The 1,135,108-nt window shown below is 46.6% G+C and overlaps 1 protein-coding gene across 2 annotated transcripts; it reads left to right on the top strand.

The window, feature by feature from the left end:
* The first annotated feature begins 176,860 nt into the window (after positions 1-176,860).
* On the top strand, positions 176,861-952,481 carry PLEKHM2 (pleckstrin homology and RUN domain containing M2). 2 transcript variants are annotated; one of them, XM_069610320.1, is made up of 20 exons: positions 176,861-177,677; positions 433,880-433,986; positions 437,207-437,316; positions 439,115-439,214; positions 439,387-439,474; positions 454,669-454,855; positions 463,048-463,107; positions 479,115-479,349; positions 489,247-489,972; positions 521,873-521,942; positions 523,049-523,139; positions 603,579-603,643; positions 603,816-603,904; positions 605,625-605,757; positions 606,644-606,831; positions 707,609-707,674; positions 719,069-719,228; positions 776,072-776,251; positions 857,155-857,271; positions 948,255-952,481. In XM_069610320.1, the coding sequence occupies exons 1-20, from the start codon at positions 177,618-177,620 to the stop codon at positions 948,390-948,392; spliced, it is 2,970 nt and encodes a 989-aa protein (XP_069466421.1). In that variant the 5' UTR covers positions 176,861-177,617; the 3' UTR covers positions 948,393-952,481. The 2 variants fall into 2 exon arrangements, with proteins under 2 accessions (XP_069466421.1, XP_069466422.1); XM_069610321.1 differs by lacking the exon at positions 463,048-463,107.
* Positions 952,482-1,135,108: the final 182,627 nt, after the last annotated feature.

Raw genomic sequence — 1,135,108 nt, 5'->3', positions numbered from 1 at the left:
TTTATTTTTTGTAATTTTTTTGCCCCTGTCCCCATATATATGGTCACCCATATAATATCGCCACAACCTTTTCCCGGGGATATTATTTACGGCGACCATATATATGGAGATAATATTATCTGATACCTGGTGAAGGGCATAGGCACAGAGAGGTAGGGTTGAGTTTAAAGAACTCAGCACATGCCAAGCGTGGAGGCTGGCAGGTAACCCGCCAGGATAAACAAGGTGTACATGGTAAGCAGACATTGAGGAGACAACAGAGGATTCGGAGATGGAATTGTGTGTTTACAATTATTTAAGAGCTTTGGAGTCAAGCTGTCCGTATGAGAAGAGTGGAAGGGCTTTATATGGCAGCGCAAGAGGGCGATAAGCACAATATTGGCACACAGTTTAGGGCTACCAAGCAGCGAGGTGTATTGGGCATAATTAATTAGTAGGGAAGGTCTGGCACAGCAAATCATTGGTGGGTAATTGATGATTAGGCAAGGTCCAACATAGTTAATCATAGCATAAACCTGTCAAGACCCACAAGAGGTGTGAGACACTGCCATGTTTGGGAATTACTATTCCATCAAGTACCCGCAAGGTCCTCATGTAAAGCACTGACAGGAACAGCTGCTGCTTGAGTTGGGTAACTATGACCAGGTGGCATGAACTAGGGCCGGGGGGAGAAATCAGGGGATAAATGTTTGTCTTGGAAGAAAGGGATCACAAAACACAAGTTTGAATCCCGGTCCCTGTGTAGAAACTCACCTGGCGGATAGGACAGCTAGGACATGGTTAAGAACCAGTGATTTGCGATGGTGCAATATAACCTAGTTGAGAGACAATGCAGCCATTACACATTACAGGCACTTCCTCAGGGTCACAAGGCTGCAGGATTACAGCAAATCGGCGAGTCACTAGGGGTGTGGACCCCTAGTGTGGTGAATGGAGGGACCCACTAGGGACATAACCCCCTAATAATAAAGGAGTGCCTCCAATGTTGCTTTGGTGGCGTGTCTGCTCCACCCGTGTTCTGCAGGCGCAAAGGGGTTTCACTTCCCCTGTCGTTTTGAAAGGATTGTGGAGGTATGCTGTTCAGATGGCTTTATCTCGAGGCCTAATGTGGTCTAAGACCAGCCCCTACCCAATGGAGACAAGTCACCCATGTCAGCAGTGATAGCAAAGTTTCCACCGTTATCGAATACAACACCTGGGAGCATGCCCATAGTGCCATCCTGGAGTTAGAACTCCCTAGCCTCGGCTAATGCTGATGGCGTATGGTATGGCTGATTACATATGTTCCGCACCATGCACTCCCAGGAGTTTTTTTTGTCAGTTAGCACACCCAAATTGTTTGTCGTCAAGTGTCATGATTCTCAAGGTGTTGTCACTTCTCCCCAAGGGCTTTAGGGAGGTGCTGCTGCTACTTAATAGTCCTTCTACGGGTGGTGTAATGTGGGGGGACCTCATGGGTATGGACTCCCCTTCTGGGGACAAGGACGATCACCTATGGTACAGCCCATTGAATGTTGTCAATCCCCAACATTCCCTAGCCCTCCCCACTGTTCAGAACCATTTTATTGAAACTAAACCTATTTGTTGTTGTAACTCAGATAAAATCAAAGCCATAAGTACCAGGTTGAAGAAGAGCACAGGTGACATGAAGGTCATTGACTGTGCTAATACTGGCATGAGGTGGCCCCGAGGAGTCATGAGGATCAAGTTACCAACAGATACAAGGGACTTTTTCAATCTGCCAGGGTGGGACTGGCAACTTTGTACAAGTATCGACGATACACTAACCAACCAGACAAGCTCAGGTGTGGAGGCAAACCAGCACGAGAGATCTAGGCGCTGCTGAAAGACTGGAGGGAAGAGGACACTGGTGAAGTACTGTGGGAGTCCTCTATGTGTTCTACAGGCGTGAACCTGGGCAGAAGACCGAGTAGGAGAGCAGAGCCACGGAACAGATGGGAGAAGTACCGCGCAGCTGACAGTGCAACAGCAGTGAACATGCAGAGCTGTAGAGAAGACCTGTGGTCCCAGGAAGCCCTGGTGACGTACCACAATCCCACATAGTCTAATTGGAGGTACGGGAGAGCCAGAGGGGACACGGAGGTAGACTAGTTCACAAAGCTCTGTCTCACCTCAGAAATGGGGAGCCTGCTACTGGGTATAATCAGAGAAGAGTCTGGTACCTGAAAGTAAATGCTACAAGTATTAGAGAAAATCTTCCTCATCGCACTGGGAAGGAGAGACCCACTGATCACCAGAGAAGGGTCTGGGACCCCATCACGAATACTGAGAATAATAGAAGAAATAGAAGGGTCTGGATCCGAACTTAAACACTGAAAACCTCCGAAGAAATCTTCCTTGTAACAGTGGCCACAAGCAAGCCAATGAACACCAGAGAAGGGTCTGGGACCCCCTTCAAGGGAAAATAAGACTAAAAGGAAGTTCGTACAATGCCCTGATAGAAAGGAACTCATTGGCAAAAGGGAGGAGGGCAGAAACTTTGTTGATACCTGGAAAGAGTGGAAAAGCTATATTTTGAACTTTGGTCCTGAAACCCATAGTCACCCCTGGTGACAATTCAAAGACCAGTGGAAAGGGTGGCATTCTCCTGGTCCAAAAGACCTGGTTTCTTTTAGTGACGTCAGGGGAAAGGAGCTATTCTCCTGGACGTGGAATTGTATAAAGGCTGTGTGAAATCTGCAAGCCAGGGGAAGGGAGTCATTACCCCCTGGCATTCTTGTTGCAAGAGAACATTCTTTTGGACACTAGTCAAACAGCAGGAGAAGGGAGGCATTCTCTGGAAGAAGATTATCCTTTAGTTGTAGTGTAAGGGATAGAAGTAGGTTGTGACCCAGGATGATGGAGTTTAATTGACACGCATTATGACAGACCCTTTAGTATTATTTTGAGGTAGGGAAATCCCCTCTTCTGCCAGCTTCCTTTTTCGACACCCTTACACAAGGGCGCACAGTTTGATGTCTGTTTGTGGTGAGTCTAAAAAGCAGAAATGCAGCAGCGCTTAACCCTGCAAATGCAGACAAACAGCTATTCATTTTGAGGTTCGTGCAGCTTTATTTGCGGAGTGAGGCAATGTTTTATGCATCTTTTGTAGTTTTTTGGCCTTTTGGGGGTTGTGCAGGGCCACGCACCATTTTGTTTGATGATCACATGCTTTCTCGGGGGCAGCAAGAAATGCATGATGCCTTTCTGTGACCATCGATTCACAGGCCCAGCGCCCCTCCACTGTTGGTACTTTCCTCGCCTTTTCACGTCTCAGATTCCTACTGTGCCATGGAAGAAGGGGCACATGATTAAATTAAGAATATGCATTTAGAGTATGGGAATGCATGAGTTGATTTGTAGTATTTCTGCTTGAGCAGACAGGGCGTCACAGGTAGCAATGTGTTCCTTGGTGCAAGCAGTGCTTGAAATTGGTGTTTGCACCACCAGGTGTAGTCACATCAGGCTCCGTAAACCACCGTCCCCCCCGATGTGGGAGGGCGGCAATGGCACAACCTCACCTCCCGTCAACAATGGCATGCAAAACAGCACATTCGAGCTAACCACTACGGCACATTAGTGGTGCTCTTGTGCAAAGGCGTATAAAAGGATTATTGCATGGATCCTAAGTCTAACGCCTGTCCATTTGGCATTATCAGCAGCCTTGAGGCTTTTTGCACACAATAGTTCTTTGGGGTCTCTCAGTCATAAAAAGGGGTTGTGTTCCAGAGGGTTGCTCCCCTTCTTTAGGCCTACTACCACTCTTGCTCACAAAACTGTTTAGTTTCAAATTTCAGATGAGGTGGTTTCTTCTTTCTTATTTAACACAGTCTTTTCCAATTGCCTGGATTTCTCTCCTGCCAGGACCTCTGTTTCCCACAATTCGGGCCTTTACCCGCTCCCACAAGTCCTTATAGATAAGGTTGGATAATGTATCCATGTGATAGCTTATCCTCTCATTGTTCTTTAAACGTTGGCACTTTGCTCATCCACACATTGGGAGAGGGGTTAGTTGCAATTTAAGTCCCCCTTTCCAATATGTCCATGCTGTGTCTCTTTAAATGGCTTTTCATGTTTGCATTCAGCCTGCTCACTGATATGCCCCTAGGGTTCCCTCTGCTTCTGGGTGTACCCACCGGTCTACGCTGGCGTTGATTCACTCTCTCGTGGTCTGCAATTGAAGTACTCCAGCCTGCTTTTTCTCCTCAGCTTTGTTTTCATTTGGTGATCCTCTGTGGTTTCTGCTGGACATGCCTGATTTCCTCTCGGCTCCGGTAAACGTTGCCCTGCTTTTCTCCGTCTGCCAACACACAGGCGTCCCTCATCACTTCCTGGTGTTATCGTTGGGTTCTTCACTCTGCAGCTTCTTTCTCTGCCTGCAAGCCGCTCGGCTTCTCCCTGCCAGTTCCCCGCTCTTCCCAGCGAGGTTCAGCTCTCGCTCTCCAGTCGCCACAGCAGCTGCCAACATCCCTCTGTTTAGTTGGCTTAAATTTCCCAGACACAGTGTGTGCCGGGAAACTTTAGCTGGCTTAAATTTCCCAGGCACAGGTGTGTGCCGGGAAACACTGGAACGCTTGTTGAGCTTGGTTTTCAGACAAGGGGAGGTCATTTCAAGTGAAAATAGGGGTACCATGTCTCACCCGATGGAGTCATCTCATCCCCACTGGAGGTTGTCTCCTCCCATGTTATCAGGTTTTGGTCAGCATGTCCGTTGTGAGAAACCTGACCCGCTAGTCCCCGGCAATCCGTCATCTAGGTGGCCTGGAGATGGCCATCGCTATTGGATCCAGTTCCTGGGGGTGGACCAGTGCGGGAGGATCACCTGGATGGGGGAGGGTCTTTGGGGAGTGGAAGTGGGACACCGAGGGTGAGACGTGGTATCCCCTTCCTTATGCCGCCTTTTCCCTATCCTACCAGGTAGGATATCTAGAAACTCAACTCCCCCCCCCCCCCCTTTTCCGACACGAACACTTTCTCATGGGCAGTTCATCGTGAGCGACAATGCACTAACACCAGAGCCGTATACCTGACATGTCCCAACACAAGGGTCAGGCAGAGTCCGGCAATTACTGATCACTACACACACCTGACTTCCATCAGACTTCCCCATGCAGATAAAAGGCGGAGCATGAAAGCACACTCTGAACAAGGCCAAACGCACGAGAAAGCAGCTATTATGGAATGGCAGTTTAAACCGAGGAGAAAGGCGGGGAGACCAGAGAGGATGACAAGGAGGGAGTTACCCTTGCCCTTTTCGAGAAAGGATCGTGACTTTCAAGAAGCCGCAAGAAAAAGAAACATAAGAACAGGAATTACAGCTGACGAACAGCCTAGCATGTGTCAAAGGTACACAGGGCCCTCCCCGCATTGATAGCCAAGTCGGGAAGAAGCAATTGCCACCATGGTAGTCTTTGACTCCGACAACAAAGCAACGCCAACGAGTTCAGCACAGCCAGTCAGGAGAAACTGATAGCAGACTGCACTGTGTTATGCTCAAGGTTGCAAGCAGTAACATTGTATGAACAAAGAACGTGTGTGCGATTGAACTTTATGAAACCAAAATAGGTACCAGGTACAGAGTGGTCTGGCGCCATATGGGTGCTCACTCAAAGGTCTCTGTTTGGTACCCCCAAAGCATGTAAAAGATTATTGAATGGTGAAATCGAAGTGGTCCTGCAGCGGGGTTACGTTGAATCCCATGCACATTCGGAAGTCTTCGATTGCCTACAAACTGAAATTGGTCTGAGCCCAGCTGAGGGGGACTAATTGTCTAAAAGGGATCTGAGCCCGGAAGAGGGGGATCTGAGGTGAACAGTAAAACTCACCTGCGAAGATATTGTTGTGGCAAATGTGAACCCGATTTGAGGGATGCCTGCGAATTAAAGTTGTTTTGAACCCGACTAAGGGAGGCTAATTGGGAAAGAAGGATCTGAGCCCGGCTGAGGGGGGGGGGGATCCAGGGCGAAGAGCAAATCGCCTGACTTGAATATTTGGAAACACATTTTTCTTTGTTGTTTCTGGTACATCGGGCCCTCTGAAGCAAGAGACTTCGAACGAAAGAGACTTGGGCATAGATGGTCCTGATGTTGGGGAAAGGAACTGTGACCTTGTGCCGAAGGAACCCAGGAGTATGCTGTGCTAGAGTGACCTGCCTTGTCCCGTGCTAAAACGTGGGGGAAGGGAGGTCAGTGGTCTAAACATCCTGACTTATCATTTTGTGAACACTTCTTTCTTTTTGTGAACATTATCCCACACTATTTAGTAGTATAGCGGTATGGATTGGCAATGTTTATTTTTTATTTTTTTTTAGTATAGGCCCTTTTTATTTGACTAGACTTCACTAGGACTGTATTATTTTTTGCTGGTCGTAGCTTGCTCCCATCTTAGATTTAGGTATGAGATAGGTGTTTGTCACACACCTGATAAAGGTTCAATAAACACCCTTGAACTGTGATCACTTGTGTCCATCTTACTTTGATACCATGCCTTCCTTACACTGTATAAATCAATAGTCCACTGTCCTTCCTTGTCAAAAAGCCTACTTCTGTCGCTCCCACCTATAACTAAAGAGGTAGTGGATCTTCTTGGTCCAGAAGAATTGTGCCCTCCTTCTGGACAGTGGATCAAAGTTTCAGTTGTTAGGTGGGCTCTTTACATGAGGCAATTACTACCTCTGGTTTCAAACCCTTTCCAAGGCACAAAACAAAATTCCAGGTTGTAATGCCAACAAGCAGGAAAGTTCTCAATTCAACTCAAAAGGTAAAGTTCCAGTTCAAACATTAACATTCCTTATTGCCCATAATTGCTCATTGGAACAACTCCTTCTCCTGGTGTCTGGCTCTCAGCAGTTTTCCCTACCCAAAGCCAGAGGGAATCATTCCCTTCCACTGACCTTCCTTGGTTTTGTTCTCACACTCTCTTGGCTTTGCTTGTACAGTTCACATCACCAGGGGGAGGGTAGGGGGGGGAATGACTCTCTTCCCTTAGCCTTTCTTGGCTTTAGTTTCACAGTTCACAACACCGGGTGGAATGCCTTACTTCACCTAGCCTTCTCAAATACTCTGGTTGATGTGGGTCACAGACCCCTATCACAGTTCTTTCAGTGATTTGTTTTGGCAGACCTGGTTCACTGCCTTGCCAGGTCCTGCCACAAAGAAGACGACTAGTGATGCTCTTCTCAGGTTGCGGGTCCCAGACCCTGCTCTCTTCTCTGTAATGTATTCCTAAAGCAGGGGGTCTCCATCCTTTGCATTAGAAATAGCTACTTGTAGTTAATGTCCAGTAGGTGTGAGCTACTAACGAGAGCTACGGGGTGGCGGGGGGTGGGGGGAAGAGGGTCAATGTCCAGAAGTATGAGATGGTGTACCAAGATTTATCTGGGCAGTTTATTTGCTTTCTATATAAAAAAGGAATAACATATACGTTTACTTCAAAACTTCTTTATTTCATTATTTTTTATTAATAGCCGTCTCCTAAAAATTATCAAGCATTTCGCAATGTAGGAAACCAATCAGAACATTCAATGTTAAGTGTGACAATGTATGCTATCCACCAGTGCTCAGTAATTTGGTGTTTAGCTTGAAACAGCAACAGCACTCGGATGATGTCAGACAGAATCAAAGGTTTGATTTCAGGAAGTTCATGTCTGGAAATACCCTCCTTGCCATAGAGTTTCCACATAACTAAACACCTAACATGGCAGACAAATTCAGGACTTTTTAAAAAAAAAAAATCTCTTACAACAGATGCAGCCACAGAAATCTCTGCACCCATCGCAATCGTACCGTGAGGAAATCAGATAATACTGAGAAAGGAAACCACACTTCAACAGGAGAATATGTAGATGCCGCCTAAAACTTTTCAAGAAAAAAATCTGAACAGTGCTATACAACATATTGAAATACACCAAGGGTCAAAATTAGTTTTTCAAAATCTGACTCAAGGCACAAACCTCCTTATGAAGCGTCTGACACAAAGGCGGGGAAAGACGTGTTGAGGAAATCCATATGAGAATGAGCATGAGGAAATATTCATAAAAACAAACAAAAAATTGTTCGAGTCAGTTGTCAAATATAGAAGCCAAAAAAAGGATTAGAAAGAATACATTTTTGAAATGGAATGAATCTAATTCAACCATCATAACTAAAGCAACTATTTTAAAGGGGCGCCACATAAAAGAACATTTTATTTCAAAATTAAGAGATTGAATGAAGTGAATTCTATTTATCTCATCCAAAGCTTGAACACAATGTGAAAAAGGTCTTCAGATTTATGCTATTACAAAAAACGGATTACCATCCAATGTATTGGAGGTTTCAAAACTGTTCATCCAAACAAGAATGTCTGCCACAATATAAGAGCTTTGAGAAACAGACCAACAATGTTATATTATTACTGAATAAAATCCACAATCTGGCGCAACAAAACAGGATCCTATTGTGTGTTGTTAATCTGTATCAACGTTCTGGACAGCCTCAGGACCCTTTGCATCCGACATTGCAGCCTGAATACAATCCTATATAACAATCAATATACCATAATATTATCAAAAACGAGGGGACTCGCCAACTGCTGTTTAAGGCTGACCTTATCTCTATTCTACCCTTCACAATTGCACCATCTATAAAAGTACTTTTGTTTTTCATCAAATAATTACCAACTTTGAAGGATGCCTCTGTCATAGAATTTGCATTGCAGCGTTTAGTTTACCTACTTTTCTGAATCAGACAGCTTCCACTGGGAAATTATTTTCATAACTTGTGTATAATTGACAAATGCCTCAATTCTTATTCCTTACTGTAACTTGGGCAGCGTACATTACAGAAGCACATTTTCTTTTACGTTAGAATAAAACAAAACTGTTTCCAACTCTGGATGGAAATGGTACATCTCGTCTTTTGTTAGATGGTGAACCTGCATCTGCATGCTGGATTTCAACAAGGATAGTTTCTTTTTTTCCTTTAGGAGCTGAATGGGCAAAAACAATCTGACGAGTATTTCAATCCATGTGGTATACGGTTTTAAAACAATTCAGCACATACCATGTTTTCCTTTGTCAAAAAATGTAATCCACTGCCAATTTAGAATATCCCCAATTCATGTAAATTGCTCACAAGCCAGGTCACAGAATTAATTTAAGGAAAAGAAAGTCTAATCCTATTTTGTTCACTACCCTTAAATGTTTTTATGTCAAAATATTTGTCAAGAATGAAAAAATGAACAAGTGGAAACCATGTGATCAAGTTATATAAAAACAAAGGTAAATCACAGTGCTAAAGTAACATTCAGTTATATAGCAATGACTTGAAATGTGCACAAATCATATAACCTAGTGTATTGTTGTAGTGAGGGTTGACTTATTCAAAATGTGTCACCTGTCCGCCCTTTATGAAGGAGGCAGTATCACAGAGAACAGCTCACAGGATTGCTGCCTCCCCCTGCAGGAATCATTCAGGTAATTCTGGTGCATAACCAATGGGCCATGCCTGTCTTGCATGTACACCTCTCTAAGACATAGGGAAGGCTCCAGCCTCACAACAATGTTTTATAATGACAATTATAAAATATTGTTTGCAGTTGTTTTACAGTGGAAGTGCCACCATATCCCACATACTTTTGGTGACCAGGCATCTATTGGAATGTTCCATGTGTAACAGAATTACTTGTACATTGTATGGTGTTATGTTCAATTTTTAGCAAATGCAGTTCTTATAAATTGCACCAGTTCAACCCAGTATTGAAAGCCTGAACATCCCCAGCCAGAAATCGAACATGCATACAGATCCCCCAAAGATCTCTGTAGATCTCCTGGTTTATGTACATAGTCGACGATGACTAATTGTTCTCCCATCCCATGGCTCTTCTCAATGTTCTCTTCTTGTATTCACCACTCTGTTTTGTACAGTGCTCTGTTACTTAGTAACTAGGTTTAAACTATGTTAATCCTATACATATCAAAATATATACATACAAACCACTGTTCACTTTCCTCATCTAATTACCTCATTTATACTCTTGTTTCGTAAAACATAGCTGAAACAGAACACTGAAATCGTGTTTTTGAAGTCCTGGCATTGTTGGCACATGTCATTTTACATTGCGGTTTAGTTTTATACATTTTAGTGGACACGCACCAGAGTGCAGTGCAACTAGTAGTTTTCCACATTTACTGAAATGCAGAATTGCTGTTAGCGCATGAATTCCTGTATTGGGACACACACAGAGGTGGGCTCCTCCATATCAAGGCAAATTCCATATTTACCTTTTAATACAATTTGTATGCTACTGCCTTAAAAAGGAGAACTCAGTATCATCACATTTAAAAAATAATAATTCACAGTTTTACCAATAGCACCAGCACATACTGTTAGATGTGCCTTTTTGTCCTGCAAATTGCAACTCGGGGACACAAATGGATTGTTTTTTTACACACACACATGTAACTTAGTTCTGCATTCTTATTGAAAACTTACAATTACCAGCATGTATAGTAATGCTAACCGAAATAAATCTAAACACAGTGAGACTGAAACAATCACAGCCCTGACTTTGTTTCACATGGCATGCAGATTTATGTACCAGTTCCCTTTCTATCAGCCATCATTTGCAACTCTTCGCGACAATGGCCACAATACACATTTCCCATTTACTTTTGGAGGTTATACTCCACTCCTTATTGAGACGATGCCCCGAAGCATTCAAGCCCTGATGCATCCCCTCCTCTCACCATGCACACAGCTTTGGACTGTTTGCTTTGCAGGAAGAGGAGAGGGAAGGGGCAGGGGAAGGGAGCCAGTGAAATCAGACACCAAAATAAACACACATTGCTCCTATTGGCGTCTGGTGCTAGGAGCTACTGGTGGCTTGTGATCTACTGTTTGGAGACAATGGGTTGAGAGTATTTCTGTGTTATATATGGGCCCCAGACCCTTGCTTTGAGTTTTCTCTTGTCCCCTTTTCCAAACCTGACCACCCATGTAACTTCTGAGTCTCTGTTGTTCCTCATTCGGCTGTCTCAGGCACTTCTGGCGTCCTTGTTAGCTTCTCTCAGGCTTCTGGTGCTTCTGCAGCATTTCGTTCTGGGCGGGCTGCACTTCTCTCCAAGACCGCATCGGCCAATCGCTTCCCATGTCACGACTGTCGTTTCCCCAGCTTGCCATTCGGCCTGTACATGGCGGACGAGGTAGGGACACCTCGATCCCCCTTCTCGTGTCGAGGACAGGAATTTCTTCTTTCAGTATCCAATCTCCTCACGGTTCCTCCTGTGATGGCCTGATGACACAGTAAATCATTCTGTCTTTATTTGCAATGGGTGATGTCGTTTAGACAGCTCATTCAGGTTCCAACAAGGATTCGTTATGGCTCCGTCTCAGTATCTCTTACTAAGTTATAGTCCAGTCATCCCTACTCTTCATCATCTCAGGGACTGCTGCCTCATCAACCTTGCAGACATCCATGGGAGAGTGTAACATGGAGGTATGGGGCATGGGATGAGTGTGAAGGGGTTGGATGGAGGTTTGGAATCCTGTGTTCTTGCGAGATGTCTTCCCCGATTCACAGAGGGGGATTCTCCCACCATGAGATCCTCCTGCTGAGAACCACTGGGGGGGGGGGACGACGACTATCGGGTAGCTGCATGGGAAGGGGCTACCCCTAGGGGAGAATTGATATCGTGGGATTCGTCACAGCAGACAGTTGTAAGGTAAACCCTTCATGTGACTACGGTGGCTTTATAAATATGCGTCGTCTCAGTTCAACCGTGTACTTACTGATGGAGTGCTCGCAGAGTGGGCTTGCTGCTTAACGTGTCTTAATACGTTTGCATTTTCAATGTGCAAAACAAACCAATTGGAATTCTGTGCTGGTTTTGCCTCTGCTGAACAAGGAAATTAGGGTGAAAATGCTGGCTTGGTATATCAGCATTTCATTTTTTTTTTGCCAGGCCTGCGATAGAGGACGCAACAAAGCCCATCAGTTTAACATTTACATAAACCCTGAAAGCAAGGTAATCTGTTTAACACAGCATGTGTGTTTAGGTTTGTGTATCATCTCCTGAATGCAAGACCACCAGATGCAGGATGAGCGCAAGCACTTGAAGCTCTTGTCGACTTCCCCACCACCTGATGAGACCGGATGGGGGTCCCCCGCTGAATGACGTAGGTACACACAGAGAATCTTAACTAAGCCCATACAGATCAGGTCGTATTCGTGGGTGTCGGTTAATTCGGGCTAACCTGTCCCCCTATGGAAGTTCGGCCAAGTTGATGCCATGCTGGAACTCATCTGGTCGGCTTCAGTACATGCACTTTGTTTTCGACATGTTTCTGTAGCTGACAGCGGTGTTGGCGCTAGTGTTAGTGCCGATCTCTATGCAGATCAAATGATGTTCATGAGGCCGGTAATGTGATTCCTATTTATTTTCACACTTGGCAACTGAGAAAGGGGTTCTATCGCTGAGTTCTAGAATGTATAGTCATGGCGTTCTGTGTGCGGACCCTTCAATATGGATGGGGTTTGGTTCTAGTTTAGTTACGCCTTGCAAAGTTAAATGTGCACTTCGTAACATTAAAAACTCAATTTAGGCGGCGCATTCTAACATGCACACACTATGTGACTATGAACGGAAGTATGTTCTACCATGTTAAATGTTATTGCGGCGCCATGTCAAATTGCAGGGCGTTTGGATATAGTGATGGCCACCAATGTCGCGAGTTACCCTGCACGTGCCTGGTTCAGGGAGATGGCACGTTTTACAACCCCAACCTGTTTTCTAGAACAACAGATAACCCACAACGCTGCATTTAGTTGAGCGACCGTCACTTGTTTAGTGAGTGGGTGGTGTTGTATACACAAGTTAAAGTTTGTTTTCGGCGTTACAGCGGGTTAAAGTTGTTTGCAGCAGGTACAACTGGCCAGTGATGCTGTGGTGAATACGTGAGTTAGGATGTCGCTGAAATGAAACAAATTGCACGTTTATGACAAGATAATATTTGACGGGTAAGGGTACAATAGTTGGCTGGCGTGGTATTGACAGTTTTCATCTTGCGTCGTTCCCGGTGAGAAACATTGATTGTTGTAAGTGGATGAGTGTGCAACACGTACTACAGTGTTTTGAGAATTGGCGAGTGAGTTTAATTAGCCAAACAGAACTGCACAGTCTTCAGCTCCATCAATCCTGTGCCCCAACTACAGAAAAGCACGCATACAGCGTAACATTTACATTCTTATGTATGTCGAGAGCTGAGCGTGCGCAACATCCCCCTAAACTACGTTTTGTCGTTAAATGGGCAACTGCCAGGAGAGATGACTTTGGACGTGTTACTGTCCATATTCACCCAAGCTAGGCGATGCATTGTTGTTGTTTAAGAAATCCGTGCGTACAACGCCACACCTACCCCACCCCCCTTTTGTGTTATTGCATATGGAGCTAGGGACCCGTCTCAAACCTCAGTAGGAAATGGGCAGGCACTATAATTGAGTTATCCATATATTACAGAGCAGACTCGCTGTCAGCCTAGGCTAAACCATATACACCTAAGCCCATGCATTTTGGGAAATGCGGCACTGCTGTTGCATTGAAAGTTGTGGGGAACGTCTGAGTGTCAAGTTAATTTACCCACCATTAACTGTACCGATTCACTGGGGGTACCTTTTTCAGATGGATTGTTAATGACTTGCAACAGGGCTGGCATTAGAAATTCTCAGGTGAATTTTAGGGCCTGACTTCACTTTCGAAAACTAGAAAGATTGTTAATGCTGCCCACAGGTTGTAAGAAGCTAAAGCCAGATCCCCCTTTTTGCTCTGCGCAGGAATTGGTCAGCTGTGCAATTCGGGGGGATAGCGACCACCACTGATTTTACCGAGGTTTCTGCGAGAGCACATCCCTCGTGTAGATGTCATTAGACATGGCTGGCTGCTTCCATTAAACCTTTCGCCCCCAGAAGATGCCATTTAGTTTGGAAAAGAGTGGCTTAACAGTGGAGGAGTGAGCCATCCAAGACATGAACCCAGCATCTTAACTTCTGGGTTCATGGTATGTGGGCTAATGTAAGGGCCTGGGATTCCACAAGTATGGGGAAGTGAATATGCATAGAGAGGTAGGGTTGAGTTTAAAGCACTGCTGACATGCCAAGCGTGGCGGCTGGCAGGTAACCCGCCAGGATAAACAAGGTGTACATAGCAAGCAGACATTGAGGAGACAACAGAGGATTTGAAGATGGAACCGTTGTGTCTTTACAATTATTTAAGAGCTTTGGGTTCGAGCTGTCACTATGAGAAGAGTGGAGGGGTAGTATATGGCAGCGCAGGAATGGGCAGGAGGAGGGTATGGATGATAACATATGTTCCGCACCATGCACTGCCGGGAGTTCTTTGTCGGTTACCGCACCAAAATTGTTTGTTGTCAAGTGTGATGATTCACATGGTGTTGTTAAATCTCCCCAAGGAGCTAGGGTGGTGCGGCCTCCACCCAATAGTCCCCCTATGGGTGGTTTAATGTGGGAGGGACTCTCCCTCTGGGGACAAGGATGATCACCTATGGTACAGCCCATTGAATGTTGTCACTCCCCTACATTCCCTAGCCCTCCCCACTGTACAGAACCATTTTATTGAAAATAAACCTATTTATTTTTGTAACGCATAAAATCAAAGCCATAAGTACTAGGTCAAAGAAGAGCACAGGAGACATGAAGGTCATTGACTGCTAATACTGGTATGAGGTGGCCCCAGGGAGGCATGAGGATCAAGTTACCAACAGAGATAAGGGACTTTTTCAATCCGCAAGGGTGGGACTGGCAACATTGTGCATGTATAGATGATGGACTAACCAACCAGACCAGCTCAGTTGTGTCAATTCTGTCCGAGTCTGGCAGCTGGTGTGGAGGCAAACCAGTGCAAGAGATCTAGGTCCTGCTGAAAGACTGGAGGGAAGAGGACACCAGTGAAGTGCCGTAGGAGTCCTCCACGGGTTGAACCTCGGCAGTAGACCGAGTAGGAGAGCGGAGCCATGGAACAGACGGGAGAAGTGCTGCGCAGCTGACAGTGCAACAGCAGTGAACCAGCAGAGCTGGAGAGAAGACCTGCAGTTCCAGGAAGCCCTGGTGACATCCACGATCCCACACAATGTAATTGGAGTTACGGGAGACCCACGGGACACAAAGGTAGAAGGGAGGTTGGTTCACGAAGCTCTCTCTAGCCTCAGTAGTGCAGAGCCTGCTACTGGGTATAGTCAGAGAAGAGTCTGGGACCTGAAAGTAAATACTACAAATATTAGAAGACATCTTCCTAGTTGCAGTGGGAAGGAGAGAACCACTGACCACCCCATCACGAATACTGAGAATAATTGAAAAAATAGAAGGGTCTGTGATCCGAACACAAACATTGAAAACCTCAGAAGAAATCTTCCTCGTAGCAGTGGCCACAAGCAAGCCAATGAACACCAGAGAAGGGTCTGGGACCACTTGAAGGGAAGATATGACTAAAAGGGAGTTCCTACAATCCCCTGATAGAAAGGAACTCATTAGCAAAAGGGAGGCAGGCAGAAACGTTGTCAATACCTGGAAAGAATGGCAAAGCTATATTTGGAACTTTGGTACAGAAACCCATACTGTCACCCCTGGTAACAATTCAAAGACCCGGGGAAGGGAGGCATTCGCCTGGTCCAAAAGACCTGGTTTCTGTTAGGGATGTCTGGGAGAGGGAGGCTTTCCCCCTACCTTTTGTTTTGTGATAAATTGAAAAGCAATATCAACTTCAGGAGAAGGGAGACATTCTCTTGATGCAGAACGTTGAACTGTCCATGGAATAAACACAGCCAGACGGCAGGGGAACAGAGTCATTCCCCCTGGCCGTGTTGTGAACTGTCTCAAGTAATACCAGGAAAGGGAGTAATTATCCATGTCCAAACTGGGTGTTACAGGAGGCACCAGGGTAAAGGAGTCGTTCCCCCTGGTTTTATTGGAAACTGTATAGATCTAGACCAGGAGAAGGGAGCTATTCTTTTGGACATGGAATTGTATAAAGGATGTGTGAAACACGCAAGCCAAGGGAAGGGAGTCATTAACCCCTGGCATTCTTGTTGCAAGAGAACATTCTTTTGGACACTATTCAAACTGCAGGAGAATGGAGGCAATCTCCTGAAGAAGGAACTTTCTGTTAGATTATCCTTTAGTTGTACTGTGAGGGATAGAAGTAGGTTGTAACATAGGACGATGGAGTTTAATTGACACACATTCTGACGGACCCTTTAGTATTATTTTTGATTTCTGGAAACCCCTCTTGTGGCATCTTCCTTTTTAGACACCCTTACACAAGGGCGTAAAGTTTGATGTCAGTTTGTGGTGGGTCTAAAAAGCAGAAAGTAGCAGCGCTTAACCCTGCAAATGCGGACATCTATTCATTTCAAGGCTCATGCAGCTGTATTTGTGGAGCGAAGCAATGTTTTATGTGTCTTCTGTCATGTTTCAGCTTGTTAGGCATTGTGCAGGGTCACACACCATTTTGTTTGATGACCACGTGCTTTCTCTGGGGCAGCAAGAAATGCATAATGCCTTTCTGCGACCATTGATTCACATGTCCAGTGCCCCTCCACTGTTGGTACTTTCCTTGCCTTTTCACGTCTCAGATTCCTACTGTGCCAGGGAAGAAGTGGCGCATGATTAAATTAAGGATATGCATTTAGAGTATGGGAATGCATGAGTTGATTTGTAGTTTTTCTGCTTGAGCAGGCAGGGCGTCACAGGCAGCCATGTGTTCCTTGGTGCAAGCAGTGCTGGAAATTGGTGTTTGCGCCGCCAGGTGTAGGCGGATCAGGCTCTGTAAAACACTGTCCCTCGATGCGAGAGGGCGACAATGGAAAAACCCCACCTCCCGTCCACAATGGCATGCTAAACTGCACATTCGAGCTAATTACTCTGGCACATTAGTGGTGCTCTCGTGCAAAGGTATATAAAAGGATTATTGGATGGATCCTAAGTCTAATGCCTGTGCCTGTCCATTTGGCATTATCAGCAGTGTGCTGATGGCAGAGGCGTCTCAGAGATTATGTGAGGAGTCAGAAATGAAAGTCAGACATGAGACTGACACAGTTTTGGTTAAAATCTTTTATTCAAAGGAAAGGCTGGGAAAAGGCCTCTCTAAAACTGCTTTAAGAGGAATTTTCCTACCTAAACCAAAAACTAAGGATCGGTCTGTCAAGATGTCAAAACAAACTGTCCTGTGTCAAAATGTTCTATTCTGACCCCTCACACTATAAACTATACTAAAAGGTGAAAAGAGAAATGGAAGGTTCAGAAAATGTGTTAATAAAGAATAAATGATTCAAACAAAAAGTTTCTTGGAGAAGAAGGCTCCAGAGGGTAGTCCCCTTGCCCAGGATTATTCTTTGTTCCTTGAGGCTTTTTCCACGCAATAGTAATTTGAGATCTCTCTGTCCTAAAAAGGGGTCGTGTTCCAGAGGGTAGCTCCCTTCCCCGAAGTTCCCTTTTTATTCTTTGAGATTTATAAACGATAGTTCCTTGGGCCTTCTTTAGGCTTACTACCACCCTTGCTCACAAAACTGTTTAGTTTCACATTTCAGATGAGGTGGTTTCTTCTTTCTTATTAAAAATAGTCTTTTCCAGTTGCCTGGATTACTCCACTGCCAGGACCTCCATTTTCCCCACACTTGGTTGGTCTGGTTGAGTCTCTTGCCAGGACCTATGTCTTCCCACACTTGGATGGTCTAGTTGATTCTATTACCAGGACCTCTGTTTCCCCACACTAGGGGCCTTTGCCCACTCCCACAAGTCCTTATAGATGAGGTTGGATAGCGTAGCCCTGTGATAGGTTATGCTCTTACTGTTCTTTAAACGTTGGCACGTTGCACATCCACAGATTGGAAGAGGGTGAAGTGGGAGAATGGAAGAACAGGCTCCCGTCCTTCACCTCTCGCGCTTGGCCTAGAGGGTCACGGCCCAGACACCCGCCGCGAGAAGAGTTTGTCCATTTACCAGACGACCAGGTACCCTGGTACAGGAACATACGGATGTGTCCACCTGCCTGCCCAGCAGCCCGCACTGGCCATGCCGACACCTGCGGCTCGGATCAGCTAGACTAAAAACCACACGTCGTTAGAGATGCCATGACGACCTAGACAACGGGAAGCACATCTGTACAAGTATACACACTTAACATTTCCACACCAATCTACACGAAGAACATACTCAGTGCTCTGACGTAGGCGACAGGCATATTCACGGACGTGCACCTTTATTATTTTTACATAGGCTTTCAGAATGCAGAAACGCAAGATGCATCATGAACTCATCTATAACGCTTGCTCACGCTTCCCTTGAAACCCGTTACCACCATGAGAGGTATAATGGAAACACGATACTGGTCATGGAAATGTATGCTACTATAATCTAAAGCACCTATGCACCAAACAGACTACTTAAGCACCAGGCCCGAGTAGGCCTCAAACAAGAGCTCCCGTGGACATTAACAAAGCAAGAGTCAGGTTGCTGATCCTGCAGAAAGAACCCGATGGAGCAACCAGCCAAGGTCGCAATGTTGCAAGCCCACATCCAAGAACAAATCATCAAAGGCACGATGTTGCAACCTCGCACTCCGCGTACCAACGTTAAAGTCATATCTACAAATTAAACCAGACACACAGTGGAAAAGCAATATTAATTGTGCAGAATTCTGCCTCAAACACGGTCCCGCCTCACGTGACCAAGCCGAATCTGACGAGATGCCAAAACCCAGGAGAGAAAAGGCGTCTGGGTCCCTCACTACGAGACACAGGCCGAGACACTTGAAAGGCTCAATGGACACCTGCTACAGTGGGAGCGGTCAGCCTTCCACCTATGAATAAATCCTCACATTGTCTGCACGTACCCATATTGAAACATTGTTGCAAACACAGGTACACCGAGAGCTGGGAACAACGGTGGTCCCAGGCTGGGGAGCTCACGGATGCACCAATCAGAACATGGGGCTCTTATCTCAGACGTCAGTAACATTAGCCAATCCTCAGGAGCCTTCATGTAACAATTCTTATGTATCCAATTATAGGGACAACCCAGATATACCACCTGACTACACCTTGTCCACTAATATCATTCTCTATATGTGTACTATACTAACCCTACCACTCGAGCAACCAATTAAGAGTGGCGATAGGTTTTTTGTTAACTTTCTGAAGTGACGCAAGTAGCGCGTCATAATGCAGTAAAAAGGGCCTGCGAGCCCCACGATTATGTGTGTGTCAGGACGGACGCGTACGCTCCTTGACCCATCCCTGCCGTTTTGTATAAATAAACAGCAGAGTCGCCTTGCTCCTTGTGTGTGTCTCATACTCTATCTCATCTGGGATATACGGGAGGAGTTGGGGCCTCCCTGCCCGGAGGTCTGCGGACGGCCCGGCCGACCCCGGCAGAATTTCCCCCCGACAAGTGGTTAGTTGCAATTTAAATTCCCCATTTTCAATATGTCCATACTGTGTCTCTGTAAATGGATTTTCATATATTTGCACTACGAGTGCTCGCTAATAAGCCCTCAGTGTCCCCTCTGCTTCTGGGCGGACTCACTGGTCTTCACTGGCATTGATTCACTCTCTCGCGGTCTGCAAATTAAGTACTTCGGCCTGCTTTTTCCTCGCGGTTTCCTTTTCATTCACCGATCCTCCACGGCTTCTGCTGGACATGCCTGATTTCCTCTCGGCTCCGGTAAGCGTTGCACTGCTTTTCTCCGTCTGCAAAAGCCCAGGAGTCCCTCTTCACAGCGAGGTTCAGCTCTTGCTCGCCAGTGGCCACAGCAGCTGTCAACATCCCTCAGTTTGAGTGGCTTAAATCTCCCAGACACAGGTGTGTGCCGGGAAATGCTAGAATGCTCATTGAGCTTGTGATCTCTTTTGCTCAATTCTCTCTTCATCGCAATATTTCGAGGATTCTAGAACCTGTAGTACATTTGTGACAATTGATTTATGGACGTTGAATAAGCATAAAAGGGTTTTGATGGATACATAGAGTTGTCAAAGGTGATTCCTTTAAGTTGGCAAAGTTGGTTTATAGAGTTTATAAGAGGGTTTTCCTGTTCTTCATGGAAAAAGATTAAGATACATGACAATAACCCATGAGGGTTTCAGACAAGGAGAGGTCATTGTCAAGGGAAAATGGGGGATACCATGTCTCACCCGATGGAGTCATGGCATCTTCCCCAGAGGTTGTCTCCTCCCATGTGATCCTAACTCATATAGCTGCCCCCAGGGTCAGGTATTGGTTGCCATTCCCTGGCCACATAGGGGCTGGGAGGGGACACCTGCCAGGAGACCAGGGATGACTCCACCGGATTCCTCACAATTGGTTGTGCATGGCAGTAAGAAATAGAGTTGAAGGACTAAAGCGGTCTAAGGGTGCAGAAGGAGGCGACTGACACACAGTGGCAATGTTGTTGATATAAACTTGTATTAGTAATGACAATAAAGAGAAACCTAACTTTCCCTTACTCTAAGATGGGTTTCCATACCTCAACTAAAATACTACTGTTAGGATGTCTATATAAATCAATAGTCCACTGTCCTGTGTCAAAAAGCCTACTTCTGTCCCTCACACGTATAACTAAAGAGGTAGTGCATCATCTTGGTCTAGAAGAATGGTTCCGTTCTTATGGACAGCGGATCAAAGTTCCAGTAGGTGGGATCTTTACATGAGGGAATGACTCCCTTTCTAAGGTCTCAAACCCTTCAACAATCAGTGAAGGTCTCAATTCAACTCAAAAGGTAAAGTTCCTTTTCAAACATTAACATTCCTTATTGCCCATAATTGCGTCTTCACTTTTGGGTTCCTGGAGAATGCCTCCCTTCTCCAAGTAGCTTGTTCCTTGGTTTTCCACCACAGTTCTGTTTGCAAGTCTCTCACCAAGGGTGCATGATTCCTGCAGGGAGAGGCAGTGATCGTGTGAGCTGTTCTCTGTAATACTGCTTCCTTCATAAAGGGCAGACAGGTGTTAGGTTGCCACACATTTTGAAAGAGTCACCTCTTGCTACAACCATACTCTGTTATATGATTTGTGCACATTTCAAGTCATCACTATAAAACTGAATGTTACTTTAGCCCTGTGATTTACCTTTTTTGTATATAACTTCAATACAAAGGATTGCTGGCTTTGCATCATCAAATGTTCATTATTTCTTCCCTCTAGGGGGAATGACTCCCTTCCCCTGGACCACTGATTTGATCCTCCTTGTAAACTCAATTACCAGGCGAATGACTCCCTTCTCCTGGTGTCTGGCTCTCCGTGTCTTTCCTTACACAAAGCCAGGGGGGAATGATTCCCTTACTCTGCACTCTTTTCACTTGGTTTATTGATTTCAAAATGCCAGGGGAATGACTTCCCTTCCCCTGACTTTCCTTGGTTTTGTTCTCACACACTCTTGGAATCACGTTTACAGTTCACAGCACCAGGGAGAATGACTCCCTTCCCCTACCCTTCTGAAATACTCTGGTCGATGTGGGTCCAGACCCCCTATCACAGTTCCTTTAGTGATTTGGTTTGGCAGACAAGGTTGACTGCCCTACCAGCTACTGCCACGAAGAAGATAACTAGTGATGCTCTCTTCAGATTGTGGGTCCCAGACCCTGCTCTCTTCTCTGTATTGTATTCCTGATAGACCTGGTTGACTCTTCTGCCAGGTAATATTGTTTAAAGCAGGGGCCTTCATTCTTTACGTTAGAAATAGCTACTTGTAGTCAATGGCCAATAGGTGGGAGCTACTAGCGAGAGCTACTGGGGAGGGGTGTTGTCCATAAGTATGGGAATGTTTACCAAGATGTATATCTGCAAAAGTACTTTTGTTTTTCATCAAATAATTAGCAACTTTGAAGGGTGCCTCTCTAACAGCATTTGCATTGCAGCGTTTAGTTTACCCCCTTTTTTTTGGTTCACAGACACTTCGACTGGGAAAATTTATTTGTATAATTTGTGTGTTTTATTGAAAAATGCCTCAACATTAATCTTTTTACCCACTGTAACTTGGGCACCGTAGATTACAGATGCACATTTTCTTTTACGTTAGAATAAAACAAATCGGTTTCCAACTCTAGATGGAAATGGTACATCTTTTGCCTTTTGTTGGATGGTACATCTGCAGCCAGAATTTCAACAAGGATAGTGTTTTCTTTTGGAGCTGAATGGGCAAAAACAATCTCAAGAGTATTACAATCAATGTGGTATACGGTTTTAAAACAATTCATCACATGCCACCCTTTCCTTTGTCATAAAATAAAATCCACTGCCAATTTAGCATATCCCAAATTCATAAAAGTTGCTCACAAGCCAGGCCACAGAATTCAGTTAAGGAAAGAATGTCAAAGCTTACTTTAACTGCCCTTAAATGCTTATGTCCAAATAATTGTCAAGATTGAAAAAATTAACATGTGGAAACCATGTGATCAAGTTATATACAAAAAAGGTAAATCACAGGGCTAAAGTAACATTCAGTTTTATAGTGATGACTTGAAATGTGCACAAATCATATAACAGAGTATGGTTGTAGCAAGAGGTGACTTATTCAAAATGTGTGGCAACCTGCCACCTGTCCGCCCATGGGCGTAGGACATGGGGGGGAGAAGGGGGGACAAATCCCGGCCACAATTTTAAGTGGGGGGGATGTAATGTCATTTATCCCCCCCCCCAGAATATGTGTTTGGTGTGTCATACAGGGATCTGTTTTTGAAGTGGGGGGAGGGGTTGCTTACTATGTAAGCTGCCCTCCACCCTGCCCCCCAAAGCATGGGGGCAATACCCTGGGGCAGATGGGTGATCAGCTGCCCCCAGGGAAGGGGGGGCAAACCCAACATTTTTTTTTTTTAATGTCGTTTTGGGTGCGGGTGGGACCACTAGCCACCAGGGATTTTTGCAAGGGGGTGGCCCTCTCCCCTCCACCCTAAGTGGATGGGGGCACCTTATGTAGCCCTCCCTGGGGGCAGATTTCTACATGGGATGCCCTCCCATCTATTTGGGCTGGGGGGGGGAGAGGCCACTGCAAATATTGGCCGAGCCACCCCTCCCAAGCCTGGGGCAGTACATTTTGACCCCCCCCCCTGGGGGCAGGTGGCAACACACGTACCCATCTGCCCCTAGGGAAGGGCAAAACAAAAATATATATACTATAACTAGTTTTGGGTGGGGGCGGCCGGGGGGGCCACTAGACCACCAGGGTTTTTTGTGTTTGAAAGGGGGAAGGCCCTCCCCCCACCCTAAGTGGATGAGGGGACACCTTATGTAGCCATAGGAAGGGGCACATGAGATGCCCCCATCCATTTGGGGTAAGGGGAGAGGCCACTGCAAATATTGGCAGAACCACTGCGCCCCCCAAGCCTGGGGCAGTACGTTTTGCCACCCCCCAGGGGGCAGATGGTCACACACCTGTGCCATCTGCACCTAGAGAAGGGCAAAACAAAAATAAATATATTATAACTTGTTTTGGGTGGGTGTGGGGGGCCATTGAACCACCATGGATATCTTTAGTGGAAAGGGGGTGGCCCTCTCCCTCCACACCCCAAATGGATGGGGGGGCATCTCATACAGCCCTCCCTGGGGGCAGATTGCTAGCACAATCTTCCCCTAGGAAAGAGGCAAAAAAAAAGTTTTGGGTGGGTGTGGGGGTCACTATACCACCATGGATGTTTTTAGTGGAAAGGGGGGTGCCCACGGGTGACTTCTTTTCAGAAATGCATGGGGTTCTCTGTTTTCCTTGGTGGCTTTGCCACCCTAGGCCCAAATCTGTAGGTTGTCCACATGAGCAAAATCTGCTTTGCCGAAAGGCTTGGGGTTATCAGTGGGTTAGCCTTTTCCCTTTGTGCCTTTGTAGGTGCATCCACACATGTGAGGTACGGTTTTCGTCGGGACACCTGTGGGAACGCATGAAGGTAGGACATCTGTTATTGGTGGCGTGTTTCGGTGGGTGGGCAGAGGGAAATGTCTTTGAAATTTGGTGGAAGAAAACAACATTTTGAGACATTTCACTCTGGCCACCCACTGAAACACGCCGCCAACAACGCATTTCCAAAAAGAAGACACCCGTGGGAATCCACAGAGGTCTGACCTGCGCAAATCGCCCCAGAATGTATTAGCCACAATCCCTGGCAAAGTCTGAAATTTGGTGAAAAAACTACAATTTTCAGACATTTCCCTCCTGCCACCCACCAAAACACGCTGCCAACACCACATGTCCTACCTTCTCGCGTTCCCACAGGTGTCCCGATGTAAACGGTACCTCAAATGTTTGGGTGCACCTACCTGGGCGCAAAGGGAAAAGGCTAAACCACTGGTAACCCCCAAAGGGTTTGGGGAGACAACCTACAGATTTGGGCCTAGGGTGTCGAAGCCACCATGGATGTTTTTAGTGGAAAGGGGGGTGCCCACGGGTGTCTTCTTTTCGGAAATGCATGGGGTGCTCTGTTTTCCTTGGTGGCTTCGACACCCTAGGCCCAACTCTGTAGGTTTTCCACATGAGCAAAATTCCTGAAAATCTGCTGTGCGAAAAGACCAGTGTTTTGGCTTTTCCCTTTGCACCCAGGTAGGTGCACTCAGACATTTGAGGTACCGTTTTCATTAGGAAACCTGTGGGAATGCGGGAAGGTAGGCCATGTATTGTTGTTTGCGTGTTTCGGTGGGTGACCAGAGTGAAATGTGCGGAAATTGTGTTTTTATTTTTTTTTCTGTCATTTTCCCGATTTCCCCCCAAACTATGGAATCTTTCCCTACAGAGTTGTTGCCTGACCTGTGCAAATCACCCCTTCCTAAACCTGGAATATTGTCTACTTTTCTGAAATGTATGCCTTTCAGGCTTCCCATTCAGCTTTCCTACCCTTTTCTTCCATTCCGTCCACGCATGTCCTATTGGACAAAAAAACGCCAAAAACGCCTAACTCTCACAAAACTGCTGATTAGCATATCAAAATATGTTATTTTGGTTTCCACTGGATCTGTTCTTGAAAGCCTGGAAAATGGCGACTCCAGCACAGCAAACCATTTGTTCCTAGCTCTTACAAGGAAAACACCACAGGCTTCTTTGTACAACATTTTATTGGCATTTTCTGAAGAAAAAAAACAAATGTTCTCCTTTTTGGTTATTTTCTCTCACCCCCCTACAGCAAACTAGGATTCCTAGGTGGCGTTACGACCGCCTACACGTGGGAAAAAAGGGGCCAACTTTGGCCGAGATATCTCATGTAACAAAGAAGTTACAAGGGATTGAATGGCGACATACTGAAATCACCAAAAAAGGCCTTGGCACTGGGGGGAAATACCCATGGCAGTTAAGGGGTTAAGACGGTAAAGTCCCAGAGGAGATATCATTTGTAAGGTAGCTCAGTTAGTTAATTCTCCAAATGCAGATTGTGCACAGGAATATGTAACACCCGTGTTCAGCATCTGGCTTAATCTTCCGGTGGGATAATAGGGAGTGTGAATGCATTCAGCTTCCGATGCAACACAGCATTTTCCAGGTCAATTGGTTCAGAAAAAGTGGTAGATAACACTATTACTGTCGCTTTTTCTAATTGGCCAGATTGTCGTGCATTTTCTGTGTGGAGTTCAGGAGCCGAGTGGACACACCAGGACCGACCCCCTGTATTTCCCGTTCCACCAGACAAATGCAGCCTTACTGCCAGCATGGATTCTCATGTTGGAAATAAGGAAAGGGATTCCTCTGGGATCTGCTTGGAAATGAAACCTGGTAAAAGCGGGTGGAGTCCAGAGGAAGTCATTGTCAATCCCGCCAGCAATCGCTAATTGCGTGAGGTATTTACACTCTTCCAAAGTGGAAAAGCAATGTGATTTCACCTGCCTTTTACGCTAAAATCTTCGATTTTGTGGAGGAAAAGTAAAAATGTGCACCAATGGAAGTGGTCCACTCCATGCAGTTTACTTTACACCTTGATGCTTGGGGGGGGGGGTTTGCGTGATGCTGCACATGTAATAAATAAATACATTTAACATGACCCCAGATAAATGCCAATTCGTGATCAGAATGAGTGAGCATGGCATGTCGCTGGTAAGAGGGTGTCCTGTGCTTCTTGAGTGCGTTGGCAAATGCCCTTAATTAAGCAGTTGCTGAAACCCATCACTGTGGATTGCGCAATAATAAGTCGTCAGAGGTATTTGAAATGGCCAATTTCGCTCTTTGGGTGACATTGTCAAAGTGGGAGAATGTTGCCCAGCATGTGCCACTTTCTTTGCGGAGTGAATTGTGCCCACCCGGAGGAAGAAGTGTGAAAAACCCACAAGGGCACTGTGCCCTGCTCTTTCTGTGTGTGTCTTCCCCACAGAGTGACAGATGGCGACTCAGACACGGGTATGTCTCAGGTGGCAAGCCTGTACCCTAGTTGATGTGGCAAAGGATTCCAGACTTCTGAGGCTGATAACATTAGTAGCATTGTGTTACATGCCACCTGACAGGCATGTGTGATAAAGTTGCAAAGCAGAGCTGTTAGTGGGCTAAAGCAGGAGGCAATGTCTGCCCACCCTTAAAGGGTATAGGCCCCTTCCCCCATCATGGCTGTAGGGGCCAGGCTCCAAAACGGGGCAAGAATGCCTCCAATCATCCATGCCCACGAGTAGGGTACCCCTCGTGCTCCAGGAACCCTGTTGAGCAACCTATGTGCTTTCCAGGTGATACATTATTTAAAGCCAGAATTTTGAAAGGTAATCTCTTAATTGCAGCTGGAAATTAGCTCCTGGTGTGATCAAAATGTTTTAACCAAGTGTGACATCATCCCCTTCCTTTATAAGCAATATGTGTGCTCTCGCGTTTCTTCATCCACTGAATTACTGTTAGAAACAAAGGCAAGAGTTGTGTCTCTTGTTGTAGGCATTAGGAAGGCAGTTGACAGCCTCTGGCATAATATACCCATGTTCCAATATTGGCTAGCTGTTGCCCATTTATGGCCAGATAGAACCATCATGGCAGTGACTGGCAAATGCCTTTCCCCTGCAGACAGAAAAGCGGAAATAAGAGGCCAATTCAAGACACAGAACATATAGAAGTTAAGACAGACTGCAGCTGCCTGTGCTGTGTTAGGGAGAATATGTTGAGTGTTCAAGCAAGGAGGTATGTATTAAGCAAGCAAGCACTGAGACAAGGGAGAGGCAAAGAAAGGCCAGAGGGGCTCTTTGAATAATGTAACAAGGCAGAGGACCCATGCTCTGCCATCCTAGTAACATTTGAGAGAATCAAATAGATCAGGCTTTGCAGCAAATGTTAAATGAGAAAGGATCAGAGTCCAGCTCTGCATTCAGAATAACAAAGGCAAAAAAAGGCTAGGCTCTGAAGCCAGCATGAGATGGAATAAGAGGGACCAGACTCCTCGTGAGAGGCTGGCCCGGCCCTTGCAGGGGCGCTAGAGGGGCAGCCCACATAGCGGGCTGCCCCTCTGGCCACCCCCTGGGTCCACATACACCCCACCTACTAGGCATCCCCTGGGTCCGACACAATCGGCCGTGGACCTGGGGAGTGCTTATAAGGGGGTGGGCTTTCGATCGATCATCCTCCTTGTTTGCTATATCTCCCCCCCCCCCCTCGCCCCCGGAGGACAGTCAAAGCAACATCACCACACACCTGGTCCCTCTACTCCCATAACAGGGCTTATTCAGAGGTACAAACAAGAGTTCCTCGTTCTTTAAAACCCCCATCTTTCCATTCCAAGAGACACACACGTCTCCTTGCCCCACACAAAAAAAGTAGCAACTTGCAGTCGGTAGAAAAGGCTTCAACTCCTTTATTTGACAGGAGTCCACTTACAGGTGATCTGCCTCTTAACGAGCTGGCGTCCTAGCTGTGGCCCACTGGAAGTAATTATTTCCTCTCTCTTACTATGAGCTCATAGTCAGATGAAAAATCCAGAAATGCAACATGCAAAGACATGTTCTTTGCTGCTGCACCCTTTAATCTTCTTTTCTCTTGTTTTATACAGTGATATTTGTAATTTAATACGTACTGCTATTTTAATTCTAATTTTGTGAAAAGTCGAGTTATTTGACTAAAACACAATAAATAAATAAAGCAAAGTCCCCAGGATGTCCCCTGTCCCCCGCAGATTTTGTGTGTCTCCTACGCCCCTGTGTCCGCCTTTTATGAAGGAGGCAGTATTACAGATATTCCTACGTCCCGTCCCCTTTCCTCCATACTTGTGGGACGGGACCGGAGCACTTTGTAAAAAGCATCCAAATTTTTCCAAAAATGTGTCCCTCCTTTCTTTCCTGCGTGGGGCCCGGCACGCCGCCGTAACCCCGCCCACCTTGGCTCCGCATCGCCCATCAGTCCTTTTCTCCGCACGATCGGGGCCGGACGCACTTGCATCCGGAAGATTTTCTTCCCCGTTTTCCTCTCTGGCTCTCGCTAGCGTTCGTTTACTAGTCTGTCTATGTCTTTTAAATTAGATTTTCCAAACTGTTCGTGTCACCGTCGCTTCGCGAGGGCGGATCCCCATCCTCTTTGTTTAGAGTGTTTGGGTCCGGATCATCGTTGGGACTCCTGTTTTTTACTGTGACTCCCTTTCGGTCCGGGCACTTCAACGTCGGTTAGAGCGGTGGGAGGAGGTGTTCCGACAAATTCCTCCTTCTCATTTTCAGGCGTTCATCGACGAAAAGAAGAAACGCCCGGTAAGTTCTTTACTTTTCAGAGCACCCCGACCGGGGGATACCTTCCCAGGTTCCTCTCGGGCCGGGAGGGGCCTTGTTCGCTCTGTTACCGGGGTTCGCCCTGAGGTGCCTGTCGGGCCTAATAATTCTACCGGAGTTTTCTCTGAGGGTCTCCGTAAGGGGCCTGCGTACACCAGAGTACGCTCCGAGGCCCCTCCTGTGGGGGCTGTTTGTAGGCCCAGTTCTACTGAGTCGTGGGGTACCGGAGCTTGCTCTGAGGCCTCTCGGCTTCCCTCAAAAACAAAACCGGGGTGCCCCCCGAGGCCTTGGCTGGGCTTGTGGTTACCAAACGGATGTTCGAGGCCCGTGCCGATAAGGCTATTACCAGGCCTAGGTCCGAGGTCCCTCGTACAGAGGCTAAGGCTACCAACAGTTCTGAGGGGCCGGGCAAGGCCCTGTCGGTGAAAGCGGTTGCTCACCGTTCCCGCTCTTGTGTTGACACCAGATCTGTTGAGGGGGCAAAGAAGCAAGGTTCTTCTTTTACCGGCAGTGCCGAGGCCCTTCCTTCGAAGGCTCAGTTGGCGGTTCCCGCCACGACCACGGCGGCCATTTTAGGTACTACCCCTACAACTACGCCATCGGCCCCTGGTGTAGGGTTCGGTCCTTTGGGTGAACCTAAGGTCCCTTGTGCACATCCTTACCGGCCGGTTTATGATTGGAACGCCCGGATGCCTCTTCCGCACAATGTTTAGTTGCCCGCGGGGGCGGCTCCTTTGATTTATGTGGATACGTCGGTGGAGGGGCCGGTGTGGCACCCTTCTCCGTTACGTCCCTGGATTTGTCCACCTCATGAGAGGCCTCCTCAGGTTCCGAAACAATCTCCTGTGGACGCCTTTTTTGGTAAATTTCAAGCGCTTATGCGCACCGACCCCATGAGGGAATATTTCAAAGGGTTTTTTAAGGAGATATGTCCACCTGCGCCTCCGTCTCCACCTGTTCCTCCGGTGGTTCTGCAGGCGCCTCCCTTGTCCGTGGTGCCTCCCCCTGCTCTTCCGCCTTTGCCACCATTGTCCCCAGTGGACAAGGCAGTGCCTGACACGGCTCAGCTCAAGACGATCAGGACAACGAGGACCTTCCCCGCTCTATCAGAGCCTTTCATGACCGGGTACTGGACATGATGAGTTTCTTAGATGTTCCGGTACCCGAGGCACCCGCTCCGCAGGAAGGCGCGCTTTCTGGGGCGTTCATCTTGTCTCCCTTGGAGCGTACCGGCCTGTTCCTGCAGAAGGACGTTCTGGCCGAGGTCCGAAGAGTTTGGGAAAAGCCACACTCAGGACTTTTTGTCAATAAAAAGATTGACGCGAGGTACAGGCTGCATTCTTCGGAAGAGGTGGCCTTGTCTTGTCCGCCTCCCTCCTCCACAGTGGTGGCTGCGGCTACGTTGCAATCCAGACCTGCAGCATCCTCTTCCACGATGACTACTCAGGTCTTGGGAAAGGAGGACAAGCTCCTGGACCCCCTAGGAAGGAAAATCTTTGCCAATTCGGCCTTGCAGCTCAGGCAGGCCAATGCAGAATTGATTTTGGCGGGAGCTAACATGTGGATGTGGAAAGGTCTGTGGGAGTTTGAGGAGCACATTCCGGTCGAGAAGTTGGAAGACTTCAGAGGTGGCCTTTCCGATGCCAGGGTCTTTGCCCAGGATCTCCTGGAGGCTGCGGCTCATCACGTAGACACCTCGGCTCGGGGCCTGATGCTTGGGGTTGATACCTCGCGGCAAGCGTGGCTGCATGCCACTGTTTTCAAAGGAGGTGCAATACAAGGTACTGGACCTTCCATTCGATGGTAAGGAGCTTTTTCACTATTCTACTGATATAGAGCTCACCGAAACCAAGGATAGCACTCAGACAGCGAAATGATTGTCTGTTCTGGTTAAAGCTCCTTTCAAATCCCAGAGACCGTTGTCGCAAAGTCGACCTTCCTCTGGTTTTAGGGGCTTCCTCGACCGCAAATCTCGCAGAGTGGATACTCCTGCTGGGAATAACCGCCGTAGACAACAGCGTACGCGTTTTTTCTCCCGCTCCTCAGCCTCATCAGGTTCAGGTGGCACTGCCACCGATAAGCCTGCCAAATGAGGGTTTTCCGCGCTCGCACGAGACCCCAGTGGGAGGACGCATTGTGTCTCATTGGGAGGCGTGGCAGACCATCACAGAAGACAGATGGGTCTTGTCAGTCGCTTGAGCGGGCTTCCGCTTACCTTTACCCCCTACCTCACCCCTCAACCCTCCTTTTCAGCTGTCTGCCTTACCATCCCTCAAGGCCGAGGTTCAGAAACTTCTGGACCTCAGAGCTGTGGAACCCGTTCCCCTTGGGGAGCGAGGGGAGGGCTTCTACTCCCGGCTGTTTACGGTGCCCAAATCCAACCAGGCTGGCCTGCGCACCATCCTAGACCTTTCCCAGTTCAATCTTTTCCTACCCCAAGAGAAATTCAAGATGATCACGCCCCGCCAGATTCGCTCCTCTTTGCAGATGGGCGATTGGCTCAGCGTGGTGGATCTTCAGGATGCGTACATGCATATCTTGATTTGGAATCCACACAGGAGGTACCTCCGCTTCTCTTTGGGAGAGGAGCACTTCCAGTTTCGGGTGCTTCCTTTTGGCCTCAGCTCGGCGCTGCATGTCTTCACGAAGATGATGTCGGTGATTGCGGCCTATCTTCGTCTCCAGGGTATCCATGTGTATCCTTATTTGGAAGACTGGATCTTAGGCAGCCCTTGTCCGTTGGCAGCAGCGGGCAACCTCCATTCTCTCCTTCAGCTCCTGTTCCATCTTGGGCTGTCGGTGAACTGGCAGAAATCCTCCATGACGGTCTCACAGGACCTGATCTTCCTGGGTTTTCGTTGGAACATGATCGGCTGCCGAGTGTATCTGACGGGGGACAGAATGGCAGATCTGTTGGCCACGTGTCAGATGTTTGCGCAGTCGGAGAGCATGTCGGCCTGGTGGTTCCAGAGACTTCTGGGCCTCATGGCCTTGTGTGTACTGGCTCTTCCTCTTGCTCGTCGCAAAATGAGACGGACCCAGATGGCTCTTCGGAGTTCCTGGCGTCAGGCTGTGGACCCGGATTCCAAGCGGATAATGATTCCGGATTTCATGAGAGTGGACCTGGACTGGTGGTCATCTCTCAGCAACCTGTCGGTGGGCGCAGAGTTTCAGGACCCAGCCCCCATGGTGACGATCACGACGGACTCCTCCCTTTTGGGGTGGGGTGCGATGTTAGATCTTCTTCAGGTCTCTGACCTCTGGTTGCCTCAGGACAAGCTCCTGCACATAAATCATTTGGAGCTTCTGGCGATCTTTCTGGTGCTCAAGGCGTTCAGACCGCTCATTGTCAACAAGGTGGTCCGCATAAGAACGTACAATGTGGTATCAATGTATTACATAAACAAGCAAGGGGGAACAAAGTCTCCCCCCTCTCGTGGACCTGCCTATCCAGATTTGGGAGTGGGCCATGCTTCATGGGGTCTGGCTGCTTGCAGTGCACATCCCGGGCCAGCTGAATGTCACAGCGGATGCCCTCAGCCGGCAGACAGTGGTCAGCTACGAATGGGAGTTGAAGGGGGGAGGTCCTCTCATGGATTTTCTCGCGTTGCGGCACACCGGAGGTTGACCTCTTCGCCACGGCGGTAAACAAGAAGCTTCCTCAGTACGCCTCCAGAGGGGGGCTGGGAGCCTCCTCTCTGGGGGATGCTCTCGAGATTCCATGGCACAACATGAGAGCTTACGCATTCCCGCCTCTGCCTCTAGTTCATCGAGCAATTTGGAAGTTGAAGAACTCTGTGAACTGTTCTCTTCTACTGATAGCCCCGTGGTGGCCAGCCAGGTTTTGGTTCTCAGAACTTCTGTCGGTGTATCTGCCGATCAGGTTACCAAGTAACTCCTGATCTTCTTCACCAAGGGGAAAAACAGATGTGGCACACCTCCGCACAATCGCTCAGCTTGGCGGCATGGTGCCTGAGTTCAAGTCTTTAGAGCATTTGAGTTTGTCTGCGGATAACATGCGCATTATCCAGGCAGCCAGGAAACCCTCGACCAGATCTCAATACAAGAGTAAATGGCTCAGGTTCTGTCATTGGTGTTTGGAGAAAGAGTTGGGTGGCCACGATTGACACGGTGCTGTCCTTCGTATCCTCACTAGCAGAGTCAGGGTTTCATGTTCTGTCTTGCAGGACTTATCTCTCAGCGGTTTCCGCTTACCTTTCTACAGACCTGTGTTCTTATTCTCTAACTAACCCGGTGGTGAAGAGACATTGTGCTGGCTTGACACGCCTCTACCCTCCAGTTCGTAGTCCGCACCCGCCTTTGGATCTAAATATAGTCCTGACGGCGCTGTGCCATAAACCCTTTGAACCAATGGCTACGGTTGACCTCAAGTACGTGTCCTGGAAAGTGTCCTTTCTGGTCGCCGTTACGTCTGCGAGGAGAGTGAGTGAGCTCCAGGCATTGTCGGTGGAGCATCCTTTCTTGGTCTTTCACAAGGACAAGGTAGTCCTTCGGACAAACCCGGCTTTCCTACCGAAGGTAGTGACTGAATTCCATCTGAATCAGTCGATCTCCCTTCCGGTCTTTTTTCTCGAACCCTGCCTCAGAGGCTGAAAGGGTTCTACACTGTATTGACGTCCGAAGAGCTCTTAAGTTCTACCTGGACAAGACTTCCGAGCTTCGGAGTTCTTCTCAACTTTTTGTGATCTTCGGTAACCCTCAGGGCTGGCCGGCGTCTAAGGCATCTATTTCCAGATGGATTGCCGCCTTCATCATGGTCTTTCACTGTCCAAAAGCTGAAACCTCCTAAAGGTATCCATGCACACCTGGTGCGGGGCAAGGCAGCCGCGGTTGCTTTTCAGAAATATGTTCCCTGGGAGTCCATCGCTAAGGCAGCTACTTGGGCCTCCCCATCTGCTTTCTGTAAGCATTACTGCCTCGATATGAGCTCTAGAGCTGACGCTCAGTTTGGTCAGGCTGTGCTAAAGAACCTGTTTCAGTAAGGGGTATTTCCATCCACCCATTGTTCCTGTAAGGAGTGCTTGGGAATCTCCCACAAGTATGGAGGAAAGGGGACGGGATTTAGGAGTATTACCAGGTTACTCACCGTAGTGACCACCTTACTCCTAGTCCATAGTCCCGCCCACCGTCCCCTCTAATAAGGTTCCTCTGTTATTGCTAATGGGTCTGTCGCCCTGCGATAGAAAAGGACTGATGGGCGATGCGAGCCAAGGTGGGCGGGGTTACGGCCGCGTGCTGGGCTCCGCGCAGGAAAGAGAGGAGGGACACATTTTTGGAAAAATGTGGATGCTTTTTACAAAGTGCTCCAGTCCCGTCCCACAGGACGGAGATATGTCCCACAAGTATGGAGGAAAGGGGACTATGGACTAGGAGTAAGGTGGTCACTACGGTGAGTAACCTGGTAAGAACAGTTCACAGGATCACTGCCTCTCCTTGCAGGAATCATGCAGGTAATTCCGGTGCATGACCAATGGGCCATGCCTGGCTTGCACGGACACCTCTCTTAAGACATAGGGAAGGCTCCAACCTCACAAAAATGGTTAAAACATTACAATTATTACATATTGTTTGCAATAGCATCAACAGGTGATTTACAGTGGAAATGCCGGCATATCCCACATACTGTTGGTGACGAGGCAGCTATTGGAATTTTCCATGTATAACAGAATTACTTGTAGATTGTATGGTGTTTTGTAAGCACGGTTACTTAGTAACTAGATTTCAGCTATGCTAATCCTATACATATCAAAATATATACATATAAACCACTGCTCACTTTTCTCATCTAATTACATCTATAATCTTGTTTTGTGAAACATACGCTGAAATAGACCACTCAAATCATGTTTTTTTAAGTCCTGGCATTGTTTACACATGTCTTTTTACATTGCTGTTTACATTGCTGTTTAGTTTTATAAATGTAAGTGGACAAGCACCAGAATGCAGTTCAGCTAGTAGTTTTCCCTATTTACTTAAATGCAAAATTGCTGTTAGCGCTTGAATTCCTGTATAAGAGGTGGGCTCCTCCATATCCTGGCAAATTCCATCTTTACGTTTAATACAATTTGTGTGCTTCTGCCTTAAAACACATTTGAAAAATAATAGTTTTACCATAAGCAGCAGCAGCACATACCGTTGGATGTACCTTTTTGTCTTGCAAGTTGGGACTCTGGGAGGAATCGTTTTTTTTTTTTTGTTTTAATTTTTTTAAAAGGTATTTATTTATTTTTTCACACACCCCTTTGTTCCGCATTCTTATTGAAAACCTACAAATAACAGCATGTAAAGTAATGCTAACTGAAATAAATCTAAACACAGTGAGACTTTCGCATCTAGACAGAAATATGATTGCTAGCATATCCCACACTTAGATGGAATTTCTCAAGTCTAGTCTGCGCCAAACCTAGACAGAAATGCGATTGTAAGCATATACCACACTTAGATGGAATTTCAGAAATGGGATTGTTAGCATGTGCCACACTTAGAATTCTCAAGCATAGTTTGCGCCGATTCTGGGCAGAGGTGCGATTGTTGGCATGTGCTACACTTGGACCGGATTCTCGGGCTTGACCTGCGTTGCATCTTGATGGAAATGTGGTTGTTGGCGAGTGCCACACCTGGATGGAATCTCAGAAATGTGATTGTTAGCATATGTGATTCTTAGCATGCACCACACTTAGAATTATGAACCTAGCTTGCGCGGCATCTAGATAGAAATGTGACTGTTAGCATGTACCGGACCTAGGTGGAATCCCACAATTGCAAGGACAGCAATGCTAACTAACCAACCAACTAACAATTCCATCCCTCTGCATACACCTCTCAAACTATAACCAAACACAACCACAAGCCTTAAACGCAGCAATCCGCACAAACTTCACAACAATGCAACAACAAAACAAACCACACATAGACTTGCACAACAGCACGCGATAACTACGGACCATAAAACACCCCAAGCCCAGCCGACGGACCCACCGGGCTGAGGCTGCCATCAGCACATCACTGCTCTCTTGCACTTTTCCAGCTTATTCCCACTAACCCATCCCCTCTCCTCCCCTTTTTCAGAGCCGCCAGGGGACCACTCCGGTGGTGATAGTGCGCGGTACAAATGTCCATTAACATAACTGAAACAATCACAGCCCCAACTTTGTTTCACATGGCATGCAGATTTATGTACCACTTCCCTTTCTTTCAGCCATCATTTGTAACTCTTGGTGACAATGGCCACAATACACATTTCCCATTTACTTTTGGAATTGATATTTAACTCCTTGTTGGGAGGCTGCCCTGAAGCATTCAAGCCCTGATGCATCCCCTCTCATCATGCACACAGCATTTGACTGTTTGCTTTGCAGGAAGAGGAAAGGGAGGGGGCAGGGGAAGAGGCCCAGTGACATCAGACACCAAAATAAACACACATTGCTCCGATTGGTGTCTGGTTCTAGGAGCTAATTGGAAGCCTGAGGTGAGCTACCAGTGGCTTATGATCTACTGGTTGGAGACCCTGGGTCTAGAGTATTTAACTGTCTTATATATGGGTCCCAGACCCTTGGTTTGAGTTTTCTTTTGTCCCCTTTTCCGAACCGGACCGTCCATGTGCCTTCTGGGACTCTGCTGTTCCTCATTCGGCGGTGTTGGGCACTTCTGGCATCCTCATTAGCTTCTCTCAATCTCCTGGTGCATCCACAGCATTTCATTCTGGGCGGGCTGCATGTGTCTCCATGACAACACCGTCCAGTCGCATCCCGCATCAGGACTCCCATTTCCCCAGCTCGCCATTTGTCCTGTACACAGCAGACAGGCTAGGGAGACCTCGATCCCGCTTCTCGTGTCCCAGACAGGAACTTCTTCTTTCTGCATTCTCCCACCTCACAGTTCCTCCTGGGAGGGTCTGACGACACAGTAAATCCTTCCTCAGTCTTTATCTGGAATGGGTGATGTCGTCTAGACAGCTCATTCAGGTTCCAATGGGGATTCGTTATGGCTCTGTCTCAGTACCTCTTACTGAAGTCCTCTTCATCTCAGTGACTGCTGCCTCATCAACCTTGCACACATCCATTAGATAGTGCAACATGGAGGTGTGTGGCATGGGACAACAAGTGTGAAGAAGTTGGCTGTAGGTTTGGATGTCCTCCCTGATCCCCCGAGGGTTACACAGTGAAGGTTGTCAAGTTGTGGTGCATCCAAAGTCCCCCACATTCTTGTGGCAAGGCTGTCAGTCAACCAGTGGAGTGGTTATTGTGTTTTGATAGAAGTGTCACATTTTTGTGCCCGAGTGTTGTACACCTTGTAAAGGCTTAGTTTCAGATCTTAAGAGAGAATAGCTGCAATATTTCAGGTGGTGGGTGGGATTGATCAGGGTGGCGAAGACTTGGAGGTAGATCTGGGTGAAGCCCATCAAGAGTGGCGTAGATGCAGGAGAACAAGGATCCTGTGTTTAGATAAACGATAGGTAGCAATGGGTTGTGGGGCAGTCAGCTAGTATATGTAGCATGGATATTGATGCAGAAGCAGAGGTTGATACTAGTTCCCATCTGAGAAACTGACCTTTGGTTAAATGAGAAGTAGCTCCTTCATTGTGAGTAGGCTACTTCCTATTAGAGAACTGGCCCTTCTGGCCCCATAGTGGTCACGTCCTGTAGAATAACGGGTTTTAGATTGTTCTCACTGAGAACGTTAGTCCCCATTAGAGAAATGGCCCATTTTGCTACCTAGTGGTAGGTCCTGCATAATAAAGGATTTTAGATTATTCTCACTGAGAATGCTAGTTCCCATTCGCATGAAGGTCCATTTTGCTTCCTTCGTGATCAGGTCCTACATAATGGGTTTTCGATTATTCTCACCGAGAATGTTAAATCCCATCAGAGAAAAGCACCAAGTAAAATTTTCCAATAGGGAAATGGATAATTTCACTGAAAGAAAACAACCTTTCATTACGGGAAAGGCACCCTTTTGTCCTTTTCCCCTCACCACAGCTTCTTAAGTCATCTCTGATGGGGAATATTAGATTGTAAAATCATTTTATTAACGCTAATATACACTTTTACAGACATGGACCACTCCCCGCTGTAACAGAGGGCGCTTCTGTGCTTTCAAAAATATGTCCAATTTCTTTTTTTCAGAACAGACTGGAGGTTTATTTCGCTAATGGGACAAAGCTGCTTCATTGTGAATAGGCTAGTTTCCATTAGACGAGAGGACCTTTCTGTTGCCCCAGGTTGGAGTTCCGTTTCTCTAATGGGAAATTGCTGCTTCCTTGTGAATGGACTAGCAGCGCATTGAGACTATAATAATGGTGAAAGGCGCTATATAAAGGACTACTACGCGGTGGAAGGTTTGTGCACTGTTCAACAGGTAATACTGATTTTAAGTCTGAGATTGGTATATCCTCCACTTCATTGTTTCTATCATCTCCACTTATGGAGAAATATTCACTGTCCAAAACAAATTATGGATTCTGAGAAAAAGTTCAAGGGCATTTTCCCAACCCCAGTCAAGTATATGTCTTAAAATGCAGCACGTATGCTTACAAGGTAGACTCAATTGTTGCCAATCATTACAAGTGCATGATGGTGAACTGCCAATTCAAAAAATCACAAGGTATGGTTTTCCTTTTGATGATTCACTGTTTACACCAAAATGTCCTTTCTGATTATCCACACCATTAACATCTTCTTTGTCAAGGTTGCTTCTTTATCATGTGTGACAAATTCTTTTAAAGCGTTTTTTTTAGAAACGTAGGCACATCTTTCTCCGACCTCTGTAAATTCAATTCCACATATCTAGATAAAACATAAATATAAAATGTGTTAAACAGAGATCACACCTGAAATTATATTCAACAGTGTATATTAAAAAAGAGTAGTCAAATTAGTTGTCTTTAGTTTTCCTTTAAAAATGGTGAATACAAACTATAATAGTACCACTCTCTACATATTTAATAGAAGTATTCTAACCTATAATGCAGTAACAATATGATTCTCACAAATCGCAAAAATGACTAACTGCAGTGTTGAGGTGATGACATCAAACTTGCCTTGCCATAATCAATGTCATGATTTCTCAACTCACATATGCTTCATGAAAGCACAAGGTTTACACCTGCTTTGATTAAGATCAATGCACCTCCCAAAATACGAAATTTTACAAGGTGGTGGGATATCTAAACCAAGAAATGAAAGATGCAAAAGCCTTCTTCTTTAGGATTATTGATGCGATTGGCCTGTAGAAGATTGATGAGACCCATCCTTGGTGAAGACTGAAGACAAGAAAGGGGATTGGGTGGGGGGTAAGTAGTAGAGAGAGAAAGGAGTTGTCGAGGAGGGGGGTGGTAGAGATAGAATGACTATTGCAAGAAGACGAGGGAGATTATAGGAGAGGGGGGGGGCAAGAGACAGAGAGGGAGAGAAACTAGGAGAGGTGATGAAGCATAACAATTGTAAATCTGCCCAACACTCTTTTCTGGACTTCTGGACCACCTTCTTTCAATCCTGAATGAGTAGAGCCTTTTTCCTCTCATTCTTTTTTGTGGGATCTGTCTTTAGGAACTCTATTATTTGTATTCTACCTGTACTATGGAGTCTGTCTGCACCATAGCTCTTAAAGGCATCTGTGTTTTTACTACAGCAGCACACAGCTCTTTATGGAGAGTGTTGCTGGGGACCCTTAGGGTCCTCCTTTAAGATTATGTTGCTAAATGTACAGTTCTTAACAATAGAGAGCCAAAACTCTGTAGTCTGAGAGATTGGCACACCGGTATCCCCCTTCCCTCTTCTCCTGTGACTTTTTTTAGTCACAGACAATCACCTAGTTATGGCTGGTGACAGTGGACATGTTCTACCAACTATTGTGTATTTTTTTTATACCTCAAGTCCATAACCTCGGTAGTGCATAATGGGGCACCCAACTACCAACTTAGGATCTCTCTTCTTTTTTTGCCATTACTAGCGTGGTGATTCTTTGTTAGCCCTTCTACCATTCTGGGAGGGGGAGGTCAGTGTGTGCGTTGTGCCTTTGGCGGGAACCCGTGGGTATCCCCAGCCTAGGCTCCAGAGTGTCTGCAGAAGCAGGAAGTAGGGGAGGAGTTTTCTACCCCCTGTGCTTTTGTCTGCCAGAGTGCCTGAATAGGTCCAGCCCTCGAGGGGGGGGCGGGTGGAGGGGCGTCTGGCTGGCCTAATTGGACAGCCAAATGCCCCTTTCTGTAAAATGCTGAGACAGATTGCAGAGGGGTGTGTGCTGGAACTGTATAAAAGGTGAGGCCTCTGTAGTGAAAAGCAAGTCAACCACAGGAAGCTGAAGTAACTGAAGAAGACACCCAGAGACGCCTGCAGACCATTTGCAACACCTTGAAACAACCACTGCTTTCCCGATCAGTTTTCTGTGCGACAGCGGAGCGACAAAGAGGATGACTCCTTCCCTTTAGCTGGTGGGAACAACCAGTCCCAAGACAAACTTTGAAACAAGCCATCTCCCGAGGTCCTAGGAGTTTCCAGAGCTGCAGAACCCCAATACCTGGAGACCTGCTACCCATTTCGAGTGCATAATTGTGAAAAGGCTGAATCCATCCAAATCTGTGCTGAACCCGTAAGGACACTCCAGAGATCCAATCCAATCACCCAGCTCCCCCCCGCCCCCTACCAGAGTGTTGGACTACAGGAAGCAAAGAAGATTGCCCAGGCAATCTGTGTCCTTTGTTGGTGCTGAAGAAAAGGTGCCAAATCTGCAGAGTGAACCAAGAAGTTGCTGAAAGTCGTGCCGCAGGTCCTCGCTTGAGACTGCTGCTGAGAGATCCTGTCCATTGTCCTGCCTTCATTCATCAGACCCAGAAATCCAGAGGTCGGGTCCAGAGCTGCAACATCGTGGAGCATCCAGCACAAACATTTTCTTCTAACCTAAGGTACTGTGGGGAAAAAGGTATTGCTTACCTGATTCCAAGAAATCACTCGAGGGTTGGCGTGCACGTAGAGTTGTCCAGGGCAACTCCTTCTTACCTCAGACCCAAGCCGCTGCATGTGCCCTTCTTGAGTCCATTTTAAGGTCTCCCTTGTTAGTTAACTTGCTGCTTCAATAACTCTAGACATTGGAAGAAATCCACAGGAACTCCTCATAATTCGCTACTTGTCAAAACTTCAAGCCCTCTCCGAACTGCCTTTAGCTAGGGTTGCGTTTTGGGACTTAAAAGACTTACTAGGCGAAGAAGCGGTCTCTAGAACCTTGAACTAAGCTTATATTACACAAGCTAACCATTTTCCTCGCTTTAAGTGACTTTACTATATGTGTTTGCAGAGTAAATGTATTACCGTATAAACTGTAAAAAACTGCATGAGTGCACAATAGCCGATAATACAATAATATTGTCTTTTCCCTTTCTAACGTTGCTACAAATGTAACCATTAACAAACACAAAAGTGAAAGTGTACTTTGAAGTGTATTATCAAGTAATCCTACATGTTCCAGTATAAATGTCTGAAGTATTTAAAGTGATGCTGGTGACAATATAATAAATATATACTTATATATATATATAAAATAAGTTATTTGTGGGTTTGTATGTGACGTTCTTGGGGACGTAACTCCTTATGAATGGTGAGGTCTGGTGTCATGAATTTTGCATGGAATATTCTTTACTTGATTGCCGAATTAATGCAACTATTTCTGGCTCAACAGGTCATCCCATTCCCGAGATAATTAATCTTTTTGTTTTTTCGGATTTACATTTTGTGGTGTTACACCACCATCTACAGTTCATTTGTAGAAAGTGATCATCATCGTGCATCGAAGTTGAAACATGATCAACACCGACCAACACAGATTCATTTCTGTCACAAAATTTTGTAAAGGACAGGTACTTCACCCTCATGACATCAAATGGAATTCTGCCACTATTTGAGGATGACATAGATGAATCAGTTGATTTGAATCAGGTTCCATGTTTAACAAAAAGACTAATTTCTTCTATATGCTCTCCTTTCACTAATGCTTTAATCCCACAAATATATTTTTACAGAAATGCCACAAAATAAGAGCAGTATTTAATCAAAACAAAAACATCAAAAGCGGAAACATGATCAACATTCTGAAGGAGGATCTCAAGACCATGAAGCCCATAGAATTAAACATGATTTCAGACAGGACAATGAAAGTAAGTGCTCAAGAACCTGAAGCAAGACTTAAGTATCAGAGAATGTGTGCTGCTAAAAAACAAAGCAATGAAACTGCTGGAGGAACTGAAGAGAATTAGTGATGCTGAACAACAAAGGAATTAAACTGCTGAAGAACTCAAGCGAGACTTAATTGAGCGAGGTTTAATGATCTGAGAATGGACATCCGGGTCGAAGTCGGTACTAAGGCTAGTATAATTGTGTAAGTGCTTTGCTGTGCCTGTCTTACTAAGATTCAGTGTACTTACTTACAGCTCACATCTTCCTCTTAAGAAAAGCCTGACTGCTCTGCCATTCTACCAAGGTCCTGAGCTAGTACAGACTGATGGGAAAGTTGGGGGATCTACAACCCACTGGGATAGCTTACTAAAGTCTTACTGCCAGCAGGACTTAAGGAAAACTTCCCCTAACAAGGAGTGAGAATACAGAAGTGAGTAGGTGGAGTGACGAGACTGTTGGAGAGAAGAGATATGAGAGAGGAAGTACAAGGAGAAGGAGAGCAGTGAGAAGGGAAGCATACAATTAGAGAAAGGAGCGAAAGGGAGATCAAGAAAGTGTCTGAGAATATAAAGGCATCATTCAGGACACTACTGAATTAGAATAGAGCACCCTTAAGCCCCAGATGGATTAAATTAGATAAGGCCTTAGATTTTAGGCCCTCCCAACACAGAGGCTAGCTTAGACCGGGGTCACCAAGCTATAGAATTCCTGCTAACCATGTGCATTAGGGACGTCTGGTTTAGGGGGAAGGGAGCCCAAGGTTAATGGAGAGGGACCAGCCAGAAACGCCCATTGGCCATCTTCACCTGCAGTCTTGGGAAGTTTGAAAACCCCTTTTTTTTAATGTATTTTGTTTTAGCTCACAAGGAGCTTTCCACGAGATGCAAATACACATCAAAAGAAAAGAATTTAAACAGTTAAATAAAAACAATTACAAAAAGATAAAACACTGTTAAGAGGGCAACAAACAAGACAATTACATATGTAAAAAGAAATGTGCTTCTCCAGCATTGGATCTTTCATAGATTCACATGTTTGAATATTCCCCGTCATCAGACCGGGAAGCCTCAGTGATTTAAAATAATTATTTATATACATTATTTCCCATAGGAAAAGGTACTAAGAGTTGCCCGTTATGTCTAATGAGACATTCACTTGTGTAGTCCCTCCACCTCACTTTGGTCCTTTATGACCCCAGTCAGTGAGGTGGCAGGGCTTAAGCTTCACCCCAGGCAGCCATTTTGATTTTTCTCTGCAGTCTACTAGACAGGGGAGAATCCTCTTAGCTCTCTGAGCTTTCATCATTTTCCATAACATTAGCTGTTCAAGATACAACTTTAAACTAATCTTTTCTTTTTCATCTAGTCAAGGACTACCATTTGTGCTTTTCTGGGATCAGAAAGCACAATTTTTTGACCTTTTTTCATCGAGTGAAGGTCAACTTGACACCATGGCTGAGGAGACATCAACTGTCAAAAGCCCTCCTTGTTTAAGGATTGCAGGAGATGCAGGCAGAAGCTAGTGTTCATGAGGGATCCTCATGAACAGTGCATTTACTGTTTCTTCCCTCATGGTCTTCATCAGTTTGAAATTTGTAATACTTTCACCAACAAGACAGGCACAGAAGGCTCCTGTTACATCTGGAGTCCAAGTGCCACTCTTCGAATGAGGAATATGCTAAAACAGCCCCTGTTACTTCTCACAAGACAACTGAGATACAAACTTCGAAAAGAAGGGCCTCATCAGTGGAAAGGGGAACCTCCCTCTTCACAAGACCAAGAAAAAGGTAGAGAAAAGTTCCTTTGTACCTTCTGTAAGCTCTGTGGAACAGAAAAAGCATCATAAAGAAGAAAAAAGTCTTCAAATGTTAAGGAGACTACTTCTAAACCTTGTTCTGGTGAACAGTCATCTACGGGAACACAGTCTACGAGTTGTAGTAACAATAAGACTTCATCGACGTACAATCCGTCCACAAAGTAAAAACCATATACGACCATGTTCCATGCATCCTCGTAGAGGAGCAAATCCTTGTCATCCAAATTGTCGTTGACTTAAAAAAAAACGGTTAATGAAGGCGAAGGAAACACCATTCGTCTACGAAACTCTTGTTGACCGAGTCAACTCCACATTCGTCCACAAAATCCTTGTTGGCGAAGACAACAATCCATCATGCTTCGTCGACGAAGCCACCAATACCTGTGTTGGCGGAAAAGAACAGGCCAGAAAAGCCATCCACAAGCATGCCGTCAACGGCAAACCCACCGTCCACAGAGGAGAGTGCAAATAAAGCTAACTATGCAATTTCCTCCACTCCAGGAGGACAGGAAGAACCTCTAACAATACAATTATCACCAATTAAGGAGATGGTGGAGTTACCAGATATTATTCTGCAAGAAGAATACTCAGACACTGAAGTCATAGGTGAACAACCCATTTATACTCTGAAAGAGAATAGTCCACCATGGCATCCTACCACTGAGGACATCACAGAACCATATGATCCTACACTGATGGAATCCATGCAACAAATCATGGAGGAGTTCAATAGACGCCAAAGAACTCCGCTCTTGGCGCCCCCTGCTCCCAGACATAGAAATACAGCTGCTAGCTTAACGGGCTCAAGATCGCCACAAAGAGAAAGGTCACCACATTACATTACACTGAGGGGCTTTCCCACTAGTAGTAGAACCCGTAAATGCCCACGCTCACCTGAACCGTCACACAGGCCCAGGGACAGACCACCGTCACACACTGCTTCACCGACAAGAGTCTCACCTCCAAGGTCCTCACCTAGACCAAGGAAAATCGCACCATCAAGGGATCCAACTATTGTACCTTCAACTGTGTCAGTCTCGGATTGGCAGGAGGACCCATTCAGGGACTTTACGGACACAGAAGAACCGGAGGAAGGAGAGATCACACACAACCCAGACATGCATAGTGAATGGGATGACTGTGATACAAACACCAAGAAAACATGATTCCCCAGGGGAAACATCACCACCTGATGACTTGGTGCCCTTTTACACCAAGTGCCCTTTAGACCTTTTCAAAATACAGGTAACTTCAGAAGAGAAAATAATCAGTAGCTACGAACAAAGGGATAAGCGAAGAAGAACTGTCACAGCTATACCACTGTTAGACACTATGGGATGCAGGGGTAAGAATTCTCTCTACACCTGCCTTGGTATCACGACCAGAGAAAAAATATAAGGCTCCAGATACAGCCCGTCTATGCTTAAGAGGACACACAAAGCCTGACTCAGTCATCACAGTTGTGGCAAGAAAGAAGCTGGCAAACCCCTTGTCGCCACTGACAGCGCCACCGGACAAGGAAGGCCGAAAACTCTAAGCCATGGGCAGAAAGGTCTCGTCATCGGCATCTCGAACCATCAGAGCAGCTAATACTTTAGCTATGACAGCTCAATCTGACAGAGCACTCTGGCTACATATGTCAAACACCTACCTGCATAGTTTCACGAAGAAGCAAAAGCAATAATGACCGACGGGCAAGCCACCTCTGATCATATGATCGATGCAGCTGTAGATGTTGCCGAATCAGGTTTTCGGCAAATGGCCCATGGAACAGTCCTCAGAAGACAGGCTTGGATAAAAGCAACCAATTTTAGGCCAGAAGTTCAAGCACAAATTCTACATATGCCCTATGACGGACATGACCTTTTTGGTAAAAAGATTGATGACCATTTGAAAGGCATTAAATCGACATAGCCAGAGCTATTAGCTCGCTAAAAGACAAAGATAAGGACCACCGCTCCTTTCGGTCTTTTCGGAGCTCGTCTTCAAGATATAGGAGGTTACAACAGACCGTCCTATGGTCAAAGAACGCAAAGCACCACTTTCCAGGAAAATAAATACCACCAATCCACAGCTAGATTCAACACCCAAAGAGGCAGACGTGGCTCGGGCCACTCGAAAACACAATCGAAACAGAACTGACATTCCACATACACCCCTTCCACAGAACACCCCGGCGGGAGGAAGGATAAGCCAACTTTACCATCATTGGTGAAACATTACATCAGACAAGTGGGGAAGTTACAAGTCATTCGCGAGAGACGCACGATTGAATTAATAGACCAAACTCCCTCCCTTCCACCTCTACCACGCAAAACCCATTTGATGAAACATCTAAAAATGGAAATTCGCAAACTGTTCCAAAAAGCAGCCATAATACCAGTTCCAGTAAACCAATGGGTAAGAGGCTTATACTCCCGGTTCTTCCTGATCAGAAAAAAGAACGGCCAATGGCAACCAATATTGGATCCAAGGGCGCTAAACAAGTTCATCAAGTGCATCAAATTCAAAATAACCTCTTTACAAAATGTACTACCATGGGTAACAAGAACGACTGACTATCTAGCAACTCTAGATTTGGAAGACGCGTACTTCCATATCCCCATCCACCCATCACACAGAAGATTTCTCAGGTTCCCAGTGGGAGATGCACATTTTCAATTCCGAGTGCTCCCCTTCGGCCTAAAGTCGGCACCAAGGGTCTTCACCAAATGCCTAGCACCAGTGGCAGCAAACCTCAGACACACAGGAATGGAGGTGTTTCCCAACTTAGACGAATGGTTAATAAAGGCAAGTTCGTACAACCTTTCAACCACTGCGGTTGCAAAGAAAACAGACCTACTAAGAACCAGACTGTCTGTCTAATCCCTGCACACAAACTGACAGGCCTCACCCTCGCTTACTCATACCTAGTACTATTGCCTCCTTTAGACTAGGATCTCTCTAACCCAACAACTGTACTAGGTATGACTGCAGCTTAAATGTAACCCTGCTGCCTCCCTACGTATTCAAACAATGTAACTTTCCCATTTACTGTAATGAGATGACCTCTCACACCTACACAACGAATAAAGGGCTAATGCAACCAAGCCGTTTACCTAAGAAATGTAATGAATACATGTTTTGCGGGCCAATGTAACCCAACAGACCATTTATGTACTGCAACTAAGACGGAATCTTGTAACAGCGCCTCTATGCCCTTGGGCTATGTGAGCACTATACAAAAGCAAAAAAATAAAATAAATAAGAAATCTGGGGCTTTCCATCAACGAGGCCAAGTTCTGCCCAGTACCGGCCAAGACAGCCCTCTTCAGAGGAGCAGAGTTGAACACCTGCATCCCCAGAGTACGACCCTCTGCAGACAGAGTAGCTATGATGCTGAAACTAACCTCATGGTTTCTCGACAGTACAACAACCACGGTAAGTGCTGTCAAGTTGCTCCTGGGCATGATGTCATCGTGTATATACCTCATACCCAACTACAGACTACGGATGAGACCAATACAAGAGACTCTGGACCACCAATGGGCTCAAGCATACGGGTCATGAGAAGATGTAATCCAACTTCCACCAGCCTTTCACAAAGCACTTCAATGGTGGGGGACCCCACAAAATCTGACACAAGGATGCCATTTCAAGCTCCCACGTCTACACTTCAGGTTCATCCCTATCAGGCTGGAGAGCACACTTAGCAGAATTACAGACAAAGGGCACGTGGTCAACCCAAGAGTCGCGACTACACATCAACATCCTAGAGCTCAGGGCAATTTGCTGGGCACTGAAGGTCTTCTTACCCGTTCTAACAGGACAAGTAGTCACGATACAGACAGACAACACAACCTCCATGCATTATACCATCAAGCAAGGAGGTACAAGGTCAGAGATGCTATCCAGAGAAGCACAGAAACTATGGAGATGGGCGTTGCAGCACAAGGTCCAGTTGAAAACGGAACACTTACCAGGAGTAGACAATGTCCTACAGGACAAATTAAGCAGGGATTACACAACCTCCCACGAATGGGAGCTAGACAGAGAAGAGAGACTGCAGATATTTCTGCAATTTTGGGACAACCAAAGATCGATCTCTTCGCCACCAGCGACAACAATTAATGCCTCCTCTTTGCTTTGAGATACCCAGAGGCTCTATCACTAGGAAATGCATTCTCGATAACCTGGACGGGACGGTTCCTTTACGCATTCCCGCCGACACCATTGATAGCACGAGTGCTGTGCAGAGTGAAGGAGCAACCGTGCAAGATGATACTCATACCCCCGGAATGGGCATGACAAGTTTGGTACCTGACCCTCTGGCTCCTCTCCGAAGTGTCACCCAATCGCCTAAGAGGGCATCGACATTTGCTGACACAGCAGAACTACAAGGTTCTCCACCACAACCCAGCAAGCCTGTCACTCAAAGCTTGGTTCCTGAACAGCAAAAATGTGCATACCTTACACTATCTTCGGAATTTCGGAATGTTGGGACATCATTAGAGCATCTAGGGCACCTTCCACATGGACCACATATGTCAAGAAGTGGACCCATTTCACTAAATGGTGTGAAACCTCACATATAGATCTGCTTACTAGGGGGGCGTGGCTTGGCAGCCATGGACTAGGCTGCTCTCTGGGAGAGCTCCGTGGATCTGCATAATTATCCGACAAAGCGCAATCACTGTTTGCCGAGGATCCAGCGTGAAATTGACATGATGCTTCATGAACATATGGTGCCTATGTTACACGAGACTGCACAAGAATCGAAGGGAAACTGAGGAAGATACATAACATTGTTGCCTTCTGAGAATGTCTGGAACTTGTAACAAAATGGCGGCCGCCCAGTAGCAGAAACAGACCAGCGGCACCCGATACTGGAGTGGAGGACTAGCAAAGGCTGAGCAGCTGGCACCCCTGATGGGGAGCTGCTAAAGCGGAGGGAGGAGGACGCGGTCCGGACCAGGGACATTGGAGGACTCGTTCATCTTGTGCCGCCGGCATGGGCAGAGTTGAAGTTCGGTGGCCGCGGTGCGGAGTCCCGGCGTGCCCGTGCGAGCACCGGTGCGGACTCCTGGGCTACAATACGAAAAAGCAAAGGGAACCAAGACGTGCAAGGGCTGCGTGCCTGCACGAAAGCAGAAGAGGTTGGAGGGACGGCGAAGTGGCGGAGCACAGAGGAGAGCCGGAGGGGTGGAGGTGAACTACAGAGGCTGCGGCGGGCGTCCGGGTGCCGGAGTAGGAGGCGGGTGCCCGTGGCAGCAGGAGAGAAGCCCACAGTAATAACGCGCTAGTGTAGCGCAATCCCCTGGGGAGCTTGGGGGTCCCCCTCCCCCCCTGGCTGCAAACAAATTTTCCCGGAGGTGGAATAAACAAGCAGCCGGCTCAAGGCAAAGGAAGAGGCCAGGCACGCTGCATGTGGGGGGGCAAGGCCACGAGGGAATAACTGGGGGAAAAACACAAACAAAAACTTTAAAACAATAAATGGAAAGGACAAATAACCCCCATCTGAGATAGAACTCTGAATAACAGCCCCACTGAATGAAGGCAGAGGGTGGACATATGCCCCCCACAGGCAGTGGTTAAGCACAAAGGACCTGCCCGCGGAGTGAGATACAGGCACCCTCAGCCATGCCAACGGGCTAACAAAGGCACGCAGAAGACCGAAGGAAGCCACAACAGGGCTCTGGAGGCCCTGTCACACCATAACAGGCGGTCCAAGATGCAGCTTAAACTGGGGCGCACTGGAGTGCTGATGCCCTGTCCCAGGAGGCGGGTCCAGTGGTGGGATCATTAACCAACGCGCGTTACAGAGCAAGATATGCACGGCAGGTGTGGGGGGCCGCCCCAGGAGAGCTGGGAGGAGGCTCCAAGCTGTTTTAAGACCGCAATAATACAGGTACCGGATGAATCCCCTGCCACTGCTCCTGATGATCTCCATGATGTCGAGGCTTCCATCTGCCTCCGGTGGGCTTTCTACAGCACCCCTTGAACAGCTGGGGTAAGCCTAGGATTTAGTGCAGAGCGCACGTGGCGCGGCCCATTTCTGAACAAAAATGCATCTAAATTTGACTTTTAATATGCGCACGTCGTGGATTGACTTTTGGGAGGAGCGCATCAATGTTTAATGTATTTGTTGAACCCTCGTGTCTCATCCTGCATCCCTGCCTCATTGTGCCTTTGCCTTTCCAACATGGCTGCACTCTTTCTTGTGGCGTGCACTGTAGCCTTGTGGTCTGGCCCAGCTCCCCCTCCCATTGGCTGCACTTTGGCTTGTAAAGCCAATGAGAGCAACCGGGAGGCGGGAGCCGGCCATCCACCTAAGGCCCCAACAAAGGCCCTGTCTACCGCGGTACACTGGATCGCCGGCCCCTCCGTGAGTGTCTGAGTGCCCCCTGCCTCCCTGTGAGTGTCTGTGCCCCCCTGCCCCTCAGTGAGTGTCTGTGTGCCCCCCTATGATTGTCTGTGTGCCCCCCTGCCCCTCCGTGAGTGTCTGTGTGCCCCCCTGCCCCTCCGTGAGTGTCTGCGTGCCCCCTGCCTCCCCATGATTGTCTGTGTGCCCCCTGCCCCTCTGTGAGTGTCTGTGTGCCCCCCCGCCCCTCTGTGAGTGTCTGTGCCCCCCTGCCCCTCCGTGAGTGTGTGTGCCCCATGCCCCTCCGTGAGTGTCTGTGTGCCCCCCTGCCTCCCCGTGTCTGTGTGCCCCCCTGCCTCCCCGTGTCTGTGTGCCCCCTGCCTCCCCGTGTCTGTGCGCCCCCCTGCTCCTCCGTGAGTGTCTGTGTGCCCCATTCCCCTCCGTGAGTGTCCGTGTGCCCCCCTGCTCCTCCGTGAGTGTCTGTGTGCCCCATTCCCCTCCGTGAGTGTCCGTGTGCCCCCATGCCCCTCCGTGAGTGTCTGTGTGCCCCCATACCCCTCCGTGAGTGTCTCTGCGCCCTCACCCTGCTTGCTCCCCCCTCTTTTGCTCTGCATTTCACCCCCCTTCCTGCCTCCTTCCCTTCCCCCCTCCTCCTCACTTCCATCCTCTTCCAATACCTTCCTACTCCCCCCTTCTATATTCTACCTCCTCTCAGACTTCCCCCTCCTAGCACTTAATCCTATCATCTGTTCCGTGACTCTTGATAGCAGCTTGTCTGTCTCCCCTCCGCCCCCCTTGTTCTCCCCCTCCCCTGCTCTTCAAATTTGTCACCGACATTTTTGCTCAGTAGCGTGCCTTGTTCTCCTTCCCCCTCCGTCCCCTTGCCCCCCCTCCCACCCCGCCTCTTGTTACCACCTGCACTGCGTAAATTGTCGTCAGACATAGTAATGTTACTGCTTGCTTTGTTCTCCTTCCTATCCATGACCTCTTGCCTTACTTGTTCTATGCACCTGCACTATCAGAAATGTCGACAGGCCTATTATGATGGTTTTTTTTCCACATTCTGTATTGTTTCAAGGACTTTGGCTGAATGTAACTGTATTTTCCTATGTCCCCTCCCTCCTTGAAGCACTTTGAAACACATTGTGTATAGGCGCTATATAAATCAACTATCATATCAATAAATGTGTGGAACAAGGGCTGCAACGCGGCGGACTGGTACATCACGCAAGCAAGCGTATGACTGGCAGTGCTATAGGAAGCCTGCAGCCACAGAGAAGCTGCCACCGAGGGGCAAAGGACCCGCACACCACCGGTGACACGTATCCTGGCATAAAGGCAGGGTAGGACAATGTCTGCAAAGGGAGGTAAAACCAAGGGCAAGCAGCCCACAATGGACTTATTTGCTAAGTCGCAGCAGCCCTCCCACCACCCTGGCACAAGGAATGGTGCCGCACCTGCAGACGCGACCATTTGATCCTAACAGCCATCACGGAATTGAAAACCTCATGGGGGATAGCGATGGCGGACCTGAGAACTGCACTAGAAACCAAGATCGACGCAGTGGGGATAGATGTTAATCTGTTGAGACTGGACGGGAGAGCGCTAGCGGAAAGAACGAGTGGTCTAGAGAGCGCTGTGAAAACTAACACGGACACCAGTGCAAATAACGCTAAGGAAGTCCACATACTGAAACAACAGGTGGCCAATCTAGAGAACCGAGCGGAGGAAGCCGAGGGAAGAGCAAGACGTAATAACATATGCGTGGTTGGCCTGCCAGAGGGAGAGGAGGGCCAGAACCCCACGGACTATGTGGAGAACATGATTATCCAGGAAATAGGAGCAAGCAAGCTCTCCCAGGGGTTCGCAATCGAACGCGCGCACATGGCCCTGATGAGGAAGCCGTAGCCTGGAGCCCCCCTCGCGCAATCATAGCAAAGATCCTGAACTACATGGATAGAGAGAAGATCTTGGAATTCTTTCAGAAGGGAGGGATGATAAGGCCGTCAGCGACCATCACCGCATACCCTGATTACACCATGCTGGTGCAGAGACAGCACTATAGCTATGTGGCGATCAAAAGGAGACTGCATACAGCTGGATTACAATACATGCTCTTGTATCCCGCAAAGCTCAAGATTTTACACAAAGGCAAAGCGCACTTTTTTGACACCCCGGAAGATGTGGCGACATGGTTGGATGCACATGGCTGTCTGGAACAAGATGAAAAAACAAGGCCGAAAGGAACACGATAAGTGATTAAAAAGCCACGTCGGATATGGGGCGTGGAGGTGGGGCCTAGGTCAGAGACTGTAGAAAAGGATAGCAATGGCGCAGCTAGAAAAGATAGCAATGGGAAACTGTAACATGTGACATTTGAACACGTTGGACTGGAATATAAAATGTATAAAGTAAAATGGGCAGCGTTAAGCGCGCTTAGATTGATGATCAATAGAGGAGCTACTAGATGGAGACAACCTACCCCTGGCAATAAAGTAGTAGGACCGCCACTAGGGCGATATCTCTCTGCTGGGCCATGAGTAGAGGCAATCGCTGGAAAAGGGCTAGATGCGGGGGTGCCTGAGATCCAGGGATGGAGCTGGGCAACAGTTGGGAAGGGGAAGGGATAAGAATGGGTTGAAGTGTAAGTTGGGGGGAGGGGTGGGGAAAGGGGAAGGGAGCGGGCGGAGGAAGGGGGATGTGGGGAGTTAGGAAGTGTGTTGGGAAGGGAGGTGGGAGGTTGGTGAACCTGGAGGCTTTATAGTTAGGGGAAGTTTATGTTGGGGAACAAGCCTATAGGTAGCTATGGACTGCACTTGCAGAGGGAAAAGCGAAATGCTAAAGGATCATGGGAGACCTTAAAGTAATTACTTGGAATGTTAGAGCGCTCAATAGCTGTTTTAAGAGGAATAAGGTTATGATTTATCTGCGTAGGAAGAAAATAGACATAGCCCTGATACAAGAGACTCACCTCACACAAGAAAAGTTGGAGGTGATCCGGAAAAAGTGGAGGGGGACCATGGTAGGTGTAACATATTCGGCTTACGCCAGAGGGGTGATTACCTGGGTAGCACCGCATGTCCCATTCCAGTACTACAATCTACGGTGGAAGCAGACAGCAGGATGGTTATGATAAGGGGGCTGGTGGAAAACAAAGAAGAACAAGTTACTTTCTTACCTGGTAACGTTCTTTCGATGGGATGGACCGACGACGTATTCCATATCTATGACATGTAATCACCACAGCTGTGCTGCTTCGGAAACTTTTTTCTGCATCCTGCGTCGATGACGTCGATGCGCCATCGTCGAGGACCTTCTCTGATGTCATCTGATGTGATAAGTAGGACGCACGACGCCCGTATCCTCAGTTGTAGTTTTTTCCCCCAGAACGTGTGACATTAGTCAACTGCCAGTCAGACACAAAGCCTTGCGGAACGTAAGCTGCAATCACAAAAGAAATTCGGCAGCGGGGCAGGCAGGGCGGGAGCGATATGGAATAGGTCGTCGAAACATCCCATCGAAAGAACGTTACCAGGTAAGAAAGTAACTTGTTCTTCGAGGGGATTGGGTCCTCCGACGTATTGCATATCAATGACAGACTCCCAAAGCAGTACCAGAGCAAGGAGGAGGGAAAGAATTTAGAATCAAAATTTAGAATAGCCTGTCAAATAGCAGAGCAAAGGACCGCCTTGCCAAAGGCCAGATCCTGTCCTCGGATGGAATCGAGGGAATAGTGACGTACAAATGTATGTACTAAAGCCCAGGTGGCTGCATCACAGATGTTGCGAATAGGAACACCCCTCTGCAGGGCAGTAGATGCAGCCATACCCCTGGTAGAATGGGCCCGCAAGCCAGCCGGTGGGTCCTTACCCGCCAAGCGGTAACACTCCGAGATGGCCAAAATAATCCAGCGAGACAGTCTGTTTCGTCACAGCTTGCCCCAAACACTTTCCAGCGTAACCAATAAAGAGTTGATCGTCCACTCTGACCCGGGACATGCGTGAAACATAAAAGCTTAAAGTTCTCCTAGGATCATGCCTATGGAGCCTCTTCTCTTCCTTACCAGGAGGCGGAGGAGGATAGAATGCCGGAAGAACAACCTTCTGGGCCAAATGAAATTCTGTCACTACCTTCGGAAGAAAAGAAGGACGAACTCTAAGGACAACCCTGTCCTTGTGAAATACAGTGAAGGGTGGCTTAACTGAAAGTGCCTGTAACTCACTCACTCTGCGAGCGGAAGTAACCACAACTAAAAACACAGTTTTCAGAGTTAACAGCCTCAAAGGGCAAGAATGCAAAGGCTCAAACGGAGCACCCATAAGAAACTTAAGAACAAGGTTTAAATCCCAACCGGGCACCAGGAAAGGTGACGGAGGGAACACATTAGTGAGCCCTTTCAGAAACTGTGAAATTAAAGGGATTTTAAAGTAAGAACACTCTTCAGACGAGCGCTTAAAGATGGACAGCGCCGCCAGGTAACCTTTAATGGTCCCCACTTGCAAGCCCCTGTGGGCCAAAGAAAGTAAAAAGGACAGAACCATGGGGATGTCGCATGCAAAAGGATCCACATTCTGAACTCTGCACCAGTCGCAGAACTTACGGCAACGGTACAGAGACTTTGTTGCTGGCCTTCGGGCCGAAAGCAACACCTCCATCACGTCTTCAGGGAGGTCCCAATCCTTATACCTCAACCTTTCAGAAGCCAAGCGTGAAGGTTGAGGGATCTGACCTCTGGATGGAGAACCTGACCCCCCTCCCGTGAGAGCAGATCGTCTCGGTAGGGAAGAGGACGTGGAGGGCAGATGGACAAATTGAGAAGATCCGGGTACCACGTCCTCCGAGCCCACGCCGGGGCAATGAGGATCATCCGGGAACCGAACTTCCGTAACCTCCGCAGCACTTGCGGGATGACGGGGACTGGAGGAAACGCATACAGCAGCGGGAATGACCACTCCACCACGAACGCGTCTCCTAAGGCTCCTTTTGGAGGAAATTCCCCCGAGCAAAACCTTTCGCACTTCCGGTTGACACTGGAGGCGAAGAGATCCACTTGAGGGGTCCCCCAAAGGGTGAAGATCTCCAGGAGAATCTCCTGAGCCAACTCCCACTCGTGAGAGATCGCGCTCTGCCTGCTCAGAGCGTCCGCCGTCACGTTTTCGTCTCCGGCCAGATGAACTGCCTAGATCGAAACTTCCTGCTGGATGGCCCAGAACTCGAGCTGCATCGCCTCCCTGCACAGAGGAAGTGACCCTGCCCCGTCCTTTTTGTTGAGGGAGTGCATGGCCACTGTGTTGTCCGTCAGGATCAGGACACTCTTTCCTCGCACAGTCGGCAGAAAAGCCTTCAGGGCTAGCCTGACGGCCCTCAACTCCAACAGATTGATATGGAGTCTGGACTCCGACGGAGACCAAAGACCGCTGACTGTCAGCCCGTTAGCATGAGCTCCCCATCCCGTGAGGGATGCATCCGTCACGATCGTCACCTCCGGCCAGGGAAGCCAAAATGGAGCCCCCTTCATCAAGTTGCCTTCGACGGCCCACCACAGAAGGTCCCGGGTGACCGAGGGCTGCACCTGAACCGGGTCCGACATCCTGCCGGAGGACTGCGACCATTGCGTCTTGAGTGCCCACTGCAAAGATCTCATCCGCAGGCGAGCCTCTGGCACCAGAAGAATGCAGGATGCCATGAGGCCGAGCAACCTCAAGAACTCGAACGCTGGGAGCGTCTGGGCATGCTGAAACTTGTGCACCATCTGCTGAATGTGAAGAGCCCTCACCTGGGGAGGAAAACACTGCCCCAGGGAAGTGTCGAGCACTGCTCCGATGTACTGGAGCCGCTGTGTTGGCGTCAAATGGGACTTCTTTAAATTGAGGGAGAAGCCCAGCCTGTGAAGGGAGTGGCAGGTGACGGACAGATGATTCAGGACTTGCTCGGGAGAGCTCCTCCTGATCAACCAATCGTCCAGGTAGGGGTAGACGTGAATCCCCCCTTGCCTGAGATGCGCTGCCACCACCACCATGAGCTTGGTGAAAACCCTCGGGGCGGAGGTCAATCCGAACGGCAGGACCCGAAACTGAAAGTGCGAGTCGCCAACCGCGAACCTCAGTTACTTCTTGTGCTTGGGATGGATCGGCACATGGAAGTAAGCATCCTTGAGGTTGAGTGACACCAACCAGTCCTGAAGCTGAAGGGCCTGGAGGACTTGAGAGAGAGTAACCATCTTGAACTTGTCCTTCCTGAGGAGTTTGTTCAAACCGCGCAAGTCCATGATGGGTCTCAATCCCCCGTCTTTCTTCAAAATCAAAAAATAAGGGGAATACCATCCCTTGTTCCTCTCCGCTACAGGCACCAGTTCTATGGCGCCTTTCTCCAGCAGGGCTTGAATTTCCTGCGCAAGGAGCGGATCCGGACTCTGCAAAGAGAGGTTCCCCAGTGGATTGTCGCGAGGCCTGTGCCGAAAGGGAAGACAGTAGCCGTGGGTTATGATCTCCAGAACCCACACATCTGAAGTAATGGCTTGCCACTCTACAAGATGCTGCGCCAGCCTTCCCCCAACCGGCGAACCATGGGACATGGCCTCATGACTCAGTGGGAGCGGCTGCGGCGTTACCTGAGGGCCAAGAGGCAACTGCCCGAGCGGCCTTGGCACCACGGGTACCCTGTCGTCCACCTCTGGTACCCCTGCGTTGGCCTCTTTGACTGCCAGCTCCTCTCGCTTTACTGAAGGACGAGTAATAGCGAAAGGAACCAACCCTCCACTGCTGTCCCCTAGGACGAAAAGGCGGAGGTTGGCGAACTGCAGCGCCCAACGACTTCGCTGCAGCTTTTGAGGTCTGCAACCTCTCAAGGCTCTCGTCAGCCTTGCTCCCAAAAAGGTGTTCACCATCAAAGGGCATGTTTGGGAGCCGGGATGCACATCAGGAGCAAACCCCGACTTCCGCAACCACGCAAACCTGCGTATCACGGTGCTCGCCGCCATGGACCTACTGACGCATTCAGCTAAGTCCAAACCCGACTGAACGGACTCACACATGGCATCCTTACCATCCTGGACCATAGCAAGGAAACCATCCCGTTCGTCCCCTTCGGGAATATGTTCAGCCGCTAACGCAACACAGTTCCACAGAGTGTGTGTGAAATGAGACAAGGCAAAAATGGAGTTGGCCGCCTGAAGCGCCATACCACCAGAAGAAAACACTTTCTTCGCCCAGCCATCAATACGTTTGTCATCCCTATCAGGAGGGATGGTAGGGTATGACGCCTGCTTTGCCGGGGCCGTGGCCGCCTGCACCACCAAACTCTCCGGAGTGGGGTGCCTGGTCAAGTAGCAGGGGTCGCTACTGGCTGGACGGTATTTTCGCGACAAGGATCTGCCCACCGCCGGGAGACTCCGGAGCAGTCCAAGCCGCCGCCACCACCCTTCTCTGTAAAGCCATATGGAACGGCAGTACCGGGTCAGTTGGGGGATCAACATCAAGGATGTCCGTTAGATCATCCTGCACAAACTCCCCTGGGGGAGCAGACCATGCCAAGTACTCAGAAACCCTAGCCATAAGGCGCCGGTACGAGGAATCGGCATGAGAGCCAGGCTCAGGCCTACAAAACTCCACCTCCGGAGAGATGTCCAGTCTACTGGCATCATGCAGTGACTGCCTCAAATTGTCAAAAACTGACTATGGCCTGAGACAATTTCATCTGGAACCTGACTAGGAACCAGGCCATCAGAATCCTCATCCGCCTCTGAAATATATTCCAGGTGGCGAAAAGAAGGCACCCGAGAGTGCTTGCTCTTAACCAGAGCCTTCCTAGGGGGTTCCCCCGTGCCACGGGGTACCTCCGACACGAATGGCGTCGAGCGAATCGGCGCCGGCGTCGAGAGAACAGGCATCGGCGCCGAGAGGATCGGCGTCGAGGAAATCGGCGTCGACGTCAGATGCAGCGCCGCCAGCATCGGCGGAGTCGACACAGCCCTCGAAGCCGGAGCCCCGAGCGTGTCCTTCGACGACCTGAGCGTCGACGGCTTCGACGACTTCCTCGGAGACGGAGCCTCGAGAAAGCCCGTCGACGCCCTCAGACGTCGATGTCTTCCTCGAAGACCTCACAGGCGCACACGGTCTCGAACGCGTCGAGGACCGGGACCTGGAACGGGTACGTCGAGAACGAGTCTCTTTGTCCGAACGGGACCTCTCCCGTGACTCGTGCCGACCACTCTTGCGAGCGGTGTCTCTCGACCTCTCACGACCGACCCCACTCGGGGGCGCGGACGGCTTAGTACCCTGCGACTCAAGAATTGCCAGCATTTTCTTCCCGAAGGAAGCCCATTCCTCTGGCGTCGCACGGCTGGTGGGGTAAGCGACGTGCCGGGCAGAGTCCTCCGAAGAGGACCTGGAAGACGACCGGTGTCGGCGCTTCCGAGAATGCCTCGAAGAGGCTGAGGAGTGGCGAGACCGACTCCTAGAAGGAGACCCACAAGACTTCCGACGATGACTCGGAGAGTCACCCCTCGAATCATCTGTCGAAAGCACCGCGGTACCGACAACAACTTCTTACGTTCGCGTAAGGCTTTGGACGTGAGCGACTGGCAGTCGATACAGTCATCCGTATCGTGGGCCTCCCCGAGGCACCAGAGGCAGGCGTCGTGCGAGTCCGTCACCGACATCTTGGACCCACACTCCCCGCACTTCTTGAAGCCCGGACGCGGGGTCGAGGACGAAGTAGAAGTCATCTTCACATGAAGGATTTTCACAAAAAAACGAACAGGTTCGAAGAACCGAGAAGAACAGAACTCCAAAGAGTCGAGGCGTTAACCGAGATTCACGAAGCAACACGTTCGCGGAAAAAACGGAACTGAGGCTATGGACGTCGTGCGTCCTACTTATCACATCGGATGACGTCAGACGTCGGAGGAGGTCCTCGACGACGGCGCATCGACGTCATCGACGCAGGCGCCGAAAAAAGTTTCCGAAGCAGCACAGCTGTGGTGATTACATGTCATAGATATGGAATACGTCGGAGGACCCAATCCCCTGGAAATAAGCATTATAAATACATATGCCCCAAATCAGGACACGTCGGCATATTTTAGGACCCTATACAACAAACTCAGCATGTGCTTAGGGGGGCAATGATCTGGTGAGGAGACTTTAACTGTGCACGAAACCCGAAAATAGACAGATCAGATAGCAAATTAGATAAACCCAACCCAGCCGCCAGGGCGTTGCAGTCACTGTTGACAGACTTTGGGTTTGAGGATGCATGGAGGGTGCGCCACCTGCAGGACAGACAATATTCGCATTACTTGGCCCCACAAAATGTGCACATTAGGCTGGATTATATGTTTGCCACACAGGAGCTAATGGCAGAAATAGTGCAGACAGAATATAAAGCGAGGGTCCTATCAGACCACTCGCCACTGGTCCTGGTATGGCAATACTGACCCCCCAAGAGCAAGGATACCAACGTGGCGCCTCAGAGCAGAGGCGTTGAAAGATACAATTTTTAGGAAGGATATGAGAGAAGAAATAATAAGCTATTTTGAGATCAATACTGGCAGTGTTGAGTCAGTGGTGTGCTCTGAGAAGCTTTTAAAGTGGTAGTGAGGGGGATAGCCATAGCTAAGTCCAAGGGACTACAGAGAGGGATATTAATTGAACTGCAAGACGCAGAAAAAGAAAAGGGAGGTAACACCAAGGAAGATAATGAAGCAATACTCAGGCTGAAACAGAAATGTGCTGGACATTGGGAGAGACTGTGTAATCTTAACTATAAAAAGTACATAGAGAGACAGCATGCTGGAGGAGATAAACCAGTAAGGGCCCTGGCATGGTTCTATAAAAGCGAGACCCGTAGACCTACAATTAGAACAATAAAGAAAGCAGATGGGCGCATAGTGGATAGCCAAGAAGGCATTAATCAGGAATTCGTAGATTATTACCAGCTCCTGTACGGAGATGAAGAGGAAAGCGATTGCAGGAAAATAAGCGAAACACTGGGAGACATTGGTTTGCCGCAAATTAGTGCAGAGGAGCGAGAGGAGCTAGATGCCCCGATCACTCTAGAGGAACTAGAAGTAGTAGTGGTGCAACTACCCACTAACAAGAATCCAGGGGCTGATGGACTCCCCAGCGAATTTTATAAAAGGTTTAGAAATTAGGTGTTCCTCCGCTTTTAGCGGTGCTAAATGAGGCATACGAAATCGGAAGGCTGCCAGAGTTCCTAAGAGAGGCGATTATCATACCGCTCCCTAAACCCAATAAGCCTGGCAATGATTGCAGCTCATGTAGACTGCTGTCAATGCTAAACCAGGATAGCAAAATGCCAACAGCGGTCCTAGCAAACAGAATGAGGAGGATCATTAATAAATTAATACACCCCGACCAGACTGGATATGTTCCAAATAGGAATATAACCAACAACCTCAGACGACTCCACCGAGTTATTGAACACACAAATGGAGACGCGGGTGAAATGGCAATTGTATCGCTGGATGCAATAAAAGCATTTGACTCAGTCAAATGGCCCTGGCTGATTGCTGCTCTGACCAATTATGGGATAGGACCTGGGTATCTCAAATGGGTCAAACTACTATATAGTGCGTCGCTGGCCAGGGTTAAAACGGGAACAATAATATCAGAGAGGTGTCAACTCAGTAGGGGCACTAGAAAGGGATGCCCGTGGTCCCCTATGTTGTACATCTTAGCCCTAGTACCCCTGACGATATACCTGAGGCAGCAGTATGACATAATAGGGATCACCATAAAAGGGGAACCGCACTTAGTCTCTCTGTATGCAGATGATATGCTGTTGTATTTACGTTACCCCAAAGAAAACCTTGAATATGTCCTGGAAGTGATGGAGCGATTTGCAGGGATGTCTGGCATTGCGGTGAATCCAAAAGAATCTTGCATATTCCCACTGAGCAGATACAAAGGGATCCCACTAGAAAAATTACCTGTTTTACAAATACCCTGGGAGGTAAACAAGTTCAGATATCTTGGGATAGATATCTATCACACGGTGGAGGCAGAGCACCAATATAATACTGAGAAAGCGATCAAGAGTATTGAAAATAGGATGAAGTTCTGGGTGAAGCACCCCCTGGCGATGATGGGAAGAGGGGCAATGCTGAAAATGGTGGTCCTGCCAAGACTAGTGCACTATTTTGGGAATATACCATACCTGATACCAAGGCGGTTCTTTGTTAAGATACATAGCATATATAGGGAATTCCTCTGGCATGGGACGAGGAACAGAATTGCCCTTTGGAAGCTACAAAACTCACATGATAGAGGGGGTATAAAATTGCTAAATTATGAAATTTACTATCTAGCAAGCCAGCTACGATATGTAGCAAAATGGCTATCAGAAGACCCAACCTCAGAATCCAGGCTGTTTCAATGGGACTGTGCCCCATTCTTCTTAAAAGAAATTATGTGGCTGCCCAAATCAGATATGGAAGGGCACCCAAAGATGATGATACTAGGGTGGGAGATATGGCACAGAGAATGTCAGGTAATGGAGAACCCATCCCGTGTTCCCCGCTGGCGCCACTAGTGGCACTGGCGGGAAAAGTTAGTTAACTAATGATGATGATTAGGAAGCATTGGGAACCGGTAGGGATAGCAACAATGGGAGATATATGGCAAGATGGGAGGATAAAAGATTTTGAGATGTTGGAGGAGGAAATGGGGTTACATACAGGACAATATATTACATACCATAGGGTGGTACGGCGAATCAAAGAGACATGGTCCGAAATAGTACTAGATGATCAACCGGATGTCACCATAGACACAATATATGACCTAGCAGAAGGTGGGCACGAGATATCCAGGATATATGAGCTGGTGATGTCCAAAGTGGGGAAGGAAGTGGTACAACTGAGACAGGATTGGGAGGAGGAAGTGGGTGGCCCAATGAGTGATGGGGTGTGGAAGAGCCCAAAGGTACCATAAAAAAAGTGTCAAGGAATGCAAGGTTACAACAAATACAACTATATATAACCCACAGAGCTTATATGACACCCCAGATGATAGCTAAATTTAAAAATGCAGGACGACAATCATGCCCCAAATGTGACAAAGAAAAGGCCGGAATGGTGCATATGTTTTGGACATATCCAGCAATTGAGAGATTTTGGGAAGAAGTGGCACATAGGCTGGAAGAAAAAGGGATTATTATACAGGTGGAAACAGCGTGGGCATTCCTGATAGGAGGGTTTTCCAGACCACGCAAACTTAAGCATGTAAGTAAACTAAAAGACTTGGCATACATACTTGCGAAGCGCAGAATCGCTATGGGATGGAAAGCATGCCATAGACTGGGAATAGAAGTATGGTGGAAAGACCTTCAGAAATGGGCAGAGGCTGAAACCGCAGTATGGCAGGAGGCTAGTCATTCTGGAGGGTCAGAGGAGGCTGAAACCTTGATAGTCTGGAAACATCTAATAGCCACACTGTTTGGGCCCACGCAAGAAAGGTCATGTGATCGGGACCCAGCAGAGAGCATAGGAGAGGGACCGCTGCTGCAAGGCGTAGAAATAGAACACGAAGGAGAGTAGGCTCGAACGGGGGAGGGAACGGGAGAAACAGTGGACACCGATTAAGTGATATAAAATTGAAATGTTAGTACATGCACTGTAAGTTTGGTTTGTGTTTGTTGAAATAAAATCAATAAAATTGGTTTAAAAAAATAGATCTGCTTACTACGTCGGTGTAACAAATGTTACCATGTTTGCCACATTTGGCAAGAGCGGGACTCTCCTTGGCCTCCATTAAAGTACACTTATCTGCCATATCAGCTTATGCTACAAACCCTAGTCAAGCGTCATTACTTACTGATCCAGCGATAAACATTTTCCTCAAGGGATTTTTTATGTACCTTTCCACCAATACCAGAACCGGTTCCTGCTTGGAGCCTAAACACAGTTTTGTCTGCACTCATGGAAGCACCATATGAACCAATCCATATATGTGACCTTAAGTTCCTATCCTGGAAGGTTGCTTTTCTAGTAGCCATCACATCGGCTAGGAAAATCGGTGAACTACAGGCTCTCTCATCGGAACCTCCTTTCATCCTATTCCAGAAGGACAGCGTCATCATCAGGACACATCCTCAATTCTTACTTAAAGTAGTCTCTGAAATCACACTCTCATAACATATTATACTCCCTATCTTTTTCAGCAACCACACTTCAATGGCAGAAAGAGCGCTACATTCTGTAGATGTTGCGCGAGTCCTCAAATTCTACATTTAAGGAACCAAGGAGTTCCGTGCATCCCCAAGGCTTTTCATGGCGTTCTCAGGTCGCACTAAGGGACATTACATCTCTAAACAAGGCCTCTCGCGCTGGGTGACAAATTGCATCAGCCATTGCCATCAGTCCAAAGGTGACCTGCTCACTCGACCTCCAACAGCTCACTCCAACAGGGGTAGAGCAGCATTGGTTGCTTTCCACGCAGGAGTAGAGATTAAAAGGCATTTGTAGAGCGGCTACCTGGAGCACGCTACACACATTCGCCAAGCTTTACTGCTTAACAGAAGACATCAACAAGGAATCAGCGGTTGGACAGACGTTCCTTTGCCATCTATTTGTTTAAGGTAGGAGCAGCCTTTTCTACTGCCTTTCCCTAGTATATGTGGCTTAAATAAGTTGATATTCACTAGGAATACTGAAGTTTAATCTTCAGGATGTAACCAGTTTTGGACATGCTTAACTGCTTGGTATTCTATTCAAGCATGTAGATCCATGAAAGATCTAATGCTGGAGAAGTCTTAGTTACTTACTTGTAACTGTATTTCTCCAGCATTGGTATCTTTTATAGATTCACATGCTCCCACCCGCCTCCCCTTGAGGCTGCTCCAAGGCCCAGCAGTCGTCATCTACATAGTCTACTTACGGCTCAAAATCGGAAAATGGCTGCCTGGGGTGGAGCTTAAGCCCTGCCGCCTCATTGGTTGGGTCATAAAGGACCAAAGTGAGGTGGAGGAACTACACAAGTGAATGTCTCAGACATAATGGGCAACTCTCATCGCCTTTTCCTATGGGAAATAATGTACATAAATAATTTTTTTTAAATCACATGTGAATCTATGAAAGATACCAATGCTGGAGAAATACAGTTACAGGTAAGTAACTAAGACATGCTTTGCAACACTCTACTCTAGTATGAGAAAATTGTGACTGATTTCAACACCCTTTGACATCACCATTTCATTGGTACATACTAACGTTGGTTATAGGCATCCCTCTTCCACAGATTCATAGGGCTATTAAGTCAGCCTATCAAGCTCAAATTCAAAAGCCTGATATGTCTTAACTAGTGCAAGCGCTCTGATTAAGCTACAGCCTGAGAGACAGTTTAACCAGAAAGCCTCACTCCTAAAATGCTGCAAACTATCAGCAAGATGTATATATTTATTTATTGTGTATTTGTAAGGTGCTTATACATCAAGTGAATTGTTTTTCAAAGCACTCACAGGCCAAAAGGGAGGGAACATGGGAGTTAAAATCAAATATAACAATGAAAGATAGAGGTGTAACTACCAGGCCATGTGAGCATTCAGGCTGTGCAAGTGCAGAGAGGCTGAAGGGATGAGGGATGAGAGAGGGGGGGGGGTTGGTGGTAAGTGCTAGGTGTACCAAGAAGGGAGTGAGCAGCTGTTAAGTGCCTAGGTGAGTGGTCAACTGTCGATAAATAGGTAAGTGCAGTCCTTCAGTGGCAGAGGCCAGTGGGTGCCAAGGCAAGTGCTGAGAGCGGGCAGAGGCGGTGCCAAGGCAAGTGCTGAGCAGGTGGAGGCTGAAGGCGATTGGATGTGGGAGGCCAGGACCCAAGAGGACACATAAGTGCCCTGGTCAGCAATCTCAGCAACTGTGGGGTTTAGCAGAGGGGAAGGGAAGGAGAATGTGAAAAGGAAAATCCTAAGGAGCTTCTCGAATTTGAGGCGATCCGGCTAAAGAAGTAGAGGAAGGGGGAGGCTGTTCCATAGGCGGGAGCCTGCTGAGGAAAGGGATCGGCCAACAGCTTGCTGTTTAGGGAAGCGTTTGACATGCAGAGAGTTGGTGCAGGAGGAACGTAAAGATCTGGAGGGAGAGAATTTAGTGAGAGCAAGTTGTAGAGAGTGTGGTCCCCAGCTCAGACCGCCTTATGGATGATGCAGAGGGATTTGAATTTGATCCTTGCAGCAACTGGGAGCCAGTGGAGAGTTTTTAGGGCTGGAGGGATGCAGTCCCTGGGCTTGAGCCCAATGATAAGTCTTTCCGCCCTATTCTGGATTAACTGAAGGGGTCATAGAGAAGAAGAGGGTACATTAAGGAAAAGGCTATTGCAGAAGTCTAGCCTAGAGAGTAACGCAGGTCTAGAGACATTGAGCTTCTGGGGGAAAGTGTGGAAAGTAAGAATTTATTTGTGGAGGTGGAGTTGAAAGTGGGCCTTCTAGGCAAGGTCCTAAATGTGAGGGAGGAAGGAAAGCGAGGAGTCAAAGAGGACTCTAAGGTTTCTAGGTTCAGATGAAGGAGAAGGGGGAGAGCCCATAGAACATAGCCAGAATGAGGGAGCACTGTCCCAAAAGGAAGGATCGATCTCAGTCTTGCTGGCATTGAGGCAGAGAACATTGGACGTACACCGGGACTGGGTGGCAGATAGGCATTCGGGAATGATGGAGAAAGTAAGGAGAGGGTCAGAGGGAAGTTTGAGGAAGAGTTGTGTGTCATCTGCACAACACTGGAAGTTAAGGGAGAAGGTGGAAATAAGGTGTGCTAGCAGAGCAAGATAGGTGTTATAAAGAGCCAGGGTGACAGTTTGGAGCCCTGGGGGACACTGCAGGTAGAAATGGAGGTGAGGGATGAGAAAGAGCCCAGAATAACCTGGGACGGGCGGTCATTGAGGAAGGAAGTCAGCCAGTCCAGTGCCCGCTCTGAGATACCTAGGGTATCGTAGTGCCGTTTTATGAGGATGGAGTGGTTGACTGTATGAAATGCAGAGAGATCAAGTTGAATGAGAACAGCTGGAGAGTTGGAGTCAAGAGATGCAGGCAGTTCCTCACGGGTCTTCAGAAGACCAGTTTCTGTGCCTCTGGATGCTTGGAATTCCAGATTGATGGTCATGAAGGCAACCAACAAGTTCAGTGTGCTGGACAGCTGGGGGATACATATGGGGTGGTAGTTGGCTGGACAAGACAGGTCTGTTGAATGTTTTTTTAGGAGGGGGCACACAAGGGAGTGCTTGAGGGAGGTGGGGGAAAGGTCCAGTAGCAAAAGAGTGGTTGCAGAAATCTGCAAATGCAGGGGCAAGAGAGCCAATATTGTCCTTAATGGTTCTGGAGGAGCAGGGGGAGACCTGTTTGGAGGTGATCTTCATGGAGTGGACAACTCTGATGATCTCATCAGGTGTGATGGAAGAGAAGGAGGAGAGAAAGGCAGAGGGAGGATGGGATGCCATAGGAGGCAGGTGTTGGGGGGAGAGGGACGCAAAGGTGCTCGGGATGTCCTGAGTTTTTGCAGTGAAGTGTGTGGCCAGTGCGTCACAGAGGGCCAGGGAGGGAAGACGTGAGGAGACTGCAGATGGGTTGGCTAGTTCCCTTCAGATTTTAAAGAGTTCAGCCGTGTTGTTGGATGCATCAGAGACACCAGCCTCAATGTGGGCCCTTTTCTTAGCATGCATGGAGAGTCAGGCCAGTTTGTCAGAGGGTGAGCCTGATGTCTGCCACTTCTGTTCCGCAGCTCTGCACTTACGTTTCAGGGATGCAAGGTCAGAGTCGTACCAGGTGTTACGCTTGAGGCATGTTTCGGGCAAATCCTCATGACTGGGGCAAGAATGTCAAGGGTATTAGTAATGGCAAGATGGAGGTTGCTCAGAGCAGAGTCTGTACAGGGGACAGAGGGGGGATGAAGGTAGATGTGAAGGCAGCAGCTGACACTCGTTTCATCGGACGAATGTCTGAACGAGGAAGGCAGGGCTTAGGGAGGTTCGGTCAGATGGTCGAGAGGACCTAGGTGAGAGGAGAGCGTGGTCTGACCTGGAGAGTTGGGCGATTAGTGGGGAAGAGAATGAAAGATCAGTCTGGATGAAGGCATGCAGAGTGTGTCCAGCCGGGGTGTTATGACCAGAAGGGAGAATGGAGAGGGATAGTGAGGTGCAGAGGTCACGGAAGAGAGTGGATGCCGTGATAGAGGAGTCAAGATGGATGTTGAAATCGCCTGCGAGAAGGAGTTTAGAGGTGGTTGTGAGGAGGAGAAATCGGCCCATTCCGAGAGGAACAGGGTGGTAGAGCCCGGTGGCCTGTATATAGTGGCAATGGTCAGAGAGGAGGTGGGAGAGATGACCAGCTTGCAAACCAGGCTCTCAAAGGAAGTGTAAGGATGGGTGGATATGAGGGAAGAATGGACCCACTCAGGGAAGTTGAGAGCAACCCCACCGCAAGTGCAGTTAGAGCAGGGCTTGGAGATGATATTATAGCCATCAGGGCGAAGGGAGTCAAAAGCAGTGACTGAGCTACCTTTGAACCACGTCTCGGTAAGAGCAAGGATGTCAAGGTCTTCAAGGAGGAGGCATATGTTGGCAGAGTGTTTGATGGCAGAACGAGCATTAAGCGTGGCTAGATGCAAACGGTCTCCATCATTGAAGGTTTTGTGAGGAGGGGTACAGGCGAGTGGTATACAAGTCGGAGGCGGGGGGACAGAGAGAGTGGAAGCCTTCTTCCACTCTCTCTGTCCCCCCCTTAGTAGCAGTGTGGGAAGGAAGTTAATGAGGGACGGCAGGCGCCGGCCAAAGACAACGAGGTTGGGTTAAGGACCCTCAACCAAGACAGTGCCCATGTGATAGGCATTAATGATACACCTGGATGAGGCGAAGCACGCCAAGAGGACTTCCCATTTAGTGCCACCATTAATGGGTGAGGAGAGAGAGTAGATATGAGATGAGGATTCCATAGATCAGGAGAGGGGACAGAAAAGAGGATATAAGTGAAGATCTGTCTGGAAGTTGCGCTGACATAGGTGTCTGCAAGAGGTAGGCCAGGGTTAGTGGTCAGGATGTCTTTTAAGCTTTCTTCTTAGACTTTGTGAGAGAGGGAGGATGGCTGATAGTGCAGCAGTTAGAGTCGATGGGGGAGATGGTGAGTGCCATAGGGGCAGTGGAGGAAAGGAAGAAGAAAGAGGAGGGTATGCACAGCATAGTCCGAGCACAAATTCACACAGCTTTGAATATGCAGAAAGATACAAAATGCGATGAAAGAAGGAATACGTGAGATTGAGTAAGACAAGGAAGGTACACCTTGGTTCAACAGTTAGGGTTAGTGGAGAGGCAATGACAATGTACAGCTGTTAGGTAAGAATTGGTGCAGTTGCACTGTGAGACTACACAAGACTTATCTGCTTGGTATTAGGTAACCCATCGTTTGTTATAGGTCTGTACTACACAAGTTGGTAGTGTGACTGAGCAGCCACGCCTATCTCAAGTGGGGTAAATGTGAGCTGTAGAGCTGTAAAATTCAAATCCGTAAATACAAGTAGCCAAGTAACAATTATACGCAAGGTTTCAGTTATAAATAGTTATTTATTTAACACCAGTTTTAAATAAGCATACTTTAAAAAGGCAAGAGATTGTAACAATACGAATAAACTTTGAAATTACTTTTCCAGAATCAAACAAGCCAGTGAATAATCTTTTAATAGGCTTCATACACTTTTCCTACACACAGAGGTGACTTCAATCACAAGGATAGTATTGGCATTTATATATTACACTAGCATACTTTGCAAATTCAGAGTTGCAGAAAGGAGAGGTTAAGGGAAGCAAAAAGGTTAGAACAGATTCTCAGAATATGAAAGGACAACTGAATCTAGATGAGCCTTTCCCAGCAGTAACAGTTAACAAGCCACAACCTATGAGGGACAAGCAATATCAAAGTCAATGGATTAAGAAGAGTGCCTTTTGGGAGCCAAGACAGCCAAAGTCATTTGAACACAGTCTATGGATCGGATCTGATGCACTTCTTGGATAAAGTCTTGCACAAAGCTAGAGAGTTCAGAAGAATCACTTGTAGCGCCACAAGCTGTTAATCCTGTGAAAAGGGAGTTGAAATCAACTCAGAAAGTAAGTAGGTCCAGGTCTCAAGTGAGACAGCACAACTTAAGGCAAGAAGGTTAGTATCCCCAAGCTCAAACATTACCTCTGGTTAGAAGAAAAGGTGGTCCAGCTGGATTGTCTTGCTGCAGCCAAGCAGACCCTGGTTCCTGAGCCTCAGTCATGGGGACAGGAGGGAGGACATCTGGAGGGCTCCTGCGGCAGTACTCTGGAAGGTCATCTGCAGGTATGGGCTCTTTTTGTTTCAGCTGCACTTTGCGGTTTCAGTACTTAGCAAACAGCACTGATGTGGATCGTTGGACACCAGTTGGACTTTCCGTGCTCCCTCGACCACGGGTATTGTGCTTCTGCAGCAACGGAGAGGCACAGCAAGTCGGGGAGGTCGCCAAGTGGAGTTTGTCTCAGGGTTAGTTGGTCCCACTAACCAAAGGGGAGAAGTTTTTCCTGAGTAGCTTCTCTGTTGAGGTGAAAAATGAGGTCAGCACAGTAGCAGGGCTTCACCGGGCAATTTAAGGTCAAAGAGGTTGCAGTGAGCTTTTTTTACGGTTTCTTCTTCGGATGTTCTTTTATTGGTCAACTCTGTCTGTAGTCCCAAAACCCTTGCATTTTAAGCAGGTTTCTCCCATTCATGCACAGCCCAGGCTGTCAATCGCACAGCAAGGTGACTATCCTAAATGGACAGCCAGCCAATCCGGACTGGTTTCATTCAGACAAAGGACAGGGGAGTTTTGGGAGCCTTCCTCACATAGTTTAGTTTCTTTATTCATACCGCGCGCCAAACCCTGGGGTAACTGGGCGCCAGAGACATAGAGGAAGTTACAGCAGAGTATAGACATACAAGATAAAAACAGTAGGTGCAGTTGACTGGTTACATGGTGGTCGGCAGAGGAAACGAGTACAATAAGTAGTGTGTCAGACAGCGGTGGAATTCTTGTTGGCGAGCCAGGACTTAGTTTTTGCTCTGAAGGTCCAGAAGGAGGGTTCTGCTCTAAGGTTCAATGGTATAGCATCCCATTGTTTGGCGTCTAGGACCGGGAAGCTGGAGCCGCCTGCATTTTTTAGGGAGAATTTGGGGATGGAAAGACAGTCAGAGTACAATGTTCTAGTTGGTTCTGGTAGAGATGCGTTTGATGAACTTGTCTGGCAGGTATTTGGGGGTGTTGTTGAAGAGGCATTTGTAGACGATGACGAGGGATCTGAGGGTGATTCTGTCTCGTAAAGGGAGCCAATGAGCATCTTGTCTGAAGCTTGAGATGTGCGAGTGCCGCGGGATACTCAGATCGGCTCTGAGGGCATTATTCTGTAGCACCTGCAGTTTGTTCATATTGCGTTCTGAGGAGCCAAGAAAGAGTATTGCAAAAGTCAATTTTCGAAAGCACTAGCGCTCTGGCTAGTGTAATGCAGCTGGAGGGCGAGAGGAAGGGTTTGCAGGCATTAATGAGCTTATTTGTGTAAACTGTGGAAGAAGCTGTGGCGTTGACCTGTTTTTTTGAGCAAGAGTGTGGAATCTAGATTGACCTCTAGAGTTTTAATTTCTTTGGCCACAGTGATTAGGTTACCGTCTATGTTGATAGAAGCGTAACGGGGGTCCAGTTTGTTTAGCCGTGGTTGGGAGCCAACAAGAAGGAGCTCAGTTTCTCGTTGTTGAGGCATAAACCCTGTTCTGCCACCCAAGCTTGGATCTCCAGGCAAAGGTTGTTGATCCGTGTGGAATCCTCTTCATAGCAGCCTGTTAGGGTGATGAGAACCTGGGTATCGTCAGCTTAATTTGTGTATGTGACACCCAAGTTATCAAGATGGTCGAACAATAGCTTAGTGAAGATATTGTATAAGGTCGGCGAGACGCACAAGCCTTGTGGGACGCCACAGCGGTTGGGGATGGGGTGGGCTGAAGCCCCCAGAGAGAAGACCCGGGTGGTTCGGTCGGCTAGGAAGGATTGGACCCAGGCAGTCGCCTGGTCAGAGAAAGCAGCTGAGGCCGTCAGATGTTCCGTGAGGATCTGATGGTCGACAAGGTCAAAGGCTGACGAAGGGTCAAGCAGCAGGAGAATGGCTAAGTTGCCCTTATGCTTTGCTTCGTCCATCTGGATTTTTAAGTCCAGGAGGGCTGTCTCTGTTTCGTGCCTTGGTCTGAAGCCAGATTGTCTAAGGCCCAGGAGGTTGTTCTCTTCCAGGTGCTTCTGGATTTGCAGGTAGGCCACTCTAAGATCTTTAGGATGTAGGGGACGGTGGTAATTGGCCTGTAGTTGGTTGGGTTATTAGGGTCTAGGTTATGATTTTCTAGAAGGGGTATGACCCAGGCCTCCTTGATGCTACTGGGGACTGAGCTTGATTTGAAGGAGGCGTTGATTAGGGCTGTTATGAAAGGGGCCAGATTGTTGGATGATGGGAGCTGGGCAGGAGTCCCCTTGGCATCTGGAAGACTTAAGGCCTTTGATGATACTTTCCACTTCTTTTATTGACACCGGGGAGGAGAAGGGGGGGCATGTGCAAGTTGAGTTTCAGAGGTGGCTGGTGGAGGAGGGTTAGGTTTTTTGGCTAGGCTGAGCTTTTACTGTTCGATTCTGGATTGAAGCATGGCAATTTCGTCTGCCAAGACTTTTTAGATCCTCTCACACCAGCCTGCATCTTTCACGCTGGTTTCTGAGGGTGTGGAGGGGGACTCAAGTTCTCTGAGGATGGTGAAGAGCTCTTTTGTTTAAATTTGGCGTTCTCAATTCTGTTGTCATAGGTTTGTTTTTTGGCCATGAAGATAGCAGTTTTGTAGGTGGTGGCTGCTGTCGTGAGTAGTGTTTTGTTGGCATGGTTAGGTGTTTTTCTCCAAGTGGCTTCTGCCGCACGTTTGGTGTTTTCCGGAGGATTTTTAGCTCTGGGGTGAACCATTTGTTCAGGTGGGCAGCTGGTTTAGCTTTAGTGAGTTTGAGGGGAGCAATGATATCTACTGCCGATTCAAGTGTTTTATTATAGAGGTCGGCAAGTTTATCCGCATCTAGGTTGGCATAGTATAGTGAGTAAGGATGTTGCGGATTAGAGGACAGAGGCTCTGCAAGGTGATGTTGTGGTTATTCATGGTGAGGGTTTGCGGAATAGTAGCTGGAGGGGTGTTTGGTTGCGTCTTTCCTTGGATGGAGAAGGAGATAGCGTGATAATCTGACCATGCGTTTGGCTCATTTTTAAGGATGGCTATGGGGCAGTTGTGATCCGCTAACCAGTCCAGGGTTCTGCCTTTGTTGTGTGTTGGAGCTGTGATTCTGAGCTTGAACCCTAGTTGGGAGATGGTATTTTCCAGGGAGAGCGCATTGGCATCATTGGGATCCCCAAGGCCTAGGTTAAGTTCTCCTAGTGCGATGATTTAAGATCCTATTTTGGTGTTGGTGGACAGGAGGTTGGATATCTCTTTCTCGAATGAGGAGATGGGGCCTGGAGGTCTGTAAATGAGGTGCAAAAGGACGGTTTGTGTAGCAGAAAGTTGGAATTTAGCAGACAGAAGTTCAGCGGACCGGAGGCTGAATGGAGGGGTCATTCTAAGGCCAAGGGAAGTTTTGGCGATAAAGGCTCTTCCTCCTCCTTTACCTGAATCCCTGTCCTTCCTTAGAATTGAGTAACCTTCTGGGATAGCGAGGGATAGAGCTGGGCCTGCTACCTGGTGCAGCCAGTTTTCAGTGATAGCCAAGAAATGTAGGTTGTTGGCGGATATGAGGTGTGCAATGTCTAGCGCATGGGCGACCAGTGAACGGGCATTGATGAGAGCACCTTTGATCAAGGGGTGTTCAATTATGCCGATAGGGGCTTTTTGGGTGTTGTCCAAGATTTGTGAGGCGCTGGCTTGAACTTGGTTGTGGTGGGAACGAGTGGGGTGTTTTTGATGGGTAAGAATTTGGGGGTAAGAACCGTGTGCCAAGTATCAGGTTTCTCTCCTTCACTGGGCAAGGGTTCCAGGGTGTGGGAGGGCAGCAAATCGGCGGATCCATTCTAGTGGGCTGATGGCGCAATTTGGCTGGTCGATTTGTTTAGTATCGGCATACCCCATAGTTGTGAAGTGTGTGGGATGTTGTGGTGGGGGTGATGGAGGTAGAGGAATCGAGGGGAAGAGGGTAGTGTTGTTGGTGTGGAGTAGGGAGGTACCCGTCACGGTAAGAGTGGTTAAGTAAAGGTTTGCCATGAACAAACTGTGTGTCTCCAGGAGTACAGTCACAGTAGGCTGGGCACAGAGGGCTAGCTTGAATGGAGAGCAGGCTGGTTCAAATAGGCTGTCAGGTTGTGCACAGTGGGCTGCAATAGGCTAAAATAAAAAATAGGCACAGTGGGTTACAATCAGTGGTCGAAGTGTATGAAAAGAAGTAGGGGAACTATGTTCCCTGCTGGCCTGCACCCCGTCCCCACAAACCCCATCACCACGACCCCTCCCACACACAACACAAACCCCCAAACATATACACCTGGGGTTTAAGGGAACGTTCAGTGTAGTGCACTAAAAGTGCAAGTTTCAACTTCTTCCTACACTTTTATTTTAAAATTAAACCATTCTGGAATGGATTCTTTTTAAATAAAAGTATAGGAACAGTAAAACTTAATTTAAAAAAGTAGAGGAGCACCGCTCCCAACCGTTCCCGCTCACTTCTACCACTGGTTACAATAGGCTAAAATCAAAAATAGGCACAGTGGGCTGCAATGGGTTACAATGGGCTAAAATAAAAAATGGGCACAGTATGTTGCAATAGGCAAAAATCAAAAATAGGCACAGTGGGCTGCAATAGGCTAAAATCAAAAAAAGGCACAGTGGGTTACAGTAGGCTAAAATCAAAAATAGGCTTAGTGGGCTGCATCAGAGCAGTTCAGGATGGGCACAGAGGGATGGTGTTGTCAGGCACATTGGGCATTGCACAACTGAGGGAGCAGTGGGCTCATACAGTGGTGGCATACAAGATTATGGCAATCGGGGTTAGGGCAATTCAGTGGTGCACAGGGTAGTATACTGCCAGTATTGCCCGAGTTGCAATTGATCTGACTCTTTAGTCTAGATCAGGACAGGGTGTGCGCGTGAGTGTCTGATGTTACGAGACAGGATGGGTTTATGAGTGCGCGGGGGCAGCAGGGGAGTTACGTGCATACATGCATACAAAGCCAGTTACTTACAGAGAGTTCAAACTTGCGTAGGAGGCTGCCTTGAGTAGGCGTCGATGCGGCGCTGGGAGTTTAGTAGTTCATGGCCATGCAGCAGCAAGCGTTCAAGGGCAGTGGCGGTGCACTGCGGCGAACAGGGGCAAATAGGGAAAGTGCCCTTATAATGGCCTTAGTTGTGGCCGCCGGCTTTTCCGCCTGCCAGCGGCTGTTTGTATTTAAACAGTATACAAACATATGTTGCTTAGCAACGTAGATGTAATGCAGCCTCGCTCTCATCCTGCGATGCGCCCAACATTTTGTTTTTGTGAAATGTCAGCGCTCGCGGTCTGGCCTGCAGAATAATGCAGAATTAAAGGCAAAATGGGCAAAAATGAGAGCGGTTCTGGGCACAGTAGGAATCCAGGCAAGGCATATTCAATTGGCCCAGTTTCTGTATGCTGGGCTCGCAGGGCATACATCTGTTGGCATGCGGGATGTTGGGGCTCCTGCCCTTTCCACGGCTGGTCGTCACTGGTGGGGGCTCCTGCCCTCTCCATGGCAGCTGTCCTTCCAGACACACTGGAGCCAGGGACAGGTTTCAGGGCTGAAGCCCGCCAAAGGAGAGACTAAGGGCTCAAACCTATATCAACGCGCTTAGTCGCCTGTCAGTACCCTATTGACCAGATGAAGGATGTGGTGGCCAATCATTGATGGCCATAAACAAATTAAACAAAACAAGGGCCAGAATGCACCCCCGTTTCACACCCTAGGACATTTTAATTGGTTCCAAAAGTTCCCCCTTTACAGTTAAACTTCACTGGTGCAACGTTTTTTCCATGAAGTCATTGACGGGCCAGGAGTAGATGATTTGGCTTCTGGCATCGGAAGTCCGGTAAAGTCAGCCCCTGCAGTCTGCGGCATCCATGGCTGCCTGAGAGCCATACTCAATTTGGACTGCACCTGTCCAGTTGTGAGGGCCTCTGCAGCGGTGCACTGTACTGGAGTACAGGCCTGCTTTGCCCGCTCCTCGGGCACGAAAACAGCAGCGTCTACATTGCTTGGCAACGCACAAGGCCACACCTTCTGCCTCGCTCTCATCCGCTTCCAGCATATTATATCCACCCCAGGCAAAGCCTGGGTGAAGTCGGGTAAAGTCAGCCCCTGCTGTCTGCAGCTGTCTGCGGATGTGACACAGCCTGCGGCAACCCCACCAGTCGTTGGGTGCCTCTGTGATTTTCCAACTTGGCCGGCAATGTCATCTCGACCTGACTTCCACACCCCAGCACAAACACTTGTCCAAGTTCCGGGTTCAATGTTCAATTCCACCCTGATGCTGGTAACATATTTCATGTTCACCTCTGTTTTGATCAGTATGCCTCCAAATTACAATCCTTCCACTTCTTGACCTACCTTTTCTCGCAACTATGACAACCTTATTTACCCTTCATGTTCTACTAGCACTGTAGCCATTGACCTTGGACTATGGAACGCATGATCAGTCTGCAATAAATCCTCTGCTATATTTGACCTTTTCCTAAGACTTAATTTACACTTTCTTTGCATCAGAGACATGGATTCTCCGTACAATACCACGGTCGCTGTCTCTCTGACTACCTCACAGACTTCTTGTTGCTATGTCCCTCGTCCCATTGCTAGTGGAGGGGGTATGGCATTCTTTACCAATCTTCCTTTTCACTAATTTCTTCGTCTTTGGCCCTCCCTACTTACTCTATTTTGATCTTTTTGTGATGATATTGATCATCTTCTTTCTTATATTCTCCCTACCTCCACCCCTTTAATACTGTTGGGTGACTTCAATCTCCACCTTTTGCCGACACACTCCACTCTCCCTCTTCTTCCAATTCTTGACTCTCATTTCCTCCACCCTCTCTCTACTCTTCCATCCCATATTTCCGGTTCCTGTCTTGATCTTATTTTTATTCCGTCCTTTTTAGCTTCCCCTGTGTCTTCCCTCCCAGTCTATCTTTCTGATCACCATCTTCTTTCTCTATCACTGTTTCCTCAAGTTCCTTTGCGTTCCTCTGCTTTCTCTCCCACGTCATAATTTTATCGGTGTGATTTACATAGCTTTAACTCCTCACTCTTTAACTCCACTTGTACCTCCGTCCTTCCTCCCCACTCCTCTTTCTCATGCTTAACATCTGATGAGGCCGCTTCCTCCATCTCGTCTTTCTTCCTCGTTTTCATTTTTTTAAAATGTATTTTTATTAGCATTTTCAATTAAACGTCACAACCCCCTGAACCCTCTACCCTTTTCACCAACTCCCTCTTCTCCCCTCCCACCCACGGACAGAGTCAACGATACATAATCCAATTGTTCGAATAGACAACAAGTATTCTTGCTTACATAATAGTCAATATCCTTAAGTTATGTGGACACCATTGTTGTACAAAGTCACCATTCAAAAAGTCCACAACCACTGCCCATTCTTGTTGAAATAAGATGAACTAATTCATCTTACACCTGACAATCCTTTCTGTTTCCAAGCACTTGCAATAACCAGCCATGCCGCTATCACCATTAACATAAAAGCTTTGTTTTGGACAATGGTGGGAAAACAATTCTCTGGATCGAACATGCCACATAACCATTCCGTAGGTATCCATATTATTATGAGGAAAACCAACAATTTTATCTGGTTTGTAACTTCTTCCCAAAATGTCTTCAAGATTGGGCAATCCCATCATATATGTCTCCAATCTCCTTTCATTCCACATCCTCCAACGTTTTTCCGTAGTTGTGGGGACCATTTTATGTAATCTTTCAGGCGTATAATGCCATTGGTACATTATCCTATACTAATCTGAATAGACCTTGTCAACTTGGCCATATTTTTCCATAGATGTTCCCAATGATTTCTTGGGAGGTCTATCCCAAAGTCTTTTCCAATTTGTGCATATATCCCACTGTCCCCTCTCTTGTTCCATCAGTATCAAGTAAAACTTAGATACCATTTGTCTATTCCCTGTATGTGTGGTAATATATTTTTCAAATGTGGCGAGCTCTCTGCCCGCTGCCGCCCACCCGCCCCAACTAGCCAATGTCTCATTTGATACTTCACCAACCTATCATTTTCAATAAGACCAGCCAGATGTTTGCAATCCTCAAAAGAATATATGTCCCCTCCTTGCATCATGTCACCCATCTTTATACAGCCTACTTTCTGCCACTGTTTAAACGATCCCTGTATCATCCCTGTGTGGAATTGCAGATTACCAAATAGTGGAGTAAATGGAGATGGGCGTGTAGATAAAGCTCATTTATCTATCGGCTGATCCCATATATCAAATACCACTGCAAGTATCTGGCTAACCTGTGTATTTGGAGGCCTATCTTGTCTAAATAACCACAATGCCCCTTCCAGCGGACAACCAGCCACTGCCCTGTCCATTTTTACCCATGGTTTCTTAGTGTCCCCAATAAACCATTCCCTGAGTACTCGTAACTGTGCAGCCTCGTAATATTTTACAGAATTTGGTAGGCCCACTCCCCCAACATCCCTGGGCACCATTAGCGTTCGAAATGCCACTCTCTGGGTTTTAGTTCGCTAGAGAATTCTCTTAACATCTCTATTCAACACCTTAAAAAAAAGATGACAGAATTTTAATTGGAAGAGCTTGGAATTTATAAAGTACCCTTGGAAGAGTCACCATCTTAATAATAGCTATCCTTCCTAGCCATAAAATTTGTAGCGGAAACCATTTCCCCAAATCCTCCTTCACCTTTTGTAATAATTGTGGATAATTGTTATCAAACAGCTGTAAAATCTTTATGTTCACCCCAAAGTATCTAATATACCTATCTGCCATTACAAATGGAGAATAGGAGGAAAGTGCCTCCCTCCAAAGTAAAGAGCAGTCCAAATGGAAACATCAATTTGTACGAAATCTGTTTTGTAATAAATGCACGTGTCACTTGACTCATATATCCTTTTACTTCTGAAGTGTCACCAACGCCAAGTCTTGGTACAATTGTAATTTGAATCCGGTTTACTGTAATATGCCCTTCCACTCTCGCTGCCCGCAGAATACTCTCCTTTAATCCATACAAAGTGACAGCTACCAAGACGTCTCAGGTTTAGTGCCAGATTTTCTCCTCCTTGTACCTTCCCTGTGGACACGATCAATCCCAATGTCTTCCGGGAGTACTTCCGTCCGCAGATTCCCAAAGCATTGTTGAACCGTAGTTTTTAAATCTGTGTCCAAAATTGTCTCACTTAAAAAATCTTTAATGTGGATATTTAACCTCCTTGAGCGGTTCTCAAAATCTTCAGCTTGTATTTCTAAATTATGGGAGACTCTCGCCAGCTGCTCTAAAAGTTCACTATTCTGTCGTACCTCCTCAGATATCTCTGCAAGGCCTTGCACAGTGACATCGACTCTTACACCCAGCTCTTTCACTTCCGCTTTGACTGCCAATAAAGAGGATCTCAATTCTTCTCGTAGCAAGGTGAATTGTTGCTGAAAGTTATCTGTAAGTCTTCCTTCCATTTCACTTAAGCATTCTTTGAGGTCCTCCTTGCTGAATGCCATTTTACCAATTTCCGGGGTATGCTTTTTTTCCCCTCTGCTAAGTCTTTCTTATTGTTCCCTGTTGCTGTGTCTCCATTAGGTTTCCAGCACAGTTCGACCTTCCAGTTCAACGTGAGGTTGCCTCCTTCTAGCCTAGGTGCCCTTGTCTTTAGGTTTTGGCATTAGGATTCGATTGACCTCACACTCTCGTGTTATTAAATACTTGTCCATCTCCGCAGGCACTTTGAAATTCTGTCCTTGCTTGCCAATAAATTAAGCCACTGCTCCTTCCTCTTCACCTCAGTCTTCATCACTTTGCTAGCACACCTTTTCTTTCTTGTCACGCCCCTCCCACCCCTAATATACACATATAAAATGCGCCAATCTGGGGTAAATCTGTAAATCCACAAGCACTTCCAATAGGCTTGAGCTATGTCTGGTGCAGATAGCCTCTCACCTCACTGGGCTGCTTGATCCATTTGACCCACACTGTTATCTGTTCTTCCCTGACGTTTGGTCTCCCAGGAAATTCCATCAGCAAATTTACTTTATCTCTGTGGGCCAGCCAAACTCACCAATGAGACTGCAGCACAGTGTGCAGATGTTTCTCCTTTCCACCCTTCACCTTTAGCCAATTACAACTTTCTCACATATACCATTGAAAGGGTAGGCACCGTCACTAGCCTGCCTCTCCTTCCCCTTTCCGGACGCTGAAATCCTTGCCCTCCTGATACCTTGAATCTCAAATGTAGCTCCCCGCTGGTCTGTGCCTATTGTTGCTCCCCAGACTTATTCTGGCTTTTTATCCCCATCCAAGTCACAGGCTACTTGGCTTAGGCTCCTCCTCCTTTGTCCTTTATGTTGCCACTACACCATCGGAGAACATAAATACATACTTCGATTCATCCGTGGTGTGCCGTTACAGGAAGGAGTTGTCCTCACTGATCCTCCTCAACATCTGATGGGTTGCGCCCACGCGGTCCACCTATCCCCACACTGAAATCTCTGGTGGCGTGCTCCTTTACCTCTGCACAGTCGAGGGATTGAATATCATTTTATCTACTTGCATCTCCATCAACTTCTCTTTTACAGCAGGATCCACTGACCCTGGTGGGTGCAGCACGTGCACTTGGGCGTATCCCTGAAAGCCCGCAGAGCGCTCCTTCTGCAAGGGGATGGAAACCTCATTTAACTTTAACGAGGTTCTGTCCCTCTTTTTTTCGGCACCCAAATGCCTCCTGTTGCCCGGCCTGCTCCCAACTCGCCGATGCCCGGCCTGCTGAAGTTACTGCCTGGAATGGTGCTAAGGACTTCACGTCCTTATCCATGGGCGGCCATCTTGGAATCCCTTTCTTACTCTTTTGACTCACTTTACCCTTTATCGTCATTTCCATCCCGCTCGCAAACCTTCTCAACCATGGCTCCTTCCTCATCTCTGCTCCATGCGCAGTTTCCTCTGTCATCTTGAAAGACGCTGGCTTAAGACCAAATCTACGACAAATCATTCCTCATACTTTTTTATCATGCTCCCTATGATGACTGTTTATTCTCTGCTAGACATCTCTACTTTTATGATCTCTTACACAATCTGTCTGGCCACCCTAAGCGTTTTTTCCAAATTTTTTCTCTGCTTCTGTTTGCACCTACTCTCTGCTAATTCTACTTTGGCTGACTTTGCCCTATTTTTCTCCTCCAAGGTGGTTTCTCTTCACAATGATGTTGAAGCTTCAATTTCACCTGAAGTCGAGACTTTTTACCCCTGTTTCCCCCACCTCTATTTCTTGTTTTCAACCTATCTCTAACGCTGATACTTTTCTTCTATTGGCTAAAGCTCACCCTACTGACCCAATCCTTCCTGCACTTATTCTTAAAGTTGACCCTCCATTAGTGTATTACCTTACCTCCTTCTTCAACATCTGTCTCTCAACCTCGATTTTCCCCACGTCTTTCAAACATGCTTCCATTATACCAATTTTAAAGAAACCCACCACTGATCAACTGATTGTTTCACATTTCCGTCCTATTTACTTGCTAACCTATCTCTCTAAATTACTTGAATGGTTGGTTTATTCCCAAATCTCCACCTTAGTCTCCAACTCTTCTATTTTCCCACAATTCCAATCTGGCATTCGCCCTCTTCACTCCACAGAAACTGCTCTGCTCTCGGTTTTGGATTCACTTCTTACTGCACGGTATTCCAAACACTCATCTCTTCTCATCCTCCTGGATTTATCTGTTTCGTTCAACACAGTCAACCACTCTTCTACTGGCATCTCTTTCTTCTTTTGGTTTTATGGGCTCTGTTCTTTCCTGGTTTCAATCTTATATATCTCAAATAACTTTTTCTGTTTCTTGGACTGGCAAGTCGTCTAAATCCTTCTTGCTTGCCAATGGCATTCCGCAAGGATCCGTCTTGGGCCCTTTTCTGTTCTCTCTTTACACTTCCCCTCTTGCTACCGTTATTTCTTCCTTTGTTTTATCACACCACTTTTATGCTGATGACACCACTTTTTCTGTCCTTTTCTTCTTTCTCTCCTGAAATTCACCACACTCTTTCTGTCTGTCTTCTGGCTATCAAGTCTTGGATGTCTTCTCACTATCTTACACTTAATGCTGGGAAAACTGGAGTTCTCTTTTCCTTCCTGCGAATACCCCCGAGATCCAATCCCAGCTTCCAATCTCATCCACGGCCCAAAATCTTGTCCGTCACCTTGACTCAAATCTTTCTTTATTTCTCTAACTTTGCATGCTTGTCGCTTTCACAATATTCATGAAAGCACATCCATTTCTCACTTTTCAAGCTTCTAAACTTGTGATTTCCTCTCATCTTTTCCTGACTCTTATTGTTCCTCTGCCCTTTTTAGGCTTCCTATTTCCCGCCTTGCCCCTATCAAATCTGTATTTAACTCTTTATTCGTCTTCTATGCTTCCTTCCTTTCCGAGATTGTATCTCCTCCTCTCTTGGCTGGTTATCCTTTCACACTCAACTTAAATTGCATTTTCTCTGCCTTGTCTTTAAATGCCTCTTATGATATTGCTCCCGACCATCTATCTGCTCTAGTAGCTTTCTATACCCCTTCTCACTCTCTCTGCTCATTTTCTCAATTTCTATTGGTGGCACCTCGCCCCCCTTGTGCTCAATCTCGTTTTCATACTTTCACGCTTCTAGCCCCTCTTCACTGGAACGCTCTTCCTTACTCTCTTTGTTCTATCTGTCTATTTTCTATTTGGTATGTCAATGAAGTCTCACCTTCTGCAACATCCTTGATTGATTGTTTTTCTGTATTTTTTGCTTATTTGTTTTATTTTACTATTCCTTGCTCTCTGTCCAGCGCCCTGGCTTGAGGCGCTTTATAAAACACAAATAAATACAAAAACAAATTCAGCTTCTTTAACTTCTCCCATAGGTGTGCGCAATCAATTGCATCGAATGCGGAAGCGAAAACCACAAATAGTATATATAAAAAGGTGAAGAGGACCTTGCTCGCGCTTATCTTACCAGGGAATTAATAAATTATAATTAGCTGATATACCCTTCCGGAAACCTGTCTGATAACAACTGAGAGTATGGTTTTCGTCAATCAATTTTTCAATATTTTGTAGTTGAGAATTGGCAAATATTAAGCTTGAGCATGCACTAAAGATAGAATCCTCTAATGGACAGATCATCAATTTTCCCTCTCTTGAAGATTGGAATAAATTAGGATTCTTTCCAGGAAACTGGGATTTCCCTAGTTTCCACAATTTGTTTAAAAATAGTTAATATGAGGTCAGTCCAGAGTTCAGGATTTACTCTCATAACAGGATTAGAAATGCTGTCTGGGCCTAGGGCTCTAGATATTTTTTCGTTTGCATATAATGTCTATTAGGGTAGGTCTATCAAAACACAGATCTAATGGCTGTTCCGGTAAGATGATAATAAGTAAACTTACTGGAAAATCTATTTCCAAAATGTTACAAGGGATAGGGTTCCTTAGCCCTAACTTGGGTTGTGCAGTTGATATTAAATAACGATCACAGACATTTTGACGTATGCCTTCGTATACGTCTCTCTGAGCTTTTGTATGCGAGGAGAGGCGATACCACTTTATCCATAAACAGCATTTGTTTTTAAGCCTCCTGATCAGTGAATATTGTCACTTTATCACATTTGACAATTTTCGAATCTTCTGCTTAAAGGATCTTTTCTTTTGAATGATACATTTATTGTAACGGTGAACAAGGTCTGTCCCCTGCCTTGAAGTGGGGCAATGCCCTCTTTACAGAAAGAGGTTTGTGATCAATTTAATCCAATCTATAATGTGACTGGGAAATTGATAGTTTTGGTAAACTGCTTCCAAGCAGCACATGTAGCTCGTAATAGCAGCTATATTTCCTATCGGGCCAACCAATTCTGTTGCATGCGTTGTTAATATTTACCTCCCCTGCTCTAGTTGTAACAATTTCAAGTGAGGGCAATGTATCTTGGTTCTCAAAATTGTATTATCACTAAAAATATTGAAGATCAGATGTAGCCTGAACATTATTTCTTTGGTAGTATAGACCTATATAATAGTCAATAGTTGATCAGGAGGAGCCGTTGTGCCATGTTTTGTCAGCTGGCACATCAACCTTCATCGAGCAATTAAACATTTGGAGCCTCAAACCAATAGGCAGACCATAGATAGTTACTTGATTTGCCGCATTTATTACCTTTGGTGACATTCTGGACCTCACTGTTGTCGTCCTAAAGATAGTCGATACAATGGGAGTAAAAATCAACTGCAATAATTAAATCAGAGGCATGATAGATCTTATTTTCAGAAATCATGATTTTGTAAAACACCCAATTGTAGTACTTGGGTAGGGACACCAACAGGTGAATCATATATTTAATACCAATATATTGCAGCCATCATGTAACTCAGCATCCACTAATAGAAAATTAGGATTGTCGTTAGGCACCTCTTTTGCTTTTGCCACTGTGGAGATAGAACAAAGTTTCAACTGGCCTCCGTAAGGTCTACCCTTTTCTGGCTGGTCTCGAGCAGCTTACACAGCCATCAAATATCACCCCTACCATCAGCCAGGTCTCCTGTAGTAGAACTTTGTCCTCATCATGGAATAAGCTATATGAGCCACCCTCTTGAAACAGATGTTGATGGCCACGCGTATTCCAGGAGCAGATTGTGATTTGATTTTTAGGCATGCTGGCTGGGGATAGGCAGAAAAGATAGAAGCCACTCCCAGTGTGATTCGGCTACAACATAATCCACAAGTGGCGGCTTGCTGGCATTAGGAACTTGGGAAACAACCCTACTCTGCGAGGTGATTTTGGGAGTTTGCACAGCTACAGAGGTTTGCATCAATACTTTATTACTGGGGCGTTACTATCCTTCGATATCATAACCCCATTTTAACAAAGAGGTAGAATTTCCTCTGTTCAAGGCAGGAATTTCTGTGTCTCTACAAGGCACCTTGGTTACCACGGAACAGTAACCCTGCAACTGTTGAAAAGTCAAAATCCCTGCTTTGTAGTACACGAAGAGTAGGTAGACGACATAAGAGGTCCCGTAGGACTCTGTGATTTATGGGCTGGTTTGCATCCTCAAAAAGTCTTTAGATGATAAAGGGTGTTGGACGTAGGTGATGAGTGCCAGGAACCAAATGTTTTAGTAGACTTCAGATACTGTGACGGTATTCTGCAACCATCTTTTGGCCTCACCTCCAACAGAGGAGTCACTGTTGATGTAATCTCCACAGGGTCCTCAGATAGGTCTGTGCCACTTGTTACCTCTTTCTGAATTTCTTGGGCAGTGTTATCTGGTACTGTATAATGCTGATCTTAAGTTAGATTACTTTCTTTGCTCTTCAGTCTTGATTTTCTTGCAGCTCTTTTACAAGCCTTTTTTGAGGGCTGGGGGAGGGTCATTCTTGCATATGGAGCTCTAGGTCTCCAAATAAAGTCTCAAGTGCCATGAAGAATGAATGCAGATGAGCTTCCCTCCACTGCCTTTAGAGGTCTTTAATCTCCTGCGTTGCTCCTTTCTTGAAAGGACTAGATCATACATGGGTTCATCATCCACGACCTGAACTTCCGGCATAGATGCAGGAACATTTATGGATGGCCTCTGTGAGTACGAATTTTCTATGCCAATCGCCTCAACCTGTATATTAGGTAGTATGTTTGTTTTTGGCTGAGAGGATGACTTTGCCAGGTGCTTGCCTAACAATTTCAAGAAGGTAGCAGTATTGGTCGTGGTGCCGTTAACTATTTGCTCCAGGAAGCATGTTTGTTTCTGTGTTTCAATAGATAGGAAGTTACAAAGTATCAATAATTTTAGAGCAAAGTTAATGGATTCATTCTGTACCGACAGAGAAAATGTGTCATCTGCGATCCGTCGAGCCTCACTGAGGCATCGTCCAACATGCTCCGACTATCGGGCTCGCATACCGATGCCTAAATAGGACCAGTTAATCGAGGTGAGCAAGAAAGTCTCTGATTGGCCTCTGTGGATACGGGCATGTATGTTAAACAGCCGAAGGAATGGGTATTGTCATACATGGCAATTGTAGTACCTCGGATTGCAAGGTTAAACAGAGATTGAGTAACTTTTGTAAGATTGATAAAGTTGTTATTGGCAATCTCAGTTGAGCCATTTGCAAACCCTATTTGGGAATCTTGCTCAGAGGCATGCACTGCAATAGTATCTGAAATGATATTTGTAGGTGGTACCTTGACAAATTAGGCAATCTTTGAAGATTCTTGCATTTGAGGAGCATTGGCAGCCGAGGGCTGGGCGCACGTTATAATATTATCTGTGTGCTTGGATTCCCTTGCATGTTGACCTTGTTTTGTTGCACCGTTTTTCACCCTTTTGCCCTTCTGTCGTAGATTATATATTCTTTTAGGAGGCATTGGGTTAGAGGATAAGAAGTTTTGTTAGGTCAATGGGCACCAGTGGCCTTATACGCAGTTTATCTTACAGGCTTATGGTGTGATCATATGTTCAAAAAAGACAAATTAGATTCACGTACTGTGAAGCAATTGGGCTGCAACTGAACACTGCCGCTGCGCAACGGGCCACAGAGATTACAATAAGTTTTTTTTATTTTTTATCAGGAACTACAGCCACGGGTCGGGCAACCATGCTTGTTAATGAAAGAACTTATAACCTATTACACAAGAAGTGTTTCTTGACTTTGGAAGCCGGTTGAACAGCTGCCCACAGCTGCCATGCTACAGGCAAAAGTTGTTAAAGTGTTAAATAGACAATGGAAGTCAACTGCATGACTCAAGCTCGCCCTCGCTAGGCACAGCAAGAGCATGACTCAATGAGACAAAGTAGCAGGCAAGTAAAAGGACTTAAGACTAGCTGGCAGACACAATGTTAACACTTCACGGGTCTCACCTGATCTCTGCAACCAATTACATGCCAGACACAAGACATGTGGCAGAGATGCTGCTGGTTCTCCTTACTGTGAGCTAGTCTGTGAATAATGCAGGGGGTCCGGGGGGGGGGGAGTCTTCCTGTAATGATGCTGGGCCCAGTCTAGTCCACAACGCACCACAAAAGACCACTCTGCGCTGAACTGCAGTATTTCAAAGCAGGGCGCTTCAGTTCCACTGCAGGGTCCACCTCCACCCATTTAAAAGTACTGTCAATAAAAACTCTTTATCTATCAGACACTTCAGATTCTTAAGGTTGCAAGTGACAGTAACAATATCATTGTTAGGACAGATTTCTGAAGTCCAACTAAGGGCTTAGTAAAACCATTCAACTGAGACAGTACAAGACCCACCTCTTAGTAGAAGGCTGTACCACCTGAGTATATTGTAGCGTAGACAGAGCAGCCAGGCTTATGTTAGGAGGGAGAGAGGGCTGTAGGAAAGTACATAGAGCCTGTAGTATACCAAGGATTCAATAGAAACACTTACAACCAGAAGTATTATAAAAAAAATAAAGGTTTATTATAAATACAAATAGTCAAGGTTAATCTTGGTGGGCAAGTACTTTGTCATAGAGTCACTGGGAAGTCGCATCTAATCAAACAATCGGCCAAACTGAGCCAACAAATAGGGGGCATTTTTCATTTGATGTCCCGCTGTGAGGGTCAACTGCTTAATGTAGTAGCCAACATATGTGTAGCACAAGCAAAGGCAGTTACACTATATGGGGCACCTTTGTGGGGTTTCCAGAAGGCGGATGAGCTACAAGTCAAGGACAACCAATTTCTCAGGAGACTACTGGGACTCCCTAATTCTTCAGCGAGTATTTCTATCCACAAAGAAATGGGTCTGGAATTTTGGGAGGATTAGTGGGCGTTGGCCCCAATACTCTTCTGGGTCCGGACGTGGGCGAATGTACATGCCTCCCCTCTGCCATTTTATTATTAGATCTGTACTGGGGTGGACGGGGTGGCAAATAATTCCATGGCTTGATTATATAGATATGGCCCTAGGAGAGGCCAATTTAAGTATTCTTTATCCTCCAGCTGCCCTTTTAACTAAAACAGAGGTGAATGGTTATAAACCTGTTTTGGGCGAAGTGTTTGCCAGGAAGAGAATACTTTTAGAGTACGAAAATAATCCTGTTAAATTGCACGCAATGATTAGTCGGCCTTTTGAGATTCAACCCTACTTAATTTGGGGTTCCTATAAAAAGATTGTTGGCTAATCACTCGGGCAAGGTTTGATTGTCTCCTTTTGCGGGGGAACACAGTGAACTGGAAAGGTTATCCGGATACCGCTGTTCGTCCAGTGTGTGGTTATATTACTGAAAATGTGGTGCATTGGTAACATTTTTGCCTGGGGTACATAGGGATACAGAGAGCGACAATAATTCCAGTCCTTATGGAAGCTAGGATTCGCCATCACAGAGAGGCTATTTCATTTGTTTTAAGTGCAGACCGTTTTGGTAGAATGGGCTTTACTTACCTTTGTGAAAAGGGTGATGTATTTTAGAAAAGGGTTATTGAGGTTACAGGGCGAGGAGGTTTGTTGACTCCCCCTGTCTAGCTACAATGGGAAGGGTATTCAAATTTTAGATTTAATATTGTTGCGCTAATAGCAGTATATATTGTATTTTATTATGTGACTGTTTTGCAGATGTATAATGTGGTTTTTGTGGATGTGCTTAAAGGAAGGGTTTTATCAATTGTATGTATTGTCTGGTTTTATGGATTTTGAATCCGAAATAAACTTTTCTGACTGATAAATACAAGTAGGCCAAGAAGTCTTGGGGTAAGTACTGCTCAGGGCCATAAACACATTTATAAACACACACCACAATGACTGAAGGTACACGGACCAAAGCATAAAACCTACTTCAGAATGCTTAACAGTAATTCTAGGCAAGTCAGACCTTATCATACATATTTAGTATATGCCAAACCTATTCATGGGGAGTAAAAACCATTTATTACTTTTAGATTAGTTTCTGTAATACAAGGGTAGTAGACCATGTGTGCAGTGACACTCAGCAAATAAATCACCGTCTACCAACCCTGTTGCCGGGATAATTTTCTGAATAGTGGAATACAGATTCAAGGAACAGTATATACATATAACTGTATTTATGATAACGCAGTTATATTAGGTGAGTAAGACCTTTTCTATGCAATTACAGTTGCTTTTCAGTTCAGTCGAACACAGACTGAGGTAAGCAATAACTCCAACTTATTTTAGGATGGCACACAGCTAACTCAAGGTAAGTAAAATCTATATACGTTTTAAAGTAGCTAACAGCAACTTAAAGGTAGTTATAAACCGAACGCTGTTTTAGCATCTGTATAAAACAGACCAGGGAAAGCACAGCCCGATGTTACACTTTATGAATGACTCCATGTTATTCTAGGTTGGTAAAACCTAAGGCAGACTTATTCTAAACGGGCTATACATAGGGTTGAAATTACCAGACTCTGGGTGTTAAATGGCTCCTGCTTTGAGTGATTTGGCTCCTGGCAAGGCCACCCATTAATGCTGCCAGGAGCTGTAAAATGCACCTGCTTGAAAAATTGATTCTGTAGTAACTGCTAGCTACCACCACTAGATGGGAGCAGAGCATAACAGGAGCGTCAATTTGTCAGGAAACTGGAAGTACATTTACAGATACATATGTTTTCATGTTTGTAGTGCAGCACCAAATTAAGGCAGGCCCGTTTAAACTTCAAACGATACATCCGTTTTGAACATTTAATTTATCCATTGAAGTTTGAATGGTATTGCCTTAATTAATTGAGTGCAGACATGTAAAACAAGCATTGGCAATGCCAACAGTTTGGGCGGTTGTGCAGGCATGGGAAAGGCACGTGTCAGGCACTGCCGTAGTAGTAATAACTGGCCATTGATGGTGGAAGGTGCATAGTAGTGTGAGTACCTGGGCATCTAATAGAAGTGCCTGGCAAATGCATAATACTTATACACAAGCCAAAACATTTGGCTTTGCCATTGCTGGTTTTGAACAGGACTCAATCAAGGGCACGAATAGTGCTTGTAAATCGAGTGACTGGTGGCAGACCCTGGTTAAGCCTCTTATTACACAAGTAGCGGGTCGAGAGCTCCAATTAAGTCATTAACCCTCAGAAGACGTCTTTGAAAAAGTTTGAAAAAACCTTAGCAGGCATTTGAGTGCAAAGTTTGATGCTAAGACTTGATTAAAGCAAGCTGAAAGAGTACCTGCGAGGAGGTGTTTTGGGCGCAGAGAGGCAGGTACTGGGTGGGAATGGCCATATGGATTAGCATGGCCATGGGCAGTCAATGGTTGGGAAACAACCAAACACCTATAAGCTGTGTATTCCTCCTCATATGCCATTTCTCCGCATCTGTACTCTAATGCAATAGTTTCATCTTATAGGTGTTACAAGCGACACCTAATAGCCCAAACTAAAAATGTATTGTGTACTGCAGCATTCTTATAGGATGGGTCTCCAGTAGAGGGAGCCAGGGCCATTTTATTTAGACGCTGCTGCATCTGAGAGCCATCATGATGGCCCTGCATGCAAAGCGTTGCAGCTATTTTAATGGGCTCTCGTGTGTCAGCATGTGCTGGAAATCCTTTTCCTCCACATTGTTTAAAACGGTACTTGTGTAATTGGACCCTGCCATTAGTAACTACAGCAGATAATACAAAGGTTGTAGGAGGTGCTCGTTTCGTCTAAGAATTCTCACCTCTTCTTGTTAATAATTGTGCCATTACCCTGGGTAGGACCATTTGCATTTCAAAGACCCCATTTGCTTCTCAATGAGTGCTTGCTCTTAAGTAAAACAAATAACCAAGTATTGATAAGTTAATACGGACTGGTCAATGATGTCTGCTTGTTGTGCAAAAACATTAGTGGTGCCAAGGAGCGGTTTGTCTGAATTACCAGCTTTAGTGGTCTACACAATTTCCAACTGCAACAGTTACTTTGCATGTAGATTATTATGCAGCATTAAAAAAAACACATTTTCTACTGCAAAGTAGGTTCATCCCATGAGGCCAGGTGCACGAAGGTCAATATTCAAAGATAATGGTGCAAACTGCATACATATGTTTGAATTCTAGCAGGGCCGTCCCTGCCTTCCTTTCTTCAGCAGTCAAAATGAGTGTAATTTAGTTTGATAATAGAAACATCTGTTATTCTCAATGCAATGATGCTACTGGCACTTACTGTGATGCAGTGAAGTTTACATTTGTGCGCAAGTAAGGCCCTAGACTTAGCAATGTTGTCAGAATCTTGCATGAGAGCCAATGAGATGGCACATTATGTTCCTCTCCGTTTGACCATTCAATGGAAGATCCAGATTCTCATTAAAAACAATCCTTATTCAATAGCTGGTCCAACTACCAACGCCCCCAATCCCTATTAGACCACTCCTGCCATGCTGACCCATCGGATATCAACCAATACACTTTTCTTATGCAAAAGGGCAAACAAATACAGTCTTTACTTTTCAAACCCTACCCTAGATCTTCATCCAAAAAGAGAAACTGCAGCAGTACAGCACAAGAACAAGCGTTTAGTAGAGAAGGGGCAGCAAGAAAGAGAAATCTACCAGGGCAGTGAAGAGGTAGCAATGGAGGTTCCTGTATCGACATAGATGCAGGGATATAATGTCAGAAGGATTAGGTAAACGCCAAGTGAGAGGTAGCAGCATAGAGGGACATTGTCCTATGACACACAAAGTAAAAGTGAACTCAATGTAAAGCAATATGGCAACAGAGGAACTAATAGATGGTCAAGAGCAGAGTGGGTGGTGTATTCATTTGTGGGTGTGTTTCAGTTTGTAAATAAGATAGTTACATGGTTTTCTAAGCACTCCGGGGTGACCATTCCGTTAAGAGTGCATCCCTCAATGTTAAATTATTACATACTTAGGATCCGTTTCTCTAATGTGCTTATGCTGGGCAAAAAGGAATTCATGGCATTTCACTTTAGTAGCTCGTGGGTCAGGTGATTAAGTCCTGGTCAGAGGAAAAGGCCTGAAATCCAGGAGCTACTTTCAGCTCCTGCTCCATGAATACCAATTTCGACCACTGTATACAGCAAGTTAGGGGAAGCAAGACCCAGTTGGGGAACTTATACACCTATTGTCTGAAAAAAATAGTGAAGCCAACAGCATTACGTTTGGGTAAAAGGCACAACCAATTCACAGGTGAGTAAAATAACCTTGAATATACTTTTCAGAATGGCACAACACACATTCAAGATAACTAAGAACTTGTGCAACTGCTCACTCTGGGTTACAGTTAGCAACTAACTCTTAAGTAAATACACTTTTAAACACTATTTTTCAAGGCAGAATCCTTTTCTTATCCAGTCCTCCCCTATTCTATTGCATGAGTTCACTCAGAGGCAGAAGTGGGAACCTAGTGGTCTAGGTGACGGCTGTAGGCAGGGTGAGATAGGGTTCAGTTGCAGAAAATGTCAGTGTTCGTGTGGAAGGCTGTTCAAACAAGCATTTCACTTTAAAGTTAGTTAGGGTCCAGGGACTTCTGTGAAGACACCCTAGGAGGATTCCAGCAGTGGGCCTTGGTGAACTGGATGAGGGAACTCCTAATCACAGAAAACACCCCAAAAGCTTTACAGAAATCATGCAGGATTAAGGTAAGCAAATACCCCAGCCAACACAGTACCTCAGTACAGAAGAAGAGTTGCAGAAGGAAGACTTCAGGATCTGCAGCCAAAAACCTGGTCGATGGATTCCTTTGTCATGAAAATGGAAGACAGGCCTTTGGAAGGTATTTTGCAGCAGGGATCAATGGAGAAGGCTCCAGGGAAGAGTTTCTTCACAGCTGGATGTGGCCATTTATTTTTTTTATTTTATTTGCATTTTTAAAGCGCACAGCTGCCCACGGGCATCGTGGCGCTGTTACAAGAAGGTTTACTTAACACAGGCGAGTATCATGAAGGCAGTGGACATGGTTGCAGACATGGTTGAAGGTACGAGGTTACATGGGACAGTGAACCTTTGTACAGCAGTATACAGAAATTATTTGCATTGCAGTAGAGTTCACTTAAACAAGGTGGTTTTCAGTGCTTTTCTAAAGGCACTGAGGGATGTTTCCGCTCTCAGTTTGGGTGGTAGGGAGTTCCATGCTTTCGGCGCTAGGACTTCGAAGCTCGAGCCACCAGCTTTAACTCTGTTGAAGTTAGGGACTAAGAGTTGGTTCGCGTACAGGTCCCTTTTGGGCCCGATTGTTTGCACTGGTTGTATCCGATCAGTGAGGTAGCTAGGGGCAGATTGGGATATGCATCTGTGGGTAACGGTTAGGGTCTTGAACTGGATACACTCTTTGACTGGGAGCCAGTGGGCATTTTGTCTTGCTAGGGAGAAGTGTTCCCTCTTGGGAATATTGAGGGCAGCTCTCAAGGTGTTGTTCTGTGTGATTTGGAGTCTATTAATGTTTTTAGCATAGGTGCCTAATAGGAGGACGTTGCAGTAGTCCAATTTGGCACCTATGGTGGCCCTGGCTATGTTGAGGCAGTTTGTAGTGGATAGGTGAGGTTTTACTGCATTAATTATTTTGGTTGTTAAGGCTGCTGAGGATGAGATGTAACTGACATGTCTATCCATGGAAAGGGTGGAATCTAGATAGACTACTAAAGTTTTTACAGCAGAAGAGACTGAGATGACTGAATTCTCAATTAGGAAGGTGCTATATTTGCCGTCAAGTTTGCTAAGGGATTCTTTGGGGCCCACCAGTAGGATCTCTGTCTTGTCTCCATTGAGACAGAGGCCATTGGCTGCCATCCAGGCCTGGATAATGGCATATGTGTGTTGTAGGGCTTTTAGGTCTTGGTTGTAATCACCAGTTAGAGGGAGAAGAATTTGAGTGTCGTTGGCATAATTGGTGAACGTTATGCCGAATTCTTCCAAGTCTTTGAATAGAGGGAGTGTGAATAGGTTATATAGTGTAGGGGAGGTGCAGGAACCTTGTGGTACTCCTCAGTTGATGGGGGAGGGGGTGGCTGATGCTTGGTCCGAGTAGACTCGCATGGCTCTGCCCTCCAGGAAGGATGAGATCCAAGTTGTGGCTTCAGTAGAGAAGTGAGCTGTATTGGTGGTGTGTGTCTTTAGAGTTTTGTGGTCGACTAGGTCGAACGCAGCAGACAGGTCAAGGAGTAAGAGGATGGCACATTTGCCTTTATCCATATTTTTTAGGAGTTGGTTTTTTAGGTCGAGTAGCACAGACTCTGTGCCATGGCGTGGGCGAAAACCGGACTGTCTCTTGCCTAGGATGTTATGAGATTCGAGGTAGGCTTGTATCTGTAGATAGGCAGCCTTATCCAGGATTTTCAACAGAAATGGCACTGTTGTAATGGGCCTGTAGTTATTAGGGGAGTCTGGATCTAGTGTGGACTTTTTCAACAGTGGGCGAACCCAGGCTTCTTTAAGTGAGGAGGGTACTGAGCCAGTGGCAAATGATGCATTGATAAAGGTTGCAATGAACGGCGCTAGGGACTCAGCGCAGTCTTTGATTATGTTTGCTGGACAGATATCTCCTTTGCAGAGTGATGGTTTTATTTGTTTCATAATGTTTAAGACCTCAGGTGCGGTTACCTTTCTGAAGGTGAATGGCGGTGGAAGGTTGCTATTGTGTTGTGTAGGAAGCTTAGAGTTCGGGGTGGCTAGCGTTTTGTGAGGGGGCTTGGGTAGATTGTCAAGGTTGGTTTTGATTTTCTTTTGGAGTAAATCTAGTTTGTCAAGCATGGCTTTCTGGATGTCATTACACCATTTCTTGTCTTTGACTGTTTGGATGTGGGAGGTACGACTAGCTCGTTGAAGATGGCGAATAGTTCTTTTGAGTGCGATTGGGCATTGTCAATTCTAGTATTGTATGTGGCTGCTTTTGCTTTGGCATTTTTGTATTGTTTGACAATAGTTAGGTAGGAATTGCGTGAAGGGGCAGAGGGGCTTGATTGCCATTTTTTGAGAGCTTGTCTTTTAAGTGATTTTAGGTCTTGTAGGTCTTGATTAAACCAAGAGTTGGCGTGAAAGAGTTTTTTCGCTTTTTTAGTCTCTAGTGGGGCAACTTTGTCTATGACTACTTTGATGGTGGTGTTATAGAGATCGACTACTTCTTCGGGGTCATTGGAGATGGCTGATGTTAGTGCTGAGACTTCTAGGAGTGGGCAGATTCTCTCTTTGGTAAGTAGTTTTTTAGATCTGGCTAGGGCGGCTGGCATGGGAGGGTCTTGATTAGTGGCTGCATTTGCAGGGATGAAGAAGTGGATGAGGTGGTGATCAGTCCAAGGTTGAGGCGTGTTTGAGCTGATATCTACCTTGCAGTTGTGGTCGACTAGCCAATCTAGTATGCAGCCTTTAGTGTGAGTGGCAGAATCAATTCTCTGGATGAATTGAAGGTCTAGGAGAGCTTTGGCAAAGGTTTTGCTGTGTTTGTCTTTTATGTCGTTGAGTCTGAGATTCATGTGGTTTTGGCGCTGGTTTCTGGTGCCAGAAGAAGACTGAATATCGCTGGTTAGATTCTCGTCACTTGCGAGGTCCAGCACTCTGGTCAGAGGACTTTTTGGACTCTTCACGTAGGTCCAACAGGATGTCACCAAAGTTTCAGCTCGATTCGGAAGACCATGCACCGCACACTGGCTTGAGGTCCCAGGGTATTATGATATTGCAGTCCCACACGGTCAGAGCACGACGTGGGATGGCTCAAAATGCAGGTCTTGAGTCTAGTGGGCCACACCAGGCTCTGGGTCGGGGTCGTCCTTTTCGGGATCCCCAGGTCGATTGGAAGGAAGGGTTACACAGCAGGCTCTTTGGAAATCACTACGGCCAGCGTTTCTTCCTCTTGGTGTCCAGCTCCAGTTGTCGACTTGCCAGCTTCCAGTTTCAGAGTTTTTATCAGGAACTACAGCACAATCTCTCCCCGCATTTTCCAGCAAGGGACGATCTGGCTGTCCAATCAGCAAAGCCAGCCAGCCACCCACTGGCAGTTGTTTCTTTTCAGACAAGGTGGAAGACAAAGGGCTGCAGAGTTTTGAACTTCTCCCTCGATTCCTGCCTTTCCAGACACTCTGGAGCCTGGGCAGGCAATCCACAGGATTCCCACAGAAGAGACAAAACAGCCACAGAGGTTGTTCCCGCCTAGAATGGCAGAGGAAGACCTCAGAAACAGCAAGCACACAGGAAATGGCGAAAGTAGAATGAGCCCACCGTTTTGGAAAAATTGTGGCACTTCTGTGCAATACGGAGGCTGAATGAACAGCCTGCTAGTAATAAAGAGTAAAAGTCAAAAGGTAAAACCACTGCCACAAGCCATTCATGTAACACATGCAATTTTAACAAAATGTTACCAGGTAAGGTAGAAAGGGGATACATTGTAGCCCCCGAGAACTCCACATAAGGTGGGGTGTGCTGGCTCACTAAATAAAATGTAAAGCGGGATGAAAATTGTTGTAGGAAAACTGTAGTTCACCCAAGTACATGAAAGAGAAATTAACAGAGGAGCTAAGAGGGGCAACCTAGCCTAATCCCAAAAGTTGTAGGAAACTATAACTTTAATTCTTGATTCCTGAAAGAGTTAAATATTTCAAGCATTTTTTCGATGATTACAGAGATATGTCTACATTAGACCTCTGGAACCATTTGTTTTATGCCACCAGAAAATCAGTTATGTACACAGTTGTAATGTATTTAATAAATCTAGGTCTACAAAATGAGTTAGAGGGAGAAACTAATGAAGGTTAAAGATTTAACAGGGAATCACATTGAAGTAATTAGGGATTGAAGGATGACAAATTGTTATTTATGAGTGTTTCCTTTTTAAGCATATATATTTTTAGGACTATGTTTGATTGTATAATTATATGATTTGGATTTGTAAATGTATTTTAATGTAAGATTTTTGTATTTGTATATTAAACAATTGTATATAAAATGAAAGGTTGAAAAGTTGATTTTATCAGCTAAAACAACCAAAATAAAAAAATAAATAACTTCAACCATACACTATGGAGGGTATGCAGTGATTATATTATAGTGGTGGGAGTTGCTCGGCCAGCCAGGGAGGAGAAGTGAGCAAAGAGGCAGTGGTCGTGCCCTCACTCATCTACTGTGGTGGGGCTTAGGGTTGCCCCGAACAGAGGCCAAGGAGCAGACCTTTGCAGCTGGTTTCTTGGGGGCGTATCCTCACCTCGCTGAGGGGAACTTTGCAGCGGTTGTCGCTATAATTGAAGGCCCATGTGCTGATGGCCACAGGAGACGGCTAAGATTTGCAGAAAGGAAAAGTCTGCAGTCTCCTCATGGCCCTGCTGATCACGTGACGGGGTCTACTGGATATCATTGCATTGAGGGCTCGCGTGAGGACTTGCTTTGGCCACTCCCCCACTGCAGGGGCACCCAGGGGATAGTTGCTGACGACACGGCTGTGAAGGTATATAGGGAGTTCAGTTGTGGACTGCATTGTCTAACTAGGAACAAAAAAAGTATCACAGCGGACAAAGTGATTCGGGCCATCTTACCGACCCTCAACCAGTTGGCCGATCACTTAGACCCAGAAACGCTTGTTGAAAAGTACAATAACATTATGCTACCTATTCGACAATATTGCCCCTTTGAAACTTAGACCGAGCGAACCCAAATCCCATCTAAGCAAATGGTTCACCCCCCAATTAAAGGATCTACGACAACTAAAGAGGAGTTGTGAAACCTCGTGGAGGCTACACGCCCCTGAAGACAATATAACTAAACTTGGGGAAATCTCTTCTCAATATAAAAAGGAAATCTACCTATCCAAGCGCAATTCATACAACAAATGTATATCCAATGCTAATTCCAGTATGAGGGAATTGTTTACTATCCTGACGGAATTAGAATCTCCCATCCAGACTCCTGATACCTGCACCAAAAATAAAAAATGGTGTTCAGATATACAACAGGCACTATCTAATAAAGTAACTATACTTCAAAACAAAATAGCTAAAGAAAAGCATCACTCAATCACCCACCCCAATCCAACAAGAATACACCCGACCCCCCCTATGAAGAAACATGACTCGATAGCCCGTTTAAGTTCACCAAAACCTCCATTCGTGAGGTAGAGAAAGTTATCCTCTTGCTCAAGCCATCCAATTGCCAGGGCGACCTCTGCCCAGCCCAGCTCAGAAAAGATGCTGCTGGAGATCTCTCACCATTTTTCTCCAAACCTATCAATGCTTCATTTGCATCTGGCTCTGTCCCTACCAACTTGAAACAATCCTGGGTGTTGCCTTTGCTAAAAAAGCAAACCTTAGATCCACTCATACCCACAAACTACCGTCCCATCACAACAGTTCCATTTCTGTTAAAAATCCTACACAAGATCGCCTACAATCAAATAAAAAAATTCCTAGAATTACATAAGCTCCTAGGAGCACAACAATCAGGATTCCGACCTCAACAATGGGACTGAGACAGCCCTTATTGATCTGAAGGCACAAATTGATGAGCTATGAAATAATGGGAAAACAGCCCTCCTCCTATTGCTCGACCTCTCAGCAGCATTCGACCTTGTAAACCACAAGGTCCTATGTAGCCACCTAGACTCGGCCACCCACTTTTTTAAAGAGGCTATAACATGGATTGAGTCTTTTCTAAGTGACAGGACCATGAGGGTGTTTTCCCCATCAGCAGCGTCAGACCCGATCCCCATTACCTGCGGTCTACCCCGGGGTCCTTGCGTCTCCCCCGCTCTATACAAGCCCCTTTTGATGATCTGGAACTTCTGGGTATCACCTACATTAACTATGCAGATGATACTCAGATTCTCCTCCCAATTTCTGGGCATTACAATAAGGATTTGGCTTTGGTAAACAGATTGTATCTCATCATCCAGGGATGGATGGCAACCCACGGTCTATGCCTGAATGATGATAAAACCGAGCTCATCATCCTGGGCACCCACCCTAACCTTAAGAAATTAGACCAAGGCTATTCTTCATTCGTAATTGATGGTAATCCCATAAAGGTGTCCAAGGAGGTAAAGACACTTGGCTTCCACCTTGACTCCACCCTCTCCTTTGTTTGTTTATTTATTTGGTAATGCGCACCAAACCCTTGGGTAGCTGTGCGCAGACAGGTCAAGCAGGCTTAAAGCTTAGTTACAGAACAGGTTAGATACATACAGAAACTATACATTTACTGCCACTTCCAGGTTACAATAAGTGTTGGGGACTGAAGATACAAATTACATATTACATAATGCAGTCAAGTAATGTAATGGATAACAGGTATATTGAGTAAGGCAGGAAAAACTGGTGACAGGTAACAGGTGCAGTCTTAGTACAGGATGGAGCAAGTCTGGAGTCATTTGATCGTAGCCAGTTTAGAATGTTGCGTCTAACTTTAGGGTAGGGTTGTTCCATTCTGAGATCTAAGGAGAGTGCTTTTCAGGATTGCACTGCTTTGACTGGGAAACTGGCGCCCCTAGCTGTGGTACGTTTGAATCTTGGCATCTCCAAAGTGTGGGCATTGGCAGATCTCATGGGGCGTGTGGTGAGTCTCTTATTAATTCTTTCAGAGAGGTAAGGTGGTGCTGGGTTGTTCAGGCATTTTGACGTAAGTGAGACTGTTTTCAGGAGGATCCTGTCGTTTATTTTTAACCAATGGACATCTCTTCTGTATTTGGAGATGTGCTCTCTGTTAGGGATATTTAGGGCTGCTCTTAGGGCATTGTTTTGCAGTCTTTGGATTTTGTCAGTGATGTATTTGTTAGCTCCTGAGTTTAGGGCATTACAATAATCCAGTCTGGATATTATGAGTGCATTGGCCAAAGTAATGCAACTCGTTTCCGAGAGAAATGGTCTGCAGGCTTGGATAAGTCTACAGGTGTAAGCTGTTGTGGATGCTAGTGAGTTAACTTGTTTAAGGGTGAGTGTGGACTCAAGGTAGAAGCCTAGAGTTTTCACTACGGGCATCACCTTGATAGGGTTGTTGTCGATATTAAAGGAGGCATAGCTAGGGCTACATTTTTTGAGGTTCGTCTCTGAGCCTAGGATCAGTATCTCAGTTTTGTCGTCATTCAGGCAGAGGCCATCATCCATCCCCGAATGAGGAGGTATATCTTATTTACTAAGGCTGTGTCCTTGAGAAAGTTGCCCGAAAGGGGAATGAGGATCTGAATGTCAACTGCATAATTTGCGTAGGCAACACACAATCTGTCCAACTTGTCGAACAAAGGCTTAGTAAACATGTTATACATGGTAGGTGAGACACAGGATCCCTGGGGAATGCTGCAGAACGTTAGTATAGGGTCAGCTGAAGCTGAAGGGGAGAAGACTCTCATTGTACGGTTAGCTAGAAAGGACTGGACCCAGGTTATGGCATCACTTGAGAAATGGGCAGCCAACCTAAGGAGGTTACATCAGACTGCATGGTCCACCAGGTCGAAGGCTGCAGATAGGTCAAGGAGGAGTAGCATAGCTGTTTTCCAGTTGTCCTTTAACTCGTCAATTTGGGTCTTGAGGTCTATAAGGTTGTTTCCGTGCCATGGAGCGGGCGGAAGCCAGATTGCTGTGATCCTAGTAGGGGATTAGCTTCCAGGTAGTCCTGAATTTGAAGGTAAGCTACTCTATCAATAATTTTAAGTAGGAAAGGGACTGTGGTAATGGGTCTATAGTTAGTCGGGATGGTGGGGTCTAGTGTTTGTTTTTTAAAAAGTGGGAGGACCCAAGATTCTTCAAGGTTATTAGGCACTGTATTAGTCTTGAAGGAGGCATTAATAAGCTTAGAGATAAAAGGGGCTAGGTCTCTAGCTGCATCCTTTATAATGTGGGCTGGGCAATTGTCTCCTTTGCAATTAGAAGGTTTTTAGGTAGAGTATAATTTTCTCTGTCTCGCGGATGGAGATTTATTTGAAGCTAAAGGGTAAGATGGTTCTGTCAGGTGTAGGTTGGAGGGGTTGCTGCTCAGATGGGAGCAGTGAAGCTTTCTTGCTGGCTACTTTGAGTTGGAGGGATGCAATTTTGTTTGACAAGGCATTTTGTATGTCAGTGCACCAAAGCTTATCTTTTAGGGACGTTGTCAAGCGGAGGGATTGGCGATTCCATTTCCCGAAGGATAGTGAATAGTTCCTTGGTGTCAGACTTAGCCTTTGAGATTCTATCGTTAAATGTATTATTTTTTGTGCTAATTATTTCTTTTTTGTAGAGTTTGGAGTGGTCGGTTAACTTAACTTTATTCTCTTCAGTGGGAGTATGAAGCCAAGTGGATTGGAGCTTTCTTTTTTGGAGTCTTTATTCTTTGAGTTGAGGCATGAACCAGGCATTGAGATGAGATTTCCGTCTGCCTTTACAAATTTTGACAGGTGCAATAATGTCAAGTGTCTTAGACATGGCATTATTGAAGACCTTCACTAGTGAGTTGGGGTCTGTATTGCTGGCAAGGTTGTTAATGGAAGGAAGGAGATGAGGGAGTAGTTTTTCTGCTGTAATATCTTTTTTACTTCTAGTTAGGAGTGGAAGTGCCATAACAATAGTTTTAGGAGTTAAGGCGATCCACAGTGGCAGAGAAGGTGATAAGATGGTGGTTGGTCCAAGATTGCGGTGCAATGTTGGTAATGGCAATGTTACAATTCAGTTCAGCCACCCAATCAAGGGTCCTTCCTTTGATATGGGTAGGGTTGATGGCCTTTTGTATAAGCGCATGATCCTTCAGCAAAGCTGCTTCTGATTGGGCATGTTTATTCTCAGTGTCGTTAAATCCAAGATTAAAGTCTCCCACCAGCAGGATTTGTGAGTGGTCTTTAGTATTGTTGGCTAGAAGGCTTTTTAGGTCCTCCTCAAAGGTTCCCAATGGTCCTGGAGGTCTGTATATCAGATGGATCGTTAACATGCAGTTAATGGAGAGAGGAAGTTTAGCTGTGAGTATCTCACATGATTGGCAAGAGGTTGATGTGGCAAGTCTAATGGGTAGATTAGTTTTAGAGATGATAGCTAGTCCGCCACCTCTGGCATTAGGTCTGTCAGCTCGGAGTATCTGGTAGCTGTCGGGTACAGCTATCATGAGGGCGGGTCCAGCTGCCTCATGAAGCCAGGCAAGCTCAGTCATGGCAAGCAAGTCCAGGTTCTCATTGGTTAGGATGTCCGCAATTTCTGTGGCGTGAGCCACCAGTGATCTGGCATTAATGAGCGATCCAGATAAGGTTAAGGTACTATTAGTTTTAGGGGTGAGAGGGTGTTTATTTATAGGTGTATTAGTCTGTATGGAAGTTATCACACATGTGTCGTGTTCACGTTTTTTGGCCTGCTCTGCTGTGCTCGCTTAGTCAATGGTTCTGTCATGATGCCTACCTCTAAAGAGCCAGGTCCGACCCAGCAACCCCAGAGGCAGGCATCATTCTCCTCTCCTCTCCTCTCCTCTCCCCTCCTCTCCCCTCCTCTCCCCTCCCCTCCTCTCCTCCCCTCCCCTCCCCTCTCCTCCCCTCCCCTCTCCTCTCCTCTCCTCTCCTCCCCCCCCCCTCCCCCTCCCCCTCCCCAAGTGCCAGCGGCCCCAAGATGGGGCCCTTTGGACACAGTCCTGGCGCCTTGGCGCCAGGCTCATGTTGGACCCCAGTCCTGGCGCCTTAGGCGCCAGGCTCATAAAGCTAGACATGTGTTCAAGTGTTTTAATGTGCACTTACCTGATGCAGACCATGCTGCTACATCCAGGCCCTCTTGAGGCCTGAATGGAACTACTTTACCTGTGGGACTACTTTTCCCCTGGGTGTGGTCGGGGAAGGATACATACCTGGAACTTCTTACAAAGCTATTTAAACCACGCCCGATCAGCAACTCACGCTTCGCGTTGTTCTGCTCCTCGCAGCTGGACGCTCACCGTGTCAGCTCCTGCATCTGGACTTCAGCCACGCCTGTCAGCATCCTGGGTCACCTGCTAAGAGAGAATTGGGGAGAGAAAGAAGACCTTACCTGCTAAAGCTGCATCACGGAGACATCACTCCGACAATCCTGAAAGGGAAGACATCATTTTAAAAGCATTTCGCTTCGATCGCTGCAGCGCTGCATTTCACTCACCTTTCCTGGGCACCTCCATCTTCATCTTCAGCAGCGATCATCCGGATCCGCAGCCACTTCCCAGAGCCTAGAGAGAAAAAGACAAGAACACAAGGTGAGAGAAGGAAGGGAATAGGAAAAGCTCAGTTTCCTTCTAAGACTTACCTGTTGGGTCATTCCCATTTCATTTCGGGTCCTGCCGCTTCCTGGCATTCCAGACCTTGGCCCCTATGGGGAAAAAAGACAAAGACATTGAATGAGCGAATGCAAAGACATTACCCGAATGCTCATCCAGAACTTACCTGTCATTTACTGGAACTGCACGTTTCACTTCGGGTCGGTGCCATATCTCTGGCATTCCGAACCCCGGCCCCTAAGGGGAAAAAGACATAAGCGTTAGCGCTTGCTGCAATAAGACAATGAACATTATTATTAAGCTTGAACTTGCTACAGAACTCTTACAGCGCCTTACCTGAATAGTCAAGCTTATTTGAACTCCCATAAAACCTCAATCCAGTGAAGTAACTGGGTTTCAACGCGCCCCTGCATCAGAAGCAGGATGGAGAACTCATCCTTCCAGACCCTAAGGTGAGACTTCACGGGGAATCAAGGAAGGGTATCGTGGAGGGTTGGAAGGGAGTGGGAGGCTTGAGCATTATTCCGTCAGTGGGTAATACTCCCTTTTCACGCACAGGGGAATATTCCTGAGAGACAGAGAGTACATCTTCAGAGCCCTGCGCTTCACCATAGAAGAAGCATCAGAACTCGAAGCCAGACCTGCGCCTCCGTGGGAATCAGGTGAGCGTGACAGAACGCGAAGCCTACCCACAATTTCCCACCCGGGCGCTATGGAGACTTCCGAGACAGATCAGCTGGCCCAGCTTTTGGGGGAATTACGGGCAGAAGTGCACTCAGCCCGCCAGGAGACTAACGCTCTCAAAAGAGAACTGATCCTATCCAAGGAAAGAACAGATGACTTGGCCAAAAGGTTATTGCAGGCCCAGGCAGGGCACACTCCTTTACCTAATTCCGGAGGTACTTCCACATCAATGGGTTTGAATAACCCGGTACAAATCAATCTACCTGGACACATGCCTTTGGCCCCGCCTGAACGTTTTGCGGGGGATCCCAAGAAATATGCCGTCTTTATGAACCAATGTCGTTTACACTTTCTATGCAGACCCGGGGCCTTCCCTAACGACCAGACCAAGGTAGCCTTTATACTATCTTACCTCAGTGGCAGTGCTGCCGATTGGTCTATTCCATTGGTATATCAGGATGATCCCATTCTCCAGGATTTTCAGGGTTTCCAGGCCAGCATGGAAAGATTGTTTGCTCGACACTCTCAAGGACAGGCCCTTGATAACGAACTGCTATCCTTACGACGAGGTAATCAGGATCTCCTGTCCTACGTTGCCACCTTTAATAGATTGATTGTGGAAACTGGATGGCCAGAAAACAAAAGGATCACATTGTTTCATCGAGGCCTGCGCGGAGAGCTTAAGGATGTTCTAGCTCAGATAGTAGATCCACCCCAGGTCTGCGCAGACTACATAGACTTGGTGGTTCAACTTGATCAGACTTCAAAATAGAAAAGCAGATCGGTTCAAGCACGAAACCCGAGTACCGATCAAAACCCACGCTAACTCCAAGAGTACCGACGTATCCGAACCTATGCAAATCGGCGGTGTTAAAGGACCATTAACGCAGAAGGAACGAGAGAGAAGGCGGCAAATGCAACTTTGTCTGTATTGCGGGACTGCCGGTCACTTTCTTCGAAATTGTCCGGTTAAACCACCTAAGAAGGGGGTTGGAGCCACTGATTCGGGAAACGACCTAGCCCGACAAGCGTAGGGGTCCGCTTGCCGAGCTTGAAAACTAACTCTTTGACCTCGCATTTTGTCATGCCAATGGTGCTTGTGGACCCAAAACAGCCTCAGCTGTTGCATGCTATAAAAGCATACATCGACAGTGGAGCTATTGGAAATTATATAGACCGTGAATTGGCTTCCAGGATTAAGCTCCCTCTCCGCCCGAAAGTAACCCAAGATGTCATTACTACAGTAGATGGAACCGAAATAGCCTCAGGGCCTGTAACGCATTCCACTGTTGAAATGACACTGGTGGGTCAGGATGGACATCGGGAAGCAATCGTGTTTGATGTGATCAAGGCCCCACAATTTCAAGTAATTCTTGGAATTCCTTGGTTAGAAACACATAATCCCAGAATTGACTGGCGAGCAAAGAAGATAAGTTTTCCTGATTGTGAACCAACTTGTTACCCAAGAAATTCAGTTATGGGTCTAGCCTCAGCAACTTCCACCCCTGTACAGCTACCGTCAGAATACTAAGAATTCCAAGACGTTTTTCAGAAAGAACAGGCTAACACGTTACCTCCCCATCGGTCTTATGATTGCCAAATCGATCTGGTACCCAATGCTCAACTACCTTGTATGCTCTTACGGAACCTGAGAACCTACATTTGCGTCAGTATTTAGATCAGTACCTAGCCAATGGTTTTATTCGCCCGTCCAAGTCTCCTCAGCTCTGTTCTTCGTGCCGAAAAAAGAGGGCGACCTTAGAACATGTATAGACTATCGCGCCCTAAATCAAATAACGATTAAGAATCATTATCCTCTGCCCTTGATCCCTGAGCTTATCGACCAGGTGAAAGACGCTTGTGTGTACACCAAATTAGATCTCCGAGGAGCTCATCACCTGGTGGGTATAAAAGAAGGCGACGAATGGAAGACTGCATTCCGCACCAAATTTGGGCTCTTCGAATATCAGGTGATGCCCTTCGGTTTGTGCAATGCACCTGCCGCCTTTCAGTACTTTATGAATGATGTTCTTCGGGAACTTATCGACGTCTGTGTCGTTTATATTGACGACATCCTGGTGTACTCTTCTTCAGAATCCGATCACAGAAAACATGTTAGGGCAGTTCTTGAGAAATTGCGCCAGCACAGACTATTTGCAAAGCTCGAAAAATGCGTTTTTCATACCACAGAAGTAGAGTTTCTCGGATTCATCCTGACACCTCAAGGAGTCCGAATGGACTCGCGAAAGGTGGACGCCATCCTCAAATGGCCATCTCCTAGCTCGGTGAAGGGAGTTCAGAGCATGCTCGGCTTCACCAATTTCTATCGAAGATTCATCCCGGAATTTTCCCGAACAGTCCAACCCATCACAGCTCTCCTAAAGAAAAACAAACGCTTTGAATGGACTCTTGAGGCCGAACAAGCCTTTCAGGACCTGAAAACCAAATTCACCTCTGCACCTATATTGAAGCACCCGCACCCAGATCTCCCTTACATTGTGGAAACCGACGCATCCAGTTCGGCCATGGGAGCTGTCCTGTCGCAAAGAGACCCAGAAACTAACCAACTACACCCTGTGGCCTTTTGGTCCAGGAAATGTTCTCCTCCTGAAATCAACTACACAATTACTGACAAAGAGTTACTGGCTATTAAATCTGCTTTCAAGGCTTGGCGTCACTACCTTCTCGGGGCAAGACACACCATCACCGTAATTACGGACCACAGAAATTTACAGTATTTAAAGACGGCCAAAGCTCAATCTTCACGACAACTCCGATGGGCTCTATTCTTTGGGAATTTGATTTTGTAATTACCTATCGCCCTGGCTGCAAGAATGGTAAAGCGGACGCCTTATCCCGGATTGGCATGGAAGAACCCAATTCGAGTTTAGAACCTGTGCCAATCATACCTGAACAAAGAATCTTAGGCCTAACTTCATTGCAAACTATTGAGGACATCCAAACGCAAGTAAAACAACTTCTAGACTCTTCAGCCTTACTGGAATGGAGTCAAAAGGGTCCTCATTACACCGTTAAGGATGACTTACCCTACTTCCAGGAGCGGTTGTTTCTGCCTAGTAAAGAATTGCAAGAACTTATTGCCCATCATCATGAATCATTAATGGAAGGACACCCTGGTATCGCTAAAACGGAGGAGAAAATCAAACGCCACTTCTGGTGGCCTTCTTGGAGAAAAGACAAAGTCTTTTGTATTGTCTTGCGGAATTTGCACCCAAAACAAGGGTCAAAAGAAAAGGCCAGCCGGCCTACTTCAACCCTTGGATATTCCACCGGCACCATGGCACACCTTGTCAATGGACTTTATAACAGACCTGCCTCCTTGTGCTGGTTACAACACTATCCTTGTAATTGTGGATGTATTCTCCAAAGTGGCCCACTTTATCCCTTTAAAAGGTTTGCCTTCAGCTTCCACCTTGGCCAAGGAATTTCTGGAGAATATAGTTTGCATACATGGTTTCCCTTCCATATTAGTCTCGGATCGTGGAAGTCAATTTATCTCCCATTTTTGGAAGAAGTGTTGCCAACTAGCACAAATAGATGTGCGGTTATCCACCAGCCACCACCCCCAGACCGACGGACAAACCGAGAGAACCAATCAGACTCTCGAGCAATATCTTCGGTGCATGTTACACCAATCCGAGTTAAATTGGAAAGACATCCTTTGGATCGCAGAATATGCATACAACAATTCAGTGCATTCTGGAACCGGACAAACTCCTTTTTATACTTTGTATGGTCACCATCCTCGGACCTCTGATCTAGATCCACCTCTGACCCTGGAAATGCCCGCAGTAAATCATCTGCATTCCACAATAACCCGAGCCTTCAAAGAAGCTGCAACTCATCTACAGCAAGCCAAGAAAAAGTATAAAGAAAACGCTTATTTGCACCGAAGTAAAACTCCTCCTTACCAAGTAGGAGACCAGGTATGGCTAGCAACGAAACATTTACCCCTTAAGGGCCCGCGAACCTTCAATCCCAGATTCATAGGTCCTTATCCCATCAAGGCTATAATCAATCCCGTGGCCTTTAAACTGGATTTACCGTCTAACATGCATATTCATCCAGTTTTTCATGCATCACTTTTGAAGCCAGTACAACCAGGGACCCGACTGTCCAAGCCTCCAGACCCAGTTCAAATTGATGGGGAATTAGAATTCGAAGTTAAAGACATTTTAGACTCCAAGGTGTTAAAGTCCAAACTCTTCTATCTTGTTGACTGGAAGGGATATGGACCTCAGGAGAGATAGTGGGAGCCTAGTAACCATGTTCACGCACCTCGATTAATACAAAGGTTCCATCGGAGATTTCTGAACAAGCCAAGACCCCCGGAGGGAACAACCTTGGGAGGGGCCTTGAGGGGGGGGGGGGGGGGGTACTGTCATGATGCCTACCTCTAAGGAGCCAGGTCCGACCCAGCAACCCCAGAGGCAGGCATCATTCCCCCCCCCCCCCCAGGAAAGTGCCAGCGGGCCCAAGCTGGGGCCCTTTGGACACAGTCCTGGCGCCTTAGGCACCAGGCTCATAAAGCTAGACAAGTGTTCAAGTGTTTTAATGTGCACTTACCTGATGCAGACCATGCTGCTACATCCAGGCCCTCTTGAGGCCTGAATGGAACTACTTTACCTGTGGAACTACTTTCCCCTGGGTGTGGTCGGGGAAGGATACATACCTGGATCTTCATCCAGAGCTATTTAAACCACGCCCGATCAGCAACTCACGCTTCGCGTTGTTCTGCTCCTCGCAGCTGGACGCTCACCGTGTCAGCTCCTGCATCTGGACTTCAGCCACGCCTGTCAGCATCCTGGGTCACCTGCTAAGAGAGAATTGGAGAGAAAGAAGACCTTACCTGCTAAAGCTGCATCACGGAGACATCACTCCGACAATCCTGAAAGGGAAGACATAATTTTAAAAGCATTTCGCTTCGATCGCTGCAGCGCTGCATTTCACTCACCTTTCCTGGGCACCTCATCTTCAGCAGCGATCATCCGGATCCGCAGCCACTTCCCAGAGCCTAGAGAGAAAAAGACAAGAACACAAGGTGAGAGAAGGAAGGGAATAGGAAAAGCTCAGTTTCCTTCTAAGACTTACCTGTTGGGTCATTCCCATTTCATTTCGGGTCCTGCCGCTTCCTGGCATTCCGGACCCCGGCCCCTATGGGGAAAAAAGACAAAGACATTGAATGAGCGAATGCAAAGACATTACCCGAACGCTCATCCAGAACTTACCTGTCATTTACTGGAACTGCACGTTTCACTTCGGGTCGGCACCATATCTCTGGCATTCCGAACCCCGGCCCCTAAGGGGAAAAAGACATAAGCGTTAGCGCTTGCTGCAATAAGACAATGAACATTATTATTAAGATTGAACTTTTGAACTTGCTACAGAACTCTTACAGCGCCTTACCTGAATAGTCAAGCTTATTTGAACTCCCATCAAACCTCAATCCAGTGAAGAAACTGGGTTTCAACGCGCCCCTGCATCAGAAGCAGGATGGAGAACTCATCCTTCCAGACCCTAAGGTTGAGACTTCACGGGGAATCGAGGAAGGGTATCGTGGAGGGTTGGAAGGGAGTGGGAGGCTTGAGCATTATTCCGTCAGTGGGTAATACTCCCTTTTCACGCACAGGGGAATATTCCTGCGAGCCAGAGAGTCCATCTTCAGAGCCCTGCGCTTCACCATAGAAGAAGCATCAGCACTCGAAGCCAGACCTGCACCTCCGTGGGAATCAGGTGAGCGTGACAGGTTCATAGGCAGGGGTGGCATTTTGTATAGGAAGGCTATTTTTACTGTTTATTTTCAGATCATACAGGCGGGGCAGTCTTGATCTGAGTCTCAAGTTTCTATCCTTGGGTGGGCATGTAGGGAAGGTGGCAAAAGCCATTGTAGTAAGGAGGCCGAGAAGGAGTAGTCTAGAATGGCTCCTCTGAGTTTTGCTCATATTTATGGACTAAGCTAGTTCAAGAGTTGTCACAAGGTAAACTGCTTAGATGGTCGCAGGTAGGCTAAATCCAATTATCGCTAATGCAGGATAGGCTAATCTTAATAGACACTGTGTACTCTAATTTCGGTTATTGCAGAAAAGACTATGTTCACTCTTACCAGAATGGGCTGATATGACCTTTACAGAATAGGTAATCTCGCTAGGCACAGAATAGGCTATTTCAGTTTTCACGGGTAAGGCTAAGTTCACTCTTCACAGAATGGGCTAGTATGACCCTCACAGAATAGGCAATCTCACTAGAGACAGAGTAGGTTATTTCAAGTTTTCACAGGAGTTGGCTAATTTCGGCTGATACACATCTAATCACGAGTGTGTGAGGTACTGATACCTTCAGGTGTAGAGGATATGGATAGATATAGTCAGAGAGTCTAGAATTACAGTGTTAAGTGAGTATGCATAACTAAGATTACAGGGGAGCATTGGCATTGCAGCATGTTAACATATCAGCGCTATTGGATCATAGGGCAGCAATTGTATCTGTATCCCTTAGTGCTAGACATAGGATGCACAGTGTGACATAAGATTAGCAGGAAGCGACGGTATACACAGGTATGTCGATGTAGCCGTAAGCAGACAGGTTTGAGGCAATGTTAACATGTAATTCAAAGCAGATGGTAAGGGTTTAACTGAGTTACATTGGTAAGCATTAAGTAGAGCATTTGTTTAATCAGCAATGTTGTTCCGTACTTAAAATACAGGTAGAAGGTAGGCAGATTATATTCAGAGGCAAGAAAGCAGGTACGCAGTGCTAATAGCGTTGTATGCAACTCTTTTGGGAGCAGAGTGCATTTTACCTTTCTCTAAACAGGTGAAGTCCTTGGCCTCAGCCACAGCTTACACCTGTAAACTCATTAGAACAGGCAAACCCTTTCTTTCAGAAGACAACTGCATCATTCTGGTCAGAGCCCTCATTCTATCTAGGCTAGATTATTGTAATGCCTTATACATCGGCGCAAACAAAGCCACTATTCATAGGATCCAAATCCTTCAAAACAGTGCCCCGAGAGCGGCTCTCAGCTTGTCTAAAAAATCTCACATATCCATGATTAGGGGCCAAAATAATTGGCTTTCCACCCAAAACAAAATTCATTTAAAAGTTGCATCCCTTACTCGCAAAGCTTTGAACAACACAGCCCCTAGTTATCTCACGGACAAATTCCAGAGGAGAACTTCCTCCAGACCTTCGAGATCTGTCAATACCAATAGCCTCATCATACCGAGATTTAAGTTGCCTAAAGCCGGGGGTGGCAGTATCCCAGTTAAAGCGGCTCAACTCTGGAACTCCCTGCCACATCCTATAAGAGAAGAGCAGCCCTTCCTGAAATTCAGATCTAACTATATAAATTGGCTGACATCTTTGGATACTTAGTTCTACAATGGTGCACACAGGATTCCCTGTCTCACCCTTGCTTGTGTGTATATATTTGTCTAGCATGTAAGTTTTTATTATATGTATCTACTTATTTGACGCACCATTGCCATGTACATACACCTCTGCTTTGCATACTATGTAACCTAAGCCTTGCATATTCTGTACTGTTGCGCCCTGATACCTTCAGGTCTGGCGTGCATTATAAATGAATAAACAAACAAACATTGCAAGACTGTGAAGTGAGAGTATGGACTCACAGGGGAGGGGAGCACTGCAGCTGAGGACAATGTCGAATGGAAGGCCTAGAGGAGAAGTGGGGGTCGGGGGCGCAGGAGGGGTGGATGCTAGTGGGGGTTGATGTGTCGAACTTTGCCATAAAAGAGGATATTGGAAGCAACTTGGTGGAAATTAAAGCACTCTGGGCAAACCTGCAGGTGTCCCTTGCAGACCTTACTGGGACGGTGAGCACAGTGGAAAATAAGATTTTGGGCCTGGAGAATAATCACCTCCATGCTGATATGGTAGAAATGGATGCCTGAATGACAGAGCTGGAGTTATGGGAGGAAGAAGTCACTGAAGATAGATGACTTGGAGAATAGGGAGAGGAGGAATAATATACGCATACTGGGACAGAGGGAAGCAGATGGAGAAACCCCCACTCAAGTGGAGTGCAAGGCATTGTTAATTTACTACTCAAGGTTGAAGGGGGCAAAGAGGTGCAATATGAGCGGGTGCACAGAGGCGGCAAGCCGTATGGCTCTGGGCCACGAGCCACTGTTGCCAGATTAATGAGTTATAAAGGACCACGTGGATGTGTTGGCAAGAGCTTATACAAGGGCTCTTGTATCGCAAGTTACCACCACCTGTCCAATCTAACGCTATTCCGCAGAAGGGACTGCCGACCGCTGACGAAGTGGTTGAAGGATAAAGTGATTAGGTATAGGTGGACGTTCCCCGTTTGCCCTGCAGTTTGAAATGGATGGAATAGACGGTATGATGTCCTTTCATCGCGGGATGTTTTTTCGCAGGGTTTTTTACCGCAAAAAACCCATCACATTTTTTAGAAAATAGACTATCGGATTACATCAGCGGAGGAAGCAGAGCAGGCACTGTGTTAACTGACATCAGACATAGAAGGGGAACGGGGTCAACGGGGCGAGCCCTGCAAAGAAAAGCAGGAAGCACGATGTGCAAAAGTATCTCCCCAGACGCAGGAAAGGACAAAGCAGGCGCAAGTACATGTGTTTGAATGGCCCGTTCCCTAGAAAGACTCCTTGGGTTCCATTGTGAGTGGGAGGAGGTGATAGCCGCTGTTGTGTAGCTATGCAGAGGGCGGACTTTGTGCGTTTTTTGTTCAGATGGTGGAGGGCGGGTGGGGTTCGGGGAGGAACTGATCCTCAGGGTGGCCCTCAGGAGGGAGGTGGGCATCGCAGGAGTACTCGCCATTTGCAGTGTGTGGTCTATGCAGCATATGGAGTTACGGTTTTGGGTGAGTGGGGTAGATTTTGGGGCAAGCAGTAAACTTTTGTGAAGTAGGCACCACACTTTTGCGGCGAAGCAATGGGACAGCACCAGTTGTGTACATGGAATGGGAGGAGCAGTTGGGGAGCTATGTGGACGGGTACTAATGTTGGAATAAGGACTCTGGCTGTAGCGACCCTAAATGTCAAAGGACTGAATTTGCCCACAAAGGGGTCCTTGGTAGCACACGAGTTCTGAAATGCAGCCATGGATGTGCTTTTTTTTTTATTTTTTTATTTTAAAAACAAGAGACCTGATTAGTGGAGGGGGAGGAAAGGCGGTTGAGTGGTGCTGGTATTGGTCAGGTATACTGGGCATCGGGGCCAGCCAAGCAGAAAGGGATGGGACTTACACAGCATAAGCAGCGATGGATAGAGAACGGTGCGATTGTGAAACTGATGGAGGGGCACTTGCTTATAATACAGGTGTTAGCAAAACATCTCAGTTATTATGGCACAAATGGAGAAGATACCATATTTGGAATTCCAGACTCACTCCAAGATGGTGCCTCTTTAATGCTGTTCACATTACTACACTGCAACGGTCTAGATCTTTTCCAAAATGGCACACTAGCACTTTCTGGCTACATTCTACTTATGCCGGTGACTCCTGCGTTTAGCTACTTGTTATCTGCTACTTGCTATCCTTACAGAATCTGTTCCCGTTTTGCTGCCACTGCTTCAATGGTTCCTTCCTTTAGTTTCTTTTTTTTTCTCCTCCTTGCTGTTCTCCGCTTTGACTTTCGTGCTTCTAATTCCTGCTCCATCCACTTTCTCCTCTGTTCTTATTCTGCCTATGCTTTTTGTCCTCTTCTTTCTGTCCTGGTCTGCCTTTTTTGCTGTCTTACGTGTTTCGCAATCTATTCTGCTTGTCACAACCGGAGAGCCATCTTCTTCTCCTTGTCGCGCACTTTCATTACTTTCTTCATTTTTCCTGCTTACTTACCTTTTCGCCTTTGCTTTCATTACTCTTCTTGCTCAGCTCGTTTATTCTTACCTTTCTCCTACTGCTACTTTCTGTTCTCTGCCTTCTTTGTTTCCTGCATTGCTTTTAGCCTTACCTTCGTTTGGAATCCAGTACTGTCTATTTACCAACTTCGGATCAACCTTCATCCTTCTTTACTGGAGCTCCATTATAAGACACTCTTATTGTTCTTGGAGATCTCTTACCAAACCGGCCTGAATACCTCCATTCTACTATACAGCAACCAAGTCACTCAGATTCAGGGTTTCTTCCCCGTGAGGGTTTCCAGAGGGCGCTGCCTGCTGAGTACACAGAGTTCTGGCATTGTCCAGCCTCTGAATACCTTTTTGGGACACCATTTACATCATCTTGTACTACAAAAATGTGCTGCAATCTTTTGCTGCAAGAACTACCAGTTCTACAGCAACAAAACTGCGAGTACACAGACACTGCTAATAACAGGGTGAAATGGACGGGGTGCTGGTGGCACTCTACGCCCCTAACTAAGGCCAAGCAGTATTTACCCAGGGAGCCCTGGATGCAATAATGGCCACCAAGGGAGACCTGTACATTGTGGGTGGGGAACTTTAATTCATGGGCGGACGAGTTGTGGGATAGACGCTCGGCAAGGGACTCCCCTCAGGTAGGGATCGGCAGGAGGGGCATCTGGGTCACGCAATTGTGGCGGGAGGGTTGGTAGATGTGTGGAGAATGATGCACCCAGGGACTGTGGGGGTATACCTTTTTCTCTGCTCCTCACACCACCTATACCAGAATTGACGACCTGCCCCTGAACAGGGACCAAGGGCTGCGGGGGTAATTAGCAGTGCCATCCGGCCGGTGGGGTGGTCAGACCATGATATGGTTGTAATGAAATTGGATGTAGGAGGGCTTAGTAGAGCTGAAAATAGATGACAGTGCAATGAGACGTGGCGCGATTTGCTCTTTTCAGAAAAAAGTTTGAGCAGGAAATTGTGGCATACTTTGAGACTACTGAACTATATTGGGACTATGGTCCCCCTAAGAGTGCATTTGGGCTTACTATGTAGCAATACATAGTTCTGTTTCTATACTTTGAGATTAATGACATAGGGGAGGTTGATATTAATTTGGAAGGGGAGTCGTGGATGCACGTAGAGGAAGAATGTGATGGGGAGGTGATGGCCGTGATACAAAAGAAGGGGGCTGAGTTGAAGGGGCTTCAATTGGGGGGATAACTTATGAAAACTCAAATATCTTAAGCAGAAATTCTATGAGACGTGAGATGAGGCGGATGCATTGCTGGCTGCGAGGCTCAGAGCGCAAAGGGCTGAGAGATGAGTGGCGGAGCTACGGGATGAAGAGGATCTAGCAGCGGGCAGGTCAGATGGGATAGCCGAGAGCTTTGTGCGCTACTATGAGAGAGTTTATTCCACAGAATGTGCAGAGGCGGGGATGAGAGCCAAGGAATATCCCCAAGGGGTGGATATGTCTGCGCTCACTAGTCCAGAGGTTGGTTTTCTGGAGAGACCAGTAGCAGCGGAGCAGGTGCTGGAGGACATTAAGCGGCTCCCGAATGGTAAGGCCCTGCGAGAGGATGGCTATACAACAGGATTTTATAAACGGTTTGCGGGAGTTGTAGTAGCGCAAATGACAAAGGTGTACCTGTCTTGAATAGCCCAGAGAGTAACTGAACAGGTACGTTTTCAATTGCTTCCTGAAGACAACTAGGGAGTTGATTTGTCGTAGCTGTGGCAGAAAAAAATTCCAGGCACAAGAGTACACAGAGGAAAGGCGTTTGTCACCCCAGGTGGTAGTTCTGGAAGAGGAACGATTAACAAGCCTTTTCCCATAGATTGCAGTGTGCAAGTTGGACGATGGGCTACAATCTTTGAAGTCCAGTAGGTTGGTACAAGGCCATAGATACACTTGAAGAAACGACACAAAATCTTGAACTGTATCACCGTTGCACTGGGAGCCAGTGGAGGCTTCTTCAAAACTCAAAGATCAATGTTTTTCGTGGTAGTGAGAATTCTGTGCAACCTGAAGCTGCTGGAGTTGATATTTCGGTGCACATTGAAAACCACCTGCCAAGGGGAGTGGCTGTGGGCACCCACAACGGCACTCCCATGGAAGGTACGTGACCATTGCAATCTGGGACCACTGTGTGCGCTATGGAGAACTAAGAAGGATATGATGGGAGTTACGACATGACCATTGCCGTTAAGTCGTATATTGGCACCCCCGATACGGGATGAAATCCCAGATCTTGCACGATTTCAGGACTAATACGAGGCAGGGCTGGAAAGGGTGGGGCAGATTGTGAAGGGGGAGGAGTTTGTAGGCCTATCTTTATTGGAGGGTTTGGGCATAGGGCCATTGTCAGTGTTTAAATACCTACAATCAAAAGGGGCATTAATGAAACATGAATGGCAGGGTGCCCTGCGGAGGGACCCAACGGCCACCGAAAAGATATTGGGAACAGGTCTCTATGAAGAGTCTGATCTCCAAATTATATCAGGCATTGATGGCAGCCCAAGGGGCAGGAGGAATGGAATAGGAAAACACAAAAGGAGTTGGCAGAAGGATATGGGGTAGAACTGGATGCTGGGCAGTGGGAAAGGCTGTGTAAGAATGCGCACAGGACGTTGATTGCCTGTCAATATAAATTGCATGGCATTAAGTTGCTATATAGGTGGCAGTGGGGCCCGGTTAGGTTGTCAAAGATATGTGTAGGAATAGACCCCAAATGCTGGATGGGATGTGGCCAGAGGGCGGACTATTGGCATATGGGAGAAAGGATAGCTCAGGGCCAACACGTTTGTCTTGGAAGCAAGACAACGCAGAGCAACACAGGTTTCAATCCAGATCCAGCGCTTAGAAACAACTCGCTGGTATTAAGTGTGTCATAAAAGAACTATTCTAATTATATGTGGTGGGGATGTGAGAAAGTACAGAAGTACTGGAAGGACGTACAGGGGTGGATAAAATCCCTGGATGGTATGGAAAGACCTCTCGTCCCCAGATTATTATTGTTTGGTGTCCAGGAGCAGGAGGGGGAATGGAGGAGGCTTCCACATATGGTTCACTTTCTTTTGTTAGCTGCACGGGCATGCCTGGCGGGAGGATGGAAGAGGCATTTCTCCCCAGTGAGCAACAATGGGTGTTAAAAGCCCGAGACTGGACAGCTACATGATCGGAGGCCCGCGTGTGCATTTGGAGTGGGCACCCTTCCTTGCTAGGTATGGACCAGACCAAGGACCGCCAGGGCGAACATGAGGGATTTAAAGGAGGTCGAGAAAAGTACAGCTCTGGTGGCAAAGGAGAGACAGGGCCCGTAGGGAAAAAAGGGGCCCTTGGGCTGGACTCCTAATCTGGTGGAGGTGTGCAGACCCCATTGCAGAGGATGAGATAATATATTGAAATGCACTGTGCTTATTTTCTTTTGACCCGCTTTTTAGGCTTCCGTGGGGGGGGGGGTGTGTGTGTACTGGTATTTGTTGGGGAAGAGGGCAGTTGCTGGAGTGTGAAATTATGCGATCTTGTGTAGATCTGTGTTACGTGACAACTGGCAATAAAAATGTAATTTAAAAAAAAACAAAAAAAGAAGCTGGTCATCTATAGGAAATGAGTCGCTGGGCTGATCTGTGGGATCAGGGTCAGTAAAGATCATGTCTGGCTAATCTGAATTATCACGAGTGGGAATAGTTGGCCACGTACCCCGATCAGTATCCCCATGCCATGTACCCTGATCAATATCTCCTTGGCCCTGGTGATAGTAAATCATCCTGGTCATCTTTAAATATATTGGATGTTTGGTCTGTAACATCAATCAATGAGTGTTAAGGGGACATTTGAAGTCTACGGGATTTTGCGGTTCACCCACTTCTAAAAGAAGAGTATTCTGTTTAATAGGATATTTTTCTATCAATTAACAAAATGACACTGTTCATGGGGTGATCAAATTTGTCCCTAGTCTATGTACCTGTCCTAGATGTATCTGGGAGGGGAAACGCAATCTCATCTGGGTTCACAGATTTCCTTTTACTTCGCAGGACTAAGACAGTGTCTCAATTGCCTCAGTGTAACCCGAAGTGGTTACTAGTGCGTGTCCTTATGTTTGTACTGGGAATGGTGTTTCAGCTGCCATTACAACGGTACGGAAATGGCATCTGTCGAGAGTTTAGTCACGGCAACGTGCATTTCTTTTGTCTTGGCGCCATGTGCTAAATGCGTGTGACTGAAAGAGCAGTGGGCTTCGAACGCGGTGGTTCGACATGTTTCAACTAATGCTTAGCTGAAACTGCATTTGCCGGATTAACCTTTTTTGACGATTCTGTCGAAAGTCAGCTAGGGGTGTTGTGCTTATGTTTATGCATGTGTGTCCTTGTAGCCAGAAGAGTTCCTCCTAGCTGAGCTTTCGGCTTGACTGGTGGGGTTGGGGAAGGACACCCGGGAGTCTATCAACTCTTCCTGGATGTCCTCGGCATCCGAAATGGAGCCGTAGCTGCCGAGGTATTCCTCGTCCGAGGCAACAGTGCTGGTAGGTGAATGAGATTTGGCCTGCATGGCGCAGGCCACCCACCGCTTGCTGCACCTCTCTGAGCGTTTTGGCCGTAAGAGTTTGCAAGACGTGCAACGCTGTTCCAAGTCATCTGGGGGAAGATAATTATTACACACCGTAGGTCTGTCTTTCCAGGACAATTTCTTATTACAGGAAGGACAGAATTTAAAAGGCAGCCTTTCCATTGGAAGTGAGAAGAGGCACTCTTTAGGAAATTATTATAATGTCGAAACCCCTTCCCTACTGCAAAGCTAAAGCCTGGTGAAGGCTGGAGCTAGCCGTCGAGAAGTCAAGGTTCACCAAGTTCTTCAGGCGGTAGCGGATGAATCGCTCGTTGAAACGAGCGAAGAAGCATCCGTCGAAAGACACAAGAGGACAATTGTTTTTAAAATAGCAAATATTAACATAGCAAGCTACAAACTCTGCATGAAGCGACCAAACACGATGACGGGAAAAGACAATCATGGGACCTCGATGCATGAAGGATCATGGATACAGTACACGTCACACTAGGGATAGTATTACAAAACACGCTAAGTCGAAAACAAGGTGCAATACTCTGCACCTACAAGTAGATGTCAGCCTAGCAGAGCATGTAATTCAGCATCCAACTGAAGCTCGCAGTAAGGAAGCAAACGAGCGGGGAGCTATCGCACTGTAACAGTGATTCCCACCGAGACAGAGCACCAAGTGGGATACAATATTCTTTACGGGGTGAAAATTGTGTTTCACAAAGTTGGTGGATTGATGTTGTGCCAATGCTGGCCGGTGTGACATTGCAGTGTTGAGTGTGCAACTTTTTAAAATAAGATTGTAAGATGCATTTCCCTGTGACCAAGCATTTTTGTCCTGATGAAGGCTAGGTCATATAGGAAGGAGGAGACCCTCTAGCCGAAACTCGGGTTGAAGAAACGCATGGCCAGAGTTCCATGAACAGCGGGAAAGAAAGGCCTGTATGAAGTTATATTTAACGCATGATTTTGGACTAACAGCAGCGTTGTACGTCTATTAGCTTGCTCATGCTACTGTATCATTATGCCAATTTGGTCACTTTTAGATGGTTATAAATGCGGGTCTGTATGTGAATTCTGTGGTTATTGTGCGATTTTATGGTCATATTTCAGGGTATATGCACCCGCACCTTTGAGTAAAGTTTACAAATTGCCTTTTTGGGTATGCGCTGTCACTTTGAATTATTTATTGCAAATGTATGTACAATTAGATCAGCAATGCTTTGATAAAAATAGTAAAACAGATTAAATGTGAGGTACCCTCCCTCACTTCCTGCCTTTCCAGACACACGAGCATGGGCGGGCTTCAGGGCTGAAGCCCGCCAAAAGAAACACACAAAAGACTGAAACCCGATTCAAACAGAGTAAAAGCCCAGAAGAAATGAACTGGCAAGAAATGGCAAAAAAAGAAGGCAGGGGCCATTTTGTGAAAAATGGTCACCCATGGGTGCTGTACTGCAGGGGGTGAGGATAAAGATCTCCCTCCAAATCGCTGCTTGGAGAACCGGCTCACTCGCAGAAGGTTGGAGGTAGATGAGCGGAGGGCTCGGGAGGGACAGTATTTAGGTAGGCATTGTTGTAGATAGTTAGGTCCCAGGCCCCAGAAAGCCTTGTGGACAATGCAGAGGGTCTTGAACTTGATCCTTGCAGCAACAGGGAGCCAGTGGAGGAATTTCAGTGCTGGAGACATGCGGTCCCTGGCCGTGAGGCCAAGGATAAGTCTTGCAGTTCTGTTCTGGATGAGTTGCAGAGGGCACAGAGCAGCAGCAGAGAGGTTGAGGAAGAGGTTGTTGCAGTAGTACAGCCTAGAAAGAACCAGGCGTCTGGAGATGGTGAGCCGCTGGAGCAAAGTGAGAAAGGGTAGAGTACCTCTGAGGAGGTGTAGCTGATTGTTGGACTTTTTAGAGATGTCCAAAATGTGAGAGGAGAAGGATAGAGTGGAGTCTAAGATGACCAAGGTTTTTTACCTCGCAGGTGGGTGTGGGCGCAGGCCCAAGGTAGGCTGGCCAGAGTGAAAGTGGGAAAGCAGGAGCAGGGGTCCCAATGAGAACGATCTCAGTTTTACTGGCATTGAGGCAGAGGTTGTTTGCATCACACCATGACTTAATAGCGGACAGTCAAGATATCAGAGAGGAAGAGGAGGTGGCTGAGGATAGCCTGAAAGATAGTTGCGTGTCATCCACGTAACACTGGAAGTTAGAGGTGAAAGAGGCGATCACACAAACCAATACAGCCATATAGATGTTGAAGAACCAGGGGGATAGGTTGGAGACCTGGGGAACGCCACAGGTTGAAAGAGTGATAGTCAATAAAAAGGCTCCGAGTTCCACCTAGGATGGGCAGTCGGAGAGAAAGGAGGTTAACCATGCCAAAGCCTGACCCGGAATTCCCACGGTGTCATGGAGATGTGCGATCAGGATGTTGTGGTTAACCGCGTCAAAGGCAGAGGAGAGGTCAAGGAGAATGAGGACAGAGGGGCTGCTAGTGTCAAGGTATGAGAGCAGATATTCACTGTGTTCAGAAGAGCAGTTTCCATGCCTCTGGATGCTCTAAAGCCAGACTGATGGTCATGGAAGCAACCAATAGATTCAGTGTGGAAGGTCAGCTGAGAGATAGCCAACTTCTCCATGAGTTTGCCCAGGAAAGGTGCGATAGAGATACTTCAGTAGTTTACCGGAATGGAGGGGTCGGCAGAGGATTTCTTGAGCAGAGGATGCACAAGGGAGTGCTCAAGAGCAGTTGGGAAAACTCCATTTGAAAAGGAGAGATTGCAGAGATCAGCCAAGGCTGGGGGTTGAGATAGGGAGTCAATGTAGTCCTTAATGGTTTTTGAGGGGCTGTGGTCCACCTGTTTGAAAGAAGCCTTCAAAGACTGGACTTGTCTGCCAACCTTGTCGGGTGTGACGGGTGAGCAAGAAGAGAGGGGAAGTGGAGGGTGGGCCAAGGGAGGCACCAGTGTTGCTTTATGCTGTGGTATGGAAGAGAGGGAGGCAAGGATGTCTTGTTTTTTTGTTGTTGAAGTGTGCAGCCAGGGCCGGGCAAAGGTCCTGGGTGGGTGTGACAGAAGACTAGGCTGCTGCAGGATTGCCCAGTTCTTTGCAGACTTTGAAAAGTTTGGCTGTGTTGCAAGATGCCGCAGAGATGCAGGCTTGAATAAAGACTCTTTTCTTCGAACGGATGCAGTCGATATTCCCTTTGGAGGAGGTAGCGGCGGCAAGCCAGATTGTCAGAGAGTCCGCCCGAAGAGTTCCATTTCTGCTCAGCTGCCCTACACTTGCGTTTAAGGGCCATCAGATCAGAGTCGTAGTAAGAGTTGCACTTTTTCGAAGGCTTCAGTCGGATCCTCATGACAGGGGCAAGAGTATGAAGAGTGTTGGAGATAGAGAGATTGGGGTTAGCGAGGGCTGTGTCAGGGTGAGAATCAGCCGCAGGAATGGGAGGAGAGTAGGTGGCGGCAAAGCAAATAAGCAATACTACGGGACTCCTCACATGTGTCCCATTGTTTGTGAAGCCAGCAAAGCAAGTAAAAAAACTCACGGGACTCATCACACTCATCCAAATATTTCTGAATCCAGTCAAGATAGTAACGAATATCAAGAGACTGATCGTACTCATCACAGTAGTTGGGAATACCAGAAAGCCAGTACAGAGTGGCAGGATAATCTTTGTACTGGTAGCCCTAGTTGGAAGTGCTTAGAAGAAAGAGAAGTGGTAAAAGGGATCCGGGACACTGGTCCCAGTGGAGCAGAAAGTTGTAAAAACTGAGGAATACTTTGATAACAAGGAAGGGTTGAAAGTGAAACCAGATCGTGAAAGTGAGAAAGAGACACTGCAGGAATCCTGTAGGAGCAAGGGTCAAGACCCCAATATAGGGAAACAAGGAACTGTGAATAAAGACTGGGGCTATCCAAGAGAAGGTGGAAAATTTCCCTTGAGGAATTGAAGGATTGCTAAAGTTACCAAGAACTATTTGAAGACAGACTGTTACGAATGTGTAAGCCAGCTCAGTAAAAGGGAGTAATTCTCCTGCACCCCCTTTTTTGTTTTGTGAACCCTTTAGTGGTAGGGTCAACACAGACCCCCTTTGTACATGAATAGATAGGCCTTTTTTCTATTATTGAAATAACGTCTCTGATAGAAATTCCACCACTTTGTCTGCATCCTTCTTCTGACCAACCACACAATGTAAAGAACATTTTAGTAACTGCAAAGAAATTACCTAACTTCACTACAGCGTAGTGTTAAAGTGTGGACACAACAGAAGGGGTTGCATACCGGCCTACCGGGCAGGGTATGAAACCAATGGGAGCTAATTGAAATCTAGAAGAACCTACATGGCTTGATAACATCAGGCATCAGAAAAAAGAGCAAGGGAATACTTACAGGAAGCGAGAAAGAGGGAAATAAAGCAACAAGTGGAGGGAGAATGCTAGTGAAGAGAGGAGGAAATAATTTAAAGGAGTATTGAACTGAATTGATTGTTTATTTCTATAGCGCCTATACACAATATGTTTCAAAGCGCTTCAAGGAGGGAGGCAACATGGGAGAAATACAGTTACATTCATTACAAGTCCTTGAAACAGTTCAGAATGTGAAAAATAACCATCTTAATCAGCCTGGCGACATTTCAGATAGTGCAAGTAACAAATGAGGGAGGAGGGGAAGGGGAGAATGGGGGAGGGGGAAATGAGAAAACAAAACAAGCAGTTACATTACTATGCCTGACGGCAATTGACGTAGTGCCGGGAAGTAACAAGAGGTGGGTGAGGGTATGGACAAGGGAGAAGGAGAAGAACAAAACAAGCAGCTAAAATACTAGGTCTGACGACGATTCAGAATAGTGCTGGAGAGGGAGGAGAGACAAGGAGGGGAGGGGGGAGAGACAAGCAAGCTGCTATCACAGGTCATGCGACAGATGATAGAGTAAGTGCTAATGAACAGTAGTAGGGAGGGGAAGGGGAAAGTGGAAGAGAAGAAAGGCGGCTACCATTACTATGCCTGACGGCAACTGAGGTAGTGCCGGAATTTAACAAGAGGAGGGGGGGGGGGGGGAAAGAGGGCAGGAGGATGAAAAGACAGGCGGCTATGATTACTATGCCTAACGGCAATTGATGTAGTGTCGGAATTTAACAAGGGGAGGGGGGTGGGGAGTGGGGAGAACAACAAAAAGGGGACCAGAGTATTAGACCAAACAACCAATATAGAGTAAATCCTGAAGGGGAGGGGTAGGAAAAGAGTAGGAAGAAGGGGTGGGGGGGACACAGACCGGAAGATATCATACAGATCGGAGGGTAAGTATGAAAAAGCAAAGTGCTAGCGAAAGGAGAGGGGGGTGGGGGGGAAGGGGATACGACACACAAACAAGGGAGACCAAAAAAAGGGGGGGTAGGGGCAGGCACAACCATCAGAAAGAGGGGAGGGCAGTACAAACATCAATCAGGGGGGGCACACAGCCTTCAAGGGGGGGCAGAGGGGAACAGACAATAACGGGCAGGGGGTAGAGGGGGGGACGCACATGACTATCGTATGGAGGGCCAGGGGAGGACTCAAAATTACCAAAAGGGGGGGTAGGGGCGCACATAGCCATGAAGGGGGGGGGGCAGAGGGGAGACGCACACATTGACGAGGGCAGAGAGGACACACACACCTTAAGGGGGGCAGCGAAGTGGCGTACCGTTGTGAACAGGGGTAGACAGGGCCTTAGAGGGTGTGGCCTGCTCCTGCCTGCAGCCATTGGCTTAAGGAGCCAAGACAACCAATGGGAGGGGGGCGGGGGCTGGCCCACAACAGGAGATAATGCTTTTTATATTTGTCTAGCATGTAAGTTTTTATTATATGTATCTACTTATTTGACGCACCATTGCCATGTACATACACCTCTGCTTTGCATACTATGTAACCTAAGCCTTGCATATTCTGTACTGTTGCGCCCTGATACCTTCAGGTCTGGCGTGCATTATAAATGAATAAACAAACAAACATTGCAAGACTGTGAAGTGAGAGTATGGACTCACAGGGGAGGGGAGCACTGCAGCTGAGGTGGGCCGGAAAGCATGGAGGCAGCATAAACCGAAGTTGCAGATGATCATATACCCAAGTGGGTATTGGGCAGAGCGCAACAAGCTGGCCACGCCAGGCCATGGAAAGGCAAGCACAATGTATAATTGCAATTACAGGCACACAGAAGGATCGCTCACCGCAATATCATTTCAGTCAACGAAAAGTCACATCCTTACCTCCAGCAATGCGCGATTAGGTGGGAATCCAGCGCGATGATGTCCAGGTGCTGGGGAGCAAGTAGGCAGAAAGATAAAACACATGGAATTGACAAGAGAGAAAGTGAGTAGAGGATGCTAGAAACTGCCTGCAGGGGGGCGTAGAGGAGAGAGAATGAGGAGCAAGACAAATGGGAAGAGCACCTCCATTGGAAAAGAGAGAAGAGATGGAAAAGCAATGTAGGCAGGAAAGTAGAGGATGAAAGTTAAGAGACCAGTGCAAAGCAGCATTAAGAAACTGGTGGCAAGAGCTTCCACTAAGGCTGTTTAGGGGCAATGCAGCCCAGTGAGGCGGTGAACAAGTACCCTGGGGTCTATCCACAATTAGGAATCTGATGCCTGAATCTGGTCAAAAAAACCTAAGGCGCGATGGTGGCCATGCCAAGTAAGAGTAAATCCAGAAGGATCAACATGACATTGTGGCAAAGAAAGATTGCAGAGACCAAGAAGAATCACTCCGACATCCTAACTAAGAAAGATCCAAGTGGCCAAGAAAGAAGTGTCCGGAAACACTTTACAATCACAGGAACTGCCTGTTTACACAGATTAACAGAGCCCTGATCCGGACTAAGGGACGGAATAGGGATCACGGCCAATAAGAGAAAAGAGATACAACATGAAACATCACTGTTTGGCATTTTACCCGAAAACCCCTACTAGTTTCTTTACCTGAGTCCACCTTTTATTTTACTCCCCAAAGAGAAATCCCATAGACCATACTCCTTTCCTTGTTCCTGCGGTGATTAAACACAGAATTTAATCAAGAAATTATTTTTGTTTGTTCTGGTGATCCATTGACCATTATGGTATTCATCCTTCCCACAAAAGGGTGAACAAAGATTTAGTGTTATGCAATAGCAGGGCAGTGGAGGACACACACAATTGTTGGATTAGTTTCTATGCATTAGCCATGCTATAGTGCCTGCTCAAGGAAGGAAGTACAATACAGAGGCCAAAAAGGCCAGCATTCTAAGAAGAATAGAGATTTTTCATCTAATAGTTGAAATATTGTAAATATACTTACTTTTATCAAAGTTATTTGAATGTAGAAAGCAAAGTGTGCAACAATTGAATGCCAGTATAAACTAAAACAATTAAAACAAAGCAGCCCATTGTGTAACCGTCCTCCCCTGGTGCCCCCCCTGGGAGGAGTCTGCTTATTGCTGCCTTTACTTCTTCTGGAGTGAAGGGGGACTCCAGCGCAGAGCCCTCTTCTTGGGTTAATTGTGTCATCCGTGTCCCCGTTATGTATTCCTGCATCTCCATCGTATCCCCAGAGCCTTTAGTTTTGTAGAGGTCCTCATAATATTCTGCAAAGATGTCAGCTATGCAGCCCAGGGAAGTCATTCAAGATTGGTGTGCACCAACGATCTTTATCTAAATGCCAACAAGACCGAGATCCTCCTCATCGGTACACCTTCACCATCCTTTCCCCTCACTCTCTGGCCGGCCTCCCTTGGCCCTCCTCCTACCCCTACCCGCATGGCTAAGAACCTCGGGGTCATCTCCACACTTTCCTTCTCTGCCCACATCGCTGACGTCTCTTAAAAAAAAAAAAAATTATAAATCAAACTTCCTACTGTACCTCCTCAGAGGAATTTTGCCTTTCCTCTCCTTACCCCAGAAGCTCACTGTCTCCCAAGCTCTGGTTCTCTCGAGGTTGGACTATTTATTTTATTTTATTTGGATTTGTATAGCGCACATCTGCCCAGGGGCATCGTGGCGCTGAAAGCAGTCTTACTTGTTACAGGCATACATGGTGTATATATAGATACAATGCAGAGGATATTTGCATATTTACATACAGTTGTGCTTGTTTACATACAGTTGTGAAGATACAGTAGGATAGGTGGGGTGGAGAGGTTAGTTAAACAACGTGGTTTTGAGTAGTCTGCGGAAGGCATGGTATGAATTTTCGTTCCTTAAAGCGGTGGGGAGTGCGTTCCAGTTTTTGGGTGCTAAGTGTTGAAAGCTAGACCCTCCGGCTTTGCTTCTTTTGAATGTGGGTACATAGGTCTGGTTAGTCATGTGTGACCTAGTGGGTCTAGTGGATGTATCAAGGGTGATTTTTTCAGAAAGATAGGGCGGAGAGGCATCTGTGGGTGATGACCATGGATTTGAATAGTATACGTTATTTTATTGGTAACCAGTGGGCTTCTTTTCTGGATTGGGAGATGTGCTCCCTTTTAGGGATACTTAGGGCTGCTCTTAGAGCATTGTTTTGTGTGACTTGCATTTTTTTTAGGTTTTGTGCCGACGTGCCCAAGAAGAGAACATTGCAGTAGTCCAATTTGGTACCTACTGTGGCTCTGAATACGGCCAGACAGTTTTGTGGATAGGAAGGGTTTAACGGCGTTGATTACCTTCGTGGTAAGTGCAGCTGAGGAGGCTATGGCATTGACTTGCCGAGTCATGGAGAGAGTGGAGTCAAGGTATACTCCTAGCGTTTTTACTGCAGTGGAGACTGATGGTGGAGTTATCTATATTAAAGGATTTGTACCGTGGTGGGAGTTTGTTTAGTGTTTCTTTGGTGCCAACTAGTAGGATCTCTGTTTTGTCCCCGTTTAAGCAGAGGCCGTTGGCTGCCATCCAGGTTTGGATGGCTGTATAGATCTTGGTTAATACTGCTGCGTCTTGTTCATAGACCCCTGTGAGAGGGAGCAGGACTTGTGTGTTGTCAGCATAGTTGGTGTAGGCTATGTGTCGACGGTCCAGGTCATTGAACAGTGGGAGGGTGAAGATGTTGTATAAGGTGGGGGCAGTGCAGGACCCTTGTGGGACGCCACAGTGGATAGTGGTGGGGGTAGCGCTCGCAGAGTCAGAAAAGACTTTCACAAGTCAACCCTCGAGGAATGATTTGACCCAGGAGATGGCTTCTGGCGAGAAGTGGGCTTCATTTTTGAGTTGCGTGCCTAGAATATCGTGATTGACCAGGTCAAAGGCGGCAGATAGGTCTAGCAGGAGTGCTGGTTTGCCTTTGTCCATGATGTCATTTAGTTGGATTTTGAGATCTAGTAGGGCCGATTCGGTCCCATGTCCTGGGCAGAAACCCGATTGCCTTTTTCCTAAAATGCGATTTTCTTCCAGGTATTGCTGTATTTGTGTGTAGGCAACTTTGTCGAGGATCTTGAGCAAGAAGGGAACGGTTGTGATGGGTCTATAGTTGTTGGCGTTTTCGGGATCTAGAGTGGGTTTTTTGAGAAGAGGGCGCACCCAGGCTTCTTTTAAGCTGGTTGGGACTGAGTTTGTGTTGAAAGATGCATTGATGAAGGTTTTAAGAAATGGTGCTAATGTTTCTACGCAGTCTGACTAGTTGAGCGGGGCAGGCGTCGCCTTTACAATTGGAGGGTTTGATTCTGTTAACGATATCGACTACCTCTTTTTCTGAGACTTCTCTGAATTTGAATGGTGTAATTGATTTGTCTTTTTGTTCTCAGTCACTGTTTCAGTAAGGGATGCTGATAAGATGTGCTGAGTGAGATTTTTGTGATGGTCTAGGATTTTCGCTTGGAGGAGTTCAATTTTGTTTATGAGGGCGGACTGTATGGTGTTACACCAGGCTTGGTCCTTGACAATCTCTTGAGACTTGGTGGCCGGTGTGGATAGTTCCTTGAAGATGGCGAAGAGCTCTTTGGATTCTGAGGTGGCATTGGAGATTCTTTCATTGTAGGACGTGGATTTGGCTGCTATGATACTTTTTTTGTATTGGGTGGCCAGTGATTTGTAGGAGGATAGTGAGGATGCATTGGGCGCACTTTGCCATAAGTTTAGGGCTTTGCGTTTTTTGGTTCGTAATTCTTTTAGTTCTGCTGAGAACCAAGTATTGGAGTGTTTGGTATTTTTTGATTTTTTCTTTTGTAGAGGGGCGATGATATCTATGGCAGTGCTAATGGTGGATTTGTAGATATCCGCCAGTGCAGCTGGGTCTGATGTGGCAGGGAGGTTGGTAGTGAGGGTGTCTAGGTAGGGGGAAATATTTTCTTTGGTGAGGTTCTTGGCGCTTCTGGCTAAGGCTGGAGGTTCTGGCTTGAGTTTTTTTTACCAAGTTGTTAGGTGTAGGGATGAGGAAATGAATGAGAAAGTGGTCGGACCATGGGGTGGGTGTGATGGAGCTGATGTCGATGCCACAGTTGTGGTCAGCTATCCAGTCAAGTGTACGTCCTTTGTTGTGGGTAGGGTGGAGTACTTTTTGTTCAAAGCCCATTTCTTGGAGAACTTGTGCTAGTGTAGTGGAGGGTCGATCTTTCTGGTCGTGGAGTCCCAGGTTAAGGTCTCCTAAAAGAATAGTTTTGGCAGTTGTTTTAAGGTTTTCACCTAGTAGATGTGAGAGGTTGTCCTGAAATTCCAGTATTGGGCCTGGCGGGCGATATACTAGATTAAAGGTGATGGTGGTATTGGGAGAAAGTGCGATCTTGGCCGATAGAGAGTCTACGTTCTCCCCTAACTTGGAGGAAAGTTGTCTTATTTCTAGGTGATCTTTCACTATGAGGGCTACTCCCCCATCTGTGGACAGTGTTCTGTCCTGTCTAAGGATGGAGTATCCTGATGGGATAGCTAGGGAGATGGCAGGGCCGGCGGCATTGTGTAGCCAGGTTTCGGTGATGACGAGAATGTCAAGGTCGAGGTTGGTTAGAAGGTCATGAATTTCTGTGGCGTGAGCAGGGAGGGATCTGGCATTAATTAATGCACACTGTAAGTCTGGGCATGGCAGTGGGGTAGGGGTGGTATTCTGCCCTTTGGCTGCCTTCTTGGTAGTGTTCAGTTTGTGGTGTTCCGAGGTTGGTTTGTTTTCAGTTTTGGCTAGTGGGGTTTGCGGTGAGGATCTGGAGCGGAGGCCTAATAGTTGATTTCTAGAATTGGTAGCTCTAGGGTGCGTCAAGGGTGTGCTAGGTTTGTGATCTGTGGGTTTGGTGAAGAAGGATGGAAGGAAGGGCGTAGGGGGGATGAGTGCGGGGGTGGGGGTGTGATGTTGGCCATGATGGATCAGTTTTGGGCACAGAGCAACAATCAATTTTGGCTAGATATAGGCAATACAGTGGCTAGGTGTGGGCAACACAATGGCTAGGTGTGGGCAGCACAGTGGCTAGGTATAGGCAACACAATGGCTAAGTGTGGGCAACACAATGGCTAGGTATGAAGTACCCAAGGGTGCAATTCAGATCAACAGACAGTCAATTTTGGCTAGGTATAGTCAATACAGTGGCTAGGTGTGGGCAACACAATGGCTAAGTGTGGGCAACACAGTGGCTAGGTATAGGCAACACAATGGCTATACTATTGTAACAGCCTCTTTCTAAATCTACCTGCCTCTACTCTCCACCCTTTACAACTAATTCAGAACAGGACTGCGAGACTTGTTCTTGGCCTCAAGCCCTGGGATCATATCTCTCCAGCTCTGAAATCCTTTCATTGGCTCCCAGTGGATGCGAGGATTAAATTCAAAACCCTCTGCATTGTCCACAAGGCTTTCTAGGGCTCGAGTCCAAAATAAGTTCAACTATCCCTAAGTAAATAGCTCCCCTAACAAGCCCTTCGCGCCTCTACCTCTAACTTCCTCAGGGTCAGTCGTTTTTCAAAGAAACGAGCTGGGGGGTAGATCTCGGTCTTCGGCCAGGGCCGCCCTTTGGAACAGCCTCCCTGCCTTTCTGGAACATGAGGAGAACCCGGAAGCACCTTAAGACCTTCCTCTTTGCTTCTGCCTTCAGCCCCGCTCTCCCCTGCTGATCTGTTTCTCTCTTGGCACCATGCACCTGGCCTAGTTACCTGCTCACCCTGCCACCCTCCTGCACTGTCTCCGGGCCACCCTTCGCACTGGGGTCTGTATACGTACCCATCCAGTCCCCCACCCCCTTTCTTTTCTTTCTGCGTTTATCAGACATACCCCGTCTGCTGCCTTACACCGAGCACTTGCCACTTGATGGCTGCACCACCACTTTTATTGCATTTATTATTTATCTGTTTCTCCTCTTCTCCGCACTTTCCACTTCTCCCCCTTTCCATGCACTTTTCCCTTTCCCATGCATTTGCGCATTCTCAATGTCACTGGGCCTAGTAAGATCGTTGTTTTGTTCTCCTTTGTTCCCCTCCCTTGCCTTGTCGCGCTCTGAAACAATTGTGTATGAGCACGATATAAATAAAATATCAATTCAATTCACTGAGGTTTTTGATGAGCACAAAAAAGAAGCGACTGACACTCAACACTGTATTTGTCTGCTAAACCAGGAGTTAAACATTCAAGTTGCAAGCTACTAGACAGCCATGAAAAGCCAGTTGCCGCTAGGGGTGTCACGGTATTCGTTTTATGACGGTACAATAACCTTCTTGCCAAATGACAGTATATCATGGTTATCGCGGTATAGCAGGTGGAGTTAACTGATCTTAACAAATATTTTCTAAAAGGTCATAAATTGACAGATGTATCATCACAAACAAAACCAGGCACCCAGGGCCAGAATTGGGCTTTTCAACATACTTTCCACTGAAATGCCTTGCTTCCACCAAACACAAACACACGTGTGGAGTGGAGGGGGTGGGGTGGAGGCCTGCTGCAACTGCCAAAGCAAACTGAATAGCTTTTCTTAAGTGGTCATTTAAGCTTTTTGCTTCCCCACTGGCTACTGGTGAAGATGAACATGTTGCCATCTTGATAACCTGCATGCCACAGATCAATGGAGGCTGATGGTAGTATACGCTTGTGTACACACACACACACTTTTTCATGGTGTATGAACCTGGCGCCATGAGGGCTTTTGAAGAGGATGACAGGCTCTAGAGGCCCGAGTCCTGACTCCACCTGGCCAATGGGTTTGCCAGAGGAGGTTTTGGGCAAGGGTCGTGACAGCACTCCCCCCTAAAGCCCCTCCCATGGTGTTCCTTCTGTCTGGTCCAGGTTTGGTTGGGAAGTTCTGATGGAATGTCCTGATTAGAGAGAGAGTGTCTCTCTCTATCTCTGTCTCTCTATCTCTGTCTCTCTGTCTCTGTCTCTCTGTCTCTCTGTCTCTCTCTCTCTCTCTCTCTCTCTCTCTCTCTCTCTCTCTCTCGTTTACTTGCGGGCCAAAAGGTGTTCAGTAATCACTGACATGTTACACTTTGGTATGGCAGCAGGGAATACCCACAGAGATGAGTGAATTTCGATGATAGAACCAGGGAAATCCCCCATCGCCATATGTTTAGAGAACATTATCCATTATAAATATAAAAACCCCAAAGCCGCCACCCCAAAGTAAACCCTTTTCCTTCTTGGCACTGTATCTATTCTTCCTATTGCTAACATATTGATTTTGTGTAAGGCACGTGTGGTTTATGGAATGGCATTAAAAACTGCTCCAACTGAAACTACTTGGCAGAGGCACATCCAACAGTGCAAAACCAAGACTGCGCAGCAATTGCTTACTGCAGCCTTTCCAAATCAGATTGAAAAGCACACTTAACGGTATAAACAATGTGACGGTTATTATTGTTCAATTAAGTGGTTCACAGTATCTTTAACGTTATACCGTTACATCCCTAGTTGCCGCCTCAGTCCTCCACATATAAGCAGCACACCATTACTTACTCGCAAAGAGTCGTCATCACTAGCAAATTGTCTAATGCACATTTTAAGGCTTGCCTTAAACACAGTACTATTCTTCAAAACATGTGGCTCATCAGTAATTAATCGTGTTACTTAGAGGTTTAATTTCTCTGTAGTCAGCATATTTCTTTTTCTTCACCAATCCTTTGTCCTGGTGGGCCCAGCAAACACATATTGAACACCAATGAATAGAATGGGTGCGCCAAGTTGAAAATTCTTTTTTTTCACAAATTCTTGATTTAGGATCCACCTGTAAATCTGAATGATATATTGCATATTATTTCCATAACTTTTCTTTCCGTAAAATTCAATAAGTTAACTTCTTAAAGTCACAGATGCTGATTCACATATGACTTCATGATTTACTCCTGGATAGACTATTCAATTCACAAAGAGGTTACCAGAAGTAGGCGGTGAGCCAAATGGACTCCAGAAGCCATGGGCCCTGGAGCTCTGTGTGTGATTCCCATCAGCTATGGCAGGAACAGCTGGTAGGCATTGCTGCGTTCATAAATTTCTGCTTTTTCCTCAATATCGGGAGGCCGAGCTGATCATCGTTATCCAAGCAGCCGTACATGCTAAGTGACAGGAGGCCACCACATGGGTCTAAGTAAAGAGCTATCATTCAGAGTGCAGAGCAGGGAATCTGCTATTTTAGTGTTATCCGTGATTGTAGTAGAGGGAGAACGATTCCCCAACCAACTAAAACATATATATATATATATATATATATATATATACACACACACACACACACACACACACACACACACACACACGATTTAAAAAGGCATGGTTGCTCCTATTATGAACTTCTATTTATTTTAATTAGCAGCAAGAAAAACTGAAAACAAAAGAAATAATGCTCCGATCATGTTCAGTCCCTGTCCCTCCTCTTCTCCTCCAATCACTGCTTCGACTGGCACATAAGGACTCCCGACACTCCATAGGCGTCCTCTTGTCTTTCTATTCCCAAAAGTAACTTCATTCTTTAGATTTTCGATGGGCAATATGGGAAGGTTTCTGTGTGTTTTCATATGGCTGGTAGAGTGGTAGAGCAGCAGTTTAATGCCGGTTTAGCAGTTTCTTTTTTCTCCTCTCATGGTTGTTGCTGTCAGCTTTGTCTCCCTGCCCTTCAGTATTTACTATTGGTCTAGGGACATCATCTGGTTCACAGCCAACTAGCTGCAAGATCCCTTCCAATCCCCCCGTACCTGAAGTGTACTGGCGCTGTGGTTGTGTTTCTGAATTTTAAAGATTCAGTGTGTGGCACAGGATGCAGTGGGGAAGATGGCCCATTGCTGGTTTAGAGAAAAGGGTCCTGCAGTTGGACGGCTTCCTTATAGACGTAGAAGAAAGGCTCGAGTGTTCAAGACCGTTTGATTTTGTGGTTAGGGGTGGAAGGATGGCTTCGGGGAAAGAGAGAAAGATGGGCAGCATCCCACTTCCCAAGTATATTTACCTTTGGGGTCTACTAAATACCAGTCCCAGCTAGCCACCTTTATTAATACGTCTGTGTCCTAGGTGTGTTCATAAACCATTGGACTAAGTTTGGTCACAGTCATAAGGAGGCTATGGCAGATACAGCTGCCAGTTTTGGAGAGTCAATGGCCACAGCAATACAACAGGGTCCGGCAGTCCCCAGTGATTAGGGTGATTTTGGATGGCATGACTACATGGGGATACCCTCAAGGCCTCACAAAGTGGCACAACAACAGCACCATGGCCAAGATGTTCAATCAGTGGGTATATGCCTGGACAATAAGTCCAGCATCCGCAGGATTGATGATGGCGGAGTGTTGGGTGCTTTGGGATTACTATTTGGGCTCCCAGGCGGAGGGGACGACTTAATTCAGCATAAGAGGGCCATATTCACAGCACTAGGCTTGTCGCCTGGGGTTAACGGCGAGTCCTGGCATTAGGTAGAGCGGATTCTCTCCCATTGATTGTTTATCCCATAGAAAAACCTTGTGATCATTAGATGGATCCAACGGATGAGGATCGAGCTACCTCTGGGGTAGTGACTGTTATGGGGTAAGAAAATGTCAACCTTTTTGGGATGGCTCAACCAAGTTCAATAAAATGGTTTGTGTTGCCTCATGTTGGGAGATTTGCTCAACATTTCATCAGGAAGAAGCTGCATAACAGGCCCCTTAGAAAGATAAAGGCTGAGTGACCATGAACCATACCTGAAAGGGAAAAGGCAAATGGTGCTAGACATGGATGTGACGCTAGCCATCTTTTTCTGCTGTTATGGGAAGGATATACCAAAAAGGGGCAGACAAAGACTGGGCAACCTGCCGGGACAGTATACTAAATACGGTTGGTGCTCGGGTGAGAATCCTTCAGAGAAAGTCTGTGTTACAGAAGAGCCTCTGGATCTAGAGATTGTTTTGAGTTGGGTGCAGAGTGCGTTATGTTTTCAGGAGACAGCAATGCCTCATCCAGTAGCACAGGCAAATATAAAATATAAATATTGAATTGGGGTTTTATATTGCACTTCATGGCAGAGTGCATCCATGAAGCATGAGAACACGTGCTGCTCTGCGTTGATTTGCTTCCGAGACAAGAACATTACCCCCGAGCAAGCATACTTCTGAAGATAAATCCTAAACTGGTGGGTCTAGTAGATGCTCCCGCGCAAGAAGACTCAGAGGAAGTCCTCTTTGGAGACTGCTCTATAAAACATATCAGCAAGTTTATATTCCACATTTACTAATCTAGACATAGCCCAAACCTCACTGAAGAAGTATTTTCAGGCATGGGTCTCTAGTCTGGCCAGTTAGTCCAGGGTTCGCATGTCTGGCCGGACTCGCGCCTCTGTACATGCCAGTTACAGACCCCTGCAGCAGATCTCCTGGGATGTGTCCTCGCATACAAGACAGGAGCACCTTTTTTTCCACCGGGTGGCAGCAGAGCACGTCGAGGATCTGCTCAGTCTTCATATGATGGTAGGTATTCTCCCTATTCTGCTATCACACTTTACAGTGGGTGACCGATTCAATATTTTTTCAGAAATTAGTTCTGGGTCTCCAGGGATACCTAAGTGCTAGGTATGGTGAGGGGCCATCACATAGTTTCTAGGGCAGCCTCCCCAGAACACCCTTGCACCCCTCCTCCTCTTAAACTTAATCTAGCCCCAAGAATGGTGGTCAATCTGTTGAAAGAGGGCAATAATACTGTGCACTCAAGAGTTCCCATTTCCTTAAGCAATATATTTCGGGTTTGGAAAAAGGATCACTCTTTCATCCGGTCTTCAGCTTAGGGACACTCAATACATTTGTTCCGTTTCATCATTTCAAGATGGAGGTAATTGGATTGTTGATAGATGTGTTGAAGCCCGCCATATGGTGTATGTTTATTTCCTAAAATAGGGACGGCCTTTAAAACGGTAGGTTTCTGAAACATTTTATTGGCCGAAATTGGAGTACTCTTTTGTTGCAAGTTAGGGTTATCAGCGTGGAGGAAAAAAGGACATGCTGGAACATATAGGCCCGGTTAATCTTTTCAGTTTGAGATGAAGCTTTCTGAATTGGGAAAATACTGTGCCCGTTCGGTTAAGATTTTCATAATTATGATTAATCTTCCTGACTTGTGTCAACCCCAGATCTTTTTGCTTGGACTCGGTTGCTATTTTACTGTGTCCCTAGGTGAATGGTAATTTTTCCCCCTTCACATCTAGTCTTTTACTCTTTTTATGGGTGGGAGTTTTATGTCTCTCCATAGTGTATGGTCGGAGTTATACTTTCCTATAACCTTTGGGTTTATGCTGGGTTGCTCTTTTGGGCTCCCCTGTTCATTTCTGTAGTAAAGAGGGATTTTCATCCCCTTTACATTTTGTATAAGTGAGCATGCACCCCCACCTTATGTGGAGTACTGGGTAGATACAATATATCCCTTTTTTTATTACCTGGTAACATTGTGTTTACATGAATGACTTGTGGCAGTGTTTTTACATTTATGACTTTTAGTCTTTATTACTCACAGGCTGTTAACTCAGCCTCAGTAACGCACAAAAGGGCCACCATTTTGTATGCTTGCTGTTTGAGGTCTTCCCCTGCCATTCTAGGCGGGAACAACCTCAGTGGAAGCTTTGTCTTCAGCGGGAATCCTTTGGATTCCCCACCCAGGCTCCAGAGTGTCTGAGCCTGGAAGCTGCTGACAAGTCGACCACTGGAGCTGAAACCGAAGAGGAAGACTAAGAAAAGACAGCTGTAGCGATTTCCAGAGAGCCTGCTGTGTAATCGGAGCCTGTTATACTTCCTTCCAATCGACCTAGGGATCCCGAAATGGATGACCTCGACCAAGAGCCTGGTGATACCCACTAGTCTCAAGAAGATCTGCATTTTGAGCCATCCCCTGGCGTTCTGGGGCCTTGCCGCGCTTCAATACCCCAATACCCTGGCACCTTGAGCCATTACGCGGTGCGCAGTCTTCCAAATTGTGCGGAAACTTTTGTGGCATCCTTCCGTTCCTCCAGAGACTTGATTTGAATCCTTGAAGTCCTCTCAGCAGAGTACTGGACCAGATTAGCGACGAGAATCTGACCAGCGATATTCAGTCTTCTCCGAGCACCTGAAAAGGGCGCCAATGCCGCAGACCGCTGTGAAGAATCCCTTGCCTAGAGGCTTCCCCGTTGATCCCTGCTGCAAATTCCCTTCTAGTGTCCTGTCTTCAGGACAAGGAATTCATCGACTGGGTTTTTGGCTGCAGATCCTGAAAACGTCCTGCTACAAACTCTTCTTCTGTGCTGAGGTACTGTGTTGGCTGGGGGTATTACTTACCTTAAGTCTTTTGTGATTCCTGTGTAGCTTTGGGGGCGATTCATGTGATTGGGCGTCCTCTCAACCAGTTCACGCAAGCCCATTGCTGGAATTCTTCTAGGGTGTCTTCTCTGAAGTCCCTAGAACCTTTCTCCACCTCTAAAGTAAAATATTTACTAGTTTGAATAGCTTTCCTCAGGAAATCAGACTTTTGCTACATCTGTGCCTATCCGGACCGGTCTGTTGGCCACTAGAAACTAGTGACCACCTCCTGCCACTGAGAACACTCATGCTCCAAGAATAGGTAAGGACGCATCAGGTTGGGACCTTTTGTCTAGTAAATGCAGCAAGTGTTTAAAATGTACTTACTTGTAATAGAGTTGGTTTGGTAACTGTCCCTTTGAAATATGAGCAGTTACAAAAGTTCTTTCTATCCTTTGAATGTGTTTTGTCATTCTGAAAAGTATGTACAAGGTTATTTTACTTATCTGTGAATTGTATTCCCCACTTCCCAAAGGTAATGTTGTTGACTTCACCTAACAATTTCTTTCAGAATATAAGTGTATAGGTTTAACAACTGTACAGCTTGTCTAGAATAAGTCTGCATTGGGTTTTACTTAACTTGAATAGCTGTGCGCAATTCTTAATAAGTGTATTGTGGGTTTTACTAACTTTGGTCTGCCTTGTGCCATCATAAAATAAGTTTGAGAGTTATTGCTTATACTGTTCTATGGATTTGTGTTCCACTATTCAGAAAAGTATCCTGGTAACAGGGTTAGTTTACCATGTCATATCTTTACTGAGGGTCGCTGCATAACTGACAGGGTCTACTACCCTTGAATTACTCTAAGTAATCTAAAGGTAACTTGTGGTTTTACTCCCCCTGAATAGGTGTGTTCTATTCTAAACGTGTAGGGTTAGGTCTGACTTGCCTAGAAATACTGGAAGTAATTCTGAACAAGGTCTATGCTTTGGTCTGTGTACCTTAAGCATTGTGTTTTTATATTGTGGTTATGTCTCTATGACAAAGTACTTGCCCACCAAGATTTACTTTGACCTATTTGTATTTATAATAAACCTTTATTTTTTATAATACTTCTGGGTGTAAGTGTTTCTTTTGAACCATTTGTATGCTACAGGTTCTTTGTACTTTCCTACAGCCCTCTCGCCCTTCCAAGATAAGCCTGCTGCTCCGTCTACGCTACCAAATATTCAGGTTGTTAAGCCTTATACTAAGAGTGGAGTTTTGTACTGTCTCAGTTGTATGTTTTTATTAAGCCCTTAGCTGGACCTGAGCAAAATTGTCCTAACAGTCCTCGGGAGGATAGCTCAGGGGCAACAGTCTAGGAAGCAAGACGACGCGGAGCAACACAGGTTTGATCCCCGGGTCTGTGCTTAAAAACCTCTGGGTATTAAGCGTGTTATAAATAACCATTTATAATAACAGCCCCTTAGAGGAGGATGAGCTTAGGGAATACCACTGCACCTGCCCTCTCATATTGTCATCGGGTAGCAGCCAGACCACTCCGCTATGGCTTGGCCCCCTCATACAAAAGGAAAGGGTCTCCAATGCACCACAATTGTAGACATGAACTTTAACCTTTTATGTTATATACATCTATTCAACCGCTTGGTCGAGGTTGTTTTTTGGTAAGTGATGAAAATTGATTTGGTATTCTCTTCAAGTTCGAAAGAGTCTTTCTGTAATTGGTGAAATTAGCAATACACCTGTACTGCTGGAGGTTCACAAATACTCAGTATTCGGAAGTGCTGTAGTTTCCATGGCACCTAAACCCTATAACACAAAATAATGTTTCTTAGGAGGTTTTAATGGTATTTGCAGTGTCTTCTGTAATTACTATTTATTTTTTAGTTCAGCCAAAAAGGTTCTACAACAGTACATTTCTTTAACTTAATTCATAGTTGGGGAGGAAAAATGCAAAAAAATACCACAAAAGAAATTATTCCACGGGGCGTTATTAGTATGGATGAAAGTTCATACTAGGAATGAATGTAAACTCTGTACCAAAGCTCAGTGAGTTAAGTGCACTCATTGCAAGATCTGTGTAGAACTAGAAGTTCACGAGTACTTATCTTTGCATCGTGAATGAACTGTACAGTTTTCCAAGGTTGATGGAATGAACACAACAGAAACTGTGAATAGTAACAGTTGTTATTTTAGAGCATTTAAAAAACAAGAACTGTGATATCAAGCAATCATTCATAAAAAGAACTCAAAAATTACTTAAAACCTGTTCATGTTAATCTTACTGTTCCTCCTCTGTGCCCTTACTAATGACGCCACCATCCACACAGGAAACATTAATGCTAATAGGCTAGTCTGAAGTGAATCCTGAAGAAAACGAAAACCCATTTGCCCTCCTATTATTTATTTGTAGTGCGCCGGAGTTCGCAGGCATCAGGGTGCCGAAGAGTGAAGTAGAAGCGAGGCAGGCTAGAGAAGGGCAGAGACATGGGGAAATTAGGCATGCAACGGTATAGCAGTATAAATATCGTGATCAATGTAATTTTTATTTAATTACCGTTACTTTGTTCGCAACGGTTTAGCAAATTGCCTTTCTTTTAATACATGTGCAGCATGCGCCCAGTGTGCTGTGCAGTCTCTGTGCACAATAAGCGTCCGTGGGTACAGGCAGGCACTGGATTCTGTGCTCATCTCTCCTTCCGAGGCTGAGCCTGGGAGTGCAGGTGGAGTCTGCCTGGGCTGCGATGCCTCCTTCCCACCCCCCACGCCCGTTGGAATCAGATGCACGTGTAGCAGGCACCCGCGCTCTATGTGGCAGAGCCAGTACTACCCACCAGTGTGGAGGAGCCTGAGCCATCACGGGCCACTTGAGTCCCAGAGAAGATTCGAGTCACTCGAAGCGAAAGCTGATGACACAGCAGCATTGGAGCGGAAGCCCTGCTGAACCCTGTTGTGAGTGAATAAAGGGCAGAGCCCCTTTAAGGAGGGGAGCGGGAAGAAAGGGGAAGTGGAGGGGCAGAGGAGGGGGGGGGGGAAGGACAATTGGAAGGGGGAGAAATAAAGTGAAGGTTGTAATGGAGGCTGGCTCCTGTGTAGTTATTTAGCGTGCGTGGCGCTGCCCCGAAAGGGGCCAACAACTGGCGACGAAGGGAAACTAACAGGACGTGTGCCCAGCAGTGGAGGTGCGGACGAGCTGGCACCAGAAGGACCGATTGAGGGTCAGGGGCAACCCGCAGTCAGAGGACGGGGATAGCACAGGCCAACAGAATAGGCCATCAGGAGCGGCAACGGGAGAGGTTGACCCGCAGCAGTGAAGGGCGGGTGTAGCCCAGCAGGAAGGGGGATGCTGGCCAGACAACACCAGCGCCAGCAAGCGTGACGGAGGAGCAGCCGAGCAGGACGGCCTGACTACTGCAGCATTGCCAGTCACAGAAGCAGCCCAGCAGTGTGGAGGGTCTGTGAGGCCCAGCAGTGGGAGCCACGACGGGCAGACGACACCCAGCAGAGAGGAAGGTGCGGGGGACCCGGCCCAGCAGTGTGGTGCAGACGAAGACACGGTCTGCGCACCCGCCACCAGAGAATTGGTAAACAGTATCGGGCAGGGAAGCCCAGCAACCAGGACCACAAGAGAAGCACCGGATGTAAAGGCAGCCCAGCAGAAAGAAGACGAAGAGCCCAGCTGGAGACGGTGCAACATGCCACGCCGGTGAAGCGGCTAGCAACGGAGCCACAGAGAAGTAAAACCCGCATGGACGAGGGGCAGCTGATGTGCCCAGTCCAGCAGTAAGAAAGAGCCCAGCTGAAAAAGGGGAGCGGCGGACCCGACCCAGCAGTGGAATGTGTATGGGAGCCCAGCAGTGTGGCAGAGAAGACCTGTATCGAGCAGCCCGCACAGGGGAAAAGGACTTTGCCGTACAGAGCCCAGCAGTTCACCACCGAGGAGCTGGAAGGAGACACACGCACTACAGCAGATGTACACGGCAACTGCAAGCAGACAGTAAGGAGGGTTGGGATCCCGTCCGTGCACGATAGCCGATTGCATGAGTGCAGCGAGTGACAGCAACAGACCCCAGTGTCAGAGTAACCATTACTAGACGGCGGGAATACACCGCACTCCGCCCACGCCCACGCCCAGAGACCATACCCTCCACCAGCCACAACCACGCGTGTGGCAGCAGAGAGCATTGAAGCCACAACATTGCATGGAACATGGATATATGAAGTGGAAGACAAGCATACTCTGCCCAAGCCCACAACCCATACGCCGAAGACGTGCCAGCACTACCTGAAAACATTGTCAGCACAGGCGTCTGCCATCAGAGAGAGCACAACGCGCGGCACACGCCACACTCCCTAAAGGGTCACAAGCGACAGGGAGCACCACCCCACCAGCCACAATGGCACACGCCGTGAAGGGAGCGCAGGAGAACCCCAGCTCCACCCTACCAGCTATGGCAGAGCACATCGCAAAAGAGGAAGCGGTCAAGCACCACAGGCCGCCCAAGCACGCAGTGCTAGAACACGGCCTAGGGTCATACTGTGCCTAAAGGTAGGCCTACAACAAAGCCACCAGAGAGCCTGAAGACTAGCAGAGCCACACAGCGTGGAACCAGGGACAAGCCTTATCACGCCACCTGCAATCACGACAGGTTGGCCCACTAGAGTACTGCCAAACTATAACACTGGGCCAAGTGACCCAGAAGGGAAACCCCAACGTCAGAGCCCACCTAACTGGGGCCACCACTGGCACGCACCGCCAGCATTAGACACAGGCAGGAGGGACGCCCACGCAGAAGTTCAAAGGGCATGCAGCGACGCATCAAGCAGATAACCGTGTCCCAAGCACTCTGCAGCAGGGGCGAAAAAAACACAGAAAGCACTCATCCCACCAATGCCAGCCAGTACAGAGGCCCCAAAGTCCGAAATACCACAGCAGAGCAGGTGCCACCGCACCCTGCGGCTTACCAGCCATATGAGACAACGAAGCGACCCCAAATGACGCAAGAACAGGCCAAACCACCTCAGCCAGGGCCGCTGCCACAAAGGTGCAAAGCCCAAGCTACTGCAACCATACCCTACAACGCTGACACTGCTCAAACCTTGCCAACATGGGTGACCAAACACAGGCAGCCGCAGAAACACCTGCCCTAGCCAGCATAGGACCCGCACCACACGCCACCCTCATGCGACGGCCCAACCCATTTACCTTGAACCTGCATCATGACCAAGGACAAAGATGGTCAGACTGGGTCGAGGAGTTCGAAGACTTCCTAGGAGCTATTGGGGGACAAGACGCACCCAACAAACTGTACATTTTTACCGACCTGGCAGGAAAAGAAATAAAAAGGCATAATAAAAAGAATTCCAGCGAAAGAAAGAAGCACGTACCAACGCCTTCTAGCTGCAGTCAACGACCAGCTGATTGTACACACCACCAAGGACTATGAACGATACGCTTTCAATCAACACGTGCAGCTTCCACATGCGTCCGTGGGAGAGCTTGTCATCCACCTCCAGAAGAACATAAAGTGCTGCGACTTTTTCAACTTCAATGATGAGGAAGCAATAAGGCTGAGGATCATAGAAGGGTGCACCTCGTCAAGACTCAGGAAACACCTTCTCAAAAGGCCCCTCTCCCTACAAAAGATACTCAACCTGGCAAGAACATACGAGTAAGTAGACGCACAGGCAGCCACTATGAAAAGAAAAACCAGAGTGACTACATTGCAGCCCTCACTGCAGAACAGCCGGGATACCCTGGGCCTACAAGACCAAGGAGAAGACAGGGACTCTGAAACCCACGTCACCGAACCCTGAACGAGAGTCAATGCCACAGATGCAGATGGGAGGTCCCACACAGACGACCATGGCCGGCCATCGGACGGAGATGCCGGCGTTGCGGCCAAGAAAGCCACTTTCAGGCCATGTGCAGAGTGAGACCACCCACAAACCCCACATGCCAACCTACACCACCACCAAGCCCGGCCAGAGGTCCTTACCCATCAAGAGGGCCCGACGCACGGTCAACACACGGGAGGATCCAGGCACTACCACCGCAAGAGAGATACCTGATACGGCTGGTGGCACAGACTGCGGTCATGAGGGCCACCGTGCTCAGGCATGAACTCCCACTCCACCCGGAGTCAAACCACCGAAGACCCTACGAGATGCCGAAACGTGGGAGAGGGGGTGACACAGAAGCCACAATCAACAGCAACAGTGAGCAACGCTCCCAAGTCAGAGAGGAAGCATACCCGCTGGGAAGGCCCCAAGCTCACGTATCCCAATGTGGAATACCACAGCTGGGATACCAAAAGAACAACCACCCTGCGACCCAACCCAGGGACACCACAGCGTACCCATTGCCATCCACATGTTACTGAGTCCCGCCATAGGACACAGCTGCATCAGCCATTGGATGGCACTACAGAGCGCCCTCTTCAACATCCACTACAGATCACCTGGAGTCACCCAGGTGAAGGACTATACGCCTGAACAAGAGATGGGAGAGACAAGGAAAGCCAAAGAAATGACAGACCGCGCAGATCCCATCCTAGCGATAAGGGACAAAGAACCAGCGACAACCATGACAAAGGACCACAGTGAAATGACGCCAAAGGCCTCTCTCTTCCACGAGTTACACCTACAGGAATATGAGCCAAAGAAAAAGGCAGCGATCGAGATAGAGTAAACCGAGAATGAAGAAAAATATGAAACACTGCAACGGGAAAATGCGAGGGAGACCCGCGAGCAACCCTCACCGAACCACAAAGAGACCCCAACGGCTTATTGAGCAAATCTAGCCCGGGAAGTCTCATGTTAAGTGGTGGGGTGTTTTGAGTGAATAAAGGGCAGAGCTCCTTTAAGGAGGGGAGCGGGAAGAAAGGGGAAGTGGAGGGGCGGAGGAGGGGGAAGGACAGTTGGAAGGGGGAGAAATAAAGTGAAGGTTGTAATGGAGGCTGGCTCCTGTGTAGTTATTTAGCATGCGTGGCACTGCCCAGAAAGGGGCCAACAAACCCTTATCTGCAGCTAAACTGCTCTTAGTTCAGGTGCGTTTCAGGAGTCAGGACATAGAACTCTCCCGTGTGTACTTTGTGCTCGCCGACGGTAGCATTTCGATTCAGATTGTGGTTAAATTAATGTGTGCTCTCACATAAAAGGGCCAGCTCGAGTAAAGGACATCATTATTTTCCTCAAATATATGACAAATTAGTCGGTTCCATGCTATAAGAATGCATAGCTTTTAATGGGGCTAGAGAGAGGTGTGCCCGAGTGCGCCTCTGTTAGTACACTGTGATTGTTCACGCTGTCTGTCCCAGTGCCTGAAATCAAAAGCCACATTCCTGATTAAGTTCTGAGTCGTCGTCATGTGAGGGGGCACTATTACAAACACAGGTTTTCTGCCCAAAAACACATTTAATGACGGATCAAAATTCAAATTATCTTCTGCTGTTTCATTGGGCGTTACAAGTAAAGGAATTGAGGAGCGTATATTTATTTACTCTGTGAAAAACATGTTCAGCAGTGGCACACCACCATTGAGCTGAACAGGCTTTAAACCTTTCCACACCCCCCCCCCCCTCTCGGTACCCCCCTGGCTGTCTTACAGAGCCGTGGCTGCACAGACACGACACAGACGTTAAATGGCACCTGGGCTTCGCAGTCAAAGGCGCTGCAATTACTAACAAAGCATTTCACCGTTACCACCTGCATTCGTATGTACTATGCATACAGTTTTAGGCAATTGTAATCGTGATGTGGGGTTAGCACTTGAATGCCAGGGGAGTGATGGAATAGTAGAGGGGGCACAGGAGACTGCTCATTCTCAGAGCAGTCCTTAAATGGGTGCTTTCAGAGGTAAAGGACAGAGGTAACAGCTTTTAACACTGAAGCTTCCCCAGAATAGTGATTGGAATGTGTACAGAAGTTTTATGCCCCACACAAGTTTGCCCCTCTCCCACATTCTCTGAAGTTCACGCCTCCACCAACATTTGAAGGGTTAGCCCTCCTATCCCCAATATTTTAGCTTAGGTGCACGTGCACCCCTGGAAAGGGCTGATGTGTGCACTTGCTATTGGCAGAGAGGTGAGGAGGGAAAACTTTCCCGAAACTGGTGGCATTAACGTTTTACTGCTTTTGTGCAGATGCAGAAACATTTACTTGTACCAACACAGTAAAACTTTAAAGCTGCTACTTTCAAGACTACCATCACCGAGCTGCTTCAGCAAAATCAAATGCTCACATCAGCCCCTTCCCCACAGATGCGAGCCTACATATAATGACATTATGTGTACATTCACATCGAAGGGCAGGGGCTTATGTGCACACTTGGTTTCTCTTCGGCATATGTTTTATGAAACTAAAATAGCATTTTGGTACAATCAGTCTAGTCACTTTAATTATGTGCTAGGAGTGACTTTTTTTAAATGGGCATCCAAAATAAATTAGGCATGGCATCTGTTATTACATGGCTACACTGGTATTTTAGTGCAGCCGGTCTGGTCATTTATTACTGTGGCATGACCTTATAAGTACAAGTGTTATGGTGGAAAAAAAGAATATTTTTCAAAAGTTGCTGTCCATGGGATATAAAAATTATCAAAGCAACTAAATGTTTTCTTGGTGATATGATAGGATAGTTTATTTCTATAGTGCCTATACACAAATCGTTTCAAAGCACTTCAAGGCAAGGGAGGGAACAAGGGAAAATACAATGAGATGAACAGTAAGGATGTGAAAGTAACTATTGTACTCGGCCTGACTACATATCTGATAGTGCAAGAGCTAAGACATAGATAAGGGAGGGGGAGAGTGGGAAGGAAATGGAAACAGACAGGCGACTACTGTACTAGGCCGGATGACATTTCTGGTAGAGCCGGAGAAAAACCAAAAGGTGAGGGAGAGGGGTGCCGAAATGGAGGGGAGGAACAAAACAAGCGACTATCGTACTGGCATCTCTTGTTTGTGTCTTGGTCAAAATGTGTGGCTTTTCCTGGCAAAATATAATTTAAGATAACAGTTAAACACGCGTGTGTGCTATACCGTGATAACCACAGTATACCGCCATTTCCCATAAAGGTTATCATACAGTCAAAAAAATTCAATACCGTGACATCCCTAGGGATAGAGTAATCTTCCGTCTTAGGTTACTCAAAGAGAACAGTTTTCAACTTTTTTCTAAAGCTCAGCAAATTTTCTTCCACGTGCAGAGCTTTCGGAAGTTTATTCTATCGCTTGGCGGCCTGGACAGTAAAGGACGTGCCCATACCATTACTCTTTTGTTCCTGGGAGCTGACAGGCAGGCCCTATTACTCCAACTGGTGGTTCTTCCGGAGCAGTGAATCTTAGGTACCCAGGTGCCTGGTCATATAGGCATTTATGGACTAGTGTCACCGCCTTAAAATCGATGCATGCTTCCACCGGGAGCCAATGCAGACTCTTGTGTGGGCAGAGATGGGTTCATGCCTGGGTACATTTTTGACAATACTTAAGGCGTAATTTTGTAGTACCCACAGGTGCGTTAAGCCATTTTTACTGACCCTGATCATCAGCGCATTGCAGTAATCAATCCTTGGCATTATCAGTGCACGAGTCAGTGTGGCACAGTTAGCTTCTGAGACAGAAATATACGATATGAGCATCTAAGCTCAAGGATGATTCAAACGTAATGCCCAATGTCTTAACCTTTACCCGACTGTCTTAAAATGCGTTTCAATAATAAAAACTGCATACTGACTGTCCAATTTTGCTCTGGCTTGGGACGAGCCACACGGCATAAGCTCAGTTTTGGTGGCTTTCAGGCACATTGCGTTATTGGTCATCCAGTCCTGTATTATGGTGTAAACCTTATTTATCCCCTTAAAATCGTCTATGTAATTGCCGCTCAGCGAAAAAATGAGCTATCATTGGCATAATTGGTGAAGTGCACACCCAGCTCTTCCAAGAGGTCACAGAGTGGGCAGCAGAAGACATTAAAGAGGGAGGGGGATAGGCAGGCGCCCGGTACCGCACCGCATTTAAATGACTCATCAAGCAAGCAGGCATTACCCTAAATGATCGTAGACATTCATCCGGTCAAAAAAAGATTTAATCCAGGCGACTGCCTCAGTGGAATAAAGGCCAGCCCTTGTCAGGCTACCTAGCAATTTATCATGGTCGACAAGTTCAAAGGCTGCTGACCGATCTGGAGCATTTCCGATTGCATATTCAGTAGTGCAGTGTGCCATAGCAAGCTCCGAAGCCTGGCCGTTGTGGATGTAAAGCTCCAGATACTTCCAGAAAATCCTGAATTTGGGAGGTGGCCACTTTAACCAGAACCTTTAGCAGAAAGGGGGCATTGGAGATGGGTCTGTAATTAGAATAAGCGATCTGATCCAGCCATGGTTTCTTTAACAATGGGGTTACCGAGACCTTCTTCAGAGCTTTAGGGACCCAGCTTTCCCTAAAACTGGCATTACTAAGGCATACAAGGAAGGGGAGAAATAATTCCTTACTGGTGAGAATGATTTTCAATGGGAGGGTTTCCCCCACACAGGTAGTAGGTCTAATTTTTTCCATAAAACTTAGGGTCTCTGCCGAGGTGTGGTTGAAACTAAAAACTAATTTATCATGCTGAACCGACTCCTTATCGTTGGGGACAGGGGCAGTGTGTTCCATTCTGCCTAACTTGTCAGTAATATGAGATTGTGCTAGTTATTTTATGGGCAAAAGCTTTCTGAATTGCTTCACAATCTCGGATGGTAGGGGAAAACCGATGCAGCCTTGCCATAGGTTTTTCAAGGTTCTGAAGGATCTGCAAAAGCTTCTTTCATTTTCAGCCTGGGCGATTTGATTGTCAAGATAGGTTTTATTAGCATGCTAAATCTCAGTTCAATACATTTATTCCAGGGTTTTCCATTTTCCCTATTAACCAGAGACTAATCCTTCACCCAGACTCGTTCTGCTTTCCTCTTTTTCGATCCAGTAATGCTTTGGAGAACCACTTCTGATCATTAGACCTTTCCCTAACAGTCTTAGATGTCACTGGTGCTATGTGATCTAATAATTCAGTAAAAGCACCATCAAATTCCAGAACCAAGTTATCCGGGGAGTCCTAAACAGACATGGATTCCATACGTTTTACCAAATAGGATTCCAGGTCTCCTTGACAAACTTTATTATCATTTCTACTGGAAACAGTGCAGTGGGGGTTATTTTTCTGGATCATAAGGGTGGGCAGTACTAAGTGGAAAGCCACAAAGATGATCAGACCAAATACAGGGTTGAACGGACAGGGCGCTCAAACACTAATTTTTGCTGGTTACCCAGTCCAGCACATTACCCAGCTTGTGTGTGTGTGTGGGTCACTACTGCCATCAATAACTTACTTGTTAAGCTTGAACAGTTGAACAAGCTGGGTAGCTTCAGTGTCCAAAGGGTTTCCTAGCCACCTATTAACATCACCCAACACCACAGTTGAGGTGTTGGGTTTATGTAACGATGACAAAATGTCAGCTAGATCTTCCAACAATGAGTGGGTGTTAGACCAATATAATATTAAGTCAATTATTAGGTGTCGGGGTGGTTTTAAGTAAAATGATTTTGCATCCCTTACACGTGACGGGTACCTGAAAAACAATTCAGTTGTGTACAAGCCAAAATGGCTACCTCCCCTACTACCTTCTCTATTTTGCCCAAATAAGGTATAACCAGGTGGTGTAGCTAGATCAATGTTCGGGCCGCTAGGTTTCAGCAGTCAGGTTTCAGTGAGCCCCATAATGTCGACTTGCTGTTCAACTATATGGTGTCTAGCACCCAGTACATGCTTGTCTAATGATCTACTGTTAACAAGTGACATATTGACAGGCCTGATGTCACTCCCGGGTGAAGCTCCCTGTCCCGCTGACTTACGATCTTGCGGAAGGGACTCGCTCTAAACTGGCATTGTGGCCACGTCAGGGATAGAACCACACCTCACCGCAGTTTGGGCCTATTTGCAAGTGACCAGAGGCATCACCCAGAAGGGTTAGCGCTGGCGCGTCTAGCGCAGACTCGTGCAGACTTGCTAGACCCCGACGCGCCCGATACCTACATAAATGCATTTCCGAACTACAATCTTGCTGGGACGTGTAGTTCTATGCATGCATAGCGTTTACTGATGCAGCACAAAAGAGTCTCCCTAGGTGCGAGCAGCGCCTGACACAGGAACACAAGATAAAATAGCACGTAGTTAAAATCAAACCAGAAAGAAAAGTCACAATAAAATGCCCAAAAAATGGTTTTGTGGCAAATTCAAATCTAGGTGGATCACTGAGATAAAAACTGTGTTCAGCACATTTAAAAATATCAATTTAAAAGATTGTACGATCAACTCAGCAATAAAATAAATGCACAAATACTAAAAGCAGGGTGACAGAATTAATGCAGCCAACCAAAAAGTGTCCTGCATGCTCCTTACGAGTATAATCGGTAATGGTATTTGAAAAGACTGTGTGCCTAATCATAGACCGAGTGGAATTGCTGCATGCAGTTATTACCACAGCTGTGAACAAAACTTGCATTCTTAATCTTAAATTTTGTGATGCGCATCCATGGACCCTGAGGCGCGAGGGCGCAGACAAAGACAAGAGAGACTTGGGAACTATAAGACACTGATTAGAACATCAGTGGAATAGGACGGTTTTAGGTTCTTTCTTGAAGGGAAGAAGAGAGGAATGAGCTCGCAGTGAGGGCGGCAACAAGTTCCAGGTCATAAGGATTGCACTAAAAAAGCCCCCCCCCCCATCTGTCCTTTCTTGGTTTTACATCTTGGCAGGAAGAAGTAATTCTGATTACTCGACCTCAGACTTCTGCAGGTGGGTTTTTCCCTAATGTGGTCTTGCAGGTAGGCTGGCATAGTGCCCAATCTACATTTAAAGGTTATGACAGCAAGTATGAATGTAATACGAGCCTCCACTGGGAGCCAATGCAGTGAGCGTCTAGCCTCAGTGACATGCGCCCGATGGGCAAGCCCAATGACGACTCTTACTGCACCATTTTGTACTACTTGGAGTCGGTTAATAGCTGCTTTACTGACTCCTGCAAGAAGACTACCTCAGTAGTCAATTTTTGCTCCTATTATGGCTTGTGCAATTGTTGGCCGAAGATATGCCAGTAATTTGACGTAATAGGAAGCAGCTGCCACCGTGTTCACCATTAGAGAGTAATCATTTACTCTTGGCGATTACCAAATGGTGTGGCGTCGTCAAATTGATGACAAGTGACTTCTTGTCGATGGCTAGTAGATCCCAAAATTGTTGCATCTGACCACAGTATTATGGAGTCAAATGCATTTTTGTTTTTAACGCCAAAAGAAAGCAATACAGTAAGAAAGTTCAATTTGGACATTCAAAAAAGGGGGACAGCTCCGATGTCCATCTTTTCTACACTTTTACCATATATGGTATAGAAAGATCAATAATCCCAGAGTGCATTTAAAAATAATTTGTTTTTTTTTTAAAAAGACGACGACATTTCATTAACTAGTGTAAAATATCCATGCACAGAATCTAAAATAATGCATGTAGTACTTCAGGGATTCAATATACATTAGTGATGGTATAGCTGTAATGAGGTGGAGTCACAGAATTATTGTATGGGGTAACCATCAGAAAAATCTGTCAATGTCATATGGAGGCCACTATGCCCTATATTCGAGTTCATCACCAAAGAGCCCTGTCCCTGGAAAAAAAATTTCAGACGTACAGTCTACTGGAGTGCATCCATGTACTTGCGTCCCGTCCCCTTTCCTCCATACTGAATGGGCATCCCTTCCTAGGGATTGGAGACGGAACCTTTTTAACCAGAAAAAACATTCTTCCTCTTTAAACTAAGTGGCGCTGCCCTGGGAGCATGCGCTACGCTGAATCCACCCACCAGCGTCACACCTTACTCCCCTTTTCCCTATCAACAGGAATGGGCCGATTTCACCAGCACTCCTGGGCTTGGCCCTGCCATGTAATACCACGCACTCTTCCCCGGATTCTTCTATCTTTTTGTCTTTTATTTGTCATTCAAGTACTGGGTCCTCCAGCGTCACGCTCCTCCCCGGCGCATGTCGACTTCAGTGGGCTTCAGCAGGTGTACAGCCTGCGAGGGGCTCTTCCCTACGTCCGACCCCCACACTCTGCCTCCGCTGCCTTGGCCCCGACCACGGCTGGGAAGGTTGTACCGCGTGCGACGCACTGACTCCACGCACACTGAAGAACAGGCTAGCTAGGTGGTGGGAGCTCTGCGAAAGATCGCCTCCAGAGGACTTGAAGAACTTCGTCAGACAGAGATCGAGGCCCAAAGAAGGGCCGCTATTTTCCATCACACCCCGTAAGGGCGACTCGCCTGAGAGGGAGGAAACACCTGAGCAGGAGGAACCCATCGGGTTCTGGTACTAGCACACACACCAAGCCTAGTCCAGCTGCCGGCCTCATGGCAGAGGCATCAACAGATCCTTCCGGACACAGTGATGAGGGACCGCAAGGTTCTTTCACCGGTTGTACACCTGAGGGGCAACGCCCTAGCCCCGGCTCAATGTACAAGGGGGCCCCTGCACACAGCACTACCGGCAACACTGCTGAGGGCAATACGCCTTCCAGGCCTAGACCTGAGGTGCAGGGTAGGTCTCTTGCTCCACCACCAAGAGTCTTGGATAAGGCCGGGCCCAGGGAGCCATGCACCATATCTTTGGCACGTAGCTCGACAACATGGCCGCCGGGCCAGACAACATGGCCACTGGTCCGATGCCACTCCTAAGAACAGAGCAAGCGGGTTAACAAGTGTCAACGTGGGACTGGTGTCAACCAGGTATGTGGCCTACAGTTTATCCATCAGCGGCACAGGGCAGGTTCCCTCTGCAATTTAGGCAGAGTGCACTCCAGCCCCAGCAGCCCCCAGCCACTCTGTCAATATCTCCTGCCACCTCTTAAGCCTCCGAAGATAGGTTCTTAAAAAGGTTCCTGGCGCTGATGCAAACCCCCCAGATGGGGGCCATCCTGCAGGATGCAGTCAGGGACTTGCTCCCTCCGGTCACCCCACCGGCGCCCATAGTCATTCCTCCAGCACCACAGGCTCCAGCGCAGTCCCTGCTGGCTCCTTAGATTCTACCCCCCGCAGTACAGGCAGTTCCACACCAGCCTCCGGCTAAGGTCTCGACACTGCAGCCTACGGCGCCCAGCACTCCTCCACACTCTTCGGACCAGCCGGACACTCGGTGGACACAGACGAGGAGGAGGACCCTGACACGCCGCCGTCAGCAAAGGCCTTCCACAACCGGCTTGCAGGTTTGGCTGAATATTTGGGCCTTCCTCTGAGCAGCCCGAGGAGGGGGTCTTGGCTGAAGTCCTCACCCTATGACCCCCTACCAAAACAGGTATCCCGATGCAGAAAGATGTTGTCTTGGCCAAGAAGGGGTGGCTCAAGCCACACTCGGCCCTACCTGTCAAACGGCGCCTCGATGCCAAGTATAGATAGATGGATGGAGGGGGATCCACTCTTGCTGTCAGTGCACCCTCTACCGCACTCTTCGGTGTTTGCTGCAGCGTCACTCTACTCTAAGCCTCAGTCGTACTCGGCCACCTCATCCACGGCGCTGCTAGGCAAGGAGGAGAAGAACTTGGGAGGAATACAGGACGAAGCTGTAATCAACGCCTCGTTGCACCTGCATCAATCCAACGCGGATGTCCTGTTGTCAGCCGTTAACCAGAGGCTTTGGCGGGAAATAGCAGACTACCTCCCAGAACTTCTGGCTCCGAGCCAGGCACGCTTCAAGGCAGGTCTACGAGAAGCCAAGCTGGTTGCGCAGGACATCATGGAGTCCACTGTGGGCCCCATCGATACCTCTGGCCGGGCCATCTGCATTGCCACGGAGATGAGAAGGACGACCTGGCTTTGGGCTACTAATTTTAACCCAGATGTCCGGGAATGCAGATTGGACCTTCCGTTCGAGGGTAGTGACCTCTTCCACTTTACCACTGATGAGGAATTGGATAATAAGAAAAACAGCTTGCAAACTGCGAAGTCTTTATCCCAATGAAGGCCACCCCCAAGGCATACACACCCAGTCGCACCAACGCTCCGACAGGGGGAGGTCGTTCGGTGGGTTCCGGGGCTTACAGGAACGGAGGTCGAGACAACCTGACTGCACACCCAGTCAGCACCAGCGCAAACAACAAAAAGGGGGTGGGGGAGGGGAGCAAAGGATTCCTCCAGTGCCCCCTCCTCAGCAGCAGCTTCAGAATGAAACAAATCATGACACGTCCCAAGGGGTCCACGTGTCTCCAGTGGGGGGCAGGCTTGCCTTTCAGGTGCAATTGTGGTGCCAGAACTTCGCTTGACCCCTGGCTCCTCTCTGTAGTATCCTCAGGGTACCTGCCGGTCGCTTCTCCTCCTCCTTCCTCCACTCCACTCCCACAGAGTGTTGGCGGAGATCCGGTCGCTCGTCGAAAGCCAGGCAGTAGAAGTCCTAGCCTCCTAGCGAGGATCAGGCTTTTATTCAAGAATTTGCGCCATACAAAATAACCAGGCTGGCCTGAGAGTGTGTTGGACCAATCCACCCTCAACCTCTCCCTCCATCCCTCTTCAGATATTCAAGATGGTAACGCCAGCATTCATTGTGGAGACACTAGACAGGGGAGACTGGATGTGCTCCCTGGATCTGAAGGACATGGTTCCATGTAATAATGTCGCCACAAAACTGTCGCCATGCAAAAACATCGCCGAAAAATGGCCGTTTTTTTGTCCCCATATATATGGTCACCCAAATAATATCTCCACGACATTTTCCCGGCGATATTATTTACGGCGACCATATATATGGGGATATTATTACCTGATACCAAGGACACCTATCTACTCATCTCGATTTGGCAGCCACATTGCTCCTTCCTGTGCTTCAGGATCATGGGCTGCCATTTCCAATACAAGGTGGTACTCTTTGGCCTCAACTCAGCCCCCGGGGTATTTACCAGACTCATGAATGTGATGGCAGCCCTCCTCAGGGCCACCATGTCTACCCATACCTGGACGACAGGCTCATCAGGGCGAGATCTCAGGAAGGGGTTACCCACAATTTCTCCGCACTTATGAACACACTCCACAACCTGGGTTCATGATCAACCTCAAGAAGTCGCAGCTGCAGCTGTCACCGGGTCGGTGATATCTTCGTCCGAAAGTGTAGATTCTGAAATCTCCCCCTCCCCCGACTCCTCACCTTCTTCTTCCTTCCAAGAACCCTTCTTTTCCTTTCTTCGACCTGACACCTTTTTTTTATGTAGATAGGGACGACCCCGGAAGGAAGCCACCGTGCCCCCCCAAGAGGGGAGATCAGGGGGCCCCTCTCCCGGGATCGACCAAGAGGGGAAAAAGCCCTTAGGCACAAAAAACCCCTGTATTATCGTTGGGTGTCTTGGAGGCGTGGAACCCGGAATACTTGAAGGTAAGAGCTGGTGGAAAGTGTCTGGAGGCAACAAGTGGAGTGAATACTCCAGAACACAAGCAGTCCAGTAAGCGGTCCGAGGATCTGGTACACAAGGCTAGAAGTGGAAGTAACAATTACAGCAAGCAAAGGCAGTCCAGGGGAACAGGCCGGAGTCTGGTACACAGAAGGTCACAGCAAGTAATACTGAAGATAGGCGAGGGAAGACCACAGGACAAGGCAGGGTACTGGAACACGGAAGGAACGGAGCAGAGCGAGAGGAAGAAGGAAACAGAAGAGCGGAATAGGCTGAACAGACAAGAGGAGAAAAAGCGGTAAGTGAAGATGGGAAGGAGGGAGGGTAAGCAAGTTGGAAGGAGGGCAAGGGAGGCGGGCGAATGAAAGCAAAACCAAGGGAGTGAGAGAAAGGCAGATAGGACTAGCGGAAGGAGGAAGGTAGTCCAGAAGGGGCCGGACAGGGTACGAGGACCCGACCAGCAGACAGGCGAGAAACTCGGAAGAGTCACAGACAGCAAGCAACTCAGAGCTAACGGACGAAACCGGAAGCGTTGCGACGCATCCGTGACCCGGAAGTGGCCGGTTAAAACACCGGGCCGCGGAGCGCCCAACCAATAGGAATCGGAGGAAGGGAAACCAGGAAACAGGGGGCGTGGTCGAAGCGAACGGTGCTAAGTTCTGCGTCGCCAGCGGCTCCATAGACGCCAGGAACTCGGCGGTATGACAGCAGCCCGTGCAGAGCCTCACCTTCCTGGGCCTTATCTGGGATACGAGCTCCGAGAGGGTCTCTCTCTCGAAGGACAAGATTACGGCCATCAAGAGAGCCACTACGCACTTCCTTACCAGAGCAGTGACTTCGGCTTTGTGGTACCAACACCTGCTGGGTATCATGGCAGCAGTCCTCCTGGCCGTGCCACACACAAGTCTCAGGATGAGGGGATTACAGCTGCACTTCGCACCCTCATGGAATCAGGAGAGGGACTCCCAAGCGGAGCTTATCAGCATACCTCCTTCTCTCCACCCGTACCTCTCGTGGTGGTCCAGGGACTACAACCTGCATACGGGCAGGCCCTTCCAGCAGCCGGCCCAGCAGACCACCATTACTACGGACTCCTACCTCAAAGGCGGGGGGGGGGGCCACCCTGGACAGCCACACCGTCCACGGAGTGGGGACCGACAGGAGTGGGAATCACATATCAACTGGCTGGAGCTCAGGGCCATCTGGTTAGCTCGCAGGGCTTTCCTTCCTCTCATTGGGGGGGGAAGTCTGTCCTTATCCAGACACCAGCATTTACTATGTCAACAAAAAGGGGGTGAGGGGAGTTACAGGTTCCTTCCGCTGCGCAGCCTAGCCGTCAGCATGTGGGAGTGGGCCCTGTAGAACAACATCTATCTCACGGCCATCCACCTCCTGGGCGAGGCCAACTTGGAAGCGGACAGACTGGGAGCAGACAATTACAAATGGCAATTGAATGACCAGGTACTACAGGTGGTAAACACATGGGGCCACCCTCAGGTGGATCTATTTGCCTCCTGAAAGAACAGGAAGTGCCATCAGTTTGCGTCTTGGCAGGGCCCCGGCTCCCTGGGTGACGCATTGCAGATTCGGTGGGAAGGCATGATAGCCTATGCCTTTCCTCCCACTCCTCTGATCCACAGGGTAATCGGGAAGATAAAGGAAGCTTGCCACCTCAGCATCATTCTGATAGCTCCATGGTGGCCGGCGAGACCGTGGTTCTCTGAACTGCTCAGCCTCACGGAGAGACCACCCATTAACCTTCCACTGGGTCCAGCACATCTCTTGGTCCAGCAGGGGGAGGGTGGGCAGGGTCCTCCACCCCGCACCTCACAAGTTAGCCCTCGCAGAGTGGTTCCTGAGCAGGTCACCCTCAGGCACCTGACCCTCTCCCAGGCTTACCTAGAGATCATTCAGGGCGCCAGGAGAAAGGCTACCGGGAGCCAATACAGGAGTAAATGGACTAGGTTCTGTCATTGGGCAGACTCTAAGAAGATTGACCCCCTTACATGCACGCTGGATGACGTGCTCTCCTTCTCGGCACACCCCGCGCACTCATGCGTACAGGTGGATACCTGTCGCACTTATCTGGCAGCCATAGAGACTTACAGAAATTCGGAGGAAGTTTTCTCCTCTTCCAACCCAATAGTCAAGAAATATCTGGCGGGCTTGTCCAGGCTCTACCCGCCCATCAAGAGGCCACACCTTGTGTGGGACCACAATGTGGTGTTGGGCGCATTGGCGCACAAGCCTTTTGAGCCAATGGCATCCGCAGACATCAGGCTGGTCGCCATTAAGACAGCCCTGCTAGTGGGACTCACTTCGGCTCGCAGAATCAGAGAGATCCAGGCTCTGGTGGCGTCAGAGCCCTATACTACTTTTCACAAGGACAAGGTAGTCCTTAGGACACACCCAGCATTCCTACCCAAGGTATCCTCTGCTTTCCCTCTGAACGAGGATATAGTCCCACCTACGTTCTTTGCCGAACCCAAGGACAAGGCTCAGAGGGTTCTGCACTGTCTGGATGTCAGACATGCTCTGAAATTGTACTTGGACAGGACCAAGGGCTTCCGCAAGTCGGACGCACTGTTTGTCACCTTCGGCGGATCAAGGGCTGGCTACCAGGCATACAAGGCCTAAATAGCACGGTTCTGGCCATCAAGAAGGCCTATGAGGGGCAGCACAAGCCACTTCCAGCGAACATGCACGCCCATGCGGTCAGAGCCAAGGCCAGTGCATTCCAACGGCAGGTCATAAGCAGGACGGCCACCTGCCACCCCTTCAGCTTTCTGAAAGCATTACTGTTTGGACGCCGGCTGTAGATCAGGCACGGCTTTCGGACAGGCAGTTCTAAGAAACCTATTTGCTTAAGGAGGTTCTCCTCTCCACCCTATGTCTACACTCAGAGGTAATCGTCCATGCAGTATGGAGGAGAGTATAAATTACTCACCGTCTCCTTTCCACCATACGTCCCACCCCCCACCGCCTAACAAGACTGTTGTCATTAGGCAATGTTAAATATTGTCATTGTGTCCATCGGGACTGAGGTGTGGCCCTGGTGGGCGGAGTCAGGGTAGCTCATGCTCCCAGGGCGCACCCCTGCGCACCTCTAAATTTAAAGGGGAAGACATTTTTTTCTGGTGAAAAATATCCTGGCTCCCGTCCCTAGGAAGGGACGCCCATGCAGTATGGAGGAAAGAGGTTAGTCACTACAGTGAGTAACTTATAGTTTTCTGGATGAAGCATGAGGTGGGGGAGCATTATAAAGGCATAAGTCTTCTTTTGCTTTTTCATTTCAGCCTGCGACATGGCATATCTAACTATCTGCCTAACTCTGCAGTCTGATAAGGAAGGGCACTTCACGCTCCTATGCCATCTCCTGTGGACCCTTGCTTAACAAGAGAGGTGACAATTCTTGACTGTTCCCATCTTCAGGTACAAGTCACAGTAATCATATTCACCAACACTGAGACGGTCCTTAACTACCTACACACCCATCTGTGCATAGAGCAAGGATACCAAATTCAAATTGCAAGCTACTGTTTCTTTTGCTTGGCCACTTGGAGGGACCTCAGACTTACGTTTGCCCTAGACCCTAACAAAACAAGTTATTGGACTCAGATAGGCATGAAATAACACTTAAACCAATAGTTATAGAAAAAGAAAATAGCTCGTTATAGGCTCTTTATAAACACACACAACATAAATAGTCGATTACATAAAGACATAGAAATAAAAATGCATCACCGTTATACTGGTTGCAGAAGACACCTTCATCTCGGCCACCACAACACTGCTTAGTCACAGAGAAGATAGGCAGAGAGCGATCACTCACGGGGTCTGGGGCGGAGCTACCTCCCTCTCAGCGAGACTGCATCACCCGGGGTTTCAGTTGACTTTCCTAAGAGGAATACCTCTTCTCTCTACGGGGGAGTCCCCGCCCCTCTACGTTACCAGACTGCCCTCAGACAAAAGCAGACAATAAGCACGAGGGGCCAAGAGTGGAAATTTCCAGTTAGAAGTGGAAACACCCAGCTTCTCTTCCTGGACTTCTTTCCCAGTACCCCTTATCAGTGCACCTGCAGAATGCTCCGACTCCCTTTCTGGCTCGTCCTTCGGCAGACAATACAACTATTCCCCAGTTAGTCCATCTGACATCATTATGTGACCTTGCCTCCGCTGCAGAAATGCATGTTTACTCACTGAGACCACGAAAACGTAGGCATTCATTGCAGTGATGGAAGTGAATGTCTAAAATGACTGCATTTCGTCGCCATGTTATTTTAGCTCTTTTTTCGCACAGGCACTACAGCTACCAGCAGGCCATACAAATTCAATTGTGACCTCAATTCCACACATACACACAGCACAACATTTCTTACTTGCCAGAAATCAATTTTCAATATCCAATGCAGAGTGGAGAGTGTAAAATGTGCATCCTGCAATAGAAGCCAATAACGAGTGCTCCCATAGGCATGTGCGGCCTGGTGGGTGCTTGTTAGGTAAGGTGATGTAGAGTCCAACTAGTGTGTGACTTTACAAGACTTATTTTATTTATTTTTAAACATTTTTATTAGTTTATTCAAACAAACAATACAAACCAAACTTGCAGTGCATGTAATTACATTACAATTATGTATCATTCCTTTGTGTCCACTGCTCCTCCCTATCCCACCCCCCTTTTCGAGCCTACTTCCTCTCGTTTCCTGTTTCTGCATCTTGAGTAGGGATTCCTCTTCTGTGAGTTCTATTGGGTCTTGCATTGGCCCAAATACCTCTGCTACTAGTAATTTCCAGGCCATCAGGGTTTCCGTTTCTTCCCCCCCACCCCCCAGCACTGCACGCTTCTTGCCATACCATGGTTTCTGCTTCAGCCCATTTCTGTAAATCTAGTCGTGGTCTGTGGCATGTCTTCCACACCATGGCAATTCTCCTCTTTGCAAGTGCATAAGCCAAGTCTTTTAATTTGCTCACATGTTTAAGCTCACCTGGTCTAGGAAACCCACCTATCAAACAGGCCCATACCGTATCTGTCACCAACTTAATGCCCTTCTCTTCCAATCTGTGCGCCACTTCCCCTAGAAACGCTCAATGATTGGACACGACCAAAACATATGTACCATTCCAGCATTTTCCTCATCACATTTGGGGCATGCTTACCGTCCTGCATTTTGAATCTGGCTATCCTCTGAGGTGTCATATATGCTCTATGCGTAATATATAGCTGCATCTGCTGCAGTCTTGCGTTCCTAGACACCTTTTTGTGATACCGTTGGGCCCGTTCCCACATCTCATCACCCATCGGGATGCCCACTTCCACTTCCCAATCTTGTCTCAATTGTACTACCTCTTTTCCCACTTTGGTCATCATCAGCTCATATATTCTGGAAATCTCATGTCCCCCTTCCGCTATGTCATATATCATATCTATGGTGGCGTCTGGCAAGACTTATGTGCTTGATATTAGTGACCCAACGTTCAACATTGGCCTACACTGCACAAGTCGGTAGAGTGGATGAGCAGCTAGGCTTATCTTAAAAGGGGTACTGTGAGCTGTAGAGCAGTACAATGAAATCAGTAAATGCAATTATTCAAGTAAACACACCCTTTAAAATATATATTATATATATACACACACACACACACACAAACTCACACACACACACTTATTTCTGAACTAAACCATTTCCAGCACACAGAGTGATATCAATCAAGGTCAGTAGGAGCACTTACGGTACACCATACAATATAGTGCTTGGAGGGGAAAAAGAGTAGAATAGAACACTGTAACAATAGTCTTTTCTCTCAGAGGAATGTAGGAAGTCTTTTACCCACCAATAAGAGTGTCAAACAATTAAAACCTTCATAGGGAACAAGCACTGCCAAAACAATAGGGTTCAGAATGGATGCCTTGAGGGAACCAGGACAGCCAAAGTCAATAGGATAGTTCTAGTTCTGATACACTCTTAGAAAAGGTTAGTTGAACAGTCAGTAGTTGTTTGAAGAAAAATCCAGGAGCTGAAGAGAGCCTACCTGATATGCACAAGCTGTTAGGCCTGCACAAGTGAATTGAAGTAATTGAAAAGGATAAAAAGGAGCACTCCCCAAGCTAGGAAGCACTAGATTTGGATAAAGGCGGTTAAGCCTAAAACTCCACAGTACCTTGGTATTGAAGCGGATGTTCCAGCTGACTTGCTTCTTGATGCAGTCCCTTGTCGCCACGACCAAGGTCCAAGAACGTTTGGCGGGCTTCTGCGGCAGCACTCTGCAGCAATGGATTCCACTCATTTCAGCAGCGCTTTGTGGTTTTGGCGCCTTTTGCTGAGCACCAAAGAGGAACGAATACCCGCGGTTGGAATTTCCTTGGTCCTGTACGCTGGTGAGGGGACTCTGGACGAAGATTCCTTGCTTCTGTAGACTCAAAAGCATGCCTGCAAAGTTTCAGCCGGATTCTCCCTTCGGAAGACGTTGCACTTGTCAATGGTCCAGGTACCCCGTGCATTGGGAAATTGCAGCCCAGGAAGATTGCAGCGACACAGGGGTTGGCCTAGAACGAAGCAGGTCTTGAGGCAGTTGGTCCCACCAGCCTAAGGGAGGAAGTCGTCCATGGCGGAGTTTCCCTGTTGATGGGAAAACAGGCTCAGCACAGCTCCAAGGCTTCACTGGTGCTTTCACTGTTCTGGAAGGTGCTGCTGGATTCTCTCTGCCTCTTCTTCGGATTTGATGTTCCAGTGGTGGACTCTGCCTGTAGTCCCAAAACTCTGGCCTTATATGCGAAATCCCATTCACAGCACTAAACTGTTAACCAAACAGGGGAGGGCATCCTCCACGACAGCCTCCCGCCCAGTTGGAACTGGTTTCAGTCAGGCATGCCTACAACAAAGGACACTCACTTCCTGCCTTCCCAGACACACAGGAGCCTGGGTGGGCTTCAAGGCTGAAGACTGCCAAAGGCAAAACACACAAGGGACTCAAACATGACCTAAACAACAGAGTAAAACCCATAAGGAACAAACAAACAGGAAATCATGAAAAAAGAAGGCAGGTGGGCATTTTGGTAAAATGGTCACCCTTTTGTGCTGCACTGCAGCTGAGAAATCAGCCTGCAGACACATTGTACAAAAGGTAGTAAAAAGATAGTAAAACAAAACCATTCCCACCAGCCATTCAAGTTAGTGTAATGTAGTGTACCGTAATGTTACATGAGAAGTGGGATAAGGAGTTACTATGTAACCCCCCAGCGCTCCACTTAAGATGGTGTGTGCTGGACCCATAAAGGAAAAGGGCAAGACAAAATGTGTCTTACTATTCTCGGGAAGTGTAGTTCACACAAGAAAATGTATTTAAACATTTAGAGGAGTCCAAAGGACTCCTCAGTGGCACTGCACAAAGGGTGCTGTGTGTCACTATATAAAATGTAGATGCCAATGGAGTTTACTCCATTAAAAAACAAGGAACACAAAATCTCAGTCAGAGGGAAAAGGCGTGAATGGGTGGCAAAAAAGCCCTCTCACTCGGGAGGTAAAAATCAAAAAGGTCCCAGATTCTAGCAAAGGGCTGGTGGTCTCAAACGTTAAAGGGAATTGGCACAGAAACCGAAAATTCTCCCCAACAGTGCTTGCACAGCATACTTGCCACCTAGTTAAAGAAGTAAAACAGGGATAGAAAGAAATGAGGTGGTGCTTAACCTAATGACACAGCTCTGTACCAACAGCACAGGGTAACATGGACAACATGTAAGAAATGGGTTGAGTTTAGTAAATTCAGATTAATAAAAGGTAGAGCCGAGGTAAATATTTGAAGTTGAAAACTTCTAGACATCATAAAAGTCACCTCTCTATACTGTGACCAAGTCTCCTGCATAAAGCTAGGGGTACCATGGATGGCATCACAGGGCACCTATCAGGATCCTGCAAAAGTGCAGAAGATTGTCACAATTAGTAAGTCTAGAGTCCCATTCACCAGGAGTACATTACTGTTGGGCAGGCAAATTAGGGAAATCTCACTGAAGGGTGCAAGTTGGGGCGGGCGAGGGATTTATGGGTGGATCTTCAATGTAGCAACTTCATAGGTCACATCATGCACTTGGTGGCTTCCCCCGGCCCATGGAGCTTCTAGCTGTTCACACAAAGGTTACACTGTCACACAGTGTAAATGTAAATACCTGCTTGATCTGCAATGATGAATCTTCTATTTCTTTGTGTTGAATCATAGATGTAATTGCAACCTGGGACATGCCAGAATTTTCAGAGGTTTTCATTTCCATAATGATAGTTCTATGAAAAATACACCTACCAAAATTCTACTGTATTCTGCAACAATGCAGGCAGACCTGCACATTAGTCAGAGGGAAGTGTGATTGACTATATGAATATGAAAGCACAAAAATTCGGTTTGCGTTTTGTTTGTATGCTGCTTATTTTTATAATATTTGTTGGTGAACATCACTCAAAAATACTTTCTCACACCAAAGTTCAAACTCTCCAAGCTCACGTGCCATCATGCTGATCAACACCAAATGAGCGGCAGCACACGTGCCTAAAAACCTCATCACCTTCCACCGTCGCCACAATCTACATCACCAAAACGTGTTGACTCCAGCCTCCTCCCATACCTTCAATGTCCTCATATCACCTGGTTATAGCATTCAAAATGCTGTCTGATCAGGGAAACGCGAAGGGTGGCAGTCATATACAAAAGTGACTGGCCATGTTTGGTCCAAAGCTGGCCACCCCTTAACACAATGGAAACCATCATGTACAAATTCCACATCTTGCAAAAAGCCTCAGCCACCTTCCACCTTTTCTGCACACCACATTGCAGGTGTAGTACTTTCAGAGAGGAGAACACAGACTTCATCTTGGCAGCCTCAATCTTGCAAGAAAATAACATCTTTTACGGGTGCTCAAATCTCCCTGGTGCCCACCCAACCAAAAGTGAAGCTCTCTTATCCATAGCTGAACTGGTAGGCCTACTTCAACATGTGCTATCCCCCATTTGCGTTTACGGAAACACACAATCTAATCCTCTTCTCCACCTCCCTCCTAAACTGTGCTGACTCCATCGCCCTGGACTGGTCAGATCACGTGGTCATCCCCTTGTCACCAATTCACATAGCAGCCCATAAGAGATGGAATAAATGCCATATGCTTGCATAATGATCATTCAAAACCTCCCTGGTACACACTGTGGAAGAAAGATTCTCCAACGTCCTTTCCTTGGAGAAGAATTCGTCCCATTTGTTTTTTTTTCTAAACCTGAAAGTAGTTATCTGACACCTATGCACCAATCAAACTAAGCCGGGCCAGGACAAAACCATCAATCGTTTGTATGGCAGCGAAGAGGGGTACAAAATGGCTTGTATTTCCGCCGACCCTCCTCCTCTCTGTCATACAAATGATCCAGCTTTGCGCCGGCATACGTTGTGATGCCGGTAAATATGCTGGAGATCCCTATGGGGTCCGCCAGCTTTATGTAGCAGCATAAATCATGCACCAACATGGGGATCTATTGTACATGATGCTGGTCATGATGGCATGGCAGGCAGCGGGTACAAGTACAATTAAACCTTGCCCGATATGCTCCAAACTAAAAGTAAAGCGGCCCAGAATGTACTCTCTTTGCACAGCAAAGGGCAAAAGATGAACACACGTGCATGCCACCTTTCCCCCTGCCGTGCAAATGAAGAAAATGTGGCGGTGGGAAGCTTCCTGCGTGAATCTGAACACTTAACAGCTCCCTACCACAAAATTACACTTTCAATGAACACAAGCTTCTGTGTATTTGGAGCCATCTATAAATAAACATAAGGCCACACCAACTCATCATTTAAAGCATAAGGGGTCATAAATAACAGACAAAATAATAGGTTTGCATTTCATGTGAAAGTTAGATTTGCATGGTAGAGATCCTGGTCACTGCTTAATGTTCCATAACCAGGAGCCGCTTTCAGCTCCTGCTTATACAATTTTAATTTCAAACACTACAAACACCATGTGACCCCTTCACAAATCCCCATACTGATGCTACGCGGTCACATTTCAGCTTGTTCCTAGTTCCGTGGAGACTGCTCTACACAGAAGCCAAAATGTAACATGGTTTACTCCAATTCGCCCCTCTCCATAAAACTATAAGAAATCCACCATTATGCACAGGAACATAACAAATCTATGCCGAAACATGTCCTCTGCACAGAACAAAGAATATCCCACCCTTCTGCTTCACAGGTCAAATCTCCAAATACCTCCTCATGGCAGGAACATCCAATCCTACTCTCTGCATCAAGCAAATCCCCTACTCTCTAACTTTGTAAAGTACACCTGTCCCCCAAGTCAAATACACCTCACTGTGCAAGACAACAAATCCCACACTTGCCCAACTCTCTGCGCAGCACAAATACCTAAATGTGTCAATGCAAAAAAAAAATAATAATAATAGCTCTCTTTCTCTGATACACATTACAAAGGGGCAAATACAGCATGTGAACATAAATTGCTTCTTTATACTGAGCACAACCAGTCCACCATGTTTCACTACCCAAATGTGTCCCTCTGCACAGGACAAACGCTCCAAATGGCCACCCTGCAAGAAACAATCCCACAAAAAACTATTCGTCTTACTGTTAACTGGTATACCGAATTACCCCATGGGGAACAGATGCACAGAACAAATCCCCCAAAATACACCAAAAAAACCTGTCCCCCAGTAGGCCTGATCGCCCCTCCACCAAAATAAAAATCACCCCAAAATACCCTTTATCACCCCTCTCCATTAAAATAATGATCACTATGCGATAGCTTTAAGACTTACTGTAAACCAAATTCGCTTTGTAATGGAGGAATGCCCATGCTCATCAGCTCTCTGCCACAAAGCGGCCTCATACCCAAAATATACTGAAATACCCCCCTCCCTGGGCAGGGCTTAACACTTTTCTCCACTAAAATACCTCAGCTCCTTGGTTTTTGCCAGAACGGAGAGCTGTGAAACAGTAAAGTCGCCGGGCGGAACGCAAATGGCGCATTTGTTATGCGACATCGGCTAAAGCGGAGTATAAAAAAGGCCCTATCCTTATACAAATTGGCAGTAAAGGCTGCTAAGAATCAATACTATGCGGACCGTATAATCACTGCGTCCTGCTCGTCCCGGGGGTTGTTTAGAGTGACAAAAGGAACGTTCTGCTCCCTGTTCCGTTTGCTTGCAAACAGACTGCAATGTGATTAGCCTGTTCTTCGCACATAAAATAGAGATGATTAGGACGTCGATTGTGGCAGCTGGACTGGGAATATTGGATCTGGCCTTTTCCTGTTTTGAACTAATTTCGGATGAAAGTGCCTTGGAAGCATCAACAGTCTTTTGGGAGTGATGTAATTCCAGCTGCCTTGAAACATCCAATTGTTACGCCACTACTGAAGAAGCCAACACTGAATCCCGTCTCCAGCGAGTTATCGCACCATTTCCCTCCTTCCAGCCACCATTAAGCGGATGAAGTGGTTGTTTACCCCCAGCGCACAAGGTTTCTGGGGGATAATGGGAAGCTGCACCCTCTTCAGGCAGGTTTTAGACCACTTGTGGGGACGGAATCAGTGATCTCAATCCTGGCGATCTGGCCCTGCTCCAGGACCGCAGGGATGTAGGAGTTCTCATTCTCCTTGACTTTTCTGCTGCATTTGATTCCATAGACAACATTTTTCGACAGCGCCTGGAACAAGGGGGTATGGCCAGCCCAGTCTTGGCGTGGTTTGCGTCATTCCTGAGGGACCATACGCAGACTGTCTTTTTCAGGTTTTAGTGCCCCCTCTACTCCGATCTGGTGTGGTGTTCCACAAAGATCACTCCTATCCCCTCCACTTTTTAATCTATATCTGTGCTCTCTTGCAGATCTGATTGCGTTAAACGTCATGCGTTTTTATACATATGCCGCAGACATTCAGACACTCAACTAGTGCTTACACTGAATGCTCCGGTATCCCACCCCCCTTCCAAACTGAAATCCTGTTTGGCCGTCATTGGACGCTGGATGTCTGAAAACTGGTTGAAGCTCAATGGCGACAAAACAATTATGAATCCTTAACGGTTTATGTCATTCTGTTTTTTGGCTGGAATCGCTGGGACCCGGTCCTGCTCCCAGCCCCTTGGTTACGAGCCTGGGGGTTAAGCTCCTCCCCCCCGGTTCCAGAGAGGGGCAGATTACTGCAGTCTGTAGTTCAGGTTTTCGGAGAAAAGTGTTGCCGTTTGTGCCCTCACAGCACTGAGAAAATGGAGTTGCTGTCTCTATTATGGGCGCGTTGCATTAATAGACCCACAGCATCATCCCTCCAGATGAACTTGCCCTGTGCCCTCCATCCACACGCATGCCCCATCCTTCCCCTTACACCACACGCAACCAACCTTCCCTCTAGGCTCACATGCCCCACCCTTTCGTTCACACCTAGATGCCCCCATTGCTCCCTCCAGACCTACATGCCCCATCCCTCCAGTCACACCCAGATGCCCCACCCTTCCCCCCAGACCAATGCACAAGTGCCCCAACACACAGATGACAACAGCCATACATGCCCTGCATTCACACCCAGATGCTGCCTCCTTTCCTCCAGATCTAAATGCCACCATTCTTTCATTAACAGATTCCCTCCTACCTCGATTCACATGCGAATGCCCTCATCCCTCCAGAGATGCTCCAGATATTCAAGTCCCCATCGACCCATTCCTACCTTGATTCACATGCGAATGCCCTCATCCCTCCAGAGATGCTCCAGATATTCAAGTCCCCATCGACCAATTCCGACCCAAATGCCTGAGCCCTCGATTCACATGCAGATGCCCCAATCCCTCTCTCTTCAGACCTACATGCCCCCATCCCTCCATTCATACAGATGACAGCAGCCCTACATGCCTCCCATCTACACCAAAATGCCCAATCCCACATTCAGACTTGCAAGCCGCATTCTTCCCCACCATGTCCATCCATACCCAGATGCCCATCCCTCCTTTCCCTTTAAACACATGCTGCACATTCACATGCCACCAATCATCCCACCAGGCCCAAGAGCTCAATCCATCCCTCCAGGGCCACGCACTGCCACCCCCACCCCACTCACAAGCAGATACCCCAGCCCTACAAGCCCCCATTCACACTTAGATGCCCCATCTCTCCTTCCAAACATATGTTCCAGATTCAAATGCCACCATCCACCCCTACGAACCCACAGAAAGACGCCAAGATCCGTCCTTCCATAACTACACCAAGATGCTCCCGAACGACACCCAGATGCTTCACCTCTACTTCCATACTCTCACAGATGGCACCATCCGCCCCGTCTCTAGACCCATGCCCGGATTACCCCCATCCCTTCTTCAACACTAACATCCTTCTCTCAGACCCAGATGCCTCATCCTTCCCACTAGAGCGCTCTAGCCCTCACATGCCCCATTATTCCCCGACATGTCTCCATTATATGCCCCATCCCTCCATTCCAGATCCACGATGACCACCTCCGATCCAGGCCACACCAAGATGCCCTATCCTCCCTCCACGCAGCAGGATTCCCCATCCTGTACGCCAGACCCACAACAATATGCCCTCATTCCTCCTTACACACCAAGATATCCCATGCCACCCTTCAGATCCATACCAAGATGCCCCATCCCTCCAGACCAAGGGTCCCCAGACCCACAAGATGCCCCCATCCCCTCCTCCAGAGAGACCAATATGCCCCCATCCCCCGCCACACACCAAATGCTCCATGTCACCCCCCAGACACAGACCAATGTGCCCCCATCCCTCCCTCCAGACCCACACCCTGAGGTCCCATCCCTCTGATCAAGTCCCCAAGATGCCCTACTTGCTCCACACCCATATGCCCCTATGCTACTCTACAGACCCCACCATGATGCCACTGTTCCTCAAAGCCAGACCCCACCAAGATGCCTCCATCCTTCCTCTAGACCAATAATCTGATGTCCCCATCCCAGACCCGCACCAAGATGCCCCATACCAGACCCCAAAATGCACTACTCCCCACATTCCAGACCCCAATAAGATCCCGACCCCCTACATTCCAGACCCTACCAAGATACCACCTCAGATTCAGACCCCACCTAAATGCCCCATCCCTCTCCACACACCAAGAAGCTCCATGCCACCCTTCATAACCACACCAAGATGCCCTCATTCCAGATCCCACCAAGATGCCCCCCTCCAAGACAGACCCCACCAAGTTGTCCTATCCCACCCTCTAGATCAGTGGTGTGCAACATGTGGCTCTCGAGGTGTTTTGAACTACAACTCCAATGATCCCGCAGCTTTGACTATGCTAGGTAGGACTGATGCAAATTGTAGTCCAAAACATCTGGAGAGCCAAATGTAGCAGACCCGTGCTCTAGATCCATACCATGATGTCCCATCCTCCCTCTGACACACCTAGGTGTCCCCTCCCTCCCTCCAGACCCACACGCAGATGCCCCCATCTCCCCCACACCTAGATGTCCCATTCCCCCCTCCCCACACCTATATGCCCCATGCCATCCTGCAGACCAACACAGACGACCCCATCACTCCATGCATACCCCACTAAGATGCCGCCTCCCTCCGATCCAGACTCCAATAAGATGCCATCATTCTGGCCCTACAGACCAGCCCCATCTCTCCCTCCAGACAAATGTGCCCCTATCCTTCTCTCCAGACCCCACTAAAATGCCCAATCCCTCTGTTCCAGACCCACACCAAGATGCCCCCATCCCAAATCCCACCAACTCTGCAAGCCAGAACCAAAGATGCTCCGTCCCTCCCTCTAAACCCACACCAAGATGCCCCCATCACTCCCCCAACCAATGTGCCCCATCCCTCCCTCCAGCCCCACACTAATGTGCCCCCATGCCTACCTCCAGGCCCACACCAATGTGCCCCCTCCTTCTCAGATCCCACCAACCATCCCTCTAGAAGACCCATCCCTCCATTCCAGAGCCAAAGATGCTGCATCCCACCCTCTAGACCCACACCATGATACCCCATCCTCCCTCCACACACCAAGATGTCCTAGCCCACCCTCCAGACCCAGATAAATGTGCCCCATCCCTCACTCCAAACCCAGACCAATGTGCCCCATCCCCTCCCTCCAGACCCACATTAAGATGCCATCATCCCTCCATTACAGACCCCACCAAGAGGCCCCATCCCACTCTCCAGACCCAAGCAGATGCCCCATCCCACCCTCCAGATACACATAGATTTCCCCATTCCACACAAACCAGGATGTGCTATCGGACCCTCCCAACCCACACCTAGGTGACCCATGCCACCCTCCAGACCAAAAGATTCCCCGTACCTGTTCCAGACTGACACCAATGTGCCCCCATCCATTGAAGACCCCCACCATCCCTCCCTCCACACAGCAAGACACCCCATCCTGCCCGCCCTCCAGACCCACACCAATGTACCCCCATCCATCCTTTTATAGGCACAACAAGATGGCCCCTCCCTCCATTCCAGACCACACCAAGACGGCGCGCCCCCTGCCTCCATTCTTGTCCCCAGCAAGATGCCCCAATACTCCCTCTAGACCCATGCCATGATGCCCCATCCTCCCTGCACAAAGCAAGATGCTCCCATCCTGCACTCCAGACCCACACCAAGATGCCCCCAATCCCTCTCCACACACCAAGATGCCCGATGCCACCCTTCAGATCCATGCCACAATGCCCCCCATCCCTCCCATTCAGCCCTCATCCCTCCCCAAAAGCCACACCAATGTGCCCCCATCCCTCCCTCCAGACCCATGTGCCCCATCCCTCCAGACCCACAACGTGCCCCTATCCCTCCAGACCCACACCAAGATTCCCTCATCCCTCCCACTAAACCCATACCATGATGCCCCATCCTCCCTCCACATAGCAAGATGCCCCAGATGCCCTATTGCAGACCCACACCCAGATGCCCATGTGCCCATGTGCCTCTCCCAAACCACAGGTAGATAGCCCCAGCCGACCCCCTTTAAAATCACCTATCCCAAACACACTCATCAAACATTAAAATCCCCTTTAAATCAGCTTTCTAAATAGCCTGTTTTATTAGCCCTCTGATCAGTTAAACACCACCATCCACTGTTACTTTTGTTAGGCCTCCATACCTTCCGCGTTGAATAGATGAAAATGATTGTTAAAGTAAATGTAATGTTCCGCTCCCCCGTCTCCATCTGGTGTCTGGTACTTTCCTGGTATCCCGAAGAAAATTCCCATTTTAAACTGAGGTCACCCAAGAGCACGCAAATTCCTGCTGCAGTCTGGCAGCCATAGCCATCCCGATTCCCACTTACAAAAATCACGTTTGGGAACAAAAGGAAGTCAGGCGTCCAGCTGGTGTCTTGGAGGAACTTATCCCAGTATCTCGAAGAAAATACCTGTAGCGACGCGCGAGCCTGGTCACATAACTACAGGCAATGTGTGCTCACACAGAGCGCCAATAAAGCAGTTATTGTTCACCCTGCATGGTGTCCGGTCGTCTGTGTGCCGTTCGCGCCGCCGGCCCAGCGACCCTCCCCGATTTTCCCAATACATGACACTGGTGACAAGGGAAGAGCTCGACCCACTCCAGGGCAGCGGAGCACCCTCTGCATGCAAATAAGCACGAGGAAGGAGCGGAACGCAACAGAGGGAAGAAAGCGGCCTGCAAGGCCTGTGGGCCAACGGGTGAGTGCACAGTGCACCTGTAACACCACAACCACGGCCCAGAGAGCGCCACAGACACTACCATGGTGCCAGAGAGGCACAGAAGAGAGGGGCAACACCAGGGGCAGCATTGTATAACATGCAATGAAAGCGCATGAAGGCTGCAAGAACGTTAAAGGGGGTTTCAACAAACCACACGACACACGTAAGGTGGTACTGGCCAGAGGCTACAGCAGGGAACCATGTCAGAACAGGCTCAGGATCCGGCTGCACCAGCCCTTGCACAGGGTCAAAAAGGGACAGATGCATTCCCTGTCCCCCGGATACTGCGTTTTGACACAGTAGACACCACCAGCCTGGGTCCACGATGGACCAGGTGAAGGAGTTTGATGCCTATCTGGATGCAGTGGACCTACAAGAGGACAAAGGCATCATCAGCCTGCTCACCGTTACTGCAGGCCCAGAAGAGATATTTTTGAATTGCCTGAAGACGTGGAGTATAAATATGATGAGCTAAAGAAGATACTGCCACGCACCGAAACGTTGACTACGAAAGGCACATATTTCATACCACCACACAGCTCCAAGGGGAGAGCATGGACAAATTCATCATACGACTGAGGGCAAGAGTAAAACACTGAATTCCACTTGTACAATAACGAAGAGGCTATAAAATCCCAAGTAATCGCAGGCTGCGAGTCACTTATTTTAAAAAAGAAAACTAATGCAGGTGTTGCACTCATTAGCAAAAATACTTGTGCTGGCAAGAACATCTTCAGCTCTGCACCTACAGATTTCCACATTGAGCAAGACACACATCACGGCCTCCGTCATCAAAGAAGATGGAATAAACAAGATGACATCACAACCTCTTGTGCCACACGACACCAGGACACGACCTACCCCACGATGGATCATGCCCAGCATCGGTCAGGTATGCACTGCCTGCGGAGGCGAAGATCACTATCGAGCGTTGTGCCTTAATCCAAAAGCAATGAGGGTCACCGCCACATACCAAGGTCCCCACCCAGGTACCACAAGGAAGAAAGAACCAAAGGAACAGAAAGAAAATACCACAAGGAGAGACGCCATGCCAGAGGGAAACACTTGCAGTCTCCAGAGGGACGCCAGATAGGGCGAAGAAGGATACAAACTATACAAACTATATGCATCCATAATCCACCAGCGAATCGTCATCACAATCCAGCATGGACAGATGGAAAAAGGGATCCTTACACGCTCTGGGGAATCCAACCGCATCAGAGCACAGTCCCAACATGACACGGACCATTAAAAAATCAGGAATTAGAGTTCCTAGTAGACTCCGGAGACACAATGAATGCCATGCCAGAGTCAGAATACCTGAAACCCAAGTGCAAACCAAGACTACGCAAGGCACAATTGGACATCTACGTATATGGGGCCAAGGAACCCCTTCCATGTTTGCGTGCATTCAGAACGTCGTGCCATTACAAAGATAAGAAAGACCACAAAACAGTACATGTTTTGGCAACAGATGCTGTAAGCGGTTATGTGCTAAGTTTTAAATCAGCGGTCCAAATGGGCCTCATCTGCATCTTGTACCAGTTAATGGCAGGAAAATACACGTCTCCAACGGCCAACGTGGCAGCAAACTTTCTGCACCTTTTCAAGGGAATTGGAAAACTCAAAGGACGAAAAATAAAATTACATATTGACCCAACGGTAAAGCCCATCGCACAACATTTTAGAGGGATCCCGTTCAACATCCAAGCTGAAAAGGAACTGCTGTCACTAAAGGAAGGAGTTACCTAAAAAACAGGTAAAGTTCCCAACTTTTTTTCTCGGGGGATCAGAACTCAAGGAACTACCTCAACCAGAGAAAAACATAACAGTGAGTCCGATTACCCCTCTTTCCATTGTCCCAGTGTTCTGAAGTGATCAACAACTACAAACTAAACAAATATAAATGTGGATTTGTTGCTGTCCCAAAAACATGAACCCAATGCACAGACATTATTTCCAAAAATTACTTTGTTTTATTATCACAAGTTGTATAACATTAAAAAAAAAGGCAAAAAATGCCATACACATAATATTACACCATTTCTAGCAAAACAACAATGCTAAAAACTCATTTAGTCTAAAAAAGCACAAGGGACATCAAACATTAATTTGATAAAGGGGGTGAAGGCAACACACAAAATATATGTTTGCATCAAGTATCCCACAGTTGATTCACATGGGTATATCAGATAGCTGTCGACATGTTTCGTCCAATAATTTGTTTGACACTATCCCTAGTGTCTTTAAATCTTTCTTTTTCTTAGGCCATCAAAAGATGGCCTAAGAAAAAGAAAGATTTAGAAGACTTATGTTTTTCACTAAAGGAAGGAGACATCATAGAGCATGCGACAGGGCCCACACCATGGGTCTCGCCTGTCGTCCCAGTGCCGAAGAAAAGTGCAGGCGGCCCAATCAGATTATGCGTTGACATGAGGTCACCGAACCAAGCGATCCTTCGGGAACACCGCCAAGTGCCCACAGATATGATACATCTTATTAATGGCGCTACAGTATTTTCTCGCCTTGACCTAAACAAGGGATACCACCAAATTGTGCTCAGTGAGGAGTTGAGCTACATAACCTTCACCACACATCTAGGACTCTTTCGATACAAACGCCTGAGCTTCGGGATTTCATCAGGGGACGAAATTTTTCAAGAGGAAATACGCAAAATCCTTCGACACACACCGCATTGCATTAATTATAATGATGACATTCTAGTATTTGAACACTCACAGGAAACACATGACGCAATGCTGATGGTGTGCACAGCACTAAATGACGCAAATCTCACACTGAACAAAGAAAAATGTGACTAACAAAAGTACCCTTAAACTCTTCTGACCCATTTTCTCTCAAAAAGGAATTCAACCCGACCCCGACAAGATAAAAGCACTGATGGAAGCTCCTCGACCTGGAACCGTGGCAAAAGTAAGATCCTTCCTGGGTCTGGCGAGTTATTGCACCAGATACCTCCCAGACTTCCACCACCACCAGCGCATCCCTGAGAGCGTTCACGAAACAAGATGCCAAATTTGAATGGGGACCAGCGCAACAAGTTCTTTGATGCAATACAGAGGGACATAGCTGCAGCCGTGTGTATGTCCTACTTTGACTCCAACTTACAGACAACACACTGTGGACGCCAGCCCCGTAGGACTGGGAGCAATCCTAGCGCAACATTCGGGGAGTGAACACGCCAGAAGAAAAATAGTCTCCTATGCCAGCAGAAGACTGAACAGAGATACTTGCAGGCTGAAAAAGAAGCCCTAGCGATTGCGTGGGCCTGCAAGCAATTTCATCTGTTCTTTTATGGCAAGCCATTCACAATAATCACGGACCACCAAGCACTTGTCACGATCTACGGAAAACCAATGGCACAAATGCTGCCGAGAATCGCGAGATGGGGACTCCGTCTCTAGGAATACAAATACACGATAATCCACAATCTGGGCAAGGATGAAAACCCAGCTGACTTCTCTCGGCATCCACTCGCCGGAGGAACAACCTCACAAGACAGGGCGGATGGGTACATTAATTACATAATACACCAGCCAATTCCACCCGTCGTCGCCATGACAGAGCTCGCAAAACACTGCGGCCGAAGATGCCACACTCGCACTTGTAGCGTTCTGCATCAGAAACGGAAAATGGAGATCAGTGGGAGAGGCACGGAAAGTCCAGCGTTGGATGAACATCTGTTCAAAACACTTGCAAAGTCAAAAGAGGAACTATCCATATCAGCGTCATCCCTGTTATTAAAGGGGGACAGAATAATCATACCAGCAATACTCCACCAGAAGATCATAGACATAGCACACGAAGGTCATCGCGGAATTGTTCGCACAAAACTCATGTTGAGAAGCAAGGTATGGTTCCCAAGAATGGACAGATTAATAGAAAAAAACACTGAAATCCTGCCACATCTGCCCAAGGTTACAAACCACGGTATTCCCAGAACCACTACGCATGTCAGAGCTTCCAAATGGAGTATGGGAGGAAGTAGCAATAGACTATTTCGGGCCTCTATGATCTGGGGGAATACGTGCTGGTAGTACTGGATGAGCATTCCTGCTACTCGGAAGCAGAAATGGTGGCCTCCACAGCACTAATTCCCGGAACTAGATTGCATATTATGCATATTCTCAGCGTTGGGAGTACAAAAGGTGGTCAGATCGATAATGGCCCACCGTTCACCAGCAGAGACTTCCGAGATTTTGCAAACTACCTGGACTTCTGGCATAAGAAAGTAACACCCTTCTGGCCCCAGGCAAACTGAGTGGTAAAGCACTTTATGGCCAACATCAAGAGGGCCGTCCACATATCAACAATCACATGCATGCCTATTGAACAAGCTCTCTGCCAACTCCTAAGGGATTGCAGCAACACACTGCATGACTCCACAGGGAAATGTCCGGCAGAACTCATGTTCGGATGTCCTGTGAGAAAGAAAGAGAGATCGAGAGTACCCAAGGAGGGCCAGGAAGTGGAAGAGAGCGAAGAGAAAGCGGAACAAGGAAAAGGGACAATCGAGCAAAAGAAAGAATGAAGGACTATGCAGACCGAAGAAGAAGGGCAGAAACTGCAGAAGTAGCAGTAGGGGAACAAGTACTGGTATGACAAGTACAGGTCCACTAGGAAATGCCACCATTCGACCCACAGCCCATGAAAGTATCCCACATCAAGGGCTCCATGATCACGGCAGAAAGAGATGGATGGGTCATAAAAAGAAACAGTTCATTCTTTAGAAGAGCCGAAGAGGACACCATTTGGACAAACGAACAATGCAGCGAAGAAGAAGATGAAGAAACATAAAGGGGGGGTCAGGATACTCGGCGGACGAAGATGAACCGGAAAGAGACAAGCAGAGCAGCATGGGGGAACATCCAGACATGGTCAAGTCGGGCCCTGCTGCATTGTTCGAAAACCTCGACAGTGGAATGAGGAAATAGGGTAGGAAGATATTTGGGGGGCAGAGGGAAAGGGAGAGATGTAGCATTGTGCGACGTTACCCTGTTGGGACGTGCCGATGCGTGAGCCTGGTCACATGACCGTGCGCACAGCGTGCCAATAAAGCAGTTATTGTTCACCCTCATGGTGTCCGGTTGTCAGTCCACTCACGCTGCAGGCCTATGTGTCCCCATCCATTGAAGACCCCCACCATCCCTCCCTCCACAGAGCAAGACGCCCCATCCAGCCCTCCAGACGCACCCCTAGATGTCCCACCCCTCCAGACCTACACCAATGTACCCCCATCCCTCCCTTTAGAGGCACACCAAGATAGCCCTTCCATCCATTCCAAACCACACGAAGATGCGCCCCCTGCGTTTATTCTAGACCCCAGCAAGATGCCCCATCCCTCCCTCTAGACCCATACCATGATGCCCCAATCCCTCTACACACACCAAGCTTCCCCATGCCACCCTTCAGATCCACTCAACGCCAAGATGCTCCAATAACTCCCAATCAGCCTTCATCCCTCCCCAAGCCACACCAATGTGCCCCTATTCCTCCCTCCAGACCCATGTGCCCCTATCCCTCCAGACCCACATCCATGTGCCCCTATCCCTCCAGACCCAAATCAAGATTCCCCCATCCCTCCCACTAGACCATACCATGATGCCCCATCCTCCCTCCACATAGCAAGATGCCCCATCCCCCTTGCAGACCCACACCCAATGCCCATGTGCCTCTCACACCTGCATAGCCCCAGCCGACCCCATTTAAAATACCACCCACCCAAACACACTCTCAAACATTAAATTCCCCTTTAAATCAGTCCTCCAAGTTAGCCTGTTTTATTAGTCCCCTTTGATAAATTAAGCACCATCATCCGTTGCCCCTTTTGTTAGGCCTCCATACCTTCCACGTTGAATAGATGAAAATGATTGTTAAAATAAATGTAATGTTCCGCTCCCCCGTCTCCATCTGGTGTCTGATACTTTCATGGTATCCCGAAGAAAATGCCTATTTTAAACTCGCCACCCAAAAGCACGCAGATTCCTGCTGCAGTCTGGCAGCTGTTGAGTTTTAAGTCTGGTTACAAATGACTGACAACTTCTGGTTAACTGTAAGATCTTTACTGAGTTTGGGCTTACTAGTTACAGTTCTTATGTCAGATAAGTCATGGGGAAAATAGGACACCCACCAGCATCCTCTCTCAGTGATTCCATCTTTCAACTGACCACCCTGGAACACTCACTCATGGATAAACATTTTGCGCTCTGCCTTCCATTTCAACATTCCATTCTATTGCAGGCATATCTAATCATAACAGCAGCCATAGCCATCCCGGTTCCCGCTTACAAAAATCAAGTTGAGGAACAAGAGTAAGTCGGACGTCCATCTGGTGTCTTGGATGAACTTTCCGGTATCTCGGAAGAAAATACTCATTGAGTCTACCCGTTTCGCGCTCAAGAAAATCACGATGGAGGGACAAGATGAAGTCGGACGCTCCAGGGCGTCTTGCAGGCACTTTACCGGTGTGACCATTTTAATCTCAGCCCAGGCAGATTCCGGTTGCGCTTTGTAACCTGGCAGTCGAAGCCTTCCCGGCCAGGCTCGTGAAAATTACATGAGCCACGTGATATCGGACGCTAGATGCCCAACGAAACGTGCCAAAGTCACGTGAAGAAAAGTAGGCGGGGCGTTGCCATAGTCCATTTCTCAACTGGATCCTACAGTCATGCTCGTGACTTACTAGATACGTTGGAACGTGCCAAAGTCACGTGAAGTAGAGCAGGCAGGGCGGTGTTTTGATCAGTTTCTCGGATGGGAATAAGAGTCTATCAACGAGCTAAATAGGGAGCTCAGCTGGATAAGAGTACGGGGCTGAGGGTAGGTCCGAGGAAGGTATAACCACGGTTGGGCGGGTTGGGGTAGATCGAGGGTCACGGTGGGTCGATTCATGGATGAACGAGGAATGGGCATATAGTTGTAGAGGCTATGTATAAAGAGTAGACACATGGGGTAAATTCAAATGTCCGAGGCATAGACGTACTTTTTAGGACTGGACACAATGGTGCTTGTGCATGGTGCTTGGGCGATAGACCGGGTGTGTAGAGGGCTAGCCAAGGATCCGGATGTGCTTGGCTGTTTGCGGTGGTAATCTATGGGTTCATGCAGGTAGAGGCACCAGAGAACAATTGACCCAGCAGTCGATTCTGGGAGTTTGGTGCGGGGATAGATCTACGGGTCCCTATGAATTTAGTTCGACCGTGACATAGGGTGCATGGATTGGGGGCTTGGCACAGTGACCGGGGAAGCTTCAGGGGTTCCTAGTTTCCAGAGCTCCAGGGTAGTTTCGGGGTCGATTGAGGAGGTGTCAGCCGATAGAGGTCTCGGGATGTCTGTTTCGCAGGAGCAGCCCTGCCCGTTGCCTCCCATGGAGCAGTGACCAAGGAGGAAACGGAGAACCTGGAGCCGTAATGGAGCCTCGGCAGGTGAAGGATCGCATCCTGGAGAACATCAGCCTGTCCGTCAAGAAGGTCAGTGGATGTGGGCGGCGTGGGGCGTAACCCAAGAGTAGACGGAAAGGCCCTAGCCACCCTACTCAGACGGTGAACCGAGCCCTGAAAGTGGGGAAGGGCGAGATGCACTAAGATTGCGACTCTCCACCCCTCTCCAAAAGCAGGCATAGCCGGGGTGCCGGTCGCTTTCGCTGATAAACCCAGATCTCAAGGCGGGTATGGTTGGGTACGTTTACTTGAAAGGGGGTGATGTGGCGAGTGATCTGCCTAAACGGGGGCCTGTTTCCGAGTGGTCTGGATGTTTTGTCCACTTAGAGCCCTATGCCAGTCATGAATGCTGTTACCAAGAAGAACACTATGGGACAGGGATCTATTATAAAGAAGATGTCACCAGTCGGTATTAATTTCCTAGTTGGTTGCATTTTATACATTGTAGTCTTTGTTCACGTCAGTGAAAACATTGATTAATTTAAAGGCAAAGCCAGGGTCTGAAGAAAAGTTTTCCCCTGTGACATGGAATCACGTGTTAACCTCTTTGGGTGAGTCGTTGTCTATGTTTTGTTTATCCAATGTCTGTCAGACGAATGCTAAGGTGGTGTAGCCATGAATGGCTGATGTTTTTCTGAGGTTAAAGGGCGCTGGATGCATTACACACCGAGTGCCTTGTGGGTGAAAGGTCACAACAATAACGTGCTTTCAGAGGACTAGGCGCATAAAGTAGTGTCACGAGGAAGACAGACATGGAGGCAATGCTGATCTACTCTTATTCGCTTAGCCGAAGTCTCATAAAGCACAGCTTTATGTACGCCTCGGCTCTAACCAGCGCTGGTCATTGCGCCGGATTTTCCGAGATCCGGCAAAATATGCATCACTTGAATGACTGGTCAGGATACATGGGAACATTCTTGTTGGGGTTGCACTCTGTAGAAAATATGTAAGCACGTTTTGTAGATTTAAAAGGTAATAACATTTTATACTTTGCTTGCGACATCATCGGAAACGCACCTCTCTAGTGTTATTTTACAGGTGTTAATCTCCTGAAATAGAAATGTTTTATTGGGAGGAGTGGAGAAAGGGGGCTTAGAAAACCTCCCATATGTGCCCACTCGCCGTCGCTGGTGGATCCCACAGTTAATCATTTCCATCACTGCCTTTCATAACAGAGCCCGTCATAAGCACTGTTCGTAGATCCCATACCCCTGAAGCAGTTATTAGGCACATCGCTGACGCCTGCCTTTACTGTGCGGCAAATACTCTTTGAGCCGCTGTACCCATTACCCATTCCAAATTAATAGTACCCATTACCCATTCCAAATTAATTAGAAGACAGATCACATGCTCTGCCATGGTCCTTATTCTCTTTTCATTGATTTTTTTTTTGTTTTGTTTTGTTTGGGCTGTGTGTTATAAGGATTCATTAACTTCACGTCCCTTTTCCTCGTCCCAGTACTTGCCTCATGCGGCCCCTCCTCAGACACACGAATTTCTTCCATTTCTTCTTTTCTGTATAACCCCTTTCCTTTACCCACAACCCCCAGTTGCATTTTCCCTGCCTCTGGCAAGGTCTTCTATTCCGGGTGCGGGGCACTGGGGAACGCAGTGTGCTGGCCCCCTGATGGAGACGATTGCCAGAGCATCTGTTTCCTTAAGGTCTGGCTTGCTCCTGGTTCCCCTGCGGCGCATGCACGGCATAGAGGCCAGGCGAGGGAGGCATCACTGCCCCAGTTCGGTCGGCTCGGGCATGGAGTCGCTCCCTATGGGCCTCTATTCATATCCTCTTCAGGGATTCTGCTTGCCATCTAGATGGGACAATGGCCTGGCAGTCTCAATGGGGTACTGGTAGGGAAGTTTCTTCAGGGGCTCTCTGCTTCCCGTCCCTGTACCTCTTTGGGACTGTGCAATCTGGGTTTCTGATTGCGATCACGTCTTCCCGTAGGCTGGGGGGCAGTCGGCACTCTGTTGTGTGGCCCCCCTTTTTGGGGGTGCTGCCAGATTCTGTCATTTTGCAATATGATCCTAAGTTTTGCTTACGGTAGTGTCTCGGTTTCACATGTCTCTGGGTCTGGCTATCTTTGCTTTTTTTCGAAATCTGCAGATGCCGAACGAGGTGGCTTGGCATGCCATTGATGTGCGACGGGCAGTTCTGGAATGTCTTGCTCGGACTGCCCTGTTCCGGCGTTCTGATAGTCTTTTTGGTTTCATTTGGCCCTGCAGGTGCGGGGCGGGTGGCCTCTCTGTTTTCGATTGGCTGTTGTATCCGTCCGGTCATTCCATGTCTTGGTTGCTTCTGGTTTGCTGGTGCCTGGCTACGTTCATGGTCGTGCTATCGGGGACATGGCTGCTACCTGGGCGGATGCGTAAGGGGTTTCTCTACAGGAGATTTGTAAGGCGGCCACCTGGGCAGTTCAGTGCACCTTTGTTATCCGCTATCTGTTGAATGTCTCTCTCTCCGGGGTTGGTTCTTTTGGGGCTGGAGTTTTGTCTTTGGAATGTGCATTTGGGGTCATTGGAGTTGTACCTTGTTTTCCTGCGCTTCTGTCTGTCTCATCGGGACCTCTCCCCGATGCTGCTTTGGCATACCTCATGAGGTAAGTACTGGAACAAGAAAGAGGGACGTGGATGTAATCCTCTGATTACGTAATCTTCATTACTCCTACTCTTCCTTGTCATAGTACTGGACGACCCTCCTCTCCCTCCTTGCGGGGTGAGTCCCATGGTCTGGCTTGGTTATAATGAACTGAGGGTTGTGGGTAAAAGGGAGGAGTTCTATAGAAAAGAAGAAATGGTAGAAGGCACTGTGTCGGAGGCGGGGCCTCAAGAGGTAAGTACGGTGATGAGTAAGAGCAGGACTAGGATTAACAAAGATTACTGGTAAGTAATCAGAGCATTCCAAACTCTGTTGCCATTTGCATGATGAGAGGGAGAGAGATTTTTTTTTCTATTGTGTTGATGCATGCATGGATGCAAGTCAGTTTCTAGGTATTCTGTGCGGTGTGGAAAGCATAGAGGCATTTGTGACCGAATTGGTGATGTATGTGCCCCTGGGGGTAGGATGCATTGGCTTGAGGTGTGGTATGTAAATAGGTTGTAGAGCTCAAGTGTTGTGCTGCTTGATGTCTGTTCAGAGGAGTGTTCAATCGCCATGTGTGGGTGGCTCAGTTAGTATGCGTATTGGCATTTAGAATTTGAGCACGTTTATTGCCGGCACCAGTCAGAGACCTTAATGGGCAGACAAACATAAAACCATACACAGCAGATAATAACATGGCGTGAAAAAGGTATGGATGTCAGGAAATGCATAAGAAGTCATAGAAACACCTGAAATGGAACTTGCAATTGGGGTTCTCCTTGTGTGCCTAGCACTAGCCTGTAGCATACAGGTCCCACTTGACTTTCTCATGTTGTCTCTGTCCGTTAATGACATGAGTATATCATACCCGCTCTGAATTTCAAGAATGTGTAAATATCTCCATCGTATCTCTTATCGTATTCCCACTCCGAGGGAAAGCCAGGAAGCACAGGACCCCCACCACTGCAGGAGCAGTGCTGCCCATTGCCTAGGTGAGGCTAGGGATGAAAGTCCCTGTTGCATAGACCTCCGCTTCCTATTCATCATCTTGTCTCCACGAGCAGAACTGAAATCTGCTCTGTGGGTCATAATTCGCCTGAAGCTGCTTTGTGCGCTCACAATGTAGATCCCTGCAATAGCTGCTGAGATAAGTTTGTTTTTTGACACCGCCGCCATTAGAGGAGGCAATGCCAAGTCCAAGATGGCCGATCGTCTGTCTTCACCGAGCTTCGCTACCTTGCTGATGGTGTAGGCCTGGTCTGATTGGCCCACCAACGCTTCTTCAACCAATCCCCTTTCGCCGGCAGGCAAATGCCGACCCACCCCCTAAGGCCACCCACCAAGCCTTCCTGTCTGGAGCCTGTCGTGAGCCGAAAGAGCCACGAACGCTGCCCGATTCTTTGTAAACTGTTAGGACTTTTCTGGGTAAGTGCCTGTATTGCGTCCATCCGATCCCGTTACACACCATGATATTCGCACGTAACTTCGCCGGGCTTACATGCGCATCTGCCTCATGTGTGATCGGCTCCGCTGTCCTTCCCACACCCAATGCAACTCGGCCAGCAACTATCCGCAACACAGACTTTAAGCCATCTCTATACTGCTCGGATGTCCTAATCACCTGTATGATGTGTCAACCCAGTTTGCAATACTTTGATCCTCAAATACTCCATATGTGCAAACTGACTAACTGTATTGCAGCCCTATCTTGCGCCTGCTCTTGCATATCTACCCTAACACAATTTAAGGTCCCGCTCCGCCCACGTCCCTTACTGACGCAGGGCACCATTCTACTCCATCCTACGCCAGCTTTGTGTGCTGCATTTGTACATCTCATGTCACTATATGTTCGGTACATGTGGACACTGCCAGGCACCTTAGTCACTGTGCCACCCTTGTCTTTACTCGCGGGATAACTATGGTCATTACAAGTTAAGCATTTGCACTTTCGGTGTATCCTATGTCATTCTGGTCATTGCTTTGTACTCGCTGACTCATTGTATTATCCAGGTCACTATTTGCCTAACTACTATAGTCATTGTTAGGCAGCCATGTGCACTCTGTGTTGCTTACGCCATTCCATGTACGAGACTTTGATCATTGCCCGATACTCGTCGACTCATTGCGCTTCCCAAGTCATTATATGCATCAAAATTGCTGCATCTCAGGCACTTGTGCTAAAACTGCATCTAGGCGAGTTATTGTCTACGCATTTAAATTGCTGCATCTCGGGCCCCATTTCTAAAACCGAATCTAGGTGTGCTATTGTCTGTGCATTTGAATTGCTGCTTCTCAGGCCCCATTGCTAAACTGAATCTAGGTGTGTTACTGTTTGTGCATTCTGATTTGCTGCTTTTCTAGCCCCTTTGCAAAATTGTACCTAGATATGCCACTACTTGCACATCTTGAATTGCTGCCTCTCAGGCCCCATTGCAAAAACTGAACTTAGGTGTTACACGGCTGTATGTTAATTGCCAGCAGCCTCATTGCATAAGTCCCATCCTGCCCACGCCTACAATGTATCTCCTGATGCTTTACACTGCTCTACTTAGATCACTATTATATATTATGAGCACACAATATCCTACTATGTTACAAAATTCACTTCCACTCGCGCCTACGCCTAATTTCCACAGACTAACTGACATGATTACCACACCTTGCACTGTTCTACAGAGGAACCAAAAATTACGCGCCAGACTCCCAAGGTTCTATGACCCTTTAACCAAATTATCACATAGCAATGTCAGTATTAGCCCCTGCAACACTAGCCATTCCCAGCATCCTCTTCAACTTAACAGCAGACTCGTCCGCGAACCTATCCTCGCCCAGAAAGGCGCTCATGAAACTCAGCTACCACCTTTGAAACCAGTACAACCTGGGACCAAGGGGGCACTTATAAATGCCCGCTCTATGGTAGCCCACGCAACAGACATAGCCGACATATTGCACAATGAAGATTTAGATTTCCTAGCTGTCACTGAATCTTGGCTCCACCCAGCAGCTAGTCCCGCAATTATGTTAGCCTTACCAGATGACTATACTCTACTAAGACTCGATCGTACTACCTCTCGAGGCGGAGGTCTTGCCATTATAGCTAAAACCAAACTCTCATTGAAAACTTATCCATCCTTTAACGTAGGATCATGCGAATCCCTAACTGCGAAGTTAACCTTATCTAATACACAGTCCATATCTATTCACCTTATTTACCGACCCCCGGCCCTCTAGGATCATTTGAAGAAGACCTTACAAACATCTTATCAAATAATCTCAAGAACTCTTATCATATTAGGAGACTTTAACCTTGGTCTTAGCAACCCTTCAGATGCCAAAGCCACACTAATTAACAACACCTTAGAGGAATTAGGCTTTACCCAGAAGATCACAGATCCCACCTACACCAAAGGTAGAACTCTTGACTGGCTAGCTGTGCATAATTGCCCAGTCCTGGTCTCATCCATATTGCCACAGCCTTGGACAGACCATTGTTTGATCTTGTTCTCCTTGGAGGCGACACCAGTGCAAGTCGATAGTATACCTCCAGCTGTCCAGACCAGAAACAAAAGAAACATCACTCCTGAAAGCCTTGTCCCCTTGATCTTACCGACCCTGAATGCCATTCCGGACCCCACAGATCCCTGCACTATGGTAGACCTATATAACAGTTATGCTTTCATCTCTTGATGACATAACACCCCTGAAGCTGAGAAAGAGCAAACCTCGAAAACATATCAACACCTGGTTCTCTCCCCATCTTAAAGCCCCCAGACAGGAGAAGCGACGGTGTGAAACAAATTTGGAGATCACATCCCTCAGAAAACAATAAGAAAAACTTGAGTATACTAGCCTCCCAGTATAAAAAAGAAATTATCCTGGCCAAACAAACTTCCTATAGCACTTGGATCTCGCAAGATAAATCTAACACCAGAGAGCTCTTTGCAATCCTGAAAGAGGTAGATTCCCCTGTACAAATGCCTGACTCTTGCCTCAAGGATAAAAACTGGTGCAAAGGCATACAAAACGCCCTAGCTAACAAAATCACCTCTCTGAAGATGAAGATAAGCATTAAAAAAGACTCCCTTCTCTCTTCCACTAAATCTAGTATCTATAGTCCCAAAACGACACACTCCACTCTTACGCATCCCCCTGCGCCCAATCCCCATATCAATTTCCATAAAGTATCCACCAAAGAGGTTGAAAACGTCATTCTCACTCTCAAACCCTCAAACTGCCATGGGGACTTATGCCCTGCACAATTGATAAAAGATGCGTCTCGTGATCTCGCACCATTTATCACCAAACTAATAAATGCTTCATTCACATCAGGCACCATACCTAATAACTTGAACCCCCCCCCTCAAAAAACACAATCTAGATCCCTCTACTCCCACTAATTACCGCCCCATCACCACAGTACCGTTCCTACTTAAAATCCTCGATAAAATAGCATACCAACAAATCCAACATTACCTTGAACACTTCCACCTCCTAGGAGTCCGACAGTCTGGCTTCAGGCCTCAGCACGGAACTGAGACTGCACTCCTAGATCTCAAGGCACAGATAGATGAGCTGAGAGACAAGGGTAAGACTGCATTATTGCTACTTCTTGATCTCTCAGCTGCTTTCGACCTGGTCGACCCTAAGATCCTCTGCAATCATCTACAAACGGCAGCCCATTTTTCTCAAAAGGCAACCGACTGGATCCAATCCTTTCTTAACAACCGCACTACGAGAGTCTTCTCCCCATTAGCAGCTGCCAATCCAACGCCTATTACCTGTGGCGTGCCTCAGGGCTCTTGCGTCTCCCCGACCCTGTACAACATTTTTACAAAGCCCCTTTTCGATGATCTAAATGGTCTGGGTATCACCTACACTAACTATGCCAATGATACCCAGATCCTCATCCCGTTGACTGGGAATTATGACCAGGATTTGGCCTTTGTCAATAAAGTGTCCCTCATCATCCAGGCATGGATGGCCTCACACGGTCTATGTCTGAATGATGACAAAACAGAACTCCTCATTCTAGGCTCCTGATCCAACCTTAACAAACTAGGCCAAAACTACTCCTCTTTTGTAATTGACAATAACAAGATCACCATAGCCAAGGAGGTCAAAACTCTCGGCTTCTGCCTAGATTCCACAATTACCTTCAAAAAACAAGTTATTGCTATGGCATCCGCCACATCTTACACATGCAAACTTATCAGAGCAGCCAAACTATTCCTTTCACCATCTAACTGTACACTTTAGCCAGGGCTCTGATCCTGTCCAAGCTGGACTATTGTAATGCTCTTTATGCAGGTTGCAACAAATATATCACAAATAAAATTCAAATTCTACAAAATAATGCCTTAAGAGCGGCTCTTAGCATCCTGAAGAAAGCCCATATTTCTGAGACTAGAAGATCTGTCAATTGGCTATCAACGAAAGACAAAATCTTCCTCAAATCCATCTCTCTGACTCACAAATGCCTCCACCAAGCAGCCCCTCAATACCTAATAACTAGATTCACCAGACCAGCATCATATCGCCCTTCTAGAATGGCTAACACTAATCTCCTCCTAGTGCCCAGATTCAAACGCACAATGTCTGGAGGAAATAGCTTTCCTGTCAAAGCAGCACAATTCTGGAACTCCCTACCCCCACCCTTTAGGGATGACCTCCCTTACCTTCAATTCAGATCTAAGGCCATCCTTTGGCTCAAGGAACATGCTACTTAACGCCCCCCCTTGCTGCGCCACATTAAAATGACTGCAACTATGTATACCCATTTTTTCAACTGATCTTCTTAGATACAACTCATCATATAACTTGTATATATTGTATAACTCGTGTAACCATTTGCCGTATCGGCTCTCGTTGTTTTTGATGTTTCCAGCACTGTAACCTCAGTTGGACTTCAACTTTTACTGTTATGTAACCAAGTTTCGCAATCCTCTTGATGCTTCTGCGCCTTGTTACCCTTGGGCTAGGTGTGCACTATAAATAAAAATACAATACAACAAAATGTCAAAAGAAGAGCATACTACTTGCTGAGTAATAAACAAATAATCTGCTAGTATAATAACCGTATTGTGTTTAATTTATTTATTGGACATTTGTAAGGCGCCTATGCAACAAATGGTGTTTCAATGCACCACAAGACAAAAAGGTGAGGGGGCAAGGGAGAAATATAACAATAATGGTCCTACTAGGCCTTGTGACATTCAGATTGTGCAAGTGCAGTAACAAGAAGGGTGAGGGGGTTTATTTAAAAATTCTTGTATACCGCGCCACATGCAGGGCGTGCACATACAATGGACAGACAAACAAAACATAAAAACTGAGGACAGTAAGAGAGAGCAGTCAATCGGAGCACGGGAGCTGGCAGAGAAGAAGAAATTCGACTATTGGGTTTGGGGGGGGGGGTAGTGCCAGTCTACGCAAAATGGAGGAATGGGAGGAGACATTACAGGGGAGAGTGCAAATGAAAAGTGGGTTAGAGAAGGGAAGGGGGGGAAGAGAGTGGGTGCGAGAGGGAGGCCAGATGGGCAAGTGCCAGGGAATGCATGGGGTGCAGGGGGGTCAAGGTCCCCATGCTAATTGCAAGGGGGGGGCTGGTGCCCTGTAGATTTCAGAGGAAACCAGGCAGCTAGTCACTCCGGCAGGTGGGGTGTTAGGAGGGGAGAGGGAAGGAAGAAGAGCAAAGTAGGGTCTTGAGAAGCTTCTGGAATTTAAGGAGATCCGGCTCAAGCCTGAGAGGGGCAGGGAGTCCATTCCAGAGGGAAGCACCTCCAGAGGAGAGAGATCTACCCCCCCTACTCTCTGCTTAGAGAAGTGCCTTGTCTGCATATAGTTGGAGCTAGAGGACTGAAGGCTCTAGCAGGGAGGTATTTAGGGCGAGGGAGTTGGATGTAGCGGGGTCCCAGGCCCCAGAAATCCTTGTGGATGATGCAGAGGGTCTTGTACTTGATTTTAGCAGCATAACTTGATCCTAGCAGTAACCGGGAGCCAGTGAAGAGATATTGGGGTTGGAGAAATGCAGTTCCTGGATGTGAGGCCAAGGATAAGTCTTGTAGTGCTATTCTGAATTATTCGAAGGGGGCAAAGGGAGGACAAAGGGGGATTGAGGAAGAGGCTGTTGCAGTAGTCCAGTCTAGAGAGAACCAGAGATCTGGAGATATTGAGTTTCTGGGGAAAGGAGGAGGTGCAGCTGGTAGTGGGCCGCCTTGGCAAGGTTCACGATGTGAGGAGAAGGAGAGAGAGGACAACAAGCTTTTTTGCCTCACTAGAGGTTTAGGGGAGGGGACTCATAGAGGTCAGCCAGAGGGTAGAAGGGAAGAAGGGAGCAGGGGTCCCAATGAGAAGGATATCTGTCTTACTGGCATTAAGGCAGAGATCATTCGCAGCCCTCCATGCTTGAATGGCAGTCAGACGGTCAGGGATGAGAGATGAAGAAGAGGAGGCAGTAGATAGAAGCTTGAAGGAGAGCTGCGTATCTGCATAACACGAAGTGAGGAGATGAGGAAGAGATTAGGTGATGCAGAGGGGCAAGGTAGATGTTGAAGAGCCACAGCGAGAGGATAGAGCCTTGAGGGACAACACAGGTGGAGAATGACGGGGGTGGGGGAGGCCCAGTTGAACCTGGGAAGGTCTGTCGGAGAGGAATGAGGTCAAACAGTCCAATGCCAGGCCCATGATTCCAACAGTGTCAGAGGCAATTTATCAGGGTTTCATGATTGACTGTGTCGAAGGCAGGGGAAAGATCCAGAAGCATAAGTACGGATGGAGAGTTGGAATTGAGATTTGAAAGCAAGTCATCACAGGTGTTCAGTAGAGCAGTTTCCATGCTTCTGGCTGCTCTGAAGCCAGACTGGTGTTCGTGGAGCTAACCAACAGATTCAGTGTGTTGGATCAGTTGGGTGATGGCCAGCTTATCCAGGAGTTGCCCAGGAATGTGGTAATGGAGATGGGTCAGTAATTAGCCAGGCAGGAGTGTTCAGCAGAGGGCTTTTTGAGAAGATGCACAACGGAATGCTTGAGGGGTAGCGGGAAGGAGCCAGTGGCAAAGGAGTGATTACAGAAATCAGCCAAGGTTGGCACAAGGGAGTCAATGCTGTCCTTGATAGTTCTGTAGGAGCAGGGCAACACCTGTTTGGAGGAGACCTTCATAGAGCTGACTTGTCTAGAGACTTTCCTCCGTTGGTATGGGTGAGAAACAAAAGAATTAGGGAAGGGGGAGTGGGGCCAAGTGAAGCCTGAGAGATGGGGCAGAGTGCAAGGGAGGGAGGAAGAAGGGGAGTAGAGGAGTTTGAGGACAGCATGTGCTGAGTTTTGGTTACAAAGCGGGAGGCCAGTGAAGTAAAGAGGGTCAGGTATGGTAGGGGAGAAGCGGAGAGTAAAGTAGGATTGGAGAGTTCCTTGCAGATTTTGCCCGTGTTAGTGGCCCCGGAGATGCAGGCTTGGATATGGGCCATCTTCTACGAGCAGATGGAGAGTCTGTATTACCTTTGGAGCAGGCGGCAGGCCTTTAAAGAATCCAAACTTTCACTATTTTTTTTCTATTTTCTAGTGCAGCATTTTTGTGGATTTGTTTGCATGCTGTCATACACTTGAAACAGTAGTCATTTACGAATGACATTTACAACATCTTCATGTTTCAATCCCTGTGACTCATGTTTACATTATTTCCTCAACACTTAAATGTTCAAACTCCTAAAATTCACAAATGATGAACTCTTATCCATGCCCAACAGAATTAATTTGACCAAAACTAAATTTGCATTAACCATCTGTCGTTTCAATTATGATGGTGCTCCCATCTCTAAAAGTCTACCTTATGAATTCATTATGTGACTTTGTCCATGAGAAATCTAAATTTATACAGTGCCAATCCCCCAAATTGAAATAAACGGCAATGCATTGTTGCTCTGACATAAACTGAAAAATGGCAAAAATTGCTCTCCAATTATGTGACCCTCCGTGATACTTATAGTCTCATCCACTTACTGTCAAAACAACTTGAACATCATAAAAAATAAGAGATAATCCCTCTAAACTACTAACACCCATTTGTGCCTGTACCCAACCAACGCTATATTAACACTGAACTCTTTTCTCAAAATCTTTGTTACTATTAGCGTCTATTGCATGTTATGTCTGTGGCAATACTGTGTCCATGATTGACATCATTCAAGATAATCTTAACCTCATCCCTCACTGAACGCCAAATACATCCTTCAGTACTCAAACATCATTTCTATTAATGCAAAAATCTGACTTGACGCCACATTAGTTTAATGTAGTAAATCCTTTGATACTAAACATAGAAAAGAGACCCCTATAACGTGCTCTGAAGCCATGTTAATTCCCATGGTGGCCATTTTAAAATGGTAATCGGGCGATATACCGCTCAAAAGATTAGAGCACCTATAACATTTTCACTTGAAAAATATAAACTATGTCTCCATGCACATGCCACATTATAGAAAATGGTCTATGCACTGCATCTAGTGCTCTCTACACACACCTTGAGTGATCCGCACAATCCCAAAATCTACTCGATCGTGAATGGGACCAAAAGATGATCACACATGGTTGGTCCAAAGAAACAGTGCAATAGGGTCCTGGGAAGTCCCTCTGACGGCCGATAGTCCCGGTTACAAGAGCCTCACCCAGATTCTTTAGCTCACTATCTTTCACAGAGGAGAAATATCCAAAACAGAAATGCTTGGCAATTCTCTTCTGAACAAGAGTACCAACAACAACCCCAGACACGTGTTTTGGTCTGGTTGGACCTCATCAGTAGGGTGGAGCTGTGCCTCTTTAAGACTAGTGAGCAAGGGGTCTACATCTGGTTTCCCCTAGTAACTTTGGGTGAGACCCAAAGTTACTTAAAATATGCCAAAAACAAGGAGGGGTCCTGGGAAGTCTCTCTGCCGTGTATTAGTCCCGGTTACGAGAGCCTTACCCAGATTCTTTAGGTCACTATCTTTCACAGATGAGAAATATCCAAAAACACAGCAGTCTTTGTCCTGCACTGGGGCAGTCCAGCACCGAAATGCTAGGCAATTCTCCTCTGAACAAGAGTACCAACAGCAACCCCAGACACGTGATCCAAAGAAAACCAACTGGAAATGTGTCCAAAATGATCACGCGTGATGGATTTCATAATGGAGAAGCGCCCTCTTTGTGGATGCCACATTGTGCTGTTATGAAATCAAGGAAACTAAATAGTGTAACGTCAAACGGACTAACCTCTTTCTCTATTTACATGTGCTGTTAGTTGAAACATCAATCCTTTCTACCAAGTGCTACTAATAACAAATGTTAGACTCATTAATTGCAACACTTCACCAAGTTGTTGGGTTAGTTTGTGACCACGTGAGGCTTTATTAAAAAAAAAAAAACACCTAAGTGATCACTCCTCGTTCACTCCTGCTGGGAGCATGGTTTTTAATTTGTGAATCCAAAATACTTCTCTCTGCAAGTGTCTTTTTTTTTTTTTTTCTTTTTCTCAGTTTCCACCTCGTGAATGTCTTGGTATAACTTTGATGACTTGAAATTTGAGTTGCACAACCTGATGACCGGTTTCTGCAAAGTGTCTTGCAAACAGTGACTTCAGATTCTGATTTTTTGTTTTGTTTTTGACAATCCTTTCTTTAGTCATTTGTGTGGTTTCAACAATGTACAACTTACCGCATCAACACTTTAGATTATATACAATATACATTGGAATACAGGTAGCGCAGTTCCTCAAAATAATAATCCTTTCTCCAATTTTAGGATGATATGAATGTTATATCACAGTGAATACAGTTCAGACAGGCGAACGTTCCCAAGAAAGTTTGTTGTACTGTATTGTGTATTCATTTATAGGGTGCTCCCAACCCTCGGGTATCTGGGCACGGTACAGGTTTCATATGTTAAACATTTAGAAGAACGGTTATATTACAGCATAATTACATCATAGTACATTCTATACTATTACTTTGTGTACATTATTTACAGTTTCTTCGTGTACAAGTACAGACATAAGGGGTATACCTGTTACTGGATAAAGGTGAGTTGTGAAATTTGAGAACAGGGTAAGATATCAGCAAAGTGCGATATAGGATAGTTGTATTACAAAAGTGGTGTAAGTTATGGGTGTTGAGCCCCTATGTAGGGCAGCCATATGCCATGTCTAGTTTTGGTGGTCAAGGGAGTGCAGCCAGAGTTTGGCATTCTTCTTGGAGTGACAGGATGGTAAGGCTCTTCAAGAATCAGGGATAGAGTTCCATAATTGGGGGGCCATGAGTTTGAATTTAGGGATTCTGAGACTGTTGGTTTGCACCTTTCTGATGGGACATTCAGAGGTATGCCTAGTGAATCGGTCCACCAGGTATTGTGGAGACTTGTTTGCGAGACATTTGAAGGTTAGGTTGAGTGATTTAAGCTTTATTCTGTCTTTTAATGGCGAGCCAATTAGTGAAACGCCTGGCCTGAGAGATATTCTGAGTTTTCGGTATTCTTGGCAGTTCTCAAGGTATTATTTTGGAGTATTTGCAGTTTGCTTATGTTGTGTTTACTAGGGCTCAAATATAGTGCGTTGCAAAAGTCCATCTTTGATAGGATGAGGGCACGTGCAATCGTGATGCAGCTTTCCGCGGAGAGGAAAGGTTTGCACGTGTAGAAATTTGCCAAGTTCTTACTGATGTCAGCCCGAATCGGCTTATCTCTCACATTTATTTGACGTTCATATGCAATTCTGGGAAATTCTTACAAATAATACCAAAAATTGCATCTGTTCATAAAATTGGCCAATACTTATTCATTGACTTGATGTAGTTGGTCCAAACGTTAGAGGTAAAGTCACTTGTGGTCATTCATCTCAAATGTGTTGTTAGTATTCCAGAAATTCCCTCCTATTTTTCACACAAGCCTGACGCTATGCTTTTGTAATCACCTTCTCAGGCTACCGTCGATTACTCAATTTAGCATGTTAGACTGTTGCTTCATTCTCAAAATCTTGTTCTTCAGAGCTGGTTCTTCTCAATCTTAAGAATTGTGAATACGGAAAGTTTTGTAGCAAATTCCTTGGCTGGAAAGACTTCCGATCCGGCAGTGAACCTTTATCGGTGTTCTTATGGAACACCGTGAATTGTATCCGATTCTGTGGAATTAGTATAACATTTGTATCTAAACAAATTAATCCTACCCTCTGAGACATTAGAAGTGAATTTTATCGTGTCGTGAACTTCATTTACACATTTCCAAAAGTCAGTGAGCTCGGTTTCAGATTCTTGCCACAGACGGAAGACCTTGTCAATGTATCTCAACCAAAGTTTACCACCTTTTTTCCATTATGCTGAATCTAATAAGTTTTCATTTTCAAATTTCCGCATAAAGAGATTTGCATATGCTGGGACAAATCTTGTTCCCATAGAAGTTCCTTTAAGTTGCTGATAGAATTGACTGCCAAATGTGAAATAATTATTGTACAATACAATTCTCAATAGTTCACATAGGAAGTGGTGGTTCACATCTTGGATATAATGACTTTGTAATGCGTTCAAAACAGTTTCAGTGCCCTCCGCATGTGGAATATTCGTATATAAGCTTGATACATCCATAGTCACTAAAGTGCACTTTCGTTCTGTAATTTCCAACCTTTGTGGTAAATTGACGAAATGTGTCAGATGGATGTTATCAATCACTAATAGTTGGAGTGTGTTTCAATAAATACAGATTTCGTCAAAAATATCTTTGGTGGGTCCATATGAATTTTTGGAAGGCAATGAAACAGAGGTATAGTTGGATCATCTTTTTCCAGTGCCCGGTGTGTCAAATTACTGATCTATCCACTTTCGTCAGCATCTGTTGGTAGAGTCTTTAACCTCCTCTTGAATGGTAAGAGTTGGATCTTGTGTCAATAGTTTAAGTGGACCAATCCTGTAGTTGTCACTTACATTCGTCAATGTAAGTAGATGTGTTCATTATAACGATAGCTCCTCCCAACTTATCCAATATCTCCATTTTGTGTTTGGTCATTGCAGGCTGCTTCAACCTTTGATTAAAATTTAAAGGACTCAAGCCGTTATGAACAAGTTTCTTAAAGATGTTCAGAGTATTCAGTTGAATCATATAGATCTACTCGTTCCAGGTCTGTTTTTCGGTGTCTGTTTTTTAACCTCTTCTGGTAATCGTACCCCCCCCGCCCTCTCGGTAAACCCCACCCCCTTTTTTTTTTCCTTCTAAAAAAGAAACCACTGATATTAAACTAGTTGCTGATGTAGTCGGTTGATTTTCAGGCATAGAAATGTCCTCTTCGTCTACATCAGTCTACATCAGTAGAAGAACTAGATGGGTTTGAAGGATCAGTAACGGGTTGTACATTTTGTTTCTTAAAGAAACGTACTGGGCTGTCCTCCAACCAGGTATAAACTCTGTCAAATTGGTAATCAAAAGTGTCTCTTCTAAATTTTCGTAATGGTTTTTTTTATTTTTATTTTTGAATTTTTTTAAAAATATGTTTATTTTTGAACAAGGCAGGAAAACCTTACATTTACTTGCAGTCAACATTCAGTATGCATTATTACACGAGAGTACTGCTTCCCCCCCATCCCCCCTCCCTGAGTTCATCCCGTAGTTCATTCCCCTTCCTCCTGTTCCTGTCCCTGTGGGGCGGGCCAGCTCTCTAGGACCCTCCTGGCCAGCTGAGGTTTGTATGTTAATGCTGGAAAGTCTCGATCAAATTCGAGGACCGGGTTCCAAATGTTCTGGAAGCGGTGGAGAAGGCCTGCTCTGGCCGCGGTCACCTTCTCCGCGATGAGTACATCCCACAGTTTCACCCACCACAAGGGCAGGAGTGGGCCTTCCACCGACTTCCATGTGCGGGCCACCACTATTCTACCTGCCAACAGGCATTGGGACAGCAGTTTAGCTTTAGGGCCTGTGCGTGGGTAAATCCCTGGGACCGGGGCGCCCAAGAGAATAGGTTTGGGCTCTAGTGGGAGTGTAATGTGCGTGATTTCTGCAATGACTGCTAGGCATTCTTTCCAGAAGTTCTGGGCCTTGGAACAAGTCCACCACATGTGGAAAAAGGATCCTACTTGGCCACATCGTCTCCAGCAGGCCGGGTCCACCGAATGATTCATGTTGTGCAGTCTTAAAGGGGGGGTAGTACCAGCGTAGTAAGATTTTGTGGGTGCATTCTCTATTTGTAACACAGGTGGATGCTGATTGGGTGCGGGTCCAGATGTCCACCGAGGCTTGGTCCTCTATGGGGTGTCCCAGGACCGCCTCCCACTGTGCCATGGCTCGGGATTTGGAGGTGAGAAAGTCTTTTTGGAGAAGCTTATATAATGTTGAGATCTTACTTCGGAGTGGAAGGTCTTTGAGAGTAAGTTCTATGGGTGTGGGAAGGCGGGTTGCTGCTTGGCGTATGTGTGAGTGGGAACACCAGTGCCGCAGTTGGAGGTAAGTGAACCTGTCCGTTTCTTGAAGGTGGAAGCTATCTTTACATTGTTCGTAAGAGAGTGGTTGTCCTCCCTCGAAGAGTTGTCCTACGGTCTCTAATCCGCCCACGATCCAGTTTTTGGGAGCTGTTCCCGGGGAAAAGGCAGGGTTCAGGAAGACCGGGGATGAGGTATTAAGTCCCCTTGGGATTTTCTTCTGCTTCAGCGTCTTATCCCATATGGCAACAGTGTGCCTGGTGGTCAGTAATAGCTCCTGCCATGGTCGTCTGGCTGCCGGTGGGATGTGGGGAAGGAAGTGTAGGGGAAGGGCTAGGCGCGAATGTTCTATGTCCACCCATCTAGGGCGATTGTTAATTGTTTGCCATGCTTGGGTGCACGCTAGTTGGGCTGCTATCTGGTATTTCTGGAGGTCAGGGACCCCCAGGCCGCCAAGTCTTGCATTCCCCATCATCGAATCTCTTGGCATTCTGGCTTTTTTCCCCCCTCCAGATGAATTGCAGCATTTTCCTCTGTAGGTTCTGAAGTGCAGGGGTTGGGATCATCACTGGGAGGGCTGAACATGTATACAGAAATCTTGGAAGCAGGTTCATTTTACATGCTGTGATCCTGCCCATCAGGGAGATCTCCTGGGATGCCCAGCGCTTCAGGTCGGACTCCAGTTCTCGGAAGAGCGGAGGGAAGTTCATGCGGTAGACATCTGTTGGTTTAGCCAGAATCTGGACCCCCAAGTAGTTGATAGCCTTTGTTTTCCATTGGATCGGGCACATTGGAATTGGGTCTTCTCGCTCTCTGTGAAATCCTTATTCCCAGCGCTGCTGATTTATTGAAGTTAATAGTGAAGCCTGTGACCCTTCCATAGTTGTTTAGTTCGGCCAAGGCGTATGCCAAGGAACTGCGGGGGTCAGTGATAGTTAAAAGGACATCGTCCGCGTAGAGGGCCAGTTTATGGTTCGAGGGCCCTACTTGGAGCCCCTTAATTGAGTGGTTCAGCCTAATCCTTTGGGCGAAGGGCTCCATGATCAAGGCAAATAGGAGTGGGGACAGTGGACATCCCTGTCTCGTTCCGCAGGTCAGCGTGATGGGGGCCGAGAGATTGCCATTGATTCTACGTAGGGTTCTGGGTCTTTGTAGTTGGCTAGAATCATCGTGCAGAATTCCTGCCCAAATCCAAATGACTCTAGGGTAAGCCTCATAAATTGCCAGTCCACCTTATCAAATGCCTTGGTTGCGTCCAGTGCCAAGAGTGCCATCCCTCTTTCTCCACGTGTGGCTAGATCCACCAAATTCAGAGCTCTGCGGATATTGTCCGCCGTAGATCGGTTCTTCAGAAAGCTGCACTGGTCGGGCTGAATTATATCCGGGAGGATGTGAGCTAGTCGAGTTGCCAGAATTTTAGAGTAGATATTGGCGTCAATGTTGAAGAGGGCGATGGGTCTATATGAGGCTGGCCATCGCGGGTCGCCTCTAGGTTTGGGGAGCAGGATGGTGATTGACTCTTGCATGGAGGGGGTTATCACGTTGGTCTCTCTAAAGGAGTTGAACAGCTGTACCATTGGGGCGAGTAGATGGTGCTTGAATACACTGTAGAACCTGGTTGTGTAGCCATCTGGGCCTGGCGCACGAGATTTAAGCGATTGTATAGCCTCATCCACCTCCTCAGTAGAGATTGGTGCGTCCAGGAGGTCTCGCGTGGCGTCCAGGATTCGAGGGAGTGCTGCTTTGCGAAGATATTCCCTTTGTTTGCTCATGTCCCATGGTGGAGCGGTCATTATCTGTTTCAGATGTTCAGCTGCCAGTGGTTGTTTGTCTTGTTCTGCGTATTGGATTCGACCATGTGTGTCTCGGAGCCCAATAACTGTGTTTAGTTTTGCTTTGGCTAGTTTGGCCAAGCAAAAACAAAGAGGTGATGGCTGGAAGGTTTAGAATTAATCTTAACCACTGGCAATGCTCTGGGCAACCCTCCAGACCACCGTTCTTCGCCTGCCAAGCCATTACAGAAGGGGAAATACCATATGCAAATCAGGCTTGGCCCCACCCCAAAAGGGGCAGTCCAGCCCGAACTGCTAGGCCACATCCCTTCTACACGAGACCGCAAGCATCCCCAAACATGTTTCGCCCTTTTTGGGGCTCATCAGTGAGGAGTAGCTTGGGTCTCTAGGCCCAGCAGGCACGGGACCCACGTCTGGGCATACCCGTCCCACTCGGGGTGACAAAGCAAAAACAAAGAGGTGATGGCTGGAAGGTTTAGAATTAATCTTAACCACTGGCAATGCTCTGGGCAACCCTCCAGACCACCGTTCTTCGCCTGCCAAGCCATTACAGAAGGGGAAATACCATATGCAAATCAGGCTTGGCCCCACCCCAAAAGGGGCAGTCCAGCCCGAACTGCTAGGCCACATCCCTTCTACACGAGACCACAAGCATCCCCAAACATGTTTCGCCCTTTTTGGGGCTCATCAGTGAGGAGTAGCTTGGGTCTCTAGGCCCAGCAGGCACGGGACCCACGTCTGGGCATACCCGTCCCACTCGGGGTGACAAAGCAAAAACAAAGAGGTGATGGCTGGAAGGTTTAGAATTAATCTTAACCACTGGCCACCAGTAGCTTATTTGCTTTGTTTTTGGCGTAATAGAATTGCTTGGCCTTGGCCATTTGATGTGCTGTGTGTTCGGCGTAGTGGGCCTCAATCTTCTTCTGTGCCGTGTGAATGGCTCGTTGGGTTCTCGGGGAGCATCCTTTTTCTTTGAGTTTGCTCTGCCTTCCAGAGGACGTCTTCGAGGGCCAAGCGGGTTTGACGTCTGGCTTTGTGGAAGACAACTCCCCGTGCTATTAACTCCCCCCTCACGACCGCTTTCATAGCGTCCCAAGTGTTGGCGGGCAATGTGTCCGTTACAGGGTTTTCTAGAAATAAATTCTTGATTGTGGTGGCAATTGAGTCCCTAAGCAGCATTTCGTTGAGAATTGGATCATAGAGTGTCCTCTACGTCGGGCTGGGTGGGGAAGGCCCTGGATTCGGATTTCCAAGGACACTGGACCATGGTCCGACAGAATCCGTGGGCCTATGGCGACCTGGTTGGTGAATGAGAGAATTTGGGGGGAGACCAGAAGGAGATCGATCCTTAAAAATGTTCTGTGGACGTGGGAGGAGAATGAAAAGTCGTTTTTCGGAGGGGGTGGAGAACCCTCCACGCGTCTACCACGTCCAGAGTCCTGAATAGCTGTAGTAGTGCCAAAGCTAAGGTGAAGTCCCCAGATGATGATGGGGGTGGGGGTTAGACTTGTCTATTGTAGGGTCCGGCACTCTGTTGAAGTCGCCCCCAATGATAACTTGGCCTTTTCTAGGAAGGAGGGAGAGCAGCACATAGAGCCTCATAGAAGGCGGCTTGAGCCGAATTAGGAGCATATATCGACACAAAGGAGTATAGTTCCCCAAGTAGAAGGCATTTCACAGCAATGAACCAGCCCTCCTGGCAGAGCTTTGTGTCGAGAATCTGGGGGTCCACCCCCTTCCCGAAGAGAATGGCTGTGCCCCCTTTTTTGGAGTTTCCAGGTGCAACAAATTGTTTCGGGAAGAGACCAGAGCGTAGACGTCCAAAGTCAGCTGGTAATAGGTGCGTTTCCTGCAGCATGGCTACCGCCGCCCCTTCATTTTGAAGTTTTTGCAATATTGACTTGCGTTTGGCTGGGGAGTTTAGACCTCTGACATTCAGTGAGACGAAGTTCAGGGTGGAGTGGTCTGGAACGCTAGACGAGGGAGTCGTTATGTCTGGTGGGGATGCGGGGACGAGGTTGCGTCAGCCAGCATCTCGTGGGTACTGCGGATGCGTGCTTCCCTGCCATTGAGATTTTTGCTCCAGCCTCCAACAGGGAGGTGGAGATTTAACCCGGGAGGGGGGGGGCAGGTTTATGTGTCCAGCACCCCCCCCTCCTTGGCCAACATGGCCACGTAACTATTCATAGCCAACATGGCTAAACTTGTAGGTATCGCCTTCCAAGGATATAGATGGGTTGAATATGGGTTGATCCTCGGAAGCGGGCATGGGCCGTGGGGAGGGGCCCGCTGCCCCGACCGTCGGGGTCTTCTTTAGTTTCTTATGGATGGTGAGGTTCCTTTAGGTGTGCCTACTTCTTCTTTCTGAACCTCGGGACTCTGGACTAGGAGTTTGCCTTAGTGATGGGTGTTTTTGGGAGGTCTGAGTCAGAGGCCCTCTCAGAGTTCATGGGTGACCACGCGTCAGAGGGCGGCGGGTTGATGACCTTTTCAGCGTCTTCCAGGTGGCTTATTCTTCTTTGAGTGCCTTTGTAGGAGGACTGTAGGACCATGGGGAAGAGCCATCGCTAACGCATTTGTTGATCTTGTAGAAAGACAGCTAGGGGTCGAAGGGCTCGTCTTTTCTGGCGAGTGAGGATGGATAAATCTTGGTAAATTTGGATGGGGTGCTCTGAGAAGTTATTTCATCACGAGAGCGACTTATTGCAGAACTGGCTTCCTTTGTCGTGAAGAAGTGCACTCTGGTAATGACGTCTGGTGGAGAGTCCGTTTCCACTCCCCGGCGAGGGCGCATCCTGTGACTGCGGTCCAGGAGGAGTTGTGACTTATCGAAATCCGGTAGAAGAGCTTGGAATAGGACGCCCACATATTCTGTCAGGTTTCTATCCGGAAATGAGGTTGGAACCCCTCGGATGCGCAGGTTGTTGTGTCGGACCCTGTTTTCTAGGTCTTCTTGTTTAAATTCTAATATTTCACATTTATCCTGGAGGAGTTTTATTGAGCGCTGAACCTCCGCCAGGGTCGATGCTTGGTCCTGTGTCCGGTCTTCTACTTCTCCTAGCCTCTGTTCGGCGTCTGTTCCCCTTTGGTTGGTGTTTTCCAGTTTGGTAGACAATTCCAGCATGCATGATCTGAATTCTGATTTAATGTCTGCCATGAAAGCCTTAATATCATTTTTCGTAGCGAGGTTACCCTTATCCTCTGGGGCTGCTAGAGGGGTGGAACCAGGGGGTTCTTGTTTTTTAGACTTATCCGTCGCCATCAGAATTGTTGCAATGTCTGCGTTTTTGCCGGTCTTGGCTTGTTTGGATATCTCATTCCCCTGGGCAAAACGGGGCTTCTGTGTACCCCGGAGTAGAGGGGAAGATTAGGCGGTGTTAGAGGCCAAAGAGTCACCGTGGGTGGATGGGGAGTTGCAGAAGGTGGGCCGGGGTGCCCCAGGAAGATGGAGGACCTTTTCCGTGTGTCAGGTAGGCAAGGGGGTAGTTGTGTCTGGCTGCCCCCTCTTAGTTGCTGATGGGAGCTCACCAGGCCTGCTCAGGCCCTGCTGCGTAGCTCCTAACTTGTCTCCAGAGCTGTAGCTTGTCCCACCCGGAAGCTGAGCGGAGCTGTAGTAGGGGGATACCGGGGGAATCAAATTTCTACCCTGTCTGGGATAGGGTGGGGGCTCTGGCGGCCCAGCGGGGGCCCCCCGGCTGTTGGTGGCCTCTTCTGATGGTGGGCAGGGGGATTGCTATAGGCCACTAAGGATGGTGGCCGCCGCCTGCTGTGGTGGTTCAGTATGGGAAGGCACAAAAAAATAGAAAGATTTCAGAAACCAAAAGCATTCTGGACCAACAATTACAACAGGAAGAACTTAAAGAACCTTTAAAAAAAAAAAAAAAAAATCTATGAAATGATAAAGTAGAGCATCAAGCAGATCTTTAAAAAACCATTACCAGGGGCGTGGCCTGGAGCGCCGACGATGCGGTCGCTCCTTTGGCGGCTTCCGTGGGATGCCCGCTGCCGCAACGAATTGGGGCCAATATTAGGCTAGGACGATGGACCGAATATAACCAAGGCTGGGTGAAAGCCTGCTGCAGTGGTGGCCGCGCTTCGGGAGTCTTATGGGGACAAGCCGGAGATACGAAGATTTGAGCTCCCCACCCGCACCTTTTTCCAAGATGGTGGACGAGGGCTCAGAGGATTGCAGAGGCCGAGGAGCAGCGTAAAGAAGGGGAGGAGCTCCCCTGAAATGCTCAATTCTTAATGGGTGCTCATGACATGTGACCATGGAACATTAAGGGCATGAGTGTGTCACAAGCACTCTGAATTTCGAGAATGTGCAAATGTCTTGATTGTATCTCCCAGTCAAGGATAGAGCCATATGTCAAAACTGTGTGTGTGTGTGTGTGTGTGTGAGTAAAACAATTGGCAGTTGAGGGAAGGGGGCAGTCTGGAGACTCCACCGTAAGCTATGTGCAAACATTTTTGAGAGAAAAAGCTGCTTGATATGAAAACCCCTTCCATAGTACAGTGTCTCTCACCAGTCTCGGACTCCTCTCATGCAGTGCACACAGCCCCAGGCCACAATGAAATCCCCATCATCTTGTTTCCTGGCCATCTATCAAATTCAGTTTCAGAATGATGCTGCTACCCTTCAGGTCGTTCATCATGGATGAGCATATTTGGAGTCTGAATTCCTCTGTGCCCCACTAAACTGCAGGCATTGTCGCATGATCAATAGCTTCTTCGGCTGCAGGAAGATTGGGAAGCATGCTTAACAGTAAAAGATACATGGTTGTGGCAGGGGGATAGGATGGGACAGCTCAGTAATGCTTTAATTTGGCAGGATCTCTAGCCCCTAAAGACCAAATTCCAAGAATGAAAAGTTTCATAAGACTCCATGAGCATGTTGGTTGTACTCAATTCCCTTGAATTCAATTCGGAAAAAGACTGGTTAGTGACGATTGACATTGAGTCACTATACACCAAAATTCTGCAACAAGAAACACTAGCCATGCTCTGGCGCTTGTTAAACTCTGGCATTGACCTATATGGGGGTCCCATTGGGTTTTATTGCCCAACTGGCTGAGATTGCTCTCACTAGAAATGTATTTTTATTCTAGAATACCTTCTACCAACAAATCTCGGGCACAGCCATGGGGGCAACATTTGCCCCAATTTTGGCCAATCTGTATGTCGAACATTTTGAATGTAGCCGCATCTATCCCGACACCAATCCGTTTAGGTCCATGTTAGTGATTTGGCGTCGCTAAATCGGCGCCATTTTCATTATTTTTAAAGACTCCCAGGATGAACTCGCCTCTTTCCACCTGTGGCTCAACCAACTCAACCCACATCTAAAATGGAGTGAGCCTTTTAACATGTTGGACAAAAAATGCTCTTTTTCAACTAGCCTACTTTGTGGAACACACCGATGGCACTTGGTGATTCTAGTACCCAAGGGTGGATTAAAGTTGGCAAATCCTCCAGGTGACAAAGCTGATGTGCCGGCATTTGAGCTGTTTTCAGCAGTTTCTAAACCAGTCCCGAGGGACAGATCTTCTTAGCTATCCCTGTTTGATAGGCGTTACACCACACGCTACCTAGGGCCAGGCACTCATGTCAGGGATAGGGTGTTCTTCCCTTAGGGCCAGCTAGCACATTGTCTCTCTATTTACTGTGTGTTGACTTATGATTGATATACACACTGTCATTTATCTTTTTCCCGAAGAACAGTTGTTTTTGTGATTACCCCTTATTTACCCAACCTGTGACCTTCAAGATCCGTGCATACCATATCTTGTTATTCCTATGTTGCTGCTGGGGTCCAGGTTCTACGACCATTCCAGCCTTGACCATGACAAGTGACGAACTAGCAGCAACTAGTTGATGTGGATGGACTTTCTACGCCATTGGCAAACATCTGTGAAGGATAATCGATGGTTACAGTATATTGTTCTTGGAATGCTTTCCTCTGACAGTCAGCATCCCAGTGCCAATGTCCAGAAACCTGATAAAGCAGAGGGGAACTCTTTCTTGGAGAAGGCCACCAACAAGTTCTGCATCAGGAAATTGGTCTGGATAACTACTCCATTCTGTTCCTGGCCAGAAGCAATCTGGGTGGGTGAGGGAGGAGGGGGTGGGGGGAGGAAGATATGCCAGCATTGGGCTTCAAGAGTCAGTCTGTTTGTGATCAACCGACCAGTCAATATGTTGACGTTAAAAGCAGCAATAATTCCTGATACAATCATGCAACTTAATAGACTCCAGGGATTTGATGCATGCCATACAAAGCATCCCACCTGGCATTTCTTGGATTTTGTTACAGGTGAATACAATAGCAATTTATAGTGCTCCCAGAGTATTCACAAAGCTGATGGGGCCCCATTGGTAGGTGCTCTGCATTTGGAGGATTTTTGAGTTTTAACCTATTTGGATGACTGACTAATTGTGAATGTTTCTTTTTTATACAGCTTTAGAGACTGTAATGAGAGCCTGAAGTTTCCTACAAGAACCTGGATTTCAATTGAACTGGAAAAAATACCACCTTATTCCTTCACTGTCGCGTGCTATCGTAGGGCCCCATTTCACTGCCAGTATATTCCTAATGGAAGACTGGCTTAATAGTTCTAGGTCCTCATCCCCTGGTGTCTAACCCTTAGGGAAAAACTGCAGTGTTGGCTGTTATCAGCTCACCGCCTACGGGGAGTATATTTTTCACTTCCGCCCTTAAAGTCCAACCTAACTCTTGAGACTGTCCAAGAAGGTTCGTACCAGGCCAGATCCAGTCGCTCCTCAAACCGGTTTTGAACCAACTACCATAGAGCTCACCTTCCATTTGCCCTGCAGTTGTACCATGAAGCAGCATAGAGAGGATGGACAATTTGGTAGCTCAGTGTCACATTAACAGCCATGGAGAGCCCTGAAAATTTGAGATCCCTAGTAGATGTAGCACACAAGATATACCAATGAGCGGACCGGAATCTGAAATCACAGAAGTCAGCAAATCTTCCATAAAAGTAGAATATGCAATAAGATCTCCTGACCAGGGCACCCCCCTGCACGTCTGACCCCTACCACCACCAGCCTTTCCTGTTGCAGCATTTGTGTCCTTGTCAAGGAGTCCCCACCCCCCCTCCCCCTTCTCACCTGGATCCGGTGTTTGCCGGTGTCTTCGATTGCTGCCTTCTTGCGAGCGCTCCTGGTCTTGAACAGCGCTGCTCGAGACTCGTCTGGTTCCAGGTTGCATTTAGTTCCAGGAGCGCGGAGTTCAGGAATCCGGGAGTCTGGGAAAGGCTAGTAATGCTCGGAATCAGGAAGGGGGAAAGGGTCAGGAGCGGGTAATAGCACTGGGACAAAGGAAACAATACCACAAGCTACTAACACACGTCTGAGGCTACTCTGCAATAGCATTGAGACGCGGAAGGCGTGGTCTATAAATGGATCACGCCGCGTTCAGCGCATGGAGCGAGCAAGGGCTTCAGCTCTGGACGGCCATGTTGGAAGTAGTACGGAATGTAAGCCCCGTTGAGACAAGGACCAGGAGATCCAAAAGGGGCGTGATCTGAAGTTCATGACAGCATGCCTCCGCCGAAGGCCTTTCCCTCCAGGTTTCGCGGGTGTATTAGGTGAAATCTTCTGAGCAACCGAGGAGCCTTGATATTTGAAACAGGTTCCCAGGTCCTTTCGCTAGAAGGATATCCTTTCCACTCCACTAGGTATTGAAGATGGCCCCGGTTATACCTGGAGTCACAAATCCGGGACACCTCATATTCCAGTTGGTTGTCAACCAGTAGAGGAGGAGGTCTACTGGATTTTCGAGAGGATTGGATGTAGGGCTTCAATAGGGATGTGTGAAAAACTGGATGAATTCTTTTCCAGGAGTCAGGTAGCTTGATTCGATACGAGACAGGATTGATAATCTCCTTGATGGGAAATGGACCATAGTAGCGGGGAGCCAGCTTGTTTGGTCGCAAGTGTCGGGGGGAGTAGTTTTGATGACAACCACACTCGGTCACCGACCGTATAGGAAGGACCTGGTCTTCTCTTGGAATCCGCATACCTCTTGGTCTGTAATCTGGCTTTCTCTAAGTGTTCTTTAGCCTCCCGGTGAATGTTGATAAGAGTTTCGATCCAGGAGTCAACAATAGGTACTGGTGTAGGGTAAGGAAGAACCGAGGGTAAAACCGATGGATGGAACCCCTGACTACAATAAAATGGGCTGGTCTGTAGCGCTGAGTGTTCGGAGTTGTTGTAGTCGGAATATGTGTTCCAGAAATATTCCAGCTAGCTCTGAAGAGGAGGGTAGTTTCATCAGTGGTGTAAAATGGGCCATATGGGTAAACAAATCTATGGTGACCATGATGGTAGTATATCCTCGGGAAGGTGGTAACTCCACTATGAAGTCTGTAGCGATGATTTCCCATGGTTTAGAGGGTAGAGTGGGCTGCAGAAGAAGACCCGCCGGTCTTTTGTTATGTTTATTTTGGGCACAAGTTATACAAGCCTGGCTGTATTGCTGTACGTCAGACTTCATTTTAGGCCACCAGAACTGTCTCTGTATAAGACGGAGGGTGTTGGTGATACCTCGGTGCCCGGAATGGAGTGTGTCATGACAAAGGTTTATTATTTTTTGCTGTAACTTCCGTGTAGGAATGAGTAGTGCGTTGTCCTTGAATAAGTAGCCTTCCTTGGCTCTTAATTTCCAGTGATTTCTTGTTGAAATGTCCTTCCATATTTCCGAGGATTGGGTTTGCGATCGGACTTCTTCCAGGAGATCAACTGCTTGGGCTACGAAGATCGTGGGAGAAAACATTTTAGGAAATGCCTTATCTTCAGTGGTCACGTAGTCAGGTCGGCGACACAAGGCGTCAGCGATCAGGCTCTGTGATCCAGGGACATGGGTAATGTGGAACTGATACTGGGCAAAAAAGTAGGCCCAACGTGCCTGACGACTGTTCCTGCACTCCAGTGACTGTAGAATCTGAAGGTTTTGATGATCAGTACGGACTTGGACAGGATGTCTGGCTCCCAGAAGTAGGTGTCGCCATTCAGTGAAGGCTTGGCGAATGGCTAAGAGTTCCTTTTCCAGTGCGGAGTAGTGTGTTTTACTAGGAGTTAAGGTTCTTGAAAGATAAGCAACGGGGTGTTCCAAATCGTCCTCCATTTTCTGCTTCAACACTGCTCTTATAGCGTAATTGGAGGCATCCGTTTCCACTAAAAAGAATCGACTTGTGTCGGGTTGAGCCAAAATGGGAGCTTGTGTGAACTCGGTCTTCAAACGCTGGAATGCAGTTTCTTGTAATGTTGACCAGACAAATGGGGGTATTACCCAAATTGTTTGTTTACAATTGTTCGAATGAACAATTGACCGAATTTAAAGGGTCACAATTGACCTTTTCACAATTGACCGTATATATATATTTCTGAGGCTTGTGGAATCTGCTTAGATCACATGCTGTGCATAGGCCGACATCTAGTGGAAGCTGCGGAGTATTAGTTTGTTTTTCGAAACTCGAAAATGGGCGTCGACACAGGGCGTGCCAGTAATACTATCCCTAGTGTGACGTCCACTGTAAGATCCCTCACACGTCTAGGATCCTCAAATTGTTTTTTCCGCCATACTGGTCGGAAGCATTTTGCGGGGTCCCCTGGCCTTAGCCATACTTTTGCTAAAATATTTAAAATATTAATCTATTGACATCCTTCCCCACCCCAACGTCGAACTTCGACACTCGACGCCGGCTGGAGAAGAAATCGACCGTCAGCTGCTGCACAACGGATTTGGGCCTCGGAAAGCCTCTGGCCTCGGCCCGGGCCTCGGAAAGCCTCTGGCCTCGGCCCGGGCCTTGGAAGGCCTCTGGCCTCGGCCCTGCAAGTAGGGAGAGTGGGGGGTTGTACATACTCAACACTCTTGGTATATAGGTACACCTTATACATTTCCTACACTTAACAGCCCGCTGCCTCAAGGTGTGTATGAAGGGTACCCCTTTTCAATTCTGCCCCAAGTGCAATCGCAAATACCCTTGGGTCGACAGGCACGCCACGTGCAATCTCTGCTTGCCGAGGGACCACCCCGAAGCGAACTAAAGAGCGTGTAGTAGGTTTAAACCTAAGACACTTAAGGACCGTTCGACGAAGCGTTGGGCCCACCACGCCAGGCAGGCGGCCATGGCAGCGGAGGGTGCCTTCAGCGACGGCAGCGACACCGTACTTTCGGACGGCGAGGGCATTAGTGCGTCGAAAGACAGCCGAGTGCAGGTCCCCGACCTCGGAAGGTCGTCTGGCAGGGCGGCTATGGGGAAGACCCCCAGCGACACAAGAGCTTCACACACTAAACACATTAAACACACGACGTCCAACCGAGACTCGACATCGAGTTCTCAGAAAGAGGCACAAACAGAACGGTCCGATTCGGTGTCCTGTGGGCACTCGCGATCAAGATCGCCGCATGACTCCAGGCAATCATCCACTCTTGCCAAGAGTGCCTCGCTCCCTAGGCTAACAGAAGTTCGATCGGCGGAAGACGAAGATGACTTCCACCCCCAGGCCGCGCTCCAGGAGTCGGAGCCCGCAGTCAAAATCAGCGAGGCCCCACGCTCGAAGGACATGGACCCCACACCCGATCCTCGACGCCAGGCGTCGAAAACCTCCGGAGCCACTAAAGGACAGGGAAAACATTTTTCCACTCACAGGGAGGGGGGAAAACAGCAGAAGAAGCAGCCTTTGCACTCTTCCACACCTGTGAAACACACCACTCCCCCTAAACAGACAGACAAAACCAGGTCTGATGATATGTCTAAAACCAGCAAATCTACTCAAGATAAATCCCATAGACTTGCTGAGAGAGTCAATCCCAGTTCCAGAAAATGGTCGAGTGAAGACATAGATAGGGTCATGTCAAGGATGTCTTCTTTGGCTGATTTTTATGATAAAAATCCAGAACATTTCCTCTCGTATGATCCACAAGGGGCAACACCCTCAGGCTCTAATGATCCTATCCCCCCCGAGTAAAAAGCCCCGGTTTGAAACACCGATGAGGTCAGACCCCTTCGAGGTACAACCATACTCAAGACCATACTCACTGTATCAAGGAGAGGCTTCCTTTGGTGAGGACCAAGTATTTGGCATGGTAGAAGAGCAAACCGGGACGGGCTACTATGGGGATGATGAGGACCAGGAAGAGGAAGACCCGGAAACATACAGAGTAGATTCCCCGGTAGAGAACAAAGCCCCGGTTACCGACTCCCCGGTCGATAACCAACCCCTCCTAAACGCGGTTCTCGCACGCGCAGCTGAACATTTCCATATTGACACCCACGGTGTCCAGGAGGAGAGGGACTTCGCAGAAGAGTTAGTGGGAGAAAGGAGGCCTGTTGCCCAGACCATCCCTATCCTTAAGTCCATTCAGCGACGAATAGACCCGTCCCTGGTGAACCCGAACCTCACCAGAGCAGTCAATCCCAGGGTTGAAAAACTTTTCAGGGCGGCCCAGTCTGACCCTCTCTATATAAGAGGACATCTGAAGCCAGACTCCCTAGTTGTCACCAACACTCGTAAGAGGGCTGGAACACCCTTGTCATCGTCCGAAGCTCCTCCCGACAAGGAGAACAAAAAACTATACAGTTTCGGCAGGAAAGTAGCCTCAACGTCCGCCTATCAAGCAAGGATTGCAAACTCCACCACCCTGTTGGCCAGCTACAACTGCCATCAGTGGGAAGAAGTCGCGGCACTCATAGCCTCTGCTCCTGAACCTTTAAAGGGCCAGTTAGCTCGGATTTCCGCAGAGGGTAGAGCCGTGTCTGGTTGCATTTTGAAAGCAACCTTCGACGCCGCAGACAACGCAGGCAGATTGATAGCAGAAGGCACTGTTATCAAAAGACATGCGTGGTTACGGCAGTCTGGTTTTAAGGCAGAAACCCAGGCATCATTGTTGGACAAACCGGTGGAAACCGATCTGTTGTTTGGTAAGGCGGTCGAAGACGCACTGAAGAATGCCAAGGACGAATACGAAACACTCAAGTCCCTTGGCCAGTTAACCAATAAACCCCCTAACCAGAGAGGGAATAGTAATTTTCGTCGCCCACGCGGCCAAAATTCCCAGAGAGGATCTAACTATTCCCAGGGGCAGGGTACACAGTGGAACAACAACCAACAGTCTACTCAGGGTTACGGCAAGGGTAATAGGAGAGGTCGTGGTAAAGGCAGAGGCAGCCCCAGCAAGGGAGGCGGCACACCTCCACCACAGCAGTGACGCTCCGTTCAGGGTCCCTTCTCACGCAACCCCAGTAGGGGGACGCATTTCCAACTTCAGCCAGGCTTGGGAAGGGATCACATCAGACAGATGGGTGCTGTCAACAGTATCCACAGGATACTACTGCAGCGTCCCCGGAACCATCCTCCACGACAGAGTACACTCTTTAGAACATCAGAAGATTCTCCTCGAGGAGATCGCCATTCTGCTAGAAAAGGACGCGATAGAACTCGTCCCGGGACACCAGGTAAACAAGGGTATTTATTCAACTTACTTCCTTGTGCTTAAGAAAGATTTGACAATGCGCCCAGTATTGGACTTACAGCCTGCCAACAAGTATGTCAAGCCCCAAAAGTTTCGTATGACCACGCTACAAGAGGTTATCCCCCTCCTAAAAAAGGGGGATTACATGGCAACCTTGGATATGAAGGATGCTTATTTTCATATTTCCATGTTCTCAGCGCACAGAAAGTATTTGCGCTTCAAGGTGGACAGTCGACACTACCAATTCAAGGTACTGCCCTTCGGGATAGCTTCAGCACCAAGGGTATTCACCAAGGTACTGGCGGTGGCGGCTGCGCACCTACGCAGGGAGGCAATCCCAGTGTACCCTTATCTGGACGACTGGCTCATAACGGGGGAAACCCCAGGAATTTGCAGGACAAACATTCAAAGGACTATCGACCTCCTACATGATTTAGGCTTCTCAATCAACGAGAAAAAGTCAAGCCTGGTGCCACGCACCTCCAAACAATGCCTAGGAGCAATCCTAGATACTCAAGAGGGGTTGACCTTTCTTTCAGAAGAAAGAATTCGGAATATACTACTGCAAATTCCGCATTATCAGTCCAGTCAACAAATAACGGTACGCAAAGCAATGCGTTTACTGGGCCTGATGGCGTCATGTATTTACCTGGTCCCCCACGTGTGCCTGCGCATGCGTCCCATGCAGGAATGGTTGGCGAAACAGTGGTCTCAGGCAAGTGGTCAGTGGGACGATCTAGTGGTCGTTGCGCCAACACTGGTACAAAGCCTTCACTGGTGGACAAGAGAGAATCTCGCACAGGGGAAACCCTTTTACGATCCCGAAGTACAGGCAGTAGTCACTACAGATGCATGTCTGACGGGGTGGGGAGCTCACCATCTCCACCACACAGCTCAGGGTCTCTGGTCTCACTCAGTGGCCAAGAACCACATCAACCTGCTAGAGCTTCTGGCAGTATTCAGAGCGCTTCAGGCGTTCGAGCCCCACCTACTAAACCTGTCAGTGCAAATCCGGACGGACAGCACAACAGCCATGTTCTACCTGAACAAGCAAGGAGGGACTCGCTCGCCAAATCTGTCCAAGCTTGCCCAGAAAATCTGGATATGGGCACTCAGACGGAACATCTTCCTGTCATCACATGTTCCAGGGGAGCTCAATTCCCTAGCGATGCTCTGAGCAGAGACTCCTCCCAGAGGAACACGAATGGGTTCTACACAGAGAGGTCGTAGAAGATATCTTCTCTCAGTGGGGTTTCCCCACTATAGACTTATTCGCCACAAGCGAAAACAGACAATGCCCAGGATTTGCATCCAGGTTCCCCCAACCAGACTCCCAGGGGAACGCCCTGTGGATGAACTGGTCAGGGATGTTTGCGTACGCTTTCCCACCAACTCCTCATCAGGAAAGTGGTGAACAAGATGAACAGAGAGTCGATGACGCTCGTCCTAGTTGCTCCCATGTGGGCAAGACAACCGTGTTTCCCACACCTACGCAGGATGGCGGTGTGCGAACCCATCAAACTTCCAGCCTGGTACAACCTACTGTCCCAGCACCAAGGTCAAACAGTGCACCAGCAACCCAACTCAATGAACCTGGCAGCATGGCTCCTGAGGTCATAGAGTTTGGACATCTCAATTTGCCACAGAGGTGTATGGACATCCTAAAGGAATCTAGGAAACCAAACACAAGGCATTGTTACTTTGGCACCAGATAACGAACCTCTTCCACTTGTCAGAGTAGACAAATCAACCCGGTTGATTGCACTCCTTCCACTATTGTTACATACATGCTCCACCTGCTAGATGCAGGATTGGTTTTTAACTCGCTGAAAGTACACCTGGCAGCCCTGTCGGCTTACACCACTTCCCATAGCAAGGTTTTGTGGTGGAAAGTACCAGTAGTTAAAGCCTTCATGGAAGGAGTAAAGAGACTTCACCCTCCTATTTCAAACCCACCACCAGGGTGGGACCTTAATGTGGTGCTAGCCAAGCTCATGGGCCCCCCTTTCGAACCCATGCATAAAAGCAGTCTCAAACACCAGACGTATAAAACAGCCTTCTTAGTAGCCATTACTTCTATAAGAAGGGTCAGTGAAATTCAGGCTCTGTCAGTGCAGGATCCCTTCTTTACTGTCCATAAAGACAAACTGGTTTTACGCACACACCCTAGATTCTCACCTAAATTTATATCAAAATTCCATGTAAACCAGTCCATGGAGCTTCCGGCTTTCTTCCAGGACCCGCAAAGCTTGGCTGAGGTGAAACTACACACCCTATATGTGCGTAGGGCGGTCCTCTACTATGTAAATAAAACCAGACCGCTAAGAAAAACAGATCAACTGTTTGTCTCCGTAGCTACAGACAGAGAGGGGGATCGCGTCTCTAAAGGTGCCATCTCTAAGTGGATTATTAAGGTTATCCAGCTGTGTTACTCACTCTCTGAAAGTACTCTGCCTTTCACGCCAAGAGCCCACTCTACTAGAGGCATTGGGGCCACTCTGGCTTTCATTGCAAATGTACCCCTTTACACCATTTGCAAAGCAGCTACTTGGAGCTCTATTCACACTTTTACTCAGCATTACTGCATTGACACCCATTCTAAGGCAGATACACAAGTGGGACAAGCGGTTCTAAAACACTTATTTGCTCATGACCCTTCTCACATCCCACCTCCTTCAGGTACTGCTCGCTAATCTATGCACAGCATGTGATCTAAGCAGATTCCACAAGCCTCAGAAGGGATACATTACTCACCGTAATCGTATTTCTGATGCTTGTATCTGCTTAGATTCACATGCGACCCACCCTTCCTCCCCTCTGAGAGAAGGCGCATGATTGCCTGTAGTCTTACCTTTCTGTCTATCTGCTTGGATTATCTGTACTCGCGCTACTCCTCATGCTACCTCATGTCAGAAAAAATACAATCTGAGGATCCTAGACGCATGAGGGATCTTGGGTACAGTGGACGTCACACTAGGGATAGTATAACTTGCACGTCCTGTGTCGACGCCCATTTTCGAGTTTCGAAAAACAAACTGTAATACTCCGCAGCTTCCACTAGATGTCGCCCTATGCACAGCATGTGAATCTAAGCAGATACATTACTCACCGTAATCGTATTGCTGATGCTTGTATCATATATATTTCTCGCTTTGGCAATATATAGGGTTTTGGGCGTGTTTGAGTTTGGGTTTCCCCCCGCGTATATGTTACAATTGACCTTCACAATTCGGTCAATTGTGAAAAGGTCAATTGTCATTCGAACAGTTGTAATACGAACAATTCGTATACAACCCAAATGGGGTGTCCTTCTTTAGCAGAGCCACTATAGGTTGTACAATCTCGGGAAAGGTGGCTATGAACTTTCGGTAGAAATTGGCTAGTCCTAGGAAGGATTGGATTTGTTTCACGGACGTGGGAGTAGGCCAGGCGAGAATGGCCTTTACTTTTGAAGGGTCCATGCCAATCCCCTCTGGACTTAGGATAAATCCCAGATAGTGCACAGAGGTAACGTGAAACAAACATTTTTCAGGCTTGGCTAAGAGGTGATGTTCCCGAAGTCTTTGTAGAACTGCCTTAACATGTCCTTCATGCTTCAGAGGGTCCTTGGAAAAAATCAATATGTCGTCCAGATAGACAATGACGAAGAGAAACAACATATCAGAGAGGTATACCGTCCTTTGATCGCGGGACTTTTCATTGCAGGGTTTTTTACCGCAAATTTATCTTAGAAAAAAAATCTTTTTGGCGGGGGGGGGGGGGGGGGCGGGTGTTAAAAAAAAATATGTGTAAGGGGGATGGGTTTATTTCGAAAAAAAATTTGCGGTAAAGTCCTGCGATTAAATAACTTAGAACCCAGACAACACCCTATCCATAAAATGTTGGAATACTGCTGGGGCATGACCAGGTACTCGTAGTGGCCAAAGGGGGTTCTAAAGGGGGTCTTCCACTCTTCTGCTTCCCGGATACGGATCAAATGGTAGGCAGCCCTGAGATCCAATTTGGTGAATATTATGGCTCCTCTCACAGCTTCCAGGATATCCGAGATCAGGGGCAGTGGGTACCGATCCTTGAGGGTGCATTGATTTAAGCCTCTATAGTCGAGGCAAGGTCTGAGTTCCTTGGTATCCTTCTTGGGAACGAAGAACAAAGAAGCACCCGCTGGATATTTCGAGGGTCTTATGGTGCAGTTTTCAAGATTAGTGCCTAGGTATTCCCGAAGGGCCTTTTTCTCGGGTTCGGAAAGAATGAACATTCTGCCGAAGGGAATTACAGCTGAGGGATCCGTATCTATGGCACAGTCTTCGGGCCTGTGAGGGGGTAAGGCTTGACTATGGCAGTAGAAAATACATCAGCATATCCCTGATAGGCCTCTGGAACTTGTATGATATTGGAAACCATGAGTGGTGTTTCTTGGTCTCTTGGTGGTTCTTTAGAAGTTACCAAGGAGGGATCCAGGGATAGGCAGTGGGACATACAGAACTCTGAGCCCAGGAATAATGATCCTGCTGTCCAATTGATATACGGATTGTGCTTTTGTAACCAGGGCATTCCCAAAAACCATGGGGTAACGGACTGACTTAATAATGTCGAATGTAATCCGCTCTTGATGATGGTTTATGGAAAGTTGGATCTCTTTAGTCTGCAGGCTTATGGGTCCTGAAGAGAGGGGTCTTCCGTCAATTGCTTCCACCGGCTGCATGGTGTTTCGTGTCCCGTACGGAATATGATGACTAACAACCCAGTCTTGATCAATGAATATTCCCATAGCTTCCAGTCCACCAAGGCCAGAATGGGATAGGTCTTGTCTTTGGAGGGCGACAGGAAGGCCTGTAGTATCACCAAACTGTTTTGTCCAGGAAAGTTCAAGGATGGAATTGATGTGGAGCAAACATCTCTCTCCCGAATCTCTGCTCCATTTAAGATCGGGAGCTGGCGTTTCCCGAACGCCGAGGAGGTGCCAGAGGACATTCCCTGACCAAATGTTTGTCTGAAGCACAATACATACACAAACCCGTATGGATCCTTCTCAATCTTTCTTGAGGTGATATAGGTCCACGAAAGGCTCCAATTTGCATGGGTTCAGGTTCTGGGGCTGGACTTGGGTTTGCGTCCGTTCTGACTGTGCTCTCAAAGGACGTCTTGGGTGGGTTTCCCTTGGATTTCTTCCTTTCAGCCTTCCTTTCCTGGATGCGGAAGTCTATTTGCAAGGCCAGGCCCATTAGAGCTTGGAATGAATTTGGTCTGGCCACCCTGGCCAGTTCATCCTTGATCTCATCGTTCAGGCCTCTCCTGAACAGGGTAAAACTAGCCTCAGAGGACCAGTCTGCTTCCTTAGCCAATTGTTTAAATCTGGTCACATAAGTGAGCATGTCTTGGGAGCCCTGTTGAAAGTCCAGCAAGCGTTCTTGGGCAGTATAGACCTGCTCTGGACAGTCAAACATGCCTTTAAGGGCCTGTATGAACCCATCATAGTCGTCTAGGAGGGCATCGCCGGAGTTAACAAGGGGTGTTGCCCAAGTTAAGGCGTTGCCGGAAAGGTGGGATATGATGAAACCCACCTTAGACCTAGGGGTCGAGAAATAATAGGGCTTAAAGGTAAAGTGGACCAGGCATGAATCCATCATACTTGTCAACAATACCGCCCAACAGGGCACCCTCCTTTGTAGCAGAATCCCAGGATAAGACCAATTATTTGAGCGCAGCGTTTTCCACCTTAAGATTTTGAACCTCGGTTGATAATTCTTGCATGCGTCGCATTGAGTCCTGCACGGCGGCTTCCATCTCGTTTTTAGGTTCGACCGGGTGGCGTCTCAAACTGTCAAGGAGTCCCCCCCCTGGCCCCCCCCTTCTCACCTGGATCCGGTGTTTGCCGGTGTCTTCGATCGCTGCCTTCTTGCGAGCGCTCCTGGTCTTGAACAGCGCTGCTCGAGACTCGTCTGGTTCCAGGTTGCATTTTAGTTCCGGGAGCGCGGAGTCCAGGAATCCGGGAGTCTGGGAAAGGCTAGTAATGCTCGGAATCAGGAAGGGGGAAAGGGTCAGGAGCGGGTAATGGCACTGGGACAAAGGAAACCATACTGCGAGCTACAAACGCACGTCTGAGGCTACTCTGCAATAGCATTGAGACACGCGGAGCCGCGGAAGGCGTGGTGTATAAATAGATCACGCCGCGCTCAGCGCATGGAGCGAGCCAAGGCTTCAGCTCTGGACGGCCATGTTGGAAGTAGTACGAAATGTAAGCCCCGTTGAGACAAGGACCAGGAGGTCCAAAAGGGGCGTGATCTGCAGTTCATGACAGTCCCCTTTATGGTGCTCTGCTGGTAGATCATTTCCCCTCTCAACCCCCCCTCCCCCCCAATGCAGTCGCCTGCTCCCGATGTTCGTTTCAGCTGTGTCTCCCATGGCTTGAAAGATGGGACCTTTTTCATTCCCACGGCCCCTGGGACCCAGGGAATGCTATCTGTATGTTTTCCCATTCCACTGATCCCACCCAATGGATCTATAAGAGGTTTAGAAGATGGGGTTGGGGGTTCTGGCAATCATTCCATTATGACCACATGACTTTTGTTTCCCTTCCTTTGCCACCTAGCCAAGGAAACTCCCAGATTCTTCCCGTGGTGCCGCACCCTCTCCTCATTCCTGCGCTACCCTTCTCTGCCCTACACAACCTGCACTTGCTTTAATGGAGTTGTCTTTTGCATTTAGGAAGCTGTTTAGCCTTCGGAATAGGATGAAATTTCCGTCATTAATTTACGGACCCCCACCAAAAGACCTAAAACGCATACCACAAAGTTTAAACTATCAAAAGTTCAAACTTTTCGTGGTATGTGTTTAGATCTATTGGTGGGGGACGGTCTTGGTTTTGGTGTTGATTTGTAATAGATGTTCGCATGGGAAATGTACGAACATTTTGTATTGCGTACATTTCCCATGCAAACCTTTCCGCTGCGGGTAATTTACCTGCAGACAAACTACACAGATTCTAGCCTTCTACGTTATTTCACAGTATTTCTGCAAGTATATACACGCCTCTGGCTCAACCTTTCCAACTGCTATGTCCAAAAAGGTGCTTGGCCAGTTGAGATGGAACCATTTTTTTGATCCTGGATTTTTGAAGAGATTATTTCCTACTGGATCTATCAATTTCAAATGTGGTATATCAAAAGGCTGACATTTAGGAATTTTGCAACAACTGGGGAGGGTTTGAACAGGAGGAACAATTGCCCGCCAGACTATTTTATAGTTTCAAACTAAGGTGTCCAGCGACCCACACAATTGTCCTGCCATGTGATCTACCAAGGTCTCAGAGTTCACCCTGAATATGTTTTGCTAAAGTAGCCTTCTTATTGGCAATAACATCTGGGTGCACGATTGTTGTAATGGGAGCCTTTTTCTGCCATGAACCCAATCTCCAATTTCTGGAAGATAAAGTAATTTTACAGCTGCCCCTTTCTTTCTGTCCAAAGTTTGTCTGCCTCTACTGAAATCAAGGCATGGTTCGCCCTGTGTTTACCGAGGAAACCTCTCATAGTCTTGCCACTAACTCCAACTCCTTGCTGTAGCTATGTTTACTATTTACCTACAGTGTGCAAAGTACTTTCGACAAATTAGTTTCTTACTTGTAACATTCAACAAGGCAAGACAGGGCCACAAACCTACTCTGTTCTCTCCAAGCAGATAAATGAAATTGGCCATCACCACAGCATTTTCTGTCTCCGAATTCCCCCTTCCCTCCTCATTTCAGGGATAGCAAGCGGGGGGGGGGGGCGGGGAGTTGGTGGCTTCCATCCCAGATATTTGTAAGGCTGCAACTTAGGTTGTTCCCATTACGTTTATTCAACATTATACATTGGTAATAAGAGACTCTTTGTCCTCTAAATTCAGCACTGTAGTCTTGTCTTCTATATTTCACCAAGTTATTCCATCAAGTTATCCTTTGACCGTATGATGTGGTAGTGTAGTAAGGTGAGAACGTTTTGGATTGAAGTGACAGACAATTAACAAAGTTATGTTTTTGAACACTGATTTTGCAACTGTTCTTTTGGGATAGGATGATCTGTCGCCCTCAAATACTGGTTTTTCAGCGTTTCGTTGGGTGCCAAAAAATACTGAGCGACTGGGAGAGTGATTTCCTACAAGTTCTGTATGAATTGAAGACATATGTAAAATGTCCTTGTTAGAGTCCTGTTCCGTAAACAAAAGAACATTTTTCCATATGAAGAGGTTTGGGGGAGGTGTTTAGACTTGATGTGATTGGTTTTCCTTGATGATTCCTGGCTTGTATATTGTGTTGTGGGGTGGAGGGGGTTATTTGTATCTATGCGTGTTGGTTTCTCAGCGTGTGCAATAACGTGAAAAACAAAAAAAAAAATCATATGGTGTGCAGCAATCCTCTAATGGCCATCTTGGGTATTGGATGGTAGGTCTTCGTGTAAGAAGGAACTGAGACGAAAATGACAGATGAGGATAATGGCCCAATTTCGAACAATCTTCATTATTCAGGCATGGTCTTTGTCTTGTCCCTATTTTCACCCTCCCCCGTTCTGTGCTAACTCAGCTTGTTATCAAATATAGGATGTATAGTTGGCATAGTAAGATCTTATAGATCTCATGGAAGTGACCAGCTAAAAAAAATCAACACATATAGAACATAAACGAAGACCGAGCTTGTGATATTTCTTCTAATTAGTTTGTAAAGGGTAGTAGTCAGTCGGTCTTAGTGAGCCTTCTCCTCATGTAAGTAAGCTCGGACGTGCAGGAGTAGGACTTGACATAACAAAGATTACTGGACCATGCTTGTGTATGCTATTAGGGTGGAGGGAAATGGATGTGATGCCTATGGAGTACCCTATGGGTGGGAGGCCTGGCTGACTATATGGGGTGGGTGGAATCTGTTGATGAGCGTTTGAGAGCCGATCTCTGTATTGCGCTGGGTGGCAGCAACCAACAAAAAGGCACTATGGAGGCAGGGAAGTGTTGGCGAGGGACATGCAGGGCTGACAATTTGAAATCGTGAAATAGGGTGGCCATTGCCTTTTTTTTTAAAAGACTGACTTTGTTCGATTTAACGTCCCTTTTGAAATGAATCCCATCTGTTATGGGAAGCAGGTAGCATGTCCTAGACCAGGTAATGCAGAATGATCACAGATTATGTGGTGGGTGATGGTTGGGAACATGCCTGGGGTATGCTAAGAAGTGATGAGTGGTCAGAGGCAGATTGGCCAGTTGGGCGATTTCTTGACTGGCATGTGTCTGTAAAAGTTAAGTAGGCTTATGGCCAAATCCTTCACATGTCGGGTGCTAACTTTACATCTCTTTGAAAGTGACTGGCCCATTCCAGGTCCAGCTTCCTTTATTCCATAGACTAGTAGATCTATTAAAAGGGGGATTATTGGTGGTGATGGATTGTGTTGAAGCATCTTTGAAAATCTGGGTTTATCTAGGCGAGAAAGGGGGAATGTAGAAGGGTGTAGTAACAGAAGAATGTTGAAAAGAAATGTTCAATAATACTAGCAGGAATATGAAAAACGTTGTGATGGACATCAAACGACATAGAATTGGAAGGTCTGGTTTGTTTAGTGGTTGAAGGTGGATGAGCACAGAAAGAAGAGGTCTGAGTTGGGCAAAAAATCTGTAAGGAGACTTGCCAAAAGCCGCTTGGTTACCTGATGCAGCAGAACAGTACCTGCTGTGGGAGAAGGCTTGATTCCGGGTGCTTGAAATACTAGACTGACCCTTTGTTACACCGCAAGTAAATCCAGATCTCGGCCCAGGGTAGTGTCGCACTAGGACAAAAAGGACTCCTTGTTTCCCCCCTCTTAGGAACAATGTAAATTCAGGTGTTTTCAATTCTAAAAGCAATGTGTAGTGGCGTGTGAAGCGCCCCGGCTTTGACTTCTTTTCATTGTCAAAAGAATCCCATATCCCTAAAATACCTTTTTAATAAAGCCACTGTACCTGCAACGTGTTGGGCTATGAATATTGTTGATAATTGCAGTAGGGGTGTAGCTATCCCTCAGCGGAAGGCTACTCCATCTTGTCAGCCAGTTACTCTACAGTTCGTTGGAACCTTTACTCCAGGCCCAGAGTTTTGTGGGCCATGCGAGTAGGCTTTGCCATATGCTTGTGTTTGCTAAAACTTTTTTTAATCAACCTGTCTTGTCGGTTTTCTCTGTGGCTTTGAAGTCATATGGTATTTGTACCTGGGCACTATTGTGTGGATTATTACACGGCCACTAGTGGCCGTGTAGTTATGGTTCAGTTGCTGTTTCCATAGGAAGAGCACTTTTTGGGCGGCTTATAACTTTGCTCCCCCTGGGCGAATCATCACCAAACTTTGCAAAGTTTGGTGATGTTTGGTCCAGGGGGGGAAGTTATGGGGGGGGGGTCCTAAAACATCTTCTTTTTCCCATAGACTGAATGGGGGAAAAACTTTGGGCACGGCTGCAAGCCAAACCGTTAGACGGATTTTCACCAAATTTGTGGCAGGGGCTTGGACCCGAAAGCGTGCTTTAGTAAATTTGTTGACAATCCGTCCAGTACTTTCCTTTAAAACGACCAAAAAATATGTCTCAATAAATTAGTGATCTCTATGTCCACTCCGCATGTCACATTTCCCTGTTCGCTCCGCGGACATGATACCGATTGGCCAGCGGGGGGGTGGTGTCATCACTGCGGACACGCAATGTCTTCGGCGATTGGCTACTGCGAGCCGTGATGTACGTTAGAATGTGTCGATGCGCCCGACATCTTGGATCCGAAGACAGCGCGCTACTAACCAGAGGCGAAATGCTGTTTTCGAAACTGTTTTGCTCTCCTACAGTGCATGGGGAGGATCACAGAGTAAGAGATGGGTTAAATACTGTATTTGTTTGGCCGGTAGATGTTAATGATGTATTCGTCATGGGAAATGGTGTTTGGGAAATGATTTTGATTTCCTACCATGCTTGGGGAGGTTTAAACAGTAAGGGACAGATGAAATAATGTACTTGTTTGGGCGGCAATTGTCTATTATGAGTTCTGCATTGGCACCTTCTTCAGGATGTTTGTACGTGCAGAAAATGAGGGATCTAATAAGGCTACTATTTGAGTCTGTGCTATGTACAGGCACCTTGAAAATGTTCGCAGGACACATGTGGCGTTAGTGACCATTGCTTTTGAGTGTATTTCCTTATTATATTACATTTTCCTATGGGTGTGTTATTGCTTAGTCAGACCCTCCAGGATTTTGCGGCATGAAATGGCATATTTTGCGGCACAAATCTTTATTTATTTTTGCAGCACAATTTTTATTGACTGGAGGGTGCAAGATTGGTACATTGCAGGAAAGGGGCTGTGTGCAAGGCTACAAGAGAGCCAGGGTGTCAATATATGTATATTTTATATCAAATAGGAAGAGTCCTAGGTGTCTCTGGCTTGGCAGAACAGTGTTTGTTTTGGCCACGATTTTTGGTTTAATGTGCATGCTTATTTAATATTATTAACCATTATCAGTTGTAATGCTGAAAATATTCCCCTTCTATGTTCCCCAATCCCGCAAACACCCACACACCTCTCTCACCCAACACACCTCACACGTCTCACCAATTCCCCATCACAACTTGTATTTTTGAATCTCATGCTCAGTCATACACATACTAGCATGCTCTGTCACACTGCCAAGTCACAATTTGCACTCTCTAGTCCCAGCCAAACTCCAAATTATACTCCCAACTCGCACCGTACGCTCCCCAATTCCTGCCGCAGTATACAGTCATCATTCTTGCATGATACTTCTGCATCTTTCATCCTTTCTCCCATTCTATCGCACTCTTCCCCATCCTTTCTCCCAATCTGCAGCCCACTAATACCCCTGAGCCCACGTTCCTTCCACTTTCTGTACCTCCGCTCTATCTGATTTCTGGCCCACTGCATCCGCTCTGCTCTCTTGCCCACTTGTGTATAGGCGCGTTATAAATGCCATATCATATATCACTGCTTCCCCCTCTGACCCACTGCTCTCCCTTCGCTTTCTTGCCTACCACGCCACAGCTCACCCATCACTCACTTCTCACTCCTTTCTCTCACATATTGTGACCCTTTTTCAATTTTTGAAGAAAACTGTAGATTTTGTCCTCAAAAAATGGGGCATCTAAAAGTACAGCAGAAGAGGTGCTGTTTTTAGATAAGCCATTTTTGGAAATGAGCAGGCCACCTTAATCTCGAAGGTGACCTGCGCATTTCCACGGGGCAGAGCTGTAGCACAAATGATGCGCTTGCATGCCAGCTTGAATACGTTTGTCTTGGAAACGTTCTCCCAACAATGGTCTACAGGCTCCCCGTGCATTTCACTGTGACTGGCCCTTAAGGGTCCTGCCACTGTAAAATAGAACCAAAAAAAAAACAATTTTCTATCCCATTTGGGGAACAGAAATGCAAGTGAGACAGCAGTTGTCACACTGAAAAATGTTTTTTAAGTATTGCATGAGTCAGTAGGATCAGTAAAGACCCCATAAAGCAGTGGCACCCCTTGTGCAAGTATTTAAAGTGGGCGCATAGAGTGGCCTTCAATTTCTGCACATTTAAAAGCGCATCTTGCTTTTCAATTTGGGATGCGCTTTTAAATGCGCAGAAATGCCACCTGATTTGCGCAAAGGGGTGAAAAAGGACATCTGAATGGGCGCATATAAGAAGCGTCCATTCAGATGTCCTTTGTGGTTCGGACTGCTCTTTTTATTTTTTTTTTTTTGCTCAAGTGATGAAATGTGTTTACACATTTCATTTCTTGAGTCCAAAAAATAAGAGTTGAGCCCCTTGGGGCCTTGAGTTTATTTTTTTATTTTTTTATTTTTAAACATTTTTTTTTCAGAAACAGACTTTTTGGGGTGTTTTTGCAAAAACAGCTCTTTTAGCGCTTTTTTGCAAAAACGGCTGTTTTTCGTGGCATTTTGCGGGACCGCAAAATTGCTATAAGCTGGAGGGTCTGCTTAGTACGCCACCATGGTCGTGACATGCTGTAGTGGTTGTGGGCAGGGCCTAGAGTCTTGGATGCATGGCCGTAGGCCATACTTCCAAGACTGTAGGCCCTGCCCACAACCACCGCTGCATTTCACGACCATGGCTACACGTGTAGTATTGATTATCACTTACATGGTTGAGGGGAGAGTGTACAGTGTTGGATGCATGCACCCAACAACAAAGTTATAAGCACTGGAGTTAAGCCAGTGCACATCAACCCATTGCAATAATATCTATGCACAAACAGCTAGTAGTGCAGTGTCTGGCCAGAATAAGTGAAACATAGCATACCTATCAATACACCCGTACTACTGTACATCACTGAGGTGATTGTGGGCAGGATGTACATGGCTGCAGCCCGTAGCCCATACATCATACTCCTAAAACCCTAGGCCCTGCCCACAAACACCACTTCATATTACTGCAGTGCATACACTCGTCCTATAGGTTAGCATGTCAGATGGTTCTGTGGAGGGTGTACAGTCTTGGCTGCATGGCTGAAGCCCATGCACCCAGAAACGACCTTGTTAGCGGTGGAGGTATAAGCCATTGTACACCTATACATTCAAAAGTACGTGGACATCTATCTTAACCTCTAGGCCCTGCCGTCACCCACTGCAGCACATTATACAGGGACTTTAGTGACTGTGTTTCTTTGGTGGAGTGGCTGTTTCCATAGAAAGAACTGTTTTTGGCTGCCTTATAATTGTCCTACCCTTGGATGAATCGTCGCCAAACTTTGAAAAAAAAATATATCGGACACTCTGACTTTGGTTGGAAAGGTTGGTCATGTTTGTTGCAGGGGGGCAAAAGTTATAAGGGGGAGGGGTGCCCAAAACATCTTTTTCCCCCTTACACTGAACGGGGGAAAAAGGTCATGCTCACGACCATGTGGCTCTTTCCCAGATTGTTTGCAGAACAGCGTGCAGTAAGGTAGCTTTCTTCGGTGGCCCCCTATCTTTTACTAATGTTTCCGTATGCGCAGATACTGCCAGAAACGACTCCAAAACAAGAGAGCATTAGACCTCTCACACTCAAGTAATAGTATTTCACAAGGTGACATTTAATAATTTGGCATTTATATGAGGGGGGCCAATGAGCTGTGAAAGCACAAAGTGAAAAAGTGCAGTTTTCTTGTCTGCAAAATGATACTTTTAAAAGCAAGTTCGTGCTCACTGCACCACGACCAATTACAGCGTGTGGATTAAAATGTGTTTTGGACTAATATTTCCCTCAGATTGGCCTCTTCAGTTTTGAAAACTAAGGCCATCATCTGCACTGTTTGCTTTAAACAGCGCCTCTGAAGCTGTATGGGAGTAGAGGTTCTCATAATTAAATTTCATTATGTTGCTTCAAAGCAAGAATGTATTTGCCTTCTGAGTGAAGGCCACACAAGTTGCTTTTTTGGTTGACCGCTCAGTATGCCCGCGCATCCTAGTGAATGTAAAGGGGCAATTGTTTTTTGACCTTGAGCCCAAGAGAAACTTGCTCGCTATTCAAGGAATGAAAGGGTAAAAAATAACAGCAATTGATAAGGTTATGTTTTAATAGGTTTGTAAGGGACATGCATATCAGTCAACGAAGATTCTTCGCTGCAAACACGTTTGTGACTGATTTGCCGAAAAAGAATGGAGGCTGTAAATATTTTGTAAGTTTACTTTGGCCGACTGTACAGCGAACCGTGCTTTATTTTTACATAACTGCACATCTAATTGTGCTAATATAATTGACGTAGTATTTGTCTTCCCTTGTACAATTTTCCTATAATGTTGCAGAGTACACAGGTTGCCCATTTGCAGGGTATGACTGCACTCAACCTTTTTTTACTATTTATATTTGTAATTTGAAACGCTTACTTTGTCTACATAGCTTTGTGTATAACTTTGCACGTTTTTTTGGTCTTCTTTGAAATGACGAGACGTCATTTTTTTTATTTGTCCACTCTTTTGTTTCATACCTAAATTATCGTCTTTCTGTGTACTTGCCATTTTGTTTTCTCTTACGGTGTATGCAAAATCTTCCTGTTTCCAACCTCCACCTATAGGTACACTTGCACATTAGTAACCTATTACTAAAATGTCAACTTTTAGCACGTATTTTTGTGTAGCACTTTGCACATTTTCTATTTGATCTTTTAAACATTTTTGGTACAGGTTAGTTACTGACACTTATTTTTTGCAACCTTTCCCGCCTAGGAATATTTTGCCGTACTGTGCGTGACATGGTTTTCAAATCCCGAGTGAGGGCTTGTTCGGACGGCAAATGCAACTGCTGGTGAGCGGTTGCCTGTCCATAACAATAATGTGGAATGACACTGTAAGCCTGCTTTGTCCGTTCGCTGAACTCGCTATTCGGAGCAACGTGACATCATTTATGGTGCTGAAGGCTCAACGTCATGATGACTTCTGGGAAATAACTGTGGAAACAAAGCGACTTTCAAAGAAGACCCGAAAATGTTTGATTGAGAAAAAAAAAACGGCCTCCTCTTCTTCACCATTTGCAATGCCTCCCTAACCAGCATTGTAATCATTGCATTGATTATGCGATTATTCTGATGGTCTCTGTAAGTTTGTTATTAAATAAATCTACTTTGTAACCTGTAAAATGGTCACGTGTTCTTTACCATTCCGCTGTTTTATTTGCAAATGTAACTTATTACCTTGTACGTCGCTGAATGTTTATTTACAGGTTCTGCGTCACGCCACGTACTTGTGCTTTTTGCAACCTACAATGGAAAGGGAAGAGGGGCTAACAGCCTTCCCTTTCTATGGCGGCCATCTTGAAAGAGGATTTTCTTTTGTGATCCTTACTGCCAAAGTCGCCTTGGATTACAAGTACACGTCCTTTTTAGTAGCACACGTTACTGCATTCGTAATTTAGACTACTGCTGGCAAAGATTATTGGGCCTATGTACTTTACAGAGAAATAAGGAGTACGTGGAGTGTATTCAAGTTTTTTTTTTTTTTTTCTCAATTATACTGTGAAAGGTCATTATTAACCCATTATTAACTTTGTTTACAGGTGGCTTTATTTTTTGCCAGGGCAGGCAATAAGGTAATATGCGACTGGCTTTGAGGAGCAAAAAGGCATCAAACGGTAATGAGTGACTGTATGGGTGGCAACAAATTTTTAAGTAAGCAAACAAGAGGCAGTAGCAATACCAACTGTGTATAATGTACATGATTGTATTCACGTACAAAAATTATGGCTGTGTTGTAGGCCTACTTCTTCCCCTATATATGTACATCACAAGATGCGATTACATTCTAAGGAAAGTAGTGTAAGAACATGTGAGAATAGAAATATCTATAAATGTAATACCTTTTGAAAGTTAAGTTTCTGACTGTCAGTAAATAAACCCACCTGACCCATTTCTGTCCATAAATAAAAACAAGTGGGCCATATATGTGATGTCATCAGTGATGTCATGAATGATATTTGTGATGTTATCTTTGATGTCCTGGGTGTTAGTCCTGGGTGTTAGTTTTAGCAGTGCACAGTGGTGCAGGCAGTTATGGTTGCTTAGGCTGCCATAACTGGCGAATTTCAGGGGTTTTTCTGTTTTACCGCGAACCATAATGTCATAATTATAAAGTATTTTTTTTTTTTAGTTTTTTTTTTAGGACATTTCACAGGTTTTTAATAGCGCAACATAACCATAACGTCCCCTTAACAAAGTTTTTTTTTTAGTGTACATATATCGTTGATAAGAGGCGCTAAGTGTCAAAGGTATTTTGTGTGCGTATATCCAGGACTTTTTATCAAATGCATGACATTGGTAATATTGGACTTAAACAATGGACTATTCACGTCAGAGGAGCTCTAGGCAGACCAAGAGGGAAACATTGTCTGCAAGACACCATTACCACGCTGTCAATAACGCAATTAGGCCGCATCAACTGGGGGTTTCCTGCACCGAAGTATGCTTAGCCACCCGGCGCGAGGATGGGTGGACACATTGAATATGAACTTCCCAGCGTAGCCCCAGGAGTTGCAGGGATGTTTATAAGCCGTTTCACCAATGAAGGAAATTAACTAACATGCTTGTATACAAGCTTCCTTCTTTCATATGTTTTGCGTGACCGACATGGGGCGAAAGCATAAGGAATTGACCTTTTGACCGTTGCTGGAGGATGCGACTTCAGAATCTCTGCCTGTCAAGTCAAAGCCATTTCTTTATCTTAATTAGATCCTGCACACTTTCACATTTGGAGAGCAGATGTGCGTGTTCTTGTCTGGTTACATTTCAGTAAACAGTTTGAGTTCTGAGTGTGCAGATTCCTTGTGGTTTGGAACATAGCACCGATGGTTGTGCAGCGAGCACTTAATTGTCCTTGATGGTCGAGCTGCAGGGTTAAATAGTTAAATATTGTAACCTTATGGGGGTCTAAATGGAGCTGAAGAGCTTATAAGAGACGCATCTTGAAAACCTCGTTGAGCTCCAGGCACAATACGTGTGTGTTTATGCGTATACACTGCCGATTCAAAAGAAAAATCTACACAATATATATTACGTTTGTGAATCTATAGGTGCGATTACATGACACTACATTCGAAAATTAAATGTTTTCCATTGTAACGTTTGTTCTTGTACATGAGAAATCGCCAAAGTTGGCATGCTACTGATTTGGCCAGATCTGGACAATTGTACCGGATTTGCCAAAGTTTCATCTGTTTTTATACCCGAAATAACTGCTGAAAAACTTTTTTGCATTGCTATTTCAATAGTCAGAAAAATCAGCCAAACTCGAACTTTTTAAGGAAAAAGGGATCGATAGTAGTGTCGGAGGTAGATAAAAACAATAAAAACTGTACAGTTTAGCAGGAGAGGCTGTGCTTTGCTGTTTGGACCAAGAGTGTTTTCAGTGTCTTTATTGGTTCACCTGGACTCGGGTGTGAGCAGTGTGAACTGCAATTTGGCAGTTCGGTGAGTGAGGTGCCCTCGGCCTCGCACCCCGATTCTGGTGAAAGAGCAAATATCTGCATGCGCCATTCGTATAGAGCTTCTCGTTTGAGGTCGGGAATTCTAACGTGCCAGTACACAAGTGTTTCTAGGCGCGACAAGACAAGGGAGGGAAGACGGAAGGAGGACAAGACAAACAATCTTATTAGGCCATGTGTCATTCTGATTGTGCGAGAAGTGTAAGTGCAAAGAGAGGGTATCGGGTAATATTATCCCCACCAATAATATCGCCATATAGGTTGTGGGGTAAGGCCATAGGCGATATTATTAGTGGGGATAATTTATGGGGTTTATGGAGTGTCCCCACTCCATTTAAAAAAAAAAAAAAAAAAAAAACTTATGGGGGTTGCAGTGGTGTCCCCTGCAGGCTCCTGGTAGGCCCGGTAAGGGAGGGGGGGGGGGATGTATGCGCTTCCGGAACTTCAGGTGTTCCGGCTCAAGTTTGAGAGTGGCAGGGAGGCCATTTCAGAGGGAGGCACCTGCAGAGGAGAGAGATCTAGCCCCCACTCTCTTCCTGGAGAAGCGTCTAACCGTTGGAGGTAGCTGAGCGAAGGGCTCAAGAAAGAAGGTATTTTGGAAGTAGTGCAGACCCAGAAAGCCTTGTGAACACGGCAAAGGGTCTTGAACTTGATCATTGCAGCCAGTGGAGAGATTTCAGGGCTTGAGAGATCCGATCACTGGGCTTGAGGCCAATGATATGTCACAGTCCTGTTCTGGATTAGTTGGAGAGCAGAGTATAGGAAGGCAGATTGATAAAGCGGCTGTTGCAGTATTCCAGCCTAGAGAGAACCACAGCGATGGAGACAGTGAGATTCTGGGGGAAAGTGGGAAAGGGAAGAGTCCCTTTTGAGGAGGTGCAGCTGGTAGTGGGATTGCTTGGCGACGTCCGAGATGTGAGGAGAGGAAGAGAGAGTGGAGTCCAAAAGATGACACAAAGATTTTTTGTCTCACAGGAAGGTGAAGGGAGAGTGCCCAAGGCGGGCGACCAGAGTGGGAGAGGGGAAGCTGGGGTTCCAATGAGAAGGATCTCCATCTTACTGGCATTTAGGCAGAGATCGTTGGAGGTGCACCAATCCTGAATCGTGAATAGACAGTTAGGAATTAGCGAGAGAGGAGAGGAGCCTGAAGGAAAGCTGAGTGTCATCTGCATAACACAAGTTAGTTCTCTGGAGTGGACCCCAGGTAAGGCAATCGTTCTGCTTATCGCACAGTACAGGGTGAGACTGCTACGGCCGGTGTGTGCGACAGCTTTGTGTTCTGACTTTAAGCCTAAACCCAATGATACACAGAAGCCCTTTCCTTTTTCCGTCTTCATTTGCGGACCCATGCACTAGGGCTGCAGCTGGGTTAGCCCCATCGACTGTCACCCCTCCCTCACCCCCCGATGCTTTCTAAACGCAAAGCGCTCAGATTTCATGCATCAACTCCCCAACACTTGACTACGGCAAACTTGAAGAGAAGAGGGGCAGTGGACTCGGTTGCCACTCCTGCCTCTCCCACCTAGGTAAATGTGGTGACTAAAATGGTGAGGCTGGCTGTTATTTGTTTTGATTGATTTTCCAAACAACAAACTTGCACTTGTCATACACAGATAATACTTTGTTGCAGCGCCTTCTCCCACCGCCCCCTCAACCAGTACGAACAGCATCCCATGACAAATATTTCCGACAGATCTCTGTCACCCGCCCACCTCTCTGGACTGCCCCACCCCCTCCTAACACCCAATGACCCTCCCTTTGTCGAAAACCATCAACAACCACCAGTCCCTTCAAGGGGGGTAGGTAAGTCTGGGTGCAGTTCCAGTTTGTCCCATATCTTGTTCCATATTGTGTAGCAGGGTTCCGTGCAACCGGGCACTGGCATCCATCTTGGCTCTCACCCACTTCCGCTAGCTCCTATGCCAGTCACCCAACTTGGGGCCGCCCTGCGCCTTCCAGGCCATAGCGGTCATCCTTCGAGCCAAGAGGAGGCCCAGCGCCAGAGCTCTGGTCAACCCCTTCCTACGCCTGCTCTTCTCCACATGCAATAACCCCAGCAAACTGTGCTTGATAGTAACTTGTGCATTCATCCTAGGGGAAACCGCGTCTTAAAGACTTCAGGCCCACGCTCTGTTCCTCTCCCAGCAGGCTGCTCCTTCTCGGCACACCGTGGGCTCTAGGCCGCCTCCTCGCAGTGTCTAGCAGCAGGTCTCAAATGAGCCCATCGCTTGTTGCTCCCACCCTGTATGGGCTCCAGGTACAGCAATCGAGCACAGGCTCAATTTTCGTTGCAGCAGGCTGGGCACTCTTATCCCGCGGCCGCAGTCCACCACGCCAGGGAACCGAGGTAATCACCCCCCCGCCCCATTCTCTTCTGACCTCCGGAGGCTTCCCCTCTTCAAGCAGGGGTAATCCAATCCTTGCCTTCATTCTGCAAGCACCTGGCTGCCCGTTCAATTCTGCAGCTAGGAGTCTGCTCCCACTCTCCGGAGACATCGGTCCCCAGGCCAGAAGGACACCAGTGGTCACAGGACACCGGGTCTCGCCAAACAGGCGCAACTTGTGGAGCACAACGTTCTACATGGGCCCCTCCAAGCAGAATCCACATCTGGGGCAGGATTACTGCAGGATATTCAGCGTGGCCACCTCACACTAGTCGGAGGTCAGAGAATCCCTGCCATCTTTGCCGGGCTCTCTAGCGCCACTCCACTAGGTTGGCCATTTTTATATTTGAACCAAACAGCCTAAGGGCTTTGAACGATAGCGCTCCCATTGTAGACCCAGCGTACGTCCCTCGTACAATTCATCCTGCTCCTCTGACGCCATCTTCTGTTTCACGGTTCTACCAGCCTCTGGTGTAGTGGCACCGGAGGATTCTATCCAGGCACTATTTTCATCAAGCAAGGGCTTGCTCAGTGAGATTATGGATCTGGAAATGCTTTCAACTGTGAGGACATGGCCCTGCAAGCGGGTGGGGCGCGAAGTTTGGTTATTCGAAAATGCCGACTACTGCAAACTTCTAATCTCCCCATGTTTCTATAATTACTGCACCCCCTCTCCTTGGCTGCACTGCAACTTGGATGTTGTAGACGGTCGTCGGGTGTCGAGGCAGCGGTTGTGGGGGCTTCCAGCTTCGAGGCATTGGTTGTTCCGTTGGAGCTCCATGTGGCGGGCTTACCTGACTTTTGAGAAACTGCTGCTTTGTGTTGAGCTCCAAGGGTGGACCTTTGGTTCCTACTTCTTTAGCCCCCAACACTGAGCAGTCTGCTGTCCTTTTATCCAAGTTCATGCCTGGAGACGACGCTTGCTAGATGGCAGAGTTCATGTTCCCTGTCTTCTTTACAGTTTAAGGCCCCCTCCAGCCTCACCCGTGGTGAATCTGCCATCAATCAGTGGGCATGGTTCAGCCGTTCAGGTGGATTTCATGCTGTCTCTAATTCCAACTTTGCATGCTAACATCAATGTGGCCCTTAAAGCTTTAACTGTTTTGCACGGGGTGGGATGCGCTTTGACTGATCAAGCGCTTCCATTGAACACATTGACAGATTTTCCTACATGGAAGAGTTTTTTAAGGGTTGTGAACATGTTCACCAGGCATATGGGTGTTTTGTGAGGTGTCTCTCAGCGGGCCTAATAGAGGCAATGCTTCCTGTCTTGAAATAATCAAGGTTATAAATGTGGAGGATTTATCTTTGCTTCTTTCTTTGCCATAGGTTGACCAGAGTTATTTGAATGAACAGGTGTTCCCTTGTGGATCTACTCCACCCCCATCCCCTGTAAGGAACTCCTGGTGGCAACAGTAAAGACGGACGCACGTGATCGCAGTTCAAGTGTGTTTATGAACTGTATAAATGGGTGAGAAAAACGCCTAATCTAAATCTAAGATGGGAGCAAGCTCCGACCTTCAAATAATAATAAGGAAGTCCTAGTGGCGTCTTGTCAAATAAAAGGGCCAATACTAAAAATAAACTATTGCCAATCCTTACAGCTAAGTACAAAAGAGTGTGGGATAGTGTTCACAAAAGAAGTGTTCACATTGATAAGTCAGGATGTAATAGTCAGGGGGTGGGGGGGGTCTCCCTCCTCCACGTTTTGAGCATGGCACAAGTCAGGACTCCTGAGCACAACAGACTTTCGGGCTTTCCGAGCACAAGGTTATTGTTCTTCCCTGAGATATCAAGATCCTCGGTGGTCCAGTCTCTTGCCCCAAGGGCCTGCTGTATTGAAATAACAAAACAAAAAGTTGCTTTCAACAAATACGGGACTGGAGTCCCTTTCGGCGATGTTGGGACCTTCGGTGGTAAGTCTCTTTCTACAAAAGGGGTGTTGCCTCTGAAGGCCTAATGTATCCAAAAAAAACCAACAAAACCAAGTTTCTTTCTGTATGTATGTTGGGTGATGACTCTTCACCCTGGGATCCCCCTCTTCCGGGCTCAGACCCTTCTCGAATGTTGGCTTTCCGCTGTCGGGTTCACTATATGTACTTTGGGTGATGGGTTTTCACCGCTAGATTTCCCCCCCCCGCCCCTTCTTCCGGGCTCAGACCCTTCTCGATTGTTAGCCTCCCTCCGGCGGGTTCACTACGGCTTTGTTGGGGCATCATGCTTCACCTCGTTCTGCAGGCATCCCTCACGTTTGCCAGTTATACAGTTATTTCTGCCTAATCACGATATGGGATTTATTTCCCTTAGCTTTCCAATTATTTGCGGGCCAAAGACTTTCGACTGTACAGGGGGTTCTACTTGACCCCTGTATGACCACTTTGACCTTTTCCTTGCGGATCTCCTAGGGTCTTCTGGTATCGGTAGTTTCAACAACAGAAAAAAGGTGGCCAAATCAGCCAGTCGTTCGAGTGAGCACCCACATGGCGCCAGACCCCTCTGCAGCTGGTATTCCCCTGCAGTGTTAAGAAAAAGAATTATTAACGGTTCTCCCTCCGACTCAACGGCTGTGATGAACCGCTTGGCTCTTCTTGTCTATGGAGTCAAGGACGGTACCATGGTAGCTGTTAGGAAATATTTCATATTGTATGTAATTTTCTCTCCATGTGTCAACCCCCAAACTTTTTGCTGCTGTTTAGACACCATTGACTGATTTTGCCAGAGAAGCACAGCATTCAGCTGCACTCCTCTGGGCTTTTGTTCACTTTTTATGGGGAATCTGACATGCCCTTAAGACAGTCAGTACTGGGAGACTTTGTTTCCCTTAGTGCTTTCCTCATGTTGCAACTTTTGTGCAACATGTAACAAGTGTGCAATGTATCTTACTATACAGCACACTTGGGTCTATAGTCCTTTCCAAAGGCCCTAGAAACTCTCGTTGGACTTTTTATGAACTGTGCAGATGTGTCATGGACAGGACTGGTGGCAGCTATCTTTTTGCATTCTTTTAAACCCTTTCCTGCCATGTTAACCGCATTAACTGCGTTTGGCACAAATAGGTGGCCTGGCTCCAAAATGGCCATGCCACGAGGTTCTTTGTCCTGTCCTTTGGCCATCTTGCCCCTTCACCTTCCCTAGGTCGAGTTGACCCGGATCAGTCCTTATTTGATCATGCACTTTCCCGCGAATACCCATGCTTTCGCGGGCTTCTGCATGCCTTGTGTGTGTGTGCCTCCAGGATGTGGGCTGGAACGTCTGGTTCCAATACACATCCTGGGTGCCAGAGAGTCTGGAGTGCCATGAATGCCTGGGACCACTGTGGTCCGTGATTGGTCCACGTATTGAGTGTGTTTGTGAGCAGATCTCCATTGGGTCCTCTCTGTTTTGGCACGAAGGGAACTTTGGATAAGAGGAGGCTGAAAACACCACTACCAGGTCAATCTCCTGCGTTCTCACTGAACAAAGGATAGGATCCAAGTATCCAGCAACACAAAGCTGAGTCGAGGAACCGCTGGTGACCAGCTGGAAGGTTTGGCACCCTGAGCCTGCTGTTTTCCCGTGGGACCCCTCTGCATCTGGTCGTCCTAGAAGGTCTGCGAAGGCGCTTCGACCCATTGGAATAGTGGGACCAACTATTCTCGGCACCTTCATCAAACCCTGCAAGTAAGCTTTCTCGGAAGTGTCCCTGGGCCAACCAGTGGACTGACCCGCTTACCCAGTTGTTTTGAGGAGGCCCTCGAAACTTGGTATACTGATGCTCTGTCTACGGCACCCTCACACCGAATTGCGTACACTTGGCGTTCTCAGGTCTGAAGTAAGACGAGTGCGACAGGACCGGAGTAAACGCGGTTACCCTGTTGTTCTGCCGCGGCAACGTCCTTTGCAAGTACGTTGTATTTGTGACCCTCTTGCCCCTGAAGCCTGCTGCAGTGAAACTGGGTTGATTAATCCACCCGGAGCGGAGAAATCACCACTGTCCCGTTTGGGAATCATCGCTGTATCTCGGGAACTAAAAGGTGCTGAGACATCCTTTTTGCCGCATTCGAACCTGCAAGTGAAGTGGACTGACCTGCCGAAGTTTGGGTCCGCTTGCGTCGGGGACCGGTGAGTACTCAATACCCCAACCGGTGGCCCGTAGCGCAAGGGCCCATTTTTACGCATGAGTGGCCCCTGAGGGCCCCTCTCCTTTCCACTGCTATTGCAAAATAGCGACTCCATCCCAAACTCTGGAGCTGCCTCTGCCTTCAAGTGGGGGGTCCTTCCTGAATAGGGGGAACTTGTTTGCATTGCCTCATCCACCTTCCTGAGCTGCTAGAGACCCCTGAAGAGACCCTATTCTGCCCATTGGCACAACCGCGTGCACTTGCATTGCATGTACTATTGAGCACAAGGCTCCTCTCTTCTTAGGGCTTGGACTGCCGCTTAGGTGTATTTTCGATGTTGAACTGGGCCTAAAGATTATCTGCAATGCCTGTTTCCTTCCCATCTAGGTTGACATATTTCGTGCATTTAACCATTTGGGCCCCAATGGTCTTGTGTGTATATATACTGTATTTGATTGTGATGTGTTGGTTTACTTAGTGTAACTGTGATTATTTTGCTATGGTCTGTTACAAAGGCCTTGTAATAAATGTGTCTCTATTTTTGATATAACACCTGTCTAGAGTAATTTGTAAATGTCCTTGCTGTGTGTGCTCATTGAGGTCGTTCAGTAACCCTCGCCCCTCCTGAGACTTAGTCTTGACCGCCTGCCATAGCTACTCTGATTGGTCTGGCTTGTCCAGAGGTTACCCTGTTCCAAGAAACTAGGCTGGCCTTCTGAACCTCTGCCCACCAGGTCAGAGGTCAGAAATCCATCTTAACAGTAGCAAGCGTCTCTCCCCATTCTGGTTATCTGTGTAGGAGGGCTCTTTGTACCATTGACGTCTGCTACAGCACACTCCAGCTATTGTTCGCGGTCTTATGATTCCTTTCACAGAGGCTTTGTGGGTTTGGGTCGAAAAGGGCAAGGCTGCTTCTCTCCTTATCGTACCTTCGGTTCTCGCCGCTTTTCACCTCCTCTTGAACTGCTGTCCTGGAATAGCTGCCTCGTCATGTGGTTTGCCTTGCTCGTATTGTGCTCTCGTGCTCCACCCTTTATCCCTGGCGATCCTCCCGCACTGGTCCACCCCCAGGAACTGTATCCAATAGTGATGGCTGTGTCCTGGCCACCTGAATGACAGATCCCCAGGGACTAGTCAGGGAGACACCTTCAGGTTTCTCTCTCTCTCTCTCTCTCTCCACCCCCCCCCCCCCTCAAGTGAAAGATTGATGCAGGTGGCTCAGGACCTGTTGGCTGAGGGGGAGGTCGAGGTGGTCACTGCTGTTGATGTAGTTGTGGGGGGGAGGACCTGGGGGGGTGATGAAGGGATTTTTCAAATGAGGAAAAATAAGAAAAGGAGCAGTAAGGGTGAAGTGGTCTTTGAGAACAAAAAAAACGAAAAACAAAGACTGTAAGGAGCAACAGTTCTAGGTGGTCACTGACATTTTTTAGAAATGTATTCCTCCCCCATTCCCCCCCCCCTCTGCTCACCCCCCTCTCCCAACTGTCCGCGTGTCTATGCTAGCTCATGGCTCAGCTCAAACTAACAAAGCAAGGGAAGCAAGCCGAGCCAACCAGTGCAGTGCCTCAGATGAACCTGACCTCAGGGCTGGTGAACCGGTTGTACCAGTAACCTCACAGGAGTTGGCAGGTGGAACGGGGACAAGGCAGGAGACAGCTCTAGATATGGATGATGTGCCCATTTCTGTTTCTGTGCTGCCTTCATCTGTTGAGGGTCCGGCTGGTCAATGTCAGGCCCCTTTGGATCAAGCGGGCCTGTGGACTAGAAGGGTAATGCTGAGGGCTAGCCAGGAAGTGATGCGAAAGGGGAGGACACCATGTAAACTTGGTTTTCCCCATGAACCTGCCCGGGCTCAGGCCGATTTCGTGGTTCCAACCTTCAGAACTCTGGAAGAGACGTACAAGCTCCTGCTGAATTGAATTGTGGAGTACGCCTTTCCATTAATAAACAATCCGTGAACCAGGTTTTATTGGAAAACCTCATTCCGGATCAGGAGACCATGGTCCTCAATAGAGCTAATGTTTTGACTCTAATGAGGAGTGCACCCTCCCTGTTCAGGCGATATTACCCAGGTCGAGTTCTGGAATGATCAGAGACTGGATAAGGTAATCCTCCACTTGCACTCACCTTTTGATTTTTTTTATACCAAATTACGGCTGCCTTGGATTACATTAAACCGTACTGCTCCTGGATACCTCGGGGTTGGGAGCGCCATATAAATGATTAAACAATACAATACAGGGGGTGTGGCCTGGCAGCCATGGAGTCGGCTGTGACTCCATCAGGCTCCGTGATCCGGTGATAGATCCTTCGTAGTGTGTGCTACCAGTCGACAAACTGCTGCGTGAAACGGACACCATGGATGCATGAAAGTGACTGCCAAAGAATGCGTCCACCCGCGAGCGAGCTGTCCCAGCAGAACGGGAGATGTGATACTTTGTGTCAAGGAGCGAATGCGGCCGAATGATATTAAGATGGCAGCCGCTTGAACAAAGGGACCAGGTGAAGCGACGGGCACGAGCATGAGGTGGACTGCTGGAGCTGCGAGCGATCATCTCATGAAGTGGACGTGCGGAGGCTTGGTAATGCCAGGCTGACTGCAGGTGCAGGAGAAAGCAGTGAGCGGCACCCCGGGGAGAGCGCAGGCCGTGCGACACGCGGCGCTACCAGGGAAGTGCGTTGCGGCCGGCTGCCACTCGCGGTAATACGGCCGCGGACCCGGCCCCCTGTGGGAGTAAGGAGCTGCCAGGTCTATCCCAGCAGCAGAGCCGGCAGCGCGTGCACGCATGCAGCGTGTGCGGCTGCCGGCAGTAACGCCCGCTGGGCTAAACGAAACGAAGGGGGCCTGCGGTCCGCGGCTGTGAGCTGGGTAATGGACATTGTGAACGTACGGCATGTGAAATAAGCACCTAATCTGCATCAAAAGGCGGATGATATGGAACCTCACTAAAATGCCCCCAAGTGCAACGTGTTGGGTGGCTCTGCACTGACTGATCCTGTGCCACCTCGTTTCAGGCAGATTGCGCAACATCAAATGATGTAAGATGGGGGAACCCTGTACATCAAGGAGCTACTGAACGGAAGTAACCAGACTTTGACACTGCAGCTGAGGAGACTCAGCACTACTGTGGCTGCGGAGGGTGGCCCGCACCCCTGCAAAGACTCGAGATAAGTCGAGCAGGGAAACGGATAAACACCAACATCAAGGGACGTGATGGGAGGGTCACGAGCCCCCCCTCCCCTTTCTTGAGGTGGGCAGAAACAGGCTCTCCTGAAGTAGTGGATAAGACTATGTTGCCCCCCTGGGAAGTGATACATAAGGAGGAGGGGGAATTGGACATCCCTGCAGAGGTGCCGCGGACATCGGAGGGAGCGCGGATGACCTAACCACACACTAGGGAAACTGGATACCCGAGTAGGCCGAGGCGCAGGGGACGACGGAGAGCGCGCCCTGAAAGAGTATAATCGGCAACAGGCTGGGAAAGTACGTGGCAGAGTACAACCCACCTGAAATCGGAGGGCAGCGCATGCCACCATATATTGCGGCTAACTGAGGAAAACGCGCCTGGGCCCAGACTTTGCTGGTGTCGCCGAAAATTGTGGGGAAACTACTGGTACGACGCAAGAGCACTGGAACAGGATCACACAGACAGGGGTGCAGCATGTCGGTTAAAGGCCTCAGAACCAAAAGCAAACCACCCACAATGGAGGCCTTCGCCAAGACGCCACAAACTCCTACTTCCCCAACACTAGGTGCAACGGCAGTCTCTGCAGACAGTACTCCAGGGGGAGAAAATCACCAGGTCCTTGCAGCAATAACGGAGCTGAGCAATACATGGGGAATAGCAATGGCGGACCTACGGACGGCCCTCAAACAAGATTGATGCAGTGGGGATAGAGGTTACCCTACTACGGCAAGATGTCAGAGCGCTAGCGGAAAGAACAAGTGGACTGGAGAGTGCGGTGAAAATCAATACAGAAGCCAGCACAAGTAATGCGAAGGAAGTCCACACATTAAAGCAGCAGGTAGCTAACCTGGAGAATCGAGCAGAGGAGGCGGAAGGGAGAACGAGACGGAATAACATCCGAGTGGTTGGCTTGCTGGAGGGGGAGGAAGGTCAGGATCCCACGGACTATGTGGAGAATATGATCCTGCAAGAGATAGGGGCAGACAAGCTCTCGCAAGGATTTACAGTTGAACGAGCACATAGGGCCCTGATGAGAAAACCATGGCCCGGGGCCCCTCCTCAGGCGATAATCGCGAAGATATTAAACTATAGAGGCAGAGAATCTTTTTTGGAATACTTCCGCAAAGGTGGGATGATAGGAGCATCTGCCAACATCACGGCGTATCCTGATTACACGATGTTGGTGCAAAGACCGAGGTACAGCTATGTGTCAGTCAAGAGGAGACTGTGCGAGGCTGGGATCAAGTATATGCTTCTGTACCCTGCAAGGTTAAGTTTTTCACAAAAGTAAAGCGTTCTTCTTTGAGACCCCAGAGGAAACAGGGCATGGCTTGACCTGCAGGGTTGCCCGGATCGAGATGAGGAACAGGATCACGCGAAACACGATAAGTGAAGGGGATGCACTGAGGCCACTGGGCCGTTAAGCAGAGGGGGGCCCGTTGAGTTATGTTTGAACATTTGAATTGTATTATGTCACTTTAAGACTTACTGATTCTGTTGGACTGGAATATAGATAACCAAGTATAAGTTGACTGGGAAGCACTAGATGGTGTAAACAGGAGCAGCAGAATGGAGGTGGCCCACCCCCCAGAAGTTAGTAGTAAGACCGCCACTAGGGCGGTTTGACTCTGCTGAGCCGCGAGTACGGGCTATTGCCAGAAAGGGCTAGATGCCCGGGTGCATGAGATCCAGGGATGGAGCTGGGCAACAGTTGGGTGGGGTGTTGTTGCGAGGGGTTTGGGAGGAGGGCGGTTGGGAGGTTTGTTGTGTTTTTAGTGGGGAGTTTAAGTTGGCGTACGAGCCTAAACAGACGATTTAAGAAATGGGATTTGGACCAGACAAGCAAGGGGAGGAGTGGGTTTTTGACAGGCCATGGGGGATCTTAAAATAGTTAACTGGAACGTCAGGGAGCTCAATAGTTATTTGAAGAGGAACAAGGTCATGCTGTACCTACGTAGGCAAAAGATGGACATTCCTCTACTGCAGGAGACGCATCTGACGCAAGATAAATTGGAGATGGTTGGGAAGAAATGGAGGGGGACTGTGTTGGGTTTGTCATATTCGGCGTATGCTAGGGGTGTGATTATCTGGGTGGCGCCACACATCCCATTTCAGTTGCTACAGACGGTGGTGGAGGCGGATGGGAGAATGGTTATAATGAGGGCACTGGTGGAAAATGGGGAGATGTGTGGTGAACATGTACGCCCCGAACCAGAATACGGCAGCATATTTTAAAACATTAAGTAATCACCTCAGCATGTGTGCGGGGAGTGCAGTGATCTGGGGGGGGGACTTTAATTGTGTACTGAACCCTAAATTGGATAGATCAAATGGAAAAATAGATAGACCTACCCCAGTTGCTAAAGCGCTGCAAACATTACTAAATGATTTTGGGTTTGAAGATGTATGGAGAGCGCGACACCCCCTCGAGAGGCATTATTCGCATTACTCTGCCCCGCAGCAATTACACACAAGGCTAGACTATGTTTTTGGTACACCTGACATAGTGGCAGAGACAACGCATGTTGAATATAGAGCAAGGGTCCTCTCGGACCACTCACCCTTGATCCTCGGATGGCAATATCGTCCCCCGAGGGCGAGGCTACCGACATGGCACCTTAGAGCAGAAGCGCTAAAGGACCCCCTTTTTAGGGAGGATATGAGGGAGGAGATTGTGAATTATTTTGAGACAAATACTGGCAGCGTGGACTCGGCGGGTACACTGTGGGAGGCCTTCAAGGTGTTGATGAGGGGAGTGGCTATATCAAAATCCAAAGGACTGCAGGGAGCGATCCTGGCTGACCTGCGGGCAACGGAGAGTGAACGCGAAAGGGCACAGAAGGGAGGTAATAATACTAAAGAAGATGCTGAAAGGGAACTCGTGCTGCAGCAGAAATGCGCTGGGCATTGGGAGAGACTGTGTAACCTCAACTACAAAAAATATATAGAAACACAACATGCAGGAGGGGGGATAAACCTGGGAGGATCTTGGCATGGCTATATAAGAGTGAAACCCCTAGACCCATGATCAGAACAATAATAAGAGAAGACGGGAGGGTGGTTGATGCCCAAGAGGAAGTCAACCAGGAGTTTGTAGACTACTACGGGCAGTTATATGGAGACGATGGGAAGGATAATCGTCTGATGATTATAGAAACACTTGAGGAAATAGGATTGCCACAGATTAGTGCAGAGGAGAGAGGGGAGCTAGATGAACCGATCACTCTGGAGGAGCTAGAGGAAGTGGTGAGACAGTTACCCGCTAGTAAGACTCCGGGGGCTGACGGACTCCCAAGTGAATTCTATAAAACATTCAAGGGAGAGGTGCTTCCCCCACTGTTGGAGATGCTGAACGAGGCATATGAGCGATGCAGGCTGCCCGAGACACTCAGGGAGGCAGTCATAATACAGCTACCCAAACCAAATAAGCCAGGGCATAGCTGCGGTTCATATAGACCCCTATCGATGTTGAACCAAGAAAGCAAAATACTGACGGCTGTCTTGGCAAATAGATTGAGGAGAGTCATAGGCAAACTAATACATCCTGATCAGACAGGCTATGTCCCCAATAGAAACATAACCAACAATCTTAGGAGGCTCCACAGAGTCATTGAATATGGAAACGAAAATGAAGGTGGGCTAGCAATCGTGTCATTGGATGCAGTAAAGGCCATTGATTCGGTGAAATGGCCATGGCTGCTGGTGGCCCTAGCCGGCTATGGGATGGGTCCGGGATATTTGCAGTGGGCCAAGATGCTATAGAGCGAACCGCTGGCTAGAGTTAAAACCGGAGCAGTGATATCGGAGAGATGGCAACTTAGCAGGGGCACCAGACAAGGTTGCCCATGGTCCCCTATGCTGTATATATTGGCTCTGGAACCTTTGGCGATTTACCTGAGGCAGCAATACGATACGATAGGCATTGCTGTCGGGGGTGAACGACATCTGATATTTTTATGTGCAGATGATGTGCTGTTGTATCTACGACATCCAGGATGTATTGGAGGTTTTCCTCTGGAAGTAATGGGAAGATATGCGGAGATGTCTGGGATAGCGATGAACCCTCAGAAGTCTAGCATGTTTCCATTAGGTGGATATAAAGGGACCCCCTTGGAACAACTGCCGGTGCTACAGATACCATGGGCGGTAGACACGTTTCGCTATCTAGGGATAGACATATACCACACGGTGGCAGAGGAGCATAGGTTCAACACAGAGGTAGCTATCAAGAAAATCGAAAACTGCATGAGGTTCTGGGTAAAGCTGCCCTTATCCATGATGGGGCGGGGGGGCAATGCTGAAGATGGTGGTTTTGCCTAGGCTTCTGCATTACTTTGGGAACATCCCGCTTTGGATACCTAAGACATTTTTCACTAGATTGGACAGTATGTGCAGGGATTTTCTGTGGCATGGAACACGGAACAGAGTAGCCCTCTGGAAACTTCAGAATTTCCATGAGAAGGGGGGCATTAAACTGCCCAATTATGAAGTCTACTATGTAGCGAGCCAACTGCAATATGTCGCTAAATGGCTCTCACAAGAAACAACTTCAGAATCCAGGCTGTTTGGACAAGATTGTGCCCCATTTTACTTGAAAGAAATAATGTGGCTGCCCAAGACAGAGATGGAAGGGCGTCCAAAGATGATGGTACTTGGGTGGAGGATGTTGCGTAGGGCGTGCCAGATGATGGAGAGCCCATCCCCGTGTTCCCCGCAAGTACCACTAGTTGCATTGGCTGGGGGAGATAAAAAACTGAGGATGATAATTAGAAACCACTGGGAACCGGTTCGGTTAGCAACAATGGGCGATGTGGCAAGAAGGGACCATCATAGATTTTGAAATGCTGGGAGAGGAAAGTGGGTTACACACGGGCCAGTATATCACGTATCACAGAATGGTGCAGAGAATTAAGAAAACATGGCCTGAAATGGTACTGGCAGAAGGACCTGATGCTATCATAGACACAATATATGATGTGGCAGAGGGGGGGACATGAGGAGGCGGAAGTGGGAACCCCGATGGATGATGGGTTGTGTGAAAGAGTCCAAGGATATCGCAAGAAGGTCTTGAGTAATGCGAGATTAAAACCGATACAATTGTATATTACATATAGGGCGTATATGACGCCCCAGAGAATATCGAGGTTTAAAAACGTGGGACGGCAAGCATGCCCCAAATGTGATGAAGAGAATGCGGGCATGGTGCATATGTTTTGGTCATGCCCGGTCATTGAACGCTTCTGGAGCGAAGTGGCACAGAAGCTAGCGGGAAAGGGGGTTAGGATTGGGGTGGATACAGTGTGGGCCTGTTTGTTGGGGGGGGGGGGGAGGGTTCCCCAGACCAAGGGAACTTCAGCATGTGAGCAAACTAAAAGACCTGGCAAATGCGCTCGCAAAGAGGAGAATCGCTATGGGGTGGAAGACGTGCCACAGGCCACGATTAGAGGTGTGGTGGAGGGATTTGCAGAAATGGGCAGAGGCAGAAACCATGGTATGGCTGGAAGCGAGTAGTGCCGGGGGGAGGAAGAAGCAGACACCCTGATGGCCTGGAGATTATTAATAGCAGAGTTGTTTGGATCAATACAAGTCCCAAAGGAACCCGTGGAAGAGGAAACCCCACTATAGGATGTAGGAATAGAATGCAAGAAGTAGTAGGCTCGGAATGGGCGGGAGGGATAAGGGGAGCAGTGTACATCAATAAACAAATATTGTGGAAATGTAAATATGCTGCAAGTTTGGTTTGTATTGTTTGTTTGCATAAACTAATAAAAATAGTTTAAAAAAAATCTAAAAAAATAAAATAATACAATACAACATGGGTGTATGACGTCAGTAATTTTGACCCTAAACCTCCTCCCCCACCTAACACATCTGCCCCTAAGGGGAGAAGTGAAGAATTTAACCTAGCTGCCCAGCCTGCGTTTCAAATTAAGTGATTTAAGGGCAATGATCGAAGGAGGGAGATTCTAACCTCAGACGTCGGCTTGGCTAATACCAACGATAACACCGACAGTAGCTGGTTGGCGGCTTCTTTGGTCTCATGGCCAGCTCCAATGGTATAGCACAACCAGTGTATGTCTGGTAGAGACTTTAAAATGATAACATAAGGATATCCTGGAATACTAGGGGGATCCGCTCATCTTTTTCATGATTGTAGTGTAGACTTGGTGGCAGTGAATATTTTTTGTTTACAGAAATGTGGCTTTTGGAACCCCCTGCTTTAGATGGGTTTGTACTTTTTCTAAACCATGCCTAGAAGGAGGACAAGGGTCGACCGCCTCTGGTCTATTGTGTGGAATTGGAGCAGATTTATGCCCAACCTAATGCGTTTGTTCAGGCTGTGGAGTTGGAGTGGGATCCATTGGTCTATCCGGAACTTGGTTACACCCTGGTGTTGAATCTTTATTGGAATCCGATAAAAATCAGTGAACAATTGTTCGAGGCCATTGAAGAGGTTATGTTAAATTGGCAAACTCGAAGGCATTCCAATTCTATTCTGATTTGCAGTGATCTGAAGGCACTATGTGTCAAACCACTTTACAGGGGTTGTGACTGCAAAACTGATCACGCTGCAGCCAAGAGGGGCCTTATTACCCTTGATTGATGCATGGGGATTTTGTATCATTAATGGTAACGTCCCAGGTGACGATCCTCCTAACCATACTTGGGAAAGAGATGCCCAGAGAAATGTGCTGGACTGCTTCTTCATCTCAGAAGGGATCTTATGCCTTTCATGGTGAAGCCTACAAAAATGAGTGGCCATCTTCCCCTTTATTTGAGCTGGCGCCCAGCGCTTTCCCGCTAGTTTTACAGGTAAATCCTGGGGGGAAACTGTCTGGCGTGGAATGACTATAACATAAGGATATTTAATAATCTCTTGGTGACCCTACTTGATGGCAAAGATCTCTATGAACTACTAAGAAATGTCATATGTGGTACTGTTGAGCACTGTCTTTAGTAGGATGCAGCCCCATAGTAAAGCCTTGGCTGTCCACAAACATGTATAACCCTGTGCTCCAAGGCACAAAAAAAAGGATTTGCTTAGAATGCTGCATTATATCCCTCTAAGAGACCAGATCTACCGTAGACTCCTCAAAACTGTGTATAAAAACTGGATACGAAATTACAGGTATACTCGGCTGTTACAGGACTCCCAGAGAATGCTCCAGGTAATGTCCTCTGAAGACACTTGCTCCTTTTGGAGCCTTCTTTGTTCAGATTCGCAGTGTCAACCTAAGCTCCAGGTAAATCCTCTTCATGAGTCCAAATGGGTGGGCAACTTTTGTAGTGCGAGCGAAGACGAGGCCCCTCAGGAGACCGCCCTTGACGTGCCCTGGAGGTTGGATCTAGACCTGGAAGACCTGATGGTCTTAATCACCAGTAGTTGCAATTCTAAGGTAACCCGTCCTTTTGGACAAACCTCCTATTAAGTCTTTAGGATGGACCTGGTGAAAAACAAGCTGCCAGAGTAATGGTTGAATTCAATTCTGGTCCCGATCTATAAAAAGGGGTCCCGATCTATAAAAAGGGGTCCCGGTTAAGTCCTGCTAACTACAGCCATTGCCCTTTTGTATGTGCCATCAAAAATCTTAGCTTCTATACTGTTGTGTGACCTGCTCGTATTGGCGAAGGGGGCTGGGAGGTTGGACCCCCATCAAACAGGTTTTATGAAGGGAATGGGGATGAACACAAACGGCTTTGTCTTGGGTCTTCTAAAATGTGAAGCTGTGACATAGTCGAGACCTGTGTTCATTTAATTAATTGACTTTTTGATGGCATTTGACCGTGTTGACCGGGATCTGCTGTGGGAAAAAGCTTCTGGATTGGTGCTGTCGAAAAGGTCTTTTGAGCATGATCATTGCTGTGCATATCACAACATGGCGGGGTGAAACTGAATAGCAGGGGTACTCTGTCAAGTATGATTCAAAGTAGGCCCAGCCTTAAAGAAGGCTGCGTCTTGGCTCCCCTCCTATTTAATCTCTTCATCTAAGACATTGCAGTTGCCTTTAAGGATATACGTTGTTTCCCACCTTACTGAGCAGATAGCAGGACAAACTATCTCCTGTATGCTGATGACCTAATCTTGTTGGATTTCACCCCGATCTGCCTCCAAAAACAACTCACAGGCTTGGTAGAGGATACAAGGTGTAATAAACTGACGATTAAGGTCAACAAGATAGGGCCTTCCAATTTAGGGCGGGTAACAAAAGGCACTATAGCAACAACAGATGGTTTCTGGAAAACTCTGTAACTTAGGAGGTGCAGAACTTTGTTCATCTGGCTTTTTATCTGTTTGAGGGTCACAGGCCACAATTAATCCTTTCTCCAACCAAAGGTAAAGATTTCGTCTCTGGCTGTCAATGCTTCTCTTGTTAATAAGAAATATAGATATTTTTCAATGGTACCTGTTGTGGAGTTTTATAATAAAAAAGCCCTCCCAGCAATTGCATACATGGCTGAAACATTACTCTTATACCCCACAAATTACTGGGGTAAACTAGAAGGCAGTTTCTGGAGAAGAGTTTTGACATTGCCACCTGGGGTTCCCGCAGCAGTGTTGGGATATGAATTGGGCCTTTTGTCTATTGCCACCCACGTTGCATGCAAACAATTGTTTATTGCTTAAAATCATGTCGGGTGAAAAGCCTGCAATGTGGTGGGAATTGGAACAGGTTAGGGAGGGGAAAGTGTGTGCCTCTTTTTTAACAAATGGAATTTGAGCTGTAATGATATCATGACCAAATATGAAGTGGATCTGCCCACACTGCTGGCTACGCCACTCCTTGTCAAGAAGAAAATCTGGGAGTGGGATTGGATTTTTACTATTCAGGAAGTCCGTGTGTTCAAGTCTTTTTTCAGAGTTCTCCTTGATGTCAGATCTTTCGGCGTTCTACCGAACTATATGCTCAAGTTTCCGTGTTTTTATTGGAGATCTCCATTCTTGCGTTTGCAGCTCAACCTGCTTCTGACGAGAGAAGCCTTGGGGGCATGAGAGGGGGTTGAGCGCATCCTAAGAACTTGTAGGTTCTGTAAACTGGAAAGCACCATTAAAACTATTGTTTGTGCCATTGGAATGTGAGCTTTTAAATGATCGCTGTATTTTACGCTTTGAGCATGTTTTTGTGACTTTAAAACTGTATCGAGTGGGTTTGCATGGCAGCAAATTAAGAAGTCTAAAAGTAATCGCTGGGGATTAGCAGCTTTACGTTTTTTGAAAGATCTGTTTACATAATGGTAGCTCCACTGTGATTACGTGTGCTTGCTAGTCACCATATTAAGTTGTGCTTTGTTTTTACTAAGTCTTGTAAAATAATCTGAATTGTAATGATTGGTTTTAACCTTGTATTTCGTAACTGCCACTGTGAAAAAATAAGAATGTATTTCACAATATAAAAATAAAACTCTATAAAATGCAACACACAAAATGATCTGCTGCACCCAAAACGCAGTAGGTTTGGTGGGACCAAATGAAAAATACACTACAAAATGCGCAGATATGCACCCCCCACCCTTGAAGTTTAATCCCATTTTACTCTGTTGTAAAAACTGCATGCATGTGCATAATTCGCAAAATATTCTGCATCTACTAAGGTGATATTTGCCACCTTCCCCCTTATGAGTATTTTGAAAGCGTACAAGTATAGTCTAACAGACAGTCCATCTTGGATTGATAACATATCACAAGATAATTTTTTTATTTTAGGTTTTTAAAAGTACTTCAATATATATTGGTAAAGATAATTACAAATTAACTTTAATTTTTATGATGAACAGTTAAAAATGTTAGTACAATTAAATACATATATTTTTTTTAAAACTTGTTTTTATTTATTTTCAAGACAATTAAACATTGCCCGAAACCTCCTTCCCCTTTCACACCACCTTGTTCAGTGTAGTTTGCGTGTACATAGATTATTACATATGAAATAACCTCTTTCTACGTAATGTTCAGAATTTTCATTTCAGGTTCTGAGGGCACCATTGTTGCCCATAATCCCCTCTAAGGAAGTCCAGTATCTCGCCAAAATAGTTCCTGAATTTGTCCCTTTTCACCTTGTTTTCCATATGGCAGCAGTGTTCCATACTTGTGGAGCCACTCGGGAGCCTTTGCCACGTTGAATGGCCCTGCCAATGTAAGCTCCCAGTTTTGGATAGTCAGGGGTCCCAGGCATAGGAGCTCCGACTTGGTCTGGTTGATCTTTAGCCCGGAAACCTTTTCCACCTTTTCTAGCACCTGAACCAGGGCCGGGAGAGAGGTGTCGTATTCAGTCAGTGTCATCAGCGAAGGCCACAACTTTATGTTCGTCCCCCCCGAACCTTATTCCCTGAATTGCTGGGTTATTTTTGTTTGTAGCCAAAAGTGCTTCTATGTGCATAGCATACAGTAGAGGCGATAACGGGCATCCCTGTCTCGTGCCGCGTGTAATGGCATCTTATTTGACTGCAGTTAATTGAGAGCCTCATTGAGGGGTCTGCATAGTTTGCCTCCACCATCCTCCCTGCTCTTCCTCTGGCCCTTCTGCAGCCACCTCTCCTCCCTTCTCTGCCTTTCCCCTGTTCTCCGCAGATGAGGTTTCTAGACAAGTCTGATCTATGAAAGTCTCATCAAAACGGGTTCACACCTGTTCCTCCAAAACTATCAAGCACCACATCGACTCCCTGGCTCCTACCCTGGCTGATTTCTGCAATCACTCCTTCACCACTGGAGAGAAACCGGCCATTTCCCAGCTTAATCTCCACTCTAAATCTGTGGGTTATCTTCATGACCATCAGTCTGGCTTCAGAGCAGCCAGAAGCACGGAAACTGCTCTCCTGAACATCCGTGAAGACCTGCTCTCAAACCTTGATGCTAACACCCTCCCTGCGTCCTCATCCTGCTTGATCTATCTTCTGCCTTTGACACTGTGAACCATGCCATCCTGCTCAACCGTCTCCGTGATAACCTGGGTATCACTGGTCAGGCTCTGGCATGGCTGACTTCTTTCCTCTCTCACCGACCCTCCCAGGTCCAACTTGGGGGGGGGGGGGGGAGGGGCTTCCTCTCCGCTATCTTTTTCTCTACTTGTGGTGTCCCCAGGGGTCTAACCTCTCTCCCTGGCTTTTCAACCAATACCTGGCACTCCTTGCCCACCGCATCGCCGCTCTCTGCCCCAACTTTCGGTGCTATGCGGATGACACCCAGCACATTTTCAGGCTACCCTCAGCCTCCTCCTCGCATTCCCTCATCTCTGATGGTCTGTCTGCTATCCAGGAGTGGTGTGCTGCCAATGAACTCTGCCTTAATGCCAGTAAGACTGAGATTCTCCTCATCTGCCCACCGCTCCCTCCTTTCCTGTAGCTCTCTGGCCGGCCTCCCTTGGCCCTCTTCCTTCTCCAACCTGCAAGGCAAAAAACATTGGGGCCATCTTCAACTCCACACTCTCCTTCTCCCCTCACATCTCTGACGTCTCTAAGAAGTCACACTACAAGCTGCACCTCCTCAGAGGTATTCTTCCTTTCCTCTCCTTCCCCCAGAAGCTCAACATCTCCAGAGCTCTGGTTCTCTAGGCTGGACTATTGCAACAGCCTCTTTCTTAATCTGCCTGCTTCTACCCTCCGCCCTCTGCAGCATATCCAGAACAGGACTGCAAGACTTGTCCTTGGCCTCAAGCCCAGGGATCGTATCTCTAAGGACTGAAATCTCTGCACTGGCTCCCAGTGGCTGCCAGGATTAAGTTCAAAACCCTCTGCATTGTTCACAAGGCCTTCCGAGGCCTCAATACCTTTTAACTCTCTCTCCCTAAATATCTTCCTTCTCGAGCTCTACGCTCATCCGCCTCCAACTCCCTCAGTCAGTCGCTTCTCTGAGCAACGAGTCGGTTGTAGATCTCTATATTCGGCTGGGGCCTCCATCTGAAATAGCCTCCCTGCCTTCCTTAAACTTGAGGAGAGCCATCTCTGGTTCCGGAAACACCTCAAAACCTTTCTCTTTGCCGCTGCTTTTTCTCCTCCCCTCCTCTACTGACCTTCTGGATGATACCGAAAACTGCCCGGCTACCTTGACACCCTCTGATCCCGGACCCAGGTCGCTCCCCCGCCAGCATCACACACCTGCACTGCCCACCTGGGCAACCCCTGCCCTTGGGGACTGTTTCTGTATCCCTTCAGTCCCCCTCCAGCCCTTGACACCTGTTGTCTGCACTTACCCATGCACTTGCCCCATGATGGCCGTTACTTATTATCTATTCCCATATACTGCACCCTTTCCACACACTTGCGCGATCTGAATGACACCTGGCCTAGTAGGATCATTGTCTGTCCACCCTTTGGTGGATGATATCATATCATCCATATGAACTTCGGGCCTAAACCCATCTCGTGCAAAGCCTCTATCAAGAATAGCCACTCTACCCGGTCGAAGGCTTTTTCGGCATCAAGGGCTAGTAGTGGTGCCCGCTAGAGCCTCACCCCCACCTTCTCTATCCGGTGTTCCAGGGGTGACTTCTATATTTATAAAGCCTGATTGGTCCGTACCCATCAACTCCGGCAGGAGGGCCGTGAGTCTAACCGCTAGTACCCCAGTATAGATATTACCTTCCAGGTTCAGGAGCGGTATAGGGCGGTTTGAGCTGCATACCATCAGATCCTTCTTGGGTTTAGCAAAATACCACTATGTTTGCCTCCGTCATTGACCGTCAATATTCACCCCGCCCCCCTACCCCTATAGAATTGAAGATTTTTGCCAATCTAGGGCTTAGTTTTTGGGTATATTTCTGACAAACTCATCGGGAATCTATCAGGTCCCAGAGCTTTATTGCGGGGAAGGTCTTTATTACTGCCTCCACCTCCTCCTTAGTTATATCCTCTTCCGGATGTTTGTTATCTGAGGGAGAGCTAATAATTGTCTGTGTCCTTTGCTGTTGTCCCGTCCTGCTGCCTAATACTTGCTATAGTACGCTTTGCTTCCGCCTCCGCACTTGTCTCGCTCGTAGCCTCCCTGCCTTATTGGCGCAGACATAATATCGTTGGTGTATGGACAGAAGAGCTTTTTCTGTGTTCCGGGTCCTTAGCAACTCTACCTGACTTCTAATTTCCTTCAGCTACTTTGTGGCAGCTTTGGTCTTGTTCCTCATCACCACTAACATTGCCTCCTTTAATTGGGCCTCTAGTTCCTCCTCCATCGCTTTTCTCAACCTGCTTTTCTGAGCCTGGAGCGTAATAGCTTCCTCACTCATTACTGCCTTTAAAGGCATCCCAGATCCCTTCATGTGAGGCCTCCTGATTGCTGTTGTATAGAAAATACTCCTCTATTTTTGCCCTATGATGTCTGCCGTCGCCCTATTCTCTAATATTTCCTGGGGAATGCCCAAGACCATAGTCCCCTGTGCTGATCCCGTCTTGTCCCTTTCACCGCCATCGTGGCATGGTCTGATAGTGCCATGGCCCCTAACTGAATGTCCTCGACCTCCCCCAGAATTGTTGGTGTCATCCACACGTAATCTGTTCTGGACATTGTTTGGTGTACATGAGAAAAGCAAGTATACCCTTTTTCCATTCCCTTTCTGTCACCATGTACCCTTTAGAGTGAGATTATCAAAGGCTTCTCTCAGGATCTTGGAAGCTGGTCGATTCCCCCTGGGTTCTGCCCGCACTTCTATTTATTTCGGGATCCCATGCTATATTTAGGTCCCCTGCTAGAGCAGTCTCCCCTACTGCAAACTCTTCTAGATTCTGTAAGGTGTCCCGGAGAAACCTTTCTTGGCCCACATTAGGGGAGGATACCATGGCTAGGGTCACTGGTCTGTGATCTATCGGTACTTTTTAGAAGACATACCGCCCCTTGGGGTCTTACACTACAAGCTGAGGTTCAGCAGACTATGAATCTCTAAGCCCAGTCAATACCCATGCCCAGTCCTCCAGATGGGGTGCGTACCGCTTTATTTTTCTGTTTACATTTACTCACAAGTTTAGAGCACAGGACAGTGCAAAGGTCAGGTTACTTGACAGAATCCAGAAGGCTTCTTTTGATTTTTATCTTCATGGATGTAATTGCAAGCCATGGATAAAAGCCTCTTAAACAGAATGTATTTCTCTGAAGTTTAAAAAAATATATTTTTTTTAAAAAAACTGCACACTGTGATAAAATGAATGGTGGTTTATTTCGATTCAGCTTCTGTGTTGCTGGTCATGGCGCAAACAGAAGCATTGTGCATATTTATTTTCCTAGCATTTTAGGATTGTAAAATTAATAAAATGGAAAACTAAGCTGCAATTGTTTTTCAGAATTCCTGTGCTGTGCGGAGGCGGATCATTTTTACACTTATAATTTAATTTACACCAATTATAAAAACAGTGTGTAAAATGATGACTATGCAAGATCTAGTTTACATCCATTCAATCTTGCAGTCATTTGGGTACATTACCATAAATGGTCAGTGGCAGCAAAGCCTTTGCTCAAGGGTGAGTGATTGTCATTACACCAATCAGGTCTTCTAGCCTGTCAAATGTTCAAGACTACAATTAAAACATCCAAAACCTGACTCTCCAGGAAGTGCAAGCTCTGTTCAAAAACAAACAAATGAAGTTGCATTTGTAATTGAAATAGAAACTCGGCAAAACCTGTCCCTGTGATAATCCAGATAGAGAGATAGGTATTTAACTTTATGTAGCACTTCATACATGGTTCGTCCAACATCTAGGCACTGTGATTATTATACCTCGTCGATACTCAGTTAACTGACCTCTGAAGGATGTTTATCAATAAGATAGCTCAGCCTGTTGAGCACTCGTTGCTGCGATGTATGTGATCTGTAGGTTGCAGGTTCGAATGCCGGCAAGGCCAACTGAGCCTTTCATTCTTTCAAGGTCGATCTAGGAGTACCGATTTCGGTTTGGTGATCATTGTGATAAATATGTTCTATGTACAGCACTTTGCCAAAAGTGGTGTGTGTATATGTGTGTATATATATATATATATATATATATATATATATATATATATATATCCATTTGACCATGAGATTAGAAATAGAATTTAGTATGGAGTCCTTGTCTCTCTGAACTGTTGTATCATAACATTGCCATTCCCTTCGGTAGTAATAGCTCCAGGAAATGAGGACTTTCATTAAACATCAAATACAATTCTGCTATCAAACCTCCAAACGCACAATAAAATTCATGTTTGCCTTGCCATGTAATTGGCTAGGTTATATTTTCAACATTTAAATATATACAGGAGAGCTCAAATGGCCAGACAGTGGAGAAATAATGAAAGGTGTATTCTGTCACAATGCAGAAGGCTGCTGCATAGTCATGATTTCCATGCAGTTTCTGCACACTTCGGCTATATGTCATAAATCTTACTCTTGCAAAGGAGAAAAGTCATTTTTACCCCTTAATATCACATTTACTCTCAAAGTATAAAAATAGGAAGTAAAATACTCCCACCTCAAAATCCTATCTGGAGTACTGCCCCTGCCCGTTTCCCCTCGGGCCTTCGCCTGGTGTAGTTGCGTGAAGTGATAGAAGTGTGGAATTGATTTGTCGGCTCTTTTTATGTGAGTTTCTTGTAGCATTGCGATATCAGACTTCATATGTTTCAGCTGACCTTCCACCTTTTTGCGTTTAACCGGGGAGTTCAACCACCTAATATTAAAGGTCAGTATAGTGTAGCCCATCGTTCCTTATGTTTTTGTGGCGTGTATTGTTTCTCTGGATCTTCTCCAGGATACTATGTACTCTAGTGCCTCTGGTGTATGGATATTCCTCAACCCCCTGAACTCCCCGCATAGCCCTCTCCCTCTGTCTCCCCCCCCCCTTCCTCACTCCTTCCGAGACCCACCGCCACATCCCCACCACCCCGGTCAGGGCCTTTGGTCCAAAAAACCACCCCAGCTTCTAATCTGGGGAGTCGGACCTGGTATAACCCTGGGGTTACCCCTTCAAAGGGTGAACGACACCCTTCTAGTGATTCCAAAACAATGAACCATATTCCTCCGGCTCAGCCCGGTGTTGCTTGCCATCCGTTCCCAAGTATGTTTCCAATATGTTTCATACCCTCCCAGGCTTGTTGCTTTGTATTGTTGCCTCCGTCGTAAAAGGAGGGACAAGGGTGCAACTCTGTCTCAGTGTAGCAGTCCTGATGTCCCTTTCTTGCCTTGGAGCCCCTGAAGCCTTCTTTCTCAACTGGTTCTCTTTCTGTGAATTCTGGACCATTCCCAGGTATTAGTACTTCCTGAGGATGGTTGTAGAGCTTTGCATCATTTTGGTCTTCTCCCTTTTCCATATTCAGAACTGACAGCACTTCTTTGCGTGTGCTCACCCTCTGTTGTCAGCCCTCCCACGTGAAGAGGAGCCCAAATGTGTAGGTCCACTTGTTATTTGTTTAGTTTTGAGTACTGTCGTCACTGGATGCATCTCTCTCTCTGTTTTTGTAAAGTGGACTGCGCTAGATCTTGGTAAAGATGGATGGGGGAACTGGTCACCGCAATCTTTGTTGGTTCTGGCTTCCCTCAATATGTTTGCCTTTACGGCGTAGGATGTTAATGCAACCAGGATGTAGCAAGGCCTCCGGCCTGGCCCCAACCTTTTCAGGACCCACTCTATCTATGCGGTCCATTATAATGTCCTCCGGGTGCATGTCTGTCAGTAGGTCCCCGAAGCATTGCTGCATTGCCCTTTTCAGGTCCCCCTCTAGGGTAGCCTTGCTAAGGCCCTTTACTCGGGTATTAGATCTTTTGAGAGCGGGTTTCTAGGTCCTCCGCCTGTATCTTGAAATTGTCGCCTTGGCCACCTGTTCCAGAAGTTCACTATTTTGTCTGACTTCTTAGTCGATGTTCGAGAGGCCCTGTTACGTCCCATCGACTCTGGATACCAGGTCGTTGATCTTGTGACTCACGTCTTGTAGGGAGCTACGTAGGTCCTCTTATCTTCGTAAGCTGGTCTGAACGGTGTTTACCATTCTTTCCTCCATGCCCTTCAGGCACTCCATTAGGTCTTCTTTGCTGAGGGCCATGATGTGGGGGTCTTCTTCCTTGTTCTTCACCCTTGGGGAGGCTCCTGCGTCTCTGTGGACCCCTTCTTCCTGGTTCTGGCCCCAGCAGCATTCTAGTTGTCCCACTTGAGGGCCACTGGTCCCTTTGCCTTTGCTCAGTGGATTTTTGCAGTGCTCCCCAGGCATTTGGAGGTATTTACCCCTTCCGCTCCTTCCTACTTTGTTGCCTGGAGCACGGCACTTAGGGTTAGTCCTCTTAATATGGGCGCTTCCCCTCTGGTACCTGGGCCCTTCAAGTCGTCTGAACAGGGAGGGGGGCTTTACTGAGCTTCATTCATGCAGTCGTATAGGGGGGGTCTGGGTCCTCTCTGTTGTTGTTACCCCTTCTCCTTTGTTGAATAGTCCTGGTTAATGGGGAGGTTTATCTGCTTCCTTGGTCCCGCAATTCGTTTGCTGGCCAGGGCTCCTATGTTTATGCTCCTTCCCCGTCTTCTCTTTAGTCAATCTGCACTGATTGATCAGGTAGGGGGTTATTAATTTTTTTGTGAGTGCTTTGACTCGTTGGTGATGCTTTCATAGGGGAGCCCTCTTGTCCCCCCTCACCTTCTGGGATGTTCACTCCCCCCGCTAGTCCTGCTGGCCTCCCCCCTGATATGTCGCTAACACTGTGTGCTTCCTCTTCAGTGCCACATATTATTTTCACCTTGCGGGGCTCGAGTTTGTGTGAAGTTATCCCTCTTCCCCATTAATAAACGGCCCTCTTCCCCGAGCAGCCACGCCGTGCCCAGGAGCAGTTCCTCCTCCTTAACGTCCTAATGAAGCAGGAGGCCTGGAGACCTGGAGACCTGGTTCCAGCTGCGTTTCCCTACCTCTCGTCTCGCCGGCCTGGTCCTCTGCGCTTCCTCCTCCCGACGTTTCCTGTGCTGAGAGCGCTCTGTGCGTGGGGACCTGGGGAGGGGGCGGGATAGCTTCTGGTCCAGATTTCCCTGCGGGTGGGCTCCAGTTTGCGCTCTGCTTTTCTCTCTGACAAGCGACCTCGGATGCACAGGGAGAGTCCAGCCGCTGTCGAGTGTCCCGCTGGGATCACCTGCGAAGTGGTCGGCTCCGTTTCTGTCTGCGTCCCTCCTTTTGTCCGCCATCGCGGCAGAGCGCCTGTTACTGGTTGGCACACGCGTCCACCGGTCCCTCGCCCAGGGGGGCTCATCCCTCTTTACTTGGGGTGGATGTTGCTGCTTCTGGAGGGCCTGCTGTGTTCAGGCCTTGCCAGAGGACGTGAGGATACGACCTCACGATACGGTGGCCATCTTGGAATCTGCCTAAATAATTACATTTTTAATCGATTCTTTTTTTCAGGAATATACATTTGTCTAAAAAAAGAAAAGAAACTTAGTTGGACTCGCATAGTACTAAATCCAGACTGTATCCAAGTGCTTGGTACATGAAACCTAAGCATTGTAACAAGACTGACATCTCTGTTCCTGTAACATAGAAAGCTACCCCTTTTTCAGAGAGAGAAACCCTTAGTCTCCACCCCCTCTACAATTGAACAGGACTAAACCAGCCAGCTGTCAGTTTCTTTTTTTATGTAGCTTGTGCACTTTGCACAATATCCCTGCAAAGCTTCCTAATTTATCTCCATGGGAACCTTCCTTGTAATGGCCGATGAACACCAGAAACTTCCATACCAGATCCTCTGCCCATACCAATCCCTCCTCTCTATTACACAGACCATCCAACCTCTAAGGATTTGGTGCTTACAATGATAGTCCTGAATGTGGCACAACATTTCTGAAAGGCTGCTGTAAATACAAAGTTTAGAATTGTACACATCTGCCATGTGCTTTTGTTGGTCTGAAGGACAACAGTGTCCGTTTCTGATAGCCAATGTCTGCAGCACCAGTATCCCCAAGACTTGCACACCATTTAAATAGAGAGACTCATTACATACATTTTGTAACTGTGTTACTGTTCAAATTAAGACTAAATGCAGCAAATAGTACAGATTTGTGCGATAGTATTCCCTTTTCATGGGGGGTTACAATGAGGATGTAAGAAATACACTTGGTTTAACCTTCTAGTGGAACCTCTACAAAACACCTGGGAATAGGAGCACTTTGATTTAGGAAAAAGAGCACCCAAGTTAGGATTTCCCCCTGCAATGTTCCCTCAACCCATTCTGAATGGATAGAAAGACACAGCAGGTAATCGGGAATAAAAGGCAGAAAGCGGAATCCAAATCTGACCTTCCCTCACCAAATAAGAGTGGAAAACTGATTTTAAACCCCTTGCAATGTTATGAAATGACACTCGGAAATGGACAAATAATTAATGTGCAGTTAAAACTTTAAGGTAAATGCAATTTCTCACTAAAGCAACAATGCATAGACACTAACAATCACCAGCAATGGATTACCAAGAACATACAATTGAAAACTGAGTGGAAAGTTTAAAATGGATTGCAGCAAAATGACAAGTGCAACAGTTGCATTTCCTTTCGATTTCCGTGTAAATTTACTCAAATGGTTATTAATAAAAGCGGGTGAAATACTTTGATTTGGAGTGCGGTTATTGAGTTGGGGAATAGATATATATCACAGGTACAACATAGAGGTGAAAATAGGTTTCTAGCTGGTGAATTGAGAGAGATTTGGAAGGTAGAGTGAGGTTCGTTTTTAGGAAAATATAGCAGTGAAAAAGAGAAACTGGGGGTTTCAAAAGTGAAAGGCAAAGTTTACTTAAACTAGATTTAGTGGCTAAGAAAAGAGGAACGCCACCTGTGAATATCAGTTACGCTGCAGTTGTAACCCTTCACGCAGTGTACCCCTTTTCCTGAGGGAAAATTAAGTTATTTAATACAAATATCGCTAATCACTTTATGATCTAGGCAAGACGGGAATGAAGAGAAAAAGTGGCGCTAACGCTTGGAGATCAAGGGCAAGAACACAGAGAATTGCACGCCTGGCAAAGGACAGCTGGGCAAAAGACAGCTGAGCAGGTCGGGTCACCGGATGGTAATTCTGGTCACTGGATGGCACAGTTACCTCCTGGATGCAGTTAGTGGGCAGCAAGCCAGGCTGGTTCAGGATGCTTCCCAAAGAATACCACAGCTTTCCCCTTTTTAATGGGTATTTAGTGGGTTGATTCTGGATCAATGGCCTTGCTGGGAATAGGATCAGCACTGCTTGGGTTTTGCAGTGGGCCCTGGAGTAGGGTCAGCAATGCTTTGACCTTGTAGTTGGAATCTGGACTCAGCAGGATGAATGGAACAGGAATGCCAGCACCGGAAAATCATTAAGAGTGTGTGTCCTATCGGGGACTCTTATTTATAATGCATTGTGACATCATCAAAGTATATGGCTGGACAGGCTTAGCTAAACACACCTCTAACTAATAGGATTGGTCAGAGGTGCTAATCTCTGCCTCACTCTCAACTGGTTGGATTTCAAAGCAGGAGGGCAGATTTTGGTGTGAGTTTACAATGTACAAAAAACCTCCCACAGTGATTTTAGCCAAAAACTGATTTGGCTACAAACTGTACATTTATACAGTTGAAATCTCTTAGCAAATCATATACACAGGTTACATATTTTTTGTAGAGCATAGCACTCCAACTCTGCAATCCATGGAACATTGTTTCACCCTTCTAAGACTTTTTGGTAATTGTGAGTATGGACGCTTTGGCCTAAAATTCCAAAACTTTATACACGTACGGATTAACATAAGGATGCAAGTATAAATATTTGTATTGGCATCATGGATACTTTCCTTGTAATCCCTGATTTTTTTGCCGTTTCCATTCCCAAAGGGTCAGTGAATTCTACCATGTCTTAAATGAAAGCCAAAGAAAATCACTTTTAAACTGCGAAATTTTACATTTTTACAAAGTCTTGCTGCAGAGATAGAAGTCCTTACATTTTTATTCATAAATAGTCTTTGGAAGCAAATGGCAGTCCTTTGTCTGTCACTGCCATTTTTTTAATTCTTCAGCTGTCACCAACTGTCATTTCCTCCAGAGCAAGGTGGGGGTTTCCCATCTGGATTGAAGGTTTTACTGCCCCTTCCTCACTTCACACTTCCTTTACCTGGAGGTCCCATTGTCGGTGGGTTCAGCCTAGACTAGATTCTGTTCAACCTAATAATTATCACTGGGGTGTTAAAATCTGCTGAGAGAGGCCCTTTTGTTGGTAGCATCCCCCTACCCCGCCCCCCCCCAAGCAGAAACCTATTTTTCTTTTGTAACTTGCAAAATCCAGCCAATATGGTTGAACAGTTTTTTCCTTTCATATTTTTGGTCCTAAATTAAACAAGCCAGTTGAATAAAATAACCCATGTGTGTATTTTCCCCAGCAACAAACCCCTTCACATTGCTAGATAATGGCAGGCTTTCATTCTACAGTTTACCTTTAAAGCGGGCCTTTCTCCTGGAGTTTTCAAAGCCCATTTTACATGTGTGGTGTAAAGCTGGCATTTCTTTTTAAATTCGATTTTTATTTTGCATCTCCCTCTGGTTTCCCACCCTACCCTGCAGCTATAGGTGTTTCCTTGTATGCAGGAGTTTTGTTTGAAGCACATATGTATTGAAATTGACATGGCTCAGATTGCTGGAGTTTCTTTGAACTACTGAGCTTTGATGCATTGTAAAGAAAATGAATGCGTTTTCCCGTGCGGGAAAAGTGAAGCTGTTTGTTGGTTTGACAGGGCCTGTCATTCAGAAATCATGCCCGGTTTTGCTGAAGCACAATGAGAGATACTCTGCATGGCAGGGCCTTATTAATCAGTGGTTTAAGGAAGAACAGATGGAAACGGCGCCAGAGCAGCATTTTTTTTTAAAGGTGAAAGTTTCCTTTTTAATGGGGATTTTGGGTTTTCAGCAAAGCAGTGATGCCTTTTCACTTTATTCCATCTGTATATGTCGGAACACACTGGCAAGCTCCCTCAGTGTGTCCCCTTGTTCCATCCTACCCAATGTATGCTTGGCAAGACAGTGCAGGCATCTTTTTGTTGCTGCAAAACGCAGCTTTAAGGCCATGGTGCTCACATTTTGCTGTTTCTGTGTAAATGCAGCTTGGTTTTGGCAACATTCTGTTCAGTGGGTCAATGAAGCCCACATCATGTGCATTTTCAAAAGTGTCCACTCGTCCATATGATGCTTCATCCCCAATAAAATTAAATGTAGTTGACACTGAGATTTAGATACACTTCACTGTAAAGCATAGAGACAATGTAGCTTTACAGTAGCAATACTGTAATTATGCATTATGTAACCTATTACATTTTTATAAAATGAATTGAAAGATAAAAAATAAATAACAGATACTGCTCTTTGGCAGCCAGGATACAGATTATTTCTGGTTTGCAATTATTTGAAAAATAAAAATAAAATGTGCGTGGCACTCCCACACAGGCCTTTTCGCACATGAGTGAAGGGGATGATTACTGCTGCACTCTCTCTTCTCTCCATTAGCCCTTTGGAACTTGCAGTAAACAGAGAAAAGAGGGTGGAGAGTGCTCTGAAGGCAAGAGAGGAATGCAGGGTAAACTGTGCTTTCATTGAACAGGGCAACCTAAATAGCTAGCTTTGCTACACAAGTGCCAATTCAATTAGCAAACCTACAGAATTGCATAGCAAATTGCTCCGCGACACTGCTTATTTTATGCCTTGCAATACACGGCTGGACTTCTGTGAGAAATGGGTTTGAGCAGAGCTACCAGAGGGGGGCAGGCTGGGCTGGCTGTGCGTGGCGCTGGGCAGAGGGAGAGATGGTTTTTAGAGATCATTGTGCGGCCTAGAAAAATATGGCGTTCAGGGTGGCACAAAATGGAGTCTGTATGTCTCACCAAATGATTTTGTTTACTGTCTTATTTGTTTTTGGTATGCGGTCCAAATCGTATAAACCGGTGAACAAACATGGGGACATATCCCACCATTGGGTGAACACGAGATCCATTACACGCGGGAATGATCTTGGAGGTGGGTGGGGGTTTGGCAGATGGACCCTCCCTTCCCAAAAATATGCACAAGGTATTGGCAAATAATGCAAGCCTTCGGATAGGGCAAAGGCAAAAGTTCTGCGGTCACGCAGGCTTTTCAACTTTCAGTCACTGTGTTTAAACCTGGGAGGACTGGGTTATTCCAATAAAGGGGGGGGGGTTCACCTTTTGAAGGTGCGAAGGGCATGCCCATCATCCGACATGGAGGACACCCTAATATGCCCCTTGGATAGCCTTGCAAGGTGGGGGCAGAAAGGTCAAAATTAAGGAAATAATGGTGCTTCCGACAGCCAAATTCATCCCGAGGGAAGGTTAGGGGAGCGAGACCTGGATTATGGACAGTGCAATGAGGTCCATTGAGAAATTAAAGTTGAAGGAATACCAGTTGAGGGGGGCAGGAAAGTAAGCAATGTGGAGGGGACATGGACAATTTTTTATTGAATTTAGAAGACTCTTTAAGAGAACGAGGGTGGATAGAAAGCACATTTTGACACTGATGGGGCGGCAAAGGGTCAGAAAACCTTTTTGCTGTGGTGGTTACTCAGGTAATTGAGCAGTGCCAAACGTAGCTCCTGACGGAGGCATGGATGACTAGTAGTAAATGGACCCCTGTTAGCATGGCACAGCGGAAGGGGGCAGCAATGTCTGATAAGGTGCACCCCCCGATTGCTCGTCAGCTTCCAGCCTTGGCTGGTGGAAAGGAAAGCATAACTGCTCTCCCTGCAGCCCAACAGCGGCAGCTGCCAATGTTCGCCCTGAGCATGAGGCTCAGGGACTGATATCTAAGTTTATTGGTAAAGAGTTGATCGGAGAAAAAGAGAGTGGAGAGGAGATGAATGAAGAGATCAAAGGAAAAGGTGGATGCTGATGTTGACGATTAAGAAGACTAAACAACAAGGTGCTGCTGATCGTCTGGATTATGAAAAATGAATGTGCTATTATGGTTGTAAATATGTAATAATAAACTGTGGCTTTGTTTTGCCACAGTAAAAAGAGCTTAGTCTGGCCCCAGTTGTTCAAACACTGTAAGATGCAGTGGGATTGGGAATATGTTGGAGGGGTGGGGGCGGACAGTACCAGACTGCCTATGGTAGCGTATGGCGTGGCCCCAAAGGGGCTAAGGGTGCCAGGGTTAACATGGTGGAGGGGATGAGCCACCCATTGCCCGCCTCATTCTCCTATTCAGAAGCGGTGGGGTCGCTGGAATGGTGACCCAAGAGGAAGCTGTGGACAAGAGGAGCTTGGGGACAAGAAGGGAAGGAAGCCCCCTCCCCTGGGTGTTATCCCCTGATTGGAGGGCGAAACGATCTTCGCACTGCCACAGGTGTCACCTGAGGCTCCTTTGGGGCCTCCTCATAGGGGAAACGCAGGCGGAGCGGACTCTTTCTCTGCTCTACCCTTGCAGGGGTCCAACTTTGTCCCACCCACCACACGCGAACATGACTACTTCTTCAGGTTGTCTAATGTGGTTTTTTATGTATTGTAGCAGGCCATTACTCAGGCGATCAAGCAGTGCAAAAAAGAACCTCTTGACCGAGGCAAGGATGACTAGGAGTAAATGGGTGTGCCTGTTAGCCTGACACTGCGGGGGAGGAGGGGACAAGGTTGGATAAAAAGGTGCATTCGCCCCCTCCCACCTACCCCCTCCCCTCCCAGGTGGGTCTTCGGCTTCCATCCCTGGCTGGTGGAAAGGAGAGCACAATGGTGCGCTCCTTGCAGCCCAACAGCGGTGGCTGCCAATGTGTTTTGCTCTGAGCCAGAGGCTCAGGGAGTGAGATCTAAGAGTATGATCACTAAAGAGTTGATGAGGAGAAAGAGAGCTGAATGGAGATGAATAAAGAGATAAAAAGGAAAATGGGGGGTTGCTGATGAGGACTTTTAATGTGCGATTATGATTGTAAATATGTAATAATAAACTGCTGCTTTGTTTTGCCTTGTTTTGCCACAATAAGAACTTGGTCTGGCCGCCCCAATCATTCAAACAAAGTGGGATTGGGAATATGTTGGTGGGATAGACAGTACCCGACTGCCTATGCTATGGTTGTATCCCAATTACGGTATGTGTCTTTGATATCAACCATTTTAGTCCATTTTCTTCAATAAAAGCCCTCTGGTGGTTGACATGTAATTATAAAGTAGCTGTCAGTCAGCCTTCATTGATGTCTGGTTTTCTTATGCCTGCTCTGAAGAGCTGATGTTTTTCTACTCTTCCACTGACTAGGGTGTCTGTGGTTACCTTACAAAGAACCAACGTCCGCTTAGACTTAGTCTGATGTGTGGTTTCCAGTGGTTCCCTTGGTGCACAAAACTGTCGATCAGAGATCCTTGCAAACACCTCTGGTAACTGTCTTGCCTGTAATGGACTGTATCTCACTTGTATTGGGGGTGAGTTACTTCACCAGGTGTGTTTGCGACAGTAAAAGGATTGCTATAAGTGTGCTGCTAATTTCTGTGGTGAGTTATCGGGTGTGGGTTTGTTTGACATCCACTTGGCGTTGTTTGCATTCTTCTTTAGTGTTTATCTTCCTGCTCTCTCGTTGCTTTGGTATTTGAAGGATGTGGCAGCTGTTGAAATGCACCTTCCGTGAGTGGCTAAGAAGGGCATAGTCACTAAGAGGTTGTGACTGTTCCCTGTTCTACTTTGTTACTTTTTGTGCACTTACTCAGTCGAGGGACTCGCCTCCCTCTGGTGGGTCTCTCTGGGTGGCATTTTATTTGTTCTCGCTCACCTGCCTTGGGCCGATAGCTATTTATTTTGGCGTCTGGTATGAAAATGCCTATTTAAATGCTCGTGGTCACTAGTCACTGGATTTGTTTCCTTGAATAACTGCATTTCTCAAGTGCGTCTTAACCGGGAGGCTGTGGAGCTGTTCCCAGCAAAACCTTATTGCGATGGGTCGAAAAAAGTAATGAGTGGAAACTTTAATGTCATCTCGCACAAAAATATTGAATGCATTCCATGCAAATAATTGAACATTAGTGACTTAACTTTGGATGAATTATAATTTAGACATGCTGTCAAACAAATAATAGTTTATGTTGAACATAAAAGGCATGCTTGTCACTGGGTTAAAAATTAGACCTATTCCGAATATGCACTTTTTTCATCCCTTGGGATTATTCAGCTCTGCCCATTTTGTTTATAGTTTTTGAGAAACATGTGTATGATATTTGATGTGCTACATATTTAGGAGCTATGGGTTCCACATGGAAAATGTGCTGTAGTTGCAGCATCTCAAACTGGATGTGCTGTACACAGAACAATTGTGTGTGTTGGGTCCAGTTGAGGCTGCATTGGTGTGGCAAAGCACCCCCATCTAGCAATGGAAATGCACCTAAGTGTCTTAAGGACTACAGGCAAGTGCAGGTGGAAACCAAAGCACAGCCAATCAACCTTGATAAACTGGTAGAATAGAGAACACAACACTCCAGGAAATTTGGGAAATAAGGAGGAACCAATATTATACCTATGTAACCAGTGGGAGCAGGTCATTGAATACCCCACAATGGGGTAAAGACCCAGAGTAGAGGAGATCTGGAGGAGAGTTGGCCAGAGTGCTATGACAAGGTGGAGCAGTGAATTTGGTCTGGACCCAGTTGGCAGACTGTATCAGAGAAGCCAGTTTATTGGAAAGGTTTTGAGAACATTGCTTGAGAAGCTGCCGATACTGGAGACCCTGCCATGATGGTCATGAACGGTCCTGCATGAGCTAGAGAAATGTGACCGTTAACTGGAGAGCAGAGCAATGTATGATGAGGAACCAGAAGAACCACCAATGTTTGAAATTTGCATGGAAACTATAGATGGAATGAGAAGAATGAGGACACGACAGAGTGGAAGAGACTGTACAAATACATCATGTTGGGCTTGATGCTGATTATTGGTTGAGTCCCAAAGCGCCTAATAGCAGTGTTCGAGAAGAATTTTAAATTCTTGGAATTGCAGTTAAAGTACTGATTGGTACAACAGGCTCAAAATGTGCACTAGCCATTGGCTGATGATAATCAAATGGTCTGCTGTTTGTATATTTTGAATTGAAGTGGCAAGAGACTTTTTATGGTTGGCTAGTAGCTTGTAACATTTTTTGTCTGATATTACGGAGTAAAAGAGTTATTCGGTTTATCTGGAGGGATGGATGGAGTACTAAAGTATCTAACAAAGATTGTAAGAGAGGAGGGGTTATGATGCTGGTGATCTTTCAAGCTATGCTGGCCTTTGTTCATTGAAGTGCAGTCCATCTTGACCAAACCTGACAATCTGGTTTCAGTCATCAAGGTGGTAGTTGCTTGCAGGCTCCAGCAAATCTTGGCTACCACTGGGGGTCCATGGGCCGAGGTGCACCTACTTTAAGCAGGGTTTCGAATTTCTGAGAGCTCATTAGCTCCTGAACCCATTTAGCATGCAACCAACAGCTACCTTTGGCTCTTAATGCCAATTGGTGCCTTGCATATGTGACATTAACTTTCAGTTTTTGAGAATGTGAATAAATAAGGATTAGACGCATCCCATAAACATTTAAACACAGTGGATCATACATAATGGGCAAAAGGTTAAAGGAGCACCTCCTGGTAGCTCTTGGTTCACCTACGGTAGCTCCTGCCTACAGGGTGATGGACAACACCCAGAAGCTGGTTTTTGCCCCTGCTCATCAAATCTTAATTTTGAATCCTATAAAGGCAATTTGCATCGAGGGGAAAGAACATCTGGTTTGAATCCCTACATTGAGTTTTTCCATCTCTCCATGATTATGCCCTTTGCTCGATCATCAGCACAGATTTACAGTGTTCAGGGTTCCCAATCGGAGAATATGTTTGCCTCAAGCATGCGTGCCCTGTCTCCCAGGCAATGCTTTCGGCTCATTTATACCTTGCCCTTCCTGTGTCCCTGAAATTGCCTGAAATTTGCATTGAAGCCAATTTCATTTTGTTTAGTCTTTACTATGCAGGATTGGGGCAGAGGGCACAAAGTGATCCTGTTGGTCGCCTGGTTTCCGTTGCTCCTGATGATTGCATCAGCTTAGTTCCGACTTCTTCCTCTGCACTCATCTCTTGTGATGACCAGATTCTTTGGCCCAACCCCCCCCACCCCCAACTGTGAGTCATCTATCCCTTTTGGTTTAGAGACTGAATTGATGAGATTGATCCGAAAGGGTAAATCAATTTCAGTTTGTGCATAACTATAGAACGATGTTCAATGGTCTTCTATGCCTAGGCCTACAAATGGACATTGAGCATGTCTTTTTGGCTTCTTGCTTGTCAAAGTCTAGTCTTCGTGTTTCCTGCCTACTCCTACGTCCCTTTCCCTTTCCTCCATACTTTTGGGACATTCCGTCCTTCGGGAGGGGACAAGAGCACTTTTGAAGCATCAAAAACAACTTTTTGTCCTCCTTTTATTTTTCCGCGGGGCCACTGCACTTTTTCCATAACACCGCCCTTCCTGAGCTCGGCCCCCCCTTCAGTGCTTTTCTCGACATATTCGGGGTTGGACGCACTTGCATCGTGGGGAATCTTTTCTTTGTTCCCCACTTGTCTTTCATCTTCCTGCTCCGGTTACATGGTTGTCTATGCCGGAGCGTCTGGGATTTGTGTCCTGTTCCTCGTGCGAACGTCATTTCGTGAGGGCGGATCCCGTTCTGTCTATCTGGAGTGCTTGGGCTCGGACTATCGGTGAGACTATTGTCTCTTCTGCGACTCTCTCCGTCTGGGCACTCCAGTGTAGGCTTGTCAAGTGGGAGGAGGTGTTCCAACCGCTTCCTCCTCCACATTTACAGTAGTTCATCTACGAAAAAAGGAAGTGTCCGGTAAGTTAATTCCTTTTTAGGGTACCCCGGCCAGGGACTCCTTCCTGAGGTCTTTTGGTTCCAGAAGTGGTCCAAGTGGCTTTTGTACTAGGGTTCTTCCTAAAGTGTCCCGAAAGGGATCTAACCTGGATTCTAGAGTTTTCTCAGAGGCTCCCTGTCAAGGGGTTGAGACGGCTGGATTTTCCTCTGAGGTTCCCCATCTGTGGGCTAAGACTAAGCCCAACGTTTCTGGGGCTACTTCAACCAGGTTATTCCCGAGGTTTCCCAGTCTGGAACTAAACGTACCGAGCCTAGTCTCGAGGTTTCCCGTAAAGTGATTAAATATATCGGGGTCACTCCCGAGGATGCCCAAAAAGGGGCTATAATCAAAACCAGCAGGATCGAGGGGTCCCATTTTAGGTATTCTGTCTACCGGGTGTGACCCTAAACTTTCCCACAAGCAATCTTGTTGTCGTACCGGTCCTTCTGAGGGCGCAAAGAAGGAGGGCAAGGGCCCCAAGTCTTCAAGCACTGGCCATACTGAGGTTCCCTCACAGAGGGCTAATACTTCTACAGATACCAAAGAGGCTGAAAAACGCTCCATGTCTTCTAGTACTGGCTCTGCCGAGGTTACCTGTCAGAAGGCTGAAACTGAATCGATAGCCCCTACAATCACTGTGGTGACAATCGCCTCACAAAAACCTGTGACGCAGTTCACTTTAGGCAGTGACAAAATGGCAGTTCAACCCACGCCATTTTGACAAGCTCTTCCAAACCAACGTTCCCAACAGCTGGTAGAGAGGGGCCTACTTTTGTGGTTGAGCAGCCTTTTCCACGAAACCTGGATAATGGAAACCCCTTTCGCCTGCCAACTGACTGGCGTGCATGGTTTCCACTGCCGCACACCGTCTTGCTTCCTCCTACGTCCACCCTTTTAGTTTGTGGATCCAGCTGGAGGAGTGCAATCTTGGGGGTATGCCCCTCCAGAGCGGCCTCTACTCACGCCTCTGCCTAGACCTTCCTCTGAGGACGTGTTCTTTGGCAAATTGCAGGCCCTCATGCACTCGAACCCAATGAAGGCTTACTTTAAGGACCTGTTCAAAGAAATATATCCTAAGCCTCTCGAGCCACAGCCTGCTCCTCCTATCCTCAGCAGGTTTCTGTAGTGCCTCCTCTAATTCCAGTGAGGCCCCCTCCTACACTGCCACCATTGCCTCCGCTTTCACCAGTGCTTACGATGCCAGTTGTGCAAATGGATATGCACAAGGTGTCTGAGGGACCACGTTTTGCGTATCAGTTTTCTGTTCCCGCCAAAACTGAGGATAGGAGCACACAGGCCAGGATAGTTAAGACACACTCCATCAGAGCTTTTCATGACCGGGTCTTGGATATGATGGAAATTCCAATGCCCGAGCCACCGACTCCACAAGAGTTCTCTCGAGCGTTAACTCTTGCTGTACAGGAGCGCACATGTCTTTTTCTTCAAAAAGGTGTGCTAGCTGAAGCCTGTGAGGTCTGGGAGAAACCTCATTCTGGGCAGCATAGCTCGCTACAAGCTCCACTCATCAAAGGACATACCCTTGACTGCCTGGCCACTCCCTTCATCAACAGTAGTGGCAGCATCTATGCTCTCTAGACTAATCCTTCTTCAACATCCTCCACGCCTGCCTCTCGGGTCCTGACCAAGGAGGACAACATTACAAAATTCTAGATGGCATCTTGGGTGAATGGGGGGGCTCGGGGGGGGGGATTTTTCTAATTCAGGTCTTCAGCTGCAGCAAGCGAATACTGAAGTCATTCTTGCAGAGGCAAACCTCAAGCTGTGGAGAGAGCTTTCGGATTTTCAAGATTGTATCCCACAGGATAGACTAGAAGATTTTAAAGAAGGCCTATCTGATGCCAGAGTTCTTGCTCAGGACCTGCTGGAGGCTGCGGCCCATCATGCAGATATGTCAGCTGCCTTATGGTTGGAATAGACATTTTCCCGCCAGGCCTGTCTTCACGTGACAAAGTTCTCGAAAGAGGTTCAGGGCAAGGTACTCTAGCTTTTCCATTCCTCCACCGATGTGGAACTTGACAAAACAAAGGCAAGCACACTGACTGCTAAATCTTTGTCAGTCCTAGCAAAATAACCTTCAGCTAAAGCGGCCAATATGCAGAAGTCGGGGACCAAGACGAGGTACTTTTCAGGATATAGCTGTTTTTAGGAGCGTCCTGAACACCGAGCGAAAGGTTCTTCTGGTGGTACTTGACGCAAGCAACAAAGGCAAAGTGGTCGTTTTTTCTCTCGGTCATCTGCCTCCTCCTCTGCAACTGGAGGTCTCTCCTCCGATCATTCATCCAAATGATGTTTTCCATCGGTCACACGAGACTCCTTGCTTTTATCCGTCGCCCCAGCGGTCTTCCGCCTGCCCCTCCCTCATACCCCACCTTCTAACCCTCCTATTCAGCAGATTGGGTCTTCCTCCCTCAGAGCCGAGGTACAAAAACTTCTAAACCTCAAAGCGGTGGAACCTGTTCCCGTGGGGGAGCAAGGAGATGGCTATTACTCCTGTCTGTTCATAGTGCCTAAACCTATCCAGGCTGGCCTGCGCACTACCTCTCCAACCTTTTCCTTCCCCAAGAAAAATTCAAGAGGATCACTGTTATGCTTGATTTATGCTTGGTTCAAAATGGCGCGGGCGCGCAATGCATCCTGGGAGCGCTCAGAGCCATGTTGGATATTTACTTCACATCGCAGTGAAACGCTGCTCACATTTTGCTGAAGTGTTAGATTCACAGTGCCGAGACAAACATGCTTTTCCAACCCTGGTATGCAGTCAAGGCCATTTCTGCTGGGAAAGCTAACGTTGTTATGGCTTGCTACTGTTCTCCGTGGAGCGTGTTTTTAGAGCAGGGAGGCCCTGCGTTCCTTGAGGGGAGCTCTCGATTGACCCAGCTGGCAACCGACGGCTGTTCCTCAACTGCGCAAGTGCAATTTCCAGAATGTTCAGGAATTAACTCCCCTTTGTGGAGTGTGTATATATGTGGAGCCACAGAGGGGGTCAGGTGAGACTTCAGCCAGAGAAGGACGCTTACGTCTGGCCTTCCTGTGCGCTGTGGAACTCTCGGCCTGGCTGTCCCCGGGGTCTTCCAGCCGCTTCTGGACGAGATGAGGACTGCTATTACGCTCATGGTGATGTATTTCCTTTTGACTGCTTTACTTTTTATGTGATGTGTGACCTTACTATTTTTATGAGTTATTTCTATGTACTCGTAAGCTTTGAATAAATAGCCGTGAAGAGCTGATTCATCTTCTAAGAGTGCGTGGTTGTGAGTTATTGTGTCTGTCTGTTTTTTTTTGTGGTTCAAAGTACTTGCTCCATAATTGCATTGATGATTTATGGTTGTTTCGTGCACTTTTCGGGAGAGAGCAGTACAATCACGCCCAGCCAAATAAGGTACTCTCTGCGGAAGGGCGATTTGACTCAGTGTGGTAGAGCTCCAGGACGCTTGTATGCACATTCTGATCTCGGCCCCACATCGGAAATACCTTTGGTTTTCCGTGGGAACGGAACATTTGTAATATCGAGTGCTGAAGTTTGGTCTCAGCTCGGCACTGCGTGTCTTTATGAAGGTTATGGCGGGCATCCCAGTGTACCTCAGACTGCAGGGAGCTCATGTCTATCCATATTTGGACAATTGGCTTCTGCAGAGTCCTTGCCCCTGGGCTGCAGCAGCCAATCATCTGTTTCCTCCAGCTCCTATAGCAACTGTGGCTGTCGGTGAACTGGCCGAAATCGTCCGACGGTTGCTCAAACCTAATATTTCTAGGCTTCTGTTGGGATACTGTCAGGGCCAGAGTTTTCCTAATGGAGGACAGAATTGCGGATTTATCAACCACGTGTAATCTTTTCCTGAACTCCTCACGCAGGTCAGCCTGGTGGTTCCAGAGACTCCTTATCCTGATGGCTTTGTGTGTTCTAGCTCTGTCTCTTGCAAGACTGAAAATGAGGTGCACACAGCTAGCGCTGCAAAGCTGCTGGTCCCAAGCTTTGGATTCAGACTCCAACATGGTAACGATCCCATCTTTCATGATGTCGGATCTTCAATGGTGGACAACCTCCAACAACCTCTCGGTGGGAACCTCCTTCCAGAAGCCCTTACCACAGGTCACGGTTACAACAGACTCCTCCTTTCTACGAGGGGGAGCGATGTAGGGTCATCTCAAGGTCTACGATCTGTGGACACCCCAAGACTGGATGTCTCATCAACTACCTAGAACTCTTGGCGGTCTTCCTGACACTGAAAGCTTTCCAGCCTTCCATCATCAACCGGGTAATGCGAATTTGCACGGATAATTCTGTAGCTATGTTCTGTGTCAACAAACGGGGGGGCACCAGGGTGCCTCCTCTGGTGGATATAGCTATCCACATTTGGAATTGGGCAGTCCAACACAATGTCTGGCTACAGGCCGTGCACATTCCGGGACGGGTCAATGTTGCGCCAGATTCCCTGAGCCGCCAGTCTGTGGCGAATTACGAGTGGGAAATGAACAGCTATGTTCTTGCCAAGCTTTTCCAGCAATGGGGTTCTCCACAGTGGACCTCTTTGCAACTGCAACCAACAGGAAACTACCATTCGAATAAATTGTGTCCTCAGTATATCTCCTTCTTTTTTTTTTTTTTTTTTTTTTTTTAAAAGCATTTTATTGCCATTTGTATTGGATGCATACAAATACAAGAAAATTAAACATAAACAACAACAGTCTTCATGAGAAACAGTTCATCTTTCTCAGGTGGGCATGGTTGCAAATAAGGGTTCTGATATCTCGGGAAGTGAGAGGGATCTCGGTCAAGAGGACCACCATCTCTAGGCGAGTGCGAGGGATCAGTTATGGCAAAGTAGTGGGGTTTATCAAGGGGGTTTATGGTCTGCACTGAAGTGTATATCTCTCAGGAGGGTCCTCCAAGAGTCTAGAGTGCCACTCGCAATGTCTCCACTAGAGATGATTCCATCTTGCCAGGCTCTGGTTTCGGCTGCAGTCCATCTCTCTAGTTCTTTCATCCAGCGTTCATGTCTCGGGCCTCCTGGTGTCTTCCATGCCATAGCTATAGTTCTTTTTGCAAGTATACATGCAATGTCCATCAACTTGACAACATGTTTGTATTTGCTTGGTCTGGGGTAAGCCCCTAATAAGCATTCCCCGGGTGTCCATTCATATCTGCTTATTCCGGCATCTGTGCAGGTCTGTTTAACTTTGGACCACAGCACCATTGTCCTGGTGCAAGTCCAGAACATGTGGATCAGATCAGCTTTGTCGTTCCCACACCATGGGCATGCCGGGGAGGCCTGTTTGTTGAAGGAGGCCACCCTGTGTGGGGGTCATATACGTCCGATATAGGACATTTAGCTGTATCTGACCGAATCTGGAGTTTCTCGACACCTTCTTGGGATATAGTAACGTTCTTTCCCATTCCTTGTCTGTAAGCGTAGTTTCAAGGTCTGTTTCCCATTTCGCCTTCAGTGCCGCACTTTTGGGGTTGGGTTTGTCGTTGAACCTCTTATAGAGTCGAGAGACCGGTTTCCAGCCATCCGTAAGGTCGTGCATCTCTTGTAACAGTGGGTCTGGCGTGGGTTCCTCCGGCCAGCTGGCGGTTTGTTTGAGCCGATGATACCAGAGAAACTGGCCGCTTGATAGTCCTTTATTAGCCTGCAGTGACTCAAAATCCTTGAATTCGCCCTCCTCAAACATATCTCCCCATGTATAAATTCCGGCACCCTCCCACCTCCTAGCTGTGGAGAGATCCGATTCTGTTTTGCACATGTCATCCAGAATGGGGTTGTCTGGAGAGTAAGGATCTTTCACCTGCCTGATGTAGCAGGTTCTGGTCCAAATCTGCCTACCAAGTTCGACGATCAGGGGGGGCATCTGGGGGATTGTCGTAGAGGGTTCCAAAGAGTTTTCCTGGGGAATTCTTTGGAGGGAGATTGTCGCAGTAGCCCCAGCTCGGCTGACGGATCGTCCGAGAGCCACTTCGTCACGTGGCTAAGCTGTGCCGCAAGATAATACAACTGGAGGTCTGGGAGTTGTATTCCCCCTTCCTTGTATGGCAGGGATAGGGTAGCCAAAGTCAATTTATGCCTGGTAGGTCCCCATAGGAAGTCCTTGATAAGTGCCTCTAATTTCTTAAAGAAGGGTGGTCTGACGTAGTGGCATATGTTGACAAAGAAATATAGAAATCGAGGGAGGACTATCATCTTAACGATTGCTGCTCTGCCTACCATTGCAAGTGGGAGTCTAGACCAAAATTTCATGGATCTGCGAAGGCTGGTTATTGCTACTTCCGTGTTGTGCTCGTGTGTGAGTATCGGGGTGTGACTCACATTAATTCCTAAGTACCGAAACGTGTCAAGTTGCCACTTTATCCCAATGTCCGGGAGATCAGTTTCTTCTAGACCTCTCAGGCTAGCCAAGGGGAAGGCAGAAGGCTCAGTATATCTCCATAAACAGCTTCAGTAGCTTTGGGAAAAAAATTTCAGTAGGGGGCGCTGCACGTCGATACCTGTCGACTCTGTGTCCCTCGAAGGCCTCCATCTCGGTGTCATCATCGATGGTATATAATGTGCGCATGACCGTTTGCTACAGTTTTTCTGCGAGAGTGATCGCTTCGGAAGATTGGTGCGCTTCGCACGATTGGCGCGCTTTCGTTCCTTGACAAGACACCTTTCGTATTTAATAGGAATTGCTCTGGCATCGACTCAGAGATCGGGTTTAAAAAAAAATGTCACGACTGTGGGGCGAAAAAAAATGTCCCTAACAGACCCCCATTGGGTGTGTCTATGGTGCTTAGGATCCACTCATTTAACATCGGAGTGTGGGTCCTGCCTATCGATGACGGCGAAAACCCTGAAAGAGCATAGAGGAAAGTTAGCTACAGGTAGGTCTCGTAAATCCCCTTCGACAACCCTGTTGAAAAGGCAATCCTCTGAGTCGACCCCCTCGAAGAAAGATAAGAGCCATGCCCATGTCGACAAACACGACAAAAAGAAGGTTATGATATGAAATGATGTGGTGAAGGACAAAACCTGTGTGGCCCGGGTGTCCAGGAGAAAACTCCTGGGGAACTCTCAGAGGTTCCCTTGAGTAGAGAAAAGACTCCTTCGAAGAGAGTCATCAATGCCATTGGCGCCGAAATACTCCATGCCGGTCTCTAAAAAGTCCTCGACGCCACAGCCGTCAAAGCCCTCAACATCAAAGACTTTGACTCCATTGGCAACGCAAATAGCAAAAAACTCGAAGGATGCCAAACTTTCACCCACTGCCTTAATTTCAGAGGACTCGAATAAAAATCCTACATGAAACCCTGCAAACTGCAAGTGGGTTAGACACTTCCCTTGAAAGGTTCGACAGACCAGATGCCTCAGACCATGCCGATGGATCATACATGCAACTGATGTCTAGGGTCATAGAATATCTGGGATGGAGTAGGCGTGCGCTACTTTTTGAACAGGGCGACCTGACTGATATTTTAGTTAAAGGGACCCAAGAGAGACCCTGTTCTTCCTTTCCATGTGACCCTACAAAGGTGAGTTAATGCCAACTGGGAGACGCCAGAATTAATTTCAGCAGTGAACAAAAAACTGACGAGCAAGTACAGAGCGTCAAGCAGTGACCCCCATTATCTGACAAAGCATCCAACTCCTGAAAGTTTGGTAGTTCAGGCTGCCACGTCTACATCCAAACAAAATGCTTAACCAACTATCCCCCCGGACAGAGATGACGAGCGTTATGGCGCTTTGGCTAGAAAGGTTTTCTCTGCAGGGAGTATGGCCCTCAAATTGGCTAATGCCAATTGGGCACTGGCCAAATTCACTTTCACCTAATGGGATTGCATAGCGATGGCGGCTGACCATATCCCTGTAGGGGATGAACGAGACGGTTTCCTAAACATTATCAAGGATTGGAAAGATGCAATGTGTGAGTCCCTCCAGACTGGTTTCGACTTTGCAGACGGGATCAGCAGAGCTACGGCGGCTAGCGGAGCAATGGGCAGATTTGCCTGTTTGAGAGAGTCTGGTTTTGCTCCAGATGTGCAATCTAGACTTCTTAACATGCCCTTTAAAGGCACACATTTATTTGGCAGCAAAGCTGTTGAGAGCCTGGTAAAGCTGCAGACCTCTGTCTTGATATTGGGCAAATCTTCCTCGGGACCAGCCCTTGGGAGCAAAAATTACCCAATTCAGCCCAAAATACAGGTTCTATTGTGCCGAGCAGTGAACTCATGCTAGTGACAAATGACACCTTCAAAAAGTTTTAGTATTTATTCTAAACAGTGAATTTCAGCAACATCTTGGGATTCAAGTTAGAGAAGATTACAAAGCACAAAACTTAGAGAAATGCAAAATATAGAGAAACATAGAATTTAGAGAAACATAGAGAAACACAGTCTTACGCCCCTTCAATCAGCACTGGGAGACCCTGGCCCTCATAAGCTAGCTGTAACAAGCCCCGCTCAGAGGACAGCGCTACAGGGTGCCGACAGAGCAACAGGTTCCGGACACTTGATCTTGCTCGAACCAAGTCCACAGATCGATCTCCCACCTGAGTCATGTGGGCATGCATTTTAATAATCTCGTGCTGTCCGTCCATGACGCACAGTTCTAGAAGCTTCCCTGTGCAAAAATATAGGCTTGCTCATGGAAAAACCCAACTCTGTGAATTTCCACTGTGCTCCTTTCCTGTGCCCCTCCCTGCTTGGAGCCCATCTGCGCGAAAGCTCAGGAATGTCTTATCAGTGCCTTCCCAGAGAAAGAAAGATTAGTTTACGAAGCCATGCAGGGCTACAGTTAGAAAGGCAGAATATTCTAAGAGAAGCCGAGATGAATTAACCCCATGTGAGCAAGCTCTAAAAGGCATGCACTCATAGCTTAGTGTTCATAGCGCTTAAGATTGGCTACCTAAGCGCTATATAGGTGCCATAATGTTCCAAACACTCCAATAATGTCTATTAGCTACAGAGCTGGGGCCTTCGCCCTGCCTGTCTATCTACAATGCATAATGTGACCTACCACCCCTACTAGGCCTGCATATTCCTTGTAGCTCACTACTGTGTAATGGAAGTGCTACAACAGACTACTGTCAGCATTTTTGGCACATACTTTAAATAAACTATTGGCTTTCAGCGGCTAATGCTGTCATCTAAAGCCCTGATTGGCAAATTTGCAATTGTGTGTATCACTACAACCTCTAAAGCAGCAGCCAAATCCCTTGGCACAGCAATCAGACAGCCACAAACTTGCCCCACTGGCACAGCTTGGAGTGGCAGGTCCTTTTGCTATTCTTCCTCTGTTGGAAGAGGGAGAGGACGGTGGAATGAAAGAGGTCTGAGAAGATTCCCGCGTGGTTGACTGGGAATAGGTGGTAAGACCGCCCAGGTAGGGGCTGCTTTACCATCAGCCGCTGCATCATCGCCTCAAAACTGAGGCCTTAGTCTAGAAGACCCCCGGTGGGAGGCAGACTCTCACCGCATCTGAAAGATTGCTGAGGTACTACTTTAGATGCATGGGCATTGGAAATGGTAACCCAGGGTTACTGTCTTCCCTTTCTAAAAAGGTCTCAGCACCATTCACCGGGCAACAGCTCTTTCAAAATTCCAGATCCGCTCCTTATGCAGGAAATCTTGACCCTGGCAGAGAAAAGTGCTATAGAACCGGTACTTGCAGCAGAGAGGAACAAGGGTTGGTACTCTCCTTACTTTATAATCCCCAAGAAGGACAGAAGATTGAGACCCAGACTTGAACATGTTCCTCAAGTTAAGATGGTTATGCTTTCTCAGATCCTTCAGGCCCTCCAGCTTCAGGACTGGATGGTATCATTAGACCTTCAGGATGTTTACTTTCATGTACCAATCCGTCACAAGCACAGAAGGTGACCTGAGGGGTTTCACCAAGTTGATGATGGTGGTGGCAAGTCTCAGCAGAGGGGGTAGATTCACGTTTACCCCTACTTGGGCGATTGGCCCTGGAACATCTCTGCTCCACCTGTCACTCCCTCCACAAACTGGGCTTCTCCCTCAACTTCAAGAAGTCCCATATAATACCATCTCGAAGGCTCCAATTCATCTGGCTGTCCTAAATGCTTCCTCAGGAAAAGCCTTGCCACCCGAGGTGAGGGCTCAAGACATTCTGCGGATGGTCACCAGATTCCAGAGTGCCCAGCGTCTTTAGGCCTTCGATTTTTCTGAGGTCTCTTGACCTCATGGCATCCTGCATTTTCCTGGTGTCGGAGGCTTGGCAGCGCTAACCACATGGACACAGCAAAATGCAATATATTCCAGAATCAGTTAACTAGGGTTTTGTGACTGGGACACAGCGCTATTATCGAGCGTCTGTTCCCAACACAAAGCCCACACACAATAAAGTCACAGACATCCTAAAAAAACGAACACTTTTAGTTTTTTTCACAGACCTAAACATCCTCCGGTACTTTAAGGAAGAACAATCGTAGAGCCAGATTCAATTGCAAGAAAGCAACACTGACAAGTTTATGATGTTTTTAAGAAGATTAAATCTTTAGAATTAAAGATATTTGAGGTTCAAAATGTATACTGATAAAAAAATGACAAGAGTAATTATGATGATATTTGTTGAACAAACATTGACCAAGCAACTGAACAGAAATGTTTTTTTTTTTTCCATAACATATTTTATTGATTTTATAAACATACAAATTAACAACAATTAATACGATCACATCGATCGGGCATACAAGCATTCTCTAAGCACGGTTCTCCATACACATTTCAAATTTCAAATAGCAAAGTCCTTCATATAATAAGTTACAGGGCTTCCAAATTATACATGGTGCAGATGGGTCTCTGAGGGTCTCCAAACGTCTATCGAGTCTATTCATGAGTTCACAACATTCTATGTGTCTTCCCATTTTTGCCAGATCTTGCGTGCTTTCCCTGGGCATCCTCTGGTAGTGTATATTCTCGTTTCCATTTGCACACAGATATCTACGTCCGTTATCCATTGATCGTATTGTGGGGATGAGGGTGAGCCCCATAGTTGGGCCAGGTTCCTCTTTACGAGTCCTGTGGTTGTTGCCAGCATGAGTTTCTCAAATCGGGATATATCTAAGTCTTCATCCATCCCGAGTAACAGCAGTTTGGGGTCCATAGGTATTCGTTGGCCCATGACCGCTGATAATCTGTCACAACATTTCTGCCAAAAGATCTGGATTCGTGGGCACTCCCACAAGATGTGAAAAAAGGTCCCTCTCGCCTGTTGGCATCTTAGACAGTTGCGTTGCTCTCCCCCATTGATGTAAGGCCTCTCTTGGGTAGTATACCCTATGTAGGATTTTAAGTTGGATCAATCTGATTCTAGCCGACATGGCGACTTCCCTTGGGTACATGAGTGCTTTGGTCCATTCTTCCGGTTGTATTGGTCCCACATCTCTTTCCCATTTTGCTTTCAAGTCTGTAAGTTCCGTTGTGGCGAAAGAGGCTATTGCATTGTACATTATGGAGGTTATTTTACTATCGATATGTTCTACCACAATGTTCCTCTCAATTGGTGTGCAATCTGGAATGTTCGGTGGGTCTATCGCACATGTGGTAAGTGCATGACGCATCTGTCTGTAATGAAAGTGTTCTGTGGGAGATAGCTTGAATTTGTCTCTCAGGGTCTGGAATGGCATTATCACTCCATTTTGTATTATGTCTGCTAGCCTTGTTATCCCAGCTATTTCCCAGGTTGCCCATTTCGGAAGTTTACCAAGCTCCGGTAGGTGCCTATTTCGCCATAGGGGCTGTGCCAGTGTGAGCTTCCCATCCCATCCTAGGTGCTTGTGTGCGTCTAGCCATATTTGCGTTCTGTGTGCTTTAGTTGTGTTGGGGATCATGCGTACCCTGCTTTGGTAGAGGGTCTCTAGTGGGGTGAGCCCTGTTCTCATCTGGCTATCCGCTTTAATGTGTGGTAATTCAGGGTTGTTGTGAAGGATGTCATTTATTATCGGCATCTGGGCTGCCCATTAGTATGTTTGTAGGTGGGGAAGTCCTATACCTCCTTCCCATACGGAGCGTTGTAGGGTTTTTAGTGCAATTCGGGGGTGCCCTCCGCCCCAGAGGAGCTTTCTGAGAATCTCGCCTATTTTGTGGAATTCTATTTTGGGTAAATACAGTGGAGCATTCTGGAGGATGTATACGAATCGTGGTAGAGCCAGCATTTTGAACATTGCCGCCCTTCCTAATAGGGTAAGAGGGAGGGTCATCCAGCGTTTCACATCGTTTGCGAATCTATCTCTGATTGGGTGTAGATTTTGGGATACGTATTGCGTGAGGTCCGTCGTAACCTGTACCCCAAGATATTTGAACTGCTCAGTTTCTATTCTGTATGGGCAATTATTTAGAGCCGTCGCATCAATTCCTTTAATCGGGAATAGAATGGATTTGCTATAGTTTACCCGTAGTCTACTAAATGCTCCATATCTTTTTAGTATGTGGGTGACGATGGGGTATGACACTGATGGATCGCTCAGGTAGATCAGTAGATAATCGGCATAGAGGGAGACTCTATCCTCCCAGTCCTGGGCCCATTGGAACACCTTCCACAGCTGTGATTCTCTCAGCATTATTGCCAGGGGTTCAATTGCCAGTGCGAATAGCATCGCCGAGAGGGGGCAGCCCTGCCTGGTCCCTTTACCCAAATTAATGCTACGTGAGGTCCATCCATTCACCCTTATCTCAGCTGTCGGTGCATTGTATAGCAGCTTGACCCAACCTATGAATTGTTCACCCAGCCCCATTCTACCCATGATGCTCCACAAGGCCTCCCAGTGGACTGAATCGAAGGCTTTTTCGAAGTCAATTGTGAGGAGTGTTGGGGACTTTTCAATGGCGGCGTGCAGCCTATGGATATTCATTTGTGTGGATCTCTGCGGCAAGAAGCCACATTGGTCTGGGTGGATAAGAGTGTTTATTACTGTCTGGAGCCTGTTAGCCAGTATCTTGGCTAGTATTTTGGCTTCTATGTTTATAAGTGAAATCGGCCTGTAGGAGCTGCATATGTCTGATGGTTTGCCTTCCTTATGTATCACCACTATAGTGGCCTTTCTTAGATCCGGGGGCAGGATTCCTCTTTCTTTGGCATACAGGAACATTTTATGCATATGTGTTACTATTTGTTCATTGCCGATCTTTTTCCAAGCCTCTACTAGGAAGCCGTTAGGCCCTGGGGTTTTCCCATTTTGGAGTTGGGATAGGGCTGTTGATAGTTCTTCTTCTGTGATTTCTGTTTCTAGACTCATTCTTTGCGTATCGTTTAGGTGTGGAATGGTGAGTGTATCTAGGATGCTGGGGTCCACCGAAATCGTGTCGGGGAGGCGTATAGCGCCTCATAGTACGCTATATAGTAGGTTTCAGCAATGGCTGAATCAGTCCAGGTCCGTTCTGCATTTATGGTGGTTATACATCTTATCTGGCGTTGCCCCTCCTCTCTCTTCTCCAACCACGCCAGCATCTTGCCGGCTTTGTCTCCAGTCTCGTATAGTCTAGTGCGCATAGCTCTGTGTGCTTGTTTCGCACAGGTGAGTGTGATATTATGCAGCTTCTTTTGTGCCACTTGCAGGGTTCTGTTGTCATCTGGTGCGCCTGTATTTATATATTGCATTTCGGCATTTCTGACCTCCGTTTCAGCGTCTTCGACCTCTTTCCTGTGCGCTTTTTTTGTAAGCTGCTGTCCAACTCAGTATTTCACCTCTCAGAGTTGCCTTATACGCTTCCCATATGGTTCCTTGGTCGTTTATCGAGTCTTGATTTAGTTCGAAATATGAAGCAATGGCTTCCTGAATCTTTTCTACTAGCTCTGGGAATCCTAGATAATATGAATTTAGTCGCCATGTCAGTGGGGGCAGGGGTCTTTCTGTTTCAAGTAGGATCATCAGCGGAGAGTGGTCTGAGATCCCGCTGGGCTGTAGAGTTGCCTCCATTACCTTATGTATGTCTTCGCCAGGGAGGAAGAAGTAGTCCAGTCTAGACAACGATGCGTGTGCACCCGAGTGGAAAGAGTATTGTCTTTCTGTCGGATGCAAATCTCTACATGCATCCTTCAGTCCCATTGCCGTAGCGAAGGTGGCTATTTTAGTTGGTATCGCTGGATTTCTCTCTTATATGTGTACGGTCCATATTGACATCCATTACTTTGAAATCTCCACATATTACTAGTATATCTGCAGTATTATTGGCTATGATCGGTGTGATGTCGTCGAGTAGAGTAATTATAAGCACCGGGGGAGCATAGACCGCCAGTATGGCAATGGTTTGGTTCCATAGTGTTCCTTTTATGAGGACAAATCTCCCTCCAGTATCCTGGGTTATACTGGATATCTCAATAGGGATTCTCTTATTTATTAGTATTAACACACCTCTCGAGCCCATTGAAAAGCCTGCATGTATTGCTGTACGGTATTTGGTTCTCTTGAAAAATTGGCATCGTGTGCCAGCCAGGTGTCTCGGTAAGTAGTACTATGTCTGGATTATGACGATTCAAGTATTGTGTTACCAGTCTTCTCTTAATACTGTTTCCCAGGCCATTAACATTCCACGTCATGAGAGTAAGCTTTTTGGTATTTGGCCCAGTCGCACTCATTCCTTGTCGTGTATGAATGTCTGTCAGTGGTCGCAGTTTAGACGAGAGGAGTCCTGCGCTGTGGCTGTTTGGGCTGCCCTGGTGTCTTCCCATCTCAAAGTGCATGTCTAAGCCATGCTTTCCTTGTTGCCAACAAATAACGCGAACAAGTCCCAACTCTCCCCCCTCCCCATACTCCTTCCCCAACTGAAGCATCTGTCGCCCACACAACCAAACTTAACCAAACTGTTGAACTTGGGGTGTCTCTTGTCACTGTGGCGTTGGAGGTGCCGCAGTGGAGACTCTGGGTTTTCTTTTCGCCGCCGTGGGTTGGAGATGCCACGGTGGGTGATTGCAAGCTTCCTTCTTTGCCGGTTGCAATCGAGGGGGTGGATTGCGTGGTGTGGCTTATCGTAGCCGCCAGCCGTTCTGTGTGGTATTTGTTCCAGCTTGTGCCTCCGTTTATCCACTTGCGGAAAGTGTTTCATGCAGTTGTCTGTTGGTTGTATTAATCATTTACGTTCTGTGGTATTTCTTCCATTTGTTGCTGTGGCGGCTCATTTGGTGGTCTGTTTGGTCGGGGTCTGTTTCTCCGGTTTTCTTGCCGTCGCCATGGGCCCCATTTACCTTCTAGGTTGCGTTCCGCCCAGCTCCATGCCTCTTTTGGGACTGTGAAGTGCACTGTTGTGCCCTTATGGTATATTTTCAGCTGTGCCGGAAATAGCAAACCGTATTTCACATTCAGCCCTTGTAGCCGCTTTTTAAGAGTGTCAAAGGATTGCCTTGCTCTTTGTACTTCTCTAGTAAAGTCAGGGAAGAAGGCTATCCTGGAGCCGTTATATGTCATGGTCCCCTTCGTCCTCGCCATGTGGAGTATCGCATCCCGATCCCTGTAATTTAGGATCTTGGCTATCACTGTTCGTGGTGGTGCTCCGGGAATTGGCCTGCCAGTTGGTATCCGGTGTGCCCGCTCAATTGAAAAGAAGTTTGAGAGGGATTTGGGAGCGAATAGATCGGCGAACCATTGTTCGAGGAACAGCTCCATGCTGGGTCCCTCTGTTTTCTCGGGCAGGCCGAGGATTCGAATATTATTCCTTCTCGATCGGCCTTCTCCTTCTTCCACCCTCTCCTCCAGTGCTTTGATGCGGTCTAGTGCGGTATTCATTTGTTGACTCGTGCTTCTTATACTGTCCTCCGTCACTGATATGCGCGTTTCTGCCTCCCCTGTTCGAGATGATAATTTCTGGAGATCATGACGCAGCAAGGAGACCTCTGTACAAATGCTGTCCATTTTGACTTCCATGGCGGTTCGAGAATTGGAGATGGCATTCATCACGTCTCTAAGGGATATGTCGTCCTCGGGCTCTGGTGATTCGTCAGTTTTATTCTGATCCATAGGCGGTGTCGGGGTAGACGTTGTGTATTGCTCCATTGTGTTCTGGGTTCCAGTTCTCTTAATCCTTTCTTTGCCCATTTCTGGTGTGTGGGGGTACAGCGCGTGGTTTCCCCCCGGCTATTCTTAGCAGTAGGTCGGGCTTTGGAAGTCAGGGGGGTGGAGGCGGGCAGGCGGACGGTCAGTCCGGGGTGCCGTCTGCTATGCTTCGGTGTCTCAGGAGATTGCTTCCCCTCCTCCCCCTTCTCCTTACCGGTTCTGCCTTGCGCTGCTCTCCAGGTTCCCTTCGTCACCGCAACGGTCGCTGCTGCTGGCGGCAGGCGCTCTACGGGGGACCGGAGCGCCCGCGGGGTCCTCGGCCTGCCGTGTGTTGGGCGCGCGCACTCGCCGGATGGAGGTAGGTCTCCCAAGGTACGCTGGTGTTGTAGGCCTCGGTGAAGCCGGGATGTCGTCCCGGAGGATGGCTAGCCCAACGAGGGCCACGGGGGGAGGGGAGGTGCTTGCTCTTTTCGGTCAGCAACGATTGTCAGAGTCGGAGCGGCTGACTTTTCCAGGCGGAGGTTGGCGCCACTTCCGTCGGATCTGTGTCTCTCCCAGTTTCATACGATTTATCTTCGACTTCTGCGAGAGGCAGCGCCTGTAGTTCTAGATTGTGTCGCCGTCGGCCATTTTGGTTTCGTTTTGGCGCCGACTGCTTCTCTCTCCAGCTGTAGATATCTTGGGATTGACGCTTTGGAATTAGCACCAGTTGCAGATAGTGTTCCTACTGGGTTTCCGCCACCTATGAGGAACCTTTTTAGGGATATATTTGCCCAAATTCCCAGGATATTTCAGAATGTGGCTGGCGGCTTCGGGAGCTCTATGGGCTCACGTCTTCATCGGTCGCCAGCTGGCCCACAATCCAGAAATGTTATTTTTAACTTCCAGAATCTAAAATCGGTGAAATAAGGTACTTCTCCGCACCTGATGAAGGGCATTCAGATCCCGAAACGCGTAGTGCATTAGAGAAACCCTCAAACAAAAGGACTATTGGCTTGCTAGCCAGTTACAAGTTTGATATATGGACTAAGGTTTCTCTTAAAATAATAGGAAATGTACCCACGGGGGAAGAAAATGTTACTTTGTTTGAATTGTGATTTATATGGAAATGTTTCAAGTACCCTTTACTTGGATATACTGTCAAGCATGAAGTAATGCTAAAAGTGTGCAATAATTTATGTTTTGAACATTGAAGAAATTAGAAAATGAATGGGGTACATTAGTTACCACCAAAAAACTTTGTTTAAATAATTCAAACTGGTGTAAAACCACAAGTAAACATAGTATTCATTTTTTAAGTTTTATGCTCAAAAGTGTGCACGGAGCCAAGGTCATTTTTGCTAAAGTGATCCCAAAATTGTTCTATGTATACTAGATTCTGTAGCCCAGAATCTGACTCTGTTGGCACCTAAAAATCCTGAGGAATTGATTTGAAATCTATGTACTAAGTTGAGAAAGCCAATATAAGAAAGGTGTGCTCCTCTACACTACTGTTACCGTTGAGAATGAGATCTCGCCAATGGGCTCTCAGGACTCAATGGTCCCAATTCTGAGGCAGGATGTCGGGTCTTCTTCAGGTTACACGCAGAGTAGCACAAGACCTTCTGTGGTGGTCCTACCAGGAAAACAAAAAGGAGAACCTTTTTGCCAAGCATGGCTGGAGATAATTGTAGTGACTGATGCTTCACTCACGGGGTGGGGAGCCCACACCAACAATCTGACAATCGACGGTCGTTGGTCTCCAACAGAGTCCAAACTACACAATCACCTTTTGGAACTGAGGGCAATCGGACTAGCGCTGAAGGCCTTCCTGCCTCTGTACAGAGAAAGAAGGTCTTGATAATGATGAACAACGCGGTGGCCATGTACTACCTCAACAAAAGAGGATGAGTGGGAACTAGCTTGGGATGTCCTTCAAGAGATCTTCACCCTTTGGGGAACCCCTCAAGTGGATCTGTTTGCGACCATTGTCAACCAGAAGTGTGAACTGTTCTGTTCCAGGGAATTTTCCCCCAAGAGGAGCTCTAGGAGACACATTCGTAGTGGATTGGGAGGTTCCACTCCTGTACGCGTTTCCTCCACTCCCCGCGTGATCCAGGAGACTGAGAAAGTTTGGGAAATCAATGATCCAAATTGCCCCGGGTTGGGCCATGAGGACGTGGTACCCGGACCTTCTGGACATGTCCATCTGCCCTCCAATGCGTCATCCGCAAAGAGAGGACCGTCTCTCGCGAGATTAGGGTTGGGTTCTCCATCCAGAGGTCAAGACGCTCAACCTTCATGCATGGTTTCTGAAAAGTTGAGATACAAGATTGGAATCTCCCGGGCGACGTAATGGAGATTTTGCTGTCGGCCCAAGGCCAGCAACAAAATCATTATACCGCTGCCATTGGAACAAATTCTGCAGCTGGTGTAGAGAAAAGGGTTAGGACCCTTTTCAATGCAATACACCTATGGTGTTATATTATTTGTTACATTTGGGCTCCAGATTGGGACCATTAAAGGATACTTGGCAGCGCTTACCATATTCAAGCGCACCTTGGAGGATGTATCTTATTTTAAGATGCCATTGATTATACAATTCCGTAAAAGAGCTCACTACGTGTTCCCTTCTACACCTTTTCAAGGCCCAATTTTGGATCTTAATCTGGGATTACATTTTCTGATGTGTGCTCTTTTTGAGCCACTTCACTCATGTCCGTTAAGACTACTTGCATTTAAAACCATTCTGTTAGTTACATTATCAGCCCGCAGGGTGAGTGAGTTGCAGCCCCTATCTAGTAAGCCTCCATTTACGCATTTACCATTTTTTACAAGGATAAGGTTGTCCTTGGGGTCATACCATCTTTCTTGCCAAATATTGTTGGATTTCCGTTTAGCCCAGATAATTGTGCTTCCAACTTTCTATCCGCCACCTCATCCTAACAAGGAAGAGGAAAGGCGACATAGGCTTGATCCCAGAAGGGCTTTGAGCTTTTACATTTCTCGGATGACAAAAATACGTCTACGTGACCAACTATTCATTGGCTACACTGGTCACAAACTGGGACTTCTGGTTAATAAAACGGCTTCATCCAGATGCATAATTCTTGCCATTTCGGAGTGCTACAGATTGGCCGGGAAACATCCCCCAGAAGGCTTAAGAGGCCATTCCTCAAGGGGCATGGCAACATCTTCTGCTTTTCATAGAGGGATGCCTATAAAAGACTTTTGTGCGGCAGCCACTTGGTCTACCATCCACACTTGTACAAAGCATAACTGTCTGGATTCATCCTCTAGCCAGGAAGGGGGATTTGGGAAAGCAGTCTTATACTAAATCCATGATGAATCTTGAGACTAAAAATGTGTACTCCCTCCTCCAAAACCTAACACTGCTTTGGGAGTCTATCATAAGATGAGCAATACGTGGGAGGACACGATCCATTCAAGGTTACTTAACCCTAGTAACGTTCTTTCGACTGGGTGTTCTTCCCATGTATTCCTCATCGCCCCTCCTAGCCTACCCCGCGGTAGAATTTCCAGGCATTACACTTTGCGATCTTTCAGAGTCTGATTCACTGATCCTGGTAATTCTGCAAGAGGAAGGCGTAACAGAATTGAATCCAACTGCGTGTGCTATATATAGCAACAATGACACGTTGACTCCAAGATGGAAGCACTCGAGGGACATCGAGTCGACTGCATCAATGCACTTTGCTGTCTGCTGAAAAGAATTTCCAAAGCAGCTGACAGTGGAGATATTGAATCATAAGGTACGGAATACCTGGGAGGAACATCCAGTCGAAGGAACGTTACCAGGGGTAAATGACTTGTTCTTCCCGTGCCTCGACTCACTCATCCCCCTGCATCGTTGGTTCCCTATTGCCACAAGATTATTTTTATTTTTTCCCCCTCTGAACTTTGTCCCCCTGCCATCCATGAAATGGAAGTGTGGGACATCACTGCAACCCCCGCTCCCCTTATTCATTAAAATTGGATTTGGAATTTCCGTAACTGGCAAATGTGCAGTAAACACGCATTCAGCATTTGATTTCTGATATTCTCTCGAATACCAATAACAGGGCCTGTTTAGTTGATGGTTAGTTTCTGCATCCATGCACCCTAATGTATCAGTATATTGCATCGGATAATATGCTATCATACAACGATAAGCCTATACCTTTTTTAGGGACACTGTTTTCCATTATGTCAATATGGCTGCTCTGAGGAATCCATGTGAAAGCATTGTAGCACAAACTTTGTGTTTAAGGTGCCCATGGTAGCTGTGTGTTACACTGGAATGAAGCATATCCTTCTATCCAAAATGGTATCCTCTGCACAGATAATTTTTCTGACCTCTCAGCCTGCAGGTGGATGCTCTGCTGAGGCTATACTGTATTAGAAGCTTGACCTTCTCACTATGTACTTTTTGAATTACTGTTCACAGGTAGCTGTTGGAGAAATATTTCCAGGTTCCACATGTTGGCCATGTTCAGCAGGTAGGAGCATGCTGTTAATATCACTGATCGGCTGGGTTGAGAAGGTGGTGCTTTTGTGTTGTCTTCAGTAAAAACAATAACAGTAGGAAACGGAACCTTTGTTTTACAGATGGCACAATATACAAAGTGCAAGTGGCATAGGTTGGTGTTTATTGGAGGAAAGACCCCGGTGGGCAGGGGCTTAATCGGGCTAGGTAATGCCCAGCCCAGTTAGAAGCCTGAGTAAAGCCCCTACATCCTTCCACACACACTGACTGCCACCTTTCCAGGAAAAAGGGCTTAAACACAGCAGAAAACTATCTATCTGGTGCCAACAGCTTATCCTGCACACATTGCATTTGTAACCACAAAGTTGCAAAAGTTAGAAGGATGCAAAGTATTCTAACCCACATAACTTTAAGGTAACGTGTACATCTATAAAATTGCAAAACAATTCACTAAAGGAGACCGTCCCTAGTACTGATAGTTTTGGGGACTGATCGGTTCCTGCACAAAAGAAGGGAAATAAAGCAAAAGCCCTTACTTGCCTCGAAAAAGTCAGGCCAGCAGCCAAAACAGTCTATGGGAGGGAAGAAGCAAAAATAAAATATTTTGTAACCGTGAACATGTGCCTGTTGGAGTATGAATGGAAGGTTATGCTATGTATGGATGGGGGGGAAAGCTGGATGGAATGTGGTGGTGTGCCAGTAGGGGGTGGATCGTGGAATACCTTGGGTGGTCGGATAGAGATGTGCGTTTAGGGTTTTAACTAGAGATCTGTTTTGCCTGTGTGGGGGTTTGAGGTGGAGTGATAGTGTGGAAAGTGTGAGTGTGCCTGTTTGGGTGGCTATGGTGGGGATCTGCATGCAGAACGTCTGAGCAGGCCGGTTGAAAAAGATGTTGGATTTCTCAGTAAGGTCATGGTGGTGGGTGCACTGTTCGGGTGGAGGGACAAAGTGTGGCATTGTTCATGTGGAGCAGTTTCGTGAGTTGTTGGGGTGAGAGGCTATGGCTGGCCAGTATCGACTCCAGTGCAGTGCTCCTCTGTCCTGATCTGAAGAGGGCCCTTGTCAATGGTTCGACCAGTGGCAACAGCCAGTCTTGACCCCTGCTTGAGGATCCATGCCTGCTGTTCATTCGGAAGTGTCCCTGGACAACCAAGAGGACTGACCATCTCTCTTCTGGGCTACCTCACTGCAGTTCTTGCCATTCTGAGTTGACCCTTAAAACTTGGAGGATCGTCACATTGTGCTGCAAGATGCCTGCTGCTCCCTTTTCAGCCTTCTAGCCTCAATGTATGCTCTGCCAGACATGCTCCTTTGTTCACCAACAGAAGATCGCCTGTGCTCGCCTGACTGTGGTGACTCCCATTGATTCCTGTCGTCTTCACTCCCTAGAGGTCTACTGAGGTCGCCTGCTCTGGGGAAGTCTTCTTTTCATTGCGAGGGTGATCAGCTGGACAGTCCCTTGAACTGTGACGAAGTCAATGCAAATGACTGCAACTAAATCTTGCGTCTGATAACCTCTGCACCTACGACCCTTGCCTTTTCTCGTTTAGACCAAACCCAGAATTACGTGGCCCCATCGGATTCCGGAACCGCTGAAGCGGTCTGTGGGAAAATAGAGTAATGGTTGTAAGTTTACATACCTGTTTCATCACTACCCCTCTGACCTTCATAATGTTGCATGGGCGTAAAGTCCTGTCCCCCATCTCCCCCTTCCCTGACTTGAATCAGTTGTGGTCTTGTCAAGGGTTGTTCCCTTGGCCTTCACTAAGGTGGCGGGATTGAGAGAGCCACTTGCCTGAACTTTTGGAACACTTATCACTGGAATTGCTTAATCCAATAGTATATCTACCTGAACAGTATAACTTGTCAAACCGGTGACTTTAGGGCACTATACTTCGTCCTATCGCAGTGTTGGACTTAGTAAGAGTTTGGGAACTAATTGTAGGTTTGTCCATAGGTGTTTTATGTCTTATTTGGTAAATTGATTATTTACTTGTGTGTAGATGGTTGTGAATTAACTGTTTTTCTTTCTCTTTTCTCACTATACTCAGATATTGAAAGTCTTGCTTATGCTATGCTCTATTGTTTAATTCTCTTTAAGCAAAGTCTAGGCCACTAGTCGGAACCCCCAAAGATAGAGGGAAAAAAATATTATGTTATGTTATTTTGCATTTATATAGTGCTCAATATATCATTGGTATGACCTCAAAGCGCTGGTCGGTTGAACGCCCTCGGGGACCGCAGTAGTCCAGGTCAGTAGAGCAAATAGAGAGGGTTGGTGTCGTAGGGTGCATGGGTGCACCAGTTATGTGTGCAGCTGATGTAATAGCTTGATGGTATCTGCATCCTAGCTTTAGATGTGGTGGTGGAGATGTCTGTTAAATGTGTGCAGTCTGGTGGGTGGACACCAAGACTGGGTTCTGGCTGCGTTATGCCTGTAGCTCACTTATGTGAGCAACTAGGACGGTTTGTCATGGGATATAGTTGCGTATTATTAGAGTGATGAGTTGTTTATGGGGTAATGTTTATATGTGAGCAGCTAGGCAGAATTTATCGAGAGGTATAGCTGTACTCTGAGTGATGGTGTAGAGTAGAGAGTAAGTGTAGTGATACGATATGGTGTGCTGAATATTCACAATTTTATCTAGATGCGATTCAGGTTAATGTTCACGATTCCATCCAAGTGTGGCACATGCTAACATTCACAATTCCATCTAAGTATGGTACTTGCCATTATTCACAGTTTATCTAGGTGCGACTCAGGCCAATGTTCACGATTACATCCAAGCGTGGATGCTTGTTAATCTGCTTAAAATGGGTGGTTTTCCACCTTCGAGGTCTGCAAACAGTCCGGGGACAGCTCTGTGATGTTCCCGAACATGTCAGATGCTCGGGGCATTCATACATATTTTTGCATTACAGGGTTGGTGAAAAACGGTTTTTGGATGACGTATAACATTGGCGCCACTCAATGAAACTGTATGAAATTATGTGATAATATTCTAGATGTGACCTTGAATGGATCTACAAAGTCTGGTGCTGTTTTGCCAAGAGGGAACAAAATTGTAGGGCAGAGGGGGGTGCCAAAATATTCGAATGGCTTATAAATTTGGTGCGGTTTTACCAATCTGCAAAAAAGTTTGCAAAGTTTGGAATTTTGTGCTGAGGCAAAATTGATGGGGTGTTTCAACATTTTTAGATGGGTTATAGCGTTGTTGACGTTTGACAAATTTTAGATTATAGACCGAACCTTGAATTTGTCTGCAAGTCTGAATGGATTTTGTCAACTGGGAGCAAAGTTATAAGACTATTTTATGTACGTACATTTTGACAGTTTAAAAAAAATTGAAACCTGAATGGATTTGCAGGAAAGTTGTGCAAGGAGCATTGGCAAGGACTTGAAAGCATGGTTTTGCAAATGTGTCGGTTTTATTTTTTGAAAAGTGTCATAATGTAGGTTAAAAAAAATGGCGATATACCATTGGTGACTGAGGTATAGCCGGTGGCCATGGGCAGATATACGACTGATTGTCAAAGGAGTGAAACAGTTCTTTGGCTGGTCCATGTAGGAGAATGTTATTTACATTTTGCCGCTGTAGAGCAGGACTTTTTCTATGCACAAGATTCGGTATGGCAGAATGGTGTATTGCTAACATTTTGATGTGGTGGAAGGTGTTTTTGCAAGTAGTTGTCGAAATGCAGGCTAAAGAATGTCATTGCAGTTCAGTGTGGCTGCGCACTGGATAAGAGTCCCTGGTTTGTAAGTTTTCATTCTACTTTTTGTCTTTTAGTTTCAGGTAGTAATTGAGGAATTGTTGTAAAGATTTGAACGATTGCTGGCGTAGGTTCCACATTGAGATGCATGTCCATTTGTACACTGGACGGTTTGTTGGTGCAAAAGGAACATTTGATTGAAAGTTTGTTGGGGAAGTTTTTCTAAAAGGGTTTCTTTTGCCATAGTGTAATCTCCTATCATTTCATACCCTTGCACATTACTGTCTATGGCAATTGTTTTTTTGTGTTCTTGTTTATAAGCCTCTTCATTGAAATATGGTTCTGTGCCGCTTGTGTGAATCCATTCACCTTCACATAAGTTTGAAAAGGTATCTATATTGACATTGTGCATGTTTAGAAGTACTTTTAGTAATTTATTGATTAATTTAGTTAGTGGTTTCATTCTGTTTAAAATCAATATAAACAACTTTCTTTAGTAGAAATGTGCTGTCAATTAGAGCTTCGAGGATTAGTCTTCTGCTGTAGTTTTTAAGGGGAGGTCGTGATTTTTCAGCTGTCTTTATAAAATTGTGAACAACTCTACGGTGGAACAGTTTTTGTAAAATTCTTTTTTGGAATGCTTTACTGTGGCTACGTTAACATTGGTACATATAGTGCTAGGTACATTAGTAGGTCTGCTTTTGTTTGTACATTTTTCTTACTTTTAGTTTTTGCAAGGGGGGGGCCTTATGTTTTTGTAGTGGTGGCTGGTTTCATTACATTTTGATGAGTGAGGTTACTAGCTGTTTTGTTTTAATATTTTCTATACATTGTTTCGGAGGGGTGGATGACTATGTAGCTTGCTTTTATTCTCATCTGCTCTATATATGTTTTCTACAGAGTTGCTCTTTAGTAGGCATTCTGTTCTGTCTGTTGGAAAAAAGAAAGTTTGGGTTGGAAAGGTGTGGAATGTATATGCATGTATTGTGCATGGGTGTGATTGTAGAGATTGAGTGCTGTGTGATTGTGTAGTGGGATGATAGTTGTGGGTGGGAAGATTGTAAGAGTGTGCAGGTGTGATGGGTTTGGGTTAGTGAGTAATGGTGGTGGTGTGAATGAAGAATAAGTAGGGACATTATGATGTTTAGAGGAAAACAGTGGGTGCTATAATGGTGATATTTAGATGGGAATAGAAAGTGAATGTTGCAATATAATGAGTAAGAGTGAAATGTTTTGAAAATAATGCATTGGGCTAATATCTAGTGAAAGTACATTGTTACAATAATAGACAGATGCATGGTATATTAATATACTTTGTAGGAGGTTTTTTTCGGTAGCTCTCTTTGGGAATGTTCTTCTTTCCTGTAATTGTAAGAGAACGTTAGTGGATATATATGGTAATGGTCAAGTACTTTTAGTAAGAGTTTATTTATGACGGATAGGAGGTGTTGTTGGGGGAAAAAGAGTTCATAAAGTTTTGCTATGGGTGTTTTACTGAAGTATGTTAACTATGTTGTTAGAACAGTTGGAGTATGAGTAGTGCTGTTTGGGAAATTAGAAGGAACAGGGCAAACATGGGTGTAAGAAAAAGGTGCATGTGTAGGTTATTTTAGTGCTGTGGCCTAATGGTATTTCAATGGCGGTTTGTTGTTGCAGCAGTGTTTGGTGTCTTAGAGTAGAGGCTGGGAAAGAAGAGTACTTTATATGTAAGGTGAAGTGTTGTATATAGATACTTTGGTGGTATACACATGTGTGAGCAGGTGGAGAATGGTGGCAGTGTAAGGGATGTAATGAGTGAGGTCGGAAAGTGTGACATTTGTATGATATGGAAAATTAGTGTTTACATTATTTTCTTTTAGAAGCATGAAAGTAAAAAAATGCTTATGTGCATTTATAGAAGCACTATGTAACTTTTCTGTAAAAGAAAAGCAGATGGAAAAGGAAAATATTTGTAGTTAAGTGGCACATGTGTGGAAGTTTTACTAGCAGTACATGCATACTTGCCAATATGATGCATTCCATCTATTTAAGGTGCTATTAAAGGTTTTTGTCTTTGTATTGAAGGAGTTGTAGTTTCACTTTCAAATGGATTGTGTCCTCCCACGTATTCCTCATCGTGTGATAATTCGTTATCGGCAGCTTCGCTAATTGGACAAATTTTTTTGGCAGAGGGCGCTGTGCTCGAGGCCGTGGCGTCGATTGTCCCTCGATGGGCTCCGTACTGACGTCACTGATGGTATAAGTAGCTCGAGCCGTGCCCGCTGGCTTCATCTCCGTTTTTCCGATTGCTTTGCTCTCGTTACGGCGCGCTTCGAGATTTTCTGTCAAGAAAATGTCCTCTTCATCGACCGCTTCGACTCCCAAAACTGGGTTTAAGAAGTGTATCGACTGCGGGTCGAAGATGTCTATCACTGATCCTCACCATATCTGTCTTTGGTGTCTGGGCTCAGACAATCGAACCGGCGACTGTGGCTCTTGTCAGTCAATGACGTAGAAGGCCCTCCGTGAGAGGAAAAGTAAGTTAGCGGTGGGGCGGGGCGGGAGGCGTCGAAGGGTTCTTCGAAAGCCTTGTCAAAAAAACATAAGAAATTGTCCAATTCAAAAAAACCGTAATGTCATATATTCGAAAAGAGATCCCGATCTCGTAGCAGATCGAGACGATCTTCTTAGTCTTCTTCTAAAAAGCTCAAAAGGAGACATAAATCTCCATCGTCCTCATCCGATGCATCGACGGAATTGGTTCGATGTCCAACAAGATCGTATTCCCCTTCAAAATGGGAGAGCTTTAGAAGAAAAATGATGCAGGTCTTTGAGAACACGGCCTCGACCCCCTCAAAGAAACCTTAGAAAAGCCAGACCCCGGTTGCTCCACAGGACGACGCAGGGAAGTCGGGAACTACAGCGATAAAGCCCAGTAGTACCCATAAAACAAATTGTCGAGATCCTGGAGGATCGAGTGTTTCTCTGATCCCTCATAAAAGGCAGAAATTGTTGAAGTCGAGTGCAACTTAGTCGACGCCATCGGCGCCGACAGCTTTGACAGCGAAGCCGATATTATCCTCAACGCCTTTATCGAAGGCTTTGCCGAGTGTGTTGAAGGTTCCTTCGACCCCTTCGAAGAAAATGCCTATTCCTCCTGATTTTTCGTCGAAGGAAGAGAGAAGGTTTACACCTTTACCAAAATCGGACTTTTTTAGGTCCATGTCTTCAATTTTTGAAGAATCTAGCTCAGAGGATGAAGATGTCACTCCTTTTGGAGTAAAATATGGCACTAGACCAGTTCCAGGGGAACTTATAAACCCTGTAACAAAAATGAGAGACCTATGTGAAACTCTGCATTCTGCTAGTGTTGTGGACACATCACCTGAATTGGATTTTGCTGCACCTGATCCTGCAGAACATGCAGACTCGGGGTATAGGAATTTGATGAGTAGGGTGATTGAATATATGGGTTGGGGAAGAGCCTCCCCTATGTTTGAGCAAGACGATATGACGGACATTATAGTCCGGGGACCCCGGAAAGACCCAGTTCTCCCCTTCCAGTTGAAAGGAACTGGGAAAAACCTGATGGCATTGCTGCAGTAGGCAGCAATCTTCCAAAGAAGTACAGAACTTCTACTTCTGATCCGGAATACCTGAATAGACACCCTACGCCAGAAAGTCTGGTTATTCAGGCCGCTACTACTTCCAGGCAGACATCATACCCAACCATACCTCTGGACAGGGAGGACAAAAAGGTTGATGCCTGGGCCCGTAAAGTTTTTACTTCGGGTAGCATGGCCTTGAAATCGACCAATGTCACCTGTACCCTGGCCAGGTTCACACATACCATGTGGGAATGCATTTCGGCGGCGGCTGAACATATTCTGGAAGGCGAGGAAAGGGAAGGCTCCCTGAATACAGTCAATGTCGGGAAGGAGGCAATGGGGTAATGTCTCCAGTCTGGACTGGATACTGCTGATGGTATTACCAGGTCCATGGCATCAAGCACAGTGCTACGCAGATTTGCGTGGTTGAGAAAGTCAGGGTTTGCACCAGATATGCAGACCAGACTTCTAAACATGCCCTTTGATGGCTCAAGGCTATTCGGTAGTAAGGCTGATGAGAGCCTAGAAAAACTACAGACCTCGAAAGCGGCAGCTAAATCCCTTAGTGCCTCCTTTCGACAGCCTCAGAAACCGTATTCGGGCTCATTTTCCTGGAGGGGTCGTCCTTTTCGATACTACTCCTCTGTTGGTAGAGGAAGAGGACAGGCTTTTCAAAGGGGCAAGAGGAATGTCGCTCGTGGTGGACGAGGAAAGGCTACAAAGCCATCTTTAGGAACGGCATCTATTCCCTCAGCCGCTCCTGCAGCCGCCTCCAAATCTCTCTGGTGTCTTATCATACAAAACACCAGTGGGAGGCAGAATCTCTCAGCATCTGAAAGAATGTTGGGGCATTACTTTAGATGCTTGGGCACTGGAAACAATAGCCCAAGGTTACTGCCTTCCCTTCCTAAAAAGACCTCCTGATCATCCACCAGGAGCCAGCTCTACCAAAATTCCAGATCCGCTCCTTTAGCAGGAAATTATAACCCTGCTAGAGAAAGGTGCAATAAAACATTTTCCTTTAGTGGAGAGAAACAAGGGCTGGTACTCCCCCTATTTTCTCATCCCCAAAAAGGATGGAGGATTGAGACTGGTCTCGAGAAAATTAAACAAATTCCTCAGAAAGGACAAGTTCAAGATGGTAACCCTTTCTCAGATCCTTCAGGCTCTCCAACTCCAAGACTGGCTGGTATCGTTGGACCTTCAGGATGCTTATTTTCATGTGCCAATCCATCCCAAGCCTAGAAAATACCTGAGGTTCGCAGTTGGTGGTTCTCACTATCAGGTTCGAGTTCTTCCATTCGGGCTGACTGAGGGTTTTCACCAAACTGATGGCGGTAGTGGCAGCGAGTCTCGGGAGGGGGGGGGGGGATTCACGTCTACCCCTACCTGGACGACTGGCTAATCAGAGCACGTTCTCCAGAACAAGCTCAGGAACACCTGTCGATCACCTGCCACTTCCTCCACAACCTGGGCTTCTCCCTCAATTTCAGGAAGTCCCACATGATACCATCCCAACAACTCCAGTTTATCGGAGCAGTCTTGGACACTTCCTCGGGCAAAGAATCGCCGCCCGAGGTGAGAGCTCTCCACATCCAACAGATGGTAACAAAATTCCACAAAGCCCAGCATCTGCCGGCCTTCGATTTCCTGAGGTTGCTCGGCCTCATGGCATCCTGCATTTTTCTGGTGCCAGAAGCCAGACTGAGAATGAGATCCCTCCAATGGGCCCTCAGAACTCAGTGGCCCCAATTCTCAGGGAATATGTCAGATTTTCTGCAAGTCCCGAGCGCAGTTGCTCAGGATCTATCATGGTGGGCTTGCAACGACAACATCCTCAAGGGAGAATCTTTTTGGCAACCATGGCCGGAGATAACAGTAGTGACGGACGCCTCACTGGGGAGCTCACACCAACGATCTGACAATCGGCGGACGTTGGTCTCCATCGGAGTCCAAACTACACATCAACCTATTGGAGCTGAGGGCAATAAGACTAGCGCTGAAGGCTTTCCTGCCCTCCGTACAGAGAAAGAATGCCATGATAATGACGGACAACACAGTGGCCATGTACTACCTCAACAAAAGAGGAGGCGTAGGATCACTTCCTCTGTGCAAAGAAGCAATGCAGCTCTGGTTCTGGGCAATACAAGGAGGAATCTCTCGATCAGCAGTTCACCTAGCTGGAGAGCAGAACACGGCGGTAGACGCTCTGAGCAGGCAGAGCACAGTTTCCCACGAGTGGGAGTTAGCTCAGGAAGGTCCTTCTGGAGATCTTTGCCCTTTGGGGAACCCCTCAAGTGGATCTATTCGCAACCACGGTAAACCGGAAGTGCGATCAGTATTGCTCAAGGGAATTTCCCCCGAGAGGAGCTCTAGGAGACGCGTTCGTAGTGGATTGGGATTTTCCCCTGGTGTACGCATTTCCTCCAGTCCCCGTGATTCCTCAAGTAATCAGGAGGTTGAGAAAGTGCAGGAAAACCATGATCCTAATTGCCCCGGACTTGGCCAGGAGGACGTGGTACTCAGACCTTCTGGACATGTCCATCTGCCCTCCAGTACGTCTTCCGCAAATAGGATCTTCTCTCGCAAGAGGAAGGTCGGGTTCTCCATCCAGAGGTCAACACACTCAACTTTCATGCATGGTTTCTGAGAGGTTGAGCTACAAGGATTGGGATCTTCCGGATGACGTAATGGATATTTTGCTTTCGGCCAGGAGGCCAGCAACAAAACCCTTTTACCGGTGTTGTTGGAATAAGTTCAGTAACTGGTGCAAAGCTAGGGATGTAGACCCTTTTCAATGTAGCACAACAATGGTGCTTTCTTTTCTATTACATCTAGCCAATCTGGGGCTCCAGATCGGAACAATGAAAGGATATCTTGCTGCGCTGTCCATTTTTAAGCGCTCCTCGGAAGAGGTATCTTAATTTAAAATACCATTAATCATACAGTTCCTGAAAGGACTTACAAATGTATATCCACCAATACCATTTTGTGTTCCAACTTGGGATTTAAATTTAGTTCTTAAATTCCTAACATGTACACCATTTGAGCCTCTTCACTCCTGTCCATTGAGGCTTTTAACTCTAAAGACTGCTCTTCTTGTGGCATTAACATCAGCCCGTAGGGTTAGTGAACTACAGGCTCTCTCATGTAAACCTCCATACACCACATTTTACAAGGACAAGGTAGCTGAAAGTTAAACCATCTTTCTTACCTAAAATAGTTTCCGACTTCCATTTGTCGCAGAAAATTGTTTTACCAACATTCTATCCCTCTCCTCATTTGGGAAAAGAAGAGGAGAGATTACATAGGCTGGACCCCAAGAGGGCCCTCAGCTTTTACACTTCAAGAATGACAAAATTACATCAAGCAGACCAACTCTTTCGGGGTTACACAGGTCATAAATTGGGGTTAGCAGTGACGAAACAAACTATATCCCGCTGGATCATTCTAGCTACATTGGAATGCTACAGATTAGCAGGAAAAGACCCACCGGATGGGCTACGTGTTCACTTCACTAGGGGAATGGCTACTTCTGCGGCTTTGAGAGGGGAGTCCCTGCAAAAGATATTTGCTCGGCTGCAACATGGGCATCAATGCATACTTTTATCAAGCATTACGGCCTAGATACCTACTCCTCCAATGAGGGGCTATTTGCCAGAGCGGTACTTCACTCTGTCCATGATAACAAAAACTAGCACTTCCACCTCCAAATTAATCACTGCTATGGGAGTCTATCACAAGATGAGGAATATGTGGGAGGACACAATCCATTCGAAGAACAAGTTACTTACCAACTGTAACGTTCTTTCGACTGGATGTTCCTCCCACGTATTCCTCATCGACCCTCCCAGCCTATGCCGCAGTACAGTTTCTTTTCTTACAATTTCCTCTCACGATGGGCCTATCAGTCACAGCACACGCCTGGATGTTTCACAAGTATTTCCTCGAAAAAACAGAACTGAAGCCAACGGGCGCGGCTCGAGCTACTTATACCATCAGTGACGTCGACACGGTACGGAGCCCGTCGAGGGACAATCGATGCCACGGGCTCGAGCACAGCGCCCTCTGGCGAAAACAAAATTCCGAAGCAGCGAATCTGGCGATGACGAATTATCACAAGATGAGGAATACGTGGGAGGAACATCCAGTCGAAAGAACGTTACAGTTGGTAAGTAACTTGTTCTTCTCCCTTAGAAAAGTTGGACTACAAGTACCAGAATGCAGAGAAACAAGTAGCACTGAATAAGCACATACAGATTGGAACAGGTAATGTTAGCAAGTATGCATGTGCTCCCAAGTTGTTAAACGTCCACACACTATGTGGCACTTAAAACATGTACAAATCATTTGCATTTTCTTTATGACTTTTTTTTATAAAAAAGTCACACACAGTGCTGTTGTGAATATATATATGTATTTCTTAACTTTAATGAAAATGCTGTTAGTGCAGTACTGTTTTTAAAAAAAAATAAATAAATAAATAAACTTGTATTTATTGGTTTCACATAGAAAACATCTTCAAACATTAGAACATCCCCCTCACCCTGCCCCCTCCCACCTGCCGGGTAGCATGGCATTGTGCTTTCAAGGAATACCTTATGCATTGAAAATGTCTGATACTTTGATATTATGGGGACACCATTGTTCCATAAAATCTGACTGGAGATAATGCAGAGTCCCTTCCCATTCCTTTACGAACTGGTCGGCCAAGCAGTGCTAAGGTGAGCCTGGTGAGGAGGTAAGAATTGCTTAATGTTGAGTTTTGGATGTAATGCTTAATGTCGAGCCTTTGTCACCTCCCGTGGTTGTGCATGTGTGTACTGCTATGTATTCTTTATTCATGAGCATGTGAATCCATGCCAGACCCCATGCTGGAGAAGGAACAAGTTACTTACCTGTAACTGTTGTTCTCCAGCATGGGTCTGGCATGGATTCACATGCGAACCCTCCCGCCTACCCCTCTGCGGCTCTTCACTTGGTCATACTGCCACTTCACGTGCTACCAAATCTGAAGATGGCTGCCAGAGGCGGGGCTTAGGGAGATGGCAGTAATTGGCTGTGGTCAGTATGACGCAGAGATCAGTGATTGGTTACTACTACGAAAGACAGATCAGAAACGAAACTGATACTGATTTTTCTTTACCGAGGATTCCCAGCCTGACGACGGGGAATATTCATGAGCATGTGAATCCATGCCAGACCCATGCTGGAGAACAACAGTTACAGGTAAGTAACTTGTTCCTTATCCTTCGTGATTCTCAGCGCCATCAACTTTCCCCATATAACTGCTTTAAACGCATCCCAGACAGTGCTCATAGTGACTTCCCCGGTGTCATTTTGTGCGAAGTATTCTCCTATCATTACCCTTATGGCATCCCCAGTTATCGGGTCCTTAATCAGGTCCTGCGGTAGCCTCCACCTCCAGAGCCCATTCTTTTTTCCGGGGAGAGTTAGGTCTAGCCATAGTGGCGCATGGTCCGAGAGCGCTATCGCTCCCTTTTCTACCCCTTTTATCTTCCCCATGAGACCCACCGATACCCAAAAGTAATCTGTCCTGGACATGGAATTGTGAACATGTGACAAATATGTATACCCCTTTGCTACCCATTCATTTCCCTCCACACATCACTCAAGGCCATGTGGTCCATCTGTTGTTTAAGACGCTTTGACGGTGCCCCATGGCCGTGTACGTTCCCCATACTTCTGTCTAAGTGTGGGGTCCAAGCCAAGTTAAAATCCCCTCCCATGATCACCTCCCCCCTCGCGAAACCTTCTAACCTCCCCATCACATCTCTGAGGAAGCCGTCCTGTCCCTGATTGGGTGCATATATATAGAGACAAGGGTAACACGATATCCCTCTATCTCCACATTGGCGAAAACATATCTTTGTCTTTGACTGTATCCAGCAGTTTAGTGTCCTTCCCTTTCACCGCAATCGGCACCCCTGCTTTTTTTTTTCTGTGGTCGTTGCTTGTGCCCATATTTTAAACCCTTTTAAAATGTTGCTGCAGTATCTTTGCAGGTTGCATTAAAGGAAATGCTCCAAAGCTGAATGGAACTATTTCCATATGCAAAGTGTTTCTGAAAGAAAAAGAAATCCAAGGGAAATATCCCTTCCTGCGATTGCCTTCTTGTGCTTGTTTGACTCCCAGCCTTCTGGTTTCCTTGTTCGTTCCCTCCTAAATGGAGCCTCCTCTCGTTCCATCTCTTCCCCTTGAAGGCCCATCGTACTGAGGCCTTCTTCCCACGTGGTAACTCTCCTCTGTTTTCCTTCCCACGTGAATAGCAGCCCAAATGGGAAGGTCCATTTGTAACGAATTTGTTTTGCCACCAGCTCTTTCACCAGTGGCTCTCCTTTTTTGGACGTCACTAGGGCCAAGTCTTGGTACAGTTGTATGTTCTGTCCATTCATTTTAATATGCTCCAGTTCCCTGGCCCTCCTCAGGATCTGTTCTTTCTGCGGATATGAGGAGAGAGCCGCCAGGACATCTCGTGGTCTTTCTCCCAGTGCCACAGTTCTTCTCGGTCCCACCCTGTGGACTCGGTCTATTCCAATATCTTCTGCGCCTTGCCCTCCCAGAATATCTCTGAACACCTCCTTCACCACCTCTTTCAGATCTTTGTCGAGTATTGATTCCGTCATATTCTTGATACAGATTCTGGAGCGGTTCTCCAAATCTTCACATTGTATTTCCAGGTTATGGGTGAGTCTTACCAGGTGCTCTTGGGTTTCGCTTGTCTGTTTCGTATCTTCCTCCAGACTCTGGAGTGTTCTCTCCACTATGTCAGTTCTCTCTTCTAAGTTGGCTATATCCATTTTCATGTCTTGCACCACTTGTTTCATTTCGCTTTTCATAGTTGTGAATTGTTCTTGTACTGTAGACATTAACTTTTCCTGTAAGTCCATAAACCAGGTTTGCATGTCTGCTCTTGTCGCTGGCTGTTGTTGCTTAGAGAGTGTCTCGCTCTCCCCCATGGGATCCCCTTGGGCCTTCCCTCTTGATTGCGAAGAGCCTTCCGCTGACCACATTTGCAATATGTCTGCGTCCTGTTTTGCGGCTTGAGGCGTTTGTTGGGTGGTATTCCCTTTCCCTTTAGCTCTTGACATGGTAGAGTGCCTTTACTGGGATGTTGATAGGGCTGCAACTCTCTCCTGCTGCCCAGTTGCCTGATCTTCCCCCTATTGGTTTCTCGCCGATGCTTATGCAGGTAGAGTCCCAGCCGTTCCTGGGTGTTGTGCTTTTGATTCCGTATCCTGCCTTGAGCTCTCCTGCGGCTGCCCGCTTGTAGTGGTTAGGGCGCGCCGGCCTCCCCCCCCCCCCCACCCTCTCGTTACGTGGGAGTTGTGGCCCCACCCGGCGTGCACTTCTTATGTCCCCTCCCCGCCGCTGCCCCGGGTTCACTGCCCTTGATTTCGATGCTCTGGGAGGGTGGGTGGGGGGTCCTTTAGCCCCTCCGCTGCTCATATACGTCCAGAGCGGCCGGGGGGACCACCCCGTTATGCGGAATGGTGTACTTCGGGGGAGGATCGCCTCCCTACAAAATGTTTACGAATATTGGGGCTATGCAGTGGATGTTCTTTATTAATTACTTTGATTTCCAAAAGTTCTCTGTTGTATTCCCCCGGGGGTATTATTCCGTGCTCCAGATATGTGGGTGTCCCCGCAATCCCCCTAGCTGGGCTCACCACCTGCTCTGGCCGAGGAATCCCAGGGCGGCCCCCGCTCCATCCATCGAGCGGTCTGCCCCAATCCTGCCCTCTCAGGCCTCCGGGCTTTCTCCCGTCTCCGTCTCTGCCGCGCAAGCTCGGAGCCACCGTCCCCTCCTCACTCCGAGTCGCACGTTTGTCCGCTGCCGGGAAGGGCGGCCCCGCGCCGCGGCCGACAGCAGCCTCCACCGACTCAGGCCACCACTGAGCCCGCTCCGCAGAGGGGGCCCCCGCACCGCCGTCCACCCCGGTAGCCCCACTCTTCCGCCTGCAGTGTCTCCTCTTCCAAACCCCGAAGGGCTTCGCTCGAGCCTGATGGGGGAGGGGCTGACCGCCCAGTCACTCCGATCTCCCGCCGCAGCCTTCGTTCCGACTACGCCGCGTTAGCCCCCGAGGGGGTGGGGGTATCTCCAGCTGTCTGGGGGGGGGGGCAATTCGTGTGAAACAGGCCATTCATTGCTACATATGTGCTAAATTTTCGGCGGCCCGGGTGGAGCGCAGCTTAGACCGACTCCTTACCCCGGCGGCCATCTTGGATCGTAGTGCACTACTGTCTTTGACTGCATTCTGGGAGTTGTAATCTGAGTTTTATAATGGAGAAGTGGTAAAGTCACAGAATGCAAAGAAAAAAAAGACTTGATGAGCACTTTTGGAATGGGTCATGTTGGCAAGTATGTATTTACTGCCAACATTTTAAACTTCCCCACACAAACTACCATTTAAACGTGCACATCTTTTCAATCTGCTTTTCCTTTCTTTTAGAAGAAATGTACACGCAGTGCTGCTATAAATACACATATGCATTTTTTTACTTTCATGAAAATGCTTCTAAAAAAAGAGATTTTTAAACGCATAGCCTTGTAAGTAACTGCCACTTGATGTGAGCAGGTACTGAATGCTGCAAAGCATGGCATTTGCTAGAGTGGTTAAAAAAAGAGCATATGATTATTGAGAAGCTTATTACAGGGTAAGAGGCAGGAACCCTGTGTGTATGTATACCATCGTAAAACAGTTGAAAAAATACTTAAAAACATGTAAGCATACCTGTACTATGTCTTGTTAGATGCAGATATGGTTGAATCTGCTAAAGGATATCTTGGAGATTTTTACTGTAGTTTTTGATGCAGGTGGTTGTGAGTAACAGGAGACATGTACTCTGAGCGTTAAAGAGTACATCTGAAGTGTTGAACTAAGATGACATGGTTACATGTAGACTTTTTGGATGTGATTGGTGGATGGATGTGTGACTGTTTGAAAGCAGCCATTGAGGGAGCGTTACAAACATAAAAGTAAAAAAAGGGCAAAAGGGTTGTCCAGTGTTACGTGTCTGCGGACAGCACATGCCACATCTGGGTATTTTGAGGATGCCTGGCATGAAAAGGGGGACTGTGAATTAGCCAATGAGGTGTTCTGGTTGTGGTTTACATGAAGACTGGGTAGCAGGTGTTTTGTTTGTTGTGTGGAGGGAAGATGGCTCTGGCTATTGCTAGGAAGAAGACAAATGTGTGGATGGTGGGAGATCGTTGGATGAATTGTTTAAAAGCTTATACTGAATCTTGTGGCATCTCTGCTAATATTGGATTGCAGGAAGTGGAAGTTTGGGGGTATACAGTTTCTGGGCTAAACTGGGTCCGTTTATTATCTATGTTGCTGCAGTATCTTTGCAGGTTGCATTAAAGAAAATGCTCCAAAGCTTAAAGGATAGTTCCGGGACTTTTTTTTTATTGTCCCTACGGTTCGGCCATGTGTTTTTAAGCATAACTCGGTAGATCGTAGAAAACTTTCCTATGGACCTTACCCGACTTTTCGTCCATTAACGCACTCGAAATCAGCCGCCATTTTCTGATAATCCTATCATTTCCCCCCATCGCCCTGGCTCACCTGCTTTTGCGGCACTAAATCAAATCCCCCGCCCCTGAAACAGACTTTATCAAAACATTCATATTCCCCGCCTCTATCCGTGACGTGACTGTGCTGCGTAGGCAAACGCGCCCACGCGTCTTCTACGCAACTCCACACAGAACCCGGAAACCAACACAGATCAGCTCACAACACAGCGCGCCACAATTCGCAATATGAAACTGTACTTTTAAATCAAACCGCAAGATTGTAAATTTGGTAAAGTACATTTATTTGACATCAAATGTTTAGAGAATATTCAGCGATTTGCATTTTTATTTGCTCAGGTTCCAAAAAGTTCGTTTTGAGGCACGCGATGTTCCTTTGCTGTACACAGGGTCTTAGATCATCTCACAATACAGCGCCACAATTCGGAATATGAAACTGTGGTTTAAAAGCAAACTGCAAGATTGTACATTTGGCAAAGTACATTTATTGGACATCAAATGTTTAGAGAATATTCAGCGATTTTCATTTTTCTTTGCTCTCGATCCAAAATAGTTCGTCTTGAGGCAAGCGATGTTCGTGTGCAGTACACAGGGTGTTGGTTTACGATAACATAAGCTCTTCGGTCGCACTGATAATCGCATGGCTGTTCCAACAACGAGGCACTAGGCCACCACAGCGGTCTGTATGTTGCATCTAGCCGTTAGTACCGCGTAAGGGCATACTTGTACTTGGCGATCGTCCCATAAAATGGTCAGGGTGGTAACGTTGTTCACGCGGAGAAGCAACTGGCGGTTGAAAAAGCCATCCGCCGGTGTCTGGTACTCGTGACACAGACAATAACGGGTGAAGTACCTGTTTGAAAAACATAAAAAATGAAATTAGTCTCACCATCAGATCTTTATTAAAATTATTCATTTTATATATTCGGTCGGTAAATTATTTCATAGCTAGGACAGTGCAACTGGGTTTTAAACGTCAAGGGGGGGCTGTAGGATACTGAGACAGTCCACCAGTGCAGGGGTTGACAGGGAGTGCAGGTGGAGAGTGGAAGGGCCCAGGACCGAGATCGCAGACAGTGGACCAGTTGTAGCAGGGGAGAGGGAGAGAGAAAGCAGAAGCAAAGAGGAAGGTTTTGAGGTGCTTCCGTAAAAGGAGACGGTTCTCCCCAAGATAGTGCGCGGTACAAAACAATATGCCACATAGAACGAACAAGTACAACTTAACCCGTCTTTAAAGCTACTGTATAGTAATTAAATTGCGGTATAAACTCATCTAAAGAGTTACTTACATTATATTTGCATTTTCCATTGTGTCTGTGCGTAGGGCAGTCCCGAAATACCACTCCTTCTATGCAGACGTTATTTCTTCTAATGAACGAACATGAAATGGCTTTCGTTTCTGAAATTATATTCATTATCGTTTCTTACGTGGTCCCGGCCTGTCAAGGTCAAATAACAATAGAACCTTATACTGAGTCGTGGGCCATTCTGGCACCCTAGAAAAAATCAAAGCAGCTGACCTTCACTTTGAACGAGCACACATTCCTAGTTAGCTACATTCAGTGTAAGGCCGTCTCACAGGACTTGAAATTTACACTCCATCTTTGCATTTTGTCTGCGTGCTTTGCAGCCCCACAGAACCATAAATACGGAGACATTCTATATTTTTTGAAAAATGATTTATATTACTGTTTGGTTTAATTTAATGCGCAAATGAACAAGGGTGGAGAGACACATTGCATGTACACTGAGCAATCACTTTTATTTACACAATACATAGCTACACATATTCAATGGGCCTGCGACATGAGGAGACTCGAGAGAACAGACAATCAAATTACAATCATTTAAACCGTGATGTGTATTTCTCAATGAGTTCTTCTTTAGGTGGACATGGAACAGAGGCAATGTTGGGTGGCAATGCAGTTGTCCCCTGCACAGGTTCGTTCACAACTCCATTTATGTGCCTATCTAGGACGTCAACAATAAGTTTCTCAATAAACTCATATTGCATATCCTCAAACACTGGTTTGATCACCCATTGTTTACTTCTTTTAGTGAAGGCCTTATTGTAGCGAAGCGTCCCTAAAGTTCCGGTCGTCCTACTTTGTTGACGGCCAACATTATGGTTATGTGCCAAGACCGCTAAAAGAGTCCGATTTATCATGCCCTCCATGCCAAAATGCAATCGTTTTGGCCTGTACTTTAGGCACATATTGTGGAACACCTCCAAATCTCCTGTGTGGCAGAATTCCGTGAGTCCCCTCAAAGCTTTTGTTATAGTTTTATCAAATACAATCTTTTCAATGGCTTTGTGAGTGGGTGATGAAGGAATCAACCACTTCTTCTTCCGTGCCTCCTCTGTGGACAAATGGCCATGTTCACAATTGTGGAAATGTTGGTTCGTGTTCCATCGGTGAACGTTCGTACAGTGTGGCATTACTGACCGCCATTTTTCCAGTAGAATTTCCAACGACCCTCCACATGTTTTTGAGCTCCACCAAAGATGGTTGCTGATTGACTTGGACCACTGTGAAATACCTTGCAATTCTTTTTTTTTACCTGCAGCCGACCATTTTTTATTGATTGATTTTGCAAGATGCCAAACGTCAAATTGGTGATTTATATTTTTGTACTGTTCTCTCATTGTCTTGGCAATTGAAACTTGTCTGTCCGTGGCTATCAGGTCGATCACCATTCCCCGCGATTGTAGTTCTTGCAATGATGCTACAAAGCCAACTTTCTCCATGGCCACTGAGGATGTACTTTGTGACACCTGCACGACCACCGAACTCACAATTTTCTTACTTTCCATGTCCTGAAAGTGGTAGGTGCAGTACTTGGCTGAAAATCCTGGGCTGTCGCACTGTCCATCACCGGCTAGCCTGAACCGTTTGCCCGCGAATGTACTATCAATAGACATTTTTTCCATTCTCCAAGCTTCGCTAATGCCTGGAAATAGATAATCGGTTTGGTATTTGTAGAACTGAGTTTTCGCAATGAAATGGATTCCCACAAACTGAAAGAAAGACTCTAATTTTTTAAAACTTGAACCACTAAAAAGTGCAGCCGCTGCACAAAGTAGATTGCCTGCTGGCAGTTGTCCCAGCATAGGTTGTGCAGACCATGAGAAAGGATGATATTTTGTACAGGTGGCATGTATTTTAAGGTTAGTGCCTCGAATTGCACGAGTCACATTAATGAATGGCTCCCCACATACTTCCCCACCAACCGAATGCCCACATTTCATCCGAATAATAATATCAATCAAACAACTATCGAATACAATGAATTTGGCCTCTTTCCTTATACTGTCACTCTGCATCCCAGCTGGTTCGGCCTGTAACGTTGAGGACATGTCACTCACATGAAAGGTAGAATCTCTGATATCGTCTTCCGCTATGTTCAGTGATATTGATGGTGTTTCATTGTCGTCCACTTCATTCTCTTCCATTGCAACATCTGTTCCTTCTCCGGAGATGGGTGAATAAAACAATTTCTTCAACTTTCTCGCGGTCTTAGTTTTTGCGGGTGTGGATTCTGTGAATTGATCTCCGACTGCATCCGAACTACCAGGAGGACATTCACTATCAATGGCTGGTGGTGGTATAGCTCCGTTGTCAATCACTTCATATTCTTCCCATTGGCACGATGCATCTCCAGTCCCTGCCAAAAGGTTTGACAAGCAACATCTCTCGTTCGCTTCACTGTCTGTGTAGATCTAGTTCGTACACCCACTCGCAACTAGAGGACAGATTGGAAAAGGGATGTTCAGTTTAAACACAACTTACAGTATTGAACTATTAACAGTGAAAAACAACATAATATAGTGACCAGGACACTAACCTTCTTTTGCTTTCTTTTCTTTGAAACTTTCTTGCCTCGAACTTCAACATCAGGACGCTGTTGCTCCGACTCGTGTGTGCATGTCTCCACTTCCTCTTGCGCTGCAACGACTATATTTTCATGATAAGCACATCCATCACGCACTGACGCTCCATCGACTCCCTGAAACATAGAACTTTCATTAGTATGTATAATAATATCGAAAACACAAAATGTACTTGGGGACCAATACCCACGTACATCTCAATAGCAAAACACGAATGAACGCTTTGTGTAGAACATTCAAACGACAATTATTCACGCATTGTTGATCTAGTTAGATGGAACTGTCAAGATCCATACCTCGGGCTCCTCATAGACTTCCATTGATGATATTATTGAAGATGATGCTTCAGTGACTCCCTGAAACACAGTAATTGCATTAGTATGGTTTTCTATTTTGATAAAAAGAACAGAAACTTTGTGCAGGCGTGAACGGCTCATCTAAATAGACCTGCACAAATGATCAGTTGTCTAAAATAAATAATGGATATGTAAATATGATTCGATTTGCTCGATCGTTGTAAGTGTCACCACCCAGAGATCTGCATCAACTACTAGGGGTGATGTTCTTGTAGAAGAAGCTCCGTCATCTCCCTGAAACATAGTACTTGCGTTAATAAAGAAGGAAGTATAGCGGATGTAATCACGTCATATGATTTCGCTTGATTGAACTGTCAGTATCCATACCTCGAAATGCATAAGAACATCAAGGGACGATGTAACTGCGGTGCACACTTCTGCAAGCTGTTGCGCCGACCCGTAACTGCACGCTCCCCCTTCTTCTTGGACTAATGCTCCATCGACTCCCTGAAACATAGGACTTTCATTAGTAATGAACACAATATTGAAAAAAGAAGACACATAGGAGGGCGACGACAGAAGGACATATCAATGGCTAAAAACGAAAGAAACATTGTGTGTAACAATCACGCTACAAGAATGCAAGATCTGATGATCTCCATCGATGGAACTGTCCTGAAACGTACCTCGAGCATCTGAGTGACATCAACGGTAGTCGTCAATACGTTGGACTCCTCAGCATCTCCCTGAAAGACAGTACTTGAATTATTTTGGATAACAATAATTATAACTGAAAACAAAGACTAGAGGACGAGTACAAGGGTGTACCATTAGGTAAAATAATTACACGATAAATTAAAACTATTGATTTACATGCCTAAAACAAGTCAGTGGCAGAATAGCCAAGTAAGATTACCCGATAGGCGCTTGAAGTGGCTGATGACTGCAATAACGACACGGATGGAGAATCTTCCGCCTTCATATTGAGTGGATACATAAATGGGGAAATTATTGTTAGCTAATGCTACACACTACCGCAAGGCCGAGAGATAAATACGTAAACTTGACTCACCAGTGGAGGGATGTGGACGAATAGAGTGGGAATAGCGGTTGAGAGCAATTTTCGCCTCGCTCGCGGTGTGTTCTTCTTTATTAGCAATGATGTGGAGTACATGTCAGAGGTAAAGTGCCTGCTGCAGATGCGGTATCGATCACCCCTCTTGTCCGCAAAGACTTCTAGGACTCTACTTTCAAGCTCAGAGGGTGGATATCCGCAATATCGGACCCATTCTCTTATCTGATCTATTGTCTTAGGGAAAACATGCATTATAGTACCTTCAGATTTATTATGGGTCTTCGAAGGGCAACCGCCAATGGAACAGGCAGGCATTGTGGAAAGTTCTGAAAAGTAAAGATCAACAATTCTCTATGAATACCAATGTGTTAAAAAATTAAATGACACATAAAAGGTTCAATGCAAGGTATGTTTTGGTTCTTGGAACTATACACGTTATTCACATGCGGATAAGTATTTGAATAACTTTAAAAAAATAGAAAAATAATTTGACTAAACTCAGAACATGTGACTAGTTCCTTGCATGTACTGTCTTGAACGAAAAGAAATTGGACGCAAAATGAGTATGGTACATGGCCTTACCTTGACGAGCAAACAGTTAGATGCAGGGATCAGAGTAGTTTCTTGTCGTAGAACAGGGAGCAGTTCACAGCTTGCAAACTGACGAGTTTCCTCGAAGTGGTCACGGAAGTTCACAGAGACGAAGAGCAGATAACCAGCACCTTCACGGGTTGACTAGCAAAGCGCAAAGAAGTTCTCATTAGAAATATGAAGTGGGTTATAAAGAATTCGAAACAGGGGTGTGTTTGTGAATGAATGACGTGAATATGTCGTGGCATTATGCGGTTTGAAGGGGGGCGTCCAGCGTGAGGGGGGATGCTTGGCAGGAGACACGGGGTCTGGAGGTAGACATGGGAACAACAACCCATGCTCTATAGACCACTTTGAAGTGTACATGGTCTTTGGCACCTCTTGGCCTTTATCGCTCCCTGACAGCTCCACTTGCCAGCGCAAGTACCCCGGTGCGAACTGCCTTTGATAGGGCCGGGGGTGGATTGGGGCGGTGGTCGTGCAGACAAGACACAGGAAGACTCGTGAATGGAGACACACTTATGTGGATTGCAGGGGGCCGTCCAGCGTGAGGGGGGATGCTTGGCAGGAGACACGGGGTCTGGCGGTAGACATGGGAACAACAACCCATGCTCTATAGACCACTTTGAAGTGTACATGGTCTTTGGCACCTCTTGGCCTTTATCGCTCCCTGACAGCTCCACTTGGCAGCACAAGTACCCCGGTGCGAACTGCCTTTGATAGGGCGGGGGGTGGATTGGGGCGGTGGTCGTGCAGACAAGACTCGTTTGCCGCAGGGCCTCACCAAGGAGAGGCCATCTAACTGCATGTAAGAGGCAGGCTGCAGGATCTAGTACATGGAAGGCAGGGGGGTGAGTTTATAAATACCTCACCCTCCCAGGAGAATATATGGGTGCAGTTCACCCTGGAGACCCTGGATGCCTAGGCAGTTAGTCAGCAGCAGGCTGGCCTGTGGTGGCAAGGCGGCACGGGCCAGAGGGGGTCATCTCTGTACCCGGTGCCCAAAAGGATTATTTATTATGATCAACCATATTGATTATTTACCTATAACCATGTTTTGTATCAATAAAATCCAACGGCCTTCCTTTTATTGCCAACGCTTGAACAAAGTGGTGTGGTAAGTATTTTTGGGGTCGGAGGCAAGGCCGGGAGGCTTGATGCCAACCCGCAAAATAACATATGTATGTCTGCTGCATATGGGTTCAACGGTTATGTGGATTGAAGGTGGGCGGCCAGCGTGAGGGAGGATGCTGGCCGGAGACATGTGGTGTGACAAGACAAGGCACAGGAAGACTATTCAATGGAGACACACTAGATTCATTTAAAAAATCAAAACAACCATTGTTAAAATATATGTTGGGTTTTATTTTAGATCTTAATTTCAATTGAACATAAATAATAAACATTACACATTGTAAAGTTGCGGTTGCAGCACATCCAGGGAAAATCCGCGGTATTGTCCACTGTCGCTGGGGAAATGTTGTCTAATGGCAAGTACCGCACAGGCAGGTATTACTCTCCGAACGCGGTGTCCGAGCCTCCCGTGAAGCCACCAAGTGAAGCAACGATAGGCCACCAGCCTGTACCACCTGTGAAAATGAAAGATGCAAACTTTATTAAAATGACAACTTTCTTATCACTGTCGATTCAGGTAAAAAATGTCATTCTGCTTTGAAAAAAATTCTATCTAGAAAATGCACAACATGGAACCAATTTACATGCATTCGAATGATGAGACGACCATGAAATAGTAGTGGCAGCACTGACATCACAAACAGAGTATACTTACTCGTTACTCGGATTACGCGGACGAACAGTGCCGCAAAGTTTGTGCATAAGCACCATCATCATCCTCAACACGGTCCGTGAGAGGCAGGCTTCCCTGAACTCTGGCAGCTCGGTGATGCATTGCGGACTTGGCTCGCCTTCCGAAATGTAGGCCAAGCACCCGGAATTTTCACGGCAGCAGCAGTTCTCCTCCTCAGTTGGCATTAGCTCGCACCGATTGCACGTGCACCAGGTGGAGACGCCGTCCATGCAACATGGTCCAGGCTCTTCATCCGTTGACTGGTCCTCCCAACTGCCGTCCGAATCCCCATCGTTTTCGCGTGCTTGCCTTTCCAGTAGTTCTTCCTCGGTGTACTCGGGCTCGTACATATACGGCATTATTGTAGCCATTGTGTGGTAAAGAAAGTAAAATAATTTACAGAGATGGTACAGGTGTTCACAAGGCCTAGAAGCGGCGAAGGTAGCTGACCAGAGCACAGAAACGAGTCACAGAATACTCAAAGTAACACAGAGAGAGTAATGGAATCGAAAATCTGCTGCTGTGTGTTGTGAAACGGTGTGTTTATACTTATTGAGGAAAGAGGCGTCCTGCCATTTCCATGGCGACACGTCATTAGCTGAGGCACAGCGATTGTTGACACGAAACGTGCTTTGGCGTTGGGAAATGGGCGGTACGCGTCTGCTGATGTCAGGCTCAGGGGCGGGGGATTTGATTTAGTGCCGCAAAAGCAGGTGAGCCAGGGCGATGGGGGGAAATGATAGGATTATCAGAAAATGGCGGCTGATTTCGAGTGCGTTAATGGACGAAAAGTCGGGTAAGGTCCATAGGAAAGTTTTCTACGATCTACCGAGTTATGCTTAAAAACACATGGCCGAACCGTAGGGACAATAAAAAAAAAAGTCCCGGAACTATCCTTTAATGGAACTATTTCCATAGGCAAAGTTTTTCTGAAAGAAAAAGAAATCCAAGGGAAATATGGAGATGTCTGAATATGTTTTGTGTACAAATAGAAGAAGCTAGGCACCATGTGAATAAAGGTGCATGTGCATTTTTGAATGGCTTAGGCATGGCATCTTTTCCGGATTAAAATATAATGTTGGATGGTGTAAATACTTTTTCGAAGCAATGGAGTGTATTTAAATAATGTTGGGAATTAAATGTTTCTTTTTGAATCTACTTCTCAGTGCACATTAAAGAGGCAACTAATTTCTCCATGTGTTAAATTTGGTAAGTGCCACAGCCTGTTTTTCCCTTGTCACGGTAAAGGAGCTGGGGTGGAAACATGCCGGATTAACCCCAGTAGTTAAAACCAGGGCTGGGTAGGCTGTGTGTTGCGATTTTAATTTAATCTACTCAAACCAGGTTTGTACTCATTAGAAACTAGCAATCGAAGTGTAGTTAAGTGAGAACCATTTTCAACAATGTGTGCAATTTCCCACTAACCTGGTTCCGGGATATTCTGCACATCTGACGTGGCCAATCTTTCCCCATTCCGTTCACAAACTAGCCTTCCTGTTATGTTTAACTCCAGTTATTACTCCCATCAGCTTTAATCTGTCTACAGGAGATACCACACCACTGTTACTTTATTTCACACTTTTTTGGGATTTTAGATCATCACGTGGTGCCAATTGGCAGTATCTGAGCTGTTGTGTAATGCGGTTAAGACTTGCATAGAATCCATGGTTTTCCAATCGTTGAACCTTTTACAAAATGTTAAGGCTACTGCAATGACCTACTCTAAACATTTTCTTTCAGTAGTGCGAGTTAGACTCAACTGCTGTTTATGGTCTGTTTGGTGGTAGGCTTTAGCGACCAATCAGTTATTTCCTTTGTTACAAGAGTCCCGGCATGGGCTCGGCTGGGCTCATACAATAACTGTTAGGTCCTCTAAATTGCGAAATCTTGTACTTTGGAGATCCCGGATGCATGACCACCAGTGTACCATTGAAAAGTATGTTCTTACCGAAAATTGGATATTCTAAATGGCTTTGATGCTTTGCTACCATCTTTATCGCCTTTGATAGTGCAAGAGATGTATGTGCGCATAAGTTGGATGTCTTGTTAAAACAGACTCTGCCTGGGTTATCTACAGCAGGCACACCAGAAGTAATCTTCAGGTGGCACCACCAAGGTTTAAAGTGATCTAGGGCAGAATCCCTGTAGTTTATAATAACTGTCCATGATCCAAGTTCCCTCAGTTCCCCATGAGTAAGCAACATGGCACGTTTTTAAGTGAGTGTACATCAGGAGCCTCAGAGAGTAGAGCGTGGACATGTGTTTGCTAGGGACTGATCGAGTGAGTAACGCGCTGTAAAATAAATATTCAGGGAAACGGTCTGCCGTTAAAGCATCACAGCCAACGCCCGATTCCCAAAGGCTGACGCCATCAAAATGATTTATGATTATGGTTTAATGTAATTTTGCTGTTCGTGTATTCAAATGAAATGAAGCAGACAGGCGAGTGTGCATTATGTGCGCAACTGGTTGCAGACTTGAATCCTGTCACTGGTTTGTCATATATAAACGTGTTGATTCTTATGTTCTTGAAATGCTCTTCGAATGTATGCAGAGCAGCAAGTAGCTTACATTGGTTCTATCTGTCTACCCCCGCTCCCTACACTTCTCATGGGTGATTTCAGGTCGGCTGAAGATGGGGGCTGTGTGATGGCCCATTTCAAAAGTATGTCTCGCAGCTCTCCGATCCCCACATTTGAGGCAGCTGTGTGGTGCATAGATAATCCTAGATGTTTCCTAATGCAAACTGCAACGGGTGATTCTACTGTTTATCATAGAGGGTGCATGACATGAGCCCCTCCTTAACTTCTTTATTACCCAAGCATAGTCCCTGGCCCACACCAAAAAGCTGAAAGCAAGGTAAAATAGGCCAGTGATAATTTAACGCATTTTCTTTTTAAAGAGGTCTGTCTTTGACCAGCATAATCACATATAAAGTGAGTCTTTAGTTTGAGAAGACTGGTGCCTGCCCAGAGAATATTAATATCCTTCCTTGCTGCTTCATACTGTGGCAAGATAGCTAAAGAAATTGGAGGCAGGGAATTAGCTGCAGATTATCACAGGACAGGAAGCCAGGTGGGGAGCTGAGACCCTTAACGAACACTTAAGAAAAGCTATTGGGTGTATTGGGCTTGTGTCATTTATTTACCGAATGAAGGTGATTTGATCACTGATCGAGTTGCTTATATACTGAGTGAGAAACTGATGTATTTATAGAGTGCAGGTTATTTAAAACCTGAACCAGAGTGAACTATACACACAGAATGGAGACCATACCGTTTGAGACCATGCTGCGGGTCCCAAAATACATGTTTGCAGTGTCTTGTGATTTATTGTTTGGGGGCACGCTGCTGGCACAATCGCCATGCCCAGTACACTTTGGCCACACACCCTTTCCAGAGTGCCACCCTTCACGATTTCGTATCCTATTTAGATCACTAAGCACCGACATGTTGGGTGCAGGCTCAGGCATGTAAAATATTCTTGATAATTGGGCTATTAGCACAGGACTGATCTCCCAGGCATAAGCCAGCGTCTGACAAGTTTGCGCTCTGCATTCCTGTGTGTCTCCAGGAACAGGTTCTTCCACTGGCAGGCATTGACTGTACCTCTATGGTGCAGGTAATTAGTGGCTGAGTGAAGATTTTTGTTTCAGCTGATGCTGCTGTTTTTTTCCTAGCGTGGGATGGGTACCGACCATTCTTAAGGCTCGGGGTCAGTGCATGTTTTCTGCAGTTTTTACAGTACAAAGTGATGTGTGGGAGGCTCGTAACCTGTGAGCTATGTCTTAGCTAGGCACCTATCCATGTTCAGTGGCAATGCAGTGCAAGGCCTCTTATTCTTTGATTGTTGTCTATTTGTGAGGCAGAACGTCTTCTAGATGCGTAGGACACTGAAATTCTGGGGGGCGAGAAGGTGAACAAGGCACACCATGGGGCAGGGTCTGGGGACGTTGCACCGTGATCATCTTTACATAAGGCATTTCTTTAGTGTTTTAGAGAATGTTAAATCATATTTCACAATCTAGGAACCCCGATTGTATTGGTAAGGCATAGACAGTCGCACTTTGTCCTTCTCAAAGGGGGACCATGTGGAGGTCTTTCTGGCTTCTTTTTCTTGTCCGAAGTGCAGCAATTTTCATTGTAGGACAAATTTGTTTCTCAAACATTGGAATATTTTAAATGTGGCTGGTGACACTACTAGAAGCCAAGGGAGTATTTGACATTTTGCTTTATTTAGTTATTTTATTGTGTGTTTTGGTTACACCAGCAAAACTTTTCACTCATTTAAAATACAATACAATGATGCAGAAAAATGCACACCATTTCATCACATTTAAAAAAAAAAAAAGGAAACGGTTCAACCCCAATTTAAAAAAAGTCATTCTACATAATGCAAAAGTACAAATGTAAAATAAGAACTCTTATGAAACCAGCACTACAGTTTTTACAAAGTCTAAAATTGCAATTATTAAGGAAATTTGTATTTAGGATACGCACCCAGTGTTGATAAAGGTTGAAATCCTCAAAACCATATAAGAATCTATTCAGTTTGACAACCCAGAACTCCATTAAGGCGACACACTCAATACAAAGATGTATAAGCGTCTCTGTTTGGTGACCGCAATAACGACATCGTCTTTGAGTCAATGGGGCCTTCTGTCTCATTCATAAAACATCCAGTGTTGGCAAGAGGTTTAACTTTAGATCTTTTGTTTTAAGACTAAAGTCTTTCAAATTATGTTTTTTAGATACAGTGTTTAAGTATTTAAAAAAAAATGGTAAACTCCATTTAAAATGGTCGTCAAAACATTGATACCCCATTAAAATGGCCTTAATCCATTCGTATCTGTAAAGTTTGAGTTTAACTTGGTTTGGGTTCATGCTAAACTCTTAGAGTACTTGATCTTCTTTAGGAGATTATTGCACCTGTTTTCCATTTTAAGAGGCGCTTGCGTGACCCTTGCACCAACTCCCTTCCCAGCTTGACAAACTGGTATTGAGGCAACAACAGTGATGCATATGTTTGCAGCCTCTTCCAGTCTACAAATGTGCCCAATGGTAATAGACCAAGCTTGTGCCTAATTCCAACCATAGGCACCGAGTTGGGGAGTCTCCACACCCTTCTCCATACTCCATTGTCATTTTGCTTTACATTTTTCTACAAAACCCCATGATAAATGGCACAACATGGGCACCTGTTGTCTCATCAGAGAGGCCAAATAAGGGTTGCATGGGCATGAAATCCGAACTCCTCTCCAACCCACTGCGGACTCTCTGCTTGGATAGTTGCCTTCTCTTAGATATATATATATCTATCTATATATCTCCAATTGCCCGATCCGTGATGGAAACGGGAAGACGTTGACGGGGTGCACTCCCAAGATCAATAGAGAAAGCCAAAGTGACTCTCTACACTGAGGCAAAAACACCAAAGTACATCCAGACAGACATACCTTTATTTTAAAGTCCGCATGGCAAGGAAAAAGGAACAAAAAACAACGTGTTTCGCGGTATACAAACCGCTTGGTCACGTAGAAAAGTGCAAACATAGACAAGGTGACTATAAAAAGGCTCATACATCTCTATCCCCAACACTCCGGATGGAGTGTCTCCATAGACGTTAAATGCTAATGCGATTCCTCAATGGCAGACATCTTTACACATGCAAAAGACTGCACAGTTGCTACAGGCTAGTTAAAACATGTAAATCATATTGTGATCACACAACTTAATTGCATTGCAGTTTGCATTTTCACAGGCTAAATACAAAGCTCGTGTGAGCAGTTTAATTACCAGAAAAAGTTAATACATAATGCAAAACATTTCCCAAAATTCGTAACTGCTGTGCATTTGCTGTGCTTTAATAATCTGTGCATGCCTTTCATGTTAACGTGATTACGTGTCTTCAATTGTTACCCGAAAACATAAGGGCAGTGGAACGCTTTAATCTGCTGTCCAGAATTACTGCTAATGAAAAAGATGGAAAAATACCATCTAAGCAGTTAAGCACGTAATGCAGAGCTGCCCATAAAACTGCTGCAATGTGTGAATGGTATGGGCTTTAGTAGCCATGATATATATATATATATACTCACAGCAATATTGCTGACCATTCACACAATTAAAATAAAAAAGGACTATTTACTTGCATCAAAGGATAAAGTGCCTAGTGCGTTGCTAGAATGCACTGTCAACCAACTACCTTGTGCAAATATGTAAAGCAGCATTTTCCCGGATATAATACTCCGAGTTTGTAGTAACCTATAAAGTGCATAGTGCATAAAGTGCTTAGTGCATGTAAACATCTGGTTGGTAGTAAACAGTAGACTTGTGCAAGACAGCAAAAAGGTGGTGCCTGTCTCCCTATTGCACCTGAGTTCCAGTACTTAAAACAATGTTAACATAGAGCAGCATGTTAAAAAGAGCAGCATAATTCCACAACGTTACTCATTAATATGTGCAAAGAAAGCCAATGAATATTATGGAATCTAAAAAGATATATATATTTCTGAGGCTTGTGGAATCTGCTTAGATCACATGCTGTGCATAGGCCGACATCTAGTGGAAGCTGCGGAGTATTACAGTTTGTTTTTCGAAACTCGAAAATGGGCGTCGACACAGGGCGTGCCAGTAATACTATCCCTAGTGTGACGTCCACTGTAAGATCCCTCACACGTCTAGGATCCTCAGATTGTTTTTTCCGCCATACTGGTCGGAAGCATTTTGCGGAGTCCCCTGGCCTTAGCCATACTTTTGCTAGAATTTAAAATAATAATCTATTGACATCCTTTCCCACCCCAACGTCAAACTTCGACACTCGACGCCGGCTGGAGAAGAAATCGACCGTCTGCTGCTGCACGACGGATTTGGGCCTCGGAAGGCCGCTGGCCTCTGCCCAGGCCTGGTAGGCCGCTGGCCTCGGCCCTGCAAGTAGGGAGAGTGGGGGGGAGGTACATACTCTACACTCTTGGTATATAGGTACCCCTTATTCATTTCCTACACTTAACAGCCCGCTGCCTCAAGGTGCGTATGGAGGGTACCCCTTTTCAATTCTGCCCCAAGTGCAATCGCAAATACCCTTGGGTCGACAGGCACGCCACGTGCAATCTCTGCTTGCCGAGGGACCACCCCGAAGCGAACTGCAGAGCGTGTAGTAGGTTTAAACCTAAGACACTTAAGGACCGTTCGACGAAGCGTTGGGCCCACCACGCCAGGCAGGCGGCCATGGCAGAGGAGGGCGCCTTCAGCGATGGCAGCGACGCCGTACTTTCGGACGGCGAGGGCATTACGGCGCCGAAAGACAGCCGAGTGCAGGTCCCCGACCTCGGAAGGTCGTCCGGCAGGGCGGCTATGAGGAAGACCCCCGGCGACACAAGCGCTTCACATACTACACACACTAAACACACTAAGTCCAACCGAGACTCGACGACGTCGAGTTCTCGGAAAGAGGCACAGACAGAACGAGAGCGCCCAGAGGACACCGAATCGGACCGATCAAGATCGCGGCATGACTCCAGGCAATCATCCACTCTTGCCAAGAGTGCCTCGCTCCCTAGGCTAACAGAAGTTCAATCGTCGGAAGACGAAGATGACTTCCACCCCCAGGCCGCGCTCAAGGAGTCGGAGCCCGCAATTAAAGCCAGCGAGGCCCCACGCTCGAAGGACAGGGACACCTCTCCCGATCCTCGACGCCAGGCGTCGAAAAACTCCGGAGCCACTAAGGGACAGGGAAAACATTTTTCTACGCACGGGGAGGGGGGAAAACAGCAGAAGAAACTACCTGTACATTCTTCCACACCTGTGAAACACTCCACCCCCCCTACACAGACAGACAAGCCCAGCTCTGCTGATGGGTCCACAACCAGCAAAGCTACTCAAGATAAATCCCAGACTTGCTGAGAGAGTCATTCCCAGTTCCAAAAAATGGTCCAGTGAAGACATAGATAGGGTCATGTCAAGAATGTCTTCTTTGGCTGATTTTTATGATAAAAATCCAGAACATTTCCTCTCGTATGATCCACAAGGGGCCACACCCTCAGGCACTACTGATCCTATTTCCCCCCCCCCCCCCGAGTAAGAAGGCCCGGTTTGAAACTCCAATGAGGTCCGAACCCTTCGAGGTACAACCTTACGCAAGACCATACTCACGGTATCAAGGAGAGGATTCCTTTTGTGAAGACCATGATTTTGGGTTGATAGAAGAGCAAACCGGGAGGGCCTACTATGGGGATGATGAGGACCAGGAGGAAGAAGAGGATGACCCGGAAACATACAGAGTAGATTCCCCGGTAGAGAACGAAGCCCCGGTTACCGACTCCCCGGTCGATAACCAACCCCTCCTAAATGAGGTTCTCGCTCGCGCAGCAGAACATTTCCACATTGACACCCACGGTGTACAGGAGGAAAGGGACTTCGCAGAAGAGTTAGTGGGAGAAAGGAGGCCTGTTGCCCAGACCATTCAGCGGAGAATAGATCCGTCCCTGGTGAACCCAAACCTCACCAGAGCAGTCAATCCCAGGGTTGAAAAACTTTACAGGGCAGCTCAGTCTGACCCTCTCTATATAAGAGGACATCTGAAGCCAGACTCCCTAGTTGTCACCAACACTCGTAAGAGGGCTGGGACACCCTTGTCTTCGTCAGAAGCTCCTCCCGACAAGGAGAGCAAAAACCTATACGGTTTCGGCAGGAAGGTAGCCTCAACGTCCGCCTATCAAGCAAGGATTGCTAACTCCACCACCCTGTTGGCCAGCTACAACTGCCATCAGTGGGAAGAAGTCGCGGCTCTCATAGCCTCTGATCCTGAACCGTTAAAGGGCCAATTAGCTCGGATTTCCGCAGAGGGTAGAGCCGTGTCTGGTTGCATTTTGAAAGCAACCTTCAACGCCGCGGACAACGCAGGCAGATTGATAGCAGAAGGTACTGTTATCAAGAGACATGCGTGGTTACGGCAGTCTGGTTTTAAGGCAGAAACACAGGCATCATTGTTAGACAAACCGGTGGAAGCCGATCTGTTGTTTGGTAAGGCGGTCGAAGACGCACTGAAAAATGCCAAGGACGAATACGAGACACTCAAATCCCTTGGTCAGTTAACCAATAAACCCCCTAACCAGAGAGGGAATAGTAATTTTCGTCGCCCACGCGGCCAAAATTCCCAAAGAGGATCTAACTATTCCCAGGGGCAGGGTACACAGTGGAACAACAACCAACAGTCTACCCAGGGTTACGGCAGAGGTAATAGGAGAGGTTGTGGTAAAGGCAGAGGCAGCCCCAGCAAGGGAGGCGGCACGCTTCCACCAAAGCAGTGACGCTCAGTTCAGGGTCCCTTCTCACGCAACCCCAGTAGGGGCACGCATTTCAAACTTCACCCAGGCTTGGGAAGGGATCACATCAGACAGATGGGTGCTGTCAACAGTATCCATGGGATATTGTATGGAGCTACTGCAGCGTCCCCGGAACCATCCTCCACGACAAAGAGTACACTCCTTAGAACATCAGAAGATTCTCCTCGAGGAGATCGCCATTCTTCTACAAAAGGACGCGATAGAACTCGTCCCGGGACACCAGGTAAACAAGGGTATTTATTCAACTTACTTCCTTGTGCCAAAGAAAGACTTGACAATGCGCCCAGTATTGGACTTACGGCCTGCCAACAAGTATGTCAAGCCCCAAAAATTTCGTATGACCACGCTACAAGAGGTAATCCCCCTCCTAAAAAAGGGGGATTACATGGCAACCTTGGATATGAAAGATGCTTATTTTCATATTTCCATGTTCCCAGCGCACAGAAAGTACTTGCGCTTCAAGGTGGACAGTCAGCACTACCAATTCAAGGTACTGCCCTTCGGGATAGCTTCAGCACCAAGGGTATTCACCAAGGTACTGGCGGTGGCGGCTGCAAACCTACGCAGGGAGGCAATCCCAGTGTACCCTTATTTGGACGACAGGCTCATAACGGGGGAAACCCCAGGAATTTGCAGGACAAACATTCAAAGGACTATCGACCTCCTCCACGAGTTAGGCTTCTCAATCAACGAGAAGAAGTCAAGCCTGGTGCCAAGCACCTCCAAAACAATTCCTAGGAGCAATCCTGGATACCCAGGAGGGGTTGACCTTTCCTTCAGAAGAAATAATTCGGAATATACTACTGCAAATTCCGCATTATCAGTCCGGTCAACAAATAACGGTACGCAAAGCAATGCGTTTACTGGGCATGATGGCGTCATGCATTTACCTGGTCCCCCACGCGCGCCTGCGCATGCGTCCCATGCAGGAATGGTTGGCGAAACAGTGGTCTCAGGCAAGTGGTCAGTGGGACGATCTAGTGGTCGTTTCGCCAACACTGGTACAAAGTCTTCACTGGTGGACAAGAGAAAATATCGCACAGGGGAAACCCTTTTACGATCCCGAAGTACAGGCAGTAGTCACTACAGATGCATGTCTGATGGGGTGGGGAGCACACCATCTCCACCACACAGCTCAGGGTCTCTGGTCTCACTCAGTGGCCAAGAACCACATCAACCTGCTAGAGCTTCTGGCAGTATTCGGAGCGCTTCAGGCGTTCGAGCCCCACCTACTAAACCTGTCAGTGCAAATCCGGACGGACAGCACTACAGCCATGTTCTACCTGAACAAGCAAGGAGGGACTCGCTCGCCAAATCTGTCCAAGCTTGCCCAAAAAATCTGGATATGGGCACTCAGACGGAACATCTTCCTGTCATCACAACATGTTCCAGGGGAGCTCAATTCCCTAGCGGATGCTCTGAGCAGAGACTCCCTCCCAGAGGAACACAAATGGGTTCTTCACAGAGAGGTCGTAGAAGATCTCTTCTCTCAGTGGGGTTTCCCCACTATAAACTTATTCGCCACAAGCGAAAACAGACAATGCCCAGGATTTGCATCCAGGTTCCCCCAACCAGACTCCCAGGGGAACGCCCTGTGGATGAACAGGTCAGGGATGTTTGCGTACGCTTTTCCACCAACTCCTCTCATCAGGAAAGTGGTGAACAAGATGAACAGGGAGTCGATGACGCTCGTCCTAGTTGCTCCCATGTGGGCAAGACAACCGTGGTTCCCACACCTACGCAGGATGGCGGTGTGCGAGCCCATCAAACTTCCAGCCTGGTACAACCTACTGTCCCAGCACCAAGGTCAAACAGTGCACCAGCAACCCAACTCAATGAACCTGGCAGCATGGCTCCTGAGGTCATAGAGTTTGGACACCTCAATTTACCACAGAGGTGTATGGACATCCTAAAGGAATCTAGGAAACCAAACACAAGGCACTGTTACTTTGACAAGTGGAAGAGGTTCGTTATCTGGTGCCAGAGTAGACAAATCAACCCAGTTGATTGCACTCCTTCCACTATTGTTACATACATGCTCCACCTGCTAGATGCAGGATTGGTTTTTAACTCACTGAAAGTACTCCTGGCAGCCCTCTCGGCTTACACCACTTCCCATAGCAAGGTTTCGTGGTGGAAAGTACCAGTAGTTAAAGCCTTCATGGAAGGAGTAAAGAGACTTCACCCTCCTATTTCAAACCCACCACCAGGGTGGGAACTTAATGTGGTGCTAGCCAAGCTCATGGGCCCCCCTTTCGAACCCATGCATAAAAGCAGTCTCAAACACCTGACTTATAAAACCGCCTTCTTAGTAGCTATTACTTCTATAAGAAGGGTCAGTGAAATTCAGGCTCTGTCAGTGCAGGATCCCTTCTTTACTGTCCATAAAGACAAACTGGTTTTACGCACACACCCTAGGTTCTCGCCTAAATTTATATCAAAATTCCATGTAAACCAGTCCATCGAGCTTCCGGCTTTCTTCCAGAACCCGCAAAGCTCGGCTGAGGTGAAACTACACACCCTAGATGTGCGTAGGGCGGTCCTCTACTATGTAAATAAAACCAGACCGCTAAGAAAAACAGATCAACTGTTTTGTCTCCGTAGCTACAGGCAGAGAGGGGGATCGCGTCTCTAAAGGTGCCATCTCGAAGTGGATTATTAACTGTATCCAGCTGTGTTACTCACTCTCTGAAAAGACGCTGCCTTTTACGCCAAGGGCCCACTCTACTAGAGGCATTGGGGCCACTCTGGCTTTCATTGCAAATGTACCCCTTGACACCATTTGCAAAGCAGCTACTTGGAGCTCTATTCACACTTTTACTCCGCATTACTGCATTGACACCCATTCCAAGGCAGATACACAAGTGGGACAAGCGGTTCTAAGACACTTATTTGCTCATGACCCTTCTCACATCCCACCTCCTTCTTCTGGTACTGCTCGCTAATCTATGCACACTATGTGATCTAAGCAGATTCCACAAGCCTCAGAAGGGATACATTACTCACTGTAATCGTATTTCTGATGCTTGTATCTGCTTAGATTCACATGCGACCCACCCTTCCTCCCCTCCGAGAGAAGGCGCATGATTGCTTGTAGTCTTACCTTTCTGTCTATCTGCTTGGATTATCTGTACTCACGCTACTCCTCATGCTACCTCATGTCAGAAAAAATACAATCTGAGGATCCTAGACGCGTGAGGGATCTTGGGTACAGTGGACGCCACACTAGGGATAGTATTACTGGCACGCCCTGTGTCGACGCCCATTTTCGAGTTTCGAAAAACAAACTGTAATACTCTGCAGTTTCCACTAGATGTCGGCCTATGCACAGCATGTGAATCTAAGCAGATACAAGCATCAGAAATACGATTACGGTGAGTAATGTATCCCATATATATATATTTCTGAGGCTTGTGGAATCTGCTTAGATCACATGCTGTGCATAGGCCGACATCTAGTGGAAGCTGCGGAGTATTACAGTTTGTTTTTCGAAAGTCGAAAATGGGCGTCGACACAGGCGTGCCAGTAATACTATCCCTAGTGTGACGTCCACTGTACCCAAGATCCCTCACGCGTGTAGGATCCTCAGATTGTTTTTTTCCGCCATACTGGTCGGAAGCATCTTGCGGAGTTCCCTGGCCTTAGCCATACTTTTGCTGTTATTATAATTTTAATTCTTATTCATTCCCTTCCCCACCCCAACGTCGACCCTCAACCTCGACGACGGCTGGAGAAGTCATCGACCGTCGACTGCTGCACGACGGATCTGGGCCTCGGTAGGCCGCTGGCCTCGGCCCGGGCCTAGTAGGCCGCTGGCCTCGGCCCTTACAAGTAGGGAGAGTGGGGGGTGGTACATACTCTTCACTCTTGATATATAGTTACATTTATATATATTCCTACACTTAGCAGCCCGCTGCCTTAAGGTGCGTATGGAGGGTACCCCTTTTCAATTCTGCCCCAAGTGCAATCGCAAATACCCTTGGGTCGACAGGCACGCCACGTGCAATCTCTGCTTGCCGAGGGATCACCCCGAAGCGAACTGCAGAGCGTGTAGTAGGTTTAAACCTAAGACACTTAAGGACCGTTCGACAAAGCGTTGGGCCCACCACGCCAGGCAGGAGGCCATGGCAGCGGAGGGCGCCTTCAGCGATGGCAGCGACGCCGTACTTTCGGACGGCGAGGGCATTACGGCGTCGAAAGACAGCCGACGAGCGCAGGTCCCCGACCTCGGAAGGTCGTCCGGCAAGGCGGCTATGGGGAAGACCCCCGGCGACGCAAGCGCTACACACCTAACACACACTAAACACACTAAGACCAACCGGACCTCGACGACGTCGACTTCCCGGAAAGAGGCACAAAAAGAACGGTCCGACTCGGTGTCCTCTGGGCGCTCTCGATCGAGATCGCCTCACGACGCAAGGCAATCATCCACTCTTGCCAAGAGTGCCTCGCTACACACACTAACGGAAGTTCGATCGTCGGGAGACGAAGACGACTTCCACCCCCAGGCCGCGCTCCAAGATACCGAGACCGCGGTTAACATCAGTGAGGCCCCACGCCCGAAGCACACAGATACCTCTCCAGACCCTCGACGCCAGGCGTCGAAAGTCTCTGGGGCCCCCAAGGGACAGGGAAAACATTTTTCCACGCACGGAGAAGGGGGGAAACAGCGGAAAGCACAGCCTTCCACCCCTGTAAAGCCTAAGCAGACAAGCAAACACAAGTCTACCCTTGAAAATAAATCACCTGCTAAAGTAATACCCTGTTCCAGGGAATGGTCCAGTGAAGACATAGACAGGGTTATGTCTAGGATGTCTTCCTTGGCTGATTTTTATGATAAGAACCCAGAACACTTTCTTTCATATAACCCTCAAGGGGCCACACCCTCAGGCTCCTCCGATCCTATCCCGCTAAGTAAAGAGCCCCGGGTCGAAAGACCTGAACCCTTCAAGGTTCAGCCTTACTCCACTCCATATTCTACTCCACTCCCCAGTTATCAGGGACAAGTTTTCCCTGAAGAGGACCAGGAGTTTGCATTTATGGAAGAACAAACCGGGACAGATTACTATGCAGAGGATGAGGACCTGGAGGAGGGAGAAGATGAGCAGGAAATTTACAGAGTAGATTCCCCAGTACAAAGCGAAGCCCCAGTTACTGACTCTCCAGTTGATAACCAGCCCCTCCTTAACGAGGTTCTCGCTCGAGCAGCGGAACACTTCCACATCGACACCCACGGTGTACAGGAGGAAAGGGACTTCGCGGAGGAGTTTGTAGGAGAGAGAAGACCGGTCGCTCAGACCATCCCTATCCTCAAATCCATCCAACGAAGAATAGATCCTTCCCTGGTGAATCCTAACCTCACCAGAGCTGTCAACCCCAGAATTGAAAAGATTTTCCGGGCAGCCCAGTCTGACCCTCTGTATATAAAGGGACATCTTAAACCAGATTCCCTAGTGGTGACCAACACTAGAAAGAGGGCTGGCACGCCCTTATCTTCATCAGAAGCTCCTCCCGACAAGGAGAGCAAAAAACTTTACGGGTTTGGCAGAAAGGTAGCCTCAACGTCCGCCTACCAAGCAAGGATTGCGAATTCCACCACCCTGTTGGCTAGTTACAATTGCCATCAATGGGAAGAAGTCGCGGCGCTCATTGCCTCTGCTCCAGAACCGTTAAAGGGCCAGCTGGCTCGGATCTCGGCAGAGGGGAGAGCCGTGTCTGGTTGCATTTTAAAAGCAACTTTCGACGCCGCTGACAACGCAGGGAGATTGATAGCAGAAGGTACTGTTATCAAGAGACATGCGTGGTTACGGCAGTCGGGATTCAAGACAGAAACCCAGGCTTCTTTAATAGACAAGCCAGTGGAACCCGACCTATTGTTTGGGAAAGCGGTCGAAGACGCACTTAAAAATGCCAAAGATGAATATGAGACTCTCAAATCCCTTGGCCAGCTTACCAACAAACCCCCTAACCAGAGGGGGAACAATAATTTTCGTCGCCCACGCGGCCAAAATTCACAAAGAGGCAACTATGCCCAGGGACAAGGTACACAATGGAATAACAACCAGCAGTCTACCCAGAGTTACGGCAGGGGTAACAAGAGAGGTCGTGGAAGAGGCAGAGGCAGCCCCAACAAGGGCGGGGGCACGCCTCCACCAAAACAGTGACGCTCAGTTCAGGGTCCCTTGCCACGCAACCCCAGTAGGGGGACGCATTTCCACCTTCACCCAGGCTTGGGAAGGGATCACCTCAGACAGATGGGTGCTGTCAACAGTATCCGCAGGATATTGTATAGAACTACTGCAGCGTCCCCGGAATCATCCTCCACGACAAAGAGTGCACTCCCTAGAGCATCAAAGGATCCTTCTCGAGGAGATCGCCATTCTGCTAGAAAAGGACGCGATAGAACTCGTCCCAGGACACCAGGTAAACAAGGGTATCTATTCAACTTACTTCCTTGTGCCAAAGAAAGATTTGACAATGCGCCCAGTATTGGACTTACGGCCTGCCAACAAATATGTCAAGCCCCAAAAATTCCGTATGACCACGCTACAAGAGGTAATCCCCCTCCTAAAAAAGGGGGATTACATGGCAACCTTGGATATGAAAGATGCTTATTTTCATATTTCCATGCTCCCAGCGCACAAAAAGTACTTGCGCTTCAAGGTGGACAGTCGCCACTACCAATTCAAGGTACTGCCCTTCGGGATAGCTTCAGCACCAAGGGTATTCACCAAGGTACTGGCGGTGGCGGCTGCACACCTACGCAGGGAAGCAATCCCGGTGTACCCTTATCTGGACGACTGGCTCATAACGGGGGAAACCCCAGGAATTTGCAGGTCAAACATTCAGAGGACTATCGACCTCCTCCACGAATTAGGCTTCTCCATCAACGAGAAAAAGTCAAGTCTGGTGCCAAGCACCTCAAAACAGTTTCTAGGAGCTATCCTAGATACTCAGAAAGGATTGACCTTCCCTTCGGAAGAGAGAATTCGGAATATACTTCTGCAAATTCCGCATTATCAGTCAGGTCAACAGATAACAGTACGCAAAGCTATGCGGTTACTGGGCATGATGGCGTCATGCATTTACCTGGTCCCCCACGCGCGTCTGCGCATGCGTCCCATGCAGGAATGGTTGGCGAAACAGTGGTCTCAGGCAAGTGGTCATTGGGACGATCTAGTGGTCGTTTCGCCAACACTCGTACAGAGCCTACACTGGTGGACAAGAGAGAATCTCGCAAAGGGGAAACCCTTTTACGATCCCGAAGTACAAGCCGTGGTGACTACAGATGCATGCCTGACTGGGTGGGGAGCTCACCATCTCCACCACACAGCTCAGGGTCTCTGGTCTCACTCAGTAGCCAAGAACCACATCAATCTGCTAGAGCTTCTGGCAGTATTCCGAGCGCTAAGGGCGTTCGAGCCCCATCTACTGAACTTGTCGGTGCAGATCAGGACGGACAGCACGACAGCCATGTTCTATCTGAACAAGCAAGGGGGGACTCGTTCGCCAAATCTGTCCAAGCTTGCCCAGAAAATATGGATATGGGCACTCAGACGGAACATCTTCCTGTCATCGCAACATGTTCCAGGGGAGCTCAATTCCCTAGCGGATGCTCTAAGCAGAAACTCCCTCCCAGAAGAACACGAATGGGTCCTTCACAGAGACGTAGTAGAAGATCTCTTCTCTCAGTGGGGTTTCCCCACTATAGACCTATTCGCCACAAGCGAAAACAAACAATGCCCAGGATTTGCATCCAGGTTCCCCCAGCCGGACTCCCAAGGGAATGCCCTGTGGATGAACTGGTCAGGGATGTTTGCGTACGCTTTTCCACCAACTCCTCTCATCAGGAAGGTGGTGTACAAGATGAACAAGGAATCTATGACGCTCATCCTAGTTGCTCCCATGTGGGCGAGACAACCATGGTTTCCACACCTACGCAGGATGGCGGTGTGCGAACCCATCAGACTCCCAGCCTGGTACAACCTACTGTCCCAGCAACAGGGTCAAACAGTGCATCAGGAACCCAACTCTATGAACCTAGCAGCATGGCTCCTGAAGTCATAGAGTTTGGACATCTCAAATTACCACAGAGGTGTATGGACATTCTAAAGGAGTCCAGGAAACCAAATACAAGGCACTGTTACTTTGATAAGTGGAAAAGATTCGTTATCTGGTGCCAGAATAAACAAATCAACCCGGTTGATTGCACTCCTTCCAACGTGGTGACATACATGCTCCACCTGCTGGATGCAGGGTTGGTTTTTAACTCGCTGAAAGTACACCTGGCAGCCCTCTCGGCTTACACCACATCCCATAACAAGGTCTCGTGGTGGAAAGTACCAGTGGTTAAAGCCTTCATGGAAGGAGTAAAGAGACTTCACCCTCCTATTTCGAACCCACCGCCAGGATGGGACCTCAACGTGGTGCTAGCTAAGCTCATGGGACCCCCATTCGAACCCATGCATAAAAGTAGTCTCAAACACCTGACTTATAAAACGGCCTTCTTAGTAGCCATTACCTCCATAAGAAGGGTCAGTGAAATTCAGGCTCTGTCAGTGCAGGATCCTTTCTTTACTATCCACAAGGACAAACTGGTTTTACGCACACACCCTAGGTTCTCACCTAAATTCATATCCAAGTTCCATGTAAACCAGTCCATCGAGCTTCCGGCTTTCTTCCAGAACCCGCAAAGCTCGGCTGAGGTGAAACTACACACCCTAGATGTGCGTAGGGCGGTCCTATACTATGTAAATAAAACCAGACCGCTAAGGAAAACAGATCAACTGTTTGTCTCCGTAGCTACAGGCAGAGAGGGGGATCGCGTCTCTAAGGGCGCTATCTCGAAGTGGATTATCAACTGTATACAGCTGTGTTACTCTCTTTCTGACAAGACTCTGCCTTTTACGCCAAGGGCCCACTCTACTAGAGGCATTGGTGCCACTCTGGCTTTCATTGCAAATGTTCCCCTCGACACCATTTGCAAAGCGGCTACTTGGAGCTCTATTCACACTTTTACTCAGCATTACTGCATTGACACTCATTCCAAGACAGATACACAAGTGGGACAAGCGGTTCTAAGACACCTGTTTGCTCATGACCCTTCTCACATCCCACCTCCTTCTTCTGGTACTGCTCGCTAATCTATGCACAGCATGTGATCTAAGCAGATTCCACAAGCCTCAGAAGGGATACATTACTCACCGTAATCGTATTTCTGATGCTTGTATCTGCTTAGATTCACATGCGACCCACCCTTCCTCCCCTCCGAGAGAAGGCGCATGATTGCTTGTAGTCTTACCTTTTCTGTCTATCTGCTTGGATTATCTGTACTCACGCTACTCCTCATGCTTCCTCATGTCAGAAAAAATACAATCTGAGGATCCTACACGCGTGAGGGATCTTGGGTACAGTGGACGTCACACTAGGGATAGTATTACTGGCACGCCTGTGTCGACGCCCATTTTCGACTTTCGAAAAACAAACTGTAATACTCCGCAGCTTCCACTAGATGTCGGCCTATGCACAGCATGTGAATCTAAGCAGATACAAGCATCAGAAATACGATTACGGTGAGTAATGTATCCCATATATCACTAATTCCTGGGAATCCCCATAGATATGTATGAAAATATGAGGTCACCTCAACATTGATGATCAGATTAGCCGCTGCCCTCACAGAATGTGCAAGTGCTCAAGCATTAAGACAGGAGAGAGACTTGAAGCCACGAGCAATGTGTATACCATACCATAGCATATATAGAGGAAATGGATCAGAAATTTCCAGGAAGAGGCACGCACCCTAACATATACTGAGATTAGAAGATGGCTGTGGTTTTCAAATGTGGATGTACGTGAAATGTTCGATCAAAAATACTGAGGCAGAGAATGCATATATTTTTTTTTTTTTATTCAAATTGTTCTACTTGAAATGCAGGGGGTCATCCCCGCAGGCAAACATTCCCCCCTTATCATATTCTATCTCCTTGCCCCACTCTCCTTCTATTTTTGTACAACAAAGTCAAAACATTTGAATAAAAAAATGTGGCATTTTCTGCCTCAGTATCTTCTCATTCGAAATGTTCTACTTATACCTTCAAATGGTGCGGCCTTAAATGAACCAAGAAACAAATGACTTTTGCTAAGCCCACATAAACCAGGATTGAGGCTTTTTGGAGAGCATACCCAGAGATCTAAATCTCACTTCTGGATGGACAGTTTTGGGACTGCCAACATTTTTGGCACTGAGATTAAATGAGTTGCCCAAGTCCACACACTATGGTTAAGTGCTAATGCTGGGATTTTAGTGTCATTTTGGTGCTGGAACCTACATCAAGTTGCACTTCTTTTTTTAATGTTGGAATTTTAAGAACGCAAATAATCTGTTTTCTAAAAATGACTTGTCTGCTTGTGTTTGTCGTTTGACACAGACTAACCGATTCTTATTCATGATGTAAAGAACATTTGAAAGTATAGAAAAAAAGCAAATTTATTTTTACTTGAAATAAGACCTGAAAATGAGCTTGCTAGAGGGCTGTGCCATTTGTTACTCTCTTCTGCCTAGAACCTCCTCCCCTTACATAGCATTCATTAAATGAAAGAGCAAGGCTTTAGACATGCCCATTCATATTGATGAAATTCATAAATCTGTCAAATATTTGTGTAAAGCTAAAGCACCAGGACCTGATGTCTTTTCCATGTACTTTTTTAAGTCATTTGTCATCTTATTTGATTCCTAAATGCAGTACGTTATTTTCACACTTTCAAAGTTTCTTTATTTGAAGCATTGCTCATACGTTTCCCTAAGGCTGATAAGGATAGTTCTTGGCTGAAGAATTATAGACCAATTTCACTAATCAATACTGACTGCTAAATATTTGGTAAAGTACTAGCCAATAGAATCGAGCCTTTTATATTCAAGTTATTGAAACTTGATCAAGTGGGCTTTATAAAAGGGCGGTTTATGTCCGCTAATAATAGATTATATTTTGATATGTTAATGTTATCCAAATGATGGCTATACGGCTGTGGCTTTGGATGCTGACCAAGCCTTTGACAGGGATGACTGGGATTTAAAAAAAAGATTTTAATCACTTCAATGGCAAGCTTTGGGCCCAACCAATATAGCTTTAGTTAAATCATTATACTCTGATTCAAAGACATCAAGTTTTATGACTGGTCAATTTTCCACATTTTACATTAGAGGTACTCGCCACGGATGCCTATTGTCCCCATATCTTAGTCACTCTTTCTGTTGAGCCCCTACTAGAGCTTATTAGAAGATGCTTTACCGTTCCTGGTATAATGTGTGTGAAAGTTGGGCCTGTGCGGATGGCTTTCTGATTTTGATGTTAAAATCCAAATATTAATCTTAAGAATCTATTAGAAGTTATTAAACTATTTTCTGATGTTTCAGGGTACAAGTGAACTAAAGAGAATTCTTAAATTCTACCCCTAAATTCTTTGTTTATTAAGAATGAAATACATTAATTGGGTATCAAATGGTGTTCAGATTATATTAAATTCTTGGGCATTGTGATCTTTTGTTCTATCAAAGTCCAATAAGCGTAATGCAGATGACCTGTTGAATAAGATTAAGAACTCAATTGCCACTTGGTCTCTTCTATCTTTAACATGGTGGGGCAGATTGGAAACGATTACAAGGATTTGATCCGCCTGCTATCTTATTTTATCTACAAATGCTCCCGCTTCCATTATCTTTTTTAAAATCTATGAATACTATTGTATGTAATTTTCTGTGGGTAACTAAAAAGCAAAACATTATTTCTTTGACTAAATTATATATAAATCTCATGACAATTGGGGAGTTAGATTTCCCAATTTGAGATAAAATCATGAAGCGTTTATACTTAAACAGGCTCAATCTTGGCTTGTAAAGGACAGTATGGATGATATTCCTGCCTGGCTAGCTGATGAAAAAGAACTAGTACAACCATTTTCTGTCCTTGACTTGGTTTTTAAAGTTCTCAAATCCAAATCTGATTACTCTAAGCCAATTAGTTCAACTCTGTTGCTGCTTAGGGAATTTCTATTTTCACATATAGATAACCTGTCAAATTCGCTTTCACCGTATTTATGGTGTAATAATAAGATCACAGTGAGGGGGCCCTCCTTTGGAAACCATGGCTCAATAAAGGGTATTACGTTTATATGTCAGATTTTTTTTTTTTAGGGCCCAATCATCTTTCATTTAGTGATCTCAAAATGATATTCTTCCCTTTCACTGTCTCCCCTTCATCAATATTGTAAACGTATATATCCATATATTGATAATTTGATGTTATTTGATATCTTAACTATACCAGTGATCGAGATTAAAATGTCTTGAGTCTAGAACACTATTTAGAGCTTCACATTTTTATAGATTGGTTACTGTTACCAAATATATTAAAGTGAAATGGCCAATAGAAGAGCAATGGGAAAGTGATTGCACTATGGCATTTCAAAGTTTTGAATGGTTAGTTGTATGGAAGAAAGTCAAACGAGTAGCTCCATAAGCAAACCCAACCCAAATGTTAATCTTCTTTACGCATAGATCCTTCGTTAGAGGCGAGCATTATGCTTCATCTTCTTTATTTCTACTCTTCTAGCAGATTTCAATCTTCATATTTATTAATTAAAATCGTATCTTTTTTTTCCTTAACTTAAAATAAGAAAAACACTTCAACTTCCATGAATATCAGTGTCTCTGCTAGTCCCATGAGCCACCTCCTGGCCAGGTCCTTTCTTCTTCTTTTCTGCTCTTCCAATAAGTTAAGTTGCATTGCATTTGGCGAAGGTTTGTTGATGTTATACTATACGTTTTTCCTCAATTTACCGCGTTATAGGTTTGAAATCAAGTTGTACTTGCCCTTGTATCAAGCAAAGTGTATTTTGAAACTACTCATGTTGGGTGGATAGATGGCGTTCCGCGCTCTTTAGCAGCAGCAGCGACCGCAGAGCGAGCGCGGGAAAGGAAAACAGTCACAGCCGGACCCGCAAGTAACTGACTCGCTTATTGGACACCGGGCAGTGATCTGTGCAGCCAGCCTCCTACCAGACGCCCTGCGGCTGAGAAAAGCCACACTTTCTGCTTCTCGGCTGCATTGGCGTTTGGTGTTCGGTGAGAGGGAGAGATTACGTTGAATGTACATGCGCAACTATGCACGCACAACTGCGCACACCTCCGAAAAGGTGCTTTTTTTTTTTTTTCTTTTTTTTCTTTTCTTTGAAGTCACTTAACTGCTTCTCGCTCAGAGGTTAGACATGCCCTGGTCCTTGGGGAATTTCAGTCCATCACCGCCACAAATGAACACGGAGCAACCTGCACGTGCTGGCAGACACGGATCGAAGTGTCTGATGGAGTGCTTCTCATCCTTAGTAGCCAGCTGCAGACAGAATAACCTGCAAGCACAGTGTTAGAAGTGTGTAAGCACCATTACCCAAGAATACAAACGGCAGCAGAATTCCAGATCACTGCTCATATCTAGAGCTCCCATACCTGTGCCAATTTACAGCCAGTAAGAAAGCTGAGCACATTGAATTTTGTGCATGTATCCATGGGACACCCCCCCCCCCCCCCAGCTCCACCACCCTCCCCTGCGGACGTACCCTTCAGCCTGCATTGTTCAGGCAAGCAGGCACCAGAGAACAAATGCCGCAATATAGAATCTGATAACGGGAGCGTCAAGAGTCGGGAACAACAATTTTTGGAGGACAACTAAGAAGTTACGGTCAGTTTTAAGAGGATTTTGGGGGTTTCCCTGGTGAACGTGGTATCTCAAGGGGTGTGCCCTCTCCATGATAGGCTAGCTGCCCTGGAATCTTGAATTGGGGACGGTCTGAAGAAACAAATACCAATGTGGTCAAAAGCACAACCTCCCAATAGCCTAGCGCTAAGGCAATTGAGAAGGGGAGTGAACAGACCCGTAAACGCAAACAACTTATGACTCCCCCGGGTCATGACAAGGAGGGAATTGGAAGGCCCCCTCAGGCAGTCGACGCATTAAGGAAGCTAAAAGACGACCTTCATGTTGCAGTCGACTGTGCGGAACCTCCTACTCCCTTCCCCAGGGGCGCACAATATAGGGAATGACGACTCCTTGGTAGAGTCGATGATTTCCGACTCTGTAACCTCCCAGAAACCAAGAGCAGGAAGAGGCAACGCAAAGAGAAGCATTTAGAGGAGCCCAGAGAAGAATGTACAGACACGTTGGACCCAGAGTTAATGGTGCATTCAAGGTCAAACGACTGCCTACCGTCACTGAGTGGCGGCTTACATGACGCAAAGGTTACGTGAACCTATGGAGAAAGAAGTGAGATTGAGAATGTGGTCAGAATGTCCCAGACCGGAATTACCTGGGAAAGTGGCGGAAACACCAGAATTAGATCCGAAGATCACTTTCATATCAAAAGCCTCTAGAGACCTTAGGAAAGGCATGGACTGTGCATGGAAGGGCTGCCAAGAACTGGTACTAGACATGGCCAGTCCCATAGCCAAGATTATGCACTTAGCCGAGAGGGCAAAGGATACTTGGAAGCCAGTGGATCCGGACACCCTAGCAAATTGGGCACGACGAGCTGTGTTCCTCATCGGAGATGCAAATTGTGCCCTTTTGCCTGTGAGGAGGAGAAGAGGGCTGCTACTGAAGCTGGGAGATCTAGCATCCTGTGAAGCCTGCAAGGCCACGCAAGGACTCGTATTCGGCAAAGCATTCACTAAAGAGAGGTTGTTTTGTGGGCACATATTTGTCCCTCGAAAAAGTGCAAACATCCATCAAAAGGATTTTCACCTCAGTTTTGCCTAGCACCCGACGCACTAGAGGTTGTGCCCCCGGTCACTACAAGTCCCAGAGGAGTCCTCAGAACCCAAGAGCGCACTATTGGGATTACCGGCATGAGGGTGTGGCAACAGAGGACGCAGAGGTCGAGGCTATTACCAACATCCAGGAACACAAGCGAGTGAGCGGGTCTACCTACCCCCTGTTGTGGGGCAGGACACTGTGTTATTCTTAAGAAATTAGGAAACTCTTTCAAATGACTCGTGGCTACTGCAGACAGTGTCAGGCTTTCCGCTAGAGTTCGTAGCACCACCGATGCAACACTTCAGTCAATTTGCGCACACACGCAAAGAAGGCGAGCTTCTAGAGGGAGTTGAGTTGATGCAGCTAGCGAGCAAAGGTGCTATAGAGCAAAGCGATGGGCTGTTATTGTTTTTATGAACAATATGTTCCTGGTTCACAGGAAGGAGAAAGGGAGACCAGTGATCAACCTGAAGGAGCTGAACAACTGGTTGGTCTACAGGCACGTCAAAAGTCTGAGACATTCTCCGGAAAGGAGACTGGCTGGTGCGGTTGGATTTGAAAAATGCCTACCGTAGCATCGCAATTGCCAGGGAAGACTGCAGGTACCTCTGTTTCCTATTGAACGACCAGATGTGGTTATTTTCATGCCTCCCGCTCGGGCTTGCACCTGCACACTGGGCCTTCACCAAGGTCATGAGATCAGTGACTGTAGGCATGCGTGAGAAGGGTATTTGCATTATCGTGGATCTGGACGATATCACCATGCTTTCGGGCGACAAGCGTGTGCTTGCCAGTCATTTGCAATGGGCGTCCCAGTTTCTGTCCTCCCTGGGGTTCCTGATAAACCAGGAGACATGAGAGCCGATACCCAGACAACACCTAGAATTTCTGGGCTTCATAGTAGATACGAGTGCCACCATGGAGATGCAAGCTCCCAAGATGAGCGCAATAGAGAAAGACCTCAGAGCGGTGCTAACGAGATCCATGATATCTCTGCGGTCCCTTGCGAGAATTGTCGGCCTGCTGGCAGCGTCCCTACATTCATCTTTCCAGGCCCCCTACACTACAGAGCCCTGCAAAGGCTAAAGATTCTACACCTGCAAGGGGCTCTAGGATACCATCAACTGGTACCCCTGGATCATGAAGGGAAGCTGGAACTCAATTGGTGGCTTCAGAACATGGAAGCCTGGAACAGGCGGGCCATTTTCATGGACGTCCCGGAGCTCCTCCTAGTCTGACGCCAGCAGAGCAGGCTGGGGGGCAAGAAGCAGCCATCTGGAAACGGGTGGCAAGTGGTCGCAGGAGGAGCTGTCACTCCACATAAATTGTTTAGAATTACTCTTTGGCTCTTTTGCGATCAAGGCCTTCATGAAGGGCAAAGTAGAGTGTTGTATCCTGCTCAGGATGGACAACATCTTGTCGGTCCGATATATCCACCACCTAGGCGGCATGTGGTCGTGAATGCTAGTGGTATTTACCAAGGCTTTTTGGCATTACTGCCTCAATCGAAAAATATCTGACAGCAGAGTACCTCCTGAGCGTGCAGAACGTGATAGCGGATTGGAACTCATGTTACTGGTACAACTCCAGCGACTGGATGTCCACAGAGGGAATAGCCGCTCTCTGGGCTCCCCCTAGACCTCTACCTGTTTGCAGCCAGTTTGAACAAACAGGTACTACGTTTTTCAACTGGAAGCTGGACCTGGTTGCTCAGGGGACAGACACGTTTCTTCAAGCATCTTTGAATGAAGTCCCGTCCCCCCACCCCTTCATGATGCAGGGAGGGAGGGTGTGTGTGTGTGTGTGTGTTTTCGTGTGTGTTTGTGTTTTCGTGTGTGTGTGTGTTTGTGTTTTCGTGTGTTTGTGTTTTCGTGTGTGTGTGTTTTCGTGTTTTCTCTGGGAGAATCTGCTGTTGGACCCAGCAGTTAATTGTCATCCTCTGTTGAAGACCGGGCAGCTGTCACTGATAGCGTGCAGTATATCTGGAGTAGATGGCGTTTGCCAGGCCTTTCGGGTTCAGCTGCAGAACTCATTAAACAGTCCTGGGCCCCTTCTAAGCTCAAAGGTTACGAGGCAGCGTGGGGATATGGTGCAGCAAGTGCAGTCTTCAAACTATTTCGGACCCTTCAGTGCAAGAACTCATTTTTCTGGCATCACTAGCCAGAGCGGGGAAAGCTTTTCAAACCATAGGGGTCTACAGATTGGTGAACTCAGCTGGCCACGAACCGTTAGACGGAGTGCCTATGAGGAGGGTGGGGCACCCTGCCGTAGTGAGGTTAATGCGGGCCATGAGAAGAAGTCCCTCCTGCCCCCCGTCCTAAGTACGTACGATTATGGGACATCGATGAAGTCTTGCTGCTTTTTAGTAGCTGGCCGCGTACATGAGCATTTACTTTCGGGAAAATTGCTGATGCTTCTATGCATAGTGTCCTGTCGGAGCGTGCCAGATGTTAAAGCCCTCTAGGTAGATAGGAAGTCCTTTGGCCCAGATGGAGTACATTTTTCAATCGCGAAATGGACTAAATGCCACTCGCCGGTTGTCTCGTACCCCTATTTTTTTCAGAACAGCCGAAGTTGTGTGTTGCCAACGGTAACAAAGAATATGAGGCAAGGGCGGAGAAGGTGAGACCTGTAGGGGTGTCACAGTTTCTTATAATACACAGGAAGGCATTTATGGCGGTGGCAACAGACACTATTGCACGATGGGTGCGAGAGATCATGTCTCTGGCAGGCATTGATGTGACGCGATTCAGAGATCATCCAATTAGGGGAGCCATGGCTTCCAAAGCTTTCGGAGTGTGAGCTAAGCTTCAAGACATCCTGAAAGCTGCCGACTGGGCTAGAGATCACTTTTAGGACCTTTTACTTCAAGCCCAGTAGTGAATAGTTTTGAACAAGCATCATGCTCGCCTCCGGTCTTGGCATAGAATAAAGATTACCCCTGCTGTAGCTAAGGCAGTCTTGATTCTATTAAAGACACGGGGGCGAGCATTATCCCACCCAGGACACAAGGCGTAGGGAGATGATGGCTATGTTAATGAATGTAGTTTATTTGTACTATATTGCGTCATGTTGCCCTCCCCATATGCGTCTTCTCTTGCAGGGGATGACCAGAAATGTGGATGAGGATTTGAGAACAGCAGTGGCGACGTTTCACTGGCAAGTTAGTTGGCGGTGACCTGGAGGAGGTTCATATCAGAGGTCGTCTGTTCAGGCACAGTTCGAATAGGCGTGTTATTTTGGACAGTTGGAGTGTTCAACGTTGGTTTCGGATGTTAGTTGGAAAGCGTCAAAGATGAGGAAAGGACCTGGTCATGAGGTGGCTCATGGTACATGGGCAGGATATGGTCATGGGACTAGCAGGGATTCATGGGATTTGAAGTTTGGAAAGTGTTTTTCTTATTTTAGTTGGAAAAAAAAAGATTTCATTAAATAACTATGAAGATTTAGATCTGCAGGAAGTGTAGAAATAATGAAGTTGAAGCATAATGCTCCCCTCCGTATCTTTAATAGAATCAAGACTCCCTGCGCTACAGCAGGGGTAATCTTCATTAAAATGATTTGATTGTACGTTTTCTAATGATGGGAACTGCTAGTCATGTCACACTACTGTCTGCTCCCTTAAGCATATGTTATTGAACTGTTTTTATTTGAAAAAATTGGACATTAGTTTTGAACTCTTTAGCTCACATGTTTTATGTTCTTGTTCACCTTATATTCTCCAATATTTTATTAGGAAGTTCTATCTTTTAACAATGGGAAAGGCGCTATATAAATGACTACCACAATACAATACAACTCCACGGTTATTGATCACTCGTTCACTATAAATGGTTTATTGCAATTTCAATTCACATGATTACATCTAATTGGACAACATTTTCAGAACATCACAATATTTGGGTGGGGGAATAATATCTGTAATGTTCGTCGAACAGCAACATGTGATGCCAATAACCCATCGACATTTGTAAAATATGAATTGAAGTGGCATCTGTTTATTAATTATTTGACAAATACCTAGTTGGTCTGCTTGAGTGGTGCTTTCTCCACTCTATTACTATAAGTGGAGTTAAGTAATATGTTATCAAATGGTGTTTGTTTATTTGTTTGGTAATGCGCACCAAGCCCTTGGATAGACGGGTGCTTAGTTACAGTGCAAAGGTAGCAATACATAGAGCAGTCATTGCAATAGGAGCAAAATACAAGGTACAAGATGCATCAAATACAAAGCAATGTTCTTGGTAAATCAAGGAAGAATTATCATGAGTATCAGTATATGCACACATACATATATGTATATACAACCTTACATGTCTGTGTTATCATATATCCATGGTACATTCAAATATGACAGAGCAGACGACTATGCGTGCACAGTTAACCAAACGGCAGTGTAGTTTGGAGGAAACAAAGGGTCGTGTAGGGGCTGGAGAGGTAGAAGTGTAGTTCGTCAGTTAGGTGTCATTAGTGTGTAGCCAATTGAGTATCTTCTGTCTGAGTTTAGGGTAGGGTTGTTCTAGTCTGAGGTGAACTGCTAATTTGTTCCAACATTGTGCAGCTTTAACAGGGAAACTGGTTCCTCCTGCTGTCGAGCGCTTGAACCTGGAAATCTCCAACATAAAGGAGTTGGCAGATCTCGTAGGGCGGGTAGTTGTTCTCCTAGTAATTTTATCCATTAGGTATGGAGGTGCTAGGTTATTCAGGCATTTGCAGGTGAGGGATGCTGTTTTGAAGAGAATTCTGTCTGTTATTTTCAGCCAGTTAATCTCTTTCCTAAATTCGGTAATATGCTCTCTGCAAGGGATGTTCAATGCTGCCCTCAGGGCGTTCTTCTGCAGTCTTTGAATTTTGTCAGTAATATATTTGTTGGCTCCTGAGTACAGGGCATTACAGTAATCTTATCTTGACATAAGAGCATTGGCTAGTGTGGTGCAGCTCGCTCTCAAGAGGTATGGTCTGGAAGCTCTGATGAGTTTGCAAGTATACGTTGTGGATGAGGCGAGGGAATTGACTTGCTTTTTAAGAGTGAGCGAGGAGTCCAAGTAGAATCCTAAGGTTTTAACTACAGACATCACCTTGATAGGGTTGTTATCAATGTTAAAGGATGTGTAGTTTGGGCTGAGTTTTCGGATATTGGCTTCATAGCCTAAGATTAGTAACTCTGTTTTTTCGTCATTCAGGCAGAGGCCATAGGATGCCATCCATGCCTGAATGAGGGTGTATATTTTGTTCACCAAGGCTGAGTCCGCCTCGAAGTTGCCCGAAAGGGGTATGAGGATCTGTGTCATCTGCATAATTAGTGTAGGTGACACCCAGTCTAGCCAACTTGTCAAACAGAGGCTTGGTGAAGATATTATACATAGTAGGGGAGACACAGGAACCTTGTGGGACCCCGCAGGTTATTTTGATGGGGTCGGCAGAGGCTGAAGTAGAGAAGACTCTCATGGTCCGGTTAGCGAAGGAGGATTGGACCCAAGCTATAGCATCTTTGGTGAAGTTGGCGGCAGATTGGAGGTGGTTGCACAACACTACATGGTCCACCAAGTCGAACGCTGCCGACAAGTCCAGTAGGAGTAGCAAAGCTATTTTTCCATTATCCTTTAATTCTTCAAAATTTGTCTTGAGGTCTAGCAGCGCTGTTTCAGTGCCATGGAGAGGGCGGAAGCCCGATTGTTGTGAGCCAAGTAGGTGGTTGGCTTCCAGATAGTCCTGAATTTATATGTAAGCAGCTCTATCTAAAATTTTAAGTAGAAATGCCAGAGTGGTGATGGGTCTGTAATTGGTAAGGATTGTGGGGTCCAGAGTTTGTTTTTTAAGTAATGGTAGGACCCAGGTATTTTTAAGATTCGCCGGTACCGTGTTAGTTTTAAATGAGGAGTTTATCAACTTGGAGATAAAAGGGGCTAAGTCTCTAGCTGCATCCTTTATCATCTGTGCTGGGCACGTGTCGCCTTTACAGTTAGGTTTGAGAGAGAGTATTATTTTTTCTGTTTCAGTTATGGAGTGTATGAATCTAAAGGGTGTGGTTGTCCTGGACACCAAGGGTTGGCTAGTTTGTTGGTCAATGAGTGGTAGTGAGGCCGCCTTTTTTTTAATTTATTTTTTAGCAATTTTACTTTGTAAGGACAAGATTTTATTCGATAGAGCATTTTGTATGTTAGTACACCATGCTTTATCCTTTGGGGCATTGTCTACCGGTTGGATTGGGGATTCTAGTTCGCGGAGGATGGAAAATAATTATTTAGTGTTGGATTTAGCTTTCTCGATCCTGTCATTGAAGGTGTTCTTTTTGGCTTTGGTTATTTCTTTTTTGTACATTTTTGCAAATTCCGTTAGGTTAGTTTTGTTGTTTTCAGAGGGGGAGTGGCACCAAATAGACTGGAGTTTCCTTTTTTGTGATCTTAAGGATGTAAGTTGGGAGGTGAACCAGGCATTCAGGTGCGCTACTTGCCTAGCTTTGCAGAGTTTGACAGAAGCAATCATGTCAAGTGCCTTAGTCCTAGCATTATTGAAGGTATTTACCAATGCGTCGGGGTTGTTATTTTCCATTCCAGAGATGGCAGGGAGGAGAAGAGGGATACGTTTTTCAACACTAATATCCTTCTTCTGGTAGGGAGAGGCGATGCCAACTTATTAGGCTTCGGGCTGAGGAGGTCTAATGCAGCAGAGAAATGTATTAAATGATGATCTGTCCAAGATTGTGGGACAATATCGGTAATGTTGATGTTGCAGTTTAGTTCGGATACCCAGTCAAGGGTCCTTCCTTTGATATGCATTGGTGAGAGGACTTTTTGCGTAAAACCATGGTCATTTAGTAAGGCTGCAATAGATCCAGCATGTTTGTTGTCAGTATCATTAAATCCTAGATTGAAATCTCCCAACAGTAGTGTTTGAGAGTGATCTTTAGTGATGTCGGCTAGAAGACTGGTTAGGTCGTCTTCGAAGGTGCCTAGAGGCCCAGGGGGATCTATATATCAAGTGGATAGAGTACGGTTGTTGGAGAGGGGCAATTTGGCGGAACGTACTTCACAGGATGTGAAGGGAGCTGAGGTGGCAAGTCTAATAGGGTGGGTTGTTTTGAAGATGATGGCTAGGCCACGACCTCTGGCATTAAGCCGGTCCACTCTAATGATTTGGTAGTTGTCAGGTACTGCTAACATGAGAGTTGGTCCTGCGGCCTCGTTTAGCCAAGTCTCAGTTATGGCCAGTAAATCGAGATTGTCATTGTTTAAGATGTCTGCGATTTCAGTAGCATGGGCTACCACTGATCTAGAGTTTATGAGGGACCCTGTTAGCATTAGGGTGCTTTCCGGGTTGGCAGTTAGCGAGGTTTTGTGGGAAAGGATATCTCGGGAAGTGTGATTTTTGGGGGGAGTTTGGTCAGTGGTATCGGTAGTATGCGTTAGTGTGGAAGAGGGGGTCTTAGACCGGGTAATGGTTCGATTATTGGCATTGTTAGGGAAGTTGCTATATGGTTCATAGATAGGAGACAATCTAGACCGAAGTCTCAGGTTTCTATCCTTAGGAGGGTTTGTTATGATGGCAGTGGCCATAATGGTTATGATGGCACAGGTAAGTAGTGCCGTCTGGGCTAGTTTAGTCAAGTAGGCAGAGGTCATTGTCAAACTATGCTGGGGTCATACTAACATCTAAGTGTTAATTCAGTGTAGATGAAGGGGGGGCGGGGACTTCTGTGCTATACCTAACAGATGCTAGTTGTAGTTAGATCACATCTAGGCTAGTCAATGCAAAACACACATAGGCTAAATACAATTATAGGCGCAGGGCACATCTAGGTTAGTCACTGCAAAACACTCCTAGGCTAAATGCAATTGTAAGCTCAGGGCACATCTAGGCTAGTCAATGCAAAACACACCTAGGCTAAGTGCAATTGTAGCTGCAAGGCCCATGTGGGCTTAATGATGAGGACAATGCGGAGCGGGTAATGCTGTACAATGCCCGACAGATAATAAAGTCCTTAAAGCTTTGATGAGGGGGCAGATGGTGGGCTAGAATGAGTCAGAACAAGCGTGTCAATGAGACAAAGTACTGAAGTCTGAATGACCGGCAATGTGCTGAGATCACCAGGGTAGTAATGTACCTGGAGGCTAAGTGCAGGGTAGTAGGTTACCTTTACACTAGAAAGTTGCTAGGCACCGCTGGTTTAGATAGTCAGGAGGAGAAGATGGAGATCAGGGCAGCCTGCAGGGAAATGGACATGGGGACATCGCCAAGCGCCGGTTGCGCTCGGTCAGCTCAGTCAGAGCCGTTGCCTTCTTTCCACGCCTTACTTCCAGAGCCGGCTTCCGCCTGCCGGTGAATCGTGTTACCTCAAAGAAAGGGTGCTGTAGCCAAACAGATTGCTGCTACGGGCCTGGCGAGGGAAGGCAAAAACGAAGAGACGACGATTCCGGGGCGGCGGCCATCTTTGAATGTGAAGCACCTCGTGTGCTCCAGAGGTGGATGAGTAAATAAGTGAGCCAGATGGGTGCTCTCTTTATAATGGAGCGTAGTTATTGCAGTTGTTATTGAATTTAGCTACTACATCAGTATTTCTGTGTTCCCCAGTATGTATTTGTGCCATCCCTTATGTATGTTGTTAACACTGTACTGGTTGCATATTTATTGAGATGTATTATAAAGATATTTGTCTATAAGGCATGTATTCATATTAAGATATTTTGACTAGCTTGGTTTCTACTATTTAGACTCTGTTTGAATAAGATTTTAGTATTATTTCTCTGTTCATCGTGAAAAGTAATAATGAATTGAGCAAAGAATGCTGCTCTATAGCAGTAGCTCCCGAAATGTGAGCTAATGCTGCTGCCAAAGCTTCCACTGCATCTTTTTGTTCTATTAGTTGCTCTGCACACTTTTTGAAGTGGTCAATGGCAGAAGAAGGTACAGAATCCAAATTTCTTATAGCATCTTTGCTTAATGCTTTAATAATATCTGTCGCAGAGGGAATGCCTACTCGTTTAAATGTCAAACCTGCTTTCTGTTCTACATATCTTAATTGGGACTCTTCTTTCCTTTGATAAAAGCAGATGTAAACCCCTTCACGTCCAGCTCGGCCTGTACGTCCAGAAAGATGTATGCAAGAGTCTACATCCTGTGGTGGTGAGCATTGTATTACAAGATCAACCTCTGGGATATCTAAACCACGAGCAGTGTAACAGTGATACTACAGTGTTCAACTGAGATGCACAACATGAGCTATGCCTGGCGAGAACTGAAAGAGCAATTGGGCAATGAAATTGATAAAGTGAACAGAATGTGCTTTTTGAATGGAAAGCTGGGTGTTTCTTTTGATGCCCCTGCTGCTGATCTTAAAGCCATACAGGAAAGCTGGAAAGACACTAGGCGCTGGCAGTTAACTGTTGCAACAGATTTACCAGAATTAGAAGAATGTGAAAGAAGATTTTCTGATTTCAGTGGTCGAAGACAAGGTGGTGGCTTTCATGGGAAGAACCAATTCAGAAATAAAAACGGGGGCCAGAAGAGGAGCTTCGACAGTATTTTTTGCTAACTCGGAGGTTGTCTTATGCAAAAAATGAGGCTGTCCATTTTATGGACCGAAAAATCTGCTAAATACTTTTTTAGCAACTGCTACATATACTGTTCAAAGTAATTTTTGGTTTTCAAGAGATTAGTATGGATGGTTACTTTCGAAGCCTACCTAATAAATGGAAAAGTGTTTAAAAAAAAAATGAAAAGTAATAATGATTCATCAGTTAGTCCTCTGATGAATTGCATAATATGATGGTTTTATATGGGCATAGCTTTAATAAAATCAGGTCACAAAAGGATCAAAGAGACTTAGCCGCACAGTGGTGCTAGAGGAAAAGCGCACGTGTTACACAGGGAAGCTAGCAGATTTTCATTTAACAAGTAGATGGAGAAAAGTGAAAGCACTGTTATTCCTAGAGTAAGAGTATAAAATCTGGAGGCTGCGAACTCTTAGAGCTTTTCAGTGGATTGCACCTTCGTACAGAGAGTATCGTTTAAGAAGTGTTTGATGTGGTCGAGCAACATTGCAATCCCAATCTAAAATATTATTACAAAGGTAGCGGGCGCCCCTCTCTCGCAAGAACAGACATGATAACCTGTTCAGTGGTTATTAACCACTTGAGAGTTCGCAGCCACTGCTTTTACTCACTGTGCCTTTCACAGATGGGAAATATCCATTTGCATATCAGTCTTTGTCCTGCCCAGGGGCAGTCCAGCACCGAAATACAATGGCAATTCCAACCTGAACGAGAGTACCACCAGCAACCCCATACACGTGTTTCACCCTTGTTGGGGATCATCAGTGAGGTGAAGCTGATGCCTCTCTAAGCACAGTGAGAGGGAGACCACGTCTGGTTGCCCCCAGGAGACCTAGGGTTACCAATCCCAGGTTCCTTAACAAATAGTATTACAAAGGTAGCGGGCGCCCCTCTCTCGCAAGAACAGACATGATAACCTGTTCAGTGGTTATTAACCACTTGAGAGTTCGCAGCCACTGCTTTTACTCACTGTGCCTTTCACAGATGGGAAATATCCATTTGCATACCTTTGCAAACTAAATTTCAAGGAACCTGGGATTGGTAACCCTAGGTCTCCTGGGGGCAACCAGACGTGGTCTCCCTCTCACTGTGCTTAGAGAGGCATCAGCTTCACCTCACTGATGATCCCCAACAAGGGTGAAACACGTGTATGGGGTTGCTGGTGGTACTCTCATTCAGGTTGGAATTGCCATTGCATTTCGGTGCTGGACTGCCCCTGGGCAGGACAAAGACTGATATGCAAATGGATATTTCCCATCTGTGAAAGGCACAGTGAGTAAAAGCAGTGGCTGCGAACTCTCAAGTGGTTAATAACCACTGAACAGGTTATCAGGCCTTGTTCTGTCGAGAGAGGGGCGCCCGCTACCTTTGCAAACTAAATTTCAAGGAACCTGGGATTGGTAACCCTAGGTCTCCTGGGGGCAACCAGACGTGGTCTCCCTCTCACTGTGCTTAGAGAGGCATCAGCTTCACCTCACTGATGATCCCCAACAAGGGTGAAACACGTGTATGGGGTTGCTGGTGGTACTCTCGTTCAGGTTGGAATTGCCATTGCATTTCGGTGCTGGACTGCCCCTGGGCAGGACAAAGACTGATATGCAAATGGATATTTCCCATCTGTGAAAGGCACAGTGAGTAAAAGCAGTGGCTGCGAACTCTCAAGTGGTTAATAACCACTGAACAGGTTATCAGGCCTTGTTCTGTCGAGAGAGGGGCGCCCGCTACCTTTGCAAACTAAATTTCAAGGAACCTGGGATTGGTAACCCTAGGTCTCCTGGGGGCAACCAGACGTGGTCTCCCTCTCACTGTGCTTAGAGAGGCATCAGCTTCACCTCACTGATGATCCCCAACAAGGGTGAAACACGTGTATGGGGTTGCTGGTGGTACTCTCGTTCAGGTTGGAATTGCCATTGCATTTCGGTGCTGGACTGCCCCTGGGCAGGACAAAGACTGATATGCAAATGGATATTTCCCATCTGTGAAAGGCACAGTGAGTAAAAGCAGTGGCTGCGAACTCTCAAGTGGTTAATAACCACTGAACAGGTTATCAGGCCTTGTTCTGTCGAGAGAGGGGCGCCCGCTACCTTTGCAAACTAAATTTCAAGGAACCTGGGATTGGTAACCCTAGGTCTCCTGGGGGCAACCAGACGTGGTCTCCCTCTCACTGTGCTTAGAGAGGCATCAGCTTCACCTCACTGATGATCCCCAACAAGGGTGAAACACGTGTATGGGGTTGCTGGTGGTACTCTCGTTCAGGTTGGAATTGCCATTGCATTTCGGTGCTGGACTGCCCCTGGGCAGGACAAAGACTGATATGCAAATGGATATTTCCCATCTGTGAAAGGCACAGTGAGTAAAAGCAGTGGCTGCGAACTCTCAAGTGGTTAATAACCACTGAACAGGTTATCAGGCCTTGTTCTGTCGAGAGAGGGGCGCCCGCTACCTTTGCAAACTAAATTTCAAGGAACCTGGGATTGGTAACCCTAGGTCTCCTGGGGGCAACCAGACGTGGTCTCCCTCTCACTGTGCTTAGAGAGGCATCAGCTTCACCTCACTGATGATCCCCAACAAGGGTGAAACACGTGTATGGGGTTGCTGGTGGTACTCTCGTTCAGGTTGGAATTGCCATTGCATTTCGGTGCTGGACTGCCCCTGGGCAGGACAAAGACTGATATGCAAATGGATATTTCCCATCTGTGAAAGGCACAGTGAGTAAAAGCAGTGGCTGCGAACTCTCAAGTGGTTAATAACCACTGAACAGGTTATCAGGCCTTGTTCTGTCGAGAGAGGGGCGCCCGCTACCTTTGCAAACCAATCTAAAATATATTTGTTGATAAGTGGCAACCTCTTTCATTGTCATGAAAATGGGCAGCTACAAAATAACAAGCCAACTTTTTGTTTGACCTTGTGAGATGAGTGACTTGTGCTGACCACGAAACCATTTCTAATTTCTGCAGTAGTAAAGTCCATACGTTTAAGGGGGAAGCAGTTGCAGTCATGTTTTTAGAGGAGAAGAAGAAAGACTGGAGTTTTTGCGTGACCTGTAATATGGTCACTATTTGCTTACAATTCAATTGAGCATGTGTAGTCGGCTCTGTTGCTGAACCGAGCATGCTCGTTGCCTTCGAACTTAGTTTTCAGAACATGTGCAAGGCTAAGAACTGATTCTGGCTTCTGCTGAGCTGCTGTTCAATTTTAGTTTTTATGGGAGCTTCTGCTGGAAAAATACTAACTTTTTGAAAGATGTAAAGCCAGGGGCAGACTGGCCTATCTGCCATTCTGCCACCGGAAGAATCAAAATGGGCTTTGGATGGCCCTGGCGCCGGTTTTATGAGACACATCAATATCCATGGAGCTGGGCTGGATTTTTGTATCTGAAGTTGTACTTGTTACATTGTCTGACACAGCCTGCAGCCAGCTCGCCGTACAGTGGCAATCCGATGTATTTAGGATCACAATGCACACAGTGTCGGTCAGAGAACATCAAAGATAAGTTAACACTTAGTTAACTTTGCTTTGATGATGCACCAATAGCGTGAGTCGTGTGGCTGCCAGTGCCCCAGCCATCCACTGTCTTGTGGCCAGGCAGGCAGCTTCACAATCTCTTCGAGAACACCAACAATTCCTGTTGTGGGGGGTGGGCTCTACATCAAGTTTGCTCTTGCCTGCCTGGGGTGGGAGGCAGGGTGGGGCTGAACCGGGGATAACTCTTAAACCTCGCCCTCTCTGTTGATGAGCATGATTGGTTGCCGCTGCCAGCCTGCTACATAAGACGCGTGGGCCGTCATGCGCATTGGTGTGCTGCTGGGTGGCATACCCAGCAGCACAATGCGCAGATATCCGAAAGCAAGTGTTGATGACAGAGGAGGCAGCAGGCCTCAAGCAAAGCACACCCGACAACGACAGGGGCCTATTCGAGCTGCCTGGCCCAGCTATAAACTGCAATGGAGAGTCTCTGGAGACAGAATTTGTGCATGTGGGTTACACACAGTAATTGATAAAAACAGAACATTGAATGGGCCAGCGGGGGTCGGGAGTTGGATAAGAGGCTGTCACTCTGAACGAGAACAATCAAGTGAAGTGTTTGTAATTAATTTTTACTATATCTGTTAGTCAAGAAAGGGCCAGAGCACTGCCACTCAGTCAGTGTGTGTCACGGCCGTTCAGTCATCGTGTCAGCATGACTAACGCATGCAACCGAAGCCACAAGGGGATGTTTGAGCACAGACAAAAACAAATATGAAAACGAAAATCACATTTCCAATCAGACTAAATGAGTGTCTTTTTGAATGAAGATCAGGTTTTCTCACACATGTTGCACGCAGCAGCATCCCTCCCATTCATGGCATATGGTGGTGGGAGCATGAGGTGACTTAAACTCGATGCTGTGCCTGGCGCTGCATCCGGAGCTGGTGCGGAAGGGAGCCATGTCGTGGTCTGCGTGGGTCATTGCGTTCAACCCCTGTCTCAGTGTGGGCTGGACAGCGGAGGAGGGCCGTCCTTTGTAGTAGTACTAGTCCTTACAAAAGTGCACCATGGGAGAGGGGAACACTGAATCCTAAAACGACCTGTTTGTGTGTACATAAATGTGCGGGTGCAGGATTGCCAATTTGAACGAATCCCAGAACCGCACGCTTAAAGTAGTGTGGACTCTGCCCACATGGAAGAGCTTTCCTGGACAGACCGGGTGCAGGGAAAGGTGAAGGGTCCTGTCCTGGTGGCGCATGCAGGGCCTAGATATCCTGGTTGATGTGAAGTTTTCAGAAATAGTATCATATCATTGTGCAGTCTTTCATTCTCCTAATTGAAGCGTCGACCTGCTTCAAATTCCCATTCCCCTTTTACTTTTATCTTCCTATCTCCACCCTTCATATTCTATCAAGCCTGGCCCCAAGTATTAAATTGAATCCTATTTCTCATAATGTGGGCTCAGGGGATTTTGGGGACCTGGCTGTCCATGTTGCTCGTCTGTGCATAAGGCGTTTATGGTGCAGCTCAGTTGGTTTGTTGGAGGCAGCCCCACTGATGCTTGCTAGAGGGCAGTGGGTTTCCGGTCGCAAGTCTGAGACAGTCTGCGCTTGTCTATCCATTTTAAGATAGCCCTGGCCGTGCCCTCACTTCTTTGGGGTGCTACTCTGTGGGAGGGCTCCACAAATGGAGGTCCAACTACAGTTTAGGCGAATCAAGTGGGACTGGTTCTGAAATGGTTATCTGCTGCGGCAAAGTCAGGACAGAGTTAACAAATGTGCAGCCTAATGTATAAAACATTAATGCTGCTCTGTGATGGTACTCGGCGAAAGAGATGTTTACGCTTCTGTCAAAGGTGTTACGCTCCTGTCAGTGGTGCTTTGTGATAAAGGCATGTGAATGTGATGGTGTTCTGTGGTGAAAACACTCAGTGCTGCCCGTTGGTAAAAGCATTTGATGCTACTCAGTGTGTCACTGTTAAAAAAGCACGGTGAAGGCGGTTAATGGTAAAGGTTTAAATTGGGTGGACCTTCGAGGGAGTGGTGACGATACAGTATTTAGGTGGCTCCAGTGTCACAATAAGTATGTGCAGGAAGCTCTGTTTCGACCTGGGCTGCCCTGGGTCTTTGTTATCGTACCTGCTGGCTCCTTCATGCAGTGAGATTGTATGTATGTCACACTTATCCGGTCATGATCGAGCCTCTCTGAAAGCTCTCTAAGCTCTCTAAGACTGAAAAAGAACTGCATCCACACCACGTGTCTCTCTTAACCGATGAGCGAAAGCTCTTATCTTCTAAAAATGTCTGAAATTCAACATGGACAAACCGCTACAGGCCAGGACAAAGCTTCATAATTTTGGTTTACAGAAATGGACATTTCCCTTAAACTGTAGTAAATATTGCTGCATGTATGTGTATTTTGTGCATGCCGATTGACTAGGAGAGTGTCCAATTTTTTTTTAATTAATTTATATGGTTAATAAAATCAACCTTTCAAATATCAAAAAGTATCACAGTATCAAAACACTACAATTCATGAAAGATTTACAGTTTGTTCATTCACTAAGTTAAAATTTCAAAATTTAGTGCCTCACAATCACGCTAACTAAGGGTGTACACTGAATATTTCATCCAAAAATCGCACAATTGCTATTTTGGTCCTTAGTGCAGTTGCTGAGAAGATACAATGCCATAAGTTCTTATTAATATGTGCATTTTGGTCTTCGAAGAAATTTCCAAAGCATTTTTGTCGAATAGTGGCTAAGTTTGTACAAAACACTAAACAATGCTCCAGCGTTTCTCTTTTGTCAATAACCTTACAAAAGCGACATACATTTTCTGATTGCATAATTTGATTTCTTCGTGCCTGAACATCTAATGTCGGCCAAAGATTCAGCCGAAAACGGAGAAACTTCTGACGAGTCTTTGAGCAAGGAAATTTGGCCAAGTAGTCAGACATTGTTCTACATTGCTTGTGCCCAAATAGCGCTCGATCAAAATCCTTGTAGTTGAGGCATTTATTTTGGGTCAGAATCCAATCGTGTTGTTGAATTTTCATTTTGGCACGAGCTCCATTGTTCAAAAGTAACTCCAAATCAACTGAGGCATCAGACATTGCATTCATAGTAAAAGTACACCATTGTTTTGAAAAGGCCTGATTTTGTTCTAAAAGATGACAGGCCACCTTTCCCAAAATGTCTGATCGCTCTAAGGACAATAGACATTTACGGAAAGAGGCACAATATTTCCAAATTACAAATGTAAACATTGAAAGAGATCCCAATTCAAATCGAATCAATGGTAAAGGTGTACAAGCGGGCAGATGTAGTACTTGTTTCCAGAACAAGGATTCAATTCTATCCCACCACTCCACAGATTTAGGACTACGAGCCTCAGACCCATAGGTCAAGATTGGCGTCACCTTCTGAAGAAAGAAGGTGAGAATATGTTTACACGTGAATTTGCCAAATTTGGCCATAAGTATCTTTGCTTGCGCAATTAAGGACCGTAATTTGCCCAGGATCTCTATGTCAGGGTCAATACTTGGTAAGGTATCCACTATAAAGGTGCCCAAATACTTATAGTTGGATACCTGTTCTAATGGAACATTGTGTAATCGCCAACAGAAGGGTTTAACTTTACACTTTTCATGCCTCTTACAAACCATGATTTGGCTTTTCTTAGTATTAATTGTCAAATGATTCGTGTCTACATATATTTCAAGGCTATGCAAAAGTTTCTGCAGACCTGTATGGGTTTTTGAGAAAAGAATCAAGTCATCGGCATAGAATAAATAAGGAACATTATGCCGGCCTAATCGAGGTGAGTCGCTCACAGTTTGACTCAAGGTTACGCCCAAGTCGTAAATGAAGAAATTAAAAATGGATGACGCCAAAATACAACCTTGTTTTAGCCCTCTAAATGTTCGAAATGTTGAAGTCAAATCACCACGCAAATTAAGTCGAACCTGCATGGTAGTGTTGGAGTGTAATAGATTGATTAGAGATAATAGAGAAGAAGGACAATTATGCTTAATCAGCTTATGCTGTAGAAGTGATCGATCAATTGAGTCAAACGCAACCTGGAAATCAACAAAGGCCAGATACAAAGGCTGCCTTTGGGCTGCGTAATCCGAAAGGAGCATTTGTAGCGTAATGATGTTAGGGATGGTACCTAAGCCAGTCACAAAGCCTGATTGAAATGGGTCATTAAGTTGAACCTGCGAGGTCCACTTTTTGAAGTCTCTTAAAATCAGTCGAGAAAAGATTTTTCCTGGCGCATCTAGAAGTGCAATAGGTCGGTAACTGCACGGCTCTTTCCTATCTCCTTTTTTATAAATAGGAACAATAATAGAATGAGTCCAAGACGACGGTAATTTTTGAGACTTCAAGATCAGACTGAAGATGGTATACAAAATACGACTCCACACTTGTGGATAGGCTTTGAACATCTTGTTGGACAAGCCATCTGGACCGCATGCGCCTGAATTGCTCGCTTTCTTGATATATAAAAGAATATCTTCCAGATCAAATTCTAGATGAAATTTAGGAGAAGAATGAGAGCTATCCAGACATGCATCCTTGTCAGGTAATTTATAAAGATTGGAGAAATAAGCAATCCAGGCATGCTCTGAGACTTCATTTGCTTGAATTATTGTTTGGAAGCCCGAGGTCACTTGATTAAGATAAGACCAGGTTTTAGAGATATTCTTACCTTGGACAGCAGCCAAAAGTAGCTGACTATCAGTGTGGTAAAGTTTCGCACGCCGAGAGTGTCCAATGCACAGTGCTTCTTGTAAGAGCTGATTTCCTAAGTTCCAGGGTACAATTATAAGACAGTCAATTGTACTTCTGCATTAGGTATGAAGTGTGGCAAGCACAAGGGAATGTGTTGTAATATGGTCCTTTCGCTCTCAGTCTAAACTGTTGGCTTTGGAGCCTAGTGTTTCACCTTGCTTCCAAACTTTTCAGCATACGGCTGTCGCGTTCTGGAAACCCTAGGATTGTATTTCAGAATGTACTATATATCCAGAATATCGGGATTAAGGCAATCAGTTAAACTAATTTAATTTTAAAAAACTATTTCCCAGAATGCCTTGCTCACTGCTTCCTCCTTACCCTTGCAGGTCAAGGGTGGGTGAAATAAAAAACATTTGTGCTGGCAGACCTTTGCATTTGCTGGCGTACGATCATTGTTCTCTCGTAAAAGCTGTTGTGTTTATTTATTCCAACGTTAATCACACAGTCTCTGGCATCTAAACGCTGGCCCTTATTCCAAACAGCCTGCTTTAATATATATTGAATGTATGGTTGAATGTACAGATCCTACCTTTTTATTGTGCCTTTGCACTGGCACAGCTAAACCCCCATGCACAAAATTATATGAAACCATGTTTTCTCCTTGTTTTCCCTGTGCGTTGGGAATTTTGTTACAGGCCCCTCAGTAAGCGACCTCTCAGAGGCTATGTATGGTTCAGATGCCGTGGCTGCATTGAGGACCCTTTCTAAAGTTGCATCAAGGACTGTTTTCTTGGGCCATTTGTGTTCCTGGGAGGGAACCCGAGGGCCATAAGGTTTATTGCACTGTGTTTCCTTTGAATACGTGTTTTCTGGTGTACAGCATGTTTGCTCAGGGTTTTGAACAGAAAACAGGAAGTTTGTGAAAGTGAGAGCTTCTCACTTCACTAAAGTCTAAATACAGCGATCTAAAGCCAGGTTATCGCTAGTGCCAGTTCTGCAGCACACTGTGTCATACTGGTATGAGCATCACGTGGTGTTCTGAGGACCGGTTTTCCTAATTTTCCAGCCAGCAATCGCACCTCGGTCGTTTAGGTGCATTACCCTGATTTAACAAGGGATGATTCTCACACTGTAGAATTGGGGAGGTGGTAACCGTAGTGTGGAATTGCTTTAGATCGGGGATTGTCTGAGCAGCATGAGGTGTGTGGTGGCAACACGGTTGTGGTGCATTGTGGCATTAAATTGTGGCTGAAACTGCATGCTTGCGGACATCACTCTTTCCTGCACCTTACCCGCAGGACTGGACAGCACATACTAGCATTGTAAATCCTGGCCCCTAATGTGGTGAGAGATCTATACCTAGACAGACCCAGATGTGGGGTTCATGCATGCTTAGATGAAATGCTTCTTTCTGAACATGGATTTATCACACTTGCATGCTGTCTCGAATAAGGGCTTGGTGAAGCAGCTGCCCTTTGGTATCAGCTGTCATTCAAGAATGCTGCAGAGCCCATCATTGCACTCGACTCAAGTGCACCCTAGCCTGTTGAGCCAGGCACAATAATGTATCTTTACCTTCTATTTTCATATAGAACAGTGGGGTGGGAATTACAGACAGTAGGGAAGGAAAGAAATAAGGAGGAATGGTAGAGACAAAAACAAGTAGGTTAGAAGGATGGGGGAAAGTTAAGAGGAAAGATGGTAGGGAGACAGGAAGGAAACCATGTGAGAGAGGAAGGAAAGGAGGAGAGGAAAGATGCCCATGAAAGAAAGGGGAGAGAATGGAAGGGGAAGCAAGAAAAAAGGAAGGAACTAAAGAAAGGATAAAATCAAGAGGAAGGGAGGGAGTGAAGGATGATGGGAGGGAAGAAGGAAGAAAGGAATTGCTTACTCCAGTAATATAGACTAGCAGGTTGAGCGCTCGCTGATCTGCAGGTAGCAGGTTCAAATCCTGGCAAGGCCAACTCAGCCTATCATTAATTAGAGGTTGATAAGTGAGTACCAACTATTTCGGTTGGGAATGATTGTATGTAAATATGTGCCATGTTACAGTGCTTTGGAAAACACGCTATTTAAATAACAAATCATTATCAAATGCTGGGGCCATGGAAAAGAAATGTTATCACTCATTTTCTCAAATGTTTACACAAAACATTACATGCAACAAACACCATTAACCCTCCATAAATAGTATTTTCTATAACGTTGTGAATTGACATGATTCACAGATGAGGGTTTGAGGGCCACTTTGTTTTAGGTGAGGGCCACTTTTTTTCAGGTGTCCGGGCCCATTTCTTGCCCTAGTCCGACCCTGTGTAAAGGTCTCATTAATTCTGCATCAGCTCAGGATTATTTGGCTGGCCAGTCAAGCCAACTTTGATGCAGGCATTTGGTTAATGTAACGTCCTGGGTACAATACAGGTACTCCCTAAGGCCAATGTTTCATTTTTGCTTCAATGTTCATTAAGGGAGATGTGATATAAAGCAAAAGGAAACACTTGGCAAACCCCAAAAAGAAAGAATCCTGGTGGAATCAAGGCATAAGATCAAGGCAGCGAAAGTGGCTAAGGTGGTGGGGAAAATATAAGGAAATAATTTCTAGAGACATTTCATTTATAGAACAGACTTGCAACTTTTCCTGAAGAGTTTAAATGGAGATCAAAAACATTTTGAACCGTTTGTGAAAATCATTGCCAGAGTGAGAAGGCCATCACCCGGGTTAATTTAATGTAATTTGAATATAGTGGTACCGCTATTAATCATCTGTTATGGACTGGGACTGCCTTTTTTTGTTGATGACTGACATGCACCCTTAGTTTACTTTATGGGTAGGGAAATCCCTCATAGTAATAGGGACACCAAGGCATTCTTTTGTTTAATTAATAACATTTAACATTTCATTTCTTAGTCGGTGTCCTTCTGGTTCGCCACACTGCTCCCATTGTAAGGTGAAACACATTAGAGACAGTGAGGCTATGGAGGGGATAGTAAAAAGACTGATTATCGGGATTGCTGCTGTTACACCTGCCCATTGGGCAAGGGCAGCATGTTCTATCCAGAGTGCCACTGACTCGTTCTATGTGGGCTAATGCAATAATTATGGTGTTCTATGCAATTTGGCCTAAACGTCCTGCTCTGTGTGGTGGGTGCTATACAGACACAGCTTCCAGTCTGCGGGTGCTTCCATTTCTTTTTAAGTCTAATGGATTGCCGGGAGTGTAAACGGAGTTTGCAGATGCTGTTGGAGATAGCGTAAGACCTTTACATAGATTGTTCTCTGTAGCGGTGTGTGAAGCTCGGGTTTCACCCTCGGGCAGCTGTGAACCGTGGGGCTGTTTTTGAGTGGTCTCTCAAGGCAAGGCCAGTGACCGGAGTTGAGGCATACGGAGTGGGGTTGGTTGCATGTGTGCTTCTGTTGTACACCTGCTGCGTCTGTCAGTGGTTTCAAGATGCCTTTTGTGCCCAATCGCAGCAGAATCTACAGTGGGGTGAGGCGTTGTGTGTATACGAGAAGCGGCTCCTTTCCCTGAAGTCGGAGGGTTCACCCATTTTCCGAAGCCTCTTCTTGCCCCCGGCAACTGGGTCTCGATGAACGCTGTTTATACCCCATGTTTTTACTAAGCAAGAAACCTGCATGTTGCGGGGCTCATTTATGTGGGGGAGGTTTATAAACTGCTGCGCTTGCCAGCAAGTGGGACCACATCTCCCATTTATTGCCCCCCCCCTGCCACCTTTTTTCTAGAACTGTATAAAACTGAGTTCTGCTCAAAACCTTGTGTATAGTTTTGAAGTCAAATGGTGACTTGGTGGTCACGTTTTTAAATTCTGGGACAAATAGTGAGGAGTGTTTACAATTTGACCCAAAAAAGTTTCTTAGCTTAAAGTGGCAACACTTTTTAAAACCCTGTTCTAAGCTTTAAACACACCTCATCTGCTTGCATAGTTCTCACTGCCAACCTAATCCTAGCCACTTCATCGTTTGACAAATCTGGTGGTGATGTGTTATCAGCTACTGTCACCAGCAGTGCTTTTGCATCATCCTTATCAACGGTTTGTGCACTGGTGGGTTCAGATACCTATCGGTAGCAAACATATTTTTCCAAAGCCAAATAATGTGTTTTTTTTACAAGAGTTTCGCTGGTTTCTAAGCACATCCAACTTCGAGAAATGTGCCCAGGATAATACAGTTCACTTAAATGTTAAAGCTGGAAGATGGTGGTTTGACCATGATCACACACCTTACCGAATAGATCACATATGCGAGTGAGTTGAGCAATGGACCTGGGCCTTCCAACCCTGAGGTAATTACCAGTGTTTTGGGACCCTTTTTTAAAATGTATTTTTATTGCAGTTACTGACTACATATGTCCATTCTGTGGGCTCTTTCAATTTTAGATGAGGGAAAATAGGTATTGCAAGAGAATGATTGGCCCTGTATCACACTATTTGGCCGAGTGGAGAAGCTGGGAGGCCATATTTTGCAAATTAGCACACAATTTAGGGTGCTATCGAAGTTAGTTGTCGTGGTTGTATGTCACGTAGGTTAAATCAAGGTCTATACTGCAACTATATCAAGCTGACTTGGTGGTATTTGAGCAAGTGGCCCACCATTTATTTAGGAAGATGTGGGAGAGGAGCAAGAGCCTCTGAAAACCAAGCTCTGCACCTTGTGCAGACCTTGGCAGCAATTTCTTTTTTTAAATTTATTGTTTTGGTTTATTTCAGCAGCAATTCAAGTGACACACAGTAAATTAAATGAAATATTTTATTTAGATCGCGCTCGTACACAAGTGTTTAAGAGCGCGACCAGGCAAAGGGAGGGGAACAGGGGAGAACAAAAACAACGATCTTACTAGGCGCAGTGGCAATGAGAACGCGCAAGTGCATGGGAAAGGGAAAAGGGGGAAAGTGCATGGAAGGGGAGAGGTGGAAAGTGTGGAAAAGAGAGAACAGAATAATAAATAATAAGTAAAATAAATGGTGGTAGTGCAGGTGGCAAGTGCTAGGTTAAGCAGATAGGGTATATCTGATAAGTGCAGTAGGAAAGTCAGTGGGGGACTGTATGGGTACAGATGCAGAGTGCAGTGCAGGAGGGTGGCAAGGTGAGCGGGTACCTGGGCCCGAAGAACAGAGGGTGACCAGGTGCACGGTGCCAAAAGAGAAAACTGATCAGCAGGGGAGAAGAGGGTCAAAGGCAGAAGCAAAGAGGAAGGTCTTGAGGTGCTTCCGGAACCAGAGATGGTTTTCTTCAAGTTTCAGGGTGGCAGGGAGGCTGTTCAAAGGCAGGCCCTAGCCGAAGACTTAGATCTACCCCCAGCACTATTCTTTGAAAAATGACTGACTCTGAGGGAGTTGGAAGTAGAGGAGCGAAGGGCTCAAGTGTCAAGGAGTTTCCCCCTTCTCACCTGGATCCGTTCCTTGTTGGGGTCCTTGGTCGCTGTCTTCTTGCGGATGGACCTGGCTTTTACTAGGGCTGCTCGAGTCTCCTCCGACTCCAGGTTGCGTTCACTTCCGGGATCGTGGAATCCAGGAGTCTTGTATAGACAGACTTGCACGGGAATCCAGGAAACAGGGAAAAAGGAAGGGCTAGAAAGAGGAAGGGAACGAGGACAAGGAAACAAAGCTGCAAACTAGGTGCACACGTCTGGTAGCCACTTGCGATAGCATTGAGACGCGTGGAAGGCGTGGTCTATAAATAGAATAGGCTACATCCAGCGCATGGAGCGGAAAGAGGTATTTACGCTGGACGGCCATGTTGGAAGTACTATGGAGTGCAAGCCCCGTTGAGACAGGGACCAGGAAGTCCAAAAGGGGCGTGCTCTGCGGTTCATGACAGCATGCCTCCTCCGAAGACCCCTTCCTCCAGGTTTGCCCAGGTGTATGAGGTGAAATCTGAGTAGTCGTGGAGCCTTGATATTTGATAGAAGCTCCCAGGTCCTTTCACTAGGAGGATATCCTTTCCATTCGACCAGGTATTGAAGCTGTCCCCGTCTGTACCTGGAATCACAGATCTGGGATACCTCACATTCCAATTGATTATCAACCATTAAAGGAGGGGGTCTGCAGGGTTTCTGGGTGGAAGGAATGTAGAGTTTCAATAGAGATGTATGAAAAACTGGATGAATTCTTTTCCAGGAGTCTGGTAGTTTAATCCGGTATGAGACGGGATTTATGATTTCTGTGATGGAAAATGGACCATAGTAACGGGGGGGGGGGCCAATTTGTTTGGCCGTAGATGTCGGGGTAGTAATTTTGAGGACAGCCAGACTTGATCACCGATTGCATAGGAAGGTCCTGGTCTTCTCTTGGAGTCTGCATACCTCTTGGTCTGTGTTCTGGCCTTCTCTAAGTAGTCCTTGGCCTCCCGGTGTATGTTGATGAGTGTTTCAATCCAGGAGTCCACAGTAGGTACCGGTGTAGAGTGAGGGAGAACTGAAGGCAAGACCGAGGGATGGAAGCCATGACTACAATAGAAAGGCCTGGTCTTAAGTGCTGAATGGTCAGAGTTGTTATATGCGAATTCAGCTACGGGTATTGGGAGAGACCAGTCGTCCTGAACCTTGGTGGCGAAACATCGAAGATATTGTTCCAGGGTCTGATTGACACGTTCTGTGGCTCAGTTAGTTTGAGGGTGATATCCCGAAGAGCGGGCACGTTGAATTCCTAGAATTAGACAGAGATGTTTCCAGAATTGTGAGATGTATTGAGGTCCTCGATCGGATATGATTTTGGAAGGGAGTCCATGCAAATGGAATATGTGTTCAAAGAAGATTCCTGCCAGTTCAGAGGAGGAGGGTAATGTACGCAGGGGCGTAAAATGAGCCATATGAGTGAACAAGTCAATGGTAACCATGATGGTAGTGTATCCTCTGGAAGGTGGTAATTCCACGATGAAGTCTGTAGCGATAATCTCCCAAGGTCTTGTCGGCAATGTAGGTTGTAATAGAAGACCCGCAGGTCTCTTGTTATCATGTTTATTTTGGTTACAGACGACACAGGCTTGGATGTATCGCCGTACAACAAACTTCATTTTAGGCCACCAAAACTGTCTTTGTATAAGACGGAGGGTATTGATGATGCTGCGATGTCCCGAGTGGAGAGTGTCATGACAGAGGTTTATCAATCTTTGCTGTAACGTCTGTGTAGGAATGACCAATGCATTGTCTTTGAACAAATACCCATCCTTAGTCCTTAGATTCCATAGAATTCTTTTTGACGTATCCTTCCACAAATCGGAGCATTGAGTCTGAGCTTGTATTTCATCCAGGAAGTTAACTGCTTGAGCTACAAAGATTGTGGGGGAAAACATCTTAGGATATGCCTTGTCTTCAATGGGTTCGTAGTCAGGACGTGGAGATAAGGCATCAGCGATTACATTTTGTGATCCAGGAACATGAGTGATGTGGAACTGGTACTGGGCGAAGAAATAGGCCCAGCGCGCCGACTATTTCTACACTCCATTGATTGTAGAATCTGGAGATTTCGATGCTCCGTACGGACCTGGACTGGATATTTAGCTCCCAGAAGTAGGTGTCACCACTCAGAGAAGGCTTGACGGATGGCTAACAGTTCCTTTTCCAGGACGGAGTACTGCGTTTCACTGGGAGTCAGTGTTCGTGGAAGATAAGCAATGGGGTGTTCTAGCTTATCTTCTAGCTCTTGTTTCAAGACTGCTCCTATTGCGTAATTAGAGGCATCCGTTTCCACTAGAAAGGTCCTGCTTGTGTCGGGTTGGCCAAGACTGGCGCTTGTGTAAAGGCTGTCTTCAAACATTGGCAAGCCATTTCTTGTGATGTGGACCAGTTGAAGGGAGTGTCCTTCTTCAGGAGGGCTACGATCGGTTGAACTATCTCGGAAAAGGTGGAGATAAACTTTCGATATAAGTTGGCAAGCCCTAGGAAGGATTGTACCTGTTTCACTGAGGTGGGAGTAGGCCAGGCCAGGATGGCCTTTACCTTTGAATAATCCATACTGATTCCCTCTGGACTGAGGATAAATCCTAGGTAGTGAACAGAGGTGACGTGAAACAGGCATTTTTCGGGTTTGGCTAAGAGTTTATGTTCTCGGAGTCTCTTTAATACAGCCTTCACATGCTCTTCATGCTTTAGAGGGTCCTTGGAGAAGATCAATATGTCATCCAGATAGACCATGACGAAAAGAAACATGTCCGAGAACACCCTACCCATGAAACGTTGGAATATTGCCGGGGCATTAGCTAATCCAAATGGCATGACTAGATATTCGTAGTGGCCAAAGGGTGTTCTGAAGGCGGTTTTCCATTCATCACCTTCCCGGATACGAATCAGATGATAGGCACTGCAGAGGTCCAACTTGGTGACTATTACCGCGCCTCTCACGGCTTCTAGGATGTCCGATATCAAGGGTAGAGGGTACCGGTCTTTGAGAGTACACTGATTTAGGCCGCGGTAATCGAGACAGGGTCTGAGCTCTTTGGTGTCCTCCTTGGGAACAAAAAATAACGAAGCACCAGCTGGAGATTTTGAAGGCCTTATGGTGCTATTTTCGAGATTAGTATCCAGGTAATCTCTGAGAGCCTTTTTCTCAGGTTCAGAAAGGATGAACATTCTGCCGAAGGGAATCACTGCTGAGGGTTCTGTATCTATTGCGCAGTCTTCAGGTCTGTGTGGGGGTAAGGCCTGGACAATGGCAGTCGAAAACACATCAGAGTATCCTTGATAGGCCTCAGGAACTTGTATGACATTAGACACCATGAGCGGTGTCTGCTGGTCTCTAGGCGATTCCTTTTGGGATGTTGACGAGGGTTCCAGGAACAGGCAGTGTGACATACAAAATTCCGAGCCTAGGAACAATGGTCCCGCTGTCCAGTTTATGTAAGGGTTATGTTTTTGTAGCCAGGGCATACCCAATACCATGTGGTAATGGGCCGATTTTAATGATATCAAACCTAATCAGCTCTTGATGGTGATTTATTGAGAGCTGAATTTATTTGGTCTGCAGGCTTATGGGTCTTGAACTGAGAGGTCTTCCATCAATGGCCTCCAAGGGTTGCATGGTACCTCGTGTTTCATAAGGAATCTGGTGGCCCGCAACCCAGTCTTGATCGATGAAGATCCCCATAGCTCCACAGTCTACCAAGGCCAAAATGGGATAGGTCTTGCTCTTGGAGGGTGATAGAAATGCCTGGAGAATGATCAGCTTGCTTTGTCCAGGAGAGTTCAAGGATGGAATTGCCGTGGAGCAAACCTCTCTCTCCCGAAGCTCTGCTCCATCTAGGATCGGGAGCTGGCGTGTCCCGAATGCCGAGGAGGCGCTTGCGGGCTTTCCCTAACCAAATGTTTGTCCGAAGCACAATACATGCACAAGCCTGTATGGATCCTTCTCATCCTTTCTTGCAGGGATATGGGTCTACGAAATGCTCCAATCTGCATGGGGTCTGATTCAGAGCCTGAACTTGGGTTATTATCCGTCTTGACTGTGCTCTCAAAGGACATTTTGGTTGGATTACCCTTAGACTTCTTCTTTTCAGCCTTCCTTTCCTGTATGCGGAAGTCAATCTGCATAGCAAGGTCCATTAGTGCCTGGAATGAGTTTGGTCGAGCTACTCTGGCCAACTCATCCTTTATTTCATCATTCAATCCTCTCCTAAACAGGGTAAAGCTCGCCTCAGAGGACCAATCGGCTTCCCTGGCTAATTGTTTAAATCGCGTCACATAAGTGAGCATATCCTGGGTACCCTGTTGAAAGTCTAACAAGCGTTCCTGTGCAGTATAGACCTGTTCAGGACGGTCAAACATGTTCTTTAATGCCTGTATGAAGCCATCATAGTCATCCAGGAGGCATCCCCAGTGTTAACGAGGGGCGTAGCCCAAGTCAAGGCGTTGCCAGATAGGTGGGGATATAATGAATCCTACCTTGGCCCTGGGAGTAGAAAAGTAATGGGGCTTGAACGTAAAATGGACTAGGCATGAATCCAAAAATCCGCTAAGGGTTTTTGTCGAACCCTCATACTTGTCGACAATGCCGCCCAAGAGGACCCCTTCTTTAGTGGCAGAATCCCTGGATAGGACCAAAAGTGTGGCGTTTTCCGCCTTTAAGTTTTGGACTTCAGTAGATAGTTCCTGCATACGCTGCATCAAGTCCTGAACGGCGGCTTCCATGACGTTATCTAGATGGGTCGGGTGGCGTCTCAAACTGTCAAGGAGTCCCCACCTCCCCTTCTCACCTGGATCCGTTCCTTGTTGGGGTCCTTGGTCGCTGTCTTCTTGCCGATGGACCTGGCTTTTACTAGGGCTGCTAGAGTCTCCTCCGACTCCAGGTTGCATTCACTTCCGGGATCGTGGAATCCAGGAATCCAGGAATCTTGTATAGAGAGAGATTGCACGGGAATCCAGGAAACGGGGGAAAAAGGAAGGGCTAGAAAGAGGAAGGGAACGAGGACAAGGAAACAAAGCTGCGAACTAGGTGCACACGTCTGGTAGCCACTTGCGATAGCATTGAGACGCGCGGAGCCGCAGAAGGCGTGGTCTATAAATAGAATAGGCTAAGTCCAGCGCATGGAACGGAAAGAGGCATTTACGCTGGACGGCCATGTTGGGAGTACTATGGAGTGCAAGCCCCGTTGAGAGAGGGACCAGAAAGTCCAAAAGGGGCGTGCTCTGCGGTTCATGACATCAAGAGGGGAGGTATTTACGGAGGGATAGTTGAAGGTATTTTCGACCCAGGCCCCAGAAAGCCTTGTGGACAATGCAGAGGGTTTTAAATGTAATCCTTGCATCCACTGGGAGCCAATGAAGGGATTTCAGAGCTGGAGAGATACGATCCCAGGGCTTGGGGCCAAGGACAAGTCTTGCCGTCCTGTTCTGGATTAGTTGTAAAGGGTGGAGAGTGGAGGTAGGTAGATTTAGATGGAGGCTCTTAAAGTAGTCCAACCTAGAGAGAACCAGAGCTTGGGAGACAGTGAGCTTCTGACGGAAGGAAAGGAAAGGCAGAGTCCCTCCGAGGAGGTGCAGTAAGAAGTTAGACTTTTTAGAAACGTTGGAGATGTGTGTGGAGAAGGAAAGTGAGGAGTCAAAGATGACCCTGAGGTTCTTGGCCTCGCAGGTAGGGGTAGGGGTAGGAGGAGGGCCAAGGGAGGCCGGCCAGAGAGTGAGGGGAAAGGATGGTGAAGGTGTACCAATGAGGAGGATCTCAGTCTTGTTGGCATTTAGCCAAAGATCGTTTGTGGCACACCCATTTTGAATGGCGATTAGGCATTTGGAGATGAGGGAAGGAGAGGAGGTGGCTGAAAGGAGCCTGAAAATGAGTTTGGTGTCATCAGCGCAGCACTGGAAGTTTGAGCAGAAAATGGAAATGCAGTAGGCGATAGTTGCCAGGTATTGGTTGAAAAGCCAGGGTGAGAGGTTTGACCCCTAGGGAACACCACAGGTAGAGAGGGAAATAGAAGATAGGAAGGACCCAAGATGTATCTGGGAGGGTCGATCGGAGAGAAAAGGGGTCAGCCAGGCCAGAGCCTGATCAGTGATACCCAGGTTGTCAAGGAGACGGTTGAGCAGGGTGGTATGGTTAACTGTGTCGAAAGCAGAGGAGAGATCAAGTAGGATTAGGACAGAGGGAATGTTAGAGTCAAGGTTGGAGAGCAGCTTCTGTGCTTCTGGCAGCTCGGAAGTCAGATTGGTGGTCATGGAGAGAGCCAACAGAATCGGAATGAAGGTTAAGCTGAGAGAGGTTTTCAAGGAGTTTTCCCAAAAAGGGAGTAATGGAAATTGGGCCATAGTTAGCCGGACAAGAAGGATCCGCTGTGGGTTTCTTGAGGAGGATGCACAAGGGAGTGCTTCAGAGGGGAGTTGCAAGATCCAGAGGCAAAGGAGAGGTTGCAGAAATCGGCGAGGGCATCAATGTGGTCCTTAATGGTTTTAGAGGAACAGGGATGGACCTGTTTTGATGAGGCTTTCATAGATCAGACTTGTCTAGCAACTTCATAAGGGGAGAAAAGAGGAAAGGAGGAGAAAGAGGGAGGGGGTAGCTGAAGGAGGGCAAGCAAGGAGAGGAGGAGAGGGAGCAGAGGGGAGGGGAGGGTCGACAAGATGTCCTGGGTTTTTGAGATAAAGTGAGAGGCAAGAGCATTGCAGAAAGCCAGGGAGGCGAGAAGAGGGGTGGAGACTGCAGCAATGTTGACCAGCTCCTTGCAGATTATGTGGACTCTGATTGGTGCGGACAGTCGATATTGCCTTTGGAGCCGGCGGCAGGCCAGTTTGTCAGAGGATGAACAAGAAGCCCTCCATTTCCACTCAGCCGCCCTGCACTTACGTTTAAGTGTAGCTAGGTCAGAGTCATACCAAGAATTGCACTTGGCTTTGGACCTCAAACGGATCCTCATGACAGGGACAAGAGCATCAAGAGTAGCAGAAATAGAGGAGTAGAGCAGGGACAGAGCTGTGTCAGGGTGTGAGTCAGCCCTGGGTGGAGGGGGAGAAAGTGGCAGCAAAAGCCTCGACTGACACACACTTCATGGAACAGATGTCCGAGAAGGTGGGTGGCAATCTTAGGGTAGGCTTGGCTTGAGGGGAGGGGAGGAGATGGAAAGATGAGAGGAGAGAAGGCAGTAATCACTCCAGGAGAGAGGAGTGGTGAGGGGAATTGAGAGGGGGAGGCCAGAGGAGATCAAGACATCAATTTTGTGACAGTGAGCCGGGCCGGAGGGGAGGATGGAGAGGGAGAGAATCGCAGAGGTCATGAAGGAGCACATATGAGGAACAGGGAGAATCAAGATGGCTATTGAGGTCACCAGGGAGGAGGAGGAGGAGGAGGAGGAGGAGGAGGAGGAGGAGGAGGAGGAGGAGGAGGAGGAGGAGGAGGAGTTGAGTGGTTGAGGCCAGGAGGGAGGAGTGGTCTGCCCAGTCGGAGAGAAAAGAGGTGATTTGACCAGGGGGCTGGTAGAGAGTAGCAACAGTTAGAGAGTGGGTAGAATAGAGAGAGCCTACAGACAAGGCATTTGAAAGAGGAGTCTGAGTCTGAGCGCTGCACATATGTACACAAACTCTACAGCTAAGAGCTGACCAACCATATCTACACTTTAGAAGACACCTCATCAGTCACCTTAACTCCAATAACCCTAGTATGTAGCTGTACTCTCTATACCTAGGCACAGATAGTGATACCTTGTTCGCGACTTCGCCCTCGCCTCTAACAGCCCTTACAGCACACATCTGTACACTTACCTCCTGTATAGATATTGACCTTTTATGTATGAAGATCTGTATACATTTCCATACCTGCTATTCCTATAATCCTGAATATTTTTTCTCAGGAGTACCCGCCTCTAACAGCCCTGTACATATTTGTATATTTGTATATTTACCCCTGCATAGATATTGACTTTGTATGTATGAAGACTTGTACATTTTTTATTCTGTAATTATGATTATCTCTTTCACTACCTCAAACTGTATATTTCTGTAACATTGTAAGCTTCGAATTATCTTCTGCCTGCGCCCTGTTGCCCCTGGGTAAGGTGCGCCATACAAATAAATAAACAAACAAACAAACAAAGCTATGGAAGTCGAAAATTGAACGGGCAATAACCGGCCACCAATCTTTTTTTCAAACTGGCGAATAACTACTTGCCAGCCTTAAAATGTGCTCCTTGTTCAAGTCCATATTCTTAAAGGACATTGCAACATATTCCCTGAAATTTGCCTTCAGCAGACTCATGACTTTTCCTAGTTTTCTAAAGGGTCCCTTGAAGATGCTCAGTCTTAATGGTTCTAACTGTGTGGCTATGGACCTCCTTGCCACACCACAACGTGATACGAAGCAATGCAATTGAGGCTTGTTTTTTTAAAAAAAAGTATTTTTTTTTTTATTTTAATTTAAAAAAAAAGTCAGTCCTTTTTCCCCCGCCCTATAAAAACCAGAAAGGATTCGGTACACCACTATTCATGTATCTTGTTCTGGCACTTGTTCTGTCACCAAGAAGCCGCACGGATGCAGAATGCCTGAAATCTCTGTGATGATACTTAGCTGGCATGGAGATTCAAAGTAACACGAGGAACTATCTCTTTCTAGACCGAGAAGTGAAAGCATGCCACTATTTTCCTACTGCGGCGGATGCGGATGGTGGGGGTGTTGGGTTTGGATAGTTGGGGTTGGGGTTGTTGAGACAAAATTGTGAATTCAACTGTAACAGGCTTAAAAAAGACCCACGTAAGCTGCGGACTGCGTTAAGTGAGCAGTGTGCGAAGGACTGAGCCTGCTAGTCCCCATCTGTTGTATAGTGCTATGTTGGTTATTGGGATCATATGACCCCTGCCCTTGAAGAGTTGCTGTGTCCGCGTGAGTCTTGTCATGGTCACCTGACGCTGAGCGTTACATGTTGGAGAGCCCTTCAGAGACGAGTCAGTCTGTTGGGTATCTTTGGAAACTGACTCAGTGTGTATTGAGCTTAACAGTGTGGATGCCTGAGTATGACTACACAATAGGGTCCTTCTCTCTAGTTTGTGACTCCTCTTGGAGTATTTGTAGGTGCGCTACCGACTGTACTGTCCAATCGGACCACAGACCTTTTTCAGGCCCTTCCGCCAGGTAGCTACTATTCACAGCCTTTTCATCCAGCCACTGATCTTTCAGAGGCCCTCTATCCAGGCAATCGCCTCACACACCTCACACAGCTCTCCAGTGCTACATCCAGGCACTAGCCTCCCCCACGTTCCCACGCTTCTTGCGCAGGCCTATCAGGCAGGGACTGCCTGCCTACCCAGTCCCTTCAACTAAGCACTGGCCTCTTGAAAAGCAGTACATCGGCCAGGCATGGACCTCGCACGCCCATTGTCTATGCCCTACGACAGAGCCCCTCCAGCCAGGCAAAACCTCAGTCATTCGGTTAAAGAACATATAAAATCACAAACAGAATGCTAAAGCAGTGCACAGCCATACACTTGCAATAAAATCACAAAAGCGCATAAACGGAATACGATAACAGAAAAAGTGATCCGTATTTCACTTTTGTCGCTTTATAGAGTCTGCACGAAAAGGGCTGCGAACACACAATTGCCGAACCTTGAAAGATCACCAGTACCTAATACATTATTGAGAATGTCTCTGCCGATGTCTGAGCACAGGGGGAATTTGCTTGAGTAGTCCTTGCACATGTGGGATCATTTGGTTGCTGATGATGAAGAATTGCACGCTGGCAGTGTCAATATCCTCTGCTTTTTACAATAAGTAAAATATTTTTTTTGATGAATGCATTGATAAATTGAGCACAGTAGCCACGTGTCACATTTAGATAGAAGTGTGAAGATTAACCATGCATCACACTTGGACTGTGGCATTAACCTTGCGTGATCACTAGTTATAATTGTGAAGATTAGCCACATAGAAGAACCTAGAGAGTAGCCAATGTACTAACCCTCCCTGCTTCCTCCAGCACACGACCCAGATACTATACACCCCACTGGGCTAGCCAACCTACACACAAACCCACGCACAACACATATAACACGCTTACAACAAACCCCCCGCCCACCGGGACACTGGACCGTACCCATATGAATACAACAAGCCAGTGTGTACAACCTTAAATACCAGACAATCTACACAAAACACACTGACGCTCTTCAACATAACAGTCGCATAGAAAACCACTCAGATATTGGACTTACCTGTATGGATACAACAAGCCAGTGCGCAGAACCACAGCCTTGATACCAGCCTATCTAGACATAGAACACGCAGACACACCCTAACATAACAAGCATTCACATAGGAACAACCCAGGCATTGGACCTACCTGTACGGATACAGAAACCCAGTGCCCGCAATCAACCATCTGCAAGCCAACATGCAGACGCCGTTTTCTCCTGGTTCTGGACCTATCCTATCACTCTACCCTCACTAACTAACCCTGTCCTTTTTCTTGCAAAGCCACGTGAGCGCCTGGAGACTGCCCCTGCGTGGTAGCGGTGCACAGTATTACTCAAAATAACATACCATAACAATACAATATTATGTAACATTGAGTCTTCTTCAGAAAGCCCAGGGAATAATAACAGTTCTACTTTATGCCCCCTTGTTAGTGTGCTGCAAACGGGCAATATCTTGAATCCGAATCTACTTGTAAATAAATAATAGAACGTGATCTAATAAGAGTTTTATCCAGTTGAATTGAGATACTTAGTTTGTGCGTTCATCTCTTTAGCTGGAATTAATGCAAATGTAATTAAGCCACAGAATGTTATTTGCACAGTCCCGGAATAATGTATTGAGGAGAATCCTATGCCCTAATGATGTGGTAAATGTTACTCCAGGTCGACATCCACAACAAGATCGGAATGATTTTTAAGGCATTGCTAATATGTTCTTGATTTTTACACCTCGTGGACTGCAAAAGCGGTTGCAGCGGGGATGGGTGTTGTACTTTTTGAGGAAAGCATACTCAGCCAGTTGAAAGCACCCAGCCCAGATTCCTCACTTAGGACCTTCATTCAGGCAGTGACAATATAAACAGGCATTTTAGTTAGTGACTGAACCCTCACACAGAGACTCCAGCTAGGCACTTCTCACGCATGCCCTTAGACAAGTAGTGAACCCTTGCACAGGTCCTTCAGCCAGATAATGCCGTTTTGCATATGCCTTCAAATGGGTAGTTGCTAATTACACAAGCCATTCAGCTAGTTACGGACTGCTTACCTAGCCCCTTCAACTAGTCCAGGGCCTCCTGCGCAGCACACCAGCCAGATGTGGACCTCACACAAGTCCTACACCAGTGCATGGCTGAAGGGCCATGCATTGACTGCACTGGCCCTTCAGCCATGCACTGGTGGTGCTCTGGCCCTTAAGACGGTCAATAGCTGTTGAAACGCTAGTCAACCATATGCTGTCCCCTTACCAGGCTTGCAGGCTTTTCAGCCAAGCATTGACCTCACACACAGGTCCTTTAACCTGGCGTTGACCTACTACACAGTCCTTTTAGCCGTGCACTGACCCCTCTGTCCATTCACCAAAGCAGTTAGTACTTGCAAAACCTTTAACCAGGCACAAACTTCAGCCTGGCACTACTTTCTCACAGGCCCTTGGGTTGGCACTGGCAGTGATTCCCTTGCATACTTTCCAATCAAACACACACCTTGTGCTGGCCCTTCAATGCCCTGGTTATGTCTTTAGGAAATTAGGTTTTGATTGAGTTGAGGATCAAGCTGAAAGCATCAGCTGCACCTCTTGATCACTGTCAGTTAAATGTATTTCAAGATATCCTACAAAAAGTATTGGACCTCTTTGTGGAATTAGAAACCGTAGCTCAGTTTTTGGTGGAGCATAAGAGTAAGTGGATTGCTGTCTGCATCCCGACCCAATGAGAGTGACAAAAACTGTTATTGATGCTGGAGATGTGATTTGGGCCTTCCAGCTGCCATGGTTTAAATGCAACACTCCCCATTATTTTATTCTCTGGACGTTGATATCCAGTTCTGTCATCTACATTTGCAAATTACTGTTAGGGTTATGGTTCTATATCAAGATTTACAGATATGGTGACAATTTAAAGGTAGCATTAAGCTCAGAAAGAAAGCAGATCGCCTATGGCATGTTGCAAGGTTCTGCTGTTAAGATCTCTGCAGCGCCCATGGTTAGATGGCACTGTTGGCTGTTCTGGAGGATACTTGGCGCCTGGCAGACTGCTGCACACACTACCATCCCAGTCGGCCTTAGTGGCCGCCATGGCATGTGACTCCATGTATCTCAAGCCGATACACAACACTACAAATCTGTGTCTGCTTCTCAGTCCTTGTTAATCAGTCTTATTGACCGCACATTTGTGCCTCGCTCCCTGCTCCTAGTGATTTTGGATCTCCTGGATTCCTCCTGCTCAGAGGCGTTGCTGGGGGAGAGAGGGGGCTGAGGGGGCTATAGCCCCAGGTCTTTTGGTTGTAGCCCCAGATGGAAGCTTAGGGACTACAACCAAAAGGCTATGGCTAGCCCCAAATCCCACCAGTCCCGACATTGGCTTAGCCCCAGATCTTTTCCAGACCTAGCAACACCCCTGCAGCTGTTTTCTTCCTGGTTACCCCTTGCACAGCTTTGATCTCGTGCTGCTTATGGTTTGGGTTTTGATTCTCCTTCCGCAGCGACTGGCGACCTGGTTCTTCGATCTTGGCTTTCTTCCTGGACTTGTTCTCTCTTTGCCCTTTTGGATACTGGTAACTTAAGGAATTTGTACTTTGGCGTTCTCTTATTGTTGGGAACTCGAACCGAGTACTTCCTGGATACTTTTTTCTCCTCTGTTTCTACACTCTGTTATGTCATTTCTCCACTAGACAGTCATCCTTGTGGGGGGGTGTGGCTACGAGGCCATGTGAGAGGACGGGTTCCCGGAGGAGCTCCGCCGATCCTGCAATGATCCGTATAAAAAGTGCACACACGGGTGCCTACGATTGCTGAAAATGCATATATATGCATGCGAATACTCCGAGCGTGCCTGCAGAAACTTTGATGCCCGCAGGACTTACTGGAACAAAGTTCTGCACATCACGAGGATGGCGGTGGCCGGGGACCGAAGTGGACACAAAATGGCGGCCCGGAATCGAGAACAAAGGACCTGATCAGGAAGTTTCACTTCTGCTGCTACAGTGTATTTGCGGAGGTACGCGAGCACAGTGGGGCTAAGGAAACACACAGTGGCGTCCCTTAAGAGAGATACAAGCTCTATGCGCGTGTACGACCAAAGCTCAGTGGTTTGGAGCGTGTGCGCTGCCCGAACGAACTGACCCCGCAGCCCGAACATTGAGCGGACGAAATCGGGCCGCGAGTGAAGCGGCTGTTCATGAAAATATGGAGGGGTCGGGGTCTGGAGCTTACGCGGCCCCCTCCCGCCCTCATAACGTGTAAACGCAAGTGAACATTTACATGCGGCCAGCGAGCGCTAACACGCACAGCCGCGATCGGCTGTTCGTGCCCTGAACACCCGCGGGACGGGGAGCCGCGATCAGCGGTCTGCGCACCGAACACTCTTGAGGGCGGCGGAGGAGGAGCAGACGGGTGCCCGGGACGCAACGAGAATCCCACAGAAAGAACACGGACTGCTGCGTGCTGACGCTCGGGCTCCCCCCACATACCCACATGCACAATGCCCAGCAAAATGGGCGAAGCACAGTGATTGTGCATGGGAGATCCTCTGTTCCCCAACTGACAACAGCTGTAATAGGACTGGCGGGTAGGCCAGGCAAAGGACACAGCTGGGGGGGCCCCCGGGACACATCTCCTGAAGTAGCTGCAGCGAGGCAATAACTTACAACGCCAGCGCCCGTTGGGAGAGGAAACTGGCACCGTGGGCGCTGAGACACTCGCTCCAGGAGGGCGAACAGTAGGCAGCGAAGGCCACGGTCTGAGGAGACCACAGAAGTGTATTGCGGGGTGGACAATGGAGGGCCATGCTCCACGACGGATAGCAAGCCGAAGATAGCGGAGACACGTTTGGGCACTGGGCAGCAGCGGTATTGAGGGTGCGGTGCACATTCCACCCGTGCCGCAGGGTCAGACCGCCCCTTGACTCGCGATTGTGGATGAGAAGCTACCCTGACCGAAGGGATGCCCAACAAGCCCTTGAGAGCGAAGGCTAAGCAGCCCACGCTGGATGACTACACCAGAACGCCGACCGGCCCCGAGGGGACCAGGAGCAAAGATAAGACCCCAGCAGTGGGAATGGCCGCTGTGAGTACGAACCGGGAGGTCCTTGAGGCGATCGCGGACCTGAAGGCGGCCTGGGAGTCCAAACTACAACTGGCTGTGACGGAATTGAAAACGGCGATGGAGCTTCAAGTTGGAGCGGTACAGGAAGATGTGAACCCCCTCGGGCAGGATGTTAGGAATCTGGCGGAACGCACAGAGACCCTGGAGAAAGAGAGGGGCCCAATCGCTGCGGACTGTGCTGCACACCAGCGGGAGCTGTATGCCCTGGTGCAACGAGTGGGCAACCTGGAAAGTAGGGCGGAGGAGGCAGAAGGGCGCGCTCGGAGGAATAACATTCGCATCGTTGGACTGCCGGAAGGGGCTGAAGGCCACAACCCGACGGAATACGTGGAAAACATGCTGCTACAGGAAATCACCGGGGGAAACCTCTCCCAAGGATTTGCTGTGGAAAGAGCGCACCGGGCCTTGACAAGGAGGCCACCGCCAGGTAACCCGCCCAGGCCAATGATTGCCAAGATCCTCAATTATCGAGATCGCGAGAGAATCCTTGAACACTTCCGTAAAGGGGGTACAATTCAACGAGGAGCGGCGAACATAACTGCCTACCCTGACTATACCCTGCAGGTATAGCGAAGCCGTATGAACTTTGGATCGGTCAAGAGGAGATTGCGAGAAGCTGGGTATAAATACATGCTGCTCTACCCGGCCAAGCTAAAGGTTTTTTATAAGAACAAGATGCTGTTCTTCGACACTCCGGAAGACGCTATGGGGTGGCTGGATGTGCAGAGCTGCCCTCAAGAGCCAGATATTCAGAAGGAAGACGGAGCAGGACGAGAGAAGTAAAGCTGCGGGCCTGGTTGGGCTGCAGACTGTGGGACTTGATTATAGTCACTGATGCAGTTGAAGAGCAGGTACGCGCTAGTTGGTAGGAAACATGATCCGTGAGCACGGAGACTGATGCGAGAGGAAGGAGCCTCCTGAGGCCGATCTTTATATCCCCATTTAGAGTTTAGTTTGGTCACTGATAGTGAGGTGACACCCTGTCGGGTTCTCTAATTGGGCTTCCAAGGGAGAACCAAACGCGGGGATGCCTGAGATCCAGGGATGGAGCTGGGCAGTTGGTTGGGTTGGGGTTTTGGGGTGTTTAAGTTTAAAAATGAGCCTTGGGGGAAGATCTAAAATCAGGAATCTGTTTGGTGTGGGGGGGAAGGGCTGCTTGGAAGGGGGAAGGGGAGCTATTGATGAACCATGGGGGACCTTAGGATATTAACGTGGAATGTTAGAGGGCTCAACAGTTATTTGAAGCGGAACAAGGTTATGCTGTATCTGAAGCGACAGAAGATAGACGTCGCCTTGCTACAGGAGACGCATCTGACGCGAGAGAAAATGGAGTTGGTGGGGAGGAAATGGAAAGGGACAGCGGTGGGTTCGGCGTACTCTGCTTATGCAAGAGGAGTACTTGTCTGGGTGGAGCCACATGTCCCATTTAAGTTGACTGAAGAAATTGTGGAGGCGGATGGGAGGTTAGTTATAGTGAGGGGGCTGATGGAGAACAAAGAAGTATGCATTGTAAATACATATGCCCCCAACCAAAACACGGCATCATACTTTAGGACGCTGTGTACCAAGCTCAGTGCGTGTGTGGGGGGTGCGGTGATTTGGGGTGGGGATTTTAATTGTGTATTGATTCCTAGGGTAGACAGGTCGGATGATAAGACGGCCAAGCCCAACGCAGCTGCTAAAGTATTGCAGACGCTGCTAGCGGACTTTGGCTTGGTAGATGTGTGGAGAGCAAAACACCCTGACGAGAGGCAATACTCGCACTATTCGGCTCCGCATCAACTACACACGAGGCTTGATTATATCTTTGCCACTCTGGACGTGGTTGCGGAGAGTAACCATATAGATTACAAAGCAAGAGTTCTCTCTGATCACTCGCCCCTGGTCCTGAGGTGGCAGTATTGCCCCCCAAGGGCGCGCATACCAACATGGCGCCTCCGGGCGGAGGCGCTCAAAGACCCAGTCTTCAGAGAAGACATAAGGGACGAGATCATTGCTTACTTCGAGGTGAATACTGGTAGTGTAAAGTCGGCTGGTACTTTATGGGTGGCTTTTAAGTTTGTGATGCGGGGGATCACCATTGCAAAGTCAAAGGGATTGTTCGGTGGAGTTCGAGCTGATCTACATAGAGCTGAGATCGAGCTGGAAAGAGAGTTGGAAGGTGGCGGGGCTGATACAGAGGTAGTCTTCAAATTACAACAGAAGTGCGCGGAATACTGGGATAGGCTCTAACTTAAATTATAAAAAGTATATAGAGAAGACAGTATGCGGGAGGAGATAAAACGGGCCGACTCCTAGCGTGGTTGTACAAGAGCGAAACCCCGAGACCCCCGATTCGAATTGTAACCAATGATGAGGACGAGACGGTGGACACCCAGGAAGGTGTAAACGTGGCATTTGCGGAATACTATAAGGCATTATATGAAGATGAGGGGAGCAGCCAGGAGGAGATAGATGAGGTACTGGAAGATATAGGCCTGCCTAAGGTCGGTGACGAGGAGAGGGAGGAGCTGAATGCTCCGATCACTCTGGAGGAATTGAAAGAGATTGTAAGGCAGTTACCCACCAGCAAAGCTCCAGGTGCAGACGGGTTCCCTAGTGAATTTTATAAAGTGTATGGGGAGGAGGTGCTCCCACCCATGCTAGAAATGCTTAACGAAGCGTTCGAGGTAGGACGGTTGCCGGAGTCACTCAGGGAGGCGATCATAATACCGCTCCCCAAGCCCAATAAACCGGGACACGGTTGCGGTTCCTACAGGCCCTTGTCGATGCTGAACCAGGACAGCAAGATACTGACAGCTGTCCTGGCCAACAGAATGCGGAGAGTAATCGGCAAGTTAATTCACCCTGACCAGACGGGCTATGTCCCGAGCAGGAACATCACTCACAACCATAGACGACTCCACCGAGTGGTCGAATGGGGGTGCAGTAATGACGGCAAAATGGCGATTGTGGCATTGGACGCAGTTAAAGCGTTCGACTCTGTTAAGTGGCCGTGGTTGCTGGCGGCCCTAGGAGGGTATGGAGTGGGGCCAGGTTATATTAGATGGGCTGAGATGTTATACAGTGAACCGCTGGCCAGGGTCCGTACGGGTGCAGTGGTGTCTGAAAGATGGCAGCTGGGCAGAGGCACTAGGCAGGGGTGCCCCTGGTCCCCGATGCTGTACATACTTGCCCTGGAGCCCTTAGCAAAATACCTCAGGCAACAATATGACCCGATCGGTATTGAGGTGGGAGGGGAGCGTCACCTTATATCCTTGTATTCGGATGACTTGTTACTATACCTGAAATACCCGGAAGAAAATCTGCAGTATGTTTTGGAGGTGATGGGGAGGTATGCCAGGCTGTCCGGTATAGCGGTGAACCCCCAGAAATCTGCCCTATTCCCGCTGGGGAGCTATGTGGGAACGCCTGTAGAGAGGTTGCCGGTGTTGCAGATCCCGTGGGCAGCGAGCTCCTTCCGCTACCTTGGAATAGATGTGTATATCACGACGGAGGAAGAACATAGGCGCAATACTGAAATAGCCATTGGGAAAATCGGGGAAATGCATGAGGTTCTGGGAGAGGTTGCCCTTAGCGATGATGGGCCGATGTGCTATGCTTAAAATGGTGGTATTACCTAGGCTTTTGTATTACTTCAACAAAATCCCACACATGATACCTAAGAAGTGTTTTGTTAAGCTGCACAGTATGTGCAGGGAATTTTTGTGGCACGGTACCCGGAACAGAGTTGCATTATGGAAGCTGCAGAACATTTACGAAAAAGGCGGTATTAAACTGCCTAACTTTGAGGCCTACTATGTAGCGGCGCAACTGCAATATGTGGCTAAGTGGCTCTCTGATGAAGAGACCCCTGAACACAGGTTGTTCGGGAGGAACTGTACTCCTTTTTACTTGCGGGAAATGATCTGGGTAGCTAGCTCAGACATGAGGGAGCGCCCTAGAATGCTGTTGTTGGGGTGGAACATGTGGCGCCGAGCCTGCCGGATGATGGGGGACCCCTTCCCGTGTGTTCCGCAGATACCGTTGGTCGCACTGGCAAAGGGGGACAGGCAGCTGAGGGTAATTATTAGGACCTATTGGGAATCAGTGGGACTAGTCACTTTGGGAGACATTTGGCAGGACGGGACTATTATGGAGTTGGGGGAACTTGGGGAAGTGACGGGATTGCACGTAGGCCAATATGTCACTTATCATAGGGTAGTGCAGGAGATTCGGAGTAGGTGGCCTGAAACTATTTTGGCGGAGGAACCGGATGCTACGGTTGGGGTAATATATGATACATCGGAGGGTGGACATGAGGTTTCTAGATTGTATGAGATGTTGATGACTAAGGTTGGGAAGGACCTTGTGCATTTGAGATTAGAATGGGAAACAGAGATGGGAGCCCCAATGGAAGATGGGATGTGGGAACGTGCTTTGGGATATCATAAGAAGGTGTCGAGAAATGCCAGGTTCAAACAAATACAGCTATATATAACGCACAGGGCATACATGACCCCTCTGAGAATATCAAAGTTCCGAAATGTTGGGCGCCAGGCATGCCCTAAGTGTGACGAGGAGAATGCAGACATGATACACATGTTCTGGCCGTGCCCGGTAATTGAATGGTACTGGGGTGAAGTAGCACAGAAACTAGCGGGGAAGGGGGTCACGCTCATAATAGACTCGGCCTGGGCCTGCTTGCTGGGAGGGTATCCCAGAGCGCGTAAACTTAAACATGTAGGGAAATTAAAAGATTTGGCATATGTGCTCGCGAAACGAAGGATTGCCATGGGATGGAAGGAGTGTCATAAGCCACGAGTGGAGGTCTGGTGGAAGGACCTACAAAAATGGGCGGAGGCTGAAACAGTGGTGTGGCAAGAGGCTAGGAACACGGGGGAGGATGAAGAAATGGGTTCCCTCATGGCATGGAAATTATTGATAGCTGAAATGTTTGGAGCAGTGTCGGCTCCAGCTGAATCTGAGGGCGGCGATACCCTGACACACGGAACGGATACTGAATGTGAAGAACAAATAGGCTCATAGGGGTGGGGGGATTGGGAGTGCGGTGTTTATGTTGTTAAATGTGTTTAATTATGTTTTGTTGTATTGTTGTTTGGTTTGAATAAAATAAAAATCTTTAAAAAAAAAAAAAAAGACAGTCATCCTCGTGCCGCTGTGTCAGCTCCCACGTTGTATTTATTTATTTTATCCCACCACCCCAGCCCCATAGGAGAACGGTTTCCTGGTCTATGGATATTGGCCTCTGATTCTTGTTCTGTTACGCTTCATCCATTTACGGCTTGCATTCAGGTAGGAGTCGTGCTATGGGTGGGTAGTACATCTTTTGTTCCTTCCTGTGTACTTAGACTTGTTACTTTGCTTTTACAGTTGCCGAAGGCTCCTCAGGGCCGCCTTCTCGCCCTTCCACCTTTCTCCTCTCCACAGGCTGATATTTCAAGTCGGTCTGTGTGGGTGGGTTGAGGAGGAAGGTATGTTACCTTCCAGGAATCGCCCTCCATTCCTGTCAGGACAAATTGAGCATCCCTCATTCCTCCAAGGTAACCAAATGGATTCCTTCCAGGATTCTATAGCCACTCTTAGGCAGGGTATGGTGCCCCATCCGCTGTGACATGGTTGCCGCCCATGCAACCATTCATCAGCGCCTTGACACCATACAAGGCGCAGCACAGCCTCTGCCCCCTGACCCTAAATTCACCCATGCCATGGCCACCCTAGAGGGCACCCGGCTACCTTTCCACTGCCCATTCCAGTCTTGATGCCACAACCGTTTCTGTTGGCCCTCAGAACATTTTCTTGGGGACCCCAATGGGTATAGAATATTAATCAATCCATGTCGTCCTGATGCTTTCCTGGATGCTACCACCAAGGCTGCCTTTGTTTTATCTCATCTTGTGGGGGGGGTTCGGGGGAGGAGTCTGTTTGCCACTTGTGCAAACCCCTTTGCGGGAATCAAACAGCCCTGTTTTATACGACTTCAAGACCTTGTTTGAAGGCATGAATAGATTGTTTGATGCCAGGTATAAAACTCAGTCCCTGGATCTGGCATTATTGGCCTTGCAAAAAGGTATGCAGTTGGTTCTCTTTTATGTGGCTAAATTCAATCGGCTAGTGGCGCAGACATCCTGGCCGGATACTAAATGTGCTGCTCTGTTCTATCAGGGATTTTCTATATCCATGAAAGATGTACTTTCTACAGTGCCCCCGATTCCTGACACGTATCCCGAACTGTTAGATATGATATTGCAAATAGACACTCGTAGAGCTGAATGTCATGGAGGAAAATAAATATCCCTCTATGCACCCTTCTCTAGACCCAACCTGGAAAGTCTGGATAAGGCCTGAGACCACTCTGAGCCCATGCAGACGGGATCCATCCAGGGTCCATTAACACGTGAAAAACGGGAACATCGCCGCTCAGCCAATCTGTGTCTATTCAACAAATCGGTACCTTTTATCCATGTATGTCCTCAGAGACGGGAGAGGCAGTCGTAAAACGAGAAGACTCGTCCAGAGACAGGACCATCTGGATGGGTCTTAGACCTTAACAGACCCCTCACGGCAACAGTACCTCCTGTTTATCTGCAGGCCATAGTAGCCTTGCCTGAAATGGCCCTTTTGCAAACTCATGTTATGATTGATTCAGGTGCATCTGGTTATTTCATGGATTCCGCTTTTGCCCAGATGCATAATATCCAAGTTGTAACCAAGAAATACCTGGAAGCTGTTAAAGCAGTGGATGGTACAGCTTTGGTGTCTGGGCCCACTACCTCCCATACCTTCCTACTACTAATGCAAACTCTTTCGGGACATGAAGAAAAGAGTCTTTGATATACTCACAGCTCCGCACTTTAAAGACACTTTGGGGATCCATTGGTTTCAGAAACACAATACGTAAATTGACTGGGTTACACAGGAAGTGGAATACACACCCTCTTTTTATTTCTCTTCCTGGATGGTTTCTACGGCGGATCACCATCCTTCTCATATCTTAGCTGGATTTCACATTATTGGGGCAGTATAAGCGGCTATCACCACTGCCTACTGAGCTTTCAATGATGTATTTGCGAAAAGGGTGCCGACCACCCACCCCCTCATAGCATGATTGTCCCATAGACCTGGTTCTAGCTGTCACAATCCCTCATGGCCACATCTACTCCTTAGCGAGGGATGAGGATCTGGTACTTCAAACCTCCATTGATTAATCCCTAAACAAATGTTGGTTTCGCCCTTCAAAGTCACCTGCAGCCTCCTCGTTGTTCTTTGTTCTCAAAAAGGGAGGGCACCCATAGGTCTTGTATCAATACCTGCACGCTTAATGCAGTGACCATACAAAATCACTACCAGTTACTTGTAATTTCAGTTCTACTAGATCAGATCAAGGCAGCCACCATAATTGTTAACCTCTAATTTAGAGGTGCCTACAACCTCCTACAGTACGACAGGGCAGTGAATGGAAAACTGGCTTTTGCATGCGTTGCAGTTTTTTCGAATACTTGGTGATGCCTTTGGGCCTTTTCAATGCTCTGTCTACTTTCCAACCTTTGTCAATACCATCTTTCATGACATCCTGGGTCAATTCGTTGTTGTCTAGCTGGATGATATACTCATGCATTCAAGTAACCTAGAGCACCTTATACTTCATGTACAAACCATCTTGCAACGATGGCGAGAAAACCAGCTATACGCTAAAATGAGCAAATGCTGTTTTCATGCTGAACAAGTTATGTTCCTTGGATTCCAGCTGACGCCCTAGGGCATGCATATGTGTCCCTCAAAGGTTTAAGATGTTCGAAAGTGCCTGATACCTCTGTTCAAGGCCTACAATCATTTTCAGGTTTCGCAAACTTCTGTCGCTACTTCATCTCTTCTTTCTCCGAAATATCGGCCCCTCTCACTGAACTTATTAAGATGCAGGTTCCATTCCAATGATCTCCCTCAGCTCAGCGCTTTATAGTGATAATACCGAATACAAAAATCTCAAAAGCAAAAATCTCCAAAAAAAAGGCCGAAAAAAAAATATCTAATTTTTTTTGACGTTTTTTTTCGAAATGGGGGGGTTCCCCCCCATCCCGCCCCTTTTTTTAAATGATTTTAACCCTTTTTTTTACTTACCTGACCCCAAAAACACATATAAATAAATAAATACTTCGATATTTTTTTTTTCGAGATTTTTGTTTCGAGATTTTTGTCTTTCGGTATTATGTTTTCGGCCTTTTGACTGACCACCCAGCTCAGCATCTGTTTGACCAATTAAAAACAGCATTTCCCACCGGTCCTGTTTTGCAACATCCCTACATAGAATGCCAATTCATAGTGTAAGCGTATGCATCGGCTATAGCTATGGGGGTCGTCTGGTCTCAGCAATGCTCTCGGACTCAATGGCTACATCCATCGCATTCATGCCCCGCAAGTTCGATGCCACAGAAAGATATTACACAGTGACAGTCATTGGTGGTTCACATGGCTTTCCAGGAATGGATAAATCTCCAAGGCGCCCCTTCATCAGATCTTAGATTATTCAGACCATCGAAACCTACAGGCTGTAGCCTCTTTGAAATGCACTTATCCACGTCAAGCATGCTGGCATTTGATTTTGTTATAATTTATCGGCAAGGCGGTTCACATGCTAAAGCAGATGCCCTTTCACGCATTGAAGGTGGATTTGCATCACAAAATTAACCCAATATTCTACTTGGTGACAAGGTAGTCTGTGTTTGCACTCCATCCCCCGATCTCATTGAACAAATCAAACTATGGGTTTGGAAACACCTGGACGTCATCCCAGACATGAATGCGCAGCTAATAGATTGGGACGTCTATACATACATTCATCATTTGGCTATGCAATGGTGCCCTAACGCCGAGATCGCAGCCCATCCCCGCAACAGAAAACATTGTCTTGTTGAAACAATGGTGTTGGTGGCCCACTCTTCAGAGGGATGCTGCTATTTTACATTCATGACTGTGCTGTATGTGCTCAAGGCAAGAGCAGCCACTCGACGCCTGTAGGTTGGCTGCAAAAGATGCCTATGCCTCATCAGCCCTGGTACCCAATTATGATGTATTTTATTGTAGACCTTCCTCCCAGTGAAGGACATGATACAATTTGGGTTGTCATCGATTCCTTCACGTGGCTTTCTGTCTGTGGCTCTGCTGGGATATAGGCCCTGGACTGGGTTTCCTGTAAGTTCATGAGGTCTGCTAAGAGCTTTATGGAATGGCAATTGTGGTGTGGGGGTAGGATTCCACTATGTTTGAGGATAAGCTTTTCTGGGTATTAATCTGCATGATCGAGCCATGGTACCATGTCCTATTAATGGAGGACAGCAGGGAAATTTTAGGTTAAGCGGTTGTAGTCTGTTTTTGCAGGTTTACGTTTGGCGTTGTGGATTGCTGCTAATATGCATTTTCTAATTATCTGGGGGTTTTGGGAGTTCTACATGACATATTACCACTTCTTCGCGTTCCCTGGTGGCCTTGTAAAGAACATGGCATTGCAAATATGACATATGAAAATAGGACACATTAGGGCATGACCTAAGACATTGTCATAATGTGCCCGTGCAACAAAGCTGCCATTATGTCCAAAAGTTGAAGCGGTAAGGGGTGGTAGTGGTACCTAGAGTTTTCAAAAGTCGAAAAGGGGCGCCGACTTGGCGTGTTCGTAATACTATCCGTAGTGGGATGGGTACAACAAAGTCCCTCTAGATAATCTTTTCACGCTAGTGGACGGTTGCATGTTGCACAGTTTGTAGCTTGAAGCCTTTATAAATATATTTAGTTAGTTATTTGAATTAAATATAGTGTTCGAACATCGCTGCTTCTAATCTCGATCGTGCTTTGCGAAGAACAAAGATAATCAACGGTAGTCTCCTCCTCGACCGCAGCAGGTCGGCCTGCCTTGGGCCTACACAGTAGGCAGAGATGGGGGATGTTGCATTCGACGTATTCTTTTAGAGAATTACATTTTCTATTTCCCTCCTTTCTTCTTACACTTTTCCGGTACTTTTATCATGGAACACACTCCTTTTTAAATGATGTCCCTCCTGCCATAAAAAGTACCCCTGGAAGGACACTTGTAAGGTGCGTAATCGTTGCCTACCTAGGGATCACTGCGAAAAGCTCTGCGATGCCCGTCTGCTTTTACGCCACAAAATCTCATAAAGATCGGCAAACCAAATATTGGGCAGCTCATGCCATGCAGGCGGATGCTTCTATAGATATACTGACAGGCGCTGAAGAGTCAGAGGAGGAATAATTCAGCGCACAAAGTGATGCTGAAGATGAAATGGAATCTACAGATTCCCTAGTGCCAGTACCCCCTCCGAAAGGCATGCCGGCGGCCTCGCTATGGAGGGCACACCTAGCGAGAAGGGCACACACAAACCTAGGCAACATGGGGAATCTCGCGCACATTCTCAAGATAAACACACAGCTCCAAGCAGTACAAACCATCTGCCGAAGCATGGCAACGTGGAACAGAAGCGCTCTACCAGCGATTCTACCTCGACGCAGTCCTCTGCTCCCACATCTCGGAGCCACCCAAAGCAAGCATTGAGCGATAAATCTTCCGCGCCTAAAAAACACAGGCCACAAGTTTCAACCTTCAACAGCGCAAACGTGTGTGTGTGTGTGTGTGTGTGTGTGTGTGTGTGTGTGTGTGTGTGTGTGTGTGTGTGTGTGTGTGTGTGTGTGTGTGTGTGTGTGTGTGTGTGTGTGTGTGTGTGTGTGTGTGTGTGTGTGTGTGTGTGTGTGTGTGTGTGTGTGTGTGTGTGTGTGTGTGTGTGTGTGTGTGTGTGTGTGTGTGTGTGTGTGTGTGTGTGTGTGTGTGTGTGTGTGTGTGTGTGTGTGTGTGTGTGTGTGTGTGTGTGTGTGTGTGTGTGTGTGTGTGTGTGTGTGTGTGTGTGTGTGTGTGTGTGTGCGCGCGCGCGCGCGCATTGGACAGGGAGAGCTACTAAGAGTCCCAAGGGTAGCCTTTTGAGAAGAGAAAGGTCAACTCGTACCATATGTATATTTCTGCTTCATCCTAGGGAGTCACCTGCTACCTTTCCTGATGCAAGGCTTGGCCATAAGAGGCGAACCACACACATCGGTTAACCCTGCTTTGTTTGTATAATACACAGTGCATCAAAGAAAATATATGCAAGTCTGAGACGGAACACATGACCTTTTAGTTTAGATGATCATAGTTTTGCCACTGTCATTTGGCCAAAAGAAAACATTGAAATAGGGTGTGACCACTGTAAATGGCCTTAAGAAAAGCATTGAGGCGAGAAGTCCAGACAGATGTCTGTGGATTAAGAAAAGTGGATTTGTTGTTAAATGAAATACTGATGCTTTGAGCTTTTTTTAGTCACTTTTAGATGGTTGCACGCGCAAGTCAGACCTCTGTGGATTCCCACAGGTGTCTTCTTTTCGGAAATGCATGGGGTTCCCTGTTTTCCTTGGTGGCTGTGACAACCCAGGCTCAAATCTGTAGGTTGTCCACAAGAGAAGAATTCTGAATGTTTTTACTGGGGGGTGAGGGTCAGTAGACCACCAGGGATGGCTCGAAAGCTGGAACACAGGCCATCCAGAACTCCAGACATCCATTTACCATGTGGGTGTATCATCCTCAAGCACAGCGGCAGCCCCGGCAGGGTCCCCTTCCCTGCCCCGTTGGAAATTCTGTAATGCAGCCCAGCCAGCGATCCAGGATGGTCGGGGGTGATGTCCCTGACCTTGGGCAGCTGTCTCCCATGTGGTTTGAACGTCGCCAAGCCCAGCAGCGGCTCCAGGAAGGCCTGGGACATTCCCTGTCCTTTCCTGGAGGGAGAAGCTGTAACTCGGGCCAGCCAGAGCTCTAGGAAAGTCGGGGTTAATGTCCCTGGCCCTGGGCACCCGTCTCTCATGTGGGTCTTTGCCGGGGCTTGTGGTTAATAAATTCTGGGGTGATTTGCGCAAGTCAGACCTCTGTGGACTCCCACGTTTGTCTTATTTTCGGAAATGCATGTGTTTTCCTGTTTTCCTTGGTGGTTTCGACACCCTAGGCCCAAATCAGTAGGTTGTTCAAATGAGCAAAATCCCAAAAAATCTGCTCTGCCGAAAGACTTGGGGTTATCAGTGGTTTAGCCTTTTCCCTTTGCACCCAGGTAGGTTCACCCACATGTGAGGTACCGTTTTCGTCGGGACACCTGTGGGAACGCGGGAAGGTTGGACATGTGGTGTTGGCTGCGTGTTTTGGTGGGTGGGCAGAAGGCAATGTCAGAAAATTGTGGCTTTTTTTTCGCCAAATTTCAGACTTTGGCAGAGATTGTGGGTAATACATTCTGGGGCGATTCGTGCAAGTCAGACCTCTGTGGATTTCCACGGGTGTCTTCTTTTCGGAAATACATGGGGTTCCCGGTTTTCCTTTGTGGCTTTCGATACCCCAGACCCAAATCTGTAGGTTGTCCACAAGGGCAAAATTCCTCAATCTGCCCTGCGGAAAGACTTTGGGTTACCAGTGGTTTAGCCTCTTCCCTTTGCGTCCAGGTAGGTGCACCCACACATGTGAGGTACCGTTTTCGTCGGGACACCTGTGGGTATGCGGAAAGATAGAACATTAGTTGGGTTTACGTGGTTTTCATAAAATTTTTGAACATTTGCTGCTGCACTTTGTCACACAACCCTTTGATTTCCCAAATGTGACCTACATTTAGCCGCTGCTTTAGGCACTATACGCTTTTGTAACCTGCAGAAGTCACCTACTCTTCAAAAGGTCTGCCTATGCTCGTTCAAAAAATGTATGTGTGCCCTTCCTCACCAGATTTGTTTTCTTTACTTACACATGCTAAATAAGTCTGTTTAGGCCGTAAGCATTAAAAGACCTGTGTACCATGGCTCAGTTTTTGGCTTGTGGTGTTACTTGTTGTGTGAAACATTCCGAAAAATGTGTGATTTCCTAACGAAGAGTCGGGGGGGGGGGGGGGGGATGTAGCGGGGCATTGCTTTTTTCATAATTCACAGACGCCATTGCCGTACCAGGTCAACCATGTCCACCACATAACTTTTTTTTTTCCATTAATTTTTCCTATTTTATTTGTTTGTTTTTCTTTCTTCTAACTATGGAAATTTTCCCTACATAGTTGTTGCCTGACCTGCGCAAATCACCCCTTCGTAAACTTGGAATTTTGTCTACTTTTCAGAAATGTATGCCTTTCTGTCTTCCCATTCAGCTTTCTTACCCTCTTCCATTCCGTCCATGCATGTCCTATTGAGAAAAAAAGGCCAAAATCACCTAGCTCTCACAAAACGGCTGGTAACCATATCAAAATATTTTTTTTTTGGTTTCCAGTCAACCTGTTCCTGAAAGCCTGGAAAATGGCGAATTCAGCACAGCAAACCATTTGTTCCTAGCTCTTACAAGGAAAAAACCACAGGATTCTTAGTACATAATTTTCTCCCTTTTTGGTAATTTTCTCTCACCCCGCTGCAGCAAACTAGGATGACATGTAGGGAAAAAAAGGGGCCAAATTTGGCCGAGATAGCTCATGTAACAAAGTTACAAGGGATTGAATGGCGACATACTGAACTCAGCAAAAAAGGCCTTGGCATTGGGCAGGTGGGGTGGGGGGTAAACCCTTGGCAATTAAGGGGTTAAAAGGCCAGGTTGTTTGGACTGAAGACCATAGTCGACCACTGGGAAGAACAACCCGATGAAGAAACCATGAACAAAACTTGCTGCATCCTTCTGGACCTTTTGAATTTCCCAGTGAAGCCCTGCTGCTGTGCTGAAACTCCTTTTCTGATTGTCAAGAGAAGCTCTGGAAGGGATGACTTCTTCCCTTGGGTTAGTGGGACAAACTCCACTGGACCATCTTCCCTGACTGGCTGCACTACTTTGCAGCTGCCGGAACCGAGTGCCTAGTCTAGTAGTCTAGTGCGACGTCTGCAATTCGGCCAGGAGTCTCTCCAGGACCTTTCAGAGGCAGGACGACCAGAGCTTGAGTGCCCTCACCAGAGTGCAGGAGTCAAGGAGTGAAGGAAGCCCAACCGGTGTCCAAGATCCACGGTGGTGCTGAAACTGAGCGCTGAAACCGCGAAGTGCTGCTGATCAGAAAAGCGCCTGTAGCTGCCGCCGACCTCAGAATTGCTGTCGCAGGAGTCCTCCAGACGTCCTCCCTCTTGTCCCCATGACTCAGGCCCAGGAACCCAGGATCTTCATCTCTGCAACCAGACAGAAGCCAGCTGGACCACTGTTCTTCTAACCAAAGGTACTGTTCCGACTTGGGGTACTTGCCTCGGTGTCTTTAGCTTTGCTCTTCTCAGTTCAGGCTTGCAGTAGCTACTTTGCTAGAGTTGATTTCAGCTCTACCCTTCCCAAGTGTAACAGCTTGTGACCCTACAGTGATTTTTCTTCAACAAACTCTAACTTTGTGCAAGACTTTATCTAAGCAGTGCCTCAGCTCCAAAGACTGTGCTCCAATTGACTTTGGCTGTCCTGGCTCCCTGCAGACTCTTCTAGTCCATTTTAACTTTGATATTTACTGTTCCTCATAGGTGATGACTTATTTTTTAACTATTATAGCTGGGAAAGGTTTTTGTCTAGACTTCATTGGAAGATTTAAGTGCTCACATGCTCCGAGAACCTGTTTAACATTTTTCCTTCCCTTAACCTTTCCTTTCTACAAACCTCAGAATCTACGAAGTGTACTAGTGATATATAAATGCCATTACTGACCTAGTTAGTGAAGTCACCTCAGGGTGTAGGAAGTGTGTAAAAAGCATGCCCTTTTACTCCGGTGTCCGGAGCACTATAGAAATAAAATAAACAAACAAACAAGCAAGCATCACTAAGGAGTATCTACTAGCTCTGTGGTGATTCTGGAAATGTATTTTAAAGTATATTTGATTGTTGCATATATTGACCCTTTTAAAGAATGCTTATTTAAAAACTTCTGTAAATAATTATTTACATCTAAAACCTTGAGTGTAAGAGTTACTTGGCTACATATATTTGTGGATTTCATTGCTACAGCTCACATTTACCCCTCTTGAGATGAGCCTGGCGGCTCAGTCACACTACCAACTTGTGTAGTACAGGCCTATACCAAATGGTGGGTTACCTAATACCAAGAGGACAAGTGTTGTGTAGTCTCCCACAGGGTTACTACATCAATTCTTGCACAACAGCCCCCACCCAACCCGGAACTCGAGTCGACACTTTCCGCCCAGCCGCTTTTCGCTGTGCGTTCCTGCAAAAATTGCCCTTTTTTGTCAACGGAAAAATGAATGGGGACTTTTTGTGTTTTTGTTTTTTTAGTTTTGTTATCTTAATAACTTTTATTGTTTAACGGATCTAACCCACGAATTTCCACTCTGGGGAGTTCTAAGGGGCGGGGATGGGAAGCATTTGTGCAATTTTGTCTGCAAAATCTCATGCAAAACAGTCGTATTAGTCAAACGTTTTTTGCAAATATTTTTCGGATTTTCTATGGTACTGAACCTTAACTGTAGTGTGGTAACTGCTGCATTATAACTAATGCACATACCCCCACCCCAAAAATTCAAGTTGCAAGCTTCTATACATGCACACACAGCACACCATTTCTTTCTCGCCAACAGTTAAAACATTGTTTTTCTAATTTATGACTGCAAGCCAGTGGGATTGCATTAAAACCTGTCAAAACAATTATTTTCCTCCGACGCAGACTCCTAGGCCTGAATACTTGGTCAGCAGCAGTACAAATGGGGGAATTGCCAAGTGCCTACGCAGGTAAATACTTCACAAACCCTTTCACAACCCAGACGGGATTACATTAAAACTTCTAGAATCCCACATTTATTTTCACCAACACTTGCCCCTAGAATAGGCATTTTATCAAGCACTACGGATAAGTGCATTTTAGTTCATTCTAAGTATTGGTAAATACCTCCTTTCCTTCAAAGGGTTTCCAGCAACAGCCAGAGCGTGCATGCAGCCTTCTTTTTGGCTCTTGTCAAAACCAGTTGAAAGGTTTAAATACACCAACATACTACATCCTCCACACACCAGCCCTCCATGACCCCCAAACACCTGCCACTGCCCCCAAGGACCCCTGCAGACCCCCCCCCTCACACACAAAACACGCACACGCGCCACACACACACATTTGCCTCCAACACAACAGCACAGACTAGCCTTTTCATTTCAAGGTGCTATGTCCTGCCTTTGAGTGGAACAATTGAAAAGTCAGTTTGTATTGCTACGGTGAGGATGTATATCAAATTGTCCTGAGCCCAGCTGTTTCAAGATGCTGAGGGACAGTGGGAAGGCAATTGCAGAAACTGTTAAAGGAAGCATACACTGTGAAGTTGCTAACTTGGATATCCCCTAAAGCAAGAGTCTGCAATCTTTTGCTCTGCAGATGTTTAGGACTACAACTCCCATCCAGTCAACCAGCATAGGCAATGGTGAGGGGGGTCATGGGAGTGGTAGTTCCAAAAAGCTGGACAGCAAAACAATGCAGACTCCTGCCCGAAGGGCTTGATCGGCTGTCTAAAAGCACCGAAGGAGTGAGTTGGTAGGAGAACAGAATACTTGGTGTCAGATGTGTTCTGAATGTTATTTTATGTTAAAAGATGTATTTTAAAAAATGTTTTTTAAATACTGTGCCAGTCGCTATTGTAGTGGTCTAAAAGCTCTGTGGCTTGTCCAGAGAGTGGTCTATTTTGACACATCCAGCTGTATCCAAACAGTTGACCTTTTTCCACTGGGCAAACTGGAATAGTAATTTGAAGCTGCAAAGCCAGGCAGCCACACGTGGACTGGTTTAGAATACTGTACGAAAGGTTAATGTAGTTGGAGAACAAAAGGGTAGAACTGGCTACTATGGATCTGTGGATGGGTTCTAGGTTATTTTGCAGGCCAGGCACTCTAAAAGAGAGGGTCATAGTTTCATGCTCTGAGATTGAGCTATGCTGTGAGTGGACTCTCAGACAATACAGTGTTCCTGTGCTGAGGGATGCATTGATTTTATTTTTTTATTTATTTGAATTTGTATACCGCACATCGGCCCTGGGGCATTGTGGCGCTGTTATAGAAAACTTACTTGGTACAGGCTTACAAGGCAGAACAACAAGGCATGGAATGCAAAACAATATGTGGAGGAGAAGAAAGTTCGTTGGTTACATGGAACCGCTTACTCCACTTGCAAAGGCATTACACGGTTACTTAAATACTTTGGTTTTCAGCGTTTTCCTGAAAATTGTGTAGGATTTCTCGTTCCTGAGTGTAGTGGGGAGTGCATTCCAGTTTTTGGGGGCTAGGTGTTGAAAGCTGGATCCTCATGCTTTGGTTTGTTTGAAGGAGGGGGCGTAGATCTGATTGGATAGATACTTTCTTGTGGGTCTAGATGTATGGTTGAGGAAAATCCTTTCCGATGGGTAGGGAGGGGCGTGCAGTGACAGGCATTTGTGAGTAATTGCCATGATTTTAAAGAGAATGTGTAATTTGACCGGTAGCCATTGTGCGTCTTTCCTTGCCTGAGAGATGTGTTCCCTTTTAGGAATGCTTAATGCTGCTCTGAGGGCATTGTTTTGTATGAGCTTGTTGAGGTTTTTGGCGGAGGTGCCTAGGAGTAGGACATTGCAGTAGTCAAGCTTAGTGCCAACTGTGGCTCTGGCAATTGATAGGCAGTTTTTGGTGGACAGGAATGGCTTGACAGCGTTGATAATCTTAGTGGTGAGGGCAGCAGAGGAGGCTATGGCATTGACATGGCGTGTCAAAGAGAGGGAGGAGTCGAGGTACACTCCTAAGGTTTTGATTGCTGATGAAGCAGTGATGGTGGTATTGTCAATATTGAAGGTGCTGTATTGGGGGAGAGCTTGAGGTTTTTTTCATACCTACTACAAGGATCTCTGTTTTATCTCCATTAAGACAGAGGCTGTGTAGATCTTGGATAAGGCTGCAGCGTCATGTTCATAGATGCCGGTTAATGGAAGTAAGACTTGTGTGTCGTCTGCATAGTTAGTGTAAGCTATGTCACGCCGATCCAAGTCGTTGAAGAGAGGGAGGGTAAAAATGTTGTACAGCGTGGGAGCAGTACATGAACCTTGGGGGACTCCACAGTGAATGGTGGTGGGAGGAGCACATGCAAAGTCTGAGAATACTCTCATGAGTCTTCCTTTGACGAAGGATGCAATCCAAGCTGAGGCTTGTGGGGAGAAGTGGGCGTCGTCTATTAGTTGCTTTCCTAGGAGGTCATGATTGATGAGATCAAAGGCAGCCAGCAGATCTAATAAAAGGGGAAGTGATGATTTGCCTTTGTCTGTGATGTCGCTCAGTTGGATCTTGAGATCCAGTAGGGCAGATTCTGTCCCATGGCCTGGGCGGAAACCAGATTGTCTTTTGCCTAGAATCTTGTTTTCTTCCAGCAATTGCTGGATTTGACTGTATGCCACATTATCCAGAATTTTGAGCAAGAAGAGGACGGTTGTGATGGGTCTGTAGTTGATCGCTATTTCTGGGTCTAGTGAAGATTTTTTTTTTTAAAAGTGGGTGAACCCACGCTTCTTTTAGGCTTTCAGGAACTGTATTGGTTTTGAAGGAAGCAAAAAAAAGGGGCCAGGGTTTCTGCACAGTCTTTGATTAGTTTAGCTGGGCAGGCATCTCCTTTGCAATTGGAGGGCTTGATTTTGTTGACAATATCTATAACGTCAGACTCAGTAACTTCCCTAAAAGAGAAGGGTTTTATTGGGTTGGTGGGGACTTTGATTCCAGGGGTGGATTCAGGAGTGATGAGATTAGAGAAGTTTTTGTGATGAGTGTGAATTTTTCTTTTGTAGGAGCTCATTTTTATTTTGCAATGCTGTCTGTATGCTGGTACACCAAGCTTTGTCTTTGATCTCTTGTGATTTGGTGGCTGGAGTGGATAATTCTTTGAAGATGGCGAAGAGTTCCTTCGACTCAGAGGTGGCTTTAGTAATTCTGTCATTATAGGAAGGGGATTTGGCTGTCATTATGGCTCTTATATTGAGAGGCAAGAGTCTTGTACATGAGTAGGGTGGATTCATGTGGAGAGCCTAGCCATTTGTTCAAGGCTTTATGTTTTTGGGTTTGTAGTTCTTTTAGTTCTGCGGAGAACCAGGTATGAGAGTGTTTTATTTTTTTTGCTTTTTTACTTTGAAGTGGAGCTATGGTATCGCTAGCCAGCGTTGTTATTAATGTCCGCCAGCACCGTGGGGTCTGCGGAGGTCGGGAGGTTGAGTGTTAGGGAGACTAGAAGGGGGAGGATTCTTTCTTTGGTGATATTCCGTGCACTTCTAGCTAGCGCCGGTGGGATGGGGCTGAGGTTTTTGGGCGAGTTGACGCTGGTTGGAATAAAAAGGTGAGTGTATAAGATGTTCAGACCAAGGGGTAGGGGGGTTGGAGCTGATGTGTATATCACAGTTGTGGTCTGCCACCCAGTCAAGGGATCACCCTTTGCAGTGGGTGTGTGTGATGATTTTTTTTTTTTAGAAGCCAAGCTCCTGTAGTGATTGAGCCAGGGCTTTGGATGATTTATCTTTAGGATCATGGAGACCTAGATTGAAGTCGCTTAAGAGGAGTGTTTTGGTGGAGGTTTTAAGATTTTCACCCAGGAGGTGAATGAGGTTGTTGTGGAAGTCTGCAATTGGACCTGGTGAGTGGTAAACTAAGTGGATGGTGCGGGTGGTGTTAGGGGAGGTAGAGCTCTTAACTGCGAGGGAATCAGTGTTCTACCCAAGGTTGGATGAGGTTTGTCTGATGGCTAGACAGTCTTTGACTATGAGGGCTACTCCCCTGCCTCTGGCTGAGTGTCTATCTTGCCTGTAGATGGAGTGTCCTTGTGGGATGGCTAGTGAGAGAGCAGGACCTGCAGCTTCATGGAGCCAGGTTTCCGTGATTGTTAAGATTTCAAGGTCAAGGTTGGTGATGAGGTCATGGATTTCTGTAGCGTGTGCTGGGAGTAATCTAGCATTGATCAAAGCACATTGTAATTTAGTGGGTGCTATGTTTATCTGTAGTGAGTTTTTGCTAGAATGGCAGGTTGAGGTGGGGGTGCTGTAGGGTTTGTGTGGGGATTGGGCTGAGAGTGAGAGCTTTTATAATGAAAGCGAAATCCTAGTCCGGCGTTCCTAAGGCTGAGCGGGCATGGGACCAGCGGCGTTGGGGGAGGAGGGGGGGGTGGATCACACATGATGATATGACTATCACTTAAGACTGTGTAACGCTTGCTGCCTGTACAGCGCTTTGTGTCAGAGTGAGGCCACTTCACAGCACTGATGAGCAGTGAGGGATTCTTTCAGCCAACAATGTAAGCAACTGTGAGCCTAAAGCACAGCACTGAAGGACCCCCTCAGGCCCGACTTGCTTTTTCTATAGTTGAGGCAAGTGGGTGACTCTAAAGACACTTCTAGGATGGTTTGGGGTGGCTTTCTGTATGAAGGTTCCTTGTTGCAGTGTTAGGGAGAATTCTCAGAAATGTGCTAATTCCCGCCACCTTAGAGACCCCCAGCAACTTTGCTGGATTTTGAGGACTTGATTTATTTTTTAACCTGGAGAGAGAGACCCTTTTTTCCCCACTCTCTCATGTATTTTAATGTGATTTCTGAGCTTTGTGTTTCTTTTGGTTATGAAGCCTGACAAACTCCATAGGCATCATCTTTTACATTGTGTCACACAGCACCTTCAGTGCAGTGGCACAGGAAAATCCTTTGGATTTCACCAAGGTTCACATACCTTCTCTGGGATAAACTGTTTCCCAGAGCAGTAAAGTGAAATTGACTTTACTTACATTTTGTACCTTTCTAGACCCAACGCACCCTATCTTTCATTAGGGTGCTGGAGGGGTTACCTAGTATACCCTTTGTCTAGCTTCTCATGTAACAATTTTATGTTACCCTTTCCTTACTGAATGGCTGGTGACAGTGGTTTCGTTTTAACTACCATGGTGTGCATTTACTGCGGGCTGCGTTCACAGCTGCAGTGAAGCACCCAAGGGTGCCATTTAAGTCAAAATGGCCCCAGTCTTCTTTTTTCACCATTTCATTGTGTAAAGGTCCTTCTTGAGATCTTCTCTGCGTGCCAAACAAGGTTTGGTCCCATTGTTCGCTTTGCCTTTGGTGGGATTCACGAGTGAAGCCTGCCTCTGGCTCCAGGGTGTCTGGGGTAGGCAGGAAGTGAGGGAGGTGCCCGAAACTCCGTGCTTAGTCTCCTAGGAGACCCAAATGCACTCTAGTGATTGGCTGGCTGACGGTCCAGCAAGGACAGCCACCCTGCTGGGTGACTGACAGCTCGGCTGGAATGAATGGGAGAGAACTGAATAAAAGGAGAGGCTTTTGGCTTGGAAGGCAGAGTCGACCACTGGATGAAGGAACCAAAGAAGAACCTGAAGAGGACGCCTGCTGCAACTCCTTGACCATTGGTTTGCCAGGTGAAGCCCTGCTGCTGTGCTGAAACTCCAAATTCGTATCAACATAGAAGCCTCTGCACGGACAACTTCTCCCCTTGAGTTGGTGGGACCAATCAACTCCAAAGTAAGCCACCTGGACATCCTTAACGGAGCTGGTTGAATTTCCACACAGTTGCTGCTGGAAACCGTATAGTCATGGAGAGGAACACCAGATTGTGTGCATTGCTTTTAAGCTGGCCTAGAGCTTCAGGAACATCCACCAGACTCCCAGGCAGCAGGACTGACCAAGCCTGAGCCCCCTCAACAGAGTGCGGGACCCCAGAAGCGAGGAAAGTCCATCTCGACAGCCAGGAACCGTTGCGTTGCTATTTGCGGTAGACGTGAGGACACTGAGCAGCCACTGATTTGAAGATTGCCAGTTGCCAGTGGTGACCGTCCCCTTGCAGTGCAGGAGTCCCCAGAAGTCCTCCCTCTTGTCCCCACGACTGAGGCCCAGGAACAGTGAGATCTGCAGAGCTGCACAGGAACAGAAGTCATCTGCTGCACTTTTCTTCAATTCAAAGGAAATGTACAACGTCTGAGAGAACTTGCCTCTTGCTTTAGAGTTGCTTGCATCTTCTACCACTCACAAGTCTAACAGCTTGTGGCCCTACATTTGAATCGTCTTTTCTTCAAAGACTTCTAAAGCATTGTGCAAAGACTTTTCTACTTAACTACCAGAAGTGCTTCATCCTATATAAGACTTTTGCCCATTGACTTTGGCCTAGCCTGTTATACTGAATGACTCTGCTGTGGGTATCCAAAAGTATTTGCCTGCTTAAGAATATTTGTGGTCTCTTGTTCTAATAACCTTTTCATTTTGCCAATTTATAACTGTATTCTAAATTCAAACAGTAAGATATTAATGTCACCAGTAGCCTAGCGATTGTAGTCACCTGAGGGTGTAGATTGAGTCTGTGGGCCATCCCAAAAGTGTCTTTACTGAAACTAAGTGTACAGTATTGAAGTGTATTTGTGTATCACTATTATATTGCTCCATTCTGAAGAAGGTTTATTCTAACTGACTGATAAATTAATAATTGTTTTATTCAAGAAACCTTGAGTGTAAATGTTTATTTGAATACTTGTCACTGTGAATCTGTGTAACTCCCCTACAGCTCACATTGACCCCTCTTGCTGTGTGTAGGGGATCTGGCAGCAACTATGCGGCTCAGCAAGTCAAAACAATGGCTAAGGTTGCTTGTGCTCTTATGCAGAGTGGACTGGCCATTTCAGAAGCCTAGCAGAGCAAGCAGGTCGAGTGATTGGGTGGGGGGGGGGTTCTTGCTCCAAGGGTTCTGGGGATAGTCCTGTCGCTCTTCGTTCTCCCTGATGCTCAACCCCTGCTACTTCTCTGGGCATTGTTTTCAAGCTTTCTGTGCTTTCAGGATCCACCACTGACCCTGTCTCAAATTCGAAAAATATAGAAATAAGTAATTTATTATATGCTGCTACCTTTTTGTCTCCCTCGTTTGAGGCACTCTTTCGGTTTCAGGAGGCACATACCGTGAGTAGTGTGCTCACTCCGTTCATGGAACAGCACTTAGATGAGTGGACCAATCAGATGGATATATGATTCATCATTCTGCTGATAGGCAGCAGAGCCCATGAGAGATTGCTATGTATTAAGTCTGCAACAGAGTATTGTCTCGCTAGCCAGACTCAAGGGTGTGTTTGACTCCAGGGATTGCCTAGCTGGAATTGGAAATTAAACGGGATGCTGTGGCAGCACTGGTACAGCCATCTTGAAAAATCTTTGAGCAGGATGGTTTTGTTAAGGCAACTTCAGCAACATAGACACTTTTGTATGCCATATCTTGCATGGTTAATCCTACACCGTGCAATACTAACAAAGTTATGTGCAAGATTGGCATTCACACTGCTTGCCTTGTATATACCTGGCTATTGGGCAAGAGTGATAATGAAGACTGCTCAGTAGTGGCATTGCATTGAGAAGATGCTGATAATTGAATGTAAGTGATCCTGTGTAGTGCTCGTCTGCCACTATTGGTGGCCTCGCTGTGCTTGGCTGTTAGAGGAAAGGGGGAGGTGGGGTTCTTTATTGGGACAGTGGAAACGACAGATGCAAAACCTCTGCTATTGGTGGGTGCTGGTTGCGGAAGTATCTGATTCCTAAGTGACAATCTGCTTACTATCATTTTGAGGTAGAAACTTGGCAGTATGGTAACCAAAGGGAAGAGCCAAAGATCTGACAGAGTGCAGTGCTTTGGGTCTGGTTAGCCTCTGATGTAAGATTGCAATGAGATTAAAGAGAAGAACTTAGTTGTGGCTTGGTTAGTGTTTATGCCCAACAGCTCGGCCAGTGGGGCTTTGTGTGTAGTGTATTTATTTTAATTTTATTTATTTTTAGTTTTTAAAGCGCTCACACAGCCCGGAGGCATCAAGGCGCTGTTACAGCAGTTGTTTATCTTAGTTGCGTATTTATAACGCGCTTAAATGCCCAAAGGTTTATAAGCGCAGACCCGGGGATCGAACCTGTGTTGCTTTTTGTCGTCTTGCTTCCAAGGTGAGCACGTTGCGCTGAGCTATCCTCCCGGGTGGTAGTAGATTTTATATGAGAGTCGTTTAGTCGAGGGAAGGCAGAAGTCTTACAAGGCAAAACAATCTGCAACCCTGCACTCATATTGCAAGCCATTTGCAGCCAGGTCCTATTCCTCTAGCTCCCAATGCCACCTTTGTCTGTCTGAAACAGCTGCATTGTACCCCTGGAGGGAAAGTCGCGGTGTGGAAACTCTTGACATTATCATAACATGGAAAGGCTTATGGGAGGCAAGAACTTGAGGTTTAGTGGAAGGGCAGCTGGATATTTGAGGACCAGTCACCCATTTCAGCTTCCTTGGTTTTCTGATTAGAATGAGATTTGAAGCATCTCCCAGTGCTTTAACATGCTCAGATGCTATGCTCAGTTGTCTGCTGGGACTTTTGCCTGCCGAGGGCCTGCCCCTCCCCCCGGCGACAACAGCATAAACTCACCAGGCCTTTGGTATTCGTGATGCTGCACGCCTGCAGGGGATTCTCCACAATGACATGAGGAGCAGAAAAGATGGAAGGTGTAGTGTGCATTCCTCAAACAATGTGCAGCACCTTGCCCTCAGAAAGGAAGGTGTGATAGCTGCAAGGTGGTGAACAACAGTGTGCTGGCATTGATGGGGGTTTTGGGAATCTGGGATATGATGGACGTTCGACTAAGACTACAATCTCGAGCTGCTGACTCTCTGGCTCCTTGTTAGCGAAGGACCTCTGGGATTTCCTTACTTGTGCCACAGCTAAATTATGGGACCAAGGCATAAACATTCATGCTTGATTCATCCATATTTTAAGAGATGTCCTTCCAAGGTGATGGTGGGGCTGCTAGAGATTAGCTTATGCACATGGTTTGTGCTGTTCCCCTGAAGTCAAGGAAGGTTCTGCCACACCCAATAAATATTGTCGCCACAGAAGAGGAACGAGGAGAGGCTGTTGGTCCAACTGTAAACAAATATTTCCAACTTGTAAATCGCTACTTGCCAGCCTTGATGACCTGTTTCACTAGCATGGAGAAATTGATGAGATTTAAATATCAACAAAATAATCGTCATGCTGTGACTGAATCTTGGTGAACAATTCTGAAAAATACAACATGAATGTTGCGTCACTGCTGAAACTGCAAAGCATAGTTTGCTCTTTTGCCCTATGCTAGTTCACCTCTGAAGATGGTCTTACTATAATGTGAGAAAGGCTATTCCTCTGTTCATAAAAGCATATATGCTTTTAACTGAAGCCAGCAAGGTGATTGAGGGTTAAACTGAAGATAATAAATAATGGATCAACAAACTATGTTAAGTTACACCAAAAATATCATTTGTTTTCTTTTTTGTGCTTTTACCTTCTATATCACAGTTATGGACGTCATGTGGCATTTGGTCATGTTTTTTTTTTTTGTTATTATTTTTTTTAGTTTCTGCATTGACTTGTTTGGATTGTGTTAATATGCTTGCAATCAGGTCATTTGTTAGAATTGGCTGTAATGCAGGGGTAAACTATGCTACTAGCCTGCCAAAAAAGTAACTCGCCACTACAAGTCAATACACACACTGCACAATATTTCTTACTCGAGAGTCAATTTTCAGTAGCAAGTGGCGAGTGCAAGTATTGCATCCTGATGTAATGTAGTCTCTATATATGTATTTAATAATTTTTTATATTGAGCACATTTCTAATTTTGTGTATTTAGAATTTACATTAGTCTTTCTCAGCTTTAGCGACACCTTCTGGAGCAATATTAATTGGTGTGGCTAGTGATAGATGGCAAATGTTCATCCACCTTGGTGGGTTGCCATGTTTCCCTCCTTTTTTATAGGTTTCTGGCTCTGTGAATTGCTGAATGGGCAATATTTTTTACATGTCTTAGTTACATTTGGATGTATCTTCTGTGAATTCCGGACGCCCCAGCATGGTTTGTTTTACTCTACCATTTCCATTTGGACAGGGTGTCTATTTCGTATGACTTTGATAGTCGCTTATGTTGAAGCTCTGTATCAGTTGTGCTTTGTTTCAGAAAACACATTTGCTCCTGTTTTTTGTATTGGTAGAAATGTTATGTGATAAGCACTTTATGATGAACTAGCTTTACCTGGGGATATCATATTACTGTTTCAATCACTTTTACGCCTTCTCCTTTTCTTTCTCTTGCCCTCCTCCTATATTTCTATGTGGGTGGGAGTTGTCAGGTGTGTGTTTGCTAAAAACAACATAGCAATTTCTGACATTTGCGTGACAAGAGGGAGGGAAAGACTGATATCTTGGTTAGGAGGCTGGGGTGGGAGCTGTACATTGGCTAGGCCTTTTATTTTGTTGCAAAACAACCTATTGAAATAACAAAATGATTTGCTTGTATTAACATTGTGACATTTTAAAACGCGCCAGTTTACAATTCTAATTTTTAATGATTGGTTCCAGTATATAGTTCAGTTATAATAAAACACTTGTATATCGCGTAGGAATTTTCAGCATATTTAGCTGTCCCATCAGGTTTGTGATCTCCAAACACAGTTCACGGAACTCCATTACATTCAGTCTTCTGTTTTAATTATTGCACTCTTTATTTCATTCCTCTGTGTGGGACTTCCAAAACTGCAGGTGCTTTGAATTTCCTTTTTGTGAGTGAACAACGCTTCTTAGATAAATGGGCACTGCTCCAGGATCAGGTTTTGCTTCTTCGGTCCTCTGAGGGGGTTGTTTTAATACATTCTGAATCTGGGAGCTAATATCGGATTTGGGCAAATCTGCCAAAGTGCTGACATTAGGAGTGAGAGACTGCCGAGATCTGCTGTTACTTACAGTCCAGAATGGTCCCATTGTCTTGTAAATGCTATTTTGCCTCCTGCATTTGTAATGCTTTATTTCTGATGTTTGTTAATCTGCTTAGAATCACATGCTGTGCATAGGTCCGAGATCCAGTGGTCACTGCGGAGTATTGCATTTTGTTTTTCGTAGTCGAAAAGGGGACGTCGACAAGGCGTGTCTGTAACACTATCCCTATAGTGACGTGCGTTGTACCCATAATCCCTCACGCGTCGAGGTCCCTCAGATTGTTTTTTTCCGCCCAGCTTCTGGTCGCCTTACGCGGAGCTCCTAGAGAGACATTGCAAATACTTACTACGGACTGCGGTCCTTAATTTTACTTATTATATTGTTAAAGATCCCTCCCCTCGACGTTAGCTGTGAAGCTGTTCCTCCGCCGAGCAAGTTTTCGACGGAGGGGAAGAGACGGAGGAGATCCTTCGGCGCTGCCGAACACGTGGCCTGGCCTCGCCGGCCAACATACAGTAGGGAGAGTGGGGGTTCGAACTTTTATCTTCTCTTTGAGAATGTCTTTCTTTCTCCCCCATCTTTCCTTTGGGGTTGTTATCACCAGTTATTATTGCCTCAGCTATGGGGAGGACACCTTTTAAGTTTTGCCCACGCTGTAGGGGCAAATACACTTGGAAGGACAAACACAAGCTCTGTAATCGTTGCTTGCCCCTCGATCATAAGGAGGACAGCTGCGCGGCCTGTAAGCTCTTGAAACTAAGAACTCTTAAAGAACGCAAAGTTAAGAGGTGGGAGGACTACGCTATGTCGAAGTCAGTTTCCTCACCCGCCGCCGCTGTTACAGAAAGTGACGAGGAGGGTGATAACTCGACGTCCGTTACGGAAGTCATTAACCCCCAGAAGGAGCGCTCGCGCTCCTCGACGTCCGTCCCCGGCCCCGACGGGCTCGGCTCACGCCCTGCTCATGGGGATGAACACCCCGGCGACAAGGACGCACACAGACCCCATAGGCCTAAGCACACAACCCACGGCTCTTCTTTGTCAAAGACGAAGGATCCATCAGCGCCGAAGGGGACGCAGGGCACTCCGGCGTCTACCTCAGACCGTAAGGGTCTCAAGCCCCACCCGCAAACGCAGTCGCGACCAGCGATTGGGCTTTCATCAAACACGGGCGCTACCCCAAAATCATCCGACGTAACGCTCCATAGAGCGGCCGTCGAGGAACAACGCGTAACGCAGGCAACGTCGACACCAGAGTCCTCTACTGACAACCTCGTTGTCAAGAGCCTGGCGAGAATTGTTTCCGAAGACAAATGTAAGCGGACGACGAAACAAACGTCGAATACCGCACAAAAAGCTATGGCAACGCCGAAAAAGCACAAGAGTAGCCAGGAACTGCCCCCTTCATCTAAGGGCACTTCTGAACTACCGGAGGGCTTTTCAGAGGGCGACGGAAACCTTTCTTCGAAGTTGTGGGAGTGTTCTAAGCGTTTTGAAGGTGAAAACACTGATTTCCCCCCTCTAGACTATTCAGGGGTCCCCCATGAGACCCTTGAAAGACTCCATTCTTGTATGGAGAAAATGGAAAGGTTTTTGGGAAACCAAAACCCACCCACACCCAAAAGACCAAGAGAATGGCCCCAGGATGACCCTAGGGTCAAGATTCCTAGGCTGTTTCCCCCTTCTACAGACATATATGACCTCACTGAAGAGGAGCAATACCTCCAGGAAGATGAGGAGTGTTTGGGTGGAGAGGAAGAACATGAGGAAGAGGGGTTTGATGAAGATCCTTACACTAGTGCAGGGGCTTTCGAAGAAGATACAGCTACCTCGCAGCCCTGGCAATCCCCATCAGTGCAGCCTTGGCAATCCCCATCAGTGCACTCAGACCCTGATGTCTTTCACCCTTCTCCTCCCAAGGATTCACCTATTGGAAACACCTCTCCCATAGATGACCAACCTTCACTTAATGCACTATTGCGCAAGGCAGCAGCGCATTTTGAAATAGACACAGGGGAGACCCTTCCTGACATAGACTTTGTAGAGAAAGTTATTAAAGAAAAAGCCCCTGTTAGTCTATTCCGCTCCTGGCTTCTATAAAGAGAAGAATAACTCCTTCCCTTTCCAATCCTGCCTTAGTCAGAGGGGTCAACCCTCGGATAGAAAAGCTCTTCAGCCCTTCATCCTCTGACCCTTTGTACATCAGAGGCCATTCTATTCCGGACTCCCTCGTAGTTACTAATACAAGGCAAAGAGCAGGGGTACCACTATCCACTAGTGAGGCACCACCTGACAAAGAGGGCAAAAAGCTCTATGCACTTGGGAAGAGAATCACGACATCCGCCGCCTTTTCAACTAGGATTGGAAATAACAATTCTCTACTAGCTAGCTACGCAGATGCACAGTGGAGCAAGCTGCGCAGCGAAGCAGAGGACGCACCAGAACCCCTGCGTTCACGCCTGTTAGCTACAATCTCAGAGGGAACTCTTGTAAACCAGGGCATCGTAAAGAACTCCTTAGATGCCGCAGAGACGGCTGGCCGTTCCCTGGTTCAGGGAATACTTCTCAAACGCCATGTCTGGCTGCGCAATTCGGGATTTAAGCCGGAAACCCAGGCTTCCCTGATAAATAAGCCCATAGAACAAACACATCTGTTTGGGAAAGCAGTTGATGAGGCCCTAGAACATGCGAAGAAAGAGTTTGACACCATCAAAACTCTTGACCAAATTTCTAGGCCCCCTAACAGACGCGGCTATGGCAATAGACGCTCCTTTCGTGGCCAACGCCAGCAGCAAAACCAACAGCAATTTTACTCTGCTACCAACTGGCCCTCTAACCAGGGTAACACCCAGTTCAGTCAAAGAGGCCAACGCCGTGGCAGAGGAAGAGGTCGCGGCTCCAACCCCAAAGGTTCCACGGCCAATACCAACAAATGACCCGAAGATTCGGGTCCCCTCCCATGCATCACCGGTCGGGGGGCGGCTAACATCGTTCCTTTCAGCATGGGAGGGAATATCGTCAGACTGCTGGGTATTATCCACCATAGCCCACGGATACTGCATCGAATTCAATGGTTCCCCGAAGTACAGACCCCCACGGAACCGACGCATGACACCGGAACACCTCACCATTCTTCTTCAAGAAGTAGAAGAGCTACTGAAAAAAGAAGCTATAGAGGCTGTCCACCTATCTCAGGTAACAGAAGGTATTTATTCAGTGTACTTCCTTGTACCCAAAAAGGACTTAACCATGCGCCCTGTATTAGATCTGCGCCCAGCGAACAAGTTTGTCAAACCCCAAAAGTTTCGTATGGTGACCTTGCAGGAAGTAATCCCACTGTTATCACAAGGGGATTACATGACAACACTAGACATGAAAGATGCATACTTTCATATTTTAATGTTGCCAGCGCACAGAAAATACCTCAGGTTCAAGATAGAGAACAAACACTTCGGGATAGCATCTGCACCAAGGGTATTCACGAAAGTACTGGCAGTGGCAGCGGCCCACCTGCGCAGGTTATCCATCCCAGTATACCCTTACCTCGACGACTGGCTCATAACAGGGGATTCTTACGAAACATGCTTCTCCAATACCCAAAAGACTGTAGACCTTTTGTTCCAACTGGGCTTCTCCATCAACGAAAAGAAGTCCAGCTTAGACCCCAGCCAAATCAAACAATTCCTAGGGGCTCTAATTCGAACAAAGGACGGCCTCGTCTTCCCCTCCAACGAGAGGGTCCAAAACATGCTGTTTCAGATCCCCCATTATGTGGCAGGTCGAGAGGTGACGGTACGCAAAGCAATGCGCTTGCGAGGGATGATGGCGTCATGTATTTATTTGGTACCTCACGCGCGCGCCTGCGCATGCGCCCAATGCAAGAGTGGCTCAACAGCCAGTGGTGTCAGGCCAGCGGACAATGGGACGATCTAGTGGTGGTCTCGCAGGCCTTGGTTCTCTCGCTACGGTGGTGGACAAAAGAAAACCTGTTATTAGGGAAAACTTTTGCCACACCCGCAGTGGAAGCCACTCTAACCACAGACGCATCCCTTACAGGATGGGGGGCTCACCTATCCCATCAGACTGCTCACGGAGCGTGGACTCCGAGCTTAGCATCCAAGCATATAAACCTGCTGGAACTACTAGCGGTGTTCAAAGCACTGAAAGCCTTTCAGGAACACCTACAAGGAAAGACAGTGATGGTCCTCACAGACAGCACCACAGCCATGTACTACCTCAACAAGCAAGGGGGCACTCACTCTCCAGGACTGTCCAAGCTGTCCCAGAACATCTGGAAGTGGGCTCTCAAACACAACATGTTCCTACTATCACAACATGTACCAGGGGAACTCAATCTGCTAGCAGACAAACTCAGCAGAGACTTCCCCCTGCCCGTAGAGTACGAATGGCGGTTACAAGAAGACATCGTCTTCGACTTCTTCACACAGTGGGGTTTCCCAGAAATAGACCTGTTCGCAACTCTGGAAAACACTCAATGCCAAGATTACGCGTCCAGGTACCCCCAGAACCAGTCCAAGGGGAACGGTCTATCGATTCCATGGTCAGGGAAATTTGTTTACGCTTTTCCCCCCCACTCCCCTTCTCAACAAGATAGTGCACAAGATGCACCAGGAACAAGTTACCATGATACTGGTGGCCCCTATGTGGGCCCGACAGCCATGGTTCGCTCACTTGTTGAAGATGTCTCTATCTCCTCCAGTGAGACTGCCCTGCCCGTACAACATGCTGTCACAAGACAGGGGCAGGACACTGCACCCATGCCCTCAGACCTTGAACTTAGCAGCCTGGCTCCTGAGGTCATAGAATTTGGACATTTACAACTTCCACAGAGGTGCATGGACATCCTCAGAGAGGCCAGAAAGCCTAACACTCGTCACTGCTATTCTAGCAAATGGAAAAGATTTGTCATCTGGTGTAGAGGGAAGAGTATCAACCCCGTTGACTGCTCTCCCACACAAATTATTCTGTACCTGACCCATTTACTGGACTCGGGTCTAGTATTCAATTCTATTAAAGTACACCTGGCAGCGCTTTCGGCTTACACCACTTCACAACTCAAAGTATCGTGGTGGAAGATCCCAGTAATCAAAGCCTTCATGGAAGGGATAAAGAGAATACACCCTCCAATAGCAAACCCAGCTCCTGGCTGGGATCTAAATGTGGTACTCACCAGGCTCATGGGGTCACCCTTTGAACCCATGCACAAGGCAACTCTTAAAGATCTCACTCTTAAGACTGCTTTCCTAATCGCTATTACCTCCATTAGAAGAGTAAGTGAACTACAGGCCCTTTCGGTTTTAGACCCCTTTGTAACAGTTCACAAGGATAAAGTGGTTCTACGCACCCACCCAAGGTTTGCACCGAAATTCATCTCCAAATTTCATGTCAACCAGTCTATAGAACTACCAACGTTCTTTCAAAATCCTTCAAATCTAGGAGAAAAAAGCCTGCATACACTTGATGTGCGCAGAGCTGTCATGTTTTACATGGAAAGAACTAGTCCACTGAGAAAGACTAATCCGTTCTTTGTCTCGGTGGCAGCAGGAAGAGAAGGAGATGCAGTTTCAAAATCCACTATATCTAGATGGATTGTACAATGCATCACTCTCTGTTACACTCTTGCTAAGAGAGAACTACCCTTCAAGCCAAGAGCACACTCTACTCGAGGCACTGGGGCATCCATAGCATTCATTGCAAATGTTCCCCTTGAGTCCATCTGCAAAGCGGCAACCTGGAGTTCTGTACACACCTTTACAAAACACTACTGTCTAGATGCCCACTCTAGATCTGATTCCCAGGTTGGACAAGCAGTATTAAGACATCTTTTCTCTACTGTTCCTTCTCACAACCCACCTCCAACTCCGGGTACTGCTCGCTAGTCTATGCACAGCACGTGATTCTAAGCAGATTAACAAACATCAGAAGACAATGCATTACTTACCGTAAAAGCATTTCTGATGGTTGTATCTGCTTAGATTCACATGCGCCCACCCTTCCTCCCCGCTCGGATGGAAGGAACATAGACATCCTTTTCTATATCTCTCTCTTTTCTGTACTCACTCACGTCTAGAAGGCTCCCTCAGGGCAGAAAAATACAAACAGAGGGACCTCGACGCGTGAGGGATTATGGGTACAACGCACATCACTATAGGGATAGTGTTACAGACACGCCTTGTCGACATCCCCTTTTCGACTACGAAAAACAAAATGCAATACTCCCCAGTGACCACTGGATGTCGGACCTATGCACAGCATGTGAATCTAAGCAGATACAACCATCAGAAATGCTTTTACGGTAAGTGATGTATTGTCTTATCTCTGTAAAGCACCGAGTAAATGTTTAACTGCTTTCTTGGTTCCCCTTTTATATCTGATATGTCCTGATTACATACATCAAACCTGTGCACTTTCAGAAAGTTTATTTTTCTTTTATTTTCGAGATTTGTCAGTAAATACGGAATTAAACAACAATATAGTAACATCAGTTTGCTAAAAGTGTTACATGCCGTAGCTGATATAATTAATAACAATTCCAGCTGCAGGACTTGACATTAGATTTAGTTTCTCTGATCATATACAGATTATTAAAAACTCTTAAACCTTATTCTCTCATAATATTGCAAGTCCTCCTGTCACGGTTTGCCCCATTTCGAAGTACCTCTATCCATTAAAATACTTCATATGTAATATTTCTGTAATACCTTCTGTCTGAACTTTCATCACATTTTTGCACGATGATGAACTGGAGTTCATTGGCCTCATGGAGGAGCTTGTTCTTGAATGGTGTCTGTATCTTAAATCGGCAGTAAATAAAATGAGCACACTTTTGTACTTCATGATTCGCTGTGCACACTCGCTAATCTTTAAGACATTCAGTGAGTTTTGGATGGTCTATAGGGAAGGTTTGTTTTTCTCACGTTGATTTGGAAAAAAGACAATTGACACACCACGCCAAAAATATTTTCTTAATAAGCATAATACATAGATTCTCTATTCAATTACATCCTTAATGATGTCTCGTTATTTCCAACTTGATTCTTCTTGGAGTGAATGTATAACTGTTAGATGACTAGGCCAATTCTTTTTAAGAAGCGTAGTACTGCAATCGTGATGCCAACATTGTGGCCACTTCGTGACTGCGACCACATTTCTGCGTCACTCAATAGAATGCATTGTTCTCAAATGTGACCCAAACAAATAGCTCTCAGGTCCCAGATTCGGACATTCAATTACAATGCGAAACAATGACTCTTAACTGAGCAGGCCCCGCACAGAGTCTACAAGCACACCATGTAAGATCTAGTTTGGCCCAGAGCCTGCAACTGCCCTTGTAGTAGGTAGACTGTTTAGGCGCAACCTCAAAAAAGTACTTCTATAAATCGGCTTTGGATCCCAAACAATCTGGTTTGCCAGATTGTTTGGGATCTGGCAAACCACTTGGGTCTCTCCACATAGTATAATGGACGTTTTATAAGCAATACATTCTTGATGTGTATCATCCTAATCTGTTATTTGGAGCTTGTTTTTGCTTTGTCAGGTTGTTGAATTAGGAGATCCAGGTAATTATCAGCTCTATGTACAAGCTGGCAGCATTTTTTTAACCCAACTTCGTACTGCTTGATCACTGTCTTTCTGTGGCACCTTTATAATGCCAAACATTGACATCTCAAACCAAGGCCTCTCTCCCATTATACAGGATTCTCAAATCTAGGTGTGTTCTCCCATATCTGCCTATTGTATTGTGAAACCTATGGTATTGGGAAACCTAGGCCTCTCTCCCACTATACGGGATTCTCCAGTATTGTGAATTATGGTATTGGGAAACCTAGGCCTCTCTCCCACTATACAGGATTCTCAAATCTAGGTGTGTTCTGCCATATCTGCTTATTGTATTGTGAAACCTAGGCCTCTCTCACATTATACAGGATTCTCAAATCTAGGTGTGTTCTACCATATCTGCCTATTGTATTGTGAAACCTATGGTATTGGGAAACCTAGGCCTTTCTCCCACTATACAGGATTCTCAAGTATTGTGAACTATGGTATTGGGAAACCTAGGCCTCTCTCTCATTATACAGGATTCTCAAATCAAGGTGTGTTCTCCCATATCTGCCTATTGTATTGTGAAACCTATTCTATTGTGAAACCTACGCCTCTCTTACTATACAGGAATCTCAAACCTGGGTGTGACTCGCCCATATCGGCCTACAGTATTCTGAAACATAGCCCTTTATACCAATCTCCAAGAACCCCAAATCTAGGTGTGTTCTCCCTATCTGCCTATTTATCGTGAAACCTAGGCCTTCTCCCACTATGCAGGAATACCAAACTAGGTTTACCTCTGATTTCTGGCTATTGTATTGCGAGACCTAGAAAATGTCCCAGTAGACTGTAACCTCGAATCTAGGTCTGTTCCCCATCGCATTCCATCTGCCTAACCCCAGGTCCTCACCACCTTCCGGGAACACACAGCTAGCCACATAACGCAATTGCTTACAGCTGTATCTCTGCCCAGTTAAATGCAAACCCACAGTCTAATCCCAGGAGCTAGTTGAAAACCCTTAGTGCCCGGACCGTGCCCTGCTTAGACACTCGGCCATTGGAAGACAGAAGCCTGGAACAATAAATAAATCACTACCCGGCCAACCACTGAGCTATACATCAAACACCCTAGAACAACCAAACCAGGAACCCAACAACATCTACAACTCAACCTTACGCAGGCACTCCAGCCAGTCTGTAAGGGATAGCATAAAGAGCATATTCACCACCGGATCATAAACAACCTACAAAAACACAAACCAGCAGAGTACACTCCATCAACACACCAGAAGACGACAACATTCAAATCACACAAAGTCTTACAGCCGGGCTACAGCCCCTGTTACCAAAGTCTGAGCTTTCGCACCATCAAAGACGCCCCGCCAAAGAGCAGGATGCTGACAAAGAGAAACGTAAAATAAAACAAACCAACCGGATACGAACCTGTCTACATCCGAAACCACCACAAAGACAGAACACACTCCAGAAAACACCCCAGCCAACGAAACAGATATCACAAGAAGAGATAAATCCCTATATCGAACACTGTATCTCGCAACTACCTCACCGCCCGACAACTCAACAGTGCTAATACGTCCAGGAATGCAGAGAAACAACCGGAACCCCACAGGAAGAGAAGAGATGGCCCAAGAAGGGGAAGCAATGAAACCAACACCCTCACCCCTTACATCACAAAAACACAAGGGCACTGCGAGCAACCGCAGCTAAACATAGAGGATGAAGAAGAAGAATTTATCACCAACCCGACAATCAACCTAACTTTTCGTTTCTGTAAGGAGGCAGAATACATGAAGCACCAAACAAATTGTGACCTAAACAGAGAGGAAGCCCAACAGAACCACAAGACAAAGCAGGGATTAAAAACAATTCTAACCTTGTCAAAAAGATCCACTGCAACCTAATCGACGCCAGATCAATGTCCAAACATGCCACAGAGATTTCCGACCTCCTATGCGAAGGTGGTATTTACATCCTATTCATAACTGAAACATGGCTAGATGACACTACAAAACGACATTGCTTAACTGCATCCCTGACAACTTCAAATGTTCACAAGTAAACAGGAAAAACAAAAGAGTACTGGCGATAGCATACAAGGAATACCTCAAAATTAAAACGGAAGAACCACTAAACATCAAAAACAGCAAATCCATGATCCTTCACCTAACAGCAAATCCCAAAACAAACCTCAAATGCGTCTTGGTATACAGACCACCAACTTAGGAAGCAAGCTTTGCTGAGGTATTCTCTGAAGCCATCACAGCATCACCAACCTCGCCATTGAGCAGTAACACCTGGTAATCCTCTGAGACTTTAACATCTGGTTTTAGGAAGAATCCGCTAACTCACAGAAATCACTAGCCAAACAACTGAAGATAATGAAACTACATCAGCTAGTCAAAGGAGCAACCCACACTGTGCGACATACTCTAGACACAATATTCGCCAACAAAAATCTCATCGTCACAACGCCACCACCGATTCTCTGGAGCGACCACCTCGTCATTCCATTCGTGATCACACTCACCACGAAAACGGCCAGAAAATACAGACAAGCTGCTGACTATCATGAAAAGAAACTGGAAAGGCATCAGAGCTAGCAACCTAGCAGAACAATTAGAAATCAACAAACCACCGCCGACAACCCTGGACGAAGCTGACATCGAAGTAAAAACCGAACTACTTCCTAAATGGATTGCTGGAACGATCGACGGGATCTCAAAAGAAAAACCTTTCACCCGTTCATGCAAAAGAGCGACAGCAAAATGGTTTGCCCTGCTACCATGCGCCATGAAAAGGAAAACCAGGAAACTTCAATTAGAATGGAGGAAAAAAAAAAAACAATCCGGTGAAGAAATTACAACTCCAGTGATGAATCTACTCATACAAGAAGGAAATTCATAAGGCCAAAAAGAAATACGACAACTGAATCACCAAAGCCACCAACACCCAACAGGAATTGTTTCAAATCATACACAAAATAAGAATCCCTCCTGGCTGCAACAAGGCTCCGAAACCTTCACTGAGGCTATGAAATTACCTTGCAGACCACTTCAAAGACAAAATCGCCACCATCCGACAAATCATACAAAGCAGAACTATCGACTACAACATGCAACCCACCCAGCCATCCAAGGGTCACCAGAAAAAGCTCTGAAGCTTCCCCCAATTATCAGTGGAGACATTCAACAAGCTGGTAAGCAAAAGCAACAAAGCAGATTCCTCCATGGATCCATGCCCCCCCAGACATACACAAGTCAATCCTCGCACAAAGAACGCCCATGGAATACTACAGAAACCTTTTCAACCAATCCCCTTCAACAGGAAAGTACTGCATTCATTCAAAGCAGCATACATCAAGCCTCTCCTCAAGGACACAGCAGGAAACGTAGAAGACCTCCAACTACAGACCCATATCCAACATCCCCTACCCAGCTAAACTACTCGAGACCTATGTCTTCAAAATAACACAGGAATTCATAGAGGAGCACCAACTGTTGGACAAGCACAAGTAGGCTTTAGACCGATGAGGGGAATGGAAACTGCATTGCTCTCAATTTGGGATGATTTAAAGACTAATGTAGATCAATGTTCCCTCTAATTTTTTTCTCTATGTGCGGAACCGGTTGGCTTTTGTGCGCACGTTATTTTACATATGCGCAACTGACTAATGAGGTAAGCCACTTTGTGAGCAAGCATCACTGAAGAGAGTTTGGAAAGGAATGTCCTCTTCCCAGTCACTGCAATTCTTTAAAAATCTTACAACACTTTTTCCGAACACATAGGCTAAAATAAAATGTCATATGTAATTAATTATACAGAAAACTCATCAACCAGTCCAAGAGTTCGCTATCTGCCACAGTACCTTGCAAACATACTTCTGCGCTGAGAAAAATGTCGGCCTCAATACGAGTTTGGGGGTAAGTGGTAAAGTTGGCAGTAACTACATTACTGCCAACTTTACCACTATGCCAGACTTCCGCTACGGTAATTCCACCAAAAAAGCCACATTGAGTTCAATGGGCTCAATATGAATGGGGAATTACACCACCACCACCACCAGTTGTAATCCAGTGGAAATCCCTCTGGACCAAGTGGCAGTAACAGTAATTCATTTGGGTGGTATTCTGGCGGATTTACGCCGGGAATGGATACCGCCCCAAGTAGTAATGAGCCCCTGTATGTGTTATGCCACTGGAAAATAACTCATTTGTATTACAAAACACAATTATCTCTTGTCATAACTGATGTGGTTGTCAAGAAACTCGGACAGAATACATTTGCCGATGGATTAATGGCAATTAAAAGCAATGTGTTAAAAACATGCTGAAAGGAGTTCAAGTGCCACTTTAAGTAATTCAAGGGCCAGGAGAACATGCCTCTAATAATTTGTGTAAGGATGATAATTGCATCAGAATAACTGCACCTTAGAATATGATGATCCAAAATTCCTGTGCCTCTCCTTACTATACACATTACATTCTCCTGTGGGTAGTGATAACACCAGCCTTGGAGCTAAGAGACCTATGCACCATGCATTTTTACTCCCTAAAAAAGGAAAATGTCCCTAACAAAAAGGAGAAATAATGAACATATAATTGCTTCAACCCACAAAGGTACACTGATCTTTTTTCGAATTAGGGACCAGTGAAGCAGTGGCATAGGAAGGAAGGAACTCTAATAATATTAATGCCCGATCATGAAAAGGAATTTTATGGGGAATTTTATGGGGACCTCTTTTAATGAGTCGAAAGTATCCCTATTGGTAGAGATAATTACTTTTTCTACTCCCTGAAAAATAATTTGACTCCAAGTAGGGAGCACAATCTGATTTATAGCCCTTCTTGTACCCCTGACATAGGAAGTGAAATGAGAGGGCACAAAATAAAGTGTATAGTTTTTCCCACCTTTCCGCACCACAGCCTAGATAAAATTAAACAAGAGCCATACTGAGGTTTAATATGGAGCCCTGTTAAAGAACATCACACATATATGCCTTTTAAGCTAATTGCATCAATTCATCAGAGATACAACTGATTGAGTGCCTTCTTCTGTAACTATGGATCCCTATTCTGCAGTTCTTTGTGATCATTTAAATAAGATGCAGGGGGATGCTAGGGACTGCACACACAAAACACATGATTATATTGAAAAGCCCTCAGCAGTTTGGCATAGAAAGAAAAGAAGGTGCTGTTGTCTAGATGGGTACTAGAATTTCCTATCCTTTAGCAGAGATGCAACACATTTCCTTTAGTGTACTGCTGAAACATCTGACTTAGTCCTTGAAATGTGCTGCTTTGTTCATCAGCCGCAAGGAGTGATGCTTCCACCCATACCCTTACCAGGCTCCTGTGCTTACCTCCAATACTAGTTGATGGAGCACTGTAAAAAGTGAGGGGTTGTAGCAGTAAACACACACTGGGATATTTGCAGACCCACAATAATTTGCAAGCAAGGCATATTTAAATGCCTCAACATATGATGTGCATTTTAACAATGTCATGACTGCATGTACACAATTCTTTTGCAGTGCATACAAGATTGTTTGCAACATACCCCACCCTTATATCATTGTGTAGGATTGCACAAGTGCTCAGTGAAACTGTTTTTGTATAGAAGCAAGTTACCATATAATGTGTGAAGGTCTATGCCCAAAGGAACTCTGAACACTTGGAAACGATGCAGATGGTGTGAAAAGCATTCTCCTTTCTGAATATCCGGTTCTATGGACGAGTAATCCCATGCATACTCCATACCCATTATCCCTTGTAGGCTAAGTAAATGATAGTGTAATGTTGCTCTCCACTTATAGGGTAATGTTAGTAATGCTAAAGTAGGAGACGCTGGGCATCACATTTGTCTTTTCAAAATCTTTAGAGGGCAAATTAATATTTGAGATTTTTATAATGCACTAACTTACAAGGGAGCCACTTCAAAGCACTTGCTTGACATAGACACAAAGAAGAGGAAGTATGGGATTTGGTTACACATCCAAGTAGCCTGCTTAGTTACAGTCAGTGGGCCTCATTATACGTTTGCCGGTACAGTAACGACGATACCAGTAAACTTGCCGGTACCGTTGTTACCGTACCAGCAAACTACGAGTTCTGCTCGCGGGTGCCTTTTCGCCCGCCACCCACGAGCAGAGCATGTCGGATGCACCGGCACCATTCTTATTGGTGCCTTTGCATCCGGCCTCCCCATTCCCATTGAGCCCTACGGGGCTCGTATGGGAATGGGGAGCATTTTTTTCCCGGTGCCCAGGAATGGGCAATTACTGGGTCCAGCGGGGCCGTAATGACACGGTAATTGGCCATTCCTGGGCACTGGAAAGAAATGATACCGCGGCAGCCGTGCCCGTTTTACCGGTACGGCTACCGCCAGTATCGTAATGGGGCACAGTATCCGATATTTGAGCTGGTAGTTCGATTATATAGTGTGGGTGACGCTTTTGGTAAGGAAATGTTGGCGCGTGAACGTTATTCATGTTACAACAAACAAAAAACAAGTGGATGTAGGTACACGTCTGCTAACCTTTCACAGAGCCAAGTGAGAAAGAGTCAAGGTTGTCCAGCAGTGTCTTAATGTACTCAGGGCAGAAGTTAGAATCATAAGGTAAAAGTGTGATAGTCAGGTTTAGGACTCGGAGGTGGAGAGGGAACATTTTTGGTTAATGTGTGCAGGCATATCTTGGTTAGATTCTTTTGTTCATGGAGTCAGTTTTTCATATTAGTTTTTAACCTCTTGTGTTGTATTTTGCTGTTAGGGATTTTAGGTGCATAGTAGTGTGATGCAAATTAGCAGAATATCAAGACTAGTTGCTTATTTCAAGAGAAAGAAAATGTCAGGTAATTGCTGTGGCTTGTGCCTTTTATTAGATATTTTTGAATATGGGAGAATTGTCTGTGTGTGCTGCTAAAAATCTTCTGAGCGGCACCCAGGAGGAAGCTGGGCAAGGGCACATGCGCACAGCTTAGAGGGAACACTGATGTAGATTCAGACAAAAGCGCAGCTTGAATCCTTCTGGACCTCTCTGCAGTATGAGACACCGTTAACGATGAAATCCTCATTGGGAGACTAGAAGAAATATGAATCCCTGACACGCCCTACTATGGATTAAATCCTTTGTCTCCGGAGGATAGCTAAGGGGCAGCGTGCTCGTCTTGGAAGCAAGACCACGCAGAGAAACACAGGTTCGCTTTCCCCAGGTCCGCGCTTAGAAACCTCTGGGTATTAAGCGTGTTATAAATGACCAAATAAAATAAATAAAATAAAACAAATAGGACAAACAGTCTGGATCAAACCTTTCAAATCTACTACAAGGGAATCCAACTGCGGAGTACCACAAGGATCATCCTTCTCCCCATTGCTCTTCAATATATACCTGATGCCACTAAACAAACTTGTCAAAAAACATGGCCTCACATGCTACAACTACGCAGATGACACTTGGATAGTCTACAAAATACAAGAGGCACTGCAAGAAAACAAAACTCTGAACAACTGCCTACAAGAGCTCTACAGCTGGATGAACACAAACCGCCTCAAGCTCAACCTGGGCAAAACTGAAATAATGATCATAGCTAAAAACGAGGAGAACAACCAATACATTCCAAGGCCAACGTAAATGGGTGCAGCACCGACAGCATCAACAATAGTAAAAAAACCTCGGAGTCTTGATGGACGAACTAACACTTGAACAACAAGTAAACGCCATAATCAAGAAATGTTTCTTCGTGCTACATGCAGTAAAAAGGATCCTATCATTCCTCTCTTTCACCCACAAAACACTGACCATCATCGCACTCATGTCCAGAGGAGACTATGCCAACAGCCTATGCCTAGGAATGCCAGAACGACTATTAAAAAAACTACAGCGCACCCAGAACGCTGTGGCAAGACTCCTGCTCAGGCTACCACGAATAGAACAAATTACACCAGCGCTGAAAATAATACACTGCTTGGCTGCCAATAAAGGAGAGAATAAAGTTCAAAACAATGTGCATAATGCACAGAACAGTCCACAGCCAGGGAGCAGAGTTCCTAAAGAAAAAAATAACTGTCTACCATCCAACAAGATCACTCGGATCAAGCAACAACATTCGCCTAGTTTCAAAACCGTACAACAAAAAAAACTTTGAGGATCATCTTTCACTCACCTGGCAACCTTAACCTGGAATAACCTACCAAAAAACATTACGCAACACAAGGGGTCATTTGGAATTCAGACAACTACTCACAACTTTGCTCTTTGCTCCAGATTCAGGAGCAATCAACTAGGAAAAAAGGACCACAACGAAACCGTGAATACTCCTGTAGGAAACCATAATCCCTAACCTGCCCCTCCATTATAAAAGTGGGGGGTGGGCGCGCACCAGCCACCCAGGCCGACACGTCACCAATTCTAAAGGGGACTTGGATAGGTGGGGACAACCAACAGGATGGACAATAATGGACAAGTCCTGTGACCAAAACTACTCATGGGCAGGGGGAAGTAGCGGAAATAAGCTAAATGCACGATCCACTGGGGTCACACAAAAGAGAGCTCCCATTATGCAGCATGTCTGCCAATTGGGCAATCAAAGTCGAGTACCAAGCACACAGGATAGCCATAGACGTTGGGTGCAGAAACGCAAAGACAAAGTGGTAAGAAATTGACAAATACTTGAAAACCATGTTAACCGTACCTTTAAAATTTCTAATTTCCGCTTACTCGACATACAGAAACTCACACAACCACCTCTCTGCACAGCAATCCGCACGCACTTCACCACATTGCAACAACAGACAAACAACACATAACCAGCCACAACAGCACATGGGAATTCTGGCACCGATCGAAAACCGCACTTAAGCTCAGCAAACGGTGAAAACCGAACTGAAGTGGCTAACATGGCATCAGATCTCTCTCCTTCTCTCCTTCTCTCCTTTACACACTACTAAACCTTGCTATTCTGTCAAAATGCAGGCTGTCAAAAGCGTGCCGACCGCATGCGATCACACTGCAATGACCACCATATGGCCCACTTGCCTTGAGCCTCATTAGTCTCGGGAGGATAGCTAAGGGGCAAAGCGCTCGCCTTGGAAGCAAGAGACGCAGAGCAACACAGCTTCAATCCCCGGGTCTGCGCTTGGAAACCTCTGCGTGTTATAAATAACCAATTACAATTGCAAGCCTCCTGGGATCTCTGCTGGCGACCTGGCTCTGGTCCGAGTCTCAACACGGCAGCCTCCACACAAAAAGGGATCCTCTGCTGGACTCAGCCACACAGCCACCATCTTTCTCTCCTAGCTGCTGACTAACTCTGTTGTGTGCTCCACCTTTTATATACCTCGGCCCCGTCAAGAGGATTCAGGTGCGAGTACTTGGCCTTCTCTGCCTGACTTGCCAGACACCAATTCAATCAATTATTGTGACATGTTTGACCTGCAGCTCTGTAGCTTTCAGGACCCCTCTTCTTCGTCCCAGTACTAAAGTGTTTTTTTTCTATGTGTAATCTGCTTTACTCTAGGGGCTGTCTTCCTCTTCTTAGTACTTGGCCAGATTTCAAGGGGAAAGGTAGGATAGGGATAACATATCCTGCAAAAGCTGACGGAGCGTAAGGTAAGTCACAATTGGAAAATGGGGATACCATGTCTCGCCCTTCGGCATCCTCTTCCACTCCCCAAGGACCCGCCACTCATGTGATCCTCCCTTGCTTGTCCGCCCCCAGAGACTTGTCCGCCCCCAGAGTTGGTATCCAAAAGGAATGGCCCTTCCCTGGCCACCTGACCAAAGCATGGTAGGGGAGTAAATGTGAGGATGCCACCAGGTTTCTCACAACAGACAAGCCTCCGTACTTCTTATGGATTGCGAGATCCTGCGCAGCCAGTGCTTCCGCTCTTAGTCTTAGAGCTGACACATTAAGGAGATCTCTAGGGATGGTGCTCATATAAAATCCAAGATCTTTGTACAACTCCACACACTCCACCACCTCATTAGAAATGTTGCATTTATATTGAATAGCCTTGTTGGAGGCGGCTAATTTAAGGACCATAATGCTTGATTTAATGACATTTATTTTCAAATGGTTGTCCTCCACAAATGATTGAAGCAGATTTAAGCGTCTTTGAGAGTAGAGTGACGGGGACGAAAGCCAGACTGAAAGGGGGGAAGAAGAGATAGACCAGTAACAAACAATGAGATCTGTGAATATGGCAGGAGCCCCAGAAGCTTAGATAGATAAGGTAGAAGAGAAATAGGACAGAAATTTGAGACAAGAAGAGGATTGGCCGTAGTTTTTTTTTTTTAGAATAGGAATAATAATTGCCTGTTGAAAGCAGAAGGAAAAGTAGACGTAGAAAGGCAAATATTTGAAACAAGAAATGGTACATAGAGTGGGTAGACTTTAGGAATGAGTATAGATGGAATAGGGGCGGTTGTAGGGTGAGTTTTAGCCAACAAAAGTAATACATCAGAAACGGGAGCAAAATTAGAAATGAGGTTGGAAGGAGTGGGGGAGAAGAGTTAGAAGAGGATGAGGTTAGAATATCCTGGCATAAGGAATGAAATTTGGAAGAGCAAAAAATTTGCTAAATCAGACGTCGATAAAGTTGAGTTAATAGAGGGATCAGACAGAGAGGTTAAAATCTGAAGGACGCAGAGGGTGACCCTATTGACTATAAAGAAGGTCAGAGAAGTAAGTGCGTTTAGCAGAGTTAATAGTCATCGTAGAGAGCGTGATCAGAGAAATAAGTAGAGTGAGTGGCAGGGGATCGGAGTTTGAGCCAGCCCCTTTCCAGACGACGGAGGAGACACCACATAGAACAAAGATGGGAAGAAAGCCATGGTTGGGCAGGTTTGCGGGTGGGCTGAAAGGGGGAGAGAGGATAGAGTTGGTCGAGGCTTGAGGAAAAAGATAAAGAAAGGGCGGACGTGGCCTTGTCCGCTGTATGAGTAGAAAAGTTTGTAGGAGAAGGAAGAGTATTAATGCAAGTATCGTGAAAGAGCAACAAGTTAAAGATGCGTAGGAAGAATGTTTTGGGTGAGGAGGAAATAAGGGCGATAGGAGGAGTAACCAGGAGACGATATGTAGAGAATGATCAGATAAATAAACTGGTAGAGCAGATACAGATGAGGCAGTGAAGGTACAAATAAAAATCAAGTCAAGAGACGAGCCAGAGATATGAGTGAGAGGAGTAGGAAGTAGAGACAGTAGATGTAAGTCAAGGATAGAAAGAAAGGGAGAAGCTAGGTGAATCGAGGAAAGATGAAGATTAAAGTGTCCAAGTAGAACAAGTGGAGTAGGACTAGGTAAAATATGATGGAGAAGATGGTCAATATCCTCACAAAATGACAGAAGTGGGCCAGGTTGGCGGTAAACAATAAGAAAAGAGCTGGCATGTGGAGCAGTGAAAATCTTATAAACTCAAAAGAAGAAGAATCCGGTATGGGAATAAGAGAAGGAATAGATAAGTAAGTGGAGCAATAAACTATACCAATGCCGCCACTGCGACCGTTGGCTCAGGGACATGGGCGAAAGAAGACGGGGAAGAGGTAAGAGAGGCAGCTACAGTTGAGTTGTGGGGAAAAATCCAAGTTTCGGTAATGCAGAGAAAGTGAAAACGCAAACGTAGAAAAAGGTCCAACACTGCATAAGTCTTATTGCAAAGAGACCTAGCATTCCAGAGGCCCAGGTCAGTAGCAGTGGAAGTATCAGTAAGCTGTGGATAGGTGAGATTGGGATTTGTATATGGATATGTTAGCCGGCAGTCTGATTGGGAGCCATCAGAGGATGAACAGTTAGGTATTGATATGGTCATGTGAAGTAAAAGCAGTACCTTGATAATCCAAACAACGGGTAATGATGTCCCCGGAGGTGCTGGGAAGAACATGTGACTGCGACGCAACATAACTGTTAGGTCCGCGGATTATCCCACAATCGCTGCCGATCTACACTATTGAATGCCGACTGGAAATCAATAAAGGCATACATTTTGGTTTTTCCACCACCCAAAATGCTGACCATTAGGAGATTTAAGATTAGGCCTTTGAGCGAGGTTCCTATCCCCTTAACAGAATCAGCTTGATGGATGTCTAACACACCCCGATTCCTAGACCATTCTCCTAGTTGTCCTAGGACAATTGAGGCAAATATATTTCTAGGATCATCTAAAAGGGTGATAAGGCAAATCTTATGAATTATAGACCTATCACCCTTTTTAAAAATGGGGATCAGAATGGCTTCCTGCCAAGACCAAGGCAACTGTTGCAGTTTCAAAATCTGCACATAAATGGTGAAGAGGACCTCCACGGAAAAGTATATATGGGCCTTGATTATCGAATTACAGTCCATCCGGGCAAGGGGCTCTGGACTTACTACTTTTCATAAGAGATCGAATTTCATCTTTATCTATCTCTAATGTCCATAAGCCTGGGGCACTACTCACTGAGGTTGAGTAGAGGCATAGTAAGGATGCATGATTTAGAGAGCACTTTCCTTCCATCTGAGTGTATTTTGTAAAGCTCCTAAGAGTTTCCAAGAGCCAGCATTTCTGGGTTTCCGCAATCCAATTACATGTTTTGTTTTTTTACACTTGCTTTACAGGCATAGCCTTGTGTTTTATTCTCTCTGCATGGTTGAAAATGGGATAATTATACTCTCCCAGATCCATGTCCATCACTTGAATGTCCTTAATAGCCTCTATTACAAGCAGCCCTACAGGTAAGGAGTGTTATTGGTCACTTTTACTCCCTAAAAATAGCCAAATAGTCCACAATAAAAATAGGGAGTAAAAATCCCCCCCCCAAAGAAAATTAACAAACTGGCACATAGGAACTTATGGATATGTTACGAGGAGTTGTGTACGTAGTTGCACAGAAAGAAACTACTATTATTACTGCCTGATGCGCAGGGGTAAACATGCCTCTTTTAATATGCATGGCAAAACTAGGTCAAAAGAAATCATTTTTATTACAAAACGTTCAATTTTCCAGTTAAAACCTTTTTTTACTGGCTTCCAAAAATACTCCCATTGGGAATTGGACTTATATTTTACTGCCCCAATTTTTTTTACTCCCAACTCTAAAAAATAGAGAGTAAAATACTTGCACATCAAAATCTTATCTGGAGCACTGATTACAGGGCTCAAAGCTTAATCTTGCACTTAGGGTTGTAAATTGATCAGCCCAAAAGGCTCCTGGTGTATACTTACAACCTCCTCCCTGACACAGGGCAGTAGCTCCACTGGTGATTCCAAAACACTTGTGTATAGGCGCGTTATTATGCCATATCGTATCATATATCATATCCTAGGTGAATGCACCCCGGTTTCAATCACCCAGTACTTTTGTGTCTGCCATCTTTCTTTCTCTTGTTTGTGGTGGCCTGGTTATCACTTTAGAGGTCATCAAGCCCTCCATCCATGCCAGCTTAGCTACAACAGTGGTTAATAAGGTTGTGTAGTCATTAATTTCCCCATCAATGGATTCGTACAGCTTCATAAATGAAAGTAGTGCATCGTTTAGTGTCGTAGTAGAGGACGAGGGATCATTAACACCCCCCAATGTGTGCCTTGCCTGCTCCCCCTCGAAACCCTCTTCCCGTCTTTTCCTCCACACTTGAAATGAGGCAGGCATGGCCAGTCGCTTGAATCGGAGGTCATGTATGACGTTGAAGAGTTAATCGGGATCAGCGAATATACCATTTTCTCTTTGCCGGGTCTTGCTCCTGATTCTACTTGGACCTCCTCGGCCTCTCTATCCTCCGTTTCTGGAATTAATATTGATGCAATTACCATAGGGTCAGCTGTATTCATCTTATTCTCATTCTTTTTTGGGAGCCAAGACCTTAGTGGGTCCTTTTGTAATGTCACAGCCTGGAGTAAAATCTGGTTTGGTTCTCTCTGGACATGTATCCTTAGCTGGATTAATTTGATTGACTCCATTGATCATATCAATGTCAAGATTTAAAATGCCTGCTAGTATTGCAGTATCGGGAGTAACATTTTGGCAATCCATCCTGTTTCTGGCCCCCTGGATAGTGGTGGTTTGATTTATGAAAATATGTAGTAATTATTTTTAAAAATTTTTTTTTTTACACATGGGGTGGAGCATGCCTGAGATCCAAGCATGGTTTGCAAATCGGATTCAAATAAGCATGCTGCTTTTCTCTCCCGCCCCATGGGTGTCTCAATCGTCGGGGAAAATTGACAGAAGTTAATTCGAGGCTTCCCCCATCACATCATGTCAGGCAATCTTTCATGAGCAGTTGCCAAATCTCGTAGCAAATTGCCAGTAATGTATTTTATTTATTGTACGCTTGTTAGGCACTTATACAGCAAGTAAATTCTGTTTCAAAGCGCCCACAGGGCAACAGGGAGAGGACATGGGGATGAGAAGTTAAAATATATATTTTTTTTAAATAGTGCGTGGGTGGGAGGGAGACAAACCTACTTTGCCTTGTGAGTTCAGAATGTGCAAGTGCAGGAGGGAGGGGGAATGGGATAGGTGCTGGGGTGCTCATGGGTGAGCAACCAGTGAAGTGCAATGTATGGTAAATGCAGGTCTGCAAGCCTCCAGGATGGAGGGTGTGCCAAAGTAAGTGCTGAGGATAGACAGAAGCTGGAGGCGATTTGGTGTGGGAGGTTAGGGCCCCGAGGACGCCTACAGGCCCTGAACACGAAACCAGCAACTGTGAGATTAGCAGAGGAGAGAAGGAGGAGGTAAAGAGGAACGTTTTGAGGAGCTTCTGGAATTTAAGAAAGACCTGCTCAAGAAGAAGAAGAGGGAGGGAAGCTGGGGGGGGGTGGGGGTCTTTTCTAAAGAAGGGAGCCAGCTGAGGAAAGAAAGTGGTCGACCTCCTGCCCTTTGTTTAGCGAAATGCTTTACACAGAGTTCGTGCCAGAGGAGTGCAGAGGTCTAGAGGGGGAATATTTAGTAATAGAGGGTTGCAGTTAGTGTGGTCCCCGACCCCAGGCAGCCTTGTGGATGATACAGTGGGATTTGAATTTAATCTGTGAGGCAACCGGGTGCCAGTGAAGACTTTTTTAATGCAGGAGAGATGCCGTCCCTGGGCTTGAGGCCAAGGATAATTCTTGCTGCCTTATTCTGGATTAGCTGGAGTGGTTGCAGAGTGGAAGAAGGTAGATTCAGAAGGAGGCTATTGCAAAAGTCCAGCCTAGAGAAAACCAGGACTCGGGCAACATTGAGCTACTGGGGGAAGGTAAGAAAAGGTAGAATTCCTTTGAGAAGGAAGAGCTGAAAGTGGGACCTCTTGGCAATGTAATGTTCTGAGTGTGAGGGAGGAAGGAAAGAGGAGTCGGAGATGACTCCAAGGTTTCTGGCTAGAGAAGGAGCACGAGGAGAGCCCATGGAGGACGGCCAGAGTGAAGGGAAGAAGTCAGGAGCAGAGGTCACAATGGAAACTATGTCCGTTTTGCTTTCATTGAGGCAGCAATCATTGCAAGTGCACCAGGCCTTGACGGCAGATTGGCAGTCTGGGATGAACGAAGGTGCAACAGTGTCAGCAGGAAGTTTGAAGAAGAGTTGTGTATCGTCTTCATAACACTGGAAGTTGGGGGGGAGGAGGACGAGATGAGGAGTGCCAGCTGAGTAATGTACATGTTAAAGAGTCAAGGCGAAAGGATAGAGCCCTGGGGTACACCACAGGTGGAGGAGGAAGTAGGAGAGGAGAAGGTGCCCAGGATGACTTGGGAGGGGTGGTCACTTGGGAAAGAGGTTAGCCAGTCCAGTGCCCGCTCTGAGATTCCAAGGGTGTCATGGAGCCTTTGTATGAAGAATGAGTGGTTGACTGTCAAAGGCAGAGGAGAGCTCAAGAAGGAAGAGGACAGCTGGGGATTTGGAATCAGTTCTTCAGGGGTGTTTAGAAGAGCAGTTTCCGTGTCTCTGAATCCAGATTGATAGTTGTGGAGACCACCGACAAGTTCAGTTGGGCAAGGCCAACTTCTCTAGCAGTTTCCCCGGGAAGGGGGTGATGGAGATAGGGTGGTAGTTGGCTGGACAGGTGGGGTCTGCTGAAGGTTTTTTTTTTTTTAAATTAATTTATTTATTTATTTTTAAGAAGGGGGTGCACAAGGGTGTGCTTGAGGAGGCAGGGGAAAGAACCAGTAGCAAAGGAGTGGTTGCAGAGATCAGCGAGTGCAGTAGCAAGAGAGCCAATGTTGTCCTTGATGGTTCTGGATGAGCAGGGGGAAACCTGTTTGGAAGAGACCTTCATGGAGCAGACAACTCTGATGACTTCTTCAGGTGGGATAAGGGAGAAGGAGGTGGGTGAGTGACCAAGGGAGGCAAGCGGGTGAGGGATGGGTTGGGAGGGTGAGTAGCAAGGCTGTTCAGTAAGTCATCAGTTTTGGTGGTGAAGTGAGAGGCCACTGCGTTGCAGAGGGCCTGAGAAGGAATAGGGGAGGAGACGACCTCGGAAGGGTTAGTTAGTTCCCTGCAGATTTTGTATTTTTTTTTCATAACATTTTAGTGGTTTTTTCAAAGCAATATAACAATTACAACAATGCAATAATTATGAATTATTTCACAGTCTCTCGAAATGTTTGTGGGTTGAGGGGACTATTGCTGGCCTTATTGCCATAATTGATGGTCCATATTGTTCATAAATGGGTGTGAACCTTGTCTTTGACGTGTTTTGAGTGAGATCCAGGGTTCAATAAAGTGGGCTACATTGGAGCCATCTGGTGAGTGGGGGTCTCTTTGTGAGGGATAGGAATTTAGCCGCGTAGTCCATAAATGGGTCCCATATGTTCAGGGTTCTGTTCAGGGAACCTGCTCGCATTGCCATGATTTACTCGGCTACTGCTATGTCCCAACATTTGGACCACCATAGAGCTATCGAAGGGCCGCCTTCGTCTTTCCACAATCGGGCCATTGCGATTTTTGCCACTAGCAGTAGGTGCGTGCATAGGCGGGGTATTTGCCCTGAGATCGGAAATGCCCCGTTTCCAGTTTCGCCCAACAGGACAATTCCTGGGTCCCAGGGTATGGAGAGACCGGTGATTTCTTTAATATGTTTTAAGATTTCTTTCCAGTATGCCTCTGCCTTTGGGCAGGACCAAAGCAAGTGAAATAATGATCCGGGGAATGGGCAACCACGCCAACAGGTTCCAGGGATATCCGGGTTGGCTTTGTGAATTTGGGTTGGGGTTGATATAATGTCTATAGCAAAGTTCATAACCCCCTTCCCTTTTCGTGATGCATTGCAAGCTTTTGTGCAATCTGACCCATATTTTCCCCCATTCTTCCCCCGCTATTTCTCGCCCTAGGTCCTTTTCCCACTCTAGCATATATCTTTTTTCTTCTTTTTTTTTTTTTTTTGGCGGGGTCTGACCTGTCTAGGAGGCGGTAGATGATCGAGGTCCTACCCCTACTTGTTGGTGTTGTTAAAGAGAGCTCCAGCGCTGTCAGTTCTCTAGAGCATTTTTCTCGGGTTATCCTGTGGGACATCCAGTGCCTGATTTGGGTATAGTGGAATCTTTCACGCTCCCCCACTCCAAATTTTATTTTGCACCTCTCGAACGTGATGGGTGAGGCCTCTTCTAAAAAAAAATGCTAATTTTACCCAGCCCACCCTCTATTCAGGCTTGAAAATTCAGCGGGGGCCTTCCCGGTGAGAAGTCAGGGTTATTCCAGACACGGGCTCAGGGGTCCCAAGGCGCTCCGTATGCCCCATTTCCGAGCTGCAGCTTTCCAGCAATGGACTGTTACAGTCGTGGCTGATAGGGGACCGCTATTTGCCTGTGGCTTTATGTTTGGTAGGTGTGGGAGATCAGATAATGGGACCGGACACCAGAATTCTTCGATTTGCGTCCATTTTCGGGGGGTCTGTTTCTTGCACCTAGGAGAATGCGTGTGATAATTGAGCGGCTAGGGTGTATCTAGCAATGTCTGGCACTCCCAGCCCCCCCTGTGCTTTCCACCCTCAGCATAATTAGTTTGTTAATTCGGGGTTTTTTCCCCTCCCCATACAAATTCTAGTATTTTCTTTTGTAGAGCTTTTAGGGCTGGGCCTGGGACATGTATTGGTAGTGCTGCGCAGTGGTACAGCCATCTGGGACTCAGGTTCATTTTGACGGCGGTAATTCGCCCGAACCAAGAGATTTCATGCTGTTTCCACCTTTTAAGGTCGTTTTGCAGGTCACAGATTAATTGCGGGATGTTGCTTGAGTACAACCGTGTTGGGTCTTTTGTGATTTGGACCCCGAGATATTCAATTGCACCCTTAGCCCATGGGATTGGTGACAGGGGGGTTAGGGAATCTCTCTCTTGTGTGGAGAGATTGATGGCTAAGGCTGAGGACTTGGATAGGTTCACCCTGAATCCTGATGGGGCCCCGCATTGCCTAATTTCCTCCCAAAGTGCTCCCAGGGATGTTGCTAAGTTTGATGCTGTGATTAATAGATCTGTGTATAACGCGTTTTTGTATTCTTGGTCTCCCACTGTTATCCCCTTTATACTCCCATTCTGTCTAATTCTAGCAGCAAAGGGCTCCATAGACAAGGCGAAAACCAGGGGTGAAAGTGGGCAACCCTGTCTGGTGCCCCTAGATATGTGTATATGTCCTGACCTGGTGCCATTGACCCGCAGTTGCGTTGTGGGAACTTGATAATTAGCTATCATCCAAGTGGTAAAGTTGGGGCCAAAGCCAAAATGTTTGAGAACCGCTTGAATGTCACCCCAGTCTACCCGGTCGAAGGCTTTGTGGGCATCTAATGAGATCACGGCCAACCCTACCTTCATTTTGTGGGCGCTTTCAATTATATTTATTGTTCGCCTAATGTTGTCGTGGGTCCCTCTTCCCGGGATAAACCCTGTTTGATCTTGGTTAATTAAGAACAGGAGGACCGGACCCAGTCTCCTGGCTAGTACTTTGGCGAAAATCTTGCCGTCATTGTTCAGGAGTGATATCGGGCGGTAAGAGTCGGATAATTCGGGATCCTTCCCGGGTTTATGTAGCAGGACTGCGATCGACTCGGCCATTGATCTAGTGACGGATCTTGCGGACAGGAAGGAGTTAAATAAGGCGGCCATCTGGGGTGCTAAAATTCTGGCAAATTTTTTGTAAAAGTTTGCGGCGAGGCCATCTGGTCCATGAGCGGTGGATTTGAGGGTTTTGATGGATTCGATAATTTCTTCAATATTGATGGGGGGCTTCCACGGATTCCAGCTGGGTTGAGCTTTGGGGGGATATAGCACTCGGGTATTCCGGCAGATTGTCTAGAACCGTAGGATCTCCGGACATTATAGATTTATGATGCCTCATCAGTTCATTGATTTTATCTATCTCTGAGTAGTGCAGCTTCCCATCTTCACCTCATAGCTTGAGAATGTTGTTCTGGCCGTGGATCGTTTTTAGCTTCTGCGCTAGTACTTTATTTGCTTTGTTCCCTTTGCTGTAATAGAACTGTTTTGTATATGATAATGATTTGGCTGTTCGGTCAGCACAATGCACTTCTAGAGCTATTTTAGCCTTTCTCAGGGATCTTTTTACTTTTCTGGTGTAGCGTGCTTTCAATTCAGCTTCTAGTTGGACCATTTCTTTTTCCAGCTTAGTTGTTGCAATGTTTGATATTCTTCTCTGTTCCGCTCCTGCCCCGATCAGCGAGCCTCTGACTACCGCCTTCATTGCGTCCCAGATGACGTTGATAGGGGAGGTCTCCGTAGTGTTCTCTTTAAAGTAGTTGATTATTGTGTCCTCCACTTCTGTTCTGATGCTTACATCTAGTAATGGGGAGTCGTTTAATTTCTAATACCTCTCAATAGGGTTTCTTTGGTCTGATATGGCTAGATTCACGGAGACTGGAGCGTGATCAGAGATCATGCAGCTATGGATTTCTGCATTGTTTACGCATGGGAACAACACTCCGGAGATTAGAATAAAGTCTATTCTTGAATATCCCTTGTGAACATTGGAGTAATGCGTGTAGTCTCGTGAATTGTCATTAGTCTCCAGGCATCGACGGTCTCTGTTTCTCTGAACAGTTTAGCTAGGGATAGAGCCTATGTGAATTCTGCGTTTGTGGGGGGAGAGTTTTGTCCAGCTGTGGGTTTGGCATGGAGTTAAAATCCTAACCGATGATCAAGTGGCCTTCGCGAAAAGCTAAGATGGTTGGAAGAAGGTCCGCGATAAAGCTAGTTTGAGATGTGTTGGGACTGTAGATTGTGACAATTGTGATGGGAAGCTCTTCGAAGAGGCCTTTGAGTAAGAGCAAGCTGCCCTCTGGATCTCTTCTTATTGTGATCTTTGACAGCAGGACTCTGTCACTTAGTAATATCGCTACCCCCCTTTTCTTCCCTGCTGTGGCGAAATAGGCTTTCTTATATCTCTTGAATCTTATGCGGTGTTTGTCTTCTTGTAATAGATGGGTTTCTTGAAGTAACAGTGTCTCCGGATAGTTGATCCAGCCGGTGTTCCACTGATCTGCGCTTTCTTGGTGAGTTCATCCCTTGGATGTTCCAGGATAGGATTCTTATTTCGTTTGTATCAGCCGTCACCTACTCTTTTGTGTTCAGTATGCCTCATATTTCCTCCCCCACCTGGATCTGTAAAGTTAGTAAGCGGGCTCTGTGGTTGTATTGAAATGGTATTTTTCTTGTTGTTGTTATTGCATGTTGTGATGCTGAACGAAAGGACAGAACTTGAGATGATTTAAGTCCCAGACTTTAGATTTGTTCTTTTAAGACCCCTTTCACCCCCCTCCTCATCCCCCTCCCAACTTTGAGCTGGTAGGAGAAACGTTGTCCTACTGCCACTGGGAAACTGGTGGCACCAATACGCTTGATGTTGGCCAAATGGGCAGCCGAAAATGAAATTTGGTAGAGCTTAGTCATTGCTCTTGCTTTGTTCGAATGCTGGTGTGTAACTTTCTCTCTCAGAGGTTGCCTCGTTGTCGATCCTGAGTGAACGATGTTTGAGGATTGAGGGCCAGAGATCCCTGGCGCCATTGAAGGGTACTCCTCCCATGTCGCTGTCTCTCTTAGGGGGGGCCCGGAGTCTGCGCCGTCTGCTGGTTTTTGTCCATTCACCTCCCAGAGATTTGTCCTGGCGAGGGTGGTTTGTTTTTTCGGATTCGGAGTCCCCTTCTGTTCTCCTCTGGCCCATAAGTTTCTCCGCTTCTTTCATTGATAGAATTAGTCTCTGGGATCCCTCCCATATGAATCTTACTGAAGTGGGGAAGCCCCAGTGGTATGGGATTTTCTTTTCGCGTAGCCACACTGTTAGTGGCTGCATAGTTTTCCGTTTTTGTAGAGTTGAGTTAGCCAGGTCCTGGTATAATGAAATTGTAGATCCCTGGAAGGTAATTTGGCGCATTTGCCTTGCTTCATGCATTATATCCTCCTTTACTTGGAAAAAATGTATCCTCACCAGAACATCTGGGGGGAATGTAGATGTTTTCCTCGGGATTGTTCTGGGCACCCGGTCTAACTCTAGGGGTGAGTTGTCCGGTAGGGTAATTATGAATCGAAAGAGCTCTGATATGTAGGATTTCAGGTCTGCTTCTGGGATAGAGGATGGGATTCCTCGAACTCGGATGTTGTTCCTTCGTGATCGGTTTTCTAAGTCATCCTGTTTTGCTTTCAGAGTGTTGCATCTCGCCTCGAGGGCGGCTATTCTGTCCTTGTGCTCATTTTCAAATCTTTGGTCGCAGACCTCTGATTCCAGTTCGGTAGTTCGGTGTTCTACTCCCCACCCCCCCCCCTCCCCACCCTTTTGTCCAAGGAGTTGATTTTCTTAGTGACTTCAGCGTTTTTTTGGATTTCCCTAGTAAGTGCCGACAATAGGTCTTGAAGATCGGCTTTAGTGGCTACTTGTGATGGGTTGAGCTCTGGTACAGCCGATGTGGGAGCACTATTCTTGCTGGAGTCCTCCGGCGGATCCATCTTTCTAGACCTTTCAGTGGCTGAGGTAGCCATGAGGGTGGCAATGTCTGTTTGTTTGGCTGTCTTCCCGCTTTTAGACATTTTTTGTCGACGGTGAATCTATATGGCTTTGCTTCTGTTTAGATATTTCTGCTTCTCCTTTGTGTGCTCAGTTGCGGGCCTGGCGCTGATCTTCCACCCCCCGATATGGCTATTGCCGGCTAAGGCGTGTCACGGTATGCTCCATGGTGAGGTGATTGGGTTGTGGGGAGGATATGTTGGCGTGGGTTCAGGCCAAACGGGCTCTGCTGTCAATTGTTACTTGGTTACTGGGGCCAATTTGCTTGCGGGCACCAACTCTGGGGACCCACATGAGTCAGTACCGGCTACATTCCCCTCCCGACTCCTCACCTCATATCCCTGGAGCTGATGTGATGTGGCTTCTGGCGATTGCAAGTGGCAGGTGCTGTGCGGTTCCTCTGCTCCGGGAGGGTACCCCCTCACCAGGACACAGCTTCGAGGTTGTGGATTCCTCAGCGCTCACGTTGCGGGTAATTAAGTGGGTGGCCCGAGCTGGGCGCTGTATTCCTGGATGGGCCGGCTCCCATGGTGATGTGGCCGGGTGGGTCCCTGTGGGTTGCTTAATGTCGGAGCTCGTGCAGGAGACCCGTGCAGCTCCCCATCTGCTAGAGGTTTCAGGTCGGGGTCCCCCAGGGGGGGGGAGGTCTGCGGGTGTTGGGCGGATGGTAGGGTGCGGGGAGGAGGCCCCAGCATGTTGGAAACAGCCTGGACGGGTGGCTGGAACAGTAGCCCCCGCAGGCCCGCAGGGTTAGAGTCACTGGTAGTGCTGGGGACCCGGATTGTCAACCGGTAGAGTATCACTCCTCTGCTTTGATGGGCCGGGGTCTGCTGCTTGAGGCAGGCCCGGCTGGGAGCCCGCTGTGTTCGTCCCTGGACTTTGCTTTACTTTCTGGGCTCTGCTTTGATGTGCCGGTATGATCTGCTTGAGGTGGCCCTACTGGAAGGCCGCTGCGCTCGTCTCCGCACCACGGGACTCCCGCCGATGCAGCAGGCGTTAATGGGGAAAGTGGGGGCCCAGGCGCCCGCCTCGGGGCGGGGCTGAGGGAAGCTGCTCCTGGAGTGATCCGGGCGGGCGCACACTGAGCCTCCCCCTGTGCGTTCAGATTTTCACGCTGCAGGAGTCAGCGACTCCGAGAGGGAGCCCTGCGGGAGCCGGGCGGGTGCAGGTGATTGGGGCTCAGCCAGCGGAGGCCAGCTTTGATCCTGGGCCCCCCCCTGCAGCAGGTCTGGATGGCGGAACACACTGCGGGTGCAGCGATCGCCCGTGGCGGAGCGACGGGCGGGCTGAGCTCTCCTGGCGGCTCCGACGGCTTTTTGGCAGTGCTGAGTTGTTGCTGCACAGGAGACAGTGGAGCTGGGTGGGAGACCCGCGGGAGCCGGGTGGGTGAAGATGAGTGGGTCCTCCTATGACTGCCGCGGGGGATCCGCTGCGAAGAGTGCCGGGGTAGGGTCACAGTAGTCCTGGCTTGTAGGTGTTTCGATGGGTGCAGAGGCAGCCTACGGCAGAGCGGCGAGCAGGCTGAAGTTACATCGGCAGTTTCAGCGGATTTAGGCAGCTATGTTATGCCAGCCTCTCCCCCTCATGGAAGGTCTCCAGGCCTTGGGGATGCAGCGGCCATTTTACCGCCGAGTGGGTCCCGGTGTGAGAGGGACCGCATTAGGTCGGATCAGCGTCCGAGCTGGGACCCACTCGAGTGGTAGCCGCAGAAGGGTTTCCCCCATCAGAAGCTTCGATTCCGGGCTCTGGAAGCGGCACTTTTGGCGAACGGCGCATTGGGCCAGGCGGGAGCTCTTAGGCAGACATGCCGATCGAAGGTGCTCCCTCCCTGCAGATTTTTAAAAGTTCAGAGGTGTTGTTGGATGTGCCAGATACCCATACCGAAATGCAGGCCCTTCTCTTGGCACGGATAGAGAGTGTGTATTGCCTTTGGAGCAGGCCAGTTTCAGAGGGTGACCCTGAAGGTTGCCACTTTCGTTCTGCAGCTCTGCACTTTTGTTTCAGGTTTGCATGATCGGAGTTGTACCATGTGTTGCGCTTGGAGGCGGGTTTCAGGGTTTGACATTCTTTCCCCATCATGACTGGGGAAAGAATGTCAAGGGTGTTGATGATGGACAGGTGGAAGTTGCTGAGAGCAGTGTCAGTGGTACAGTCTGAGTTGGAGGTAAAGGAGGGGGGTTAAGGAGGAAGAGAAGGCAGCAGCTGACACTCGTTTCATCGGGCATGGCTTTTGGTGGTGCAGTCAGAGGGCCTCAGGGACCCAGGTCGGAGGAGAGAAGAGTGGTCTGACCGAGAGAGAGGGGTGACCAGAGGAGGTCGGAGTGGGAGGTCAGAGTGGATGAGGGCATGCAGAGTGAGTCCAGCAGAGTGGGTTGGACCAGAAGGGAGAATGTAGAGGGTTAGAGAGGTGCATAGGTCAATGAAAAGAGTGGATGCTGTGCCAGGGGAGTCCAATTGGATGTGAAGGCATGTGTAGGGGAGGAGTGGTCCAAAAGACCCCCCCCCCTTGCCTACAGATGTTAGTCACCCAAGAGGAGCAGGTTGAATGAGGTTGAAGGTAAAGACAAACAGAAATCAGCCCAATCAGAGAGGAACAGGGAGGTAGCACCCGGAGGCCGGCGAATGGTAGCTATGGTCAGTGTGGAGGAGGGAGAGATTACCAACTTGCATACAAGGCTCTCAAAGGAAGAGTAGAGATGAGTGCGTAAAATGGAAAAATAAACCCACTCAGGGAAGATTAAGTCAACCTCACCGCCAGCACAGCGAGGTCGCGGCTTGGAGATGATCCTAAAGCCGTCAGGTAGGAGGGAGTCCAAAGCAGTGACTGAGCTGGCATTGAACCATGTCTCAGTAAGAGCCAGAATGTCAAGGTCCGTGTCTTCAAGAAGGAGGCAGATGTCAGCAGAGTGTTCGTTGCCTGAGCGGGCGAAGAGTCACCATGTGGAGATGGTCTCTGCCTTTGAAGGTTTTCTGAGGTGGAGTACAGGGGCGTGGTACTCCATTCAGAGGGGTTGCGGGGGGCAGAGAGAGTGGTAGGATGAGAGACAGGAGAAGGAAGGAAGGAAGGAAGGAAGAAAGTTGTTAAGAAACGGCAGGATCCGGTCTAAGAAGGAGGTTGGCTTGAGAAGCCTGAACCAGGATAGTGCCAGTGTGGTAGAGATTAATGATGCAGCATGATGAGAAGAAGCCTGCCAACAGGACTTCTCACTTGGTGCCACCATTGATGGGAGAGGATGTGAAAGGGGAGAGGGTAGAGATGAGAATTCGCTTGTTCTGGGGAGAGGACCGAGAAGAGGATATTGGTGAAGATCTCTCTGGAAGAGGCACTGACCTAGGTGCCTGTTATGGGAAGGCCAGGATTTGCACCCAGGATGTTTTTTTTTTGTGCTTTTTCCGTCCAGATTTTGCGAGAGAGGGTGGGGGCGGATAGGTGATAGTGTAGCAGTTACAGAAGATTGGAGAGACGGTGAGTGCCATCTCAGTAGCAGAGGATAGATGAGAGAAGGAAAAGACAAGGGGGGCGGGCGGGCCTGCACTGCAGTCTTGGCCCTTACTCAAGGCAGCCTAGAGGTTAAGGAGGGCACAAATACAAAAGCAGAGCAATAGGTGGGGTGACGGATAAAAAAAAAAAAAAACGGAAGGATCACAATGCACAAAACGGATGCAAGATGTTGAGCACAATTGCAATGTAGTGCACACAATGGATGCACGATGTAAAGCACACCCACCTAGATTCGATTGAAAAAAAGGATCACAATGCAGTGCACAAAATGGATGCAAGAGGGAAAGGAAGAATCACAGCTTGAATGAGTTTATCAATTGTAGAACAGAGTGCAGTGAAGAGAAAAAGGAGGAGGTCCAGGGAGAAGAGGCACGGTTCAAGGTGGTAGGTGGAGGAGGCAATGGGACAGTTCAGCCATCACTTACTTTGCGCAGAAGGTGGGGGTCTGGGGTGCTGTGGACCAAGTTCGTGCAGGAGCAATACCTGCACAGAAGGCTAAAGCATTGTTTGTGGAGGGGCGCTAAGGTGGGGGATCTCCCGAGCTCTACCAGGCCTGGACCGGATTGACCAAGAGGGAACCTTACTTCGGAGTGTGTAAGTGTATGCCATGTCTGTGCCGGGTGGCAACTTTCTAGGTAAACAGTTCTTGCAGGATATAGCACAGAACGGTGGCAAAGCGTGTCGTCCAATTTAATACAAAAGATATAGTCTTAACCGACAGAGGGTACCCGTGATTGTTTAACAGAACCCTGCTGCCGACGCCTCCACAAGTCTTGTAGTCTGCCGCTGACTGTCAACACTTAGAGCCAACACTTTGCGCCTTTGGTTATGTAGCTCCTCCTCAGTGAAAAGTAAAAACAGCAGTCGTCCTACTGCTCTCGGCTCAACACAATGGTACAACATCCTTTCATCCACACTTTTTTTCGATGTTTTATTTATGAACATCTTTCAATGAAAAAACTCATTGGAAAATATAAGGGGGGGGGGGGCAGCAATAGAGAAAAAAAATCAAAAAATAAAATTCTGAGGTTTTTTGATAATTGTTTGTTAAAAAACCCATCGAAAAGAAATCCATCGATGAAATGACATGGAACCCACACAACACCATCTGTTGCCACCGACTGCCAATACTTTGGATTTTTAAACTACCCAATGTGAAAGAGTTGCAATATTTTCAGAGACATTGCCACCTTACTAGGCAACCCATCACAAGCCTACATAAAATGGAAAGTAAGATGAGCTGTGTGTTGTTGCCCTCCAGCCTCGGTTATCCTGCCTAGCACTGGGAATACCTTGGCTGCCTTGTGGGTGCTGGTGCCCACCAAGAGGCCAGTATGGGTGTAGCTGGTTAGTGTCTGAGGTGCTGTTGATGCCTGTGCAGATGTGTGAGAATGCACTGTCCATATGTGAACACAGGGCTAAAACACTGTATTAATTGTAGACTGTTTGCAGAATAGATCACCCATCTCGCTAGTTGTGTTCAGACTGGACTTGGTAACTTGTGATGGGACTTGGGGAAGACTCAGTATTTTAGTTAATTTCTTTCAGTCTATAACCTGTCTAGCTTGAAGAACACCACCTAGCTAGCATGGGCAATCCAATGACCTCACTTTTCCGTTATTTTAGTCTCTTCTAGAGGCAGGCCTTAGTAAGAACAGGGTCACAAATTGCTATTTGTAGGAGACTGATCTCGTCAAAGGTCAGTCATGATGAGACTGAGCTTGTCATGTCTGAAACTGTTTGAGCTTGGGTCAAGGTACAATCTGTATCATATTGGAGAACATATTTGGGTATCCCTAATATGCCTCTTGAGCCCTAGACTACTGTTAAATCACAACCTAAATATGTGTTCAGATAGTGGCTGTGCAAATCTGGATGACATTGTCACCTTCAATTACTCTTGAGAATCGTGCCCATGCTTGTCTGCTCGGGGCCTTGATTCACTGATACATGGATCCTTGGAACTAGATTCTGGGGACATACATGCATCCAGAGAAGTTGTACATAACATGTTTGAGAGTTACATACATGTTATTCATCTGATGGGGGTACATGCTCTTCTCCGATACTTTGCTTCCTTTGATGGCAGGCACTGATAGTGTAAGGGTGAATGTCTTCATCTCTTTCAATTTGCTGAATCTGACAGATTGTTGTTCTCTTTGCAGTTGCAGAGTTACTTTGCTGCGTGTGAGGATGAGACCCCTGCTATCCGGAACCACGATAAGGTCTTGCAAAGGCTGTGTGAGCACATTGACCATGCACTGCTTTATGGGTATGTATAGATATCTGACTCTAGATAGGAAAATCTACATGCCTGCCAAAGCTTTCCTTCACATTGTATTATGGGTAAGATGTTGGGAGAAGCACGTTCTCTAGCCCATGCTCTCGACTATGAATGATGTGCAGAGATGTCCAATGTCCAGTGCTCTTCTCCCTGAGAAGTATCTACAGAGACATGCAAACCTTGCCTTCACTTTCTTCAGCATGATTCCTGTCCTTCATTAGTATAATCCATGCCTTGTTTTGGTGGTTAGATAGCCTCTTTATTTTTTATTATTAGGTTTTTTATTATTAGGGTCTTTATTGAGCATGTACAGAGCGTCGAGAAGCAATTTAGTGCTTTACAATAATAAGGGGAAGAACTTGGTGAGGGGAGCAGAGAAATGGGGGAGGCGGGAAGTGGACAATTTGTCAGCAACAGCTTTACAAGCTACGAGGGGAGAAAGCAGTGGGGATCAGATCAACCAGTCTCAGGTAGGATGGAGGGTGTGTCGACCTAGGTGTTGGGCAGGAGCCATCCCTTGAAGAGGAGGGTCTTGAGCTCCTTCCTGAACTGTAGAAGTGAGGGAGTGAGTCTGCTGTTTATGTGGAAGAGGTTTGTGTCTTGAGGTGTAGACCGAGAAGGCCTGTCTTCTGGTTCTTTCCTTCTTGCACCAGTGGAGTTCAAGTCTGCACATATTCTTAGTTCTGGTAGATCGTAGACCTCCAAAGATGCAGAGTTTCTCAGTGAGATAGCTTGGAGACTTTAGGGTGACAACCTTGTAGATGATGTAGCAGGATTTGAAGAGGATACTGGTTGCAACGGTGGCGCCAGTGCAGTTCGATGAAAGCCTGGGTGATGTGTCGAATTTACAGAGTCCTGTGAGTCATGCTGCAGCATGGAGGACACATCATAGGTGTACCTGAGTAGTCACCAGAAGGCCTTCCAAAAGGGCATTGCCACCAATCTGGTGGAAGAGGACCAAGACTTGGGACAGCAGATCTGAATTTGTGTTTTGAGCTTGATTTTTCCTAGGATAGAAAGTTGGTACCAAGCTGTTTGTATCTTCCTTGCTATGTGCTGTTTGAAGGAGAGGTGTCTTTTGAAGCCTCTGCTTCATTTCCAAAGTGCCACCTTCCATCCTTCAGTCTACGTGTCCCGTGCCTGTCTTCAGTTACAAGGTTATCCCTCTTTCCATCACAAGGTTATGGCTGCTTTATCTCTGTTAAAGAGATACATTCTTTGCCTCCAATACATGCATACTTCCTCATTTGCAGGGTATTCTTTAACGGATGCCCTTGGGCCAGGAGCGTTTTATAAATAAATAAAATACAAATTCTCTGGTTCAAGGGAAACTCGAACCCCCGCCACTAGGGATGTAACGGTATAACGGTATACCGTTAAAGATACCGTGAACCACTTAATTGAACAATAATAACCATCACATTATTTATACCGTTCATACCGTATAGTGTGCTTTTCAATCTGATTTGGAAAGGCTGCAGTAAGCAAGTGCTGCGCAGTCTTGGTCTTGCACTGTAGGATGTGCCGTCTGCCAAGTAGTTTCAGTTGGAGCAGTTTTTAATGCCATTCCATAAACCACACGTGCCTGACACAAAATCAATATGTTAGCAATAGGAAGAATAGATACAGTGCCAAGAAGGAAAAGGGTTTACTTTGGGTTGGCGGCTTTGGGGTTTATATATTTTTAATGGATAATGTTCTCTAAACATATGGCAATGGGGGATTTCCCTGGTTCCATCATTGAATTTACATATAATAAGCCGTACTGCAAAATTCACTCATCTCTGTGGGTATTCCCTGCTGCCATACCAAAGGGTAACATGTCCGTGATTACTGAACACCTTTTGGCCCGCAAGTAAACTAAAGGCTGTAACGTAAAGTGTGTGTGTGTCTGTGTGTATATGCGCACAAGCGTATACTACCATCAGCCTCCATTGATCGGTGGCATGCAGGTTATCAAGATGGCAACATGTTCATCTTCACCAGTAGCCAGTGGTGGAGCATAAAGCCTAAATGACCACTTAAGAAAAGCTATTCAGTTTGCTTTGCCAGTTGCAGCAGGGCTCACCCCCCCCCCCCCTCCTCCTCCCCACACGTGTGTTTGTGTTTGGTGGAAGCAATGCATTTCAGTGGAAAGTATGTTGAAAAGCCCAATTCTGGCCCTGGGGGCCTGGTTTTGTTTGTGATGCTAAATCTGTCAATTTATGACCTTTTAGAAAATATTTGTTAAGATTATTTAACTCCACCTGCTATACCGCAATAACCATGATAAACCGTCATTTGGCAAGAAGGTTATCGTACCGTCATAAAACTAATACCGTGACACCCCTACCCGCCACCCTTCTTTTTTTTCAAAGAGACTACCTGCCCAATCTGTGTTATGTTATTTGGATTTATACCATGCACTGCCGCGATTTTGCATGGCATGGTACAGGAAACCAACTACCTGCTTTGACCCAATTTCAGGGGAATTTTGCATGAGCTACAAATGGGGTTTAGTAGAAGGTAAGACATGGACTGTCTCCTGAACCAGCATTATTTCAACCAGTTCCTTGCTCAAAGTACATCTGAATGTTGCGGCCGTTAGCTACAATCGCAAAACTCTCCTCCTCTGAGTGAACCATTCTAATGGGGGTGTGTAGTGGCTGAAGTGATCCTGATCATGGCTTGCAAATGTCAGTAACGGCAGATGTCTTGTGTGAATGTGGTGTAGTAGATGGCACAGGCTGGCCAACAATGGCAATGCTGTTCCCTCTCACATGGCGATTGTCCGGAGTACAGGCTGGAGCCACCTGTTTATCTTGAGGTTGTCTCCTCTCTGATTCTGAGCTTGTGTGCTTATGGGTCCTATATAGGGTTAATGATGTTGATCACTTGACCTGTTCCGAGTGAGTATCTCCTCCTGCTCCATCAAGTAACCTTAGTGCCGCCAATAATGTGCATGTTTGGTCCGATGGCACTTGGATGCTTTTGAAAAAATAATCCTTTGAAAGAAACCTAAATGCTCATGCATTTAATAGAATTATTTTGCTACCAGCGTTCTACAAGCCTTCAATTTGCTAGTACATTCCAAGAAGATTTAAGAATGGCCACGCTGACCCTATCCTGTCTCATGAACATGCATGAAGGATAGAAAGAATAGATTGTGGATCATTGATTGCCTGTGAAGAAGTTACAGATGCTTACGTTTTATCATTGTATCTTTTAGGCTGCAGGACATCTCTTCCGGATACTGGGTGCTGGTAGTTCATTTCACCCGAAAAGAGGCCATCAAGCAGATTGAGGTTCTGCAGAACGTCGCTACAAACCTGGGTCGCAGTAAGTTTGCAGCTTGAGGCTTCCTAAAGTGTGGGGGAAGTTTATTTTAAATTTGAAAAAGGGGTGAAGCGGATGAGTGGTGTATAGATGGAATGTTTGGAGGAGACATTGAGTTGTTAGTTGGAAAGAAAGCACACCGGAAATAGAGTGAGAGTGGCAATTAAGAAGTAAGGTGAAACATATGTAGAGTCAAGTAGTTCAGGCCTTACAGGTGGATGTTTTCAGGTACCGCCAGAGATTCATTAGATTTCTGAGGCCGCTGGCCTGTTTTCAGGCTTGTGAGAGCTATGTGCTGCACAGTTGGATGGAACACGAGCACGGTTGGAGTCGCCTGCAGTCTGAGGAAATGGGTCGACAGGCTTTGGTTATCTAATGCACTTCTTTCAACCTTTCAAATATGTACTGTGGGGCATCTGGCATTAAACTACTGACCCAACATTCCCTTTCTATTGAAGGGGATTGAGCTGCAGGTTTACCTTGGAGGGTCACAGAATGGAAATAGTTATTTTTTTAGTTGGAAAATAAGTGAAAAGTGAACCTTCCAAAAGTGTTCTCATTTGCAGAGCCTTGACCAGGGGGTAAGTGTGGGGTCCTTGAAAATGTAATGGCGGGATGGTCTGGAATCCAGGATGGATGCTTTAGCTGTTTGTGCAGAAAGTTGCCATGGCTGGGGAATGGTGTGCTTGTGCTATACATGCACAGTGCTCAACCTTTCAAAAATGTGAGGAGATATTTATGGTGCAACTTTAACTTTGAGGTTTTGGGCTGCAGGCCTGTCGCAGAGGGCAAGGAAATTATGGTTTTTAAGGGTAAAATGTTGTCTGGGTTCTCCAAATGAGGATTTCTTGGAACATAGATGGTTGGATGTTGGGTTTCTTCAGTTTTTTTTAAAGCCACACCCACCTTATATCCCATGACATACTGTCATCCTGCCTTGCTGTTGAAAGTGCTAGACTGGGGAGCTTGTTGCTTGTTTCTCTCTACTTGCACAGCATGGTCTCTATCTTGAAGTAAAATGGGCACAGTTCTGTGCCATGCACCCTTCACATGTCTCCTTGATACTCAAACATGATCATTGCCCTTTTTGGACAGAGCTCTCTACCCTGTGGAGCCTCTCTGGTGCAGTCACACAAACAGCCTAGGGAATACCTTGGTTTCCGGAAACTAGGCCTGGTTGCTCTGGACTGCGTGTGCCTTTGCACCTGGGGGAAAGTGCCCTTCCTCGAACCTTTTTTTTCCTTTTAATCCCATAAGGCCGGACTCCCTCTGGAAATAAAGAATGGTGTTCTCCTGGCAGTGCCCCCAGCTATCTCTGCCTTTCACTTAAGAGCCCGTTTGTGGAAAGGCAGGGGTGAAAGGGGGATAACTGCACGCATGGGGCCCTCTCTGGCCTAGTCCCACTTCTCTGTATGCTCCATTACTAAACTGAAACACAGTGCCATACACTGTTTATTCCCTCTGTGCCCCACAAACACCACACATGTTGTTCCTCCCTCCTCCATCCCTTTCTCATAAGAGCTTTGAAGTATGCTGAAGGGATCTTATAAGTGATATGCAAGATTTCTACATGCTTTCATAAATGGGAACATGGGCCCCTGCCTTTCATTTGAGCAGACCGCCAGATAGGGCCGGAAGCCTACTCTGCATCTGAATATTCTGAGAGGGAGCATGAAGGGCATTCTCACATGGGTATCTTAGCGTTTTGTGCTGGTTGCATCTGAGAGAAGGGGGGGGAGGAGTTACTTCTGATTCAGTCCTCTTCCTGTACCAAGATGCCATTAATTTCCTGTCGTTCTAGGCCGAGCCTGGCTGTACCTAGCCCTCAATGAGAATTCGCTAGAAAGCTACCTGCGTCTGTTTCAGGAGAACCAGAGTCTACTGCAAAAGTACTACTTCAAGTGAGTACTCGTCACTCAGAAGGGGAACTCCATGCTTGACATGGCTTGGGGTGGGAGGGATGCAAAAGTGTTCTGTGCTTGCTGATCTCATGGGGTTGTTGTGGGCATGGTTTGGGACTTGGTGAGAGTAATTAATCTGCTACCCACATCTTTCCTTCTCTCTGGCACTCAGGAATGCGTTGGTGTGCAGTGATGATCATCTCACCCTCTTTCTTACCCTCGTTGCCGGATTGGAGTTCATCCGCTTTGAGCTTGAACAGGTGAGTCGGCATTTTCCTCAGTCGCAAATCCACTGGGGTATCTGAATGCTGGATGAGAGTGTTGTGGCAAGTCATAGCCTATGCATGCTGACAGAAAGCTTGAGTTCTATGTTGGTTTTAATAGGTTTATTGGTGTAAGCAGTTGAAACTTTATTTTTAGCAAACCTTTTGAGGGGTTCATCCTGTTGGGAAGGTGATCCTTTAAATTTAGGTAAGGAAACCCCTTGGAGTACTTTCGAGAACTCTTGGTCATTTCGCTTCAGTTACTAAATCATGCATGCCCTACAACTCAAAAACCCAGTAATTCTGTGGAAAGCAGATGGTAAAGCTGGGCCCCTCAGTAGAGGTTGGGTAAACCTCTACAGAGGAGCACAGGTTTGTTGTCTACCAGATATGATTTTGCATTGTGAGTATTTTGAATGCTACTGTTGAACATTGGGAATAACATGTTTTCAATTCATAATTTGTTTGTAGCTTCTATTATGTGCAAATGAAAAGATGCATTTTGACCCAAAAGATCTGTGATAGGATCACTTAAGAACCTCTTTGTGATGCAGTTCTCCAAACGTCTAGTCTCTGAACACATTCTATGAAGTGTAGGTAGAATGAGGGATCTCTCCCCCTGCATGTCAGTTATTTCCTGTTTTCGTTTTTGCTGGGTTTGCTCATTCGTTATTGGGAATCTCGATTGAAGTAGTTCCACTGAAGTGTTCTCTGTCGGCACTGTCAGTAATCCAGTGGTAAAGGGATTCCTTGGTTAGTTCACAACTGTCTTTATTTTGGGGCATATGATGATGTATCGCTTTAAAGAGAATCCTTTGTGTAATTCTTTAAAATTGGAATCGTCTAGACTCTATTAAGATCTTATAGTTGGTTGTTGTTGTATTGTGTAGAATGGATGATCCTTTGGGAATATCTTGTAAGAAGTGCTTTGAGGCTGTGCTGGGGTTATTCTTAGTAATAAATTGGGAATTGGTGGTAGGTGTTTTGGTGCTTTGGGGTGATTGCATACCTATCCCTTAGCAGAATTTTGTGCATTGCAGTTATTTTATGTCTTGGGATTTTGAACGTGACACTCTGGGTTCCGTTCAGCGCAAGGTTGGGCAACCAGGAAGAGCTGGTCGAGACCGAGTGAGCCTAGCTGCATTTCGAGTTGCGACCTAATCGGATCGGAGGAAACGAGATGCAGAACTTTGAGAACAAAGGGTTCTGTCTGTGAGATATGCATGAGGGGCGGCACCACTTTTCCACTAAGGCTACTTTTGAGACACTTTAACCAGACCATGTGCTGTTACAAATGGATTATTGTCATGTATTGAACAGAACACTTGAGAATCTGTCTCAATCATCTGCTTGTTGAAGCAGTTTGTTGCATCTGAAGATTGTGCAGACTATTGTACGCAACGGTGGGTCCCCTGATGAAGTTCTTGTGGATTTTGTGTTGAGGGTATCAGAACGAAACATGTTGGGTTGCCAAAGACACTAATATTTAACAGCGTGTTACATCAGCTTATTAAATTGGTTTAGGACTTTTTCTAAAAAATTATCCGCCTAAAATTATATATGTTTGATAGGTTAAGAGTAGCTATTGTTTGTATTGGCTCGTTACTGTTATGCAACGCTGTTCGAGTGAAGCACAACAGACTGGCTCTAGGAAGCTAGCTGTGTTCAGATTACATTTACATTTCATCTCAATAATTATTCCACTGTTTGTATTCTATTGCACTTGTCACTTTTATCCAAGATGTATGTAATGTGTATAATGTTTACATGCTTTTATATGGTTTTAATCTAATTGTGCAAGTTTAATAATACAATTTAATAATTGGTCAGTGGTATATATTTGTGATGTTGTATTGGGCGCATTCTGTCTTTGTTGTATGACTTGTGTTAACTGTTTGATTCAAGAAGAGACCTTACAAAGGCAGTGGGATTCTTCAGACTTTGAGTTCATTCAAGGTTTTTTGGGGGGAACCCTACAGCCGTTAACTTCCCCAGGTCTTTCTTTGGTGTTATGGTTGGGATTTTGAAAAATAGGAAACAGGTAAAAAGTAGTACCACTTAAGTTGATACTGAATGCATGTAATCCGAGGTCACAGAATGCATGTAATCCGAGGGCACAGAGTTGTTTGCATTTAAATTTGCGCCCACCTCTTATTCTTTTTTCTGTTAAGTATTTTCTATTGAGATTTCTTAAAAATAAACTGAGGCACAGTATGAGAGTACATACGCGTTTTGGTAAATATGAAAAAAACAGACTAGACCAAGTCCACACAAGGAGCATAATAACCAGTATCATCGCCAGGTAAATAGATATGTTGCAATAAAAATAGGTATGACAGAAGATGCAGTGAAAAGCACATGATGCATCCATTTTATAAACTGTTATAAGAGGCCATTATTGCAAAATGTGAGAGTTGCTGTTCTATATACAGTCGGCCATCTAGTGGTTGGTTTGGAGTATTACATATTCTTCAGCATGGGGTCTTGCATGGATTCACACGCTCATGAATATTCCCTGTCGTCAGGCTGGGAATCCTCAGTAAAAGAAAAAATCTGTTTTGTTTCATTTCTGAACTGTCTTTCTCCTAACAACCAATCACTGAGCTCTGGGTCATACTGCCCCCAGCCAATGACTGCCCTCTGCCTAAGCCCCTCCTCTGGCAGCCATCTTCAGATTTTTACTGCACGTTCAAATATTGGGAATCCTCATGCTTAGCTCTCAAGCTTTTACGTTTTTCACTTTTTGGAAGAGTTTTACTCTATTTTTCGGTCAATCGGACCTTGTGCTCCATCGATCATCCTTCTGATTAACGTGGACCCGTTTTTCAGCTTCTTCAGTGCCCCTCCAGGGCGCATTTCGTCGAGGTTCTTCGTGGAAGCTTCCAGAAGGTTCTAAAGGCCTACACCGCGTGGCTCATGTCGGACGAGAAGGATTCCCCTTCCCTTTTGCAGATAAGCTCCGACTGCGGTTTGCAGAATGTTTAAATGGCCGACAAACATTCCCAGTGTCTGTACCCAACGCATAAGAAGGAGGATTGTGCGTTTTGCTGTGAACTCTCAAAACGCACGTTGAAGGATGGGCATAAACGACTGGAGGAGTGGCTGCAAGCCAAGGCCCTCTACACTGGGTGGTTCCCAGGAGCATGCCTGTCCTGGATCTGGGAAAGCTGAGCGGGCTTCCAAGTCCTTTCAGGGCACCCCTCCCGCAGGGGTCCAACAAAAGGAAAAAGCACTGCAAGTCCGCTTCCGTCGGGAGCGCCGTTGCGGCAGGCTTCTCGGCGGCCAGGGAGCGAGAAGCCCGCCCTGACATCCCCAGTTGCATTGGTTTCCAGTCAACGCTCTGGATCCTCATCCAAGAATAAGTTGGATCACCCGAGAAAGCTAAAGGTGGCCCCGGAGACGACCAAACGGGGTACGGGGTCCGGCCTACCCTCAGCGGAGAAGGCCAGAGGGGACCAAGCCTCCGACGTGACCCCTAAGGAGAAGGCCAAGCAGGACAAGGTGTCCGTGGCGACCATGAAGGCCAAGCAGGATAAGGGGCCTGGCCTGACAGTGAAGGCCCAAGTGCACCAGACGAAGGCAGCGCCTTCAGTGGAGGTGGTGCTAGCTTCCCTTTCGAAGGCTGTGGGGCGGACCCGCAGGGCGCCCTTCCTAAGGCAAGAGTGTCCCTCGCTCCCTGGAGGGAGACTGCGTTCCAGCCCATTGAAAAGACCCCGGAGAAGAGGATGCTGATCATCTCCCAGAGACCGTCCCCTCTGGATGGGAAGGAAGCGGGGGGGGGGCGGCATTTAGGTCCTCCAGGGCACACATTTCCTCTGCTGAGGAGGAGGGACTAGTCTACCTCCAGACCATCCAGGAAGACGATGGTGACGAGGGAAACGTCGATAACTTTGAGGAAGGCGACGGAGGGCCTCAGGACGATGAGGCTCCTGACCCAGCTCCTACGCCCCAGTTGCCTATACCTACGCCTCAGCTGCCACCTAGAGATCTTTCAATAGACATTCTCTCGACCCTTCATACACTGGTATCTGAGATACAGAAGAGGATGCCGGCTGGTACCGACCACCCCGCTGACTACGGGGAACTGCCGTGCAAGAAGAAAAGAGGCACCCGCTGCTGTTACGCTCACCTGGTGTCCACGGGGGCGTTGATCTGGACCGGCCTGATGTTACTTCTTCCAGCGATACTCGGAGCGCCGAGATGACGGAGTGGACCGGGCCACCCAGCTTGGTCTGTGTGGCTCGTATGAATACTCTTCTGTAATGCAGAAAGGGGAATTAACCACCTGTGATGTTTAAGCTTAACCCCACCTTCTCCCCATGAATTACTTTGGGACTCCTTTAGATTCTCACCTGATAATCTGGAAAGATGAACTCTCCATCCTGCTTCAAGTGCAGGGGCGCGTAGATGACCAGTTGCCTCACTGGTGTGGGAAGTTGGCGAGTTGCAGACAGAGTTGACTCCGTAGAGGTAATAGTTATGAGTTCAAAACGTCTGGAATTCACTCTGTCCAATTCCCCTAGGTTGCCCTTATGGATCTGGAAAGAGTTCACGTGGCAACCAGAGATGCGCAGGTAAGTGTTTATTAAAGCTGTTCGGAATAAAGAGGGAAGCTTGCTCTAATCTGTGGTCTTTTTCCTTTTCAGGCATCCATTTGGAGGAAGATCCGTGGATTGAAGCGTTTACCGCAACCGGATAAGTCTGTAGCAGAATGTTTCCCCATAGGGGCCGGGGTGCGGCGGATATGCGGAAAAGGTTGCGCCGACCCGAGATTAGGTGAGTATCCCTGGTGATCTCAAGTAAGTCTTAATATTTGCCTTTGTTGCCTTAGATAACTCTCTGTTGCTCACCTTATTGTTTTTATGTCCATAGGTGATGAAGAGCGGCCGCGGACTGAAGATGAGCGTGATGGAATGCTGAAAATGGTAACAGGTGAGTTCAGCGCGGCGTTGCAGGAGGCGCGGCAAGAGCGACTAATGGATTCTTTCTTCCAGGTCCAAGTCGGGAAGATGCAGGATTCAGGTGAGTATGAATAAACTCTTGCTCTAACCTTACCTTCTGTTTTCCTTGCAGGGTTCAGGAGCTCTGGAGTGTAGACTGGCATGGCAGAAGACTGGAAGCTGCTGCAGGCACGGTAAGCGTTACGCTGCTACTGCAGAATAACGCGAAGCACGTGTGGCTGTCCGGGCGTGGCTTAAATAGCTTTGGAAGAAGTCCCAGGTAAGTATTCTTCCACTGCCCCACCCAGGTAAGAAAATAGTTCCTGCATTAAAATAGTCCCTCCTAAGCCTCATTTGGCTTAGGTCTTCATGCAGCATGGTCTGCATCAGGTGAATAAGCAGCATGGTCTGCTTTAGGTAAGTTTTCATAAATGAGCCTGGCGCCTATGGCGCCAGGACTGACTTTGTTCTTATGAGCCTGGTGCCAAAGGCGCCAGGACTGCACCCAAACAGCCCCTAACTGGGGCTTTTGGGCATGCTCCAAATGGTGTGATGCCTGCTTCCGGGGCTGCTGGGCCTGGTCCGGTTTCCCGGGGGCAGGCATCATGACAGCTGCCTCCATGCCACCTTTCGCCTCCTTCTCGCCACCCCCCACAGGTGAGACGCAGTGGGACACAGCGACAACAGCGGGCATGGACGACGCCGCCGGAATGGAGGACCTCCCATCACCTCCGCCCAGATCCCCTCCACCGGACGAGATGGGATCGTTCCATGCAATAATCTCCAGGGCATCAGAGCTCTTCCAGCTCACGCCGGAGGAGAAGGAGGGCTTCTTGTACCAGCGCCATGAGGTGAAGAGGAAGACCATCCTTTCAGTCCCGCTCTTGGATGACATTTGGGATGACGGACTGGCGCTCATGAAGAACCCTTCTATGGCCCCAGCGAAGAGGGACCGCCTACAGAAGTACAGGGTGCCGGACTCTGCGCCCAAGTGCTTGTGGGCCCAACCGTTGCCGAACTCTGTCTGCAGCGGCCAAGAAGAAGTCGTCAGGCTCTACGTCTTCCGCAGCGTCCACCCCTCTGGACAATGAAGGGAAGAAATTGGATGGGATGGGGAGGCGAGTTATCTACTCTGCAGCGACGACCATCAAGGCCGCCAACGGCCTTGCTATCGTAGCGTGCTTCAACCGGGAGCTGTGGTTCAAGCTTGCACCTCTGTTGGACTTCTTCCCTGACGATAAGCGGGCAGAGGCATTGGAGATTGTACAAGAGGGTGAGGTGGCGTCGGACCACGCCATCACGGTGGCCACGATCCTCGTGGACGTGGGTTTCTGCCAAATGGGCAATGTCATTTGCCTTCGCCGCTGTGGCTGGCTCAAGGCCACCAACTTTCGACAGGAGGTCCAGACAAGGGTTTTGGACATGCTCTTTGACAGACAACCTTTTTGAGAAGGCTGTGGATGAGTCCCTACAAGCCATCAAGGCAGACACGGAGATGGCATGTGCCCTAGGCACGTTACAGCAGCGACGACCGTCCTTTCGGTCCTCAGGAGGCAAGTCTCCCCTATCTTAGAAGAGTTACGGCAGGGGCTCCTCTTCTTGCCGCCAACCCTCCCGCTCGTTGGCCCAAGAAACCAACGGGGGCCACACCATGGCTTTCGGAGGAGGACACCGTTGTTGCCAGGGACCCAAAGGCGGCCCGTCGACCTCCAAGCAAGAATGAACCGACCAGGATGTCTGGCCCCCACCCATGTACCCCGGTGGGAGGCCAGCTGCCGAACTTTGTCAGCATGTGGAAGACCATCTCCACCGACTGTTAGGTGCTGAACGCTCTCGCCCATGGACACACTCTAGAGTTCCAACGAAAGTGTCCCCAAATACCACCATTGGCCCGGCAGGAAAAGCACATCCCTCAGCTGCTGCTGGAGGTTCGGGACATGCTAAAGAAAGGGGTGATGGAGCTAGTTCCAGAGCGGCCGCAGAGTTCATTCAAGGTACTTCTCGTGCGAAAGAAGACCGGGGGCTTGAGGCCCATTCTCGATCTGTGATGACTAAACAAATACATATGGTCACTCTTTAACACATGCTCGGACAGCTGGCAGAGGGAGACTTTCTGTCGTTGTTGGATCTGGAGGATGCATACTTCCACTTCCCCATTCACAAAGGACACCGCAAGTTTCTGCACTTTGTTGTTCAGGGGGAAGCATTACCAATTCAAGGCACTTCCTTTTGGGCTGAAGTCGGTGCCCTTCGGTGGTGGCCCATTTGCGACTGCAAGGCATCCACCTCTACCCTTACTTGGACGACTGGCTCATCTGGGCCGAATCAAGAGACCTCGCCGTCGAACACCCGCAGAGGACAGTCTTGACTACTGTCGTATCTGGGGTTCATCAGTGAATTATGCAAAGTCCTGCTTGACTCCATCACAGGATGTGCTGTTCCTGGGGTCCTGGCTCAACCGTGTCATGCCTGGCGTCGCCGTCGGAAGAGAGGGTAGCGGCCATCCTGGGCAAGGTACAACGGCTCTGAAGATCGCCACGGTGAGGGCCATCAAATCTCTGCTCTGCATGATGTCATCATGCATATATCTGATACGGCTCTTCAGGTTGCGGATGCGCCCTCTGCAGGAGTTCCTCAACGCCTGTTGGATCCAGGTGTCCGGAAGCTTCCAAGACAAGATCGCTCTCAACGAGGGGTTCTGTCGGGTGATAAGGTGGTGGGGCGTGCGCTCGCATTTGACCTCACCAGGAGACGGTCACGATGGATGCTTCCTTGGCAGGATGGGGAGCCCACACCGGATGTCTTCACGCCAGAGGCATGTGGCTTCCGGAGGAGAAGACGTTGCATATCAATGTTCTGGAGCTACGGGCAGTGTTTTGGGCCCTCAAATCGTTTGTGCCGTCACTCAAGGGCAAGATGGTGCGGGTCTTTAAGGACAACACCACCACAATGTTTTACTATAGGAAAAATGGGGTAGCGGGGGGGGGTGTGGGGGGCACCAGATCCCCATTACTTTCCAGAGAGGCGCAGGACTTATGGCACAGGGCAGTCGCCCAGGGGATGTTACTCATTCCTTTTCATCTGGCAGGAGTAAAGAACACGGTCGCCGACTCCGAGCAGGGAGCTTCGCTCCTGCGAAGAGTGGGTACTTCGGAAGGATCTAGTGAAGGACCTTTTCCTCAGATGGTGCAATCCCCAGATCGACTTGTTTGCGACAGCGACGAACACCAAGTGCCAGAGGTTTGCCAGCAGGTTTCCCCAGCAGGGGAGCATGGGGGACGCATTCTCATTCCCTTTGGAAGGCCTCTTTCTGTATGCGTTTCCTCCATTGTTACTTCGAGTCATCAGTCAACTCAGACTTGGTAGTTCGATAAAGGGTGTGGAGTATGGGCAGGGGTATCAGGGTGTTCTCAATAGATGTCAGAGGAAGGGTGGAAGTCGGTGTGTTAGGGTGGGGTATGGGGAATAAACATTTGAGGAGGGAGGTATTTGGCGCGCCAGTGTGCTCCTCTGATTTTGGAGTTGGATGCAGGGTGATGGTAGGAGAGTGGGCAGGCGGCGTCAGGGTATGTTGATGTACGAGGGGAGGGGGCTCATGGGTTGTGATCAGGGGGGGAATGAAGAAGGGGGTTGTGAAGGTGGGAGCTAGTGTGTGTCAAGCACCGCGAGGGGTGAGTTATGTTGGGGGTGTGGTGTGGTGAAGGGAGGCTGGGCATCAGGGCAGGCCGGGGAGGGGGATTCGGATGAGCTGGGGACTCAATCCCTGGGGCCAGGGCGGTACCTAGAGATTGATGAACTAGTAGTAGTGGATGTGGAGGCCCTAGGTGTACAACCTGTGTCTTGTTTCTGGACACCAAGGCAGTGGGGGAGGACCTAGAGGGTACCGGCAGGGTGGAAGTCTAGATACAGTAGTGGCACCTAAAACATAGGCAAGTAAATTACGGAACCATTTTAGGCAGGACTTTCTAGTTGTAAGTCGAAATAGTGAGAGCAACTTAATTCGGTAGCATAGACTAATAGATCACAGTGCCACCTGAGGGGGTACTTTCAAGATGAGAATCGGAGTAGCTTTCTATTGGCTTTCTAGGGGTGAATCGATCTAAGAAGAACAAATTCTAAGAGTGTGAGACAGGCAAATAAATTGCAGTACTATCAGAGCAAGTTCCCACTTGCAAGCAAGCAAATCGCAGTGCTATCTCAGGGTGCATTTTCAAGATGAGAAACAGAGCAGCTTTCTACTAGTTGTATAGATGTGATTTGATCTAAAAGGAACAATTTTATAGGCTAGCGGCACAGGTTACGGGTCACAGTACTATCACGGTGGACACCCTTGAGAATTGAATTGGGCAAGCAACAGCAATTTCAGGTATGCAGCGCTAGCTCGGTGGGAACATTCTAGGTGAGAATCAATGTAACTTTCTAGGTGTGTTAGTCTAATGGAAAAAATGTAAGGTCACAGTGGATGTAACGGGAACAAATTCTAAGTGAACGGCAGAGGGAACAAATCACAGAATATCAGTGTGCACTTTCTAGATGTGCATCGATGCAGCTAGAGCAAGTTTTAAGTGTGGCTGGCGCAGGTGAGTGAATTACAGATATACCTCAGTGGGTATCTTCTGGATAGGAGTCAGGCCAGCAAGAACACAGTACTGTCGCAGAGGGAATCCTCAGGATGCGAACAGTGAAACAAGAACAATCCTCCTAGAGTGTGGGACAGGCAGTTGAAATTCAAAGCACTGTTTCCAGTGGCACCCTCCAGATGTGAAACAGTGCAACAAGAACAGTTATCCAAGTGTGTGGTACCAATATATCAGTCTTATCTCGGCGTCCGTGCGATTTCTAAGTGTGTGATAAACAGTACTGTTTCAGAGGCGCACCCTCTACAGCCAATATATGGAGCTGCCTCTGTGGGAGCCGCTCTTTGCCTTGGTGCCCTTAGCCGCAGGGCTCCACAGGTAGAGGGCTGCCCTGGGAGGATTGCTTATGACTGTCAACGTACCAATCGGGGCAGGGGGGCGGGAGGGATTGTGATTCAGGAAGAGAATGTGGGTGGGGGAAGCGAGGGAGATGGGGGCGCAGAGGGCCTGGGGCCGGATTTTTACAAAACAAATTGGAGGCAGTACGGGGAGCGTTGTGTATCACACTCACCTTGCTTCTGGTAGCAAAAAGAGCTGGCTGGCGCAATGGATCTTTTTCTTTATGTGCATGTTACTAGCAGGCCAATTTCTCAGCTGCAGTACTGCACCCATGAGTGACCATTTTCTCAAAATGGCCCCCGCCATTTTCCTTTTGCAAGTTTCTTCTTCTTTAATTCCAGGTGGGGGTGGGTCCTTTTTGAGTTTTGTCTTTGGCAGACTTCTTTTGTGAACCCAGCCAAGGCTCCAGTGCGTCTGGGAAGTCTAAGGAAGGCATGGTATCAAAGTAAGACAGACACAAGTGATCACAGTTCAAGGGTGTTTATTAAACTGTAAAAATGGGTGAGATAAACGCCTAATCTAAACCTAAGCGGGGAGCAAGCTACGACCATCAAATAATACCATTCTAGTGGAGTCTAGTCAAATAAACAGGGCCTATACTAACAAACTACTATTGCCAATCCTTACCGCTATGCTACAAAAGTGTTGTGGGATAATGTTCACAAGAAAAGAAAAAAGTGTTCACAAAATGATAAGTCAGGATGTTATGACCCGAGTCTCCCTTCCCCACGTTTTTAGCATGGGACAAGGCGGGACTCTTGAGCACAGCACATTCCTGGGCTTCTCTGGCACAAGGGTACAGTTCCTTTTCTCAATATCGGGACCTTCTGTGCCGAAGTCTCTTTCATGCAAAGTTTCTTGTTTCAGAGGGCCTGGTTTGTCATTAACAACAAAACAAAAGTTCCTTCTGTTAATCTTCACGTCTGGTGATTACTTGTCACTCTTGAATCCCCCTCAGCCGGGCTCTGATCCTTCTCTCAATGTTAGCCTCCCTCAGTCGGGCTCAGACCAACCACTCACTGTGGACATCCCTCCGTCGGGTTCATACTTGTCATTACAATGTTCACGGGTGTATTACTGCTCACCCTAATTTGCAGGGATTCCTGTCTGGTTCATATTTGCCTCCTCAATGTGCCAAAGACTTTTGACTGTACAAGGGGTTTGGCTTGACACTCGTAGGACCACTTTGACACCTTATGCCAGCCTCCCCAAAGGCCTCTTGCCACTCATAGTTTCTACAACAACCGAAGACTTTCAACTATGCACAGGTTTTAACATAACCTGCTGCAAGACCACTTTGATATCTCAGTTCAACACGTTCTCCTTGTTCAGGAGCCGAGCACTAGAAAGAGTCCTTCGGAGGAGGGCCCACGTGGTGCCGGACCACTCTAACTCGAATACCTGTTTTGCTTACAAAAGACCTTTGTGCTTCAGTCTTCTTTCTTCATACAATGTTTCTCTTTGCAATCTTGAGCTCAACACAGTCTGGTCTATTATCAGTTCCTTTCCAACTCACCGGCTGTGCCGAACTCCATTGGCGTGTCCTACCTCTGCAGTCAAGGACAGTACTACGATGGCAGCCGCTCTCCCTGCCCTTGCTATCGGTGCGGGAGGGTCCCATGTACCGTGACCTCCTTTGCACCATTCGCCAGCTGCAATTCCTGGTCTTACGCTGCCCTTCTCTGAGGCTCTGTGGGTCTCGGTTGAAAAGTGCAAGGGCAATTCCCCCTTCGTCGTCCTTTGAGGTCTCCCCTCCTTTCTCCTCTGTTTGAACTGCCGTCCTGGAATAGCTGCTTCCTCATACATTTGGCCTTGCTCAGAGTGTGCTTTGTGCTCCACCTTTTATCCTTATGGGGAAAGGGAAGGGAAGTCAGGTGTGTGTAATTATTGGCAATTGCCTCACTCTGCTGACCCTTGTGTTGTGTTGGGACATGTCAGGTATACGGCTCTGGTGTTAGTCTGTTGTCTTTCATGGTAATTGGTCTATGAGAAAATGTTTGTGTCAAGGAGGGGGGGTTGAGTTTCTAGGTATCCTGCAGAGTAGGATGGGGAAAAGGTGTCATAAGGAACTGGGTACCGCGTCTCACCCTTCGATGTTCCACTTCCATTCCCCGAAGTGATCCTCCCGCACTGGTCCAACCCCAGGAACTGGACCCAATAGCGATGACGGTGTCCTGGCCACCTGGATGATGGATCCCTGGGGACCAGCGAATGAGACACCTTCAGGTTTCTAACATACCCTTCCTCCATGCTATGTAGCCGCATCTGTTTCACAGGGGAAAGGAAATCTACATTGCCCATGTCTTTACCTTTTCGGTGTTCCCCAGTGAAATGGTAGGGTTGCAGGTTTAAAAACCATCGCATGACACGAGGGTTGGAGTCCTTTCTTTGGCTAATCCAAACTAGGGGAGAATGGTCCGTGACTAGTGTGAACTTTCTTCCTAATAGGTAGTATCTAAGATAGATAATGGCCCACTTGATGGCCAGTGCCTCTAATTCCAGCACAGAGTAATTTGTTTCACATGGGAAAAGTTTACGACTTGTAAATAAGATGGGGTGTTCTAGTCCATCGCAAACATGTGATAGGACTGCTCTTAACCCTGTAGGGGAGTCGTCCGTCTGCAATATGAAATTCTTAGAGAAATCTACTACCTTTACGATCGGGTTCTGGCACAAGGTTTGCTTTATGGTGTTCTAACAAATATCATCTGTGTCAGTCCAATGGAGTTTCTGGGGATCAGCATTCTTGAGTTACTGTCAGCCTAGCTGTTTTGTCCGAAATGGTTGGGATAAACCTACGGTAATATCCTATTAACCCTAGGATGGCTCTGAGATCTTTTAGTTTTAGGGGTAGTTTTATCTAGGACGGCTTACATTTTCTCATGTTGTGGCTGCATGTTCCAATTCCCTACAAAGAAGCCGAGGTATTTCACAGCTGATTGGGCTAGTCTGCATTTGGATGGATTAGCAGTTAGACCGGCGTCTCTGAGGACTTTCATTATAGTATAAAGATGGAAAAGACTATCCTCCCAGGTTTTACTATAAATGACAATATCGTCAATATAAGCTCCAGAGAAATCAGAATAGGGTTGCAATATTTTATCCATGACGTGTTGGAAAGTGGCTGGCATGCCATGTAACTAAAAAGGGAGGACTTTGAGTTAAAACAGTCCTAGGGGCGTTGAAAACGCTATCTTTATCAGGCCCATATACTGGGACTTGGCAGTGCCCTTTTGTTAAGTCTTGTGTGGATAGAAAGGTGGCGGTTCTGAAATGATCAATTAGTTCATCGATGCGTAGCATGGGATAGCATCGAAGTCGGAAATTGCATTAACTTGATGGAAATCGATGCAACACCTCCAGCATTGGTCAGATTTAGTGACCAATACAATGGGGGAGGACCACAGGCTCAAAGAAGGCTCGATAATATTTGCTTTCAACATTTTATTTACTTCCTCAACTACTATCTGTTTACGGGCTTCCGGGATTCCATATGGTTTTAATTGAACTACTTTTCCCTTAGGTGTTCTAAAATAGTGGTATGTGCCTTTTATTCTTCCTGGTTTTTCTGAAAATACATCTGGAAACAATGTAACCACATCTTTTAGATCTTCTTGTTGTTGAATAGATGGCTCTGGAGGAATTAATTCAAAGAAAAATTAGAAAAATGCACCAGAGTAGAAAAGCATCCATTAATTACTTCACTGCGTGATTTCATCACAAAATTAAGGCATAAGCAACATCTTTAGAATTCTAATTATTGCTGTGAAATAGACATTCTTAGGTTCACTGATTCCAAGCAGAAACTCTGAATGATGTACAAATCTAAACGCAGCATCCTTTTAAATGTGAAAGACTTAATTTGAATATCTTTGTCATGTGATTGTGTCCAAACTGGAGGATTGAAGAGTGCAATTTTTCTTAGCTTATGTTGTGTGTGTTGTGATGTTGGCTCAAAATATTCATTTCGGCATACATTTAAACACGTTGTGCATTTTGTGACACTGTGGGATATATACTCCATGTACCAAAGCCACATGTGAATCGCTAACACGTTCACTATGATAGTGGGTCATGTGGATGGTTCATTAGTGAGGGTACTGTGTTTTTAAAAAAAATGTTTCATCACATTCTGGATAAGACAGATTTACTCTTGAGTTAAGCATGTAAAGAGGTATTTTGCACAACAGCATCTGTGTGAGTAATTGGGGGTTGTGCAGTTAATAAATACTTTTGGTGAGTTATTGTCTAGAGTTTTGCAAGGTATCTTGTGGGTGATCCATTGGTGACTGATGCATGGGATCATGTGAGAGTGTCAATGATCAGGCAATAATCAATGTATTCTGTGGGTGAGCCATTATTGGGACATTGAGCATGGAATTCTATGTTTTTGTGTGTTGTGTGTGTGTCTGTCACTGGTGATGTGTTATGGATAGGACTTTATCAGTCATGGTGAGAAGCCGTGAATGGGGAAGCATTTGGTGATCTTTTGGCAGCTTTGTTTGCATAGAATCATGTACGTCTGGGGTCTTCCAGCTGTGGCTCTCCTGATATATTGGAATACAACCCGAAGATTACTCACTCTTGTTTATGCTGCCTAGAACTGATGGATGTTGTAGTCGAAAACATCTGGATAGCCAAAGGTGCGCACCCCTGATATAGGTGATCCTTTGATCCAATATTATGCATGGGATTTTATGGGTGATCTCTTGGCAACAGATTGCATTGTATCTTGTGAGCAATTCAGTGGCTGATCCAATAGATTGGAACTGTGCAAGGGATCCACTTGGTGATCCACTGACGAGGAGCTGTGCACCATATCATGTAGGCGATTTGCAAGGATCTCTGCATTTGTTTGTTGAGGTGTTGTGTGTGTGTGTGTGTGGGTGGGGGGGGATACTGTGGGTTAGTCACTGGTTAGGTGTTGTGCATGTAATTGTTTGGGTGATCCCTTGATCAAGTGTTGGTTCCGAGATCCTGTGGGCATTCCATTCATCCAGGACATCTGTAATGAGGGGCTTAGCATGCAATTCAGAGTGTGAGCCATTCAGCATGGAATCCTGTGGCAGGTTCATTGCTCAGATTATGTGCATGGGATCCTTTGGGTAAGTCAGTGGTGGAGTGTATGTTCATGGAATGTTTAGGGGGAATCTATTGGTCAGGTGTTGTGCATCATACTCTAGCTGATCTGTTCTTGAGGCCTTTTTTGTTATGTCCTGTGGATGAATCACTGGTGAAGTGTTGTTTCTAGTTGCTGTCCCTTGTCGTTGCTCAGGATGTGCCATATCTGGATGTGGCTCCGTACATGCCAGAGTACTACAAACCGCAGTATCTGCTGGACTTCGAAGATCGCCTGCCCAGCTCGATGCATGGGTCGGACAGCCTGTCCCTCAACTCTTTCAACTCCATCACCTCCACAAACCTCGAGTGGGATGACAGCGCCATTGCACCATCCAGCGAGGGTGAGATTGCATGCTGGGTGTGGTCAGTGTGCTGTGGGAGCACCCAAGAAGTGCACAGCTTACTGGTGGTGCATAAGGCACACCAAGCACATAGGGAGTCGAGACAAAAACCTCAGCCGATGGGGGGGGGGGGGGTGGGTGTGTGTGTGTGTGTGTGTGTGTGTGTGTGTGTGTGTGTGTGATTTCTCAGGCTTGTGGAATCTGCTTAGATCACATGCTGTGCATAGGCCGACATCTAGTGAAAGCTTGGGAGTATTACAATTTGTTTTTCGAAAATGGGCATCGACACAGAGCGTGCCAGTAATACTATCCCTAGTGCGACGTCCACTGTACCCATGATCCCTCACGCGTCTAGGACCCTCAGATTGTTTTTTTCCGCCATACTTGTCGGAAGCATTTCGCGGAGTTCCCTGGCTTTTAGCCATAATTTTGCAAATAGTATAATATTGCCCCGTTTCTTCCATTCCCACGTCGAGTCACCGAATTTCGAAGCTCGACGCCGGCCCGGAGAAGAAAACAACCGTCGAGAGCTGCATGACGGACTTTGGGTCTTGGAAGGCCTCTGGCCTCGGCCCTTCAAGTAGGGAGAGTGGGGGGTGGTACATACTCTACACTTTCCATTTTTGCCCCAAGTGCAACCGCAAGTACCCTTGGGTTGACAGACACGCCACCTGTAACCTCTGCTTGCCGAGGGACCACCCCAAGATGAACTGCAAAGCGTGTAGCCGGTTCAAGGCTAAGACTCTAAAGGACCATTCGACCAAACGTTGGGCCCACCACGCCAGGCAACGAGAGGCCATGGAAGCGGAGGGCACCTTCAGTGATGGCAGCAACGCCGTACTATCGGAGGGCGAGGGCAACGTGACGCCGAAAGATAGCCAAGCGCAAGTCCCCGAACTCAGAAGGTTGTCCTGCTGCAGGGCAGCTATGGGGAGCACACCCGGCGACACGAGCGCTACCCACATCACTTCCACTAAACACTCGAAGTCCAACCGAGACTCGACGCACGTGTCGAGTTCTCGGAAAGAGGCACACAAAGAACGGTCCACCGAATCGGTGTCCTCTGGGCGTTCTCGGTCCAGATCGCCGCATGACACCAGGCAACCATCCACTGTTGCCAAGAGTGCTTCACTTACCAAAGTTATGGAGGTACGATGGTCGGAAGATGAAGCCGACCTCCATCCCCCGGCCGTACTCCAGGAGGCAGTGTCAGCAGACCGCTCGACGCCTGCTCCCGGATCCCGATGTACTCCCTCTAAGGAAAGGGACTCTACCCCCGAATCTCGGCACCAGACGTCGAAAAGCTTGGAGAAGGTGAAAACGCCAGGGAAGCACTCTTCCACTCATGGGGAGGGGGGAAAACGGAAGAAGAAAACCTCTCCGCCTTCTTCTACACCTCTGCTATATAAAGACAGTGCTAAGTCTTCTGATAAACAGCTAGCCAAGACCCCTGCACAAGCCCATACGTCCAGTCAGGTCACAGCAGGGAAACCCTCCCAGGAAAGGGTAATCCCCAGCTCCAAAGAAGGGTCCAGTGAGTATATAGACAGTTATGTCTAGAATATCATCCCTAGCAGACTTCTATGCCAGGAACCCAGATCACTTTCTTTCCTGACTGGGCTACTCCCTCAGGGTCTAGGGACCCGCAACCCCCTGGTAAGAAACCTTGAGTTGAGGCACCAACGCAAACTCTGTCTTCTGACCCTTTCTACGTACAGCCATACACTCAGTATAGTGAGGATCCACTACAATATGAGGATCCAGAATTGGTAACGTTGGACGACCAAACTGGGGTGGACTACTATGGGGACGACGAGGACCAAGAGGAGGAGGAGGAGGATGACCCAGAAGTCTACAGAATAGACTCCCCAGTAGGCAAAGAACCTCAGGTTACCGACTCCCCAATCGACAAACAACCTCTCCTAAATGAGGTTTTGTCTAGAGCGGCAGAACATTTCCGCATAGATACTCAGAGAGCACAGGAGGAGAGGAACTTTGCCGAGGAACTAGTAGGAGAAAAGAAACCCATTGCCCAGGCCATCCCTATTCTCAAGTCTATACAAAGGAGAATTGATCCTTCCCTTCTCAATCCTAACCTCACCAGGGCGGTAAACCCCAGAATCGGAAAATTGTTCAGACCAGCCCAATCAGACCTGCTTTACATAAAGGGGCAACTGAAACCTGACTGCCTGGTAGTGACTAATACCCGGAAGAGGGCAGAAACACCCCTATCTTTGTCTGAGGCTACCCCCGACAAGGAGAGCAAAAAGATCTACGGGTTGGGAAGGAAGGTAGCCTCCACTTCCGCCTACCAGGCAAGGATTGCCAACTCCACCACCCTGTTGGCTAGTTACAACTGCCACCAGTGGGAGCAAGTTGCTGCACTTATCGACTCTGCACCGGAACATTTAAAGGGCCAGTTGGCAAGGGTTGCGTTGGAGGGGAGAGCTGTGTCCGGTTGCATCCTTAAGGCAACCTTTGATGCCACGTATAACGCCGGCAGGCTAATAGCAGAGAGCACTGTCATTAAGAGGCATGCTTGGTTAAGACAGTCGGGGTTTAAACCCGAGACACAAGCATCCTTTATCGACATGCTGGTGGAGCCTAATCTACTGTTTGGCAAGGCGGTAGAGGACGCATTAAAAAATGCCAAAGATGAGTATGAGACTCTGAAATCCCTGGCACAGTTGACCAACAAACCCCCTAATCAAAGAGGGAATGGCAATTTTCGTCACCCACGCAGCCAAAATTCACAAAGAGGCTCCAACTATTCTCAGGGGCAGGGTACATCATGAGGTAACAACCAGCAATCTACCCAGAGTTACAACAGGGGAAACCATAGGGGCCGTGGTAAGGGAAGAGGCAGCCCCAGCAGAGGCGGCACGCCTCCCGCAAAACGTGTCCACAGGATACTGCATAGAACTGCTCGAGCGTCCCCGAAACCACCCCCCACGACAAAAAGTACATTCCTTGGACCGCCAGAAGATCCTCCTCGAGGAGATAGTCAATCTTCTAGAAAAGGACGCGATTGAACTCGTCCCGGGCAAACAGGTAAACAAGGGTATTTATTCAACTTACTTCCTTGTGCCAAAAAAAGATCTGACAATGCGCCCAGTTTTAGACTTACGCCCTGCAAACAAGTATGTCAAGCCCCAAAAGGTTCGCATGACTACTCTCGAAGAGGTAATCCCCCTCCTAAAAAAGGGGGATTACATGGCAACTTTGGACATGAAAGATGCCTATTTTCATATTTCCATGTTCCCAGCGCACAGAAGATTCTTGCGCTTCAAGGTGGACGGTCAGCACTACCAGTTCAAGGTGCTGCCTTTCGGTATAGCCTCGGCTCCAAGGGTATTCACCAAGGTTCTGGTGGTGGTGGTGGTGGCACACCCACGCAGGGAGGCAATCCCAGTGTACCCTTACCTGAACGACTGGCTCATCACAGGGGAGCCCCCAGTAATTTGCAGTTCAAACATTCAGAGAACAATCGACCTCCTCTTCCAATTGGATTTCTCTATAAATGAGAAAAAATCAAGCCTGGTGCCAAGCACCTACAAACAGTTCCTGGAGCTATTCTACTGCAAATTCCTCTATCTGCCCGGTCGCCAGATAATGGTGCACAAAGCAATGCGTTTGCTAGGCATGATGGCGTCATGTATTTACCTGGTCCCCCACGAGCGCCTGCGCATGCGTCCCATGCAAGAATGGTTGGCGAAACAGTGGTCTCAGGCAAGTGGTCAGTGGGACGATCTAGTGGTCGTTTCACCAACACTGGTACAAAGTCTTCACTGGTGGACAAGAGAAAACCTGTCAAAGGGGAAACCCTTTTACCATCCATAAGTACAGGCTGTAGTCACTACAGATGCATCTCTGTGAGGGTGGGGAGCACACCTCCTTCACCACACAGATCATGGTCTCTGGTCTCACACAGTGGCCAAGAATCATATCCATCTGCTAGAGCTTCTGGCAGTATTCAGAGCGCTTCGAGCGTTCGAACCCACCTGTTGAACCTGTCAGTGCAGATTTTAACAAACAGCACGACAGCAATGTTCTAACTAAACAAGCAGGGAGGGACTTGTTCGCCAAATCTGTCCAAGCTTGCCCAGAAAATTTGGATATGGGCACTCAGACGGAACATTTACCTGTCATCTCAACATGTTCCATGGGATCTCAATTCACTAGCAGACGCCTTGAGCAGAGATCCTCTCCCAAGAGAACACGAGTGGTCTCTACACAGAGAAGTTGTAGAAGACATCTTCTCACAGTGGGGTTTCCCCACTATAGACCTATTCGGCACAAGCGAAAACGGACAATGCCCAGACTTCTCATCCAGGTTTCCCCAGCCTGGCTCCAAGGGGAACGCCCTGTGGACGAACTGGTCAGGGATGTTTGCGTACGCTTTTCCACCAACTTCTCTAATGAGGAAAGTGGTCAACAAGATGCACAGAGAATCAATGACGCTCATCCTATTTTCTCCCATGTGGGCGAGACAACTGTGGTTCCCACACCTGCGCAGGCTAGCAGCGTGTGAACCCATCTGACTCCCGTGCTGGTACAACCTACTATCCCAGCACCAAGGTCAAACAGTGCATCCTCAACCCAGCTCAATGAACCTGGCAGCATGGCTTCTGAAGTCATAGTGTTTGGACACCTCAACTTACCACAGAGGTGCATGGACATCCTAAATGGAAAAGATTTGTTATCTGGTGCCAGAATAAGCAAATCAACCCAGTTGATTGCACTCCTTCCACTATTGTCACCTACATGCTCCACCTGCTGGACGCAGGGTTGGTATTTAATTCACTAAAGGTACACCCGGCAGCTCTGTCAGCATACACCACCTCCCATAACAAGGTATCGTGGTGGAAAGTACCAGTGGTTAAAGCCTTCATGGAAGGGGTAAAGAGACTCCACCCTCCAATTTCTAGCCCACCACCAGGATGGGACCTTAATGTGGTGCTGGCTAAACTCATGGGCCCCCCATTTGAGCCCATGCATAAAAGCAGTCTCAAACACCTGACATATAAAACTGCCTTCTTAGTAGCCATTACATCGATGAGAAGGGTCAGTGAAATTTAGGCTCTGTCAGTGCAGGATCATTTCTTTACTGTTCATAAAGATAAACTGGTTTACAAACACACCCTAGGTTTTCACCTAAGTTTCTTTCTAAATTCCACGTTAACCAGTCCATTGAGCTTCCGTCTTTCTTCCAAGAACCCCAAAGCTCTGCTGAGGTAAAACTACACACCCTAGATATGCGTAGGGCGGTCCTATACTATGTAGACAAGACCAGGCCGCTAAGAAAAACAGACCAACTGTTTGCCTCCGTAGCTACAGGCAGAGAGGGAGATCGCGTCTCTAAAGGTGCCATCTCTAAGTGGATTATAAATTGTATCCAGCTGCGTTACTGCCTTTCTGAAAAAACTCTGCCTTTCACGCCAAGAGCCCGCTTTACAAGCTGCATTGGGGCCACTCTGGCTTTCATTGCAAATGTACCTCTTGACACCATTTGCAAAGCAGCTACTTGGAGCTCTATTCAAACTTTTACTCAGCACTACTTCATTGACACTCATTCCAAGACAGATACTCAAGTGGGACAAGCGGTTCTAAGACATTTATTTGCTCATGACCCATCTCACATCCCACCTCCTCCTCCTCCTTCTTCTAACACTGCTCACTAATCTATGCACAGCATGTGAACTAAGCAGATTCCACAAGCCTCAGAAGGGATACATTACTCACCGTAATTGAGTTTCTGATGCTTGTATCTGCTTAGATTCACATGCGACCCACCCTTCCTCCCCTCTGAGAGAAGGCGCGTGGATGCTTGTAGTCTTATCTTTCTATCTGCTTGGATAATCTGTACTCGCGCTACTCCTCATGCTACCTCATGTCAGAAAAAATACAATCTGAGGGTCCTAGACGCGTCAGGGATCATGGGTACAGTGGACGTCACACTAGGGATAGTATTACTGGCACGACCTGTGTCGACGCCCATTTTCGAGTTTCGAAAAACAAACTGTAATACTCTGCAGCTTCCACTAGATGTCGGCCTATGCACAGCATGTGAATCTAAGCAGATACAAGCATCAAATACGATTACGGTGAGTAATGTATTATATATATTATTTTTTTTTTTTCCTAAGTTTATTGCTACTGCTGCTGGCACTCATGTCACACTTCCATCTGTTTCTGCCACCAAAAGAGATGGGTGGTAAATAGATGTTTCTCTTTAAGAAAGCTCCTTGAACGATAACTTGTGACTGTTAGACCACATGTGCAGGGAGTGTGTGGTCTGACTAGAAGTCCCTTTTGCATGAGAATAGCACATCTGGCTCTGTGTGTTTGCTGTCTGAGGCCTATGACTTCCAAGACGTTCTTTTGAAATAGGACTGTTCTGTACCTCAATAACATCAGTTGCCTAGGTTTGGCAGCACCTTGCACCAGTTCACCCTGACTGTGGATGTTTTAGTAGGTTGGTTGTTGCTTTGAATCAGGCTTGCCTTGGACAGTGGGAAGACATGGGCATTGGTCATTGTGCCAATCCATTCCCACAGACTGAGAAGGCTGTATGTTTGTAATATTGGTACCTTAGCTCAGAGCTCCTTCTCCCCATTTTGACAGCACTGTGTGAGAAAGGGTTTGGCACAGTGTTAGTACAGTTTTAAAATCAAGCAAAATCCAAGTTTTGATACCTTTTTATTGGACTAACAAAGTATTATTCTAAGATGGTAGACATGGGCCTGTGCGTTGGCATAGTGCTTTTCCTGCAGATTTACAGCAGTGTGCTGGACTGAGAGTTTCCAAAATCAGGGCTCGGTTTGCAGACTGAAAAAGGTGTGATTCGACACAATGTATTACGTCTGTTCTCTGGAGACTGGGATTATGATGGGACTATAAACAAGGCACTTCCTACAAGCTCAGTGTACTGTGATTATCAATGCCTTCGATTTTCCCTGCAGATTGAACACTGTACTGTTTGTCAGAAAAACCTCTGGGATAAAATCGAAAAGTAGAGAAGAATTTAGATTAAGGAAACTGAAATGAAAAGCAGATGGATGCAAACGCTTCATCAGGAACAGCGCACAGATATAGGTGATACAGAGACATGGAGTCAGTTGGTGGCAACGTCTGTGGTGAGGCCATATACACAGGCCTGGACAGTAGAGTTGCAGCAGAGGGATGCCGGCATGACTGGGTACTGAAGATGGATATATACATATATAAAAACACACAGCTAAGGACCAACGTGGGAGAGGCACAGAGACATGGGTGGGGGGATAGAGGAGGGCTGCCAAGAGGCACAATGTACGTAGGCCTGAGGATTGGGGACACAAACCTTTAGGCAGGACTGGGACAGAGAGACCTGATTATGGAAAGGGGGTGGCCTCTGGCATGGACAAATAATGGGGATTTAGTTACCTATTGGTAGAACAGGTGCCATTGAAAAATACTGCAGAACATGGCTGCATCAACAGAAGATCTCTTTTGCATTTTTACCCGATTGCTGGCAACGTGGGAGGAGAAATATAATGGCCTCTGCCCTGTGTTAAAATGTAAAAACAGGTCTAGTATTACTTGGAATTTGAATAATATTTCAATATTTTTCAGTTTAAATGCACACATTCAATTGAGGCATACTGAACATAAATTTGTCTAACGTGTTTTGGTAGTTTTCTTGTGCTATTTTGTTGGCTGCTGAAACTATTGGAGATATGGACTTTGATCTGACCTAGCATAGGTCTATATAAACTGGGGTCTGTTTCTCAGTGTTCTTGATTAGTCCCTTCCCTGCGAAGTGCTGATGGTGTAGTGTAAGCGGTCTGTCAGTGTTGTAGATCGGGGTGATCTTTGCATACTGTGTCTAGCGTGTATAGTCCATGAGTACCGTAGACCATTGCTCTTGGGGAGGATTTTTAGTCTTTGGGCACCTTTGACCAGGAATCTCACTGTAAGTTGCAGAAACTGTTGTAGGACTTTTTAGAACCATAGAAGAGTATTCTTTTGACAGACCAAGGACAGTGAGTTAATTTGCTCATTATTACTTGTGGCTAATGCCATGGTTTTCTTTGGCAGCGTTGTGTGTTCTGCTAGTATCTGCCCATCGTCTCCACTTTCTCAACGCCATCCCCCCCACCACCCAGGTACATCATATGTTTCTAATCTTTCATTTTTATCCTTGATTTTTGTAGATTATGATTTTGGAGAGCCGTATCCCGCAGTGCTGTCCGTGCCCAGCACAGACTGGGAAGGTGGGACTCTGCCCTCTTTTACTCTCTTTATGTTCTGACACCCCTGTAAGCTGATTGTTGCATGCTCTGTCATTGGCTGGCTTCGCAGAGTGAATAAACATGAGGTGAAACTTTCTGAAGGTAGTTGCTAGCGGATTCCTTTTTTATAAAGGAGACTGCCCTAAATAAGTTCAGCAACACATTTCATTAATGCTCCCCCTTGGTCAACACTTCTATACATTTCCATATAACTCCTTGCGAGTTGGAGCACCATACTATTGTGTATTGTTAACTCAAAACAATTTCCGATATAACATTCCTGACATTTCCCATCACAACCACTACTCCTGCATATCTCCTTATAGGCTACACTTTTGACTGAACCCACATTCACTCTTCTATCATTCCAAACAACTCCCACACATAGCAAGAGCTCTTGTACTGTTGCTAGTAACATCTCCTAAAGTTAGAGCTACTTCCTCCTCCTTCTTAATGTTTCATCCCAATCAAAATTCCTATTCTGTTCATACAGTACCTCCAACCAAAGCACCTACTCTTCTTCACAGCTAGAGCTCTTTTGGTGTTCTGTCCCACGTCACATACCTTATGCTACCCTATGCATCCCTCCTCAGAAAAACTACACCATTTCCACCCACCCCCAAAATACACTGGTGCAAATTGCTTCATATCTTCCATCTACCCCTTGCTCTTACTCCTAAACCAGTCTGCAGGACGGACACATGGCCAGCACTCAGGATAAGGCACAGATCAAGCACAAGCAGGATTAAATCCCTCCAGGCTGTGAAATTTGAAAGGCAAGCAAGTTTGACTAGTTTTTCACCAAAGGTTTCTACTTTAAGAGATGGGTTGACCTAGTCTCCCCCCTTCCCAACCGCTCCCCAATTTGGGACTCATCCAGACCTTCACAGATACTGCTTTGCCATTTTCCATTGGGAGGCCCATGGACACGACCTACTAATCGGGAATCCAGTGTTTGGTTACTAAGTGACACCAAAAACTGAATCGAGGCATACATGAAAAATGATCTGAATATTCACATAACTTTAAGGATGAAGATCGTTGTCGGCCTTTACAGAGAGACTGAAAAGGCAGCATGCAAAAAGATTAGGAACATGAAGCTAGAAATCAGCAATGTAGGCAAATGACAGACCAGCATAATAACGCAGATGGGAACACGTAAACCGCAAATATGCAGAATCTGGAAAATGGATTTTAAAAAGTGTCCTTTTTAGCCCAAGAGTCCATGAAATTTGCAGAGGCCCGGGGAATCAAGAGTGAGAAGAATGAGGCAACCACTGAGAGAGGAAATGCCTAAGGAGCTAGTTCAAAGACAACTCCTTAATTGAACCGGCAGCTAGGCAAACAAGAATGGGGATTGGTTTCAAAGGAACCAAAACCGGAGCTTTGAACGTGGTAGAGGCAGGTAATCTGAAAATTCTGCTTTTCTTGGCCTTCTCCTTTCAGATCGTGCCTGAGCTGGTAGTCGACAAGGGCTGTAACCTGGGTGCTCTGTTGACCTGCAATCGTTTTTTAGTGCCCAATCCCAGAGACTGCTCCCCAGTGTAATTAATAACTAAACATACTCCGCTGTGGTACAAAACAGCACAGATGACCAGCAAAAAACCTGCTAATAAGCGCATTTGTTCTGGCCATGTTTGACTATGCTTGTGCTTTGACACCCTGCTCAGATGATGCATAAGCTTCAAGTAATTAAGAACAAGTCAACAAGAGCAGCATTGAACATGAAATTGAGAGGTCACATTCTGTCTGCATTCAAGGCACTGCGATGGTTGCTTACTCTTTGGAGAGTCAAAGTAAATGCATAGTACTTAACTCACAAGCCTTATTGAAGTCTTAATCCTACCTACCTTACAGCCCCCAAAGCATATTCCTTTCCTGCAATATAAAATCTTCGACAAAATAAAAGATAACCGTCCCCAAACACAGAATGGATTTATGATGCAACGCATTAGCAGTACTGGGTGCGCAAGAAGCAAACATTGGTCTATTGCGACCTGAGAACATTCTAAATCTCATGAAGTTTAGAAGCCACAAATTTTTTTCAGCTTTCTTATAATTTGCTGATTTCCAGTAGTGCAACAGGGTGGATAGGATATTATTCTCTTGTTTTATGACTAAGCCATAGTCCTTTATGGATGCAGCTAAGTGCCATCAGAAAACTTATTTGAACAGCGAGACCAAGCAATACTTGACACTGGCCATAGGACTAGGAAGCCACTTCAATGGGTTAAAGGCCAAAGGTGAATGTTCTAGGATATGCTATACCGGTACCAAGTTGGTTGGAGGAAATGCAAATATGGAAGAAGCAGGCACACTGCTCGCACACAGGTCAGAGGGTCTGGACAAACTGAAGCTAGCACACTAGTAAAGGCAAGTATGTTTATTTCGGATTGTATGCACTAATGAAACTCGCATAAGACATGAAATAGGGGTATAAATATGAAAAGAGTAATAACAATTGCACACAAATGACACTACATAACATGCAAAGACCAAAACCAAAGGATACAGTACAATATTAGTACACTAAAGACAAAAAGTATGAGGAGAAAAAGGAGTCAAACTAGACATAAGCAGTTACCTAGTTCACAAGGCCTTTGTCCAATGCAGGCACAAAGACTACGCAGAAGCACAATCTGGAATAAAGCCAGCTACACATAGTGAATATGTCAAGATGTCAGCGAATAAATTTATATCTGAGACAAAATAATACAATTGCCTCAAGTCTCCTTGAATTACATGTAGAAAGGACATAAATGGACAAACTCCATAGATTGGGGCCTTAAAACTAGGGTGGGTCTTATTGGTAAGCAGTTAAATCTCATGTGATTCAACCATTTCTTCTTTATAGGTTTTGGAATCAAGAGCAGATATTCCTGCTCTGGTTGTGAAGCCAAATCGATTTCTTTCTTCAGTAACAAATCCTCCCTCCTATCTTTAACCCCACCATCAAACCAAGATCTCACCTGAGACTTGCATGCTCTGATGACAGAATCAAGAGAGCTGAAGAGCCAAGGCAGCTCAGTGTTCAATGTAGCCATCCATGGAATCCTCAAGGGACAATCCTTGTACAGTAAATCTTTCTTTTTCGTTGTTTTTAGAGATTCCTGCTGGAGAAGTGGGCCAAATAGTATCCCACACCAGGACAGGCCTCAGGTGCACATCAGGCATATAATCCTATTCAATGTGAATGCAGGGGCCAAGCAGGGCAAGTGTAAGATACTTATGTAAAAAAGGGTTTTAGTAACATGAACACACTTGTTATACACCTAAGCCCTTACATCTGCTACATAGAAAGACATAGCATGTGATTTATCCCAGCATGAAATGTATTCCATAAAGACTCCTAGCATAGCTTCCACTGATTGTCTTCCAAAAAGGTTAGCACGGACTAATGGTGTAATAGCCCAGTATACTATTCCATTAAAATGTTTCTTTGCAAGGACAGTCCCTTTAAAGTGTTCAGAGAAGGAAACGCCCCAGATGAATTCCCTAACCCTCGCCAATCTTTTTTGATGAGAAATAAAGCAGGCGTCTTTAGTTTCCACTGTTAAGAGTTTACATTTCACACTATTAATCATTAAGGCCCGGTATCGATGAACATGGCATTAATTGCTGAAGCTCTGGGGGGCAAGCTAGCAGGACAGTATCGGCTACATAACTGAGAAGTGGCACCACAACCCCCCCCCCAAAGTGTTGGCACATCCAAACCCACCGATACAAGCTCAGCGTGTAGTGTTGGTGTACAGGAAGAGGGTGCTAGAACACACCTCTGGCGGGTGCCCTTAAAAAATGGCCATGGAATGTTATTCAACTCCCCAAGAGCCAAATCGCACTGTGACCCTACTGGGTTGGTGAAGTAAGTAGATCATTTACAAATGCAGATGTAGAACCCCCATATCCCTCAAGATGCACCATAGCCTGGACCTATCCACCATGTCATAAGCCGAGGACAAATCCATAAATGCCATAAAGATGGTGGATTTCTTTGAGAAAAAATACTTTGGCACCAAAAGATACAAATTAATAACTTGATCAAGAGTGCCAGGGCCTTCTCGCACCTCTGAGTCTCTCCTAGAGTAGGCTCTCTCGGACGTCCTGTGTCTCTATTAGAATATTGTTACGCGTGACCTAATCTACTAGCCTTTTGTAAATAAGAAATTCCTAGAAGCGACCTTGAGCCAAAGAAATGGGTAAGATTTGGGCTATTTTTATCACCCTTTTATCATTCCTTGGCCCGCCTCCTCTATCAGTACAAGGCCGAAATCCGGAAAGCAAAAAAAGCCTACTACAACTCACGAATCCTAAACTTCAAAAACCCAAGCAAAGAACTCCACAAAATCATCTCCGAATTCACTAATCTGGCCTGCACCACGACCGTCCCGACCCCCTCACAAACACTGCGCGACTCACTCTCCCTCCACTTTTACACCACGGCTCTCGAAAAATCAAAAACCCTAACCACCCAACTGGCTCTCTTACATCCACCAGGCAATTCTTCACCCGTACCGGCAAGCCCACCAGCTGTGACCTCTACACAACCAACATTCGAATCCTTTAGCCCAATATCATCAGAACAATTTATCAAACTCCTGTCTGCCTGCAAACCATCTGGATCGCCGCTCGACCCTTGCCCAGCCACAACCCTCAAAACAATGTTCGCATCCACCTGCGCAGGAGAACACGCAAGATCCATCATAAATGCCTCCCTCTCCTCTGGTATCTTTCCCGACGCATTCAAAACGGTTCACGTCAAACCTCTAATTAAAAAACCCTCTCTTGAGCCCAAAAACTATCGCCCCATCTCAAACACCAGGTTCCTTGCCAAACTCATTGACCGAACCGCCTACTCCCAACTAAATGCCTTTGTCGAAGCCAACAATCTCCTAGACCCCGCCCAATCAGGTTTCAGAGCCCGTCACGGAACTGAAACCACCTTAACCTCAATCTGGGATGACCTTAAAATGACGGCAGACTCCGCGGGATGCGCCGCGCTAATCCTTCTCGACCTATCTGCCGCTTTTGACACGATCAATCACTCAATCCTCCTAGACTGCCTCCACTCCCTGGGAATTCGTGGAACCGCTCTTAAATGGATTGCCTCATTCCTCAAAGATAGGTACCAAATAACGATACTCTCCACCTATACCTCACAAGCCCGACCAGTCGACACGGGAGTCCCACAAGGAGCATGCCTATCTGCCCTCCTATTCAATCCTACCTGTCCACGCTCCCACCGATAATCCGTTCACACAACATCCTGTGCTACAACTACGCCGCCGACACTCGGCTAATTCTAAAACTCCTAAACTCAATCTCCGACCTGACCTGGCCTCCTGCCTCCTTGACATAGAACTCTGGATGACCCAAAGCCACCTCCTGTTAAACCCCTCCAAAACGGAAATCATGGTATGTGGCAACTCCGAACTTCTTCCGCACCCACTACCATGGCCATCCGCCACGGGCAACTCATCGACCGCCTCCAAATTAGTGAAAAATCTTGGGTGCACCCTTGACTCCGACCTAACTCTCTCGCGCCAAGTCAATAACGTCTCAAAGTCCTGCCACTACCACCTTAAAACCCTTAGATGCATCTTTCCATATCTCTCCTTTCCCAACAGACTCTCCGCCGTCCAATCAATCGTTATATCAAGACTGGACTACACAAACCCCCTATACCTCGGAATCCACGCGTACCAAATGAATAAACTCCAAAGGGCACAAAATGCGACAGCCAAATTACTACTTGCGCTTGGCCCAAGAGACCACGTCTCCCCAGCCCTTAAGACGCTGCACTGGCTTCCAGTTGCCCGAAGGGTGACTTTCAAAACCTTATGCATCTGCCATCGAGCACTGCATAAAACCGGACCTGAATATCTACAAGACAAACTAAAACCCTATCACCCCCCTCGCACCCTAAGATTGAGTTCAGCCGGCCTCCTAGTCATACCGAAGACTAACTCAGTCAGGCTAGGCGGAGCATCATTCTCAGCCTTGGCCCCCACGCTATGGAATTCACTCCCACCCCACATCCGCCTGAGTATTTAACGTCTTTCTGCAAACTGCTGAAAACCTGGCTCTTCCCATAAAACCAACCCGCACCATACTATCCCAAAGCAGACTAACAACAACTCAATGACATCAAGCCAACAAACTACCGATGCGAGAAATTGACAGCTAATAACTCGTACTTTAAACTAGAAGGACAAACAGAATTAAACGAATAAAGTAAATCAAAGCAGTACAAAGGTTAATAAGAGTAAGGGCCTCATTACACGGTAGGCGGTAAGGGTTAACGGTCACCGGTAATGGTACCGGTGACCGTTAACCCTTACCGCCTTACTACGAGGTCCCTTAGCCGGTTGGTGCTTTAACGCCTGCTCTTAGCAGGCGTTAAAAAACAACCCGCTAAGGGACCTTGGTGCTAATTACGGCACCGCAAATTTGCGGTACCGTAATTAGCACCTTCCCCATTCCCATTATGCCCTATGGGGCAAAAATGGGAATGGGGAAGGGCAATGGTGGAAGGGGGAATTACCGCCCCGCCAACCTTGGAATAGGGCGGTAATTCCCCTTTCCACCCAGGCGGTGCCGGTATTTTACCGGCATGGACCAAGGTGCTATTAGCACCTTGGTCCACCGCCTACTGTGTAATGAGGCCCTAAATCATACAGAAACAGTAAAGAAAGTTAAACCGCTGAAATGGTCAGATTGCACGAGGTGTAAACTAAGTGAATGGCATGGATGATATAGTTAGAATTGATGAAACCGGTAGAACAGATGAATGCGCCGAGTCCAAGACTGCATGAGTGGAAGAACAGACAGCTATATAGCGAATGAATGTATGGAGCGGAGGAGTGTATAGAGCGGAGGGATGTATGGAGCGGAGGAGTGTATAGAGTGGAAGGGTGTATGGAGGGGAGGGGCGTATGGAGCGCACAGGTGTATGGAGCACATGGGGTCATGGAGAGGATGAGTATGCAGAGCTGACGAAGGTATAGAACAGACAAGTGTGTATATAGAATAGGTTATCGCTGTTGGATCCGTGAAAAGCACGAGTGCTTAAAGCGGATGAGTGCGGAGAGCGGATGAGTTCGTGGAGCGGATGAGTGTGCTGGTGCGGATGAGTGTGCAGAGGGGGTGTGTGCGCAGAGGGGGTGTGTGCATAGAAGGGGTGAGTGCGTAATGCGGATGAGTGCGTAAATTTCAGAGAAGCGAGAACGTGCAAACTGGATGAATGTGCAGAACGGATGAGCGAAAACAGGATGAGTGTGTAGAACAGATGAGAATGTAGAACTGGTGAGTAAGTAGAGCCAATGAGTCTGGATAGCTGATGAATGCTGAAGTGCGGTGAGGGTGTTTATCGCCTGAGCGGACGATTGTAAAGACCTGGCGAATTTATGGAGTGAATGAGTGCAGGAAGCGAATGAGGGTATAGACCGGATGAGTGTAGGGAGTGGATGAGTGTAGGGAGTGGATCAGTGTATAGAACGGATGAATGTATGGAGCAGATGAGTGTATGGAGCGGACGAGTGTTTGGAATGGACGGTAGAATGGAGCGGATGGGTGTATGGAGCGGATGGGTGCATGGAGCGGATGGGTATATGGAGCGGTTAGGTGTATGCAGCCAGCAGATCGGTGTATGGAGAGGTGAGTGTATGAAACCGAGCGGAGTATGGAGCGGATAGTGGTATGGAACGGATGAATATATGAAGTGGATATTTATTCAGAGTAAATGAAGGTATGCAGCCAGCAGATCGGTGTATGGAGAGGTTGAGTGTATGAAGCCGAGGGAAGTATGGAGCGGATAGGTGTATGGAATGGATGAATATATGAGGTGGATGTATATTCAGAGTAAATGAAGGTATAGGACAGGTGAGTGTAGAGATGAATATATAGAACAAGATATTACTGCTGGATGTGTGAAAGAACGTTTGAAAGTGCATATAACTCATCATATCACACCACCATGCTTACTCTCTCCTTTACATCACCACTCAACTAGAACACAGAGATACTATGACACCATTCGGTATAACTGTTCTCATACCAACATCCGCCGCTCACCCCACATCATTCTTTGTTGACACTGCTGGTCTCACACCCCCCAGCCAGGCGTTCTCCTCAGGCCTAACGCAGCCCCAGCCGTTCTGGATAAAACCTGCCTGAACCAACACATTCTCCTGACCTCTCAACCACCACACCTACCGCTAAGAAGCAGCTACTACACGGATATCGCACGAGCTGCACACATACCCGGTGCTCACATACACCTTTTTGACTCTCTACTGATCTGAACTTCGGTTCCCAAGGGCGTTCAACCTACCAGCGCTTTCAGACCATACCAATGGTATATAAGGCGCTATATAAATGCAAAATAACATAACATAACCCTTCTTGTAGACTGGTACAATTGGTGCAAAGTTTCTTCCATACGGATTCATGTCACATTGACGAATGGTATTAAAACCTTAAAGGGATGGTCTAGTAAAAAAATGTATTTAAAAAATAGATAGGCCACATAAAAAAAAAATACTAGCATCCTCCGTTTTAAAACTTCCTATGTAAAACTTTGAGCTATTCAAGCTCAAAATTCGAAAAAGCAAGCACAGGGGCGCAGCCATTTTGTGAAATGGAGGCCCTCCTGTGCTGGCTTTTGCTTTTGCGGCACTAATGAAGGAAAAGCCAGCCAGCTGTAGTAAACAAAGTCTACCGCTGGGTGGCTTTCCCTTCATTAGTGCCGGGACTCGGAGGACGCAGACCGGAGACCAGAGCAGGAAAGCTGCAGCTGAATCTCGGTAAGTGCTATTTATAAGCACTAGCTGCGTTTTTTTTCTAAGTTTTCCGGGCTGGAGGAGCCCGGAAAACTTAGAAATAAAACCGCAGCTTTAAAAACGTTGTATTTGTTTGCGGTCGCTTTTGAAGCGACCGCAAATATAAATACAACGTTATTGTGTTGGAAAACGCTGCGGTTTTAAAACCGCAGCGTTTTCCAACACAACCGCGTTGTCTGCCTGAATCTGCTTTACCATTTGGGGCTCTCGGGCTCCCCACGGGGAGCCCGAGAGCCCCAAATGGGAAATCAGCTGCAGATAGAAACACTACGCGGCATGTAAACATAACCGCGTGTGTTTCTGCCTGCTGTGGCTTTCACTTTGGGTCTCCGGTGCTCCCCTGGGAGCACCGGAGGCCCAAAGTGATAGCCACAGCAGGCAGAAACACACGCGGTTGTGTTGGAAAACACTGCGGTTTTTCTTTCCAAGTTTCTCAGGCTCCTCCGAGCCGGAGGAGCCTGAGAAACTTGGAAAGAAAAAACGCAGCGTTTTCCAACACAATAACGTTGTATTTATGTTTGCGGTCGCTTCAAAAGCGACCGCAAACATAAATACAACGTTTTTAAAGCTGCGGTTTTATTTCTAAGTTTTCCGGGCTCCTCCAGCCCGGAAAACTTAGAAAAAAAACCGCAGCTAGTGCTTATTTTTTGTAAAAAAAATAAATAGCACTTACCGAGATTCAGCTGCAGCTTTCCTGCTCTGGTCTCCGGTCCGCGTCCTCCGAGTCCCGGCACTAATGAAGGGAAAGCCACCCAGCGGTAGACTTTGTTTACTACAGCTGGCTGGCTTTTCCTCAATTAGTGCCGCAAAAGCCAGCACAGGAGGGCCTCCATTTCACAAAATGGCTGCGCCCCTGTACTTGCTTTTTCGAATTTTGAGCTTGAATAGCTCAAAATTTTACATAGGAAGTTTTAAAACGGAGGATGCTAGTATATTTTTTTATGTGGCCTATCTATTTTTTAAAATTTTTTTTTTACTAGACCATCCCTTTAAGAACTGGAGCCCATTTGTCTAATGAATAATCGACTAGTCCGAGTCATGGGAACAAGGTAAGATGCTACCATGATGATATCATGCCAGGCCAAGATACAGGAACAGGACAAGATGCTCCCAAACCGGTAGCGCACAGGTCAGAGGTACAGGACAAATTGTAAGAAGCTACTAGGGCACAGGTCGAGGGGAGGTAACCAAGTCAAGAAGCTCTTGCACTGCTTTCACAGAGGTCAAAGAGAGAAGGCAAGAAGCTACCACACTAGTTCTGAGGTAGAGGAGTGAGGTGAGCAGCGACTTCACTGACTGGGAGGTTAAAGGCACAGGGAAGAGGGCAAGGAGTAAGGCAAAAGGTTACCATACTGATTCCACAGCGATGTGGGTAGCGGAGTGAAAAGATGTAAGAGGCCACAAAGGCAATACAGTGTTGGCAGCAGCACGTGTTGGGAGAACAAACAGATATTCTGAAACTCTCATAATGTTGGATTGGGAGTGTGGGGAAAAAGTAGCTTCCTGCTACTGAGTCGTGGCATGCAGAAGGAAATTGCTACTGGCAAAGCCTATGAAGGAGTGAGGCCCATACCACCTCTTTTACATTTTGCTCTGGGACTTTCACAGTAGGAACAACTACTATAGGACAACTCAATCTGGATTTGCCCCTGGACATTATACAGCTTGTGCAGAGTCTGAGCTCTTACACTATCAATATCGTAACATTTGTTTAATTGCACTTAAACAAGCTTCTCCTACACCAAAACGTCTGTGGGAATCTTTAATGGTTTAGAGCCATTTGGGTATGTCTATTATATATTAGGAACAGCCAGCTCCCATACAACCTTCCTTGTCGACCACCACAGACAGTGCTGTACAGCATTCCTTAAACCTCTTCAAAAGCTATTATGGTTTACTACGGCTCAATGTAACCAATGCTCCCACATAATTACGTACTTCTTTCCCACTGCTGGCCTTCCAATACCATTATCCCACAGAGCATCAGTTGCCGACAACCTTACCTCTGTTCTTACCGTGTTCCTCCATAGTCCATGCTTGTACACCCCTCCTTACTTGATCAATACAACACCACCCCATCAATATTGCCTACATGCCCATGCAGTACATGCCTGTACACCTTACCACAGCATAGGCTTGTTTTAACATTTTGGTGGTGGTTGATCTGGTGCTGGTTTGGGCTTGGCTTTGCTTTCCTCTCTGTTCTTCTCTGCTGGTGGCTTGGCATCAGGATTAGTGAGAGCGAAGTAAGCACCAAGTGAAAGGGGACAGATGGTCCTTGCATAAAGGCCATACTACGTATACAGAGAATTCCTCATTTTGTAAGACCAATATCCAACATTTCACCCAATTCTCTGTTTAAATGCAATTCACCTTCAGGTGTTCCAGGCACTGTGCTCTCACGTGTGTCACTGTATTGTACAAGGCCATACTACGTATACAGAGAATTCCTCATTTTGTAAGACCAATATCCAACATTTCACCCAATTCTCCGTTTAAATGCAATGCACCTTCAGGTGTTCCAGGCACTGTGCTCTCACGTGTGTCACTGTATTGTACATGCCACAATGTGTAACTATTTCCTGCAACTAACCCGATTTTTCTGCACTTTGTGGACTAAACTGTATATTTGTTTGCTGCTGCTAGTGTCTACTGGATAATTATATCTGTGATTCTACCTGTAATGTTTGGTTTTTGCTTTTGTTTTGTACATCTTTGTCATTGCTGCACCCTGAGTTGCTCTTTCTACGCCTGTTTTGCCGTCATCTTTGAATATGCTGATGCTTTATCAACCAATGCTTTATTGTAAAGTTGTTTTCTAATCTTAAATGCACGCAACTTGGAATGCTACAAAGACAGCCAATCTCTTCCTCTTTTCATCTTGGATCTATGCCTGAAATGTCTGGTATTGTCTGTCTGGGCTGCTCCATATGTGTAGAGAGTATTATAGTTGTGCAGTGACCTGAAACAACATACTTATTGCTTGCTAATCAATCATGTAAAACAATAGCGTTGAGGTTTTGGATCTTGGTTGCAAGAGAATGTTCACTGGCTCTGCTCGTTTGACTCTGCAGAATACCACAAGGAGAGAACAGAAGGAGCATAATGCAGTTTCCCCAACCCCACAAAATGAACCTTTTTTTTGTAGGTTAAATCAATCATCGTTTTCATGTTCAAATGGGGTTTTCTTCAGGGGTCCAGATGGGATTTGGGGATTTTGAAGTAAGTGTACTTGCCGCCTCTGCCACCATCCCTTCTTCCATATGCTTAAAACGCTCCTCCCCTTTCAGGGAAGGAACAGGAGAAATCCCTATAACGGAGACAAGGACGACTAGGCTCATATGGGGTGCGGGCCCCTCGGCCTTCCATTCCTCAGGCCCTTTTGCATGCATGAAATAATTAGATGTACCTCAGGAGCTCCTGTGTGGGCCCAAAGCATTCCAAATTACTTTTGACTTTTGGCAGAGGCTTGGTTTCTGCCTGGCAGCTTACGCTAAACGTTTTCTTTGGTTCCTTTATTCTTCATTTGACGGGGTGCCTGGGATTCAGTACCAGATTCTAAAAGGGATCACTTTTATTTTTTACATTGTGGTAAACTACCCCATTTATATTTGGCATCTGTTCCTCGCTCTTGATTTGGACTCTTGGGAACTGCTTACATTGGTGGAACGATATCTTTAGGGGTTGACTCCAGAAAGTTCAATGCATTTGTCATGAAGACGCAACAGAGACGAAGATGCCTATTTTTCATAGGTTTCGAATGCTGGTGGTGCGCTGTATCCATCAAGACACACCTGCTATGGCGGTCATGAAAGGGTTTGTGATTAACCACCCCATCCTAACACGAGTGGGCCTGAGGTGTCTTTGTGACTGCTTAGTGGATAATGTCCTGAGATGGATACTTAGGCAGTCTGTCCTGCGGTGGCACCTGGTTAACTGGTAGTCTTTGTAGAAAGTATGGTAGACTTGGTTTCTGCCCTAATCAACGGTTCTACATACACGGACACCCAATAGTCCAATAATGAGCATATAGATGTTCGTGGCATGCAGTAGCAATCCTGTACAACGTTGGTGCCCATGGGACTCGTTAATAATTACAAGTTCCAGAGAGTGAGATGGCACACAGCTGCTACCATGACAGCTACTGACTGAGATAAATTTTGCTTGCAACCAGATCTCTTCTAAGGTTTGCTTTTCGAATACCCTGGACATCTGCAAAGAACAGTAGATTCTAGTGTAGTATTATCTGTTGTCTGATTTCTGGAACTCGCCTTATTTCACCTCCTATATCCACTGGAGTATTATCCAATAGGGATTTTCAGACTATGGTCCTCCCTTGCTGGGCATCCCACAGTGGGTGACCACCCTGAGGAGTAGATATTGAACTCCAAAAATCCTTCACATGACCAACAATCTCACGCTCCGTCATAGACATCTGCACTGAGGTTACCACTTCTCCATCAATGGAGCCTACCATGCCTGCAGTCTTTGTGCTGGGATTTCATTAATTAATGCATCCTCTAGGACAGCCCTTTCAGGCTCTATTCACTTACATAATCAGCCTCTAATTCAGGAATTGCCAGGTGTTTTCATGTCCTCCTACAAATGTCTATTTAATAACGTTCTGTAAACCTAAATGTTTTGCAAGCCTGCTTAATCCGGTGAACTAACTTGGCTGATCATGTAGCCTAGAGCTCCTACCTGCCATTCACCCTGTACCCCAGTGGGATGGTACACTGCCATTTTGGCTGTTGCACCTTCACACTTATTGCAGCCCTCAATGGATATTCCTGCCCTTTGCTATGAAACTCCTCCAGTCCAAATAATTCCCTGACAATCAAAGTAGGCAAGGAAGGCATCTTGGCACATGTACTTCCCATTTGGATGTATTGGAAGTCCATAATTTCTGGCTAGGAACTTATTCTGTGGAAGAATAGCTTTGTGGTGGCATGAACATTTGACAAGTTCTGTGCCCCATAAGTTTTATGTTTTTTTTTTTCTGTGCACTTGCCTATCCAATGATGTGGTATTGGAGATATCAGGTGGGTGCAGGGGTCTGTGGACTTTGTCCGCTCTCTCAAAACAATAAACAAAATATTTTGGTTCTGTAGGGGAAAAAAGTGTGTTGGAATGCAGCCCTCTCCCTCTGAAGAGCATTATGTTGATACCATGCTGACCAAAAATGTCAGCTCTAGCAGGACTTGCACACCTACAAGTTGCCTCTTCCTCGTCTTTAAAAAAGGGGTTACCTGAAAGGCTGTCACAAGACGACAAAGTGGTTACAAGGGTGCAGTCATGAGCAAGAAGCATGGCTTTGGGAGTTACTGCCAGAAGACACACCTGGCTGGAGCCCTCTATGGTCTCACGGGATAGGCCTATAGGTGCCCAGATGGATGGAATGATGCTTTTGCAGTCACCATTGACAAAGTAGAAAATTGGGGTACTCTTGGATCCGTTATTTGTGAATTTCAGATACTCTGTGGTAGCTGTCGGTCCTCTACTACCTTCTCCCATACACACAGTCACTTTCTCATGGGTTTAAAGCTCATCGAAACAGCCCTGCTACAAAGTAATATTGAAAGTCTGCTAGTCAGTCAATGAACGCATTTCTCTATCTGAACAGTTTAGGAAGAACACCAAAGACCCTTGGATTTTATTGAGGATGATGAAGCAGGCCTCATACTCGCTGTCCTCCCAAGCCTTGCCCCACCTCTCTCGCGCTTGGAAGCTTATTGCAAAAAATCACTTACTATCTCTTTGCCAAAGTTACCACGTTTGTTTCTTTCGCATTTATTATCTGGCTCTATATCTACGGCCTTTTTCAACAGGCCATTTGATTAAAGCCCTGATGGATAGGACAATGATGGCTGTGTCCTCCCTTTAGTACACCAGCTCTCGTTTCTGGTATTGATCCTTCAACAGAGCCTGGTGGTTTCAGAGATCATTGGCGTCATAGCTGCCTGTTTCCCAGATGGTTCCCCTGGACTCACCGTCAAATGAGAACATCTTTACCAACATTGGGTCCAGGAGAAAGGGATTCCTTGTTTTTACAGGACCCTATTGCTCACTTCCGGTTTTACAGTCGATTGGTTGGTGGTGCATTGAAGTAAGTCTCCTGATGGGCTTTCCTTTCCACCAACAAGAACCAGAAGTGTTGCTTGCACTACAATTATATGGCTGCATCGCTCCATGGGGGAGAAAATGTTCCTGTGAATACATACTACTGTTCACTTATTTGTACACAATACATTTTACAGCTAGTAAGAAACATAAGAAAAGGCCTGCAGGTTTTTAAGTGAATGGCCTTTTTGATCGGGTATCTACATTTGCTGAGCACCCCCTTGTTATGTGCTGCTACAGATAGTGCTGGATAAAGAGGTATTTATACAATCCAGGTCATTTATACGGAAATAAATCACATTTGAAACTTAACCAGCAACAGCTGCTTCCAAAATAGAATTTTTCTGTGCCTGCATTTCTAACTTACAATCATTAAGTATATCAGTTACCATTTGGTGTGATAACAAATCTATAAACCAAATGTACCAATTGTATATAATGTACAGGCTCGCACCTCAAAACGAATTTTTGAAAATTTAGTTAAGTTACCTTGTGCAATTAGCAAGGAGCTACTACAGGTGATGACCTAGAACTCGTGACTTGTTCCACTTTTGATTCTCTATATGAAGAATGTCTTGTGCTCGAAGTATGGTGGGTGGGATCAAGTCTTCTAGAAAAAACGCCATACCCTACCCCACTACATTTCCGCAGGCCAGTTCCATTATCTGTATGTCTCATATAGGTCAGACAGCCTTCTAGGCGTCTGACTGGCTTGGTGATCATTTGGAACATTAAAGGTTTATCAGTATGTTACTGTAGAAAGGGGGAACATGCCAAGTAATCGACTGAATTGGGATTAGGGCACTGCTTTGATGTACTAAAAACAGATGCTGGGAGGTGCTAGTGACCATCTTGAAAAAAGGAAGCTTGCAGGAATGTAGTTTCATAAGCACTGGGCTTATTCCTTTATTTTTTGTTTTCCTCCCAAAAGCCCTGCACTTGTAATGTGGCCACAGCTGGTGGCAGAGGGAGCCTTACAGATGTTCTAATTGTTGTCTGTTTTCCTTTTGCTTCATCACCCTCTTTTATTAGAGGGTGAATTAACTGAGACTGTTACCTATGAGGAGAATGTGGCCCCTGAATCCTGCACTGTTGTGGCTGCAGTTAAGAGCCCCTCACAACGCTACAATCCCTTCAACGGTGATCGGTCGGATGAGTTGACATCATCTGAATCCACACCGGCACACACTGCATCATTGGGCAAGGCGGAGGACACGGCTGATGGGACAGACCAATCCGAGAGCTGCATGGAGCTGGAAGTGATCAGGTCAGTGCTGACTTTTGATGTGCTTTGATCAGAGGGAAATAAGACCCCAAGTTTGTGACCACACTACCCCAGCCCTCCTCCCAAAACCCCAACACAGCCAGGCTTTTGCGTTTTTAGAGTTTTGTGCTTCATCTGCGAGACTGACATGGTCTGGCATATCCTCTTTTAGTTGCACATAGGGTTATCTGGTTGGGGTAATGCTCAAAGTTCATTTGGAATGTTTGTAAGGAGGACTTGTTTAACTTCTGTAATTCACTATTTTAGTTTACTTCCTTCATGAATGCCGTACTACGCTACATTCTACTTGCACATACTCTTGCTTTATATGATCCCTACAAACTTGAAAGATGCTGGCACTCGCGGCACTATCTAGATTAGAATATATATATTTCGAATAGATTGTGTCCTCGGGCGTATTTCTCATCTATGATAGTCGTATCTCGGCCAGCTTTGCTGCTTTGGAATTTTTTTTTTCGCCAGAGGGCGCTGTCCACGAGGTCGTGGCATCTATGTCCCTCGAGGGCCACAATGGCATGTCGACGTCACCAGTCGTACAAATGGCTCATACCGTGCTCGTTGGCTTCAGTTCTGTTTTTCCGATCTTCACTTCGAGACAACGGCGCGTTTTGTTTTTTCCTAGTGATACAATGTCCTTCTTCTACTCATTCAACCCCTAAATCGGGTTTCAAAAAGTGTTATGACTGTGGGACAAAAATATCCATCACCGATCCTCACCGGGTTTGCCTTTGGTGTTTGGGTAAAGACCATTGTATCGACGACTGCAGCTCCTGTCAGTCTATGACTGAAAAATATCTTCGCAAGCAAAAAGGTAAATTGGTGGTGGGGCGGGAATCTTCGAAGGGCTCTTAGAAGAAATACAAAAAGAAACAGGGCGTCCAAAGACTCCACTCGGCATAAACATCCGAAGAGGTGTCGGTCCAGACATTCTTCGACTTCTTCTAAGAAGTCGAAGAAGACATGCCACTGGTCTCCCTCTTCGTCATCGGACACCTCCACGGAGGTGATAAGATGCCCGACTAGGTCGGATTCCCCCAGCAAGTGGAATGCTTTCAGGGTGAAAATTATGCGAATCTTTGAGAATGCGGCCTCGACCCCCTCAAAAGAGCCTTCCAAGAGTCAGACCCCGGTCGCTCCCTTGGACGACGCAGGCAGGTCAAAAACGACTTCGGCAAGTAGTAAGTCGGATTCTCGGCACTCACGACCCAACAACAAAAAGTCAAAGGCATCGACCCAGGAATAGAGTCGAACCCCGGTTCCGTCGAAGAAACCTAAAACATCGAGTTTATCGACGTTTTCATCAACGCAGACCGCTTCGACGCTGAAGTCAAAAGCATCTCCATCGAAGAAACCTTCAACGGTTCCTTCGAATCCCTCGAGGCAAATTCCGGTACAGGAAAAAATCTACAAACCTGTACCCGGGTCTGACTTTTCTAAGTCAATGTCCTCTATTTTTCAAGAGGAAAGTGCCTCTGAAGGGGATGTTTCTCCGTTAGGAATCAAATTTGGCTCTAGAAAAGTTCCTGAGGAACTAATTGACCCTGAGTCAAGGTTGAAAGACCTCTGCGACTCCCTCCACTCTGCCAGTGGTCTGGATACGTCACCAGAGTTGGAGTTTACAAAGCCTGACCCTTCAGAACATGCTGATTCAGGGTACAGGAACCTTATGAACAAGGTGACTGAATTCATGGGTTGGAGCAGGGCCTCACCCTCCTTCGAGCAGGATGATATGACAGACATCCTGAATCGGTGTCCACAAAAAGACCTGGTTCTACCCTTCCATAGGGCCCTACAAAGGAAGGTAGAATCTAACTGGGAGACTCCTGAGACTGGTTCAGCTATTAATAGAAGCTTTACTGGAAAATATAGACCATCATCCAGTGACCCTGATTATCTCAGGAAGCACCCTACACCTGAGAGACTAGTGATCCAGGCTGCGACTGCTTCCACAGTCAGCCTATCCCTCTATTCCCCCAGATAGAGAGAATAAGAAACTGGATGCTTGGGCCCACATGGTGTTCACCTCGTGCAGTATGGCTCTAAAGTCCACGAATGTCACCTATACCCTAGCAAGGTTTACCCATACCCTGTGGCACTATATTAAAGGGGCGGCTGAACATATTCCAGAAAGCGAAGAAAGGGAAGGCTTTCTGAATATAATTAAGGATGGCAAGGAGGCGATGGGGGAGTGTCTCCAGGCAGGGCTGGATACTGCTGACGGCATCAGCAGATCCATGGCTTGCAGCACGGTACTGCGCAGATTTGATTGGTTGAGAAAGTCGGGGTTTGCACTAGACGTGCAGGCCAAACTTCTCAACATTCCTTTAGATGACTCGAGGTTGTTCGGTAGCAAGGCAGACGAAAGCTTGGAGAAGTTGCAGACTTCCAGGGCGGCGGCTAAGTCCCTTAGCGCCTCCATTCGGCAACCTCAGCAACTTTTTTCGGGCTCATCTTCCTGGAGAGGTCGTTCTTTTCATTACTACTCCTCCTTTGGTAGAGGAAAAGGACAGGCTGTACAGAAAGGACAAAGGAAATTCCCTCGCGGTGGACGAGGTAAGAGTGCTAAATCGGCCTCAGCAACAGCATCTTTACCCTCAGCCGCTGCTGCAACCGCCTCGAAACCACTCTGAGGCCTTAGCCCTCAAAGACCCTGGTGGGAAGCAGAATCTCTCAGCATCTGAGCGAATGGCGGGGTATTACTTCAGATGCTTGGGCACTGGAAACAGTATCCCAAGGTTACTGCTTTCTTTTTCTAAAGAGGCCTCGGGATCATCCACCGGGACCCAGCACTGTCAAAATTCCAGATCCACTGCTTGTTCAGGAGATTTTAACCCTGCTAGTGAAAGGTGCAGTAGAACATGTACCTCTAGCAGAGAGGAACAAGGCTTGGCATTCCCCCTTATTTTCTCATTCCCAAGAACGACGGAGGACTGAGACCTTTCTTGGACTTAAGAAACTTGAACAAGTTCCTCAGGAAGGACAAGTTCAAGATGGTCACACTTTCTCAGATCCTTCAGACTCTCCAACTCCAAGACTGGTTGATATCATTGGACCTTCCTTCAGGATGCTTACTTTCATGTGCCAATCCATCTCGAGCATAAAAAGTACCTGAGTTTCGCGGTTGGCGGCTCATCAGTGTTGAGTTCTGCCATTCGGGCTAACCTCCACCCCAAGGGTTTTCATCAAACTGATGGCGGTTGTGGCAGCGAGTCTCAGGAGAGGAGGGAATTCACGTCTACCCCTACCTGGACAATTGGTTAATAAGGGCTCGTTCACCCAAACAGGCACAGGAACATCACCTGCCACTTCCTTCACAGACTGGGCTTGTCCCTCAATTACAAGAAAAGGCCCATTTGATACCTTTCCAAAGATTCCAGTTCATCAGAGTGGTCTTGAATACTTCCTCGGGCAAAGCCTCACCACCCGAGGTGAGAGCTGTTGGGGAGAATTCTCAAAAGTGCTAATTCCTCTCTACCTCAGAGACCCTCGGCTCTTTTGCTGAACTTAGGGACTTTGTACTTTTAATTCTAGTTGTTTTCTGTGTTTATTTCTTTTGGTTATGGAGTCTGACAAACTCCATAGGCATCTTTTACAATCGTCACAAAGCATCTTCAGTGCAGTGACACACGGAAGTCTTTTAGATTTCCTAAGGTTTAAATGCCCATGCCAACAATCTGACAATCGGCGGTCATTGGTCTCCATCGGAGTCCAAACTACACATCAACCTTTTAGACCTCATGACAATGAGACTAGCGCTGAAAGCCTTCCTGCCCTCTGTACGGGGAAAGAATGTCCTGATAATGACGGACAACTCAGTGGCCATATACTACCTCAACAAGAGAGGAGGTGTAGGGTCACTACCACTGTGCAAAGAGGCAATGCAGCTCTGGTTCTGGGCAATACAAGAAGGAATCTCTGTCGGCGGTTCACCTAGCCGGAGAGCAGAACACAGCGGCGAATGCTCCGAGCAGGCAGAGCAGTCTCTCACGAGTGGGGACTAGCTCAGGAAGTCCTTCAAGAGACCTTCACCCTTTGGGGAACCCCTCAAGTGGATCTGTTCGGGACCGAGGTCAATCGGAAGTGCGATCAGTATTGCTCAAGGGAATTTCCCCTAAGAGGAGCTCTAGGAAACGCAAGTTTCCACTTCTGTACGCGTTTCCTCCAGTCTCTGTGATTCCTCACGTAATCAGGAGGTTGAGAAAGTTCAGGAAAACCATGATCCTAATTGCCCCGGATTGGGCCAGGAGGACATGGTACCTGGACCTTCTGGACATGTCCATCTGCCCTCCAATACGTCCTCCACAAAGAGAAAATCTTCTCTCGCAAGAGAAGGTCTGGTTCTCCATCCAGAGGTCAAAACACTCAGCCTTCACGCATGGTTTCTGAGAGGCTGCGATATAAGGATTGGGACCTCACGGATGACGTAATGGAGATTTAATACCGGTGTCGTTGGAATAAGTTCACTAACTGGTGCAAGGACAAGAATGTGGATCCTTTTGAATGTGGCACTCCTATAGTGCTGTCCTTCCTATTGCATCTGGCCAATCTGGGGCCTGATACAATAAAAGGATACTTGGCTGCGCCTTCCATCTTCAAGCACTCCTCTGAGGAGGTTTCTTACTTCAAAATTCCATTTAGTTATCCATTTTCTGAAGGGACTCACTAACGTGCATCCTCCGGTACCATTTCATGTCCCCGCCTGGGATTTAAATCTTGTGTTAGTTTCAAACAGGTATCCCCTTTAAACCTTTACATTCCTGCCCATTAAGGCTCTTGACATTAAAAACTGCCCTTCTTGTGGCACTAACATCAGCCCGCAGGGTAAGTGAGTTGCAGGCTCTTTCATGCAAACCTCCTTATACTATTTTTATAAGGATAAGGTAGTTCTTATGGTTAAACCATCTTTCTTGCCGAAAGCAGTTTCTGACTTTAACCTGTTGCAAAAAATAATACTTCTAACTTTCTACCCTCCTCCTCATTTGGGTAAAGAGGAGGAGAGGTTGCATAGATTGGACCCAAAAAGGGCTCGGAGTTGTTATAGCGAGAATGGCAAAATTACGCCAGGATGACCAGCTCTTTGTAGGTTATGCTGCTCCTAAATTGGGATTAGCGGTGACAAAGCAAACTATATCCTGCTGAATTACTCTAGCTATTGTGGAGTGTTGCAAGCTAGTGGTGAAGGATCCGCCGGAAGGGCTTAGAGCTCATTCCACGAGGGGCATGTCTACTTCCGCAGCTCTTCAGAGCGGGGTCCCTGTAATTGACATCTGCTCAGCTGCAGCTTGGACGTCAATTCATACTTTTGTTAAGCATTACTGCTTAGATTGTTCATCTTCCCAAAAAGGCCTGTTTGCTAAAGCAGTATTTCATTCCATCCATGATAGAACTAAATAGTTCCCCCACCTCCTATTTTGTTACTGCTTTGGGAGGCTATCATAGATGAGGAATATGTGGGAGGACACAATCCATTCGAAGAACAAGTTACTTACCAACTGGTAACGTTCTTTCGACTGGATGTTCCTCCCACGTATTCCTCATCGCCCCACCCAACCTACCCGCTGTACAATTTACGTGATTTGCACTTTCCGTTTGCGAAGAGCATACAGTCTGAGGCACGCCTGGAAGGTTCCTCGAATTATAACATAAAAACAGAACTGAAGCCAGTGGGCGCGGTACAAGCTATTTGTACTACTAGTGATGTCGGCACGCCACGACGGCCCTCGAGGGACATTAACGCAACAACCTCGTGAAAAGCGCCCTGTGCCGAAAACACATTTCCGAAGCAGCGAAGCTGGGCGAGATACGCGTATCCTAGATGAGGAATATGTGGGAGGAACATCCAGTCGAAAGAACGTTACCAGTTGGTAAGTAACTTGTTCTTCTGAGGCTTGTGGATCTGCTTGGAATCACATACTTTGCGTAGGCCGACATCTAGTGGTTGGAGCAGTGTATTGCATGACTTGTTTTTTTAACTTCAAAAAGGCATATCGACAGGGTCTGTCTCTAATACTATCCCTAGTGTGACGTATACTGTACCCATGGTCCTTCATGCATCGAGGTCTTCAAATTTGGGGTTTTTCTGCCTTCAAAACTTGTCGCATTTCGCAGAGTTCGTAGAAGTTTACCTACTTTGATTTGTTTATTTTCTGTTCTCTATCAACGATACCGCCAGTGTTTGCTTTCTACTAATGCATCATACACATAGCAGTATTCAATTTATGACGCTATTTTTGACAACCCTTCTCAACGGCTCTAATCAGGCTTTGGCCTACACAGTAGGAAGAGCGGGGGCCACATATTTGTTCACACTAGGAGAGTGTCTCTATTAGTTTCCCCTATTGTGAATGTGTCTATTAGTTCCCCTATTGTACTCTGTCTTATCGTCATTGAAAAACACCTTTTAAATTCTGCCCATCGTGTAACCTCAAGTTTCTGTGGAGGTTGTTAGGCAAGATGTCTGTACTACACAGGTTGATAGTGTGTTGAGCAGCCAGGCATATCTCAAGAGGGGTCAATGTGAGCTGTAGGGGAGTTACACAGAGATTCACAGTGACAAGAAGTCACTCTTACACACAATATCTTAATTAAACAATTATTAATTTAAGTCAATTACTGTAAGCCTTCTTCAGAAGGGGCAATATAATAGTAATACACATAAATTAATACGGGTTAGGATGAAAATGAGACTCTAACCCGCCTGTGAAGTAGCCACTTGGTTTTATTAAAAGTATACTGGACTCTTAACCTCATAATAGACAGAATACAAAATCTGAACAAGCATGCGAAATTAAGACAGTTATCGTTTGTTATTAGTTTATGACCTTGTTTTTTTTTTTTAATATTCTTATATAGAAGTGGCGTTGTAACAATGAACATACTTGCACAGTAAAATGTATTGTATAAGCTGAAAAATGGCAATAAAATGTTAAAAAATGAAATGCCTTTTTATGAGATCAATACTTTTTTTGTACATGTGGAATACATAATGATGAATTCACCCTTAAAAAAATTCCTCCAAGACCAGATCAGCCGGTACCACCCACAAAAGGACCCAAGATCCAGCAAGGACCTGCAAATAGAGACAAAGCATTTCCAAAAAAGGACATTTCTCCAGAACGGCGTGCTCACGCCTAATTGCAAACCTCTGGAACACAATGCACACAGAAATTAGAACCACAGAAGACCAGATCACCTTCAGGAAACGACTCAAAATCTGGTTATTCAACAAAAAATTGCAATCGCAAAGGGACACTGGCAGCAGTAACATCACAGACAAACAACTAGAGAGGAGGCGAGATGGGCCAGCGAACTGCAACCAAGAACGTGGGTAGATACCATCAAGTGGCAACCAAATAGTCACATCAGAGGCTCCAAGAAACCGACCGACATACTAACCCACTTCCCCTTCCTGCTCCTCCAACATAACCAACGCCACTACACTAGAAGACAATGGGCTAGCCACACTATACACAAACACACCAAGAATCTATTCTATGTTCACACCCACCATCTCTGAGATTCTGGAAGCACCTCTAAAGTGAACCACCCACCAAATAGTCCATAAAACCATCAACAACACAAGTACACACCAAGACACCAGATGGTCCTACAGCAACAGCCATCCGTAACTCTGGATCCCTTATGGACACAACCTAACCAATGCGCACAACCACAAACCACCCCAACATCACACGACACTAACACCATCTCAAACGCTAGCACACAACCGAGGCACTGGGTCTTACCCATACTACACCCCTGCCACCCCCCGGTGTAGTATGTGCGGTATAAATCAACCTAAAGAGTGTACTAGGATACGGATTCTGTATCTTACCTTTGTGAATTGCTGGAACTATTCCAGAAGCATCTGAGGAAGACTTAACTGAGGAAGAAGATTTAAACCTTAAACATTTGAGACCTCTGCGCAAGACACTGCTGCAAACTTATTTATCAACGGCAGATAGGTCACATTGGGTAACTGACACAAGCCCATCACAGCATTCTGCCTTTTGCTAGCTTCCTAAGTTAGTTGAATATGATGATGCTTGAATGGTTGAAAAATCCTTGGTCGGGGGTGCATCTAGAAGGTTGTTAAACAAGTTGGGTCATTTGATGACGTTTAGGTTTGGAAGGTAGACTATGAGTTAAGACTGCATTGCAAGTAGGCGTTGAGAGGTCTGCAGCTAGGAATATGGAATGATTGTAGGGTAGGAAGGTGGCAAGGAAAGCGATATCAATGAACAGGTAGCAGGGACATAATTGTAGGGATTAGCATTTGAGGTCCAGGGTTTCTTTGTTATTATGTGGATAGGGAGTCGTGCTTGTCTGGGTCATGGATTTAGAGCAAGTTGGTGAAATCCCTCTCCTGTTTTGGAATTTGGTCTGTAGTTGATATTTGGAAGGAGGAGCAGCATGTAAGTGGAGGAAGCATAATCCAGGAAGTTGATGTCTCTAATCTTTAGTCTTTTTATAAAATGGCTTGTCATTGTTGAGATGCTTGTATTTTATTGTCTTTGAATATGTCGTGACTCAGGTCCCTGCCTCTCTTTGCCTATAGGTAGCACGTTTATATGTGTATTAGTGTTAAAACCTTGCTGCATCAGCAGAGTGCGTTACACAGAACATTCTGAAATACAAGTATTAACATGGGATGGAGAATGGACCATTTAATCATAAATAGAATTTTTCATAGTCTTTTGTGTGTGGGCTGGGGGCAGAAGGGGAGGCCTAGTTCAAGCACTTTTTTAAAACATTTTTTAAATGAAGGCATCTTGAACAGTTTTGTTTGCAAAGCCCTATGTAAACAGTTGAGGGGAGCCATTGTGATTGAATTGTGGAAGAATGCTCCACTTGTGTAACTAGTAAGGTTTATGTAGGTAGAACATGTGTAGGTGGATTAGATGTGGAAAGATGCAATTGCTTTTTCTTTGCCCCCATTACTCAGCAAGCTGCTCCTTAGTAGTCAAGGTGACGCTGACTTGGTGTTGGTGAATCTGCTGGGATGGTGTTCTCTTAAGTGCAAGAGAACAAATACTAGGACAATCTGGAAGATTGTTTTTGCTCCTCTAAATTGTAAAAGTAGGTGGAATGCTACCCTGGTATATCTTTCCAATAGATCTTGGCTCTGTTTAACTTCGGTGTCTCTTCTTCCCGACTACATATTTCAAGTCTCTCCTCTGTTCAGATGAATTTCTTGATGATTTGATGCCCCACTCATTTCATGCCGGTCCATTCCTTTTTTTTTTCCTCTTGAATAATCTTTTCTCCGCTCTTTTGTGGCTTCCAAACTAAGGTGTCTTATCTGGTCCTTTTTGTTGTTGCCTTTTGTCATGGAATCAATATCTTTTGCTTGCCCTCTCTAAAGTCCCCCGGCCCCCTTTTGATCTTGTCTATCTTTCCATCTTCTTGAGCTCTGTTCCCAGATGTCTGTTGTCCATGGCGTTTTTTTGGCCATCTTCCTATATTCTTCAGTGCCCTATGGTGCAACCTTTTACCCAGTTTTTGACTTTTGCAGAAAACCCTTTTTTTATCATGCACTCCTTTCCTTTATTTTTCTCAATGTCATATATTTCCCCCTTAATCACTTGACCCATTCTTGCTTGATTTAACCTCATCTGTCCATTAGCATTCTACATCAAATGCCTCTTTGCTATTCCCCTCTGACCCCATTGTCTCTCACTGAATTCCCTTTAATCTACACCTTCCTTTTTAGCGTAGACCGCACAGTTTAGAGAGTTTGGTTCATGAACGACTGATTTATTTTCACTCATGTTCTTGAATGTTTGGTGACTACATGTTCAATGTTTAGTGACTGCATCTTTGGACCTCAAACCTGTTGTTCTTGTAACTAAGATACATTCCCACTTTCTTGTTTTGCAGAATAGGAAAAAAGAAGAAAGGTTGCAAGAAAAGGAAGGCCAGGTTGGAGTATAGTGTGAGCCACTCACCCCTGACATCAGTGGACACGGAGAGCTCTGGGAAATCGCATAGTGACATGGACAGTGGGCTACCATCCACTACTGGCTCGCAGGAGGGAGCAGCTTTCAATGGCGATCCGGGAGAGCTCAATACCATGAGCCTTTGCATCCCACAGATGAAAGACACTTCTATGGAGAGTGTTGGGCAGCCATTGAGTGAGGTCATGGACTGTCTTAATGGCCAGCTTGATACCCGGGGCTGGGATGCTCACTCAGAGTCCCGGGACCAGTCCTTTCGGACCCATTCTCCGGGGGAAACCCCCGGAGACAATGCAGATTGTAACTTTAGCGAGGGCATTCCGGCCTCCCGGGACTTCTACCGCTTTACCCCCGAGAGTCCAAATGCTCCTGCAGCAGGTGGTTGCTACGATGACATTGCAGGCAATGGCCAACCATCGGATGTTTCTGGTAGCTCTGAGGCTGTTGTCCAAGCGGAAGAAGGAGAAACGGTTGGATCCATAGAGAACAGTTCTAGGCAGAGCAACCATGCCCTGGAGAATGGCCTAACCGAAGAGGTCCATGAACTGGAGGGAGGAGCTCAGAGTCCCGGTGTCAGTAGTGCTGAGGATTCCGGTGTTGAGGAAGGTCAGGGCAGCCCATCTGAAATGACACACTCCTGTGAATTCAGGTAAGCGTTTACCCATAATCTGGCATTTGAAGTTTGTGGAGGGGTTTAGGTAATTTTTATTGGCCTCCAGACTGTGGAGAACACTGGATATTCTAGGTTTCCTTTTCAGAGATATTTAAGTAGCCTGAGCAAATGAATCTGCTTACTGAGTCCTGCATGTGTTGATGCCCTAAAAGCAATTTCCTACAGGTCTGTAGTTATGACTACAACTTTCTTTTTATGTATGTGTTTCCATGATAGCGAGCACATCACAGCTGTATGTTTATTTCTTTATTTTTTATTTAAATATTGTAATACTTTGAAAGCCAAGTGGCCCATGTAGGCAAAGTATCCTGTACCAAACTGAGAACCTCTTCACCTTCCCATAACTCCACAGTCCAGACAGGCTAGGTGCCCTACAGTAGTTTTAATTTGCACAAACACCATTGAGTTTGTAATGTCTGCAGATGCAGACTACGGATAACCAGATAAACAATTGTTTGCTGTGTTTGCAATATTCAAAGCCAACAGTGCAGCTTCTAGTAGTAACACATAGTCTGCAACCTGTGTCTTTTTCCATTTTTGGGACTACCATGCACATTCATTGACTTTGCTGGTTACAGTTAATGGGGAGTTGGAGAATAGACTCCAGAAATAGTGTCTGCTTAGCAAGAGTATATGTCATAATCTGCCACGTGTAGGAAATCTTTGTGACTTGGGTGCACACAAAAAATGTTTGTAGCAACGTAGCGTATACCTAGGTTGGTTCTGACCCAAGAGTGCATACAAATGCTATTTCTGTCTACAAAGTGCAGTTTGTTTCTGACGATTCAGTGCATTGAAAGTTGCATTTGTGACAATACATTTAATTGAAAGGCTATATATGACTGCAACTCACACACACTCTTGAAAACTACAGGTTATATTCCAATAATTAAGGCCCAAATACTGAACACTTTGAGAACCTTTGACAAGGTGTGCGGCGTAGGGCTACTTTCATTAGTGTGCTCTTAAAATTCATAGGTTCTCGCCTGCTTACTATTCTATGGCCTGTGCCTGGCTTTTCCCTTGTGCCATTACTTGTCGGTCTCACCTTCGTAAATCATTTGAAATGGCTTGTCTGTAAGTGGGCTCAGAGTAGGTACTCGCATGTCTCGAAAGATTGAAGGCACACGTGCAATGGGCTTCATGGCAAAATCAAACACTTATCATGACCATAGTAAAGGAGACTGTCCAAGAGGTCAAGGGTTTATAGCTATCAAATGAAAATAAAACCAAAAATTATGATGTATGGAGAGCCTGTATTTTTCGCAATCAGGTCTTGCTCCTAGTCATTTTGGTCATGGTACATTAAACTCCAGTCTTTAACATGAACAAAGAGAAATATAAATAATGAGTTAGTAAAATTTCATAGCGTACATATATTTCTATGGCTTGGATTCACATGCTTTGCAAATGCTGCCATATAGTGGTTGGCTCAGAGTATTACGTATGTTTTTGAATTAAAAAAACAAGACATCCATCAACGGGACGTTCCCATCAGACTATTCCTATCCTACGTGTACAGGGATGTTAGGTGCATTTTCCTAAAGTCTACCAACAGGTGAGACGCTACAAAACTATCCCTTGGCATACAGGCCCCAACTCTTAGTATAAGTCTGTACTAACCTAAGGTTTGGTAGAATGGCAGAGCAGCCAGGTTTATCTTAGAGGAGGATGTCGGCTATATGTAAGTACAATTAACTCAATAAATACTTATGCCCAAAGAAACTCACACACTTGTAGTTATAGTAAAATAAAGTAGACATGTATTTTATATACACAAGGCAACGTTATATTCAGCTGAGCAAGTACTATTTCATCTAATGAACACACTGGAAAACCTAAGCAATACTTCAGGCGAGTAAACCAATAGTAGGGAAATACACAGTTCAGTAGTAAGTAAAATCACTTGTTTATGGTCACTCAAAATGTTCTGTTGTAGGAATAAAGAGTTTTTCAGCAATAGCAATTCAACACTTTCAAAGACTATTAATACCTTTCAATGGCCTTAAAGCGATGGTCTAGTAAACATTTTTATTTAAAAAATAGATAGGCCACATAAAAAAAATATACTAGCATCCTCCGTTTTAAAACTTCCTATGTAAAATTTTGAGCTATTCAAGCTCAAAATTCGAAAAAGCAAGCACAGGGGCGCAGCCATTTTGTGAAATGAAGGCCCTCCTGTGCTGGCTTTTGCTTTTGCGGCACTAATGAAGGAAAAGCCAGCCAGCTGTAGTAAACAAAGTCTACCGCTGGGTGGCTTTCCCTTCATTAGTGCCGGGACTCGGAGGATGCGGACGGGAGACCAGAGCAGGAAAGCTGCAGCTGAATCTCTGAACTGTGCTATTTATTTTATTTTACAAAAAATAAGCACTAGCTGCGGTTTGTTTTCTAAGTTTTCCGGGCTGGAGGAGCCCGGAAAACTTAGAAATAAAACCGCAGCTTTAAAAACGTTGTATTTATGTTTGCGGTCGCTTTTGAAGCGACCGCAAACATAAATACAACGTTATTGTGTTGGAAAACACTGCGGTTTTTCTTTCCAAGTTTCTCAGGCACCTCCGGCTCGGAGGAGCCTGAGAAACTGGGAAAGAAAAACCGCAGCGTTTTCCAACACAACCGCATGTGTTTCTGCCTGCTGTGGCTATCACTTTGGGTCTCCGGTGCTCCACCGGAGACCCAAAGTGAAAGCCACAGCAGGCAGAAACACACGCGGTTATGTTTACATGCCGCGTAGTGTTTCTACCTGCAGCTGATTTCCCATTTGGGGCTCTCGGGCTCCCCGTGGGGAGCCCGAGAGCCCCAAATGGGAAATGCTGAATGCTGCGTTGTCTGCCTAAATCTGCTTTCCCATTTGGGGCTCTCGGGCGAGAGCCCCAAATGGTAAAGCAGATTCAGGCAGACACAACGCGGTTGTTTTCCGCAATGCCGCGTTGTGTCTGCCTGAATCTGCTTTTCCATTTGGGGCTCTCGGGCTCCTTGTGGGGAGCCCGAGAGCCCCAAATGGTAAAGCAGATTCAGGCAGACACAACGCGGTTGTGTTAGAAAACGCTGCGGTTTTAAAACCGCAGCGTTTTCCAACACAATAACGTTGTATTTATATTTGCGGTCGCTTCAAAAGCGACCGCAAACATAAATACAACGTTTTTAAAGCTGCGGTTTTATTTCTAAGTTTTCCGGGCTCCTCCAGCCCGGAAAACTTAGAAAAAAAACCGCAGCTAGTGCTTATTTTTTGTAAAAAAAATAAATAGCACTTACCGAGATTCAGCTGCAGCTTTCCTGCTTTGGTCTCCGGTCCGCGTCCTCCGAGTCCCGGCACTAATGAAGGGAAAGCCACCCAGCGGTAGACTTTGTTTACTACAGCTGGCTGGCTTTTCCTTCATTAGTGCCGCAAAAGCAAAAGCCAGCACAGGAGGGCCTCCATTTCACAAAATGGCTGCGCCCCCTGTGCTTGCTTTTTCGAATTTTGAGCTTGAATAGCTCAAAATTTTACATAGGAAGTTTTAAAACTGAGGATGCTAGTATTTTTTTTTTATGTGGCCTATCTATTTTTTAAATAAACATTTTTACTAGACCATCCCTTTCAGGCTTTAGCAGTCTATCCCTAACTAGGTATGAGTTCTACAAAGTCAGTTTGGTGGGAAAGCAGGTAAGACACTGCAGCAGCAAAGTATTTATGGTATTTATTTTTCTTCCATTTCCATCTGTATTTATCCATATTTATTTGTTTGCCTTTTTTCTGTGTTTATCCACATTTATTTTTTTATCGTAAAGATAATTCCCAACCAATATTTTTCTGCATTTGCTTAATAAAAATGCATTTATTAAAGCACACATGCAGCCATATAGGAAAGAAATGCTAGCTCAATTTTTTTCCATAACAACAAATAGTTGCTCAGGTCACTGCTGCTGCCTTAAGATATATGCTGTCAGCAATTCAAAGAACTTCAATGCTATTTGTATACAACTTTTGCACTGTTCATGCTGCCAATCTGCAATGCGATAAGCCTGTGATGAATGAGTGACACAGCTCAGCCTCGGCGCTGATATCATCTTTAGTGGCAGCACTTGCCTTTGCCCGCCTTGACGTGCTACGGCCATGATCCTCCCTTGTTCACCGGCATATACAAGAGAAAGCGCGCCTGATTTCCTGGTTGCAGCCACGCCTGATTCTAAAATGGCAGGCGCAATGCGGGATGAAATTTAGGCTACTCTCATGTTGCCTAGCAACTGAGAAGCTCAATTAGCCAATCCCCTCCGCCGAAAGGTGGAAGCGCCGGCGGCACAGAAGAAGGCCTGAAAAAGGCTGTTTGCCCCTGTTCGCCGCTGTGATCCGCCTCCTGCCTTATTGTCGTAAGTGCTCCTGCGGGTCATTGCTGCTTGTGATCTACGTTCTGCCACAGACGCGTGGGCCCCTCTAGGATCTATACTCTCTCTGACTCTGTCAACATACTTCCACTACGTTCGCGAGATACTGAACAACCCCAGACCTGCAGGTCAACCACCGCTACATATGCCACACTTTCCTGAGCTCAGATACATGCCCCGCTCATGGACCAATGTACCGTCAAACTTGTATTCGGCACCATGGGTGTGCAATTATAATATGTGGAAACCTGTATTTGCTTAGCTTGCATGCTCTGTCTTCATTGCCCACAGCAATACCTGCATCCACGCCTTTTGATTTATTTTCTATTAGCATGTCCACTGCCTAAAGCAAACTAGCAGCGCCTATACTGCTCTAGCCTTCCAACCCAAAGCAAATCCACCTACTGCATTATAAATGAACCAGCCGATTGCACTGCATTATAAGTGAACTTGCCTACTGCATTGCATTATTCTGCGAACCAGCCCAGTGAATTAGCCTCTTTATTGAATGTGTCCAACGTCCTTAGTTGACTAACTACCCCACGTTGGGACCTGTGCTATTCTCTGTTTGACTGTGGTACTAGCGCTCTGAGACGCCCCTGCCCATATGGCCTGCCTGTATAGTGTCACCCTAACCATGGCATCCATCCTCCCGCTTTTCAATGCAATCCTACCACCTGATAGCCTTTCCCCATCGCAACCATTCTCTCTGTTGCATTCACCTCACACCCACGGAGAGTCCTCAGATCGTAATAACTGCAAAACAGACAGCCCACACAATTCCACCTTCAGCCCTGCTGAATGGATCCACCGTTTTGCATCACGACCCACTCCCTGGATCCCTTGCCCAGTAAAGGAAAGGAAGCTAAGACTTTGCTCCTGCATCCCGTAATGTAGTGCTCCTCACAGGCGAGGCCACCAACACCTACCAATCCACCTCCATGCCCTCCGAATACACTTAAAGCACCCACAACACCTAGCTTAGTTAAACAACCTATCATTAAAGGTGCACTCATTAATGCTCGATCCCTAGTCGTCCATGCGTTAGACATTGCTGACTTAAACTCTAGCAACGATCTCCACTTCTTGGCAATTACTGAGACCTGGCTGCATCAAGCAGCAGGCCCTGCATTATCTCTTGCCATCCCAGATGGCTATGCAATAATAAGGGAAGATAGAGAGGACAGCAAAGGAGGCGGAATAGCATTCATTGCTAAAACGTCCCTAGGCCTCAGAATCACCCCGACTGCCAGCCCCACATCCACAGAGCTGTGATCAGTCAAGATCCCCCTATCGGCAACGCAAACTATCCTAATGCTCCTTATTTACCGCCCCCAGGTCATCTTTCCTCCTTTGAGGAAGATATCTCTGACCTACTGACTAATAACACCAACCCAGGATCACAAATAATCATTCTTGGTGACTTTAACTTCGGTCTTTCTGATCCCAACAACCTCAATGCCTCATCCCTGGAAAACGCCATTTCCCAGCTTGGCTTTAACCACTGTGTCAAAGCCCGACGCACAATAAAGGAAGAACACTGGATTGGTTGGCAGACCTCAATTGCTCTACCACCATCCTCCACAATACTGCCACCGCTTGGTCAGACCATCATTTCATTTTGTTCACCATCCAGGGGAACGCACCAACCATACCTATTCCCCATATTGCACTGCAGGTCCTCGCCAGAAACAACTGAAACTTAACGCTCCAAAACCTACGTCCTCTGATTCAGAACCTCCTAGACCCAGCCAACTTTAAAGATTTGGACTCAAATAAGCTAGTTGACTTATACAACAACACAGTGGAGGATGCTGTGAACAGCATTGCCCCTATTAAACTTGCCAAAGCCAAAACAATTGCCCACCTTAACAAATGGTTCACACCTGAACTGAAAAGCATCTGGAATGCCAAAAGAGCAGCAGAATCATCTTGGAGAAAATCGCCTAACCCCACTAACAAGCTTTTCACCTCAGCCGCCACAGCCTACAAATCTGCTATCCTCCTCGCTAAAAAGGAAACCTTTGACAACCGTATCCTCAATGCCAAATCCAAGACTAAAAAGCTCTTGAGTACCCGGCACCACCTGCAGAAACCTGTGTGAAAGACGCAGACTGGTGTGCTAACATACAGAAATCTCTTGCTGACAAAATTGTTATGCTGCAATCAAAAATGGAGCAAAAAAAGATCAGCCTAGCCAAGAACGCCAACCCCCACCTGTCAGCCACCTATCGGCACCCCCTGCTTCCCCGCCCATCATCACCCCTGACTGCCCACCCTTCTCCTTCTCGCCGGTCTCGGCTTACGAATTAGAAAAAATCATTAATCAACTCCTCCTTTGAGACCAGCACAGTACCCGACAACCTCAAAGAGGCCTGGGTCATGCCCCTCTTAACCTAACCTAGATCCCAATGTTCCCACTAATTATAGGCCCATCACCACCGTTCCTTACATCCTAGACAGAGTGGCCTACTTGCAAATTCAGAAACACCTGGAGGACCACAATTTACTTGGCCTTCGACAATCGGGCTTTGGGCCAAGACATGGCACGGAAACAGCCCTCCTAGACCTTAAAATCCAAATGGATGAGGCCAAGGACAAGGGTAAGCTTGCTATGATCCTGCTGTTAGACTTATCAGCAGCATTCAACCTTGTCGACCACCAGATCCTCACCAATCACTTGGCCACAGCAGCTGCCTTCTCCAGCAATGCGTCTACCTGGATAGAATCATTCCTGTCTAACCGCACCACCAGGGTATTCGCTCCGTCTGCCTCACCGGATCCAATTCCCATCCACTGAGACGTACCGTAAGGTTCCTGCGTTTCGCCAATGCTTTACAGCATCTTCACCAAGCTCCTTTTTGACTGTCTTGATAACCTGGATGTCACATCGGTTGGCCATAACTTCACACAAGTGGAAAAAACATGTTTGGATGCAAGATCGCTGGTCTGTCGCAATTCTCTTGGTGCAGAACGGTTAACATACACACACTTAATACATAATTAAATCTAATACATTTCTTATACAACCATCTTAGCCTAGGAGATGCAACTGCATATTGACAACAGAGAGGACTAACTCTATATCATCCTGATCTGTTTTAATTGTGTTGATATTTTAGGCTCATTTAATGTAAATCAAATCTGTAAAGTGCAAAACATCACCTTGAGTCAAATATATACAAAGCCTTGTTACCTTGCCTGCAGTGTCTCCACAGCTGCTGTGAGCCCGTGTTTTGGAGGAGGGGCCACCCACTTCAAAAGGACTTAGAGCAGAGTCCTTTGTGTCCTTTGTGTTCCGCATGTAACAGTGACCGGCTGTTGATGAAAATCCACTACAGGAGTTGGACAAGGCGGACAAGTTGGACAAGGCGGTCCACAACTCTAGGTGTACGGCGAGAGCCTTGTGCAAGTTTGCTGCGAGGGCGGAGGGGAGAGTCGGACTCGGGCAACTCTCCAAGCTGTCAGGCGTGTCAGCCCCCGGTAAGGCTCCAGTTGTCAGTTTGGAACATCCTTTGAGCGTGGAGTTTGGAACGTGGTCCTCGCCTATAAACTGCCAGATGGATTTCGTGTGGCACATTCTTCCTCTGCCAGCTGTCTCCTACGGCTAGCGATGGGATGTGGCTCCCGATGGTAAAGGATGTGTGCATCACTTGGTAAAAAGCAGAGTGTCTCTTGGATAGCAGGGGCTGCATGGAGACCCTCTCCCCTGCTCTAGTTACATAGAGGACCCTGGTGGACTTTTTTGGTTTGTTTTCTAACGTGTTTGGCTTATTCCTCACGCCTATGCTGACTTTGGTGAACTTGTTGCCATGGACGAACGCTGCGAGGATCACCTCTCTTCCACCTTTCCAGCGGACATTATCACATAGCTGATTTACTCTGCCAAGGATAGTATTAGCCTGTTAGCAGCATTCTCTGGGGGGCTGTGCAGGTCTCCTCTCCCTTATTGTTATCGTTGTCTGTTTAGGTGTAACTTTGATGCAGCTAAGATTGCTGTACTGGTTTTTCTTTGCACGTGTAGTGTAAGGGTTGTGAGGAGTTCCTCTCCCCTGACCTACTATAGTTCTATAATAGTTTGTCCTTAGCGGTTTGTTTTTAGTGTTTTAGTGTGATTTTTAGTGCAAAGTGCGGTCATTTGATTATAACCTTTGTTTTTATTATTTTAAACCTTCCCTTGAATTCTTTATCTATTTGTGTGTCTCGAAAATGTATTGTTTGGTGTTTTTAAGTTTCCTGATTCATTAGGTCCCTTCCCTCTTCTTTTTTTTCTTCTTCTGTGTATTGGCTCATATAGTATCAACTGGACTTAACCTTTTTGTATTATTTTTGCCTGTAATTTGCTCACCTCTGCTATTGCTAGTAATTTTACCCCTTAGTATGGGGAAAAGTAAAGCAGGGTATGAGGGGAGATTGGGTGGGGTAGGAAAGGGTGGTAAGAAACCCAAACATGCAAAATCGGGTAGAGATCCCCCGAAGCCCAAACCCAATCAATCCCGAAGGTCTCCAGACTCCTACATGGATGTAATGGCAAATAAAATTGTGAGCTGTCTTAATGCGGCAGAAATGGTTGTCAGGGAGGCTGACCCTGATTTAGGAGGGATTCAAACCCCGGTTAGTACGGGTGAACTGAATAGTCTGGCGGGGAAAGGAGCCACAGGTAGCAAGCATGGCCACAGTGGCCTGCGTTGGAGACGAAGGAGGTACGAGGGAGGGTGTATCAGGGACAGAGGATCCAGAGTTGGGGATGGGAGAAAATAATCAGGGCCGATCCCGGGTGGGAGTCCTCTGGGAGGTTTAGTAAAAGAACCTGTCATAGACCTGTATTATTCATCAGCTGGGGACGATGACAAACTCTGGCTAGAATCCTTGTTAGATGCAAAACCCAAGCCTCTTCAGTTGGTTCTACAATCTCTACACCCACTTAAGGCGGGGGTGTTGAGTACTTTGGCAATCATGGACAATTTCATAAGAGCCTTAACAATTAAGGTATCAGATCTGGTCATGGCACGGGTAGTAGAGGGGCTGGGTGCCAGGCCTAGTAGGGTGGGGGGACAAGGAGAGGGAGAGGGAAGGCCCCTTAGAAAGCTGCTCTGAGGACAGGGAAGTGGTTTGGCATCCACTGTCTGCTGCCAGCGCGAAAGCGTGCCCACCCAACCTAAAAGGGGCCTCGCCAAACTGTTTCAGCCCACGGGAGGGGGGAGGGGAAACGGAATGATCCTAGCTCTAGGTGTGGGTTAGGAGCACTGGGGACCAAACCACCTTCTGGGGTGTGGGATCAAACCACTCTAAATCCGCCCCCGGCAGCAGTCCCTTTTGTAGGGATCATAACTGGGCTACCTGGGCTTCCGAGGGATGGCTATGAGTCAACTGTCTCCTTAATAAATAAAGCTACTCATCAATCCAATACAAATTTGATTGGTCCTCAAGTTGACCCAGGCATCGTTCTGATGGCGAGAAGGGTAGGCTGGGTCGGCACTAAGCCCAAGCATTTGGAAGGGGATTGTGTAGTGGTGTCTTTCTCAAACCGAACGGTTGTCAGTTATTTGGCTAGTTTTAATCTCTCTAGAGGCTTTAAACCCAATGGTAGCAGACTCTTTAGTAGTCTACACCCTTTAAACTACTTTTGCCCGGGTAGGGATCTCCAGGTGGCCCCTGGGATGGCCCACTGTGGGAATGTGGGGGGCAGGTGGTGTAGGGAGGAAGGGAGGAGTCGGGGTCCTTGGTATCTACTATTCGGCCGTAGTAATGAGGGAACCTGGAGGACAACATCTAACCAGGGTGGGTCACAACACAGGAGGAAAAAGGCACCCATTGGTGGTCTGGAGCCGACCAACGGTATGAGGTCCTAACCTCTTGCAAAGATCTGGATTGAAAGTCTGGTAACCTCACCCGGCAGTTTTTCCTAGAGGTTCAAATGGAAAGGGTGGAGGAGTGGGGGGGATAGTGTCTTGTGAGAGATGGGAACCCGACCACGGTACTCTGAGTTCCGACTGCTATCTTGGAACATAGCTGGGTCGAGGGGAAAGTTTGAAAGGGCAGATATTGTTGAGCTCTTAAAAGCCCATGAAGTCATCCTCTTGCAAGAAACATGGGCCATGGAGCCCCCTTTGTTGGACAGTTTCCTTTCAATTGGGATACCTGCTAAGAAAAATGCTAGAGGAAGGTGCTATGGGGAGGACTGACTGAATTAATCAAGATATCTCTTGACTGTAGGGTTAGGGTACTCGAGACCAATATGGATTTCTTACAGGTAATTCGTCTTTCACCTGTGAAGGGTGACCCACTCTGTATTATACATTTGTATAGTAGCCCCCACAAAGCAGAGGCTGATAGACTTTCAAGGGCGAAGGTATTTATTGATGAGCTTCTTGCTAATAGAAAGAATAAGCATGAGTACTATATTTGGGGAGGTAATTGTAATCTTAAAATGGATGTTGGTCTCACCAAAGTTATTTAGACCCTCTTGAAGACCAGGTGCTCAGTATTCCACAGCCGCAGATGAATGATGTTAGGGGCTGTACTAAGGGTCTACAAATGTGCTTATGGCTTACAGAATGGGTGTTTCGTACGGTTAATGGTTGTTTAGCGCCTGATGTACCTGGCCATTTGACCTTTAACAATCATTTAGGTTAATCGACAATAGGTTACATCTGCATCTCTATGGACCTATGGGACAGGGCAGTCAGTTTTGAAGTCCTGCTGGACGTCGATAGTGATCATCACCCTATTTGTTTGACACTGAAGGGGGTGCTAGGAGAGGGGGGATCTTCGAGCGTCCTTAGTGTGCCCATTAATGGTGCAGGATTCGTGCACAAGAAGAATGAAATAGGAAAAGATGAGGGAAACGAACCTGCTTTATCCACGATATCGGAGAATGTAGCTCTATTCCTAGGCATTCTTGATGGTACATTAACTTCTGGGGGGATTGTGGACCATTTTGTTCAACTGTTGGGGGCTTTCTCACAAGCTTTACGGCTGTAACCAAAATGAAAGGGAAGGCTCCAATTATGGGGTGGTTTGATGAGGCTTGTAAGGTTGCTACGAGAGCCCTGCTGAAAGCTCTCAAGGCTCCAGCTTGTAGTAGGAGCGAGATTACTCATGCTAGAGCCAAGTATCGGGGGAAGGTTAAGAGCAGGAAACCGGAGGTTTAATGTGTAACCTGGGAGGGCTTTCTGGATGCTTCCAAACGTAATGATCAGAAGGCTTTCTGGGAATTTGTGAAGGGGAGCACCTCTGGCTCCTCAATGGAAAGGTTCAGTGGTAAACATGTGTGCCTGGTCAGGGCATTTTGGGAACCCGTTTAGTCGGCGGGGGGAATGTATCGGACAGTCCTGCCAAACGCCATTCCTATTTGAGGTTTAAGTTGGAGGATGTGTCCAGAGCAATTAGTCAGCAGGCACATAATCTTGCGCTGGGTCCCGATGTGATTCCTTCTGACTTATTCTGGGATCCCTTTGATTTATGGGCCCCGCTACCAACTGTAGTGTTGTGTTCAATGCCTGTATGGAGACGGGCAGTTATCCTTCATCATGGAAAAAGGCTATCATCTTGCCCGTTTATAAGAAGAGGGACCCGGCCAGCCCGATGTCATACAGACCAATTTCGCTTCTGGATACGTCCTTGAAGATATTCGGGAGAGCTTTGCTTGGGCTAATTGAAATGTGGCTCTCTGAGGAGTCGTTTCTGTCGGATGTACAGTTTGGTTTTCACTCTGGGGTGGGTACCCTGGAGCAGAGTCATAACCTGTAGCTCCTGGTGGCCAATTCATTTTTTTGCAGGGGTTAAGGGGTGTACCTTTTGCGTTCATGGACCTGAGCACGGTCTTTGATAAAGTAGATGGATCAAAACTTTGGGCCGTGCTCGGGTCTATGGGCTGCCCGGGATATCTTTTAGGTTCTTGGTGGAAATCCATAGAGATAATGAGGCTTGTGTCCGCAGTGGCACGGGGGGGTCATACCGCAGCATGTTTTAAGGTTGGGTGTGGCGGCAGGCAAGGATGCGCCTCGGCTTCTATCTGTTTTTGCCTGTTTATTAATACAAGGGCTGATTTTTTTATTTTTTATTTTTTTTTGGCTCTAGGGGGTCCGGCTATTTGTGTGCTGCCATACGCGGACGATGCCGTGCTGCTAGCAAGAACCCCCCAGAGATTTACAGATTCTCATTGAGGCATACGCAACCTTTATGGGAGATTTGGAGCTCAAGATAAATACAAAGAAATCGGCCATTATGGCCTGTGTATGGGGAGAAAACTGTCAGCAAAAATGCAGCCCATGGTTTGTTGTGGTGAAATTATACCGAGGGTGAGGGATTTGATTACCTCTGGATAAGATTTTCCTAATCCCTCACGGGGAATGCGCATTTAACAGAAACAATCAGTTAAATTGACCCATCAAATTGGGGGAATATCCTGCTTTCTTTCTCGTTGTGAAGGCCAACCTTTGGATACCGTGGTTAAAATCTATTCAGCACAATCGAAGGCCGCCACTTTGTTTGGTGCTCTGCTATGGGGATTTGAAAAGGCTCATGAGCTCCAGGTAAGAGAATCATCGGAAGTGCCATAGTAAGTGGCTGTTGGGCTGGACTTGAGTGCCTGTGCTGTTTCGTCTGGGAGCTGCCGTCTGTGAGAGGAAGATACTTCTTGCTATCTCGCCGCATCAATGTTGTGCATAGTCCGACATCCAGTGGTCACTGCGGAGTATTGCATTTTGTATTTCGTAGTCGAAAAGGGGACGTCGACAAGGCGTGTCTGTAACACTATCCCTATAGTGACGTGCACTGTACCAACAATCCCTCACGCGTCGAGGTCCTCAGATTGTTTTTTTTTCCCCCAGATATTGGTTGCCTTTACGCAGAGCTCCTTGAGAGACATTGCAAATATTCACTCGACCATTTGGTCGTTATTTAGATATTCACTCGACCTTTGGGCGTTATTTAACGTTGGGTTCCTCCTTCGACAAAGCCGTTCTCCACCAACAAGATCTTCGACGAAGGAGACCCTTTGGAATCGCCGAACACGTGGCCTGGCCTCGCCAGCCTGAAACAGTAGGGAGAGTGGGGTCGTGGGACATTTCTTGCTATCTCTTTAAGAATGCCTTTCTCTTTCCCCACCTTTTCATTCGAGGTTGTTATCACGTCTGTCCGTTCCCTCAGCTATGGAGAGGACACCCTTTAGGTTTTGCCCGCGCTGCAAGGGAAAATTCACCTGGAAAGACCAGCACAAATGGTGCAACCGTTGCTTGCCCCTCGACCACAAAGAAGACTGTGCACGGCCTGTTAGCTTCTTAAGCCTAAGACTTTAAAGGACCATAGGGTCAAGAGGTGGGCAGCCTACGCCATGTCTAGGTCCGATTCCTCACCCGCCGCCGAAAGTGGCGAGGAAAGTGATAACCCGACCGCCGCATCGGAGGTTGTACACCCCTCTAGGGAGCGGTCACACTCCTCGTCTGTCCCCGTCCCTGACAAGCTCGCCTCACGCCCTGCTTATAGGGATGAACACCCCGGCGACAGACGCACACAAGCACTCACATAAGCACACGGCCCACGGCTCTTCCTCCTCGAAGACGAAGAAAGCATTAGCGCCAATGGAGACGCAGGTCCTACTGGCGGCCTCCACGGACCGTAAGGGTCCAAAGCCCCCCTCGCAACCGCAGACGCGACCAGAGACTGGGCTACATCCAGATAAGGGTGCTATCACGAAACCGCCAGATGACGTGCCCTGCCAGCGAGCGCCCGTCGGCGTAGAGGACGCGACACCGTTGAGGCCAGAGGAACCCTCGACAGACCATTTAGTCGTCGAGAGCCTGGCGCGTATTGTTTCCACCGATAGCCAGAGACGGACGGCAAAAGAGACGCCGAATACCGCTCGCAAGGCCAGGGAAACCCCGAAAGGGACTCCTAGCCTACTAGAAGGCTTTTCAGAAGGCGATGGGAGCTTATCCTCGACGTTATGGAATAGGTCAAAGTGTTTACAGGCCGAAAGCCTTCCCTCCCCCCCCCCCCCAGACCGCTCTGGGCTACCACAAGGGACCTTAGAGAGACTCCAATTTTGCATGGACAAAATGGAGAATTTTATGTCTACCCAATACCTGCCCACACCCAAAAGACCAAGAGAGGGGCCTCAGGAGGATCCTAGGGCTAAATACCCTAGGCTGTTTAACCCCCACAGGGGGATGTAGAGTTGTATGACCTCACTGAAGAGGACTCCCACTTTCATGAAGATGAGGAGTTCTTAACTAACGAACAAGAACAAAACATAGACCAGGAAGGTTTCGAGGATGACCCAGACATGGGTGATGGGGGCTTTGAAGAAGACCCAGAAGAAGGTGCTTGGCAGCCCTGGCAGTCCCCATCAGCGTCTACAGACCCCGACGCCCTAAACCTGCCCCCCCCCCAAAGACTCACCAATCAGGAATACGTCACCTATAGACGATCAACCTACCTTTAATGCACTACTAAGCAAAGCAGCAGCGCATTTCGAAATCGAGACTGGGGAAATTTCTCCTGACATAGACTTTGTGGAAAAGATTATCAAGGAGAAACCCCCTGTCAGTCAAACCATTCCCCTCCTTGCCTCAGTAAAGAGACAAATCATTCCTTCGCTATCTACACCCGCATTGGTCAGAGGGGTCAACCCAAGGATAGAAAAATTATTTAGTCCTTCTCCATCGGACGAGTTATACATCAGGGGCCACTCAGTACCGGACTCCCTAGTAGTAACAAATACAAGAAAAAGGGCAGGGGTCCCGCTATCAACCAGCGAGGCACCTCCAGATAAAGAAGGTAAAAAGCTGTATGCCTTAAGTAAAAGGATTACAGCCTCGGCAGCCTTTTCCATTAGGATTGCCAACAACTCCTTACTGGCAAGTTATGCAGATGCCCAATGGAGCAGACTACGCAAGGACATTAAGGAGGTACCTGAACTCCTAAAAACTCGGCTTCTGGCCACGGTTACAGAGGGAACCTTAGTCAACCAGAGCATCACTAAGAATACTCTAGATGCTGCAGAAACGGCTGGCTGTTCCCTAGTCCAAGGAATCCTCCTCAAACGTCATGTCTGGCTACATAATTCGGGGTTTAAACCCGAAACACAAGCCTCTCTCATTAACAAACCAATAGAGGATGTCAACCTCTTTGGGAAGGCGGTGGCTGACGCACTAGAGACTGCAAAAAAGGAATTTGACACCATTAAGACCCTAGATCAGATTTCAAGGCCTCCCAACAAGCGAGGTTATGGAAACAGACGCTTTTTTCGAGGCCATCAACATCATCAACAGCAGCAGTACTCTGCAGGCAACTGGTCCTCGAATCAAGGAACCAGTGGACAATACACCCAGAGAGCACAGCGTCGTGGCAAGGGAAGAGGTCGGGGTTCCACCCCTAGAGGTTCCCAAGCCACCAACACCAAATGACCCGAAGATTCGGGTCTCCTCCCATGCATTGCCGGTTGGGGGCCGGCTAACATCCTTTCTTCCAGCATGGGAGGGAATAACATCAGACCGCTGGGTACTATCAACCATAGCCCGCGGCTACTGTATAGAATTCAACCGCTCCCCGATGTACAGACCCCCAAGGGGACGACGCCTGTCACCAGAACACCTTGCCATCCTTCTTCAAGAAGTGGACCAGCTACTAGAAAAACGAGCTATGGAGGTCGTGCCTGTATCACAGGTAATGGAAGGTATTTATTCAGTGTACTTCCTTGTACCCAAAAAGGATTTAACCATGCGCCTTGTCCTAGATCTGCGCCCAGCGAACAAATTTGTAAAACCACAAAAATTTTGTATGGTAACATTACAGGAGGTAATTCCCCTGCTATCTCAGGGGGACTACATGACAACACTGGACATGAAAGATCCATACTTTCATATTTTAATGTTGCTAGCGCAGAGAAAATACCTCAGGTTCATGATAGAGGGCAAACACTACCAGTTCAGAGTGCTACCCTTTGCCATAGTGTCAGCGCCAAGGGTATTCACGAAAGTACTGGCAGTGGCAGCGGCCCACCTGCGCAGGTTGTCCATCCCAGTATACCCTTACCTCGACGATTGGCTCATAACAGGGGATTCTTACGAGACCTGCTTCTCAAATACCCAAAAGACTGTAGACCTTTTGTTCTAACTGGGCTTCTCCATCAACGAGAAGAAGTCCAGCCTAGAGCCCAGCCAAATCAAACAATTCCTAGGGGCTCTAATTCGAACAAAGGACGGCCTCGTCTTACCCTCCAACGAGAGGGTCCAAAATATGCTGTTTCAGATCCCTCAATATGTGGCCGGTCGAGAGGTGACGGTAGGCAAAGCAATGCGTTTGCTGGGAATGATGGCCTCATGTATATATTTGGTACCTCACGCGCGACTGCGCATGCGTCCAATGCAAGAGTGGTTCAACAGCCAGTGGTGTCAGGCCAGCGGACAATGGGACGATCTAGTGGTGATCTCGCAGGCCTTGGTTCTCTCGCTACGGTGGTGGTCGAAGGAAAACCTTGTCATAGGGAAACCATTCGCCACCCCCGCAGTGGAGGCCACTCTAACCACAGACGCATCCCTCTCAGGAGGGGGGGGCTCACCTATCCCATCAGACTGCACACAGAGTTTGGACTCCGAGCGTAGCATCCAAACACATGAACTTGCTGGAACTGTTAGCGGTCTTCAAAGCACTGAAGGCTTTTCAGGCACACCTGCACAGGAAGACAGTGATCGTCCTCACAGACAGCACCACAGCTATGTACTATCTGAACAAGCAAGGGGGCACTCACTCTCCAGGACTGTCCAAGCTGTCCCAGAACATCTGGAAGTGGGCTCTCAAACACATGTTCCTGTTGTCACAACATGTACCAGGGGAACTCAATCTGCTAGCAGATGAACTCAGCAGAGACTTCCCTCTACCCGCAGAGTACGAATGGCGGTTACAAGAAGACATCTTCTTCGACGTCTTCACACAATGGGGATTCCCAGAAATAGATCTGTGTTCGCAACTCTGGAGAACTCCCAATGCCAAGATTACGCCTCCAGGTACCCCCAGAACCAATCAATGGGGAACGGTCTATCGATAATACACCCTCCCATAGCTAACCCAGCTCCCGGATGGGACCTAAATGTGGTACTAACCAGGCTCATGGGCTCACCCTTCGAACCCATGCACAAAGCAACGCTTAAGGACCTCACCCTTAAAGCTGCTTTTCTAATAGCTATCACCGCCATCAGGAGAGTAAGTGAACTACAAGCGCCATCTATTCTAGACCCCCTTTGTAACGGTTCACAAAGATAAGGTAGTTCTACGCACACACCCTAGGTTTGCACCTAAATTAATTTCTAAGTTCCATGTGAACCAATCTATAGAACTACCAACGTTCTTTCAAAACCCTTCAAACTTGGGAGAAAAAAGCCTGCATACACTGGATGTGCGCAGGGCTGTTATGTTTTATATGGAAAGAACTAGACCACTGAGAAAGACTAATCAGTTCTTTGTCTCGGTGGCAGCAGGAAGAGAAGGAGATGCAGTTTCAAAATCCACTATATCTAGATGGATCGTACAATTCATCACCCTCTGTTACACTCTTGCTAAGAGAGAGAACTACCCTTCAAGCCAAGAGCAAACTCTACTCTAGGCACTGGGGTTTCCATAGCATTCATTGCAAATGTCCCTCTTGAGTCCATTTGCAAAGCGGCAACCTGGAGTTCTGTACACACCTTTACAAAACACTACTGTCTCAATGCCCACTCTAGATCTGATTCACAGGTGGGACAAGCAGTATTAAGACACCTTTTCTCTACTGTTCCTTCTCACAACCCACCTCCAACTCCGGGTACTGCTCGCTAGTCTGCACAGCATGTGATTCTAAGCAGATTAACAAACATCAGAAGACAATGTAATACTTACCGTAAAAGCATTTCTGATGGTTGTATCTGCTTGGATTCACATGCGCCCACCCTTCCTCCCTGCTCGGATGGAAGGAACATAGACATCTTTTTATCTGTCTCTTTTCTGTACTCGCTCACGTCTACAAGGCTCTCTCAGGGCAGAAAAAATACAAACATAGGGACCTCAACGCGTGAGGGATTGTGGGTACACTGCACGTCACTATAGGAATAGTGTTACAGACACGCCTTGTCGACATCCCCTTTTCGACTACGAAAAACAAAATGCAATACTCCGCAGTGACCACTGGATGTCGGACTATGCACAGCATGTGAATCTAAGCAGATACAACCATCAGAAATGCTTTTGCGGTAAGTAATGCATTGTCATCTTGCTAATATATCCAAGGAGGATCTTATATTTTGTCTTCCTTCTAATAAGCAGAAATTCTAACGTTTGTGTTGGTGCCTTCAATCAGACCAAATTACTAAATATAAATCATATGAAGAATATCCTCCATTTAGAAGAAAACTAGGAGTTTTATCTAGCTATAATCTCCAATTTCCATGTTAGGCTGCAAGTGGTCTATATATGCGCTTCAGATTAAACCAATTTCTTACTTATGAGCGCATATCTAACTGGGTTGTATACAAGGAAAAATACGGAATACATAGTAATGAATGTCGTTTTTGTTGTGTACCTCAATTAGTTGAGTACTTGAAACATCTTGTGATGTATTGTACCCATTTTGAATTGCTAAGAATTAAGGAATTAGGAAGTTACTGGTATTCAGGATCGGAACTATTAGAATTGCATTCTGGAACAAGTGTATGTGGGGGAACAGTCTTACTCTGGTAATTAGTCTGACGAAAATACTGAACGTGATGGAAGATCAATTAGTACTTGAATCTGGTTTAGACTGAATCTGTTGTATACCGAGTGAATACTTGAAAACATATGCTTCAAGAAAGGTTTTATAAGCTTATACTATTGAGTATCCAAGTGTTTCCTTTTTAAGTGAAATGTAATGAAATTGTATGTATATTTTGTAAATGTACATTTTGTACTTTATATAATTGAAACTAAGATGACATTTTGTAAAGGTTCTTTGATGAACTAAATACAATAAAACATTTTTTAAAAAAAATCTATTTTTCAGGAGACTGCTGAGGCTCCCGAATCCCTCTCACTGCATCTCAATCCATAGAGAGCTGGGTATGGAATTTTGAGGAGACCAGTGGGTGGTGGCTCCAATAATTTTTTGGGGTGAGGTTATGGGCGAATGAACAGGCCTCGCTTTGCCACTTTGTAATCCGGTCAGTAATGGCCTAGGAGGACTGGAGAAGAAGTCTGTGGCATGATTATATTGACAACGCCTTAGTGGAGGGCAACACCAGAACCCTTTCACCCCCAGTGACACTTTTGACCAAAATACAGCTGAATAGCTACAAATGTATACTGGGGGAAGTGTTTGCAATGAAGAGAACCATTTTGGAGCATGTGATTAATGCAGACAAAGAGCATGCAGTGATTAGCCGGGCAAATGAGATACAACGGTATCTAATTTGGGGTAGTAGTAGGAAAGGCCGTTGGCTAAACACTCGTGCAAGGTTCGACTGTCTTCTTCTGCGCGGAAATACAGTTAATTGGAGGGGTTATCCGTCTTCAGCAGTGTGTCCATTGTGTGGCTATATTAAGGAAGACTTGTCCCACCTGCTTCTGTTTTGCACGGCTTACAGTGAGATCAGACGAGTAACTTGACTGCCAGTCCTAAGAGAGGCTAACATCCGTTCCTTTAAGCCTGCCATCCTGTTCCTCTTGACTGCTGACTCTGTTCTAACTGCGTGGGCATTGCTCTTGTTTTCAAAAAGAGCTATTTATCTCAGGAAGAGGTTGTTAGATGAATGTTAACATTTGGTTATTTATATTGTTCAAATACTCCTCTGAGGACTGGGCGCATTGCCCATTGGACCTACCCATTCAATGGTTGCTGCTGTGAAGCCTTACCGTGATTTATTATCAGCAGTAATAGTGATCTTTTTATTTTGCATTTATTATGTATTGTAATATGTTGATTTGTATTTGTGTGGAATATTCAAGGGAAGGGATTTTATGGATTGTAATTAATTGTATGTTGTTTTTATGTGTTTGATGGATTTCAATCTGAATAAACATATTGACTGACTGACATTCAAAAGCATTGCCTGATCATATACGGCGCATGATCCAATACCAAATCCGAACATTTGAAAAAATGAACATATCACATATAAAGCAAAGTGCTTAATAGAGTAAGCTAGAATACCGTTTAAGATGTTTGTGATACATCTTCCTGACCTGTATCAACCTGTTAGGCAAGATTGTATGCAGTACCCTGTGGGAGACTGCACCAGCCTTTTCCTCTTGGAAGTAGTTAACCCAACCTTTGGTATAAGCATGTACTACACAAGTTGGTAGAGTGACTGAGTAGCAGGCTTATCTCAAGAGGGGGCAAGTGAGCTGTAGGGCTGTAACCGAGTTTCACAGTGACAGTTATTCAAATAAACAATTACACACAATGTTTCTTGATTAAACAATTATTAATTTAACAGTTGAATAAGGCTTCTTTAGAAGGGAGCAAATATATGTAACACAAATATACTTCACAATACACACTCTGTTTCTTTAAATTAGTAGACACCCATTTGGGATGGCACACAGACACTTCCTACACCCTGAGGTGACTTTAGTAACTAGGACATTGTGGACATTAATTTATCACTGGTACATTTAGAGTAATACTGAGTTTGGTGTCAAGGAAAAGGTTGTAGGGAGTGAAACAAAGGTTAACAAATATTCTGAAGCAGGTAAGTACTTTTGAAACCCCAATGCAAAGTAAATTAACCCTTTCCCAGCCCCACAAGTTATCTAATGTGTGACTCCTGTTGAGGGATAGTTAAAGCACAAAGTCTGAGATAAGAATAGTCTTTCATGGAGCCAGGACAGCCAATGTTAGTTAAGCAAAAGTCTAGATAAGCTGAAGCACTTCTTGCAGGTAGGTTTAAAAGTCTTGCACAATGTTTTAGCAGTCTTTGTAGAAAATGAAATCACTGTAGGGCCACATGCTGGTAGGCATGCGAGGGGCAAAGCTTAAAGCAACTCTGCAATGGCAACCAAGACAAGTCTCAACTGAGAACTAGCAAGGCTACACGACAAGACGTAAGTCCCCTTAGTTTTACAGTACCTTTGGTTAGAAGAAATTGGTTTCAGCTGGCTTCTGTTCCTGTATAGGGCTGCAGATCCTGTGTTCCTAGGCCTCAGTCATGGAGAAAAGAGGGACGACTTCTGGGGACTCCTGCACTATGAATGGAAGGTCAGCGGCTTTAATGGGCAAACTTCAGATCAGCAGCACTTCGTGGCTTCAGCTCCTCACAGCTCTCGCAAATAGCTCCACCACAATTCTCTGATACCTTCTTGGACGTTCCTCGCATCTGGGGTCCAGCACTCTGTTGAGGTGGCTCAGGCTTGGTCAGTCCTGCTTCCTGGGAGTCCAGAGGATCTTCCTGGAGCTCTGGTCCTGCTTAAAAACAATGCACTTGATTCTGGTGTTCCTGTCCCTTGGCACCTGGTTCCTGCAGCAGCAATGGAAGTACAGCCAGCAGAGGGGATTTCCTGTCGAGTTTGCTTTGGGGTTGATTAGTTCCACCAAACCAATGGGAGAAGTCGTCCTTGCAGGGCTTCTCTAGTCGAGGCGAATTCAGAGCTTCAACAATGCAGCAGGGCTTCAGCGTGCAAACCAACGGTCCAGGAGTTGCAGCAATAGTCTCTTCCAAGTTCTTCTTCGGATTCCTTCGTCCAGTGGTCGACTCTGCCTTCTAAGCCGAAAGCCTTGCCTTTTATGCAGGTTTCTCCCATTCATTCACAGCCTAGCTGTCAATCACACAGCAGGGTGGCTGTCCTTAGAGGACAGCCAGCCGGCCAATCACCTTTGGGTGCATTCCTGTAACCAAGGGGATTAAGCACAGGGAGTTTCGGGCACCTCCCTCACTTCCTGCCCCTGGCAGACACGCTGGAGCCAGGGGTGGGCTTTACCAGTAAATCCCGCCAAAGGCAAAACAAACAAAGGAACCAAAACAAACAGACAAACCTGGTTTGGCGCGCAGAGTAAATCTCAAGAAGGACAAGAAATGGCGAAAAAAGAACAGGGCCATTTTGACAAAATGGGCACCCCTTCGTACTGCAGCTGCAAATGCAGCCCGCAGTAGAAACATTCAATGGTAGTAAAAAGTAAACCACTGCCACCAGCCTTTAATTGTAGAAAGGGTAACATAAAAATGTTACATGAGAAACTAGACAAAGGGGATACTAAGTAACCCCTCAAGGCTCCAACGCCCTATTGTAAGATAGTGTGTGCTCGATCTAGAAAGTTTACAATGTAAGTAAAGTCAATTTCACTTTGCTGCTCTTGGTAACAGTTGTTAATCCTAGAGAAGGTATTTAAACCTTTTGGGAAATCTTGAAAGACTTCCCTGTGCTACTGCACTAAAGGTGCTGTGTGACACAATGAAAATATATGATGTATGGAGTTTGTGAGACTCCAAAGTCACAAGAAACGGTGTTCAAATCAAACCAAAACACCTGGGTGAGAGAGATAAAGGGCTCACTCACTCCAAGGTTAAAATTAAAAAGTCCCAAAGTCCAGCAAAAGAGCTGGGGGTCTCTAAGGAGGGAGGAATTAGACACTAAAATGAAACTTCTCCCTAACAAAACCCCAGAACTTTTTGCTTGGACTTGGTAATTCTTTTACCTTGTCCCTAGGTGAAGGGGAATCGCCTCCTCCCTCACCCCCCTCACCTAGTATTTAACTCTTTTTATGGGTGACTTTATGTCTCTCCATAGTGTATGGTTGAAGTTAGTTTCCTACAACTTTTAGGCTTAGGCTGGGTTGCCCCTTTGGGCTTTCCTGTTAATTTCCCTTTCCTATACTTGGGTGAACTACAATTCCCAAGTAGTAGACCATCGAGTGTCTGTGAAGGCAGGAAGTGAGGGAGGAGTTCAAAACGCTGCAGCCCTTTGTCTTTCAACTTGCCTGAAAGGAACCAACTTTCAGTCGGGGGTGGGCGTGGTGGCTGTCCTGATTGGATAACCATACCGCCCATTGCCGTAAAATGGAGGGAGAAAATGCCGGCGTTGTGCTGTAGTTCCTGATAAAAACGCAGAACCTGGAAGCTGCTGACAAGTCGACCACTGGAGTTGAAACCGGAGAGGAAGATAAAGAAACAATGGCTGGAGAGCCTGCTGTAACCCTTCCAATCGACCAGGGAGTCCTGAATCGTACCCAGAGGCTGGTGAGATCCACTAGCCTCAAGAAGACCTGCATTTTGGGCCATCCCTTGGCGTGCTGCGACCTTGCTGGCCTGCAATCCCTGGGACCTCAAGCCATTCGTGGTGCATGGTCTTCTGAATTCCGAATCATCCTGAAACTTTGGTGGCATCCTTCTGGACCTCCAGAGACTTGATTTCAATCCTTCAAGTCCCCTCACCAGATTAGCGAGGAGAATCCGACTGTCGATATTACGTTTTCTCCTGGCTCCTGAAAAAGGTGCCAAAGCCACAGAAGCACATCCAGCCATGAAGAAACGCTTGGCCTGAGATTTTCCCGTTGATCCCTGCTGCAAATTCCCTTTCAGTGTCCTGTCTTCATTCTTCACAACAAGAAATTAACCAGGTTTTTGGCTGCACACCCTGAAGACGTCCTGCTGTAAACTTTTTGTGCTGAGGTACTCGGGGCTCACGAAATTCACTCGCCCACTCGCATATGTGAGCTGTTTTTAGGAGGGATGTGCAGCATTTACAACCTGCTGACCTTGTTGGCGAGCATTTCTTGAGAAGGATTGTTTCACTTTTTTAAATGCCCACTAGATGGCAGCAGACAGACTGGATCGACATGAAGACAATTCAGAAAGATGACGTTTGCAAAATCCGATTAGGTAGATACCCAAATCTTTAAATTTAAAATGTCTGAGCACTGCCTGTGTAATGATGTTTGTGGAGTCGATACAAGCAAGTTTTAAGTTCTGGCTCTCAAATACTGTTTTGGGGGTGAAATCTCCTAGAAGCTCAGATGTATTTTAGGAACACGTTACTTTTCATGAGCTTCTTTCACAGAAAACGATATTAGCAGGCCTCACGTGAAACCATTGCTCCTTGAGAGCATAACACACCCATGCTGCACTTAATAATTTCACAGAATACAGGTATAGCCCAAGTGTTAGCAAAGCAAGTTTATCTTACATATCTTACACTGTTGGTACAGGGAAGGCATCTGCATGTTTAGGCCCCCTTTATGGAGTGGTGGACAGCATGCCAACATCAGCACTGGCTGGATGAGGCTGCAGGGCATTTTAAAGCACATCCCCACCCACAAGTGTCAGAAATATTGCCACTCTGAAAAGATGGGTGTATCCATAGGTGCAAACCCAGTTTTGTAAATGTTTGTCATGCCTTTCCCCTATTTTGTGTTGCTCTCTCGGTTGACCATCTCTAGTTGGACACTTTTTTTTATCCCTTCCCCCACCCCGTTCTTGTTTACAGTCTGACTCCTGCTCCACTGTCTATTCCTGTATTCCCAGCATACAACTGTACCCTCTGTCCTTGCTTGGACGCTAGCTTCCCATGCTCACTGTATCCTCTGACTAGTCCGTTGTGCTCTCTCCAGCTCTCCCTCTCTAGTCCCAGTTATGCTCTGCTCTCTCTCTCCCTCTCCCTCCTACACCTGGATTCTCAATATTTTACCTCTTTCTCTCTAGCCTTTACTCCATAGTCCATGTCCTTCCCGTCAGGCTCTTTTCACTTCCCCTTCGTAACTTCACCCCTCTATGTACTTTCTCTCCCATGCCCCTATACCCTTATCTAGCACGACATGACCGAGGGGATATCGTTAGATTGGACTGTCTCCAAGCATATTCTATGCTTCCTTTCCCTCTCCATCCACGTTCCCTTTTGTCCACATCTACTCTTGTCTCCCTCTGTTCACTCGTGCTCCTTCAGTACCTACCTCCCCTCTTCACCTTTCTTTCAATCCACGGTCCTTGTTCTCTGTACCCGTCTCTCCTCTGCTTCCCTTTTTATGTTCCCCTGCAGAGATATCTCTATGCACTTATTGATATGGACTGGCAGCATTGCTCATTACCATGCTTCCCCTGACCTGATGTATAGCCTATCTAGAATAGGTCTGCCTTGGGTTTTACCTACCTTGAATAGCTGTGTGCCATTCTGAATGAGTGTACGGTGGGTTTAGCTGACCTTGCTCTGCCTGGTGCAATCCTAAAATAGTGTAAAGAGTTCTTGCTTACCCTAGTCTGTCTTCCACTGATCTGAAAAGCAACTGTAATAGTTTGGTACACCATTAGGTCATCATACCTGGTATAACGGAATATTATCCTGAATGTAGTTAGGGTTTTACTAACCTTGGTCTGCCTTGTGCCATCCTAAAAATAAGTTGGTTATTGCTTACCTCAATCTGTCTTCCACTAATCTGAAAACAGCTGCAATAGTGTATTACAGCATTAGGTCTTACTCGCCTAGAATAACTGAGGGTTATCCTGCACGTAGTTATCAGTTCATACTGTTTCTTGAATTTGTGTTCCACTATTAAGAAAAGTATCCTGGTGACCGAGTTGGTTTACCAAGTGATTCCTTAACTGAATGACATTGCATGACTGACGAGGTTGGTTACGTGTCTTTCCATCGAAAGATGTACATGGAGGTGATGTTACATCGAATCTTTTTTATTGAAAGATGTTTCATCTTATTGCCATACATAAAGTGTAAAGTGTTTATGCATTTGAAACCCTTTCATCGAATAGAGTTTCCTTATATAAACACTTTACAGTTTTTGCATGGAACGTTGTTGAAACATAACGTTACAGGGAGCTGTCCAGTACTGAAGTAGAGTACAAAAAGTACCAATCTAATCCAGCACTGGACAGCGCTCTCTAACTTTAGTAGTGTCAACGAGTGCACTTGTCACTTTTATTTTACTTTTTAATGGTGGCCCTCCCAAACCCCTCCAATAAAATAAAAGTCCACACTCCCTAAATATCTCACTAATACCACACAAGTTAGAGGGAGCTGGCCAGTGCTGAAATCGATGAAATACAGTTAAAATGCATTTCAGCACTGGACAACTCCCTCTAACTTGTGTGGGGTTTATTTTTTTTATTGGGAGCGGGGTGCCCCCCAACCCACATTTCCAAAACTGAACTCTATTTTTTTAAGTTATATGTAAAATTTTAAATTGCTTGAAAAAAGCATTTATAAGGTCTGTTCGAAATGTATTTATTGAAGTGCTTTTCCATCGAAATGCAATGAATATTTATTTTGATGGAAAGGTATTTCAATCAATAAATTCCGATGGAAAAGGAGTCTCTGAATTTTTTTTCAATTAAAATACGGTGTACCCAATGGGGTCTACTACCCATGAATTACTGACTATTCAAAAAGTATATGTAACCTGGTGTTACTCACCAAGAAAAGCTGATTGCATTTTGAATGTGGTATAGGGTTGACTCACCTTGAATTGCTATTCCTAATACAGTTATACTTTGGGTTGGATCCCATAACTATTGAGTTTTTTTATAATTGTGGTTGTATATAATGTGATGGTATTTATTTACCCAAAATTCATCTTGGCATACTTGTATTTAAATAAACCATTTATTTTTTACAATACATAGTGTTTCTTTGACCATATGTATGCTACAATGTCTTTGTACCAAGCTACAGCCCTCTCTCCATCCCTCCTTAGATAAGCCGGTCTGCTCTGTCCATGCTACCAAATACTGAGGTGGTACAGTCTTATTCTAAGAGTGGAGTTCGGTACTGTCTCCATTGTATTGTTTTACTAAGCCCTTAGTTGGACTTCACCTACACTATGATGCTTTTTTGTATAACAACTACTGTATTGGTAGTCGTCCCTATTTGAGCCTTGGGGCTCTTCAGATATCTAACTTATGATGCAATTAGAATGTCATTGAAATTGCAGCTCTCCACCACGAAGATGGTCCTTGCAGGCCCAGTTTCCTTGTTTCTGGCATAAAGGTAGACTGCTGCCATTTCTTTGGAGTGGCCAACTTTGATCGCCACCTGCATCTTGTCCTGAGATTGTGGCCGGAGTGGTGTCCTTTCGTCAGTCCAGTAAAGGTGTACAGCTGTCCAGTGTTCAGAATTGATCCATCTGAGCACGGAGTAGTGAACTTGCTGGACCCAAAAACCGGACAGCGCAAGTGACCTCTAATGCAACGAACGACCCCATTAGAGGCATATGACACTGTATTTGTGTGTCATTCACAAACAATTATGTCCTCTTTAATTCCATTATTTTATATATGATCAGTATACATAGAGATTTCACAGTGAAATTGATATTTGATAGAAAAATAACCGTACAAACATAATAAAAACATTACCTCTCTAAGATCATTGTGTTGAAGGATGAAGAGATTGGCGCACATTTAAATATGTACCTTGAGCATTCAATATGGCACACTGACAACCAAGAGCACATATAGACGCCAATAGTCATTATACAATCTACAAAAGAAACCACACCAACACTCTCGACATAAAATGGTGCCGGTATAGATGCATGTTATGATATGATACGTCATTTATAATGCGCCTTTACCCAAGTGGTTCTAGGAGCGACAAGACAAGAGAGGGAAAACAGAGGGTAGGACAAGACAAATGATCTTACTAGGCCTTGTCATTCAGATCATGCGAGAACGAGAAGTGCAAGGGGAAAGGGGTCGTAAGGGGGAGGGGTGGGGAAAACAGGGCAGCAATGCACTCTGAGTAAGTGCAGCCAGGGCAGCGCGGCTCTGGGAAGTGCAAGCAGAACAAGGGACTGTAGGGGTTACAGTTACAGCCCCCAAGTGTGTTGTAGGCCCGGAGGCAGTGCAGAGGTGACTGATCATAAAAGAGCCTGGTACCCAGTGAGGGTAGCCAAGCACCCAGTCGGTACAGCAGGCAGGTAGGTCAGCAGAGGAGGGAGAGAGTGAAAGAAGAGAAGAGGGAAGTTTTGAGCTGCTTCCGGAACTTCAGGTGGTCTGGCTCAAGTGTGAGAGGGGCAGGGAGGCCATTCCAGAGGGAGGCACCTGCAGAGGAGAGATTTACCCCACGCTCTCTGCCTGAAGAAGCATCTGAACGTTAGATTTCGAGGTAGCTGAGCAAAGGGCTTTATAAGGAAGGCATCTTGGAAGAGTGCGTTGGATGTTGTGCGGGTCCCAAGAAAACCTTGTGGACAATGCAAAGAGTCTTGAACTTGATCCTTGCAGCCACCGGGAGCCAGTGAAGAAATTTCAGGGCTGGAGAGATACGGTCCTTGTGCTTGAGGCCAGGGATAAGTCTCCCAGTCCTGTTCTGGATTAGTTGCAGAGGATGGAGAGTAGAGGAAGGCAGATTGAGAAAGAGGGTGTTACAGTAGTCCAGCCTAGAGAAAACCAGGGCTCTGGAGACGGTGAGCTTCGGGGGGAAAGTGAAAAAGGAAAGAGTCCCATTGAGGAGGTGCAGCTGATAGTGGGGCTTCTTTTCGATGTCTGAGATGCGAGGAGAGAAAGAGAGAGTTGAGTCAAAGATGACACCATGGCTTTTTGCCTCACAGAAAGGCAGATCTTCACAGGTGTTCAGGAGAGCAGTATCCATGCCTCTGCCAGCTCTGAAACCAGACTGATGGTCATAGAGACAACCAACAGATTCAGTGTGGACGGTTAGCTGGGAGATGGCCAGCTTTTCCAAGAGTTTGCCCAGGAAAGGGGTGATGGAGATAGGGCGATGTTTGCCGGGCAGTTAAGATCGGCAGGCGGCTTCTTGAGGAGGGGGTGCACAAGGGAGTCCTTAAGGGGAGAGGGGAAAATTCCAGTCGGGAAAGAGTGATTACAGAAATCGGCCATGGCTGGAGCGATAGTGGCAATATAGTCCTTGATGGTTCTGGAGGAGCAGGGGAGCACCCGTTGAGATGACCCTTTCCTTAGACCGGATTGGGCTAGAAACCTTGTAGGGTGTTGTCAGGGAGAAAGAGGAGAAAGGAGGATGAGAGGGAGGGATGTCCTAAGGTGAGCCAAGAGAGGACGAGGGCAAGGAAGAAGAGATTGCGGACAGGATGGCCTGAGTTTTTGTGGAGAAGTGAGAACCCAGAGCTGTACAGAGCGCCTTGGACACTGACGATGCATGTTCCACAGTTGAAACCAATATTTTGCTGCCTGAACAGTAAGGTTTGTTCCTCCTAGGTCTGCATGGTTATGTTATGTTAAGCGTATTTATAATGCGCATGTTCACCGTGGGGCATCATGGCGCAAGGATACTAAAGTCAGCTACCCACTCATCAATCTTTGAAAAGGGTAGTTTTTAAAAGGGTACCATATTGCTGATGATTTTCAGTGCTGCGTAGCCCTGGGGGTCGATCATTCCAGAGCGTTCCTGCTACCACGGAGAATGCTCTGCCTCCCACCCTTGCTCTCTGAAAATTCGCGACCCCCACCAGATTGGCCGTTGCAGAGCACAGCTGGCTGGCTGGAATATAAATTTGGAACTTAGCTTGCATTATTTCTGCACCTTGACCATAGAAGGCTTTTATGTGCCAGGCAAAGGGCCTCAAAGTGAATCCTGATTCAAACAAGTACTATTTATATAACGTGTCTACTTAAGTCCTTCCGTTTTGGTTGTGTGTTGCTCATCAGGTTTGAGCCGAGCCTTCATCAGGACGCTTGTGTAAATTCATGCAGTCTTGGATGGAATCCCTAAATTGATGCTCCGAACACAGATGCATGTAACCACTTATGCAGTGCACATAAACGGACCGATGTTGCTTCTGGTGAATGTCAGTCAACCTTCAGAGTATGTATTCACACCTGCATCACAGCATTATGCTTATGCTCCAACAAGGCTGCAGTTCTCCTCCAGGTCTTAATGTTCACTGTGTCGCTCTGAGGCAGACACGCTGCTGCAAACAGATTTCAATCTTGTGGTAACTAGATTACCTATAAAGAAATGCTCCCCAAGCTCCCTCCCGAAAGTGACCTGTTCACCCAAGCCTCCTGGACTGCCTTCAATGTAACCAAGGTCTGAGAAAAGGGGGCCCAGCAACACCTACGGTAGTCTGGGTGAATAGGAGTACAGGGGGTGAGTAAGCATAACTAGTTTGAACACCCCAGCTCCATATGGTTTAACAGGCATAAACTACTTACCCTACCTCTACCTGGCCTGACTGGGAATGGTGGTGCTCTGGTTAAGTATCCTCCCCTGGGCTTCCCCTGAAGTGGTTGGATTGGTAGAGGTTCTGCTAAGAACTTTTTTTCAATAGTTATCTAACTTTGATTCACAACTTGCCTGTTGTATTTCTGAACTCTTGTTCAGATTCCTAACTAGACTCCTAGCCTTCTCAAGAGAACTTCTTTGGGACCCGTTTGACCAAGGTGGAAAACTCAGACGGGGCCCTTCACCACCTGCGTCCTCTTCAACCGAGGAGAAGATCTGTCTGGACCCTCAGGCATCCATGGGATCCCCTTCAATGTGAGACCATCATTCCTGTTTCTCGTCCGGGAAAAGTGCCTCTCTCTGCCACCAGTTGGGGGGCAGAAGGGCACTCACAGGGGCTAAGCGGGTACACGCCCTGAGACAGAGGGCCCTCACCTTTCGAACAGACCCCAAGTACAAATCTGAGGAGGGGGGTCACCAGCGTGCCCTGGTGGTTTTACAGCGTTCTGCCATGTCCAAGTTCTGTCCAATGTCTCCCCAAGACTCCACAGGGGCACTCAGTAGCTTGGGCGGTGGGGCTTTGACATTGCCGAAGGACAGATTGGTGAACTAAGGGTTGAGGGGGGGGGGGACAAATCTCTTCTTCTGGGGCCTGGATCACAGGAGGCCTGCCTCCTCTTTCAGCTCCCTGACCTGGGGGTGGCAGGGACCAGTTCCCCCAGGAGCCTGGCACAGCCCCACAAGAACGCCTCCCTCAGGGGACACCATGCGGCAGAAAAAGCACTTTAGCTTTCCCACGGCAGGATCAAGACAGTGATTCTCGTCTTCACCTCAGTCAATCCGCTCGGTTTTTGAAACTATGTGCTCCTTGTCGGGTCCTCTCGCCCCCTTCCTCTCCTGGGAGGGGGTCTGAGTGAGGACACACTCATATTCCGGGGCCTGGGTGACAGAGGAGCACTAACAGGCAGCCTCCATCCTCGCGTCCCCTGGTGGCTGTCCCCATGCCTCGTACCTTTATCTATCTTGTTGATGTCCGATTCCAAGCCAGTTAGGAAGGGAGGAGAGCCGACTATAAGATAATTAAAAAATAGCTATTTGTTAATTTCAGTACTCTTAATCCTTACGCTGCCACCTTTGCAACACTGATCTAGCCGTTAACACATAGTGTAGGCTCTGCTCAATCTTGCATTTCAAGACTGCCTTATTTTGAGTATAATTTTCTGGACCTGCCTGTGGTGCACATAATTCTCGGTGAGTTGTGAGGGAGCAATGGCAATTACTAAAAGTACCAGAATCACCATGAATGTAGTTTTTTCATTGTCCGCGATAAACCCAATAAACTGTTGCATTTGTATTTATAATGGTGTGCTCTGGGCTAAACCGGTCTGGTCCTAACTTTGTTTCTCTCACCTTCTATGCTTAGAGTGGACAATAACCATTTGCTACTGCTGATGATTCACGTCTTCCAGGAGAATGAGGAGCAGCTCTATAAGGTGGGTTCCTCTGCGGTACAAATGTCTGGTTGCTCTGGCATCAGTGTGACTGAGAAAGATGGGTAGGGCGTTAACTAAAATATCCAGGCTATGGGCATAGCCCATTGCAATAATATTTTGGTACTGTGTTGCAAATGTGGTCTGCAGAGCTAGTGCTAGAGTTCATGGGAAAGCCCTTACATTTGGTTTGATGACCCTGTAAGAAGTATTTTGGCGTTCTCCAGTCAGCCTGAAGGCTCAGTGGCAGGAATGGGTTGTTGATCAGGTGGCTTAATGTGAATATTGAGGATTTGGAGCTTGTTTGCTTTGACTGAGATGTGATGCTAAACGAGAACTTCTCCTAAGGTGCTTTATTAAGTGCATGTCTCTGGCTTGTGTTTACCATTTAAGGCTCTGAGTTGACTTTGCAACTTTCCTGATAGTTTGTTGGGGAAAGAAACCTGCCTTAGACTGCGGCTCCCACTTTGGACCACATTGAGTGCCATAATAGGCCTTCAACCTTTTGGATGAAATAAATGTTCCGGTAAAGCTTCTTATCCATTTTCCTTAGTTGAGACTTGGAAAAAGATGGCATCAAAATGAACGGTCTATATAGAGTGCAAAGTTCCTTAGTTAATTTCCTTTATTAGTTTTGAATTTCTTTGTGTGCAGTTCTGAGTGGATCAGTCACATTCCAGCATTTAGAAAATAGCTCCAAAATGAAAGCAAACAAGAGCATCAGGAAAGGACTATTAAGCTTGGGGCTTCTGCCATGTGAGCATTGGGGAAAAAAAATCAAGTGACAAGCCCTTGGAAATGCTCATGTGATCGATCGGTGCAGCCCCAGTGCTGACTGGTCTCACAGGAGTTAAGTGCAAGTGATGGAAGTCCCAAATTAGAAGATGAGCATGGATTGATTATCCTTATTGTCCACTCCAGCAGTTATTTGTGACCTTTCCTGTCCCAGACTAGATACAAGCATGTGTAAATATGTGAGCCTCCAGTCTGTCACGCACAGCGCGATGACCCTGCTGAAGAGTGTGATTTATGTTTCTCTGCGATTGCTCGCACTTCCGTTGGCACACTTGGTCTCACCTGTCCATGGGCGGACTATTCTTTCTCTGCAGATGTTCCGGATGAGCTCTGGTCATATGGAGGGCAACCTTCAGCTGGTGTATGTGCTGCTGACCGACTGCTACATTTACTTGCTGAGAAAAGGTACACTCCAAAATGTGCCACCCAACCCTTTTAAAGGCCTAGTCTTTTGTTGGCCTGCTCTTTCTACCTTATCTATAATGAAGGGAGGTGTGTGGTATATTTGTTACAATATTTCATATTCACATGCTTGATGTACTTCTGTTTAGAAGGAAGAGGTTGCTACGCTACTCTGGATTGATCAGTATGCCCAATGTACTGTTGCTGTGTCCTACTGTGATTGTATTTGTTGATCTACTCCCAACTTTATCTTATTTAAATCACTCAGTAATGTTTGATAATTTTGACTCTCCCCTTCTTTGTGTCTGTATCTCTTAGTCAAACCATCGAAGATTCAGGTTTGCTTTATATCCAGCTCACACCCAATTAATATTTTTTTCTGAAAATTCATGAGCCATGTCAATGCTACAAGGTTGCTTTTTTGACCGAGGTATGCTCTGCAAATCGCATGTTAAATAACCTGTCTCATAGTCCACCATCTGTCGCAGCCGGCACTCTTTATGGAACCACTTTCAATAGATCTTGCTGAAGTGTTCATACAATGATTTAAAATCAACCTATTGCCTCATACTATGTTTCCTAGAGCCAGGTTCCGTCACTACCAGTTAGGTTGGCTATTCTGAGCTGTGTCTAACGGAAGCCCCACTAATCTTTTTGCATGTCCTCTACTGGTACATCAACCCTTTTCCCTGGTATGTTTTCGAACATGGGCACCACTAGGAGTGCATCTGTTTTGTCTCCATGAGAAACCATAAGCCTATAATGGTGGGGTAACGAAAAGGTACCCTATTTTTCCTGATTTTAATTTTAAAATCAATACAATTAACATGACAATTAGAAACACTAAAGGAGTGCCACAGCAAGCCTTGATCTGGGTGAAAGATACAAGTGTGCAGATATATGGTCTTGGCTACAGTGCGACCAGGAAGCCTGGGACAGGACCATTCAAGTCTGAATCTGACCATTATATGACGACCAAAAAGTACCTGTACTCTGCACGGTTCTGTAGACAGACATAACACAGCAAGTGTTGAAAAACTGTGATCCTGTAGGTTGCTGTTGCGATTCCCTTAACGCTTGATGTGCTATGCACTCTAAAGTAAACTGTACTGAGGATGGGTATGTGTGGATGGATGACATACCACTGAGGAGAGGTGAGAGTAGGTGTGCTGCAACATACTGGGACCTTCTGTGTGTTCTGGCCACCCGTTGCCTCACCCTGGTGCAGTGTGTTTTGTGTTGCAGATATCTTGGAAACAGTGCGTCCTAGGGCCTTGAAATGTTTTTTCTTGTGCGATGTGGTCCTCGCGTTGAGGCGCCTAAAATGAACTCTGTACGGTACTTCTACGACCACATTGATGTTTCGCCGATTTCAGGCAACCGTGTCATGTGTGAAGGAGCCGACATCCGGGGAAAGGGGCGAGGTGTCCAAATCTCATGTAGCCAGTAATGTCCAGAGGGTCCTAGCAGGCAGGTAACGATGAAAAATGTGTTGCAGATTGGTGCAATTGTATAAGGAACAAACTAACAGATTTTCTGATATATAGGATTACTGGATTCAAGGCTCAATCGACATCCTGTTTGTCGGACAAAGTTTGAATAAGTGACCCCCAATGATCTGGTGGACACCAGATGTTTGAAAGGATATGCGATTACTGAGCAAGTGCAAATTCTGCTTCCACTAATCCTATGTTTGGAGAATCTTCACCTAAAGTTTGTTGTTTGGTGGTATGAGTCCCAAAGCACAAAGAAGAAACCTGAACATGACCTGTGGAAGCTCTGATGTGGCAACCTGCCCAAGATCACCCTTTGAAGGTGAAACGCTGCTGGGAGCTGCAGATATTTGCCTTTGCAGTGATCATGGGGGAACCGTTGGCAGTGTTCTTTCTCCCGAGCCTGGTGGTACCACCTAAATCCTAAACATCTAAGACCCCTTTGCACCTAAAAGGCACCTAGCTACTTCCCCTGCACGCCTAACAGGAATTAGTGGGAGCACCCGGGGAGTGAAGGTTAGTAACAGGTACAGCCAGAGGCCAACTATCATAAGACTGAAGCCCAAAGAACAATGAAAATGACTTGCTGTACCCCGATTAACCCTGAGCTTAGTTGACCAGCATCCTTGGGCCACCGTCTGGTTACTGGACCTGCATCATTGGCTACTGAATAGCTGTAGTTTTCTACATCGTTTGGTTCACTTAGTTTGTCTTCCTAGGTGGGAACCTGTTTTTTTCCATCAGAACTGTTGCCACCAGACTGCCACTAATAAAGTTGAACTTCCAAAACTCTTTCAAACATTGTGGAAGTTGCTTTCCTATAACCGCAAGCGCTTACCTAATGTCTTTACCCTGCAATGATTCATTTCCATGGGAGAGGTTTATTCCCTATAGAATTAACCTTTAATTTGGGACACTGTAACGCCATTTGGTCAACTTTAGTGCCCTAGGTGACTCACAGCACTCTCGGTCACCCTAACTTGACAGGGTCACATCTCAAGACACTTAACTACATTCATTTCCAAAGGTTCTCGCCTGTAATTCTGCCTTGCCTTTTTCCTGTGCATCAAAAATAAAGATATATATTTTGTGTAACATGTTGTGTTGGCATTCGCTTATAGAAGATTATAGTTTCTATTGTACTTTTAACCACGCTACTCCTCTCCTAAAAGTACTGCCATGACTGCTCTGCCACATTTATCACTGGGAAATCCAGGTGGGTTTCAGGGTAACCATTTTGCAGAGTTGTGAGTAGGCTACTCTCAGACTTGAACAGGCCCCCCCTACTAATACTGCGTTTACTGGCAGTGATCAACATTCAGTAGAATCCATCTATACTCGTGCAGTAAAAACACAATCCAGTCTCTTTAAACCTATGTCAAGGAAAGTCTCTAGTCAAGTATTCAAGAATCTCAATCAGTACATTTCCAACGCAAACCTTTAATGTTATTGCTGTGTGCGTTGTCTCGGATTTGAGGCTTGAACAGTCATTTGTTACAAGAATCTCAACACCCACAGTATTTTATATGGTTCTTACACTCACATCCTATGTGTGGTGTATATGTTCGGTCCACGGACAAGATACCGATTGGCTATGGGGCTGGCGTCATGACCGCGGACATGCGACGTCTCTGCCGATTGGGTGCAGCGAGACGTGTTCTGCGTCAGATTGTTTGGATGCGCCCGACATCTTGGATCCGCCGATAGCGGAGCGACAACCAGCGGAAACATGCTGTATTTATTAAACTCTTTTGCTGTGTCATAGAGCGTTGGGAAAGGTTCAGACAGTAAGACTTGCGTGATGAATGCATTTGTTCTGGCGGTCAGTCTTCATAATGTATTTTCTATGGCCACCTTGTACGCAAAGAAAATGAGGGGTCTAATAATGGTAGCATTTCAGTCCATGCAGTGCACAGGGAACTTGTAACTGTTGTAAGGACACGCGTGGTGTTAGCGAACATTGAAATTGACAACTTGCCGTAATTGCAATATTTTTTCTACGGATATTGCATTCATTAGTACGCCACCATGGGTGTGAGATGCTAAGGTGGTTGTGGCCAGGGCCTAGCCAGGGCCTAGAGTCTTGGATGCATGGCCGTCGGCCGAAGGCCTTACTTTCAAGACTGTAGGCCCTGGCCACAACCACGCAGCATGTCACACCCATGGATACACCCATAGTAATGCGTATCGATTGCCTGGTTGTGGGGAGTGTGTGCAGTCTTGGGTGCATGGCCGAAGGCCATGCACCTAAGTACAAACTTGTAAGCACTGGACGTCCCAGCCACTGCACACCCATTCCATGTAATATCTATGGACATACAGCTAGGACTGCAGCCTCTGGCCAGAAGCACTGAAGGATACCACACCTATAGAAAAACCCCAACTTTCACACATTACTGAGGTGGTTGTGGGAAGACCCTGCACTTTTGGGTGCATGGCCTTCGGCCATGCACCCAACAACAAAGTTATGCCCTCTTCACTTACAAGCCAACATGGGTTTTATCTAGTGCGGTGGTTGTGGCCAAGATGTATACTTTTGGGTGCATGGTTGCAGGCCGTATGCCATACCCCCAAGCATGTACACACTGCCCACTACCACTGCAGCTTATCACATTTATACTTCACACCCACGCAATCGATTATGTATCTGGCAGGTGTGGCCAGCTCCCAGAGTTTTGGGTACATATTCAGTACATTCTACATTTACAATGTTTCCTTCTATGGGTGTGCTACTGATTTTTAAGCAACCATGGGTGTAATATGCTGCAGTGATTGTGGCCAGGACCTACAATGTTGGGTGCCTGGCCGTAGGCCGGACGCCATACTTCCAAGACTGTAGGCCCTGCCCACACCCACCGCAGCATGTCACAGCAATGGGTACACCTGTAGTATTCATTATTGATCAGATGGTTGTGGGGAGTGTGTACGGTCTAGGGTGCATGGCTGAAGGCCATGCACCCAAGAAGAAACCTCTAAGCACTGGAGTTATAAGCTACTTCACATCCATATATTGAAATGTATGGACATACACCTAATATTTTAGGCCCTGCCCACAACCACTGCAGCATTTAACAGCTACAGAGACACCCCTAGTATTGGAACATCACACAGGTGGCTGTGGGAAGGGTCTGCAGTCATGAGTGCATGGCCACAGGCCATGCACCCAACAGCACTGTTATATGTAGTGTACTTACAAGTCAAAATGGGTGTGATATGGTGTGGTAGTGCATCACTCAGGTGGCTGTGGGGAGGGGCTGCAGTCATGGGTGCATGGCCGAAGGCCATGCCCCCAAAAGCATATTTGTACGTAGTGTAGTTATATGCCCCAATGGATGTCATATGGTGTGGTAATAGTGGCCAGGATGTAGAGTATTTGAACAAAATAATAAGCACTGCAGTTGTAAGCAACTATGGATTTTATATACTGTATACCCATACATTGATAAATCTATGGCCTCACACTCACGCCTGTAGACTGTGGCTACAAACTACTGCAGCATATCACAGCAATAGGTACACTTGTACTATGCAACATCATACCAACTTTGTTTGTAGTGAAATTACAAGGCACAATGGTTCCGATATGCTGTGGTGTTTCTGCCCAGGACCCAGAGTCTTGCCTGTATGCCCAAAGCCCATGCACCCAAGACTGAAGTCATAAGCCGTGGGGTTATAAGTGAATATGGGTGTGATGTAATGCGGTAGTTGTGTGCACGTCCTAGCGTTTTGGCTGCATGGCTGCAGACGATGGTCCCAAAAGTTAACTTATAAGTAGTTAATTTACAAGGACCATGTTTTTGATATGCAGCGATGGTTGTGGGTAGGAACTATACGCTTTGTACCTTGGTCGTAAGACGTAGGTGGTAGGTTATACAACCAAGATGCAAGGGCCAGCCTACAGCCACTGCAGCTTATTAGTACCATAGATTAGACGTGTAGGTTTGCATGTGTACAAAATGACTGCCAATATACTTACTCCTTACTTTGTTCAGAATCCATATATGTTTTAAATGCCTCTAGTACTTGGCGGAAGTATCCTTTTTTAAATTTCTGTGATAAAAGAAAAAAGTATGTTAGTCTTTGCATTTTATGAAAACTTACTACATTGCATAATAGACAGTTTACCTTTTTTTTTTTTACCCTCATATTTAGTTTACAAACCAGTGTACTGTGCATTCTGCTCAGTTTCTGTGTTTGCTTTTCTAATCCTTGGCTATGGGGGGAAAAAGAATCCATGTCGGATTAAAAAAAAACTTTATTTGCTATGGTACTAACTACTTCCTTGTTTCCTTTGAGTGTTTCCTTCGTCTTTCTTTTTGTTTATAACTCTTTTTATTAGTGGTCACAAAGATACACAGCACAATTACATCGTTACCACAGTACAGGGGAATCGCATACTATATATATCATTGAGGTACAAGAGTTACATAGTGTCGTCATCATCCGAAATCATGTCACACAAGTACATTCTGAAGGGTCCCCATATATCTTTAGGTCGGCTTGCTGATGGGCGGGTGAGGACAAACTGCTCCTCAGCTTCGTTCACATATGTCAGTTCCCGAAGGAAATGTTTCATGCTGGGTGGGCCAGTACCTTTCCACTGCTGTAAAATGCATTTTTTGGCCACTGCACATGAAACGTTGAACAGTCTTCTGACCTTTTCAGAGCACTTGCCTATGGCCCCAAACAGATATTTCTGCGGGGTTAGTACAGGGGGAACTTGTGTGATTTCTTATAGCATCTCCGCCACCTCCTTCCAGAAACCCGCCACTATCGGGCACCCCAGTACATGTGGAATGCACCAGCCCGACTTGCTTTGCATTTGGGACATTCTCCGGACTCATCCGGCGCAAACCATGCTATTTTGGCTGGAGTGTAGTGTAGTCTGTTTACAATTTTAAACTGGATCAGGCGTAGGCCAGCGTTCAAGGAAACACGTTTGGCGAGCGAACAGTATCTGTCCCAGGTTTTATCATCCCTCTCCCATTTAACTTTGACCAGGTTAGTCGAGGGGGAATGTGCTTGGACTGCAGCATATAGTCTTGAGATCCCCAGACTGTCCCTGAATGTCACCAGCTGTATACAAGGATGAGTAGGGGGTTCCTCGGGGAATGGTGCCCATTGTTTCTGAAAAGCTGATCTCATGCGATAGTATTGAAGCACCCTAAGTGGACCCCCGCCAAATGCCCCAGTGATTTCCTGTAGGGTCGCAAACCTCCCGTCAATGAACAGGTCACTCAGCTTCATCTCCTCATTGGGGTCCCAAGCCTCGCGCATGCCGCTATCATGCGTTGGTGGTATGCCAGGGTAATTCCAAAGGGGAATCTCTGGGCTATAGGGGGACTCAACTCCCAGTGTTTGTTTTAAATATGGCCCTCCACGCACCAACTGTGCAGCTCACCGGGTTAAACCTACATGTGTCTCTGTAGCGTGTGTCAAATATCACAGACTGTATATTTGTGGGGTGCGTGGTGAGTTCTTCTATCGCCACGTGTGGGGGCCCATCGGTTTCATCGTACCAGTATCTCGAGAATTGGGCTTGGGCGGTATAGTAGTACAATTCAAAATCGGGTGAGGCTATGCCGCCTGAAGAGTATGGTTCAATCAGTTTTTCCCAGCCTATTCTTGGGGTTTTTCCATTCCAAAGAAAGCCCATTGCCATTGATCTAAGCCTATTGAAGAAGGGTCGGCCCGGCCATATGGGGATGTTAACAAAGAGATATAGCAGCCTGGGTAAGACTGTCATTTTAAGGACTGCAACTCTCCCATGCAGTGATATCGGACGGCGGTCCCATAACAGCAATTTGGTGTTCAGGGCCTGTAGCGCGTTTTTGTGGTTATCTGTGTATAGCGTGTGTTTATCTCTCGAGACAAGTATCCCTAGGTATCTAATGCATTGTTCAGACCATTTGAGTCCGCATAGAGAGTTGGGGCATGTGGTTGCCGGTGTAAGTGGGAATATTTCAGACTTTGCCTTATTTATGGAGTATCCTGAGTGGGCAGTAAATTCCTGAATCTCCGCCATAAGGGGAGCAATATTGTTTTCGTGCTCACGAACATACAAAAAGCCTGTCGTCCGCATACAGGGAGATTAGCTGGGTAGCACCCTTCAGATTTATACCCCTATCTGAGTGTCTAAGCTTGACCGCTATCGCCATCGGTTCTATTGTTAATGCAAACAATATAGGTGAGAATGGGCAACCCTGCCTGGTGCGTTTCCTTCATCTTTCTGAATAATGTTAGGTTTGTTGCCTTGCTGCTGATTTTTAACAGTTAGATACCTGTAGGCGTATTCTAACTGTGTGTAGTCTTTTCCATAATTTATTGGTAGTCTTGAAGTACACATTATTTATTAAATTTTGGCTTTAAGAAGATTAAATACGCATTTGTAAGATTAGCTGGCAATCTCTGCTTTAGAGTAATGGCGCTATCATTACATTCAAACTGTCCACATTTCTTTTGAATGTATGCAATGTAGTGACCTGCATTGATTGTAGCTCATGCATGGTAGATTTTACCTATTGTTGTAAAGGTTTTCTTTCCAAGTGACACTTGACCGTGTGTGAATCCAGTCAGTTTGCAGTTGTTTTTGGTACCATCTGCATTATAACGTAGAAGCATAAGTATTATGTAGGCACTATGCGATTGTATCAGTAAGGTGGAGCGATTGTCTGAATTGCAAATAGTACATAATCTGCCATGGTTTGCATTCTGTACAAGTTGATGGAATGGATTCACAATTAGGTATGGAAACATACACAAATCGCTCATTTGGGATTTGTTCCTGTATCACATTTTTACAGAGAGTGCATGTATGTTTCCACATGTACGATATCTGGAAGATTTCATTTACAGGTATGCTTTTGTTTTCCAATACTAGTACTAAGTACATTAGAAATTCTTGTGGATCTTCTTGTGAGTTCATAGTGAATCTCACCATTCCAGCACAGTTGTCCAATTCTTGCCTTATTCCACGAACACTGTATGTGTTGTCAGGATTGTTTGTTGCATTTCTATGAAGCACTAACACTTGAAAACACAATTGGTCTGTACTGTGTAAGTAAATATTGTTAAGAATTGGTGGCAATTGAACTAGAATATTCATTGCTACATTTGCATAGTAACTTACCCCATTTTCATTTGCAAATTTGAATGGACCAGCTAGTTGTGTATCTGAGTGCATTTTTCGGAGTTTCTGTTCCTTCTTTGAAGACGTACCTGGTTTACATTCCCTAATAGGTTCTTCTTTGTTTGTGGTAATTGAAGCTTTAGCTTCTTTTGTTTTCTTTGAGGGATTTGCTGTTGGATTCTGTCGCATTTCTGTTTAGTTTTCTTTTACCATGTTTCACTTTATCTGGGACAGGATATTGTTTCAGATGGGGGTGTACAGTGAACACAGTCTATTGTATTCTAGAATGCAAGGAATATTGGCTTTGACTACTTGCATCAAAGTTCATTAGCAATAGACCGTCAAGTGTATGTAAGCGTGATAATGCTACGTAGCTCATGCCTTCTTTAAAGACTGTGATTCCTATATCTATCAATGCTTTGTCTAGGGTAAGACCTTGGGATTTATGAATGGTAACTGCATATCCAAGAGTTAGAGAAAATTGCTCTCTACGTATATACATGTCTTTGAAGAGAAGGAATCGAGCAATTGAGCGTCCTATCCTTTTCACTTCTGAAAGTTTATCAAAGCTAATATTGACAAACTGAATGTTGCTGTCATATGGGTATGATTAAGACAAAAATTACAATTGAATAGGTACAAAGAAGAGTGCTCTAATGAAAACACACTGTTTCACCCCTTATTACCCTCTGCATTAAAGGAGAAAAAGAAAGAAACTCACTTTTTTTGTTGTTTGGAGAAAATAATAGTTTATCTATGCAGTTGTAAAAATCAACCTAGAGTGAACAGTTCTCCAAACAACATAACATCACACGGTTTAATGAAACCAACCGTACAGGCTTATAGGATATATTTACAAACACATGGGGTCACATAGTTTGACACAACAGTCGTGTAAGTAATACAAACTCAATCAAAATACATAGTTTGTTATGGTGATTCATATACTTCAGTATAAAACAACACAATTAGACAAAGTAAGCAACAACAGACAAAAAAAGGGGTTCGTGAATTGACAATTGGTAGTGGACAGTGACAATGCACTGTTGTTCGGGGTGCGTCTACACCAAGGTGTTTCGGCCGTTTAGGTGGACCAATTATGTCCCAGCATATGTACGGCCTTCACGCTATGCCGCCAGGCCCCTTTCGAGCCCCGGAGTGAGTCAGCACATCCCTACAGCGCTCTCCACTGGCCCGCTATTCGTGATTCATGCACAAAGGTTCCCGCGCGAGGACCGCATATTTAAATCAGAGTCCATCCCACTCCAAGATCCTCACAAGTGAGGATTACACTAAGATCCTTCCCACGCCTGGCGTAATACTAGAAATTCGTGCCAGTGGAAATAATTATCCACAGCACCTATTCCACCCCGTGCAGCACTTCGTCCTGATGAAGGCCGTACATATTCTTTTTCTCCTTTAATGCAGAGGGTAATAAGGGGTGAAACAGTGTGTTTTCATTAGAGCACTCTTCTTTGTACCTATTCAATTGTAATTTTTGTCTTAAAGTAGCCCTCCTGGGTAGAATAGGTCCATAACCAGGAGCCCATTTTTTGAATATGGGTATGATTGAAAGCCAACAACTGTACCCAGTGTTCCATTAATTAGTCATTGCTCGACGTCAAGGTTAAGTTTAAGCATTACTCTACAATTTAAGGATAATTTTAATATTTTTTCCAACCCAGCTGTGTTGGAGATTGAATTTTCTAAACTATTTAGTCTTGTTGTGGCTTGCTCACACATGGGTACTGTCATACCATGTACGTCTAGTTTGTCTGTGGCGCTAATTTCAATTATTGGTTGCATTTCATTATTTAACATTGTTTCATTGAATTTGAAACAGCTTACAAGAGTTGGCATTAAGGCCATACAATTGGCATTTTTGTGCGCAATTTGTTCCATAACATCAGTTGCACATGCATTATCGCCATAAAGTGCGTGAATGTGCCGGTTTTTCAATACTGCTTGTGCTTCTTGCGATAGTACACAAACTCTAATACTTTTTAAGATGTTGGCATAAGTGAGATCTGCAGATTGCTGCATGTTCTCTGTTAATTCTCTGTATTGGAAATGTTGCCAAAGGTTGACATTTCCTATGCTGCCAACAGTTTTACGGCAGAGTTTGTGGTCTAAGGTTTTAAAAATAGGTTCACCTTTCACTGGTGTCAATTGTAGAAGATCTCCGAAAACGATAATGTGTTTCCCTGGAAAGAGTTCTTGGTTGTTACTTTTAAGTACTTCTTGCAATCTGAGGTGAATCAAATCCAACATTAGGTTGGAGACCATGCTCACTTTATCTATTAGTAGCATTTTCATTTGTTTTAATACTCTGCGTACTTCCATTGCAGCTTCTGCAGAAAGTTTGTAATAGTCTAATTTATTTTGATGCTCTACTGGAAGCAGTAGTAATCGGTGTAAAGTGACACCGCCTATGTTGTAGGCAGCTAAACCTGTGGGGGCCGTTACAACAGCTGACAGTTTGTTGTTTGTCAGTTGTTGAAGGAACTTGCTGATGATTTTGATTAAGAATGTTTTTCCTGATCCAGCTTCACCACTCGCGTACAGCAGTACAGGTTTGTAATTTTGGCAGGTACATTCTTTATTTTCGTGTTGTACACCGTGTACAATTTTTGTTACGTCTTCAAAAATGGTGTGCTGGTCTTTAAGTTTCGCTTGTTGTACAGTTAAGTCTTCTGTATCTTCTTGATACTGATACATGGTGTTTTATACTTCTGACATAGTGTCATGATCTCTGCTTCCAAAAGGTCAGGGTTTTCCCAAATCCCTTAGAAGCAGATCCATAACCCAGGTTCCGAGTGCCAACCAGTCCCAATTGGGACCTTTTGGACCCAGTCCTGGCGCCAGTGGCACCAGGCTCATAAATATGTCCAGTCCCAGCGCTGGAAGCGCCGGGCTCATAATGCTTGGGTGGACTTACCTGCAGCAGACCATGCTGCTTACTTGCCTGCCAGTTGAGCCTCTGATCCTCTTCTGTTTGGAACTACTTTTCCTGTTGGGTGGGGCAGGAGCCACTCCCTAGGTTCAGAACACTGGAACTCTTCTGGAAAGCAGGAACTCTTTTCTTACCTAGGCGTGGCTGTGGAAGGAGACACCTAAGCACTACAGGAGGCTATTTAAACCACACCCGATGGATGAATCTTGCTTTGCGTTATTCTGCATCCTCTGCAGCAGAACGCTCATCGTGTCTTCTGCATCTGATCCTGGGCCTAAGGAAAAAGGCTTACCATTCTGAATCCAGTCTTCAGCAACACCTATAAAGACAAGAAAGAACAGGTTAGCATTACGGTCTTCAGTGACAGCGCTTCACTTACCTGGTCCATCGGCTGTCACCAACGCCTCGCGCTGCATTCCGGCATCTGAAAGACAAAGGCTTACCTACTCTTCGTGCGCTCCGGAGGTCTTCGCACTGCATTCCGGCATCTGAAAGACAAAAGCTTACCAACTCTTCGCACGCTCCGGAGGCCTTCGGCGCTGCATCCCGCATCTGAAAGACAAAACAAGGTGCGTTTAAAGACATTGGGGAACTTTAATACTCACGTGCCATTACTCCTTTCCACATCTAACCCAGTGGGTATTTCGGCACCCTGCAGCCGCTCCGAACTTGTACCTGCAAAATAAAAAGACAGTTAGAGCGCATCGTGAAGCAGGCAACAAGCGCTTACTTACGTGCTTCCAGGCGCTTCTATTCATCACACGGGCTCCATCTTCAACTCACTTCAGCCCGTCATCCGCCATCGCCGGAACCCTGCAAAACAAGAGACATCATTACTAAAGACTTTTAAAGACATTAGAATTACTCGAAACTTACCGTTCGTGCAGTAAACGACGGACAGCAGTCCTCTGAAGTCAAGAGGCCTGCTCCCCTTATCCAGTGAAGAAACTGGTTACAGCACCCTGCCCCGAGGCAGATGGAGAGCACGGCGTTCACTTACCTAAGGTGAGAGCGTTAACCTTTGGGGTTCTACAGGAGAAGAGAAAGGGAAGAAGAGAGAGACATTCAATAACCCAGTTCATTAATCCCATATTTTCTATCTGCAGACATCTTACCCTTCGAGTCAGACATACAGTGCACAGAGGTCCAGCCCAAAGAGCCAGCCGTGTGTTACACATCACCTTTGAAGATACGGTATACGCCCAGTCAAGACCGGCCCCTCTACGGGAATCAGGTGAGCGTTACACATAGCTACTGCTGCCTCATTTGCTATTAGTGGTTGTCCTAGTGGTTCTTGACTTCCTGTTAAAGACGGTTGACTACTGTCGGAAGAGTCCTTATCTAGTTGGGCTAGAAGTTCTTCCTGTTGCTGCTCATTGTGGAACATTGTTTTGTACTGGGTAAAGTTCACATCGGTGATAGCACTTTCATTTGCTTTAAACACATCTTCATAGCAGTCATACTTATCTAGTATGTCTTCCTCTTTTCTCCATGGTTTAAAAAGTTGTAACAGAGACATGTAATATAGTTCTTTCTGTTGAGGAGTTTTTAATGATAATTTTACATGATTAAGCTTCGTTTGGTAAGTTTCACTAAGCTCCCTACACAATCGGTCACTCTATAACTACCTTTGCTTTCATCTGGTTTTATATTATTTTTGTATCCAAAGTTTTGAGCTATGTGGTATAGACGCATGTTTTCCAAAGTGCTACTCCTGTTCGGATAGTATGTGTCCAGTAAATTGTTTTTTAGAATGTCTTGGCTGTTAGAAACAATTGCCAGAAATGATCCCATGTCCTCATATGATTTCAGCACTCTTTTTCTAGATTTAGCAGGACCAAGACATAGCCATACTATGTTGTCTGATTTTCCATGCAAAGCAGTACCGGTTAAACGATCTGCTGCTTCATAGGCGCCACATTCTCTATGAGAGAGCATTTTTATGCTGAGGCTGTACAATTTCTGTGATAGTGTTTTGTCTGATGCTAGGTCATCCCAGAGATCTTGAAGCTCTGTTTTTTCTGCTTTGGTTAAGTAGGCTGTAGCATATCGTGCAACAGCAGTAGAACTGTCTGCAATGTACTGCACATCTATGTTTGCATTCCATAAGAGGGCAATGATTGCATTGTAATCATTGTTCTATTTTGATTCTTCTGTTCTTTTTATGTAATACGTGTGCTTAGGTGATTTACCTTTAACACTATGTCGAACTGAAGACATGAAGTTGTTTACTTAACCTGTTTCTGTAACTGGTCTAGGGAAACCAAAGCGGCATTTGGTGTAGTATTTACCTTTGTTTTTGTATTTGCGGCGACAATATTTGCCACATTTGTGTCTTTGAAATTGTAAAATCTGCCCATGTAGCTCACTATGTGTCTGTTGTGAAGGGATTTCACAAGTGACATATTTTTGGATAAACTGCAAAACAGTGCTATCACTGTCGTGACCAAATTTAGGTGCACCTTTGATCCATAACAGTATGTGAATATGTGGTGCTCCTCTTGCTTGATAATCTTTTCTCCAAAAGAAGTGTTGCACTTCTCCAAGGGGAGGAACAGTTTTATTGCAAATAAAGTGTAGCATGGCAATGAAACGATGATGGAAATATCTTGATACATTAACTGGATCTAGATAGCAAAGTTCTCCAGGTGTTAATATATCTATGTTTTTGTTGCTGTTTGCTATGCATAGGAACTCATGTAAATCTTCCCATGCATATTCTGCACAACTTAGTGTAACAAACCAGGTCGGTGTTCCAAGGTTTCTGATCATACATCGCACGTCTCCTTGCCGTCGGAACCAGTATTCCTTTATACCACGCATGTTTGCAAACAAATGTGTTATACTTGATTGTAAAACCTCATCTTTTTCCTGTACTTTTTGTATTAACTGCGTAGCTGACATATTTTGAAAGTGGGTTCCAGATTTCAAAATGTGTGCAACTCCATAACATAGCGTTGCTAATTCACTTTCATAGAGTTGGTGGAATATGTATTCCACATTTTGTCTACATCTGGGATCTTGCGAATACATTTGTAATGAGCGGTATTCTGATGCCCCAATCTGAGTGGGTCTATCATCGTATCTTCCACCTTTGCCAGTAGGAAATAGCAGTGGACAAGCACGTGCTTCTATACTTTTTTCACATATACTCATTGCTGAACCTTTTGGTTTGTCGCATTTGGTAAGTTTCTAGTGCATCATCTATGCGTTCACTGGAATGCAATGGATTAATAGTGTACTGGTCCAAATGAGTGGCTACTGTAGCAGGATCCACAAGTTCAAATTGTTGTCATGATGCCTACCCCCGGGCATCCGGACCAAGCCCATCAGCCCCGGGAGCAGGCATCCAGGTGCTTACTAAAAAACCAGCAGCCCCGGCTAGGGGCTGTCTGGGTACAGTCCTGGCGCCATTGGCACCAGGCTCATAGAGGAAATCCGTCCTATCGCCATAGGCGCCAGGCTCATGTACATTACTTACCTCATGCAGACCATGCTGCAATGAAGTCAAGCCAACGTGAGGCCTGAATGGGACTACTTTACTTCAGGGACTATTTTTTACTTGGTGTGGTTCTGGGGGAACTTCTTACCTAGGAGTACTTTGAAGGCTATTTAAACCACGCCCGAACAGTAGCACATGCTTCGCGTTATTCTGCATCCAGCAGCGTAACGCTCACCGTGCCTGCAGTCAGCATCCAGTCTTCTGCCACGCCCGCCTCGAATCCAGAGCTCCTAGAAAAAGAGGAAAGAAGAAGGAAAGGTTAGAACACAGACTTTATTTTAATTCCTTACCTGATTCCGGATCCATCACGTCTTCGAACTTGGAAAGGACATTATTTCTGCACGCGTCGTATCGCCAGCTGCAGCGCCGCGCCATACTCGCCAGTCCTCACAGCATTTTTCGATTTGGCTCTGCATACATCATTTTCCTCGCCGAACTCCAGCATCTAGGGGACAAAAGAAATATAAGGTGAGACGAGAGAGCCAACAAATGCAATCTCTTTTTACCACCATAGACTTACCTGATTTACCACTGGAGGCATTATTCTTTAACATCCCGCAGCTTCTTACGCCGCACCTGTAAGGAGAGAGAAAACAACAAGTTAAATACACGCATCTTTTACCGGACAGTGTTGGGTAATACAGACTCTTACCTGAACGCCATCAGCTGCCACAAGACAATCTTCTCTTGGACCCAGCTGCAACACAAGAAGGGAATGGGACAAGAGTGAACATTGGACATATTGAACTCTTTGGACCTTACGGGTTCTCGCCAGGAACCTCAGAGTCAATATTCATCCGGAACTCTTCCAACGCCTTCGAACCAGTGAAGTAACTGGTATCTACGCGCCCCTGCATTCTATGCAGGATGGAGAGCTCATCCTTCAAAAACATAAGGAGAATACTTCTACGGGTCAAGGAGACGAGATTAGGCGGGCCAGTCCAGTCTGTCATCTCTGCACTACGCTTCATGTTGGAGGAGACCGCAGCTGTCCGGATCCGATCGACGCCCCTGTGGGATCCAGCTGAGCATAACAATTAACAATTGTCCAGTTTCTGATGGCTCTTTAATTATTTCAGTTGTTTCCCTTAAGCTTTCTTCAATATTTATTTCCTTGTAGTACTCGTTATTGTCTTTTAGATATTGCAATGCTTGTCTAACTTTATGTAAGTCCACCAGTTGTTGCCAATTTGTTTTGTCTTTTGTTGGTACACCATTTACCAAGACTATTAAAGAATGCTCTATTGAACGTTGCACTCCTAGAATGTGTACATTTTCAGTTAGATCTAATGACAAATAAACTACTTTGCCACGAATGCCTTTCACCAATTCAGAGGGAGGTAATTTTGCTGTTTTTTGTATGAAGGCGTATAATAGCTTGAAATGGGTGAACTGTTTGAATTATGATGCTCTCATACAAATTGAGTTGTTGCAGGATTTTTGGTAGTGGGAACAATTCCAAATTATTTGTAATAGCACGTTAAGGAGTGTGGTTGTTGTCTAATTTAGTAGTACAGTAACTGCAACATATTAGGCGTTCAGTTAGTTCATATTTGTTTTCTGCTAAAAGGTAGAGAGCTAATTCAAACCATTTGGAATCTTCATTGTCTTCTATTTTGTATGCTATGTCCACATTTTTTGTGTTCCTTTTGTAAAACGTTCTGCGGCAACACACACACACACATGGTTTGGTACTTCAGCCGATGCCCTTTTAAATTTTAGTATTTCTTTTCTGTATGTGTGTAATAGAAGGTTGCTATTTGCAGATTTGTTGCTACTATGCTCTAAAACTATTGCATTTTGTAAGTGGCTTTCACTTCCAAAATACTTTCTCTGAATATGGTCAATTTCTTCTTGTAAGTATTTGGGTGTACCATGCAGAAGAGTGTTATTTAAATTGCCTAATTCAGGAGCTGGACTTTTTGCATAGTATATTTTATACACTAGATTTCTTACATTTGAATGATGTACTGATATCCTTTTGATATGGAAGGTGCTTTTGCAAATAGGCCCAGAAATGCAGGCTAATGAATGTCCTTGTAGTCCTGTGTATTTGCGCACTGGACAAATATCCATATTTTGCAGCACTTTCGTTTTACTTTTGTCTTTCCCTTTTACATACAGATTGAGGAACTGGCGTAAAGATTTGAAAGTTTTCTTTGGAATGGCACACATTGATGTGCACGGCCATTTGTATACTGGATGGTGTGGTTCTATCGAATCGAGATGTAATTCTGAGTTTTCAGGGGATAATTTTGTAAGCAGTGTTTCTTGTTCCATGATGGTACTATTGATTTTCCATACCCTCGTCCACTGCTATGGATGGCAATTGTGTTTGTTTGATTTTGTTTGTATGCTTCTTTATTAAAATATGGTTCTGTGGTTGTCGTGTGACTTCCTTCACCTCCACAAACATTTAAGAAATTATTTTTGTTCACATTCCGTTTATTGCTGAGTTTCTTTTGTAGTTTGGTAATTAGTTTTGTTAGTGCTTTCATCCTACTTAACACTAATATAAACAACTTCCTTTTGAGAAGGATTGCACTGTCCACGAGAGCTTGTAGGATTCACTTTTCTACGGTAGGTTTTAAGGGGTGAGGATGATTTTGGTCATCTTCTTAGTAGATTCTGAAGCACTCTGTGGCGAAAATTTTTTGCTAAAATACTTTTTTTTTTATTATGGGTTCTTGTTACTAGATCAGGACTATTAGGAGCATTGTTAGCTGTACTGGTAGCCGATGTTTTGCCTCACTTTGTGTTTTGTGACACATTTTGATGGAGGAGGTAAAGTTTCAGTAGTTGAAGCTTCCTTTGTTTTGCTAAACGACTGCATTAGCTGGTTTGTTCCAACGTTCTCTACAAGCTCTACTACAGATGGATGCTTAGATTGAACACTTTTATTTTAATTTGCTCTACTTCTGCATTCCTTTTTACAAAGTTGCTTTTTGTTAGGCCTTCTTTGGTGTCTGTTTGAAAAAAAGAAGGCATGCTTTGGTCTGTTCAATGTATGCGTGCTGTGTGCATGCGTGCATGAGTCTGATGGGGAAGCTCTTTGTCATGGTGTGTGAATGTGCATTGGACTCTTACAATGATTTGGTAAGGCTATTTTACTGTTTGTATACTACTACAATGTGCTTCAGATGAGAATACAAAGTGGCCTAGTGGTGACGAGAAGCATTATTAGTAAACGAAATGCCATAAACTTGAAACAGCAACTTCTTTTCTAGAACTAACCTTCGAAGGGATTGTGTCCTCCGACATATTCCTTATCTATGATATTTGTATCTCCAGCTTGCTGGCCTCAGAATTTTTTTTTCCCCAGTAGAGGGCGCTGTGCGTCGACGTCCGTCGAGTAGGTGTTCCTCGACAGCCACCGTATCGACGCCGACGTCATCATGCCTATAAATGGCCACGCGCAGCGTCCGTTGCTCAGTTCCGTTTTTCCGCGCTTCGTGTGCCTCGGAATACCGTTGCTCAGTTCGTCAGTCGAAATATTTTCATATTTCCTCGAGAAAACCGACTCGTACTCGATGGCTTCCTCCTCCGACCCGACGACTCCTCGGTCCGGTTTAAAAAAATGCCGGGACTGTGGGAAGAAAATGTGGTTGACGGATCCTCACAGGATCTGTTTGTGGTGTCTGGGAATCGAACACCAGTGTTCGGAGTGTGAGGAATGCCTATCCATGACGGTGAAAGCCTTGAAGGAGCGTAAATGAAGGCTCGAGAGAGAGAGGTAAGTCAGTTTTAACTTCCTCTAAAGTTTTCGCGGTAGAGTCGAGACATTCGTCTCCTCACCGTCGAAAGCATTCTCGGTCTAGGTCTCGAAGTGGCTCCCACCACTCGTCGAGGTCTAGACACTCGAAGAAGAGACGTAGAAGATCTCCTTTGTCGTCGTCTTCTAGTTCCCCTGAAAGAGTAAATTGCCCCACAAAACACAGCTCTCAGGCTGAGTGGGAGGAATTCAGAAAAAAGATGCTAAGCGTCTTCGAGAAAGCGGCCTTGACCCCCTCGAAGTCAGCTGAGGGTGATACCCCGGGTGAAAAACCCAAAAAATCTAAATGCCGCGAGTCGCAGCACCCGGTGAAAGAGTCGACCCGAAAGCTCCATGAGCCATCGGGAAGTAAAGCATCTTCGACGCCATCGTCGAAAGCCCCTTCGAAGCATAGATCGGCGCCATCAACGCCGTTATCGAAAGGTTCTTCGACGCATCCGTCGATCGAGTCGATGCTGGCATCGACGCCGACATCAACGCCGATAAAAGAAAAACCCACGGCTACTCCACAGCCAACGGTTAGACCGAGAGCCTCCGACACGACGTCGAGAACGTCGTTGACATCCTCGAGCAGGATTCCGATCCTCTCTACATTTTTACATCGGCGTCGACGACATCGACCTTTTCAAGACCACTGATGATGGCTCCCTCTGCTTTAGAGATGGGTTTTATACCATTTCACAGGCCAGAGCATCCCCCCTTAACTTCAATTTATGAAGAAAGGGAAGATTCTGATCAAGAAAGGCCTTTTGGGCTGCAGAGAACCACATCACCTGAACCAGAGACTTTTGCCTCTGAGGAAAGAAGGTTGAAAGACCTTCAGGATGCATTACAGGAAGCAAGTGGCCTAGACACTTCCCCAGAGGTGGAATTTGTCAAACCAGACCCAGGGGAACATGCTGAAACCCCTTATAGAACCCTAATGTCAAGAATTATGGAGTTCATGAGTTGGTCTGCGCCTTCACCTGTTTTTCAACAGGATGACCTCACAGATATTCTGGATAAAGGTCCACATGAGGATCCTGTGGTTCCCTTTCATTCTGCTTTACAAAGAAAGATTTTAACTAACTGGGAAACTCCTGAAGTTGTCACTGCGGTTAACAAGAAGTTGTCAGCGAAATATAGGGTATCTGCTGCTGACCCTGAATACCTATCTAAGCACCCTACTCCAGAGAGTCTGGTGGTCCAGGCTGCAACTTCATCAGGCAGTACATCTGCATACCCCACTGCTCCACAGGATAGGGATGATAAAAAATATGATGCCATGGCTACGAAAGTTTCTCGGCCTGTAGCATGGCTTTAAAATCTGTTAATGCGACTTGTACGCTCGCTAGGTTCAGCCACACTCTTTGGGAGTGTGCTTCATCAGCGGCTGACTGCCTCCAGGAAGGAGAAGAAAGGGACGCATTTTTAAATATCATCAAAGATGGTAAAGATGCAATGTGTGAGTCCCTTCAAACTGGCATTGATTCTGCTGACAGTATCAGCAGGGCCATGGCGGCAAGTACCACAATCCGCAGGCATGCATGGTTGAGAAAGTCCGGCTTTGCTTCTGACGTACAGGCCAGACTTTTGAATATGCCCTTTGACGGCTCTTCCCTGTTTGATAAGAAGGCGGATGACAGTTTGGAAAAACTGCAAACATCTAAAGCAGCAGCCAAGTCACTAGGAGCTGCAATCCGCCAAACTAATTTTCGTCCCTCAGGATCCTCTTGGAGAGGAAGGTCCTTTCGCTATTATTCCTCATATGGAAGAGGCAGAGGACGGCCGGCTCAAAGAGGCCAAGGAAAATTTACCCGTGGTGGACGGGGTAAAGGAAAGAAAGCCGCATCAGCAGGAGCAGGAGCCGCTTTACCTTCGGCAACTGCATCAGCCGCTCCCAAACCACTCTGAGGTCTCCCATCACAAGACACCTGTAGGGGGCAGGTTAACTCACCATCTGACGGAATGGCAGGCTATTACGTCAGATGCTTGGGCATTGGAGACAGTTGCCCAAGGTTACTGCCTGCCTTTTCTACGCATCCCTTAGAGCCATCCACCGGGGAACAGCTCTCTGAAAGTGCCGGATTCGCTCCTCTTGCAGGAAGTTGTAGACCTGCTAGAGAAAGGTGCCATAGAACCGGTACCTGTAGCGGACAGGAACAAGGGCTGGTACTCCCCCTACTTTCTCATACCAAAGAAAGACGGAGGACTGAGACCCATCCTGGACTTACGAGAATTGAACAAGTTCCTCAGGAAGGACAATTCAAGATGGTAACTCTCTCTCAGATCCTTCAGGCCCTTCAGCTTCAGGACTGGTTGGTATCTCTGGACCTTCAGGATGCTTATTTCCATGTGCCAATCCATCCCAAGCACAGGAAGTACCTGAGGTTCGCAATTGGCAACTCTCATTATCAATTTCGAGTTCTGCCATTTGGGCTGACCTCCGCCCCGAGGGTCTTCACCAAGCTAATGTCGGTTGTGGCTGCAAGTCTAAGAAGGGAAGGGATTCACGTCTACCCTACCTGGACGATTGGTTGATCAGAGCAGTTTCTTCGGAACAAGCTCGGATCCAACTAGATTATGTCTGCCACTTCCTTCACAAGCTGGGCTTCTCCCTCAATTTAAAGAAGTCACAGATGATACCATCACAGAGACTCCAGTTCATTGGAGCAGTCCTGGACACGTCCCTGGGAAAAGCCTCGCCACCAGAGGTGAGGGCTCAAGATATTCTGCAGATGGTCACCAGGTTTCCAAATGCCCAACGTCTCCCAGCCTTCGACTTTTTGAGGTTGCTAGGCCTCATGGCATCCTGCATATCCCTTGTGCCAGAGGCTCGCCTGAGAATGAGATCCCTTCAGTGGGCACTGAGGACTCAGTGGTCACAATTCTCAGGGAGGATGACAGATCTCCTCCGGATTCCGGACAAGGTAGCCCACGACCTTCAATGGTGGGCCTCTCCAGAGAAAATCTTGAAAGGAGAACTGTTTTGGCAACCATGGCCGGAGATAACAGTAGTCACAGACGCCTCACTCACGGGGTGGGGAGCCCATGCCAACGACTTGACCATCAGCGGTCATTGGTCTCCATCAGAGTCCAGACTACACATCAACCTGTTGGAGCTGAGAGCCATCAGACTGGCACTGAAGGCTTTTCTGCTGTCTGTACGGGGGAGAAACGTCCTGATAATGACGGACAATACAGTGGCCATGCACTACCTCAACAAAAGAGGAGGCGTAGGGTCACTGCCACTGTGCAGAGAGGCGATGCAGCTCTGGTTTTGGGCAATTCAGGAAGGAATCTCTCTATCGGCAATTCACCTAGCCGGAGAGAAGAACTTGACAGCGGACGCTCTGAGCAGGAGGAACAGTCTCCCACGAGTGGGAGATAGCTCAGGAAGTCCTTCAAGAGATCTTCGCCCTTTGGGGAACCCCTCAAGTGGATCTTTTCGCCACCAGTACCAACAGGAAGTGCGACAGATTTTGCTCAAGGGAATTTCCCCCGAGAGGAGCTCTAGGAGACGCGTTCGTAGTGGACTGGGAGTTCCCACTTCTGTACGCATTTCCTCCGGTCCCTGTCATTCCTCAAATGATCAGGAGGTTGAGAAGGTTTCGGTAGACCATGATCCTAATTGCCCCAGATTGGGCCAGGAGAACGTGGTACCCGGACCTTCTGGACATGTCCATCCATCCTCCAATTCGTCTACCGTACAGAGAGGATCTTCTCTTGCAGAAGGGAGGTCAGATTCTCCATCCAGCCATCAAGACTCTCAACCTTCACGCTTGGTATCTGAAAGGTTGAGGTACAAGGATTGGGACCTTCCAGATGACGTCATGGAGGTGTTGCTTTCGGCCAGAAGGCCAGCAACTAAAACTCTATACCACTGCCGTTGGAATAAATTTTGCAGCTGGTGCAGAGAAAAGAATATCGAACCCTTTTCATGTAGTACACCTGCAGTGTTATCCTTCTTACTTTATTTGGCAAATTCAGGCCTTCAAGTTGGCACTATTAAGGGCTATCTCGCAGCGCTATCGATCTTTAAGCGCTCTGCAGAGGAGCCATCGTATTTCAAAATTCCATTGGTAATACAATACCTGAAAGGTCTAACTAATGTTTACCCTCCAAGACCATTCCAAGTTCCCTAATGGGACTTAAATCTAGTTTTAAACTTCCTAAAGGGTGCTACTTTTGAACCACTCCACTCTTGTTCATTGAAGTTTCTCACCCTAAAAACTGTTTTATTGGTAGCATTAACATCTGCTAGAAGGGTTAGCGAGATACAAGCCCTATCTTGTAAACCTCCTCATACAATTTTTCACAAGGACAAAGTTGTCCTACAGGTGAAGCCTAACTTCCTCCCAAAGGTAGTTTCTGAATTTCACATTACTCAGAAGATTACTTTACCTTCATTCTATCCTCCTCCCCATCCGGGGAAAGAGGAAGAGAGACTACACAGGCTGAACCCTAAGCGAGCCTTGAGTTTTTATATCTGTAGACTTGCTAAAATTAGACAAGCAGACCAACTCTTTGTAGGTTACACAGGACATAAATTGGGATTACTAATAACCAAACAAACCATCTCCAGATGGATTATTTTAGCCATTCTGGAATGCTACAAACTGGCAGGGAAAGAGCCCCCTCAAAATCTAAGGGCTCATTCGACCAGGGGTATCGCAGCCTCCTCAGCTCTTCAAAGAGGGGTACCAATTCGAGACATATGTGCGGCTGCCACATGGTCGTCCGCACATACCTTTACCAAATTTTATAGCCTGGATTCCTCCTCTAGTCAAGAGACTAGATTTGGCAAAGCTGTGTTACACTCTGTTCATTCTTAAAGAGTAATATGGCATCTCTTACTCCCGCCTCCAATCACATACCACTGCTATGGGAGTCTATCATAGATAAGGAATACGTCGGAGGACACAATCCCTTCGAAGAACAAGTTACTCCTTACCTGGTAACGTTCTTTCGATGGGATGTTCCTCCGACGTATTCCTTATCGCCCCTCCCATCCATCCCCGCAGTATTTCCCTTGTGGTTGCAGCTTACGCTCCTTCAAGGGTAGTAACCATTCATGCAATAACTACCTTACTCTACAAAACGGAACTGAGCACCGGACGCTGCGCGTGGCCATTTATAGGCATGACGACGTCGGCGTCGATACGGTGGCTGTCAAGGAACACCTACTCGACGGACGTCGACGCACAGCGCCCTCTACTGGGGGAAAAAATTTCCGAGGCCAGCAAGCTGGAGATACAAATATCATAGATAAGGAATACGTCGGAGGACCATCCCATCGAAAGAAGGTTACCAGGTAAGGAGTAACTTGTTCTTCTAATGATTCTGTATGTTATTTGAGTTCCAAACACACAGGGATTTGTCAGCCTTTCTGCCTGTTATTCTCTGTTTGATAAATGGGTATGTGTAGGTAGAATTGTTCAGAAATCAATGTTTGCTTTGGTGTACAAATTAAACCAATAACCCACGCAGCCTCTGTGAGGAATAGTTACAATATAAAGTTAGTACTTTGCTTACTTTTTTTTGCGAAATGACCAGGTTTCTTCGGATATGTCGTTTGCAGTGTAGATGCTGTTGATTCTCACGAGAGTAGTCTTCACTGTGATTGAAAAAAAAAAACATTAATTTGTGTGTTTACAGCAGTGATGATACTGCACACATTAATTGTGCATCTTTCGTCAGAGCATTCTCCTTTCATATTTCAACTGAGTGCACGTGTGCATTTCACTTCACTCTGTGCTGCCTTTGTATGTTAATTGCAAGTCCTTCTGAATTGAGAACAATTTTAAGGTTATGGTAATGCCTTGTTTTTTAAAAGGTATACTATCTATAGGAGAGAGGTTTGTAAGCGATGGGGCATGATAGTAGATGAGAGGGAAAAATGTTCTACTTGCAAATTATAAGCACGATGCCGACACATCGGAAGACCCTCGGAGGGAGATGACCCCACAGCAATCGGGAGCGCTTATTTTTCTCATACGATCACATTGCAAATAGCATTACTGTAGGCCGTACATAACTCCGACATTTTCTAATGCAAAATCGAGTTTCGCCCTAAATAGGCATGCTTGTAACGTATGTATAGGTTATGCAAAGACAGTAAGAAGTTGTGCGGTTTGACAATGATAAATCGGACATCTTGCACTTAAAAGGGGGAGCGTTGGTATGTATTGCCTATGCACATTTAGCAGCATTAATTTATTTAAATTACATCATAAGGGTTGCACATGTTCTCTGATTAAAATATGCATACTTGTACTTTATACTCATGCATGTGCGCATGCATGGAACTGTACGAATGCATGGAACTGTACGTAGAAATCTGCAACACTTGCACAGTAGTTTGTGAAGTAGGTGCTTTGCAATGATATGCGACTTCCAGGTAGAGTCATCGACAGTACATTTGAAGTGCACAATGTTGATGACAGTTAGATTTAGCGATGTTCAGTGTGATTGGTGGATGGTTGTGTGACTGCTTAGTTGTGTCCAATGAGGGACTCTATTTGCTACCGATGTGGAAAGGGTAGAAGGACTGGGTAAGAGCTACGTGCTGCACGTAGGCAACGCTTGTCCGCTGGTAGGGCGTGTCGCATACGGGTTTCTACAGCAAATCCTGTATGGAAAGGGGACTGTAGGCATCAGCCAATCAGATGTTCACATTACTCTTTTGTGTCGAAAGACGGTGCGTATACTGAAGATGGCAGAGGTGGAGAGGGTCATGGTTTTGGTGCTTGGAGACATTTTTGTCCATGGTTTACAACACTATGCCGAGTGTAGGCATGTGGCACACCATTTCGATGTAAGAGGAGTGGAGGTGGTGTGGAGCGCTGACACTGATGCCAATGTTGCGGCAATTCTGCAAATTTGCAGAGACATGCGTACGATGACCACTCCTCATGTGCTAATTTTGCACTATGGGGCTTGCCATTTGGGCTACGTGAGTTAACGTACTTTGTTGGCAGGTTTGGGACAGTTGGTTGAAGCACTCATGAACATCTTCCCAACAGCGAAAGTAATTTTTTCTGGTTTACTGCCTAGAGTAAAATGGAACAACAATTCTGTTTTCTGTCCAGATCGAAGTATTGGGAGGTGTATCATCAATCGCGGCATGCGTGCTTTCATGTTACGAGCTGGTATGTTTTTCTGCAGCCACGATAACATCGTTCCAAGTAATGCAGATTATTTTGAAGCAGATGGTGTTGCGCTATCTTCTTTGGGAAATGCCATGTTCTTTTGGAATTGAGGGGACACACACTCTTAGAGAAGGTTCTGTAATGGTTGTAGGAGTAGAGTAAGGACAAAAAATACAAAGAAATAAACAAAATAACAGATGTATGTGAGGCATCTGTCCAAAAACAAAAACGGCTCTTTTCAGAGCCCACCTTAAAGGGGAAAAAGGGGAATAATACTTTAATGTACCGTTGTCACGCTCTGATCCGATACATGTCCGCGGATATGGCAGTAGTTTGCAGGCTGCGCATATCACCAACGGGGATTCTGGGGTGGAGACGTATGCAAATGAGCGGAGCTAGGGGTTGGTCAGTAAAGTTCAGTAGGTGTGTTCTGAATGGCGAGATTCAGTAAGACCGTCTTCTCCCTGACCGGAGACCACACAGCCATGGCTCTGCGTGCTCGAAAACAGATTGTCTGGATTTTTGGAGACTCATGGATACATTGGTTGAAGGTGCATGCAGAAAGCTGCCGTCTATCTTCAGATCTCGGATTTCCTCATGTGGAAGTGTACTGGCATGGCGTGCGTGGAATGAGGTGGCTGGACTTGGTACCTCTCTGTGTTACTTTACTGACAGAGCGTCCTCCAGAAATACTAATCATTCATTGCGGAGCCAACAGTTTAGGACATGTCTCTGGAATTTCTTTGCAGTTTGCAATCAAGGAAGGACTTGCGAAGGTCATGGACATGTTTCCAAATTGTGAAATACTTTTTTCCCGTGTTGCACAAAGACCGATATGGCTGCGTTCTACTGCATTTGGTCCACAAATGGAGAAAGCGAGAAGCAATGTGAATAAGGCTGTTTGTGCCTTTCTAAGAGATGTTGGCATGTCCTCATTCCACAATGAAAAATTTTTTTTCGCAGCTCTTTCATTTTCCGCAGAGATGGAGTCCATCTCACATATGCTGGCAATCAGATTTTTCTTCGCAATGTACAAAATGCATTGCAACCTCTTTTGCATTCACAATAACGTATGTGACAATCCGTTTTCTCCAATCCACAGTTTTTGACCCCCACAACACACCACCGAAGGGCTCTTTTCAGAGCCACCACTTACTCCAAGCGTCCACTTCATTGGGTTTGCTCCGCTTGCACCCTTCTTTTTTGTGTGTCCTACGACTGTCCGCAAACTTTTTCACGAATGTGCGGAGGCCTACATCGGTCACTTGATAGTTCTATTGTTAAACTGAGAAAGGCGGCTCTGAAAAGAGACTTTTAAAAAAAAAATGTGGTGTTTTCCACTTTCCTGCTTTTGCCCACACGACACACTAGGAGAGGAGAACAAAGGAGGGTAAGAAAAGGACACTAACCACGGAGATAAGAAAGGGCAAGTGGACAGAGAAAGATATAGGGTGAGCTTTAGTTAGGTAAGGAGCAGACATTTGAAATGTCATCTTTGATGTCCTGGGTGTTAGTCTTAGCAATGAACATAGGCGGTGCGAGTTATGGTTGCCAAGTTTACCAAAATTAGGCAAAGTGCAGTGTTTTTTGGTTTTACTGTGAAGTGTAACATCCCTTTAACAAAGTTGTTTTACTGAATGGACATATATGTATATGACAGTGAACGAAAACAAAGGGGCTAAACAAGTGATGGCGTCAGTGATGTCATCAATGACATTTGTGATTCCATCTTTCATGTTCCGGGTGTTAGTGTTAGCAGTGCACAGTGGTGATGGCAGGTATGGTGGCATAGACTACCATAACTGGCAAATTTCGGGGGTTTTTCGGTTTTACTTTGAACCATAGTGGGGAGGTGGGAACTTGTTTTTTTTTTTTTTTTTTTTGTAGTGTGTGTATATATATGTGTATAAATTTTTTTTAACATCAGATTTTATTGTCATTTTTGTAACACATCAAATCACCATTAATCTGTTACACTTTCAATAAGAAAACATTTGGTTCATCTCAGTGTTCAAGGTGTCCCCTCCTAACTCCCTCTCGCCTACCCCCATAGATAGTCAATAACTGAAGTAAAAAATGAAACTAAACACAACCACCCTCAGTCGCATCCGCCTTGCACCTCTGTTAACCCCCATTGTTTTCTTAACAGCTCAACGTCCATACCTAGTGAAAAAGGCTAGCCATCCGCTCTCTATGTCCGTGCCGGTTTCATCAAGCAAGTGCGTAAGATACTCCATATCGTAAATTGTTTGCGTCTTCTGCGCCCACTTCTGCTCTGAGTGTGTGTCCCCTCTTTTCCAGTGCAGGTCCACGCAACTGCGTGCAGCCACCAACAAAGTGCACACCATATGACCCTCTACCCCCGCATCTTCATGTTCCACCTCCACCTCTACCGCAAATAGCAGCAAACTTGGCGATAGCTCCCTTTGTATCTCACCCAGGTCTCTGAGCCACAACAAAATTTCCTTCCAGTACCTCTGTATATAGGAACATCCCCAACACATGTGAATGTAGTCAGGCTGTGTCTGCTTGCATCGCCAGCGTCTCAAGTCGGCCCATGTACAATTTTGCTAACCGTGCCGGTTGGTATTGCCAGCTGTGGATTATCTTGTAGGCCCGCATTGACTTCCTGACCCCCCCTAAAGATGGTCACCCATGTCTGGCCAGAGATGTCTATTGCCAAGTCTCTGACCCATTTATTCCTCGCCGGCAGTCAGTCAGTGAGGTCACCCCGCCTCAATTCAGCATGTATCCTCGTTATTCCCCTTTAGTACCACTATCTTGCAGCAAAATCCCGTCGAAGGGGGTTAGTTCCCTGCGGATGTTCTCTCCCCATCTAGAACTGGTCATCGCCCCTTAAATTGTAGATAGTGGAAGACTGAGAGTTTTCCCTATACACAGACATTCCTCTAACCTGGCAAGGGGTAAAAATTCACTGCCCTCCCACAACTGGCCTGCCCTTCATAGTCCTGCATCGTACCAGGCCTGATAGCGAGCCGGGTCAACAATCCCATCCCGCAGGGGCTGCGCTTATATACAGCTGAGTGATGATGGCCACGACTAGAGCCAGCAAGTACCCCCCCCCTCCCGCCACACTGAACAAAATACTGCCAAAATCGGATGTGTCAGCACCCTTCGGGGGATATCTTTTTGCGGGACCCAGAACCATTCACCCAACGTGACCAATGCCAAAACCTGGTTGTCCATGTGGACCCATTGCTTCTCTGTGGTCACGTCCAAGTGGTCATCCATGATCCGTAGTTGTGCCGCCCTGTAGTATGCTGCCAAATCGGAAGATCCAATGCCCCTTCATCTCCCTGACTGAACCAGTGTTCTATATGCCACCCTTGGTCTTGCACCGCCCACAGGAAGCGTAGAAAGGTCCTCTGGATCTTGGCCAAGAAAGGGGCTGGGATCACAAGCATTTGAAACAAAAATAAAAACTTGAGAAGGACCGTCGTCTTAATACAGGTAAGACGGGCCGCCCAAGAGAGTGCGAGCCGTCCCCAGCGATGCAAGTCTAGCCGTATTTTTATCCCAGAGTGGGGTGTATTTGTTGTCTAAGAGATCTGCCATCTCCCTAGTGATTTTAATTCCCAAATATCTGAATCCCTCCTATTGTAGCTTGAATCCCATGTCTCTCAGGAGGTCCCCATCTTCCCCGTCCCCAACCAGAAATGCCACCGACTTCTCAAGGTTCACCCTATACCCTGACAGCTCCCCATATGTTTGGGGACCCCGTAGGATCGCTGGGATCGTTGTCATTGGTTCGGTAACAAAGAGGAGTGCATCATCCGCAAACAGACTTATTTATATTCTTTTCCCCATAGGCGCACTCCACTCGTGATTGTTGCATAACTCAATTGCCTAGCATTCCATCACTAATGCTTATAACAGGGGGCAGAGGAGACACCCCTGTCTAGTGCCCCGGCTCGGGTGTATTGCCCTTGAAACCCCTCCATTGACTACCACTCTTGCCCGCTGCGCCGAGTACAGGGCCACGACCCACCCCATCCACCTGGCCCCCATACCAGTCTTCCCCAATACCTCCATCATGAATGACTAATTTACCCGGTCAAAGGCCTTTTCGGCATCTAGGGAGAAGAGCACTGCCACCTCTCTCCTCACCTCACCTCTGAGGCCTGGAGTATGTGTAGAGTCTTGTGCAAATTGTCCGAGCCCTGCCTATTCCAAATGAACTCTGACTGGTCAGCATGCTCCAACTGTGGCATGAGCACCTCCAGCCGCGATGCCAATATCCTAGCGAATATCTTGGAATCGGTGTTCAACAGGGAGATGGGGTGGTATAAATCATAATACTTAGGGTCCTTTTCCTGTTTAGGTATGACCGCAATGCGTGCTTCCAGAAAGGAGGGGGGGCTATCCGCTGTGGCCTGTATCGAATTAAAGAGGTTAGCCATGGGACCCACTAGCAGTTCCTGGAACTGTTTATAAAAGGCTGCGGTATAGCCGTCTTCCCCCGGCGCCTTTCCCGACTTAAGGTGGGCTATGGCTCCCAATACTTCCTTCCCTGTAATTTCCACCTCTAGCGCGGCCCTTTCCCCATCAGTCAATCTCGGTATTAGAAGCCTCCCCAAGTATTCCTGTATAGCACGCCCCTTTTCTCCCAGGGACTGCTTGTATGAGCCCTCCTAAAACTGAGCAAAACATTGGAGAATGTCGCCCTGGCCTCCCAAAAGATCCCCCTCTGGCGCACGTATGCGTGTCACTCTTCACTCCACCCTTTCTTTTATTCTGTTGACTAGTAGGGTCCCCGCTCGGTCTCCCTTTTCATAATATCTGTGTTTGGCATAGTGTAGTTTTTTTAACACTTCCCCAATCAAGAGTGAATGTAGCTCCTGACATTTGTCTCGTATTCCCAGCCCGCAACCCCTCCCGGTCACGTAAGCTGCACCCTCATCCCTCCGAGGTCCCCCCTCAACTTCCCCTCAAGCAGCCCTTTCTCTCTCTTCTGCCGGGCACCCTCCTGTATAATGAGGCCCCTAAACAAGGCCTTGGCTGCCTCCCATACCACTTTCCACTGCACCGCCCCGGTGGCGTTCGTCTCAAAGAAATTCCCAATCTCTTTCCGGAGATGTTCCCTAAGGACTGTCTTTGTGGTGACCGTCATTACACCTCCACCTCGGGGGTTCCCTGCAGTTCATCCTCCACCCCATCCCACTACTACCATCTTGTGGTCCGACCATGTCACTGATTCCACTTTCGGGGACTCTACCATTGCTCCCTGCTCCTTGGTCAATTCTCGTGTAGGTGTGATGTGGGGGCGAGAAGAAAGTGTAAACACCCACCTGCAGATTTCTAGATCTCCACACATCCTCCCAGAAGTGATCCTGGAGGAGCTGCACCAGTGCCTTGTGCTCCCTCCCCTGTGGTTTGACCCACTTTGGCATTGAAATCGCCACCCACCATTGTCTGTCCCTCCCCGCACCCTCCAACACTAAGAGGATTTTCCTAAGAAAGGCCAGTTGGTGCACATTGGGGGCGTACAGAGACGCCAGGGTGATCATTGTCCCGTTCAGGCAACCCCTTACCTCCACAAATAGTCTTCCAAAACCCTGCCGCACCTTTATCTCCATCAGCTGTACAGACGGCGCTAAGACAATGCCAACTCCCTCCTTCTTGCTGGTTCTGTGGGAGGCCCAATACAGCTGCCCAATATCTGCCACCTTCAATGCCCGCTCTGTCCCTTGTTTGTTGTGGGTTTCCTGCAGAAAAAGTACCTGTAGCTGTGTCTTATGGAACAGACCAGCCATTCATGACCGCTTGTTCGGGGAGTTCAGTCCCTTTACGCGAAGTGTGGCCACCTTCCAGTTAACCATTGTCGGGCTGCAACAGAGTCAGCCTTAGCACCTCTGGGGTGACATTTCCTCCCTTTGGCCCTCGTGACTGTTCTATGAATGTATCCCCCCCCACCCCCCTTCAACCCTTAAACCCCTTCAAACATGTGTCGGCAACTGTGGTTTCTAACCTCTTGTCTCTGAGACACCTGGGAATCTCCAGGTCACTAGGGTGACAACTAACCTGCCACCACACCCAACATCAACTTTGTGAACCACACAAAAGCCACCCTCCCCTTCCTACATTCAGTCACTTCGTCGCAAGCCCCCTTCTTCAACTGGTTGCCTTTGCCTGATTCCCGTAAGCTTTCTTGGATTTCCTGGAAGCCGATTCCTTCCTAGAGCTTTTTGGTTGTGCAAAGTCGCTGTTGAACCACTCTCTCAGCCTTCGCTGGCCACCTGAAAAGTCCCCTTCTTCCGTAACTCCGCCAGTAGCCAGGCTGCTTCCTCCCCGTGCATTAGCTCATACTTTTCGGCCCCCATGCTCAAAAGAGAAAGTGAAGGGGAAACGCCAGCGGTAGCACCCTCTCCTCTTCCTGTAGCCATTCAGTCAGGGATCTGCGCTTCTTTCGCTGCTCGAGCAAGTAGTTTGACAGCTCCAGGTAAAGCCTCACTGTGGTCCCTTCCCATTTGAGGTCACCCATCTCCCGGCCCCTCCTTAGGATGTCCTCCTTGTCCCTGTAGTTATGGCACTTTACCACGACTGAGCGGGGCTCCTTCACTCGCCCTTGTCGAAGAGCTCGCCCATAAGCTTCCTCAATACCCCAGACAGTTTGACTTCCAGGTCCCTGGGAGACTCATCGTCGCCTCCCAGGAGCCCCCATATCCGCAGATTGTTCCTCCTCTCTCAGTTCTCCACATCGTCCAGTTTGCTTCGGATCTCACTTTCACTGCTCTCCAGTTTCTTGATCTGAAGCTCCAGATCCACATCCGCTATGTCTGTAGCCCTTTGGGTGTGTTCCAGGGCCTCCACTCTCTCTTCTACACCCATTGAGGTCTGCACCTCTGCTCTGAAGGCCTTCAGCCCTGTCAGGATCGCCTGCACATCGTGCTGCAGGATTCCCAGCCCTCCCTGTGCCCCATCTGGGTCCCACTGTCCTCTCCCTGTCTTCTCCACCCTGGCTCACCGCAGCACCTTTTGCTGTATGTTGCTTCAGCCAGCTTCCAGGTGCAACTCCAGCACTGGTGAGGTGGTCTCTCCCCTCACGGTCCTCACTGTTCGGCTCACTTTTAATCGTGGAGGCCCACATCTGTGGGCTGGGGGCCAGGTGTCTTGCCAGGGGCCCCATCCTTTGCCACTGGGGCTGTCCCAGTCACTGGGGCTACAGGTCTCCTCTCCTTCCTTCTCCTGCCCCTCTGGACTTTGCTTTGCAGTGCAAAAGCCGCCTTACAGCCCGGGTTCGCCGCTGAGCACAACGGTATGCTGTCCATTCACCACCTGGAGGCCCGGGCTTGTCTATGTGCGCACTTGCCTCACTCCAACGCACTTATGATGTGCTTTAAAGATCACTGCCTCTGCGCCCAGGTTTGTCTCTGTCTGCCGGGGTGTGTAGCTTGCTCACCGATTACCGGCCCGGGCTCGCTGCCTCATGGTCCCTAGCTGGCCGTTACCCTTGCTGCGTCCCAGACCCTCCACTCTTGGGCTACCGGGACACATGGCTTGCAGTCTCTCTGTTTAAGTGGGCGCTGTGTCCTCCCTCCGGTCCGGCTGCTCCTTGCTAGCTTGGAACGAAATGGCATTTGCTGCCTGATGGTCGCCCTTCCACTATGCAGTGTCAGTGTGCTCTGCTCCGTCTAACACAACGGGCCCAGCCTGCTCCCTGACACTTATTCTCCGCCAGCCGGGTGTGCTCGACACTGGACTTGGGGATGGTGGGGCTCAGGCAGCGTCACCAATGCAGGTGGGGTGCGGAGCGCAGGTCTTACGCGGCCATCATGCTCTGCATCCCCTCACATCCTATATTTTTAAGTTCACATTTTATTAGTACATTTTATACTCCTACAAAAATGACCCTCTGCCTCAAAGTTTTTTTCAAGACCTCCCCTGAATAGAGACCAAGTAAAATATTACAAAGAAATAGGGAAGACCCTTTGTGGGCAAATGTTTTTTGGGTCTAAATACAGTGCAAAAACAAGAAATATGACCACATTGCGGAACAACTCACTATGTTCTATCTATTCTAATCATTTGATAGATTAAATAACGTGCTGGAGGAGTCGCAAAGAATATCTCATGTGTTTCTCAATTATATATCTTTTTATTTTGGTGGTATACATATCCAACTAAAAATATGTTGCATAGTATTAATTGTGAAACAAATGTTGTCAAAACAATGTAACACAATACTATAAATCATCACACAGTATAGTGACATAAATGACAGACGGGTCAAAAACAAGGTATAATCCTAGACAAAGTTCTAAGAAAATAAACATGCAAACAGTAATTTTACTCACTCTAAATTGTGAGTTGATAAAGGGTATACTTTACATTACCCTGGACTTCTAAGCATGATTCAACAGTACTCGCGCCAGAAACCCACATGCAGGGTACATTTATCATTACCCTGGATGTTAAGACATTAATCAATAATCATGTCTTAAAAGCTGCCTATGTGAATGATTCTAATAAGTGGTGTTTTTTTGAAACACTAGGTATGAGATGCACTTCAGTAGTAACTTAACTGCCCCTTAGTTTATCAAAGTACCCCTATATCACTTACCCTGTTTCTCCTACAGGGGTGTACAGGGGTGTGATGGGGGTATGTCCATAATTGTAGGTTCTTCACGACTGTGGTGAAAAGGACCCTTCGAATGGATTTTGTCCTCCCACGTATTCCTCATCTTAGATATATATCCTTACCTTCAGTTCCGCTTTGGAAAATTTTTCCTCTCTCCAGCAGAGGGCGCTCCACTCGAGGCGACGGCGTCGATGTCCCTGGGCGGCATCCGTCCAGCACCGACGTCATCTGTTGTATAAAAGCCTCGAGAGTGCCCGTTGGCCTCAGTTCCGTTTTTCCGTTAGCTTCGCTTCGGATCAAGATAAACGGCGCTTCAGTTATAACTAATTATGACGTCTTCTTCAAACCGTCCACACCGAAAACGGGTTTTAAGAAAAATGTCGCTGACCGACCCTCATCGTAATTCCCTTTGGTGCCTCGGTTCCGACCATCAAATCGACGACTACGGTTCTTGTCAGTCAATGACCCATAAGGCCTTGAAAGAAAGAAGAGGTAAACTGGCGGTGGGGGAGGAATCCTCAAAAGTTTTCTTCGAGAGGGAAGAAAGACTCGGCTGAGTCTTCGGCGAAACGCCATAAAAAAATCCAGATCGAGGAGTAGATCGAGAAAGTCCTTCTTCTTCGTCCAAAAAAGCAAAGAAAAGACGACACTGGTCTCCCTCTTCCTCTTCCTCGACTATATCGGAGGAAGTTATTACGTGTCCAGCAAAGCATGACTCCCCTAAAAAGTGGGGAGCATTTAGAGCATCGATGATGAACATTTTTGAGAATGCGGCCCAGACCCCCTCAAAAATGTCTGATGAAGACCATGCCTCTACGCACAAAAAAAGTGACAGGGGAAGGTCTAAGACTAGGAAATCCGACAAGAAATTGTCAAAGGGTGTCTTCTAGGAATTCTTCCCAAAGACCTAAAAAGAAAAGCCTTCCAGTTCCTAAACAGGAGTCAGACCTTAAGAAAAGGACCTTAGACTTCGATACGTCATCGAAAGCCTCGACGAAAACATCTTCAAAGCCACCATCGAAGGCTATAGAGTATAAGGGGTCGAAGACCCAACCGAAAAAAGTTGCGTCGAGTACACTATCGACGACCTCGAAGACTCCTTCGACGGCATCTATTGTCTCGAAGACCCATTCGACGACATTCATAGCGCCTTCGAAATCATCGAAGAATACCTCAACAACATCGAAGGTAATAGCCACAACATCGACGCTTCTGTCGATGTCGACACCAATTACAGGGGTGAAATCAACACCAATATTAAAACTTATACCTGAGAAAGTATTTCACCCAGAAAGCAGGCATGATTTTTTCCAAACTATGTCATCCATATATGGAGAAATGTCTTCAGGAAATGAGGAGGAGGATGAAGAAGAAGATGAACCTGAAGTTTCATCGGCAGGGGTAAAATATAGTACAAGAGAAGTCCCTGAGGAATTAATTAATCCTCAATCAAAAATGCAAGACTTTTATGAATGTTTACAATCTGCAAGTGGACTAGATATGTCCCCTGAATACGAGTTTGAAAAACCCGATCCAGTAGAGCATGCTGATTTGGGTTATAGAAAACCTATGAATAAAGTTACAGAATTTATGGGATGGGGTAGAAACTCACCTGTATACCAGGATGATGACATGACAGATATCCTATCAGGAGGACCTCAACCAGACACCATACTTCCCTTTTCATATTGCCCTGCAAAGGAGAGTAAATGCTGCTTGGGAAAAACCTGAATCCATTCCAGTAGTAAATAAAAAATATGTGGCAAAATATAGACCCTGTAATTCTGATCCAGAGTACTTGAGTAAGCATCCATCTCCTGAAAGCCTAGTAGTTCAAGCAGCCACATCAACAAAAAATGCTGCATACCCTACAATTCCCCCTGATAGGGATGACAAAAAGATTGATGCATGGTCTAAAAAGGTTTTTACATCAGGGAGATGGCTCTAAAATCCACGAATATATCTTGCACTCTGGCGAGATTCACATATACTCTGTGGGACTGCATGTCAGCGGCAGCTCAACACATCCTGGAAGGAGAGGAACGTGATGGTTTCCTATCCATAATAAAGGATGGCAAGGAGGCTTCGGGGGAATGCCTTCAAGCAGGTTTGGATACAGCTGACAGTATCAGCAGGTCCATGGCATCTAGCGCAGTGCTATGCAGATTTGGGTGGCTAAGGAAGTCAAGTTTCGCACCAGATGTTCAATCTAGACTTCTTAATATGCCATTTGACGGCTCGAGGTTGTTTGGCAGCAAAGCAGATGAAAGTTTAGAAAAGCTGCAGACCTCCAAGGCAGCGGCAAAATCCCTCAGTGCCGCTATAAGACAGCCTCAACAACGCCCCTACACAGGCTCATCTTCCTGGAGGGGTCGTCCCTTTCGTTTTTACTCCTCATTTGGGAGAGGAAGGGGACAGGCCAGTCAAAGAGGACAAAGGAAATTTCCTCGGGGGCGAGGAAAAGGTGCTAGACCTGCAGCAGCATCTGTCCCTTCAGCCGCTGCTGGAGCTGCCGCAAAACCACACTAGGTTTTGACCCACAAGACCCCAGTGGGAGGCAGGATCTCACAGCATCTGAAAGAATGGCAGGGCATTACTTCAGATGCTTGGGCACTGGAAACAGTATCCCAAGGTTACTGCCTTCACTTTCAAAAGAAACCTCAGAATCACCCACCGGAATACAACTCTACCAAAAATCCAGACCCGCTCCTGTTGCAGGAAGTTTTAACCCTGCTACAGAAAGGTGCAATAGAACATGTACCTGTAGCGGAGAGGAACAAGGGTTGGTATTCCCCATATTTCCTCATTCCAAAGAAGGACGGAGGACTGAGACCCATCTTGGACTTGAGAAATTTGAACAAGTTCCTCAGGAAGGACAAGTTCAAGATGGTCACTCTTTCTCAGATCCTTCAGGCTCTCCAAGTTCAAAACTGGTTAGTATCATTGGACCTTCAGGATGCTTACTTTCATGTGCCAATCCATCTCAAGCACAGAAAGTACCTGAGGTTCGCGATTGGCAATTCTCACCATCAGTTTCGAGTTCTGGCATTCGGGTTGACCTCCGCCCCAAGAGTTTTCACCAAGTTGATGGCGGTAGTGGCAGCGAGTCTCAGAAGAGAGGGGATTCATGTCTACCCCTATTTGGACGATTGGATGATCAGGGCACGTTCCCCAGAACAAGCCCAGGATCATCTATCCAAGACTTGCCACTTCCTTCACAAACTAGAGTTTTCTCTGAATTTAAAAAAGTCAAACATGATGCCATCACAGAAGCTCCAGTTTATACGAGCAGTCTTGGATACTTGTTCGGGCAAAGCCTCGAGCTCACCACATTCTGCAGATGGTAACAAAATTCCAGAATGCCCAGTATCTACGACCTTCGATTTTCTTTTCAGGTTGCTCAGTCTCATGGCGTCCTGCATTTTATTTGGTGCCAGAAGCCAGATTGAGAATGAGATCCCTTCAATGTCAGATCTTTTACAAGTTCCAACCAGGGTGGCACAGGATCTACAATGGTGGGCTTGCAGACAGCACATCCTCCGAGGGGAATCTTTTTGGAAACCATGGCCGGAGATAACGGTAGTGACGGATGCCTCCTTTACGGGATGGGGAGCTCACACCAGCGAGTTGACGATCAGCGGTCGTTGGTCTCCATTGGAGTCCAAACTACATATCAACCTATTAGAGCTGAGGGCAATCAGACTAGCACTGAATGCCTTCCTGCCAGCTGTACGGGGAAAGAATGTCCTGATAATGACGGACAACACAGTGGCCATGTACTACCTCAACAAGAGAGGAGGAGTAGGGTCACTACCACTTTGCAGAGAGGCAATGCAGCTCTGGTTCTGTGCAATACAAGAAGGGATCTCTGTCTGCCATTCACCTAGCAGGAGAGCAAAACACAGCGGCGGACGCTCTGAGCAGGCAGAGCACAGTCTCCCACGAGTGGGAACTAGCTCAGGAAGTCTTTCAAGAGATCTTCACCCTTTGGGGAACCCCTCAAGTGGATCTGTTCGTGACCAGTACCAACCAGGAGTGCGAACTGTACTGTTCATGGGAATTTCCCCCGAGAGGAGCTCTAGGAGACGCATCCGTAGTGGACTGGGAGTTTGCGCTGCTATATGAGTTTCCTCCTGTCCCTGTGATCCCTCAAGTAATCGGGAGGTTGAGTAAGTTCGGGAAAACCATGATCCTAATTGCCCCGGATTGGACCAGGAGAACGTGGTACCCAGACCTTCTCGATATGTCCATCTGCCCTCCAATACGTCTTCCAAAAAGAGAGGATCTTCTCTCGCAAGAGGAAGGTTAGGTTCTCCATCCAGAGGTCAACATACTCAACCTTCACACATGGCTTCTGAGAGGTTGAGATACAAGGATTGGGACCTTCCGGATGATGTTATGGAGATTTTGCTTTCAGCCAAAAGGCCAGCAACGAAATCTCTGTACCGGTGTCGTTGGAACAAGTTCAGTAACTGGTGCAGGGATAAGAATGTGAACCCTTTTCAATGTGATATTCCAATAGTATTATCTTTTCTGTTACGTTGGGCTAATCTGGGGCTCCAGGTTAGTACGATAAAAGGATACGTAGCAGCGCTATCTATCTTTAAGCGCTCATCAGAAGAAAAATCTTACTTTAAGATACTTTTAATAACACAATTTTTAAAAGGTTTAAAGAATGTATTTCCACCAATACCTTTTCAAGTTCCTGTGTGGGATTTAAATTAGGTACTGAAATTTCTGACGTGCACCATTTGAGCCTTTACATTACAGCCCATTAAGGCTTCTTACTCTGAAAACAATACTTCTAATTGCATTGACATCAGCCCCGCAGGGTAAATGAGTTGCAGGTACTTTCTAGTGGTCCACCTCACACCATATTTTATCAAGATAAAGTTGTCCTTAGAGTCAAACCTTCTTTTTTGCCAAAAATTGTTTGACTTTCACCTGTCACAGAAAATAATACTACCTACTTTCTACCCTCCTCCTCACACAAGAAGGGCTCTTAGCTTTTATATTTCAAGATTGTCAAAAATACATCAGTGTGACCAACTTTTTGTGGGTTACACTGGCCGTAAATTAGGACTAGCTGTAACTAAGCAAAAATTATCAAGATGGATAATCTTAGCCATAACCAAGTGTTATAGGCTAGCTGGAAAATATCCCCCTGAGGGATTAAGAGCTCATTCAACTAGGGGCATGGCAACTTCAACAGCACTTAAAAGGTGTGTTCCTGTACAAGATATTTGTGCATCAGCCACATGGTCATCCATGCATACTTTCATAAAACATTATGCTTTGGACTCAACTACCTCTCAAGGAGGTCTATTTGATTTGCCAAATCTGTACTACATTCGGTACATGACTAAAACCTATCTGTACTCCCACCTCCAATAGAAAACTGCTTTGGGAGTATATCTAAGATGAGGAATACGTGGGAGGACACAATCCATTCGAAGAACAAGTTACTTACCAACTGTAACGTTCTTTTAATTGGATGTTCCTCCCACGTATTCCTCATCGACCCTCCCATCCTACCCCATAGTACAGTTTATGTGCTTTACCCTCTATTTTCTGTTAAGGCTGGGGTCAAAAAGGCACGCCTTTAACCATAGTCGTGGGCTATGATACATGAAAAAACAGAACTGAGACCAACGGGCATACTCAAGGCTTTTATACAACAGATGACGTTGGTGCTCGACGGATGCCGCCGAGGGACATCAACGCTGTCGCCTCGAGTGGAGCGCTCTCTGCTGGAGAGAGGAAACCTTTTCTGAAGCGGAACTGAAGGTAAGGATATTTCTGATGTTTGTTAATCTGCTTAGAATCACATGCTGTGCATAGGTCCGACATCCAGTGGTCACTGCGGAGTATTGCATTTTGTTTTTCGTAGTCGAAAAGGGGACGTCGACAAGGCGTGTCTGAAACACTATCCCTATAGTGACGTGCGTTGTACCCACAATCCCTCACGCGTCGAGGTCCCTCAGATTGTTTTTTTCCGCCCAGCTTCTGGTCGCCTTCACGCGGAGCTCCTCGAGAGACATTGCTACTCCTCGACCTTTGGTCGTTTTTTTCACATAATATTAATAATCCCTCCCTCGACGCAGTTGTAAGCTGTTCTCCGCCGAGCAAAATCTTCGACGGAGGGTCGAGCGGAGGAAATCCTTCGGCGCTGCCGAACACGTGGCCTGGCCTCGCAGGCCATATACAGTAGGGAGAGTGGGGTCGTGGGACATCTCTGGGTCTTTTCTGAGAATGCCTTTCCCTTTCCCCTTCCTTTCCCTTGGGGTGCTTATCGCGATTTATTGCCTCAGCTATGGAGAGGACACCCTTTAGGTTTTGCCCGCTTTGCAAAGGCAAATTCACTTGGAAGGACAAGCATTCACGGTGTAACCGCTGCTTGCCCCTCGATCACAAGGAGGAAGGTTGCGCGGCTTGTCGGCTTCTTAAGCCTAAAACTCTAAAAGACCGTAGGGTTAAAAGGTGGGCGGCCTACGCGATGTCGAAGGCCGAAGGTTCACCCGCCGCTGCTACCACCGACAGTGACGAGGAACGCGATAACACGACCTCCGCTACGGAAGTCGAAACCCCCTCTAAGGAGTGCTTGCGCGCTTCGTCGTCTGTCCCCGGCCCCGACGGGCTCGGCTCACGCCCTGCTTATGGGGATGAACACCCCGGCGACACTGACGCACACAAAGACTCACATAAGCACACAACCCATGGCTCTTCTTCGTCTAAGACGCAAAGAGCTTCGGCGCCCAAGGAGACGCAGGTTCCACCGGCGGCCTCCTCGGACCGTTCGGGTTCGAAGCCCCTCTCGCAACCGCAGCCGCGACCAGCGACTGGGCTTTCGGCAAATAAGGGCGCCGCCCCCAAACCATCGGCCGGCGCGCATCAACAGAAGGCGCATACCGCCGTAGAGCGTTCGACACCCATAGCGTCGAAAACGCAAGCTTCCGCCGACAAACGAGTCGCCGACAAACGAGTCGCCGAAAGCTTGGCGAGGATCGCTGTAGCCGACGCCCAGAAGCGTACGCCGAAGAACACGTCGAGCGCTACGCATAAGTCGAAAGACACGCCGAAAAAGCACGAAGAAAGGCATGGACTACCCCCTTCAGTTGGGGGGGTCACCCAGCACACCTGAAGGTTTTTCGGAGGGCGACGGGACACTTTCCTCGACGCTTTGGGAGAGGTCGAGCCATTTCCAGCTAGATGACTCTATTTTTCCCCCGCCAGACCGCTCTGGGGTACCCCATGAAACCATGGAAAGACTCCACCTCTGTATGGAGAGGATGGAAAGGTTTATGAATACCCAGACCTCTCAAACTCCCAAGAGGACTAGAGAAGGGCCTCAAGAGGACCCCAGGGCCAAAAATCCGAGGCTAGTCGATCCCCAGGTGGACACAGCCTCAGACTTCCATAACGTATACGACCTCACTGGGGAGGAAGAATACTTGGAGGAGGAGGATGTTTTCATGGACGATGAAGAAGGACAGAACCAGGAGGAATGTCTGGGAGACAGGCCAGACATTATAGAAGAAGGCTTCCGAGAAGACACTGAAGAAGGACCTTCGCACCCCTGGCAATCCCCATCAGTATATTCCGACACTGATGTCCTAAACCTAAATCCTCCTGACAATTCACCGGTTAGGAACACGTCTCCAATTGACGATCAGCCCACTTTCAATGCACTGTTGCGCAGAGCAGCAGCACATTTCGAACTGGACACTGGGGAGCTCTCTCCAGAATTAGACTTTGTGGAAAAAGTAATTAAAGAGAAACCCCCGGTCAGCCAGACCATTCCCCTCCTAGCTTCAGTGAAGAGAAGAATCATCCCTTCGCTGGCCACTCCCGCATTGATCAGAGGGGTCAATCCGAGAATTGAAAAACTTTTCACTCCTTCTCCACCAGACCCGCTCTACATTAGGGGACATTCCATTCCGGATTCCCTAGTAGTATCTAATACTAGAAAGAGGGCAGGGGTACCACTTTCCACCAGTGAGGCACCCCCTGACAAGGAGGGCAAAAGGCTATATGCCCTTGCAAAAAGAGTAACTTCCTCGGCTGCCTTCTCAGCAAGAATTGTGAACAACAATTCTTTGCTTGCTAGCTATGCAGACGCGCAGTGGGCCAAACTGCGCAAGGACGCCGAGGAAGCACCGGAGCCTTTACGTACACGCCTACTTTCAACTATTGGCGAAGGAACCCAGGTGAACCAGAGCATTGTAAAGAACTCTCTGGACGCGGCAGAAACAGCGGGACGTTCCCTGGTGCAGGGAATACTCCCAAAACGCCATGTATGGCTGCGCAACTCAGGGTTTAAACCGGAGACACAGGCGTCTTTAATAAATAAACCTGTGGAAGACTCTAACCTCTTTGGGAAAGCGGTGGATGAAGCTCTAGAGATGGCTAAAAAAGAGTTCGATACTATCAAGACTCTTGACCAAATCTCTAAACCCACTGCCAGACGCGGCTATGGCAACAAACGCTTTTTTCGTGGCCAACGCCAACAACAACAACAAAGTCAGCATCAACAATACCCTGCCACCAATTACCAGACCAATAGTGGGCAGTACAGCCAAAGAGGCCAACGCCGGGGTAAAGGGAGAGGTCGGGGATCCACCCCCAGAGGCTCCCAAGCCCCCAACAACTCCAAGTGACGCGAAGATTCGCGTCCCCTCCCATGCAACACCGGTCGGGGGCCGGATAACATCCTTTCTTCCTGCATGGGAGGAGATAACGTCAGACCGTTGGGTACTTTCCACCGTAGCCCACGGATACTGTATCGAATTCAACAGTTCCCCATCCTACAGACCCCCGAGGGGACGTCGCATGACACCGGAACATCTTGCCATCCTTCTCCAAGAAGTACAACAACTGCTGGAAAAAGGAGCCATAGAGGTCGTGCCTCTATCTCAGGTAACGGAAGGTATTTATTCAGTGTACTTCCTTGTACCCAAAAAGGATCTAACCATGCGCCCTGTATTAGATCTGCGCCCAGCGAACAAGTTTATCAAACCCCAAAAGTTTCGTATGGTAACCTTACAGGAAGTAATCCCACTGCTTTCTCAGGGAGATTACATGACAACATTGGACATGAAAGATGCATACTTTCATATTTTAATGTTGCCAGCGCACAAAAAATACCTCAGGTTCATGATAGAGGGCAAACACTACCAGTTCAAAGTGCTACCCTTCGGCATAGCATCAGCACCAAGGGTATTCACGAAGGTGCTGGCAGTGGCAGCGGCCCACCTGCGCAGGTTGTCCATCCCAGTTTACCCTTACCTCGACGACTGGCTCATAACAGGGGATTCTTACGAAACATGCTTCTCCAATACCCAAAAGACAGTAGACCTTTTGTTCCAGTTGGGCTTCTCCATCAACGAAAAGAAGTCCAGTTTAGACCCCAGTCAAATCAAGCAATTCCTAGGGGCTCTAATTCAAACAAAGGACGGCCTCGTCTTCCCCTCCAAAGAGAGGGTCCAAAACATGCTGTTTCAAATCCCTCAATATGTAACCGGTCGAGAGGTGACGGTACGCAAAGCAATGCGCTTGCTAGGAATGATGGCGTCGTGTATTTATTTAGTACCTCACGCGCGCCTGCGCATGCGCCCAATGCAAGAGTGGCTCAACAGCCAGTGGTGTCAGGCCAGCGGACTATGGGAGGATCTAGTGGTGGTCTTGCAGGCCTTAGTTCTCTCGCTACGGTGGTGGACAAAGGAAAACATGGAAAAAGGGAAACCCTTTGCCACACCCGCGGCGGAAGCCACTCTAACCACAGACGCATCCCTCACAGGATGGGGGGCGCACCTATCCCATCAGACTGCTCACGGAGTGTGGACTCCGAACGTAGCATCCAAACACATAAATCTACTGGAGCTACTAGCTGCGTTCAAGGCTCTAAGAGCCTTCCAGGAACACCTACAAGGCAAAACAGTAATGGTCCTTACAGACAGCACCACAGCCATGTACTACATCAACAAGCAAGGGGGCACCCACTCTCCAGGCCTGTCCAAGCTGGCCCAGAATATATGGAAGTGGGCTCTCAAACAGGACATGTTCCTACTATCACTACATGTACCCGGGGAACTCAATCTGCTAGCAGACAGTCTCAGCAGAGATTTCCCCCTGCCCATAGAGTACGAATGGCGCCTGCACGAAGACATCGTCTTCGACGTCTTCACACAATGGGGATTCCCAGAAATAGACCTGTTCGCAACCCTGGAAAACTCACAATGCCTAAGTTACGCCTCCAGGTACCCCCAGAACCAATCCAAGGGGAACGGTCTGTCGATGCAATGGTCAGGGAAATTTGTTTACGCTTTTCCCCCCCGACTCCCCTTCTCAACAGAGTGGTGCACAAGATGCACCAGGAACAAGTGACCATGATACTAGTGGCCCCAATGTGGGCACGACAACCATGGTTCGCTCACTTGATGGAGATGTCTCTATCCCCCCCAGTAAAACTCCCCTGCCCGTACAACATGCTGTCTCAGGACAAAGGCAGGACTCTGCATCCATGCCCCCAGAACATGAACTTAGCAGCTTGGCTCCTGAGATCATAGAGTTCGGACATCTACAACTCCCGCAAAGATGCATGGACATCCTCAGGGAAGCCCGAAAACCGAACACTCGCCACTGCTATTCTAGCAAGTGGAAAAGATTTGTCATCTGGTGCAGGAGTAAAAGCATCAACCCTATTGACTGCTCTCCCACACATGTGGTCCTATACCTGACCCACCTATTGGATTCAGGTCTAGTGTTTAACTCCATTAAAGTCCACCTAGCAGCACTTTCTGCATACACCACTTCCCAACTCAAAGTGTCGTGGTGGAAGATCCCTGTTATAAAGGCCTTCATGGAGGGAGTAAAAAGAATACACCCCCCGATAGCTGACCCAGCTCCCGGATGGGACCTTAATGTGGTACTTACCAGACTCATGGGCTCTCCATTCGAACCCATGCACAAAGCATCTCTTAAACACCTCACGCTTAAGACTGCTTTTTTAATAGCTATCACCTCCATCAGGAGAGTAAGTGAACTTCAGGCTCTTTCTATTCTAGACCCCTTCGTTACAGTTCACAAAGATAAAGTGGTTCTACGCACTCACCCTAGGTTTGCTCCGAAATTTATTTCTAAATTCCACGTAAACCAATCTATAGAACTACCAACGTTCTTTCAAAATCCTTCCAATTTGGGAGAAAGGACTCTGCACACACTAGATGTACGCAGAGCGGTCATGTTCTACATGGAAAGAACCAGACCACTGAGGAAGACTAATCAGTTCTTCGTCTCGGTGGCAGCAGGAAGAGAAGGAGATGCAGTTTCAAAATCCACTATTTCTAGATGGATTGTTCAATGCATCACTCTCTGCTATACTCTTGCTAAGAGAGAACTGCCCTTTAGGCCAAGAGCACACTCTACTCGAGGCACGGGGGCATCCATAGCATTCATTGCAAATGTTCCCCTTGAGTCCATCTGCAAAGCGGCTACCTGGAGTTCTGTGCACACCTTTACAAAACACTACTGTCTAGATACACACTCTAGATCTGACTCCCAGGTGGGACAGGCAGTATTACGACACCTTTTCTCTACTGTTCCTTCTCATAACCCACCGCCAACTCTGGGTACTGCTCGCTAGTCTATGCACAGCATGTGATTCTAAGCAGATTAACAAACATCAGAAGAGAATGCATTACTTACCGTAAAAGCATTTCTGATGGTTGTATCTGCTTAGATTCACATGCGCCCGCCCTTCCTCCCCGCTCGGATGGAAGGAACATAGACTTCCTTTATATATCTCTCTCTCTTTTCTGTACTCACTCACGTCTAGAAGGCTCCCTCAGGGCAGAAAAATACAAACAGAGGGACCTCGACGCGTGAGGGATTGTGGGTACAACGCACGTCACTATAGGGATAGTGTTTCAGACACGTCTTGTCGACGTCCCCTTTTCGACTACGAAAAACAAAATGCAATACTCCGCAGTGACCACTGGATGTCGGACCTATGCACAGCATGTGAATCTAAGCAGATACAACCATCAAAAATGCTTTTACGGTAAGTAATGCATTCTCATATCTAAGATGAGGAATACGTGGGAGGAACAGCCAATCGAAAGAACGTTACAGTTGGTAAGTAACTTGTTCTTCCCTCCGAGTCCTATTCGGCTCCCAACCAATGGCAACTGGGGGGTTGTAGAGCAATGTATGTGTTAGAGAAATGCCCATTATTTAAAAGTAGAAGGCAGGAGAACAAATGCATAATGAGAAACTGATTGTTCGTCTGTAACGAGTCGGGCTATGCAGTGGCTCGCTTGCAAATATGAAAGTAGGTACCTGGCGGTGTCCTAGTAAATGCATATGAAGCAATAGCAATCAAAAACACATCCCGGATTTCAAAACAAGTTGATCTAGGCACTGCAAACTGTAGTGGTATGAAAACCCTGCAAGTAAGCATATTTTGCCCAGATAAGTGAAATATACGTGCTTTGTCAGTTGATGCTACATGAGCTACCAAATGAAGGGAGGGCAGAAATGCCCGCTGATATATTGTTCAAAAAAATTTAGCCACGTGTTCAAATCACGTAGGGAAACGCAGTTGCATACCTTCTCGTTCTTTGTCTGTGTGTTGGCGTGAAGAAACAAATGGCAAGCAGACTGGTATTGTATCTGGTGGCCTTGACGTCAGATAACAATTGTCGTTCGTATCTATGAGCATGCAAATTAAGATCAATCGATTTGGAATTTGTGCATTGCGGCTGATAACCGCGTATGGTGAATAATGAAATCACTCGCAATGTGAATACCTTAAGTAAGATGAGGTGCATGTGAGATAGCGTATGTCTGGTGTTAGTATCACTGGACAACCCTGTGTTGTCATGGTGATAGGTAACTTTTATACCCAGTAGTTAATGGCCGCAAAATGCTGTGTGCAGTGTAGTGGCTGTGTTGCCATAGTGATTTGCTTTAGTTTTCTATTAGACCAGTCAGGTCGTAAGTGTCGGCGGCTGCGCATTGACTCTCCTAGTCTTGTTGTACATTGCCTAGGTGACCAGCCATAATGGTGGCAGAACCCAAATGTTACCGTTCAAGTTGCTATGGCGGAATATACTATTCTATACACAGATTACATGCTGGATTGGCTGGCTGGTGCTCCAAGGTAGAGCTGTAGTCAAATCACAATATCAGACTATTTATTGTACTGCATGGGCTTTTTAATCAAGGCAACGCAAGGTGCATGGTGTATTAGTGTTATTTTCAAAAACATATCGCGCCTTTCAAACTTGCTTTTGCTGAGAGATGTTTATATGGGTGGAGAAAACGAGTGTCTCAAACAAAAAAGGCCTATAGACCTCGCTAATTAGTGCAAATGGGGAATGTGGAGAGGCGATGGTTAAAAGATGTATATGAACATGTCCAGGATGGTGTCAATTAGTCCAGTGTTCAGTCCTTTCTCAAACTTAGTGAGAAAGGAAGTGTAGATGGACTGGACCATGTCTTATTTCAATTATATACAGCATGTTCGGGGCACATCTGTTCCCATTTTGCTTTTAACCACTGACTCAGTCCTTGTGAGTTCCAAGGTCATTTGATATTTCTAGTGGACATTCAGACTGACTGTGTCAATTCCTTGTTTAGGTCCCTATGGAAGGAGTCCAATCTGTGTATCCCATCTGGTTTCCTTCACTAGCAAACTGCTTTGAATATTTGTAGATTGGGTGACCACATCTAGAACTTACCATAACATGTTGTCCAGAGAATGCTGGAGTGTAATGGTTTACCAGGGGTGCAGTGAGGTTTTTGCATCTGATCCTCGACCTATGCTCACAGATTCTGATGTGAACAGCTCTCGTGGTGAGGCCCACATACCTCAGACCGTATGGACATTCTATACAATAGATTACCTGTTTAGTGTTACAGTTGGTATGATTTCCGAGTGTCCAAATCTGTCCATTGAAGCAAAAATCCTTTAATTTCTTGGTAAATCTACATGCGGTACAGCTACTAAATAGGTAGTGCCTGATGGTGGTTCTCAAATACAAAAGTCCTAGTCTGGGAGGATGTTTCACGAATTTAGAGTAAACCAACTGATCCCGAAGGTTTTTTGCTTGCCTAAATGCAAACTTCAGTAAGTGTTCATTGGGAAGGCTCAATTTGGCAAGTGGTTAGTATTTGGATATGAGTTTGCGAATCTGAAAGGTATCTGACCCATAGATCATGACACGTTATCCTCTTTTTGTCGTGTTTTGAGCCCTCTTTCGGAGTTAGAAGGGCATCCATGTCAGAGAATCTAGTGTGTTTTTGGATCTCGTGATCAGTTTACGAGGGTATATCCTCTTTGGATGAGTCTCTGGTCCAAATCTTCTGCATGATTGTAAAAGTCTTTGATGTTAGTACAGTTCCTCCTGATCTGTAAATATTGACCATATGGAAGATTCTCCCTGATGTGGGTGGTCACTAGAAAAATGTAAGTGTGTTGCAGTCACTGGGTTTGCGGAATAGATCACATTTTAGTACTCTTCCAGAATGCTGAATTTTAAGATCCAGGAAGTTAACCTCAGTCGTACTATGGTCCATAGTGAATTTGATGTTGTCATCAACATTGTTAAGCCATTGCAGTACCATCCCAGATGAAGAGAATGTCGTCAATGTATCTCTTACAATGTGAGATCTGATTTTTGAAGGTTTTTTTTTTTTCAGACAAGATGTTATTCTCTTCGAAGCTTGACATGAATAAAATTGCTAGACTGGGCTCCAAAGCTGCCCCCATTGCCGTTCCTTTGGTTTGGAGGAAGAATTGGCCATTAAACTGCAAGTAATTTTTGCACAGTGCCATGGTCATCAGTTCTATGATGAAGTTCTCAGGCACTCTTTCTTGTAGTTTGTAATAGCTAAGGTGGTCCCTCATGCCTTCAATTGCTTTTGCTTGGGGTATGCTGGTATACAGTGATTTAATATCCATGGTGACTAATCTTTATTTGGATTAGTCAAAAGTTAGGTCCACAAAGATTTGAATAGTATGGGTTATGTCTTGAAGGTATGTTGATGTCAAAGTGCTCATGGGTTTCAAGAATGAATCTACAAACTTGCAGAGAGTTTAGAGTATTGATCCGCAGCCGGAAACAATTGCTTGACCCTGAGGGTTCTCTAGATCTTTGTGGATTATAGGGAGCGCGTATATTGTTGGGTTGTGCCCCTGGTTGGCAGTGAGAAATTCAAACTCCTTCTTAGTTATCCAGCTACGGTCTGCATCATATGAGATTATCTCCGCGATTTCCTTGGTGGGATCTTTTTAGATTTTTTTGTAGCTATCCTCGTCTACGAGTTACTCATCAATAAGTATTGAGCAGAGGTCATTGGAACAATCCCTCCCCCTTTATCCGCTGGTTTGATAGTGTCATGGTCATGAAGTCATGCAGGGGTCGCATGCACAGGAGACCTGGTTGGACACTGGCCTTTGGCGCCAGGCTCATGACCAAAGGTAAACAAGAACATCCATTTAACACCAAAAGACTTTTATTTTGGACATAGTATTTCAGATGCATTAACCTTGAACATTCCATCCATTAAGCAGGATGCATTAACCTTGAACATTCCATCCATTAAGCAGCCCCAAGTGTATTCTTGGGTGTGGCTGCTAATGGATTGCCTTCGCACGTGGTCAATCTCTAGGAGTGGCAGGGTGTGGCTGGTAAGCTGGCCCTAATGGGCGTGTCCACTATCTCAGCTATATAAGCTGCCCCGATCCTCAAGACAGACGCTTCGCGTTATTCTGCACTTGCAAACAGCGTAACGCTCACAGTCGCCTGAGATCAGACTCACCTTTGAAGATCCTGCTTCCTGGATATCCTGCTTCCTGCCAGCATACTTACCAACTGGGGAAGCTGTTCTTACTTGTACATCTCTTCAGCGAACCAAGTATTCATCTTTACATTTTCCGGAACGCGGAAATCTTTATCTTGGCACTGCAGCACGACACGCTCCATCGTCGACAGCAGCGCCTGCAAGGAAAAAACAGAAGACCAGGTTAGACATCGAAAAACAGTCAGTTTAAGGTCGCGCTTCGCCATACTTCGTGCTGTCCCTTAAACCATCACTTACCTGCTGTCGAGCATTGTGGTTGCATCCATCTTCCATCCTGCCGCGTCTCCCATCTCACAGCTGCATTGAGGCTGCATTTCCATCTAAGGGAAGAAAACAGAAGAGAGACATTATTGCGGGCATAAATAGGAGCAACATATACAGACATTAAAGAGAACGAACAGCATCACAAGAGCTCAAGAAAGACTTGCCAATCATAAGGAGAAGCATAGTGGAAGCTGGACTGGAATAATCCTTATCAGGGATCAGTGAATGAACTAGATCCCATTCAGCGCGCCCCTGCCAGAAGTAGCAGGACGGAGAGCTTATCTTCCATAATTCACAGGTGAGCTTTATGGGCCGGTGTATGCTCACAGAAACCGTACTTTGAGGTTGAAGTGTTCGAGAGGTACAACAATCACAGATTGGCGCACTCACACACTCTTATCTCCACGCAGGAGCAGTATCGCCACGTACCACCGCTCGTAGCTTTTCTACTGGGGGAGAGGCCTGAAGGGGGTGATTCAAGTTCAGGGAGGGCTGCAACGGTGGCCCAACGCCTCGCAGAGACCAAGTGAGTGTAACAGATGGCCAGGGTTTGGTTTTGGGAGAGTTCAGTAATGGCCTTATTTTCATACTTAGTTATATTGTGTCTGGGTTGCTCCTTCTGCTTCCTAAGGTTAAGGTCCTTCAAGACACATTTCTGAAAGGTAATCATTTCTGGCGGCATCTGATTATCCCGAGGGCAAAAACTTGACGGTCTGTGGAATCCAAGAGACCAAGTGTTAGGCAAGATTGTATGCAGTACCCTTTGGGTGCACTACAACAACCCTGACCTCCTGGCAATAGGAACCCAACCTTTGGTATAAGTCTGTACTACACAGGTTGGTAGCGTGTTGAGCAGCCAGGCTTATCTCAAGAGGGGTCAATGTGAGCTGTAGGAGAGCTACACAGACATTTACAGTGACAAGTATTCAAATAAACTTACACACAAGGTTTATTGAATAAACAATTATTAATTTATCAGTCAGAGTAAGCCTCTTCAGAAGGTAGCAATTTAAAACAAAACACAAATATACTTCCAAATGCACACTCTTAAGTTTCTAAATCAGCAAGTACCCCTTTGGGATGGCCCACAGACAAAACCCACACCCTCAGGTGACTTCAATAGCTAGGGTGCTGGGGACAGTAATATATCACTGTTGCATTTAAAGTATCTTAGCAATAGGTCAAAGGAAAATGTTATTAGAGCAGACAAGAGATCACAAATATTCTTAAACCGATAAATACAGTTGGATCCCCAAATAAGTCATTCAGTGGAGCAGGCTAAGCCAAAGTCAATGGGCAAAAGTCTATATGAGCGGAAGCACTTCTTGCAGGTAAGTAAAAAAAGTCTTTGCACAATGTTTTAGAAGTCTTTGAAGAAAAAGAAGAACCAATGTAGGTCCACAAGCTGTTAGACTTGTGAGTAGCATAAGATGCAAGCAACTCTACAGTAGAGGCAAGTTATCTCAGATTTTACAGTACCTTTAGGTTGAAGAAAAGTGCAGCAGATGATTTCTGTTCCTGTGCAGCTCTGCAGATCGTGCTGTTCCTGTGCCTCAGTCGTGGGGACAAGAGGGAGGACTTCTGGGGACTCATGCACAGCAGTGGGACGGTCAACGCTTGCAACTGGCAATCTTCAAACAAGTGGCACTTCTGTGTTTCAGCTCCTTGCGACTACCGCAAATAGCAGCACTGCGGTTCCTGGCTGTCGAGATGGATTTTCCTTGCATCTGGGGTCCTGCACTCTGTTGAGGGTGCTCAGGCTCGGTCATTCCTGCTTCCAGGGAGTCCGGAGGATGTTCCTGGAGCTCTGGGCCAACTTAAGAGCAATGCACATGATCTGGTGTTCTTCTCCCTAGCTATTCGGTTCCAGCAGCAACTGCAGTGGAATTTCAACCAGCTCAGAGAGGATGTCCAGGTGGCTTACTTTGGAGTTGAATGGTCCCACCAACTCAAAGGGAGAAGTCCTTGCAGGGGCTTCTCTGTCGATACAAATGTGGAGTTTAAGCACAACAGCAGGGCTTCACCGGGCAAACCAACGGTCCAGGAGGTGCAGCAGGCGTCCTCTTCAATTTCTTCTTCGGATTCCTTCACATTGACCCCTCTTGAGCTGTCAGTCACCCAGCAGAGTGGCTGCCAGCCGGCCAATCACCTTTGGGTGCATTCCTGTAACCAAGGGGATTAAGCACAGGGAGTTTCGGGCACCTCCCTCACATGCTGCCCCCACCAGACACCCTGGAGGCAGAGGTGGGCTTCACTCGTGAATCCCACCAATGACAAATCTAACAAAGGGACCAAACCTGGTTTGGCGCGTAGAGTAAATCTCAAGAAGGACCTTTCCACAAAGAAATGACGAAAAGAGAAGACATGGGCCATTTTGACAGAAATGGCACCCTTGGGTGCTTTACTGCAGCTGCAAACGCAGCCCGCGGTAAATACACACCACGCAACCAGCCATTAGTTGAGGAAAGGGTAACATAGAATTGTTACATGAGAAACTAGACAAAGGGCATACTAAGTAGCCCCTCCAGCTGGGTCTAGAAAGTTACACGTGTAGTAAAGTCAATTTCACTTCACTGCTCTTGGAAACAGTAGTTTATTCAAGAGAAGGTATTTAAACCTTGGGGACATCTGAAAGACTTCCCTGTGCCACTGCACTGAAGGTGCTGTATGACACAATGTAAAAGATACCGCCTATGGAGTTTATCAGACTCCACAACCAAAAGAGAAACAGAGTTCAAAATCACATTTAAAATACATGAGAGAGTGGAAAAAGGGTCTCACTCTCTCCAGGTTAAAAATGCAAGTCCTCAAAATCCAGCAAAGTTGGTGGGGGTCTCCAAGGTAGAGAGGAATTAGCAAATTTCCGAGAATTTTCCCTAACACCAAGTAAGGGCACTGTGATGCGACAGGTCCTGCAAGCGACCATCAAAATTATGCTTGCATTTAACTAACTAATTCTTAATGTGTTGGTGAACTCTGCCACTTGCTAAACAGTGTTGTAAAGTGTGCAAAAGCTACAGTATAGTGAGGCTATAGACGCATGATGTAGACTAGTCCATTGAGTCCAGGGCATGTGTTAGGATTGATTACTTGAATCTGGCCTGGTGGACAGATTTTAGGAGGCCATCCTAGTTATAACAGGGGAATTCTGAGAGGTTAGCCAGACCCAATCAAGGTAAGCATTAAGAGTGGTCAAGGCTTAGTCTCAGGAGAAAGTGAGTGGGCTCAGGAGTCCACAATGAGTCCACACACTGAGGCACACAATAGTCCAATTTAGACGGAGAAGTACAAATATACTCACAATTATTAAATTCCCAAAAATACACACTAGAAAAATGAAACCAGCAGGTGGTTATATCATATAACACTCAATTATCAAACATATATACAATCACCTTTAGGTTTTTATGAATGCAGTAGAATGAAACCAGTTCACAAGAATTGTGCCCTACTTTTGTAAGTCCAATCCGAGTGATGTATGGGGATGTGTACCGAAATGTCACAAAGCTACTTCTTAGGAAAGGGGACAGGTATAGGAAGAGTTCTTGTGGTGGTGAACATGCTCCAGAATATACTTCAACAATGTTACAGGTCAGTAAAATAGTTTTTCTATCTTTTAGATACAGCTTTTATGATCAGACGATCAAAAAGTGATGGAATAGAATACGCCTTGTTTATTCTAAGGAGAACGGGGGAGGTAAATGCATTGCTATTACTCACTCCCCTAACTCTGATGTTCCCAAGTTACTCGTATGAAGAATCCTTTTGATCACTCACTGAAACCCTGCCTAAAGTCTTCTGCCAGGTGGCATGGGGAAGGCAGACTCTTCCCGATCCCAACCCCGGGGTGGTGTACTGCGGGAAGATCACCTGAGTGGAGACAAGGCCCAGTGAAGTGAGGAGATTCCGTGGGATGAGACACAGTATTTTTCCTCTTAACAGGGAGATTTTTACCACTGTATTCGAAGAGGTTATGGCTAACTGTCATTTTAATGTCTCTAAATATCCTATTAAAACTAAGGCGGTAAACCCTAAAGTTGTAACACCAAAGCATATTATACTAAGAGAGAGAATCTTTTTGGTTCCTAAATATCCTCAATATCAAAGGTACACTAAAAGGAATGATGGAAATGGTCTCTTCTCTAACTCATCTTCCTTTAGCACAGTTAAACCATACAGCCCCTTTGTTACAATTACTAAAGGAATTAAACTACCCTTAAAGATATTCAAGAAGTAGAAAAACCTGACTTTGATAGAGTAAACTACATGTCTCAGAATCCTACAGGGACCGAGACGAAGAATATGGCTGCAGAGGCATGTAGAAGTAGTCTGGCAATTAAGCCCAACAGCCTTTTCACAGGTCAGGCTATTGAAACCAATGCCAAACCTGTGAGGCAGCAGGAGAGAAGAGAAGGAAGTAGCTGGAACAGGAGTTGGAAGGCTGGCAGCAGCAGTAGTAGTAGTAGTAGTAGTAGTAGTAGTAGAGCACAAGGCTGGCAATTCACGAGGAAGTGTGATCACAGAATGGAAGCCGGAGTGTGGAGAGGGTCCTGTGGTCTTAAACCCTGCATTGCCGTGGCTGCACTGAGGGAAACTTGCTGAGTGCGGAGTGTTCCCCATGTGCGCCGAGTAGCTATGATTGCAGAGTTGTGACTGTGCTGAGGCCCGTAGCAGAAGGCAAGTGGAGAGACTGAAGGAGACTCCCACCTAGCATGGCATGGCAGACACCAGAGACACCCGTGCTGCAGAAGGGCGTGTCCCCCAATAGTGCCCGAAGTAGTAGTATCAGTGGAAGAAGTCGGGGAAGTGAAGAAGCCTGCAGCCGCAGTGATCCTGGAGCCGGTGAGTGAAGCTTGGCGTTCAGGTTAATTCAGCAAGCCTTGCCTTTAACTGTTACCAGCTCAGAAGTAACTTGCATAAATTCAAAAGCAAGTATAAACTGTTTGTTGTTGTGGAAGTTCCTTTTAATAATTAAATGCATCACATGCACTATTAGTGAGAGCAATAGTGCTTGCATAAGAAGAAAACCCTATTTCCATTGTCGAGTAATTCACTGTTGCTGAAGTAGTCGCGTGTCTCTCATTTGAGGGTAACGCCATTTGCAAACCATTTCGAAAACATAACGTTGAGTTCCACAAGTGTTACAAGAAATGCAGCATGAAAGGAATGTCGCGTGTGTCCAATTGTATTTGCTTAAAGGAGTCTGAAATAGTCTGTGATATTGAACAGGAATACAATAACTGGTACCTCTTTAAAGTTAAAAATCTATCTGAAACCGTGGTCACGTATACTTTGTTTTTCCTTTTTGAATACTGAACCTTGTAGTATTCGGAACATTTATTCTTTAACCTTTTAACTGTCATGAGTCCCCCCCCCCCCCCAGTGCCGAGGCCTTTTTTGGTGATTTCAGTATTTCACCATGCAAAGCCTTCTAACATTTTCTCCTTCATTAACCCCTTAAGGGCCAAGGACAAGCTATCTCGTCGTTGGCACTGGGGAGGTAATCCCAAGTACGAGATATCTCGTCCTTGGCACTTAAAGGGTTAAGTTCAAAAGTTGTTGTATTAACTAGAAGAACAAGCATTACCCAAGCCAAGAGGCGAACCCTTTCCATAGTGAAACTAGTCCTATTGAGAACTAGCCATTTGGTCTACGATGTTGTGAAAGGTCCGGTGTCCTCTGTTACCTGAAGCTAGAAGAGTGGCAATACAGCTTAAGGGTTGTTACTGGAACCAAGAAGGTGTCAACAAAGCTGGGGAAGGGAGCTGGGTGCTTGTAAAAGAGTCATGCAGAAGAAGCAGTGGCAGTGAGGCAGGCAGAAGAGGCAAGGATTATAAGAAAGAAGAGTGCCTTGCATACCTGTATTGGTTGAAGAGTCTTGTCTTTCTCCAGCATGGGGTCTGGCATGGATTCACATGCTCATGAATATTCCCCGTTGTCAGGCTGGGAATCCTCGGTAAAGAAAAAATCAGTATCAGTTTCGTTTCTGATCTGTCTTTCGTAGTAGTAACCAATCACTGATCTCTGCGTCATACTGACCACAGCCAATGACTGCCCCCTACCTAAGCCCCGCCTCTGGCAGCCATCTTCAGATTTTTACCGCACGTTCAAGTGTTGGGATCCTCGTGCTATTGCTCTCGAGCGTTGGTGCTTTTTTCACGTTTTTTCTCAGAAAAATTTCTTTTTTTCGGTCAAAAGAGCCTCAAGCTCCACCGTTTCTTCATCCGATCAACGGGGACCCGTGTGGAGAGACCCCGGTCGTGCCCTAAGGCCCCATCGGAGGGGGAGCGAGGTGGTGACCCTCCCCCCAAGGAGAAGGCGGTGAGCGCACCTAAGGTGGTGAAAGCCTTGATCCATCCGGCCAAGGCCTCTATCGAGACAGTCGCGGCGGCCCTGGCTCAGCCTGTGGAGGCTACACCAGTGGTGGCGACCCCGGGGCCCAGAATCTCCCTGCCACCGCGGACGGAGTCCTCTTTCATGCCCATCGACAGGACCCCCGTGAAACCTCCGACGGAGAAGAAAAAGGGGGGGCAGGAGGTCGTCGTGGACTCAGCCTCAACCTCTGAGGAGGAGCTGATCGAAGTCTTAGGCCACGGCTCTGGCGTGGAAGAAGGCCATCCTGTCGGGAGGGACCCCGACGTGGAAGATGACGAGGGCGTCAAGGGTGCCGACGGGGCTCCTGATTGCCCGTCGGAACTCCCTCAACCAGTGCCGCAAGACAACTCGGCGGCCATTTTGTTGGCTATACAGTCCTTATGCTCGGAGATGAGGACGAGACTGCCGTTACACCAACGGAGGAACCGCTCCCGACGGGGGACCCGGAGCCAGGCCCTTCTGGGAGCCCTCCCCCTAAGAGAAGAAGGATTCATCCTCCACCTCCTTTTCAGCCATCGCGCCCTGCTCAGCCCTCCTCCCCGTCCACGACACGTGGGGATGATACGGGGACTAGCACGGCCGCGACGGGTACAGACGACGAGGTTTACGACGAGGATCTCCCGTCGTCACCTCCCACCCGGGCTTCCCCGCCCGACTAGATTGGATCGTTTCACTCCATGATCGCCAGGGCATCCAAGCTTTTCCAGCTCTGCCCGGAAGAGAAGAAGGAAGGTTTCCTTTATCAACGGCGCGAGACCAAGAGGAAGACGGTCCTCGCTGTACCTCTACTAGACGATATTTGGGATGAGGGCCTCGCCCTCCTCAAGAACCCATCAACGACACCGGCTAGAAGGGATCGGTATGAGAAGAAGTACCGGGTCCCGGACGCGGCCCCTTGTGCCTTCGGGCACAGCCGACCCCGGACTTGGTCGTCTCCGCGGCGGCCAGGAAGAAAGCGGGGGGGGGCGTGGCCTCTACGTCAACCTCCCCGCCAGACGGCGAGGGAAAGAAATTAGACACGATGGGACGCAGAGTCATCTCGTCGGCAGCGACGACGATTAAGGCGGCCAACGCCTTGGCTATCGTAGCCCGCTACGACAGGGAGTTGTGGTACAAACTGGCCCCCCTGCTGGACTTCCTACCAGACGACAAGAGGGCGGAAGCCCTAGAGATCTTGCAGGAAGGAGAGGTGGCGTCGGACCACGCCATTACGATTGCGACGGACATCGCCGAGACTGGATTTCGCCAGTTGGGCAACGGCGTGTGCCTTAGGCGGCGTGGATGGCTCAGGGCTACTGACTTCCGTCAGGACTTGCAGACCAGAGTCTTGGACCTGCCGTTCGATGGAAACAACCTGTTTGGGAAAACAGTGGACGATTTCCTTCAAGCCATCCAGGCGGACACGGAGACGGCCCGGGCTCTTGGGGTTCTCCAGCAACGGCGGCCGCCCTTTCGGAGCGGCGGAGGCAAACAGGGTGCCTCCAAAGGTTCCAGCGGCGGATTTTCCATCTACCATCAAGCGGCCCGTTCGTCGTCCCAGGAAGCTTACAGGGGACAAGGGAAGTCAGGCGCACCCCGCCGTCGTCGCCAAGGAGGACAAGGCGGCAAAGCCTCGTCTAAGCAGGACTGAACCGGCCGTGGGGTCGGGCCCCCACCGAAGCACCCCGGTGGGAGGCCGGCTGGCGAGCTTCGTCAGCGCGTGGGAGTCAATCTCCACCGACCGTTGGGTGCTGGGCGCCCTGGCTCAGGGTCACGCGCTCGAGTTTCTAAAGAGGTGCCCGCGCGTCCCCCCTGTGGCCAGGAGAGAACATCACGTCCCTCAACTTCTCTTGGAGGTAAAGGCGATGCTCAAGAAGGGCGCCATCAAGCTCGTCCCAAGGAGGCTTTGGGGCTCCGGAGTTTACTCAAGATACTTCCTCGTGAAGAAGATGACGGGAGGATGGCGTCCCATCCTGGACCTACGACGACTGAACAAATTCATCAAAGCACAGAAGTTCCGGATGGTCACCCTCCAACACGTCCTGGGTCAACTGGAGGAGGGCGATTTCCTGTCGTCGTTGGATTTTGAGGATGCCTACTTCCATATTCCCATCCTAAAGGGACACCGAAAGTTTTTCAGGTTCGTGGTCCAAGGGCGTCACTACCAGTTCAGAGCCCTTCCCTTCGGATTGAGGTTGGCACCCAGGGTGTTCACCAAGTGCCTCGCACCGGTGGCGGCGCAGCTGCGCCGAGAGGGGATCCACGTCTACCCCTACCTGGACGACTGGCTCATCCGAGCAAAGACGAAGGAGCTCGCTGTGGAGCACATGGCAAGGACCGTCCAACTACTCACGGACCTGGGATTCTCCATAAACTACGCCAAGTCCCACCTGGTGCCCGCGCAAGACGCACTGTTTCTGGGAGCGAAGCTCTACACAGTGTCGCTTCTGGCCTCTCCGTCGGAGGAAAGGACGAAGGCCATCTTGGGCAAGGTGCAGCGGATGCTGGTTGCGGACGCGGCCAGGGTGAGGTCATCAAGTCCCTCCTCGGAAAGATGTCTTCTTGCATTCATCTCATCCGCCTGTGCAGGCTCCGGATGCGCCCGTTGCATGAGTTCCTGGACGCGCGCTGGATCCAGACGACGGGCAGCTTCGAGGAGAGGATCACACTCGACGAGAGTTTCCGACGAGCGATCCGGTGGTGGGGCACCCGCGCGCATCTGACGGCGGGCATGGACTTCCAGACCCCCGGCCACCAGGAGACAGTGACTACGGATGCCTCCCTGGAAGGGTGGGGAGCGCACACCGAAAATCTGCACGCGAGAGGCCTTTGGCTTCCGACGGAGAAGTCCCTCCATATCAACGTCCTGGAGCTCCGTGCAGTGTTTTGGGCCCTCATGTCCTTTCTTCCGTCCCTCAAGGGCAAGGTGGTGAGGATCTTCACCGACAACACCACCACCATCTTCTACATTAGGACGCAGGGCGGTACCAGATCCCCAGCCCTGTCCAAGGAGGCGCAAGATCTGTGGCATTGGGCCGTCGCCCAAGGGATGTTTCTGGTTCCGTTTCATCTGGCAGGGATAAAAAACACCATCGCCGACTCGCTCAGCAGAGAGCTGCGCTCGTGCCACGAGTGGGAACTACGAAGGGTTCTAGTGGACCGCCTCTTCCGACGGTGGGGCACACCCCAGATCGATCTGTTCGCGACGGCGACGAACTCCAAGTGCCGGAGGTTCGCCAGCAGGTTTCCCCAGCCGAGGAGCATGGGCGATGCTTTCTCGTTCCCCTGGGAGGGCCTGTTTCTATACGCGTTCCCTCCATTGCCGTTGCTGATCCGGCTCATCAACCAGCTCAAGAGGTCACGGTGCAGGATGATCCTCGTCGCACCTGCGTGGCCGAGACAGATATGGTTCCCGGACCTTCTGGACTTGTCATCGTCCCCGTCAATCAAGCTGCCAGTAGAGGCGGATCTTCTCTCCAGGGAAGGAGGCGCCATCCTCCATCACGACCCGAAGTCGCTGAACTTGCAGGCCTGGTTCCTGCAGCGTTAGAGTTTGGAGGCTACGGCATACCGGCCGACTGCAGAGAGGTTCTTGCAAAGGCCAGGGCGTCCTCAACTCTTAAATGCTATGGACACAAATGGAAGAGGTTCTCTGTCTGGTGCCACGCACAGAAGATTAACCCTCTACGGATTACGGCTCCCCAGGTACTGCTGTACCTTCTGACGCTGGCCAAGGCTGGACTGGCGCACGCGTCCATCAAGATTCATCTTGCTGCAATCTCCCGATACACCAGAACCACGGGGCGGATGTCTTTGTGGTCTCATCGTCTGGTGAAAGAATTCATGAAGGGACTGTTCAGATCGTTCCCGCCGGTGAAGGCTCCGGCGTGGGAGCTCAACGTGGTGCTGACCAAGCTCATGGGACCTCCGTTCGAGCCTCTGCACTCTGCTCCGTTGAAGTTCTTGTCGTGGAAAACAGCGTTTCTTGTGGCCATCACCTCCGCACGACGGGTGGGAGAGATCCAGGCCCTTTCCTGCAAGCCCCCGTACTTGACTTTTCACAACACGAGGGTAGTGCTCAGGATGCACCCCTCCTTCATGCCCAAGGTGCCGTCGGACTTCCACCTCAACGAACCCATGGTGTTGCCTGTTTTCTTCCCGTTGCCTTCGATGCCGGCTGAAAGGACTTTGCACTCGCTGGATGTGGCTAGAGCGCTGAAGTTCTACGTGGACCGCACGAAGTGTTTTCGGAAGACGTCACAACTTTTTGTGAACTTTGGACCTGTCAATCAGGGGAAGGCTCTCTCGAAGGCCTCCATTTCCAGATGGCTCTCCGGCTATATCATGTACTGTCATCGGTTGGCAAACCGACCGCTGCCTGGCCGTCCGAGAGCCCATTCCACTAGAGCGATCGCAGCTACCACGGCGTTCCTATCTGGTGTGCCCTTGCTGGACATCTGCAGGGCTGCTACGTGGAGGTCGACGCACACCTTCAGAAATTCTACTGCGTCGATCGGGATTCCAGGGAGGAGTCCAGGGTCGGCCAAGCAGTGCTGCGCAACCTGTTCGCCTAAGGTGAGCCTGGTGAGGAGGTAAGAATTGCTTAATGTTGAGTTTGATGTAATGCTTAATGTTGAGCCTTTGCCACCTCCCGTGGTTGTGCATGTGTGTACTGCTATGTATTCTTTATTCATGAGCATGTGAATCCATGCCAGACTCCATGCTGGAGAAGGAACAAGTTACATACCTGTAACTGTTGTTCTCCAGCATGGGTCTGGCATGGATTCACATGCGAACCCTCCCGCCTACCCCTCTGCGGCTCTTCACTTGGTCATACTGCCACTTCACGTGCTACCAAATCTGAAGATGGCTGCCAGAGGCGGGGCTTAGGTAGAGGGCAGTCATTGGCTGTGGTCAGTATGACGCAGAGATCAGTGATTGGTTACTACTACGAAAGACAGATCAGAAACGAAACTGATACTGATTTTTTCTTTACCGAGGATTCCCAGCCTGACGACGGGGAATAATCATGAGCATGTGAATCCATGCCAGACCCATGCTGGAGAACAACAGTTACAGGTAAGTAACTTGTTCCTTATATGCCTAATAATTCTGAAGTACAAAACTGCATAAGAAGAAGCAGAAGTACCTGAACTGTGGTGGGGGTATAAACTGTCAGTGGATGGCACGTTTGAAGTTGGCTGAAGTAGTAGTATACTGTGGAACAAAGGAGACTGGTCCCACAGTAACAGTAGTAGAAGGCTGGTTGTCAAGAGGAAAGCAACAACCCCAAAAGAAGCATCCTGACAATTATACCAAATGTACTGCAGAGGTCTTAATTGTAAAGTTGTTGAAGTTATTAACCTAATCTTTGAACTGTGGCTATTCTTGGAATGAGGCCATCCAGGATTACCATTGGTGCTATTTTATTGGCTGAACTTGGAAGGGGATCTTTTCTACCGAAAGCTGACAAATGTTTACCAGTGGATTTTTGTTTGATAAACCTTTGTATTGACTTGGAACTCGTAATAACAGGTTCAAGACTTTTCTTTTCCTTTGGACATTTGTTGAATTGACGTTGAAAAACCCTGGGTAAGGAATTTACCCAGGACAGGTGATTTTCAGCTTAAATACAGTTTATTCTTTTATGTGTGATTTTCTTTTAATGTTTTGTTGTTTAGTGTGGAGACCAGTTTGTTTATGATAGGAGTTATTCCCTTAACTTTAGACCAGGTAGGGAATTTCCTGATAGAGTAGGATTAGCAAGGGTTTATTTGCCAATTAGTTTCGTTTTTTTTAATACAACATTTTATTGTTTTTCTGCACATGGAGAAAACATACAGCCTCGCATAGCGAGGTAACGGTTATTTCCCTTTCCCACCCAACAACAACTTCACACCGTGCATCCACTTCAGCGAAGTCTCTTAACACATCTAATTACATTTGCTACACTAGTATCACGTAGTTTTAGGTTTCTGTACATGTCTTTGGATGGTAGGCCGATTCTTGGCGGGGGCTACTTCTTCAGTGCGCGTCTTCCCACTTTTGCCAAATTTTAGGGCCTTTCTCAGGGCATCCCCTACCTGTGTAGACTCTTCTCCATTGCAATACAAATGTCCACATCCGTGGTCCACTGCTCATAGATTGGTGCCGTTTCAGAGCCCCAGAGTTGTGCTATATTCCTCTTGATAATCGCAGTGGTAGTAGATAGGAGCAGTTTTTCGTAGCATGACAGTTCAACCTCACCTTCTATCCCCAACAGTAGCTGTTTTGCACTTCTATGAATCGTTTTGCCCAATACCCTTGAGAGATCATCGCAGCACTGCTGCCAGTATTGTTGGATTATGGTACATTCCCATAGTATGTGGTAATACGAGCCTTCTTCTCGTTTGCATCTCAAGCAGGATGGAGTGGTGGTCTTGCCCCATTTGAATAGTGCTACCCTCGGGTAATATATTCTATGCAATATTTTTAATTGGGTCAGTCTGAGCCTGGAGGAAATCGCTGTTTCTCTGGGGAACATCAGGGCGGTTACCCAGTCTTCTCGAAGTATGTCACCCACGTCCCCCTCCCATTTGGCTTTCAGACTTAACAGCTCCCCAGTGCCAAAGGATGTTATGGCACTATACATGGTGGATGTAACTTTGTTTTTAATCATGTCTGGGAATAGGTTACGTTCTAAAGGGGTGTAATCAGGCATATCAATCATTTCAGGAAGATGAATCGGTAGTGCATGCTTCAGTTGTGTGTAGTGATACTGCTCATTTGTTGGAAGTGCAAAGGTAGTGCTTAATTCTGTAAATGGTTTTATTTCGCTTCCTCTCACTACGTCCCCAATTTTGGTAATGCCTAGTTGGGTCCAGGAGTGCCATTTTGGTAATTTGTTCACTTCCGGGAGTAGTTTGTTATTCCACAGTGGTTGTGCTGGAGTTAACTTTTTGTCCCAGCCTAAGTATTTGTGGGTGTCTGTCCATATCCGGGATATGTGCGTCATCATGGACGGGGCAGCAGTAAAGGTACCTTATAACGGATCTTTCATATTGGTTGGGTTCTTGTTCTCTGTTGTGTGGTAGTGTTGTGTCCTCATGAAGTCTATCATTCACTATTGCCATTTGACTGGCCCAGTAGTAGGTTTGCAATCGGGGGAGTCCAATTTACCTTCCCATACAGATCTTTGTAGTGTGGCTAGTGCTAAGCGAGGGTGACCTCCGTTCCATAGCAATTTTCTAAGCGTCTGATCTATTTTATGGAATTCGCTGGACTTCTATGCCCAACTTTACTCCCACAACGACATGGTGCCCCCTGAGGAAATTTCAAACACCTTGGACGAAATTGGCCTGCCCCTACTCCCGCTGTCACATAAGGAGGCTTTGGATGCTGATATCACCATAGATGATATAACTGATGCTATCAAGTCTCTGGCCACTTGCAAGGCCCCGGGCAGTGATGGGCTACCCACCGAATTTTACAAAACCTATGAGTCGGAATTGACTCCGTTGCTGCACGAGGTGTTCCTAGAAGCCTACGAGTTGGGTATCCTGCCTGGGAGTATGCGTGAGACTTTGGTGGTTCCGATCCTCAAGCCTGGTAAACCTGCAGATGACTGTGACTCCTATCGCCCTCTTGCGATGCTCAACTATGATGTTAAAATCCTTACAACCATTCTGGCTAAGCGGCTGTCCAAGGTGATCGGAGAAGTGGTACACCCTGACCAGAACGGCTTTGTGCCGGGTCGCAACACCACTGCCAATCTTCGTAGGCTTCAACATGTATTGTCACATTCCACTCATGTAGGGGAATCTTATGCTTTGCTTTCTTTGGACGCCATCAAAGCGTTCGATTCTATTTTTTGGGAGTGGCTGATTGCGGTGCTTCGGGAGTTTGGCTTTGGAGAACGATTCATTAGATGGATCACAGTCCTCTATACTAAACCACGAGCACGAGTAAAATCTGGCCGGCTCATCTCCACGGCATGGGACGTACAAAGGGGCACAAGGCAGGGTTGCCCGCTCTCCCCTATGCTATATATACTTGGGCTTGAACCCATCGCCATTTTTTTTAGGAAACAATTTTTCGACGCTGGTATAAGGCTTGATGGGGTAGACCACATAATTTCCCTGTATGCGGATGATGTCCTCCTTTATGTGAGGGACCCACAGCTGAATGTCCCAACCATGCTGGAGGTCCTCGGCAACTTTGCCAGGGTATCAGGCATACACTTTAGCAGATATAAATCCTGTCTGTTTCCGTTAGGTGCCCTCCAAAACACACACATTGATGACCTGCCCTTGCTGGGAATAAGTTGGTGCCCCATCACGTTTCGCTATTTGGGCATTAATATCTATCACACGCCTGAACTTATGCATGTCAACAACACGGCAGCAGCGCTACCCCCTTTGCGCAAGTCGATTGGGTTTTGGGCTCGCCTCCCCCTATCCATGATAGGTAGGGCTTCCATCATTAAGATGATTGTTCTCCCCAGATTTCTTTACGGTTTTCAAAATATTTTTTATTATATTAGGACTCCCTTCTTTCGTCTTTTGGGGAAGATACTTAAAGACTTCTTGTGGGGAGTTGGTAGGCACAAATTCGCATTATCCACGCTGACCCTCCCTTACGAGCAGGGAGGCATTCGGCTCCCTGATCTGGAACGATACTACCTGGCTGCCCAACTAAGCTTCGTGGCTAAATGGCTAGCCGATGATGACACCCCCGAAACAATGCTTTTACAACGCCCAATTGCTCCGATCCGGCTAAATGAACTCATCTGGGCCCCTCAACGTTTTGTGGATGGGATTCCATTCTTAGCTGTCCTGGGTCGTCCGATATGGCAAAGGGTTAAAATGCTTCTTCACTTGAAACATGTATATACTCCGGACATACCGCTCCTTGCCGACCTGTGTCAGAACTCTGTAGACCTTGCCTCCATTAGATACTGGGAAAGGCTAGGAGTGTACACTTGGGGGGATCTATATAATGAGGGCTCCTTCCGGGATTTCTCCTCCCTGCAATCTGACGATGGCGTGCCAGCTGGCCAATTTCTTTGGTACTTAAAGATCCGTAAATTTGCTCGGACTAAATGGGACACGTGGCCAGAAGAACCTGAAACTGACCCCTTCATAACGCATCTATATAGTTTGGGAGATGGATGGAGGCCTGTGTCCCGTATATACAGTCACCTAATCGATAGGCCCAATCCCCGTAGTCGGGACCTCAAACTCAAATGGGAAGAGGACTTGGGACATGAACTGTCTGAAGCTGAATGGGGGAGAGCACTAGCGTTTCCTAACGTGGTATCTAGAAATTCTAGATTTAAATTGATTCAGCTCAATATGTTATACCGCTCGTACCTGACACCACTTAGAATAGCCAAAATATATGAGCTACCCCAACATAACTGCCCTTGGTGTGGTAGAGATGAAGCAAATCTTATGCATATGTTCTGGGGATGCGTCCAGGCCCGACAACTCTGGGCGAGAGCAGAACTCCTCTGTAGCGAGGCAGACATGACCAGATACGAGTGGACCCCGAAAGAGTGCCTTCTTGGAACGTATCCCAGACTGGCCAAGTTCAAACACTCAGTTAAGCTTATGGACCTGGTATGCATTCTGGTCAAAAGGACCATTGCTATGGCTTGGAAGCGCCCTGGGGGCCCACAATACCAAGTATGGCGTAACGAATTGGAATGCTGGATAGGGGCAGAAACCTCAGCTTCGGAGGATGGTGTTGCCACAGCCCCTGAAGACACGAGCTTAGCACTTGAAGCCTGGAAAACTCTCACCTGGGCCTTACTTAACCCCCCCAATGACGATAACCCCCTTGAGAAACTCGCCCCTATTGATACATGTTATCTGCCTCAGAATACTTACGCAGTCCCTAACCTGAACTTATTTGTTTCCTGACCTCCCTACGTTGCGTTCATTATTGACCATCCGGAGACTTGTTAATATTGTTTATGTTTTGTTGTTTCTGCTTAATCGTTAATTTCTAAATGGCTTATTTTGATTATTCCTGGTTTATACCACTGTGATCGCTCGAGGCTACAATGCAACTGTTTATTATATAAATGCCAATAAAGAAATTTGAAAAAAAAATGGAATTCGCTGGACGCTAAGGTAGTGGAGCATTTTGAAGTATGTAGAGAAAGCGGGGGAGCGCCATCATCTTAAAGAGTGCAGCTCTACCCAATAGTGTTAGTGGCAAGGACATCCAGTGACGGACGTCTTCCTTGAATCTCGTCGTTATTGGGTGTAGGTTCTTGGGCACATAGTCTGTTAGGTTATTCGTAATTTGGATGCCTAGGTATCTGAACTGCTCCTTTTCCACACAGTATGGACACTCGTCCGGCACCGCGTTATCTATTTGCTTCAGTGGGAATAATATAGATTTAGTCCAGTTGACGCGGAGGCCACTAAACGTTCCGTATCATATTAATAATCACGTCACTATGGGGCAGGATTCGCGTGGGTCTTTCAGGTATATCAACAGATCATCTGCATATAAGGACACTCTGTCCTCCCAGTCATCTGACCACCTGAAGCCGCTCCATGTTCGTGTGGATCTCAATAGAATTGCTAAGGGCTCAATTGCTATTGCAAAGATTAGGGCTGATAAAGGGCAGCCCTGTCTCGTGCCTTTGCCTAGCTGGAAAGGATTCGAAACATGTCCGTTTACCTTTGTAGCTGCTTCTGGGCGGTTGTATAGCAGTTTGACCCAGCTCATAAAGTACGGTCCTATGCCCATGTGCTGCATAATAACCCATACTGCCTCCCAGTAGACAGTCGAAAGCATTTTCGAAATCTATGGCGAGTAGAGCCAGGGGGTCCTGTGTCTCAGGTTGTTTTTCCAGTGCTGTGTGTAACCTATATATGTTCTGCCTAGTGGACCTCTGTGGCATGAATCCACACTGGTCTGGATGCATCAGTGTGTGTATGACTTGTTGCAGGTGGTTGGCTAGTACCTTTGCCAGTATTTTGACCTCACAGTTTATAAGAGAGATGGGCCTGTAGGAGCTACATTTATCGGGCGGCTTATCTGCTTTGGGCAGAACTATTATTGTGGCTTTCCTTAGGTCTGGGGGGAGACAGCCCTGTGAGTGTGAGTGTTGTAGTAAGCGAAGTAAGTGTGGAGAAATTACATTTGCGCCTATTTATTTCCATAATTCGATGGGGAAGCCGTTCGGGCATAGGGTCTTGCCCGATTGGAGTTCTGACATGGTTTGGGTTAGTAGGGAGGGTAATCTCTTCCAGGATGTCCATTACAGGTGGTGAGGTTGGTGCCTTATATAGCTTTGCGTAGTATTTTGCAAAACCTTCCGCTATATCTAGGTCTGTCACTAATGGTTCCAAATCTTCTGTTGTCAGCTGCCTGACTTGGTAGAGACCTAGGTCTCTTCGTTCTAGCCATGCCAGTATCTTCCCGGCTTTGTCCCCTGTTTCATATATCTTTGCTCGCATCGCAGTATGTGCCTGCTTTGCATTGTCTAGGGCTATGTGATGAAGTTGTGTCTGCGCTAATTGTAGTGCGCAATGTGTTTCCGGTTTGTCATGGGTTAGGTGATCAGCCTCTGCTTTTTGCACTTTCGCTTCGGCATCACGTATTGCTTCTAGCTGTTTTTTCTTATGGGCTGTGGTCCAGGCTATTATTTCCCCTCTGAGCACTGTCTTGAAAGCCTCCCATAACGTTACCGGGCTGTCTACTGAGTCGGTATTCATCTCAAAATATTCCTCAGTGGTCTTTTGGATGTGTTCAACTAGTTCTGGGAAGCCTAGGTAGTAGCTGTTCAATCACCAGCTGGGTGGGGGGATCGATCTGTTGGTTTTGATTGTTATTATTAGCGGGGAATGGTCCGATATACCTCTGGGGAGAAATTGTGCCTCACATGCCTCATGCATGTTATTTAGTGGCAATAGAAAATAGTCCAGCCTAGACAGCGAGGCGTGTGCTCCGGAGTGGTATGAGTATTCCCTTATGTCAGGGTGTACCATCCTCCACACGTCTCGCAGCCCCAATGCGTCAGTGAATGTGGCAAGATTGGTGCGTGTGTTCGGGTTTCTGGATCTTATATGTGTTCTATCAAGGTCTACATTCATTACTTCATTGAAGTCTCCCCCAATTGGTGTAAGGTCTGCGAGGTTATTCATAATTAGGGGCGTGATGTCATTGGTCAGGGGGGTTAGTAGGTTGGGAGGTGCATATACAGCTAGCATGGTTACAGAGCGTTCCCAGAGTGTTCCTGTCGCGAGCACAAACCTCCCTCCCATGTCTTGTGTAATGGACGTGGGCACAAAGGGGAGTCTTTTGTGTACTAGGATTAGTACCCCTCGTGACCCCATGGTAAAACCGGCATGGAATGCTAGTCTGTAGTTGGTGCGCCTGAAGAATGTGCAATTGGTGCCGGCTAGATGTATCTCTGTGAGGAATGCCACATCTGGGGAGTGTCTGTTCAATGATTGTAGTACTAGTCGTCTTTTAATACAGTTGCCGAGCCCATTCACATTCCATGTCAACACTCGGATTGTTCTGTTTTTGTTCACGTTAGTAACTCCCGCCATTTGAAACGTGTGTGGATGACAACTGTATGCGTCGGGTTATTGAGGGTGCTGTGTGGTTTCGCACTTTGGTAATGGTTGCCATGATTAAGAATAGGTTGGTTTCCCATCGGGACATGCTCATCCATTTGTGTTACGTGGGCTGCTAGCAATAGTAGTGTGACAATGAGTGTGCTAGAGACGGTGTGATTCTTAACATTATAAATAGTATGACCTCCTGGGAGGTAACTAACATAAAACAAATTCTTATCCCCCCTCCCCATACTCCTCCCCAACATGAAGTATCTGTCGCCCTAACACTACTGGCGCCTAACTACTATGTCGCCAGATTAACTTGGTATGAACTGTTTACACCTTCCCCCCGACTTACTGCTCCTTAGCGGGTCTGGTGTCTCAAGTCGAGGGCGTGGCGTTGGCCGTTACAATGAGTGCATCTGTGCCTCGTGGGCCGCCCGCCACACTTATGCCGAGGTGGTATGATAACCCATTAATTGGGTCGCGGCGGGGGTAGTACTCCTTGTTAGTGTTACTGTTTCAGCCCATTTCCTCTTGTTGTGGTTCTTGCATCGGAGGTTGTGGGGCCGGGCGCCTTCTGTCTGGTGGTTCACGTCGGCTCCTGTTTCTGTTCCTGTTGTTCCCTTGTCTCCAGTCGCCTTCAATGTGTTTCTCGGCCCAGTTCCACGCTTCTTTTGGGTCAGTGAAGTGCACCGTTGTTCCTCCATGATAGATCTTGAGCTGGGCTGGAAATAGTAAGCCATATTTCATGTGTAGGGTCTGGAGTTGTCTTTTGAGCTGATCGAACGACTGCTTGGCCTTCTGCACCTCCCTTGTGTAGTCGGGGAAGAATGTCACTCTGGACCCATTGAAGGTCAGTGTGCCCTTGGCCCGTGCCGTCTGGAGCAACGCATCTCTATAATTCAACAGTTTTGCAATTATGGTGCGTGGAGGCACTCTGGGTATCGGTCTTCCAGTGGGCACCCGGTGTGCGCGCTCAATTGAGAAGAACTTCGAGAATGTCTGGGGCTCAAACATATCGGTTATCCATTGTTCAAGGAACAGTTCCATGGAAGGGCCTTCTGTTTTTTCCGGTACACCCAGGATGCGGACGTTATTACGTCTTGATCTCCCTTCACTGTCTTCCGCCCTCTCCTCCAGTGTTTTCAGACGTGTCACAACCCCAGCCATCCTTTGTTCCATAGTGCGCAGTCCGTCCTCAGTCCCAGAGATCCGTTGCTCCGCTTCCCCTGTGCGGGAGGTCAGTTTTTGTAAATCATGGCGAAGGAGTGAGACGTCTGTACTAATGCTGTCCATTTTTTGTTCCATGGAGGTTCTGAAGTCTGTTATTGCATTCATGATGTCCTTCAGGGATATAATGTTCTCTGTTTCCACCATGGTGTCTGGTTGCTCGTGTTCCGAATGGGTGCTCGCCATGGTCGTGGTGAATTGGTCCATTTTGCTTTGACTTGTCCATTTTTTTGTTTTATCTTTCCCCATAGCAGCTGGCCTGGTCTGTGATGTCAATCGGTGGACAGTTTGTCGCGGCTTCCGCCTGCTTATCCGCCTGCTTCTCCGGTGGCGGGGATGATTACTATCCTGGGTCGTATGACCGTGACCGTTACGGTAGTGGCTGCCCCACCGTGTGGATCTTCTCCGCAGTCCAGGTGTAGTCTGCTGGATTCCGTGCTGGGTTTAACGGTCAGTTTATTTTTGCTTTCAGGGGGCTTGTCATATCCCCTGGAGTACTCATGGATCTGCGCCCACACAGTATGGGGGTAGTGTTTTGTTTCCCGGTCCACTTTACTTGCCTACGCGGGGACGGGTGCACCGTATTGTCCCTGTGCACGGTAGCAAAGCACCAGGATTTCGGTGTCCCACGTGTGTCGCCCATCTATATTTATGGATTGGATGGGGCCACTGAAGGAGTTCTTGTAGTGGGGCCGTCAGGCGATAAGCCGTACCGCGGGAGGGGGAGCGTATAGGTGTGCTGCGCAGGGGGTTCACCCTGATCTCCCGTCCCCCCTTCTCCTTACCGCAGGATTGATCCGCCGGCAGCCGTCCGGAGATGAGCGGGGGCCGCCCCAGGAGTCTAGCAGGCGCTCCGGGCGGCCTGACGGCGTTATGTCTGTTGTCGTCGGGGCAGGCGGAAGCAGTGTATGGCCGCGTACACCGTCGTGATAATGCAGGATTGGGTGTCTGCGGTCGTCAGCCGCAGGGGCCACCTCCAAGGATGTCTCCCCTCTGCTCCTCGATCTGTCGCAGGAGGGAAGGAAACCTTCGCAGCTCTGGGGATCCCGCAGGCGGGAGGCGGGGAGGCACTCAGCGAGATCCGCTCCCCGCAGTCTGGGAGCGACGTTGGGGGCGTTTCCCCTTTCCCTTTGCTCGCTGTGCAGCTCGGCCCAGCTCCTCTCACCCCGCTAGTTTGCCGCCAACGCACGGGCAGGGTTTGGAAATGGCGCGTGGCGTCCTTCGCTCATCCGCGGTCTGCAGCGACCATTTTGTTTGTCTTGCGGCGCGTGGGCTCGCGTTTTGCAAGTTGTGCCAAGTGGGTCTCCCGGCACCGATTTGCTCCGGGATCAGGTAGGGGTGTGCAGCAGAAGTTTCCACGTCGATGAGGCGCTTTGGGTACTTTCAGTCATGCAGGAAAAGCAGAATTATTTCAGGATCTAGCTGGCGGCCTGGGAGCAATGCAAGCTCACGTCCTCATCGCTCGGCTGCTGGCCACGCCCCCCACCAATTTGTTTCTTAATAAAATGTCTTATCTTGAGAAAAAAAACCAAGCAGTTGTCTGCCTCGCATTACTAACCCTTTACACTAGGTCGGTCAACTGGGGTTTGCTAGAGGTAGGTTTTCCGCTTTGGATCCAGTAGAAGATGCCCAAGAGCTGCAGATGAAAGGATTCTTCTGATTGATTCCCGGAGCAGGGAGTGCAACCCTTTGCGAAGAAGAAATGCAGAAGGCACATATGAGGGAAGGTGAGTTTCATCGACTGCTACCACACATGGGCAACAGCAGGTGTGTTTCAGTCCCAGTTGAAGGAGCAGGATCCCTTGATGTAGGAAGCTGAAATTTGGCAGGAAGTTCTGTCAACGAGCGAAGAGCAGCAACGTTTCTACTGAGGTAGCCCACTGGAGAGCTGGTCAGTCGACCGGGTGGTCCAGGTACACACTGTTAGGGAGAATTCTCATTTCTGTGCTAATTCCCTTCAACCTTAGAGAGCCCCAGCTCTTTTTCTGGACTTGAGGACTTTTTAATGGTAATACTGGAGTGAGTGGCCTTTTTCTCACTCTCTCATGTGTTTTGACCTGATTTGGATTGTGTTTCGTCTGTTTTTGGAGTCTGACAAACTCCACAGGCATGTACTTGTTGTATGGTGACACACAGCACCTTCAGTGCAGTGTTACAGAGAAATCCTTTAGATTTCTCATAAGGTTTAAAAAACAAAATTTGTGTGAACTACTTTTCCCAAGAATAGTAAAGTGAAATTGACTTTACTTACCTTGTCTCTTTGTAGGTCCAGCACACACCATCTTAAGTGGAGGTCTGGTGGGTTACCTAGTAGCCCCTTACCCTACATTCTCATTTAACATTTCTATGTTACCCTCACTGCTTTAAATGGCTGGTGGCAGTGGTTTAATGTTCCCACCATTGTGCTTTTCTACCGCAGGCTGAACCCTCAGCTGCAGTACAGCACCCATGGGTGACAATTTCGTCAAAATGGCCTTGGTGTTCTTTTTTTGCCATTTTCTGTTTGTGAGGTCTTTCTTGGGTTTTACTCTGTGCGTGGAGCCAGGTTTTAGCCCTTTGTTCATTTTGCCTTTGACCGGCTTCAGCCCTGAAGCCCGCCTCTGGCTCCAGTGTGTCTGGAAAGGCAGCATGTGAGGGAGGTTCCCGAAACCCCCCTGTCCTTTGTCTCTAGGAATGCCTGAATGCAACCAGTCCTGAATGTTTGGTTGGCTGTCCTTTCAGAACAGCCACCCTGCTGGGTGGTTGACAGCCTAGACTATGCATGAATGGTAGAAACCTGCTTAAAAGGCAAGGGTTTTGGAACTAGGGGCAGAGTCGACCACTGGGAGAAGCACTCAACAAAGAAACCGTGAACAAACTTGCTGCATCCTCCTGGACCTTTGAATTGCCTGGCAAAGCCCTGCTGCTGTGCTGAAACTCCTTTTTTCATTTCAACAGAGAAGCTCCGGAAGGGACGACTTCTTCCCTTGGGTTAGTGGGACCAACTAACCCCAAGACGAACTCCACTGGACCATCTTCCCCAACCGGCTGTAGTTCCTCTCTGCTGCAAGAACCGAGTGCCAGGGCTCACCAGGGTTAGAGAAATCCGTAGTCGGGTGCAACGTCCGAAATCTGGCTAGAAGCTCCAGGAGTCTCCTAAAGACCCTCCAGAAGCAGATCGACCAGAGCTCACGTCCCCTCACCAGAGTACCGGACCCAAGGAGTGAAGGAACCCCAACTAGTATCCGAGATCCACGACGGTGCTGTTTACCAAGCGTTGAAACTGCGAAGTGTCGCTGAACCGAAAATGGCCCATAGCTGCCGACAACCTCCAAAGTTCCGCCGCAGGAGCCCTCCAGGCGTCCACCCTCTTGTCCCCATGACTAAGGCTCAGGAACTCGGGGTCTGCATCACTGCAACAGGACAGAATCCAGCTGGACCACTTCCATTCAAACCAGAGCTAATGTTTAGACTTAAGGTTATTACCTTTGTGTTTTTGAGCTGTGCTTTTCTCGGTTGAGACTTGCAGTGGCTTACCATTAGAGTTGATTCCAACTCTGCTTTTCACAGACTTAACAGCTTGTGACCCTAAAAGTGATTTTTCTACAAACCCTCTAACTTTGTGCAAGACTTTGATTCTAAGAAGTGTCTCAGCTTCGTAGACTGTTTCAAAATAACTTTGGCTGTCCTGCCTCCCTGCAGACTCTTCTGGCCCATTGACTTTGATAATGTTTGTCCCTCATAGCTGGTAACTTGGTTTAGACTGTTATTGCTGGGAAAGGCTTGTCTAGATTTCATTGTAAGATTCTAAAGTGTCATGACATATGCCGAGAACCTGTTTATCCTTTTCCTTCCTAAAAACCTTCCTTTCTGCAACCTCAGAATCTGCAAAGTATAACTAGTGTGATAGATAAATGCCATTACTGTCATTGTGAATGAAGTCACCTCAGGGTGTAGGAATTGTGTAAGAAGAATATCCAAAGAGTATCCACTAACTTGTTTGTTTCTGAAAAGTATTTGAAAGTATATTTGCAGAGTTATATATAATTGCCTTTTTAAAGAAGGCTTATTTAAAAATTGATGTTAAATAAATAACTAGTTATAACTGAAACCTTGAGTGTAAGTGTTACTTGTATTTACGAATTACATTGCTACAGCTCTACAGCTCACATTTACCCCTCTTAAGATGGGCCTGGCTGCTACGTCACACTACCAACTTGTGTAGTACAGACTTGTACCAAATGGTGGGTTACCTAATACCAAGCAGATAAGTGTTGTCTCATACAGTGTGACTACATCAATTCTTACCTAACACACTCACATAATCTTTTACTCTTTTTATGGGTGTCATATTTAAGACTCTCCATGGTGTCTTTTAGAAGTTATCCTCTTTGACAACTTTTTGGCAATAAGTGCCTATTGTTGCTGGGTTGCCCTAGGGGCTACCCTTTTAACTTCATCTGACTAACCTTGTGAGAACTACAGTTCCCAAGGGTAGAAAGGATCTTTGGATAATGTTTACTTTTATTAGATGAGACCAGCATACACCACCTTATGTGCAGTGCTGGGGAGATACTGAGTATCCCCTTTCTCATTTTAAATGTAACATTTATGTTACAAGGACAAACTTACTTTTAATGGCTGGTAGCATTGAACCTTCTTATTAATTCCGTGCACCTTTACCACAGGCTGTTTGCAAAGGCACCCATGGGTGCTAATTTTACCAAAATATCTCTTGTCATCTTTTTTGACAGCGTTTCTTGTCCTTTCTTATTCCTTCTGCTGACATCTAGGACGTATGTCATGATGCCTACCCCCGGGCATGTGGACCAAGCCCATCAGCCCCGGAAGCAGACAGCTAGACATTTATTAAAACCTCAGCAGCCCCGGCTAGGGGCTGTCTGGGTTCAGCCCTGGTGCCTTAGGCGCCAAGCTCATAATAGAAATCAGTCCTGGCGCCTAGGGCGCCAGGCTCATAGTCATTCCTTACCTCAGGCAGACCATGCTGCAAATGAATCCAGGCCAACGTGAAGCCTGGAGGGGACTATTTTACTACAGGGACTATTTTTTACTCAGGTGTGGTTCTAAGGACTTCTTACCTGGGACTACTTTTGAGGCTATTTAAACACGCCCGACCAGCAACACACGCTTCGTGTTATTCTGCATTCAGCAGCGTAACGCTCACTGTGCCTGCAAGCCAGCATCCAGTCTTCTGCCACGCCCACCACGACTCTGAGCCTGAAAGGACGTTACTTCAGCACGCGTCGCATCGCCAGCTGCAGCGCCGCGCCATACTCACCAGTCCACAGCATCTTTCGACTCGCCGCTGCCTCCATCATTTTCTTCGGCGAACTCCAATACCTGGGGGGAAAAAAAAGGAATAACAAGGTGAGCCTAGAGAGCCAACAAATACAATCACTTTTACCACTAGGCTTACCTGATTTACCACCGGAGGCATTACCCTTCACTACTCCACATCTTCTTATGCCGCATCAATAAAGGAAGAGAAAACAATAAGTTAAACTCGCGCAACTTTTACCGGACAGTGTTGGGTAATACAGACTCTTACCTGAACGCCATCAGCAGCCTCCAGACAATATTTTTTAGCTGCAATTCAACAAGGGGATGCAAGAGTGAACATCGGACATATTGAACTCTTTGAACTTTATAAACCCTGGAGTCCATATTCCTCCGGAACTCTTCCAGTACCCCAAACCAGTGAACTAACTGGTATCTACGCGCCCCTGCATGCCTCGCAGGATGGAGAGCTCATCATTTAAAAACATAATCTGAGGATACTAATTGGGAATATCGGAGGTGACTTGTGGGGAGAACGAGAACAGTGGGGAGGGACCATCACTAAAATCGATTCTCCACTTGCAGGAGAATACTTCTACGGGTCAAGCAGACGAGATTAGGCGGGCCAGTCCAGACTGTCATCTCTGCACTACGCTTCACGTTGGTGGAGACCGCAGCTGTCCGGGTCCGATCGACGCCCTTGTGGGAACCAGGTGAGCGTAACCGTTTACTCCTTTCTGTTCACTTTATCTTCGGCGGGAGTCCTGTGGACTCCCCGCCCAGGCTCCCGAGTGTCTGTGAAGGCAGGAAAAGATGGAGGAGTCCAAACCTCTGCAGCCCTGTGTTTTTCAGCCTGACTGTGAGAATCTGGTTCAAACTGGAAGGCTGGCTGTCCTGAAAAGACTGCCAACCCCCAGGTTTGAATGTTGCATGGCTGTTTGGTTGGCTGGGTTCCTGCATAAAAGTCTGATCCTGGAAGCTGAAGAGGTAGTCGACTACTGGAACCCAAACTGAAGATGAAGCTGAAGAATTTGCGGCTGAAAGAGAGCCTGCTGTGTAACCGGATCCTGCTGCAGCCCTTCCTTCTAATCGTCATGGGGACTCTGACAACAACGACCCAGAGCTTGGCAAGACCCACTAAACTCAAGAAGACCTGCATTTTGAGCCCTTCTACGCCGAGCTGTGACCTTGCGATGCTGCAATACCACACTAACCTGGGACCTCGAGCCATTGTGCGGTGCATGATCTTTCAAATTCCGAATCTCGCTTAAACTTGTGGGCATCTTGCTGGATCTCCGGAGGCACGATTCCAGTCTGAAAAGTCCCCTCACCAGAGTGCTGGACCTTGCAAACAACGAGAATCCAACCAGCAATATATTCTGTCTTCGTGCTCCTGAAAAAGGTGCCAAATCCACAGATCCGCATCCAGCCTCGAGGAAAAGCTTGCCTAGAGCCTTCCCTGTGATCCTTGCTGCAAACGTCCTTCCAGTGTCCTATCTTCTGTCTTTTTAATGAAGGAATTAAACAACCAGGTTTTTGGTTACAGATCCTGAAGTTCTCCTGCTGCAAATTCCTCTGTGCTGAGGTACTGTGCTGGCTTGGGCATTTACTTACCTTAAGCCTCTAGTGTTTCCGGTGTAGTTTTGGAGTGTTTTCTGTGGTTGGGATGTCTCTCATCCAGTTCACCCAGGCCCACTGCTGGAATCCTCTTAGGGTGTCTTCTGTCAAGCCCCTGGACCCTCAACTAACTCTAAAGGTAAAGTACTTACTTGTTCTAAAAGTCTTCCTTAGAAACTCTGACTTTTGCTGCTTAAGAACCTATCCTGACCTACCTGTTAGACACTATACCCTAGTGACCCCATCCCCCTTCTGCCACTGAGAACACTCATGCTCCAAGAATAAGGGAAAGACTTCTAAGGATTGGGCCTTTTGCCTAGAAAAGAGAATAAGTGTTTAAAAGGTACTTGCTTGCAAAATAAATTGGTTGGTAACTGTAACTCTGAGAGTGAACAGTTACAAAAGCTATTACTTACCTTAGAAATGTTCTACCATTCTGAAAAGTATATGTAGCATATTTCTTTCCTTAGAAACTGTTTCACCATTCTAATAGAAAGTAGATGACAGGTTACATTACTCACTTGTAAATAGGCTGTGCCTCGTTCCCAAAAGTAATACTGTTGGCTTCACTATTTCTTTCAGCGAATAGGTGTATAATTTTCCCATCTGGGTCTTGCTTTCCCTGATTTGCTGTTCGCCTGTCCAGAATAAGTCTGGATTAGGTTTTACCTACCTAGATTAACCTTGAGTCATTCATAAAGTGTAACACTGGGTCTGGCTTTCCGTGGTCTGCTTTAGACCCACACAGAAACAGTCTGAGGTTTATACCTGCCTTTAAGTTGCTGATGGCTCCTTTAAAAAGTGTAGAGGTTTTACTTACCTTGAGGTAGCTGGCTCCTTTAAAAAGTGTATAGGTTTTACTTACCTTGAGGTAGCTGTTTGCTAATAAATAAATTACAGGAGTTATTGCTTATCTCAATCTGTGTTTTACAGATCTCAAAAGCACCAGGACTCGCCTATTATAACGGTGGGTTATCACAAAAGAAGTTATAGGTTTTTACTATACCTAGAATCAATGTTCCACTATTGACAAAAAGTATATTATCCAGTTGCTTTACTAAGTGATTTCTTGCTGAGCATCACGTTACAACTGCTAGGGTCTACTACCCTTATATTACTGGAAGTAATCTAAAAAGTAACCATTGGTTTGACTTCCCTAGAACTCTTGTTAGGTGTTCCAAATACGGTTATACGTTTTGGTCTTTGAACTTTAAGGCATAGTGTTGTGTTTTTTATAATTGTGGTTATATATATATAATGTCATATTACTTATTTCCCCCAAGATGTATCTGGGCCTACTTGTATTTAAATAAACCATTTATTTTTACAATACATAGCGTTTGTGTTCATTTGCACCATTTGTATTACAATTTCTTTGTACTGATTATACAGTCCTCTCTCCCTCCTAAGATACGCCTGGCTGCTCTGTCTACGCTACCCTGTACTCAGGTGTTACACCCTTATACTAAGAGTGGAGTCTTGTACTGTCTCAGTTGAATGGTTTTACTAAGCACTTAGTCGGACCTCAGAAAAACTGTCCTAGAAATCTCCACCATTCAAACAGGCAGCAGTGGTCCAATCTGGGACCGCTGCAGGCTTTTACTCGTGCCAAACGTCCAGACTCTCTGGCACCTCAGATGTGGTGTACAATTCATTTGGATCCCTTAAAGTGGGTTTAATCCTTAAATTGAATTTTATGCGATTTCAAGTAATGCACTTGGTGCAATACAGTGTCAATTCACTTTTCAATAGGATACTTGTCCAAATATCCAAGGTCAACTGGCAGTTTCCTGAGAGTCCATTTTTGTAGTCCATTGTGAGGTATAAGGCTCTGGGTCTGCCTGGTAGCATACCTCACAATGGACTACCAAAATTGACTCTCGGCAAACTGCCAGTTGACCTTGGATATTTGGGTATTTTGACAAGTATCCTATTGAAAGTGAATTGACACTGTATTGCACCAAGTGCATTACTTGAAATCGCATAAAATTCAATTTAAGGATTAAACCCACTATAAGGGATCCAAATGAATTGTTTTCTTGTTAATCTCTCCTGGTGATCCATTTAAGAATTATTGAATGGCGAAACACGTGTGAAGAGAAATTTAATTTGTCAGTTGATAACCAACATAAAAGAATGGAAAAAATGAAATCAGGAAAAAATAAACCATTCTTTAATTCAACAAATGCTATCAACGAGCTGTAGCTCTCTTTATTTTCAAGCTGGCACACAACGAATTAAGGATCATAACTCTTGTAGTTGGAGCAAATACTGTTTATCTCCACCCCAAGTCTACTTAACCCTTTAGCTGTGGAGCAGTCTCACAACGGGGATAATAAACTTAGTATGACAACTAACCTTATTTGAAACAAGAATATGGTATTGCCAAGAGCAAGATACTAGAGACGGCAAAAAGAATGACTTCCCTGTAAAAGGTTTGGGCCAGTTCACAAACAAAAGCAAAAAGTGGCGGGGTTCAGAGAGGGAAAGATGCCTAAACAGAAAACTTTCCTAACAGTCTGCACCTAATGCATCGTCTGTGTTCTTCAGCTCAGTCACATTTATTTTCACTGGCAAAAACCAACGAAAGCACTTCTGTGGTCCTCTTGGTTGGCTCATGCTACAGTTCGTACTTAAACTTTGGGGTTCCTTTAACTTATCCAGAATTCTTCAGTCTTCTCTCTTTCGGTAGGAGCTACTGAAAAGCCGTACATGGTGGAGGAGGCGATTTCTTACAATGAACTGGACTATGTCTCGGTAAGTTTCAGAAGAAAAGAATTGTATGCCATTGTTTGTCTGCTGCAATTGGCCCAGTCGACCGAGCCTTGTTACAGAACCAACTTTCAAGGGGATCTTTATTTAACCCTTTCATTGCTTGTTCTCCTCTATGTAAATATTATGCAGGTATTACCTTGTGTTCATTTCGTAGGTTGGATTGGACCAGCAGACTGTGATGCTTGTGTGCACCAATCGCAGGAGGCAGTTCTTGGTAGACACGTCTGATGTCACCCTGACAGAGTAAGTTGGACTTTACATCACCCACAACTTAAATGGAACTTGTCCGTCTAGTAATTGCCTATTTTTCTAATGTTTTAATTTGGAGCGATGGCTAAGGGGGGGGCAGCATTGCTTACTCCTTAAGTTGGTATTTTGTTAAAATGCTATGAGACACTGTTGGGCTGCACCACAACTAGGCTTCAGTAAAGGTGAGATGGGCTGAAGAATGGAACCGTCATGAAATATGAAGCACATAGTGGATTGCGGTTGATTGTGAGCCTTGAGGTAGTGTGGAAGGAACAAAGGCTGACCTGTAAAGTTCAGTGAGAGTAGAGGGATGAGGGCTATGGGTAAACGTGAGGTGTTGGGGTTGTGTTGATTTGAGATGTTCATGTGCAGTTTTCAATTTTTGTCGGCAGAGTTGGCTTGGTGAATGGCTGCTTGAGTGAAAATAGGGATCTGCTGACATTGTGAGATTATTGAAGGGAAGGTATGTCAAATAGAGGGGGTGTGCTTTGTTGGACAGTTATTTGGTGGGATGGTAGTGGTGATGGCAGGGAAGAGGTAGCGGTTATGGTGTGTCCCAGTAGCTGCAAGAACAGCACAAGGAAGCTGGTGTACTGTAGCAGTGAAGGTTACATTCTATTGCTATCGAGTGATGATGATACCTAATAAAAAAAAGAAATAATTAAATTATAATGAATAATAAAAGAACAAAATACTGCATTTTAAAAAAAATATGTGGGGTGAGAAACGGGCGGCTAGGGGGGTGGAGGAATAGCCCCTTCCACCCCCGGCACAAAATCTGTATTTATTTTCTTTATTTTGAGTTTGTTAAAATCACATAGAATTGTATTGTATGGCGGGAGTGGGGGAGAGCATATAGTGGTGCTATGGTCGCGATGGGGGAGATGAGATGGGTTGCTGTATTGGTGGTGGGGTGATGAGTCTTCAGGGTCTTGGAATGCTAGGAAAGCAGTGGGGTTGATTTTTCTGGGCGGTGTTTTATGATAGAGATTGCCAAAACAGCCTGGGTGTTGCTTTTGTAGTAGAAATTGAGACTGCATTGGAGTCTTGGGAGCTCTGGCAACAAAGTGATTGAGAGGGATGGATGCTATGCTTAGGAGATAGCACTGGGTGCTGACGTACTATAGTTACATTAAGGATATTGCACTCCATACTGCAGTGCAAAGAGCAATAGTTGGGAACTCTGGGGTGCTATAACAAAGGTGAGGGAGATCACACTGGTTGATGGGGCGCTTTGACAGTAGTGGCGAGAACAGTGGCTTTAGTGATGCGATGTAGGCAGGGAAAGCCCACACCTATAGGGCCGTAGTGCAGTGATGCACTGGGTGTTTTGGAGGAGAGGGTGTGGGAGACCACTGTAGATGCTGGGTTGTTGTAGTCAGGTTGGGAAGTCAGGACCGTTCTCTCGAGGGTAACAGAGGGCACAGGTGGGATTTTCGAGGGAGGTGGTACAACAGCACTGGGTGATGGGGTGGTAAAGGGAGACATAGGTGTTGGGAGCACTGTTGTAGTGCGGAGAATACTGTCAAGAAGTGCTTGGGTAATATGAAGAGGTTGAGGAGATGAGACTGGGCCTGTTGGCGCCCTATGGTGGTGGTAGGGGAGACTGGTATAGAGGTGTATGGATGCTGTTATCTGGATTTTCTATGCGGTGTACCTGTGACTTCCCCAGAAATGCTGTATTTTCTCAAGGTATCCTACCACTCTCCTGCAGGTGTTTTATCACTGCTCTGAGATCCGCAATGGTAAAAGGCTGCCGAGAGCCCCCGTATCCTGGTATCCTTACTGACGCCACCATGGAGAAGCTGGCACTAGCGAAGTTTATAGCTCAGGAATCAAAGTGTGAGGTGAGGCATCATAGAGGGATTATTGGCAGGCGGGGGGGGGGGGGGGGACAGGCGATCAAATGATGTGTGTCACCTCATGGGGATGTTGTGTAGCATTTAGTGGTCGTTTATTCCCCTGGTTTTCACTGCTGTAAGGACAATTGTGTTTTCTGGGCAAAATATCTTTCCCTTTTTACCAGCACAATCTTTGCTTGCGTGGACGTTTCTTGTTTGCAGAACACTAACTTTTAAACAAAACCGAGAGGAAAGTCTGTCCTGTCTGTCCTGTCTGTCTGTCCTCTTAGCTTCACCACAGTTACAAGTGCAGTCCTTTAGTGGTGCTATTATTGCATGTGCAAGAACACATCGTTGGGTATAGTCTTTTCCTCCCATTGCCAACAATTTTCATGTATGCTCTTTTTTTTTTTGCTTTACCCATTGGATGATAACATGGAATTCTACAATGTTTTTTATCTCACTAACTGCTTTCAACAGCTAGACATTGGTCCGTGATGTCCTCCGGGATGTTTTAGTAGCATCCCTGGTGTTAGTCTTAACATAATTGCACCTGACTTATGACTGCTATGTGCATGTTGTTTTACAGTTGTGGCTCTTGGCCACATTGATTAGTATGCAGACCGTAATTGCCAAATACTTTTTTTTTTCTTATTTGTTGGGCCCCAGCGTAAAAACTATCACAACACCAATTACCCTAGGCATGACCTCATATCGTTCTTATTACGCTTGAATTACAAAGTTTCCTGTCCTGTTAATTTGTTTTCCCTTCCTTTGAGGAGGTGCGCTACCCTGAGGTGGTCGTGTTTGTATTCTCTAGATTTTGAAGGTGTTGCCCCCTTTGAATACAGTGGGAGTTAATCAGTGCTTCCTTTTCTTTCTCTCTGTGCAGGCTGCAGATGTCACAGTGCACTTTTACGGCCTGGTACACTGGGAGGACCCCCTGGATGAAACATTAGGACCTGCCAGCCACTATTCTTCCACTGACCATCCGATCACCAAGGAAGGGATCCTGCACTACAAGGCGAGCACCTCCTACTTGGGCAAGGAGCACTGGAAGACCTGCTTCGTGGTACTCAGGTGGGACAGTGTAAATTATGTGCTAGATTAACTGGGATACCCGGTTAGTGGCAGCGCTGGTGGCTGCATTAGTGATGTGTACTACTGCTCTGGATGCAGACTTTGCAAGCGGTCTTTGTTTAGCTCTTAAGTGTTCTGATAAGCAAATGGGCAACAGTAAGTTACATCCCAGTGGTGAAATTGGCATGGTCTTGATCCAAAGGGACTTTTACCAAAGTTAAAGAGTGATGGCTGGATGTTTTTGATTATATAAAAAACACCAAGGACTGTTTCGGGATTGCCTACTGTGGGTTGCCCAATTCAATAGTCACACTTGGGAAACTCAGTTTCTTTGTTAAAATAGATTTGGATGAGCACATGTCTCTGGCTTGGCTTTCAAGCGCATGTGAGTGCACTGTGTCGTGCTAAAAACACATATTGGGCCACTGTGAGTAGACCATGTGTCTGCTGCTCTCTAGATGAAAAAGACTGAAATCTTTAATAGGTTTTCTCCGTCAAGCAGGTGCAGAAATGTTATAAAAATAATAAGAATAATATTCTTCGGTGGATGCCTCTCTTTCGATTTCTTGGTATTGCTGGACCCTCAGGGTTCATTGATTCGGGGATTCTTAGTCCGAATATTCTGACTCTGTGCAATCTTGTTAAGCGCTAGTTCAGGTCATTCATCAGCCGACCGGTTTCTGTGGTACAGTGTGGCTAAACCACATTCATCAGGGCTCTATCGCGGGCATGTGGATGTGTACCCTCTTTGTTAATATTGCAGCATTGTCTGCGTTAGTTTGAATCCTCTACCTGTAAGGATGACAGGAGGGGGAGGTAAAGGGGGAAAAAGGGGGGGGGGACAGTTCCCATTTTACAACCTCTCGTGTGGATAATAATTATTTAACACACTGCATATGTGACATAATATATGAGGAAGGGGAATCTTACCCTTTCCATGTAGATAGTAATTTTTGCACGGATGGGTGAGGCGGTCTGGGACGTAGGGGCCGAATACAATATTCAATCAAGTTTTACTAGTAAGTGGTCACACTAGCCAAAGCAAGCACTAATGAATGCGATCTAGCATTTGAAAAACCAAAAATTGCAATTACATCACTGTAGGAGTGGCCGCGCACTTGCGTGCCATCTCCTACTGTAAACACACCTCGCGGACGGGATCCGATACTTATTTGAGTCGAGCGTGTGTCTGTCTCCCCCTCTAATCGGGGACTGCATCGGCTGTATTAACGGGGGCTTACCTACTGCTCGTGTCGGATGGGTCTGGCAGGCCGCGCGCGAGGAGTTCTCGACTCTGTGGCTCGCCAGACCCCTATGTTTATGGTTGTCATGGCGCCGCTGGGCGTCACGTGAGCGCTACCCAAAATGGCCGACCCGAAATGGACTAGCGTCCTCCATCTTAGAGTCAGGCTAGGCTGTATGTACGGGGCCATCATATCGTGGACTTGTGCCTGTTCTATATGCTGCTTGCTGCATACTCAAAGGTACTGGCAGATCCTCTAAACCACTGCAGTTAGTTATTAACACAGTCTGGCACGAACTCGTAATGATCTGCTCGTAAACATATTACATTCCAATTAAAAGGGTCAAAATTCTCCGGGGCTGCTCATATTACATATCATTTGTGAGGCACACTGTAACAGCCTGTAAGAGTCAGCTATATCTTAGGCTATGGTTCTCTAGCCAGCGCTGGAACACAAACCCATAGAACCAATTACATGAGCTCAAACTCCTGTGGGACCAAACACCCTGTTGTGCAATCACAGCCAAGAGGCATTCTTTGCCCAAGGCTGTCATCTTCTGGGAGAAGCCTCATCATAGTTTCAATATTTGTGGTCTACTGACTAATTTATTCAGTAGTGTCTATACAAGGTGCTCCTCTTCTTCATAGTGTAGCCAGGGTTTGCCAGCTGGTTGGTTCGTTGAGGCCAGTCTTGTCCGTCTTAAGGCAGAAGATCCAGAGCTGTTCTCTTCTGCAGAGGTGGTCATGGATATTGCCACCCCTTGTGGGTACTGTCATTTTTCCGATGATGGACCATGTGAAGTCTGATGGGTTGTGTTGCTGTTCAAGGAAGTGTTCCACCATTGGTGCTGTAGTTTTTCTAGTTCGTATGCATGACCTGTGTTCAGCAAGGCGTGTTCTAATGGGTCGCATCGTCATGCCCACATACCGCTTGATGCATGGACACGTGATGATGTAAATTACATTGCAACTGTTGCAGTTGGTAAGGTTCTTTTGGGTCCATGGGAAGTGCCATCCAATGTCAATGCCGGTTGATCTTGTAGTGCCGGAGCATGCACTGCACGATCCACAAGATGTGACCGGTTGCTGGGCTCTGGCCCCACAGGGTGTTGAGTCTCGGTTCTTGTATGATTGCACCAAGGAATCTCTCAGAACTCAGAACTGTTCCCCCCCCCCTTTTTCCTCCCTCCCCCTCCTGTTATCCTTACAGGTAGAGGATTCAAACTAACGCAGACAATGCTGCAATAGTAACCAAGAGGGCACACATCCACATGCCCGCGATAGAGCCCTGATGAATGTGGTTTAGCCACCCTCTACCACAGAAACCGGTTGGCTGATGAATGACCTGACCTAGCGCTTAACAAGATTGCACAGAGTCACAGTATTCAGACTAAGGATCCCCATATCAATGAACCCTGAGGGTCCAACAATAGCAAGAAATCGAAAGAGAGGCATCCATCGAAAAATATTCTTCTTATTTTTGTAACATTTCTGCACCTGCTTCACGGAGAAAACCTATTAAAGATTTCAGTCTTTTTCATCGAGAGAGCAGCAGACACATGGCCTACTCACAGTGGCACAATATGTGTTTTTAGCATGACACAGTCCACTCGCATGCGCTTGAAAGCCAAGCCAGAGACATGTGCTCATCCAAATCTATTTTAACAAAGAAACTGTGCGTTTCCTGGATGTTTTTGATGACACTCCATCTACTAAATTGATGGAAGGAGACAACTCTTGGCAGAGTAAAGGACCATCTGAGTGAAATATTGTGGCTTCACTTATTAAGAAGGATGAAGCCTGGTAAAGCATGGAAACCTTTGGGATCAAGCAAATTTGCATAGAATATTCCCATTGTTTAATAGCATGGTAGGCCGGAAAGAAATAATGGTCTGGAGGTTTACACATACCAATGCTTGAGGTTATGATTTATTCAAAACCTTCCACCCATTACCTTTTTTGTTTTCCTTGATCCAAAATGAATTAATGATTTTGCAGGTCATCACCCATACACAATCAAAAAAGCTACAATCTTCGACTTCCATGGTTCTATGCGTTCCATCAGTTTAGTCTGCCAAGCATAATCTCCTTCCTACTTTTAACCCGCCACTTTATTCTGACCTAGTATCCTGATCATTGGGCGGCTACTGTCCACAGAAGAACTGTTAGGCGTTAACTGAAGTGAAGCGTGTAATCCCAAGGTTAGTTTGATCACTTGCGCATGACCTCCTAATTTTGGAATGATTTTAGACTGACGATTTTCCCACCACCCTCAGTTGTCTACCCTACCACAAGCTGCCCTTCATGTTCACACAAGGTTCAGGATTTCTCATAGCAAGTGTTATCTTAACAGTTGGGCCCGGGAAGAGTGTTGCCTAGTCAAATGCATTCTGCCTTTCTAAAAAGTGTGTGCCTTGGAAAAGGTCACATGACTTTGTATCAAAGCACACCCCGTTGATTGCACAATTTTATCCTTGCTGTAGGCCTTTATGGAACTTCCCCCCCAATGCTGAACAGTATGCCATTATTATTCTATCTATGATTGCTCTCAACTCTACTATCTTATAAATAGTGCTTACCAGTATCTCTAGTGCTACAGGAGTCTATGCACCTATTTAGATAGGATCATTCATTGAGTTCAGGACTTGCTGCTGTGATTTGTGTATAACCTGCAGGTCCTGGGTTACAATCCCTTCAGGCTGATCTGTCGTATCATTCTTTAAAGGTTAATAAAATAAGTAGTGCAGAGTTGCATAATAGTGCAGCCAAATGGCAGAATTTTAGTAGCAGTCATTATATAAAATGTATTGATACAAGTTATTATGGTATGCAGTGATAAAATTGCGGGAAAAATTTCGCCTATACAAAAAATCGCGGCAAAAATGCCGTCGTTTGACCCAGTAAAGGTGAACCCCGTTATACCATTTAAGGGGAGCGGGAGTTTGCGGGGGTGTACCCCGCTCCCCTTAAATGTTAAAATGGGTCTGGGGGTGGCCCCTGCATCCTTTACATGGATTATGATGGCAAAACCACAGCATTTTTGCCGCAATATTTTGTAACCACAGCAATTTTTGCTGCGATTTTAACACATGGAACCGTTATTATGGACTCCTATACAATATAGAAGTCTCTTCAGCATATATTTTTATGAAACAAAAATGAAATGTGCTTTCCCTTCTCTTGACAATCATCCTATCTCTTACAAATGAAGTGCTTTCCATAACATAGCACTTTTATTATGGTTTATTTGAATTTGTATATACCGCGCCGCACATTATTGTATTTGAGCGTGGGCCTAGCTCTGAGAAGCAAAAGAGCGCTATACAGAGGTATACAACAATACAGACACACAACAGAATTCTTTGCATAGGTATACAACAGTACAGATGCATAACCGAGCGCTTTTCAAAGGTAGCACAAGAGAACAGATATACAACTGGGGACTGGATACAGAGGAGGGGTACAGCTGTAAAGGGTGGTGGGAAGGAGAGGGGCGGACGGCGTCTAGCGAGTCAGGTGGCACAGGGGGTGTGATGTGATGGCCTAGTTTTTGAGGAGGAGAGACAAGTCTGGTGCCAACTGGGAGGAAGTTCCATAGTCTTGGGGTGTAGGCAGAGAATGCTTGTTTTCTGGTCCTTTCCGTTTTGCAGCAGCGGATTTCAAGTCTGCATGATATTTATGTATATTGCGCCCATACACAAGTGTATCAGGGCGGGATGTATCCTGACTTCTAGTGGTGTGCTGTCCGCTGGAGATACTGAATTTCTCTGCCAGGTAGCTGGGTGACTTGAGGGCAACTGCCTTATAGATGATGTCGCAAGACTTGAATGTGATTTGTGCATGCATTGGGATCCAGTGAAGGTTGATGAGGGGGCGGGGTGATGTGGTTGTATCTGCATAGACCCTTGATGAGGTGTGCGGCTGTGTGTAGTGTAGGACACTTCTCAGTGGCACAATGGAGGACGACGGGAGGCCTTTGAGGAGGGTATTGCCCCCATCCAGGTGGTATTGGAACAGTGCTTGAACAGTGAATCTAAAGCTGTATGGAGGGATGGAGGACGGACTTGACTTTCCGCAGGAGGGAGAGCGGATACATAGCTTGTGGATGTAGAACCCGAGGGACATGGAGCAGGAGGTGAGCTCGGGTGTGAAGCCCTCGGGGTTCATGGTTGATAGCCAGTCTGTATGTCTGGGTGTTCTGTGTTGTTGGTGACGAGTAGGAAGTCGGTCTTGGAGGGGCTAAGCTTCAAGTATGCACTGGACATCTAAGACTGGATCAGCGAGAGGCAGATTTTGAGCCTTTAGATGTCCTTGATGTAGTCGATATTTAGGTATAGCTGTGTGTCATCGGTGCATTGGTGGATGTTGTGTGTGGCTAGGTGGGCTTCCAGCGACTCCATGTATGAGATTACTGGGGAGAGGATGGAACTCTGCGGGACTCCACAGGTGATGAGTAGCATTGGCGATCTAGAGTAGTCCATCTGAACAACTGTTGATGGTTGGCGAGGTAGGACTTAAACCAGCGTAGCACAAGGTCTCTGATCCCCATGCGCCGATGTAGGGTGTCCATGAGCGCCTGGTGGTCTACTGTGTCGTAAGCGGTCTACAGGTCAAGTAGAACCAGGAGGCAGATGTGGTTGTTATTGAGGGTGTTGTCAACCACCTGTACGGTTGCTGTCTCTGCAGTGGCGGCTGGTACATTCTTTAACTGGATGGGTGTAAATATAGCATATGAGCCCACACCACTGAAGGGAGTTTTGGCGGTGTTCTCTTCCCCTAACCTACCCCCCTAAATCCAATAGATGCATGTCACCAACAGTGCACAGGAGTATTTTTCCAATACATTTTCATGATGCCTTTTCCCACAATATGTGCCAGTATAAAACATTTTCCCACTGGCTGTTACGGAGAATGTTCGGAAATGTGCTAATTCCTCTCTACCTTAGAGACCCCGGCACCTTTGCTGGATTTTGAGGACTTTAATTTTTTACCTGGAGAGAGTGAGCCCCTTATTTCCCACTCATGTATTTTTCTGTGATTTGATCTGTTTCTTTTGGTTGTGGAGTCTGACAAACTCCATAGGCATCATCTTTTACCTTGTGGCACACAGCACCTTCAGTGCAGTGGCACAGGAAGTCTTTCAGAGTTCCTAAAGGTTTAAATACCTTTCTCTTGGATAACTACTGTTTCCAAGAGCACTGAAGTGAAATTGACTTTAAATTTGTATTCTTTCTAGACCTAACACACACTATCTTAAAATAGGATGCTGGAGGGGTTACTTAGTATCCCCTTTCTCTAGTTTCTCATGTAACATGTTTGTTACTCTTGCTGGCGGCAGTGGTTTACTTTTAACTACCGTGGTGCGTCTTTACCGCAGGCTGTGTTCGCAGCTGCAGTAAAGCACCCAAGGGTTCAATTTTTGTCAAAATGGCCCCAGTCTTCTTTTTTCGCCATTTCTTTGTGGAAAGGTATTTCTTAAGATTTACTCTGCGTGCCAAACCATGTTTGGTCCCTTTGTTCATTTTGTCTTTGGCGGGATTCACGAGTGAAGCCCGTCTCTAGCTCCAGTTTGTCTGGCAGGGGCAGTAATTGAGGGAGGTGCCCGAAACTTCCTGTGCTTAATCCCCTTGGTTACAGGAATGCACCCAAAGGTGATTGGCTGGCTGGCTGTCCTGCAAGGACAGCCACCCTGCTGTTTGACTGGCAGCTAGGCTGGAATTGATGGGAGAAATTTGCATGGGAATCGACCACTGGACTAAGGAATCTGAAGAAGAACTTGGAAGAGACGCCTGCTGCAACTCCTGGACCGTTGGTTGGCCCGGTGAAGCCCTGCTGTTGTGCCAAAGTGTCATGATGCCTACCCCCGGGGGACCAGACCAGGTCCAGCAACCCCAGAAGCAGGCATCAAGTTATTTTGAGCAAGCCCAAAAACCCCTGCTAGGGGCTGTTTGGGTGCAGTCCTGGCGCCTATGGCGCCAGGCTCATATGGGGAGTCAGTCCTGGCGCCATAGGTGCCAGGCTCATAGAGTAGAACTTACCTGCTGCAGAGCTCCAAGCCAAATGAGGCTTGGAAGGGACTATTTTACCTAGGGACTATTTTTTTACTCGGGTGGGGCTGGGGGGGGAATACTTACCTGGAACTACTTTGGAAGCTATTTAAATCACGCCCGAAGAGCAGCACACGCTTTGCGTTATTCTGCATCCAGCAGCGTAACGCTCACTGTGTCTGCAAGCCTGCATCCAGTCTTCTGCCACGCTCGCCTCGAGTCTGCAGATCCTAGAAAAAGGGAGGAACAGAAGGAGAAGAGGTTAGAATAAGAGCAAAACCTTCGATCCTTACCTCAATTCCGGATCCACCGCGCCTTCGAGCTGGAAGAAAGAAGCATTTTACACGCGCCGCCTCGCCTGCTGCAGCGCCGCACTGAACTCGCCGGCCTTCGATTCACTGCATCCTTCTGCACGTTCCCGCCGCACTCTGGCACCAAAGGGGAACACAAGAACAGCAAAGGTGAGCCAAGGGAATAAACAGAGGCAATAGTAACTACCCCCATAGACTTACCTGATTACCGCCGGGGGTACTATTCCTCTTCACGGGTCGGCGCAGTCTCCATTGCATCCTCGCCGTACCCCGGCCCCTAAGGGGAACAAAAGGACAAGGTGAGACGAAGGGACAAACAAGGGGAACTCTTCTCACCACAATAGACTTACCTAATTTTACCGCCGGAGGCATTATTCCCCGAACTTCATATTTTCTCTCCACACCTGAATAGGGGAGCAAGCCACAGGTTACATTCTGGCCTTATTTTATTGAACTGTATAGGATAAGCCAAATCCTTACCTGAACTTCGTCAGCTACCACGAGGAACTCTTCGCTGGGGTCAAGCTGCAAACTGCAAGGAATCGGACAAGAGTGAAAGTCAGACATGTGAACTCTTACGAACTACATACTTTTCGGAGTCCATATTGTTCTGGAACTCCCCAATTCCTTCAAGCCAGTGAAGCAACTGGTTATCAACGCGCCTCGGCGCTCAATGCAGGATGGAGAGCTCATCTTTTCAAACTATCAGGTGAGACTATAAGAGGGGACATCAAAGGTGATCTGTGGGGAGAACAGCTGGGGTGCGGGGATTTACGCTCAACCCCACGGGTGGTTAATTCCGTTTCTCCATTTACAGAAGAATATTCCTACGGGCCAAGCAAACAAAGCTAGGTGGGCCAGTCCAGTCCGTCATCTCGGCCCTACGCGTCACATTGGTGGAGACCGCAGCTGTCCAGTTCAAATCGACGCCTCTGTGGGAGCCAGGTGAGCGTAACACAAAGCTCTGAATTCGCCTCAAATAGAGAAGCCCTGCAAGGACGACTTCTGCCCTTGAGTTGGTGGGACCAATCAACTCCAAAGTGAACTCGTCTGGACATCCTCTCAGAGCTGGCTGTACTTCCTTGCTGCTGCAGGAACTGAAGTGCTAGGGAGAACACCACCAGATTTGGAGTGCATCACTTGTAAGTTGGCCAAGAGCTCCAGGAAGATCCTCCGGACTCCCAGGAGGCAGGACTGACCGAGCCTGAGCCACCTCAACAGAGTGCTGGACCCCAGATGCAAGGAAAGCCCATCTCAACAGCCAAGAACCGCAGTGGTGCCATTTGCTATAGATGTGACGAGCTGAAACCGTGAAGTGCCACTGATTTGAAGATTGCCGGTTGCTGTCACTGACCACCCCATTGCAGTGCAGGAGTCCCCAGAAGTCCTCCCTTTTGTCCCCACGATTGAGGCACAGGAACAACAGGATCTGCAGAGCTGCACAGGAACGGAAGCCAGCTGTAGCCATGTCTTCTAACCAAAGGTACTGTACAGTCTAAGAGAACTTACTTCTTACTTAGTAGCCTTGCTTGTTCTCAGTTGAGACTCTTGGTTGCTTCTGTAGAGTTGTTAACAGCTTCTTTACCTCGCAAACCTAAACAGCTTGTGGCCCTACTTTGATTTCTTCTTTTCTACAAAGACCTCTTCTAAAACATTGTGCAAGACTTTTACCTACCTCTGAGAAGTGCTTCAGCTCACCTAGACTTTTGCTCAATTGACATTGGCTTGACCTGGCTCCCTGAATGACTCTTCTTCCCTCTGACTGTGTGTTTTGTCTTCCTTGCAGGAAGGGGTTAACCTACTTTGCATTGGGTGTTTCAAAATTACTTCCCTGCTTCAGAATATTTGTATGGTCTCTTGTTTTATTCTCATAACCAGTTTCTTTGACATTCATCTCAGTATTGCTCTAAATGTATCAATAATATAATAATGCCCAGTGTCCTAGCTATTTAAGTCACCCGAGGGTGTAGGAAGTGTTTGTGTGCCATCCCAAATGGGTATTTGCTGATTAAGAGAAAATAAGGGTCTGTATTTTGGAGGTATTTGTCTGTGCTATTATATTGTGCCCTTCTGAAGAAAGCTTATTCAGACTGACTGTTAAATTAATAATTGTTTAATCAAGAAACCTTGAGTGTAAGAGATTAATTGAATACTGGTCACTTTAAATCTTTGTAATTGCCCCACTGCTCACATTGACCCCTCTTGAGATAAGCCTGGCTGCTCAATCACGCTACCAACCTTTGTAGTACAGACTTATAGCAAAGGTTGGGTTCCTTTTGCCAGGAGGCCAAGGTTGCTGTAGTGCTCTCAAAGGGTAGTGCTCTAAATCTTGCCTAACACTGGCTGTGCCCATCCATTTCCATGCTGACTGCAACATTATACCCTATTATTTCCATCTAAGAGCATACTCCTGTTTGCTGTGTGCATAATGCCAGTAATAATACTATAAGAAAACATGTCTGTGTTTGTTCTGCCAATAAATGGCAGTATCCCCACATAAGAACATTTACCATTAAAAATGTGCGCCAAAGTATAAAACATGTCCAAACTTGCTGTACTGAAGGCTGGGGATGCAAATGACCCCAGCCTTGCATGGTTCATTGAGCTCGTGTGGCTGGGAAAAATTAACTGTGAAAGGGAAATAGTTTCTCTTTTCCAGTTAATAGCACTCCCTCAGCTGAAAAAAACAACTGAGTGAGTACTCTTATTTAACTGGGCTGGCTCCTCCATAATGGGTGAGAGGGGACCAAGACCTGGTGGGTCGACGCCTCCTCGCCCATTATGGACAAGCCGCCCTTGCATCGTTGTGCTGCATCTGGGTCTGAACATGGATTGGTTGGTTTAGAGGAGATTGTTGGTGTCAATGTGTTGCTGAATTGCTTGGCTACCGCTTTCTCGATTATCTTACTGTTAGGTAACATTTTCATAGTAATGGTAAATCTTCCTGACCAATGTCAACCCCAGAACGTTTTGCTTTACTGGTGGATTATTTTTCCTTATATCCTCTGTGAGTGGGAGCCTTTTTCTACACTCGCAGAATCTTTTACTCGTCTCATGGGTGTTATTTTTTAGACACCCCATAGTGTCCTTTAAAAGTGATCATCTTTGACAACTTTTTGGCAATAAGTGCCTGTTGTTGCTGGGTTGCCCTAGGGGCTCCCCTTTTAACTTTCTCTGGCTAACCTTGAGAGAACTACAGTTCCCAAGGGTAGAACGGATCTTTGGATCCTGTTTACATTTTATTTGGTAAAACCAGCACACGCCACCTTATGTGGAGTGGTGGGAAGATATAATGTATCCCCTGTCATGCTAAAACTGTAAAAATTCTGTTACAGCAACAAGCTTACCCTCAATGGCTGGTGGCAGTGATACCTTTTACTAATTTGGTGCACCTTTACATCGGGCTGTGTTCACAGCTGCAGTAAAAGTACCCAAGGGTGCTCATTTTACCAAAATGGCCCCTTTCTTGTTCTTTCGCCATTTTAGTATTTCTTGTTCTTCCTTCCCCTGACATCCAGGGTGGGAAATTTCTTTGTGTTATTTTGTTTATCTTCGGCGGGAGTCCCCTGGACTCCCTGCCCAGGCTCCAGTCTGTCTGTGAAGGCAGGAAGCGAGGGAGGAGTCCAAAACTCCACAGCCCTTTGTCTTTCTCCTTACCTGAATGAGGACAAACCCCAGTGGGGTGCTGGCTGTCCTGATTGGACAACCAGACTGCCCTTTGTTGTAAAATGCAGGGAGAGAATGCAGAAGTTGTGCTGTAGTTCCTGTTAAATGCTCCAAACCTGTAAGCTGAAGACAAGTCGACCTCTGGAACCAAAACAGAAGAGGATGATGAAGGAAAAACGGCCGAGATGATTTACAGCGACCAGAGAACCTGCTGTGTAGCCCGAGCCTGCCGTAGTAGCCCTTCCTTCCAATTTACATGGGGACTCTGAAAACGACGAGCCCGACACAGAGCCTGGTGAGACCCACTAGGCTCAAGAATATCTGCATTTTGAGCCATCCCACGTCGTGGTGCGACCTTGCAGGGCTGCAATACCCCAATACCCTGGGACCACGAGCCATTGTGCGTTGCGCAGTCTTCCGAATCTCGCTGCAACTTCGTGGGCAATTGCAGGATCTCCAGAGACGCAAATGAAGTCCAAAAAGTCCCCTCACCAGAGTGCTGGGCCTTTGTAACAACGAGAATTTAACCAGCGATATATATTGTCTTCTGTGCTCCTGTAAAAGGTGCCAAATCCACAGAGCCGCATCCAGTCGCGAGGAAAACCTTGCCTAGAGCCTTCCCCGTTGATCCCTGCGGCAAAGTCCCTTCAAAGGTCCTGTTTTCAGTCACCACGACAAGGAATCCACTGACCGGGTTTTGGCTGCAGATCCTGAAGTAGTCCTGCTGCAAAATCTTCTTCTGTGCTGCGGTACTGTGCTGGCTTGGGTATTTACTTACCTTAATTCTCTTGTGATTCCTGTGTAGTTGCGGGATGTTTTCTGTAATTGAAAGGCCTCTCGTCCAGTTCACCCAATCCCACTGCTGGAATCCTTCCAGGGTGTCTTCTGTGAAGGCCCTTGACCCTCAACTAACTCTAAAGTGAAATACTCACCTGTTTGAACAGTCTTCCTAAAGAACTCTGACTTTTGCTACATAAGAACCTATCCTGACACTGCCTGGTGGACACCAGACCCTAGTGCCCCCCAATCCCCCTCCTTCTGCCACTGAGAACACTCATGCTCCAAGAATAAGGGAAAGACTTTTAAGGGATTGGGCCGTTTGCCTAGAAAAGAGAATAAGTGTTTAAAAGTTACTTACTTGTAAAAGAGTTGGTTAGTAACTGTAACTCTGAGAGTGGACAGTTACTAAAGTGCTTACTTACCTTGAATGTGTGTTGAACTATTCTGAAACGTATATGCAACACCTTTTTTCCTTTAGAAACTGTTTCACCATTCTAACAAAGTAGATGTAAGGGTATATCACTCACCTTTGATTTGGTTGTGCCTCTTCCCAAAAGTAATGCTGTTGGTTTCACTTTATTATTCCTGTTAGGATAATTGTATGCGTGTCCCCCAACTGGGTCTTGCATCCCCTGACTTGCTGTTAGCCTGTCCAGAGTAAGTCTGCATTAGGTTTTACCTACCTAGAATAGCTGAGTCATTCATAAAGTGTAACAGAGCGTTTTGCTTTCCCTGGTCTGTTTTAGACAGACACAAAGTCTTAGGTTTATACCTGCCCCAAGTTGCTGATAGCTCCTTGAAAAAGTATATGGCTTTTACTTACTTGAGTTAGCTGTGTGTCACCCAAAAATAAGTTACAAGAGTTACTGCTTATCTCAATCTGTGTTTCACTGATCTGAAAAGCACCTGTAATTGAATATTACATCCTTAGGTTTTACTCACCTAGTAAAACTGTGTTATCACAAAAGTAGTTATAGGTTTTTACTATACCTAGAATGTGTTCCACTATTCACAAAATGTATACTGTCCAATTGACTGATGGGATTTGTTGCCGAGCGTCACGGTACAACTGGTAGGGTCTACTACCCTTGAATTACTGAATGTAATCTGAAAGTAACCATTGGTTTTACTCCCCAATAATAGGTGTGACATATACTGAATGTGTATGAAAAGGTTTGACTTCCCTAGAACTATGGTTAGGTGTTTCAAATAACATTTCTGCTTTGGTCTGTGTACCTTCAAGCATAGTGTTGTGTTTTTATAATTGTGATTACATATAATGTGATAGTACTTATTTCCCCCAAGATTTATCTGGGCCTATTTGTATATAAATAAACCATTTATTTTTACAATACAGTGTTTGTGTTTCTTTTTTAATTTTTTTTATTTCAGCTTGTTTTAGTTGCTAAATCAACGTTTTCAATTCATTATACAGGTGTTTTGTTAAGTTTATACAGAAGAAGTGAAATGCACAAATTTACAAAATATCACAACATATAATACACAGTATTTGAATGCACAACAGTAACATAATAAAAAGAAAGGAACATTTTTGTATCTGTATTAAAAACATTTACGACCAATGTCAAATTCATTTAATCTAATAAGAGATAATATAAGTTAGATTTTTTTTCTCACTATATCGCTGCCCTAAATAGATCAAAATAATAAAAGCACATAAAATAAAACGCCTAGTCATAATTAAAGGAAAAGTTTAAAACTATTCTAAAAGATATGTCATAAGATCTATAATATTAAAAGATTATGCTCAGTTTGATAGTAATGTCAAATTTGGAATTAAAGGAAATCCTTCTTTTCAATCAGATTTAATGCCAATAAGTATTGAACTGTAGCACTATTAATAGAAGTGATTTGGGCATTAAATATATAATGCCACATTTGTTGCTTTGTCAATGTTTTAAATTCTAGATTACTCCTACGTCCCGTCCCCCTTTCCTCCATACTTATGGGACATCTCTCCATCCTGTGGGACGGGACAGGAGCACTTGTAAAAAGCATCCAAAACATTTTTTTTCAAAAATGTGTCCATCCTCTCTTTCTTGCGCGGGGCCCGGCACGCGGCCGTAACCCCGCCCACCTTGGCTCTGCCCCGCGCATCGCCCATCAGTCCTTTTCTCTGCTCTTTCGATACTGGACGCACTTGCATCCTCAGAAGATTTTCTTCCCTTTTTTTCCTCTCTGGCTCTCGCTAGCGATCGTGTACTAGTCTGTATGTCGTTCAAACTAGACTTTCCAGATTGTTCATCGTGCCACGACGCTTCGCAAGGGCGGATCCCCATCATCTTTGTTTAGAGTGTTTTGGTCCGGATCACTGTTGGGACTCCTGTTTTTACTGCGGCTCCCTTTTGGTCCGGGCACTTCAATGTCGTTTGGAGCGTTCCTTCGCATTTTCAAGCGTTCATCGACGAAAAGAAGAAATGCCTGGTAAGTTCTTTACTTTTCAGAGCACCCCGGCCGGGGGATACCTTCCCAGGTTCCTCCCGGGCCGGGAGGAGCGTTGATCGCTCTGTCACCGGGGATTGCGCTGAGGTGCCAGTTGGGCCTAATAATTGTACCAGAGTTTTCTCCGAGGGTCTCCGTAAGGGGCCTGTGTATACCGAAGCACGCTCTAAGGCCCATCCTGTGTGGGCTATTTGTAGACCCTGTTCTACTGATTCGGGGGGTACCGGAGCTCGCTCTGAGGCCTCTCTTTCGGCTCCCCTCAAGAATAAGACCGGGGTGTGCCCCGAGGCCTTGGGTGAGCTCGGTGTCACCGAGCGGATGTTCGAGGCCTGCGCGGATAAGGCTGTTACCGGACCTGGGTCCGAGGTCCCTCGTACAGAGGCTAAAGTTACCAACAGTTCTGAGAGGCCTGGCAAGGCCTTATTGGTGAAAGCTGTTTCTCACCGTGCCCGCTCTTGCGGCGACACCAGACCTGTTGAGCGGGCAAAGAAGGAAAGTTCTTTCTTTACCGGCAGTGCTGTGGTCCTTCCTTGGAAGGCTAATTTGGCGGTTGGTATGTCGCAGAAACATTCCAGGCCTCATAGTGCCGGCTCTGCCGAGATCCCTTATGTTAAGGCTCAGGTGTAGGGCTTGGTTCCGTGGGTGAACATAGAGTCCCTTGTGCGCATCCTTATCGGCCAGTCTGATTGGAACGCCCGGATGCCCCTTCTGCACACTGTTTCGTTTCCTGCGGGGTCGGCACTGTTGATTTATGTGGATATATGTCGGTGGAGGGGCTGGTGTGGAACCCTTCCCCGTTATGTCCCTGGAATTATCCTCCTCATGAGAGGCCGCCTCAGGTACCAAAGCAGTCCCCAGCGGAAGCCTTTTTCGGTAAATTTCAAACACTTGTGCGTACCGACCCCATGAGGGAATATTTCAAAGGGCTTTTTAGAGAGATATGTCCGCCCGCGCCTCCCGCTCCACCCGTTCCTCCGGTTGTTCCGCCGGCGCCTCCCTTGCCTACAGTGCCTTCCCCGACTCTTCTGCCTTTGCCCCCATTGTCCCCAGTGGACAAGGCAGCACCCGACACGGCTCAGCAGAATCCTGACCTGTCGGATGACGCGCAAGGCCATCAGGACAACAAGGACCTGCCCCGCTCTATTAGAGCTTTCCATGACCGGGTACTGGACATGATGGCCTTCTTAGATGTTCCGGTACCCAAGGCACCCGCTCCGCAGGAGGGCATGCTTTCTGGGGCGTTCACTCTGCTCCTTCGGAGAGTACCGGCCTGTTCTTGCAGAAGGACGTTCTGGCCGAGGTCTGTAGGGTTTGGGAGAAGCCACACTCTGGACTTTTCGTCAATAAGAAAATTGACGCACGATACAGGCTGCATTCTTCGGAAGAGGTGGCCCTGTCGTCTTGTCCGCCCCCCTCCTCCACAGTGGTGGCTGCGGCCACTTTGCAGTCCAGGCCTGTAGCATCCTCTTCCACGACGGCTACTCAAGTTCTGGGAAAGGAGGATAAACTCCTTGACTCCCTTGGGAGAAAATTTTTCGCCAACTCGGCCTTGCAGCTCACGCAGGCCAATGCCGAACTGGTGTTAGTGGGGGCTAATATGTGGATGTGGAAAGGTCTGTCAGAGTTTGAGGAGTGCATCCCGGTCGAGAAGCTGTAAGACTTTAAAGCAGGATTATCCGACGCCCGAGTCTTGGCCCAGTATCACCTGGAGGCTGCGGCTCATCACATAGACACCTCGGCTTGGGGCCTTATGTTGGGGGTTGATACCTCACGACAGGCATGGACTGCATGCCACTAAATTCTCGAAAGAAGTGCAGGACAAGGTGCTGGACCTTCCGTTCGATGGCAAGGAGCTCTTTAATTCTACAACAGATGTAGAGCTCACCAAGACGAAGGATAGCACTCAGACAGCTAAGTCCTTATCGCTCCTTGTTAAGACCCCTTTCAAAACCCAGAGACCATTGGCGCAGAACAGACCCTCCTCTGGCTTTAGGGGATTCCTGGATCGGAAATCTCGCCAAGTGGATACCCCTTCGGGGAATAACCGCCGTAGGCAACAACGGACTCAGCTTTTCTCCCGCTCCTCAGCCTCCTCCTCGGGTTCAGGTGGCAACACCACCGAAAAACCTACAAAATGAGGGTTCTCCACGCTCGCACGAGACCCCGTTCGGAGGACGCGTTGCATCTCATTGGGAGGCGTGGCAGACCATCACCGAAGACAGATGGGTTTTGTCAGTTGCTCGGGCGGGCTTCCGCTTACCCCTACCCCACCCTTCAACCCTCCCTTTCAGCAGTCGGGCTCGCCCTCCCTCAAAGCCGAGGTTCAGAAACCTCTGGACCTCAGAGCTGTGGAACCCGTTCCCCTCTGGGAGCGAGGGGAGGGCTTCTACTCCCGGCTGTTTGCGGTACCCAAACCCAACCAGGCTGGCCTGCGCACCATCCTAGACCTTTCCCAGTTCAGTCTTTTCCTACCCCAAGAGAAATTCAAGATGATCACGCCCAGCCAGATACGGTCCTCCTTGCAGAGGGGCGATTGGCTCAGTGTGGTGTATCTTCATGATGCGTACATGCATATTCTGATTTGGAATCCACACAGGAGATATCTCCGCTTCTTTTTGGGAGAGGAGCACTTCCAGTTTCGAGTGCTTCCTTTTGGCCTCAGCTCTGCGCCGCGTGTCTTCACGAAGATGATGTCTGTGATTGCGGCCTATCTTCGTCTGCAGGGTATACATGTGCATCTGTATTTGGACGACTGGCTCTTACGCAGCCCTTGTCCGTTGGAAGCAGCGGGCAATCTTCAGTCTCTCATTCAGCTCCTGTTCCACCTTGGGCTGTCGGTGAGCTGGTGTTAGGGAGAATTCTCTGTTTAGGCTGAATTTCCTAACCTAGTGAGTCCCCCAGCAGCTTTGCTGGATTTTTTGGGGTTTATTTTTTTCTCCTGCCAAGAGTGAGACTCTTTTACCCTCACTCTTGGACATGATTTGAGTGTGTTTCTTTGAATCTAGATGTGTTTAATGGGCTATGGGGTCTTTTACCCCATAGGGCTTCATGTGTTTTGGTGATGTGTGTTACACAGCACCCTCAGTGCAGTGACACAGGGGTGTCATAGTGACCCCCCAGTATAGACTCCATACCCTGGGACGGACTACTGTCTCCCAGGGCATGTAAAGTCACCAGAATTTAAGACTAGTAAAGTCAATGAACAGAACCAGTACAAACCATCATATTGTGGACGTACTGGCTGGGGCAATTCGATTGCCCCAGGGTCTGGTAGTCGAGGGGGCACGTCTCCGTCCCCCCTGATCGAGTTTTGGCTGGTGGCAGTGGATACTACTTTTTATATTCAACCGCAAATATTTTCCTATGGGATTTCCCATTGTTTTAGGCTACTATCTTTATTTAATTATTTACGGTAGCCTCAAACATACCGCCGGTTTATTTAATTAATATTGATTCTCCGGTTGGTATTTTTTGCCAAAACTTGATTCAAAAAATGGCGTTTGTGTTCTCTTCTGTGACTCCAACCCACACTTTTTGGCGGGCTTCTCCACAGAAGCCCTCCAAAGTGGTGCCACTATGTCTGGGGTACTTAGGAGGGGTGGAGGGGAATTTAGGCACCCTGGACTGAGTTGCCTAGGCAACTCAAGTCGCACTCCGTCCTGATTGGCCCAAGTGGTGAGCCGGCCGGCTCACCACTTAGCATGTTTGAGTGACAGCTAGGCTGAGTGAATGGGGGTTTGCTGCATAAAAGCAGGGCTTTGGGGACTGGAACTTCAGAAGTCGCCACAGGACCTAAGAATCCGACGAGGGAGAAGCTGAGCCGACCTGCCACGACCCCACGACCGGTGGAGCCCTGCTGGACTGTCTCACCACTTTCTCCCAACGACAGAGGAGATCTCCCGCCGGAGAGTCTTCTTCCTTTGACTGGTGGGGATAACCAGTTTCACCGTCTTTTCGCTTTCCCCACGTATCTCGTGGCCGTCTTGCCCGTGCTAAGCACCCCGGCAACCGGGATACCATGTTTTACCACGACCGCGAGACAAAGGTACCACCTTTTACCGGAAAACTCTGCGGCTGGTTTCTGCCCTGGTAGTGCAACGACCTTCATCTTTCCTCCACGTCGAGATCTTCTCTTCCCCTGGACGACGACGCAACTTGCAACCACTACCAGGAACAACTGCCACCGCTGGAGGATCCTTCCCACTTAAGGTACCATGTCCCGCCTGGCTTCCCTTGCAACCGACTGTACGGGGTAGATTTAGCCCCCGGCTTTCGAACCTGGGTTAGCCTGGGACACCTTGGCTAAACTTTTCTAAACCTCTCTAAACTCTTTTCTGAACCCTCTGCAAGACTTTCTAAGCCTAGTGTAACTGTGTGATCTTGGGCGCATTTGTGCTCGCTCTCTCTAAGAGGGGGCCCAGCCTTTGGACTTTGGCTCACCAGTGACTTTTTGCTCTCTGCCTTGCTAATAGTGTTCCTGAATCGAAGAGTGGTGTAACCCTTCATATTCTGTCTTTTTCCCTCCCTTTTTCACAACCTTAATAGAGTGCAATCTAGTTAAGCGCTCACCTCTGTATGAAAATAAGTGGTGTTTTACTGTGATTTTCTAATAAGGGAAAAAGGGGTGTATATATCATTATAGTAACTGTGTTTAGAATATTTTACAATAAGAGTGCTGGAGTGTTTCAACTGTGTGTTTTTAAATAAATAATTATATACTTTGATACCAAAGCTCTGGTCAGTGTTTGCTTGTATTATTGTATCTGAGTGCCTATTGAGTATACTTTACATACTGCCTAACTCTTTTTGAGGGAAGTCTGACTGCTCAGCCACAGCTACCAGGTAAATCTGGGTGGTACAGACTGCTACCAAGTGGGTTTACTGCTAACACCTGTAGTCTTAAATATTTTGCATTGGTCCCTAAGGGAACTGCACAGGTTTCTGCCTAACAGCTGGCGGAAATCTTCCATGACGGTCTTGCAGGACTTTCCTGGGTTTTCGCTGGAACACGCTCGACTCCAGAGTGTACCTGACTGGGGACAGAATGGCGGATCTGTTAGCAACATGTCAGATGTTTGCGCAGTCGGAGAGCATGTCGGCCTGGTGGTTCCAGAGGCTTCTGGGCCTCATGGCCTCGTGTGTGTTGGCTCTTCCTCTTGCTCGTCTCAAGATGAGGCGGACCCAGATGGCTCTTCGGAGTTCTTGGCGTCAGGCTGTGGACCCGGATTCCAAGCTGATAATGATTCCGGCTTCCATGAGAGTGGACCTGGAATGGTGGTCATCTCTCAGCAACCTGTCGGTGGGTGTGGGGTTTTAGGACCCGGCCCCTACGGTGACGATCACGATGGACTCCTCCCTCCTGGGGTGGGGTGCGAAGTTAGATCCTCTTCAGGTCTCGGATCTCTGGTAGCCTCAGGACAAGCTCCTCCACATAATTCATTTAGAGCTTCTGGCGATCTTCCTAGCGCTCGGGGCGTTCAGACCGATCATAGCCAACAAGGTGATCCGCATACGCACGGACAATGTGGTGTCGATGTATTACATCAACAAGCAAGGGGGAACCAAGTCTCCCCCTCTCGTGGTCCTGTCCATCCAGATTTGGGAGTGGGCTGTGCTTCATGGTGTTTGGCTGCTTGCAGTGCACATCGGGGCCAGCTGAATGTCACAGCGGATGCCCTCAGCCGGCGGACAGTGGTCAACTATGAGTGGGAGTTGAAGGCGGAGGTCCTCTCATGGATTTTCTTGCATTGGGGCACACCGGAGGTGGACCTCTTCGCTACGGCGGTAAACAAGAAGCTTCCTCAGTATGCCTCCAAAGGGGGGCTGGGAGCCTCCTCTCTGGGGGACGCACTCGAGATTCCATGGCACAACATGAGAGCTTATGCCTTCCCGCCTCTGCCTCTAGTCCATCAAGCAATTTGGAAGTTGAAGAGCTCTGTCAACTGTTCTCTTCTACTGATAGCTCTGTGGTGGCCGGCCAGGTTTTGGTTTTCAGAACTTCAACACCTGTCGGTGTGTCCGCCGATCAGGTTACCAGTAACTCCCGATCTTCTTTACCAAGGGGAAGAACAGATGTGGCACCCCTCCCCACAATCGCTCAGCTTGGCGGCATGGTGCTTGAGTTCAAGTTTTTAGAACATCTTAACTTGTCTGCGGATAACATGCGTATTATCCAGGCAGCCAGGAAACCCTCGGCTCCGGTTCTGTCATTGGTGTTTGGAAAAACAGTTGGACCCGAGGGGGGCTACGATTGTGCTACGATTGACGCAGTGCTGTCCTTCGTATCCTTCTTAGCAGAGTCGGGTGTTCATGTTCTGTCATGCAGAACTTATCTTTCAGCAGTCTATGCTTACCTTTCTACGGACCAATGCTCTTACTCTGTGTAATCCAGTGGTTAAGAGGCATTTTGCAGGCTTGACACGCGTCTACCCTCCAATTCGTAGTCCGCACCCGCCGTGGTATCTAAATGTAGTCCTGACGGCGTTGTGCCATAAGCCTTGCGAACAGTTTATAGTGATAATGTTCAAATACATAATGTCAAAAGTCAAAATGTCAAACATAATGTCGAAAAAAAAAAATCAACTTTGTTTTTTCGACATTTTTGTAATTCGACATTATTTTTTTGACATTCTGACTGCACACCCTTTTGAACCAATGGCCACGGTGGACCTCCAGTACCTATCCTAGAAAGTGTCCTTTTTGGTCGCCGTTACGTAAGCAAGGCGGCTGAGTGAGCTCCAGGCCTTGTCAGTGGAGCATCCCTTTTTGGTTTTTCACAAGGATAAGGTAGTCCTACGGACGAATCCTGCTTTCCTGCCGAAGGTGGTAACTGAATTCCATCTGAATCAGTCGATCTCCCTGCCAGTCTTTTTTCCGAACCCTACCTCAGAGGCCGAAAGTGTTCTGCATTGTCTCGATGTCAGAAGGGCTCTTAAGTTCTATCTGGACAGAACCTCCGAGCTTAGGCGTTCTTCTCAACTGTTTGTGACTTTTGGTAACCCTCAGGGTAAGCAGGCGTCTAAGGCGACTATCTCTCGGTGGATCGCCGCCTGCATTACGGAGTCTTTCACTGTCCAAGGGTGAAACCTCCCAAGGGTATTCATGCACACCTGATGCGGGGCAAGGCAGCTTCAGAAATGTGTCCCCTGGAAGTCCATCGCTAGGGTCGCTACTTGGGCTACTTGGGCCTCCCCATCCGCTTTTTGTAAGCATTATTGTCTTGACATGAGCTCAAGAGCTCAAGAGCTGATGCTCAGTTTGGTCAGGCTGTGCTGAAGAACCTTTTTCAGTAAAGGGTATTTCCATCCACCCATAGTTCCTGTTAGGAGTGCTTGGGAATCTCCCATAAGTATGGAGGAAAGGGGACGGGACGTAGGAGTATAACCAGGTTACTCACCGTAGTGACCACCTTACTCCTAGTCCATAGTCCCCTTTTCTCCATACACCCGCCCGCCATCCTCCCTAATAAGGTTCCTCTGTTATTGCTAATGGGTCTCTGACCTGGCAATAGAAAAGGACTGATGGGCGATGCGCGGGGCGGAGCCAAGGTGGGCGGCGTTACCGCCGCGTGCCGGGCCCCGCACAAGAAAGATAGGAAGGACGCATTTTTGAAAAAATATTTTTGGATGCTTTTTACAAAGTGCTCCGGTCCCGTCCCACAGGAGGGAGAAATGTCCCATAAGTATGGAGGAAAGGGGACTATGGACTAGGAGTAAGGTGGTCACTACGGTGAGTAACCTGGTTAATTTATAGAATGCCAGGTTCCATTGGTCTTTTAGAGAAGAACATTATTAGCTGTTCAGAGGGCTCCTTATATTCTGTCAGTTTACAGAATCAACATGTTACATCAGTGATGGTGTTTGAGATCCTTGCTAACCTTACTTTCGTCAGCCATAGATCTAAACATAGGCGAAGGTTAGCTTGTGCATATCCTCTGTCTGGGAATGTGATGTTTGATGTAGTGATTTTGTAATAAACGCCCCTGCCCTGAAGCTGGCGTAATTATTACAAGCATCCCATGTTTTATTCCAGTCATAGAACCAGAGTTTTTTCTTTGCTTTTTTCTGGGGATTGGATTAGTGTGTCTAGACTGATATTCGCATCTGTAAGAATCATTTGACAGTGTTTTTTCCAGAGATGAATGGTAGATGGGCCGTCGGCAAGAATAGCGGCTTTTAGAGCCGGAAATAGATTACGATCTGATGCTTCCGATAAGACATTTCCTGTAGGCTGTTAGTGAGCCAAGCAACCGTGGCTGATAAAGATGCCAAGCCTATCTCATACCAAATAAAAGGGATATGTACACTAAGGGGAAAAGATAGGACTGTCTTCCAGAATATTCCCTCTAAAAGTTCCCCTTTTGGAATTACTAGTTGAATATTTTGTTTGAGCCCCGTAGGTTATGATGGGTTTCTGTTTATAATAAATTATGGCGGGTTGTAAAGATAATTGGTCAAATTTATTTAGTATTACTTTGCATTGAGTGGCAAGAAACTTTACCCTATGTTGGAGCTCGGATTTATACGGCTGATCTGAGGGATGGGTATTTTATGTTTACCCCCAGATATTTGTATTGATGGATTTGTGTTAATGAAGATGCAGATAGAAGCCAATTCAATTAAATCTACAATTGCCAAGGGGAACCCCGATTGCATGTACCAGATACGAGTTAGGTTTGACCTCTATCAATGCAAGGGTCATGTGGAACATGCTGGCACTTTTTAGGACGGTTATCGGTGCCGAAGTTCCACAATTTAGGCTCTTGAATAGTCCATCCTGTGAAACTGGGCTGTCTATCCTTAATAACTGGAAACGGGCTTGCAAAGTACTCCTTGAACAACTAAAAACGACCAAAGAGACCTTGATTAAGAATCCAAATGCAGTGAAAAAAAAGCTGTGGGAACAAGATTGGTGCGAGACATCGGACCAGAGAAATCTGCATACTTGCATGCGTCAGGCTGCTCCTGAATCTAGAGCTCTGAACATGTTGCCCAAGTATCTGGAAATATTTCTGTGTCCTGCGAAGAGGAAAACCTTCATGAAACTGCGACTAAACCTATTTAGAACAAACGAGGTTTTAAATCGGAGAAGAGGAGTTGTTGATGCCGGCATGCAGTGCAGATTTTGTGATGCCACGAATGAAACTTTGAAGCATCTTGTTTTATATTGTGGCAGCCTGAGAGATCTCTGAACTGCTTATTTGGGTAGTGTGATCGCCAAAAGACTTCATCTGCGTGGAGATGAGTGGTGGAGTTTAATAGGTGATGGAAATGATAAAAAGTTAACCATTGCGTTAATATTTTATTTATAACAATTAGAAAAAAGATTAAGTGCTCATGAAAATCAAGTAGAGGGAATTATCTAAAGAGGGGGAAATCGAAGTGGAGCCCTGGTTCCTTCTTGTTTGTTCTTTTTCTCTCTCTTTTTATGTCTGCAGATTCATTGAGATCTAAATTACACTTTTTTCATTTTTACCGTTAACTGAGGAATGGGAAAAAAATGGAAGTATCGTTGCTATATTTTAAAAGTTAGTAATAAACAGAGCAAAAACAAAAAAAATTAAAAAATGTGTAATCTTGTTTTGCTAAGGAGTGATGAAATATTAAAATATTGATTTTGATGTGTTTATTACAAGGTTATTCACATGAGCATAATGGCGCAGTGCTGATAGTTTGCATTATAGCCCTACGGGGGGTCTGTCCAAAATGACCAAATCATCTGCATAGAGCAGCCACGAGATATCTTTAGGACCTATTTTTGGCGGAATAGACCAAACTGACTCTATTGAATTTGCAATGTCCCTAATATAAACATTTAACAAAATAGAAGCAAATATACATCCTTGTTTGAGGCCTATATTAGTTAAAATTGACCTGGACAGACTTCCATCTGTCGGAAGTTTTTTTTTTGTTTATCGATGTGTCAAGGTAAAATTGTCTAATTATATAAAGTAGGTGCAATGGGCAGTTAGCATAACCAAGTTTGGACCTAAGAATTTTGTGTGAGACTGAATCAAAAGCTTGGCGAAAGTCTATAGGAGCTAAGACAACTTGCTGTTTTTTTGTGATGGCTTGCTTTTTAATTGTCTGTAAAATAAGTAAATTTAAAACCGTTCCAACACCTTTAATAAAACCTGACCAATTGTAATCTAGGAGTTAATTTGTATTCAGCCATATTAAAAAATCCCTTAAAATCAATCTTGCAAATACTTTCCCAGGAGCATCAAGTAATGTTGCAGGACGATAATTACAGGGATTGGACCTGTCAACTTTCTTGAAAATTGGTTTAAATATAGATTCTGTGGTATTTCGTTTGATCGTATAATTTCGTTGAATTTTGCTTCAAGAATGTCGGCCTATTCCTCAGGATGTTTTTTTTAGTATTAGATTAGTTAGACCATCAGGCCCTGGAGCGCTCTAGGTATAAAAGGATATCTAGCTTGTCGAATTTTCGTTTAGTAAGTGAAACTTTAACTATATCGTTGGGTGTTGATGTAGGTGCCACTTTATAGAGCATGGTAGTGAAGTAAGTAACCCATACCTGTTCACAAATGATTTTTAACTTTAATGATTCATGAGCTACACTTGTAGTTGTATAAAATATTTTCCAAATCTCATCAATGGATTTGTTAATAATGGCACCAATCATTGCTTCTGCATTTCGTAGTTTTTTGAGGATCAAGATCTGTTTAATTTTATTCTTATATACCGTTTTCAGATTTGCTCTTGGCGCCATGTGTTTAGTTGACGATAGTAACCTCATTTCAGAGCGATGTTTGTGTTTCATTTCCATTATTTCTGCATCATAAATATGCTAATGGGAAAATGTTGCTTGTTTCCATGTTTGTTGATGTTTGATTAAGACTTGGAGATGTGCAGTGTAGTAATATTTTATATCATGATTACAATTGTTTGAGCCTATTACTAATAATTGAGCTAGAGAATTTATTTGGGGAATTCGCCAGATCAATCTATTTCTAGCACAATTAATGGAGAGAGGATGTCTATAATGTGAGAGGGGCGATATATTATGAGGTAGCCACCTTATTTCGAAGATGGAGTGATCACTTTCAAGAGTTGGAATAATCTTGAAGCTAGCAATTCTTGTATTTGAGTCAGCTGAAATAAAGGCATAATCAATTGTTGAAAATGTTAGCCCACCCCATCCTACATGAAGCAGAGGCAATCATCAAATGAGCCATTAAGAATGTGAAAGTTACAAACCTTCATTATAGACCTTCATTTTGATGCTCTGGAAATTTGTTGATTAAGATCTAGTTTGAGGCCATTCATGTTGAAATCTCCTCCAATAAGAATTGTATTGGTTTGTTCATCCGCTTGAGCTATATCCAACACTAATTCTATTTTTGAAAGGAATAGCTTTTCATTGTGAGCTAGAGGGTTCCATTATATGTTTATCAAGGCAGCACCCGGGTAGAGTGGATGAGAGGGGTTGGTTGAAAGAATTTTAGTAAATTGAATTCCCGATAGAGGGGGCGTCCAGGGAGGGAGTTGTAGTTGCGAGTTGATTTTGATCGCAGTGGCTGTTCGACGGCCTTTATTAGCTTTGTATGCAGGAATGCAAGATAGATTGTGATCAGCCCAGACTGGATCTGTTAACCATGTTTCTAGGAGCAATACGATGTCCTAATTGTTGAGCCTATTGGCTTTAGCAGACAAATGATGGCTGAATCCTCTTGTATTCCAGATCAACGGCGAGCATTCATGCAATTGATTTTGGGCGATTGTCTATTGCTGTGGGATAAGAGTTTTTGCGTAGTCTTTGAAACCCATGCCCATTTGGATTTAGGTTGGGAGGGTGCATGATTAGTTGATTGGTTTGAATTTTGGCATTTCATACAGGGTTGTTGATTAGTAGGTTGGGTTGTTTGTTGCGTATTGGACTGTGGTGCACACAAGCTGTAGTAGACTCCTTGCATAAGTCTAGCTGCAAGCCGTTTATTTTAAATATATTTCTCGCATTTCAGACTGTTTTACAATTTCAGAATAGAATCTCAGTTCCACCTTGTCTAGATTGGATAAGCAGGGATATTTAATTGAATGTATGTCGTTTGATCAGATTTGTCGCAGTTCAGGAATAGATTGAAAAATTGAAACCAGAGTTGATCCGTTAGAGTAGGGATCAGAGTTCAATCGTTCCAGCATGGTGAGAACTAGAATTCCGTTATCTAAGATTGGATGGTTATGACTCAGGTGGGCCAATCGTCATTACGGTTGTATGTTCATGATTGAGCTTTACAACTGGATCATTCATTCGCTCATTAGATCCCATTGGTCGAGTAGGTGTTCTAGATCGATGCGACTGATTTAAGTTCTTGCAAGGCGCATGAGCTGAATGCTGAGGTATGTCTATAGTGGGATCTTTTTTTTTAATCTAAAGTCTTGAAACGTAATGGGTTAATGTCTAGGTTTACACAGAATACCTGATTCTGTTGGTTATTCTGCAAATGTGTACCGTGCAGACTTTGTAATATAACCTCAGTTATAGGTGGAGATCTAACAGAAAAGACTGATGCATTTGGTGGTTCTGAATCTGCAACAGCTTTAGCGGGCGTACACAAGTGATTAGAAACAGATGAGACATTCTTATTGGTACTAGACATGGCAGAGACAGCAGATATACATTCTCGTTCCTCACCTTGTTTCGTGATCATGTGACTCTTGGGAGGGAGAGAAGCAGCAGCAGGAGCTGGTGGACAGATGACGATGGATGGATTTTCCTCATGTTGGTCGGAGTTCAACACCAATATAGATTTGGGCGTTAACAGGTTCTCAATACATTTCTTAGTTTTCTGATGAATGTTTTTTATGGTTGGTGCCAGAAGATTTTTTTTGTTATTCTCGTATTCAGGGAAGGCATTAGAAGTCTCTTTACGTGTTTTTTTCATGCATTGGGGCTTGTCTTGGAACATGTCATCTATCGGAGTTCTAGGATCTGGATTTTCCATCGCCTCTAGTAAGGGAGTTGGAGAATTAGGGTGACTTGAAAGAGCTTGACCTGGCGGTGGCAAATACGTTATGACATTTTGTTTTAAAGGAAGGGCTGTGGGTAAATTGCTCTCTGTCCCGGTCACTTGATCTACAAAGGTAGAGGGAGCTATGGAGACATTAGAAAAAATAGCAAAACATGAGTCCAGAGAGGGCTTATTTAGAGTTATGATGATTTGGTTCGCGATCCAGTCCAATTTCTCCTCAAGTGACCGTAGATAAATAATTTGGAGAATGTAACTTCTGTCTAAGCCTTCATAAAGTTTTGTTGGTGAGAAAATAACCAGGTTACTCACCGTAGTCACCACCTTACTCCTAGTCCATAGTCCCCTTTCCTCCATACTTATGGGACATCTCTCCGTCCTGTGGGACTGGACCGGAGCACTTTGTAAAAAGCATCCAAAACATTTGTTTCAAAAAATGTGTCCTTCCTCTCTTTCTGCGCGGGGCCCGGCACGTGGCCGTAACCCCGCCCACCTTGGCTCCACCCCACGCATCACCCATCAGTCCTTTTCTATTGCCAGGTCAGAGACCTATTAGCAGTAACAGAGGAACCTTATTAGAGGGGATGGCGGGCGGGTGTATGGAGGAAAGGGGACTATTGACTAGGAGTAAGGTGGTCACTACGGTGAGTAACCTAGTTATACTCCTACGTCCCGTCCCCTTTCTTCCATACTTATGGGAGATTCCCAAGCACTCCTAACTGGAACTACGGGTGGATGGAAATACCCCTTATTGAAAAAGGTTCTTCAGCACAGCCTGACCAAACTGAGCATCAGCTCTCAAGCTCACGTCAAGACAATAATGCTTACAAAAAACGGATGGGGAGGCCCAAGTAGCTGCCCTTGCGATAGACTCCCAGAGGACATATTTCTGAAAAGCAACCACGGCTGCCTTGCCTCGCACCAGGTGTGCATGAATACCCTTAGGAGGTTTCAGCCCTTGGACGGTGAAAGACTCCATAATGCAGGCGGCGATCCACCGAGAAATAGTCGCCTTAGACTCCTGCTTACGCTGAGGGTTACCGAAAGTCACAAAAAGTTGAGAAGAACTCCTAAGCTCGGAAGTCCTGTCAAGAACTTAAGAGCCCTTCTGACATTAAGACAGTGCAGAACCCTTTCTGCCTCTGAGGTAGGGTTCGGAAAAAAGACTGGCAGGGAGATCGACTGATTCAGATGGAATTCAGTTACCACCTTCGGTAGAAAGGCAGGGTTTGTCCGTAGGACTACCTTGTCCTTGTGAAAAACCAAGAAGGGATGTTCCACTGACAAGGCCTGGAGCTCACTCACCCGCCTTGCTGAGGTAACGGCGACCAGAAAGGACACTTTCCAGGATAGGTACTTGAGGTCCACCGTGGCCATGGGTTCAAAAGGCTTATGGCACAGCGCCGTCAGGACTACATTTAGGTCCCACGGCGGGTGCTGACTACAAACCGGAGGGTAGAGGCGTGTCAAGCCTGCAAAATGCCTCTTAACCATTGGGTTACTCAGAGTAGGAACATTGGTCTGTAGAAAGATAAGCGGAGACCGCTGAAAGGTAAGTTCTGCATGACAGAACGTGAACACCCGACTCTGCTAGGGAGGACACGAAGGGCAGCACAGTGTCAATCGTAGCCACCCTTGGGTCTAACTGCTTTCCCAAACACCAAAGACAGAACCTGAGCCATTTACTCCTGTATTGGGATCTGGTCGAGGGTTTTCTGGCTGCCTGGATAATACGCATGTTATCCGTAGACAAGTTAAGATGCTGTCACGACCTGTATCAAAAAAAAAAAACCTGGCCACCCCATGGGCCAGGAGGGGCCTTGAATCGGGTCTCAAACTCGGGCATCCTTTGCTGAAGCCCTCTTGGGGCCAGTCCTGGCGCCAGGCTCATACTTCGTGAGGACTTGTGTTTTGGGACTACTTTATTTCCAGTGCCAGCCAACATGGAGGCACCCACATAGCTTGGTTCTCTTGGAACCTTTTCTCAAGAGACACACATTCTGGACTCAGTATTGGACCTTGTGGGGTCCCAGTGGATAAAGGTTGCGGCAAAAGGGCCTGTTGAGGCAAAGAGGGGCTCCCTTGCTGGGATTCCTCTCCCTCCTCTGACTCTTCTAAGACGTTAGAGTTAGACTCTGAATTATCATCCTCATTATCAATTTCCACATTTCCTGGGTTAGTAGGTGAGACAGGCCTACTACCGAGTCTGTGTGGAGGAGGAGGGAGGGAAGGGGGAGTTGGAGGGGCGAGGAATAGGAAGGGGGGAGTGGACAGGGGAGAGAGCGGTAAAAAATTCTGCCAGGCCGGAACCTGATCAGTGATACCCAGGTTATCACGGAGCCGGTTGCGTATGAGGGCATGGCTTACAGTATCAAAAGCAGAATAGAGCTCGAGTAGGATGAGGACAAGAGGGTGGTTGGTATCCAGGTTTGTGAGCAGGTTTTCGCAGATGTTCGGGCAAGCAGTTTCCATGCTTCTGGCCGCTCTGGCGGTGTGAAGGGTAAGCTGGGAGAAGGCCAGCTTTTCCAGGAGTTTGCCCAGAAAAGGAGTAATGGAGATCGGGCAATAGTTAGCTGGACAGCAGGGACTGGCTGAGGGTTTCTTAAGAAGAGGGTGCAGAAGAGTGCTTCAGGGCAGAAGGGAAGGTTCCAGTGGCAAGAGTGGTTACAAAAGTCTGCCAAGGCTCTGGAGTAAGGGAGTCAATGTGGTTCCTTGATGGTTTTGTATGAAAAGGGAAGAACCTGTTTTTTGACAAGACTTTAATAGATCGGACTTGTTTAGAAACCTTGTCAGGGGTGAATAAAACAAAACAATGGAAGGAAGAAGGAGAGGAAGAGAGGGTGGACTGGATGTCCTGGGATTCGAGATAAAATGTGATGCTCGGGCCATGCAGAGGGCCTATGAAGGGACACGAGAGGTCGACTACAGGATTGGCCCGCCCCTTGCAGATTTTAAAGAGTTCGGCAGAGTTGTTAGATGCTGCAGAGCCGAGAGCTTGGATGTAAGCTCTCGTCCTTAGTGTGGACAGAGTTGGTACTGCCTTTGGAGCAGGTGGCAGGCCAGTTTGTCAGAGGGTGCAGAAGATACCTTCCAATACTCCTACGTCCCGTCCCCTTTCCTCCATACTTATGGGACATCTCTCCGTCCTGTGGGACGGGACCGGAGCACTTTGTAAAAAGCATCCACATTTTTTTCAAAAATGTGTCCCTCCTCTCTTTCCTGCGCGGGGCCCGGCACGCGTCCGTAACCCCGCCCACTTTGGCTCTGCCCCGCGCATCGCCCATCAGTCCTTTTCTCCGCACGATCGGGGCCGGACGCACTTGCATCCTCGGAAGACTTTCTTCCCTGTTTTCCTCTCTGGCTCTCGCTAGCTTTCGTTTACTAGTCTGTCTGTCTTTTAAACTAGATTTTCCAGACTGTTCATCGTGTCACCGTCGCTTCGTGAGGGCGGATCCCCATCCTCTTTGTTTAGAGTGTTTGGGTCCGGAACACCGTTGGGACTCCTGTTTTTACTGTGACTCCCTTTCGGTCCGGGCACTTCAACGTCGGTTGGAGCGGTAGGAGGAGGTGTTCGGACAAACTCCTCCTTCTCATTTTCAGGCGTTCATCGACGAGAAGAAAAAACTGCCCGGTAAATTCTTTACTTTTCAGAGCACCCCGGCCTGGGGATACCTTTCCGGGTTCCTCTCGGGCCGGGAGGGGCGTTGATCGCTCTGTTACCGGGGTTCGCCCAGAGGTGCCTGTCGGGCCTAATAATTCTAATGGAGTTTTCTCTGAGGGTCTCCGTAAGGGGCCTGTGTTCACCGGAGTACGCTCTGAGGCCCCTCCTGTGGGGGCTGTTTGTAGACCCACTTCTACTGAGTCGTGGGGTACCGGAGCTTGCTCTGAGGCCGCTCTTTCGGCTTCCCTCAAAAACAAAACTGGGGTGCGCCCGAGGTCTTGGCTGGGCTTGAGGTTACCGAACGGATGTTCAAGGCCCGTGCCGATAAGGCTTCTACCCGGCCTAGGTCCGAGGTCCCTCGTACAGAGGCTAAGGCTACCAACAGTTCTGAGGGGCCGGGCAAGGCCCTGTCGGTGAAAGCGGTTGCTCACCGTTCCCGCTCTTGTGGTGACACCAGATCTGTTGAGGGGGCAAAGAAGAAAGTTTCTTCTTTTACCGGCAGTGCCGAGGCCCTTCCTTCGAAGGCTCAGTTGGCGGTTGGTATGTCGCAGAAACATTCCAGGCCTCATAGTACCGGCTCTGCCGAGGTTCCTTACGTTAAGGCTAAAATTAAGACCCCTGACCCATCGACGGGGACCCCTGCCTCACTTCCTCACGTGCCGCAGTTTCCCTCAGATGAGGACAAAATGGCGGCCGTTCCCGCCATGACCACGGTGGCCATTTTAGGTACTACCCCTACAACTAGGCCATTGGCCCCTGGTGTAGGGTTCGGTCCTTTGTGTGAACCTAAGGTCCCTTGTGCACATCCTTACCGGCCGGTTTATGATTGGAACGCCCGGATGCCTCTACCGCACAATGTTTCGTTGCCCGCGGGGGTGGCTCCCTTGATTTACGTCGGCGGAGGGGCCGGTGTGGCACCCTTCTCCGTTACGTCCCTGGATTTGTCCACCTCATGAGAGGCCTCCTCAGGTTCCGAAACAATCTCCTGAGGATGCCTTTTTCGGTAAATTTCAAGCGCTTATGCGCACCGACCCCATGAGGGAATATTTCAAAGGGCTTTTCAAGGAGATATGTCCACCTGCGCCTCCGGCTCCACCCGTTCCGCCGGTGGTCCTTCCGGCGCCTCCCTTGCCCGTTGTGCCTCCCCCTGCGCTTCCGCCTTTGCCACCATTGTCCCCAGTGGACAAGGCATTGCCTGACACGGCTCAGCAGGATCCTGACCTGTCAGATGACCCTCAAGGCGATCAGGACAACGAGGACCTTCCCCGCTCTGTCAGAGCTTTCCATGACCGGGTGCTGGACATGAGTTTCTTAGATGTTCCGGTGCCCGAGGCACCCGGTCCGCAGGAGGGCATGCTTTCTGGGGCGTTCACCTTGTCTCCTTTTGAGCGTACCGGCCTGTTCTTGCAGAAGGACGTTCTGGCCGAATTCCAAAGAGTTCGGGAAAAGCCACACTTGGGACTTTTTGTCAATAAAAAGATTGACGCGAGGTACAGGCTGCATTCTTTGGAAGAAGTGGCCTTGTCGTCTTGTCCGCCTCCCTCCTCCACAGTGGTGGCTGCAGCCACGTTGCAATCCAGGCCTGCAGCATCCTCCTCCGCGACGGCTACTCAGGTCTTGGGAAAGGAGGACAAGCTCCTGGACTCCCTAGGGAGGAAAATCTTTGCCAATTCGGCCTTACAGCTCAGGCAGGCCAATGCAGAATTGATTTTGGCGGGAGCTAACATGCGGATGTGGAGAGGTCTGTCGGAGTTTGAGGAGCACATTCCGTCGAGAAGTTGGAAGATTTCAGAGGGAGCCTTTCCGATGCCAGGGTCTTGGCCCAGGATCTCCTGGAGGCTGCGGCTCATCACGTAGACACCACGGCTCGGGGCCTGATGCTTGGGGTTGATACCTCGCGGCAAGCGTGGCTGCATGCCACTAAGTTTTCGAAGGAAGTGCAAGACAAGGTTCTGGACCTTCCATTCGATGGTAAGGAGCTTTTTCACTCTTCTACTGATGTAGAGTTCACCAAAACCAAAGATAGCACTCAGACGGCTAAATCATTGTCTGTTCTGGTTAAAGCTCCTTTGAAGTCTCAGAGACCGTTGACGCAAGGTCGACCTTCCTCTGGTTTTAGGGGCTTCCTCGACTGCAAATCTCGCAGAGTGGATACTCCTGCGGGGAATAACCGCCGTAGACAACAGCGTATGCGGTTTTTCTCCCGCTCCTCAGCCACCTAATCAGGTTCAGGTGGCACCGCCACCGATCAGCCTGCCAAATGAGGGCTTTACACGCTCGCACGAGACCCCGGTGGGAGGACGCATTGCGTCTCATTGGGAGGCGTGGCAGAACATCACAGAAGACAAATGGGTCTCGTCATTCGCTCGAGGGGGCTTCCGCTTACCTTTATCCCCTACCCCACCCCTCAACCCTCCTTTTCAGCTGTCGGGCTCACCTTCCCTCAAGGCCGAGGTTCAGAAACTTCTGCACCTCAGAGCTGTGGAACACGTTCCCCTTGGGGAGCGAGGGGAGGGTTTTTACTCCCGGCTGTTTACGGTGCCCAAACCCAACCAGGCTGGCCTGCGGACCATCCTAGACCTTTCCCAGTTCAATCTTTTCCTACCCCAAGAGAAATTCAAGATGATCACGCCCGGACAGATTCACTCCTCTTTGCAGATGGGCGATTGGCTCAGCGTGGTGGATCTTCAGGATGCGTACATGCATATCCTGATTTGGAATCCACACAGGAGGTACCTCCGCTTCTCTTTGGGAGAGGAGCACTTCCAGATTCGGGTGCTTCCTTTTGGCTTCAGTTCGGCGTTGCGTGTCTTCACGAAGATGATGTCGATGATTGCGGCCTGTCTTCGTCTCCAGGGTATCCATGTGTATACCTATTTGGACGACTGGCTCCTACGCAGCCCTTGTCCGTTGGAAGCAGCGGGCAACCTCCAGTCTCTCCTTCAGCTCCTGTTCCATCTTGGGCTGTCGGTGAACTGGCGGAAATCCTCCATGACTGTCTCACAGGACCTGACTTTCCTGGGTTTTCGTTGGAACACGATCGACTGCCGAGTGTATCTGACCGGGGACAGAATGGCGGATCTGTTGGCCACGTGTTAGATGTTTGCGCAGTCGGAGAGCATGTCGGCCTGGTGGTTCCAGAGGCTTCTGGGCCTCATGGCCTCGTGTGTACTGGCTCTTCTTCTTGCTCGTCTCAAAATGAGACGGACCCAGATGGCTCTTCGGAGTTCCTGGCGTCAGGCTGTGGACCCGGATTCCAAGCGGATAATGATTCCGGATTCCATGAGAGTGGACCTGGACTGGTGGTCGTCTCTCAGCAACCTGTCAGTGGGCGTGGGGTTTCAGGACCCAGCCCCCATGGTGACGATCACGACGGACTCCTCCCTTTTGGGGTGGGGTGCGACGTTAGATCTTCTTCAGGTCTCGGACCTCTGGTCGCCTCAGGACAAGCTCCTGCACATAAAGCATTTGGAGCTTCTGGCGCTCAAGGCGTTCAGACCGCTCATTGTGAACAAGGTGGTCCGCATAAGAACGGACAATGTGGTATCAATGTATTACATAAACAAGCAAGAGGGAACAAAGTCTCCCCCTCTCGTGGACCTGTCCATCCAGATTTGGCAGTGGGCCATGCTTCATGGGGTCTGGCTGCTTGCAGTGCACATCCCGGGCCAGCTGAATGTCACTGCTGATGCCCTCAGCTGGCGGACAGTGGTCAGCTCCGAGTGGGAGTTGAAGGCGGAGATCCTCTCCTGGATTTTCTCACGTTGGGGCACACCGGAGGTGGACCTCTTTGCCACGGCGGTAAACAAGAAGCTTCCTCAGTACGCCTCCAGAGTCGGGCTGGGAGCCTCCTCTCTTGGGGACGCTCTCGAGATTGCATGGCACAACATGAGAGCTTACGCCTTCCCGCCTCTTCCCCTAGTTCATCGAGCAATTTGGAAGTTGAAGAGCTCTGTCAACTGTTCTCTTCTACTGATAGCTCCGTGGTGGCCGGCCAGGTTTTGGTTTTCAGAACTTCAACACCTGTCTGTGTGTCCGCCAATCAGGTTACCAGTAACTCCCGATCTTCTTCACCAAGGGGAAGAACAGATGTGGCACCCCTCCCCACAATCGCTCAACTTGGCGGCATGGTGTCTGAGTTCAAGTCTCTAGAGTGTTTGGGCTTGTCTGCGGATAACATGGGCATTATCCAGGCAGCCAGGAAACCCTCGACCAGATCCCAATACAAGAGTAAATGGATCAGGTTCTGTCCTTGGTGTTTGGAGAAAGAATTGGACCCGAGGGTGGCAACGATTGATACGGTGCTGTCCTTGGTATCCTCCCTAGCAGAGTCAGGGGTTCATATTCTGTCTTGCAGGACTTATCTCTCAGCGGTTTCCGCTTACCTCTCTACAGACCGGTGTTCTTATTCCTTAACTAACCCGGTGGTGAAGAGACATTTTGCTGGCTTGACACGCATCTACCCTCCGGTTCGTAGTCCGCACCCGCCTTGGGACCTAAATGTAGTCCTGACGGCGCTGTGCCATAAACCCTTTGAGCCAATGGCTACGGTTGACCTCAAGTACGTGTCCTGGAAAGTGTCCTTTCCTGTCGCCGTTACATCAGCGAGGAGAGTGAGTGAGCTCCAGGCATTGTTGGTGGAGCATCCTTTCTTGGTCTTTCACAAGGACAAGTTAGTCCTTCGGACGAACCCAGCTTTCCTACCAAAGTTAGTGACCGAATTCCATCATCAGTCGATTTCCCTTCCGGTCTTTTTTCCGAACTCTGCCTCGGAGGCGGAAAGGGTTCTACACTGCCTGGATGTCCGAAGAGTTCTTAAGTTGCACCTGGACAGGACTTCCGAGCTTCGGAGTTCTTCCCAACTTTTTGTGACCTTCGGTAACCCTCAGGGCAGGCCGGCGTCTAAGGCATCTATTTCCAGATGGATTGCCGCCTGTATCACGGAGTCTTTCACCGTCCAAAAGCTGAAACCTCCTTAAAGTATCCATGCACACCTGGTGCGGGGCAAGGCAGCCGCGGTTGCTTTTCAGAAGTATGTTCCCTGGGAGTCCATCGCTAAAGCGGCTACTTGGGCCTCCCCGTCTGCTTTCTGTAAGCATTACTGCCTCGATATGAGCTCTAGAGCTGACGCTCAGTTTGGCCAGGCTGTGCTGAAGAACCTGTTTCAGTAAGGGGTATTTCCATCCACCCATAGTTCCTGTAGGGAGTGCTTGGCAATCTCCCATAAGTATGGAGGGAAGTGGACGGGACGTAGGAGTATTACCAGGTTACTCACCGTAGTGACCACCTTACTCCTAGTCCATAGTCCCCTTTCCTCCATACGCCGCCCGCCGTCCCCTCTAATAAGGTTCCTCTGTTTTTGCTAATGGGTCTTTGACCCTGCGATAGAAGAGGACTGATGGGCGATGCGCGGGGCGGAGCCAAGGTGGGCGGGGTTACGGCCGCGTGCCGGGCCTCGCGCATGAAGGAGAGGAGGGACACATTTTTGAAAAAAATGTGGATGCTTTTTACAAAGTGCTCCGGTCCCGTTCCACAGGACGGAGAGATGTCCCATAAGTATGGAGGAAAGGGGACTAGGAGTAAGGTGGTCACTACGGTGAGTAACCTGGTAATTCCTCTAAGCCACATTACACTTGCGTTTAAGGGTGATGAGAGTTGCACTTGGCTTTTGGCTTCAAGCAGATCCTCATGACAGGCGCAAGTATATGGAGAGTATCGGCGATAGAAGAATGGAGGTTTGAAAGGGCTGTGTCAGGATGTGAGTCAACCAGAGGTGCAGGAGTGGGAGAGAAAGTGGCAGCGAAAGACTCAGCTGACATACGCTTTATGGGTCGGATGACCGAGAAGGTGGGTGGCAGTGCAGGGAGAGAGAGAGAGCGAGAGCGCGAGAGAGAGAATGAATATGAATCTCAGAGTTGGGACAGGTAGCATCCAGGTGCATGTTGAGGTCTCCAAGAAGGAGGAGTTGTGGTTGAGGCCAGGTGGGAGGAGGAGAGGTCCACCCACTCGGAGAGGAAGGAGGTAACCTGACCAGGTGGCCGGTAGACAGCAGCCACCGGGAGAGAGTGTCCAGTAGAGAGAGATCCTGCAGTCAAGGCATTCGAAGGAGGAGTAGACCTGCATAGGAATGATGGAGGCAGGATCCACTCTGGGAAGGTCATGGCTACACCTCCACTGGGACAGTTGGTTCTGGGCCTGGAGAGGATCTTGTAGCCATCAGGGAGGAGAGTGTCAAAACCCGTAACAGATCTGGCTGTGAACCATGTCTCGAGAACATCAAGGTAGAGTTCTTCCAGGAGACGGCAGATGTCGGAGGAGTGTTTGACAGCTGAGCGAGAGTAGCAATGTGGAGAAGGTGGCCACCTTTGATAGACTTCCGTGGAGGGGTAAAGGTCAGAGGTAAGCTCTGCGGAAATGTAGGAGCCAGAGGGTGGGCAGAGGAGGAGGAGGAGGAGGAAGGGGGAGAGGGCAAGGTAGCCAAGGAGGAGGATAAAGGCGCCAGAGAGGTGGCAGAGGAGGAAGGCAATTGAGCCAGAGAGGGGAAAGACGCGACAGCAGGAGGGGAAAGGAAGTTGATGAGGAACGGGAAGCGTCTATCAAAGAGGAGGTTGGCCTGAACGCCTTTGACCAAGACAGTGCCATTTAGATGGACATTAATGATGGTCTTAGAGGAGTGGAAGGGGGCCAGGAGGGTCTCCCACCAGAAGCTACCTTTAATGGGAGAGGAGGAAAAAAGAGAGAGCACAGAAACCATATGTGGAGTCCATAGGTCTGGCAAAGGAAGGACAAAGACAATGTCTTTGAGGATCTGTCTGAAGGAAGCACTGGTGTAGCTATCAGCGATGGGGAGGCCTGGTTTGGAGACCAGGCTATCCCTTTTGAACTTCTTCTTACCAGTAAGAAGGACAGGATAGTCAATAGAGAATCAGTTACAGAAGATAGGAGAAACAGAGCATCATAGAGGAGGAGAGAGGGGGAGAAATAGATCGGGGGAGGTGAGGAGGAACAAAGGTAAGGGGAGAGGATACACTAGGAAGGGGTGCAAGCAGACAATACAAGAAAGAGACCAGAACAAATTGATATGGTACACTATAGGCTTGTAGATGTGAAACAAAACCAGTTAACAGAGTGAGAACGAGGGAACCTGAAAGAGAAATGAACACAGCAGGGAGCCACAGGCACAGTGAGGGCTACGTGACAGAACATGATCAGGAGGACCTAAGGAGAAACATACAGAAGTAGGCAGTACAAGTTTACAGTAGTCAAGATAGCGGACACAAGAAGAGTGCAGTTGAGCAAAAGGCACCTAGAAGAAGAAAAACAGCAGATCACAGAGTAAAAGCAGGGCTGCAATGGGATGAAATGGCAGGGGGGCAGGGAAGGGGTCTGCAGGGAGAGCCGGGGGGTGGGGGGGTGCGCAGGGGACGTGGAGTAGCGAGCGAACCAGGGAGGGAAGTGGCGCGAAGCAAACGCAATCAAGGACTGCGAGGGGACCATGCAGGCTGAGGAAGCACAGACGCAAGCGTAGCCAAGGAACTAAGGGACGCGGCGCACACACAATCAGGGATTGCGAGGGAACCGCACGGGCAGAGAACACGCACGCGAGCGCATATCCAAGGATGGAAGGTGCGCGGAACACACTTGATCAGTGAAATTGGCCATCTCCCATCTTAATCTCCACACCGAATCTGTTGGTTGTCTTCATGAACATCAGTCTGGCTTCAGGGCTGCCAGAAGCACGGAAACTGCTCTCCTGAACATCCGTGAAGACCTTCTCTCCAACCTTGACTTCAACACCCTGTGTGTCCTTATCTTGCTTGATCTCTCTTCTGCCTTTGACACTGTCATCCACGCCATTCTGCTCACTGTCTCCGTGATAACCTGGGTATCACTGGACAGGCTCTGGCGTGGCTGACTTCTTTCCTCTCCGACCGACCCTCCCAGGTCCAACTTGGGTCCTTCCTCTACGATTTCTTTTTCTCTACCTGTGGCGTCCCCCAGGGTTCTAACCTCTCTCCTTGGCTGTTCAACCAATACCTGGCGCTCCTTGCCCACCGCATCGCCACTCTCTGCCCCAATTTTCAGTGCTATGCGGATGATACCCAGTTCATTTTCAGGCTACCCTCGGCCGCCTCCTCTCCTTCCCTCATCTCTGATTGTCTGCTATCCAGGAGTGGTGTGCCGCCAATGACCTCTACCTTAATGCCAGTAAGACCGAGATTCTACTTATCAGCACACCCTCTCCCTCCTTCCCTTCAGCTCTCTGGCCGGCCTCTCTTGGCCCTCTTCCTGCTCCCACCTGCAAGGCTAAAAACCTCTGGGTCATCTTCGACCCCACACTCTCCTTCTCTCCTCATTTCTCCGACATCTCTAAGAAGTCGCACTACCTTCTGCACCTCCTCAGAGGTATTCTACCTCTCCTCTCCTCTCCTTCCCCCAGAAGCTCACCGCCTTCAGAGCCCTGGTTCTCTCTAAGCTGGACTATTGCAACAGCCTATATGTAAATCTGCCTGCCTCTACTCTCCGCCCTCTGCAACTTATCCAAAACAATACTGCGAGACTTGTCCTTGGCCTCAAGCCCAGGGATCGTATCTCTCCAGGATTGAAATCTCTGCACTGGCTCCCAGTGGCTGCAAGGATTAAGTTCAAAACCCTCTGCATTATCCACAAGGCCTTCTGGGGCCTAGGGCCGCATTACCTTCAACTCTCTCTTCCTAAATACCTTCCTTCTCGGGCTCTTCGCTCATCTGCCTCCAACTCCCTCGGGGTTAGCCGCTTCTCCAAGCAAAGAGTTGGTGGTCGATCGTTCTCCTCGGCTGTGGCCTCCCTCTGGAACAGCCTTCCTGCCTCCCTGAAACTCGAGGAGAACCATCTCTGGTTCCGGAAATACCTCAAAACCTTCCTCTTTGCCTCTGCTTTCTCTGCCTCTCTCCCCTGCTGAAATTCCTGCCGATTCTGCACTGGTTACCTGGCCACCCTTTCTGATCTTGGGGCCAGGTCCCGCCTTTTGCACACCTGCCCTGCCTCCCTGGCAACCCCCTGCACTTAGGGACTGGTTCTGCATCCCTTCAGTCCCCTTACCAGCACTTATGTCTGCTCTTACCTTGCACTTGCCACCATCAGGCTGTTTTATTTATCGTATTTATTCTTCTTTTCCATGTACTGCACTTTCCCTTTTCCCTTCCCCCTGGCACTCTTCCTTTTCTCCCTACCCTCGCACTTGCGCGATCTGAATGACACCTGGCCTAGTAGGATCGTTGTCCGTCTTCCACTGTTTTCCCCTCCCTTGCCTCGTCGCGCCTTGAAACACTTGTGTATAGGCGTGTTATAAATGCCATATCATATCATTGCAAGGGAACCACGCAGACCGAGGACTCGCAGGCACCAGCATAGCCAAGGATGGAAGGGGCATGGGCACAGGCGATCAAGCATTGCAAGGGACGCGCAGGCACGAGCGTAGCCAAGGATGGAAGGTGCGCGGAACACACGTGATCAGTGATTGCGATGGAAACCACAGAGGCGAGAACGCGCAGGCGAAGCCAAGGATGTAAGGGGTGCAGGGCACACTCGATCAAGGATTGCGAGGGACGCGCAGGCGCGAACATAGCCAAGGGTGGAGGAGGCGTGGAACACACGCGATCAAGGATTGTGAGTGAACCAGGCGGGCAAAGGACACGCAGACACGAGCGTGGCCAAGGATGGAGGGGGCGCGGAGCAAGCACGATCAAGGATTGTGAGGGAACCATGCAGACAGAGGACGCAGAGGCGGGAAGAACAGAAAAGGAAGGGGCGATGGAGTGCATTCAAGGAAGAATGCGATGGGATCACGTGGGAATGAAATGGGTGAGGGGCGCACCAGGCCTAGGGTCAAGGGCAGAACTCAGGGGGGGGCGCAAGTCAACGGAGAAAGGCAATGTGAGAAAGGCTGAGAAGCACAGAGCAAGCAAACCCCCCACAAATTCTTACCTGGCGGCCGCCGAGAGGAGGGTAAATTGTCCAATTTAATTGAAGGACGGCTTTTTGCAAAAAAGGGGGTAAGGAGTTGGTACATTTTCTAGGGTGATCATCTCAGTCAGTTCATGTATAGTCTTATTACTAGTCCATTACTAGTCCAAAAGGCTACAGTGTTTTTAATTTGTTTGCCCATTTCTACAGGGGTTTCTCCCGGGTTTAACTTGATGGCTCGTAATTTCTGCCAATCAAAAATTGCAGGTTTGGCCTACCGTTTTTCAATAAGCCTTCTTTGATGAATAGGAAGGAAGCTCCTTGTGCAAGGTTGAGTAAGTGGTAGGGAGTTTGGAGTTCCCCTTTTAGTAGAGGTCCGGAAAACATCTTTTAAGCTTCTCTTACCAACCCAATTGGTCAGCTAAGCGCTTGAAGTTTAGAAAAGAAATTCCCAAATCTTCACCTTCAAGATAGGGTTGAAGTACACCCTGGGGTAAGAAAGGTTTTGCCTGTAACTCAATTAGTTTGGTTAAATTCTCTTGGAGTCTGTTTTAGGCTTGTTTCTGGTGGACCGCTAGTTGAGCAATGATATTGGTTAGATCAGTCATTTCGGAAGGTGTGACGGTTTCCCCTGAGGTGTCTGAATCAGAGAAGAAACGACTCTCGATCCCTACAGACAAGCTCTCAAAATCTTTGGAGTCCTCTGATTCAGAGTCTGCTGAAGGAGTGGACCGTGATAGGCTAGTTCGTAACCCTGGGGGTCACACCACTGATGAAAACGGACTACCCTGAAAAAGAAAGGGTTCAGAGGGAGGGGGGGGGCTTCAAAGCACTGTGTCTAATGAAAGAGAAAACCAGTCGAACTCTGAGAATTATCCGGTCCCAAGGTTGTAGGTTATAATGAGAGAGAGGAAGGATATCTAGTAAGACAAGAGTCTTGAAGAATAGATCCTGTTGGCCAGATCAAATATTTAACTGAGAGGAGAAAACCTCTTTAAACGTGGACACACGGTCTGATTCTAGGAGATGGACTATCCTATTGTCCCTTTCTGGTGGCCCCACAATTATTAGCATGGGGTTTACATTTTTGTCAGTTGAATCATATACTACTACTAACACCAAATGTGAGGAACTCATGATGACAACAACTAAGACAGACACAAGTTATCACAGTCCACTACTGTGCCACCACTACACTTGCACCCCCCCGATTAGTGTTAGCAAGCTTGCCAGGACCTATTCCTCGCAAGTTCATCCGGCCCCTAGTTGACCCTACGGTCTATGTATATTTAGCTTGGCTACAGCCGGCCATTATATTACCCCATACCGCACTCGATTGCATTACAGCTTCACTTACACGTAGCCAGCCTGCCCTACATAATCTCTGCCCTCCAGTCATCACATAACCTGTATATATTTGTATAGACATGTATATCATTGTACATTATTGTAACGTGTCATAATTGTATATTTATCTTCGTCACTGTACATTATCTATAACCTGCAACTTAAGTCTCGCATTTTCTGTACTGCTGCGCCCGGTAGCCTCCGGGTCTGGTGCGCATTACAAGTGATTAAAACAAACAAACAAACAGTTCAATGGTTTTTATTGAGCAATTAATCCTGTGTGCAGGTTGGGAAAACACCTAATCTAAACCTAAATCTAAGATGTGAGCAAGCGTCGTCCATCAAATGAAAAGTAAGTCAGTCCTAGTGATGTCTTGTCAAAATAAAAGGGCCTATACTAAGAAACCTAATGCTAAGCTTCACAACTAAGACAAAACAAGGGTGTGGGATAGTTTTCAAGAAAAGAAAGAAGTGTTCTCAAATAATATGTCGGCAAGCAGTAGCCTGCATCTTCCTTCCCCACGTTTCGAGCACAGGGCAAGATGGAAGCTTGGAGCACAGTACACTCTCAGGCTTCTCCAGTACGAGTCGACAGTTCTGTTTGTAATTCTCAAAGTTTCCGTTATCAGGGCTGTCGATGGCCAAGTCTCCTTTCACTTGAAAGTCTCTTGCCTTTGAGGACCTGACATGTTCAAACAACAAAACAAAAGTTCCTTTAACAAATGAAAGTTCTTTTCCAATGTTTGCTGGGGGATGGTTTCACCCCTGGGTCCCCCTCTTCCGGGGGCTGACCCTTCACGTATCGAATTTCACAATATATCACAGTTCCTTACTTAAGTCCCTTCCCCTTTCCTCCATACTGCATGGCCGTCCCTTCCTAGGGACGGGAGACAGAACCTTTTTCATTAGAAAAACCTTTCTTCCCCTTTAAATTTAGAGGCGTGCAGGGGTGCAACCCTGGGAGCATGCTCTACCCTGCCTCCACCCACTGGCGCCATACCTCAATCCCTTTTCCACATCGACGGGAACGGGCCGATTTCACCAGCGCTTCTGGGTTTGGCTTCTGCCATGTAATTCCACGCGCTGTTCCCTGGATTATTCTTCAACCTTTTTGTCGTCTTTTTGTTATACACGTACTTGGTCCTACAGCGCCATGCTCCTCCCCGGCGCATGTAGACTTCAGCGGGCTTCAGCAGGTGTCCAGCCTGCGAGGGGCTCTTCCCTACCTCTGACCCCCCCATGCTCTTTGCCTCCGCTGCCTTGGCCCCGACCACGGCTGGGAAAGTTGTACTGCGTGCAACACTCTGACTCCACACGCACTGAAGAACAGGCTAGCTAGGTTGAGGGAGCGCTTCGAAAGATCACCTCCGGAGGACCTGAAGGACTTTGTCAAACAGAGATCGAGGCCCAAGGGAGGGACACTATTTTCCATGGCACCCCGTAACAGCGACTCCTTCCAGAGGAAACGCCCAACCGGGAGGAGCAGCTCAGGTTCTTGCACCGGCACTCGTACTGAGGCTCGCCCAGCTACTGGCCCCCGGGCCGAGGGGTTATCATATCCTTTCGGAAGCAGTGCTGATGGACCACAAGGTTCTTTTATTGGATGTACACCTGAGGGGCAATGCCCTTGTACCGGCTTAAAGTCCGTGGGGGGCACCTGCACGCATCACTACCACCGCTTCTGTTGAGGGCAATATACCTTCCAGGCCTAGGCCTGAGGTGCAGGGTAGGCCTCATGCTCCAACGCCAAGAGTCTTGAAGGAGGTCGGGCCCGAGGAGCCAAGCACCACGTCGTTGGCACGCAGCTCAACAAGATGGCGCTTCTCCGATGCCACCCCTAAGAATGGAACTGGCGAAAGAATAAGTGTCAAGTTGGGACTGGTGTCAACCAGGTACGTGGCCTACAGTTTATCCATCTGCAGGGCAGGTATCCCCTGCAGCCTTGGCAGAGTGCGCTCTGGCCCCAGCAACCCCCTGCCCCTCTGTCTATATCACATGCCGCCTCTTCAGCCTCATAAGACAGGTTCTTCTAAAGGTTCCTGGTGCTGATGCGAAGCCCCCAGATGGGGGCCATCCTGCGGGATGCAGTCAAGGACTTGCTCCCCCCGGTCACTCCACCGGCGTCCATAGTCATTCCTCCCATGGCTCTGGCGCCTCAAGCCCCTGCGCAGCCACAGCTGCCCTTGCCGGCTCCTTCGATTCTGGCTCCCCAGCCTCTCATAGTTCTGGTGGCTCGACAACAGCCCCCGCAGCAGCCTCCGGCTCCGGTCTCCACACCGCGGCCGACGGTGCCAAGCACTCCTCCCCCCGCTCCGGATCAGCCGGATACTCGGGTGGACACAGATCAGGAGGAGGACCCTGATACGCTGTCGTCAGTGAAGTCCTTCCAAGACAGGCTTGCAGGTGTGGTGGAATATTTGGGCCTTCCTCAACCCGAAGTAGAGCAGCCTGCTGAGGGGGTCTTCACAGAAGTCCTCACCCTAAGACCTCCTACCAAAACTGGTATCCCGATGCAAAAAAAGTTGTTGCCCTGGCCAAGAAGGGGTGGCTCAAGCCACACTCTGCCCAACCTGTCAATAGGCGCCTCAATGGCAAGTATAGACAGATGGAGGGGATCCACTCTTGCTGTCGGCCCACTCCCAACCGCATTCTTCGGTGATCGCTGCGACGTCACTCTACTCTAAACCTCCGTCATCCTCGGCCACCTCGTCATCGGCGCTACTAGGCAAAGAGAAGATCTTGGAGGCGTATGGAAAGAAGCTGTACTCCAACTCCTCCCTGCACCTGCGTCAATCCAACGCAGATGCCATACTGGCAGCAGTTAACCAGAGGCTTTGGCGGGAATTAGAGGACTCCCTTCCAGAACTCTCAGTGCAGAGCCAGGTAGCGCAGGACATCATGGAATCCACTGTGGCCCACATTGATACCTCTGGGCGGGCCATAGGCATCGTTACGGACATGAAAAGGACGTCCTGGTTTCGGGCTACTAATTTTAGCCCTGATGTCCAGGAACGCATATTGGACCTTCCGTTCGAGGGTAGTGACCTCTTTCACTCTACCACTGACGAGGATAAAAAGAACAGCTCGCAAACTGCAAAGTCTTTATCCTTACGAAGGCCACGCCCAAGGCGTACAGCCAGTCGCACCAATGCTCCGACAGGGGGTGGTCTTTTGGCGGATTCCGGGGCTTCCAGGAACGGAGGTCTAGGCAGCCTGATCGCTCACCTAGTCAACACCGGCACAAACAACAAAAAGAGGGGGTTAAGGGCTTTTTCCAGTCCCCCCTCCTCCTCAGCAGCCTCAGAGGGAGAGAAGGCATGACACGTCCCTTTGGGTCCACATGTGTCGCCAGTGGGGGGCAGGCTCGCATTCCACGTGCAATTTTGGCGCCAGAAGTGTTCAGACCCCTGGATCCTCTCCGTAGTATCCTCTGGGTACCGCCTACCGGTCCCTCCCTCGCCACCTTCCTCCACTCCCACACATTGGGACAGCAACTCTGTTGGCAGAGATCCGGGCGCTCGTCGAGAGCCAGGCAGAGGAGAAAGTCCTAGCCTCTCAGCGAGGCTTGGGCTTCTATTTCAGGATTTTCGCCATACAAAAGAACAAGAAGGCTGGCCTGAGAGTTGTGCTGGACTTATCCACCCTCAACCTCTCCCTCCCTCTTCAGAAATTCAAGATGATTACGCCAACACTCATTGTAGAGACACTAGACAGGGAGACTGGATGTGCTCCCTGGATCTGAAGGACTCTTATCTATATCTCCTGATTTGGCAGCCACATCGCTCCTTCCTGCGCTTCAGGATCACGGGGTGCCATTTCCAATACAAGGTGCTACCTTTTGGCATCAACTCAGACGCCAGGGTATTTACCAGACTCATGAATGCAGTGGCAGACTTCCGTAGGGCCCAGGGCCACCACATCTACCTGTACCTGGACGACTGTCTTGTCAGGGCGAGATCCCTGGAGGGGGTTATCCACACCTCCTCCGCACTAATGAATACACTCCACGACCTGGGGTTTACTATCAACCTCAAGAAATCTCAGCTCCAGCCTACGCAGAGCCTCAGTTTCCTGGGCCTCCTTTGGGATACAAGCTCCGAGAGGGTCTTTCCCTCGGAGGACAAGATTACAACCATCAAGCGAGCCACAGCTCACTTCCTTACCAGAGCAGTGACCTCACCCTGGTGGTACCAGCACCTATTGGGTATCATCAGGCGGTGCCGCACACGAGGCTCAGGATGAGAAGATTGCAGCTGCACTTCACAGCTTCATGGAATCGGGAGAGGGGCTACCTAGCGGAGCTGGTCAGCATCCCTCCTTCTCTCCACCCGGACCTCACATGGTTGTCTGAGAGCACCCTGTGGACAGGCAAGCCCTTCCGGCAGCCAACTCCACAGGTCACTATCACTACGGACTCCTCCCTGGAAGGCTGGGTGGCCACTCTGGACAGCCACAGCATCCATGGAGTTTGGACCCAGCAGGAGCGGGAGTCTCACATCAACTGACTGGAGCTCATGGCCATTTGGTTGGCCCTCAGAGCTTTCCTCCCCCTCATCGGGGCAAGACCGTCCTTCTCCAGACCAACAACTCCACCAGCATGTACTATCAAGATTCGGGGGGGGGGTACCAGGTCCCCTCTATTGTGCGCCCTAGCGGTCAACATGTGGGAATGGGCCCTGGAGAACGATATCCATCTCACGGCCATCCACCTCCCGGGGGATGCCAACTTGGAAGCGGACAGACTCAGCAGCCTGGAAGCTGACAATTACGAATGGCAATTGGACAACAAGGTGCTGCGGGATGTCTTCGGCAGATGGTGGCATCCTCGGGTGGATCTTTTTGCCTCCTGGAGGAACAGGAAGTGCCAGCAGTTTGCGTTGTGGCAGGAGCAGAGCCCCAGCTCACTGGGCGATGCCTTACAGATACAGTGGGATGGCACGACAGCCTATGCTTTCCCTCCCACCCCCCTGATCCACAGTGATCCGCAAGATAATGGAATCTCGTCACCTCACCTTCATTCTGATAGCTCCATGTTGGCCGGCGAGACCATTGTTCTCCGAGCTGCTCAGCCTCTCTGACAGACCACACATTCATCTTCCGATGGGGCCAGCCCATCTCCTCTACCATCAGGGGGGCAAGGTCACCCCTCCCCCCGCCCCTCAGAAGTTAGCCCTTGCAGCGTGGTTCCTGATCAGGTCTCCCTCAAGCACCTGAGCCTTTTGCAGGCTAATCTAAAGATCATTCAGGGCGCCAGGAGCAAGGCTACCCGGAGCCAATACAAGAGTAAATGGACATGGTTCTGACATTGGGTGGACTCTAAGGAGAACAACCCCCTTACTTGCATGCTGGAAGATGTGCTCTCCTTCTCGGCGCACCTTTCGCACTCAGGAGTACAGGTGGACACATGTTGCACTTATCTGTCGGCCATAGGGGCCTACAGAAATTTGGAGGAGAAGGTCTCATCTTCCAACCCGATAGTCAAGAAGCATTTGTTGGGCCTGGCCAGGCTCTACCCGCCCATTATGAAGCCAAACCCGGTGTGGGACCTCAATGTTGTGTTGGGCGCCTTTGCACACAAACCCTTCAAGCCAATGGCGTCCGCGGACATCAGGCTCGTCACCATCAAAACAGCTTTGTTGGTGGGCCTCACCTCTGTGCGCAGAGTGGGAGAGATCCAGGCTCTGATGGCCTCAGAACCCGACGCCACCTTTCACAGGGATAAGTTAGTCCTGCAGACTCACCCTGCGTTCCTACCCAAGGTACCCTCATCTTTTCATCTAAACGAGGAAATTGTTTTACTCGCATTCTTTGCTGACCCCAAGGACTAGGCTCAGATTTTTACTCTGCCTTGATGTCGGGCGCGCTACCAAATTCTATCTGGACAGGACCAAGGGCTTCCGCAACTCGGCCGCTCTTTGTCACCTTCGGGGCTCTAGACCCGGGTATAAAGCATCCAAGGCCTCCATCGCAAGGTGGATGGTTGCGGCCATCAATGAGTCCTACGAGGGGCAGCACAAGCCACTACCAGCTAACATGCCCGCCCACGCTGTCAGTACCAAAGCCACAGCTGTGCATTCCGGCGGCAGCTCCCATGGAAGGTCATCAGTAGGGCAGCCACCTGGGCCACCCTCTGCTTTCTGTAAGCATTTCTGTTTGGATGCCGGCTCTAAGTCAGACACGGCTTTTGGTCAGGTGGTTCTAAGGAACCTGTTTGCTTAAGGAGGATCTGCTCTCCACCCTGGGGCTACATTCATTTGTAATCGCCCATGCAGTATGTAGGAAAGGGGACGGCACGTAAGTTACTCACTGTAGTGACTAACATACTCTTAGTCCTTAGTCCCCTTTCCTCCATACGTCCCACCATCCTCCCCACTAATAATACAGGTGTCATTAGGCAATGATAAATATTGTTGATGCGTCAATGGGGACTGAGGTGTGGTGCTTTTTGGGAGAGCAGTCAGGGTAGCGCATGCTCCCAGGGCTGCACCCTCGCGCACCTCTAAATTTAAAGGGGAAGAACGTTTTTTCTGGTGAAAAAGGTTCTGTTTCCCGTCCATCAGGAGGGGACGTCCATGCAGTATGGAGGAAAGGGGACTGTTAGTCACTACGGTGAGTAACTTATAATTTATCAATCAACTTTGGGTGGTAGCTTCACCCCTGGGTGGGCTCAGAGTCCTCTTGACTTGAGCGGGATTCAATTCTCCTGGTTTCTCAAGATTTTCTCACTGTGGGATTCACTTCCCTTTCTTTCACACTGCTGGTAGATAAGTCTTTCGATTGTACGGGGATTTCGCTTGACCCTCTGTATGACCACTTTGACCTATTTCGTTCGCTGGCCATCATACTGCGATCTGGTACTTGTCGTTTCTCTCATATGGGGCTCGACCAGAGTCTTGAGTTCGCACCCATGTGGTGCCAGTTTCCCTCTGCAGTTGGTCTCCCCTTTACACTTTTACAGTTCATTCAAAGTTAATAGGCTTTAGTTCAAAACGTGCTACTTTGCAGTTTTCACTCAACACAGCACGGTTCTTATCGGTTCTCCCCTCGACTCACCAGCTGTGATGAACCGCTTGGCTTTTGGCTTCTCTGGAGTCAAGGCCGGTACCACAGGCGCGGGTTCTTCCCTCGCTCCTGCATATCGGCATAGGCTTGCCCCGTGTACCGTTGACATCTGCTGCAAGACACTGATGCTATGGTTTGGTTCCGCGGGTCTGGATGAAAAGGGCAAGGTCACTTCTCTCCTTGCCACCCTTTCGATGCCTGCCTCCTGTCTCCTTCATTTGAACTGCCTTGCCTGCTTAGCCATCTCATTGTGCTCTCTGCCATGCTCTCCTTGCTGGTCCTGTACTCTCTTGCTCCACCTTTTATCCCTGTGGGGAAAATAAATTGGGTGTTCGGAAGATGACAATCGGAGGGACGAGATTGGTAGGGTTTGTGGGGCAAACAGGAATGACCCGGATTATTAGCATGAAGGGAACAGAGTGAATTGTGGTAATGTTTTGCCTGAATAGAAGGGGTGCAGGAAATAGTGACGAGAGGGGCATGGAAAAGAATGACGGGTGTAGGCGGGTATGGCACAGGACTACAGGGGTTTTGGGAGAGACTGTTTCTGAATGTGACAGTGTTTGATATCCTAGGGAACAGGTTATATACAGAGGGGTCTGTGGATTTGGGTAAGGGGGATTCAATGGGAAGAAAGGGTGGCAGATGTGGCACAGCCCGTAAAGGTCTCGGGGATCTCACTCGCCTCGTCTTCTCCCCTGGTAACATACTGCGTCTCCCCTCGGGTATCAATCAAAGTATGGCCCCAGGCACCCCTACCCAGGTGATCCTCGCTCGTCCACCCCCAGGGTTGGGATTTGAGAGCGCCAGCCCTTCCCTGGCCACCTGAATAAGGGATTCTCAAGGTATTATTGGGAGAATACCCTCAGGTTTCGCACTCTCTTCGTCTCGCATCATTATGCCCCACCTTGTGTGACTATTGTCTCCTTCCGCATCGTCGAGATCTAATCAGTTTAAAGTCAATGCTCCGTACTTGTCTGTTATGACATCACCTGATCTACTTTCAGCTCCCTTTAATAGGGATCCTTCTATATTCGAGTTTCATACCTTCCTCTGTCCCTCATGTGCCTGTATAGCTTTGCAAGCCTCTGCTCTGTCTTGTGTATCCTGCCCACCAGCCCATGCTGATCGCGGCATTCCTTGAAGCTCTGTACGCGGCTGCTGTGCCCATCTCTCGTCGTTCTTTTGCTTCAATCAGCACTAGGCTCCTATGACATAAATATTCTATTTCATCGTCTTTTATCCCTACTCTTCCCTTCTCATCGCCCTCAATTCATCTTCCTCTCTCCTTTGTTGCAACCTATGTACTTTCATTCTTAGGACTTCTATCTCACCTCCTTTCTTCTCTTATAATCTCTCCTTTTTCTTTTCTTGCCTCCTATCGTCTTCCCTTCGCTTACACTCTTTAGCTCTCCTCCTTGTATGCTATTCCTTCTTTCTTTTCCTGCTCTTCTCTCTCCTCTTGCTTGAACCCCTTATCTAGTTTAAGCAATATTTGTCCTTCCATCCATGCATTATGTACTATTGTCATTCCCTTAGCTTTTATCTTTTTTTTCTTTGTTTCCCCGCTTTTTCCTCTCTCCATTCGTCTGTCTTGTCTGTCCTTTCTCTCATCACGGTGTTTATTTTCATTGCGTGTTGAAACATCTTTGCTTTCTCTGCTCTTAGTTTCTTCTGCATTATCCTCACTGCTATAAGAGTGGGGTGCATACGTTTATTAACATACCCTGCTGCTCGTTTTAATTACTTTCTTACTCTCCTCTGTGTCTACACTCCTCTCTTCAGGATAGGAAAGTGGAGCCAAAGGTGTTTTATCCTCCCCTTTATGGTGATTCAGCATCCACTCCGTATGAGCTGGATCTTCTTTCTCACTTTTATACATTTTCCAAAGTTCTAAAATGGCTAGCCTTTTCTGCAGCTTTTTCCCCTTATATATAGCATAAAAATATGTCGTTGTATGCCGCAATACATCTTTTGATATGATATGGCATTTATAACGCGCCTATACACAAGTGTTTCAGGGCGCGACGAGGCAAGGGGGGGGGGGGGAACAAAGGGAGGACAGACCATGATCCTACTAGGCCAGGTGTCATTCGCAAGTGCGTGGGAGGAGGGCAGGGACAGTGCAGTACAAGGGAAAGATAACAATAAGTAAGTACGGCCAGCTAGTGGCAAGTGCATGGGTAAGTGCAGACATCAGGTAACAAGAGCTGGTAGGGGGGACTGTAGGTATACAGAAACAGTCCCCAAGTGCAGGGGTTGCCAGGTGGGCAATGCAGGCGTGTGACGCAGGTGTGACTAACCTGGTTCGGACTTGTGCCCGCGATCAGAGGGTGTCCAGGTGGCCAGTGCAGTTCCGGTTACAGCCAGGAGGTTAGCAGAGGAGAGGTGGAGAAAAAACAGAAGCAAAGAGAAAGGTTTTAAGGTGCTTCCGGAACCGGAGATGGTTCTCCTCAAGTTTAAGGGAGGCAGGGAGGCTGTCCCAGAGGGAGACACCAGCCGAATAAAGAGATCTACCACCAACTCGTTGCTTGGAGAAGCGACTGACCCTAAGGGAGTTGGATGAGCGGAGAGCTTGAGAAGGAAGCTGTTTAGGGAGAGAGAGTTGAAGGTATTTGACCGTGAACCCTCCTGATGCCACGGAATGAGTGTCTTACTGGTCGTGCCTCAAACCCATTCCAAATGATATTTTCTTATTTTCGCTGTGCATCTTGGTAATGTCCTAAATAAGTGTAAAAGTTCTTTGGAATTGCTAAACAGAAGGTGCAGGAGTGAACGTGCCCTAGCCACGGATTGTACTTGGTCTTTTTTTTTTTTTAAAGTCACCAGCCCGCTCCCCCTCCGCGCAGCATTGCGAGCACGGTGCTCCTGCTGGCAACTGGAGGTGGGACTATAGCAAATCACGTGCCGTGATCACGTGACCGGACTACGGCTTTGAAAAGAGCACTGCAGCCGCCCTTGCGGCGTAAGCCCTGGTGGCAGAAGGGCTGGTGCTGTTAGGCTGGTCCTGGGTCATAGCCACCAGCATATACCCGGATACAAAGGTGGTGTCCTTGAAGAACCCAAGTAAGTTCCATTTGATATCATACCACTCGATTAAAAGCACACTGACTATACTACGGACAACAAAAACCCAAAAATAAAAAAGTAAAAAACGCGGGGCTGAGGAAAGAGACACTGAAACACACCTGTGATAGGGAAAAAGACCTGTAAGTAAGTGCTGGTAAATCAATTTGGTTCCATCTGAGAGAGCACAGGAGACTGTTGGGGCTTTGACCTCTTTGATCCCGTCAGCTACTTACATTTGACATCAATCTATTTAAAGCAATTGTGAAACTACCATGTCAATGAGATACAATTTGAGAAGTGGACCACTGGTAGAATCACATACCGTCCAGGAGGGGGAGATCTCGTTAAGTCACAATGTTTCATCACAGCATGATGATATTAGGCATGAGTTGCAAATAAGCATTCCCGCTGGTCAGACTGGGCTTACACATGTAAAAATTCATAACCCCGCTACCACATATCATAATGGAAGAGAGGACTCGGGGAAACAGTTTCCTCCTTGGTCTCTACGCTCAAATGAGGAAAGGACTATACACTCACAACCACAAACATCAAGGGGAATATAGACCAATATTTTAAGTCAAGAGGTCAGAGGAACCTTCTACATGGCGGAGGGGGTTCACAAACCCCCTTGCTTCACAAAGGCAAATCTGTAGAAGGGATGGGAAATGTCACCATCCAAATTGAAAACCTAGACCTTTCAGAAGGCAGCAATTTGTCCGCCATTTTACCACATAGTTCCATATTCTGGCTCCCTTCCGAATGCAACAGAAAATACTAGAAGATAATCAAATGATCATTTGGCTTTGAGCCCTTCACCAAACACACACAATCAGCCCCCTTTGAGAAGACCACCAACAGAGGAACTCATGGCTAGCGAGATAACTTTAACAGCTTTGAACTTTGTTCTAAATTCCTTGGTGGGGGTATTTGAGGCAACAAAGGGAGACATTCAAGTACACACTCGAATACTGTTGGAAATATCTAAAGATGTTGACTTGTTTGAGTCCTCAATAGTGGGACTTACCAACGCCATATACAGTGCAATTCTACCATCAATAACATCACGGGCAGGAGATCTAGCTTCACAAAAATCAGAGTTGGCGGATATCAAGTCTATGCTTCAGAATATAAGTTTGGAAAGAAAAGAAACACATTTAATGTTTCAAAACTTCATTCAGACCCAGGGAAACATCAAGGGCCCTGAGCAGCCCTCATTGGCTGATCCACCCAAAGATCAATCCCCCTCTACTTGGGATGATACTCCACTATCTTCATCAGTGATTGAAGAGTTCTGCCGCTTAGCACAGTTGGCAGACACTAATATACAAGATGAGGTGACCTGCATAGAAGAAGGCCCTTCCCAGAAACAAAGTATGGTTGAGGAGGAAGGGAGCCCGGTAGAGGAAAGTGCAGGTCAACCAGCCCAAAGGAGGAGGAGGGTGAGAAAAAAGAAACAAAAAAATGCAAGACATAAATCCCAACAGACCTCTAAACAAGAAAAGAAATCCAACAATATGAAGGTAAAAAAATCAAATAATGCTGATACAAACAAGTTCATCAATAACCTAGCCAGCCCATCAAAAAATCCAAACAAAGAAAAGGACAAAGAGAAATGTTGCTCTGAAATGGAGAAGGAGCCTCGAAGTGCAGGAGGCGGGAAAGGACAATAAGAAGCTAACCGCTAAATCGAGGTCTGACAGCCAAAATGTCTCTAATAAAACAGTAGGAATACAAACCGAGCTAACAGATAGTAAAAATCTGGAGAGCGCAACAGGCCCAGTGGTGGGCATCAAAGTGGGCTCCAATCTTTCTCCCCAGAGCCAAACAGGCTTCAGCAAAATTGCCCCAGTCTGGAGCTCCTGCTTTACAAATAGCTCCAATATTTCTCCAAGGACAGAAAAAAATAACAAAACCAGTAGAAGCCCAGGTAAAAAGAGTTGAAAAAACTAGCGAGAGCCTACCACCAATCCGGGACCAAGAAGAGCTGTTAACATCGCCTCTAGTGGTAGAAGACTCAACACAGAATACTCCGCCAGAACAAGTAAACTACAGAGACATTGGACCCAGAAAGGAGGAGGAGTAAACCAAAAGGACAGAAAGGGAATCATCACTCAGTAAAACAAATCCTTTTTCAGCCCCGCGGCTTTGGCTTTTAGGTCACAAAGACAAAATGAGTTGCAAATACTTGAATAGAGTGTCACTTTTGATGCTCTTTAAAAAAATACCAGATTTATACCTCTTTTCATCAAATGATATTGAGTATGTTACATTCCCAGAGCGACAGGCAACCCGTTTAGTGGTAGTCGGGTTTACATCTAAAATGGGGGCAAAGGCAATCTTGGATGCAGCAGGCCCTTTACAAAAACAAGGGATAACCATATATGAAGACATGCCCTCAGACATCAGGGTTGGGGAAGGAAGGGAGGAGGAAACGAAGGAAGGAGACAAAATAAAAAACGCCCAAGTAAAGGAAATGTCAGCTGTTGCATATGGTAAAATCGAGGGGGATAAACAGACAATGTGGGCGCACCTCCCGGTGATCATAACACAGGTCTGCCAGAAACTGGGTGTGGGTGAGATATGTCTTTAGTTGGGAGAGTAAGAGGGTGGCAAGTTGGAATATGTGAGGCTCCAGTTCCTTTAGGAACCTCAATATGAGATCAGAGGTATTTGGCAGGAATGACCTAATTCTCCTACAGGAGACCTGGTTAGTTAACGCACCAGAGCTAGAGGGCTTTATAATAACCACACAAGCCGCAACAACAGTGGGGAAAGTAAGGCCAAAGGGTGGTCTGCTACTTGCTTGTAATGCCACTCGTTTTAAAAAGGTGACAACAATCTCAGACAAACAAGAGGGGATCTTGGCAGTAAAATGTGTGGTTGCTACATCTAAAGGGCCGAAACAAATAGTAGCAGTAATCTTATACTGGAATCCGGCGTCTTTAAAGCATGCCATATTTCTGGATGCCTTCTCTAGTGTGCTGACTGAAATAAAATTGACTCATATGACGCATATGTTTTGGTGGCAGGGGACTTAAATTCACAATATGTTGAAAGTGGGAAAGGGAAAGGAGCACCGAAATATAAGGCTATTTCCTCAAATGGAAACATTTGGGGATCTTTCTTTAAAGATTGGGAACTAAAAATGGGGAATGGATCTTTGGAAGGAGACATTCCTCCTGCAAGTACATGGTCCCGGGGAGCATCAGAATCCATCTTGGACTACATGTTTATGTCTCCTAGTATGTTCGACCAGTGTGAAACTATGAATATAAAGGAAGGAGGCACAAGTGACCACAAACAACTAGAAATGTCAGTTAAATGGCAAAATGTAAGGGTCGTAAAGAGGTTGACAGAGCACATAACAGTAAATAACCAAACCAATTGTTTGGTTAAATATAACGGGGATGGAGAGCAATTGAATAAAGCCCTGGAAAAATCAAATATGATTTAAGCGATACAAAACTGAAAGATATGTGCAACCCTTATGTTTTACATGACTTTTTGTGGTCAGTTGAGGCCCCCAGTCTTGTGGTGGGTCAAATGAGAAAAACCTATAGACGCGCATTTGACGAACACACATGGGAGCAGAAACGCGAGATGCGGCGGTCGATAAGTGCCATTAAAAGGGAGGAAGCTGTTAAATCTATCAGAGAGACCAAAATAAAGTCCATCAAAAGTAAATACAAACAATGGTCAAGACAACAACGAATGTCCCGTGCCCAGAAAGACTGGGAAACCATGCTCAAAGCCGTCCTAAATAAGAACTCACTGAACTTTTGGTCTTTAATAAACCAACAATCTACAGACCAAGTTGGAGTCTTCTCAAACATGGTTACTGAAACAGAGTGGATAGAATTCCTGTCAAAGAAGTATGCAGTCGAAGGGGGAGCCTCCTTTTTCAGCTCTGGCGGCCAGTGGTACTTGGATACAACGGAAGAGGATATCTACGCCTTAATAATGAAATCTTCGGCCTGAAGGGCGGCAGGCCCCAGTGGCTTAACATATCAAGTCCTGAAGGGAAACCCTAAAAGGTGGGCCCGCCTCCTAAACAAACTGTTCCATGGGATATTGAGGCTCAAAAAGATCCCGTCATCATGGAAATCGGGAATCATCGTCCCAATATTCAAAAAGGGGGTCGAAGAGACCCTTTAAATTACAGACCAATTACTCTCCTCAATGTGGAAAGCAAGCTGTTTACCAGCCTAAGAGACTTGGAATCTTGGGCTGAGTCAAACAACATCCTCCCAAAACAGACAGGCTTTCGAAAGGGACACTCCACCTCACTTAATGGCATAGTACTTTCCACCCTCTGTAACAGCAAGGTGGGGGGGCAAGCGTCATAGCTATATGGTGCTTTCATAGATCTATCAAGTTCCTTCGATCTGGTGAATCGGGACAGATTATGGTCCAAATTAAAAGTTAGAGGTGCTCCGACCCACCTCATTGATATACTGGTCTCCCTCCATGAAGAAAACACAGTTCAAGTAAAACTCAACTTAGAGGGATTCTTATCAACACATATCCCAGTGAAGAGGGGGGTAAGACAGGGATGCATGGTTGCTCCCTTCTTGTTTAACTTCTATTTAGCTGACTTTGGACATGAGGTGGAGACCGCAGCACTGGGAAGTGCCAAGTTAGGCACAAATGCAATAAAGTGACTCATGTATGCTGATGACATCGACCTACTGGACAAAACACCAGTGGGCCTTCAGAGGCTATTAAATGCCTTGGACAATACATGAAAGACAACGACCTAAAGGTTAATCCGGATAAATCGAAAATTGTGATCTTTGGAAAGAAAGGTGGCAGAGAAGGCAAATATTGCTGGACAGTGGGGGGCAAACGAATACCTGTGATAGAGGTCATTTACTTGTGCTACACTCTGTATGCTACACCTAGAGCTTGTACGCTATGGTCAGAGATGCGACAAAAGTGCATCCAATTGACGGCCCAATTGCAAAAAACGATTAAGCAATACTGTAGGTTTTCCCTCCTACCCGCCATCCGTTTCTATCGACCAAAGATCATCCCTGTCCTCTTATATGGCTTAGAGGCAAAACCACTAGCGTGGTCAATGGATTGGCAGGCAATAGAAGCCAAGATCTGGAAAAAAGCTTTGTCTCCTAAACAGCTTACCAATGGCCAGCCTGCGGTTCGAGTTGGGCCTCTCCTCAATTGGGGTGCAGGCTGATTGGAAACTTCTATCTCTTTTCAACTTGATAATCAATCCTAGGCGTAATACACTTTATGAAGATTTAAATGTCCATTTGAGCCGCATCTCGGTGGGGGTACTGTATGACCTAAAGAAAGTATCCCTAGAAATCCTCGCCCGATGCAACAGCGAAATAGGTACTCTAACCACAAACCCCATGAAGATCAAGAGGGAGCTACTAATAACTGACTGGATAAAGACAATTGACCACACACGATCCTCAATAGTGGCACCCTCTCTTTCCCCAACGGACAAGAGACTCAGTTCCTTAGCGAACTATCTGATGAAATTACCGGATGCTAAAGGGAGGCAAAACTTTCTTAGACTCCGTTTGGGTTTGATTCGCACTGGATCTGTCCTTGCTCGATGGGGCTGGGGGGAAAGGAGTAATCAGTTATGTTCAAAATGTCGGGATCCAAAAGACCAGTCATTGGAGCATCTACTAAGATTTTGTGAGGGCACATGGGAGGTTCGAAAGAAACATCTGGAACGTTTTGTTTGCTCAAGTGATTGGCTGTCATCAGAAGACTTCTGGGTGAGAATGACTTCGGGTCATGAAACGGCCTTGACTATAAATGTGGTTAGTCCTACAACGGTTAGGTTTCACTGGAGATTAAAAAGTTCATTAAATCATCTAGACTGAAGCAGCGAAGTGAAATTTGGAGAAACATGTTTTTCAAAAAGAATAAAATTTACAAATTTACATCTCATTAAAAGAGTTTTTTCTTTTGTATTTAAAAAAAAAAAACAGTTTTGGTTTATAACACAATAAAATTTAAAAAAAAAAAATGTAAAAGAGGTGTATCCCCCATGCTGACAGATCGGTTTCGATCGTCAATACTTACCTGTTTTATTTGTTTCTTTTATCAAATCTACCACGCTGATCAATTGGCACAGGCACCATCAATCGCTGCTTATAATCCCAATCGGGATATATTTTAACAGCTCACTTTGTTAAAAATCTACGCAATGATATTGTTTCCTCCATAGGTTACCCTTTCTATCAATTTCCATTATATCGTTCTTGTATTATTAGTATGGTCCTCATTTTTCACTAATCTCTTTCATTTTTTACTATCGGTTTATATTCATCGGTCTAGTCAGAAAAAAAGATTTATTAGAATAGTTTTTTATAACCCCACCCATGTGCACTTTTTTTTACTGCACACGCCTTCGTTTACTATCTTAGTAAATGTATCCCTTCTCTATTTCCCTCCATTTTGGAGTTTGATACGCACTTCATCCTTAAATATGTTTTACTTTAATGCGTACACTTCTGCCATCTTGGAACCAGGAATCGAGGTATGATTTAAGTTACTTACCTGTAACTATTGTTCTCCAGCATGGGTCTGGCATGGATCACATGCTTATGAATAATCCCTGTCATCTGGCTGGGAATCCTCGGTAAAAGAAAAAATAGTTTCACTTTCACTTACAAACTGTATTTCTATTTTAAACCAATCACTGTCCCCTGGGTCATACTGCCCCCATTCAATGACAGTCCTCTCCCTAAGCCCCTCCTCTGGCAGCCATCTTCAAATTTGGTAAGCACGTAAAGTGGCAGTATAACCAAGAAGAGCTGTAGAGGTGTCAGAGGGAGGGTTTGCATGTGAATCCATACGAGGCCCATGCTTGAGAACAATAGTTAAAGGTAAGTAACTTAAGCCTTCTCCAGCATGAATTCACATGCCCATGAATAACGAATACATAGCAGTACAACATTACAAAATCACTGGAAGTGGCAAAGCTCAACAGAAGCAATACGCTTACCAAGAAACTCACCCCAAGCAAACTGGTTGGGTAGCACTCTGGACTCCTTCCTGGAATCGCTGTCGCCACAGTAGAATGTCATGAAGGTGTGAGTGGACCTCCATGTAGCAGCCCTACAGATGTCGAGCAGGGGCTTACCTGACAGGAATGCAGCTGTTGCAGCGACCTCTCAGATAAAGTGTGCTCTCGGAAAGCCTGGCAGCGGTCGGTTAGCCAACCTATGTCAGTGCATGATGCAGCCGGAGAGCCACCTTGAAATGGAAGTCTTGGATAAGGCTTTCCCATGGTTCACAGGACCAAAGTTCACAAACCGCTGTGAAGTCGTCTGAAAACTCTTTGTGCGAGTGACGTACAACTTCAAGGGACGATCAACGTCCAGCGAATGCAAGGCCCTTTTCGCTGACGAGTAAGGTTTTGGGGAAAAAACAGATAACGCAAAAGGCTCACTGAGGTGGAATTCTGACTGAACTTTTGCCATGAAGGAGGGGTGCGTACGTAGCACCACCCTCGATTTGTAAAAAACAAAGGTATGGTTGTTTGCAGAATAGGGGCTTGGATCTCACCTACCCTCCTTGTAGAGGTGATGGCCATCAGGAAAGCAGTTTTCCACGAAAAGTACTTGAGCGTGGCCTGATGCAGCGGCTCGAAGGGCACCCCCATGATCATCATCGGAACCACATTCAGTTCCCACGCCGGGGCAGGAGCCTTCACCGGTGGGAAAGATCTGAAAAAACCTTTGAGAAACACCTTGACGAGTCGATGGAACCAAAGCGACTATCTTCCTGGTGAACTAGTGTAGCTGGAGATTGCCGGTAGATGTACCTTGATGGAGGCGTGTACCAGTCCGGCCTTGGCCAAGGATAGCGAGTACAGCAGGATATGTAGGGCCATGATCTTCAAATGGGTAATCTTCTGTGACCGGTACCACGTAGTGAAACACTTCCACTTGTGACCATAGCACCTCAAGGATGATGACGCCCTGGCTTTTGCGAGGAACTCCCTCCAGTCCGCTGACAACTCATATCCACCAAACTCTAGGGCTACAGGATCCAAGCCCTCGGGTTCAGCAATCCTGGTTCGTGATGTAGGATTGCGCCTCCTTTTCTGGTGAGAAGATCCAGAACCACTGGCAGCTTGACCGGAGGTGGCGCTGACTAGCTGAGAAGGCCTTGACACCAAAGCCTCTGCCACGCTAGCGGTGTGGAGTATCATCCTTCATTGGCACTGTCTGAGTGTTGATGACTTGTAGCAGGAGAGGTAACGGAGGAAACGCGTACAGATACAGCCCTTCCAACAAGAAGAACACGTCCCCCAGGCTCCTCGGTTGGTGGGACCTGCTGGCAACCTTCTGGCATTTCAAGTTTGCCGCTGTCGCAAACAGATCGATCTGGGGCCTCCCCCACTTAACGAAGATGCGGTCCACCTGGTCCTGCCAAAGTTCCCACTCATGGCAGGGGCGCAATTCCCTGCTGATGGAATCTGCAATTGTATTCTTGACTCCCGCTAGGTGAAGAGGGACGAGGAACATCTCTTGCCCAATGGCCCAGCCCCATTAGTCCTACGCTTCCTTGGAGAGCGCTGGCAGTGGAATGCCCACCTGTTTCCTGATGTTAGAACATGGGGGTAGTGTATGTGAAGATCCTCACTACCTTGCTCTTCCGAGACGGAAGGAATGACTCGAGGGCCCAGAACACTGCTTGTAGTTCCAGGATGTTGATATGGAGATCCTTCTCCTCAGGCAGACACAGGCCTCTGGCGTGCAGACGTCTGGTGTGGGCTCCCCAGCCTTCCAGGGAAGTGTCTGTGGTGACCGTCTCTTGGTACGGAGGGTTTTGAAACCCAGTGCCCCGGGCTATGTTAGAGTGGACGCCCCACCATCCTATCCCCTGATGGAACTAGTCATCGAGCGGGATCTTGTCCATGAAGCTTCCAGAGACCTGTATCGAGAGAGCATCCAGGAACTCCTGGAGAGGTCGAATTTGCTACCTGCAGAGCCAGATGAGGTAGATACAGGATGACCTCATGCCAAGCAACGACTTGATGGCCCGCACTGTGGCTGTCTTCATCAACGACAGCCGCTGCATCTTCCCTTGAATCACTGCTACCCTCTCCTCCGAGGGGGACGCCAGGCAGGACATTGTATCAAGTCTGTTTCCTAGAAACAGCGCGTTCGGCGATGGTGTGAAGCAGGACTTCAGATAGTTGATAGAGAATCCCAGATCCGTCAGTAGCTGGATGGTCGTCTGTGTGTCTGATGGCCAACTCCTGCAAGCAGGCCCGGATGAGCCAGTCGTCTAGGCACAGGTATACATGTATGCCCTGTAGACGTAGATGGGCATCCACCGGCGCCAGGCATTTTGTGAACACTCTGGGGGTCAACTTCAATCCGAAAGGTAGAGCCTTGAACCGGTAGTGCTGACCCTGCATTACGAAACGCAGAAACCTCCGATGTTTCTTGTGAATGGGGATATGGAAATAGGGGTCCTCCAGGTCCAGCGACGTCAAGAAGTTTCTCCAGTTGGCCGAGCATGTGTTGCAACGTGACCATCCTGAACATTTGGTACTTAAAGTATTTGTTGAGACTTTGCAGGTCTAGGATGGTCCTCCAGCCCCTTTTTTTCTGACCAGAATGTATCTGGAATAGACTCCAGAGCCTCGGAGCCATTGGGGAACTAGCTCTGTCGACCCTTTTCGCAGCATGACCTGTACCTTTTCCAGGAGCTGAGGGATGTGCTACTCCTGACTTTCAATCTGAGGGATCCGCAGATACCTGCGTTGACACTCCAGCGTGTGCCCCTGCACGAGAGCGTCCAGCACCTATCTGTCGGTGGTGATCTTCTTCCACTCACTGACGAACCTAGTCCGCCGGCCTCCAACTGGGGTGCATGCGTGGTTGCCTTGACATCATTGCCAGTTCAGGCCTCACCCTGTCCTCCACTACCGTAGGCATGGGAACGGCCTCTGTAGGGTTCCTGAGTCATGGATCTGGAGGGCTGATGGTACGAAGAGGAGAAACCTTTGGCAGACCTGCTCGACTTTCCACTGGAGGTGCGAAAAGGAGAGCAATGCTGCTGGAGTGTGCTCAGGGAACGGGCCGCCTTGACCTGGAGGGACTTGTCGACGACCTTCCCAAACAAATTCTCTCTGTCAAAGGACATGTCCAACACCTTCGCCCGGACTTTCTGCTGGAAATTAGTGGCCTTCATCCAGCCTTGTCGACGATGGCAGACAGTTTCTCATCTGCCGGAACCCTGTGTCGGCGACGTCCAACGCCACTGTGATGGTGTGAACAGATGCTACTTCTGGAAGAGTGCAATTGCCTCCATCCTCTTATTGTAGGGGAGGAACTCCCGAGTAGGCCCCAGCTTGTACCACAGCTCCCTGTCGTACCTGGCTAGGATCGCCCGTGCGTTGGCTGCCTTGACAGTGGACGCTGCGGTGTAAATACCCTTCCTTCCCATGGCGTCCATCTTCTTCCGTAGGGACGGAAGATGACAAAGGACGGATTAGCTGACCGTTTCCTCCCGGCCACCGATACCATTGAATCTGGTGATGGTCGCGACCTCAGACACTTGGGTGCAGAGTTCAGCACTCGATACTTCTTCTCCAGTCTATCCAGTTTTGGCTAGAGCTGTACAAGGGTTCTTCATGAGGGCCAGGCCCTCTTCCCACACATCGTCCAGAAGGGGCGCTGCCATGATTGTCTTCCTCTTGGCCTCGCGCCTCTGGTACAAGAAACCCTCCTTCCTGGTCTCCTCGGGCACAAGCTGGAATAGCTTGGAGGCTCTAGAGATCATGGAGTGGAACGACCACACCTCGTCCGGTGGGGACACCCTATGTGATGCATCCAAATGCGGAGACTTGCTGTCGCTGCAACAATATCGTTGTTGTCCATAGTCGTAGCCGTCCCCGTGTCTGGGTCTGCTAGGGGAGAAGGGGCTCGATGTGGAGGTTGAAATGGGGGTGTTGTATGATGCTTCCTCTTCTTCGTTGAAGGCTGAATGGGGACCTGGGGGACCATATGGCCCGGGGGCATCCTCCTCTGGATCTCTGACACCAAGGTGTGCAGGGTCGACAGAATGTCTAGAGACACGTCCCTTGACTGAGCTGGGGGGGTTCGGAAAACTAGGCCCTGAGCCGTTGCTGCTGCCGTCGTCCTCCTCTTCCATGTCCTTGTGGACTGTGTGCAAGGACTCCTGGTCCTCGTCATCTGTGGACGAGACCTACATGGCTTGGGCCATGGCCTGGGAGGGCTGTTTCGGGGCCTCCTTGTCCCCCCTTCTCCTTTTTACCCCCTGCAGGGCTTAAACCAGTTCCTGAGCCGGTTTCCCCTCTTCTGGCGTGCCAGCAGACTTTGCTAAAGTCACTGCGGCGGTGTCGGGCCTTGGGGGCAGGGGGATACCTTCTGTGCTGCGGGGGCTTCCTTCACATCAGCCCCCTTAGCAGTCGTGATAGCCGTTGCCAATTCTATCGTCGACAAAGTCGTAGCATGTGCCAATTGGGCCTGCTTGGGCTGTTCAGCCTTTTTCTCCTCCGTCCACGGCTTCTCAGACTTCTACCGCAGTTTATCTGGGGTAGATGATTTCCTTTTTGAGGAGAAGCTCGATTGCTGGCTGGCAATGGAGGCAGTGGGTGATGTTGATCGCGCCCTATCCACCTTGGGACCCGCTTCTGTGACAAACTCGGTGGACTCGGACTTACGGTTCTTGGTCTTGTCTTGGGCCCCCACTGGTGAGACGCCTTCAAAGGAATTGGGAGACCGCTCCTCGGACCGGCCAGTCCTGGGTGAGGCATGACCCTGCTCCGAGCACGGGGCATAGGCCTTAGTGATAAGGTCTACTGTGCCTGTCCCTCATCTTCTTGGAGAACCCAAGACATATTTTGCACTCCACCTCCTTATGGTCTGGATGCAGTCAGTCGAGGCATTGCAGGTGCATGTCTTCCACAAACACATTCCGTAGCCCACATTTGGTGCAGAGCTTGAAGAGGGACCTTCCCTCCTTCTCCTCCGTGCCCTCCAACCATGACGAAGTAGGCCTGATGGCCTTCTAGAATCTTTGACGATCTTTGCCCTTGAAGGGTGCTGAAATTCACTGACAACGGATCCCTGCTGTCAGCAGATGGAGAAGAGAGCACACAGGTTCTTTTGGATCAAAAATATAACCTTTTGTCCATGAAAAACTCGAAAGAACGTAGAAGTAGCTCGCAGAGCAAACTTGAGGACTCCCAACACCGAAGAGGGCGGTAAAAATCTGAAGATGGATGCCAGAGGATGGGCTTAGGGAGAGGACTGTCATTGGATGGGGGCAGTATGACCCAGAGGACAGTGATTGGTTTAAAGGAGAAATCCAGTTTGTAAGTGAAAGTTTTTTCTTTTACTGAGGATCCCCAGCCGGGCAACTGGGAATATTCATGAGCATGTGAATCCATGCCAGACCCCATGCTGGAGAACTACTTCACTTAATAATCTTCCCAAAAAATCCACTTACTTTTTTATGCACATTTTTTACAACTCAATCCCTCCCTCTATTTTTGCCACGTTCGTTGTTCTACTTACATTCGTGACTCAGTTCGAGTCCTCTGGCATAGACTCTTCCCCTCAACCAACCATTTCGAGTTCCATCCACTGGACACCTGCGGGGACTAGACGGGAATTTCGTCAGAGGGACCTGCCAACCAAATATTCACACGTTACTCTGCATGCCGATCTCCACAGGAAACTCTGCAGTCTTCTGGCTAATGGTGGGAGTAGCCGGGGGTCTGGACATGGCCTAGGTCGACTAGACCGCAACCATCTGCACTGCTAACAAATTGTGCTGTAGCACCTTGAAGCGTCTCTTGTGCTAGATAGAATTACAATAATGATCACAAACCAAATAACCGGACAGACTTAAGGAATATGGCGAAGTACTACTTTATTATCAATTCAATAAAGCAAGGTTAACTGGCAGACATCGGACTGATGCATGTACACTCCCACAGCAGCTTGATTACATAGAGGTCTTATACCCCAATATGCGTCATCTATGATGTCATTCTACGTGGCAGAATACAAATCCTGTCAAAGGTAGGGATTGGTGAAGGGAACATATCTACATGTACAACACATAAGGATTAGTGCATCATTGGCTAGCCCTTATCCGTAGGAAATGCCTTTAGCTACCTCTAAACACATATAGTCCTGATTATAGCGGACAAAACATCAGTGGATTGGCTCCTGCAACATTGTATGTTAGGTTGTCCTCCAACCCCAATGATTGGTTGGCATACTATCCCAACCTTGGACATTTGGCTCTTTAGCAGCCTGTACGTGAAACGAAACCTTGGTGTTTAAATCCTGTCGGACTGCTCCCCATTTTCCCAATTAGTAGATCAGTCATCTGTAGGCCATCAGCCAAAGTCGTCTGTTTGTAGTTGACCTTTTTGCTGCTCGCTGTCCTGGAACATTCAAGGGAGTGTGAGCACACCACTATCTTAGCGTTAGGCTCTAATGAATAGTCTTTGTTTTCGACTTCTGAGTCACATGTGAAAAGACCACAAATGTGTCAATTTCAGCCTTTCTTTTACTGCCATTTGATTTAATTATGCAGGGTGATGTTGCTCCTCTTGGCCTCTAGAGACTTGCTCACTCTATCTCATAGCAACTGTGTACACTTTTAATAGACCAGCAGTGTGGCTCCAACAGATGTTTTTGTCCTCCATCTATGAAGAATGTCCCACATTCAGAGCTTATCCATGTACTCCCTTTGTGCTCTGTGCTTATGCTTTCAAAAATAGCATATTCACTTTGGGCAAACTGTTGGGGAGAATTCTCATAAATGTGCTAATTCCCTACACCTTAGAGACCCCCAGCAACGTTGCTGGGTTTTGAGGACTTGATTTTTTTTTTTTTTTTACCTGGATAGAGTGTGAGCCTTTTTTCCCCACTCTTTCATGTATTTTGGTGTATGTTTTACTCTTGTGTTCTTTGATTATGGAGTTTTAAGAGACCTCCATAGGCATATTTTAATGTTTGTTGCTCAGCACCCTCAGTGCAGTGATACAGGGATGTCTTTTTAGACTTCCAAAAGGTTTAAATACCTTATCTGGGATAAACTACTGTTTCCCAGAGAATGTAAGGTTAAATTGTCTTTACTAGTCTTTTTAAATTCCTAGACCCAGCACACACCATCTTCCTATAGAATGCTGGAGGGGTTACCTAGTATCCCCTGTGTCTAGAAACTCATGTAGCAGTTAAATGCTACCCTTTCCTATCGAAATGGCTGGTGGCAGTGGGTTTACAACAAACTACCATGATTTTTCCCGACACGAACACCGGTAGCTAAAAATCACAGGAGCCATGTTTTTCAAGATGGCGCCTTAAGCCCCTTTGTTTAAACGGGTCCCGGTCTTCTTTTTTCGCCATTTCTTTTTGGAAAGGTCCTTCTAGAGTTTGTCTCTGTGCGCCAAACCAAGTTTGGTCCCTTTGTTTCTATGCCTTTGTCGGGCTTCAGGACTGAAGACCGTCTCTGGCGTCTGAGTGTCTAGGGTGGGCAGGAAGTGAGGGAGGTGCCCGAAACTCCCTGTGCTTGGTCTCCTAGCAGACCCAAATGCACGCTGGTGTGATTGGCTGGCTGGCTGGCTGACTGTCCGGCAAGGACAGCCACCCTGCTAGGTGAGTGGCAGCTAGGCTGGAATGAAAGGGAGAAAACTGTTTAAAAGGCAAGTCTCTTGGACTGGAAAGAGAGTGGACCACTGGAACAAAAGAACCAAAGACAAGCTGGAAGAGGACGGCTGCTGCAACTCCTGGACCGTTGGTTTGCCCGGTATAGCCCTGCTGCAGGTCCGAATCGCCAAGTTCACCTTGACAAAGAAGCCCCTTCAAGGACGACTTCTTCCTTTGAGTTGGTAGGACCAATCAACTCATAAGCCACCTGCATACCATTCTCGGAGCTGGTTAGGATTAACCAGGGGGGGAAGGACACCAGTTTGTGTTCTTGACTACAGCTACTCGAACTGAAGTGACTCCATTTTACCAGCGTTTTCCGATGATCCCGTGCAGTGCAGGAGTCTCCGACGTCCCCCCTGTTGTCCCCACGACTGAGGCTCAGGAACAGTGAGATCTGCAGGAACTGCCAGGATCCAACGTCTTCAGATGCATCTTTTGCTTCATATTAAGGTAATGTGCCAACCCGATTGAGAGAATGCATCTCTCGCGGTGAAAGTTCGTGGAACTTTCCCAACTTGCAGGCCTAATCAGCTTGTGACCCAACATATGATTCTTTTTCGTACAAGCTACTTCTGAGAACTTTGGCAAAGACTTTACCGTTTACTACAAGTTGTTTGGGAAGCTCTGCTTGCGAGTTCCCCTGTGAGCATCCCTGCAAGGGGTTAACTTTTCTGCCTGGCGAGGAGGAGGCGGGCTTACCTGCTCAAAAACCCCCGGAAGCGCGGAGCGCGCGGAGTCCGCAGCGTCCTTGGTGTTTGGGAAGCTCTGCTTGCGAGTTCCCCTGTGAGCGTCCCTGCAAGGGGTTAACTTTTCTGCCTGGCGAGGAGGAGGCGGGCTTTCCTGCTCAAAAACCCCCGGAAGCGCGGAGCGCGCGGAGTCCGCAGAGTCCTTGGTGTCCTCTGTGGAATTTGGTGTGGGAGCAGTCTACTCTTGCTGCTTTTGCTGCCTGTGCTGCCCTGGACTGATTTGCTGACCTCAGCCCTCTGCCCACGGTTTTTATCTCATTAAAGCCGCACGCACGCAAGGTACGGTGTTTGCGGTTGGTGTCTGCTGTAACTTTGTGACTTTACTCGTCCTTTATTTAAGGCTTGCTTTAGGGGCGGGGGGGGAGAGACGGACTACGGCAGCTCCTCAAGCTGTCGGGCGTTCCCCGCCCTCCAGCCCCTGTGACTTTTGTTCAGTGCACCTGTGAGCCCCCTGGGCCTTGGATCGGCTCTATAACCCTTGCCTTTGCGTTTACAATCTTTGTTTATCTATATTTCTGGAAACCTCTTTTATCTCTGACTCTGACTCGGAGGAGGAAGAAAAAGTTGGGTTTTAAACGCCTGCCATTGACTGCCATTGACTCTTGTAAGGGTGGTCCTTACATGCCCCTACCTGTTTATGGTTCTCTTACCACCCACCACCCTCATACTTATTAATTATTTATTCATGGTTTGGGGATTGTGAACCCCCGTGCTCTAGCTAGTACGATCTTATTTTTTATCTCATGGTTTTAATTTTAATATTATATAATATTTGCTCAATTGCAATTGCACAACTGCATTTAATCCATTTTTAATATTTACATATATACATATATAAATACCATATATGGGGTTTTTATAAGAGTGTAATTTTCTTATTATATTGTATAGTATTTAGTGCTTATTTCTGAAGAGAGTGTGAGGGGGCTGCGAGTTTCCTTTTTTTCTCTCCCCCTCATCTCTAACCGTTGCCTTACTTTTGGCTTATACTGGCTTGTCCGGTTTTCTGTTTCCCGCTTAATTCTACCCATTCAAGTATTTAATTCTATGGGGAAGAGAAAAGCTGGAGAGGGAGGGGTTGGGGTTGGGGTTTTTAGTAAAAGGGCGAAAAAACCTAAAAATGTTACTTCTACCCAAATCACCAAACCCCCCCCCCCCCTAAAGCAGCAATTAAAGCTAAAACCCTACCGAAAATTGGTGTAACCCCATCCCAGAGATCGTTGGACTTTTATATGGATGCCATGGCAAACAAAATAGTTAACTGTTTGAATGCGGTTGAACCTGCCTCTAGAGAGGTCGTCCCCCGGGGTGAGGGACTGGGTTTGGCGGATATGCAGGGACAGGGGGTTGTTGATAGGGGTGTTATGTCTAGGGGGGATGCGACTGTCTCTGGTATGGTGACGCCTCCTCATTTACTGTCGCAACCTACGCACCCCGTGGAGGGGGCCCCCAGTATTAATGGTAGGATCTTGGCAGAAAGGGAATTTGGGTTACTAGACTGTTCCGCCGCCAGTGAGAGCGATAAAGAATGGTTGGAGGCCTTACTGGAGGAGAAGCTTAAGCCTTTACAGTTGATGTTAAACTCTTTGAAGGGGTTTAAAGAGGGGGTTTTAACCACCTTGGCTATTATGGATGACTCCATTAGGGCTATATCTCTTAAACTGTCTGACCTGGCCGTTATTGTTGAGGAAAGGGGCTTAGAGGACTGGCGGTGTAAGTGTCCACCAACCACCCCCTTATCTAGGGAAACCGCTTCCAATGGTAAGAAGGATATACCTCCTCAAGGGTGCTGTCAGGAGGTGGTGATTATTGAAGATCAGGACGACATACCAGCGGCCAAAAAGAGGCCAAATGGGCCTGTGAGGGATAGGGAGAGTGACGAACACGTAAACACAGTAAGTGAAAAGGGGCTGGGGAGTGGGTTGGGTACTAATACAATCCTGAACCTACCCCCGGAAGCGGTCCCCTTTGTGGGGATTATTACTGGTCTGCCCGGGTTGCCAATGGGAAGTTTTGAATCCACTCTTTCCCTGATTAACAAGGCCTCGCACTGGGTCAACTCGAATCTGATGGGACCTAAGATCGATCCCAAAATGATTCGTATGGCCAGGCGTGTGGGATGGGTGGGAAACAGACCTAAGAATCTGAGGGGAGACTGTGTGGTAATCACCGTTTCTGCTGCTCAGATCACGGACTATCTTCTGAATACCAACCTAGCCCGGGGCCTTAAGCCCAATGGTACCAAATTGTCCAGTAAATTACTCCCTCTGGATTATTTCTATATTCGTGGCGGGGGAAGGAAGTTGCCGACCCAAATGTCAGGAAGTAGGCAAGATGGAGGTTTTGGAAATCCTAATATTAATCTGAGTAGAATGTTACCGATCAATAGCCCCCTGGTCGGTTGGAGTACAACCTCTTCCAACAAGGGCCAGCGTAATGCCCCGGTAAAAAACGTTCCAGTACCCTTGCCTCTGGAAAACCATTTCGAGATTTTGACGTCCTGTGAGGATGTGGAATGACAAGAGGCTGTTACCGAGGCCGGGGCAATTGTGTCAACCCCTCTAGTATCCCACAGGAGTTTGGCCATAGACAGTCTGCAATTGCGCCTGCTTTCTTGGAATATAGCAGGCGCAACGAGGAAATTAAAGCTGGGTCCAGTGATGGAACTTCTTCAAGCTAACTCTATAGTCCTACTTCAAGAAACTTGGGCTCTAGAACCCCCACACTTAGATGGTTTCATTTCGTTTGATATTCCGGCCAACAAAAAACTGAGAGGAAGACTCTTTGGTGGTTTGTGTATTTTGATTAAGGGTGCTCTGGAATGTGGGATTGAGTTGATCCCAACAGGGCTGGACTTTTTGCAGGTTGCGTCTCTTAACAACTAGGATGGGGAAGGTAATCTGCATCATCAACTTTTATAATAGCCCTCACTTTTCTGATTTGGAGAGACTGTCCAAGGTCAAAAGGTTCATTGAGAACCTGTTGTCCAAGGAAGGTAGGAAGTTCACCTCCTGTATCTGGGGTGGGGATTTCAATTTAAAAATGGGGGGGGGGGTTGGACCTGGGTGCTCTTGACCCCCTTGAGGATCAGGCAGAGAACATCACGCCTAGGTGTATGAGAGATGGGAGAGTTTGCCCGAAGGGTCTTCAGTTTAACTCCTGGTTGCTGGAATGGGGGTTCCGTATTGTTAATGGCCGAAAGGCACCAGACATTCCAGGGGAGGGAACGTTTAAGAATCACCAAGGCTGTTCAACAATTGATTACTTTTGCATCTCAGTAAACCTCTGGGAACGTGTTGTGAGCTTTGAGGTGCAGGCGGATACCCATAGTGACCATTTGCCCATCTGTCTTACTCTTAAGGGTTTGTTGGGGGAACGGGAATCTCTGGCCATTGCCCCTAGCCCTTGGCTGGGAGTACCCTCGGGTTCCAGAAGAATTAAATGGGGTACCATCTTAGAGGAGGGGCTACACCATTTTTCCTTAAGGGAGAATAACTCGCTTGTGCTGGACATATTGGGCAATCATCAATCTGCACATGTAATTGTAGAGAAATTTGTAGAATTATTGGCTGCACTAACATCAAAATTCTCAAACTATAAAGTCCAATGGTAATGTATCAAAGAGAGGATGGTTTGATGAGGCCTGCAAAAATGCAAAGAAATCGCTGTTGAGAACCCTAAAGGACCCAACTAGTTGCAGATCGAAGATTGCACAAGACAGGAAAATCTACCAACAGGAGTTAAAGAGAAGGAAAATGGAGATGGAACAGGCAGCCTGGGAAGGTTTTTTGAATGCCGCCATGAAGAGGGACCAGAAGGCTTTTTGGGCATTTGTAAAAAGTGGTCCGGAGGGATGTTGGTCCAACGTGGGGAGTGGCACCCATGTGGAAGAAGGGGCATGGTTGGCGCATTTTGGTAGCCTATTTGGATCTGAACATTCAGAGGCCGAGTCAGACTTTAGTGGCCCCTGCCTGACGTTTGAGGTGGAGGAGATTGCTAAGGCAATCAGGCTTCAAGCACATAACCGCTCCCCTGGCCCGGATATGATACCCTCAGATTTGTTCCAGGACCCAGTTGATTTGTGGGCCCCACTTCTGACTGTGGCGTTTAATGCTTGTCTAAAATCGAGGAAATATCCTTCCTCGTGGAAGAGGGCAATAATATTCCCTATTTTTAAAAAGGGAGACATGTCTAGCCCCGGTGCATACAGGCCAATTTCCCTACTAGACTCATTGTTTAAAATTTTTGGGAGAATACTGCTGGCCCGAATAGAATCCTGGCTTGGGGAACAGTCAGTTCTCTCTGACATCCAATTTGGGTTTCGCCCTGGAGTGGGCACCACAGAACAGAGTCTTAATTTGTATTTGCTGGTGGCTAATTCTGTGTTTTGTCGGGGCGAGGCTGTCTATCTAGCTTTTATGGACCTAAGCACCGCCTTTGATAAAGTAGATAGAGCTAAGCTCTGGGCAGTGCTTGGGTCCTTAGGGTGCCCAGGGGAAATCTTACAGGCATTGGTTGACCTCCATACGAATGAGGTCTGTGTACGCAGTGGCTCTGGGGGGCACTGCACGGCTTGCTTTCAGGTGGGGTGTGGTGTGAGGCAGGGTTGTGTACTGGCCCCCATTTGCTTCTGCCTTTACATTAATGGCCTTTCACAGGACCTGATTGGTGTATTGGCTGATTTTCTAGTTTTGGGAGGAAGGGGGTTCCCAGTATTGGCCTATGCTGATGACACTGTCCTTCTCGCAAGAACACCTAGGGCCCTACAGATATTGATTAATGCTTATTCAAGGTTCATGGATAATTTGGGCTTAAAAATCAACTCTAAGAAATCTGCAGTAATGGCGTGCGTTGGTAGAAAACGTCCTGTGCCCATGAAACCCATGCTATGTGCAGATGAAATCATCCCCAGAGTTAGGACTTTTGATTACCTTGGAATATGTTTTTCGGAGGCCTTAAATGGTAAAGACCACGTGGCCAAACAATCTGTTAAGATGAGTCAACAGATAGGCGGAATCTTTAGATTTATGTCGAAGTGTAGGGGCCGGCCTTTGGATGTGATCCTTAAGATCTATGGTACCCAAACTGCGGCTTCCACTTTGTACGGTGCAGCTATCTGGGGTTTCCAGAATGCAGCGGAAATCCAGAGTAAGGAGAGCAAATTTTTTAAAAACCTGCTCGGGCTCCCGTCCAGTGTATCTGGAATAGCCGTCCATAGGGAGTTGGGTGTGGAGTTTTGGGAAGACCAGTGGGCGTTGGCCCCTCCTTTTATTTTGGGTCAGGCTGTGGGCTGAGCATGCTTCCTTGTGCCATACTATTATTCGTACTGTGCTAGGTAAATGTGGCTGGAAAAAAATTCCCTGGCTAGCGTATGTGTTTTCAATTTTGGGTGAAGCCAATTTAGGCGCCCTTTTTCCGCCTGATACTATTTTGTCCAAAAGTGAGGGGTCTGTCTACAAAGCCATGCTGGGTAAAACCATAGTAAGTAAAAGAATTTTGCTAGAGCGTGGCCATAGTAACGGTGAATTTCACTCAAGCATTAGCTGCCTACCTGGAATCCAACCTTACTTGCTTTGGAGTACGTTAAAAAAGGACAGGTGGTTGATTACGAGGGCACGGTTCGATTGCCTTCGGCTGCAAGGCAACACTCATAAATGGAAGGGTTTTCCCGACTCAGCGGGTTGCCCGGTTTGTGGACACGGTAGAGAGGATCTCTCTCATTTGCTATTCTTCTGTATAGGGTATGCAGCTATACGTAAAGTGTCCCTGATTCCTGCCCTTAAGAAGTCGATGATCCGCACACACAGGGCTGCTCTTGTGTTTCTCTTGAGCGCCGAAACAGTTTACACCGCATGGGCTCTTTTGACTTTCCTGAAAAGAGCGATGTATTTTAGAAATCGTATTCTGAAACTGCAAGGTGGTGAAGGTCTGTAAGAAAAACTTTATAGCACTCGTAATGGGTTAAAGCATTCTGTACTGTTTTTTGTATGAATCATCACTAAAATATCCTTTAATGTAGTTCATGACGAGGCAACCGTCCAATTGCTAAATGTATTTGTATGCTGCCTTTGGTAATGTTCATTGATTCTATTTTTATGGAAGTGTAATTTTAAGATTTTGTAATTTGGATCAGTGTAATAATTGTGTTTACTTGTCGTTTAATGGTTGCTTTATACAACCGAATAAACTTGTTTGACTGTTTACTACAAGAACTGCACTTTCTTACCCAAGACACTAGCCCTTTGACTTTGGCCTAGGCCTATTGAACTGAATCGAGTCCTCTCGTGACCTGAAACTCTTTGCAATGCCTAAGAAAGTATTTGTGATCTATTGTATTAACTTGGGCCTTTTTTACTCATTTTAAAGTAACTGAAATGCCATTTTGCTCCTATTTCAGGGGAGCCCAATTTACTCAAACGTATTGGTTTTGTATTGAAGTATATTTGTGTAGAATATGATGTTGCCTCTTTCTAGTGAATGTTTTCTAAATGACTGTGTAATAAATTAATAAGTGTCTTACCAAGAAACCTTGAGTGCAAGTGTCTACTTGAACCACTGTGATTGTAAGACCTCTGTGTAACATCCTTGTACTGCTCAGTTTCCCTCTTGAGATAAGCCTGGCTGCTCAGCTCTCTACCACAAACTGTGTAGTACAGACTTACACCAAAGGTTGGTTTTTGCTTACACCTGTAGTCCTAATTGTATGTGGTGGTCCCAGAGGGTACTGCATGCAATTCTGCCTAACACCAACCTTGACTCATCGTCGGCTCTGCACAAAACTGCATCTCCTGATTATTACAGCCTTGTCCTATCTTGAGGTAGCCAGCATCCATTTTCCTGATATGGCCATCCTTACCACCCTATATAGTCTTCTATAGCAATCTTCTAGAAGTTGTCTTCCTATCTTGCGTTGATGCGTATTTACAGATATTGGTCATGAAGTTTACTTCATCTTCTTTAGATCCATGGTTACTTTAGCTTTATGCTCCTGTTACTCTTAGTCCTTCAGTTACATTGTTCTCCAGCACGGGGTCTGACATGGATTCACATGCTCGTGAATATTCCCCGTCGTTAGGCTGGGAATCCTCGGTAAAGAAAAAAATCAGTTTGTTTCATTTCTGAATTGTCTTTCTCCTAACAACCAATCACTGAGCTCTGGGTCATACTTCCCCCCCCCCCCCCCCCCAGCGACTGCCCTCTACCGAAGCCCCTCCTCTGGCAGCCATCTTCAGTTGTTTACCGCACGTTCAAGTGCTAGGAGTCCTCGTGCTTAGCTCTCAAGCTTTTTCTGCAATTTTCGCCTTTTGGAAGAGTTCTACTCTATTCTTTGGTCAATCGAGCACCTGTGCTCCATCGATCTTCCTTCTGATTAACGGGGACCTGTTTTTCTGACTTTTCAGCGCCCCTCAAGGGTGAATTTCCTCGTTGAGGCTTCCAGATGATGCTTCAAGGCCTACACTCTGTGGATCATGGCGCATGAGAAGGATTCCCCTTCTCTTTTCAAGCTCTGTACTGTCTGCGGTCTGCAGAATGTTGATATGGACGATAAACATTCCCAGTGCCTTTACTGCCTGTACCATATGCACAAGGAGTAGGATTATGCGTTTTGCCGTGAGTTCTCGATCCGCATGATGAAGGATCGGCGTAGACAGCTGAAGTAATGGCTACAGGCCAAGGCCTCTGCACTGGGGGGTGCCAGGAGCATGCCTCTCCCGGATCTGGGAATGCTGAGCGTGCTTCGAAGTCCTTTGAGGGCCCCCCCTCTCCCACAGGGGTCCACCAAAAGGCTATGCACTGCGAGCCCACTGCCACCGTGAGCGCCGTTGCGGCAGGCTTCTCGGTGGCCTGGGCGCGCATGACGTCTCCAGTGACATCAGTTACCAGTCAGCGCTCAGGATCGTCGTCCAAGAGGAAGTCGGACCACCCGGGCAAACTCAAGGTGGCCCCGGAGGCGACGAAGGAGAAGTCCAAGACCAACCTCCTGGAGAAGGCCAAGGGGGACCGGGGCTCTGACCCTCCCCCTAAGGAGACGGCCAAGCAGGACAAGATGTCCGGGACAACGAAGGCCAAGCAGGACAAGGGACCGGTCCTGACTGTGAAGGCCCAGGTACACCCGTCAAAGGCCCCACCTTCCATCAAGGTTGTGGTGGTGTCCCTCTCGAAGGCCGCAGTGGCGGATCCGCTGGGCGCACCCCGAGGGCTAGAGTGTCCCTCCCTGACAGGAGAGAGTCTTCCTTTCGGCCCATAGAGAAGACCCCAGAGAAGAAGATTCTGGTCATCTCTCCGAGACCGTCTCCTTTGGACGCGAAGAAGCGGGGGAAGACACGGGGGTCCTCCAGGGCACGGATATCTCCTCTGAGAAGGAGCTCGTCTACCTTCAGACCATCCAGGAGGAGGAGAACGTCAGGATTGGGCCTTGCGTCGAATGCGCTGACGAAGGCGCCGATGAAGACGACGACAAGGATAACTTCGAGAAAAGCGATGGAGAGCCACAGGCCGATGGCTTGGGCCCTCTGCCTGCACCCCAGCTTCCTATTCCACCTCCGCTGCAGCTGTCTCCTCCACCTCAGCTACCGCCTAAAGACCTCTCTGTGGATATTCTGTATACGCTGCATAATCTGGTCTCCGAGATACAGAGGGGGATGCCTATTGCACAGGCGGCCCCTCTTGCAGCCCCTGTGACAGCCGACCCTCTGTCGACTGGGGCAACCTCCCTGCCAAGAAGAGGAAAAAGTCACCCACTGCCTCCTTGCCACCCCTCTCCCCCCCCCCCCCCCCCAATGGAGGAGTATCCTAACACAGTGACAAAGACGACTGTGGGATGGGGGACCTCCCGTCGCCGCCTCCCAGATCCTCCCTGGCGGAACACATAGGGTCTTTCCACACGATGATCTCCATCTTCCAGCTCGCTCCTGAGGAGGAGGGCTTTTTATATCCGCGCCACGAGGCGAAGAGAAAGAATATCCTTTCGGTCCCACTCTTGGATGACATTTGTGACGAGGGCCTGTCCCTCATGAAGAACCCTTCTACAGCCCTGGCAAAAAGGGATCGCTTCGAGAAGAAGTACAGGGTGCCGGACTCAGTGCCGAAGTACTTGCAGGCCCAACCATCGCCGGACTCGGTGGTCTTGGCAGCGGCCAAGAAGTCGTCATTGGGCGCTTCTTCCTCGGCAGCGTCCACCCCACCAGACAGAAGAGGGTAAGAAGTTGGATGCCATGGGACGACGTGTTTTCTACTCTGCAGCGGCGATCATCAAGGCTGCCAACGCCCTCGCTATCGTAGCGCGTTATGACTGGGAGCTGTGGTTCCTGCCCGATGACAAGAGGTCGGAGGCTTTGGAAATTCTGCAAAAAGGAGAGGTGGCATCGGACCACGCCATCACAGTGGCCATTGACATCGCCGATATGGGGTTTCGCCAGATGGGCAACAGCATTTGCCTTTGTCGTAGTGGCGGGCTCAAGGCCACCAATTTTCGACAGGACGTCCAGAAGAGGGTTTTGGACATTCCTTTTGACAGAGACAATCTGTTTGGGAAGGCTGTAGATGAGTCTCTACAAGCCATCAAGGCGGACACGGACACAGACGGCACGTGTCCTGGGCACACTTCAGTAGTGACGGCTGTCCTTTTGGTCCTCGGGAGGCAAGTCTCACCATTCTTCCAAGGGTTTCGGCGGGAACTTGTCGTTGTACTGCCAACCCTCCCGTTCCTCGGTGCTAGAGACCCACAGGGGCCGTTTCAAGGCTTGAGGAGGAGGACGTCGTCGTTGCCATTGACCCCAAGGCGGACCTTCGATGTCCAAGCAAGAATGAACCGGCTATGATGTCGAGCCCCCACCCGTGCACCCTGGTGGGAGGCCGGCTGGCGAACTTCGTCAGCGTGTGAAAGACCATCTCCACCAACAGTTGGGTGCTGGAAGCTCTCGCCCATGGACACACCCTGGAGTTTCAACGGAAGTATCCCCTCATACCACTGGTGGCCCGTCAAGAAAATCACGTCCCTCAGCTGTTGCTGGAGGTTCGGGCCATGCTAAAGAAAGGGGCGATAGAGCTCATTCCAAAGCGGCTCCGGGGCTCCGCAGTGTACTCGGGGTACTTCCTTGTGAGAAAGAAGAACGGGGGCTGCAGGCCCATTCTTGATTTGTGACGACTAAACAAATACATAAAGTCCCAGAAGTTCTGAATGGTCACTCTTCAACACGTGCTCGGATAGCTAGAAGAGGGAGACTTTCTGTTGTCGTTGGACTTGGAGGATGCGTACTTCTACATCCCAATTCACAATGGACACCGCAAGTTTCTGCGCATCATCGTTCAGGGGAAGCACAACCAATTTAAGGCCCTTCCCTTCGGACTGGTGTTTGCACACAGAGTCTTCACCAAGTGCCTGGCGTCGGTGGTGGCACATCTGCGACTGCAAGGGATTCACGTCTACCCTTACTTGGACGACTGGCTCATCTGGGCCAGCTCGAGGAGCATTGTCGTCGACCACACGGCAAGGACCGTCCACCTGACGGATCTGGGGTTCTCTTTGAATTATCCAAAGTCCTGCTTGACTCAATTGCAGGACGCGCGGTTCCTGGGATCCCGGCTCAACGCGGTGTCATGTCTGGCGTCACCGTCGGAGGTGAGACTGGCAGTCATCCTGGGCAAGGTGCAACAGCTGCTTGCTCTGAAGATCGCCACGGTGAGCGCCATCAAGTCTCTTCTTGGCATAATGTCGTCATGCATTTACCTCACCCGACTCTGCAGGCTACGGATGCGGCCGCTGCAGGAATTCCTCGACGCCCGTTGGGTACGGGTGTCCGGGAGCTTCCAGGACAAGATCTCTCTCGACGAGGGGTTCTGTCAGGCGATAAGTTGGTGGGGCGTGCGCGCTCATCTGACCGGAGGTGTGGATTTCCAGGCCCCACCACCTTAGGAGACGGGAACGACGGACGTTTTCCTAGAAGGGTGGGGAGCCCACACGGGAAGTCTTCACGCCAGAGGCCTGTGGCTGCCGTAGGAAATGACGTTACACTTCAACGTTCTGGCGCTACGGGCAGTGTTTTGGGCCCTCAAATCATTCCTGCCGTCCCTCAAGGGCAAGGTGGTACGGGTCTTCACAGACAATACCACCACAATGTTTTACATCTGGTAGCAGGGGGGCACCAGGTCCCCAGCGCTCTCCAAAGAGGCGCAGGATATATGGCACTTTCATCTGGCAGGAGTAAAGAACACGCTCGCCGACTCCCTAAGCAGGAAACTTCGCTCTTGCCACGAGTGGGAACTTCGGCAGGACCTAGTGAAGAACCTGTTCCTCAAATGGGGCAATCCCCAGGTCAACTTGACTGCGACAAACGCCAAGTGCCAGAAGTTCCCGAGCAGGTTTCCCCAGCAGGGGAGCATGGGGGACGCATTCTCCTTCCCTTGGGAAGGCCTTTCTGCATGCGTTCCCTCCGTTGCTGTTGTTGCTTCGAGGCATCAATCTACTCAAACATTGTCGGTGCCGGATGATCCTTGTCGCACTGGTGTGGCCGAGGCAGATCTGGTACTCGGACCTCCTCAGCATGTCAGCGGCACCACCAGTCAAGCTACCAGTGTTTGCGGATCTTCTCGCCCAGGAAGGAGGCGCCATTCTTCACCACAATCCAACTGAAGGCCTGGCTCCTGCAGCGCTAGAATTTGGTGACTACGATCTCCCGGCGTACTGCAAGGAAGTTCTCGCCAAGGCTAGAGCATTGTCTACTTTGAAATGCTACGAACTTAAGTGGAAGAGATTTGCAATTTGGTGTCGTTCCCAGAAGATCGACCCACTGAGGGTCAAGACTCTTCAGGTACTTCCATAGTTGCTGTCATTGACCAAATCGGGACTGGCCCAAGCCTCCATCAAGGTTCATCTGGCGGCTATCTCCCGCTATACCAGATCCTGAGGACGACCATCCTTGTGGTCGCACCGATTGATCAAGGAAATCGTCAAAGGACTATTCTGCTGGTTACCGCTGGTGATGGCTCCAGCCCCGGCATGGGAGCTCATTGTGGTGCTTACTAGGCTCATGGGACCTTCGTTCGAGCCTATCCGTTCTGCACTACTCAAGTTTTTGTTGTGGAAAACAGCTTTTCTCGTGGCCATCACCTCTGCAAGATGAGTGGGGGAGATCCAGGCCATCTCCTGTAAACCACCTGACTTGACTTTTCACAACACGAGGGTGGTGCGGCGGACTCACCCCTCCTTCATGTCCAAGGTGCCGTCTAACTTTCATCTTTCTCCAGCATTGGATCTTTCATGGATTCACATGCTTAGAATATTCCCCGTCGTCAGACTGGGACCCCTCGGTACACATATATAGCCTTTTCCAATAGGAAAACTTCCGACACTTTTGTGTCCTATCTACGCCCTTTTAGGACCCGCCTATGCATGCTCCGTAGGCCGTCCCAGTATAAGAGGCCCGCCCCCGCGGCTCCCCTTCAGATTTCAACCGTCTCCAAAGTAGTGGGATCTCCTCGTGTTGTCCTACTGTTTTGTACTAGGTTGCGTTATTGGATTTCGAGTAGTATAATGTCCTCTGTGTCAGGAAAAGCGCTGTTCCGTCCATGCGCGACATGCGGCTTAAAAAAGGTTTACGAGGGGGACGGACATATGGACTGCATATATTGCCTCCACCCTCACCATTCGGCGGATACCTGCGACATATGCAAGGGTTTTTCTCAAAAAACCCTCAAAGACCGGAACCGACGCCTGGTGGCATGGCTGAATGATAGAGCGGGGGCATACCCCCCCTCGGAGGTGGGCTCCACACAGTCGGCGAAAACATCACGCCGCGCGGCCTCGTCGGAACCACCGGCGAAGAAATCTAGACTGTCGGAAAAAGAGTCGTCTGGAAGTCACTCCACTAAAGACTCCTCGGCAAAGAAATCATCCTCATCAAAAAAGCATGAGAAGGAAAGGAAATCCTCCTCTGGCGATCATCACAGATCGACCACGAGTCGAGAGTCGAGTAAAAGCGGGCACAGTGTGGAGAAGGCGGGACCGCCAAAACCACCTGCGAAGTCTACGTCGTCGACGGCGGTCCAGTCATCGGCCGCCTCCCTGCCACTTGCACAGGGGGCATCCACCGTCCCGTCGACAATGGCGTCGACGAGGGCCTCGTCGACGGGGGTCCTACAGGAGGCCTGGAGGCCTGAAGTCTTTGAACCGACCCCCCCGGAGGCTTTGCTACAAGAACAAGCTATGTTGCTGTCCTCGGAGGACGAGAACGAGAGAGTTGCTGGCCCAACAGACCTAGGGCTACGAGCGGCTGACGAGTCGTTGACGAGGGCATCCGTTATACCGGTATCTGCCCCTCTCCTCAATCCTCAATCGGTTTTGTCGTTGGATATTCTGTCCACGCTTCAGTCCTAGTTGCGGTCGTTGGACCAGCGACTACCCCAGGCAAGCCTGCCACAGTCACCCGTCGACGAGCCGGGCCGTCCGTCAACCGACGCACCCACGCACGCCAATCTCAACACTGGCACAGGAGGAAGGTGAGCTGCCAGATTCGGAGTCTGACAGGGGAGCCATGTCGGATATCTCATTATCCCCCTCCAGGGATCTTACCTGGGAGTCAGAGGCGGAGTTGGAAAACCCCAGAAGCCCAGCTCACCCGTCCCCTCCGGACGACATTGCATTATTCCATTCTATGATGGAGAAGGCATGCAAAGAATTTGGTCTGTCCCAGGAAGAACAGAAAAAGGACTGTTTTTTTGTTCGACCACATGGGCAAGAGAAGGAGGTCGGTGTTCTCGATACCAATACTAGACCATGTATGGAAAGAGGGGTTGCAGACAATGAGACACCCATTCTCAGAACCAGCAGTGAAAGGACGCCTAGAAAAAAAGTTTAAGGCTCCAGAGTCTACCCCCAAGTGTTTATCCTCCCAACCAACACCGGACTCGGTGGTGTCGGCGGCAGCAGCGAGGAAGGCAAAGGCACAGCACAAGTGCACCACGACTCCTGAGAACGAAGCGAGACGCCAAGATGCCTTTGGCAAGAAAGTGCTCTCCGTGGGAGCGACCACAGTAAAGGCCGCAAACTCTCTGGCAATTGTGGCCAGATACGAGAGGGAGATGTGGCACAGACTAGCTCCGCTGCTTGATCATCTTCCAGAAGAACAGAGCAAGGCGGCGATGCTACTGGTCCGAGAGGGTGAGGAAGCCTCAAATCACGCAATAAACATCGCGGTGGATCTCGCGGAGTCAGGCTTCAAGCAAGTCAACAATGGGGTGGTATTGCGTCGACAGTCATGGCTTAAGTGTACCTACTTCAGGCCAGAAGTGCAATACAAGGTCTTAGATATGCCCTTTGAGGGAGACATTCTTTTCGGTGAGAAGGTGGACGAGGCCCTAAAAGGAATGAAAGAAGATTCGGACACGGCACGTTCATTGGGTGCCCTCCAGAGTGGCAGAAGTTACAAGTCTTTTCGTCCCTTTAGAGGGGCTTCAGGTAATTCAAGATTCTCTTCTGGAGACAGATCCTTTGCCAGATCGGCTTACCCCTCCCAGGGATACCGACGTGCCTCACAATCGGCTAACCGTCGACGAAACTTCCAGTCTTCCAGAAAACGACCATCATACCCATCGTCGTCGAGACACAAGCAAAATAAAGATCAGCAGTGACATACCACAAACCGTTCTGGAGGGAAGAGTTTCAGCATATGTTGATGAATGGGAAAGGATAACGACGGACCAATGGGTGTTAGACACTATAAGAAACGGACACTCTCTGCAATTCAAACACAACCCTCCGCAAATCCCACCTGCGTTCACCGCTCAGTCCCATATGAAGGTACTGCAACAAGAGGTTACACTCATGTTAGCGAAGGGTGTGATAGAATTAGTTCCAACATCACAGAGAGGTCAAGGAGTCTACTCAAGATACTTCGTCGTAAAAAAGCCGAACGGCAAAAGGCGTCCCATTCTAGACTTACGCGATCTCAACAAGTCCTTAAAGAGCCTGAAATTCAAGATGCTCACTCTGCAGGAAGTGATCCGCGCAGTTCAAAAGGGAGATTTCCTGGCGTCCCTGGATTTACAGGACGCGTATTTCCATATTCCAATGTGTCGGAAACACAGGAAATTCCTACGTTTTGTAATAGGGCGAACTCGCTACCAATTCACGGTTCTTCCTTTCGGGCTCAAGACCTCCCCCAGAACGTTCACAAAATGCCTGGCTCCAGTGGCTGCCTGGCTAAGGAAGCAAAGCCACCATGTATACCCATACCTCGATGACTGGCTGGTAAGGGGATCCTCCCCAGCGTCGACCAACACAAGTCTGCAAGCCACCATGCAGCTTCTACAACGGCTAGGATTCGCCATAAACTTCGAAAAATCCTCTCTGCGGCCATCGAGAACGCTGGTATTCTTGGGGGCACAGTTCGAGACTCAGTTAGGGCTGGTGAAACCTTCTCTCGACAGGACCTCAAGACTCATTCAACAAGCGGCCCGGCTACGGCGAAACACCAGGATCTCACTGAGAAAGTATGTTTCGGTCCTAGGGGCCATGGCATCCTGCATCCATCTGGTGAGAAACTGCCGACTATTCATGAGGCCAGTCCAAGAATTCCTCGCGGACCGATGGACACAGGCTCAGGGATCGTGGTCGGACAGGATAACCATCGACGACGACAAGCTACGTCGGACCCTTCAGTGGTGGCAGAGTTCCCACAATCTGAACAACGGTGTGCCCCTACAGGAGCCGGAGTTTCAGAGCACCATAGTTACGGATGCGTCCCTAACCGGATGGGGAGCGCACATGGGTGCTCTCCAAACGCAAGGTCGCTGGTCTCCAACGGAGTCACTCCTACACATAAACGTACTGGAACTCAGAGCGGTACGATGGGCTTTGAAGGCGTTCCTACCACACATCAAGAGTTCGCGAGTGCGAATACTGACCGACAATACAACAGCCATGTTTTATCTGAGGAAACAAGGAGGGACACGATCAAGGACTCTTTCCATAGAAGCCCAGAAAACATGGCATTGGGCATCGAAGCACGAAATTTCCCTCGTGGCTCATCACCTTCCAGGAGTGAGGAACGGCCAAGCCGACTCCCTCAGCAGAAGCATGGCCCAGATACACGAGTGGGAAATGGACACGGGTCACTTGAGGAAAGTGTTCGAGAAATGGGGTCACCCCCCTCTGGACGCCTTCGCGACCAAAGATGACAAGAAATGCGAGCAATTTGCAAGCAGATGGCCCCAAGAGGGTTCGGTGGGGGAGGCGTTCTCCTTCCCATGGACGGACATGTTCCTCTATGCTTTTCCCCCCGTTTCCCCTCATACGGAAAACAATACAGTGGATACGCAGATACAATTGCCGGGTGATTCTAGTGACACCATACTGGCCGAGGCAACCGTGGTTCTCAGACCTCCTCCATCTATCGCTGGAACATCCCATAGCGTTTCCAAAGGTCCCGTACCTTCTATCCCGGGACACAGGCACGGTGTGGCATCACGACCCGGACAGTCTCAACCTTACGTCCTGGCTCCTGACTTCTCGGAGTTCGGCGCTTTAGACATTTCAGAGGATTGCCAAAAAATTCTACAGGCGGCTAGAGCCCCTTCTACTAACAAATCTTACTCCTATAAGTGGCGGAGATTCTGTGAATGGTGTAGAGGACAACGGGGCCTACAACCATTGTTGGTGACGCTGGAACAAGTTCTACCTTACCTGCTCCTCTTGGCAGAAAAGGGATTGTCCCCCTCATCGATAAAGGTACACCTGGCAGCCATCTCGAGGTTCACAAGGAAGAGGCAGTCGTCTCCTCTATTCAGTGACAGACTGGTAAAACACTTCATGCGGGGTTTATTTCGAGCTTTTCCCTCGGTGAAACGTTTTCCCCCGACGTGGAGCCTCAACACAGTGTTGGCAGGCTTGATGAAACCGCCTTTCGAGCCTATGGCCACGTCCGACATCAAATTCATTTCATGGAAGTTGGCATTCTTGATAGCTATCACATCAGCCAGACGTATCTCGGAACTACAAGCGCTGGTCGTGGACCCGCCCTACCTAAGATTCTTTAAGGACAAGGTAGTCCTGGCAACTAACCCTATGTTCGTCGCGAAGGTTCCGACGGTATAGGACAAACACTCGTCCATTGTTCTCCCTACTTTCTTCGCCACACCATCGGCAGCAGAAAAAGCTCTTCATACCCTGGACGTTAAGAGGGCTCTGAAATTTTACCTACATTGTACACAGGAACTCAGGTCTACTCGACAACTGTTCGTCGCATATGGTCCGTCGACGAGAGGAAAAGCAATCTCTAAACAAGGATTGGCTCGATGGGTCTCATCGACGATTGCGTTTTGTCACTCTAAGGCCGGAAGGCCACTGCAAGGACATCCTAGAGCCCATTCTACAAGATCGATGTCCTCCTCAACAGCTTTATGGGCAGGAATTCCGCTGACGGACTTATGCCAAGCTGCGGCATGGTCAGTGCCCCACACGTTTACCCGCCACTACTGCCTTGTCAGGCAGCATGCGGACGAGGTGCAGATGGGAAGAGCTGTCCTGCGCCATCTGTTTCAGTAAGGTAAGCTCCACGCTGTGGAGAATCTGTTGTCTACCTTTTTAATGACAGTATACTTTATGTGGGTAAGGTTATATGAGTTAACTTATTCCTACTGTACATATGCATTGTGTAGTATGGTGAGGGTATATTACATTACATTCTCACCGTCGTCTCAAGTGTTACTGCTATACAATCTATTCTAAGCATGTGAATCCATGAAAGATCCAATGCTGGAGAAGGGGAGAAGGGAATAGTTTCTTACCTGTAACTCCATTTCTCCAGCATTGGTATCTTTCATGGATTCACATGCGCCCGCCAACCTCCCCGGAATGTAATGTATTTGATTGATAAGTTTAACCCTTCCTACTTTGGAGGGGCCGAAATCTGAAGGGGAGCCGCGGAGGGGGGGCCTCTTATACTGGGACGGCCTATTATACTGGGACGGCCTACGGAGCATGCGTAGGCGGGTCCTAAAAGGACGTAGATAGGACACAAAAGTGTCGGAAGTTTTCCTATTGGAAAAGGCTACATATGTGTATCGAGGGGTCCCAGTCTGACGACGGGGAATATTCTAAGCATGTGAATCCATGAAAGATACCAATGCTGGAGAAATGGAGTTACAGGTAAGAAACTATTCCCAAATGAGCCCTTGGTGTTACCTTTGTTTTTTCTGACGCCTATGTCGCCAGCTGAAAGGACTTTGCACTTGCTGGATGTGGCTAGAGCACTGAAGTTCTATGTGGACTGCACAAACAGTTTCCGGAAGACGTCTCTGCTCTTTGTGAACTTTGGAACCTGTGAACCATGGGAAGGCCCTTTCCAAGGCTTCCATTTCCAAGTGGCTCTCCGGCTGCATCACCCATTGTCACTGGTTGGCAAACCGACTGTTGCCTGGCCGTCCAAGAGCCCATTCGACCAGAGCGATCGGTACTACTACGGGGTTCCTGTCTGGTGTGCCCCTTAGGGACATCTGCAGGGCTGCTACGTGGAGGTCGACACACACCTTCACGAGATTCTACTGCCTCGACAGGGATTCCAGGGAGGAGTCCAGAGTCAGCCAAGCCGTGCTGAGCAACCTGTTCCCTTGAAGGTGAGCCTGGTGAGGAGGTAACTGATGCTTATTTTGAGCCTTGCCACTTCCCGTGGTTGTGCATATGTGTACTGCTATGTATTCTTTATTCATGAGCATGTGAATCCATGCCAGACCCCATGCTGGAGAAGGAACAAGTTGCTTACCTGTAACTGTTGTTCTCCAGCATGGGTCTGGCATGGATTCACATGTGAACCCTCCCGCCTACCCCGATGCGGCTCTTCTGTTGGTCCGACTGCCACTTTTTACATGCTACCAAATCTGAAGATGGCTGCCAGAGGAGGGGCTTAGGTAGAGGGCAGTCATTGGCTGGGGGCAGTATGACCCAGAGCTCAGTGATTGGTTGTTAGGAGAAGACAGTTCAGAAATTAAACTGATTTTTTCTTTACCAAGGATTCCCAGCCTGACGACAGGGAATATTCATGAGCATGTGAATCCATGCCAGACCCATGCTGGAGAACAACAGTTAAAGGTAAGTAACTTGTTCCTTACTGCGTATTTTCATATTGTTTCAACATAGGTTCATATATCTTCTTCATGATATCACTTTATCCTCGTCTGAGTTCACTTTAACGTCCGTCCGTGATTTTCATTCATGCATTCTGACATCTTGGCAAACGACATCCTTCCATGCAACTTCCTTTCACACTTTCAGCGCAAGGGTACATTCTGTATGGCTGTCTGAGTGTATAACTTTGCTCATACACTTGATGCGCAATAGGAATGATGCAGGGGGTCCCATTTATGGTTCTTCTGACTGTTCCAATATGACGGCAGTGAGTAGGCGGGAACTGGCAGGAAAGCGTTTACCTGCTCCTCTACAAGTTCTCCTCCAAAGAAAATGTGTGAATTTTTCCAAATGATGAATTTCAACAAAAAAATTGACATAGAAGATTTATTGTCTGCAAGGAATAATGTACTGTAAGCTTTGCAACAAAGTCTTTACTTCGTCCCATTCAAAAGGCAAGCATGGTGCAGAAGCTCACAGGAAAATCACCTGAGTTCGCTGTAGGCGGGTCCACCACAGCTTGAATTTGGTTTTGGATTGCTTCAGAAGGAACTTTTTTTTTTTTTAATTTATTTAATTTTTATCATATGGCTTCCTGTGACCTTGATCACCTCCTGGAAGACGGTCTTCTTTTTTGCAATCAACTCTCCCAGAAGGGTGAGTTACAGGCCTTAACATGCACAGAGCTTTATACAGTCTTCCATGCTGCCAAGGTGGTTTCGAATGGATTGTGTCCTCCCACGTAGTCCTCATCTTAGATATATCCTTACCTTCAGCATTGCTGCTTCGGAAAACATAAATCTCCACCAGAGGGTACTCTGCTCGAGTCTGCAGCGTCAATGTCCCTTCGCGGCATCCGTCGAGTGTCAACGTCATCCACAGTATAAATGGCTTGAGCCGCGCCCGTTGGCGTCAGTTCCATTTTTCAGATAGCTTTCGCTTCGTACCAAGAAAACGGCGCTTCAGTTCTAATAATGTTTTTGTCATCTAACCCTTCTATGGCTAAAACGGGCTTAAAAAAATGTCAGAAATGCGATAAAATGATGTCGATAACAGATCCCCATCGAAATTGCCTCTGAGGCCTCAGTCCCAACCATCGGCTAGACGAGTGCAGTTCCTGTCAGGGGATGACCAATAAAGTGATAAAGGAACATAGAGGTAAAGTAGCGGTTGGGGAGGAGTCCTCGAAGTCGTCTTCGAGAAGAAAGAATGGCTCGGCTGAGTCTAGTATAAGACGTCATAAATCGAAGAAATAGAGGTCGAGGAGTAGATCTAGGAAGTAGTCTTCTTCAAAAATCGAAGAAGAGGCGACACCGGTCTCCCTCTTCCTCTTCTTCGACGTCTTCAAAGGAGGTTATCACCTGCCCTTCCAAACACGATTCCCTGAAAAAGTGGGAGGCCTTTAGAGCCTCAATGTTAAAAATCTATGAGAATGCAGCCCAGACTCCCTCAAAGAAGTCTATTGAAAGCCATGCCCCTGCTCATGCTAAAAGTGACGGGAAGATCTAAAACAAAAAGATCAGATGAAAAATCGTCAAGGGTGTCGTCGAGGGGACCCTCCCTGACGCCTCTCAAGAAAAATGCAAATCAGTGCAAAGACCGGAGGCAAAACTCGATGAAATGCCATCGGATACTCATCCGCCATTAAAATCGTCAACAAAGGCTTCCACAAAGCCGTCCTTGAAGACTTCTGAGTCCAAGGTGGCGGCAGGTCACTCGAAGACTCTTAAGTCGAGTACTTCTTCGACAGCGTCGAAGGTTCCTTCGACGGCATCGACAACTACTTTGACGATATCAAAGGTTTCTTCGACTGTAACAAAGCCTTTACTATTAACGCTGATGCCATTGTCGACGTCTTCGTTTATTCCTATTTCTAAATCGACATCTGGGCTGAAGGTAAGATCTATGCCACCGGAGAAGATTTTCCATCCGGAAAATAGACAGGATTGTTTCTAATCCATGTCCTCCATTTATGAGGAAAAGTCCTCAGAGGAGGAGGATGTTTCACCGGCTGGTGTAAAGTTTGGGACAAGAGAAGTCCCTGAGGAGTTAATTGACCCTCTTTCAAAAATGGCAGACTTATGAGTGCCTGCAGACAGCAAGTGGGCTGGATACATCTCCAGAGTATGAGTTTGAAAAACCTGACACTGCTGATCATGCAGATACAGGATACAGGAGATTAATGAATAGAGTAACAGAATTTATGGGATGGAACAGAAATTCCCCTACTTACGAAGAGAATGATATGACAGATCCTTTCGGGGGGCCCTCAACAAGACCAGTACTTCCTTTTCACATAGCTTTGCAAGGGAAGGTGTATGCTACATGGGAAAACCCTGAGTCAGCTCCTGCAGTGAATAATACATTCACATCTAAATACAGGCCGTCTTCTTCAGACCCTGAATATTTAAGAAAACATCCATCACCTGAAAGTCTAGTAGTTCAGGTGGCCACGTCTACTAGAAATTCAGCATGCCCTACTATTCCCCCGGACAGGGATGATAAAGAAATTGACGCATGGTTCCGTAAGATATTTTCTTCGGGTAGCATGGCATTGAAATCTACAAATGTAACTTGCACCCTTTGAAGATTTACATACACCCTGTGGGACTGTATGACAGCGCCAGCTGACCATATCCCTGATGGTGAGGAACGGGAAGGATTCCTAACTATAGTTAAAGATGGTAAAAAGGCTATGGGGGAATGCCTCAGATCAAGTTTGGACTCTGCTGACTGCATCAGTAGGTCCATGGCATCTAGTACGGTGCCACGCAGATTTGCGTGGCTGTGAAAGTCAGGTTTTGCACCGGATGTGCAGGCCAGACTTCTCAATATGTCATTTGACGGCTTGAGGTTGTTCGCCAGCAAGGCGGATGAAAGTTTAGAGAAGCTGCAGACCTCTAAAGCGGCAGCAAAGTCACTTAGTGCCGCAATACGAAAACCTCAACAACGCACCTACGCAGGCTCATCTTCCTGGAGGGGTTGTTCCTTTCGATTTTATTCCTCATTTGGAAGAGGAAGAGGAAAAGCAAGTCAAAGAGGACAGAGTAAATTTCCTCAGGGGCGAGGAAAATGTGCTAAATCTTCCCCAGCAGCGGCAACTGTCCCATCAGCCACTACTGTAGCTGACGCAAAGCCACTCTGAGATTTTGACCCACAAGACCCCGGTGGGAGGCAGAATCTCTCAGCATCTGGAAGAATGGCGGGGCATTACTTCAGATGCTTGGGCACTGGAAACAGTATCCCAAGGTTACTGCCTTCCCTTTCAAAAGAAACCTCAGAATCACCCTCCGGGATACAGCTCTGCCATAATTCCAGACCTGCTCCTGTTGCAGGAAATGTTAACCCTGCTAGAGAAAGGTGCTATAGAACAGGTACCTGTAGCGGAACGGAACAAGGGCTGGTACTCGCCATAGTTTCTCATCCCAAAGAAGGACGGAGGATTGAGACCCATCTTGGACTTAAGAAACTTGAAAAAGTTCCTCAGGAAGGACACGTTCAAGATGGTTACCATTTCTCAGATCCTTCAGGCTCTCCAACTCCAGGACTGGTTGGTATCATTGGACCTTCAGGATGCTTACTTTCATCTGCCAATCCATCTGAAGCACAAAGTACCTGAGGTTCGCGAGTGCAACTCTCACTATCATTTTCGAGTTCTGCCATTCGGGTTGACCTCTGCCCGAGAGTTTTCACCAAGTTGATGGTGTTGGTGGCAGCGAGTCTCAGGAGAGGGGGAATTCACGTTTACCCCTACCTGAACGATTGGTTAATCGGGGCACGTTCTCAAGAACAAGCCCAGGAACATCTAAGCAAGACCTGCCACTTCCTACACAGACTCGGCTTCTCTCTGAATGTCAAGAAGTCGAATATAATACCATCACAAAAACTCCAGTTTATCTGAGCAGTTCTGGATACTTTCTCGGGCAACGCCTCGCCTCCCGAAGAGAGCTCACCACATTCTGCAGATGGTAACAAAGTTCCAGAATGGCCAGCATCTGCCGGCCTTCGATTTTCTAAGGTTGCTTGGTGTTATGGCATCCTGCATTTTTCTGGTGCCAAAGGCCAGATTGAGGATGAGATCCCTACAATGGGCCCTCAGGACTCAATGGTCCCAGTTTTCAGGGGAGATGTCAGATCTTTTGCAAGTCTCAACCAAAGTGGCACAAGATCTGCGATGGTGGGCTTGCAACAAACATATCTGAAAGGAGAATCGTTTTTGCAACCATGGCCGGAGAGAACGGTAGTGACGGACACCTCACTCACAAGGTGGGGAGCCCACACCAACGAACTGACAATCAGCGGTTGTTGGTCTCCATCGGAGTCCAAACTACACATCAACCTTTTGGAGCTGAGGGCAATCAGCGCTGAAGGCTTTTCCGCCCTCGGTACGGGGAAAGAACGTCCTGATAATAACAGACAGCACAGTGGCCATGTACTATCGCAACAAGAGAGGAGGAGGAGGAGTAGGATCACTACCACTGTGTAGAGAGGCAATGCACCTCCTGGTTCTGGGCAATACAGGAAGGAATCTCTCTAACGGCAATTCACCTAGCCGGAGAGCAGAACACGGCGGTGGACGCTCTATGCAGGGAGAGCACAGTATCCCACGAATGGTAACTCGGGAAGTCCTTCAAGATATTTTCGCCCTTTGGGGAACCCCGCAAGTGGATCTGTTCACGACCGGTGCCAATCGAAAGTGCAAACTGTATTGCTCAAGGGAATTTCCCCCAAGAGGAGCTCTAGGAGACACGTTCATGGTGGACTGGGAATTTCCACTTCTGTACGCGTTTCCTCAGTTCCTGTGATTGCTCAAGTAATCAGGAGGTTAAAGTTCGGGAAATCCATGATCCTAATTGCCCCGGATTAGGCCATAAGAACGTGGTACCCGGACCTTCTGGACATGTCCATCTGCCCTCCAATACGAGGACCTTCTCTCGTGAGAGGAGGGTAGAGTTCTCCATCCAGATGTCGGGACACTCAGCTTTCATGCATGGTTTCTGAGAGGCTGAGATACAAGGATTGTGACCTTCCAGATGACGTAATGGAGATTTTGCTTTCGGCCAGAAGGCCAGCAACTAAATCTCTACTGGTGTCGTTGGAACAAATTCAGTAACTGGTGCAGAGATAAGAATGTGGACCCTTTTCAATGTAATATTCCTAAAAGATTGTCTTTTCTTTTACATTTGGCCAATTTGGGCTCCGAATTGGCACGATAAAAGGTTATTTAGCTGCGCTATCTATTTTTAAGCGCTCCTCAGAGGAAAATCTTAATTCAAGATACCTTTAATTGTACAGTTCTTAAAGGGCTTACTAATGTGTTTCCTCCAATACCTTTTCAAGTAACTGTGTGGGATCGAAATTTAGTGTTAAAATTAATTCCTCACATGTATTCCATTTGAGCCATTACATTCTTGCCGGTTAAGACTCCCAACTCTAAAAACTATACTACTAGTGGCAATTGCTTCAGCCCGCAGGTTGAGTGAGTTGCAGGCACTTTCTAGCAAACCACATCACACCATCTTTCATAAAGATAAGGTTATTCTAAAGGTTAAACCCTCTTTTCTGCCGAAAATTGTCCCAGATTTTCACCTGTCACAAAAAATAACATTGCCTGCATTTTATCCTCCTCCTCACGCAACTAAGGAGGAAGAGAGATTACACAAATTAGATCCTAAGAGAGCTCTTAGTTTCTATATATCGAGACTGGCTAAATTTCATCAGTGTGACCAGCTTTTTGTGGGTTACACTGGCCGTAAATTAGGGTTGGCGGTGACAAAACAAACATTGTCCAGATGGATAATTTCAGCTATAACTGAATGTTTTAGATTGTTTTGGAAAGATCCTCCAGATGGGCTAAGAGCTCATTCAACCAGGGGCATGGTGACTTCAGCAGCCTATGCAAGATATTTGTGCAGCAGCCACCTGGCCATCCACTCAACTTTCTCACAGGGAGGTCTCTTTGCAAAATGAGTACTTCATTCTGTACATGATTAATATTAATGCTACTCCCTCCTCCTATTTAAACTGCTTTGGGAGCTCTAAGATGAGGAATATGTGGAAGGACAAAATCTATTCGAAGAATATGTTACTTGCCAACTGTAACGTTCTTTCTATTGGATGTTCCTCCCACGTATTCCTCATCGTCCCTCACAGCCTACCCCACAGTACAGTTTACATGTTTTTACGCTCTAAGTTTCTGTGGAGCTTTTGGTCAAAGGGACACGCCTGATCTGCTAATTGACTACAATATACGAAAAAACACAACTGAGGCCATGGGCGTGGCTCGAGCCATTTATACTGCAGAGGACGCCGAAGCTCGACGGATGCCACAGAGGGATATCTATGCCGCAGACTCGAGCAGAGCGCCGTCTGGTGAAGATATTTTTTTTCCAAAGCAGCAAAGCTGAAGGTAAGAATATATCTAAGATGAGAAATACGTTGGAGGAACATCCAATCGAAAGAACGTTATAGTTGGTAAGTAACTTGTTCTTTTGGGCCATTCCGTGTTTCATCAAAAGTTCAGCCTGACTTTCAATTAAGTCAGGAAGCTTATTTACCAGTTCTTCAGACCCAGCTTAATGGTTCTTCAATTAAGTAAAGTCTGCACAAATTGGAGATCACCAAAATGTTGACATTCTTTGTGGACAGAATTCAATCTTTTTTTAGGTCGGGTAATATTTTGGTAGCTCACAAGGGTGTTTCTCCTCGACTCAAGTTGACCAAGGCCACCATTACCATATGATTGTCATGCATCGCTAGGGCGTACCGTCCGCATGGACTTCCAGTTGAAAGACTCCATGCACATTCCACCAGATCGAATGTAACATCAGTAGAGTTCGAGAGGCACATGCCATTGCTGCGATCTGTGGGACAGCAACCTGGGATACTCTTTGCATTCTGAAAGCACTGTTCATTGAGGTCTCAAGGTGAGATGAGTTTCGGTGAGTAAATATTGTGTAACCTATTTGTTTGAAACATCTTGTCATACTGTGTTAGGGAAGTTTTTCTAAAGTCCCACATTGAGGTAAGACTTTAGTAAGCTATCCCAGTAGTTTGTAGATCCACAACTTTTAGTATTAGTCTTTACTACTGCTGGAACCTTGGTAGAGTGGCAGAGCAGTCAGGCTCATAAGAGGAAGATGTGAGCAATAGGTAAGTACACTGAACCTAATTAGTAATGCACATCAAAGAAACAAACAAAAATGTATATTAAAATGTAGATTTATTATATTTACACAATAATCACTTTCAAATACTTGGCACAATAAACCGAAACACTTAGGACTCCTTTAGATTCTCCAGCATTGGGTCTGTGCTTGATTCACATGCTCATTAATATTCTGTCATCAGGGCGGGAATCGTCGGTAAAAGAAGAAACCGTTTCACTTACAAACTGTATTTCTCCTCTAAACCAATCGCTGTACTCTGGGGGTCATATTGGCTGGGGGCAGTGACAGTCCTCTCCCTAAGACCCTCCTCTGGCAGCCATTCAGCGCCACTAAAGGGCATTGTCGAAGTTTCTTTGTAGTTTCCAAAAGGTAATCGGGCCTACACCGCACCTCTGGCTATGACGGAGGAGAGGAAGATCCCTTTTCAAGCTCTGCACCAGATGCAGACAACGGAACGTGTTTGTGGAGGACAAACACCTTCAATGCCTCTGTCTTCATCCGGACCACAAAGAAGGAGAGTGCGAGATCTGCCTTGGCTTCCCCAAGAAAACGAAAAAGGATCGACACATAGACTGTCGGTGTGGCTAAACGCCAAGGCCTCTGCCCTGTGCCCCAAGCAGGGTGATGCCTCTCCCAGGACCGACGGGTCCGAGTAGCGGGCTTCTAAGTCTTTTGAGGGTGCCCCTTCTATGGGGGCCCAAGACTAGGCCAAGCACCGCGAGTCCGGTTCCATCGGTGTCACTGCACAAGCGGATCCCGCGATGGGCAGGACACTATCAACGTCGCCATCCGCCAGCCAGCAATCAAGCTCCTCAAAGAGGAAATCGTCCAACCCGGCTACGCTGCGGGAGAAACCCGAGAAGCCCAGGATGTGAGGAAAAGGCATCCGACTTGCCTAAGAAGGCCCAAGCGGTGCTGGAGAAATCTTAGCCGATTGAGGTAGTGACGGCTGCTCTCTCGAAGGCTAATGGCGCTGACCCCATGAAGGTAGCCCCTACTGCGCCCAGGGTGTCCCTGCCCTGAGGCGGGAGGCCTCATCTATGGAGGTGGAAAAGCCTGCTGGCATGCCGGAGAAGAGGATGCTGTCTCTGACCCCGGCCCAACCCCTCACGGTGCAAAAAAAGGGGGGGAGGTGATGGAAGTCCCAGGCCAACCACAGGCCGTACTCCAGGCCATGGAAGTTTTGTCCCTGGACGACGAGGACCAGGAGTCCCTGCACACGATCCACAAGGACGTGGAGGACGGTGGTGGCGGCGGCAACGCAGACTGCGACAAGGGGGCGGGGTCCTAGTGTTCCTACCATGCCAGCTCAGCCGAGAGATGTATCCCGGGACATCTTTTCGATGCTACACAAGTTGATGTCAGCAATCCAGGAAAGGATGACGGATGCCTATGTCTCGGCAGCCCCGGATCAGCCTCCAGCTAAAAAGAGGAAGCGTCATCCGACGCCCCCACACCTGCGCCAGGTGTTCTTCCCCCCCCACCCCCCCGGTGGACACTGGGATGGATACAGGCACAGCGACGATGGACGAAGAAGATGATATCATCACGGCGTGCTGATCTCTGCATCCGAGAATGTCCCCTCTCAGCCTGTCGGTGTCGCCTCCGGTTCAGTTGCTGGTGGTCGCGGATCTACTCACCAGAGGAGCTGGTGCAATCTTGCATCATGAACCAGGATCGCTGAACGGGAGGGTTTGGCTCCTGCAGCTCTAGAGTTTGGAGGATATGAGTTGCCAGCAGACTGCAGGGAGGTCCATACCAAGGCCAGCGCGTCGTCGACTCTTAAGTGCTACGGTCACAAGTGGAAGCGTTTCGCTATGTGGTGGTGGTTGCAGAAGATCACCCATCTGAGGTTCACAGCCCCGCAGATTCTTCTGTACTTGTCCTTGGCCAATGCGGGACTGGCACACGCCTCTATCGAGGTGCATCTGGCGGCTGTCTCCTGCTACGCCAGGTCTCCAGGAAGTTCTCTTCGGTCCCACTGTCTCGTCAAGGAATGCCTCAAGGGACTGTTTCGATCTTCCCCGCCGGTGAAGGCTCCTGCCCCGGCGTGGTAACTAAATGTGGTGCTGACTAGGCTCATGGGGGCTCCCTTCGAACGTATGCATCAGTCCCCTCTCAAGTTCCTCTCGTGGAAGACGGCTTTCCTTGTGGCCATCACCTCTGTCAGTAGGGTAGGTGAGATCCAGGCCCTAACCTGCAAATAGCTGTATCTGATTTTCCACGAGTCGACGGTGGTGCTGCGGACGCACCCCTTCGTTTATGCCAAAGATTCCGTCGGAATTCCACCTCAACATACCTTTAGTATTACCAGTGTTTTTTCGAAACCGTAGTCGCATGCTGGGAGGGCCTTGCCGCTGCTGGATGTTGCTTGTGCCCTGAAGTTCTACTTGGCACGTGCTAAGAGTTTTCGGAAGACACCTCAACTGTTCGTGATCTTTGGTCCTGTGAACCATGGGAACGCCTTGTCCAAGGCTTCCATCTCAAGGTGGCTCTCCAGCTGCATCATGCACTCATCGGTTGGCGAACTGACGGCTGCCCGGCTGTCCGACAGCCCACTCCACCAGAGCAATCGCTGCGACAATGGTATTGCTGTCTGCTGTGCCCCTGCTGGCCTTCTGCAGGGTTAAGTAGACATCCATACACACCTTCACAAAGTTCTACTGTGTCAACTGGGATTCCAGGTAGAAGTCCAGAGTCTGCCAAGGAGTGCTGCGCAACCTGTTAGCTTGAGATGAGCCTGTTCCAGAGGTAAGGGCAGAAGTAAGGGTGATTGCTTCTGTTGAGCCTTGCCACCTCCCGTGGTTCTGTAATGTTGTACTGCTATGTATTCTTTATTCATGAGCATGTGAATCCATGCCAGACCCCATGCTGGAGAAGGAAAAATGTACTTGCCTGTAACTATTTTTCTCCAGCATGGGTCTGGCATGGATTCACATGCAAACCCTCCCTCCTGCCCCTCTGCAGCTCTTCTTGGTAATACTGCCACTGTATGTGCTTTCCAAATCTGAAGATGGCTGCCAGAGGAGGGGCTTAGGGAGAGGACTGTTATTGGCTGGGTCAGAATTACCTATCGAGGTGAAATACAGTTTGTAAGTGAAACTGTTTTTTCATTTACTGAGGATTCCCGGTGTTGGGGAGAATTCTCAGAAATGTGCTAATTAATCTGTACCTTACAGACCTCCAGCTCTTTTTATGGACTTTAGGACTTTTAACCTGGATAGAGTGAGACATTTTTCCCACTCTCTCGTATTTTTCTGTGATTTGAATACTGTTTCTTTTGGTTTTGGAGTCTGACAAACTCTGTAGGCATCATCTTTTTACATTGTGGCACACACCACCTTCAGTGCAGTGGCACAGGGAAGTCTTCCAGATTTCCCAAAGGTTTAAATACCTTCTCTTGGATAACTACTGTTTACATGAGCAGTAAAGTGAAATTTACTTGACTTACATTTTGTAACTTTCTAGACCCAGCACACACTATTTTACAATAGGGTGCTGGAGGGGTTACTTCGTATCCCCTTTGTCTAGTTTCTCGTGTAACATTTTTATGTTACCCTTTCTACAATTAATGGCTGGTGGCAGTGGTTTACTTTAAAGTACTGCTGTGTGTTTTTACCGCGGGCTGCGTTCGCAGCGGCAGTAAGGCACCCATGGGTGCACATTTTGTTAAAATGGCCCCGGTATTCTTTTTTCGCCATTTCTTGCTGGAAAGGTCCTACTTGAGATTTACTCTGCGTGCCAAACTAGGTTTGGTCCCTTTTGTTCGTTTTGTCTTTGGTGGGATTCACGAGTGAAGCCCGCCTCTGGCTCCAGGGTGTCTGGCAGGGACAGGGTCAGGAATTGAGGGAGGTTCCCGAAACTCCCTGTGCTTAATCCCCTTGGTTACAGGAATGCACCCAAAGGTGATTGGCCGGCTAGGCTGGAATTAATGGGAGGAACCTGAATAAAAAGGCAAGGCTTTTTGGCTTAGAAGGCAGAGTCAACCACTGGACGAAGGACTCCGAAGAAGAACTTGAAAGAGACGTATGCTGCAACTCCTGGACCGTTGGTTTCACCCAGTGAAGCCCTGCTGCTGTGCTGAAGCTCCGAATTCGCCTGGACTAGAGAAGCCCTGCAAGGACGACTTCTCCCCCTTGAGTTGGTGGGACCAATCAACTCCAAAGTGAACTCGACTGGACATTCTCTCAAGGCTGCCTGTATTTCCACTGCTGCTGGAACTGAAGTGCCAGGGAGAGTAACACCAGATTGGGTGCATCACTTTTAAGTCGGACCCGAGCTCCAGGAAGATCCTCCAGACTCCCAGGAAGCAGGCCTGACTAAGCCAGAGCCGCCTTAACAGAGTGCCTGACCTGAGATATGAGGAAAGTCCCTAGTGGTAGCCAAGAACTGCAGTGCTGCTATTTGCTGAGAGCAGAGGAGCTGAAACCGGGAAGTGCTGCTGAATTGAAGTTTGCCCTTTGATGTTGCTGACCGTCCCATTGCAGTGCAGGAAATCCCAGAAGTCCTCCCTCTTGTCCCCACCACTGAGGCCCAGGAACAACAGGATCTGCAGAGCTGCTCAGGAACAGAAGCCAGTTGGAACCATTTCTTCTAACAAAAGGTACTGTAAAACTAAGGGGACTTACCTCTTGTGTAACCTTACTTGTTCTCAGTTGAGACTTGTCTTGGTTGCTTCTGTAGAGTTACTTGCATCTTCTACCCCTCACAAGCCTCCCAGCTTGTGGCCCTACATTGATTCTACTTTTTCTACAAAAACTTCTAAAACATTGTGCAAGACTTTTGCTTACCTGCAAGAAGTGCTTCAGCTCACCTAGACTTTAGCCCAATTGACATTGGCTGACCTGGCTCCCTGAATTACTCTTCTTCCCTCTGATTGTGTGTTTTATCTTCCTTCCAGGAAAGGATTAACTTACCTTGCATTGGGGGTTCAAAAGTACTTACCTGCTTCAGAATATTTGTGTTACCTTTGTTTTATTCTAAAACCCCTTTTCTTTGACACCCATATCAGTATTGCTCTAAATGTACCAGTGATATATTAATGTCAACAGTGTCCTAGCTATTTGAGTCACCTAAGGGTGTAGGAAGTGTCTGTGTGCCATCCCAAATGGGTACTTGCTGATTTAGAGAAACTAAGAGTGTGTATTTTGGAATGTATTTGTGTTACTGCTATATTGCCCCTTCTAAAGAAGTCTTATTCAAACTGACTGTTAAATAAAATATTAATTGTTTAATAAAGAAACCTTGAGTGCAAGTGTTTATTTGGATACTTGTCACTGTGAATCTCTGTGTTAAAAAAAAAAAAAACCCTACTGCTCACATTGACCCCTCTTGAGATAAGCCTGGCTGCTCAGCCACACTGCCAACCTGTGTAGTAAAGACTTATACCAAAGGTTGGGTTCCTATTGCCAGGAGGTCAAGGTTGGTGTAGTGCACCCTATTGGAACTGCATACAATCTTGCCTAACACCAGGGAACCCCCCTCTTACCTCTGAATCAAGCAGCTGCTCAAGTCCCTTTAGAGAGTCCTTCAACAGGGTCTCCAACGTTGATTGAGTCCTCTTGGATCTTAGAGAATGTAACGTATCCATAGGAAATTTCATATTCTGCTGCTTGTCAACATTTTAAGCCCTTGCCGAACTGCCAATAGCTAAGGTTGGGTTTTGGACCTTAAAAGACGTGGTGTGCAAAGAAACTGCCTCTAAAACCTTAAGAACTGCAAGTGTTGCACTAACCAAACATTTTCCTGCCCAAAAGTCACTGGGCCTCATTACAATTCCTGCGGTAGCCGTGGCAATAAAATACAAAGGAATGAGTTCCAAAAGACAGAGCCCATAAGAAAATGAGTGGAAAATGGCTCCGCTCATTCGGGATTAAAGAAAATGGTCCAGAAGTGCAGCAAAAAGTGCTGGGGGTCTCACTAGGAGAGGGGGTGAAGCATAAACATTATAAATCTCCCTAACATGCTGCGCCTGCATCAGTCCATTAATGTGTAATCCAGTTCTAACAAGTTGGCAGGGTTCGGGAGCATAACAAATTCTGACTGAATTGTCCCTGACTGTCCTCACCTGCTATCAAGATCGATGCATGTCTGCTCTAATCAGATTTTTGTCAATTCGATTTTTGCGCAGTCATGCCTGTCACTACGTTGTCCTATGTGGCTGTACTCCATGTGATGAGAAACCTGTATTGTTTGTCGAACTTCCATGTTACCCATCTGTAGTGTGTTTTCACTGCTGGGAAGCAAAGGTTATATAATTTCACCCAAATTTGAATCCGATGAAATTATTCAACATTTCTTGTTGTGTTTGTTGTTTTAATGTATTCTGAGTTAAAAAAAAACGATAGGGTATTAACTACTGAAAGAGTACTCAACAGTTCAGTTATTATTGCAATACTTCAAATACTATGGCTTTTTCCCCATACTTCTAACATGCATGTTTTGCGTTTCTTTATTGGCAGCAACGGGGTCTTGTACCAGTATCCAGAACGCACGGATGTGACTCCTCTCCTGTCAGTGAACGTGGGGTGAGAATGTTTATCCTTAATTAATCTGGTATAATTTCACATTCCTGAGGCATGTCATGCCAGTGACAAGGATAAAAAGATTAGACAAACGTTCAAAATGAAATTCAAAGTAAGTAATGGATTCTTACAGTGAGGGCAAAATTTATAAATGATGTTGGAGTTTAAGTATCAAGCTTGGAATGGTGGATAATAATGATCTAAAAATTCCAAATGGCTTATTTCCAGCCTTGGGTTTCAACAAGGACTTTGTTCCCTGGAGAAGGCCAGAGACAAATTCCCTGGGTCTCAAGGGGATGTGTTCCCCTCCCTTCCTATTCATTGGCCCAATCTTGTTCTCGCAGACTGTATGTTAAGTTTAATGGGTCTTGTACTATGCACTCTTGCCACTTGCATGGTCTCTTGGCGCTCTGGCGGATCTGCAATGGAAGGAGGGTTAAGGGTATGTTAGTGGGATCGAGAGGGGAGGCAAGAGAGCTTTGAGGTGCTGTTGCTTCAGTTCGGAGAAACCGGTCACTGAGCGTAGGTGCTTTTTCAGTTGGTAGCTGTCATGTGGTGTTGAGGTATGATTGTGTATGGTCTGATTTTGTTTTGGGTGTTGTGAAGTGCGTGTGGTTTGTGGTGTGGTAGAGGTGTGGTTGTGTTTAGTTAGTGTTTGAGGATATGCAGAATGGTGAGTTTTAAGTATGGTTAGTTAGGAGTAGCACCTATCCCACCCCCAAAATTTCACCTAAGCGCAATACATTTCCCACCTCTAACAATCCATCCAAGTGAGGTACATTTCCTACCCCCAAAAATCCATCCAAGTGCGATACATTTCCTACCCCAACCGCAAGCAGTTTGTTCAGATGGACTGTATATCGCCAATGCTACCAGCCACCTGTGAAGTCGTGCAGGGTTTCATCCTCTCCCCAATGATCGTCAATCTATACATCGATCCGCTGAGAGCCCTCCTAGCCACACACAACATCCACCAATACACAGACGACACACAGCTATATCTCAAGATCGACATCAAGGACATCCATGGGCTCAAAACCTGCCTCTCGCTGATCCAGTCTTGAATGTCCAGTGCATACTTGACACTCGACCCTTCCAAGACCGAATTCCTACTCCTTACCAACAACCTTAACACCCAGATCTGACTATCAACCATGAACTCTGAGGGCTTCACACCCGAGCTTACCTCCTGTGCCAAGTCCCTTGGGTTCCACATCGACAAACACCTTTCCTTCAAGACAGACATAGCTAAGAACACTCAGACAAGACAACTTGGTATCAGCTCTCCCTCCTGCGAAAAGTCAAGCCCTTCCTCCCTCCGGATAGCTTTAGATTCACTGTACAAACACTTGTCCTATCCCACCTGGATGGTGGGCAATGCACTCCTCGAAGACCTCCTGTCATCCTCCTTTGTGCCCCTGAGAAGTGTCCTAAATGCGGCTGCACGCCTAATCAAAGGTATACGCAGATAGGACCACATCACCCGGCCCTCATCGACCTACACTGGCTCCCACTGCACACACGAATCACCTTAAAGTCTTGCTGCATCATCTATAAGGTAGTCCCCCAGCTCCCTTGCAGAGAAACTTGGCATCTTTGGCCGGCAGTGCACCACCAGAAGCCAGGACAAGTGCAGACTTAAATTCTGCTGCTGCAAAAAGGAAAGGACCAGAAAACGAGCCTTCTCGGTCTACACCCCAGGACTATGGAATCTCCTCCCTGTCGTAATCAGAGTTGCTCCTACAATTCAGAAAAAAACTCAAGACCCAGCTCTTCAAGGAGTCTCTCCTCCTCAACACCTAGGCCATCACGTTGCCCTTCACGCCACCTAACTCACTAGATGCCGCCTGTCCCTCTTCTCTCCACCACCTAGTACAGTTGTACCTCTCCTTTGTGCCCCTCGGTATCCTACCCCCCACAGTATATCTGTTCTTTTGTTACCACAGAAAAGTGCTCCATTATGCATCTGTAATGTTGTACACCTCTGTGAAACGCTCCGTTATGTATCTGTATTGGTGTATACCTTTGTAAAGCGCTCTGTTGCTTCTCGAGGCTAGGTCCGCGTTCAATAAATTCAATAATAATCCATCTAAATCTGGCACATTTCCCAACCCCACAATTCCATCCAAGTATGGTACATTTTCTACCCCCAACACTCCATTGAAGTGTGGTGCATTTCCTACACCCACAATGCATCTTAGGAAGCAGAACCCAACACGGTACAGATGTTATAATGTCCATTCTAGGGCGCAGCAGGGAGCATATGGCTAATCTATACAATTGGCCAAATGAAAACCATGGCATAACTGAACTAACAGGGTAAGTGCAAACAGAAAGGGCAACACATGCCTATAGGTCAGGTATTGTATTGTATTAGTCATTTATATAGCGCCCATTCCCATGTGTATGGCCTCAAAACAGTTTGTGGTATGAACACCCTTGGGGACTGAGGTCCAGGTATGGGGATGTTCTAAGAGGAGGTTTAAGATTGTGTGCGCGCGTTCGGGCAAGATTAGGATTTAGGAGGGCTGGCTAGGCTCCAGTAAGCAACTCAAGAGGTCAGGTACATGGGCGGGTGCTGGGGAGGTCACGACAGAGCGCTAGTGCTGGAGACTCTATATGTACCCAGCTAGACCAAGATTTTGTGTGTAGGTTGTCGCTGTATTCTAATGGCAGAGGTGTTTTTGTGTGAAGCAGTTATTTATTTTATTTATTTGCATTTGTAAAGCGCCCAAGGGCATCAGGGCGCTGTTTCCAACTGGTTACACTCATCTTGACAGTAACAGACCATAAAACATTGGGGGGAAATCCAGAACAGGGGGGCTGGGAAGCCTTCAAACTTATCATGAGCAAGTTGGGGAAAGGATTTGAGACAAAGCAGGTCGATTATTCCGATAATGTGTAGGTTCCCGGCAGCTGCCATACTATGACTTTCCTCTCCTTCCCCCAGAAGCTCATGGTATCCCAAGCTCTGGTTCTCTCTAGGTTGGACTATTGTAACAGCCTCTTTCTAAATCTACCTTCCTCTACTCTCCGCCCTCTGCAACTCATCCAGAACAGGACTGCAAGACTTGTCTTTGGCCTCAAGCCCTTGGATCGTATTTCTCCAGCTCTGAAATCTCTCCATTGGCTCCCAGTGGATCCAAGGATTAAATTCAAAACCCTCTGCCTTGTCCACAAGGCTTTCTAGGGCTTGGGTCCAGAATACCTCCAGCTATCCCTCTGCAAATACCTCCCCTCTCGAGCTCTTTTCGCTCCTCTACCTCCAACTCCCTCAGGGTCAGTTGTTTTTCACAGAAACGAGCTAGGGGGGTTCCGGAAGCACCTCAGGACCTTCCTCCTTTCTTCTGCCATTGCTCCCCCTATCTCCTGCTGATCTGTTCTCTCTTGGCACTGTGCACCTGGCCACCCTCTATCCTCCTTGTCCAGGTATCTGCTCACCCTGCCACCCTCCGGGCCACCCCTTGCACTGGGGTCTATCTGTACCCATACAGCGCCCTCACCCCATTTTTCTTCCTGCACTTATCTGGCCTACCCTGTCTGCTACCTTAAACCTAGCACTTGCAAATTGCTGGCTGCACTACCACTGTTTGTTGCCTTTATTATGTATGTATTTATTATTTCTGTTTCTTCTCTGCTTCGCACTTTCCACTTCTCCCCCCTTCATGCACTTTTCCCCTCCCCCTCTCCCATGCACTTGCACATTCTCAATGTAACTGGGCCTAGTAAGGTCGCTGTTTTGTTCTCCCTTGCTTCCCCCCTTGACTTGTCGCGCTCTGAAACACTTGTCTACGAGCGCAATAGAAATAAAATAGCAATACACAAAAAGCCAAGTTTTTAGGACGTATGTGACCAGCTAGAACAAATTTGTCATAGTCGTAGCTGCATTCTAGAGTGCGTGGATGGATAGCTGTGCATGTGGCAGATGTCCACCAAAGTGGTGCGTTTATACATACCTTAAGCTCAGATGGAGCTTATCTTTGGATGTGTCATCCGATCTTCTGTGAGGAAGAAAAAGCCAGCTACCTTCGTAGACTCCTAGGCACTATGGACAGGCTACCTTAAGTCTACTAAACACAATATCCTAGAACATCTTCTAGGTGGGACAGGCCAGTGTCTGGCAGACCTCCAACGCACACACTTGGAAAAAATACAACCCGCTAGGGAAAAACACCCAGGGCACCTTTTGCATGGAGAAAGAGGTTTAATCACGCCCAAGAAAAATACATGCCAGCCAACAACTCTGTTAACACGGAGCACACTGATGAAAACAGCATAAGCAACAAGTTCTAAAGGCACACACTGTCATAGGTGACGCAGATTACATAGGTGGCTGGTTGGTGCAACCTTATTCATATACCGCCTGCTCCATAAACTAAGCCAGGCCATTGGTCCCAGCTTCTCCTGTCAGTCTTCTTCCACGTGGGGTTCTTCTTTGTACGTTATTGGGCATGAAGCTCCTAATTGGCAATTACCAACACAAATGATTGCATGCCCTATCTGTGGCCTAATGTGCACTTGGTACTGCAGACATGGGCACAGAGGATATTTTTGAGGTCACGATAACTTGCAAACCCCAGCTCGAACCCAGGCACGTTTGCACCTTCACAAATCTTCCCACCCTGGTTTTAGGCTTGCTATTTTACCCCCTTAGCACCTTGCAGCACAAATCACAGGGATCCAGGATTTGGTGAACCTGCCTTTCTGCTGTGATCGTTCTGATAAATTGGCAAAGCTGGGTACCATGTATATGTGCACGTTGGGTCGCTTTGTCAGTCACTATGACGCTATTAAATCAATTGAGTTCTGGGACTACTGCCTGAATACCAGGTTTGGGATTCTTTTTTCTTTTTTTTCTCGTTTCCCCGCCTCCAATGTTGAGGAAGTGGGGGGGCAGGGGGGACACCCCTGCAGCCTCCTAAGCCCAAAAACACTGAACATGGGGAGCGGGGAACACCCCCGCAACCCCTGCTCCACATGTTCGTTATTTATAAAAATCTATCGAATGCTACTGGCTGAAATCCGTCAAATGTACCATTCCATTGATTTTTAACGATCAAATTGGCTAATTACGCCCACTCTTGGCGCATTCCTTTTGGGATACATGTGCTAAAAGTACGAAACAATGAGAGGTTTGTGAATTTTCACAGGTTTGGTCTTCCTCACTGCTCCCTTTGCTGCAACCTGAAACTGCATGCACAGACTTATTTCTATGCTCTGTGCCCGGGCCTACTGCCCTGGCTGCAGCTGGAAACCGTATAGGCAGGGAGAGGAATACCAGATTGTGTGCCTTGCTTTTAAGCTGACCTAGAGCTCCAGGAAGAGCCTCCGGACTCCGGAAGCAGGACTGGATAGGACAGGACAGCCAAAGTCAATTGAAGCACAGTCTATAGAGCTGAGGCACTTCATAGTTAATAGAAGTCTTGCACAAAGTTATAGAGTTTTGTAGAAAATCACTGTAGAGTCACAAGCTGTTACACTTGTGGAAAGCAGAGTTGAAATCAGCTCTAACAAAAATAGCCACTGCAAGTCTTAACTGAGAATAGCAAAGCTAAAGACACTGAGGTAAGTACCCCACGTCTAAACAGTACCTCTGGTTTGAAGAAGAGTGGTGCAGCTGGATTCTGTCCTGTTGCAGCAGTGCATACCCTGTGTTCCTGACTCTCAATCATGGGGCAAGAGGGAGGACGTCTTGAGGGCTCCTGCGGCAGCACTTTGGAGGTCGTCTGCAGCTACAGGCTCTTTTCGGTTCAGCTGCACTTGCGGTTTCAGCGCTAAGTAAACAGCACTGTCGCAAATCTTGGATACCGGTTGGACTTCCTTAACTCTTTGGGTCCTGCACTCTGTTGAGGGGACTCAAGCTCTGGTCCTACTGCTTCTGGAGGGTCCTTAGACTCCTGGCGCTTCTGGGTGGATTTCAGACGTTGCACTCCCTCTGCACTTGCACATTCTGAATGCTCACAACGCCTAGTAGGTCTGCCTCTATCTTTCATTGTTTTATTTGAATTTGATTCCCATGTTCCTTCCCTGGTGCCCTGTGGGCTATTGAAACAATTTACTTGATGTATAAGCGCCTAACAAATGAAAAATAAATAAAATAGGACTCCCCCCTTCTGTGCTTAAAGATCCTTTGGGATAGCTTGCCACTAGACCCGACAGTTTGATATTAGTCTGCTTACAATATCTGTAAGAACAGCCATGGGGTCGTACCTAGATATGTGTTTGGCAAGAATTGATGTACAAACACTGTGCAAGACTACACAACCCTTGTCTATTTGGTATTGGGTAACCCACCTTGGGGTATATATAGGGCTGTACTACATAAGTTGATAGTGTGACTGAGCAGCCAGGCCTATCATAAGAGGGGTAAATGTGAGCTGTAGAGCGGTAGCAATTAAATTTGCAAATTCAAGTATCCAACACTTACACTCAAGGTTTCAGTTATAAATAATTATTTATTAATGTTTAAATAAGCATTCTTTAAAAAGGGTAAGATATGTAACAATCAAATATAATTTAAAATAATTTTTCAGAATCGGCATAAGTTTAGTGGATACTCTTTAGGAATGCTTTTGACACAGTTCCTACACCCAGAGGTGACTTCATTCACAAGGACAGTAATGACCTTTATATATCACTAGTACACTTTGTAGATTCTGAGGTTGCAGAAAGGAAAGGTTAAAGGAAGGAAACAGGTTAAACAGGTTCTCAGAGCAAGTGAGTATACTTTAATCATCCAATGAAGTCTAGACAAAACTTTCCCAGCAATAAAACTTTAAACACAATTTATCACCTCTGAGGGACAGACAATATCAAAGTCAATGGATTAGAAGAGTGTGCAGGGAGCCAGGCCAGCCAAAGTCAATTGAAGCACAGTCTATGGAGCTGAGGAACTTTGTAGTTAATAGAAGTCTTGCACAAAGTTATAGAGTTGTGTAGAAAATCACTGTAGGGTCACAAGCTGTTACACTTGTGGAAAGCAGAGTTGAAATCAACTCTAGCAAAAATAGCCACTGCAAGTCTTAACTGAGAACAGCAGAGCTAAAGACACTGAGGTAAGTACCTCAAGTCTAAACAGTACCTCTGGTTTGAAGAAGAGTGGTCCAGCTGGATTCTGTCCTGTTGCAGCAATGCAGACCCTGGGTTCCTGAGCCTCAGTCGTGGGGACAAGAGAGGACGTCTGGAGGTCTCCTGCGGCAGCACTTTGGAGGCAGCTACGGGCTCTTTTCGGTTCAGCATCACTTTGCGGTTTCAGGCTTGGTAAACAGCACCTTCGTGGATCCCGGATACCGGTTGGGCTTCCTTCACTCCTTGGGTCCTGCACTCTGGTGAGGGGACTCGAGCTATGGTCGTCCTGCTTCTGGAGGGTCCTTGGCACACTCCTGGAGCGTCTGGCCCGATTTAAGATGTTGCACTCGACTACGAATTTCTTGACCCCTGGCACCCGGTCCTTGCAGCAGCGAAGAAGTACAGCCAGTCAGGGGAAGACGGTCCAGGGGGGTTCATCTCTGGTTTAGTTGGTCCCACTAACCCAAGGGAAGAAGTCTTCCCTTCCGGAGCTTCTCTGTTGAATTGAAAAAGGAGTTTCGGCACAGCAGCAGGGCTTCACCGGGCCATTGAAATGTCTAGGAGGATGCAGCAAGCTTAGTTCATGGTTTCTTCATTGGGTGTTTCTCCCAGTGGTCGACTCTGCCTCTGGTTCCAAAACCCTCACCTTTTAAGCAGGTTTCTCCCATTCATGCACAGCCGAAGACTGTCAATAACACAGCAGGGTGGCTGTCCTGATAGGACAACCTGCCAGCCAATCAGGACTGGTTGCATTCAGGCACTCCTAGAGACAAAGGACAGGGGAGTTTCGGGAACCTCCCTCACATCCTGCCTTTCCAGACACACTGGAGCAAGAGGCGGGCTTCAGGGCCGAAGCCTGCCAAAGGCAAAACTGGCAAAGAAAATGGCAAAAAAAGAAGACTGGGCCATTTTGACAAAATGGGCACCCATAGGTACTGTACTGCAGCTGAGGGTTCAGCCTGCGGTAGAAAAGCACAATGGTAGGAAAATTAAACCACTGCACCAGCCATTTAAAGTAGTAGGGGTAACATGAAAAATGTTAGATGAGAATTTAAGATAAGGGGCTACTAGGTAAGCCCCCAACACTCCACATAGGATGGTGTGTGCTGGTTCTACAAAGAGAAAAGGTAAGTAAAGTCAATTTCAATTTACTATTCTTGGGAACAGTAGTTCACACAACAAAAGGTATTTAAACCTTATGAGAAATCTAAAGGGTTTCTCTGTGACACTGCAATGAAGGTGCTGTGTGTCACCAGATGACAAAAAGTAGATGCCTATGGAGTTTGTCAGACTCCAAAAACAGTGGAAACCCATAATCGAAATCGGGTCTAAACACATGAGTGAGAAAAAGGTCTTGCTCACTCCAGGGTTAAAATTAAAAAATCTTAGTCCAGCAAAAGAGCTGGGGGTCCCTAACATCGCCTAGGCTCCAGAGTTTCTGGGCAGGCAGGAAGTGGGGGAGGAGTCTTCCACCCCCCTGTCCTTTGTCTGCCAGAGTGCCTGAATAGGACCAGCTCCCACAGAGGGTCTGGCTGTCCTGTGTGGACAGACAAACGCCCTTTCTGTAAAATGCTGAGATAGATTGCAGAGGAGAGTGTGCTGGAACTGGAGTAAAAAGCAACTCGACCACTGGAAGCTGAAGTAACCGAAGAAGAACACGAACAGACATGCCTGCGCACCCTTTGCAACACCGTGAAGTGACCACTGCTGTACTGACCCCGTTTTCCGTAAAACGGAGGTGCTCCAAAGAGGACGACTCCTTCCCTTTGGCAGATGAGAACTACCAGTCCCAAGACAAACTTTGAATTGAACCATCTCCCAAGTCCTGGGAGCTTCCAGAGCTGCGGAACCCCAATACTAGTAGACCTGCCCATTTCGAGTGCATCATCGTGGAAAGGCCGAATCTATCCACATTTTTGCTGAACCCGTAAGGACACTCCAAAGATCTGCACCAACTCGCCAAGGCCCCCTCATCAGAGTGTGGGACTGCAGGCAGCGACGAAGATTGACCGGGCGATACGTGTCCTTTGTTGGTGCTGCAAAAAAGGTGCTAAAACTGTGGTGTGAACCAAGAAGTTGCTGAAAGTCGTGCCCCAGGCCCTCCCTCGAGACTGCTGCTGAGAGATCCCGTTCTTTGTCCTGCTTTCAGTCATCAGACCAAGGAATCCGGAGGTCCAATCCAGAGCTGCAACATCGCAGAGCATCCAGCACGAACAGTTTCTTCTAACCTAAGGTACTGTGTGGAAAAGGGTATTACTTAACCTGGTTCCAAGAAGTCGCTCCAGAGCATTGAAGTGCACCTAGAGATGTCCAGGGTCACCCCATCTTACCTCTGACACATGCTGCTGCGTGTGTCCCTTCATCCAGTCCTTTTACAAGTCTCCCTTGTTATTTGTTAACTTGCTTCTATAACACTAGACTGAAAGAAATCCTCTGCAACTCTTTGTATTCTATTGCTTGTCAAGACTTTGAGCCCTCTCCGAAATGCCTTTAGCTAGAGTTGTGTTTTTGGACATAAAAGACTTGCTGTCCGAAGTAACCCTCTCTGGAACCTGGAACTAAGCTAATGTTAAACTAAGTGACTTTACTATGTGAATTTGCAGAGTGACTGTATTACTGTATGAACTGTTAGAAACCGCATGTGCGCACAATAACCGATAATACAATAACCGTGTCTTTTCCCTTTCTAACGTTGCTACAAATGTAACCGTGAACAAACGCAATGTTAAAGTGTCCTTTGAAGTGTATTCCCAAGTATTCCGAAGGGTTCTAGTGTAAACGTGTAAAGTATTTAAAGTGATTCTGGTGTATATTTAATAAATATATAATTGTATATAAATTATGAGTATAAGAGTTTCTTTGGTGTGTGTGTCTAAGGTTCAGTGGACTTAACAGCTCACATCTCGCCAGGGCCAGGAAACCCTGCCACCGCTGCCGCAATGCTTTTGTCTGGAGCCACTCCACAGCACTGGCAGCTTTCCCACAATCAGCAGGTGGGTCAGATCCTGGAAGAATACAGGGGCGGCGGCATCTGAACAGCAGTGCAGGTCGGTGAACGTAGAGGGTTCAGGGCACACGCCCTACCTCTCCGCCATCTTGGCCATGGCCCCGCCTTTTCTTCTTTTAGAGTACTTTGGCCCTGCCTCCCAATCTCTCTGGTAGAAGGGAACTCATGTTTGTTCGTTGCAATGGGGATTTACTGCCCAACTCTTCCCTCTGGGTTGATTTATAGCCCTGATATGGGATTTGGGATTGACCCCTCCTTACCCTTGGGTGGGCCACTCTGCTTGCCACATCCTCGACCTGCCTTCTTGTCTCTCTAGATAAAGGCAACTTGCGTGTCTCTGTTTAGGCAGCTGGTGGGCCCAATCTCTGAGGATGGCTTCCAAATCTGATGTTGGACTGTGACTGGCTAGTCATTCCACATGGATGGTTCTCGCTCTGATCGTAACGCAATGCTGCCCTCAGTGTGGACTCTTTGAGCCTAATTGTGCTTAACTGTATGCAGTTCATAATAATAATTTTGCATTTATATAGTGCGACAAACCCTCAGGCATCTGAGCGCTGCTTATTAATACCCACGGTGTGTGGTGCTCATTTATCGACCTCGAAATGATGAAAGGCTGATTTTGGCCCTGCCGGGATACAAATATGTTGTCAGGTGCTGCACGGATGTCAAAGGGGAGCGTTCTACTCGCTGTGCTATCTGACCAGCTAAGTTAGAGGTCTTGTATAATGGAGGCTGGTTGACTATCAAGTTACCGTTCCTAATTCAGGGCACCTTCTTTCTGCTTGTAGTTGCACCTTTGTGAAGGGAGCTGAGTAAGCAGCACTACCAGTTTTGCCGGACTGACATTCCTTTATTCCCTTAAAGGCACAGTAGCCTCAGAGTCCCTAGCTTTGAAAGCAATGTGCCTTTGGTTTTGGGAGAGCCTGATTTCCCTTATGCCATATGAGCTCTGCTTCCAAGGTGTCAGTGAAACCCCTCTTAAATGCACCCTGTTGCCAGAGAGCCTCACATGCTGTACCCTGCTTATCAGAGCCCCTCTTGGACCAATAGGTTTAGCTCTGTGCACATGCTGCATACTGCATTATGCCCCCCATGATGAATGCATGCAGTAAAAGAGTGGTCTATTTTGCATATATGTTTTGGGATAGAAATTTCACTATTTTACAAAAATATGCAACAAAACTGCAGCCTGAATGTGCATTCCACTGTTCGGTGACTTCTGGTAACATTTGGCGCAATTGGTGAAATATATGCTCCGTGTTGATTTTCTGTAAGATTCAGTAGCTTTCTGAGGCTCGTCATTTTCTATTTCCTGGCAGGGGTGAACAGTGTGGTGGGTGCCGAAGGTCCAACACCACTGAGCGGCCACACTCATTCCAAGTTATACTGACAGACCGTCCGTCCCTGGAGCTGAGTGCAGGAAATGAAGAGGAGATGGCAGATTGGATGCTGTATCTATGCCAGGCCGTCTCCAAAGGAGTGAGTAACAAAGCAGTGTGTCACTGCCCCTGGCTCTAAAAGAATGACGAATACAACTGATCCATCCCCAAGCCCCCATTTTCCTGAAAGTTTAACTGGGCAAATCCGCTGCAGACTCCACATGCGGAAGAGAGCAGATAAACGCCTTCTTTGTAGGCATGAGCAGATTTAACCCTTTGTCCAAGAGCATGCACTTCGGAGCAGGTGCACACCCATCTCCAGAGGGGTGACAAACAGCAGATTTATCCCACTCCAAAATAGTGAGTAATTGAACAGATCTACATCCATCTCCAAATTAATGAGTAGCAGGGCATCTCCTTCTCCATTTCCAAAGAAGTCAGTTTTGGAGCAGATTCGCCCCCCTCCAAAGGCATATGTAACACGGTTATTGACTCTTGTCTGCATAGGCGCGAGTTACTGGGCCGATCCACATTACTCTCAAAACCTTTTTCCACCATTCTTTGGTAGCATGAGTACCTGAGTATTCACACTCCCATCTCCAGAGTATATACTTCTCCACTTAGTCATGAAGCCTGTTAGTAATACAGCCACTCCCGCTCCACTTTCTCTAAAAAGACATCAAGAATAGGTTCTCCCCCTTCAACCCATCACCCCATCATTGTTTCTCAGTGAGAAGAGGTCTCCTTAGGTGGTAGTAACAAAGTAGATCTACCTGATGCCAAAATGTGTGTTTAACAGTCATTAATCCATTCTGCCTGGTATATGAGTGACAGTGCAGATCTCTTTCCTTTACTAGGTCACAAACCAATTTGATATTTATTATTATTTTGGTGTTTTATATAGCCATCTCATCACTGGTAATACAGGTTCAGAGTGCTTGGTAATTGATGTTACTTATTATTCCCCACACTGTGGTACTAAATGTATGAACCTTGGGGCTGAAGTGCTGACTGGACCCGACTAGGGTATCCGACCCAAGATACACATCCTTGTCCTGTTCCCAAGGCATATTGCACTTGAGCTATCATCCCGGCTGTACTCTAGTCGTGGACCGCAGCACCCTCTGCTGTTCTTGTTTTAGAAATTTAGACCACTGAAATGTGTGCATTCCCGCACCAAGAATGCACAGCATTGGTAAGGACTTCAAATTGTCATCCATCCATGTCGGACACTTAAAGTATAGTTCAAAATGTTCTCGGCTGTCTATAGCCGTAACTTTCCAGAGGCCAAGCAGTTTGATTCTCTTGTAATTGAACCAAGGAATTGGCATTTGCTGGATAGTCTTTGCATCATGGAAATAGACTGCATCAGGTGTTTAGGTTGTAGGGTCCTCGGGTTGTTGGAATTTGCAATATTAGGTCTCCTTGCTGCACTAACTACTCCTCAATCTATCAATAAGAGAATATATCACTCCTGCCCTAAAGACACTACACTGGCTACCAGTAAAACATTGCATCACCTTCAAAACAATGTGCATAATGCACAGGGCAATCGGTGGACAAGGAGCAGAATTCCTACAAAAGAAAATAACAATCTACAAGCCAACAAGACTCCTCAGGTCCAGCAACGAAATCCGCCTGGAACCAAAACCATGCCTCAAGAAAAAACTTGGAGGCACCTCCTTCTACCACTTAGCCACAAAAACCTGGAACCCCATCCCAAAAGAAATGAGAAACACCAAAGATCACCTAAAATTTAGGAAATTACTAAAAACTTGGCTCTTCAACACCACAGACTCAAACTGAAAACCGAAACAGAAAGGATAAGGGATGACTAAACTGGAGTGGACACGGACAACCCCCAGAACTGACTAGGAAGCACCCATGCCACCTGGACGAGTGACGCTGGGTAGAGTGGAACACAGGCGACACCCATGGAGACTGAGTCCATAACCCCACCCTAATCCCACCTACACCCGCCTTCGCCCCTTAGTTGCCACCAGGTACCACAATGTTGTGGAATTGTCGAGATATTGGTAATCACCACATTAGCTGAGCTGTGGACTTTGGCAGGTGCACTGGCCGTATGAGTGGGAAGTGAAGACAGGTAGGGCTCTGAGGGAGGCTGGGGGAGGAGGGGACCAGATGTGAAAGGGAACGGAGGGACCCAGATCAGGACGGAGGAGCAGGGTTGCTCCAAAGCCCCATCTGGGGAGATTACAGAAGCCCAGTGCCTCAATTCAGGATAGATATGCCAATTGCAAACCAATTGCACTAACAATTTCCCCCCTCTGCATACACCTCTCAAACTCCAAACCAACCACAACCACAAACCTACACCACAACAAACCGCACAAACTTCACTACATTGCAACAACAAAACAAAAACACACACAGACTTGCACAACAGTACACGACGACTACTGGCCACAAACACCCCAGACCGAGCAAACGGACCCACCGGGCTGAGGCCGCCAACAGCACATCACTGCTCTTGCACTTTTCCAGCTTCCTCCCACTAACCCCCCTCCCGTCCTCTTTCAGAGCGCCAGGGGACCACTCCGGTGGTGATAGTGCGCGGTACAAATATCCTTTAACATTAACACTAATAGCAAACGAACCTTCAAACTGTGGTTTGGCACGGCTTTCATGTAGTGCTGTTTAAGGGACCTCACTGAGTCTCCCCTGATTTGGTAGAGCCCACCACTATTTTGACTTTCTCCAGGGCACCTCATGTGATTGTGCTAGTGGCAAAGGCCACTTTCAGGCCATTGTAGAAACTGCTGCTTTTGAGAGTTGTTTGTTGTTGGAAAAACAAGTATGTTTAGTTGCTGTAATGCCCAAAATAGTAACTATGGCCACTTTTTACAATGATGCAGTGAGCAGCAAATGATTCCATGTTGCCCAGAAAGGAAAATGTTATGTTATATATATTGTTCATAAAGCGTTGGGAGTTTCCAGAAATCCCAGCAAACCGGTGTTGCTGATTTCCACGATACTAAGTGAGTATACAGTTCTAGAGCAATGTGCCCAAGTGGGCAGGTATTTCCACTGTTCCCCGGTGTGCAGATACTGCAATGTCCATTCTCCCTTCTCCCCCATACAGCTCTTAACTGTTTGAGGTCACTGACCAAAAGAGGCGAGGTAGTGCCCCCTTAGATTTCATTGTATAGGCCCTTTGGTGTGATGAAGTGGGTAGATGGTTTCATAGCCTCCCATGCCCCTCCTTCCTGCACTGAGGAGCTTTTGTATTTTGCAGCACCCATCTGACACTGCACGACTACCAGCCCCAACACCATTGCTTCATCCCAAAAATGTAGTACTGCCTTTTAACTATGAAACCGGCAGGCACAACATTACAGACATAGACAGAAACATACAGGCCAATAACCATGCATAGCAACCACCTGCATATGTGCAGAGCAGTCTATCTCAGCAGAAGCCTTTCTTTCAAAAGTGCAATTCTGCTCCCTTTTCCTGGCTCTTCTACTCCTTTCTCCTTCTGTCCTCCTTAGCCTACCACTTCTGATGCAGAGCCCTGCCCCTGATGGGCTACATTGAAGGAGAGACTGTGCAGGGGAAGGGGATTTCAGGGCAGAGGGGCAGTGGAAGGTTTGGTCTTGAGCCTAACTGGGAGGGGCGGGGGTTGCTGGCTACTGCTCCAGGAGTATCCCCACTGCTCCCCTCCAGCTGTGACATGTTGGACTGGCGCTGCAGATATTTCCTCACAAAACATTTTTTGTGTCAGACTTTGCTACACCAAGCAATTGTTCTGCCACCTTATGTGGAAAAACATCTCTTTCATAAATCGATTGATACCTTCTTTTGTGCCCCTTGTAGTAGGCGCGTTACGCAGCTAGCTTGCTTACTCATGCCTGCTTGATGTCAGTGGGTGTCCATAAAGATGTTAGGTAGATTTATCATTTTTATGCTTCATCATCTTTCCCAGTGAGACCCCCAGCACTTTTTTCTATTCTGAATGAATCAAGCCTCCCACCCTCCATTATTATTTGCACTAACTTTTTGAACTCTGTTCTGTGTTTTACCTTTACTATGGAGTCTGCTTTCCTCCACATCTCATTAAAGGCATCTGTGTTTAACTTTTGTAGCACATAGCATCTTGTGTGCAGTGTTGCTGGGAAGGGGAACCCTTTGGGTTCTCCTTTGAGATTCTTTCTTTATCCCTACTAACTAAAGTTCTTAAGGATAGAAGGATACTTTGTATCCTTCGAAAAACGTTATACTATGAGAGATTAGCACACACGTTATGAAGAGTGCTGAGGGGGATATCTAGTATACCTGTCCTCACAGAGAACCCTATAGTTATGGCTGGTGGCAGTGAACGTGTTCTACCAACTATTGTGCTATTTTCTACCGCAGACTATATTCACAGTCTGTTATGCACCCATTTTCTAACATGGTGGCTCCTTCCTTTTTTCACCATTTCTATCTTGTTAGCCCTTCTACCATTCGGGGAGGGGGAGGTGTTTTTGTGTGTGTGTGTGTGTGTGTGTGTGTGTGTGTTTTGCGGAACACTTGGGTATCCTCACCTAGGCTTCAGTGTGTCTGGGAAGGCAGGAAGCGGGGGAGGAGTTATTCACTTCCCTGTCCTTTGTCAGCCAGAGTGCCTGAATGGAACCAGTTCCCACTCAGGGGCTGGCTGTCCTTATTAGACAGCCAACCATCCCTTTCTGTAAAATGCTGAGAGAGTTTGCAGAGGAATGTGTGGGAAAATTGAATAAAAGGTGAGGTTCCTGAGGTGAAAGGCAAGTCGACCACTGGAATTGAAAAACCAAAGCTGAAGAAGACCAGAGACGCCTGCAGAGACCCTTACAATCACTGTGAAGTGACCACTGCTGCCCTGATCCCATTTTCTAATTGACAGAGGAGCTCCGAAGAGGATGACTCCTTCCCTTTGGCTGTTGGGACCAACCAACCCTGAGACAAACTAGAATCTGAGCAATCTCCTGAGGTGCTGTGCCTTTCCAGAGCTGCAGACCGTGAATACCAGGTGACCTCCGACCCATTCGCAGTGCAATGGCTTTGCGAGGCCGAATCCATCCAGAACTTTGGTGCGCTCCAGTTGGACCTCCAGAGGCATGATCTGACTCATTGAAGTCCCCTCCCCAGAGTGCAGGACTTCAGAAGCTAAGAAAATCGACTAGGCAAATACTGTGTTTTGCTGGTGCTGAGAAAAAGGTGGCAAAACCTCAGACCGACCAAGAAGACTGAAGAAATCCGTGCCAAGGATCCTCTCACGAGACTGCTGCTGAGATATCCCATTCAGAGTCCTTCCTTTCGTTGCCAGACCGAGGAATCTGGCGACTGGGTCAGTCGCTGCTGCACAGAGGAGAATCTAGCTACAGGCATTTCTTCTAACCCAAGGTACCTTATCCAAGGATACCACCGGTGGCCTGGCAGCAGCAGCACATCCTTCAGCTCTGGCAGGAAGTACTGGCCATGATAAGAAAAGGGAGGGCGATAGAGCTGGTTCCAAAGCGACTCTGGGCCTCCGGAGTGTACTCCAGATACCTCTTAGTAAAGAAGACCGGGGGCTGGAGGCCCATTCTAGACCTGCGGCACCTCAACAAATACCAGTCACAGAAATTAAGGATGGTCGCGTTGCTGCACGTGCTTGGCCAACTGGAGGAAGGAGACTTCCTGTTGCTCTATGGATCTGGAGGACGCTTACTTCCAAGGCCCTATTCTCGAAAAACACGGGAAATTCCTGCGCTTCGTAGTGCTGGGGAAGCCCTATTAATTAAAGGCCCTCCCCTTCGGACTAAAGTTGATGCCTGGGGTGTTTACGAAGTGCCTAGCACCGGTGGCGACCCATCTGCGTCTACGGGGGATACACGTGTACATGTACCTCGACGACTGGCTCATCCGTGCCAAGTCAAGGGCAGTAGCTGTCAAACACACAGGACTGTCCGGCTTCTGACGGATCTGGGGTTCTCTGTCGACTATCCATAGACCTGCTTGATTCCATTGCAGAACACGCTGTTCCTGGGGGCCAGGCTCAACATGGTCGCGTGCCTGGCAGCTCTGTCGGAAGAAAGGATAGCGGTCATGCTGGGCAGGTGCAACGGCTGTTGGCTATGAAGACTGCTACGGTGCGGATCATCAAGTCGCTGCTAGGCCTGATGTCATTGTGCATTTACCTGATCCGGCCCTGCAGGTTACGGATGCCACCCCTTCAAGAATTCCTGGACGCTCTGTGGATCCAGGTGTCCGGAAGCTTCGTAGACAAGATTGCCCTCGACGAGGAGTTCCGTCGGATGATAAGGTGGTGGGGCGTGCACTCCATCATTGCCGGGGGCATGGATTTCCAGAGCCTCCGTACCAGGAGACGGTCACAACGGAGGCTTCCCTGGAGGGCTGGGGAGCCCAGACTGGACGTCTCCACGCCAGATACCTGTGGCTGCCAGAGGAGTGGGATCTCCACATCAATGACCTGGAGCTGCAGGCGGTGTACTGGGCCCTCAAGTCATTCCTTCCGTCCCTCAAGTGCAAGGTGGTGAGGGTATTCATGGACAATACCACTTCAATGTTATAAATCAGGAAGCGGGGGGGGCACCAGATCCCCAGCGCTCTCAAGAGGCGCAGGACTTGTGGCACTGGGTCGTTGCCCAAGAGATGTTCCTCATCCGTTTTCACCTGGCGGGAGTCGAGAACACCATCGCCAACTCCCTCAGCAGGTGGCTGCGCAACTGCTGCGAGTGGGAACTTCGACAGGATCAAGTGGACTGCTTTTCTGCAAGTGGGGCAGACCCCAGATTGATCTGTTCGCGATGGCGATGAATTCCAAATGCCAGAGATTCACCAGCAGGTTCCACCAGCCTGGGAGCATGGGGGGACGCATTCTTCTTCCCTTGGGAACGCCTGTTCCTGTACGTGTTCCCTCTTCTGCTGCGAGTCATCAATCAACTGAAACGATGCCGATGCAGGATGATCCTCCTCGCCCCGGCAGATTTGGTACCCAATCTTTTCAGCCTGACAACGTTGCCTCCGTTCAAACTGTGAGTGGTCACGGATCTCCTCGCCAGAGAGGAAGGCGCAATCCTACATCACGACCCAGGATCCCTGAACCTGAAGGCTTGGCTCCAGCAGCCTTAGAGTTCGGAGGGTACGAGCTGTCAGCAGACTGCAGGGGGAGGGCCTTGCCAAAGCGTTCTCTACTCTGAAGTGCTACATGGACAAGTGGAAATGTTTTGCAACGTGCTGCCAGACACAGAAGATCAATCCCCTGATGATCACGGCCCCGCAGATCCTTCTGTAGTTGTTGTCCTTGGCCAAAGCGAGGCTGGCGCATGCCTCCATTAAAGTGCATCTGGCGGCAATCTCCCGCTGTACCAGGGCTCCAGGACGGTCTTACCTTTGGTCCCACAGTCTCGTCAAGGAGTTCCACAAAGGACTGTTGTGTTTGTTACCGCCGGTTAAGGCGCCTGCCCCGGCGTGGGATTGCAATGTGGTTCTGACGAGGCTCATGTGGGCCCCTTTCGAGCCTATGCATCAGGCTCCTCTCTAATTCCGTTCGTGGAAAAGGGTTTTCCTTGTGGCCATCACCTCTGCCATGAGGGTAGGTGAGATCCAGGCCCTATCTTGCAAACAACCTTATTTGACTATTCACGACACTAGGGTGGTGGTGCGCACGCACCCATCTTTAATACCAAAGGTTCCGTCGGACTTCCACCTCAACTAACCTTTGGTGTTGCCTGTGTTTTTTCCAAAACCACCTTTGCCGGCTGAAAGGGCCTTGCAGATTTGGTATCCGGACCTTCTCAACCTGTCAGCGTCCCCTCCGGTCAAGCTGCCAGTGGTTTCGGATCTTCTCACCAGTGAAGGAGGCGCAATCCTTTATCACAACCCAGGATCGCTGAACCTGGGGGCTTGGCTCCTGCGGCCCTGTAGTTTGAAGGATATGAGTTGCCTGCGGACCGCAGGGGAGGTCCTCACCAAGCCCAGGGCGTCGTCAATCTTGAAGTGCTATGGTCACAAGTGGAAGAGTTTCACTACGTGATGCTGGTCTCGGAAGATTACCCCTCTGAGGGGCACGGCCCTGAAGATCCTGCTATACTTGATATCCTTGGCCAAGCCTGGACTGGCGCACACCTCTATCAAGGTAGATCTGGCGACTATCTCACACTACACCAGGTCTGTGGGAAGATCTTCACTTTAGTCCCACCAACTCGTCGAGGAATTTCTCAAAGGACTTTTTCGATCTTTCCCTCCGATGAAGGCTCCTGCCCCGGCGTGGGAACTCAACGCGGTTCTGACCAGGCTCATGTGGACTATGCATCAGGCCCCACTCAAGTTCCTTTTGTGCAAAAAGGCTTTCCTAGTGGCCATCATCTATGCCAGGAGGGTAGGTGAGATCCAGGCCCTATCTTCCAAGCAGCCATACCTGACTTTCCATGAATCAAGGGATTTGCTTCGTACGCACCCCCTCTTATTTATTTATTGCACTTGATTACACTCCCAAACCCTTAGGTGTCACGGCGTAAATTACATACATCATAGATATCTTAGCGTTTACATACATGCTGGTGGACTTAAACAATTACTACAATCATAGACAGACATTATGCCAGAAACAGGTCTCTGGGACTCTTCAACAGTTCCTTCTCCATGGGTTTGGGGTGGATGTTGCTGCACGCCGGCTCCCTGTGCCATTTTCCAGCTTGGCAACAGGTGAGCGGGCGCACTCTGACCCCCTAACCCCTTCGGAACCATCTCTGGTATCTAACATCTTACCAGGTGAGTGTCGTGCCCGTGAAGCCCAGCAGGCCCAAAGTCTAACTTTCTGGCCAAACCCGACAGGCCCATGTGCAGCCCCTCAGGCCCCGCTGCCTTCCATGTTTGTCTGTCTTCTCCCTCCTCCTTCCCTGCCCACCGTCCCCTGATTGGTGCTCCATCTAGGCCTTAACACACCTAGGGCAGCCCTCTGCCCGGCAGCCCCTACGGCTAAGGACCCCTAGGAAAAGAACGACTCCAACAGAGGCGGCTCCAAAGAAGTGTCTGCATGTGTCAGCAGCAGAAGCCAGCAGCTTAACAGACACCAGCAAAAAGTGGTATGGGTGGGGTGTAGAGCAATTACTCTACACCAGATAGTCCCTGCCACTCTACCTACATTCCCATAACTTAGACTGCCATAGACTTAGCCCATGCATACTTAGAAAGATATGTTCCACCAGCTGGATTTTATCCATGACAGTATTTGAAATGTTGCCGTGCACTGCATCCTAACACATTAGTCAATGTAACAAGTGTCACACCTGGGGGGAACTGTGGATTCTAGCCTGCGCCGCATCTAGATAGATTTGCAATAGTCGGCACCTGCCTACTTAGACGGAATTAGGAAGACTAGCATACACCACACTTGATTGAACTCTGATAGAAAAGTGCTTGTTGGCATGCACCTCATCCAGCTAGAACTCTTAGCCTTGGCCTGCCTCGCATCTAGATTGGATTATGAATGTTAGCACATGCCACACATAGATGGAACTTGAATGTTAGCATGTATCCAAACATAGAATTGAGAACATTAGCCTGCGCCGCATCCAGATAGGATTGTGATTGTTAGCATGTGCCATACTTAGATGAAACTGTAAATGTTAGCATGTACTTAGATGGAATTCTTAATTTTTGCTTGCGTCACATCTAGACAGGATTATGAATGTTAGCATGCACCACACTTGGATGAAATCATGATCACTAGCCTGCCTCCCATCTAGATAGAATATTGAAAATTAGCAAGTGCTGCACCCAGATGAAATAGTGAATGTTAGCAAGCATCACACTTAGACATAATTGAAAAGACAGCAATGCCCACTAACCAATCCACTAACAATTTCTCATCCCTGTGCATACACCTCTCAAACTCTAACACAACCACAAGCCTAAACCACAGCAATACGCACAAACTTCACTACAATGCAACAACAAAACAAACCACACATAGACTTGCACAACAGAACACGACGACTACCGACTGCAAAACACCCCAAGCCCAGCCAACGGACCCACCGGGCTGAGGCTGCCAACAGCACATCACTGCTCTCTTGCACTTTTCCAACTTACTCCCACTAACTCATCCCACCCCTCGCTTTTTCAGAGCCGCCAGAGTGCCAGGGGACCACTCCGGTGGTGATAGTGCACGGTACAAATATCCTTTAACATTAACAGTTATAGAAGGCATGGGAGTCATAAACGAGATACATTTGTCTTGGGAAACCTAATCAGTTACATAGGTATAGGGGTGGCACGTTGGGATCCACAACAGGAAGGTGTAATGAACAGTATGGATATGGCGGTGTACAACGTAGAGACGACCAGCTATGTTTCTCCAACGGTGTTAGTATTTATTGAACAGCCATGTTTTGAGTTTTCTTGAATTTAAGGAAGGATGTTGCATTTCTGAGATGGGAAGGAAGTGTGTTCCAAATGCGGGAAGCGGCTATGGGGAAACTGCTATTACCTGCTCTAGATGATGTGAAGTGTGGGATGTGAAGGAGAGTGTTGGGATTCGATCTGAGGGTTCTGGTAGTATTTTTGCGAGAAATGCTTTGGCGGAGATAGATGGGGGGAGGGGGCTTTGTCCGAGATGCATTTATGGGTGATTGTGAGTTTTGTGGAGAATTCTCGCTTGTACTGGAAGCCAGTGAGCTTCTCTTCTATGTTGAGAGATATGCTCTCTTCTGTTGGTGCCCTGTGCTGCTCTAAGGGCTTTGTTTTGGAGGGGTTGTAGTTTGTTGTTTCTCTTTGAAGTACATAGTAGTAGAACATTGCAATAGCCTATCTGCGTTAGAATCAGGGTTCTGGCGAGTGTTAGGCAGTTATCCGCAGAGAGGAGAGGTCTATTTAGTGTAATGAGTTTGGCTGTACATGCCGTGGATGAGGTAAGAGCATTGATGTGGTTGTTCATATTGAGACTGGAGTCAAGATGCACTCCTAAGGTTTTAACTTTATGGCATATGGTGATGGGGGTGCCATCTCTTACTATAGAGGTGTAGTTGGGGTGGAGTTCGCTGAGTCTGGCTGGGGTGCCGACTATAAGAATCTCAGTTATTTCTCCATTGCGGCAGAGGCTGTTGTTGGCCATCCAGTTTTGGATGATGAAGTAGATTTTATTGATGCTATCTGTGTCTTGTTCAATATTACCTGTGATGGGTATAAGTATTTGTGTCATCGTCAAAATAAGTATAAATTACTCCCATAGCTGCGAAGAGTAGTTTAGTACAGGCGTTGTAGAGCGTAGGGGAGAGTCAAGATCCTTGCGGTACTCCCAGGGGTACGGGAATGGGATCGGCAGCTTCTTCCCCTAGGGTGACTCTAGAGGTGCGGTTGGAGAGGAACGATTTTATCCAAGTGGTGGCTTTTTTGGAAAAGGGAAAGTTTGTGGTTAGGGTTTGGCATAATTTATCCTGGTCGACTAAATCGAAAACCGCAGAGAGGTCTAAAAGTAGTAAGATGCACAATTTACCAGAGTCCCTGATGGCATCCATCTGCTTTTCTAGGTCCAATAGGGCGGTCTCAGTACTGTGGTTAGGGCAGAATCCAGATTGTCTATCTACTAGCAATTGGTTCTGTTCTAGGTGCGCTTGAACTTGGGTATAAGCAATTTTGTCAATGATTTTGAGAAGAAAAGGCAGCGTTGTGATGGGCCTGTAGTTCGTGGGGATAACTGGGTCTAGTGATGTTTTTTTAAGAAGGGGTGTGAACCAATGCTACTTTGATAGAGGCTGGATGGAGGCTGGAATTTCACTTGAGTTGAAAGACTCATTAACAAATGTGGTAATGATGGGTGCTAGTGTGGTGGCGCAGTCTTTGACTAATCTAGCTGGGAAACTGTCACCTTTACTATTAGAAGGTTTAAGCGATGCTATTGTATTGAGGACTTGATCATTGGAGACTTGAGCGAAGTGGAATTCCGGTACATCAGGGCTAACATTAGTGTCTGGGGAGTGAAGGGGTTTGGATGTGAGCTCTAGGAGCTTTTTTTGTGAGGCTATTTTACTTTAGAGGGTATTCACTTTGAGGGCTAAGGCATCCTGAATGGTAGTACACCAGGCTTTACTGGTATTACCGGGGCTGGTGGGTAGGATGGGGGCTTCTAATTCTCGGATAATGGAGAATAATTCTTTAACATTAGAGGCTGCGTTAGAGATGCGTTCATTAAAAAATTCTGCTTTGTGGGTAAATAGGCTGAGTTTGTAGGCTTTGGATAGTTGCTTCAATTTGATTTGGAGTTCAGGAGAATGATTTTTTTCTGCAAAGGTGTTCTAGAGCTCTTTTTTTCCCTCTGAGTTCTAGGAGTTCATTGAACCAAGGGGAGCTGCGTTTGGGCTTAGGCAATTTGGTTTTAAGAGGGGCTACTTCATCTAATGCAGATCATAAACATTGATGATGGTGATCAGAGATGCTCTCTGTGTTTATACTATTTAGCGGTTTGGTATTTAGTAGGTTAACTAATGGTGTTAGATTTGCAGAGGTGAGTTTGCATGTATTTCTGATCTGGATAGGCACTGGTCTACAAGTTTTGGGTATGGCGTCTGAGTCTAAGTTTATGTTAATATTAATTAAGCAGTGGTCTCTCTATTGCATCGTATGGATGTAAACTATGGTTACTGAAGTGTTCAGGGTGAGTATCTAATCAAGGACTCTGCCTTTGGAGTGGGTGGGGGGTATTCACAATTTGAGTGAATTGCATTTCTAGAAATGCGTTGTGACAAGCCGTTGCTTTGCTATCCATAGGGTCATTATACCCTATGTTTAGGTCACCTAGGAGGATGTACTTAGTTTTGGGTTTGAGGAAGGTTGTAATTAGTAGTGGTAGGTCTATGTCTGGGTTGTTTGAGGTGGTCGGTGCTCTGTAAACTAGAAGGAAGTTGATGGTTACCTTGGGGCTGATAGCTAGCTTCAGTGCAAGGACTTCATAGCCAGTGAGTGATTCTATTTTACTTTCCCTGAATTTCAAAGAGGTTTTGTGGATAATGGCCACTCCACCACCTATGACATCTGAGCAGTCTGTTCTGAGGAGGGTGTACTCTTAGGGGATGGCTAGTGTGATCTGTGGGCCCGAGGCTGGGTGTAGCCATGTTTCGGTAAGTACTAGGAAGTCGAGTTTGAATTCTAATATGCAGTCGTGTTTATCGATTGCATGGGCCCCGAGGGACCTGACATTTAGTAGGGCTCCTAATAAAGGATGATTGGTTTTGGGTGGGCTTGAAGGCAGGGTCAGATTGGTTTGGGGGTGGGTTGTTGTGGTATTGGGAGGATTAAGCATGGTCTTGTTGGAGGAGGTGGCTCGTTGAGGTTTGGTGTGAGAGTTCTCCTGAATTATCTGAGGTATGGGCCTGCTAGTGGGGTTGGGCCAAGGATAGGTGTGCTGGTTTTTGATTTGGGCGTGAAGGTGATGGGTACGGATGGAGAGTCTGTTGATTCTATTTTGGGTAGTGACTGGTCTTGTTAGGGCTGTGTTGTGTAGTTCTGGAGGAGAGGCGTGTGCAACGTGTGCTACCTGTTAGCGTTATGGTATGGCTGTGGGGATGAGGTGCGGTAGCTAAGGCAGGGATGGTAGGACGGAAATGAGTGGGGCAGGGCAGGGGGTGGTGTCTGGGGCAGTGTAGTTGGGCAAGCCTGCCTTGAGGAAGATGAATGTGCCATTTGAGCACACTGTGTTGTTGCTAACTAATACTGCAGGATACCAAAGGGTAGTGGTGCAGGGTCTGGAGTTGTTGGTGGTCATGATTAGGATGGATGTGGCACTATATAGTAGGAATAGATAACTGAGGGTGGGGATGTCAGAGTAGCCTGGTGTTGGGGCTTTAAGGTGTAAGTGCCCAGGCAGGGCAGCATGGACGGGGATCATAATAGATAATGGAACAGGTAGGGAAGCGGAGTGTACGGTAAATATGATGTGAGCAACAGGAGGTTATCAGTCTAGGCGTGGGGGTGGAGAATTCTAAACGTGCAGGTGAGCAGATTCCACCTAGTCAGTGGGCTGGGGAACACTTTGCCGGCGAATCGGCTGCTTTAATATTGAGTGGGGGGGCGAAAAATAACGATCTCATAGTTGCCGCGCCGATGGCGAAGACGACAGTGAGTTATTGATGCGTGCAACGCTGTGCTGTTTATTGGTGTTAATTGCTAACCTGTGTTCTCTTCTTTGTACAGGTTGCAGTGATGTTCCGGAGTAATGAGCGATCGAAGCGCTGCTTGCCCAGGTAAGTGCTTTGTTAATGCTGACCTTGTTCCTTCTCCCTTGCAGGTTGTGGTGAAACCCGGAGATGGCCGAGGTAAGCGAAGCACAGGATGGATTCAAGGCTGGTTACTTCACAGGTAAGTGTTCTTGCTTGCTAATGCTGTTCTTGTTCTTCCAGGTTATTAATGGAATCCGGATCTAGGGCTTCAGGATCGGACCACCGGAGAAGCAGATGAGCAGGAGCTGGACACTGTGAGCGTTACGCTGCAGGAATGCAGAATAACTCGAAGCATGTTCTGCTGTTTGGGTGTGGTTTAAATATCCCAGGTAAAGTAGTTCCACGCTAAGTAGTTCCAGGCCCAGCCACACCCAAAACACTAGACCGCATGGCTTGGTTCTAAAGAACTGAGGTGTGTAATAGGCCTTCATGTTGGATTAAGGTCCAAAACTGTTATTGCTTTATTCCTGATAATGAGCCTGGCGCCAAAGGCGCCAGGACTGACTCCATGTATGTTTCTGATGGAGTTTTAAGGTCCTTGGGGCTAGTGTGAAGGGCGTTAGCCCCATTGCTGCCAGGGGGCTGTTATACCTGAGAGGGTCGGGGATGGATCGTGACACTGCTTCAGCAGACTGTGCACAGCGTGTGGTCCCCACAAGTAGCGTCCAACCACATAAATCTGTTGGAACTATTAGCGGTTTTCAAAGCACTGAAAGCTTTTCAAACACAGTTACAGGGGAAAACCGTCCTGATTTTGACAGACAGCACCACAGCCGTGTACTGCCTGAACAAACAATGGGGCACACACTCTCCAGGGCTATCCAAGCTGTCCCAAAACATTTGGATATGGGCTCTCAAACAGGATGTTCCTGTTGCCTCAACACGTTCCAGGGAAACTCAATTTTCTGGTAGACTTGTTCAGCAGAGACTTCCCACTGCCGTAGAGTACGAATGGTGACTATATGAAGACATTGTCTCCAACGTTTTCACAGAATGGGGCTTTCCAGAGATAGACTTGTTCGCAACTCTGGAGAATGCTCAATGCCAAGATTACGCCTCCAGGTACTCACAGAATCACTCCAAGGGGAACGTGTCCAACATGTTATCCCACAACAGGGGATAAACACTGCACCCATGCCCGCAAACTCTGAACTTGGCGGCCTGGCTCATGAAGTCATAGAGTTCGGACACCTTCAACTCCCTCAGAGATGTATGGACATACTCAGGAAAGCGCGAAACCCCAACACCCGATACTGCTATTCTAGTAAATGGAAACGCTTCGTTATATTGTGTAATGCCAAGGGCGGCAATCCCATTGACTGCTCTCCTACTCAAATTATATTGTACCTGACCCACTTACTGGATTCAGGCCTGGTTTTTAATTCTCTGAAGGTTCACTTATCTGCTCTCTCAGCCTACACTACGTCACAGCAAAAGGTGTTGTGGTGGAAAATACAAGTTATCAAGGCTTTCATGGAAGGGGTTAAAAGGATTCATCCCCCCTTTTCTAACCCAGCTCCCGGATGGGACTTAAATGTTGTTCTGACTAGACTCAGGTGGTCCCCCTTTGAGCCTATGCACAAGGTAAGTCTAAACGACCTTACCTATAAGACAGCCTTCCTAGTGGCTATCACTTCTATTAGAAGGGTTAGTGGACTACAGGCCCTTTCGTTACTGTTCACAAAGATAAGGTGGTTATGTGCACTCACCCTCGATTTGCACCGGTTCTGCTCACTCACCCTCGATTTGCACCTACATTTATTTCCAAATTCCACGGAAACCAATCAATAGAACTCTAATTAGGATTGTGGGATCGCTCTATTGTGTATGCGCTAGTTTCCACTCTTAGATGCTTAAATGAAAAGGTTGGCAGCGAGTGATACCATTCCCTCAAACTTCCCACAAAGTTTGAAACTAGTTAGCAGAGAGATTATGGTTCGGGAAGATATCTTGCGCTCAAACCACAAATAATCTGTAGCATTCCTTGATACAAGTCCAATGTCACTCTATATTAGTGAAAACAAAATTCGGTGTCACTCCAAAAAGATACATTTCAGTGATGATTCACAAAAAATAAATTTAATTTCTCAATTTATGAACAACGGACACGTGTTTCGACCACCGGTCATTTTCAAGGCTGCACATAATTAAAGTATCACAAAATGCAGGTGATGTGCAAATAAATGCATATACATTCCATTAAGACAACATTGTAAATTATTACACATGTCGGGTCAGGACGGAGGGATAAATTCACGCCATAGTCAATTGATAGAGAAAATGATTGGTGGAAAAACATAATATAAAGCCACGTATTAGCGATTTAGTCACTATTGCCTAATTATTGTGCTCTTGTATTAAAACCCTATTGAGAGGTTAATAATTGTATTAAATAAAGTACAGGAGTGAGTGAAAAAAAGGTCCCACTCACACGGGAGTAACTTTTAAAAAGCCCAGAGTCCAGCAAAAGAGCTGGGGGTCTCTAAGATTAAAGGGAATTGGCACAGAAATGAAAATTCTCCTTAACAGTGTCCATTTCAACATGGCTGTCCAGCTGCATCATGCACTGTCATCGGTTGTCGAACCAACCCCTGCCCGGCAGTCCGAGAGCCCATTCCAACAGAGAGATCGCTGTGACGACAGCGTTCATGTCTGGTGTGCCCCTGCTGGACTATGTGGAGTTCCACGCACACCTTCACAAGGTTCTATTGCGTCGACAGGGATTCCAGGGAGGATTCCAGAGTCGGCCAAGCAGTGCCATGCAACCTGTTCTCTTGAGGCGAGTCTGTTCCAGAGGTAAGATTGAATTGCTTCTGTTGAGCCTTGCCACCTCCCGTGGTTGTGCAATGTTGTACTGCTATGTATTCATTATTCATGAGCATGTGAATATATGCCGGACCCCATGCTGTAGAATGTGTAATTTACTTACCTGTAACTATTGTTCTCCAGCATGGATCTGGCATCAGCCCGCTTCCCCTCTGCGGCTCTTCTTGGTCATACTGCCACTTTATGTGCCTTACTAAATCTGAAGATGGCTGCCAGAGGAGGGCCTTAGGGAGAGGACTGTCATTGGATGGGGGCACCCAGCGGACAGTGATTGGTTTAGAAGAGAAATACAGTTTTTAAGTGAAAATTAAGCAGTTTTTTTTCCTTAACCGGGAAATATTTATGAGCATCTTAATCCATGCTAGACCCATGCTGGAGAACTATAGTAACAGTTAAGTAACTTAAACCTTAAAATATACATTTAATATATTTACACAAGAGTGACTATTAAATACTTAACACAATAAACCAGCACACATAGGTATATTTTTCAATACTTCCAAAAGGCCACTTCGTATTTGGTAGTTGCTGAATGCGCACAATTGTTACAGGAGTTTGACTGGTCTACCATACTATCGGTAATAACGCACACCCAGGAAGTAATACAGTAATTGCATTTAGTCAGCATACAGATATAAGATGTTGATATTTGGGAAGGAAAACAGTTGGTTATTGTTATCCTAGCAGAGCTTCAGGTCCTAGAGGCGTTTTCAGCAAGCCTTTTAAAGTTTGAAACGCAACCCTAGGTAAAAGGTAGTTCGTAGAGGCTTAAAGTCTTGATAACCAGCAGAAGTCAAAAGTTCCTGTGGATATTTTCTAGTCTCTAGGAAAGAAGATAGAAGAAGGCTTAACCAACTCGGGAGACCCAGTTAAAGAGCTCGCTAAAGAGACACAAGTAGCACATCTCTGACACAATTAGCGCCTTGTGCCAGAGATAAGATAGTGTTGCCCTGGACACCTCCAAGTGCACTCCAATGCTATGGAGCGGCTTTCTGGAATAAGGTAAGCAATACCTTTTTCCGCACTGTACCTTCGGTTTAAAGAAAATGTTTGTGCTGGATGCTCCGCGATGTTGCATCTCTGGACCTGACCTCCCGATTCCTTGGTCTGATGACGAAAAGCAGGTCAATGGATCTATCTCTCAGTAGCAGTCTTGAGGGAGGCCTCTGGCACGACTTTCATCAACTTCTCTGGTCACTCTGCAGTTTTGGTGCCTTTTATGCAACACCAACTAAGGATGCGATTTGTCCCTGGTTAGTTTTCTTCGGCTCCTGCAGTCCCACACTCTGAGGGGGTCTGGATGAGTTGGATTGGGTCTCTGAAGTGTCCTTGAGGGCTCAGAGAAGACGTGGACCGATTCAGCATTTGCACGACAATGCACTCGGAATGGGCAGCAGGTCTTCTGGTATTGGGGTTCCACAGCTATGGAAACTCACAGGACCTTGGTAGACGGCTCAAATCAAAGTTGGTCTTTGAACTGGTTGTTCCCACCAGTTAAATGGAAGGAGTCGTCCTCTTGGGAGTTCCTCTGTTGCACAGAAAAAAGGTTGAGGACAGCAGTGGTCGCTTGATTGTTGCAAAGGGTCTGCAGGGGTCTCTGGTCGTCTTCTTCAGTTACTTCAGTTTCCAGTGGTCGACTTGCCTTTCACCTCAGGAGCCTCACTTTTTATACAGTTCCAACACACACTCCTCTGCAATCACTCTCAGCAATTTACAGAAAGGGGTGGGTGGCTCTCCAATCGTGACAGCCAGACCCCCAGTGGGAGCTGGTTGCGTTCAGGCTGATAAAGGGCAGGGGAATGAAAAACTCCTCCCTCACTTCCTTTCTGCCTAGACACACTGCAGTCTAGGCGGGGATACCCAAGGGTTCCCGCCAAAGGCAAAACCCTCGCACAGGCCTCCCCACCCAGGAGGTAGAAGAAGTGCTGGCCAAGAACAACCACGCTAGTAATGGCGAAAAAAGAAAGGAGCCACCAAGTTAATACTTGGGTGACCCTATTGTGCATAACCAAGGTTATGGACATAGCCTGCGGTAGGAAATGTGCACAATAGTTGGTAGAACATGTCCACTGCCACCAGCCATAACTAGGAGATTGTCTGTGACATAAAAGTCACAGGAGCAGAGTGAAGGGGATACTAAGTATTACTTTGGCACTCCCCTTAAGGTGGTGTGTGCCAATCTCTCAGACTATAGTTTTAGGAGAAATACTAAGTATCTCTCAGAAAACGGGGTCAGGACAGCATTTCTGGTTTCACGGTGTTGCAAAGGGTCTGCACGCGTCTCTGGTCGTCGCCGTCTTCTTCGGTTACTTCAGCTGCTAGTGTTGGACTTTCTGCTTTTTTTTTTTAATTTGTTTTTATTAGAATTTGTTGCAAACAAGGTCGCAGCATTACACAGGAAATTAACTGACATTTGAACTTGTATCATTGGTGAGAATGATCTATTGCAATCCAGTGTCACATTTCAGCATTGATCTTATGAACTTTCCGTTCCTAAGTAGCCCCACTTTGATGTGTCGGTGTACTTCAACAATTCTTCCACCTTCTTTCCCCCTCCTTCCCTCCCCCCACCCCGCAAGACTTTGGTCACTTCCGCTGAGGATTGCATTATTCAATGTTTGGAGAGCTGTTCAGTAGGTGTTGGAGGCCCCCTTGTTGGGGAAATTGTCGTGGTATTTCTCTTCCTTGAATTGTGTGTTCTGTTGGCGAGGGGTTCTCCCATAGTTCGGGGTCATGGGACTGGTCTGCTGCCTGGCATTAGTGTGTTGTTCCTGGCATGTACTTGTTGAGGAACTCCATCCATAGGATATCGCATTGTGTGGATTTCCCATGTATGGATGATGTGATCTTTTCCATGGTGCACATATTGGAAGTTACTTTGACCCACTCTTTTTCGGTTGGGACTGTAGGGGATTTCCATTTTATGGCTATCAAAGCCCTCGCGGCTAATAACAGCTGTGCAGCTATATCTTGGACTCTCCTCCATTCATCATAGATCTTTTCAAACCCAAACAAGACAAGATAGGGGTCTTCTGTTCTCTGGATCCCGTCTAGCTCCCTAATCCACCCCAGTACTTCATTCCAATATATTTGAATTCGAGGACAACTCCACCACATATGCCAATAGTCTGCCGTGGATCCACAGCCACGCCAACACAATGGACTGGATGATTGGTACATTTTGGAGAGCCTGTGTGGATCATATTGCCATCTGTTTAGTAGTTTGATTGCGTGTAATTTATGTTGGCATGAGATTGAGACTTTGGGTGCCGCTCGACATATCATCCCCTATGTCCTTTTCCCATCTTAGTCTGAGGGGTTCCGTGGAGCCCTTTCCTGCCTCTATTAATACCTCGCGATCAATCTCTTCGTTTCTGTCCTAGAGTCTAATATGGTCTCAAACGGGGTGAGTTCCCTTCTTAGATTGTCTTTCCACTCGAGTCTCGTCAGGACACCTTTGATCTGCAGGAAGTGGAATACAGTGTGCCCACTCCCAGCACTTCCTCCAGCTCAGGAAGCAAGATGAATGAGTCTTTTTTGAGGAGTTGCCCCACCCTCTCTAGGCCCGCTTCATACCAGGATTGGAATCTCTCCACGTTGGGAATCTGGTCATTGATGCCGGGGGACCACAGGTGATTCAGCGGTGACGGCCTCCTGGTGATGTCATGATGCCTACCCACGGGCATCCGGATCAAGCCCATCAGCCCCGGGAGCAGGCATCCAGGTATTTAATAAAACCCCAGCAGTCCCGGCTGGGGGCTGTCTGGGTTCAGTCCTGGCGCCTTAGCTCATGCAGACCATGCTGCAAATGAATCCAAGCCAACGTGAGGGCTGGTTGGGACTATTTTTCTACATGGACTATTTTTTACTCGGGTGTGGTTCTAGGGACTTCTTACCTGGAACTACTTTGGAGGCTATTTAAACCAGGCCCGAACAGCAGCACATGCTTCGTGTCATTCTGCATCCAGCAGCGTAACGCTCACCGAGCCTGCAGCCAGCATCCAGTCTTCAGCCACGCCTGTCTCGAATCCAGAGCTCCTAGCAATAGAAGAAAGAAGAAAGAAAGGTTGAAAAACAGATATTATTTCAATCCTTACCTGAATTCCGGATCCATCACGTCTTCGAACTTGAAAAGGACATTATTCTACACACGTCGCATCACCAGCTGCAGCGCCGTACTCGCGAGTCCTCACAGCATTTTTCGATCTGGCGCAGCCTCCATACTTTTCTCCTCCGAATTCCACCATCTAGGGGACAAAAGAAAGATAAGGTGAGCCGAGAGAGCCAACAAATACAACCTCTCCACCATAGACTTACCTGATTAACAACCGGAGGCATTATTCTGTAACAAACCGCAACTTCTTACGCCGCACCTGTAAGGAGAGAGAAACCAGCAATTTAAACACACGCATCTTTTTCCGGACAGTGTTGTGTAATACAGACTCTTACCTCCACACCATCAGCTGCCACAAGACAATCTTCCTTTGCACCCAGCTGCAACACAAGAAAGGAATGTACAAGAGTGAACATCGGACATATTGAACTCTTTGAACTTTATACTTACGGGTTCTCGCCTGGAACCTCGGAGTCCATATTCATCCGGAACTCTTCCAACGCCCTCAAACAAGTGAAGTAACTGGTATCTACGCGCCCCTGCATTCCACGCAGGATGGAGAGCTCATCATTTACAAACATAAGGTGAGCTTACAGAAAGTGAATATCGGTGGTGATTAGTGGGGAGAACAGTGAGGTGCCATTACTAAAATCCAAGGGTGGCTGAATCCCTTTCTCCACCTGCAGGAGAATATTTCTACGGGTCAAGTAGACGACATTAGGCGGTCCAGTCCAGTCTGTCATCTCTGCACTACGCTTCACGTTGGAGGAGGTCGCAGCTGTCCTGGTCCGATCGACGCCCCTGTGGGAGCCAGGTGAGTGTAACATAATGTTCGCCATGCCCTTGCCTTCTCGCCATATTTCCCATATGGTTTCGAACATCGGGTGCGCTTTAGTTTTCCTTAATACTCTCCTCCTAGGGGACCATAGCCATTCAGAGACTGTTGCCGGGGACAGATAATGATTGTCCATGGCAATCCTCTGGGGCGTTTTTTGGTTGCGGAGATGAGGAATGAGGACTCGCAGTTGGGCCGCTTCATAATACTTTTGAATATCGGCAAGGCCTACCCCGCCTTTATCTTTAGGCAATATCAGGTTAGAGTATGCAATTCTAGCTTTTTTCCCCTGCCATAGGAACTTCATAATCGCCGCCTTGACCTCCATAAAGAATTGTCGTGGCATCTGAATGAGGAGCATTCGAAAGGGGTATAGGAATCTCGGAGACAGGTCATTTTTATTGCATTAAGGCGTCCTAACCAGGATATGGTCAGTTTGTCCCACCGGGCGAGGTCTGCGTGGGGTTTTTCAAGAAGTGCTGGGTAGTTCGCATCATAAAGCTCTCGCAGTGATCTTGTGACTTGTATCCCTAGATACTTTAGTTTTTGATGTTCTATCGTGAGACCTAAGCGCAGATATCTATCATTGTTCGTTTCTACCGACCCCTGTAGGGGGAAGAGTATTGACTTGGATTTATTGACTTTAAACCCTGATATGTGGCCGTATTCTTCAAGGAGGCTGAGTGCCCTGGGGATGGATGTGTTGGGGTTGTCACATGGAGAAGTAAATCGTCAGCGTACAGCACTACCTTATATTCCATTTGCCCTAGTTGCATTCCCTCTACTTGGGTGTCTTTTCTCATTTTTTGGGCCAGGGGCTCGACCGATAGGGTGAAGAGAATGGCCGAGAGTGGGCATCCCTGCCGGGTGCTGCGTTTCAGCTCAAACCATCTCGAGTACTCCCCGTTGACAGATACTGAGGCTTTAGGTGAAGTATAGACTGCCTCTATACCCCTTCTGAATGTTGGTCCTATTCCCACTGTGCGGAGGACTGCAACCAGGAAGCCCCATTCTACTCTGTCAAAGGCTTTTTCAGCGTCAATGGAGAGTAAGGTGGGCTCATTGCACATGGTTTGAGAAGCTGCAATCAAATGGAGAGTCTTCCTCATGGTATCTGCTCCTTGTCGCACAATTATGAATCCGACCTGATCGGAGTGAATAAGATGGGGCATAAGGGTTTCTAATCTGGCTGCTAGTACCCTTTTATAGATTTTGGTGTCCAAATTAAGTAGGGATATGGGGCGATACGACCCGCATTGCTTGGGGTCTCTACCCTCCTTGGGGATGACCGTTATAAGTGCACGGACGAAGGAGTCAGGAGCAACTCCTGATTCGAGGATTTCATTGAACAATTCGGTCAGGAATGGGTAAGGAGGGTGCTGAATGAAGGTTTTGTAGAAGCCGACCGTGTATCCGTCTTCTCCAGGGGATTTGCCCAATTTTAGTCTTTTTAATCGCTTCCTGTATTTCTTCCTCTGTTATGGGGGACTCGAGGTGGGCCGAGTCTGTGGGCGCCACTCTGGGAAGACCGATGTCAGCTAAGTAGTTGTCTATCCCTCTCGAATTAGGATCTATTTCTGAAGTGTATAAGGATTCGTAAAAATCAGCGAACATTTCGGGAATAGAGGGTTTAGATTGCTCCTGATCGGGGGTACTATATGTTAGCTCTGTTAACTTACGCTCTGCCCGTTGGATCCTAAGCCTAGCTGCTAGTAGTGCGTCGGCTTTATCTCCTTTCTCATAAAATTTTTGTTTCAATAAATGCAGCTTGCACACTATCTGGTCATGCTCTAAATAACAGAGTTCTTCCCGTTTTTTTTTTGGCCTCTTGGATCTTATTGGGGTCTGTGGTGTCACCTTCTCTGGCTTCTTTATCTAATTGGCATATTTCACCCCAGAGCCTGTTTTCAATGAGCGCCCTTTCTCTTTTCTTCCTGGCTCCCTCCCGTATGAGGATCCCCCTCCAAGTTGCCTTAGCCGCTTCCCACACTCCCTGTTTGCAGACCTCCCCGCTGTTGTTGGTATTGAAATATTCTCTGATCTCTGTTTCCAGTTTGTCTTTAAAGACCAAGTCTCTCCACAGGGCCTCGTTACATCTCCATTTCCCACCCCTGGTCAGCAAGTGTTCCCAGTGAATGTCGGTTATGACCATGTCGTGATCGGACCATGTTATTGATGTGATCTCTGAGTGCGATGTGATGATGTACAGTTCTCGTGAAAGGTAAATATCTATTCGGGTGAAAGTGTTGTGAGGGGCTGAATACAATGTATATCCTCTTTCCTCGGGGTGCATTCCTCTCCACACATCAACCAGCACGTATACTTGCATCATACTCGCATAGTCATTACGATCCCCTCTTATTTCGTTATCAGCGGTTGGGTTACCTGCATTCCGATCTAAGTCACGGTCTGCCCAGAGGTTAAAGTCTCCACCCAGCACAAAGTGTCCAGTAGCCTGCAGCATTATTTTGGGGATGGTTCTAGAGAGAAATCTGAGCTGTCCCATATTGGGAGAGTAAATTGTGGCCAACGTTACTTCAGCCTTCCCAATGGTCCCGGCCACCAACAGGGCTCGACCATCCTCATCCGACCAGGTTTTGGTGACTTGGAATTCAATCCCTGTTTTAATAAGGATCCCCACTTCCCCCTTGCGCAATGCCCCTGAGCCCCAGAACTCTATGCTGCAGTTTTTCCCCAGGACAGATCTCTCTCTTCCCCTCTCATGTATTTAGTTTCTTGTAGGAACAGGATATCAATTTCGGCCCTCCGGAATTCCCTTGATACCAATGACCTCTTGGTCGGCCGTTAAGTCCCTTAACATTAAGTGTCCCCACTCTCAAGGGGCCTCGCATGTTGCCTTCAGGGTTGGCCATCTGTATGTGACATCAAGATATTCGTAATAATAAGCCACCGTTCCCTGTGTGTCGCCTCTTCTACCTTCATTAATACTTTACCCTCCTCAGCAGTGATCAAGAAATCTGTTTCTGTTTTTAGCTCTCCCGTGTCTTGCAACCCCTCCCTCCCTCCCTCCCCACATATGGCAGCGTCCGAGCAGGTCCAGTTAAATGCACTGAACCAGCAACGAACCACCAGTAGGAACCGTTACCTCACGGACCTTTCGCTAACAAGAACTATCACATGAGTCCAAGCCCTCACTACACACCCCCCCCTTTAAAACCTTAACTTACAACAGTTGAGCGTAGGTTTTGCACCGGACCGAAAACAGGCCCCATTTGAAACCTTAGCATAATGTAAGGTCCTTTGGTGCTGATCTGGTACGTTTGGTTCATTTGCTCCCCTCCGGGGAAACATTGCCTCTCCGGTATTTTCTCGATCCCTTGACTTTGTCTCTTAGGGCCTTGAAGTCTCCATTCACTCCCTTCGCCCCTTGGTGCATCTCCATCGTTACTCATTTAATTCGCCTGCACGAGTTCAGATATGCATTCCTTTATTTCTCGCTCTGATCGCAGCCTGGCCTTCGTGCCATTATGTTCAAAAGTAAGCGAGAAGGGGTATCCCCACCTGTATCGAGTGTATCGTTACTTGAGCCATTTCGTCAGGGGGTCACACATCCTCCTTAGGGCTAGTGCCATGGCAGACGGGTCTTGGTATATAGTTATTTGTGCCCCATTAAGGGTGATGACACCTCTGCGTCTCGCTTTCTCAAGGATCTTGGCCTTGTCCTGGTATATGTGGAAGTAGGCGAGGACCGACCTCGGGCCTCCCGATGGGCCTCGCGCCCTATGGATTCCTCCCAGTCCTTGGTTTGTCAATCTCGTCGTCAGCAGCCAGGATCTTAATGATATCATGAAGTGTTGATTTTAAGCCCTCTTCTGTCTCCCCATCTTGTTCCGGAATGCTGAAGAAACGAAGGTTATTCCGTCGCTCTCGGTTTACCAAATCGTCCATTTTTAACCTGTATTCCTCCTCGCGTTCCGTTATTCTATGTTCCAGCTGCATCTCCAGGGTGTCCATCGAGGCTTGGTTGTTTTCCACTCCACTCCATCCAGTCTGTCCTCAATGTTGTCCATGCGTTGGGTGATCTTGTCGATTTTGCCGCCTATATTGGCCCCCATATTCTTTATCTCCGCTAGTAGGGCTGCTATATCATCTTTCGTGGCCGCTGTTTCACTGTGTTACCGCCTCAGTTGCCATTTTAGGGGTGGCAGTTTTGTAGGGGGGGGGGCGCGTAGGCGGCTAGTTTTTCTCTTGCTTGCATATATTCTGAGGCCTCTTCCGCTGTTTCAGTTCTGAGTGTAGCGGGGGTGGGGTGTAGGATATGCACCCTCTGGCTGCGCCGTGTAATCACAGGTAGCTAATTCGTAGCTATGCCCAGGCTGCACTTTCTGTCCTCAGAGAGCTGACTTGTTGCCCTTTTCCAATGTACCCTCAGTGTCTGTTCATTTATATGCAGGGTTACTTGAGGAGGCACACGCCCCTGTTACGGGGGACCAACCCTTAGTCCTGGTAGCCTTTCGGTATGCTAGTGGGCTTGGTGCAGGGTCTCTTAGTCAGGCTGAATAGAGGTGCTTTCTAGATGGTGTTCCCCAGTGGATGTTGTGAGAGCTCCTCAAGGGGGTGGCTGTCAGCGGGGCCAAGAGGGCCTCGCCTTTGTTGATCCCAGTGAGCAATATCCAGTAAGTGTGGGCCTGATGCACTTGTGATCACTGGGGATTGCACAGCGTAAGGCCTGTGTGTTGAGGTCCCCCCACCCCACTCTGTCCATATGCCTTTCTTTAATTTCTTGGGATTTTTCCTCCCTTTCTTCTCCTCTTAACTGCACTCTTGTAACGTGCAGGCTCTTCGGGGGACTTCCGGGGAGGGTGGGGGGGGCGACCGCACCTTCGGGTGCGTGAAGAATCCTTTTCTCCTGTTATTGTAGGCGCTGGCCGTGTGTGTGTGTGTGTGTGTGTGTGTGTGTGTGCCCGTGCCCCTTGGTTTTAGGCCGCTGGGGTTCGCGCTGTAGCGCGGGACAGTCCCGTGCCAGGCGGAGTCCTGTGGGCGGGAGGAGAGGGGCAGCCGCCTACCTCATTTGCTGAAGGAGGCCCATCTCGGGTCTCGCCTGCGCAGAGACCGGCCTCGGCCCGCCAAGTCCGACACGCACAGACGAGCAGGGCCAGCAGCGAAGTCCTTCCAGTCGCGCAGGGCAAAAGTCCAGGGCGGGCCCCTTATCCAAAGTTCAAGCCCGCTTCGCGCGGGGGCTGTTGTGTGGATCAGCTTTCCCCTCACGTGCCCATGGGGGTTTCACTTTCACTTCGCTGCTGCGCACGTCGTGGCCGGGGCCTCCCAACGTCTTTGCCGTTTTCTCAACAAATTCACCTCCGATTTTCAACAGGTTTTTCCCTGGATGGGGGGGCCACCTTCCCACATCTCGTACTCAGTTACCAGTCCTGGGGGGGGTCGCAAAGTGGGGGCTCAGAGCCACTTTTTGGACCTCAGGCACGGAGCTCACACGAAGAGCAAGCTCATCCATGTGCCCCCTGGTGGCCGTGTTGGACTTTCTCCTTTTATACAGTTTGAGCACTCGCTCTTCTACACTTTTACGCAGCAGTTTACAGAAAGGGGAGTTTGGCTGTCCAGTCAGGATAGCCAGACCCCCAGTGGAAGCTTGTCCCATTCAGGCTCTCTGGCAGATGAAGGACGGGGTGGTGGGAGGGGTGCAAAACTCCTCCCCCACTTCCTGCCTGCCCAGACACTCTGGAGCCTAGGCAGGGATACCCAATGGTTCCCACCAAAGGCAAAACGCACTCGGAGGGCCGCCCCGCTTCCAGAATGGTAGCAGAAGGGTTGGTACTTGGGTGCCCTTATTGTGCTCTACCGAGCCTATGGACATAGCCTGCGATAGAAAAATCACACAATAGTTGGTAGTACACGTCCACAGCCACCAGCCATAACTAGGAGATTTTCGAGGTGACTAAAACATCACGTTTCCATGTGATAAAATCGCGGCAAAAAATGTTTGGTTACAAAATATCGCGGCAGAAATGCCATGGTTTTTGCGCCACAATGCATGTAAAGGATGCGGGGGACACCCCCGCAACCCCTGCTCCCCTTAAATGGTATAATGGGGCACACCTTTACCGGGTCAAACCACGGCATTTTTACATCGATTTTTTTTTTTTTTTTTTTTTTTTTACCGCTACATTTTTTCCGCGATTTTATTATCTGATACCAACGTCACAGGAGCAGAGAGAAGGGGATGCTAGGTATCCATTTGTTACTCCACGTAAGGCGGTGTGTGCCAAGCTCTCAAACTGTAACATTTTTGGAGAGATACTAAGTATCTCTCTATCCTAAGAACTGTAGTTACTCTAGGATAAGGGAAAGAATCGCAAAGGAGGACCTATAGGGTTTCCAGCAACATTGCCCATAAGGATTGGTGTGCTGCAATAGTTAAATACAGATGCCCTTAACGGCTATGGAGAAAAATAGACTCCATAGGGCAGGTAAGATATAAGGAATAGAGTTCCATAAGACTGAATGAGTGGAAAAAAGGCTCCGCTCATTCAGGACTTCAGAAAAAGATCCAGAGGTCCAGCAAAATGTCCTGGGGGTCTCACTAGGAGAGGGGGTGAAGAATGAACGTGATCCATCTCCCTGACAGCTTGCAAGCTTGTGTCCCTTTTGGGGGGGGGGGGTTATTTTGCATTGTATATTGCTAAGTAACCTATCCTACAAACTGAAAGTATCCTGAGGAAGTTTTGCTGTTCTGCTACTTTAGACTTTGGATCCACTCCTACACTGACTTTTTCGTATACTTAGGGTTTGGACTTCAAAAGCATTGGATAGCATGAAAAGTGTCTCTAGATCATTAAGCTCTGCTGCTGTGATTAACCAACCTTTTTCCTTCCTAAAAGACTTCATCTTATGTGGTTTTGCTAACTAAATGCAACGACCATACATTGCAAGTGTGCGGTAGTACCGATAATACGGTAGAACTGTCACTAGTGTCAAACTCTGTAACAATTGTAACCCGCGAGCAACTACTATTCAAGTAATGCCCTTTGAAAAGTATTAAGAATTCCTATGTGTTGGTTAAGTGAAATAAGTATGTATTTACCTTCCTTATGTAAATATAATAAATGTATATTTTAATATAACATTTTGTGTGCAAGTGTTTCTTTGAACTATTGTACTTAGTGGGTTCATTGTACTTACCTACAGCTCACATCTTCCTCCTATGATAAACCTGTCTGCACTGCCATTCTACCAAGATCCTTCGGGTAGTACAGATTAATACTAAGAGTTGAGGAGCTGTATGCCAAGGGGATAGTTTTATGAAGTCTTATCTCAAGTGGGCTTTAGGAAAACTCCCCTAACAAAAGACAGTACAAGTGGGGGCATCCACGCCGCAGTGGACTCTTAGGTTATGCCCTTCTTTAAAAATCTCAAACGGATAGCTCTAGCAATAAGCAAACACTGCTTGTCCTCCCCACCCACCATAACCCTGCATATTTTATAGGGAATTTGGATGGTCAGATTGGTTCCCCGAAGAGATGAGTTAATTGTGTGCCCTTGGAAAATCCAGAAGAAAAACGCCATTGCTCCTCCTCAAGTTGAACTTCTCTCGTTATAGTAAAAAATAAGAGTAACATGTAGGTATTGCTGCTGGGATCGATACACCTCTCATAACCAAACATCTGTATCAGTGTAACTCATCTCTTATCCTTACCATCATCCTCGCTAGTCAAATAGTAGACCTGAACATACAGCTCAGATAGTGACCTCCAGCATCCGCTGTTCTTTTGGGAGTAGGCCCACCTTTGACCCTACTTAGGTCCTGCAACTTTTTCCTGTGGCGCCACTGGCATGTGTTCTTCTGTAGTGCTGATGTCTGCTGTTAGGTAAGATTTTTATAGCAATAATAAATCTTCCTGACCTGTATGCACCCCCAAACTTTTTGCTTTTACTGGTCGATTATTGTTCCTTATACCTGTCAGTGGGTCCCCTTTTCCACACTCACAATATCTTTTACTCTTTTTATGGGTGTTAGGCAAGATTTTATGCAGTAGCCTTTGGGTGCACTACAACAACCCTGACCTCCTGGAAATAGGAACCCAACCTATATAAGTCTGTACTACACAGGTTGGTAGCGTGATTGAGCAGCCAGACTTATCTCAAGAGGGGTCAGTGTGAGCTGTAGGGGAGTTACACAGAGATTCACAGTGACAAGTATTCAAATAAACTCTTACACACCAGGTTTCTTGATTAAACAATTATTAATTTAATAGTCAGTTTGAGTAAGCCTTCAGAAGGGGGCAATATAATAGTAACACACAAATACACTTTCTTAATATTTCTAAATCACTGAGTACCCTTTTGGGATGGCACACACACTTCCCACACCCTCAGGTGACTTTAGTAACTAGGAGGACACTATGGACATTTATATATCACTGTATGCATTTAGAACCAGACTTAAGAGTATGTCAAAGAAAAAGGTTATTAGGACAAAACAAGTGATCTCACAATTATTCTGAAGCAGGTAAGTACTTTTGTAAACCCCCCAATGCAAAGTTAGTTAACCCCTTCCTGGAAGGAAGACCAAACACAATGTCAAAAGGAAGAAGAGTCAAAGAGCCAGGCTAGGCCAAAGTCAGCTGGGTAAAAGTCTAGGTGAACTGAAACACTTCTCAGAGGTAGGTAAAAGTATTGCACAATATTTTATAAGTCTTTGTATAAAAGAAGAAATCAAAGTATGGCCACAAGCTGATTAGACTTGTGAGGTAAAGAAGCTGTTAGCAACTCTACAGAAGCAACCAAGACAAGTCTTAACTGAGAACAAGTGAGGTTACACAACAAGAGGTAAGTTCTTAGACATTACAGTACCTTTGGTTAGAAGAAGAAAAAGGACTTTGGCTGGCTTCTGTTCCTGTGCAGCTCTGCAGATCCTGTGTTCCTGGGCCTCGGTCGTGGGGACAAGAGGGAGGACGTCTGGAGGACTCCTGCACTGCAAGGGACGGTCAGAGACAGAAAAGGACCAACATCTATTCAGTAGCACTTCACGGTTTCAGCTCCTCGCATCTAAGCAAATAGCAACACTGCAGACTCTTGGCTGTCGAGAAGGGCTTTCCTTGCATCTGGGGTCCAACACTCTGTTGAGGTGGCTCAGAATAGGTCACTCCTGCTTCCTGGGAGTCTGGAGGATCTTCCTGGAGCTCTTGGCCAACTTAAAAGCAACATACACAATCTGGTGTTCCTCTCCCTGGCTTTTCGGTTCCAGCACCAACTGCAGTGGAATTTCAACCAGCTCAGAGAGGATGTCCAGGTGTCTTACTTTGGATTTGTTAGTTCCCATCAACTCAGGGCTTCTCTAGTCGAGGCAAATTCAGAGCTTCAGCACAGCAGCAGGGCTTCACCGGGAACGATACACGAGTTGCAGCAGGCGTCTCTTCCAAGTTCTTCTTCAGATTCCTTCATCCAGTGGTCGACTCTGCCTTCTAAGCCAGAAAGCCTCACCTTTTATGCAGGTTTCTCCCATTCTTTCCAGCCTAGCTGTCAGTCACCCAGCCGGCCTATCACCTACGAGTGCATTCCTGTCTCCTAGGAGATTAAGCACTGGGCATTTCGGTCACCTCCCTCGCTTGCTGCCCCCGCTAGACACCCTGGAGCCAGAGGCGGGTTTCACTCGTGAATCCTGCCAAAGACAAAATGAACAAAGGGACCAAACCTGGTTGAATAAATCTCAAGAAGGACCTTTCCACAAAGAAATGGAAAAAAAAAGACGGGGCCATTTTGACAGAAATGGCACTCTTGGGTGCTTTACTGCAGCTGTGAACGCAGCCCGCAGTAAAAGCACACCACGGTAGTTAAAAGTAAACCACTGCCACCAGCCATTCATCGGGGAAAGGGTAACATCACATTTTTTACATGGGAAGCTAGAAAAAGGGGGGATAATAAGTAAACCCTCCAGAGCCCTATTGTAAAATAGTGTGTGCTCGGTCTAGAAAGTTACAAATGTAAGTAAAGTCAATTTCACTTTACTGTTCTTGGAAAAAGTAGTTGATCCAAGAGAAGGTATTTAAATCTTGGGGAAATCTGGAAGACTTCCCTGTGCCACTGCGCTGAAGGTGCTGTGTGACACAATGCAAAAGATGATGCCTATGGAGTTTGTCAGACTCCATAACCAAATGAAACAGTGTTAAAATCATAACAAAAACACATGAGCGAGTGGGGGGGGAAAGGGTCTGACTCTCTCCAGGTAAAAAATTCAAGTCCTCAAAATCCAGCAAAGTTACTGGGGTCTCTAAGGTAGAGAGCAATTGGCACATTCTCCAGCATGGGGTCTGGCATGGATTCACATGCTCATGAATATTCCCCGTTGTCAGGCTGGGAATCCTCGGTAAAGAAAAAAACCAGTATCAGTTTCGTTTCTGATCTGTCTTTCGTAGTAACAACCAATCACTGGTCTCTGCGTCATACTGACCACAGCCAATGACTGCCCTCTACCTAAGCACCGCCTCCGGCAGCCATCTTCAGATTTTTACCGCACGTTCATGTGTTGGGATCCTCGTGCTATTGCTCTCGAGCGTTAGTGCTATTTTTTCACGTTTTTTCTCAAAAACTTCGTTTTTTTCGGTCAAAAGAGCCTCAAGCTCCACCGACTCACTATCCGATCAACGGGGACCCGTGTCGGATTCGTCTGCGCCCCTCAAGGGTGAAGATTCGTCGAGCTACGCTTTTGGAGGACTCCAGAAGTTTCTCAGGCCCGGTCATGGCCCAGGAGAAGGGAAGCTCGACGCCCGGAAAGCTGTTCAGGGTCTGCCCTGGATGCCAGCTGCAGAACGTCTTCAAGGAGGACGAACACTCCTTTTGTCTCTACTGCCTACATGAGGACAAGACGCACGTGGAGAAGGACTGTGCGTTTTGCGGCAACATGTCGGAGCGGACCATGAAGGACCGCCATCAACGTCTCGCCAACTGGCTAGAAGGGAAGAGCCCGTCCGGCGAGAAGAAGAAGAAGAAATCTGAGCGGTCTTCTAAGTCCTTTGAGGACGCCCCGGCGACGGGGGTCCAACATAAGGCCAAGCACCGCGAGTCCGCTGGCACCGGGAGCGCCGAACGGTCGGGCTCTACGGGCGCCAGGCAGGGCGCACCCTCCCCGGCACCATCAACCACGAGCCAACGCTCTGGGTCGGGTAAGAGGAAGGCCGAGCACCCGGCGAAGCTCCTGGAGAGGCCCCGGTCGAGCTCGAAGGCCCCATCGGAGGGGGAGCGAGGCGGTGTCCCCCCCCCTCAAGGATAAGGCGGTGAGCGCACCTAAGGTGGTGAAGGCCTTAATCCATCCGGCCAAGCCCTCTATCGAAACTGTCGCGGCGGCCCTGGCTCAGCCTGTGCAGGCTACACCAGTGGTGGCGACCTCGGGGCTCAGAGTCTCCCTGCCACCTCGGAGGGAGTCATCTTTTGTGCCCATCGATAGGACCCCCGTGAAATCCCCCGTGGGGAAGAAAAAGGGGGGGCAGGGCGTCGTCGTAGATTCGGCCTCAACCTCGGAGGAGGAGCTGGTCGAAGTCTTAAGCCACGGCCTCGGCGTGGAAGAAGACCGACCCGTCGGGATGGATCCCGACGCAGGTGACGACGACATCGTCGAGGGTACCGACGGGGTCCCTGATCGCCCGTCGGATTCCCCTCTGCCAGCGCCGCGAGACAACTCGGCGGCCATTTTGTGGCTATACAGTCCTTATGCTCAGAGATAAGGACGAGACTACCGTTGCCGACGGAACCTCTCCCGTCGGGGGACCCAGAACCGGGACCTTCTGGTGTTCCCCCTACCAAGAAAAGAAGGATCCACCCTCCGCCTCCTTTTCAGCCGTCGCGCCCCTTCCAGCCCATCTCCCCGTCCACCCGAGGGGATGATACGGGGACTGACACGGCAGCGACGGGTACGGACGACGAGGTATACGACGAGGATGTACCGTCGTCGCCTCCCACCAGGGCTTCTCCGCCCGACGAGATTGGATCGTTCCACTCCATGATCTCCAGGGCATCCGAGCTTTTTCAACTCTGCCCTGAGGAGAAGAAGAAGGAAGGTTTCCTTTATCAGCGGCGCGAGGCCAAGAGGAAGACGGTCCTCTCAGTGCCTCTATTGGACGACATTTGGGATGAGGGCCTCACCCTCCTCAAGAACCCTTCCACGACGCCAGCTAGAAGAGACCGGTACGAGAAGAAGTACCGGGTCCCTGACACGGCCCCCCTGTGCCTCCGGGCGCAGCCTACCCCGGACTCCGTCGTCTCCGCGGCGGCCAGGAAGAAAGCGGGGGGGGGTGCGGCCTCCACATCGACTTCCCCACCGGACGGTGAGGGAAAGAAATTGGATGCTATGGGACGCAGAGTCATATCGTCGGCAGCGACGACGATTAAAGCGGCCAACGCCTTGGCTATCGTGGCCCGCTACGACAGGGAGCTCTGGTACAAACTGGCTCCCCTGCTGGACTTCCTGCCGGACGACAAGAGGACAGAGGCCCTGGAGATCCTGCAGGAAGGTGAGGTGGCTTCGGACCACGCCATTACCGTTGCGACGGACATCGCCGACACTGGGTTCCGCCAGTTGGGCAACGGCGTTTGCCTTGGGTGGCGTGGATGGCTCAAGGCTACGGACTTCCGTCAAGACGTTCAGACCAGAGTCCTGGACATGCCCTTCGATGGGAACAACCTGTTTGGCAAAACAGTGGACGATTCCCTTCAGGCCATTAAAGCGGACACTGAGACGGCCCGGGCCCTGGGAGTTCTGCAGCAACGACGGACGCCCTTTCGGAGCAGCGGAGGCAAGGGCGCCTCCAAAGGTTCCGGCGGCGGTTTCTCCACCTACCGTCAAGCGGCCCGCTCGTCGTCTCAGGAGGCCTACAGAGGACGAGGCAAGTCTGGCGGACTCCGCCGTCGTCGCCAAGGAGGTCAAGGCGGCAAAGCCTCGTCCAAGCAGGATTGAACCGACCGTGGGGTCGGGCCCCCACCGAAGCACCCCGGTGGGAGGCCGGCTGGCGAGCTTCGTCAGGGTGTGGGAGTCCATCTCCACCGACCGTTGGGTGCTGGACGCCTTGGCCCGGGGCCACGCGCTCGAGTTTCAAAGAAGGTGTCCACGCGTCCCCCCCCCCGTGGCCAGGAAAGAACTTCACGTCCCTCAACTTCTCCTGGAGGTAAAGGCGATGCTCAGGAAGGGCGCCATCGAACTCGTCCCAAAGAGGCTTCGGGGCTCCGGAGTGTACTCGAGATACTTCCTCGTGAAGAAGAAGACGGGGGGATGGCGCCCCATCCTGGACCTGCGACGTCTGAACAAGTTCATCAAGGCGCAAAAGTTCCGGATGGTCACCCTCCAGCACGTCCTGGGTCAGCTGGAGGAAGGAGACTTCCTGTCGTCGTTGGATTTGGAGGATGCCTACTTCCATATTCCCATCCTAAAGGGGCACCGAAAATTCCTCAGGTTTGTGGTCCAAGGGCGTCATTACCAGTTCAAAGCCCTCCCCTTCGGTCTACGGTCGACACCCAGGGTGTTCACCAAGTGCCTCGCACCGGTGGCGGCGCAGCTGCGCCGCGAGGGGATCCACGTCTACCCCTACCTGGACGACTGGCTCATCCGAGCCAAGACGAGGGAGCTCGCCGTGGTTCACACGGCAAGGACCGTCCAACTTCTCACGGACCTGGGATTCTCCGTGAACTACGCCAAATCCCACCTGGTACCCGCGCAAGACGCTCTGTTTCTGGGAGCGAGGCTCAACACAGTGTCCCTTCTGGCCTCCCCGTCGGAGGAGAGGACCAGGACCATCCTGGGCAAGGTGCAACGGATGTTGGTGGCCGACGCGGCCAAGGTGAGGTCCATCAAGTCCCTTCTCGGAATGATGTCTTCCTGCATCTACCTCATTCCCATGTGCAGGCTCCGGATGCGCCCGTTGCAGGAGTTCCTGGACGCGCGCTGGATCCAAACGACGGGCAGCTTCGAGGAAAGGATCACACTCGACGAGAGTTTCCGACGAGCGATCCGGTGGTGGGACACCCGCGCGCATCTGACGGCGGGCATGGACTTCCAGACCCCAGCCCACCAGGAGACAGTGACCACGGATACCTCCCTGGAAGGGTGGGGAGCGCACACCGAAAATTTACACGCAAGGGGCCTTTGGCTCCCGACGGAGAAATCCTTACATATCAACGTCCTGGAGCTCCGTGCAGTGTTTTGGGCCCTCAGGTCCTTCCTTCCGTCCCTCAAGGGCAAGGTGGTGAGGATCTTCACCGACAACACCACCACCATGTTTTACATCAGAAAACAGGGCGGAACCAGGTCCCCAGCACTGTCCAAGGAGGCGCAGGACCTGTGGCATTGGGCAGTCGCCCAAGGGATGTTTCTGGTGCCGTTTCATCTGGCAGGGATAAAAAACACCATCGCCGACTCACTCAGCAGGGAGCTGCGCTCGTGCCACGAGTGGGAACTACGGCAGGATCTAGTGGATCGCCTCTTCCGACGGTGGGGCACACCCCAGATCGACCTGTTCGCGACGGCGACGAACTCCAAGTGCAAGCAGGTTTCCCCAGGCGAGGAGCATGGGCGATGCTTTCTCGTTCCCCTGGGAGGGCCTGTTCCTCTACGCGTTCCCTCCTTTGCCACTGCTAATCTGGCTCGTCAACCAGCTCAAGAGGTCACGGTGCAGGATGATCCTCGTTGCACCTGCGTGGCCGAGGCAGATATGGTTCCCGGACCTTCTGGACTTGTCAGCGTCCCCGCCAATCAAGCTGCCGGTGGACGCGGATCTGCTCTCCAGGGAAGGAGGCGCCATCCTCCACCACGACCCGAAATCGCTGAACTTGCAGGCCTGGCTCCTGCAGCGCTAGAGTTTGGAGGATACGACATACCGGCCGACTGCAGAGAGGTTCTTGCAAAGGACAGGGCGTCCTCGACTCTTAAATGCTACGGACACAAATGGAAGAGGTTCTCTGTCTGGTGCCACGCACAGAAGATTAACCCTCTACAGATTACGGCTCCCCAAGTTCTGCCGTACCTGCTGACGCTGGCCAAAGCTGGACTGGCACACGCGTCCATCAAGATTCATCTGGCTGCGATCTCCCGATACACCAGGACCACGGGACGGACGTCCTTGTGGTCTCATCGTCTGGTGAAAGAGTTCATGAAGGGACTGTTCAGATCGTTCCCGCCGGTGAAGGCTCCGGCCCCGGCGTGGGAGCTCAACGTGGTGCTGACCAAGCTCATGGGACCTCCGTTCGAGCCTCTGCACTCGGCCCCGTTGAAGTTTCTGTCGTGGAAGACAGCGTTTCTTGTGGCCATCACCTCCGCACGACGGGTGGGAGAGATCCAGGCCCTTTCCTGCAAGGCCCCGTACTTGACTTTTCACGACACGAGGGTGGTGCTCAGGACGCACCCCTCCTTCATGCCCAAGGTACCGTCGGACTTCCATCTCAACGAACCCTTGGTGTTGCCTGTATTCTTCCCGTCGCCTTCGTCGCCGGCTGAGAGGACTTTGCACTCGCTGGATGTGGCTAGAGCGCTGAAGTTCTACGTGGACCGCACGAAGTGTTTTCGGAAGACATCACAACTCTTTGTGAACTTTGGACCTGTCAATCAGGGGAAGGCTCTCTCGAAGGCTTCCATTTCCAGATGGCTCTCCGGCTGTATCATGTACTGTCATCGGTTGGCAAACCGACCGCTGCCCGGCCTTCCGAGAGCCCATTCCACCAGAGCGATCGCAGCTACCACGGCGTTCCTTTCTGGTGTGCCCCTGCTGGACATATGCAGGGCTGCTACGTGGAGGTCGACGCACACCTTCACGAAGTTCTACTGCGTCGATCGGGATTCCAGGGAGGAGTCCAGGGTCGGCCAAGCAGTGCTGCGCAACCTGTTCGCCTGAGGTGAGCCTGGTGAGGAGGTAAGATGCTTAATGTTGAGTTTGATGCAATGCTTAATGTTGAGCCTTTGCCACCTCCCGTGGTTGTGCATGTGTGTACTGCTATGTATTCTTTATTCATGAGCATGTGAATCCATGCCAGACCCCATGCTGGAGAAGGAACAAGTTACTTACCTGTAACTGTTGTTCTCCAGCATGGGTCTGGCATGGATTCACATGCGAACCCTCCCGCCTACCCCTCTGCGGCTCTTCACTTGGTCATACTGCCACTTCACGTGCTTCCAAATCTGAAGATGGCTGCCGGAGGCGGTGCTTAGGTAGAGGGCAGTCATTGGCTGTGGTCAGTATGACGCAGAGACCAGTGATTGGTTGTTACTACGAAAGACAGATCAGAAACGAAACTGATACTGGTTTTTTCTTTACCGAGGATTCCCAGCCTGACGACGGGGAATATTCATGAGCATGTGAATCCATGCCAGACCCATGCTGGAGAACAACAGTTACAGGTAAGTAACTTGTTCCTTTCTGAGAATTCACAGAAACACTTGCCTCAAACCCCACCCCCACCCCCGACTAAGGGACAGGAGGATTTAATCCACCCCTGGGTGAATCTCCTTACTCCAGTCAGCCATACTTTCTGGAGAGACCAACATTTTGGTGATTACAACCCGACGCGTGTTCTATGGTAAAATCAAACCCCTGTAGGCTGATTGACCATCCTAACTAATTAGGATTTTCCCACTTCATCTGCATTAACCATCTTTAGGGTTGGTGGTTACAAAAGTAGATCCATACAAGTATGGTCTAAACTTCTTCAAAGACCACACAATAGCAAAACATTCACGTTCTATGGTTGCCCACCTTGTTTCAGGGTCCTTCAGTTTTCTACTGATTAAGCAGATGCCTTTCTCATCCAGCTGACTCAGAACTGCACCTATACCTGTATTGGAAGCATCAGTTTGTACAATAAAGGATTGGTTGTTGTCAGGAGCTCTTAAGACTGGAGCTTGACAAAGGGCTTTCTTAAGTCCTTTAAATGTAGTGCACTCCTCATTCCACCTGACCTTCTTGGGGAATTTGGATGAGGAGATCACAGTCAAGGGAGAAGCTATGGTCCCATAGTTCTCAAGGAAGTTCCAAAAGAAACCTGTGAGACCTAGAAAGGCTATCACTTGGGTTTGAGTAGTAGGGGTGGCCCAGTCTTGTACAGCTTGTACTTTGCTAGACAATGGCCTCATTTCACATCCTCTTAACTCATGTCCAAGGTTGTCATGGGTATCGGACAGGTAGTTGGGGCAAGCTGGGTGGAGGCTTGGCAGGTCTGGCATAGGCACACAAAGAACCCATAACAAATCCCTCCTTTCATTCCTTCCTAGTGTTTGTAGTAACTTCCTGGTTACCACTTCCGGTTGGCAAACAGGAAGTGCATGATAACTTATGAGCTCTCTAGTGTTTGGGTGTGGCTGGCTATATAAGCCACACCCAAGTTTCTTCCAGTGCGTCGTGTTGCTTACTGTGAGCGGTATCAGCAACACACTTGCCGTGCTCTGGATCATCCTGCTTCTGCTTACCTGCTCCGGATCATCCTGCTTCTGCTTACCTGCTCCGGATCATCCTGCTTCTGCTTACCCGCTCTGGATCATTCAGCTTCAGCTTACCTAGTTCTTGCTCCACGCCGCAGCTATCTCCAGTCAAGAGGGGACTTCTACACCGGCACATGTAAGAACAAAGAAGAACAGCGTTAACACGCGCACATCAGTAACGCTGCGCCTACTCACCGAATCTTCCTGCAACGCTGGAATCCAGGTTAGTTGCACGAGCGCACAAACCCCTGTAAGAAAGAGACATTATTCATTGCGCTCGCTCCAATAACGCGTGCACTTATTTCACTGCGCTCTCTCTCTACGCTGTGCATACTTACCAAAAGCCTCTGTGCAAAGTTACCTAACCACCAAGTCTCCAATAGCACTGAACCCGGACGTGAGGTGCTAATACCACATCATTTCTCCTGCAAGGGAAAGGGAGAGACCTTACCAGGCGCGCTCGAATTGAAGGCGCTGCGCAAACCTACCAACAGCCAGCTTCTACACGCAGCGCTACTCGCCCACAGAAATACTGGCAAAAAAAACCAATACGGACAATTTTGGACACTCAACATTCTCTGTGCAACGTTCACTTGTGGGAAGGACTTTCTAGCCAGTGAAGAAACTGGCGCCTTGAACTCTCGGCCTCGCTGTGAAGGCATAAGACAGCATTTGGTATCTGAACTCAGCCTACAGACATTGGCACCAATCACATGAGTGAATCGCGCCCCTGCAAATGCAGGATGGAGTGCACACCCTACTAAAGATCAAGTAAAGCCCATAGTGGGACATCACAGCACACAGTAAAGAGAAGGGAAGGGCCCAGGGGAATCGGGTGAATTCAGGTCTGAGGGTACACCTTGTATTCGACAGGTATTCCTCCTGGTGAAACAGGGGAAGTGAAGACTCGGGGTCAAGGGAGGCTTGTCCATCACTCCTGCAGAGACACAGGTGAGTGTGACAAAGGTAGACCACTTTACTCTGACCAATTTGATATTTGCTTGCCTTTATGGTCAGATGGGCCTGTTCAAGAGCCTGCAAAGCATATCCAAGGTGTTTTCCAAGTAGGGCTGAACACTGCAATGTCATCCAAGTATGCCATGCAGAAGTCCTCCATCCCATTCAGAATATGATTTACCATCCTTTGTAATGTAGCAGGTGTATTCTTTAGTCCAAAAGACCTAACCTTAAACTGCAGTTTTCTCCTTGGCATGGTCTGTCAGAGCTATTTGCCAAAGCCTGATGTTAGGTCAAATGTACTGAGGTACTTGGCTGAACCAAGTTTGTCCACTAGCTCATCTGTCCTAGGTAAAGGATGGGCATTAGTCGTTGTGACTGCATTAAGAGCTCTATAGTCCAACTCCTTGGATCCTGCCTTTGGCACCAGTACAACTGGACTAGACCAATGACTTGTAGAGGGTTGTATTACCCCTCGATCAAGCATCTTGTTGACCTCTTCCTTTATGTGGGTTCTTACATGATCTGACATCCTGTAACCCCTGCTTTCTTTTACTGGGAGGTCTGGGGGTGCTTGATACAACTCCAAGCATTTTTAAGTCATTCCCCAACAGAACTCTCCCAGGCACCTCACTTTGTACACTGACAGGTATTTTTACAGTCATATTGTTGCACTGGATGATAGCTGGTAGTATTGGAACCATCTGGACAGGGCCTCCAGCAAGCTTAGTGGGGCTTTTGGGGCCAGCATTACAGTGGTGGATGAAACCTTTTTCAAACCAGAGGATGTTGCTAAGGCACCCATTGTCTCTAATGGCAGGGGTTTCCTGACCTTTCACAAGTACACTGTCCTTGTAATATTAGTTTGTGTTATCTGGTATAGAGATGTACACATATACATTCTGTTCTTCCCACAGACCCAGGGAAACAAAAGAAACACTGGCTGAGACTCCAATGGGGTCTTCAGCCAATAGATTAAAGTTTCCACTTGACATAAGAACTTCTCTCTCAGGGATGAAGGCTAAGGAGGCTGTGTGGACCCTTGAAGGTTTACCGTTGCATCTGGGATCCCCTTTCACATGGTCAGTTGACCCACAAGCATAACATTTACCAAATGTTTTGACAAATGGGGGGCTTCTGCTGACCTCCCTCTGGTTTGGCGCCAGAGTTTTCACTAGACTGACCTGGTTTCCCATATGGTTTACCCTTCTTTTGTTTGTGGCCCTCTTTTGGATGGGAGGATTTAGAATTCTTTGTCATCTTTCTTGTGCTGCTTCCCCTCATCCTTTTTGTGAGTGGTCCCAGAATCCTTGTGAGTAGCCCTGTTGGCAACCCACAAGTCAGCAGCTTTTGCTAGCTTCTTTGGATCAATCTCTTTTGAGTCAGCCAAGTGCTGTCTCAGCTCAGGAGAGCAGGCATTACCAATGGATTCCATCAAAAATAGATTTTTCATTCCTTCAAAGGAGTACACCCTGTAACCCTTAACCCAACCATCTGAGTTTTTCAAACATTCCCACACCCAGGTAGTCCAAGGGGTACCATCAGTCTTTTTGAGGGTCCTAAACCTCTTAAGGTACTGGGAAGGAGTGTTTCCAAATCAAGCTGTCAAAGCTAGCTTCACATTTTCATACTCCAAATGTTTTCAAGATACAATTTCTTAATTTCAAGAGCATGCTACAATTTCAACTCCCTAAGTTTGATGTCCTGATGTTTGGTTTCAGCCTGGACCTGTAACCTTTTGAATTCCAACTCAAGTCTCATTTTCTCAAGAGACAAACATTCTGGACTCAGTGATTGACCTTGTGGGGTCCTCGTGGCTAAAGGTTGAGGTAAAAGGGCCTGTTTAGGCAAAAAGGGGCTCCCTTCTTGGGACTCCTCTCCCTCTTCTGACTCTTCTAAGACATTAGAGTTAGACTCTATTATCATAAAACAAGCGTATCGGGGGGAGTGGAGAAGAAGAGATTTCAAGGAGACACGAAAGGAGGAATAGGTGGGGATGGAACGTATAGAGAGAGGAAGGGAGTTCCAGTGAAGGGGGGGGGGGGCAAGGAACTGAAAGCAAAAATGAGGCAGCGCATGGGGACAGGACAGGGGAGCAGAGAGAAGGAAGAGGTCTGCAGATCGGAGAGAGCAGCAGGGAGTGTAGAATGAGATGAGAGGAGAGATATGGGGGCGCAAGACCGTGAAGAAATTTAAAGACAAGACCGAGGAAGTGGAATTTGAGTTGACAATGAAAGGAAAGCCAGCCAAGATGAGGGCGAGGAAGAGATGGAGTCGTGAGGAGAGAGAAGACAGAGGATACAAATGCCAGAGTGGTAGAGGGATTAGAGGGGGGCAAGGTGGGAAGCGGGGAGTACAAAGAGGAGAGAAGAGCAGTAGAAAAAACGAGAGAAGATAAGGGAGGAGATTAAAAGTTTAGTTGCGTGGAAGGTGAGAGAGGAGCATACTTTGCGAATATTGAAAAGGTGGTAGCGACATGGCCGGGAAGTAAGAGGAATATGGTGGGTGAAGGAGAGGGAGGAGTCAAAGTAAATGTCTAGATTACGAGCATGGGCAGAGAGAGGAAGATTAGGGGGGGGGAGGAATAAAAGGAGGGGGAGAAGGAGGAGGAAGTGTGTTGAGGGGAAGAATAAGACCTCAGTCTCTGTCTGTATTTAGAGAGAGAAAGTGGAATGACATCCAGTTTTTGATGGCAGTAAAACCAGAAGAGAGTTTAAGATGGAGGTTGGGAGTGAAGGAAGAAAATGAGAGGAAAAGCTTGGTGTCATCGGCGCAGAAGTGGTGAGAAATACCTAAGGAATAGATGATCGGGGGCAAAGAGGGAGGTGTAAAGAGAGAATAGAAAAGGGCCAAGGACAGAGCCTCGGGGTACACCATAGTCCAAAGGAAGAGTAGAGGAGGTACAACCACCCCAGGAGACGGTAAAAGAGCGGTGGGAAAGGTAAGAAGAGAGCCCGTTGAGGATAGAGCCTTTGAAACCAAAAGAGGAAAGAGTGTTGAGAAGTAAGGGGTGATCGGTGTCAAAGGCAGCAGAGAGATCAAGGAGGATGAGGACTGAGGATTGCTTAGAGTAGCGAGCAGTGAGGAGGGAGTTGAGAACCTGAGTGAGAACAGTCTCAGAGGAGTGTTTAGGGCGAAAGCCAGATTAAAAAGGGGGAAGGAGAGAAAAGTTAGTGACAAATGCCGAGAGCTGAGAACAGACTAAGCCTTCAATTAATTTAGAAAGGAATGGAAGAAGAGAGATTGGACAGAAGTTGGATACAGGATGGGGATTAGCAGAAGGTTTCTTCAGAATAGGGATGATGGTAGCATGCTTGAATGCAGAGGGGAAAGTAGCAGAAGAGAGACAGATATTGAGCGAGGTAAGGTAAGGAATGAGAATAGGGTAGTGTCATGACCCTTGCCCCTGGCCCTCACTGGCAAGTCAGCCTTCCAGTTAGGGCCAGGTCAAAGGCCTTAAAACCTCATCCAAGACTCTCTTGGAGTCAGTCTTAGCACCTTTGGCGCCAGGCTCATAACCATCATGAAGACCAAAATTAGAATGGGACTATTTACTTTGGACTATTTTACTGGGGGGGGGGTGGTTCAGCCAACATGGAGGCACACACATCTCTTTTACAAGGAACTGAGCTATGCGGTCTAGTCTTTTGGGTGTGGCAGGCCTGGGGCTACTTTACCTGGGCTACTTTGGAGAAAGCCGCACAATTCTTACCTGGGTAGTCCTCTCCTGGTCAGTATCATTGTTGGAACATTACGGTGCTCGGCGAGGAACATCGCAACCTGCAAGGAGAGAAAAGACACAGGTTAGCAATATAAAAGGCGAAACAGCGCTGCGCATCGCGCATTACTCACCGAACAGCATTGCGCACACCGCGCTTTCGCCTACCGACCCATGCTCACCTTCAAACTGCATGACAACACCAAAATACCTTTCCATACCTAAAAGGAAAGAAGCAAGACATTATTATTCGAACTAAGAGGAACATAAGAACTGCATATAAAGACTGTAAAGCAGAAAATATATGGAGTCGCAGCAGGCCTGGATTCCCACAGGGGGGCTTGCACCAGTGAAGTAACTTGGTCGCTGCTCGCCCCCCACATCTACGTGCCCTTGCCACGAGGAGCAGGACGGAGAATCCACCTTTTACAATATTAAGGTGAGGATAGGGCCCAAGGGGGAGGAAGGAGTTGAGGCCAAGGGAGGTGTGAAAACATAAAGACAATCTGGTATTGAATCCAGCTCTCCTATATTGCAGACCCATCTTTAACCAGAGGCCTTACCAAGGGACCGGGAGAGGGTTCGAGAGTGCGAATCATCCAACCTGGGCTGGGTGGCGTCCCCGTGGATACCAGGTGAGCGTAACAGGTAGATCTTAGGAGTAAGGAGGGTAGGGCATGGATCAGAAGGGGCAGCAGTGGGATGAGATTTGGACATGAGAAGGGAAACATCAGGTGTAACAGGAGAGAAGTCAGTCATACAAGTAGGGGGATTTGGGGGAAAAGGCGGGGAATGTAGCAAAAAGAGGAGGACGTTATGTTTTGGCCAAGAGAGAATCTTGGAGGAGAAGTCAGCGAAATCAGAAGGGGATAGGGGAGATGTGGTTGAGGGGTCAGGAGTAGGTGGGGAGAGGAGACGAGAGAGGGTTTCAAAGATACGAGAATGAGAGGCTTGGGAGTGTAGAAGGTTAGAATAGTAGGAACGTTTAGACGAGTTGAGGCTGGAGTCATATTGGTAGGAGAAGTAGGATGTCTGATTAGATAGAGAGGGGAATTTGAGCCAGCGACGCTCGAGGCGACGTAGGAGACGACGCATGGACAAGAGGTGGGAGGAAAGCCAAGGCTGAGAAGGCTTACGAGTACGGCGGAAGGATGAGAGAGGATAGAGTTGGTCAAGACTGGAAGAGATTGAGGAAGACAGAGAGGATAGGGCTTCATTAGCCGAGAGAAGAAAAGTCAGAAGGATTGGGAAGAGAGGAGGAGCAAGTATCATAAAAGATAGAAGGGCTAAAGTTACGGAGATCTTGTTGAGAAAAGGATGTGGAGGAGGGCGAGGGAGTGGGTTGAGGGAGAGGAGGAGTAAGGGAGAAGGAGAGTAAGGCATGGTCAGACAGATAGTTGGGTAGAGTAGAGACAGGAGGAGGAGGAGTAGGTAGAGTTGAAGATAAGATCAAGAGTGGAGCCAGAAGAATGAGTAGGAGGAGAAGGGAGAGGAGATAGGAGGTAGGAGTCAAGGATGGAGAAAAGAGGGGAAGGATGAGGAGGAGAGGGGAAGTGAAGATTGAAATCGCCAAGGGGGGTCTGTACTTCTGCTCCCTATATGGCAGAGGAGAGGCACAGAGGACCCCAGCCAAGATTCTCTATTATTGGTACGTGGTCGAGCAATCAAGGCGTAGCTTCTCAGGAGGTGATGCAGGCTGGTTCTTAAGTACAGTGTAGTCCCCAAGCCCCCACAAAGGAATGTCTGCACACTGTATTAGTTAAAACACAGTCTTTATATAATTAATATTCAAGGTTATGTACAATATCACGATAACTCACTTTGTACTCAGTTATCTATAATGGCAAATATACAGTTCTACGTGGTACCACAGTTACTAGTAGATCTCTTTAAAGTGCATCAACTGTATGGTTAAATGTCACACAAATCAGTTCGTAACAGAAACCAACAATAGATATAAGAGGAACGCAGTTGGTTAGAACAATTGGCAGAATACTGGCCTTGATACCTAGACGCAGTCCTGTGTGGAGATCCCACCACCTGGGCAACCTGTAGAATAAAGATACATCACAAGCCCAGTCCATATATTGTTCACAAGAGACTTTCAAATAGTTCTGCAACCCCAAGGTACCTGGCGTTGTAGCGTTCCTTGTTGGGGAATCGACGGCCCTTCTCGAGTGCCCTCCCTTTAAGACAGGAGTCACAGGTCGTCGAACGTCTGATGGAGAACAGGGTGAACTACGATTATTATTATTTATTATTATTTTATTATTTGTAGCGCGCGCCAGACCCGAGGGTAACCGGGCGCGTTGTTCAAGAATACTTTAAGCTTTACAGGTTACACATGTTTACAGATAGCAATTACTCGCATATAATAGTTACATAATACAGGACAGCGAGGAAAATATACATTGTACACGATATGTACAGTTGGAAAGTGGAGAGTATATACAGTTGTATCCAGACGTATGCAGAGTTCGTCTTGTTGGTCAGTAGTTACGTAGGCATAGGGATGGTTCATAGGTAATTTTCTTTGATCCATTTGATGCAGTTAGATCTGAAGTGAGAGTAGGATTGGGAGGATCTTGGGCCGGGCGGGAGGGAGTGCCAAAGCTGGGCAACTTTGACCGGGAAGCTATTTCCTCTGGCCGTACTTAGTTTAAATGGGGGTATCACTAACTGGTTGGCGTATGCTTCTCTGGTAGGCCTAGAGGAGGTTTTCCTATTAAATCTTGCAGTTAGATATTTGGGCGCTAGATCGTTAATGCTTTTGAATGTTAAGGAGGCTGTTTTGAGTTCAATTTTGTCCGCTGTGGAGAACCAGTTGGATGGTGAAGTGGCAGCTTCTTTCCTAGCGGTGCTCGTCGGCGACAGAGTAGACGACCTGCAAGTAAGAGGCGTGCGGGGCACCACAGTGACAATAGTTCTGGACCGCAAAGAGTTTGAAGAACTGTGGCCCAGCAAGGGCGTCGAGTCGTCTGCATCTCTGTGGTCTTTGGGTGGCGGGAAACCCACCGGCGGATGCTCCTCGGCACGTTGACGACCTCGCCTTCTCCGGCGGGATCATCCGTAAATCGAACGTTCTTAGGCAACGGGAGCATGGCGGCTCCAGTCGGCGACGGCGGTCGTCGACAGTGGCGGACAACAGTCCGGGCGCTTCTCTTTGGGATTCCGCGGCAGTCCCCGTCTCCGGTCAGCAGCCTGTCATAGATCTATCTACCAGGGAGCTTTGGCAAAGATCAGCTTGTGCACGATGGTTCCTCGTCACTTGGGAAGAGGGCGCCTTACCAGGTCCTCTATGGGTAAGTCCTTGGAGACACAGCAGCTTTCAGATTGATGAAGAAGGGCAGCAGCAATTCTTCTCTTCCAGCGGGGCTTCAAGGTTAAGCTTCAGGTTTACTCCAGTTAATCGTCGTAGTGGACTTCAGCTTCTGAACACGAATTCTAGCAGTGAGAGTCCCCCAGATATACTAGTTGGTCTCCCATTCATTCTGCTGGGTTACAGTCGGGCAACCAATCGGTCAGAAGGGCATTCATTCATGCAGGCAGGCAGCCAGCCAATCGGGTGCATAGTGCACTCAGGCCATTCACTTCTCTCCAGACACTCGCAACAAGTTTATTGGGACAAGTACCCAGACATTCAACACTCCACACTGCATTCATACCAGTTTTGGGCAGGGCTGTCTCAGTCATTGTGTCAAACACCAGAAACTATACATTCACAACACAGAATGCATATTTGTCGCACTCCATTCACTCAGGTCCCACCCACAGGCGTAACCACAACATACAGTCATTGAGAAGGCTCCAGCCAGTCTGGTTGGCACTTCTCCACACTACCATATATGGAACTTCCACCCAACAACCAGTCAGGGGGAAGGGACAGAGTCGGGGCTTCCCGGGACTTCGGGAAGATCAAGTTAACAGGCGATGGAGGGCAAGAGGCCACGAGGGCCATCTTGTCCCCATCCGGAATCTACTGATTCCAATGACAGGGCTTGGGCATCCCAAAATGGAGGGCGCTCAGGGCACCAGTCAATTCAGCACAGAGCTGCCACCAGCCCGTACCCTGCTCTGTGGGCCACAAACAGGTGCCCAAAAACATACACTAGGGGCACAGGGTTGTACCCCCGCCCATGGGTGCCATAAGGGTATACCATGGGTCTGTTCAGCAAAACCAAAAGAGAGCTGCACCGCCAGGAGTCCCACATGAACTCCTGTGTGGAAAACACGACAGAACACACGATAAAAGGCAGTAAAGGACAAGGATACGGAGGCCCTGTCCCTCCGATGCATTTCCAGCATCACACCAAGTACAGTGAGAGGAGAGGGGGAGGGGAAATGAGAGACAGGAGGTGGTCAAGGTCTTCGTAAAATGAGAAAAGGGGGCCAGGAGGTCTATATGTAACTAGAAAAGAGATAGGGTGAGGGGAAGTGAAGGATTTGTAGAGGTATTCAAAGGAAGGGAAGGTTGGGAGAGGTACAGAGGAGGTAGAAGAAAGGTATTTAGGGTGGAAGAGGAGTCCAATGCCTCCGCCACGACCAGAGAAACGAGAGACATGAGAGAAGGAGGAGGATGTAGTTAGAGAGGCAGGAACAGTAGAGTTGTGAAGGGGGATGCAGTTTTCAGTTATACAGAGGAAGTGAAGGTTAAGTTGGAAGAACATGTCCAAGACAGCTGCAGTCTTATTGCAGATGGATCTAACATTCCAGAGAGCAATGTTGATGAGCCTGGAGGGTTGGAAAATAGAGGGGGTAGATAAGATTGGGACAAAGGACAAGGATAGGAAGGGAATGGGGTGGACGGGAAGGGGGTTGAGCAAGGGAATGGACATGATGATGGGAAGGGTAAGGAGAATAGAGAGGGGAGGGGAGGGAATGAGGGAGGGAAGGAGAGTGGGAAGAGGGAAAGAGGGAAAGGAGTGAGGAGGACGAGGAGAGTGAGGACTGGCGATGTGCATGACAGAGAAGCTAGGGTGAGTGGGTCAGGAGGGGGCTAGCAGACGAGAGGGATTCGGGTGTTGACCAGCGGTCCACCGATGGGGCTCAGACGGTATCAGGAATTACAAGTCAACAAGGGGCCCAGATGGTGGGGGGGGGGGGTCCAGCAGACAGGAAGGCCCAAGAGGAAGGCCCAGGGTCCAAGTGGTAGCAGGTAGCACTTCTGGAGATAGAAACTAGGTGGGGACGATGGGACGACAGGCAGGAGGAGCCCAGGAGGTTTAAAGGTTAGCAATCAGGTAGGGCTCTGGTGGTAACGATTGGTCCGAAGGAACAGAGAGCTCCGGAGGTAGCAGGTAGCCCACAAGAGGAACGAGGTCTAGTTATGGTGGGGGCTGGTAGACCGGAAAGGCCAAAGGGGGTAGCAGGCAGTTTGCAGATCCAAGGGTTAAGGTGGTAGCAGGCAGCCTAAGGGAAGAAAGAATCCAGATGGTGGCAAATCCAATGGATAAGGTGGTAGCAGGCAGCCCAAAGGAAGAAATAATTCAGGTGGTGCAGGTTCAAGGGTTAAGGTGGTAGCAGGCAGTCCAGGGAAGAAAGAGTCCAGTTATGGTGGAGGGTCAGTAGATATGAAGGGCCCAGGTGGCGGCTGGGGCCAGTAATCGGGTAGGGCCCGGATGATAGCAGCCAGTCTGAGAGTCAAAGGCACTGAAGGTGGCAGGCGGTCCGCAGGAGGAGAGTGCCCAGGACCCCAGTGATTGTGCAGGGGCCAGTAGACAGGACAAGCTCGGTTAGGAGCAGGCAGAGCACTAGTTAGATGCCCTGTGGTGGTGCCCGGGTGAACCCAGGTGAAAGAGGGTGGCGCATTGGCAAGTGTGAGAAGGTAGGCAGGGCAGCCAAGAGTGGCAGGTGGTGGCCCAATACACCAACCTGAGACTGGCAGGAGAAGGTCTGTCTGGTGCAGGGAGGGGCCCACTTGAATACTTGTCACTGTGAATCTCTATGTAACTGCCCTACAGCTCACATTGACCCCTCTTGGGATAAGCCTGGCTGTTCAATTATGCTACCAAAGAAAATGCTTTATTGGATCATTTTTGTTTGCGCCAAAAAATGAGTTCTTCAAAAATAGTAAAACAGTTGTGCTATTCAGTCAAAGTAGGTTTATTTTGATCAACATTCTTTTGCATTAAAGTGATGCCTACTTTTGCATTGATCACTCACAGAAAAAATAGCAGAGTACACTGACAAACATCTCCAACCACTAGCAGCAGGCTTATCCTCTTTTATTAAGGACACCAAACAAGTCAGTCAACAATTAGAATTAGTGCAGTGGGCACCCAATTTCCGGCTGGTCTCACTAGATGTTACAGCATTGAATACGAGTATCATACACAACAAAGGACTGGAAACCAGCAACTACTTTCTTAAACAAAGATCAGTGTTTTTTCAACAACAAAACTTGATTCTCGAGATGCTACACTTCACCTTGACGAACAACATTTTTACCTTTAACAAACAACTAAATAAGCAATTACAAGGTACGGCTATGGGAGCCAAATTCGCACCCTCGTATGCCAATCTATACATGGGGCACTTTGAAATTGAGCATGCGTGGCATCATCCAGCATACAACCAAAACAACAACGTGATCTATTGGGGCAGATATATAGATATTATAATGCTATGGAATGGAACCTTAGAACAACTTAACAACTACCATCAGTATCTAACCCAAAACTCATATAAGCTTACATTAACTTTACAACAAAGCATCTCACAAATAGACTTTTTAGATCTTCATCTGTTTATCTACAATAACATGATCCATACCACATTAGTCATAAAACCTACAGCAGTTAATAGTACATTACATGCCTCCAGCAACCACCCACATCACATAATTTGTAATATACCATATGGAGAACTCCTGAGAGTAAAAATAAATTGTACAATGGAAACTGAATTTAAAAAACATGCAAGAGCAACTATTAATACATTTTAAAAAAAGAGGATACAGTTAGAAACATCTTATGAATACGTATCAAAAAACAAAATTAACAACCAGAGAAGGCCTCCTTAAAAACAAACCTATAATGGACACACCCAAGGAATAAGAACGAGTGAGATTCATCACTACATATAGTATTAATAATTCTACAATCAAAAAGGCACTTGCAAAAAATTGGAATTTACTCAAAATAGATGAGGTTCTTAACTCTATTCTGGACAACGAACCAATAATTACATTTAGAAAATCCAAAAATCTTAAAGACATGATCAGTTCGTCACACTTTATACGCAACAAAAATGTAACCATTCGAAATTCATGGCTCAAACCACCTACACAAGGAAACTGCAAATGTGGCAATTGCCAAGTGTGCCAATTTTCCGATAATGGTAAGCTAACCATTCAAATTGCAAATGGATACAAGAGACACATTCTTCAACTGATTAACTGTAACAGCAAAAATGTTATCTACGGAATCCAATGGGTCTGCAGCAGGAATTATATAGGGAGCACTATAAGGTTATTGAAAATCAGAATCGGAGAACATATCCTGGCAATAAAGAACAAGGATCTAAAATCACCTTTGGCATTCCATTTTCTTCAAGAACATGAACCAACACAAATTAGAGACATTGGGCCTCATTACGAGTCCGGCTGTAACTGAGCCGGAAAAACCGGCAAGCTACCGCCGGACTCGTATTACCATTCTGCCTCCGTGATTTTCGGAATCACTGGGGCAGTACAACCCCGGTGACCCGCTAATTCCGGAGGTGGAATTCGGTAAATCCCCATTCCCATGGAGTCCCATAGGACTCCATGGGAATGGGGAAGTGGAAACACCGGCACCATCTCGTGATGGTGCCGGTGTTTCCACGTCCGCCTGCAGGCGGGTGTTAAACCTGCCAGGTCAGACCTGGTGGGAATGACACCTCCCGCCTGCAGAACCCGATCAGTCGGTCCGGAAACAACGATGGCGACGGGTATATCGCCACCGTTATTGCCGGACCGACTGACGCATAATGAGGCCCATTCACTTCTTTGAATTGGAAAAAGGAGAATTGCCCCCCAGATGAGGCAATTTAGAAAAATTGTTGAGACAAAGAGAAGCCTATTAGATATGCATTATGGACACCTGCCATACAGGCCTCAACACATACAGAACTGCACCATTTTCTTTGACAACCCACTATGACCCGTCTCTGCAGTGAATGATTGTTGACAGTATTACTCACACTCTTGCACCCAACTAGAAACTTAGCCATGACGAACCTTTGTTTTAAATGTTAAACTAATTGCATGTAAAATGAGCCGCAATATTTTTCATGAACTAGTTGGAAAAAAAAACTATAGAATGGATATATTAACTGCGAAACAATCAACAACTTGCATCAACTGGATAGAAAGAAATTACCCAAACAATGACGAGCACATGATGCTGCGAAAGCACATCACGTGAGCACCATTCATGTACAAATACAATTACAGATAAGGACTTCAAGATCCCGGAATTAATATAAATGCAATTATAAATAGTGATCCGGCAAGTAACCATGAGAACTTATAAATCATACACTGGGTATGAGAACATTACAATGCTACTTTTTGTGTAATACAAAAATATAGTAACTTATCATATTAACAATTCCAAATTTGAAGATGAAAACTTATGCACCTAACTAAATAATAGATAATCCTTTGTTAGCATTTTTGATAACTAAAACTCGAACGCATTGGCAAGTAAGTTTGAATTTGCCCAAACCAAAATGGCGGAAATGTGATGACGCGTTTGCGCACAATGGACGCATCATCATGAAAGTATAATATCCAGCCATTTTACATGTCCCGCGGCAATTGTACCGCAAGGACACCAGCTACAATTGAGAAAAACTTTGAGAAAAAACAATTATAACTCTTTAGGCAAGTTAAAGCATGCCACAAACTTAAGAAAACCTGTCTTAAATCTAAAACTAAGATCTAAAGTAAAACTCAAGAATGTACCCAAAACTTAAATAGCCACAATATTTATATTTTAGATAAACGAGTATAATTCATCCTGTCCTTATAACATCAAGAAAAATCACACTGTAATAATCCTTAAAAACAGGACCTCCACTAAGATGCTAGAAGTGCGTACTCAGCAAACAAACTAACCATAACAGGTAAGACAAACATGCCCAACTAGCATACAATCTTATTATTTCGCCAAACAGCAGAGTGCTTGACAATCCGCAACAAAATATTTTTCTCTTTATTGTAGGACAATTTGCAAACTCTGATCTAACTATCCAAAAGTAAAATTGGAAAGCAACAAAACGAGCTTTAAACTACAAGCAAGAAATACAAGTGTCTGATTAGTAAAGTATGTTAACAAAAAGCTTACAATTGTATATAACCTACAATACTCGTAACAACCATTGATACAATCCATATAACATTTCTCACAGGTTGCTTGCATTAAATTGAATCCAAGAACTACTAATATGCAAGATATTTAAGCAACTATATTACTTACTTGCATCAAACTGAATCCAAGAATCATCAAACCTCCTGATGAACCGTCCAATCTAAAAGACGGGGAAACACGTGTTGAGGTTAGAAGCTACTTGAATTATCTGTAATCAAATGAATGTAATTTGATGTATCTAAGTGAAGATAAATTCAGACTGAAGAAAATCATCTAAAAAAAATCTGAAAGAATTCTGAACAAGATAATTACCTCATCTAATCGACAAAAGACTAAGACTGAATGATCTAACTGATCTAAGCATGAACCCAATGCAAAAGTAGGCATCACTTTAATGCAAAAGAATGTTGATCAAAATAACCTATTTTGACTGAATAGCACAACTGTTTTGCTATTTGTGAATAACTTTCATTTTTTGGCACAAACAAATATGATCCAATAGAGCATTTTCTTATCGGCATTAGGGTCCTCGACAGCCTCAGGACAAATTGGATCCAGGATTGCAGCCTAATTACTATACTACACACACTCTTAAACGAACAAGCAATAGGGACTTGCCAGTTGCTGTTGCTGTTTTGATTCTTATTCTCAATCACGCTACCACCTGTGTAGTGCAGACTTATACCAAAGGTCGGCTTCCTATTGCCAGGCGGTCAGGGTTGTTGTAGTGCACCCAAAGGGTACTGCATACAATCTTGCCTAACAGGTGTCATTTTTAAGACTCTCCATGGTGTCTTTTAAAAGTTATCCTCTGACAACTTTTTGGCAGTAAGTGCCTATTGTTGCTGGGTTTCCCTATGGGCGCCACTTAACTTTATCTGGCTAACCTTGTGAGAACTACAGTTCCCAAGGGTAGAAAGGATCTTTGGATCCCTTTTACATTTTATTAGGTGAGACTAGCACTCCCCACCTTATGTGGAGTGCTTGGGAGACACTGAGTATCCCCTTTCTCATTTAAAATGTAACATTTATGTCACACAGACAAACTTAACTTTAATGGTTGGTGGCAGTGTACGTTTTTATTAATTCGGTCCACCTTCACCACGGGTTGTTTCCACAGCCCCGGTAAAGGCACCCATTGGTGCTCATTTTACCAAAATGGCCTGTCTTTTTTTTTCGCCATTTCAGCGTTCCTTGTCCTTTCTTGTTCCATCTCCTGACATCCAGGATGGGAAATTCCTTTGTGTTAACCTGATCTCCGGCGGGAATCCTGTGGATTCCCCGCCCAGGCTGCAGAGTGTCTGTGAAGGCAAGAAGCAAAGGAGGAGTCCAGAACTCTGCAGCCCTTTGTGTTCCAGTCTGACTGCAAGAATCCATTTCAAACTAAAAGGCTGGCTGTCTTGAAGGACTGTCAAAACCCCAAGTTTGAATGTTGCAAGGCTGTTTGATTGGCTGGGTTCCAACATAAAAGTCTGATCCTAGTAGCTGAAGAGGTAGTCCACCACTGGAATCAAAACCAAAGAGGAAGTTGAAGAAACCACAGCTGAGATGATTTCCAGCGACCGGAGAGCCTGCTTTGTAACCAGAGCCTGCTATAGCCCTTCCTTCCATTCGATCTGGAGACTCCGAAAAGGATGACCCTGGTGACACCCACTAGACTCGAAGACCTGCATTTTGAGGCATCCCACGCCGTGCACGGTCTTCCGAATCTCCATGAAACTTCGTGGGCATCCTGCTGGATCCCCAGGGACACGATTCTGGTCCGAAAAGTCCCCTCACCAGAGTGCTGAACCTTGCAAACGATGAGAATCCGACCAGCAATATTCTGTCGTCTTTGGTGCTCCTGAAAAGGCGCCAAACCCAGCTTCTAGACAAAGGAATCCCTCGACCCGGTTTTTGACTGCAGATCCTTATGTCTTCCTGATACAACTCTTCTTCTGTGCTGAGGTACTGTGTTGGCTGGGGTACTTAAGCCTTTTTGATTTATGTATAGCTTTAGGATGTTTTCTGTGATTGGGAGGCCACTCGTCCAGCTCACCAAGGCCCACTGTGGAATCCTCCTAGGATGTCTTCTCTGAAGTCCCTGCACCCTCAACTAACTTTAAAATGAAATACTTACTTGTGGAACACTGACTTTGCCTGCAACTGAACCCTAACTCACGCTGCCTACAGCTGGCACCTAGAGCACTAGGGTCCCTCTACTGCCTCTGATTGAACTCATATCATAGAATCAGGGAAGGACTGGATAAGAAAAGGGTTCTGCCTTGAAAAGAATCACACGTGTGCAAAAGTTACTTACTTGTAAAAGAAGTTGGTTGGTAACTGTTACAAATGTTCTTGCTTACCTTGAATGTGTGTTGCACTAGTCTGAAAAGTATATATAAGGTTGTTACTCACCTGTGAATTGGTTGTGCCTCTTCCCCAAAAGTAATGCAGTTGGTTTTACTTTACTCTTCCTGTTAGGATAAATGTATGAGTGTCCCCAATTGGGTCTTGCGTCCCCTGTCCAGAATTAGTCTGCCTTGGGTTATGCTTGCCTTTAAGTTTCTGATAGCCTCTTTAAAAAAGTATATAGGTTTACTTATCTGGTGTTAGCTGCGTGCCATCCTAAAACAAGTTAGAGTTATTGCTTATGTCAATCTGTGTTCCCCTGATCATAAAAAGCAACTGTAATGGACTACAACATTAGGTTTTACCTGCCTAGAAAAGCTGTGCCATGCCTGAAAAGTGTTCCCTTGGGTATAGCTAACCTTGGTCTGCCTGGTGCATACACCGTTATTGTAAAGAGTCCTTGTTTATCTTAGCCTGTGTTCCACTGAGCTGAAAAGCAGCTGTAATTGTATACTACACCAAAAAGGTCTTTCTCGCCTAGTATAACTGTTTTATCACAAAAGTAGTAGAGGTATATACTGTTCCTTAAATCTGTTACACTATTCAGAAAAGCATATTTGCAAGTTGGTTGACTGTGATTTTCTTGTTGAGCGTCACTGCATAACTGACAGGGTCTACTGCCCTTGTATTACTGTAAAGTAATCTGAAAGTAACTTATGGTTTTACTCCTCAAGAATAGGTTTGCCTTTTACTGAATGTGTATAAAAAGGTCTGACTTACCTTGAAATAATGTTGTGTTCTAAATAAGATCTGTGCTTTGATCTGTGTATTTAAAGCATAGTGTTGTGTTTTTATAATGTATTTATATGTGTTATGATGGTACTTGCACTCCCCAAGAATCTCTTGGTCTGTTTGTATAAAAAAAAAAAAAACTTTTTTACAACACACATCAGTGTTTCTTTGGACCATATGTATAATACCATTTCTTTGTACTGATTCTACAGCCCTCTCTCGCTCGTAAAATAAGCCTGGCTGCTCGGTCTACGGTACCATTAACTCGGGTGGTACAACCTTATACTAAGAATGGAGTCTTGTACTGTCTCAGTTGAATGGTTTTTACTAAGCCCTTAGTTGGACTTCAGAAAAACTGTACTAACATCTACTTCTTCCCATCCTGCAGGTGATCCCACCGGGTGTAGCTCCTATTCCGTGTATTCCCTGTTGCCTCGTAGTGACTGATGACAAAGTCTTCACATGCCATGAGGATTGCCAGACCTTTTTCTTCCGCTCACTGGGCAAATCTGAGCTAGCTGATGTGGCGTCTGTCTCTACTGAGCCCGGGAAGGAATATTGCATCATGGTGAGTGGGAACTAAAAGCAGAGGTGTGTGATTCCAGGTGTCACTCTTTGTGCTCCCTGGGATTGTCCTTGTTTGTTTGTCTGTAGCATTACATTCCTCTACACATCCTAGCTCAACTCTCCCTGAAGTAAATTTCACTTGACTAGCATGGGATATACTACTCAAACCTGCCCTCAGGATGGACTCGTACATATACCACCACACCTTATGATTGCCTCATGTGTAAGCTGTCCCCCTTTTTAGACTTAACTTTCTATACCCGTTTCCTTACAAGAATCCCCTAGGCATACCTGACCCCCTCTGTTATGTTATTTGGCATTTATATTGCGCCCTATATATCATTGGCATGATCTCAAAGTGCTTGTGGGTTGAACGCCCTTTGGGAACGTAGTCCAGGTCAGTCGAGAGAGTAGGGTAGAATACAGTGCTTGGATGCACTCAATATGTGTGCAGCCAGTGTGATTTGCGTGATGGTGACTGCATCCTAACGCTAGGTGCGGTGGTAGTGAGAGATCAGTCGAATGTGTGCAGTCAGGTGACTGGTCTCCGAAACTGCATTCTGGCGGTATTAGGCCTGTGTAGGATGTTTATTTGTGCTGCTAGGCCGATTTTATTAGTGGGTTATACCTGTGTTCTAAAAGGTTGTTGAATTATTCATGGAGAATTGTTTTTGTGTTCAGCTAGGCCGAAATTGATCGAGGGGTATAGCTGCGCTCTATTGTTTGTTGGTATAAAGTGGAGAGTGAGTATAGTGGTAGGAGAGGTGAGTGACTGACTGGAGTGGATGATGTACTCTTAGGAGCCCACTGTTTTGGTTACTTTCTGGGTCTGGATGAGCTGGCAGTGGTCGTCATGTTTTGCGGTAGCGGTACTCTGAGGTAGATTCAAAGGTTGGACTGGAATAAGTTATGATTTGCACGGTCAGAGGGTCATTATTCTTAGAAGGAGCACTGTGTCAGGGAGCCCATTTTCCAAGTTCCTGGTTGCGGTTTATAGCGGTTTCACAGGGTAGGACTTGGCAGGATACTGATTGTAGGTCAGGACATATCTCGGACCAACGTAGTCCTACTGAGGCAGTGGTGCTAAAGGACAGGCTGGACAGAAGCATTGTAGAGCCTGGTTGTTTTAGTGCCTTGAGTGGGTTCGTATCTTGGGTATGTAGTCGAGCACGGTAGGGAGCAAAATGGTATGATCAACTTTATGGCATGAGAGGCTGCTAGGCCTGTGAAGTAGAATCGAGAAGCAGAGAGTCAGCAGATGCATATCCCAGAGCCTACAGGACACTTAAGGTTGTCAGCTGTGGCCTCACAGTACCTAATTAGGCCTTGATGTCTTATTGGTCGGTTTCTGTGGTCCCTTCCCTGAGTATTCCTAGGAACACTTGTTGGCCGGCTGTAATTACTTTCCTATTTAGTGTCATTGAACTCGTGATTCTAGATTTTGGTTGGTTGCAGCGGCCCTAGATGGTCCTAATCATGGTTTATGGAAAAGGACAGGTTTTTAGAGCTTTGCGGAAGGCCATGTAGTCTTGGTTGTGTCGAATGTGAGGAGGGAGTGAGTTCCACAGAGTTGGAGCCAAGGTTTTTGTTAGGCAAGATTATGTGCAGTACCCTTTGGGTGCACTACAGCAACCATGTCCTCTTGGCCATAGGAACCCAACCTTTGGTATAAGTCTGTACTAAACAGGTTGGTAGTGTGGCTGAGCGGCCAGGCTTATCTCAAGAGGGTTCAATGTGAGCAGTGGGGATTTTACACAGATTCACAGTGACAAGTATCAAAATAAACACTTCTACTCAAGGTTTCTTGATGAAACAGTTATTCATTTATTTAACAGTAAGTTTGAATAAGCCTTCTTTAGAAGGGGCAATATAATAACACACAAATGCACTCTAAAATACACACTCTTAGTTCCTCTAAATCAGCAAGTACCCATTTGGGATGGCCCACAGATGATTCCTACACCTTCGGGTGACTTCAATAGCTAGGACACTGTGGACATTAATGTATCACTGGTACATTTAGAGCAATACTGAGATGGGTGTCAAAGTAAAGAGGTTTTAGAATAAAACAAGAGATCACACAAATATTCTGAAGCAGGTAAGTACTTTTAAACCCCCCAATGCAAAGTAAGTTAACCCTTTCCTGGAAGGAAGGAAAAAACACACAATCAGAGGGAAGAAGAGTCATCCAGGGAGCCAAGTTAGCCAATGTCAATTAGGCAAAAGTCTAGGTGAGCTGAAGCAGTTTGTTAATGTTAAGGTAATGTTTTAGAAGTCTTTGTAGATCAGGTAGAATCAATGAAGGGCCACATGCTGGGAGGCTTGTGAGGTAAAGAAGCTGCAAGCAACTCTACAGCAGCAACCAAGAGAAGTCTCAGCTGAGAACAAGTAAGGCTACACAACAAGAGGTAAGTCCCCTTAGTTTTACTGTGCCTTTGGTTTGAAGAAATGGCTCCAGCTGACTTCTATTCCTGTGCAGCTCTGCAGATCCTGTGTTCCTTTGCCTCAGTCGTGGGGACAAGAGGGAGGACTTCCGGGGACTCCTGCACTGCAATGGAATGATCAACCACAGCAAAGGGCAAACTTCAATTCAGCGTCACTTCATGGTTTCAGCTCCTCGCGTCTCAGCAAACAGCACCACTGTGGTTCTTGGCTACCACTCTGCACTTTCCTAGCATCTGGGGGTCTAGCACTCTGTTGTGGTGCCTGAAGCTTGGTTAGTCCTGCTTCCTGGGAGTTCGGAGGATCTTTCAGAAGCTTGGGTCCGACGTACAAGTGGTGTTCCTCTCTCTGGCACTTTGGTTCCAACAGCAGCAGCAGTGGAAGTAAAGCCAGCTCTGAGAGGATGTCCAGACGAGTTCTCTTTGGAGTTGATTGCTCCCACCAACTCAAGGGGAGAAGTCGTCCTTGCGGGGCTTTTCTAGTCAAGGTGAATTCAGAGCTTCAGCACAGCAGCAGGGCTTCACCGGGCAAACCAACGGTCCAGGAGTTTCAGCAGGTTTCTCTTCCAAGTTCTTCTTCAGATTCCTACATCCAGTCGTCGACTCTGCCTTCCAAGCCAAAAAGCCTTGCCTTTTATGCAGGTTTCTCCCATTCATTCCAGCCTAGCTGTCACACAGCAGGGTGGCTGTCCTTGGGGATTCAGCACAGGGAGTTTCGGACACCTCCCTCACTTCCTACCCCTGCCAGACACCTGGATCCAGAGGCGAGTTTCACTTGTGAATCCTGCCAAAGACAAAGCGAACAAAGGGACCAAACCCAGGTTTGGCACGCAGAGTATATCTCAAGAAGGACCTTCCCATCAAGAAATAGCTAAAAAGGAAGACCTGGCCATTTTGACAAAATGGGCACCCATGGGTGCTTTACTGCAGCTGCGAACGCAGCCCGCGGTAAAAACAAACAATGGTAGTTAAAAGTAAACCACTGCCAACAGCCATTAATTGTAGGAAGGGTAACATAAAATTGTTACATGAGAAACAAGAGAAAGGGGACACTAAGTAACCCCTTCAGCAATCTATTGTAAGATAGCACAGTGAGTAGAACGCTCGCTTTGACATCCGTGCAGAGCCTGCCCACGCAGGTTCGAATCCCGGCAGGGCCAAGCTCAGCTTTTCATCCTTCCGATGTTGATAAACGAGCACCACATACCGTGGGTAAATATAAGCAGCAGTCAGATGCCTGAGGGTTTGTAGCGCTATATAAAATAAAATCCAAAAATACAAATGGTGTGTGCTGGGTCTAGAAAGTTACAAAATGTAAGTAAAGTAAATTTCACTTCACTGCTCTTGGAAACAGTACTTTCACTGAGAGAAGGTATTTAAACCTTTGGGAAATCTGAAAGACTGCCCAGTGCCAATGCACTGAAGGTGCTGTGTGCCACAATGTAAAAAGTTGATGCCTATGGAGTTTCAGACTCCACAACCAAAAGAAACTGAGTCCAAATAACAGAAAAATACACGAGAGGGTGGAAAAAAGGGTCTCCCTGTCTCCAGTTTCAAAATTAAGTCCTAAAATCCAGCAAAAGTGCTGGGGGTCTCTAAGGTAGAGAGGAATTGGCATATTTCTGAAAATTCTCCCTAACACTCATCACCCCCCCCCCCACCAGACTAAGGGACAGGAGGATTTAATCCACCCCTGGATGAATCTCCTTACTCCAGTCGGTCATACTTTCTGGAGAGACAATCAGCATGTTGGTGGTTACACCCTGACCTGTGTTCTATGGTATAATCAAACCCCTGAACGCTGATGGACCTTCTTAAGAATTTAAGATTTTCCCGCTTCATCTGCATTAACCATCTCAAGGGTTGGTGGTCTGTTTGAATTACAAAAGTAGATCCACACAAGTATGGTCTAAACTTATTCAAAGGCCACACAATGGCAAAACATTCACGTTGCTTTTTGCTGTCCGGTGTGCGTTATTTTGCTTCTTTTGGTCTCAGACATATTAACTCTTTTGGTGGCTAGCAGCGTTGGTGAACTGAACCGCTGATTCCAGGTTGCTGTGCCTTTAATTCTGAAAGGAAGGAAGTGGCTGCGTGAGGAGCTCCACTCCTCTCTACATCAAAACCACCTGCGGTCCGCAAAGTGGTTAAGTGGCTGCAGTCATGCAGGCATCAGGTAAGGGTAAAGCTCCCCCTTGCAGACCGTGTCCATAGCTGCGGGTGACACCGGTGGCATTATTACAATACCACACGACATCCAAAAGCCCAGCCTACATAGCGTTACTTGCTTGCACCGTGCGGAGACTGCAGTGCTCTGGCCCTTTGATCCGCATTGGCTTGGAAGCACTAAAGGAATGCAGTGTGAAATTCCTGCTTTTTTTCAAACAACGTTTTTGTACACAATGGCTATCCCAGAGACAGCCACAGAACCTCTTGTATCACCAATGAAGGACATGCTGTCTTTACGCCTCTTAGACATTTGTGTGGAAATCACTGCCAAGACAAGTTCTCCACGTAACATTTTGGAAAACTTGCATGAGTGTTCTGAACAAGTACGGCAGGATGTGACTCTGCTAAACGTAAACAGCAACATGCCTAAAGTATTGGATCCTGTCATTGGGTCACAAACATGCATGACAGAGCTAGGCACAAAAATAAACGTAGACCTGCCAATTTTGCCCTTAGGCAATGGACGGAGCACGCTTGACAAGGGAGGAAGGGGAGTTAAGACTGTGTTTTTGAAAACATATACGTTTGGGACAGCGTGTACAAACAAACCCAAGAAGCAGCCCTGCAATGTACCAGGTTCTTCGGCCTGTAAACCTATGGGCCTGACCCCAGTCAATCTACAGGCGAAGCAATGTTTCTTCTATGCTCGCACAAAAACAGGTATGCTATCGGAAGGAACATCGTGTACTGTAGAAAACCACTTGACTCTTCCAATTAATGAACTACCTCTTCAGGGCAAAGACAATTCTCCACTCCTCAATGAAACATTAGTAAATGGAAATCAAGAATGTGTATCCCCCATGATCTTACAGGGAACTCTGATCCAGAATTAAGCCTAGAGGCTGGACGACAATTGGTACAATCTATAGAGGATGAGCAAGCAACAGACCCCAAGAAAATCATAGAAGTGGGCAGATCACACTCCTTGCCAAAAGGATATGCCTTGGACGAAATACAGAGTGCAATATCAAAGAAACAGTCACATACAGGAGAAATATTAGCAAAACATTGAAGGACAGAGGGTGCTGAACTGCCGATTGCCAGCAGGCACAATTTAAGTCCTTCCTGAACGCTGTTTAAAGCACCAAAACGCTGACGACTCACATCCTCCGCAGATGACTTCAACATAGCGGAAATTAACAAGATATCAGATGAAGACTTGTTATTAGATTTAGTTGCTGCCCAAATGAAGGAGAAAACTACGACACCTCGGCTCATAGATGCCAACATGATTGTGGCCTTCTCTCAGACAGTGGCCCTGTTCATGAAAATGTAGCTGATCAATTGAAGGATCCAAGTACTCTTTTGGCTATGCTCCACTCAAAAATGATTTTTGTCAAAGGGTTTATTGCAGCCCTACAAGGAAATATGGATAAAAAATCTTGAGCACATTACACACTTCTTGAAGAGCATTTTAGAGCCTATCATAGAAGAAAAGGAAAAACAGAGGGCATCAATGATAATAATTCACAGGTCCTCCCCACTGTATGTCGAGGACATAAACGACATTCCGACTCCAGTAGCACCGGTTGAAGACCTGGTAACTCTTGATGAATGTTCAAAACACACTGAAGCAGGAGTTATGAACAGAAATGTTTCACGGAAAAAACAGGATAAAATTGATCCGCTGTTTTCAGAAAAAAGTACCCCTACAAATCCCTTTCTCAGGAACGGATCAACCGTTGTTGGACCCCTCAAGGGACAAACTACAAGTTCCAATATTGCACACGAAACAGAATCAATTGTGGCGTTAATTCCCCGGACTTTGCTCAGCTTAAAACTATGGGATTTTTTTCTAACCCTTGGATCCACCACAAAATATAAGTGGGTCAAGCATGGCAGCTACTATTAAAAACACATCCTCAAAGAAAGTCTTGTGTAAGCCATTAAAAGTAATGCCAGAGATTTCACTACCTAAACAGAGAAGAAAAATTGAATTGGTAAGAAACATAAGGTCATCTAAAGTTAGGCCCATTCGTATAGACTTAACATGAAGAACTGACCAGTGGGTATCTTGTAGGGAGAGCTCCTCAGAAGATTCAATGAACGACTCAGTAAAGAGCATACAGGATGAGGGAGATCATCCAAGATCCTCAAGCAATCCTTTGGACCAGCCTATAGCTATAGGACAATGAGTACACTACGTGAAGGACACATCTATAGGTTTTGATGATTTGATGAACCTTTCAACTTATTCGCAAGACTGGGAAGAGGTCTTTCCTATGAGTGACACGCTGGTAGAACGCCTAGTCGTATTGAGATAGTCATCGCATGAGTGGACGTCCACTTTATGTAACGGATAATGAAAGTATCAGCGAACAAGAACTCTCCCCTGATCGATGGAGGTCAAATGAAAACAATGGTAGTAATCAACCAGGACCAGCTCCCCACAGGCCTCATGAACGGTTAAGTCTCTTCACAGGTGCATATGGGCAATCTAAATCCAGTAAACAAGGGGGATTCTCAGTCTAAGAGCCGGCAACCCCGCTTTAAGACACTAGAACAGAAAAATCGACAACTAAATAAACTTTTTGGGGGAATAAAGGGCGCTCACTAGATGACATTAAAAAAGACAGGAGCTCCTTCCGGCCGGCCCTTGGGCTACGAGAAGCAAACAATACTAAGGCCTCCAAAATAAAGTTGGAATTGGAGAGAATATTGCATATGAAGGATGATTTAATCCTCAATAGAGGCAACATCCTGAGACTCTTGAACAGTGTTCCTGCGCTTACCTCGATCCATTCCAAGGATCTCCACTTCGTTGTCTTTCCAGAAGAACGACGGAAAGATAAGGTTGTTATTCACATCCTCTCAAAAGAAACACTACAGCTACTGGTTAGAGAAACTCTACAACTGACTAGGATGGGCTTTTCATTAAAAGTAATACATCCATATGCATTTGAAGATACAGAATTACTAGAGGAACTCTGTAGATCCTTCCCGAAAGGGCCGAACGTGTTAAGCAGTAGAACCTGTAGTTCTCAGGGCAACGATCATAAGAGACCGACTACTGTGAGCCCAAAACAAAATGACAACTCAACATCACCAAGGAACCTTAGGATAGTTGTGGACAACTCGTATCCTAAGGAACATGGGTCTCGACATCAAGATAAACATGCAGAGAATAAAGGAGGATGGGAGTGGTCAGCAGGGGCCCTAGCACCTAACTCCTAATGCCAAAGGTGCAGGGAGGGACGATACTCTGGCTTCACCCTGGGTTGCTGGAATACCAGTGGTTCCAAACACTTGTTTGGCGAAGGGGAATTTCCTTACGAGATGGTTGTTATAGCCTGTTTTCAGGTAACTTGGCTAAGGGGCACTCCAATTCTCAAAGGTTATGCATTTTATTTGAATCGGCCATTAAAGGACAAAAGGGTCGAACTATGGCATGCTTGCTCTGCCTAGTAAATATCCACAACTGCTTTAAGGTAACTGTAATGCTCACCTGAATCCCTCGGAGGCGCAGGTCCGGGCTGGGAGATTTCAGTCTTCTAGGGTCACGCGCAGGCCTCTGGTAACACCCTGGATGGGCCCTCTCCTCACCGTAATTTTGACCGGGAGGGGGAGGTGTCTTAGATAGGTGAAAGCGGAGCTCTCCATCCTGCGTCTGTGCAGGGGCGCTAATGCCAGTTGCTTCACTGGTTAATAGCCCAGCCTCTTGATTGCAGAGGATGAAGTCGGGGAGCAAGGCCGTCGTTAGCCGCACGAACGGTAATTGCTTGAATATGGAGTTTTATTTATATGTCCCCTTAAATGTCTCTTGCCTTTGCAGGTCCGGTATGCAGATAAGGTAAGCGAGAAGAATGCCGGGGCTCGTGAAGGCACGTAAGCAAAAGAATGTTATTCGAAGTTAAATGCACTTCTTAATGTCTCTTTTCCTTTTTTCAGGTAGCCTTAGCAGCCGGCGTTGGAGATGGACGCCGAGGTACGTGCCGGAGTATGGGCAAGCAGATTACAGCTAGAAGGCACGTGAGTAGTGATGGCGTACAGTGCCATTAATGATGTCCTTCTTGTTTTTGCAGGTGCGGTTAAACAGCGCTTGGCGGAGATCGAGGCGTACGTGGCACAGGTAAGCAAAATTATCACGGAGGTTCACTAACCACTGTTCTTTGTTTCCGCAGGGTTGCCGGAGTATGAAGAGTGCGGTACACGGCCTCGGAATGCTCCGATGGACGAGGCAAGTGCAGCGCTGGTTTTGCCTTGTCCTAACCTGGTGTCCTTGTTCTCTTTCAGACGCTGCTGAAGACTGAAGACTGAAGACTGGTTTCCGGGAGGTAAGACTGAAGATTTCTTGTTCACAGATGCAGAAGCTGAAGATTCTCTGGAGCTGACACGGTGAGCGTCCTGCTGCTAGTGCAGAATAACGCGAAGCATGTTGCACTGATCGGGTGTGGTTTAAATAGGCTACTGGAGTGCTTAAGTGTCTCCTTCCACAGCCTCGCCCAGGCAAGAAAGAAGTTCCAGCTTCCAGAACAGTTCCAGTATCCAGTCCCAGGGAGTGGTGCTGGCCACACCCAGAAGGTAAAGTAGTTCCAGCCAGGAATGGATGAGGATATCATCCTACAGGTAAGTGAGCAGCATGGTCTGCAGCAGGTAAGTTCACCCAAGCACCATTCCTCTCAATATGAGCCCGGCGCTTCCTGTGCCGGGACTGGGTTCCCTTATGAGCCTGGTGCCACTGGCACCAGGACAAGGTCCAAAAGGCCCCTGTGGGGACCGACTGGTGCCTGGAATGGAAGTTGTGACCCTGCTTCCAAGGATGTTGGGCTGGGTCTGACTCTTTGGAGGCAGCGGTCATGACAGCACCCCCCCCCCCCCCCTCAAGGCCCCTCCCAAGCTTGTCTTCTCCGGAGGCTTTGGCTTGTTGGGAAAAGTCTGATGAAACTTCCTGACTAGACGAGGTGCATGGACATATTCTGAAGGCTCCCAAGATCTCTCCTGGGGGCCAAATCCCTTCCAATCAATCAGGTAGTACAGTTTTGATTTGGAAATTTTGGAATCCAAGATGTTTCGAATTTCAAATTCGAATTCTCCATCAACCTGGATTGGCTCTGGAGGTTTAGTCAAACGGGTTCTGGGTTGCATAGGTTTTAGGAGAGAAACATGGAAAACGGGATGTATCTTCATCCGAGTAGGTAGTTCCAATTTCACAGCCACCGGATTTATCACAGCCGTGATCGTGTAGGGTCCTAAATACCTTGGGTTGGAGGTGCGTGGTCCTTTTAGGGATAAATGCTTAGTGGACAGCCAGACTTGATCTCCTACTTGGTATTGAGGGGCCTCTTTTCGATGTTGATCCGCTCCTTTCTTATACATTTCCTTGGCTCGTTGAAGGTGGGCTGTGGCTTCCTTAAATGCTTGAGTTATTGTCGCATGCAGATGGTCTACAGCGGGCGTTCCGAGAGCTTGTGGTGGATCCAAATTAGAGGTTCGAGGATGAATCCCATACAGCAGAAAAAAAAGGGTTTTTCCAGTTCCTGAATGGATTGAATTGTTGTAGGCGTATTCAGCAATCCAAAGGACATCCTTCCAAGTGCCCTCCAATTGTTGCAACATGCAGCGTAGATATTGTTCCAGAGTTTGGTTAGTCCTCTGTCTGCCCGTCAGTTTGGGGGTGATGGCTGGTGGAAAGTCGTACATCAATTTGCGCTAAACGACAACAACTTCGCCAAAAATGGGAAATAAATTGGCTCCCTCGATCGGAGATTAACACTGAAGGGAAACCGTGCAACCGGACGATGTTTTCAAGGAATTCTCGGGCCAAAACGGGAGCTGTGGGTAAACCTTTCAGTGGAATAAAATGAGCCATTTTTGAAAAAAGGTCCACGATTACTAGAATTGTGTTGTATCCGGCGCAGGGGGGTAAATCCGTGATAAAAATCCATTGAGAGAGTATGCCAAGGGCATGGTGGAATGTCTATTGGATGTAGCAGACCTGCTGGTCTTTCCTTCTGACTCTTGTTTTGTGCGCAGATGCCGCAAGAAGCCACAAAATCTTTAATATCTTTCCTCCAAGATGGCCACCAATAATGTCTTTTGATTTTCTCTAAGGTTTTGGCAACTCCCGGATGTCCTTCTATTAGAGAATCATGGTAGCAGGTGATGACCTGCTTCTGTAAGTCAACACATGGCAAATAATAGTCTTCCTTGGAAATACAATAGATTCTGATCTATCGTAAAATCTTTTCCTTTCAGTTGCCAATTCAATGAATCTTCAGGAGTTATTAGTTGACTGACTTTCGCTTCGATATCTTCAAGGGATAGCGTTTTGATTACTCCCAGTATCTTTTGTTCGGGGATTATTGGTACCGGCTCTGGATTAGCTGTGTGTTCGTCTATCCCTATTCGGGAAAGGGCATCTGCTTTTCCGTTCTTATTGCCTGGCCGATACGTGATCACAAAATCAAATTCCGTGAAGAATAATGCCCAGCGGAGTTGTCTCGAAGATTGGGCCTTGGCTGACTTCAGATACTGGAGGTTACGATGATCAGTGATTACAGTAACAGTGTGCCGGGCTCCCAGGAGATAATGCCGCCAGGCCTTAAAGGCGGACTTAATTGCCAGAAGTTCTTTGTCCGTAATTGTGTAGTTGATTTCAGGGGCCGAAAATTTGCGGGACCAAAATGCCACAGGGTGTAATTGGTGTGTTTCGGGATTTCTTTGTGATAGCACAGCCCCCATTGCGAGGCTGGATGCGTCTGTCTCGACGATATAAGGAAGTTCTGGACGAGGATGCTTTAAGACTGGAGCGGAGATAAATTTGGCTTTCAATTCTTGGAAGGCTTGTTCGGCCTCTGGAGTCCACTCGAATTTTTTATTCTTTTTCAGAAGGGCCGTGATGGGTTGAACTACTCGAGAGAATTCTGGAATGAATCGCCGGTAAAAATTAGCGAAGCCCAACATGCTCTGTACTCCTTTCACAGAAGTTGGGGACGGCCATTTGGTGATAGCGTCCACCTTTCTTGAGTCCATGTGAACTCCATTGGGTGACAAGATGAACCCCAAGAATTCGACTTCCTTTACATGAAAAGTACACTTTTCCAATTTAGCAAACAAACGGTGTTGGCGAAGTCTCTGTAGAACCGCTGTGACATGTCTTCGGTGATCAGCTTCTGAGGATGAGTATACCAGGAAGTCATCGATATAAACAATTACGCATACATCAATAAGTTCTCGGAAAACGTCATTCATAAAGAACTGGAAGGCGGCCGGGGCGTTACATAGTCCAAAGGGCATTACTTGATACTCAAACAATCCGTATTTAGTGCGAAAGGCCGTCTTCCATTCGTCACCCTCCTTAATGCGTACCAAGTGGTAAGCTCCTCTGAGATCTAGCTTTGTGTATATGCAGGCTCCTTTAACTTGGTCCAATAATTCGGGAATCGGAGGCAAAGGATATCTGTTTTTGACTGTAATCTGGTTCAGGGCGCGATAGTCGATACATGTTCTCAGGTCACCTTCTTTTTTCGGAACGAAGAACAAAGCTGAAGAAACTGGAGATTTCGAGGGACGAATGAATCCGTTAGCCAGATACTGGTCCAAGTATTGCCTGAGATGGAGATTTTCTGGCTCAGTGAGAGCATATATTCTACTGCACGGAGGAGTAGATCCAGGTACTAGGTCTATCTGGCAGTCGTATGACCGATGCGGGGGCAAGGTGTTGGCCTGATCTTTCTGGAAGACATCGCGGAACTCTTGGTATTCTGGAGGCAATTGGGGGCTCTCGGAAGCGATGGCTGCTAGCCTGTTATCGGTTCGAGGATAGCAAGTTGGGGCGCATTCTGGAAACCGGATTACCTTGGCTCGCCAGTCTATCGGAGGATTGTGCTTTTCCAACCAAGGAATTCCCAGGATTACTTGAAACTGCGGGGCCTTGATTACATCAAACACGATCTTCTCCCGATGTCCATCTTGGCATAGCAACGTCACTTCCATGGTGGTGTGAGAAATCGGTCCGGAAGCTATTTCTGTACCATCCACTGTAGTGATTACGTCTTTAACCATCTTAGAACATAGAGGAAGATTCATCCTGGTTGCCATATCTTGATCTACATAGTTACCGATTGCTCCGCTATCAATGTATGCTTTAATAGCATGCATGCGATCTGGTCGATCTGGACTTATGAGGACCATAGGCATTACCAAATGCGAGGTCACGGAACTGGTTTTAACGCTCGGCAAGCGGACCTCTACACTTGTTGGGCGAGGTCGTTTCCCGATTCTAGTTTTTCAGCATTCTTATCGGAAGCTCCTACAGCCTTCTTGACCGGTTTCACTGAACAATCACGAAGGAAATGTCCGGAATTCCCACAGTAGAGGCACAGCTGTAATTGTCTTCTCCTTTCCCGTTCCTTTTGGGTTAATGGTCCTTTAACAACCCCTATCTGCATGGGCTCCACGGAATCTTTTCCTTTAGCGGAGCTCTGAGGACTTGAAAATATTTCGGTTTCAAATCTGGAACGATCGGTCTTCCTGTTCTGTAGCCGGTGATCTAATTGGACTACTAGGTCGATATAATCGGAACAATCTTGCGGAGGATTCACCACCTGTGCTAAGACATCTTTAAGTTCTCCACGCAGCCCTCTGTAGAAAAGCGTGATTCTCTTATCCTCAGGCCACCTAGTCTCAACCACCAGTCTGTTAAAAGATGCTATGTATGCCAGGAGATCCTGATTCCCTTGTCTTAGTGATAGGAGTTCATTGTCCAAGGCCTGCCCCTGTGAGTGTCTTGCGAACAACTTTTCCATACTGGTCTGGAAATCTTGAAAGTTATGGAGGATCGGATTATCCTGTGTCACAAGAGGAATGGACCAATCTGCAGCACTACCGCTAAGATAGGAAAGTACGAACGCTACTTTGGTTTGGTCAGTTGGGAATGCGGCGGGTCTACATAGAAAGTGCAAGCGGCATTGGTTGATGAATACTGCAAACCGTTTTGGATCACCTGAAAAACGTTCGGGCGGGGCCAAAGGCACATTCCCTGGCAGATTAATTTGCACCGGATTATTTGAGGTTGTAGGAGTGTAGCTCCCTCCCGAGGCAGGCAGAGGCGTCTGTCCCGCCTGTGTTTGTAACAACTGTCTGGCCAGATCATCCGTTCGCTCTTTGGAAACGATCAACTCCCTTCGTAAAGCATTTGTCTCTTGGCGGGATGCCTGTACTTCAGCTCTCAGTGCCCCAAGCAATTGGGCCAATTGATCTGTGTCTGAGGTTTCCATTGCGCCTGGGTGGGAAATTTGCGGTAGGCTTCGCGTTCTGTAACGCTCACCTGAATCCCTCGGAGGCGCAGGTCCGGGCTGGGAGATTTCAGTCTTCTAGGGTCACGCGCAGGCCTCTGGTAACACCCTGGATGGGCCCTCTCCTCACCGTAATTTTGACCTGGAGGGGGAGGTGTCTTAGATAGGTGAAAGCGGAGCTCTCCATCCTGCGTCTGTGCAGGGGCGCTAATGCCAGTTGCTTCACTGGTTAATAGCCCAGCCTCTTGATTGCAGAGGATGAAGTTAGCCGCACGAACGGTAATTGCTTGAATATGGAGTTTTATTTATATGTCCCCTTAAATGTCTCTTGCCTTTGCAGGTCCGGTATGCAGATAAGGTAAGCGAGAAGAATGCCGGGGCTCGTGAAGGCACGTAAGCAAAAGAATGTTATTTGAAGTTAAATGCACTTCTTAATGTCTCTTTTCCTTTTTTCAGGTAGCCGTAGCAGCCGGCGTTTGAGATGGACGCCGAGGTACGTGCCGGAGTATGGGCAAGCAGATTACAGCTAGAAGGCACGTGAGTAGTGATGGCGTACAGTGCCCTTAATGATGTCCTTCTTGTTTTTGCAGGTGCGGTTAAACAGCGCTTGGCGGAGATCGAGGCGTACGTGGCACAGGTAAGCAAAATTATCACGGAGGTTCACTAACCACTGTTCTTTGTTTCCGCTGGGTTGCCGGAGTATGAAGAGTGCGGTACACGGCCTCGGAATGCTCCGATGGACGAGGCAAGTGCAGCGCTGGTTTTGCCTTGTCCTAACCTGGTGTCCTTGTTCTCTTTCAGACGCTGCTGAAGACTGAAGACTGGTTTCCGGGAGGTAAGACTGAAGATTTCTTGTTCACAGATGCAGAAGCTGAAGATTCTCTGGAGCTGACACGGTGAGCGTCCTGCTGCTAGTGCAGAATAACGCGAAGCACGTTGCACTGATCGGGTGTGGTTTAAATAGGCTACTGGAGTGCTTAGGTGTCTCTTTCCACAGCCTCGCCCAGGCAAGAAAGAAGTTCCAGCTTCCAGAACAGTTCCAGTATCCAGTCCCAGGGAGTGGTGCTGGCCACACCCAGAAGGTAAAGTAGTTCCAGCCAGGAATGGATGAGGATATCATCCTACAGGTAAGTGAGCAGCATGGTCTGCAGCAGGTAAGTTCACCCAAGCACCATTCCTCTCAATATGAGCCTGACGCTTCCTGTGCCGGGACTGGGTTCCCTTATGAGCCTGGCGCCACTGGCGCCAGGACAAGGTCCAAAAGGCCCCTGTGGGGACCGACTGGTGCCTGGAATGGAAGTTGTGACCCTGCTTCCAAGGATGTTGGGCTGGGTCTGACTCTTTGGAGGCAGCGGTCATGACAGTAACCTGGGTGAAGAATGTCTCCCCTTTAATCCAAATTGACTTGCTTGAGACGAAAACTTCACGTGATAACATCACAGGAGGTTGGCTAATCTGTAATCTCTACTGGATTTCTAACTCCGAGCTGGCCAAGAACTTTATCGATCAAGTCTTGAATGAAATTGACGATGCCAGAGTGGTAAGGAAAGACATTAAGATAATTATATGTGGAGATCTTGATATTCACTAATTCAGTCCCGATCTGATCCTGATAGAAAATCCACTCTAAAATTCAGAAGAAGCAGTCCTACGTGGACTGAATTGGAGAAAGGCTCTAAGCCTGAGAAATATTGAGATCTTGAACGGCTTCACGATGGGAGATTAACCACCAAGTGGGACTTGGAAGAGCAATAATGAAGGCCAGATCTTGGATTATATCTTTGCCTCTGATAACCTAAGACGGCACATAACGGATCTAGTAATAACATCCACAATGAGTGATCACAACATCTTACTAGTACGGATCACAGGATCTCAATATAATGTCCAACAATCGAATATCGGAAATCTCCCCCTACATCTGGGCAGAAACAGGCTGAGGCTATCGAGAAGAAATATAATTGCCTTGACAGAGGGTCTCGATACATCACTACTGAAAACTGACCTGGATTACCCAAATCAGTTGTCTATATATGGAGAAAAATAATACAGACAAGAGTAAAATCTTTCAACACCAACACAAATTTAATATGCCAGTGTCTTTAGGAAACCGGGTGCTGAATAGACTGAAAAGGAAAGCAAGATTACAAAAACTGGTTAAGACTGCACAAGTATACTATGATACAACTAATCGCTACCAAACATTCTAGCGACATTTGGAGAATCTTCAATTCTATGGAGGCTCCCCAACAATCTCTGCTAACAAATCCAATTCCTGCAGGAGAATGGAAAATCCACTTCAGCACTCTTTTGTAAACCTACAGAACCTTACACAGACAAACAAAATTTGGCATTGTGTGCTTGGGCCTTTGAAACTACAAAGGAAGATATTCTGGACTTGATCAAACACTCCAGCAATTCGAGAGCCGCAGGACCCGATGTGTTAACCAACATGATCCTGAAGAGGAATCCGGTGGAATGAACATCCTTTATGTTTGACCTGTTCAATCAAATAAAACTCGGGAGGAAAATTAGGAAAATACCAGCTTCGTGGACTACCTCTATTATAGTCCCAAACTTCAAAAAGGGTGATGGGTCACTACCGGGAAATTATAGACCTATCGCCCTTTTAGACATAATGCGGAAAATATTTGCAGCCCTAATCCTGAAGCGCTTGATAGCTTGGAGCAAGGAAACAAACCATTGTGATCCCTGGCAGTCTGGCTTCGAGAAGGGCACTGGTACCTCGTTGAATGTGTTCCTGATAAACTTGCCGTTTGATTCTGTTAACCGCGAAACCCTGTGGTCTAAATTAAGCAATTGGGGGTGTCCTTGAGATATATTGGAGCCCATAAAAAGCCTTTATACATCCACTTCAGTGAGAATAATATTAAACAATGCTGGAGACCTGACTGAAGCGATCACCACTACAATTGGCTTAAAACAAGATTGCCGCCTGGCACCAGCGACCTTTAACCTGTATACTGCAGACATGGAAGAGGCATTTAATGGTGTCCGGTGTTTTCCTCCGAGTATAGCCGGAACACCAGTCAATAAATTGCTATACACTGATGATGTGATGATCATGGACGAGACTCCGATTGGACTTTAGTGCCAACTTGATGCACTTGCGACGTACTTAGCAGCAAATGGTTTGAAGATAAACCCACTCAAGTCCAGTGTCTTGATTCTCTGGAGGAAACCCGGGGGAAGCTAAAAAGCTGTAGCTGGTCTATTGAAAGTATAAAAATACCCCTGATAACTCAAATGATCTACTTGGGCATTTCAATAAATGACAGCTTAGTTGATGCACATCGCGAGGAGGAGTTAAAAAGGAAGACGAAATGCCTGGCTGTACAAGCAAAGATAATCAATAAATGCTATTGTAAATTCTCGCTCGTTCCAGTGCTCACATTTTATAGGATGAAAGTATGTCCCGTACTATCATATGGGTCAGAAGGCTCATTATCGTTGTCCTGGAAAATATGGTCATTAATTGAGGGTACTTTTTGGAGGTATGTTTTATCTTTACCAAACTCGATGCCTGTGGTGATTATTAGGAAAGAACTTGGTTTAACACCCTTATATTCTTTAACGCTCTGGCAGACTCTGTCTCTATACAGAAAGTGCCTTATTTAAGCTATTAAATCAGGCTCTCCAAGCAAAAAGTGAACATGCACTGGAAGAATGGAGTACCAAATGCATAGAACTCCTAAACCGCTCCTCCTGATGTTCCAGTGTCCGATCAGAAGAGAGATGAACTCCTTCTATTTAAAGGTTGTCATCTGAGAAGGTCGTGTAGAATTTCACTCTCCTCTTGATCAGAGGCTAAGAGCAAACCTCCTAGTTCTGGTGTAGAGACGTATGCCTTTAGGCAGTTGGTGTGAAAGACCCTAGGGGCCTCCTTGGATTGCCCAAGTCCACCAAATAATTGACCTCTCCAAGTTTGCCCCCAACCTTGAAGGGTCCAATCCATTTGTCCTGCAAGGCCCTCTGCCTTATAGGTAGCATAACTAGAACTAGCTTCTCTTGAGTAAACTCAACCATGTTGGCCTTCTGGTCATGCCAATGTTTTGCCAGAGCCTGAACTGCTTTCAAGTTATCAGAAGCTTCTGTCATCATGTGTGCATTCTCCTTCGGAGATCTAACGCATAGTCAGTGACTCTCACTGGCTTGTGGGAAGGAGCACTCTCCAACCCTTCCTTGATTAGGGCCAATGGACCTCTAACCGGATGACCATGCCAACCCCTTCTTGAGGGACTTCTCTATAAGCAAAGATAAGTCATGGCAGTAGAAGGTCCCACTTTCCTCTAAGGGGTTCTTCTAAAGCACCTATTGGTCTGGGGATGGTAGGCTGTTAAGAACTTGTAGATTATTCCACAGTTTTTCCACATGGCTTGCATTTAGTGGGACATAAAATGGGTTCCCCTGTCTGAGATCACCTCCTTGGGAAAACCTACCCTGGTAAAAATACCAAGGAGGCCTTAGCCACTGCCTGAGCAATAACAGTCCTCATAGGTATGGCTTCAGGATACCTGGTAGCATGGTCTACCACAACCAATATAAATCGGTTGCCTGAAGGTGTGGGAGGATCTAAGGGGCCAACAGTGTTAATCCCTACCCTATCAAAAGAAAGGACCCTCCCCCCCACTGGGAGAGGCACCAAAGGTCCCACATTCCTGGTTCCACTCTTGCCAGATGTGTGACAGCTTCTACAGAATGTATCTACATCAGACCCCATCTTGGACCAGTAGCAATATAGAGAAATCCTTTCCTTGTTCTTCTTAAAACTTAAGTGACCAGCTGAAGGAATCTCATGGGCTAACTGTAGAAACTGAGGTCTCACCTCCTGAGGCGGTACAAGTCTTATGTAGTCCCCTGGGGTAGACTCTATATGCTCACTGTAAAGGTGGCCATCCTCCCAGTACAGCCTGTGCTTCCCTGGCTCTTGCCCTTCCAGCTGGGAAGCTGCCTGTTGGTGAAGTCCTTCAATAGTAGGACACACTCATTGACCTCTGCTGAAGTCTGCCCTACAGGGTTCCCCTTCTGCAAGTAAAGTCTGCAGCTCAGGATGGTCTTTAGGATCAAGATCTCCAATAGGGGGAAGGTGGTCTTCCAACTCAGTTTCACCAGTAGCTGGTTCACCATCCTCTGGTTAGTCCTCCCACTCAGCCTCAGCTGGTGGAGGGGTCACAGGTGTGACCTTGGACTGCCCTCTCGGGGATGTCCTTGTCCTATGTACAGGTGTGACACCTTTTTTCTTTCCTGAGACCTTGGATTTCCCCTTTGTCTCCTTGTTCCTGAAATTAGAAGGATGTTCTCCAGCATGGGGTCTAGCATGGATTCACATGCTCATGAATATTCCCCGTCATCAGGCTGGGAATGCTCGGTAAAGAAAAAATCGGTTTCAGTTTCCCTTCTGAACTGTCTTTCTCCTAACAAGCAATCACTGGTCTCTGGGTCATACTGCCCCAGCCAATGACTACCCTCTAACTAAGCCCCTCCCCTGGTAGTCATCTTCAGATTTTTACCACAAGTTTAAGTGTTGGGAGTTCTTGTGCTATAGCTCTCAAGCCTTTAATGCGTTTAGCGATTTTTCTAAGAGTTTTGCTCTATTTTTTCGGTCAATCGAGCCTCAAGCTCCATCGATCCATCTTCCGATGAAAGGGGCCCTGTTTCCGTATTCTTCAGCGCCCCTCAAGGGCGATTTCTTGTCTAGTTTCTTCTTGGAGGATTCCAGAAGCTTGTTCAAGGCCTACCCCGTGTGAACATGGCGGAGGAGGAGGAGGAGGAGGAGGAGGAGGAGGAGGAGGAGGACTCAGCATCTCTCTTCAAGGTATGCCCTGGTTGCAACCTACGGAATGTCTTTTCGGACAACGGACATTCCCTGTGCCTTTACTGCCTACACTCAGACCCGACGCACGTGGAGGATAACTGTGCGACTTGTTGGGAGATGGTGCCCCGCACGCGGGATGATCGGCGCTAGTGCCTCAACGAGTGGCTATAGGCCAAGGCCCCAGCACCGGGTGAGTCCCGGCAGCATGCCTCACCTGCCCAGAAGAAGAAAGGTGAGCGGTCTTCTAAGACCTTTGAGGGCGCCCCTCCGACGGAGTCCCAACATAAGGCTAAGCACCACAAGTCCACTGCCTCGGAGTGCCGTTGCAACGGGCTCCTTGGCGGCAAGGGCGAGTAAAGCGTCTCCAGCGCCTTCAACCAAGAGCCAACACTCGGGATGTTCGAAGAAAAGGAAGTTGGACCATCCCGGCAAGCTCTTGGAGAAGACCCAGACTGGCCTTGCAGAGGAGGCCAAGGGGGAGCAGGGTTCGACCCTCCCCCTAAGGTGAAGGCCGTGGATTCGGCCCAGCACGTGAAGGCCCACGTGCATCAGACGAAGGCCCAACCTTCCATCGAAGTGGTGGCAGCGTCCTACGCGAAGGCCACAGTGGCGGATCCGCACGGCCTGGCCCCAAAGGCTAGAGTATCCCTGCCTGCCAGGAGGGAATCCTCTTTCCAGCCCATCAAAAAGACGCCGTAGAAGGTGATGCCCATCATTTCCCCGAAACCGTCTCCCTTGGTCACAGAGAAGGGGGGGGTCATGGTGGCCCTCCAAGGCATGGATACCTCCTCAGAGGTGCAGCTCACCAACCTCCCGATCATCCAGGAGGGACAATGCGTCGAGAGTGGCACCTACGGGAGGGATCCTGACGAGGGCGATGACGAAGGGGACGACAAGGAGACCGATGAGGAGCAACAGGGTGGTGACAACGCAGAGGAGCTAAATAAGCCGCAAGCGCCCTGGTCTCTGTCGCCTCCACCTCCACCACCTCAATAACCACCTGGGGATATCTCGGTGGACATTCTTACGGCTCAGCATACCCTGTGCTCTGAGATCCTTACAAGGAGGCCTCTTATGCCGGCGCTCCTACCCGCGGCACCAACACCATCGGAGGAACCACCATCCAAGCGGAGGTGAGTCCATCCTCCTCCTCCGTTCCACCCTTCGCCTCCCTCTCCCCCACGAGGGATGAGACTGGCCCGGTCATGGCAATGACGGGCACTGGCACGGACGACTACGTCGGCGGGCTGGGTGATCTCCCATCGACACCGGCCAGATTGTCACCGCCCGACAAGATAGTCTCATTCCACGCCATGATCTCCAGGCCCCAGGAGACCTACAGAGGCTCTGCCAAGTCTGGAGGTGGACGTCGTTGCCAATGCCCACAAGTTGGCCACTTCGATGTCAAAACAAGATTGAACCGGCCATGGCGTCGGGCCCCCACCCGTGCACCCTGGTGGGAGGCCGGCTGGCGAACTTCATCAGCGTGTGGAAGACCATCTCCACCGACCGTTAGGAGCTGGACGCTCTCGCACACGGACACAACTTGGAGTTCCAACGGAAGTGTCCCCGGATACCACCAGTGGCCCGTCAGGAAAATCAAGTCCATCAGCTGCTGCGGGAGGTACGGACCATGCTAAAAAAGGGGGCGATCAAGCTCATCCCAAGGAGGCTGCAGAGTGTACTCTTGTTACTTCCTCCTCAGAAAGAAGATGGGCGGTTGGAGGCCCATTCTGGACCTCTGTCGTCTGAACAAGTTCATCATGTCCCATAAGTTCAGGATGGTGACTCGTCAGCAGGTGCTAGGACAGTTGGAGAGGGGGACTTTCTATCGTCACTGGACTTGGAAGATGCCTATTTTCACATCCCCATACACAAGGGGCACCGCAAGTACCTACACTTCGTGGTTCAGAGCAACATTACCAGTTCAAGGCCCTTCCCTTTGGATTGAAGTCGGCGCCGCAAGTGTTCACCAAGTGTCTGGCACCGGTGGCGGCGCAGCTACGGCTGCGAGGGATCCACGTGTACCCTTACCTGGACGACTGGCTCATCCGGGCGGCTCAAAGGATATTGCCGTCGACCACACCGCGAGGACCGTCCAACTCCTGATGGATCTGGGGTTCTCGATCAACTATACAAAGTCCAGCTTGAGTCCTTCGCAGGATGCTCTGTTTCTGGCAGCCCAACTCAACAGTGTCATGCCTAGCGTCTCCGTCGGAGGAGAGGATAGCGGCCATCCTGGACAAGGTGCAACAGCTTTTGCCCCTGAAGATCGCAATGGTGAGGTCCATCATGTCCCTACTCGGCATGATGTCGTCATGCATATACCTTGTTCGACTGTGCAGGCTGCGGATGCGTCCACTGCAGAAATTCCTCGATGCCCGTTGGATACAAGTGTCGGGAAGCTTCGAGGACAGGATCACACTCGACGAGAGTTTCCGTCGAGCAATACGGTGGTGGGGAGTGGGTGCACATCTGTCGGCAGCTGTGAATTTCCAGACCCCACCTCATCAGGATACTGTCACGACGGACGCCTCCTTGGAAGGATGGGAGCGCACACCGGAAGTCTTCAAGCAAGAAGCCTGTGGCTACTGGAGGAGAAGACGTTGCATCAACGTTCTGGAGCTGCAGGCTGTGTTTTGGGCCCTCAAGTCCTTTCTTCTGTCCCTCGAGGGCAAGGTGGTACAGGTCTTCGCGGACAACACCACCACAATGTTCTACATCCGAAAGCAGGGGAGAACCAGATCCCCCCGCGCTCTCCAAAGAGGCGCAGGACCTTTGGCACTGGGCCGTAATCCAGGGGATGTTCCTCATCCAGTTTAATCTGGCTGGAGTGAAGAACATTGTCGCCGACTCTCGCACCAGGGAGCTGCGCTCCTGCCACGAGTGGGAACTTCGGCAGGACCAAGTGGATCACCTGTTCTGCAGATGGGGCAATCCCCAGATGGATCTGTTTGCGACGGCGATGAACACCAAGTGCCGGAGGTTCGCTAGCAGGTTTCCTCAGCTGCGGAGCATGGGGGACGCATTCTCTTTCCCCTGGGACGGCCTGTTCGTGTATGCGTTTCCTCCATTGCTGTTGCTTCTTCGACTAGTCAATCAACTCAGACAGTCCCAGTAAAGGATGATCCTCGTCGCACCAGCGTGGCCGAGACAGTTATTGTACCCGGATCTTCTGGACATATCTGCGTCCCCTCCATTCAAGCCTCTGGCGGTCGCAGATCTTCTCGCCAGGGAAGGAGGCACAATTCTGCACCACGAACCAGGAGCGCTGAACCTGAAGGCCCGGCTCCTGCAGCACTAGAGTTTGGGGGCTACGATCTTCCAGCGGATTGTAAGGAGGTGCTTCGCAAGGCCAGGGCTTTGTCTACTCTCACATGCTACGGGCACAAGTGGAAGAGGTTTGCCATTTGGTGCTGTACTCAGAAGAAGATTGACCCTCTTCGAGTCACTGCTCCGCAGGTGCTTCCGTATTTGTGGTCGTTGGCCAAGGCAGGACTGGCCCATGCTTCCACCAAAGTTCATCTGGCAGCTATCTCCCGCTACACCAGATCTCCTGGACGATCATCCTTATGGTCGCATCGTTTGGTCAAGGAGTTCGTCAAAGGACTATTTTGCACGTTCCTGCCGGTGAAGGCTCTGGCCCCGGGCGTGGGACCTCAATGTGCTGCTTACTATGCTCATGGGTTCTCTGTTCGAGCCTATGTATTGGCCCCACTGAAATTTGTCATGGAAAACAGCTTTTGTTGTGACCATCACCTCCCACAACGAGTGGGAGAGATCCAGGTCCTCTCTTGTAAACCACCTTATTTGACATTGCACGAGACAAAGGTAGTGCTGCGGACGCACCCCTCCTTCATGCCCAAGGTGCCGTCGGACTTTCATCTAAACAAGCCCTTGGTGTTACCTGTATTCTTCCCGACGTCTTTGTCGCCAGCTGAGAGGACTTTGCACTCGCTGGATGTGGCTAGAGCGCTAAAGTGCTATGTGGACTGCACAAAGAGTTTCCGAAAGATGTCGCAACTTTTTGTGAACTCTGGCGCTGTGAACCATGGGAAGGCCCTTTCCAAGGCTTCCATTTCCAGGTGGCTCTCCGGCTGTATCACCCATTGTCACTGGTTGGCAACCGACTGTTGCGTGGCTGTCCGAGAGCCCACTTGACCAGAGCGATCGCTGCAACTACGGCATTCCTGTCTGGTGTGCCCCTGCTGGACATCTGCAGGGCTGCTACATGGAGGTCGATGCACACCTTAACGAAGTTCTACTGCGTCACAGGGATTCCATGGAGGAGTCCAGAGTCGGCAAAGCAGTGCTGCACAACCTGTTTTCTTGAAGGTGAGCCTGGTGAGGCGGTAAGAGATGCTTAATGTTGAGATGCTTAATGTTGAGCCTTGCCACCTCCTGTGGTTGTGCATGTGTGTACTGCTATGTATTCTTTATTCACGAGCATGTGAATCCATGCCAGACCCCATGCTGCAGAAGAAGCAAGTTACTTACCTGTAACTGTTGTTCGAGGGGATTGGGTCCTCCGGCGTATTCCATATCTATGACATATCTATAACAGTAATCACCACAGCTGTGCTGTTTCGGAAAATCTTTTGGTGTCTGTGTCCTGCGTCGATGACGTCGATACGCCGCCCTCGAGGACCTCCTCCGACGGCTGACATCACTGGATGTTATAAGTAGGACGCACAACGCCCGTAGCCTCAGTTTCGTTTTTTCCGCCAACGTGTTCGCTTTGGGAATCTCGGCGCGCCTCGACTCTTTGGAGTTTCTGTTGTTTCTCGGTTCTTTGAACCTGTTCGTTTTGTGAAGTTTCTTCTTTATGAAGATGTCTACCTCGTCTTCCACACCGCGTCCGGGCTTTAAGAAGTGCGGGGACTGTGGGTCCAAGATATCGGTTACGGACTCGCACGTAGCCTGCCTCTGGTGCCTCGGGGAGGCCCATGACACGGATGACTGTGTCGCCTGCCAGTCGCTCACGTCTAAAGCCTTGCGGGAGCGCAAGAAGAAGTTATTGGTAGGTAAGGTGTCTAAGCCACGGAAGTCGAGGTCTGCGGGGCTTTCGACGTACGATTCGAGAGGCGACTCTCTGCGTCGTCGTCGGATGTCCAGTGGGTCTCGGTTCCGGAGTCGGTCCCGCCACTCCTCTGCCTCTTTGAGGTACTCCCAGAAGCGCCGTCATCGGTCGCCTTCCCCGTCCTCTTCCGAGGACTCCGCCCGTCGTCGGGTCGCTTACCCTACCAAGCAGATGACACCGGAGGAATGGGCTTACTTGGGGAAGAAAATGTTAGCGATTCTCGAATCGCAGGGCACCGGTCCATCCGCGCATCCGAGTGGGGTCGGTCGTGAGACACCGCTTGCACGCCTTGGGGCTCGGGTGGTCGGCACGATTCGCGGGAGAGGTCCCACTCGGACAAGGGGAATCGTTCTCGTCATGCCCGGTCCAGATCCCGGTCCTCGACGCGCTCGAGACCGTGTGAACCTGTGATGTCTTCGAGGAAGACGCCGGTGGCGCCGAGGTCGTCAACACTCTTTCGAGGCCCGCCTCCGAAGAAGTCGTCGGCGCCATCGGCGCCCAGGCTGTCGAAGGACACGCTCGGGACTCCGGCCTCGAGGCCTGTGTCGACGCCGATTCACTCGATGCCCTCAACGGCTTTCGAGGCTGTGTCGACGGGGGTATCGCGAGGCTCGGTGGAACCCCCTAGAAAGGCTCTGGCCAAGGTCAAGTATGGCTTTGGTTCACTTTCTGTGCCTTCTTACCGCCATCTTGAGTTTATTTCAGAGGTGGATGAGGGCTCTGATGATGGCATGGTTCCTAATACGGTGCCAGACGAGATTCTCTCGGGCCATAGCCAATTTGAGGACCTGAGGCAGTCCCTGCACGGTGCTAGTGGGCTGGACACCTCTCCGGAGGTGGAGTTTTGTAGGCCTGAGCCTGGCACTCATGCCGACTCCTTGCACCGGCACCTTATGTCGAGGGTCACCGAGTACTGGGATGGTCTGCTCCCCCGGGGGAGTTTCTTCAGGATGACCTTACGGATATACTCGACTTTGGTCCACCAACTGACCCGGTACTGCCGTTTCATATGGCTCTACAGGGTGGCGGCTTGGACTGCTCCGGAGAGTCTGCGGGCAGTGGGCTAGTCTTTGCCGCAAAAATACCGCCCAGCCAGTAGCGGCCCCTGCTACTTGTCCAAGCACCCCACCCCGGAGAGTTTGGTGGTGCAGGCGGCTACGGCCCCGGCAAAGCAGGCGTCGTATCCTACAATCGCTCCTGATAGGGACGACAAGCGTTTTGACGGCTGGGCGAAGAAAGTGTTTTCTTCAGGGGGTATGGCGCTTCAGGCGGCCAACTCCGTATGTGCCTTGTCATGTTTCACGCACACTCTGTGGAACTGTTTGCTTAGCGGCTGAACATATTCCCGAAGGGGACGAACGGGATGGTTTCCTTGCCATGGTTCAGGATGGGAAGGATGCCAAGTGTGAGGCCGTTCAGTCGGGTTTGGACATGGCAGATTGCGTCAGCCGGTCCAATGCGGCGAGGACCGTGATACGCAGGTTTGCGTGGTTGCAGAAGTCGGGGTTTGCTCCTGAGGTGCAGGCCCGGCTCCTCAACATGCCCTTTGACGGTGAACATCTTTTTGGCAGCAAGGCTGACGAGAGCCTTGAGAGGTTGCAGACCTCAAAAGCGGCAGCGAAGTCGTTGGGCGCTGCAGTTCGACAACCTCCGCCTTTTCGTCCTAGGGGACAGCAATGGAGGGGAGGTTCCATTCCTTATTACTCATCCTTTGGTAAAGCGAGAGGAGCTGCCAGTCAAAGGGGCCACCGTAGGAGTGCCAGAGTTGGAAAACAAGATACTTGAGGTGCCAAGGCCGCTCGGGCTGTTGCCTCTTTGCCCTCAGGCAACGCTGCAGCCGCTTCAGCTCAGTCATGAGGCCATGTCCCATGGTTCGCCGGTTGGGGGAAGGCTGGCACAGCATCTTATTTATTTATTCACATTTGTTGAGCTCACAGCAGACCGAAGGCATCGTGGCGCTTGTTGCAGTGTTTCTTAGACTTAGTTACATACAAGTTAGTGCCCGTGGTTACAATGGGCCTTGATTATGCTTTAGTGACAAACATTTATTGAGCATGAGAGAGGTACAGTGAGCATGTTAGTTGAAGAGGGCAGTTTTGAGTTGTTTGCGGAATGAGAGGAGAGATGTTTCAGCTCTGAGGTTGGTGGGCAGTGCGTTCCAGAGCTTGGGTGCAAGGTAAGGGAAGCCTATACCTCCCGCCTTAGTTATATTGATGCGTGGTATGGTGAGTAGGTTGGTCTATGTAGATGTGATTGGTCTTGTGGATTGCGATCTGTACAGGGTGTTGGATAGGTAGGATGGTGCTGTGTGGTTGATGCATTTATGCGTGGTGGTGAGAATTTTGAAGGCAATCCTATCCTTGACTGGGAGCCAGTGGACGGTCTTCCTTGCTTGGGTGATGTGTTCTCTTTTAGGTATGCTGAGGGCTGGTCTGAGAGCGTTGTTTTGAGTGGTTTGGAGCTTGGATATGTTGTTCTTGGAGGTGCCGGCTAGGAGAGCATTACAGTAATCCTATTTAGCTCCTATGGTGGCTCTCGCGATGGACAGGCAGTTATCTTTCGTTAGGAAGGGTTTTATTGCGTTGATGAGTTTAGTGCTTAGCGCCGAGGCTGAGACTATGGCGTTAACTTGTTTATCCATGGATAGGGTGCCGTCTATGTGTACTCCTAGCGTTTTGACTGAGGATAAGACTGGGATGATGCAGTTGTCTATGTTGAAGTTGATGTACAATGGGTCATGGTTGGAGAGGGTGTGTTTCTTCCCAAGGATGAAGATTTTGGTTTTGTCCCCATTCAAGCAAAGGCCGTTGGTAGACATCCAGGCTTGTATGGTGGAGTAGATTAGTTGAAGGGAAGTGGAGTCTTGTTGATGGTTACCTGTCAAGGGAAGGAGTATCTGCGTGTCGTCGGCGTAATTAGTGTAGGTGATCCCCATTGCGTCTAACTTGTCAAATAGGGGCTTGGTAAAAAGGTTATATAGAGTGGGGGCAGTACAGGAGTCTTGTGGAACGCCGCAGTGAATGATGGAAGGAGCTGCATGAGCTGTGTTGGAGAACACTTTCATAGCTCTGCTTTGTAGGAAGGAGGTTACCCAGGATGCAGCGTCCTTGGAGAAGTGTGCTGCATGCGTCAAGTGGCTGGTGAGTGTGGTGTGATCTACTAGATCAAATGCCGCTGAGAGGTCGAGGAGAAGGAGTGCGGGCTTACCTTTGTCCAAGATGTTCGTGATTTCGTTTTTAAGGTCTATAAGGGCGGTTTCAGTTCCGTGACCCTTACGGAACCCAGAGGGTCTTTTACCTAAGATTGCGTTTGATTCAAGGTATAGTTGGATCTGTATGTGAGCGGCCTTGTCGAGTAATTTTAGCAGGAATGGAACTGTGGTTATGGGTCGGTAGTTATTGGGGTTAGCGGGGTCTAGAGTAGGCTTTTTTAGGAGGGGGCGCACCCAAGCCTCTTTGAGGCTGTCTGGGACTATGCCCGACTTGAAAGAGGCTTTGATGAATGCTGTGAGGAGAGGGGCGAGCTGTTCTGCACAGTCTTTGATGGATTTTGGAGGGCATACGTCACCCTTACATTGTGAGGGTTTGAGGTGTTTGAGGATGTTAATGACCTTGGTTTCGGAAATTTCCGTGAAAGTGAATTTGGGTAGGTTGCTGGTTTTGACACTAGGTTTCGTCTGTACTTGTGTACTTTTCTTGGGTAGAGTGTTGTAGTGGTGGGATATCTTTTTTTGGAGGAGGTTTATTTTTGCTAGCATGGCTGATTGTATGCCTGTGCACCATGGCTAGTCTCTGATCTGATCAGGGCACGTTGGTGGTACGGTTAGTTCTTTAAAGATACCAAAGAGTTCTTTAGATTGGGAGTTAGCAGCTGTGATGCGGTGGTTGTAGGCTTCGGATTTAGCAAGGAAGATGGCATCTTTGTATTTTTTGGCTATGGCTTTGAATATCTCTTTTGTGTTATCACAGGGTTTACGTTGCCAATTTTTTTAGCGCTTGGCGTTTGTCGGTACGCAGTGATTGGAGATCCTCTGAGAACCAGGAGTTGGAGTGGAAGGATTTTTTTCTCTTTTTTGTTTTCTAAGGGGGCAGCGGTGTTGACGGCCCTTGTAATGGAATCTTTGAATACTTCAGCGAGAATAGTGGGGTCTGGCGAGAAAAGGGGGCTTTAGGCAAGGCACATTAAGGAGTGTGCTGATATTGGCTGCTGTGAGTTTTTTGGCGCTTCTAGCTAAGGTTGCTGCTGCTATAGTGGGCACTTTAGTGCTCCTGGTGACGGGGATATTGAATAGAATGAAGTTGTGGTCTGTCCACGGGAGGCTGGTGTTGGCGGTGATTGCTATGTTGCAGTTGTGGTCTGAAATCCAGTCTAAGGTGCGTCCTTTAGTGTGTGTGGGTGCTGTGATTTTTTTTGAGAGAAGCCTAAGTTATGGAGGTCTATGGCTAGGGATAGCGCAGCTTTATCTTTAGGGTCGTTGAGTCCTAAATTAAGATCTCCTATAAGGAGTGATTTAGTAGATTTTTTAATATTGTTTCCCAGGAGGTGATTGACTTGACCTTGGAAGTTGGTAGAGGTACCAGGTGGACGGTTTATTGTGTGAATGTTTATAGTGTTAGGCGAGAGTGCTAGCTTGATTTGTAGAATGTCAACATTTCCTTCCTCTCGGTGGGGTAGGGTTCTGATAGATAGGGTTTCTTTATGGATAAGGGCAGCCCCCCCCTCCTGTTTTAGCAATTCTGTCTTGTCTGATGATAGCATACCCTAGGGGTAGGGCTAGTGCTATGGCTGGGCCGGACTCTTCGTGAAGCCATGTCTCGGTAATGGCTAGCATGTTTAGGTCATGGGTGGTTAATAGGTCAAATACTTCTATGGCGTGGGCATTGAGGGATCTTTCATTGATTAGTGCGCACTTGTAAGAAATATGGCAAGAGTTCTTAGGGCCTAAGGTATGAGAGTTTAGTTTATGTGTAGCGGTACAAGGAGAGCACAGGTTGCTGCTAGGTGTGGTGTATGTGGACTTGCTGCTTTGGCGCGAGGTGGAGTTCTTTCGATGGTAGGGCGTGCTAACTTTTGTGGTGCGTGAGCTAAGTCTGCCATTTCTGTGAGATGCGTGTACAGTGGTGGCCTGGTATTGGTTGGGAGCGGTGCGGGCTCTGAGTCTGTCTAGTCTGAAGCTCGTGTTGGGAGTCAGTGCTGTGATTTTTAATGCATGTGCAGGCAAGAGGTCCATCGTAGACGGGTGACTCTGTGTGATTAGGTAGTGGAAGTGAGGCTCTTGGTTTCCTATGCGTGGTGTGTTTGTGAGGGTTAGTATCGCACTCAGTATGCAGGTGAGGAGGAGCGAGGAGGACATACTGGGCGTGAGTTAGTTGAGCTATGCAATTTATATCAATACTGGCCCAAGAGGCGCAAGCAATTTATCTGAATATTGGCCCAGGAGGCGCAAGCAATTTATATCAATATTGGCACAATGCAATTTATATCAATACTGGCCCAAGAGGCGCTATGCAGTGGTCATATTGGGTAACTGGCATTTAACCGGTATTGGCCTATGGGGCATGAGGCGGTTTGCAGGGACGTGAGTCTCTAACATTAGCAAGACTAATAGGCGTGGTGGGGGTTATAAGTTCGATCAAGAACATAGGCGGGCATGACTTACTGACATTGTGATCACAGGGATCGTGTGTCTGCGGGCATCTTGGCTAGCGGGAGTCCTCGGGACCGTTACAGTTGCTGACCGCAGGTGTCTCCTTGATTCCGGTGTTGGCACGATGGCTGCAGGCTCTCCTAAATCTATGATGGCGATGAGGATGATTTATCAAAGCATGGGGGGGCTGGGGGAACACAGGGCAGTGTCCCGCGCAGTGGCGGACAGGGGCAGACAGGGGATGGCCTTTGGCTCACGGGCCTTCGGCTGTTGAGGGCCGGCTTCCGCCTCCGGTCCTCGTTGCCGGGGTAAATGCAGATTTGGTTGCTAGGCAACCAACGTGCAGAGTGGCACGCCATTACTTCAGATGTGTGGGTTCTGGAGATCATAACTCACGGCTACTGTCTTCCTTTCCGGCAGAGGCCTCAAGACAATCCACCGGGGAATCTCTCTTTGAAGAGTCCGGATCTGCTCCTTGCGCAGGAAATTCAATCCCTGCTGGAGAAAGGGCCATAGAACTGGTACCTTTAGCGGAGATGAACAAGCAATGGTATTCCCCTTATTTTTTGATTTCCAAGAAAGACGGGGGATTGAGACCCATCATGGACTTGCACGGTTTGAACAAACTCCTCAGGAAGGACAAGTTCAAGATGGTTACTCTTTCTCAAGTCCTCCAGGCCCTTCAACTTCAGGACTGGTTGGTGTCTCTCGACCTCAAGGACGCTTATTTTCCTGTGTCGATACATCCAAAGCACAAGAAGTACCTGAGGTTCGCGGTTGGCGACTCGCATTTTCAGTTTCGGGTCCTGCCGTTCGGATTGACCTCCACCCCGAGGGTTTTCACCAAGCTCATGGTAGTGGTGGCAGCGCACCTCAGGAAAGGGGGATTCACCTCTACCCCTACCTGGACAATTGGTTGATCAGGGCGCGCTCTCCCGAGCAAGTCCTGGATCATCTGTCAGTCACCTGCCACTCCCTCCACAAGCTGGGGTTCTCCCTCAACTTAAAGAAGTCCCATTTGACACCAACTCAGAGGCTCCAGTACATCGGAGCAGTGCTCGACACGTCCCTGTGGCAGTGTTTTCCTCCCCAGGTGAGGGCTCATCACATTCAGCAGATGGTGCACAAGTTTCAGCTTGCCCAGGTTCTCCCAGCGTTCGAGTTCTTGAGATTGCTCAGCCTCATGGCATCCTGCATTCTTCTGGTGCCGGAGGCCAGGTTGGGATGAGATCTTTGCAATGGGCACTCAAGCTCCAGTGGTCTCAGTCCTCCGGCAGGATGTCGGACCCTGTTCAGGTGCTGTCCTCGGTCGCCCAGGACCTTCTGTGGTGGCCCGTCGAAGACAATCTGATGAAGGGGGCTCCATTTTGGCTACCCTGGCCGGAGGTGACGATCGTGACGGACGCATCCCTCATGGGATGGGGAGCTCATGCCAACGAGTTGAGTCAGCGGTCGTTGGTCTCCGTCGGAGTCAAGACTCCATATCAATCTGTTGGATCTGAGGGCCGTCAGGCTAGCCCTGAAGGCTTTTCTGACAACTGTGCGAGGGAAGAATGTCCTGATCCTGACGGACAACACGGTGGCCATGCACTATCTCAACAAAAAGGGGGGGGCAGGGTCACTTCCTCTGTGCAGGGAGGCGATGCAGCTCTGGTTCTGGGCAATCCAGCAGGAAGTTTCGATCTCGGCAGTTCATCTGGCCGGAGACCAAAACGAGACGGTGGATGCTCTGACCAGGCAGAGCGTGATCTCTCACGAGTGGGAGTTGGCTCAGGAGATTCTCCTGGAGATCTTTGCCCTTTGGGGGGGACCCCTCAAGTGGATCTCTTCGCCTCCAGTGTCAACCGGAAGTGCGAGAGGTTCTGCTCGCGGGAATTTCCTCCGAAAGGATCCTTAGGAGACGCGTTCGTGGTGGAGTGGTCCTTCCCACTGTTGTACGCGTTTCCTCCAGTCCCCGTCATTCCGCAAGTGCTGCGGAGGTTCGGTTCCCGGATGATCCTCATTGCTCCGGCGTGGGCCCGGAGGACGTGGTACCCGGACCTTCTCGACTTGTCCATCTGCCCTCCACGTCGTCTTCCCTACCGAGACGATCTGCTCTCACGGGAGGGGGGGGTCAGGTTCTCCATCCAGAGGTCCGATCCCTCAACCTTCATGCTTGGTTTCTGAAAGGTTGAGGTTTAAGGATTGGGACCTCCCTGAAGACGTGATGGAGGTGTTGCTCTCAGCCAGACGGCCAGCAACAAAGTCCCTGTACCGTTGCTGTTGGCGTAAGTTCTGCGACTGGTGCAGGGTTATGAATGTGGATCCTTTTTCATGTGACATTCCTGTAGTTCTGTCTTTTTTGCTTTCTTTGGCCCACAGGAGCCTGCAAGTGGGTACCGTTAAAGGTTACCTGGTGGCGCTGTCCATATTTAAGTGCTCGTCTGAAGAGTGTTCCTATTTTAAAATTCCTTTAATTTCTCAGTTTCTGAAAGGGCTCACTAATGTGTTCCCTCGTCACCTTTCCAGGTGCCCGGTTGGGATTTGAACCTTGTTCTCAAGTTTCTGATGGGTGCTCCGTTTGAGCCTTTGCATTCATGCCCTTTGAGACTGTTAACTCTTCAAACTGTATTTTTGGTTGCGGTCACTTCCGCTCGCAGAGTGAGTTAGTTACAGGCATTTTCAGTTAAGCCACCCTTGACTGTGTTTCATAAGGACAGGGTTGTCCTTAGAGTTCGTCCTTCCTTTCTTCTGAAGGTGGTGTCGGAATTTCATTTGAGCCAGAAGGTTGTTCTTCCGGCGTTCTATCCTCCTCCACATCCTGGTAAGGAAGAGGAGAGGCTCCATAGGCTTGATCCTCGGAGAGCGTTGAGCTTTTATATTTCGCGCATGTCCCGGGTCAGAGTGGACGATAAACATTTCATTGGTTACGCTGGAAAGCGTTTGGGACAAGCTGTGACGAAACAGTCTTTATCTCGTTGGATTATTTTAGCTATCTCCGAGTGTTACCGCTTGGCGGGTAAGGACCCTCCGGCTGGCTTGCGGGCCCATTCTACCAGAGGAGTGGCTGGGTCTACTGCCCTGCAGAGGGGAGTTCCTATTCGTCACATCTGTGATGCAGCCACCTGGGCTTCAGTACATACTTTTGTACGTCACTATTCCCTTGATTCCATCAGAGGGCAAGATCTGGCCTTTGGCAAGGCAGTTCTCTATTCCGCAATTTGATTGGGCATGCTAAATTTGTATTCTAAATTCTTTCCCACCTCCTTGCTTGGTACTGCTTTGGGAGTCTGTCATAGATATGGAATACGTCGGAGGACCCAATCCCCTCGAAGAACAAGTTACTTTCTTACCTGGTAACATTCTTTCGATGGGATGGTCCGACAACTTATTCCATATCGCTCCCTCCCTTCCTTCCCCGCTGCAGAATTTCTTTTGCGATTGCAGCTTGCGTGCCGCAAGGCCTTGTGTGTCTGGCTGGCAGAATACTGGTGGCACACGTTCTGGGAAAAAAACTATAACTGAGGCTATGGGCGTTGTGCGTCCTACTTATCACATCGGGTGACGTCCGCCGTCTGAGGAGGTCCTCGGGGACGGTGCATCGACGTCATCGACGCAGACGCCAAAGATTTTCCGAGGCAGCACAGCTGTGGACATTACCTGTCATAGATATGGAATACGTCGTCGGACCATCCCATCGAAAGAACGTTACCAGGTAAGAAAGTAACTTGTTCCTCTCCAGTATGGGTCTGGCATGGATTCACTTGTGAAGCCCCCAGCCTACCCCTCTGCGGCTCTTCTCTTAGTCCAACTGCCACTTAACGTGCTACCAAATCTGAAGATGGTACCGGAGGAGGGGCTTAGGTAGAGGGCAGTCATTGGCTGGGGGCAGTTTGACCCAGAGACCAGTGATTGGTTGTTGGGAGAAAGACAGTTCAGAAGTGAAACTGATTTTTTCTTTACCGTGGATTCCTAGCCTGACGACGGGGAATATTCATGAGCATGTGAATCCATGCCAGACCAATGCTGGAGAACAACAGTTACAGGTAAGTAACATGTTCCTTCTACTAAAGGTTTCTTGATTAAACAATTATTAATTTAACAATCAGTTTGAATAAGCCTTCTTCAGAAGGGGCAATATAATAATAACACACAAATACACTCCAAAATACACACTCTTAGTTTCTCTACATCAGCAAGTACCCATTCGGGATGGCACACAGATGTTTCCTACACCCTCTGGTGACATCAATAGCTAGGACACTGTGGATATTAATATATAACTGGTACATTTAGAACAATACTGAGATGGTTGTCAAGTGAAGAGGTTTTAGAATAAAACAAGAGATCACACAAATATTCTGAAGCAGGTAAGTACTTTTGAACTCCCAATGCTAAGTAAGCTAACCCTTTCCTGGAAGGAAGGCAAAAACACAGAGGGAAGAAGTCATTCAGGGAGCCAGGCCAGCCATTGTCAAGTGGGCAAAGTCTAGGTGAGCACTTATTGCAGGTAAGTAAAAGTCTTGCACAATGTTTTAAAAGTCTTTGTAGAAAAAGTAGAATGAATGTAGGGCCACAAGCTGGGAGGCTTGTGAGGTAAAGAAGCTGCAAGCAACTCTACAGAAGCAGCCAAGACAAGTCTCGACGGAGAACAAGTAAGGCTACACAAGAGGTACGTCCCCTTAGTTTTACAGTATCTTTGTTTAGAATAAATGTTTCCAGCTGGCTTCGGTTCCTGTGCAGCTCTGCAGATCCTGTTGTTCCTGTGCCTCAGTTGTGGGGACAAGAGGGAGGACTGTAATGGGACGATCTGCAACAGCAAAGGGCAAACTTCAATTCAGCGCCACTTTGCGATTTCAGCTCCTCGCGTCTCACAAATAGCACCACTGCGGTGCTTGGCTACGACTCTGGACTTTCCTTGCATATAGGGTCCATCACTCTGTTGAGGTGGCTCAGGCTTGGTTAGTCCTGCTTCCTGGGAGTTTGGGGATCTTCCAGAAGCTCCTGCCTGACTTAAATGTGATGCACTCCAATCTGGTGTTCCTCTCTCTGGCACTTTGGTTCCAACAGTAGCAGCAATGGAAGTACAGCCAGCTCTGAGAGGATGTCCAGACAAGTTCACTTTGGAACGGATTGGTCCCACCAACTCAAGGGGAGAAGTCATCCTTGCAGGGCTTCTTTAGTCGAGGCGAATCCGGAACTTCAGCACAGCAGCAGGGCTTCACCGGGCAAACCAACGGTCCAGGAGTTGCAGCAGGCGTCTCTTCCAAGTTCTTCGGAGTCCTTCGTCCAGTGGTCGACTCTGCCTTTCAAGCCAAAAAGCCTTGCCTTTTATGCAGGTTTCTCCCATTCATTCCAGCCTAGCTGTCAATCACACAGCAGGGTGGCTGTCCTTGCAGCTCAGCCAGCCGGCCAATCACCTTTGGGTGCATTTCTGTAACCAAGGGGGTTAAGCACAGGGAGTTTTAGGGCACCTCCCTCACTTCCTGCCCCTGTCAGACATCCTGGAGCCAGAGGCGGGTTTCACTCGTAAATCCCGCCAAAGACAAAGCGAACAAAGAGACCAAACCGGTTTTGGCGTGCAGAGTAAATCTCACGAAGGACCTTCCCAGCAAGAAATGGTGAAAAAAGACGGGCCATTTTGACAAAATGGGCACCCATGGGTGCTTTACTGCAGCTGCGAGAGCAGCCCGCAGTAAAAACACACAGCAATAGTTAAATGTAAACCACTGCTACCAGCCATTAATTGTAGGAATGGTAACCTAAAATTGTTACATGAGAAACTAGACAAAGGGGATATTTGTGCTGGGGTCTAGAAAGTTACAAAATGTAAGTAAAGTCAATTTCACTTCACTGCTCTTGGAAACAGTAGTTTCACGAAGAGAAGGTATTTAAACCTTTGGGAAATCTGAAAGACCTCCCTGTGCCACTGCACTGAAGGTGCTGTGTGCCACAAGGTAAAAGATGATGCCTATGGAGTTTGTCAAAGTCCAAATCACAGAAAAATACATGAGAGAATGGGGAAAAAAGGGTCTCACTCTCTCAGGTTAAAAATTAAAGTCCTAAAATCCAGCAAAAGTGCTGGGGGTCTCTAAGGTAGAGGGGAATTAACACATTTCGGAGAATTCTCCCTAACAGTTGAGTAGGCGGACACTCCAATCCTGGTTGAATTGGAGGCTGGACTCTCTAGTAAGAGGGCAGAGCTTGACCTTACGGGGTGTGATGGGTGTAATTTTCTTTTGTAGGTATGCTGGGCCGGTCTTGTGCACTGCTCTGTGGGGTAATGCATTGGATTTTGAAAGTGGCCCTTCGTCTAACAGGGAGCCAGTGAAGGGTGCGGAGAACGGGCAGATGTGATCCCTGTGTCCCAGTGCAAGAAGGAGTCTGGCAGCAGCGTTTTGGGCTCCTTTGAGTTTAAGTTGGTATGCTGGTGCACCCAGATATATGGAGTTGGCATAACCCAGTCTAGACATAACAATGGACATAATAGCGGCCAGTCTGTTGGGAAGTAGGTGAGGTAAGGGAAAATGCATCTTAATAGCTTGAGGTGGTATTTACAGGATTTTAATGCATTATTGATCTGATGGGAGAGGGTTAAGCCCGAGTCCATAGTGCAGCCAAGGCTTTTGACTATTTCGGTGGTAAGAGGTGGGGTGCTGAGGGGGGGCCATAAGAGTGGTTGTGGGAGAAGAACATTGTTGCCGTACACCATAATCTCAGTTTTATCTGGGTTCAGAAGGAGGTGGTTTCTCGTCATCCATCGGTCAATATCTCTGAGGTAAGCTTCAAGGTCAGTCGTGGGTTGAAGCTTGTTTTGAGAATTCTCAGGATAATTTGGGTATCGTCAGCATAGTTGTAGCAGGTGAGGCTGTGCGCACGGATGAATCCTGGTCGAGTGGTAAGATAGAGGTTGAAAAGGAGAGCAGAGAGGCAGGCGCCTTGTGGTACTCCAGTGTTCACAGTGCGAGTGGTTGAGGGAAAAGGGGAGAGGAAGGTGATTTGTTTCCGGTTGTTGAGAAATGAGGCAATCCATTTGAGTGCTGAGCCTCGAATTCCTAGGATGTGGAGTTGATCAAGGAGGGATAGAATGGTTATCAGTGTCAAAGGCTGCTGACAAATCAAGGAGAACCAGCGCTGCACAACCCTCTGTGTCTGCCGAGACCTTGAGATCATCCCAGGTCGAGATCAGAGTGGTTTCTGCTCCATGGCGCAGCCTGAAGCCTGCTTGAGCCGTGTCGAGTAGGTTGTTGGATTCTACGGAAAGGTTGAGCTGAGAGTAGGCAGTGTGGTCAATGAGTTTCGCCAAGAATCGGGTGTTGGCAATCTGCCTGTAATTCTTAGGCTAAAAGGAGTTGAGAGATGCCTGTCTCGTCCAGGGAAATAGTCTCTCGAGATGGGGGTTGAAAGAGTCGAAAGATGGCATTACGGCTGTCTAGTCAGGAGGGGCAGGTGTGGGGTGTGGGGCGGGGGGTGAGGGTAGAAAGTTTGTAATTAAGGGGTGCCATCCTGTCTAGTGATGTTTTGTAGAAATGCAGGGAGAGGGAGTCGCATAGCGTTTGCGTGGGTGTGGTCTGGATAGTGGTGCAGGAGGGTTTCCGAATTCAGAGATGATCCTGTGGAGCTCTTTGCTGCTGCTGCAACAGTTCAGGATTCGTTTATTGTAATAGGCCTTTTTGAGCTTTCAGATCTCAGATTTGTAATTACTGTGGTGTCGGGCGAACATAGATCTGCTGAGAGTGGTTTTAGTTGTTCGCCATTTGCGTTGAAGAGTTTTTTTGGCTTTTGAAGGTCTCCAGGTGAAGCCTGGACCATTTGGGGGGGGCGGTCCATTGCTAGAGGCTGCGGGGCATGAGAGGGTGAGAGGAAGTAGTGATTCTTTAAGCCAGCAGTCAAGGATTTGATGGTTAATGGTCTGTCTGAGGTCGGCGGTGCTGGGAGACTGTATGGCAGGGCTTCAGCCAGGTTAGGGTTACCTTGACTTCGTTTCAGCATTTGTGATCATGTGTGCGGGCAGGATGAGCCTTGGGTGGAGTGTGTGGTGTGTGAACAGTGAAAGGGATGGCAGAGTGGGCTCCCCAGATGACCGTTTTGGGACTAGATACAGAGATGAGGTCATAGGAGCTGAAGATTGCATCAAGGGTGTGACCGCCAGAGTGGGTTGGATCTGTGGTATGTCGGGAGAGGTTGAGTGCCTCTAGACTGTCGACCACGGGTTGGGTCATGGAGTTGTTGGGCACATCAAACCAGATATTGAACTCCCACAGTAGTGTGAGTGTTGGGTGGTTTACCTGAAAGGTAGCTTGCGAGTCACAGAGATAGTTGGCAAAATGTCTGTCATATCCAGGGGGTCTGTATATGAGTAGGAAGCTGTGAGTGAGTGTTGATAGTAGAGAGAGTTTTACTAGAAGGGATTCATAGTAATCATTGCATGGCTGGGATTCGGTGAGTTAGATGGAGAAATTAGGTTTAACGAGGATCGCTACTCCGCCACCTCTGGAAGGTCTGTTGTGGGAAATAAGCAAGTAGCCTGGGGGGAAAGCCTTGTGCGTGACTGGTGCAAAATCGTCAGAGAACCAAGTTTAAGTGATGAAAATGAGGTCAGGATTTTCAGAGGATAGGAGGTCAAAGATGCTGTCTGTTTCTCGCCACAGAGCGGGCATTGAAAAGGAGGCTGGTGACTTCATCGGGCGTTGATGTTTTCCTGACGCTTGTAGCTGGAAGGGCTCGGTTGGATTGAGACGCAGGGGGTAAGGTGTCAGTCGTTGCGATGCAAGGTCTGGTCTCAACAGTCTGGGTGACTGAGGCTGACCGAGGGGTAGTAGTGGGGGTTCGGGGTCACAAGTGCTCTTTGAGAGGGCCGGGGGGGTGAGTGGGTCAGGTCGATTCGATGGGGAGCGAGAAGAGTAGACGGGCGGTGGTAGGTATTTGTGAGATGTGGTGGGGTGTATCAGGGGAGGGAGGGTTGGCGTTAAGTGGTGCACGTGTGGTGTGTGGGTTCAGGTGAGATGAGTGTGGTTTGTGTCTGGAGGGAGCTAGGGATTTAGGTGTACTGGGTGAGAGGTTGTGTTCAAAGACATGGCAACGGGGAGTGGCAGGTGGGGTGGGCATGATGGCAGGGCTAGGAAAGGATAGTGGCGAGGTATGGAGAGTCGAGGGAAAGGCCCTGTTGCCCTTTCCGTGTTTTGTGCGTTTGGCTGCAAGAGGAGTGTGAGAGTCTGTCGGAGGTTCAGAGGGGAAAGGGGCTGTAACAACGGTTTTAGAAAGGGCAAGATGTGCTACTTTGAGAGAAGGGAAAGGGGCTGAAGGGGTCGGTCTGTGGGTGCAGGTTGAGGAGGCGCTAAGGGTGGGTGAGAGGGGTTTGGGTGAGAGGGTTTCACAGGTGAAGCGGGGGAGTCGCTGAGCTGTGCGGAGTTCGGGGGGTGCGGTGGTCCTAGTGTGTCTGTGCTGTCAAGGAGATGCTGGGATTTTGAAGGAGTGGTGGTGGGGTGTGGGATTGAGGTGGTGGGATGGATGGAATACGTGTTGACGATGATGGTGCGACGTGAAGCTCTGCACGAGTGGGTGAATGTTGGTGCAGGGGTCAAAGGGGTTTTGGCAGGGGCAGGGAGGGCTGAGGTGGGGAGGGCAGGTGTGGGGGGGGAGGGGAGTTCCTGCGTGACCGTGCCAATGCCGGGGTAGTGGCGGGTGGCCTGTTTTTGGAGTGCCAGAGAGCTCTTCTGGCTTGTGAGTTTGAAATTGCGTGGGGGGGTAGGAATGAGGGGTTAGGGAGTTGTTCTCAATGGATGCCTGAGGGCAGGGAGAGTGTGAGAGGGGGGTGGGCTGAGGTTTGTGGGGTGTGGGTAGGGGGAATTTGGCGCGCAAGAGCGCTCCTCTGGTCTTAGAGTTAGAGAGGGGTATGGTGATTGGGTGTAAGGCGAGGGGGGGGTCAGTGTATGGGTTTTCGTTGCCTATTGGGGGCTACTTGAGTCTTGAACTCGCCTATCCAGACAATAACTACTGCACTGCATCTAACCGACATCATTTGCTGTTTTAGGGCCACTACCATACTGCACCGCATTGTTTTTGCCTATCTAGGTGTTCTCTGCTTACTAAAACACTGTACTGTATTGATTGTGCCCACTTTTGCTGATATCTAGCTATTTCCATACTGTACTGCATTGAGTTTGTCCATCTTGGTGCTATCTGCACACTAAAACACTGTACTGCACTGACTGGGCACTCCTTGATGACAACTACCGGTAAACTGTGTTATATCGGTTTTTCCCAATTCAAAATTCATGTCCTATCTGTAAATATATCCTGGACATTATTTACTAGAGTGTCACGGCACATTTAGACATCCCTACTGTAGCCCTTGCTCTTATTCCTAGATAGACCTCCCTGGCCACGGACCATATCCCCCAGCTGAACTAGATCCTAACTGACCAGATCCACATCCGCACCTTGCAAATTGATACACTATCTCAAGATAGTTTAGGGCAACCAATGCCTGCAATCTGTATTCGGTTACCTTGTGCTTACCTGACGGAAATCCTGGTACCGGGTCACCCAGTGTTTACCTGCGATTATGTATGCTTCCATCAGAAACTTCGCCCCACTTAGCCTTCACACTCTTGCTGCTATCATAAGTACTATCATCATCCAGCCCAAAACCCATCCCACTTGAGTCAATCTGCACACCCCTATGCCTAGAAGCCTCATCATCATGGCCAAGCATTCCAATTCCGAATGCTACATTAAGCCCACCAATTTTCTTACCCCATTGTCTTCCAGTCATGATTAAACCTACTACATTCCCACCCCCATTGAAGCCTATGCACACCTCGTTACTCACCAGAACCTCCCCACCACCCTCTGAAGCGACTACACTCAGTAACCATAACCATCCTTACGGCAACCTTCAAGCTATTAGGACCTTCAACCCTGAAACCACTCCTGAACCACTGGCTAATCCCACCTCACCACTTGCTAATCGCTCTTGCCCCACAAGCAGTTGAAATGCCAGGCTTGACGACAGACTCAGCAAATCATTCAAAACACTTCCAGACCTCCTGCCCCTAAATAGCCCCCCACAGCATATAACAAAAGTCCCAACAAAACAAAAAAAAATTCAAAGAAATCCAGACTGGTCTCTGCCACACCTGAACTCTCTGCCCACAGTAATAACCCTTGGGGCACTGATCAATGCCAGGTCCTTGGTCGCGCATACAGCATACATCGCGGATTTGATTTTAGTAAAAAATCCATACTTCATAGCAATTACTGAGTCTTGGCTACATGCAGCAGCAGGTCCCTCCCTCCTCTTGGCAACACCATACCACTATACGATCCTCAGATCTGATAGAGAATACTCTGAGTGGCGAGTGGCTTTTATATCCAAAACCACATTGGGACTCAGAATTGCCTCACACCCCCCTACTAAATCTTGTGAATTAATGACTGACTGAATCTTTCCCTCACGAACTTGCGCACCAGAACAATGCATCTTATCTATAGACCCCTGCGGACCTATGGGCTCCTTTGAAGAAGAAGTCAATACTCTTCTATCCACTAACACGAAATCTTCTTCACAAATCCTCACACTAGGAGATTTTAACCTAGGTTTCAATGACCGCACAGACCAATCGGCTGTGTCTTTGGCCAATTCCTTGGCTGAACTTGGCCTCACTCAAGAGCTTTACTCCCTACCCATGACAAAAGAAGAATCCTTGACTGGGTAGCGGACCTTAACTGTACGATAACTATTGACTCTATTGAGCCATAACCATGGACTGAACACTTCCTACTGTTATTCAATCTTCAAGACTGTACACTTCCTAACAGAGACCTGTATTGCTCCTCCCATGCCAACCAGGAACAAAAAGAATATTACAGTGGATAAACGAAAGCCATTTCTCCAACCCTTATTCAATCCCTCCCTAGCCTCTTCCGACCCAGTTGAACTAGTGAACCTTTATAACAAAACCTTGACCACAGCTTTAGACAGCATTGCGCCTCGGAAAATGCACAAAACAAACCTAAAGCACACTTGAATACGTGGTACACCCCTAAACTTAAAGCCATAAGAATGCAGCATTAATAGAATTTCATTGTGCTTTTAAAACAAACGTTTTTCTTCCTGCAAACCAGCATTGCGAGCCGTGAATGGGCTCTTGCTGGTGCCTGTGTGCTTCCTGGAGGAGGCGGGGCTTGTGCGGCACACGTGACGCATCACATGACTTTTCACATCCTTAAAACACCGAGCCATCCTCCCTTGCGGCGTTAAACCCGTCAGAGAAAAGCCCTTTGGCTGTTGTGCGGCTGTTTGTCGCCTGGATGCGCATGTATTCAGGTGAACACAGTAAGAAAAGTTTTTAGCGGACTAAAATGTTGCGTTTTGCTGTGTCGGCTTGTCCTACATCGATTGCAAATGAAGCTTTGTGTATAAGCTGATATCACCTGATTATTATATTGATCTATTGGAGATCTCCTGTGAGTAGCCCTTGTAAACGGCGGAGACTGTGGGGTGACACCCTTTGATCCCAGTTGTTTCTCGGGCACTTAAATGATGCATTTATAGTATTTTTATTCAGTCTCCAAGTTAGCAAGCTTGTTGCACTGTGGGCACATCCGTGCTAGTCAGTAAGTCTTGGCAAAGTACTACGGGTTTATGGTGTGATGTTTTATATGTTCTAATTGTTGCAAGTGGCTTTGTTATATATTGAGGAGATAAATTGGTTTTGCGTTAATTTTATTCACTCTAGTTCCCGGTAAAGGAAGTATTTTTCACGTGTACTCGTGGAAGCCTCTGCAAGTCTTGTTTTGCCGCTTTACCGCGTTTAATGCAGTTAGCGATTAGCTGGTATTATTATTTCTCCAGCATGGGGTCTGGCATGGATTCACATGCTCATGAATATTCCCCGTCGTCGGGCTGGGAATCCTCGGTAAAGAAAAATCAGTATCAGTTTCGTTTCTGATCTGTCTTTCGTAGTAGTAACCAATGACTGATCTCTGCGTCATACTGACCACAGCCAATGACTGCCATCTCCCTAAGCCCCGCCTCTGGCAGCCATCTTCAGATTTTTACCGCACGTTCAAGTGTTGGGATCCTCGTGCTATTGCTCTCGAGCTGCAGTGCTTTTTTTCACACTTTTTCCTTGGAAAATGTTCTCTTTTTCGGTCAAAAGAGCCTCAAGCTCCACCGTTTCTTTATCTGATCAACGGTGACCCGTGTCGGATTCTTCTACGCCCCTCAAGGGTGAAGATTTCGTCGAGCCATGCTTTTGGAGGACTCAAGAAGTTTCTCAGGCCCATCTCGATCATGGCCCAGGAGAAGGGAAGCTCGACGCTCAGAAAGCTGTTCAGGGTCTGCCCTGGATGCCAGCTTCAGAATGTCTTTAAGGAGGACGAACACTCCCTTTGCCCCTACTGCCTGCATGAGGACAAGACGCACGTGGAGAAGGACTCTGCGTTTTGCGGCAATATGTCGGAGCGGACCATGAAGGACCGCCATCTGCGTCTCGCCAACTGACTGGAAGGGAAGAGCCCGTCAGGCAAGAAGAAGAAGAAGTCTGAGCGGTCTTCTAAGACCTTTGAGGGCACCCCGGCGACGGCGGTCCAACAGAAGGCCAAGCACCGTGAGTCCGCTGGCACCGGGAGCGCCGAACGGTCGGGCTCTATGGGCGCCAGGCAGGGCGCATCCTCCCCGGCGCCATCAACCACGAGCCAACGCTCTGGCTCGGGTAAGAGGAAGGCCGAGCACCCGGCGAAGCTCCTGGAGAGACCCCGGTCGAGCTCGAAGGCCCCATCGGAGGGGGAGCGTGGCGGTGACCCTCCCCCCAAGGAGAAGGCGGTGAGCGCACCTAAGGTGGTGAAAGCCTTGATCCACCTGGCCAAGGCCTCTATCGAGGCAGTCGCAGTGGCCCTGGCTCAGCCTGTGGAGGCTACACCAGTGGTGGCGACCTCGGGGCCCAGAATCTCCCTGCCACCGCGGAGGGAGTCCTCTTTCATGCCCATCGACAGGACCCCCGTGAAACCTCCGACGGAGAAGAAAAGGGGGGGGCAGGAGGTCGTCGTGGATTCGGCCTCAACCTCTGAGGAGGAGCTGATCGAAGTCTTAAGCCACGGCGTTAGCGTGGAAGAAGACCAGCCCGTCGGGAGGGACCCCGACGTAGGAGACTACGAGAACGTTGAGGGTGCCGACGGGGCTCCTGACCGCCCGTCGGAATCCCCTCAACCAGTGCTGCAAGACAACTCGGCGGCCATTTTGTTGGCTATACAATCCTTATGCTCGGAGATAAGGATGAGATTGCCGTTGCCACCAACGGAGGAACCGCTCCCGACGGGGGACCCGGAGCCAGGCCCTTCTGGGAGCCCTCCTCTTAAGAGAAGAAGGATTCATCCTCCACCTCCTTTTCAACCATCGCGCCCTGCTCAGCCCTCCTCCCCGTCCACGACCCGTGGGGATGATACGGGGACTGACACGGCCGCGACGGGTACAGACGACGAGGATCTCCCGTCGTCTCCTCCTCCCCGGGCTTCCCCGCCCGACGAGATTGGATCGTTTCACGCCATGATCGCCAGGGCATCCAAGCTTTTCCAGCTCTGCCCGGAAGAGAAGAAGGAAGGCTTCCTTTATCAACGGCGCGAGACCAAGAGGAAGACGGTCCTCGCTGTACCTCTACTGGACGATATCTGGGATGAGGGTCTCGCCCTCCTCAAGAACCCATCCACAACGCCGGCGAGAAGGGAACGGTACGAGAAGAAGTACCGGGTCGCGGACGCGGCCCCCTTGTGCCTTCGGGCACAGCCGACCCTGGACTCGGTCGTCTCCGCGGCGGCCAGGAAGAAAGCGGGGGGGGCCTTGGCCTCTACGTCAACCTCCCCGCCGGACGGCGAGGGAAAGAAATTGGACACGATGGGACGCAGAGTCATCTCATCGGCAGCGACGACGATTAAGGCTGCCAACGCCTTGGCTATCGTAGCCCGCTACGACAGGGAGTTGTGGTACAAACTCGCCCCCCTGCTGGACTTCTTACCAGACGACAAGAGGGCGGAGGCCCTAGAGATCTTGCAGGAGGGAGAAGTGGCGTTGGACCACGCCATTACGATAGCGACGGACATCGCTGACACTGGATTTCGCCAGTTGGGCAACGGCGTGTGCCTTAGGCGGCGTGGATGGCTCAAGGCAACTGACTTCAGTCAGGACGTGCAGACCAGAGTCTTGGACATGCCGTTCAACGGGAGTAACCTGTTTGGGAAAACAGTGTACGATTCCCTACAAGCCACCAAGACGGACACGGAGATGGCCCGTGCTCTTGGTGTTCTCCAGCAACGACGGCCGCCCTTTCGGAGCGGCGGAGGCAAACAGGGTGCCTCCAAAGGTTCCGGCGGCGGATTTTCCACCTATCGTCAAGCGGCCCGTTCGTCGTCGCAGGAAGCCTACAGGGGACGAGGCAAGTCGGGCGGACCCCGCCGTCGTCGCCAAGGAGGACAAGGCGGCAAAGCCTCGTTGAAGCAGGACTGAACCGGCCGTGGGGTCGGGCCCCCACCAAAGCACCCCGGTGGGAGGCCGGCTGGCGAGCTTCGTCAGCGTGTGGGAGTCCATCTCCACCGACCGTTGGGTGCTGGACGCCCTGGCCCAGGGTCACGCGCTCGAGTTTCTAAAGAAGTGCCCGCACGTCCCCCCCGTGGCCAGGAAGGAACATCACGTCCCTCAACTTCTCTTGGAGGTAAAGGCGATGCTCAAGAAAGGCGCCATCGAGCTGGTCCCAAAGAGGCTTCGGGGCTGCGGAGTTTACTCAAGATACTTCCTCGTGAAGAAGAAGACGTGAGGATGGCGTCCCATCCATGACCTACGACGACTGAACAAATTCATCAAGGCACAGAAGTTCCGGATGGTCACCCTCCAGCACATCCTGGGTCAACTGGAGGAGGGCGATTTCCTGTCGTCGTTGGATTTGGAGGATGCCTACTTCCATATCCCCATCCTAAAGGGACACCGAAAGTTTCTCAGATTCGTGGTCCAAGGGCGTCACTATCAGTTCAGAGCCCTTCCCTTCGGATTGAGGTCGGCACCCAGGGTGTTCACCAAGTGCCTCGCACCGGTGGTGGCGCGGCTGCGCCTGGAGGGGATCCACGTCTACCCCTACCTGGACGACTGGCTCATCTGAGCAAAGATGAAGGAGCACGCCGCGGAGCACACGGCAAGGACCGTCCAACTACTCACGGACCTGGGATTCTCCATAAACTACGCCAAGTCCCACCTGGTGCACGCGCAAGACACACTGTTTCTGGGAGCGAAGCTCGACACAGTGTCGCTTCTGGCCTCTCCGTCGGAGGAAAGGACAAGGGCCATCTTGGGCAAGGTGCAGCGGATGCTGGTTGCGGACGCGGCCAGGGTGAGGTCCATCAAGTCACTCCTCGGAAAGATGTCTTCTTGCATTCATCTCATCCGCCTGTGCAGGCTCCGGATGCGCCCGTTACAGGAGTTCCTGGACGCTCGCTGGATCCAGACGGGCAGCTTCGAGGACCGGATCACACTCGACAAGAGCTTCCAACGAGCGATCCGGTGGTGGGGCACCCGCGCGCATCTGACGGCGGGCATGGACTTCCAGACCCCGGGCCACCAGAAGACAGTGACCACGGATGCCTCCCGGGAAGGGTGGGGAGCGCACACCGACAACCTGCACGCGAGGGGTCTTTGGCTGCCGGCGGAGAAGTCCCTCCATATCAACGTCCTGGAACTCCGTGCAGTGTTTTGGGCCCTCAGGTCCTTTCTTCCATCCCTCAAGGGCAAGGTGGTGAGGATCTTCACCGACAACACCACCACCATGTTCTACATCAGGAAGCAGGGCGGTACCAGATCCCCCCAGCCCTGTCCAAGGAGCCGCAGGATCTGTGGCATTGGGCCGTCGCCCAAGGGATGTTTCAGGTGCCGTTTCATCTGGCAGGAATAAAAAAACATCATCGCCGACTCGCTCAGCAGAGAGCTGCGCTCGTGCCACGAGTGGGAACTACGACAGGATCTAGTGGACCGCCTCTTCCGACGGTGGGGCACACCCCAGATCGATCTGTTCGCGACGGCGACAAACTCCAAGTGCCGGAGGTTCGCCAGCAGGTTTCCCCAGCCGAGGAGCATGGGCGATGCTTTCTCGTTCCCCTGGGAGGGCCTGTTCCTATATGCGTTCCCTCCATTGCCGCTGCTGATCCGGCTCATCAACCAGCTCAAGAGGTCACGGTGCAGGATGATCCTCGTCGCACCTGCGTGGCCGAGGCAGATATGGTTCCCAGACCTTCTGGACTTGTCAGCGTCCCCGTCAATCAAACTGCCAGTGGACGCGGATCTTCTCTCCAGGGAAGGAGGCGCCATCCTCCATCACGACCCGAAGTCGCTGAACTTGCAGGCCTGGCTCCTGCAGCGTAGAGTTTGGAGGTTACGACATACCGGCCGACTGCAGAGAGGTCCAGGGCGTCCTCGACTCTTAAATGCTACGGACACAAATGGAAGAGGTTCTCTGTCTGGTGCCACGCACAGAAGATTAACCCTCTATGGATTACGGCTCCTCAAGTACTGCTGTACCTGCTGACGCCTGCCAAGGCTGGACTGGCGCACGCTTCCATCAAGATTCATCTTGCTGCGATCTCCCGATACACCAGAACCACGGGACGGACGTCTTTGTGGTCTCATCGTCTGGTGAAAGAATTCATGAAGGGACTGTTCAGATCGTTCCTGCCGGTGAAGGCCCCGGCCCCGGCGTGGGAGCTCTACGTGGTGCTGACCAAGCTCATGGGACCTCCGTTCGAGCCTCTGCACTCAGCTCCGTTGAAGTTCTTGTCGTGGAAAACAGCGTTTCTTGTGGCCATCACCTCCGCACGACGGGTGGGAGAGATCCAGGCCCTTTCCCGCAAGCCCCCCGTACCTGACTTTTCACAACACGAGGGTAGTGCTCAGGACGCACCCCTCCTTCATGCCCAAGGTGCCATCGGACTTCCACCTCAACGAACTCTTGGTGTTGCCTGTTTTCTTCCCGTCGCCTTCGTCGCCGGCTGAAAGGACTTTGCACTCGCTGGATGTGGCTAGAGCGCTGAAGTTCTACGTGAACCGCACGAAGAGTTTTCGGAAGACGTTGCAACTTTTTGTGAACTTTGGACCTGTCAATCAGGGGAAGGCTCTCTCGAAGGCTTCCATTTCCAGATGGCTCTCCGGCTGTATCATGTACTGTCATCGGTTGGCAAACCGACCGCTGCCTGGCCGTCCGAGAGCCCATTCCACCAGAGCGATCGCAGCTACCACGGCGTTCCTATCTGGTGTGCCCTTGCTGGACATCTGCAGGGCTGCTACGTGGAGGTCGACGCACACCTTCACGAAATTCTACTGCGTCGATCGGGATTCCAGGGAGGAGTCCAGGGTCGGCCAAGCAGTGCTGCGCAACCTGTTCGCCTAAGGTGAGCCTGGTGAGGAGGTAAGAATTGCTTAATGTTGAGTTTGATGTAATGCTTAATGTTGAGCCTTTGCCACCTCCCGTGGTTGTGCATGTGTGTACTGCTATGTATTCTTTATTTATGAGCATGTGAATCCATGCCAGACCCCATGCTGGAGAAGGAACAAGTTACTTACCTGTAACTGTTGTTCTCCAGCATGGGTCTGGCATGGATTCACATGCGAACCCTCCCGCCTACCCCTCTGCGGCTCTTCACTTGGTCATACTGCCACTTCACGTGCTACCAAATCTGAAGATGGCTGCCAGAGGCGGGTCTTAGGGAGATGGCAGTCATTGGCTGTGGTCAGTATGACGCAGAGATCAGTGATTGGTTACTACTACGAAAGACAGATCCGAAACGAAACTGATACTGATTTTTTTTTACCGAGGATTCCCAGCCTGACGACGGGGAATATTCATGAGCATGTGAATCCATGCCAGACCCATGCTGGAGAACAACAGTTACAGGTAAGTAACTTGTTCCTTCTTCCTTTTTCAGGATTTTTGTTTGAATTATTTACTTAAATCTTAATATGAAACGAGGCATTGCCACTTTAAAATCAGGCATGCCTGTGGTAACAACCTTGCACTGTACTAATGGTGAGAATTCTCCTCACAACTTGCCCACTTGTCTAATACAAAGGTCCCGACTAAGCTCCACCCCTCGCGTGGGTGCTATGAAACCTAAAATAAGATCTAAAGCGGAGATGTCTTTAGGCATGGATATTCGACCCTTTTGTCGGGATGTAACTCATGTCGAACCTACTGATGTGACCAATGTAGATATCTCGGCTGTGCCAGCCAGCCGTGTGGATAAAGCAACTGCATTATTAATTTGTCATAAAAAAGACGTTCAACATGGTCCCTTTGCAAAAGAAAATGTATCTTTAACAGATAGCATTTTGTTGAATAATGTCCTGACTGCCCCTGTCGTTTTAACGGCTAAAATATCTGATGTATCTGTATTCTCTGAAAATGACATTTCCAATTCTAAAATGTCTAACATATCTAATGAAGGGGACATGGTGGTAATTGATTTAGATTTGAATGCAACATGTTTTTCTGCCCACACCATTTCTGAAAATCTATCTAAATCTCTGATCTTGTTTACCAATATCAGTGCTGCTAACTCAGTAGAAAAGTTGTCTTTTATTGCTCCAACCCCTCGAAAATTTGGGGCAAGCCTTGCCCCTGTTGTGGATCCGGTTGAAACCCCAAATATACTTACTGCCATTGCTCTGACTTCAATGAATACTGCAATTTTATCGTTGGCCAAATTGTTTGAAGCATTAGCTAATAAGGCTGATGTACATTCTAACCAACTTAATCAGATTCTTTCTGGGCAATATACGATTACAAGTAAACTTGAAACTTTTAGCGGTTTTATCAGCCTACCCTCTTCCAAAAGATCAGTACGTTGTCAGACTGTTTCCCAGCCTAACACTCCTGTACAGCACTATCAGAACATTCGCCATATATCAAACCCTATCATTGATCTGGCAAACTGTGTAAATGACCCTTTGTCTGTACAAAAAAAACCAAATAATGCACTTTTTGGTGGTACATGTACAAATGTACTTGACACACCGTTGAAGTTGGAGTGCAATAATGGTGCCCTTTCTAAGAAATCTAAAAATGTGAAAACTACGGCTAAACGTTCATCACAAATTAAATCATTTGTTAAAAATTTGTCAATGCCCTCAACAACCACCAAAATTGCCTCTAAAGCTATAGTAAAAAAATATTTGATGCAATCGCAGGCAAAGAGAGTAAAGGTTCTGCCAGATCCGAGATTTTCTGTTGAGTCATACAGTCCTTTGAATGACTTGATTTCTCTAGCGGCTAACGCTGCCAAAGAGGCAACCAAAAATCAAACTGACAATGTTCTATGTTTAAAACCTCCGATAGTTTCGGAAGATCAGAGTTTGTCAAATCGTCGTAAAGAAATAAGACAAGCTGTTGATGAATACATGGCTAATAAACCAGCCTTAAGGAAGCTGAGCTTGGCGCCATGTGAGGCTGCAAGTTTGAACAAGTCTGGTTCACCCTTAACACAGGAGGTCCAGACAGTTCGATCTGGCAGTGCTCTCTTAATACAACCTGTCATACAGGCGCAAACGCATAATAAGACAAGCATGCCAATCTCTAGTAATGCGGCTCCATGTGATATTGAAAAGCTAATTCAATCTACACTATTGAAGTTTTTTGATACAGATGCTTCCTCAAAAAGCTGTGACTCTGTAATTAAGAATTTAAATCATCAAGCCCCTTGTAACATGTTTAAACAAAAAATGTCAATTTCTTGTGCCAAGCGACCGGCAGTGCATTCCTTGTCTATTAAATGTAGGCCCCTTCCTGCTCGACAATATTATTTGAACCGAGCCTCTGTTCTGGATATATTTAGTGAAATCCCTGCACTTGATGACATTGGCACTATTGATATTGAGCAGGTGGAGTTTACTGATCTGGTTAAACGGTCCTCTGTGAATCTTTGGATAAACTCAAGGATCGTAGTTAACACAATTTGGGCAGTTCGGTCCCAACTTTTCGACGTTGGCTTTATCCTTTCGGCAAATCCACTCTTGCCTGAAAGTGCAGCAGTTGATACACCGACACAAGCTACACAACAACTTATAAACCAAAACCATGGCAATTGTTCTCATAAATGTATCTGTAACCCCAAGGATAGCCAATGTTAGCATATGAATCATGGGGATATTACCTTCTCGTTGATAAGTTGGAATTCTAGAGGGCACATGCATTTATTGAACCATCAGGCAAATTCTCTGATAGACCACGATGTTATTTTGATACAGGAATCTTGGTTTACCACTGGTCCATCGTGGAATAATTATGATACCCTCTTGATTCCTGCTGTTAAGGGAACTTCAGGACGTCCTGCCTCTGGCCTATTAACTGCTGTTAAACAGAGTTCAACATTAAAGGTAGAACTTTGGTTCTCTCCAAATGCTTTTGTACAAATGTCCAGATTAACGGGACATAGGTTTTCAGGTGCAATTATTAATATGTACTGGAATCCTGCAGGCATTGCTGATGACAGGTTTCTGGAATCTGTGAACAAAGCTTTAGATCTCATTATGATGGACGGCAATTCAGAAATGATTATTCTAGCTGGGGACCCGAACTTGCATTGTTTGGGATCAACCCGCAAATCCGATATAATATGTCTTACTAAATGGACAAACTTTGTAGAGTCCAGAAGCCTGTTTATGCTTAATGGCTCCTTTTCCAGAGACATTCCGCCCAAGACAACATGGCATCGAGCTTCTAGCAAGGGAATCGTTGATTATATATATGTCAATGCAAGCATGTTGAGTAGAGTAACATCGTTTCAAGTAATTGATACAAAATTGAGTGATCATAACATGCTCAATGCAACATGGCTTCACAAACCAGATATAATACAAGAAGATCCATGTCATCTTACGGGCTCTTATACAATAAACATGGCTAGAAAGAAGCTAACTTTGTCGGAGTCATCTTTGGAAGCATTTAGGTCATGTTATGATACCCAGTTGAAGTGTAAGAGGTTTTGGAAACAGGGTTCTGAGGTTGTCTATCATGATTTAATGCAGCTTTTTCAACCAACATCTATTACTCACAAACAAAAACGAATACCTCATTTGCATATTTGTGATCATGATCAGAATCAAGAAATCCCTGGTTCGGGCGGACAGGAGGGAGGCTTATAAGCCCCCTTGTGATAAGCGAGCCAAGGTCTTGACTCTCATTAAAACAAGATACAGGAATTGGCTAAGAGGGAAGCAGGCTAAATTAGATCAATCTGATGGTAGTAACATGCTAAAATCTTTGGTTAGCAAAAATTCTACAGAAACGTGGAAAATTATAAATCGGGCGACTGCAGGCCATCAGGTGGCCGTGCAAACTAATGATGTGAGCGAAGAAATGTGGGTTTATTATTCTAACTTGTATGCTGCACCCCCGGAAGATACTACTATTGATAAGCCTGAGCCCCTTCCTAACTTCCATCTAACCTTTGATAAAGATGACATTTTATTGTTCATCAATCAAGCTAGCCAATCTATCTAGAGCATCGGGTCCAGATGGATTGTCAAATATACAAATGAAGCCATTTCTGGATATTTGGGCTGACATATTATCTTATCTTTAAGAATATTTTGCTAACCCAAAAAATACCAGCGTCTTGGAAACAATCCATCGTCATCCCCATTTACACAAAGGGTGCACGGGATAACCCGGCTAGTTATAGACCCATTTCCCTGTTAGACGTCCCTGGAAAGATCTTTTCCCATCTAATTCTAAGGGATTTGAATAACTGGAAAATAAATGTTTAAAGAGAGATCATTTTCAATCTGGATTTGTGAATGGCCTTCGTCCCCTCCCTAATATTATTTCAATTAACATGCTTAAGGCTCAGTACTCTTTTCGGAAACAACCTTTTATGTTTTGCATTTATTGATTTTAGGACAGCGTTTGATTCCATAAATCGGGATTTATTATTTCAAAAGTTGAGACTGCTTGGCTGTCCATTATCGCTTTTGGCCTTAGTGATCCAACTACATACAGAAAACCTCTATGCGTGTAAGATTATCATTAGAAGGTCTCTTGTCCGCTTCCTTTTTGACATACTTGGGCCTTAAGCAGGGTTGTAATTTAGCCTCTATATTGTTTAATTTATTCATCTTTGAGATGGGCAATTCATTTCTTCAAATTGTCTCTGATGCCCCTGAGCTGGGTGGTCAGCGTATAGCTTGGTTGTTGTACGCTGATGACCTAGTACTAATATCACAAACCCCCAAGGGACTTCAGAATCTACTGTCAGCTCTATCCACTTAGGTTGAAAAAAATCATCTTATAGTCAATTTGAATAAATCCCAAATTATGGTTTGCAGGCCACAAGGTAAATCTAAAGTCAAAAACTGTACCTGGTTTATACGAAAGGAATCTATGGCAGTTGTTTCGGAATATAAATACTTGGGGCTTGTGGTACAGAATACGGTCACAGATAACATTTATTTGAGTTTTATTCAGTCTAAATTGACGAATTTGATTTCACAAGCTCGAATCCTCCTTTATAAATATGGGAAATTCACAATAAAACATCTTTTGTTGTTCTATGAGCAAAAAGTAATTCCCATATTGTTATATGGTGTTGAATCAAAACTGTATATGTGCGATAAAACATGGAACAAACTTGAGGCATGTTTTTGGAAAAGGATTTTGCATCTCCCGAATTGCACACATTTGCCTATCTTACGATTTGAACTAGGCCTAAACTCTTTGGCATGTAGAGTTAAGTGGAGAATGTGCTCCTTTTTTCGAAAGTGCCTGTTGGGCTTGGAAAATGACAACGTTTTGAGCATGGTTGCCCATTATCTGGTCACTTCAAGTCATGCTTTTCCAGCAAAATGGCGCAACCTTGTTCTGTACACACTGGTAGAAGCTGACATATCTTTGCAGCTCCTAATTGAAAATCCTGGCCATGCTAAAACAAAGTATTACGGTTGGGATTGGATACAAAATCATGAAGCTTGCTTAAAATATAAAGATTTGAATAGCCACAATGTTGGCAGTAAGAGGCTGGGACAGGCGGCAGGATACCTGCTGAAATGTCCTTCAGGGAGCATACTTAATAAATTTCTTCCTCTTAGACTAAATTTATGGCTTACCAGGGAAGTTTTAGTTAGGCGTAACTGCCTACCAAACAATATGGATTTTTGTCGTTTTTGTGAATCCCCTTCTGCGAGGGAAACATTACAGCACTTGATTGTGACTTGTGTTAATTTGAATGAACGACGAGTTACATTTTTTACAAACTTGTTGAATTTCCAATGCAAAGGCATGAAAATCAGATATGGAGTATTTTATTTTCTAGTACGAAATTCTCAGTGATAAAGGCTTTAGTGCACTTTCTTGAAACTATTTTGCCATCTGAAATCATTCTGTAAAAAAAAAAGTGTTGTGAATTTGGCTTGCAACTATTTCACAGATATTTATGCTTTTGAACTGTTGTGCAAATTTAGTTTTCGTACCTGATTTTTTAATTTTTTACTGCTTAGCTGAACAAGTTTTTATCATGTAATTTTGAGTGTAACTGAAAAGTGTAATACTTGTTTTTTTGAAAAGTTGATTTATTCAGCTATATCAAAAATAAATTAAAAAAAGAAAGCCATAAGAAATGAAAAAAGGAAATGGGAGACCATTTGGAAAAACAACCCATCCGCAGCAAATAAAGACATCCTAAAAATCTGAGCTAACTACAAAGAAGAAATTCTGCTAGTAAAAAGGATACATACCTATAATAATAGGATTGAGAAAGCCAGTTCAAGCTCGAGAGAATTATTCACTATCCTAAGAGAACTTGAATCTCCCATCCTTACATCAGAGAACTGCATCAAGGACAAGACCTGATGCACCAAAATTCAAGAAGCTCTTACCAATAAAATCGTCCTGCTCCAAAAGAAAATAGATGCCAAAAAACAGAACCTGTTGCCTCAACCTAATACCCCCAAACATGTCCCTACCCCACAAAACAGCCTCAGCGTTTCAAATTCTCCTCATTATCCACCCAAGAAGTAATAAACATTGCTTCACTCAAACCCTCCAACTGCCAAGGTGATACCTGCCCAGCATCTGTCATTAAAGAAGCTGCCAAAGAACTTGCCCCTTCATCACATTGCTAATCAATGCTTCCTTTCGTACAGGCACTGTCCGAAGCAACCTGAAGAACCCTTGGGTACTCCCACTTCTAAAAAAAACTTCATTAGACCCCAGCATCCCCACCAACTTCAGACCCATTACAACAGTCCCTTTTTTACTCAAAATTATTGACAAGGCTGCATGTAACCAGATTCAAACCTATCAGGAGACCAACAAGCTATTAGGACTCTGCCAATCTGGCTTCAGACCCCAACATGGGACAGAAACTGCCTTGATTGACCTGAAGACCCAGATCGACGTCTTGGACAAAGGAAAACCGGCTCTCTTGATCCTATTGGATTTGTCGGCTACCTTCGATCTGGTAGATCATAAGGTGCTACGCAGGCACCTTTCTACTGTGGCCCACTTTTCAATAGAAGCAACAGCCTGGATCCAATCCTTCTTAAATAATGGATCCATGAGAGGCTTTTCAGCCTCGGCAGCCGCCAATCCCATCCCCATATCCTGCGGTGTCCCACAAGGTTCATCCGTATAACCTACCATGTATAGTGTGTTCACCAAACCATTGTTTGAAGATCTGGACCATCTGGGTGTTACCTACACTAATTATGCAGATGACACCCAGATCCTCTTACCCCTGACAGGAGACTACGACAAGGACCTTGCTCTTATCATTAGAATCTACCTCATCATCCAGGCTTGGATGGCCAAGCACAGTCTGTGCTTGAATGATGAGAAGACAGAGCTGCTCCTTCTAGCCTCTCCTACCATCATGAAAAAAATGGGCAACCAATACCGGTCCTTTATCATTGATGGCAATGACATAAAGGTGGCCAATGAAGTAAAAACTTTGGGTTTTTACCTACACTCTTCCCTGAGTCTGCGCAAACGGGTCAGTGCAACAGCCTCGGCGGCAGCATACACCTGCAAGCTCATTCATTCTTGCAAACCCTTTCTCTCTACAAAGAGTTTCACCACCCTAGCACGAGCGCTAGTATTATCTAAACTATACTACTGCAATGCACTATCCTTAGGTGCTATTAAATACATCACTAACAAACTCTAGATCCTGCAGAATAATGCCCTTAGAACTGCCCTGGGCATCTCCAGACAGCAACACATTTCAACACAATAACTGGCTCTCCATCAAGGAGAGAATTCATCTAAAAACAACCTTCCTGATTCACAAATGCCTCACCGCAGCCTCACAATACCTTTCTAAAAAATTCACCAAAAACAACCCCATTCGAACCATCGTAACGTCTAACTCGAACCGCCTAAGAGTGCCTAGGTACAAACTAAAAAAAGCAGGAGGCTGCAGCTTCCCAGTTAAGGCTGCCAAATTATGGAACTCCCTACCACCGACACTACAAACGGACCAGTCCTTCTATAAATTTGGGAAAGACACCAAACATTGGCTCATCTGCAAAGACGCGCCTCAGCAAACCCCCAATTCTAACCTTGTATAGTAACACCTACCTCCTCTACTGCAGGGATCTAATGTGCATTCCCCTTTGTGCAACGTACTGTATCTATGCTATATATCCCTCCATGCGTAATGCTGTGTATTTAAATGTATATACTTTTACTTTTGTATTTTGATTTACTGTGTACCTCCAATTCTGTAACCATGAATATACATATCCGTGCAATGTGCTCAGTTACCTCCAGGTTTGGTGCGCACTATAAATAAATAAATACAAAACCGAGGTTGGAGATGGCAGGGTGAAGTGGCATGCAAGGGGTGGGGTGGGGGTTTGTGAATGAATGAGCTAGTACAGAGGAAATGAGCCTTGTGGGGTGCATTGTTTGGTGCAGAAGGGGCAGGGTTGTGTGGGCGGAGAGGCGATCTAGGTTGTCCTATCTTCCTCAGGTGGTGGAAGTCACTCATGGTTGTGGGATGGAGTAGTGCAGCAGTTGAGCGATGTGGTGGGGTCGGAGAGTAGCTGCCGATACAGAGGGCTAGGACAGACGGTATCTGGGTCGATGCACCCAAGACTAAAATAGCAGCAAATTTAGTGAGAGTTAATGCAATAGCAGCAGCTAGATTTGCGACACCTGGATAGAGGGAGAAAGGGCCTAACACGGGGCACAACAGTAAGTGCAATAACAGTAAATGTAATAGCAGCACCTAGATTTGGGACATCTGGATAAAGGGAGAAGGGCCCAACACTGGGACACAACAGCAAATGCAATAACAGTAGATGCGATGGCAGCACCTACATTTGGGACACCAGGAAAGAGGGAGGGAGAAATGGCCTAAGACGGGGTCATAACAGTAAATGCAATAACAGTGCATGCAATAGCAGTAAATGTAATAGCAGCACCTAGACTTGGGACACCTGGATAGAGGTAGAAGGGCCTAAAACGGGGGCACATCAGTAAATGCAATAACAGTGAATGCAGTAGCAATAAATGCAGTAGCAGCGCCTAGATTTCGGACCCTGGATAGGAGAAGAACCTACAGGGGGCACAACAGTAGATATGGCTAGGGAGCACAGTCTATCTAGATGCAAAGTTTGGATAAGCGCTGTATCTAGCTATAGTCTGACTCAACAGTTTCAAGAGAAAATTATTTTGGAAGGGTTTGGACAGTTTATAGAGGGGCAGTAATTGCTGGACCCGCACTGTTCATAACCCACCTACCTTGTCGGTTGATGCTGGTTGACGGCTGCAGGCTAACACGGTCCAACGCGGTATGAGGTTGTCTCTGCAGGCGCTGTCCTTTGCCCAGTGTCCTTCGCCGCAGGGGCTGCACGGGCTGAGGGCTGCCCTGAAGGGTTATGAGATATGGAGAATGGACCAATCAGGGGCACTGGCGGAAGGGGAACTCTTTCCCAACACAGAGAATGGACCAATCGGGGGAGGAGGGGGCAGGAGCTACAATGGGAAACACATGGCCTGCGAGCTGGTGAGCGCGCTTGGCTGGGGGTCCGAATTTACGATGAAAAAGGCTCAAAATGGGGGGGCAGCATTGTGGGCATGACACTTGCCTGCACTAGGGACTTCCCTATACAAGTTTGCGTATGTATGGCTGCTCCGTTGAGTCCCTTAACATTCCTGCTGAAACTTAGTTGCCATCCTTGCAAGTTTCCTACACATGCCTACTGGTCCATTGGATCTACTGCGCATATCTGGCAACATGCATGTCCCATTGTGAGAGATCCCTACACATACATTTCCCTCCTTAAGAGAATCACTATACATAATCTTAGGTAAGATTTTAATCTTGGTGCTAAATCTACCTCACTTGTGAGGACCCCAGAACTTTTTGCTAGACTGGTAGATTATTTTCCCTACACCTCAGTGACTGGGAACCTTTTTCCACACTCGCATATTCCTTTACTCTTTTTATGGGTGTCATTGTTAAGACTCTCCATAGTGTCCTTTTTAAGTTTATCCTCTGACACCTTTTTGGTATATACCTTTTGCCCTTTGGGCTCCCCTTTTACTTTCTCTGGCTAACCTTGCGAGAACTACAGTTCCCAAGGGTAGAAAGGATAATTGTATCCATTCTACATTTTTAGGTGAAACCAGCACACCCACCTTATGTGTAATGCTGGGGAGATACAATATATCCCCTTTTTTTTTACTAACACTGTAACAATTATGTTACAGGGACAAGCTTACCTTATATGGCTGGTGGCAGTGAACCTTTTTACAAATGTGGTGTACCTTTAACGTGGGCTGTTTCCAAAGCTGTGGTACCAAATGGCCCTGGTCTTCATTTTTTGCCGTTTTAAGGCTTCTTGTCCCTTCTTGGATCTTCCCCTGCCCTCCAGGGTAGGAAAGTCCTTTGTGTGATTTTTTTATCGTCGGCAGGAGACCTCATTCAAGCTCGCCCAGGCTCTAAAAGGTCTGTGAAGGCAGCAAACGAGGGAGGTGTCCAAAATGCAGCACCTCTTTGTCTTCCAGCCTCACTGTGAAAATCCAGTTCAAACTGGGAGGCTGGTTGTCCTGAAAGGACTGGCAACCCCCCTAAACCCCCCCACCCCCAAGTTTGAATGTTGCTCGTCTGTTTGATTGGCTGGGTTCCTGCATAAAAGTCTGATCCTGGAAGCTGAAGAGGTAGTCTACCACTGGACCTCAATCCGAAGAGGAAGAGATGATTTCCAGTGACGGGAGAGCCTGCTGTGTAACTGGAGCCTGCTGTTACCATTCCTTCCAAGCAAACTGGTTACCCCAAACACGACCATCACCCAGAGCCTGGTGAGATCCACTAGACTCAAGATGACCTGCATTTTGAGCCATCCCATGTCGTGCTGCGATCTTGCGCGGCTGCAATACCCCAATACCCTGGGACCCTGAGCCATTGGGTGGTGGTTGGTCTTCCAAATCGAGCTGATACTTTGGTGCCATCCTGTAGGACATCCAGAGACATGAACAGAGTCCAAAAAGTCCCCTCATCAGAGTGCTGTACCTTGCAAGTGACGAGAATCCGACTGGCGATATTCAGTCATCTTCTGGCTCCTGAAAAGGACGCCAATACCACAGAGTCGCATCCAGCTGTGAAGAAACTTTTGCCTGGAGCATTCTCCGTTGATCCCGGCTGCAAAATCCCTTCAAAAGTCCTGTCTTCATGAAAAAGGAATCAATCGACCAGGTTCTTGGCTGCAGATCCTCAACTCTTCCAGCTGCAACCCTTCTTCTGTGCTGAGGTACTGTGTTGGCTTGGATATTTACTCACCTTAAGCGTTTTGTGATTTCTGTAAAGCTTTGGGGGGTTTCTTTTGATTGGGAGTCTCCTCATCCACTTCACCCAGGCCCACTGCTGGAAGTCTCCTAGGGTATCTTCATTGAGGTCCCTGGACCCTAACTAACTCTAAAGTGAACTACTTGTTTGAACAGTCTTCCACAGGAACTCTGACTTTTTCTGCAACTGAACCCTATCTCACCCTGCATACAGCTGGCACCTAGACCACTAGGGTCCATCTTCTGTCTCTGAGTGAACTCGTGCAATAGACTAGGGAAGGACTGGATAAGAAAAGGATTATGCCTTGAAAAATAGAACAAGTGTTTAAAAGTGTGCTTACTTGTGAAAGAGTTAGTCGGTAACTGTAACTCTTAGAGTGAAAAGTTACACACGTTCTTTGTGTGTTGTGCCATTCTGAAAAATATATGTAAGGTTCTCCAGCATGGGGTCTGGCATGGATTCACATTATGCTGAAACAGTCTTTGGTTTATACCTACCTTTACGTTGCTGGTAGCTTCTTTAAAAAGTATATGGGTTTTACTTAACTCGAATAAGCTGTGTGCAATTCTTAATAAGTTACTGTGGGTTTTACTTACCTTGATCTGCCTTGTGCCATCCAAAAATAAGTTGGATAGTTATTGCTTACCTTAGTTTGTGTTCCACTGATCTCAAAAGCAGCTGGAATAGTATATCACAACATAAGGTTTTACCTGCCTAGAGTATCTGTGTGCCATTCTTAAAAAGTGTTCTGTAGGTGTAGCTGACCTTGCTCTGCCAGGTGCAATCCTAAATTAGTGTAAAGAGTTCTTGCTTACCTTAGTCTATGTTCCACGTAGCTGAAAAGCAACTGTCATTGTATATTACACCAAAAGTTCTTAATCACGTAGTATAACTGTGTGTTATCCTGAGTGTGGTTATACGTTTCTACTGTTCCTTGAATGAGTGTTCCACTATTCAGAAAAGGGTTCCATGTCATTTCATTGCGGGTTGATTTTTCGCAGGGTTTTTTTACAGCAAATTTTTTAATGAAAAAACCCATCGAATTTTTGTTTTATTATTTTTTGAGGGGGGGCTCCCCTCCAAATCCCCCATTCACTTTCATTTTTTATCTATTCCCAAACACCCACATCGCATATATATAATTTTCTAACCCCCCCAAAAAATGTGATGGGTTTTTTCATTAAAACATTTGCGGTAAAAAAAAACCTGCAAAAAAACATTCCGCGATAAAAGGACGTTGTACCTAGAAAAGTATACTTGCAGGTTGGCTTAATAAGTCATTTCTCAACTGAGTGTCACTGCACAACTGCTTGGGTCTTCTACCCGTGTATTACTGAAAGTAACTTATGGTTTTACTCCCCATAAATAGGTGTGTTCTATACTAAATGTGGTTGATAAGGTCTGACTTGCCTAGAAATACTGTTAGTATTCTGAGCAAGGTTTATGCTTTGGTCTGTGTACTTTAAAGCATTGTGTTGTGTTTTTATAATGGGTTTCACTATGGCAAAGTACTTACCCGCCCCCCCTACCCACCCCAAGATTTTTCTTGGCCTAACTTGTATTTATAATAAACTTGTATTTTGTATAATACTTCTGGTAGTCAGTGTTTCTGTTGAACCCTTTGTATACTACAAGTTCTTTGTACCTTCCTACAACCCTCTCTCTCTCTCTCTCTCTCCTAAAATGAGCCTGGCTGCTATGTATACGCTACCATATACGTGGGTGGTACAGCCTTATACTAAGAGTGGAGTCTTGTACTGTCTCAGTTTTATGGTTTTACTAAGCCCTTAGTTGGACTTCAGAAACACTGTCCCAACACATACCTGCCCCTTTGTGGCCTCTACGTATACCTGCTTCAGTTTTCAACACTCCCCACACTTACTTGCCCCTTACAAATCTACCCCACACAGATGCTTCCTTAGAAGTTTCCCTTACACATACTTGCCAGCATCTCTAATACATAACTCTCGTGATCGGTGTCTGCACATACACCCCCGCCCCCAATTTGATTACACAAACATCACAACAGCTTTATAAGATGCCAAAGCACATACATGACCGTACAGAAATGTCATCCTACTTGCCCTCCTTCTGAGAGCCATGCAGCACATATCTGCCTGATTTTTCAGTCTCCTACACATGCTAAAGATAACTACTCACTCCAGCCCCCTCACTAGAATATTCAAAATATATATTACTGCTCATTAGTGGTTTCCGGAAATCTCTCACTCTTTCTATTTCTCCAGCATTGGGTCTGGCATGGATTCACATGCTCATGAATATTCCCCGTCGTCAGGCTGGGAATCCTCGGTAAAGAAAAAACCAGTATCAGTTTCGTTTCTGATCTGTCTTTCGTAGTAATAACCAATCACTGGTCTCTGCGTCATACTGACCACAGCCAATGACTGCCCTCTACCTAAGCACCGCCTCTGGCAGCCATCTTCAGATTTTTACCGCACGTTCATGTGTTGGGATCCTCGTGCTATTGCTCTCGAGCGTTAGTGCTATTTTTTCACGTTTTTTCTCAAAAACTTCGTTTTTTTGGTCAAAAGAGCCTCAAGCTCCACCGACTCTCCATCCGATCAACGAGGACCCGTGTCGGATTCGTCTGCGCCCCTCAAGGGTGAAGATTTCGTCGAGCTACGCTTTTGGAGGACTCCAGAAGCTTCTCAGGCCCGGACATGGCCCAGAAGAAGGGAAGCTCGACGCCCGGAAAGCTGTTCAGGATCTGCCCTGGATGCCAGCTGCAGAACGTCTTTAAGGAGGACGAACACTCCTTTTGTCTCTACTGCTTACATGAGGACAAGACGCACGTGGAGAAGGACTGTGCGTTTTGCGGCAATATGTCGGAGCGGACCATGAAGGACCGCCATCAACGTCTCGCCAACTGGCTGGAAGGGAAGAGCCCGTCAGGCGAGAAGAAGAGGAAGAAATCCGAGCGGTCTTCTAAGACCTTTGAGGACGCCCCGGCGACGGGGGTCCAACACAAGGCCAAGCACCGCGAGTCCGCTGGCACCGGGAGCGCCGAACGGTCGGGCTCTACGGGCGCCAGGCAGGGCGCACCCTCCCCGGCACCATCAGCCACGAGCCAACGCTCTGGGTCGGGTAAGAGGAAGGGCGAGCACCCGGCGAAGCTCCTGGAGAGGCCCCGGTCGAGCTCGAAGGCCCCATCGGAGGGGGAGCGAGGCAGTGTCCCCCCCCCTCAAGGATAAGGCGGTGAGCGCACCTAAGGTGGTGAAGGCCTTAATCCATCCGGCCAAGCCCTCTATCGATACTGTCGCGGCGGCCCTGGCTCAGCCTGTGGAGGCTACACCAGTGGTGGCGACCTCAGGGCTCAGAGTCTCCCTGCCACCTCGGAGGGAGTCCTCTTTTGTGCCCATCTATAGGACCCCCGTGAAATCCCCGGCGGGGAAGAAAAAGGGGGGGCAGGGCGTCGTCGTAGATTCGGCCTCAACCTCGGAGGAAGAGCTGATCGAGGTCTTAAGCCACGGCCTTGGCGTGGAAGAAGACCGGCCCGTCGGGATGGATCCCGACGCAGGTGACGACGACATCGTCGAGGGTGCCGACGGGGCCCCTGATCGCCCGTCGGATTCCACTCTGCCAGCGCCGCAAGACAACTCGGCAGCCATTTTGTTGGCTATACAGTCCTTATGCTCAGAGATAAGGACGAGACTACCCTTGCCGACGGAGGAACCTCTCCCGTCGGGGGATCCTGAACCGGGACCTTCTGGTGTTCCCCCGCCCAAGAAAAGAAGGATTCACGACATTTGGGATGAGGGCCTCGCCCTCCTCAAGAACCCTTCCACGACGCCAGCTAGAAGAGACCGGTACGAGAAGAAGTACCGGGTCCCGGACGCGGCCCCCCTGTGCCTCCGGGCGCAGCCTACCCCGGACTCTGTCGTCTCCGCGGCGGCCAGGAAGAAAGCGGGGGGGGGGGGTGCGGCCTCCACATCGACTTCCCCACTGGACGGCGAGGGAAAGAAATTGGACGCAGGGTCATCTCGTCTGCAGCGACAACGATTAAAGCGGCCAACGCCTTGGCTATCGTGGCCCGCTACGACAGGGAGCTATGGTACAAAACGGCTCCCCTGCTGGACTTCCTACCGGACGACAAGAGGGCGGATGCCCTGGAGATCCTACAGGAAGGTGAGGTGGCGTCGGACCACGCCATCACTATTGCGACGGACATCGCCGACACTGGGTTTCGCCAGTTGGGCAACGGCGTGTGCCTTAGGCGGCGTGGATGGCTCAAGGCTATGGACTTCCGTCAAGACGTACAGACCAGAGTCCTGGACATGCCGTTCGATGGGAACAACCTGTTTGGGAAAACAATGGACGATTCCCTTCAGGCCATTAAAGCGGACACTGAGACGGCCCGGGCCCTTGGGGTTCTGCAGCAACGACGGACGCCCTTTCGGAGCAGCGGAGGCAAGGGCGCCTCCAAAGGTTCCGGCGGCGGTTTCTCCACCTACCGTCAAGCGGCCCGCTCGTCGTCTCAGGAGGCCTACAGAGGACGAGGCAAGTCTGGCGGACCCCGCCGTCGTCGCCAAGGAGGTCAAGGCGGCAAAGCCTCGTCGAAACAGGATTGAACCGGCCGTGGGGTCGGGCCCCCACCGAAGCACCCCGGTGGGAGGCCGGCTGGCGAGCTTCGTCAGCGTGTGGGAGTCCACCTCCACCGACCGTTGGGTGCTGGACGCCTTAGCCCGGGGCCACGTGCTCGAGTTTCAAAGAAGGTGCCCGCGCGTCCCCCCCGTGGCCAGGAAAGAGCTTCACGTCCCTCAGCTTCTCCTGGAGGTAAAGGCGATGCTCAGGAAGGGCGCCATCGAACTCGTCCCAAAGAGGCTTCGGGGCTCCGGAGTTTACTCGAGATACTGCCTCGTGAAGAAGACGACGGGAGGATGGCGCCCCATCCTAGACCTGCGACGTCTGAACAAGTTCATCAAGGCGCAGAAGTTCCGGGTGGTCACCCTCCAGCACGTCCTGGGTCAGCTGGAGGAAGGAGACTTCCTGTCGTCGTTGGATTTGGAGGATGCCTACTTCCATATTCCCATCCTAAAGGGGCACCGAAAATTCCTCAGGTTTGTGGTCCAAGGGCGTCACTACCAGTTCAAAGCCCTCCCCTTCGGACTACGGTCGGCACCCAGGGTATTCACCAAGTGCCTTGCACCGGTGGCGGCGCAGCTGCGCCGCGAGGGGATCCACGTCTACCCCTACCTGGACGACTGGCTCATCCGAGCCAAGACGAGGGAGCTCGCCGTGGAGCACACGGCAAGGACCGTCCAACTTCTCACGGACCTGGGATTCTCCGTGAACTACGCCAAGTCCCACCTGGTACCCGCGCAAAACGCACTGTTTCTGGGAGCGAAGCTCGACACAGTGTCCCTTCTGGCCTCCCCGTCGGAGGAAAGGACCAGGTCCATCCTGGGCAAGGTACAGCGGATGTTGGTTTCCGACGCGGCCAAGGTGAGGTCCATCAAGTCCCTCCTCGGAATGATGTCTTCTTGCATCTACCTCATTCCCATGTGCAGGCTCCGGATGCGCCCGTTGCAGGAGTTCCTGGACGCGCGCTGGATCCAAACGACGGGCGGCTTCGAGGAGAGGATCACACTCGACGAGAGTTTCCGCCGAGCGGTCCGGTGGTGGGGCAACCGCGCGCCTCTGACGGCGGGCATGGACTTCCAGACCCCAGACCACCAGGAGACAGTGACCACGGATGCCTCCCTGGAAGGGTGGGGAGCGCACACCGAAAATCTGCACGCGAGAGGCCTTTGGCTCCCGACGGAGAAGTCCCTCCATATCAACGTCCTGGAGCTCCGTGCAGTGTTCTGGGCCCTCAGGTCCTTCCTTCCGTCCCTCAAGGGCAAGGTGGTGAGGATCTTCACCGACAACACCACCACCATGTTTTACATCAGGAAACAGGGCGGAACCAGGTCCCCAGCACTGTCCAAGGAGGCGCAGGACCTGTGGCATTGGGCCGTCGCCCAAAGGATGTTTCTGGTGCCGTTTCATCTGGCAGGGATAAAAAACACCATCGCCGACTCACTCAGCAGGGAGCTGCGCTCGTGCCACAAGTGTTAACTACGGCAGGATCTAGTGGATCGCCTCTTCCGACGGTGGGGCACACCCCAGATCGACCTGTTCGCGACGGCGACGAACTCCAAGTGCCGGAGGTTCGCCAGCAGGTTTCCCCAGGCGAGGAGCATGGGCGATGCTTTCTCTTTCCCCTGGGAGGGCCTGTTCCTCTACGCGTTCCCTCCTTTGCCACTGCTAATCCGGCTCGTCAACCAGCTCAAGAGGTCACGGTGCAGGATGATCCTCGTCGCACCTGCGTGGCCGAGGCAGATATGGTTCCCGGACCTTCTGGACTTGGCAGCGTCCCCGCCAATCAAGCTGCCGGTGGACGCGGATCTACTCTCCAGGGAAGGAGGCGCCATCCTCCACCACGACCCGAAATCGCTGAACTTGCAGGCCTGGCTCCTGCAGCGCTAGAGTTTGGAGGATACGACATACCGGCCGACTGCAGAGAGGTTCTTGCAAAGGCCAGGGCGTCCTCGACTCTTAAATGCTACGGACACAAATGGAAGAGGTTCTCTGTCTGGTGCCACGCACAGAAGATTAACCCTCTACGGATTACGGCTCCCCAGGTACTGCCGTACCTGCTGACGCTGGCCAAAGCTGGACTGGCACACGTGTCCATCAAGATTCATCTTGCTGCGATCTCCCGATACACCAGAACCACGGGCCGGACGTCCTTGTGGTCTCATCGTCTGGTGAAAGAGTTCATGAAGGGACTGTTCAGATCGTTCCCGCCGGTGAAGGCTCCGGCCCCGGCGTGGGAGCTCAACGTGGTGCTGACCAAGCTCATGGGACCTCCGTTCGAGCCTCTGCACTCGGCCCCGTTGAAGTTTCTGTCGTGGAAAACAGCGTTTCTTGTGGCCATCACCTCCGCACGACGGGTGGGAGAGATCCAGGCCCTTTCCTGCAAGGCCCCGTACTTGACTTTTCACGACACGAGGGTAGTGCTCAGGACGCACCCCTCCTTCATGCCCAAGGTACCGTCGGACTTCCATCTCAACGAACCCTTGGTGTTGCCTGTGTTCTTCCCATCGCCTTCGTCGCCGGCTGAGAGGACTTTGCACTCGCTGGATGTGGCTAGAGCGCTGAAGTTCTACGTGGACCGCACGAAGTGTTTTCGGAAGACGTCACAACTCTTTGTGAACTTTGGACCTGTCAATCAGGGGAAGGCTCTCTCGAAGGCTTCCATTTTCAGATGGCTCTCCGGCTGTATCATGTACTGTCATCGGTTGGCAAACCGACCGCTGCCTGGCCGTCCGAGAGCCCATTCCACCAGAGCGATCGCAGCTACCACGGCGTTCCTTTCTGGTGTGCCCCTGCTGGACATATGCAGGGCTGCTACGTGAAGGTCGACGCACACCTTCACGAAATTCTACTGCGTCGATCGGGATTCCAGGGAGGAGTCAAGGTTCGCCAAGCAGTGCTGCGCAACCTGTTCGCCTGAGGTGAGCCTGGTGAGGAGGTAAAATGCTTAATGTTGAGTTTGATGTACTGCTTAATGTTGAGCCTTTGCCACCTCCCGTGGTTGTGCATGTGTGTACTGCTATGTATTCTTTATTCATGAGCATGTGAATCCATGCCAGACCCCATGCTGGAGAAGGAACAAGTTACTTACCTGTAACTGTTGTTCTCCAGCATGGGTCTGGCATGGATTCACATGCGAACCCTCCCGCCTACCCCTCTGCGGCTCTTCACTTGGTCATACTGCCACTTCACGTGCTTCCAAATCTGAAGATGGCTGCCAGAGGCGGTGCTTAGGTAGAGGGCAGTCATTGGCTGTGGTCAGTATGACGCAGAGACCAGTGATTGGTTATTACTACGAAAGACAGATCAGAAACTAAACTGATACTGGTTTTTTCTTTACCGAGGATTCCCAGCCTGACGACAGGGAATATTCATGAGCATGTGAATCCATGCCAGACCCATGCTGGAGAACAACAGTTACAGGTAAGTAACTTGTTCCTTCTCTCTTCCTCTTTCTCCCTCTTTCTCTTTCTCCCTCTTTATTTCTCTCTTTCTTTCTTTCTTTCTACCTCTTTCTTTCTTTCTTTCTACCTCTTTCTTTCTGTAACGCTCACCTGATTCTCGCAGAGGCGCCGGTCTTGACTGGGCGACTACCGTATCTTCAAAGGTGATGTGTAGCACCCGGTTGGCTCTTTGGGCTGGACCTCTGTGCACTGTATGCCTGACGTGTAGAGTAAGATGTCTGCAGATAGAAAATATGGGGTTAATGAACTGGGGTTATTGGGGTGTCCCTATCTTTTTCCTCTTCTCCTCTCCTGTAGACCCCCAAAGGTTAACCCTCTCACCTTAGGTAAGTGAATGCCGAGCTCTCCATCTGCCTCGGGGCAGGGTGCTGTAATCAGTTTCTTCACTGGATAGGTAGCGCAGGCCTCTTGACTTCAGAGGACTGCTGTCCGTCGTTTACTGCACGAACTGTAAGTTTCGAGTCATTCAAATGTCTTTAAAGTCTTTAGTAATGATGTCTCTTGTTTTGCAGGGTTCCGGCGATGGCGGATGACGGGCTGAAGTGAGTTGAAGATGGAGCCCGTGTGATGAATAGAAGCGCCTGGAAGCACGTAAGTAAGCGCTTGTTGCCTGCTTCACTATGCGCTCTAACTGTCTTTTTATTTTGCAGGTACGAGTTCGGAGCGGCTGCAGGGTGCCGGAATACCCACTGGATTAGATGTGGAAAGGAGTAATGGCACGTGAGTATTAAAGTTCCCCAATGTCTTTAAACGCACCTTGTTTTGTCTTTCAGATGCCGGAATGCAGTGTGAAGACCTCCGGAGCGCACGAAGAGTAGGTAAGCCTTTGCCTTTCAGATGCCGGAATGCTAGCCTGTTCTTTCTTGTCTTTATAGGTGTTGCTGAAGACTGGATTCAGGATGGTAAGCCTTTGCCTTTCAGATGCCGGAATGCTAACCTGTTCTTTCTTGTCTTTATAGGTGTTGCTGAAGACTGGATTCAGGATGGTAAGCCTTTTTCCTTAGGCCCAGGACCGGATGCAGAAGACACGATGAGCGTTCTGCTGCAGAGGTTGCAGAATAACGCAAAGCAAGATTCATCCACCGGGTGTGGTTTAAATAGCCTCCTGTAGTGCTTAGGTTTCTCCTTCCACAGCCACGCCTAAGTAAGAAAAGAGTTCCTGGTAAGAAAAGAGTTCCTGCCTTCCAGAAGAGTTCCAGTGTTCTGAATCTAGGGAGTGGCTCCAGCCCCACCCAACAGGAAAAGTAGTTCCAAACAGAAGAGGATCAGAGGCTCAACTGGCAGGCAAGTAAGCAGCATGGTCTGCTGAAGGTAAGTCCATCCAAGCATTATGAGCCCGGCGCTTCCAGCGCTGGGACTGGGCATATTTATGAGCCTGGTGCCACTGGCGCCAGGACTGGGTCCAAAAGGTCCCAATTGGGACTGGTTGGCACTCGGAACCTGGGTTATGGATCTGCTTCCAAGGGAGTTGGGAAAACCCTGACCTTTTGGAAGCAGAGATCATGACAGTACCCCCCCTCAAGGCCCCTCCAAAACCGGGCTTCTCCGGGGGTTTTGGCTTGTCAGGAAATGTTCGGTGAAATCTTTTGATTAGGCGAGGAGCGTGGACATATTCAGCAGGTTCCCAGGATCTCTCTTGGGGGCCGTAGCCTTTCCAGTCAATTAGGTAGAATAGTTTAGATTTGGAGATCTTGGAGTCCAGAATGCTTTTGACTTCAAACTCGAGTTCTCCATCCACTAGGATAGGTTTTGGAGATTTGGTTAGTCGGGTTTGAGGTTGCACAGGTTTTAATAGAGAGACGTGGAAGACCGGATGTATCTTCATGTGCGGGGGCAAGTCCAACTTGACCGCTACTGGGTTTACTATGGTAGTGATGGAATAGGGACCAAGGTATCTTGGGTTGAATGTGCGTGGCCCTTTTAGAGATAGATATTTGGTTGATAACCAGACTTGATCCCCTACTTGATAGTGAGGGGCTTCCTTCCGATGTTGATCTGCTCCTTTCTTGTATTGTTCTTTAGCCCTTTGAAGGTGAGAAACAGCTTCCTTAAAGGCTTGGGTGATTGTAGAATGCAGGTAGTCTACTGCTGGTGTTTCAAGATCTTGGAGGGGATCCAACTCCGAGGTTCGAGGGTGACTGCCGTACAAAAGAAAAAACGGGGTTTTCCCAGTTCCCGAATGGACAGAGTTATTGTAGGCATACTCGGCTATCCAAAGGATATCTTTCCAAGTTTTTTCAGTTTGTTGCAGCATGCAGCGTAAATACTGTTCCAGAGTTTGATTGGTCCTCTCGGTTTGTCCGTCGGTCTGAGGGTGGTGACTGGTCGATAGTCTCACATCAATTTGAGCCGACCGACAGCAACTTCGCCAAAAATGAGAAATAAATTGACTACCTCGATCCGAAATTAGAACCGAAGGAAAACCGTGCAGTCGGACGATGTTTTCGAGAAATTCTCGGGCCAGAGTTGCTGCTGTTGGCAAGCCTTTGAGCGGAATGAAATGCGCCATCTTGGAGAATAAGTCCACGATTACTAGAATCGTATTGTATCCGGAGCATGGAGGTAGATCGGTGATGAAGTCCATAGAAAGCGTATGCCAAGGGCGAGGTGGGATGTCAATAGGGCGTAAGAGGCCTGCTGGTCTTTCCTTTTGACTCTTGTTTTGGGCGCATACTCCACAGGACATTATAAAGTCTCTGATATCTTTTTTCCAAGACGGCCACCAGAAGTAGCGCTTGATCTTTTCTGAGGTCTTGGCTATACCGGGATGACCTTCCATTAAAGAGTCGTGATAACAAGAGATTACTTTTTTCTGTAAATCTGTGCTGGGTAGGTATAATCGTTCTTGGAAATACAATAAGTTGTCCTTTACTGCAAAGTCCTTTCCCTGCAGATGCCAATTCTGTATGTCTGCTGGAGTTACAAGTTGCCTGGCTTTATCCTTAACTTCCTCTATGGATTCTGTGGCGATTACACCCAGAATTCTTTGTTCGGGAATGATTGGTACAGGTTTAGGGTTGACCAAGTGTTCTTCCACTCCCATCCGAGAAAGGGCATCGGCTTTACCGTTCTTTGTACCAGGTCGATAGGTAATTATGAAGTCAAACTCGGCAAAGAATAATGCCCAACGGAGTTGTCTAGAGGATTGGGCTTTTGCGGTCTTCAAATATTGCAGGTTTCGGTGATCCGTAATCACAGTAACGGTGTGTCGGGCCCCCAGCAGATAATGCCGCCAAGCCTTAAAGGCAGACTTGATAGCCAGAAGTTCCTTGTCAGTAATCGTGTAATTGATTTCAGGAGGCGAGAATTTGCGGGACCAAAATGCCACAGGATACAACTGATTGGTTACCGGGTCCTTTTGTGATAGAACTGCCCCCATGGCAAGGCTTGAAGCATCAGTTTCCACGATGTAGGGGAGTTCGGGGCGAGGGTGTTTTAAGATTGGTGCAGAGATAAATTTAGTCTTCAAATCCTGGAAAGCTTGTTCCGCCTCGGTAGACCATTCAAAACGTTTGTTTTTCTTTAACAAGGCAGTGATGGGCTGGACTATTCGAGAGAATTCGGGGATAAACCTGCGGTAAAAGTTAGCGAAGCCTAACATGCTTTGCACACCTTTTACGGAGGATGGTGATGGCCATTTGAGAACTGCATCGACCTTCTTTGAATCCATACGCACTCCGCCAGGTGATAATATGAATCCCAAGAATTCAACTTCAGTCACGTTGAAAACACATTTTTCCAACTTAGCGAAAAGTTTGTGTTGACGCAATCTTTCGAGGACCATTTTCACGTGTTTCCGATGTTCAGATTCCGATGAAGAATAAACGAGGATGTCGTCAATGTAAACAACAACACATACATCTATGAGCTCTCTGAGGACATCGTTCATAAAATATTGAAAGGCGGCCGGGGCATTGCAAAGTCCGAAAGGGCATGACCTGATATTCAAATAGCCCATACTTGGTGCGGAAGGCCGTCTTCCATTCATCGCCCTCTTTTACTCGTACCAAGTGGTAAGCTCCTCTAAGATCCAGCTTTGTATATATGCATGCTTTTCTGACTTGGTCCAGGAGTTCAGGGATCAAAGGTAACGGATATCTATTCTTAACGGTGAACTGGTTCAGGGAGCGATAATCGATACAAGTTCTAAGGTCTCCTTCCTTTTTTGGAACGAAGAACAAAGCTGAAGAAGCAGGGGACTTGGAAGGACGAATAAACCCATTTGCCAGGTATTGATCCAGGTATTGTCGAAGGTGAAGGTTCTCAGGCTCGGTGAGGGCATAAATTCTACTACAAGGAGGAGTAGATCCAGGTATCAGGTCTATCTGGCAGTCATAAGACCTATGAGGAGGTAGAGAGTTAGCCTGATCCTTCCGGAAAACATCTTGGTATTCTAGGTATTCGGGAGGTAACTGGGGAGTCTCTGAAGAAATTGCGGCCAGTGCAACACCAGGTGGAGGGTGACAAGTAGAGACACATTCTGGAAACTGGACCGTTCTTGCTCGCCAATCGATCAGAGGATTGTGTTTCTCTAACCAAGGTATTCCTAGAATAATCTGAAACTGAGGGGCCTTGATCACATCGAACACGATCTTCTCATGGTGTCCATCTTGACTTACTAGCGTCACCTCTTGAGTGGTATGCGTTACTGGCCCGGAGGCTATCTCCGTACCATCCACCGTAGTAATGACGTCCTTTACAGCCTTGGGACAAAGAGTTAGATTCATCCTCAAAACCATTTCATGATCCACATAATTGCCGATGGCACCGCTGTCGACGTAAGCTTCAATTGCATGTAATCGATCCGGATTATCAGGGCTAATGAGGACCATAGGTATCACGAAATGCGAGGTCACGGAACTGGTTTTCACGCTCGGCAAGAGGACCTCTATTCTTGTCGGGCGAGGTCGTTTCCCTGCTCAGAGTTTGTAACTTTGGTAACTGCAGCTCCTACTGCCTTCTTGGCAGGTTTCACCGGACAGTCTCGAAGAAAGTGCCCCGAGTTTCCGCAATAGAGGCATAATTGCAACTGTTTCCTCCTTTCCCGCTCCCTTTGTGTTAGAGGACCTTTCAGACCCCCTATTTGCATGGGTTCCCCGGAGTCTACTCCTTTGGAAGGAGTTGGCGGTTTGGAAAATACTCGAGCATCAAACTTGGAACGATCGGCCTTCCTGTTCTGCAGCCTGTGATCTATTTGAACGACCAAGTCTATATAATCCGAACAGTCTTGTGGGGGATTCACTACTTGGGCTAAAACGTCTTTGAGCTCTCCACGTAGACCTCTATAAAACAGCGTAATACTTTTGTCCTCAGGCCATTGAGTTTCCACTATTAGTCTATTGAAAGATGCAATATAAGCCAAAAGGTCTTGATTACCCTGTCGCAACGAAAGAAGCTCATTGTCCAAGGCCTGCCCCTGTGAATGTCTTGTGAACAGTTTTTCCATACTGAGCTGAAAAGCTTGAAAATCATGGAGGACCGGATCATCTTGATTAACTAGAGGGATCGACCAGTCTGCCGCATTGCCACTAAGGTACGAAAGCTACTTTAGCTTGATCAGTTGGAAAGGCTGCTGGCCGGCATAAGAAGTGCAACCGGCACTGATTGATAAATACTGCAAACCTCTTTGGGTCACCAGAAAATCGTTCGGGCGGAGCCAGAGGTACATTCCCAGGTAGGTTGATCTGCACTGGATTCATAGAGGATGTTGAAGGAAGATTTGCCCCTGATGCGGGTAACGGGGTCTGTTCGGCTTGTGACTGTAGCACTTGTCTAGCAAGATTGTCTGTTCTCTCCTTGGAAATAATTAGTTCCCTTCTTAGAGCATTCGTTTCCTGACGAGCTGCATGCACTTCTGCCCTTAGTTCCCCAAGTAACCGGGCTAGGGGGTCAGTATCCGAGGTTTCCATAGCGCCTGGGCGAGAGTTTTGCGGTAGGCTTTGCGTTCTATAACGCTCACCTGATTCTCGCAGAGGCGCCGGTCTTGACTGGGCGACTACCGTATCTTCAAAGGTGATGTGTAGCACCCGGTTGGCTCTTTGGGCTGGACCTCTGTGCACTGTATGCCTGACGTGTAGAGTAAGATGTCTGCAGATAGAAAATATGGGGTTAATGAACTGGGGTTATTGGGGTGTCCCTATCTCTTTCCTCTTCTCCTCTCCTGTAGACCCCCAAAGGTTAACGCTCTCACCTTAGGTAAGTGAATGCCGAGCTCTCCATCTGCCTCGGGGCAGGGTGCTGTAACCAGTTTCTTCACTGGATAGGTAGCGCAGGCCTCTTGACTTCAGAGGACTGCTGTCCGTCGTTTACTGCACGAACGGTAAGTTTCGAGTCATTCAAATGTCTTTAAAGTCTTTAGTAATGATGTCTCTTGTTTTGCAGGGTTCCGGCGATGGCGGATGACGGGCTGAAGTGAGTTGAAGATGGAGCCCGTGTGATGAATAGAAGCGCCTGGAAGCACGCAAGTAAGCGCTTGTTGCCTGCTTCACTATGCGCTCTAACTGTCTTTTTATTTTGCAGGTACGAGTTCGGAGCGGCTGCAGGGTGCCGGAATACCCACTGGATTAGATGTGGAAAGGAGTAATGGCACGTGAGTATTAAAGTTCCCCAATGTCTTTAAACGCACCTTGTTTTGTCTTTCAGATGCCGGAATGCAGTGTGAAGACCTCCGGAGCGCACCAAGAGTAGGTAAGCCTTTGCCTTTCAGATGCCGGAATGCTAGCCTGTTCTTTCTTGTCTTTATAGGTGTTGCTGAAGACTGGATTCAGGATGGTAAGCCTTTGCCTTTCAGATGCCGGAATGCTAACCTGTTCTTTCTTGTCTTTATAGGTGTTGCTGAAGACTGGATTCAGGATGGTAAGCCTTTTTCCTTAGGCCCAGGACCGGATGCAGAAGACACGATGAGCGTTCTGCTGCAGAGGTTGCAGAATAACGCAAAGCAAGATTCATCCACCGGGTGTGGTTTAAATAGCCTCCTGTAGTGCTTAGGTGTCTCCTTCCACAGCCACGCCTAAGTAAGAAAAGAGTTCCTGGTAAGAAAAGAGTTCCTGCCTTCCAGAAGAGTTCCAGTGTTCTGAATCTAGGGAGTGGCTCCAGCCCCACCCAACAGGAAAAGTAGTTCCAAACAGAAGAGGATCAGAGGCTCAACTGGCAGGCAAGTAAGCAGCATGGTCTGCTGAAGGTAAGTCCACCCAAGCATTATGAGCCCGGCGCTTCCAGCGCTGGGACTGGGCATATTTATGAGCCTGGTGCCACTGGCGCCAGGACTGGGTCCAAAAGGTCCCAATTGGGACTGGTTGGCACTCGGAACCTGGGTTATGGATCTGCTTCCAAGGGAGTTGGGAAAACCCTGACCTTTTGGAAGCAGAGATCATGACAGTTTCTTTCTACCTCTTTCTTTCTACCGCTTTCTTTTTCCCGATTTGGGATTTGTACAGCGCTGCATGTTGCCACCAACCTTGGTGTACTAGCGTTACAGAGGAGAAAGTGAAGGAGTGGCAGAAACGGCCACCCATAGTTTATATGTTGCAGGGTTTGGGTAACAGTTCATAGGGATAGGGTGTCCTTATGAGAACTTTAAACGTGATGCAAAGGCCATTTGTGAAAAGGGACCCACATGTGCCCATCCATAAGTGATGTTGGACTGGCCTTGGACATTTTTATCTCTACGCAGCAGTAGTGAGACAAGTAAATGTCACATACGGGACCTAGGAGGACTTGGCGTGAATTATTGGTTAGCAATGTTGACACTGTTGGGACTGATTTTCTATACTCTGGCCTGGGGGACAGATGTATAGAAGGCCAACCTATATTGTGACAGGGACAACTCTGGGAGCTGTAGCCAAACTAGTTTAAGGTAGCAGTGATGAGTGGTCTAAGCTAAGTCTCAAGAGGTGGTGAGCCTGTAGAGGGTCCACAATGAGTACACACAATGGGGGTCACAAATTACACTTAGACAATATAGTTATTTATTTATGGCCAAATATAACTGTGAAAAACGACTACCAATAGGTAGAAGTATCACACAACACTAAAAATATAATTACATATATACAGTCACTAGAGTAGGGCATAATACAGATAAAATCCCTGTAAAGGAAAGTACAGATTAGTGTATGCACTACAGGTCCACAGAGAATTAGCCTGAGCTTCAAAAGTCCTTCCCTAAATTGTCTGGGGCCTTATGCCCAAAAGTTCAGGAAACGTTCTGACACAGTTTGTAATGCTGGAACAAATGATGGTAGAGTCTCTGGGGTCCAGTGAATAATTTCAAGGGTTAGAGGACAAGTTATTCCAACTAACAAAAGTGTCCCCAACTTTCGGAAGGCTTGCGCAAGCAAGCAAGCAAGCAATGGTAAAGCCAAACAGTTGTAAAAGTTTTAGAAAAGTTAGAAAAACTTTTAAAGGGAGTTTAGGGGCAGGTAAGAACCACTGTAACTCACCCCCATACTCTGATTCTTCACATGACTTGGAAGGTCAATGGAAGGTGTGAGGTCGGTTTTCCCGCCATCAGCCTCCGTCCTTGATTCGCAGGGGTTGCAGGTTCGAGCAGATCTCCAGTTGGTGTCTTTGGCTGGTGCAAAGGCTCTCAGTGGCTGAATGCAGCAAAACACGATGCAGGACCCCTCTCAGGACTGGACTTGACTCGGGTGAGCTGTTTCAAACGGTGGTCACCGCAGCACGGCGACGCAAAGGGACTCGCTTGTCGTGGTCAGACTTTTCCTTCTATCTCGGGTCTCCTTGACGCTAGGACTCTGAAATTATGCTGAGGTAAGTCTTGTAGGACAAGCTGAGGATCCCCCAAGTTCCAGGCCTCAACGCGGAACAGCAACTTTGGCAGCATGGTAGCCGAAACTCATAGCTGGTCAGCCACAGGCTGGTCCTTGGACACTTCTTTGCAGTTTTCAGAGCAGACCTCCGGAATGGATGTTCCCTCCACTCTATGGGTCGCAGCTTCCTTGCAAGACTGCTGAAGATTGATAGCAAGATAGAGCTCTTCCAGGACAACAGCAGAAGTTGGTTGCCAGGCCTCCTTCAGATGGGTTTCCAGTCTCCTCACTGGTCTTGCAGCTGGACGGGAATCTTGGCTCCTTCAGTTTTCTCCAGGATCTCACCCGAGTGGGTGCAGGGGTGGTCTTCTTATCCCAAAAGCCAGGTAAGAGCTGAAACTCCCACTACCCAATAGCAGAACCAGCCCCACAACGACCCTTGCAGTGGTCCAATCAGGACCACTGGCGGGAACACTCATGCATAACACTCACACTGAAACCAGTTTGTGGATTGGGACCGGACAGTCTCGGCCCACATACTGTTTGCAAACACACATAGCCTTCCAGTAGCCTTGCAAAAGCCTCTCATTTTCCGGGAACTTGAAATCTGTTAGGGAGAATTCTCATTTCTGTGCTAATTCCCTTCAACCTTGAGACCCCCAGCTCTTTTGCTGGACTTTAGGACTTCTTAATTTTAACCCTGGAGTGAGTGAGGCCTTTTTTCTCACTCTCTCATGTGTTTTGACCTGATTTGGGTTATGTATTGCCTTTGTTTTTGTAGTCTGACAAACTCCATAGGCATCTATTTTTTGTATCATGACAGAGCACCTTCAGTGCAGTGTCACAGAGAAATCCTTTAGATTTCTCATAAGGTTTAAATGCCTTGTCTTGTGTGAGCTACTGTTCCCACGAATAGTAAAGTGAAATTGACTTTACTTACCTTTTTTCTTTGTAGGTCCAGCACACCCCATTTTATGGGGTGTGCTGGAGGGGTTACTTCATAGCCCCTTTTCATACCTACTCATGTAACATGTTTTATGTTACCCTCACTACTTAAAATGGCTGGTGGCAGTGGTTTAATTTTCCTACCATTGTGCTTTACTACCGCAGGCTGAATCATCGGCTACAGTATAGCACCCATGGGTGACCTTTTTGTCAAAATGGCCCTGGTCTTGTTTTTTGCCATTTTCTGTTTGTGAGGTCTTTCTTGGGTTTTACTCTGCACGACAAGCCAGGTTTGAGCCCTTTGTTCGTTTTGCCTTTGGCGGGCTTCAGTACTGAAACCCGCCTCTGCCTCCAGTGTGTTTGGAAGGGCAGGAAGTGAGTGAGGTTCCCGAAACGCCCCTTTCCTTTGTCGTTATGAATTCCTGAATGCACCCAGTCCTGATTGACTGGGTGGCTGTCCTTTCAGGACAGCCACCCTGCTGTTTGAGTGACAGCTAGGCTGTGCATGAATGGGAGAAATCTGCTCAAAATGTAAGGGTTTTGGGACTGAAGGCAGAGTCGACCACTGGGAAGAACAAGCTGACGAAGAAACTGTGATCGAAATTTACTGCATCCTCCTGAACCGTTTAACTGCCCGGTGAAGCCCTGCTGCTGCGCTGAAATTCCTTTTTCTAATCGACAAGAGAAGCTCCGGAATGGACGACTTTGTCCCTTGGGTTAGTGGGACCAACTAACCCAGAGACGAACTCCACTGGACCAACTTCCCCGACTGGCTGTACTTCTTTGCTGCTGCAGGAACCGAGTGCCAGGGGTTGAGAAATTCATAGTCAAATGCAACGTATGTGATCCGGCCAGAAGCTCCAGGAGTCTCCCCAGGATCCTCCAGAAGCAGGACGACAAGAGCTAGAGTCCCCTCACCAGAGTGCAGGACCCAAGGAGTGAAAGAAGCCCAACCGGTATACAAGGTCTGCAGTGGTGCTGTTTACCGAGCGCTGAAACCGTGAAGTGCCGCTGATCCAAAAAGAGCCTGTAGCTGCTGCCGACCTCCGAATTGCTGTGCAGGAGTCCTCCAGATGTCCTCCCTCTTGTCCCCACAACCGAGGCCCAGGAACCCAGGATCTGCATCACTGCAACCAGACAGAAGCCAGCTTGGACCACTCTTCTTTTAGCCAAAGGTACTGTTCCAACTTAGGGTACTTACCTCATTGTCTGTAGCTTTGCTCTTCTCAGTTGAGACTTGCAGTAGCTACTTTGCTGGAGTTGATTTTAGCTCTACTCTCCACAAGTGTAACAGCTTGTGACCCTACAGTGATTTTTTTTTTCTTCAACAAACTCTCTAACTTTGTGCAAGACTTTACTATCTAAGAAGTGCCTCAGCTCCATAGACTGTGCTCCAATTGACTTTGGCTGTCCTGGCTCCCTGCATACTCTTCTAGTCCATTTGACTTTGATACTTACTGCCCGTCATAGTTAATAACTTCGTTTTTAACAGTTATTTTGGGGAGAGGTTTTTATCTAGACTTCATGCTCTGAGAACCTGTTTAACCTTTTTCCTTCCCTTAAACTTTCCTTTCTACAGACCACAGAATCTACAGTGTACTAGTGATATATAAATCCATTACTGTCCTAGTTAGTGTAGTCACCTCAAGGTGTAGGAAATGTGTAAGAAGCATCTCTAAAGTGGATCTACTAGCTTTGTGTTGATTGTGGAAGAGTATTTTAAAGTAGATTTGATTGTGATACCTATTGCCCTTTTTAAAGAATGCTTATTCAAAAATTACTGTTAAATAATTATTTATAGCAAAAACCTTGAGTATAAGTTACTTGGCTACTTGTATTTGAGGATTTCATTGCTACAGCTCACATTTACCCCTCTTGGGATAAGCCTGGCTGCTCAGTCACACTACCAACTTGTGTAGTACAGGCCTATACCAAAAGCCGGGTTACCTAATACCAAGAGGCCAAGGGTTGTGTAGTCCCCCACAGGGTTACTAAATCAATTCTTGCCTAAAAAGCCCATATCAGGATTTTCCTGGCCTGACAGGCCAGGAAGAAGGCTAAAAGACAAGATGCCAAAGGACAAGCGAAAGCTCTCGTGGCATGGCCATGTTTGACCACTAGCCCCAGTTATCTGCCAAACGCAGTAAGGTTAAAACGATAAGCACCAACAAATGGTAAAAAGTTACTGCGCCATCAGCTTGTCCATTTAGCACACTTAGAATAACAAGAAATCCTCTGAGTGTTAGTCTAGGGCAAAAACAAAAGTTTACCCTATTGTACTGCATTGTAAGATGCATTGTACAATGATAAAAAGTTACCACAAGTGATAACAAGTTGCTAAAAGTAGTAACTAAGTAACAAAACTAAGGAAAACCATGTTTCCCAGTACTGACAGCCTGAAGGACATGTCAGTTTCCCCATAACAGATGAGCAAAATAGTGTAGTGAAGCTTAAGGCTTCACTGCACTGCAAAAAGTACAGGTCAGGATCAAAAATAAAAGCAAAAAGTTTGGGGGTCCATTAAAATGGAAGCAAAGGTTTAGTAAAGAGAAATCTTTCCTATCAGACACCAATGGGAAAAGCTGGGATTTTTTACCTTTACGGAATTTGAAAAAGTTGGTCTCTGCTCGCGGGAATATCATGATGGTGTTCAGAGGGCGCAATGCCATGTGCATATAGAATTTGAGTTGGGTGCTTAAGTAGGTACAGTTCTGCTGCTTTCGGGTGTCTGGAGGGGTACGTATGTCTGGAAAAGGCAGGACTGGTAGCTTTGTATGTGAGACTGAAGGGATTTGTGCACGGGGGAAAATCTGTACGTGATCCTGTGGGTGTTCTGTTTAACCTTTATTTTCTTTTTATGTAGGACTTTTCCCAGGACCAGAAGCAGTTCCTGCCCCCGTGGGTCTTGTATTTTAGTTGCACTGCTGAGCTAGACCGCTTTCTACTAGCACTCGGGATGGTTTGGCAATCGCTTTACCAGGTATGTACCAGCAGCATGGTGAATGGGCTGCCCTGGAGTGAGGGGGTCTCGTCCAAGCAAAAGCGATTTGTGCTCCTTTCCCATCTTTCTGTCAGTCTCATGAATGTATAACTCTTTGGAATATACAGCACCATGTGCGTTTGTCTGTTCTCGCTTATCGTACCATTGGGCGGAGAAAGTACACCCGCAGGCATGATCAGTTTCACTGTATCACTGCATGGATTAAGGGGTATCTCTGTCCCTTCAAGACAACTGTTAGGAAAGATTTCATTTAGCAACCTTCCCTCCATAGTTGGATGGGTCCCCAAACCTTTTGCTTTTCCTTTTACAAGGAAGTGAACCATTTAGCTTCACTCCCCTGGCCTTTTGCTAATTTTGTTATGTGGAAACTGTTCAGTCCTTCAGGCTAATAGTACCGGGAAACTGTTTCCCTTTTGTCACTTTACCTTTTACCTTTTTTGTAATGTTTTAGCATTGCACCCAGCATCTTACAATGCAGTGCAGGACACTTGGGATTTTTGATAAATATTATCAACACCAACACAACCGAGTCCATCAAAGTAAATACATACATTATCACATAAACATAAAACAATTCTCATAAACATCAGGACTGGCCACCAGACCCCTAGTCAGATAACAGCAACTGTCAAGGTTGCATCCCCACGGATGGCCTAGTTGAAGGGGACAATTCGGGACAGCTAGCATAACCCAGTGTTCAGCCATCCCACCCCTATTGATAACTCCCTTCAGACTTCCCCCAATGGGACTGCATTTGCCCCAGATTACGGCAGCCGCTGCGACATAGATCCTGTGGAAGTGGAGTTAACCTAGTGGACGAATGCACTGATTATTATTTTTGATACTTTTTTTTTAATAAAAACTTATTGCATGAGGAACATTTTACAATGATAAGAACATTTTCAGTAACAGTTTGTTCCTTTAACCCCCAACCCCCACCCTCTCCCTTACCAACAAACTTTAAACACCACAGGATATTCGCATTTGTCACGTTAACATTGTTTACAGCATTGAGACCGGCATTCCGGTCATGCAAATTGTCGTCTTTTAGGCTCACAAGACTCCCTTTGCGTTCTTAAGGGGAGGCCAGATGCCCCCCTTCCCCTTGCCGGTCTCCAGGCTTGTGCTCTGTGTTCCCTTTCCTGAGTGGCTAGGTGACCCATGTGGCTGTGTAAGGTACCGCTTTATGGATCACTATTACCCCAATGTAGAATTAGCATTCCCCATTGTATGTCGAAGGAGTCCATATTGTCATTTACCATTGCAGTGAGCTTTTCCAAAATGAAAATGTCCCGGAGTTTGAGGGACCAGTCTGCTTTGGAGGGGATGGCTGAGCAATTCCACTTTTGTGCTTGTTAGGGAGAATTCTCAAAAATGTGCTAATTCCCTTCACCTTGGAGACCCCCAACAACTTTGCTGGATTTTGAGGACTTTTTTTTTTTTACCTGGAGAGATGGTGACCCTTTTTCCCACTCATGTGTTTTGAAATGTGTTTTACTCTCGTTTCTTTTGGTTATGGAGTCTAACCAACTCAATAGGCATCATCTTTTCATTTGTGACCCAGCACCCTCCGTGCAGTGGCACAGGGAAACTTTTTCAGGCGTTCCCAAGGTTTAAATACCTTCTCTGGGATAAACTACCGTTTCCCAGAGTAAGTCAAGTGAAATTGACTTTATTAGTCTTTTAAATTCCTAGACCCAGCACACCCTATCTTACAATAGAGTGCTGGAGGGGTTACTTAGTATCCCCTGTGTCTAGATACTCTTGTAGCAGTCAAATGCTACACTTTCCTCTCAGAATAGCTGGTGGCAGTGGTTTTACAACAAACTACCATGATTTTTCCCGACCGCGAGCGCCGGTAGCGTTAAATCACGCAAGCCATATTTTTCAAGATGGCGTCTGAGCCCCCTTTGTAAAAACATGTCCCGGTTGTCTTTTTTTTCACCATTTCTTTGTGGAAAGGTCCTTCTAGAGTTTTGCTCTGCGTGTCAAATCAGGTTTGGTCTCTTTGTTCATTCGCCTTTGGCGGGCTTCAGGATTGAAGACCGCCTCTGGCGCCAGAGTGTCTGTGGTGGGCAGGAAGTGAGGGAGGTGCCTGAAACTCTGTGTGCTTAGTCTCCTAGGTGACCCAAATGCACTCTGTGGTGATTGGCTGGCTCACTGTTCCAGCAAGGACAGCCACCCTGCTGGGTGAGTAACAGCTAGGCTGGAATGAATGGTAGAGAACTGAATAAAGGCGAGTCTCCTGGCTTGGAAAGCAGAGTCGACTACTGGAACGAAAGAATCGAAGACCAGCTTGAAGAGGGCGGCTGCTGCAACTCCTGGACTGTTGGTTTGCCTGGTGAAGCCCTGCTGCAGGTCCGAATCGCCAAGTTCACCTCGCCAGAGAAGCCCTGCAAGGACGACTTCTCCCTTTGAGTTGGTGGGACCAATCAACTCAACAGTAAGCCACCTGGATACCATTCTCGGAGCTGGTTGCATCTTCCTCAGAGTGCTGCACTGTCTAAGAATAATTGTAACCTTTCATGTTCTAATAATCTTTGCCTTTTACTCATGTTGAAAAGTATTCTGAAATAGTATTGAAGTATATTTGTGTGTGATTATATTGCCTCCTTCTTATGAATGTTTTATAACTGACAAATGAATAAATAATTATCAAAGAAACCTTGAGTGTAAGAGTTTACTTGAACACTTGTGATCGTAGACCTCTGTGTAACATCATTACTGCTCACATTCCCCTCTTGAGATAAGCCTGGCTGCTCCACTCCGGTACTAAAACTGTGTAGTATGGACTTATACCAAAGGTTGGTTTGCTTACACCTGTAGTCCTAGTTGTGTGTAGTGGTCCCAAAGGGTACTGCATACAAACTTTGCCTAAGAGTGCTATTGCCACCCGGACCGCTCAGCATCACCTCACTGATTCGTGGGAACCTACTTTCGTCCCTGGATCCCTCTGGTACCCCAAATAACATTTGTAGTGGGTCTTGGGTAAAAGCCAAACCCACCACCTCTTTCATCCAACTAAGGGCTTCCAATCAGTAGATCTGGATTCTGGGACATGACCACCACATGTGGTATGTTATGCCCCGCTCCCCACATTCCCTGGGACAGAGGGGGGAGACCCCAGCATACATTTTGGACAATTTCTGAATGACCAGCCATGTAACATTTTAAAATTATGCTCCATTGTCACCGTGAACAGGTTCCCATGAAACATAATTCGGTAGACCTGGTCCCATGTTTCTTCAGTTATTTCCCCCCCGGTCTCCGCCTCCCACACTTGCTTAAAATGTTGTCTCGCTGCCAGGCTTGCCATAATCAGCACTCTATATAGTTTGGATACAATTCCCCTGCTGGTGGTTGAGTCGCTGTCATGATTCCTGCCCCTCATGTCCCCAGCCCTCCAAGATGTCAGGCTGGAGCCAGGCCACAATCACCTACATGGCCCTCAAGGGCCTCTCCATCCCTCCAAAGACCCACTTGGAGTCAGACTTGGCGCTTGTGGCACCAGACTCACTCACTCCCATAGGATAACATTGGGGATTGGACTTGTAGTGCATTGATGGGGACAAGATGGATGCCCCCACATATTTCGGTTCCCAGAACTGCATGTGCGGTCTAGTCTTTTGGGTGTGGTTCAGCCCAGAGACACCTGGGATACTCAGACGATTTAAGCCACAACCAGGCTGAGAATCATGCCTTGTGTTTTCTACACCTGCAGCGTGACACTCACCGTGTTGGGATCAGTCTCCAGTAGGCCTGCATCTTTCTTCTGCGCTCAGCTCCTGCAAGAACAAGAACACCGTTGGGAACAGCCTTACCTTGCGGCGCTTCTGCCCATCATTCATCGCTCCTTCTGTTCTGCAGGCATCTTCAGCGGTGTCATTCCCATCCCGGCACGCCGCTTCCTAAGGAAAAGGTAAAAGAACAGAAAAAGGGCATTAGTAAGCATTCTGCAAATCTTCGCTTATTTTTAAATACTGTACGAGCTTCAAACGCTTACATGAATCCCAGCCGCTCTGGGGGAACTCTGTCTCCGGAACTTCTCATCCATCTGCAAGAGGGAAAGGACACTCCAGGTTAGCGTGGAAACATCTAGAGGCGCCGCATACCGCGCTTACCCACCTCATTTGTTCTTCATAACTGGCATCCACGCTGAAAACGTCGCGGCACCTAAAAGACACAGAAAAAGAACTCGGTTCAATGCAAATACGAAAGTGGTGCATCGCGCTCTCACTCACCTTCAGCGCTACTCATATCAGCAGCACGCCGCCATCCCCGCATGCCGGCCATCATCTAAGGAAGGAAAGGAACGAAGGTAGAGAACTGTTAAAAAGACTCATACTTACCTGTCGGACTCTTGCCAGTGAAGTGACTAGGCAGCAACGAGCCTCCATCAATCAACGCGCCCCTGCGCTGAAAGCAGGACGGAGAGCACACTATCCAAGAAAACAAGGTGAGCTGTGGATCAAAGGGAAGGGTTGGACCCCGGGGAAGAAAGGGTTCAAGCACACAGAGACAATAGGGAGTTAAACTCTACCAATCCTGTGTTTCAGGCTCAGTCTCCAGTCTAATAGCCTCCAGGGAAGGGTTTGAGATCGTAAGAGGTCAGAACAGGCTGAGTGACGTCCCCGTGGATACCAGGTGAGCGTTACAGACACTGAACTCGTTCAAAGGGAGTTCGTGGATGGGATAGTTTGGGAAGGATTCTTGGGTCTGTACAGATGCCCTTCAGCCTTAGGTAATCGAACACCGTCACCTCCTCCTCCCCCAGCACATCCCTCTGCATTTCGATGTTTAAAAACCGTCTCTTTTGGAAAAGTTGTTCCGCCCTCTCCAGACCCATGTACGACCACCTTTGTGCATTTTTAAATCCTTTTTTACAAGGCTCTATTGGTGGGCCCCATAGTGAACTCGGGGGAGAAGGCCAGGAGGATATGGTCGTGTTTCGCCCATTAATCGTCCACAGTGTCCATATTACCCCGAGAACTGGGTGCCCCCTGAGGGTTGTTGGAATTGATTTGGTCGTAGCCCACAGCAGGACCCTAGCTTTGCCATGGGGAGCATACATGTCCTCCAGGTAAGACCAGAATGTGTCCATCTCATCCCTTGTGTGCTCTAATAGAATGCACAGTTAGGTGGCTTTGTAGTATAAATAGAAATCCGACAGGGCAAAGCCTCCAAAGTATCTGGGAAAAGTAAGTGTGATTCTTTTGATTCTGGGTCTTTACACCCTGCCAAATGAAACAGGAGTTCATAGAGTTGTCTCTCGAAGAAGTTGTCTGGAATGTGAGTGGGGAGCGCTTTGAATAGATATAGTAATAGCGGGAGGACCATCATTTTGATTGGGGTTATCCTGCCATACCATGAGAGGGTCATGGGTGCCCAGCGAGAGAGGTCCGCTCAAAGTTTAGTCACGGTGGGGGTGAAATTGGCTTCCACCAGTCGGTTCAGGTCGCTGGGGATACATATCCTTATGTATGTTATTTCCTTGTCTTCCAGCCTCATCCCTCATAACCTTTCCTGTGCTATCCCCTGGGTGTGGAACGGCTGTAATGGCATAATACTGGACTTTGTGTTATTAATTTTTAGGGCCGAGAATTCCCCAAAGGTGTTAATTTGGTCGAGCAGTTTGGGGAGGCATTGACACACCTCCGAAAGGTAGCATAGTATATCGTCTGGGAACACTGATAGTTTAAACTCGGTCGCTCTGCACCCAATCACCCCGATTTCTGGATTGTTCCTGACCGCTCTTGCCAGGGTTTCCATGGAGAAAGAATATAGGAGAGGGGATAAGGGGCAGCCCTGAATAGTTCCCCTGGTTAAGAGAAGCAGGTGTGATATTGTACCATTTACTAGCACCCTTGCTGTTGGTCCCATGTACAGTGTGGCAATCCATTTACGGTAGTTTGAGCCCAGGCCCGTTGCCTCAAGCACCTTCCACATGTACCCCCACTCCACCATATCGAAGGCTTTTTCCGAATCGATCGAGACCAGGAAGCCGTCTACATTTTGTTCTTGTGCTAGGTGTATTAAATCTATTGTTTTACAAATATCTGCTCCCTGGCGTCCCATAATAAAGCCGACTTGATCTCTATGTACCAACAAGGGCATAAGCGATTCCAATCCGACACTTAGCATTTTTGCAAAACGTTTTGTATCTGCGTTCAATAGAGAGATGGGCCTGTATGATTGGTACTGAGTTGGGTCCCTACCTTTTTTTAGGGAGACCCACTATCAGGGCCCTTCGTAAGGAGTCTGGTAGGACACCTGGTTCCAGTACCTGGTTAAATAGCTTCACCAGGAAGGGCGCTAGTGCCGAACTGAATGTTTTAAAGAAATGGACTGAGAAGCCGTCCACCCCTGGAGATGGTCCCGATTTCATCTTCCATATAGAAGCGCTGATTTTGTCAGCTGTGAATGGGGCCTCAAGTGTACCTGCCTGTTCTTAGGAGATGCCGGGTATCAGGAGGGAGTTGATGAACTAGTCTATCTTTGCTCCGTCCCCCATTTATTCCACTGAGTAGAGGGCCTCAGTATTTATGGGACTTCTCTGCTATTTGAGTCGGTCTGATGAATGGACCCTACTCTCTTGGAGTTTCTCTGCGCCCGCAGATTCCATGCTAGTATTTTGTCGGCACAGTCTCCCTTTTCCATATATTTACAGGGGGAGGTCCTTCAATCGCGTGCTGTATTTTTGTACTTCGGCCAAATTCTCTGGGTGTACTTGTGATTTTGGCTTCCCCTTCAGTTTTAGTGCCTCTGTTTTGCTTCTCCGGTTCTTCTCCTCTTTCTCTCTCCCTTTTCTTTGTCGTAAAGTAGCCTTAAATGCCTCCCAAACTGTCGTCTGCTTCACCTCCCCATTATCATTGAACTGGACGAATTCCTTTATCGATTTTAACAAGCCATGGCCTACAACTTTATCTTTCAACAGTAGGTCGTTAAACATCCACTTCCCCTTTCTTTGCTCAGAGTTCTACTCTCCCAATTTAACCCTAAGTAAGTCACGGTCAGACCATGGGACTGGTTCAGTGGTTGATGCTGACGCCTTGTGTAGTAGGGCTGAATCTAGAAGCACATAGTCTATCCTAGAGTTGGTGTTATGGACTTTTGAGTGAAACATATGCGATGGGACAGCTACCCCCTTCTGGGCCATGGCGTCCACCACCCCCAGTTCGTTATTTATTTGGGCAAAGTGTCAGGCCATCGTCCTCCGTGTGCGAGATCCCCTAGACGGGGTTGCCCCCTGCCTGTCTACTTCTGGGCCAAGTACCATGTTGAAGTCCCCTCCAATAATAAGTGCCCTTCTACGAAGGTTTGGATTTTTCCTTTCACTTCCTCCCAGTAATTTCTTGGCCTTCATTTGGGCCGTAGGTTGAAATCAAGGAGACCTTTTGGTCTTTAATCAGCTCCCTAACAAGTATATAGCAGCCCTCTGGGTCTCTTATGGTAGAGAGTTTGGTGAAGCCTAGTATATTCGTGATCACCACTGCTACCCCTCTTTTTAGACTTGCACAAGGCATGGAAAATCTTTTCAATAGCCCTTGCTTTCCTGGCTGGCTCATCTCCCCTTCTCCAGTGGGTCTCCTCCAAAACCATAACGTCCAACTTAAGACAAGTGAATTCCCAGATCGTTAGGTATCTCTTTGTTGGGGGAGTTAAGACCTCTAACGTTCAGTGGGCCTAAAGACAGCCCGAAGATCATGTTCTGCATGTGGAGTTTCGTATGGTCTCCGTATAGCTCTCTGGGTTTGTAACTCCCCGGTTACCGAGCTGTCTGTTTTCCCGTGTTATTGCTGGTATTTGGTGCACCCCCTGTGTTGTGTTATTTGAAACTATAAAAAGCAACCCCCTTTGCCCCCAGAGCGACCACAACAACTTCAACTTTCCCCTCTTCCTCCCCTTTTTGAGCGTGTCTGGGCCGCAGCTGAAATGGTCGCCATCCTTGGTCCATGCCACCAGACTCCCAGCGTTCTCTGGCATTTTTATCCCCTCAATGACTTTCCTTTTAGCCCCCCCCCCTCAAAATTAGCTCATAAAACCTATAAAAAGTATGTCTTTTTATGTACCCCCCCGTATTCCCCCATCCCCCAACAACAGAATGGGCCTCATTACACGGTAGGAGGTAACCATGCCGCTATTACCGGCATGGCTACTCCCTTACCGCATACCGGGTCCGGGTAGGCGGTATGAGGATTTACCGGGTCATTCCAACCCTGGAGGACCCGGTAAATCCCCATTCCAAATACCATTCCCCATTCCCATTGTGCCCCAATGGGGCTCAATGGGAATGGGGAAGGAGCTAATAGCGGTACCACAATTTGTGGTACCGTTATTAGCTCTGAAGTCCCTCAGCGGGTCCTGTCCTTAATGTCTGGTCAGACCACACGTTAAGGACGGGACCCGCTAAGGGATTACCGGCACCGGTGACCTTAACGGTGCCGGTAATCCCTTAGCGCCTACCGTCTAATGAGGCCCAATGTGTCTTATTGTCACCAATCTCACCATCCTTTGCATTTCCACCATAGTCTGGTCTCCCCCTCCAGAATGGAGATAGGTATGGGTGGTGGTGAGTATCCCCCTCCCGCCTGGACTTGCTTGCTCCATGTTTAAATCTACGTACAGCATGGGCTCCACAAGGATGCTCTTCTTGCATTGACGTATTTCTTCTCAAGACTGTGCTGGGGAAGGTGGATTCATCTTCTTGAATTTACGGTATCCCCTGATGCATCGCTTGTCGCTGGGTTTCTCTGTCCTCCGGTGCTTCCCCTGTGCGTCCCTTGGTTCCAGGGCATTCGCATTCTGAGAGAACTCTCCCATTAGTTCCTGCAATACCCTGCCAATGTCATCTTCGGTTATCAGATTGTATTTGTATCCCTCAAATTCGAAATTAAGGGAGGAGGGAAATCCCCATCTGTAACAAGTTCCTTTTGCATTGAGCCATTTCGTCAGAGGACCACAGACGGCATCTGGACAAGGTGAAGGAGGACAGGTCCTGGTAAATGCTGATCCTGCAGTCTCCCCATTCTATAGGGCCCGCTATCCTGGCCTTTTCTAGGATCTTTGATTTCTCTGGATAGTAGTGGAACCTTGCCAGTATTGATTGAGGTCCTCAAGGTCCTCCTCTGGCTGTATGAACTCTGTCAATGGTGGGTTATGTGCTGTTCTCATCGTTAAACAACTTTTTGACAATGCCATTAATTTCCTGAATGATGTCTGCGTTTTGCCTTCTTTTTCAGGGAACCCAAAAAAGCGGAGATTGTTTAGTCATTCCCTGTTCTCAAAATCATCCATTTTTGACCCATTCTTCTTCCCTTCTTTCCAACTCAGAGCTCCTCGTATCAAATTGAGTTTCCAGAACGTCCCCTGGTGACTGGTTTGCCTCTAGTCCTTGAATCCGGTCATCCATATCGACCACCTTTTTTGTCCAGACCGTCCAGTTTTTGTGTGATGTCGGATCTGAATCTTTTCAGTTCCTTCAAAATCGCTGCCATGTCCCGACTCATAGATAACACGTCATCTGCCATGATTGTATTCGCCGGAGGCAGCTGTTCTGTTGTTGGCCTGAGTGCTGGGTTGCACTGGAATTTCTGAATTAGGGCCGCCCAGCTCATGCGTGTGCTGATGGTATTGCCCCTGGACCAGCTGGCTTTTAAGCTGGTGTAGTGAGCTTCCCTTTCCAGGTCTCGCCTGGGTGGGTTTACTGCTAGGATCTCTGACCCTTGGGCGGATTTGGAGTGTTGGAATGGGGGGGGGGCGGGCACCTGCTCTTTTCCTCATTGGGGCCTACCGTACTGCTGCTGGTATCTGTTCATTGTCACCAAGGACCACCAGGTATGGGATCGGGCTCCTCTCTCTAAGCACTCCCCGTCCTCCCCAGGGGTCTGCGTCAAGTTTGCCTGTGTGCCGTGCCAACCCCAGCTGGATTCTGATTGAGTTCAGGGGGCTCTGTGGTTGGTTGGTTGTTTGTTTATTTTATTTATATAGCGCATCAGACCCTGGAGTAAGAGGGCGCTTAAAGACAAGTTACATAGGGCATAGTATATGTACAATTTACAGTTATACAATATGTAGAGGTAATATACAATATATACAGTCAGTGTAAATTAGGGTAAACTATTAAAACATTTGAATAGTATGTACAATATATACAGTAAACGTGGTCTTGGTCGGGCTAAGGATTACTTTACTGTTTGTCCAAAAGCCAACCAATGGCTAGTTTCCTGAACATGTGGAATGAGGCGGCAGACTTGATGTTCAGCGGTAGGGAGTTCCAGAGTTGCAGGGCGAACACCGAGGAGCTTGAGCAACCACCTCTTTTGGAGGTTGTGGTGCCCAGAGCTGAAGTTACTGCCACCACGTGAGCCAGGGTAAGTTGGGTATGCCCTATGGGGACCTCTTCACCCTCCTGGGCCCTCTCTGCACTCCCGGGGTGGGGCGCTGCCCACCTGGGGTCTTCCTGCTCTATTGTTTCTTCCCGGGGGATGGGGAGGGGCTCTCCTGCCTTCCCCCTGGGATTGCCCTCCGGAGCGAAGTATAGTTCAGGCCCCTTGGGGCCTTGCACAAGGGTCCTATCCTGTTTGGGGTCCAGGGGGGTACGTGTACGCGGCGGGGGCCCTCCCCGAAGATCACTGTGTCCTTCGGTGGGGGTCTCTGGTTGCCTCTCCTGTGTGCCTCCGGTCCCTCTCCACCCACTTCATGCTCAGGTGTAGCTGTATGGGGTGTGAATGCTTGTGGCCAGGCACTGCTCCTTAAGTCTTTCCGGCATGTTACTGGCAGGTGGAGCTCATCACTCACCCCTTTCACCGGCTCTGCAGGTCCCGGGATATGGGTATATCCGCTGATCTCAGACCTTCCTGCTGGTCAGGGGTGAGGAGATACTGCCAGTGTGCCATGTGCCTTCCTCTTGAGGTGCGGGGGCAGAGCCAACTTGTTACTTGTGCGGCAGCATTGCCTGAGCTCCGCAGCCTGAAATCCTTGGCTTTCTTGCGAATCCTCTAGAGTCATGGAGCGGCTCGGAGGTGTTGATGTTTCAGCCTCCTCTTCACCACAGCGTTTCTCCGGGCTTGAACATCCGTTCGTTGGCCCAAGTTGAGTACTGGGTCTCTGCTTGGTCAGGGGTTGAGGGGGGATTAAGAACAAGCTCCTATGGGATAATTGGTTGGGCTCAACTCCCTTTATTAGCCTTACTGGGGGGACCGGCGCACATGTGCTAGCTAGCACATCTCTGCGGCTGCTGTTGGCCGATGAATGCGCTGATTTTAATAGAACTGCTAGATAAGTGACCACTTCTCTTCCCAATCCCCAGTAAGCGCAGAGCCATTCCATGCTCCCTCAGGTCAATCCGAACAGTCAGTAGTGTCACTCACCTTGATACAAATCGAATTCTACTGCAGCATTCAATGTCCTCTCTGATTAAGGAATAGCACCCATAGGGCCTCATTACAACCCTGGCGTTAAGGGGTTAACGCCACCGTAAAAGGCTGCAGCGCCGTTAAACCCTTAACGCCGGATTCACACTTTAACGCCTGCTTTTTGCAGGCGTTAAAGTCCAACCCGCTAAGGGACCTTGGTGCTAATTACGGCACCGTAATTTACGGTGCCGTAATTAGCGCCTTCCCCATTCCCATTGAGCCCTATGGGCCAAATATGGGAATGGGGAAGGGGCCATGGTGAATGGGGATTTACCGCCCCGCCAACCTTGGAATGGGGGCGGTAAATCCGCCATCCACCATGGCGGAATCCGGCATGGACCATGGTGCTAATAGCACCATGGTCCAACGCCAGGGTTGTAATGAGGCCCATAGACCTCTCTGAGCCATTGAGTACACTCATTTGTTAAGGACTCCCGGTTTTCAGATTGGGTGCCAGTGCTTTCCGGACTCCATGCAAGAATATGCCCTCCTACCCCCATGGAGCCTATGAGACCTTGCCGTGCTGCTACCCTCCGTGCCATATCTTTGTTTTTTTTAAAGGTCTGTGGGATGTGGGTCTGCCAGCATCAGAGGCCACTCTGCATTTTACGTTGACCGCCCCACCACGCAGTCTTTCTTCTTGGGGTAAATTTGTGATCTTGTCAATCTCCCTCTCTTGATCAGTCCGCCGTGCCATATGTGCTGATGCATGCTGTATTATGTTACTGGCAGCACAAATGTCAGGTGCAGCGTGCTGCTGGGGCCCTTTCTCCATTTCATCTGGTTTTAGCAACAGGTTTGATGTTAATGGCAGTTGTGTCAGATTGAGTTACGGCCTTTGTTCTGATAATGCCATGCTTTTTCACAGCTGGGTAGGTGATCCCAGTCTTACCCTTCATGATGGACTGATCCATCCCCACGCCCCCAAGCACTTACATGTGAACTTCTGCAGTCTTGTAACACGCACATTAACAGTTCTTTCAAAGCCATTATTTCCGTCCAAACATGGGAACACTTACCTCCTGGAGGTGATGAGTCCTCGATAGCTTTAGTGGAGACAGACTCGGGGGAGGAGCTATAGTGCTGGGACCGTCAACACACATATAACACCCTTTTTCCACAGGTGTTGCCCTCAGGTCGATCAGATGGTAAACAGTCTCTCAGTGAGTGAGGGGGGGGACTCATCCTAGAGGGAGGAACCCCTCTCCTTTGTGTTCCCTCTATAATGGGGGGATACTCCATAATCGAGGGATTAACATCACTGGCACCTGTCGAATTAATGGTCTCAGACTTTTGGGGTAAGCCAATGATGGGGGTTTCTGGGGTGATCTCTGAGGGCATGCTTTTGAGGATAAACTCATGGTCTTAAGTTTGAAATTGAAGGAGGTAGAGGAAAGTGCATCTGAGGCCACGGAGGCTGAAACTGGGGCCGGGGGCAAGGCAGGAACTGAGGTAGCAGTTACATCTAAAATGTCCTCTTTATCGTTGACCTGATCTTCTCCTCCTTGACAGAGCTGGCCACAAACGATAGCTCCACTTGCAAATGTGCTGGCTGTGGGATAACCCCATTTACCATTCCCTAGGGGATAGGCCAATGCTCCCTGCTTACAATGTCCCTAGGGGCAGAGTTGCTGGGAGGAATAAAACTACCAGAAGTTTTATGGCCATCAAACTTCCCAGAAACAAGTTGATCTTTTTTCCGATTGTATGCGTCACTTGTTGTCATTATAGGGCTTGGTGGTTGTACCTGGGGCCTGTTTTGGCTCGCCCTGCTTTGGTTCGGGGGGTAACACTGGCAAACCCCCTTTTTTCAATTTCCGCTTGAGTCAATATTTTCCTCTTGGATTTAGCCAACATGGGTGGACTTTGTAGTGGTAAAGGGGGGGGGGGGGAAACAGCGTATTCTCTGTCAACACCTGTGGCTATTACAATAGTGTGGGAGGGGGTAATAGGGAGGCCTGGGAAAGGATCATAGTTCGAATGCAGTTCAGGTTCAAATGAACACCCCGCCCTCCATTTGGCATAACTCCTCACCTTGTCAGCCGAATGGAAATGCCGAATTTAAGGCAATGGCAGGTGTGCATTCCTCACCCGCCTCGATCATCTAACCATTAGAGGCGTGTACAACCCCACCCTAGCCCCCCTGACGCCACTGATGTAATGGCCCTCTAGGGCCGTGCAAGCAAAAACAAAGTGAAAATGCAAGGGCGGAACTGGAGCGACAGTGCGCCCTTAGCCCTTAGTCCATAGCCCTGTCCCTCAACAACTTTTCAGCTCCAAGACCGCTCCAAATATGGCTATTGGCCGTGCAATGATGAATAGTGAATAGTAAGTAGTGTTTAATGCACCTTGAGGCTTTTTCCTTGAATCGCTCAACTCCAGAACGCTCCAGGAAGCGCTAATGGGGAGATGTTCATAGAGCTGCAGTCCATGCGACCCAATTCCAGGGCCCAGCAGGAACAGCAGGAACAGCCCGCCATGCTTCGGAAGCGGATTGTAAATGGCAGCAGGTGAGGGACAGGGGCATGGAACAAAGTCAGGCTCCCTCCTCCACAATATGGCAAATAACAGCCGGAACAGCCCATCTTGCTGCCCTCTTTAGTTTTTAAGCAGCAGCAGGTGAGGGGTAGGGGCGTGAAACAAAGGCAGGCTACCTCCAGAATACGGCGAATAACAGCAGGAACAGCCCTCCTCAGTGCTCGCTTACTTTTATATGTGCCTAAAGAAAAGATGGTGGCAGCAATTACAATTTTACAATTTTTGTGTTATTTCTAGTGTCCCATTGTGCTTACTGCGTCTGGCTACTGAACGTGGCTAGTGCCCTAAGATGGCCACACCATGAGAGTTCAGCTTGTTCTTCAGCCATATTGTTGTTTGGTCTTTTTCCTGCCTTGCCGGGTCAGGAAATTCCACGTGTGTCTGTGTGTTCTGTCTATCCCAGGGGTGCAATTATACTTGTGCCAGTGAATGTTGGAAGAGTAACCAAGTTTACCAAGGGACCACACATACTCATACAAGTGAATGGTGTATGGATAACAAAGGCTACCAAGGGAGTAATCAAACTCATCCTAGTGCCAGTCAAAGTTGGGATGAGAAAGGAAATTATCAAGAGGACAGTGTTGCAAGGTATAAAATACACAAAACTGAGAGAGCGATTTATATTTGAGGCTTGTGGATCTGCTTATAATCACATGCTGTGCATATGCCAACATCTAGTGGTAGTCGCAGAGTATTGCATGACTTGTTTTCGAAATTCAAAAAGGGACGTTGACTGCAGGTATTTGTAATACTATCCCTTGTGTGGCGTGTACTGTACCCATAGTCCTTCACTTGTGGAGGTCCTTCAGATTTCTTTCCCCCGCCATCGTAGTTGGTCGCTATATGCGGAGCTCCATGTCTAATGCCATATGTTATAAAAGTTATACATATAAACATCCCCCTTCTCTCTCCGCTACTTCTGGCCCCCCTGCAGCCACCTCTCCTCCCTCTTTGTCATCTTTTCCTCTGTTATCCCCCGAAAAGTCAGATCTATGAAAGTCTCGTCAAAACAGGTTCGTCCCCGTTCCTCCAAAAGCATCAAGGACCACATTGACATACGTGCTCCTGCTCTGGCCGATTTCTGCAACCACTCCTTCCCCTCTGGAGCCTTCCCCTCCCCTCTGAAGCACTCTTGTGCACCCTCTTCTCAAGAAACCCGCAGCCGACCCCTCCTGCCCGACTATCTCCCGATCTCTATCACTCCTTTCCTGGGCAAACTCCTGGAAAATCTGGCATCTCCCAGCTTAATCTTCACACCGATTGTTGGTTGTCTCCATGACCATCAGTCTGGCTTCAGAGCTGCCAGAAACACGGAAACTGCTCTCCTGAACATCCTTGAAGATCTGCTCTCCAACCTTGATTCTAATATCCCATTTGTCCTCGTCCTACTCCATCTTTCTTCTGCTTTTGACACAGTCAACCATATCATCCTGCTCAATCGCCTCTGTGATAACCTGGTACTCTTACATCCCGTCCCCTTTCCTTCATGTTGTATGGGTGTCCCTCGTGGGGGACGGGAGACTGAACCTTTTTTCACCAGAAAAATCTTCTTCCCCTTTAAATGTAGAGGCATTCAGGGGCGTGGGCCTGGGAGCATGCGCTCGCCTGACTCCGCCCACCGGTGCCACTCCTCAGTCCCTTTTTCTGCATCAACGAGAGCGGGCCAAATTCACCAGTGCTCCTGGTTTTGGCTTTGGCCATGTAATACCACACGCTCTTCCCTCCATATTCTTCTACTTTTTTTGTTTTTTTTCAATTAGGTACTTGGTCCTCCGCGGGCCATGTCAACGTCAGCGGGCTTAAGCAGGTGTACAGCCTGCGAGGGGCTCTTTCATACATCCGATCCCCACGCCCTTTGTCTCCGCTGCCTTGGCCTCACAGCCGAGAGGCCTCCGGATCCTTCTGGTGCCAGTGCTGAGGGACCGCTAGGTTCTTTTACCGGGGTTACTTCCAAGGGGCAACGCCCTAGTACCGGCATCATGTCCGAGGGGGCGCCTTCACGCAGCACTACCGGCAGTTCTGTCAAGGGCAAAATTCCTTCCAGGTCTCGGCCTGAGGTGCGGGATAGGCCTTATGTTCCAACACCAAGCGTCTTGGACAGGGCTGGGTCCAGTGAGCCAGGCACCACGACCGTGGCACGCAGCTCGACAAAATGGCTACCGCTCCAGACAAGATGGCCACTCGTCCAATACCTCCTCTAGCAGAGGGGGGTGGAAGAATGAGTCACAAGGTGGGACTGGTATCAACCAGGTATGTGAAAGAAGTTACAGCCTTAGCAGCATTTGGCGCTTCTCCTTTGTCTTTAAAATTGGATGCAAACTCTGTGCTTGCTGCGAGTAGCCGTGAGACTGTGCAGGGACTGAAAATTAGGTATATAGTAGTAGATTCAGCTTGTCTTGCGCATGCACTTAAAAATTACTGAGGTTTGTAAGTAAACAAGGTTTCAAATCATTTCTTTCTATTTTTTGCATTCTAAATTATTGCAAGTTACATTGAATTTACTTCATTCAATTATCACACTCCTGTTGAATTATCTTCGTTCAAATCCAATGTTTATACTTGTATGTACAATCATACATTTCTTGTTAGTTGCATTATATACACAGTTCTCTTTATCAATGTCCCTCTTTATTACTATCCTGACACGTGTTTCTCCGTTGTGTTTGCGACGGTTGTTCAGGTGATATATTGTATTCTTATATTTATGTTTGTTTGGTGATTCAAAATCAAATTCAAATATTGTACTCCTCCACCAGTTCTGCTTCCTCCGAGCACTCAGGTGGACACAGGCGAGGAGGAGGACCCTGACACGCCATCTTCAGCCAAGGCCTTCCACGAACACCTTGCAACGCTGGTAGAATATTTGGGCCTTCCGCAGCCTGAGGTCGAACAACCTGAGGAGGGGTTCTTGGCAGAAGTCCTCACGCTATGACCCCTCTACCAAGAGGGTCCCCGATGCAGAAGGATTTTGTTGCCCTGGCCAAAAAGGGGTGGCTCAAGTCGCACTCGGCCCACCCTGTCAATCAGCGCCTCGATGCCAAATACAGGCAGATGGTGGGGGATGCACTCTTGCTTTTGACACACCCTCAACCGCACTCTTCAATGATTGCTGCGCCATCACTCTACTCTAAGCCTCAGTCGTCATCAGCTACTTCGTCCTCGACACTGCTAGGCAAGGAGGAGATGATCTTGGAGGCGTACGGGAAAAAGCTGTACTCCCAATGGCTCCTTGCACCTGCGTCAAGCCAATGCTGATGCCATGCTGGCAGCTGTTAACCAAAGGCTCTGGCAGGAAATTGCAGACTTCCTGCCGGAACCTCTGGCACAAAGCCAAGCTCGCTTCAAGGCGGGATTAGGAGAAGCCAGGCTGGTAGTGCAGGACATCATGGAGTACACAGTGGCCCACATCGATACCTCTGGCTGGGCCATCTGCATTGCCACAGACATGAGAAGGACAGCCTGGCTCTGGGCTACTAAGTTTAACCCTGACGTCCATAACTGCATATTGGACCTACCATTCGAGGGTAGTGACCTCTTCCACTCCACCACGGATGAAGAATTAGATAAAAAGAACAGCTCGCAAACAGCGAAGTCTTTATTCTTACAAAAGCCATGCCCAAGGCGTACACCCAGTCACATCAAAGCTCCGACAAGGGGCGAATGTCTGGAGGGTTACGGGGCTTCCAAGAACAGAGATCCAGACAACCTGACCGTTCCCGAGCCAGCACCGGAGGAAACAACAAAGGGAAAGGTCTTTTTCCAATCCCCCTCCTCCGCAACAGCCTCAGACGGAAAGAAGGCATGACACGCCCCTTCGGGTCCATGTGTCTTCGGTGAGGGGCAGGCTTACCTTCAATGCGTCATTTTGCCCCCAAACCTTTTCAGACCCCTGGGTCCTCTCCGTAGTATCCACAGGGTACCGCCTACCGGTCCTTTCCTCTCCTCTCCTCTCCTCACTGTTCCCCTCCTTTCCCACTGATTAGGACAGCAACTCTGTCGGCGGAGATCCGGTCGATCGTCAAGACAGACAGTGGAAGAAGTCCCAGCCTCCCAGCGAGGTTTGGGCTTCTATTCCAGGATTGTCCCCATACAGAAGAAAAACCAGGCTGGCCTGAGTGTTGTGTTGGACCTCTCCACCCTCAATCTCTCCCTTCCTCTACAACAATTCAAGATGGTTACGCCAGCACTCTGCGGAGACACTGAACAGGGGAGACTGGATGTGCTCTGTTAGGTAAGATTGTATGCAGTACCCTTTGGGTGCACTACAACAACCCTGACCTCCTGGCAATAGGAGCCCAACCTTCGGTATAGGTCTGTACTACACAGGTTGGTAGTGTGTTGAGCAGCCAGGCTTATCTGAAGAGGGGTCAATGTGAGATGTAGGGGAGTAACACAGAGATTCACAGTGACAAGTATTCCAATAAACTCTTGCACACAAGGTCATTTATCAGTCAGTTAGAATACGTTTTCTTCAGAAGGGAGCAATATAAAGCAAAACACAAATGCACTCCAAAAATACACTCTTAGTTTTCTAAATCATCCAATACCCATTTGTAATGTCACACAGGCCCTACCTACACCCTCAGGTGACTTCAATAGTTAGGGTGCTGTTGGCATCAATATATCACTGTTGCGTTTAGAATATTCATAGCAGTCGTGTTAAAGAGAAGAGTTCAGAATAAAGCAAATATTCAGTTATTCTTAAGTAGGTAAGTACTTTAAAAACAACCCCCCCCCCCCAATGCAAAGTCAGTTAACCCTGTCCTGGAAGGAAGGCAAAACACATAAGCAGAAGAGAGAGGAGTCATTCCTGGAGCCAGGCCAGCCAATGTTAACAAAAGTCAAGGTGAAGTGAAGCACTTCTTGCAGGTAAGTAGAAAGTATTTTCCAATGTTTAAAAAGTCTTGATAGAATAGAAGAAATCAAAGTAGGGCCACAAGCTAATTGGGCTTGTGAGGTAAAGAAGCTGATAGCAACTCTACAAATGCAGCCCAGTAAGTCTCCGAGGACAAGTGGCTACACAAGAGGTAAGTTCTTAGACTTTACAGTACCTTTAGGTTGAAGAAAAAGTGCAGCAGATGACTTCTGTTCCTGTGCAGCTCTGCAGATCTCACTGTTCCTGGGCCTCAGTCGTGGGGACAAGAGGGAGGACTTCTGGGGACTCCTGCACCGCAATGGGACGGTCACCGCTCGCAACCGGCAATCTTCAAATAAGTGGCACTTCGGTGTTACAGCTCCTTGCGACTGCCACAAATAGCAATACCGCAGTTCCTGGCTGTTGAGATGGACTTTCCTTGCATCTGGGGTCCCGCACTCTGTTCAGGGGGCTCGGGCTCGGTCAGTCCTGCTTCCTGGGAGTCCGGAGGAACTTCCTGCAGCTCTGGGCCAGCTTAAAAGCAACGCACACAAACTGGTGTTCCTCTCCCTGGCTATTCGGTTTCCAGCAGCAAATCTGTGGAAATTCAACCAGCTCTGAGAGGATGTCCAGGTGGCTTACTATGGAGTTGATTGGTCCCACCAACTCAAAGGGAGAAGTCGTCCTTGCAGGGACGTCTCTGTCTATACGAATTTGGAGTTTGAGCACAGCAGCAGGGCTTCACCGGCCAAACCATCGGTCCTGGAGATGTAGCAGGCATTCTCTTTGGATTCCTTTGTCCAGTGGTCAACTCTGCCTTCCAAGCCAAAAGGCCTCGCCTTTTATGCAGCTTGCTCCCATTCATTCCAGCCTAGCTGTCAATCACCCAGCAGGGTGGCGGTCCTTGCCGGACAATCAGCCGGTCAATCCCCACAGAGTGCATTTGGGTCTCCTAGGAGATGAAGCACAGGGAGTTCCGGGCACCTCCCTTCCCGCCTCCGCCAGACACCCTGGAGCCAGAGGCAGGCTTCACCAGTGAATCCCACCAAAGGCAAAATGAAAAAAGGGACCAACCCTGGTTTGGCGCGCAGAGTAAATCTCAAGAAGGACCTTTCCACAAAGAAATGGTGAAAAAAGAAGACCGGAGCCATTTCGACATAAATTGCACCCTTGGGTGTTTTACTGCAGCTGCGAACGCAGCCCGCGGTAAATGCACGCCACGGTAGTTAAACCAAAACCACTGCCACCAGCCATTCATTGAGGAAAGGGTGACATAAAAATGTTACATGAGAAACTATACAAAGGGGATACTAAGTAACCCCTCCAGCACCCTATTGTAAGATAGTGTGTGCTGGGTCTAGAAAGTTACAAATTTAAGTAAAGTCAATTTCACTTTTCCTGCTCTGGAAAACAATAGTTTATCCGAGAAAAGGTATTTAAACCTTTGGGAAATCTGAGACTTCCTTGTGTCACTGCACTGAAGGTGCTATGTGACACAATGTAAAATATGATGCCTATGGAGTTTGTCAGACTCCACAACCAAAAGAAACACAAATAACTTTGAAATACATGAGAGAGTGGGAAAAAGAGTCTCACTCTCTCCAGGTTAAAAAACATCAAGTCCTCAAAATCCAGCAAAGTTGCTGGGGGTCTCTAAGGTAGAGGGAATTGACACACTTCTGAGAATTCTCCCTAACATGCTCCCTGGATCTGAAGGACGTGTATCTACACGTCCCTATTTGGTAGCCACATCGGTCCTTTCTGCGGTTTTGGATCATGGGCTGCCATTTCCAATACAAGGTGCTACCATTCGGCCTCATCTCAGCCCTAACGGTATTTAGCAGGTTAATGAATGCAGTGGCAGCCTTCCTCAGGGCCTAGCGCCACCACGTCTACCCATACCTGGACGACTGGCTTGTCCGGGCTTCAACTCGGGAGGCTGTTCTCCACACCTCCTCCGCGTTTATGAACGCACTCCACGACCTAGGGTTTACTATCCATCTCAAGAAGGCTCAGTTGCAACCCACGCAGAGCCGGACCTTCCTGGGACTCATCTGGGATACCATCTCTGAGAGAGTCTTTCCCTCGGAGGACAAGATCACGGCTATCAAGAGAGCCACTACTCACTTCCTCTACAAGAGAGTGACCTCGGCCGGATAATACTCGACACCTGCTGAGTATTATGGCGGCGGTCCTGTTGGATGTACCCCACACAAGATGAGGAGATTACAGCTGCACTTCTCAGCCTCATGGATTCAGGAGAAGGGCTCCCAAGCAGTCGATATTCCTACATCTCTCCACCCGGACCTCATGTGGTGCTCTGCAGATTACAACCTGCGTCGGGGCAAGCCATTCGTGCAGCCTCTGCCTCAGGTCACCGTCACTACGGACTCCTCCCTAGAGGGCTGGGGAGACACACTGGACAGCCACAGCGTCCATGGAGTCTGGACTTCTACAAACAGGAGTCCCACATCAACTAGCTAGAATTGAAGGACATATGGCTGGCCCTCAAGGCCTTCCTCCCTCTAATAGAGGGCAAGAGAGTACTTATCCAGACGTACAACTCCACCAGCATGTACTATGTCAACAAGCAGAGGGGGTACCAGATCCCCTTCACTGTGCAACCTAGCTGTCAGAATGTGGGAATGGGCTGTGGAGAACATATACCTCACCGCCGTCCAGCTCCGGGGGAATCCAGCCTGGAGGCAGACAGGCTCAGCATAATGGGGGCAGACAATTACGAGTGGCAATTGAATGATCTGGTACTGAAGGAGATCTTACTCAGCTGGGGGCAGCTCCAAGTGGATCTGTTTGCCTCCCAGGACAACAGGAAATGCCAACAGTTCGCCTCCTGGCAGGGACAGGGCTCTGGCTCCCTGGGCGATGCATTCCAGATACAATGGAACTACATGACTGCATACGCCTTCCCACCCACACCCCTGGTACACAGGGTGATCTGCAGGATAAAGGAATCTGGTCACCTCAGCATCATTCTGATAGCTACTTGGTGGCCAGCGAGACTGTGGTTCTCCGAGCTGCTCAGCCAATCGGACAGACCTCCCATTCACTTACCGCTGGGCCCAGCTCCTCTGCTGACCCAGCGGGGGGGCAGGGACGGGACATCATTTAGGGTTCACCAGAGGTCGCAACTGCGACCTCTGAGGTCTCCCTTGCGACCTCTGTGGTCTCCCTTGTGACCTCTAAAAAAGAAACCAAAAAAGAAAGTTAAAAAAAAAAATGTAATGCAAGCTCCTGGGCTGTGGCCAGCACCATGTGGCTCTCTACTTCGAGGGGATTGAGTCCTCCGACGTATTCCATATCTACGACAGTAATCACCACAGCTGTGCTGCTTTGGAAAATCTTTCTGCGTCCTGCGTCGATGACGTCGATATGCTGTCCTCGAGGGCCTCCGTTGAGCCGACGTCACCGGATGTTCTAAATAGGACGCACGACACCCGTAGCCTCAGTTCCTTTTTTTCCGCGAACGTGTTCGCTTCCGAGATCTCGGCGCGCCTCAGTTCTACTGAATACTGTTCTTTCGGTTCTTCGAACCTGTTTCTTCTTTGCGATATTGTATGTCTTTGGCTTCTTCCACCCTGCGGTCCGGTTTTAAGAAGTGTCGGGTGTGCGGGTCCAAGATGTCGCTGACGGACATGCACGACGTTTGCCTCTGGTGCCTCGGGGAGGACCACGATACGGATGACTGCGTCGACTGCCAATCGCTCAGATCAAAGGCCTTGCGGGAGCGTAAGAAGAAGCTGCCTGTCGGTAAGGTGGCCAAGCCTCGGAAGTCGCGTTCCACTGGTCTTTCAATGGCTGATTCGAGGGGCGACTCTCCGCATCGTCGTTGTGAGTCCGGGGGTTCTCGGTCTGGGAGTCGGTCCCGCCATTCCTTTGCCTCTTCGAGGCACTCCAGGAAGCGCTGTCACAGGTCGCCTTCCTCGTCCTAGGACTCTGCCCGTCGGTGGGTTGCTTGTCCCAACAAGCATTCCACTCCTGAGGAATGGGATTCCTTCCGAAAGGAGATGTTGGAGATTTTCCAATCGCAGGGCTCTGGTCCGTCTGCGCTGTCGAAAGACGCCGGCCGTGACCGTTCTAGAGTACGTTCGAAGTACGCCTTCGGACTCGAGCAGTCGTCGCGACCACCGGGCGCCTTCGAGGTCCCGGTCGGACAAGGATGGTCGCTTTAGACATGCCTGTTCCAGGTCCGGGTCCTCGACGCCCTCGAGACCACAAGAACCTGTGAAGTCTTCGAAGAAGACAGACGCCTGCGGCGCCGAGGTCGTCGACGGACTCTCGAGGCTCTGCCTCCGAGGAAGTCATCGATGCATTCGGGACCCAGGCTGTCGAGAGACACGCTCGGGGCTCTGCCCTCGAGGCCTGTGTCGACGCCGTCGAAGCTGTCGATGCCGATGCCTTTGACGCCTTTTGAGGCGGCTTTGTCGGAGGTACCCCGTGGCACGGCGGAACCCCCCAGAAAGGCTCTGGCCAAGGCTAAACATGTCTTTGTTCCTTTTTCTGTACCCTCCTTCCAGCCTCTGGATTATATTTCTGAGGTGGATGAGGGGTCTGAGGAAGGTGAGGTTCCTGCAGAGGTTCCGGATGGCCTCCTTTCTGGTCATAGCCAACTTGAGGACCTGCGTCAGTCGTTCCACGACGCCAGTGGTCTAGACACCTCTCCGGAGGTGGAGTTTCGTAGGCCTGAGCCTGGCACGCATGCCAAGTCCTCATACCGGCGCCTGATGTCGAGGGTCACGGATTACCAGGGGTGGTCTGCCCCCCCTGGGGATTTTCAGCATGATGACCTGACCGATATCCTTGACCAAGGTCCACCAACTGACCCGGTGCTGCCATTCCATATGGCCTTGCAGCGAAGGGTGGCTGCGGCTTGGACTTCTCCGGAGAGCAGGACTGGTTGGTGTCTTTCGACCACAAGGACGCTTATTTTCATGTGCCGAGCCATCCAAAGCACAAGAAGTACCTGAGGTTCGCGGTTGGCGACTCGCACTTTCAGTTTAGGGTCCTGCCGTTCGGTTTGACCTCCACCCCGAGGGTCTTCACCAAGCTCATGGTGGTGGTGGCAGCGTATCTCAGGAAAGGGGGGATTCACGTCTACCCCTACCTGGACGATTGGTTGATCAGGGCGTGCTCTCCCGAGCAAGTCCTGGATCATCTGTCCGTCACCTGCCACTCCCTTCACAAGCTGGGCTTCTCCCTCGACTTAAAGAAGTCCCATTTGATGCCAACCCTGTGGCTCCAGTACATCGGAGCAGTGCTCGACACATCCCTGGGGCAGTGTTTTCCTCCCCAGGTGAGGGCTCATCACATTCAGCAGATGGTGCACAAGTTTCAACACGGCCAGAGTCTCCTGACGTTCGAGTTCTTGAGGTTTCCCGGCCTCATGGCATCCTGCATTCTTCTGGTGCCGGAGGCCAGGTTGCGGATGAGATCCCTGCAGTGGGCCTTCCAGATGCAGTGGTTGCAGTCCTCTGGCAGGATGTCGGCTCCGTTTTGGCTACCCTGGCAGGAGGTGATGATCGTGACGGACGCATCCCTCACGGGATGGGGAGCTCATGCCAATGAGTTGATAGTCAGTGGTCGTTGGTCTCCGTCGGAGTTAAGACTCCATATCAATATGTTGGAGCTGCGAGCCGTCAGGCTTGCCCTGAAGGCTTTTCTGCCGACTGTGCAAGGAAAGAATGTCCTGATTCTGATGGACAATACAGTGGCCATGCACTACCTCAACAAAAAGGGGGGGGGGGGCAGGGTCACTTCCTCTGTGCAGGGAGGCGATGCAGCTCTGGTTCTGGGCCATCCAGAAGGAAGTTTCGATCTCGGCAGTTCATCTGGCTGGAGACGAAAACGAGACGGCGGATGCTCTGAGCAGGCAGAGCGCAATCTCTCACGAGTGGGAGCTGGCTCAGGAGATTCTCCTGGAGATCTTCGCCTTTTGGGGGACCCCTCAGGTGGATCTCTTTGCCTCCAGTGTCAACTGGAAGGGCGAAAGGTTCTGCTCGTGGGACTTTCCTCCAAAAGGAGCCTTAGGAGACGCGTTCGTGGTGGAGTGGTCCTTCCCACTGCTGTACACGTTTCCTCCAGTCCCCGTCATCCCGCAAGTGCTGAAGAGGTTACGGAGGTTCGGTTCCCAGATGATCCTCATTGCTCCGGCTTGGGCTCGGAGGACGTGGTACCCGGACCTTCTCGACTTGTCCATCTGCCCTCCATGTCATATTCCCTACCGAGACCACCTGCTCTGACGGGAGGGGGGTCAGGTTCTCCATCCAGAGGTCAGATCCCTCAACCTTCACGCTTGGCTTCTGAAAGGTTGAGGTATAAGGATTGGGACCTCCCTGAAGACGTGATGGAGGTGTTGCTTTCAGCCAGACGGCCGGCAACAAAGTCCCTGTACCGTTGCCATTGGATAAAGTTCTGCGACTGGTGCAGGGTTAAGAATGTGGATCCTTTTTCATGTGACATTCCTGCGTTTGTCTTTTTTGCTTTCGTTGGCCCACAGGGGCCTGCAAGTGGGTAGTGTTAAAGGTTACCTAGCGGCGCTGTCTATATTTAAGCGCTCGTCTGAGGAGTGTTCGTATTTCAAAATTCCGTAAATTTCTCAGTTTCTAAAAGGACTTACTAATGTGTTTCCGCCGTCACCTTTCCAGGTGCCTAGTTGGGATTTGAACCTTGTTCTGAAATTCCTTATGGGTGCTCCGTTTGAGCCTTTACATTCTTGTCCTTTGAGGCTGTTAACCCTTAAAACTGTGTTTTGTTGCGGTCACTTCCGCTCGCAGAGTGAGTGAGTTGCAGGCACTTTCAGTTAAGCCACCCTTCACTGTGTTTCATAAGGACAGGGTTGTCCTTAGAGTTCGTTCGTCCGTCCTTTCTTCCGAAGGTGGTATCGGAATTTCATTTAAGCCAGAAGGTTGTTCTTCCGGCATTTTATCCCCCTCCACATCCTGGTAAGAAAGAGGAGAGGCTCCATAGGTTGGATCCTAGGGGAGCTTTAAGTTTCTACATTTCTCGCATGTCCTGGATCAGAGTGGACGATCAGCTCTTTATTGGTTACGCTGGAAGGGGTTTGGGACAAGCTGTTACTAAGCAGACTTTGTCTAGATTGATTATCTTGGCAATTTCTGAATGTTACCGCTTGGCGGGTAAGGACCACGGGCCCATTATACTAGGGTTATGGCTGCCTCTACTGCCCTGCAGAAGGGTATTCCTATTCGTAACATCTGTGAAGCAGCCACTTGGGCATCAGTCCATACTTTCGTACGACACTACTCCCTAGATTCTATCCATGGGCAGGATCTGGCCTTTGGCAAGGCGGTCCTTTACTCTGCAATTTGATTGGGCATTCTAAATTTCTATATTCTACATTCTTTTTCCCTCCTCCATACATTGATACTGCTTTGGGAGTCTGTCGTAGATATGGAATACGTCGGAGGACCCAATCCCCTCGAAGAACAAGTTACTCTTACCTGGTAACGTTCTTTCGATGGGATGGTCCGACGACGTATTCCATATCCATATTCCATATCATTCCCTCCAACCTTACCTGCCCCGCTACAGAATTCCTTATGCGATTGCAGCTTACGTTTCCGCAAGGCTTTCTGTGGTCATACTGGCAGAAGATTGGTGCCACACGTTCTGGAGAAAAAACTACAACTGAGGCTATGGGCGTCGTGCGTCCTACTTATAACATCCGTTGACGTCGGAGGAGGTCCTCGAGGACGGCGTATCGACGTCATCGACGCAGACGCCGAAAGATTTTCCGAAGCAACACAGCTGTGGTGATTACTGCCATAGATATGGAATTACGTCGTCGGACCATCCCATCGAAAGAATGTTACCAGGTAAGAGAGTAACTTGTTCTTCTGTAGCGGCTGACTTTCTTGTTCAGGCCCCTTTTTAAAAAAAATAAAAATAAGAACAGGAGTGCCACAAGACTTACACTTTTTTAGCACTGACCCTAAATAAGAAAGAATAGGAATACCAAATAATGTGTCTTTCTGGAATTCTATACAATAATTGCTAGACTCATTAAAAGTTTATTTCAGGCACACTTCAGGGGGTGAGTCACTGATTTAGTCTGTTCTTAAAAACCTCAACTCAGCCTTTCATCCTTCTGAGGTCGATAAATGAGTACCAACAAAGGTTGGGTGATATTGGGTGTATATTTTTTCTATATAAAGCGCTTAAGCGGAAGTGCTATATAATAACACATCATTCGGCCTAATTACGAGTCCGCTGGTCCGGACTTAACATTGCCGGTATAACCATACCGGCACCGTTTACCGGATCGGCGAATTCCAACCATCGAACCCGGAAATACCACCACCAGAAACCGCCACCGCGGAGTCAACACAGCCAAAAACTGCGTCAGCACAGAAAACCCCAACCCCCGTTACTGCCAATAGGCAACACCGTGCACATTAAAAGTAGCACGGACATGGAAACTCTGCCATAAGTGGAAATTCCATGGATATGGTTGTGGCATCGGCGCCAGCGTGGACATGACGTTAAACAGTGCCTGGTGAGCTGAATCAGTCCACAAGTGCACCGAATGAGCCCAGCTGGACCCTGGAGGCCACTGGTAGCCTACAAAAGGCCCACACCCAGCCAAACTCCAAACACAACTATGCAAGCAGCTGCAGTAGCAGCATTGGGACTGGGGCTATTGAACCTACAGGCAGCACTGCACATGGTGGCAGTAATGGTGCAGAGGCGGAGGAGGCCCAGGCGGCAGTTGGCAAACCCTGTACCCATGCCAAACCCAATTGTGCAGGCGGCACGACCCCACAGGCAGCCTGCAATACCCTGCACCAGGGCCGCACCCTGGAACCTGACTCCAGGACAGTTCCACACATTATACCGGCTGGACCATCCAACAATCATGTACATCACCACCATGATTGAGGACGACATCAGCAGCCGCAATGGCATTTCGACCGCAATCCCCCCTCCCCTTACTGATCATGGTGTCAGTACTGCATTTTCTGGGCACTGGAACGTATCAGCACACAGTTGGTGAGCTGCACAGGCTCTCACAACCCTATTTTTCAAGAATACTGGGCCAGGTACTAGATGTCCTGCGGCACCATGTGTCGGAACACATCGCCATACCCTTGCCCAGGTCATTGCCACCAAGTTGGCCTTCCATGCCATTGCGGGCATGCCAAATAATTGCATTAGTGCTGTAGACTTCACCCACATAGAGCTCACAGTACCACGTGCAATGGGGATGGTGTACCGCAATAGGAAACTGTACCACTCACTGAATGTACAGATGGTATGTGATGCTGGACAAGTGATAACACATTGCTGCACACGTTTCCGGGGTCAACACATGGCTCAATGGTCCTGCGGAATTCAACATTGCCACAGTAAATGGAACGCTATGCTGGACAAAGCACATAGCTATTGGGTGAGTACAACTGCCAATGCACGGGCCCTATGAAAGGGGGGGTGCCCAGGGCAGTGACATGTGTGAGTGGCCTGCTACAACTGCAAATGCATCACCCCCTGTCCCATGTAATGGACAGTCACCACAACCCACAAAGCTATACATGACAGGTGGCCACAGTGTGCTAATACACACCCTGGCAAAGGAGATGCAGAACCAATACTAGTACAAGTTCATACAACTTGAGCCACTTGTTAAAGCCACCCACACTATGCACCACTGCCCCCCCCAATGCACATGATGTGTACACATGAGACATACTGCATCTACCACTTCATCACAGTCTATTGAGTGACTCCTCCATGTGAGTACATAACTGCACAATGCCGTACTCGCCACCCACTACTGGGCGCAAGGCCATCTCCATATGCACAGCAAGGTGTTGGGAAAGTCCAAAAGCCAATGTTGACAACAATGAACCAAGAATGGTAATCGCCCACTGGTCAGACCAATGCCTGGCCCATATGGATGATTGACTAATGACACATTATTGCACAACATCTGATGAAAACATGTATACCACAAACACTGACATGTCCCTCCATTTACATACCATGTAGGTGATGCAGGATATGCACTCACGCCATGGCTGATGACGCCCATACGGAGGCCAAGATACAGGCATGAGGAGGCGTACAACAGGGCACACGTCCACACACGTGGCATGATCGAGAGGACATTTGGCCTACTGAAGGCCAGGTTCCGCTGCTTGAGCAGATCTGGCGGATCACTGCTGTACAACCCAGTGAAGACGAATAAAATAGTGCTTGTGTGTGCCATGCTGCACAATCTGTGCATGCGCTGGAACATTCCGCTGCCCCCAGACACAGAGGGTGATGATGGAGTTGATGATGATGATGATGAAGAAGATGGGGATGGGATGGCTGCACTCCCTCACGGGGGGTGGCACAAGATGGACAACATGCACAGGATACACTCATTCGCATTTACTTTTGAGAGACTGCACATGAACAGCATTGCATGTATATGAAGATGCAGGTAAATAAATGGATTGAATGCAAATGAAATTACGGATGTCCACTCGTGAAAGAGTTTTCAAAGGTGATTTATTTTTAACAAAGCAGGAAAGAAGGTGTATTGATAGGATAGCTGTAAACCTGTGCCCACCCACCACCCAAATGTGCCCACCCCTATACCAGGCCCCAAAACACTAACCCCATAATGGACCTCCCCCACCACCCAAACGTACCCACCCCCATACACCCATATGTGTCCCTGAATGTCTTCTGGACACCCATTCCCACATGGCACTATTTATGGGGGGCGCTAGTGCTCATGAGCGTCCTTCCTGGAGGGTCCACTCAGCCGACTAGAGCGCCTCTGTGGGCTGGCAGTGGTGGAGCTCGATGGGGTGGTGCTGGTGGACGCCACTGGTGGTGTTACTGTTGGCACATGTCCAAGAAACGCCTGCTGGGCAACCAACATAGACTCTGCAATGGTGGATGTGACACTGTTGCCTTCCCGGACATGGCATGCCAAGGTGACGATGATGGTGGCAAAACCTCCAATGGCCCTGGATAGCCGACGCACTGATGTGGCATTGCTCTCCCGCTGCAGCCTGGCCTCCTCCCGCTGCAACCTGGCTTCCTCCAACAGCCTTTCCACAAGCTTTGTTAGGGTGGCATGGTGATCCTCCATCCGCTGCATGCAGGCACTAGGCTCTGCCTTGGAGAGGGTTGGTGACCTCGTGGGACTATGCAATGAGGAAGGGCTGAACTGTAGGTTGTGGAGGGATGACAGGTCATCCATATTGTCCCCCTGTCCTCCTAGTTCAGCCTGCATGGCTGGGGCACTGTTGTTACTGCATGCAGCCTCCTCCGCAGTGCAGATGCTCTCCAGGCTGGGACCTGTGGGCATGGTGGGTGGGTGCGCCACTTGTGTGCCGGCAGGCAGCATGGGGATGGTGGCGTTGGCTGGTGCATCCATGCCAGATGAAGCTGGTGCCTGTGTTCCAGAGCAGCTTGCCTTGTCCTCCTGGGCACGGGTGGTGTGTTGGCTATATGCAGGTGGACGTTGCCTCACCTGTTGGACATTGTTGCTGTCACTTGACATGGCTGTGGGGATACAGAGAGCATGCTGTTAGTCATGTGCTGGTACTTGATGAGTCCATCACATGCATCAAACTGGACGATCAGTGAGCACTTACATGTACACACATATGACTGTTGATGCACTCAGGTGTATGCGTCTCTGCTTGTACTAAGTCACGCACTGTGTGTATGTCCAGGGGCCATGTATTGTGGGTGTGTTGCTTCTCATCTGGGTTATCAGTGGGTCCATTGGGTCACTCCTGGGGCCATTCACACTCATGGCTTTGTAATCTGTGCACTTACCGGCATCTGCAGGTGGGCTCACTCCTGCATCTGCGTCGCCAATTCTGTGTATGCCCTCGAGGTGGATGACACTGCTGCAGCGCTCCTCCCACGACTGCAGTTTGTTGGGATGCAGGGCCTCCACCAGTGCCAGTTCTGTGCTGGCGGTGTGCAGCAATGCGGTTGCGCACTCTGAGCCTGAGGTCATCCCACCTCTTGTGGCAGTCCTTCACGCTGCATGTCGTCACCCCGACTGCTGTGCACTTGCGTGCTGTTTCAGCTCACACCTCTTTACGGGTGCTGGGTGGCACGCCGCTGGTCTGCGCTGAACAGCATTTCTGCATGCTGCACTATATGGTCCACAAGCACTGTCAGATCTGCCTCTCTGAAGCATTGCTTTTGCTGTCTTTGTGCTGGGATCCTGGATGCCATGGTGGTTGATACTTTTTGCTGCTCATAGAGGTGATCTGGCCTGTGGTGTCTGAGGATGGCAGTGGATTGTGGTTTAAATAATGGCTGCCTCTCTGTTTCCGGTTTACGTGGTCGTGGTATTTCTGCTTCAGGTGATTCTATGACGGTGAGGGGCGGTCATGGGTTTGCAGTGCTTTTTGTGGCATAATGTCCGTTTTTGTGGGTGTTTACGTGGCGACGGTGACACCGTTTCTGCGTTCGTGTGGTCCGCGCGATCGGCAAGCCATAATCGGCCGCTCATTCTGCAACCTTGCAGACGCGGAAACTGTCACCGTCGTCACAGAATCACTGCATTCCGGACCGGCGGACTCGTAATGAGGCCCATTATCATTTGGTCATGGACGTCTGCTTGCATTCACAGTAATTTGATAATATGGGCCTACATACACTGATCTTAACGATACATATGGCGATCCATTCTTGTATGAAAAGTACATCACATTATAGTGATATTGTAACCATTTTTTTCATAGTGTACAATGCTATGTGATGCCACTTCCTGTTTTGTCAACGGATGAAAGGTCGTGTTCCATCGATTCCCGCGATGTCACTTCGCTGTGGGGTCAAATTACATCACTTCCTGTGATGTCATCAGTGGGTCAAGGGTTGTGTGATGTCACTTCCACTACCCCTGGCATTTTGGTGAAATGACGTCCCTGGGGAGGGTACTCCACCCTGCTCCTCACAAGCTAGCCCTTGCAGCGTGATTCCTGAGCAAGTCACACTGAAACACTTGAGCCTATCTCAGGCTAACCTGAGATCATCCACAGCGCCAGAAGCAAGGCTACCTGTAGGCAATATAAGAGCAAATGGTCTAGATTCAGTATTTGGGCCGACTCTAAAGAGATCGACCTCCTTAAGTGCACATTGGATGACGTGCTCTCCTTCTCGGCACACCTCGCCCACTCCGGAGTACAGGTGGAGACATGGTGCATCTCTCTGGCAGCCATAGGAGCCTACAGGAATTCGGAGGAAGGACTCTTCTCCGCTAACATGGTGGTCAAGTGGCATCTGGCGGGCCTCGACGGGCTCTACCCGCCTATAAAGATGCCACACCCGGTGTGGAACCTCAGTGTAGTCTTGGGCGCTTTGGCGCACAAACCTTTCGATCCAATGGCGTCCGCGGACATCAGGCTGGTCACCCTAAAGACAGCTCTGCTCGTAGGCCTCACCTCAGCTCGCAGAGTCAGCGAAATACAGACTCTGGTCGCATCGGAGCCCTACACTAACTTTCACAAGGACAAGGTGGTCCTCCAAACACACCCTGCGTTCCTACCCAAGTTGACCTCCTCCTTCCATCCAATCGAGGAAATAGTCTTACCCACCTTCTTCGCCGACCCCCAGGATGAGCCTCGGAGGGTCTTGCACCGCCTGGATGTCAGACGCGCTCTGAAATACTACCTGGACAGGACTAAGGACTTCTGCAAGTCGGATGCCCTCTTTATCACTTTTGGTGGTTCAAGGCCCAGCTATCAGGCTTTGAAGGCCCTCATAGCAAGGTGGATGGTCACGGCCATCAAGGAGGCCTATGAGGGGCAGCACAAACCAGTGCCGGCTAAGTTGCATGCCCATGCGGTCAGAGCCAAAGCCATGGCCATCGCGTTCCAACGGCTTGTGCCGTGGCAGGTCATCAGCAGGGCAGCTGCTTGGGCCAACCCTTCGGCTTTCTGTAAGCAATACTGTTTGGACGCCGCCTCTAGATCAGACGTGGCTTTTGGGCAGGCGGTTCTAAGAAACCTTTTTGCTTAAGAAGGGTCTCCTCTCCACCCTGGGCCTACATTAAGTTGTAATCGCCCATACAGTATGGAGGAAAGGGGGGGACGGACGTAAGAGTAATTAATGGTTACTCACCATAGTGACTAACGTACTCTTAGTCCATAGTCCCCTTTCCTCCATACGTCCCACCAACCTCCCCCCTAAAATACTGGTGTCATTAGGCAATGTTAAATATTGTTGTCGTGTGAATGGGGACTGAGGAGTGCCACCGGTGGGCTGATTCGGGCGAGCGCATGCTCCCAGGGCCGACCTTGTGCGCCTCTAAATTTAAAGGGGGACACCCATACAGTATGGAGGAAAGGGGACTATGGACTAAGAGTACGTTAGTCACTGCGGTGAGTAACTATCAATGTATCACTGAACAGGCCCTGGCCTGGCTGACCTCCTTCCTCTCCAACCGACCCTCCCATGTCCAACTTGGGTCCTTCTTTTCCTCTAGCTCACTTTCTACCTGTGGTCTTCCCCAGGGGTCTTACCTCTCTCCCTGGCTTTTCAACCAATACCTGGCACTGCTCGCCCACTGCATTGGTGCTCTCTGCTCAGACTTTCAGTGCTATGCGGAAGAAACCCAACTTGTTTTCAGGCTCCCCTCTGCCACCTCTTCTCCCCCTCTCATCTCTGATTGTCTGTCTGCAACCAGATGTGGTGCGCCACCAACGACCTCTGCCTTAATGCCAGTAAGACAGAGTTCCTCCTAATCGGCACAGCTGCACCTTCCTTTCCTGTCACTCTCTGACCGGCCTCCCTTGACCCTCTCCCTGCTCCCACTTGCGAGGCTAAGAACCTCTGGGTCATCTTCGACTCCACGCTTTCCTTTCCTCCACACATCTGACATCTCAAAAAATTCAAACTACCAACTGTACCTCCTCAGAGGTATTCTTCCTTTCCCCTCCTTCCCCCAGAAGCTCACTGTCTATAGAGCTCTGGTTCTCTCTAGGCTGGACTATTGCAATAGCCTCTTTCTAAATCTGCCTGCAACCACTCTCCGCCCTCTGCAGGTCATCCAGAACAGGACTGCAAGACTTGTCCTTGGCCTCAAGCCCTGGGATCGTATCTCTCCAGCCCTGAAATCTCTTCATTGGCTCCCAGTGGCTGCAAGAATTAAATTCAAGACCCTTTGCATTGTCCACAAGGCTTTCTGGGGCCTGGGTCCACAATACCTTCAACTCTCCCCCCGTAAATACCTTCCTACTCGAGCACTTCGCTGCTCCACCTCCAACTCCCTCAGGGTCAGTCGCCTCTCCAAGAAACGAGTTGGGGGTAGATCTCTTTCCTCGGCTGGAGCCTTCCTCTGGAACAGCCTCCCTGCCTCTCTGAAACTTGAGGAGAACCATCTTCGGTTCCGGAAGCACCTCAAGACCTTCCTCTTTGCTTCTGCCTTCGCTCTTCATGTCCCTGTGCTTATCTGTCTGCTTCGGCACCGGGCACCTGGTTACCCCCTGATTTTGAGCCCAGATCCCTGCTCACCCAGCCACACACCTGCACTGCCTCCTGGCAACCCTTACCCTTTGTTCTGTATCTGCTAACCTACAGTCCTCTTCCTGCACTTATTAGACACCCATTGTCTACACCTTATTCTTGCACTTACCACCTGCTGGCCGCACTACCTGTCGTTGTTCTATCACGTGTTCAGCACTTTCCACTCCTCCCCTGCCCCTCGCACTTTCCCCCTTCACTCTCCCCTGCACGTTCTCAATGTCACTGGGCCTAGTAAGATCATCGTTTTGTCTTCCCTTGTTCCCCTACCTTGCCTCGTCGCGCTCTGAAACACTTGTGTATGGGCGCGATACAAATAAAATATATCATATCATATATATCTGTATTAGTTGTTTGCGTCTGCTCTTATTCATCGTTTCAACGACCTTCCTTGAATACCTTTCGACAAACATCTCCAGATCTGAAGCTTTGACAGCAGATACTCGCTACTTGATGACCCGTTGGCTTCGGCCTGCACCAAACCTCTGCCTGTTAGTCAAGAGAGTGGGGGTTTTATATACTTCATTTGCATAGAAAATGTATTTTCTTGCCTCTCCCAGTTACACATGTTGTAATGGCTTCTACACACATAATGCAATACTCCCCTTTTAAATGTAGCCCGTCCTGCAATCGAAAATATCCTTAGGACATGCACTGTGTATGCAATCATTGCCTCTCCAGAGATCATTCTGAAAAATGTAAATCATGTAAATTATTCAAACTGTAAACTCTAAAGGCATGGCTGTTGGGGGAGAAAGATGGAGCTTTAGGTAAGTTCACTGAACCCAGTTAGATTTGTAAATCAAAGAAACACTTACACATACATTTATATTAAAATATATATTTATTATAGTTACACAAGAGTCACTGTTGAATATTTAGCACAATAAACCAACCCACATAGGTATACTTTTCAATATTTTCAAAGGGTCACTTCTTAGATGGTGGTCGCTGTACGCATACAATTGTTAAAGGAGTTTTGACAGTTCTATCGATAATAAAGCGCACACGCAAAGTAATACAGTGATTGTATTTAGTCTGCATACACATATAAGATAGTGGTTTTTGGGAAGGAAAACGGTTGGTTAGTATTATTTTATATAAGTTATACGTGCAAGAGTTTCTTTGGTGTGCATGTCTAACTAAGGTTCATTATACTTGCCTACAGCTCACATCTTCCTCTTAAGATACGCCTGACTGCTCTGCCACTCTACCAAGATCCTGAGTTAGTACTGATGTGGCAGGATTGTCCTGATACTATACCTCCTAGCAATCACCCTCCCCTGCGAGGCCCCAGATCCTTCACCATGGCTTAGCCTGAGGCCTCTTGCTACATCCGGCTTCCCGGCATGCCCACACCCAGCCTTGGCTTAGCAGGCTATGACCTAATGCTGCCCTTGGGACCAACGAGACACCAGCTCCCCGTACCTTTCCCTAGCTGTGTACAAATACCACCTTATAAGGAGTATTCCGGTGTTTACGCCAAAGTTGCATACTGATCTTGTGACACAATGTACTGTGCATATAACTGCTAGGTTTCCTCACAAATGTCTGCTTCCTAGTATTACCAAATGTCTACAAACATCATGGAAATTCACCAGGCTATATAAGATTAACTCGTGTCCCTTGTCATTCCGTATTACTGTATACTGCTGTTTGTCTTTCTGAAATAATAACTTGGTTTACCTCTCAGCTGTGTACTGACTCTTTATTGCTACATCAGTACAGAATTATACTAAAAGTTGGAGATCTACAAACCACTGGGATAGCTCACTAAAGTCATTTGTGATGTCATCTTTGATATCCTGGGTGTTAGTCTTAGCAATGCACAGTGGTGGCGCGAGTTATGGTTGCTTAGCTTACCATAACTGGCGAATTTCTGGGGGTTTTCAGTTTTACTTTGAACCATAATGTTCCGTTAGCAAAGTTTTTATTTATTTATTTATTTTTTTTAGGGAATTTGATAGGTTTTTAGTGGTGCAACTTAACCATAACGTCCCCTTAACGAAGTTTTTTTTAGTGAATTTTACAGGTTTTTAGTAGGGCAACTTAACATTAACGTCTCTTTTACAACGTTTTTTTGGTAAAGATCATCGGTTTATAGTAATGGCACATAACCATAACGTAAAGTTCTGACTTATTTACACACCTTGCAGAGAATACCACATGACAATATGCTGGTGTACAGCACAGTGACGTATCCCAGAATCTGTAAACACTTAACAGTAAAATGTATGCCTCGTGAACAGTGTGGAAACATTTTATATTGATGTAGGAGCGTCCACCTGCAATATTTCCCTTGCACAGCGCCAACACGTATTGGTAGTCAGCCATTAACAACGTAGTACACATTACATACTTTTAGCAAAAGTTCTAGTTATCTGAAAATTACATCAGTTAAGGCCATCCCTCCTCCCCATATTACTGTTTGGTGCCTCCTCCCACATTTCCGTTCGCAAATTGCCTTATTAGCTGTCCTGCCAAAAAAGAAAGACATCCGTTAACAAAGTAAATGTTCCGTTAAGAACGGCCTTTCACATTATAAGTATATTTAAAAAAAAAAAAATTGCATACACTCCTTGGACTTTATATTTCTCAGTAAAGGACATAGACGCAATAACATTTGCAGTAATAGTATAGATTTGCAAAGCAATAACGTGTGTTACTGAAAAATAGGATTTCTGGTTATAATCCTTTTTCAAGATGGCCACCATAGAAAGGGAAGGCGGTTGTTCCATACATGGCCCCTCTTCGCTTTCCATGGCAGCCTGCAAAAAGCAAAAGTATGTGCCGTGACGCAGAACCTGTAAATAAAAATTCAGCGATTACAAAACAATCCTTTTTCAAGATGGCCACCATAGAAAGGGAAGGCAGTTGTTCCATACATGTCCCCTCTTCGCTTTCCATGACACCCTGCAAAAAGCAAAAGTATGTGCCGTGACGCAGAGCCTGTAAATAAACATACAGCGACGTACAACATGGCACCTTACATTTTGAAATGATACACTGGATGTTAAAAAGAAACGTTAACATTTTAGAATTTGTAAAGTAGTTTTATTTAACCAACAACTGTTGGAGAACATCGGACTAATCCCATTTTCGATTAAATTAGAACAATGGTTCTAAGGGTGTCATTGAAAATGTTCATGGTGAGGCACACATAGTTATTTTCCCATGCACAAAGTATGCGTTTCTGTTAAAGCACCCGCTTTGTTTGCACAGTGATTTCCAAGACGGCGCCATGACCTTTGCCTTACACCACCATAAATGGTTGTTACTCCTAATGGCTAGTTCAGCATAGGGACAAAGGGGGGCTGGCCGGTCATCCCACAACATTGTAATTGACAGGCAGCCGCTCACGAGCAGTTGCATCTGGCGTCCAAAGAAGCCGTCACTCGGCATCTGGAAACCATGGCACGCACAGTACGGCAAGATGTGGCTAGGCGGAAAACGTAAGAGAAAATATGTCAATACTCAACCTTTAGCAAAAAATGTAAAAAAAGACACAAAGATTGTGCAAAGTAGTACACAAATCGAAGTGGTCAAACTTATTATTAGCATTGACCATGGGTAAATATAGTGACAGCCTACAAACGCCGATAATCAGCACTCGCCGTAAGGTTTAAAAAAAGGGCAACTACACAGTGAGCTGGTAATTCAGTTATGAAGCCAAAATGAAAGGACATGCAAGAAAAAAAGTACATCTCCATTTTAAACAAGATCAAAAGATCGTGCAAAGTGATACACAAAGTTATGTGGGCAAGCATAACATTTCAAAGAAGAAATATTAACGGTCAACAAGGATGACTCTAGTCATAGCCTGCAAACGCGGAGAATCTGCACTCTCCGTTATTTGGGGAAAATTACAACTGTGCAGAAAGATAATACTTCAGTTATATTGTCACAATTAGTGTTTCGGTAATATGAAATTAACACGAGGTTCGGTGTAGAGTCGTCAAAATTAAACTTACGTGATATTTACTGCCTCCATTGTTTTTGGCCAAGTCAGACAGCAATGTGTTCGGACCAAAGAATCTTCGTGAACTGATATTTCATGTTCCTTACAAACGTTTTTAAAACGCAACCTTACCAAATGGTATTTGTTCCAAGCTTTCATTCCTTGCATTGCGTTTGTAGTTTCCCTTTCACTCAAGGTCAAAAAACAATTGCCCCTTATGGATTCACTTGGATGCGTGGGCCTATGGAGCTCGCAATCAAAAAAGCAAATCAAGTGACCTTCACTCAGAAGGCAAATACATTCTCACTTTGCAACAACATATGACAATCCAATCATGAGAACCGCTACTCCCATACGCCTCCAGAACCGCTGTTTCCATCAGACAGTCCAGGCGGCGGCCTCAGATTTCAAAAGGTCGGACGCCAGTCTGACTACAATATTAATCTAAATACATTGTACCACAGACGCAGTAATTGGTCGCCGTACATTGAGCACCAACTTCCACTTTACCGTATGAATTTGGTGACAAGAAAACGCCACTTTTTGAGTTTTAGCTGCCACATTCCATCCCAGCCTAATTAAAGCTCACCTTCAGAAACAGTATTTCGTAAGTATAACACGTCCATTGGTGTCTTGTTTTGTATGTGTTCCCAGCAATGTCCGCGTACACCAAAACATGAACAAAAGATGGCGGGGGCAGCAAAGAAATCTGATGCACTTCATGCTGTTCCACAACCAATCAGTGAAAGCGCCACATGTCCGCGGACATGACGCTATGGATTAGCCAATCGATTTCTTGTCCATGGAGCGAACAGGGAAGTGTGACCGTGGAGCGGACGTAGATATCACACATTTTTTGAGATCTACTTTTTGGTCATTTTAAAGAAAACTACTGGACGGATTGTCACCAAATTTACAAAAGCATGCTTTCGGGACCAAACCCCTGCCGCAAATTTGGTGAAAATCCGTCCAGCGGTTTTACCTGTAGGCGTTTTTCCCCCATTCAGTCTATGGGGAAAAAAGACGTTTTGGGGACCACCCTATAACTTTTCCCCCCCTGGACCAAACGTCACCAAACTTTGCACAACAATTCAGAGTGGCCCATGTACTTCTTTTGCAAAGTTTGGTGAAGATTCGTCCAGGGGGAGCGGAGTTATAGGCCGCCCAAAAAGTGCTCTTCCTATGGAAACAGCAACTTAACCATAACTACACAGCCACTACTGTGGCTGTGATATATATATATATATTACACTGAAACTTCTGTAAGAATTTGTTTACATGGTGAAGGTAAGCTTTCCAAACTAATTTCAACACTGCGTGGGGTTAAGCAGGGTTGCACATTAGTGGCAACCCTTTTTAATCTTTGTTTGGCTGACTTCCCAGATGAGTTAGCGGCAATATCTACAGATGGCATAAAGATTGCAGATTTGAAGTTAGGATGGTTAGGTTATGCCGATGACCTGGTGTTGCCTGATGACACCTTTTTATGGTTTACAGAACAAATTTAATATTTTGTTGCGATTTGAAACAACTAATGGTCTTGAAATTAATATAGCTAAAACCAAAGTAATGGCATTCCAGGGGAAAGTCAAATGTAGCCGTTCTAGTAATTACAAATAATATGTGAACAATATACAGATTGAAGGGGTAGAATATTATAAGTATCTAGCTGTCATTATAGACCAAAAATTTACCAACATTGGGTAGAAACAAAATAGAAATGTTTAAGATCTTAGTAAACCCCTCAACCCGTTCCTCCCTCCCCTACACGACAGCCCTCGTTGCCACCCCCCACCCCCTTGTCCAAGGTCGGCCCTACGCGTCTCCACCGGCCTCTTCTCGGTATGGTGGTGATCGCTGGGCTGCAACCGGGAAGAGGATCGTGAAGACAGCGTGTCTGTTTTGGAAATCAGGTATGATATATAGGGTCCCCAAATGTCCGGTGGACGTGCGTGAAGAGGTACAGTCTTTATGAAGCATGTTTCAACGTCTTGGCAGTAGGTCTCGTCATTTAGCCAGCACTGCGGGTTTGGTGATGGGCCGTGGCCCCAACTTATTGCGATCCTTCTCCGTGCCAGGACCAACAGCAAATTTGCCAGTTTTCTTCCATGAGTCGGTAGGTGTCTTGTTAGCCCTAATAGTGCCAGGGTAGGTTCATGGTCTAGTTGTGTTCCCAAGATCGCCGATACTTTCTCAAGTACTTGGTTCCAGAACAAGACAATGTTTGGGCACGTACGCGCCAGGTGCATGAAGTCTGCTTCTGGAGCTCCACAACGGCTGCAAGCTGCCCAGATTGTCGAGCGTTGTGAGTGAAGTTTGGCTGGTGTATAATACACCTGGTGCAGGTAGTTGAAATATATTTGTTTGTACCTTGTATTGAGGGAGACTTTCTGAGTAAGCCGTAGAATGTAGTTCCAGTCTTCGTCTGCTATTGGATTGCCTAGCTTCTTTTCCCATCTCCTTCTGGGATTTGTGGTTGGAACTGCCGTTTCGGCGAGGAGCACTTTATAGATTTTGGAGACTAGTTGGCCTTCACCTTGAGATTGTATCACCTCGTGGAGAAGCTGCCACGTGGGTGGTTGTTGCGGGAAGGTATTCAGTCTGGCTTGGAGAGTGTGTGTCGCAGCCAAAAGTAAATGAACATGTCTAGGGCGTTATCGCATCCCTTGTCTCGATCTTGTTACAGCGTTAGGAACACACCCTCGACAAAGAGGTCGCCCAGTGTTTTTATTTGTAATTTGTCTGTACATTGCAGATATATGCTCTCTGTGGTAATAGCTATTTCTGGTATGAACCTCGCTGGAACGAGAGGAGAGAATCTGGTTTGTGCGTTACTGTTCTCGTGCTCCCACTAGCTTGATGTTGCTGGGCACTACCTCCTTCATCTGACGCTCCAGCGTCGTCACTTTGGTGGTTAACACTGATGTGCTGTCATCCAGGTCGGAGACCCTTTGTTCCACTGTGTCTAGACGCTCGCCATGTTTGTCTAGCCTGTGTTGTAGTAAATCTACTTTGGATGAGTGTCCAGTTTAGCGTCAAGGTTTCCTATCCCGGCTTCGAGGTCGAGGAGGATCTCGCATATGTTAAACGTTGGGGACTGGTGAGGTCCTCCTCTGATTCGGCCACGGATGCTTGAGTTGATGTCGGGCTCGCCTGCTTGGGGGTCTTGACTGTGGCCCCAGATTCAAACGCCAGTTTCCTCTGAATTTTGTCCACCTTGCCCATGTTTAACGCCAGGATCTTTATGTGCACTTGCTGGTGTAGATCTGGGACGTTACTTGTAGTGGTCGGACCCAGGCAGCCGGCAACAGACACACTGGGGGGGGGGGGCAAGGGCCAAGCTGACTGATCGTTAAGGAATGGTGGTGCGGCTGGAGGATGCTCGTTCTAGGTGGACTTCTGGGTCGATCACTGCTCTTTTGAGTGGTCTTTCGGGGGGCGGGGGCATTGTTCTCCTTGCCAGCTCGTTGTAGCTCGTTAGGTATGACCTGTTCTATATTGCTGCACTTAGAGGTGCTGTGTTTCACCGTGTGAATGCTCGCCTTGTCCTTTGGAGTTCCTGAGCTTGCTGCGGCGACTGGGCAGGGGACGGAGCTTGATGAGCGCCCTTTGCTTGGTTGGATTCCTGGGGGAAGCGCGCGTTCTGTGCTGGACCAGCGCGTCAGCCTGTGGGGAGGATTGTGTTGATGTGGCTACCCTGGCCTGTGCTGGTCTCCCTGTCGGCTGGTGGTCACCTGCCCAGGGAATTGACCGAATGATTGTTGGGGTGGTGCCAGATGGGCCGGCCTGGAGGGAGCCGGACAAGGTAGCGGCCGTTATTTGGGCGCAGTGCACCCTACAGTGGTCCTGTGGTTTCTTTTCTGTTGGGAAACCAAGCCACTCTTCTCATTGGGGATGTCTGGCAGTGTTAAGAGCGTTCGTAGAGAAGATGTGTCAGTGTCCATTACTAGCCTGGCGGGGCGGTCCACTTGGCCGTCTCTGGAGGGTGCCGTGTTGTTGCTATGGGGAGAGGGGGGCAGCCATGTCCAGTGATGGTGTTGGGGTGGTGCCCCTTCAATTTAATGTGCCCGTGAATGCGTAGTTTATTCACGCGGGCAACTCGGTCGCTGCCTGCTGCATGGCCCCAGCCCCCCCCCCTGCGCGTAATATGGAGGATGCATGCAGTAACTCGTTGTAGGGGTCTGGAGGGGTTCTCTAGCAGTGCTGAAGCAGCCCCTGTCGCCGGCTGGCCGTCCTCACTGGATTCCTCCCTCTGCCTGGTTGTCCTGGGGGAGGACCAGAGAGGTTCTCCAGCCGCTCTGAAGCGGCCTCTGTCGCTGGTGTGCTCGATCTGTGTTGCTTCGGGGGGGGACCGCCGACCTTTGCCCACACCCAACACAGGTGTCCCCCTTGGGTTCTTCCCGCTGCCTGAGTGCCCTGGGGCGGGGGAAGGAGGAATGCGTCCTCTACCCAGTCCAGCCGTTTGCTGCGTTCTCTTCTGTTGGCTGCGATCCTCGCCGACCGTCTTCGTCCCGCCTCCCCCAATGGTCAGGGCGGGGAGGCTGCGGCAGTTCGCGGTTTTCGTTGGGGTGCGGGCTGGACCCTGGAACTGGGAGGCTCAATAGCACCGCGGGCAGCCACAAGGTTGTTCCGGGCTATGTACCGGAGCCAGTGCTACTTGGCGGGGGGGTTGCGGGGGTGGAGTCCTCCCACTCCACTGGTGGCTGTGTGGCGATTCTGCTTCTTTTCTGGACCCCCAATGTCCCGTGGTTGGGAGCTGGACGCGGGGGCTGGGGTCTGGGTAGAGAGTGGGCCGGCAATGGTCGGACTCGGACTCCCCTCCTCCAGAAACTGGCGGTGCCTCGGGGGAGACAGTGTCCGCTTTGTTGACGGCGGGGCTGGCACCAGTTGCCAGTTGTGGATGTTTAAAGGTAACGCTGGATTATGCACAATCCTTACAGGATATTCGGGGCTCCGCACGGGGCTCGTTAGGAAGCCGCCATCTTGGACGGCTCTCTAATGCCCTTTGCCGTTAAGACTACTTAAAGAACTGATATATACCAGTGCGAAAGAACGAGACATGATCAACTTGGCCACCAAATCGAATAGTGGTCTGTTTCTAAAAAATGAGTCGCGTCATGTCCAAAAACCTCAATATCAATCTGCGTTTCCCCATTGCTCCACTGTTAGAAGTTATCTACTGTTTAAATTTAATAAGCAGGACACAATGGAAATCTTAGTTGCAAATTGGGTGTATCGCGAAACCTTAGGCTATGTAGATTATGTGGTACCAGTAATCTAGAATCTGCGAAACACCTGATGTGCCACTGTGAAAGTCTCAACGATCTGAAAATTAAGTATTTGAAAAGATATTATAACACCAGCACGCTAGATAACATTGAAGTGATTTGGAGCATGCCGTTAGAAGGCCATGTTTGTGAATCTTATTTATCATATGATGACATTTTATGAATTTGTATTAACCATTTTAAAAGAACTCATTTTAGGGATCACATTTTATAATTAATTGAAACTTGATGATAGGTTGCTTTTTTTTGTTGGGACTGTATTATGTATTGTATGCTGTGATATGCTAAGACATTGTTTTATGCATTATGAATTGTATGCTGTCATATGTAAAGCCATTTGTTGGCTATATGCATGTTAATTTATTTACTTAATATTATAGTTGTTAAATTTCCATGAACTAAAATACAACTGTAACATCAAGTAAAAAATATTTACAAAATTACACAATAGTCCTACATTCATCATAGCTATTTCTATCCAAAAGTGCATTAATATAAGAAGTTAGCAAACCTTATATATTTATTACACAAATCAGATAGAATACATTCTGAACAAGAAAATATCATCACAATATACATTCAAGCATATAAATATAATACTCTCAAAAGACTATAAAGTTCATCGATTTAGTGATGGTATCACCTTCAAATCATTTTAAAATATAAATGCTATTCTCGTAATATCGTTATTTAATGGTCAAAAACAACTTTTTACTTTGTAATTATCCAGTTCGATTCAACCACAGACCAAATCCTATAAAGTGCAATGTGTAAAGAGTTCATGGGAGAATTTAGGCAAAATTGCCAGAAATGGACGGTGGCTATAGTGGAATACCGGTACACACATTTATCATAAAAATTGTGATACAAGTTTTCTAGCTTAGGGCATTTTGTAAGGATGTGCCGAATAGTTCCAAGTGAATCCAATTTATTACACATCCTACAAAATCGTTGATTAACATCAAGATTCCACTGTGAGCCATAAGTAGCTCTGAAAAATAGTTGATTGGTTCGCATCATGAGTCTAAATTGGCGCACTGCAGAACTGGGACATCTAATTAAATATATTTGTGGCTTTAAGTATGTATAGACTATGCCTTCGATATATTCGCTATTACGTAGGCCACTCATGTATTCAAAATTGTTGGTCTTCTGAAGTTTCTTTTTGAAGTCAAATTTAATGCACTCAAAGCGGCTATTTCGAGATACGTCTATAATTCAATTCGCTGAAAAGCTCTCTACTTTTTATTGGGGGTCTCCTTTTCCTGAATTTGGATGATATCAGTCGCAATAATGCAAAGGATCATGCTCACAGGGTGGCTGGCATAAGGCTTATAGGACAAAGAGGCCTTGTTGTTGTAGAATAATACCCTTCAAAGAAGTCAGGCCCATTTCAATACGAATGTACTGAATTGGGCATGAATGACGTAGATGTAACGCAGTGCGCCAAAAATAGCCTATCTGACTAAGCCAATTTAGATTTTTTTACCATTAGAGCTTCTAACCCATAAGCACAGGAATGAACCATTGGGAATAGAGCATTATAATGCCTCTCAGGGAATAGCCGGCATTATGAAAAACGAAGCTGCGAACCAGCATAGAGATTTGTTTAGCTTGTCGGATATTCTTAGTTATTAGTCACACAGCCTCTATCACAATCAATTTCTACACCCAGATATTTGTAAGAAGAGGTGTATTCAATAGTGCCCCAACTAAGGGACATTCTTGGAGATTCACTTTTTTACTGGAAAATAGCATTACTTTAGTTTTAGTGATATTGATGTTCATATCGAGTTCTTTAGTAAAACATCCCAATTCCTCAAGTAGTTTTCACGTCCGTGAACGTGTGGTCAACTATGGCCAGATCGTCTGCATAAAGGAGGGCTGTGATCTTGGTCCGCTTAAAACTCACTGGGCCCTTGGCACAGTTTTCCAGACGTCTTATTAGTTGTGCTATATAAAGATTAAACAAGAGTGCCGCAAGCATACATCCCTGCTTGACACACTTGTTAATCCTTATAGGGTCAGATAGCTGACCCTCATTATACAGTCGTATTCGAGCTACAGTGTTAGTATGTAATTTTATAATGATTCCAAGTAACCATTTGGGACACTTTAGGTCCACCAAGATCTTCCAGAGTCGCACAAGGTTGACCTTCTCAAAGGCAGAACCAAAGTCCACAAATGTAACATAAACAGAGGGATAAGAGGATTGTTTTGCATGCATAGTGATAGCATCTAGGATACTGTAGTTGCTAGGTATTAATCGAGAGCCAGCTTTAAAAATTGCTATCAAAATAGATGTCAGCCAAGATGAAGGAATAGTTCTTTCTTCGCAGACTTTTTTTACACAAGATGTGTAGGATATCGACCTATTTTGTAGTGGTGCTTTTTAGGACCATGGATGCTAAGGCATTAGGTCCAGGAGCCCTTGAATCTTTGAGTTTAATAATGATTTTCATAATGTCGATTTTTGTAAAACGCAACAGTCATTCATTTACTTCAGACTCGTATTCAAACATCTGTGTGTTATCATACATTGCATTCGTAATATGGTTAGTCCATATTGCTTCTGCTATCGCATTAAGGGGCTGAGGGCCAGACGATACTCTAGCTTAATTTAGCATATTCCATATCAGACGGGTGTCACCATCTTTTTAAAAGACCAATCGTATCTTGCCATTTTTTATTGGTAGTTTCGAATTTATGGCGTTTGCACCAACCTCTATATTTATTATTCAATATTGTCTTTAATTGAATATATTTATAATTCGATAGAGAGGATTTTCTTAATTTCGGTAATTCACTACGATGTGCCCGTTTAGCAACCAACATTGCATAATCGTAATTGCTGGCGCCACTTTTCCCATTAGCAGTACATGGAGTGCCTTTTACACTAGCCACTTCTTCAGAAGTTATCTTTATTAGATTTTCAATGTCTCTACTACTCATAGTCAATAGTAGGTATTGGCTCTATCAACAATTGATTAAGCTTATGGGTCATTCTCTTACACTTAGACGTATTGCACTTAATTTTCCTCCCACAGTGTGGTTTGTTGCACCTCTATCACCCAATGACCACGTCATTCGGTTCAAGGTCACAAAGATAAGAGAATCACTGGAGAGGGGTTGAACTACTTCAAAATCATTAATGATGTCTAAAGCCGACATATTGCCACTTATGTAATCAAGCGTTAAAGGCAACTTTAGTACCACACCGCCAAGTACATGTCGCTTTCAGACCGGCCATTTAGTAGCCACATCTCCCAGCCTTTCATAAAATTAGACCACATTTTGCCTTTAATGTTCTGTTGAGGTTTGGTCATGGAATTCGTGGCCTTGATTTTATCAAAGACAACTTTCATCATAGATGTTCCACATTGTGCGTTCAAATCTCCACAAAGTAATACCACATTGTTATCCACATTAAGTAGCCATTCAGCTATTACAGAATCAATAGCATCATGCAGTATATTGGTTAAATCCTTTGCAGGAGGATCGAAAATGTTAATAATTAGCATATTAGGAGTATTAATAATATTTTTAGCTCGTACTTGTATAATTAACATATCATGTACTTCTGGGTTGGAAAGGATAGGACTAGCTAGGAAGTCATGAGACACTCCAATAAGAAGACCACGAAAAGGTCTGCCTACGTTACCCTTCTGATGGGTGTCAATGTGGTAGTAATTAAGGAGCCAGGTCTCTTGCAACAAAAAGATGGGAAAAAACATTAAAAGATCAAGTGAGGTACCAGGTCCAAGGAAGTGTGAATAGCCTCGGGTGTTCCATGAGGCAATCCTGGTTTCTCATGGATTAACTTTTTCTAGTTGGCCAAGCATATTTTTTAACCACTTCCATCCAGCCTGATTTTCACTCACACTTTCACATTGGTTCAAAGGCTTACAACTTTCTTCATTCGATGAATGGTGACATTGATCACATGACTGAGATACCATGGTATCGGGGATCAGTAAGTCAAGATCATAGCCAAGAAATTCAAGCGATTCTGATTGTCTTCTTATCAGTGATGCAGTAGTTGGTAGGACACATTGAATGGCGGGTGATGGCTCTGAACGGTCGTCTCACAGGTTCAATAAAGTCCTAATCATTAGATCTGAGAATGCGAAGTGCTGGGACTTTAGTGAACAGATTGATTATACGCGGCCTATTTATAGGGTTCTTAGATTTTCTATCGACCCGCTCACTATTGTCACAATCTTAGTGTCTCCAAGAGAAGGAGGTTAATTGACTGCTTCTTGGGCATTTTTCAACGTTGCCTTTTTCTTCTTGATCAGAACACTGGGTTGGAGGGATTCATCAGATACTTCATGAGAGGATTGGTCAGTCTCCAACACTGGTTCTGTATTAGTCAAGGAATCATCATGACCATTATCATTTATCAGCCAGCTGGTCAGAGTTCCCATTTTTTGCAGTTGTTTCTTTTTCTTACTATTTTCACATTTACAGAGGTGTTTAGAATTGCGGGGCGTAATGTCCGTCGAAGTGATGGTAGAGATAAGAGGTGGACAATTTGCATCAATAATTTTGACTGTGCTTGACGGAATTGCATTTTTTGACGTTCTCTTTCTTTGATTTTTTTTGCATTAGTCTTCGTTGTTTCCACGTAGGATAGTAAAGAGGGGACTCAATGATGTTGTAAGATGCATTCAGACTGGCTTGAATGGGTGCATGGTCCTGTGTTTTTCCTAGGTCACTGATACTTAGAACTGGTTCATTCTCCACATTAACAGCATTATGGTTCTTGTGATGTGCCATAAGTGTATCTAACAGTTCTCCATTTCTTTGCGTTTGAAAGTATGTTTGGTCAATATGCATCATGCTGAGCAAGGGTAGTGAGCTGTTTTCAACAGTGTTCACTTTTTTTTGATTGCACAGTGGTGGAATTCTCTTGACGTATGATCAGTTCATTTGAATTATTCTCCTGAAGGGATGATGCCGTAGAGGTCTGATAAAGTTCCGGAATGCTTGGTGGGAAAAGTGACGGTGTGCTGGAGAGACGTTGGGAATCCGTCACTATATTGCATTAAGCATCAAGAGGCTTGTGAGCAGTTATAGTATCGGGGGAACGATTCAAAGCTGCTTCTGCAGCTTCAGCTGCAGTGCGTTTAGAACCACATAGGCGATAAAACAAATCCAATAAGGAGTTGTCATCAATAGCCCCTACGGACAAGGAGGAGGAAGGGTTACAGCTCATGCTGGGAGGAGCTTGGTGAACCATGGCAACCGTCTCGCATTGCGGGTTGTCTTGCACCACATCTGTCATTACAGATTGCTCAATTCCGGGTTTAATAAAGGCAGTGATTTTCCGTGACACTTAGAGGGCAAGAGTATTGGTGCCTTTGGTAGCAAAGTGGGAAGATGATTTTTTCACTTTGCTACATGAATCAGTTACCGAAGCCTCACAATCTTCTCGGCGGTAACCAGAGCTTTTTCCGTATGGCCTCGTTTTTTCACAAATTATAATGTTTTGATTTAGATATAGTTTTACCAGGCATGATTAAAGACTGTTATGTGATGTTGTGGTCACTTTTTCACAGGTACAAAATGATGAAATGAATCAGACGGTCAAACAAAACACAAACGGCCAAGTAATACTTGATAGAAGAGATAATTGTAACGATGATTGCAGCTTTAACAGGTTTAGACCACAGTAGCTCCAGTTATCGAACACGGTCGAACACACTCCGACTCACGCTCCGCGTAGCGGCTATGAGTAATTCTAGAGTTCTGTGTTCAGTCCAAGAGCGTCTCCTTAGTAGACAAAAAGGAGGGACTTTAAAAGGAATAACAAATCCAGGAGGCACAGAGACAGGTCCTTGCAGTCTCATGGCCGAACACACTTTGACTCCCAATCCGCTCCGCTACATATATTTTTTTATTTGTTTGTATCTTATAACCGAAAAATCTGTTTTTACACAAAATCCATACAAAATACATATAAATCCAATGATGGAACAATAGATAAAACGAGAACAATAAAATCAGGCAAAACCTAAAATGTCCAGTTATAGGCCTTTCACTATCTCTAAAACATCATAATCATTTCATTAGACAACTCAAATGCTCACAAGCAGGAAAAAAGAAGAAAAATGGCAAAGAAAGCAGGAATGCAAAATGACTAACAAGAACAGAGGAAACGCAAAACCACTTATAACAACCTTATTCCAATAAGTAATGTGTAGGGGACCTTTCAACAGTAGGCAGAGGAAATTATCCCAATCAATTGCAAAACCCTCATTACATTAATCAAGACTAGTGTTTCCTGACCCGCTATATGTCTATCCCAAAACATTTCTGAAAGAAGGCACTCCTCGGTTTCAACCAGCTGACCTAAACTATTTTCTCACCTCCCAAGTGCCTTCACATTTCATCATGAGTTGTTTTAAGGACTGCTTTCGAGGATCCTCACAAACTTTACACAGTTATATTCCTTCATTCCCGCAACCTCAACAGGATAGGATTTCCCCCATACATAGTAAGTTCAGACTGCATCTTAAGTAGTTTTGACTGATTTTGGGATCCGGGAACTTTCTCAGGTATCGTGAAAGAAAGCCCCTTTTTTATTATAAGGGGAAAGTGAGACTGCCAAAACTAGTTCCCGCATTTGGTCTATAGTATGGATCCAGTCCATCTGCATAAGGACCCCTTTGGTCTTGTCTGGGTTAGAAATGAGTCTCCACGTCACTATTGCAATCCGTGATTGCTCCCAGCACCAGTCTCTGAAGATTGGATAGGAGTGGCGACCGTTGATGATTCAAATGAGTTTGCAGATCTTCGTAAAGGGAGTCTGTCCAAGGGGCCATAATTTGTCAATACAATGAAAAAAGCTTCCAGATTGCTTGTACCTATAAGGAATAAGCCCCAACTCAAACCGTAGGCTTACCATCGGGAGTCTCTGTAGAAGACCCAAAACTCTCTTCCATAATGATCCCTCCAAGTGCTACCAATTAAAGTCCCACACCAATGGTTTTGTCTCCAACCCATACAAAAGGATTGGGGTTACTTTAGCTGCATAATATCGAATAAGAGAAAAGATTTAATATGTACAGTATTTCATCTTGATTTTAACCATTTGTGCGGATAGTTGAGATATTTTCCCTAGAAGGTCTTGGCACTTTGGGCCAAACTGGGAGACGCATACAGCGGGAAGCCCAAATAGATGAGCTCATCCACCACTGGAATTACTTGTCCTTCCAGTGTCAACAAATTTGGACCCCTCTCTACTTTGACTTTTAAAGGCAACTATTTTTGATTTGATTGGATTAACTATGAGGTCATTATCCTTAATATAAATCTCAAGGGAGTTCAGCAGGCTCTGCAAGCCCATCTCAGTCCTATCCAGGTGGACAATATCATCCACATATATGAGGAATGTAATAGCTGTGTCACCAATCCTAGGGCTTATCAAGGCTGCAGCTTCCATTTTCCTTCCCATATCTGCTAGGTATAAGATGGAAAGGATAGGGTATATATTCAGTGTACTTCCTAGTGGCAAAAAAGGATTTAACTATGCACTCTGTCTTAGACCTTCATCCAGCCAACACATATGTGAAACTGCAAAAGTTTCATATGACAACACTTCAAGAGGTAATTCCCCTCTTAAAACAGGGGGATTACATGGCAACATTGGATATGAAAGATGCATACTCTCATATTTCAATGTTGCCAGTGCACAGAAAATACATACGCTTCCAAACAGGAGATACCCACTATCAGTTCAAAGTGCTCCACTTCGGCATCTCGTGAGCGCCAAAGGTGTTCACCAAAGTTCTAGCAGTGCTAGCAGCACACTTGCGAAGGCAATCCATCCCAATGTACCCTTATCTTGGCGACTGTATCATAACGGAAGACACATCTCAAAAATGTCAAAACACACCAGCAACAAACAATCTATTGCTCCAATTGGGGTTCTCGATCAATGTGAAACAGTTGAGCCTCATCCCCAGCCAAGTAAAGCAATTCCTGGGAGCACTAATTAAAGCACAAGAGGGCTCGGTCTTTCCCTTAAACAAGAGTCCAGAACATGCTGTTTCAAATCCCTCCTTCTGTCGCAGGCCGTTGGATAACCATGCGCAAGGCAATGCACCTGCTCGAGATGATGGTTTCTTCATATACCTGGTCCGAGTAGTGCGTCTGCGCATGCATCCTGTGCAAGAGTGGCTACCAAAGCAATGGTCTCAAGCAAGCGGTCAGTGGGACGATCTAGTGGTCGTTTCGCAGCCCTTAGTGTAGGCTCTACACTGGTGATCCAGAAAAAATGTTAAAAGGGAAACCCTTTAGCAACCCACCAGTGCAGGCCACTCTCACAACAGACGCCTCACTCTCAGAGTGGGGAGTAAATTACCTATATCAGACTGCGCACAGCGTGTGGATACAATCAACAGCAAGACATCACATCTGTCGGTCTAGAAAAATGGACACCTCTCACGATTGAAGGCAAACGTATTTTGGTGGCCGAAGGCCAACCGTCTCATGTACAAAATGATAGAAATAAAGGTTTCAGAGTTTGACCAATGAGCGGACATTTTGATGTAACAAGGATCGCCATGTTGTTCTCTAACGATTGCTCATTGCTTTCTGTTCAAACTGCTTCGCAGCACATTTTTTCTTACTCTGCTCGACTGTTAACATTGTTGTCTGAACGTGAAAGGACAAGGCCGTGAGGCTAATAAGGAGTTAGTTGAAACACAACGTAGGCAGCTCCGGAGAGGAATGCCCGGCTCCCTCCCGAATGTAGCCTTGAAGGAGAACCGCAGGGCATTTAATAATTTCACAACTGCCAGCCAGTCTCGTTATATGGTAGAATATGTTAGAATAAAGCAGCTAAAGGCTTGAATTATGCTCTTCTTACGGCCCCCCTTTTCCGAGCCCTCTATAGCGTGTCGGCTCCCAGGCCACGAATAGCACCTCAAAGATAGCAAGGTCTGGAATGTGACTCTTCCCCCGTATGTAGCTCGCTTACAAGAACAAAAGCACTGTGTTCTGTTCAACAACAAAAAGATGTCTCTAAACTTGCAAGGTTGCATATTGTTGCTAGAATAGATATTTGAAGGTGTCATAGTCGTCGAAATTGTCCATCATCAAACCGAGTTCAAAGAAACCCAATAAAGAGCGGTGTTAAACATGTCACAGCTGATTGTACGATATGCATTTTGTATATATGTAACTGATGTACGTAATTCACTATCTTGCATCCCTCGAGGTCTAGAGATACACGTGAGACCGAGTTGGCCAACTGAGACTATTTGCTTTGCAATAAACCCTAGCTTTGGGAATACAACCTCGTGTCTGGCGTATCTATCGTGTGTGGTGACTTGCCTTGTTTCCATAACGCGAGGGACCCCTAGGGGCCCCTTTCAAGATGGCGCCCGAATAGGGACCCTCCCCCACTTGTTCCATCGTGTACATTGTAATAGGACGGGACGATCGAGCCAGGATCAAGAGGTGTTCAGGGTGCCCTATAGAAGTGATGAGATTCCTTTGCAGATCTGCACACATCTGATCCCTGATCGACGTATCTGGCCTGAGAACAATGAGGCGAGGGTCCCGAAACAAGGCAGAAGCCAAGAAACGCAGACACGACGTCATTGGTTGCGTCAGTATACAGACGAATTGTGTCCTGGAGGACAATTTGATTTATCAGGTGAGTCATACCCCGATTCAAAATAACCCTGATATTGGTTGAGAGTTGAATTTGCAAAATCAAACGCCCTGGGTAAAAATGATTAACCAAGAGGCGGTTGAAACACGCCTGGGATATTGTCCACCCTAGCAGGGTTTTTCCGCTGTGGTAGACAATCTTTGGAAGATGGCCAAATTGCACCACCTGGGGGAACGCCGGCGTATGAGATGTATGTGAAGTATGGTGTGGGAGCGATAATATTCTGTGATACTTAGCATAGGCAAACCGGAAAGCAACAAGACCATCAGTGGCCGATAAATGGTAGTTTTGAGATAGCGAGAATAGATAACCTGGAAAGGGTGTTGATAAGAAAGAAAGCGTGTCCCGCAGCATTTTGATATCGTTAAGGACTGGAGAAGGGAAGCAATGCTCCGATTTAGAAGCAGAGCGAAGCATGCGCGCAGGCATAAATCGAAAGGTGAAGTAGCGGAAGAAAAGGAGGAGGAGGAGTGGACGGAGAGTCTAAGGAGGTCAGGTAGACGTGACCAGTTGAGCATAGAGAAAATATACCCACAACAGGAATTGCACATAGCAGATGAAGTGATGGAAAACATATTGATCCATACAAAACAAGGCCCAAGATCAGAAACGAGGCCAAACACGCCAGTAACTATTGCTTAAGCCCCTCCCATAGCTCAAACTCTCCCTCCCGTAGCTCAAGCCCTCCCACAGCCACAGACCGCGCACGTAGCACTTCCTATTAGCCAACCAGGCCCACAGCAGACACTCCCCGTTCCTATTGTCCCATCCGCACCTCCCGCCTTAGATACAGACTCGGTACCGTCTGTCCCTCCAGGGGTTGAAGTTGAAACCACGGGGGCGAGAGGTGGGACTGAACAAAGTGGATGCACAAGGGTAACTCGCAGTGCGATCAGCAAAGAAAGGAAGGTGGAATTGCAGCAACAGGCAGAGATGTATATAGACGGGAATGATGGGACGGCAGCATTGGCTTCGATGTATGGCTTCTGAAGAAGCAACGAAAGACGGGTAGTGTTGGAATGCATGGGTGAATATTTGGTGGAGAGATGGAAACAGTTAATTGGGAAATTACCACCACAGCGATTGTTAGATTTGAATGCATTAGCATGCTGTAGAGAAAGAGATGAAGAAGTAAGGGAACATGTATATGGACTTTTTGAGCTTAAAAATGAATTGGATAATGATTTTGCTGAAATGTTTACTGCACCTGGGAACAGGGGTAGGGATATCAGGAGAGATAGGAAGGAAGCGGTAGAGCCATATATACAGCGACGACATTCAATGTCGTTAGTACAGAGGGGCGACAAATCGAAAGTATGTATACGAGAGGCGTTAGGATGGATGTTGGATCCCAGTATCCCCACAATGGAGATACGTGAGATATTTGATGAATATTCCATGTCCATGAAAAGGAAAGCACTGCAGTCGATGGCTGAACATTTAATAGAGAAAGATATAAAAAACGACAAGGCCAGCCCACCCGAAATAATGGCAGTATATAAGAGAGCACTAGAGCGAGGGACAGGAGAAACAGCCGTATCGCTAGATCTGGGAATATTGTTACACATAAGAGAAGGGGGAGGGACAGTAAGTGGGGCATTCCCTATGAAGGAGGTCCCCCCTATCTTTGTGCCAAAAACAGAGGTTCCCGCAGTGGGCAACGTAGCGGCGCAGGTAACGCCAGCCCATTATACTGCCCAATATGTGCATGTCCCCTTTTCCAGGCAGGAGGTGAACAACATAAAGCAGACGATTCCCGATATAAGAAAGAATCCTGCAGGATTTTACAAGGAAATAGAGTCCTGCCTGCAATCATCCGTGCTTACCATGGGTGACATAGACCTAATATTCCCAGTGATCCTGCCAACAGACAAATGGAAGCAAATAAGAAAGGTGGATGACGTAACGGCCTATGGCGCCCATGGGCGGACTTAGTAATAGAAGACAGGAATAAAGCGGTTGGAGGGACACCGGGAGCGAACATGGTAGCATTACCAGCACGCATAATACAGCAATTAAAAGAAATTGTCCCAGGGAAAAGAATTCAATGGGACAAGTTGACTGCATGTGTGCAAGGCAAAGATAGTTAGTTGGGAAGTATTCGCAGACTTCAGTGGGCAGGATGTGAGCTCGGAAGCGGGGAAGAGGCTATTTGTTGATAAATATGTGAGGGGGTTGAAACTTCCAATTCAGAACCTAATAATGACATCAGAAAGTGCATGGCAAGCAAAAACGCTGTGTGAAGTATTGCACATGGCCCAATATTACGAGACGAGAGTGAATGCGAAAAGACCAGGAGGAGAAAGATAGAGTAAATTTGAAAACAAGGGTGTTACTGCAGCAAGTAGCAGGACATAATAGAGGAAGAGGGAACGCACAAGGGAGGAGTAATTCGAATATGCATGGGGGGCCATTGGGACCAAATCAGTGTGCATACTGTAAGGAGGAAGGACACTGACGAGCGCAATGTCCACATTTACAGAATAGAAATGGATCTGACCAGAGAAGACAGCACAGAGGGCACCAAGGAGTGAATGGACCAAATAGGAATAGTATGCAGCAGCACCACAATAATGAAGGTAATCAAAACCAAGCCCAAAACCAAAGTGCTCCTAAGAAGAGTCAGGGCCAGCAAAACCAACAGTATGGGTATCAGAGTGGGGGAAATAGAGGAAAGAATGGGAACATTTTCAATACACAGCCAAATCCGTATTACAGTAATAGTAGTGACTACACATCGGATGATGTGTTATTTCCCCAATAGGACAGCCCAGGGCAGGGGTCGGTACCAGTCTCTATTCCCGTGAATCAGAGAGGACCCTACGTAGAAATGGGTCAGGAATGAGGAGCACCGCTTCCTTGTAGATACATGAGCGCAAAAGTGTTCAATAGACCATCACTTGGTTCCGGATATACCACTGTCGGGGCAAAAGAATATTTCCGTAGGGTTCGCAGGTACACCAGTCATAAACCCAGTGTCCCAACCAGTCCCAGTTACCATAGGACCATTCACTGAACATTGTCCCTTTCTCCTAACAAAAAATTGTGGGGAGAACCTGTTGGGATTAAGCTTGTTGAAAAAGCTAGGTGCGATTATACATTGCACGTCAGACGGGGTGTTTCTGACAATTTGGCCACAAAATGCCCCTGTGTCAGAATTCATGTCTGAAACTTTGCCAGGAGAGTTAAGAAAAGTGCCAACCTGTATATGGACGATGCATGATAACGATGTAGGATGCTTGAAGATAGAGCCAGTGAGGATCATTTTGAAAGAAGAAGTTACACTGCCGCACATTCCCCAGTATAAAATTTCGGCTAACGGAGAGAGAGAATTGAAAAGTATTGTTTCAGATTTGGTGAAATTAGGGGTAATTGAAGAAATTACAGGCAGTACATGTAACAGCCCGATTCTTCCAGTGTATAAAAAAGGAGGCAATGAAGTACCATATTGTTTCATAATTGATTTGCGCGCGCTAAATAAAGTAGTAGATCCACAATTTCCTTTGGTCCCAGACGTCACTAGAATATTGACAATGATACCTGCCTCAGCAGAATACTTTAGTGTAATTGATCTAAAAAATGCTTTCTTTAGCATTCCGGTGGACAAGGACAGTAGATATTTGTTTGCGTTCACATTAGGGGGACGATCATTTACATTCACGCGCATTCGACAAGGATATACAGAAAGTCTGAGTATTTACAGTAGAGCGTTAAAAGAGCAGCTAGACATGCTAGAATTACCAGTGGGGTGTGTACTATTGCAATACATAGATGATCTGTTGATCGCTGCTGATACAGAAGAGATTTGTAAAAAGAGCACCGTATTACTATTGTCGCACCTAGCGGCACATGGCCATAAAGCTAGTTTGAAGAAGTTTCAATATAATCGAAAGGACGTGGCTTATTTGGGCTACTTACTTTCGAAAGAAGGGAGAAGGCGAACGCCAGAACGCATAGAAAGTATTTCTTGTATGCCTATTCCAAAGACACAAAAAGGAGTCAGAGCGATAATAGGCATGGCTTCTTATTGCCGGCAGTGGATCGGTAATTTTGCGTTGATTGTGAAGCTCATGGTGCTATTAACTAAGAAGGATGCGGTGATGCCTTTGCAGTGGAATGAAGAATGTCAGAGAGCGTTTGATCAATTGAAAACTGCATTATGTTCTGCTCCAGTTTTGGGCACACCAAATTATGAAAACGTTTTTAGATTGTTTGTATGCGAGAATGAAGGATGTGCATTGGTTGTTTTGACACAGGAACAAGGTGGAAGAAATAGGCCGTGCGGCTATTTTTCTTCTGCGCTGGACCCTGTAGCGCGCACTACCACGATGTTTGCGATCTGTCGCGGTGGCTGCTGCGTCGGTGAAACAAACGGAAGGGATGGTATTGGGGCATACTTTAATTCTGATGGTGCCACATGCCATAGATGTCCTATTAAATAGGACACAGACGCAACACTTCACCTCTGCTAGACTGACAAGATATGAAATTATCTTATTCGCGCCCCATATCCAAATTATGAGGTGTAGCGCTTTGAATCCTGCAGAATTAATGCCCCTACGCACAGAAGAAATTGGAGACAACGAATCACCACCCCATGATTGCTTAATGGTCACTGAGGAAGAAACTAAGGGGAGAGTTGATTTAAGTGACACCCCACAAAAGGAGCCAGATGGAGAGTTATTTTGTGACGGCTCTTGTTTTAAACTACCTGATGGCATGTCAACTGCCGCTTACGCTATCACTACCCTAGAGAGCGTTGTAGAAAGCAAAAGTATCCCCTACAACTCGGCACAAGCCGCAGAAATAATAGCATTGACCAGAGCCTGTGAGATTTCTGAAAATTTGAACGTGAATATATATACTGATAGTCAGTATGCTTTTGGGGTGGTTCATAACTTTGGTCGACTCTGGGCTGAGAGGGGTTTCTTGACATCGCATGGGGCCAGAATTCAACATGGCCCTTTGATTGTACGATTGCTGTCTGCACTCACGTTTCCAAAGCGCCTAGCAATAGTGAAATGCGAGGCACATAAAAAGGTAACATGCAAAGTGGGAGAGGGAAACGCATTTGCAGACAGAATTGCGAAACAAACTGCCACTGATTTGAATAATAAAATGATGACAGTCCAGACTGAGGAAGTACCCTGTATGATAGATGGAATTGCCACTGTCAAAGAAATGCAGGCCGAAGCCACGGCCGATGAGATACAAGGGTGGGCAGAGGGCTCTGCCGAGTTAGATTTAGAGGGTTGTTGGGTGGACAAGGGAACTAAAAACTGGATGTTGCCAAATTCCTATGTAACTGCATTGGTCACAATGGCTCACAGCCCTACTCACATCTGTACCAAGAAAATAATACAGCACCTATCTATGGTATGGAAGAATGTAAACAGAAAGAAGAATGCAGAGAGGTTGGTGCAGAACTGCATTACGTATTTACAACACAATGTAGGAAAGGGAACAGTGACTCCAATAGGCAGTTTTGGCCCGCCCTCTATGCCTTTTGAGGTAATCCATTTTGATTTCATAGAGATGGAGAGGTGCCAAAACTTGAAATATGTCTTAGTGGTGATCTGTGCATTCAGCAAGTGGGTGGAGGCGTATCCCTTAAAAGACTGCACAGCAATGAGTATGGCAAAAGTAATGCTTAAAGAATACTTTTCCCGTTTTGGCTTCCCCCGTGTCATATGGTCCGATAACGGTCCACATTTTGTGGGCGTAGTGGTATTACAGATATGTGCAGGTCTTCAGAATGATGAGAGATTTCATAGTTCGAGGCATCTGAGTTCCGCCGGTCTTGTTGAGAGGCACAATGGAATCCTCAAGTCAAAAATTAGCAAGATATGTGCAGGGAGCAAGTTGAGTTGGGTGGATGCATTACTGATAGCGCTATTGTTCATGCGTACGTCTGTACAGGCTAAAACTGGGCTCTCCCCGTATGAGATTGTGATGGGGAGGCCGGTGAATGTTTGGTGCGCACCTCAGCCAAAGTGACTGAGTGAAGTAGAGCATCCTGTACTTAGCACTTATTGTGGCCTTTTAATGCAGAAATTGCGTTTGATTCATCAGCAGGTTCAGGAGGCTCTACTCGTAAAATATACTGGTCCGGGGCACGCGCTGGAGCCAGGAGACTGGGTGCTGCTTAAGAACTTTGAGAGAAAATCATCGTTAGCACCCAGGTGGCGCGGCCCCTATCGAGTGCTTCTGGCAACGCACACGGCGATACGGGTGGATGGAAGGAAGACGTGGATCCATGCCAAAAAGATCCCATCTTCACTGAAAGACTTGCCCAATCCGGACGACCGGAAAGAGACACCGGTCCCAGAAACGAAAGAAACTGCTGCCAGTCCACTGCCGCTAAATCTGTGAGAAGTGAAACTTGAAACAAAGCCTGAAAAGATTGCCGAAAAGGGGGAAGTGCAAAGAGTGCCCCAACGTTGCCCAGCAGAACCTACATCACTGTTGGCCGTCACAAAATCTGCATTGCAAATAACGGCAGACACTAAACGTGTACCCCTTTGGCGCCCACCAGCACTTGCCAGAGCCAAAGACCGAATCCGCATCACTGTCGCGGCGCACACCAGCACCTGCCATTGCGCCGCTGGCTGACTCTAAGCCTGGATCTGGAAGTGCACCAGCATTGTTCACGGATCATACAATACCAGGAGTAAGGCAATATGATTTGCAGCCTCGAAAGACAGAGTGAGCCACAGTTCTTTGGTGTTTATGCTAACCCCTGGTTCCGCTCATGGACGTAGAAGTAACTAGAGGTGTAGAGGAGAGAAGTGTGAGAGTTGTGCAAGTCGGACAATTCAAGACTCGCGGCTCCTCGGTGCGATCATAAAAAGTACATGTGTCCTGAACCAGAGCGGACAAGCTGTGCGCACATGGTACAAAGGTAATAGAGAACTGTTCAGAAGTCCTCTGAGCAGTGTGAGAGAGGACAAGTGATCTTGCCTAGAACGAATAAGCAATCCAGGCTGCAAAGGGCTGGCAGACTAAATTGTTGACAATTCCTTTGAACTTATTGACACCCGGACAAGTGCGACGAAGAGAGATATCCACGACGAACTTTGTCAGGAAGAAGGACGGTGAGAAAAATGTCGGGACCGGTTTCAGCCTCCTCCTGCACCACTGCTGAGAATGAGTTAGTTATAAAGACTGTAAACTTAGGGAAAACGCATGGTAAAAAAATTGTATGCTGGCTTTGACAATAATCATTGTTGCTACCACACTCATGAAGCACATAACGACAGCCTTTGTGTTATGGTATGTGGAGTCTATACACCCATTGGGAATGTCCTTACCAATAGTTAATATGTCCACTACTGAAAGCCCGGTTCAGGTGATTACTTATACCTTGTCCCCAATGGAAGAGAGACACAGAGAAGGGTATGGGAACAATATGCTATTACTCATCATGAACATGACGCATGCAATTCTAAAGAAAAATAATTGTTGGGTGTGTGCCCATTTACCGCAACATGCGGGGAAAGGAATAGGCTGGTATGTACAACCATTACCATTAAGTTCTGCATGCAGTGCATCTTTAAGTGCAATGTTTTATGGGAAGTGGAATAAGAGTAGTACGGGTCAATTAGATAGAACAAACATGAATGAGTTTGAGGAAATAATTATGAGGCCTGTGGGTTGTTCCATATTCCATAAAGCGCAAGTGATGATCCCAGAACCTATGAGGAAAAGTACACGAAAGATAACACGACAAAATAGACAAGATAGATTGTCCCCACCAGTTAAAACATCTGTGATGACGTTTCGTGTAAGAACAGACGGGAACAAAGATGCAGTTCCCCCTTACACAGTGAATTATAACCCAAGAACTGTCCCTTTTTGTCTAAAAACGAAAGGCTCCTATTCAGTCGGAACATTTACTGGATGCATGAATACAGTGGTATTAAAATGGGAAATAGAACCAGTATATGTGGGAGATCCTGTCTATTTTATATGTGGAGAAAAAGCATATCCTTGGTTGCCCAGAAACTGGGGAGGTACATGTTACCTAGGTCTACTGTTCCCGGGAGTGTTCCTCTTAGAAACAGCATACATGGCCAGGCTATCCAGATCTAGAAACCGAAGGAGTAGCGACAGTGTTTTGATAGCGAAGGACGTAGCAAAATCACTCATAAAATTCTTGTCCCAGATAGTGAACTCCTATAACATAAGGCAGCTGTCCAGAATACTAAAAGATATGATAAACACAACGACAGATATACTATTTAACATGACGTTGGAAGAAAAGGGAATTAGGTTAATGACGCTGCAAAATAGAATGGCTCTCCATGTAATCCTGGTTGATCGTAGGGGAATTTGCAAGATTGTGGGATCAGCGTGCTGCGTATTCGTAGATGACTACTCCCCTACGATTTTTGAAGCAATAAAAAAAATGCATGTCCTAAGCTCTGAACTCCTTACTGGAGAAGGGGGTCGGAGAATAGGGTCCTGGTTTTGGCGAATACTGCGTTCTTGGGGATGGAAGTTGATTGCGATATTAGTAGTAGTGTTTGGCATATTCATAACGGGCTGTTGTTGCATACACTGCCTACCGATAGTTTGCACTGAGATAACTGAGGGATGTATGCATATGATAACAAAAAGAAAACAAACTTATGGCCAGGATGACAGACACAAATGAAATGAAAACAGTGAAAGAATTAATGGCTATAGATATTAATGATGATGCTTTTAATAACATGCAAAATTCAGACATAGGTACGTCAGACTTATCGTCATCAGAGGAGGATACAATGAATGAATGAGACGCTTGGCATACGGCCAAAAGGAGGGTTTGTCGGTCTAGAAAAATGGGACACCTCTCACGATTGATGGCAAACGTATTTTGGTGGCCGAAGGCCAACCGTCTCATGTACATAATAGAAATACAGGTTTCCGAGTTTGACCAATGAGCGGCCATTTTTATGTAACAAGGATCGCCATGTTGTTCTCTAACGATTCCTCATTGCTTTCTGTTCAAACTGCTTCGCAGCACATTTTTGCTTACTCTGCTCGACTGTTAACATTGTTGTCTGAACGTGAAAGGACAAGGCCGCAAGGCTAATAAGGAGTTCGTTGAAACACAACGTAGGCAGCTCTGGAGAGGAATGCCCGGCTCTCTCTCGAATGTAGCCTTGAAGGAGAGCCGCAGGGCATTTAATCATTTCACAGCTGCCAGCCAGTCTCGTTATATGGTAGAATATGTTAGAATAAAGCAGCTAAAGGCTTGAATTATGCTCTTCTTACGTACGGCCCCCCTTTTCCGAGCCCTGTAGAGCGTGTCAGCTCCCAGGCCACGAATAGCACCTCAAAGATAGCAAGGTCTGGAATGTGACTCTTTCCGCCCTCCCCCCCGTATGTAGCTCGCTTACAAGAACAGAAGTATTGTGTTCTGTTCAACAACGAAAAGATGTCTCTACACTTGCAAGGTTGCATATTGTTGCTAGAATAGATATTTGATGGTGTCATATTCGTCGAAATTGTCCATCATCAAACCGAGTTCAAAGAAACCCAACAAAGGGTGGTGTTAAACATGTCACACCTGATTGTATGATATGCATTTTGTATATATGTAACTGATGTACGTAATTCACTCTCTTGCGTCCCTCGAGGTCTAGAGATGCACGTCGCGGGGCGTGAGCCCGAGTTGGCCAACCGAGACTATTTGCTTTGCAATAAACTATAGCTTTGGGAATACAACCTCGTGTCTGGCGTATCTATCATGTGTGGTGACTTGCCTTGTTTCCATAACGCGAGGGATCCCTAGGGGCCCCTTTCACATCAACCTACTAGAATTGCTAGCACTCCTTAAAGGTCTACAAGCTTTTCAGCATCTCTTGACAGGACAATCAGTTCTAGTCCTCACAAAGTACCACTGCCATGTTCTATCTCAAAAAGCAAGGAGGGACACACTCTTTAGGTCTTTAGGTCTGTCAAAGTAAGCCCCGAAAATGCAGAATTGTTCTCTCCAACGCTAGATTTTCCTAATATCTCAACAATTTCCAGGGGAACACAATTCACTAGCAGACAACTTAAGCAGAAAATAAGTAGCAAATTCATGCAGATATTTTACACAATGTCTTCACTCAATGGGGGCATCCAGATTTGGATCTGTTTGCAACTCAGCAAAACGCATAATGCCCAGACTTCGCATCCAGGATTCCCCAATCCAAATCCAAGGGGAACGCCCTGTGGAGCAACTGGTCATGGAAATTTGCTTATGCGCTCCCCCCGCCCCCAAAACAAGTCTTCAAAAGAATAGTTCGCAAAACCAGGAACAAGTCACTCTGATCCTAATTGCACCAATGTCGGCTTGACAACCATGGTTTCCACACCTGCTCAAACTGTGTGCAAATCAATCAAACTCTCATGCCCATACAACATGCTGTCCCAACACCAGGGGACAATATTCCATCCATATCCTCAAACTATGAACTTGGGAGCTTAGCCTCTGAAGTCCTAGAATTTGGACATTTAAACCTTTCACAAAGATGTATGGAAATCCTTAAGGAGGCACGAAACCCCAACACAACGCATTAGTATTTTAACAAATGGAAACTATTTGTCATTTGGTGCAAATCATGCAATATTAATACAATTGAGTGTTCCCCTTTGCATAAAGTACACTATCTGCTTTACCTTTTAGACTCTGGGTTAGTCTTTAATTCCCTTAAAGTACATTTGGCAGCACTTTCTGCATACACCACCTTGCAGAACAAGGTGTCATGGTCGAAAGTTCCTGTAATCAAAACTTTCATGGTGGGGGTAAATAGATTATACCCTCCAATTTCCAATCCACCACCTGGGTGGGACCTAAATGTGTTCACAAAACCAATGCGCAAAACTGGTCTTAAAAATGTAACATATAAGACCGTTTTTCTTATATCCATAACATCAACAAGAAGGGTCAGTGAACTACAAGCCGCTCTCAGTTCAAGACCCCTTAGTTAGGCAAAGTTTGTATGCAGTACCCTCTGAGAACACGACACACAACCCAACCTTTGGTATAAGCTTGTACTACACAGTTTTGGTCTCGTTTTGAGCAGCCAGGCTTATCTCAAGAGGGGTCAGTGTGAGCTGTAGGGGAGTTGCACAGAGATTCACAGTGACAAGTATTCAAATAAACTCTTAGACTCAAGGTTTCCTGAATAAAAAATTATTAATTGATTGATCGGTCAGTTAGAATAAGCCTTCTTCAGAAGGGAGCAATATAACAGTAACACACAAATGCACTTCAATACTGTACACACTTAGTTTCTAAATCAGTAAAAACCCTTTTGGGATGGCCCAAAGACACAATCTACACCCTCAGGTGACTTCAGTAGCTAGGGTGCTTGCGACATTAATATCTTCCTGTTTGCATTTAGAACACTGTTATGAGTTGTTAAAAGGAAAAGATTAGTAGAACAAGAGGACACAAATATTCTTAAACAGGCAAATACATTTGGATCCCCACAGCAGAGTCATTCAGTATAACAGGCTAGGCCAAAGTCAATGGGCAAATGTCTTATATAGAATGAAGCACTTCTGGTAGGTAAGTAGAACAAGTCTTTGCACACTGTTTTTTAAGTCTTTGAAGAAAAGAAAAATCAAATGTAGGGCCACAATGCGTTAGACTTGTGAGTGGTAGAAGATGCAAGCAACTCTACAGCAAGAGGTAAGTTCTCTCAGACTTTGTACAGTACCTTTTGAATTGAAGAAAAGTGCAGCAGATGACTCCTGTTCCTCTGCAGCTCTGCAGATCTCATTGTTCCTGGGCCTCGGTCGTGGAGACAAGAGGGAGTACTTCTGGGGACTCCTGCACTGCAATGGGACGGTCACAGCTCGCAAACCGACATTCTTCAAATCAGTGGCTGTTCAGTGTTTCAGCTCCTCGCGTCTATCGCAAATAGCAACACTGCGGTTCCTGGCTGTTGAGGTGGACTTTCCTTGCTTCTGGGCTCCCGCACTCTGTTGAGGGTGTTAGGGCTCGGTTAGTCCTGCTTCCGGGGAGTCCGGAGGATCTTCCTGAAGCTCTAGGCCAGCTTAAAAGCAACGCACACAATCTGGTGTTCCTCTCCCTGGCTATACGGTTTCCAGCAGCAACTCTGTGGAAATTCAACCAGCTCCGAGAAGGATGTCCAGGTGTCTTATTTTGGAGTTATTGGTCCCACCAACTCAAGGGGACAAGTCGTCTTTCCAGGGGCTTCTCTGTTGATACGAATTTGGAGTTTCAGCGCAGCAGCAGGGCTTCATCGGACAAACCAACGGTCCAGGAGTTGCAGCAGGCGTCCTCTTCAAGTTCTTCTTTGGATTCCTTCATCCAGTGGTCGACTCTGCCTTCCAAGCCAAAAGCCTTGCCCTTAATTCAGTTTTCCCATTCATTCCAGCCTAGCTGTCAGTCAACCAGCAGGGTGGCTTTCCTTGCCAGACTTTCAGCCGGCCAATCAATACAGAGTGCATTTTGGTTTCCTAGGAGACTAAGCACAGGGAGTTTCGGGCACCTCCCTCACTTCCTGCCTACCTCGGGCACCCTGGAGCCAGAGGCGGGCTTCATTCGTGAATCCCGCCAAAGGCAAAGCGAACAATGGGACCAAACCTGGTTTGGCGCGCAGAGTAAATATCAAGAAGGACCTTTCAACAAAGAAATGGCGAAAAACGAAGACTGGGGCCATTTTGACAAAAAAGGCATGCTTGGGTGCTTTACTGCAGCTGTGAACGCAGCCCGCGGTAAATGCACACCACGGTAGTTAAACCGAAACCACTGCCACCAGCCATTGTGAGGAAAGGGTAACATAAAAAATGTTACATGAGAAGCTAGACAAAGGGGATACTAGGTAACCCCTCCAGCACCCTGTTGTAAGATAGTGTGTGCTCGGTCTAGAAAGTTACAAATGTAAGTAAAGTCAATTTCAATTTACTGCTCTGGGAAACAGTAGTTTATCCCAGAGAAGGTATTTAAACCTTGGGGAAATCTAACAGACTTTCTGTGCCACTGCACTGAAGGTGCTGTGTGACACAATGTAAAAGATGATACCTATGGAGTTTGTCAGACTCCACAACCAAAAGAAACGCACAGCTCAGAAATCACATTAAAATACATGAGAGAGTGTGGAAAAAGGGTCTCACTCTCTCCAGGTTAAAAAAAAATCAAGTCCTCAAAATCCAGCAATGTTGCTGGGGGTCTCTAAGGTAGAGGGAATTGGCACATTTCTGAGAATTCTCCCTAACACCTTTCATCACTATTCACAAAGACAGGATGGTTCTCGGAACACATCCTCATTTTTCACCTAAATTCGTCTCAAAGTTCCATGTTAACCAATCCATTTAACTTCCAGCTTTTTTCCAAAACCCATCTAATTCTGCAGAAAAGAGCCTCCCTACTTTAGATGCAAGGAGAGCTGTCATGTACAACCTAGACAAAACTAAGCTACTGCATTCAACAGATCAACTCTTTGTTTCCATTGCAGCTGGTAGAGAAGGAGATCCGGTCTCCAAGTCCGTGACCACAAAGAGCATGGTCAGATGCATCCCAGGTTTTCTATTCACTATCCAAGAAATCCTTATCTTTCACACCAAACGCCACTCTACTGGGGGGGCTACTCTAGCTTTCATTGAAAATGTCCCATTAGATGCAATTGGCATGACAGCTACTTGGAGTTCCATTCACCCGTTTACACAACATTACTGCTTAGATACACACTCAAAAGTAGATTATGAGGTGGGTCAAGCAGTATTAAGACATCTATTTGCTGCTGTACCTTCAAACATCCCACCTCCTTCTCCAGGTACTGCTCGCTAGTCTATGCACAGCATGTGATTCTAAGCAGATCCACAAGCCTCAGAAGGCATACATGACTTACCGTAGTTGTATTTCTGATGCGTGTATCTGCTTAGATTCACAGGTGCCCACCCTTCCACCCCTCTGATACAGGTCTTTCACCTTTATTTTTTTACCTTGACTTTCCTGTACTCACGCAAACACTTAATGCTCCTTCATGTCAGAAACAAAACAATCTGAGGAACCTTCGACGCATGAAGGATCAGGGGTACAGTACACGTCACAGAATAAATGGTTTATTTTGGCTTTCTGCTGACCTAGGCCCAAATAAGTGCATGCACCCCCTCAGCTTTACGCCAACTCTGCCAGACTCTGCAGCTACACCAGATTCAGCCCCTTCAACAAACTGTCTTTGTTTTCCAAACTACGCCCCTTCATCCCCATTTTGGCTCCATAACATTATAAGGATGGTTTTAATGTTGCAGGGATTAGAAAGTTATTACTTGCACTCTATTCAAGCCTGTGATCTTCTATGTTACGTTAGTTGAAAGAGTGTTTTTAGATCTCTGCTGCCCAAGATTTGGAGAAGGCAGTGTCTTCTACAATTGAGTGCAATAGAGGGAATTGTTACGGCTAATTGTCTACTTTCGGTTTAGACCGAAAACAATTTTTTAGAGGTAGTGATGAGAACATAAGCTGTTTGCCAACTGGACACAAGCGAGATTGGAATGAGGAATTTTGGTTTCAATGCTAACATCTGGTTTCTCTCACAAATTGCCTGCTGCCACTCTGAGAAGCACCTAGACTGGTCTGTAATATTAATGCAACATAACTACATTTCTACATCCGGTCTTGTCAAATGGTAAAGTTTGCATATGAAATATATGCAAGTGCTATAGGCACAACTTATAGAAATGTTGAATAAAATTAACCCCTTTCTCATGATTACAGCTCTGGTGTTAGCAGGTGGCAAAATGGAAATAAGGCAAGTTACCTGCTGCAGCCGATGTACCTTCAATCCCTTGGGATGGAGTGCCATTAAAATATGGCAAAATCACAAGTGAAATTTGTAAACTCTGCCTGGGCATAAACACCTCAGAAGAGTAAAGACAGTTGGGGAAAGTTCTTGGAATCTTTGACTGTGCATTCTCACGGTGGATTAATGGATCAGGGTGACCCTGAACATTCATGTTTGGGAAGCAACAGCATACCTCGTACCTGCACAATGCAGGCACCTTTTATAACAAATGAAGTAGTGGTACATACTGTTTACATCATTGCTGTTTGTGCAATTGTTCAAAATACCCAACACTCAGGCCCCGATTCTCATCCTGGTGTTAAGTACCTATTCTGAAGGTGGCGCATTCTTCCGAAGCCAGAAGGAATGCGCCAGTTGCGGAATACATGTGGCGGTTGCTAGGATGGGTTGGAAACCAACCTAGCAACCGTCACATTCGTAACCTGGCTTTTTTAAGGGTATTCTTGTGGCACTCCTCCAGCTTTATATGTGCGCTAAAATAGCGCACATACACGGTACCGTTTTGGTGCCGTTAGACTGGAGGAGCGCCACAAGAAGCCTTGTTGGTGTAAATGAAAGTGTTCATATTCACCCGTGTGGTGTATATGAAAGTGTTCATATAAAACACATGGGCGTATATGAACACTTTCATTTACACCAAAGCACGCAGCTTCAACGTTGTAGTCTGCAACGATGAAGCTGCTTACTTTGGTGTAAATGAATGAACAATTTCAATTACACGGGTGTATATGAACACTTTCCTATCCACCAAAGTAAGCAGCTTCAATGTTGAAGCTGCTTACTTTGATGTATAGGAAAGTGTTCATATACACCTGTCTTCTCAGCAGCATTTTTGTAAAATAATGAATGTCGTTATTTGACAAAAATGCTGCTGAGATTTTAGGATTGCGCCCGTTATAACTAAAACAGGCGCAATCCTGAAGGTGCACTGTCGTGCACTACAAGGACGCCCTGGCCCACTTGAGAATACTGGTGGAGCCTGGGTGTCCTCATTTGGCGCAGTCAATCATGCTGTTTAGCCCCTTTCTCTGCACCAGGATCAGAATCGAGGCCTCAGAGTAAAATTGAGCAGTGGATTGGGCGTTCATATTACCTTTGTGGGTGTGGTTTAGGCTATGTGTCTTCCTAGCTTGTGTTTAAGGTAATTTAAAATGTTTAACCGCGTAGCGGTGTTTGGGCTGTATAATACATAGGAACATTTTGAGATGTGTGTGTATAGATATAGATGTCCTGCTGTTGTTTGAAGTACTGTTTCACAGTAAAAGTCCTACCTTGTATTTAAAATATAATTAATGTACAGATTGCTTATAAGCATAGCATTTATGCGTTGTGTGACATACTTTGCAGTTGGTTCTCCTGGTAGTACTGAGTGTGCAGCAGAATGTCCTCAGCCATGTGATAAACCCAGCGGGGATTCTATTTGCCTGCTTAGCTCTGAGCAGCTTCTGTAAAGATGGCTGAATGGATATCTTTATAGGACACCTTTACAGCTGTGAAACAGTGTCTACCTTTGGCACACAGTTTTTGTTCTCCCTTCTATAGCTTTGGTTATCGTCGGTTTAATGATGCAAGTGCGTATTCAGATTTACTCTTTGCCATTTTAATTTCTATATAATCTATTTCATGCTTGCACCTTTTGGGTGACCACAGACCTTTGAAATGTAGGGCTGGGGAGGGGAATTGGTGCTTGCTTCTGAACATCATTTTCGTACCACGAGTGGGAACTCAGTGCTTGAATTAAGCTTAGGCATGCGTTTAATATTGTAAAATGATGCATCATTTTTAACCTTTACTTTTCTGGAGGAAGCCCCCCTCATTTTTGCAAGGGTTTAAAAAATGCATGTCGTGTATTTGAATATAAAAGTGATTGCTTAATACAGTGTATGTGTGTTTTGATTAGAAAGAGCTCCAAAAATAATGTGAAATGGCACCAATAAATCCAGAGGTTTTGGCTGTTTTGCATATTAAAGAGCCTTTTGGGAAGATAAGAATGACCAAAGGGCGTTTTATCTGTCATATGTCTGTGAGAGTTGTATGACCGAATCACTAAATAGTTAAAGCACTCTGGGTTTGGTACGCGTTTCCCTTATTTTTTTATCATAAACAAAAGCCAGCCTAAAAGTAAAGCTTTTGCAAATATCAAGCATATACAAGTTTGTCCATCAAAGACTTTAACTGTCAGAGTGGAATGACTGCCAACAGCTAAAAATTACTTGCAGACTCAAAATTGGCTTTATATTTGAAAAATGACAACCAGTAAATTGAAAGTAAACTACAATAAAATGTTGCTCCTCTGGCAATCTATTGCCCTAGGCCTGTCCTAGTAAACCTTGTTTTAAATATGTCTGTGCACACAAGGGATAGTATTAAAAACGCGCCCAGTCGACGTCCCTTTTTGAATTATGAAAACGAGTCATGCAGTACTCTGCGACTACCCCTAGATGTTGGCCTATGCACAGCATGTGAATCTTAAGCAGTTCCAAGCATCAGAAATACGATTTACTGTAAGTAATGTATGATCTATATATTTGAGGCTTGTGAATCAGGTTAGAATCACATGCTTTGCATAGGCCGACATCTAGTGGAAGTTGAAGAGAATTGCACATGATGGTTTTGAAGTTCGAAAAGAGACGTTGACAGGGCGTGACTGTAATACTATCCCTAGTGTGACGTACCGTGTACCCATGATCCCTCACTTGTTGAGGCCCCTCAGATTGTTTTCCGCCATCGGGGTAAGTTATTTTTGCGAGTCCGTAGCTGTGAGTTACTTTAAGTTAAAATCATCCAAACCCCTCTTTTTAGCGTTTGCCGCACTAATTCGATGGCTGATTCCCGGAGCATCCTGACGGTGATTCTGGCTTCCGAAACAGACGTCTGTTCAGACAACAGGCTTCGGCCTACATAAGGCTTCGGCCTAACCAGTAGGCAGACTGGGGGAGGAGGGACTGATCCTTTCTTTATTAGAGAATGCATACCCCCTTGTTCTGCCCCTACGACCTTTGTCTTGCTGCCTCTGTGTCCACCTTCCACTATGGAGCGCACTCCCTTTAAGTTTTGCCCCAAGTGCAATAGAAAATTCCTGTGGGTATACCAACAAAGAGTTTGTAACCACTGCCTTCCACGTGACCATCTCGAATCCCATTGCACTGCGTGCAACCTCTTTAGACCCATGACCCTAAAGGAGCACAGAACCAAGCGGTGGGTGGCATACGCCATGTTAGCGTAGTTGGAGACCGCCAGAGGGATCCTGGAGTCAGACCACAAAGGCCGAGGCAGCCAAGACTCTGATTCGGTGTTTGAAAACACCACTTTGGATCAGTCCAGTTCCTGTGCACTTGTCCCCAGCCTCATAAAGGCACTTGCAGCATACTGCTATGAGGAAGGACTCTGGGGATGACAGTGTTTACGCTTACACTTCCTTTCATAAACACACTCCCCCAAGCTGTCCCTCGATGCACTGACCTAACGCCGACGGCGCCCGCTGTTGTTCCGCCTACGCGCTTACCACAAGGTGATAATGCAGACACTCCTGCGAAGGGCGTGCATGAACACCGCTCGGCGACTGATGCAGAGAAGCCGTCGAAGAAGAACAAAACACATTTTCACTCGGAAAAACACCATAAGGATCCTGCTGCTCATGGCAAACGGGCCTCTGGACACTATGACGATGAATACTCACCTCTGGCTTCGGCCCTCAACAAAAAGCGTCCAAGGGAGAGACCCAAGGACACAGAGCTGGTTGCCCGGCAGAAGCTCCTCCTGTGGCCCAAAGGTCATCCCGGAGGCACCAAAATCCATCCTGTCTACTAACCCATGGACCCAAACACAGTTTGAAAACACCATGGGGAAAATGTCATTCTGTGTGGACTTTGAGTAAGCTACAGACTCCTTCAAAGCCTGCTGAGCAGCCTCTTATACCTCCTCCAGTGTAAGTGGTACCCTCTCTTCCTTCCCCAGCCCTGCTGCCCGGGGAGCCCTCACAAGGATCTCTTTGTGGGGAAATGCAGTCCACACAAGCTGACCAGGACCTGTGGGTGCATGATCAAGGATATCCCGGTCCAGATGGTGTTGACACCTACTTACAGGACGAGGAGGACGCAGACCTCATCTTTGTCGACCCTGTTGACCCCTCCGTAGTTGAGGGCAGTCACTCTTCTATTGCAGACCAACCTCTTTACAATGAGCTGCTGAAGAAGGCTGCTCACCATTTTGGCATAGACACCGAAGAATCTAGTCCTGCAGGGACTGACTCAGTTGAGGATATCCTCATTGAGAAAAAACCTGCTTGCCAGGCTATACCACTCCTGGAGTGTATCAAGAAAAGTGTTTCTCCATCCCTGCCTACCTCATCCCTTACTAGGTCAGTCAACCCATGGTGGAAAAATCTTTCATCTTTCAGGCCCTCTCCTTCAGCTCCCCTCTACATTACGGGTCACGTCAAGCCAGACTCTGGTGGTGGCCACTACCAGAAAGAGAGCTGGTGTTCCACTCTCAACCTCCGGGGCACCTCCCAACAAGGAGTGCAAGAGACTATACACGCTAGGTAAGAGTATTGCGACGTCTGCTGCGTACCTCCACAGGAATAGCAAATAATACCACCTTGCTTGCCAGCTACAGCAGCACCCAATAGAATGAGGTTTCACGGCATCTGGTCTCAATACCGGAACCGGCTCACTGCCACCTTCTTAAAATCCCCACCAGGGTAAACGGCTCTCCCAAAACATCCTATAAAATGTCTTGTATTCTGTAGACACCTCAGGAAGGTTCATTGCTAAGGGAACCCTGCTAAAACTACATTCCTGGATTAGAGACTCAGGTTTTAAGCCAGAAACACAGGCGCCCCCGATTAACATGCCCACCAAGGAGGCAAAGCTGTCGACGACCAGCTGGATACAGCAGAGGAGTATGAAACCATCAGAACCCTTTCTCTAATTTCCAACAAACCCTTGGTCCCGAGGGGAGCATTCAACACCCGCTGAAACCTTTGGGTGCAAGGCTCAGGGAAACCAGGCCAAGCCGGAGCAAGCATGTCTGGTGCCCCCTTTTACAGTCCACATGTTCAAAAGTCCTATCAGTACCAACAGAGTGGGTTTCGCCACGGGAAACAACAAGGCAGAGCTGCGGCCTCTAGAGGCGCAGCAGCCCTTGCTTCCAAATGACCTACTGTTAGGGGAGTTTTTTTTCGTAAAGTCCCACTTGGAGGTAAGACTTTAGTAAGCTATCACAGTGGTTTGTAGATCCCCCTCCCCCCAACTTTTAGTGTCAGTCTGTACTACTTAGATACATCGGTAGAGTGGCAGAGCAGTCAGGCTTATCTTAAGAGGAAGATGTGAGCTGTAGGTTAGTACACTGAACCTAGCTAGTAATGCACATCAAAGAAACACGCATATATTTATATTAAAATATAGATGTATTATATTTACATGAGTCACTGTTAAATACTTTGCACAATAAACCAACACACATTGGTATACTTTACTATACTTTAAAAAGGCCACTTCTTAATAGTTGCTGAACGTACATAATTGTTACAGTAGTTTCACACGTCTACCATATTATCGGTAATAATGCGCACCCACAACGTAATACAGTAATTGCATTTAGTCGGCATACACATATAAGATAGTGATTTTTGGGAAGGGAAACGTTGGTTAGGGTTATCCTAGCAGAGCTTCAGGTTTTAGAGGTGGTTTCTCTGCACAGTAAGTCTTTTAAAGTCCAAAAGGCAACCATAGCTAAAAGGCAGTTTGGAGAGGCTCAAAAGTCTTGAAAAGCAGCAGAAGTCAGAAGTTCCTGTAGATGCTTTCTAGTCTCTAGGAAAGAAGATACAAGAAGACTTAACCAACATTGAGATCCTGTTAAAGGGCTTGCTAAAGGGACACAAGTAGCAGCTTGAGTCTGAGGTAAGAGGGAGTTGCCCTGGACACTTCTACGTGCACTCCCAACGGTCTTGAGCGACTTTCTGGAATAAGGTAAGCAGTACCTTCCACAGTACCTTAGGTTTGAAGAAAACGTTTGTGCTGGATGCTCCACGATGTTGCAGCTCTGGACCTCGCGGCCGGATTCCTTGGTCTGATGACAAAGAGTAGGACGATGGACAGGATCTCTTAGCAGCAGTCTCGGTGGAGGACCTCTGGCACGGCTTCTTAAGTCACACTGCGGTTTTAGCACCTTTTCTGCAGCACCAACAAAGGATGTGATTCTCCCAGTCAAACTTCTTTGGTTCCTACAATCCCACACTCTGATGGGGAGGCGCGGGGGTCTGGTTGAGTTCAATTGGGTATTTTGTGTGTCCTTGAAAGCTCAGCAAAGACTTGGGCGGATTTGGCCTTTCCACGACGATGCACTAAAAATGGGCAGCAAGTCTCCTGGTATTGGGGTTCCGCAGCTCTGGAAACTCACAGGACCTCGGGAGGTGGCTCAAATCAAAGTTTATCTTGGGGGCTGGTTGTTTCCACTGGTCAAAGGGAAGGACTTGTCCTTTTCAGAGTTTCTCTAACGCACAGAAAATTGGGTCGGGACAGCAGTGGTCGCTTCAGTGTTGCAAAGCGCCTGCAAGGGTCGCTGGTCATCTTCTTCGGTTACTTCAGCTTCCACTGGTCAACTTGTTTTTCACTCCAGGAGCCTCACCTTTTATACAGTTTCAGCACTCGCTCTTCTGCAATCTTCCTCAACAGTTTCCAGAAAGGGGCGTTTGTCTACCAGAATGCCTGAATGGGACCAGCCAAAGGACAGGGGGATGGGGTGGTAGAAAACTCCTCCCTTCCTACCTTACTGCAGACACTCTGGAGCCTATGCAAGGACATCCAAGGGTTCCCGCAGAACACAAACACAGGCCTCCCCTTCGAGAATGGTGGTAGAAGGGTTAACAAAGAACAACCACGCTAGTAATGGTGAAAAAAGAAGGAAGGCCCCAAGTTGGTACTTGGGTGCCCCCTAAATCACATAATAGTTGGTAGAACACATCCACTGCCACCAGCCATAACTAGGAGATTGTCTGTGACATAAAAGTCACAAGAGCAGAGAGGAGGGGGATACTTGGGATCCCTTTGGCACTCCACATAAGGTGGTGTGTGCCAATCTCTCAAACTATAAAGGTTTAGGAGACATACTAAGTATCCTTAAGAACTGTAGTTACTCTAGGATATAGGAAGGAATCTCAAAGGAGGACCCTGAGGGTTCCCAGCAACACTGCCCATAAGGAGCTGTCTGCCGCAATAATAAAATACAGATGCCTTTAAGAGTTATGGAGGAAAATGGGCTCCATAGGACATGTAAAAAATACAAAGAATAGAGTTCCAAAAGACAGAGCCTATAAGAATGAATGAGTGGAAAGATGTTGCTGTTACGCTCGCCTGGTATCCACAGGGACGCCACCCAGCCATGGTTGGATGATTTTCACTCTCGAACCCTCTCCCGGTCCCTTGGTAAGGCCTCTGGTTAAAGATGGGTCTGCAATATAGGAGAGCTGGATTCAATACCAGATTGTCTTTATGTTTCCCACCTCCCTTGGCCTCAACTCCTTCCTCCCCCTTGGGCCTTCTCCTCACCTTAATATTGTAAAAGGTGGATTCTCCGTCCTGCTCCTCGTGTCAGGGGCGCGTAGATGTGGGGGGCGAGCAGCGACCAAGTTACTTCACTGGTGCAAGCCCCCCTGTGGGAATCCAGGCCTACTGTGACTCCATAGGTTTGCTGCTTTACAGTCTTTATATGCAGTTCTTATGTTCCTCTTAGTTCGAATAATAATGTCTTGCTTCTTTTCTTTTAGGTATGGAAAGGTATTTTGGTGTTGTCATGCAGTTTGAAGATTAGCATGGGCCGGTAGGTGAAAGCGCGGTGTGCGCGATGCTGTCCGGTGAGTTTTGCGCGATGCGTGGTACTGTTTCACCTTTTATATTGCTAACCTGTGTCTTTTCTCTCCTTGCAGGTCGCGATGTTCCTCGCCGAGCGCCGTAATGTTCCATCGATGATACTGACCACAAGATGATTACCCAGGTAAGCATTGTGTGGCTTTCTTCTTTCGGGAGGAAACGTGAGTAAACGCTTACTAATGCTGTCTTTCTTTCTCCTCTTTCCAGGTTATGGTATTCCAGGATGCATGCGGTGCCGGATGATGGAGTTCGTACCGTCAGGTGAGTGGAACTGAAGTCGGCGATGGATTGAAGACAGGATATTGTTCTAGGTAAGTTTCGTAGTGTTCTTCCTCCTTCTGCAGGTCCTTGGTTTCAGGTAAGCTGGCATCAAAGAACTGGACACAGTGAGCGTTACGCTGCCCATAGCAGAATAACGCGAAGCATGTTCTGCTGTTTGGGTGTGGTTTAAATAGTCTCAGGTAAAGTAGTCCAGGTAAAATAGTCCCAGGCCTGCCACACCCAAAAGACTAGACCGCATAGCTCAGTTCCTTGTAACTGAGCTATGTATGTGCCTCCATGTTGGCTGTACCCCCCCTAACCTCCCCAAGTTAAATAGTCCCATTCTAATGTTGGTCTTCTTGATGGTTATGACTCCAAGAGAGTCTTGGATGAGGTTTGAAGGCCTTTGACCTGGCCCTAATTGGAAGGCTAACTTGCCAGTGAGGGCCAGGGGTAAGGGTCATGACAGTTGCACTCATTCAGGATTTCAGAAAAAGGTCCAGAAGTACAGCAAAAAGTGATGGGGGGGGGGGGTCATACTAGGAGAGGGGATGAAGCATACAAATGATAAATCTTCCTTACACGTGCCAATTGATATTCTCTTCCATGCGCCACTAGTCAGGGGTTGCATAACACTCTTCACCCAGCAATGGGAGGGAATAACGACAGACCGCTAAGTTCTAAATACAACCGCTGAGTTCTAAATTTAGTGGCCAAAGGATACTCGGTGGAGATTGTTTCTCGAAACACCTCTCCACCATCCACCTCATGTAGGACGAATATCCTCTGAACACCTCAACATCCTGAAGGAGGAGAACAAAATCCTACTACAGAAGGAGTCATTGAGCTGGTGCCATTCAGTTAACAAAATCAAGGTATTTATTCAATGTACTTCCTTGTTCCAAATAAAGGTCTAAGAATGTGCCCAGTGCTGGTTGTGCACCTGGCAAACACGTATGTGAAACCCCAAAAATATAGGATGACAACGCTGCAGGAAGTCATCCCACTATTGAAAATAGGGGATTACATGGCAACATTGGACATGAAAGATGCATACTTTCATATTTCAATGTAGCCAGCGCACATGAAATACCTCAGATTCAAATTGAGAAACAAGCACTACCAATTCAAAGTGCTACCATTTGATATTGCATCTGCCCCCTTGGTATTCTCAAAGGTCCTAGCAGTGGTTGCTGCCCATCTGCAAAGGCAGTCCATTCCAATGAACCCTTTAATAGACTGTCTAATTACCGGGGACTCTCCCCAGAGGTGCCTTCAAAACACGCAACAAGCAATTGATCTTCTGTTCCAATTGAGCTTCTCCATAACCGAAAAGGAGTCCAGTCTAGTGCCCAGCCAAGTACAGCAATTTCTGGGGGCACTAATCAAAACGGACATCTGACTAGTCTACCCCTCCGAAGAGAGGGTTCAAAACATGCTGTTTCAAATCCTGCAGTACATAGCCAGTCGTCAGGTGACCGTATGAAAGGCAATGCACCTGCTGGAATGATGGCTTCCTCCATCTACCTAGTGTCTCACGCAAGAAAGCGCATGCGTCCAATGCAAGAGTGGCAAGCGAAACAATGGTTGCAAGCAAACTGGTTGTGGGGATGATCTAGTGGTAGTTTTGCAACCTCTGGTTCAATCACTACACTGGTGGAACAGAAACCATCTGCTAAAGAGAACCTTTCCACACACCAGCGATCCAGACCACTCTCACAACAGACACATCTATGACTGGGTGGGGCCTTACTTCTTGCATCACACTGCTCATGGCCTTTGGATACAGGTGGTAAGCACTTCAAGCCTTCAAGACTCCACTAGCGCACAAAACAGTCTTAGTCCTTACGGACAGTACCATGGCCATGTTTTATGCAAACAAACAGGGGTGGGGGAACACATTCGCCAGGGCTGTACAAACTAGCCCAGAACATCTGACTGTTAGCACTGCATCACATTATTTTCCTAGTAGCTCAACATGTTCCAGGGGAATGCAATGCCCGGGCAGACATACTAAGCAGGAGTACAATGCTACCCTCAGATCACAAATGGCAACTTGCCTCTGGGCCTCTGCACGGCACTACTCCATTATACTCCATGATAGGGGCAACCGCTCTGCACTTAACCCAGGCCCCTGCTGGTCTGGGCGCACTCCCCCCCCCCCTCCCTCCCCTCCCCTCCCAGTTCTGTGCACTTGCACGACCTTGACCTTGAATGTTCTAAGCCTTGCAAGTCTGACTGTACGGTCCTCCCTCTGTCTCCCCTCCCTAGCTTGGTCGTGCTAAAATACTCATACATAGGTGCATTGGATGACCAACTACCAAGCATCTTAAATGTCACCAGGCCAGTATTGTAGATTATTGATCTGTATGCTCCTCCCCTACCCTCTTTTCTACTTTTTTCTTTTTTTTTTGTTGTCGTCAAGTACTTCACTAGTAGATATGTTTGGCCTAGTATGCTAGCTATTGTTGTTAGTTCCTTTGGAATCTTCAAGGCCTAAGAATGCCAACTGTATTACCTTGTTCCCTTCCCGCCTTGAAGCACTTCACTTGTGTATAAGCTCTTTACAAATCAACAGTTACAATAAACACAAACGTGCTAATCAACGTCGTCTCAAATTGGAGGTTCCTAGTGATAGACCTTTTTGAGAGCCTAGAAAACGTGCAATGCCAAGAGTACACATCTAGGTTTCCCCGGAAAGGATCCAATGGGGATGCACTTCTGATGAACTGGTCATGGAAATTGCATATGCTTTGCCCCTTCCTCCCTGACACCTTTTCTCAACAAAATAGCCCAAAAGCTACACTGGGAACAAGTAACACTGATCCTAATATCTCCAATGCGGGCACGCCAGACCTGGTTCTTACACCTGCAAATTATGTCTTTGTGTCCTCCGATGAAACTACCCTGCACGGACAACCTGTTGACCCATGATCAGGGGACAGCGCTGCACGCATGCCCTCAGAAGCTGAATTTAGCAGCTTGGCTCCTGAGGTTATAAAATTTGGTCACCTAAAGCTAGACCAGAGGTGCATGAAAATACTCAAGGAGGCACGCAAGCCGAACACGAGGCACTGCTATTTTAACAAATGGAAACGCTTTGTTATGGTACAGAACAGTCCTTTAATCCAACAGACTGTTCACCGTACAAAATAGTCAACTACCTACTTTACCTACTTGACTCAGGATTGGTCTTTACCTCACTCAAAGTACACCTGGCAGCCCTCTCCGCTTACACCACGTCCCAGAGTAAGATTTATTGGTGCAAGGTGCCCGTAGTTAAAGCTTTCATGGAGGGTGTCAAAAACAGTGCCCTCTAATTCTACTCACGGCTGGAACCTAAATGTACTCACAAGGCTCATGTGGGGCCCCCTTCAAGGCTATGTACAAAGCGAGCCTTAAACATCTTACATACAAAAAAACTGCTATTAGGAAGGCTGTCTTGCATCTGTAGCCGCTGGAAGAGAAGGGGACCCTATCTCTAAGGCAGCAATTTCTAAATGGATTGTCAACTGCTTCCAACTCTGTTACTCTCTTGACAAGAGAACATTGCCTTTTAAGCCCACAGCACACTCAACTCGAGGCACTGGGGCAACTTTAGCCTTCATAGCAAATGTGCCTTTAGATACCATTGGCAAAGGCTGTCACATGGTGTTCAGTATACACCTTCACCGAACATTACTATCTAGACACACGTTCTAGGTGTGATACAGAGGTGGGACAAGCGGTGCTGAAACATCTCTTTGCAGCGCTACCTTTTAACAGCCCACCTCCTTCTACTAGTACTGCTCGCTAATCTATGCAAAGCATGTGATTCTAAGGAGATCCACAAGCCTCAGAAGGGATACGGTACTCACTGTAATCACATTTCTGATGCTTGTTTCTGCTTAGATTCACATGTGCCCGCCCTTACTCCCCTCTTGCAGTAGAAGGTGCCTGGGGAAAAAGCATAGATCTTTCACACCTCATGGTCTCTACCTAGACTCCACGCTTAAAACGTATACTCCCTCTAGTTAGATACAAATAATCTGAGGGACCTTGACACGCGAGGGATCATGGGTACAGGGTATGTCACACTAGGGATAGTATTACAGTCGCGCTCTGTCAACGTCCCTTTTCCAATTTCAAAAACGTCATGTGCAATACTCTGGAACTGCCTCTAGAACTCAGCCTATGCAAAGCATGTAAATCTAAGCAGATATAAGCACCAGAAATAAGTTTACGGTGAGGAAATTGTCCCATATTTCTGAGGCTTGTGGATCTACTTAGGATCACATGATTTTCATAGGCTGACATCTAGTGCTAGCTGTAGAGTATTGCACGTGAAGTTTTCGAAGTTTGAAAAGCGATGTCGACACACATGTCTGTAATTCTATAGCTATGTGACGTCTGCTTTTCCCATGATCCCTCACGCATCTAGTCTGCCATCGTGGATAGTTATAGCAGAGTCCGGTAGCAAAGCTACTTTGGAGTTAATTACCCCTTTTGTCTTACTTACCGGTTACCATCTTCTCGATGGCTGATCTTCGGAATCATCTCAACGGCTGATTTTTGGAGAACGAGACAGACGTTCGTTTCGACAACGGGCTTCGGCCTACCAGTGGGCAGGGACTGATGCTTTCTATCTAGAGAATACCTGCCCCATGCACGGTCTCTACTGTTCTTGTCGTGCTGCCTTTTTCTCAACATTTCACCATGGAGTGCACTCTGTTTAAATTTGTCCCGAAGTGCAATCGAAGGTTTCTGTGGAAAGACACCCATAGAGTGTGTAATCACTGGCTTGCCCATGATCACTGTGCGTACCGCTGCTCATCTTGCAAGCTCTTTAGACATAAAACACTTAAAGACTCCTGGTACCTCTGCAAACCCATTCACCCCTTTCTTAATCGCTGCAGAGAAAATGTCCAAGGGAAAGACCAGTAGATTCCCCTAGAGTAGACCCAGATGTAGTTGTGTTCCCGTTGGCTGAAACACCGAAAACTGGAACATGGACTCGAGAAAACCATGGATAAGGTTTCATCCTTTGTCGATTTCCTGCATAAGTTCCCTATCCGACAAAAGACCAGGGATCTGTTTTGTGAACCCCAGGTGCCTACACAGCCCTAGCACCTTTCGTCGCCCACTCCTAACCCCACCATCATGTCCAAAGATGCCTCTAAGTGCTCACAGCATGGAGACATCCCGTCTGATCAGGCAGATCAGAACATTTGGTATGTGGATCAGGATGACCCTGATCAGGATCCTGATGATACTTGCTTACGGTTTAGGACGATTGTACCGGAAAAAAATGGTCGCAACGACCAAAAGTTCTGAAAATGCTACCACCAAAGGTTCGAACACCAAAAGTTCGAACCTTCAGTGGTAGCATTTTAAAAAAAAAAAAAAAAAACGGGGGTGTCCCCCGCATCGCCCCGCTCAGTATACTTTATGGTATAGTGAGCGGGGGATGCGGGGGACACCCCCACAGCCTTCCGTTGAAAAAGAAAAAGAAAAAAGGAAAGAAAAGGACCCTACAGTGCTGGTTCCCGATCACGGAAGTGAAAGGAAACTGGTGCTGCAGGGAACCAGCGTGAAGATGAAGGTAAGTGGGGTTTGTTTATGTTGGGGCTGTGGGTGGGGGTGTTGTGAGTGTGTTGTTTGTGGGTGTGAGAATGTATGTGTTCGCATGAGAAAGGTGCGAACATTTGGAAGTTTGCACCTTTCTCATGCGAACGTTTTGCCTGCGGTACTTTCAGCCGCAGGCAAATCACATATATTCCTTACTTACCAGGCCAAGATGACCCTGATGTCACTATTATCGACCCAACTGATGCCACGGTGCTCAAGAGTGGTCATACTTCCCCAATAGCTGACCAGCTACTGTATAATGACCTGCTAAAAAAGCAGCTCACCGCTTCGGCATACAAACAGAGGAAACAGCCCCTGAAGGACCTGGTTTTGTAGAAGACATTCTCAATGAGAAATAAACTATTAATCAAGCTATTCCCTTCAATCGATCAAGAAGAGAGTTTCTTCATCTCTTTCTATGCCTTCCCTCACTAGGGCAGTGAACCCAAGAGTGGAAAAAAATCTTTAAACCTTTGCCATCCGATCCTCTGTACAGGACATGTGAAGCCAGATTCCTTTGTGGTCTCTGCAAGCAGAAAGAGATCTGGTGTTCCACTCTCCACCTCAGAGGCTCCCCCTAATAAGGAATGTAAGCAGCTTTACACATTGGGCAAGCGTTTTACCACCTATGGTGCCTATATTTGTTATAGCAAATAACAATACGCTACTCGCCAGTTACAACAGCACCCAGTGGGATGAGGTCCAGAGCCTTGACTCCGTGCCTGAGCCTACAAGGTCACACTTACTCGAAGTGTCCACAAAGGTCAAGCAGGCGTCGCAAAATATTCTCAAAAATGTCCTGGACTCTGACACCTCTGGAGAGGTATTGCAGAAGGTACACCACTCAAGAGACACTCGTTGCTCCGGGACTCTGGTTTTAAGCCGGAGACACAGGCAACCCTTATTAATATGCTTATTGAAGAGGCAGTCCTTTTTGGGAAGGCTTTGGATGAAAAGCTGAAAATTACCAAAAAAGAACAAGAAACCATCAAAACACTGGGTCAGATTTCGAACAAGCCTTTTGTACAGAGAGGAGTATTCAATACACGCCAGACATTTTAGTGCACAAGGGTTCAACAGAAAAAACTAGCTGGTTCACGAGCCTCTGGTACCTCCTTTTGCAGCCCCCACAGTCAATCCACCTCATGCCAATATCCACAGAGGGGGTTTTGCCGTGGAAAAGGGTGAGCGAGGCAGGGTTGCAGCCTCTAGACAGGCTGATTCATATTCCCTCCCATACATCCCCCAGTCGGGGATCGCATAAAACTCTTAGCCCAGCATTGGGAGGAAATAACTTCAGATTGCTGGGTACTCGACACAGTGGCCAAAAGGATACTCCATAGAGTTCCTGGAAACACTGCGCCACCATCCACCTTGTGCGAAGAAAAGGACCTTGGAACATTTTCATATATTAAAGGAAGAAATCAAGATACTACTACAAAAAGGAGATGGTGTAAGTTTTGGAGGAAAATCAAGGTATTTATTCAATGTACTTCCTTGTTCCAAAGAAAGATCTAACAATGTGCCCAGTGCTGGGCCTGCGCTCTGCAAACACGTATGTCAAGCCTAAAAAATTCAGGATGACAACGCTGCAGGTAGTCATCCGACTGCTAACACTGGGGGATTGCATGGCAACATTGGGCATGAAAGATGCAGACTTTCATATTTCAATGTTGCCAGCGCACAAAAAATACCTAAGATTCTAATTGGGTGACCAGCACTACCAATTCAAAGGGCTACCATTCGGCATTGCATCAGCACTTAGGGTGATTACAAAGGTCCTAGCACTAGTGGCTGCCAAATTGTGAAGGCAGTCGATTCCAGTGTACCCTTACTTGGACGACTGGCTAATTACTGGAGATACGCCTCAAAGGTGCCTACAGAGCACACAACAGACAATCAACTTGTTGTTCCAATTAGGCTTCTCCATAAACAAAAAGAAGTCCAGTCTAGTGCCCAGCCAAGTGAAACAGTTTCTAGGGGCACTTATCAAAACAGACAACGGTTTAGTCGTGCCCTCTGAACAGAGGGTCCAAAATATGCTGAGTCAAACACCTCCGTATGTAGCCGATGTTAAAGAGACAGTACGAAAGACAATGTGCCTGCTAGGAATGATGGCTTCCTGCATCTACCTAGTGCCACATGCCAGACTGCGCATGCATCCAATGCAAGAGTGGTTAGCGAAACAGTGGTCGAAAGCAAGCGGTATGTGGGATGATCTAGTGGTAGTTTCGCAACCTCTGGTTCAATCGCTACTATGGTGGTCCAGAAACAATCTGTTAAAAGGAAAACCTTTCAACACCCCAGCAATCAAAGCCACACTTACAACAGATGCATCAATGACAGGTTGGGGAGCTCACTTCCTCCATCACACTGCTCACGGGGTATGGTCACAAACATTAACCAAGAAACATATCAACCTTTTGGAATGGCTAGCAGTCCTCAAAGCACTTGAGGCATTCAGGACTCTGCACACAAAACCGTACTAATCTTAACCAACAGTACCACAGCCATATAAACAAACAGAGGGGGCACATTCTCCTGGGCTGTCCAAACTAGCCCAGAACATTTGGCTGTGGGCACTAAAATATTACATGTTTCTAGTAGCACGACATGTTCCAGGGGTACTCAGTTTACCGGTGGACGTACTAAGCAGATATGCAATGCTGCCCTCAGAACACGAGTGGCAACTAAACAGACTTGCTAAACAACGTTTTCTCAAACGGAGGTTTCCCAGAAATGTACCTCTTTGCTACACAGGAGAAAGCACAATGCCTAGATTACACGTCCAGGATTCCCCAGAAAGGTTCCAAAAAGAACACTGAATTGATCAGTGAGATTTTTGTACACTTATCACCCCAACACTGCTTCTCAACAAAATAGTCCACAAGCTACACCAGGAACAAGTAACACTTATCCTGATAGCTCCTATGTGAGCATGACAAACCTGGTTCTCTCACCTTCAAGTGATGTCCCTGTGTCCTCCCATGAAACTACCCTGTCCGGACAATCTGTTGACACAGGATCAAGGGTCAACACTCCACCCATGCCCTCAGACATTGAACTTAGCAGCTTGGCTCATGAGATCAAAGAATTTGGTCACCTAAACCTAGACCAAAGCTGCATGTAAATCCTTAAAGAAGCACATAAACTTAATAGACAACATTGCTATTTTAACAAATGGAAGCAGTGTGTGTTGTGATGCAAGACACGATATCTCAGTCTAACTGACAGTTCACTGTCTAATATAGTCAGCTACCTTCTATATCTATTAGACTCAGGATTAGTCTTTAACTCACTCAAAGTACGCCTTGCTGCTCTCTCCGCTTACACCACATCTCAAAGCAAAGTTTTGTGGTGGAAAGGGCCAGTAGTTAAAGCCTTCATGGATAGTGTTAAAAAAAATGATACCCTCCAGTTTCTAATCCTACTCCCGGCTAAGACCTCAATATCGTAATCGCAAGACTCCTGGGTGCCCTCTTTGAGCCAATGCACAAGGCCAGCCTTAAACATCTTGCATATAAAACAGCTTTTCTTATAGCCTTTACTTCCAGCAGAAGGGTCAGTGAGTTGCAAGCTCTATCAGTACAAGACCCCTTTCCGATTATCCACAAAGACAAAGTAGTGCTACATACTCGCCCTCTATTTTTACCGAAATGTATTTCGAAATTTCCTGTAAACCAGGCTACTTCCTGTGTTTTTCCAGAATCCAACACATGCAGCAGTAAAAAGTCTTCATAGACTGGATGTATGTAGAGCTGTCATGTTCTACCTTCAAAAGACTAAACCTTTCAGAAAAACAGATCTTTTTTTGTATCTATAGCCCCAGGAAGAGAAGGGGCGCCTATCTCTAAGGCAGCAATTTCTAAATGGATTGTCAAGTGCATCCAACTTTGCTATTCTCTTGCTAAGAGAATGTTGCCATTCAAGCCTAGAGCACACTCAACTCGGGGCACAGGGGCACAAATTCCAAGGGTGATGGGATGAGCGGTGTTGAAACATTTTTTTGCAGCGCTACCTTCAAACAAACCCACCTCCTTCTACAAGTATTGCTTGCTAATCTATGCAAAGCATGTGATTCCTAGCAGATCCACAAGCCTCAGAAGGGATACATTATGCACTGTAATCATATTTCTGATGCTTGTATCTGCTTAGATTCACATGCGCGCACCCTTCCTCCTATTTTGGAGTTGAAGGTTCTTGGAAAAACATAGATTTTTCACACCTCATGGGCTCTACCTACACTCCACGCTTACAAATTACACTCCCTCTTGTCGGAAACAAATGATTTGAGGGACCACGACACCTGAGGGATCATGGGTACAGGGTACGTCACACTAGCAATACTATTACAGACAGGCCCTGTTGATGTTCCTTTTTGAACTTCAAAAAATGTAACGTGCAATACTCTGTAGCTTCCACTAGATGTCGGCCTATGCAAAGCATGTGAATCTAAGCAGACACGAGCATCAGAAATACGATTACGGTGAGTAATGTATCCCATGTATGGGGGAATCAATTGTTCAGATGCTGGAAGAATTGTATGTGAAACTAAGCCCACAGTACAGGGGAAGATCCCAAATAGTTCAGAAGCTAACAAGGAACAGAGACACATTTACTGATTTGGAGAATGGCCAAGACCAGGATCAGTTGCTACGGAAGCTTGGACTTGACTTGAACAAGGAACTGTGCCAGTAGTAGGAAAGGGGAAGCCCTGCAGGGACAAGAGCCCCTTTGAAGGATTTAAGGAATTTGTTTACACAATCACCAAAAGCCATCCAAATAAAGACTTACCGAGGCTATAAAAACCTGTCCAGGCGAAGGGAGCTATTTTCCTGGACCCCCCTTTTTCTTGGTCTTTTGGTACATTACTAGGGACAGAATAGGATAGTTTGAGCCAGAGGTCATTTTATTACTTTGAACACTCTCACTGACAACGAGCAGCCTAGTTAGATTTGCTTTAGGTAGGGCAAACACTATACTATTAGGGATAAACAGGCCTTTTCCTTTATTATTTAAATAAAACGGATTGTTAACATGCCACTAGTGACTCTGCCTCCTGACCTGCCACAGCACATATAAAAGTACCCAAAAATCCCAAGTGTAAATAGTTAGGGAGATACACAACTATCCCAATTGCACTGCACTGTGAGGTGCCGTGTGCACTGTAAAAATACAAGAATTCAAAAGGGAACCTGTTTCCCATTACTGATAGTCTGGAGGACTAGTCAGTTTCCCCATACAAATTTACTGGAAGAAACTGAAGCTGAAGTGTTTACTTCCCTTCAAAACGGCAAAATAGGATCAGAAATCAAATCGAAGCAAAAAGAATGGGGTTCCATAGTAAACTATGGAGGGAAAATTGCAAAAAGAAACTCTTTCACAACAAAGGTTGTGACCTCTACAGAGAAAATTATGAAATCTCCTCTCCCTTGCAGTCGCTAAGAAAAGTGGCCTGATTTAGAGTTGGATGCATGACACAAAAGTGGCGCTGAATCTTGCGCTCCACTTACCTCCTTTAGTAGTAGGATGAATGGCGCTCCTTAGAACAGAGCGCCATTCACGCTGTGGAAAGGGCTGGCTGCGCTGCATCCACGCCAATGCAGCATAGCGACCAGCACCTCTGTGATCCATTCGATTTTGAGACAATAGCTTTGTGATTGTGGCAGATCTTGTCACTTAATAGTGCGCCACTACTGAAGTCACTATTTGTTTGTGGGAGGAATGGCTTCGAATGGAGCAGTATGGGCGGGGGCTATGGCTGTGTAACGGGATTTAGCCCGTCTTGAATGGAACAGAGAAATATCCCATCAACAGTCGGTTCATATAGCCAAACGCTAGTTTGATTTGGGGGGGATTATCTGCAATGTGAACATATAACAATAAAAAATGCGAATGAAATGCACATTCATTTTTCCTCTATTTTTTTCCAGATAATTTGACGGATCAAACAAAAGTACAATTTAACTAAAACTACATTAACTGATTAATGTGACTACAGCGCTCACCACATGACACACAGTTGCTTCACTACAGCGTTAGCAGTGAGGAAGACCATCACTTTTCTGATGATGCTTCCTCATTGCTTGTGCTGGCTCAAGCTCGCATCTGACGCCAACTTAAAATTGGGCACAGTGGGAGGCCATACATGACAGGCCACGTGTACGGTGCAGAGCACCCCCACTGCTCCAGTTCTAAATAAGAGCCAGAGATGGCATATGCGGCACTCATGGCACCACTGCACCTTTGTCAAAATCGTTCTGAATTCTGGAGCGCTTCAGCGAGAGCGTTTGCTGCAAGGGACAACCATCAACAATTTGATACATTATTAAGCAGCACACGGTGCACTTGCATCACCTTTTGCAAGGTGGTCTTTAGCCTTGCAGGAATGGGTACTTCTGGAGGCAAAGCTTCTTGTAGACAAAGAAAACCGTGTGGGTAAATTAAGCGAGATTCTAGAATATTTGAACCTATCTTATATTGAGATCTCAAGGCCGCAGCTGCATGCAATAACCTTCTAGGTAGGTTTACATATATAACTATGTACATAGATGCACAGCATTCATTGAATGCAAAAGCATGAAGAATCTCTGGGTGTAGTTTTAATAGGGTAGTCTCAAATCATTTTCGGGTCAGTAGTGTATGGGAAAGAAGTATTGGGTCTTGTTTCCAACTATTACATTTTGACACAGGGTAGGGCACGTCTTCAACCGAAAGCTTTCCAAATGCTTTTAGCTACAATTTCCATCTCTATTGAGAATGCTGAATAAGGCTGATGGGAGTTGTAATCCAAATCATTTGGCGTGGCAAAGGTTGCATACTCCTGGAATTGAGATTCTGCCTCAAAACTCTATTAACACTTGGAAAGCACAACTTGCAATACTACTTTCCTGTTTTTACCAATGCTCAAAAGCGTATTGATATTACTATTTTGGAAATAGCTCATCACTGAAACCATAACCACATATTTGCTGACATATAGTTGGTGACATTAGCTTCCAAGGCATATTTATTTAGTGTGGGAATAAGTGAAAAGAGCAAAAACCTTGCATCTCAATTCCAGAATAAAATCCTCAAATGAATGTTTTTTTTTTCTGATCAGTTAATGAGGTAAATGTCGTTATGCTGTTTCTTGTCTGCCTTGAGTTTTCAGAGTAATTAAGAAAATCTGCTTGACAAATTACAATGACCCTCCTTGCTCTTGCCTGAACCTGCTAGCCCTGGTTTTCGGACTGGAGACAGATGGCAATATTCCAGTTCATGAAGACACTGCTAATGCCAAACCTGATGGCTAGAATGGGTGTCCATTTTTTTTTCACCAAAATTAATTTCAATTTAGTCAATTCAATTTGCACAAGACTGTGGTTTTCTTTGTGGACTTGTTCGTCTTGTTTGCTTCTCCATATTAAGCTGCTACGTGCTCCTTTCAGTTGCATAACCTCAGAATGATTCTTCCATTATTGGCAACCATCCGCTCAAAGAACATTTCTTAACTGTTTTCTCCAGCTTCAACTGTGAAAAACTCTCTAGAATCGGATCTCTTTCCATGTCTAGGAACTAGCTAAGCACTGCACCTCTACTAGTCACTGATAGAAGATGGGACCTTACCCTGCACCTACCAGCTCCCTTATGTGGCTCGCAGTCGCAAGAACATTTAGTTCACAGCTCTCTGCATGCCCACAATGCTGTTCAGATGGAAGTGTAAGGGTGTCCCTAATTACGCTCACACAGAATAAATACACCCCTCTAGGGAAATAAAGAAAAAAGTCTATCTTGTAAGAATAACAAGTTTAATCTTACAAAAATGAGGATGGTAGCAAAGGACTCTGCTGCCTGAACGGTCTTCTCCTGTCCCTCTTCCGTTCCTTCCTGCCAAAGTGGTGCCTGGCCTGTCTAGCTGTAGTGGCATCACTGGATACGGGCCATGGCTTCATCCCAATCCGTCCTCCTTCTATAATAAGGATGCTCCAAAACCTTCATTTCTTCTTTGTTAGCAGTTTTGTCAGAGCGTGCTGTTCTACATTTTGCTAGTTTATGCAAGAATACTCTGTAGCTCATGCTTTCCTTCATTTTGCTACCTAAGAAAATGTTATGTATAAAAACATTTTTCAGTCATTCTCTCCATATTCCACTCATTCTATTAATGTTATCTGGGTCCTGTAGGTTAACCCCACAGTTAATACTTATAATATGTCAATGTCTGCATTTTGTCGCACAGAGCATATAAATCCCATTTTTAGCCTGCATGGACCCTTCACAGAGACAGTAGACCGCTGGTGAGTCAGTTTGTGTGCTCTACCAGTGCTAGCCTTAGTGGCGAACTCCGAAGAAGCGCCTGCAGTCCATTTTTAGCACAAGCCACATTCTTCCTGGGAAAGGAGGGGGAGTTTTTGACGCATACTGCACTAAGATTTTCCAATGCATAGGAACTGACATTACAAATCTATCCAGCTAATAGTTAATTGTGCTTTGTATTTAAAAAATAACTGCCTTTTTCAGGGCCTGCCCTTGTCTATGATTTATATCATCATGAGAGAGCCTTCCCTTTGCCCATCCTCCCCCCCCCAGTCCAAGATAGTGCCTAAGGGGCATTGCCTAACAGTAAAGTGCTTGGGTGGCAGGAGGACCCTGGTTATTTCCCAACAGATGTTCCCCTGCCTCCATCCAAAAAACCTCTCTTATTTTCCAGACACTTTGACTCTTCTCAACTTCTCTTGGCTCCTTGCATCCAGAGTTTCAGACCGTGAAGTTGATCATTCTTGAGAGGTCCTTGTGGGCCAGATTAGACATTCTGGATGTTGCTGACCACAGAATATTCAGAGTGGTTCACCAAATGGCATCCATACTTCCATATTAGGAAAGCTATACCGGATAAACTGCAAGAATGCTTATGCACTAGTGAAAGCTATCAATACTGTTGCCTGTGTTGAATGTGGGGAGATTTCTTCCATGGCTGCTGTTAATAGAGATCTCTGTATCAGAGAAGCTTACATGTGCTTTGTTATAGCAATTTTCTTTGATGTGCTGCTTCTTCTGACCTCTGCGCCTCTACCATCTCCTACCCCATACAAAGCCGCTGAAAATAGCAACTCTTTGATCATGATATGTGCTCTCTGGCCCTAATCCTCATTTTACTATTCTGTTTGTCCTCAGGTGACTCTCCCTCACAAGCTGATCCAGGAGCCCTCTGTAAAGAAGAAATGCGAAGATGCGCTCAGCCTAATTCACAGTGCCTGGCAACGCAGTGACAGCCTGCACCGCGGCCGTTCCTCACGGGACCCCTGGTGCTAGCACATCCATGTATGTTGAAGGACTGCACTGAGAGCTCACCATTGTATTCCCCCTAGTGGAGCAGAGGAGGCAAAACCTGCTTCTAATTTACAAATACACTTGAGATGGCCCCCACATCTCCTCCCCCCAGTGACACTTGGTGTAGCTGGGTTGGAAGGTTTGTTTGAATGGTTTCTGGAAGCTAGTGCCACTGATGTGTTTTTCTAAACAGCAATTTTGACACCTTCCTAGAAACCACAAATGGCGATGAGTCCCGCTGGTTGGGCTGCCTAGAGGTGGACATTGCTTACACCAGTATCATGGAGATGGACCGAAGGACTGGTTGGATCATCCCAGAAGAGATTGCTCCTTTTGTTGCTGTCTGAACTTCAAAGAAGGACATCCTTTGCGCTGTCTAACCTGCCTTGCGGAAGTAGAACTTCGCCTAATGCTCGATTACCACTGACAAAACAGAGCTTGCTGTGATTTCTTGTTGAGCTGTGTTTGGGGAAAGAGAAGAAGGAATTACGCATTTCTATCCCAAGGCGCTCTTCAGAGGATGCAGAGGCACGTAGGGGCTTCCCCCTCCCGTTTACAATAATGCTATTGGGGTTGCTTTGAGGGAAAAATGTAGACATACCTAGCTGTGGAAGGACAGAGGTCACTGGCGCACACTGTCTCTTAAATGGCTTTTAAGTTTATTGGCTGGTGAGTGAGAGAGAACGGTGAGTGAGAGAGAACGGTTACTACATTGGAATTCTTTTGTATGCTATTTTGGACTTTGAGAATTCACCCTGGTGTGCCCATTGGAAACGTTGTAACTGTATATTTTAGAAGTACAGTAAGGCTGTTGGTCCCATGTCTGAACTGTCTCATATTTGAATATCTGCTCTTCCCATTAAGCATCTCTCCGGCACCCAGTTGACAGGAGTCTGCGTACTGCCTGCTGCTCCCTAAGATGGCAGAACCTGAAGAGGTGGTTACAATGATGGATGACGGGCTGCAGAACTGGTGTCTCAGCAAGGGCAGCATCTCACACATCGTGCACAGTCATCTCCAACAATAATGCAAAGTAGCAGTGGTCATGTCCCTGCCAGCTTTCCAGGGTTCATGAAGATGCGCGTCCATCTCAAGATTATTTAGATACAGCCAATTGGTCCTCGGCTCATGTTAGGCTTTGCTGGCTGCAACGTCGCAGGGCAGGTTGAATAGGCCAGGAAACCTGTGCAGCTTGTGGGTAGGGTATTTGCTTTAAATAATACAAATAACGAAATAATCATGTAGCAAACTGTACATAACAAGCGTCTGTTACCTAAGTCACTTTATAAAAGAAAAATGTTCAGGGTACCTGCATGTTGGGGCTTCCTCGTTCAAGCTCATCTTTGCTGATATAACCACCCCATTTCATCATCCCTGCCTCTTTCATCTAACGTTCAACTGCTGCTAAACAGAAATGATGCGGGGACTTTGCCACATGTTTTTCAGGTATTGTTGTAGGGAGATCTGGCTCTCCTATATGAAGATGCTGCTCCCTGGAAGAGCGAAGAGAATTGGCACTGCATGGCAGGGACTGACCTGTGAAAGACTGTTAAATAATTAAAGGAATACGAGTGAAATGGTGCCTATCAATACATTGTATGTCCCCAGAAAGGACCTATCTCCTGCTAGAAAGACAATTCTTCTGTGTTTTAAAGCCCCAATGTTTAAGATCCACTTTCCTATGTGTTTGCACTTGTGTGCTTCTCAGATGAGATCTAAGGCAGCGCGCTATGTAGGTGGCAGTAGTACCGATTTGCTGCAGATGATGGAAGACAGAACCTCACTAGATAATCAGCCCTTTGGTGGTCTTGCAGAACCTCAAAGATCTAGTCATGCTTTAGGGTCCTCTGTGGAATAGCAGCAAGCAGGTCTCTGATTCCCGGTTTGCAGCACTCAAACATACATAGGATCGAAATTTGGTAGTACAGAGAAACATTATATTTATTTCTCAACTATATCCTGTGTATCGGCATGTTCGAGCTCTATTGACTGATTCTGCACACAAAAACTTTAGACATCGTCATTCAAACAGCAATTACATTGCTTAAAGTAATTGGAAAAGTGCTTAATCTTGCTATTCTGTGCTGACATAAGCATGTTTTCCCAGCACAAGTCTTTTGTTTGAAATCCGGAAGGTGATCTTAAAAAAAATCACCAAATTATCCTATTGCCAGAAAACTATTTTACATTTTAAACATGGCCCTTTTCTTCACATTATTTCAGCAATGTTGCAAGAAATCTCGAATGTCACTTGTACAGGTGTGAATTATTCTTAAGTTAAAGGTCTCGAGGAACGTTTACTGTGCCTCGCGCAGGGGTGTTGAAATCACAAAGGCCAGGAGCTGGGCAACTTTTTGCAAGCACGATATGCTAATAGTTGAGCCTAATTTCCTTATACTGGTTTAGTTTTGGCAGGCGGTTTCTGGAGTGGCAATATAACCATTGCATCGAACCTCTATTGGCATCTAGAAATGGAAAACCTTCAGTACCTTTTGTAAATCAATCACAAATAAGGGAACTTGAAAATTGAGTCCTGTATATCTCTACTCTTCATGTATTTAGAACAAAAATGCCATTCTCATAAAAAATCAATTTTGTATAATCATGTATGTATGATGTATAGACTCAATAACCATAAATACACAAAACCATGTCCAGCAATGCTAAATACAAATCACTAACTATTGTAACACGCCTTTAAGAATACAGTAATCTCGCATTTTAGCCACGCGTGACATGATTCCACCCCTCACGCTGTTAAGGAACTTCAGGGTTTTTCTAACTAAGGAGGCAGAATGGATCTCTGGCTTCTATAAAATAAGATCTCCTCCCTCTAACTTTCTGTGGCACTCCTTACTAGTGTTAACCCTACCTTGGGGTACCCTAACGTATGGGTTTACCTCACATTTTCAGAAATGGAGCCCCGTTTAGTTTCTAAACATCAGGCTTCCTCATACAAATAAGGGAGACTGCAAAGATATTTACCGTCCTTTTAATAATAACAATACAAAAGGGGCGAGTTGTCATCTTTAAAGCATCAGAGAATGCACTATGAGTGCATGCAGGTTATATATTGTATGTTTTAGCCCCTCCTCCCTCTCCCCCCCTACGATTAAGGACCACCACGTCAAGCGTTTTGGCCAGTTTTTCACAATATGTGCTCCTCAGGATAGTAGAGTTAGCGTCATGTGTTCTCCTTTTAGTTTAAAGTTTTTAGCAGACAAAGATCCCCTCGTTGGCTTTGCAGTCCGCCATGCCCCCGAAGAAGATTTGTAACCATGTGAAGATTTGAAACATGCCAGGTTTATGGAAAAATATACATGAAATGCAAGTTTTCTGTTTTTAAAAGCATGTTGTAGTTTGTAATTTTTCTTTACATCTTACATTGCTGGAAATAGTTTTGTTTTCCTTTTGTGTAGGCTATGCACTCTCATTGGATATGATTATAAAACTTGATTGTTGAATGATAACTAATGTAAATGTTATAACTACTACCTCGAAGAGTGGAGATATAAATGGAGAACTCCATTGTGTAGTACCCCTGTGATTGTGTAAATGGTTAGCAGAGGTACTGAATGTTTTGAATATCTAGGCGGCACTAATAGGCAACCAGGATTTGATGTGATTGGTCAAATATTGTTGTTAATTTGACCTGAAGTACCTATGGTCTTAAAACTCCGGTCCCTCCTGTACGTGTATTTTCTTTTTGGAGTTGCACCAGCACTGGTTTTGAGAAAATGCATTTACCTCTTCATTTCCTCATTGTGCCTATATAGATACATTTCTGCTTTGGTTCATGGCCTGACATGGAGTTCTCTCTACTAATACCTGCAAGTTTGTTTTGAGCACAACAGTCTCTGCTGTTCTCTGCACATAACTGTGTTGCTCATGTTCTCGTTGGTTGAGTAGAAGGCTCTTGCTAGAAGAGTGCAGCATTGCCGTCTGTAACCAAATACTGAAGCCGATCTCCATCAGCTTGAAATCTATTCAATTCAGGAGAGAACAGAAAGGAAAGCCCATGCACATTGGAATGTAGGAACATTTGACATTAAAACAAGTTTGTATAACTCTGATGTTTTCAGATTTCATTGTCCCATAGTTCCATGTATTTCTGAAGCTAATGCATGGGATGTTTCACTAGTGACATGCTTTCCCTCTCGATGTGTAATTTTTGAAATATTTAGACACTATAGATCTCTTCCCATCCATTTGTATTGCCTGGAGATCAATGAAATTCTCATCCTTGCCACGTTTCCCTAAGGGTTGGTGTGCTAAGACATCTGGCAAGAAAGGGAAGCCAAAGCCCTCTTATAAGTTATGCTTTCAGAGCGACAATGCTTAACTTTCAGGTAGGGATAGCAGGCTCACACAAATGTAGAATTAGTCCACACACTCATTCATCGAAAAATGTCCCCGGAAAATATAGTCATGTGAAAATGTAGCCAGCAAAAAGTTTTTTTCAAAACTCTATTCGTTCAATATAATCAATGCAAAGTGTGAAAATGTTGCCGGTAATAAGGTTGCCAAAAAGCTATTTTTAAATACACAAAAGTACAAGGCCGTAGCCCTAATAATGACCCCAACCTTTAAATAAAACCTCCACAATCATCCTAACTCAGTTCCTAAACCCTCCCCTTACTCTAATTGGTACCCTGAACTGTTACAGATCACTACACCTTCAGTGCTCTAAAGAATTTTATTTGCATGTTACTCAATACAAAATCAATGGAAAATGAACTTTGAACCTAACTATAACACCATCATTAGTTCACCACAAATGACATAGGGTCTCATCACGAGTTGGGCGGAAAGTTCTGAGTTTTACCTCCAGCTTTTTGCTGGAGGTAAAAATACAGCTTTCTGGATGTTTTCGGTGCTATTTGGCGCCAGCGGAAATAGGTCCCTCCCCCCAAACCCCATTGGGTCCAATGGACCCAATGGAGAATGGGAACTTACTGCTGCACCGCTATTCTTGATCCGGCACCAATAGCGTCGGACTGAGTAGCAGTAACACTATTTGTGTTAGTATCCCGGTGGTATTACTACTGGGATACTTCCAAGCCCAGAGACATTGCCCTAATATTAACCTTACCCTAACTGCAACTCTAACACTTACCCTAATGCTTACTTTGTGCTAACCACTAGGTTTATCCTAACCCCTATGCTACACCAACATCACCAGCCATCCCAAACCTCCCTATCCCTTTCTTTAACACTCACCCAAACCATTACTCAATTTACCCTAACCTTCCTGTAACCCCTACCCTAACACAGCACTTAATCTACCCTAACAACTAATCAAACCCCAACATCACCAGCCCTGCAGCAATCACCCTGAGCCTAACTCTTACCCTAATTCCAACCAAAATCTTTTTTTGAGCCCTAAACCCTATCCTCCCCCACAACCAGCCAATCACAAGCCCACACAACCCTCCTTAACCATAATAATTACTGTAGCAGCACCTCATTTTTGGCTACTTTTCAGCTGCATTTTTGACTACTTTTTGCTTGCTAACTTTATCACTGCAGAGGTATTTTCACTGCAACTTTTTCACTGACTACATTTTCACTGGCAACATTTTCACTGGATAGCATAGCCACATATTTTTCAGTGTATCAGTGTTGTATATATTTCTGGAGCTTGTGAACCTGCTTGGATTCACATGCGTTTCATAGGCTGCCATCTGGTGGTTAGTGCAGAGTAGTACCTATTGTTTTTGCAAAATAAAAAAGAGGGGTTAGTGGGGCGTACCTCTAACACTGTCCCTACTCTATGGTATGGGTACCCATGATCCTTCACATGTCAACGCCGTCAGATTGTTTTTTTCTACCACCGAGGTTGGATGATAAACACAGAGTCTTCATCGTTGAAAGACTGTAAAGGCCCAATCACATCAAAATCCACATTCAAGCACATAGGTGAGATTGGTGGTGCAAAAGATAAACGTTGAAAAGCGCAACATGTTGAAAAGGCAACGCAGTATGGAGAGTGGGGGGGAGAGAATTTCTCATGCTTTCAGAAAATGTAGAGAATGCCTTTAACACTGATTGCAGCTTAACACATAAGATTAAGCTTGCACGTTTTAGGCCATCGCAATGGAGAATACTCAATTTAAATTTTGCCTACGCATGTGCAACAGTTGCCTTGCAAGGGACCACAACAATTCTCGGTGTGAGGCCTGTAGGCTCCTCAAGCCAAAAACACTAAAGGAGCATCGTACTGAAAGGTGGGCAGCCTGTGCTATGCAGGTAGAAAATATATTTGCTATCAATAGCTATCGCGGAAGACCTCTAGGCGTAGGAAAACTGGCTCCCGCTTCGGAAGAAAAACCTGAAGAGTAAGGTATGGAGGAAATATCAATCGTATACTCGCAGCGGGCCGCCAGCTCCATAGGGCTGATGTTATTTTGTGCTGTGGAGACAACCCTTGGTGTCCATATGGCTGCAGAAGATCCCAAGCCCAAAAGACCAGACAAACACATGCATTTGTCTGCTGTCTCCACTTCTGCGCCAAAGACTGCAGAAACCGATGCAAGATAAGACTGTGAACTGGACACACTGGGGACAACAACAAGGATACAGATATTGTGACTGTTCCTTCAAAACCCAGAAAGAAACCAACACAAGTCGAAATATCAAAGTCTAGGTAGAAAAACAGACTCCAAAAGACCTCGAGTCTAGGAAAACACATAGAACAGACACATAACAGGCTGTAAGCAAAGAATCACACACATCTCTAGAAGGGAAGAGTCCTGCCATACGGAAGAAGGGTGCCACAGGACTATCAGAATCAGAGGGGGGCCTAGAAACACACAGGACAACCAAAAGGAACCCATGGTCTGAGGATAAATTCTCAAATCTCCTGGGGAAAAACGAAATCCTTTGTAGATTTTTGCAATAAAATACAAATAGAAGAGGGGAGCCTATCTTTAACACTATCGAAAAAGTCCAGGATAGTACTGCAACCTATAGGAGAGGTACAGGATGAGGAAGACATAGTAGAGGAGGAGGAGTTATACTCAGATGAGATTATTGAAGAGGAGGATGTAAACATAGATATTGATCCCCACGTCTACACCATGGCACCCCCCAGAGAATGCAGACCCTCCTACCTCATCCGTTCCTACAGAGGATCAAGTTGTATATGCTAACGTACTAAAAAGGGCAGCTGTAAGGTTTAACACTGAAATAGAGGGCCCACAAGAAGAGACCGCCTTTATTGAGGATGTTCTCAAGGAAAGGAAGTCCACACCACAGCCTATCCCTTAATGAAAACTTGTAGATAAGAGAATTAACCCATCTTTTGCAAACCCAGTGCAGACCAGTCCCATTAATCCTAGAATAGAGAAAAAATACAGATCAGCACCTACTGACCCTCTTTACATAAGGGGGCCAGCATAAAGTCGACTTCCTAGTAGCAACTACCCCCAGGAAAAGAGGGGGGGCTGGCTCTGCCTACAAGTGAATTCCCACCAGATAAAGAGTAAAAAGAGCTATGCTTTCAGAAGGAGAATAGCAACAACTGCCTCACATGAAGTTAGAATTACTAACACAACTGCTCTCATGGCAAGTTATGATAAATATCAATGGGATGAGATAGAACAACATACTGATCAGCAGAACCTACAAGAGCAGCAATGTGAAAGATAATTGCAGAAGGAAAAAATATCTGAAATGCAGTGATAAAAAAAACTCAATGGATGTCCCAGAGACAGCAAGCAGAATTATTATTGGAGCAATCATTTTAAAAAGACATGCCTGGCTTAGTGGCTCAGGGTTCAAATCCGAAACGCAAGCCAACCTCCAGGACAAACCAGTTGAGGATGAGTGCCTGTTCTGTACAGCCATAGATGAAGCTCTAGAAAAAGCTGGAAAAGAACTGAACACCCTAAAAAGTCTGAACCAAATTTCAGGGGCGACCCTTCCCACAGAGGAAACATTTTGGAGCCAGGCAGCCCTTTTGGGCGCAGTCCAACACCAAGCCAAAATAACTAACAGCGGGGTAGCGTCACCTTCCATAGCAACGACACTCTGGGAACAGGTGGTTACTCACCCACGCACCATCCCTGCAGGGGGAGAGCATGTGGCAGAGGGCAAACCTCTAGAAGCTCAGCCCCCACCAACAAATGATTGCCCAGTAACAGTCCCCTCACATGCAACCCCAGTAGGAGGTAACATTTCATCTTGCACTCACACATGAGAGGGGATAACTTCAGACAAATGGGTCCTAAATACAGTAAATAAATGGATACTGCATGGAGCTATTAAGAAAACCGTGCGAGCAACCCAAAAGGAGAAGCATGCCGACAGAACATCTAAAGGTTCTTCTGGAGGAGATACAAGAACTCTTACGAAAGGGAGCGATAGAAGAAATACAATCAAATCAGGTAAACACAGAAACATACTCAGTTTATTTTCTGGTACCAAAAATTGGATGAAACTACAAGGCCAGGGCTAGATCTAAGACCAGCAAACTAATATGTCAGACCGCAAAAGTTCAGTATGACAACACTATAAGAAGTCATATACCTAATAAAGGAGGGAATTTTTATGGCAACACTATTTATTTTGATACACTATGGCTGGATAGGTTGTTCCAGTCTGCTGGAAGGACCCAAGTGAAAATTTCCACTAATTATTACTTGGATACATTCAATGTTGCTTAGATATATGTTGAAAAATCTTGATACACTCAGTTGGTTTTAATATAGGTATATTTATTTTTCAATTGTTTTCTCTAGTAGGCCTTTTGGAAACATTTTGTCATCAAATGCATTTCGGTCTATCCCAGACCTTCTTCAGGGACTGTGTCAATGTTGCTTTAAACCTTGGCCTTATTTGTACAGTCTTTCTTGTGGACAAATTTCCAAGTTCATAATCCACTTGAGCGCTTACACTTAAATTCGCTGATGTGAAACATCTATACTCCTTGTATATGGTAATCTGCATTGGACGACAAAATGTTATGACATTAGGAATAATATCAATTGTGTGCAGAGTGCTGAGAGAAACAACCTGATTGTTGGAGCGAAGTGAGAGAGAAAGTTATTTCACACTATTGGTAAGACACTTTATTAATGACAACACCATAAACATATCCTGCGATGATACGATAATAGGTTTGCGTTCAAAATACATTTCGGTTTCTTTGTTTTTACAGGGGAAAGAAATGAGAGAAAAAATAGAATTTATTACCTCAAAAATGGGAAAAAACAACTAGCCTATTTAGGATTTACATACAACAAAGAAAGACAGATTAATGAGCGCATATAATGGAAATGCACGGAATATTTCAAAAGTCACTGCAGGGGACGTGTTATCAGTCATGGGGAGAAAATTATTCACCAGATTGATCACAATCATTTGCCAGATAGCACAAATGTAATGATAAAGAAAACAATAGACGAATAACAAAAAAAGGCTAATGAAAACACCACAGTGGCGAGCGGTTCAGTCATAAAGCAAGTATGTACCAAACTGCCCTTTCATGTGGCAGCACAGATGCCTGAAACTAAAACAAGTCAGCGTCAAATAAATAGAGATAAAAAATAGACAGCTTTCCCAAAATACCATAAACATTCAAAGGCATTGAAATTCCATTTCAATTACAAATAACAGAGAAAAATGAAAATGTCTTTCTATTAAGTAAGGATATAAATGACCAGAAAATACTAATATTCGGGACATCAAGAAACATGCAACTTTTAAAATATGCCCAAAACCAATTGGACAATTCTATAGCGTACACGCAATGGTGGAAGAAACTCGTGTACCGTTAATATACGTGCTAATGCCCAGTAAAACAAAGGAAATGTATAAAAATATTTTCAGGTTCATTAAAGACAGTATTAATCCAAACTCTCCCCAAATCATGGTACTTGATTTTGAAGTTCAACAAATGAAAGCAATCACAGACACTTTCCAATCATGTCAAATCCAAGGATGTTTCTTTCATTTTTCACAGGCAATATGGAGAAAAATACTAAAACTAGGAATGCAATCAATGTACATAAATGATTTAGAGTTTCAGCATAATATAAAACTGTTATTCGCACTGGCCTTTGTTCACATTGATCAGGTAGAAAATTACTATGAACATTTAACAAACAGTTTTAAAAAAAAAATGAACACTACATTGAACCTCTATTAGACTATTTCGACAGCACATCGATTGGACAATTGACTAGAAATGGCACAAGAAAGAGACTGAGATTCAACAAAAATGTATGGAACTTTTTCAATGCGGTGAAAGAGGGACATGCCAGAACTAATAATAGAATGGAGGGATGGCAGAACGGGCTAAATAAATAGTTTAAAACACCTAATCCATCACTATGCAACTTTTTGAAACAACTGAAAATTGAACAATCAAAACAGAAAATGGTCATTGTGCAAAAAATTTCGAAAGAAAAAAATGCCAAAAAAAATATACAGAGATTATGAAGAAAGATTAAAGCAGTGCATTCAAAATTTTGAAACAACTGACAAAATACCATTTCTTAACAGTATTGCTGTCAACATAAAGTGTTAAATTACATACGAAAACTCATCAAATCCAGTGGTATGCACAAATCCAAGAAACAGGAACCCAATCCTTTAAAGCTAAGAAATAAAACCAATCCAAAACAAAAACATCCAATGAAATGCGAGAAAACGCCCAAAAAATGTGTAAAAAAAATCCATAGAAAAAATTACAATCCACAGGAAAAAATCAATCCAACAGAGAAAAAAAACAAAGAGAAAAATGATCTGTTAAAAAAAATCCCAGTGCAACAGGAACTCAGAGAGGAACATCCGAAACCACGAACAGAGACTTCCAAAATGGCAATCACCTCGTACATATGATGTAATAAACACCAGTTTTAAAAAGAAAATATGTACTTTTAAGATGGAAAGAGAACAAACAGCACCATCCAGTGGACAAAAAAAATAACGGTTTTCATAAAAGTTTAAAGGAAAAATAATTATTTATTGAATGTCTTCTAAACTATATATGTGTTATTAATTTAAGAAAGCAGTTCTCGTATTAAAAATTAGTTATGAGTTTAAAAAAGAGCATAAAGAGTTCAATATATATTAATTTAAAAAACAATTCTCTTATTAAAAATTACAGTTATGAGTTTAAAAAAAAGAGCATAAAGTGTTCAATAAAAAATCTTTTCAATGGAATTAATGTTGTTTTCGATTTAATATGAATTGAAAAATCCAACAAATTTTATTCAGTGGAAATGCATTTCGATGGAAAGTATTTTCGTTGAATGAAATTCGATGGATATCAATTCCTTTTTTTAATGGATAGTCTAGATACCATATAGAATGCACAAGAATGTTAATGTTAAAGGATATTTGTACCGCGCACTATCCCCACTGGAGTGGTCCTCTGGCGGCTCTGAAAAAGGAAGGTGGGGATGAGTTAGTGGGAGTAAAGTGCAAGCGAGCAGTGATGTGCTGTTGGCAGCCTCAGCCCTGTTGATCTGTTGGCTGGGCTTGGGATGTTTTGCAGTCGGTAGTCGTCATGTTCTGTTGTGCAAGTCTATGTGTGGTTTGTTTCGTTGTTGCATTGTAGTGAAGTTTGTGCGGATTGCTGTGGTTTAGGCTTGTGGTTGTGTTTGGTTGGAGTTTGAGAGATGTATGCAGAGGGATGAAATTGTTAGTGGATTGGTTAGTTGGCATTGCTGTCTTTTCAATTATGTCTAGGTGTGATGCTTGCTAACATTCACTATTTCATCTGGGTGCAGCACTTGCTCATTTTCAATATTCTGTCTAGATGGGAGGCAGGCTAGTGATCATGATTTCATCCAAGTGTGGCACATGCTAACATTCACAATCCTGTCTAGATGTGATGCAAGCTAAAGTTAAGAATTCCATCTAGGTGTGGCGCATGCTAACATTCACCATCCTGTCTAGATGCGACGCAGGCCAAGGTTAAGAATTCCATCTAAGTGTGGCACATGCTAACAATTACAATCCTGTCTATATGTGACGCAGGTTAAGGTTATGAATTCCATCTAGGTGTGGCGCATGCTAACATTCACAATGCTGTCTAGATCCAACATAGGCTAAGGTTAAGAATTCCATCTAAGTGTGGTGCATGCTAACATTCACAATCCTGTCCAGATGCGATGCAAGCTAAAGTAAAGAATTAAGTGTGGCGCATGCCAACATTCACAATCCTGTCTAGATGCGACGCAAGCAAAAATTAAGAATGCCATCGAAGTGTGGCACATGCCAACATTCACAGTTTCATCTAAGTATGGTGCATGCTAACATTCACAAAACTGTCTAGATGTGACGCAGGCTAAGGTTCAGAATTCCAACTAAGTGTGGTCCATGCTAACATTCACAATGCTGTCTAGATCCAACATAGGCTAAGGTTAAGAATTCCATCTAAGTGTGGTGCATGCTAACATTCACAATCCTGTCCAGATGCGATGCAAGCTAAAGTAAAGAATTAAGTGTGGCGCATGCCAACATTCACAATCCTGTCTAGATGCGACGCAAGCAAAAATTAAGAATGCCATCGAAGTGTGGCACATGCCAACATTCACAGTTTCATCTAAGTGTGGTCCATGCTAACATTCACAATCCTGTCTAGATGTGACGCAAACTAAAGTTAAGAATTCCATCTAGGTGTGGCGCATGCTAATATTCACAATCCTGTCTAAATGTGATGCAAGCTAAAGTTAAGAATTCCATCTAAGTGTGGTACATGCTAACATTTACAGTTTCATCTAAGTATGGCAAATGCTACCATTCACAATCCTGCCTAGAGGCGACGCAGGCTAAGGTTAAGAATTCCATCTAAGTGTGGTACATGCTAACATATACAGTTTCATCTAAGTATGGCGCATGCTAACAATCACAATCCTATCTGGATGCGGCGCAGGCTAATGTTCTCAATTCTATGTTTGGATACATGCTAACATTCAAGTTCCATCTATGTGTGGCATGTGCTAACATTCATAATCTAATCTAGATACGAGGCAGGCCAAAGCTAAGAGTTCTAGCTGGATGCGGTGCATGCCAACAAGCACTTTTCTATCAGAGTTCAATCAAGTGTGGTGTATGATAGTCTTCCTAATTCCGTCTAAGTAGGCAGGTGCCGACTATTATCTAGATGCGGCGCAGGCTAGAATCCACAGTTCCCCCCCAGGTGTGACACTTGTTACATTGACTAATGTGTTAGGATGCAGTGCAAGGCAACATTTCAAATACTGTCATGGATAAAATCCAGCTGGTGGAACAAATCTTTCTAAGTATGCATGGGCTAAGTCTATGGCAGTCTAAGTTATGGGAAGGTAGGTAGATTGGCAGGGATTTTCTGGTGTAGAGTAATTGCTCTACACCCCACCCATGCCACACTTACAGTTTTTTGTTGGTGTCTGTTAAGCTGCTGGCTTCACTGGCTTCCGCTGCTGAGACATGCAGACACTTCTTTGGAGCCGCCTTTGTTGGAGTCGTTCTTTTCCTAGGGGTCCTTGGCCGTAGGGGCTACCGGGAAGAGGGCTGCCCTAGGAGTGTCTGTTAAGGCCTAGATGGATCACCAATCAGGGGACGGTGGGTGGGGAAGGAGGAGGGAGAAGACAGACAAACATGGAAGGCAGCGGGGCCGCACATGGGCCTGGCGGCTGTTGGATTTGGCCAGAAAGTTAGAATGCATAGCATACACATGGCAACATGTACAATTGTTAAACAATCCAGGGACAAATAGAGACAACTTTTCCAAAATACCATCAACATTCAACGACATTGAGATTCCATTTCAATTACAACTAAGAGAAAAATGAAAATGTCTTACTATTAAGTAAGGATATAAATGACCAAAAAATACTAATATTCGGAACATCAAGAAACATGGAGTACCTCAAACAATCGAAAATATGGCATGGGGATGCAACTTTTAAAATATGCCCAAAACCAATTGGACAATTCTATAGCGTACACGCAATGGTGGAAGAAACTTGTGCACAAGAATGCATCATCATGTACAATTGTTAAACAATCTAGGATTCTCAATGAGCAAGTCAAGCAGCGAAAACGTTTGCTGGGGCAGTCCTAAACACTTGAACAGCCACGGCATACCCAACACTGCAAAGAGTGCAGGCTTTACAAACACTCATTCCCTTTTTCAAGCCAGGTCAGATGTTCTCAGAAAGGTTATGGGACTCCTAGGCATGATGCCCATGCATGACTAAGAATGTGAATAATACAACTGTGGCTAGCAGAACAATGGTCACAGAAAACTGGTCCTTGGGATGATTTAGTGGTACACTGTAAACAAAAGTCTCCTGTTTTGGAGGTCCAGCAATATGAGCATAGGAGGACCTTTCATGTCCCTGCAGCTTCAGATAACAAGAGCAACAGATGCATCACTGGCAGCATGTCGGGCACATTGCCTACATCTCATTGCACAGGGTAAATGGACAGCAAAACAAAAAGCATGCCACTTAAACAGACTAGAACTTCTAGCAATGAAGATGGCACTTCTTTCCTTCCAAAATGTTCTTCAGGGAAAGAACATTCTCACACAGACAGACAACACAACTGTAATGTTCTATATCAACAAACAGGGCAGAACTCATCCGAAATAGTTATCCACTCTGGCACAAAGCATTTGGCACTGATACATACAAAGCGGCATATCTATACAAGTGCAGCACACCCCATGGATCCACAACTGTCTCTTAATACCAGAACACGAGTTGAAACTCAACAACAATACACTCTAACAGATCTTTGCAACAAGGGGTCATCCAACAGTTGACCTGTTCTCAAAAACAAAAAATGCCAAAACTACGACCGGGGTTCCTAGGCAATGCACTATGGATGAGTTTATTTGCATACGGTTCTCCCCCCGCACCCTCCCCAACACCACTCATTCACAAGATAATTCTCAAAGTGCACCCAGAGAGTTTGACAATGGTACTCATTGCACTAATGTGGGCAAGATGGCCATGGTACTCGCACCTAATACACATGTCTGTTCATCCACCTATCAAGCTTCATCCAATACAAGACCTGCTAACACAGAATAGCAAACAGGTAACACACCATACCAAACACCTCAGATGACCAATTTAGCAGCCTGACTCCTGACACCATAGAGTTTTGCCATCTCCAACTCCCCACAAGGTGTGTGGCTATCATTAGAGAAACAAGGAAACCCAAAACAAGACATTGCAATTTCAATAAGTGGAAAAGATGTGTACAACCCAATAGGTTGCTCAACTTCAGATGTGGTATTATATCTCATGTACTTGTTAGACTCAGGCCTTGTATATAATTAACTTAAGGTACACTTGGCAGTCCTATCAGCAGGCACCTCATCGCAACAAAAAACATCATGGAGACGTGCACCAGTAGTTGAAGCCTTTATGTAAGGTGTTAAATGTATACACCAACTAGTGTTGCACATTCCTTCGGGATGGAATCTGCGCACAATTGTCACTCGACTCATGAAACAACCCTTTGAACCCATGCACAAAGCCTCACTGAAAGACATAATGTACAAGGTAGCTTTCCTTATTGCTACAATATCAATTCGGAGGATAGGTGATCTAAAAGCATTATACATTTCAGAACTGTTTGTCACCATATATAAAAACAAACTGGTTTTAAGAACGCATCCTAGATTCTCTCCAAAATTAATATCTAAATTCCACGTGAACCAGGCAATTGAATTGCCAGCATTTTTCCAGAACCTACAAAGCCAAGGAGAACGGACACTACTTACTCCAGATGTGCGCACAGCAGTAATTTACTACCTTGACAAAAACTAAAGACCTATGAAAAACACAATTTTTCGTGTCAGTTGCAACCGGGAGAGAAGGAGAGGCAGTTGCCAAGACAACTACTGGTAGGTGGATTTTTAAATATTTACAGATGTGCTATTCTACAGCTAACATCATTACCATGCACACCAAGGGCTCATTCCACAAGAAACACGGGGCAACCTATGTCTTTCTGTCCATTGTACCTCTAGGAGCCATTTGCAAAGCATCAACTTCAGTTCATACATTAACAAAACATTATTGTGTAGACCTAAAATAAAATCAGATCCATAAGTGGGGTCAGGCAATATTAAGACATTTATACTCCAGCAGCCCTTCAGCTCTCCCACCTCTTTCACTAAATACTGCTTGCTAGTCTATGCAGAACATGTGAATCATAAGCAGATTCACATGCTATGGAAGACCAATATTACTTGCTAGTAATCGTCTTTCTGTAGCTTGTATCTGCTTAGAATCATGTGCACCCACCCATCCTCCCCACCCGGGAGCAGAAGGGTACATACACACCTATACAAGGGAGACAACATTTTTTACATCAGAAAACAAACAATCGGAGGACGTCGATGTGTGAAGTATCATGGATACCTGTACAAATGGAGTAGGGATAGTGTTACAGGAACAGCCCTGTGAACGCCCTTTTGACTTTCAAAAAACCAATATATGACTGCACCAACCACTAGATGGCAGCTTATGCAATTCTATCTAAGCAGAAACCTACTACAGAAATACAATTACTGGTAAGTAATATTTGTCACATAAATTATGTTAGACAAACAGATCTCTGTAAATTCAAATAAGTACTTAGCTACATAGTATTGCAAATACCCACAATATAAATATAAACAATTATGTTTTTGAGGGCTCTCCTCACCCTAATACTTTAATGCGGGTTCAACACATAGTACAGTGTTTTTAAGTCCAATCTTGTTTATTTTAGGCTCTATGCCTCGTGATAAGCACACAACACGTGTAGATAAAAATGGAATGAAAAGGAAACCAGAAATTGTACCGTATAGGGAAAAACATCATAAAGGACCCCAAGGCCAACAATGATACTGTATTTATTTGTATATAGTTCATAGAACTTTTACAACATTACATATTAAAATAGCACTTCATACATATCTGTCATAATACAAATCAAGTGCATAGTTCACAATTAAAAAAAATCCAAACCTCAGAGTTCGAAACTCAAGATTCAGAGCCCAAATCAGACCAAAAACCCAGTCAAATAAAAGGGGCATATTACACCTGCCAAATAGATACTAATACCACTGCCCTACAAGTGTTAACCAAAAGTCCAACTCCCGTCAGATAAAGTGAGCGAAGATATGTGTTCCGAGATAACCACCCCAACAAACTTAAAACCTAAAAATCTCTATTAAATAGAGTTTTAATTCAAAACAGCAAGGGCACCACCATGTGTGCCCTCAATAAATACATAAATATTAAACCAATGTGGGGTGGAGACGCAGTAACACCTACACCATTAAGAGGTAGGGACAAGAGAACGTGGTAGCTCATTGTGTACCATTCAAAGCACTCCTGTCATAGCCCTTGGACTAAGTTTCATTAGCTGAATTTTCACCACTAACATCAGCAAGGCTTGTGCCACCAAACGCCATACACTGAACAAGGCAAAACTAATACATTTGGATTCTGCATTTAGACAGTAATTCCAAAAAGCCTCTTCTTTTATTGCTTCATAGCCGTGTACAAAGCCCCCCAGAGCAGTCATATGTGTGACTCCTAGTTTTTTTACACTGGGTGAGAACATGTTGAGGGGTTTCAAGCGCCCCCAGAAGGTTACATATACGACATATCCTATCTGCTTGTGGGACTTAATACCTGGCCCAGAGAATATAAGCAGCAGGAGTTGGTTAGTACGCAATTTCAGATAAAATGACTGCATTGCTGCTGGGCAAGGGCTTTGCCTCAAATATCTCTGTGTTTGGAAGTAGGTGTGCATCACGTTTACAGCATACTTATAGTTCTTAAGGGTGGACAAGTGCAGGTAATTATTTGTCTAGTCCCACTTCCTCACTCTATTTTTAAACAATTGATTCAAGGTATGTGTCCTCGTGCCTTGTTTAAAGTTAGGGCACCATTCTATCCACTCTTATATCTGTGCCATAATGGTGCCAAATTCAGTTTCACAGTGTCTGTTTAGGCCACGTTCTGTCTCACTCATGGTGGCAAGTAATTTACATTGTGGGCGTGAATTGGATTTAATATGCAGTAGACCCTGTTGCATTATCAGTTGCCCTTTCAAGGATAACAACACTAGCTTCAGTCAAAGGTATTCCATCGGGGTGGAGGCACTCAGTTTTAATATTTGTTTCCAAAAATAGACTTCAAGGGTGTCTTACCACCTGTAGTCTCTCATACAAAGAGATTCCAGTCCATACAGTATCGTAGGGCAAAAACATTACAAGTAGACCGCTATAGTTCCATCAAGTGTATAGCCCGTACTGTTAGCTGAAAAAGATTGTATTAAGGCCATCAATTGCCAGTCCTTTATACACTTCGCCTCTTTAATATCCTTATAGGCCCTATTAGCTCTCACCTCAAGCCCCAGGTACGGGTATGAATCCACGTAGTCAATCCTAGCGAGGCTGGTGGCAAAACTCATATGCTTTATTCTTTTGGACGATATGGTCATGATCTTGGTCTTCCCAAGGTTAATTGTCAAATCATTGTCTCCAGAAAACCCCACCAAGGTTACGAACATAGACTGAGCGCCTGGCAGGGTGAAATTAAACATAATCAAATCGTCTGCATACAGCATAAACGGGATAGTGCAGTTCCATATCCAGTATCCTAATACTGTATTAATTCTGGCTCTCTAGGGCATAGTATTTGAACAATACTAGTGCACACATTGTAATTAATAATAGTGTTGTAGGAAGAATGTCTGCACACAGCCAAAGGCTACCAAGAAATATGTATACATTTTAGAACCCATTACCATTGCAATTCACTATTAGGATAAATGGTCACAATTACCAAAGTTATAGAGTGGTAATGTGATTTTTTTCACCTCTACCTCACAGAGTCTTTCCTCCACCAACAGGGGAGTGTCCTAGTCCCCCCTCCCTGTAGGGGGCTCTGGTAGGAATAGAGGTAGAGAAAAGCCTATAAATGTCACTGTGCATCAGTACTATTGATGGCCCACTGCTCAAACCATTCTACTTACCCTTTTTATATCAAAACATACACCATTTACAGTATGTCAATATACAGTACTTCAAATAGATGCCCCACACTTAAAGGCATGGCGTAGTAAAAAATGTTATTGTCCCTACGGGTCGGCCATGTTTTTTTAAGCCTAAGTGGCTCGATTTTAGAAAACTTTCCTATGGACCTTACCCGAGTTTTCGTCCATTAAACGCACGCGAAAACAAGCACCAGGGAGCCGCCATTTTCTGATAATCCTATCATTTCCCCCATCGCCCTGGCTGACCTGCTTTTGCGGCACTAAATCAAATCCCCCGCCCCTGAGCCTGACATTATCCAAACATTCATATTCCCCGCCTCTCTCCGTCACGTTACTGTGCTGCGTAGGCAAACGCGCCCAGTCGTCTTCTACGCGACTCCACACAGAACCCGGAAACCAACACAGACCATCTCACAACACAGCGCGCCACAATTCGGAATATGAAACTGTACTTTAAAATCAAACAGCAACACGGTACATTTGGTAAAGTACATTTATTTTACATTAAATGTTTAGAGAATATTCAGCAATTGCCATATGAACTCCGAAAGCCATTTATTTTCTTTTATCTGTATCCGCCATGGTACACAGGGTGTTGCTTTTCGTTAAAAGAAGCACTTTGGAAACACGGTGAACCGCAAGGCTGTTCCATCAACTAGGCACTAGTCCATTGTAAAGGTTGATATGTTGCTTCTAGCCACTAGTACAGCGTAAGGGCATGTGGGCCCTTGGCGATCGTCCCATAAAATTGTCAGTGTGCTCCAGTTGTTCACACGAAGCTGCAGGTGTCTCAAACCGATGGCAGTAGCAGAAGGGGAGCAAATACCAGTTATGAAAACAAAAAAATTATAATTAGTCTCGCCAGCCGATTTTCATTAATATTACTTATTTTATTTATTACAGCCGATCAGAAACTATTTGCTTTCAAGGATAGTTCAATGGAGTATGTTCGGCTCTAAAATCAATGCGAAAAGTAACGAAATAAATCGAGGCCAACACACAATGATAAACGACAGTTAGTCTACATGCGTGAGGAATGATATGATATATGATATGGCATTTGTAACACGCCTATACTCAAGTGTTTCTAGGCGCGACGAGGCAGGTGGGGAACAAGGGCAGACAGACAACGATCCTACTAGGCCAGGTGTCTTTCTGATCGCACATGGGGAAGGGGGGGAAAAGTGCTGTACATGGTTAGTTGAATACAAATTAAATAATAGGGCCAGCTGGTGGCAAGTGCAAGGTAAATGCCGGGAGAAGGGGCTGAAGGATACAGAGACAGTCCCGTAGTGCAGGTAGGCAGTGCAGGGAAAAGTGGCTGGGCCAAGGACCGAGATCGGTGAGACCAGTGGACCTGCATGCCCATGTGCCCACTACGAACACGTTTTCCTTGCTTTTCCTAGCTATTCATTTATTCATGCATCCATTCATTAAATCTTCATTCCGGTATAAAAGCATGTAAACATTTACTTACATTATATTTGAAATTTCCATTGTGTCTCTTCGTAAAGCAGTCTGTAAAACGGACCGTGCTCTTGACAACGATTTTTCGTATACTGAACTAAAATGAAACTCGGTCTAGTTTCTGAATTTTCTGCCTTATCGTCTCTTACGTTATTGCGCACCCCCTTCAAATGTAGTTCTTTCGGCATGGTCCCTGTCACAAGGTCAAAAAACAATAGACCCTTATACTTCCAGTGCGACTTGTGGGCCTCATCTGGGCGCGAGCTGAAAATCAAAGCCGCTGCCCTTCGCATTCTTTATTTGCAACGTCACGTAGTATAGGCATCTGTGAGAACTTGAAGTTTAGAATCCGTCTATGTAGGGCGCCTCAATGTGCAAATGCGAACTGGCTTCTCTCCCAAATGCCACGGCCCGCTTGGCTGGCGCGTTCTAAGTGCCCCAATTTTGTCCCCGTTGTCTGCGAGCTTTGCAGCCCAAATTGAGACATTTAATTTTTGGCGGAAGGTCAGGGAAAGTATAAAGTACCACATGAGTTGAGTTAAAAGTGAGATTTATTGTTTGTTTGTTTGTTTGATTATTTGCAATACGCAAGCCTCCCCTCCGTTAACAGTGCGCAGCATTTACATTTACATGAGATGAGACATGAGAAAAATATATACATACACATATATGAGGTGAATAGAGAGAATTCAAAGATGACACCCAGCTTGTTCGCCACCCATGATGGTGAAGGTAGGGGTTAGGGTTACAGGTACACTGTACAATAACATTTATTTACAAAAAGACAATCGTATTGCAATTATTTAATCCGGGATTTGTACTTCACAATCAGCTGTGCTTCGGGTGGGCATGGCACAGTCGCAATGTTCGGTGGCAATGGATCACTGCTCTGCACAGAAACGTCCAAAATTCCATATCTGTGCTTCTCTAACACAGCAACAATAAGGCCTTTCACAAAGTCGAACTGCATTTCATCATAGACTGGTTCGATCACCCATTGCTTACTTCATTTTGAAAACACCTTAGTGTAGCGAGGCATCCTTACTTTACCCCTAGTCCTAGATTGTTCACGTCCGACATTGCTGTTATGGGCCAAGACCGCTAGTAGAGTGCGATGTTTCATGCCCCGAAAGCTAAAATGCAAGCACTTTAGGCACATATTGTGGAACACCTCCAAATCTCCTGTGTGACAGAATTCTGTCAGTCCTCTCAAATCTCTTGATAGAGTTTTGTCGAAAACAATCTTCTCAATGGCTTTGTGTGTCGGTGAAGATGGAATCAACCACTTCTTCTTCCGTGCCTCCTCTGGGGACAAAGGGCCATGTTCACATTGGTGGAAATGTTGATTTGCTGTCCAGCGGTGAACGTTGGTACAGTGGTGCATCAGTGACCGCCATTTTTCAAGTAGTATTTCCACTGACCCTTCACAAGTTTTTGAGCTCCACCAAAGATGGTTGGTGATAGAATGGGACCACTGCAAAATACTTTCAAAACCTTTTTTTTTCCCTGCAGCCGAGATTTTCTTATTGATTGATTTAGCAAGATGCCATACGTCAAATTGATGTTTAATATGTGGGAACTGCTCTCTCATTGTCTTGGCAATTGAAACGTGTCTATCCGTGGCTATGAGGTCGATGTGCATTCCCCTTGATTGTAGATATTCCACTGATTTTCTAAATCCTAGTTTCTCCATGGCCACTGACGATGTACATTGTGTTACCTGCACGACTACCGAACTCACAATTTTCTTACTATCCATGTCCTGAAAGTGGTAGGTGCAGTATTTGGCAGAAAATCCAGGGCTGTCGCACTGTCCATCGCCGGCTAGCCTGAATCGTTTGCCTTCGAATGTACTTGCTAGAGACAATTGTTCAATTTTCCAAGCATCACTAATGGCCGGAAACAGATAATCACGTTGGTATATGTAGTACAGCGCTTTAGAAATTAAATGGAGTCCCACAAACTGAAAGAAAGCCTCTAACTTTCTAAAACTGGAGCCACTAAAAAGTGATGCAGCTGCACACAGTAGATTGCCTGCTGGCAGTTTCCCCAGCATCGGTTGTGCAGACCATGAGAACCTATGATTTAATCTACAGGCGGCATTTATTTTGACGTTACTGCCTTTTATTTGACGAGTCACATTAATCAATGGCTTCCCACATACTTTCCCTCTAATGGAATGCACACATTTCTGCATACTTATAATTTCCATCAAACAACTGTTGAATACAATGTATTTGCTCTCTTTCATTAGACTGTCATCCGGCGTCAACGTTGTTTCGGCCTGTGACGTTGTGGAGATTTCAACACATTGGAAAGTAATATCGCTGATATCAAGTTCTGATGCGTTTATGGATGCTGCGGCTGGTTCATTCTCTGTCATTTCGACATCTATTACTTCAACATTGATGGGAGAACACAACAATGTCGACAGGTTTTTTGGTGGCAAATTTTTGGCGGGTGTAGATTGTGTGAATTGATCTGCAACTACTTCAGAGCTATCTTCAATACATTCAATAACATCTTCTTGTGGTGGTGCGGTCGCACTGTAGCTATGGTCCAATGCAACTTTGCTGTAGTCTCCAAACACAGTTAATTCATGTTCTGGCCATTGGACATGAGCATCTCGAGCCTGAACACGCCTTGCCTCAATTAATAGTTCCTCCATAGTGTACACGGTCTGGCAAGCCACATCTCTCATTCGCTTAACTGTCTGTGTATGTATAGTTCTGACACCCACGGGTAACTGGAGGAGAGATTGGAAAAGGGATGTTCAGTTTAAACACAAGATAAAGTGTAGTACAATTGACTGGAAAAAACATAAAATGGTCCCCAGCACAAACATTTTTTTAAAGTTATGAACTGTTTGTAACTAACCTTTTTTTTTTTTTTTGCAACTTTTTTGACTCGACCTTCAACATCTGCACGCTGTAGCTCCGATTCGTTTCCGCATGTCCTCCCTTCCTCTTGCGCTGCAACGACTATATTTTCTGTATCCGCATAGACAGCACGGAATGAGGCTCCATCGTCTCCGTGAAAAATAGTACTTTCATTACTATGTATCAAAATATTGTTAGCATAAAACACACGTGAGGACGAACACACGGGTACATCTCAATAGCCAAACACGATTTAAACATTGTGTGCAACAATCAAACGACAAGTATTCGACCAGTGATGATCTATTTCGATGAAGCTGTCAGTATCCATACCTCTGGCTCTGCATGGACTGCCATGAATGGTTGTATTGGAGAGGAGGCATCCGCATCTCCCTGAGACACAGTACTTGCATTAGTATGCTTTTCAATATTGGAAACACAACACACACTTGGGGTCGACGGCACAGGTACATATAAAGAGATAACCACAAATGATGCATTGTCCAAAAGAATCAAGGAAAATCTAAATATGATCACATTTCATCAACTTATTTCTCCGATTCCTTTACATCTGCATCATCTAAATGAGATGTTGTGATTGCGGTGGAAGCTCCGTCGTCTCCCTGAAACACAGTACTTGGATTAGTATGGTTTTCAATGTTGGAAACATAACACACACTTGGGGTCGAACGCACAGGTACATATAAAGAGATAACCGCAAATGATGCATTGTCCAAAAGAATCAAGGAAAATCTAAATATGATCACATTTCATCGACTTATTTCTCCGATTTATTTACATCTGCATCATCTAAATTGGATGTTGTGATTGTAGTGGAAGCTTTGTCGTCTCCCTGAAACACAGCACTTGCGTTAATAGGGAAGAAAGTATAGCAAATGGAATCACATTATATGATCACGCATGATGGAGCTGTCATTATCCATACCTCGTGCTGCTGAAGAATATCTATGGATGTTGCAAATGTAGTGCTCACTTCCGAAAGCTGTTGCGCCGATTCGTATACGCATGGTCCCGCTTCCACTTCCCCTGGAATTACTTGAATGTCAGGCTCTGCATCAAGTGCAGGGGTTGGTGCTCCATCAACTGCCTGAAACATAGTACTTGCATTAGTGTGGATTACAATAGTGAAAACATAACACACACCTGGGGTCGACAGCACAGGTACATATCAACGGCTTACCACGAATGAAACATTGTGTAGAACAATCAAACGACAAGAATTCCAGCTCTGATGATGACGCTCGATGGAGCTGTCAGTATCCATACCTCCTGCTGGTGAAGAACATCTAGAAATGTTGTTGATGTGGCGGACGCTTCAGCATCTCCCTGAAAGACAGTACTTGCATTAGTATGCATAACACTAATTATAACTGAAAACAAACACCAGTGGACGATAACTAAGGTGTATATCAATTGGAAAGCACTAACCAAACATTCGGTAAAATAATTACACGATAAAATAAAACTATTACTTTACATGCATAAAACAAGTCTGTAGCGGATTAGCCTAGTAAGATTACCTGATACGCGCTAGAAGTGGTTGATAACTGCGACCACGTCAAGGATGTAGAATGTTCTTGCTTCAGATTCAAGGGATAGTCAAGAAGTTGTAAAGGTAAATTAATGATTGATAATGAAATGCCAATATTAAAAATAGCCATGTAAGGCGACAGAATACTTGAAAAATGCTCAATACAGCACAGTTCCCTGTTCCCATATATATACATTGTGTTTGTAGGTTATTAAATTGAAAAAGAATATATTGATAAATGTCATTAGTCAAAAAAACTATATACTCATGTCAATATCGAAATTATTACAAGGGATAGAACACCTACAATATCAATTAATCCGTTCAGATACCTACACACTACCGCAAGGCCTAAAGCTAAATCCGGACATTTGACTCACCGGTGGCAGAATGTGGACGAATAGAGTGGGAATAGCGTTTTTGAGCAATTTCCGTGTCGTTCGCCGTTTATTCTTCTTTGTTACCCAAGATGTTGTGTACATGTCCAAGGAAAAGTGCCGGCTGCAGATGCGGTATCGATCACCCCTCTTGTCCTGTGAGACTTGTTGGACTCTACTTTCCAGCTCATCCAGTGGATATCCGCAATGTCTGACCCATTCTCTTATTCGATCAACAGTTTTCGGGAATACATGCATTTTAGTGCCTTCAGATTTCGCATGGGTCTTCTAAGGGCAACCGCTAATCGAACAGGCAGGCATTGTTGATAAATCTGAAAAGTAAATATCGACATTATTATACAATCTTCAAGAATAAAGATTTGATACAAAAGTAAATGAATCATACAATGATCAATGCAAGGTTTGTTTTGGTCGCAGGAACTATACCAGTTCATTATGTGCGGCTTAGTATATGCATAAATTGCAGAAATGTATAAATGATGTGACTAAAATCTGAACATGTGAGTCATCCCTTGGATGTTCTGTATTGCACTAGAAGGAAACATGCTTACATTATAGACTGGACCCCCGAAGGATGCAATTCGATGACAATGGACACAGATGAAAATAAATAGATCTATTGATAGCATAGCAATGGAAACTCAAGTCAATAGCAATGAGACCAATGAACATATCGCTATTGTGTACTCAACTCGCAAATAGATAGAAATTTAAAAATCTGCGAAATATGACTAGGATACATGGCCTATCCTTGACCAACAAACAGTTGGATTCAGCAAGCAGAGCAGTATGTTGCAGGAGAATAGGTGGGTGGCCACAGGTAGCACACTGATGGGTTTGCTCTAAGCGGTCACAGAAGTTCACGGATAGCACGACGACGAGCAGATTAGCGTAGATCTCAGTGGTTGCCAGGTAACACGTTCAGGAGTTGACTTGCAAAGCACAAAGATGTTCTCATGAGACATATCAAGTGGTTTATAAAGTATTAGAAACAGGGGTGTGTTTGTGAATGAATGACGTATGTATGTCGTGGTCTTAGGGGGGCGGCCTGCTTCAAGGGGAGGCCTGGCTGGAGACACGGGGTCTGAGGAGGCCATGTTTACCGATGGCCCCTTGGCGTGAGATACCTTTTGAAGTGTACATGTAGTTTGGCACCTTGGCCTTTCGTGCCCCTGACCGCGCATCCACTGGCGCGAACCGCCTTTGATAGAGGGGGGTGGGATGGATGGGCCTGGGGCGTGCAGATAAGGCACAGGAAGACTGCTGAATGGAGACACACTTATGTGGATTGCAGGGGGGCGGCCTGCTGCAAGGGGAGGCCTGGCTGGAGACACGGGGTCTGAGGAGGCCATGTGACCGATGGCCCCTTGGCGTGTGATACCTTTTGAAGTGTACATGTAGTTTGGCACCTTGGCCTTTCGCGCCCCTGACAGCCCCCCATGCCAGCTCTCATCCACTGGCGCGAAGCGCCTTTATATCAATATATAGTATATCGCCTTTATATCAATGATAGTATATCGTTGCTTATCAATAACAAATGCCACATACCGGAGATTCTTGTGAGCACAGACCCACACTTCAACCGGTGTATTATAGTGGTCAAGACCCTAAGGCCTGTATAATCCAATGGTAATTGTTAGTATAGATATATGTGTGACTTTTATAGAGACATAACCTACTGAAAGACTTTGAACAAGTGTTATTTAGTGCATGTATTATCGAGAATATGTTATGTTAGCTTAGATAGATAGTGACCACCCTGCTTCACAGCGACCAGACCTTCACCCATTCGGAGCACAGATGTCTGACGTCCATCCTTGAATGGAGACACACTTGATTCATTTAAAAAATCGAAACAACCGTTGATAAAATATATGTGGTGTTTTATTTTGTATCTTATTTTCATGACACAAAAATACAAGACTTTAAAGATTATACAGGTCAGGTTTCAGCACAGCGAGAGAAAATCCCCAGTACTGACCGCTGTCACTCAGGAACGTTTCTCTAATGGCACGAACGGCACAGGCGGGTATCACTCTTCGAACGCGGTGTCCAAGCCTCCCGTGGAGCCACCATGTAAAGGATTGATAGGCCACCAGACTGTACCACCTGTGAAAAGGAATGAAACAAACTGTTTTTAAATGACCAAGATAAGTTTAATAAACGTTTGTTGTCAATGACAATTCTTGTAACTAATGGCATTCTGCACGGACAAATGCTATCTAGACAATGCACACTATTGAACGACTTACATGCGTTACAAAATATGTAGATGTAATTTTGGATATAGTAGAAGAACATGAAATAGGAGTGGCATGACAAGCAGAGTATACTTACTCGTTACTCGGATTACGAGGACGAACAGTTGCGCGAAGTTCGTGCATATGCACCATCATTATTCTCAACACGGCCCGTGTGAGGCAGGCTGCCCTGAAGTCTGGCAGCTCGGTGATGCATTGCGGTCGTGGCTCGCCTTCCGAAATGTAGGCCAGGCATCCCGAGTTTTCTCGGCAGCAGCAGTTCTCGTCCTCAGTTGGCATTAGCTCGCACCGATTGCATGTGCACCAGGTGGAGACGCCGTCCATGCGACTAGGCCCAGGCTCTTCATCTGTTGATTCGTCCTGCCAACTGCCGTCCGAATCCCCATCGTTTTCCGTGCTTCCCTTTCCAGTAGTTCCTCCTCGGTATACTCGGGCTCATACATGTAGGGCATTATTGTAGCCATTGTGTGTTAAACAAACTAAAATAATTTATAGCTGTGGTACTGGTATCTGTTCACACGGGCTACAAGCGGCGAAGGTAGCTGACCAGAGCACTGAAACGAGTCACAGAATACTCAAAGTAACACAGAGAGAGGAATGGAATCGAAAATCTGCTGCTGTGTGTTGTGAAACGGTCTGTTTATACTTATTGAGGAAAGAGGCGTCCTGCCATTTCCATGGCGACACGTCATTAGCTGAAGCGCAGCGAATGTTGACACAAGACGTGCTTTGGCGTTGGGAAATGGGCGGTATGAGTCTGCTGATGACAGGCTCAGGGGCGGGGGATTTGATTTAGTGCCGCAAAAGCAGGTCAGCCAGGGCGATGGGGGAAATGATAGGATTATCAGAAAATGGCGGCTCCCTAGTGCTTGTTTTCGCGTGCATTTAATGGACGAAAACTCGGGTAAGGTCCATAGGAAAGTTTTCTAAAATCGAGCCACTTAGGCTTAAAAAAACATGGCCAACCCGTAGGGACAATACAAATTTTTACTAGACCATGCCTTTAATATGTGCCTTAATGTTTCTGACTGAATTCTCAATAATGAACACTCAATAAATGCCCTCACACTCAATTGAATAGTGTAATTCTTTTTATTATGAGGAATAGAGGGTGCAAAGACACATTGCTACTAATATTGTCACTACACATAACACACTCAATATGCATAAGGTTATACATGAATACACAGCTATCATTGTCATTTCCTTTATGTCTACCCAAGACCAATCAACCATCAAAATAGCCACTTCAAAAGCAACAGACTACCTCAGTAGATCTCAATAGGCAACTTCATGAAACGAACTACCCTTCTGGTTACCTCACCTCTTTTCCAATGTGATATCATGAATGGGTAAAACACAAAACTCCATACTCAATACTGTTCTCAGAAGGTAGAGAGATGAGAGCTGAAATCTGGATGCCTGGAGGATTGTGGTCTGTACAATACAAGAACAACAAAGTATATCAAATCCATTTGAACAATCTTCTCAAAATCACCACCGAATCATTTAGCAAAAAACTGGCAAAATTGGTAAAAATGCTTCAAAAAGAGTTGGTGTCCATTGAAATTGACCATGGTGCAAACAGCCAATAATAAATCAGATATGTCCATGGGTGGTGAACTGATTGCCATGGGTCGGGCTACTCCCCATACAGCTCAGTCAAAAATAGTTCTTTTGTAAGGAGATTAACGACTAAAAACCTGTGCGGTACAAATAATCTTCAAGAAACCAAATACTCACTGCACCATTGTCCAAAGGAAAACAAGGTTTATTACATGCAAGAAGGTCTCTGATGGTGCCGTAGAACCGAACTGACACAGAGCTCATCATGCCGAAGAAGTTACAGGTTATATAGTGGAAAACCTCAAATCAGCATACATACGTTGCAATGTTATCCCACCACTCTCATTGGCTACCACCTATAGAACATGCTAATAACCTATATTCCCTGGACTGACTGCCCACAGCTTATCTAAACCCATCCCCCATTGCGTGCGGCTCCCTACACCATCACGATTAAATCCAGGTATGGGAATGGCTCATAAGTGAATTGTTACAATAATAAATAGTGACCATCACGTGATGTGTACCCCTCCGATACAGACATGTTTGAAGTAAACTGGTGAGGCCATCTCTGCTTTGCTAAGACAATAGGCCTTGTCATTAAACAAGAGGCTGCGGCGCATACAGGCTGCACCCCCTTGTACTGATTTTATTGTCATCATCTCTGCTCCTCCTATCCCAAATCATGGTTTGTTCCAGACATGGCTCGCCCCTTATCTCCTTCAGATACCAGGTGCTCATTTATGACGTTACCATAGCATCACTCTTGGGTCAGAATTCCATGGATTTATTTGCTTTAATTATGCATCTCCTTGTAATTCAAATGTGATGACCGCTCCTTGAGTGCGGGCATTAGTCCTCTAAATCTTTGCCTGGCCTATTGGAATCCTAAAACCTCATTCCTTATTCTCATTAATTTTTCCTTCGAGGAGCGCTTCCTTACCGTCCGCCCTACAACTAACATTATATTCCCACTGCGTTCAAGCCCTGCAGTTGGATGCAATTAGCACTTATTTATGCACCGCGGGTACCTCTGACCAAAGGGATTTGTCTTGGGACTAAGCTAAACAGAGCCATGGCTCCACATAAAGGCCTGCCTTCTAGTCTGTTAATTGTGTACTAGGCCTTAAAATCCAATATGGTGACTCTCCTGGCACGTTTGACCTTGTTCCTTCTGCAGTACCTTTCTGACTCCATCTTCCACCTGCTTCGTCTCTTTCCTCGCACTTCACTAAGAAACATAACTGTGTATATAACTCCTAAATATGGGGTCTATTCCACGGCTCTATCTTTAACCTGTGCAACCACAACATTAATATATTTGTTGTTCCTTCTGTGTTGCTATATCTGGATATCTAATATGTGTCAAAACTAATTACAAGTGATACATGCGCCTTCTGCTGCGCAAAACTCGCCCTGCTTGCACTGTGATGCATGCTAATAGGTTTTTCTTAGCCTGGACCGTTTTGACTTAGTTAATACTCCATAAATCTTCCCTACTGCCTCCTTCTATAGTCATCATCTATGGATACCCGTACCCTACACACAATGTAAACTCCCCCAGTCCCACCCTTCCCCCACCCCCCAAGCATAGTCTTCAGGAGTAACTATCATAAAGCAACCCCCCTCTACCCCCCCATCTCCTGCTAAATCAACCCAGTCCTCTACATAGTTCTCCGTGTCTGGTGGGGTTGTGGTCAAGATCCCTGGGGGCCCGAAATCCTTCTCTATTTTCACCATCTTTGGTCTTACAACTTGATTCCACCTATCAGTCTGGGTGTACCTGTGTTTTGTGATAGGGGGAGCTCTACCTATTGTTTCGACACTATTGTGTACACCTGTGCTGCCTGACAACACCAATCAGTCAAAAGACTGTGCCTTGTCTGGGCTACAGTCACAACGTGCTTCTTCAGATCGAAATACTTGCCTTGCTTCCAGAACCGTAAGTGTCTCCCCTCCAATTGCTTATCCTAAACACGCACCTCTCAACCGCATTAGTGGCCACGGAAAACCTGCCTCTCCTAGGCGACTATCTCATGCAATAACTGCCATTGACACTGCGCAGTCTGCAGAATTGCTCACCATTATACCCGGGGCGAACTCGCCTTCAAACCAGCTTCTGCTAACATGGGTGGACCGAGCTACACCTCTGAAGGTGCCCGTGCATCGCGAACGATACCGGCATCATAATACCATATTGCTGAGTAGACCGAGCCCCATGACTCCGCCCACAGACTTGAACTCATGTGCACTCTTGAGCAGCCCTGCTAAACCATTGCAATGCCCGTACCTTATGCTCCACCGCACTCCTGCTATCACGTCAGACATCTGCACCCTGCATTTCATTGCAGCTCTCCCCCAAATCACACTTCCAGCTTACCTCAATGCGCAGCCCGACAAAATCGATCGCCGCACCCGTGGGCTCCAACCATCTAGTCTGCGGAATGAAACAACTTCCTGCCCAGCGCCTCTGTGAGTTTGCATCAGACCACAGAAACCACAAAGAGTCTATCTCTACACGCCCACCGAGTACAATGCCTGCTATTTCTTACTCGCATGCCCATCCAGTAGATGTCGGGTCGCGCTCTTCTTAACCTTAAGGAGCCGCGCACGGCAAATGCTGCGATGTACGGTCAGTTTCATTTTTGCAAAACTGCCCATATGTTAAATCATCTCACTGATCTACTCGGTACTGTTACTGCGATCCTGCATGCTCTAATTGCACAGTGCTCCAGTACACATTTCTCACCAGCCCTATTTGCTCCAGCTGTGCCCTATATGCCCACTGCTGTTTGCTATGCTCGAAGTATGCCACGTACCTTAACTGCTCTAAACGTGACAAACGCTCCAAATAAGAATTGTATTGCCCTAACCTTACCAGGTGCCCCCATTGAGAATTGCATTGCCATAAGTATGCCTGTTGCCTCCACTAACAATTGTACTAAGGCAGTTGACCCTATGGAGAAATGTACTATGCCAGCAGCCACCTTTGAGCATTGTTCTATGCCAGTTGGCCCCATCGAGAATTGCATTGCCATAAGTATGCCTGTTGCCTCCACTAAGACTTGTACTATGCCAGTTGTCCCTATGGAGAACTCTACGATGCCAGCTGCCTCCAATGAGTATTGTTCTATGCCAGTTGCCCCCATTGAGAACTGCAATGCCCTAAGCATGCCTATTACCTCCATTGAGAAGTATATTACCCCTATGATACCAGTCATATCCATTGAGAATTGTACTGCCCTAAACAAACCTGCTGCCTCCTATGAGCATTGCACTGCCCCAAGCATGCCAGTCACTTCAATTGCCTTAAATGTGCCAAATGCTCCAAACGAGATCTGTACTGCCCCAAGTACGCCGCTTGTCATGTCCCACCCCACCTTGCCTCAAGCTTCTAGTGTTGAATGCACTGCCCCCCCATGCTCTAAAAACCTGTATCCCTAGTATCATGGATGCATTGAATCCTCCTTGCAGCTCCTCAACCGAGCCCTACAAGCTAAATGCACAGCTCATGCACAGCATGCCTCCCTATGCATTGAAGACTCAACTCTCCACCTCTTCCCTGATACTTGCTATAAACAAAAGTAGTAGAACATCTCCACACACCTACCAAGAGCAGCACCCTGAAGAGGCCTCCATAGCTCTAGACCTTAGCAGAACTTAAGCCCACATAAACTGTAAACACAAGTGCAAAACTCACAAATGCTTCCCTAGCTATACTCCCCAAAACAAAAAGACAAAAATCCAAAGATCTAGTACAGTCAACTGAACTCAGCCACAGCCAACACCATCAACTTTACCCAAGTCAGCCTGTATTAAAGGTGGACTCATCAACGCTAGATCCTTACTCGCCCACGCCCTCAATATCTGTGACTTTATTACCACTAACCAACTTGACCTACTAGTGGTGACAGGAACTTGGCTTCACCTAGCAGCTGGCCCAGCACTTTCATTGGCCATCCCAGAAGGTTTTACAACCTATAGGAAAGACAGAACTTCAGCCAAAGGAGGTGGAGTCGCCCTGATTGCGAAATCTTCCCTGTCCATCAGAAAACATACCCATTTCCCTTTTCCATCAGGGGAGCTACTCTCCCTCAAACTCTCCTTCCCTAACACTAATACTATCACCTTCCATATCCATATACTCTACAGTCCCCCAGTCCCTCTGCTCTTCTTCAATGAGGACATAGCGCTCCTCCTATCCAGAGACACCAAGCCATCATCCACAATCATTATTCTAGGCGACTTTAACCTAGGCCACCATGACAATTCTGACCCGAATGCCACGACCATACAAAACACAATTGCTGCCCAAGGTTTCACCCAGCGCATAAACCAGGCCACACATGACAAAGGGCAAATTTTGTATTGGTTGGCTGACCTGAATGGACTGACCAACATAATTAAAACATTTTTTATTTTTTTATTCAACCGCTTAGTGGTATCAACTTATGAGTACCCATAACTAATGGACTAAAAAACTGGTGGTGCCCACCTATCTGCATCGCTACTTTTTACCTTTGAGACACACTCAGGTGGAAGCACACAGATCGCTCAACTGCTCTGAGATACATCATAGCTCAACATGTTGTTTGAAGACATAGAAGTACTTTCCAAAAAATGGGCAGAAACACTGGGTTTCACCACAGAAGAGGCGTCTGCCATCTTGAATCTGATCAGCGATACCTCAATAGGCAAATCCAACACCATTACCGAAGATCCAGACAAATGCATAAAACAGATGGAATACTTAATAAGAAAGGAGATCAACCGGAAATGACATGCCATTACATTAGGCAGGTACTACAAAAACCAGAGGATTCCAAGAGGTTTGAGAATTCAACTACGCCTGACTCTATGTAAGAAGAGTAAGGAGTTCATAAGAAAATGGGAGGCTATACTTAATAAATGTTCACTTGATCTTATATTATTGATGATACAAGAACTATCTAAGACCTTGATAACACAATGCTGAAATAGCAGAAATAGAGAAGGAATTGGTAGAGACCTTGGGGAAAGAAGACTATGGGCCTCATTACGAGTCCGGCGGTAGCCGTGCCAGAAAGACCGGCTGGCTGCCACCGGACCCGAAATACCATTCCGCCTCCGTGATTGCCGGAATCACTGGGGCATTACAACCCCGGTGACCCGGTAATTCCGTAGCCGGAATTCCGTAAATCCCCATTCATATGACTCCATGGCGATGGGGACAAAAATAAACACTGGTTCGCCTATGACAGAGCCGGTATTTCCATTTCCACTTGCAGAACTCGGAATCAGCCGCCCGGAAACAACGGTGGCGGCGGATTTACCGCCACCGTTGTTTCTGGACCGGCAGGGTCATAATGAGGCCCACTGTCTCTCAAATAGGAGTTGTTATTAATACACATTGTACACATCCAGCTGATGCTTATTTACCATCACATAAGCAACAGAAATCTAAAGGAGCCGAGACAAGCGCATCTTCTTTTAATTTGGTAACTGTGACTCTACCAAGATGGCAGACAACTAAGCATTAGATTTGTTTCATGCACTAATAGACTATGCCCCACAGTGTTGATATATGTAGGTGAGCAGTACCACTGCGGCTCCCTGACAATGCGTCTTCTAGCCGAAAGGCCAAATAGGGAAATATCTTCATACACGGTCCCTTGTTAATCCGCACGATCGTGATGCGATTATATAGTAAGCATTGCACTGGCTTTTTCTTATTAGACTTGTTCCGTTTCTCTCTTCACCATGTCTCTCTTTGTACACGGCGCACCACAATTCATACGTGATTGACCCTAATCGGATTCTACATTCATTCGCACTGGTTTGATAATGTTGGATATCAGCTTTTAACTTTGCCGCACTCGCGAAGATATATATCAGCTTTGAATTTTGACACACTAACAAAGACATAGAGATAATACCATGTTTAAGCATATGTTTTAGAGTTATTTGACGGATGATATCAAGTTCATCAGATGAATACACATCTGTATATTAACTGTTTTCAGTATTTAAGCGGTTAAGCATTTCCAGAAGGGCAGTCGCCAACTGGTAAGTGTCAGTTTCCGGACTTGGCATTCACGGTTGATTTGATGTGCAGATCAAATTGTTATAATTGTTTCAGAAAATAGTATTATTAGCATGATTATCCTTATGACTATTACTTTTATAGAGACACACCAAAGGACAGAAAAGCACATAAGGTAAATTAGCTAATTTTTACGTTACGTGCCGCCCTTGTTGTGACACATCGCCATTTAACCACCATGCTGTGCACCCAATAGGACATAAACTACCTCTTGTTATTCTTATTTTCTCCATGTTTTCTCTCTTTTTGTTTGCATTTCCTTTTTGACTGTTTTCTTTCGAATTGTTTTTGAATAATACAATGTATGGGAATACGCGTTTCATATTTTCTTTCCAACAAATTGTCACCTGGACTTGTGTTGCCTACACATATGTCTCCAGTATATGATAATTGACTTCATGTATGACTGTTTACCTTTGTGAACTTTTGGTTTGTGCCTTTTAGGTTATGTTAATATATCAATTAATTTGTCAAATTTTATAATTGTGGTGTTACAATTCAGCCTCAGAAGAGCAGTGGCTCGAAACACGAGTTAGGCTGACCTCCAACCCAATAAACTTCATGCAATGATGCATGTGATATTCTGTTATGGGCGCAGTGTGATAGTATCTGTTTAGATTAGGTCTTTATGTTGTGGAGTATTAGGCAATATACCCACGTATACATTCACCCGCTGCCATTTCTCTACTAATATACTGTACAAGTGCTTGGGTCTCTAGTTCTTTTTTTGCCACAGTTTGGGTCCTTGTTCCTTAGTTTCATTTAGGTAGAGAAATCCCACCTTAGCATAGGGCAAGTTAGGCCTTTTTCCATCCTGACATTTAAGTTAATAAAAGTGTTTGTTTTGCATTCTTAATCTGCTGTCTGTGCCTTGCGCCCTAATGCTTTCATGCTAAGTAAAGTGTAAGTTATGGATAAATGTGTTATATATTCTCTCAGCCAAACACTGCAATCAGGCTGAACTTACAACACTTTGCACAAAATCCAGTGTAAGTTCTGCCTGATTCACTAAAAAAAACATTTTCATTCCAAAATAGGGTGTCTAACATCGCTAGGTAGAAGTGACACTATTGCAATACAGGAGACATATCACTTTACTAAAATTCTCTATTTCTTTTTCTCACACAAACATGTTCTCACTGTTAGGCAGAAACCTGTGCAGTTCCATCTGGGACCACTGCAAAAGATTTAAGACTACAGGTGTTTGGCAGTAAACCCACTTGGTAGCAGTCTGTACCACACAGATTCACTTGGTAGCTGTGGCTGAGCAGTCAGACTTCCCTCAAGAAGAGTTAGGCAGTATACAGAGTATTCACAATAGGTCAAAACGAGCACAGTAGAACAAGTAAACACTGACAAGAGCTTGGTGTAAAAGAGATATAATTATTTATTTAAAACCACATCTAGTAAAACACACAGGCACTAATGTTAAGCAGTTCAAAAACACGGTCACTAAAAGATATACACTCCCTTAAAAGAATATTAGACAAGTCTTAAGTAAAGCCCCACTTATTTTCAGACAGCGGTGAGCGCTTAATGCAGATGGCACTCTAATAATTCGTTTTCAAAAAGGGAGAGAAAAGCAGAAGATAATTTGAAACAGATCCCAACACTTTCACAAGAACACAACAAGAGAGGGAGGCAAGTAAAACCGTGAAGTTAGAGTTCAGAAGGCCGGATCCACTTTAAGAGGATCAGAACGAAATGTGTCCTAGGTCACACGGTTCAAGTGCACAAAAGTCTTGAAACAGTTCAGAAAGAGTTGGACCAAAAGAAAGGGACCAGTTAGATGGTCAAGGCGGCCAGCCCAGTCCAGAAGGTTAAGGGATTATTATTACCTTGTAGCAATCTTTAGAAAGGGAGGCCTGGCGTACACAGTACCTTAAAGTGGTGAGAATACTCCAGCGGGGGCAGTTGTTCCTGGCAGCGGATGCAAGTCGGTGCTTCGTCCGGGGGAAAAGAGGATCTCGTCGGGGAGGAAGACAGGAGTCCGTTGCACTGCCAGGGAAGAAACCAGCCACGGAGTTCTCAGGTAAAAGGAGCGGTCCTTTTATTCGCGGTCCAGTGGTAAGTGGCTATCCGGTTGCCGGGGTGCTTGGCACGGGCAATTCGACCACAAGACGTCCTGGGATGCGAGGAAAAGAAGGTAAACTGGTTGTGCCCACCAGTCAGGGGAAGAAGCCTCTCCAGCCGGGAGATCTTCTCTGTCCTCGGGAAGTGGTGAGTCGGTTTCGCAGGGCTCCACCGGTGGTGTCGTCGTGGTAGGTCGGCTCAGCTTCTCCCTCGTCTGATTCTTAGGTCCTGTGGCGACTTCTGAAGTTCCAGTCCCCAAAGCCCTGCTTTTATGCAGCACACCCCCATTCAGTCAGCCGAACTGTCAATCAAACATGCTAAGTGGTGAGCCGGCCGGCTCACCACTTGGGCCAATCACACAAGAGTGGGACTTGAATTACCAAGGTAACTCAGTCCAGGGTGCCTAAACCCCCTCCCACACCCTCTGTGGTACCCAGACAGAGAGGCACCACTTTTGGAGGCTTCTGTGGAGAAGCCCGCCAAAAAGTGGAACAAAGGGCTCGACTTGGGTTGGAGTCACAGAAGAGAACACAAACGCCATTTTAGAATCGAGTCCTGGCAAAAAATACTAACCGGCGAGTTAATATTAAATAAATAAACCGGCGGTATGTTCGAGGCAATGAGAATTAAATATTTAAAGTTGGTTGCCTCGAACAATGGGAAAATCCCATAGGGATATATTCGCGGTTGAATATAAAAAGTAGTATCCACTGCCACCAGCCAAAACTCGATCAGGGGGGACAGAGACGTGCCCCCTCGACTAACAGACCCCGGGGCAATCGAATTGCCCCGACCAGTACGTCCACAATATGATGGTTTGTACCGGTTTCTGTTAATAACTTGGGACTAGTAAAGCCAATGGTGACTTTACATGCCCTGGGAGACAGTAGTCAGTCCCAGGGTATGGAGTCTATGGTGGGGTGTCACTATGACACCCCAGTGTCACTGTACGGAGGGTGCTGTGTAACACACATAGTAAAAACACATGAGACCCTATGGAGTAAAGGACCCCATAGCCCATAAAACACATAAACAGTCAAAGGAACACCATAAATCATGTCCAAGAGTGGGAGAAAAAGAGTCTCACTCTTGGCAGGAGAAAAAAACAAACTCCAGAAATCCAGCAAAGCTGCTGGGGGACTCACTAGGTTAGGAAATTCAGCCTAAAGAGAGAATTCTCCCTAACACTCGCCCCCCCCCCCCCAGACTAAGGGACAGGAGGATTTAATCCACTCCTGGATGAATCTCATACCTCTAGTCGATGACATACATCCTAGAGAGACCATCAGCATTTTGGTGGTGACACCTTGACCTATGTCCTGTAAGGATATTTGGCATGTTACAGCACAGAGTACAGCACTACTGCACAGGTAGCAAACAGCACAGAGTACAGCACTACTGCACAGGTAGCAAATTTTTTTTTGCAGCACCACCACAAGGGTGCGGTGCATTGCTATATGTGTTACCAGATTAACAAGGAAAGACAGGCCACTCAGTCAAAAACGATTTTAACATATAAGATGCAAATCTATTTTTACAGTTAAAAGCACATGTGCACACCCAAAAATGCACACTATTTTTCACCTGAAATGCCTATGGTGCGAGAGACACATTTGAAAATAATAACTAACCTTACTGACAACTAACATGACTAATGAAACATAATCCACTAATAAAAATGTGTCTCCACTGCAGAATTAGGCCTATTCTGAAAGTGAACTTTTAAACGCACATCCATTTTTTTTTCTGTTCTCTCTGCTGCCCTGTCCACATAACTACAGGAAATCAGTTGGTTACAAAGTATTACTATAAAAATGAGCCATTGTGTAGAGAAGGAGGAGATGGCGTGATTAATTCTGATTGGAGCAGCGTCATAGCAAGTATCATGCTAGAGGGAGTGATCAGGCTTTTGCTGGGGGGTTTTTGAGAAAGGGGAAAGGCAGTCGAGATTGGGGAGAGCTGAAAGAAGGACCTTTCCACTGGCTGAGGCATTCCTATCTGCAAAAGCTGAGAATTCCAGGCAATGACCCCGGTTTGAGAAGGCAAGCGTTCCTTTTTACTGGAGTTAATCTTCAAGGGAGCCACATTCAGAAGGAGAACAGCCAAAGAGAACAACTAAAAAAATAAGGTAATTACAGAAATGTGGGAGCTGAGTGTGTACGATAATATGCAGTCAGTGTAGGATTCCTGTGCATGCCTTAATCAAATGCTAATGTTGCAATTTGAGTTCTGTTCTCCGCCACTCTCTTTGCAGTGTGTCATAGACAATGCTTTTACTGTACCATTTTATTTATTTCTGTAAAGAATGAGATCGTGTTTAATTGCAACCTTTATAATACAGAGAAATATTTGAAAACAGACGGGTGGTGTATTTACTATTTACCATTACAATGCTGATGATGTGGGGAGATTTTAAACAGTGCAATGGTCATTTTAAGACAGATGTGTGCATGTCAGATTCAGTATGAACAGTTGTGAGTGACTGTAGCATAGCTCGTTGGAGGTACATGAGCCAACGGGAAGAGAGACTCTCTGAACATAGCTCCCTACCGTATATAAGGTAGTGGAAATTACCACAAGATTACCATATATAGCTCTCTGTCGTAAATAAGTCAGTGAGATCGCCCATGGTGGCACACTAACACTGAAAAATGTGGTATTCCTAAAATGTAGGTCTGAGGTCTCTCTAGTGATTACACGAAAAATCTAAGCAAAGATAAGGGATTCTGGACATTGGGGCCACAAATAAGACAAGGGAATTATGCTCACCAAAATACCACCAACCGCGCCTACCACCCACGCATACCAAATATGCATGCCTGGGTGCTGAAATAATGCATGTTCACTGTATTATTGTCGTACATGGCCCAATCTGAATACAAGGAGTGATTGTTGCTAAGTTATATTTCGGCGGTAAGAAAATACCGTCAGGCCCCAAATCTCCACAAAATACCCTACATATTTATGGTGCGTTGCAGGCCGGGAAAGTGATCATAGAGTACCTACTGGGCGTGGCAAGTGTGTCTCACACTGCCATTTGCACATTAAAGGGAACCCATTTTATAATAGCAGTGTGCCACTAAAAACGAATTTCAGAATGTCACAAAGGGAAACCACATTCTCAGATCTAGTGCAATATTTAGAGGCAAAGTTATTTGCACATGGGAATTGGTCTTCGAATAGCACGTTAGAATGGAGTAACCGCATTCAGGGTGAGGTGCAGAAAGAAAAACTAGACAATATTTTTGCAGAAGGCAGCATAATTCAGGTCTGCCTTACAAGATTATTGAATGCAGCCGATAAAAGTGCAGAGAAAGATTGTTTAATACGGCTATGCGGCAAAATATGGTTTATTTTAAACAAGTCCCTGCGAATGCAAGAGAATGATACTCAGCTAATTAACAGGTTAAAGACTGAATTAGAGGGGGCAAGTAAAAATCAGGAAATGTTGAGAGCAGAATTGGATGTATGCCAAAAAGACATGCAATTAAAATGCAGAGACTTTGATACTCAGTTATCCAAAAGCAAGAAACAATTTGAAGATAGTGAGCAAGAATTGGCACACTTAAAAGCCTTAGTGGATCACATTAGGCAGGATAAAGATGAGGTTGTTTCAGAAATGCAGATTTTACAAAAAGAACATTGTGAAAAAGAAGGTGATCTACAGAGTGCAGAACAAGAAATGATTAAAATGATCCAAGAAAGAGACAAGAGAAATAAAGAGTTCAATGAATGCCAAATGCAAATGTGCGAAATGCAGGAGGTGATTAATAAAATGAGTGATGAAAATAATTATTTGCATGATGAAGCCAACAGACTCCTTAAAAAGTGTAAGGACTTAGAACAGCAAATGTGCATTCCCAGGTCCCAGGAGAGGCGGCAGGGTACCACATTCAATGGAGTGGAGGTGAATTCTAGCTCTGCCCAAAGAGCTAGTGCCCCAGTGACTGGGCCGGTGACTGAACTTGGTTGCAGCGCCCTTGGGGGATTTGATACTCCCATTGGGGGCAGTCACCAATCTCATACACCTGAAAACAGGATTGACTCACAAAATAGTGCAATTCCATGTATTGCAACAAGTAGCCCCATAAAAATAATGAAATCCATTAAAGCCCTGATCAAACCATTTAAAAAGGGAGGTAAATGCTGCATTGAGAATCACTTAGAAGCGGTGCATGACATTTTTAAAGCACTCCAGATACGTAGGGAACAGTACAGACAATATTTTCATTTAACTTTAGATGCCCCGACGGCCAGCATCATAAGGGGATTAAATGAACAGCAGAATATGACATGGCTGGAGTTTGAAAAAGAAATTAGGCGTCATTTTTCTCCTTTTCAGTCATTGCAGGAGGCAAAGAAAGTCGCGTACACAATTGCTGCTGGACCTAATACATACCCTCGCCAATTTTTACAAGACTTAAAAAGAGCATTCTCTCGCTTTGATGTATCTTTTGACTCAAATTCCAATGAGTTTAAAACTGCATACTTCTATGGGCTACAGAAAGACATCATATCCCAATTGGTCCGTGAATTTGACCGTGACAAGTCCCTTGAATGGATTGTACATCAAAGCACAAAGCTATATGAGGTACTCTATTGTCAGGGTAGAGAAAGTGATAAAATGAAAGATACTAGGCCTAAATCTAAAGAACCCTCAGCCACAGTAATGGAAATCAGGTTAGCCAAAATGTCCCTTGAGTCTGCTCAAAGCCAAGGTAAAAATAATGTGACACCTGAACAAAGGGGTAATCAACAAAGATCGCCATTTCCTGTACCAATGTTCCAAACACATGATCCTAGTAATAGAGAGAGCTACATCAGCCCTAGGTATTTAGGGGATAGACCCCGGGTAGGATATCGGCCTGATATGGCAGGTATGAACAATAACCAGAGACAAAATCAAGATCAAAGAAATGATGGTCCCTACCAGTCATTGGGGACACAGAGTAGGTTTGATCCCAACACCATGATATATGGTAATCAGGATAGGCCCCGATATGTGGATCGATTTACTGATAATGGAAATCAACATAGGGGCCAGTACCCACAATCTGAGAGACAGGACATGAGGCAAAACGTGAACTACAGTCCACGCCAGTACAATGATTCCCCACCAGGGGACTATAATCAAAGGATGGGTGCAACCCGCTCCCCTCCACAAATGAATCAAGAGTTCAGAAACCATCCCAACCGACATCAATCACCTGAGAGGTATCAGAATAGATCCAATCAGGGGGAAAACAACCAATATCGACCTAGGCCACAGAAAGAGGATCCTAGAGAGATGGAAAGGTTCCAGTGCCTTGAGGCTCAAGTGAAAATGTTAGCTGAGCAAATAGGAAAGCTCTATACAGCGCAAAAACAACCTTCCAAAGAGGGGGCTGATGGCCATAGCAATGACCGGGGGGCTTCCGAAAAGTGACTAAGTACTCATGATAACTGCAGTGCCAAAATGACAGATTGCTCTGATATAATTTTGCATAACGACTCTGAGATGCCTAATGGAATAAAAATGAAAGTACCAGTAAATGAAATTGTGATAGAAAGTGCAAATACTTCTAAAAAAGAGGTACGGTTTAACTTAGAGCTAAATAAAACAGTAAAGATTTGCACAAATGAAAAAGAAACATTAGGAATTCCAAAAGAACAAAGGAACAGATTTAAGAAAAATGACTCATGCATGGGGAATACCAGTGAACAGGGAGTAAGTGGGGATGCCATAGCTCCTTCCCTGGGCAAGCAAAACAATGACCAAACACAGACAGAAAAAGGAAATACTCACAAGGAGGGTACAAGTCAATCACCTGAAGAATTCTTTGAGCCACATATTTTTGAAGAGGCTGAAAGGGCTGGTATTACACTAAATGATCACAAATGCACAGAATTAAAAAATGACAAATTGCTGAATGATGTTGTTACACATGTTCAGTTGGAAGGTTGTAATGTGGTCTCTGATGTTACCCAGATGGATGGGCGAACAGTGGCCACACTCCAAAAAACCTCTGAACATGGAGAAATGAATAAAATATCTCGCACAGAAATGGGTAAAAAGGAGGGAAAAATGTCTTTTCATTTACCAATGTGCTTAGCCAAAAGTGAAAAAGACCTGAGAAAGGTGAGCCCTGAAATCAGTAAGAATTCACATTTCTTATGTGTATTAGAGGAAGTTGAGGACAGATATTGTCGTGACTTGCCGCGTAGTGAAGAGTAATGGACCTCCGTCCACAAATCACCCACAGGGAAGAGTAAATGAACTCCCTGTGCGAGCTTTGAGGCCACAGGTGGTTTGATGGTTCGCCGGATCTGATGACGCCAAGGACCCCAGAGGCTGTTGAAAGGAAGTAAGATTAGCACAGGCAAACACAGTACTTTGGTATGAAGAAGTGTGCAATAATCTCTTACCTAAACCCAGTAGGGATGATCCTGGGGTAACTTGGGTCTGGTGCGAGGGAGTACCGCAGATCCGGACAGCCGTGTCCCAAAGGGTAAGCACCGGCTGTACCTGTGGCGCTGTCGTAACTAGAAAGGTACTTGAAATCACGTAGAGCCAATGTTCGAAGAACGTAGAGCCAAAAAAGGATGATCCGTAAACAATCCGTTAGGCAAAGCAAAGTGTCCAGAATACCGAGATCCGTGCAGTTCCAAGCGACAAGATTTAAGGAGTAAGCAGGTCAGTCCGTAGTTCATAACCAAAAGTCCAAATCCGAGGTAAACAAGAAACAGGATATCCGCAAGCGCCGAACAGAGACGTGGAACAGCTGTGAAGCGGTGAGAAACTCGAACTTCCCGGTTTTTATGTACGTCGACTCCCTATCACGTGAGCGGTGCTCTGGACACGTGATCGGGAAGTCTTCGCGGAACCAGGAAGTAACCGCGATCGGGTGCTCCATCTCGAGCGCAGTCTCCATGGGAGTTGCCAATGGAAACGAGGCAACAAACCGGTCCAGCCTCTACGCACGACCTGCACTCGCTGGTGATGGTGACTCCCTCGCACCCTAAGTGAGGATATGTCTCGGGAGGTGGGCGGCAACCCGGGGAAAGTAACAGTGTGTGCTGGGGTGACAATCAAAGAGGTGCCTTGTGACGAGACTGGTTTGTTGTGCATGACAGATATTATGCACCCATCACTGTAGAAGAAAAATGCCACACCTTCGCTATGATTGACACTGGCGCACAGGCCACAATTATGTCCAAGGAGCTGGTAAAGAGTATCAATGAAGGGAGGCCTCCACAGAGTCAGATCACAGTGAAGGCAAATCAAGGCCCAGTGCATAACTTTAATGGGGAGGAGGTGCCCATCATAGGTGTAACTGAGGTTGACATAAAAATAGGAAAGCACAGAATGAAACAAGAGGTATTGATCACATCTATTTGTGAAATTCCATTTCTGATGGGGACAGATTGCCTGAAAAGATTGTCTCCTCTCATAGATGGGGTGAATGGAGTGCTGTGGTCCTTAACCAAAAAACCATTGAGGCCTAAGAAACTAAAATCACAAAACAGCAATATAAATGAATGTCACACCGTTGCCAAAACAAATGATGCTGTGGAGGTATATCTCCAGAATAGCTGCATACCTAGTGTCACTGTTATATTAATGTGTCAAGACAAAATGCAGAGCGACAATGAAAAACTACCTGTACAAATATACTTGGACCCAAGGAAAGATTGGCAGACTGCCATAGATGAGCACACATTACGTTTCTATTTAAAAGAGAAAACATGCAAACAGAATATTGCTCCTAAAACAGATTCAGAAAAACACATTACCACTCTGGCAGAAATACACATGGAAGATGAGCAACCATGGGTTCATGTTGGTATAAATGATTATCTTAAAACAATAAAAGCCACTTTAGCACTTGAACATGAAAGGAGTTTCATTAATGAGAAATTGTTGCAAAAAATTATGGAGAGGGAAGAAATCCCGAAATTTAGGATTAAAAACCAATATGTTTCTGGGTTGGACAGTCCAGACTTTGAAAACCGAATTGCAGGCAGATGCATGCTTAAAATTAGCATTGGGCAGAAAACAATTTACCATAATGTATGGATAGTGAGTGGAGCACAAAATGAATTTTACATGGGCAATGACATCATGCACAGAATGTGTATGGTGTTAGATTTCCTTAATCAAAAAATATGGTCACGCCTAGGTGGTCCGGCACCTGAATTTGAAGACAAAAGAAGGGCTTATCATTGTGCACAACTGGTTCCTTATGCAGTCGAATTACAAATGAGGAAAAATACTATTATTCCTGCATTTACAAAACAGTTTGCAATAACACTGAAATGCAAAAATGGACAGCAGATGAAAGGCTCTGATGCATTTGTATGCCTGAATGAATCCATAAAACAGCAAGGCCTGGATTATGAATACATTCCATTGGTAGACATTGGTGAGGGATCTGTAAAAATCATGGTAAATAATAAAGGTCGTCAGGATATTCATTTAGAGGAAAACTCCCCATTAGGAATGGCCATACAAAAATCACATTATACGGCAGATTTAAATAACATGGTGATTGGAAATATTCCTGAAAAATATGTAAATGCCAAGGGCGAGTTGCCAGAACACCTGGACTCTCAGCCCAAAGGAATATTTAAAATTCATTCTGTGTATCCTTATGATTCAAATGAGACAGTGTGCTGCCATCAAGAGGATTGCATAATATTTAATTTAAATGAAAATGAAACAGGAAATCAGCCCATTGAAGTGGAAGCTGATATGCCAAAATATTTAAAAGTGGCAGCTCTACAAAAAGACACAGCCACACAGTTAGAGGAAAGCGCTGAGATTCCTTTACCAGAAGAGTTTCCAGAATTTTCCAGAATGGTAGAAGAGCAGATCTCCTTAGCGGATGCATGTGACAGCGATAAGGATAGGGACGACCTGAGGGAAATATTTATGGAGTTTAAGGATGTATTTGCAAAAGATGCTTATGATTGTGGTTTAACTGATTTACATGTGGCCACAATACCAGAAGGTTGTAGCAGAAATCCAGTGTTTGTACGCCAGTATAGACTACCGCTGGCATGTTTAGAATCATTGGCAGAGATTATTAAAAATTTGGAATCACGGGGAATAATCAGGCCCATTCATAGCACATCCAATACGCCTATTTTAGGTGTGTTAAAGCCAAATGGTCAATGGCGGCTGTGTGCAGACTTAAGAGAGTTAAATAAAAGAGTACCAATATCTAGATGGCCACTGCCATTCATTGATCAGGGCCTAGCTCAGATACATGGTTCAAATGTATTTACCACATTAGATCTCACCTCTGGATATTGGTGCGTGCCATTGGCAGAGGAGATACAACACTTATTTTCCTTTACATTTGACAGGACTCAATATGCCTGGCGTAGAGCTCCATTCGGGTACATCAATAGTGGGAGTGAATTTGGCATATTTTTGAGAAAGGCCATGCCGGATGCAGCGGAAAGAGGAACAATAGTTTATGTGGATGATGTCCTGATAAAAAATGAAAGCCTGAAAAGCCATTTTGATGAAATAAGACATGTACTTGGCCAATTGCAGAAAGCAGGCACCAAAGTATCTTTGCAAAAAGCACAATGGTGCAAGAAAAAAGTGAACTTTCTAGGGCATGAAGTGACTGAACATGGGCTAAATCCACAAAGGAAGAAAATAGAGGCCATACAAAGATTAAAAGATCCTAAAAATGTGAAAGGAGTAAAAAGTTTACTAGGGATGACAGGCTATAACAGAAAGTTCATTGAAAATTATGCAGAAATCACTCAACCATTGACTAAACTGCTTAAACTGAATACTCCCTGGAAATGGGAAAGAGGGCAGTCTGATGCAGTGGCTAAATTAAAGGAATGTCTTGTAAAGGCACCATGTTTAGCATACCCCATAAAGGACAGGGATTTCTTTATAGAAATAGGTTTTTCTGAACATTGTATGTCAGCAGTCTTATCACAAAAACACGATTTGAATCACAAAACCATTGCATATGCAAGTAAGGCATTTTCCCAAGTTGAAATGAAATTTAATGAATGTGAAAAGGCCCTATTAACCACTGTGTGGGCGCTACAACATTTCCGCCCCATTGTTCAGGGAGAAAAGGTGATTATTGAAACAAATCATCAACCTTTGCAATTTTTAGAGAGTAAAAGAATTAGATCAGGCAATCTAGCACAATCCAGAATCACTTCATGGACGCTGGCATTACAAGGTTTTCCCGTAGAAGTGAGATATGGACAAAATAAAAAGAGCCCAATTGCTCAAGGGTTAGCTGACTTACATGACTGTGCAGCTGAACAAATACCAAATGAAATGGAAGTGGAAACTAGTTTACAGGAATTTGAACAATCACCACACAAAGCTTTTGATGAAAAACCATGCAAGGATTTGCCAACTGTATATGTGGATGGTTGTGCTTTTCACATTGAAAATGACAGTAATAAACAATTAGTGGCAGGAATAGGAAATGTCTGGTTGAAATGTGAAGGCGTTCCTAGTATAGGGATGAGGATTGGAGATAGGAGCAGTCAGGTGGCAGAATTGGCAGCCATTTATAAAGCAATTGCTACTGCAGTTGATAAAAAGTTCAGTGAAATTGTCCTGGTGACTGATTCTGACTATGCACGGAATAGCTTTGTGGAGTATTTGCCTGGTTGGAAAGCAAGAGGCATGGTTACATACAACAAAAAGCCACTTAAACATGGAAAAATGATACAAGCCATAGACAAATTGGTGTCAGAAAATAATTTAACAATATACTGGAGAAAAATTCGTGGGCATTTAAAAACACCAGGAGAGGATAAGGAGGGAAATGATAAGGCAGACCACCTGGCTAAGATTGGGGCTGTGATGGGAGAATTGCTACCTATTGATTATTTAATGGGTGAAATACAAATTGATGCAGTCACACGTTCTAAAGCACCAAAGGAGGTAGATCAACCGGTGGTGCAGTGGAGTCATGACACGCCAGACCAAGATTTGATTGAGGCACAAAAGAATGATCAAATTTTGGGAATCTATTATAATCATTTGATAGATCCTGAACAAAATCTTTTAACAGAAAATGATTGTATGGGAAAAGAAGAGTTGAGGGTGTTATTAAAGAACAAAACACGAATTAGATTACAGGATGGACTCATGATTAGAGAGTCCATAACAGGGCAAATACAGTGGGTAGTACCCCTTTCATTCAGAGGACTAATGCTACACCATGCACATGATGCCATAACTGCAGGCCATAGAGGTTCACAAAAAACATTGGAAATACTAAAAGATTATGCTTACTGGCCACATATGTCCCAAGATGTGGAATTATATACTAGAGGATGTCTAGTATGCGCCCAATTTAAACCTGCTTCACCAATGCATAGAGCACCATTGATGAAAAGAGGCCTAACTCTCCCATGGTCAGATTTGCAAATAGACTATGTAGGTCCTTTAAAAAGGTCGAGCAGGGGACACCGTTATATTTTGAGTGTGGTATGTTTGATGTCGAAGTGGATTGAGTGCATTCCTGCACCAGATTGTAGTGCGCAAACAGCAGCCACATTGCTGGTGAACCATGTGTTCTCAAGGTTTGGGTTGCCACAAAGAATTGAGTCAGACAGAGGAAGTCATTTCACAAGTACTCTAATGAGTAAGGTATGGCAAATACTAGGTGTGAAAAGGAAACTACATATCGCATATCGGGCGGCGTCTTCAGGTACAGTTGAAAGAAGCAATAGGTCTGTTGTGGATATTTTAAAGAAATTTGTGGCAGAAGCAGGTTCCAGCTGGGATTTGCGTTTACCATTGGTTTTGATGGCAATCAGGTCGACTCCTGCCAAAGCAACAGGTGTTAGCCCCCATGAGGTCTTAACAGGTAGGAAAATGGTGTTACCACAACACCTACTATACAGAACACATGAGCAAACCCTTGTGAGTGCATCCACAGTTCATGAATATATTGATGAACTGAGGAGGCATTTGCAACATGCATTTGCTTTTGTGCAGAGAAATCTGGAAAGAGCTGCTGACAGTGCAAAATCATATTATGATAAAAAGACATCAGTAAAGGAATACAGTGTAGGGGATCAGGTGTACAAGTTTCATTTTGGAAAAAGTAAACAGAAAAATTCTAAATTTCTAGCAGCCTGGCAGGGGCCATTTCGAATTATAGATAAGGTCTCTCCTGTGGTTTATAAAATTTTGAAAAATGAAGGTGAAACAGCAATAGAGCAGTTTGTCCATGTAAATCAAATCAAACCATGCCATCCCAGACATGAGATCAGGCAGCTTGAGCATGTAGAGACAGATAAAGTCCTTTAAAAAAAAAAAGAGAAAATAAATGGGTGTAATCAGGAGGCAGTGACAAAGAAAAAAAAAAAAAGTTGATTGTTATGATGGTACATAAACACTGTAATATATGTAAAAATATATAATATATAATATAAATAAATAAATAAATAAATAAATAAATAAATGCACATATAATGGAAGCTCATGGTTGGTGTGCAGAGAGAGAGTGTGTTAAATATTGAATATCTGCTTGTTTTCTTTTAACTTGTGTTTAATTTCAGAAAAAAAAAAAAAAAAAATTAAATATTTTTACCAAGCATGTTTTATTTTTGGCAAAAGGATGAAGTTAGTATTATGCTATGTACTTAATTTGTTTATTTTCTATTTTGATTTAGACAATTAACATTATTTGGTCGGAGGTTCCGAGATCAGAGCCCACGGGAGAGACGATGGAGTCCTGGAGTCCCCTGGATGAAGACCAAAAGATGCCTGCCTCCAGGTGGAGGTGAAGACAAGATAACCAGAATGCTAAAAAGGATGACTCCTATGGATCTAAGATTGCCAAGATGGAAGTGTACTCGAATGAACCGAATAACATCGCTGGTCGGGACATATCAGAAGCGGACAAGAGTGCTGACATATGGAGTTCCACGTATTTATTATTTTAATTATTTATTTTAATTTGTTATATTAATTATTTGTTTTAGTTAGTTGTTTTATTTCTTTGTTTTTAATTGACTTGGACAATCTAAACTTAAAGTAATGCCACTTCAACTGAGAAGGCAAATGTGGAATATTTTGTAAACTAATGAACTCAGATGAATACTGTGTTGATTGCAAATTTTTCATTGATGCACATGAATATTCATTTTGTTGGATTGCTATATTGTAAAAAAAAAAAAGAGAGAACAAGTTGTTTTTAGGAATTGGCTTGGATTGTAGCCAAGTTCTAAAAACAAAAGGAGGGTATATGTAAGGATATTTGGCATGTTACAGCACAGAGTACAGCACTACTGCACAGGTAGCAAACAGCACAGAGTACAGCACTACTGCACAGGTAGCAAATTTTTTTTTGCAGCACCACCACAAGGGTGCGGTGCATTGCTATATGTGTTACCAGATTAACAAGGAAAGACAGGCCACTCAGTCAAAAACGATTTTAACATATAAGATGCAAATCTATTTTTACAGTTAAAAGCACATGTGCACACCCAAAAATGCACACTATTTTTCACCTGAAATGCCTATGGTGCGAGAGACACATTTGAAAATAATAACTAACCTTACTGACAACTAACATGACTAATGAAACATAATCCACTAATAAAAATGTGTCTCCACTGCAGAATTAGGCCTATTCTGAAAGTGAACTTTTAAACGCACATCCATTTTTTTTTTCTGTTCTCTCTGCTGCCCTGTCCACATAACTACAGGAAATCAGTTGGTTACAAAGTATTACTATAAAAATGAGCCATTATGTAGAGAAGGAGGAGATGGCGTGATTAATTCTGATTGGAGCAGCGTCATAGCAAGTATCATGCTAGAGGGAGTGATCAGGCTTTTGCTGGGGGGTTTTTGAGAAAGGGGAAAGGCAGTCGAGATTGGGGAGAGCTGAAAGAAGGACCTTTCCACTGGCTGAGGCATTCCTATCTGCAAAAGCTGAGAATTCCAGGCAATGACCCCGGTTTGAGAAGGCAAGCGTTCCTTTTTACTGGAGTTAATCTTCAAGGGAGCCACATTCAGAAGGAGAACAGCCAAAGAGAACAACTAAAAAAATAAGGTAATTACAGAAATGTGGGAGCTGAGTGTGTACGATAATATGCAGTCAGTGTAGGATTCCTGTGCATGCCTTAATCAAATGCTAATGTTGCAATTTGAGTTCTGTTCTCCGCCACTCTCTTTGCAGTGTGTCATAGACAATGCTTTTACTGTACCATTTTATTTATTTCTGTAAAGAATGAGATCGTGTTTAATTGCAACCTTTATAATACAGAGAAATATTTGAAAACAGACGGGTGGTGTATTTACTATTTACCATTACAATGCTGATGATGTGGGGAGATTTTAAACAGTGCAATGGTCATTTTAAGACAGATGTGTGCATGTCAGATTCAGTATGAACAGTTGTGAGTGACTGCAGCATAGCTCGTTGGAGGTACATGAGCCAACGGGAAGAGAGACTCTCTGAACATAGCTCCCTACCGTATATAAGGTAGTGGAAATTACCACAAGATTACCATATATAGCTCTCTGTCGTAAATAAGTCAGTGAGATCGCCCATGGTGGCACACTAACACTGAAAAATGTGGTATTCCTAAAATGTAGGTCTGAGGTCTCTCTAGTGATTACACGAAAAATCTAAGCAAAGATAAGGGATTCTGGACATTGGGGCCACAAATAAGACAAGGGAATTATGCTCACCAAAATACCACCAACCGCGCCTACCACCCACGCATACCAAATATGCATGCCTGGGTGCTGAAATAATGCATGTTCACTGTATTATTGTCGTACATGGCCCAATCTGAATACAAGGAGTGATTGTTGCTAAGTTATATTTCGGCGGTAAGAAAATACCGTCAGGCCCCAAATCTCCACAAAATACCCTACAGTCCTATGGTCAAATCAAAGGTTTTCCTTTGTAAGCTATATGACCTACAAACCCTTTGTTTGGTTGACTGGTTGACCAGTCCCTCAGAAGTTGGTACAACTTCTGAACCTGTGTTAGGCTTTTTTAAGGGGTCCTTATAAAGGATTCCCTTAGATCTAGAGGGGCCTCCAGAGGTCCTCACCACCTCTCTGTTGGGAGAAGGTTGGGTTTTAGGCCTCTTGGTTGGAGGGGTTGGAGATAAGCAAGGTACAGGCTTCTCCTTCCTCTTAGATCTACCTTTACCCACTTTAGGAGTTTCCCCCTTAAGTCTAGGAGTTGGGTTGGAGTCTTCTGTGGAAGGTCCAACAGTCTGAAGGTTTTTGGCCTTAGTCTTATCTTTTCTGGTTTTCCACCAGCACTGAGAATTACCAGTTCTCTTAGGCCTAGCTAGGGTTCCAGTAGGTCTATCCACCTCTACCTCAGAAGCAGGGGGGGTCACAGACTCTATAACTGGGGGAACAATGATGGAGCTTGGTTGGGGCTCCCATTTCCCTAACATGTTAGCCTGAAATTTGCCTGGGTCAGAGGTCAATTTACCAACACCAGGGCTTGTAGTGGGGTTCTCAGTAGAGGTTCCCACAGGCTTAGAGTGGCTCCTTAAGGTGGCCTCTCTAGCCAATTTGGTTTGGTTCTGGGTCTCCATACTGGGAGGCCTGGGGGTACTGGATACCTCCTAGAGTTCTTAGATCATTCCCCAACAGGACTCTCCCAGGCACCTCAGTCTGAACACTGACGGGAATCAACACTGTCATGTCATTACACTGAATGAGGGCTGGTAGAATTGGAACCATTTGGACAGGGCCTCCAGACATCTTAGTGGGACCTTTGGGTGCCTTAGCAACATCCTCAGGACTGAAAAAGCTTTCATCCACTACTGTTCTGCTGGCCCCAGAGTCTCGCCTGGCAGGAATATCCTGACCATTGACAAGAACATTGTCCATATAATAAACTTTAGAGTTTTCTGGTATGGAGTTGTACACACTCCTATTCTGATTACTAACCAGACCCATGGACTCTACTGTTACACTTGCTTGAAGACCCAAAGGTTCTTCAGCCAAGACTTCAAAGTGAGCACTAGCCATTTGGACTTCCTCCTCAGGAGTAAAGGCTAAGGAGACTGTGCTGATCCCTGTAGGTTTACCCTTGCATCTGGGATCTCCTTTGATGTGGTCAGTTGCCCCACAGAGATAGCATGTTCCAAATGCTCTCTGGAATGGTGGCTTGGCCTGACCTCCTTCTGGTTTGTGACCAGAAGGTACACTAGCCTGTTGTGGTTTACCCTGGGGCTTACCCTGGTTATTTTGTTGTTTGGGCCCCTCTTTGGGTTGGGAGGTATTAGAAATCTCTTGGTTCCCTTTTGGTGGCTGCTTTCCCTCATCCTTTTTCTGAGTGACCCCTGAATCCTTGTGAGTGGCCCTGTTGGCAACCCACAAGTCAGCAGCCTTAGCTAGCTTCCTGGAATGTAATTCCTTTGAATCAGCCAAGTGCTGTCTGAGCTCAGGAGAGCAGGCATCATAAATTGACTCCAACATAACAAGATTTCTCATTCCCTCATAAGTGTTCACCTTGTAACCCTTAATCCATCCCTCTAGGTTTTTCAAACACTCACTCACCCAGGTAGCCCAAGGGGTACCATCTTGCTTTTTGAGGGTCCTAAACCTCTTAAGGTACTGGGAAGGGGTCTTCCCAAATGTAGCTATCAAAGCTAGTTTCACACATTTATAAGCCTTCTTATCCGCCTCCCCCAACTCCATTACCACATCAGTTGCAACAGGGGGGAAGCCTAGAGAACAACCAGGGAAGTAACTCATTCCCTGTGATGTCCGGGAGCCCATGATTATACTCAAACATTTTTAACCAATCCAACACATCCAATTTAGGTTCATACATACCCACTAATTCCTTAGGCATCCGGGGTCTTTTGGGACTGGAACTCCTAGAGGAACCAGAGGAGAGAGAAGCATTTTCCACAGACAACTTCTTCATTTCTAGTTCATGATTAAGCTCTATTTCTCTGAGTCTTAACTCAGCTTGCTTCTGCTCAGCCTGGGCATTCATTCTTCTGAACTCTAGCTCTTGGTTTCTTTCAGATTGAGCAATAAAACGTTTGTACTCTAATTCAAGCTTAATTTTTTCAAGTTCAAAATAAGCAGGGTTACATGTAGGACCTGGTATAGGCCCAGTAGGTACAGTAGGTAAGGCAGACAGAGGCTCAGAGTGGCTAACTTCATTATGTTCACTTTCCTCTTCTGACTCATTATCAAGACTTTGATTCAGATCAATACCATCACTGTTTTCTACATTTGCTGGGGGGTAGATTCTTCTGTACCACCCAGACTTTGGTTTTCTAACAATCTTTCTATAAGTTCAATTTTCTTGCCCTTCTCAGAGGGATTCTTATGTCTACACAATACTTTTAAGCAATCAGCAGTTTTGGCAGACAATGATTCTAGGGTATAACTATCCATAGCAGACATAGTTAGAAAATCAGCTTTTTAGTGCTAAGCTCTGTGGTTAGTTGTCCTAAAGTGTTCAAAAAGCACACTAAAGTGTATACTCAATACAAATCCCACTGCTGTACACCAGTGTTAGGCAGAAACTTGTGCAGTTTCCTCTGGGACCACTGCAAAAGATTTAAGACTACAGGTGTTTGGCAGTAAACCCACTTGGTAGCAGTCCGTACCACACAGATTCACTTGGTAGCTGTGGCTGAGCAGTCAGACTTCCCTCAAGAAGAGTTAGGCAGTATACAGAGTATTCACAATAGGTCAAAAAGAGCACACTAGAACAAGTAAACACTGACCAGAGCTTGGTGTAAAAGAGATATAATTATTTATTTAAGACCACATCTAGTAAAACACAAAGGCACTAATGTTAACCAGTTCAAAAACACGGTCACTAAAAGATATACACTCCCTTGAAAGAATATTAGACAAGTCTTAAGTAAAGCCCCACTTATTTTCAGACAGCGGTGAGCGCTTAACGCAGATGGCACTCTAATAATTTGTTTTTAAAAAGGGAGAGAAAAGCAGAAGATAATTTGAAACAGATCCCAACACTTTCACAAGAACACAACAAGAGAGGGAGGCAAGTAAAACCGTGAAGTTAGAGTTCAGAAGGCCGGATCCACTTTAAGAGGATCAGAACGAAACGTGTCCTAGGTCACACGGTTGAAGTGCACAAAAGTCTTGAAACGGTTCAGAAAGAGTTGGACCAAAAGAAAGGGACCAGTTAGATGGTCAAGGCGGCTAGCCCAGTCCAGAAGGTTAATGGATTATTATTACCTTGTAGCAATCTTTAGAGAGGGAGGCCTGGCGGACACGGTACCTTAAAGTGGTGAGAATACTCCAGTGGGGGCAGTTGTTCCTGGCAGCGGATGCAAGTCCGTGCTTAGTCCGGGGCGAAGAGAGGATCTTGTTGGGGAGGAAGACAGGAGTCCGTTGCACTGCCAGGGAAGAAACCAGCCGCAGAGTTCTCAGGTAAAAGGAGCGGTCCTTTTATCCGCGGTCCAGTGGTAAGTGGCTATTTGGTTGCCGGTGTGCTTGGCACGGGCAATTCGACCACAAGACGTCCTGGGATGCGAGGAAAAGAAGGTAAACTGGTTGTGCCCACCAGTCAGGGGAAGAAGCCTCTCCAGCCGGGAGATCTTCTCTGTCGTCGGGAAGTGGTGAGTCGGTTCCGCAGGGCTCCACTGGTGGTGTCGTCGTGGTAGGTCGGCTCAGCTTCTCCCTTGTTGGATTCTTAGGTCCTGTGGCGACTTCTGAAGTTCCAGTCCCCAAAGCCCTGCTTTTATGCAGCACACCCCCATTCACTCAGCCTAGCTGTCAATCAAACATGCTAAGTGGTGAGCCGGGCCAAATCACACAAGAGTGCGACTTGAGTTACCAAGGTAACTCAGTCCAGGGTGCCTAAACCCGCTCCCACACCCCCTGTGGTACCCAGACAGAGTGGCACCACTTTTGGAGGCTTCTGTGGAGAAGCCCGCCAAAAAGTGGAACAAAGGGCTCGACTTGGGTTGGAGTCACAGAAGAGAACACAAATGCCATTTTAGAATCGAGTCCTGGCAAAAAACCAACCGGCGAATTAATATTAAATAAATAAACCGGCGGTATGTTCGAGGCTATGAGAATTAAATAATTAAAGTTGGTAGCCTCGAACAATGGGAAAATCCCATAGGGATATTTTCGCGGTCGAATATAAAAAGTAGTATCCACTGCCACCAGCCAAAACCTGATCAGGGGGGACGGAGACGTGCCCCCTCGACTAACAGACCCCGGGGCAATCCAATTGCCCCAACCAGTACGTCCACAATATGATGGTTTGTACCGGTTTCTGTTAATAATTTGGGACTAGTAAAGCCAATGGTGACTTTACATGCCCTGGGAGACGGTAGTCAGTCCCAGGGTATGGAGTCTATGGTGGGGTGTCACTATGACACTCCGGTGTCACTGCACGGAGGGTGCTGTGTAACACACATAGTAAAAACACATGAGACCCTATGGAGTAAAGGACCCCCTAGCCCATAAAACACATAAACAGTCAAAGGAACACCATAAATCATGTCCAGGAGTGGGAGAAAAAGAGTCTCACTCTTGGCAGGAGAAAAAAACAAACTCCAGAAATCCAGCAAAGCTGCTGGGGGACTCACTAGGTTAGGAAATTCAGCCTAAAGAGAGAATTCTCCCTAACACTCACATGTTTCCACACTTTCTTCATCCATCCCACTCACTTCGGCCCTCACGTTCTAACTTTTGCATTTCATACAACACATTTACACCATGATTCTGCAGGTGTCACTTGTGACACAGAAAATAGGCTTTTGCAGAGGCTGAAAGGTTTCATGAATTCCTACAAACGTTCACACACCCCAAAGCTACACCACCACCACCCGACACATCCATTTCAGCTAAGTTACACTGAACCTTACATAGGGGAAGATCCTCTGTGCAACTATGGAGAAGGAAGAGACTCCAATTCACTAACCGTGCTGGCCTGCTATTAAAAACGTGTAAACCATGTTAGTGAAATGGTGTAATTTTGGTGTAAGCTGCACCATTTCTATGGCATATGTCATACTTATACCTTCTTTTCACTAAATGGAGCAGCTCGATATGCCTGTAAATTATAATGTCAATAGCGGAGGAATGGTGTCTGTCTGCCCTGCCTGCACAGCAGAGGAATCATGTCTGCAATTATTACCAGCATGTGGCTGTCACCTCAGTTGCTGAACATGGGGGCGGGGTGGACCGCATGGTACTGTTTCTCCCCATTAAGAAATCTAAGGGGGAATGGGTCTCTACTCATCGTCAGCAGCCGATAGAAGAGGTTAGGAAGGTAGCTGGATCTTACGCAGGTTTTCGAATCTGAAGAGATGCTCATGCTGACATGGACTTGGGTCCACAACGTCATGTTTTTCTAGGACAGTTCTGGATTCAACCACTAGAAGGCAGAATTATGCAAAGCATGTAAAAAATAAATGGCACAGTACGAAACCAGTGCTACCGGTAAGCAATCTTTGCTCCTTGGTGAGTTGGGGTCACAGGAATCACCTCTTATATGATCCTACTATGTACATTAAAAAGACACTGAGCCCCGATGTTTTCTCATGGTCGTGTCAATGACCATAAGCGCCTGCACCTAAATAGTTTTTCAACAGGCGTTCTTTTTTTTTTTTTTTTTTAATAAGTTTTATTGGGTTTTTGTGCATGTATACAGAACAATCAATATCCAATCAAAACAAAGAAAAAAGATAAACATAAAGATAAACATAATTTGCATACATATGAATAAGACATTGCGCATGAAAATTGTCTGGGCGCATATACACATCCACTACGGAGAGGTACACATATACAAGACCAGCTGCGTTATTGTCTTGGCTACACAACCGGATGTTGGCGAGACATTACGTTATGGTAAATCCTGGCTTGATGGCAAGGCTACGTGTTGCAGTTCATTCGCCCAAACACTGCGTGTTCATAGTACTTGTTCCCATTTTCCTCATATTTTATCCGCCTTGCCAGGGCAACCCCGTGCTTGATACACTCGACGTTCCATCAGGCTGACAGCATCCACGTCCGCGGACCATTGGTCATAGCTTGGGAAGATTTCTGATCCCCACAATTGTGCAATGTTTCTTTTGGCGATCCCTGCGGATGTTGAAAGCAGCAGCCTTTCAAAGCGGGACAGTTCTGCTTCCTCTTCAATACCTAGGAGGAGAAGTTTGGGGTCATTAGGTATCGGGCGGCACATGACCCTCGAGAGTCTTTCAATACATTGTCTCCAAAAGTTTTGTATTTGCGTGCACTGCCATAGGATGTGGTAGAAGGTACACCCTCTTCCTGTTTACAGCGCAGACATTTGGGATCGGTTGCTTTCCCCCAGTTATACAGTGTTAGACGCGAATAGTATATTCTGTGGAGGATCTTTAGTTGGATAAGTCTGATTCTGGCCCAGATTGCTATATCCCTGGGGTGCATCAGGGCCGAAATCCAATCTTCGGGGAGTATTGGGCCAACATCTCCTTCCCATTTCAGCTTCAGGCCTGATAGTTCTGTCGTGGCAAAAGCGGAAATGGCATTGTACATGGTGGATGTGACTTTGTTTTCTACCTTATCTACAACTATATTTCGCTCTTTAGGCGTGCATTCCGGCATGTCTATCATTTGGTCCCTTTGGGCTGAAAAGGCATGGTGCAGTTGCTCGTAGTGGTATCGTTCGGTAGCTGGGAGGGCATATTGAATAGAGATCTCGGCAAATGGAATGAACTGGTTATTCACAAATATCTGTTGTAGAGTGTGTATACCGGCTGCGGTCCAGCCAAGCCATTTTGGGAGTCTACTAAGGCCTGTGAGATGGGCGTTATTCCAGATAGGCTGGACTGGAGTGATTCTATTATCCCAGCCAATATATTTATGAGATTCTTTCCATATTTGTGCTGCCTGTGCCACTATCGAATGCTCGGGAGGGCGACACTGTTTCCCATAGAGACTTTCGAGCGGGGACACGTCATGCCTTGTGTTTATTTCCGCTTGTATATGCAGAAGTTTTGGATTGCCATGTAGAATATCATTGACTACCGCCATTTGGGTCGCCCAGTAATAAACTTGGATGTTGGGGAGACCTATCCCCCCTTCCTAGACTGAACGTTGAAGGGTTTTGAGAGCCATCCTCGGGTGTTTCCCTCCACACAGCAGCTTGTGTGTTGTTCCATCTATTTTACGGAATTCTTCCGTGGGGATATGGAGAGGGGCATTTTGAAGGATGTATAGGAATCGGGGTAGGGCTAACATCTTGAAGAGCGCTGCTCTGCCTAATAGTGTCAGTGGTAGTGCCTCCCAGTGGACAACATCTTGTTCGAATTTCTTCACTAGTGGGTATAGGTTTTGGGGTATATAAGTGTCGAGAGCATTGGTGATGATGATGCCTAAATACCGGAACTGTGTGAGCTCAATCTGATAGGGGGAGCCCTGTGGTGGTATACAGTCCACACCCTTCACAGGGAAGAGCACAGGCTTGAGCCAGTTCACCCTGAGGCTGCTAAAGGTTCCGTAATTTATTAGGATAGCAGTGACTATGGGGCCTGAGATTGCCGGGTCACCTAAGTATATCAGGAGGTCGTCCGCATATAGGGATATCTTGTCCTCCCACTCTGAGTTCCAGCGAAAGCCTGACCACGTGTCCCGCAGAATGACTGCCAGTGGCTCGATTATTAGGGCAGACAGCATTGCCGAGAGGGGTGCCCTTCCCCAATCGGAAGACATGCGAGAGCCACCCGTTCACTTTCACCTCTGCCAGGGGATCATTATACAGAAGCTGGACCCATTTTATAAATGGTTCGCCAAAGTTAATTTTCCTCATAATTGCCCATAATGCCTCCCAGTACACTGAATCAAAGGCCTTTTCGAAGTCTATGGCCAACAATGCCGCAGACTGCTGTAGAGTGGGCGCTCTCTCCAGGGCCAGATGCAGCCTACGGATATTCATTCTGGTTGACCTTTGGGGCATGAAGCCGCATTGGTCCGGGTGGATCAGCGCTGTGATGACCGTTTGGAGTCTGTTCGCTAGCACCTTGGCCAGTATCTTCGCTTCAGTGTTGATCAGTGATATGGGCCTGTAGGAGCCGCATTCATCCGGAGGTTTGTTTTCTTTTGGGATCACAATTATCGTGGCTTTTCGGAGGTCTGGTGGGAGCACACCTTTCAGTAGGGACTCTTCGAACAGATTGAGTAGATGAGTAGGTAAGTCTAAATGGCTCAGGCGTTTCCAAATGTCAACAGGGAAGCCGTTGGGACCTGGGGTTTTGCCGGCCTGGAGTTGTGCTATGGCTGTCGAGATCTCTTCCTCTGTTATTTTGCCGTCCAGCAATTCAGCTTGTTCCATGGTGAGGAAGGGCAGATCAATCTCGTCCAATATGGAGCTATTCAGTGTATCGGTGGGAGGCACATAGAGTCCTTCGTAGAAGTCAGCAAAGCATTCTGCTATTTCCGCATCAGTGGAGACTATTTTGGCTTCTCTTGTTTTGATGTTTTTTACTGTACGTTGACCTTCCTCACGTTTTTCTAACCATGCGAGCATCTTGCCTGCTTTTTCCCCTGTTTCATATAGTCGTGCTTTCGTGGCGCTATGTGCTTTTTGGGCACAATCTAGCGACAGATTATGTAACTTTTTCGGCGCCAATATTAGGGCTCTGTGTCTGGGGGGTGTCACTGGAGATATGTTCTGCTTCCTTGGTCACAACTTCTTTTTCAGTGTCAGTGACCAACTCGCGTTGCTTCTTTTTCTTGGCGGAGGTCCATGATATGATCTCGCCTCGCAGGACTGGTTTGTACGCTTGCCACAGGATGGAGGGGTCATCCGTCGAGCCTGGATTCAGCTCGAAGTAGTCGGAGGTGGCCGTTTCTAATTTTTCTTGTAGTTCTGGGAACCCCAAGTAGTAGGAGTTAAGGCGCTAGATGGGCGGCGGGCGCGGTCTCTCCGTCTCCAGCTCCACTAGTAGTGGAGAATGATCAGATATGTCTCTTGGAAAGAAGGATGCGTTACAGGCTTTATGAATGCTCTGGGATGGAAGAAAGAAATAATCTATCCTGGACATTGAGGCATGCGCTCCTGAATGGAAGGAGTACTCACGTTCTTCTCCGTGTAGTTCTCACCACGTATCCCGGAGCCCCAGTGTGGATGCAAAGGCAGCAAGTCTGGTGACAGTGTTAGGGTTTCTGGTCCGCAGATGTGTACGGTCTAAGGCATTGTTCATTACTTCATTGAAGTCTCCTCCTATTATACATGTATCTGCCATTCCTGGCGCCAGGATAGGGGTAATGTCAGCTAGCAAGGTGTTGAGGAGGGCTGGTGGGGAGTAGATTGCTGTAATCGCCAGGGTTTGGTTCCATAGTGACGCTTGCAGGTGTACGTATCGTCCGCCTGTGTCACGTATTACTTTTTTGATTTCAAGCGGTAGTCTCTTGTGGATCAGTATCGGCACTCCTCTCGCCCCTGTGGAGAAACCAGCATGTATCGCTGTGCGGTAATTGGATCTCTGGAACAGTTTACATCTGGTTCCCGCCAGGTGTGTTTCGGTTAAGAGGGCTATATCCGGGGAATGTCTGTTTATGTATTGCAGCACTAGTCTTCTTTTAATGCTGGATCCCAGGCCATTCACATTCCAGGTTATGAGCTTTAGGTGTTTGTTATTAGGAGTCGATGCAGGTGCCATCAGGTATTTGAATGTGCGGTTCCTGGGTGCATTCTGTAGATTGCATCTGCGCAGAGGACAGTTGGACGAATTTTATTGCAGCAAATGCCTCTCGTAGTATTCTCATGTTGTCTTTGTATGCTAAACGTTGAAAAACATTAACAATTCCAACTCTCCCCTCCCCATAATCCACCCCCAACTGAAACATCTGTCGGCCCAACATAAACTTATAAACCAGTTAAGCTTCAGCTAGCATGCGCCCGCCTTGCGTTAGCGGGGCTTTCCAGTCTGGAGGCACCACAAGCCCACGAGACACGGCACAGCCGGATCTCGTGAACCGGGTACCAGTTGAAGCTTGGTTGTACAGCACCTTCTCAGGGTACTTCGAGTTCTCTTTGTCGTCTCGAGGGGGGTTGCTGGTCAGTCGCCAGCCTTGTTGTGCCATGTGGTTCGGGTTTGCAGTGTCAAGATTGTACTTCTTAGCCTACTTCATTCAGCAGTTTCTTTCGTGGGAACGGCATTTTGACAAATTATTCGTTTGCTTGGTGCGGGATCGCAATGTGCGGGTTCAGCTGGGGTTCCATTTGCAGTGGTCGTTCAGGATGCGGTCTGCCTCGCTCCCCTCTCTGCCTCCCCTCAGCGCCCCAGTCTTCCGTCTATGTGCCTTTCTGCCCAGTTCCAAGCCTCCTTGGGGTCAGTAAAGTGGACAGATGTGCCTTTATGAAAAATGTTTAACTGGGCGGGAAATACCAATCCGTACTTGACTCCCATCGTTTGCAGGCGTTTTTTGAGTGGATCAAAGGATTGGCGCGCTTTCTGTACTTCTCTAGTGAAGTCAGGTAAGAAAGCAATTCTCAATTCGTTGTATGTGACTGTACCTTTTGACCTTGCCAGTTGGCGCAGGGTGTCCCTGTCTCTATAATTTAGGAACCTTGCATTGACTGTTCGCGGGGGTGCGCCGGGTACAGTCTTCCCAGTCGGTATGCGATGGGCTCGTTCTATGGAGAAAAATTTGGAGAAGGCCTTTGCATCGTATGTATTTATCAGCCAATCTTCGAGAAACAGTTCCATACAATCTCCTTCTGCCTTCTCCGGGAGGCCGAGTATGCAGATATTGTTTCGCCGAGACCTTCCTTCGCTGTCATCCACTCTTGATTCTAGGATCTTAATCCATGCCATCCTGCAGGGATCGATACCGTTCGTATTCGGATAGTTATATGAGCAGTTTTGAACAGTCCACAGCGGCTATTTTCGCAGGATTTAGCTCAGGATCTGGCTGGCGGCTCAAGAGCAATGGCGGCTCACGTCTGCATCGTTCGGCGGTTGGCCACGCCCCTGTGATGTTCTTTTTTAAAATAAATTTAATTAAACATGAGGTACAAAAAATCGTCCTCATGGCAATTGGATTCATAAAAATGCTTTGAAAATGTCACGGGTGCATGTGTGCCCCAGATAAAAAGAATAATAAACAAATTAGGCAGCTTTGTACATATATATATATTATATATTTTTTTCCGGCGCCCAGGAATGGGCAATTACTGGGTCATTACGGCCTTGCCAGACCCGGTAATTCTACATTCCTGGGCACTGGAAAATATTCTTCCCCATTCCCATTGAGCCCACTAGGGCTCAATGGGAATGGGGAAGCCGGTTGCACCGGCACTGTTATCAACGGTGCCAGTGCATCCGACATTCTATGCTCGCGGGTGCTGGTACGGCCACCAGGGCATACCTGGCAGCCGCAAAGGCAACCGCGAGCAGAACTCGTAGTTTGCTGCTCCGGGAACTACGGTACCGGCAAGCATACTGGTACCGTAGTTCCCGGACCAACAAACTTATAATGAGGGCCATTGCCCTTTAACACAGCCTCCACAAATTTAAGGGCAGCAATTGTTATTCCTATTTTCTCTGCTGTCATTCTCATTCCCCACCATTCTTCTTCACACCTAGGGATGTCCAACTGAACGTCTCTCCCCAGAAATGTAGTTCTTAATTCAGTAAGAGAGGTGCAGCTCAACATCAAGTGTCTAGTTGTTTCAATCTGTCCTTGCTCTTTACAATACCGGCATATCGCATCCTCGGGTCCAATCTGTTTCCTTATTAGCAAGCCTTCTCTTGATGGCAAGATGTTCAGGCTACATCGCAAGAGAAGATCTCTGTGATAGGCCGATGGACATTTTTTCAGATACTTTGGTGGTTGATTTAACTTCTTCAGTTCCCAAGTAAAGTTAGTGCTCAATGCATTAGTGCTCATTAGTCCCAATGTTTCCATCCAATCTTTCTCCTGCAGGGTTTTCTTAACTTTATTAGGATTCATACTCAACACTTCTTCCTCAATGTTATTAATCTGAAGGTGTTTGTTGCAGCTGATTTTCCATTCTTTCAAATTGTTATCTCTATTTGTAAACATGTTATTCAATATCTCAAAAGGTACTGGTGTTTGATATATTATACATTTTCGGTAAAGGATATAGTTTTCCACATAACTATTGAAGACAACGATTGGAGTCTCAACTCGTGTCATATTATATTCACTTGCTAGGCCATAAAGACTGCATATGGAAACTAAGGCACAATAACCATACACTACAGTGACACGTCAGACACGAGGTTCGATTTCCAAACAAGTCTGGTTTATTTCAAAGTATTCTCAGTCAGCCGACTGGGTCTCAACACCTCACGACGTGCGTTCCCAGACCTCGTGAGATGCGAGAGAGCGAGCAATGCTCAAGCAGCAATATATATACATTACATATAATCTTTACAAAGGCAATTCGATCTGCCCACAAACGTGTCATTTAGGCGAGTGTTTGGTGATTCACAATCATGACAATTATGGCACGTTATGACAAATCTTCATTCATTCTAAACATAGTTATTCTAGCAAAGGCAGCAGAGACAGCTTTCTGTTATGGGAAACATAGAGCTCTTAGCTCGGCAAAGATATCATGTTCTTAGCAGAGAAACATTCCTTCGTACGTTATCTGTGTGTTTCGGTTCATGAGCTAAGGGTCAGACAGTTCTGAAGCAGAAAATACCAATCTCCGTGAAGGAGCACCGCTAGGAGAATACAATTCATGGTTTAACTGCTTTTTACTACAGCATGTGGACTACATATCAGATGCGGCTTCTGCTCGGCTTCAAGGACTTAGTGAGAGAGAAAAACAATGTATTTCTACATAGTTTGACATTCCTGTCTGTGTTAGTATTTCAGCATTCAGCCGTGGCCTCGCACTGTGTGTGAGTTCGAAGCATAGAATACATTTGCAAAGCGTTTTGACAGAAAGGAAAAAAGCAAATGGCCGGCATTATACAAGATGGACGCCCTCTAGTTACAATGACGATTCTAGGATTGCGATGTTTGTCACATGATGCAATTGGTTTCTGGCCAACATACTATACATATTATAGAGCCGTTTCTGGTCTAACAAACTGATAGTGAATTTGGCAGCCTCAGTACCTTTTTCCAAAAAAAGGCTTCACATACTCCCCAGACTCTCCAGGATAGACTTAAAAGGGTCTCAGACCCATATGTCAAAACTGCCACCACCTTTTGCTTATGAAAGGTGATGATCGGATTCACTGAAAATGTTCCATAGCACCTATGATTAGTTAATTTTGTCCGTTTTCTTTAATTAACAAATATTGACCATATTCATTGATGTTCTTGTTAATTCTTATTCCTAGATAAATTATGGAAGGTACCGTTTCCAACTTCTGGTCATTCATGGTCCAAACAAAGGCTTTTCTTTTTTTAGGGTGCCACAAGCAGACTTCATTATCAAGATCTTTGATTTTTCTACATTGGCCTTCATCTAATTTTCCTCCAAGTAGCTTTTAAATGCGGTAAGGCGTTGCTGTAGACCTATTGTCGTCTGGTCTATGAAGGCAATATTGTCTGCATATAGGATCCAAGGGATCACATCATCTTCTATTTTAGGCGGAAAGACCTTAACAGTCTTTTGTGAGTCTCCCATATCCGCCATATACAGAGCGAAAACAAAGGGGGCCAATGCACATCCTTGCTTTATACCAATGTAGGTGTTGTTTTTCCTTGAAAGCCGCCCCTCTCTTGTCAATCCCACCTGTATAGAAGTATCCGTATATAAGGCTTGGATGGCTTCAAGCAAGTCCTCCAGGCATTTCCACTTTTTCAGTTTGGACACAAACGCTCACGGCTAGCTCCATCAAAAACTTTTTCTAGGTCAATGAAGCCTAGATAGACTTTTGACTTAGTTTCCAGAGCTCACTGTTTTAACAGGTTCAAAATAAAAAGGTTTAATGATGTGCCCATGCCACTTATAAACTCAGTTTGCCGGGGATCAAGTATACCTGCTTTTGTTGCCCAAGCATTGAGGTCCCTAGTAATATTGTTGCAAATAGTTTACCCATAGAGTCTAATAGGGCTTTTGGCCTGTAGGTACTTGGTTCCCCACAATCTCTTTTCTTGTAGATCGGAACTATTATTGCATCCTTGCAAGACGATGGTATGGTTTGTGTTTTTAATACTTGGGTGAATAATAAGGTAATACGATCTCCCCAAATGTCCTTATACTCCATAAGTGTATAGTTTGAAACGCCATCCAGGGCCACAGCCCTTGAGCCACTTCGCTTATCAATCATCCATATTATTTTAGTACGGTCAAATTCTAGCATCCACCTTTTCGACTCCTTGCTGCTTTCCGGGAGATTTATACGCTGCTTGTTCTTGAATAGTTTCATATAGTGGTGGACCCAGCGATCTTCTGAAACCTGGGCTGTTGCAACTGCTGCTTTAAAATCATCACCACGATTGATTATATCCCATAAGTATCTTGCATTTCATACACATACTACTGCCAACATTTTTTCAGAGTCACATTGGGCTCTTTTCGCTCTGGTAGCTCGCAGCCAGTACTTATAATTTTGTTAGCACTTCCTAATCATCTCCAATTTATTGTTGCAGACTTTTTTTTCGTATTATTCTTAGATTAGCTTTATATACTTTCCTTTTAGCCAACTTCCTTATTATATGAGTGCTTCCTCACCACTGTAATTTTTCTACTAGAGTCCTCTTTGATTTCAAACTCTTTTAGCAGCCATCTATACTCCACTTCTTCTGGATTATTGCAAATTAGTCTTTCATATCTCGTAGCCAGAGCTGGAATTGCTTTCTGCTTTATTCTTAATTTGGTTCTCCCCCGGGGTCCATGCTCGTTCTTTCCTTTCTCTTTACCGGGAGCTCTATTTCCATCCTTAATAAGTCGTGATCACTTGCTGATTGTTTTATAACTTCAAAGGTCTTAATCCATTGCAGAGTTTTCCAAGATACAAGGCAATAATCCAAACAGGCCCGACTTTTACCCCTTGGCCAAGTGTCGCCCCCTTGTAAATCTCCCTTAGTCTGACCATTTAGCATCCTCAATGCTCTAATTTCCTTAAATCTATCCATCTGAGAGCTCTTCCCTGAAATTGTGATTCGTTCTTTGGCTTACCATCTTCGTTTAGCAGTTTGATATTTAGGTCTCCACATATCATAATCAATTGGTTCTTTTCCTCCAACATTAACTTATCCACTCGTCCATTATGTCTTTTAAATATTTCTTTGTGGGGCATATGTTCACACTCCAATATGTGTTGATTATTAATATTTTGAAGTCGTGATTTTCAAGGATTCTGTGAATTCCTAAGATCTGTACAAATGGATTGGGAATATGATCCTCTACTACCTTCAGATTACTTTCAATTTTAATCAAGGTAGCAAGACCACATAAAGCCTTCCCTTTATTCCCTTCCCGGCAGAATTAACATAGACTTCATAGCCTTCACATATTGGTTTCTCCCTTAACCATGTTTCTTGCATGCACAGTACTTCATATTGCCGCAGAGTTAACCTCGTCTGTGTGCAGATGTTTAAAACCACACATGTTCCATGAGACAATTATCAGTCTCTCACTCTCCTCCTGTCTTGGAATCTAGTATTTTATTTTTGCTACTAGAACTCCTGCCATCCAAGCCTAGTCTGAGATCTCCTCGGCCTGTTGGTGAGTAGATTTTATTGCTTTCAAATGCCTTCTGGAGTTATCAATGGTGAATAGTAGATTTTTCCCCTGATCGTCTAGGAGCATGGGGCCATCCAAATGATCCCCTTTAGTCTTTGTTGATTTAATTTCGTCAAATTTTGATAGTTGGTGGTTTCCCCTGATCTTTGTGTCTACTCTTCTCTTTGTTTCAGTCACCTGCCGTGGTCGTTTCTTTTTATCAATACTTTTATTCTCCAAGGGTCCAGGTTTCGAGATGGTTTTAACCTTTTTTAATTGATCCTTGTTCTTCAGAGCGTTTCTCTTCCACAGTAGTAATGACATACCTCTACATGGTGCCACAGAGAGCAATATATATATATATATATATATATATATATATATATATATATATATATATATATATATATATATAATGTATTTCTTTTCAAGGAAAAAAACTTTAGTTGCAGTGATGTTAAGGTGAGAACTTAACACAACAAAACCCCTGAAATGTGCCCCCCCCGTTGCACAGCCTATGACCATAATGATGACATCAAAGATCACATCACTAATTACATTACAACAGTAACTGGCATTAAGCATGGCCTTCAGCCATGGTCAGTGTGCATGGCGAAATATATTTTAACACATTAATGGGTTCTAGTCATTGCCTTCAGTTATGGACAGTGGTCACAACCTTCATTGATGTGCACTGAATATTTTAAAACACTAACAGGCTACTAACCATAGATGTTGGCCTTTATCAGTGGATACAGCTTTCAACCATGCTGACTGTATATTATAGTTTCTATATACAAGAAGAAAGTCCTATATTCTATCCAGTGTCACCTTACACTCTTCCCACATCAAGTGGAATCAATTATCACAACATTTTATTAATCATAAATCAATCAATTTCATAAAACAATCATAAAAATGATCATAGTACATAAAACATATACAATATGTTAAAACAACACAAGTAGAAACACAATGTGTGAGTCACGTTGCAATAATTTTTCAAGGATCTCAAATGTGTAAAGAAATAACACTGATTCCTATGCCTCACTGCTTTCAGCCTATTTCCTGTTAGTATATTTCAAGAAAACCCTGTATATTATATACACTGATCAGGCACTAGCCATGGACTTAAGCACAATACTGGCCGGTGGCCACAATCTTTGGCCGTAAATTGTTATTAAAGTAATCAAGGTTTTCATGTGCTAACTTATAAATGATGTTATGTCTAATTCCATTATTGATGTAATCAGTTATATACAATGAAATTAGTGTTGTCACTAGTGATGTGATCTGTGATGTCATCATTGTGGTCATAGGCTGCGCAACAGGGGGCGCGAAGTTAAGGAGGCTTTAGCTGAATTTCGGGGGTTTTGTTGCGTTAAGTTCTCACCTTAACGTCCCTGCAACTAAAGTTTTTTTCCTTGAATTTCAAAGGTTTTGTTACAATGTATTGCTCACCTTAACGTCCCTCCAACTAAAGCTTTTTCCTTGAATTTCAAGGGTTTTGTTATTCCATAGATTTTTAGAATGCTTCCAGACCACTACCAGGGTCTCGGCCACTGTCCATTTTAAAATGCTAGCAGGTCTCTAGGCCATGGCTGGGGGCATGGCCGAACACTAACAAACCACAAGCCATGACATTTGGCCATGGCTGATGGGCACGGCCACTCTATATTTTAAAACACTTGCAACCCATCGCTCAAAGATGTTCATCAATCACAAACTGATGTTGTCCTGTTTTGTCACTGGTATTGTTATGTATGAAATATGGCAGGCTTTGAGAACTCGCAATGTTTTTAGGCAATGCACAGTGAGATTAAATGATTTGGGTAGGCAGCGTGCTCCGAGCACCTTATTTAATGGCCGGTCTCTTGGTGACTGTTGTGATACATGGCACAACCCCAACTAACCACATTTAAGCAGCACGGAAACAGAAAGAAAATGACCGGCTGCAAGAATAACATATGCCCAGGTACTTTCTGCACCCATAGCGATAATCAAAAGCTGGCACTAATGAATATACGCACAGTAAGTGAACATATATCTTAAAGTGAAATATACAAATGCAGTTAATTTGACCTTCCCCTTAGAAGAAAGTGGGCAAGACAAAATAGCACTGGACTTTAAAAAGAAGTAGTGAACACCAGAAAAATAACATGAGAGGGGAAATGTTCCAATAAATATGCTGGCAAACTGTGAAAGGTGCTCACATTTTAAACCCAGCAATCTGTTGTGAAATATTCCCTGGTAGACAAAATCCTAATACGAAAAAAGTGCTTGTGCTCCTGTGGGTAAGCTTCTGCACTGGGATAATGACAACCTGAGTAAAATCCTGGTAGCCAAATACTTGAGCAAGCTTGCCGACCTCAAAAAACCCTGTGTGTTGCGTCCGCCCTCTGAAAGAAAGTTATGCTCTTCACCCACATGAGTCATTTACTTGTGCCCTGAAAAGCAGCCACAATTTATGTATTTATTGTTAGCTTGTTAGGCGCTTATACAATAAAAAATAAAATACTTTTTCAAAGCGCCCACAGGGCAGGGAGGGAGCAAGGATTGCATTAAAACACAATATTTAAGAGCAATGGGGGGAAAAGGAAGAAAAGGACGAAACGACTATGCCTTGTGAGTATTCAAAATGTGCAAGTTCAGAAAGTAAGAGGGCAGATGGGGTAAGTGCTGGGGAGTCTGAGCTCATGGGTGAGCCACATATGCAGTGCTAGGAATGTTGACTGCTACACGGCCTGGAGCTGCGGGAGGTGTAAGTGTGAACCTCCAGGGCAGAGGGTGTGCCAATGCAAGTGCTGTGGATAGACAGGAGCTGGGCCGATTGGGTGTGGGAGGTCAGGGGCCCGAGGATGCATACGGGCCCAGGACAGCTATCACAGCAACTGCGGAATTAGCAGAGGAGAGAAGAAGGGAAGGAGGAGGTAAAGAGGAAAGTCTTAAGGAGCTTCCATAGTTTAAGAAGATCCTGCTCAAGGCGCAGAGGGAGGAGGAGGCTGCTCATAGAAGGGAGCCAGCTCATAGTAGGGAGCCAGCTGAGGAAAGCAAACAACCACCTACCATCTGTTTAGCAAAATGCTTTACACACAAAGAGTTGGTGTCAGAGGAATGTAGGGGTCTAGAGGGAAAGTACTTAGTAAGACAAAGTTGAAAATAGTGTGGTCCCTGGGACCAGACAGCCTTGTGGATGATGCAGAGGGAGTCAGTGAAGACTTTTTAGTGCAGGAGAGATGTGGTCCCTGGGTTTAAGGCCAAGGATAAGTCTTGCTGCCCTATTCTGGATTAGCTGGAGGGTTTGCAGAGGGGAAGATGGTAGATTCAGGAGGAGGATATTGCAATAGTCAAGCTTAGAAAGAACCAGGGCTTGGGTCACATTGAGCCTCCAGGGGAAAGCGAGAAAAGGGAGAATTCCTTTGAGAAGGAAGAGCTGAAAGTGGAGCTTCTTGGCAATGTCCTGAGTGTGAGGGAGGAAGGAGAGAGAGAGGAGTCGAAGATGACTCCAAGGTTTCTGGCTTCAGAAGAAGCCACAGGGGGAGAGCCCAACGAGGAAGGCCAGAGTGAAGGGAAGAAGGAGGGAGCAGAGGACCAGATGGGAAGGATCTCAGTTTTACAGGCCTTGAGGCTGAGATCGTTGGAGGTGCACCAGGACTGGATAGCAGATAGGCAGTCAGGGATGATGGAGGGTGCAAGAGGGTCAGCAGGAAGTTTGAAAAAGAGCTGTGTGTCTTCTGCGTAACGCTGGAAGTTGGAGGAGAAGCAGGAGATGAGGTGTGCAAGCAGAGCAAGGTAGATGTTAAAGAGCCAGGGGGAGAGGATACAACCCTGGGGGATACCGCAGGTGGAGAGGGAAGTAGCAGAGGAGAAGGTGCCCAGGATGACTTGTGAAGAGCAGTCAGTAAGGAAGGATGTCAGCCAGTCCAGTGCCTGTTCCGAGATACCAAGGGTATCATGGAGCCTTTGTATGAGAATGGAATGGTTGACTGTGTCAAAGGCAGAGGAGAGATTGAGGAGGATAAGGACAGCTGGGGAGTTGGAGTCCAGAGATGCGAGCAGTTCTTAACGGGTGTTCAGAAGAGCAGTTTCCGTGCCTCTCGGTGCTCGGAATCCAGATTGATGGTCGTGGAGACCACCAACAAGTTTGGTGTGTCAGTTAAGTTGGGGCAATGCCAGCTTCTCCAGCAGCTTTCCCAGGCCGGGGAAGATCCGGTGACAAAAGAGTGATTGTAGAAATCGGTGAGAGCACGGACTAGAGATCTGATGTTATCCATGATGGTCCTGGATGAGCAAGGGGGAAACCTGTTTAGAAGACACCTTTATGGAGTGGACAACTCTGGTAACTTCTTCAGGTGTGACAGGGGAGAAGGAGGAAGAAGGAGGAAGGAGGAGGGAGGGGGAATGGAGGTGAGGAGGGTGTGGGATGGGTTGTGAGGGTGTGTAGCAAAGGTGGTCAGGATGTCCTGAGTTTTGGTGGTAAAGTGTGAGTCCAGTGCATTGCAGAGGGCCTGGGAAGGAGAAGGGGAGGAGGAGACTGCAGAAGGGTTGGCTAGTTCCCTGCAGATCTTGAAAAGTTCAGCCGTGTTGTTGGATGCACCGGAAACCTGTGCATGTATGTGGGCTGTTTTCTTGGCACGGATGGAGAATCTGTATTGCCTTTGGAGCAGGCGGCAGACCGGTTTGTCAGAGGATGAGCCTGAGGGTTAGCACCTTCCGTTCTGCCGCCCTGCACCTTCGTTGCAGGGCCACAAGTTCGGTGTTGTATCAGGTGTTAAGCTTAGAGGCAGGTTTCAGGCTGATCCTCATGACTGGGGCAAGAATGTCAAGAGTATTGGTGATGGAAAGGTGGAGGTTGCTGAGGGCAGAGTCAGAGCTAGAGTGAGAGGTGAGGGGGTCAAGGGAGATGAAGGTGGAAGCGAAGACAGCCGTAGCCACTCGTTTCATCGGGTGGATGTTAGTGAATGAGGTTGGTGGGAGGGACTTTTGGCAGGGAGCGGTCAGGGGGCCAAAGGGACCCAGGTGTGAGGAGGATTGGAGGAGAGGAGAGAATGTTCTGACCAGGAGAGAGGGGTGACTAGTGGAGGGGGAAGAGATGTCAGAGTGTATGAGGGCATCTTTGAAACAGTATATTCTTATTGTATAAGTGCCTAACAAGCAAACAATAAATAAAATAAATAAATAAGAGTGTGTCCAGCTGAGTGGGTTGGCCCAGAAGGGAGAGCGGAGAGGGAAAGCGAGGTGCAGAGGTCAGTGAAGAGAATGGATGCAGAGCCTGGTGAGTCCAGTTGAATGTTGAAATCACCCAGGAGGAGGGGGTTAGAGGTGGATGACAGTGCGGAAGAGCAGAAGTCAGCCCATTCAGAGAGGAACAGTATGGTGGCACCTGGAGGCCGGTAAATGGTAGCAAAGGTCAGGGTGGAGATGGGAGCGATGACCAACTTTCAAACCAGGCCTTCAAAGGAGGAGTAGAGCTGGGTAGGTAAAATGGAAGCAGAAACCCCCTCTGGACAACCCCCCCCTCCAGTGAGGTGAGGTCGAGGCCTTGAGATGATCTTGTAGCCGTCAGGGAGTAGGGAGTCAAAAGCAGTGACTGAGCTGGCATTGAACCATGTCTCAGTAAGAGCACGAATGTCGAGGTCAATGTCTTCAATCAGGGGAGAATAACTGCACCAGTGTCCAGGATTACTAATTCTCTTGCCATATCGTGGGCAAATACTCATGACTTACTTGCCCTTTCATTGTTTCCCCACCTCACCCTCATGTCTGGCTTTTAACAATACTCTGCTTTATAAAGATAAATTGAAAAGTACACATCATTCCATATTGTCACTCAAATATTAAAATCCTTAATGAACTATGTCAAGCAAAGCATGTACAATTGTGCCATTATCCGGCCCACCTCTTGACTGGCAGACTACAAATACCAGAATGCAATTCATCAAAAGGCAAAAAGATGGTCTCTGAGTGCAATACTTCCAAGGACTCACAGTAGCATGTTTAAAAAAAAAGCAGATGCCATGTGTTTTCTTAGTGTGTTATGAAATATTTAAAATGAAGAGAACACACAGCATCAGACTGTGGACTGTCTCCCATCCGTGATGTTACCGGCAGCAACCCTGCTTAGCTTCAAAGTGAGGAATGGTCCAACACCCTTGTGCCATGTTGCTCTAAGAGGTCTTGTAACTTTGCTTCACTTATTAGGCACCATGTGTTATGCTCGTTAATATGTACTATACTTGTTTCCAAGATTTCTAGATTCAAATAGATGCGACTAACCTGGATCACTCGAGATTCTGACATGCTGTAAGAACTCCCCTGTGGCAACTAAGTCCACCTCGCAGGACAATAGCAAAGGTAAGTCTAGTTCCCACAGGGAAACCCTCTGGGGAAGAAAACCCTGTGTTGTTGTAGTCCTTGGAGATTCCTACGGCAGACCGCTCAAGGATTCATCTGTCTTCTTATGTTGTTGCCTTTATCCTGAAGAAGGGGAAATACAGTCTTCAGACTAATGCTTAAATGAATAAAGAAAATAGAAAGAAATGGAAGGAACGCACTAGTACCCTGGTAATCTTAAGGAGAATCCACAGTGCAATCCGTAAGCGTAGAAGAAAGTTCTCTGAGCTGTACGAGACAGAAGCAGAAGGTAAGGTTCTGGCAACTAATCAGGGAGTTTATGTGCTGAAGCAAGTGCCTTCCTACCTTTCGACTTTGGTTGCACACGTAGGAGCTGAGTCGTGTTCGTGGCATGTTTCTGAAACGCTAATATATGCGCTAATAGGAGTGGGTTTGTAATAGTGGCTTGAATATTAGCGGGAGCAGATTTGTATTCTGCAAAACTGAAGACAAAGCAACTCCGTTTAAACCTAAATCGAGTTCAGAGGTAATGACAGCATTTATATAAATGAACCTTCGTACCCTTTCCGTGCTGAACTCAAAGTGACAGCAGGGATGGGATTTGCTTTGGGGTTTTTAGAATAATGCAAGCAAGAATCACGGCTTTCATCTATAAGAAGAAAGATGTTAGTAAGATATTCCCTAACTAAGCAAGAACGCAGTGTGATTATTAAGAAGCGTTCTGTACTGTTGATGGGTAACCAAGTAGCGTTCCCAGAAGACTGGACCTTCGATTTTGTCAGGATGAGAGGGAATCGGGAAAAGATGCAATGTTTCGGTATTTCGAAATAGGAAAGTAAGGGTATGGAACAAAACACAGAAGATAGAACAGATTATAGAAGCCTAGATTCGTACTCACGGAGCGTCGGAATAAAGTTGTAGTGACGAGAGGACTGCTAGGCACATGGCAGATAACAGAATCCGTCTGCTGCAGGGGGTATGGTCTCACATGGAAGACTATCTGAAACTAGCAAGTGAATGGCAATACCAGACGCCATTTTGGGAGAATAACAAGAAGACACCCGACCTTATTCCAACGCTGCTCATGCTGCCAAATGGACCAGCAGACTCTCGGATTCCTAACACCATGGCCTGAGGGGGCTGGCCTTTTCCTCGCTTTGAAGCTAAACAGGTTTGCTCCTGGTTGTTGTATGGATGGGAGACCCGGGTTGCCAGTGATTTTTCACCCGCAATTTCACTAGCTGTAAAAATATCATTTTTTTTAAATTATGTATAAAGGATTGCAGGCTTTGACATCTTCCAATGTTTTTAGTTAATGCCATGTGCGATTACATTATTTGCTGAGAATCACACACTTTGGTTAAGCTTGCTTTATGGCCAGTCTCTTGGGTGACTGTTGTGATACATCGCACAACCCCAACTAATTGCATTTAAGCAGCATGTAAAAGTATAAAAACTGATCAGCTGCAAGAATAACATATGCCCAGGTACTTTTGCCCCTATAGCGAAAATCAAAAGCTGGCAGCCATGTATATACGCACAGTAAGTAACCTTAAATTTTAAAGTGAAATATACAAATGTAGTTCAATTGACCTTCTCTTTAGAAGAAACTGTGCAAGACAAAATAGCATTGGACTTTTAAAAAGTAATGAACACCAGAAAAATAACACGAGAGGGGAAATCTTAAATAAATATGCTGGCAAAGTATAAAAGCTGCTCACCTTTTAAACCCAGCAATCTGTAGTGAAATGTTCCATGGAAACAAAATCCAATACGAAACAAGTGTTTGTGGTTTTGTGGGTAAGCGTCTGCACTGTGAACATGACAACCTGAGTAAAATCCTGGTATTCAAATACTTGAGCAAGCTTGCAAACCTCAAAAAAACCTTAAGAGGATGCGTCCACCCTGTTAAAAAAAAATAGGTTAGGCTGTCCACCCACATGTGTCCTTTACTGGTGCCCTGAAAAGCAGACACAATTAGGGGAACATAACTGCACCAGTGCGCAGGATTGCAAACTCTCTTGCCACATTGTGGGTAAGTACTCATGACTTACTTGCCCTCTGATCAGTTCCCCTCCTCACCCCCATATTTGGCGTTCAACAATATTCTGCTTTAAAAAGCTAACTTGAAAGGCAAGATAATGTTGTCTGAGTGCCAAATCTTCAAGAATTGACAGTAGCACAGTAAAAAAATAAATAATGCAGATGCTGTGTGCTATGAGATATTTAAAACTAAGAAAACACATGGCATTCGGGACTGTGGACTGTCTCCCATTGATGCAGTAACCAGGACTGAACCTGCTTAGTTGCAAAGCGAGGAAGGATCCAGCCCCATTAAGCCATGTTTCTCTAAGTGGTCTTGTTAGGTGGGCTTTTTTATTAGGCAATATCAGCGTAGGGGTCTGAGTCCTTCCTTGCTTTGAAACTAAGCAGGGTTTGTCCCGGTTTCTGCAGGGATGGGAAACCCACTGTTGCTGTAAAACTATCTATTTTTCAATTGTTATTATTGACTGGAAGACTACAAATACCAGAATTCAATTCAGCAGAAGGCAACAAATGGTCTCTGAGCACAAAACTTTCAAGGATAGACAGTAGCATGGTTTAAAAAAAAAACAATTTGGATGCCCATTCTGTCGCCCATCCGTGCAGTAACTGGGACTGGCCCTGCTTAGCTTCAAAGCAAGGAAGGTCTTGTAACTTTGGCTCATTTATTGGGCAACATGACCTGAGGAGGCTGGCCCCTGCCTCGCTTTGAAGCTAAGTAGGGTCTGTCCTGGTTAGTGCATGGATGGGAGACCTGGATGGCAATCATGTCACTGGCCACCGAACTACACATACCCTCGGCTATCCGTAGTCCTTTATAGCCTCGAATATAGCCGTGATTATCAGGAAAATAGCTGATAAAAATGCTTTCCTGCTCCACCAAGTGCCCTCTCATCTGTGCCAGCTCCCCCCACTCCCCAGATGGTCTCCTGCCCTCTCCCTTTCCCCCATAACACATGCTGTTTCTGTGACGCAGTTTGCTTTGAGATTTCAGCTATCCGAAGCCTTGTGTTGCAAACTCAGTCCCTAGACCTCCTCCTACTCCCAAATTTCACTTGGTGCCCTCTAGCCACACCCGCACCTCTACCTTGATGGCATTTGCATGTTTTTTGGCCTGAAAATAGCTTTTTTCCTGCGTTTTATTTCCCCACATCCTTGGCTATAACCTCGAATATCTCTCGCATCGAGAGAAAAACAAGATGGTACCTTTTTCATTTCTGAAAACCATGATCCTGCAATGCACCACAATTTTTGAGAATCAAATCAAAACTAATTAACAATAGAATTGTGAGGGTTCCTATGGGAGGCCGACTCACCTTAACTATAAGGCGGCTATCACCGTCCTATAATACATAATGTACAAAGTTGCCTAATTTGTTTAATTGTTTAAAATATTGGTATTGCACTTGTTTTTTATGTATATATAGTAATAGGCATGGGTGACGAGTATGCGGGTGCTCCGGGGCCTGGGCCCACCCGAGGAAAGGCCAATTGTGTGAAAGTACCATAAGTTACAGTGGGGCTATTTATTTATTTTTGTTGCTGCCCTCCCCCTCCCCCTAGACCCTGCCGGGAAAAGCTAAACTCTACACCTCTGATGATAGGTTTCATAAGCCATAGCTCTCAACTCACACGCTTTTGGCGGGTGTCACCCGCCTTGTAAAGAGCTGACTCACCCGCCAAGCCTCCTGCACGCCCATTCATTTCAATGGGCGTTTCACCCGCCAAAAACAAAATCGGGTGATTTCACCCGCCTTTGAAACACAAATGGTTGAGAGCTATGCATAAGCGTAGAATAACGTTTTGAGCAATTGCTTCACTGTGCTCAGGTTGGTGTCTTGATCTTCGTGTGGTGATCACAAGCCCGGGTTGTGTTCTTGGCATTGACTCAGAGAGAAGGGAACTACACGTAGTCCCTTCTCCCTTTCCATGATGACCATTGACATCGAGGGTAAGGGTGGGACAGCAGGCGAGAAGATGGTGACACGGATCAGAGATGGAAGTGTCACATAAATCATTGGAACATCGTACCACCAGTTATTATTATTATTTTTAAGTGCGTACCTTTAGTTAAAAGTATTCTGAAAAGCTTTCTGGATGCATTTGTTTCTCCTGATCCAAATATACAGTAAGTTGGGCTCTGAGGATCAAGTACTGCGCATTTCCCAAGTCACAGCCCCTCCGGGAAACATGGCTCTGCAGCCAGCAACTTAACAGCGATCCAACACATTTCTTTCGTTCTCAGCAGCAGCACAGCCGTTCTTATGCATGGAGGGTCATTTCCAACTGAAAGGCCTCGCAAAGCACCTGGCAGCGTGCAAATCTGTGAAATTTTAAACCAGCAAGACAATAAAGCATTGTTGAAAGCTTTGTTTATATCCATGATGTTAACATAAACTGAAAGGTACGGTGGCTTGCTGTGCACTTATTTTCTTTTTGTTCTTTACTTTAATGGTTTTATTTGCATTGGCATTTTATTTCCTTTAATTAGCACCAGAGATTGCTCCGGGCTAATGTGCTCGACTGGGCACATCATTCATGCACTCACAGTACGTTGTAGCGGAAACATTTTAAAATTGTTTCATTTTTTGTTCTTTTCAGTTTGGGGGCACTTCCTTTCCTTGAAGCCGGCTAGCGGTGGAGGCTGCCTGGACTCCATTGCGCCCCGAGGCCCATGCTCAGTGAATGCAGACTTTCCTTATTTTCTTCCCCCCACGCACCACCTGGGCAGTCTGTCCTTACTGCCTCTCAGTGAGAGGAGCGGACTGGCTCTGGTAGTAACAATGGCTACTATAAAAGCTATGTGTAGGTAGCGCAGCGGGCGTGCGTACTTCGCTCCGAAGTTACAACAAAGTTAAGCCCGTCTGGGCCACGGACGGGTTCAGAGGAGGGGCTTTGTCTCCCCCCCCCCCCCCAATCCATCCATCCATAGATAGTTATTCACGCAATATGATGCTTGCCTTACGTCTGGCCTACCTGATTATTCCAACAGGTATGTCTACATGTGGTCAGCTTGTTGCAGCGGCCAAAATCCAAAGTAATGTGCATGTGCCAGCCTTTTTGATTAATGCTTGTTCTATGTGTCCCATGCCCTGTTTTTGTATGAGGTACTGTTGGATACTCAACCTGATTTATTTTTTGTGAGACCTGGTTAACGGAGTCATCGGCCCCATCTTTTTCCCATACCCTCGCTGATCAGTACAGCATTATCCATCTTGACAGAGTCTCTGAGTACCCGGGGAGTGTGGGGGAGGAGGTTGCAGTCATATTTAAGTCATCATTTTTTATCTCCATGATCCCTCTGACCCATACATTGCGAATGGAAGCACTGCTGGTACGTTTTAGTTCTTTGGCTTCTCATTTTTGGCATTTTCATATCGTGTATTGCCCGCCTGGTCTTTATGTTTCAATTTTACATCCTTTTTGGACCTGGTTACAGCTCTCCAAGTTGATTATGGAAACCTGATGATATTGGGAGATTTCAATTTGAGATTCAATGTCCGTATGCCTCCGGATCTTTCTCAATTTCGTTAGGCTATGTTGGACTTGGAACTTGTCCAATTTGTCAGTGATCCAACACACAGTCGAGGTGGTATTTTGGATCTGATTTTTGCTTCAAGTAATAGCATTTCCGAGGTGCAGGTGAAGCAGGTACTATGGACTGACCATAGCCTGATTTCTTTTAACATTTTGAACCGCTTGAGCCGTCTAAGGTTCCTCCAGTGGTATACTGGAGACGCAACTGGCAGACAGTAGATTCCCATCGGCTGTCCTCTGAAATCGTGTCTCGGTTTAAGGCAGTTGGCAATATGGATTTTTCTATATTGTCTGCCATCCTATTGGATGTTGCGAATCACACAGCCCCTCTTAAACTAGTTCAGGCTAGGAGACGCCCCTCTGAACCTTGGTTCACTGAGTCGTTGAAAGCTTCCCGTCTGTTGGTGAGACAGGCGGAGCGTAAATGGCACTGTGCATATGGTGCAGCCGAGAAGGCCTCCTTTTGACATCTTTTGAGAGTTTATCATCGGGGCGTGATCCTGGCCAAACAATCTTACTTCACCTCTAAGGTGGAGTCTGCTCTTAGTCAACCGAAATAGATTTTTTTTGTCGTCAAATCCTTTTCCTCTGCCTCACAGTTCTCTCCTTCTGTGCCTTCCTCTCGGGCCCTTTGACTCGTTGTCCAACTTTTTCTATACTAAAGTAGCTGATATTCGTGCCAACTTCTCAGGCAATAAACAGGTGACGGCTACTATAACAAAACATAACAGGCGTATTTGTAAAGCACACGTTCACCCCTGAAGCTTGCATCTTGGCGTTAATAACAGATGTTTATTGATACCCAACTTAATGGTACTCATTTTATCGACCTCGGAAGGATGGCAGTCCCTGTAGTGGATGAATTAGTCAACTGAGCCACAGACCCGGACAAGCCACAGACTATCACTTCTGGGGACGGGTTACCCACTGAGGGTATGGGATGGAATAGGTTTCCTGAGTTCTCTGCAGTTAAAGTTTGTCAAGCAGTAGAGCGCCTGAAGTCAACCGCCCCATCTGACCCGATTCCTCTGGCCATTTTGAAAGATTCTGCCGGATATGGCTTCCTGGGTCATTGAAGCTGTTTTTCTGTCGGGGCGGCTGGGTGGCACCTGAGCTAAAGCAGGTTACGGTGATCCCGCTCCTAATAACACCTTCACTGGATGTGTCGGTGTTAGCTAATTTTCACCCTATTTCATTGCTTCCTTTTTCTATGAAGCTATTGCAGTCTCTAATGGCCCCTCTTCTTTCTGCTTTTCTTGAGTCGTCTTGTTTCTTTGACTCCTTTATGTCAGAGTTTCACCCGGGTCGAGGCACCGAGAGTGTCCTAGTATCTGTGGTCAATGATCTCACTATGCTAGCTGATCAGGGCGGTGTGGGTGCCCTGATATTATTAGATCTGTCAGTGGCATTTCGACAGTCGACCATGCCATCCTTTTATCTCGCCTACAGACTACTGGCCTCTAGGGGCCCGCCCTGAGCTGGTTTGCATCTTTTCTCGCTGATAGGAGCCAATCAATATATCTGCCGCCTTTTCTCTCTTATTCTCAGGTTCTATCCTTTGGGGTTCCCCAGGGATCGGCCTTGTCCCCTATGCTTTTTAACGTCTATATTCAGCCACTGATTGCCCTCATCCGTTCCTACGGTTTCCGTTGTTGTTCTTATGTCGACGACACTCAGATCCTGGCCCGTCTTCATCAGGATCTGGGTACAATAGCCCTTGAATTTCGGGAATGTCTGTTGGCAGTAGGAAATTGGATGAGTGCAAATTGGTTGAAGCTGAATGGGGACAAAACCGAACTCTTGGTTGTGGGTTCTTCTCTGGCTGCTACTAAATCGTCTGGTTCTTTTTGGCCTTCAACTTTTGGTGACTTTTCCACTCCAGGGAAGGTGGTTAGGAAAAGTAGGGTCCTATTGTCATTTGACCTATCAATGATACCACAGGTCAGTGCGGTCTGTAAGACGGGTCACATCTTTCTCCTGGTGCTGCCCTGTGTCCTGCCATTTCTCCCTAGACGTTTGTGACCCTTAGTGATGTCCTCCCTGATTACTAGTCGGATCGACTATTGTAATTCACTTTATCTGGTGCAACCTCTTGGGTTGGTGCATTGCTTGCAGCTGTTGCACAATCTGGCTACTTGGGTGGCAACAGCCTCTCCCTATGACACTCATATTAGTCCGGTACTTTGGGCACTCCACTGGCTTCCAGTGGCTCAGAGGATTACATTCAAGGCTTTATATTGAGTACACCGTGCCTTTTTTAAACATGGACCTGAATACCTGCAGGACAAATTTCTTCCCCTCGTTCCTGGCAGACCACTGAATTCCGGAGATGCCAACCTAGTGGTTGTTCCAAAGGTCCGCTTGGTCCATGTAGGAGGGCAGGCATTTTCACATGCTGCCAGTAGACTATGGAATGGGCTGCCCTCTGGCCTTAGAGCCATGGCATATTGTCTCCAATTCAGGAAAGCTATGAAAACTCTGCTATTCTAGGATACTGCTGTGGCTTGTATTGACTCCACTCCTTGCGCCAAGATGCCTTCGGGTGGTAGTGCATGCTATAAACATAACATAACATGTTTCAAAATAGTTTGCTTTTATGTCATAGTCTAATGTTCTTAACATCATGCATAATGTACAATACAGATTTTATCACAACTTCTTTTATTTTGTGTCTTAAATTGCTGAAAGTGCAGTGGTTAAATTGATTTTTGAGGCTTGCAGTATTTTGCATACTCAGACTTAGAGTTTTTCAGAGTAAACTATGAAACAGTTTTATTGTAGCCTTGGCCTCCCAAAACTATTTGAACCAAGAATTGTTTGGAAGGTAAATGGTCAAGTGCCTAAATTGAAGAGAGGGTTCAAATCCCTGCTTCACTGTTTAGCCAAAGTGTGTGATCCTGGGTAAAATAATGTAATCTCCCCCTCGCTTATCTGCAAAAATTGGAGTGCTTAAAAGTGATGAAGTTCACACACTTACAATGGAATAGATTTAAGGTGTTTGAGACTAAATGGTGTACCCTGGTTCTCCTCTGTTAGTAGCCCCAAGGCTGTCACCTAGGAATTGCATTATTGCTGCACTAGCCCTCCCTTTGTCCCATGATTCTCAAACCTTTTTGTCTTTTTTCCCCATTGCACAAATAAGGGGACGTTTCAGGACATTTAAAAGTACACCCCTAATTCACAAATGGTATGTGCTTTTAAATGCCCTGAAATGAGGGTCATCCGCCTGCGCCTTTTGAAACAGGCACATGACAATGGGCCTCATTATAAGTTTGCCGGTCTGGAAACAAGGCTGCCGGTAAGCTCACTGGCACCCTTGTTTCCGGATCGGCAAACTAGGAGTCTGCCTGCCGGAGCTGCTGTGCCAGACAGCTCTGACCCTGTCAGCGGCCACAATAGGCAGACCGGTCATGGAAGCACAGCACCCTTAGCAACGGTGCTGGTGCTTCTGTGTCCCTAATCCCAATGGGGACTTACATTTTATCAGCACCTGACTTCCTGGGCCGCCGGACTCAGAATCTCCCGGTGGCACCGGGAAGTCAAGCGCCGGTAACATTTTATGAGTCCGGCAGCAACCCTGCTGGACTCATAATGACGCCCATTGTAATTTCTGACCTTGTCATGATTTTATTTTAAGTGTGACATCCGCGGATTAAACCACAGCTGTGTCACTTGCATTTCCATCCTCCAAAAAGAGATGGAAATGTTTTTTTTTTCTCTGCTTTTCACAGAGATAGACCCTTTCAAGCTATCTAGGAACTTCATAATATGCAAGAGATGGGGTAGGCGACTTCAGAATATGCAAGAGATGGGGCAGGGAACTAAAGCAATAGCAGGGGGAACAGGGCAAGAATGCTTTGTTACAACATTGATGTGTACAGATCTTAAAAGATAGGGCTCTTTGCGTAGTGTAAGCATTAGATTTTTTGTGAGTCATCTGGAGCAGTGGTTAATGTGTGCTGAATGTTGCTAACGTACCTCTTTGTCTGATTGCCTTTGAATGTGTCAGGGAGTTGTTCTGGTAGTTTGGTGTCTAGGTAAGTCTAGTGCAGGCATGTGCCTTCGGATGGTGTATGGTCTATTGTGCAACCTGTGTTGGTGGATGGGACAAATATAGTGTGATTCGTTTTTTTTATTATTATTGGCAATGTCTTGTCACACCACAAAGCAACAAGAGCCTTTGTAGATTGCAAACCAAAGGTCAAGCTCCGCCTGGCCCTGTCCTGCTAATCAAGCCCCTCCACACCTCTCCCCATCCCACTTGCCAGGGACGTCATTTGGGGGTCACCAGGGGTCGCAGTTGCAAACCCTGAGGTCTCCCTTGCTACCCATGTGATCTCCCTTGCTACTCCTGTGGTCTCCCTTGCTAACCCTACAAACAAACAAACGATTTTTGTGCGTTAAATGTAAGCTCCTGGGCTGTGGGCAGCACCATGTCGCTCTTTATTTTTGGTGTGGCTGACTTTCTTGTTCAGGCCTCTTTTTGAAAAAAAAAAAAAAAAAAGTGGGATCCACAAATGTAAAACTTTGAGCAGCGACCCTAAATAAGAAAGAATAGGAATAACAAATAATTTGTCTTTCTGGTATTCTGTACAATAATTGCTAGACTCATTAAAGGTTAATTTCAGGCACACTTCAGGGGGTCACATCTTTAAACATTGTTCCAGGAGTCCCGGGCTCACAAGGCAGTGCACGAGGGCCATCATGCCTTACATTGGAGAGCCACAACCATGGCTTTCCCCCTCCCCCCCCATCAAGGGGAAGATTTGTGCTATGGAGGGAGTTGTTTCCAGTCACCTGCCAGCAATATCAAGTGTGAAAAATACAAGTACCAGAATCCTCAGAGCTAATGAACTTGTCACACCTGAAACAGAGATGCAGACCCGCCTGAAAAAACAATGAAACTCAGCCTCCCTGAAGATTGATGAAGTCATGAAAACGTGCGTTAGGAGGAGAAGCTAAAGACTGGTAACAGAGCGCCTGCCTTCACATCTTTAAACACACTTCAGGGGGTGAGTCACTGATTTTGTCTTTTCTTAAACACCTCAACTCGGCCTTTCATCCTTATGAGGTCTATAAATGAGTGCCAACACAGGTTGAGGGATATTGTATGCATATTTGTTCTATATTTGTATGTATTTGTATTAATTAAATTTTATATAGCGCTTTTAGCCAAAGTGCTTTACACAGTGCCTTAAGTGGCACTACAAATCGAGCCGGGGCTCATCGAGGGGGTGTGGCCTAACAGCGGGGGCCTTGATGGCCCGTTAGGCCACGCCCCCTTGACGAGCTCTGGCTCCATGGGCTTCTGGCACCCCTGCCAGGCAGCCTGTTCTCCATAATGGTGGTGCCGGCCCACGTGCATCACTTGATTAAAGGGATGCCTGGCAGGTGCAGCGCCACCATTATGGCTGAAAGGCATTTTTTTCTGAAGCCTGAAGCTCTCGCACACGAGCAAGAGCTTCAGGCTGTAGAAAAAAATGCCTTTTTGTGTAGTGGCCGGGGCTGCCAGGGAAAATTAGTGGGCCACGGCAGGGCCCCACCTCAAAATGAAATTTCGGAGCCTGCCCCCGGCCCACTTAAAGCCCTGGCTTTACATGAAACAGGAAAAACATTACATTACAATATGAGCAAGTTAATATAACTGATGAATCAAGTAACAGATAACAATATACGGAACCATTTGCTATGAGATTGTCAGAATAAACATTTACTGAATAGGACAGTAGTCAGAAGACAAGAAAGAACTGTCAGGTAGGAGATTGGAGTAGGTAGGTTTTTACAGAAGTGTGCAAGGGGGATTATGAGGTAATGGAGCAGATAGGGAGAGGAAGAGAGTTCCAACGGAGTGGAGCAAGAAGCTGGAAGGAACGGAAATGGGAAGGTGAACAAGATACAGGTGGGACAGTGAGTAGGAGGTGGTCAGCCGAACGGAACGGGCCAGAGGGAGAGTAGAATGAGGTGGAAAGGTAGGGTTGAGTAAGACCATAGAGAGATTTGAAGACAAGACAGAAGAAGTTGAATTTGAGATGAGAATTAAAGCAGAGCCAGCCTAGAGAGGAGAGTGAAGAGGAAATAGAGCACTGAAGAGAGAGAAGACGGAAAGAGCGGATGGCAGAATGGTAGATGGATTTAAGGGGGGGCTAGATGTGAGGAAGGAAGCCCAAAGAGGAGAGCTGAGCAGTAGAAGAGTCGAGAGAAGATTAGAGAAGATATTAGGAGTTTCGTGGCATGAAAGGTAAGGAAGGGGCGGATTTTGTGAATGTTATAAAGGTGGAAGCGACCGGCACGGGAGGTGAGAGATGTGGTGAGTAAAGGAGAGGTTAGAGTCAAAATAGAGACAAAGGTTGCGGGCGAAGGGGGAGATGGGGTGCTGGGAGGGAGGAAAGAGAATGGAGGGAGAAGGGGAGGGGGGAATTAGCAGGGAAGAATAAGAATTTGGTTTTGTCAGTATTCAGGGTGAGGAAATGGGAGGACATCCAGGATTTAATGGCGGAGAGGCAGGATGAGAGTTTATGATGGCTTTCGGGGGTAAAGGATGAGAAGGAGAGGAAACGCTGGGTGTCATCGGCATAGAAGTGGTGAGATACTCCAAAGGAAGAGATGATTGGAGCTAGGAAGGAGGTATATAGTGAAAAGGGCAGAGCACGGATCCTTGGGGGACACTGTAGTCGAGGGAGAAGGAAGGGGAGGTGCGGCCACCCCAGGAAACTGCGACGGTGCGATTGGATAGATATGAGGTGAACCAGTTGAGGGCGGAGCCACTGAAGCCAAAGGAGGAGAGAGTCAAGTAGAGTGTAATCTACAGTGTCAAAGAAGGCTGAGGGGTCAAGGAGAATGAGGACAGCGGAGAATTTGGAGTAGCGGGCAGTGAAGAGTGTATTAAGAACAGAAGTGAGAGCAGTTTCGGTGGAGAGGTTGGGGCAAACCCCTGATTGAGTAGGGGGGAGGAGAGAGAAGTTGGAGACGTAGGTTGAGAGTAGTCAGTAGCCAAGGTGTTCAAGGAGTTTAGATAAGAAGGGTAAGAGAGATGGGGCGAAAGTTGGAAGCCAGGAGAGGGTTGGCTGAGGGTTTTTTCAGGGTAGGGATGATAGTTGCGTGCTTGAGGGCAGAAGGAAAGGTAGCGGTAGTAAGACAGATGTTGAAAAGGGAGGTAAGGTAAGGTATGAGGAGAGGGTAGATTTTGGGGATGAGAGAGGTGGGGAGAGGGTCAGAGGGAGCAGCAGTTGGGTGGATTTTTGACAGAAGCAGAGAAACCTCAGAGGGAGAGACTGGAGTGAAGTTGGAGATGGTGGAGCAGCGACGTCATTTAGGGGTCTCCCTTGCGACCTCTGTGGTCTCCCTTGCGACCTCTGTCTTTAGAAAAAAAGAAAAAAAAATCTTTTTTTAATTTTTTTTTTTTATTGGTAATGTAAGCTCCTGGGCTGTGGCCAGCACCATGTGGCTCTTTACTTCTGGAGTGGCTGGCTTTCTTGTTCAAGCCCCTTTAGAAAAATAGGAACAGGAGTGCCACAAGTCTAACACTTTCAGCACTGACCCTAAATAAGAAAGAATAGGAATACCAAATAATGTGTCTTTCTGGAATTCTATACAATAATTGCTAGACTCGTCAAAGGTTTATTTCAGGCACACCGGGGGCGAGTCACTGATTTAGTCTGTTCTTAAATGCCTCAACTCAGTCTTTCATCCTTCTGAGGTCGATAAATGAGTACCAACACAGGTTGGGTGATATTGGGTGTACATTTTTTCTAAATAAAGTGCTGAAAGGTCGTGTTCCATCGCTTCCTGCAATATCACTGCGGGGCAGGGTCAAATGACATCACTTCCTTTGATGTCATCAGGGGGTCAAGGGTCGTGTGATGTCACTTCCGCTACCCCTGGCATTTTGGTGAAATGACGTCCCTGTGGTGGAGGTTGGGGTAGTGGGAGATGGCTAAGGGGGAGATTAAGAGGGGGATCATAAAATGTCTTGGCGTAAAGTATGTAGCCTGGAGGAGAAGAAGTTTGCAAGGTCAGTAGCTGAAAAAGGAGAGGCAATAGAGTGGTCAGGGGTAGGAGGAGAGAAATAGCGAGTCAAAGTTTGAAAGATTCAGTGGGGGTGAGAAGATTGAGTGTGAAGGAGATCTGAAATGTAAGCTTGTTTGGCAGAGTTGATGCAGTTGTCATAGAAGGTGTGGTAGGAGAAATAGGTGACTTGGTTGGCAGAGGAGCAGTGTTTATGTCAGCATCTTTCAAGGCGTCGGAGGAGACGGCGCATGGAGGAAAGATGTGGAGAGAGCCAGGGTTGGGCAGGTTTGCGGGAGGGACGGAAGGAGGTGAGAGGGTGGAGTTGGTCAAGACTGGAGGTAAGGGAAGAGGGTAGAGTGGATAAGGCCTTGTCTGCAGAGAGAGATGAGACATTAGTAAGAGGGGGGAGGGAGGCGGTGCAGGAATCGTAGAGGTGAGAGGGATTAAAGTTGCGCAAGTCGCGTCGGGAGAAGGAAATGGAGGGGATGGGGAAGGGTGAGGATGAGAGGGGGGGTTAGAGAGACAGAGTAGAGAATGGTCAGATAGGTAGCTTGCGAGGTCATATACGGAGGAGGCATTGAAGGAAGAGACAAAGATAATGTCGAGAGTGGGTTAGGGAGAGGGATAAGAAGGTAAGAGTCAAGTATTGATAGGAAGGGGGAGGTTAGGTGAGTGGAGTAAAGATGGATGTTAAAAGTCACCAAGCAATATTAGGGAAGAGGGACTGGGGGAAATGAGGCCAAGGAGGTGGTCAATGTCATCGTAGAAGGATCCAAGAGGGTCAGGTGAGCAGTAAATGATGAGAAAAGATATGGAGTGCTGGGAGGTAAAGATTTTGTATATATATTCAAAGGAGGGGAAGACAGGAAGAGGTGTAGGACAGGGAGTTGATAGGCACTTGGGGTGAAAAAGGAGACCAATACCGCTTCCACGGGCCAGTGGGGTGGGGGGACATGGGCAAACGAAGAGGAGGAGGAAGTGAGAGATGCAGGAACAGATGTGTTATTATAGATGCAGGACCAGATGTGTTATTATATAACACTTGTGCTTAAGCGCAAGTGCTATATAATAACACCTCATTATCATTTGGCCTTGGATGTCTGCTTGCATTCAAAGTGATTTGGTAATATGGGCCTTTACACACTGATATTAACGATGCATGTGGTGAGCCATTCTTGCATAAAATGTATAGCACATTATAGTGATATCGTAACCATATTTCTTTGTAGTGTACTTAGGAACAATGCTATGTGATGCCACTGCCTGTTTTGCCAAACGGTGAAAGGTCATGTTCCATCGCTTCCCATGATGTCACTTCAGGGTGGGGGTCAAATGACATCACTTCCTGTGACGTCATCAGAGGTCAAAGGTTGTATGATGGTACTTCCGCTACCCCTGGCATTTTGGTGAAATGACGTCCCTGGCACTCCCTCCTTTTTGGATGCAACCAGAGTACCACAAGTTCCTTTTTTCCACATCTACCACTGCCATGGATGCAGGTAAGTAAAGGGGGTGGTGCGAGGACGCGAATTGGGGGGTGGGCGAGAGTGGAACTTTGCTCTGGGAGGCAGCAAACACTTTCTATACCCGATGGGTATGGGCTCTTTAGGGCCTATCGGGCCCAGGGTAAAGGTGGGGGGGGGGGTGGCGCTCATGTGCAAGGAAACCTTGGAGTGTCACACTATCCCCCACACTTCTCCCGAAGGGTGTGAATCCCTCTGGGTCAAAATAAAAACCTCATCCAATACCTCTTTCAATATACTGACCATCTACAGACCTCCTAAGGCACTACCCCAATACCGTCTACAGACCTCCTAAGGCACTACCCCAATTTGAAGAACAATTGTTTGAACTAGTTGCTCACATTTCCAAATCCAGGAACCCTCTTATAATGAAGGGGGACTTTAATTATTGGGCCAATGACCCTCTTGACAAGCAGGGAGGTGCACTCTTAGACTATCTCATATCCACAGGACTTAGACAATGGGTTGAATTGCCCACTTAAAAAAGTGGGCATATTTTAGACTGCCTCATTTCTCAAAAACCGGGTAGTCTCTTAACTATCTAAACAATATCACTGCTGCTAATTTCTCTGCTCTACTATCTTCACGTCTACAGCCGCTTGCTAGTTTCTCTGACTCGTCTTCTCTTTTTGAACATTCTGACCTAGCTCCCCTGAGAGTGAAAACAATTAAACCTGAAACGCATCAGAAACCTGGTTCTCAGAGGATATCATCTCTGCCAGGCAAGCCAAAAGATTCTTGGAAAGAGCTTGGTGCAAAAACCCCAATGAAACTAGCATCACTGCTTACAAACAATCTGTTCAGAAATGTAAGGCCTTGATCATTCCCTCCAAATCCACCTATATAATAAGAGAATCATAAATGCCCATTCAAATGTCGGTGAACTTTTCAAAATCTTAGTTGAATTCCAGGACTCTCCTCCCACTAATGGCAATCCCGTCAAAGACTCTGCCTGGTGTCAAGAGATTCATAATGGTTTCATGACCAATATTGCCTCTCACAAAGAAACCATCAGGAACATTCAGACTTCCTCCCTTGAATCTGAAGCTTCAGTAAATCCTGCCACCCCCCGCCCCTGGGTTCTTTGGTAGTACCGATAATATCTCATGCTTTTCTTTTTGCCACTACTCTGAAGAGCAAGTGCGTAAAACCATGCTAGACTAAAAATCCACCTCTTGCCCCGGGGATGATTGTCCCACTGATATTTTCAAGGATTCTCTCGACCGCCTAGTGCCCTGGTTGATGAAACTCATCAACCTGTCATTTGACGAGGGCGATGTTCCATCCTCCCTCAAGGGTAACACCCTTGCTCAAGAAGGCCATCTCGGATCCATTGGTTACTGATAACTACAGACCCATCAAAAATGTGCCTTTTATCCTAAAAGTTCTGGATAAACTGGCCTATCTTCAATTTCAAAAACACATTGAGGAACATAAGATCTTGGGCCTGCGACAGTCTGGCTACAGGGCACAGCACAGCACAGGACAGAAACCGCCATGCTTGACCTTAAATCTACCCTGGCTAGTGTGGCGGACAAAGGTCATCCTGCCCTGCTGATGCTTCTGGACCTCTCTGCAGCCTTCGACCGGTTCCATGTAATAATGTCCCCTCAAAAATATCGCCATGCAAAATAATCACAGAAAAAGGGCAGTTTTTTGCTGGGACATTGTTACATGGAACATGCGGGGGACACCCCTGCAACCCCCGCTTCCCCTGTCCCTATATATATATATATATAATATATATATATATATATATATATATATATATATATGGTCCTCTATATAATGTCGCCACAACCTTTTCCCAGCGACATTATATACGGCGACCATATATATAGTGATATTACCTGATACCCTTCGACCTAGTAGACCACGCTCTACTAGTGACTAGTCTCGTGGAGGTGGCCCACTGTTCCACGTTAGCATCCAGTTGGATATCCTTCTTCTTGGGACCCCGGACTGTCCAGGTATTCGCTGGTGATGATCACACTGCACCCGACATCCAAATATGCGGTGTACTACTGGGTTCCTGCTTTTCTCCGATCATATTTAATATATACATCCGCCCCCCTGCTTGACTTGTTAGATGCCCTGGGTGTCAGGCATACCAACTACGCCGATGACACTCGGGCTGTTCTTCATCTCGGTGGTCATTACCAGCAGGACTTATGTGATATAAATAATGTCTACAATGCCATGCAAGCTTGGATGGCAAGTAATTCACTAGCACTCAACTGTAAGAAACAGAACTTTTGATTGTCATGTCTAAAGCAGGCCTGAGTATTCTAACTTTCGGATTGCGGGCAATGTTATTGCCGTTTCTAAGAAGGTTAAAGAACTTGGGGGTAGTTCTTGATGAGGAACTATCTATGAACCTCATGTTTCTTACATTCGCTCTACATGTGGTCTCATCATCAAACGCATTAATTATATTCGCCCTTTTATCACTGCTGAAAATTGTGCCTTGCTCGCCACTGCTCTCGTCAACTCAAGGCTTAACTATTGTAATAGTCTGACAGGCACTACAGCCTCTCGCTGCTGCAGGCAATACCATGAGGGCTTCCATCCCTAGCTCTCTGGTTGGCTGTGAGGCACGATGACACCACCTGTGATTTGTGGCATTTCCCCATGTTTTGCGGCACATAAACCCATGAAAGACTCAACAATACGCACTATTTAATATTGAACTGCTTTTTTTTTACTGGAGTATAGCACTGGGAGAGTTCAAGGAGAGCCAGAGCTTCAGTGCTCTAAGTTGGACAATTTAGGTTAAGGATGAATATTCTAAGAGAATGAACGTCTTCCATAGGAATCAATGCAGCTGTATATTCATAGAAATTCGATTACTGGCCTTCAAAAACTTTGGACAGGGATGTCAAGTTATTCGCTAGTCAAGCAAAGACGCTGTGGTGAAGGAAAGGAAGGATGCCTTACCAAGGCATGTTCAGGAAGTGGCCTGGGGAGGCACGTGCTGACGACCCTGCAATCTGATTGGCCACCCCATTCTCCTAAACTATGATCCTTAAACTTTATACACAGGGATGTAAGACACTAATGATAGTAATTAAAGTAGATATGGGTAGTGGAGACACATAGTACGTTGATACTATTCAGACATGTGTGTGGGTGTGCCGTGCTCATACTTCCTGTCACCCGTGCATATGTCAGTGCCCCACTTGGGTCACCCCAATCGGAAGAGTCTGGACTGATGTTTTACAGAAAGGGAGTGTTCAAATGTACTGGTGCATTTGCTGTGTTGGAGACAAAGTTGATTTGAAGCAGTAGTACGGTGCAGCCGACTAGTAAATGAAGACGCAGTAACCAGGCAGTGCAAATGGATGCTCAGTGCTACAGGTAAGCTAAGCTCATGCTTCTTCAGAGTGCCAGGGCTCGGACATGAATGTTACTTGGTTTCAGATCGTCTTGTGCAGCTTTAGGGCTCCTAGCTCTACTGGTTACTTGCCGCAGTTGTCTAGTGCTCCCATCACTCCAAGTCTTAGTCATGCAGGGGAAGCGGCAAGGCCTCTACTAAGAGCAGTGTGTTCTGGGAGGTTCCGGTCAGGAAAGATTTGCAGTGCAGTTTTGTCTATTTTTATAGGAATGCTTGAGTCCAAACTCTGTTTCCAATCCCATATATGCATCCTTAGAAACATTTGGCGGCTACTCAAATATAAGAAGTCCCCACATTCAAACCCCGGATTCAAACTTTGCTGGGCTTGTTCCGAGCCAAACACACACGATGAGGAGTCCTTTTTAATATCCCAGAAATCCTTTACAAATGCTCCGCAGACCTTGTCTTACCTGCCGTGCCCTCAGCTTTCCTGGCTGAGGGCACCAAACGATATTTAGGAACATTAATTTCCGTTTACACAAGAAAAACAAGTTTTGTTGTGTAGGTCCATGTGAAGTTCTAATGCAAGAGCGCCTCCAAGTGGCTCAGTCATATGCCAATGTGCTGGGTGACTCCCTAATTATACATGTCAGCATGCGAGTCGGCCCACGAGGAACCAGAATAAACCCAAACCACAGGGATACAATTCTGACGGAATCAGAAGTACCTGAATCAGGATACAGACCCCACTAGCCCAACCCTCAACCTTCTGCATAATTAAACCACACAGAGCCACACAACCATCTCTCTCCCAGCAATCCGCAGGCACTATACCACACCGCATCAACAACACATAAACATCATCTACAGCACTCAAAGTCTTGCCCGATGCAACACCAAAGCCCAGCACTCGGTGTATACCGAGCTGAAGCTGCCAACAGCACATCACTTCTCCTGCCCCCCTCCTCCAGACTAACCCTACCCGTCCTTCCTGTTTACAGATCCGCCAGAGCACCTGGAAACCAATTCCATTGGTGACAGTGCGCTATATAAGTGCCTTTAACATATCTGACAGAAACTTGGCTTGCAAAGTTTCATCATCACCGTCTTGTGGCCAGTGCTGGATTTGACTTTTATGGACTTCATTGATTCACAGTGCCTCACCCTTTCTCATGGTGGCCCTGAATCATGCTGTTCCCATCTTCATCTTGTACCCGGCTTGCAAGAATATGTGTTACTACTGACTTCTGCAATTCTATTCGCTCTCCCCTCTTGCTTCTCCACTCATTTATGACTGCTTACTCTTTGTTCTCTCCTCCTCTGCCCTTTTCACTTTTTCCTATCTTCTCCCCTTACTTTCGTCTATGCACTTACTCTATCAGACTTGTCTGTGAACCTAGTATGATAGCAACCTCGTCTGTCTCCTCCCCCTACTTTTACTTGTCCCCCCCGCCCTCCTCTAGCACTATCTGAAATGTCAGGCCTAGTACAATAGTCGCTTGTTTTGTTCCTCCCCTCCCTTTCTGCACCCCTCTCCCTCACCTTTTGTTTTTCTCCGACTCTACCAGAAATGTCGTCAGGCCTAGTACGGTAGTTGTCTGTCGGTTTCCATTTCCTTCCCACTCTTCCCCTTCCTTCCTTATCTATGTCTTAGCTCTTGCACTATCTGAAATGTCGTCAGTCTGAGTACGATAATTAATTTCACATCCTTACTGTTCATGGCCTGTAAGAATTGTATTTTCCCTTGTTCCTTCCCTTGCCTTAAAGCGCTTTGAAGCACATTGTGTATGGGCGCTATATAAAAAACGATCATATCATAGCAAAGGTTTACCGCTGCCACCATCATTACACACAAATAATAAGGCCAGTTTAATGGGCTAGGACACCCCACCCTGAGAGAGTCAAGGTCTCCCAGGTGGCACGTTTCAGAGTAGCTCCCTTAGTTTGGGCCTCTAATGTGGACTTGATAAGGGCTCAAGAGAAGCAAAACGGTCAGGGGGCTCATGTTAAAGGCGCAGTTCAGGACTTTGAACCTAACAATGGCCCAATATGAACACCTCAGTTTTGGAAAGTACCTCACATGCTGAAAGTACTTGTGAGGCATGAACCTTTGGATTGCTCTGGGTATAGGAAAACGCGTGTCCCTTTTCGTTATTTGTAGTGATGCAGCAGCTTTGAGATTAACTTCTTCCTGCTGTATCTAGCATAGCGTCTTCTGTCTTGGGTCACCAAGCAAATGTAGAGGTCTTCCCAGAGACAGATGACTCAGGAACCTCAAAGTTCTTCTTACAGGTTGCTTTATTCCAGTTTATGCCACAGGCTATGACTTCAGGGTGATCCATAGAGGGACAAAATAGGTGGCGACTGGCAACTTTTGGCCTGACGGACCAGTGCAGTTTTATGGTCAAAACCCACAAGGAGCACCCACCAACCTGCAGCGTAGGATCCACTTTCACAGAGCTTCACACCGGACTCCCTCAGCTACAGAAGTCATCCAAGCCTCAGCGACGTTGATGACCCTTTTCTACCAATTTTCCACATTAAGGCAAGCTTTTGCACATAACTGTGCACTTTCACCTACCTGCAGCCCCTCTTTTCACCCATTTGCAACCCGGGGTATAGATATGCGCACGTATCAGCGCCGACATTTGTTTCTGAAAAACAAAATGTCAGGTGTGATGCGACGCCACAACGAGGCTAGCGTCCTCCTGGTTGCTAAGCAACCGCTCCTTTAAACAATACGAGCATCCGCTGGCAGGCGGATGAGGCGGCCGATCTAAGGCCATCCAAGGCCCCGTTTGCCTCTGTAGAGTCACCATTTGCAGCCAAGCAGCCAGGTGGAGAGGGCAGGAACCCCCACCAACCTGCAGCGAAGGATCCACTTTCACAGAGCTTCACACCAGACTCGGTCAGCTACAGAAGCCATCCAAGCCTCAGCGATGCTGATGACACTTTTCTACCAATTTACCACATTAAGGCAAGCTTTTGCACATAACTGTGCACTTTCACCTACCTGCAGCCCCTTCTTTTCAACCATTTGCAACCTGGGGTACAGATATGTGCATGCATCAGCGCCGACATTCGTTCCTGAAAAACAAAATGTCAGGCGCGATGCTGCACCACAATGGGGCCAGTGTCCTCCTGGTTGTTAAGCAACCGCTCGTTTAAACAATACGAGCATCCGCCTGCAGGTGGAAGATCTGTCCAATCTACGGCCATCCAAGGCCCTGTTTGCCTCTGTTCGCCACTGGGCGCCGTGCGGCAAGGAGTCTATCTAAGTCTGGTCATAATGTTAGACATATTATCACTGTAAGGCGCCGCCTGCGCCTATCAAATGTAAGTACTTCTATCGTCTAGCTACCTCGAAAAAGACACGTACGCATAACAATCCACAGTGAGCACGCCAGCACAACGCAGTGCCATGTGCCTCCCAGCTCAATATCTTGCTACTCATCTGGGGCTATCGTCCATGCCCGGTATGTCACCCCCTAGACATTCTTACCCATGTATCTATTTATACAATTTACGTGCGTGCATTAATTTGGAATTAACTATTGGCATGGAGCGACCCAACCTTGCGCTAATGATTCAGAACACCACAACACACAGCCCAATGTTACTGTGTGGTTCTGTGTTATCCTCATAGCCCTTGGTACCTGTATTGTACCTGCCTAGCCATCTGCTTATGTCTTTGTGTTAATCTAACCAGCCCTTATATATTTAACAATATGACCGGGCTGCCCTGTGTTAACGCCAACTAGCCTACTCTGTGTTAATCGCTTTGATAAGCTGATTTAGCCTATTCTGTGTCTAGCCAAATTAGCCTATCCTGTGTTAACTAACTGGAAATAGCTAATCTTCTGTAAACCTCAGTTAGATCACTTCGTGATAATCCTATGATGAGTCATAGTAGCCTATTTTGCACTGATCTGAACTAGCCTATCCTGTGATACTCTGAGGAAACCTACTGTGTTGACTTGAATTAGCCTACCCTATGATAATTATGTCTGCCCTATGCCACTAGCCTTATCCACTGTGTTTATGCCTTTTGGGATTAGCCTACTTTACCTGACCGAACGTGCCTTTTAGGACTAGCCCATTAATTACATTGTTATATACACCTGCTTTACCACCTACTCACTATGCTGATGTTGATGTACCTCTTTGCTCACTGCTTCCTTATCCTAGTGGTAAACCTACCTGTTCAAGGCCCGATACTTGCATCACACTACCTTCCTACTATTACCAAAACTTCGAGCCATATCTGCCTAACTCCCATCTGCCATACATTACTTAAAATGCCAGGGCACCTTAGTATTCCTACTCTCAAGCCACCCCCCCCCCCCTGTCCAAACTCACACCTAACTTTCTGCTCACATCTTCTGACCTAGTATCCAATCCATACCTTAACTTGCCAGCCCTCTGGCTACAGCATTTCCTTCTAAACCCACACCCAACCAACCATGCTCTGTTCTCATTAGAAATTCCAGACTCAGGTCAAGACTTCAACTTACACCTCGCCAAATGTGATATTCTCACCAAACAGAAGCTTCCCCATCATCAAAGCCCATTCCACAACAAGACAAAATAAATATCTCTAAAGAAATGAAGATCAAGGGCGCCCTCATTAATGCAAGGCACTTGACATCGGTGATCTTATTACCACACATGACCTCAACTTCATCGCCATCACTGAGACATGGCTCCACACTGCTTCTGGCCCACTCTTCTCTCTCGCTTCACCCAATGGATACTCCACTATTAGATGCCACCGTAACTCAGGTCAGTCCAAAGGCGGCGGTGTCTCCTTTATCCATAAAGATAGTGTCAACATCAGAATTACCTATAATGTACAAATCCCATCAGCTGAGTCATTATCCATCAAACTTGCCATCTCTCCCAACAAATCTGCTACTATCCACCTTGTCTACAGACCTACAGCCCCCCTCAACACCTTCACTGAGGATCTTACATCCATTCTATTAGAGAAAACCAAGACGAACTCCCAAATCATTTTGCTTGACGACCTCAACCTTGGTCTCCTTGACCCCAATGACCAGCATGCATTGGAAACCGCTAGCACCCTCTCCAACCTAGGCTTCACTCACTGCGTTTGCGAACCTACCCACAATATAGGCCGAACACTCGACTGGGTAGCCGACCATAACTGCAACATTAATATTGAACAGAACACTCCTTGTGCGTGGTCCGACCACCACATTATCACCTTCAATATCACAGCTAATAATACTTACACTAAGCAGGACCTTTCGCCTCCCATACCTACAAGAAACAAAAAGGACATTACACAGGATAATCTTCTGCCCATCATTCTGCCCACGCTTAAAAAAAATTGCACAATCGTGTACCGACCCCACCACCCTTGTGGATGCAAACAACTGTACCATGCTCAAGGCTATTAATACCATAGCCCCCATTAAACTTAGGAAACCTAAACAGCGAGCACACCTCAATTCCTGGTTCACCCCACAACTGAGAACGTTACGCAAAGAAAAAAGAACAGCTGAAACCCGTTGGAAAAGTCTCCCTTGCCCGTCCAACAAAGACAACCTCATCATTGCTACACTCAACTACAAGGAAGCCATCTTCCAAGCTAAAAAAGAGACTTGCAACACACTCATAACACAAGCCGAATCTAATACTAAGGAGCTTTTCAAAATCCTGAAGGAATTAGAATCGCCCTCCACCCCTCCCCCCTGACACTTGCAGTAAAGACAGTGTTTGGTGCTCCAACATCCAAAAAGCACTTTTAGACAAGATAGCCATGCTTCAGTCAAAAATTAAAAATAAACAAAACTGCCTTCAAAACGCTACACAACCTAACACTGCAATCGGCTCAGTCAGGTACCATTCAACTTCTCACCCCTTACCATCTTAGAAGTCGAAAGTATTATCTGCAAATGAAAACCTTCCAATTGTCAGGGTGATGCTTGTCCTGCTCCCATCATCATGGAAGCTGCTCACGAACTAGCCCCCTTCGTCATGGCCCTAATTAACTCTTCCTTCAACACTGGTACTGTACCTGACAACCTCAAGGACGCTTGGGTCATTCCTCTCCTAAAAAAAAAAAAAAAAAAAAAACGACACTTGATGCAAGCATACCAACCAACTATAGGCCCATTACCACTGTTCCTTTCATACTCAAAATCCTAGATCGAGTGGCTTATCTGCAGATACAGGGCTATTTGGAATCAAATAATCTCCTTGGCCTCAGACAATCCGGTTTTCGCCCTAGGCATGGAACTGAGACTGCAATTATTGACCTTAAGACGCAAAAAGACCTTAAAGATAATGGTAAACTAATTGGCTCCAGGACGCCGTCTGACTCCCTCATCTGCTTTACCTGGATTTGCATGGTGGCTCCACCCCTCCTACCCAGAAGTCCTCATTACCTGAGCTGCACGCGCATCAAGTACGCGCTATAAGTAGCACTGTTTGCTGTCAGAGAACGCTGCTCCAGGACTACGTGTGACTCCCTCATCTGCTTTACCTGGATTTGCATGGTACTTAATGGATTTATATATTATATGGACTCAAGGAATCATATTGTTAAACATATATGGCACTAATATAGTAAATACTTACATTTGTTTAGGTGGCTCCGCCCCTCCTACCCAGAAGTCCTCATTACCTGAGCTGCGCGTGCATGAGCACGCGCGCATCAAGTACGTGCTATAAGTAGCGCTGTTTGCTGTTTGCTGTCTTGCCTGTCACATTTGGTCAAACTGAAAGTTTGTCCCATTTTTGATAATCGGCTAATCAAAGTAGGTGCTCTCTGTAGTGTCCAGCGAGGTGAGCTAACTCCTTTTTACTCTTTCCTATTCCCCACGCTTTGACAACATATTTCCTCCACTGCTGGACTCTTGGCATACCTTTTATTTAATTCTAACATATGGTTCGATTTGTGGCACCTGCACTTTAATATATAGATCGAATTTGTTGTAATATACTAGTGCGCTGCTCTATTATTCCTGCAGTTGCTTTTGGTAGTATGAATATGGCTAGTGGTTTGCGGAGCGGGTGGTGTAATGACTTAGCACCAACCGTCCTAACATCTATCAGTATCGATTTGCTGGTTTGCGACGGTTGAACTTCATACATCGAACCCGCTACGTTAGATGCAATAACTTTGGACACTCTCAAAGAAGCCTTGAATCGCACAAGTTTTGCATCTCATGTAGCGTTAATTCATACTGCTGAATCGACTAATCCATCAACTTCCATGCTTTCGGATTCTTTTAAACAGATATGTGGCGAGCCCTGAAGGGCGTCATCCTCCCGAAGTATTTGGCAGTTGTTCAGAATCACCACTGGCTAACCTACTTCCTAAAGAGCAGTTTAGCATTACCATGAGAAACATAGCCGCTCTCGACGAACAGGTGAACCGCTCAATTGGCATGCTGACACCCCTTGCTCTGGGTTCCTCGAAAAGGAATAATTTGTTAGACCGTCACTCACCAAGTAATCGTAGATATGTTAATGAGCCAAGCAAGGAATTAGCCGTAGATATAAATCAGGAACTGCCACCACCCCGTCTATCCTATTCCTCTGACTTAGCTGATGTACACATCAAGCCCTCCCAAGATGAATCGTTAGGGAGATCTAGTTTTATCGATGATAACGACCCATGTTCCCCAGCACTTTTCCAGTGATTATCAAAATATTGGATTTACTTGATAAGGGACACGATTTGACCCATCTGGAATTGAAGGATATAACGGCTATCCCACATCATATATGTTCAAAGATGGACAATATCGAAGGGTTCATAACGGCTGCCGACACCTTAAGATCCATTAACTGTGAACCCCCATTAAATCACACTATACTTTCCCAGTTCGATTTGAAAAAAACACTTAACATTCCTTTGATGTACTGGCTCCTGTCATACAGCCAACAACTGCTCCCCTTGCTCCTTTGTCTTGCAACTGTAACATCAAACTGAAAGAGCTTAAAGCCTCAGTTGAGGCGATAAATACAACAATTGCCTTTCAATCTAAGGTGGCGCAATCTGGGGACTCTCCTGACAGTCCTTGGCTCTAGTAAAAGCTCTCAATCAGCAGCAACAGGCGGAAAAAGAATGCTTGCATTCTGATAAACTTTTCCTTTCTGTCGTGCCGAGCAAAAAGGACCCACTTGCGAGCAGTAAAAAGATATGTAAAAAGGAGAAGGGAAGCCCTTTCAAAAAAGATCAGTAACAATGAAGTCAATAAGCCTGAGGTTCTGACAACTGAGTGCGTTCAGGCCGCACACTCAGAATCAGTGATAGAAATCTCTGATGAAGAGAATATTGACTTACAGCAACTGACCAAAGAAAGTCAAGAGGCACTCGTACCAACTCCCAAACTTAAATCAAAAGCTTTGTCTAAAATCAAAGTTAACATACTTCCTCCTAATAAACTATTGGAGCTTGTGAAAATTGACAATTGTAAGCCTGAACCTGTCTCCAAAACACTAAAAATTCCACCTGTTACCCTTGAAATACGGGCAAATGGAACGGAAAGTAATACGTCTGAATCTGGCTTTGCCCCAAGAGCAAAAACAAATTTGAACAATTACTTTCCTATTTCTGGTAGAAGTTGCACAACCAGAAGAGAGGACATTATTGTTGATTCCTTAAATAACAATGACCAATCGTGCCTCTCAGAAAATCATATAGTGCAGCATGTCTTGAGGCACCCAGTCAAAAAGATATAAACTCGAATGATCACGATTTGAGTAGCATAAAAACTTCGATTATGACAAATGGTAGGGGCAAAATAACAAAATTAGCCAATGATGCCCCCCTGGCACCCATTGGATGCCCCATGACCAAAACTATATCTGACATTGGTTTTGCATGAACTACACCTGTCCCCAACCGTATTTCCATACACGGTCCAGCGTTAAGTAGGTCCCTACCCGAAACCAATTATAGCAAAGATTCATTGAATTCTCATCATGAAACCTTAGAATTACTGAGAAAAGCACTATATGATGGTTCTTTGAATGCTGAAATGTTAACTAAGGCGATCCTACCTCAACCACCATGGATTGCAGGGGCCGATTTTGTGGTATCACCCCCTCTTGAAGAGAAAATGTCTGAGCGACAATCTTCCCTTGACAAAAAACTTTACATTATTGGCTTGGAGGGGGACAAGACTACTATGGCCAATATGCGTATTAATCGATCTTTTATCCTTGCCTTATTTTCAAGAATACCACAATTAATAATTGTTAAATCAGAGGATATTTTGAGGGTCTCTATGGCTAGAACTAACAACTTCAGGGTCATATGTTACCCGTGCTCTGAGGCCATAATGACATTTCTCTGGTTTAACCGTGCTGAAATAAAAAAAGAAAGGACTGACTCTAACCACCTTTGAATTTGAAGCAAATGCAAACGACTTCCTAGCATATATTAGTCCTTCAGTTGTTGAAACTTTGGCGATAGGAGATCTTGAACAAAAGTCTGAATCAGGTGTAGATCGTGCAATTCATGAGTTAGTGAGTTCAGTAGCCAACACAAAAGGCGTGCCTTGGCTTGAAACAATGCTTTCCACAATCCTTAGATCTAAAACATCTCCTCCTGTGTCATAGCATTCTAATTGTATTGAACTAAAGGTCCTCTCTTGGAATCCATGTGGACACTCTAATCTTATGAACTGGCACTCGATACTTCCTCTTGTCAATCAGCCAACGATAATATTAATCCAGGAATCAATGAAAACTGATCCGTTTACGATGCCTGGTTACTCCATGTGCTGCTCACCGGCAAAAAGATCTTTACAAGGTCGACCTTCTGGCGGTCTTGCAATCGCAATCAATAACTCCTTCAAATTCCAATCTAGGCAGATATGGGAATCGGCGAGTTTATTAGGTATACTTTTGAACATAAACACATTGAAATATCCTCCGACTCTCATAGTTACTCTATATTGGAATCCAGCGTCCATTGCAATTGATGTTATGCTAGACGAATTAGACACTTGCCTAGAAACCATTTCAAGTAAACATCAAGCCCTGGAAATTATCCTAGGCGGGGATTTTAATTGCGATTGCAGAAATGTCAGTGAGATGGGAACATTAAAATCCTCTTCTTTGGCTCGCATTAGAGGAGCTAAATTCAGAGAACTTCTAAGAGATATGGATATGGCAGAGGATAACGATATGAAATCTAAAATGACATGGGCACGAGGATCAAAAAATTCCATGATAGACTTTGGGCCTCATTATGACCCAGGCGGAAAACCATGGTGCTAATAGCACCATGGTCCATGCCGGTAACTTACCGACTCCGCCATGGAGAAAGGGGGAATTACCACCCCATTACAAGGTTGGCGGGGCGGTAATTCCCCCTTCCTCCATGGCCCTTCCCCATTCCCTATGGGGCAAAAATTGGCTCAATGGGAATGGGGAAGGCGCTAAGTACGGTGCTGCAAATTGCGGCAGCGTAATTAGCACCAAGGTCTCTTTGCGGGTCCCTACTTTAACGGCTGGTCTACACCAGCCGTTAAGGTCGGGTCCCGCAACGGGACCTCGTAATTAGGTGCTAATAGGTTAACGGCGCCGCAGCCTTTTACGGTGCCATTAACCCATTAGCGCCTGGGTCGTAATGAGGCCCATCGTAATCAGGCGCTAATGGGTTAACGGCGGCGCAGCCTTTTACGGCGCCGTTAACCCATTAGCGCCAGGGTCGTAATGAGGCCCTTTATATATGTCACCCATAACCTATCCTTACTCACTGCACCATTAGAAATCAGCCAGATACAATTAAGTGACCATGCTCCAATATCTATTAATCTGAAATTAGAGTGCCAATTGCTTAAGATCGATTTAGCTTTAGTCAAAATAGATCGTCCTCAACTGTCCATTCGGTGGAGTCAGGGATTGTGCAACCAATTTGTTAGATATATATCGCAACAAATGGAGTCGCTTGGACCTGAAAATAGTAAATCAATAACACCAACAACCAGTCAGTACTCCGAATTGATTAACAATGCACTAACGTTTTTTGGTAAAAAAATATACGAATAAGAATCACACACATCCCTATGATCCCTCTTGTAAGTTGTTGAAAAGGGAAAAAAAATAAGGCACTTAGACAACTTAGAAAAAAGAAAAAAAAATCTAGGATTCGAACATCATAGAACTTCACAGAAACAAATCCTGCATGTATATAAGCAGAATCTCAGGCATGCCTGCATTCTGAAGTATTATCGTGAGAATTGTGCATTGGTGAGGGCCATAACGTCGCATGATACACGAACAATTTGGCGCACAATTAAAAGCAACAACAAAAGTGTTGCACTGGCCACGCCTAATTGCATTGCCGAACAAATATGGCAAGACTATATTACAGCTAAATGTCAGCTTCCATCGAAGTTTAAGACCAAACCAGGAGTATCTCTGTGCTATAGCATGATCACCAGTTTGAAATGGACAATCCGTGATATTAAATGGGCCATATCTAGACTATCTTATTCTAAATAAGCAGGGCCCGACGGATTTCCTCCATGTCTTTAGAAAGCAGATCCAGAGCATTGGGCAGTAATTTTAAAAACTAAATTTGAAGCCATCATTAATTCGGGAATCATTCCATCATCATGGTTAATTGCGAACATTGTCCCTATATTTAAAAATGGTGATCATACCCAACCGCAGAATTACCAGTCTATTTCTTTAATTGATACAGATGCCAAATTGTTTGCGATTCTGCTTTTATACAACCTCAAAGTTTATTGATGATAATAGCCTTTATTCAAAATATCAGACGGGCTTCAGGAAGGGGATGAGTACCTCACTTAATGCTGTAATCATGGCACATGTGATAGCGGGTACAAAAGAAAAGAACTAATATCCTGTGTACATTGCTTTGATCGACATGTCCTCGGCCTTTGATAATGTGGTACGTAACCTCCTTTGGAAAAGTATGATGAAGATGGGCATACCAACTGTATTAGTTTACTGGTTTATCAAACTACACACCAATACTTCATACAAAATAAAAATTTCAGCCAAGGGAAGAACCCCTATGCCAATTAGCACTTCAATTGGTCTCAAACAAGGGTGTAACCTTGTGGCTACATTTTTTAACTTATATTTGTCTGATTTAGATAAGAATTGAGACCATAAGAATTTGTTTTCTGTTAAAGTTGGCACTATTAGACTGAAATGGGTTGCCTTTGCAGATCATTGTTTTTGATCTGACCCCGGCAGGGCTTCAAGCAAAATTACTACTTTTTAAGAAATTTGCAATTGCTCATAATTTAACACCAAATCCGGCAAAAACTGCCATTATGAAATTTGGCACAAAGCATAAAAAGGGAGGGTACCAATGGCAGATTATGAAAACCCAAGTTTCCTGTATTACTAACACAATTTATCTTGGATACAATCTTTTAGAACAAAACTCAATTAAAGCATGGACTGAGTTAATCAAATGTAAGACGTGACCACTGCTGTCCCAATTAAAAAGGATCTATGCGAAATATTGCAAATTTTCATGAATACCTATGATTGACTTTATGACATTGACAATTGAAAGTGTAATACTATACTCACTTGATATTTGTTTATGTGATTTGAGTCTAATCCTTGATTGCAGATTTTAGCATAGAACTCTGTACACAATGTACTTACCGATGTCCATACCCCATGCTGTAATACGTCATGAATTCGGGCTTGTGGCATTAACGGCACGTTGGAAATTGAGGCAACTGTCCAACTATGAAAAAATCCATTTCCCACCAAAGAACTTGTTATATGGACATATGAAAAGCATGTTGGGTTCTACTACTTCATTTACCCAATATCATTTGAAAATGCAACAAATACTGAATGTTCTCCATATCACTGTTGACGATGTTTATCATCGCCCAGGATATGCTAAAACAAATTGTTCAAAACGGACTGGTGCTTAACCATAGATCGAATAGCAACCTGTAAAATGTATAAAGAATACGGGGCATTCCTTAAACAGCGCACTCCAAGATATATGATCACATCACGCTATTCCCTTGTAATCATACTAGAAAAGCTTATATATGGTATAGATTTAACTTATACCATACTAGGGAAAGGACTATGAAGTGGAACGAAAAAGAGAAACCCAATCAAACTAAATGTCGCTTTCCTCTATGCAATGAACCTTACGAAACCATGAAACATCTTATACTCCATTGCCCTCCTTTAAGTCCATGAGAACAAATCGACTTATGAAATTTGTAAATATTGATTATGAAGATTGTCTGCAATTTTTATGGGTAAGAATGATGCATGGCTCTCATAAACCATTAATATACGAACTAGTAAGCCTTTGTAAACATATAGAAAAAGAACTTGCTATCTTTGACAATCAATGAATATTAATTAATTGACATTATCTTGATGTTATCTTGTCTGTTTTCTGAAGTTGTAAATGTTTTAAGATGTTAAAGATTTTATAATTGATCTTTGATTCTTTTGATTTTAACTTGAAATTATCACTGTGTACTTTGAATTAAGTTTGATAAGAGCCTAACCCTCGTTGAAATGGAGGGCTCTTGGAATAGAAATTGAACTCTCTGCTTTCTTGTTTTTGTCTTGTTGCAAGTTTTAGAAAGAAATGTAAATTTTAACGTTAATGTAAATATATGTAATAATGGTGGTAATAATTTTGTAAAGGTTCTACTTTCTGTAATTGAACCATGAACAAATAAAAAAAAAAAAAAAGAGTGGTAAACTAGCCCTGCTACTTCTCCTTGATTTATCAGCGGCTTTTGACCTGGTCAACCACCATATCCTCTGTCAACACCTCAAAACTGCTGCCCGTTTCTCAGACAAAGCCATTACCTGGATCAGAACATTCTTAAACAACAGGTCCATGATGTCTTCTACTCCTCGGCCGAACCATCACCAGTTCTATGTGGGGTCCCCCAAGAATCTTGTGTTCCCCCTATACTCTATAATGTGTTCACCAAACCTCTAGTTCGACATACTTGACTATCTGGGTGTCACACTACTCTAATACACTACCTAGGGACTAGTCAACGCAACCTAAATAAACTCCAGGTTACTCAAAATAATGCCATTAAGTCTGCCCTTAACTTTCCTAGATCTGCACACATCTCGGATACTAGACAAAGCCTTCATTGGCTATCGGTCACCCCTAGAATATCTCTTAAAACACTCGCCCTCACACATAAATGTGTGAACAATCAAGCCCCCACCTATTTGGTAAACCGTTTTGTTCATCACTCTTCAATACGCCCATTGAGATCCGCACAATCGCATAGCCTCAACGTACCAAGATACAAACTTCAAAAAGCTGGCGGGGTGAGCTTCCCGGTCCTCGCTGCTAAATTATGGAACTCACTCCCCAACCCCATCAGGAATGAGCCATCTTTCCATTCCTTTAAGCACAAAGCCAAGACATGGTTGGTATCCCAGGATATCTAAAGCTGTCTTGTTGCACATGAACCTTGTATATTATACTATAGCTCTCGTACTTTTTGGTACTTTTTAGTTTGCTCTGAATTCTAGTTGCCTCCCTTTTGTATAATACCTTCACATTCCTACTTACTGTCTACTAGACTGCATACCATTCGCTGAAGCATTTTGTACACTTGTGTAACTGTACCTGTTGCTTATCTACAACTGTAATATAAGATCTGCTATCATGCTCTCTTGTAAATATGTGTAACTATACCTTGATGTTTATATGTAACTGTAATTTAAGATATGCACCCAGATGGCTTTGGGCCGGAGCGCTCTACAAATACAAATGCAAATACAATGCAACAGCCCCAACGTCCAGAACAACTAAACTCAATTCCAACCTATCCTACGCCCACACATTCTCAAGTGTATATAGTAAAAACTATTGTCATTACTCTTCTTTTATGTAACACTTATTTATTTTATTTATTTATAGCGTTCCTAACCCGTGGGTATCTGGGTGCAGGTTTACAAGTTAAAATTGAAGTGCAGGCCGTTTCATTTGCAATTAACAAAGTATATACAATGATAAATTGATGCAGATTGTAATACAACACAATAGTACAATTAAAGTGTGGGAGATCAAATTATAGTACAGGCATAACACAGTTACAGTGCAGGGGTACATTAGGTTCCCTCGATATGTCAATCTGGTACTTGAATCATTTTTATTCTTGTGAGAATAGCCATGTTTTTAGTTTTTTTCTGAAGGCCCAGGAAGCTGGCTCAATTTTAAGGTTTGACGGCAGGGCATTCCAGAGTTTAAAGTCTAGGGGCCTCATTACGACCCTGCCGGTCCGTAAACAGTGGCAGTAAAACCACTGCCAGTGTTGTTTCCAGACCTGATTCAGAGACCTCCTATTCCTCACAGAAACCTGGCTCAATGAAAGTTCAGGCCCGGCACTATCTCTGGCTATTCCGTCGGGGTACTCCATATTCAGGAAGGACCGCACCTTTCAAAGAGGTGGTGGCGTGGCCCTCATCGCCAGGGAAACCTTTGCTATTAGGGAAATGGCAGGGCAACTTGACCACAATAGTGACTACCTCCCACTCAAAATTAATGTTTCCCCTAACTGCACCATAACTGTGCATATTGTCTACAGACCTCCGGGTCCTTGCACTGACTTCCATGACACCCTCATCTTCGCACTGTCTAACAACATCAAAAAGACTTCACAGGTCATACTCCTGGGCGACTTCAACTTGGGGCTCAATGACCCTAAGGACCCCCATGCCAAAACCCTCAAGAACGCCCTATCCACCCTGGGCTTTGCGCAATCTGTCTCTGACTCCACCCACATCAAGGGGCGCACCCTCGACTGGATCAGTCAACATAGCTGCTCACTACTTGTCACGGAAAACACGCCCATCCCATGGTCTGACCACCACTGCATCCAATTCAACCTTCGCACCAAAAAAGAGACCAACTCGCCTCCCGCCCCCTGCCCAGCTACTCTCGCCAGGAGCTCCCGCCAGCTCACAGCCGAGAATTTAGCACCCTACCTCCGCAACCCCGCCTTGCAGGCCCCATTCTCCAACAACCCAGAAACCCTAGCCAACACTTTCAAAGAAGTCATCACCCAAGCAGTTGACGCCGTTGCGCCACTGACGCTCAAAAAAGCTAAGAAAACCAAACACGCTAATTCATGGTTCTCCAAAGAACTCCTTGAACAACGGGCGCAAAAGAGGACTGCCCTCTCCATCTGGAAAGCTAACCCTTCAGAAACCACCAAAAATGCGTTCAAAGCCATCTCTAAATCCTACAAAACTAACATCACCCTAGCTAAAGCTGCCTCCTTCAACGCTAGGATCTACGACGCCAAATCTGGGTCAAAGGAAATTTTCACCATATTCAGGGAACTGGAAAAACCACCCTCTCCTCCTCCTGCTCTCATCAAAGATGACAACTGGTGCAATAGCATTCAATCCGCAATGCTAGACAAGCTTAACACTCTTCAAACTAAAATTCGTGGCCACCAAAAAGCCCTTTCCCGCCTCATAGCTAACCTACATAGTCAACCCACCACACCGTCCACCACTAATCCTTCTCCATCTTTTGACTTCAAAGATATTACTGAGCACGAGGTCATCACCCTGCTCAAGTCCATCAAACCCTCCAACTGTAAGGGAGATGCCTGTCCAGCTAGTCTCATTAAAGACTCAGCACAGATCCTAGCTCCTTTCCTTACAGCATTCATTAATTCATCCTTCCAGTCTGGCCACGTTCCAACCGGACTTAAGGAGGCCTGGGTACGCCCACTCCTCAAAAAACCCTTGCTGGACCCAACGATCCCGGGGAATTATCGACCTATCACCACTGTACCCTTCCTGCTGAAAATATTGGACAAAGCAGCTTAACTGCAAGTCAAAAGTTCCTTGAAGAAAACCGTCTCCTTGGCCTGCGGCAATCTGGCTTCCGCCCACGACACGGCACCGAAACGGCTCTCTTGGACCTAAAGAACCAAATGGACGATCTAAGAGACGCAGGGAAACCTGCTCTCCTTCTGCTCCTGGAACTATCCGCCGCCTTTGGCCTGGTGGACCACAACACCTTGTGTCACCATCTAGCTACCCAAGCTAACTTTTCCCCCAAAGCTTGTGAATGGATTTCCTCCTTCCTCCAAGAAAGGGCCATGAAAGTCTTCTCCGATTCAGCCTGTGCCACCCCTAGCCACATCACCTGCGGTGTGCCTCAGGGCTCATGTATCGCGCCCACGCTCTACAACCTCTTCACGAGGCCACTGTTCAGCATCCTTGACTCCCTGGGCATCTCGTATACTAACTATGCGGATGACACCCAGGTCCTCATCCCACTCACTAAAACTCTTACCACCATCTACTCCACTATCCATTCATGGATGGCAGACAACTGGCTATGCCTCAATAGTGAAAAAACCGAACTCCTCCTCATAGGAGCACCTTCCACGCTGGGGAACCTCGGTGTACAGTACTCTTCCTTCACTATTGACAACATTCCCATCAAGGTCTCCAATCATGTGAAGACACTCGGAGTCTACCTAGACTCCGACTTGTCAATGGATAGACAGGTCAATGCCATTGCCTCCTCCTCAGCCTATTACTCGAAAGTCCTCAACGCTGCCAGACCTTTCTTGTCACGCCAGAATTGCCTCACCATTGCCAGGGCAATAATTGGATCTAGGCTGGACTACTGTAATGCCCTACTCGTTGGGACCTCCAATAAGAACCTGGCCAAACTTCAGCTAGTTCAAAATAATGCACTTAGGGCGGCCACAGGCACCGCGAGAAAAGACCACATCTCAGAAGTCAGAAGACAGGCACACTGGCTTCCGGTGAAAGAGAGGATTGTTTTCAAAACACTCGCCCTCACCCACAAATGCCTCCATGAACTTGCTCCACCCTACCTGACCCAAAGAATCACCAAGCACTCTGCCACCAGACCATTAAGAACGTGCTATTCCAACACGATTGTCACGCCCAAATCACGCAAGGTGCGTGCCGGTGGTGCCAGCTTTCCCACGCGGGCCGCCACCCACTGGAACGCACTGCCACCTCACATCAGAATGATTGAATCCCACCAAGCCTTCCGCAAAGCTGTTAAAACCAAGCTCTTTGTATGAAACGTACCTGACTGCATTCTGTCACTGTATTATTATTATCATTCTTCACTTGTAACTATGCATCCATAAGACCCCTCGTCTCATGCATATCTGCTGAATTAAGAATCCAACACCTACTTGTAACAGCGCCTCGATGTCCATGGGCTGCAAGTGCGCTATACAAATGTGAATAAATAAATAAATGTTTAGGTTAAGGCAACTAGTGCCGATATATAAAGCATTACAGTAGTCCAACCTCAATAATATGAGGGCTCTAGCCAAGGTGATGCAGCTGTCAGGAGAGTGGAAAGGACTTCAGGTGGTAAACAGCAATGTTTGTCGTTTCTTAGAAATCTGAGCACAAGGGAACCACTGTCATATACCAAGCTTAGTAACATTGTTTGACCAGGATAATAACATTTGGTGACATTCGAAAGCTAGGATTTGAGCACAGGCTTCCTTGTGTCCAAGTTTGCAATTCGACAGCAGGCTACACCTCCTCCCTTCCATCCTATCTTTATTTTTAGATCAATGTAAGTAGATCTGGAATTTAGAGAATTAATTGGTACATCCAAGCCATAGCTGAGCCAGGGGGATATGGCTTCAATCTAAGAGCCAAACAGTAGCCGGCACTGCAAAAAGACCCATACCTGGCTTCCTGCCTGCCCACAACACAAAATGTAGACCTGTCACTCTATTTACCCTGCCCAATCCCCAACAACATAAGACCCTTGCTTGGTATCCTGCCTCCACACCAACACACATTATATAAATGGTTAATATAATTACTAGCAGATATACTTGGCTGTTGCCCTGACTACAAAGCACCCAAACTTCATATGGTTTTCCACTGCTGACCCGGGCCCCTCTTTATGCCACGCATCAGATGACTGCATCAGCCTGTTTGTCTTGCCTCTGTTTTGATGTGTTTTGCCTCAATGCTGCTTGTCTGTTTGCTTGAGCTTGAAGTATTTGATGATGTTGTTCAACCGTCTCTACTGTTCTAGCTGCCTCTCTACACCAAGCTTCAGATGACTTCCCAAAAGTATATCGTCTTCTGGGTGGCATGATGATTGAATTACAGGTTTCTCGTCACTGGGGATGTGTATTTCTCGAGTGCCGATACCACTAATTTCCAGTATTTTCTTGTATTATTGTCCCAGATTACTTGCACTAAAGTTTGGTCTATTCCTAGCTTTTATTATGGTTGTTTAAGCAAATCTTTAGCTTTTGTTATGGTAGTTTGGTAAGCAAAATGGCTATGGTTGTATGTTAAGCAAAATAAGCAATAATTCCAATTTCATCCACCAGAGGCGACACACTAGCAATTTTAATTTGAGCAAAATAAGCATTTGTCTTCATTTTATCCACCATGGGCTCCACTCTGGCAACTTTATACCACACCATTAGATTCGTTGTGAAATGTTACCCCAGTTAGACCTCTTTCAAGCCCTCTAGACGGTTCCCACTTCATTTCTATAGCAGACAAACGGACACTTTCAAAAATCTACATTAAGACGCTTTATGGAGTAACGCCATAGATTATAAACCCATATCAGTGAGACATTATCTACATATAGTTAAGGAGAATAAGGAACAGTAATCAAAAGTGATTTGCTCAGGATCACTTAATGTGTGAAGTGGGGCAGGCGGGGAATTGAGCTCCACAGTTTCAAATTTAGATAGGAGAAGATGAAGTTTCCTCTGCTATTTAATTTTCAATAGTAGAACCAGCAAAACACTTTCTGTAAAGTTGTTACTTAAGGGATAAACTAGTACACTTTCCAATAAATCTGCTAATAAGGCACCAACTCACATGATAAAGGAATATGACTAAATATACGACACACCCTAATTGAAACATATTTTCATAAAGCACGTATGCATCAATTAATTAGAACAAAAAGGGGGATCAGACGAGTCCCACAATCGGGTGCATTGGCTTGCAGGTCAGGCACAGATCTGAGCAACAGTCACACAATTTGCTAACCAACCTTTCTAGATGTGCACCTTTGCCTCATTCATCCAATCATCCTTACAAATTATCTTCCGGTGCCCTTCCCTTTCACCACATCTTCTATGCCCCTTCACTCTTCCCTTTCTTACAATTAACTTTCAGAACCCTGTTCCCCATTTGCACCATTCCTTAACTCAAGTCCCTTTCCTTCCCCTCACCCCCTTGTCATGACCACATTGCTCAGACACTAATTCCCTGTCACTCAGCCCCTTCCATTGCTGTAGCTCACATGTAGATGGCAGATCACCTTGGTGTGCCATTCAGCCTCTACAGGACACAGCAAGAAGTTGCTGTTGGGGGTCTTGCTGGTATTTGTAGCAATGGGGTCTGCACTTGGACAACACAGATTGAAAGACCCCAAGTAAATGTGGATTTTATTCTGCTCCCAAATTGCACTCTCCTGGAAGGTTGGCTACATATTTTAATTCATGGTAGCAGAGGGAACTGGGAGGGTTGTCTTGTTTGGAGCTGGAGTAAGTGTGACTTTTCATATGTATTTGTACTTTCAAGAAAGCGCAGGCACTTCCCTTATCAACAGTATTTATTATTTTAACAAAATGCCATCTCTGATTCCTCCCTTCCCCCCCTTATCACCAACTTTCCCATTTCAAGCGTAAAAAGCCAACAATCGACCCTTTTGTGCATAAGAAATGTACCGTAGTGTTATGAACCACTACTGTAGATAAACCATTCCCACCTGCACAGTCAAGGTGGGAATGGCTGAGAACATGTTTTTTAAAAACATCCTTTTATGTTACCACCAGCAGAGGTGGCATTTCTTAAATAGCTCCATAGGTATTCCAAAAATGCCACCCATGCCAGTGGTAAAACTTGAATTGGGCAGATTTTCAGAAGTACCGCTGGTGGAATTGGTAACTTTTTTCAATGGTGTTTCATTAAAAACTGCCCAACTTTGAATGACCAGCTTAGTTTGTTTTCTACTAATAAGTAATACCTGTTGCATCTTTTTGTGCATGTTTTTCAAGTGTGTACCACAAAGAATCCAACAGCCATTTCCATAACCACAATAGCAATATCCATGGGTGTTATTCAGGATGCTATTAAACTCAAAAGTGATCAAAAATTCACCAAAACATAGGGGATTGAAAACCAAACTGAGGACAAACTTTAATAAGATATGGACCCTTATAAAGTGTAAGGGTAATGGTAAACTGCTGAGGATTGCAACAGATCAAGGGCGTATGGGCTGCGGTGGTGCCAACGGTACCACCCAAGGTCACAGAATCTGTCATTTAAATGCGTAAATGGTAGCTGGCATGTTCATGAACGTATGCCTGTGGTCTACGCTCTTTTCCCTCACACTATGCAGCCCCACATGTGTAGGCCACCAAGGCACACCTGAAACATTGCTGAAATCAAGACAGCTGACTCACTCCAGCCATAGAAAAGCAGACCAGGCCTTTCAGCTCCCGGCTCCTTTGCGGCAGGCTAGAATGTCAAGTATTTTGTCTTTTTTTGATGATTCTTTTTGAATTTTGCACCTCTGGTCCAGGAAGCAACATTCCAGTAAGCCTAAGGGGCAATTGCCCCCTTGGCCCCTTCCCAGTCTGCCACTGATCATAGAGACTGGAGGGAGAGACACACCATGACATTCATCTCCCAGGCACCTGCTCAGCATTTCCCTCGGCTCCATGCAGGCAGGGTACATGTTCTAGCAGCACTCACTCACAGGATGCAAAAGCAAAGAGCAGCGTTTGTGAAGCAATCGTGAGTGGTAATGCCTGCCCCCCAGAAACCAGCCCATTGGGTTGCAACAGGGGGCAGCTGCAAGCTGTGAAACCCTGAGGGTTTGAGATAATTGCCCTCCCTGTGTCAGTGAAAGGGCAATTAAGAGAGTAAGAGCCTCATTACATGGAATGCGGTAAACCATGGTGCTATTAGCACCATGGTTGCCGCCGGTACCATACCGGTACCACCATGGAGAAAAGGGGAATTACCACCCCATTCCAAGGTTGGCGGGCGGTAATTCCCCCTTTCTCCATGGCCCTTCCCCATTCCCATTTTTGCCCCATAGGGCTCAATGGGAATGGGGAAGGAGCTAATTACGGTACCGCGAATTGCGGTACCGTAATTAGCACCAAGGTCCCTTTGCAGGTCCCAACTTTAACGGCTGGTCTACACCAGCCGTTAAGGTCGGGTCCTGCAAAGGGACCTCGTAGTAAGGCGGTAAGGGTTTACCGGTGCCCTTACCGGTACCGGTAAACCCTTACCCCCTACCGTGTAATGAGGCCCTATTTTGAAACTTTCGGGCCTGCTACCGACAATTACAAAGAGTGGGCGAGTGCATATACTGTCCTCAATGCCCAAAATACACTTTTCTCCGATAACACCTATTCCCCAGGCATGCGGAGGCCACTCGAGGGGTGTAAGGAGGCAACCACATATCTAAACCACGACATGTGCATTTGTTTTCAGATCATAAAAAACACATTCGAAGTTTTATACTTTTGCTCCTTGAATGCTTCAAAAATGACATTTGCACAATCAGAACAGTGCAAATGTAATGGCAAAATTTGATATCGGTCTAATCTTTGCTTCAAATATTGCATTCTGAAAGCTTTTATTTGGCGCACCAGCGAAGTACTTGGAAAGTACCGTTGGCTGTTTGAAGTGAGGTCGAGTCGAGTGGCGTTTTAATTCTGCACCACTTCCACGTTTTTGAGCCGCGAGCAGCAGTGTCAGCAGTTGGTCCGACCTTCAGGAGGACGTCTTTATTTGCTGCACACGTTTTTGCCTGGCCCTGGAACAGGAAGAAGGAGGTTTGAATGGGTATTACCCTTTTAACTACTCGTGAACACTAAGCACTGAATTAATGACATTGTGTGTCCATAGCTCGGACTAATTCAGGACATTGTGTGTATTGATAGAGCACACTGCTGTGGACATTGTGTGTTTATTTTTAACTCGACACGTGTAACAACCAAAACTGTCGCATTTACAATTTTCATGTCTGTTTTACTTTAAGGTGCTTCTGAGTATTGGCGCCCCGCCCCACATTAGTGTCACTTCCTTATAACCAGCCAGCCTAGCGCACTGGTACCTGAAATGTACTGTTGGCTGTTCGCTGTTCGCTGGTTAGTCTGTTTAGTATGGGGTATACGGGTGTTCTTAACGCATAAAATGAATGGCCATTTCTACCTGATTAGGTCGGCATTTTGAATTTATTTGGTTCTGTAGTAGGAGAGGTGGCCCTCTTTGAAACTGTTTAATTTTTTAAAAAAGTAAGTTTTAACATTTGCTGCATTTTGCACATTTTATTCTAATTTTACGTTATCTAATTAATAATGGCCCAAGGCTTGCGAGGTGGGCGTTGCACGGAGGCATTAGCTAATGTGTTAACATCTTCTAACATTGACTCTATGGTGTGCAAAGGTCGCACTTCATACCATGAACTGCCATCAGTGGACGCTTTGGCTGGGGATAGCACTATTGACCCTCCGGCCCGTCTAGATTCTGTAAACCAAGCTACTCATTTAGCTCAAGTTCATGCTGTATCTTCTGTGTGTACGTATGTCCCTATAAAGGATGGGGAAAGTGAGTGCGCAGATGCGAATACGAGTGATTGCATGATCATATCGCCTCCTTGCACTCCCAGTAAAGATCAATTTAACATCACTATGCAGAAGATGGCTGCACTAGATGCACAAATTAATCAATCTATTAGTATGATGACTCCATTAGTATATGGTACAACACAGACGGGTATTTCTAGTAAACCAAAGGGCAGTCATTTTACTAAGATAGATGACTATGTACTGGATGAGAGTCATTTGGGAACAATTCTGCATGCACTTTCATACTCTCCTGATCAGATCAAAGTCCAAAGTAAATTGTTACGGGATGAATCTGTAGTAGGTATTAATAATGTAGATGGAAGCGGACATTCCCCTACCTCTCTCCCGGTGATCACCATAATTTTGGATCTTCTTGACAAGGGCCACGAGCTCACTCACCTTGAACCTAAGGAAACTAAGGCTATTCTGCATTATCTGTGTTCCAGAATGGATAGGATTGAGGGGTTTATCACTGCAGTTGATACCCTTAGATCCCTTAAATCCGAAATTAGTGAGCAAGGAACTAGTGATGCCGGTGTGGGGAGCCATGACAAATGTATGAATGGTCCGCAACGGAGTAGCCAGGATATTTTACTTGAACCTGTGAAGTGCAAATGTGATAATGATTTGAAAGAGATCAAAGCATCAGTTGATGCATTGAATATCACTATTGCAACTCCCTTCTCAAACAGGGAACCATCCTTATCGACACCTGATGGTCCATCTATATTAGTTGAAGTAATTAAACAACAAAAAAAGATAGAGAATGAGAATCTTGCATCTAACGAGACATTTACCTTCATGGCTCGACGAGCTAAAAAAAACACACATTCATGCTGTTAAGAGATATGCTAAGCGAAGGAACCAATGATCCACAAGGCAGGAGGATCAGGAAAGGACACTAGAGCTGCTCCTAGCTTAGAGTCAATTGACGACGAACACATTGATGTAGAACAACTGTCCAAAGAAAGTCAAGATGCCCTGACCCCGGCCACTATTACTTCAGAGGAAGCGAGTCAAAATGGTGTTATAATGGATCCAGTAATAAAGGTTGTAGCCCCTCCCAAGATTCTAAACTCTAAGTCTGGCGAAGCTGGAGAAGAACTCACTAGAGAAAGCAGCGAATTGCAAACCCCTAACTAAACAAAAAACATGTAAGATGTCTTTAAAGGTTTTGGAAAATCATAAGGAAGGTGTAGTGTCTGTAAGCGAACCGACGATGGGCATTGAAGTGAAAATCAATTTAAACAATTATTTCCCGATAGTAGGGAGAAGCTGTACGACGAAAAGTGGTACTATACAATATGGTGCCTCTGGATGCGAGAATTTGAACCTACCGATAAGAAAATCCTATAGTGAAGCATGCATGCAGGTTGTGACTAGGGAACCTATCGTGAATAATAAAGGTGAGCAGAGTGAAAAAAGGTTCCAAGTTGTAGTAAATGGTATGGGTAAAACCACGAAAGTTGAGGTTGCCGAAATTACCAACACAATAGTAGATGAGGTGAATAAGATTAAGTCGGCAACTGCAGTAAATGGTATTGGTAAAAAAAATAGCATTGGCTGAACCATCGAATATGCTTCCTATCGAGAGCCCTAAACTTAGACGTTCTCTTAAAGCTCAATTTGTACAGCACAGTCCCAAAATTGTATACTTATTCATGGTCCTTCACAAAGTAGATCAGCATCACAAAGCGTTAACAACAATGTCCTTTTGTTTAATAACCACAAAATATATGAAGCCCCGAGTAAAATGCTTCACCTAAATAGTCAGAATGTAAATGTCAATAGGGGGATTCTATCAAACCAATCTCTGAAAGTAGGAACCTCTGATACTCCAGCGCTGAACTCCATTCCATTGAGGTCTCCACAGCTTGATGCTAAAAGGCAGCATATTATTGGATTTGAGGGGAACGCTGTAGAATTGAAGGACAGACGTATCAATCGCTCATTTATATTCTCTCTATTCTCTAAAATACCCCAACTGGGAATGGTAAAATCTGATATTACCAGGGTATCTATGGCCAGATCAAATAACTTCAGGGCTGTATGTTATCGTAGTTCTGAGGCCATAATGAAATTTATTTGGTTCTGCCGGGAGGAAATAAAAAGTGAAGGCTTGGTATTGTTCACTTTTGGCTCCGAGGAGGATGCTGTTGCATTGCTAGAACCCCCAAGATCTTCTGATGCAAATTGCTTTGACTTGAGTGGACCTAGTATGAAACCGAAAGAGGGCTCAGATTTGGACTTGGTTGAACTTCTCAAAGCTGTTGCAAATCCAAACGTTTTACCTTGGCTGGAACCAATGCTCTCGGCCATCTTGAGCTCTAATAATTCTTCATCAATCAAAGCATCTCACATAGCCACTCAATTATACAGAACTCAAAATCACCTCTTGGAATTCCTGGGGCTATGTGAATTTAATGAATTGGCATCATAATCTTACTCGTGATGAATTACCAATGATAATCATTGTACAAGAATTTATGAAAACTGAACCCTTATTAATGGCAGGTTATTCTGTCTTTAGCTCGCCAGCTAAGAGACATCCACAGGGCCGCCCCTTTGGGGGGTTAGCGATTGCAATTAACACCTCACTTAAAGTTCAATCTAAATCAGTTTGGGATTCTGTAAGCTTACTAGGTATTCATCTTGATATACCTTCAATTAGATACTCCTCATTAATTGTTATTTCTTTATATTGGAATCCTGCTAATGTAACAATAGATGAGATGCTTGATGATTTGGATTCATGTTTGGAATTTATTGCTGGCAGGTATCAGACATGTGAGATCATTGTAGGGGGGATTTTAACTGTGATTGTAGAAATGCAAATGAAATAGGCTTTTCTAATTTATCAACCTTATCTTGTAGGAGAGGAGCTAAGTTCAGAGAACTTTTAACTGACTGGGATTTTGATCTTCTAGTGACTAATGATATGAAATCCAAAATAACATGGGAAAGAGGAGAGAGAACTCAATGATAGATTTTATCTATGTCACTCATAATCTTATTGCTCACATGGCTCCATTAGAAATAGATCAGATATTGATCGGTGATCATGCGCAACTTACTACATCCTTGAAACTGAAATGCCAGCAGCTCAGAGCAAATAGTACACTAGCACTGGTGGAAATCAATCGCTTAACACTCCATTAGGTAGAATAATGGGGTATGCAATCAGATCGTTAAACAGATATCGCTAGAAACAGGGTGGCATGACTGTGCAAACTTTAAAAAACTGTCTTGCACTGAGTATTCTGAAATAGTTAGAACTGTATTGAATAGATTTTGCAAAAATCAAAGTACTGTGAAACACTCACATCTATGATCAGAAATGTAAACTACTAAAAAGGGGAAAAAAATAAATCCCTAAGACAATTGAAACAAAGCAATTTAGGTAGCAAGAGACTTATGGAAAGGCGGCATCAAATTTTGTCCCTGTATAAACACAATCTAAGATTTGCGCGTATTCAAAGACACAATGAGGAGAACTGTGTATTAATACATGCCATTGCGTCACACGATACCAGAGTCATCTGGCGTACCTTAAAAGCTGTCTCTAAAACTATCTCGCTACCCATGCCAAACTGTATCTCTGATCTGACTTGGGTAAATTCTATAACGGCCAAATATCAACTACCTAACAAATTTCAGTTTGCTCTGAGTTTATCAGTGGACCCCAACAATATACCACGGCCTAAGTGGAGCCTTAGTGACATCATTTGGGCAATTTCACGGCTGTCGTACTCTAAGGCCGCAGGTCCCGTTGACCCTCCCCCCTGTCTTTATAAGGCGGACCCTGTTATGTGGGCAGAAATCATTAACATCAAATTCGAAACCATCTTTAAATCCGGGGAAATTCCACCATCATGGCTAACTGCAAATATAGTCCTGATATTTAAAAGGGGTGATCCTTCTCTCCCTGAAAACTATCGCCCGATTTCTCTGATTGATACTGAGAAAAAAATCTTTGCGATCTTACTCTTACACGATCTGGAGAAATTCATTGAAACAAAGGGCTTATATTCTAAATATCAAACTGGTTTCAGGAAGTGCATGAGCACAACTTTAAATGCAGTTATCCTTGCTCATGTCTTTGCAGGAGCAAAGAATAAGAACTCTAACCCGGTGTACATTGCAATGATAGATATGAGTGAAGCATTCGACAATGTAGTCCGCAACTTGCTGTGGATGAAAATGTTGGAGATGGGAATTCCGAGGGTTCTGATGTATTGGATTATGAAATTGCATACAAATACATCGTATAGAATAAAGGTTTCAATGGATGGGGGTACCACAGAGCCTATAGGAACAGCATTGGGTCTAAAACAGGGATGCAATCTTGCAGCAACCCTGTTTAACCTCTACATGTCGGACCTCGACAAAAATTGGGAAAACAAGAACTTGTTCTCTGTGAAGGTTGGGAGTATCTCCCTGAAATGGATAGTCTTCGCAGATGTCATTATTCTGTTTGACCCTACTCCGGCAGGGTTACAAACTAAATTAACACACTCTGTGGAATTTGCAAAGGAACATAATCTGACCCCAAATCCGGCAAAAGCTGCCATAATGAAATTTGGAGCGAAACTGAAAAAAGTCAATTTCAGATGGCATATCATGGACACACAGATAACATGTATTAATACTGCTATTTATTTAGGGTATCATCTCTCTGCCCAGAGTTCTATGAATTCATGGACGGATATTATCAAGTGCAAGACCAGGCCACTTCTCTCGCAAATGAAAAAGATTTACTCACGGTTTTGCAAATTTTCATTAATACCGTTTATTGAATTTATGTCACTGAAGACCGAGAGTGTTATCCTATATGCACGTGATATTTGTCTGTGCGATATGACTACAATGCTGGATTGCTTACAAGGTTCACTCTTGAAAGCTGCAATGTTCCTACCAATGTCCATACCAAACGCCATCATCCGACATGAACTGGCACTATCGACCCGATAGAAATGGAGACCGCTTTCCAACTATGTGAAAATGCACTATCCACCCACAAATTCGTTGTATGTGGACATGAATAAGATGCTGGGCTCACATACCCCTGTCTCATTTCATAATCGCCATCTGAAAATGGAACAACTTTTGAGTGAAGTGAACATTACAGTGCATGACGTTTACCATCGCCCTTGTTATGGGAAAAAACAACTTTTTGATTTAGATTGGTGTTTAACCATTGATCGGATCAGGACCTATAAACTATATAAGGAATATGGCGCATTTGTCAAGCAGCGCATCCCACGATATGATCACATTAATCTATTCCCCTGCGAAATTACCAGGAAATGATATATTCGATTTAGATTTAATCTTTACCACACAAGAGAAAGGACTAAGAACTGGAAAGTAAATGACATAAAATACGCAGTGGGATGTCGCTTTGATGACTGTAATGAACCTTATGAAACATTGAAGCACCTCATTCTCTACTGCCCTCATTTTAAAAGAATTAGGACTGATAGACTGATGAAATTTGTTCATATTGATTTTGAGGACTGCCTAGAGTTTTTATGGTCTCGAATGATGCAAGGAGTTCACAACTGCTTAATCTATGAAGTGGTAAGCTTTTGTAGGCACATTGAAAAAGAACTTGCATTGTTTTGAAAATGGAATATTTACATGGTAAATTGATTAGTAAATATCTGTTTTAACATGTTATCGCGGAATTGCACTGAAAGTGGCCTATTCATGAAATATGTAAGTGATGATTCGTATGTGAACATTTTACAAATCCTATCATGCGCTTTGTTTTAAATCATTATTTTTTCTTATGTTGAGGTAATGATATGTTTGTCCTTGGATTTTATACTTTTGCAAAGGTTCTACATGAATTTATTCTTGTAAATGAACCAAAAGCAAATATAAAATAAAAAAATAAAACATTTGTATTCACATAGTTCCCCTTTTATATCTGGCTGGAGAGAGGTGTATCTCTTAGCCAAGACTATTAAATCTGAAGGAAAATCCAATGTCAAAAAGGCTGTACTGCCAAACGTCGTTCACATGATGGCAGTGAATGGTGCACCAGTTTTCACTGCTAGATCAGTGCACTAAGCCATTATATCGGTGGTTCAGTGTACCCCTTTCAAAGAAAGAGTTGATGGACTGTCTGGAAAGGCAGGAGGAAGGTGCCATCCTTTGCCCACCTCAATCATACCGCTCGCTCCTGCCTTTAAAGGGAATACTCACAGCTCTGAACTTAATCCCACCTGCAGGCCTTAACCAATAGGATTCTTTGTTACTTGGGGATGAGGGACAGGGCTGGGCAGGGCAGGGCTAACTCCATCGATGAGGACTCAGAGTTTTCACAGTACCTACATGCTCGATGTGGCATCTACTAATTGGTTGGTGCAACTACTGGGGGGGGGTTCAATGTGGTCTGTCTCCTCTGCTCTTTTAGCCCCCTGACTTTTGGGCCTCTCCTTTCTCCTGTCAAAGCTGTAAATCGGAGTGATGACACTGGCAGCATGACATCACAGCAATGACATTTTTCACAGTCTGTAGAGCAATGCACTGATACTCTTCTACCCCTTTGCCTTTCCCTTGGTTTGACCTGGTGTTAGATGAAGAGGGTCCCATTCATTAAGTTGGATCCACACAGAACGGATGTACGTTAGAAGATAGAGTCCGAAAAGATCGAATTACAAAATTGTTAACCCCACTTGTTCGCATTTTGTAATTCAATCTTTTTTTTTGTGTCCGCCGTCATGCAGGTAATGTATGCGGGGAGACCTCTGCGAGCTGCGAAGCCCCTAATACCGAACTAGGGGAGCTGGGGACACTAGGCTGAAAGCACAATAATTGTGTATTCAGTCTTTTTTTCGGTCTTTTGTGGCGAATGACGGAGTTGAACATTAAAGCCTCCTGCTGAGATCTCAATCACTTTTTCTGTTTTGATCTGTTCTGTACTAATTTGCAGATTTTCTGCCGATTATGAGCTGCCCCCAACAGGCTGCAACTGATCGAAAATGGGTCGGTCATGAGGGCAAGCTTCTCTTCAGTAACCCTATTGTGTCAAAAAAAAGGTCAAAAACGTTGTTAGTTGAGTTGTTAAAACCCTGATGGCCGACTGAGTTTTAAATCAAAATCCCCCCCCTCAATTTGTGAAAGAAAAGGTTTTCTAAATACTTTTAAAAGTGCACAACACTCTTTGCTTGATTTAGAAGCAAATACAGTTTAATTGTATGTGGCACCGCACATTTTATTTGTTTACTGGATAACAAGTTTCTTATCTGTTTTAAACAATGATAAAAACTAGAAGTCCTCTAACTCCCAGACATTGACTATCCACCTCATCTACAGGCCACCTGGTCCCATAGGGACATTTGTGGAGGATATCTACAACCTACTTTCTAACAACCTCAAAATGTCTTCACAACTACTTGTCCTAGGGGACTTTAACTTCGGTTATAATGACCCTCTAGACAAAAACGCCACCACCATTGCCAACATTCTTTCCGACCTGGTCATAACTAAAAAAAACTCTTGAACCCACTCATATCAAAGGGAGAATCCTTGATTGGCTAGCGGATTACAACTGCACTGCCAACATCAAATCCATCGACCTGCAACCCTGGACAGACCACTTCCTCCTGACCACTCTTGCCAGTACCCTCCATGGCCCTGCCATGCCCAACACCAAGGATAAAGTGATTCCTGCGATCCTACCCACTCTTAACCAATTAGCGGATCACTTAGACCCTGAAACGCTCGTCGACGAGTACAACAAAATCATGTTAACTACCCTCGATAAAATCGCCCCTCTAAAACTGAGACCAAGTAAACCCAAATCCCATTTAAATAAATGGTTCACCCCCGAACTAAAGGATCTACTACAACTCAAGAAGGGTTGTGAAACAGCATGGAGGCTAACCCCCTCAGAAAACCACAAAAATAAATTAACAGAAATCTCTTCCGTATACAAAAAGGAAATCTACCCGGCCAAGCGAAACTCATACTACAAACGCATATCTAATGCTAACTCGAATATGCGGGAACTGTTCACCATCCTCAAGGAACTAGAGTCACCTATCCCCATTCCGGACACATGCTCCAAAGATAAAACATGGTGTTCAGATATTCAACAAGCACTATCTAACAAAGTAACCATGCTCCAAAAGAAAATAGCTAAGAAACAAGCCTCTCTCATTCAACCTTCCCAGACGAACAATCTGAATACTGACCCCCCCTTCAAAGAAACAGGACCAAGTTGCACGATTGATGTTCTCAAAAACCTCCATCCGTGAGGTAGAGAAAGTCATCCTCTCTCCCAAGCCATCTAACTGCCAGGGGGACCTCTGCCCTGCTCAGCTTATAAAAAGATGCTGCCAGAGATCTTCCCCATTTGTATAAAAACGTATCAACGCCTCATTCGCGTTGGGCACTGTGCCTACCAATTTCAAACAATCTTGGGTACTGCCACTGCTCAAAAAGCAAACCCTAGACCCACTTATACCTACTAACTACCGCCCCATCATGGCAGTACATTTTCTGCTTAAAATCTTGGATAAGATTGCCTACAACCAAATTCAAAAATTCTTGGAACAACATAAGCTCCTAGGAGCACGTCAATCAGGATTCCGACCCCAACATGGCACTGAGACTGCCCTCATAGATTTGAAGGCACAAATAGATGAACTACGAGATAAAGGCAAAATGGCTGTTCTCCTGCTGTTGGATCTTTCGGCTGCATTCGACCTTGTGGACCAGAGGGTCCTTTGCAGCCACCTAGACTGAGCCGCACACTTTTTTAAAGAGGCCATAACCTGGATTGAGTCCTTCCTCAGTGACAGGACTGTGAGGATGTTCTCACCGTCAGCAGCGGCTGACCCGATCCCCATCCTGTGTGGCGTTCCTCAGGGGTCCTGTGTCTCCCCTACCCTATACAACATATTTACTAAGCCCCTTTTTGATGACCTGGACCTTCTTGGTATCACCTACACTAACTATGCAGATGATACACAGATTCTCCTCCCAATTTCCGGGTATTACAACAAGGATTTGGCCTTGGTAAATAGGGTGTATATCATCATCCAGGCATGGATGGCAACCCACGGTCTATGCCTGAATGAGGATAAAACAGAGCTTAGCCTCTTGGGGACTCACTCTAACATCAAAAAATTAGGCCAAACCTACACCTCATTTGAGATTGATGGCAGCATCATCAAGGTGTCCAAGGAAGTGAAGACACTTGGCTTTTGTCTGGACTCCACCCTTTCATTCGATAAACAGGGGAATTCTATGGCCTCGGCCACAGCTTACACTTGTAAGCTCATTAGAGCAGGCAAACCCTTTCTCTCATATAACAACTACATTATCTTAGCCAGAACCCTGATCCTGTCTAGGCTTGACTATTGCAATGCCCTTTACATTGGTGTGTCGGGGGGAAATTTTGCCGGGGTCGGCCGGGCCGTCCGCAGACCTCCAGGCAGGGAGGCCCCAACTCCTCCCGTGTATCCCAGATGAGATAGAGTATGAGACACACACAAGGAGCAAGGTGACTCTGCTGTTTATTAGACAAAACGGCAGGGATGGGTCAAGGAGCGTACGCGTCCGTCCTGACACACACAATCGTGGGGCTCGCAGGCCCTTTTTACTGTATTATGACGCGCTACTTGCGTCACTTCAGAAAGTTAACAAAAAACCTATCGCCACTCTTAATTGGTTGCTCGAGTGGTAGGGTTAGTATAGCACACATATAGAGGACAATGTTAGTGGACAAAGGGTAGTCAGGTGATATATCTGGGTTGTCCCTACAATTAGATACATGAGAATTGTTACATGAAGACTCCTGAGGATTGGTTAATATTACTGGCGTCAGTGATAAGAGCCCCATGTTCTGATTGGTGCGCCCGTGAGCTTCCCAGCCTGGGACCACCGCTGTTCCCAGCTCTCGGTGTACCTGCAATTTGCAACAATGTTTCACTATGGATATGTGCAGACAATGTGAGGATTTATTCATAGCAGGAAGGCTGACCGCTCCCACTGTCGCAGATGTCCATTGAGCCTTTCAAGTGTATCTGCCTGTGTCTCGTAGCGAGGGATCCAGACGCCTCTTCTCTCCTGGGTTTGGCATCTCGTCAGGTTCGGCTTGGTCACGTGGGGAGGGACCGTGTTTGAGGCAGAATTCTGCACAATTAATATTGCTTTTCCACTGTGTGTCTGGTTTAATTTGCAGGTGTGACCTTAACGTTGGTGCGCGGAGTGCGAGGTTGCAACATCGTGCCTTTGATGCTTTGGTCTTGGAATGTGGGTTTGCAACATTGCGACCTTGGCTGGTTGTTTCACCGGGCTCATTCTGCAGGATCAGCAACCTGACTCTTGCTTTGTTAATGTCCACGGGAGCTCTTGTTTGAGGCCTACTTGGGCCTGGTGCATAAGTGGTCCGTTTGGTGCATAGGTGCTTTAGGGTATAGTAGCATATAGTTCCATGACCAGTATTGTGTCTTCATTATACTTCTCATGGTGGTAACTGGTTTCAAGAGAAGCGTGAGCAAGCTTTGTAGATGAGTTCATGACGCGTCTTGCGTTTCTGCATTCTGAAAGCCTATGTAAAAATAATAAAGATGCACGTCCGTGAATATGCCTGTCGCCTACATCATAGCACTGAGTATATTCTTCGTGTAGATCGGTGTGGGAATGTCCAGTGTGTATATTTGTACAGATGTGCTTCCCGTTGTCTAGGTCGTCATGGCATCTCTAACGACGTGTAGATTTTAGTCTAGTTGGTCCGTGCCGCAGGTGTCGGCATGGCCAGTGCAGGCTGCTGGGCAGGCAGATGGACACATCCGTATGTTCCTGTACCAGGGTATCTGGTCGTCTGGTAAATGGACAAACTCTTCTCGTGGCGGGTGTCTGGGTCGTGACCCTTTAGGCCAAGCGCGAGAGGTGAAGGACGGGAGCCTGGTCTTCCATTCTCCCACTTCAGGTGCTTATAAATCTATCATCCACAGAATTCAAATCTTACAAAATAATGCCTTGAGAGTAGCTCTTGGTGTGTCCAAAAGGTTGCATGTATCCAAGATTAGGCGCCAAAATAAATGGCTGTCAACCCAAAATAAAATCCACTTAAAAGTTGCATCCCTTGTTCACAAAGCTCTGAATAACGCTGCACCGAGCTATCTCACAGACAAATTGCTAAAGAGAAGTTCCTCCCGACCAGCAAGAACCTCCGCCGCCAATAGCCTCATCATACCGAGATTTAGGTTGATCAAGGCTGGGGGAGGTAGCTTCCAGGTCCGAGCGGCTCAATTATGGAATTCACTGCATCACCCTCTACGGGAGGAGCAGTCCTTTTTGAAATTCAGATCCAACTACATCCATCTGCTGAAGTCTGCCGATGACTAGATGCTCACTAGTGCGTACCATACTCCTGAGACGACCTAGTGTTTATATATTCAATGAAAAATCTTTGTTAAGGGACGTTATGGTTAAGTTGCACTAATAAAAACCGATGAAATTCTGAAAAAAAAGCTGTTAAAAGGACTTTATGGTTACAATTAAAATCGAAAACCTCCTGAAATTCGCCAGTTATGGTAAGCTAAGCAAGCATAACTCAAGCCACCACCGTGCACTGCTAAGACTAACACCCAGGACATCAAAGATGACATCACAAATATCATTGATGACATCACTGATGACATCACATGTCTAGCCCCTTCCCTTTTGTTCACTGCCATATCTAGGCCAGGTGGGTTTATTTACCGACATTCAGAAACTTAACTTTCAAAAGGTATTACATTTATAGATATTGCTATTCTCACATGTACTTACACTACTTTCCTTAGATTTTATTCACATCTTATGATGTACATATATAGAGGAAGAAGAAGGCCTGAAACACAGCAATAATTTTTGTGCGTGAATACAATCATGTAGATTATACACAGTTGCTAATGATACTGCCTCTTGTTTGCTTACTTTACTCTCCATATATAAGCCCCATATTTGTATGCATTATCTATTTATGTTTTGTTTGTATTAGTAGAAAATATAGTAAGTGTTGCATTATTAGCTACTTAGTACATGTTTCACAAACCGGAAAAGTCTGATACAGAACATTCACCGTTTTATTATATAACTTTGGAAAATTACAAATATAGCACATCTGTGGTGTATGCTGCAGCCAATACCTACATTTCTGTATGAGTAGGTTCCTGTACTAGAAAGAACACTGCAATGGAATTTTCTTTAGAACACTACATTGCGTGATGAAGTATGTAGTTTATTACATATCTCCCAACAATCCCTGATACTTTTCTGCCAACATTACATTCACAACCCCTTGTATGAAAATGAAATGCACATGTGATGTCATCAGTGATGTCATCAATGATATTTGTGATGTCATCTTTGATGTCCTGGGTGTTAGTCTTAGCAGTGCACGGTGGTGGCTTGAGTTATGCTTGCTTAGCTTACCATAATTGGCGAATTTCAGGGGGTTTTCAATTTTAATTGTAACCATAACGTCCTTTTAACAACGTTTTTCCTGAATTTCATAGGTTTTTATTTGTGCAACTTAACCATAACGTCCCTTTGACCAAGTTTGTTCAGTGAATTTCATGGGTTTTTACCAGTGTATGCTATTTTCCAACAACTTACTAATATCATACTTACCAAATATAACAATATTTGTGTCCAATTTACAAAGTGTCACCTTAACACTCTGCCTGCCATTTCCCACCTTCTAGAATCATTTTTAACACTTCTATACACTTTTTGAAACTATTTCAACTAGTTTTGCATCCGTAGACATCTACGAACATCTGACTTCATTGCGGACCTGCCGGATAGTGCCACATGACCATTCGTTGGCGCGCGGCATGATGACGTGTCCGAGAACCCGTCCGCACTGCATGATAAGATCCGTCTTTCGCAGACAGTTCGGAACTGCATTTTCTACTGATCTAGGTACTGTCAACTTCAAAATTTCCCTAGCACACCGCCTACACCTTTTCATACTCATTATCCATTACCATTCTAGTACACAGTACATACTTGGAAGAAATTTATCAAAACAGCCATTTATCTTAAAAATGGCATCAGTTATTACCATTCCTCCTCCCCAAGAGCCACCACCACCACTAGCTGCAGGACCTTCACAACAAAAATAGCGCAGTACTTTCAAAGACAATGAAGAGGACCAAGAAGATGAGGTAGAGGAAGTGCCTACTTCTAGCACCAAGATCGAATCATGGGTGTGCCAGTTCGTTGCTACTGGTGGGAGTGTACCAAAGGCTAAAGCTACCAAAGTGAAATGCACTGAGTGCAATTTTTGTGCTCAGTCGCAGACTACCTGGGCAGTACTCCTATGGGACCACCTCCATGCGCCGCCACACCAAATCCAATGACCGCAATGCTCTCAGAAAGGTTATTTCTTTCTCAGCAAGTAGTAAGCTGTCTTCCTCCACCTCATCAAATACTGTAACCAAAAAGCCTGATGTCTACGGGCATTGGTGCATTATAAATAAATTAGGAGGGCTACGGACCATTTATCATCCATTGCAGCCCCTGAAATGGCGGATAAAGGCCATTAGCACCCCTGGTTCCCAAAGTGGGAACCCAGGGTGCTAAAACATAGATTTTTCTTCCTATAGCGGGACGCCTGCAGCGTCCCGCTGTAGGAATGAAAATCCTTTTCCAAGACAGCCAACATGGAAAGAGAAGGCGGGGCTCCATACACAGCCCCTCTTCCCTTGCCATTGCAGCCCACAAAACCCTATGAACATATTACCACAAGCACTTTTTTTCCCGTTCAAACCTATCCTACCTTCGAATACCTTTACCACATAGCCGGTCCCAGGTAGACATAGCCACTTTAACACCATTTTCCGTCCCTAGCGGTCATGGCCAGTAGCCAGATTGTCCGTGTCATAACCTTATGCCATGACCCAGACAATCTGGCTACTGCCCACGGCCACAGGCTATACCTCAGTCAGCAAAGGTATATGACTATTTTTTGTAACTACATTATTACACTTGTCAAAAAATAAAACACGAGCACATTTGCAAAACCATGCTTTAATGTCCTTGCCAATGCTCCTCACGAGTTTGCTCGAAATCCACCCATGTTTTATTTTTTTAAGTGTCAAAATGTATGTACATACAATAGTCATATAACTTAGCCCCCACTCGACAAAATCCCTTCAGTCTTTACACAAACATTGAAGGTTTGGTCTATAATCTTTCTCAAAACTTTTGTCCACATTCGTCAAATAGCAACAAAGTTATAAGCCATCAAAAAATGTCGACACCCCCCCTCTAATTTAGCCCCCTCTTGAGAAAATCCAACTTTAGAAAACCATTTATATCTAGATCCAAAATCGTTTTGCCAAATGTTGTGCAGATTCGTCAAATGACACCACATTTATATGCCTTTACAATGTTTTGGGACCCCCCTCTAATTTTGACCTCTCGACAGAATCCCCCCAAAAAATTGTAAAACCATTCAGGATTAGTTCTAGAATAAAATTGCAAAATTACATGCAGTTTCATTGAGTGGTGCAAAAGTTGTAAGCTATCCAAAAACTGCTTTTCCCCAACCCTGTAATGCAGAAATAGGTACAGATGTCCTAGGACATCTGAAGTGTCCGCGAACACCACAGGACTGTCTCAGGACATCCAGAGTGTTCGGACTTTTGCGGGGTGAAAAACCCATTTTTTGGCTTCTTATGGCCATATCCAATCCTCACCCCCTCAAATCCCCAGAGATTGTCGAGTTTGACAAGTGAAATGCAGTTTTTTTTTTAAAAAAAGTTTTCACCGCGCTGTTCGCGGACCACAAAAAAGTCTGCAAATCCAAGATGGCGGGCGTTCCAGGAAAACAGACGTATTGCACGTTTTCTCACCGTCCAATCGGCGGCCGCGTCCCGGTGTTCGCGGACCACGCAAAGTCGGCGAATTTTTCTGGCCAAGCAGAGGCCAGTCCACGAACAGTGCAGCCAATCAGGGGCCAGTCCGCGGACCGAACAGGGAAGTGAGCCTGCGGACCTGACATAGATATCACTAATTTTTTTTGCTTTGCGTTTTGGTCATTTAAAAGAATACTACTGGACGGATTTACACCAAATTAACAAAAGCACGCTTTCGGGGTAAAGCCGCCGCACCTGCCACAAATATGGTGTACATCCGTCCAGCGGTTTGGGCTGTAGGCGTGAGCAAAGTTTTTTTCCCATTATGTCTATGGGAAAAACATTTTGGGACCCCCCTTTAACTTTGCCCCCCCTGGACCAAACCTCACCAAACTTTGCAAATAAATTCAGAGTGGGCCATATACTTTTTCTTGCAAAGTTTGGTGAGGACTTGTCCTGGGAGAGCGAAGTTATAAGCCACCCAAAAAGTGCTCTTCCTATGGAAACAGCAACTTATAACCATAACTACACAGCCACTACCGGGGCTGTGTAATATATATATACACCCACCAACCTGCTGCCCATGTGTACATATTCCCCTCTTGGCTAGTGATTTTACATCCTGCTAGGGCCTGTATATATTCTGTCTTCCTGCAATTGGTAACTAACCTGCTATGGGCTGTACATATTTCGCTTTGTGTGTAAGTTGTTACTATTGTCTACAGCCTGTATATATTTTGTTCTGTATGTAATCCGTAACAGTGTAACCTAAGCCTTGCATATTCTGTACTGCTGCGTCCAGCAACCTTCGGGTTTGGTGCGCATTAGAAGTGAATAAAACAAACAAACCAACAAACCACACGGAGAAAGACTGGTTACAGACGATGCAAGCTGTCCCATTACACTGGTGACCAGCACATCCATGCCTTCTTTCTTTGCATTCTGCCATTTGCAGCTTCACATTTATATGGAAAGAAAAAATACAAGTACCAGAATGCAAAGACATAAGCAGTACAAGCGTTTATCAAATGCTCCTCCCATAAAGTATAGTTGGATGATTATGGTTATCAAATTGCAGAACACACCATCATTTTAATTGTGCTCTGCACCACGACCTGCAAATATTACAGACAGCTCAAGTTTTTCTATGTCATGCTTGAGCAACCAATTCAGTCCAGGCTGTCTTTTTTCTTTGCATTCTGATACCTCTAGTGCTGTTTTTATAATACAATAAGTTTAAAGTATGGGCACAATAATGCAAATCACAGGACCAGCCCCTCAACTCCACTCCCATGGACTGGGACGGACCATTCAGTGAAGGGTCTGTTGGTCACTCCTCTAACCCAGTCAGATTTTGACTTCTTGAAAAGGAAACTTCAATGTTTCAACATTTGTAGTCTTAAAGAAGGTTGTTTTAGGAAATGTTATTCAGAAAGACTGTGTTGGCCCTGAAGATGGCCTTTTACCCATGCTGGCGACTCCTGCATGCTAGCTTGTCACTTTGAATCCACGACTCGCTCGATCGTTGCTTCACTTGACCACTTTCTTTACTTAACAATCATGTATGGTTAACAGACCACAAGTTGATTACATGTTTAGGAGTTTTGTTATTGCAGAATTTCTTGGAGTGTTGGGGGTCGGAAGATATCTGGTGAAGAGCGCTCTTGATGTTTTTGGATAGCTGTGCAGCCAGTCCCGACATGGTCTCAGAATCAAGGAAGCCACAAAGATTTTGTGGAAAAGACTCCATTGATGAATTCTGTTGTGCAACTATACTTGGATTCTGATGGACAACTCCGTGAAGGTGTTTCATAAAATGCCATTTTATTAAATCAAAAGGGTTTGATAAACGCCTCACTAGCTCTACCTTAAAAAGGATTTCCCTGCCTATCAAAATAAACGGAAGGAAACACTCTAATAAAAGGAGTTTGTACCTCACACTTCTACATACAACAAACATGTGAAAGGAATATATGGCAATTCATATATAACAAAAGTCACAGTTATAACCAACATAAACGTAATACCGGTTTCTCTATGTAAACTGAGTAATGTTCCCTTCCCTAGATTCAAAGCAGGGATTTCTATAAATAGTTCAGAAATTAGGAAAGTTCCCTTCTATAACAAAGTTCTGGTGATAAGGTTCTTCTTGCTCCAAAAATCTCTCACTTGTACTTTCCAACAGTTCAAATGAAATGACATTTCTTTGTTTCTCCCCTTCCATCCAAGAGTTCAACACAACCTCTTCACAAGAAACACCACTATTTCCACAGTTCATGTTTAGCAATAGCAATGTTTTGTCAGGATGATTTTACAAGATACTGTAGTGGCCTTAGCCACGTCTTCTTCTTCAGTCTTTAATCACAATATAGTACTTCAACAACTTCTACCTGGTCCACTCAACTGCCAGGTCCACCACAACAAGGTCCCTTGCCCTGGCATACTCTCCTGCTAGGACCAAAAGCTTCTAATACCACTAGAAGTACTTATGTGGTAAAGTTCTTTTCAACAATTTAGTAAAGTCTTTTGACTTTCAACAACATCAGCAGTTAATAATTCTTCTGAAAAGATATGAGACACATTTATGCTTTTTATGTCACATGCAACGCAGATTATGATCTTCTCCTCCTGAATGCTTTGCGTCAGGAGGGCAGCCTTTCTGCCACTCTTGTTTTCCCAATCTTACATCAACCAACTGTTGGAAATGACTTTGTATCACCCTTGCTCTTCTTTGGCTTAGACAATGCTTGTTTAGGTCTTTATCAAATATTGCCGCCTCTTCTCTTAAGCAATGGGGGTTACAATTGTCTTGCTTCTTAAGTGCCCTCTCTTGGCTTTGGCAATATTGGTTCTTGTATTATTTATTGCCGTCTTTCAATATTACTTTCTTTTGGCATAGGCAAGTACTTCTATCTTTGTAATTACAACTGTCACCTTTCTGTCTGTTCCCAAGGTCCTTATTCTGCCACTTTGATTGTTTTGTATCAGCTTTCTTCTTTACATTAATTTGATATTCAATATGTGCACTAGTGGCCAGCGGGCGATTATGGTTACACATTATTAGTGAACTAACTGGGTGCTGCATACACGTCCGCTCGATCCACTGCCACTGTGCCTTCTGCTCTGAGCTACACGATAAGCTGCTGTCTTCTTCTCCCCAAGCTGGTCGGGAGAGGAGCGTTCCTCATTCCAAGAGTGCTCCGGTGCTTGCCTGCCACCGGAGCACAACTAGTTTGGGGAAAGCCTTTCGAATTTACACTTCCCACAGCGCAACCTCTGCATTCATGGCCACCAGAGGAACAGCTTGCTGGAACAACGCTTCCCGCTGTGCAGCCTCTGCATACACGGTCATCACGATTAGAGACCCACATGAAACCGGCATCAGCTTTACATCTAGCGGCAGTCCTGGCATCTCTGCCTCCCATAAACCTCTGCTGCCACTGCAATGTGGAGTCTCAACCAGAGCTCCACCTTCTGCTTTTCCTAATGGCCTGCACCTAAGGGGCCCCTCTCAGATGTGGGACATTAGAATCCTTAGACATGCACCTTGCAGTCCAATGCCTTCAAATCCCTCTTTCTCGTCCCAGTACTTTGGGCATTGTGGGTCTAGAAGTCCCCAATGTTCCAATTACATTTTTCTTGCTGAATGTTGTTTTTACATAAACTTACTTCTATTATTGAATACATTTTCAGGAGGAACTTTAAAAGGAGTCAATGGTTGTTTTGGAGTTAAAGAAGAGTTAGGTTTATCAGAAATTAGGATTTTGATGTTCTGATGTCTACATTTAACATTCTCTTGCTGGCCACCATAGTGCTTATTACTATAAATGTGGGTAACGTTATGATGGGGAGCCATACGCCTAATAAATGCTTCATTAGGACAGTTTTCACAACCCCCAGGATGAATATCTTTGGAACAAGAAATCTCACTCTGACCACAAGCCATTACATATTCCGACATCACTGACATCTCTTGCTCTGAGGAAGACCGATACTGCGTCTCACCCAACTGGGTGTCCTCCTATTCCCTTGCGGTCCTTCCCCTCCCAGGTGATCCTCCTGGCTAACAACACCCCCAGGGTTAGGATCAGGTAGCGGCTGCCTTTCCCTAGCCACCTGTGAGGAGACTTTAGATAGGGTCTTTGTGAGGACTTTTCAGGATTCATCACATACCCTTCCCCTTAAGACCTGACCACCAGGTCCAGGTTCTTTTCCCCCCTTCTAAACCATCAGCCTTCCCCGCATTCAAAGAGGGGTTTACACATTTCCCACTCCCATACAGGACCTTCAGAGAATGTTTCTTTTATACCCAAGAATTTGGGGGGGAAATAGGATGGGGAGTACTTTATTTGTCTTTTCATTAGGGTTATGCAGAGGTTTCAACTTCAACTGTGCTACTCGGAAAAACCCATCCATCAAAACGGGGCCATTACTACCCAAAATCATTTTGGTGGGAAGGTAAGGTATCACTAGCACTAATACGGATATTGCTTTTCCCAAAATGGCAATGTTAAGCTTAGTTAAAGGATGTCCGTCTGCTTGTCCGTGAACACAACCTACAGTCTTTTCTCCTATGGTTTCCCAATTAGTAGGAAGAACTACAGTATCCCTTCTCCCTGTGTCTAACTGAGCCCAAGTGGTTTTCCCTTGAATTACCACTAGGATTCTATAGTTATTATTTTCTCCAGTAAAAAACATCACATCCAGGTTTTTATATGATTTTGTCTTTGTAGAATGGTAAGAGATGGTACTTCTACTGGAAATTTCATATTTTTCCTCCTCCTCTCTTTATTTGCAGGACAGAAGGAAATGGTGGATTACATTGACACATATAATGTTCATGACTTCCACATCTAAAATATCCTGATTCTCTAGAAACATTGTTCTCTGTGAAATCTAAATCCCCAAAAAATGAGGCATTTAGATTTCTCTGATCTTTTGTTACCTTTTTCTGAGATCTATTTAGACTTGGATGTAGTTCCTTATCATTCTCTTTAATGTTGTGGGATTGGTTACTGATAATGTTTGGTTTAGAATTATTACTATTCTATGAGCTTTATGAGTCTTCTTATTGCTCATTAGTTGAGGGCTCAAGATCGGCAGAACATTTTTCCTCAGATTCGGTTGGTTCATCTTCAAATCAAGACATCATATTCTGTACTCATTTATCCTCCTTCTCAACAAGTCTACAGTTAGCTCAATTTACCATGCAAACAGAACCTGTTTCCCTTACATATGATGAAGATTGGTGCTTTTAAATGTATTCCTGTTCCAGGATTCCCAAGCAACATCTTATATCAACGTTTCGGCTCTAAATCCTCTATGTATCTCACAGGGATTTATTAACAGATTCAGGAGCATTAATTTTAGTGATTTAGCACTAAAGATCAAATGATACATTTTTACTCCAGTTCCTTGATTAGGCATAATGTAAGCTGAGATATATATATATATATATATATATCTCACAGGACATTTTATTTCTAATAACAAAGAAACCAAAAGCTTATCCTTTCCGGGAATCACATAGTCTTGTGGAAAGAATAGATAATATATGGTACTCTCTACCGGTTGTCTTACTGGTGCAAAGGAGCAGCAGGGGCATTCTTAGCAGCTACACTGATTACCAGCAATAGGATACTTGTGTCCCAACAAAATCCCTGTCGCAAGAACGGAAGACTCAACAATGGGCAAAGTTTACTGTCTTTATCATCAAGAAAAGTGACAGGGATCACACTAGAACAGCATATCAGTCCACATGTTCTCATCCTCCAAATGTGGGTTACACTGTTTTAAGGGTCAGTGATGTCATAAAACAAGTTACATCCCCGAAAAACCCATCACGGATGGGGATTGGTCAATTTAGGAAAAATATATATCATACATAAGGGTTAGTGTGGTTATTGGATCATCATTTCTGGTGGTTCCTCTTAGGACCACCTCTAAATGTTAAAATTACAAAGTTGCCGGTTGACAGGGAAATTATTGCCCGCTGCAACATAGTGTGCTTAAATGTTAAAGGTAGCTAAGGATTGGACAGAACGTGTCTTCCCAACCTTGGGACCTTGGACATCCACTTGGTTGAGTGAAACTATTCAGGCAATGGGAACGATTATGAAGGTGCTGTGTGTTCCAGATAAGTTGCCATCTCTGATCGCCCAGGCCCTGAGAGTGTACATCCAGCTTTGAACCTGCATACTAATCGTATCTTTCCACCTCTGGTTCGAGGGGGAACAGCTTTCCTCCATCTGACGCAAATGGATAGGCACTGTCCTAGTCTTCCAGGTCATGTATATGTGGACCACGAAATGGCGCTCTCCTGGTTGTAATTATGAGCATTTTAAGCTATTTTCCTTACAGGTGTCTTATCGCCTCGGTAACTGAAAACCTTCCTTCTCTGCTTGTCCTTGGTTAGGATGTGCACCATGTCTGCACTGGAAGCTCTGCCTGTCTACCTTTGGCTGAATCAGGCTGTCAGCCTCTCCATGTATTCGAAGTCCATCTTGCCTTCCTCATTCACTTCAATGCACCTATGGCTTCCATCTTTGTTCATATGGCCATCCACGTTTGTTGCAATTAAGCATGTGCAAGCTAATTGAATGTATTCTTGGTGTCTTGCTGTTTCCGCTTAGAAGACGAGCACACACACACACGTATATCCTTTGCTATCTGCGTGGGTCATAAGCATTTGTTTCGTGTCTAGCCACAATTAATGATCAAGTCTTCATAGCTTCATGCATGGATGCCTATATGCTGCATGTTTAATTGTACCTACGTCGAGATGTCAGTAGTGATGTCATCAGCTTTTGAGGTTATAGTCAGTCAACTTGTTCGATCAATGACAACTCTATCTCCTCCATATTGTCAGTTGGGTACGGTTTGAATGGCTGTCTGAGCAAATAGCGTTTCACACATCTGTGATACATCAGCGATGGAGATGAAGGGCTCAGAAGTGATTTACATCTCTCATTTCTCTGCCTTCAGGCTGCAAATCGGGTGGGGTTCAGGCGGGCCACACTTGGACCTCCGTCTTCAATGGATTTACAGCTTGTTCTGAAAGTTTGAAAAAATGTAAACCTACATTCATCTGGGGAGGCAATAGATGATTATAGTTCTCCTTTATTCTCCCAGCTCCTTTGATGGAAATGGAATAAACATTAATTTCATCCCCAGTGGTGGAGGTGGTAGAGACGTGGTCTAGGGAAGAGGTGATTGATCTAAGAAGGGGAGAGCATGTCCATACCAATCTTCTTCTGATTCAATATCTGTATATCAATATCAATCACATTCATGTTGGATCCCCAGTTTGTATCAACTGATTTTGATCCCACTCCTGACACCATATGTGAGGGGTGCGAAATGTGAGACAGACAACTTTGTGAAGGTTTTTCATAAGATGTCATTTTATTCAATCAAAAGGGTTTGATAAATGCCTCACTATCCCTACACTGAACAGGATTTCCCTGCCTATCAAAATAAACCAAAGGAAACACTTGAACAAAAGGAATCTGTCCCTCACATGTATACATACAACAAACATATGAAAGGAATGTATGGCAATTCAAATAAAACAAAAGTCACAGTTATATCCAAAATAAACTTAATGACTGTTTCTCCTTGCAACCTGGGTAATGTTCCCTTCCTTCCCCAGATTCAAAGCAGGAATTTGTATCAATAGTAAAAAAAAATTAGGAAAGGTTCGTTCTTTAACAAAGTTCTGGTGATAAGGTTCTTCTTGCTCCAAAAGTGTATCATTTGGACGTTCCAACAGTTCAAAAGAAATGACAACTCTTTGTTTCTCCCCTTGTATTAAAGAGTTCAACACAACTTATTCTCAAGAAACAACAACATTTCCACAGTACACCCTTAGCAACAGCAATGTTTTGTCAGGATGATTTCTCAAGATAATGTGGTGGTCTTAGCCACTTCCTCTTGTTCACAGCCGTTAATCAAAATAAAGTACTTCAACAACTTTTACCTGGTCATGGTATACTCTCCTACCAGGACCAAAAGCTTCTAATACTACTTACTATATGTACTTGTGTGGTAAGGTTCTCTTCAACAACTTAGTAAAGTCTTTTGACTTTCAACAGCATCAGCAGTGAGTAATTCTTCTGAACTGAAAGGACATGAGACACATTTCATATTACCACATACATTCATTAAATTAAAATATAAGACAAACATTCATTGCCATTATCATTCCACATCCCAATTTGGTTAATTCACAGATGTTCAGATGAGTTTGAGGAGTGGAAGCAAAAATAAGAAAATAAAAATTATAAAGACAAAAGTATAGAGCTCCACTGTTATTGCTGCTCTAATATCTAATATGAAATTAATGACATTATAGCAGCAATAACAGATGACTAATGGAGTTCTATACTTTTATCTTTATTATTTTATGAATGTATTTGGTAATATGAAATTATACTAACTGACTGTATAGTTATGCCTTGAAAACGACCACAGGTCGAAACACGTGTCGGCCAGAGTGAACAGTCAAGCAATTACTAAAATTGTAACAATTATTTTTTTGAAAGAAATAAGATATGTGTTGGAATAATTGAAAGGAGACGTGCATGAGCTAAAAAGTGTGTCTATTTCATTTCTAAATGTGGAGAGATTTAGGGGTTAATCTCTACTTTCATATGTGTGCAGCTGCCCAATCCATTTATCTCTAGTTAAATTCAAATTAAACACCCAAGTGCATCTAGTATCAATTTTCCTTCTCAGTTTACCTTACCAATTCTGCTTAGCTTCACAGGCGGCAGGATGTAGCCCATCCAGGTTGTAAAGCTGAATACAATCAGTGTTTCATCTCAGCACCCTGAATACCACTAATCATTTGCCTGCTGCCCGTGAAGCTAAACCGGATCGGCCTCGGTTGGTTTGTGGATGGGAGAGCACTGGGGAAATACCAAGCATAGTGATTGCTGCACATAGGTCGTGTTTATGATTTTTCATTTAATCACGGCTGGCTCTGGAGACTCCCTAGGTGACTGGTTAGTGCCTGGGTTTACCAGGGGCAGGGGGCAGGTTTCAGTACACACATTGACTCATCTGTGGGGAAGTTCACTCATTACTGTTATGATTTAAAAATGTTGGCTATCCATGTGCAGCCATCACTAAGCTTGGGATTTCCCCTGCAGGATCCCATCCACAAACCAACTGAGGCCGATCCTGACTGGCCATTCTTGCTCCTAGGCATTTGGAGGCTGGACAGATATGGAGATGGGTTTGTGGAGTCTGGTCATAACTGTTGCCAGACATGCGAAGGGTGTTCCATAACTCTTGTTGCCCATATGAAGGCAAGCTGTGCATATTACTGGACATGGGAATTCTGTCTTTTCTATTGTTGAGCAAGGCCGGTCGCATTTGTGGTCCACTTCGCACTGTTTCCATTGTGAAACAGTCATTGCCCAGAGCCTTTGGTGTAATTCGTTGTAAGTCTGGAGTTTTAATGCTCCCTTGGTTCACACCTGCAGTCAGTATGGAACATCTTTCTTTGGTGCAAATATCCTCACTTGCAATCTACCCTTATGTGGGGGCTGCCCCCAGCTATTGCCTCTGACCATTCTTCCTTTCCTGAGTTCAATTTCTATCAGTCAGATCGCTGTCACCCTGTGAATCTCTCGTGGTCTGCCTGACCTGCAGGGGCCTCCCCAGGTGCTCAGTCCTATCACCTTTCCTATTTAATATTTATGTGACACCACTGGCTAATATTCAGATGTTATATTTATGCAGATTATACACACATCCTTGTTGGCTGTTGCAAAACAGGCTGCCCCTAATTTGTGAGTTTGTCTTCTTGAGGCAGTAGACACACACATGTACTGCAAACTGAATTGGCTCACTGTGGCGGCAAAAAGAATAGGACTTAAAACCATATGGGTGGTTCACAAGTATCTAGAAAAACATAAGAGGTGAAGCCTGGAAGGTTTAGAATTATTCTTAACCTCTGGCAATTGCTCTGGGCAACCCCCCAGACCATCTTTTTTCACCTGCCACAAACCATTACAAAAGGGAAAAGACCATATACAAATCAGGCTTGGTCCCACCCCAAAAGGGGCATTCCTGCCCAAACTGCTTGGCCACATCACTTCAGCTTTCATATGTTCTTGCATTCTGGTGGCAGCTTACGAGATAAGAATGGGTGCCTCTTCTCGTTCTTCTCAGGTTTCCCAGAGCATGTCCAGGACATCTCTAGGTTCTCTACTATAGAGCAATTCAAAAGGAGAGAAACCTGTAGAGGCTTGCAGGGTTTTCCTTACTGCAAATATTGCCCACGGGATCATTCAGACCCAGTCTTTCCCTTCCTTATCTACCAGTTTTCATAGAATTAACTTCAGAGTTGTATTTGTATTTATTTATTTATTTATATTGCGCAGCCTGCCCAAAGGCATCAGGGCGCATGTTTAGAAGGGTTACATAAGTTTACAGAAAGATAGATTACAAATTGCATAGTAAATAAGCATACATAGAAAGTCGTCACAATAAATACAACAGTGGAAGGGGTTGAAGAGCATGCAGTGGATGATTACCACATGGTGGTCAGCTCTTTGTCTTGCTCATAGAGCCATTGTTTTGTTCTGTGTTTGAAGGATTGGAGGGAGGGGACGTTCCTGAGGTCATTGGGTAGTGAGTTCCAGAGCTTAGCTGCCAATACCGGGAAGCTTGAGCCTCTGGCAGTCTGTAGTTTAAAGCAGGGAATAATGAGTGTATGTGCTTGCGCAGCTCTTAGTGGTCTGTGGGCTGTGTGTTGTGTAAAGCGCTCTGACAAGTAGGCTGGTGCTGCGTTGTTCTGTGCTTTGTAACTTAAGATAAGAGTTTTGAAGGCAATACGCTGTCGGATAGAGAGCCATCGCAAGTTCCGTCTCGTGGATGAGATGTGGGTGCGCCTAGGAATGTTGAGAGCAGCCCTAATGGCGTTATTCTGGGTTACCTGAAGTTTGTCGATGTTTCTTTGATTAGTTCCGAGGTACAGGGCATTACAGTAATCAATTTTGGATAAAATAAGGGTTCTGGCAATGATCAGGCAGTTGTCCAGAGTTAGGATCGGTCGGCAGGCAGTGATTAGTTTGCACGTGTAAGCCGATGCTGAAGCTACTGAGTTAGTTTGTCTGGTGAGCGAGAGGGTGGAGTCTAAGTAGATTACAAGTGTTTTATTAACGTTGGAGACCTTAATAATGTTGCCATCAATGTTGAATGCATCATATTTGCTGCCAAGTTTTGCAAGTTTAGATTGGGAGCCTAAGATGAGTAGCTCAGTCTTCTCGTCGTTGAGGCAGAGACCGTGGTGGGCCATCCACGCCTGGATGACGGTGTAAACTGCATTGAGAGCTTTGACGTCAGTTGCGTAGTCACCCGTGATAGGGATGAGTATCTGGGTGTCATCCGCATAATTTGTATAGGTGACACCCAGATGGTCAAGAATATCAAAGAGTGGTTTCGTAAAGACATTATAGAGCGTGGGTGATACGCATGAGCCTTGTGGGACACCACAAGGAACATGTGCTGGGTCAGCTGCGGCATGAGATGAGAAGACTCTCATGGATCTGTTTGCAAGGAATGAGCTGATCCAGGAGGTGGCTGCATCAGAGAAATGGGCAGCCGTTTTAAGGTGCTGGCAAAGGATTTGGTGATCTACCAGATCAAAAGCGGCTGATAAATCTAGGAGGAGTAGGAGCGCTTGTTTGCCCTTGTCTTTCAGGTCCTCAATTTGTGTTTTTAGGTCTATTAGAGCGGTCTCTGTGCCGTGTCTCGGCCGAAAACCGGATTGCCTGAGTCCTAGTAGGTTGTTCTTGTCAGGATAGCTTTGAATTTGGATGTATGCCGCCTGGTCCAAGATTTTTAGAAGGTATGGTACCGTGGTGATGGGCCTATAGTTGGTAGGGATGTTAGGGTCTAGGTTAGGTTTTTTGATTAGGGGGATTACCCAAGCATCCTTGAGGTTATCTGGTACTATGCCGGATTTAAAGGAGGAATTGATAAGGGTGGTTATAAAGGGGGCGAGCTCAAGCACTGCTTCCTGTACGATCGGAGCTGGGCAGGCATCGCCTTGACAATTAGATGGCTTTAACTTCTTGATGATAATTTCCACTTCCTTAATGGTTAGGGGAGAGAAACTGAAAGGTTTGTGGTGGTGATTGTGGGAGGAGAGATTGGCGGGTTGGGAGTTACCTACTGAGTCAAGGAGATCGTTTTTTTTTGTGTTGATTTTGGTTTGGGGAGTGGTGATTTTGTTGAGTAAAGCTTTTTGGATGTTGGCGCACCATTCGGTGTCCGGGGTGCAAGTGTCAAGGGGAGCAGCTGGAGACTCTAATTCCTTAAGAATTTTAAAGAGTTCTTTGGTATTGGAATGAGCCTGCATGATTCTATTATTGTAAACTTCTTTTTTTGCTGCTAGTATGGCTTCTTTATACGAGAGGGTGATGGTTAGAAGGTTGATTTTATTTGCTGGTGTGGGTGAATTTCTCCAGAGGGTCTCGGCTTTACGCTTGTCTTTCCTAAGTTCACGTAGGTGTGGGGTGAACCAGGAGTTGAGGTGGTTGCGTGGTTTTTCTTTGCGCTGTTTAAGAGGTGCAATGGTGTCCAGTGTTTTTAACATAGCACGATTGTAGGTGTCCACAAGGACGGTAGGGTCCGCACAAGTTGTGGAGACAGAGTTTAATAGTGGGAGGATGAGTGGGAGTAGTTTCTCAGTTGTAATATCCTTCTTGTTGCGAGTAAGTGTGGGTGGCACAGTACAAGGTTTGTGCACAGGTGGGCAAGAATTGAGGGAGAATGTTATTTTGTGATGGTCAGACCATGCACATGGTAGCACTGAGGTTATGTTTAGTGCGCAATTCTTGTCTGAGACCCAATCTAATGTGCGGCCTTTGATATGGGTGGGTACATTGACATGCTGGTATGTCTACCAAGCCATCAGTTTGGGGATGGTACACAGAAGTTCGCAAGGTGGTTATATTGAGTAGCTCTTTGACTTCTAAAATGCGCTTACTCATAAAATTCGAACTCTGGTCGGTTACTAATTCCTTGGGAAAGCCAGCCCTGAAGAAATACAGTAGGAGGTGTTTAAGGATTTGCTGTGTGGTATTATTTCGCATTGGGAATGCTTCGGGACATCGGGTTGCTTAGTCCACAATCACAAGGGCATATTTGTTGCCTAGCCTGGATGTTTCTAGAGGTCCAATTATGTCCATCCCAATTCTTAAAAAAGGGACTACTATGATCAGCAACTGGTTCAGAGGGGCAGGTGTGGGATGTGCATGCTGCTCTTTTGACATATTTCACATGCCTGTATAAAGGTCTTTATATCAGCATGAATGCCTGGCCAGTAAAACTTCCTACTAATATGTGCCTGGGTTTAAGACTGTCTTAAATGCCCCCCAGTGAGATGGGAATGCACAATCTCCAGCACAACCTTTCATTGGCTCTTGGATATTACCAACTGTGGGTTTACTAAGCCTTCCATAGATGTCTCACTTCTATAAAGTAATCCTTGTTTTAAGAAGAAAAAGGGGCTTCCTTTGTCTAAACCTTCACTTTCTGGAATAGCTTGTAGGAAAGCTTCAGCGAGAGCTGGATCATTTCGCTGGGCGAAGGCTAGGTCGGGATAGATGGTAGGCTCTTCTCCCTTCCTTTCTATGATGTTATAAGGTTTATCAGCTTCCCCAAAGCCTAAGGTACCTCTTCCTATTTTGTCTGGTTTACTTTCTTTAAACTAAGGAAATAGAGCCCTTTCCAAAATACGTTGGACAATTTGATCTCCACAACGTACTTCAAAGGGGATCTCACCATGATTTTGTAAGAGAACGTTTACATCTCCCCGGAAGTTGGGATCGATGACGCCTGCTAAAACATCTATCCTGAACTTCCTCGCTAGGCCAGATTTTGGGGCCAATCTTATATAACACCCCAAAGGGGGTATTAAAACCAAGTCTGTAGGAATCATTCCTCTTTTCCCAAGGGGGATAATAGCTTCCCTAGTGCTACAGATATCAAAACCTATTGATTCCTTGGTGGCAATGGACGAGTTAGAAGCTCTCTGACTACGTGTTTGAAATTGTAGGGTTCCCCAATTAGTTTCAATTGAGTCACATCCCACTCTGACACCATATGCAAGGAACTCATGGTGGCAACAGTAAAGACAGACACAAGTGATCAAAGTTCAAGAGTGTTTATTAAACTGTATAATGGGTTAGAAAAACACCTAATCTAAACCTAAATCAAAGATGGGAGCAAGCGACAACCATCAAATAATAAGAAAGGAGTCCTAGTGACATTTTGTCAAATAAAAAGGACCTATACTAAAAAACCTATTGCCATTCCTTACAATTAAGTTAAAAAAATTGTGTGGGATAATGTTCTCAAGATAAGAAAGAAGTGTTCACCAAATGATAAGTCATGATGGTATGGCTGAGTCCCTCTTCCCCACATTTTTAGCACGGCACAAGTCAGGACCTTTGAGCACAGCACACTCCTGGGCCTCGCCAGCACGAGGTTACAGTTCCTCCCCACGATGCCAGAACCTTTCAGGGCCAAGTCTCTTTTCCTGCAAAAGTCTCTTGCCTTAGAAGGCCAGCTGTACTAAAACAATAAACAAACAGAAGTTCCTTTGGAAATCTGTTCACCTTGGGCGACTGCTCCTCGCCCCTTGGATCCCCCTTAGCTGGCCTCTGATCCTTCTTGCAATGTTAGCCTCCCTCAATCGGGTTCACTACGGCCTTTCACTCAAAAACCTATCACCTAACAGTTCACAATTCTCAATTCGTAGGCTTCTCTGTTGGGTTCACATTTGCCAGTTTCACAGTTCAATCAGTTTTCTCACATGTTTCAAAGACTTTCGAGCGTACGAGGGTTTTTTTTCAACCCCTGTAGAACCACTTTGACACTTTACACTAGCCTCTCTTAAGGCCTGTTGGTCTTTGTACTTACAACAAAACAACACAACCCCAAAACAGCTTTGGTGAGAACCCTTCGAATGAGCGCCCCTGCGATGCCTGACCACTCTGCTTCTAAACCTTTTACTAGGGTTTCTTTAGAGTTCAGTTACACAAGTTCTTTGTTCAACACGGTTGCCACCTGCAACCTTGGGCCCAGCACAGTTTCACAATCTGTCTTTTACGACTCACCTGCTGTGCTGAACTGTGGGAGTTTCTTGTCTCGTCAGCCAAGGACGGCACCACTGCAGCTAGAGCTTCTCCCAGCTTTGGCTATCAGCACGGGAGGGCCCTGTGTGCTGTTGACACCTGTCACACCACACGCCAGCTGGACTTCCCAGTCTTATGATTTCCCTTTCTGAAGCTTCGCAGGTCTGAGTTGAAAAGGGCAAAGGCAAGTCCCTCCTCGTCGGCCCTCCATGTCTCTCGCCTTTCTCCTCCATTTGAACTGCCGATCCGGAATAACTGCTTCCTTGTGCGTTCATCCTTACTCAGTGTGCTTTCGTGCTCTGCCTTTTATCCCTGTGGGGAAGGGAAAGGGCTGTCAGGTGTGCGTGGTTTTTGTCAATTGCCTGACTCTGCCTGACCCTTGTGTTGAGAAATGTCAGGTAAACGGCTCGGGTGTTAATCCGTTGTCTGTCACGGTGTAGGAAAGTGTTTGTGTTGGAAAAGGGGAGGGGAGTAGAACTTCTAAATATCCTATGGGGTAGGATGGGGAAAAGGTGTTATAGGGAAGGGGGTACCGCATCTCACCTGTCAGTGTCCAACTTCCACTCCCCGAGGACCCCCAATCCAGGTGATCCTCCCGCGCTGGTCCACTCCCAGGAACTGGATCCAATAGCGATGGCTGTGTCCTGGTCACCTGGATGACAGATCCCGGGGACTAGCGGGTGAGACACCTTCAGGTTTCTCATAGTGCCAACTTGCTTAGTATCAAATAAAAGCACATTTTGGGAAGATAAGAATGACCATAGATCTTTATATTTGACAAAAATGTCAATGAGAAAATCATTGCATTGTTGAATCACCAAGTACACAAAGCACACAGGCTTGGATCTCATCTCATTTTTCATAACACTCACTTGTACTGATTAGGGCAGTCGGAGGATCTTGATGTGAGGATAGAATGGGTGTGATATCGGTCAAGCCCCTGGGGTATAAGAGCTGTCCAGAAATAGGTTACCTTTGCACTCGCATAGAGGTTTAGCCAGGGAGTCAGGGGGGCTGTGCACATGCTCAGTAGCCAAAGCATAGCCATCCTAGGAGAATTGTATATACAGGAGTTTTCTAAAGGGTGGGAAATTCTATTCATAGCACCAAAGGTAGGGCGAGTCGGGGCCAATCTAGCGAATGTATACATTTTTTCCATTTACCTTTTTTGACTATGTATATATCTAAGGAAGCAACACATATAGCAGTACAAACTGACAATACAACCTTTCGGTTTCTTACTATTTTATGGCAAAATGACTGATGACTCACGGATGGCAGAAGGGTTTAGTACATAGAGCCCAGAAAAGGACATGGTACCCCCAACTGGATTCACTCTTTAGGAATACACTGAAAAACACCAACAGATCGTCTAATCTGTGCCGCTACTTTTCCAAGGATTCCGCCGCTATTAAGACAAATACTGCAGAACTGACATTGTATTAATCTAAACGATTAAGCCTTTGAGAAATCTGTGTTTGCCTTGAAGGAATATGGGACTCTTAGAGATTAACTTGTGCGTTCTATGGGGAAGCGTGAAGCAAGGCCAAATACCCCACAGAACTTTGGGGCCTCCCACCAACTTTGGGATACTACAGTGTGTCAGTCTATGACCGCAGTCCTACCAAAATTACAAGAGCATCCTAGTCTAGGGCATCATTTGGAAGATCAGGCAGCTTAGTGATGGTCAAATTAAAGATGTTATATAATCTACGGAATGACTTTGTATGACCGTGTTTTGGAATGACAACAAAGTCTCCAACTATATGCATTGGTGAACAGCATTCCCTCAATGGAGTAGGTAGGCTAGAAGCACACATGGTAAGACATTATACTTATGTCAAGCACTCAGATAAATATATATCCTGATGTGTGCTGAAAGATATTAAACTTGGTGAAAGAGGAGGTATGCTTACATAACTCCTCCTTGGAATAGAACATAGATGCCTTCTTAAATCTGATACATTTTATACACTGTGTTCCAAGTCCAGCTGTTCCTTGTAGACCATTTAGAGTGTATGAAGCTCTGCTATGATTCGGCCTCGTTAAAAGCCTAAGGATACATGCACATTCTTGTTGTCAGAAGCCAGTAGGTACTGCGAGTGCTGATTTGGAACACAGGAATATCTGCAGTGTAATTGCTAGAGGGCATGAGTTATGTACATGCCTGCACTACATTCTAACTGGATTGAGATGGCATAAAAAAAGCTAGCATGAATGCAGACACTATGGGAAGAACCCTCACAGACACGCACATGTGAATCCACCCATTTGAGGAAATAGAGTGAGCAAAATGCCACAGAAGCTATCATGGAAAGCCCCTTGAAGGACTAGTAGCCATACAAAACAGATGAAAATAATCAACCAAAAAAATGCTAATAAGAGGTTTATATATGCGTGACGCGTGCCATAATACTACTGAATCACCTCTCGTCCTTGTGTCTCAGCTGTATAAAAAAAATAAGTGTAATCGACAAGGGGGATTGCAATTTACATGCAGGAGCACCTCGATAAGGTAACGCAGGTGACAACCTGTGAACCTTATCAAAGATGGCAGCTGGGACAGAACCGGTTTTATAAACCTGATTAAATGGCCTGTATAAGCCATGCCTCCATATTCTGTTTTTTGGTAGCCCTGTATCTCTGACATTGTGGTGCCACATGCAGTTCTCCAGCTCTTCTTTTACAATATGCTGAACTTGAAAAGTTTTTTTTTTTCTCCAAGGTTTTGATTGTGAGCCAGTGTAACCTACCGACTAGTCCCCTTCCAATTCTGATATTTGATCAGTGAGCCTGTTTATGTTCCCTTGCAGACTCTTGAGTTTCTCCGATCTATCACCCCACTCTGGGATAGATTATTACCTGAATTTCTTTATACCATTATACTTTTGAGCCATACTGGTGATCCTTCTCCAAATTTCGTTGGTGTAATGGACTGCCACATGGACTGTTTATGGATGCATCGTTGTTGAGATTCAGGCGCCTTCAAGCAAACTTCTGGGGGCTTGATCATCGTTTATTGCTATTCTTACCAGCAAATTCAACGTTCTGTCCTGTTTATGTAGGAGTGATTTGCCCTGCCCTGTGAATATGCCCATATCTCACCCGTAAAGCAATGTGGCTACGTGGATCCTACAATGGTCTTGACTCCACTCTACTTCACAAGCAGAATGGCAACCGTGCTGATTGGGGGCCGCAAAGTAGTATAGGACACTATTATATATGTTGTCTGTTTCACAAATTACTAACAAATATTTCTGCTTGGCTGAAGCATTCAGGATGCCTCTTGCACTGATCAGAGGAATCGTTCTATACCAAAGACAAGCTGTTTGCCCTATCCGAGGCAAATATAAGGCATCACGCTTCCCCTGATTGATTTTCTCCTTTAGAATCTGCCACAAACCAGTTGGCTGTGAATTGACCACTGCACTTCCGGTGACGTCATCTTGTTTCCATCGGGCATTGCCACAGCTGAGTTAGCCATAGAGCTGTCATGCTGATGACCCCTGATCTCACATGAACTGCAAAGACCCACAGCTCTTCCCAAGTGAATGCATCTCCCCACCCCCGCCCCTCGGACCCCCCTCGTTCTCCCGGGTTCAACTTGTGCATCAAATCTGCCTGCATATCCACATTTAGCAAGACTACAACCAGTGCTGGAATTGAGTCGGATTTCTCCATATTCGGAAACCTGCAAATAGGGATCCCCGGATAAACGTGTAGCCTCTGCTAAAGCGCTTCTGCACCCGCAGGGATCAGTTGTTTGGAGTGCTCGGCTCGGAGATGAACTTCTGAGCCCGAAAGAGGTCTGCTCTAGTTTGTCTTTGTTATATATTTAAACACAATAAAGTGGAAATACTGTGAGATTTCGGCTGACGCAGCAGCGAGGGGGTGCTTCATGACCCTTGAGCGGGGCCCGTAGTGGGTGATTCGAATTGGGAGAGATGCATGAAGCCGCACGCTGGGTGAAATAATGCATTCAGGTCCTTCCAATGCATTTGCTTTCACTGCGTTTCTTTCACTTTCGATTGTAAATTTAAACCCAGACTACATTTTGTTATCCAATTGTATGCTTCCATTCAGAAGGTGAAAAATAAGTCCTACCATACTCTTTTTGCTCAACGTGTTTCTATAACAATTTATATATTGTCAGGTTGGTTAATGATGGGATGTGTGAACCTTTCAAGACATCTTTATAAAACAGTGGGCCTCATTACGAGTTGTGCAGAATGCTTTTACCGTCGCCGTTAAACGCATTCCGCACTATTACGAGGTTCCCTCGCGGGACCCGATGTGGACGTCTGGTTTACTCAGACGTCCATAGCGGGTCCCGCGAGGGAACCAGGGAGCTAACAATGGACCCTCTTGTAATGGGCCCGTTGTTAGCTCCCTTCCCATTCCCATTGAGCCCTACGGGGGCTCGAATGGGAATGGGGAAGGTCCGGGTTCCCTGAATGGGGAAATACCGGGCCCTCCATACTCGGAATGGCCCGGTATTTCCCCATTCAGGGAACCTGGACCCGGACACGGTTTTGGAGGCAGCCATGCGGGAATAGCGCCATGGCTACCTCCAAAGTCGTAATGAGGCCCAGTGTTTATTTTTTTGTACCCGATGCCCATGACTCCACCCCTGTGGTGCCACCACGCCTTGCACCACCTTCGCCTCCGAAGGTCAAATCCTGGGGCAATTGTTTCCCCCATTTCCAGCACTGACCACAACTGAACGCAGGTTCGCCACCAGAGCTCAGTTTTTATTTATTTATTTAATTTATTTATTGGTTTCTTATAACACGCTTAATACCAATATAAGTTCAGTTTCTAAGCGTGGATCCGGGATTCAAACCTCTGTTGCTCTGCGTGGAGAAGTGGGGACAGCAATGATCTTACTGGACAAGTTCCTGATCTCTGAGAGGTTGGAGATGGGCACGAATGCCTCTGCCATTTCTCAGGCATCCTTTTAGGTAATAGATGCAGAGATCAGTGAGAGGGTGCTGATCTCTCGAAAGGGCTGACTGGCGGGGGTGCCTGTAGCCCATTAAGCCGGGCTCGCCAAGGGGCCGTGACCTAAAGAGCCTGCAGGCGACTTCCCACCACTGCCTTGCCGTCGCCCCCCCCCCCCCCCATCCCCCCCCCCCCCCCCCCCCTCCCACAGCTCGTTTTACTATGCCACTTAAGGCACTGTAAAGAACGGATTATGAAGCAACAGCGTGAGATAAGGAAAATGAGATTGCCCAACCCCCCACTTCGACACCCCTCTCCCCATGATGCCTCATTCCGGGTTTGGAGCTAACCATGGAGTAATTAGCTCCATGGTTGCCTCCGAAACCATCCCAAATCCGGCATGGTGAATGGAGTAATTACCGGTCCATTCCAGGGTTGGAGGGACCGGTAATTCCCCATTCACCTTTTGCCCTTCCCCATTCCCATTTCTGCCCCATAGGGCTCAATGGGGAAAGAGGTAATTACGGTACCGTAAGGGTCCCGTACTTTACTCCTGCTAAAAGCAGGAGGTAAGGAAGGACCTCCAAAGGGACCTCAGAATACAGAGGTAAGGGATTACCGGCATCGGCACCCTTACTGGTGCCGGTAATTCCTTACCTCCAACCTCGGAATGATGACTAAAAAGTATGTTTTGTATAGTGGCAGTAGCTGTCTGAGCAGAATATTCTGCGGTGGTCGCGTTCCTGCCTCCCAACAACCGCAGTGCTTACTATTGTGAAGATGTGTTATTTGTTTTACACTTTCGCCGAAAAGATGGCTGCCTAAAACCCCTTTCCTGGAGGCTGTTCTCTGAAGGGTCGCAGTCTTCAGTGTTCCTAGAAGTTGGGGGCAGGGGGTCACATTGTGTGAGGGTAAAGCGAGTAGGAGGAAGGAACTCCAGCCTGACTTGGCCTGCCCTGGCAGCTTACCTTGTCAATACATTCCTGGCCTAAACATAGCCTGGGAGAAATGTGCTGAGAAATGGCCCCCCTCCTCTGCTCTAATTCTATCTGTGTTACTTCATGCCCTGGCCTAGTTGTGTTTACGTGCGCAGTCTAATGGAGGAGTCTGGCCAGAAGAGGGTGGAATAAGGGCAAAGGTCACGCAGGATAAGGTTCACGAAGAGGGTGAATTTATTTGTATTTTATTGTTTAAAGCGCTGACCTAGTTCAAGAGCAGTGCAGTGCTGTACACATTTTGGGTAGCCAGCGTTTGGGCTGGCATCTTTTAATAGTAGCGCAGTACTGTGAGTTGTGTTCTGTGTCCATTGGAATTAGGCCAAGGCCAGGTACTGTTGAAAAAGCCACGTTTTGAGAGATTTGTGAAAGTCGGCAATTGTGGGGGTATTCCGAGTCGATACTGGGATCGAGTTCCAGAGGGTGGGTGTGTGACAAGAGAAGGAATAGTGAGTGGCATAGTGTATATGGCATGACCAAGCATACCCTGCCAATTTGGCTTTGAATGCTTATAGCTAGGCTTATTGGCACAGGCTGTTATGGGTTCAGGAGGTTCCGCTATGCGGTGGAAACTATGGGACAGTTATGGAAACAACGCTACTGAAGTCACCTATTGTATTAACTCTTTGTGCCCCTTCTGTACCTTGAAACACTTGTGTATAGGCGCGTTACAAATACCATATCATATCATACCCATGGCATGTAATGTTATATTTTAGTTGAACGGTTTGGATTTGATTGTGTCCAAGCAACAGGCATGGGATTTTGGCACTGTGCTACACAGGGGCTTGCCCATGGCTGCACAGTGGCACTCAATATGTATGTGGCGGCAATGGTAAAAACGGGGAATATTTGGAAATACTATGGGCCTGATTTTCAAATATGGTTTAACATGGGAATTTCCCATTGAAAATGATTTTGTGTAAATCAGGCCCTTTGTGTTTTACCACAAACCACATTCTGGCCTATTTATGACATGCAGTTTTTCATACGAATACCACATGCAGAAAACAATGCCTGAAATGTGTTTATGTTGTGAAGGGAAGCACGAAGACTTCACTTCAAAACAGCAAAAGACCTTCTTCGCTGTCACCACCAAAGTGGATGAAAGAATTGGCATCTCTGGTTCCCATCTTCTCAACCTCCTTTCCAAATTATTTCACACAAGGGTGTTTGCAATATAAAAACCGCACATTAATAGCATGATCCGCTACTGTACACAATCCGTTTACATCCTCAAAACCAGCGTGGAAACGGTTAAGGCCTATTTACTGAAATACTGCATGCACTGTTTCAGTAAATCCGCATCCGTTGCCACAGTGCCCGCAGTCTTCATAAAATGGGGGGATTTGAAGCGTTACTGCGCGTGGTAATCCAAGTTACCAATCACAGTACTCCTGCTGAGGAATCTGCCATACTCATAATGAGGGCCAGCGTCGTGAAGTGAGACAGCAGAAGGTCGAGCTTGGGCTACTTATTAGATAAAGTGCTGGCAGTCCGTGCAATCTCGATGTGAGGAATTCGACCATCCGCAAGGTGGGAGTGCACTCGCCTGCAATTTTCTTTTTAAATGTTTCATTAAATGGAATGATGGTAGACAAACCTCAGGAAAACGCGTGGGGCTACTCCACACACATTTCCCTATGCTCACAGCATGACAAACGCATAGACCTGTGTACTCTGGCTGGACACAGCCTACAGGCACAGTCCGCCCTGCCATATTTATTTGGGATATGACAGTAGGAGTACACAATATGATATGATTGGGTATTAAGTGCGTTATAAATAACCTGAGGTTTCTAAGCGCGGACCCGGGGATCGAACCTGTGTTGCTCCCTGTTGTCTTGCTTCCAATGCGAGCACGTTGCTGCTGAGCTATCCTCCCGATACATCTTCAGAAGGGGGAGGACTAAATCTTCCCCCCACCATGGCCATCCTGATTAACTAACAAAGACTCATTTGATCCACCCTGCTCTTTTGATGGGCCTTGCAGCTTGTGGCAGCAATTACAATACCAATTAGAGGGTACTTCAAACAGGCCCACATGGGGTCTGGCTGCAGAGGTTAACAAAGGAGACAGGAAATCCCAACAACCTTTCATCTGCAACTGTGTCAACCTGAAGCAAGCTCCCGCCCCGAGTATCTATGACAGTGAGATGTCATTTGTATTTGTATTTATTTTATTTGTATAGCGCAACCAGGCCCGGAGGCTACCGGGCGCATATCTCGAGAGCAATGGTTACATAGGTTGCATACAGTGATTATATATCAAACAATAAATATAGCATAGAAATAGGCATAGGTAAGTAGTACAACGATACATGGTTTGTCGAATAGTGTATATAGGTTATTGCATCACGTTTTCAGAATGTAGCTTGGGCATTGGAAGAGACTAGCCAGCATTTGGCTCTATGTTTGAAAAGGTTGAAGGAGGGGAGGTTTCTGATAGTCAAGGGGACAGCGTTCCACAATTTGGCTGCCAGGACTGGGAAGCTGGATCCACCAGCTTGTATCTAGGTATCAGTAGGCTCTGGTTCAGGGTAGATCTAAGTGAGCGAACTGGGGTGTACAGCGTGAATCGTGAGGAGAGATAAGTGGGGGCCAGGTTATTCATGCATTTGTAGGTTAGGGCAAGCGATTTTAGTGAGATCCTTTGGGTGACTGACAACCAATGAAGGTTCTTCCTGGTATCCGAAATGTGTGCAGATCTGGGTATGTTGAGGGCTGCCCTGATGGTGTTATTTTGTATGATCTGGAGCTTGTCTAGGTTACCCTGATTAGTGCCCTGGTACAATGCATTGCAGTAGTCCAGTTTGGACATGACCAGGGTCCTAGCAAGGGTAGTACAGTTGTGCGTGGAGAGAAAAGGGCGATATGCTGTGATCAGCTTGCAGGTATAGGCGGCCGCAACTGCATTTGTTTGTCTGTGAAGGGAGAGGGTGGAATCGAGGTAGATTCCAAGCGTTTTGGTATCTTTGGAGACTTTTATTAGATTTCCATCGATGTTAAAGGAACTGAACAAAGGGTTCAGCTTGTTTAGTCTTTGCTGAGTACCTAGGATGAGGAGCTCTGTCTTGTCGTCATCGAGACAGAGCTCATGTTGGGCCATCCAAGTTTGAATGACATGGTAAACGTCATTTAAGGCTTTTGAATCTACTGTGTAATCACCCGTGATGGGGATGAGTATCTGGGTGTCATCCGCATAATTTGTGTAGGTGACACCCAGATAGTCGAGCACATCAAATAAGGGTTTAGTAAATACATTATAGAGGGTAGGGGAAACACAGGATCGTTGGGGGACTCCGCAAGGGACTGGTGCCGGGTCAGCTGCGGAGGTGGGCGAGAATACCCTCATCTGTCTATTATCCAGGAAGGATTGAATCCAGTTTGTGGCCATGTCGGAGAAGTGAGCTGCAGTTTTCAGGTGGACACCGAGGATTTGGTGATTAACCAGATCAAAGGCAGCAGATAAGTCTAATAGTAGTAACAGGGCTAGTTTACCTTTGTCTTTGAGATCCTCAATTTGGGTTTTGAGATCGAGGAGGGCTGTCTCCGTACCGTGCTTCGGTCTGCAGCCGGATTGTCTCGTGCCTAGTAGGTTGTTTGATTCCAGATAGTTCTGTTTCTGAAGATAGGCTGCTCTAAGATTTTTAGCAGAAATGGGACCGTTGTGATAGGCCTGTAATTGGTTGGAACCTCCGGGTCTAAGGTGGGTTTTTTTAGGAGAGGAATAACCCAAGCATTCTTCAGGTTATTGGGGACCACTCCCGATAGAAAGGAAGCGTTGATGAAAGTGGTGATAAAAGGAGCGAGGTCATGTCTGGGACTGCATGTTTACAGTAGTACACCCCGCAGTGGGACCCCATTCATAAGGTACGAGAATGGGGTTTGCAGGAGCTCCATTAACCAGAGAGATCCTTTGATCCATAACAGACAGGAACATGGATGGGACTTAGTATCACATGTTTTCACCCCTTTACCTTTTCTGCTGGAAAGCACTCTGGTTATGACCTCATGCATGCAGGAGATTGTTGGTGGGAACCACCAGATTGGTTCATTAGGCCTAGCCTACACCAATCCCTGTGGCCCATTTGGCTTTAAAAGAGTGCAGAGCCCCTATTTTGGCAGATCATCTGAAGGCTTTGCAAGGAGTAGCATGAATAACTCATCATTGGACCCTGGCTGAAGGTACAGTCTGCCTTACATCTTCTTCCAGTGAAGGAAGGCCAGGACCTGCAAAGAGGGAAGCAAAATCCCTCCAATAAACATTTCTCAGGGAACAGAGGGAGATACTGAATCCAGAGGACCCTCCAGCTGCTCCAGAACTGGTACCCAGCCAGCACACAGCGTGCCCTGCTAGGCTCTGCAGCAAGCTCCCTTGGTAGGAAATGCCAGAAGGTCTCTGAATCCGAAGCCAAGAACAAGGCAGCTGCCTGCAACATATTCTTCAGCTTTGGGCCGTCCACCTTAAAGGACGACACAAGCCCAGTGAAGAAGCTGTGAGAAGTGCCTAGACTGGCATATATCGACGTCTGTCTTAAATGGCAGTTTTGAGCCAGTCGAGTTCCTCGAGCTGCAACTGACTTCAATGCTGACCATTGTTATGTTGCAGTCACTTAAAGACATCTGAAACATCTCGACCAGTGCTTCAGAGCCGCCGACCAGCACTGAGACAAAGATTCCTGACCACAAGCCACCATGTAGGCCGGCCTGCAGCCGTTTGTTCAGCTTTGCTCGCCGGACCATCTTGCCGCCCGATACCAGCAGCTGTCTCCTATCTTAAACTCTGTCACAGAAGCCTGTAAAATGCACTGAAGCTGAAAAAACCCTGCTGAGCAACAAGGACACCTACAGCACTGTTTGCATTGTGGTTCTGTCCACCTGGTCCTTCCTCGAAGGCCGCCAGAGACATTTCAAGGTCCATTGCTCCTTTTGTGCTTAGGCCAAGTAACTTTAAACTGTTGTGGGTATTAGCCATTCGGACTACCCTCCTATCATTATTGTGAAGGCATCATGAAGCAAGACACAGACAACAGATTCAATTTCTGAACAAAGCGAATTTAATTTTATTTGTTAGGATAGATTAAGTCCTATCTCATCTTGCGCTCTGCTAAGGTGGGATTTCCCTACCTGAAGAAACTAAGGATCATCTGTGTCAGTGATTTCAACTTAAAAGTCTGTCTGTGTCCAAAACCTATACTTGCCCTCACACTTAGAAACATACAATGTGTAGGGATGGCAGCACCAAAAGAAACCGTGTTCAAAAATAAAGCCCTGAGCCTCTTCCAGCTCAGGATCGGGTCACCTTCCCCTTCCCCAAGTTCAAATAGTTCCACAAAGAAAACAAAACTCGCGGTTCCCTTACCCAAGTGTAACACAATTAAAAAATGTCTCAGGGTTCTCTTCCCCCAAGTTCACCAAAGTTGCAGAATATCTCAAGGTTCCCTTCCCCAAGATCAACACAGTTCCAAGTGGTTATCAGCAATATTGTCAATTTCCACTGATTTCTTTTCAACTTGTACCAAACGAAAATGCTCTATTCCACTTCAGCAATTTCATCACACAGCCTTTGTCCTCAGGCTTTTCTTGGCTCTTCCTAGGTTGGGGCCACTCGGTCTAGGAGCAGCTGTCGGACCACACGGTCCACCCATTACAGGTCACGCAACCTATAACCCTTGGCACTTTGTGATACTCCTTAGGCATTCTTGATAATATTAGTTTTCCACCAAACACCAGTGCTAGCACTCAACATCTTGGTTTCTTTTCCTCTTTCTGGCAGTTTAGGGTTTCATCACTATTTGTATTTTGGCTGTCTTTTTGCTTTGTCACAACTTTCATTCAACGTGATTGATGGTGCATATTCTCTTCCACCACCTTGGATTCACTTTGCCCTTTTCAGGTTCCGCAACTTGCCTTTTACACATGCCTCTCATTCAGTTCATAACTGTTCATAACCTCTTTCACTTTGTTCCTTATTACTTGCAACATATTTCAACAGCTCCTTGTAACATAGCACATATTTGTTTTCCAGCTGTGCCACTCATTTACATGCTTTTCATATATTTTCTGTAGTTCGGTATTCAATATTAGCTGTGGTGTTTTTATTAATGCTTGGCGCCTTCTTCATACTTCAATCTTATTTCACAAGTTACTTGGTAATTCATTCCCAGTTTCTATTCTCTTCCCTCCAGTTCCTGACTCTCTTGTTATGCAACTTTCGCCTGCGTGGCAAAACACAAAATATCTCAAATGCATCCCAGATCACTCCGGTACGAGCATTCTCTCTCTCTCGTACTCACCGAAGCTGCTCCACTTTGTCGGCTGGCTTCGTACTGTTCTTCATTCACCTCTCAGCTCCTCAGGTTTCTCACAATATCTAGAGTGCATCCCTTTTCCTTCTTTGAAAATGTCTGTCCTCTGCATTCCTTTAAAGGGTGGGTTGTGTTTTGTAGTGTTGCTACAACTGTCTTTTGTGATCATTATAAAGTAGATATTTTTATACAACCTTGACTGGATAGTGCCTTTTATCATTGGCTAATAATTGTATTTTCGCTGTGTTGCAATTAACCAACAATCCACAACCTTTCGGAGATAAGCCTGCCGTTCCGTCCACGTTGCCAAAATTGGACATGGAGGTTTTTAAGTTGCTTGTGTTTCCAATCTTCTGGTGCACTACAGGTATGGGGCTGTTTGATAGTTTAGAAACTGATATTCATCCCTGGACCACTCGTGCTCCAGAAGTTGATTCGTCACACTCATACTGGGTGCAAAAGTTTGGAAAACGTTTGCCAGTGCTTGCACAGAGCCATGCTGGTTTCCCACACCCAGCCTTTTTTCTTTTAGAAGGGGAGGGTTCAGACTCTCACTGGGCGGGACCCACAGTGTTTGCTAGATTGCTTTACACCCTCAGTGCAAGCAGTAGAGAAGAACCCAAGACGATGGTCATGGACAATCTGTTCTGAGATGATCAGTCATTCATGGCTTTTAGTGTCATGTTACTCTGCAGTACGGTACTTGCAGTTCTGCATTTACAATGGAAAAAATCAACTACACATACAGTACAGGAATGCAAAATGGTATCACTTAAAAAGCCAGGATTCTGACAACATCTCAAACCACTGTAAGTGCGTATTTTTTGAGAACTCTGTGGTGTAAATAATGGTAGATGAGAACATTTATTCATTTGTTTGCAGCTTTTGTCTAGTCCTAAAGTGAGTGAGTTCAAGATAGGAAAACCATGATGATGGGAAGATCTACCTCCTGAATATGGGTATTTTGGTTAGCCCAAAGTCAGGAAGCCAACCTAAGGTGTCGAGCAGATGGAAAGGGCTATGGACAGGCAGGGCAGTGCCAGGATGGATGTTATGCATCAGAGATACGGTGCTGATGTGTCTGGTTGTTTAGCTGGCATCCAGTGTAAGAGCATCAAGGCCCCAATGTTGCGATATGATCTGTTTAAGCCAAAGTTGAGTCTGGTGCCATCAGTGGCATAAACCCAGTGTGGCATGAAGGCATTGTTCCAGGGCCCTACAGTTTGAGGGCGCATAATTGCTGGCTTGATATACAAAAAATATGTTCAACTTATTTATGGATCTGCAAATGTCATGCACGTTGTGCATATTAGTAAGCTGCAGGCCTGCATCGAAAAAATGACTACAAGTACAGCCTTTGGGTTATGTTTAAATCTTGAAGTTAGTTCACCCAAGTTGGCAAGATCTCAAGTTTTCCCATGACAGATGTGATCTAATCAATCAGTCTTGGCTGTTTAGGCTCACAACAGATTGCATTAATTATATTAATTTTAGTTGCATATTTATAAACTGCACAGGCATGCACAATGCCAGGGGCTAACAATGTCAGGACTTATGAAACCGGATTGAAGCCACTGTTCCAGCATTTCATTATAAAACAAGAGTGTGAATAAAGTTTTTGGGTGAGAAAGGGGCAGCAGCTGGTCTTCATAACTATTTAGGCTTTTTTCACTTGGCAGTTATTTTGCATGCAAACTCCTGTTGGACGTCAGACGTTGGCGAAGGAGGGGCTGGGGTAATTGTGTGTTAGCATGACTGTGTGGGAGAGGAGGAATGTGTTGGGCTGTGGGTGATGAAAGGATTGGGTTTGGAGGGTAATCCCCCCCCCCCCCTTATTTTCTAGAAATCCAGCGGGGAGGGTGGAGGTGGTATCGCCTTCCGAGGGGGGGGGGGGGGAGTTAGGGGATTTCAGCATTTTGAAGGGCACACAAAATCAGCCGGAACAAATCCGTCTTTTTTGTGTTCGGTCTTTAAAATGCACAAATATCTCACAGAACCAAAGAAGCATATAATACAGAGCAAGCATGTTAGGCTCAGCCAGGCTACGGAAGGACAATTGAGAGGGATCCTACAATGGAGCCACACTCACACATATGTAGATTCCAGAGATCTTCGTGAAACCTGCATGATAATGTTACAATTCTGGCAGGCTCATTTCTGTATTTCATTCTCCAGCAGGCGATAAAAGGAATACTGTTTAGATGAATAATAGTAAAATCAGCAATTTGCATTTGTTTGTATTTAGGGGTGCAACAGGGATAGAACTTAGAACTGAAACACATTCATGCGAAAACAGAAAATACCTTGAGGGTTCTTCAGCAGAGGACACAGAACACAAAAGAAAATGCTACATTTATGCAAATATATGTTACTTAATTTATAGGTGTCCCTTTCCCGGACCCACAAGTGTACAGATTGGGCCAAACCTGTAGTGCAATTCTGGCTACACACCTGTTGTCATAGTTCTGCACCGTCTGCATTGCCTGTTAGCCTTTCATAGATTCCGTTGCAGTGATCTGGTTGGGACCTAACTGTTGCATGAGCCAGAGAAATCCTTTGGGGAATTATGTTATGTTATTTTGCATTTATATAGCACTCTATATATCATTGGTATGGCCTCAAAGCACTGGTAGGTTGAACGCCCTTGTGGACCGTAGTCCTAGTCAGTTGAGAGAGAGAAGGGTGTCGTAGGGTGCTTGGATGCACCGGTTATGTGTGCAGCTGTTGTATTTGCCTGATGGTAGCTGCATCCTAGCATTAGGTGTGGTGGTATTGATGTCGGTTATACGTTTTCAGTCTGGCGGGTGGACACCAGGACTGGGTTCTGGCTGCATTAGGCCTGTAGGACGCTTATGTGTGCAGCTAGGCCGGTTTGTCATGGGGTATAGCTGCGATTTATTAGAGTGGTGAGGTGTTCATGGGGTAGTGTTTGTATGTGAACAGCTAGGCCGAATTGATCGAGGGGTATAGCTGCGTTCTAATTGTGTGATGGTGTAGAGTAGAGAGTAAGCATAATGCTATGCAGTGAGTGTTTGCGTGGATTTATGAGCCAATGCAGCAGGAGCAATTTCTAGGTTGATGTTAATGATAATATTTGCTCTTTTGCTAACATTCACAATTCTATCTAGATGCGATGCAGGCTAATGGTGAGGGGTGGGGGTTGTCGCTTCGGCTAGTAGGGAAATGGGTGTTGTTGACCTGTACTGGTTCAAGTACACAAAGCATCATCACTTTATTCAAAGCTAGGAGGGTAAAGAAGTAGAGATAGCTGAATGAGAGAAACATGATCATGATCCTCTTCGTTGTATAAGCCATGTGTTGTGTGTGCGCAGGTCCATTTCGTTGTCCATGATCAATCATTCTACATTTAGCAAAACCCACAGCATTACTGAGAACAATCATTTTGCTGCCTTCGTTTGCGTTTCTCACCCTTGTGTTTTTAGGTATTAGACTATAATGAGAGAACTGCATTAGGATTGCTACTAGAGTTTTTTCAAAGATACATTTGATCATCGGATCGCTGAGTAGGACAGCAACAGGCACCTAGCCTCTGGCTAAAACCATGTATGCAAGAAAGGCACAGATAACAAGGTGTATAGGCAAAATTGAATGTCCCAGTTGCAGTGTGTCAAAACATATTTTCGCTGGCTCATCTTATTCTGTATGTAGCAGTCTTTTTCTCTGAAGTACTGTTCCTTCGTGCACGGGGGTAGCCTTAGGTGAGGAAGGGACATTCTGCCTACACTATTTTTCTGTGATGGCTAATCTGCACCTTATTACGGATCCCATCTGCACTCTCCGCTCTTCTCCTTGTTCTTGGACTGCTTCATCTGGGCTGTGACACTGGAGGGTCTCACCTGTACAGCGTTTGATGTCACAGGGATGGAGCCAGGATATTTTCCCTGCGTTCTTTACGGCGGTGGGTGTGATGTTTTCAACAAATAATGGGCCATTAAACCTAGGGCTGTGCCATGTTCTGTTGAAATTCTTTAAGAGGACAGTGTCCCCCGGATACAAGGGTAGGGGCTTGAGCAGTGCTTGGGGATCTGATGCTACATTGTCTTCCTCGTTCTTCATCAACCTCCCCTGCCTCACTCAAAGGTGTTGGGGAAATAAAAGAAACACTTGCCATCATAGCTGTAAGGTACTCGTGCATCTCACTTCCTGAGATAACAGCAGCATTCTGGGCATCAGTCAACACTCTAGTGGTAGGAGAAATTGGCATATGCATACAGCATCTTGTCACTTACTCCTGAGGAGTTAAATGGTGATCAGAGCTGGGTTGATTTCATAGGGCAAACAGTGCTAGGGGTAGGCAATGGAGCCATCCCTCCTTCAGTGTGTTCTTCATCTTGGCTGTTTGTTTTTTCTTTGAGCAGGACATTGAGGCACTCACAAACTCCATTCGTAGTCGATATTTAGTTGTTGGAAGGACCCTGTGGGCCGGGGTTTTGCTCCTCTCACTACTCATAGTGTATGTCCTGCTCTGAACTGTTGGCAAATTATACAATTGAAAACAAAGGCGGCAATGTGCTCCGCCAGGTTGGGAGTGAACCAGTGTTCCGCAATCTGCACTGCAAATCTTTCTTTACTTGTGTGGGTTGGATGATGGAGTTGCTCTAATGCTGTCTGCAATAGTGAGGGACATAACCAGCTTACCAGTGCTTTCCTGGTGCCATAAGGCATCTGTGGGGGACACTGAATGCCCCCTTCTCCTCCACAGCACATGCTCTTCTGGTGGAGCTCTTCCCTGCAATGCTGCTATTTGGGTGAGAGGCAGTGAATTGAAACCTTCTCTCAGTAACATCAGTATGTGTTTGCATGCATACGCTTGTTGGTGGGGTGTCAAACTCAGTAATTTCAGGGTAATTTGCTGCTGTTTTGGCTTCCGCATCTGCGGCTTCGTTGCCTCCGGAGATTAGGTCCACCCCTCCCTCGTATGGGCCCATTCCCTTCACAACGGCAATGACTGCTGCGTACTATCGTGAGTTTTAAGTCTGTCCAATAGGGGCACGTGCTGCACCAGTGTGCCGTCGGCATGCAGGAAGCCCCAATTGTTCCACTGAGACAGTCCTGCATGTACGGCAGATGTCACAGAGGTGGAGTTAGAGTATACTGTGATTTCCTCATCTCATGTGATTCAAGAGCTACAATATGCGCTACTAGCTCTGCTACATGCGTTAAACAATGTGAGGGCAGTCTTGTGCTTGCTACCACCTCAAAAGTCCCACTCGGTCTTGCCTTCACTAATGCTGCCCCTGTGAGGAATTCAACCATCTACACGGGGAGTGTGCTCTCGCCTGGGCTTTTAAAACATTTTTTTTGTACGAAATGGAATGATGGGAGATCAACCTCGGAAAATGTTTTGGGCTAATCCGCACACATTTTCCTATGCTCCCCGCACAACACACACATAGTCAAGTGTACTCTCGGGGGCCACAGCCTACAGGCACAGTCAGCCCTGTCACATTTAGTTGGAATATGACAGCCAGGAGTACATGAAAAGCATCAAGAGGAGGAGGGCATCACCTTCTCATGGTCAGCCTAACTAAATATCAAAGGCTCAATTGATCCACTCTGACCTTTTTTAGTTGTGTGGTGGCAGTGTATACTGATGAGTTAATTGAAGCAGGCCTGGTCACAGAACTAACAAAGGTCAGGAACCCCCAACCCCTCTCTGATGTACAATGTGTCAGCTTGAAGCTAGCTCCCACCCCTGTGAATGACATATCTGGGACAACTGTTTGCAGTAGGCAACCCCTGCAATGGGACCCCTCTCTGAGGGAAGAAGTATGTGATTTGATGGAGACAAAAAGTCTGTTCTCGCCACACACTTCAAGGGAGACCTAGGCTTTGATCAGGAGCCACAGAGAGCTCAATTAACCAGAGAGACACTTTGATCCACAACAGACAGGAAGATGGGTGGGACTTAGTAGTACATGTTGTCACCCCTTGCCTTTCCTGTTGCAAAGCACTCTGGTTATGACCTCACGCATAACAGAAGATTGTCTGTGGTGACCCAGTATTGGTTCATTAAGGTAGGCCTAGCCTGAACCAATCACTAGGGCTCCTTTGGCTTTAAAAGAGGGTTGAGCCCTACTTTGGCAGATCATTCAACGACTTTGAAAGGAGTAAGAAGTGCTAATTTGGACCATGGCTGAAGGTAGAGTCTGCCTTACAGCTTCCACCAGTGAATGAAGGCCAGGATTTCCAAGCGGGAAGCAAGATCCCTCCCCTAGACATCTCCCAGGGAACAGAGGGAAATACCGACCCCAGGGGACCCATCCAGCAGCTTCAGAACTGGTGCATAGCCAGCACACAGCATGCCCTGCTAGGTTCTGCCAGCAAGCTTCCTAGGTGGGAAGTGCCAGAGAGTCTCTGACCAAAGGACAAGGCTGTTGCCTGCAAACACTCTCCTCATCATTGGCCCGTCCGTCTTAAAGGATGACGCGTGCCGAGCGAAGAAGCAAGGGGGTATAACACAAAAAGGGACAACCAGCGTCCATCGTTTAAGGACATTTTTGAGGCAGGTGAGGCCTCGAACCGTGACCAGTTGCACCACTGACTGTTGTCACGCTGCAGTTACTAAAGCCGTCCAATAAGCCTCGACCTGCATTCCAGATCTACCAACAGCACAGAGACAATGATTCTTAGCCCTGACCCACTGTGTAGGCTAGCCTGCAGCCGTCCGTCCATCTTCACTTGCCGAACTGCCTGCCGCCTGATACCCGCAGCTGTCTCCCGTCTTGAACTCTGACACAGGAGCTGCAAAGCATCCTGGAACTGACTTGACACTGTCGAATATCAAGATTATCTCAAGTGCCAGGTACATTGTGGTTCTGTCCATCCTGGTCCTTCTTCGAAGGCCGCTAGTGACATTTACAACCCCTTGCTGCTGAAACCAAATAACCTTGGACAGTTAAGACTGATTGCTTTACCGACTACCCTCCTGTTAATATCCAGAGTGCATCCCTTTCCTTCAAGAAACGTTCTGCCCTCTGTGTTTCTTTACAGGGTGGGTTGTATTTCGTAGTGTGCTGGAACTGTCTGTTGTAATAATAATAAAGTAGTTATTTTTTAAATACAATCTTGACTTGACAGTCCCTTTTATCATTGGGTAATAGTATTTTCGCTGTGTTGCAACTAACCAAAGATCCACGACCTTTCAGAGATAAGCCTGCTGTTCCGTCCATGTTACCAAAATTGGACAAGGAGGTTTATCATTGACTTGTGTTTCCAATATGTTTGGATCACTTCTGGTGCACTAGAGGTGTGGGGCTGATTGATGGTTTAGAAACTGATATTCATCCCTGGACCACTGGTGCCCGGAAGTTGATTCATCACAGCCCCAGTGTGTCTTTCACCTGATAAACCCTATACAATTACAGGACATGGTGGGAAGATGCATTCCATCCATTAACTACTGTGTATTTGAAGGACTTACTGCAGCTGGCAAGATTTGATCTGAGCGCTTGCTTACCTTTATTATAAGATCAGGTAATATATCAGACAAGTTTACATCCACACCTTGGGATATAAGGATAGATTCAATCAGGTGGCACTAGCGACTACTTCAGAATTATACTATATGTCCTATTGCTGGGCATGTCCCTCTCCCCAAGAAGGTGCGATACTCATGAAAGTTCTTTGGTTGTAGTGGTGGTGGATACATGTACACTCTGTACAATTAGCAGATTGGTGAATCACCAGACATTGAAATGAGCACTAGGGTGTGGTGGTACTGTTTGGTGTCTAACTAGGCTGTAAGATTGAACTAATTAATGGTAGTCTTCCATACATTTTTTGTCTTCTTTCCACAACCTTTGAAACCCATGTTGGTCTGTCCATGTGCTGATCTATGAATCTACCTATGAAATACAACAAACATTGTGAAATGTTACCCTACATGTATTGATAATTTTTGCTTTGCACATGTTCTTTGATGATTATTGTAATGTTTTTGTTGGCCGATGATTGGGTTCCCCTAGCCCTGGAGAACATCTGTGGTTTCAGTTCGAAACACGTGTTGGCAATTGGGCTACCCATAAAGAAAATTGCACCACTCATGCAACAAGTCTACAATTAATTGTTTTTATTATCTGTGCATATCAAATATAATATATAAGAATTAAGTCATATTGCTCTTGTCTTGTTAGAAATTACATAATAGGGTAATAGCGCTTTGGCCACTCTATGTAGAAGACTTTGGACCTCTTTACAACTCTGGTGGTAGCCGTGCCGTTAAAAACGGCACGGCTGCTGCCGGAGTTGCATTCTTTCTGGCACCCATGAATGGGCAAGAACCGGGTCATGCCGAGTTAGGCAGACCCGGTAATTGGCCATTTTTGGGTGCCGGAATCAAGGTCCTCCCCATCCCCATTCTGCCCCATAGGGTTGAATGGGGATGGGGACGTCGGATGCACCGGTACATTCAGGGTTGTGGCAGTGCATCCAACGTGCTCTGCTCGCGAGTGCCGTTAAACCCACCAGGAAAAACCTGCTGGGTGAAACGGTTCCCGCGAGCAGAGCCCGTAGTATGGCGGTCCGGGAAGTATGGTATCAGCATACTTACCGGTACTTTACTTCCCAGACCGCCATGCTCGTAATGAGGGCCTTTGTCTTTCACCTGTAGTCTGGTCAATTGTCAATGACCAGTCATTAAAGAATACTTCCTCCCATACAAGGGCATTTTCTCTCGTGTGTGATATGTCGTCATAATAGTCAGTGTATTTGGTGCAGTCGTAGGCATAGTCCTTCTCCTCAACTGGCTCTTCTATGAATGTTGCAAAGTTCAGTACTCTACATCTCACTATTTTCACTGCTGGGTTCGAAATGATTACTTTGTAACCCGACGCCCTCTGCGTCATCAATGTGCGCTTGGGTTTCTCGAGAATGGCAAAGAGGGCATGTTCCATGTAGAGTGTTGTTTCGCAGCTCATGGTGATATTCGCTGACTTCTCCAATGCAAAAGCTGCTGCAGCCAACACTTGCTCTCAAGGGTAATGATCCTTCATTATTGGACCCAAAAGCCCACTGTAGTAGGAAAATGGTTTGTGTCCAGGGTGGTCTTCTGTGTGAGCACTGCGGTCATCACCACCCCATTGGATTGGGAAAATAGGTAAAACTATTCATTGTAATCGGGGATCCCTAAGACTGGTGCTGTGCATATTGGTCTTTTCAGTTCATCAAAGGCTTCCGTCCTCTTGCTTGTCCCGGCTATCTCACTGTTGCCTCTGTGAGCTTCCTTAAGTCTCGCTAGGAGGGGCCTAACCTACGTGCTTTAATCAAATACCCAAACCCTGCATTAATTGCATAAGCCTAGAAATTGTTGCGTCTCCCTCACTGTCTTTCGGTGTGGTGTTTTGGTGACCGCCTCTGCTCTTTCGGGGGTTACCTCCCTGATCTCCTGTGAAATCAGCTGTCCAATGTATAGAGCCTCGTTTTGATGGGACTGTAGCTTGGCTTTATCTACCTTGTATCCTTTTTCCAATAAGACTGTCATCAGTTGTATTGAGTCTCGCCTGCACTGTTCCTCTGTCTTACTGCACACCAAAAATGTGATCCACATACTGAATTACTGCACAGCCCATGTGTATGTTCACCAAATCCATCTGAAGTACTCTGTTAAATATAGATGGGGTCTTGTATGTTTCCATATCCAGTTTCTATATGAAAATTATATCAGTTCTTGTGATTCTTCGTGAAAGGTAATTGAGAAAAACATGTTTCTGAAAACAATTACTGTAAAATGTATGGCTTTTGTTGGGATGTTGCATAAAATGGTTGATGGATTGGGAACTAATGGAAATTCTGCCTCAGCAATGTTATAAAGGGGGAGTAAATCCTTAATAAATCTCCGCCACCTTCTTCACTAGGTACACAGCCGTGTTACATGGGGACTCTGATGGTACTAGAATCCCCTGTTGTACTAGCGCTGAAATTGTTTTAAAAAAGGCCTTCATCTGCTTCCCTGGACCTTGGATATTGTTTCACTCTCAGTAGAATTGCTCATGCCTGTAATCCCTTCAGTAGATCAACATCATAAGGGCTGTTGGTCCACAAGACAGCTGGCACCTGTTCCAAGTCATCTTGAAGAAATAATGATGTCTTTTTCACGAGCGCCATTCTCTGTGGCACTTCCTTCTACTCATTCTCATCCAATAAGTGAAGCTTATAGAGAACACCACCTCCCTGTCCGAATAGTTGTCTCTGAATAACTCTTCATCACTCAAGCCTTTCAGTCTGTGTTCTTCATCCAGGGCAATTACTGCATGCCATGCTTTCCCCTCATCTGTCCAATGGAGAACCACTCTTTCCTCCCTTATTATGAGCGCTTCTAGTTCTAATGCAAACATGTGTCCCTCTTCCTCACCCATGGGGGTTTCTGGTCTAAACAGAATATCTGCGGGCAATCTTAGTGTCCTACCCTGTATCCATGGGAGACATGTCTGTATAATACTCACTCCATTCTGAAACACCTTGGGATCTAGAGGTGCCCCCCCCCCCCTCTGCACTGTCTGCCACACAGAATACTAGTATACATTCTCATGCATCCATGTAATGAACCCCTGGAGTGGAGCACAATATTCCCTGTTCAGTAAATGAGATGGTCATGTTGAGTTTACTCATCATATACCTTTCCATTATGTTCACTGGGGTCTGTTGAGACTATGATTGTGGAGGGGTGAGATTGTGTTCCCCCATTGTGAGGGGCAATTTGTCAGAAAATGGAACCAGGTTTGTAGCCCCAGAAAAGCCTTGTGAATACATGGCAATGTTTGGCATTGGGTATCTCCCTTCCCTAACACAGGATCTGGTGACCCCCGTATGTACAAGAAAAGAGAACGTCTGGTCACCTATGGTCACTCACACTCGTGGATCCTATTATGGGTCAGGTATGACAGATAGGATAGAACAAACCAAGTCAGTCTGTGGGCTGTCCTATTGTGGGTATAAGTTCATCCCGGTCCCCGTGAAAAGATTCCCTTCCACTACAGCCACATTCCCCAGCTTGGGTGTGGGAGTCAGTACTGTTGTGGTTGTGTTCCATGCAGTCGGGGCATTCTGCTGTGCCAGTCTTTGGGTGGTGCTTGTGGTTGGTTCATCTGCTGGGGTTGCATCTGCATGTGTGCTTGCTGTGGTTGCACTAGGACCTGAGGGGCTTGCTGTGTTTGCGGCGCATGTGTCTCATGTGGTGTGTGATCTTGGGTATAACAGTCAGGTTGCTCCGTCGTGTATGCAGGTGGATATTCCGTCCCCCCTCTTGGGTCCTGCCAATTCTGCTGGATGAGCTTGAAATCTACCCCTCTTCCTGTGGGCACACCCCCTGTACCCTGGGGCCACTGATCATAAACTCCCCTTCCTACAACATCCTCCTGCCATTTGCTGGCTGTGTGGCAGATCCTGCATAACCACTCCCTCTCTGCTTGTCAGCACCGCCCCTTCAATCGAGTATTTCAACATCTTTTCTTTTTTAAACTTTGTTTATTGAGTGCTTGACATTACAACAGAAAAACTGGACGACAGCATCAATCAGTGACATACAACACACATCTAAGGTGAGTACAGTACCATCACGAAAAATCCTGTTTGCTTTCTGCTCGTTTCTTTCTAGCATTCTATTGCATTAGCTGACAATAGAGTACTATAGTCAACTGAATCTCTGGCCATGGTCTTGTTTCCATCCCCACTAATTTCTTCAATTGTCTCTGTACATATTCAGGTAGTCCCTGACTCAATATGTGATCAAATAAACCCACTTTCTTGTCCCATGGTTCACGAGTCTCGAGTCACCAACATTCCTGGATCTCTTGAATATATGCAATGGGGTCTTCCTCATCATGCATTTTGCATGCCATAATCCTGCATTTTGCGTGCCATACTCACTCTTATGTCTGACGTGTCGGGATACTGTACTCTGAGTGCTTGCTACATGGCTGCTCTACAGTTATTGAACGGTGATCCATCATGTGATGTGTTCTGTGCGGTAACCCCAGTATACCCTGCTCATTTTCAAATATAGAACACTCTCTCCCCAAGGATGGCAGAGAGCAAGCTTTTTTAATGTCGCCCACTGCTCAGGTCATCCCTGCTGTCAATTTCTCTAACTCATATATCAATTTCCCTTCCCCTGCTGTCAACAATGGCAATTTACACTTCAAATTATCTGTATCCATCTGAGGCCATGGTATGTAATGTGGCTGCCCTCAAACCCTTCTCCAGCAGCAGGGAATTGAGTAATCCCTACGTGACTCTTGGATGTGCCCAGACCCTTTGTCAACATAAATGATCCAGTCATACTTGCCTTCTTTCACCATGGTAGCACCCTCAAACCCTGGGTATATGGGGTACCTTTGTCTAAGCTATGCAAACAGCCCTTTAGGTGTTCAGTATGTGTCGTAAACCCTGGTCTTTCACCAACCATCTCTTCCCCCTGAAACCATTCTGACTCCCGTTCTAAAGCTGCCCGTCTGCGAGGAATGAAATGTTCCTCCCCCTTTCTGCATCTTCACTTGTCTCTCCTTCTTTATCGGTCCCACTGTCCCACAGCTGTCGTCGCTCCCCTTGTCTTTGTCGCTTTCAAAATTCAGTCATTTTAACATACTTCTCCCCTTTCGCCCTTTCGTGACTCAGTCTGACGATCCTGGCTCCTCCCTTTGAAGAGAACCGGCTACACTCTTTGTTGTCTTAGAAGTAGCCCCACCATCCCGTATGCTTCTATATAATGTCCCAATCCTCCTCTGTATCCCTTCTCCCCCATCCTCATCAGGAGGTGTATTATTTCTTATTATTGCCTCCATTTCCTTAACTCGTCCTTCCAAGCTCCTTTCTCTTTCCTGCTCCTGCTGCTTATTTTCTTCATTGCTCTTGCACTAGTGCTCTCGGAGTTTTTCAACCTTCAGTCTTTCTTTTCTCACTCAGTTGCATCTGTCTCTCCCTTTCCTACTCTGCTTTCCTTACGGCTCTCTCTGCTTCTTCTAACTCCCTCCTTCTTTTCTTTTGCCTCCTTTTGCTCCTCCTCCTCTACTTCCCTTATTACTTTTTCCCATTCTCTTTCTTCCTCCTCTAACTTCCTTCTCTGTCCTGATTCTTCTTCCTCTTCATCCTGTTTATCTTTAGCGTCCCTTTCCTTATCTTTATGGTCGGTCTTGTGTTGTCCATCGAGTTTAAGCAATAGCTGTCCTCCCACCCATTCACCCTTGTCTGTGTCGCCCCTCCCTTGTCACTCTCTGCTAGTTTTACCTGTAATTCCCAATGCTCTTTATACTCATTGTGCATGGGTAGTGGCTAGGGGTTATTTAGCTTTGTTCCGTTTATTGTGCCTTTGCTACTATATGTGGGAGGTGCGTACACAGGATTTGTGTATCCTGCCTCTGCCTTTAGTTCTTTCAATGGGTAAAATCCCTGTCCTTTGGTTGGCGGGTCAGTACTTTGGGGAGGAGGAGGAGCCATGGGCACCTTCACCCCCTATGTCATGCTGATTAAGCATCCACTCTCTCCTGGGTGGGTCATTCACCTCGTCCCGGGAACATCTTCCACAAGTCTACAACCGCTATCCTGTTTTGTAACTTTTTGGCCTTTATATGCAGTATGTAAATATGTGGTCATGTTTTGCAGCACATGTTTTGAAAAACTGCCCTCATGGGGCCAAGGTTTTATCATCTTGCTCACTGTCCTGTGAGTCCATTCTGAACTATACTTGCAAATCCTAACTTTATGCTGTGGGAGGGACACATGCATTAGGGGAGTGACTCCCATGATGGCACGACACTCTTTTGACTGCCGATACTTATGCAACCTCAAAATGTGCTTTTGGTTTATAATTCAAATATTCACACTTTCCCTTTCCAATTTATAACTAATCGTCAATACATTTACTCTGAATTTCAACACTTCTCAAGCCGCCCCGCCTCCCCCAACACCAACTCGGAGCAGGCACCAGAGCCACCGCCCCTTCTTTCAACTCCACCATTTAAGGCCAATCCAAATCCCCACATGCTCCTAGAGCCTTTGCTAATGTCAAAACAACCTTTATTCATGGCTTCAATCCTACAACCTCAAGAACCTCAAGTTCACAACCTCAACCACCCGGTCACCCCTTAAGCCGGCACCACACACTTTGGCTATTACCGTTTTGCCCCAAAGGGCCATGATCTTTTCCTTCAGCTTATGACAATGAGTGCCCCTTCGACTGGCCCACCAACATCTTCCTACCAATCTTCTAGTGCAAAGTGCAATTACAACTTACATCTAACAACCCCTATACACATACAACATATGCGTGCACTCGTAAAACAACACAATAAATACGCACGGCCGTCATCTTGCCAAAACCTTATGACAATGTTGACACCTTTCAGAAATACCCTGTTAGTCGATCAGGGGCGTGGAACATCTTCTGCGCCTCACTCGATCACAGGTTTACTCCTTCTTTTTATTACTTTTAATGTTTTCTAGAATACGTTACAAGGTGCCACCTTCTGCTTCTGCAACTCTAGCAATGCCCTAGCTACAGGTTATCTCCTTTCTCATACATTGTACATAATCCTTCCCTCCCCCTAAATTTGCCAAATTACTATTCTCATACTTACATCAGTTGGCCAGCCAACACCCTTGGATCCGCCTCGTCCCGCAATCTGCCACTTCACCTTCTTGTATGCAGGGCATCCTGGGGGGAGAAGGCAGGAAAGGGGGCTCCTTGACGACCGTCTGAGTTTTCACACGTGATTTGCAATCCGGTCTTCCTGGGGTGCAACATATTCCTTCAGGCTTGCAGCAGGAAAAAAAAGCAACATAGTAGCCGATGGCATTGGCGAACTGTCCTGTGCTACCATTTGTCGGGGTTGGGGAAGACGACCCCCTCTCGGCTATGCAGCGGACAGGCAAGGAGCGTCCCAAGGCAAAAAACAGAAGAGACCAATAATGTGGCAAAGATACTGTTTTACTAATGACAGCCAAATAAAACTGGGATAGTCATGGACATCGGACGATCTCCAGTTCCTTCTCATCTGGACACAGGCTTGCCACAGTGTTTTACCTTAATATGATGTCGAAAACAAATGAAACATTGATTAGATCTAGGGGGATGTGATTGGGTGAGTAGTATGGTAACATATGTTTTCTATATGTGATTAGTCTTCTAATTGGTTCGGCAATACTGAGTAACTCCGCCTAGGTCCACATACGAAAAGGATACATGGGGTACATGTCACCAGGGCAAATTATGAGTGGCTACTGCAACACTGTTAAGGTGATTGTGGAGGGTGGATGGGGATTTGTTAGAGGTGGCTTCTCAGCCTGGGCAGGTTGGACGGTTACGAGCACATGAGCAACAGTTGGAGGTGATGAGAATGGCCCCAAGGTGCTACGTGTCCCACCAAAGTTACCATTCCCTGATTCCCTAGGCCTCATGCCAGGACATTTGACTTTCAACTTAGTACTACATTGTATCTTTCGGCCAAAGAGATGGATGGAAAAGAAGGTCTCTCTGGTCTTGTCTGGCTATAATGAATAGATATTCTCTACCATCTGCAAGTCATGTCCATGGAGACCGTATTGCGAATTAGCCTGTTCAGTAATCTATACAAATTTTAACTCGTTTTACTATGGGTGTTATTACTTTCCTGTACTCTGGAAACCCGTTGAGCTACTTTCTTCTCAGTGTCAGGTGTGGCTGAGAATCTGACCTTCCAAAAACATTTGTTTCCTTGTTGATTTAGATAAAGTTATGTCCGTCGTCTGGGATCTGTCTTGTATCTGTATTTTTCCAAAGCTGGCTCAAACTGTCCTTCTCCGCTAACCTTGGCAATCTTATCTGCTTGTAAGCTGCACTGTTCGGGTTTGGTCCTTCTGCCGACTTAGCAAACGAAGTCCTTTTGCCGTGTTATGGCGTCTCAATATTTCCCATTCACCTAACGTAACTGCGTGCTCTATCTTGGTTTGCATGGTCCCCCGTTTCAGTTGCATTCAATGCTAAGCATGCATTTATATGTATTCTTGTGTGACTTGTGTTTCAGCATAGGAGGAAAGAGAGTATATGTTTTCTACCCTAGTAATTGTAAGCGTGTTATTCGTGTCTAACAGCAGTGTGACCTAGTGTTTTTGTATTTTTGTGCGTGGATGCATGTGCTTCATGGCTAATGCGCCTACATGTGTTGGGCTCTGCCGTGACGCCATTTATCTCTTTCGTAATTGCAGCTCATCCAGGGGTTCCATCGCTCACAGGGCTATTGCTTCAGTGATGCCATCTAGGTGGGGTCTGTACGGTTGTCTCAGCTAATAGCGCTTCTCGCATCTGCGGTATAATGGTGGTGAGTGGGTAGATGCTATGAGTGAAGTACACCGTTTGTGTCGATACCGTTGAGGAAGTGTCTTGTTGAACAACATTTTGCCTGGAAATTGCATTATTGTTTGCTTTTGAAGTCACAGTGCAATCTATACCAGTAGTTATTGACTGCACACTGAACATTCTGATTGACTGAGAGGATGTCAATAACGATGTCCATGTTCTTATAAGATGATCATTGAAGAACAGAGAATATTCAACAGTTTGCATGTTATTGAACTATTGGCTGATGAGAAAGATCTGTGAAAGCTAGTAAAATTGTTGTAAAGATTTGATGTAACCTCTAATATAGCAGTATACAGACTAGTCGTCTATATCAGTAAACTGAATACACACATAGATTGACAACTACGTGCTGGCATTAAGAGAATGTTCAAAACCATGTGAATTCAAAGACCCTTCTGACATTACCATTTCAGAGACATGGTCATAGTCAATTGCTATTGCTCAAAAACATGAGAGATACTACATCAGACGACAGAGGCCAGCATTGAAGACATTTTAACCAGAAGAATGGAGGCAGAAGGAACTGCAGCGCGGCGCAAAGACCATGAAACAAAGGTTTCACGCTGAAGTGAACTATGTGTCCAAGAAACCAACAAACAAAGGTGAATCTGGAACCAACAAGGATGTTGATTTCCATAAAACATTTCGAGTCAGTAAAAGTTCGGGTTTACGATAGGCGCAACAACATAGCAAATTGCGGCAGCTGCCGTGCAAAAGATAAAAAGTGTTCCAAATATAACCTTAAAGGTCAAATTGCTAGAGCATGCAGAGCCAGCTTTTGTAAGTACGGTTCCAGGGTTGGTGAAACTTCGAAAGACAGTAATGCATCCAATGACCAGGAAGGTGTTGTGTGGTCCGTACAATTTCCACGGCTTTCGACACATTTAATCAAAACATCATACTCAAACATCTGACAATGCCGGGAAAAGTGGCTGAACAGGCTTGAAATGGTTTGGATAATTTTTAGATAGACGTCAACCGGTGAAATCTGGGGGTTTATATCTCAGACTCTATTGTGATGAGCTGCAGAGTCCCACAGGGATCCTCACAATCCCCACCTGTTTAATTTATGCATGCAACCTATACTGAATATTGTGAAAAGTCATGAGTTACCATTCATATGCCGATGACACACACATTTATATCAAAATTTACAAAATCAAGGAGGCCTTTACGAGGGTTAATCAGTCTGGAAGACATAAATAGAGGGATGTCAAAAATTCAACTTCAACTTCAGCTGAATGCAGCCAAGACTACATCGTACCTGGGAAGCAGGTTTTGGCTGCAAGGGAACCTTTTGCCCCATGTATCCTTGGGGAGGAGCTTAAATTTGCTGCTAAGAGTAAAAACTTAGGATGCGTGCGGCAAGAGTACCTGGGCAACGAAGCATGGGTTGGGGCTAAGGTTCAGTATGTTTACTATTCTCTGAGGATGCTTCGACGGGTTATACCATTTATTCCTAAAGAAGACCATGCAGTAGTGGTGGGGGCTACCGTAATAGCCTGTTGATGAGTATCCCAGGCAAACAACTGTACAGGCTCCAAAAGGCCGGAAATGCAGCAGTCGGACTGATCGGCAGCCTGGGAAGAGCAGGCCATGTCTACCCCCTTCGTAGAACACTGCACTGGCTGGCAGTCGAGGACCGCATTGAACTCAAGGTAGCATGCATGATTTTTAAGTGCCTAAAGGGACTGGCCCCGGAATACCTAAGCAATAATATCTGTCCTCACAACCCCCTGAGAACCTTAAGATCAAGGGATCAACTGCTGCTGAGCAGTCCCCGGTCTCTATTTGTTACTAGAGGAGACAGAAAATTTGCAGTCTTCGGTCCCAGATTGTCAGACACTTGCTCAGTTTTGGAAGGCCCTAAAAACCTTCCTGTTTAAATAGCTAAAATGCAGTTCACTTGGTGACTTCTCATCCTTCTCTATTCACGTTCTATATGTTTGTGGTTCCAACTGCACCTTTATACGGTTTAGTCTGTCCTGGGCACGTTACAAATACTCAAAAAATAAAAATCTACACAATGGAGGAAGAGAAAAAAGCCCCATGGAGAAATCCCAATATCAGGGGGAAACCATGAGAGTGCTCCCCAATTCTGGGCCATGATACACAATACTTCCTGTGAACGATTACCAACAGATGGTTGGAAAAAGCCATAATAAATTAATTAAACCTGATGTTCATCCAGTGGCCTACGGAGGAGCAGAAATTGACCAACTAGGCTCCAGAAAAAGCCTCATCGCTTTTGACGACCGGTCTGACAAAACTAAAATGTACTTGTCGAGATAAGGTGTATCCATACCATGACGGGAAAAGATCCCTCTGCCGAGGAGCAAATTGTAGCTGCTACCAACACTTTGTGGAAACACTAGTCAGCAATCATGATTTACCATTCACTGATCCAGGGGTCTAGTCCTAAAAATAAAAGTGGGGGTACTCATCAACAAACGCAATGGGATGTTACGTCGCCAGAAAAGACCATATCAAGGTGAAATATGCACATTTGATTCAAATGGCTTTGCATAACCACCCGAATTGCCCGTTACGAATGGCATTTGCTTTCATAAAATCAAAACGCACACAAAACCAAGAGAGGATACGTTCTTCTAATAGTGTTTTTGAAAACGTCAGAAGCTGTGCATGTTTTAAACTCCAAGAACCAATTCAAATGTTTTCTCTAGAACTTGCAGTACCGAAATGTGACATTTCACCTTTAGTTATTTTTCTTCAGGTTATAAAGTGCAATGGTGAAGTGGCCGGCCTGCAAACCTGACGACTGTGGTTGGCTTTAATTCAAAGAGGACATTCAATGTTTCTCATTTTAGCTGGGGGGGGACTGAGTCCACCCTCTGAAAAAAGTGGGTGGACTCCGTCCACCGTGTGTACCCTCGACTTGAGCCATTTACTGACCCCCGAGTTACACGGCAGGATACACCTACATGATCACCAGCAAGCACATGGTACGACCCGCACCAGCCACAGCACTGTTGCATTGCACAAACTCCTCAGTGGCACCATCGAACCCATCGATCAATGGAATGGTTGAAGCCGGTGTGCAGTCAAAAAGTCGAAAACATTATGTTGAAAGACATAATGTCGAAAAAAAAGTCCCCCAAAAAAATTGAATGTTTTATTTTTTTAGTTGTATGTTTATTTTGGGTTCCTGGAGTAAAAAAAAGGGTAAAACACAAAAAAAAAGGGTTGTGGGGGGGGGATCCCCGATTTCGAACTAAAATCTATTTTAAAAAAAGGAGACAAACATATTGCTTTTAGGTGCAGGTCTCCAAAACATCAGCAGTAAAACAGAGATGGAGAACAATCTCCTAGCAGGCCTTTCAGAACCCATCTAGATGCCGAACAAAGCCATACATTCTTCTAAAGGGGACTTGAAAAATTCGCACCATTCTAGACGAGTTCAGGGAGTTCAGAACTCAGGAATGCCATGCCATTTGCCCCTCACCACCCCTTACAGAGCCTGATACAGAGCACCACATCCCAAAAACCGCGGGCAATGGAAATCCTTTAGGTCCTTACTGACTGCTACTCCAAATGTGTATCAAACTTCTCCAGGGAAAACTTCTTTAGGTAAAGTGCTCAGGCAAGGAAAATGTCTACCCGGAATAAAGACTCACAAACAGTTAAAACAATAGAAAAGCGAAATTGCACGGCAGCATGTGTGAGGTCGTTTCACACAGAGCTGCCCACTTCCATTGAAGTTGATGTCATTGCATACGGCATGGATGCAACCTTGAAACAAAAGAGAACAACCGGTACAAGCATTGTTGCCTTTGCTGCAAAGTCATTTCCTGCATCCGAGAACATTACTCGGTAATTAAGCAAGGAATATGAGCCCGTGCCTCATCCCACTTTAGATCACACATGGGTCAGACATTTTACATCAGATAGCTATCGGAAGCCATTAATACCCATGCTACGCCTAGATGGCCCAGTCCTAGCCAGGCGAGCTGCCAAAATTCAAGTATTTCCTTTTGAAGCCAAGCGTATCCCTGGCAAATATTAACCTCAAGATGATTCCTTGTCCAAATTCCCAAACCCCACTGTCCTTGAGATGGATGCCTGGTGACAACCACCTATTCTAACAATAATAAAATGCCAGATACATGTTTGTTCGATGCCATCATGCGCAGTAGTGACTGCCAGAAAGCACAGCTTGCTAAGCTAGAGGGCGCTGTTGCCTTAGGAATAAAGTGGTCCATTCGCATAGCGAAATCGCCTGTTACCACTAGAGGGAGCTGTAGGCTTAGGATATAGAGTGACCCTTCTGCGTGAATGAAAACCTGCACTTTGGCCCGTGTGGGGCCTGTACACTAGTATAAGATATGCTGCTAAATGAAGCCCCTGGTCTTAAAAGAATGATGTGGGACGAAAACCGATTAAACTATATGCAGATTTAAGACTATGCAACCAAAGGTGTGGCGTGAAGAAAGTTGTTTACCTTTAGTGCTTTAACTCTATAAGGAAGTGTCTGATAACATATTTGCTCAGGGAGCAGACCTGTAATGGGATGACATAATCTTTCCACCCTGTGTTTCCAGGCCTGTAATCATATTAGTTGCCCATGAAGGACATTTTGGGATTACATTCTCTAAACGTAGAGTCAGAGAAATGTATTGGTGGTCAGGATGTCAATGTCGATAATGTGTTTCAGAACCGCACTGAATGGCTAAATAGTTATAAACGCCTAGTCACCAGACAAGCACATTTATTTACATTTCGATGGTTGGTAGGATAGCTCAGCGGGTTGAGCGCGCACTGCAGTGATCTGTGTATGATCTGCAGGTCGCAGATTCGAGTCCCAGCATGGCCAAATCAGTATTTCATCCTTAGGAGGTTAATAAACGAGTACAAACTTCAGCTGGGGGATAATAGTGTGTAAATAAGTTCTGTGTACAGCGCAAGCGCTGTCTAATTATTATCATTACTTCCCATTGAATGCTCAGAAGATGTTTGGGGGAAAAGGTGCAGGTCCTTTGGAGAATATGCTGCCAGAAAGATCATTTGCAATGTGTTGTTTACTCAAATGGATTGAACTTTGCACACTCATGTAACTACCCAAGTACTCAAAGACATTCAGAAGGAAAGGAGTCCCTGTAGAACACGCGTTGTGCTTAAGCAAAAGAGGATCTATGTGATTATTGCGACGGCCGTAAATGCCGATTCTTTTTTTTTTTTTTTTTAACACATTTACACCACAAATATATGCAGGGGAGACCTCCGCACCCTTCCCATAATATTACATTCTATACCACCCCACATATATATGTGTTGTAAGGGGGCATTTTCGGCTAACGTAATTGTGAGGATGACATTTTAGTATGATTCCGCAAAAGAAACATTGAACACACAAAGGGATGTCACTGTATCATGCCCAGGGCAACAGCCAAGTTGAAAGGCTAACCCAATTGGATGCAATTGTAGGGCAAGATGGAGTTAAAATCTTTTTGGCTGATTTTAGGGCCCATTGACTAACTCCCAATCAAGTTCAAGACAGAGTAAGAAAAAGGATGACATACAAAGACAAGACTGGTTGACCTTATATTTGAAATGTACTTTTTTGATGCTAAATGTAAATAAAAGGTTTTTTTTTTTAATTAAAAGAAAAAAAAACAAAGACAAGGACTCAAAGTGTGGCTCTCCAATGAAAGTAACAGAAGCAAGAAAAAAGGGATCTCTACCAGCAAAGCCATTAATCATCAGCATGAGTACGAGAAGGGCCACCACAGGGACAAAGAGCCACCCAAACAGGACATAAGTGCCAGCAAACCATCTACAGAGGAAGAGACCTCGTTCATGAACAGTCTAAATGATTCCAGCGTAGATTTCACTAAAGAAACTGAATTTTCCAGTAAAAAATCTTAAACTCATTACAACGAACATGTAGAGAGATACTCAGACCATCGAAAGTAAAGAACTTTCAGGTTTCAAGCCATACCAAGCTTGAGATCCAGGCTACGCCAGAAGAAATATAGCCTTTGCAGCGCGCACGCATACGGATCCACACTCCCCTAAAACAGAAAGTGCCCGCGGCGGTGAAGAACTCAAACTACCTAATGAAGACAATTGCAAGCTACCTGGGTGACTGCACTGTCCATGTAGCCATGTGGACCGAGATGTCCTCATCACATGCAAGCAGGTGTACCGCAGGGATCGAACCTTGGACCCTTTCTGTTCAACATCTCCACCAACGACATCCCAACGGATCTGCACAAGTCCGGCCTGGCACTGTATGTGGACGATGTTGCAGTAATCTCCCAGTTGTTCAGTTAAAAGGAAGTGGTGAAGAACCTGCAAGCTTCATTGTATGCCATTTCAACATACAGTACAGTGATTGGCAGATAGAACTCAACACTAGCAAGACAACAGCCACACTGATCCCCAGAAAGAAGATCAAGGAGCACCCGCACACCAGTCTCAACGGGGAGACCATGAAGTGGGGGAGCAGCAGGCGCTACCTTGCTGTGACCCTGGACACCAAACTAAACTGGTGAAGCCATAGCAAGAACAGTCAGCAGAAGGCATCAGAAAAGCTGACGGCACTGTACACACTCCTGATGACCAAGTCAATGCCCCTCTGGACAAAAATCAATGTCTACATAGATGATCATCATATATACCCTGATGTATGCCTCCCCAGCATGGATGACCTGCCAGGAGCGACAGCGGATGAGTTTTCAGAAATTCCAGAACAAGGCCCTGAGGATAGTGGCTGGAGCTCCACTCTTAACAGAGGACTGGACATCGAGATGTTGGACAAACATCCATGGAAGCTGTGCAATAACTTCTGCTAAGGACTGGATCAGAATGTGAACCCTCTGATCAGGAGACTCACTGCCACCACTGCAAGCCCTTTTCACTGCTACCCGATGCCCCTCATAGAAAAGACCCTGTGAAACCAATCTTACTGTGACAAGTCCACACAGACCATAAGAAATCCAACCCACTACATACTCAGTCCGAGAGGATAGTGTAATGAGGCTCAAGACTCGGGGTCCAATAATCACTGCTGAAGGATAACATCTGTCAGCAAGAAGAAGAAAGAGGCTGTGAAGAACTCTGGCGAGTTACAGACGAATCAACTCAGACAGCAAGAGGGACAGCAGCTCCCCTACGCAGCTCCTGCACTGCTGAATATATGCAAATATGATACCATCTGGTTAACTTTAACCTGCAGATTCTTGGCGATACATAAAGAAATACTACTACCAGTCTTTCCTTTTCTTGAGCTTTATTTCTTGGATTCGGATCGTGACAGCACCCCACTTAAATTTCATTGGGCACTGGTTTGATCTTTTCCAGGACAATATGGCACTTGTGACGTCCTAGGCAGCCACCTAGAGTTGCCTGGAAGTGCCCAAGTTGACAGATAAAAAAGTCTCGTATGGAGCATTTGACTGAATTCGGCCACTACAAGTAAATCGAAGCCCAAAATCCCGAACATGAGGAGCGGGGTTTGCGGGCGGGGGGGGGGGGGGACCACTGCCTCCCCATGTTCAGTATTTCTGGGCTTTGCAGGGTGCAGGGGTGTCCCCCGCTTCCTTGCCAATGGAAGCGTGGGACCCAAAAAATTAAAAAAGGAGATAGAAAAAGGGACCCTGCTGCGCCAGAGCCGACCTGCGTTGGAGGGACGGATCTGACGCTGCAGGGGTGCAGGAGAAGCGGTGGCGGGGTGCAAAAAGGTAAGCAGGGGAAAGAGGTGGGGGTTTTATGTACAGCAAAATGTGATTTGTTTTGCCGAAGTAAAAACCGATTTGCAGCAAAATTGACAGTCAATTCCACCGCCAATCTTTTCACTTCGGTCAAACAACCCAAATGCGAATTGCTTCACTTTAGAACCAGTCTTGCTAGAAACATAATAGGAAACATGTTGTAAAATGTTTATAATCTAAGTCTAGCACCTTCAACAAGAAAACTGCCACACCAATGATCCATGCCAGTAAAAACGCATCATAAAAGGTGTGATAAAGAGCTAAACCAGTATGCCCCCAGCAGTTAATATGATTCCCGTATGCCAGCGTACAGAAACAAGATTGCAAGGTCCCGGCTCAACTCCTAGGAGGCCAACTCACTCAGTCTGTTTGGGTGCATTTTATCGTGACATTTTTAGGGGGGTTCGGAGGTTTGGGTATGCTTTATTTAAATATATGAGAATATCTGAGGTGAGTTGGGAAAGGGCTGGGTGGGACGTGGAAAAGAGTTAATGGGGGGGCTTAAATGTCTGAGGACATTTGTTAGAGCTTGAATAAAGTACAGAATGACCTTTCCTCGATGGCTGCAGTGTGAATATTGTTGTTCCCTAGTTAGTTGGGGCACGGAGCGCGTGGAGGGCAGCAGCCATTTCTGTAAAAACAAGGCACTTGCATTACAGAAAAGCTTGTGCCGGTCATTGCTTTGGCCCTTCTCATCCACTGTCTCTTGTGGACCTAGATTTGGGACATGTTTCTATAAGAGGTTTGCAGATGTCAGGTCTTATGAAATATTGCTAACCGCATGCAGTTGGCCGAGTCTGTATTTGTATATCTGTGTAGTGAATCATTTGATTGCACACAGGTGAGCACTTTTATCAAATCAAAAATGGGGTGGTGGCAGGCTACATTGCACATTTTCTGAACTATTATGTGGGAAAGTCATGGTTCTATCGAAGACACGGAGGTGAGTGAACTTGCCATAGAATCACTGAACAGGGGGTCATCAGTCACGAGGGGCATGAAGAAAAAAAACATCTAAGTTATGAATATATCTGCTAAGAAGGAAACCCCAATCCCCAGGACCCACACCCTGAGGGTTCTTCTTGTCAGCGATCTGAAACTTCAACAATTCATTATCTCTACCAGCTGGCCTGCAAGGTCGGCCTCTTTCTCACCGTTCACTCAACTAAAACTCTTCTCTCCAGTCAGGTCCTCAGCAGGCTCGACTCATGCCCCGGCCTCATTACAGGTTTCACGGCCTCTACTCTTTCACCCCCCTTCACAGAGTACTTTGGTACCCACAGCCTCTTCAACCAAATCCAATCCTTATCCAGCTATGTGCAGGGCTTCAATGCAAGATGGCTGTCCATGCGCAATCGCTCCCTCAAGTTCCTACGAATTGTCTAAAAATCGATCCCTGGGGAAGCAGCCACCTTACCTTGCTAACGCCATCTTTTACGATCCACTCTCTCAGTCTGAGATCACAAACTCACCTCACCTGTGTACCCATCCTGCACGTCCTCTCCCTCCCTCCCTCACCTTACCGGCCCCTCACCACTGGAGCTCTCTTCTTCCCCTGACCTATATTCATCCTCACTTTGGCTTTAATGCCGTTTTGAAAAGGCAACTCTTTTGTCTGAAACAAGGACCTTCGCTTTCTTCTCGAAAATCCTCCATAACTCCCAAGTTCTGCTCCTGCCCTTTCACCTGCACATGGTTGTAAATACTACACATGATAATTATGGAACATTTCTACTGTGCATATTTCAAATTTGTACCCGGCGGGGGCGTGGGTTCGGCCTTCCAGACAATGAGGAGGCTCAGAATGGAGCCTCCTCAGAGCTGGAGATTGCCATCTTCCCAGTGGTGTCTCAGGTAAGTGTTCTTCTCTGCCTCTGTCGCATGCATCCCTTTCCCCCACTCCTCACCCCCTTTTGCACATGTTTAAACCTGCACCCCACTTACCTGCCTCTGCCATGACCCTTGTCTGCACCGGGAACAGTAGTGTTCCAGTGCGTTCCCGACACACACCATCAAAAGGGAGAAGGGACTACGTGTAGTTCTCTTCTACCTGATCCATGGCAGCCATCTTTTTTTTTGTAGTTGTTTTTAAAGTTGAGAAACGGAAAAAACATGTCAACTGGCCAGATAATGCCCCTCCCCCCCACACTCTCACTTTTGTTATATTGCTCAAATGTTCACCTGGTAAAATGCATGTTTCAATCGTATGTCTGCCTTCCTTCCCAATGCCCTCCCTACTACACCTGGTCCAGGTATCCCGAAATCACATATGCCATTGTAAGGCACCCATCCATGAGATCACCCAGTCAGCAACATGTGCTCATGCACAGAGTTTTTAGTTTAAACTATACTCCATAGCCAAAAACAATAACAAAAAAATACAAAAACACCCTATCTCTCTTATCTCAAACCTTTCACTTATTTGTTTTTCGCTCTGAAATCAGATGATGTGCGAGAGAGCATTTTAAGGATGTTGCAATGGGGATTGCAGTCCTTCCAAACCAGTCTGTAAATCCTAACTCAGCTCTGGCTGGCTGAATACCCGGGACACACGATGATCTTTCACAGATATGGACAGGCGCCAGAGAGAGAGAGAGGAGAGAAAATGGCCACCTTCACTGGTCTCTCATCACCGAAGGTGGAAACTTTGCCAGACACGACTCCGGGATGCCCCTCCTCCAAGCTGACTTGCAGCCTTGCCAGGCAGAGATCAGTTTGGCCCTTAAGGAGTTAAGACGAGAGGCAAAAGAAAACAAAGGCTGACTTGAAACAAAATGGCCACAGAGTTGATATTTGGCAAGCGTTTTGCACGTAAACTCCATCGACAGCTTTGCCAGAAGAAAGACAAGCAAGGCTTTCTTCCTATTCATTTTAATATCTTGCAGGGCCAACGTAACAAGGCCGCCAAAATGGCAGAAGTACATTATATAAGATCACTGTACATTACATTACATGGGCTCCACAGGTATATCAAATAAAGACCTGCAGAATGCCAGTCCAAAGGAGCAATTCTTGGCTGCATTTGTGAAATCTTGTGGCTCCATGCTATGGCAACCACAAAAAGAACACATATGAGCAGTCTTTGAAGAAAGTATGATATCAATGATGGTTTAACAATGCAAACTATATTTTAAGACAGCAGCTGTATCACGTGCCCGAGCTACATTTTTACTATATCTGGAAATGGGGGTCAACTTGATTGAAGAGACCATTTAGACCAGTAGCCTCAAGCCAGGGGTTTTAACACAGTCTAACCCAAGATGACTATTGAAATCGGACTATATTTAAGTGATAACATGGTAATGGACCGGTATCCAAGGTATAGCATGAGGGCCTTAACGATGGGCCCGGGCACTGTTACGACCCGTGTTATTGCTATTCGCACCCCAGGCTTTAAATCCGGAAACGCGGGGTGCTAAGTGCAATGCATTTTGTTTCAATGATTGGGATGCCTCATGGCGTCTCATTCATTGAAACAAAATACTTACTTAAGATGGCTGCCATGGATCTGGAAGGCGAGTCTCCATACAGTGTCCCTCTTCCATTTCCATGGCGGCCCAGGAGGCTGGTGCAGCGGCGGTTGCGCAGCTGCCGCTAAAAGAAATCGGGTGACTGAGGGGGGAAGAGGACTGGAGACCCAAGGGAAGGGAAGGGGAGGGAAGCGTGGTGTGAGATCGCCAGGCGGGTGAAGCAGCCATCAGTTTGCTTGGAACATGGGCTTGGATCGTTGAATTCAGCCTGCAATCCAAGCAACCTGATTGGTTGGCTCCCACACCCCAGGTTCTAATAAAATATGTATTTACTCATTTGTCACGCAGATGTTATATTTCAGACAAGGGCTAGCAAAGCTTGGTCTTTGATCCTAGTTTGAAATACCATATCTTGTCAGGTAGGAGCCGCCAGGGTATTTGATAATGTGTTCCTTAAAAATACTGAGTACTTCCGGAAACTAAGAGTGGTCAGTGAGAGCATATTTGCCCTTAAGCC

Source organism: Ambystoma mexicanum, chromosome 8 (assembly GCF_040938575.1).
Source record: "Ambystoma mexicanum isolate Mex_15411 chromosome 8, UKY_AmexF1_1, whole genome shotgun sequence".
Taxonomy (NCBI): domain Eukaryota; kingdom Metazoa; phylum Chordata; class Amphibia; order Caudata; family Ambystomatidae; genus Ambystoma; species Ambystoma mexicanum.
Note: the sequence above shows the minus strand (reverse complement) of the source record. Positions and strands in the feature narration are given on the sequence as shown.

Excerpts from the sequence above, each read along its gene's own strand:
- PLEKHM2 (XM_069610320.1), top strand. The coding sequence starts at position 177,618 with ATGGAGCCTCGGCAGGTGAAGGATCGCATCCTGGAGAACATCAGCCTG. Across the intron at positions 177,678-433,879 it reads TCAGCCTGTCCGTCAAGAAG|TTGCAGAGTTACTTTGCTGC; the intron begins GTCAGTGGATGT and ends TTCTCTTTGCAG. Across the intron at positions 463,108-479,114 it reads GCCCAGCACAGACTGGGAAG|AGGGTGAATTAACTGAGACT; the intron begins GTGGGACTCTGC and ends CTCTTTTATTAG.